Source organism: Schistocerca nitens, chromosome 3 (genome assembly GCF_023898315.1).
Source record: "Schistocerca nitens isolate TAMUIC-IGC-003100 chromosome 3, iqSchNite1.1, whole genome shotgun sequence".
Taxonomy (NCBI): domain Eukaryota; kingdom Metazoa; phylum Arthropoda; class Insecta; order Orthoptera; family Acrididae; genus Schistocerca; species Schistocerca nitens.
Window position 1 is genome coordinate 369,849,072 of NC_064616.1, and position 1,153,433 is coordinate 371,002,504.

Consider the following 1,153,433-nt stretch of genomic DNA (forward strand, 5'->3'; position numbering starts at 1 on the left):
CTGTAAACACATTTGCCTGTGGAACAATTGGAACAAACAGGAAAGGTTTGCCAGGGAATTTACCTAAAGAAAAATGTCTAAATCAAATCACAAAGAGTCATCTTTAGACCTAACAGTATTTCAATGGTGGGAAAATAAAGTAGTGTATTTTGCGTCAAACTTCCATGGCACTGAACAGAGCGTAGTGACAAGAAAACAGAAAGATGGAACTGGTATGACTATACCATGTCCAGTTATTGTATGTGATTACAATAAAAACATGGGTGGTGTGGATCATGCAGACAGATTACGTTCAACTTATGGTCTTAACAAGCGATCAAAGAAATGGTGGCACCGTCTCTTCTGGGGAGCAATACAAATTGCTTTTGTCAATGCTTACGTCATTTTCAGTGATCTACATGGGGCACTGCCACTGCTGGAATTCAGGCGTGCTGTGGCACTAGGGCTTATGAATGAACAGCAAGTGCCAAATCTCAAAAAGAGAAACTCTGGTAAAGATGAAATAACTCTCCCAAAGAGAGGGAAGGATAACTTTTCTGTTCCGAAGGATGTACGTCTTGGCAACCGAGGAAACCATTTTGTAGTGTTCAGTTGTAAAAGAGGACGATGCGAATTGTGTGCGAAAAATAAAATTCAGTCGAGACCACATTCACAATGTAGTACATGTAAAGTGTATTTGTGCTGCAATGAGAAAAAGAACTGTTTCCTACAATTTCATGAGGTATCACTAAATATGTGATATGTATATACTGTCAAAAATGTATAGCTAAGTTACTATGTATTGTGAAGTTGCTCTAGAATAAATTTATGCGAAATTTAAAAAAAAATCAGAATTATCATATTTATGTTAGTTAATTTTCTAATGTAAAAATATTTAATATTTATGTGGAATAAAGTACAAGTTATAAAAATTGTAGCATTTTTCTGCGCATGTTGTGATTCTGTCCATGGAGTCTGACGGTACTTCTGAGTACCAGGAGAGAAAAAAGTTGTGAAAAATAAAATAAAATTTTACAAAAAATCCTACCGTCATTTGAGGCCACAATAGCATAAATTCTGCAAAGAAAATGTTAAAAAGTAAATTTTTTCTTATGTCAGGAAACAAAGGGTTAAAAGCAGACAGAAACCTAGGTGTGCATCATGCTACCCTCGTGACGTGTCACAAATAGATGCTGATGCCTTAATGGGCTGTTTAGTTGGCTGTTCAGAAGAAATGAAAACTGCTCTGTAGAATTCCTGAATTGGCTCTTGCAGTTAGAAAAATGCGAGATTAAAACTCTTAAATAGAAAAACGCGTGAAATTTAAGATATGTACTATTCGGAAACTATAGGAAAAGCTAAATACTCGTACGTCAGTTGCCGCGCCGGAGATGTCACAGGTAACAGCGGGGGCTTGAGTGACTGGTTTAATAGGATTAAACGGACGGACGAATGTCTTCAAAACAAATAAGTGAGCATCTACTGCGCTACAGACTGACTGAATTTACACTTACTGTTACAAAACGCGAGACTAAATCTTGCATTCGCTGCTGTTTTTGTTCGCCTGTCGATTCCGAAACATCAGCTGCTTCTCTGACAGTGATTCAGTGATCGTTCATAACTTTTTTCCATGATTTCATTGGTTGAAAATATGCTGGAGGATCAAGGGCACTCATCAGCTTGGACATCTTCACGGCCGTCTTCAGGACGCTTATACCATCCTTGAAGCCTGTTTTCCTCATAGGAAGCTGATGAAAAGCAATATTTAACATCTATAGTACCTTGCTGCACTTCATTCAGTTTTTACAGCACAATTTAACAAAAGTTTTCTGATATGTTTTTATTAAGAAATGAATACGAATCAATACTACCGAAAACCATGCAACGTATTTGACAGCTGAAAACATTATACGAATTTTTTTTTCGACGTGTTACCAAAACAATGAGAAAATCGTGTGAATCGGACTGATACAACACACAAAATTACACCGTTTCCCGTTACTTTTTAAATACATCTCGTACATATCAAGGAGAGCCAACGGCCTTGCCGCAGTGGTAACACCGGTTCCCGTCGGATCACCGAAGTTAAGCGCTGTCGGGCTGGGCTAGCACTTGGATGGGTTATCATCCGGTCTGCCGAGCGCTGTTGGCAAGCGGGGTGCACTCAGCCCTTGGGAGGCAAACTGAGGAGCTGCTTGATTCAGAAGTAACGGCTCCCGTCTCGGAAACTGATATACGGCCGGCAGAGCGGTGTGCTGACCACATGCCCCTCCATATCCGCATCCAGTGACGCCTGTGGGCTGAGGATGACACGGCGGCCGGTCAGTACCGTTGGGCCTTCATGGCCCGTTCGGGAGGAGTTTAGTTAACATATCAAGGAGAAGCAGTTAGAAAGCCTAACTGCTTCAAGAAACATGTACAAGTGTCTGTTGGTGAAACTAAGGTATTATTCTCACTGCTCGTTTCTGTTAAATCAGTGCTTTCTTTCTAACAAGGGAACCTCCCCATCGCACCCCCCCCCCCCAGATTTAGTTATAAGTTGGCACATTGGATAGGCCTTGAAAAACTGAACACAGATCAATTGAGAAAACAGGAAGAAGTTGTGTGGAACTGTGAAAAAATAGGCAAAATATACAAACTGAGTAGTTCATGGGAAGATACGCAACATCAAGGACATTGGGAAGGCAGGAACGCCGTGGTCTCGTGGTAACGTGAGCAGCTGCGGAACGAAAAGTCCTTGGTCCAAATCTTCCATCGAGTGAAAAGTTTAATTTCTTATTTTCAGTTTATGTGACCAACTCTTATGTTTTCATCACTGTTTTGGGAGTGATTATCACATCCACAAGAAAATCTAAATCGGGCAAGGTAGAAGAATCTTATTACCCATTCGCCAAGTGTACAAGTTAGGTGGGTCGACAACATATTCCTGTCATGTGACGCATATGCCGTCACCAGTGTCGTATAGAATATATCAGATGTGTTTTCCTGTGGAGGAATCGGTTGACCTATGACCTTGCGATCAAATGTTTTCGGTTCCCATTGGAGAGGCACGTCCTTTCGTCTACTAATCGCACGGTTTTACGATGCGGTCGCAAAACACAGACACTAAACTTATTACAGCGAACAGAGACGTCAATGAACGAACGGACAGATAAAAACTATCCAAAAATAAAGAAAGTAAAATTTTCACTCGAGGGAAGACTTGAACCAAGAACCTCTCGTTCTGCAGCTGCTCACGCTACCACGGGACCACAGCTCTCCTGAACTCAAATTGTCCATGATGTTACCTATGTGGCCCATGGACTACTCAGTTCGTATATTTTGCTTATTTTTTCATAGTTCCACACAACTTCCTGTTTTCTCAATTGATCTGTGTTCAGTTTATCAAGGCCTATCCACTGTGCCAACTTATAACTAAATCTGAGGGGGGTGCGATGGGGAGGTTCCCTTGTAAGTGAAGAGGTGCAACAGCAGCACTACAGTACTTAGGTCATGAGATAAAGTCAGGGTGTGCACCCCCTCCAATCTCATTTGATTGCAATCCGTGATCTGCTTCTTCCTCGCAATGTGTCTGAACTGCAGTCATTATTAGGCAAAATGACATACTACATTCGGTTCATACCGAATGCCGCTCAGATCGCGGCTCCGTTGCATCGCTTGCGTCGCAGAAATGTACAGTTTGTGTTTACTAAAGACTGTCAAGACGCATTTCAGAAACTTTGCTTAGTGACAGATGTTTAGTACATTTCTACCCCGCCAAGCCAGCAGTTTTGCTAGTCGACACTTCTTCCTACGGAATCGGCGCTTTGCTTTCGCACAGGACTGGTGCACAAGACAGATCTATTGATGTTTCCTCCAAGTTGTTAATGCAAACTCAGTGAAATTATTCGGAAATAGAGAAAGAGCTCTCGCTATTGTGTATGGTGAGACAAAATTCCATCACTATTTGTATGGTCGCAAGTTCTATTTAGTGGCAGATCACAAGCCGCTGCAATCCTTGTTCCATCCGTCAACGCCGGTTCCTACACTCACTGCTCAAAAATTGCAACGCTGGGCTTTGTTGCTTTCGCAGTATCAATATGAAATTGTGTACAGACCTACGGCAAAGTATGGCATGCCGTATCTCGCCTTCCGATTGGCTCAGACTCTGATTCTGATGCATCTGCCGCATATTGTTGTCAAATCGATGCGCATGACTCTGAATTAATGGAAAATTTTCCCTTGCACTGCAGAAAAATAGCACAGGCCACGGAAGCCGACTCAGATCTCATGATTTTGTTGCAATACATTGGCACGTCTTGGCCTCGTTCATTGAACAGTATCCAGAACTCAATTGTGAGCCGATATTTTACATGACGGCATAACCTTTCGGTTCAACAGGGTGTGATTCTAGTTCAAAATGACAGTGGAAAATCACGTGTACTTATTCCCACAGTGTTGCAAAAGGATGTGTGGCCTTTGCTCCACCAAGAACATTCGGGGATTGTTCACACTAAACAGTTAGGGCGACGGCCCTGTACTTGTCAGGGCCTGGACGCCCACATTGTACAGATGACGTCGCAGTGTCTCCCATGTGCGGAGAACCAATCAGCTCCGCCACAAGAATTCGTAGCTTGGCCTAAGACTCAGTCGCCATGGCAACGGGTGCACATTGACTTTTGTAACACTTGTTTTCCTCCATATTTTGCATAGAAGGTTTGTCAGAAGTAATTGTGTCGAGCAAAGGTCCACAGTTCACTTCACGTGATTTTGAACAGTTTTTAAATGCAATGGCATTCGTCATCTAACAAGAGCTCCGTTTCACCCTCAGTCCAACGGAAAAGCAGACTGCTTCGTACGCCCTTTCAAGGAACAGATGGCCAAGCTCCGCACCACCCACACACGGGAACATGCGCTGCAACTCTTTCTCGTCACCTATCGCTCCCACCCACGAGACGGACCATCACTGGCGGAACTTCTGCATGGCCGCCGCCGTCGGACGCTACTGTACTTGCTACACCCACCATAGCATCCGGCGACGCCAATGCCGCTTTGCGCCGCTTGATCTTTTCAGGGCTTATGGAAACCGTGGACACTGAGAAAGATCATGGAACGCATTGGCTCTTCTATGTATTTAATTGCCGATCCTGACGGTTTGCAGCGCCGCCACCAGAACCAGTTTCGTGCGTGTCATTTGCCCTTGATTGTGCTGCTTTTCTTCCCCCAGATTGACGGTCTCACGGGACCGCGCGGTCTTCGCAGCCGCCCGATGGTGCCAGGAGGAGCGGATGGACGATGGCCCTCTCCCCCGCCGACCGCGCTCGCCGACCCCGTGGACATGTACCCGCCATCGCCGTCGCCGTCATCGCCCCAGGACACACGCTCAGGCCTGGACGTGTGCCCTGGCAGCAGTTTTCCGGAGAATGTTCTTGCTGCCTCGCAAGCCAGATGGCGAGGTACGGTCGGCTGCCTCCCCCCCCCCCCCCCCCCCTGTTGTCGTTTGCAGCTTCACTACACAACAACGGTGCGGCATTTCGGGGGGAGCAATGTGGTGGCGAAAGCTGCTGAAAGCACTCTAGGCGGTAAAGAGGTTGCGAAAAGACCGATAATAGACACCGGAGGAAGCAAGCCTATCAGAAGAGAGGCCAATGACGAACTCGCAAGAAACGCGCCGCCAACGGCCTCTCTACCGCCAGTATTTAGATCGTCGCCGTGTACCACTGCCCAGTCAGTCATCCAGTGAGTCAACGAGTGAAGTCTTCAATCGCAGCCCAGTCACTTGCAGTCGCAGACTGTCGAAGGCGCAATCAGAGTCTCTGCCTCAGGCAGCAATAGCGACCAGAGTAGTGTGCATAGCGGCACTTGTACTTCACCAGCAGAGGGGCTAACGTGGACTATTACGGAAGAGCTTGTACCACACCAACCGGCTTAAAGATAAGTAATTTCTTATTCTTATGAATAAAGAACCCTGTTAATATATGTGTGCTGTTGTCTTGTAGCAAGAGAACACCGGCCACCAAACAACATCCTCTCCTTGCTTCCCGTGGTACAAGCCTACAGTGAAAACGAGACGACATAGAAGTGGGGACTCACCGAAACGAACCCCAAAGGGAGCTGAAAACAGTGTTACGTTAAAAGTAGCTTATGTGCTACTTTTAAATGTCTAAACGTAAAAATTTTCCTGCACAATCAAATTTGCAAGACTAAGTTATTAACAATCACATCAATTGTTTCGAAGGAAAAAGTTTGCATTTTCATCGAAAATGTAATGTAGTATCAAATTAGTCAGTTCTTAGTTGTAAAAACCCCCAAAATTCTGTCGATTACAGCGCCATTTACCACGAATGTTTCTGGCAAATCTTAGGCAATGTTTGGCGTCGAATCCGAAACTGCACTAAAAATTTAGGAGTTTCCATTTGAAAATAAAAATTTGACTCTCCCATGGGGAATGACGGCGGGGGTGGGGATAGAACGTGGCCAGTTTTAAGACAGATGTCCCCATTGACATAAAGGGTATAAGTGCAGATATTTCTATTGATGACTGGGGATGTACTGAACAACATTACATCAGTGTTTACTTCATTTGCAGACTAATTATTATAGATATTATACCCGTTACATCATGTATAACAGATAAGATGGTGGGTCATCTCGTCCAAAAGCAGCCCTCTTCAATGCATCGCGGCATGTTGGATAGGTGTTTTTCTCTGGAGAACGTGCTGGCCATTCTAATTTAGTGATTTCGATATAATGAAGGAACGCATTCACAAGATGTGCACGATGAGCGCGAGAATTGCTGTCCATTAAGACGAATCCCCCTCCGAAATGCTGTCGATGTGGTTGCGCTATCCGTCGGAGGATGTCATCCCTGTATCCTATAGACCTTTGATTGCCTTCAGTGACCAGCAGTAGCGTACGTTGGCCCCACGTAATGCCACCCCCATAACAGCAGGGAACCACCACCTCGCTGCACTCGCTGGACAGTGTGTTTAAGACCTTCAGACTGATACGACTGCCTCCAAAAACGTCTGCGACGATTGTTTGGTTGGAGGCTTATGCGAGTCTCTTCTGTGAATAGAACTTGACGGCAGTGCTGCATGGTGACGAGGTGTCAAAGTTGGTCGTCGCCATGTACTCTGGGAGTGAAGCTGCACATCATTAAGCCTATTTCGTACAGTTTGAGTCGAATCACGACGTCCTGTGGCTGCACGAAAATCATTATTCAGCATGGTGGTGTTCCTCTCATAGTTCCTCCGAGCTGAAATCCGAAAGCAGCGGTTATGAGTTGCAGTAGTAGCCTTTGGGTCGCCTGAGCAAAGCAAGTGATATAGTTCCTATATCTCTGTACCTCCTCCATGCCCGTACATCACTTTGGTTCACGCTGAGACGTCTGGAAGTTTTCCTTGATGAGAACTGTTCCTGCAAAATGTAACAACCTGGATACGATAAAACTTCGGAATGTGGTGGAACTTCAGACAACGCAAGTACTGTACTTTTTTCCTGGTGTTATGACTGGAACTGATCGTCTGTTTTACCCATTCCGTCGCATAGGCACTGCTTGTGTATGGTTGTTTACATGTTAGTGTGGTTTGAGTGACATCCACGAACAATCTATGGGACTGTGTTACTGATGCAATATACACGTCCAGCGTCAGTGTACAGGAGCGCTGGGAACCGAGGTGATGCAACACTTTCTTTGACATAATGTGTGTGTGTGCTTTTCGAAACAACGTTGTCGAACATTTCAGTAAATATATTTTAATATACTTACACACACACACACACACACACACACACACACACACACACACACACACACACACATACCCACACACGATTCTGGGGACAGTACAAGAAAACAGTATTCGAGGACGACATTTCTCTGAATAGAGATTAAATATTATTATAAATTTGTAGCAGTGTTTGAAATATTACAGAAATTAACGATGCGCTATACAACTCACTATTAGCATATAAATGAAAGTTACCATGACAAAAAGAACACACAGAATGATGCACTTGACTTATTACTATACTGGGTGAAGAAAAATTGTCACGAAATTTTAATCCTGGGTAGCCGATGCCAGTATGAACCAAAAGTACTAATGTTGTGTAGGTCGACAACGCACCATTTTTAAACTACGGAAACTTTGTGACAAGCGCTCGGATTGGCCGTGGTATTACCCTTTTGCTGTTCGTCGGTTAACGGGCAGCGCTATGGTTGTCGGTTCACACATACAAACGTCCCTCACCCCGTCACTGCCCCAACGTGGTACACACACTTGTCGAATAGGCCTTGCTGTTCGTCTCCACCTCACGTCAAGGCATTCACACGAAAGCTTCGCTTCGAAACACACACACGTCACCTGCGATTTAGTCATACAGAAAGCATGGCGGCACAGTATTCGTCTGAAGAACGAGATATGGTGTTTATGGACCAGCCGACGGTAATGCACATGAGGCTCGACGGTTGTATGAGGAACGGTACCCAGAAAGACGCCACCCACAATCGCAAACGTGTACAGCAACTCACCGGCGACTTGCCGAAACAGGCTCGTGAGAGGGATATGGTGATGCTGGAAGACCTCGAACACGACGGGATGCTGCATCTGAAGAGATTGTTCTCGAGCGCTTCAAGGAAGCACCTACGACAAGTACTCGAGCGGTTGGACACGACATGGGGGTCACTCATCGATTAGTCTGGGAGGTTTTGAGGGATGACGGCCAGCATCTATTTAGTTTCCACCCTGTCCAAGACCTAAACCCTGTGGTGGACTATAAACACAGGCTAGGGTTTTGCCGATGGTTTCTGCGACGTGTTGCACGAGATACCGACTTCTCCACCATTGTGTTGTTTACCGACGAATGCGTCTCCCATTGTGGTGGCCTTTACAACACTCGAAACGTACATTACTGATTACTGAACAATGGGAAATCATCACGTCACGTACGTCCTTGGATACCAGGAACGATTTTCGCTCAACATTTGCGCAGGCATTGTAGGTGACCATGTGATTGGTTCGGTCCGTCTACCTCCTCGACTTACCAGGGCAAATTACCTTCACTTTTTGCAAGAAACTCTACCAGGACTGCTGGAAGATGTTCCCCTGGACATACGGCTTCGCATGTGGTTGCAACATGATGTGGCTCCCGCACATAACAGGCGTGCTGAGCGCGGATATTTAAATGAACTGTTCGACGGCGTATAATGGCAGAAGTGCTCGTAGGACATGGTCCCCGCGATCACCAGACCTCATGCTACCGGACTTTTCCCTGTGGGTATTCTTCACGATTCTAGTTCACCCACCCGGACGCGAACCACCTAAAAGCGAAGAGGACTTAATGGCTCGCATTCAACACGCCGACAATCACACCAGGCCAATGCCAGGAATTTTTGAAAGAGTCCGTCAAAACACCGTTCGACATTACCAAGGTTGTGCCGAGTCAGAGGGTCGCCAGTTCGAGCACCTGCTTTAAGTAAACAATGTCCTAGCTACAAAAGAGGCCCTTTTCAGGGCCGACACAATTTGTGAAAGACTTCCTGTACGCGAATTAACAGCTGTTGACAGGTTTGTTCCTGATACGTCTTATCATGAAACTACAATGGTTGTGTCGGGACCCCGCAGATGCGCCCCCGGAGTGGAAGGCCGGCGCCGGCCGGGGTGGCCGAGCGGTTCTAGGCGCTACAGTCTGGAACCGCGCGACCGCTACGGTCGGAGGTTCGAATCCTGCCTCGGGCATGGATGTGTGTGATGTACTTAGGTTATTTAGGTTTAAGTAGTTCTAAGTTATAGGGGACTGATGACCTCAGAAGTTAAGTCCCATTGTGCCCAGAGCAATTTGGAAGGCTGCCGCGCTGCCACCGAGCGTGCGGGCTTGGATCATCGCGATCACCGGCAGGCAAAGCATTCGCAGTTATATGTTGTCCAGAGCATCCGACAACAGGGCAAACCCGCGGCCAATCGGAGAGCGTGGCGCCAAGTTTCCGTAGTTTAAAAATTGTGCGTTGTCGACCTACACAACATTAGTAATTTTGGTTCCTACTGGCATCAGCTGTCCAGAGTTAAAATTTCGTGACACAATTTTTCTCCACCCTGTATATTAGTAGTCCCGTTCAATTAATGTTGTACATAGCATCCCACCTCATGCAACCATAGAGACTGCTTTCAAATGCCTGCTCGCAGCTGCGCGAGTTAAAAATCAGCCGGGCATCGTTTAACGACACCTACGAGTAAAGCGACAATGCTATGTCGTGGGTTTTCGAAACTTTAAGTGGTTCCTGCGAGACGATGGTCCGCCAGCTAAGTGTTTCTAGGTGATCGTAAACAATACTACGTTTCACTAATAGTGGATATAATCAGTGTAGTGTAGGTTATTTTACGTGCATCCTCCATCAACGTCAGTTTGTAAAGAGGCTTCCTCTTAATTTTTTTGTTTTAACTCGGTAATAGTAGTAGTAACTCGTGGAACAAGCACCTGTCTAATAGCTTTTGTAATGGAAATTAATCGTTTTTGATGGAACTTGAAATGGATATCTAACAGACATTGGTGTCATTAAAGTATACATTTCAAACGCAAATACAAAAAATAAGGTTCAGATGGCTCTAAGCACTGTGGGACTTAAACCTAACTAACCTAAGGACATCACACACATCCATTCCCGAGGCAAGATTCGAACCTGCGACCGTAGCAGCAGCGCGGTTCCGGACTGAAGCGCCTAGAACCGCTCGGCTACAGCGGCCGGCTAGCTATTAGATTAATAGAATTATGTGCTATCCGTGAATTAGGCGCTTTAATTAACATTTTCTAGAGCCTTTTGAGAAGGAAGTGTACGTAGATGATACTAGGGGTCAAAAGAGATAAATTGACTTATTTTGATAAAACACAGATTCAGAAAGCACATCGACGACTGCAACAATTACCCGGGTGTGGACACTGATAGCGATCATAATCTAGTACTTATAAAATGGCACTTGAAATTCATGAAATTCAGTAAATTAAAGATAAATGAGCTGAAATTTCGGAAAATCGACAAAAAGCAAAAACCAATAACACAGAGAGCCCAGGAAGAACATGTGACATACACTGAAGAGCCAAAGAAACTGGTATACCTGCCTAATATCGTGTGGGGCCCCGCGAGCACGTAGAAGCGACGCGACACGACGTGTCATGGACTCGACTAATGCCTGGAGTATTGCTCGAGATAACTGACACCATGAATCCTACGGGGCTGTCCATAAATCCGTAAGAGTACGAGGGGGTAGAGATCTCTTCTGAACATCACGTTGCAAGGCATCTCAAATATTCTCAATAATGTTCATGTCTGGGGTGTTTGGTGGCCAGCGGAAGTGTTTTAACTGAGAAGAGTGTTCCTGAAGCCACTCTGTCCTAATTCTGTACGTGTGGGGGTGTCGTATTGTCCTGCCGTCGGAATGCACACTGGACATGAATGGATGTAGGTAATCAGACAGAATGCTTACGCAGGTGTCACCTGTCAGAGTTGTATCTGGATGTATCAGGCGTCCCATGTCACACCAAATGCACACGCCCCACACCATTACAGAGCCTCCACCAACTTAAACAGTCCCCTGCTGACATGCAGGGTCCATGGATTCATGAGGTTGTCTCCGTATCCGTAAGTGGTTAGCACACTGGACTCGCATTCGGGTGGACGACAGTTCAATCCCGCGTCCGGCCATCCTGATTTAGGTTTTCCGTGATTTCCCTTTATCGCTCCAGGCAAATGTCGGGATGGTTCCTTTGAAAGGGCACGGCCGACTTCCTTTCCCGTCCTTCCCTACGCCGGTGAGACCGATGACCTCGCTGTTTGGTCTCTTCCCCCAAACAACCAACCAACCGTACCCGCACACGTCCATCCGACCGATACAATTTGAAACGGCTCCGAAAGCCCATATCGATGATGTTTCGTTGAATGGTTCGCATGCTGACACTTGTTGATAGCCCAGCATTGAAATCTGCAGAAATTTGCGGAATGGTTGTACTTGTGTCACGTTGAACGATTCTGTTCTATCGTCGTTGGCCCCGTCCTCGCAGGATCTTTTTCCGGCCGCAGCGATGTCGGAGATTTGATGTTTTACAAGATTCCTGATATTCACGGTACACTCGTGAAACGGTCGTACCGGAAAATCCCCACTTTATCGCTACATCGGAGATGCTGTGTCCCATCGCTCGTGGGCCGACTATAATACCACGTTCAAACTTAGTTAAATCTTGATAACCTTCTATTGTAGCAGCAGTAACCGATCTAACAACTGCGCCAGACACTTGTCTTATATAGGCGTTGCCGATCGCAGCGCCGTGTTCTGCCTGTTTACATATCTCTGTATTTGAATACGCATGCCTGTACCAGTTTATTTGGCGCTGCAATCTAAGACGTCAGCTGAAGCTCATGTACTGTTACACAGCTGGCCGGCATAATGGTAAGACTGCTGGACGCACATCCTAGAAGTGGTGGTTAAAACACCCGTATGGCCAGCCATAGCCAGTTTTTCCATGTTTTCCATAAATCTCTTAAGAAAAATGCCGGTACAATGCCTTCCTTCGCCATCCTTCATCAATGTGAACTTTTGCTCTGCGTTTAATGATCTAGTCGTGGACGGGACGTTAAACCGTAGACTCCCTTTTTTCTCTCGTGTGTTGCTATCCACGGTATAAATACTCCTCGCTAATTTTCTGCAATGCACAGCGTGGTGACTATTCTTGTAGTGTTCTCTGAGGATACTGATTTAGGCAGATACACTGGGGCAGTCGGAAGCAGCATAGCTATGGGGGCACCGCTGTAGCACTGAGTACTGCTGCAACCACCAAACTAGCGGCTCGGCAAGTGGCGACAGCGACGCAGGGGTGGATACAGGGTTCAGTTACGAGCTAGGGGATTTCAGTCCCCCCCGTAAATAACATGCCGTCTCCCCTACTTTTAATCTGTCACAATTACTTACGGTTTTACCAACAATAACAATAAAATAAATTAAATGTTTTTATATAATAATAATTTTTTTACACCATTTCTTAGTGCATCACTTTATCATAAGAAGTGGCAATTCAAGGAAATTGAGCATCTGAAAAGAATTCGTCTGAAAATTTGAGAAGTAAATGTATAATTTAACTACAACAGCGGCAACGGCCTTGCCGCAGTAGATACACCGGTCCCCGTCAGCTCACCGAAGTTAAGCGCTGTCGGGCGTGGTCGGCACTTGGATGGGTGTCCATCCGGGCCGCCATGTGCTGTTGCCATTTTTCGGGGTGCACTCAGATTCGTGATGCCAACTGAGGAGCTACTCGACTGAATAGTAGCGGCTCCGGTCAAAGAAAACCATCATCACGACCGGGACTGCGGTGTGCTGACCACACGCCCCTCCTATCCGAATCCTCCGCTGAGGATGACACGGCGGTCGGATGGTTCCGATGAGCCACTTGTGGCCTGAAGACGGAGTGCTTTAACTACAACAGCAACTAACTCTCAGAACACTGAATGTTGCTACGGTTGCAGGTTCGAATCCTGCCTCGGGCATGGATGTGTGTGATGTCCTTAGGTTAGTTAGGTTTAAGTAGTTCTAAGTTCTAGGGGACTGATGACCACAGATGTTAAGTCCCATAGTGCTCAGATCCATTTGAACCATTTTGAACACTGAATGTGTCGCAATTTACTGAATATAAAATCGAAGTGTATATTTATCATTATCAGTATGTTACTTAGCTTTTTTTGCGTGTTGCGCAGTATGAAGACAGTTCCTTCAGCTTAGCCGAATCTACGTATATTTTTGTGTGGTGTTGCGCTTTTTATTCTCTGTGATTTTTGCACCGCTAGAACTGTTTTCTGCCGGTGCGGAGGTTATGTAGGCTTCTGTCGTCTTCCGTCTTCCCTGGGCGGGCGTCGCGGCCCGACTGCCGGCAGCCTGTGTGTGGTTGCGCCGGTCTCGTCGCCCGGGTGACGGGTGAGAGGGGGAGGGCGCCGCTCCCCTCCATTCACGCCGCCCCTCTGCTTCCGCAGCTGCCACGCTTTTTGCGCCAGGGCTGAGGTGTCTTTCTTTACGAGATCTAGTGTAAATACAAAATTGTCAAGGAAAAAAATAATGTTAGAGTTGCTTCACGTCTGAGTTGTCATTCCTTACAAGTTGAACGTGAATACAAAGAAATATTAACACGAGAGAACAGTTCCAAAGTAACGACATAACGAAATGAAAGAATAATCTAATATAAAAGTACTGACGAGGGAAACAGTTATGGTCGAGTTGTTACATGTCTGGGCTGTCTTACGTTCCAAGTTTTACATCTACATGGATACTCTGCAAATCACATTTAAGTGCCTGGCAGAGGGTTCATCGAACCACATTCACAATTCTCTATTATTCCTATCTCGTATAGCGCGCGGAAAGAATGAATACCTATATCTTTCCGCACGAGCTCTGATTTCCCTTATTTTATCGTGGTGATCGTTCCTCCCAATGTAGGTCGGTGTCAACAAAATATTATCGCATTCGGAGGAGAAAGTTGGTGATTTGGAATTTCGTGAGAAGATTCTGTCGCAACGAAAAACGCCTTTCTTTTAACGATTTCCAGCCCAAATCCTGTATCATTTCTGTGACACGCTCTCCCATATTTCGCGATAATACAAAACGTGCTGCCTTTCTTTGAACTATTTCGATGTACTCCGTCAGTCCTATCTGGTAAGGATCCCACACCGCGCTGCAGTATTCTAAAAGAGGACGGACAAGCGTAGTGTAGGCAGACTCCTTAGTAGGTCTGTTACATTTTCTAAGTGTCCTGCTAATAAAACGCAATCTTTGGTTAGCCTTCCCCACAACATTTTCTATGAGTTCCTTCCAATTTAAATTGTTCGTAATTGTAATACCGAGGTATCTAGATGAATTTACGGCTTTTAGACTAGACTGATTTATCGTGTAACCGAAGTTTAACGAGTTCCTTTTAGCACTCATGTGGATGACCTCACAATATTCAGGGTCAACTGCCACTTCTCGCACCATTCAGATATTTTTTCTAAATCGTTTTGCAGTTTGTTTTGATATTCTGGTGACTTTATTAGTCGATAAATGACAGAGTCATCTGCAAACAACCGAAGACGGCTGCACAGATTGCCTCCCAAAACGTTTATTTAGATAAGAAACAGCAAAGGGCCTATGACGCTACCTTGGGGAACGCCAGAAATCACTTCTGTTTTCCTTTATGACTTTCCGTCAGTTACTACGAACTGTGACCTTTCTGACAGGAAATCACAAATCCACTCACATAACTGAGACGATATTCCATAAGCATGCAATTTCACTACGAGCCGCTTGTGTGGTACAGTGTCAAAAGCCTTCCGGAAATCAAGAAATACGGAATCGATCTGAAATCCCTTGTCAATAGCACTCAACACTTCATGTGAATGAAGAGCTAGTTGTGTTTCACAGGAACGATGTTTTCTAAACGAATGTTGACTGTGTGTCAATAGACCGTTTCCTTCGAGGTAATTCATAATGTTCGAACACAGTATATGTTCCAAAATCCTGCTGTATATCGACGTTAACGATATGGACCTGTAATTTAGTGGTTTACTCATACTACCTTTCTCGAATATTGGTGTGCCCTGTGCAACTTTCCAGTCTTTGAGTACGGATCTTTCGTCGAGCGAATGGTTGTATATGATTGTTAAGTATGGAGCTATTGCAGCATACTTCGAAAGGAACCTAATTGGTATACAGGCTGGACCAGAAGACTTGCTTTTATTAGGTGATTTAAGTTGTTTCACTACTCCGAGGATATTTACTTCTACGTTACTCATGTTGGCAGCTGTTCTTGATTCGGATTCTGGAATATTTACTTCGACTTCATTTGTGAAGGAATTTCGGAAGACTGTTTTTTAACGTGAATACGAAGGATATTAACGAGAAATAATAATACAAACGTACAGACAAACAGACAAAAAAAACAATAATAGTGGTTCAAGCCGGCCGAAGTGGCCGTGCGGTTAAAGGCGCTGTAGTCTGGAACCGCAAGACCGCTACGGTCGCAGGTTCGAATCCTGCCTCGGGCGTGGATGTTTGTGATGTCCTTAAGTTAGTTAGGTTTAACTAGTACTAAGTTCTAGGGGACTAATGACCTCAGCAGTTGAGTCCCATAGTGCTCAGAGCCAATAGTGGTTCAGTGCTGACTGTTTGTATGGTGTGATAAACGACGAGGCTAGTTATAAAAACAGTCAGGTGCAGTAATTTCCTACATTGGAGACTTCAAAACCCAAGATAGGCAATAAAAGGTTTAGGCAGATGGTCAACTTACGCTACATTTAGACTGGTCGTGATTGGTGCTTGGTGGGTTCTCTTCTTTGCAAGATCATAATCAGCTGACAGAAGGGGATTAATCTAAGATAAATCTAACGTTCACTTAGCAATACGACGTGAACACCAGTCTTTGGACTATGGCTGCCGAGTGTGCATTTTTGGGGAATGTTGCTCCTTTCTGTCGATTCCGTCCACATTCAGGAAAGCCAACGTTCCTGTATTATGTTTCCTAGTAGAGTGCATTTTACTTTCGACTTTGCCTTATTCAACTTCCTGTGGTATATCTGTCCTATCTGTAGACTCTTGTGGCATGCAGGATTCTTTTTCAGCAGCCCAGTCAGCCTATTTACTTCGACTTCATTTGTGAAGGCATTTCGGAAGACTGTTTTTTAACGTTTTGGGATGCAATCTGTGCAGCCGTCTTCGGTTGTTTGCAGATGACTCTGTCATTTATCGACTAATAAAGTCACCAGAATATCAAAACAACTGGCTGGACTGGCAGACACAAGATAATCAATGTAGATAAGAAACGGAAAAGTAACCTGTGTCATGTGGTGTGTACGTAAGAAGGTGGGTGTGGCGGGGAAGAAAAGTTGCAGAGTGACGCTCCAGGCAGAAGAGTTATCCTGCCTTGTGTTTCTGTACCTTGAACTTCAGGGTTCACCTAGAACATATGGTGTTGATTTTCATGTTAGTTTTGATATGCTGAAGGTACTGAGCAACAATAGTATTAGTTGTGATAGGAGGAAACTAAATACAAGTATTACGTTAAGAAGAGACAACGACAGGTTTACGAGCACACAAATTTTTATACGGGTAGCCAGAAGCTGAAGCAGTGGTCCAATGTGGTGCTTACTCCAGGGTTGCTAGCTACCGTGGTAACCAATTGCTGAAGGTTTAGGGGCGGGACAGAGACAGAGAACTCACTGGTGGCGACGCAATGTTTTGTTTGTCCCTCTACACAGAAAGCGCCCTGCACCTGCCTTGTTACTCATGCACTATACACACAGCCGGTAATTTTCTACAGTTCCTTGTAATTCTGGAGACTCCCAATTTTGCATGCTGTGTTATTCTCCGAAAGTTAGCTTAGAAATTCAGAAACTGATCTACAGGGTGGTTCATTGATCGTGACCGGGCCAAGTATCTCACGAAATAAGCATCAAACGAAAAAACTACAAAGAACGAAACTCGTCTATCTTGAAGGGGGAAACCAGATGGCGCTATGGTTGGCCTGCTAGATGGCGCTGCCATAGGTCAAACGGAAATCAACTGCGTTTTTAAAAATAGGAACTCCCATTTTTATTACATATTCGTATAGTACGTAAAGAAATATGAATGTTTCAGTTGTGATAGATGGCGCTGTAATAGTCACAAACATGGGGCTCACAATTTTAGACGACCAGTTGGTAACAGGCAGATTCTTTAAATTAAAATACAGAACGTAGGTACGTTTGAACATTTTATTTCGGTTGTTCCAATGTGATACATGTACCTTTGTGAACTTATCATTTCTGAGAACGCATGCTGTTATCACGTGATTACCTGTAAATAGCACATTCATGCAATAAATGCTCAAAATGATGTCCGTCAACTTCAATGCATTTCGCAATACGTGTAACAAAATTCTTTTCAACAGCGAGTAGTTCGCCTTCCGTAATGTTCGCACATGCATTGAGAATGCGATGACGAATGTTGTCAGGCGTTGTCGGTGGATCACGATAGCAAATATCCTTCAACTTTCCCCACAGAAAGAAATCCGGGACGTCAGATCCGGTGAACGTGCGGGCCATGGTGTGGTGCTTCGACGTCCAATCCACCTGTCATGAAATATGCTATTGAATTCCGCTTCAACCGCACGCGAGCTATGTGCCGGACATCCATCATGTTGAAAGTACATCGCCATTCCGTCATGCAGTGAAGCAACTTGTAGTAAAATCTGTAGAACATTACGTAGGAAATCAGCATACATTGCACCATTTAGATTGACATCGATAAAATGGGGGCCAATTATCCTTCCTCCCATAATGCCGCATCATACATTAACCCGCCAAGGTCGCTGATGTTCCACATGTTGCAGCCATCGTGGATTTTCCGTTGCCCAATAGTGCATTTTATGCCGGTTTACGTTACCGCTGTTGGTGAATGACGCTTCGTCGCTAAATAGAATGCGAGCAGAACATCTGTCATCGTCCCGTAATTTCTCTTGTGCCCAGTGGCAGAACTGTAAACGACGTTCAAAGTCGTCGCCATGCAATTCCTGGTGTACAGAAATATGGTACGGGTGCAATCGATGTTGATGTAGCATTCTCAACAGCGACGCTTTTGAGATTCCCGATTCTCGCGCAATTTGTCTGCTACTGGTGTGCGGATTAGCCGCAACAGCAGCTAAAACACCTACTTGGGCATCATCATTTGTTGCAGGTCGTGGTTGACGTTTCACATGTGGCTGAACACTTCCTGTTTCCTTAAATAACGTAACTATCCGCCGAACGGTCCGGACACTTGGATGATGTCGTCCAGGATACCGAGCAGCATACACAGCACACGCCCGTTGGTCATTTTGATCACAATAGCCATACATCAACACGGTATCGACCTTTTCTGCAATTGGTAAACGGTACATTTTAAAACCCGCACTGGCGGAATGTTGCTTACACGTTTGTGACTATTACAGCGTCATCTATCACAAAGCGAAAAAAGTGGTCCAACTAAAAAACTCATATTTCTTTACGTAGTAAACGAATATGTAATAAAAATGGGGGTTCCTACTAAAGAAAAGCGCTGTTGATATCCATTTGACCTATGGCAGCGCCATCTAGCGGGCCAACCATAGCGCCATCCGGTTTCCCCCTTCAAGCTAGACGAGCGCTTTTAATAACTGTTACTATTATAATTACTTTGTAAAGGAACGTGTCATAAAGCTTAGAACACGCTGAGGAAGTAAGTCAACCGTGACACGACACTAAAATACACTGAGGTTATGTGACAGCGATGTGCACATATACAGATGGCGGTAGTATCGCATGCACAAGGCATAAAAGGGCAGTGCATTGGCGGCGCTGTCATTTGTAATCGGGTGATTCATGTAAAAACGTTTCCGACTGGATTATGGCCGCTCGGCAGGAATTAACACTTTGAATGCGGAATGGTAGTTGGAGCTAGACGTTTGGGACAGTCCATTGCGGAAATCGTTAGGGAGTCCAATATTGCGACACCCACAGTGTCAAGAGTCTGCCGAGAATACAAACTTTGTCATTACCTCTCACCATGGAGGACGCAGTGGGCGACGGCCTTCACGTAACGACCAAGAGCAGCAGCGTTTGTGTAGGATTGTCAGTACTAACAGACAAGCAACACTGCGTGAAATAACAACAGAAATCAATATGGGACGTACGACGAACGTATCCATTAGGAATGTGCGGCGAAATGTGGCGTTAATGGACTATGGCAGTCGACGACCGACGCGAGTGCCTTTGCTATCAGCCCGACTTCGACTGCAGCGCCTCTCCTGGGGTCGTGACTATCGCTTGGGCCCTAGATGGCTTCAAAACCGTGGCCCAATTCCAATTTCAGCTGGTAATAGCTGAATGTGGGGTTGGAGTGTAGCGCATATTCCAGGAAGTCAAGGACCCAAGTTGTCAACGAGGCATTGTGCAAGCTGGTATTGGCTCCATATTGGTGTGGGCTATGTTTACATGGTCATTGACTGGAAATGGTTAAGTTATGCTACTTGGAGACCATTTGCAGCCATTCGTGGACTATATCACCAGGTCACAACTGCTCACAACTGATTTAAGGAACATTCTGGACAGTGTGCTGGCGTAAGCTGTCGCCAGCACACCAGTTGGCAAAGATGTAGCAAGAAGATCGATAGTTGGCGCTGGAGCAAGCGAACCTGTCGGGAGAGGCCAAAAACAGACTCGCAAGCAACACGTCGCCAACGCCCTCTCGACCGCAAGTATTTAGATCGCCGCCGCTGACCGCAGTGTGAGTCAGTCTCAGGCACCAGCGCAGTCGCACAGTCACTGGCGCACTAACTCGCATTCTAGTTTTTCGTCTGTCATTCATTGCATAGCGGGACTTGTACTTCGCCAGGAGTGAGGCTAACGTGGATTATTAGTGAATAGCTTATACCAGAACACATCGACTTTTAGCGTTAAGTAGCAGCCATCTGTTCAAGTAAATACAGAACCCTGTTAATACATATGTGCGGTTGTGTTGTAGAAAGAGGATACCGGCCACCAGACAACATCCTCTCCCTTGAGTCCTATGGTACAAGACTCTACAGTGGCGACAAGGACGCTACAGATAGTTCGAATCGTTTGGCCATCTAGATCACTAGAATTGAATCCCATCGAACATTTATGGGACATAATCGAGATGTTAGTTCGTGCACATAATCCTAAACCGGCAACATTTCGCAGTTGAGGACAGCTGTAGAGGCTCAGTATTTCTTCATCGGACTTCCAACGACTCGTTGAGTACATGCCACTTAAGAGTCGCTACACTGCTACGGGTAAAAGGAGGGCCGACACGATATTAGGAGGTATCCTATGACTTTTGTCACCTCATTTTGTATTTTAAGCACCTTAGGGGAACCACAGAATACCTAGATCTGGATGGCAGGGTGGTAATTCGAACCCCACTCTACCCGATTGTGCCATCTTGTTCTCTATGACTGTAGAGCGCACTCTACAAAAATTGCAGAAATGTGTCTTAATTGTCCTTACTGTCCGATTCACTTTCTGCATTATATGGTGGCAGACGCTTAAGTGTTATTGAAACATGAAGATGAGAAGAAACTCTCTTTGAGTTACGGGAAAAAACATGTAATAACCTCATTTTACTACACTATCCATAATGACTGGCATTGATAGAGGTATTCAATTAATAAAAACGTGGAATCTCACTCGAGAGGACTGCGGTTCAAGTCCCATCTGGCCCTTCCGACTTAGGTTTCCCATGTCCACCTGAAATCGCTTGCGGCGAATTCTGGGGTTGTTCCTTTGAGAAGGATACAGCCGATTCCATTATTAATCCTCCCCCAATCTGAGCTTGTGTCCATTCTCTGATGGCCTCGTCGTAGATTTGCCGTTTAACCCTAGTCTTCCATCTTTGCAATTTATTAATTGGTTTTTGATAATCGGTACTGTATTAGTCTTACAAGAATGAGACATCGGTGAGTGCATTACTACATTAAATATCTCATTTGGTAAGTAGTAAAAGCTTACTGAAATGTAAGAAAGCTGCACTTTTATTGCTTTGAGACTGAACTTTCTCCCAGCTCAGCAGTTACACTAGGCTCTACAGAGCACCGCCCTCCTACTGATAAGGTGAAACGAATCAGTGAACACGAAATAAAATTGATTGCTTGTAAGAATGAAATCATTGGTCTTTCATGTAAGTTCATTAATCTTGCAATGAGAGAGAACGCCGTTTCGTTCTTAAGCTTCTTTGCGTTTTTTTTTTTAATGACAGATATGCCTAAAGTGTAGTTAACTCAGTGCTTATCTTCGACTCCAAAGTAACATAATGAGGAAATTTATCGATACTACACATCTTATATGTGTATCTTGCTTTCGAAGGGGAAAAAAAGTACGAGTGGAAAATAGAAATAAGAATGGTGATCGTTAACTATCCACAAATTAAATGAAAACAATGCGGAAAGAAAGCATCGGTATATTAGGACTAATTAAATATTTGAAATGATCTTAGATCGATTATCGTAAATGGTTGCAAAACAGTACAGTATCTGCTGCGTCCTCTCTTGTTCAAGCCTCTGCTCGGGCGATAGCGTACGCTGTCATCGAGCAATGCGTAGTTTCTGTTATCGAACTGTGCGAGCAGATCGGTTCGTAATTCAACTTATTAGCGTTGAGCGACTAATGCGAGCGTTGGAACGGCTACAGGTGGATATTAACCTATAAACGAGTTACGCCAGCAATTTCAGCCAACACGTGCTTCGCTCGCTCTTCATCGTTATCGGAAATTGTAACTTTGTTCCAGCTGCGTCACGCTCTGCCTGCGCTGAGGCACTCGAATTGTAAAACAACGAGCATGTTTTATTTTCGGCTATTATGAAATGTGTTTTGTAAAGTTTTGATAATTTGACAGACATGTTTTTAAAAACTCGATGTAGTAGGCAAGTAGATACACTAGACTCTCGCTAAACCGGCCTTCAGTAGTCCGGCCTCTCAGTAATTCGGTGCACATATAAAAAAAAAAGAAATTGCACAATGAATTAGCGTGCGCAACAATGCTTAATTACACAATGCTTTAAGTTCAGTATTTGAAATTATAGCATTCTTTACATTTCGAAATCATGTCTTCTAAAAGGAAACACGTTACGCTAGACCTCAAGCAGAAACTCGAAATTATAGATAAGTTAAATCGAAGTTTTTCGTAGAAAGCCATTCCTGCTGAGTTGAATGTTGGACGAGCAACTATTTATGACATAAAAAAGATGTTATTCGACAGTACTCAACACAAATGGATAGTGAGTTGGGAAAACGGAAGGTTATGCGAAAGAGTGAGAATGAAGAACTGGACGTAGCTGTTTCTAGATGGTTGATACAACAACGCAGTGAAGGAATTCCAGTCAGTGGCCCGATTATAAAGGAAAAAGCAGCTGCATTTAACAAACAACTTGGCGGTAGTAACTTGTTTGCAGCGAGCGAAGGTTGGCTATCAAACTGGAAAAAAGACATGGCATTCGGCAGCTGACAGTCACCGGGGTAAGTCGCTCAGCTAACGATAAGGACATTGATGAGTTTGTAAGCAAGATACGGAAGATAATAGAGGAAGAAGATTTAACTGCTGGTGCCTTGTATAATGCTGATGAAACAGGACTCTTTTACAAGATGCTTCTTTCAAAAACATTAGCTACCAAGAACGAGGAGGGAGCTCGTGGTTACAAGCAACAGGAACAGCGCGTAACAGTAATGGCTGTTGTAATGCAAATGGAAGTCATGAACTACCGCTTATGGTTTTTGGAAAATCCCAACATCCACGTTATCAACACGCTGACATAAATACTCTGCCAGTGCAGTATTGCGCTCAGAAGAAAGCGTGGATGGTCAGACAAATATTCTCTCGGTGGTTCCATGAAACGTTTGTACCAGCAGTGAGAAAAGAGCTAAAGAAGGAAGAGCTTCCATTGAAAGCTGTCCTTACAACTGATAATGCTCCCAGTCATCTTTCAGATGTTTCCCTAAAGTCCGATGGTATACAAGCAAACTTTCTCCCACCGAATGTGACAGCCTTAATTCAAACCATGGACCAGGGAATTTTGGAATCACTCAAACGTCGTTATCGACATTCACTTCTCGTCTCCTTGCTGAACGGAAGTGGAAACTATTCTATCGAGACTATGCTGAAGGCGCGGAAAGCAATTAACATACGTGATGTTCTTTTCCAAGCAGCCGAAGCATGGGATAAAGTGGAGAGCACTACCATAATGAAGAGCTGGAGAAAATTTTGGCTTCCCATTGATGCCGAGTAGGATCCAGTAGTGGGTGAGAGCGATGAGCCAACCAATTCGGAATTATCAATTACTATGTGCACTGGCATGTTTCACAACCTTCCAGGAGGAGAATAAATTGATGATGAAGATGTTACTAAGTGACTGAATGAGGAAAACTGTGATACGGACCAAACTTTAACAGATGAAGAAATAATCAGAAGCGTGCAAGATAGTAATGATGAAAGTGATGAAGAAGAGGACACAGGAGGAGAGAGCATGAAGATTTCTCTCACTGCTGATGCTGAAGCTGCCGAAGTCTTCCTGGAGTACATTATGCAACAACCAGGTACATGCAGTACCGATGTATTGCTTGAAAAGCGTTTGCGTGATAAAGCATGCCACAGTCGCGTATCATCATTGCGACAATTAAAAATTAGGACGTTTCATAGTGAGTGATACGACTGTGTAATTATGTGCAGTTTACACTCAAGGACTACGTTTTCTTTGAAAATTTGTGTATTTTTGTATTTAATAAAGTGTATGCTCTATGATTTAAAATTGTATCCTTCGGTTTAATAAAGTACAGTACACTATATCCCCTATGTTTTCAAAATAAATAAAAAACAAAATAAATGAATAAAATAAATTTCAGACACTCAATAATCCGGCCGGCTGCTGTGGCCGAGCGGTTCTAGGCGCTTCAGTCCGGAACCGCGCGACCACTACGGTCGCAGGTTCGAATCCTGCCTCGGGCATGGATGTGTGTGATGTCCTTTAGGTCAGTTAGGTTTAAGTAGTTTGACTGATGACCTCAGATGCTAAGTCCCATACTGCTCAGAGCGATTTGAACCATCAATAATCCGGCACTTCCGCTAATCCGGCACTCATATGCGCCAGGAATGGCCGGATTAGTGAGAGTCTAGTGTAAAAACTTACTCCACTAATTCATCCCCGTAATAATAACCACCTCAGGTCCAGCACTGCTCTGATTAGGGTCTGTATAAAAAAGACCTGCGTCTGGAAGGATGTCTTCTTTGATTAATACAAGGTTCGCGTCTTGGTTGCAGCATTCACATGATTTGAAGTAAGGATTGCAATAGAGATATCGACGAATTTTTAAGTTGGAATACTTCTGTGACATAACATAAGACTTTAAACAATATTTGCTTGTAAAGGTGATAGTTGGATGAAGCAGAATCCCAAACTATACTATCTGATCAAACGTATCTGAAAATACTTATGTAAAGCGGAATTGACCACCAGCTGTCAAGAGAGGTGGACTCGCCAGTATAGTAGGAGGCGGGAATTATTGTGTTGTCAGTAAACAAGCTTTAACAGCAGAAAGGGTCAATCAGGACAGCTCAGTAACTTCGTATGTGGAGTAGTCATTGGGTGTCAACCGAGTAATAAATCCATGAGATTCATTTCAACCCTTTTTGACTGTGAAGTGAAAATACGGAGGAACAGGCTCAGCTAGACCTAGAACAGGCAGACTTCATGTACTGACGGACTGCAGCTTTATTATAGGTAATCGCATAAATCAGGGAAAGGAATCACTCGTGAGTTCCAAAGAGCTGCCAGTAGTCAGGTAGCACAGCAGACTTAAGAATATTGGAGTAAAATGGTCGAGCAGCTCCTCAGAAGCCACACATTTCTGCAGTCAGTGCTGAGCGACGTTTGAGATAGTGTATAGAGTGACACCACTGGACAGTGGATGGCTGGAAATTAGTAATTTGGAGTGATGAAACATGCAGGACCCTATTGCAGTCGCATGGAAGGGTTTGGATTTGAGGAACGCCTAGAGAACGTTACCTGCCATCATCTGAAGTGCCAGCAGTAACGTACAGAGGAGGCAGTGTTACCCTATGGGGGTCTGTTTCACGGATGAGGTGTGGTCCCCTTGTTATGCTTAAGAGAACGCTAAATGCGCAAGGATATGAATACATTTTACGGTTTTGTGTACGGTAGAAGAACAGTTCGGTTGCCCATACATGAAAAATCATGTCTCCAAGTTCCGTCACTTGGTACAGCTCCGTTTGTATAGGAAATATGTCCTCGGAGTCTTTCGCCACGGCATACATGAATAAATTGAAATTGAAATTTCAACAGAGACCAGGGATACGCACTCAGCAGGGCATGGGGACGGGCGTTGGACATCGAAAGAAAGCAGAGTCAGATGCGGGACGCGGGAGCGGCTGTTTCAAACGTGGCGCTTGTCCCTGGCGCCACCTGACGTCACCGGTGCTGCCACGGGCAATAGCTCTGCTAGCTGCCCGGGTCGACTTAGGCGCGCTCGCCACATTGGATCGATCTGATTGGTTTCTGATGTTATCATGCCTATAGAAGCGAGAAACCGTAGCAACAACATGGACCGCACCGGGACCCACAACCATCCACCCCCCACCAGGCAAGAAGAAACAGTTCAAAACACACTCCCCCTCATCAACAACACCTGACAGCAGAAGGCGGAACATCTCCATCACCAGCCCGCCCTCGCCAGCAGGGAGCTGCAGTCCGAATGCGCCTTCACGCCCCATGTGCGACCTCATCTGCCACACATACGTGATAACGGGCTTGCCCAACGATATCACGCAACACGACCTCGCCTCCACCATTCGCCGATTCTGCAAAAGCGCGATCGTTAAAAATGTCAAAAGCCTCACAGTTACAAGGTTCCAAAAGGCCTTTTTGGAGCTCAGGGTGAAAGGGGTGGAAGGAGAGCTACAAAAAGACCTCCGAAATTCCGGCTACCCCACGGCTAAGGTCCTATAGCAAAAAGCAAGAGGACCGAGACCAAATCCAAGCCGCAAAATCACACCATCCCTCTCAGTGATTCTCAAAAATATGCCAGTCACCACACCCGAGGAGGAAGTAAAAAAAAAAATGATAAAACAAGGACTACATGTGGAGAAAGCATGGCGCATCATCTCCAGAAAAAACCAACAACCAACCGAGAAGTTTAGGGTCATAACACACGACCAGCAGACCGTCGACCAACTGCTAACAGAAGGCGTCGACATAGACTTCAAAAGAAGAATGGCGGAACCACCACACGACCCCCACCCCAACCAGCACAATGTGGGCGATGCTTATCTTTTGAGCACCCCACTACAAAGTGCACACAGCAACAAGCCAAATGCGCCAGATGCGGAGGGCAGCACAACCTCTCACAATGCAACCTGAAGGAGGAAAAATGCGTGAACTGCTCAGGATCGCACTCCGCCCTGTCTTACAAATGCCCCCGCAGACCCAAGGAACCATCCAACCCTGAACTCCGCGGCCCGATCACAACAATGGACGGGCCAGATCACCCACCTACAAGAAAAGACGAAAACGGAGAGTCGGTCTCAGCAAACCACATCGTCTTCAAGTACGACCCGATACGTCTCATGACCACCATCCTGATCGATCTCTTAGCCGGCCGAAGTGGCCGTGCGGTTAAAGGCGCTGCAGTCTGGAATCGCGAGACCGCTACGGTCGCAGGTTCGAATCCTGCCTCGGGCATGGATGTTTGTGATGTCCTTAGGTTAGTTAGGTTTAACTAGTTCTAAGTTCTAGGGGACTAATGACCTCAGCAGTTGAGTCCCATAGTGCTCAGAGCCATTTGAACCATTTTTTTGATCGATCTCTTCCAGGACCGACGCGAGGACGTAAAGAAATCCATCGACCGTGCGTAAAAAAAAAGTCCTTGAGAGGGGGATGATAGCAACACAAATCAGAAACACAATACACGTCACCATTACAGAGGCATGGGACTCAGAAAACTACATAGACACAGAACACTTGAGTACAAACATACCTCACCACTCCACCTCACCCCTCCCCTCCCCCATCATCCACTCCACACCACCCACAGCAAGAAAGCAGCGTCGAAAGACAGGCACAACAGTTAACACTAACGCGCACGTACACACACACACACACACACACACACACACACACAGACACACACACCACCACCACCACCACCATGGAAAGCACGGACGACAGAAACCACTTAAAACTGCAAATGCGCAAGGGATAAAAAATAAACGGACTGTCCTCACACACACACACACACACACACACACACACACACACACACACACACTTCACCATGAGAAAATACATATCGCTGCAATTGCAGACACCTGGCTCCGCGACCATGACAAATGCGACCTTCCGCAAAGACAGGCAAGACGGAAGAGGAAGCGTTGCAATCTATATAAACAGTTCCCAGGAAATTGTACTCCCACAGGCATACAACAACATTGAGGCCATAATAATTAAAATCAAAGACAGGGACAGAAGGACTCTCCAAATAGTTTGTATGTATAACCCGCCAGGCACAGCACTGCCAACACAATTCATACAACACATCATGACACAAAACCGCACCATCCTCCTTGCAGACCTAAACGCCAGACATCACCTACTAGTAGACAGACTAGACAATGGAAACGGCCGACTACTATTCGACCTCTTAACTACCGAACCCATACTCAGACTACCAATTCATGAACCCACTTTCATAGGCTTCCAAGGCACATCAAACTCAGACCACATCCTCTACAGCCCAGACCTTCACGACACCTTTACTGAACCTAAAGTAGGCGACTCCATCACAAGTGACCATCTCCCCATCACACTCACAACAATAGCCACACAACCACCTCCCCCTCACCCGACCAGCAGAACCATAAAACTATACAGAAACGCTGACTGGGACAAATATCGAGAAAAAAATGGCTCTGAGCACTATGGGACTTAACATCTATGGTCATCAGTCCCCTAGAACTTAGAACTACGTAAACCTAACTAACCTAAGGACAGCACACAACACCCAGCCATCACGAGGCAGAGAAAATCCCTGACCCCGCCGGGAATCGAACCCGGGAACCCGGGCGTGGGAAGAGAGAACGCTACCGCATGACCACGAGATGCGGGAAAATATCGAGACATACTAACAGAAGAACTAACGGCCCCCGTCAGTATCACAGACCAGATGACCTACAACTTGTTGCCCACAGACTTGAATCAGCCTTACAAATAGCCATAACAGAAGCGGTACCAACAAAAACAATAGAGAACTGGAAACCCTCCATCCCCCTAGAAGCATTAAACCTCATTAGACAGAAAAAACGACTACAAAGACAAATGAGACGTGGAGATAACCCAGACCTTAAACAACAGTGGAATAGACTAAATGCTAGGGTCAAGAGAATCATCTCAACACACAAACAACAGCAATGGGACGACACCTGTGCTCAGTTAAACTACAGGGAGGGCAGAAAGTTTTGGAATAGATTCAAGATCCTAACAGGACAACGAAAGACAACTCAATCCACCCTGCTGGTAAACAACGAGTCAACGACCGACCACAAAGAACAGGCAGAAGCATTCAAACAAGTGTTGCAAGAAGTTTATTCATTTCCAGCCGACGACAAATTTAACGAACAATTCAGACAACACGTAGAGTCCCAACTACCACAAATACTAGAAACCCCCACAGCCGAAACAGAAGAACAACTAACCCTCACTAGAGACATAACAGAGACTGAAATAGCAGACGCAATATACACGGGACGAAACTCTGCCCCTGGCGAAAATGGTATCCAACGACTCCACCTCCAAAAAGCCCCCTTACATATCCTCACCCTCTACTATCCCTCATCTTCAACTTTTGCATGACTCACGAAACTATTCCGACAAATTGGAAAACCAGCAGAACAATAATGATCCCCAAACCCGACAAACCAAGGACTGACCCCCGTTCATATAGACCAATATCACTACTAGACGTAATAGGAAAGACATATGAACGGATACTGACGGACAGGATAAGGAAATACACAGATGACAAATGACTAATCCCCCCCCCTATACAGGCAGGTTTTCGACAGAAACACTCCACCAACGATCCCCTACTGAGACTGACTGACAGCATAGCGAAAGGATTCAACAAAGGACACTGCACGCTCGCTGTCCTTCTGGACATAGAGCGCGCCTTTGACAAATTATGGCACAACGGACTACTTTACAAATTAACAGAAATAAGAATCCCAACGAAAATGACAATAATTGTAAAAGCTTATTTAACCGACAGAACCTGCATAGTACATGTAGAAAAAGAAAAATCCGAAGCCTTTACCCCCCAAGCAGGGGTACCCCAAGGCGGAATATTATCGCCCTTACTCTATACGTTATATACAGCCGACATACCCACTGTCAGGACACGAACCGAAACCGTAGGACTGTATGTAGACGATACAGCACACTGGTGCACCGAACTAAAAACAAACACTGTACAACGAAAGAGGAACGACTACCTTACACGACTAGAGCAATGGATGACCAAATGGCTAAATCGCCCTAATCCCAACAAAACACAGACAGTTCTTTTCAAACACAGACATCTGACAAAAAAATGACAACAAGACGACAACTACATCCCACTAACACTATAGAACACGCCACTCGCACTGACCAACTCAGCCAGGTACCTTGGACTATATTTAGACCGACACCTGAACTGGAAAACACACCTAAATCACCTTCTGAACAAAACACGACTACGACAAAACTTAATAAGACAGGTTCAAGGACGCTTCCACGGCTGCAGCGACGAAACAGCCCTACATACACATACAACATTTATAAGACCAATACTCGAATATGCAGTCGCCTCGCTCGGGGGAATACAGGCCCACGTAGCGGAAAAACTATACAAAACGGAAAAGAGACTAACACGCAGCATCACCAAGCTATCCCCTACAACACCCAGCAATGAAGTATATACAAGACCTGGCATAGAACCACTCCAAACCAGAATGGCCAAACTTAGGGCGAGATATGTAAATCACATTCTCCACAACACACCGGACATGGAGGATATTATCACTATTAATGGGAAAGAAAACAGAAAACCTAAGTACAAATACATTCCCTCATCACGCACAATAGCCCAAAACACAGCCAAAACATTCCCTGACCTCATCCCACTCCTACTACTCTTAACTGCAGACACAACAACACCAACTCACCTTGACGAAAGAATAACTGATTAACCACACACACACACACACACACACACACACACACACACACACGCACACAACAAACCACCACAGGAAACACAAACAATCTAAACACCAAACACCGCTCACCCCCTCTCAGGAAAAAAAAACAGGATGAATAATGTATTACATATACCTATTTATTATATATATTTCAAATTAAACTATGATCAAAATTTAAAAAAAATTGTAGAGCCAGCAACGCTCGGAATCTGTAATACACAACAGAATATATATATATATATATATATATATATATATATATATATATATATATATATATGCAGGGTGTTATAAAAAGGTACTGCCAAACTTTCAGGAAACATTCCTCGCACACAAATAAAGAAAAGATGTTATGTGGACATGTGTCCGGAAACGCTTCATTTCCATGTTAGAGCTCATTTTAGTTTACGGATGAGGCTTCATTCCAACGTGATCAAATTGTAAATTTTCACAGTCAACATGCCTGGGATGACGTGAACCCTCACGCAATTGTGCAATCACGCCATCAACACAGATTTTCTGTGAACGTTTGGGCAGGCATTGTTGGTGATGTCTTGATTGGGCCCCATGTTCTTCCACCTACGCTCAATGGAGCACGTTATCATTATTTCATACGGGACACTCTACCTGTGCTGCTACAATATGTGCCTTTATAAGTACGACACAACATGTGGTTCATGCACGATGGAGCTCCTGCACATTTCAGTCGAAGTGTTCGTATGCTTCTCAACCACAGATTCGGTGACCGATGGATTGGTAGAGGCGGACCAATTCCATGGCCTCCACGCTCTCCTGACCTCAACCCTCTTGACTTTCATTTATGGGGGCATTTGAAAGCTCTTGTCTACGCAACCCCGGTACCAAATGTAGAGACTCTTCGTGCTCGTATTGTGGACGGCTGTGATACAATACGCCATTCTCCAGGGCTGCATCAACGTATCAGGGATTCCATGCGACGGAGGGCGGATGCACGTATCCTCGCTAACGGAGGACATTTTGAACATTTCCTGTAACAAAGTATTTGAAGTCACGCTGGTACGTTCTGTTGCTGTGTGTTTCCATTCCATGATTAATGTGATTTGAAGAGAAGTAATAAAATGAGCTGTAACATGGAAAGTAAGCGTTTCCGGACACATGTCCACATAACATACTTTCTTTCTTTGTGTGTGAGGAATGTTTCCTGAAAGTTTGGCCGTACCTTTTTGTAACACTCTATATATATATATATATATATATATATGGTGTTTCAAAAATGACCGGTATGTTTGAAACGGCAATAAAAACTAAACGAGCAGACATAGAAATACACCGTTTGTTGCAATATGCTTGGACAACAGTACATTTTCAGGCGGACAAACTTTCGAAATTACAGTAGTTACAATTTTCGACAACAGATGGCGCTGCAAGTGACGTGAAAGATATAGACGACATCGCAGTCTGTGGGTGCGCCATTCTGTACGTCGTCTTTCTGCTGTAAGCGTGTGCTGTTCACAACGTGCAAGTGTGCTGTGGACAACATGGTTTATTCCTTAGAACAGAGGATTTTTCTGGTGTTGGAATTCCACCGCCTAGAACACAGTGTTGTTGCAACAAGACGAAGTTTTCAACGGAGGTTTAATGTAACCAAAGGACCGAAAAGCGATACAATAAAGGATCTGTTTGAAAAATTTCAACGGACTGGGAACGTGACGGATGAACGTGCTGGAAAGGTAGGGCGACCGCGTACGGCAACCACAGAGGGCAACGCGCAGCTAGTGCAGCAGGTGATCCAACAGCGGCCTCGGGTTTCCGTTCGCCGTGTTGCAGCTGCGGTCCAAATGACGCCAACGTCCACGTATCGTCTCATGCGCCAGAGTTTACACCTCTATCCATACAAAATTCAAACGCGGCAACCCCTCAGCGCCGCTACCATTGCTGCACGAGAGACATTCGCTAACGATATAGTGCACAGGATTGATGACGGCGATATGCATGTGGGCAGCATTTGGTTTACTGACGAAGCTTATTTTTACCTGGACGGCTTCGTCAATAAACAGAACTGGCGAATATGGGGAACCGAAAAGCCCCATGTTGCAGTCCCATCGTCCCTGCATCCTCAAAAAGTACTGGTCTGGGCCGCCATTTCTTCCAAAGGAATCATTGGCCCATTTTTCAGATCCGAAACTATTACTGCATCACGCTATCTGGACATTCTTCGTGAATTTGTGGCGGTACAAACTGCCTTAGACGACACTGCGAACACTTCGTGGTTTATGCAAGATGGTGCCCGGCCACATCGCACGGCCGACGTCTTTAATTTCCTGAATGAATATTTCGATGATCGTGTGATTGCTTTGGGCTATCCGAAACATACAGCAGGCGGCGTGAATTGGCCTCCCTATTCGCCAGACATGAACCCCTGTGACTTCTTTCTGTGGGGACACTTGAAAGACCAGGTGTACCGCCAGAATCCAGAAACAATTGAACAGCTGAAGCAGTACATCTCATCTGCACGTGAAGCCATTCCGCCAGACACGTTGTCAAAGGTTTCGGGTAATTTCATTCAGAGACTACACCATATTATTGCTACGCATGGTGGATATGTGGAAAATATCGTACTATAGAGTTTCCCAGACCGCAGCGCCATCTGTTGTTGAAAATTGTAACTACTGTAATTTCGAAAGTTTGTCTGCCTGAAAATGTACTGTTTACCCAAGCATATTGCAACAAACGGTGTATTTCTATCGCTGCTCGTTTAGTTTTTATTGCCGTTTCAAATATACCGGTCTTTTCGAAACACCATATATATATATATATATATATATATATATATATATATATATATATATATATATATATACCAACTTCTCACACCACATTATAAACCACACACTTAAACATATACCCATGACATATACGAGTATTTAACTCAATCATCCAATAAGTTCCTATAATGTTAACATAAAATTTTATTCTGTATGTCTTTTTGTACCCCAATTATTTTGTATTCTATATATCTCTTCTTTTTCACTGCTATGTACATTTTGCACTTCATACTCTTGTAAACTTAAATGTTATTATGTTAATATACCTGTTTATGTTGTTTTCACTTTTTGTAAACTTAAATTTTATTATGTTAATATACTTGTTTATGTTGTTTTCATTTTTTGTAAACTTAAATTTTATTACGTTAATATACTTGTTTATGTTGTCTTCATTTTGCTAAAAACCTGCAGTAACAAAATTGTCAACCAATTATAGCAAAGCACTTGCAGGAAAAATAAATTGTATCAAATAAAAATAACTATGTAAAAACCCAACGGCTGAAAAGGGACGACAGCATGCCCTCAAACAGCCCGCCCTCCTCTATCAGAGGAGGGAATGAAAATGGCGGGGATGGCCATCGAAAGCTCGAGCATTTTATTCGAATTGACGCGGCTGGAAAACCGAGACCGTTTTATTCATGTATAGGAAATACTCAAACGAATGTGGTTAAAGTTTTAAAGTTCTGTTACTTGTCCAATGTTTTTAGCAAGATGGTCTTAATTTGTTCACAGGGTGACTGGCTCGCCCATATTTTACGTAAGTGGCACTTTCCTGTGGCACCCTTGACACTCCTTTCTCGTATTCTTACTTTTTGTTTTCTTATACAGCATTTTTCATATTTTCCCGCTTTCAGAATGAGATTTACACTCTGCAGTGGAGTGTGCGCTGATGTGAAACTTCCTGGCAGATTAAAACTGTGTGCCGGACCGAGACTCGAACTCAGGAACTTTGCCTTTCGCGGGCAAGTGCTCTACCATCTGAGCTACCCAAGCACGACTCAGGCCCCCTCCTCACAGCTTTACTTCCGCCAGTACCTCGTCTCCTACTTTCCAAACTTCACAGATGCTCTCCTGCGAACCTTGCAGAACTAGCACTCCTGGAAGAAAGGATTTTCCCGCTTTTCCCGCTTTCTTTGTGTGTATGCTTCCATTTTACTAAATTTGTCCACATTCGTTTCCTTTAATGTGTGTCAGGGCGCTGATGACCTCGTCGTTGAGCGCCTGTAAGGTTGAAATGGCTCTGAGCACTATGGGACTTAACTGCTGAGGTCGTCAATCCGCTAGAACTTAGAACTACTTAATCATAACTAATCTAAGGACATCACAAACATCCATGCCCGAGGCAGGATTCGAACCTGCGACCGTAGCGGTCGCGCGGTTCCAGACTGTAGCGCCTAGAACCGCTGGCCGGCTCACCCTTCCTAGTGACAGCTAAGTCAGACAGCGCTTAACTTCAGTGACCTGACGGAAACAGTTGTCACCATTGCGGCAACGATATTGCCTTTTACACTTCCAAGCACACAAAATAAAATCGACCACCTTCATGGCCGAATGGCTCGTCACTGTTGGTATGGAAAGACTCGGGATCATTTCCTGATACCTGCTCCGGTCAATCTGTGGTAGGGAGATCTGGGACGGGATGCACTCAGCCTCGCAATAAAATCAGTTATCATAATTTTTCAGACAGTAGAGACACCAGTCTAATGTATTCACCCTATCCATAAGTATAAAACGTTTATCCCGCTATGATGATAAATACAGCTCGTGCTGTTTACCTGTAGAAACTACGTGGCACTTGGATTAAATAACATATCTGCACGCATGATGTCATAAAGTGATTCAATGGAATAAGAAAGACAGAAAAAAGTGATAAGACTGAGTTCGCCAGCTACCAGCGGCTGCTGCAGTACTCCACGACATATTCCCACAGAGTTGCCCATAAAATGGTAGCAGCCCTACGTTACCCCTGCTGGGAAAGACCCAGCCCCTCGGGTCTTACTACTGGTCATTAAAATTGCTACACCAAGAAGAAACGGCCATCCTGATTTAGGTTTTCCGTGATTTCCCTAAATCGCTTCAGGCAAATGACGGGATGGTTCCTTTGAAAGGGCACGGCCGATTTCCTTCCCCATCCTTCCCTCACCCGAGCTTGCGCTCCGTCTCTAATGACCTCGTTGTCGACGGGACGTTAAACACTAATCTCCTCCTCCAAGAAGATGCAGATGATAAACGGGTATTCATTGGACAGATATATTATACTAGAACTGACATGTGATTACATTTTCACGCAATTTAGGTGCATAGATCCTGAGAAATCAGTACCCAGAACAACCAACTCTGGCCATAATAACGGCCTTGATACGCCTGGGCATTGAGTCAAACAGAGCTTGGATGGCGTGTACAGGTACAGCTGTCCACGCAGCTTCAACACGATACCATAGTTCATCAAGAGTAGTGACTGGCATATTGTGATGAGCCAGTTGCTGGGCCACCATTGACCAGACGTTTTCAACTGGTGAGAGATCTGGAGAATGTGCTGGCCAGGGCAGCAGTCGAACGTTTTCTGTATCCAGAAAGGCCCGTACAGGACCTGCAACGTGCGGCCGTGCATTATCCTGCGGTAGGGTTTCGCAGGGATCGAATGAAGGGTAGAGCCACGGGTCGTAAGACATCTCAAATGTAACGTCCACTGTTCAAAGTGCCGTCAATGCGAACAAGAGGTGACCGAGACATGTAACCAATGGCACCTCATATCATCACGCCAGTATTGCGATGACGAATACACGCTTCCAATGTGCGTTCACCGCGATGTCGCCATACACAGATGCGACCATCATGATGCTGTAAACAGAACCTGGATTCATCCGAAAAAAAAATGACGTTTTGCCAGTCGTGCACCCAGGTTCGTCGCTGAGTACACCATTGCAGGTGCTCCTGTCTGTGACGCAGCGTCAAGGGTAACCGCAGCCATGATCTCCGAGCTCATAGTCCATGCTGCTGCAAAAGTCATCGAACTGTTCGTGCAGATGGTTGTTGTCTTGCAAACGTCCCCATCTGTTGACTCAGGGATCGAGACGTGGCTGCACGATCCGTTACAGCCATGCGGATAAGATGCCTGTCATCACGACTGCTAGTGATAATAGGCCGTTGGGATCCAGAGTGGCGTTCCGTATTACCCTCCTGAACCCACCGATTCCATATTCTGCTAACAGTCATTGGATCTCGACCAACGCGAGCAGCAATGTCGCGATACGATACACCGCAATCGCGATAGGCTACAATCCGACGTTTATCATAGTCGGAAACGTGATGGTACGCATTTCTCCTCCTTACACAAGGCATCACAACAACGTTTCACCAGGCAACGCCGATCAACTGCTGCTTGTGTATGAGAAATCGGTTGGAAACTTTCCTCATGTCAGCACGTTGTAGGTGTCGCCACCGGCGCCAACCTTGTGTGAATGCTCTGAAAAGCTAATCATTTGCATATCACAGCATCTTCTTCTTGTCGGTTAAATTTCACGTCTGTAGCCCGTAATCTTCGTGGTGTAGCCAGTAGTGTAATATGCATCAACAATCACATTTGCAGAACAAATTTCTGTGTTAAGCATTTAACGTATGAACCTTATTTACCAGGCTTCCCCTTAAACCACTTAGCTAATTATTCCTAACCCCCTCAAAACACAGTTAGTTACTCTGAAATACACATCACATCATGCCCTTTGCACGTCCTCCCAGTCATGTGCCTGCAGGATGCAGGATGTATGTGATACGTCGTTGTGCAGCCAGTCTTCTCTCAACCACTGCCATTCAGCCATTCATGACAAGAAGTCATACCCGGTTGCTCCGCACACCATGACGCCAGAAGTAATACCGCTGTGACCCTCCTAAAGATTGGAAGAATGAGATTTCGCCCCAGGCCACTGCCATTCTCTCTGACGATGGTCATCTAGGGTATTGCAGAACTGTGATTCATTGCCGAACACAATGCGACAACATTCATCAACAGTTCCTGCTTCACGGTCATGGCACCACTCCCAATATAGCAGACTGTGGTGTGCTGTTAATACAGGGACAGTTTTGTAAGGGGCTATAATGTGCTAAGGGCACAATACGGCGGTCCTTCTTTATGGTGCTCAGACGTGGTCGATGATCGATTGGAAACGAGTATGATATACGTCACACTCAAATGCAGTCCAACATCGGGCCACTGTCTCATGCGAATGCTGTGCAAATCCGGGCAGGCCAAATGAAGACCCACAGTGAAGCCCATTTCAGACTATGTCATATGTTGATAAACCTTTCCCACACTAGTAAGTGGCCTCTTCAAGTCCTTCACAGTTATTAATCAACAGCTGACGCTGTTCACATCACTTATACACTCTATCAGACCAGGTAACAACACTAAACACGAACAAAACTCGTGAATTCTAGTAGCCATTCTAAAATTTCATAAAGAATTATATCTCTATCCATTTAAATACCTGCGGGTGGTATGTACTTGTATATAGATATGACATCGGACCATGTATTCTGGGTGCTTGATTTTTTTTGTTGGGAACTGTATACAATCTGATGTTTCTTCAAGAGCACCACACTTAACAGACTGTGTAAGCCTTTTCCCTGTCCTACACAGCTGGTAAGCAAGATGACTTTTTCATATGCTGGGTGGAAAAACGTAAATTCAATCTCTACTGTACGTTACGAAAAATTTCAAGTTGTGTGGGAAGCTTATCGTTCTCTCTGCCTTGTGCCTAATATACCGCTCATAATTTGTCTGTTAAAATTTGATCGACTAATCGTCTGCCTAATTTTGTCGAACTCTCCTTTCTTGCCGGCCGAAGTGGCCGTGCGGTTAAAGGCGCTGCAGTCTGGAACCGCAAGACCGCTACGGTCGCAGGTTCGAATCCTGCCTCGGGCATGGATGTTTGTGATGTCCTTAGGTTAGTTAGGTTTAACTAGTTCTAAGTTCTAGGGGACTAATGACCTCAGCAGTTGAGTCCCATAGTGCTCAGAGCCATTTGAACCATTTGAACTCTCCTTTCTTTAACTAATACCAGGGTGCTTGCTGTTGAATTACCTAGCCCGACAGACACACACCAAGTATTATTACTAATGATATATAACTTGGGGTAGTACCAAATACGACAATAGTTCGGAGGAAATTATTTGTTTGCTCTTGTTTTACAGTATGGCAGATCTCTTATGACAGAGTTTGTCTGTAGACCCATGTGTTTGAACCATAACCCACCATCGAAGCAAGTAACTCATATGCGAAGGTAGGCTTTCCCGGCATATATTGCTGACGAAATCTTCTCTACTTCCGTTCCGGTTGAAATTCCACGACGTTTGTATGACTATTACTCTCATCATTTTCTGGCAAAATGTCGAGATTACTGGGGTGTCCTATATAAATACCAGGCCGACGGCCGCCTCTACCCACCCCATCACCCTGACGCGGGGGTGCCGACCCGTGGGATGGGGGGGAGGGGACGGGAGGAGGTGCAGCCTGCCGTGCTACTATCAGTGCATTGCCTTGCCGAGACTCGCGAAGCGGCAGCTGCTGGCCAAGTCTCGGCTTGTAGCTGCTAGGGCAGGGTTCCATGCCGAAGTTAGCTGGTTGCCCCGTCCGTCCCTGTTGACAAGATTGACATGGAGCGTCTGCGTTAAACACACCTACGAGAGCTATTTTGGTTCAAACCGCCAGTCGATCGCGGAATGAAACCCCGATGAAAATCCGGTGAAGCTTTGTGCAGATGTGTTGCACAGTGTCTCTAGTACGCCCATCTGTCTACACCATCATCAATATTCCCCAAGCCACCTGATGGTGTGTGGCTGAGGGTAATTTTGGTACGACTAACTGGTTCCCCTCTTACCTGTTCCATTCTCGAGTGGCGTGTGGGAAGAATGAGATTTTCGGTAAGCCTCTGTATTAGCTCTAATCACGTCACATTGCACTTTTAAGTTCTGAGCACACAGTGAGCACATACAGAAGCCTAGAAAACAGTGTTTCTCGCGAAGTGTGAAGCCCTGCTGAGGGGTTTCATCTGATTTCATGCAGCCTACGTAGCGTAACTGCCATGCGTTTCCATCTTCATGCCAATTCCTGGCCGCATACTGCAGGTGCGTAGAAGACGCTCCTGCAGCTTTTTCGACATGAAGTGTTTGTTCACCACCGTAGAGCCCGGACTTCGCACCCTCTGATTTTCATCTCTTTGGTGACATGAACCACCGGCTATGTGGACAACATTTTGGCACAGACAACGAGCGCCGACCAGCGCAGGGAATCTGCAGGGCCTGACGCTAGTGGGCCTCGTGGACAGTTGGACGAGCGTTTGCAGGGATTATCCTCCTCGCCAAGATTCCGAGAAGTGGCAGAACGGGAAACTGGGGACCTCAATAGCAGAACGGGAAACCACTGGTGAAAGGGGTAAGAGCTCTGCGTTGTTAGTAAACTTCGGGTAGAGTCGTCAGCTGTCCACTGGCCGTCATGCTGCTGTGTGTGGTCTCCAGACACGTTCCCTCAAGCAAAATATATAGCCACTCGTGTGTCTGCAAATTACCAAACTTTGTTCTTCCTGTGGGAACGGTGCGCAAAGCCCAACAAAATTTCCGGATTTTCTGACAAACACGTCCGAACGTGGGAACAGGACGACACTCGTCTCCTGTTTCCATGTACACGTATCTCATTGGCAGATGTATTTTAACTTTATGGTGGGAGTTAGGGAACGGACTTCCAGATCACTGATTGGAAGAGCACTTAGGCCCTTTCTTTCTGGGGCAAGCTAGAGAAGACTCTGCGGGGTGCCTTTTCGAGATATGAAAGGCTAGAGAGATGCATTCGGGGTCATTGCCCATCCACGCGAATCAATTATATTAATTCGGGGTGTATGTTGTTTCGGACATGTCAGAAATAACAGACACCTTAGATTCATATAACCACCTCAGTGGCAGTCACAATATGACTGCAAAATCAATGCACACTCCCGACTTCGGGAATCGTGACATGTTGAGGGAAGAGGAGTTAATTAATTTTTTCTACTTTTTAGTCATCTTAACTTGTTCTGTGCGCTTCACGCACTGGTACACATGTTTTTCTGCAATGTAATTCTTGGTTCAAAGGATGGTTCAAATGGCTCTAAGTACTATGGGACTTAACATCTGAGGTCATCAGTCCCCTAGACTTAGAACTACTTAAACCTAACTAACCTAAGGACATAACACACATCTATGCCCGAGGCAGGATTCGAACCTGTGGCTGTAGCAGCAGCGCGACTCCGGGCTGAAGCCCCTAGAACCTCTCGGTCACAGCGGCCGGCGGTTCAAAGGAGATTATTCTCATAACCGCTCATGTTTGCTTCGTTGTTGAGTTAATTTCTGGTTCTTTCTTCATTCATTGATCAGTTGTATGTTCTGTTCGAATACGCACGTTTTTTGTGTAATTTTAAACTTTTGCAATCACAGTTGAAAGCGTAATTCGTGTTCTTTACGTGTATAGACACTATCTCAACCGAAAATTTCCAGCATCATGCTGGTGGCGACCCTAAAAACCATTCATTTTATAATCATTATTATATTTTAATTATGTACATTCATTCTCAAATTGTTTCATAACCACGACATTTATGTGTCATGAGTGATATTTACACAATGTTTGAATAAATATAATTTTACCAGATCAAACTCCATCATTTAGCAACTTCATGGTTGCTACATTATTAAATTGAAATATCCAGGTCCTCCAGCCATAACCAACAGGCTAGACGATTTCAGGAATTCAATAAATAACGTTTTCCGATATGCGCAGTGGTTGATTTTTGAAGTGGCCTGTTAGCTTCGTGGGGGTAATCATTTCATATAATCTGGGTTGATAGATTCAGCATTAGTCTACTCTGCATACCCACAGCGTAGCTGATGAGGAAGAGCTCGTGTTCACAGCACACTCGGCTTCTGGCAACATTTTTAATTTTCACTGTGGTTTCCATTCCGCGACCGACCGAGGGTTGAAAAATTAAACTGTCATCATTGTAACGCCTTTTTGATCCCACTCACTTCAGCACCTCTTCGTTTCTCACTCTGTCCACTAATTTTATTTTTACTTTTCTCCACCATGTATACATTTAGAAAACGTCCAAATGTTTCCTGTGTCCTGTGCCTCCCCTGCATGCTTCAAGTTTCGGCAGCCTACCATAGGACACTCTGGACATAAAACTTCATCACTCTTTCCGTTAATTCCGCTTCCATACCACATGTCCCCGTTCAGCATTATTTTTATCCATCTCTTCCTATTACACCTGTTTTCATTGTCTTGCATTGATTTTCATTCAGTATTTTTCCAGCAGTTTCGATCTCCTCTATCAAGTATGAAACCTCATTTTCAACCGCATCTGGAAGAATCGTGTCGTCTGCCAATTACAAACGTAATAGTCTCCAGTCGCCGATTTTTACCGCGTTTTCCGCTAGTAAAAACCGCTCATTCCCATCTTCTAAATTATAATGAAGAAGGGAGATGATGTATCACAGCCTTCTATTTCACCTTTCCACGATTCTATCCAGTTGCTGCTATCCCCTTCCAGTCTAAACCTTTTGGTTAAGATATAGTTCATTTAAAGCTGTCTGTCTTTACAGCTCACTAATTTTTCCTTTGTTGTACTCACAGTTCAGGTTGTCAAAACTTTCTCCAAGTTTACAAAAGGCATAAAGTAAACTCTTTCTCATGTAAATAAATCTCTCCGAGAATGCGTAAGCGCCCTCCATCCCATGTCACTCGATTTCTTATCAGTCTAATTTTTCCACAAAGATGTATTCTTCCAATATTTTTCCAGTCTTTTGTTTATGATCTTTAAATTTATATTAGGTAAATAAGGAATTAGGCTGACTGTTGTGTGCTCACTACATTTTCTGGTGCCTTTTTTCGTTGGTACTGGGCCATTAGACTAGTTAGAAAACGTCGCCAATGTTATATATTTCATTATGTAATCTCAACTTCTAAATTTAGCCCATGACGTACTTCTTTCTCCTTCGTAAAGAATATTATTCCCTTCTTTTCTTTAAAGTTCATCAGTTTACTTAATTCAACTCCTTTTTGTGAGTCATCAGTCACTCTTCTGTATATTCTCCTTGCTTCTTCATTGTGTTTCCAACTCCCTCCATTTCAAAAATAGTTTTTTTTTATGACCCATCGCTGTTTTGTTCTTTTTCCTTCACATGTCCTGTTTTTCTCTATCCTGTTTGTATGAGTCTTTCCCTGATCTTAATCCAATGTTTATTGACATTCTCCGGCATATGTGTGCTTAATGCACCGATAATCTCACTTCGTAAATCTTGTGATATGCTTTCTTTTACTTTGCTAATTTTGCTTTGCCCAACTTCTTTGTTTTGCTACACATTTGTCAATTTTTTCAATTTTATTTGCAGTTCAGCAAGTACTAAATAATGATTGTTATTTACAAATTCTCACGGTGAAACGTGCGTTTTGTTAATCCCGTCCCTATACCTTTTTTTCATCAGTTTGAAATCAGTTTGGCTTCCAAAATTTCATGTCACATACACGAGGGCTATTCGGAAAGTAAGTAACGATAGGTCGCGAAATGGAAACCACAGTGAAAATCAAAACTGTTTTATTTGCAATCGTTAGCTACAACTTCCAGCTATTTATCTCCATAGTCACCGATCCGACTTTGAAGTTTGTCGTAGCGTTGTACCAACTTTCCAATACCCCCGTTATAGAAAGCAGCCACCAAGGCTTTCCGCCAATTCTCTACGCTGGCCTACAGCTCGATGTCTGTGCCAAAATGTTGTCTTCATAGCCAGCGATTCATGTGAGCTGAGATGGAACTCAGAGGGAGACAATTACGGGCTGTATTCTGGGTAATCAAACATTTCCAACTGAAAACGATGCAGGAACATCTTCATTGCCCCTGCAGAATGCGGCTGAGAATTGTCTTGAAGAAGAAAATGCACGACCGTTATGTAATGTTGGCTGCATAGTTTCAGGCGAAATTTCTCACCAGGCCCTCGTACTTGGAGGGAGATACTATTGTTCTAGGCATCTGTATGTGCTCCCTGTGTGCTCAGAACTAAAAAGAACGACTAAAGCGATCGACGTGCATACTAGAGACACTGCCCAACACACCTGTGCTAAACTTCATCGGATTTTCACTGTGGTTTCCATTTAGCGACCGATCGTTCATTACTTTCCGAATAACCATCGTATTTCACTCATATTTGCACACATTCCGCCCGTATCTGTAGCGAAATTCGCCCAGCAGTTTCGTTTTCACGCAGTTCAGGTGTCGTACGGTGATATAGTCGTAATTTTACAGGTACTTTGTGCGAAATGTGTTGCGAATAGAGTTGGTAGCAAAAAAGTAATAAATTTGAACGTTATGCGAGATGCGGTAGTTTTTCGCGATTATGTCATATCTCCTGAACTATGCTTTGTACAGTGATATAATTTTGCTGGTATATTCAGTGGTGTATGTGAATACAGTCTGCAAAATGCGTCGCGAATACAATTAGTAGTAAAGAAATAGTAAATTAAAATTTGATGCCTGCGTCAGTTTACTGCATGAACAGCGAAAATATAGTATGCGATAAATTTTTTTTCCATTGATCATGTGGTGAGGGTTATCAGCTAGAAAAAGTTTCGTAAAGGTTTGAAATTATGTGTAAAATTTGTTGCAAATCACCAAGTGCTTTCATTCTCAAATACTCGGTGAATAAAATCTGAGTATTCACGCGTCGTGGGATACACTTCTTTTTCACCCCCACCCCCACCCCTATGATCGGTAGATGGTTGATTCTCCCCCTCCCACCCCCCACAGCTACTCTTTCCAGACACTAACTGATATGTTTATTATTAATGTTTGAAATCGGTCCAGTGGCTTAGGAGGAGTTGTGTGACAGACACAGACATATAAATACGTATATCCAGTCTTATAATACGTGTGGCTTTCCGGCTATAGGTTCCTTATATCAGAACGTCCAAAATTTCGCCCTCTACAATCTCCCCTGGAAAAAACCTATTGCAGTCTACGAACCACGTGTAACCATTGCTAGACTCCTTTCTCTAAGTATATCAGACCACCACTGCCATTTCTATTACCAACAGTATGATTGTGTATTATAGCTCTGTACTTACCGAGCATTGCACTGAAATCACCCATTACTGCTTTGCTACAATTTCGATTTTCACCCATGGTTTTCTCTCCTGTTGCGTATGTTTCCTTTGAGTTTTTATCGACATGCTGTGCTGTTGGAAAATACACCTTCCAAATCAAATGATCTTTTTACGTTCCTGTCAGCCTTCTTCCAGTAACTGTCACTCCAATAATGGGTATTATCTACTCAGTCATACATATCTTTCTGTCCCACGCATTTTCTCTATTTGAACTGATCTCTCGTGTAGTATCCTCTGCGGTTATCGGTCTGTAGTACTCCACATTCGTTCCGTCTTTTTGTATGTATACAATATAAAAAGAACATACGATTACATTTATAGATGATTCAGAGGTGCACAGGCTGCAGAATTTAATGTAGAGACCTGCCACGTCTGAAAGCAATAATGGCTCCAACTCGACTGCACATCGAGTCGAACTGAGCATGGATGATAGAGACGGGTGCTTCATTCCACGCTGCTTCAACCTGATGCTAGAATTCATCACTTATACTAGCTTGTCCCTGATGGCCCGTCTGTCTGTCGGGCACGCGGGACCAAATGTTTTCAGGGGTTGAGAGATCCGGAAAATGTGGTGCGCAGTGCAACATTTAAACACCTTGTGTAACCAGATAAGTCAACATGCGGTCTTGCAGTACCATGTTGGAAGGTACTGTCGTTGAGACGTCGATGGTAGGGCACAGCCACCCGTCTTAACACGTTAAAAACGTATCTTCCGCTGCGTAAATCACCGGCCTTGCGCTCCAGAGGTGTCAGGCAGTAGTAGCCGACAGACGCAGCAACAGGGAAGTAACCGCTTTTGTGTCATTTACGAGTTCCTAACCAGGAGCAAAATTTATTGTATCATCTGCGTGCTTTAATAGTTCAGTTTCTTGAGTTTCTGCGTGTAAATTTAATATGTAATAGCCACAGTTGTCGCGTTTTCGTTTGCGTCGGAAAGTAAACCGATTTTGTGACATATTACAAGTTCCTAATCAGGGGCAAATTATTTGGTTTCAACTGAGTGCTTCGATAGTTAGGTTTTCGAATATCTGCTTATTACTAGACATAGTTCGTGAGTTTCCGTCAGGGTCTAGAGTAGAGTTGCGCAGCACGTGCCGATAGTCAGTTTATATGCATAGCTTAGTTTTCCACGGTCTTTAGTACGGACAGGGACTGCGATTGTTGTGTGCGGATGCGAGCCGAGTTTGTGACAATTTGCTCCCAGCTTTGATGGCTTCGGTTACACAGCTTTAGGCTGCAGTGGATGGCCGCCACTGTTTTGGGCCGGCCGTGGGGATCCAAACAACGTCCAGCACGTCAGAGTCCTCCGATCGGTCCTCACCGGTGGCCAACCCACTTACTGCTCGCACTGAGGCTGAATCTTCACCTGTGGTCGAGTGGGAGGTCGCCCCGCGGCGAAGCAGGCGGCGAAAGACTTCCCAGATGGCCGCACGGAAGGCCTCCCCGGTTTGTCTGACAAACAGTTTCCAGATGCTGTCTGTGGCTGACACTGTCGCTGAGCCAGATGCTCTCGCATGTCCTGTTTCAGAGGAAACCAATCAGCCTGCAACATCCGGGCAATCGCAGAGGGTGGGATTATTGGTAGTTGGGAACTCCAACGTTATGCGCGTTATGGGGCCCCTTAGGGACTTGGCTGACAAGGAGGGTAAGAAAACCAATGTGCACTCCGTGTGCATACCGGGTGGAGTCATTCCAGATGTGGGAAGGGTCCTCCCGGATGCCACGAAGAGCACAGGGTACAGCCAACTGCAGGTGGTTGCTCACGTCAGTACCAATGATATGTGTCACTTTGGATCAGAAGAGATTCCCTCTGGTTTCGAGGGGCTAACAGCAGTGGTAAAGGCTGCCAGTATTACTTGTAAGATGAAAGCAGAACTGACTATTTGCAGCAGTGTCAGGGGCGATTGCGGACCTCTGGTACAGAGCCGAGTGGAGGGTCTGAATTAGAGGCTCAGACGATTTTGCGACCGTGTTGGCTGCAGATTCCTCGACTTGCACCAAAGGGTGGTTGGGTTTAGGGTTCCGCTGAATAGGTCAGGTGTCCACTATATGCAGGAGGAGGCTACACGGGTAGCAGGGGCTGTGTGGCGAGGACTGTGCGGTTTGTTAGGTTAGAGGGTTTCGGGAAAACACAAGAAGGGCTCAATCACAAAATGTGCAGGCTGAACACAGGAAGAACGTAGATACAGGAACCATTGGTATAACAGTTGTAAATTGTCGTAGTTGTATTGGGAAAGTACCAGAACTCCAAGCGCTAATAGAAAGCACAGATGTTCAAATCGTTATAGGCACTGAAAGCTGGCTAAAGCCGGATATAAGCTCAGCCGAAATTTTTGCGAAGAACCTAACGGTGTTCTGAAAGGATAGGCTAAACACGGTTGGCGTTGGCGTGTTTGTTGCTGTCAGAAGTAGTTTATCTTGTCACGAAATTGAAGTAGATACTTGCTGTGAGTTAGCATGGACAGAGGTCACTGTTGGCAACCGGAATAAAATACGAGTAATAATTGGATCTTTTTACCGACCTCCCAATTCAGATGATACAGTTGCTGAAAGGTTCAAAGAAAATTGGAGCTTGATTTCAAACACGTACCCGACTCATAAAATAATAGTTGGTGGTGACTTTAGCTTACCCTCGATATGTTTGCGAAAATACATATTTAATTCCGGAGGTACGCATAAAATATCATCCGAAATTGTGCTAAACGCATTCTCTGAAAATTATTTCGAGCAGTCAGTTCATGAACACACACAAATAGCAAACGGTTGCGAAAACACACTTGACCTCTTAGCAACAAATAATCCTGAGTTAATAACGAGCATCAAAACCGATTCAGGGATTAGTGAACACAGAGTTGTCGTAGCGAGACTGAATATTGTAATTCCCAAATCCTCGAAAAATAAGCGAAAAATATACCTATTCAAAAAAGCAGATAAAAATTCACCTGACGCCTTCCTAAGAGACAATCTGCACTCATTCCAAATTAATAATATAAGTGTAGACCAGATGTGGCTTAAATTCAAAGAAATAGTATCGGCAGCAATTGAAAGATGTATACCAAATAAATTAACAAACGACGGAGCTGATCCTCCTTGGTATACAAAATGGGTTAGAAAACTATTGCAGAATCAAGGAAACAAACATGCCAAATTTAAACAGACGCAAAATCCCCAAGATTGGCGATCTTTTACAGAACCTCGAAATTTAGCGCGGACTTCAATGCGAGATGCCTATAACAGTTTCCACAACGAAACTTTGTCTCGAAACCTGGCAGAAAATCCAAAGAGATTCTGGTCATAAGTGGAGTATGTTAGCGGTTAGAAACAATCAATGCCTTCTCTGCGCGATAGCAATGGAGATACTATCGAAGACAGTGCTGCCAAAGCAGAGTTACTAAACACAGCCTTCCGAAATGCCTTCACAAAAGAAGACGAAATAAATATTCCAGAATGCGAATCGAGAACAGCTACCAACATGAGTAACGTAGAAGTAAATATCCTCGGAGAAGTGAAGCAACTTAAATCACATAATAAAAGCAAGTCTTCTGGTCCAGACTGTATACCAATTAGGTTCCTTTCGGAGTATGCTGATGCATTAGTTCCATACTTAACAATCATATACAACCGTTCTCTCGACGAAAGATCCGTACCCAAAGACTGGAAAGTTGCACAGGGCACACCAATATTCGAGAAAGGTAGTAGGAGTAATCCACTAAATTACAGGTCCATATCGTTAACGTCGATATACAGCAGGATTTTGGAACATATACTGTGTTCGAACATTATGAATTACCTCGAAGGAAACGGTCTATTGACACATAGTCAACATGCGTTTAGAAAACATCGTTCCTGTGAAACACAACTAGCTCTTTATTCACATGAAGTGTTGAGTGCTATTGACAAGGGACTTCAGATAGTTTCCGTATTTGTGGATTTTCGGAAGGCTTTTGACACTGTACCACACAAGCGGCTCGTAGTGAAATTGCGTGCTTGTGGAATATCGTCTGTTATGTGACTGGATTTGTGATTCCCTGTCAGAGTGGTCACAGTTCGTAGTAAGTGACGGAAAGTCATCGAGTAAAACAGAAGTGATTTGTGGCGTTCCCCTAGGTAGTATCATAGGCCCTTTGCTGTTCCTTATCTATATAAACGATTTGGGAGACAATCTGAGCAGCTGTCTTCGGCTGTTTGCAAATGACGCTAATAAAGTCATCAGAAGATCAAAAAAATTGCAAAACGATTTAGAAAAGGTATCTGAATGGTGCGAAAAGTGGCAGTTGACCCTACATAACGGGAAGTATGAGGTCATCCACATGAGTGCTAAAAGAAACTCGTTAAACTTCTGTTACACGATAAATCAGTCTAATCCAAAATCCTTAAATTCAACTAGATACCTCGGTATTACAATTACGAACAATTTAAATTGGAAGGAACACATAGAAAATGTTGTGGGGAAGGCTAACCAAAGACTGTGTTTTATTGACAGGACACTTAGAAAATCTAACAAACCTACTAAGGAGACTGCCTACACTACGCTCGTCTGTCCTCTTTTAGAATACTGCAGCGCGGTGTGGGATCCTTACCAGATAGGACTGTAGGGGTACATCGAAAAAGTTCAAAGAAAGGTTGCACGTTTTGTATTATCGCGAAATATGGGAGAGAGTTTCACAGAAATGATACAGGATTCGGGCTGGAAATCATTAAAGGAAAGGCGTTTTTTGTTGCGACGGAATCTTCTCACGAAATTCCAATCACCAGCTTTCTCCTCTGAATGCGAAAATATTTTGTTGACACCGATTTACAGAGGTACTAACGATCACCACGATAAAATAAGGGAAATCAGAGCTCGTACGGAAAGATGTAGGTGATCGTTCTTTCCGAGCGCTATACGATATTGGAATAATAGAGAATCGTGAAGGTGGTTCGATGAACCCTCTGCCAGGCACTTAAATGTGATTTGCAGAGTACCCATGTACATGTAGATGTAGATGGTATTATGTTGTCAATGGCACTCTGTAGCATCACGCCTGGTGTTGTGCCCATGTATATATGGCTACGTCAGCTCTCCTCGCAGCCACCAAACACAGATACGTTGATTGTGATGCTCTGCATAGAACCGGGAACTGTCTGAAAAGGCGACGTGGTGTCACTCCTGTTCACCGTTGAGCCGTTGGGCAAGACACTGTCGGCTCACTTCCTTCAGCTTGCTGACTGAGCAATATAATGTATCTCTCCTCGCCAGCACTAGAAGGGTGGGGGCAGCTGCGGTCTGCATGGCGTTGAGTTTGAAAGTCGTGGGATCAGGACCAACGCCAGCCGCAATATCGCCAAGTGATAAAATGCAGCCTTGTTAGGCAACGCGCCTGCCACTATCGTACTCCACCAGATGCTGGCACACATTTCTCCTTCTTACACACGGCATTACACGATCTTCCGCTGTGTGACCTTCCCTGCTATAAAGAATGCAGGCGGTGTTATACGTATCCACTTCCTGCAATTGCCTTGATATGCTAACCATTTGCAAATATACTGTCCAGTCACGTTGATGTGATTATCTGTCAAAAGCCTTAATAACCACCTTTTGCAGCGCGGACTGCTGCGAGACGTCCGGAAAGAGTCAATGCTGTTCTGGAAGGTACCGACAGGGATGTGGAGCCATGCTGACTCCTGTACCGTGGCCGGCTGCGCTAGGTTTCTCGGTTGAGGACAGATGACGCGAACAGTGCGATCGATGTGATCCCACAGATTCTCGATGGGTTTAAATCCGAAGAGTTTCGTGGCCATGGGAGACAGTACCTCATACTGGTGCTCTTCAAACCGTGGACGTACACTGCGGGCTGTGTGACACGTTGCATTGTCCTGCTGATACATGTCATCGGTCGAGGAAAAATAAACTGCATCTCGGAGTAGACTAGGTCCCCAAAGAGAGATTCATACTTGTGTTGGTCCAGTGTGCCTTCCAGAATGACGAAACCACCCAGAGCATGCCTCTAACATTCTCCCGATCATAACGCTCCCTCGATGTTTACTTTTAGACGTATAACGCCGTACCTTCCAACGGCCATGTGGCAGATGGAGCATAAAACGTGATTCATCTGAAAAGGCTACCTGTCGCCACTCAGTGGACGTCTAGTCGCGGTACTGGCGTGCAGCTTCCAGCCTTCATCACCGATGAACAGCAGTCAGCATGGGTGCATGAACCAGGTGCCTGGTTCGAAGACCCACATGCAGCCACGTTGCTGAAAAGTCATTCAGGAGACACTGATGGTAGCCCCTTGGTTCATCACTACGGTCAATTGCTCAACAGCTGCATGTCTCTTCTCCAGCAAGCATCTCTGCAGCCGTCGTAAAGTCCTGTCATCTATCGCCTCGGGTGCACCACAATTGCTTCGGCGCCTGTTTGGATACCGCCGTTTCACCAGGGACGGTATTCTCTAACCACGGCGGCACTCGAAAAGTTTACAAACTTGGCCCGAAAGCTATTGATCATATCCTTTAGGATGTCAGGTAAACCGCTCCATTTCCACATTACGACAACGATTGCACCGTCTTCCGCGTCGCCCCGACACGCTTTATATACCCTCCACTGCTAGTGCTAACACATCTTGTCTGTGAGTGCTTATTGAACGTCGACGATGAACACAGGCGATTATCGTATTAACGTGATTGGACTGTGTATAAGTGTGCAGCAAACCTGGCGTCAGTACCACGTTTGTTGCGTGCAGTTTTCTTGGTGTTCCATATTAATCAACAACAGTGTACTTGCGAAATATTGTTAGTATTATTTAGTGGAAGAAGAACTTTATCGATCAGTGCCAGAGCCTTCATCAACTTGAACACTCCCCTTCTGACATGCAGGGTCCATGGATTCATGAGGTTGTCTCCATACTCGTACACATCCATAAACTCGATACAATTTGAAACGAGATTGTCCGTCCAATGTCGTTGTTGACGAGCCCAGGCGTGGCGTAAAGCTTCGTGTTGTGCAGTCATCGAGGGTACACGAGTGGGCCTTCGGCTCCGAAAGCGCATATCGATGATGTTTCGTTGGACGGTTTGCACGCTGACACTTGGTAATGGCCCAGCACTGAAATCTGCAACAATGCGCGGAAGGGTTGTGCGTCTGCCACGTTGAGCGATTCTCTTTAGTTGTCGTCGGTCCCGTTCTTGCAGGAATCTTTTTCCGGCCACAGCGAGATCTGATGTTTTACCGGATTCCTGATATTCTCGGTACTCTCGTGAAATGGTCGAACAGGAAAATCCCCACTTCATCGCTACCTTGGAGATGCTGTGTCCCATCGCACGTGCGCCGACTATAATACCACGTTCAAACTCACTCAAATCTTGATAACCTGCCACTGTAGCAGCAGTAACCGATCTAACAACTGTACCGGATACTTGTTGTCTTACATAGGCACTGCCAACCGCAGCGCCGTATTCTACCTGTTTACATATCTCTGTATTTGAATACTCATGCCTATACCAGTTTCTTCGGCGCTTCAGTGTAGAATGAATGGCTTATGACTCCAATCCGGGTACTGCATTTGGTCATTCTCTTGATCCCAGCCGCGCTAAGTGGCCGCGCGGTTTGAGACGCCATGTCACGGATTGTGCGGCCCTTCCCGCCGGAGGTTCGAGTCCTCCCTCGGGCATGGGTGTGTGTGTTGTTCCTAGCATAAGTTAGTTTAAGTAGTGTGTAAGTCTAGGGACCGACGACCTCAGCAGTTTGCTCCCTTAGGAATTCACACACATTTTCTTGATCCCACTAACGGCCGGTCTGTGGTAAGCGCTGCCTCCTCGCCTTCCGGGAATCTCGAAATTTCATTTCCTACAGCTGCTGGCAGAATACTTGACGTCATCGGAAAGTCTATATGCCTTCAGCGAGCCTGACAGACTGAGGACATAAGATTCGGCATGCACTGTGAGGTTCCCGTATCGCACACTACTAGAGAAAGCCAACCCGTCAGATGCATGGAGCTCATGAATCTGTGCAAGGCGCCGCCTCTTGCCTTGCTGACAGCTAAGATCACGTCCAGAGGATGGCCGCGTCTCGAGGCAGACTCAAATAAGCGCAAAATCACTTCTCCCTGTAAAATTCAACCGTCTCGTCTCAAGAAGATCCGAAATAATATGTTCCAACCCCCTAGTTATTACTTGACTCAGAGATGCCACTGTAGATGACAGCGCCACTACTTGATTTCTGCAATAGGCTTCTAAACAGTAATAGATCGTTTTCGAGCACTACTGCTCCCTAACCGAAAGAACTGGGAAGGGACCATTGCTTATCGAAAGGTGAGAAGTACCTGCCACGATTCGAACAGTTTACTCGTATTGTGACTTATTGAGAAATATGGTTGCGTGGTTTATCGCATATTTTGTTGATTTTGCGCGAAAATGGTACTGCCAGTGTCTCATATTCATTCCAAATAAAGTTCGATGGCTAGGTAGTCTGTCGAAATAGTACCGCATCGTTCTTCTCCGCCAAATTTATTAGACTTACTGAGCAGTAAGAATTGGATATTTATGTGGCAATGCTACAGGAGGTGCTCCTAAGATGACTACGGCGGTGGTTCGTTAAGACTCCACGAGACGTGAAAGCCAGACAACATCGATTGGCGGTGTCGGTCACGTCGCACTACGGCCACGTCTAGCCCTTGCGGACGCTTCTAACGACTATCGATCCTGTGTCCCGTACCCTGAGCTCGTTTGTCTCGTCTCGTGCTTAAGGCGTTAACCGCGAGAGAAAATTGTTACACGTCTCTTATAACGGCCAGTCAGGGTCGTTTTAGTTCTCAAGATAAGTTGCAGCCAGCCAGACATGAGTTTACGTAAGCGGAAAATCTTTCGGTCACCAAACCACCGTCCGATATATTATCTTTTTGTGGAATCATACCATTGCGAACATTTTGCATTCCAACTAGCAATATCGGCTCTGAATCTGAAACAATATGTTAATGTTGTACCATATGTTTTTGTCTTGGATCGTTTTTGTTTTAAACTTCTACTTGACTCTGTAGAAGATGCAGTTTTGTTCCATTAACATATTTTACACGTACAGGAATAAAAATTCTACTAGATGCTTTACAGAAAGGAAAATTAATTTAATATTTGAAAATATCGAGAGATGATTCAAGGCAACGGATTTCCGTTAAATTTCTTAACAATGGTCAGTATATGTACACTACTTGCCATTAAAATTGCTACACCACGAAGATGACGTGCTACAGACGCGAAATTTAACTGACAGGAAGAAGATGCTGTGATATGCAAATAACTAGCTTTTCAGAGCATTCACACAAGGTTGGCGCCGGTGGCGACACCTACAACGTGCTTACATGAGGAAAGTTTCCAACCGATTTCTCATACACAAACAGCAGTTGACCGGCGTTGCCTGTTGAAACGTTGTTGTGATGCCTCGTGTAAGGAGGAGAAATGCGTACCATCACGTTTCCGACTTTGATAAAGGTCGGATTGTAGCCTATCGCGATTGCGGTTTATCGTATCGGACATTGTTGCTCGCGTTGGTCGAGATCCAATGACTATTAGCAGAATATGGAATCGGTGCGTTTAGGAGGGTAATACGGAACGCCATGCTGGATCCCAAAGGCCTCGTATCACTAGCAGTCCAGACGACAGGCATCTTATCCGCATGGCTGTAACGGACCGTGCAGCCACGTCTCGATCCCTGAGACAACAGATGGGGACGTTTGCAAGACAACAGCCATCTGCACGAACAGTTCGACGACGTTTGCAGCAGCATCGACTATCCAGCTCGGAGACCATGGCTACAGTTATCCTTGACACTGCATCACAGACAGGAGCGCCTGCGATGGTGTACTCAACGACGAACTTGGGTGCACGAATGACAAAACGTCATTTTTTCGGGTGAATCCAGGTTCTGTTTACAGTATCATGATGGTCGCATCCGTGTATAGCGACATCGCGGTGAACGCACATTGGAAGCGTGTATTCGTCATCAGCCGGCCGAAGGGGCCGTGCGGTTAAAGGCGCTGCAGTCTGGAACCGCAAGACCGCTACGGTCGCAGGTTCGAATCCTGCCTCGGGCATGGATGTTTGTGATGTCCTTAGGTTAGTTAGGTTTAACTAGTTCTAAGTTCTAGGGGACTAATGACCTCAACAGTTGAGTCCCATAGTGCTCATAGCCATTTGAACCATTTTTTTGTATTCGTCATCGCCACACTGGCGTATCACCCGTCGTGATGGGATGGGTGCCATTGGTTAGACGTCTCGGTCACCTCTTGTTCGCACTGACGGCACTTTCAACAGTGGACCTTACATTTAAGATGTGTTACGACCCGTGGCTCTACCCTTCATTCGATCTCTGCGATTTCATCAGGATAATGCACGACCGCACCTTGCATGTCCTGTACGGGGCTTTCTGGATACAGAAAATGTTCGACTGCTGCCCTAGCCAGCACATTCTCTAGATCTCTCACCAATTGAAAACGTCGGGCAATGGTGGCCAAGCAACTGGCTCGTCACAATACGCCAGTCACTACTCTTGATGAACTGTGGTATCGTGTTGAAGCTGCATGGGCAGCTGTAACTGTATATGCCATCCAAGCTCTGTTTGACTTAATGCCCAGGCGTATCAATGCCGTTATTACGGCCAAAGATGGTTGTTCTGGGTACTGATTTCTCAGGATCTATGCACCCAAATTGCGTGAAAATGTAATCACATGTCAGTTCTATTATAATATATTTGTCCAATGAATACCCGTTTATCATCTGCATTTCTTCTTGGTGTAGCAATTTTAATGGCCAGTTGTGTATTTTAGTTCTTCCCATAGAACGCCAAAAACTATAGCTATTATCTGTCAAAATAGAAGAAGGAGAAAATGTTAAGTCTTTGAAACTATAAGCAAAGGATGTTCAAAGACTTTACCACCAAAATTATACATAGAGTAGGAGATTCAAAACTGAGTACTTTCAGATTAGGAACCAATGGCCTCAAACGATTATTTAATTATTTTTGGCGTAAATGGCTTACAGTTTATAGAAACTGTTTGAGCTCATAATAAATGTTTAAACTGTGATCACCAGTCCCAATGCATGCATTATAACAGGGCTGAAAATATTGCAAACTTCCCTCAGATATCCGTAATGTGTGTTGTACAAAGAGCTGTGTCTCCCAACCAGTTCCACTTCAAATACTACTGGAGTTTGAAACCAACGAAGAGTGAGATCCGGTGATCACGCCCTTTCTAATCCAATCATCAAGATATCTGTTTTTCAGTCTACCATGGACATTGACATTGAAGTGGGAGGATGCACTGTCGTGTTGAAACCCTAGGACTCTAGGGTAACAAGAAGTACAGTCTCTAACAAGAGCCACAACACATTTCAAATTAAAATCATCTCAAGTGCATCATTTATACGAGGTGTCAGCAAACAGTTCTATTAGTTGATCTTGCGCAGTTGAAGTCCACAAGCTGACAGAATGTCTGCTGGTGGCGCGAGATGAACATATCACATTGATTTTCATTATTTCAGACAAGGCTACTGGACAGCGAAAACACAGTCACGGTTGAGACAGAACACACCTGCAAACAATATAAACCGTGGGAAATTCGGTACTGCAGTACTGCGATGGGTAATACATTACCAGAAGTGAACTGTAGATACAAAATCATTTGATGTCATTATTTGCAAACGTTATTTATTATAGGCCATTAATTGCTGCTCCAGTAGTGTACAGGGTGGTCCATTGATCGTGACCGGGCCAAATATCTCACAAAATAAGCATCAAACGAAAAAACTATAAAGAACGAAACTCGTCTAGCTTGAACGGGGAATCCAGATGGTGCTATGGTTGGCCCGCTAGATGGCGGTGCCATAGGTCAAACGGATATCAACTGCGTTTTTTAAATAGGAGCCCGCATTTTTTATTACATATTCGTGTAGTACGTAAACAATTATGAATGTTTTTCGCTTTGTGACAGATGGCGCTGTAATAGTCACAAACGTTTAAATACGTGGTATCAGGTAACATTCCGCCACTGTGGACGTTATTTGCTTCGTGATACATTACCCGTGTTAAAATGGACCGTTTACCAATTGCGGAAAAGGTCGATATCCTGTTGATGTATGGCTATTGTGATCATAATGACCAACGGGCGTGTGCTATGTATGCTGCTCGGTATTCTGGATGACATCATCTAAGTGTCCAGGCCGTTCGTCGGATAGTTACGTTATTTAAGGAAACAGGAAGTGTTCAGCCACAATGGAAACGTCAACCACGACCTGCAACAAATGATGATGCCCAAGTAGGTGTTTTAGCTGCTGTCGCAGCTAATCCGCACATCAGTAGCAGACAATTTGCGCGAGAATCGGGAATCTCGAAACCGTCGCTGTTGAGAATGCTACATCAACATCGATTGCACCCGTACCATATTTCTATGCACCAGGAATAGCATGGCGACGACTTTGAACGTCATGTACAGTTCTGCCACTGGGCACAAGAGAAATTACGGGACGATGAGAGATGTTTTGCACGCGTTCTATTTAGCGACGAAGCGTCATTCACCAACAGTGGTAACGTAAACCCGCATAATATGCACTATTGGGCAACGGAAAATCCACGATGGCTGCGACAAGTGGAATATCAGCGATCTTGGCGGGTTAATGTATGGTGCGGCATTATGGGAGGAAAGGTAATTGGCCCCCATGTTATCGATGGCAATCTAAATGGTGCAATGTATGGTGATTTCCTACGTAATGTTCTCCCAATGTTACTACAAGATGTTTCACTGCATGACAGAATGGCGATGTACTTCCAGCATGATGGATGTCTGGTACATAGCTACGTGCGGTTGAAGCGGTATTGAATAGCATACACTCCTGGAAATTGAAATAAGAACACCGTGAATTCATTGTCCCAGGAAGGGGAAACTTTATTGACACATTCCTGGGGTCAGATACATCACATGATCACACTGACAGAACCACAGGCACATAGACACAGGCAACAGAGCATGCACAATGTCGGCACTAGTACAGTGTATATCCACCTTTCGCAGCAATGCAGGCTGCTATTCTCCCATGGAGACGATTGTAGAGATGCTGGATGTAGTCCTGTGGAACGGCTTGCCATGCCATTTCCACCTGGCGCCTCAGTTGGACCAGCGTTCGTGCTGGACGTGCAGACCGCGTGAGACGACGCTTCATCCAGTCCCAAACATGCTCAATGGGGGACAGATCCGGAGATCTTGCTGGCCAGGGTAGTTGACTTACACCTTCTAGAGCACGTTGGGTGGCACGGGATACATGCGGACGTGCATTGTCCTGTTGGAACAGCAAGTTCCCTTGCCGGTCTAGGAATGGTAGAACGATGGGTTCGATGACGGTTTGGATGTACCGTGCACTATTCAGTGTCCCCTCGACGATCACCAGTGGTGTACGGCCAGTGTAGGAGATCGCTCCCCACACCATGATGCCGGGTGTTGGCCCTGTGTGCCTCGGTCGTATGCAGTCCTGATTGTGGCGCTCACCTGCACGGCGCCAAACACGCATACGACCATCATTGGCACCAAGGCAGAAGCGACTCTCATCGCTGAAGACGACACGTCTCCATTCGTCCCTCCATTCACGCCTGTCGCGACACCACTGGAGGCGGGCTGCACGATGTTGGGGCGTGAGCGGAAGACGGCCTAACGATGTGCGGGACCGTAGCCCAGCTTCATGGAGACGGTTGCGAATGGTCCTCGCCGATACCCCAGGAGCAACAGTGTCCCTAATTTGCTGGGAAGTGGCGGTGCGGTCCCCTACGGCACTGCGTAGGATCCTACGGTCTTGGCGTGCATCCGTGCGTCGCTGCGGTCCGGTCCCAGGTCGACGGGCACGTGCACCTTCCGCCGACCACTGGCGACAACATCGATGTACTGTGGAGACCTCACGCCCCACGTGTTGAGCAATTCGGCGGTACGTCCACCCGGCCTCCCGCATGCCCACTATACGCCCTCGCTCAAAGTCCGTCAACTGCACATACGGTTCACGTCCACGCTGACGCGGCATGCTACCAGTGTTAAAGACTGCGATGGAGCTCCGTATGCCACGGCAAACTGGCTGACACTGACGGCGGCGGTGCACAAATGCTGCGCAGCTAGCGCCATTCGACGGCCAACACCGCGCTTCCTGGTGTGTCCGCTGTGCCGTGCGTGTGATCATTGCTTGTACAGCCCTCTCGCAGTGTCCGGAGCAAGTATGGTGGGTCTGACACATCGGTGTCAATGTGTTCTTTTTTCCATTTCCAGGAGTGTATTTCATGACAGGTGGATTGGTCGTCGAAGCCGCACGTTCACAGGATCTGACTTCCCCGGATTGCTTTCTGTGGGGCAAGTTGAAGGATATTTGCTATCGTGATCCACCGACAACGCCAGACAACATGCGTCAGCGCATTGTCAATGCATGTGCGAACATTACGGATGGCGAACTACTCGCTGTTGAGAGAAATGTCGTTACACGTATTGCGAAATGCATTGAGGTTGACGGACACCATTTTGAGCATTTATTGCATTAATGTGGTATTTACAGGTAATCACGCTGTAACAGCATGCGTTCTCAGAAATGATAAGTTCACAAAGGTACAGTCGTGGACAAAACGAGCGAGACCCCTCGCCTTTTCGTTACGCTGATCCGCACAGCTTTAAAGTGTGCTACACAGCATAACAGGCAAGGCGACGAAGTGCTACCAACATACTATGCAAGTTCGCTCAGCTGATGTGCTGAGTTAGCGAAACTCGCGCTTCGAAGACGCCACAGCATCGTCTGCCACCACTTCGTGGGAAACGAAATACCTCAAGTTAAAGCCAATGTGTTTTATTCGCATATCTGTGGCTATGACTTGGATCTAAATTGTGGTTATGGATAGTACGTACGCTCAGATTGCGAATCTAACATCATGAACGAAGATAAGGGGAAATGAGTTAGGCGTCCTTCCTCTTCCGTAACAACAAATATATTTTAGTTATTCTTTCTTATTCATCAGAAGTGAATAACGTTTTAGTAACACCAGATGATATTAACAGCTTGCCGGCGCGGGTTACCCGTGCGCTCAACGGCGTCGTATCGGGGACCGCGCGGCTCCTTGCGCCGTCAATTCGGATCCTTCCCCGGGCATGGATGTGTGTTAGGTTAGGTAGGTTGAAGTGGTTCTAGATCTAGGGGACTGATGACCTAAGCAGTTTGGTGGCATAGTTCTTAGAGCCATTTTTTGACCTTTGGCGTAAATTTGCTTTACATTAACGGCCGTATCTTTTGATCGCGTTGACATAGCTCACTTTTTTTACACCACCAAGGGACCGTATACCGTAGGAAGTGCGATACATTTCCGCTTATTATGTCCATCCTTATTCGAGGAAAACGTGTTTTAAGGGTTGGGTAGGAAGATAGACGGTCAAGGAAGTGAGACTAGTAGGGTTCCATTTTTACCGATTTACGTGACGAAATCCTAACAACGAAAATAGCTACCATAGTTACTGAAGATGAGGGCCGCATAGTAATTTCCGCCACTCTTTATTGGAAATGTTCAGTTGCACTCGATACATCTGCATATTAACCGTAGCTACGCTTTCAATCCAAATCACGTTTACAGGAATGCTTATAAAATCCATTTGCCTATACACGTGGTAATTCAGATCCCACTATTAATGCCACTGCGTTTTAGATGTGCGAGCATTCCCATTGCTAGCTACCTTACGGAACACGTCGACTAATGAACGCTTTCTGGCTGTGGCACGTCTAATGGAGAATTCGAAACATTGTAGAATACGTTTGGCATTTACGTCGGCGTTTATTTCCTGGGGTGGTGCAGAATTATCCTACTAAATTTACTCGCTAATAAGAGTTTTTTTGTTTTTTCGATAAACATCCCGAACAATTGTCACATAAGCGGTGACATAAAGATAGAAAATTCATGTTTTTGAGTCCAGAAAGCTCTATGCAACAGAAACTACAGATCATCTTGCCATTTTCATTCCGAAATTTCCGGCTTATTCATGTCTGGGATAATAATAGAGGGCTGTTTGCCTGAGTTGTCTGCTAACGTAGTGAAAAGTGTTTGCTACTGCAAGGGAGGTCTGGTTTGTTTTCGGTACTAATCTCGATGGAGGTAGATAGACGATCAGTAAAGGAATTTTAAGAAATTCTCGCGCCCCAATAGGTTTTATTGCTACCTTTATTCTGTATCGGCGCCTTGTGGATGTCGATATGAAACACTTGTAGAATTTCATACTTGTTACTGCCTACTTTTTCCGCTTCTGTCAATAACTGAATTGACTTAAGTGTGGCACCGAATGATTTTTAACTGCATTTCGTTATGAATCTTCACACATTGCTAAATTTGCACACTTTAATGGTAGTTCAGCAACGGTAATCCCGTATGACTGGTCTGAACGTTGACACAGACCATTTCGCGGCCGAATGCGCATAATATTTTGCTAATTCGTAACGATCTGGGGTACTTTGTCTTACTATAACAGTTATGTATCTCGAAAAGCTGAAATTCATTTTTATTAGTTCAGTTCATACTACGAGTAATTAGCGTTTCTTCTTTCATTTATGTCTTATATTTAGGTGTCGTGGTTAACACACTAATCAGCATTAATATAGTCTGACACATGATTGAAAATAGTCTGACAAATTTCGGATGGTTTTTCAATTTCATGCCTGTGCATAGTATGTTGGTAGCACTTCGTCGCCTTACCTGTTATGCTGTGTAGCAGACTTTAAAGCTGTACGGATCAGCATAACGAAAAGGCGAGGGGGTCTTGCTCGTTTTGTCCACGACTGTACATGTATCACATTGGAACAACCGAAATAAAATGTTCAAACGTACCTACGTTCTGTATTTTAATTTAAAAAACCTAGCTGTTATCAACTGTTCGTCTAAAATTGTGAGCCATATGTTTGGGACTATTACAGCGGCATCTATCACAAAGTGAAAAAAAGTGGTCCAGCTAAAACATTCATATTTCTTTACGTACTACACGAATATGTAATAAAAAATGGGGGTTCCTATTTTTAAAAAACGCAGTTGATACCCGTTTGACCTATGGCAGCGCCATCTAGCGGGCCAACCATAGCGCCGTCTGGTATCCCCCTTCAAGCTAGACAAGTTTCGGCTTTGTAGTTTTTTCGTTTGACGCTTATTTCGTTAGATATTTGGCCCGGTGACGATCAATGGACCACCCTGTATTCATAATGTGTTATTCTAAGTGTGTATTTCAAAGACACGTTGATGTTTGCTTATTGATGAATTTTCTCCCGCACGACCCAACTCCATCTCCTCAAATTTTACTGTGCGACAAACTCTTTGTAACTTGAACAACACGGTTTCTCGTACTTTTCTATCCGCAGCAATGGACATCTTTCCGTTTGCATGGCGCCATTCGTAAAACTTTTGTCATTACTTATTCGATCGTGCATTGCGTACACTGATGTGCAAAAAAACTGTGACTAGAGGTTCGCTGCTTGTTTCGAGTGGTTCAGTAAGATTAATTTAAACCAAAAGTTGGTTTAAAACCGTTTAAAGACAAGTTTAAATGATAAAATTAGATGTGCTGGGGAAAGTATAATATGATTACAATTTCTGGCGTTTGTATTCTAGATTTTACGTTGAGAATTTACAGTTATTGTGTAAATTAATTATTTTAAATCCAAGGCTCAGAGCACGAACAGAGAGAGAACACTTATTGATTCTGTTTCCAATATTCACACGGGCATTACACTGAGTATTAATATAACGAAAGGAAGGTATCTTCTGGTAGGACGTGTATACCTGCTAGGTCAGAACTGTATCTGTGATGCCACTGCATGGACATCAGTTTCTCTGTCCTACTTGGTGCCAACATGTTTTGGACTTTTGTGTTAATCCGACCCCGAGCGGACCAATTGTGTGCTGCGGCAGATGATGTTGGCTGTACATTTCAAATCCTGGGTACCAAAGTGCACAAAGGCTGCTTAGTGCACTGCCTTCGCCAATGGAAAAACGTGATTAATGGCATCCCATAGACCATTTTTCTCAAATAAAACCAGATCAACTCGAAATTCCGCTGGATTTGCAGCAAAAGTTCCAGAAGCAAGTTGAAACAAATTACTAAGTATTGTTAGATAGTTCATTACTTGAATTCCGTCATTTACAACAGGAGCTCCTCCCTTATACCGTGGGTACAGAGTGCTTGTTAAAGTATGGATCCTTTTGCACGTAAAGGCTTTCCTGCTTTTCACGACAGCTTTCATAGCTGATTTGTATACTGGAGAAAATATTTTACAATCTTTCAGGACTGTTTCTACGTTAGATGAAATAACAGCAAAAAAAGTATGATCTGCGTCTGCTCGGATTATAGCACCATTGATAATTTCAGTAACCGAGAAGCCTTTTCCAGTTTCTGGCATGTCTCATCCCCCAGCACGGCGGTCTTTACGGCCTTGTCAAACTGCGCATTAAGACAAAAAAATTGTGTCCACTGTAGCTTCCCCGTTCTTTAACAATCAATCATACCATATTGCTACAGAATCCCATCACGTCTCAGATCGAAGTTTGTGTGTGCCACTTACTGTAACGTGTTTATCTCTCTTTTTAGCCTCCAATATCACATTGGGAACATGACTGTACTCCAAAGATTTAGTTGTCGTTTTGGCTACACGTCATTAGTAGGCGGATGCTTTGCATTGTGCAGGCTGTACTGTTGGTATGTGGATATCATTAGTGTAAAGGCATGCAACCAGCATATACGAAGCATTAATAGGGTATCACTGAGCATTCTGGCCCCAAATTCGCCTTCCTGGAATCGAAATTTATTTCCTGGAACTCACTTCCCTCTCCTTTTCCTCCTCTCCTTCCTCCCCTTCTCATCCCCTTCCCACCATGGACAATGGCATTACGTGTGTGCATCGAAGCCATCGTGCTGTATGAAAATCGCTGTGGAGCTCCACCGCACCATTATATCGGCCAATAGAGAGCAAGATCCAGTCCCCTACTCCTCTAAAAATTTTAATTTTTGTAATTCGATTGCATGAGCATCATTATTTGATATTTGCACTTTGTAGTGACATGACCAGTATGAAACGCCGGCAGCAGCAGCAATCAGCTGAGAAGAAGATGACTGTTGTTGTTGTTGTTGTTGTTGTTGTTGTTGTGGTCTTCAGTCCAGAGAATGGTTTCATGCAGCTCTCAATGCTATTCTATACTGTGCAAGCTTCTTCATCTTCCAGTACCTACTGTAAACTACATCCTTCTGAATCTGCTTATTGTATTCATCTCTTGGTCTCCCTCTACGATTTTACCCCCCAGGTTGCCCTCCAGTACTAAATTGGTGATCCCTTGATGCCTCAGTACATGTCCTACCAACCGTTCCCTTCTTCTAATCAAGTTTTGTCACAAATTTCTCTTCTCCCCAATTCTATTCAGTACCTTCTCATTAGTTATGTGATCTATCAATCTAATCTTCAGCATTCTTCTGTAATACCACATTTCGAAAGCTTCTATTCTCTTCTTGTTTATAATATTTGTCGTCCACGTTTCACTTCCATATACGGCTATACTCCATACAAATACTTTCAGAAAGGACTTCCTGATACTTAAATCTATACTTGATGTTGACAAATTTCTCTTCTTCAGAAACGCTTTCCTTTCCATTGCCAGTCTACATTTTATATCCTCTCTGCTTCGGCCTTCATCACTTATTTTGCTTCCCAAGTTGCAAAACTTATCTACTATTTTCACTGCTTTATTTCCTAATCTAATTTCCTCAGCATCACCCGATTTAATTCGGCTACATTCCATTATCCTCGTTTTGCTTTTGTTGATGTTTATCTTATATCCTTCTTTCAAGACACTGCTCATTCCGTTCAACTGCTCTTCCAGGTCCTTTGCTGTTTCTGACAGAATCACAACATCATCGGTAAACCGCAAAGTTTTTATTTCTTCTCCATGGATTTCAATTCCTACTCCAAATTTTTCTTTTGTTTCATTTACCGCTTGCTCAGTATACAGATTAACATCGGGGATAGGTTACAACCCTGTCTCATTCCCTTCCCAACCACTGCTTCCCTTTCATGCCCCTCGACTCTTACAACTGCCCTCTGATTTCTGTACAAATTGTAAATAGCCTTTCGTTCCCTGTATTTGACCCATGCCACCTTCAGAATTTTAAAGAGAGTATTCCAGTCAAAATCGTCAAAAGCTTTCCCTAGGTCTACAAATGCTAGAAACGAAGGTTCGCCTTGCCTTAATCTGTCTGCCAATGTAAGTCGTAGGGTCAGTGTTTCCTCACGTGTTCCAACATTTCTACGGAATCCAAACTGATCTTCCCCGAGATCGGCTTCTACTAGTTTTTCCATTCGACTGTATAGAATTCGTGTTAGCATTTTGCAATCGTGATTTATTAAACTGATAGTTCGCTAATTTTCACCTCTATCAACACCTGCTTTCTTTGGGATTGGAATTATTATATTCTTCTTGAAGTCAGAGGGTCTTTCGCCTGTCTTATACATCTTGCTCACCAGATGGTAGAGTTTTGTCAGGGATGGCTCTCCCAAGGCTATCAGTAGTTCTAATGGAATAAGTGGCGCTAAATAATGAAATTAGAAAGCTAAAAATTGTTCAGAACGTATAAATATATGTCACAATCGAAAGTTACAAATCTCAACTTGATCAGAGTAATATTTTGGTGGAAATCGACGTTTTTACGAAAAACTGAACGCGCTAAATATTAGACTCAGAAAGATGAAAATTGGTGTGTAGCCTCAATTTGATATAAAAACCTTCTATGACTGGCACCAATTAGCTACCTCCATTAGTTTTCAAGTTATTTATAAAAAACAAATTTGGAACGAAAAGTCATTATTTATAATCAAATATCATTTGAATTTGTGATGGAAAGTTCTAATTACAGCACTTGATTACATTCATTAAATAATACATCTGGAGCAAGTTTAAAGACTTTATTGTAAACAACTACAGTTACAAGGAATCCTAAAGAGCCAGTTCAGCGGTCATGTTCTACTATCAGTTCCATTCTAAAAATTCTAGCCAGTAAAGTTTCAACGCAGTCGAACTAAAACCTTTTTCAGTAACTAAAGCAACCTTAACTCTAATCATAAAAAATTAAGAAGATTGTCAATTATTAAACTACAGAGATATTAATTAATTTGTGTCCGAGAAAGGGGCCAGTTAGATGTCGCTACCTGTGCCTGGAGCAAGTCATAGATGTTCCATTCGGCAGTCCGCTGCACCCACATCTAAACACAGCCAGAGGGGTAGTGAACAAGAGACACTTCGCACCGAGATATCGATCTGTCCGCGTCAGTCAAACGCGTGAGTGCGTTGCGCCTCGGATGAGATCACAGCCGGGCAGTTTCCAAAAGCGTTTACGGTACATCTACATCTACATTTATACTCAGCAAGCCACCCAACGGTGTGTGGCAGAGGGCAATTTACGTGCCACTGTCATTACCTCCCTTTCCTGTTCCAGTCGTGTATGGTTCGCGTGAAGAACCGCATTCGGGAGGACGACGGTTCAATCCCGTCTCCGGCCATCCTGATTTAGGTTTCCCGTGATTTCCCTAAATTGCTTCAGGCAAATGCCGGGATGGTTCCTTTCAAAGGGCACGGCCGATTTTCTTCCCCATCCTTCCCTCACCCGAGCTTGCGCTCCGTCTCTAATGACCTCGTTGTCGACGGGACGTTAAACACTAATCTCCTCCTCCTCCGCGTGAAGAACGACTGCCGGAAAGCCTCCGTACGCGCTCGAATCTCTCTAATTTTACATTCGTGATCTCCTCAGGAGGTACAAGTAGGGGGAAGCAATATATTCGATACCTCATCCAGAAACATACCCTCTCGAAACCTGGACAGCAAGCTACACCGCGATGCAGAGCGCCTCTCTTCCAGAGACTGCCACTTGAGTTTGCTAGACATCTCCGTAACGCTATCACGCTTACTAAATACACTCCTGGAAATTGAAATAAGAACACCGTGAATTCATTGTCCCAGGAAGGGGAAACTTTATTGACACATTCCTGGGGTCAGATACATCACATGATCACACTGACAGAACCACAGGCACATAGACACAGGCAACAGAGCATGCACAATGTCGGCACTAGTACAGTGTATATCCACCTTTCGCAGCAATGCAGGCTGCTATTCTCCCATGGAGACGATCGTAGAGATGCTGGATGTAGTCCTGTGGAACGGCTTGCCATGCCATTTCCACCTGGCGCCTCAGTTGGACCAGCGTTCGTGCTGGACGTGCAGACCGCGTGAGACGACGCTTCATCCAGTCCCAAACATGCTCAATGGGGGACAGATCCGGAGATCTTGCTGGCCAGGGTAGTTGACTTACACCTTCTAGAGCACGTTGGGTGGCACGGGATACATGCGGACGTGCATTGTCCTGTTGGAACAGCAAGTTCCCTTGCCGGTCTAGGAATGGTAGAACGATGGGTTCGATGACGGTTTGGATGTACCGTGCACTATTCAGTGTCCCCTCGACGATCACCAGTGGTGTACGGCCAGTGTAGGAGATCGCTCCCCACACCATGATGCCGGGTGTTGGCCCTGTGTGCCTCGGTCGTATGCAGTCCTGATTGTGGCGCTCACCTGCACGGCGCCAAACACGCATACGACCATCATTGGCACCAAGGCAGAAGCGACTCTCATCGCTGAAGACGACACGTCTCCATTCGTCCCTCCATTCACGCCTGTCGCGACACCACTGGAGGCGGGCTGCACGATGTTGTGGCGTGAGCGGAAGACGGCCTAACGATGTGCGGGACCGTAGCCCAGCTTCATGGAGACGGTTGCGAATGGTCCTCGCCGATACCCCAGGAGCAACAGTGTCCCTAATTTGCTGGGAAGTGGCGGTGCGGTCCCCTACGGCACTGCGTAGGATCCTACGGTCTTGGCGTGCATCCGTGCGTCGCTGCGGTCCGGTCCCAGGTCGACGGGCACGTGCACCTTCCGCCGACCACTGGCGACAACATCGATGTACTGTGGAGACCTCACGCCCCACGTGTTGAGCAATTCGGCGGTACGTCCACCCGGCCTCCCGCATGCCCACTATACGCCCTCGCTCGAAGTCCGTCAACTGCACATACGGTTCACGTCCACGCTGTCGCGGCATGCTACCAGTGTTAAAGACTGCGATGGAGCTCCGTATGCCACGGCAAACTGGCTGACACTGACGGCGGCGGTGCACAAATGCTGCGCAGCTAGCGCCATTCGACGGCCAACACCGCGCTTCCTGGTGTGTCCGCTGTGCCGTGCGTGTGATCATTGCTTGTACAGCCCTCTCGCAGTGTCCGGAGCAAGTATGGTGGGTCTGACACACCGGTGTCAATGTGTTCTTTTTTCCATTTCCAGGAGTGTAACTCTGTGACGAAACGCGCTGCTCTTCTTTGGATCTTCTCTACCTCCTCTGTCAACCCGACCTGGCACGGATCCTACACTGATGAGCAATACTCAAGCATAGGTCGAACGAGTGTTTTGTAAGCCACCTGATTTGTTGATGGATTACATTTTCTAAGGAATGAATCTCAACCTGGCTCCCGCCTTACCAACAATTAATGTTATGTGATCATTCCACTTCAAATCGTTCCGTACGCATACTCCCAGATGTTTTACAGAAGTAACTGCTACCAGAGTTTGTTCCGCTATCACGTAATCATACAATAAAGGATCCTTCTTTCTATGTAAAAGTAGGAAGTGTACTCGCGAGGACTGTGCACCGTCCTGGATCGCTTAGATTTCACTGAAGTAACTGTATATGTGCCACCCGTAATGTTGACAAAACCGCGTGTCAAGTGTCGAGATGACTTTCCACTTTTAAGGCTAGCAATAAACTTTTTTTAATTAGAAATCTAGGCGACAGACCATTTTACCTGGATTTTGCCGTAGGGGTCGCCTCTGAACTGTTAATAGTGCTGTTTCCATTAGGGAAGTTATCATTATTATTATTAGGAATATTGTTTTTGTGCGTGTGAACTTTTACTGAATATATCGATCAAGTAAAAGTCACTTTTATTTAGTCATTGTTCCTTATCTTACTGAGTAAATAGCATGTAGGAACATTTTCTTTGAGTGAGCACAATGAGTAATGTGGACTTGTGGACTGGATATTATGGACAGTATGTTCTCCATCGCTTCTTGGTTGACCGCAAAAATAGTTTTCAGACTCTTGTAAACAGTGAAGGTAAGTGTAAGGCACGAACAGAAAAAATAAATGTCTTTGCATAACAATGAATCGAAGTAAAGAGCTCTTAGATTATTTACCCGCCACCCCACGGCTGGAGTTGTCGTCCAGTGATGTCTCATACGTGCTCGCTTGGAGACAGATCTGGTGATCGAGTAGGTCAAGGCGACATGTCGACACTCTGTAGAGCATGTTGGGTTACAACAGCGGTATGGGGCTGGGTAGGGGGGGGGGGGGGGAGAAGGGGGCGTCATACTATTGGAAATCAACACCTGGAATGCTATACATGAATGGCGGCGCGGTAGAACCGACAGATTGAGGCACAGAATACGAAAAGAAATAGTCATGCCGGTCGGTGTGGCCGTGCGGTTCTAGGCGCTTCAGTTTGGAACCGCGTGATAGCTACGGTCGCAGGTTCGAATCGTGCCTCGGGCATGGATGTGTGTGATGTCCTTAGGTTAGTTAGATTTAAGTAGATCTAAGTTCTAGGGGACTGATGACCACAGATGTGCTCAGACCCATTTGAACCATTTTCTGAACCATTTTTAGAAATAGTCATACTGAGAAAAAACTTACACAGAACATAGGTAAAATGTAAAGAAAAGTAAGACTAACGAAATGTGAGTTGTATACGCTTTGTAAACATACAGCATCGTAGTAAAGAACTGTCAAAATATCTGACAAAAAAGTATATTTTTACGTTTCGCAACTACAAAAAGTATTATACTTACCAAGGTATGACAGAAAAAATTTACTGTAGATGCAATGTGGTCATCACTTCCAACTAAATGTAAACATAAAACAGTAATGATTTACGTATAGACAACCTTACCAATGTTACTTTCGCAGGTCACTTGATAATGGCTATAAGCCGAAACAGGTCTGTCGTGGAAAATATTAAAAATATGTTGCTGTATTGGAGCCAGTTTTGGAGGATTCTTATTCAGTATGTCTTATACTCACATGTACTATCTGCGGGCCCAATGGAATATAAAGTATTGACAATTTGTAACAGTTCTTTGTCACTGTGGTGCCAACTGCTGCTGCAGACGGGGTATGATGCGCCAGAGCCATACGCCAAACGCGATGCTCTTTCTTTTCGATAGTGCCACGTAGCTGTCTATAGTCCGGTCTTCTTGCGATCGTAAATTCTCGTGACCACCGTTCCCAGCAACCACGTACAGTGGCTACATTCCTGCAAAGTCTTTCCGCAATATCGCAGTAGGAACATCCAGCTTCTCCTAGTCCTATTCCACGACCTCGCTCAAACTCAGTTAGGTGTTGACAATGGCGTCTCTGTCGCCTTAGAGGCATTCATTACTAATTTCAACTTCCCATTTACGATCTCAGAGGTAACTGACGCCCACGACAGTTACAGCATGTACTTAGTGCAAAACTGATTTGCATCCTCAAAGTAGCGTTGCTAGCGTCACTCTTATGCGAATGACTTGATATCTGGATAGACATCATCTTTCACATGTAGAAACACGCCTACCTACTTCCGTTTATGTCGCACAACTCTTTCTTGGTGTAGTTATTTTTTATCTGTCAGTGTGTGTATACAGGATGTCCATTTTAACTCAAGACATTGAAATATCTCGAAAACTACACATCGGATCAAAAAAAGTTGTTATTCCAATTTGTTTGTCTAAGAAGGGGACACTCAGTGATAACACACTCGACGCCCCCCCCCCCCCTCCACCCTACCCCGTGCGTGGGTTGTGGGTCGCCAGCTTTGAAATCTTCAACGGGAACCCCAGTTTTTTATTGCAGGTTACGATTTTATGGCAAAATATACATACGTTTATCTGAAGCATTTTCTTCGTTCCGCCACAGATAGCGCTGTAGTCGAAGAATAGAGATGGGTACGCAATCGTAATTTGACGCACTACTCCATGGTCCTTGAATATCCTTGGTACGTGGGACCCCACCTCTAAGCTTATAAACTTAGAGGGTAGGACAGGTCAGTATTTCATAACATCTTATTGGAAACCCCCATTCGCAGCAGTGCATTCCTCCAACATATCGAACAGGGGACTACTCGACGCGCCACTGTAGCCATGGCTCGAGGCGAACACTAGTCTACTTTTCCAATTAGAGTAAGTATTCAAACGTAGTACCACAAACTTCGATACACTTAATAATCCGTTTCTCGAATGATGGTACGCAGGCCACATGCATATCTGCGGGAATGTCAAAACAAGCGTTTCTGATGCGTTTGACCATGTCTTCACGGCTTGTTGATACTTACTGGTACGCCTTACCTTTCAAATATCCCTACAGAAAGAAATCCTGTGACGCCAAATCCGCCGATCAAGCACGCCGATTAATATGGCGATCTCTGCTGATCCACCGACCAGTGCGAACACGGTCTAGCACCTCCCGTGCTTCAATTGAATAATACGCTGGCCAATGTTTCATGCTGAAACTACAATTTCCTGTTCCGAAAACGCCCGATATTTGCGTCCATTCAATGTGATGTCGACCAATCACGAACCAGTGAGTTTGTTTCCCGTGATGCCACACAATACGTTAACCGACCAAGGAAGTTGATGGTCAACTTACCGTAACCAATTACACTCCAGTAATGCATGTTATGCCGGTTAACGTTCCATTGGTTCAAATGGCTCTGAGCACTATGGGACTTAATTCCTAAGGTCATCAGTCCCCTAGAACTTAGAACTACTTGAACCTAACTAACCTAAGGACATCACACACATCCATGCCCGAGGCAGGATTCGAACCTGCGACCGTAGCGGTCGCGCGGTTCCAGACTGTAGCGCCTAGAACCGCTCGGCCATCCCGGCCGGCTAACGTTCCATTGTTTGTGAATGTAGATTCATCGGAAAGTAGCACCACGGCAAAGAACGTGGGGGTCGTGTCCATTCGTTGACGTGTTACAACGGTTCTGGGCACTACACATTGAAGTTTGAATAATTTGTTACACTTAGCTTAATTGAGTGGCCCAGAGACGTGGCTGGTCTCAGTGTTTGGCTACGTTTTTCGTCATAGGGTGCCAGCTCACTCCTGTCGTTAACTCAATGTTTTAGCTGAAATAAATGTAACAGAACAATGCTGGCAGGTATTGCGATGAAACTTAAATATTGAGTCACTCACGTTGATTCATAATTTGGACAAGTAGTTTATTTTTCTTCAGTATATTCACTAAACACTAAAATGCAGTCTGAGGGGCACTTACATAATGGCGGCCTTTAATAACGGATGCTACAACACTTCACTATAAAATTCATATGTCGCGATCACAGCACTCGACAGTCTGTTCACAATTCACAAAATACACTCTTGTCTGCTGCCCTAAACCACTATATTGCGCTCCACTTGAACGATTTCGAACGTCGCTACATAAGTACTTGTTCCCGAACGTGGGTACCATCAGATGCGCGGCACGACCGGCTCAGAACCAACTGTCCTGTCATCAAAGATGGCCGCCCTATCCAACCCTCGAAACGACTGTCTAACTCAAAACAATGTTTGACAAAAATTACGAATATTCTAAAACTAAACACAAAAAAACATATTATGTATAGAAAAATATGGAAATTTTCCGGGCAATGACAATTTAAAGTCCCATTTTTTGTATCTACCACCGTTTCTTCACAAATAATGTTCTTGTGGCGTGATTTTGCTTTTCCCGGTTTTTTTGATAGTAAACATAAATAAACAAATAAAAATACATACTTAATTACTCATCTACCTCTTTAAACTTTAGAATGCTGCCGCTAATTTCGTCTCTTTAAATTTATTTATTACCAAAAACACAGTTTCTCTCAGTCGAATCCCATATTCCGACCTCTCATTCAAAATTGGTACATGTTTTGCTAAATCGGTTATGATTCCTCGATGCAGCTCTACTAGCCGCATCCGTAGACACTTTGTTCATATTAGTCGGCCAAAGCAATGCCAAGATATTAGCTTTTGAACTTTCATGAATTTACAATTTTTAAACAACAATAACTTTTAAACTATTATATATAATTTAGCTTTACATATTTTTCTGTCCATGAGTGCCAACTCGCATCTCCATGTCACTCTTAGTTTTGGTTTTACTAATTTTTCTCTGGCATATAAATTTCTCTAAGCACCAAGCACAGCCATACGCGCCCCTACCGATCATCTGCTCGGGTTTTTGCAAGGCCGCGTAACGCTAGCCGTTCGCCACTGCCCCGTAGCAACCGCCGGCCACGTGCTCTGCGGCGGGAAACTGCCGCTCTAAACGCCAGCCAGCTTGTACGGTCACAATTACCCCCACTTGCTACTCCATAAACGCAGTGCATGGTGTAGCAAGTAGCACCAAACCCAATCTATGCCCTCAGAAACAAAATAATACACAAAAATAAACTCTACATACGATATCAGAAAAATTGAGATGAACAAGTCCTTATAATATCTTATTCGGCAGCACTTCCTACCCTAACTTAACTAAACTTACGCTAAATACATTTATCACCGTTTCCATAACGCTGATATGAGTGGCCAAATGTTCTGTGTAACAAAACAAAAGAATTAAAGGTGGCCCAGCAATTTTTCTTAAAGTCCTCTAAATATTGTCCTTTTTCTTCAATCTTTTTGTTCCCATGCACTATATTTCTTAGTGGCAATTACACAGCACGTCCAGTAAGCCCTACACCTTTTGTTGTCTTCTGTGGTGTGCCTGTGACCTGCCTCAGTGCTGCAGCTTAGACCTTGAAACGTTCCCTTTGAAAAATTAATGAATGACTGCGCTTAAACTGACACTCAATATTTTTAGCGCAACGCAATCTGACTTTCAAAAATCCCTACAAAAGAATGGCCCTGACTAACATTAACCCATACGTTTCACAAATCACTTACCTCACAAAAATCTTCGTTACTCAAACTACTGCAATACAGCGAGCGCCACTACTGCCAGACAAATAAAAGAATCAAACTACTGAAGGCCCTAACTACTGATAGGCACAGTTAGCAAAAGAAAGATTTTGATAGAGAACAAACAATGTATTTACCTTAATATTGTTCAAAAGTCATATTATATATATATCAGTTCATGACATCCAGTCTTACAAATTTACTCTTTCTTAATGAGACACGTCCAGATCGTCCGCTCTCAAAATTCCATCATCTCTCTCCCCACATCCACCACTGCTGGCGGCTCACCTCCAACTGCGCAACGCTACGCGCTGTTAACATCCAGCTGCCCAACACTACAATGGCAGACAACAATGCAAACCAGCCACAGACTGCACACAGCACAGCCAGTGATTTTCATACAGAGCGCTACGTGGCGTTACCAATATAAAAACCTAAACAGCCTACTTACAACCTCAGGCGCCGTTTCCCAAGTTCTTTTGCCAGTCAGCTAACCCGATTCTACCAGGAACAAACATAATTCCCCCGATCAATTTCCTATCAGCAAAGGCATCTGAGTACCAAGAACCGCTCGGTTACAAAGCCATTCCCTCTGGTATCCAGACTTGACAGACTTAAAGCCAAATTTCAGGGCGAAACCTGACACAAACATACAGATAGTAGTGTTACCAAGAAATACATGCTGGCTACAGAGTTTTCTTTGATCGCAATAATTTGTTCCATTCAAGAACAGAAACGGCCCAAAATCGTTGCAACTGTACAACATTGAGACAAGGTTTCTCTATCCAAAGTGAAACTAAGAAAATATGTGACCAGAATAGTACTCAAAAATTTATTATATGATAGGTTCCATGGTGGCTTCCAGGAGAAACCCTGTCTCCAGTTTTAACCCAAACAATACAGGGCTATTACAAATGATTGAAGCGATTTCATAAATTCACTGTAGCTCCATTCATTGACATATGGTCACGACACACTACAGATACGTAGAAAAACTCATAAAGTTTTGTTCGGCTGAAGCCGCACTTCAGGTTTCTGCCGCCAGAGCGCTCGAGAGCGCAGTGAGACAAAATGGCGACAGGAGCCGAGAAAGCGTATGTCGTGCTTGAAATGCACTCACATCAATCAGTCATAACAGTGCAACGACACTTCAGGACGAAGTTCAACAAAGATCCACCAACTGCTAACTCCATTCGGCGATGGTATGCGCAGTTTAAAGCTTCTGGATGCCTCTGTAAGGGGCGTGCAGTGAGCGAAGAAACGGTTGAACACGTGCGGGCAAGTTTCACGCGTAGCCCGCGGAAGTCGACGAATAAAGCAAGCAGGGAGCTAAACGTACCACAGCCGACGGCTTGGAAAATCTTACGGAAAAGGCTAAAGCAGAAGCCTTACCGTTTACAATTGCTACAAGCCCTGACACCCGATGACAAAGTCAAACGCTTTGAATTTTCGGCGCGGTTGCAACAGTTCATGGAAGAGGATGCGTTCAGTGCGAAACTTGTTTTCAGTCATGAAGCAACATTTTTTCTTAATGGTGAAGTGAACAGACACAATGTGCGAATCTGGGCGGTAGAGAATCCTCACGCATTCGTGCAGCAAATTCGTAATTCACCAAAAGTTAACGTGTTTTGTGCAATCTCAGGGTTTAAAGTTTACGGCCCCTTTTTCTTCTGCGAAAAAAACGTTACAGGGCACATGTATCTGGACATGCTGGAAAATTGGCTCATGCCACAACTGGAGACCGACAGCGCCGACTTCCTCTTTCAACAGGATGGTGCTCCACCGCACTTCCATCATGATGTTTGGCATTTCTTAAACAGGAGATTGGAAAACCGATGGATCGGTCGTGGTGGAGATCATGATCAGCAATTCATGTCATGGCCTCCACGCTCTCCCGACTTAACCCCATGCGATTTCTTTCTGTGGGGTTATGTGAAAGATTCAGTGTTTAAACCTCCTCTACCAAGAAACGTGCCAGAACTGTGAGCTCGCATCAACGATGCTTTCGAACTCATTGATGGGGACATGCTGCGCCGAGTGTGGGAGGAACTTGATTATCGGCTTGATGTCTGCCGAATCACTAAAGGGGCACATATCGAACGTTTGTGAATGCCTAAAAAAACTTTTTGAGTTTTTGTAGGTGTGTGCAAAGCATTGTCAAAATATCTCAAATAATAAATGTGGTGTCACAGCCAGACACCACACGTGCTAGGTGGTAGCTTAAATCGGCCGCGGTCCTGTAGTACATGTCGGACCCGCGTGTCGCCACTGTGTGATCGCAAACCTAGCGCCACCACAAGGCAGGTCTCGAGAGACTGACTCGAACTCAGCCCAGTTGTACGGACGACAGAGCTAGCGACTAGACGTACGAAGCCTTTCTCTCTCATTAGCCGAGAGACAGAATAGCCTTCAGCTAAGTTAATGGCTACGAACTAGCAAGGCGCCATTAGCCTTACAGTGATTGTAATTAAAGTCTCCTTTGTGCGATGTACCACAATGATTGATTAAAGATAAGTATTATACCAGCTACGTACTTTTCTTCATAGCATTAATTACGTATCCTGTTCCAGTACTTCACGCCCGTCTGCGTTAGTCTAGCGTGCCTTTTAAGCCACCTCTATCTACAAGGTGTTGGCCCAGCTGCCGACACATCAATAAACTTATTGTAGAGCTGTGAAATCGCTTCAATCATTTGTAATAACCCTGTAATCTAACTGCTGCTCAGTCACCAATGAAAATTACAGCACTACAAAATGAATAAAATCTAATATATAAAATACCTCACTGCTCAGGCGTATACAAATTACGATGCATATCATATGACAAATATTACACAGAGCAGGTTATTTCTCATCCGATTCAGGGAGCATGTACGCCCGACAAACAATACAGCTTTCGGTTCTCATCTACGTAGAAAGGAACATATGGTGAGTAACATAAATTCTACGTTGGAGGTACTACGTACCGAAAGGCCAGCACCTAGATGTCTTGGAAGAACTAGACATATTTAAGATTAAAGTTAAAGAGCCTAACGAAATACGCCGACGGAAAAAAATAGCAACACCAAAAAATAATTAATGTAGCGTAATGCAATTTTAGGAATACATTTGTCTAGGTAACATATTTAAGTGACTAACATTCCAAGATCACCGATTAATGTAAGCGCGAGATAAGCTAATGTACATGTGAAATGCTGGTACATTAACAACCAGTGTAACCAGCAGAATGTTGAGTGCGCGTATGCAAGCATGCAAACGTGCGTGCACTGGGTTGTACAGGTGCCGGATGTCAGTTTGTGGGATGGAGTGCCATGTCTGTTGCACTTTGTCGGTCAATTCAAGGCTGGTTAAGGCTGTTTGTGGATGACGCTGGAGTTGTCGTCCGATTATGTCCCATACGTGCTCGATTCGAGACAGATCTGGTGATTCAGAGAGCCGAGGCAACATGTTGACGTTCTGTAGAATGTGTTAGGTTACAACAGCGTTATGTGGGCCAGCGTTATCCTATTGGAAAACACCCCTTGGAATTCTGCTCATGAATGGGAGCACAACAGGTCGAATCACGAGATTGACGTAGAGTTTTGCAGTCAGGGTGCGTGGGATACCCACGAGAGTGCTCCTGCTGTCATATGAAATCATACCCAGATCATAACTCCAGGCTTAGGCCCAGTGTGTCTTCCTCAACTGACCTCCTCCTAGCCAACACACGGTCATCACTGGCATCGAGGCAGAACCAGATTCCATCAGAAAACATAACAGATCCCCACCTTGCCCTTCAATGCGCTCTAGTTTGATACCACTGAAGTTGCAAATGGTGTTGCTTTGCGGTCAGTGGAATGCGCACTACAGGGCGTCCGGCTCCGAGCTGTCCTTCAAGTAACCGATTTGTACCAGTTCGTTGAGTCACTGTGGAGTCAACTGCTGCTCAACCTGCTGCTGCGGATGCAGTACGATGCGCCAGAGCCACACGGCGAGCGTTATGGTCTTCCCCTCGGTAGTACCACGTGACCATCCGGAGCGAAGTCTTTTTGCGACCGTACATTTTCGCGACCACCGCCGCCACAGTCACAAGTGACATTCCTGCCAGGTCACTCTGCAGTATCGCAGAAGGAACATCCAGTTTCTCGTAGCCTTATCATCCTGTTACACAACATTGTTCAAACTCACTGAGATGTTGATACCGACGTCTTTGTCGCCTTAAAGGCATTCTTGACTAACACCAACTCACCACGGCCACTCTCAAAGGTAAATAACGCTCAAGATCTTTACAGCGTGTACCGGGTCATCAAAAAGTCAGTATAAATTTGAAAACTTAATAAACCACGGAATAATGTAGATAGAGAGGTAAAAATTGACACACATGCTTGGAATGACATGGGGTTTTATTAGAACAAAAAAAAACGAAGTTCACAAAATGTCCGAAAGATGGCGCTGGACTGCTTCCGTGACGGGCGAGAGGTACGCCGATATGTTACAGAATCGCATCATCCCCAGCCTGGCTGATAAACGTACGATGTTTATGCAGGATGCCGCTCCACCCCATATTGCTAGACGCGTGACAGATCTCTTGCACGCGTCGTTTGGTGGTGATCGTGTGCTCAGCCGCCACTTTCGTCATGCTTGGCCTCCCAGGTCCCCAGACCTCAGTCCGTGCGATTATTGGCTTTGGGGTTACCTGAAGTCGCAAGTGTATCGTGATCGACCGACATCTCTAGGGATGCTGAAAGACAACATCCGACGCCAATGCCTCACCATAACTCCGGACATGCTTTACAGTGCTGTTCACAACATTATTCCTCGACTACAGCTATTATTGAGGAATGTTGGTGGACATATTGAGCATTTCCTGTAAAGAACATCATCTTTGCTTTGTCTTACATTGTTATGCTAATTATTGCTATTCTGATCTGATGAAGCGCCATCTGTCGGACATTATTTGAAGTTTTGTATTTTTTTGGTTCTAATAAAACCCCATGTCATTCCAAGCATGTGTGTCAATTTGTACCTCTCTATCTACATTATTCCGTGATTTATTCAGTTTTCAAATTTATACTGATTTTTGATCACCCAGTATTTAAAGGAAACCTGATCTGCATCCTCATAGTGGCGCTAATAGTGCCACTCTTACGCATCTGGCACGAAATTTGAATAGATATTATTTCTCAGATGGAGAAACACGCCTACATGTTGGTTCCACGAGGGTGATATTATATCTCTGATCTGGGACACATTTCTAGATCACTGCAGTAAATCACATAATCTGCTTAACCTTTTAGCGTCCTTGGGTTATCATTTTAATACTACTGACCCTAACGTTTTATTATCACGGATGATATAAAACGTGTCTGTGTTTGGAAGGATGACTTGTCTGCTCCAGAATTTAATGTGGCCCATGTCCATTCGACAACGCTCTCACGCATCATAGACTTACATATGTTTAAAAATGATCCAACTTTCCACCTTTACGACCTGGTGACGATCGAACATAACTACATATTATTAGGGATTTAGTGTATGTTATCACACTGCTGTATGGCATATTACGTTTCTTATGTGAACGTCATAGTTTCTTGTTTTACTCCATTGTGACTCTAATTTACTGCAGTTCTGATTTAACAATATTTTACGCAGTTTTATGTCTATATACTTTGTGCCGGCCGCTGTGGCCGAGCAAATCAAGGTGCTTCAGTCCGGAACTGCACTGCTGCTACGGCCGCAGGTTCGAATCCTGCCTCGGGCGTGGATGTGTGTACTGTCCTTAGGTTAGTTAGGTTTAAGTAGTTCTAAGTCTATGGGACTGATGACCTCAGATGTTAAGTCCCATCGTGTTTAGAGTCATTTTTTTATGCTTTTTACTGTTTGCACAGCGCTTCCCCCAAGGTACCTGTTTGTTTCTGTCAAATACACAAACGTACAGACCCTACAGTATAAGTGCTATCATTACCCTTCTTTTATATTTTTTTATATTTTAGTATGGTTTACTGTTCAGTTTATGTTTGATGCACAGGAAGAACCAACCTACGCCTACATCTTTTTGTATAATATGGGACACCACACCCGTATTATACACACGCCATATATCAGACTATATTTTCTTTTAATTAGTTTGTATTGTAGTTGATTCGCCGTAAGTTCTTACCCTGTTGCCGTTTTTCGTAGTTTTAGGGTACGTCGAGTATGGTGTCACGGTATTGGAAGTACTTTATTTTATATTTCATAACGTTTTATTAATGTAGACTGTTCAATACATGATAATATTTAATTTTACCAATGATTTCCGTAAAATGTATTTTCGTTATAGTAAAGAACTCCCAAACCTATGACGCACACCGCCACTAGCGGCCTTCGCTGCAGAGACCGCTTAGCACCAGTTTACGATTTGACATACAGCGATGTTCATGGGTGGACGCTGAATTGTATCTTGCAACGGTTATATGTTTTGTAACCAGTAACTTGTATACACGTCTTGTTGTAATGCGAGACTTATGTACAGTCGTGCTCAAAAGTATCCGAACGACCTGAATTGCATTTCGCCCGATTCGCATGCAACCCTCATAAAGCAGCTGTCTAGCAGGTCCTCTAATCGCTCCTTGGTACAGGCATTTGACTATTGAAAATGGTTCCAACAAGTCACCACTAGAAAACTCTGCTCTGCATCGCAATACCTCAAGATGTAAAGTAATACCACGATACTACAAATATCAGGGAACACCTTATCACAGATAAGACTGTCCTTAAGGTTTGTAAGCGCACATTTATTGCAATAAATGACATACCTGAAATGTTACTACTCTCGTTATTACGTCAGATAGGTAATGCACGTAGTAAGTTCGTCGTATTCATGATTTCCTCTTCAAAGCAACATACCATACTTTTTATTTAACACAAAATGACATTAAAAATTTACGTTATTCACGAGCAGCTAGTTGAGAATATGTATGAACTTCAAATGACACGACGAACCGTCTCGTTGTGCATATGGATTCAAAACCAGGTCATGCAGACTAAGATTTCGTGACTGACGGAAAATTAACAGTCATTCCTGACTAGGCATACAGAGAGTGATATACCTCGATTTTACACAGTATCAGTTAGCAAATATCAACTTTAGATTACATAACGTAAACATTTTTAACGGACACGAATTCCTACCCAGCATATATTGTTCCTGTTAACGAACAACGAGAGATGTTAAATATTGATTCTTCGCAAGTAACTTACTTGAAATGCCGTGAGGTAAAGCTTTGTGTTGGACAGGGATTCGAACCCAGAACCTAATCGGATTGATATCGAAGCACAATCAACTGTGATATATCGGATTTTCTCGGCAGTAGCTAGATGTTGTAACTGAAAGGACGAGACGTAACATTACTGTTTTCCTTCCCAGGACTCCAACCCGGCACCTATCGCTGTTATATTCTAGAAAAAACGAACGTTAAATATGGGTTTGTTACACCAGCAGCGACATGTGAACATTTTCAACTTAGCAATAATATGACAAAGAGTTCAGTGCTGACTTGGAATTGAACCCCACACATACCGTTGTTGACTACACACAAAGAGACGTCAGCTACCGAATTTTTCTCCACCAGCAGCTCGGAATAACATCCTTGAACGTACAGTGCTCTCGCAAATAGTTATGTGTGTAACTGGGAGTCAAAAACGTCAGATATCGATAATGTTGCCAACGAATGAAAATGCATTACAAATCAAAATTATTATCCACCAGCAGATAAGTGTTCTCATGCTAGAGCTTGATAATACATAATGAAAACTTTAGTGCCGGGACAGGATTCGAACTCATTCACGCGCAATATGTGGAGATGTTGAGGAATCTGCAGTTTTGAACAAACAACAAATTGTAGTCGAGCTGTATTGTCACGAAGGGATCAAATTTCGCGTTAAGGGCGGCCTGAGTTGCATTCCCAGTTCAGAACCAATTTTTTTTAATACAAAAGCTAAAATGAAAGATGGAATAAGTGTCCTGTGACCCTACATAGCGTTTGTTTCGTCACTAGAAATAAATAACTAGCATAAGAAAGGTTACTGGTGACAAAAGTTTCTATATGTCGCCACTCCTGACTTTATTGTGGTTCATCCTAACGTCTACTTGGTAGAGAAGGAATATCATGTTTAATGTGAATTTCAGACCACAATGCCATTATACCTTCTTCACTTGGCGTAGCCAGAAGAGAACAGAATCTGTCTCTCCCTATTAAAAATCATCGGCAGAATTTGGAACCGAACCCAGACCGTCATCATACTAACCTATCATCCAGCCAACAGACCACCAAATCCTCTTCCCTGAGCCTCATTTTTCTATCATAACACAGCTTCGGCACACTCGATGAGAATTCTGACACACAGGCTCCCTGTAGTGGTTTGCAGCATGTTGAGTACATTCATTTACTTGGTTGACCGAATCGCCATGAACCAGCTGCCTCAGCTACCCAGTGCATACATTCGACTCTATTTTGTAATCACCGAAATTAAATCACGTAACTGCCACCTACACAGAACTTCCAAAAGTGTAGGATGCAGAAATATAAATAGGAAGTGTTCCATTCCATTTGAGCTACTCAATTGCGCTATCTGTTTGTTGAAAACGTCGTGCAGTACAAAAGAAAAGCTGTAACTGTCTGTTTCTCAGCAGTCTAGATCCTGCCATATGCATTATCTCACAGCACTGTGAGATACTGAAGTTCTGGAGGAACTGTTGTTGACTTCTGGAGTTGCTGTAGCTACATGACTGCTAGCAGGATAATGGTAAGTGTCGCACAGAGTAGATAAGACATTGCGAGTTCTATTACATTCGCTGCTACATTTTTAAAACGCAATTGTGCTGTCTGCTGAAGTTATCAATTTAATGGAACTTTGAACATAATTCCTTTCATTTCTCAACCCAAAATAGCCGCATCTGGAAAAAGGGCTAACTTCTCCGACGTTTTGTTCTTTTCTGGTTTAATAAATGGCCAGGCAGCAGATTCATCTCGAAGCTTTTGTATTGTGTATGGAGAGAGCGCATCGTGCCCAAATAGTCAGAAAAGAATTTTCTACATTAGCTGTCGTCTGGTAGTGGCATTATAAACTGCATGTGCATTGTCAGCCTGTTATAGATAACATAAGAGAATTCGCATACATCGTTGATGATTAATTTCTCTTCATGTTCAGTATTGTTTTAACAACACTTAAAGAAACGTTACGAAAATTTTGCTCTGTATTATAAGAAATGAAATAAAACTACCCACGATAACCTTACAGCGAAAGTCTGTTTTAATAAAACTGAGTGTCTGTACAAAAGTGTGCCTCTATCGGCACGAATTCGTGAGATACTACTCACTTAGATTTCGATTGGGTCCGTGTTTAATTGGTATACTGTGTCACACTCAACAAGTATGCAAATGTGGCATTTCATAAATAAAGTTATATATTCCTAGAAACTCAAAATTTGCTTGTTTGCAGCGGAAAGAGGTGTTACCTGTTGCGCAGCATTGTTAGATTTTCACCATTGCACTATGAGCTGAAAGTATTTTCTTGCGATTTCCTTATCGATGTTTGATCTGACTGCTTGTAGCTCTTTCACAGAGTGGATAAAAACGTTTCACTCAGTGAGACTGGAACTGCGAACCATAACAGACGCTTTTTCAGAGATCACCATGTCCCCACAGAGCTAGCGAGGATGCATGTATTGTGCTTTTCTCTCACGAGGTCAATAGTAGCTAGAACTCGTAAACCGCTACTTAAAGGACGGGATTAGTTGCGATTTCCACGTGCAACGACTTTCCTGGGCTGAAAATCGTAAATTTACAATCTTTTGTTGCACATAAAGCGATAATAACACAGATTATTCAGTGGAAATGACAAGAAAAATCAAGTGAACTTTGAGACTTAATTCCGAGCACACCAGGAAGTAACTCGTCGATCACAGAGTTGACAAACATACCTTGCCTTGTTGCCAAATCTCAGTTACAGTACCAGCAGGAAGAGGACGAACCAATGTGATTCTACAGCGAGCTGGGAAGTGACCATAGCTGGCGTCTCAAAGACGCGGATGCTACGGCCTGGAATACGTAATGCGTCTGATTCGCATTTCTGTAACTAGGTTTAGGGACTGGAGCGTAGTACTTATGATGCTCAGAACTAACCGTAAACTAGGCATCATTAATCAGTGACCCTCATAGTTGTTTTTATATTTCTTTTGTAACTGTACTCAAAACTAAGAAGCTCATTCACAGACGTTTTCGTGCCGCGACGATAGTCGAACACACCAAACAAATAAAAAAAAAAAGAATGTGTGTGTGTGTGTGTGTGTGTGTGTGTGTGTGAGAGAGAGAGAGAGAGAGAGAGAGAGAGAGAGAGAGAGAGCGATAAAAATAAAAAAGGATGAGAGAGAGGGTAAAAAAATGTTGTAAAGAAATTGAATGCTGTATGCTGTTATGTAAAGAAATCTTTCATTAAAATGACACGTTCCACATCATTACGAAATGTCGTATTCATGATCTATGGAACAAATATTAATCTAATCTAATCATATTATATTGCTGACTAGCCGCGAAGAGTCATGAAATCCCGAAATTTTCGCCAATTTCAGTAACCAAATCTAAACTTGAAAATAAAAGACGACAGTTTTTGTAATAAATCGGGACTCCTATCACGAACCTTTCATCCTGTTAACTAACCACGAATGATGTCTGATATACCTCCATTCAGAAGTAACAAAGTGTGTATGCACTTAAATATGAAGCACATGATGTGAAGTTCTGTGACGGAGATACGAATGCAACACATATTCGGATTGTTAACTAAGTAAAGTCAAATATTACGTATCGGTTTCTCTTACCAGCTGCTAGGTGTTTGAATCTAAATAAGGATACAAATTTTGGTGCCTGAGCGCCAATGGAACCGCACTCCTATCGTTCTCTTATTTCGTCCACGAATATAGCTTAACTATCAGTTGCTTACTCACCAACAGTAAGATGTGTGCGTGTTTGACCAGAAATTGTTGGCAACACATGAACAAACATTAAAAATGCACGTTAATTTTCACTAGCAGGCCGGTGTGCACGTGATAGGGCTTGAAATTAAATTTTGAATATTTTTGTCCTGGATCAGGATTCGAACCCACATACTTATCTTTGCAGGAGACCTAGAGAAGATTGCAGTCTTGGAAAAAGGAACGAAGTGGTTGAACTATACTGTTCTGAGAGATTCAGATCCTCGAAAGAGGAGATACGAACTCAATTCGAATCACAGTCCAGCACCAAAAGCTCCGTTCCTTTAAATGGCTATCGGTTCATCAAATAAAATAAAATTTTCTAATGTAAGTAAGTTTACTGGCGACAGTATTTCTGTTTACCATGACGTCCACCTATGTAATTTCCCAACGCAAACCGGCTCTGCCCAGTTGTAAATGAAGGAACGTGATGTTTAATGCGGATTCTGGATTATAACGTCTTTCTCTTGAGGTTACCAGAGGTAAAGTAAATCAGTTTGTGCCTCTTAAAAGAAAATGCCTGAACCCACACATTGCACTTGTGATAGTTCGTTCCACCAGACCATTGTGGCCACATTTCCCAGCCCCAGGAGTTTGCTGTAACGGATGATGTGCTCAGCTTACAAAATTAGTCACGGTGGAAAAAATGCGAGTCTTGATGTGAAGAGATTTTGAAATTTTCACTAATTCAGGAAATTTCTTAGTTCAAGAAAATCCACTGTGAAGTGTGAAGTACCGGATAATTCGATTATTACCGTCATTATTACTATCATTTTCTTCATACCGCTGCTGGAACACATGTGCTTGAAGATCATTTAAGGCCTTTTGGTCATTATAGAAGTAGTTGCCCAAGAACAGGTTCTTTCCCTGTCGACGGAATCCTTTTCATGTTAATATCAAACATCAGCAATTTCTCGTAGATTACATTAAAACTAATGTAATTAATTAAGACGTTACTTGCTAAAACGCGCTGCCTTTCTTCATTTACTTGCGCCTAGAAATGGCTGTCGAATACTGCCATACCAAAAGCCAAGGGATGTTACTGCCTTCCGAGATACGTCGCTGTCAGTTCTTCCATATGATTTGGTCGTCGTGACCTGTTTCAAGTTGTGTATAACAAAGAATGTTTTAGAAAATCAATTGTTTTCCTTTGCAATAAACAGAAAGATATTCATTCTAAGCTATCCAAGTTCATAATTTTCGCAATATTAGTTCAAATTTAATATTCGCTTCTATAATGTAGGAAAGTATTTCACAGTTGGAAAAGCCGCATCCGACTCATTGTCCTTACACTTAGTCGCTGACCATAAATTCAATCTCAGAGGGACACCAGTTTAAGCAACCTAATGTAGCGAAGACAGTATGCCAGTGCCCTTTCTCACCGGAAACTATGCAATTCACTCATTGGGCTCCATATGAACACTGTAACAGTAATTTCTATGTGTATGCAATGCATACGGATTGTAAAATTCAGTGGTGCTCTCTCTTCCACTACTGTATACAATCTGCCTGATCTAAATGGGCCCTTTATCATGACAGGCCCTGGGCGGTGCAACATCATACTGACAACAGTAATGTGCTTATACTGACAACCTCACTGAGATTTCTTGGCCGACCATCTGCCTCTGAACACCGCATCTGTGTGAGTTCTTTGGGACCCATTTGCTGCCTACCGGCGGGGGCTGAGTCACTGTTCTGCCTCGCCTTCTGCCAACAATGTCTGCTCCACTCCTCACTCTCGAAGGTGTAAAAGCTTTAATTTTGTTTAGTGGTGACCCATAAAGTCTGTCTATGACTTGTGTTTCACACTCGATAGCAATGGAGGCACAAAACCGTTTTTCTTTGATGAGTATTTTATTACACTAGTATGCAATACATCAATGTGGCATAGAATTAATTTCGTTGTTTCTGATCCAGTGCGCTATAATTAAAGTGTCACATCCAGTTCTTTTTTCCTTTCACAGGAGATTCTTCAAATACGGTAATTTATTTTTGTCATGGATTCATATTAGCGAAGGCACAGAGAGTAAATGCAGTGGAATGTGTTTGGTTTCTTTCTTTGATTCCATATGGTAAATGGATGTCAAACATTGTGTCAATACTTTTCAGAACCTGCTCTATAGCTACTAAGGCAAATTGCTTGTTTTGCGGTCTATACATTAATTAATGAAGAAATGAACACTGTTGAAAAGTGATATTTGAAATATTCAGTTGGATTTAAAGTGACAAAATTGCCCATATTTGAAGCTATCCAGAGAAATAGTAAGTTGCTAGAGCCGCTGTTAGCAAATGTCTGCAGAGAGTTCCTAATTGCTACTGTGGAAATTTAGAATAGAGGACCTGTAGTAACCAAGAGGTTCATTTCCTTCATACTTACCACCCTGGCATGTGAGTCTTAAGTGAAGAACAAGATTCAAATTCGTATCGTTGACGGTCGATTCCAATTTCTTCAGAGACGCTTCAGGCGTTGGCCCCTATCACCCATACTACCCCCAAAAACCTATGAAGCCTAAAAACAAAAACAAAGCTAGTGCCACCGCCACTTTCATCCTAAAGCTAACAAGGACGGCCGTTCGCCACCACATCAGGTTCCGCCAACGTACAAAAATTAAATGTGTCTCTGAACTTTGTATGAAAAAATAAAATAAAAGGAGGAAGGAAAGGGTATAATACTATATTATATTTTATTTGTTGTTCATTTTGTTCTTATTTTGTTCTTGTGTATTTATTTGGATTCGAACGCAGGTCTCCTGCCCACTTTTTTTAATCGTTTTTTATTAATATAGATATCAATGTAAGAACAGTCATAGTTAATCAAGCCTGGAAAACTAAAACAGAATGAAGACGCCATCGAAGATATGAAACATGTTATTGTTGTTGTGGTCTTCAGTCCTGAGACTGGTTTGATGCAGCTCTCCATGCTACTCTATCCTGTGCAAGCTTCTTCATCTCCCAGTACCTACTGAAACCTACATCCTTCTGAATCTGCTTAGTGTATTCATCTCTTGGTCTCCCTCTACGATTTTTACCCTCCACGCTGCCCTCCAATACTAAATTGGTGATCCCTTGATGCCTCAGAACATGTCCTACCAACCGATCACTTCTTCTGGTCAAGTTGTGCCACAAACTTCTCTTCTCCCCAATCCCATTCAGTACTTCCTCATTAGTTATGTGATCTACCCATCTAATCTTCAGCATTCTTCTGTAGCACCACATTTCGAAAGCTTCTATTCTCTTCTTGTCCAAACTATTTATCGTCCATGTTTCACTTCCATACATGGCTACACTCCATACAAATACTTTCAGAAATGACTTCCTAACACTTAAATCTACACTCGATGTTAACAAATTTCTCTTCTTCAGAAACGCTTTCTTTGCCATTGCCAGTCTACATTTTATATCCTCTCTACTTCGACCATCATCAGTTATTTTGCTCCCCAAATAGCAAAACTCCTTTACTACTTTAAGTGTCTCATTTCCTAATCTAATTCCCTCAGCATCACCCGACTTAATTCGACTACATTTCATTATCCTCGTTTTGCTTTTGTTGATGTTCATCTTATATCCTCCTTTCAAGACACTGTCCATTCCATTCAACTGCTCTTCCAAGTCCTTTGCTGTCTCTGACAGAACATAAATAAAGACAGAAACTCTGACAGAAACATAAATAACATGAAAAGAAAGCTACCACGCCGTAGTGAGGCTTCCCAGCCACTTTGCCCACTGATAAAGATTGTTCAATATATGCTCGTTTGCAGTTCGTTCTGACCTCATCTGCCACTGCCTGGAACATTCCAACTGCACGGCGGGCTGTGAAAGGCACTTCATAGGTAGTTTGCGAAGCACTGTCGATATCTGGAATGCCCGGAAATAGCATGATGTCTTTCTTGCAAATAGAGCGAGAAGTCAAGGAAATTCTTGTGTCCGTCACGACAGAGGTAATGGACGGCATTTCCACGTATCCAGGTGACAGAGTTGGTTCGAGTCTTGGGGTAAAATGTCTCATCCGGAAACAATAACGTGCGTGCAGATATATGCTCAGGCCTAACTCGCAAGTGATAAGCCAGCATTTGCCGCACTACGTGCCAAAACGGTTCCGCCTCTCCACAGCTGAGGCGGTGCTCGTCATAATTTACTGTATTACAACCCACACAATTGGGAGATTCTGCCATGTGGATATTGTAGAGACGTTCTTCCGTCACCAGCTTCCCATTAACTTCTACGTACCATTGGGAAACAACATCGGAATCAAGCATGGCATCGTGTACAGTCTTCCACACCACGCGCCACCGTACGTCAGGATATTTTAGTTCGACCACATTTAGGGGGCGGCGTTGCAGCATGTAATGATATAGGCGTCGAGTTGTGGCCATTGGTGGTGTCGTGAGCGCGACACTGCAATAACTTTGTTCTAAATAGAAACGTCCTATATAAAAGAGGGGCGCTGGGATGTCCTGTAGTGGCACCGGCGCTCTTAGTGAAGCAGGTCGTAGAACCGTCAGAAGCAGACTCGTGAGGCTCGTAGGACAACGGCGCAGCAGACATAAATGTGAGCTAACATAGAGGGCAATGGCCCTATCATGGACGTTAACTAGGCCGAGACCACCTTTTTCCTTGGGGAGGGTAAGAGATACCTATATGATCTTCAGTAACATACCAGCGGTGACGAAGTATCCCAGCACTGCCATAATGCTACGAGCCAAGGGCTTCTGAATGGGTAGCGTTTGGGCGACATGCGGTATGCGGGACGCAAGGTATACATTGGCATAATACGCCCGCTGAACGATGTTGAGGGATCGCAAGCGCCCTAATTTGGTTAAGAAGGCGTCGATAATTGAGCGTCGTCGGGTGTCGCATGTCGTTCACGAAATCTAAGCCCAAGCAGCGTACAGTATCACTGAAGCGTAAGGGGGCAATGTGTTCCTGCGGTAGCCCAATCCCGATGCTCAAGGCGACGTCAACGTTGATTTGGCTACCAGAAGCTGTACTGTAGGTTGCAATCCAGTCCAAAGCCGCGGCCATGTCGTCAGCTCCACGTATGACGATCATCAAATCCTCCGCATATGCGGTGCAACGATAGATGGAGCCGCCGAACTGTATCCCAGTGAGTCTGTCTCGGAGACCACACAACAAAGGTTCTAAGGCCAATGCAAATAACAATGTTGATAATGGACATCCCTGTCGTACTGATCGGCGGATCGGCATGGGTGCCGTCAGTCTTCCATTAACAAAAACTCGAGAAGTTGCACCATGTAGTAGGCGTGTCAACACCGTGACAAAGCGGTCGGGGTATTCCATGCGCCGTAGAACGGCCGTGAGGAAAGTGTGGCCCACACGGTCAAAAGCCTGGCTAAAGTCGATAGACGCGAGGGCTGCCGGCAAACGTCTCACCCGTGCAAGGGAGATAAGATCTCTGTAACGACATAACGCAGTTCTATTGTTGTTGGGTCCCCCCAAGGACTTCTGATCGCCGGACAAGACGTGCAATAGTGTGCCGCGAATACGTTCTGATAGCAGCCTCGAAAAGATATTGAAGTCGCTGTTCAATAATTTTAAGGGACGATAATCGCGGACATGATTCCGTCCCTTCGGCTTATGAATGGGGACAATCAGACCTTCCAAGAATGGTGCAGGCAATGTTATACCCGGGGACATCAATTCCTGGCAAATTTCAATCAAACACGGTAGCAACAGTTGTTTAAAGGCTCGATAGAACTCTAATGGTAATCCATCGATTCATGGTGATTTATGGGGAGCACCTTTACCAATGGCGTCGAGCACTTCCTCTTCTGTCACTTCTCCCAGTAAAGTCGGGACCATGTCTGGTGGAACTGTACCGTGGACATGTGGTGAAACGGTGTCTACCGTCGCCATATCAGGGAGCACTGCTGAATAAAGTTGAGTGTAATGCCCATAGAAAGCTTCTGCTATATCTGCTTGTTCTACCACGTGTCGACCGTCGTCCGTTATCATGTAGGTTACCAGTGCCCCACGGCGCCTCCTGCGTTCTAGGAGCACGTGGTGCATAGATGGCCTTTCTGATTGTATCATGTCTGGAGCACGCGACCGTATAACAGCGCCTTGTAAATGATGGCGTGCTAGGGAGACGAGCTGCGCTTTCGCGCGATTGACTGATCTGCCTGTCAGGTGAGGGCTCCATAGCAAGACATTCCCGTAGGACGGTGTAATAAAAGTTTTCCGTGCTCCTCCTCCATGCCGCTGCTTCCCGGCCGTAAGCCATGAAGGTGCGCCTAAGAGCAGGCTTCGCACATTCAATCCACCAACTGAGGGTCGATCGGTAACGACCACGACGCTGTAAGGACGCGTTCCACGACTCTTCGACAGCACCTTTACATGCCGGCTCGTCCAGATGGGCGACGTTCAGTTTCCAGGGGGGCCTACTGCGCCACACACGTGCAGGTTGGAGGGCAATGGTGCAAATATAGGCTGTGTGGTCGGTGAATGCAGTGGGCCAGAGCTCTGCTCCTCTCGTCGCCGCCGAAAGGGTGCTTGTGACGTAAATCCTGTCTAACCGACTTGATGAATGGCTTGTATAATGGGTGTAACCAGGAGCTGGGCCATGGATGTGGCGCCATGTGTCAATCAGGTGGAGGTCACGCACTAGCATTTCCAATTCCGCACTATGGACGTGATGTGGCTGCTGATCAGACGGAGATAATGTACAGTTAAAATCTCCTCCGATCACCATATCGTCTATGCGGCCCATAAATAGACGCGTAATATCTTCCGAAAAAAAGCGGGCCCGATCTCTCCGTCTCCCTGATCCTGAAGGGGCATATACATTGATGAGTCGTACACCGTTGACAGTTACTGCCATGGCTCTTGCACTCGGTAAGTACAGTACGTCCGTAGCCGCCAAACCGTCCCGTAGCAGAACAACCACACCACAATCGGTAAAAGAGGCGTGGGAGATGTGGGCGGTATATCCGTAGAAGTCAGGGAAACTAGCGACACATACTTCCTGTAAGAGGGCCACGTCGATGTCCGCCGCATCAAGCATGCGTTGTAGCATTGTCAGTTTGTGTGGTGCCATTATCGCGTTGATATTGATTGTGGCAAGGCGAAAGGTGTGCTGCCTAGCCTCTTCACCTAGGGTAGACGCCATGTCAATCAAAGCTAACCGCAAGAGATGCCGGACCCACCAAACCCGTTACAAATTATGAGTCTTTCACGCTAGGAGTGGCATCCCCAATGCCGCCCCCTCCCCTGTCACCCGTGCCCTCTTCAGGAAGTTCCTCAACATCGTCCGACCACAGTGGGTGCAACACGATGCTGTGTAGCTGATCGGCACCTAAATCTCTCTCACGTACGTCGTATTTGGTAGAGGTAGACGGAGCGCCATCCATCGACGCGACCTGCCGCGTTTGTTGTGCAAGAAGTAACTGGGCACTCGTAGTATGGGCAAGTGAACCGTCTACACCACGTAGATCCTCAGCAGGCGCAGCATCCATGCCATCTGATGAGATGTCACCTTCTTGACCGGACGTGTGTAGGAGGCAATCGTCAGAAGGGGTCCGCCGACGTCGCCGACGTCGCTTGGTCATTTTAACATAAACCACGCTCGCCGTTATAGAAAAATGTATTCCGACGACAGTCGCCGGATCTAAACGTAGATCGTCGCGTATGAACTGTTCTATTTCATAGGCTCGAGGACACGCGTGATCTGGTTGAAAAGTAATTTTGATCGTATCGTGGCGCCATGTGTGTGCCATAGTCGCACTGAACTTCGAACAAATACAAATCGCGCCGCGAGAAGGTAAACACAAGCAAGCGCTCATGGTCGCGTACGGCGGGGCGCAGCGGACGTCCTCGCCCCACCGCAGCCGAAAGCAGACTGTACTGTAACTGAGATTTGGCAACAAGGCAAGGTATGTTTGGCAACTCTGTGATCGACGAGTTACTTCCTGGTGTGCTCGGAATTGAGCCTCAAAGTTCACTTGATTTTTCTTGTCATTTCCATTGAATAATCTGAGTTATTATCACTTTAGGTGCAACAAAAGATTGTAAATTTACGATTTTCAGCCCAGGAAAGTCGTTGCACGTGGAAATCGCAACTAATATCGTCCTTTAAATAGCGGTTTACGAGTTCTAGCTGCTATTGACCTCGTGAGAGGAAGGCACAACACATGCAGCCTCGCCAGCTCTGTGGGGAGGTGGTGACCTCTGAAAAAGCGTCTGTTATGGTTCGCAGTTCCAGTCTCACTGGATTAAACGTTTTTATCCACTCTGTGAAAGAGCTACAAGCAGTCAGATCAAACATCGATAATGAAATCGCAAGAAAATACTTTCAGCTCATAGTGCAATGGTGAAAATCTAACAATGCTGCGCAACAGGTAACACATCTTTCCGCTGCTAACAAGCAAATTTTGAGTTTCTAGGAATACATATCTTTATTTATGAAATGCCACATTTGCATACCTGTTGAGTATGACACAGCATACCAATTAAACACGGACCCAATCGAAATCTAAGTGAGTAGTATCTTACTAATTCGTGCTGATAGAGGCACACTTGTGTACAGATACTCAGTTTTATTAAAACAGACTTTCGCTGTAAGGTTATCGTGGGTAGTTTTGGCTCTGAGCGCTATGGGACTTAACATCTATGGTCATCAGTACCCTAGAACTTAGAACTACTTAAATCTAACTAACCTAAGGACATCACACAACACCCAGTCATCACGCGGCAGAGAAAATCCCTGACCCCGCCGGGAATCAAACCCGGGAACCCGGGCGTGGGAAGCGACAACGCTACCGCATGACCACGAGCAGCGGACGTGGGTAGTTTTATTTCATTTCTTATAATACAGAGCAAAATTTTCGTAAGGTTTCTTTTAGTGTTGTTAAAACAATACTGAACATGAAGAGAAATTAATCATCAACGATGTATGCGAATTGTCGTATGTTATCTATAACAGTCTGACAATGCACATGCAGTTTATAATGCCACTACCAGACGACAGCTAATGTAGAAAATTGTTTTCTGACTATTTGGGCACGATGCGCTCTCCCCATACATAATAAAAAAGCTTCGAGATGAAACTGCTGCCTGGCCATTTATTAAACCTGAAAAGAACAAAACGTCGGAGAAGTTAGCCCTTTTTCCAGATGCGGCTATTTTGGGTTGAGAAATGAAGGGAATTATGTTCAAAGTTCCATAAAATTGATAACTTCAGCAGACAGCACAATTGCGTTTTAAAAATGTAGCAGCGAATGTAATAGAACTCGCAATGTCTTATCTACTCTTTGCGACACTTACCATTATCCTGCTAGCAGTCATGTAGCTACAGCAACTCCAGAAGTCAACAACAGTTCCTCCAGAACTTCAGTATCCCACAGTGCTGTGAGATAATGCATATGGCAGGATCTAGACTGCTGAGAAACAGACAGTTACAGCTTTTCTTTTGCACTGCACGAAGTTTTCAACAAACAGATAGCGCAATAGAGTAGCTCAAATGGAATGGAACACTTCCTATTTATATTTCTGCATCCTACACTTTTGGAAGTTCTGTGTAGGTGGCAGTTACGTGATTTTATTTCGGTGATTACAAAATAGAGTCGAATGTACGCACTGGGTAGCTGAGGCAGCTGGTTCATGGCGATTGGCCGGCCGGTGTGGCCGTGCGGTTAAAGGCGCTTCAGTCTGGAACAGCGTGACCGCTACGGTCGCAGGTTCGAATCCTGCCTCGGGCATGGATGTGTGTGATGTCCTTAGGATAGTTAGGTTTAATTAGTTCTAAGTTCTAGGCGACTGATGACCTCAGAAGTTAAGTCGCATAGTGCTCAGAGCCATTTGAACCATCATGGCGATTCGGTCAACCAAGTAAATGAATGTACTCAACATGCTGCAAACCACTACAGGGAGCCTGTGTGTCAGAATTCTCATCGAGTGTGCCGAAGCTGTGTTATGATAGAAAAATGAGGCTCAGGGAAGAGGATTTGGTGGTCTGTTGGCTGGATGATAGGTTAGTATGATGACGGTCTGGGTTCGATTCCAAATTCTGCTGATGATTTTTAATAGGGAGAGACAGATTCTATTCTCTTCTGGCTACGCCAAGTGAAGAAGGTATAATGGCATTGTGGTCTGAAATTCACATTAAACATGATATTCCTTCTCTACCAAGTAGACGTTAGGATGAACCACAATAAAGTCAGGAGTGGCGACATATAGAAACTTTTATCACCAATAACCTTTCTTATGCTAGTTATTTATTTCTAGTGACGAAACAAACGCTATGTAGGGTCACAGAACACTTATTCCATCTTTCATTTTAGCTTTTGTATTAAAAAAATTGGCTCTGAGCTGGGAATGCAACTGAGACCGCCCTTAACGCGGAATTTGATCCCTTCGTGACAATACAGCTCGACTACAATTTGTTGTTTGTTCAAAACTGCATATTCCTCAACATCTCCACATATTGCGCGTGAATGGGCGAATTCTGTCCCGGCACTAAAGTTTTCATTATGTATTATCAAGCTCTAGCATGAGAACACCTATCTGCTGGTGGATAATAATTTTGATTTGTAATGCATTTTCATTCGTTGTCAACACTAACGATATCTGACGTTTTTTACTCCCAGTTAGACACATAATTATTTGCGAGAGCACTGTAAGTTCAAGGATGTTATTCCGAGCTGCTGGTGGAGAAAAATTCGGTAGCTGACGTCTCTTTGTGTGTAGTCAACAACGACATGTGTGGGGTTCGATTCCCAGTCAACACTGAACTCTTCGTCATATTATTGCTAGTTCAAAAATGCTCACATGTCGCTGCTGGTGTAACAAACCCATATTTAACGTTCGTTTTTTCTAGAATATAACACGATGGATGCCGGGTTGGAGTCCTGGGAAGGAAAACAGTAATGGTTCGTCTCGTCCTTTCAGTTAAAAATCTAGCTACTGCCAAGAAAATCTGATATATCACAGTTGATTGTGCTTCGATAACAATCCTATTAGGTTCTGGGTTCGAATCCCTGTCCTATTCAAAGCTTTACCTCACGGCATTTCAAGTAAGCTACTTGCGAAGAATCAATATTTAACATCTCTCGTAGTTCGTTAACAGGAACAATAGATGCTGGGTAGGAATTCGTGCCCGTTAAAAATGTTTACGTTATGTAATTTGAAGTTGATATTTGCTAACTGATACTGTGTAAAATCGAGGTATATCACTCTCCGTATGCCTAGTCAGCAATAACTGTTAGTTTCCGTCAGTCAAGAAATCTTAGTCTGCATGACCTGGTTTTGAATCCATATGCAGAACGAGACGGTTCGTCGTGTCATTTGAAGTTCATAAATATTCTCAACTAGCTGCTAGTGAATAACGTAAATTTTTAATGTAATTTTTTGTTAAATAACGAGTATGGTATGTTGCTTTGAAGAGGAAATCATGAATATGACGAACTTACTACGTGCATTACCTATCTGACGTAATAACGAGAGTGGTAACATTTCAGGTATGTCATTTATTGCAATAATTGTGAGCTTATAAGCCGTAACGGCAGTCTTATGTGTGATAAGGTGTTCCCTGATATTTGTAGTATCGTGGTATTACTTTACATCTTGAGGTATTGCGATACAGAGCAGAGTTTTCTAGTGGTGACTTGTTGGAACCATTTTCAATAGTCAAACGACTGTACCAAGGAGCGATTAGAGGACCTGCTAGACAGCTGCTTTATGAGGGTTGCATGCGAATCAGGCGAAATGCAATTCAGGTCGTTCGGATACTTTTGAGCACGACTGTACATGGCCTACTATCTACCTTCGAGCAGATTTGGAATTTTGTTAAGCCTTCCTTGCTATGTATCGTAACATCCACATTATTTTGTTCTTCAGGATGATTTTATAATGGACAAGCCGTTTGAAACTAGTCATCAATAATAAAACAAAACTTCCTACGCAACTTAAGCGCGTTGCTCAATTTATTGTTCTCATTTATTTATTACGATGATCTTTTCTTCCTATGTAAGTTGACGTCAATAAAATATTATTGCATTCAGAGGAGAAAGTTGATGATCGAAATTTCGTAAAAAGATCTCACCGTAACGAAAAGGCGTGTGTTTTAAAGATTGCCATCCCAATTCGCTTATCATTTCCGTGACACTCTCGCCCCTGTTTCGTGATAATACAGGGCCGATAAACGCTTCCTTGGAGAACGCCAAATATCACCTCTGTTTTACTCGATGGCTTTCCGTCTGTTAATACGAACTGCCACCTCTCTGACAGGAAATCACGAATCCAGTGATACAACTGAGGTGATACTCTTTAGGCACGCAATTAAATTAGAAATCACTTGTGAGAAACGGTGTCAAAAGCTATCTGGAAAACTAGAAATGTGGAATCAGTTTGACATCTTCTGTCGATAGAACTAATGCGATTGTACGAATAAAGAGCTAGTAGTATTTCACAAGAACGATGTTTTTTGAATCTGTGCTGTGTGTCAATAGACTGTTACCTTCAAGGTAATTCATATGTTCGAACATTGTACGTGTTCCAAAATCCTATTGCAAACCGACGTCTGTCATATGGATCTGTAAGGCTCCGTCCGAACAGAACTCTCTCGCAAAATTTTCCCAGCTATTTATATTATTTAATTTACTTTTTGTGGCCTTTATGGGATCTATCGCATCGGTCTGCTGACTTGCGCATACAAAATTTTTCATATCACAGTTCCTTAAAGAATACGATAAATAGCGGTAAATGATTTCAATGTATCTAATACCATTTGGAGTAACATTACGGCCTAAGAACTAAGAGCAGTAACATTATCGATAGTGCTATTACTGCTAATTATATTATTAACAACACTAATAACATAATAATAATAATAATCATAAGCGTAACAGCATAAGATACAAAATGCACTTCTCCTCTCTATCACATAATTTACTGCCATCTGTTAAAGTGTACTATTCCTCGATAAAATACTGAAGAAATTGTTGATTGAGGTTGCTATACATGCCACAGTAAAGAGACAGATACGAGGCCTGTTCAGAAAGTAAGCTCCGATTGATTGCCAAATTGAAACCACAGTGAACATCAGAAATGTTTTACTTGTAACAATTAGCTACACCTTTCAGCTACTTCTCTACGTAGTCGCCGTTCTGACTTAGACTTTTGTCATAGCGTTGTACCAACTTTTCAATAGCCTCATCATAGAAGGCAGCCGCCAGTGCTTTCCGCCAATTCTCCACGCTGGCCTACACCTCGTTGTCTGTGTCAAAATGTTGTCTTCAAAGACAGCGGTTCATGTGACCAGAGATGAAACCCAGGGGGAGACAATTGCGGACTGTATTGTGGATAATCTCACATTTCCATTTGAAAACTATGCAGGAGCGTCTTCATTGCCCCTGCAGAATGCGGCTGAGAATTGTCTTGAAGAAGAAACAGCACGACAGTTATGTAATGTTAGCTGCATAGCTTCAGGCGAAATTTCTCACCGGGCCCTCGTACTTGGCGGCAGACACTATTTTCTAGACATCTTTACGCACTCACTGCGAGACACTACCCAACACATCTGTGCAAAGCTTTATCGGATTTTCATAGTCGTTTCCATTTCGCGACCGATCGGAGCTTACTTTCTGAACGCCCCTCGTATATCAGAATCATATTACCTATTTTATCAAGATTGGTATTACTCATGCTCACCGTGCTATAAGTACGCGTAGGGATACAATTCTTTCAGAAGTATTTACGGAAGGGTCGTGGCCTCATCTGATAGCCCTGATGCTACCTCAAGCTGCATGATGCTTTCGTGTATATATAGATCCTTAGACACAAAAAGAGCCACACGAAGAAATTATCCGAATGGGACGAAACTCGGTAGATGTGATGTACATGTACAGACAAATCGAGCAAGTCAGTAACTCGCTCAGCCACCTCTGGCCCTCTGGCATTGATTGATAGATTTGTGTGTCTCTCTGAGGGATATCGTGCCACATTCTCTCAGATTGGCGCGTTAGATCATAAGAATCCCGAGTTGGTTGGAGAGCACTACTCATAATGCTCCGACTTTGATGGCCAAGGCAGGGTTTACAAACAGAGACAAGCAGTAGAAACTCCGCTATGTACAGGCGGGCATTGCCTTGCTGAAATGGAAGCCCAGGAGGGTTTACCATAAAGACGTCAAAACGGGGCGTAAAGTATCGTCGACGTGCCGCTGTACTGTAATAGAGCCATGGATGACAATCAAATGGAGTGGAATGGCACTGCAGACCATCATTCCTCGTTGTCAGGCAGTATGGCGCGCAACAATCAGGCTGCGCTGACCACCGTTGACCTCTGTACACAAACAAGTCCGTTTGCAGTAGTGTCGAGCGCATTCGTCCTGGAATCTCATTGACTGGAGTAGAACTGTCTTGAGTGATGAGTTCAGATTCGGATTGAGTCCCGGTAACCAGTGAAGACGCCCCAGACAACGGTGGGATACCACCCTGACTATTGTCTGCTAGGAGCAAATTGGGACGCCTATAGCATGTGTTAAGTGATATGGCAACAGCGCAACACGCACATCGTGCACGTGCTGGTAGGACCTGCACATATTGATAAGTGTAGACACTGTTTACCCACTCTAGTTGGCGACGAACTGCGCTGACAGAATCGAGGCGCATATCCTGCAATCTTTCTCAAACGATTTTAAAGAAACTATTAGGTAAAAATAGTTGATTTTTACGTTACTTGTAGTTTTGTGTGACAACTTCATGGTGAAGTACCCATTATCTCGCTGATGGTCATATTTATTATTATTATTATTCACGTTTGGGCCCTACTGGACCACGCGAAGTACAATCACGGGGCATTCAGTTATTTTCTTTTAGACTTTCTCTCTGCCCAAATTGTTTTCATTCTCTCGGAATGAGCTCTTTTCCTTTCATCAGACCATGTGGTTCCAGTTTTCTTTGGTTTTTCAGCTTGACCAACTACCCAGTCATGAATTTTTTGCCTAAATAATTTTCTGTTTTGAATTTCATCTTGTTTTATATCTGCCTCTTTCATGTCCTCTTTTATAGCAGCAATCCATTTTATTGTCTCAAATTTAGCTTTACTTCGATTTTCGTAGAATTCCACTACTTGTTTAGTTAGTCTGGTAGCATCCATTCTCTTAATATGCCCATAAAATTTTAATCTGCGTTTTTTCATATCTGAATATATGCTGGTGTATTGTTGAATTTCACTATTTGCTCTTAGCCTGTATGTTCCTTCTTCAGTATATTTTGGACCTAGAATTTTTCTGATTACTTTTCTTTCTCTTTTTTGGATTTCTTGAATGTCCTTTTTTCTGTTTAAAATTAGCGTTTCAGCCCCATAAAGGCACTCTGGTTTTATGACCGTGTTGTAATGTCTCAATTTAGAGTACCTCGAGAGACATTTTTTGTTGTAGATGTCTTTTGTAAGTCTAAAAGCTGTCTCCATCTTTTGACAACGAATTTCATTTCCAATTTTTTCTAGACCAGTCTCTGAGATTGTTTCACCTAAATATTTGAATTGCGAAACTCTTTTGATTTTTCCATACTTAGTTTCCAAAAGTTTGGGTGCCAGTTTGTTGCTAGTCATATACTGTGTTTTTTCAAATGAGATTTGGAGACCTACTCTTTCTGCTGTTTCTTTAAGGATTTCTATTTGTTTCTGAGCAATTTGGATGTCCTGCGTTAGAATAACCAAGTCGTCTGCAAAGGCCAAACAGTCTATTCGAATATTTGTTCGTCCTAATTTCACTGGTTGGTCAATTTTGAACTCCAATTTTCGTTCGCGCCACTCTTGTATTACTTTTTCTAGAACGCAGTTAAATAGCAACGGAGAGAGTCCATCACCTTGCCTCACGCCTGTTTTTATTTCAAAGGATTCTGAAATTTCTCCTCTGAACTTTACTTTTGATTTTGTACCAGTTAGCGTGTCTCTGATAATTGCCGTGGTTTTAGGATCCAGGCCTTGTTCTTTCACAATTTGGAAAAGAGATTCACGATCCACTGAGTCATAAGCCTTTCTAAAATCTATATTTATTGTAATATTATAATTTAAGTAATACACTGCACGGAAATCGAAAAGTTTGCAGTGAAAAATAGGGGTCGCTATGATATTATGTTTGGTGCATATAGCATATTGTGCTACGTATGGAATTCAGCTGACATATTAAATTTTTTTTTAGACTTTGGAGGAGGTCTCTATCTGTCTCCCATCTCGAGAAAAAGGATGGTATGTAGCGTGTTCACTCTTGATCGCACATGGGTGAGAATGAAATAATTATAACATCCCTTATATCTCCTAAACCGGTAGAGATATCGAAACGACATTTTGGTGAACGATAGCGCACAAGCAGCAGAGTATTTTGCCAGATCATTAACACATGGAACTTTCTAATTTATAGCGATATAGCAGAAGCTATAGTTTCTATCTAATTTTTTTTCTTGTTATCCAGTACTGTAACTTTTAAGTGTTATCGTCAGCTGGTGAAAAGACGGTTTCCTAGTATGTAAATAAACATGAAATTTCTTCTCTTATTTCACAGCAAACCGAGACAATAAGGTTTCCCGTAAGCTATTGTACTGACCTCTCTGACAGCCAATTTCTTGTTACTGAGACACTCTGTTTCAGGGTTCTGTTGCAATAGCTACTGCAAGGTGCGTTTGTGCAAATTATACTGAGTTTTGGGCAAAAGAAGTACCATTAACAACAAGAGAAGTGTAGTCGTTATTCATAAATGATGATGGTTCTTCGAATGAGAAAAAGTTAACAAGCAACACAAAAATAAATCGCTAATTCTGTTGCAGTTTTGGCGGAATCCCGATAACCCAACGCAGTTTTAATAGTGAACGACTGGAATGGAAACCTGACAATGGATTTTCCTCCTTTTCTTCGTCTGAGCGTTTTGAAAATACTTGAGCATGTCCTTCAGGCGTAGTGACTTGCAGATCCCAGAAGCCGGTTACTCACCTACGGCCTGTCATACTGACAATGTGTGATTTGGGAATAAAAGACCTATTATTGAGAAAAGTAAACAAATGATCGATGGGACAGGATGATGGTCAATGTACTGTCAGCAGCTGAGACTGGCGCGCGCGACAGAAATGCAGAAGCTGGTGTGCCTTGTTGCCTTGTGAAGGGCAGAGTTCACGTCGTTCGAAAAACGTTGTCATCAGTGTAGGCCTGTCTTTGTCAGCAATACATTTAGTAAATTAAATATATTAAATCACCACACTCTTTCAGGATACTCATACTTTTAGAATAATACTGATCACATTCTTCATTTGCGTAGTTTGTTGTGTAATTAATTTATTGATGCTGATACCGTGTATGCAACCACTGAAATACTTTTTCTCGTCACTACGCACCAGTTAAAACATTGTCATTCATGGGCGTTTCTAGACTGCTTCCATCTTACAATGAAAATATGTCTGCATGTATGTAGTATAATGTCTCTTGTTACATCCATATCCAAGTTATCACAGTGAAACTTATATACTTCAGATCTTGGACGCCTTTTAGCGGAAGCACGAAGGGGGTACACCTGTGGAAATCCCACTTTTCGATTTTCATAATAGATCGCACAGCTGCGCCAGCATAATACACAGCACGTAGACAACCTTGTTTCACTGTGAAATATTCAAAATTTCCTGCCCAGCTTCTAGATCACATGATTTCATAATATTACTTCCTATTTCACTTCCCCTCACGATGAATCGTCTGCCCCTTCTTGCAGTCTGAAATTGTGGGGGCAGAAGGTGCGACCCCAGTGGCTAATGGCTCACCAGTCACTGAATTGTACGTCGTTCTGACAAAAAATAACATTAAAGAAACAAAACAGCAAAACTATACAGGTGCAAATTACTGAAAAATGTTATGTATTAATGAAAAAAGATTTGAGAGCTGAAATGGCAAAAAGCGGAACACTAATCAATGATAATAAAGTTCAGTAATATTGCAATACTTTTCGGACAGCCAACACTACCACTGTCCACATGCACGGTGCCGAAGGAAGCCGAAGGAAGCATATGGGAGGACTGCTTTCGCGCTCCCCACATCACGTTATCCGTAGTGCTAACGTGGCGAAAGGGCCGCGCGGGATTAGCCGAGCGGTCTGAGTCGCTGCAGTCATTGACTGTGCAGCTGGTCCCGGCGGAGGTTCGAGTTCTCCCTCGGACATGTGTGTGTGTGTGTGTGTGTGTTTGTCCTTAGGATAATTTAGGTTAAGTAGTGTGTAAGCTTAGGCACTGATGACCTTAGCAGTTAAGTCCCATAAGATGTCACACATCTTGTGGCGAAAGGAACTGTGAACTGTGCCGCAACCACAACGCCACGCGACCTGGCGCAGCCGCGTATCGCGCCGCCATAGCGTCGCATCCCAGTTTGCGCGGTCGCACATGGGTGAGTTGTCCGAGGCGCGACATCTGCTTGAGGCAGGCAGCGACATATACCCCCCGCCACTCCCCTCCCCTCCCCTCCCCTCCCCGCCACAACCCCCTAAGCCGCGAAAGGGGCTGCCTGCTTGCTCAGCTATAAAGCGAAGCGGCCGAGATTTCGTCAGCAGCCGCCACTGTTTCCCACAGCGGGCCAGGAGCAGCCGCGGCGCCAGCAGGCTGTCGGCAACGCGTGGGAGAGAAGCGTGGCAGAATTGGATTTGTCTTAGATCTAATTAGATACTTTATAACAAGAAGAAGAGGATGACACGATAATATTATTGTCTCTCCAAAACAGTTGGGAGGAGAAGGAGATTATTAGTATTTCTGTGGCACATGACAGTGAAAGTCGTTATAAAATTTTGAGTAACACGCATCTTAAACGACGGCACCAAACTGAGACTTCATTTTAGGTTAATTTGAGCATATTTTGCAACTTTCAGAAAAAAGTGCAACCTGTTCAAGAAATCTATCAATGTAACTGACAAACTCGAAGTGACGGTAATTTCCTTCTTCGCTAAAAACATTAATTTTTTTTCTCTTTGTCACAGTTGTAATGCTTTAACAACTCGTTAACTTATCACACATCGTGGAAAGTTAATAGCGAATGTTTCTAGACGGTAACTGACCCTTTCCTGTTACATGCTGTCATATTTTCCCTATAAGGTGAAGACAGTGAAACATTTGGAAAATAGCTATTTATTAACACTCTTGCATATTGTTTTGGTAATAACTCCTGCATAGCACTGAATCACTCTGATAAAAGTCTTATTAACTCTCCCACCAACGACAGGTTTACAGCAACGAAGAGAAAGAATTTAATTTAAATAGTATTCATTAAACGGCAAGCTGCTTTTAAAAAACTTACTAAAAATTTCACATACTTTAACTATATATTAAAAGGTAATACACTACTGGCCATTAAAATTGCTACACCACGAAGATGACTTGCTGCAGACGCGAAATTTAACCGACAGGAAGAAGATGTCGTCATATGCAAATGATTAGCTTTTCAGAGCAATCCCACAAGGTTGCCGCCGGTGGCGACACCTACAACGTGCTGACATGGGGAAAGTTTCCAACCGATTTCTCAGCCGGCCGAGTTGGCCGAGCGGTTCTAGGCGCTAAAGTCTGGAACCGCGCGACCGCTACGGTCGCAGATTCGAATCCTGCCTCGGGCATGGATGTCTGTGATGTCCTTAGGTTAATTAGGTTTAAGTGGTTCTAAGTTATAGGGGACTGATGAGCTCAGCAGTTTAGTCCTATAGTGCTCAGAGCCATTTGAACCATTTTTTGAACCGATTTCCCATACAAAAACAGCAGTTGACCGTCATTGCCTGGTTAAACGTTGTTGTGATGCCTCGTGTAAGGAGGAGAAATGAGTACCATCACGTTTCCGACTTTGATAAAGGTGGGAGTGTAGCCTATCGCGATTGCGGTTTATCGCATCGCGACATTGGTGCTCGCGTTGGTCGAGCTCCAATGACTGTTAGCAGAATACGGAATCGGTGGGTTCAGGAGGGTAATACGAAACGCCGTGCTGGATCCCAACGACCTATTATCACTAGCAGTCGTGATGACAGGCATCTTATCCGCATGGCTGTAACGGATCGTGCAGCCACGGTTCGATCCCTGAGTCAACAGATGGGGACGTTTGCAAGACAACAACCATCTGCACGAACAGTTCGACGACCTTTGCAGCAGCATGGACTATCAGCTCGGAGACCATGGCTGCGGTTACCCTTGACGCTGCATCACAGACAGGAGCGCCTGCGATGGTGTACTCAACGACGAACCTGGCTGCACGAATGGCAAAACGTCATTTTTTCGGATGAATCCAGGTTCTGTTTACAGCATCATGATGGTCGCATCCGTGTTTGGCGACATCGCGGTGAACGCACATTGGAAGCGTGTATTCGTCATCGCAATACTGGCGTATCGCCCGGCGTGATGGTATAGGGTGCGATTGGTTACACGTCTCGGGCACCTCTTGTTCGCATTGACGGCACTTTGAACAGTGGACGTTACATTTCAGATGTGTTACGACCCGTGGCTCTACCCTTCATTCGATCCCTGCGAAACCCTACATTTCAGTAGGATAATGCACGACCGCATGTTGCAGGTCCTGTACGGGCCTTTCTGGATACAGAAAATGTTCGACTGCTGCCCTTTCCAGCACATTCTCCAGATCTGTCACCAATTGAAAACGTCAGGTCTATGGTGGCCGAGCAACTGGCTCGTCACAATACGCCAGTCACTACTCTCGATGAACTGTGGTATCGTGTTGAAGCTGCATGGGCAGCTGTACCTGTATATGCCATCCAAGCTCTGTTTGACTCAATGACCAGGCGTACCAAGGCCGTTATTACGGCCAGAGGTGGTTATTCTGGGTACTGATTTCTCAGGATCTATGCACCCAAATTGCGTGAAAATGTAATCACATTTCAGTTCTAGTATAATATATTTGTCCAATGAATACCCGTTTATCATCTGCATTTCTTCTTGGTGTAGCAATTTTAATGGCCAGTAGTGAATATCATGCCCCTAAGATCACCAGTCTAAATTGATATCAGCCTTTTCTGACATACTCTTAAACGTCTCATTGATGACGTTTATATCCATATTCCAAATACTTTTTTGACTCAACTAAAATAGTGGGGTGGAGTGTTCTCATAGCCATACCCATGCTCAGTAGAAACTAATTTGCAGCATATTTCTTTGTACGCGCCTCTAGGAATATTCAATTCTTCGGATGCTTTCTCCCTTTCAGTCTGTATTTTTTTCGGACGACAGATATATCTTGTTCGCAACACTCACCTGCTTGCTCGTACGTAAAATTGTGCCGCTTGGATCAGGACCTTTGTTTATCTGTAGCGAAGTTTTATTTCATCTGAAACATTTAATGGAGCTTGTATGTCTGTCTCATCTCAGACTGTTCCAATGGAAGTGCTATGGATTCAACTTCTGTATCGTGTCTGGAATCAGTCGCAATGTTTGAAACAATGCCGCCGGTCTTTTCTTCCGACTGAAAGAGTCTAGTATTGGAGACAGATCTGCAACAAAATGTTTCCTGTTTTAGTTCGCCAAATGTATTAATACAGTGCTAGCAAAAAAGTTTAGGGAAACATCTAAATTTCGCTGAATCCACGTGTGCCCCTTAATTAAAAACATTTCAGTCAATGTTTTACATGATGTTACGAGAGATATGAATAATAAATTCATTGTTAAAATGTCATTGCAATGGCTCTAACAATTTTGGAAATTTAATGTTTTTCTGTTTTGTCAACAGAGCAAACAAATCCTGTTTTTGCAACTAAAATGCTCTCTTTCTCCAAAACTTCTAGTTCTACTGCTATAAAATTTTTAATGCTTCTTTGTTATTCAGTATCAATAAAAAATTCCGCCTGGAAAAAAATTCTAACCAATTTGGTTACCTCTCAAACAAACCAATTTTTTCCCGGTAAATTCGGTGGCAAAATTGGTCAGTTTTGTTGCGCGATAACTACCGAATGCCAGCGTCTACACGAATTCCTATCACGCAGTTGTTTTCTCTGTGTCCTGCTTGTGATGGATCCGCAGTCAAAATAGGCCAATCGGGAGTTATTCGGGAACGAAAAAGACCAGTCCTATCACAGAATTTACGAATTTATCGGAGGAAAATTTTGTGTGAGAGGCGAAGAAATGTATAGGGCCTTTTTTCCCACGTTGTATTAGTATTTGTATGATTTGTGTGCTGCAATAAAACAACAGTAAATATTTCATAGCTGTATTTTATAGCAGTTTTCGGGGAAGGAAACATTTTAATCAGAAAGACAGGATTTGTCAGTTCGGTTTACAAAACGGTAAAACATTCAATGTCCCACGGTATTAGGAGTACAGCAGTGAAATTTTAACCGAAAACCCGTAATTAAGATGTAAAAAAACATCATGTAAAACACTGACCGAAATGCTGTTACATTGGGAACACATGTGGATTCAACGAAATTTAGACCTGTCCTTAAATTTTTTGCAAGAATTTTATCAGCCCAAATTTATTATTCCCAAAGGCAAAGATGCGGAAACTATACGCAGATCAAAGTATCATACTTAAAATTAAGAAATTTACTTCTTTTCTTTCACGTTGAATTGTATCCAGGAAAACCTAGTGACCATAAAGAACTCACTTTTTGGTTTTGCCGAGACATTTGATACTGTTACATGCAAAGGTTCATGAATAAAAAAGCATAATAGCTAAATTTTTGCCAACAGGAGATTTTCAGGTTTTTATCAACAAGAGAACATCACCCATCTGTAGCATTTTCCTTCCGACTCTTTACAGAATACGTCAGCAGAATTATGGAAGAATTAGTGTCTGCATTCATCTACAAACTGTCTCCCAGTTGCTTGAACCGAAAAACTTGCGGATGAAGCAAAGGAATTTTCGAACAAGTGCCTCTTTTCCATCTGTGACGGTTCTGGAACAAAGCGCCCTCGTACTTCTAATGCTTTAAATCGAAATACACTGATGCTGAGAGACTAACTCATAGAGTATTACTTTCTGTAAGTGTCTCATTGTAGTTTCCTTTGGGTAGAAATCATGCGACAACACTACGTACAACACCACCGTCGAACGTCTTCCGCCGCAGCACTCGTCGCTAGTACAACGCTGTGGCGGTGCCCGCATCAGCTGCGTGTCGCAGCCTAAACTCAAACTGCGCATGCTCGGGCAGGGAACCTCTTCGCCGCGTGGGTCCTGTTACTGCAGCTGCCGCTGCCTACACGCCCACCGTAGCCTCAGTTAGAGCCGAGCACTGCCCACGCCGCAGAGCGCGTGCAAACCGGACGCTGCTTGCGACCAAAAGCATTCATTACAGAAACCTAGTCACCATTCATCAAGATTGCGACTTAATCACTGTAGATGTGTTGAACTATTCAAGTGCTTCTACAGATGATGATTGCAATTCTATCTAGAATCTTTTTCATCAGTGCTAGTCCACCATAACCCTATCGATTTCGAGGGAAGTAACGAAAGATTGACTATGTTACTAGATGCTTTCTGGTTCCAACAGCGAAAATCAACGTGCCTTGTCTAGCGTACAGCGGTATACGTTCTTTGACAATACACTTCAATTTGTGTGTTCATCTCAAGCAGAAGTACATTCTAAGACAAAAAAAAGGGAACCGGGGCACTACGGAGGTATTATCCTAATGGGATGGAAATGGGCAGATGTGACTTACCTGTACAGACAAACAAATGCTAACAATTTCAGAAAAATTGGATGATTTATTCAATTTATTCAAGAGAAAGAGCTTCACAAACTGATTTTATTCTGTCTGTTGATCTTTTAGGCAGTTTTGTATTATTTATATTAATATTTATTATTTCATTTCTGTAGGTCAGTAAGCATACTACGTGGGTTGCAAGTATTTACGTTCATTGCTAGTTGTTTTGTTGATTGGCGACTCCATAGTGTCCTATGCACTACGACCAGATAATGGGTATACTTGAAAGGAGAGACAGCATTGGTCGTATATTTTTGTTTATTATCGCAAAATCGATTTTCGGTCACTTAGTGACCATCTTCAGTGCTGTAATATATAACTTAAATTAGTAAGCACTGGTGTCAATAAGCTTACGGCGAACACAGAGTCTATGTGATCGCCGTAAGCTTATTGACACCAGTGCTTACTAATTTAAGTTATATATTACAGCACTGAAGATGGTCACTAAGTGACCGAAAATCGATTTTGCGATAATAAACAAAAATATACGACCAATGCTGTCTCTCCTTTCAAGCTAGTTGTTTTGCTTCGCATTAACATAATTGCCTCTTGATTATTTCGAAACTTTATTTTGATATACTCATTAACATTATACTGTAACACTCATTAACATTATACTGTAACACATACACTGACGGAAAAAAATTTGCAGTAATAAGAAAGAGTTGTGCAACGTTAACGGAAGTTGGTAGGGGTGTTTCTACATCTAAATGATGGTGTCTGTTCCAATTTATAGCCAGGCGCGAAAAAGTGGCGCTAATAGCGCCACTACGAGGATGCGAATCTTTTTTTTTTTTTTTTAGCGCCACTACGAGGATGCGAATCTTTTTTTTTTTTTTTTTTTTTCGCTGTAACGGTCGTGAGCCTTAGTTACCTTTGAGATTGGACTTGGTGAGTTGATAATGGTCAAGAATGCCTTCAAAGCGACAAAGATCCCATTATCAACACCTCAGTGAGTTTGAACGAGGTGGTGTAATATGGTAGTAGGGCTATGAGAAGCTGGATGCTCCTTCTATGATACTGCAGAAAGACTTTGCAGGAATGTAGCCAGTGTACATGATTGCTGGCAGCGGTGGCTACGAGAATACACTGCCACAAGAAGACCGGGCTCCAGGCGCCCACGTAGCACTACAGAGGGGGAAGACCATTCTCGTGTTCGGAGTACGGGTCCGGCGCATCGTACTATATCTGTGGCAGCAGTTTGAGCAGCAGTTGGCACACAGTGTTAACAGTTACAAATGGGTACTTCAAGGACAGCTCCAAGCCAGTTGCCCCGTAGCGTGCAATCCACTGACTCCAAACCACCACCATTTGCGACTTCAGTGGTGTCAAGCGGGAGCTCAGTGGAAGGCGAGAAGAAGGTCTGTTGTGTTTTCTGATGAAAGCTGGTTCTGTATCGGTGCCAGCGTTGGCCAATGTTGAGGGCCAGTTGAGACCCTGCAACCAACCTGTCTGGTTGCTAGACCCACTGGACCTACATCTGGAGTTATGGTCTCGGGTGCTGTTTCCTATGACAGCAGGAGCACTTTCGTGGTTATTTGTACATCACTCTGGTGATTAGATGTGTTGGGCTGCCATTCATGAACAGAAGTCCAGATTCTGTTTTTCAACAGGATAATTCTCCCCCTACATGCCGCTGTTGTAACACAACATGCTCCATAGTGTGTTGACATGTTGAGTTGACCAGCTCGGTTACCAGTTCATCGGACGTCAACTCCAGCGTTACCCACCAAGAGCAGTAACCGTTATTGTATTGATGAAGTGGCTGGCTCTGACAAGGGAACCTCCCCATCGCACCCCCCTCAGATTTAGCTATAAGTTGGCACAGTGGATAGGCCTTGAAAAACTGTACACAGATCAATCGAGAAAACAGGAAGAAGTTATGTGGAACTAAGAAAAAAATAAACAAAATATACAAACTGAGTAGTCCATGGCAAGATAAGCAACATAAAGGATAATGCAAGCTCAGGATCGCCGTGGTCCCGTGGTTAGCGTGAGCAGCTGCGGAACAAGAGGGCCTTGGTTCAAATCTCCCCTCTAGTGAATATTTAAATTTTTTATTTTCAGACAATTATCAAAGTTCAGGCACTCACACATAATCAACTTCGCCCTCCAAAATTCCAGGACATGTTCAGATTTGCTTGGACATATGCAGGATTTGACTGTCTACACACGGAAAAATTTGAAAACGTTAAAAACGTATGTTTTGACAGAGCACAGGGAAAACTGTGCGACTGTGAAACTGTTGCATTCATTTGTTGCAGAGTATTTGACAAACTCTTATGTTTTCATCACTTTTTTGAGAGTGATTATCACATCCACAAGAAAACCTAAATCGGGCAAGGTAGAAGAATCTTTTTACTCACTCGCCAAGTGTACAAGTTAGGTGGGTCGACAACATATTCCTGTCATGTGACGCACATGCCGTCACCAGTGTCGTATAGAATATATCAGACGTGTTTTCCTATGGAGGAATCGGTTGACCTATGACCTTGCGATCAAATGTTTTCCGTTCCCATGGGAGAGGCACGTCCTTTCGTCTACTAATCGCACGGTTTTGCTGTGCGGTCGCAAAACACAGACACTAAACTTATTACAGTGAACAGAGACGTCAATGAACGAATAGAGAGATCATAACTTTGCGAAAATAAAGAAAGTAAACTTTTCACTCGCCGGAAGACTTGAATCAAGGACCTCTTGTTCCGCAGCTGCTCACCCTAACCGCGGGACCACGGCGCTCCCTTCTTTTTTTTAAATCTCATTTTGTTCGCTTTGGTTCGTTGTATCTGCTCGGGGCGGACGTCGCAAGACACCCGTTTCAGTTCGTCGTTGACCCATTAACTCAGTTTTTTTTTATTATAGAAGGCAGTTAACCCTCTGACCGAACACGCTGAGCTACCGTGCCGGCACAACGCTCCTGAGCTGACGCTGTCCTTGATGTTGCCTACCTTGCGCATGGACTACTCAGTTTGTATATTTTGATTATTTTTTTCATAGTTCCACACAACTTCTTCCTATTTTATCGATTGATCTGTGTTCAGTTTTTCAAGGCCTATCCACTGTGCCAACTTGTAACTAAATCTGAGGGGGGTGCGATGGGGATGTTCCCTTGTGAGCACTATGGAACTTAACACCTATGGTCATCAGTCCCCTAGAACTTAGAACTACTTAAACGTAACTAACCTAAGGACATCACACAACACCCAGTCATCACGAGGCAGAGAAAATCCCTGACCCCGCCGGGAATCGAACCCGGGAACCCGTGCATTGATGAAGTGCAACACGCATGGAACTAAATCTCACAAAATGACATCGAGCAACTACACGACACATTACACGCACGTTTGCATTCTTACATTCAACATACTGTCGGTTAGACCGGTTATTAACGTGCCAGTATTTCACCTTTTCAATGGCCTTCTTCGCGCTTACATTAACCTGTGATCTTGCAATGTTAATCGCTTAAATCTCTTTCCTAGACAAATGTATTCCCGAAATTTCATTACTCAACCTTAATTATTTTTGGTGTTGCGTTTTTTTCCGTTAGTATATTTATTCTTGTGCTTTTATTTTTATAGCTTTTGTCTCTCGCCAAATAGCTCACAAAAATTTTCTTTTGGTTTCTGGGGAATGTAAGTTTTGTTACAATGTGACATAACAATACGCAGCGCACTATAATTCATTCATCATAAGCATAAACCTGACGTAAACATTGCACTATGTATTCTTCCGCGTTTGTTGGAACCTCATTCGATTTTCGTTTCACGTGGGACTGCAGCCAAGCAGTCTCGAGTACTGTCAAGTACGATAATAAGAGTACGCTTTGTACTGTGCGTTACGCGCACATAGACTTAGCGATAATACGGGACAATAGCTTTACCGGCGCATTTCACTTGGACAGCACTGGCCAGTCAGCTGCTACAGATAGTCTGCAGTGACGTGGCCAGCTGCAGTTCACACTAAAAAGAAACGAGCAGAGGGGCAATACGGCTTCGAATGCCATTTAAATTTTAAGCAGAATGAAATAATACGCTGCAAATCTCCCACAAAACGCTCCTTAGACGACTAGACGAAAACCGCAACACGCTATCGTTTTTAGCTAACGTACTGTTGTAATTAAAATCAAGAATGATGAAAATTCCTGACTTTTATCTGTATAAACTGTGTGTAACGTAAGAGAGTATTGAAGGATTTCACCGTATAGTTAAATAGTGAAGCCACTGAAGACATTACTTACAGTCAGTCCCCTGGTAATCTCTTAGCTCCTTCCCTATCCGAACCCGAGAAATACATTTCAGTTCTGGAAGTGTCACCTCCTACGTTTATGACGAGCCTATCAATAACAGAATCCTCGAAGCCAACCAGGAGCAGCATTTTCTCTTCTTCTTTTATGACGAGCCGTTCTATATTCCGTCAGCGTTAGGCAGTGACGTGTGTAAAAGCTGCGTGTGTTAGTTCCAGTACGTCTGGCAGCTTAACAGCTTCTTACTTCTCGCGCCAAACCCCGCAGCTCCAGATCAGTTCTGTTGGATTCATATTGTAATGGTACAGTAGCAAATGTAAAAATGCAGCGTTTGTATGATGTGCTCGATGCTGTGAAAATGATTCTTTTTCATGTTTCTACGATACTTATCTGCCTCTGTGGTATAAAACGATGGACATAGCCCAAATAAAGAGGATTTGGTTTTTCATTTTTACTTTAAAAATTAAAGTGTTATATTTTCTTAATTTAAACAACTTTTATGAACAGTCTCTCATAAAACATCGATAATTAATAATTTGTATTTGAAATGAAAACAGGAATGTCGCGTCCAATATGTAATTAGAAACGAGAAGACGTGCATTATTCATAAAAAATGATGATGAGTTTTATATTTAAGAGATGTAGGTATTTGAAATTGAACGAGGAAAAAAATTACACTGGAGAGATTTGAACCAACGAACGAATAACCGCACATCCAATTGGGCTACCGAGTGTACTAAATGTCCTGTGCTGGTTTGTTTATCAACTGCAGTATATACAACGCTGGGAAAACTTCAAAGCAAATTATCTCCGTAAATTTATGAAAAACATTAAGAACAGCCTATTTCTCGGCACTTTTTAACCGAGTTCCACGCACGAGTTTCACTACGCAACAGAAAGCAGCTTCAGCCATTTTCATTGTGTGCGTTAACAGCGCGACAATCAGAGCCCAACGCTGCAGAGGCAGTGACTGTACACGACTTTTACAATAAAAACTACGTAGCTAAAGCGTGATTAAGAAAAACTTTGATGACTGTTAATACATTTCAATATCTTAAAGTTTCATTTAACGTAACTTAGTAATAATATATCTAATACATAAGTAGGACGTACTTCCAAGAGCGTAACAACACCAGAGTACCTGTGCTACAGCTACTGACCAATCATCGCGTTTGTCTTCGTTTGCATCAGGTTTATTGTTATGATGAACGGATTATAGCGGCTGCAACTAATATTGTTTAGGCCTCATAATGTAGTGACTGGTGAGTTCGCTTTCGTGTGAGGCGTTGCGTTAAAAATCAAATGGCAGCGGCCACAAAATTAATTCTCTGTTTTGTTAAATATTGGAAAATAAAAGTTTGTTTTATTAAGTACTACGTATTAATAAATCAGCAAATTTATGACTTAACACGTTTATACTATCAATGATAACCATATCCGATTGTGACTAGCACCCATCCTCTGACCTGAAGAAAAGGTTCTTGTTCGACCTGGAATATACAGGGTGTTACAAAAAGGTACGGCCAAACTTTCAGGACACATTCCTCACACACAAAGAAAGAAAATATGTTATGTGGACATGTGTTCGGAAACGCTTACTTTCCATGTTAGAGCTCATTTTATTACTTCTCTTCAAATTACATTAATCATGGAATGGAAACACACAGCAACAGAACGTACCAGCGTGACTTCAAACACTTTGTTACAGGAAATGGTCAAAATGTCCTCCATTAGCGAGGATACATGCATCCACCCTCACCCTCCGTCACATGGAATCCCTGATGCGCTGATGCAGCCCTGGAGAATGGCGTATTGTATCACAGCCGTCCACAATACGAGCACGAAGAGTCTCTACATTTGGTACCGGGTTGCGCAGACAAGAGCTTTCAAATGCCCCCATAAATGAAAGTCAAGAGGGTTGAGGTCAGGAGAGCGTGGAGGCCATGGAATTGGTCCGCCTCTACCAATCCATCGGTCACCGAATCTGTTGTTGAGAAGCGTACGAACACTTCGACTGGAATGTGCAAGAGCTCCATCGCGCATGAACCACATGTTGTGTCGTACTTGTAAAGGCACATGTTCTAGCAAAAAATGGTTCAAATGGCTCTGAGCACTATGAGACTCAACTGCTGAGGTCATTAGTCCCCTAGAACTTAGAACTAGTTAAACCTAACTAACCTAAGGACATCACAAACATCCATGCCCGAGGCAGGATTCGAACCTGCGACCGTAGCGGTCTTGCGGTTTCAGACTGCAGCGCCTTTAACCGCACGGCCACTTCGGCCGGCCATGTTCTAGCAGCACAGGTAGAGTATCCCGTATGAAATTATGATAACATGCTCCATTGAGCGTAGGTGGAAGAACATGGGGCCCAATCAAGACATCACCAACAATGCCTGCCCAAACGTTCACAGAAAATCTGTGTTGATGACGTGATTGCACAATTTCGTGCGGATTCTTGTCAGCCCACACATGTTGATTGTGAATATTTACAATTTGATCACGTTGGAATGAAGCCTCATCCGTAAAGAGAACATTTGCACTGAAATGAGGATTGACACATTGTTGGATGAACCATTCGCAGAAGTGTACCCGTGGAGGCCAATCAGCTGCTGATAGTGCCTGTACACGCTGTACATGGTACGGAAACAACTGGTTCTCCCGTAGCACTCTCCATACAGTGACGATGTCAACGTTACCTTGTACAGCATCAACTTCTCTGACGCTGACATTAGGGTTATCGTCAACTGCACGAAGAATTGCCTCGTCCATTGCAGGTGTCCTCGTCGTTCTAGGTCTTCCCCAGTCGCGAGTCATAGGCTGGAATGTTCCGTGCTCCCTAAGACGCCGATCAATTGCTTCGAACGTCTTCCTGTCGGGACACCTTCGTTCTGGAAATCTGTCTCGATACAAACGTACCGCGCCACGGCTCTTGCCCCGTGTTAATCCATACATCAAGTGGGCATCTGCCAACTCCGCATTTGTAAGCATTTCACTGACTGCAAAACCACGTTCGTGATGAACACTAACCTGTTGATGCTACGTACTGATGTGCTTGATGCTGTAGAGCAATGAGTCGCATGTCAACACAAGCACCGAAGTCAATATTACCTTCCTTCAATTGGACCAATTGGCGGTGAATCGAGGAAGTACAGTACATACTGACGAAACTAAAATGAGCTCTAACATGGAAACTAAGCGTTTCCGGACACATGTCCACATAACATCTTTTCTTTATTTGTGTGTGAGGAATGTTTCCTGAAAGTTTGGCCGTTCCTTTTTGTAACACCCTGTATTAACTAAATTAAAATATGTTTGTCTACTGGCACCATGAGGCTAGATTGACGGGAAAGTAGGGTGGGGATTTGCTGTCAGCGAAAATACTAGGCCGTCCGTTGTGGCCGAGCGGTTCTAGGCGCTTCAGTCCGCAACCGCACTGCTGCTATGGTCGCAGGTTCGAATCCTGCCTCGGGCATGGATGTGTGTGCTATTCTTAGGTTAGTTAGGTTTAAGTAGTTCTAAGTCTAGGGGACTGATGACCTCAGATGTTAAGTCCCATAGTGCTCAGAGCCATTTTTTTGGAAGTACTGGCACAACTGTGGGGCGACGGCTACTCTTTCCATAGAGAGGAAGTGGTCTGCATTGTATGCCTGCTCTCCGGATAATTATCCAGCATTGATTTAGGGTGTGATATGATGTACTGTGGCCCTTATATGCGATGTTACAATTCTCATTTTTGACAGTGACCACTGTCGTAATGCTATGCTCATGTCAGATGACTGTGGGTGAGTAGGTTTTCACCGAGTCGAGATATCTGCGGCACTTTATTGATACGGTGGTATACGATAAATCCAGTACCTACACTACTCGGAAATTATGTGTACCGTATGTCGGGCACCCGTAATATATCCGCAACCACATGTGCCAATATCACTAGGCTTACCCATCCTACACGCAGCTGACACACTGATGGTCAGCTTGTGGTCTGAAAACATCCCACTCATGTGATACGTCTAACTGCTCCGTTCTCCGTGCTGGCTGGAAAACTCTCTTTACAACATAGCAGTTGTAATTAATTCTTGTGCTCAATAGTATATTTGAAGAGTTTTCTGTCTTTAGTTTTGGATGAATATTGAGCACCAAAATCATAGACGCAATGGTGAGTGGGAACCAGATCAATACAGATATTGACAACAAATGTCGGCAATGCCAGTGATCCGACGTTAACTTGGCCAGAGATACATACCCAAAACGAAGCGAGTGCCGTCTGCGACTGTTCTCCTACTGGTATACTGCTCACTGCGTCACTGATACTACCCAGGTAAATGGTATAGCGTCTCTGTCGCTGGAGACAGGTTGCCTTAGCCTTGCTGTTTAATCAGCATGTAGTGACGAAAATGGGCAGGTCTGCATCTCATTCATTGTGGTAGGAGGAGTTACTGGTGGGAGAATCCTCGCCAAAGTTTCCAGTTGCATGTCTCCTTTACAGATAGCCAGCTGTGTCAGATTTGTGAGTTCTGAAGAGCGGGGCGGTGGAGTTACAGGGAACATCTGGTACAATGGATGGATGTACGAGGGCGGTTCAGAAAGTAACCTCCGATTGGTCACAGTGCGGGTTGTGGGGGGAGTAGCGACGCCACGCACTCAACAGGTCAGTCGGCATCAAGCTGTGGTCGAGTGAACGTCGTACCTGCGCTAGTTTAGTTTTTGTGGCAGTTTGAAATGTGTGCTGCAATAGAAAACCCCGCCAAATGTGAAGTGCGTGCTGTCATAAGGTTTTTACAGCCAAAGGATATTCTGCAGCAGCTATTCATCGTGAGCTTTGTGCCGTGTACGGACCAAGAGTTATGAGTGAAGGAGTTGTCCGTGAATGGGTACGTTTATTTAAAAGTGGACGAGAAAACGTTCATGATGAAGAGAGGAGTGGTAGACCATCATTGGTGACTGACGAACTCGTTCAGACAGTTGATGCAAGAGTTCGTGAAAATCGACGTTTCTCAATGTCGGAGTTGTCTACTGGTTTTCCACAGATTTCTAAGACTCTCTTGTACGAGATAGTGACAGCAAGATTGGGTTACCGTAAGTTCTGTGCACGATGGGTGCCCAAAATTCTTACCGACCACCACAAAACTCAAAGAATGGCCTCTGCATTAGACTTTCTGTCACGTTATGAGGACGAAGGAGAACCATTGTTAAACAGAATCGTGACCGGTGACGAAACCCGGATTAAGTACGTGAACCCTGAGACAAAAGAACAATCAAAGATGTGGGCACATTCAAATTCGCCTACCAAACCAAGAAAAGCCTCGCAAGATTTTTCTGCCAGAAAACTGATGGCAACGGTGTTTTGGGATGCCAAAGGGGTGTTGTTGGTTGAATTCATGGAACGTGGTACGACCATTAATCAAGACGTGTACTGTGAAACAATAAAAAAGTTACGACGGGCTATACAGAACAAACGCCATGGTATGCTGACTTCCGGTATCGTTTATTTGCACGATAACGCCCGTCCTCACTCTGCTCGCAGAACAACGGCCCTTCTTGAGTCCTTCAAGTGGGACGTTATCAACCATCCACCTTACAGCCCAGACCTGGCGCCAAGTGATTATCACCTCTTCATGCATTTGAAGAAATGGCTCGGGTCACAGCGGTTTGATGACGACGAAGAGCTCAAAGATGCGGTCACAGGCTGGCTCCAGGCACAAGCGGGTGATTTTTATGCAGAAGGAATTTCAAAGCTTGTGAAGAGATACGATAAGTGCCTCAATCGCTATGGAGACTATGTAGAAAAATAGTGCAAAGATGTAGTTGTAAGATGTATACATTAAAATATTTTTATTTAACTTGGTGTATTTTTTTAAATCAACCGGAGGTTACTTTCTGAACGGCCCTCGTATTTGCCTGGTTGGCGTTAACGACCGTACCTCCATGTGCCTCCATCAAGTGGTCTGGAATTTCTTTTTGGGACCGTTGTCAGTATGGCTGGGTCGTAGGTTGCAGTGGCGCTCAGACGCTAACTGTAGAGATAGCACTGGCTCATGTCTGTGAGGTGATTAGCTGTGTTGTGGTTCCCAGCTTCGAGGCAATGGGGGCGCTTTTTGCAAAGATTGTCATGGCCATACCTGATTGTGGTGACATGTGAACAGCTCCTCAACGGCAGCAAGGTCAAGCAGATGTCGCCCTGTACGGTTTACTACGACCCTATAAGTCCATGACCAATTTTTACCGAAGTTCCGCGCCGAGGCAGGTTTAGCGCATGACCTTGGTGCATCAAATCTAACAGAGTGTGATACCTGTACCCACGCAAGATATAAGAAAAGCTACGTCCAATAACTGGGGTGAACTTAATATGTTGTGACGAAGCTAGCAGTGCTTTATTGCTGGACATCCTCAATGTTACTTCGAACAACAGGGCATGAAGTCAACAAATCTATACGAAAACTAAAAAATAAAAAGTCAGTAAGCATAGATGAAGTATCAATGTGTGCACTGAAACAATGCATGGAGAGTATACAAACTCCTTTAACAAACACAGTAAATGAATCCTTCGCAGTAGGGAATTTTCAGATGTATTTAAAACAGGGAAGAGTTGCATCTCAGCAATAGAAAGGTATTGTAAAAGACATAGAACATTACTGATCCACTTCTCTGCTGTCACCATTCTCAAAAATAAAATTGTCAATTGCGAAAGACAGATTAATAACGCGAATAGATCCAACCTTTTAAGTGAATATCGGTTTGGTTGCCGAAGTGGTAGCAATCCGTAATCAGCCATAGTAGAAGTCACAAAAATGATTTTTGATGCTCTTGACAAAGATAAGTAGGTCACAGGCATATTTTTAGAACTTTTTAATGCTTTCGGTACTCCAACAACAAGGTTCTGCTAACAAGGAACCCCTTGAGTGCGAGGTCGCATTTCCAGTAGGCTCATTTGAAAGTGCTGTGTTAATAATTACGACAGGAAAAATATTAGCTACTAATGATTTACCATGTGCATCAGGAGGGCGACAGAAAATGTATCACGCGAGTGCAGAGAACAACCTTCTATTAGAAGTATGTATTACACTTTACAAAATGGACATCGTCGACATTCAAGAAATGTTCACAACAAACCATTAACTTGCACCATGAAGACCGAATGAAAAATGTCGCGCCACGGTGATGGCAAAGGTTCGCACCATCAAAATCAAAAGCGAAATCCTTGCGAGCTACAAACCGTGCAGGATACTGAGTTAGGTATCCACTCTTAAGGAATGTATATAGAACTATATTGGTAACGGGATCATGAGAACTGATGGAAGGTGATGCCATGCAAAGGAATGCGAAACAGTCTGTCGCGGAGCTTATCCTGAAACTGGCTATCGTTTAAGGCGTAGTAGGACGGTGCGAAAACGTGCTTTATAGCCACGGGAAAACAAACATCGATAGGCTGAATTTGACCAGTGGTTCCAAGTGATATGTATTGCAATGTATCACATTTTTCGGGAGGGATAGTTCGCTCTAAAGGAGTATGATTTTTATACACAGACCAGGAATCAAGGAAAACCAAGTTCTTTTGACCAGCTATTGGCCAAAACCAGTGCTCATACCATAGTTGTAGCTCTCTTACGCCCATTTTCCCACTCTTTCTTGCTGTGACTCAAATATTCCGTACTGCTCTCACAAGATCAAGACATGAGAAAGAATCTTACGGGGTAGAGAACCCGCAACTTCTAACAGCACAATAAATATCTTTCCAGCCAATTTTCCATCCAGATTAACAGTAGGTATAATTTTATACGAATGCGTTGAGGCATTGATGTTAGTTGATTTTGATACAACTCTCTTGGTACCTCTAATTTCCAGGGTTCCTTTCATATGCAATTCCTCTTCAAATCCCGATTGGTCAGAGTTGAAAACAAGTTCCTTACTCAACGATGGGATAAGTTTGTTTATGTCATCCACCAATTTTCTGGCCTATTCCGAAATTTGCTGTGCATCGTCAAGTTGACGCTTTGTCTGAAATTTTGTTTTCTTACGTCTTCGAATCCTGTAGCACTGTTCGAAGTTCTGCAACCAATCACTATTTCCCTTGAAATCACCATAATATATATAGCGCGCAATTTGATGTGCATATCGTAGGAGGTCTACATCTACCTTTATACTCCGAAAGCCACCCAACGGTGTGTAGCGGAGGGCACTTTACGTGCCACTGTCATTACCTCCCTTTCCTGTTCCAGTCGCGTTTGGTTCGCGGGAAGAACGACTGCCGGAAAGCCTCCGTGCGCGCTCGAATCTCTCTAATTTTACATTAGTGATCTCCTCGGGAGGTATAAGTAGGGGGAAGCAAAATATTCGATACCTCATCCACAAACGCGCCCTCTCGAAACCTGGACAGCAAGCTACACCGCGATGCAGAGCGCCTCTCATGCAGAGTCTGCCACTTGAGTTTGCTAAACATCTCCGTAACGCTATCACGGTTACCAAATAACCCTGTGACGAAACGCGCCGCTCTTCTTTGGATCTTCTCTATCTGCTCTGTCAACGCAACCTGGTACGGATCCCACACTGATGAGCAATAGTCAAGTATAGGCCGAACGAGTGTTTTGTAAGCCACCTCCTTTACTGATGGACTACATTTTCTAAGGACTCTCCCAATGAATCTCAACCTGGCACCCGCCTTACCAACAATTAATTTTACATTATCATTCCACTTCAAATCGTTCCGCAGGCATACTCCCAGATATTTTACAGAAGTAACTGCTACCAGTGTTTGTTCCGTTACCATATAATCATATAGTAAAGGATCTTTCTTTCTATGTAATCGCAATAAATTACATTTGTCTATGTTAAGGGTCAGTTGCCACTCCCTGTACCAAGTGCCTATCCGCTGCAGATCTTCCTGCATTTCGCTGCTATTTTCTAATGCTGCGACTTCTCTGTATACTAAAGCATGATCCGCGAAAAGCCGCATGGAACTTCCGACACTATCTACTAGGTCATTTATATATATTGTGAAAAGCAATGGTCCCATAACACACCCCTGTGGCACGCCAGAAGCTACTTTAACGTCTGTTGACGTCTCTCCATTGATAACAACATACTGTGCTCTGTTTGCTAAAAACTCTTCAATCCAGCCACACAGCTGGTCTGATATTCCGTAGGCTCTTACTTTATCAGGCGACAGTGCGGAACTGTATCGAACGCCTTCCGGAAGTCAAGGAAAATAGCATCTACCTGGGAGCCTGTATCTAATATTTTCTGGGCCTCATGAACAAATAAAGCGAGTTGGGTCTCACACGATCGCTGTTTCCGGAATCCATGATGATTCCTACAGAGTAGAGTCTGGTTTTCCAGAAATGACATGATACGCGAGCAAAAAACATGTTCTAAAATTCTACAACAGATCGATGTCAGAGATATAGGTCTATAATTTTGCGCATCTGCTCGACGACCCTTCTTGAAGACTGGGACTACCTGTGCTCTGTGTAGAATCGAATTGGTATCCCGTCAGGTCCAGTGGACTTTCCTCTGTTGAGTGATTTTAGTTGCTTTTTTATTCCTTGGACAGTTATTTCGATGTCAGCCATTATTTAGTTTGTGCGAGGATTTAGAGGAGAAACTGCAGTGCGGTCTTCCTCTGTGAAACAGTTTTGGATAAAGGTGTTTAGTATTTCAGCTTTACGCGTGTCATCCTCTGTTTCAATGCCATCATCATCATCCCTCAGTGTCTGGATATGCTGTTTCGATCCACTTACTGATTTAACGTAAGACCAGAACTTCCTAGGATTTTCTGTCAAGTCGGTACATAGAATTTTACTTTCGAATTCACTGAACGCTTCACGCATAGCCCTGCTTACGGTAACATTGACATCGTTTAGTTTCTGTTTCTCTGAGAGGTTTTGGCTGCGTTTAAACTTGGAGTGAAGCTCTCTTTGTTTTCGCAGTAGTTTCCTAACTTTGTTGTTGAACTACGGTGGGTTTTTCCCGTCCCTCACAGTTTTATCGGCACGTACCTGTCTAAAACGCATTTTACGATTGCCTTGAACTTTTTCTATAAACACTCAACATTGTCAGTGCCGGAACAAAAATTTTCGTTTTGATCTGTTAGGTAGTCTGAAATCTGCCTTCTATTACTCTTGCTAAACAGATAAACCTTCCTCCCTTTTTTATATTCCTATTTACTTCCATATTCAGGGATGCTGCAACGGCCTTATGATCACTGATTCCCTGGATTTGTGGCTTCCTGTCCGATAAGGATGAGGCACTACGTGGCTCGACACTTGTTTAAGTATCCCTTTCACTCGTTGACCACGAATCGTCACCATTGTACTCCTCATGTACGCTGTCCATAGAGTCGAACGTATACGACACATTCCACTGACTCATCTTGGAAAAACGCTAATATTTTATCTGCCAGATCTTCGTGATTCTGCGAAATTTCTTGGTTTTACTTGCTGACGAAATGTCAACTTCAGCAACTGTTGTTGTAGATACAATGCAATGTTTGTTTTGTTTATCGTTACCATTGCTCCGCATGGTATCAACACCATTAGCACTGTAGCACTGTTGAGAGTTACTCATCGACTGAGCAGTTCAATTACACCCCATAGCCTCATGCTGTGCTCACCATTGGATACCTCCAGTCTCGCTCCCTGTTGCCATTAGTAGCCAATATTGTGGTTGCACGGTAGACAACATGTAGGATGTCGAATGACGTAAACATCACTGGCCTTTTGCGACCTCGAAATTAAGGGGGTTCGTTATAAGTTAGACGCATTAGCAATAAGACAGTGTGCAAGTGAGTCATTTCGATCACACCAAGCAACAGAGTACAAAGAGTAGAGATAACACATAGCTCAAGTAAGTCTAAACTGTTAGTAAACTTTTAGTAAAACATAGAAAATGACCATAAAGGTAATAACCGAAAGTAGTAGTCGTGCTCACTGTATTGATCTGCTCAAAACACTAGGGTTTTAACTGCACCGTGTCAGTACATTTACCAGTGAGTTGTACACTTCAAAAATAAGATTGATAATTACTACACAAAGAACTCTGTCTGTGACCACGGAACGAGCTCTAGACTGATCTTGCATTTCCAAGAAAGCATATACATAAAATTCGAAAAAAGCATTTTCCACTGTGCAACTAAACTGCTCAATATATTGACCAAGGAGATAAGTAAAACAAACTTATTCAAAAAGCTGGTTGGAAATTATCGATTAAGAAATACATTATGCACTTTGCAGGGTTACTTAAATAACACTTAGTAGGGGTCTGGTAAAAAAACACAAATAAATAATAACAACGATAATAAAACATCTTCCATTCCACATAACAGTTTCATATTATATTTTTCCTTCTTTTTTTCTTTTTTCGAAATACTTACTCCCAAAGCTATGTACTTAAGAATACTCACATATTATACTTTTTCTGAGCTCAACATGTGACTCGTTGAAAAGGGATGCTGCCTCAGGCTTTCAGGCTAGAAAATGGGAATTTACGATGCACAATGTGTTCCGGACTCAGCTGATAGTGTGTGTAGCGTTATGAAACTGTGTGTATAGCGAGTGGAGTGTTTGCAGTAACTAAGAATGAAAAACGAATGGACTGTGCAGCATTAGCCTTTTACATTATTAAACATCTTATTTGTACACTAGAGGTTAAACGAATTAAGTAAAACTTTTAAACAGAGTATAATTGTTTCCAAGAGGGTGGAGGCTCCAGTCTTTATCCAGTCATCTTAATTTAGGTTGTCCGTGGTTTCCCTAAATTATTTCAGGCAAATGCCGGATTCGTTCGTACTATAAGGTCGCAGCCGGCCACCTGTCTCATCCTTGTCATACTAGACCTGTGGGTACGTAGTATCTGTACATGTCCAATGTCCTTCTAAATGAGATTTATGTATGAATAAAACTACTACTACTACTACTACTACTGCCACTACCGTGACTTTCCGCATTTCCGTTCTGAAATTCCCGCCCAGCCAATCTGTTTCAGAGTCGGATGCCGGTTGCAAAGACGGCGGTGGTTGAGAATTCAATACTGTTTCGCTGAAAAAAAATGAATAAAAAAAACACTTAATTCTGACGACGTTAACTGGAGGCCACTATCAGATACAGTGGCGTGGGGAACTCCCTCAGTTTGCAAAGATCATACCCTGGTCACAGGTGTAGCTCTGGTCGTAGTTGGTGCAATATGTGCCAAGTAAGAAATGAAGAGTGTGCATACGTAACAAGCAAACACGTGCCTCCCTGAAATGGTCCAGCGAAGTCTGTATCCCATTAGAGCACATGGTGTAGCTTTGTGGTGAAACACTGCACTAGAAACATCTGGTTCAAGGAGCAGGTACGACAGGACAGGTAGATGTGTGGAGTCTACACCTGGCCAATAGACACGCCGTCATGCCAATGCCTTCCCGTGTTGTTAAGACCAGAACACCCTCTGTGGATTTCAACAAATGATTTAACAAATGAAACGTTTCAGACGCTGGATCTGTATTTTTGGGTAAGTGCTCCAGCCAGCCTGAGTGCATCAGCCAGCCTGACTGCATCCATCAACAGATTCTAATGCAGCAGAGAGTCACAATGAGTCAGTGCTGCTGATGCCCCTTTTGTTGATATCATTGGTTAAACTTTAAGCTAGAGGTTATGACGTGTCTTCTGTGACTAGTTTTCTGTCAGCAAATCACAAAGGTCTTGAAATGATCATAAACTTGGATCTGAGAGTGACTGTGGAGTTTGGACCACTTTATACAAGCGGATACTTGAAGACAACAGGAATGTAATTGACTTTTAGGATCAGCAATGTTACTTATTCCACAGTGGAGTTCAGTCGCTCGTTCGCTTTGTCAAGACAGGTGAGTGGAGGTAAGGTATGGCTCAACCATCTGGATTATCTGACACAACAGCAGCATTAGCCCAGCATGCTGCCCCTGCTGTTGTGGGAGCGGCTGTAGGTGTTGCTCCTATTATTGCTGTTGTTGCTGGAGCTGCTGTTGCTGTTGTTGTTGTTGCTGTGAAATGTCCCCTTAGAAATATTATACATGACTGTGTTTAAACTGACACACAATATTTTTAGCGCAACGCAATCTGACTTTCAAAAATCCCTACAAAAGAATGGCCCTGACTAACATTAACCTATACCTTTCACAAATCACTTACCTCACAAAAATCTTCGTTACTCAAGCTACAGCAATCCAGCGAGCGCCACTACTGCCAGCTAAATAAAAGATTCAAACTACGGAAGGCACTAACTACTGATAGGCATAGTTAGCAAATGAAAGATTTTAATAGAGAACAATGTATTTACCTTAATAGACATAATATATATAGCAGTTCATGACATCCAGTCTTACAAATTTCAAAACTCCGCCATCTCTCTCCCCACATCCACCACTGCTGGCGGCTCGCCTCCAACTGCGCAACGCTACGCGCTGTTCACATCCAGCTGCCCAACACTCCAATGGCAGACAATGCAAACTAGCCACAGACTGCACACAGCACAGCCAGTGATTTTCATACAGAGCGCTACGTAACGTTGCCAATAAGAAAACATAAACAGCCTACTTACATAGCCCTATGCTCCCCACAAAAAATTTTACAAATTGTTTTGGGCAGTGGCCAATACAGATTTGAAAAAAATTTTCATTATTACAATAACAAAGAAATCAAATGCACACACTTATTGATACAATGTTGGTCAAAAGCTAAAATTTTCTCACAGTCCATAAAGACAGTCCTGATCATTCATCACAGTAAAACTGCAGTGTTTTTTTTCTCAAAGTCTGAGCAGTAAAAGAAAATGCACATGGATGTAGTGGATTTCCATGCAGTCTTGAAGAAGTAGTGTTGTCCTTCAAACGGAAAGACAGTGCTGACTCTCGACATGCAGACAGGTAATGGGCCACAACAGAGGAAACCCACAGCAGAGTCATTCGACGTTTTGAAGAATATTGGTAGGTAGGTCATCACAGAGTAGACCCACTATGGTCCTGGTAGAGATAGTGGTATTCGTGGGCCACCAGAGGTGCAGACCCACTGCAGTGCTTGTAGAAATAATGGTACTGGTGAGTGAGCAAAGGTGTAGACCCACTGTAGTCCTTGTAGAGATGGCCAGCAACCATCTGTTGTGACTGTGCAGGTGCACAATCACCATTGAAGAGTCTTGCGGATAATATAGCAAGTCCATAACCACCACTTGTGCACTCACAAAGTTTTTGGAACTGTCCTTAGAACCAGCAATGCTGTTATCCAGTCCCTTGCTGAACTATTAACACACGTGCAAACACTAACAGTCCCTACTTCTCACATATTGTCCATATGCTATAACCAACAGAAACGTGTGCAGTGAAATGGAACTTACAAGTTAATAATATGATGAACTGGTGTCAATTACAATTTTATAACATATGAATACAATTACAAAGGTACAAAATACATCATTAAAGAACATAACAATACAGATAACATTTGTAGCACAGGCTTTACAAAAGAATCGAAATAACATATACATCAGTGTTACAGGAATTATGACATGAGTACATACATAAAAGATCAGAATAACTTTCGAAACATCAACTTCACACATGAGCATTAAAACAAAACAGAATAAATAATGTCTAAACATCTTTACAAAGTAAATAACATAGCATTTGAAAAATTCTACAACATAAATCTTATTAGCTAAACACATAAAGACAGAAAAAGGACAAATACACAAGGGTACATAAACACATAGAAAAATAACACAGGGGGAAAGGACAGGGTTTGTTTTCAGTGTAACATTTGGTACTGCAGTATTTTGCAAACAAAACCTTTTCTTTCTTGGAGATCTCCCTTCATTCATCATTATTCCCAAAAAGTCCTATCTATACCTGCTTTCTGTACTTTTTCGTATAACTTCTCAATGCATTTCTTCCAATTCATCGCAACTCATTCTCTTATATAGTCTACCCCCTCTTAAGCTAACTTAAATCTACTGAGCTCAGATGCTAAACTAAGGAACGAGGCAATGCAGCAGCACAAAACAATTAACACAAACAGCAATGATAAAAAATACAAATGGCAAAGCAAGCGGCATAAATTAGCAAAGCAAATGCAATATTACAACTAATATAATGCAATGCGCAGCAAACAAGAAAAATAAATTCGTAGTGAAACTGGCTTAACAGAGTAATGTAAAGTGAAATTTAGTAGCACTATGCCTGGAAAATAGCAGCAGAAAATGCAATAACTTATATCTAAACATGACATAGCTCAAGCAGAAAAAATAGTACACTAAAGACAACAACGCAGATAAGTGAAATGTCTGTTCACATCTTAATATCTATGTCATTAAAGTGGTGCACCACAAAAACTAATTCTACAAAAAATTACCAAGTACTTGAAAAGAAAATTATATATGCCGTTACTGTTATTAGTCCCTTCTTATTGTTCTTTCCATTCCAAGAGCTCCTCTTTCGAAGAATGTGGATCATAAAGTAATTATTTAATAGATCTGTTGACAGAAAGTGTTCACATTAGCAAATGCATTTAATTTTATTTTATAAAACCAATGCTGCAACACAGCTGGAAACCAGATATTAAACAAAATGAGCAATCTCTCAACTAGAAAGACAATAGATGTAAAATGTTTCTCATAATTTCATTAGGCATTTTAGTAAATATCATAAATTAAGAGCTCCACAGTGTAATCATATGTTTTCAAGTTTGAGCGTGTCGTATTTGCGATGCTTTCTACAAAGAAATGTCAACAGCAAGGATAATGGCCTCTCTTTTTTTTTTCTCCACCTGTGCCTCTGAAAGGCACACACTAATGGCTTTTTTCCAGGCGATCGTCGTGCAGCTGGGTGCCCACAACGCATTACGTGAAGGTGGTCACTTAACTTTCTTACCGAAATATTTACGACAGCAGTAACAGTCTCATATAAAAATTTCACAGGTCGAGAATTTGCGTTACAAATGTGTAGAAACAAAATCCTATCAATATAACAGAGTCCAAAAAATTTTCGGCGGCATTCTGATACATTCACGCATGTACACACATTTCGTAACTCTTTAAAGTACGATTCTCAGCTTATTGATCATAAACGTACCTCAACAGCATAATACACACCGTCATCGGAATAATAACATCATTACAGATCAATCAAATCTCAGAATCGTCGCAGCTTCTTTCAGTAATTCCAAGACCTTCAATACGGTTCCGCACTTACGTTTAGTGAAAAAAATACGAGCTTACGGAATATCGGACCAGGTTTGTGATTGGATTCAGGATTTCCTAGAAGAAAGAACACAACATGTCATTCTTAACGGTTCAAAATCTGCAGATGTAGAGGTAATTTCGGGAGTACCGCAAGGAAGCGTGATAGGACCTTTATTGTTTACAATATACATAAATGACTTAGTTGACAACAACGGTAGCTCCGTGAGGCTATTTGCAGATGACACGGTTGTCTACAAGAAAGTAGCAACATCAGAAGACTCGTACGTACTCCAGGAAGACCTGCAGAGGATTAATGAATGGTGCGACAGCTGGCAGCTTTCCCTAAACGTAGATAAATGTAATATAATGCGCATACATAGGGGCAGAAATCCATTCCAGTACGATTATGCCATAGGTGGTAAATCATTGGAAGCGGTAACGACCGTAAAATACTTAGGAGTTACTATCCGGAGCGATCTGAAGTGGAATGATCACATAAAACAAATAGTGGGAAAAGCAGGCGCCAGGTTGAGATTCATAGGAAGAATTCTAAGAAAATGTGACTCATCGACGAAAGAAGTAGCTTACAAAACGCTTGTTCGTCCGATTCTTGAGTATTGCTCATCAGTATGGGACCCTTACCAGGTTGGATTAATAGAAGAGATAGACATGATCCAGCGAAAAGCAGCGCGATTCGTCATGGGGACATTTAGTCAGCGCGAGAGCGTTACGGAGATGCTGAACAAGCTCCAGTGGCGGACACTTCAAGAAAGGCGTTACGCAATACGGAGAGGTTTATTATCGAAATTACGAGAGAGCACATTCCGGGAAGAGATGGGCAACATATTACTACCGCCCACATATATCTCGCGTAATGATCACAACGAAAAGATCCGAGAAATTAGAGCAAATACGGAGACTTACAAGCAGTCGTTCTTCCCACGCACAATTCGTGAATGGAACAGGGAATGGGGGATCAGATAGTGGTACAATAAGTACCCTCCGCCACACACCGTAAGGTGGCTCGTGGAGTATAGATGTAGATGTAGATGTAAAGTCATCTACCTCAAACGTACTTCAAAAATCATGATCCCTTACCAAATACATCATTCTAAGCTCTCATAGTATCACAATGGTTCCAAAAAAATATGAACAGTTCACAAAGTACAGACAAAATACAATTTCGTAAGTGTGAAGTTGCCCAACTGTGTATTTGCGTAAACATGTGTCACTGATGTAGTAAAATAAATGTCTGTCTCTCCCAGTTAAATGATCAGATAGCTGTGTAATTTATGAGTTAGAGAAATATGGTACCGATGTGTAAAGTTGTATAAGCAAATACCATATTAGCTAGGGCTCCTTGTGCTTGCCAAACATATGGTACTCAAAGTAAACGTGTACCCCCCTGAGGATTAATGTAATTATATCCTCAGGTGTTACAGATTACAGCAATGAAATGAAATGTATCACGGAAAACTTTCTTTGTAATTCAAAAATCTTTAAAAATAAATGTTTTCAGTACATAATTAATCACTCAAATGCGTGTCCTGTAGCGCTAAATGTGCGTCTTGCTGTAAGATAATTCTGTGGGAGTGTGGTAGTTATCGTCCTCTGTAAGCAAAGTTCTGCTGAAGTCAATGTACTTACCTCATCATAAACGAAAGTGAAATTCTTTGCGTATAGATATCGTAGTTATTACGTACCTTACTGTGATCAAGAAAGTACTATAATGTAACGTATTGTTGTGCTACAGAAAAGGCTGTCTCATTGTAGCTATACCACAAAAGTTACTATTAAAATATGTTTTACTTTCTAGAATAATACAGAAAAACTGTGCAGATATAAAACAGATACACCGCAAAAGCAACAATGTAAATTGTGTCACACATTAGTAGCGTCGTGATATAATCGTGTAGCTGTCAAAGAAACCAAATACTAAGTCATCTTTAATCTCACAAAAACTATTTCAAATAAGGAATGTCTTTTCAAGTAAACCAAAATGTTGCATTGAAATTGTGGTGTCACCGCCAGACACCACACTTGCTAGGTGGTAGCTTTTAAATCGGCCGCGGTCCATTAGTATACGTCGGACCCGCGTGTCGCCACTGTCAGTAATTGCAGACCGAGCGCCGCCACACGGCAGGTCTAGAGAGACTTACTAGCACTCGCCCCAGTTGTACAGCCGACGTTGCTAGGAAAGGTTCACTGAGAATTACACTCTCATTTGCCGAGACGATAGTTAGCATAGCCTTCAGCTAAGTCAGTTGCTACGACCTAGCAAGGCGCCATTTCTCCTTTGCTATGTATCTAATGAAGCATGTACAGTAACAAGACCAATGTTCACCAATTATGGATTAAAGTTAAGTATTCCAGAAGCTACGTACTTTTCTTTATAGCATTCATTACGTATCCTGTTTCAGACCTCACGCCAGCCTGCGTGAGTTTATAGCGTGCATTTCGGCTTCCTCAAACAAAACGGTGTTGGCACTTCTGCTGACACTTCAGAAATCTCATTAGCAGTATATGTTCTAAGTATGTAAGCCTTATAGTCGTTATGTAATCGTGCAACTAACAAGCAAGAATGTACAAATAACAACACTGTGTCGTCTGTTCACTATAACAATTTATTCGTAATTTCTGTTTAAAAATGTTCCCTAGGTTCTTGACTGGATTTTTAACTTCAAACATTGTTGCATGGTAACAGTTTCTTAAGTGTGACAGAGCATACTAGAAATGTGAAGTGAAAAGTTTTATTGCAAAGACAAAGTTAAAAAGCAGATTATCTCTCAATAAACGGTTTTTACATGTGAAATGTATTGCAGTCCTTTAGCCTTTCTAGTGCGCAGAGTTTCAGCTTCAAAGTAATTATCATGTTGTATACGTCGGTAAGGAATGCTAAAATTTTTCTCAAGGTTAGCGTCTATCTTATTTTTCGCTGAGCCAGCCGGCGCACGTGGCTGCCTGCGGTGCGAGTCATTGTCCGTCTCTTTGTTGGCGCGCGTCGTTATTGGGATTAGGAGACGTAACTTCTACAAATTCACCTTGCCGAGAGGGCCCAGCTCTGTTTGAATCCCGCCAGTTCTGACACATTTCAGGTCTGTCGTTACGATTATATCGTCTGTCGTCATGTCGGTAATTTCTGTAATTAATTTCTTGTCGGTCACGTGGTGGAGAACTTCTCCCTGAGTCGTAACTGCGTGGAGGACCATTGTGTCTGAAGTTATTCTGTCTCCCTTGATAATAATTGTTTTGGTTCCCACATTGTCTGTTTGTATGGTTGTCTCTGTCACATTCATTACGATGGAAATGCGATCTTTCTCTGTAACTACACTCCTGGAAATGGAAAAAAGAACACATTGACACCGGTGTGTCAGACCCACCATACTTGCTCCAGACACTGCGAGAGGGCTCTACAAGCAATGATCACACGCACGGCACAGCGGACACACCAGGAACCGCGGTGTTGGCCGTCGAATGGCGCTAGCTGCGCAGCATTTGTGCACCGCCGCCGTCAGTGTCAGCCAGTTTGCCGTGGCATACGGAGCTCCATCGCAGTCTTTAACACTGGTAGCATGCCGCGACAGCGTGGACGTGAACCATATGTGCAGTTGACAGACTTTGAGCGAGGGCGTATAGTGGGCATGCGGGAGGCCAGGTGGACGTACCGCCGAATTGCTCAACACGTGGGGCGTGAGGTCTCCACAGTACATCGATGTTGTCGCCAGTGGTCGGCGGAAGGTGCACGTGCCCGTCGACCTGGGACCGGACCGCAGCGACGCACAGATGCACGCCAAGAGCGTAGGATCCTACGCAGTGCCGTAGGGGACCGCACCGCCACTTCCCAGCAAATTAGGGACACTGTTGCTCCTGGGGTATCGGCGAGGACCATTTGCAACCGTCTCCATGAAGTTGGGCTACGGTTCCGCACACCGTTAGGCCGTCTTCCGCTCACGCCCCAACATCGTGCAGCCCGCCTCCAGTGGTGTCGCGACAGGCGTGAATGGAGGGACGAATGGAGACGTGTCGTCTTCAGCAATGAGAGTCGCTTCTGCCTTGGTGCCAATGATGGTCGTATGCGTGTTTGGCGCCGTGCAGGTGAGCGCCACAATCAGGACTGCATACGACCGAGGCACACAGGGCCAACACCCGGCATCATGGTGTGGGGAGCGATCTCCTACACTGGCCGTACACCACTGGTGATCGTCGAGGGGACACTGAATAGTGCACGGTACATCCAAAACGTCATCGAACCCATCGTTCTACCATTCCTAGACCGGCAAGGGAACTTGCTGTTCCAACAGGACAATGCACGTCCGCATGTATCCCGTGCCACCCAACTTGCTCTAGAAGGTGTAAGTCAACTACCCTGGCCAGCAAGATCTCCGGATCTGTCCCCCATTGAGCATGTTTGGGACTGGATGAAGCGTCGTCTCACGCGGTCTGCACGTCCAGCACGAACGCTGGTCCAACTGAGGCGCCAGGTGGAAATGGCATGGCAAGCCGTTCCACAGGACTACATCCAGCATCTCTACGATCGTCTCCATAGGAGAATAGCAGCCTGCATTGCTGCGAAAGGTGGATATACACTGTACTAGTGCCGACATTGTGCATGCTCTGTTGCCTGTGTCTATGTGCCTGTGGTTCTGTCAGTGTGATCATGTGATGTATCTGACCCCAGGAATGTGTCAATAAAGTTTCCCCTTCCTGGGACAATGAATTCACGGTGTTCTTATTTCAATTTCCAGGAGTGTATTATTACTCTGCCAGTGGTTGTCATATGGGTGGTGTCTGTTTTGGCCACGATTTGCGTTGTAAGAATAGACTTGTCGTGTCCAGTTATTGTATCTGTCGTCACGGAATTGTGACGGACGTGACCTGTAGTGATTGTTTTCCTGTTTTCGCATCCCACGACTGTCTGTGTCAAATTCTTGTAAGAGTCCCTGAAAAGCTTCAATGTCGTCTTTGCAACGCCCTGCCAAAATAATATTTTTTAAATGTTCGGGTAATTTGATTAAGCAAATGCGGATGAGTTCTGAAGGGCTGTATGGGTTTGACAGGTAATGATTCTTGTGCAACATGTCTTCAAAATATTTCACAAGACTGGAAAATTCAGATTGTTCGAAATGTTTCATCATTATGATGCTATGTTTTACTCGGTCTTGTGTAGCTTGAGACCAATATGCTGAGAGGAAGGCATGATAAAATTCTCCTTCACTGTGACAATCGTGAATGACAGATCGCATTCTTACAGCTGGTTCATTCTCTAAATAGCCACACATAAATTCTAACCTGTGCTCCAATGACCAGTTGGGAGGAAAACAATGAGAGAATTGATGGAGCCACGCTTGTGGATGAATGTCGTTGCCAGAATTCTTAAATGTTTTGAATTTACGTGTAGTAATGAACAGCTTATAGTCAAAATCATCGTATCGGCGAGTAGCATATCGGTCATTGTTACGTCGTGTCGGCGGTTCCATCTCAAAATTCGGTGCACCTTGCCAATTTCTTTCATAATTTCGGAAGTGTCCGGTGTTATTATTTTGTGGTTGTTCCGTATTTCTAAGTCCCTCTTCCCGTATTGGAGCGCGAGTGGCCTCTGAAATACGTAATTCTTGTATTACCTGAGTCAGCTGATCTTGTACTTCCCGGATTTCTCTTTGGTGTTGCGTATTAATTTGATTCTGATTTTGTTTGAATTTCTTAATTTGTTCATACTCTTCAGTGTCCGTGAAGGCTACAGATCTTGTGTCATTCAGATCATCATCTACCTTTGTAGATAAGTTAGTGAACTGATCCGAAAGTTCTGCTACTTTCTCCGATAGTGAACACATTTCCTCAGTGTGTTTTTCTGAACCAAGTTTCAGAGTGTCCATTTGTGTTGAAATCGAATCTACTGTGTCCTTTAAGTTTTCCTGAGTTTTTGCAAGTTGCGTAACCGAATCGGTAGATGCAACTGAGTCAATTTTAGCTAGCAAGGTGTCGTGATTTTCATGAACAATAGTTTGCAGTTCTTTTATGGCTGCTTCGTGATTCTGTAATGCATTTTCACGCCGCCAAAAAATAGGTTGAAAATGCTCACAAATTTGTGTTTTTACGTCATTACAGACTTTTTGACATTTCGATTCAATGTTATGTAACTCAGTAGTTAAATCTTCACGTGTTTGTTCAAGTGTGGTGTCTAACTTCCGAAGATTTTGTTCCATTGTGTCTAACTGTTGCTGCGTTTGTCTGTGGTATTGTTCCATTGTGTCTAACTTTCGAAGATTTTGTTCCATTGTGTCTAATTTTTGAAGCTTTTGCTGTGTTTGTCTCTGATTTTGTTCCATTGTGTCTAACTTTTGAAGCTTTTGTCCCATTTGTTGCATTAATTTTAATAACAATGCACTGGTGTCTGAAACATGTTCCTCAGTGCTTTTCGGCAGTGAATTTGCACCGGCAACATTCACATTTTGACAAGCGGAAAATGTGTCTTGACTCATTTGAGAAAACGGTGAGAACCCAAAACCTGAGTCTACAGTGTTTGCAATATTGTGTTCTGTCATTCCCGATTCCTGAGGCGAACTGTTGCCGACCGATCGATCGATAATGCTTCCCTGTTCACTACCTGTTTCACTGTCTACACCATTATTTGACGCCCGCTCCATTTCCCTATGCATAGTTACCAAATTACTACTTTGAATATTAGTTAATTCATTACTCGGCGGTGCTAAACACTGCTTTCGTCTTCACTGTCATTTCTCAGTTTACTTTGGAGCCTAGTATTACGCTTTTCACACGCCATTATTGTCACAATATTTCACACGAAAACACAGAAAAACACAATTTGAAGAGCAAAAATAAGAGAACACATTAACATAGCACTGAAAATAATATCTAGTTAATTGCAGCTGCGAAATACTTGGTGCAAATCTACATGCGTGCCACACTTGTTTAACTGTACAACAATGAAAGACTGCTACTACAAAGGAGATTCTCTCTACAATTACGCGCTAGCAATAAACAAAATCTACACTAATTACACAAACTACAAGAAAAAATCAGAAGATTCCAGTGAGGTATCCTCGGCTAAGGGTCGACATATGAAAAGTCCCCTTAGAACAATTATACATGACTGTGTTTAAACTGACACACAATATTTTTAGCGCAACGCAATCTGACTTTCAAAAATTCCTACAAAAGAATGGCCCTGACTAACATTAACCTATACCTTTCACAATTCACTTACCTCACAAAAATGTTCGTTACTCAAGCTACAGCAATCCAGCGAGCGCCACTACTGCCAGCTAAATAAAAGATTCAAACTACGGAAGGCACTAAGTACTGATAGGCATAGTTAGCAAATGAAAGATTTTAATACAGAACAAACAATGTATTTACCTTAATAGACATAATATATATAGCAGTTCATGACATACAGTCTTACAAATTTCAAAACTCCGCCATCTCTCTCCCCACATCCACCACTGCTGGCGGCTCGTCTCCAACTGCGCAACGCTACGCGCTGTTCACATCCAGCTGTCCAACACTACAATGGCAGACAACAATGCAAACTAGCCACAGACTGCACACAGCACAGCCAGTGATTTTCATACAGAGCGCTACGTAACGTTGCCAATAAGAAAACATAAACAGCCTACTTACAGCTGATGTTGTTGCTGCTGTTGCTGCGGCGGCATGATATGCTGCTGCTGATTTGTAAGGAAGTGTGTATCCATGAACGTAAATAACAAAGCACGTTTGGGAACGAAAAATCCTCGTCGCTACTTTTCTATCCTTGATTAAAGATGAAACTCATACACGACCATCGAACAGACTCAGCAGTGACTGAGAACCACATGCATGCAGAACGGGATAGCAAAGTTCACCAGTTTCAGGATGATAGTGGAAACACAATCTAAACCGTCGACTAAGCAGAAATCGTTATGAAATCAGTTAACGTAACCAAAGAAAGGTACAAAAACGAATGACTCAGTATTTAAATGAAGAGACTATATGTCGCACCTAAGTTGTATGTCGCACCTGAGATAATTCTGTAAACAGGAAAATGTCGTCTGTGGCTGCTCTTCTAAACTATATACTGCTCACTGAGTCACTGACAGTGCCCATATAACATGCTGTAGCTGCTCTGTCGCTGGAGAGTCCAGGGTCCCTGACATTTCGCTGCTATCGATATCAATCATACTTGGGAATACGAGAGATATAGATTTAAAATGCTGACAGCCTGTTCAGTTACCTATCGATAAGTCTAGCCTGATTAACATTTAATTAATGTGTAAAACCAAACCCTTCCAGAAATAACTGCTACATAATGAAATACTACACTTTAAGATCATAAAAATACCAGATGATGTCTCTTTAGTGTGGATGTCCTAGAAGGCCAGTGAAACGAGTTGTTTCTTTCGAAATATGTACTATGACAAATAGTTATCTAAATATGTGGTGATGGCTGATAGCTCTGTGTAATTAGCCCTGAAAGTGTACAGAATGAAATGATATGACATTCTCATGCTTGACTCAAAGTATAAGACTCTGGATCAATTGCTGTCCGTCCGTTGTTATATAGAGTATCCGTCCTTTATCGAGTAAGTACATGCAATAACTACATTTTCTGATAACGTGGATAAGGGTACCTGTCTAGTGCAATACTTTAATGTACTGTTGCTTTTTACTGTCGCAGGGTGCCTTAGTGGTTAATGGCTAAGCTACAGGTTCAGCAGCCAATCGGTCGTTTGATTTTTTATGCCAGTTTCAACTTCAGATCAAAGGTAGGTTGCTATTAGCACATATTTTAGTATTCTCACCTACAGCGGATATTGATGGCAACTCGGAGTTGCTGCATCTCACTATGACAGCCGCCATTTCCAGGCGCAAGAGACAGAACTGGTATGTCACATGGACCTCTCATTTCGCACAGAATTAGGTTGGCCAGGTGGCCAGTAATCACTTGTTCAATGCTGCAAGTAATGTTCAGTATCTCGGAATATCACTGTGTGTGCAACGACCCAGTTTTGTTTCTGGACTGGCTGGTTTTCACTGCTGGTATTCATTCAGTGCACAGTACACGCTTAGTCTTGCTCTGTTCACAGTTCACGTTTTCGTAAGAAGGAATAGACGGAAAACATACCACCTCAAATAGGACCCAGGCTACCAAAGCACTTTGGCGTCCAAACAAAGCTTCAGCTTGATAAGTTTTACTTCATGGTTTCCTCAGTGCATTAGTTATGAACGCAACTGAAAGCAATACATGGAAGTATGAGGCAAAGTAGTTTGTGTGACACATGCACGTTTCAGAGGGGAGGACAGTGACTGTCATTATGAGCGACATGAGAAGAAGTGGCGCCTAGCAGTCCAGGGCCCTCATGGCACTTCCTGTACTGACCGTCGCTCCATTCCGCACACTCGCGCTCCACAAATTTACAGTATGCTGCAGCAACATTTCGCACAATCGTTGCAAAAGAATCGGCACCTGTTAGTTGAACACTCTATCGCTAGACGTAAAAGGGAGTAAACTGAAATTAATTGGCCAAGTAGACCGCTAGAGTGTGTTTGTATAATACTGTTGCAATGTGTTCAGTGATTGTGGGGGAAGTTAAATTAACTATGTCCTACAATAATTCGATACACAAACCAACCCATAACTACTCCAACACAACGGCTTAGGAAAGAGATACGAGAGAAAATACAAAAAAATTAGAATTTAGTAAAAAGCGCAAACACTCGCATGGTATAGTGTACGGGCTCAAGTAGAATCCAAGACTTTCTGAATCCTCCTCCAGCCGATATACAGGGTGTTACAAAAAGGTACGGCCAAACATTCAGGAAACATTCCTCACACACAAATAAAGAAAAGATGTTATGTGGACATGTGTCCGGAAACGCTTAATTTGCATGTTAGAGCTCATTTTAGTTCTTCCACCTACGCTCAATGGAGCACGTTATCATGATTTCATACGGGATACTCTACCTGTGCTGCTAGAACATGTGCCTTTACAAGTACGACACAACATGTGGTTCATGCGCGATGGAGCTCCTGCACATTTCAGTCGAAGTGTTCGTACGCTTCTCAACAACAGATTCGGTGACCGATGGATTGGTAGAGGCGGACCAATTCCATGGCCTCCACGCTCTCCTGACCTCAACCCTCTTGACTTTCATTTATGGGGGCATTTGAAAGCTCTTGTCTGCGCAACCCGGTACCAAATGTAGAGACTCTTCGTGCTCGTATTGTGGACGGCTGTGATACAATACGCCATTCTCCAGGGCTGCATCAGCGCATCAGGGATTCCATGCGACGGAGGGTGAGGGTGGATGCATGTATCCTCGCTAATGGAGGACATTTTGAACATTTCCTGTAACAAAGTGTTTGAAGTCACGCTGGTACGTTCTGTTGCTGTGTGCTTCCATTCCATGATTAATGTGATTTGAAGAGAAGTAATACAATGAGCTCTAACATGGAAAGTAAGCGTTCCCGGACACATGTTCACATAACATATTTTCTTTCTTTGTATGTGAGGAATGTTTCCTGAAAGTTTGGCCGTACCTTTTTGTAACACACTGTATATGCGTTGTGAATAGCGATCAGTGACATTTGATATTATGTATCACAGAGAAATCGTTCTAGTTCCTTTAGAGATGCTGTAAGTCGCAAATGGGGCATTAACTGTTTTTCTGGCACACACCACAACGCATACAGAACATTCAGCTACACTGATTTTGGAAGCTAGAAGATACCTTTTAGTTTCCGACGTCAAATATTTAGAGCTGTGTGAATGGTGACATTACTATTATGTTCGCAGCTGGGGGAAGTGTCACCACACATGGCAATTTTAAATGGTTTCATGCACATTGCCGGTATGTTTCCATTCAGTACACCCATAGCAACTACTGAAAGCCATAAAATGGCAACCTGAAGGGTTGCAGAATCTCCACCAAACTCAACAACTGACAAAGGTAGTCTAGAGCGCCTGCTTTCTATTGTGTTCTCGAACGGTAAACACGTCTCGCTATGGTCAAAAGCGGAAAGGTAGTTTAGTTGGAGAGCATTATATGTCTGCATTGACCATCATCCACCTTTGTGTTGCTTGCATCACTGAAGATTTTTATTTGCTTTCTCAACTAGAAACTCTACCAGGATTGATTTGTGTATGGAATTATTTTCTCACTGTTTTCGTTGAGGCTGTGTTTTCTAGACTCTTATTAATCCAAGCAGACACTTTCCTGCTAGTGGTCCTTTTACGAGACTTAACAACACACTTCCATGCCAGCCTGCCTCCATCAAGAAGTTTAGTTTTTCTGTCGCTGTTGAATGTAGTAGTCGAATGTTTTTCATGAACTCTGTGTTGTGTTATGGTTCTATAAGCTGCAGCTGTTGGTGCCAGATGTCACTGTTAGGTTACAGGATGCACGAACTGAACAAATATGGAAAATTTGCTCTTGTTGACAGATTGTAAGATATGACATGCAGGGAATGGGAATCAGAATCACACCACAATGATCACAAATGTTCTAGTGGTTCTGAACTCTTCTATGGATGTTTTAGTACAAGGAAACAACAAAGACAATGTCAGAACTGAAAACTCTATGGTTGCCTAAAGCACTTGGTGTTGGACATTGATGAAATGTTTAATCCTGGAGGCTAACGGTATGTAAATCTTTTTGATACGCATGGAGACAACTTCAGGCCTTAATGAAAAACGTTATATTTGGCAGTGACTATAGAAAGTTTTATTTTCACAATTTCAATTTCGGTCATGCACTACGACAATATATCGTTAAGACAACAAAAACTCACAACCCTAAAATTGTTACTTTTAAGTTACATGTTTCTACATGTTGAGAAATGTGTCCCATATCAGATAAAAAACGCAGTAGATCAATAGGGGTTTGCTTAGCTCTTTTGTGGCATAGTATCAAAACCTCATATCATGTAACGTTAAGATATTACGTTGCGAAACCTCGTATTTCGAAGAATTGTTTCTTCTCGTCAATTTACGTGCTTCTTTCATTGTTGTTCCAATGTAAAAAATCATTTTGAGTTTTTTGGCTATATTTGTTACATTATTTGTGTAAATTAACATAGTTATAGTGCAATAAGACATTAATTGTATGCGTGATTACTTAACATGTGTAGAAGATTAAACAGACTATGTAAAAATGACAAGTACACAAATAATGAAGTATGATACTTTCAATAAGAAAACAATCTAGTGTAGACCTATTATAAAACATAGTTCACCAACAAAATAAGGTTAGATTTTGAAATGCGTGATGTTGTACTGAAGTATAACACTTGTCTGCAGACGGAGGTAATATTGTCGTAATTATGGCTGAACGAGAATATAGTAAAAATGTTTGAAAATAATAAAATCACGAAGGCAGACAAAGACCCCACTAAATGGTTTAATGATACTTTAAAGAAAAACCTTAATAATTGTATCTTTCCTTTTACCAATACTAAAACAAAATAGTGTATAAAGATGAACATTAGTGCATCAAGATTGAGGGTTCAACCTAAAATATACAAAAACGATGTTTCAATTCATCTAAATGTAATCTGTATCGACATCCTACCTGTAAGGTCAGTAAGAAACTTGACTCCCTGCTTCAAGAATAAGAGTATTATACATTTGAAAACAGTACATTCTGTGCAAATCACACGAGGTTTCATGTGACATTAATGATATCCAGATGTCTCTTTTGACATTGCTAACGTGTATATGAATGTCTGGTTAAGCAGAACCAGAAGGAATCAGGAAGAATTTAATGAAGAAAAAATACTCAGAATGTCAAATATTTCCAAATTTATTGATTTGCTAGATATAATCGCTTCCAAGAAATATTTCATATTACAAGCAACCAGACGGTCTTGTGACGGGCAATTATTTAGCAGGAACGTTAGCTGATCTATTTCTAAACATTTTAGTGACACATTCCTACACAAATTTTCAACAAACAGCAAATAGAATTCGGTGTTATAAATGATATACTGCTGATATATTAACACTTTTTAATGGGTCTGTTTCTGATATTGACAATATACATGCCCAGCCTAATATCTTACGTCCTAGAATAAAAATTATGGAAGAAACAGAAGTTAACAAAATTATAACGTCTTTAAACCTCCAACATCCTAATTTCAACAGCCAACACAGATTTGGAAATTTTCATACGCCTACGACAACTGCATGTTGCTCCCATCCAGGGTCCCACAAGTGAGCCTACTTCAATTCTGCGATACATGGACTCAGTAACGTGGCACTAATGACAATGAAATTGAGAAAGAACTCGCTATCAGTAATGGTTTCAGAGCGGAAATGGCCATAAAGCTATGTGGGAGGGGATCTAAAACAGGGAATGCAGATATAACGGATGAAAAAATGTTAGAGAGAGAAAATATCAGGCACAAAAGATTAGCTTACTAAAACTACCCTACTTAGGTCTATCGGTCGGAGGATGGCATTCACGTATTGTACAGCTGTTACGGTGCCTTCCATGACCACCAGCGGCGTACGTCGGCCGCACATAATGCCAGCCCAAAACAGCGGGGAACCTCCACCTTGCTGCACTCGCTGGGCAGTGTGTCTAAGGCTTTCAGCCTGACCGGGTTGCCACCAAACACGTCTCCGACGATTGTCTGGTTGAAGGCATATGCGACACTCATTGGTGAAGAGAACGTCATGCCAATCCTGAGTAGTCCATTCGGCATGTTGTTGGGCCCATCTGTACCGCGCTCCATGGTGTCGTGGTTGCAAATATAGACCTTGCCATGGTCGTCCGGAGTGAAGTTGCGCATCATGCAGATTACTGTGCACAGTTTGAGTCGTAACACGACGTCCAGTCGCTGCACGAAAAGCATTATTCAACATGGCGGCGTTGGTGTCAGGGTTCCTCCGGGCCATAATCCGTAGGTAGCGGTCATCCACTGCAGTAGTAGCCCTTCGGCGGTCTGAGCGAGGCATGTCATCGACAGTTTCTATTTCTCTGTATCTCCTCCATGTCCGAACAACATCGCTTTGGTTCACTTCAAGACGTCCGGACACTTCCCTTGTTGAGATCCCTTTCTGGCACAAAGTAGCAATGCGGACGCGATCGAACCGCTGTATTGACCGTCTAGGCATGGCTGAACTACAGACAACACTAACCGTGTATCTCCGACCTTGTGGAATGGCTGGAACTGAAATGGCTGTCGGAGCCCCTCCGTCTAATAGGCGCTGCTCATGCATTGTTGTTTACAACTTTGGTAGGGTGTAGTGACACTTCTGAACAGTTAAAGGGACTGTATCGGTGATACAACATCCACAGTCATTATCTATCTTCAGGAGTTCTGGGATCTGGGGTGATGCAAAACTTTGTTTGATGTGTGTGGGACTAATGTGAGCGTAGTATAATTTCTGAACCTTGATCAGATGGGAACAGTGGGCGCTATACACCTGTCGAAAGCTATATTGTGCATGTATCACAATGTATCGATGTTTTAAGGATGTACTTTTTTCATTTCACAGTTTGTCACCATAGTTTAACGTAGAGAAACGTGCAAGGAGAATGTATGTCACGTGCAGGAAATATATTTCTTACTTTGGGATAGCATTAAATGTGACTGATAGTTCGAAAACACCACCGCTCTAACATTATAGCCTGCTTTAAGTACAGAACCGCGTAGCCTCCACGTGACTGATCGTTCAGAAACTCCACCGCTCCAACATTATAGCCTGCTTTAAGTGCAGAACCGTGTAGCCTTAGGAGTGCATGTGTTTATGTCCTCTCTTACCAATACCTTCTTGGTAGTGACGCCAGACACTAGAACAATTCTTTAGAAGCGATAACGCATTTGATTTACCTAAAATGCTTCAAATTCCGTCTGTCTGGAGCTGTGTCATGCAAAAAAACCACCCGTTTCTTGTTCATCTTAACCGTCTGATATTACAGCACAACACTTTCATATCTACTACTATACACCAATAACGTGTGCTAACCTCCTCGACATGCACGCATATGGAGAAATCTTGTTCTCTTGGATGCATGTAGAACACAAGTTGCAGACTCGGCTCGATCTATTCCTCCACGAGAATTGGAATGTAGCGGTCTGCTTCTGGTCAGCTGCAGATTAGATCTGTGACAGTGCTGCAGTGAGGGTTGGGCAAAGACAATGAGAGGAGATCTTTAAGTGTCTAACTTTATACTAACAATGAGAGAATGCCCTGTGACTCCCATCTGCATAGAGAAAGACCGTAAATTAGACATAATGCTAGAAGTGCTAGAAATATGTAAATCACTGTCTGGTGTACTTTGATGTATATTTTCGAGAATTAACAATGATTGGACGTACAGCACGGTCATCTATCTACGTTCGCAATGGTACTGGCAAAGTAGAGGAGGGGCAGTTTACCGATGATACAGAAATTGGGAAGATGGTGCCATGTCACTGCTCGGTGTTGTAAAAAACTGGTAAAATTCCTAAAATTGATCGCACTATCAACTGTGATACTTATTATTACAGTAAATCGGTGGTGTCTTTTCCGTCCCATCTGTACATTGGTATGCTGTTGATTGACTGACATTACTTGTTTGAGATGGAGAAAAAGTCTTGGTGGAGGGGCAACGCCTTCCGGGGATGGCTAGCACCGAAAAAGTGATCGTGTACGTCACTGCAATATGATGAATCAATCTAAACGGAACACCGAGCCATCAGATATCCCATCACTGTGAAAGATGAGTTTAAATGTAGTGGTCGTCAATCGCCTTCGGACAGCAGTTTGGAAACTTTCCACACTTTCCACACTTTTCACACTTTTCCAGTTTCCTTATGTTGTGACTGTCTTTTATTTCAGTCATCCAGTGTGTGTGTGTTGTGGGGGCAGCAGCAGCATGACTGACACCGTGAAATGTCCAATTTTTTTGTGAGGGTCAATGGATTGAAACCCTTTAATGTCAGTTTAAAACCTGACACAGATCTCAAAGTCGTGGCGGATGAAATAAAATGTATGGCAGTGTTCAAAGCGTTAACAGCAGAAAAAATGTAACAAACAAGAAAACAGGGACCCTCTCTTATAGTCTGTAGGATATGCCCTCCTACAGCGCAAGTGAAGAAACTTTACACTGGTCTGTGCAGGCGAATTCGATCACTGGCCATCTGCTCCAGTGGAACAATACCTGTATATTTAATAGGATCACCACATATGCTCGATGCCGGCACACAGACGGAAATTGTTTTCAGATATCGGAAGAGAGAGATGTGGTAAAAGTCTTAGCTAGTTCTCTGTCGAATGAAGTTAACAGAGCTTTTATAGTTTGCAGTTTTTTATTCTCTGTTGGATGGCACAAAATAACGATGACAGAATGTTTGGGTGACAGACATGAATGCCTTCTGAAGGACGCAGATCTCCTTTGGACTGTAGTACCTGTCTGATGTGGAGTCTTTCTAATTTTCACGATAAGAAACATCTCTGTACCTGTTCGTACTGTGTTTTATACTACCTTGTGTTGCAGGAGAAAGCTTCGTTTGGGCACTGACCTTACACATCGTACACCATTGGCGTAGCTACGATAACTTGTTCCTATTTCCATCGAGTGGTCGAAACACAGTCCTGTCGCATTAACTCAGCTTATCCCGTTTCTACATGGGTTGCAGAAGATGGTAGACATAGCGCTCTCCGACTTCCGTTCAGTTACGACTTAAACTGGAACGATCATAAGCACAAAGGCGCAGGGGTGGTGGGAAAAGACTGCAGAGCAGTTACAAGATACGGAGGGACCATCTAAAACCACGTTGGAGTTTTACTGTAGCAGATAGGTTTGAAACAGGTTACTCATTTCGAAATATGAGAGTGCCACGAATATGATTCACTAGTGGCTGTAATCAGTAAAGAGACATCTTCATAGGATCCAACGCCGGTATGTGGTTGAATGGGAAGACTTGATTCCAAACCGCATACAGTATTTCTACCAGAAAGCGTAACACTATCAGTTACTCTTGTGTGTACCTGTAGAACCAAGACAGGTGACGGTAACAAACTCGTTGTTATGGGGTTTTTAATAGCACGGTCCTTACGCGTAACGTATGTTGCCGGCGGTAGACTCTTTCTCTGGTCGGTTCTCAATAGTGTTCTTCGAAAAGAACATCGTCTTCCCTCCGGGAATTCCCATTTTAACTACCTAATAAGTGTAATCCGAGCCGGCCGCGGTGGCCGTGCGGTACTAGGCACTTCAGTCCGGAACCGCGTGACTGCTACGGTCGCAGGTTCGAATCCTGCCTCGGGTATGGATGTGTGTGATGTCCTTAGGTTAGTTAGATTTAAGTAGTTCTAAGTTCTAGGGGACTGATGATCTCAGATGTTAAGTCCCATAGTGCTCAGAGCCATTTGTAATCCGACTACTGGAAAAGAAAAATTACTCGCCATTCAATGTGACTCACATGATCAATTTAAATAAGTGGCCTATTAATTCGGTATTAGTCACATGCCGCCTGGCGGGTATAGCCGTCGGCTAAGGCACCGCAGAAAAGATTCTTCACTTGGTGTTTTTTTCGTTGCGACGATATCTTTTAACGATATTTGAATCGTCCACCTATAGGGAGAGAGACAACCATCGTAATACAATCAAATGTGTTACCGAATTTATAAAGTAATATGTAGTGTAAAACTTATATAGCTTCTTTGTGTTGTTACCTTAAGGCACTTCGTATATGGCGAGATATTTGGCTACCTTAAGAGAGAGTTCGAAAGTGATGGGGCGTCTTGTGAAAGTGGTAGCTCTTAGCACCCCGTCATGAGCCAAAAATGAATTTAATATTCTAGTTCTGTGATGCGTGACATGACAGATAAGGAGCTACATTTTTCTACTTGATGAAAGAATACGAGGGAATATAGTCTATGCCACAGTCCTGTACAAGAAGTAACGATACATTAACGACATGAAAACGCGTGTATTGTCCAGTTTCTTCTATCTTCGAACATAACTCGTATAAACGGGAGGAATCTACATTTCGCGTGAGAAATTCGAGGTGTATGGTCAACAACATCACTGCCTCGGATTGGGTAAAATATATTTTTTGAACTGGCAGATCTATTTGGGGTGGGATTGTAGAACTACTGTACACGTCCAAGCTGCAGCTGCTTATTTCGCAGTGCACAGCGGCTACCTGCAAGGGAGGTTACGAGGTGTCAGCAACCAGAAGAACCGGATTAGCTCAGCCTTTGACGTGTGTAAAGGATGCGTCTACCCGTCTGATCCTGCCTGCAGCAGTGAGGACTAATGAAGTGACCAGTGTGCTGGGTGAGTGTGACAGAAGCGGACGTGTGGCTGTTACATGAGAGATGATTCAGAATGATGGACGTTTGCACTGGATATATTGATAACATTCAAATACCTACCACTCCAATAATCCCTGGATGCCCTCCATGGCAGGGAGGTGATCTTTGACATACACGAGCGTCCAAAACTGCGACTGCTGCCGCGCTACAGCGAACAAGAGCAGTGCCGACTGTAAGTGGCACGTGCCTTGTGATCACGAGTTCGTGTGATCGTCAGGATTTTGTTTTTCACCAGATATGTTTAATGGAAACGTTGTGGTGGAGGGGTGTGAGCACAAGACCTTGGATATATTTAGAGCTACGATCTATTCGTGACGAAAATTTCATTACTTGATTTACATAATGTTTGCCTCAAATCGTCAAACGTTGAAAATATGTTTTACTGCAAAGAAGGATCATTGTAAGGTGGAAGTGTGTGTTTTAAGAGATCTGTTTGCCTCCTTGATTTGACATGGTAATGCAAATAGATTATTTAACTCTATTTTTGATATCGAAATTGTGTCAGCTTTCCCTCTGTCTCCAGCATTAGCCAATAGGAATATAGTATTCTGAGGAGAGATGAAAACCACCATCTTCGTGTTTGGAGACGTTGGTTCACACAGACAAGCACGGAGTGGCGTCTTGGGGGCGACAAAGATAGGAAGCGAGTCTGGAATTTGTCGATTAACAGAATGCTCCCACTTGATGCTTTTTGTAGGGGCAGCGAGATCAAAGGAGGCCGATATCCAGTCTGTGGTTGGTGGTATTTAGTAACGTGATCTGTAATTAGTACCTTGGGCTGTTTTGACCTTCGTGGCGGCGCCCTGACAACAGATACGAACGCGTTAGAGCCCAAATGGTGGCTACTGTACCGCACATCATTCCATTTTCTTGTGATTACAGTTATTATATCACGGGGAGCAAGCATTGGGGGTCAGCCCAAGTGGGGTAACCCTGTCTCCCACAAAGTGATTAAGTAAAGAATATGTGTCAATATATTATTGGTTTTCATTTTAGTTTCGTGTTGCGAGATTCTTCTTCTCCAGCACAGAGTGAGTCGTTTTACTACGAATTTTATCTGGGAGAGGGCGAGGGGGGTGGGGGTGGGGGGTGGGGGTGGAACGTCCTCTGATGGTCAAGGTGAGCGCACACAGGAAAATCTTCCAATAAGACAATAGTTTCAATCTGCTTCAGTGCAATTACATAATTAGGACATGTTGTTGCTTGATGCGAGCTTTTCCCACCAAATAAAAGTGAGATCCAGTCCTTGCAGATTGAATTTTATAAATAAACAGTATATCCTATGCTATCTAATTGAATTTCTTGTCGTGAGATCCTTTCCCTCCAGCACAGACGGCAGCTTAGAGCCCATGGCGGAATCCATTCTCAGTCAGGAAATGGCCATGGAAGGATGGAGTTGTCGCAGGTGTTGGTATTCCGCGACAGTTTACTGGGTAAACTCTGCTTTATTTGAGGTGCGGTCTAACTGTGAACCACTGTGTGTGCAGGCCTGGCACGACACGAGGAGAAACAAAGAAAGTGCACGTGTTATGACAGAAATTTCTCGGATGACTTTGTTCGAGGATTAGCGTGTCATCCCATCTGTCAATTGCAGGGCCTTCACGGATACTTGCCGCTGTAACCCAACTCCTGGCACTGAGTGCGGTGGTGTTCTGTGCGGTCCAGTGTGGAAAGGGAGTGGCGGGCGGTACGTGCTTCGTGATCGAAAGATTTTTAACTGTGTAAATACGTGTGACAGATGTTTTATGGCTGAATTCCTTGCGCGATTGGAATAAAAAAAAACGATCGATGTAATTACTTCTTACAAAACCTGCATCTTCCAAACCGCATAGAATCATGAGCCAGAGAAATCCGACCCCTGCAAACTGAATTTTTTGTATATAAACAGTATACATTCTGATATGTAATTGAATTTCCTGTCCTGTGATCCTTCCTCTCCATCCTCTCCAGCAATTACCTGTCCTAATTACGTAATTACACTGCTGCAGATTGGATGCATTGTCTTGTTCGAAAATTTTCACATGTGTACTCATCTTGATGTGCGGGGATTGACTGAGCTAGCGCATAATGCCACCACCAGAGGATGTCCCACCCCTCCCCCACCCCTCACCCTCTCCCTTCCTACTCCTCCCAGAAAAAAATTTGTGGGAGAAGCCGCTGAGACAAGGGAGCGGAAATATCTCACAACAGGAAATTCAACTACATTGCAGAGGAGATAATAATACACTTTTTATTCATAAAATTCAATTTGCAGGGGTTGGATCTCTTTCTTTGGTAGGAAAAGCTCATCATTCTCTGCTGTTTATTTAATTTCGGAAGATGCAGTTCTTGTAAATTACATGTAAAAGAAGTAATTAAATATGTAAAGGGATTTTTTTCGATTGTGTGAGGAATACTGTAGAAAATCAGCGTCAGCATAACTGACTGTATGTAATTACATAAATAAAAAACTTCCAATTGCATCTTCACACCCACCACGGGGTACACATGCCAGGGGCCATGTCGGCAGGAACATTGTATCTTCAGGCACCCACACACCAGCTGTTGTGCCATCACTGCACCATCTGCCATTGTCACCAGCTGCGACAAAACTGGAGGTCTGCACATGTCTCAACCCATCTCAAGAAGCTACTTCCTGTCGAAAAAAGCTTTATGCGGTAGCAACTCTTTGATATTTGATACCTGTGAAATCACCACTGCTCTCTCTCTGTCAAAAGGCTACTTGCTGTTTGTGAGTGAACCAATGTGTGCACACAAAGACCTGGCGCTGGTAGTCAGTATATACCTTTGTTCTCACGTTGATGGCTCTGTGGAAACATGTAGCAAATGGAACAAAGGCATTCCAGACGAACTATGTATTGTTTGATGTGTGCCACCAGAAACCACACTAACTCCTCCCTTCTCCTGAACAAAGAAGCGAATACCTGGGAAACCCCAGCCCTTCCGAAAAATGCTGGGCTGTGGACAACTTGCAATTAGGTCACCCACGCCATCAAATTGATTGAGTAATTAATTGACTCGATACCCCCTGTGTGGTGTAGTTTTTCCTTGGATCCTATTGATGGATGCTAGAAACGACATATGTGGTGGAGAATTCCAGGATTCGACCCCGCAACTGCCCAGTTTCCACACCATACTCTTCACCCTTCCAGATTTTTCCTTGGATCCTGTCAGCAGATACTTGCAAAGGTAGGTCGTTTGGCAGGAAATCCATTATGTTGAAGATAACCTAGAATTTAAAATTTCGGCTCAATTTCATGTAATTTCCTTATACAGTTTGCAGGAGAAGGAACAGCATTTGCCTTTGGGTGCCTGCAATACCACCATCAGAAACAATAAATAAATCAATGGGGAACTGGATGTCGCTATTGGTTTTTAAATCACTATATAACCCCTAAGTTGATTCTCTTAGTTATGCCAGGACAAAGAATGAGGAGGAGGAGGAGGAGGAAGGGTCTATCAGGTGACAGGGTAGTAGCAATAACGAATACCACTCTCACCTTTCTGCTGCAAGATAGAGTCCACTGGACTGTATTGAGAATCAGTGAACACCACACACTTCAACCATGTTCCATTCCGTAGCAGTAGTTGTCATGGTTAAATGTCTGAGATCGCTGGAACATTCGTACATCCTGCACGCTCATGCCCAAATGTCTACACCCGACACCCCAGGCCAAAGGTCGCGTAGTGGTAGTTGCCACAGTGGATGTGTGTGTCAGTCATTGCACCAGGTCTGCAGCTGGACTCGGCCTACTGGAGATGACCACTTGGCTGTGGAGGGTGAGCAGGATGACTGGAGTGGTATGAATTTGGATGTTATCAATGTCCAGTGCCAATACTTATCAGTGAACGATATTGAATCTTCTCAAATATCCATGTAAAAATCGGAAAATACTCGCAACACACATGATCGTCAGGACTACCCAACACCTACTGAGTACTAGTTGGCTATTCACCCACCCAGGGAACTGCATCCCCCGTACCCCACCTGACAGTTTCAGGAGGCTCAGGGGCAGCTCGCGCCTTCAGCCGGAAACGTCTATTTGTTCTGGTCAACGGCTACCTCTGCCAGACACCTGGACTCCAGGCAGAGTCTTCCATGGAAACCAGCCACTTATTTATCAGTGTAATTACAACGAAATATTACGATTGTAGCACCAATCTAGTGACATTCGCCAATGAGTATAGTATCGGAAGCACCTCCTCCTGATGTCTGTGGTTCTGGAAACATAAATTTCCCATGTAAAAATATATCCTTCTTATGACTGGACATAATTTTCCACATTAAATCTTTCACCCCCTTGAAATGCCAGTTTTCCACATAAAATCTAAACCTCTCTGACGACCAGACAGTCATTTTCTCTGCACATGTTGGAACACTGACCACAGTAGCTTTACACTCCAACATAGCGTTCGAAATATTGTGGTATGCCCACACTTCCACCAGCTGGGTGTCATTTCCCAATACCCAGTAGAAAACCCCTCCCACTATGTCATCGTTATAACATATTCGTAAAAGAACAAAGGGCATAATTAGAATTAGAAAGCCTTAGGATTTTTATTTATGTCATGTACATTCTTGCATGATAGTCGACGTTTACCAGAGTAGGAAGAACTGATACTACTAGCCAAGTCATACACCCGCACTAATTCTCTCGAAATCGCATCACGTTCAGACAGTACTGTTCCATTTGTAACAAAGCTGACAGGTAGAGAGCTATCACAACAATAAAAATAGCACACTAACTTACGGGAGGAAATTCTCAACCACGCAGAATATAAGCTGACTGCACAAAGATATGCAGAAGCATAACACCTACAATTCACCGATACCAAATGACAGAGTATAAATATTCTCCTGTACATTACCTAATCTCCTTTATTGCATTTCTATGATTACTATGCTTCTCTCTCTCTCTCCTCATTGTTTTTGTAACATCCAATGGAGTCAAACTACGAACTATAAAAACTTGGCTAACGTCATCTGGTAGAGAACTCAATAAGACTTTACCGGGTCTCGCTCTTCCGACATATCGAAAACAAATACCGTCTGTGTGTTGACATCGAGCATATGTGGTGATCCCATTCAAGATACATGTATTGTTCCATTGGAACAGGCGGCGTTTGATCGAAGTCGCTTCCATATACGGAATCAGGAAGAGTTTGCAGCACTGTGGAGCGTTTTCAAACAGCTGTCCAAAGGTGATGACCTCTACGTTTAATATCATCTTCCAGAGTGATGGGGTAGCAAAGGTCTCGGTGTTCCGTTTTCGAAGAGACACAGAGCTTTGATTCATCAATTTGTGCCGGCCGCGGTGGTCTAGCGGTTCTAGGCGCTCAGTCCGGAACCGCGCGACTGCTACGGTCGCAGGTTCGAATCCTGCCTCGGGCATGTATGTGTGTGATGTCCTTAGGTTAGTTAGGTTTAAGTAGTTCTAAGTTCTAGGGGACTAATGACCTCAGAAGTTGAGTCCCATAGTGCTCAGAGCCATTCGAACCAAGCCATCAATTTGTGGCGCATGTTACACCCAGGTATGTGACTGCTCTTTCGGTGTCCTAGGTGGTGGTCATCCTCTCCTCCAAATGTTTAGACAATGCGTCTTTCATTTTTATGACTTTAGTGTCGGTTAGACCGTCACCGAGAGCAGCACCGCTAGTTCCTGCTACTAGTAAGGGGAGTACACCGTTCGCTTGTTACATATTTTTACGAGCTTCAAACCGGAGCGACTTTTTCAGTTATCTGGGTAGTTACTAGTTTATTTTTGTAATTTCTTGCGTGTTTGAGTGCTTACTAGGCACAACCTTTTATTTGAATAACAGTGTAGTATACAGTACCGCCGTTGTTATCGACGCTTGTATCGACCCTCATATCGTAAAGGCTTGTTTGGTTAGAACAGCTCAGTGTCGGTTAGACCGTCAGCGAGAGCAGCACTGCTAGTTCCTGCTACTAGTAAGGCGAGTAGACCGTTCGCTTGCTACATACTTTTACGAGCTTCAAACAAGACTGCAGTAATGGATAGGAACTGTGATTGTTGTGTACAGATGCGAGCTGAGTTGGCGACCCTTCGCTCACAGCTCCAGGCTGCTTTGGCCTACGTCACAAAGCTTGAGGCTGCTGCCAAGGGGCGTCACTGTGGGAGATCGAACGCAGGGATGTGAGTGACGTCGAGCACGTCCCACGTGTCCTCCGATCGGTTCACTGCTGTGGCTGCCCCGGGTACTGCCTGCACTGAGGTTGACCCCTTACCCGTGGTCGAGTGGGAGATCATTCCAAAGTCTGGCAGGCAGCGAAAAACTTTCCGAGGGGCCGATAGTAGGGCCTCCCCGGTTCGTTTGATGAACAGGTTTCGGGCGTTATCTGTGGCTGACGATGTCTCTGAGCGGATGCAGTCGTCCACCCCGTTCCAGAGGAAGCTTCTCGGCCCGCAAGGTCTGGGCGTTCACAGAGGGTGGGTTTGCTGGTAGTTGGGAGCTCCAACGTTAGGCGCGTAATGGGGCCCCTTCGGAACATGGCTGCCAAGGAGGGGAAGAAAGCCAGTATGCACTCAGTGTGCATTCCGGGGGGAGTCATTCCGGATGTGGAAAGGGTGCTTCCGGATGCCATGAAGAGTATAGGGTGCAGCCAATGCAGGTTGTGGCTCCTGTCGGTACCAACGACGTGTGTCACTTTGGATCGGAGCAGGTTCTGTCTGGTTTCGGGCGGCTAGTGGAAATGGTAAAGACTGCCAGTCTTGCTTCCGACATTAAAGCGGAGCTCACCATCTGCAGCATCGTCGATAGAGCCGACTGTGGTCCTTTGGTGCAGAGCCGAGTGGAGGGTCTGAATAAGAGGCTCAGGCGGTTCTGTGACCGTGTAGGCTGCAGGTTCCTTGACTTGCGCCATCGGGTGGTGGGTTTCCGGGTTCCGCTTAACAGGTCAGGAGTCGACTAGACACAGGTGGCGGCTACACGGGTAGCGGGGGCTGTGTGGAAGGGACTGGGCGGTTTTTTAGGTTAGAGAGTCTCAGGGAACCACAGAAGGGACGCCCGTCTAAAAGTGGGCAGGAAAAACACAGTAAGGTAGTTGTAGAAACAATTGGTATTGTAGCTGTAAAGAAGCAGAGCTCCAAGCCCTAATAGAAAGCACTGAAGCTCAAATAGTTGTAGGTACAGAGAGCTGGCTTAAGCCGGAAATAAGTTCAGCCGAAATTTTTTCAAACGATCTTACAGTGTTCAGAAAGGATAGATTAAATACAGTTGATGGTGGAGTATTTATTGCTGTCAGAGGTAGTTTGCCTTGTAGCGAAATTGAAGTATATAGTTAGTGTGAAATAGTATGGGTAGAGGTTATACCTGACAATCGGACTTAACTATTAATTGGATCGTTTTACCGACCCCCCCGACTCAGAAGATATAGTTGCTGAACAGTTCAAAGAAAACGAGTCTCATTTCAAATAAGTACCCTGCTCATACAACTATAGTCGGTGGTGACTTTAATCTTCCCTCGATATGCTGGAAAAATTATACGTTTAAAGCCGGCGGCAGGCATAAAACGACATCCGAAATTGTACTGAATGCTTTCTCAGAAAATTATTTTGAACAATTAGTTCATGAGCCCACTCGAAGCGTAAACGGTAGCGAAAGCATACTTAACGTTTTAGCAACAAATAATCCTGGACAAATAGTGAGTATTGTGACGAATACAGGGATCAGCGACCACAAGGCAGTTGCTGCTAGCCTGAATACCGTAACACCTACAACCATCAAAAAGAAATGCAAAGTATATCTATTTAAAAAAGCTGATAAAAATGCTCATAACGCCTTTTTAAGAGACAGTCTTCACTCCTTCCGATCTGATCATGTAAGTGTAGAAAAGTTATGGAATATTTTCAAAGAGATAGTATCGACAGCAATTGTGAGATGTATATCACATAAATTAATAAGTGATGGTACCTATCCTCCATGGTACACAAAACGGGTCAGATCGTTGTTGCAGAAGCAACGAAAACAGCGTGCCAAATTTAAAAGAACGCAAAATCCCAAAGATTGCGAAAGTTTTACAGACGTTCGAAATATGGAGCGTACTTCAATGCGAGATGCTTTTAATAATTTCCACAGCGAAATTCTGTCTCGAAATCTGGCAGAAAACCAAAACAGATTCTGGTCATACATAAAACACACCAGTGGCAAGACGCAATCAATACCTTCACTGCGCGATAACAACGGTAAAGCCACTGATGACAGTGCCAGTAAAGCAGAGTTATTAAACACGGTTTTCCGAAACTCCTTCACCAAAGAAGACGAAGTAAATATTCCTGAATTCCAATCAAGAACAACTGCCAAGATGAGAAACATAGAAGTAGATATCCTCGGAGTAACGAAGCAGCTTAAATCACTTAATAAAGGCAAGGCCTCCGGTCCAGATTCTAGATCAGTCAGGTTCCTCTCAGAGTCTGCTGATAAAATAGCTCCATATTTAGCAATTATATACAACCACTCGCTCACAGAAAGATCCGTACCTAAAGACTGGAAAATTGCTCAAGTCACACCAATACCAAAAAAGGGAAGTAGGAGTAATCCACTGAATTACAGGCCTATATCACTAACGTCGATTTGCAGTAGGGTTTTGGAACATGTACTGTACTCGAACATTATGAAGTACCTCGAAGAAAACGATTTATTGACACATAATCTTCACGGTTTCAGAAAATATTGTTCTTGTGAAACACAACTGGCTCCTTATACTCGTGAAGTAATAAGTGCTATCGACAGGGGATGTCAAATTGATTCCATATTTTTAGATTTCCAGAAGGCTTTCGACACCGTTCGTCACAAGCGTCTTCTAACCAAACTGTGTGCCTACGGAGTATCGCCTCAGTTGTGCGACTGGATTCGTGATTTTCTGTCAGAAAGGTCACAGTTCGTAGTAACAGAGAGAAAGTCATCGAGTAAAACAGAAGTAATATCCGGCGTCCCCCAAGGAAATGTTATAGGCCCTCTATTGTTCCTGTTCTATATTAACGACATAGGAGACAATCCGAGTAGCCGTCTTAGATTGTTTGCAGATGATGCTGTCATTTACCGTCTTATAAAGTCATCAGATGATCAAAACGACTTGCAAAATGATTTAGATGAGATAGCTGTATGGTGCGAAAAATGGCAATTGACGCTGAATAGCCGGCCGGTGTGGCCGAGCGGTTCTAGGCGCTTCAGTCTGGAAACGCACGACCGCTACGGTTGCAGGTTCGAATTCTGCCTCGGGCATGGATGTGTGTGGTGTCCTTAGGTTAGTTAGGTTTAAGTTGTTCTAAGTTCTAGGGGACTGATGGCCGGAGATGTTAAGTCCCATAGTGCTCAGAGCCATTTGCACCATTTGACCCTGAATAAGGAAAAGTGTGAAGTTATTCACATGAGTACTAAAAGAAATCAGCTAAATTTCGATTACACATAAGTCACACAAATCTGAAGGTTGTAAATTCAACTAAACACTTAGGGATTACAATTATAAATAACCTAAATTGGAACGATCACATAGATAACATTGTGGGTAGAGCAAACCAAAGACTGTGATTCATTGGCTGAACTCTTAGAAGGTGCAACAGGTCTACTAAAGAGACTGCTTACACCACGCTTGTCCGCCCTATTCTGGAGCATTGCTGTGCGGTGTGGGATCCGCATCAGGTGTGACTGACGGATGACATCGAAAAAGTACAGAAAAGGGCAGCTCGTTTTGTATTATCGCGAAATAGGGGAGATAGTGTCATAGACATGATACGTGAATTGGAGAGGCAATCATTAAAACAAAGGCGTTTTTCGTTGCGACGGGATCTTCTCATGAAATTTCAATCACCAGTTTTCTCCTCCGATTGCGAAAACATTCTGTTGGCACCCACCTACATAGGGAGAAATGATCATCACGATAAAATAAGAGAAATCAGGGCTCGCACAGAAAAATTTAAGTACTCGTTTTTCCAGTGTGCCGTTCGAGAGTGGAACGGTAGAGAGACTTCTTGAAGGTGGTTCATTGAACCCTCTACCAGACACTTCATTGTGAATAGCAGAGTAATCACGTATATGTAGATGTAGATGCAGAATGCATAACCACATGTAGAGCAGGGGGTATTCTGCAGGGCTTACACCAATAAAGCATGGATAGTATGCACCATCAGTTGTCAATACCGCCAGTGGAAGAATGGAATGATTCTCACAAACCTTAGTGATTCGCCATGGTCAGGGCGGCCGGTAACAACTGCAACCCCACAAAATGTCGGAGCGACTTCAGCATCAATTGAGGGGTTTGGCGCAAGAAGGAGGCAGCTCCACTTTTTGGCTCTATTGAGTTGAACATTCTATCGCATACAAAAAAAAAACAAAAAAAAATATGCCCCTTCCTTTGGTGCACGAAAGAGGCAGCTCCACCCACTCGTTCCAGAGAAATCCAACAGTTGGAGCTGCCTGTACTCCGAGTTTGCATGAAAACAGAGGCAGCTCCGGGAGCTGCCTCGTTCTTCCCCCAAACAATGGCAGGAAGGAGGTTGTGTTACGTATTGTTCAGCAGACCGGTGTAAACATCGCGCGTTTCATGTCACTGAAGTGGACCAGAGTTTTGTTTTCCACTTTGTTGACACGTTGAAGAAATTTTTTTTTAAAGAACCCTTACGTATCATTATCGAACAAGAAAAGAGAAAAATATCTAATCACTAAGTACAAAATATTCCTCTATGAACAGCCATACACCGGTAAAGGGGTCATTCAATGCAGTGCGACCGTAGGGATGACTGTCTTCCATAATGCGCAAATTTGCAACCAAGGACCTGCGAGTCTCATAACAATGGACCACCTTCATCAAGCTTATGATTGTCTCATCCCGCTTAAAGGCCAAAAGTATAACGACGTCAAAGAGCTGGCCAGAAAGTATGTTGGGAAAAACGAAATGTGGTTTTACGACCAGTTGACGTCAGATGCTTCAAACGATCCTGAGGTGACTGAAGGGGAGCTAGAAGACTGAAGAAGAACTGTAGAATTAATGTATTATGCCAATAATGTTGTACTTTCTTTATTAATAAATGTTCTTTAAACTAAAATATGGTTAATTATGAAGATAATGGTCGTACAAAGAGTTTTTCATTCACTTTGGAGCAAAACGGAGGCAGTTCCAAAATTCAAAATTCTATTGCACGTACCTGAGTGCACGCATTTGTGTGTATTCTCGTCAGTAGTATTAGATACCCCATAGCCTAAAACAAGGCTGACAACTTTTTCGTTTTGGTGAAAACTGAATTTTATAAAGTTTCTTTTAATTTGCCGCAAACTGGAAAAAGTGGAGCTGCCTCCTTCTTGCACCAAGCCCTTCAATTTTGAAAGGATGGCCTGTCCAACTGCGAAACTTATCACAGCAGTTCAACATTTTCTATGGTGCTGTGTACGATATTGTTCATGACACGCTAAAATTTCGTAAAGCTAGTGCACGCTGGTTGCCTAAGAACCTCACAGACAGCCAGAAAGGCCAGCGAATGATGACAAGCTATGCAGCAGAAGAGCATGACTTTCTGAGAGGAATCGTCGCTGTTGATAAGTCGTGGGAGTACCACTACATGCCTGTAATCAAGTAGGCCTCTATGGAGCGGAAACATGCTGTTTCCCAGTACTAAAAGGTTCAAAGTTACTTAATCTGCTGTGCTGTGCATGGTGTGTTATTGGTGGACTTTTCTGAACACGGGTCCACTGTGAATGCTGCAGCCTACATCAAAAATGGTTCAAATGGCTCTGAGCACTATGGGACTTGACATCTATGGTCATCAGTCCCCTAGAACTACTTAAACCTAACTAACCTAAGGACATCACACAACACCCAGTCATCACGAGGCAGAGAAAATCCCTGACCCCGCCGGGAATCGAACCCGGGAACCCGGGCGTGGGAAGCGAGAACGCTACCGCACGACCACGAGCTGCGGACGCAGCCTACCTAAAACTTTGGTTAAGATGGGTTTTGCCCAGCCTAAATTAAAACTTTTTGAGTCATTCCCTTCGTAACAAACTCCACAGAATCCGTGCGGATGGTGTCATACTGCTTCATGACAATGTTCGCTCCCCATGCTGCTGCGCCTGTTCGTTATAAAATCGCCAAATTTGAGTGGGAGGTGCTCCAGCACCCTCCATACAGTCCGCCCGGACTTTGCACCATTGGATTTACATCTGTTTGTTCCCATGAGGAAATTCCTGGCCGACCAACGCTTCGCGATGGACACGGAGGTGAAATCAGCAGTCCGCAGATGGCTATACTCAAACCAAACACCGAGCGAGGTGGCGCAGTGGTTAGCACACTGGACTCGCATTCGGGAGGACGACGGTTCAATCCCGTCTCCGGCCATCCTGATTTAGGTTTTCCGTGATTTCCCTAAATCGCTTCAGGCAAATGCCGGGATGGTTCCTTTGAAAGGGCACGGCCGATTTCCTTCCCCATCCTTCCCTCACCCGAGCTTGCGCTCCGTCTCTAATGACCTCGTTGTCGACGGGACGTTAAACACTAAGCTCCTCCTCCTCCTCAAACCAAACGGACTTACACGAACAGAGAACACTGAAACTGCTACCACAACTGGAAAAATGTGTTGAGAACGTTGGTGAATATGTAGAAGACTAGGTACAAGATCTAAGTTCATTTTTAATTTTTTTGTTTTGTTACCTATCAAACTTTTTGGTAATAAAATTATTGTGCGTTACTTTCCGATCTTACCTCGTATTATTTGTAGAATAAATGTTTATAAACATCCATTAACATTAACAGTATTCATAGTTTTCACTTACTAACAATGCATGTGGTGAAGCGCCCCTACTTACGTCACTGTGACGTACTCAGGTGCGATGGCCTTGCCGGTCGGCCGCCACCTCCCGACATGTATTAGCAGCAGGCCCACCATTTGGGTGGTGCCTCTTTAAATGCATCGCTTGACGTCACACCCCTCTCGGAGCATCTTTCACGCGGCCATTCAATCCATGCGGCTACGCGTATGTTGACAAACATTATTCAAATATTTTAATCACAGTGGCGTTTTGCCAATAAAATCTTCTAAGCCAAATCTGAAATTTAACTATTTTAGTCAATCTCTATTTATTTACAAAAAAGGTTCACTTTCGAGTACCTGTTATTCATGCTGGTCACAGACAGCCTTCTCTAGTTACTGCGATATTCTTTATAATACCAACCACGTTATATTTACCTTTTATTGACTGGCAGTCAGCCGGTCGGGGTGGCCGAGCGGTTCTAGGCGCTACAGACTGGAACCGTGCGACTTCTACGGTCACAGGTTCGAATCCTGCCTCGGGCATGGATGTGTGTGATGTCCTTAGGTTAGTTAGGTTTAAGTAGTTCTAACTTCTAGGGGACTGATGACCTCAGAAGTTAAGTCCCATAGTGCTCAGAGCCATTTGAACCATTTGACTGGCAGACAGGATGTGACATTTCTGTTGCGTTTGGGTGGGGTATTCTGATTACTACATATGGATCTTCAAAAATTTTGTAAAACTTCTTTATTTCGGCATAAAAATGGATACTGATTAGCACGACGTCTTCCACTACATATTCTTTTGTTATGACTTTCTTGTCGTGTCTAACCTTTCGATAGTTTCCTGCTCTATCAGTTTCTCTAGATCCAACTTCTTCATATCTTACAAACTGACAATCGCTGGCTATGATCACTACGCCGTCCAAATAAACAGTATTCTTAGCCAATAACTCTTGCCCTAACATGAAATCCAGCATTCGTATGAATGGTGCCATCAGTATATGTAATACGAAGAGTAATACCTTAAACTGTCAACATCTGCCTCTGTACTGGAAAACCGTGTATTTTCTGCAACTTTCTGGTAACTTCATCTGCCCATAGCCAATAGTAAAATCCAGACTGGACAATTTGCTATCCTCTTCAAATTTCTGTAATAGTTCTTCCAGTATTTCTAGCTTGTCATACTGTGACTCAATTATTTTAGTCAACATCTGTGTGTCTAATGTAAAACTTACTGATCCATCATTCTTTGTCACATACTCTAAGGGGTTACAGTATTGACTTGTCGACCTCTCTATAGTTTGAAAATTCAACGTTCTGTAGATTTCTTTCTCTATAGCATCCCTTTTCGATAGCGATATGACGTGGGTGCCAACCTTAAACAGCTGGTGAGGTTTAACTTTAAATCCATACATTTCTCACCTCATTAACCCCAGTTTGCTTGAAAATACACTTTTGTACTTTACAGGTAAATCTTTCAGCTCTCTTTTCCTATGTTGGTCCATTAGTGTAATGTTATCTACTTTAGCCCTTATCTTGTCACTTAAATACACCAACCTTGCTTTGCTTATTCATCACCCCCTGTATAGTAATTTCGCTGGAACTTATTTCCCATTGAAAACACGCATCATCTTCAGGTAGCATGTGTGTGTTAAAATTTTTTCAAGACATATGAGTACAGTATTGGTTCCATAAATTTTGATCGCACAAAAATAAAAATGTACATTCCAGCTTACCTGCTTTATGACTCTGTCCTTGTTGATTTATTTCTAGGAGCTGCTTGAAATTAAGTGTATTCTTTTATAGGAAAATTAAAAACTGCGTATATTCCATTACTATATTAATTATTTGCGCAGGCAATTGAAAACCTCTTCAGTATAATGTCAAAATCTTTATTTCTTACAATTATGGATCTCTCTTTATTTTTAATAGGTGAAATTGTGCTATTATTTACTTTATTATTTTCATCGATGTAATGAAAATAACTGTAATTTTCAGTATTTGCGAATGTGTACCGGAAATGTAGTACAGATGTGACACTTCAGTGCCTGAATAACACATGCCGTCCTGTGAGGCGATCTGTTTGGTAGGAAATAAACACACTTCGTATACCACGATCGCAGTGGAGACACTTTTATTGTTCCGAGACGACCAGTTTCAACAGTCTTATGATGATATCGTCTGATTTAAGGAGAAAAAATAAAGATAATATGCTTTGACTTCATGTAATGTAACATGGCTACTTTATAACAAGTTCCATAAGACACGTTGAATTTTGTATATTTTATGTAATCCTTTATATGAATTGTAATGTCTCTCCACTTCCCCCCTTATTATCTTTATGTTTCCCCTTAGGTGAGAGGATAGCAGCGTAAGATTGTTGAAACCGATCATCTTGGAATAATAAAAGTGCCCACACTGCGATGGCGGCGTACGAAGTGTGTTCAAAGCAAATGTATTTGAATTCGGTCGCGCACGGTTGGCAGCCCTGCTCCCCAGTGACACACACAATGCTTCCGCATACGTCATATGGAGACAGCGGCGTTCCTGACCACGGGCGTGTGGTGGCGGTCGATAAGGTCCCGCCAGAAGTGGACCGCCATTCATAATACAGATGCGGTGGCGGCCGCCGGCTGTAGGTCAGGGCACGTGTCGCGTATTGGCTGGGCTGCGTAACGGATTACGAAACCGATCGACTTCTGACCTTCACGACCTTTATAAGCAGCGTCCACAAGACATATCCACATCAGTTGCCATGTCGAAGCAGCTACACTAACTTAAGTTCGCTATCTTTCTCGTAAACCACTAGAAGCCAATGCATGAACGATTTCGCGATGAATAAAACACCCAATCTGTTCTGTGAAGTTACAGGAAATTAGTCTGCTTATAACGATGTCCTTATCGGCAAAAAGTGAAGTGAGAATGGGTAACAAGTAAGACATATCTTGTTAATTGATTAGTCTGTCGCTGCTTAAAAGTCAACTTCCTGACTAAAAGTGCAAAGCACAAAACTTTGGGTATTTCACAGCAGCAGTTCTCGAATTGTGTTCTGCAGAGCCCTGGGGTCCATAAGATTACCCAAGGGTTCCGCGAAACTACATGCCTCTTTTCGTAACATTCAAGGACGTGAGCTAAAAAAAAAAAATTAACGCCTCTACGAAATTTAAATAGTAGAACGTCAACGGAAACTGCTGGCAGATTTTAATTCTGGAGAACGTCAACTAGTCGTAGCTTCCCTTACTAATTTGAGCAGGCGGTACGGCTGTGACACTGCGAGCGAATAAGGCTGTCTTGTTGACACTTTTATCGTTTGAAAATACACACATGTGTGAAATAGAATTCTGAGTTTATGTGCCGACAAAAAATTAATACTGCAGTACTCTTGACGCCGAACTTGTCATGAGAATCCAACCTGCATCCCTAAAGAATAATAATAATAAGTATTTCTGCGACAAGAAGAACTATTCTCATTAAAATTAAAACTTGAAAGTTCTGTTTGATTATATTTTACGAGGGCGTACTGGAAAGTAATGCCTCCGAATATATTATGCTCTTAAAGCTTTTCGAATGAAATCCACCGTATTAACATTCTACGTCTTTATTCTCCACGTCTGTATATCTGCACTCATCTGCCGCTAGAGGGCTCTGAGTTTTAGCTTCTAACATGGCTGTTTGCGATGTAACTATGTCGATGTGTGAGAAACAGCGTGCTGTAATCGAGTTTCGAATTCGAAGACTTTCCACTTATGGAGCACCATCTCCTACAGCATGACAATGGCAGACCACACACGAGTGCTGCGACACGTGTAACAATCCGATTCCTAAGGTTCACTCTCATCGATCATCCTCCATACATTCCCGACTTGGACCCATCCGATTTTAATCTGTTTCCAAAAACATAAAGAATACATTCGTGTACTTCAGTCTGATAATTATGAAGCGTACATGCAGCGATAGTGGCTCCGTCAAGAAAGTCAAACATCGTACAGTGTCAGTATTAACAAACTGGTCTCCCGTTGAGAGAGATGTGTTCACCCCTGGCGTGACGACGGTGAGAAATGAATTTGTAGACTTGAGACGCAAAGTTAACAACGTCTGTTTCATTTCAATAGCTTTAAGAGTTTTCACGTAAAAAAATTGGAAGCGTTACTTTTCAGAACGCCCTCGTAAATTTAAGTTACTTTAAGAACTATTGTGTTAATTTTGAATATAAATTATTTCAAGTAATTGCCATTCATGTTGCAAACACTCCATTTACCGAAATTTGCCTTAAAAACGTTCTATAGGAGCATTCCAGGGGTACCACGATGGATTTGGGTATTAAATGGGTTCCACTTAGCGAAGAGATTAAGGAATGATGTTAACAATATTAATTAATTTCCTTAACAGTTTTTTGGTGCACAAGGGTGTCATCAGAATATAACTGACTATCGCATCAGTGAGGATACAGTAGGCGAGAGTGTTGTACAGGAGAACACATTCCTGACTTTGGCCTCTAGCCAACCCTGTAATACAATTTAATACATTTTCATAGTATATTTCTTAGTATATTCATTTTATACATGCGATACCTCTTTTTCGAAATTATAAATATTAGTCGGGACGACTAACTTCCATACAAATGAAAAAAACTATTCCAAGGTACAACAGGGTCATACACCTACGAAAAAGTATTCTATTCAAAGTTAAAACTGTTTCAATCGAGAAAACCATGCAGATACAGATGCTCTATACAAATAGTCTATGGGTATTATTATTACTCTTCTACACACCAATAATGGGTGCATGAAGTTACACTTCGAAGAAGTGTTATCGAAAACCACTTACAAGCCAAAACATTTTGATCTCCATGCTATTGGCAACTAACACAAATTTCCATATTAAGACAGGGAAAATTATTAACACATTAAATAAATTTAGATCATTTGCAAATATAACCTACTCCGTAGCAGAAGACCTTCATCCATTTCAAGCCACAAGATGGTGCACGGTCGACGTAATATGGCTTAACTCACCACAAATTATGTAACTGAAGAATTAACAATATCTTTCAAATATCTTTAATATATGTACAATACTTAAATATGCATAACTCTTAATACTTACAATGAGGTGATAAAAGTCATAGGATACCCTCTAATATCGTGTCGGACCTCCTTTTGCGGCGTAGTGCACAAGCCCGAAGTGGCATGGACGCAACAAGTCGTTGGAGGTTCAGTTTAGAAATATTGAGCCATGCTGCCTCTACAACAGTCCATAATTGCGTAAGAGTTGCACGAACTGACCTCTCGATTATGTTCCATAGATGTTTGATGGGATTTATGCCGAGCGATTTGGGTGGCCAAATAATCCGCTCAGACTGTCCGGTTGTTCGTCACACCAGTCACGAACAATTCTGGCCCAGTGACATAGAACATTGTCATCCATAAAAATTCCATCGTTGTTTGGGAACAGTAAGTCTATGAATAGCTCCAAATGGTCAGCATGTAGCCGAAAATAACCATTTCCAGTCAGTGTTTGGTTCACTTTGACCATTCCATAAAAATACAGCCCACAATATTATGAAGCCTACACCAGCTTCCACAGTGCCTTCTTGAAAACTTGAGTCAATGACTTCGTGGAGTTTACGCCACACACGAACCCTACCATCTGCTGTTACCAACTGAAATCGGTACTCATTTCACAAGGCCACGGTTTTCCACTCGTCTGTGGTCCAACCGATACTGTCGCGAACCCGGAAGAGGCGCTGCAGGCGATGTCGTGCTGTTAGCAAAGGCACTCCCGTAGGTCGTCTGCTGCCATAGTCCATTAACGCCGCATTTCGCCACACTGTCGAACGCATACGTTCGTCGTGCGTCCCACACTGATTTCTGTGGTTATTTCAGGCAGTGCTGCTTGTCCGCTGGCACTGAAAACTACGCAAACGCCGCCGCTCTTCGTCGTTAAGTGAAGACCGTCAGCTACAGCGTTGTCCGTGGTGAAAGTGATGCCTAAAATGTGGTGTTCGCGGCATGCACTTGAATTCCCTGACGATTTACGAAACTGATTGTGCCATGCGTGTAGCTCCAGTTACCATTCCGCGTTCAAAGTATGTTAATTCCCATCCTGCGGCCGTAATCACGTCGGAAACCTTTTCACATAAAGCACCCACCTGAGCGCAAACGACAGCTCCGCCAAAGCACTGCCTTGTATACCTTGTGTACAGGATAGTACTGGCATATGTATATGTGTATATCGCTATCAAAAATGGCTCTGAGCACTATGGGACTCAACTGCTGAGGTCATCAGTCCCCTAGAACTTAGAACCACTTAAACCTAACTAACCTAAGGACAACACACACATCCATGCCCGAGGCAGGATTCGAACCTGCGACCGTAGCGGCCGCGCGGTTCCAGACTGTAGCGCCAGAACCGCTCGGCCACCAACGGCCGGCATATCGCTATCCCATGAGTTTTGTCGCCTCAGTGTATAAGTGATCCAGAAAACACAAGCTCATGTCTCACGACAACAAGGACAACAGAAATGCTGGAAACTGCTTGGGAGTCTCTAGTGCAAATTTCTTCATGTGATTCTAGTCAATAGATTAATATACCGATAACGAGACATCATGTGTTCGCATGTATTCTGTTCTTCAGGTACAATTCTCGCCCTTACCGGCGAACAACACTGAAAAAGATGTTACACATGGAGAATTAGTTGCAAGAACAGAGTAAATATCAACTTTGACGCTGCTGTAGTAACGTAATCGAAAATGTTGAAGCTGAACAGTAAATAAATGTAAAGGGAAAAGACCAGAAAACATAATGGACTAAACACCAAAAAGAAGTGTGTGTATGTGTGTGTGTGTGTGTGTGTGTGTGTGTGTGTGTGTGTGTTTGTGTCTGTGTCTGTATGTGTATGCGGAAATCTACGCATCCTCACTCAAACACACACTCACACACACACACACACACACACACACACACACACACAAATAACATCGTATTCATTATTTATTCCAAATTGCTGTCTGCATATTTTGCTATAATGCCTTTAACTTTCTCTCTGATCCTTTTTCTTAGCCAATACTCTTCACATCTAAGGCATACAATGTAATCCATTGGCTACATCCCAATAATGATAAAAGAAGATAAAAGAAGCATCTATTGGTGTCGTTCGATATCCTCCACTTAAGCTTATTAGTATACTTCTTCACGCCCTTCGTATTACCTGCGCCGCTGTTGTACTCAGTCTGTGAGCTCATATGCTTGGTCCCTGATGCCTGCTAAGGTATACAGTACTTATAGTATATTCATATTAGCTGAAAATATACTATACCTTTACTTTATGCTATATTCATGATTTATTCATTTTGTACGGGGTAAAAAAAATTTCTCTATCAAAAATGAACCCTGTATACAGTGGTTGGGCAAAAATACGGAAACACCGTGATAAATGTATGCTTGAACATAAATGCAGTTGCTAGGCAAGCCTGCATTTTGCACTATTGTGTTTGACTGCACCTGTGCAATGTTCTCAACACCTTGCGAATGCCAGTCGCGGTCAGAACAGTGATCATTCTAGTTTTGAGTGCATTATGTCGGTGCTAATCGAACTTGAACATGGCAAAATTTTGGTGGTCGTTTGGTATTCGTTTCAATAACCAAGGTAACTGAAGTATGGAATTTGATGTTTGAAGGGCATTGTATGGAAAACTTATACCGTATACAGGGAAAGCATAAAAACATCATCCGCTAAGTCACAACGTTGACGGAAGTGTGTACTGATTGATCGCGACGTACGGTCATTGAAGAGGATTGTAACGAAAAATAAGATGACGACAGTTGCAAAAGTCACTGCAGGACTGAACGTCGCACTGAAGAATCCTGTCAGAACGAAAGCAGCACGAAATGAGTTCCAGAAACAGGGAGAGCTGGAATTCCAAAGCCACCCATCCGTGATGGAAATGATAAGAGGAAAACGTGGTTACGAAGCCATTAAACGTGGTCTGTAGAGCAATGGAACAATGTCGTTTGGTCAGATGGGTGAAACATGGCGGAGGTACAGCTATGATTTGAGCAGCCATATCATGGTATTCCATGGTCCCAATGGTCACTCTGTAAGGTCACATTACTGCCAAGGTATAGAATTTTGCTGTTCAGGTACATCACATGGTACTGTTTTTTCCTGATTGATGGTGCTGTGTTTCAAAAAAACAGGTCCCATTCCAGCTCGCATCGTCCACGACTGGTTTTGTGAGCTCGAGTATGAACTTTGTATTCTCCCCACGGCCACCACAGTTACCAGATCTCAATATTATTGAGCATTTGTGGTCTAATTTGGAGAGAAGGGTGCGCGATCGCTATCCACCTCCACCATCGTTATCTGAAAGTGTGACTATTGTGCAGGAAGAGTGGTGTAAGATTCCACTGATAACTATACAGGACCTGGAAGCTGTTTCGAATGCCCGTGGTTTGCCTACACCGTATTAGGCTCCTTCATGTGTTGTGTTCGTGGTATTTCCATTCTTTGTTCACCACTGTGCCTGATGGATACAACTCGAAGTGCTGATTCATTAGTAATTTTAATTGGAGGATTTGTTGTGAGCAAAAATCGTCATTTTAACAGGTAATGAAATGTTTTTGTGTGACATCTTTTAGCTTAATTATCTGACACAAGTCAGGAAAAATTTGACGAAATAGTTCACATGTGGACCGGCCAGGGTGGCCGAGCGGTTCTAGGCGCTACAGTCTGGAACCGCGCGATCGCTACGGTCGCAGGTTCGAATCCTACCTCGGGCATGGATGTGTGTGATGTCCTTAGGTTAGTTAGGTTTAAGTAGTTCTAAGTTCTAGGGGACTGATGACCTCAGAAGTTAGGTCCTATAGTGCTCAGAGCCATTTGAACCCAGTTCACATGTGGAAGGCTGGATGTCAGTATCGACTAACTGTCTAACCATCGGGTATCGTTCTTATTCCATAGAAGCACGACGGGCTTTGCCCGTCTGACTTCTAGCATGCCTTTGATGATGATTCAAAATGGCCGATGTTTTTTAGATCTGAATGATTGTGTCTGTGTATGTTTGTTGTCTGTAATATGTTATAGCCTATATTGTCTGGTGAGTGTGGATACGGGTCTTTTATCTGAAGCATTTGTGTTGTGTACCTAACTGACCAAGCCTTCCGACAGAGGTTTTCTGACTTCTTTTTAATGTGGGTTGATGGTTCGCCTAGTATGTCTCTAACGTGTGTGTTTGGCGTGTATATGTCGGCGCGGGCTATGATGCGGAAGATTTAGCTCCGCAATGGTTATAATTTGCTCAGGCGTGTGACTGCCTCCATGGACCGAACAGCATGGTAGGAAGGCTCACAATCCTGTAGGTCCTTAGTTTAATCTCAGCTGTTAGCCCTTCACTCTTTACGAGCATATGCAACTGATAAGACACAGAGCAACTTCTGCTTCTTGCCGTGTTGATTTTCTATGCGAAAGTTAAGCGTTTATGTAGCTCAAAGCCAAGACAGATCGCCGATTAGCTCCATCTGCCTGCCACAGAAATCTGGCAGGTTGGAAGTATTACTTGGTTTGTGAACTGCGACGATTTTGTCAGGATTTACCTTTATCTTCCAGATCTTGCACCATTAGGTGATAGCGTCTAGATTTTCCTACAATTTTTGTGCAATGAAGTTGAGGTTACTGGTGTTTCAATAGACCGCCGTTTCATATGCGTACACGACAGCTTCACCTCCTGCCAATTTAGGCGTCAGTGGAGTACAGCGTGCATAATATGGGGCCTAGAACCGAGTTGGTCATACTAACATGATTGCTGCACCTGACAGAGTACTGCCTCCTGACAGGAACCACTCAGTCATGCAGATCATGTGCTCTGTAATGTCTAACTGGGACAGACCGTAGATTGAGCCATCATGTCAGACGTTATCGAATGGTTACTCGATATCAAGAAAGACTGCTCCAGTGCTGTGCTTTCTATCTCTCGCCCTGCATATGTGTTCCATCAGATTTAGGATTAGTGGATGTGCTGTGTTCTGAACGGAACCCAAACTGCTTAGGGGTGATAATGTTCCGATCTTTTAGGAGAGGGTTCTATGGATAAGACACTCAAGTACTTTCCGAAGAAAGCACGAGAGTGAAATTGGTCTGTAACTATGAGAAAGTATAAGGTTCTTGTTAATTTTGGGTAACCTGACGCCAGTCGCTGTGGCCGAGGGGTTCTAAGCACTTCAGTCTTGAACCGCGTTGCTGCTACGGCCGCAGGTTCGAATCCTGCCTCGGGCATGGATGTGTGTGATGTCTTTAGGTTATTTAGGTTTAAGTAGTTATAAGTCTAGGGGACTGATGACCTGACATGTTAAGTCTCATACTGCTTAGAGCCATTTTGTTTCCTACCGTCCAAATAACTTAACCCTTTCGTGGTTGATGGGTCATATATGTCCCACTAACTTTGAGCGCCAGTTCGAGTGTCGGGATATATGTTACCCAGCTCTGTACGGTGCTGCCATCTAGGGACGACTGTACTGAACCTAAGAAAAAAATCGGGACTGCACTGCAAAGGCAATAGAGAAGCGGTGACTACTTTTGTTGACTGGCGTGTATATACGGCCGCTGCAACGCCACTTATTTGTGTCATTCTTCAGTTTTCATCATTTCTCACTTTCCAGCGATGTCTGAAGTACGTAATTCATCTTATTATTAACTTCATAATCATTTTTTAGTACAAATACAGTGTGGGATGTACTTCTCAGCGACTGTACTATCTTATAATCGAAATAAAATTAGTGGGACACATGTGTCCCACCAGACGTTATTTGTAAAGATTAGCAAGACAATTGATAATGGGTATTCATCCAGGAAAAAGAAAGCATCAATGCCCACTTTCTTCCCAGCAAAAAGAGGAGTCTCTAGTGTGCCAGATGACGTCCGGCTCGTGAACGTAGGCAAACATATACCGAAAGACAGTGGCACTAGGAAGAGATGCAGATTCTGCAGCACAAAATCTAAAGAGAAGAGAACAAAAGTTGTTTGCACTGCTTGTGGTATACCACTCTGTGCCACACCATCTTTTTCCAAGTTTCATGGCATGTAAAGTTTTGTAAGTATTGATCATGTATCATGAAAACTGAAATGTAATGAATATTTCTTACACTGGCTCTACACAAATAATAAGATTACATGCATGTATAATTTGTAGTTATTTTATTCTCTGAAAAATCCTGTTTATGGCAAAAAAATAAAATTACAAAATCAGTCAGTCAGCAGAAAAGGTATCTTGCGTTGGTTCGTGGGACATGTGTGTCCCACTTCCTGTTGTGAAAAAATGGAGAACTTAAATAATATTTTGGTGGTGAAAATATAATAATGGAACTGAAAGGACACTGTTATCACCTTAATATTTTAAAAATCTGTAAAAACTGAATTTTATCCATGAAAGGGTTAATCGAGGTACAACTCCTAAAGAATCTTATATACTTCGCTAACGTCAACTTAATTTTGATTTCAGACGAGCCGGATGACCTGTGACATACCGCACGTGGAGGTCTACATCGAAATTTTGATTCGTTCCGACGGCACTTCCGCCTTTGCTCTTCGACATTTCCGGTTGAAAAAATGCCAGTTTGTAGAGAAAATTTGAAAAAAAGGGTTTTTTCATCGATTTTTAGACTTCGTCGTAAGTAAAAATATTTATAGTTGCTGGATCGTAATAAAAGTGGTACAACTCCTAGAAAATTTAGTTAGCTTCGTCGGAAACAAAGAATCATGCCAATCGGTTCGGTAGATTTGAAGTTACCACATCGCGCGATAAAAAAAGTTATTTCGAGAGAAACGCGTTTGAAGTTTTGACTACATATAAATGCAATATTATGCAACATACGTTCAGTCTGCTATTCCGGGTCCATAAACTAGTCCTTCTTCCTCATAGAGTGCGTTTTGCTCGATCTGGGCCATCCTGCGCTGCTCCAGAGCCGCTCGTACGGCCCGTGACAAGCGGTTTTCAGCCGTTTGAATCTGGTGGTCGTCCGCATGCTTGGCGAACTGTGTCGAACAGAGTCCCCGGGTGACGTCCATCGTTGTCATGGTCTTCAGAATTGCTGAATACCCTTCGTTGAAGCTGCTCACTGCCAGGAAAATCACAATCTCCACAGTCTTCGCACCAGAATGCAAATGCTTGGAGGCTAACTTCCATACACACGCGTTCAAACTTTCATTTGAATTTTGTGTGTTTCCTCCCAAGTACCGGTACAATAACTCGTCCTCCGAAGGAAAAAAACTGGTGCGTGAAAAGGCCGATTTCCGGCAGGTGCATTTTTTTGTTCAACCGCGAATAACAAACATTTCCGTTCCGTATTCGGAAAAACCGTTTCAGGGGTGCAATCTCAACACTTTTATGGATCCAAAAAATGCAATTAAGAAAAATCAATTTTTTTTAACCAAAAGATAGTAAACCTCCCCTTAACAAACCACTGCCTACGGTGAAAGAAGCAATAAAATATTAGAAATGGCGGAGGAATTTAACTCAGGAGCTTTGGATCTGTAGGCTGAAAATCATGCACTGAGCCAGAGACACACACTTGTAAGGGGCTCCGGCAAGCCTTATGTTTCCAATGTTAAAGTAGCGCTTATAAATTTTCTCAGAAAGTATTTGAGCTCGAACATTTGAAGTTCTTACAGGTTATTTATTGAAGTGTTGGCTACAACCTAACACAGGGATTTTTGAAGATTTGAATTCAGTTATTAGAGATTAATTTTTTCTGCTGTAACGAAAATTCACTACTTTTTACGCCATTTTTTGTTTATAAATTCAACAATAAACAGACATTTGGAAAAATTATGTGTTAAGTTATGCAGAAGAGACTGTGTAACAGGTCCTGAAAATTTGAAGCAAATTGGTTTGGTAGATCCTGAGAAAACATGTAATTTGTATGAATAAATAAAACTTGGCTCGCAGTGGGTGTGTTGGACCTTCCATCGAGCTACAGACCCCCTTGAAGATGTCCTCCGCAGACGAGGACGAAACGCTGGGAACTGACACAGAATTCATCAACAGACCACGGCATAACAGCCCGGATAATTATGATGGACATGACATTTCCGCCCGTGAAAGTCTATATTTTTAGTTATCTTCATATTATTCAAACTCCTCTTCCAGCTTTCACTTTTTCCTCCTCGTGTTTACTCTGACTTGTATTTATAGGCTATTTACAGACCTGTCAGTAGCCCGAAGACGTTCGTTGTCTAAAGCAGGCATCGTTCTTACCATGTTCAAACCTATCTTCTATCCCATATTTCTAAATACTGTGCACCTTACAACGTTGCCATCACTAAAAGTAGCAGCAGCATCATACACACCAATGCAGATGCAGAGCGATATGAAACGGAACGAGCACTTAAGAACGGTAGCAGCGAAGGCGAATGGTCGACTTCGTTTTATTTGGAGAATTTTAGGAAAATGTAGCTCAACTGTGGACGAAACAGCGTATAGAATATTAATTCGACCCATTCTTCAGCATTGCTCGAGTGTGTGAAATCCCCACGTGATCAAATTAAAGGAACACATCGCATAAATTCAGAGTCGTGCTTCTAGGTTTGTTACCGGTTGGTTCGATCAGCACGCGAGTATTAAAGAGATGCTTCGTCAATTCAAATGGGAATTTCTGTGGGAATTGGAAAATTTAGGGATCCGGCATTTGAGACTCACTGCGGAATGATTCTATTGCCGCCAACGTGTATTTCGCATTAAGGACCACGAAGATAAGATAAAACAAAGTAGGCATCGTATGGAGACTTATAGATAGTCATTTTTCCATCGCTCCATTTGCGAGTGGGTCAGGCAAGGAAATGGCTAGTAGTGGTGCAAGGTACCCTCAGCCATGCACCATACTGTGGCTTTCGGAGCATTCGCGTAGACGTTGATGTAGATTTAAATCTAATAGGAGTTGTAGAGGGGAACCAAGACAGTAAGCAGGTCAAACCGAATTAGGAGGCAGTAGCTACGCAGATATGAAAAGTCTTACGAGTACATAAGATAGACTAGCGTGAAGAGCTGCATCAAACTAGTCTTCGGACTAATGAATACATCACGTATCTCAGAATCACCTTTTATTATTATTATTAAAACCTACTAAATATTGTTTTGCAGAGGACAAGTCACGAGCAACGTCGTTGCGACTGCCATCTCATCTTCGCAAAGGGAAAAGTGCAAAAAATAAAGAGGGTACAATTCACTGTCAGTTTAACTAAATGGCACAGTCTTAGACGTAAGAGGGTGGACCAAAATGTGGAAACACCGCGAGAAGCTCATACTTGAATATAATTACATATGCTAGCCAAGCCTGCAGGTTGCGCTGTCGTTCAAATGGTTCAAATGGCTCTGAGCACTATGGGACTTAATTTCTGAGGTCATCAGTCCCCTAGAACGTAGAACTACTTAAACCTAACTAACCTAACGACATCACACACATCCATGCCCGAGGCAGGATTCGAACCTGCTACCGTATCAGTCGCGCGGTTCCAGACTGTAGCGCCTAGAACCGCTCGGCCACCCCAGCCGGCTACATTGTCGTATTTGATCACGAACGGCACCTGTGTGTCAGCTGTCGTCAGAACGTGGCTGTCGTGAGTGTATTATGTTGGAGCTAAGTGACTTCGAACGTGAGCTCATTGTTGGTACTCGTATTGTGGGGCTTCCGTTACCAAGGTAGTCGAAGTGTTTCATTTTTCAAGAGGCACCACATCGAAGATTATTACCGCTTACGGGGAAAGCGGAAGAACATCATCCGCTAAGTCACAACGCTGACGAATGTATTTGTTGAGAGATCGTAACAGATGATCATTGAAGAGGATTTTGAAGAAAAATAAGAGAACGGCGTCTGCAAAAATCACTGCAGAAAAGAATGTTACACTCGCGAATCCTGTCAGCACAAAATCAACACGAAAGGAGCTCCACAAACAGAGAATTTCAAGACGAGCTGGAATTCCAAAACCACCCATCAGTGATACAAATGCCCGTAACAGGAAAACATGGTGCAGAAGCCATGAAACCTAGACTATGGAACATTAGAAGAAAGTCATTTGGCCCGGTGAGTCTTTTTGCACACTGTTTCCAACTTCTGGCCGAGTGCACGACACAAGTGTGAAATACAGTGGTATTTCGTGGATAATTTGGGCATCTACATCCTGGTATTCCTTGGTCCGAATGGTTACATTGCAAGTTTGCATTGCTTCCAAAGATTATGTGACCATTTTAATTTACCGCGCCCATCGTATGGTACAGTGTTTGTTCAGCAATAGTGATGCTGTTTTCCAAGACGATAAGGTCCTGTTCACTCAGCTTGCATCGTCCAGGACAGGTTTTGTGAGGAACTACCAGAGCCCTCCTAACCACCAGTCACCAGATATCAGTATTATTGAGCCTTTGTGATCTACTTTGGAGGGAAGAGTGCTTGATCGCTATCCACCACTATAATCGTTACCTGAATATGCCACTATTATTCGGGAATAAGGGTATAACTTTCACTTCAAAAACATACAGGATCTTTATTTATCCATTCCAAGACGACTGGAAGGTGTTTTGAATGCTGACTGTTTACCTACACTGCATTAAGCATGGTAATTTGTTGTGTTTTCGGTGTTTTCATATTTTTGGCCACCCTCCGTAGGATCCTCTGCATTGGCCAACAGAGCTGTATCCGTGAATACCGTTAGACATAATAAAGTCTGGAGCAGCTCGGCGGGTGGGAGAGGTGCGTTATTCTGGAGAGCGGGGGCCAAAAAAAGCGGCAGGAAACGCGACGGCGACGCTCCGCTGGCGTTGCGGGTCCGCCACACGCCGCCTGCCACCAGCTCCAGGACAATGACATCGCTTTCCTCAAACAGCCCTCTCCTCTAACGCATTCCAGGCGGGACAGGCCCCCCTCTGTCTTTGTAGCATTATGTCTCAACGGTTCCTACTAAATGTTCACTGAAAATCAGTTTGTAGCATAAAGCGAATCGTATTTAACAAGATGCATAACCTTTCTTCGTATGCTCAATTAAAAAAAAAAAAACATTAGTTTTGTTTCAGTCCCTCCAACGAGTACAGTCTTAATAAAATTTGTGCAATTTATAACTACAGGTGAGTTGAAGCAGTATGGCAACGTGTATTAAAATGTCTACGGGCATTGAGGAACAACGTATGTCATTGAACACACTAAATAACTGGTGGCTATGAAATTCGAAAGGGAGCTGTCAATGAGAAGTGGAAACGAAGTGGAATGGACATTTTCTGCATGTAGACACTTGCAAAACGGTCTCCAGGAACTCGCTGTTAAGCTCGGCTATAGGGCTTGCTAACATTCCAGCCTGCATCGTGTAGAGTGCCTGGAGGACAGGCGCTTTGACACGTAACCTGAGTAATACGCCAAGTGAATTTAACCGCAACTGTGAAACATCTTACGACGAGAAGATTTAAACAAAGGACGTGGCCCAAATTTTGTGCTGTTCAAATGCCCTTCGCGATTTTAATTGTCCAGAATATTGTAATTGTCCAAAATATTTCTTATACGGACGCGATTTCTACCACGGTTGACGTGAAATTATTGTTTACTACTAGAAATACAGCGCCTCGCTAGTATCAGATTCTGGCTTCAGCTATATATCCATGAACGTAATTTTGCAATATTTTTGGTAAATTATCTAATGGTAAACAGTAATTTTCCAATATTTTTGGTAAATTATTTAATGGGAAATTATAATCTTCTGACATCTATAAGGCTGATAAATCGCTATTTTTTATAGTCATAGGAAAGAGAGAGTTATATTTTTCAATTTCTTCCCAAATATCTGTATCTGTTTGCTCACAGTTATATTCAGATTTATATAACTCTTCTCCATAAAGCCATTTAAAATAATCATTACCATAATTATGTTTTAAACTTCTCAAATGTTCTATAACTGAAGATTGTTTATAGTAATTTTTGCAAATATTCATTTAACTTTTTTCTCTTCTGATTTCTCAACTAAAATATTTTTGTCTAATTTCAATGGATCCCATAATTTACTCATGTTTTATATGTCTTAATTTATAAGACAAAAAATTTATTAGATTTTTAAAATTGCTACAACTGATTTGTATTTTTCACGTAAGTTGTGAATGTCTGAATACTAGATTTGGGGAGCTACTTTTTAAGATAAGAAATTTATTATATTTTTAAAAATGAAGAAACAATTTATTTTTATTAGGTTTATAGTCTTAATTATAATTTAATAAGGCTATATTTATAAGAGTTTATATTTTAAAAATTTGTAGCATGCATGAGATTTTTTATTCAGTTAAATATTTATAATTAACTGATCTTAATTTTTTTCAATTTCGGTTTAATTTATAATTTAACAGATTTTCAATTATTTTCATATTCAAGTAAAACTATGATTTAAATGACTTTTTCAGTCTTTTTTCATGGTAATTAGTTAATTTTTTTTCATTGTATGTGATATTTGGGGCAGCCCCAGTTCGCCATATACAAAGATTTTAACTTATTATGAGAAAAAGTGAGGTGGTAGCCCAAAATATCACCTACTGCTAGCAGAGAGATACATGCCAATAGTGATATGCCCTACAACACTGGAGACAGGAGTAGAATCACGACGACTTTCCAAATGAGTCCCAGCTCTATGTATAGAACCATGATGGACATATCGATGAATGGAATCCTCAAAGATAATGTATGTTACAAGATTGCATTCGTCATCACTGTGCGGGCACCACACCTGGCTTGATAGTACAGGGTGCCTTTGGATACACAAGACAACCACCTGTGCTGTCCAAGTTAGCCATAATGGAAACTAAACATTACATTTTCGTCTTGTTGAGGATGGTGGCTGTGCCCTGTCTTCGAGGTCTCTGTGGCATTATCTTTCAACACATGAACTCAAAGTGACACACTGCTCTCACAGAGGGAACTGGACTGTTACTCTAGCTGGCACATTCTCCAGATTTCTCACACACTGAAAACATTTGGTCACGGGTTGATGATAGATTGGCACACCACCACTTGTCAGCCACAATGACTGATGAATTCTAGCTTCGAGCTGAAGGAACATGGAATGACATAAACATATTTGTCGCTCAAGCGCTGTGCGACTGGATGACCAGCTGGGCTAAAGCAGGTGTTACCGAAACCAGTGGCAGTTCTGTATAAATTTCGCATCCTCTATGTTCCCAAATCACGTTATGTATTCTTCCTACTACACTGTATATGTGCGACAAGTAAAATTTCCTTACTGCTGTTGCAGCTCCAATGGCCTGCAATGCACTTCACGAAAGCTTTATTCAGTTGAAACTAGGAGATGGATAGACCCTTTCTTCAGCAAAAAGACTTTTCCCGATGTGAGTATTGGTGGCATTCTCCTACAATGGGCGCTGTTCGGTCTTCTTTCTTTCCCTCTCTATTTTTATGGAAGATTAAAGTTGAACGTTTCTGCATGTGGGTGGTGGGTGCTGCATATTCTGTGTGTTCTATGTGAAGAAGGACAAAGCGAGGCCCGTGGTATGAACATAGGGGCAAGAACTATACGTGACAGTTACTATTCTCGCAGATACTGTTTTTATTGTTTTCCAGGGATAGAGTTTAAACATATCATATTAGCCTTCGTGTCGACGCAATGACCTCTGAAAATGAGGTTGGTTCTGAGCACTATGGGACTTAACATCTGTCGTCATCAGTCCCCTAGAACTTAGAACTACTTAAACCTAACTAACCTAAGGACATCACACACATCCATGCCCGAGGCAGGATTCGAACCTGCGACCGTAGCAGTCGCGCGGTTCCGGACTGCGCGCCTAGAACCGCTAGACCACCGCGGCCGGCTCTGAAAATGAGGCTAGTGGCAATATTTGATCCCAGTCTGTGCCACACCTTCACGTATTTGCCTCATTACTTCTTAATCTAATACCTATATTTTTAATCCAGCTGTAAAAGTATTTAATTTCTAAATAGATTATTAAAATAGGATTCCTTCTCTAACTTTTAAGTGTATCCTCTCGAAATGAACCTTTTAGCGAGGAAATGCTAGATCGTTATGAATGTATTAGTTAATCATCTTTGACTATCCAATATGGCAGGGCACGGCTGATGAACAAAGGGCTATGATGGTGATTTAAAGGGAGTGTAACGCAGTGGAGCGCCCAGACTGGGGGACACAAGCTGGCGAGAAAGAGGCCACCCTGTCTCCAGAGAGGGTGATCGTGGCGGGGTCAGGGATTTTCTCTGCCTCGTGATGGCTGGGTGTTGTGTGCTGTCCTTAGGTTAGTTAGGTTTAAGTAGTTCTAAGTTCTATGGGACTGATGACCATAGCTGTTAAGTCCCATAGTGCTCAGAGCCATTTGAACCATTTTTAGGGTGATCGTCTTAGCACACTAAGTATTCCTTCATGATAAAAGATCACTCCCACTAGGAGCAAATTTAGGACTTTTCGTTAAATGTAAGAGTAATCTAATGTCGACAAAGGCACACGTTTTTCGTGACAGAAGTGTTATCTGGCTCCTGAACGAGAGGACACTAGGTAGGCGTAAGTACACATCCCCTTACGGACGACAGTGTGCGACGTTCTAGCTTGATCCATCGTTGTGAACTTTCTATAAGTGACCGGTAATAATTAGTTTCAAGTGCAGACCTGGTCAACGAATACAAGAAACGTTTTTAAAAAAATATTTCACTCATGTTTTTCAGAAATATAACTTTTTATCACTTGTGAAACTGATTGTATGCCGCCATATTTAGCAAGACCCAAACATAAATGTAAACATATAGAAACCGTGTAATACTAAACGGAAGCTTATGAAAAACAAAAATTACTATAAGAAATAAAATCCCCAAAGCTTTCAGTAATGTGCTCCCACCCTACAAATTAGTGTTCGCCAGACAGGTGTAAAATGAACAGTAGCAGTTTTTATTTTTGTTCAGACAAAGTTCACTTCACATTATTCATACAACACACACACTGATCAGCCAGAACATTATGACCACCTACCTAACAGCCGGTACGTCAACCTTTAGGACAGATAACAGCGGCGACGTGTCATGGAATGGAAGCAGTGAGGGAGTTAGCACCGCATCTGCACACACAAATCACCTAATTCTCATAAATCCCGGGGAGGGAGGGAATGAGCTCGGACTCCACGTTCACTAACATCCCAGACGTGTTCGATCACGTTCGGGGGCCAGCACATCAACTGGAACTCGCCACTGTGTTCCTCGAACCATTCCTTCACACTCCTAGCCTCGTGATATGGCGCATTATCTTGCTAAAAAATGCCACTGGCGTCTGGTAACGTTATCGTCATGAAGGTGTGTACTTGGTATGCAACCAGTGTACGATACTCCTTGGTCGTTATGGGGCCTTACATGAGCCCCACTGAACACATGGGTGCCCACGTGAAAGTTCTCCAGAGCATAAGGGAGCCGCTGCCGGCTTGTCTCCGTTCCGCAGTACAGGAGCCAAGGAGCTTTTCCCCTGGAAGACGACGGATTCGCGGCCTCCCATCGCCATGTTGAAGAAGGTATCGGGATTCATCAGACCATGCAATGCTGTGCCACTGCACCGACGTCCAGTGGCGATGGTCACGTGCCTATTTCAGTCGTGGTTGCCGATGTAATGGTGTTAATATTGGCACCTGCACGTCTCATCGACTCTGGAGGCCCATCGTTAAAAGTGTTCGGTGCACTGTATGTTCACTTGTACTCTGCCAATATTAAAGTCTCATGTTAGCTCCGCCACAGTTAGCCGCCTGTCCTGTTTTACCAGTCTGCCCAGTCTACGAGGTCCGACATTTGTAATTAGGGGTGGCCGCCCAACCTTACGACGTCTGGACGTGGTTTTACCTTAGTTTCACGACGTGACTCTTCGAACACCCAGCAAGTCGTCGAGCAGTTCCCGAATTTGTCGTGCCGATCCTCCGGACCGCCGAAGTGGCCGTGCGGTTAAAGGCGCTGCAGTCTGGAACCGCAGGACCGCTACGGTCGCAGGTTCGAATCCTGCCTCGGGCATGGATGTTTGTGATGTCCTTAGGTTAGTTAGGTTTAACTAGTTCTAAGTTCTAGGGGACTAATGACCTCAGCAGTTGAGTCCCATAGTGCTCAGAGCCATTTGAACCTCCGGACCACATGCACCGTGCATGAGTCATTCCTCCTCACCAGGAGGCGTTGCTATGGCCTGGCCGGTTTTATATCGACAGTATGTCGGTGGTGATGTTCTAGCTGATCAGTGTATGTATTGCCTTTGCGGTTGAGAAGTTTTCACGTTGTTCTTTTCGTTTTCCAAACTGGTGAATGTTGGAAGCGAGCTAATATCACATCGTTTGGAGGCAGCTAAGATCTTTTGTGTTTCAGTCTCTGTTGGAAGCGAGCTAATATCACATCGTTTGGAGGCAGCTAAGATCTTTTGTGTTTCAGTCTCTTGGTCTTGGTCGGATATAAGTTGCTTGGTCTGCAATGATTTCTTTTTTTTTTTTCATTCTGGTCCTACGTGGAAGAGAGTTTGGGTTGAAATAGTAGATTCCAGGTCTATAGCATTTACAGTAGGATCTTCATCCGAAAAATCATCGAAATCTAGTTCACCTTCGTTTGCAAATGGATACACCAGCACCATAAATTCATGATCTGTCATCATACGTCTTCCTCGTCCAATATAAATTATGGGTTCAGTCTCAGGTTATTTATATCAACAGAAGTTCCAGAAGCTTCTTCGAGAATAGAAAATACGTATTTAATATTTCTATAACACGTACATAAGCAGAAGTAATTGCACCATACCGCATATGTCCAAAGCAAAATAGTGTAAGTGTTACTTACTTATTTATCAAAAAGTTATATGTTAAGTGCGGATTTACAGCGCCAAAGCCGGCCGCAGTGGTCGAGCGGTTCTACGCGCTTCAGTCCGGAACCGCGCTGCTGCTACGGTCGCAGGTTCGAATCCTGCCTCGGACATGGATGTGTGCGATGTCCTTAGGTTAGTTAGGTTTAAGTAGTTCTAAGTTCTAGGGGACTGATGACCTCAGATGTTAAGTCCCATAGTGCTCAGAGCCATTCGAACAGCGCCAAAGATAATAGAAAACGAGCAACATTTACTATTTTTCGCATTCTCATTCAGAATATCAAATAATCACCATACAATAAGGCATCATGCACCAGATTAACGAAGGTACACTCAGGGACACGTAATGTCCTGTGACGTCGAGACTAGTGCAGATTGATGGCCATCTCCTTATTCCCACTTATAAGCGCGTCAGTTCAAATAAGCAAAGTAGTCAACAACGTTAAATTCTGACTGGCAGCAAAGAAAATCCAGTTCAGACTCTGCTTTGCAGATGCACAAAGCAGCGTAATGTAGGGTTAAGTCTTTATTAATATTTGAGCAAATATTTGTGCGTTGGCACGTGGATGTAGAAAATAAACGAAAGAAATCACTACAACAAATGTCGGCAATTGCTATCGGTTTGTGGTAGAATGATCGACTTAGATAGTTATTCAGTTTAATCCGCCACATATGTGATTGTCCTCTTCAACAACGGTTTTTGATTGCAAATAGACACACAATTTAAAATAGTAATGGCGTAGCAGAATTAGTATTTTTTTCACTTCTTCATAATATCCTCACGTCAGATACAATCAACGTATAGCGAATTTCAGTTCAGCTACTTTAAGGGATAATAATTTACAGGGCACAAGAACAAAAACAGAAACGAATTTCTGTTAACTACAACCATGGAATTAACAACAACATACAACATTCACAGATGTTACAAAGAGTAATCTATATGTATGTCAGAGAGTTATTCGAATACAATTACTAAAATTTACGTAACACTAACTCAACAAATTGAAGTTCTCTTCCTAATGTTAACAAAAAGAAAAAGGAAACAACAACAATGAATATACTGCAGGAAGCTGTGCAAAGCGTCAAGGTGAGTTACAGGTGCAGCGAGCACTCTTTCTAATAACGTTTCTACCTATATTTGCCCCCCCCCCCCCCTTTCCAGAGACCGCTGTGTTCGTCTCCAGTAGAGTCTAATACTTTAAAAGCCAAATAAAGGTTTCGCAAGAACTTTATTTATAGGGAAAATTAGTAGTGCAAAATAAATGATTGTGCACACGGAATACCAAATTTCTCTCCTATTCGAACCATCACCTTTAGTTAGAGTTGAGTATTAGAATACACGACGAGCGTTACGATCATCCACCAGTGTCTCTTACGTTAAGAAGACGGGTGAGGACACGCAGTGGAGGTGATATGGTATCTCTTCCAGGTTTTCAATGGCGTAGCATAAATCTTACAGTAGCCAAGGCTTGCAAGAGATCTGCCAAACGGTCAAATTCGTCTAGGTTTCACTTCCAGACAGCTGCTAACCTCAACAAATTACATTCAGCTTCCTATTGCTTCAGTGTTTGGAATGGAATTCATATGATTCTCATCATTAACCTAGGCAGCAAATGCTTTTTTTATCTCTGCAGATAAAACACGGTGTCCGACTCATTAGTCGTTTATGTAAACGTTGTAGAGCGATGGAGCCAACAGAATGTGCTGAGGGAAGCAGTTTTTATTGTTTCTCTGGCAACTCCTTTTCTTGTTCATGGTACAAGAAAGATGTGTCTCGGAATAATTATGGAAGATGGAACATGCAAAAAGAAGTGAATCGTTGGATATTGTTAGGCGTCCCAACAACGTCAGATAAATCTACTAGTACACGACTACACTAGTTTATTTAAAAGTTTGAACGAAATCTACTATAATGGTAATTCTACAACGAACGTACATACTGAACAGTTAAATCACAGAGACTGACTCGAGCGAACTGTGTTTGAATTACCCTGTCACAGTGGTCTGTCACTTATCTGTGTAAACAGTAATGTTGTATAGCTCAAATGGTTCAAATGGCTCTGAGCACTATGGGACTCAACTGCTGTGGTCATAAGTCCCCTAGAACTTAGAACTACTTAAACCTAACTAACCTAAGGACAGCACACAACACCCAGCCATCACGAGGCAGAGAAAATCCCTGACCCCGCCGGGAATCGAACCCGGGAACCCGGGCGTGGGAAGCGAGAACGCTACCGCACGACCACGAGATGCGGGCGTTGTATAGCTTGACCCTCTGTTTTTTCTTAAGTATCAGATGTGTGTTATGCTAGTTCTGTGACACTGGGGCATATGAATAAAGTGAAGAAACGCTTTTCCTTCGAATTTCGAAGCATAAGCTTTGGAATTTATGACTAAAATGCGAAGCAAGAGCTTTAGCTCGAGAGGACAAAACGGACAAAAAAATTTCATCTTCGTCTTGAGCTGTGGCTTCGGCATTAGGTAAATTGTAGGAATAAAGAGAAACTCTGATTTCATTCTGGAAGCAATACCTTTTAAAATGTGAAGGCTGGTCAATAGCGGACTTACCTCTGCAGAGTGCAAATTGGCCCAAGCAGCAGCTTCTGCACCCTGTAAAAAATGCTACAGACCGCGTCGATGTCTGCCTGGAGAGCATTATGAAACTCTATATCGTTTCAACAAAGGAAATGTTAAACTGATTTTGAATCCTTTTCCGCAACACACGGAAGAAAGAAGAAAAATGGTTCAAATGGCTCTGAGCAGTATGGAGGAGACTCAACATCTGAGGTCATCAGTCCCATGGAGCTTAGAACAACTTAAACCTAACTAACCTAAGGACATCACACACATCCATGCCCGAGGCAGGATTCGAACCTGCGACCGTAGCGGTCGCGCGGTTCCAGATTGAAGCGCCTAGAACCGCTCGGCCACACCGGCTGATAAGAAAGAAGAGATGAACGTTATCGTCAGAACTGAGGACAAAGTTTTTCCTTCGGTGCCTAGCTGATCTAGGATTCCAGTCCGGCATAGCATAAGAAATGGGAATTCAAACTACAGCTATTAAAATAGAGTAGAGTTTTTAAGAACATATTGAGAAAAACTGGCTTGTAGATGCAATTTACGTTGTCACCACATGATGTGAGTGTGGCTAGAAAAATGTAAATTTCCAAGTGCTATAGGTGTAATCGATTGTACGTACTTACGAATTCCGAAACCTATGCAGTTTGGCGACAAATATATGAATGGAAATGGTTAAGCTAGTAGAAATGTGCAGGCTATGTGCAATGTAAAGGGACAGCTCACTAGTGTTGAGGCTAACTTGCCCTGGTCGGTGCATGACAATCGAATATGGAGAAATTCAAGTGTCGGGGGAGTGGTAATTGAATCTATGATGAAGGCCATGTCCTACAGCCTTGGTTGAGGACCCCCCATTGCCATCCAGCAGAGGAGAGGCACAAATCATGCAACAAGTTTTAAAAGAAAGGATTGTAATGAAGCGTTGTTTTAGTCAGTGGAAGAGGTGATTTCCTATTCTGCAGTTTGCGTCTAGAGTTTCCTTATCAAATGTTCCAATAATTATAGCTTGCTGCTTAATACTGCATAATGTTGCGAAACATTTACAGGGCGTATATTTTGAAGATACTGCACAGGATTTCCATGACGATGGTGATAATGAAGAGGAGCCTGTAACTGATAGAGAAATTCTTACGATAGGACATGATAAAAAGCAAAAAATTGCAGCTCTAACAATAAATGTAAAATTTTGAATTATTTTATTTATGAAAACATACAAAACTGCTTATTGTCTATAACACACTATTGGAAACACAGTCTAAAGAACAGCATATGTATTAAAATTATTTTCATATTCTTCTTCTTGAGCATTGTTTTCCTAGTACATCTTTGCATTAAGGAAGTTCATTGTCAAAGCTTCTTTTTCATTTGCACCTCTGACAATTTCAATTATTCCAGTAACACCAGCCCTGCGTAATTCTGTGGCACAGAGCACCTTCGTGGCCACAGCGCACCCATTACGCAGCTGACGCAAACGCAGGTCGATCGATCTTTCAGCCATATGTAAATCTGATAGATTGATAACAGCGCTTGTAGGGCACGTATCACAGATTTCGCTGTAAAACCGTGCTTTGTGTGGCTAGCTCGCGGAACTATTGGTTCTGTACGCGTTCAGTACATGCGTTTGTTGTCTTTATGTCTGGAAGAACAAACCTATTAAAGAGAAAAAGGAACCATGAATCGTGTACCATTACCATGAGTCAGCGCTATGGTACAAGCAATAACTAACCCTGACGCTTCCCACCAAAAAAAAAGTTATAATAAACACATCAAGAACAGCAATAAAGAGAATGTAGTCTGAAACAATTGGCAACGACTACCCTACACTGAATAAACAAGTAACCCTTGTCCGGAAACGTACCGTCTTCGTTATACGATGGTTTAAGTTCAAATGTGTAACTCATCCACTTCTACTTGAGGAATGGAATTATGCGTGACGCAGTACAGTTATTAGGTAACAATTCGAAAGGAAACATAACGAAATATCCATTTATCACTTAAGCCCATTTCTTTGTATTAACACTTAAACATTACGTGTTTACATTACTCCAGAACGAAAAATAATCCAACATATTGTACGTACAAAACGTAATTTTAAGTGTTAACACAAACAAATTAGTTTAAGTGATAAATGGATGTTCGTTATATTTCCTTTCACATTGTTACCTAATAATTGTATTGTGTCAACCCTAATTCAGTTCCTCATGCAGAAGTGGATGATTAAACATCCGAAATGAAACCGTCGAAAATGTTATGTTTCGATACCTCGGTTCCTACTCAAAATTATATGCACTCACTCACTGCCTACAAGTCCTAGAAATTTGTAACGGGAATTTCCGCACCCTGTTTACAAACATTCATGGAAGTAACGAGAGTTTCAACTGTAAGTCATGATCTTACTTCTAAAATACAAACTTTAGTATCCGACAGTGACACAGATTCTGTTCCTAGCCCAATTATCGGTAGGGAGAACACGTCAGAGATATTCGGGCTCCAGGAGACAGATGCGGCTTGCGTCCACGCGACGGGCAGCAAACACGTGAGATGGCGCAGCCGTAAGAGTGTTAAATACCGCAACCCGGCAATTTTAACCAGCCCCTCGCTAGTCACTAAGGCTCTTAGTTACGTGCCATTAAATAGCGGAATACTGACTTTGCCTGATTTACATTTGTGATCTGAACTGCTCCCTAGATTGTTGTATACGCTTAAGACGACTTTGCGATGTTCTAGACTTGTTTTGCTTACTCGTTCACTTCGTGTTGTCTGCTATTATTTACCTCCGAAACCGTCTGTTTTGTTATTTTGGTCTCTGTGTTACCACCAGTGCGAGTTATTATCTGTGTTCCATCTACACAGAGTAGGATATAAGACAAACATCCCCATTTCAACCTGTTTCGAAATGCACCCAGACTTTCAGCTGATCAGCGCATGGTGTAAGTATTGGCAGCTGACAGTAAATAGTAATCAATTTCTTGGGATGCGTCTACGAGTATGTGGTTGAAAAGGAACTGGAATCAGTGACAACATTCATGTATCAAGGAGTGTATGTCCGAACTATTTAAACTGGAACGACTACATGAATGTACCCGTGGAGAAGGCAGAAGACAGACACATATTGACTGAAACAACTATAATATCGCCTTCAAAACCCTAGTTCGATCAATTCGTTTGTATTGTTCGTCCTTCCTGGTCCCTTGCCAAGCTCTATTGAAGGACGAGCAGGACGATTCGCTGCTGTGTTGTTTGGTCACCGCGAGAGTGTCAGAAAGGTGCTCAACAAACTGCAGTGAGCGATCATACAAGGAGGGGTTGTCCATTGCGTAGAGCCTTACTTACAAAATTTGTTCTCACCCGAAAGGGGTACTGGCAACCAGAGCCGTGCATCGCACCCCATTTACCTGCACGAGCCCGCCTGCGCCCGACTGCTCCGTTCTGCTGCCCGCACCGCGGGTAGTCGGGCTCAGCTGTACCGGAAACGGACTGCGCGAGCCCCAATGCGCTGTCGAGGCCCGCGACTCGTCCGAGCCAAGGTGTCAACAGGGAGCGGAGTAACAGGGAAACACACAGCACAAGGAAGGCGGGAATAAGTGGCCACACAAGAGGGGGTGCCCTTTCTCAGTCGTCTGTACTTCTGTAAGAATCGTGAAGGTTTTATGTGATGGGAACAGAGCGTTCTTGAATCTTTATAAAGAAAAATAACTAATAATGTAAAATGATCAATGTAACACACCAGTGCGTAGTACAATAATGAACATAGTACAAGCAAATTTTTATTGATTTATACAATTCATCCTTTCCTTTTTCCGCATTTTCTAAAGCCTTCACGTTTTGCAACTGTTTTATGAAACTTATTACACTTCGGGCCACAGCTGGAATATCGTCTAGAAAGTTTCAACATCTTCGTGCACCCTACTTCTTGTATTCTTCTTCGTGTAATGTTCCTCGGTCATTTTCCACAAACCTTGTCTTTTGCGGTACAATTGCATAAGTTTTCAAACTTTCTGAACGCGGGCTGACCCGTTGTTACAGAGATACGCACGTGTGAGCCCAGCGGATGAGCCTGGATTGGCTGCTCCGAGAACTGCAGCTGACGGTCGTTAAGGTTGTGTCTCCACTAATGCACAGGCGAAGATTGTGGGTGTTCCAGAATCCGTCGGAAGTATCCGTGGCCTGTCCCTAACATCCGCTCGTGTGTGGCCACCTAATGCAGCCCGATGCAAACATTTCAGCAGAAGACACTGTGGCCAACCCAGTTTGGGTTATTATTATTGTTGTTGTTATTATCATTATGTCAGAAATACATATCGATGAAGAAAGGTCCTTGCAACGTCCAGATATCAGAAAATGTATAGAGGTTAAAAAAAAGTTTCTCTGAAGATAGAGCAGGAAACCGACACGTGTCTGAAGGTAGCAAGGTTTGGTAAGATTTTACATGGGTTGTATGAACTCAAAACATTTGTATGTTTTGCAGAGCGTGAATGGTTATTGGTGGATGAATGGTTATATGGAGAGTGATTTGGAAACAAAAACTTGGGGAAGTTACCCAGTGTGGAACTCTGCAGTCTACTGTAAGTTTCGTGTGCCACAAATTTTTCTTTTTCGTGAGGCGGCATCATCTGCTGGAAGTTTTGCGGTTACGAACATGGCATCTGCAGCTAATGACGGATTTCCGAGGTGCACCAACAGCAGGCGGGGTCCGTCCAGTGGCGTGAAAAGCAGACTTACAAGAGGGGACCACTAGCCCCCCCCCCCTCCCTGCTTCCCAGTTCCGAACGATGTCAGAAGACTTAAGGGTTGTAGCTACCTGCATAGTCGAGGCCTACGGATGAGCCCGTGTCTTCAGGAAGGATGTAAACTGGCAGACACGCCCACCCAAACTTGGGGCGCTTCGTGCCAAGGGGGCGTGCCGCTTAATGACGACTTATGTCAATGGGCGACTTCACTTCGACTGATGTTTCTGCTGCTGAGGGCGGCACACAGAAAAGTCAGTTTGTGTCTCCTTTGCTCCGAGACATAGATCGAGATATAGTCGCCCTTTGACGTAAGTCGCCGTTGAGCGGCACGCCCCCATGTCACAGAGCGCACTGCATTTAGGTGGTCAGCTGACATCCTCTGCTGTGGACATGGCCTCGGCCGTGAGCCTCGGCTTGGCAGGTAGCCACGACCCGTAAGTCCGCCGCCAGCGTTCGGTGCTGGAAGTAGGGGGGTGGGCCCAGCGGCCCCCTCCTGCAGGTCTGCTTTTCTCGCCACTGGACGGACTCCGTCTGTTATCAGCGCACCTGAGAAATCCGTCGTAACTGTAGATGCCGTGCTCTTAACCGCAGAACCTCCAGCAGCTCATTTCAAACTGCACTGAGATACATCTCACAATAACTTCAAACAGGCACTACAGAATTTACAAAGGAAATTTCTGCTACTGACTTAAAACTAATACACGAGAAACTGTCCCAACAATTGCTTGACAAGGTGGGCCTTCTTAATAAAAGAAATGAAAGAAATAAGAAAATTTACACGAATAAATTAACAAGCTTTCGAAAATATTTCAATGTGAAAAAGAAATGAATTTATTTCTCAGAAAGTTACTTGTATGAGTGAAACGAGATTCATACATAAGCTGGAGTGAAAATTTGGACAATAAAGTGAATTCTTACACAGTATAGTTAAAAATATTATTTAAGTTGAGAAATTTGTCAGGATATGTCTTGTCCAAGATTTGGTAAGGAAATGGAGTGAATTCAGTGTCGCTGCTACCTGCAGATACAGAGCGTTATTTACGACTAACTAAAGTCCCTTACACAACGGTTTACAGAACTAGAAAAGTTTCCTACAAACAGATGTAACCACTATGACACACACACAAACACAACGAGGAAAACCATTATTTTGATAGTTTAAATCAGTATATTGCAGTGTCACAGTCAGATTAAACTTTCATATACATACTTTAGCTTTAGATTGTTGATTTTTGTTTTCTTACTTAAAACGTTTGTCAGTACAGCATCTGGCTGTCTGCTGTGGTAGAAACAGTGTAGCCAACGTAGCTCTCAGTCAAAGCTAAGAGATTTGTATCCTTTCGGTAGTCATTCGACGGTAGTAAAGCTGGTGGCTGAAACGACCCCTCTGTCCTCTCCCGGCTACATGGCGGAAGTTCGTTGCAGAAAGAGCGTGCTCTCGGCACTCGGTAGTGGACCTTTGGTGACTGAAGATGGTACTCTTAAGAGCGACTTGGTGCTGATGGGTGTATCAATGTGTGATTATGTGAAGCTATTCCAACTGATGTACACGTTGGATCGGCTAGTTGATTTTAAAGTTCGGTAGTCGAATACTTATATTTTTCAGAGTTTAGTCACGAGTATATTTTTCTGTGTGTAGTAAGTTTTTCCGGTACTCTCTTTGTGTAAGCAGAATATGTGGTGTAATAAGTTCGTTGCTCAGCAAAGGTTTAAATTCAGTTGTCTGACTTCTCTTTTGCAGTGTATGGAATGTATGTGTGAACTTTTCTGGTGTGTATGTGTTTTATTTCCTCTACTTTTCATTTCGTTTCAGTTATAAGATTGTGTAGCTTTTTTCAACCCCGTGTTGAGGATTTCACCGTGTGTAATTTCACTACAATCTTGAATAAACTTTATTCTTAATTCCGCGGGATATTTTATTTTCATTTATGTCTGTATGGTTTACATTTGTATTCTTGAAGTTTTCACGAGTCTTAATAATGTTGCTTTGTTCTTGAATATTCACGGCATTTGTGGGTGTTTCACGCCAGTGCAGCTTAGTTTGATGTGGAAGGTGATGCAAATACATTACTGCACAGACGGTAGAGCACTTGCCCGCGAAAGGCCAAGGTCCCGAGTTCGAGTCTCGGTCCGGCACACAGTTTTAATCTGCCAGGAAGTTTCATAAGACGCACACTCCGCAGCAGAGTGAAAATCTCATTCTGGAATTCTGATTCTGTTAATAACTGTAAGATCTTCCTTGCCTTGAATATACAGGGTGAACATTAATAAAACCGACAAACTGCAGAGACGGATTCCTAACTGGAAAAGGAGGGTAACAGGTCCTGTGAACATTGCCGGCACGGTAGCTCAGCGTGTTCGGCCAGAGGGCTGCGTGCTCTCTGTAATAAAAAAAAACTGAGTGAAGGAATCAACGATCAACTTGAAAGGATGTCTTGTGACGTCTGCCCAGGCCAAACGCAACGAACTATATCGACCAAAATGAAAAAAAAAAGATGGTAGAGCACTTGCCCGCGAAAGGCAAGGTCCCAAGTTCGAGTCTCGGTCCAGTACACAGTTTTAATCCGCTAGGAAGTTTCAGTATCAGAACTGTTTGAGAGCTCATGCAGTATTTCAGAATATCTGATGTAGTTTTGGAAAACTGAAAAGTTAAACTTATGTATTTAAATTGTTATTTGCCTTAACAAGCTCCTGTCTTCGCTATTCAAGTAACTCCACGTAATAATAAGTATATAAATGTTTCTCTTTAAATCTACAATTACAACAAATTCTAGTTATCATAAAAACCGTAAGAACATGACTCTGAATGCTCCCTCAGAGCTAAAGAACAATGAACAAATTCAGTGGTCACTTTTCTTATTTAAATTTGCTGAGAATACATCTCAGTTAAAGTAAATTTTCATGACAGACTTTTCTAAAGTGATTACTAACACAATATTTTTTTGGTGTCATATTATACGTAGAATACGAAAACATTTCAGTGAAAGAAGTTATAGTTAATGGTGTAAGCGCATACAGTTGCAAGTACACGAACTAGAAGCAAAAAAATCTCAGTAAACATTGGGTCGAAAATGAAAATCTTAAAACTACGAGCACTTTTTCGTCTTCGATACTGTGAAGAAAATCTCTTCTACTGTAAGCTCTTTGCTTTCCATATTTTGAGAAGGGATAATATGGACCAAAGCAAGAAAAAAACTCTAGTAAATATGTGCTCTAAAATGTATACCTTAAGAGCTACGAGCACTTGTTCATCTGCGGTACTTTGGAATACAACTCTTCTAACGAACAAAGTCCATTGATAGTGACCGGGTCAAATATCTCACGAAATAAACGTCAAACGAAAAAACTACAAAGAACGAAACTGGTCTAGCTTGAAGGGGGAAACCAGATGGCGCTATGGTTGGCCCGCTAGATGGCGCTGCCATAGGTCAAACGGATATCAACAGCGTTTTTTTAAAAATAGGAACCCCCATTTTTTATTACATATTGGTGTAGTACGTAAAGAAATATGAATGTTTTACTTGGACCACTTTTTTCTCTTTGTGATAGATGGCGCTGTAATAGTCACAAACATATTGCTCTCAATTTTAGACGAACAGTTGGTAACAGGTAGGTTTTTTAAATTAAAATACAGAACATAGGTACGTTTGAACATTTTATTTTGGTTGTTCCAATGTGATACATGTACCTTTATGAACTTATCATTTCTGATAACGCATGCTGTTACAGCGTGATTACCTGTAAATACCACATTAACGCAATAAATGCTGAAAATGATGTCCGTCAACCTCAATGCATTTGGCAATATGTGTAACGACATTCCTCTCAACAGCGAGTAGTTCGCCTTCCGTAATGTTCGCACATGCATTGACAATGCGCTGACGCATGTTGTCTGGCGTTGTCGGTGGATCACGATAGCAAATGTCCTTCAACTTTCCCCACAGAAAGAAATCCGGGGACATCAGATCCGGTGGACGTGCGGGCCATGGTATGGTGCTTCGACGACGAATCCACCTGTCATGAAATATGCTATTCAATACCGCTTCAACCACACGCGAGCTATGTGCCGGACATCCATCATGTTGGAAGTACATCGCCATTCTGTCATGCAGTGAAACGTCTTGTAGTAACATCGGTAGAATATTACGTCGGAAATCAGCATACATTGCACCATCTAGATTGCCATCGATAAAATGGGGGCCAATTATCCTTCCTCCCATAATGCCGCACCATACATTAAACCGCCAAGGTCGCTGATGTTCCACTTGTCGCAGCCATCGTGGATTTTCCGTTGCCCAATAGCGCATATCATGCCGGTTTACGTTACCGCTTTTGGTGAACGACGCTTCGTCGCTAAATAGAACTCTTGCAAAAAATCTGTCATCGTCCCGTAATTTCTCTTGTGCCCAGTGGCAGAACTATACACGACGTTCAAAGTCGTCGCCATGCCATTCCTGGTGCATAGAAATATGGTACGGGTGCAATCGATGTTGATGTAGCATTCTCAACACCGACGTTTTTGAGATTCCCGATTCTCTGCTACTGATGTGCGAATTAGCTGCGACAGCAGCTAAAACACCTACTTGGGCATCATCATTTGTTGCAGGTCGTGGTTGACGTTTCACATGTGGCTGAACACTTCCTGTTTCCTTAAATAACGTAACTATCCGGCGAACGTTCCGGACACTTGGATGATGTCGTCCAGGATACCGAGCAGCATACATAGCACACGCCCGTTGGGCATTTTGATCACAATAGCCATACATCAACACGATATCGACCTCTTCCGCAATTGGTAAACGGTCCATTTTAACACGGGTAATGTGTATCACGAAGCAAATACCGTCCGCACTAGCGGAATGTTACGTGATACCACGTATTTATACGTTTGTGATTATTACAGCGCCATTTATCACAAAGCGAAAAAAGTGGTCCAACTAAAACATTCATACTTCTCTACGTACTACACGAATATGTAATAAAAATGGGGGCTCCTATTTAAAAAAAAACGCAGTTGATATCCGTTTGACCTATGGCAACGCCATCTAGCGGGCCAACCATAGCGTCATCTGGATTCCCCCTTCAATCTAGACGAGTTTCGTTCTTTGTAGTTTTTTCGTTTGATTCTTATTTCGTGAGATATTTGACCGGGTCACTATCAATGGACCACCATATATACCGTAGATCCCTCTGTCTGTACGGTAGCTTCCTTTCACGCTTACTGATTGCGATAGAAACAGACCATCGGCAGGGGAGCAACAAGAAAGGAACGATGTAAAGAGATGCGAATGTACGATAATCATTTCTTTTGATCACTGCATTTGTGCCTACTTTAAATACTACAACTGCATGCCTTAAAGACAATAAGGAAAGAAGAAATGGGAATGTGAATGTTTGAAAAGAAGAACGACATACTCCATATTAATTTACTCTCTAAAATCCGATATCCCTTGCGGCGGAACATTAGTTAATAAAGTGTTGCGGGACAGTATTCAAAACATGATTGAAAATACGTTCTCTAAATAGAGATCAGAACATCTATGATTGACATGTCATCTAAAGTCGACGTACAATTTTAAAATGTTAGAAATAAGGAAATGAAGTAATACAGAATGCTATGCTTGTACGTTGTTGTTCTACATTGTTTAGCTCTGGTATTTACAGGGTCACAGAGAAAGCACCCTAGGTTTTGGACGGAAAAGCCGTAATTGTAATGATCTGCACTACAACAGAAACAAGAAGCACAACTTAAGGAAAAATAATGTAATGTGTGTGAGTTCACAAGCGACATTGAAGCAGATAGTTCCTGTGACTTAGTATGGGCAGAGGCTATATTCGACAACCGGAATAAATTAATAACTGGCCCCTTTTACCGACCCCCGGTCTCAGATGAAACAGTTGCCGAACAGTTCAAAGAAAACTTGAATCTCATCACAAATAGGTACGCTACTCATACAATTATAGTTGGCAGTGACTTCAATCTACCTGCCGTATGTTGACAAAAATACATTTTCAGACCCTATTGTAGGTAGAAAACAACTTCCGTAATTGTTCTAAATTATTTTTTTAAATTATTTTGAACAATTAGTTCACGAGGCCATTCAAATTGTAAATGGTTACGAAAACACACTTGATCTCTTAGCCACAAATAATCCTGAGCATCACGACGGATACAGGGATTAGTGGACACACAGTCGTAGCGAGGCTCAATTCCGTAACAAAGAAATTCACCAAAACTAAACGCAAAATATATCTATTTATAAAAGCAGCTAAAAATTCGGTTGACGTCTTTCTAAGAGACAGTCTTCAATTCTTCCAAACTATGTAAGTGAAGACCGTATGTGGCTTAAATTCAAAGAAATAGTATCAACAGCACTCGAGAGATTCGTACCAAATAAAATAATAACAGACGGAACTGATCCCCCATGGTACACAAAACACGACAGAAAACTGCTGCAGGAGAACCGAAAAAGGCACGTATAATTTAGACGAACGCAAAATCTCGAAGTTTTACTGAGGCTCGAAATTTGGTCCGGATTTCAATGAGAGATGCATTTAATAGTTTCCACAACAAAAGTCTCTCTAGAAATGTGGCGTAAAATCCTAAGAGATTCTGGTCCTATGTTAAGTAAACCAGCGGAAAGGCACAGTAGCTACCTTTATTGCGCGATAGAAATGAGGAGGAGGAGGGGGAGACAAGGGACCCAACCCTTCGGAGCAGGTAAAATCGTGGGAGATGTCCGGCGTGGCAAATGTCCACACACCGTACCAGCACTCGAGGTCCGGACCCCATTCCACAACCCCTTCCCCTCCCTCCCCCGCCACCCCACCCAAATGGGCCGCGGACATCTCTGACTGATTGACCCATTCGTTGGGCCCTCGGCAGAGAGGCCTGTGATCCACTTGGCTGTAAAGAAACCAAATGGACGTGAATCCGACACTTCACTTGAAAATGACGAGTAGGATATTCATCGGATAGCTGTGACAATACGACGTCACACTTCACAATTCGGCTGGTAACCAGAGAAGATTCCATCAGTGAAATTCGCCGAAAAGCGGGCATTCTCCTATAATCAGGATTCAATTAGTAAACTTCGAAAAACTGCATAAAATTCGTATATGACAGTTCCACAAACATGTTAATAGTTCCATGACTTTAATATTCAGACACCGGCGTTAAATTCACTGTAGTGAGCACTGGAGAGGAGTAAAAAATATATTCACGGATAGACGGTCGTGTTGGTTCAAGACAGGGGTTCATACGCCCAATTCGAAGCGCACTGAAGGAAGAACATAGGAATCTGGGTTTAAACGGAGAAGAGAAGTTAGTGTTTAATGTCCTGTTGACAAAGAAATTATTAGCTCTAGTTCAGTTGCAAAAGGATTTGGGGAAGGTTCAAAATGGTTCAAATGGCTCTGAGCACTATGGGACTTAACATCTGAGGTCATCAGTCCCCTAGAACTTAGAACTACCTAAACCTAACTAACCTAAGGACATCACACACATCCATGCCGAGGCAGGATTCGAACCTGCGACCGTAGCGGTCACGTGGTTCCAAACTGAAGCCCCTAGAACCGCATGGCCACACCGGCCGGCGATTTGGGGAAGGTAATGGGTTTAAATTTTGAAGGAACCATGCCAGCTAGCTTTTGCCTGTAGTGTTTTAGTAAAACCATGGTAAACTTAACGAGGACTGAAGGACGGATATTCCGACCATATTCCTCCCGGACTGTCTCAGGCAATACGCGGCCAGACACACAGTATTAACCTGTTTGCTCTCTAACGAGGAAGCGACTGCATGACAGTGGACATCGCCGTAAAGAGATACTCATTGAAATTTCTCGAAAATTCGTAGGTTTGAACGCAGTAGCTCCAAGAACTATCACTGAACAATCTCACCGTTTCAATGAAATATTGTCTAATCCTTACAGAATTCATGCCTATCTGGAAATTTGTAAGGAATATTTCGTCAAATGCTGGAGAATCTCAACAAGATCAGTTCAGATGTAGCGCTGCTTATCCGTCTGTTCGGTAGTCAACATTTTTCACGCTTTAGCCTCTCGCCAGCCATGCAATGAGAGTAATATATTTTTATTCCGTTTTTAAATGATGGTATTCACTTTTTAAGTGTTGGAGTCTTTTTCTGAAGTTACAGAATTACTCTGAAAAATTAAGGTTTTTCACATGTAAAAACATATTCCAATGTACAACATGGTCATGTACCTAGGAATAAAATTCTGCTGAAATTTTGCAATCGATGAAATATTGTTGTTGTGTATATAACAGTATATCTGTTACATTGTTATTCTACTGAACATCAGTAATCAGTAAGGGGAATCAACTTAAGCAGAAGCATTTCCAGAAACCAGTTAAAATTTAAATGTATTTTGAAACAGAAACTATTTGGAACCAACACAAATTTCCATTTTCAAGACAGATAAAATTGTTAAGACATTAAAGAAACTCTTCATTTGGAAGTATCACATGTTTCATTGTAGAAGACCTTCTTATGTGTGCAAGTTGGTGCACGGGCAACGAAGTATGGCTTAAATGACCGTGAGTACATTAAAAGTTCTCAAAAATATATCATTTTGCTCACCATAAAATTCTGTACCTGAATAATTAAAAATATATTCTAAATATGGTATATTATACAGTACTAATGTGTAGAACGTGAAATATTTGCAAATGCTGTGCAAAACACAACGTGATGTGTAACAACAACAAAAAATGTAGAAAATGGAGAAAACTGCTCATGGCGGTGTCTAGTGCGCATTCCTTCGTGTGATATTAAAATCAGTCACTAGACGGAAGTACCGAAAAGAAATGTGTGTCTGTTCCTAGGTACGCTGCCCTCTAGGTACAACACTCTTCCCTACTATCCGTATGTACGGAGAAAAATGTTAGACTTTATGTTACCAACTCGATATGAAATTCAGTGCATAGAATCACATGGCCGAATATATAATTAACTCTCTTTTGCCATGTATACCTATACATGTCATACATATCATGCCGAGAATGATTTTATAGTTATCATTAATGTGTGCATCACGATAAACAATAATAACAATAACGAGTGGTGACGTACTGGCTCAAAATCTTCAAAACGTTTTACAGGATAATTAGTGAACTACTCAAATACCCAAAGAAGGAACGAACGGTGACAAATTATATGTAAACAACTACAGAAGACTCATTACTATCTGTCAGTTAAAAATTCCACTCTAAATCCCTACCGAATACATTATAAAAGAATATGCTACATAAATAGCGAATATCATGGAGGGTTTCGAAAAATTAATTCGTATTTAATATACCTCCTGCCCCTTAAAACAGTCCTTCACATTCGAAATACCAAATGAACTCTCAATGGTGTCATATTTCTTGACTGCAAAAAAGCGTGCAATTCTACACACAGACTGAGTAACAAACATACTATAAGAATTCCAAGTTATAGCAAAAGCTAGGAATCAATCAACCAAAGTCGTACAGACACAAATCAAAAGTCTTAGGTGAGCTTTCTGCACTATTCAAGCTCAACACAGGGATCAGACAAACGAATGGCTTATTTCACTACTGATCAGTTTAGTTCCGGAGAAATGGCAAAATGAACAAGGGCATAAAAAACTGCAGATGTTTAATAAAGGTTCACCTTGATTGCCCAGCTTTTGATGATAAGACTGTAATCGTCTAGTATAATAGACAAGAAGCTATTCAGATTGTAGAAGAACTACATGAAGTAGCGGCAAAATTCTGACTCCGAATTTCTTACGAGAAGGTGCAGTATGCGGCAGGGCCTACATCTCACATATTCAGGAAATGTCCGTTGATCACTAGACTGGAGAAAGTGAGAAAGTTAACTAACAAAGATTAGCAAAACTATAGAGATCATACAAACTCACTTGGAACAGATAAAAAAAAAAGCAAAAAACATTCTCTATGACAACATCCAACACTGCAAGATTATAACACAGTTGTAAAAACAGAAACATATTACTCGTTTAAAAGTGTTATCACTGGTCACAAAAACCCAGTTAAAAACATCAAAAAAGAAGAAAGGAAACCTCTGAGAACAATCGTAAGACTAAAATGCGAAAAAGAAATTTAGATGAATGAATTAAAGGACTGGTATGAAACTACAGAAAAAAGTCACATAACCAGTCACAAACGGCAATTATAATTTTATTGTCATTTATATAGATTGAACAACAGGCTCATTAAGAAAATTCTGAACATAGCATATTCGATAAAGAAGCGACACACGCGGCTAATAGAAATACACGATGTCCAAGAGAAAATTGAAATACACGAAAAGATATTTGAAGACATAACAAAATTCAGAATCCTAATTAAAAGTCACAAATTTCCTGAATAATACCCTCGACAAGATACAGGATCAGCACAAGAAACGAAGCAGAAACACGGTGAACGTATGAAGAGATACTGCGAAAAAATCTTAAAAATAGCACTACATAATTTCAGACGTGCTCTTCTATTGGAAAAACGAACCAAATAAAAATTATAACCTTTGGATATGTATGTCGAGCCAACAGCACGAAGACTTTTAGACCAATGATAACATCTTGATTTAACATAATGGAGGTTGCTGGCGTTACACTATTGTTTCGTATCAGTTTGTCACAGTTTTTCGATCTTAAACCTTGTTATTTAGCTGCGACAGGTTTCATTAAAATGTGACAAATCAGTGACAGTGGACGATTACATCGGAGGAATCATTAAGAGGACGTAACAATAATTTATAGGTACTGGTTTCCCACAAGACGCGTCGGACGTTATGTCTGGAAAGAACGAATTGTGAACATTAATTATTAATCTAGTTTCGCTTATGTTTGTAAGTAGTTACGTAACGGTGATGTGAATGGACAGGAACATGGACAGCTGTATAGTGTGTTCTTTGTCCAATCTGGAATTGCGTGTACACAGCGTGATGGTTAGTATTTATGAGAAGCCGTCTAGTTCGCTTCAAACACAGGCAGCTGACCATATTGTCTGCTTGCCCTTAGTAATTTATTGCTTACTACCTCCAAGTCTGTCATGTAAACACTCGGACAGTAGCCTGCCCTCGACGTCATGCAGGACGTCGGTATACATCGTGACGCACGAGTTCTGCCGCCGCTGTCCTCTTTCCAGTTCACACATGATTTAGTATTGGCGTGCCACGCGGAAGCTTCGGTTAACTTTAGTTATTTGCCACGGGTACAACTGCACTTTGGAAGGCAACGGGGGCAGACTATAGATCGCAGTCCGATGATCGCTAATTCTGGACCGTCTGAATGTATTTAATGAACTATGTATCATTTACGAGTGATGTGGTTTACACTTGATTATTCTGAAATGAAAGATTTTAGAAGTTTTACGATTTCCCTCATGTTAAATGGTCAAGATTTCGGTAGCAACTAAAACGACTCATCAACCGTTAAAACAAAACCTGCGCTACTGATTTCACTGCAGCTGCTAAATTATCTATTAGTTCATCCAACGATGTTGGTAGAAGCAGCACATAAACAGCTTCATTTAAGAACCAGCGCGTGATGTACGCCATCGATGAACAGCGCTAAGTTTCTTTTTCCGATGTTTCCTGTCCACAGATGAGATGCAGATAAATAGAAATATCGCTAAACATTTCCACGCCAGTGCGATGGAACCGCATCCTGTTCGAAAATATTTTGTAAATCTTCGGTGATTTTAGTAAGAAGCCGGTTCTGCAGCACTGCGAGACACATTATGCTATCAACCAGGTTTTCGTAACAAATAGGGATAAGGGATACGCTGATGACCGTTAAAACTGTATCATCAGGAAGGATGACAAATAAAGGACTTGTATATGTTGTGCTTATGCAGTATACACTGCGGTGACAAAAGCGTGGAAAGTCTCCTAACATCGTGTCGGATCTCCTCTTGCCCGACGTAGTGAAGCAGCTTGACGTGGCATGAACTCAATAAGTCGCTGGAAGTCCCCTGCAGAAATATTGAGCCATGCTCGCTCTATAGCCGTGTTGCCGGTGAAGGATTTTGAGCACTAACTGAGCTCTCTATTATGTCCCATAAATGTTGGACGGGTTTCACGTCGGGCGATCTGAGTGACCAAATCATTCGCCCGAATTGTCCAGGAAGTTCTTCAAACCAAACTCTAATGGAGCCACCACCAACTTGCATAGTGCCTTGTTGATTAGTGCCAGTGTTGATTACAGAGCACACATGCTGACAGATATCATCACACACACACAGAACACGTGCATACCCACACAAAGAATGACAAAACACCAAAATATTCCCTGGACTACACAATTAACACGACGCAAACAAGACTCAAAACGTAAACGTAAGCTTTACCAACGAGCAATTTCAGATAGAGAAAGACAATTACGACTACACGACTACCGGCTTGCCAAGGACAAATATAAACTTGAGCTGAATAAGACCAGGGAAGACCATTGGAACAGCCATGTAGCAGCACAAACACAACTAAACATTTGGGGGGAACCGTACAAAATCGTGACAGAGAAAATTAAGAGCCCACTGGTTCTGGGAACGCTGCGACAGGAGGATGGTGAGATGACTAAGGGCTGGAGACGCACAGCGGAGTTCCTGCTGAGCAAACTCCTGCCCGACGACATCGCAGACACAGACACACCACAACACGCAGCACTGAGACGCGAAGCAGACACAGTATACACCACACCAACCGTTACCTGTCCATTTGTGCAGGAAGAAGTGGCGACAGCGATTTCAGAACTCAAAAACAAAAAGGCACCTGGACCGGATGGTATCCACTCTGAGATACTGAAACAAATTGCACCGCAGATCACCCCGTTTCTCACAACGTTGTTAAACGATGCATTAAGGCTGGGCCGTGTGCCTGCAGTGTGGAAGACCTCGAAGGCGGTTATCATCAAAAAGGCTCCAGACAAAGACTCATCAGACCCCAAGTCATACAGACCAATTTGCCTTATCAATACACTCGGTAAATTACAAGAAAAACTACTCTGCAAAAGACTACAAGCGCACCGAACACTTCGGGGACTGACACCACACCAATACGGCTTCAGGGAAGGGAAATCTATAGACGACGCAATTAACAGAGCACTCCAAATAGTACACGACACACCCTCCAAATACACACTTGCAATTATGATAGACATCTCAGGTGCCTTCGACAACCTCTGGTGGCCGGCCTTGTTCAAGAGGCTCAGACAACTGCAGGTACCGGAGTCCCTGTATAATAGTTTCATGGAATACTGCAGAGACAGAACGGTCGTTTGGCAAATGGACAACCAGAAAGTGATTAAACGAATTACAAAAGGCTGTTCACAAGGGTCGATCTGTGGCCCCATCTTCTGGGACATAGTTATAGAACCGCTCCTACAGATACTAGAGGAGCACATCCTGACAGATGGAGTTGTCGCTTATGCTGATGATCTACTCGTCGTAGTTTCAGCAAACAACCGTGCCCAGCTAGAAGAAAGAGCCAATGGAACACTTAGGACAATAACCCAATGGTGCACAGATAATAAATTAAAGATAGCAGGAAACAAAACAACTTATACATTGCTAAAGGGTATCCTGCGCAGGAACCCAATAGTCAGACTCGGGGACACAAACATAAAAAGACTAGCAGTCACACGCTATCTAGGAGTATACATTGATGAACGATTGAACTTCCACGAACACATGCGAATATGCACAAACAAAGCAGAAAAGATATTACACAAACTGGCTAGGCTAAATTCGGAACAATTCAGACTACCCCTGTCAGTGACACGAACATACCATTGCGCTCTCTTCGAGTCAGTACTATGCTTTGCTGCCAGTACGTGGGCCCACAGGTTAAATCTCTCAACCAACAGAACCATTGTACGTCGAGGCCAAAGAAGTGTTCTACTTCGACTAACAGGGGCATTCAACACAACATCAAATGACGCACTATGTGTCGTCATGGGAATCTTCCCCATAGATATCACCATCAGGTACCGCGCAGCAATGTACTGGCTTAGGATGGGGAGAACAGACCAGGTTCGGAGGATCACTGGTGTACCGATTGAGACAACACGCCAACTCAGAGCATGGCGAGTGGATACCTGGCAGAGCGAGTGGGCCAACACCGATAAGGGCCGCCGTGTATACAACTTCTTCCCTGACATCCGGGAAAGACTAAAACTAAAACATATTGATCCCAGCCGCGGTATGGTACATTTCATCACAGGACATGGCCCTTATCCCACGCACCTGTACCGCGTGAGTCTGCAGCAGACTAATAGAGGCACATGCGGGGAAGAAGGTTCCCCTGAACATACTGTCTTCTTCTGCGGACAACGCACGAACATAAGACACACAGTACACATAAATCGCCTGAACACACAGAACGAACTACATGCCATAATACGCGACCCGGAAAGGTGGACTGAACTCAACAAACTAACGGACGAAATCTCGAAGATCCAACAAATAGAATACTTGCGCAACAGACCCTACCGAAGGCAAGTCGGTCCTAACAGACGTCACGATGCCCAGGGGGACACAGATATGATTAGCACCACGGGTGATGAAGAAGAAACAGATACAGACCAGGGCACAAACACAGATATTGAAGCGTCCAGCGTGGATGATCCATAGTGTCAACCAAGTCAAATTCAGAGAACAGAGTGGAACAACCGGCAAGGGTGCACAAGTCACACACAATCCTAAAAACAGATTGCACTTTATATGTAAATAGTTAACAGCATCTCCATGTCTAATAAGAGCTTAAAGCTGGGTACCTCTTCAAGGGACCTACGCCTTCCGTTAAGAGGCAGCGCACAGTCCGGATGGAAGGATCTTAATTGTGGTCCCTCTCTTTTGAGCCCAACCCGACGGATACCTATGGTAGATCGGGGAAAACCACCGTTCAGGTCGTGTTGTCGGCGGGGCCGGGAGGTGCTTGCGCCTGATGTACTATACTAGGAGACTTGTAGGCTCAACACAAACCGTTAGCGTCATTACCTTATTACTTTTACCACAAGTACCCTTTCATTAGCAACTTTGAGCCAAGCACAAAATCAGTTACCTCTCTATTGTATATCGTAAATAGTTTAGCAGGCTGGACATGGAGGTCTTAGTCTTAGTTTCTAGCTCTAACGTACTCTAATCTCTTTTAGTTAAATTAGTTTTTAGGACGGTAGATGTTAAAGGCATGGTGAGCGACGGCCAGCCTCTTGAGGGTCATTCCAAGACCCGGGCCGCCGCCCACAACCAGGTGACGGGCAATATTATACCTATCCCTCCTCTATTCAGTTCTCTCCCTTCCTTCTTTCTAAATACAGGGTGATTCAAAAAGAATACCACAACTTTAGGAATTTAAAACTCTGCAACGACAAAAGGCAGAGCTAAGCACTATCTGTCGGCGAATTAAGGTAGCTATAAAGTTTCATTTAGTTGTACATTTGTTCGCTTGAGGCGCTGTTGACTAGGCGTCAGCGTCAGTTGATGCTAAGATGGCGACCGCTCAACAGAAAGCTTTTTGTGTTATTGAGTACGGCAGAAGTGAATCGACAACAGTTGTTCAGCGTGCATTTCGAACGAAGTATGGTGTTAAACCTCCTGATAGGTGGTGTATTAAACGTTGGTATAAACAGTTTACAGAGAATGGGTGTTTGTGCAAAGGGAAAAGTTCTGGACGGCCGAGAACGAGTGATGAAAATGTAGCACGCATCCAGCAAGCATTTGTTCACAGCCCAGGAAAATCGACTCACAGAGCTAGCAGAGAGCTGCAAATTCCACAATCAACCGTATGGAGAGTCCTACGAAAAAGGTTAGTTATGAAACCTTATCGTCTGAAATTGGTTCAAGCCCTGTCTGCAGCTGATAAGATTAAAAGAATCGATTTCTGTGATTTTATCCTTGCTCAAATGGAAACAGATGAATCTTTTGTTTCAAAGATTGTGTTTAGTGATGAAGCAACTTTCCACACTAACGGGAAAGTCTACCTGAACGTCAACTACCCGAGGCGATGGATCGGCCGCCAGGCAGCCCGTGACAGAGCACTTCATCACTGGCCTCCAAGAAGCCCTGATCTTACCCCCTGCGATTTTTTCTTATGTGGGTATGTTAAGGATATGGTGTTTCGGCCACCTCTCCCAGCCAACATTGATGATTTGAAACGAGAAATAACAGCAGCTACCCAAACTGTTACGCCTGATACGCTACAGAGAGTGTGGAACGAGTTGGAGTATCAGGTTGATATTGCTCGAGTGTCTGGAGGGGGCCATATTGAATATCTCTGAACTTGTTTTTGAGTGAAAAAAAACCTTTTTAAATACTCTTTGTAATGATGTATAACAGAAGGTTATATTATGTTTCTTTCATTAAATACACATTTTTAAAGTTGTGGTATTCTTTTTGAATCACCCTGTATTTAATTTCGTTTTGTATATTAATATCTTACTTGATTTTGTATTAGTTATAAGTTTTTCTAATGCTGCACAAAAAAAAGGAAAGATATCAAATGGATCTAAACAAATAGAGCCCGCCTCCACGTGGCGGGACACGGGCAACGGTGTGAGTGGGGACGGGAGCCGGGGTGGTGTTACTTTGTCACTCCGGACCCCGGACCCAGTCACAGCGGCTAAGTGGCAACATACGACCCACCATAAGAAAATAGACGGTGGGTCATAAAATATAAGCAGCTTGAGTCCATAGCTTCGTGTGGTCTGCGCCACACTCTAGGAAAGGCATTCACATCGGTCGTCTGCTGCCATAGCCCATTCATATGAATCTGAGAGTAAATGACACCCCTGCCAATGAACTGTCCTTTTATTCCTTGTGTACAGGATACTACCGCCATCTGTACACATGCATATCGCTGTACCATGACTTTTGCCACCCCAGTGTAGACCGGGCGTGGCGGCTCAGTGGTTAGCACACTGGATTTGTATTCGGGAGGACGACGGTTCAAATCCACTTCCGGCCATCCGGATTTAGGTTTTCTGTGATCTCCCTAAATCGCTTCAGGCAAAAGCCAGCGTTGTTCCTTTGAAAATGGCACGACTGATTTCCTTCTCCAACGTTTCCTAATCAGAGCTCATGCTCCCTCTCTAATGATCTCATTGGCGACGAGAAGTTAAACACTGATCCTCCTTCTCCTTATGCAGTATAGGATAAAGAAAAAACGTTTAATTTGTAGGGTGCATAGTTTAGTATACAGAACTGCCATCTTAGGTAGTAACAACGGCTCCAGCCCAGCTCGGCATCGCGTCGAACTGGTCTTGGATGACAGATATGGGAATGTCGCTCCATGCTGTTTCAACTCACTCCATGAACAGTAGTGCCTGGCAGGTGGTGGCATCCCAGTCTCTCGGCAACCTATGACCCGACGTTTTCAGGCCAACAGTCGAATGCCTTTCGTATTGGGTTGGTTGGGACAGCACGGGCCAGTTGTGGTCTTGCGCTATCTTACTGAAAGATAAAGCCATGGATGATAGGGCACTGACTCAGGCCTCAACACGAAATAAATGTAAGGGGTGTTGTCCAAATTACCAGCTATGTCAGAGATGATTTCGTTTTGCACTCCGTGTCACCGCATACCACTGCGCGAGGTACTGGTCTTGTATGACGGCAAAGAATGCAACATGGCAACTAGTTCTCCTCGGGGCCTCCACATAGGACTCTGTACATTGTGATGTTTTACTTAGAAACGAGACTCGTCCGAAAAGACGAAGTGGTGCCACTCCTGTGTGCAGTGTTGCCGTTAGACGCTTGACTGTTGGCAAGCCTCTGCCTGGTGCCACGTCAAGGGAAGCCTCAGCAATGCGTATAGTCACCGAGATAACAGTCTGTGCTGTTTCAACATTGTCGTACCCTCCTTCTGGATATTTGTATGGCTGCATATAAGTCCATTTCTTGATTCAAGGTACGTAAGGTAATTATACGATCCCACACGATCGAGTGAACATGTCTGTCCTCTCACCCGCTAATCGCGCTAGTCCGTTGAGATCCTCCATAGCATTGAGTATGCACCCTCAAAATCATAGATTCTATATTGGCATAACGGTTATAGAATCGTGACCAATGCGAGCAGCAAAACTGCAGAAAAATACAGGGGTCCCAGAAATGTTGCAACGAACTTCAAGGGCCCGCATCTCGTGGTCGTGCGGTATCGTCCTCGCTTCCCATGCCCGGGTTCCCGGGTTCGATTCCCGGCGGGGTCAGGGATTTTCTCTGCCTCGTGATGGCTGGGTGTTGTGTGATGTCCTTAGGTTAGTTAGGTTTAAGTAGTTCTAAGTTCTAGGGGAATGATGACCATAGATGTTAAGTCTCATAGTGCTCAGAGCCATTTTTTTGAACTTGAAGGGGTTGTAGAGGATGCCTTTAGAAACGAATCGACAATAGGAATCCGTGTCCGGAAACGTCACCCAACAGCGCTACACAGCGTCGATATTACAGGCACCGGAGTCTGCCGCTAAACCACACTTTCGGCAGCAAACGTGACATTGTGCGCTGACGGACCATAGGTGGCGCGTCTCACAATGTTGTTTGTTACTCACCGAACGCGACAGACTGCCACGATCGCCAGTGAAGAAGATGGAGCTAGTTTCTGTGCGTACAGGCCTTCTCTCCTATGACTGTGATGCTCTCTTACCTTTGTGGATGACGGCTTCGGACAAGGTTTCAATCTGCAGTTTATTTTTCTCCTGTATACCAAAAACATTGGAGATTTCAAAGGATTCCAGGAGAACAATTACTTCAAGGCTCTATAGCGCCGTTGGATGACATTTCCGGGCACAGGTTCCTATACCCGCTTTGTTCCTCAAGACACCCTCTACAACCACTCTGCCGGCCGCGGTGGCCGAGCGGTTCTAGGCGTTTCAGTCCGGAACCGCGCGAATGCTACGGTCGCAGGTTCGAATCCTGCCTCGGGCATGGATGTGTGTGATGTCCTTAGGTTAGTTAGGTTTAAGTAGTCCTACGTTCTAGGGGACTGATGACCTCAGATGTTAAGTCCCATAGTTCTCAGAGCCATTTGACCCATTTTTGAACAACCCCTCGAAATTTGTCGCAACATTTCTGGAACGCCCTATATACTGCTGCATCGATGGGGCACGATACTGAGCTGTCGAATTCCTACGCGTGCTGCTAGATATTCTCCGTGTTATACAACGCATAACACAATCTTCTCAGAAACAACCAATATTCAAATGTTATTACTGAATGGAAAAATCCACTGCCCCTTCAAATGTTTTATGAATATATGTGGCACTACTACTACCCACTTCGTGCGATGCTGCTGCAATAATAATCATTGAATCTATGTAAGTTTGTAGTAGCAGACGTCATGCCAATTTGCCATTTGTTGGAAGCCGTGTTTATGATGCTGCAGTTTTAATGATCAACAGTGTAGTTCAAGAGGTGTGATAATTTGCAACTGAGTCCATCTTCGTAGGCAAACGAAGTCTTTTGCACATTATTCATTGTACAAAATGTTATTGATATTATTACCGCGTCAAATTTGGCGTGATATTTTATGCGACCAATAAGTTTTTTTCATAAAAATCTATATATTTCCAGAAAGGAATTAATATCAGCGAATTTTAACGTAAGTCATGGAGTAATTGTTAAGGGATAGGTTTGAAATGTTTTAAATTGTCCCAGGGAACATTCTGCTGGCGCTTATACTACGAATATTTGCTTTCTGCATAACTGAAAGCAATTATGGGAACCACAGTATTTCCGATTTCTGTTAACGAGGTAGATGCTATACCTACCTCTGGATACGATCCCACTTTCGAGACATAATTACACGAGGATTTAACGGTGCAGGCCCGGGATCCTAACTACGGCCGGGTCCTCGCAAAAATAAGTTTACGTTATATTTTTAGAGGTCATGTTTGTTTCAGTATATTTAATGCAATGACGTAGTCAATAAGCTGCCTAACAGACAGCAATTGAAAGTTAGGCAATTTTTTCACATTGACATTTCAACAAAATTTTATCACATTTGGCCAAATTCGTGATCAACCTCTATTGTACTAACCCACTTCTACAGCTTTGAGGAAGAAGGAATGACACTCTTGAAATATTAAGTGAAAGCAAAAAAAAAAAAAAAGTTCAAATGTGTGTGAAATCTTATAGGACTTAACTGCTAAGGTCATCAGTCCCTAAACTTACACACTACTTAACCTAAATTAGCCTAAGGACAAACACATACACACATGCCCGAGAGAGGACTCGAACCTCCGACGGGGGGAGCCGCGCGGACCGTGACAAGACGCCCCTAGGCCGCGCGGCTACCCTGCGCCGCAAAGCATGTTTACCTGCTGCCTTTAGGCACATACTTTAGCCATCTCGAAGGCTCTGTATGATTTCCTTTATTTATTTATTTTTTACCAGTTTTACGACTCATCTCCACCATGGTTGCGTTTTCAAATTAGAAATATGTCCTTCATTTACCTGTATGTCGAAACCTCGCTCGTACGTCCTACGGAAACGAACGTGTGAAGAACTGCCACAAAAGTATCTGGAGCATCTGTTTCTACATTTCATGCCGCCTTACGGTATGCAGCAAACGGTACCTGTCGTATCACTAACACGTCCCCCTTTTCCTGTTCCAGACGCAAATGGTGGGCGGAAAGAATGATTGTTGATAAGCCTCCGAGTGGGATCGAATCTCTCTCATGAAGCCGTAGGAGTAAACACTGTGTTGTTCGACTCTTCTAAGAACTTACGCATTCGGAATATTAACGGTTTACTACAATGCCTCCGTCACTGGACCTAGCACCTCTGTGAGGCTTTCACGCTTACTAAACGAATCCGTGACGCAAATCGTTGCTGTTCCTCGTATAACTTTTCTATATCAATTCTACATTGTAACGAACCGACATTGAAGTGCAATACCCGAGTAACAGCAGAAATAGAGTTTTGCAAACAATTTTTTTTTGTGGATGAATTTAATGTCCTTATGGTTTTTCCAGTGAATCTCAAACTGGCATCTTCTTTCATATAACTAGATTTATGTAGTCGTGCCAAGCTAAATCTTTTCGTAAGCGTACTCGGGGATATTTTATGACTGTTCCTGATCACAATAATTTCTTGCTAAACTGTATGTCGCTGGGAACAGGATTATTTGCTTAACCGTCCGGATCACAGGTACAGTGAATAAATATATAAAAAGAACCTCAACTTCAGGGTGTGCTACATGCCGATAAGATGGTTGTTTCTTGACGTGAAACGGTCACTAGCGGGTAACTTGTGGGGAACCTTCCGCACCTCAGCTGTATAAAAGTTACTCAGGCAAGCAGAGATTTCTCTGGGTGGATCCTAATTTCCCTAACTGATCGTGGAACCAAAATGGCTCATTGGTGCCGCGCGGTTAGAGGCACCATGTCACGGATTGCCCGGCAACTCCCGCCGGAGGTTCGAGTCCTCGGGCATGGATGCGTGTGTTGTTCTTAGCATAAGTTAGTTTAAGTAGTGTGGAAGTCTAGGGACCGATGACCACAGCAGTTTGGTCCCTTAGAAGTTTCCACACATTTGAACAAGCTCATTGGTCTCTAAATACAAAATCCCTCGGAGGATCAGATGGACCACTAGCTGCATCTAACATCCAACACCTACCACCCTCTTCCTCTGGAAGATGGAACCCAAAGCACGTGATACTATACTGTGTGGCTTTGATAGATCTGAAGCAATCCTACTTACAGGCGTGAATCAGACAGTCAGTGCCTGAACACCGAGTAATCAAGGCTTATCATGGGGGTAGGTGAACAGGAAGGGCAGTGCCACAATCGTAACAAAAGAGAAACTCAAATTTCACTCATTAATGAAATGCAATCTGGATTTCAGGTTACAAACAAACAGGAAAACGAATATTAATTTCTGAAGTCTGAAGGAAATAATGCTGTAGACTTCAGTACCAGGTTTCACAAGTGATCAAGCATCAATTTACAAGGACACTATAGGGTTGAGACGGGCGAGAGAGAGAATGAGGAGCTAGAATGAGTAAGGTGGCGTGTTATCTAGCCTGTAAGCCTAGCATCACGCCGTGCTGTGCAGACGGCGGCCAGCAGTTGTCTTCTGATCGTGTGCATCACGCAGATCATTTGCGTCTCGCGAATAGTAAACATCACTCTTAATTTTCAAAGGTTCTCAGTTCTCACTATTCCTATAAGTAGGTTAGGTCTTAGAGCCAGACTTTCATCAATATGGCACCTATCGCGTGCTCTTCTGCGATGGACACAGATTATGCAAATGCTGCGTATTGACTGTTCCAAGACACGGACGAAAATAAGGCCCAGTGGCCTTTGTCGATCCTATTTAAAAACTCGGTCCCAGCAATAAAATATTAGACAGTCAGTGAGCGACTTCTCCCTATGGCTGCGCTACTAGTGCTTTCCTGAAAAAGGCTGTGTCGTCTTAGAAGCGAGTTTTGACGAAACTCTTCAGATCCGTTGGGATGCCTTTACGTGAATGGTTATAACCGTACAATACCTCATAGGACGTTATCCCTGCGCTCCTCGCGCCTTCTTCAAAACAAGAAGCCTCTATAACGGGCACCGCCATCCTGGTCATAACCGACAATTACAGTTTGCATTAAAAATAACCCGGACCAAAATTTAGTAATTTATCCATCCTCAGCAACTATAGTTGTTTATAACGGAATAATAAGCAATCAGTTGCATAAAAGAAATTTAATTTCTTTACCGATTTCGGACACTTCGTGCCCTTCTTCAGAAGGTTATATCACTCGCAAGATGAATGAATTGTGTTTGGAATGGTACGATGTGCGAGTAATAGATGAACGAAACGCGTCAATGGTGACTTCCAAAAAAAGCTCATCATTTACTCTATCCTTTGACTCACCAAATCTGCAGCAATTTATTAAGGCAGGATTCCTCCGCTTGAGCCAGCCGCGGTGGCCGAGCGGTTCTAGGCGTTTCAGTCCGGAACCGCGCGCCTGCTACTGTCGCAGGTTCGAATCCTGTCTCAGGCATGGATATCCTTAGGTTAGTAAGGTTTAAGTAGTTTCTAAGTCCATGGGACTCATGACCTCAGATGTTAAGTCCCATAGTGGTTAGAGCCATTTTGAACCTCCGCTTGAAAGTGCGGCCATACGAGCATATACCAAACTCGTGCGCTGTTTAAATGTCACTAACATGGCTAAAAAACTCTGACATGCAACAGATACGCAAACTGTGGCACATGGGTCAAAGCAGCCTATAAAGAGGAATTCTGCTTCAGTTGCGGTGATGCCCGCGTAATATGGGATCGAGGTTGCAAAATATTTCCGGAGGCAAAAAAAAAAGAGACTAAAACAGTCAAGCGTATACCTTACTCTGAAGCAAAAAATTTATACCAAACGATGCTACCGACTACGCTCACGACAGCTCACCTTCCCAGCTGCCTTACGAAAAATTGGCACACACCAGACTAAGTAGAATTTCCGCCTGACAACTTCGGCACGCATCAAAATCCCCGATAGTAATGTAATGTTTAGAAGGGCGATTGTTCTAAATATAGTGAAATAATGGATCCAAAAATGTTATCCCTTACTAGCTTGAATTCCCTGCAACGATGTACTGTCTGTATGGATCATCTCAACTCAGAAGCATCACTTTCTACTCGACAAAAGAGCGTGTTCATAGATATCAATCGGTAACCAGTGCCCTGGTAAAATCAAGAATGTTCGTGATAAGCAGCCACAACAGCACTTACATGCAGTATACTGAAGCAACATACTACGTGGAAGAACTACTTTTCTTATAAAAGGACGAAAGCCACTACCAAACGCTATCTCAAGATTTATAAGAAAGAACACTGAAAGAAATTTTGCGAAAAATTGTCAAAATCTTCCCCGGCAGTCAGATCTGGGCAGCGGTTTCCTCACTCAAGAAGAAACCCGCGCATGACACCGGCTCCCACTCCCAGGCAGTTGTCCGGCACGGAAGAGTTTGCTGACACTATATAGTTACTCCCTCAGCGTACAAGAGGACCGAATTAAGTCGAATGATAATTTAAGCAGACGTTTTCCTGTCGACGAATAAGTCAAAGTTCTACAATACTCGGTGAATACATCACATGGATACGAACCAGATCAGAGACTTGTACGACGGTGCTTAACGCGCTGTCGTGGACAATTTCAACGATATTTGGAAAGAAGGCATCGTTACAGATGATTGGAAAACTCTTATGATAGTGCCCTCTTAAAATATGGGAAAGATTTTGATCGAGCAACATCGTAGAGACCAATTACACCGTCCTCAAGTCTGGGTAAGACCTCTGGATATCTCATCAATCTCCGCTTGGAATCGAGGCTAGAAAATCAGGAACTGCGACCACGAACACAATGTGGCTTTCATAAGGGCAACAATGCATCACATTCTTGAAATTCGACACTGAAAAAACGTTCCTGGCTTACGAAAATTCGACACCTATATTTCGAGGATTTTCGAGAACTTAAGATATTGCCATAATAAATGAGTTAATAAAAATTTAAAAATGATGCTTATACCGGAAGAAATTTTACAAATGATACATAGTTTACAAGGTAACATTTTCTGGGTTGTTATGCTGCGTCATATTCTTTCTCAGTTTCTTCATGATCTACGTTTCGATCTCCCTACTGGGGATTTCTTCATTGTCTTCTGGTTTTCACAGTTGAATACTGTCAAAGACAAGTGTCACGTTCACTTAAAAAAGGATAATTTCTCTGCGTTTACTCTGAAGAAGTGGGTTACTGGGTAAAATTCTTCCGGCTACGTTTGGTGGGTCATCGACAGTGGAAATAAAGAGAAATAGCCACAGCAGGAGTGGGGGAATGTTCATTAAAATACTATCGTCATACCACCGAAATGGCTTCCTGGTCGTTATTTGTATTCTTCGCTCACCGCGTCTGCGTAGATTTTAACGAACATCGACCCTCTGTTGCTCAGACTATTGTCTCACTATCAGTAGTCGGAAGAATTTTACGCAATAACCCTACTTCTTCAGAGTCAGCGCGGGATATTTCTCTTCTTTAACTAAACACGAGACTGGTCTCGACAGTCGGACTACACGGTACTCAGCACTGCGATGTTGCAGCGAGGGGAGGTGTTGTGCGCGGCGAACGGAGCCCGGGCGCGCCGCGCCAGTGCAGCTCGCGTTGCGAGTACCGAGGAGAACGAGCGGGCTTCAGCCACAGACGCACGAGTGTCGGCCGTTCGACACTTGTATCGGCCGATCAACAAGCAACAGTCCGAGTCATAGCCGATCGCTCTACTAAGACTGTACTTGCTGTAAATAAAGACGATGAAATGGACATCACTATGAATTGGGCATATTCGCGTGTTCATGACGCAGTTGATACACTGAAGCGCCAAAGAAACTGGTACACCTGCCTAATATCGTGTAGGAAGCCCGCGAGCACGCAGAAGTGCCGCAATAGGACGTGGCATGGACTTAACTATGTCTGAAGTAGTGCTGGAGGGAACTGACACGATGAATCCTGCAGGGCTGTTCATAAATCCGTACGAGTACGATGGGGTGGAGATCTCTTCTGAACAGCGCGTTGCAAGGCATCACAGTTATACTCAATAATGTTCAAGTCTGGGGAGTTTGGTGGTCAGCGGAAGTGTTTAAACTCAGAAGAGTGTTCCTGGAGCCACTCTGTAGCAATTACGGGCGTGCAGGGTGTCTCATTGTCCTGCTGGAATTGCCCAAGTCCTTCGGAATGCACAGTGGACACGAATGGATGCAGGTGATCAGACAGAATGCTTACGTATGTGTCACCTGTCAGAGTCGTTTCTTGAGGTATCAGGAGTCCCATACCACTCAAACTGCACACGCCCCACACCATTACAAAGCCTCCACCAGCCTGAACAGTCCCCTGCTGACATGCAGGGTAGATGGATTCATGAGGTTGTCTCCATACCCGTACACCTCCATCCGCTCGATACAACTTGAAACGAAACTCGTCCGACCAGGCAACATGTTTCCAGTCATCAACAGTCCAATGTCGGTGTTGACGGGCCCAGGCGAGGCGTAAATCTTTGTGTCGTGCAGTTATCAAGGGTAAACGAGTGGGCCTTCGACCCCGTAAGCCATTACTAATGATGTTTCGTTGACTGGTTCGCACGCTGACAGTTGTTGATGGCCCAGTATTGAAATCTGCAGCAATTTGCGGAAGGGTTGGACTTCTGTCACGTTGAACGATTCTCTTCAGTCGTCATTGGTACCGTTCTTGCAGGATCTTTTCCCGGACGCAGCGATGTCGGAGATTTGATGTTTTATCAGATTCCTGATATTCACGGTACACCCGTGGAATGGTCGTACGGGAAAATTCCTACTTCGTCGCTACCACAGAGTACTGTATCCCATCGCTTGTGCGCCAACTATAATACCAAGTTTAAACTCACTTAAATCTTGATAACCTCCCATCGTAGCAGGAGTAACCGATTTAACAACTACGCCAGACACTTGTTGTCTTATACAGGGTGGTCCCGAATTCATGGTACAAACTTTAATGGTAGGTGCAGGACATTGTAACAAGGATATATTGTATAGGAATGTACAGTCCCAGGTGACGCGGTGAGGCGTAAACAGGGGAAATAACGGCCGAAAGGAAAACGAAAGATTTTATTGAAATCGTTGTTGACAAGTGTCATGTTTACAGTAAGTGTTCAAAATTGCGTCCACCATGAGCGGTACATGCTTGACAGCGTCGGTGCAGGGATTGGCGTACACGTTCAAAGATGCCTGGTATTTCACGCACACCTGCAGCAGCTACAGATATGCGAGCAACGAGATCCTCATCTGAGTCAACTGGAGTCTCATAAACAAGGCTCTTAAGATGTCCCCATAAAAAGTAATCGAGGCAAGAGAAATCAGGAGATCGGGGTGGCCAAGGGACTGGTCCACCACGCCCAATCCATCTAGCACCAAACGTGGCATTCAGGTAATTCCGTACAGCAGTGCTGAAGTGTGCTGGCGCTCCATCGTGCTGAAACCACATGCGGTTACGAATGGCGAGCGGAACATCTTGCAGCAGTTCTGGTAACACTTCTTGCAGAAAAATAAGATAGCTTTCGCCACAGAGTCGCGTGGGTAGTAAGTATGGCCCAATCAAAAAGTCGTTCACAATACCAGCCCACACATTAATACCGAAACGTTGTTGATACGCATGTGGACGCGTTGCATGTGGATTATCTGTTGCCCACACATGGGAATTGTGCGCATTAAAGACACCCTCGCGTGAAAATGTCGCTTCATCTGTAAATAGCACATGACCTACGAAATCCGGCTGCAACGCACATTGCTGCAACAACCACTGGCAGAAGTTCACGCGAAGAGGATAATTGCCGGATTCAATGCTTGTACTTTTTGAAAATGGAAGGGGTGTAAGCGATTTTCATTTAACACTCTGCATACAGTCTGATGACTCACATGTACGTCACGCGCAACAGTTCTTGTGCTTGACTCGGGTCTATCAGCCACTATGTTCAAGATGCGTTCTTCCAGTCTTGGAGTGCGTACAGCTCTTAATCGACCAGCGTCATGTCTGTTGACGTCGAACGTACCTGTTTCACAAAGTTGACTATGTAACCGTTGAAAAAGTCTATGATCCGGCATTCGTCGATTAGGATACTCCGCGCGATACATTCGTAACGCAGCTCTGGCGTTACCATTTGCACGGCCGTACATGTAATGCATGTCTGCTTTTTCTGCATACGTAAAGTCACCCATCGTCTACGGCAGCACAATTGTGAATGGCGCTTGTCCCTACTGCGATACATCATGTTCATCTACTGCCCTCTACCGGCAGTGACACCAACCGATCACTCCATTTCTCTTTCCCCTGTTTACGCCTCACCGCGTCACCTGCGACTATACATTCCTATACAATAAATCCTTGTTACAATGTCCTGTACCTACCATTAAAGTTTGTACCATGAATTCGGGACCACCCTGTATAGGCGTTGCCGACCGCACCGCCGCATTCTGTCTGTTTACATATCTCTGTATTTGAATACTCATGCCTATACCAGTTTCTTTGGCGCTTCAGTGTATGTTAATGAGACTCACTCCTGCGTCCTCTATCTTCCACGTGGAAGCAGAAGAAATGAAACACGAGCACGTCAGATGGAAATGGCCAGCTACTGAAGAGGAACATCACACAGGAAGAAATCACCCGCCGTCTATAGCAGCAAGGGTGCTACTCTTCTCACAAGCAATATGGCCTCCAAGAAACGCACCACGTCTACTCGTCCACCAGCTGAGGCTGAAAAGCGTTTTGAGCAACCTCACATAACAGCCCGTACTTCCAATCTCACGGCAGCAGATCCCGCACAACCAATAATATCTTTGCACCACTGGAAGACATTGCTGACAATGACGCACTGTCACGCACCGGCGCCCCATGGGACCGAGGCACAGCATCACCACCGACTGTTACGCACATTACGTGACTCTCTACTAACTTGTGAAGCAGACGGTGCAAAGAAATCCGTTTTCAGTCATAATGGGTTGAAAAGGCATCCATAAAATATCCCTTCGTGCAGCGAGAGACCACTACCGTGTCTCTGGTGTGATTGCAGAACGTGGAATTTACTTCTGCGCTTGCTACGCACGCTAGGAAAGCCATTCAAGATCGTCTACAGAGGCATGCTTCTCAAGATGTCCATGAATGCCGTAAAACAACAACTACGATAGCAAGATAGTGATGTATGGTCAGTCAATAGAATGAAATAACCGTACACAATTGCTGCATTGCCGATAGTTCTGATTATTGCTTCCTATGATGAGAATAACCAAGAACTCTGGCAAACTGCACCAACCGCATCATGCGACGTAACTCCGAAAAACTTGAGAGCTCCCACAATGCTTCTGATGCCTGGCAATTACTATGCCAGTAGGCTGCGTAAAATGCTGCCAAGAACACCAAAGCAAGGACTGCACTCAACGCAGGGAAGATAACAACGCCTTCTACGTCCACTCCAATTAACCCGGACATGTTGTTGTTGTGGTCTTCAGTCCTGAGACTGGCTTGATGCAGCTCTCCATGCTACTCTATCCTGTGCAAGCTTCTTCATCTCCCAGTACCTACTGCAACCTACATCCTTCTGAATCTGCTTAGTGTATTGATCTCTTGGTCTCCCTCTACGATTTTTACCCTCCACGCTGCCCTCCAATACTAAATTGGTGATCCCCTGATGCCTCAGAACATGTCCTACCAACCGGTCCCGTCTTCTGGTCAAGTTGTGCCACAAACTTCTCTTCTCCCCAATCCTATTCAGTACTTCCTCATTAGTTATGTGATCTACACATCTAATCTTCAGCATTCTTCTGTAGCACCACATTTCGAAAGCTTCTATTCTCTTCTTGTCCAACTATTTATCGTCCATGTTTCACTTCCATACATGGCTACACTCCATACAAATACTGTCAGAAATGACTTCCTGGCACTTAAATCTATACTCGATGTTAACAAATTTCTCTTCTTCAGAAACGATTTCCTTGCCATTGCCAGTCTACATTTTATATCCTCTCTACTTCGACCATCATCAGTTATTTTGCTCCCCAAATAGCAAAACTCCTTTACTACTTTAAGTGTCTCATTTCCTAATCTAATTCCATCAGCATCACCCGACTTAATTCGACTACATTCCATTATCCTCGTTTTGCTTTTGTTGATGTTCATCTTATATCCTCCTCTTAAGACACTGTCCATTCCATTCAACTGATCTTCCAAGTCCTTTGCTGTCTCTGACAGAATTACAATGTCATCGGCGAACCTCAAAGTTTTTATTTCTTCTCCATGGATTTTAATACCTACTCCGAATTTTTCTTTTGTTTCCTTTACTGATTGCTCCATATACAGATTGAATAACATCGGGGAGAGGCTACAACCCTGTCTTACTCCATTCCCAACCACTGCTTCCCTTTCATGTCCCTCGACTCTTATAACTGCCATCTGGTTTCTGTACAAATTGTAAATAGCCTTTCGCTCCCTGTATTTTATCCCTGCCACCTTTAGAATTTGAAAGAGAGTATTCCAGTCAACATTGTCAAAAGCTTTCTCTAAGTCTACAAATGCTAGAAACGTAGGTTTGCCTTTCCTTAATCTTTCTTCTAAGATAAGTCGTAAGGTCAGTATTGCCTCACGTGTTCCAGTGTTTCTACGGAATCCAAACTGATCTTCCACGAAGTTGGCTTCTATTAGTTTTTCCATTCGTCTGTAAAGAATTCGTGTTAGTATTTTGCAGCTGTGACTTATTAAACTGATAGTTCGGTAATTTTCACATCTGTCAACACCTGCTTTCATTGGGATTGGAATTATTATATTCTTCTTGAAGTCTGAGGTTATTTCGCCTGTTTCATACATCTTGCTCACCAGATGGTAGAGTTTTGTCAGGACTGGCTCTCCCAAGGCCGTCAGTAGTTCCAATGGAATGTTGTCTACTCCGGGGGCCTGTCAAACTCTTCACGCAGTATCGTATCTCCCATTTCATCTTCATCTACATCCTCTTCCATTTCCATAATATTGTCCTCAAGTACATCGCCCTTGTATAGACCCTCTATATACTCCTTCCACCTTTCTGCTTTCCCTTCCTTGCTTAGAACTGGGTTTCCATCTGAGCTCTTGATATTCATACAAGTCGTTCTCTTATCTCCAAAGGTCTCTTTAATTTTCCTGTAGCCAGTATCTATCTTACCCCTAGTGAGATAAGCCTCTACATCCTTACATTTGTCCTCTAGCCATCCCTGCTTAGCCATTTTGCACTTCCTGTCGATCTCATTTTTGAGACGTTTGTATTCCTTTTTGCCTGCTTCATTTACTGCATTTTTATATTTTCTCCTTTCATCAATTAAATTCAATATTTCTTCTGTTACCCAAGGATTTCTACAAGACCTCGTCTTTTTACCTACTTGATCCTCTGCTGCCTTCACTACTTCATCCCTCAAAGCTACCCATTCTTCTTCTACTGTATTTCTTTCCCCCATTCCTGTCAATTGTTCCCTTATGCTCTCCCTGAAACTCTGTACAACCTCTGGTTCTTTCAGTTTATCCAGGTCCCATCTCATTAAATTCCCACCTTTTTGCAGTTTCTTCAGTTTTAATCTACAGGTCATAACCAATAGATTGTGGTCAGAGTCCACATCTGCCCCTGGAAATGTCTTACAATTTAAAACCTGGTTCCTAAATCTCTGTCTTACCATTATATAATCTATCTGATACCTTTTAGTATCTCCAGGGTTCTTCCATGTATACAACCTTCTTTCATGATTCTTAAACCAAGTGTTAGCTATGATTAAGTTATGCTCTGTGCAAAATCCTACCAGGCGGCTTCCTCTTTCATTTCTTAGCCCCAATCCATATTCACCTACAATGTTTCCTTCTCTCCCTTTTCCTACACTCGAATTCCAGTCACCCATGACTATTAAATTTTCGTCTCCCTTCACTATCTGAATAATTTCTTTTATTTCATCATACATTTCTTCAATTTCTTCGTCATCTGCAGAGCTAGTTGGCATATAAACTTGTACTACTGTAGTAGGTGTGGGCTTCGTATCTATCTTGGCCACAATAATGCGTTCACTATGCTGTTTGTAGTAGCTTACCCGCATTCCTATTTTCCTATTCATTATTAAACCTACTCCTGCATTACCCCTATTTGATTTTGTATTTATAACCCTGTAGTCACCTGACCAGAAGTCTTGTTCCTCCTGCCACCGAACTTCACTAATTCCCACTATATCTAACTTTAACCTATCCATTTCCCTTTTTAAATTTTCTAACCTACCTGCCCGATTAAGGGATCTGACATTCCACGCTCCGACCTGTAGAACGCCAGTTTTCTTTCTCCTGATAACAACATCCTTTTGAGTAGTCCCCGCCCGGAGATCCGAATGGGGGACTATTTTACCTCCGGAATATTTTACCCAAGAGGACGCCATCATCATTTAATCATACAGTAAAGCTGCATGCCCTCGGGAAAAATTACGGCTGTAGTTTCCCCTTGCTTTCAGCCGTTCGCAGTACCAGCACAGCAAGGCCGTTTTGGTTATTGTTACAAGGCCAGATCAGTCAATCATCCAGACTGTTGCCCTTGCAACTACTGAAAAGGCTGCTGCCCCTCTTCAGGAACCACACGTTTGTCTGGCCTCTCAACAGATACCCCTCCGTTGTGGTTGCACCTACGGTACGGCTATCTGTATCGCTGAGGCACGCAACCCTCCCCACCAACAGCAAGGTCCATGGTTCATGGGGGGAACATGTCGCCAGGTAAAATGGATTCGAGGCATTCAAATGAATTGCTATTAGGCTGAAGAACTCCTCATCCTACTCAGCTACAGCTACGTTCAATCTACGGCCTTGAATCGGACACATCAACACGGGGCTTGACCGGTCACCGAACTACCAGTGTCACAATCCACGAAGTTCCAGTCTCTACCAACCACGAAAGTCATCAGTCAACGAATAACGGCTAGTAGCTCTCAACGGCCCGGGGCAGCAGCAGCTCGTGATGCACAAAGTCGCGAAACCGCTGACGGAACCCGATCTACTGGCGACAGAGCTACCACTACTGGCAAAGCTGCATATAGTGCAACAGACAATAGATACGATTCTCGGAAATTATGAAGGAAGTGCCACAACTCATCGCAGCCACAGTACTAACAGGGCTCCAGACTATGTGCCAACAACTCAGTCAACAATAACGTGGACAATGAAACATGAGATCTGGGTGTATCTGTGTGGAAAGCAAACGGCGTCTACACATAGCAGGAAGAGTTCAGACAATTCTTTCATGAAGAAGACTCGCAGCCACGGGGGAGACGTCTCTTTTAAATCTCCCGTCAGCGCGCCACAGTGCAAGCTCACTCGGCAGTCACTCGCTGTCTTCGATTGCGGGCAACACGAAAACACGCCGGCAGAGGATGCTAATTTCCCACGGACTCACAGCCTGGCACTCTGATTTGCCGGGGCGTCTTTTGAAGCAGCCGCACTCAGAACTACATCCCAGAGTGTGAGTTGCACGTTAACATGCTGCTCTTCTCTGAAGGTGATAATTATCACTACGTTTGGATCAAGGACATGTCCCGACTTCTTTCCGCCCGGACAAATAAACATGAACATAAGTAGCATATCTGATTAAGGTGCCTGAATTATTTCTCCTCAGCAAGTTATCAGCGGTGCATCTAGTAGACTGCGGTTCCAAGGACCCGGTACGTGTTATTATGCCTACTGAGGGAAACAAATTCACGAAGTTCAAGAATGTTCACCACCAGGAGCGATGCCCGTTTGTAGTGTACGCCGACTTTGAATGCCTCCTCGCTCTTGTGACCCTTGTAAAGGTGACCCTACAGCCCCACACACCACCTTTACAGAGAAACGCGCACCATTTGCTGTAGCTCACCAAGCTGTATCGTCCTATGATTCCAGTCTTAACCGCTGAAAATCTTATTTCGGGGGTAATCCTGCGGTTTGGCTGCTCACTGAGCCGGTTGATAAGCTTTACAGCGACAACGTTCCCATGACCAAATCGAAGGAGAATGAAGATCTGTGTAATAACACGGCTGATATTTGTGGGCTGCCGTTAGGCAGAAAAGCGGAAACTCCTCGTAGGGGCCACTGTTATCTTGCGGGGAAGTTCCGTGGCGCAGCTCACAATGTGCATAGTTTCAAGTACCAGATACCAAGGTACATACCCGTTTTCATTCACAATTTAAGCGGGTATGACGCTCAATTTCTAGTTGAGCACTTGGCTGATTTAGGTTGGGAGAAAAATAAGGTCAGTGTTCTACCTGAGAGCGTCGAGAAATACATTTCGTTCTCCAAACGAATGACGCCAAAAATTACGCTCCGCTTCCTTGACACACTACGTTTTATGCAGGCGCCACTCCAGAAACTCGTAGAAACTCTACCTCGGGAGGATATACATATCACTCGAGCTGCGTTTCCCGACGAGGAAAAGTTTCAACTTGTGACTAGGGAAGGGGTTTTTGCCATATGAGTATGTGGATAGTACGGCGAAACTCAACGAAACCAGGCTACCCGACATAAGTGCATTCTGCAGCAACGTTGCAGGCGATGCCATAACGGATGCAGAGTATGAGCATGCCGTGAATGTCTGGCGGGAATTCAGCATCTCCACTTTAGGAGAGTACGCACAACTTTACATGGACACAGACGTGCGCTTGCTTGCGGACATTTTCGAGAAATCCCGGACTCTATGCATGGCCACATAATCTCTGGATTCTGCCTTTTATTACATGGCACCTGAGTTGTGTTGGGACGCAATGATCAAGAAAATGAAGTGCCAAATCCAATTATTGAACGATTCTGACAAGCTTCATTTCTTTGAGCGAGGGATCCATGGGGGACTTTGCCAGTGTGTCCACAGGCACGCTGATGGGTGATAGGTTCAACGCATCACTTGATTCGAGTTACATAATGTACCTGGACGTAAATAACTTATACGGGCACGCCATGCAGCAATCACTGCCGATTGAGTTTCAATGCGTGCCCGAAGACGAATGCAAGGGATTAGCTGGAAACATCATGGAGAGGGGAGGGGGGGGGGGGGGTATGGCAGCTGATTCTGATGTAGGTTATGTGGTGGAGGCAGAGTTCACATACCCTATTAGCTTACATGATGCGAACACCGATTTTCACTGTGTCCGGAGCAACTAGAGCCACAAGGCGGCTCCACGCCAAAACTGATGACAACGCTAGGGTATAAGTGGAGACACATTATTCATTCATGAATAATTCCGTTTTCGGTAAAACAATGGCGAATCTGAGGCAAAGACGTAAAATTTTGATTATTACCGAATGGGATGGGCGTTATGGCGTAAGAGAATGCATTGCCAGACCGAATTTTAAGCGGATCATCATATTCAAAGAGAACTTTGTTGCTGTGGAGATGACTAAGACTGCAGAAGAGTTTACGAAACCTATTTATGTGGGGATGTGCATACTAGACCTATCCAAACTTCACATGTACCGCTTTCATTATTAGTTCGCGAAAACTCATTTTGCGGATCTTAAATTACTTTATATGGATACAGATAGAACTGCAATCCATATGAAGTGATGAGGTACCATGGTAATGAACTCGACACGTCTTCATACACGACCGATAATCCTTATGGTATTATTCCACAGGACAAGAAGGTTATTGGTCTTATGAAGGACGAGGCGAATGGATTGCCGATTGCTGTTCATTTTTGGAACACAACCTACGACCAGCTTAGAGAGAGAAGTGATGACACTTTCTGCAGGAAAATGCTCAAACGCGTACAGTGCAAGCTGTTACTGATTTGTTTGACTGATGGGGCTTCTAAGTGCTATACCACCTACGGCACTCTCCTGACTTAAGCCCTCGTGAGTTCAACTCGACTTCTAAACTGAAGGAAACACTTCATGGCATTCCCTTCAGAACTGCTACATATTCGTCGGGCAAGAGACCACGCCGCTCAAACTGTCAACACAACTGGCACTGTTAAGAGTATCCTACGACTTCCACATCGCTGGCAACGGGTTATACATAATGCTGGAGACTACTTTGAAGGTCAGTAAATTTTTGAAACACGTATCTATTTTGTACTAGCTCTAAATAAATAGTTGCCACTATTAAAATACCAACCCTTGTATTACGATGATCGGTGATAGCTCCTTGAACTTCCGTGGACTGAGTAGACACCCTCCTCCTTCTTCTTCAGCACTTTCATAGTAAGAAGCATGAAACTTTGAACACATGTCATACTCTAGACTGTATACATTTTCATTCCACTGCACGTGTAAATTGCCATATGGGTAGCATTCTGAATTCAGGTAGACTTTGGCATTAGTTAACTTGCAGTTGTCGAACGCGGTGGAATCATTTGCTATATTCCGTCATCTATCAGTTTGAAACGCAAGTGTGATGAATCTAGGTGTCTATAGCTGCGAAGAGGTTTTAATAGCCCGTGTTTGTCTGCTCGCAGTCGGTAACACTGGGTACTTGAAAACCTCCCACGAGCGAAATGTCAGTGATAGAAATGTGCCGGAATTCAGGACTTTTAAAAGCTTAAAACGCTCCTTGTCTGATACGCTGATGTGAGGCATTTTCCATATTAGCTTGCTGATTGTGATCATATTCTCCTCTTGAGCGCCTTGAATGTACGAGTTATTATCCGTCGACACCCTACCAGAACGAGTGGCTGTTTAGAGTTCATAATAATCTGCCTCATATCCTCAAAGTAGCCCATAAGCATTTTTAGAGGTATGCATGCAGTAAATCGCTTGTACTCTGCAACTGTTCTATCCTCCGGATTGTCTATGAACCACCCCGCTTTTTCTAAACTACGAAAATCCGCGGGTGATGCAGAGACGTATGTTTTTAGGGTTGATGTTATGCCGACATTGCGTGTACTGTCAATCTCAGATCCATTGAGTTCATAGCATATCTCTTGGCACAGGAATGCTAAAGCGTTATGTATAAGCTTGGACCCCAATGTATCGCTGCCATCGGTTTTCTTGTATGCCCCCTCTAGATATATGACACTCTTACATGGAAGCGTCAGTTCGTCTTGGTGCTGGATGACAATCCTAATTCCATCGTTCTTTTTTTAATGTGGTTGAAGCGTAAGGTTAATGCGAGAAGTATTCATGACGAATAATTCTCTCATCATACGCTTCTTGATTGGAGGACGTCACTGCGAGGTTTCAAGCAAACTGATTTAAGAAACTCATAGTTCGCTCGTATTGTCTCTTTGCGGTTCGGTAGTGAAGTGACATGTTGTGGATTGCGTGCACTTTTTTTATGCCGTACGCCCATCCTGCCTTAGATATAATCATACAATGATTTCCTCACCACGAAAGTCAACAAGTTGATTATTCTGGTCCACAATACGCAGCTCCAAATAGTCCAACGTCTGAGCTGTCACTGGAAGGTATATTGCTTTGGCAGGAGTCTCAACAATGTTATACCCGGTTGCAATTGAGGGGAAGAATCCGTAAATAGTATGAATCAGACTGTCGTTGAGATAGGAGTTAATTGCAATGTTACACTCCACTCGGATTGTGCTGACGGGAAGTAGGTCCACAATCTGATCTGACTTGTAAAATTTACTTGGATCCTTCTACAAAACCTGCCCTTTTGTGAAACCCAGTAGGCGACCTACTGAAAGTTTTTGATTAAAGTCAATCGTTGTATTTACAGTCCTTGTTTCAGATTTAGGTGTACAGATGTTTGCACGTAACTCAATACCTTCTCCAGACGGTTTTAAGACTTCGTTTAAATCGTCGATATCGTATGCACCCGCTTCTATTTCCACAATATCGTTTTCACCATTAATATCCAGATGCAGTTTGTTGTTAGTCTCGTTGATATTTGTGATGCTGTTGTACGTTCCCAGTCCAATCAATGCAATATTCCATTCACCAATGCTCAAATCAATTGGCGGGAAGTAATTTGCACGCAATACAGATGATCGTTCTTTTAACGTCAAAGTGTACGACATTGCTTCTGAACCTCAACTGATGAAGGAATCTTTAAAGCTGTTCCTTATATGGTCTGCTTCTTCTTCTTTGTAAACATCTAGGGAAACATGATGGATAGATGTCCGCAGAGGTGTTTATTAAAGTCCTGATAGCACCGAAAATTGCAGAACACATGTCTTCTGTGGGTGAAGTATCGTTGCAATTCTTCTGGCGGTTGCAGGTCACCAAATGATTCGAAATATAGACGGTATCCGCATTTTTCATAACATATGACACCCACTGGGTGCCGGGGCCTCCAGAAACATTTAAATTCACTATACCATATTCACCAGTTTTCCATATAGTCTTCGGTAATGTATCCCGCATAAACACACCACGAAATCTTGGAATGTTGAATTTTTTCTAACAAACTTAAGAAAAACAGTATTTGTGAGTGGTCTATCTGCTAGGACCGCTAATGGGCTTTTCTTTATTTATGAATAGACCAAGGCCTTTCCTGTACCGTTTCAAGTATAGTCCTTTTCCTATGGCTGCGGCTTCCATCGTGCGGTTATGTCTTCCTGCCTCTTCTAACTGCGCTTAGGAATTTTGCTCGTTCTTGACCGTTCGAACAATAGCTGCAGCACCACCAGCGAGGGATCCTACCACCGAGAGCGCGGAGAGGGCTGGTATGAGAAAGGGAAGAAAACCACTCGACGTCTTGGCTATTGGTAGAACTCGAGGTGTTTTAACCGATCCTCTTCTTCTTCTTCCAGCACCTTTCTGCGTAAGTGCGTGTTTAGCTGCTTAGATCACTGTCAGGATACAGTTCTTCAAACAGCTCTGCTTCCCGCCCTTTCTTTCTTCTTGTTTAGTGCACAACGTGCAGCATTCATAACTCGCTTGAAATTCATCACTCTTAAATCCAACTCAGTTTTTTTACACGTGGTTTTATCAACTGCAAATGCTGCGATGCGTCGACCTACACCAATATCCTTCCTTCTCCATATCGCCTTAGCCTTATCAGCTAAAATTGTATCTGCAATATGACGACTTGAGAGATCTTTATCCGCATCATATGCAGTTAACGTTCGATAGACGCTTCGTCGAGCAGATTAAACCCCTTATCACCTCGTGCCAAGCATTTCTGAACCTTTGTTCCAGGTTCACAATAGATATAACCCAGCATATGTAATTCCAATGGCAGTTTGTCTAGAATCCTACCCATATCATCTACTGGTATACTAATCCCTTATGATTCTAAATAGTAGGTGTACTCTATCCCAAATGTAAACTATTCCCACCTACTTCCTTGGTATTAATCCATATGGCATGTCCTGTACAGATCGTGCAAGGTTTCCCTGCTTCCTCTTCATACTATTCCCCGTATTCCTATCCTCAACAGGTGATGACACCTGCGATATCGCTTCAGATGCCCACATGTACAACAGTTGTATGAGTCTTCGGAATGTACTGGTTTGATAACGTTATCCGCTGACCGATTTTGTATGGTAGTAATCTGTGCACACAATTCCCCATTCGCTCATGATGTTCCATGGCTCTGGGGTTTGCTTCCTGAACACACTTCCAAATTTCCCTCACTTTTTTAATAAAATCCTTAATGAACTCCCCGACCCTGCCATCTTTTGGCCTTATCTGTGAAACAGTGATGGCATGCACCTGCCATAAGCTACCTCATGTGGTGGTAAACTTGTCACAGAATAGACTTTTGAATTATATGTGCTCACAACGAAAGATAAATGCACATCACCAACACTATGAAGTATATCCACATAATGACTCAATATCTTCCCAACTGTGCAAATGTACCCTCTGCATCCTAGCATTAGCCAGAGTGCGCAATGCACTCATCCTTAACATCGTAAACTTTATGATATTACAAGCCACTTTAACAAGTTGGACAGAGTTTGTCTCTTGATCAGTGATCATAGTTCCTGGTACTCCAAATCTGAGTACCCAGCTGTTGGTCAATGCTTGTGCACATATGCAAAACAATGATCAATAATGGTTAACACAAATCTATTCTCAGCTGGCATCTTGTCAAATGACCCAAGCATGTCCAACTCAATCATTTTAAAAGGCTCTGGCACTTCTATTAACCTCTGCAAAGATATTAACTTATTGATCATATCTGTCCACCGCACACATTGCATGCAATCCTTTACATATCGATTCACATCTTCTTCTGTAGACTTCCAGCAGCAGCATTCCTCTAGTCACCTATTTGTTGTCCTACAGACACTGTGGTGTGACAACATGTGTTCATGCATTTCTTTTAGCACCTCCAACATCGTTGTCTTCACACAATAACCCATCGCAAAAGTGATCTGTGACTGTGACTCATACTGTTTACGTTCCATATCTGCCCATTGCACTGCGAGCACTGCACCCCGAGCCTTTATCACTGCTAATTTTCGGCTTAAACTATCTGCATTTGTATGTCTCTTACCAGGTCTGTGTATAGATATATACTAAAATTCATTTAACCTCAAGTGATATCTAGCCAGCGTACTAAAAGGGTCTTTTAGCGCCAACAACCACTTGAGGGCTGCATGATACATTACTACTTTAAACCTGTTTCCATACATATAACACCTGAAATAGATAATTTCGTATCTCACACTACGCATATCTTTTTCTGTTATGGGGTAACTTTCCTGTGCTCTCTTCAGCCGCCTAGAGGACTATGCTACCGGAAGCTCCTCTCTGTTTAACACTTGACAGAGAACAAACCCCTATGTATCACTCATTTGCACTCCATGGCCTCTACACATAAAACAGGAAAAAAAAAAACCACAAAAATCAATAATCAGCACACTAACCCCAATATATGATGAAGCTGACTGCTATGTGGAGGTTGACTGTGCTGACACCAGCTGCCACGTGACATCCACAAGTACTTCTGACACCACTCTATAGATACCCAGGGTGAGTGGGCCCACTATGGTGTAGAGATGGTAGAGTGGTGGTGGTGGCCTGGGCTGGCTACGTAAACTCCGCTGCAAGATATGTGATGCCCATGGATTCGCTGACTGCAAGTACGTCGTCCACAGGAGACGCTGATAACCTGGAAGACTGGTGTTATTTGATGGCCGTTTGACCCCCACGTCTTGATTTGCTGACACCGTTTACCTCACTCACCAGGAGACGCCTGAGTTAACACTATGTGGCACTGAATAAGGAGAGCCAGTGACATCTACATCTGCTGTATTCCCTTATGTGGCCACGGCTGCTGGGTTAGAAACTCTCCCTGGTGCACAGGGATAGCCGCAGTACCTCCATATCTGTGAACTGCTTCCCTCCGAGGCAGAAGTTCGATGCTGCTGTGGCGGAAAGGCAGGTCGTGCGTAGATGATGTTTCACGCTGAAACAGATAATACTAGAGAGAAGAGAATGTAATCTGCAAATTGACCTAGCGTTTGTGGATTACAAAAATTATTTGACAGAATTCACAGAGACAAGCGATAGGCAATATGGAAAGAAGGGGAATCTGTAAACATCTGATACAAGTCACAAAAAGCCAGTACATGAGCACCAGAAATATAATTCACACAGCTAAAGAGATAACATCAGAAAAAAAAGCCAAGGAGTAGAACAAGAATGTAGCTTGTCACCAACATTATTCAGTATCCTTATGGATGACATGAACAGAGAACGGGAAGGGGGTAGAACACAATCAGGCATAAATCCCCGGAGTAATAAACATATTAACAGAATGTTATTTGGGAATCATCAATTTATCAAATGGCGAAGATAAATTACAAATGATATTACACAAACTATATGAGATAAGCAAAGTCTACAATCTGGCAATATAAACGAAATTAAAACCTTTAGGCATTCATCCAGTATGAAAAAAGTATTCGTTAGCAACACACCTATAGAACATGTAGCCCAATTCAAATACACTATGTGATCAAAAGTATCAAAAAATCAAATGGTTCTGAGCACTATGGGACTCAACTGCTGAGGTCATTAGTCCCCTAGAACTTAGAACTAGTTAAACCTAACTAACCTAAGGACATCACAAACATCCATGCCCGAGGCAGGATTCGAACCTGCAACCGTAGCGATCTTGCGGTTCCAGACTGCAGCGCCTTTAACCGCACGGCCACTTCGGCCGGCATCAAAAGTATCCGAATACCTCCAAAAAACATACGTTTTTCGTGTCAGGTGCATTGTGCTGCCACCTACTGCCAGGTTCTCCATATCAGCAACCTCAGCAGTTATAAGACATCGTTAGAGAGCAGCATGGGGCGCTCCGTGGGACTCACGGACTTTGGATGAGGTCAGGTGATTGGGTGTCACTTGTGTCATTCGTCTGTACGCGAGATTTCCACAATCCTAAACATCCCTAGGTGCACTGCCTCTGATGTGATAGTGAAGTGGAAACGTGAAGGGACACGTACAGCACAAAAGCGTACACGTCGACCTCGTCTGTTCACTGACAGAGACTGCCGACTGTTGAAGAGGTTCGTAATGTGTAACAGGCAGACATCTATCCAGACCATCACACAGGAATTCCAAACTGCATCAGGGTCTACTGCAAGTACTATGACAGGCGGGAGGTGAGAAAACTTGGATTTCATGGTCGAGCGGCTGCACATAGGTCACACATCACGCCGGTGAATGCCTCCCTTCGTGTAAGGAGTGTAAACATTGGACAATTGAACAGTGGAAAAACATTGTGGGGAGTGACGAATCACGGCACACATTGTGGCGATCCCATGGCAGAATGTGGGTATGGCGAACGCCCGGTGAACGTCACCTGCCAGCGTGTGTAGTGCCAGCAGTAAAATTAGGAGGCGGTGGTGTTACGGTGTGGTCGTGTTTTTCATGCAGGGGGCTTGCATCCCTTGTTGTTTTGCGTGGCGCTACCACAGCACAGGCCTACATTGACGTTTTAAGCACCTTCTTGCTTCCAACTGTTGAAGAGCAATTCGGGGATGGCGATTGCATCTTTTAGCACGATCGAGCACCTGTTCATAATGCACGTCCTGTGGCGGAGTGATTACACGACAATAACATCTCTGTAATGGACTGTCCTGCACAGAGTTCTGACGTGAATCCTATAGAACACCTTTGGGATGTTTTGGAACGCTGACTTCGTGCCAGACCTCACCGACCGACACTGATACCTCTCCTCAGTGCAGCACTCAGTGAAAAATGGACTACCATTCCCCAAGAAACCTTCCAGCTCCTGATTGAACGCATGGCTGCGAGAGTGGAAGCTGTCATCAAGGCTAAGGGTGGGCCAACACCATATTGAATTCCAGCATTACCGACGGAAGGCGCCACTAAAATGTAAGCCATTTTCAGCCAGGAGTCCGGATACTGTTGATCATATAGTGTATTTAGGGTGTGATATGCCATGTGATCAAGATAATGGCTACACAGAAGGAAACTAATGCATACCACCACATATGTGGCACAATGAGGGATGGGAAAGGAACAAGGAGAGAGGCATAATTGATATTTTATAAAGTCATGGTAGTTGCCACTTTATTATGTTGTGGCAAAAGTTGGACGCTGAGAAATAGTGATTTACGGTAACTAGAGGCATCACAAATGAAATTTCTAAGATCTGTGAAATACAGCATCAGGGAGAATAATTTGCAACGGAGGAATAAGGAAGAACTAGATATGGAACCAGTAACCAAAATGCAATCAAATACAAAGGAAAATGGAGAGAACATGTATATTCATATGCCGCCACAAAGACTTCCTCAACTAGCATGGCGCAAGAGAATGATGGGAAGACCGAAGAAGAGATGATGAGAGAGGAAGAGGCACCAGGTCTATCCCTGGAGTGGCAGAAGAAGAAGAAGAAGAATGCGGATGGACATACAGAAACGTATAGATTCCAATCAAGCTTCGGTGTTCTCTAGCGCTGCAGCGGCCGTTTACTTTGCTGCTTCTCTCGGCAGATATCGTCCCCACTGTTGCAGCAGACAGGTCGTAGCTCTCATCATGACCACGAGATGTTACTCCAAACACAGATGAAATATGGAACTCATAACAATACAAATATTACACACGCTTCATTATTATATTTACAGACTACAAACACAATTTTTCCGAGTGAATCAGTCTATGTATTACTGAAAATCGTATCAGAAGTCCTATAGTACTTCCCGAGATTAGCGTTCACGTAAAGACAGAAAAGCTCGTTGAGGGACTTTAATTCACCATAGTTCAGACAGTTAGCACGAAGTATTTGCAAATTATACACATAAGTCTTCCTCGTCAGTCATATCAAAAATCACTTCAGTAATTTCTGACTTTAGCCTTCACATGTAAGCAGAAAAACGTAGCGGAAAAAAAGAAAACCAGATTAATGTTTAACGTCTACTCGATAACGACGTCATTAGAGACGGAGCACATGTTCGGATAAAGGAATAATAAGAAAGGAAACTGGCCCTACATTTTCAAAGGAACCATCCCGGAATTACCTTACGCGAAGTAGGTAAATCCAGAAAAACCTAAATCTAGACGACCAGAAGGAAATTTGAACCGTCGTCCATCTGAATGCGACTCCATTTTGCTAACCACTGCGTTGCCTCGCGTGATAAATCGCGGCGGTGGACTTTAATTTAGAAAAATGCACGGAAGTTCACTTAGTTCAGGAAATCTTATGGTGACAGCCTGGTTGCTGCAATACTGCGTTGTGCATTTGTAAACCGTTTCAATAAGGGAAACGTATTTGTATATGAAGGTTCAAACTTGTTTTAATAAGATCCTGCATACGAAGCTGCACTAAGAACAGACTTGTAAGTAACGAAATCATGACTATATTTATATCTCCTTAGTATATTTCAGTATTCACAATGATGAGTGGAATCTGTCAGTTTCCTTTAACTTAATGTTTATGTTCAGTCAGTGCAGTTACTATTACTGCTTTCTATATCGTCGATGTTGCGTAAATTCAAAAATTAAAAAAAAAAAAGCATCTTCTTGAGTAGTCCGCATCTGGAGATTTGAATGGAGGTCAATTTAACAACGGAATATCTTACACGTGAAGACGTCATCTTCATTGAGCCATACAATAAAGATATATGCCATTATTGAAATATAAGAACTGTAGTTTCCCTTTGCTTTCAGCCATTCGTAGTCCCAACATACAAAAGTCATGTTGAAAAATGTTACAAAGCTAGATCAGTCAATCTTCTTAGAGAGCTACCACTGCAACCACCGAAAAAGTTGCTGTCCACCTTCAGCACCTGTAAGTTTGTCTGGTTTCTCCAAAGACACTCCTTCAATGTGGGTGCTTGTACAGCTAGGATGTCTGTGTCTTTGAGGCATGCAAACCATCCACTGCGGCAGTGTCAATGATTCCTGGGTCATCTAGTGCTTATTAATATACAATGTGTTGTGAACTTTCGCTTATATATGCTGTTGTCACAGCTTTTAGATTTTACTTGTCACTGATTGAACTTCAGTCTCCTAACTTAGTACAACTGAGATACACATTCGTTGACTTTAACGAATACTGTTTCCAAGAGCGAAATGAGGTGACTGAAAGTTTTGGACAGTATAAAACTGCTTAGATCTCGGTCGAGTGACTGGAATCTGTTCCAAGTATGTTATGAATTATACGTTGTCGTGTTGGAAGTCAGATCTGGAAGCTGGAGAGATCTGTAGAGACTGAGTAAGAGTCCCTAACCGCTCTTTCCACCAACCTGTCGTCTTCTAAAGTTGTGTCCCCAGCACAGAAGACAGCTGTCGGTCGTGGGATCTTATTCGGTGGAGGCTGCTATGCTGTCATGTCGAACTTGAACATGTGTTTGTGCTTTTTTTTTGTGGGATTCCACTTCCCCTGGTTAGTCTTCGTATCTACAGAGGGCAATATATGTAGTACTCACAATGATGATAGGTGACACCTCTCATTAATTTATCCCGTTTGTTTATATTTTACGATATCACCTTTTACACTGTCTTCTACAACACTCGACATAACTTTTTAATAGTACGGTAATTTTCCTGACAACTTCCAATATTATGTATGACATGACCGTCTGAAGCAGAGATACACGTCCGGCTCTGAAGAACACCCGAAACAGAGTGACTAGCGCAGCTGAAGTACTTCATCTCCCAAGCACCCCAAAGCGACCTGAAGGTGTCCAAAGTACTTCGATTGTAAAATCATTACTCTTATGTTTCTCAAAACTAGTGAAATTTAATAAACAAAATGGTAGACTCGTAGGGTAACCATGAGAGATTGTCATACTTGTAGGGCGTCCAGATTTTACGGACCTTAATCTTGATCTATAATGACGATACGATACAGTATGAGATCCTCAGAAGATAATAACTATATTATATCAAAGAAAGGCCTATTGCAGTTAATCTCATGTAGCGAAAACTAACAAAACAATATCTACCAATATATGGACAGAGGCTTCAATAAACAAGTTAAAGTGAAACGCGTTTTGGAGACGAACCGAGCAGGTGGTTAATGGCATCGGAAAACCCTGTTTAACAAAAGAACGGCGAGCTTCAGTGCAGAAAGGGATAAGGACAGAATAATAAATTATTCCTTTTAACGTAAATATGGCCGGGACTGAGGGTAAGTGGCTGCACAGCGTTAACAGGCTAGGCTGCGACCCAGGAAGAAATATGAAGTTCACCTCTAGCAAGACGGTGATTGGCTGATGCCATATTGGGTGATGCAGACGCAACACAGTGGGGAAATCCCCATTATATAAAAGCATTTTGAGAACTAAAATGGCTAGATCTCTTGTGTGACAGCGGACCGCACAACTGTGTGGAAATAAGTGAGGGTGTTGAGAGCTTTGCTTTCTGTGAAGTGAGGATGATATGCATCACTTATCGTGGCAACAGATAGCAAAGAGATAGTTAATTATTCCTGCTGGAATTTTTACCGCAAAGAAATTATGCACATTGCTCCAACCCTTAGCGAGTGTGCAATAGCCATTACTTCGACTAGGGAAAGATTAACATTCTGCGGAACGCAGGAAAGTTGAGACTGAGTGAATTCAGTCAAGGCCAGAGTAGGGAACTAGAGTTTCAGATCCAGCACGGAGACAATGTTGTTGCAGATGCCACTTGGTAAATTACCATCATGCATTCGGCCACAGTAAATGTTGAGTCTAGATTTTTCTAACTCCAACTTGCGTACACTTTGACCATTGAATATCAAAAGCTTGGATACTAACCTACCCTCACATTGAGTACATGAGAGTTTTTTCATTGGTTCAAAAAGTAAAATTTATTCTCCACCTACTCAGTGCATTGACCAGCTATGACAACGTAGATGTACGTGACCTGATGAAGATTTTAATCATTCTTTCCTGTAATAAAATTTTTTCATATGTAAGGATAACGAATTTAATAATTGTCAATTCAATATGTCCAAGAGTTAAATATTTTGTTATTGAGTGTCAAAAGTAATTGAACATGGTTGTTGTGTATCGCTTGGCCCCCGAAAGCACAGTTGGTAAATTATATGTAGAATAAAAAAGGGAATAGCTGTTTTGTCTTTGTAGAATAGACAACATACTTTCACCTTTATTAATTCATGTATTCTAGTTACGTGACAGCAGCATTTCTAATGATTTTTGTTACAATCTGCACCAGATATTAGCTGCCTGACAGGGCCAAGTTCATGTTTATTTAGAATGTCTGTTTAACACCCTGGGTTTGAGAAGACAGTTCAGATATTTTGTCCATTTGCGTGCTAACGGATAAGCTAAGTTTTCACGCATTAGTACACTCATTGTGCAGATATAAAGGTCGGATTATGACAGGATGCCAGATGCGAAATTACAGCATTTTGATAGATTGAGGGATTGCTTTTGATAGGTACGAAACACATAATCCTCCCAAACAATAAGCTGACGCAAATTGGAGGGAATAAAATGCAAATGTAAATGTGACTCAAATGTGTAGTAGGTGTACATAGAATTGTATTCATGTATTTCTTATTTGCTGGCAAACCACATCGTTGAATTGGGTTGTGTTGAGTTCTGACTCAACTCCAGAAACCAAAGGGCTATACAGTTATATTCACAGTGTTGCCCAGATCAACATAGCCTGCACACAATTTTGTCGTTGTTCCACATAAGCTGCTTCCTAACTGGCGTACTATCACAAATAAGTTCACACTTTTTAAGATATCGTTTGTCACTGGTATTATGTTTAAAGTAGTTGAAAACCTCCTGTAGATAGCCAGGTTCACAATTTACTGATGATACCTGATCATGACGAATACTGGGGTGAGTCAAAAGAAATATACAGCGTACAAATCTATATCCCTTAGGGGTATAGAAATGCAGAGTGAGCTCAAATTGTTTGGTTTGTTCCTTTTTTTCAACTGGATGGCTATGAATTCTAAAGCAAAGCCACTAAAATGTTCCTAAGAACACTTTCCATATTGTCATTTCTACAGTTTCTTTTTTTCAGCCCTGTACTCTATTTTGCCATTGTTTCCACTTTTTTCCTCATCATTGAAATTTCATCTGCAATCATCTACTGTTTTCCTTAAAGGCCACAATTGTTTGTGACACATCAATCTGAACACTAGCATCACTTTTTTTTGGATTATGTATACCTTGGCCATCTGACCTGTGTGCAAGGTTTGGATGGGTAGGCATGCAAGAGATAGCTTTCCAGTTGGCAAAACACTTTAGAAACAAAGAGGAAGTTATATTAAAGCAGTATCCAATAATATTTACATGTTTTATTGAATTATTTGTAACAGGTAAGTTTTGTAGAGAAAATTATAGAAAGCCACACAAGTTGTTGCTGACTGGCTAAACTCAAACAGGAACCTGGACCCACTGTAGTTTTTGAATCAGAACCTGCTTTGATTTTTCGCAGTAATGTTTTCCTTGGAATATTAAACGATACAGAAACTTTTCTGGCTGAATAACTGTGGTGTCACCGCCAGACACCACACTTGCTAGGTGGCAGCCTTTAAATCGGCCGCGATCAGTTAGTATACATGGCACCCGCGTGTCGCCACTATCAGTGATTGCAGAACGAGCGCCGCCACGCGGCAGGTTTAGTCTAGAGAGACTCCCTAGCTCTCGCCCCAATTGTACAGCCGACTTTGCTAGCGATGGTTCACTGTCTACATACGCTCTCATTTGCAGAGACGACAGTTTAGCATAGCCTTCAGCTACGTCATTTGCTACGAGCTAGCAAGGCGCCATATTCAGTTTCTATGAATGTATTCTGAACAGATAATATTGTGAATCATCTACCGTCAAGAGCGACGTTCATCATTAATGGATTAAAGTTAAGTATCAACTAGCTACGTCCGCTTTCTGAATTCTAATTCCTTGTCATGTTCCAGACCTCACGTCAGTATAGTCCTTCCCTCCTCACGCCAGCCTGCGTGAGCTAAACGCGTGCATTTCGGCCTCCAATAGTAACACGGTGTTGGCTCTTCAGCCAACACAACAATAACTATAATTTTTTACTTTATTGATAACAATTTGAAATTCTTATCTTCATCTGCCTTTAGGAGAATCAATCAAGACAATGTACTTAGTTAGCATCGGTAAAAAAAAAAAAAACTGAACATTCATCAAAACTAAAATATAAATCAAGTTTTACAGAGTGGCTAACAATCCCAAAAATTATTTGGCAATCTCTTCCAAACAGCAGGGATAGATGCCCAAGTGTGCCATCAAACATGGTGGACAAGAATGTAAAGAAAAACAAAATGACAGTATGGAGATAGATACATAAAGCTCTGAAATGTAAGCTTACATAAGTACTCAAGTCTAACTTACGGAAAAATGGAAAAGTATTAAAATGCTATATAATATTGAGGTGTATTAAAAACTAAAATCATGAAAAATACTTACTTTTTGTTGAAATAAAGAGTCAAGCGAAGCATCAATATGTCACCCATTACAAAGAGTAGATATCTGTGGTGTCACCGCCAGACACCACACTTGCTAGGTGGTAGCTTAAATCGGCCGCGGTCCATTAGTACATGTCGGACCCGCGTGTCGCCACTGTCAGGATCGCAGATCGAGCGCCACCACACGGCAAGTCTCGAGGGACTGACTAGCACTCGCCCCAGTTGTACGGACGACATTGCTAGCGACTACACGTACGAAGCCTTTCTCTCATTTGCCGAGAGACAGTTAGAATAGCCTTCAGCTAAGTTAATGGCTACGACCTAGCAAGGCGCCATTTGTACCATTGCATGTATCTCAAGATAGTCTCACTTGTATCATCAAGAATGCTGTATACCAAAGGACGATATAAAAGTTAAGTGTTCTAGTAGCTACGTTCTTTTCTTTATCACATTCATTACGAATCCTGTTCCAGACTTCGCGCCAGTCGGCGTGTGTGTACGTGTGCCCTCTCGGCTACCCGTCTCTGTGGACTGGCTGCCTTGACAGTCCAATACAATATCAATTCACTGGTACCGGTGGAATGCGGGTAGTTGGAGAACCACAGTTGTTGGCCGTCTCCCCCATATGGCTGTCTTTCCCTCTATTACCCTAAAGATATACTTACAGCAATGTGTATCCTTGTTACTAGTTAAATACCTGGTTTAAGTCAGAAACTGGTAATTTGCTCAGACCAAGGTGGCTTCTCCGCTCATCGGCTGGGGCTTACACAGTGCTGCTCCTTGCGACCGGTCTATCAACTATGTAGGTATATCGATTTTTAATTTTCTGTCACTTTCAGATTTTTGACACCGCATTAAAAACCAAATTAACATCGGTTTTTAATTGTCCTGGGGCAAAACCGCATAAAAAGCAAAATGACTTCTGTTTCTAACTGTCCAACGTTTTCTTTTCCACAAACTGAAATCGAGAAACAACATGTTCCACAACAGATCGGAATGTCTCGGTGGTCACGTTGAGATTGCGTTGTGCAATTCAGCTACATTCATTCAAAATGGTTCAAATGGCTCTACGCACTATGGGACTTAACATCAGAGGTCATCAGTCCCCTAGACTTAGAACTACTTAAACCTAACTAACTAAAGGACATCACACACATCGATGCCCGAGTCAGGATTCGAACCTGCGACCGTAGCAGCAGTGCGGTTCCGGACTGAAGCGCCTAGAACCGCTCGGCCACAGCGACTGGCAGCTGCATTCGTAACTGGAGCACTCAACAGAACATCATTCAGATAACTACAGCAGAAGTCACACTGGTTAAGATCGAATGACCTAAATGGCGAGGCTATTGGGAAATGACGTCTAATAATTCTAGCATTTCCGAAATACCTCTGCAACAGCTGCTTCACTGGCTGTGCAATGTGCAGAGGAGCGCCATCTTGCGTAAAAATTATCCTAGGGATATATCCACGCCGTCGAAGGGTTGGAATGATGTTAATGCGCTAAAGACTCTCATAGCGTTTATCAGTGACGGTACAGGTAACGGAATCCATAGGACTCATCTCGCAAAAGTGCGGCCCTACGATAAACCACTGCGTCAAACTGTACCACAGTCAACATTGCAGAATGAAGTGGTACAGATTGATATGCATGACTATTTTCTGTTGCCCGTATCCTGCAATTTTGCATATTGACATGTCGTTGCTGATGGAAATGGGTTTCGTCTATCCACAGAATATTCCATAGCTATTCATTGTCCACTTCCACGTGAGTAAGAAATTTGGGAGCGAACGCTTATCTTGCTGGCCGGTCAGTAGGATGCAGCTTCTGAACATGGATGATTTTGTATACACAGCAATGCACGATGTTTCGTAGAATTTTATATACCTTACTCGCAGGCATGTCCAATGTTCGGGAAATTCCCCATGCACTGCATGTTTGCGTACCACCGCTCGATCCTTCCTGCAATGGTGTGGTCACATCTTCGACAGACGACCGATCAACTGCTGTCCTCCCTCTGCCCATGGCTTTTTTGCAAAGTGTGCTTGAGAGAGCAAAATGTTTGTTTGTGTGTGTGTGTGTGTGTGTGAGTGTGTGTGTGTGTGTGTGACAGCTGTGTCACCTTGCTGCGAAGTCAGCGGTGTCTCAGGCAAGACTTGTCCAAGCAATGGTTCTGCTGATAAACCCGTGTGAATGCTCACAAGATGGCCTAACCTGAGATACATGCTGATTGGCTGTTCCGTTTTTAATAGCCAGTGAAAACTTGGCTTTGACTGACAGACGTAAATATGTGTGTTGACTTAGAAGATCTCTGACTGGTGTATTTCTAAGACAAGAGCATGGCGTAAGCAGGAGTTGAAAAATGTCACCAAGCTCAGTACACAAAACATGATGGGGGTGCTCGAGTACATACTGACTGGCTGTTTCGTTTTTAATGGTTTGTAAAATCACTAGGCTTAACTGGAAGAAAGAAGAAGTGAGGAGAGAGGAGAAAGGAGACTTTCAAGGTCAAGTTGACTTTTCAAGGTCACTGATGATGTCATTCGTTTAACGTCAAGGTCAAAATTCATTGCCCATGCCCCTGCAGAAAGGCACCCCTAAGACCAAATCTCTAAGGCTGGTCCAGAAGCATTGTTGCCCACCTACTTACTATATTTATGTGGATCTGTTTCGCACTATTATAAAGAAGGAGCAACAATGCATGTAAAATAGAAAAATGTGAGACGCATGTAGCTCACTTCTAATGCCCCAGCCTGTGCAATAAACTGACAAGCTATTTGTTCCAGAAGAAAGAAATATTTCGGAACAAAGGTCGCACCGCTTTAGATTTGAGTTGTGTATCCTTTTCGTGAAAGAGTGATATTTATCTCTTTTAGATTTCTTATGTCAGAATTAATTTTTAAATTTGTAATTTAGGGTGCGTGCAAGTGATGCTTTGGGAGAAGCATCGCAAATAATGTATAGCTGCCAAATAATACTCTTGGCGTCCAATAAGTTGCTTAAGCTATACATGTAGTGAAATGGCAAGCACCAAAGGGGGCTCGGATTGCATTTGCTGAATAAGAGTGCAAGTCTTGAGCTACAGGATCGCTCAGGCTCATAACTATGTAAGATCTGAAACGAGGGATACACATCTATCTGTAAATAAAAAAAACACCTTCTTAAGAAGATCACAATAGCAAATACTTGATTCACAGCTGATGAAGAATACGTATTTCTCATCATACCACAACAAACCATATACACTCTGTGACAAAAGGTATTATCCGGATGAGATGGAAAATAGTTATTGTGATTTACATGTACAGGCAAACAAATGACGACAATTTCGGAAAAAATGGATGATTCAGTGACGTGTTGGTCCACCTATTGCCCTTATGCAAGCAGTTATTCGGCTCGGCATTGATCAATAGAGTTGTTGGATGTCCTCCTCAGGAATATCGCTCCAAATTCTGTCCAATTTGTGATTTAGATCGTCAAAATTTCGAGCTCGTGTGAGGACCGTGCCCACAATGCTCCAAACGTTCTCAACTGGAGAGAGATCTTTGCTGGCCAAGATAGTGTTCGGCAAGTACGAAGACAAGCAGTAGAACTCTCCCGTGTGTGGGTGGGCATTATCTTTCTGAAATGTAAACCCAGAGAGGCTTGCCACGAAGGGCAACAAAACGGGTTGTGAAATGTTGTTGACGTACTGCTGTGCTGTGAAGATGTCGTGGATGACAACCAAAGGGGTTCTGCTATTAAAGGAAATGGACCCTGACCATCAATCTTGGTTGTTGGGCATTACGGCGGGCGACAGTCGGTTGGTATCCCACCGCTGTTGGGGGCGTATCCAGGCACGTCTTCGGTGGTCATCAGGGCTCAGTTCGAAGCAGGACTCATCACTAAACACAATTGTACTCCAATCAATGAGAGTCCAGGCCGAAGACATGTCTCAAGGCGCCCTGGACAGCGGTTGGATACCAACCTGACTGTCGGCCATCATTCGGTCCGACAACCAGGAGTGGTGGTCTGGGGTGCCGTTTCATTTCACAGCAGAACTTTTATTTTCATCCGCGGCAGTGCCAGTTTTTGTGCTTTCCAAACCGTTCCTTGGCCGCAAGGTTTCTGCATTTCTCCCCAGTTGAGGACGTTTGGAGCATTATGGACATGGATCTCCAACCAGCTCTGATGTGACAGTTGGACAGAATTTGGTATGATATACCTCATGAGGACATCCAACTCTCCCAATCAATGCCAAGCCGAATAACAGCTTTCATTAGGGCCAGATGTGGACCAACGCATTATTGATTCGCTCAATTCGTGAAGTTCTTACTCTCATTTTTCTGAAATTGTGCTCATTTGTTTGTCTGTATATGTACATCACATCTACCAATTCAGTTCGAAGGACGTACATGAGAATACGGCAATCCAAATACACATCCTGAGTGAGGTCCTGGAGGTGGTTAGCCGTTCTCTTCTTCAATCCAGCTATATAGTATCAGCTATGCACTTTCAGTTGTGATGTTTTTCCAGAGCAGTGTAGTAAATGTGTTATAGTAGTTGAGTATGGAACGTAAAGAAAGAACTGTAACATGCTGCTGGCGTTATACAGCTGACTATCGACCACCAACAATGCTGCTCTTGAGCTCAACGGCCTCATCTCAAGGTCGAACCTACAGCGACAGTATCATTTTCCCACACTTCACGCGACACCGTAGAGAGTTTTAAATTTAACCCAGGTAATTTGCTCGTAGTTTGTTGATAAGGCACCCATCCCTACGTCACTTATTGGCCAGATACACGTCCCGATTCTAAAAACATATATTATCATCGAAATCAATGGACAGTACGGAAGGACTGGTCTATGTCGTGCCTGTAACCGGAGAGGCATACAAGGGCTGTCGTGCGACTACTATATCGCGAGTTCAGTATATATCACATTACGAAACCAAGAAACTTCTATCACCACACGTACTAAATACAAAAGAAAAGAAGTCAATTCGCTATTCCAAAGGCAAGTGCAGTTCATATCGATAAGCGAAAATCGGCTAAGTAACTCAACATGTACAGTTACGTTCGCTTATGGCCACCAGTTGTGCAGTAATTTGGGAGAATAATATGGACATTTGTGTATTGTGCTCAAAGGAAACATGTCGTATATATCCGTCCATCCAGTGTTTGAGCGCACCACCTAGAGGGCGAAAATGTACACACATCAGTCTGTTGTTTGCACTGATAGCGTCCGTTACGAAATACATTGCAGTGTTAAAATTTCATTATGACAGATCTCTGAAGTTTCGACAGTGGCATGATTTTTGAGGACCATTCTACCGAATCTTCAGGAACAAAAACGGCTACCGTTACTCGTGTCGGGTGAAGTACCTTGTTGAATATAATTAAAGCCTGCGTCTCCCAAGCGAAACAGAGACCGAAAGTCGAAGCTGGATGATTGAAATAGAAGGGGTTTGACACGTATTTTGTGGCATGGAAGCAAAAGACAACAACATTCCAGACACCATCTGAGGAATACACAACTAGAGGTAGCTGTATCGCCAAACTATATGTGGTGTGAAATACATAAGACAGATATCCACGGTAAGGACGATATTTCAAAATTGTGTGATTGCTTGAATCTAAAGTGTCTGTGTTGAGAGCATACAAATTAAATACAAGAACAATGGGAGATGTCATTTGCTCAAAAGAATGGTCGTTCACACTATTCTCAAGCAAGAGACGAGTATCTTCTCCGTTACTGTAAGGTTTCAGCCGGGCTCAACAGTCGTGTGGGGCACGATATCTTGGACCATTTGTCCTGCATGGACGGGTTGCAACAAGGAATTACTCCATTACCCTGGGGAACTATCTTCATCCATCGCTTAAAACTGTACTCCATGTACATCTGTATTCCTGTCCGACCCGATAGCTAAGTGGTCAGTGTGACGAATTACCATCCTACGGGCCCGGGTTCGTTTCCCGGCTGGGTCGGAGATTTTCTCCGCTCAGGGACTGGGTGTTGTGTCGTCTTCATCATCATTTCATCCCCATCCGGCGCGCAGGTCGCCCAATGTGGCGTCGACTGTAATAAGACCTGCACCAAGGCGGCCGGACCTGCCCCGCAAGGGGCCTTCCGGCCAATGACGCCAAACGCTCATTTCCATTTCCATCCGTATTCCTGTGTGTCGGAAAATACTGTTTTCAATCATACTTATTGAATACTTCGAGAATGGTTTACTGAAGGCGATGATGCGGTTCAGCACATCTTGTGAGCCGTAACTGAATCTTCGTACAGTATTTTAGAAGACTTAAATGTTCTGTCGATTTCCTCTCCCAAGGACACTTTCTGGATTAGCGACCACATTCCAGGAGGAGGTAGTCCAGGTCCCACTGACTACTTTGTATTATTTATTTTTCCATCTCATGCTTAATGCTACTGTTGTAGTCTTCAGTACAAAGACTGGTTTGAACCCTCCACGTTAATCTATCCCGTGGAACCCTCTTCATGTTCAACTACATCCAACTGAACTTGCCTAATGAATTCATGCCTTGATCTCACTATGCAATTTTTATCCTTCCACCCCACTGTACCCACCGCCTCCCCCCTGCACACGCACTTCCTCCATTACCAAAATGATGATTCCTTGATGCCTCAAGGTGTGCCCTATTATCCGACCACTTCCCACTACTACCTCCTCATTAGTTATTCGATCTACCCATCTAAGTGAAGCAGTCCCATTGTATCAGATCACTTCTGTGCGGGGTTTGGTCACGGCGGTGTGGTGAGGTCATGGGAGCAGACCGTAAGTACTTTAGATAAACAGCATCGAAAATCAAAATATTTTATTAACACTCATTCAATTACACTGTTAGCGTCTCGGTGGAGGCGTTGGGCACGTCCCCTTGCATCACGTGGTGAGGACGGCGTGTTATGGCGTGGCGGTGGCTTGTTGACTGCCCCAGTCTCGTTCTATTGCCTTCCAGGACAGGAGTCTGCTAGAGTGTGCCAGGGGGTAACCCGCCAGTCAGTGAAGTACCAATTCCAAGTAGGAGGACTTGGCTCTAGCAGAAGGTGCGGCGCTGTAAGCCCGAATTTGTGGCAGTGTGCTGGACCATATCACCCGATCGTTCGGCATGCACTCCCATCTCCATACGCGCTGCTGGGCTGCTGTCCCTTATGCTCAAATTAATGGTTATTTATACTCGTTCGTGGTCCATTGATTGCGTCGACACGCTGTTTCCAGCTGCGCTCGGTACAACATATCCGTGACCTGGGAGTGCGGAAAAGGCTTGCCACGTTCTGCATGAGCTCTGTTTTACCACTGCGGTCGCAATATCTTTGTGCTTGGCCTAGTCACCCTCGTGCTGTCTTAACAGCCCCGATGCTACAACCTACATTCCGGCACATTAACATCTGCCTGCTGCTTTCCATTCCTGCGGCAGAACTGCTAGCTTCTGCAATAATACCAAGAAATAGTGGCGGCGCTACGTGAGTTCCAAATTCTTCTGTAGGAACACGTTTAAAAATCTTCCATTTTCTTCTTTTCTGAAATGTTCATGTTTTACTTATATTGTTGTTGTTGTGGTCTTCAGTCCTGAGACTGGTTTGATGCAGCTCTCCATGCTACTCTATCCTGTGCAAGCTTCTTCATCTCCCAATACGTACTGCAGCCTACATTCTTCTGAATCTGTGTAGTGTATTCCTCTTGGTCTCCCTCTACGATTTTTACCCTCCACGCTGCCCACCAATACTAAATTGGTGATCCCTTTATGCCTCAGAACATGTCCTACCAACCGATCCCTTCTTCTAGTCAAGTTGTGCCACAAACTTCTCTTCTCCCCAGTCCTATTCAATATTTCCTCATTAATTACGTGATCTACCCATCTAATCTTCAGCACTCTTCTGTAGCACCACATTTCGAAAGCTTCTATTCTCTTCTTGTCCAAACTATTTATCGTCCATGTTTCACTTCCATACATGACTACACTCCATACAAATACTTTCAGAAACGACTTCCTGACATTTAAATCTATACTCGATGTTAACAAAGTTCTCGTCTTCAGAAACTTACGTATCTGGCCTTTAATAAAGATTTTCGAACATTTAAGTTTCTATTCGATGTTAACAAATTTCTCTTTTCCAGAAGCTCTTTTCTTGCCATCGTCAGCCAGCATTTTATATCGTCTCTGTTTCAGCCATCGCCCGTTATTTGAATGCCTAAGTACGAAAACGTATTCGCTACTGTTAGTGTCTCATTTCCCAGTCTAAATCCTTGAGCATTACCTGATTTAATTCGACCACATTTCATTACCTTTGTTGTTCATCTTATAACCTCTTTTCAAGGCTCTGTCCAGTCCGTTTATATTTTCATTGGTGTTCATATCACACGACCCAATCCCTGTTCTTCCTTTTGTGGGCAGTGGCTCCACCTATGATTCATATTTACCTTCACCCCTTTGTCTTGTGTCCGTCCTTGGTGAAACAAGGGACCGTACAAATAATGCCTTCGTCGCGCAAGTTCAAGTGTATATCAAAATTAACTGGTCAGTAGGGATGCGATAGCTACCATTAGTTGTCTCAGCTACGGAACAAGTCTTGAACTGTTCTCGTATGCTAAAGGGAAAGGACTGGCAGAATATAAGCAGCTAAGGAGGGTAGTCAGTCGTGCCCAGAATGTCAACGGCATTGCATGCTGAAGATAAAACTGAGGGTCCGATTCCGAGTCTGACTTACAGTCTTAATCTGGCAGGAACCTTAAAAAACCCACGGACTCCATTGCAGATTGCAAAGAAGATCCACTCTTAATAAGCTAGTACAAGTGAAAATTGCAGCAGTCAGAAAGAAATGAACGTATGAATACAAGCTTTGATGTGTGGAACAATGTACCAACAACATGTTATTATAATTGCAAAGGGATAGTGTATACGTGAGTCCAGTAGAACCACTTTGTCTGAATGGAGGGGTGAATGCCACATTCTATGAAGAGCAGTCAAAACGAAAACACTGACGCAAGCACTATCTAAGTATTTAGACTCGTACACAGCATGTGGCCACGATACAGATATGCATGTGGAACCAGAGAAATAAAAGGGTCGTATGCAGTGCCGCGCGGTGCTGAGTCACTACGGCACGTGACTACTACCACCTGCTCTGGACGGCCATAGTGAACTGTACACCATCCAGATTATGGGCAAAGCAATGTAACACGTTGGCAACTATCTGCCACTGGGTCGGCTTCACAAACGCCTCAGGCTCCAATCAGAATGTGAATGCCGTCATTTGTGGGCTCAGTGGAAGTCAACAGACAAAACCTACGTCCGTAACTAATAACTACGATGTCAACACAACATTTAACGCAAATCTTCCTTCCTTTAAAGACCTACATATTGATATTCATTGATGATATTCATTGATATTCATTGATGACTGATATTCATTGATGACTGAAAAAAAAAAGTTCTAATGGCTCTGAGCCCTATGGGACTTAACATCGGAGCCGGCCGAAGTGGCCGTGCGGTTAAAGGCGCTGCAGTCTGGAACCGCAAGACCGCTACGGTCGCAGGTTCGAATCCTGCCTCGGGCATGGATGTTTGTGATGTCCTTAGGTTAGTTAGGTTTAACTAGTTCTAAGTTCTAGGGGACTAATGACCTCAGCAGTTGAGTCCCATAGTGCTCAGAGCCATTTGAACCATTTGAACTTAACATCGGAGGTCATCAGTCCCCTAGAACTTAGAACTACTTAAACCTAAGTAACCTAAGGACATCACACACATCCATGCCCGAGGCAGGATTCGAACCTGGCTCCGTAGCAGTCGCGCGGTTCCGGACTGAAGCGCCTAGAACCGCTCGGCCACCGCGGCCGGCATTGATGACTGCACCTGGGTTAAACATAAGCATAGTGAGGGCAGTTTCACATTCCACATGAGTGAGAGACAAGTCGGAGCAGTTCGAAGTGTGATGATTTTGGTGCGTTATTAGAGACAACATGCTACCTCTGCTCCTAGGATTGAGGATCATCTGAAATGCAACTGCTAAATCAGGTAGTAACAAAACCCAAAATACTGGTCCTCTACACATATGGAAAATGTCGTGACACATGTGGTGAGCAATAAGTAAGCTTTCTTCAGACACTGATGAGTAGCACAAATGACAAACTGTGGAATATAGTTGATCCGCAGCCTGTGCATCACGGCCTTTCAACATTCAATGATGGTGTCTTATGGACTCCAGTACAACCAACATCGAGCATGAAACTGCAGCACGTTGAGTTTCACGCCATACTGACTTCTCAGATTCATGATTCATGTCTAGTTCTGTAAAGCTAGTTATTTGTGCTGTTCCACTTCATTAAAAAGATATAATAGTAAAATAGTTGCTGATTGACTAGTGGAAGTATTTTAATAATGTCACACCCATGTTGGTTGAGGACGAAATCTGAGTCCCATACTTAAAAGCACGTGAACAATATCATCCATTTTCAATATCGGAATAATGAACATACTCCGCTAGGAGAGTAGCCAACATTTGAAAGTAAGGAAGACACCACCAGCTAGTGTGCCGATTCAGATCACAACCCACATTGTCACAGGACTTTTCTGAGTACTTTTCTGTAAGTTATATTCAGAAAACAGTCTGTGTTAACCACTGATTAACGCCAATGATGGCAGTTTCTTAAGCATTCAATTGGGAAAGAGACCGGCATGTAATCAGAAACTCACAGAACTCACACGTACTCTTGGTATTGTCCACAAAAGTTTAAAGTATTTATAACAATGTCAACAATGTTATGTCAGCAGATACAGCAATTAAAGTGGACCTTGGATCTCCGTGGTTTCTGCTGTGTACTCCTTAACGGCTTTCTAAAAACAGTACTCAACTTCTGTTTCATGTATAATCATTTTACAGTAGTACTGAATTGTCAAAAATCAACACGACTCTATCCAAGTGTAGATAACACTCTACCTTGTGCAAAAAGCACAAAGAAATAGGTTATGATATCTTTAAGAAGGTAATTCTATAGTAAACAAGACAAGTTTTCTTATTGTTTACCTGTTACTGAACTGCTTCAGCAAGCATTATGGATAGTGCTACTGAAAATCAGCAGTATAACTCGTACTCAATGGGCTTAATCTAAGAGAAAGACAATCTAGTCGATTTGTAGTATATTGAAGACAGTACGCACTTCCATAAAACTTTTAAAAACTGGGATCACTGTGGATGCATATCAGTAGCAGGACGTAATATGTACTTTGGGACACACAATCTTCCATTAATATCCAGGGCAATGGTGTGAGAAAATGCAGGGATATGTATTGGTATAGACACTCATGCTTAGAAAGAGAACAATCAAGTAGTTACATCTTATTAGGTTGGTGGGCAGATCATGCAGTCTCAAAACAGTGGGACTGGATGGCGAAATCAGGGTATAATCAAACAGCCTCGCACGGACCAAGCTGCTTGTCAAACTCACCGACTTTCTGTGTAGGCACGTCATTTAGACTACCAGTTTGTCAAACGTGCAACAAATGTCCAGTGCACACCATTCGAAACTACGTGCCTTATCATTGGGAAGTAGTAGCAACATATTCAAGGCCGTAGAAGCGAGCTCACGCAACGCCACACGGTACTACGCTAAGCCGTCGCGTTGCGGCTGCTTTCATCATTTGGAACAAAATTGACTACTCTTTGTTTGTATGCGCTGCTGTTTCATCATCATCATCATCATCAGCCACTGCATTAAAAAAGTCTCCTGCAGCCTTTTCCAGGCATTACGGTCTTCATACTTTTGGTTCCATGTGACTGACACATGTTTTTAATGCGTCCTATACACCTTCAGTGAGGTCTTCATATCAGTCTTTTTATAACTTATGGAAATTCATGCCATGCCCTGCCCAATTCAGTTTCATTCAATCAAGATCATAGCCAGGGCGTCATCTCCTGCCTGTTGGCTCATCCATTTGTGTGGTTTCCGGCCTTTCATAATCGTTCCTAAACTGCGTCTCTCCGTTGCTGGCAGGCTACCGGTAAGCTCTGAATGTTTTTTAGTATTAACATACCGTGCCTCACTGCCATAAGGCAAAGCGCTTAACACATACTAATTTTAAATTTTCCGTTTCGGCCACATAGGAAGTATAACTTACGAAAAGCACTCCATAGCATTTTTGAACACCTGTTTATTTATTGTGTTGGACATCCAGTCGTTATCTTTAACTGCTGCAAACACAAAAATTCCTCATATGGTTCAATGAACACGTTGTTAATATTTATAGTTTTGTTTTCGGTATATTCATTGCACATAATTTTAGTGTTGTGGCAATTTACATGCATGTCCACTTAAAAACTTGCTGTATCACGTTCTCTCCTTCATTGTTGAAAGTCATCTTCGCTGGAGCAAAGAATGCAATGTCAAGAATAAAACGAAACGTTTTCGGAATCCTAAGTGGTTCAAATGACTCTGAGTACTATCGGACTTAACATCTGAGGTCATCAGTCCCCTAGAACTTAGAACTACTTAAACCTAACTAATCTAAGGACATCACACATATCCATGCCCGAGGCAGGATTTGAACCTGCTGCCGTAGTGGTCGCGCGGTTCCAGACTCAAGCGTCTAGAACCGTTCGACCACACCGGCCGGCTCGGAATCCTAAGTACTATGTATCTAAAATATCGTTTTCTAACTATTTAGTCACCAAAATACATTGTCCATGATTATCGAGGGCTACGTCTGCCTGATAATGCTCGATTAAAAATTTTCTGCTTCAGACACGTTATTATTTCATCTCTAGCATATGGCGACACATTTTTGCGTTTTGTCACTGGCTACTAAACTCACATCATTATTGCATGTCACAAATTCAATACATGGTTAAAACAGGTTCAAATACAGGTGGCGACCCTTGGATGTTTGACTTGAGCAAAATATTGTGGGTATTTATGCATTTCGGTCGAGTACATCACCATCAAAGCAAACTTTCTTACCACACAGCATGCTAATCCTCCATCTAGAGTGTAAGGTGAAAGCAATAAGGTTGAGAAGCCATGGAAATGAACAGCCTAAACGATTCCATCTATTGCCTGACATGGTATTCTGTCATGCTAGAACAGAATGCTGCAAGAGAGCATTTGACGACATACTGCAGTGATACCTGGGAACATGTTCTGAATGAAGTTGGCGCAGTATGTGTCAGCAGAACGTCGATACACGAATTAGATCAGCAAGAACCCTCGCAACCTGCGACATCACTAACAATAAATTCAACAGAGAAAAACTAACTTAGAGCTGATTTCAAGGACATTGCTCATTGATTCCTTATTGAACATTCGGGGCATGTAGTTACAACAGCTATTTTTCCAGTCCCCAGTATATCGTCAAAATATTGTGACTGCTGTCATATAGTTTGTCAACAATAGTGGTAAGGGGTTTGACAGTCAACGTCCTGTCACTGTTCATTTCCACAGATGTTGTTAGCACGTGGTTCAGTTACACCTGAATGACGTTGTCACGTGAGTTTGTGATGTCCCTAAATTAGCTAGAAATGTTGTACAGGCTATAATTATATACCAGATGCCTATAATTAAACAGCAAGTCCAGCGTGAGCTGTAAGTATCGTATAGCAGCGAAACATGGTAGATATATTAATGTAGAACAGATTTACAGTGAGAAAACAAATGGATCCAGTTGTGGCCACCAGGTGCAAATATGGCGATGTACACTGTTTGTATGACGGTATGACGTCCACGTTGTAATTTCACAAGCAATAATGTGAGTCAACAGTATGGCTATCGAGAAGACAGACAGTGTACTTTACAGTGCTGCGTTGAGGGAGCATCGCCGGCTGAAAGGTCTGAGGAGAGCAATGTTGTCATTAAATGGTTTAAAGATGATAATAATCAAATTCAAAAACACGAGTCAGCTTGGCGTGGCACCTGGAAGAAGAAGAAGACGTTCGATACCAGAGGAAGTTAGTGACGATGTTGCTGTTGCTGTAACTGACCATGCAGCTCGTGCCCCTGGTAGTGCAAGTGCTTGTGAAGTGTCACGAGAATATCCATCCCGTGGTCAACAGTACCGAACGTTCTGCGGTCTAATTAACAGTGGTACCTGTACAATATCCAGACGGTGCAGCAACTGAAATCTCACGATCTGTAGCAGCGTTCTGAATTTGCTCTTCCGTTTCTGGCACGCATCGAAGTTGATAACATGTGGCCGGGCAAGATTATATGGAGTGACGATGCACATTTTACATTAGAGGATGCAGTGAATAAACAGAACCGCGTTGTGCACGAAGAATCATTGCACTCACCGTATTTGCCTGTGTGGTGTGGATTCACAAGAACTTTTATTCTCGGTCTGATCTTCTTAGAAGAGAATACACCCAGAAGGCCTGTCAGGTATAAGTTGACGCCTGCACGTTACCGAGACCTCCTTGTACAGCATGTGATTCCTGCTTTGGAAGAGCGCAACTGTGTGTAAACCACTGTTTTCATGCAAAGATGCAGCAACACCTCATGTTGCTCGTCCAGTAAACGCTCTGCTTAATGCAGCCTGCCACGAACGTGTTATCTCCAGAAATTTTCCAGACGCAACATCACCTGATCAGAAACCGCAGGCTTTGGCTCGAAGGGTATCTAAAGGGATGGATTTACCAGGAACATGCTCGGTCTCTACCCAATCTGCAGGCTAATGTACGGGAACACGTCGCTCCTATTCCACCGGAACTGTAGCGAGCAATTGTTAATCACGTCGTTTTGCGCATGCAGCGTATCGTTAACAACTCCAGCGCTCATACTGAACAAATTGTGCAAGCGTCGATTAATAATAACATGAACATTACGCCTTTCTCATTTGTTTGACCCTTTCTGCCCATGCCCCGCTTCTGATCCACTATGTATGGAATCATTTATATACGTCTTTCTTGCATTCACAGGGCCAGATTTGCACCTGGTGAGCAAAATTGGAACTATTTTTTTTAGAATATCTACCAAGTTTCGCTTTCGTACGATAATTACAGCCCACACTGGATCTCTGCAAGTACCTGCACTTTACTTATGGAAATGAAATGAACGTTTGGCGTCATTGGCCGGGAGGCCCCGTACGGGGCAGGTCCGGCCGCCTTGGTGCAGGTCTTATTACATTCGACGCCACATTGGGCGACCTGCGTACCGGATGGGGATAAAATGATGATGTAGACAACAACACACCCACTCCCTGAGTGGAAAAAAATCGCCGACCCAGCCGGGAATCGAACCCGGGCCTGTAAGACGGCAATCCGTCACGCTGACAACTTTTTTTTAATAAAAACTTTTGTTAAAAATGTTACACATTCCAAATACATACTAAGTTCATGTACTAACCATGGACACATGTTATACATAAAGTTATTTAAACAAAAACAGTTTGATCATTTCAATTATGCTGATGTTAAAGAAAGACAACAGAAGATTGTGTTACTCACTAAATTACCAGAAAGAATTAAGTTAAACATCAAGAAGAGGTTTTTTTTAAGAAAAAATAAGACATTCAAACTTCAACACGAAGAAATAAAATCTGCACTTTAAATTACATGAGCTCCTATCTTTACAGAAGCATAAATAGTACTTTATGATGGATATCAGCAAGTTGGTTGGATGATTTTAAATATGAAACAATTTAATAATCATATCACACAATTTCTGAAATACTTGAGAATGGCGGAAAGGAGATATATAATAAAGTTGACTAGCCTTCCAACTACACTTTCTGGACATTAATTTAATGTAAGTATCTGAAGTGATCGGACCTATATAATAAGTCTTTCACTGCCAAACTGACTTACACATCGCCGGCCGGAGTGGCCGAGCGGTTCTAGTCGCTACAGTCTGGAACCGCGGGACCGCAACGGTCGCAGGTTCGAATCCTGCCTCGGGCATGGATGTGTGTGATGTCCTTAGGTTAGTTAGGTTTAAGTAGTTCTAAGATCTAGGGGACTAATGACCTCAGAAGTTAAGTCCCATAGTGCTCAGAGCCATTTTATTTTTTGACTTGCACATCACAGTGTAAAAATGAACAGGGCAATGTGCCAGCCATTGAATATTACATTATCAGATAGAATCTTATGGTTTTAACCAATCTATAAGGACCTTTCCATAAAAACTGTCTATTTCCAGATTTCTAATATAAGTCAATAATGCATCTTTAATGTTTTGTATTTTGACACTATTAGACACACAATCTCACTGTCACATAAGTGCTGTACATTAGCTTATAAATTTCAAAAACTACTCTCTGAAGTAGAAAAAGTACACAACAAAAATATACTGTAATATTTTAAATAATATCCTTAAGGTAACTACAATACATCACTGTCAATACAGTCTTCTTTTTTGTATTAACCTATGCCCATTCTTTCAAACACAATTTTTAACATATTACTGAACTTTTTCTTGTGATTTGAATACCTTCTAATTTTTTGGAATTCGCACAGCATGTGTACCTTGAAATCTATGATGTTATCGGATCCTAATTTGTTAAGGACGTAACTAACAAAATGTCCCAGCAACCAGTATACTGCGTTATTTTTTGCTTCTGGGAAATAGCGTGCTTCAGGCCTGTGTATCAATGACAGCGATATATACTCAGGGGATGTTCTTGTAATTAGAGCTATTTGCTCCCGAATCCACTTCCAACTATTCATGTGACCACTGCAAGTAAATCTATGAATTACTGTGTCAACTAGATGGCATTGCTGACATAAATTTGTTTCACAGAGTCCGATTGCGTTCAGTCTTTCATTGGTGCTAACTATGTTGTTAACTGTTTTGTACCATGACGTTTTTATATTAGACGTGAGCACATTAGAACTAACGTTTTTCCAAATCTCAGTCCACTCAATGTTTGGAAACTGTCGTTCTATTTTGTTCCTTCCTTCGCTTTTTTTTTCGTTCCCGCAGTATGGCTCTCGATGTTAAGTGTCGTCTGCCCGATTTCGACACTGACATAACTAAACTCAACATAGAAAATCCTCACATGCTGTAAGCGACTGCTGATATTCTGCACGTCAATCGGGGGAAGCAGGCTTCCCCCATTGATTCGTGTACGACCGTTTCGGACCGAACATTCTTTGGGCTTGGATCGCCCCTACCGTATTTTCCCTTCCCTTGGTTACGAGCTACATTCTCATTTGGTTCCGTCGGCATTTTATTTCGCGACTTATCTGGAGCAGCAGCAGACGCTTCCGCAATTTTGGTTGCCGGCGCCTGCCCTAAGGTGTCGACCGTGATTTCAGTTTGGCCACCACTTCCTCGATCTATATTAATTTCACTCACTTCCTGATCGAGGGAAACAAATGGAGACTGTAGTTTTGCAACTCTCCCTGAATTTGTTTATTAACAGATAGCTGCTGATCTTTGCAATCGGCTACTGCACCTGTTGTTTCTTGCAAATTAATGCTGATTACACCCCCTTCATTTTCTGGTACCGTACGTGTACTACCTTTCTGTTCATCAGTTTCTATTTGCATTTTGTCTTCAGGTTGCTCTGCTTCCTCATCGCACTGTTTCTGCTTGCGAAATGAGGGAGTGGGGGAAGACAGCTCGTCCTCTGAACAACTATCAGTTATCTCCAGAGGTCGTTTTTTCGGTTGCATTTCAGTTTCACGAGAAGTGGTAACAGGGTTTCCCTTTGTTGTTAACGGGGGAAATTGACTGTTATCGTGAAGGGAGACATCAGCTTGGCCCGCTGCGTTAACATCCGGGCTATTCTTTGGTAACAGACGATTTAAGATAAGCTTCTGACGCTGTATCAAATTACTTTTAAGAACAACAGTTCGCCGCGGACATTCCTGTCTGAAGTGGCCGGTTTCGTTACATATATGACATGTAGCTTCCTGACCTGTATAAACAATTTGTGCCTTATACCCACAAACAGTTATGTGAGACGGAATATTCGTCTTAACGTCCATCTCTACACAGCGGACCCCGTTGAAACACTGCAGTTTAAAGCGAGGCGACCATCTTTCATTTGCAATTGATTTAATGTCTCCGTAGTTTGAAAGAGCTTCCTTAATCTTATCATTTTCAATTTCAATGGGAAGATTCAAGATACGAACGGTTTTGTAATGAATGTCTGCTCTATAGATGGAAACCTTACTTTCATAACCATTTCTATGCACAAAATCTGCTTCATAGCCCCACTTTCGTAACACTTTATCAACAGTCGCAGCACTGATTAACTCGACAAAAACACAGTATTTTTCCTGATCCAGTTGCCAGGTATGGACGGTTTCAGAATTGAGACCAATTACCTGTGTAATCCAGTCATCTATTTCCAGGGATGTCGGCTGAACAGGACGGGATTCCTTGTCAAAAGCAAATACCAGAGTATTCTTCCTGAGGTTTGTAGCCATGGTTAATCCAGCGACGCAATTTCGGTTAAACAACCGAAATTCTAATTAGCAGCAGCAAGACGAGAAAGAGCGATCAGATCACAAGGAATAGGAACGAACACGGAGATTAACGGACGGACAGCACTCGGCGAAGCACAAGTACAGCGATGTAAACACTGAAGTGCAGCACAGCAGTTAACAGCGGCCACTCGCGAGCGCGGCTGAAACGGAACTCTCAGCTATCGGGGCGGCCACTTTAATTAGAACCAGCGCAACTTGCCGAAACCATGTTAACGTCTGTAATGAGCCATGCAAATGAAACTGCTCATTTACTTCATCACGCGATGAAACGTTGACAGTCTGTCTCTGGCATTGTTTTTTTACTCCTGACGTCGAATTTTAGTTCCTGGAATCGCTATCTTAAATTCCTCAGTACGTTACGGCTGTGTTGACGGTACACTCATCGTGTGTAATTGTGGGGAACAACCTAGTGATTCAGCAACGCCCCAATACAGCATTCGGCTTACATAGCAGACTCAGAAACGTAATAGATTATTTATCCACGGAGTCCGATTTCCGAGGAATGTAAAATTCCCGAGAGACAAATCTTACAGAAATGCGAAGGACATTCATTAATGTCTACAGATGTTTTCAAATAAGGAACCGACAATCAGGAATGTATGTCTAGGTGGTATGAGATCTGGAACTAGTAGTGCATGTGAAATTGTGCTGTTTACGTTTCATAATAAACAACTCTCTGCCGCACCGACGTTGGTGGCACTGCCCTGAAAACCAATTCACAATCGTATATGACGTTTCTACGGCGAAGTTGACAACTGTCTATAGTTCACAACTCTCGAAAGGGTTACTCGTTACAGGAAGTTGAAGACATGTATTTGATGTTTGATGGAGCAGGGTGTAGTACCCGGAAAGTCAAACAAATGTACAGAGGAACCTTTAACAGTAGGTGTTACCGTAATTAGAAAAAAAATTAATCGTCTTGGATAAAAACGAAGGAGATACTGCTTGTTCAGAGCCAAGAATCTCGACAAAGAACAGCTCTTTCACCATACTTTGAGGGCTGTGACGGAAAATATTCATCAACAACGGGCGGGGCAGTATTTAGAATCATACCATAAACAACATGTACAAGCGCTGGGGCCAAATGATTTTGAACCCTGCGTTCAGTTCTGCCAGTGGATTATGGTTTAATGCAGAGTGACCCTTCGTCACACTGAACATGTTGCTGTAAGGTGTAACTTGTTAATTTCTAAAAAAAACTAAATATTCGATTTTGGTCATTAAATTCCTAATCCAAAGTACTTTTTTCTTTAGGATCCTCTACCATTTTTATAATTTTTACTGTAGTTCTTTGATGCCCTATATACAAGCCGTTCCATACAGCAGAAAGATGCCATAAACGCTTGCTTGGCTCGTGCTAAATATATACTGTGTTGTCAAAAATCTCCATACTTCCAAAAAAGTCAGCAAACTATGTGACTTGTGAAGTTTCATAGCTATTATTTGCTTCGATGTCGTCGTTTAATCTTCAGAACTACCTTATGTACAGAAATCGGAATTCGTATCTATTCATTCTGAATTGATTGATTTTGTGTCATACTCAATACACTTTATAGGATTCAAGAAAAATAATATGTAGTTAAAAAGAACGTCAAATTTTACACTCAGAAACATTAAGAAATTTTTAAAAACGGATCAGTTCCTTTTTACAGCAGTATTTTGCCATTCCGTTTTTAGGAGTATCTTCGTCACGTCGCACTGCCCGCAGTTCCCTCGCAGGTTAAAATATGCAACACTGAGTTTCTCCTCATTCACGTACAGGATCCATATCTTTTCGTACGTATCACTGAATGAACTAAACTGTGTTTTGGATCTGCTCGCTGGTATCAATTCGTAATGGGTTCTCCAGACAACGCAGCCACACGTCTGCAGCTAGTTTCATACACTCATTCATTTTGCCCAAAGTTGTTTTCCGTTGGTCCATACACGTTTCCTCTGATAATAGTTTAAGCTGTTGGTCATTCTTCATAGAGCACCTCCGTGAGCGAAGCTATGATCTATAGCAGTGGTTCCCAAATATTTCCTATGACGAAACATGTGAGACACCTGGTACTTTGCTGGAACACTTTCTTTATTTTGAAGATTGATAAAATTTTTAAAAAATGAGAAAAGCTTGTTTTATTCACGTATTATTTCAATTTCAAATCATAACTAACAACACAGAAACCTTCATAATTAGTACCGTCAAAACGTCGAAAAATATTCCGCCACGTTATTAACAGTTTTTGTGGAGCATTTATTCACTTCCAGCGGATCAGAAGTGTTCCTCGAGACACAGCCAGGGAAACCCTGATTCTGCAGTAAGTACATCCACGCAGCGGAAATGTTTCGGGCATTTCGTAAATTTCACATAAATACAGACTTCTATTTAGATGTGGGTCTGGAGCAATTCGGTCAATTATTCAAGTGGGTTTACGGCTGCAAGTGTTAGTCCTGCATGTGTTATTAAGTACAATATCAGCCTCCTTCGCGATCTCGCACGAGCTGGTATATTCATTTTGAAGCAAGGTGTTCTCTCGAGGAAGAAGGTTATAGTACAACGTTCCTTCGACAACGTGGTCATTTGTAGGCAGAGCAAAAGCTCGGATTACGAAAGGATAAGGAAGGAAATCGGCCATGCCCTTTTCAAAGGAACCATCCCGGAATCTGCCTTGAGCTACTGGAGGAAATCACGGAAAATCTAAATATGGATACCTGGCAGGAAATTTGAGCTGTCGTCCTTTCGAATACGACTAGTGTGTGCCAACCCCTGTGTCACTTCGCTCGGTGTGTTCTCTTCAGTTTAGTTTAAGTGAGACTTATGTAAACAGCAGTATTTGCCGCAAAGAGAGCTGTATTTTCTGTGCTCCACCAATACCTACAGTGGAAGAAATGGTATACAGGAAAGTTAATAACAGCACGTGAAACAGCACAGCAACAGGTGTGGCGGCCCGGCTCACGACAGAAGGTGACACCTCGGGTCAGCAGTCTTAGTTAAAATGGGTGAAACTCTTGTTACCAATGCTGCAGAAATTAGTGCTCTAAAAAGCGTCTGAGTATGAGGCCAGGGTGGCCGATCGGCTCTAGGCGCTACAGTCTGGAACAACGCTACCGCTACGGTCGCAGGTTCGAATCCTGCCTCGGGCATGGATGTGTGTCATGTCCTTAGGTTAGTTAGGTTTAAATAGTTCTAAGTTCTAGGGGACTGATAACCTCAGTAGTTAAGTCCCATAGTGTTCAGAGCCATTTTTGAAGTATGAGAAAAAGACACGAGGTTTGCGAGAAAAACTGTATGCTACGACTGATGAACTACAATAGTATCAAAGCGGAATAGCCGGTTCAGCGGAGCAAAAAATGTGGTGGAATACACAGACAAACCCCTCACACAGGATGCGTATGAAATTTAGGCATGTAATTAATTAAGGCATACATCGGCAGGACCTTTGGGTTGGATGAAGAGTATCAGGCACTATTAAATTTCGATCAATAATATTAAGTTCATCTCATATCGAAGACGGGCGTAGATCTTTAGGAAGGATAGAAATTTAGCAAAGACGAGGTTGACAATAAGAGAATATCTGACACTCTGAAGGATAAAAGACTGTGAATAACGCCATATCCCATTTCGGCCTTCAGAATGTGTGGAATCGTCAAGACCGCAGATGGATTGAGAACAGTTACAAATACGCCAGAACTAAATAACATCAAATGAAGCTACGCGGGCAAGCTATAAAATTAACACTGCTTCCCCTACAAGAGGTTTAAAATACCGCTACAGTTGTAAGATCCTTTTATTAGCACACAACCGGTTTCGGGCTCTTACACGCCCATCTTCAGGTGTCGTAACTTGCTGCTATGACAGCGAGCGCCTGCTTCCCTTAGTTTGCTACCAAACATGTGTAACATCCTTTGTTCTCTTAAATACTATTTTGTAGTTACACTAACAGGAGAGTGGCAATTGAGAAAAAGAATAACGTAAAAAGGTGTGAAGAACAGAGAAATATCAGTTTACTCATGCTGTCAAAATATTATTGGGAGGGCTGAACAGAGGATTATATAGAAAGCTAGATTGTCACATAGTATGTAGAGCCGGAAGAAAACACACTTGAAACAACCGCGGCACCACGGTAGAGAGTCATAGCAAGCCTAGATTTATTTCTAGAGAAGGTCGAGCGGACGCTACAGTACCACAAAATATTAGATACCTTTGTGAAAGTTTGAAAAATCTGAAATACTTAACTTGCAAACAATCCAAGTCCACAGGGAGGTCACTCATGCCTTTGTTACTGTCGTTCCGCTCTAATAATTTGTCACTTAATACAATACCGAATTATAGTCTCACCTCAGTGTACAATTGACTACAAACTGCGATATTCAGTTATGGCTTCTAATACAACTCGTGCTGCAGGATCTGAAGTAAGTCGAGGCTGTCTTCGTAAGCTATGATTGCAGAGCGGGAAGAGCGGCCCTGCGCTCTGACTTAAGTAACCTACTGGCAGCGGTGGCGTATGGAACTTGTTGAGGGAGTGTCTACGCTACGTCTCTCATTCGTTGTTGCACCAGGCAGCGACTGTCCGTACTTTTGGTTTCGTCTTGAGGTACTAACTTTGAGGTGGGACCGAACGACACGACATTGTAGAGAAACAGTTTGGATTTACACTGTTCAGCCACATTAATGTGACCTCCTGTCAAAAGCCTGAATAACCACATTTTGTAGTGAGGACCACTGCGAGACTTGCAGGAAGAGAGTCAGTGACGTTCTGCAAGATGCCGACAGGGATTTGGAGCCATGCTGACTCCAGCGCCGTGGCCAGCTGCTTTAGGTTTCTCGGCTGAGGATCAATGGCGCAAACAAGCCGATCGAGGTGGTCCCGCAGATTGTCTATTGGGTTTAAATACGGAAAGATTGGTGGCCAGAGAAGTACGGTAAACTCATCCTAGTGCCCTTCGGGCCACGCACATACAGGTGCGAGCTATATGACACGTTGCATTGTCCCGCTGGTAGATGCCATCGTGCAGAGGAAAAACAAACTGCATTAACGGGTGGACATGGCCCCAAGGATAGATGCGTGCTTGAATTGATCCATTGTGCTTTCCAGAATGACGAGATCACCAAAAGAATGCCACAAAAACATTCCCTAGACCATAACGCTCCCTCCTGCGGTCTTGACCTTTCCGACGACCGTTGCAGGTTGTTTACTTTCAGACGCGGCGCCACGGTAGAGAGTCATAGCAAGCCTAGATTTATTTCTAGAGAAGGTCGAGCGGACACTACAATACCACAAAATATTAGATACAGTTGTGAAAGTTTGAACAATCTGAAATACTTAACTTGCAAACAATGTCCGATGGAGCATAAAACATGATTCATCTGAAAAGATCACATGCCGCCATTCAGTGGGAAAAATTACAGCCTTCGTAGCCGATGAACAGCAGTCAGCATGGGCGCATGAATGAACCAGGCACCTGCTGCGGACACCCATACACAGCAAGGTTTGCTGAATGCCCCTTGAGGAGGCACTGTTGCTAGCCCCGTGGTTCATGTGCGTGGTCAGTTGCTCAGCAGCTGCACGTTTTTCCCCCTTACACATATCCACATCCGTCGTCCCTACTCTCATCTATGGCCTGTCATGATGACAGTTGGGATCGACGAATGCGGTGTCATCTATGGCCTGTGTCCGCCTCGCTAGCTGAGTGGTCAGCGCGACGGACTGCCATGTCAAGGGGCCCGGAACCCATTGACACGCAAGTCGCTGAAGTGGTGTCAACTAGAAAATACTTGCAAAAGGCGACCGGTAAACCCGATGGGAGGCCCTAAATGGTTCAAATGGCTCTGAGCACTATCGGACTTAACTGCTGTGGTCATCAGTCCCCTAGAACTTAGAACTACTTAAACCTAACTAACCTAAGGACATCACACAAATCCATGCCCGGGGCAGGATTCGAACCTGCGACAGTAGCGGTTGCGCGGTCCCAGACTGTAACGCCTAGAACTGCTCGGCCACTCCGGCCGGCGGGAGGCTCTAGCCACATGATATTTCATTTCATCTATGGCCTCTAGGGGACCACAGCTGCCTTGGCGCTGGTTTTGGATAGCGCCATTTCAACATGCACGGTATACTTCAACCACGGCAGCATGCGAACATTTTAGAAACTTGGCTGTTACGGAAATGCTTTCGTCCTTGACCCGAAATCCTACGACCATGTCCTTTCGGAAGTAAGAGAAATCACTCCGTTTCTGTATAAGGGCAGTGACTGCGCTGTTTTCTTCGTCCCCCTCCCTCCCCCGACAAGCTTTATATACCCTCCACCGCTAGAGCTGCCTCCAGTGGTCTGTGAGTGATTATTACGCGTTGACATCGAACATATGGTGTGGTCACATTAATGTGCCTGGATCATTTAGAAAGGGTAAAGAAGCATGAGATAGAATTGGACTATTAATAAATCTGGGAAAAAATTGTACTGTATTTGTTAATGCGTTATCTGTCCACTCCGATCCCCCACGACTCCGCCCCCCCCCCCCCTCCATCCCCAGCCCGCTCTGAACGGGGCGGAATATGTTTACCGCAACTATATGAGAATAGCATGAAAGTGAGCGAAAATTTTATAAATGTTTGCGAATCGTATAATTGATGCAGGACCTGGGTACCAGTCCGACGTTCACCTAGTGGGATGGGGGAAACTGCCTAAAATCTACATCCAGGCTGGCCAGCACATCGATCCTTGCTCATCCGGCGGGCGGATTCGATCCGATGCCGGCGCACCCTCCCGACCCTGATTAACACGCACTGCTATCTGGACGGGTCGCTGTTTGAATCATGGAGTCTCCGTCGGAAGAAAGGGAATTGCCTGTATACTATTTGTAGGTAATATAATGTTTAAAGCATGAAGTGAACATAGTACAAAATATGTTGAAAGATCTGAATGAAGCTTGTGAAAAATGTGATATGATGATCAATAAGAGAAAAACAAAGTGCAAAAGAGGTAAAATAGCTGACAATAACACAGGAAAAATTAAAAAAAACCAAGTGACAGCTTTTAAATACCTAGAGAAAAATTATGTACGATCTAAATTGCCACGAACAGGTCAAATATCGAACTGCGTCAGCCGAAAAACTTTCAGTAGAAAGAGGAACGCCTTATGTCGAAATCTAAATAAAGTGCTAAGAAAAGAACAACTAAGTGTGTCATCTTGAGTGTGGCATACCAAGCAGCCCTTTTTTTTGTGACTAGGGCCTCCCGTCAGGTAGACCGTTCGCCAGGTGCAAGTCTTTCGATTTGCGAATTGCATGTCGATGGGGATGAAATGATGATGATTAAGACAACACAACACCCAGTCTCTGAGCGGAGAAAATCTCAGACCCAGTCGGGAATCGAACCCGGACCCTTAGGATTGACATTCAGTCGCGCTGACCACTCAGCTACCGGGGGCGGACACGGAGCAGCTGAAATGTGGACATTGAGAACAAAGGACGAAAGAAGGTAGAAAGGATTTAGCGGAAGAAGTTATCGAGAGGATTTAAATGATTAACTGAGTACAGAGTGTTACTAATGAAGATACAATTGAAACAATAGCGGAGAGAAAAAGGCGACAGAAAGCTATAATAAAAATAAACAAATATTGGCTTGGTCACATGAGCTGTTCGATGGTGAATGCATTGGACGGCATAATGTGTGGGAGAAAAATGAAAAGACGGAGAAGATACAAGATAGTGGATAATATTAATTGAAGTGGAAGCAACGTGGGAATGTAGTGAGCAGTAGACGACAGAAGAACACGGAAAGCAGAAGTGTGAAGATCTACCTTTGGGCAGAACACATAATAGTATTAATAATTCTTATTAAATTAACTCTATTATTATTAACATTAATTGTAATTATTATTTAATATTAGTTACAGCTAACATCTCTGTTTCTCTTTTGCTGTGAGATCCTCCATCTGTTTGTAACAAAAACACTGCGATCACAGCTTTTTCATTGATTGGGTTACTTACACGTCATTCAGCAGAACTAGATTTGAAAATATTCTCACAAAGTTATTCCAGCATCAAAACCCGTATATGTCACCGTCGGTCATGTTGGGATCCCCAAATGAACAAGTTCCTTGTCCTCAGGTACGACACTCAAAACGGTTCCTTCATATCGGCAGCTCCAAGAATCTAACAATAATACAGATTTTTTCTTACACTGGGAAAGAATACGTCTATTAAACATCTTCCGACGTGGTCACACTTTATTTCACCAGATTTCGATGCCGTCACAAGAGCATTCGTGACTTCAAAACGTGATTCTTGAATTCTCGATACAAATTCTCCATTTGTTTCTTTAATACTATGAAAAACTTTGGACGGAGAATTTGATAATCTTATTTTGAAGCCCAAAATATTCTTGCGACGGCATTGGAATCTGGTAAACTAACGTCTGACCACGTCAAAGGATATTTGACAGAAGTTTTGTTTCCCTGTGTGAAAGCAAAAAAATGTCTGTGTTACTGTTAGGTTCTCGAGGTAGTCAATGTAAAAGAACCGTTTTGAGCATCATATCTCAAGATAAGAAACTTGTTCGTTTGGTGATCGCAAATGGCCCGACGGGACAGGTACAGCTCTTGGTCGCATACGGCTTTCGATGTTGGAAGAACTTTCTGAGTTGATTTTCAGATTTAGTTCTGTTGATTGATTATGGTGTCAATCTCCACTTGAGAAACAATATAATCAAACTGCAGCCACTAGTACATAATCAGTTCTCTTCACCGAGACATCAGAATGTGCTGAAATATGGGTGGTAATAATCAAGATATTTAGAGGGTCGCCTACCACAATTTGAGAATCGTGTTGAATTTTGTTTTCCATTGCCCATTCCGTCGTGTCTATTATGTGAAGAAATTTCGTTCATTTTGTGGGCATGCTGTAAAACAGTTATGTTTTAAGCATTTATTTACAGATTGTCATTGTTGTAATTATTTTATATCATTATAGTGAGTTAATATTTTAAATTAACAAAATACACGTATGTTTAAAGGTAAACTAAAAAACGAAAAAACCATGAATTTAAATCGTAAGGTAACATTTTAAAACATAAATTAAAAATAAGTGAAGTAAATAATTAGAATGATAGTGTCAACATTCGTGCTGAGGTGAATACATCGGTTCCCGTCAGATCACCGAAGTAAAGCGTCGTAGGACATAGCCAGATGGGTGACCATCCTAGTACGCCGCATGATCTTGGCAATTTTGCTTTGACTTTGCGGCAGAGGGGACAGGAGGGGTGGTAGCGTAAAGTCCCTGATCACCAGTCCTTACACCAACGTCCTGTATTGAATTCCAAATCTCTCCTCATTGCCTCATGCAGTGAGGGCATGTGACACTGCTGTTGACAATCCTTCCGTCGGATGGGTACGTGAAACTCGGCATGACAGAGTACTCGATAAGTGATGAGCATCCCACTGTTGGGAGATGTTTTAAATTGTAGGCGCTGATACCAAGGCTAACAACCCAGTGACTGCACGGAAGTGATAGCACTCAGACGATACTACGTGCTGAAGTAGAGATAGGAGTTCCATGGAGCGGGTGATGCGGAGGAAAGAACTCCAAGAAATACAAGAACGCGAGATTTCAAAGATAACAAATCTATTGAATCGTTAATTATCAAGTTGAATATCAGATCTGTTAAGGCAGTATACAAGTTGCTAGCTGACCTCATTTGTCATGAATTGAGTTGTAATTTGGAAAATAATGTATGAATGTTAATTGCATATCATTTCTTATTTACAGGGTGTTTCAAAAATGACCGGTATATTTGAAACGGCAATAAAAACTTAACGAGCAGCGATAGAAATACACCGTTTGTTGCAATATGCTTGGGACAACAGTACATTTTCAGGCGGACAAACTTTCGAAATTACAGTACTTACAATTTTCAACAACAGATGGCGCTGCAAGTGATGTGAAAGATATAGACGACAACGCAGTCTGTGGGTGCGCCATTCTGTACGTCGTCTTTCTGCTGTAAGCGTGTGCTGTTCACAACGTGCAAGTGTGCTGTGGACAACATGGTTTATTCCTTAGAACAGAGCATTTTTCTGGTGTGGGAATTCCACCGCCTAGAACACAGTGTTGTTGCAACAAGACGAAATTTTCAACGGAGGTTTAATGTAACCAAAGGACCGAAAAGCGATACAATAAAGGATCTGTTTGAAAAATTTCAACGGACTGGGAACGTGACGGATGAACGTGCTGGAAAGGTAGGGCGACCGCGTACGGCAACCACAGAGGGCAACGCGCAGCTAGTGCAGCAGGTGATCCAACAGCGGCCTCGGGTTTCCGTTCGCCGTGTTGCAGCTGCGGTCCAAATGACGCCAACGTCCACGTATCGTCTCATGCGCCAGAGTTTACACCTCTATCCATACAAAATTCAAACGCGGCAACCCCTCAGCGCCGCTACCATTGCTGCACGAGAGACATTCGCTAACGATATAGTGCACAGGATTGATGACGGCGATATGCATGTGGGCAGCATTTGGTTTACTGACGAAGCTTATTTTTACCTGGACGGCTTCGTCAATAAACAGAACTGGCGCATATGGGGAACCGAAAAGCCCCATGTTGCAGTCCCATCGTCCCTGCATCCTCAAAAAGTACTGGTCTGGGCCGCCATTTCTTCCAAAGGAATCATGGCCCATTTTTCAGATCCGAAACGATTACTGCATCACGCTATCTAGACATTCTTCGTGAATTTGTGGCGGTACAAACTGCCTTAGACGACACTGCGAACACCTCGTGGTTTATGCAAGATGGTGCCCGGCCACATCGCACGGCCGACGTCTTTAATTTCCTGAATGAATATTTCGATGATCGTGTGATTGCTTTGGGCTATCCGAAACATACAGGAGGCGGCGTGGATTGGCCTCCCTATTCGCCAGACATGAACCCCTGTGACTTCTTTCTGTGGGGACACTTGAAAGACCAGGTGTACCGCCAGAATCCAGAAACAATTGAACAGCTGAAGCAGTACATCTCATCTGCATGTGAAGCCATTCCGCCAGACACGTTGTCAAAGGTTTCGGGTAATTTTATTCAGAGACTACGCCATATTATTGCTACGCATGGTGGATATGTGGAAAATATCGTACTATAGAGTTTCCCAGACCGCAGCGCCATCTGTTGTTGACAATTGTAACTACTTTAATTTCGAAAGTTTGTCTGCCTGAAAATGTACTGTTGTCCCAAGCATATTGCAACAAACGGTGTATTTCTATCGCTGCTCGTTTAGTTTGTATTGCCGTTTCAAATAGACCGGTCATTTTTGAAACACCCTGTATGTGGTGGAGTGCATGAGAACGAGAAGTTAATTTTCAGCAGGTTGATCCTGCAGCCCTTAAGGAGGCGAAGTCTGAGCCAAGATGGAGGAAGAAGGCACACGGATCAGGTCACAGACTAGCTGGACCCTGATTAATCCTAATTGAGTATTAAACACAACTTATTGTTTTACTCACAAAATTAAACCGGACGTTTGCTTAAATTTTAGTTGAAAATATTGTGAATTTTAACAGCATAAAATTAACAATTAAATCCTTTTGTATGTATGATTTTTTTATTCAGTTTATTGGCTTTCGGGTCGTGCCCTTTAATCCAGCTCAGTAATGGGCAGACGAAAGGGCAGTATATTGGGGACGATTTCCCAGTCAGGACGATACGAACATAAGGGCGTAGGTTGTGCCGAAAAATAATTGTTAAGAAGAAAAATTGGATACGTTGCGCTGTTTACGATTTAATTAGCGCTGAAGTTAGCCAATCAGGCCGTTGCGAGTGCAAATTCGAGCTGCTCGCCAGAGATGCTGTCGCCCGACGTGTTCCTCTCGTTTCTTAAAACCGAGCAAGACAGCGATACAAAAATTTGACATGGGACCGCAGTTAGGCTAGAACCCTAACCGTAGGCTGCGCAATCTTGTGCGCAATCATCCTCGCTATGAGTATCACTGACACTAACTGCATCTGGTGGGCCGCTTGAATTTTCGAGCGCAACGGCCTGATTGGCTAACCTCAAAGCTAATAAACTCAGAAGCGACGAAACGTATCAGCTTCATTCTTAACCATTATTTCCCAGCAGAGCCTAACCCTCAACACCGTTACAAGCTTTTCAGACTGTTTCTAACCATCCTGTGTACTTGTCTTCCTTTACCGTCTCACATGACCACGACGTCACCAGGCGGCGTTCCGTTCAAATGGCTCTGAGCACTATAGGACTTAACATCTGAGGTCATCAGTCCCCTTGAACTTACAACTACTTAAACCTAACTAACCTAAGGACATCACATACATCCATGCCCGAGGCAGGATTCGAACCTGCGACCGTAGCGGTCGCGCGGTTCCAGACTGAAGCGCCTAGAACCGCTCGGCCAGAGAAACAGAATTCTCACTAATAATCTGTTAACATGAAACGTCAGTACTAACTGAGCGAGTGTGAAGCTATAGTAAAAAGGTGAATCATATATTAAAATAAATAAAAATTAAAATTGAGTGAACATAAATGGCACAAATACAAGTGGTATACAAAATATGGATACACTAGCAGCACAGCCGGCCGCGGTGGTCTCGCGGTTCTAGGCGCGCAGTCCGGAACCGTGCGACTGCTACGGTCGCAGGTTCGAATCCTGCCTCTGGCATGGATGTGTGTGATGTCCTTAGGTTAGTTAGGTTTAAGTAGTTCTAAGTTCTAGGGGACTGATGACCACAGCAGTTGAGTCCCATAGTGCTCAGAGCCATTTGAACCATTTCAACTAGCAGTACAACACATTACCGCGCCTAATACGATATAGGAAAATCTTGACTTTAAAAACAGCTTACAGTCGTCTTGGAATGAATAAATACAGGTCCCGTATGGTCGTCAAGGGATTCTCATACCATTCTTCCTGCAAAAATAATGGCAAGCTGAGATAACGACAATGAAGGTGGATGACGATGACGCATCCTTCTCTCCAAAGTAGAGCACAGAGGCCCAATAATATTGATATCTCATAATTGTGGTGGACAGAAGAGATGGAACAGTTCATCTTCGTGCTCAAAAAACCAGTCGAGGACTATGGAAGCTGTGTGAATAAAAGCAATGTCATCTTGGAACACATCACCATTAGGTGACAAATATTGTACCATGGGATGGACCTGATCAGCCAAAATTCTCACATAATCCTTGACAGTAATGTGACCTTGCAGAAAAACCGTGAGGCCAGTGAAATACCACGATACGGTTACCCAAATCAACAAAAATGGTTCAAATGGCTCTGAGCACTATGGGACTCAACTGCTGTGGTCATAAGTCCCATAGAAATTAGAACTACTTAAACCTAACTAACCTAAGGACAGCACACAACACCCAGCCATCACGAGGCAGAGAAAATCCCTGACCCCGCCGGGAATCGAACCCGGGAACCCGGGCGTGGGAAGCGAGAACGCTACCGCACGACCACGAGATGCGGGCCCCAAATCAACACCAAATCCCTCCATATTTCACTCTTGATGGCAAGCAGTCTGCGTCGTGGGTTTCGGGCGGACAGAAGTTGGAAACAGTGTGAACCAAGGCTCCTCCGACGAAATGACTTTCTTCCATTGATCCATAGTCAAGGTTTTATCATTTCGGTACAACGTATTCCTGTTACCGGCTTTTGCATCGCTGATTTGTGGTGTTGGAATTCCAGGTCGCCCTGCAAATATCTGGACAGAGTGCGACATTCATTTCTGCATTGACTTTGGCAGCTGACGGCCTTTCATTTTGTGTCCCAATTCTCTTCAGTAACCTACCGGGTGATCAAAAAGTCAGTATAAATTTGAAAACTGAATAAATCACGGAATAATGTAGTTAGAGAGGTACAAATTGACACACATGCTTGGAATGACATGGGGTTTTATTAGAACAAAAAAAAAATCAAAAGTTCAAAAAATGTCGACAGATGGCGCTTCATCTGATCAGAATAGCAATAATTAGCATAACAAAGTAAGACAAAGCAAAAATGATGTTCTTTACAGGAAATGCTCAATATGTTCACCATCATTCCTCAACAATAGCTATAGTCGAGGAATAATGTAAAACATGTCCAGAGTTATGGTGAGGCATTGGTGTCGGATGTTGTCTTTCAGCATCCCTAGAGATGTCGGTCGATCACGATACACTTGCGACTTCAGGTAAACCAAAAGCCAATAATCGCACGGACTGAGGTCTGGGGACCTGGGAGGCCAAGCGCACGATCATCACCAAACGACGCGCGCAAGAGATCTTTCACGCGTCTAGCAATATGGGGTGGAGCGCCATCCTGCGTAAACATCGTACGTTCCAGCAGGTGTTTATCAGCAAGGCTGGGGATGATGCGATTCTGTAACATATCGTAGTTCCTCTCACCCACCACTTTAGCAGTTACAAAACCAGAATCACGCATTTCCTCAAAGAAAAAAGGCCAGATAACTGTAGATGTGGTAAATCCAACCCATACCGTGACTTTCTCGTCGTGCAATGGAGTTTCCACGACAGTTCTAGGACTTTCGGTAGCCCAAATTCTGCAGCTGTGGGCGTTGACAGACCCTAGGAGCGTGAAATGAGCTTCGTCGGTCCACAACACGTTACTCAATCAATCGTCATCTTCCGCCATCTTTTGAAACGCCCACACCGCAAATGCCCTCCGCTTCACTAAATCGCTAGGTAACAGGTCATGGTGCCAATGGATTTTGTACGGATAGCATCGGAGGGTACGCGTAAGTTCCAACCAAACAGTAGTGTATGGAATGCCGGTGCGACGTGCGACTGCACGAGCACTGTCTTCCCCATGCATAGACGAACCCGCTACAGTCTCCATTTCTTCCTGAACTGTCTCAGCAGCATTACGCCTTGTGCTCGGTCGGCCACTATGGGGTCTATCGTATAAACAACCCGTGGCTTCGAACTTCGAAATCATTCTCGCCATAGCTGCATTTGTCAACAGACCTTTACCCATTCGAATCCCCTTCCTGTGGCGATAAGATCGTAATGCTGAACTAGCACATTCCCCATTCTGATAATACAGCTTCACTAAAAGCACCTTTTCAGGTAACGTCAACATGCTGAGACTGCTGGCGCATCTGATTCTCCCTCTTTTTTTTTTTTCTTTATTTTGATTTCATTCCCCTGCGCCATATGGGCAGGGGAGGGCTGTCAGCGGCACAATCCGCCGCTCTTCAGCCAAGTGACATGACAACTAAAATAAGAATAAAATGTTACATACATAAGGCGATAAAAAAGGGGAACATAAAACAGAGCAATGGGAGAAAATGGAGGTAAAAATAGACTGACATGGAGACGTTCATGGGGGACAGTTAAAAAAAGTCACCAGAAAGTTAAATAACACAGTTGGCGATTCTTAAAACACAGAGAAGGCACTTAATGGACATTCACAGGGTAAAAGTCGGCCACAGTATTAAAAACACTCTAGAAAAACAACACACTTAAGACCCACTTGTAGCACACATGAATAATAAAACTGCCAGGTGGGACCTGCCGAGGGATAGGTCAGAGAGGATGGAAAAGGAGGGGAGAGCAAGGGGCAGCAGGGGAAGTGGAGGGATGAAGAGAGTAGGGGCGTCAGCAGGTACACGAAGAGGCAGGAGACACGTGGGGTTGGAGATGAAGAGGGAAGACAGGGCAGGAGGGAGTGGAGAGACACTGAAAGGGGGCACAAGAGAGGGAGGAGGGGTAGGAGGGGGAAGCCGCTCAGGAGAAGGGAAAGGGGAGGAGATGCAGCCCTGAGGAGGAGGCAGGAAGATGGGGTTAGAGTTGGTAGGAACAGTAGGTGTCAGGGCGAAGCGCATCATCCGGGAGGGGTAGATGGTGGAAGTTGCGTTGGGAAAGGAGATGGAGGGTGTGGAGAGGGAGAGAGGTTGGGACACAGTGGTAAAGGTGCGGCAACTGTTTGGGGGTGGAGAGGAAGGGAGACACCAAGGGGTGAGGGGGATCAAGGCGGTGGACAATATATAGTGTGTGGATGTGTTCAAGGAAAAGGAGAAGTTGGGGGAAGGGGATGAGGTCGTAGAGGATGCACGTGGGGGGCGGAAGGCGGATGCTGAAGGCGAGGCGGAGTGCATGGCATTCGAGGATTTGGAGGGCTTTATAGAACCGGGGAGGGACCGAAATCCAAGCTATGCTGGCATAACAGAGAATGGGGCGGATGAAGGATTTGTAGGTGTGAAGGATGGTGGAATGGTGCAGACCCCACATCTGGCCGGACAGGAGTTTCAGGAGGCGGAGTCGGTTGTTAGCTTTGTTTTGGATTGTAAGGAGATGGGGAGTCCAGGTGAGGTGGTGGTCGAGTGTGAGGCCAAGGTATTTGAGGGTAGGAGTGAGGTGGATAGGACGGCCGTAAATGGTGAGGTAGAAATCATGGAGGCAGAAGGAGCGGGTGGTGCGGCCTATGATGATCGCGTGGGTCTTGGAGGAATTGATATAGAGGAACCACTGGTTGCACCAAGTGGTGAATTGGTCAAGGTGGGTTTGGAGGGTACGTTGGGACTGTTGAAGGGTAGGATAAAGGGCTAGGAAGGCGGTGTCATCAGCAAACTGGAAAAGATGAACAGGTGGGGGAGGTTTGGGCATATCAGCAGTGTACAGAAGATAGAGGAGAGGGGAAAGGACAGAACCTTGGGGCACGCCGGCAGAGGGATAGAAAGTACGGGAGTTGGAATTGTGGATAGTCACATAGGAGGGACGATGGGAGAGGAAGGAAGCAACGAGACGGACGAAGTTGATGGGGAGAGCATAGGTCTCGAGTTTGAAGAGAAGCCCAGGATGCCAGACATGGTCATAGGCGTTCTGGAGATCAAGGGAAACAAAGACAGCGGAGCGACAGGAGTTAAGTTGAAGTGAAAGAAGATTGGTAAGGTTAAGGAGCTGGTTGTTGGCGGAGAAGGAAGGCCGGAAGCCACATTGAGTAAGGGGAAGGAGGTGGTTCTGGTTAAGGTGGCGGTGAATACGGTGAGAGAGGATGGCATCAAAGACCTCATTGAACATGGAGGTGAGGCAGATGGGACGATAGGAAGGAGTATCAGAGGGGGGTTTGTTAGGTTTAGGGAACAGCAGCACACGGGAAGTCTTCCACAGGTCGTGGTAAAATCCAGTGGAGAGGAGGACATTGCACAGGGTAGCAAGGACAGACAGGAAGGATGGGGGGGGGGATTCCTTCAGGTGGTGGTAGGTGACGCCATCATGACCAGGGGTGGTGTTGTGTTTGGAGCAGAGGACGAGTGTGATGTCTTGTGCGGTAATGGGAGTATTGATGTCTGAGGGGGGTAACAGATCCAAGTACTGGAAGCTAGGGGCGAGCAGGGGGACAGAGGTGTCAGTGCGGTTAAGGACAGTTGGGAAGAGGGAGTAATCAAAATGGGGATCATCAGGAATCGAGAAGATCTCGGATAGGTGGGAAGCAAAATGGTTAGCCTCACTGAGGTTGTCAGGAAAGGGTCGATCTTCATGGAGGATGGGGTAATGCGGGGTTGGATGGCTACCAGTAAGGCGGTGGAAGGCTGACCAGTACTTGGAGGAGTTGACAGGGAGGGTGGAGTTGAGGTGTGTGCATGTTTGGCGCCAGTCCCGGCGTTTCTTTGCTGTAAGGAGGTTCCGGATGTGTCGTAACTGCCGGTGGTGGGTCAGAGTGTCCTGGTCACGGGTGCGGAGGAAGGAGCGGTAGAGCCTGCGAGATTCATGCAGAAGAAGGACAGCCCGTGGAGGAAGCGTAGGGCGGTGAGGGTGGATGAGTTTGGTAGGGACATGAGCCTCCACAGCGTCTATGATGGTCTTCTGAAGGAAGGAAGAGGCATGGGTGATGTCATCAGCGTGGTGAAAGGTGAGGGGGTGGCTTTCGACCTGTAAGGCAGTGGATTACCGGTAGGAATCCCAATTGGCACGGTGGTAGTCATGGACAGACTTTGGAGGGCCGCTGGGCGGGTGGCTGCAGGGGCGGGACGGGTAGAGGAGATGGTGAGAAGGACAGGGAGGTGGTCACTACCAACGGGATCGAGGACATCAACGGCGATGTGACCAAGGAGGTTGGGGGAAGCGAGGATAACATCGGGTGTGGAGTTACTTTCAGGACGGGTGTGCTGTGGGAGAGGAACAAGGTCACCATGGAGGGTGGCAAGGAACTGATGCCAGCGTCGAAGGGTGGCAGGATCACGACTGTGGATGTTGAGGTCAGCGGCGATCACATAAGTGGAAAAGGTATGGTCAACGTGGGGAATCAAGCCATAGGGGAGAGGAGCTGCAGAGCGGATATAGATAGTGGCACAGGTGATGGTGAGGGAGGGAAAAAATAGGCTGAGGAGAAGGTGTTCGGTTGGGTCATTGAGGAGGGGCTGTGGCCAGACAGGGAGATGCTTGAGGTGGCCTATATCGACCCCGCCTCGGGCCAGGGGAAGGGGATTGTCAGTGCGGTGAAGGAGATAGGGGGAGGTGCCGATAACATGGTGAGGTTGGAGGAAGGTTTCATTAAGGATGAAGGAGTCAACCTGGTGCTGGGAGAGGGTATGCATGAAGAGGTATTTGTTTGCAGGGATTGAGCGAATGTTGAGGTAGAGGAGACGATACTGTTGACGCGCCAGGAGGCTGGTGGTGGGAAGGATGCGGGAAGGGGAGAGAGGTGCTTTAACGAGGGTGTCGAGGCGGGTGAAGGTAAAGTGGGCCTGGTTGTGGGAGTAGGTGGCGTAGGTGTTTAAGTGGAAAACAGAGCGGGTGGCAAGGGAAATCTGCTGGAGTGTGTGGGGGCGCTGGAAGGGGTTGATGTTCTGCAGGACGATGGTCAGGAACTGGATGATGTCTTCTGCTGTAGGGGGAGGGCGGAGGGAATTGTTAGGGTGGATGGGTGGGATTTTCTCTCTCATTACAGCTCCTTTCATACACGATTGTCATGTGCAGTCACTGACAATTTGCTGTCCAGCGCCATCTGTCGGACATTTTGTGAACTTTTTTTTTTTTTTTTTTGTTCTAATGAAAGCTCATGTCATTCCATGCATGTGTGTCAATTTTTACCTCTCTATCTACATTATTCCGTCGTTTATTAAGTTTTCAAATTTATACTGACTTTTTGATCACCTGGTATATCACGATCAGACAACACACACTTTCTTCCGAGTTGTGATTTTACTCTGTATGCGGTATAAATATTCGACACGGCGCCTCTTCAAACACTTCAGCTACCTTGGTTACAGAAGCACCCGCACAGGTGGCGTTCGTCGGCAAATACAACAGCGCCACGCTCATTCTTAGCTAGCATGTGCATTTATGTTTGAACTTGCATTTCTCGCGGTGTTTCCGTACTTTCTGCAACCCCTGTACATCCGTAGGAAAAGATTGTCTCAGTCACCATAAAACGCAAAACATGTAATGAACTTCTGTCACCATAGAGTAACAACAAACAAGTAAATGTAAACTGATGAGGGGTGATATGGTTACCCTAAAGATATTACCCGGCGAAGCGAACTGGTCATCTAACCAGAATGGCGGCACCAGGTGCCCATGTACGCCCGAAAGGCTGGGAGGGGAGACAGCAACACCGGACATTCCGGTATTCTTGCAAACGGAGAGCTGTTACGTACTACAGTACATACGTGCCACTGAATGAAGCGTCTATATGAAACAAGAACAGAAACAGGACATTAAGGATATGCGACCTCTGCTACTCACGACGTCTCGGCGACAGCATCCGTAAAACTACCTTCTCCAGTGATGTGACAATTTTACACAGCGGTGCCTGTTCGTTCGTCCTCTGCTGTTTCTGTCGCGGATGGTAACGCAGAATCTTTGTTAGACTCCATGCCGACCAATTTTGTTACACTTCCAGTTTCCAAGTTTGTCAAAATATCTATTGTCCACTAGTCATCACATATTTATTTGGCGTGATACGTGGTCTTTCATGTCTTCTAATCTCAAAACTGTAAAAGTTAAGTAATAGGATTCAAACCTTACTGACTGCCTGGTCTACGGGATAGTGCTCTTGCTACTAATTCTGAAGTTACAGGTTCGATTCCCACCGACTACTTCAAACCTTTTTCTGGTGGAAATGTCTGCAAGGCGGTTCACTCAGCCTTGTAAGACCAACTGAAATACTACTTGAATATAACGGCAGCGAAACTGGTGCGCAAGTAGCCGAATTAGAGTTACTGCAAAGAGCAAGGTGACACACAGTATATATGTATTAGCAGCAAAAGCCGTTATTTAATCGGCTTAAAGAGCGAGATAACTGACGTGTTATGACCGCAGATCCTATTCCTTGCAAGGTTCCAGGCCAGATTGAGGAGTAGTTGGTGTAGTGGCAAATTTATTGTAGATTTTAACAGTGGAATGAGAGGAGAAGTTTGGTGCTCCTAAACCAATGCCAAAAGTTCGTCTTTCCTCGTGTCTACGTATTTTTAGTTTTTTTTCTGTCCATTTCTATATGATATTCGGAAGGTTTCCTGTTATAATCATAAAGGAGAAATGACGACGAAATGAAATTCTGCGTTCACAATAATGAAACTTTGTCTGGAATTGTTTCTGTGGTGTACGTACTGTAAGACCTTCGGTACACACACCATCAGATTATTTGACTTGTCACTCTAACGAAGTAGGCGAGTGTCAGCAATATGTCTCGTGGTCTTATCGTGGCGTGTTTATCTTCTGCCGTTAGGTCAGACGCTTAGAGTAGCAGATTGACGGTGACCAACTTTAAACAGAACTTGATTAATTTTCACACACATTTATTAAAATAATAAAAAGCATAGAAATTACTTAACTTGATTCTGGATGCTATTTACAATCTGAAGTTCCTTTGGTCTTGGTACGTTAATCTTATTCTCACATATCTCTGCTACTTGACAAAGTGTCTATAGATTTATCTTCATAGCTATGTACAGGAATATGATAATCTTACAAGGCGCACACTGAAACTTGACTGCAGACTGATGCAGACTAATGCAGACTGACTAATCGGAGGTCTGTACACTCGTTATAATACCTCGCGCGTTCAGGTATCACTGCGCGAGTGTGATCCGCGAGGAGAAAAGGTTCCACGTTAGCAGCAATCTTATTGGCTTCATTACATATTAATACGCGGATCGGCGGAAGCAGAATTTAGTCCGTCTCTAATACAGCGCCATCTCGTAGTGCGGAGACGGACTAGCGCTGCGCCTGCGCTCTTCTGCTTAGCGGGGCGCGCTCTAGTGGGAAAGTTGTGTACACGCTCACGACGCGGAACTATATACACAACAGTTACACAATACTCGTAGGACACTGTCACTTTTCAGCATTTACTGACAGTGTAGTGTGTACGAAAAATAACTCCTTTATTGAGGCACCTTTTAAAATCAAGTCCCATAGACGCAACGGCTGTTTCTCGGAGTATCTTTTCTAGCCTGTATGTCCAGTCCTGAGCGACATAATCTGTGAAGTTATTACCAAGACGATTTTCTTTGAATTGTTCATAAAATTGCAGAAATTGATGTTTAACACTACATTTATCTATATCGTCAATGAAATACTATTTGTGTTGGGTTCACTTGTTCTGCTTTTGGGCAGATACGTGAATCCTGCTCCGCACGGCTGATATCTTTGCTAATAACAAATAAACGTCATCTGTCACCTGGTTTGGTGTAACGCTACTTCGGTGACTTGCTCGTCAGTTTCGCCACTTTTATATTCAACTGGTTCATTTGGTCTCGCAAGGCTGAGCTGACTTCCTTCCAGACATTTTCACAAAAAAAAGAAAAAAATTGAAGTGGTAGCTGGGAATCGAACTGTTACCTAGGTATTACGATGTAAAATCTGTAATCACTAGACCACACATCACTTTATTTTGGTTGCCGTCATCTTACCATTTCCAATGACGATAGACAACTTGAAAGGCCGTTTATCACGATAAAAACATGTCTGATGACTATTGGCGGAGAAATAGTTTGATGGACAAGGAAACTGAAAAGACAATAAAATCTGCCCACATCGTGTCACTTCCTCCGTAATTTGCACACCTCCCGTGAAGATACTTTCCGCGTTCGCTTTTCGCGAGAACTTTTCACGCTCTCAATGCGAAGTAACAACGCGCGCTACTTTGCATTGGAATGTGGATTTACCTAGTCAGATGCAACTTAGTTTCTGCTATGGACGAGTTACCATTTCGCCTTACAATGTAAGAAGTGTATGAAAACACGTAGAAACCAAAATAATCTACGATCGCAAATTTGCTTTACTCAGTTCAGTAACCAGTTTCAATCGTTGTGATCATTATCAGACTGAACTGTCTCCATAAACGTAGTAAAGGAGCAGACAAAATATACAGTTGTCATTGGCATTGTCACACAATATAAAAACTTGTTGAAACTGTGTCTTACATTTCGGGCCATGAGCGTCCATCACAGTGCTATCTTGTTTTTATATTACGAGAGTATGCCAATCATGACAATAAATTTTGTTTGCTCTTTTACTAAGTTTAAGGAGGTGGATCAATCTAATGGTGATGACAACGATCGAAACCGGATACTGAATTGAATAAAGTAAATGCAAAATCAAGTCACTTAGCCGAGTGCTTGTGCAAAACGTGTTTCCAGTTGGCGGTCAGCAACGAATAATTTATCACCATCATAAAACTTATACCCTAAAATATTGTATGTAAAAATGTCAGAGAGTGCAAGTCCACAGTTGAAGTCATGGACCCGCCTCTTCCGTCACGCAGAGAAGTCCGCCATTTATATTAGTTCATTCACTAAGTTGACTGACCATTCCGTTTACTATCATCGAATGAGGACAGACAGCCTGTCCAGGAATTTCAGGGACTAAAAATAATATGGCACGACAGAGTACACATGTTGAATACTGGGATGACAAATTGCGCAGATATTTCCAGATATGCATTTTAAGCAAAGATATGTTGCTGAAAAGAACGATGGAAAAGAGGGTTGGTATTATGAGCCGTTAGAAAAAAAACCGAAAAACTAGAGTGCATACCGTTTGACTGACCCATGCGTTTTCCAGCAAAAGCAAATCTAAATGAAGCACGTCAAGTTCAATATGAGAGGGTCAGCGCAACAGGATCTAACCCTTTCCGATGGGAAAACTGAAATACTGACTCCGTCTGCTGCCATTGGGATGAACCATCTTCCTACCAAGTGGATTAGTCCAATTCGTAATATGTATCTTGTAATGAAACCTTTAATCTTTCCCCTAAAAGTATTTCATTTCTCTTTGAGCGCAACACTGGTCCAACCTCACACAGCCAACGAAAACTGAGAACCAAGTCACGTGTAACAGCAACAAAATGGCTGACATTCGAGATGATAGTGAATTCTCAAGCTTCGAAAATTACAAAAATAACATGAAAAATTCACGAAAACGTGCAAGAAAAAGAACAAGGAATGTACGAATACTTTCTTGGACAAGAAACATTAAAAAGCAGCAAAGGAATACAGGAGAATAGTATGTAGGTAGAACTAGCAAGAAAGTCAAGGACTCCATGTGGTTGTGAACATAAGAGCTACGAATGTTTTAGGGAATAAGAACGTGAAGCAATGTTCAAGCAGTTCTGGGATATTGGTGATTTTAGTGCGCAAAATGCGTTCCTTAGTGGATGTGTTAAAGTAAAAGGTGTTAAGAAATGGTATAGTGCTAATGGAAATGAAAGCAAAAGACAGAACACGTGCGAGTATCTTATTTCAGTTCAGGGCTGTAACAAAAAGGATTTGTAAAGAAGCTTGGGATTGATAATGGGAGACTTTCTAGAGCAGTACAAAAGAAGCAGAGTGAAGGAACATCAAAAAATTTGATGGCCGTGGATTTTATGCGAACCTACCCAATAAAACTAGTGACCATAAATACAGTTTAGTCGTAAATCATGTTAATAGTTTCCCACTACAAGAGTCTCACTATTGTAGAGTTTCTGCTCCAAACAGAAAGCACTTGGCTGAAAGTGTAAATGTTTCTATTGTGTATGAACTTTATGTTATCTGGACGACACAGGAACATGATTCCTACGATATTGTTTTATTAGTGACCATATTTACAGGGAGATTTTCAACACAAAATTCAATCTCTCCGTTTCCACCAAGTCTACTAAAAGTTGCGGGGCTTGTGACTCTCTGCTTCTAAAATTTCAGCTGCAGACAATGATGCCGACAAGAAAACTGCAGGAAGAGGTAAAATTGCACCAGTTAAAGGCGCAGGCAACATAAAACAATCTAAAAGCTGATGTAGCTTATTCGAAAGAACAGAGTTCTAAGAAAATTGCAACATTGGACATGCAGCAAGCATTGCTAACTCCACATATACAGACTAGTGACGTATGAGATATTGTATCGATAATTTCTGTCATCGGTCTCTTTGGCTTGTGATGGCGCCAGTGTTTAAAGTGTGTGTTTGTGTATGTGTGTGTTATCCTTACGGAGTTTCTTTAAAAACCGACGACGTCACCCGGTTGCATCCCCAATATGTTATTTGAACATTGCATACACCGGGAGAAACTAAAGTCTCACAACAGACCGATGCCGTGTTATGTCTATGATTGTTATTCTTGTACATTTTTTGTCAGACTTTGTGATGTAACAGTACAAACCTCCTGTGATAAAAGATTTAGTATGGGAACGAACCGTGAATTCTTTAGAGGCTGATTTTCGGCTGGGCTGTGTAAAGATTGCGAAAGTCCACTCACCGTTCACGGCCAGCAAATGTCTGTTACCTTCGTCAGTCGTCAGAAAGTTCATTTCAGGAGGTAAAGGTCATGGCGGTGACAAGTAATTGAAAGTGGACGCTCTTCAGAGTAGCGATGGAAACTTTAGCTAAGCCGCGTATCGACAAACCGTGGTTTTGTGGTCACGAACGCGATTGCTTCGAGCGTAAAATCAACTGTTATTCGTTGCAGTGGCACGTATCGATATGCGGCTTTAAATGGCTGCATTTCTGGCTGATATGCCGGCAAAATTGTTATGAGAAAAAATGGAAATATGGCTACTTACAAAAAAATGTTCTAGACTAAACCCAGTTTCGATGTAATTCAGAAACAAACGTATTTCATTGTTTTCTATTGTTCCTAGTTCTGTTTGTTCTTCCTCTGAATTAGGAATAATCTATGAGCTGTCTTTGTTCTAAATTTGGTATTCAATATGGTAGATGCGAAGTCGGAAGAATAACCGCCACCATGAACAGAACAGCTTTGCTGTTATACGTTCTGTAAGAAATAATATACATTATTAGTACTCAGTTCATGCAGCTCTTAACGAAAGCAATATAATTTTTCTACAGGGGAGGCATTATTTAGTTCGCTGATATTCCTTATATTTTTAACTTTACACCTTGCACGAATAGTACTGCAGCTCAGGCGTGTACAACAATTCCAACTATAAAGATTAGAAGTGAGTCAGTGCTAATTTGGGGGTGCATAATATGTTGGGCTAGATTTACAAAACTACGGGTAACGTGACGTATTGGTGTACTAAAGGCAAACGTGCACTAATGGGGAAAGACTAGATTTGGATTAAAAAACAGCACTACATGAAGTACGCTCTGCACTGTACGGTGACATGTTAAGTTAGTATGTAGAGGAAAATTATGTTTCTGATTTACATATGTTGAAAATTTGTGGAATATCCAAGAATTTTGGATAAACCGGTATGGTGACACCACTTCCAGAACTTTGGGACAGAACATCGTCGGTGAAGCCGTCTCAACTGATAGAATCCATTCATAAATGCTCCGAAGATCACGTCCTCTGAGAAGAAAGAGAGCACCTGCTTACGTCGGCGCTTAGTATCACACAACACACGCAACTGACATTTTTAAAAGTCTTCTGTGCCGAGTTTTCGTTAATAAAAGTCACAATTTCGGCTTTTCAGTCTTCTCTGTATGATACAATGGCGCTAATTAATCCCCACAAAGCCATCAACGTCAATTTGTCTTCGTGCTAGAACATTTTTTAAGATTATCTACATTCAATCGATGTTATCACGACAATTTGGCCATAGAAACTATTAAAAGAAAAACAAGGAAGATCCTGTGTCCAGATACTTGTTGCTCTACCCTAAGTTTTACTTTATGCGACGCCAGGTTTTGCTTTATACCCTGGTATCCGACCCAGAGCGTCGCTAATACAGCCTCTTCTTGCGCCTCCTTGGGGTCCAGGCATCAACCCCTGATCTCTGTAGTTCACGGACCTTATTCGGGTTATTGTATCACGCGGTGGCGATATAAGGAAAGTCGAAATATATAGGAATCCGAATTCATTTGAAGCTTTGTATATGTGTAGGTAGAGACGAGGTAAGTACAGAAGTAATTACCGTACACAAGGTTAATACAAAGAAAACTGTTCTGATGCGTATGGCAACACAATCTAACAATTTTGTTCCTACCATTCATATAAAAACCTTTCACGCACAGAAAATGAGTAACATACTATCGTTATTAGTTATGCCTGCGCTAGTAAACAATAATGATCTTCTATCAGACGCTTGACTGCCTTCAAATATTTCGTGGTTGTTCAAATGGTGAATCACGTCCGTTGTATTCTGTATTTCGAAACTAATATACATGAAATAAATTTGAAGTTGTTCTTTATTTCTTCGGAAATCCATGAAATATTCTTAAGCCTGTCTGATGTCTGTATACCGAATATTACTTATGATCTCAATCGCAGCACTTCTTCGTCGCTAAGTTACACAAAGCTTACCCTGCCACGAAAAATTAAATGAGGCTCAAATTAACAAAATGCAATGTACTATTCTCAGTTATGATTCTACAAACGCCCATACTTATTTTGTGCAACTTAACATTTTCATTAATACCTGTAGTACTTTGATATTTTCTATTGCTTAACCTCACCGTAGCTGAATTCAGCTCGAATCCTTGTAACAATATTTAATATTTGTCTAATAAACAAGACATCAACCCAAATTTATGCTTTCATATACGAAGTTTTAAGATGTCGTTGAAAAGACCTTGCAGAACCACAGTATCGCAAACCCATAAATAAAAGTCGAGAAAGTGCCGTCTCGAAGCTCTTGAGGTAACTTACCATCTGCGATCTGAAAATAATTAACTAATCCAAAAAGTTCGACGTTACACTATGTCATCTTCAGGCCTAAACTGTGGAGGATATAACAGGACAATAATTACACATTGGAATACAGAGCATATTGACTAAAAGAATCAAGTGTTGCATATTACTTCACGTAATGAGAATTATACAGTGAATGTTATATCGTAGCAACAAATCATACTGAAATACAGAGCGTATTGCTTGAAAGCTGCAAGTGTTACATGTAAATTTCCTTCATTACAAGAACTCAGTCTCAATAAAACTCCATAACACACCATAATATACACTATAAGAATTAATTAGTTTTCACACAAGTTGTAAAATCTTCAGTATCGCCATAGCCGTATTAATAAAACAGAAGTGTTATGGTAATGTAACCATCAGTCCAGCATATTTATAGTCTTCAAAACGTATGACTATACGTGGCAGACGGCTTGTTTAGTCAAAACGTAAAAGACGGGTAAGAGGAACCGACAAATCATATGTAAAACAGTACCATGATCACATGTCAGGTGAAGTAAAAAGGGGGGGGGGAGGGGGTTCACTATAAGGACTGGGACTATTTACAATAGGTATATACAAAGGAACGAACCATTACGGAGTTCTTGTAATTAAGGAAATTTACATGTAACACTTGCAGCTTTCAAGCAATACGCTCTGTATTTCAATATGATTTATTGCTCTGCTATAACATTCACTGTATAATTCTCATTACTTAAAGTAATATGCAACACTTGATTCTTTTAGTCAATATGCTCTGTATTTCAATATATGATTATTGTTCTGTTATATCCTCCACAGTTTAGGCCTGAAGATGACGTAGTGTAACATTGAAACTGGTTGCCTAGAAATAAACCTATACAACGGCGATTGGTATTGTTTTTATTGAACATTGAACATTGAACAGCCGTAGTCCCATACTCCACCAGAAAATGGAGTTACATTAATCCAAAAAGTGGTTCGTTGTGAACATACAATACGAGCAGAAATGTTTTTGTTTGAAAAAGCTGATTCGCATTAGGAACGAAAATATTTAGTTTAATTATTTTCACTTAGGCATTGTGCTGCGCCTCATACTTCCTCTCTTCTACTATCTGATAAAGCTGATACTTCAGTTAGTTAAATTTATGGAAGATGATAATTGGAAACAGATACGAGATTTGCATTAAATTTACAATTAATACTGTGCTTCAAAATTACAGAAGTCTTACCTAGTTCAAACCGGTTAAGGTTACTCAAAACACCTGCTGCTCTCAGCGCAATCATACGAAGACCAGTTCACTAACATACGTTTGAAAATGCATAGAAAATAGAAAACATGTTTGGTGAATGAAATACCGAGCGGCTAAAACCGATCGCGAATTAAGTGCGATGCGTAAACAGAACGAAATATGATCCACTGAAACGTAACCACTGAAACGTCACCTTTGGAACAATTATATACGTGACTTGGCTTAAATTGACACACAATATTTTTAGCGCAACGCAATCTGACTTTCAATAATCCCTACAAAAGAATGGCCCTCACTAACATTAACCTATACCTTTCACAAATCACTTACCTCACAAAAATCTTCGTTACTCGAACTATTGCAATACCGCGAGCGTCACTACTGCCAGCTAAATAAAAGATTCAAACTACTGAACGCACTAACTACTGATAGGCATAGTTAGCAAATGAAAGATTATGATAGAGAACCAACCATGTATTTACCTTAATAGTCATAATATATATAGCAGTTCATGACATCCAGTCTTACAAATTTCAAAACTCCGCCATCTCTCTCCCCACATCCACCACTGCTGGCGGCTCACCTCCAACTGCGCAACGCTACGCGCTGTTTACATCCAGCTGCCCAACACTACAATGGCAGACAACAATGCAAACTAGCCACAGACTGCACACGGCACAGCCAGTGATTTTCATACAGAGCGCTACGTATCGTTGCCAATAAGAAAACAAACAGCCTACTTACATAGCCCCCATGCTCCCCACAAAAAATTTTACAAATTGTTTTGGGCACTGGCCAATACAGATTTGAAAAAATTTTTCATAATTACAGTAAGAAAGATATCAAATGCACACACTTATTAATACAATGTTGGTCAAAAGCTAAAATTTTCTCACAGTCCATCCTGATCATTCATCACAGTAAAACTGCCGTTTCTTTTCTCAAAGTCTGAGCAGTAAAAGACAATGAACACGGAAGTAGTGGATTTCCATGCAGTCTTGAAGAAGTAGTGTTGTCCTTCCAACGAAAAGACAGTGCTGACTCTTGACATGCAGACAGGTAATGGGCCACAACAGAGGAAACCCACGGTAGAGTCATTCGACGTTTTGAAGAATATTGGTAGGTAGGTCATCACAGAGTAGACCCACTGTAGTCCTGGTAGAGATTTTGGTATTGGTGGGCCACCAGAGGTGCAGACCCACTGCAGTCCTTGTAGAAATAATGGTATTGGTGGGTCATGAAAGGTGCAGACCCACTGCAGTCCTTGTAGAAATAATGGTACTGGTGGGTTATCAAAGGTGCAGACCCACTGTAGTCCTTGTAGAGACGGCCAGCAGCCATCTGTTGCGACTGTGCAGGTGCACAATCAGCATCGAAGAGTCTTGCGGAGAATATAGCAAGTCCATCAACCACCACTTGTGCACTCACAAAGTTTTTGGAATTGTCCTCAGAACCAGCAATGCTGTTATCCAGTCCCTTGCTGAACTATTAACACACGTGCAAACACTAACAGTCCCTACTTCTCACATATTGTCTATATACTATGACCAACAGAATAGTGTGCAGTGAAATGTAACTTACAAGTTAATAATATCATGAACTGGTATCAATTACAATTTTATAACATAAGAATACAATAACAACGGTACAAAATACATCATTAAAACCATAATAATACAGATAACATTTGCAGTAATAGGGGCTTTACAAAAGAATAGAAATAAACATATACATCAGTGTTACAGGAATTATGACATGAGTACATACATAAAAGATCAGAATAACTTTCGAAACATCAACTTCACACATGAACATTAAAACAAAACAGAATAAATAATGTCTAACATCTGTACAAAGTAAATAACATATTATTAATGCAAATTATATTTGAGGATAACAGTATTCCTCATCAAAGTTCATGTAGCTGAGTATTAGAAAAATTCTACAACATAAGTCTTATCAGATAAACATATAAAGACAGGAAGAACAAAAATACACAAGGGTACACAAACACATAGTGGGATAACACAAGGAAAGGACAGGGTTTGTTTTACTGCAGTATTTTGCAAACAAAACTTTCTTTACTTCTCGGACATCTCCCTTCGTTCTTCATTATTTCCAAAAGACCTATCTATACCTGCTTTCTGTACTTTTCTCGTATAGCCTCTCAGTGCATTTCTTCAAATTAATCGCAACTCATTCTCTTATACGCTAACCCCTCTTAAGCTAACTTAAATCTACTGAGCTCAGATGCTAAACTAAGGTACGAGGCAATGCAGCAGCACAAAACAATTAACACAAACAGCAATGACAAAAAAAAATGGAAAATTGCAAAGCAAGCTACAGTAAATCTAAATTACCAAGCAATGCAACATTACAACTAATATGAGCCAATGTGCAGCAACAAGAAAAATAAATCTACATCTACATCAACATCTACATCTACATTTATACTCCGCAGGCCACCCAACGGTGTGTGGCGGAGGGCAGTTTACGTGCCACTGTCATTACCTCCCTTTCCTGTTCCAGTCGCGTATGGTTCGCGGGAAGAACGACTGTCTGAAAGCCTCCGTGCGCGCTCTAATCTCTCTAATTTTACATTCGTGATCTCGGGAGGTATAAGTAGGGGGAAGCAATATATTCGATACCTCATCCAGAAACACACCCTCTCGAAACCTGGCGAGCAAGCTACACCGCGATGCAGAGCGCCTATCTTGCAGAGCCTGCCACTTGAGTTTGCTAAACATCTCCGTAACGCTATCACGGTTACCAAATAACCCTGTGACGAAACGCGCCGCTCTTCTTTGGATCTTCTCTATCTCCTCCGTCAACCCGATCTGGTACGGATCCCACACTGATGAGCAACACTCAAATATAGGTTGAACGAGTGTTTTGTAAGCCACCTCCTTTGTTGATGGACTACATTTTCTAAGCACTCTCCCAATGAATCTCAACCTGGTACCCGCCTTCCCAACAATTAATTTTATATGATCATTCCACTTCAAATCGTTCCGTACGCATACTCCCAGATATTTTACAGAAGTAACTGCTACCAGTGTTTGTTCCGCAATCATATAATCATACAATAAAGGATCCTTCTTTCTATGTATTCGCAATACATTACATTTGTCTATGTTAAGGGACAGTTGCCACTCCCTGCACCAAGTGCCTATCCGCTGCAGATCTTCCTGCATTTCGCTACAATTTTCTAATGCTGTAACTGCTCTGTATACTACAGCATCATCCGCGAAAAGCCGCATGGAACTTCCGACACTATCTACTAGGTCATTTATATTTATTGTGAATAGCAATGGTCCCATAACACTCCCCTGTGGCACGCCAGAGGTTACTTTAACGTCTGTAGACGTCTCTCCATTGATAACAACATGCTGTGTTCTGTTTGCTAAAAAGTCTTCAATCCAGCCACACAGCTGGTCTGATATTCCGTAGGCTCTTACTTTGTTTTTCAGGCGACAGTGCGGAACTGTATCGAACGCCTTCCGGAAGTCAAGAAAAATAGCATCTACCTGGGAGCCTGTATCTAATATTTTCTGGGTCTCATGAACAAATAAAGCGAGTTGGGTCTCACACGATCACTGTTTCCGGAATCCATGTTGATTCCTACATAGTAGATTCTGGGTTTCCAAAAACGACATGATACTCGAGCAAAAAACATGTTCTAAAATTCTACAACAGATCGACGTCAGAGATATAGGTCTATAGTTTTGCGCATCTGCTCGACGACCCTTCTTGAAGACTGGGACTACCTGTGCTCTTTTCCAATCATTTGGAACCCTCCATTCCTCTAGAGACTTGCGGTACACGGCTGTTAGAAAGGGGGCAAGTTCTTTCGCGTACTCTGTGTAGAATCGAATTGGTATCCCGTCAGGTCCAGTGGACTTCCCTCTGTTGAGTGATTCCAGTTGCTTTTCTATTCCTTGGACACTTATTTCGATGTCAGCCATTTTTTCGTTTGTGCGAGGATTTAGAGAAGGAACTGCAGTGCGGTCTTCTTCTGTGAAACAGCTTTGGAAAAAGGTGCTTAGTATTTCAGCTTTACGTGTGTCATCCTCTGTTTCAATGCCATCATCATCCCGGAGTGTCTGGATATGCTGTTTCGAGCCACTTACTGATTTAACGTAAGACCAGAACTTCCTAGGATTTCCTGTCAAGTCAGTACATAGAATTTTACTTTAGAATTCACTGAACGCTTCACGCATAGCCCTCCTTATGCTAACTTTGACATCGTTTAGCTTCTGTTTGTCTGAGAGGTTTTGGCTGCGTTTAAACTTGCAGTGAAGCTCTCTTTGCTTTCGCAGTAGTTTCCTAACTTTGTTGTTGTACCACGGTGGGTTTTTCCTGTCCCTCCCAGTTTTACTCGGCACGTACCTCTCTAAAACGCATTTTATGATTGCCTTGAACTTTTTCCATAAACACTCAACATTGTCAGTGTCGGAACAGAAATTTTCGTTTTGATCTGTTAGGTAGTCTGAAATCTGCCTTCTATTACTCTTGCTAAACAGATAAACCTTCCTCCCTTTTTTTATATTCCTATTAACTTCCATATTCAGGGATGCTGCAACGGCCTTATGATCACTGATATATCATATGTTTTCAAGTTGGAGCATGTCGTATTTGCGATGCTTTCTACAAAGAAATGTCAATAGCGAGGATAATGGCCTCCTTTTTTTTTACAGAGGCACACACTAATTGCTTTTTTCCAGGTGACTGTCACAGCAGGGTGCCCACGACACATTACGTGCAGGTGGTCACTTAACTTTCTTACGGAAATATTTACGACAGTAGTAAAACTAGCTTAACAGAGTAATACAAAGTTAAATTTAGTAGCACTATGCCTGGCACACAGCAGCAGCAAATGCAATAACTTATACCTAAACATGACAAAGCTCAAGCAGAAAAAATAGTACACTAAAGACAACAACGCAGATAAGGGAAATGTCTATTCACATCTTAATGTCTATGTAATTAAAGTGATGCACCACAACCTATTCTACAAAAGAAATTACCAAGTACTTGAAAAGAAAATTCTGTATGCACTTCCTGTGAAATGTTTTTCTGCTCCTTCGTTTTTTTTAAGTACATCATAAAGTGATTATTTACTGGATCTGTAGGCATAAAATATTTATATTAGTACATCTATTAAATTTTATTTTAACCAGTGCTGCTGCAGCTAGAAACTTGATATTAAACAAAATGAGCAAACTCTCAACTAGAAAGACAATAGATGTAAAATGTTTCTCATCATTTCATAAGGAATTTTAGTAAATATCATAAATTAAAAGCTCCACAGTATAATCATATGTTTTCAAGTTGGAGCGTGTCGTATTTACGATGCTTTCTACAAAGAAATGTCAATAGCGAGGATAATGGCCTCCTTTTTATTTTTTACCTGTGCCTCTATAAGGCACACACTAATGGCTTTTTTCCAGGCGACTGTCGCAGCTGGGTGCCCACGACGCATTACGTGCAGGTGGTCACTTAACTTTCTTATGGAAATATTTACGACAGCAGTTTCCGCTACAGTGGCAGTCTCATATAAAAAAAATTCCACAGGTTGAGAATTTGCGTTACAAATGTGTAGAAACAAAATCCTATTGATATAACAGTATCCAAAAAATTTTCGTCGGCATTGTAATACATTCACGCATTTACATACATTTCATAACTCTTAAAGTACGATTCTTGGTTTCCAACAACCTTTTTCACAAACCAGAGTCCCTAACCACTACTCATTATTCCTTACCTTTTTACACATATACATATTCGCCGACACTTCTTCAATATTTCCTCATAACAGATACGTAGCATAATCAAATAACTCGTATAGCATCAGCTTATTAATCATAAACATACCTCAGCAGCATAATACACATCGTCGTCGTAATAATAACATCGTAACACCTCAGTCAAATCTCAAAAACGTCGTAGCTTTCTGCAGTAATTTCAAAACCTAAAGAAAATTCTCTGCTCATTTCAATAGTGTCATCTACCTCAAACGTACTTTACAATCATGCTCCCTTACCAAATACATCATTCAAAGCTCTAATAGCATCACAATGGTTCCGAAAAAATATGAACAGTTCACAAAGTACAGACAAAATACAATTTCATAAGTGTGAAGTTATCCAACTGTGTGATCACGTAAACATCTGTCACTGATATAGTAAAATAAATCTTTGGCTCTCTCAGTTAAATGATCAGATAGCTGTGTAATTTGTGTGTTAGAGAAATATGGTACCGATGTGTAAAGTTGTATAAGCAAATACCATATTAGCTAGGGCTCCTTGTGCTTGCCACACACATGATACACAAAGTAGGCGTGTACCCCCCTGAGGATTAATATAATTATACCCTCAGGTGTTACAGATTACAGCAATGGAATGAAATGTATCACGGAAAACTTTCTTTTTAATTCAAAAATCTTTAAAAGTAAATGTTTTAAGTATAAAATTAATCACTCAAATACGTGTACTGTAGCGCTAAACTGTGCGTCTTGTTGCAACATAATCTCTGTGGAAGTGTCGTAGTTATCGTCCTCCGAAAGCTAAGTTCTGCAGAAGTCAATGTACTTACCTCATGATAAACAAAAGTGAAATGCTTTGCGTTTAGATATCGTAGTTATTATGCTTATTGCCGTGATGAAGAAAGTACTATAATGTAACGTATTGTTGTGCTACGAAAAAGGCTGTCCCATTGTTGCTATACCACAAAAGTTACTAGTAAAACATGTTTCACTTTCCAGAATAATACAGAAAAACTGTGCAGATATAAAACAGAAACACCGCAAAAGCAACATTGTAAATTGTCACTTATTAGTAGCGTCATGATAAAATCGTGTAGCTGTCACATAAACTAACCACTGTGTCATCTGGTATCTCACAGAAAGTACGAGGACAGTTCAATAAGTAATGCAACACATTTTTTTCTGAAACAGGGGTTGTTTTATTCAGCATTAAAATACACCAGGTTATTCCCCAATCTTTTAGCTACACAACACTATTTTTCAACGTAATCTCCATTCAATGCTACGGCCTTACGCCACCTTGAAATGAGGGCCTGTATGCCTGCACGGTACCATTCCACTGGTCGATGTCGGAGCCAACGTCGTACTGCATCAATAACTTCTTCATCATCCGCGTAGTGCCTCCCACGGATTGCGTCCTTCATTGGGCCAAACATATGGAAATCCGACGGTGCGAGATCGGGGCTGTAGGGTGCATGAGGAAGAACAGTCCACTGATGTTTTGTGAGCTCCTCTCGGGTGCGAAGACTTGTGTGAGGTCTTGCGTTGTCATGAAGAAGGAGAAGTTCGTTCAGATTTTTGTGCCTATGAACACGCTGAAGTCGTTTCTTCAATTTCTGAAGAGTAGCACAATACACTTCAGAGTTGATCGTTTGACCATGGGGAAGGACATCGAACAGAATAACCCCTTCAGCGTCCCAGAAGACTGTAACCATGACTTTACATGCTGAGGGTATGGCTTTAAACTTTTTGTTGGTAGGGGAGTGGGTGTGGCGCCACTCCATTGATTGCCGTTTTGTTTCAGGTTCGAAGTGATGAACCCATGTTTCATCACCTGTAACAATCTTTGACAAGAAATTGTCACCCTCAGCCACATGACGAGCAAGCAATTCCGCACAGATGGTTCTCCTTTGCTCTTTATGGTGTTCGGTTAGACAACGAGGGACCCAGCGGGAACAAACCTTTGAATATCCCAACTGGTGAACAATTGTGACAGCACTACCAACAGAGATGTGAAGTTGAGCACTGAGTTGTTTGATGGTGATCCGTCGATCATCTCGAACGAGTGTGTTCGCACGCTCCGCCATTGCAGGAGTCACAGCTGTGCACGGCCGGCCCGCACGCGGGAGATCAGACAGTCTTGCTTGACCTTGCGGCGATGATGACACACGCTTTGCCCAACGACTCATCATGCTTTTGTCCACTGCCAGATCACCGTAGACATTCTGCAAGCGCCTATGAATATCTGAGATGCCCTGGTTTTCCGCCAAAAGATACTCGATCACTGCCCGTTGTTTGCAACGCACATCCGTTACAGACGCCATTTTAACAGCTCCATACAGCGCTGCCACCTGTCGGAAGTCAATGAAACTATACGAGACGAAGCGGGAATGTTTGAAAATATTCCACAAGAAATTTCCGGTTTTTTCAACCAAAATTGGCCGAGAAAAAAAATGTGTTGCATTACTTATTGAACTGCCCTCGTACTTTAAATCCAGAATGTATTTTCAAGTAAACCAAAATGTTGCATATAAATCTCATTAGCAGTACTGGTAAATGTTCTAAGTATGTGAGCCTTATAGACGTTACGTAATCGTGCAACTAACAAGCAAGAATGTACACACACAATAACACTGTGTCGTCTGTTCACAATAACAATGCATTCGTAATTTCTGTTTAAATAAGTTCTCTTGGTTCATGACTGGATATTTAACTTCAAACATTGTTGCATGTCAACAGATTCTAAGTTTGACAAAGCATACTAGCAATGTAAAGTGAAAAGTTATATGGCAAAGACAAATTTAAAAAGCAGATTATCTTTCAATAAACGGTTTTACATGTGAAATGTGGTGTAAACCTTTACTCTTCCTAGTATGCAGAGGTTCAACTTGAACGGAATTATCATGCGGTATACGTCGGTGAGGAATGCTAAAATTTTTCTCAAGGTTAGCGTCTATGTTATTTTTCTCTGAGCCAGCCGGCGCACGCGGCTGCCTGCGGTGCGAGTCATTGTCTGTTCCTTTGTTGGCGCGCGTCGTTATGAGATTTGGAGGTCTAACTTCTACAAATTCACCTTGTCGAGAGGGCCCTGCTCTGTTTGAATCCCGCCAGTTCTGATGCAATTCAGGTCTGTCGTTACGATCATATCGTCTGTCGTCATGTCGGTAGATTCCATAGTTTCTTTCTTGTCGGTCATGTGGTGGAGAATTTCTCCCGGAATCGTAACTGCGTGGTGGACCGTTGCGTCTGAAGTTATTCTGTCTCCCTTGATAATAATTATTTTGGTTCCCATATTGTCTGTTTCTATGGTTGTCTCTGTCACATTCATTACTACGAAAATGCGATCTTTCTCTGTAACTAGTACTCTGCCAGTGGTTGTCATATGGGTTGTGTCTGTTTTGGTCACGATTTACGTTGTAAGAATAGCCTTGTCGTGTCAAGTTATTATTTCTGTCATCGCGGAATTGTGACGGATGTGACCTGTAATTGTTGTGCTCCTGCTTTCGCGTTCCGCGATTGTCAGTGTCAATTTCCAGTTCTTGTAAGAGCCCCTGAAAATCTTCAATGTCGTCTTTGCAACGTCCTGCCAAAATAATATGTCGCAAATATTCAGGTAATTTGATTAAGCAAATGCGGATGAGTTCTGAGGGGCTGTGTGGGTTTGACAGGTACTGATTCTTGTGCAACATGTCTTCAAAATATTTGACAAGACTGGAAAATTCAGATTGTTCAAAGTGTTTCATCATCATGATGCTATGTTTTACTCGGTCTTGTGTAGCTTGAGACCAATATGCTGAGAGGAAGGCATGATAAAATTCTCCTTCACAGTGACAATCGTGAATGACCGAACGCATTCTTACAGCTGGTTCATTCTCTAAGTAGCCACACATAAATTCCAATCTGTGTTCTAACGACCAGTTTGGAGGAAAACAATGAGAGAATTGATGGAGCCACGCTTGTGGATGAATGTCGTTGCCAGAATTCTTAAATGTTTTAAATTTACGTGTAGTAATGAACAGCTTATAGTCAAAATCATCACGTCGGCGAGTCGCATATCGGTCATTGTTACGTCGTTTCGGCGGTTCCATTTCAAAATTCGGTGCACCTTGCCAATTTCTTTCATAATTTCCGAAATGTCCTGTGTTATTATTTTGTGGTTGTTCCGTATTTCTATGTCCCTCTTCCTGTACTGGAGCGCGAGTGTCCTCTGAAATATGAAATTTTTGTATTACTTGTGCCAACTGATCTTGTACTTCCCGGATTTCTCTTTTGTGTTGCATATTAATTTGATTCTGATTTTGTTTGAATTTCTTAATTTGTTCAAACTCTTGTGTGTCAGTGATGGCTACAGGTCTTGTGTCATTCAGATCATCATCTACCTTTGTAGATAAGTTAGTGAACTGATCTGAAAGTTCGGCTACTTTATCCGTTAGTGAAATTATTTCCTCTGTGTGTTTTTCTGAACCAAGTTTCAGAGTGTCCATTTGTGTTGAAATCATATCTACTGTGTCCTTTAAGTTTTCCTGAGTTTTTGCAAGTTGCATAACCGAATCGGTAGATGCAACTGAGTCAATTTTAGCTTGCAAGGTGTCGTGATTTTCATGAACAATAGTTTGCAGTTCTTTTATGGCTGCTTCGTGATTCTGTAATGCATTTTCATGACGCGAAAAAATTGGTTGGAAATGCTCACAAATTTGTGTTTTTACGTCATTACAGACTTTTTGACATTTCGATTCGATTTTATGTAACTCAGTAGTTAAATCTTCACGTGTTTGTTCAAGTGTGGTGTCTAACTTTTGAAGATTATGTTCCATTGCGTCTAACTGTTGCTGTGTTTGTCTCTGGTGTTGTTCCATTGTTTCTAACTTTTGAAGATTTTGTTCCATTATGTCTAACTTTTGAAGATTTCGCTGTGTTTGTCTCTGGTGTTGTTCCATTGTGTCTAACTTTTGAAGCTTTTGCTGTGTTTGTCTCTGATTTTGTTCCATTTGTTGCATTAGCTGTAATAACAATGCATTAGTGTCTGGAATCTGTTCCTCTACGCTTTTCGGCAGTGCATTTGCACCGGAAACATTCACATTTTGACAAGCAGAAAATGTCTCTTGACTTATTTGAGAAACCGGTGAGGACGCAAAACCTGAATCTACAGTATTTGCAAAATTGTGTCCTGTCAATTCGGATTCCTGAGGCGAGCTGTTGCCACGCGATCGATCGATAATGCTTCCCTGTTCACTAATTGTTTCACTGCCTACGCCATTGTTTGCCGCCCGCTCCATTTCCCTATGCACAATTACCAAATTACTATGTTGAACATTAGTTAATTCATTACACGGTGGAGCTAACACACTGTTTTCGTCTTCACTGTCATTTCTCAGTTTACTTTGGAGCCTAGTATTACGATTTTCACACGCCATTATTGTCACAATATTTCACACGACAACACAGAAAAACACAATTTGAAGAGCAAAAATAAGAGAACACATTAACATAGCACTGAAAATAATATCTAGTTAATTGCAAGCGCAGCTGCGAAATACTTGCTGCAAATCTACATGCATGCCACAACTGTTTTACTGTACAACAATAAAAAACTACAGCTACAAAGGAAATTCTCTCTATAATTACGCGCTAGCAATAAACAAAAGCTACACTAATTACACAAACTACAAGAAAAAATCAGTAGATTCCAGTGAGGTATCCTCGGCTAAGGGTCGACATATGAAACGTCCCCTTTTGAACAATTATATACGTGACTGGGCTTAAATTGACACACAATATTTTTAGCACAACGCAATCTGACTTTCAATAATCCCTACAAAAGAATGGCCCTGACTAACATTAACCTACACCTTTCACAAATCACTTACCTCACAAAAATCTTCGTTGCTCGAACTACTGCAATACCGCGAGCGCCACTACTGCCAGCTAAATAAAAGATTCAAACTACTGAACGCACTAACTACTGATAGGCATAGTTAGCAAATGAAAGATTATGATAGAGAACAAACAATGTATTTACCTTAATAGTCATAATATATATAGCAGTTCATGACATCCAGTCTTACAAATTTCAAAACTCCGCCATCTCTCTCCCCACATCCACCACTGCTGGCGGCTCACCTCCAACTGCGCAACGCTACGCGCTGTTCACATCCAGCTGCCCAACACTGCAATGGCAGACTACAATGCAAACTAGCCACAGACTGCACACAGCACAGCCAGTGACTAATAGAAAAATGTTAACCTCACGACGATCCAGAATTATCTTCGAAAGAAGCTTTGTATTTATCTGAGGTACTTCACACATACAGACCCATCTGCTGTTTTCATATATTTCTCCCTCCCTCCCTCTCCCTCTCTGTCTCTCGCTCTCTAAAAAAAAAAAAAAAAATGGTTCAAATGGCTCTGAGCACTATGGGACTCAACTGCTGAGGTCATAAGTCCCCTAGAACTTAGAACTACTTAAACCTAACTAACCTAAGGACAACACACACATCCATGCCCGAGGCAGGATTCGAACCTGCGACCGTAGCGGTCGCGCGGTTCCAGACTGCAGCGTCAGAACCGCTCGGCCACCAGCGGCCGGCTCTCTCGCTCTCTCTCTCTCTCTTGTCATGTACACAGGTAGAATCAGAAGGAAAGGTACATGCTTTTGGGGTATAGTATTAGTGATTCTGAACAAAAAACTTCGTATGGACATATGTCCTATTCCAAGTGAGTCCCAAGTTCCCAAGATAGAACATATTTAATGTACATTGTTATTTTTTTGTATTATTCAAACATTGCCATTGTTTAAAACGTACAACAGTTGTCTAGAGGAAGCTGAGACGAACCATTTGATACTGGACACTTGTGGTCCATCAAGTCGGGAAACTACCTCAAGCTGGCCTACAAAAACTACCTAAGCTACAGCGTATGCGCGCAACGCGAGATTTTCAATATTCTCACGCAGTGATGGGACAAACGACTCTTTTCAACAACCGATTGGCCAATTTTCTTTCAGTCGGTGTTTTCAATCGAATGAAACAAACAAATGAAAGTAGTCTGCGCCAGGTTTCACGTAATGTGGGATTCCCGACTGTCACAAGTATGTATCGGTTACGTAGTTATATGAATGTTTTCACTCTGTCTCTGGGTTTGAGTTATTTCACGTATATACTTTATTCTTCCTTTTCCATGGGTAGCGACGGTGCCGTCGCCGTATCTCCTGCTGCTTCCGCCAAGGTCAGCGTAGCATGGCGCGAGGAGGTGGCGCGGTGGCCGGTGCGAGCGCAGTAGCGCAGTGCTGTGACTGACTACCTCCTGCCGCCGTCTGCTTTCCTGGCCCGGACGGCAGCAGCACGCTGACGTGGAGGTTATTAAAATGGTTGATTTTATAATTAATAAATAAATAAATAATAATAATGCACATCATTACACCTTTTCAGAAAAACGAAATGCAAACAGTCGCAAAAATTTGCCGAAGTTTCTTTCATCTTGACGTACCCCTTAGAGAGCTTCTATTGCTTGCTCAACTTCGTACTCTCAAACGAAGCTTTTGCGTTAATTGCACCAGTTTAATGCCCAGCACCCTATTTGCGAGTTTTTAAATGGTGAGAAAACAGTTAGCTTTCCGTACATAGTTAAATGAGTATACGTATTGCTTATTTTAACTTCGGTGTATCCATCAAAATGTCTTCGCGTACACCTGGGGGTGTGGCAGTATCATATGGGGTTATGTGTACCCCGGTTTGTATTGTGTACCACCGTTTTGCTTCGCCTAACGAAAGTACTACAGACCAGTTTCTCTCACAAGGGAACCTCCCCATCGCACCCCCCTCAGATTTAGTTATAAGTTGGCACAGGGATAGGCCTTGAAAAACTGAACACAGATCAATCGAGAAAACAGGAAGAAGTTGTGTGGAACTATGAAAAAAATAAGCAAAATATACAAACTGAGTAGTCCATGCGCAAGGTAGGCAACATCAAGGAGAGCCTTGGCTTACGAGCGCCGTGGGCCTGTGGTTAGCGTGAGCAGCTGTGGAACGACAGGTCCTTGGTTCAAATCTTCTCTCAGGTGAAAATTTTAATTTTTTATTTTCAGATAATTATCAAAGTTCAGGCACTCACACATAATCAACTTCGCTCTCCAAAATTCCAGGACATGTTCAGATTTGCTTGGACATATACCGAATTTGACGGTCTACGCACGGAAACATTTGAAAACGTAAAAAACATATGTTTTGACAGAGCACAGGGAAAACTGTGCGACTCTGAAACTGTTGCATTCATTTGATGCAGTTTATGTGACAAACTCTTATGTTTTCATCACTTTTTTTGGAGTGATTATCACATCCACAAGAAAACCTAAATCGGGCAATGTAGAAGAATCTTTTTACCCATTCGCCAAGTGTGCAAGTCAGGTGGGTCGACAACATATTCCTGTCATGTGACGCACATGCCATCACCAGTGTCGTAAAGAATATATCAGACGTGTTTTCCTGTGGAGGAATCGGTTGACCTATGACCTTGCGATCAAATGTTTTCGGTTCCTATTGGAGAGGAACGTCCTTTCGTCTACTAATCGCACGGTTTTGCGGTGCGGTCGCAAAACACAGACACTAAACTTATTACAGTGAACAGAGACGTCAATGAATGAACGGACAGATCGTAACTTTGCGAAAATAAAGAAAGTCAAGTTTTCACTCGAGGGAGGACTCGAACCAAGGACCTTTCGTTTCGCAGTTGCTCACTCTAACCACGAGACCATGGCGCTCATCAGCTAGTATTCTCCTTTATGTTGCCTATCTTGCACATGGACTACTCAGTTTGTATATTTTGCTTATTTTTTCATAGTTCCACACAACTTCTTCCTGTTTTCTCGATTGATCTGTGTTCAGTTTTTCAAGGCCTATCCACTGTGTCAATTTATAACTAAATCTGAGGGGGGTGCGATGGGGATGTTCCCTTGTCAGAAGATTAACTGGATAACTCAGTCAACTAAACCACTAAAAAGTGCGGTCAGTTCAATGAACGAATGAATACATGGTTCTACGGAGAGAAAAACTACTGACTGGTTTGCTTCAAACGAAAGAATGAATAACTTAGCACGCAAAACAACACTGGATTGTGTTAACAGTTTTTTTCCGATTGCCCTCACAGACTGATTCCACGCTAAAGAAATGAATAAACAATAATCCAACCGATATGTAAATCCACAGCCGACTGATTCCATTGTTTCCATTCTGTTCCTCCCATTGATTGGTTTCACACAAAAGAATGAATGAAAAATTCAATCGATACGTAAAGTTCGAATCGAATGAGTTGGTTGTTTTCCGACCATCGACTGACTCGATTGTTTTAATTTGGTTCTTCTCGCGCTCTCTTCGCGTAAACTGTTGGTGCTAGATAAAAATGAACTGGACCTTTTTGTAGGAAATGTAGTTTGATTTTGTACTGTAACACGCTTTTGCTGGAGGGTGCAATTTTTTAGTTATTGAAGAAAAACGTACACAATTACTGTAAGCCCTCAGAGCATGTATCTTTCCTCCTGACTCACCCTGCATATGCGACCACTGTCAGTAATACACCATTTCATACCGTGAGAAAAATCACCTTCGAAACTCGTCAAAAACATGTCTAGTGTCTGCTCGCCCTCGGGCCACATTTGTTTAGGCTGCTTACACAGCAAAAAAGTTCAGCAGAGACACTACCGTAGCAGAGGCTCCTTTCAGAGGCAAAGGCAAAAATTTGTTCATGGATAATCGATATGAAATTAACTGAGTTTTTGGTAGCTGGCAACAATCCAAATATAACAGACAGCTTTCAAGCCCGTGGTTTCCTCTTCGGTGCAATAAGCAGTAGAAGTTGTGGGTTTAGTACTCTTCTACTAAAATATAATGATTGATGCAGCTTAAATGAAATGACGGAATTTTCCCCGTGCATTGTTTCGTGTTGCAGGCCTGGAAAATCACAGATTTGCTGTTGGCTTATTCCGCAAGAGTCCGAGCGTATTGCTTTCTTCGGTTTCTGAGCGCATGGTTTGTGACAAATGCAGCAAGAAGTTCTAGAGTCTCTAGAAACGTGTGCTCATTTTCTAGCCCTACTGCAGCGATTCTTCAGAAGAGTGGACGGCCAGATTTTCGCGCCTAAAACGTCCCAGCAAATCAGCGAGCTGTCGAAATGTAACAGCTGTGCAAGATCGAGATAAGACTGAGTGGCATATGAAATTAGGAAATCGATCGTCTAAACGATTAACAAACAGTATCAAAGGTAAGCTGTATAGGGAGACAGTCACCCTGAGATTTTCGGTAACTTCCTCGCAGAGTGCTGGACTACCAGGAAGCGTGATATGCATAAAAGCATGTTCAGAGACATTTGTTTCTGGATGTAGCTAGACCGTACAGACAGACCCGTAAGCCTGAATGCTATCCGAGTGAGGTACCTGATCTTATTTTTGTTTTCAGTTGTATTTTTGCTGTAGTACTGTTTTAGTTACGTTTCTTCTAATAATCCACCACTCTAGCAATATGAATACAGACTCGGAGGGTAGTTGCAATATTATTTGTGCGGTCCACAGTCCCGTCTTCCTTAGCCACAGCCAGCCGGTGTGGCCGAGCGGTTCTAGGCGCTTTAGTCTGGAACCATGCGACCGCTACAGTCGCAGGTTCGAGTCCTGCCTCGGGCGTGGAAGTGTGTGATGTCCTTAGGTTACTTAGGTTTAAGTAGTTCTAAGTTCTAGGGGACTGATGACCTCAGACCTTAAGTCCCATAGTGCTCAGAGCCATTTGAACCATTTGAACCTTAGCCACAAATCCAGAAATCCTGTTTCATTTACCTAGGCCCGTTAGCTCTCTTCTTCTTTTGCTTATCCATTAATGGATGTTGGCGAGTACATGATGCATCTTTATTCTATGAACTTGCAGTAAGCAATAGTTGATCTCCACTCGATAATCCTGTCCACTGGTATATGTTATCTAATCAAGATATACGAGGACGTGCTGAAAAGTAATGCCTCCGAATCTTTTGTGTAAAAACTCTTAAGCCCTTTTAAATAAAACAAACGTTTTAACATTCTACAACTTCATTCTTCTGTGTACATGTTTATTTCTCAACATAGCCACCCATACGATCAACACATTTCTCTCAATGAAAGACCATTTTCTTGATACCGTCACTGTAGAATGTTAGGCTCTCTTGATCGAGCCACGGCCTCACCTCCGCCCGCACCGCGTCATCACTATCAATGTGCCACCCTCGAAGATGTTCTTTAAGTTTTGGAGACATGAATATCGAATGACGCCAAGTCGACATTGTGTGGAGGAAGATCGATGACAGTGAACCCAGAGCGTCGGATTGTTTCAGATGTCTCAACGCTCGTGTGTGGTCTGGCATTGTTATGCTGAAGAGTGTTCCATGTGTGGCCGAACTCTTCGACACTCATTACTGCACGCTGTTTCTCACGCACCAATGTAGTTACGTTACACACCGCCATGTTACACGTTACAATTCGGAGCCCTCAAGCGGCATAGGGCTGCAAATATGTAGACGTGAAGAATGAAGATGTAGAATGTTAATAACGTTTGCTTTATTTAAAAACCCATAAGAGCTTTCACATAAAAAATTCGGAGGCGTTACTTTTCAGCACGCCCTCGTACTTCTTCGCCCCTCCCCCTATTTTCTGCCTCAACGTTCCGTTCTGTTATCAACTGTACAAGCATATATTTGGTGTTCCGTAATGTATGTACTACGTCAGCAATTTTTCTGCTTTTAATCATTTGTTAACATATTTCACTGTTTGCGAATAATTCGCAGTACTTCGGTGTTAGTTACTCTTGCTGTTCACGATATTTCAAACATTCTTTGGTAATCCCCATTTCACACTCCTCTGTCTCCGGCGCTGTTGGCATTTTTAGTGTGAATTCTTCACAACCTCCCTGCATCAAATAAATGTTCCGCCCGGAGACTGGCTTGGCACATTATGAACTGCATTTACGTCGAGACTCCGCAACTCACTTCACTGCGTGTGACAGAGTGTATTTTGAGTACCAGTGCCATTCCCTGTTTTCCTGTTCCAGTCGCGAGTGGTTCGCGGAATTAACGATTGCTGGTAAGCCTCCACGTGGGCTCGAATCTCTCTGACTTTATCTTCATGATATTTTCGCGTGGTAGGAGGAAGTAATATATTGGTTGACTGTTCCAGGAAAGAGCACTTTCGGAACTTTAACACACAGTGATGCAGAATTCTTTTCTCGCAGCGTCTGCCCGTGGAGTTGGCTGGGCATCTATGTAACGCTTTCACGCTTACTAAATGAACGTGTAATGAAACGTGCTGCTCTTCTTAGGGTATTCTCTATTACCTTTAGAAATCCCTTCTAGTATGGATCCCAGACTGACAAGAAATATTCAAGTCTTGAGGGTATTTTTCTTCCGTCGTTGCAATTACAAAAATTCGCGAAGTTTTTTTTGTTTTTCACCAGACGCGTTTCGCTTTATTGAGGTAATGCATTATTAGTGATCTGTACTTAAGTTATTTACATTTTGATTTGCTCTCAGATCAAAAATGGTTCGTTAAGAATAAGTTGATTTGTACTTACGGTGACTGTCGGTTGATTTCTCGGTTACATCGGGAAATGCTGTCTGCTAGCACATCGTTGGTTTTCTGCGTTAGACACCGATAATTTTGGTCTAATTTTTAGATGTTCTGCAGCGCTATGCGTTTCTTATGTTTTTCACAACACAGTTTTATGTATACCGCTGTGTTCCCGATGTAAGCGAGAAATCAACCTAAAATCACCGTAAGTACAAATCAGCTTCTTCTAAAAGAACTGTTTTTCGATCTAATAGCAAATCAAAATGTAAATAACTTAATTACAGACCAGTGATGTTTTACCTCAATAAAGCGAAACGCGCCTTGTGAAAAAAATACATTTTTGTAGTTGCAATGACAGAAGAAAAATACCCTCAACAATTATAAAGTCACTATGGACACTATGGCACACAAATGAAGAATATTCAAGTATTGGTCGAACGAGTGTTTTGTAAGCTATTCGATCAAAATTATTTGTGCACCTATTAATTGACATGAACATGGAGAGCCAGCACGCTTCGCCGTTATGGAAGCGAATGTCTGTGGAGGAATGGCAGCCCACACTTCCTCAAGAGACAAAGTCAGTAAACATAGTTACATTGGACGCTGAGGTCTGGAGCGAAGGTGAACTCATCCCAAAGTTGGTACACTGGGTTCAGGTCGGAACTGTCAGTACGCCAGTCCATTTCAGGAATCTTATTGTCCACAAACCAGTGCCTCATAGACACTGCTTTATGACAGGGTGCACTGTCATGCTGAAAAGCAATCATTGTCTCCATTCTTTTCCACTATTAAATGCAGTACACATTGCTCTAAAATACGTTCAGATCCTTCAGCATTCAGAATTTTCTAAATCGCTATAAGCGGACCATAACCTATGCACGAAAAACACAACCATGCTGTAACATCGACTTCTCTGTATCTCACAGTGTGCACTGGACGTGATGGCAGATAACTTTCTCCACGCATTCGCCAAACCCAAACTCTTCCATCCGATTTCCACAGCGTATAGGGTGAGTCATCACTCCAAGTAACTCGTTTCCAGTCATCCACCGTCCAGTGGCATTACTCTTTACACCACCTCAATCATCGTTTAGTACTGTTTACAGAAGTGTGTGGCTTATGGAGAGCTGCTCGACCATTGTACCCTATTCTTTTTAACTCCACAGTCATTGAGCCAGCTGGACCTCTGGTAGCACGTTGAAACTAACGAGTAATTACTTCCGATGATTTCACGCGACTTTTTACAGTCACCTTCTGCAATGCTTTACGTTCCGTGTCTGTCACTACATGAGATCTGCTGGTCTTGGTTTAGCTGAAATTGTTCCTTTGAGCAGCTGTAGAAGGATTGAAATATCCCGGATGCGTTTGTTACTCACGTTTCCAGAAGCTGGGTGTGCTGTGAACACAGCTCCCTTGCTCAACAGTTGCTCCTTGAGTCCGTCACTCTATATCATATGAAATGACTATGAAGTAAATAGGCAGCTTGAAACATCAACTGCGACGCCCACTGGAAACGCCATAAATGAAGTTCCCGAATATGTCAGGGGTCTCGTCTATTGCTTATGACTGGAGGACCTGGGCACTCAGTTGGCTAAATTATTAGTTACAGATTCAAAGAGTTCGATCTGGGCCGGCCGAAGTGGCCGAGCGGTTCTAGGCGCTACAGTCTGGAACCGCGCGACCGCTACGGTCGCAGGTTCGACTCCTGCCTCGGGCATGGATGTTTGTGATGTCCTTAGGTTAGTTAGGTTTAAGTAGTTCTAAGTTCTAGGGGACTGATGACCTTAGAAGTTAAGTCCCATAGTGCTCAGAGCCATTTGAACCAAGTTCGATCTGGTAAACATGAGATACACTCAGAGAACATAAGAATCAAGCAGAACACGTCAAAGGTGAAATTAACAAGGGCTTTGTAATGACTGTACTTTAACAGAATGAAACAATAATAAAAAGGTAAATGCTTGTTATGGTCGTCACTGGACAACTGCGATTGAGGTGGTGCCCAGACACATGAAGAACAACAACTGAAGCTTCAAACAGTGATATAAATATTTATAATAAGAAAAATTACAGAAAAAATCTGTATGAATAAGAACAGAGCACGAAACAGATAAAGAAATAATGAAAAGATCAGAAAAGTCGTCACAAGACGCGTAAACTCCTGTGAATAAACTGAACAATTCATCGAAACCTGAGTGCTGTCTGAATAAGAAAAAAACATCCCCTTAAAACAAGTATTAAACCATAGAACACATGCATTAAAGAGTGTTGGTCGCATATAGTGTATGATACGCTATCAAAGGCCATAAGCCGGAAATGACCTTCTCTCTCTTCACTCTATCATCGATTACGAAGACTTATGAGCGCGTTGCAGTAGCGGTCTCACTCTGGTTGCGATTGAGATGATTAATGACGGGTCGCCGTGCAGCGTACTGCAGTGGCTGCTCAACATGGCTGGTGTATGCCGAAATGGTGTGATTGTGAGCTGCGGACCTAGTCATCTTCATGACTGCCGATCTTGGGTACAGAAAAATCTCTAAGTTCAGTAAAAATGTAAATGTCTTGTGACTAGGGCCTGCCGTTGGGTAGACCGTTCGCCGGGTCCACCAAGTCTTTCGAATTGACGCCACTTCAGCGACTTGTTCGTCGATGGGGATGAAATGATGATGATTAGGACAACACAACACCCAGTCCCTGAGAGGAGAAAATCTCCGACCCTGCCGGGAATCGAACCGGGGCCCTGAGGACTGGCATTCTGCCGCGCTGACTACTCAGGTACCGGGGGCGGACTCTAAGTTGAGTGTTAAGCTTTGAAAACTCAGCAGAAGACCTCAGCCAAGAAAACAAAGATGAGTGCGGAATCATGGGTTGCATCAAGACCCAGTCTTCCAAGTGAGAATGCCTCTGTAATTTTCGATACCCTTCCTTCTGATCTCGGAAAGGCACCCGGCACAATATTTCTAACCAATCCCTAGAAGGTATCTGGAAATCAGTTCACTACCTACAACCAACAAGTTAATGTTGTATCCACCAATGAGCTTGGTGTTTTCAGAAATGAAAATGGAGTGTCACCTCATTCCCATGACCGGACTTGTTTATAAGAGATTCTCGAAATTTCCGTGTGAGATTAGCTCTGCGTTCTCACGGAAAGGCAGAATTAGGAATCTTTACAGACGCACGTGCGGTCATGTGTTTAGCTTGTTGAACGGAGTCTGAAGTCCAAATACATCGGGACATCGGCGAGTGGTCAGCTGAAGACTCCACCGAAAGGTTACTAACAGGCAGAATTCTCACCCCTACCGCTACCTGGTCTCTCGTTCTGCTACTGGAAGAACTCAACGCTTCTTCTAACGTCCTTCTATCCCATTGTCCAAAATACATGCAGGATTAGCGTTGACAGGCGCGCTCGGCTGTTTCTGTACATGTATAAACAATAAGTTATATCGATACTTGCATAACTAAAGTCATCAATATCTGGATTCTGTGAATTTAGTTTTGGAACATTTACTTTGAGGACTTGTTGCCAAGCTTGCAAAAAGTAATTTGGCGGATCTAGATTCCACATTTATTAAAGAAAAACTTCATTTCTCCCATTTTTCAGAAAAATATTCTGTAATTTAACATTATCAACTAATGAAGAATCAACCAATTGATTACTTTTACGATCTATTTGAACACAACAAAAATAAAAATAAGGCATATCAAACTCTACTGAATTATAATGATTTGTTATACCTAACTAAAAATTTTTTCTTCTACTTAATCCAGCGATTTCTATAGTTTGTAATTCATAGAAGGATATTGGTATCTTAGGATTTTTAAGTCACTCTTACTCTAATTCATGTTTGTATCCTGGTTCATATTTAACACAGGAACTAGAATGTTCATATTTTCAACTACAATTTTTCCTACTTTTGATAAAGTATCTTTTATTTCAAATCCAGAATTATTTAAATTGGCTCTTCAAAAAAACCATTATTTGAACTCAAACTCTAAGAAATAAACCGGTAAGATCGCCTTTCCATATTACTTCCTTATAATCTTTTAAAACTCCTACAGAGCACAAAGAACTTCGATATTCTAACCTTTTTTTACCATTATTGAGTATATGCCCATCAGTTCAAATTTTATCAGAAAGAGATGAAGTGAAATTTCCTAAAAGCAATGAAGAAATAAAAGGATATTCTAGTTTAGAAATGTGTTATTTCCTTTTTTATAATTACAAAATCAAGTAAATTGTAACACAATTATCATTCAATTTTTACTGGATTTTCCATCATGTGCCGGATAATCTGTTCCCTCAGCTCCAATAATTCGAAAATTCATATATAATTTGGCATGAATTGGGGGAACCCATCATGAATATTTATGTTAGTTTCAGCATGTTTATTGGGAATATTTAAGTTATTTTTACTTTACTGATTTATGGGAAAAGAACAACTGATAACTATTAATCTTGTTCATTTATTATATTTATTAATTCATTTTAAAATTTATTAATTCATATGTAAAAATAACTGTAATAGTAGCACCATTAAAATCAATCAAATTATCATTTTGATCAGTTTCAGTTACCTCTAAATCCTGAATGTTTCTTCATGGATTGGAATAAATTTTGGATATTTAGTTCATAAATTACACAAACGCCAGATTCTAAATTATGCATAGAAGAAGCGATAATAACACATCCTTGACAAAAATATTCATTATTTTTATAGATATTCAATCAGCCAAATTAAAATGAATACCAATTATTTCAAATGGTATAATTTTTGGAATATTATTAGCTACAGTTTCTTTCTTATCTTCAATGATTTCTCTATCAAATCCTAAAACGTCTCCAATACTATCTTTTATATCCATATGTAATTTAACATCACTCTCAATATCAACACTACTTAAAATTTTATCTTCTTCAGTGTATATATATATATTAGGTCTTCTAGAATGAATAAATTTTATAAGGTTTTAAACTATATTCATTAGTAGAAATCATTAATCTTTTAATATACAAATAATGAGCTGGGTGCTTTCGATGAATTGCGATCGAAGAGTAAAGTATTCAGAAAAAAATGTAAAGCAAACAATTTTGTATTAAACTTACGTTAGGCTACTTATTTGTTGTTTGTACGTGTCAAAGTATATAAATGTGTAGAAGTATACAGGGTGGTCCATTGATAGTGACCGGGCCAAATATCTCACGAAATAAGCGTCAAACCAAAAAAACTACAAAGAACGAAACTTGTCTAGCTTTTAGGGGGAAACCAGATGGCGCTATGATTGGCCCGCTAGATGGCACTGCCATAGATCACACGGATATCAACTGCGTTTTTTTTTAAATAGGAACCCCCATTTTTTATTACATATTCGTGTAGTACGTAAAGAAATATGAATTTTTTAGTTGGACAACTTTTTTTGCTTTGTGATAGATGGCGCTGTAATAGTCACAAACATATGGCTCACAATTTTAGACGAACAGCTGGTAATAGGTGGATTTTTTAAATTAAAATACAGAACGTAGGTACGTTTGAACATTTTATTTCGGCTGTTCCAATGTGATACATGTACCTTTGTGAACTTATCATTTCTGAGATCGCATGCTGTTACAGCGTGATTACCTGTAAATACCACATTAAAGCAATAAATGTTCAAAATTATGTCCGTCAACCTCAATGCATTTGGCAATACGTGTAACGACATTCCTCTCAGCAGCGAGTAGTTCGCCTTCCGTGATGTTCGCACATGCATTGACAATGCGCTGACGCATATTGTCAGGCGTTGTCGGTGGATCACAATAGCAAATATCCGTCACCTTTCCCCACCGAAAGAAATCCGGCGACGTCAGATCCAGTGAACGTGCGGGCCATGGTATGGTGCTTCGACGACCAATCCACCTGTCATGAAATATGCTATTCAATACCGCTTCAACCGCACGCGAGCTATTTGCCGGACATCCATTATGTTGGTGGGTTGGTTGGTTGTTTTGGGGAAGAAGACCAGACAGCGAGTTCATCGGTCTCATCGGATTAGGGAAGGACGTGGAGGGAAGTCGGCCGTGCCCTTTGAAAGGAACCATCCCGGCATTTGCCTGGACCGATTTATGGAAATCACGGAAAACCTAAATCAGGACGGCCGGACGCGGGATTGAACCGTCGTCCTCCCGAATGCGAGTCCAGTGTCATCATGTTGGAAGTACATCGCCATTCTGTCATGCAGTGAAACATCTTGTAGTAACATCGGTAGAACATTACGTAGGAAAGCAGCATACATTGTACCATTTAGATTGCCATCGATAAAATGGGGGCCAATTATCCTTCCTCCCATAATGCCGCACCATACATTAACCCGCCAAGGTCGCTGATGTTCCACTTGTCGCAGCCATCGTGGATTTTCCGTTGCCCAATAGTGCATATTATGCCGGTTTATGTTACCGCTGTTGGTGAATGACGCTTCGTAGCTAAATAAAACGCGTGCAAAAAATCTGTCATCGTCCCGTAATTTCTCTTTTGCTCAGTGGCAGAACTGTACACGACGTTCAAAGTCGTCGCCATGCAATTCCTGGTGCATAGAAATATGGTACGGGTGCAATCGATGGGTTGCGTTCTCGCTTCCCACGCCCGGGTTCCCGGGTTCGATTCCCGGCGGGGTCAGGGATTTTCTCTGCCTCGTGATGGCTGGGTGTTGTGTGCTGTCCTTCGGTTAGTTAGGTTTAAGTAGTTCTAAGTTCTAGGGGACTGATGACCATAGATGTTAAGTCCCATAGTGCTCAGAGCCATTTGAACCATTTTTTGCAATCGATGTTGATGTAGCATTCTCAACACCGACGTTTTTGAGATTCCCGATTCTCGCGCGATTTGTCTGCTACTGATGTGCGGATTAGCCACGACAGCAGCTAAAACACCTACTTGGGCATCATCATTTGTTTCAGGTCGTGGTTGACATTTCACATGTGGCTGAACACTTCCTGTTTCTTTAAATAACGTAACTATCCGGCGAACGGTCCGGACACTTGGATGATGTCGTCCAGGATACCGAGCAGCATACATAGCACACGCCCGTTGAGCATTCTGATCACAATAGCCATACATCAACACGATATCGACCTTTTCCGCAATTGGTAAACGGTCCATTTTAACACGGGTAATGTATCACGATGCAAATACCGTCCGCACTGGTGGAATGTTACGTGATACCACGTACTTATACGTTTGTGACCCTACAGCGCCATCTATCACAAAGGGAAAAAAGTGGTCCAACTAAAACATCCATATTTCTTTACGTTCCACACGAATATGTAATAAAAAATGGGGATACCTATGTTAAAAAAACGTAGTGGATATCCGTTTGGCCTATGGCAGCGCCATCTAGCGGGCCAACCATAGCGCCATCTGGTTTCCCCCTTCAAGCTAGACGAGTTTCGTTCTTCGTAGTTTTTTCGTTTGATACTTATTTCGTGAGATATTTGGCCCGGTCACTACCAATGGACCACCCCGTGTAAATAAACTGTTAAAACGTTTCTGACCTGTAGAATTCGTTTGTATACACTGTTCAAAAGAAGTAAGCAAACACGTGTATCAACGTCCGATATGTTAAATCTATCTTGATGGATGCGGTACCTGTGGTCTTATTTCTTGGCATACGATCTTTGCTGTCTATGTAGGCAATAATTAAAATCATTACAATGTCAGGTGACTCCTCAGAAGGAAATGAGTACTGGTGTCCCAGTGTTTTCTTGTGAGGTACATAGATGGCAGTTGTCACTTTTGGGCGCTGTGTTCAACCAGGCACAAGCAGTGCGACATCTTAATGGAATGCAAGTTGCGAAGGCGGTCTGTTTGATCCAAGAAGAATTAGACTTCCCGTCATGTTGCTGCAGAAGCCAATGCCTCTCCATATGTCATCTATAGATTATGGACAAGCTACAGGAAGACAGATTAGTATGCAAGGCGAGTTGGGCAAGGTCGTTATATGAAGACCGATATCTGCTCATCCCTGGGTTGCGGCGTCGTGCGGATACCGTCAGAAAACTGCAAGAAGATCTCATGAGGGCGACTGGACCTGTGTGTCCGATTCGACTATAAGGAGCAGGTTACGAGAAAGGACCTTAAGAGCCTGATGTCCTGTTCGAGTACCTTGCTTGACACGACAACATCTTGCATATCTGCTTCAGTTCTGCCGTTCTCATGTCAACTGGCAACTTCGTCTCTCACAAAATTTGTTATTCACAAACTAGTTCAGATATGAAACTTCCTGGCAGATTAAAGCTGTGTGCCGGACCGAGACTCGAACTTGGGACCTTTGCTTTTCGCGGGCAAGTGCTCTACCAACTGAGCTACCCAAGCACGACTCATGCCTCGTCCTCCCAGCTTTACTTCTGCCAGTACTTCGTCTCCTACCTTCCAAACTTTACAGAAGCTCTCCTGCGAACCTTGCAGGACTAGCACTCCTGAAAGAAAGGATATTGCGGAGACATGGCTTAGCCACCATAGACTTACTAAATAAAAACTAGACCGCGCATTGGCGCTAGTGTCGCGTCCCCACATTGAACGTGATAGAGCCGCCATTTGCAGGGAAACAGTGCGTAAACATGGTTCGTTCGTGTGCTGCTTTTAATTGTAACAGTATAGTGGAAGCAAAGACGAAGACCGAAACAATGTTACATTTCACAGGTCAGTCATTTCTGGTTGTTCGTTACTTTCTATTGCTTGTATATAGTATTTTCATGGAGAAATAATACATCATGAGCGTTTGTTTTTGTTTAGGTTTCCCCTTAAAAATGATTATCTAAATCGGAAATGGATAATTGCTACTCGGAGAGAGAACTTTCAACCGACAGCAAATTATTTGCTGTGCTCTATTCATTTTGAAGAGAATTGTTACATGGAAAATTATGTAGATAGATGTCAACTGAAGGACGATGCTATACCGACAGTATTTGGATTTCCAACTCATTTGAAAAAGGTATAGTGTCCTGGAAATCGTGCAGTATAGGCCTGGGTTAAATAGTGTGGAAATACTGTCAGTGTGTATAATTTTGAACTTTCGTTTTCCAGGTTACCAAGGCAATGAAATATATATTATGTATGAATCGGAGGTAGGTCGAATAATTGCGTTTAGATACTTAACATGTGTTGTCAGGTGGTGATTATACTTCGTAAATGGTCAAATATTTGATCAAATGTTGCAAATTCAACCACTTTCACAGGTGCTGTCGGTGTTAAAAACTAATGTGCGAATGAAATTCCTACGGTATTTAAAGTGATATGGGTTATTACAATTAATTATACGAAAATTCGAGTGTAGACAATACTGTGCTAAACAAAAGTAAGCGTGCAAAATGTACACAGTAATCGGCAAAAAGCAAAGAGGAACTTACAGGAAAATTACGTGAATTAAATAATAATCGTACTGTCTGCTACTTTAAAAGTTTCATGTAATTATCAAATGCAAATAACTCGACGTAAACTCGCTCCACCTTGTCGGGAAAGAGCCTTACATTCTTAAATTTCGCGTCTGTATGCAGACGTATTTCGGAAATTAGGAAACTTCATTCATTTAAGTATACTTTTAAAATACTCAAATACTCAGTACTTTTTTAAACAAACATGTGTTTAATTTGTGCTTCAATTTGCTCTTGTTGCGTCTCATATACTTCAAATCACAACCCCAGTACTAAGGATCCATCCCTGCAAATGGCGGCGATCAGCTGCTTCAATTGGGGGACAGTTGCCTCGCTTTTCCGCTACGCCGTGGTAGGGGCTTGTTAGCCACAGCCTGGGGGATGTTTCCAGAATGAGATTTTCACTCTGCAGCGGAGTGTCACACTGATATGAAACTTCTCATTCTGGAAACATCCCCCAGCCTGTGGCTAAGCCATGTCTCCGCAATATCCTTTCTTTCAGGAGTGCTAGTCCTGCAAAGTTCACAGGAGAGCTTTTGTAAAGTTTGGAAGGTAGGAGACGAGGTACTGGCAGAAGTAAAGCTGGAAGGACGGGGCGTGAGTCGTGCTTGGGTAGCTCAGTTGGTAGAGCACTTGCCCGCGAAAGGCAAAGGTCCCGATTTCGAATCTCGGTCCAGCACACAGTTTTAATCTGCCAGGAAGTTTCATATCAGCGCACACTCCGCTGCAGAGTGAAAATCTCATTCTAGTTCAGATATCCTCTGACGCAAGGTGATGGCCGGGTTCGTGCACAGAGAGCTGCGGTGAACGATCCCTGCCAAATGTTGTCCACGAAACCGACAGATTTCCATGGTTCTGTTATGTTGTGCGGAGGCTTAGTGTTGACAGTCATATGGGTCTTGTCATTGTCCATAGTCGCCGGCCGAAGTGGCCGAGCGGTTCTAGGCGCTTCAGTCTGGAACCGCCCGACCGCTACGGTCGCAGGTTCGAATCCTGCCTCGGGCATGGATGTGTGTGATGTTCTTAGGTTAGTTAGGTTTAAGTAGTTCTAAGTTCTAGGGGACTGATGACCTCAGAAGTTAAGTCCCATAGTGCTCAGAGCCATTTGAACCATTTTGTCCATAGTCGCCTTACCGCCAGGCGGTACATTAAACAGACTGTTTGATCATTTGGTGGCTGCTGCGTGTGGTGGCGTCCCTGAATTCCTTCTAATGGCAGGTCCTATGTGACGGGCATAAGCAGCGATGTCTTACGCAGGATGGACATTGAAGTAACGGATTGGTTCAAATGGTTCAAATGGCTCTGAGCACTATGGGACTTAACAGCTATGGGCATCAGTCGCCTAGAACTTAGAACTACTTAAACCTAACTAACCTAAGGACCTCACACAACACCCAGTCATCACGGAAGTAACTAAATTGCCGGTGGTGAGTCCCGACCTAAGCGCATCGTGCATGTGTGAGACATGCTCGACAGACGTGTTCCTGCCCGTCCTGTACCGCCATAGACTCTCCAAGAACTCTCATGGGTTCTCATTGAAGAATGGGAACGGATACTACCTGGTGGCCTCCGCAGTCTTCTAAGGAGCATGCCAGGAAGGTATTAGGCAGTGGAATATGCTTGCAGTAGGCATACACGTTATGGAAGCTCTCAAACTCCAATGAAAATCACCCAGGATGACGGTATAAATGATTGTTTCCACTTTGTTTTCGACGCCTGTTAGACATTTCAGTTCATTTCATGTAAACGATCGAGGTTGTAATGATGTTTTCTGTTTACTTAATTTGTGAAAGATAAAGGTATAATTTGGTAACATACTCAATCCTTCATTATTGTTCAGTGGGGTATGGCAGACGCCCAGTGTCAGGCTCCCCTAAATCTTCTAATTCTTTTGAGCAGTGAATAAACAACACAGTTTGCTGTATTGGGTAAAAGAAGGGAACCAATGGGAAAATGCCCTTGTCGGAGCACAAAAGAGACGAATATGTTCCTCTTCAAAAGCCTCTAACAGAAAAGTGGGGAACCAGCTACATCTACCCTCGTTCCATCTTACTCACCAGGAATTCTCACATGTGAACATATTCGCGCTTTTCTGTGGTGAAACAGACTAACAGAGAGACAGTGATGGCGGAAGAGAGAGAAAACAGTGCCAGTGGGTGAGAAAGAGAGAGGAGACGGCGATAGCTGGAGAGAGAAAATGGCAGTGAAACAGGAAGGTAAATGGATGAAGACTATGGCAGAGGGAACCAAGGACAGAGGCGATATCGATGCCCAGTTAGAGACAGAGGCAGTAAAGAAGAAAGAGATATAGATGGAGGAAGAAGCAGTGGGAACGAAGGAGAGAGAGGACAGTGGAAATGAAAACTACACATGATTGGAGACTAGACATAAGCATGGAGGCTCTGGACCCTCCCAGACCAGCGAACTTTAAAACTTAGCTAAATGGGAGGGCGCATTTTGGACCGAAATATTAAAAATGCTGTTGTCGTTGTTGTGGTCTTCAGGCTGAAGATTGGTTTGATGGAGCTCTCCGTGTTGCCTTATCCTGTTCAAGGCTCTTCATCTCCGAAAACTATTGCAAGCTACCTGCTTTTGAATCTGCTTACTGTATTCGTCTCTTGATCTCCTTCTACGACTTTTACACCCAACTGTCCAGTACTAAACTGCTGATCCCTTTATGTCTCAGAACGCTTCCTATCAACCGATCCCTTCTTTTAATCAAGCTGTACCATAAATTTCTTGTCTCCCCAATTCTGTCAGTACCTCCTAATTACTTTTGTTCTTTGGAGCCCGCATTGCAAAATATGTCTATATACTCCTTCCACCTTTCAGTTTTCCCCTCTATTCTTAGTTCTGGTTTTCCATCTAAAAATAAGTCGGACCCCTCACGCCCCCCCCCCCACCCCCACCTCATTTTTTTTTTTTTTTTTAGCTGCAGCGATATGCTGGAGACCGAACTGAGGCAGAGGGAAGGAAGGACAAAAGGAGACAGTGTAAGTAAGAGAGGAGAAAGTGCCAGTAGGATATACTGTAAATCAATAGGAGAAAAAGGAGACAATGGGATAAAGACATATACATTTATAGACTGTGGCACTGAGAAGGAGGTTCTGAGTATAAATTCTTAACTACAATGAGAGAATGAGTGAAAGGATTTAGAATTTCCTGTGATAAAAGAACGCAAATATGTTCGCATGGCAGAATGTTTTGTGAGGAAGAAGTTGTCATAGGCTATTAAAAAGGAACAAATTCACTGTTGTTCAAAAATGGTTCAAATGGCTCTGAGCACTATGGGACTCAACTTCTGAGGTCATTAGTTCCCTAGAACTTAGAACTAGTTAAACCTAACTAACCTAAGGACATCACAAACATCCATGCCCGAGGCAGGATTCGAACCTGCGACCGTAGCGGTCTTGCGGTTCCAGACTGCAGCGCCTTTAACCGCACTGCCACTTCGGCCGGCTCACTGTTGTTAAATAATGACTAAAAACTTAACTGAGGAATCTTAAGGTAGTTATCGTCTCGGCTATTTGTATTTCTTTGCGTCCTCAGTTTGCTACTGCCCTGTGGGATTTTTCATTGGCCGCGTTCTATGATGGCCAGTCAAATGAAAACGAGAGAGTAGGAAAAAAGTAACTACACTTTTATTATTTCAAAGGTAATCGCCATAGCTCTTAATACGTTTATCCCTCTGTGATATAGAGAAACTTCTGCAATGCAGTCGAAGTAGGTAATTTTAAAACTAGGGAAGCCACCGTTGAAGTAATTATATATAATTGATTCATCAATTCATACAGTATAACAGGTGTTTAAATACAGGTGTTAAAACTACCAAAAAATAAAACTAAATGAAAAGTACAATAGTCCGCTGTAGCTGTATTTATTTAAGTACTCCCACCGCCCGTGCACATGTAGATCATCTGGCCGATTTAATGTATACACACGTAATCCATAATGCCATATCGTTTGTCCTTTAGGATTTTCCTGTTGTCACCAGTTGATCCAATACTGTATCCGAGGCTGTTTCTGAGTTTTCCTGTAATTTTGCGATCCCCTGGCTCCGTTACGAGCCCTGCGCAGGTTAAGTCGTGTGGTGGGGCTGCCACCTTCCCTTAGGAAAGTTAGCTTCACCGCGCCTCTAGAGCCCTCCCTGCCCTATATTGTGGGACACACACTTCGTCTACCTCCTCAGTCGAGACCACTCCGCTAGGGTGACCCTGTCAGCATCCACGCTATCGCCGGCACAGCTCCCGACTTCATCGAAGCACGCAAACCCTCCAACCCGGCACTTCGGTGCCTTCGATAAGGCGGTGTCTCCTGGAAGGGATAGAATGTATAGGCTGTTTTAATGTTACAAAAATAAGTAGCAATTTTTAAAAATTTTTCACCTTAGTAACATTGTTATGCTAGTATCACCCACGTTTTATTCGTATGTAATACGGGTAGCCGAGTCTAATAGTTCGTGTGGCGACCATAATTCCTCAGCGAAGTACTAGCACCGCGCTTCTCTTATTTTCCGCGTGGCCCGAGTAACTTCGATTTACTTAACTCTGTTAGTACACAGACAGCAGCCACCACACAGCTCCGGCAAAAGGCTTGACACCTCGTAGCTTGGGTTGTCAACTGCCACGATTACTATTAAGATGGTGATAAACACACGTAAGCGTGTCGGTTTCCGAAGCGTTTGACTTCCAGCATAAGCTTCTTCTTGTCAATCATTGGTGGCCTCCAAAACATGTTAAAATAATTTTCCAGTGCATTTCAGTGCATTAATTTTATTAGGTTTCATCATAACTTTAGTTATATTCTTCAGTATTTCTAGAAGACAGTATTTTCCCGGACAACATTTACGACAGGGATCGTCTGTTGCTTGACACAGGCCCACAGGAACATATTTTAATGTGTAAAGTGATGACAGTTCGTGATTTTAAAACAGATCAGTTCCGCTTTTGGCAGTTGTTCCACGTTACATGGGAACTGTCCCCACCTCTTTTTCGTTTCAGTTACTGCTTCATTGTTTCTTAATCAAGGATCAGTTTCTGATGCCTAATTCTATACTTTCGCTTTTTGGACTGGACATTCATCCTTGATGATGGTTTTTACCAACTGAAGAAGGCTGAGAACTTTGCCAAGCCACACCAACAGTTACTCTGCGGTATTCTGTAATAACTCCGTATACCATCTGACATAGCACTGTAAGTAATCATCTTTTGGTATGAAATTACAGATCATATTTATTAAATAAACATAGGCCCGCTTTTTGTGGGGCGTATGTGATCGACGCCAGATTTCCTATTTAGATGCAAAATATTTTCTTCCTTGTTTAAGTCTATTCACTCAGTACTTTAAGATATCTCAGGTGACTTCATTTCCCCATTATCAAAATATTAATTTATAAAATTTTTTGTACATACGTATGTTAGAAGATGCAACTTAAAAGTTGCGAAACCGGTTGTGAGTCTATAACACACTTAAATAAATACAGCTACAGCGGACTATTGCACTTTTCATTCAGTTCTATATTTCAATAGTTTTAACACTGCATGTAAGTACCTGCTACAGTGTATGAATTGTTTAATCAGTTATGTAGTCAAAACAACCTTGGTAACATATGGGTCCGCCCCCGTGTCGTCAACGTTGTTTCGAATACGCTGCAGACGCTTTGCTGGGAAGTCTTTACACATTCTCCAGACAGTTCCGATCTCTCCCCATGCGATTTCCGTATTTTTGGATCCGTGAAAAAAGTCATTCATGGACGTCGATTTCCTTGCGACAAAGAGTTGCACGCCTGGGTACAATCGTGTTTTCGCATGAAGGCACCGACCATCTTCTCTCACAGTAGACAAGTACACACATTAAAAAAAGGTTTTGCATCACCTCGGTTCCGAGAGTTCCGGGACCTGTACAGAAAATTGGAATGGAGATCAACATAAACATCATTTCCACCCTTTTTATTGCTCATGGAAACTACACATTGCCTGTTGTACCAACATACAGCGAGGCTTTCAGAGGTGGTGGTCCAGACTGCTGAACACACCGGTACCTCTAATACCCAGTAGCACGTCCTCATGCATGCCTGTATTCGTAGTGGCATACTATCCACAACTTCATCAACGCACTTTTGGTCCAGATTGTCCCACTCCTAAACGGCGATTCGGCGTAGATCCCTCAGTGTGGTTGGTGGGTCACGTCGTCCATAAACAGCCCTTTTCAATCTATCTTAGGCATGTTCGGTAGGGAGAACATGATAGCCACTCTAGTCGAGCGATGTCGTTACCCTGAAGGAAGTCATTCACAGGATGTGCACGATGGGGGCGCAAATTTTCGTCCATGAAGACGAATGCCTCTCCAATATGCTGCCGATATGGTTGCACTATCGGTCGGAGGATGGCATTCACGTATCGTACAGCCGTTACGGCGCCTTCCATGACCACCAGCGACGTACATCGGACCCACATAATGCCACCCCCACAGAGCAGGGAACCTTCACCTTGCTGCACTCGATGGACAATGTTAAGGCGTTCAGCATGACCAGATTGCCTCCAAACACGTTTCCGACGATTGTCTGGTTGAAGGCATATGCGACACTCATCGGTGAAGAGAACATGACCAATACTGAGCGGTCCATTCAGCATGTTGTTGGGCCCATCTGTACTGCGCTGCACGGTGTCGTGGTTGCAAAGATGGATCTCGCCATGGACGTCGAGAGTGAAGTTCCCATCATGCAGCCTCTTGCGCACAGTTTTAGTCGTAACACGACGTCCTGTGGCTGCACGAAAAGCATTATTCAACAAGGTGGCGTTGCTATCAGGGTTCCTCCGAGCCATAATCCGTAGGTAGCGGTCATCCACTGTAGTAGTAGCCCTGTGGCTGCACGAAAAGCATTATTCAACAAGGTGGCGTTGCCATCAGGGTTCCTCCGAGCCATAATCCGTAGGTAGCGGTCATCCACTGTAGTAGTAGCCCTTCGGCGGCCTAAAGCGAGGCATGTCGTCGACAGTTCCTGTCTCTCTGTATCTCCTCTATGTCCGAAAAACATCGCTTTGGTTCACTTCGAGACGCCTGGACTCTTCCCTTGTTGAGAGCCCTTCCTGGTACAAAGTAACAATGCGAACGCGATCCAACCGTGGTACTGACAGTCTAGCCAGGGTTGAACTACAGACAACACGAGCCGTGTGCTTCCTTCCTGGTGGAATGACTGGAAGTGATCGGCTGTCGGAACGCCTCCGTCTAATAGGCGCTGCTCATGCATGGTTGTTTACATCTTTGAACAGGTTTAGTGACATCTCTGAACAGACAAAGGGACTGAGCATTAAATCTACGCAATGTACACTAACAGTCAGTTGAAAATCTGCGCTGGTTGAGAGACACTGATAAACAATGCGGTGTGATTTTAACAAGAACTGCGTCATTGGTGCTGGTCTTACTCATAGGATTATAAATTGCCACAAGTATTTCCAAGTCATAAGAAATATGATGGCGCAGTTATTAGAATACGTCGCAAGGGATATCTAGCAGTTCATATAGTACCAACATGACGGTCGATCTACCCAGTCGACACAGGTAATTATACACCTTCTTAGCAGAATATATATATATATATATATATATATATATATATATATATATATATATATATATATAGGGTTAGTCACCTAACGTTACCGCTGGATATATTTCGTAAACCACATCAAATACTGACGAACCGATTCCACAGACCGAACGTGAGGAGAGGAGCTACTGTAATTGTTTAATACAAACCATACAAAAATGCACGGAAGTATGTTTTTTAACACAAACCTACGTTTTTTTAAATGGAACCACGTTAGTTTTGTTAGCACATCTGAACATATAAACAAATACGTAATCAGTGCCGTTTGTTGCATTGTAAAATGTTAATTACATCCGGAATATTGTAACCTAAAGTTGACGCTTGAAACCTCCGACGTTCAGTTGCGTGTTGTAACAAACACAGTCCACGGTCGGCGAACAGCGTCTGCAGGGACATATTTACGATGACAACCGTGTTTACGATTGTGGCTGTAGTGCACTGTTGTGGTTTGGTCTAGCTGTCGCAGTATCCGCATGCAGCGCTTGCTGCTATTGTTATTCTGCATTCGTCTCCGCACGCAGACCAACTGTAGTACACCGTGTTACCAGACTCTGTGACAGCGTAGTGTTGTAGGAACTGTGACCATGGTGTATTCGAACTCTAAAAAAAGCGGAGATGATACTCATCTATGGCGAGTGTCGACGAAATGCAGCTGAAGCCTGCAGGGTGTATGCAGAACGGTACCCGGACAGAGAGCATCCAACGTGCCGCACATTGCAAAACATCTACCGCCAACTGTATGCAACAGGTATGGTCGTAGCACGCAAACGGGTCCGTAACAGGCCCGTCACAGGAGAAGCGGGTGCAGTTGGTGTGTTAGCTGCTGTTGCCATGAACCCACACATGAGTACACGGGACATTGCGAGAGCCGGTGGACTGAGTCAAAGTAGTGTCATGCCCATACTTCATCGTCACCGCTTTCACCCATTTCATGTGTCGCTACATCAGCAATTACATGGTGATGACTTTAATCATCGAGTGCAATTCTGTCAATGGGCAGTCCTACCTGTTTACCGATGAAGCGGGTTTCACAAACCACGGGGCAGTGAATCTACGGAACATGCATTACTGGTCCGTGGACAATCCTCGCTGGCTCAGACAGGTAGAGCGACAGCGACCGTGGACTGTAAATGTATGGTGCGGAATCATTGGCGACCACCTCATTGGTCCTCACTTCATTGCAGGGGCCCAAACAGCTGCAACATACATCGCGTTTCTACAGAATGATCTGCCAACGTTGCTCGAAAATGTCCCACTGGAAACGCGTCGACGTATATGGTATCAGCATGATGGTGCACCTGCACATTCCGCAATTAACACTAGGCTGACCCTTGACAGGAAGTTCGACGGCCGTTTCATAGGACGTGGAGGACGCATAAATTGGCCAGCCCGTTCTCCTGATCTTACACCTCTGGACTTCTTTCTGTGGGGTACGTTAAAGGAGAATGTGTACCGTGATGTGCCTGCAACCCCAGAGGATATGAAACTATGTATTGTGGCAGCCTGCGGCGACATTACACCAGATGTACTGCGGCGTGTACGACATTCATTACGCCAGAGATTGCAATTGTGTGCAGCAAATGATGGCCACCACATTGAACATCTATTGGCCTGACATATCGTGACACACTCTATTCCACTCCGTAATTGAAAACGGAAACCACGTGTGTACGTGTACCTCACCCCTCATGGTAATGTACATGTGCGTCAGTGAAAAAGACCAATAAGAAGGTGTTAGCATGTGGACGTAATGTGCTGTTCCAGTCTCTTCTGCACCTAAGGTCCATCACCGTTCCCTTTGGATCCCTACGTAATTCGGTGCTCTCCGATACACACAATCGAACAGCGGAGGAGTGGTACTCAAGAGTCAACTTTAGGTTACAATATCTCCGGATGTAATTAACATTTTACAATGCAACAAACGCCAATGATTACGTATTTGTTTATATGTTCGCATGTGCTAACAAAACTAACGGGGTTCCATTTAAAAAAACGTAGGTTTGTGTTAAAAAACATACTTCCGTGCATTTTTTTATGGTTTGTATTAACCAATTACACTAGCCCTTCTCCTCACGTTCGGTCTGTGGAATCGATTCGTCAGTATTTGATGTGGTTTACGAAATATATCCAGCGGTAATGTTAGGTGACACCCTATATATATATATATATATATATATATATATATATATATATATATATATATATATATATATATATGATTCTCTTAACTAGAATTTCAGTTCTGTCAATTGATTCACAAACTTCCAAACTCTTCAAAGAATGTCATTTGGAGCATGCAAACGGATAACAAAGACATGCACAGGCAACATAAATTAAGGAAAACGTCAAATGAAGTTAATAACACCATTGAGAAGTCGGGAGCAGTCCTAGGAACAGGTGTAACCCCTTATTCGTTGTGTATTTTGTCCGCTACATAGTCTTGCATGTGATTTGCTTACCGGTGTCGAGAATTACCCTACTCCTTGTTTTTCAAAAATTATGTCTAACATGTTACCAAACGTCGTCCTGAAATTTGGGTAACGTTTCATCTTTCAACGTGCCGTTTTCATATAAGCCTCGAAACTAATGAGATTATCTTCACTATTGTGGATGATGATATATGTCACAAACTGTCCTAACAGCCACATCACGAAGTTGTTCTTGGTAGCGGGAAAATGTTTCGTGTCCGGCCAGAGCAGGATGTTGGTGCAGTGGTTGGCTGGGCTGCTGCGGGTAATCAGGCCCAGCCTCTGCTGCACCCATTTCCAGTTGATGAGATAGCCGCCACAAGTGAAGCGATGGCGTAAGGTGTCGACCAGACCACAACGGACGCATTTATCACTGTCACATAAGCCGATTCTATGCAACCCTTCATTACTGAGTATAACATCGATTACCACTTTATATGGACGCCATCTCAGGAGTGTGGAGGGTTAAACTTATGTCGTCCCAAACTGCCTTCCAATGAACACTCGGATATTTAAGTTCAATGGGATTCCGGAATCTTGGAGATGTCAATCTTTTTTATAACAGGTGCGTCGTCGGTAAATCCTGCGTGAAATAATGTCCATCAATATAGCTTACTTCAAGAAAAAACTGCTTGACATGTCGTAGTTTGTATTGGGGCGGACAAGGAACATAATACCACGGATATGATAAGCAAGTTGGGTGGCAATCATTAAAACAAAAGCTCTTGTCATTGAGGTGAGATCTTTCCACGAAGTATCAACCGCGAGCTTTTACCTCCGAATGTCCAAATATCCACATATGAGGAAATGAGTATCGTGATAAAATAAGATAAATCAGATCTTGCACAGAAGAATTTCCTTGTCCATTTTTCCGATGTGCTAGTAGAGAGAGGAACAGTAGAGAAATAGTCTGAAAGTGATTCTATGCAGTCTCTACCGAACATTTAAACTTGAATTCCAGAGTAATCACGTAGCTGTAGATGTACCTACTCAAATCCTACGACCAGAAATTACTCCAAATTTGAGGGTAAGATTTCTATTTAGGGATAATGTACTTTTAAGCAGTAAAAAGGTTGGCTAGTGAGTAACTATATAGTCAATTTGTCGTTTATGCGCCTTTGCTGCATCACCGATAGAACACTCGTAGCATTTACCTAAAGCTTTGGTGAAGTGTTCTGAGACACCTAGCAGGATGTCATCTAAGTATACGATGGCAGCTTCTACATCATTCTGACCATCCAGCACGGCTAGCAACGGTTCGATGACGAAATAAAAGAAAATGGATCGGAGACAGTATTTTGTGTTCATTATTTGGTAGTGTGTTTGATAATCTTTAGGTGGTCACCTCACCACTTAACAGTTCGTCTTTTGCAGTAGTCTACCAGACTAATACAAAGACGTAAAATTTATTCGCAGTTGCGAATATGAACCATCATCAGCTGTATAATGGCATGACAACAACGAAAATTTGGGCTGGACCGCGACTCGAACCTGGATTTACCACTTACCATAGGCTGTCCGACCACGCGTCATGGCCAGGCGCAAACTTCCATATGTCGTCAACCATGTGTCAACCATGTGTCTACAGCCTGTACTCGTACATCCATTATGTATATTAACGTACAGGGAGACATTTTACTTGAAAGTCACTTGATCGGTGTTGGCGGACATGTACGATATTGCAGGGCCTGTGTCAATGACTAATTACGATACAGTGTTCCTTCGAACATAACATTGCAGTATCGTATATACACTACTGGCCATTAAAATTCCTACACCACGAAGATGACATGCTACAGACGCGAAATTTAACCTACAGGAAGAAGATACTGTGATATGCAAATGATTAGCTTTTCAGACCATTCACACAAGGTTGGCGCCGGTGGCGACATCTACAACGTGCTGACATGAGCAAAGTTTCCAACCGATTTCTCATACACAAACAGCAGATGACCGGCGTTGCCTGGTGAAACGTTGTTGGGATTCCTCGTGTAAGGAGGAGAAATGCGTACCATCACATTTACGACTTTGATAAAGGTCGGATCGTAGCCTATCGCGATTGCGGTTTATCGTATCACGACATTGCTGCTCGCGTTTGTAGAGATCCAGTGACTGTTAGCAGAATATGGAATCGGTAGGTTCAGGAGGGTAATACGGAACGACGTGCTGGATCGCAACGGCCTCGTATCACTAGCACTCGAGATGACGCATCTTATCCGCATGGCTGCAACGGATCGTGCAGCCACGTCTCGATCCCTGAGTCAACAGATGGGGACGTTTGCAAGACAACAACCATCTGCACGAACAGTTCGACGACGTTTTCAGCGGCATGGACTATCAGCTCGGAGACCATGGCTGCAGTTACCCTTGACGCTGCATCACAGACAGGAGCGCCTGCGATGGTGTACTCAACGACGAACCTGGGTACACGAATGGCAAAACGTCAGTTTCTCGGATGAATCCATGTTCTGTTTACAGCATCATGATGGTCGCATGCGTGTTTGACGACATCACGGTGAACGCACATTGGAAGCGTGTATTCGTCATCGCCATACTGGCGTATCACCCGGCGTGATGGTATGGGGTGCCATTGGTTGCACGTCTCGGTCACCTCTTGTTCGCAATGACGGCACTTTGAACAGTGGACGTTACATTTGAGATGTCTTACGACCCGTGGCTCTACCCTTCATTCGATCCCTGCGAAACCATACAGCAGGATAATGCACGGCCGCATATTGCAGGTCCTGTACGGGCCTTTCTGGATACAGAAAACGTTCGACTGCTGCCCTGGCCAGCACATTCTCCAGATCTCTTACCAGTTGAAAACGTCTGGTCAATGGTGGCCCAGCAACTGGCTCATCACAATACGCCAGTCACTACTCTTGATGAACTATGGTATCGTGTTGAAGCTGCGTGGACAGCTGTACCTGTACACGCCATCCAAGCTCTGTTTGACTCAATGCCCAGGCGTATCAAGGCCGTTATTACGGCCAGAGTTGGTTGTTCTGGGTACTGATTTCTCAGGATCTATGACACCTAAATTGCGTGAAAATGTAATCACATGTCAGTTCTAGTATATCTGTCCAATGAATACCCGTTTATCATCTGCATTTCTTCTTGGTGTAGCAATTTTAATGGCCAGTAGTGTAATACAAGGGTATTTCAGGGTTTGGAGATCTCTCAGACAGGCGAAAATCGCAGGCCGCCAAACGTTGTCAAAGGCGGCAGTCATGTCCAATATTGTGCCCACTGTTTATTTTCTTGAACTGCCCCAGCTCCCATATGTTCGCAAATCTTAAACCAAACGGCCATTTTTGGGGTCCTCTCAATCGCTGTGTTTCATACGTGCATATGCTCTCACGTACCGTTTATCAGCCGTGGGAATCAGTGTAGTTAGCCCGTCTAAATCACCTAGTTGCTGCGTACCAACAGAAAGCTAGCGCAATGTGGCACGACAGCGTACAAACAACGCGCGAAACAACGGAATAAGCAGCAGCAGCTGCTGTGGAGAGGGGCGGGAGTAGGAGAGCGCGCTGGCACGGTCTGGTGGCGGCGGGCCGGACGCATGCGTGCGGGGGCGGCCTCTGCTTCTGATGCGCGCCGCCTGGCTTTCACTCCGCCGCCGCCAGACCGCCGCGTCGCGCCGTGCTCGGTGAGTGCTCCCTGCTCCCTGCTCTGCACTTCTGCGCACCACGTGCATTCCCGCTCACCAGCACCACCTCACTTACTCTGTTAGTTCGAACACAGGTTAGACTTACCTTCCGTGATTCGCCGCATTTCTCCTCGTCTGCAGAACACCCAGAGTTGCTACGAGAACTGGGATAGAGCTCTTCAGACAACTGGCAAAGGAACGTCTTCGAAGATATCTGCTATCATTCTGATTTCGTGTATTACGTCACTGCTACTGAAATGCTGCTGTTGTCCTCAATGTCAGTACTCTGTCACAATCTACGCGACACAAAACTAGTTCCTTTTCTCAAAATTAATAAAATATTCCGGGCTGTCGCATGGATTTCCCCTTAAAACCCAACGTTTCGGCACCATCTGAGGACATTTTCAAGGGGATCATAGCTTCTTGAATGTCCGATTCAGCAGGGTGTGAATCGGACATTCAAAGAAGCTGCTATCCCCCTTGAAAATGTCCTGAGATTGTGACGAAGTGTAGGGTTTTAAATCTATCCGACCACAGTATAATACCCGGAATATTTTATTAATTGCGATATTTCCGTCCGTGGAAATTTACATTTTACAATTAGTAGGTGAGGGCAATAATATGCAATATCCTAGTTCACTTCTTGGAGGAAATAAACTGCTGCGCCATATCTTTCCTCCAGTCTATGGACTAATGTGCCAGATGCGCGTCTGTCTCGTGTGGACGTCAGTATCTACAGAAGCAACACAAAACCTTTGTAAACAAGTACGAGTGTCTCTGATGGCTTGCCTTGATTTTCCTGACACAGTACCATATTTCGGATCTCGCTTTTATTTTGACCACACTGACATTTCGGTGAACACACGAGCTTCTATTTGCTCTATATTTTCGATTTTCTCAGATGCGATGGTGCTCTTGTACTGATAAATTTACTGGTAGACCTTGGAGCGGCAGAAATATACCGCTAAAAACTTTTCCAGACATTTGGAACTAGACTACTGTTCAATTCACAGCTTCAACCCAAACCCTGTAAGAGGGAAGATCGATCAGTTTTTCTTCATCGTTCTCACAAACTCCCTAAAAATATCTATCACTGAAGAGGCGTCAGTTTGTGCAGGATTAGAAAAACTTTGAAGATCAAGATATCGTGATTTCAAAAAATAGACGGTGAGGTATTTCGCACTCCATGACGTGAATTTAAGAAACGTAACAGGATGGAATTTCTAGCATTCAATGACGAACTCGCTGAAATATGTATACCACACTATTTACATTCTAGAACTGGAACCCATAACTCAAGACGTTAAGTAAGTATTGTCGGCCTCACGAAATAAAGACGCGTAGAGGAAGAAGCGGGAACACGAATCAGTGAGAGAAATATCATCAACCCGAAATTTTCCATTACTTAAATCACGTCAGCGTAACACAGCAGCACCGACACTATTTAGATGAACTAAAATGTTAAATGCTTTGTGAGTAAAGCGCAGTATTTACGGAAAATTAGGACTAAATGCAACAAAACCAGTTCCATGTCTAGTCTGAACAAATTTCATAATTACTTCGGTTATTGTCTCGATTATGAAGGGGGAACGGCCCTAGTGCAACAGCTCTTCACAACTAACTTACTCTGAAAAATCATCAGCTGCCCTTTTCAAGGTTTACGCGATTGTATGCCGCGAAGCCAACGAGCGCCATCTTCGAAAATGTTTGATCGAGCAACTCTCAAATATCTGACAGACGACGATATTAGGACTAAACCAACAGAGCCCGACCTCTCTGTGGTTCACAGTGAATGGAGTTTCACAGTAAATAAAAAGCAGCAAGCCTATCGTGGTGAGGGAGTAGCGACGAAGCGCGCACGCCCGGTGGCTGGGATAACGGAACACGGGGCTCAGTTCCGGCGTGCGCCGTCCGCCTCTCAGCATTCGCTCTGCCGGTGCCTCTGCTGCTAAACGCCTCAAGCACAAACTGTTTTGTACTAAAGGTCAGTATCTACTGTCATCGGAATTCACTTCTGAGTGACGATCCGTTAAACTTCTCCAGCCTGTCACGTCAACACCTGTTCATTTTTTTTATCTTCTTTGTTTTGATAACCAACCTTCCTCTTCTTACAAACCGTCAAGCAGTACATTACAAGTGCGCATCCCTAAAACTGTCGACCTCTGACGCACTGTTCTCGTAATATAGCAGTAAATGGCAAGACGTATTTGTTGCACGTGGTTTTTCCAAATGTTCAAATGTGTGTGAATTTCTAAGGGACCAAACTGCTTAGGTCATCGGTCCCTAGACTTACACACTACTTAAACTAACTTATACTAAGAACAACACACACACCCATGCCCGAGGGAGGACTCGAACCTCCGGCGGGAGGGGCCGCGCAGTCAGTGACATGGCGCCCCTAAACGCGCGGCCACAGCGCGCGGCCGCTTATCCAAAAGATATGGAAAGAACAAGAGATACCTTAGAAAATTTTCGGCCCGGAAATTTAAATTCTCAAAATTCCAATAAATTGCGGGTGAAACACGCACTGTATGCAATAAAAAGTGTGAAGTGATTGAGACAGCGAACTCATTTCCTAGAGGAAGGGGTTCAAACTACCCTCTCGCTAGTCGGATTTACGTTTTCCAAGAGTTTCGAAAACACTTATGACGAAATTCTATATGGTTCCTTTAGAATGGAGATCTTGGATCTCATTTCCTATCGTCGTACAGTATGAGCTTGCGCTTCACCATTTATGACGTCGTCGACTGGGCATCAAAGCCCCGCTTTCCAGACGAACGTGCTAATTTATCCGATTTTATTGTCACGGCCTCCGGACGATGAAATGAAATGATTGTATGGCATTGAAGGCCGGGAGTCCCCACTTGGGGAAGTTCGACAGCCGAGTAGCTAATCTTGGTAGTTAACCTCATATTATGGGACTTGCGTGTCGATGATGAAATGAAGACGAGGACAACACAACACCCAGTCCTCGAGTGGAGAAAATCTTCAACCCAGCCGGGAATCGAACGTGGACCCGATGCATGGCCGACAGACGTGCTGACTGCTCAGTAAAGGGGACGGACGCCTCTGGACAATATTAAGATACAAGTAACAAGCTCAACGCATAAACAAGTCTCCGACATTTTTTCTTTAGTTTTTAGAGCAAGGAGCTGAATTTCCACAAATAAAGTTGCATTAAGGATTTACAGTAAACTATCTTGGCAAATATTTAAGAAGTCATAATGCTCTAAAATCGACAGCACGGATCGTACGGTCGGCATCGCCTGACGAACAAGGTAACCTAGAATTGCCTCAGCTGACAGAAGCTTAATTCCATTGATGGATCACTGAAAGGACAGAAATTTACACAAAAATCATTACAGAAAGTTTTTTTACGTCACAGTGGCAGGAATTCGATAGAAATTTGTCTTTTGTTGTAAAACAGTGTGTTTGAAGCAAGACATGCGTACGAAAACGTTGCAGTTCTCTTCATTATCACAGGCAGTATGGCTTAGTAAGACTGTTGTCTGCCTACAGTTGATGCGCAGTTACCACAGGTTTAATGTTCCAAGGAAAATCAAAGCCAACTCCAAAACTGACTCCATCTGTGACAGCATTCCAACGTTCAAAACCTTCGCTTTTGGTTTGCATAGTCATCTCCTACGCATAAGTGGCTATTAAATTTGATTGTTGGCAGATGTAACGGATTTTGTTTGAATGGATACAGCGAAAAGAAGAACTGTTAGTGCTTACTATTCAATTGAGGACGAGATCATTATGCGCGGTGCACAAGCTCGAAATGGCAAAGGACAGAGAAGAAAAATAGGCTTCTAAATTCATTGTAATTATTCCTGTCATGTGCCATCATAAATGTGAAAGTATCTACTCGAATCGTTCATTATTCACAACAAAACGTATACAGGTGCCAATAATTAAACTTCTAGTTCCAAACGACGTAGCAAGAGAACCACTGCTCAGAATTTGTTACATTAATTGTCCCTCGAAAATCTGTGGAGTAAGACAAGAATTTTAATTTCATTGCCTTCTAAATTGTATTTTTGTCTGTTTCAAGCTTAACACTTCATCGACTGTGAGACCATGGAGACACAGTAGAAAATTCAGTTTGACAGGATTGAGATATTGTAACTGTAGTCGTCAGTTTGAAGGGAAGACCTCACCTTGCACATAAAGTGCTTAAGAGAAACGACGCAGAACCTAAATTTAGCGAGTCAGCACGAGGTGAACGGTGATACTGTAAAACACTCCTGCGCTTCTATCACCGTCTAAGAAATTGTCACTATGAAACAGAAATGAACGTGTTTGAAATATCTTCGGCAGTTGCTGCGGACCCTCGGGTGGTTTCAGAAGCCTAGAAAGCGTGTCTACGAGGTAACCGTAGTGAGCTGACGACAATCTGATAGGAGGCTTTGTTCCTGCGAGTCGGTGCCACGGCCGCTGCGGGCGCAGCTAGCAAGGGACTGCCGGACACCCGTTTCCGGCAGACCATCACTTGGCCGCACAAAGACATGGCCGCTCCGCAGGCCTTCGCATACATTTATGCTAAACAAGAGACGAGGAAACCATTAGCGTTTATTCTGAAAAATGATAAGAAACAGTACACCTAGACCACAAGATTAACATATAATCACGAAACCTGATCTGACGGAATGACACTTTCCTACAGACATTTCCTTCATACTCCTCGATACCACGCTGCTATCCTGTTAATACAATGAACGATCTTAGATGAAAACGACATTCTGTCTGTGAAGAAGAATGACGTTTGTACACTCTTTTCGTTTTAGACACAATCACATTTATAATGCGATAATAATCAAAGTCGTTTCCAATCATACAAAGGTCTCCTTCAGAAAATAGAACATGAAAATAAAAAACTACGTCACAAACTTATAATCCCTAAAATTTTTGTTCTGTTCACCTATGTCGTATGGCCATTTTCTTTTGATTTTTATTTTATGCTTAATAGAAACAGAAATACCAAATATTACACGTATTTTAAATTTTCAATCTTCTTTTTTCTTTTTATGTTGTAGAATCTGAAGATGTTCAATATACGCTTAAAACGGTAATGATTTTTATCATATTATAAATGTGATTGTGTCTAAAATAGAAAAAAGTGACAAATAGTAAAAGATCTCCCCCCAACAATGTATGGACAACTCAGCTGGGCATAACAGACTTTCACAGAATACAGGAACTCTCCCTTTTGCTTACATTCAATTCAAAAACTTAGAAAAAATTTCCACCTAAGCCAAAATCAAAACTAGTCCAGCAACTAGTTGTGTCGTATCTCTACTATAGTGAAGTCCTTAGAATTTGTACAAATAGTGTAAACTTCAGACTACTCGATTTATCTATGAATACTTGGGTAAGATACACTGTTGTTGTGGTCTTCAGTCCTGAGACTGGTTTGATGCAGCTCTCCATGCTACTCTATCCTGTGCAAGCTTCTTCATCTCCCAGTACCTACTGCAACCTACATCCTTCTGTATCTGTTTAGTGTACTCATCTCTTGGTCTCCCTCTACGATTTTTACCCTCCACGCTGCCCTCCAATACAAAACTGGTGATCCCTTGATGCCTCAGAACATGTCTTACCAACCGATCCCTTCTTCTGGTCAAGTTGTGCCACAAACTTCTCTTCTCCCCAATCCTATTCACTACTTCCTCATTAGTTATGTGATCTACCCATCTAATCTTCAGCATTCTTCTGTAGCACCACATTTCGAAAGCTTCTATTCTCTTCTTGTCCAAACTATTTATCGTCCATGTTTCACTTCCATACATGGCTACACTCCATACAAATACTTTCAGAAACTGACGATACACTGACGAGCCAAAATATTTGACCACAGCCCACCATAAGACGAACACCGCTGGCTGGCGTTGCGGGCACGTACAAAGTTCAGAAAGTATAAATGCGGAGCAGAGACGAATGGGGTATCATCCTTGCGACTATGCGTGTCACAGAAGGGAAAATCCACTGACATAAGGAACTTTTATAACGGACAAGTTGTTATGCTCTGCTTCCTGGGAACTACAATCTCGGAAACGGCAAAGCTGGTCGGCAGTTCGCATGCTTCTTTCGGGAGCATATACGGCAAGTGGTTGAAGGACAGTGAAACCACGAGTAAGCGACAAAATGTTTGACGTCCATGGTTCATCAGAGAACGTGGAGATTGGAGGTTTGCCAATCTGTAAACCGGGACATGCGGCGATCTGTGGCAGATCTCACGACGGAGTACAATGCTGGTATAGGCACAATTGAACCCCTGAAAATCATAATGGTATAACTAGCACAGAGTTTTTAAAACAATAAACTGGTAGCCAAGATCATAGGAATTCGTTTTATTGATTGATTTGATTGATTTATTTAACCTGGCAAGATTAGGGCCATCAGGCCCTCTCTTACATCTAACCAGGCATTCTACTTATTATACATTCATATGTTTTGGTAGGCATGTTAAACCACATCTAGTACAAAAGGAGAAATAAACAATTACAAAGGCACACTTGGAAAAATACATACATATAGAGTTTATATTCGTAGGTGATAAGTACTGTTATAATTAGACATTATGAAAGAGACAGGTTTTAGATAGGCGTGCTAGCAGCAGGGAGTATGAGGGAGACTGGTGGTGAAGGGAGAAGAATAGAGATATGATGTAACATAATTAAGGTAATATAAAGGAAAAGAAGATTGCATGGTTAATAGAGATAGATGAAGAGGAAGAAGAGAAAGGAGCAAGATAGGAGACACTAGCTTCGCTATTTGACAGAGGAGAGGTTTGGCCTTGTACATTAATTTTGTGGCAAACGCTATGAGAATGATAGTAGAAAATGCTTCAACTTCTTCTTAAAAACAGCAGGGGATTGAATTTTGCGCAAGGTAAAGCGCAATTTGTTCCAGAGGCGGACAGCGGTAACTGAGAAGGAGTTAGCAAAAGTTTTTTTTTTTTTTTTGTGAGTGGGCACAGTTAGGATACCAAATAAGAGTGACCTCGTGTTTCGATTACGATGGCATGAAAGGTGTTTAATCTCTGAAGCAAGATACTGGGGTGCTTGCGCGACGAGGAGTCGGTGAAGTAGACATAGAGTGTGGTAGTCACGCAATTTGTCCGGCCATTATTTATTCCATGATTATCGGTTTCGGCGAAACTAAAGCCGCCATCATGGGATCTTAGGACACATACAGGATCCGATGATGGCGGATTTAGTTTCGCCGAAACCGGTAATCATGGAATAAAAAGAATTCCTGCGATCTTGGCTACCAGTTTATTGTTTTACAAGCATATAGATCGCTCCCACATGAGCACAATGTGCTCCCTACAAAATAGCGCAGAGTTTATCGTGACAAAAACGAGCCTAAATATTTCAAAGTTTATATAAAGTCTCAGGTTATACAAAATGAGATTTATGCAAAGTTTTACATTTGAGGGACATATATATAATAAGTTTCTAAAGGTCCTTGGTGTAAGGTGTCATAGTTTAAAATAGCCATAAAATTCACTTGTACCATTATGGTTTCAAAATGTCTTCATAAAATGTCACTTGTAACACTATGCCTTTAAAGAATAAACTATTTCCTCTCACTCGCTTTCATTCACTTCATCACTATCACAGTTGTCAGGGTAGCATTCTTCATCACCTGGCTGTGTAGTGTACTGTGGAAAGTGTGAAAGATGATGCTGACATCCGCCACGATCACGAGGACGACCACAAGGGTGACCATGACGTCCTGGTTGGTTTTCTGGTGAGCTCTGAATCGGTGTTAGACTCTTATAGAAGTTGTGGTGCACTGGAGGAATAAACTGTAACAACGACGTCAAGTCATTAATTTTTGCTTGCTTATAACGTACTGGTCCATGTCGAAATAGTGTAACTTGTTCAGGTATTGTTCCAGATCTACATGGACGTGCAAGATTTACTTTTCGAAATTGTATATCTTCATTCAATGACTTTTTGGTGAAGAAAGCTTTCGGTTCAGCTTTTCTGTATTGCATCCATCTCAGCGTCAACCAGTAACGTTTTGCTTCTCAGTGTCTATTCTTCTGTTTATGAGAAGTTCTGCAATTGGTTCTGTAGATAGGACATCATCTTGCTCCATTTCTTTAATATGAAATGTGACCCTGGCATTTTCTACAAACTTCATCCAATCCTGTGGCACAAATATAAGCTGGATTTGCTTTATCTTCCTCTCAATGTGAGAAAAATCGGCATCATTTTCAAGGTAACTATGTCCAGGCACGATGAACTTATGATCAGCAATTTCAATAGAAGTATGAGCAACAATATAGAGCCAAAATCGGGCGATTATTTGATTTCTGTTTTTCTCACCGCAACTATCACTGTAGGCAATAGCATGTTTAATATCAGATGGCAATGATTTTACATATTTCAGTAAGCAAGAACCAATTTCTGAAGGTCCACGTGAGACAGTATTTTCAGACCACATATACATGAAACCATGATCTGTTCTAGTCATGTATTCCTAGATTAAATGTCCAAAGCTATTTCTCGTAGTAAAGAACATTGGTTGTTAGCATTGGAGTTGGCAATGTTTTTTCAAGGTCGAAAATAAGTACATGTGTTGAGCCTTCTTTTGACTTCTGTGTATCTCCTTTCTTAGCGGCTCTTGCTTGCTCAACTTTCCTTAGGTGAAACTCTTTCCCCAGCTTTAGGTTGCTAATTTTACTGGTATCTACTTCTGCTTTGATTAAATTTTCTAGTCGGTCACAAGTATTGCAGGTGTCACTCCTTAGCTTATAAAATGATAGATTAAATACTGAATTGAACACTTAACGGTAAATGCAGGCCTTCACTGGCAAAATGTTTTCTTCCTCACACTTCTTAGTATAAAGCTTATAAATTTTTGAGACAGATAACTCTGGCGACAGGTATTTCCTGTGAGTATTATGTTTACGAGAATAGTGACTTGTGTAATGAGGAAAGCTTTATATGTGGTTCCTTACGGTAGTGAGGTGATCTTCTGGTACTTTATTTCCATGCAGAAGCATATTTACCAGTTGATCAACTTCCACTCTTGGTTTTTATAATGCAGCTGTGGTAAACCGGCGATTGCTTATAGTTAATGTCTTCAGGAAGAACTTCTTACACGCTCGTTTACCAGTACTTTGTCTTTTTGACTTCTTACAATTTTGATTCGGACGTCTTGGTTTGGCAGTTGAAACACATTTTACTATGAAGGACGTTTGTTGTTGCAATTACCAGTTTCCCAAAATTCTTCATGGATAGTTCTTCGCCCTTTCTTCTGGGAAAGTCCTGTATTCATATCGGCAGATATGTTGAAATGGCTGGATGACTCTTGCATGCATAATTTTTCCTATTGTAGATGTATATTCTTGTCCCAGATTTCTTAGGTGTTTTCTTTTATTGACTTTCCATGGTTTTTCTCTTTTTTGAAACAATGTTTTCTTGAGTTTCTTCATGAGGGACGAATTTTCAACGGTGTTATGGATTTTTTTATTGTTAGGGTTTTTTCTGGCTTGCTATGATCTTCGTTTTCATCGGAAGGTGATGCATCTGGATAGAAAAGGAAATATACCATTGAAGCATCGATATAAAGCAAATATGTATACAAAAACCTGTCATACACAAAATTCCCAAAACAATCTCGTCGTTTTGTTGAATGTAATTGTGTGAAAGGAATGCTGACGTACCTGAGAGATGTTAAGCATTTCAGTGACATACCGGTACAAGTGACAATATTTTCGTGACAGTATTTTTCATGTGCAACATAATTTTTATTGACAATAAGGAGAAGTTGTTATACTAGTTTTTTGTTTGTTTATATACTAAAAAATAGTTTAAGACATTTCAAATGGCCACAAAAGTCACTGAAAAGTTCAAAACAAAACCTTACGTAGTCACCAAAATGTTACACGGAATGCTTGAAATTCAGATACCTTTAACAGACTTCCCACATAATAATACCTCAACCATAAAAACTATCATGTTCGACAATGTTCCTGCATGCATTACGTGTTCTCACCTGTCGTCCCATGAGTGTACGTCCAGAATCATTACTCAAACAGAATCTGCTCTCGTCCGAGAAGAGCACGCGATCCCACTCGTCGTTTGTCCATTCCCTGTGCCCTTGTCATCATCGCAAACTGTGCCGCCGCTGTGCGGGTGTCAACGGAACACAAGGCCGTCGGGCAAAGAGGCTAACATATGTAGTCGACGTACCAATGTGTAGCGTGAGACTGCGTGCCTTGTAGTCCTGTTAAATGTGGCTGTAATTGCACCCGCTCTTTGACGTGGGTCCCTTCCTGCATGTTGCACAATGTAGTGGTCATCTGCTGTTGTAGTTGACCGTGGTCGACTGTCTTCTTTCTTTCGGGCAGCAGTGTCTGTATTTCGGAACTTACTTCGTGCGCGTGAAACAATGCTGTGAGCAACACCAAACTCCTGAGTTACACTTGCCACACTTCGTCTTTTCTCCAGTTTTCCGCTGATTCTTTCTTGTGTGAAGTCATCCAAATGTTGTAATGTAGAACCCCACCACAGTGCATCGTAACTAAGCGCTGACTGAGACATATTGTCTATTGTCTGTTCCCCATTTGGCGCTGTAGTTACGCTGACCTCACACCATGTGACGTCCAACATTCTGTACACGACTGGGAGACATCTGGCGACATGATTCCACACTTCATTCATGCCCACCGGGCATTTAATATCTAACGCTACTTTATCTAGCTCGTCCGTAAATTTTGTAGAACATTGCAGTGCAGTACTTGTAGAACCTAGAGTCTGAGAAAGGAGAAATAAAACCTATTTTCTGTAAAAATCATCGACAGACTATACTTCATATTATCTACTGATCAAGAGCAAAAGTGGTTTGTTGTATTGGAGACGGCATATATTTCTGTTTCTACTTCTGGAAACGTTCCTCTTCGGCATAACGTGCTCAAGAGCATATGAATTATAAAACTTTCGTTCTGGTCGGAGAGAGGGCGTTCCTGTCACAAGGCGAAAGGAATAACTGGCGTATCACTTGACTGGAATGTCGTCAACGTCTCGACTGATCCTCTGGATAACCGTGGAACACAGAATGGGCAAGACGAGCACTTTTGATGGTTGCCAGATGATTGGTACCGGACCTTTCTTCACTGTACGTTAGTTCAGCCCCGTCAGTGGACGCTCGAAGAATGGAAGATTGTCGCGTGGACTGGGAAATTGCTGTGCACGTCCATGGTAAGATACAACCAAAACAAGCGACGTACTTAGCAACAAGCAGCGTTCAGGAAGTTGACGGAGGTATTCTCGTGTGAACGATGTTTACATGGGGACCCCGATCGTCTCTCAACGGCGTACGATACAGGCACCTGCTGGTTAATGGTGTACATCCTTTCGTTCGCCTACAGCATGAAAATGCAACACCCTCATCGTTCACGTATCGTGGCAGACGTTTGTGGGTAAATCTATGATATGACAGTGCTTGTGTAGCCCCAAGGTCACCTGACCTTCAACCTATTTCATATATTTGGATGCCAGCTACACAGATGTGTCCCTCTTGGACATAGTTTCCACCAGTCTCTTTTAGTTGTTATCAGCTGTTGAACGGTCATGGATCGTGGAGTTTGTGTCAAGATACGTCGCCGTCGTTATAGGGGTGGAATGGGATCTGTAAATCAATTTCTCATTAGTGTATGACGCTTTACTCAACCGGACTGAGGGAGATTATCGAGAGTGTGCTAAAGGGTACGGTGCTTTTGTTGAAAAAGTAGTTAATAAACGCAAGATTCCTTTGGAGACGTTGGAGACTCTTCAATTTGAGGCGTATGGAGGGAGGTCTAGATACGCCTGCAATAAATCGAATTTCGTCAGGGGATCTTTACTTTAACCGTCTCACCTACCTCGTGCAGAAATAATAGCGACAAGACGTAGGTAAAGTAGGAAACGAACAGAGAAAAACGCACGAGAAGAGTATGTTCAGGACAGTAACAAGTATATAAAAGAAATAAGATGCGTGGTAATGACTCTGGTTGCCACGAACCCTCGAAAGAGTCCATAGATCACAGCAGTATATGTTGTGAGTGACGTGTGTGTTGTGCTCTTGGCTTGTAGAGCAGACAGTGGATTGCGGAGAACCTACGTAAATGTAAATTCAGCTGAGAGGAGTGTCAGGTGTATGTATTGCACGCCACGCGTGACCAGCAAACTTCTAGAACAGCGTACTAGCGGCCTTGACTACTGCCTTTAGCACCACCTGTAATCTTATGTTGAGATAACTCATGTAATCGTTTTGTTGCGTGCGGGTCACGATAGCAGTAAGAATGTGACGATTCAGTACGTAAGTATGACGTCACTGGAAAATGAGAATAATATACAAGGTTTTTTAAGCAATTTGCTTATAAAATTATTTTTTATGTTGACTCTTTCTGAAATTACACGCTGCTGTATTTCTTCCTTTAGTATAAGGTAAAACAATAAACAATCTAGAAAGAATAAGCAAAACCTCATAGTCTTAACGAGCTTGAAAGAATTGACTTCGATCTACCGGTAGTGTCTTTTCGAAGACTGGTACATTTTTCAAACTCCATAATAATGTATGCCGCAATGGCTTTGACATGCAGATTCTCTCTTCCTACGTATTATCGTTTCATTCAAAACAGATTTACGTAATTTTTTATTGATTGAGTTAACTGAAGAAAATGTCAGTTCGGATACAACACTTAGTTGTAACTAACTCACCTGACCAGCGCTGCAGGCGGTGCCACTCTCATTTTTTTAAATTTATAGATTTGTTTACAGTTTTATCGAATACAGTATTACTTTTACTTGGTGTCTGGTAGTTTGAGGTCGCTGATAGCAGGTGTTGAATCCTCGTTGTCGCTATCTTTTACGTCGTCTCCTTGTCTCTGTAGAGCTGTGCCAGGGGAGCAAGGAGAGGAAGTTGTTTGGTGGCCGGTATCCTCTATCTATAACACAAACTGCACGCAATTATTAACTAGGTTCTTTATTAACATAAACAAAGAGCTACTTAACTTAACCTTCCATGTGCTGTAGTACAAGCTCTCTGCTCTGTCCACTTTAGCCGCAATGCTGTTGAAGTACAAAGTCCGCTATGAACACTATTCTGTTTGCTATGTGCTGTCTGATTCGAAGCTAGAGGTTGTGACTGCGGCTCCGTCTTGGTGACACACTGGAACTCAAACAGCCTACAGGTTCTAACTAACTGACCCTCCGGTACGCGATGGCGATCCTAAATACTGGCGGCCGAGAGGGCGTTGGCGGCTTGTTTCCAGCTAGTCTGTCGTTGACCTCCATCGATACTCTCATAACCTTCATGCTGCATGGTGTGCGGCGCCAGCGTACGCCAGCACAGTAGACACCTTAATATATTGGCTTCGTAGGTAGCTATCTCATTAATCACAAGCATTCGGGCCTATATCTGACGTCATTGGATTTATATGTGCTCCTCCACATCATTTTATTTTTCTTATGTGTATACTGGATAAACGTTGCAGACCGAATTTAATCGATGTCATATCGGATGATATTATGAGTAACCTGCCACTCATGCAAAAAGAAAGTAATGAGAACTATGTGTGGGGTTCACACAAGTAAATATTGTATGTATCTCTTTAATCAGTTGGGAATATTAACAACGTCACAGTAAATTTTCCACTGATGAGCTAGTTATCAGCAATCCAGCGTAGTTTGAGAATAACAGAAATATTCAATAGTAAAGTGCTTGGACGAAGGGTGATCTGCACTACCAGAAGCTCATTTTGCCACAGAAGATTTAAAATAGAGACCTACAAAACTCTTTAACAGACTGCCCACAGAAATAAAATGTCTGACACTGTGTAACAGTGATTTCAAATACAGAAATTAAACTTTTTTTCTACTTGACACCTTCTTCTACACTGTACAGAAGTTCTTAAGCAGAATTAAGTAGTCAGCTGAAAATATGCAATTTGCCAGCGCTTATCTCTATAAAAATATTTTTCTAAGGATATTCTGCAACTTTCGTTAACGCAACGCAGTCCACGTCACTAAGTTCTTTGTGAATATGTCATCAGTAAAATCAACTTCACATATCATCAAGGGAATATATTGCTTCAGCACACAAATGATACCTGCCCCTATCTTTTTTTTAAATTTATTGGTTTTCAGAATGTGTCTATACAGCAATGTCATCACTGGAAATGTTATACTACAGAATGTTTCGACAATTCAGAATGGACATTAGTTTAAGTACACTAGAACGAAGTTACATAGGCTTAACAAAGGAGAGTTTCCGACATAAAACAAATTTTACATCCACAGTATAATGAAACGCTTAAACAATTCGACAATGTAACACAGGCTACACAGAGGTAGTATGCTATAAAAATCCAGCTGGTAACACAACAATAAATGATAAATCGCAATTGTTACACATTTTGCGATATTGCCAATTAAATCCATGTTAATGACTATGTATCTAAATTAGGTATAAACTGTTCTTTTGTATGTCGTTTAAGAATTGTTTCAATAGCTGTGGATATAGAATTGAATATTCGTGCATGTCTATAAGTACCACCTAGACAGAACATAAGAACAGTATACAAGAACCAAATTTGGGAGTTGCAGCCTTACATATAACTACAACAGTATACTGGGCACATACGTAGAGGAGGTACATAGTGACGTACATTTATTGCATGTGCATTCCATATCCTGCTGAGTATGACATGGGAATACAGTCAGATAATTGTGCTTTGGTCTTCCCCTGGCATCCTAACTACGAAGAACATTACATTAGCAGTGCAGGGAACTACATTGGGATGTTGGCACTGTTGATGAACTCCCACAGTATTTTATACGTTGCTATATAGTTGGATGCTAACAAGGTTCTGTGTCTGCTTGGGGACTGATGACCAAGAACTCGAAAATTACTTGTGATACGTATTCTGCGGACAATGTAGGAATATATGGTTTGGATCTTCTTCCTCTCCACAAACACGTAAAGGGGTGGCGCTTTAGTTGAGCCAACAGAGGTGTTCGTTGATTTCGTTTGATTAAATTTCAGCCGTGGTGTAAGTGTAAGGAGGCTCCTCGATCTTACTGTCTTATTATACCACGACATACTTGGAATCGTAAGATGAATCAGAGCGTAGCGACTGCCTTTGGTTTTAGATGTCATTCCGTTCTGCAGCTGATGGTTGTCCATATACGCAATTGCGAATACATTTAATGTATTTCACAATGGCCGTAGCCACAACAGTGCCTGTTCCTTTGGACATCCATGCATGTCCAAAGAAAATTGGATCGTAATTCGGAATAACATAGGCACTGCAATATAGTGTTTATCGGCCGACACCTGGCACGTGACTTTCAAGTAAAATGTCACACCTGTACGGGAATATACATAATGGATGTACGAGTACAGGTTGTAGACGCATGGTTGACGACATACGGATGTTTGGCTCTGGCCATCAGTAGTGCACGGATAGCCAAATGTCCTCCTGGTCCTCTTTCATCCCTATGCCGTCTATTTCCCGATGACCCGGATGAATGCGCTCAACTGCGTACAAGGAATGGCGATACACTACAGATACCGCAACGGCTAAAACTAAGTCCTCGATTTGTGGCAATACATGATGGACCGTCCGCCGCTCGTGGTCTCGCGGTAGCGTTCTCGCTTCCCGAGCGCGGGGTCCCGGGTTCGATTCCCGGCGGGGTCGGGGATTTTCACCTGCCTCGAGATGACTGGGTGTTTGTGTTGTCCTCATCATTTCATCATCATCCAAGAAAGTGGCGAAATTGGACTGAGCAAAGGTTGGGAAATTGTACGGGCGCTGATAACCACGCAGTTGAGCGCCCCACAAACCAAAACATCATCACACATGATGGACCCGTTCACGGACTTAACGAACAGAAGGCAACACCGGAACCTTTTTGCTAACTATTTGGGGTCGTAATTCATGGACCCATTGCCCAGCTGAGGTGTGCCGGGTGTGATAAGCAGACGTGACGTTTCCACGGCTCCCACACGATAACAGAAACAGTCTACGACTGTGTGCAGTGGCCCCAGACACTCCGACGGTTGACGACAGGTGGTGCACTTTGAAATGACGACCGCCTCTTACTGATCGCCCGCTTCGATAAGGTGATCCCAGGGGGCAATTTGGCGCTTTTTCTTTCATATTATCGTCATAATTTTTGATGTATAGCTTCCCTGTCTTTGTTGATTTTTATATATACATATAAAAAAGTGTGACAGTGCGCTTCGGTGGTAGGAAGAGGGAGACGTAATGGCCAGGCCTCGAAATTCGACTCCCGCCCGCCTTGCTTCCTCCAGCCTGCCGCTGACTGTGCTCCCCAATTATACAGAGTGAGTCACCTAACGTTACCGCTGGATATATTTCGTAAACCACATCAAATACTGACGAACCGATTCCACAGACCGAACGTGAGGAGAGGGGCTAGTGTAATTGTTTAATACAAACCATACAAAAATGCACGGAAGTATGTTTTTTAACACAAACCTACGTTTTTTTAAATGGAACCACGTTAGTTTTGTTAGCACATCTGAACATATAAACAAATACGTAATCAGTGCCATTTGTTGCATTGTAAAATGTTAATTACATCCGGAGATATTGTAACCTAAAGTTGACGCTTGAAACCTCCGACGTTCAGTTGCGTGTTGTAACAAACACGGGCCACGGTCGGCGAGCAGCATCTGCAGGGACATGCTTACGATGACGACCGTGTTTACGAGAATGGCTGTAGTGCACTGTTGTGGTTTGGTCTAGCTGTCGCAGTGTCCGCATGTAGCGCTTGCTGCTATTGTTATTCTGCATTCGTCTCCGCACGCAGACCAACTGTAGTACACCGTGTTACCAGACGTCTGCGATAGTATAGTGTTGTAGGAACTGTGACCAAGGTGTATTCAAACTCTGAAAAGGCGGAGATGATACTCATCTATGGCGAGTGTCGACGAAATGCAGCTGAAGCCTGCAGGGTGTATGCAGAAGGGTACCCGGACAGAGAGCATCCAACGTGCCGCACATTGCAAAACATCTACCGCCAACTGTATGCAACAGGTATGGTCGTAGCACGCAAACGGGTCCGTAACAGGGCCGTCACAGGAGAAGCGGGTGCAGTTGGTGTGTTAGCTGCTGTTGCCATGAACCCACACATGAGTACACGGGACATTGCGAGAGCCGGTGGACTGAGTCGAAGTAGTGTCATGCGCATACTGCATCGTCACCGCTTTCACCCGTTTCATGTGTCGCTACATCAAAAATTACATGGTGATAACTTTAATCATCGAGTGCAATTCTGGCAATGGGCATTAACAGAGAATGCGTTGCAGTTCTACCTGTTTACCGATGAAGCTGGTTTCACAAACCACGGGGCAGTGAATCTACGGAACATGCATTACTGGTCCGTGGACAACCCTCGCTGGCTCAGACAGGCATAGCGACAGCGACCGTGGACTGTAAATGTATGGTGCGGAATCATTGGCGACCACCTCATTGGTCCTCACTTCATTGCAGGGGCCCAAACAGCTGCAACATACATCGCGTTTCTACAGAATGATCTGCTAACGTTGCTCGAAAATGTCCCACTGGAAACGCGTCGACGTATGTGGTTCAAATGGTTCAAATGGCTCTGAGCACTATGCGACTTAACTTCTGAGGTCATCAGTCGCCTAGAACTTAGAACTAATTAAACCTAACTAACCTAAGGACATCACACACATCCATGCCCGAGGCAGGATTCGAACCTGCGACCGTAGCGGTCACGCGGTTCCAGACTGAAGCGCCTTTAACCGCACGGCCACACCGGCCGGCTGACGTATGTGGTATCAGCATGATGGTGCACCTGCACATTCCGCAATTAACACTAGGCTGACCCTTGACAGGATGTTCGACGGGCGTTTCATAGGACGTGGAGGACGCATAAATTGGCCAGCCCGTTCTCCTGATCTTACACCTCTGGACTTCTTTCTGTGGGGTACGTTAAAGGAGAATGTGTACCGTGATGTGCCTGCAACCCCAGAGGATATGAAACTATGTATTGTGGCAGCCTGCGGCGACATTACACCAGATGTACTGCGGCGTGTACGACATTCATTACGCCAGAGATTGCAATTGTGTGCAGCAAATGATGGCCACCACATTGAACATCTATTGGCCTGACATGTCGGGACACACTCTATTCCACTCCGTAATTGAAAACGGAAACCACGTGTGTACGTGTACCTCACCCCTCATGGTAATGTACATGTGCGTCAGTGAAAAAGATCAGTAAAAAGGTGTTAGCATGTGGACGTAATGTGCTGTTCCCGTCTCTTCTGTACCTAAGGTCCATCACCGTTCCCTTTGGATCCCTACGTAATTCGGTGCTCTCCGATACATAGGATCGAACAGCGGAGGAGTGGTACTCAAGCGTCAACTTTAGGTTATAATATCTCCGGATGTAATTAACATTTTACAATGCAACAAACGGCACTGATTACGTATTTGTTTATATTTTCAGATGTGCTAACAAAACTAACGGGGTTCCATTTAAAAAAAACGTAGATTTGTGTTAAAAAACATACTTCCGTGCATTTTTTTTATGGTTTGTATTAACCAATTACACTAGCCCCTCTCCTCACGTTGGGTCTGTGGAATCGATTCGTCAGTATTTGACGTGGTTTACGAAATATATCCAGCGGTAATGTTAGGTGACTCACCCTGTATAAAAAAATAAACAAATAAACTTGGTAGGTGGCCCGTGTTCGATTCCCGGGCGATGCATTTGTTTTTAATTTACTGTTCCGTTTTCGTATAGGAAAGGTAGAGCAAATGTAGTAATCACTTTAGCCACTAAGCAAGCAAAATCTCATATTTTTTCGGATTGCTCTTTAATCTCCATAGAGTTAAATTTTTTGGCCAAATAATTTCTTTTGGGCAAACATGGAAAAAAAATTGTAAGGCGACCACTCGCGACAAGTGGAAAATCCTTTTTCGAGTCCCGGTCCGACCCAAATTCCATTCTACAGCTGATGGTTGTCCATATTCGCAATGGTGAATACATTTTATATATTGCATGCATGCATGTCCAAAAGGAATTTTGCATCGTAATTCGGAATAACACTGGCACAGTAATATCGTATGGTATCATATAATTATTCGAAGAAAAATTATGGTGGATGCCGGTACCTAACCGAAGAAGGGTTTCACGTGTCCCTTCTTCTGTTTGAAACCCAAGTTGTTTTTTCGGTAATATTTTCTTATTTTTACACCACCATTCTCAGCGCCACTTAATAACCCCTTCCAGTACCTTCGCCGAACACGGTAGTAAACTAACAGGCCGATATGATGGGTTTATCACATCTTTTTGGCGAATTGTGGGTGGGGACGACACGGCATGTTTTCAGTAAGTCGAATTTGATCTTTAGAGTCCACACACTATTCTAAATTTTGAGCAGTAGCAGCATCCCTCTCTCTCCCTGTCTTAGAATTGGGTAATCAATATAATCCGAGCCAGGTGCAGTACCCTTCCCTTGGGACAACGCAGTCTGGAGTCCTTCCCGTGAAAATGCTTGCGTCTTTATTCTTCGCATTCCACCTCGTCTTCCTTGTCCATTACGTCATGTGGGGCTGTTATACACAAGAACGATTCTAAAACTTTGTCGGATGGTGAAGATTTGTGCATGTCTACTGTCAGACACTTTTTATGCTCCTTATTACATTCCAAATCCTGGTTAATTGTGTATAACCGGCCATTAACCTTCTTCTTCTGTGCTGGATGCGCGCGCAATGCCCGAACTCTTAAGGGACTCGGTAAGATTGTGTGCCGCGAGTAATGAGTGTAATGGGCAGGGGCAATACGAATGTAGTGTGTGGACATTAAGTTGGGAATGTGGGTCTTACGGGGAGCGTGCAAGGGATAAATCCCTACAGTCGCATTATCCTCTGTGCCCTCGGTTACTGAGATGGATAAAGCGCCTGCCATGTAAGTAGGAGATCCCGGGTTCCAGTCCCGGTCGGGGCACACATTTTCAACTGTCTCCGTTGATGTATTTCAACGCCTTATTACCGAAAAAGAATGAGGGTAATAACTTTATTTCTATTCCATTTTTTGGGAACGTTTCATATAAGATAAGAAGACTTTTACAGAAACAATACGGTTACAGAGTTGCCTTTTCCGTAAATAATAGCCTGAAACAAAGAGTAATCCATACTATTGGAGCACGGGAAGAACTCAGCACTAAGTCCGGTGTATACAAAATTACGTGTGACGACTGCCCAAACTATTACATTGGACAGACAGGTAGACCCATTAAAGTAAGGTATAAAGAACATATGCCAGGTAAAAATGGGGAAAACGTACATAATTCCACGTTTGCCGAACATCTATGGCTCTTACAGCATACGCCACGTGAACTGGACGACGTAGAGTTGCTTCATGAAGCGAATAAGGGTTAAAAACTGGACTTGCTCGAAGAATTGGAGATTTTCAAGCATCTGTCTCTTACAGATGGTTTTGTTCTTAATGAACAGGTTCAACTTAGAAACAAAAAATTTTTAGACAGTTTCAAACCCCTCCTTACCTTAATGTAATATAGTCTGGCTGACTAGAAGTTAGTTTTCTTGCTTGTTGATGCCGGTGAAATGCGCTTTTCCTGTCTTGTTGGGATTTTACATATTTTTGATGTTTCCTGTTTGTGATTTTCGATGTTTATGTGTGGTTAATTGACTAGCATGTTTTTATTCACAACGACAGATGGTTTCGGTTTTTTATAACATTTTGGTTGTTTTCGCTAGTATGTATTTCACCGCCTACGTTACGCGAGATTCTCGCGCATTACACTGTAACGTCCCCTTAGAACAATTTTTACAGGACTGTGCTTAACCTGACACACAATATTTTTTTAGCGCAACGCAATCTGACTTTCAATAATCCCTACAAAAGAATGGGCCCTGACAAACATTAAACTATACCTTTCACAAATTACTTACCTCACAAAAATCTTCGCTACTCAAGCTACTGCAATACAGCGAGCGCCACTACTGCCAGCTAAATAAAAGATTCAAACTACTGAAGGCACTAACTACTGATAGGGATAGTTAGCAAATGAAAGATATTAATAGAGAACAAACAATGTATTTACCTTGATATCATCATATATAAATATAGCAGTTCATAACAAATTTCAAAACTCCGCCATCTCTCTCCCAAATCCACCACTGCTGGCGGCTCACCTCCAACTGCGCAACGCTACGCGCTGTTCACAGCCAGCTGCCTAACACTACAATGGCGAGTATTACAACAATGCAAAGCAGCCACAGACTGCACATAGCACAGCCAGTGATTTTCATACAGAGGTGGCGTTACCAATAAAAAAACCTAAACAGCCTACTTACATAGCCCCCATGCTACCCACAAAAAATTTTACAAATTTTTTTGGGCACTGGCCAATACATATTTGTTAAAATTTTTCATAATCGTAATTACAATAACAAAGAAATCAAATGCACACACTTATTGATACAATGTTGGTCAAAAGCTAAAATTTTCTCACAGTCCATAAAGACAGTTCTGATCATTCATCATAATAGTAATTACAGTTTTTTTTTTCACAAAGTCTCATTAGTAAAAGAAATTGCACACAGAAGTAGTGGATTTCCATGCAGTCTTGAAGAAGTAGTGTTGTCCTTCCAATGGAAAGACAGTGCTGACTCTTGACATGCTGACAGGTAATGGGCCACAACAGAGCAAACCCACAGCGGAGTCAGTCGAAGTTTTGAAGAATATCGTTTGGTAGGTCATCACAAAGCAGACCCACTGCAGTCCTGGTAGAGATTACGGTACCAGAGGTGCAGAGCCACTGCAGTCCTTGTAGAAATTGGTGGGCCATCAAAGATGCAGACCCACTGTACCTAACACTACAATGGCGAGTATTACAACAATGCAAAGCAGCCACAGACTGCACACAGCACAGCCAGTGATTTTCATACAGAGGTGGCGTTACCAATAAAAAAACCTAAACAGCCTACTTACAACACTAGTGCCCTCTCTCGTTAGATGTGTTCCATAGTGCAAGCTTGATCTGTTTGACACTAGGTCACGGGTAAATTGGTTCCATATTTTCTATTTTACGTAAATGTTTTTAAATGGTCTGATATGTTTTATTTATTATGACAGAAAGTTTGAATTAACACAACTTTTAATAATTTTTGATGCGCTTATGTAGGTATTCATGGATTTTAATATGCGCGAGTGTCTTGCACATACCACAAGTGCCCTCTCTCGGCGAAACCATCTGCCCTGGTGCTTTCACACTCTTGTCTCGATAGTTCATAGGCGAAGTACTGGTGCCCATAGTCATGTTGTACAAATGGAGAAGATGTCTTAATTATTGACGACGCCTTTGGCACAATTGATTTATTAATCTCCATTGCATGATGTAATTTTAGTAAGTAACTAAAAGATTTTGTGCCTGTATTACTCTGGTAATTTCACTGTTACTTAAGCTTTTGTGTTTCTCACTTCCGATGCTAAGGCTTTTGTAATGAAAGTGTCTTCCTGTTCAGGATTTTTTACTTCTGATGAAGGTATATTTACATGTACCGAAACCTTGGTCAAGAATTTTAATAAAAAATTTTTATCCTGCAACTGTTTTGACTGTCATCCTTTATCCTTAGGTTAGTTAGGTTTAAGTAGTTCTAAGTTCTAGGGGACTGATGACATCAGCAGTTAAGTCCCATAGTGCTCAGAGCCATTTGAACCATTTGCTTGTGGGAAGGTAATATTATTGAGAGTCATAACTTTGTTAATTTCCTTGTGTTTGAGATACATTGGACAGGACAAAGACCACCGACACAATGAATGCAGCTTGGTTGATTGATCCTCCCACAGGAATAACTTCTGCCTGGGCCTGCACAGCACGCACATCTTGTGTTACCTCTGCACTGTTTGCTGCCATGTCCAAATCAGGAACAGTTATAGCACATACACGTCCACTGGACAGCGAACTCCATGAATATAAACAAACTGTGGGTGACAATGTGATCCACTGGTGACGGCTTAGTTACCTTTCAGGTTTATAATTTTACTAAATCACCTGATGGCAATAACATCGCACCAACACGTCATTTCCGTTAGCAGTCCGTCCTCCGTAAGGGAGGTTTCAGCGTTAATGATGATTGCTTGTTTAGCAATATAGGCCTCCAAATTTGCTTTGTCTAAGAAGTAAAGTTGAACCAAGGCATTTGCAGTTAACCCCGACGCAGTCTCAATCTTGACACTGTTTTCTCTGTCACAGCCGGCCGCGGTGGTCTAGCGGTTCTAGGCGCTCAGTCCGGAACCGCGCGACTGCTACGGTCGCAGGTTCGAATCCTGCCTCGGGCATGGATGTGTGTGATGTCCTTAGGTTAGTTAGGTTTAAGTAGTTCTAAGTTCTAGGGGACTGATGACCACAGATGTTAAGTCCCATAGTGCTCAGAGCCATTTGAACCATTTTTTTTTTTCTCTGTCACAGTAATGTCGAGAAATGACTCACACTCGCGTCTAATAAGTTTGTCTAGCGCCATAGGGTGGATTCTACCTATGTTTCTGTTTCTACTTTCAACAAATAAGATGAAAGGCCCTTCGTTAGTAGATGCATATACAGGGTGTTTCAAAAATGACCGGTCTATTTGAAACGGCAATACAAACTAAACGAGCAGCGATAGAAATACACCGTTTGTTGCAATATGCTTGGGACAACAGTACATTTTCAGGCAGACAAACTTTCGAAATTACAGTAGTTACAATTGTCAACAACAGATGGCGCTGCGGTCTGGGAAACTCTATAGTACGATATTTTCCACATATCCACCATGCGTAGCAATAATATGGCGTAGTCTCTGAATGAAATTACCCGAAACCTTTGACAACGTGTCTGGCGGAATGGCTTCACATGCAGATGAGATGTACTGCTTCAGCTGTTCAATTGTTTCTGGATTCTGGCGGTACACCTGGTCTTTCAAGTGTCCCCACAGAAAGAAGTCACAGGGGTTCATGTCTGGCGAATAGAGAGGCCAATCCACGCCGCCTCCTGTATGTTTCGGATAGCCCAAAGCAATCACACGATCATCGAAATATTCATTCAGGAAATTAAAGACGTCGGCCGTGCGATGTGGCCGGGCACCATCTTGCATAAACCACGAGGTGTTCGCAGTGTCGTCTAAGGCAGTTTGTACCGCCACAAATTCACGAAGAATGTCCAGATAGCGTGATGCAGTAATCGTTTCGGATCTGAAAAATGGGCCAATGATTCCTTTGGAAGAAATGGCGGCCCAGACCAGTACTTTTTGAGGATGCAGGGACGATGGGCCTGCAACATGGGGCTTTTCGGTTCCCCATATGCGCCAGTTCTGTTTATTGACGAAGCCGTCCAGGTAAAAATAAGCTTCGTCAGTAAACCAAATGCTGCCCACATGCATATCGCCGTCATGAATCCTGTGCACTATATCGTTAGCGAATGTCTCTCGTGCAGCAATGGTAGCGGCGCTGAGGGGTTGCCGCGTTTCAATTTTGTATGGATAGAGGTGTAAACTCTGGCGCATGAGACGATACGTGGATGTTGGCGTCATTTGGACCGCAGCTGCAACACGGCGAACGGAAACCCGAGGCCGCTGTTGGATCACCTGCTGCACTAGCTGCGCGTTGCCCTCTGTGGTTGCCGTACGCGGTCGCCCTACCTTTCCAGCACGTTCATCCGTCACGTTCCCAGTCCGTTGAAATTTTTCAAACAGATCCTTTATTGTATCGCTTTTCGGTCCTTTGGTTACATTAAACCTCCGTTGAAAACATCGTCTTGTTGCAACAACACTGTGTTCTAGGCGGTGGAATTCCAACACCAGAAAAATCCTCTGCTCTAAGGAATAAACCATGTTGTCCACAGCACACTTGCACGTTGTGAACAGCACACGCTTACAGCAGAAAGAGGACGTACAGAATGGCGCACCCACAGACTGCGTTGTCGTCTATATCTTTCACATCACTTGCAGCGCCATCTGTTGTTGAAAATTGTAACTACTGTAATTTCGAAAGTTTGTCCGCCTGAAAATGTACTGTTGTCCCAAGCATATTGCAACAAGCGGTGTATTTCTATCGCTGCTCGTTTAGTTTTTATTGCCGTTTCAAATATACCGGTCATTTTTGAAACACCCTGTAAGTTAGCATTGTAGCTTAAACTGGTGAGCCGATACATTATGACCACCTGCTTAATAGCTTGTTTGTCCGTCTTTGGTACGAAATACATCACTGATTCTGCATGTCAGGGAGCTGACAGTTTGTTGGTAGGTTTGTGGAGGTATGTGGCGTTAGATGTCTACGTGCAGCTCATGTAATTCACGGAGATAACGGGGCGCTGATTTGTGTACGCTGTGATGGCACCCGATAGCGTCACAGATGGGTTCCATACGATTTATATCAGGCGAATTTGGTCGCAGAGACGTCAACTTGAGGTCACTATAATGCTCCTCAGATCACTGTAGCAAGGTCCCGACTCCTACACATGGACAATAATATTGCAGAAAAATGACATCACCGTCGAGGAAGACGTAAAGCATGAAGGGATTCAGGTGTTTCACAGATGTCAGCTCGTCTTCGATTACTACCACAGCTCCCGTGCAAGCGCAGGAGAATGTCTCCCGTAGCATAATATTGCTCCCACCAGTCTGCGTCCGCTGCGCGCTGCGCGTTTCAAGCCACCGTTCACCTCAATGACGGCGTTTGTGGAGATGACCAGTGACCTAGTGTAGCAAAAGAGCCGAGACGTTTCCGTTAATTGATGGTCGAATCCCTACGGACCCGTACCCACTGCAATCGTGACTGACGATGTCGTTGGGCCAACACGCGAACACATAGGGGTGCTCTGCTGCGGAGCTCCATGTTCAACAATGTACGATGATCTTTGTGCTCTTTCAACAGGGATGCCACATATCACCATCTATGCTACTTTAAAGACCAGACAAGCCTTCGAAACCCACGTTCTGTGAAGAGTAGTGGACGTCCAACCAATTAGCGCCTAGTGGTAGTTTCACTGTCCTTCTACTTCTTTTCGTATACGCTCACGGCAGTAGCACGTGAACATTCGTCCAGCTTCACCGTTTTCAAGATACTCGTTCACAGGCCCTGTGTAATAATCTGCCTTTTTCAAAGTCGCTTATCTCTAGTGAATTTCCTCATTTGCATCCCATACCTTCGCTAGACTGATCCCCCGTCAATGTCTACTCCGCTTGAAAAAATTTGGAAATTTGTGGTGAGGTCTTATGGGACCAAACTACTGAGGTCATCGGTCCCTAAGCCTACACACTACCTAATCTAACTTAAACTAACTTACGCTATGGACAACACACACACACCCATGCCCGAAGGAGGACTCGAACTTCCGACGAGGGGAGCCCCACGAACCGTGACAAGGCGCCTTTGACCGCGCGGCTAACAGGCGCGCCTCTGCTCCGCTTACATACTTTCGTTACCGTGTCACGTGCCCGCAACGCAACCAGGCGGCATCCAACGTCGCGGTGGGCAGTGGTCATAATGTTTGGCTGATCACTGTATAAGTACGTGGGTGATGTTGCCTTCATGGGTAGTGTCGGCACATAATACTTCCTCCAATTTATATCGTTGGTCATCGTGTCCTTCCTCCTCAGAGCGCTCCGGTTGACGTTTCTGCGAGGGCTGCAGGTCCCTTGTAGCTGCATCAACAGGTGGAACATGTTAGTGTGTGACCATGATACCGTGTTTGTGAGGCAACACACAGCTTAAGGTTGGATTCGAATTTACGTGCCTCATGTGATATTCGTATCTTGCAGAGCGCTGTATTGGTCAGGTCTGAAAGACGGATTTAGAAAGGTTTCATAGAGGGATTTTGTTTTGTGATCCTATTTTTGGGTGACTGTAAACTTCACTTCAGAGGTGAGTGGAGACGATGTGCGGTTTTTTATAGGCTGGAGGGCAGTCTTCAAGAATTTTATGTACTGTGTTGTTGGGGATATTTTTTCATGCTTGTTGTTACTTAGGAACCATTTTCTCACATTTTACTTACATTTAACACAAATAGTGGAACCTGGTAGACAGTCAATGTGTATATAAATGATGAGATACTTTGTTCCTGTTCGAATTGGTTCACTAATGTGTTCAATATATACAATTTCTACTATCAATGAGCAAGAGTCCTGTTTTGTGGCCATTTTGAATTCACAATTACTGTTAGTGCATACTCTCGAAGGTTTTTTGGAAATTTGTGGTAAGTTCCTGTGGGACCAAACTGCTAAGGTCATCGGTCCCTATGATTACACACTACTTACAAAAAAAAAAAAAAAGCTCCGTCTGTAGGCCACAAGTGGCCCTTCCGGGACCGTCCGGCCGCCGTGTCATCTTCCGAGGAGGATGCGGATAAGGAGGGGCGTGTGGTCAGCACACCGCACTCCCGACCGTTAGGACGGTATTCTTTGACCGAAGCCGCTACTAATCGGTCGAGTAGCTCCTCAATTGGCATCACGAGGCTGAGTGCACCCCGAAAAATGGCAACAGCACATGGCGGCGGGATGGTGACCCATCCAAGCGCCGGCCACGCCCGACAGCGCTTAACTTCGGTGATCTCACGGGAACCGGTGTAGCCACTGCGGCAAGGCCGTTGCCAACACACTACTTAATCTAACTTAAACTAACTTACGCAAAGGACAACACACACCCAAGCCCGAGGGAGGAGTCGAACCTCCGACGGGGGGAGGCCGTGCGAACCGTGGTAAGGCGCCTAAGAACGCGGCGTTACTCCGCGCGTCTCTCTCGAAGGTTAATTTACTCAATGAGTAGCTACTCCTGTTAGGTAACAGCCGTCTGAAATCTACAACTAATTTTAATTTTATTACTGGATGGAACAAATCACGAATATAATTTTCTCCACCTAACTGATGATATGCTTCAGTTATTTGAGGTACCATATTGTTTATTAAGGAAAGAGTATTTGGTAGCATCCATTTTAACATTTTTTAATGTATATACTGTTTTTCTTGGATGACTAATATTGTTGTCACATTGATGCACATAGGGCCTGAAGACGGCGCAATGTGTCACTGAAACCGGTCACATTAAACAAAGCAATTTAAATATTTTCACGTATAACTAAAGTGTAATTGGTATGTGAATCCGTCGTGGTGCACATGATGTTACAGTTAATATGTGTCCTGAAATGGTTGATTAAATACTATATATCTCATATACTATCAGTATATTTGCGATAAAATTTCACAATTATTCATGAGCGCCGTATGATTTAGATATGGGACGGCTGCTCTTACATTAACCGATATTCAGCTTCCACTATGTGTTACCGTTCTTCCTTCCAAGTTTTCTTCCCACAATGTAAAACGTCCCGTTAGAGTAGTCATCCGTAGGTTATTGTGATTTTATTAGGTCTCTAGATCTATCTATTACCAACTCCGCTTAAATGACACTGCCGCAACCAAGAAATTGCTTCCGACAGTAGCGGCGACAGATTTTCGCTTATCGAAGCACATTCCCAACAAACTTGACACGCTTCCGCGCTCTCGGCGACAGTGTGTCGGGCATCTACAATCAGAGGCTCACACATGCCTCGTTTTGAACATCGTGTGCTCGACGACCAGTCACTTGACATCCCAAAGTATCTATTCTCTGTACGAGGAGCCATCTTTCATTCCGTTGGTCTTGAGCGGAGTTAGTGTCTCATTACTGAGGTAATGATATTGTATATAGGAAATATGAAATTACATTAACAATTTTCAAGCATCTTCATTAGAAATCACTTATTACGTTTATAAGTAGGTTTGATCAAAATAGGAAGATAAACAGATCGCACAGCGTTTACGTACCTTATTGTACAATGCAATAACGAAGGCATAAAAGTATAAGTACAGAAGTATAGGCCTATATCGTTCACGTCAATCTGTTGTAGAATTGTGGATCATGTTTCAAGTTCAAGAATTATGACGTTTTTGGAGAACGAAAATCCTTTCTATAAAAGTTAATACAGAATCCGCAAACAGAGATCTTGTGAAACTCATCTCTTTCTGTTTCTCCATGAGATCCATAGTGCTGCAGACAACGATACTCAGGTTAATCGCTTGACTTCAGGAAGGCCTTTGACACCGTCCCGCACTGCTGTTTCATGATTTTAAAAAATTCGAGCTTACCGAGAATGGGGCCAGATTTTTGACTGGATTCAGGATTTCCTTAATGGAACAAAATCGACAACTGTAAAAGAAATTTTCTGTGTGACCCAGTGAAGTGTGATAGGACAGTTACTGTTTACAATGTATGTAAGTGATCTAGTAGGGAGCTTCGAAAGCTCTTTAAGATTGTTCGCAGGTGATACGGTTGTCTATAAGAAAGCAGCAACGCCAGAAGACAGTATCGACTTTCAGAGGATTGATGAATGGTGCAGGGTCTCGCAGTTGACCCTGAACGTAAATAAAGGTAACATGCTGCACATACATAGGGAAAAAAAATCCACTTCTGTACAACTACACTACTGATGACATATTTCTGGACTAAGTATCTACCGTAAAATATCTAGTAACTATCCAGAGAGGCCCGCATCTCGTGGTCGTGCGGTAGCGTTCTCGCTTCCCACGCCCGGGTTCCCGGGTTCGATTCCCGGCGGGGTCAGGGATTTTCTCTGCCTCGTGATGGCTGGGTGTTGTGTGCTGTCCTTAGGTTAGTTAGGTTTAAGTAGTTCTAAGTTCTAGGGGACTTATGACCACAGCAGTTTAGTCCCATAGTGCTCAGAGCCAACTATCCAGAGGGCCACAAGTGGAATGCCAACAAAAAATAAATAGTAGGAAAATCACATGCCAGACTGAGATTCATAGGAAGAATCTTACGGAAATGTAACTCATCCACGAAGGAAATGGCTTACAAGACGCTTGTTAGATCGATTGTTGAGTGAAACTTCCTGGCAGATTAAAACTGTGTGCCCGACCGAGACTCGAACTCGGGACCTTTGCCTTTCGCGGGCAAGTGCTCTACCAAATGAGCTACCGAAGCACGACTCACGTCCGGTACTCACAGCTTTACTTCTGCCAGTACCTCGTCTCCTACCTTCCAAACTTTACAGAAGCTCTCCTGCGAAACTTGCAGAACTAGCACTCCTGAAAGAAAGGATATTGCGGAGACATGGCTTAGCCACAGCCTGGGGGATGTTTCCAGAATGAGATTTTCACTCTGCAGCGGAGTGTGCGCTGATATGAAACTTCCTGGCAGATTAAAACTGTGTGCCCGACCGAGACTCGAACTCGGGACCTTTGCCTTTCGCGGGCAAGTGCTCTACCAACTGAGCTACCGAAGCACGACTCACGTCCGGTACTCACAGCTTTACTTCTGCCAGTACCTCGTCTCCTACCTTCCAAACTTTACAGAAGCTCTCCTGCGAAACTTGCAGAACTAGCACTCCTGAAAGAAAGGATATTGCGGAGACATGGCTTAGCCACAGCCTGGGGGATGTTTCCAGAATGAGATTTTCACTCTGCAGCGGAGTGTGCGCTGATATGAAACTTCCTGGCAGATTAAAACTGTGTGCCCGACCGAGACTCGAACTCGGGACCTTTGCCTTTCGCGGGCAAGGCAAAGGCCCGCGAAAGGCAAAGGTCCCGAGTTCGAGTCTCGGTCGGGCACACAGTTTTAATCTGCCAGGAAGTTTCATATCAGCGCACACTCCGCTGCAGAGTGAAAATCTCATTCTGCGATTGTTGAGTATTCTTCACCAATGTGGGATCCTTAGCAGGTAGGACTGATAGAAGAGGTAGAGAAGATCCAACGAAGAGTTGCACGTTTCGTCACAGGATCGTTTAATCGGCGCGAGAGCTTTACAGAGATGCTCAACAAACTCCAGTGGTAGGCACTACAAGACTACAAGAGAGTTGTTGAACATCACGAAGAGCTTTACTATTGAAATTTTGAGAGAGCACTTTCTGGGAAGAATAACACAATATTTTACTTCCTCCCACATATATCTCGCGAAATGACCAAGCCAAGGAAATTCGACAAATTAGAGCTAATACAGAAGCTTACCGACAATCATTCTTCCCACGCCCACGCGCCATCCGCGAGAGGAACAAGGAAGGAGGGATCAGTTTGTGGTACCATAAGTGCCTTCCGCCACACACCGTTAGATGGTTTCTGGAATATGATGTACATGTAATAAGCATTTTCTTATTTTCTGATTCACTAAGCCATTTTAACAGTATATGTAAACTGTCATAAACCATACAGTTACGTCAAGTTTAAAAACGTGAAGCAGTCATCGCAACATCCTGAAATAACAGTTTGCTGGCGAAAGAGTGTTGGTTAGTAGCTAGCTCTCTTCGTGGAAGGTTGTTTGGCTATGAAGGTCCCAGATGTCACTCGAGACAGAGTTTAGAAGTGAAATAGGCCTCATGTACTGTTGCGCTGCAGAAAAATTGTAACATTTATGTTTAGTTTCCGTAAAACATGACGATCATCCTCTGATTAATTATTGACGTTCCATAAAATCCTGTTTCTTCCGTGTTCGACGCCGATTAATCGTTAACTTACTACTGTTAGGAGCCATCTTAGATCTGTAGACCGATAGCTTCGATGGAGTTTTGCTATTTATTTAAAATCCTGCACTATTAAATTAGTTATACTTTCGATAAAAATAGATTTAGCGTGTCAAAAGTTGTCAGAAACTGCTACAGTTCATTTCTGCATTTTAATGAAATTGGAAGAAAATGATCTACGATTATATTAACAGTTGTATTCTAAACACCAGCTATAGTAATGGCGGATGGATCTAGTGTAGAAATATCACTTGCGCACCACCCCAGGGCGTTCGCAAATGGTGCGTGAGAATATTAACTGTCCTGACTGCTTATGTATAAGTCTCAACTTCATGGATTTCGCCGTTACGATCTTTACTCGAATTAAGTGATTAGTAATACAGGGTGTTTCGAAACTACTTTTACAAACTGTGGGAACAGGTTCCCTGCAGCAAAATAAGAAAACAATATCTGGTAAACATGGGCTCTAAAATGCATACCTCAAGAGCTATGATCATTTGTTCATCTTCGATACTGTGAAACAGGTCTCTTCTAGCGCTTTCCAGATTTTGGAAGGAGATAATGTTGACCAAATCAAGGAAAAAAGTCCAGTAAACATGGGCTCTAGAATGCATAACTTAAGAGCTACGAGCACTTGTCCAGTGGAAGAGATGTTTCATTGTAACAAAGGTGATTGTAGCTCGTAAGGCATGCATTTTATAGCCTATGTTTGGTTTTTTTCTTGTTTTAATGTAAGGGAGCTGTCCCCAAAGTTTATAAAAGAATTTTTGAAACATGCTGTAAAGCCTTACCTTCTCTATGAATGCAGGATATTCATCTGTAGCTGTATGCCTCTAACCTGAGTTTTATGGGAATTTTATTTGTCCTTGCATGCTGATGCAGCAAACACTTGACACTTAATAAGTATAAGAACGATTAATTCTCTGTGTAGCTTTGTTAGTGGCTTTACTATTACCGTTGTTGTACCCTATCAGAAATCGCCAGTGAATCGCTGCGTGTCATTTTCCTCTGTCATTAGATTTACTCGGCAGATGGTTCAAAGTTCAAATGGCTCTGAGCACTATGCGACTTAACTTCTGAAGTCATCAGTCGCCTAGAACTTAGAACTAATTAAACCTAACTAACCTAAGGACATCACACACATCCATGCCCGAGACAGGATTCGAACCTGCGACCGGAATGGTCGCTCGGCTCCAGACTGCAGCGCCTAGAACCGCACGGCCACACCGGCCGGCTACTCGGCAGATCTGTCTCATACCTGCGCCTCTGCATATTTGAGAATTATGTCTCACTACTGATGTTTAGTGATGATGTAATGATCTTTCGCACTACATTCCTTTTGACTGCCAGCAGCCAGGTTTTTTTAAGTTGTCCTATATTTCTCAAAACCTTTATAGAGATAAAGCCATTCCTGTGTGCTAAAAGGTCGCCCATAAATTATCACACAGAAATACAGACAATATCCACTAAATCATTCCCATAGAAGGAAAAGACAAATTAATATGAAAAACTGAAAAATCAGTATTCAAAAAATCTGTCGTCTATTCTCACACACTGATGGTGAAGCGTGCTTCCTAGCAAGTAGGAACTTACGTAAGTCTGTTACTTCCAACGATGGCTGTCGAATACGAAATATACAGGGTGGTCCATTGATAGTGACCGGGCCAAATATCTCTCGAAATAAGCTTCAAACAAAAAAACTACAAAGTACGAAACTTGTCTAACTTGAAGGTAGAAACCAGATAGCGCTATGGTTGGCCCGCTAGATGGCGCTGCCATAGGTCAAACGGATATCAACTGCGTTCTTTTAAATAGGAACCCCCATTTTTATTATATATTCGTGTAGTACGTAAATAAATATAAATGTTTATGTTGGACCACTTTTTTCGCTTTGTGATTACCCGTCTTAAAATGGACCGTTTAACAATTGCGGAAAAGGTCGATATCGTGTTGATGTGTGGCTATTGTGATCAAAATGTCGAACGGGCGTGTGCTATGTATGTTACTCGGTATCCTGGATGACATCATCCAAGAGTCCGGACCGTTCGCCGAATAGTTACGTTATTTAAGAAAACAGGAAATCTTCAGCCACATGTGAAACGTCAACCACGACCTGCAACAAATGATGATTCCCAAGTAGGTGTTTTAGCTGCTGTTACGGCTAATCCCCAGATCAGTAGCAGACAAATTGCGCGAGAATCGGGAATCTCAAAAACGTCGGTGTTGAGAATGCTACATCAACATTGATTGCACCCGTACCATATTTCTGTGCACCAGGAATTGCATGGCAACGACTTTGAACGTCGTGTAATTCTGCCACTGGGCGCAAGAGAAATACGGGACGAAGACAGATTTCTTGCACGCGTTCTATTTAGCAACGAAGCGTCATTCACCAGCAGCGGTAACGTAAACCGGCATAATATGCACTATTGGGCAACGGAAAATCCAGGATGGCTGCGACAAGTGGATCATCAGCGACCTTGGTGGGTTAATGTATGGTGCGGCATTATGGGAGGAAGAATAATTGGCCCTCATTTTATCGATGGCAATGTAAATGGTGCAATGTATGCTGATTTCATACGTAATATTCTACCGATGTTACTACAAGATGTTTCACTGCATGACAGAATAGTGATGTACTTCCAACATGATGGATATCCGGCACATAGCTCGCGTGCGGTTGAAGCGGTACTGAATAGCATATTTCATGACAGGTGGATTGGTCGTCGAAGCACCATACCATGGCCCGCACGTTCACCGGATCTGACGTCTCCGGATTTCTTTCTGTGGGGAAAGTTGAAGGATATTTGCTATGGTGATCCACCGACAACGCTTGACAACATGAGTCAGCGCATTGTCAATGCATGTGCGAACATTACGGAAGGCGAACTACTCGCTGTTGAGAGGAATGTCGTTACACGTATTGCCAAATGCATTGAGATTGGCGGACATAGTTTTGAGCATTTATTGCGTTAATGTGGTATTTACAGGTAATCACGCTGTAACAGCATGCGTTCCCAGAGATGATAAGTTCACAAAGGTACATGTATCACATTGGAACAACCGAAATAAAATGTTCAAACGTACCTACGTTCTGTATTTTAATTTAAAAACCTACCTGTTACCAACTTTTCGTCTAAAATTGTGAGCCATATGTTTGTGACTATTACAGCGCCATGTCCGCAGCTTGTGGTCGTGCGGTAGCGTTCTCGCTTCCCACGCCCGGGTTCCCGGGTTCGATTCCCGGCGGGGTCAGGGATTTTCTCTGCCTCGTGATGACTGGGTGTTGTGTGATGTCCTTAGCTTAGTTAGGTTTAAGTAGTTCTAAGTTCTAGGGGACTGATGACCATAGATGTTAAGTCCCATAGTGCTCAGAGCCATTTATTACAGCGCCATCTGTCACAAAGCGAAAAAAGTGGTCCAACTAAAACATTCATATTTATTTACGTACTACACGAATATGTGATTAAAAATGGGGGTTCCTATGTGAAAAACGCAGTTGATATCCGTTTGACCTATGGCAGCGCCATCTAGCGGGCCAACCATAGGGCCATCTGATTTCCCCTTCAAGCTAGACAAGTTTCGTTCTATGTAGTTTTTTCGTCTGACGCTTATTTCGTGAGATATTTGGCCCGGTCACGATCTATAGACCATCCTGTATTGTAATGTTAAAACTTCATTCCAGGTGATATTACAGACTTCGAAAGAGGCATGGTTGTTGCCAGGTTGTCTTGCTAAAGAACTAGCACCACACTGTTCCTTATGGATGAAAGTAAAACAATGGATATCAAACGAAATTTGCAACTGGATTCAGAATGTCTTGGTAGAGAGAACACAGCATATAATTTTGTATTCGGAAGTAGTTTCTGGTGTGCTCCAGAACGTGTGTAGGGACCTTTGCTGCTCCTGTCGTATGTTCATGCCGTGGCAGAAAACATTAATACTAACCTCAGATTTTTGCAGATCATGCAGTTATCTGCCATGAAGTACTGTCCGAAAAAGATGCACAAGTATCCAGCCAGATCTTGATATTTTTTCAAAAAAACAAACTCCTGGCGAATAGACCTTGACGGCCCAACGGTACTCACCGACCGCTGCGTCGTTCTGACACCACAGGCGTCACTGGCTGCGTATGTCGATGGACACGTGATCAGCACACCCCTTTCCCGGCCGTTGTCAATTTGCGTGACCGCAGCCGCTAATTCTCAATCAAGTAGCTCCTCAATTGGCGGCACAACGGCTGAGTGCACGATGCTAGCTAATAGCGCTCGGAGGACCCGGAAGATGACCAATCCAAATGCTAACCAAGATAAGGTTTCAAAGTCAAGTGAAAAATTCAGAACTTGTTTTAAATGCTTAGAAATGTAAAACGCCGTATCCCATGACTATCATATAAGTGGTTCGTAACTGGGGTCAGTCAAGTCAATAAAACTTTGACAAACAGAAATTGTGAGGTAGTGAAATGCGATGATCAAATTGACATTATAAGACAACAGCATCTCAGATAAGATTTGAGTTGAATATACATCTTCAGGAAGTTGCATCATCAGGACCTATCCGGCAGGTACTGCATACACCAAATATTCGTGGTAAAGAGATTGTTTCAGAACCATTGATTACACCATACAACTTCTCGAAACGGCGAAATTGGTGTCGCGAGCGTACAAACTGGTCACAGAATGTGGGAATTTCATCTGGTTACATGAAGCATACCGCAGGTCCAGCGGTGCTGTGGAGCCCGACGTCTTGATCCGTTTGTTGTCTTGCATGTTAGTGTTACAGGGTAGGATTATGTCAGTATCCTGGGCAACTATTTTCAATCAACGCTGATGATTGTTTCTTTCTGAACGACCTGGATACCAAGACATTAATGCCCAGTTCACGTTTCTGGAACTGTTGGAGACTGATTTGATGAAAACTATAGTGTAGCCTCCTCAGATGCCTGTTCTGAATATATTTGAAAGTTTGTGTGGCATTTTGATAAACAAGTTACGTATTCTGTTTCTTTTTCTAAAAATAGTTTGTTAATTAGCAACCTCATTCTAGAGGGAATGTGTTCGCATCGTCCTGAATATTGTGTGTGACTTGTATTTGTCCATCCCAAGTCGATTACAATCTGTAATAGGTGCAAAAGAAAGACCCTACTCCTCCTATACAGTGTGTCCCAGGCGGAAATGTCAGTATTCAGTGTTCAAATGGTTCAAATGGCTCTGAGCACTATGGGACTTAACATCTGAGGTCGTCAGTCCCCTAGAACCTAGAACCACGTAAACCTAACTAACCTATGGACATCACACACATCCATGCCCGAGGCAGGATTCGAACCTGCGACCGTAGCGGTCACGCGGTTCCAGACTGAAGCGCCTAGAACCGCATGGCCACATCAGCCGGCCGTATTCAGGGATATGACAGCTTCTTCGATACTGCGGAACAAATCTCTTCTACTGCAGATTCTTTGCTTTCCATATTTTAAGAGGTGTAGTACGGAAAACGAGAAAAAAATGTCCAGTAAACATGGGCATTAAAGTGCATGCCTTAAGAGCTATGAGCACTTGTTCATCTTCGCTGTTGTGAAAAACGTCTCTTCTACTGAACAAGATACGCATTATAGAGCCCATGTTTACTAGACATTTTTGCTTTGAGCGATCGTTGCTGTCATATGTATGAATATTGACCATTCCTCCTGGGACACCCAGTAAGTGTCCGTGAATAGTAACAGTCCATTCCCACTTCTACGTACTTTCGATTCTGATCATGTCCCACAGCATATTACTACTAGACACTCAGTCCAATGTGCTGAGCAAAACGAAATAAAAATGAACAACTCTGAGCAATTGTCTCACACGAATGAAGTTTTATTCCACATATTACGCAATATATACACGGTATTTGATCATAGTCTTAGGATCATATATCTGAGTACATATTATGTTGAATGTCATCCCTTCCTATATCCCTGCATTGCCTTCTCTAGCTACGATCGAGTCCTATAATCGATCGGCCGCATGTGAATTTGGGAGACAGATGTTGCGCTCTTTTTCAAACTGTTGTCGCAACTGATAAAGTGATATCAGTCATGTGGACAGAGCCTACTGTGTTATTACGTCCAACATGTCCTCGATTGGACACATATCTGGTAACGGTGTCAGTGAGAGTAGCTTATGATTTTTAAGAGAGAGTTAAGAAAAGCGACAATCGTTACCTTGATGGGACTGCACATCTCACTGACGTTGCACCATTGCACTAACAGCAGAAACCGCCGGATGATGTTGAGGACGTATCTTGTAGTATTCAGTATTCCCTTATCAAAGAGCACAGCTGTAACTTACTGCTTCCCACCATGACACCTAGAGATGATCGTATGTATCTCTGCCTGATACACTACGGTAGTTACTGTTCTTGTGACCATCGCTGAACTTTCAAGTGACAGTTAGTGACCGTGTATCAGAATTTACACTCATCACATCTAGCTGCGCAATTCACTGTACAACCTAAGACTTCCAGCCCATGATGTCTGGAGGAAGGCTGGACACCAGCATCGCTTGGATTCCAGTAGTTCTGCTGAAGCTGAGGTTGTGGCACAGTTCATCGTAAGGCATTGTCGTGTCCCTTGCAGGCCCACAGTGCGATCTGGCTGAAATCCACTTTACTGCGCGAATTGTACTCTTCGACAAATCCATGCAATGTCTTCTATCCCAGAGCGATAATTTAAAGAGCAGATACACTTGTCGTGAGCTCAGCTCCGTTCCTTCACACTTGAACACTATTTTAGCATGAGTCACACGTGTACTTTCAAAGCTATCGTCCATAGCACAACGTCATCTCGTCCTTCGCATAATGCGTGAAAGTGTTGCTGTAACGTAAACTGTGGCATATTTCTTCTTTACCTAAGTACATGAGACGAACCTTAGGAACCAGCGCAATGTTTGTTGCAACTTGTCTTTCCAACATCAGTAGTGATGGTTTGCCAAACTAGTAATTATTCGTTCCGGATTTCAGACGGGTGACTAATTTTAGGCGCTTTAATTACGATGTGGCAGATGGCTTTACTTACTGAGAAGCGCGAGCCACAGCGGGTTTCTGGACTACATGGGAGCTCGGATACTACTTTTTGGGTATTTTGGGACAAATTTGGCCACGAGTGTAGTTGTTCATTAACAGTGGAGGGGACTGAAATAGCCCGCTGGTAAGAAGAGCGGAAGTGAATGTTTTACTTGCCTGTCTCTATCTGGAGCTCGGAGTCAGGTGGAGAGGAGGAGCTGTAATTTAGATGGGTATATAGGCTGAAAAGACTACTAAGGGCTGGGTAATTGCCTGTATTACATCTTAGTGAGGGTAAGGGTGTCGACCTTGCGCATGTGAATAAGATACCCTCATCGTGGGATTGGAAGGGGAAGTCCCGTCCCATGGGTTCGAGGTCGCCAGATCTCACTTTTTCCTATCTGGTACATGGTGTCGTTAGGATGTGAAAATCCAGCAAAAACTTCAGAAGTATTGTTTGGTAGTACCCTGGCTGACTGTCTCATTGTAAACAGATAACAAGGATATTTGAGTGAGCGCGGCACTATTTTATGAAGCGTTGTCAAGCACTTATTGAGATACCTACAACTACATTTACATCTACATATATCTGCATCCACACTCTGAAAACCGCTGTGAAGTATACGGCAGTATGTACTTCCCACAGCACCACGCAATAGAACTCCATTTCGTACCATTTGCGTATAGAGCGCGGGAAAAATGACTGCCTAAATGCATTGGTGCAACCTGTAATTAGCCTGAGGAGTGACACATATGGGGTGTTGTGTATGTCTCCGTTCTTTATTTAATATTTGTTATAGAAACTTAACAAATAGGTCAATTCTTTAGCGATCTATTTGATTTCTTTCTCCATGAATCCGTCACTTAACGTTTCTCAACATTTCCGTGACATTTCCCCTTGTGTCAAGTAACTTTGACCATTCATACTGCCCCTCCTTGTATACGTTCAGTATCCCCTACCAGTTCCTTCACACTTGAACACTATTCTAGCATGAGTCACATGTGTACTATTTAAGCAATCTCCTGATTTACGTACGATAGCGCCCATGTGATCTCCCAGTTTCAAATCCTGACAAATTGTTACACCCAGTTATTTGCCTCAGTTGACTGGCGAGGGTAGTGGTACAACAAGTGTGAAGAGGATGAAACTTTTTTGAAATTTGTTTTAAAATTATTGTATTAATAATATAATATTATGATAATTATTATTATTGTTACCAAATTTTAAACAAAGAATAATTATTATGTCATTCATATAAGTTATTTGAACCCCTTTTTATTGCAGGTGTGATGAAAGATTTTATTTTGCCATTTGAATGAACATTGTAGCATATTGAGAGATGACGAGTTGGGTTTTGGTGATGGCGCCCGAAAGAACGATAAATTCCATGTGCGCAACACGCAATATAATTAGTCTAAAAAAAAAAGAGTCACTGAAATCCAGTTTGTGAGAAATTTTATCCTCTTTATTTTCATAAATAGTCAACTTTGCCATAGACTGCGTCGTTTCCAAATTATAAGCGACAAACCCAGGAAAGTCCCATTCATGGTTTCTCCGTTTTCGATGATACTGCGAAAATTCGGATTTAGCGGCCGGCCGGAGTGGCCGAGCGATTCTAGGCGCTTCAGTCTGGAACCGCGCGACCGCTACGGTCGCAGGTTCGAATCCTGCCTAGGGCATGGATATGTGTGATGTCCTTAGGTTAGTTAGATTTAAGTAGTTCTACGTTCTAGGGGACTGATGACCTCCGCTGTTAAGTCCCATAGTGCTCAGAGCCATTTTTTTCGGATTTAGCATCCTCAAAAACATACATGGTGAGTCAGCTGCCTCTACCCATGGATTTTATGCAACCCGCAACACATTAAAATACAACTTGCAAGAATTTCATATTCTCTTGCTCACTATACACAAACTGTCAGTCCCACAGAAAAAATGAACAGAAAAAGTACAAAAGTGACCTTAAAACGCGATTTTCTTCAAGAACTTGAGAACCGTGGCGCCCTGTGAAAATGTATCCCCGGACCAAAATTTAACTACATTAAATTTCCTACAAAAATGTTCTATTCATTTTTATGTAGGACTAACAGTTTGTGCATAGTGAGCGAGAGAATGTAAAAATTTCGCGCGTGAGTTTTGAAGGCGATGTGGGTTGCATAAAGCCTATCGGTAGTGCCAACTGAATCACCCTGTATAGAAAGCTTGTCAGAAAACTTCTTCAAAACTTTCCCCTAAGAATCACCATTTGACTGAACTACTTCTGGAAGAGCACGCGTTGGGTATCCCACGGTCGGTGTTTTTTAAATTCGTTCTGGTTGCCACGGAGGAGGTGATATCGCTGAGAACGTGTGGGGTGCGGGCGAGTGTGGGCGGCAGCTCGGGGCTCGGGGCGCGGCCTTCCGCTGGGCGGCCAAGCAGATATCCGCACTGGCCGGCCACTGACCTTGCGGGATAACAATCGGCACGCCACGCCGCGTCCAGCCGCCAGATTAAGCACGACATGCAGTCACGCACGCGACCAGGCCCCGCCGCCGCCGCCTCGTCGCCTTTCGCCTTTCGCCTCGCCAACGAAATTTGTCAGCGTCTTGCGTGGGTGGCTACGTGCAAATCTTCTCTCTGGCGTAGCACTATTGGCTGCACAAATAGTACTGCCGCTATGGTATGTAAATGTGACTCAGTAATTAAGACATCGACGCCGAGAGATACTCAGCGTTCGTATTTCGACCCCACTTAAGAATGTCGTGAGCAACATGTCAGTAACTCAGGTATCCACTCCAAAAGTATCTCAATGGTGAGAGGAAGATTAGAGGTGGAGCACACATACAGATGAAGGAAGGTTGGTGTGAGACGTGCGGCCTTCACATTTTCTTTTGAAAATGCCTTACTTACTTTAAATCAGGGTTCCCAAATTTTTCCTCTGACGGATCACTTTGAAAATCATGGTACTTTGGTGGAACACCTCGTTTATTTTGAGGACCAGCAAAAATTTGAAAAATGAGAAAAACTGGTTTCATTCAGCGATTACTTCAGTTTTAAACTTTAATTAATAACATAGATATCTTAATAAAATTTTAAAAAATAATTAGCATGGCCAAAAGGTCGTAGAAAACCGCCATGGTTTTCACGGAGCTGTTATCCACGTCCTGCGGAACACCAGTGCTCCACGGAACACAGTTTGTGAAACCCTGCACAGTAAATAACAGACGGCGCATGGGAGAGTCAACAGAGAGTATCTCTGGCCACGACAATGTGCCCGGATAGCACGCGCAGAGGTACAAATGAGGACTGTAGCTCTGGTGGCGGCTGCACGGCTTGTCACTTTTTTTTTTATCTAAAGTACTGTGGCCCAGAACGCTATAGGCACATGGACACCAATGTTTTACTAATCGTGAATTGAATTCCACTCGCTAACTGCTCGAGAAGCTAAAACAGATAATATAAACATTTGTTACCATGTTCCTCGATTTCATGATTTACTACGACTGCCTGAAAATTTGGCAGAACAGGTTCCTACCTGAAGGTCGCTGACCTACTTTGATTATCTTGTTCCGGGCGAGAGGTTATAATGGGAAATAAATCGGCAGCGTCCTTTTTACGTGCAACCATCTCAGTGTTCAGTGAATCCTCGGTAAAACGTAACTCTGGATGGCCACATAGAGATGTCAAACCCGGAGTTCCTGCTACTGCGGCATGTCACTCGCGGAGGATTATATTACTGTAGATTAAGATCCTAAGAGCCCAAATTAAAGCTGCTACTAGTCCAACACATATACGTGTCGGAGTTACTTTTAACGCCATTGACATTCAGTTTCTTATTTTCAACGCGAAAAGTAATGTACGAAAGCTATTACCTAACTGGACAAAATTAAGCTGATTTGTATGTCCTCAACCTTCCTGGAATCGATTAAAAATTTAGCGCATTAACGCAGCGAAAGATAACTGATGAATATTCGTTACGCTTCGCAAAGCGCTGACAGTAAACTAATTGAAACGTAGGTAATGATCTGTCTCTAATTACTTCCGAAAACGTCTAGATTGAATTTCTTACACGATAGGCAACAAGCGTTGTCGGTGCGCCGTCCACTCTACATTTCACCGAGTAAGAACAGAAAGTAGCGACTGTACCCTTCGGACAGGCGGTCGATATGCGCCAAAAGCGGTCGTATTTCTCGGAGCCTCGAGAAGGGTGGTCAGTGAACTGGTCATTACCACCTCGCCACCCTAGCACCCGAGTTCGATGACCGCGGCTATTGCAGTTGAAGCCTTCGTTATTAATTTCTTTGCATCCTGCACGAAATAACTATTTCAGTATTATACCACACTCATGATCAATCGTATAAGGAACATCTGCTGAGTTGGAGGGAACGCAATCCTGTCGCTACAGTGAATTGAATAGTTCGGCGTGTTACATGACTGAAACGTTGCCAGGCTGTCTGCTGATCTTCAGCATGACAATTTAGTGAAGGATGGACAAGACACGCAAAATCAACACACCAGATCGCGGCCAGATAGTAGATGCCCGACGCATACAACACGTAATACCTGATATCGCAGATCGACTGCGCATTTCAAGTGCCATCGTTTCAAGTATATAACGCCACTACCTCATTCAGGGGAAAAACCGTTGCTGCCAGGGTCAAATGTCGTGAGCGTTTGGTGACAGTAGTCGCCGCCGATTGCGGTCAATGGAAAGAGTGGATAGACAGGCCACAATTCAGCAAAATACTCGCTAATGATTGCTGGTCGGCTTCAACCGATGAAATGGCATATCATTAAGAACCACCATTTCTCCGTCGGGTATAAAAGAAACTTTCCTACAGGTATACTTTTATTCACTGCACATTATAGGGCTCAGAAACTAATGCTGGCGTGGAAAAGGTCATTGGACGTAGAAATGGTCAATGGACGCTAGAAGACACAAAACTTTGGTACACTTCGATGGCAGAGTACGAGAACTTAGGGAACCACATGCCACGATGCATTCCACGTGATGACAAATCATCGTTCAGACAGGTATTCTCGTGAGAGAGTCGCGGGTTGTTAACATGGAAGGAAATCGGAATCCTGATATGAGTGCCGTCCTCTGCCATCAGTGAGCGAAACAGAAACCTACTGCCTTGTGTGTGTATCTGTTTCTTCGCTGACAGTATCCGCACGTACCTGCATCTTCAGCAATATAATTTACCACACCATCACCCTAGAATTATTTTAAAATGTGTTAGGTGGCCTCCTGGCCTCTGTTCCATGGAGCATAACTGAGACGCCATCGAGTGAGATGAGCGTGCCTTGAGTTTGGATCGCGTTTGAACGCCAATGAGTGAAGCTGTCTCGGCAGTCCGTGGCACTCCGTCATCAAGGCGCAAGTGTGTGCTTCTTGCTTTTCATACGGATGTCTTATTTAAATGCTGATGAATAATGAACGCTTCACTTTCTCCTCCTGCTTAGATCCGTACCTGTAGGGGCAGTCGAATGAAAACGAGAAAGATGAAAAAAATTAAGGTAACTGTTTGTCATTTCAAAATTTGTTGCCATAACTGTCAACACGTTTATCCCACTATGAGACAGGACGATCAATGCCTTTATGGAAAAATATTTGCGGTTGCCTACGGAACCACGATTGTATCTATGAAATCGACTGCCACGTATGTCTTTCTTTAGGACTCCAGAAATGTGTCACTTCACCATAAGATTAACAGCGGGAGATTAACAGCGGGATTGTACAGTATAAGACGCATGGAATTCTGTCACTCGGTTCTGGTGCGATCTCGGGGCAATAGATTCATTGTTCAAAGAATTCCCTTTACCGATGAAGTTAACTTTGCAAATCATGGGAAACTAAACATTATAATTTTTGCAGTATAGGTTCAGTGAGTGAGAATCCGCACCGACTAAGGCACGTAAGCATCAGAGGCAGTCGAGTATGAACGTTTGCTGCAGGATTGTTGCAGGCTCTGTGGCTGGCCCTTGCTTCATTGAAGAATGATTAACGGGTAAAAGATACGGAAAATTCCTTACTGAAGTGTTACTGGATCTCTCATAGAGGAAGCGCCACTTGAAGTACGTAGATTTATCAAGAATAAGCAGGATGGTTGTCCGGCTAATTACTCGCTTGCGACTAGGAAAGCGCTCATCTAGTTCCTTTCAGGTTCCTGGATAAGATGTCTAGGCATTAGCAGTTGGTCTGCACGTTCGCCTGATGTGACCTCATTGGATTTTTTCTTTGCGGTGAACTCTAAGATGAAGTTTATGTACAATTTCCAAAACCCAAGAAGAATTAGAAAAAAAATGGTTCAAATGGCTCTAAGCACTATGGGACTTAACATCGGAGGTCTTCAGTCCCCTAGACTTAGAATTACTTAAACCTAACTAACCTAAAGACATCACACACATCCATGCCCGAGGCAGGATTCGAACCTGCGACCGTAGCAGCCGCGCGGTTCCGGACTGAAGCGCCTAGAACCGCTCGACTACAGCGGCAGGTGAAGAATTAGAACACCGCATTGTTGTGGCATTGACAGTGATACTGAAGGAATTTCTTCAGTATGTCCAGAAGTCCCTGAATCAGCGAGTGAAAATTAGATGCTGTGCAATTCGAACACTTCACGACATGAATGGAATTATAAGGAAGTGTTTATTTCCACATACTTTCGTGAATTTGTTTTTGTTACTGTTGTTGATGTAATTTTGCAGTGTGAGTGTGTATCTTGGCTCATGACGCGAAGTTATTACTTAAAAATCTTTATAATCCAATTACCTGTTTCATAAATCCATTCAATTATTGACATGCAACTTTCTTTCAAGACTCTGGGAGAAACAAGAGCAGAACTGTCACTGTAGTTAATTGGTGACTCTTCCTTAGATATTAAATCTTTTTGCATCCAACCTCATGCATAGAAGGGCTCTCCACTATCCGCTGTTGTAAGTAAACTCTCTTACCAGCGTCAGGCTCGAACGCCCCATCAGACTGTGGCGACAATTCCGTATAAGAACACGAACTTCCGCGTAAGACAGCAGCTGGTTTCCCGATCAGAACTGATAAATTATAACATTAAACACTGATATTTTAATTTATCCGAAACTAGCAATCTGACTTTGAGCAGTGTAACGCCGTTAAATTCGTCTCTTTTACAATTACGATACAAGCAGGAGAAAATAGTATAGTTCCATTTCTAAAAGTGAGGTTGATGCCAATATCCCTGTAATTAATATGAAAAGACATATGTCTGTGTAAAGAAAATATACGTCATTTAGTGAGAACTGTTTCAGAATTTATCGTATTTTATACGATATCTTAAACGGCTCAGGAAATACCTGAGGTGAATAGCTTATCTGAATCGCCCTGTATGTTACAGTAGGAGCATAAAATATTACCCGTAAAGTGATCACAGAAAAAATTGTTTACATAATACTACCCAGTCGGGGTGTACTGCAGTTCGCTTGCTAAATAGTTCGCACAATGGTAAGTGTGAAAGAAATTTGTGAGTGTGACGGAGTCTAGCTTAGCATGCGGTGTGAATCGGCCGAGAGGGAAGAGCCACTGACTGTAGAAGGACGGAGAGGACTAGCATTATCGCCTGGTTCATTGCCACTGTGCTGTGATAACTCCCATGCAACGACTGGTGCATTTCCCATCGTGCAGTTATGATTCATCGTCGGAAAGCAGCCTCTAGCTTCACTTTCCTAGGGTGCAAGCGGCTCGTGTTAACGCTAATGGTCACGTACGGCGATTATGCACGAGTGCACAGTTTGTTTCGTGAGAATGGGGGTCAGTGTCCTCTTTACACACCGCTTTCAGTGGCGCTCAGTTCAATAAGGTCTGAAGGTCATCGAGTTCCGTACCGCAGCTGTCAAAACGTACGTCAGTAATGAAATTAATGACGGAAATTACTGGTAAGAATTCATGATTAATTATGTGAAGGCTCTCAACAGCCAGGAAGTTAGTGTACTCAGAAATTCCTAGTAGTGCTGAATTATGCAACTCATAATAATTCTCGGTATTCATTACGATGCACAGCCATTGACTTAGTAGTGTGGCCCTAAGAATCTTATCAAATTAACTGCGATTCACATCACCATGTGATTACTCTTTATAGAGGTACAACATTAATTCAGTGACCTTAAAGAAGTGTTCATGAGTCTTTTGGGCACCGACAACGATTTTTAGAACCGGGTTGGTCAATCTGCGGGTTCCGTGCTTGGTTATGGGTCATGCACTGGATTTCAGATCGATGGTGTTTCATTAATGTGACAAACGTCCGCCTCCGTAGGTGAGCCACCAGCGTGGCTGACAGCCATGCGAGGGGCCAGTGTTTGATTCCCTGCAGAGTCGGAGATTTCCTCCGTTTGGGGACTGCGTGTTGTGTTGCCCTCATCATTTTAGCACCATCGACATGCAAGTCGACGAAGTGGCGTCACATAAAAATACTTGCACCAAGCGGCCAAAATATGTCATATAATCATGTGGATATGAAAATTTCCTTATAATCCAGTTGCACCACAATAATAATGCAACTGATATCCTTCTTGTATTGCAGTACAGTAAGGTGAGTTGACAGTGATTTATTGGAGTTTACATCAGTGCCATCGGCATAGGCTCTTCTGTTATGTCGTCTATGGTGCAACTAATTGTATAAATACGATTTACAGCGATTACTGATTTACATAAACGATAAAAAGTAGTGGTCCTGCCTTGTGATTTCAAATCGATTTCATCCCAACCCAATGCAACAAATATCAAACATGGTCAACGTCTTTTATCTACATCTACATCTACATAGACACTCCACAATCCACCATACGGTGCGTGGTGAAGGGTACCCCGCACCATTACTAGTCATTTCCTTTCGTGTTCCACTCGCAAGCAGAGCGAGAGAAAAGCGACTATTTATATGAATCCGTATGAGCCCTAATTTCTCGTATCTTATCTTCATGGTCCTTATGCGCAATGTATGATGGAAGCAGTTAGCTTCAAATGCCGGTTCTCTAAATTTTCTCAATAGTGTTCCTCGAGAAGAACATTGCCTTCCCTCCAGCGATTCCCACTTCGTTTCCGAAGCATGTCCGTAACACTTGCATGCTGTTCGAAACTCCAGTAAGAAATCTAGCACCCCGCCTCCGAACTGCTTCGATGTCTTCCTTTAGTCCTACCTGCTACGAATCCCTAAGACTCGAGCAGTACTCAAGAATAGGTCACCCTAGCATCCTGAATGTGATCTCCTTAACAGATGAACCACACTTTCCTAGAATTCTCCAAATAAACTGAAATCGATCATTCGCCTTCCCTACCACAATCCCCACATGTTCGTACCATTTCATATCGCCTTGCAACGTTACGCCCAGATATTTAAACGACGTGACTGTGTCAAGCAGGACTCTACTAATGCTGTATCCGAACATTACGAGTTTGTTTTCCCTACTCATCCGCATTCACTTACATTTTTTCTACATTTGGAACTAGCTGCCATTCATCACACCAATTAGAAATTTTGTCTAAGTCATCTTGTATCCTCCTACTGTTACCCAACTTCGACATCCTATACACCACAGCATCATCATCAAACAATCGCAGATTGTTGTCCACCATGTCCGACAGATCATTTATGTAAATAGAAAATGATAACGGTCCTGTCACAATTCCCTGACGATATCCTTATCTCTGACGAATACTGTCCGTCGAGAATAGCGTAATAGGTTCTATAACTTAAGAAGTCTTCAAGCCATTCACATATCCGTGAACCTGTTCCATAAGCTCGTATCTTCTTTAACAGCCTGCAATGCGGTCCCATCTCAAACGCTCTCCGGAAATCTAGAAAAATGGAATCTACCTGTTGCCCTTCATCCACAGTTCGCAGTATATCATGTGAGAAAAGGGCAAGCTGAGTTTCGCACGAGCGATATTTTCTATAACCATGCAGGTTCGTGGACGTAAGATCCCAGGTCTCAAGAAAATTAATTATATTTGAGCTGAGAATGTGTTCAAGGATTCTGCAGCAAACCGATGTTAGCGATACTCGTCTGTAATTTTGCTGGTCTGTTCTTTTCCCCTTCTTATAAACAGGAGTCACCTGCGCTTTTTTTCCGGACGTTGGGACTGGGAAAGAAATTCGCGTTAAATGAAAGCTAGGTAAGGCACTAATACTGTGGAGTATTCTTTGAAAAACCGAATTGGGATTCCATCCGGACGTGGTGAAGTACTGTATTTGTTTTCAACTCTTTCAGTTGTTTGACTACGCCAGGGATGCTTATTACTACGTCGTCCATACGGGAGTCTGTTCGATTGTCAGACTATGTTTGTATGATTCTTCTGCGTGAACGATTTCTTGAAAGTGAAATTTAAAACTTCTGCTATCGTATTTAAAAGTTCGGCTTTCGTTTTGCTGTCTTAAACTGCCACAGCAGACTGCTCAACATGTGACTGGATGTAAGGCTTAGACCCATTTAGCGATTTTACATAGGACCAGAATTTTCTCGGGTTCTCTGCTAGATCTTTTCCTAAAGTCTTTCAGTAATAACCGTTTTAGTTCTTTTCATATACTTGCAGATAAACAGAAATGACATGGTGCCAAGTAACTACCATTCTGAGTTACCAACTAAACTCAGTGATACGCATAGAAACTGTCATTAAAACATTGAACATACAGATCATCGGTTTTCTTAGCATGATAATAGTACAACATAGAACACATATTCACCTTGTAAGTCAATAGGAAACAATACACACTTTTAATCAAGAACTTATTGTACGACGTACAGTAACACAGCACGACATATTTGCAGTCCACACATAATGACATACCTAACACACCGTGTCTGTCATGTGGTTACGTGGAAGCTAAAGCTGCCCACAAGCTGGAAATATTCACCCTGGCTATACCTCTCGTCTGATTTGACCAACAACGTCACCATAACGGCAGACATAATATGCTCTTCGAAATTCAATATGCGTTAAACACCCGCCATAACAAGAATTCAAATTCTTCACATGACATCACATCAGTTGGCTTCAGTATTTGACAACCTAACTGTCACTCTTCATCTTAACCTACACCGCGGGCTACGCTCAGACATCAGCCTATCACCATATCTTACATTCCCAACAATAATACAGAGGTACTTGAGCAGGTGTATTGAAACTGTATAATTTCCATTTACATTATGATGGTGTGGCTCTCAGATGGCAGCACCATAATCATACAAAATCAACCACTCAGCAAAATTATTGGCATCAAATGCCTCAACTATTTCATAACATCGGATGTCGAGATGTCTCAACATGATCGAAAACGAGTTAACACTGCGTGGCTGAAATGGCGCTAAGTCAGTAGATTTCTATGTGGGAGAGAACCGTCTTAAGGGGAAGTGATGGATCCGTCATCAGCCTCGTGACTCTACCAGTCTTAAAAAGTTAGGCAGGAAGAATAAACCACGGACAAGCGATGTATGGAATGAAAATGAAAATGTGGCACAGGTTCATTGACGTCACAAGACTGAACCATAAAAAACTGAATATATGAGGGAATGATGTACTTGAGGACAATATTATGGAAATGGAAGAGGATGTAGATGAAGATGAAATGGGAGATAAGATACTGCGTGAAGAGTTTGACAGAGTACTGAAAGACCTGAGTCGAAACAAGGCCCCGGGAGTAGACAACATTCCATTAGAACTACTGATGGCCTTGGGAGAGCCAGTCATGACAAAACTCTACCATCTGGTGAGCAAGATGTATGAGACAGGCGAAATACCCACAGACTTCAAGAAGAATATAATAATTCCAATACCAAAGAAAGCAGGTGTTGACAGATGTGAAAATTACCGAACTATCAGTTTAATAAGTCACAGCTGCAAAATACTAACGCGAATTCTTTACAGACGAATGGAAAAACTGGTAGAAGCGGACCTCGGGGAAGATCAGTTTGGATTCCGGAGAAATGTTGGAACACGTGAGGCAATACTAACCTTACGACTTACCTTAGAAGAAAGATTAAGAAAAGGCAAACCTACGTTTCTAGCATTTGTAGACTTAGAGAAAGCTTTTGACAACGTTAACTGGAATACTCTCTTTCAAATTCTGAAGGTGGCAGGGGTAAAATACAGGGAGCGAAAGGCTATTTACAATTTGTACAGAAACCAGATGGCAGTTATAAGAGTCGAGGGGCATGAAAGGGAAGCAGTGGTTGGGAAAGGAGTGAGACAGGGTTGTAGCCTCTCCCCGATGTTATTCAATCTGTATATTGAGCAAGCAGTAAAGGAAACAAAAGAAAAATTTGTAGTAGGTATTAAAATTCATGGAGAAGAAGTAAAAACTTTGAGGTTCGCCGATGACATCGTAATTCTGTCAGAGACAGCAAAGGACTTTGAAGAGCAGTTGAACGGAATGGACAGGGTCTTGAAAGGAGGATATAAGATGAACATCAACAAAAGCAAAACGAGGATAATGGAATGTAGTCAAATTAAATCGGGTGATGCTGCGGGGATTAGATTAGGAAATGAGACACTAAAAGTAGTAAAGGAGTTTTGCTATTTAGGGAGTAAAATAACTGATGATGGTCGAAGTAGAGAGGATATAAAATGTAGACTGGCAATGGCAAGGAAATCGTTTCTGAAGAAGAGAAATTTGTTGACATCGAGTATAGATTTAAGTGTCAGGAAGTCGTTTCTGAAAGTATTTGTATGGAGTGTAGCCATGTATGGAAGTGAAACATGGACGATAACCAGTTTGGACAAGAAGAGAATAGAAGCTTTCGAAATGTGGTGCTACAGAAGAATGCTGAAGATAAGGTGGGTAGATCACGTAACTAATGAGGAGGTACTGAATAGGATTGGGGAGAAGAGAAGTTTGTGGCACAACTTGACTAGAAGAAGGGATCGGTTGGTAGGACATGTTTTGAGGCATCAAGGGATCACAAATTTAGCATTGGAGGGCAGCGTGGAGGGTAAAAATCGTAGAGGGAGACCAAGAGATGAATACACTAAGCAGATTCAGAAGGATGTAGGTTGCAGTAGGTACTGGGAGATGAAGAAGCTTGCACAGGATAGAGTAGCATGGAGAGCTGCATCAAACCAGTCTCAGGACTGAAGACCACAACAACAACAACAACATGAGGGAATGGCTGGCAGAGAGACAACCGTGCCTTAGGTGCTACATGCACATCAGAAACGAGAGAAATCCATGGCAGAAACCACCCTTCGCGCGACTGAGAAGGAAGTCAACCGCGTGATCGTCGCAAGAAGCAATTCGTGTCAGTTGACATGACCGTCTGGTGGCATAGGCTAGGAAGAAAGTTTGTGCTCCTACTTCTCCCACTTCTGATAATGTTTCCGAAACTTCCCGGTCGTTGACATTACTTTCGCACACAGTTAGTCGCTTGCCCTTGGTTTCTCTCTCGGTTTGCTATTCTGGCTTTGTATTCTGTTGACGATTCTTGGCTTTCACGTTTTGGATTACTCTCGGTTTCTCCTGTTCGATTTGCGTATTATTTTCGCCATCGAGCACTTGGTCATTACGGGCACTCCATTTTCTCAGAAACCGATGAGTGGCATTTCCGTACCAGACCTCTGTAGCACGTTATTAAAATCACTTAGCCAAGTAACAAATGTCCCTTCCTTTGTCATGTCTTATATAGATCCACGAGAATTTCGTACAGATCCCGGTCCATTTCGTACATCGGCAGACGAACTTTCAGATCATGTCAGTACTTGTCAGCAAGAAAGATTGTCATCCTGATCACAAGAATTTGCTGAAGTGGCTAGGTTATACCAGCAGCCTCTTCGGTGTGTCTCGCGGTGAGTGGGCGTGTGACACTGTTCAGTGTGATCCGCAATCTGTATGGAGAGGCTAAGCTGAGCGACCTCTTGTTGTTGAGCACCTGGTGCCGGCACGTGGTTTTACCATCTCTCATCCTCATCAACAGCACTACATCGCAACAAAAGCTCCACACACACTGATCATAGTCACCACGCTCAACACCTACATTTTAGAAACAACAATCAGTTTCTGCATCTACATCTGTACTCCGAAGCTCATAAAGAGGTGTGCGACAGAAGGCACGTATACTATTCTCATCCCCACCTTCCCTCCTCCGACCACAAATTCCCTCTTCCACTCTATTACCCCATTCGCGGGTAGTACGCGGGAAGAAAGAGGGCTGGTGCCTCTGTGTATGGAGCCAAATTTCACTAATTTTAGCAACCTCGTCATAATGAGTAATGTATATCGAAGGAGTCAGTGTGTTTGTTGACTCGTTGTGGAACATGGTCTCACAGCATTATATGAGTAAGGCTCACCGTGATACTGGTCGTTTCTTTTATAAAGCCTCCCACAGCAGTTTTTTGAGCAATTCCGTGACTCTCTCATGCTGACTGAACAATCGCTTCAAGAATCGTGCTGCCCTTCCTTGAATCTTTTCTATCTCTTTCGTTAATACAAGCTGCTAAGGGACGCAAACTTACGAACAGTATTCAAGAATTAGTCGTCTCTTTGGCATTGTGAATTACACTTTCTGAGGATTCTTCCAATAAATCTGTGTCTTTTGTTGTCCTCCTCGTGGCTAGATTTATGTGGTAGTTCCATCTTAAATCACTCAACACAGAAACTCCTAGATGTTTGAAAAGAATCACTCTTTCCAGTGACTGATCGTCAGTCGCGTACTCAGCCGGTAACGGATCTTCTATTTGCGCGCCTTGCATTACAGTTATTTACATTTAGAGTCGGTTGCCAGACTTCCTATCAGGATCTGATTACCTGAAAGTCCTGGATTTTGTAAGAAGTTTACAACCTTTATCTGCCATGTCGTGCATACAGAGTGTGATTACGCTAAATGTTCACGTCAGATATTGACAGAACCGTTTAAGGTACCGTAATTCTCTTTTCAGCCAAATGAATTTGGAAACAGTCCTCACTAAATGACGCGTATTCTCTGCTCGTTGCTTTATTAATTACAGACATATTAGTGTCAATTTCGCTTTTAGAAAAGGAAAGAAACCGTGTTGGCTGCTGTTAGTATCATAGTTTTTAAAGAGACGAATTGTAACGGTGTTTCACATTTCAAAATCTGATTACTAGATTTCGAGAAAGTGAAATACTTAAAACGTAAGACTTACCTATTTCGACCATCTTACAGCAAACTCTCGCGTAGTGCTGATTATAAGTGATAATGCTTTTGCGTCACGAGTTCATTGCTAAAATACACACTTACTTTGCAAAATTACATCAACAAAAGCAACAACAGGAAACCACAAAGGAATTTGACATAAAAAAATTCCTTAAAATTTCATTCATGTCATCAAGTATTCTAAAAGCCCACTGTCTATTCCAGTAACATGTCTGCAGCCACTGGCGCAAGGGCTTCTGGACAGAATGAAGAGACTCCTTCGATATAATTACACATGCTGCAAACAATGCGATGTTTTAAATCATATTGGATCGTCTGAAATAGTTTATCTCAGACAAAAAAGTTCATTGTCGTCAAATCAAACGACCGTGCAGGCCAACTGATAACGCCTCCATAGGCTATTCAGCTACCAAAGAAAACGCTACGTGAACCCTTACCTAGTCATGAGCGACTTGTAATAGCAACGAAGCTAGTTCAAATGGCTCTGAGCACTATGGGACTTAACATCTGAGGTCACCAGTCCCCTAGAACTCAGAACTACTTAAACCTAACTAACCTAAGGACATCACACACATCCATGCCCGAGGCAGGATTCGAACCTGCGACCGTAGCGGTCGCGTGGTTCCAGACTGAAGCGCCTGGAACCGCTCGGCCACACTGGCCGGCTCCGAAGCTAGTAATCGGTATTTTGGAGGGTGAAACGTTGTTTAATTCTTGTCTTTTAGGACTAGCAGCACACTACATCTATAGTTTCATTTGACAAAAGCGGAGTTGATACCGATGTCTCTGTAATTAACATAGTTTTAGTGAGGACTTTTTCATAGTTCATCTGGGTGAAAATAGAATTACGATATCTTAGGCAGCTCCAGAAATAATTGAGGGGAATAGCTTAGCTAAATCACCGTGTACTTCATAAGCATAAGTGGTCCTATCACATTAGCTTCAAGTACTCAGAACCCAACTTTTGCTTCTCACAATGCCTCACCAAGAACAGACCAAGCGAGATGGTACATTGGTGAGACAATGGGGCTACATTTGGGCGGATAGCAGTTCAGATTCCCTTCCGGTTATCCAGATTTAGGTTTTCCGTGGTCTCCCTAAGTCACTTAAGGCAATCCGTGAAGATTTTTTGTAAAGGACGCGGCCTACTGCCTTCCCTATCCGTTCAAATATTCAAATATGTGTGAAATCGTATGGGACTTAACTGCTATGGTCATCAGTCCATAAGCTTACACACTACTGAACGTAAATTATCCTAAGGACAAACACACACACCCATGCCCAAGGGAGGACTCGAACCTCCGCCGGGACCAGCCGCACTATGCGTTCCCAGTCCGAGTTTGTTCTCCGTTCCTATTGACCTTGTCGTCGACGGGACGTTCGACCATAATCTCTTTTCGTTTTTAGGGCTTCGAACCTCAGTCGCTAAAAACGGAATCGTTATAGGATCAATTCGTTGCCCGTCTGTCTCTCGGTCCGACTGTTAAGACCCCTTTTAATCATGAACGGTTCGACGTATGATGTTGAAACTTATGTCATATACTAAGGTATATTATCCCACGACGTTGGAAAAAAATTGAGCTTCTGTGTCAAAGCGATAAAAAAGATCCGGCCATTTATTAGTACTCGCAAACCAACTCATCTAAAACTTGACCTAGAATCATGAAATCTGACAAGAAGCAAGCTATCACAGTACAAGTAAAGGAATTTTTTTTTTACAAACTTTCATTGCCTTCGTTTTGGGTCAAAAATTTCAGGAACTACAGTGGGGATTTTGATCTGGTTTTTAGCAGGAGGAGGATGATTTACGGGAAAGCTTTGCATATGATGTAATTTACAAATGTTTCTTGCTACGATGAAGTGAAATCTTCTGCCGGTGTGAAAATGACCCCTTTGCCATCTAGCGATGACAGGATTAAGGCCGCCCGATTTCCGCGCCACGCCGCCTCGTTCTACCTTACAAGAGAAACTCCCCATCGCACCCCCCTCAGATTTAGTGGTAAAGTGGCCCAGTGCATGCCCGTCGAAAACTGAACACAGATCAAGGATGAAAACAGGATTAGTCGAGCGGTCTAAGGCGCTGCAGTCATGGACTGTGCGGCTGGTCCCGGCGGAGGTTCGAGTCCTTCCTCGGGCATGGGTGTGTGTGTTTATCCTTAGGATAATTTAGGTTCAGTAGTGTGTCAGCTTAGGGACTGATGACCTTAGCAGTTAAGTTCCATAAGATTTCACATACATTTGAACTTTTTTTTTTTTTTTTTTTTTTTTGAAAACAGGAAGATGGTGTGCAGAAATCTGAAAAAGAAGCAAAATATAATCAGTGGACGGTCCAAGCTCCAGACGTGCAACACCGAGCGAATGGCCAGAACGAAGGCCTCGTGGTCGTGTGGTCACGGTGTTGGACTACAGAGCAAGAGATACGTGTTGAAATATCGTTCTTGTCCCAATATTTTCTTTTTCATAAAATTATGATCTTTCCGTCCGGTCATTGACGTATCTGTTCTCCTTGCAGTCTTGGCAATTGTCATACTATACAGTAGTTATAGAACATGAATCGTGTGTTAAAAGCATACTACCGTCGCAAGTAAATGTGATGAATAGTGAGAGCAAACGAGATGTCTCATAGACCTCTCACAGAAATGAAAACAACAAATAAACGGGTGCGAACTGTATTACAAAAAAGGAATTCAAGAGTCAAAACTTCAAAACGGAACGCAAGAGTAATAAAATGTGGTACTTGTGTAGGTCCAATAGGAAGTACGTACGTCTGGAGGTCCCTTCCTTACATCTATCTGTTGCAAACGGACGTTAAACCACGACGCAGACACAAATTTGACAAATGTGAATATAGCGAACAGACACGTCAATGACCGGACGGACAGATCATAATTTTGTGAAAATAATAAATATATGGGGCACGAGGGAGAGTTGAGCACGGAGCTCCTCATTCGCAGTCCAACACCGTGACTACATAACCATGACGCCGTAGATAAAAAAAAATTTGCTAGATGTTGCACATCTTAAGCTTGGACCGTTCACTGCTTCGATTTTGCTTCTTTTTTCACAGTTCAATGCGCCTTCTTCCTGTTTTCATGTTTGATCTATGTTCAGATTTTGATGCACAGTCCACTGGACCATCTTATCACAAAATCTGAGAGGGGTGCGATGGGTATTTTCCCTTGTTAGAAACATTCCCTTACAGTCTATCTATGCTTACAACACGTCCAGCACTGGACCATCTTATCACAAAATCTGAGAGGGGTGCGATGGGTATTTTCCCTTGTTAGAAACATTCCCTTACAGTCTATCTATGCTTACAACACGTCCAGCATCTGTAATGTTTCAAAGCAAAATAATACTCGTAACTGATGTACTATTGCACTTCCACTGTTTGAAATGAGATTCTACATCCCATAAAATGCCCATTGAAGTGTTTTCCACATGATAGATAAACTCCAGTGCAAGACTCTGCTGGAGAGACGCTCAGTAGCTCGGTACGGGCTTTTGTTGAAGTTTCGAGAACATACCTTCACCGAGGAGTCAAGCAGTATATTGCTCCCTCCAACGTATATCTCGCGAAGAGACCATGAGGATAAAATCAGAGAGATGAGAGCCCACACAGAGGCATACCGACAATCCTTCTTACCACGAACAATACGAGACTGGAATAGAAGGGAGAACCGATAGAGGTACTCAAGGTACTCTCCGCCACACACCGTCAGGTGCTTGCGGAGTATGGATGTAGATGTACATGTAGGTGTAGAAACGAAATTTGCGTAACAACAGAAGCCCCACGATTGGCTGTACCGTTTCCGTCTCTGGAGACTTCAGTCAAATGTTATCAGGAATCTCAAAAGGGACGAGGGCAGACGAAGTCAAACCATCTGCAATTGTTAATTAGCAAATATGTTAATATAAAACAAAATTAATAAAATAAACGGAAAACTGCAATAGCGTATGCGAAATCACACAAAAATTTAAACTTAAACTCAATATAATACATTCTCTTAAGTCTTGGAATTCCCCGAACAGATATATCGGCAGTATAGACATCGATAACAAGGAATAACAGTTGAGATTCTCGATCCTCGAGATGGATTAACTATCTATATATATATAATTAAGTTTGCATTAAGGACGACATACTGAGTTTTGTCTGCTTAGCAACTCGTCTATCCAGTTGTTTACTTCTTCGTATTTTAACAACTGTAAAAATTGGTTTAAAATAAGTTGTAGAAATCGTTTCACTATATTGTGTTACAATTCCATTTTTATACACGTGTACAGTTTAGCTCTCACAATTTTTCCCAAAAATAAAAGAGCCCTTACAGAAACAGAAGATCGTATTTTGCAGTAACATGTACGTGGCTGCATTCTCTGAGGAACAACGGAGCCTGCACATCGATTTCCTCGAGCGTAACGTCTACAATTCGTCTCTTTCTCTATGGACCGGGAGAAATATGTGGTGCAACCCGGGCGGATTTCATCTGCGGGGAAAGTGCTGCGAGCAAATTCCATGAACGGTCGGAGTGGGGGCCGGCGACAGCTGGGGGGCTCTCTCCCCCTGATGAGATCCGGCCCTCCCCTCGCCTACTCGCTGTCGCTCCCCCTCCGCTGTCGCAAAATGCAGCTCGGCCTTGTGCTCCAAGTCTGACGTCAGCTCGTCCCACAAATGCATTTAGTTTAACACATTCTAAAATGGCTTCCCTCTGTTGTGCTATTGCGCTAACACGGAATCACAGCGACATATTCTACTATTTCAAGATCCATATATACAGGGTGTCTTATTTATCTTGACTATATCTTCTGGTCCAGAAGCAAAATAAAAATTATATCGAGCAAATGTTGTTTAGCTACTGGTGAGGCATTAACCTGCACGATTGTCTTTCTTGCAACTTTGTTCGTTGCGATGATGTGAACAACAGTATGTCATGTTTAAATAGCAACCTATATTGTTTATTTTAGGTAATCCACTGTCTCCCCTAAAGACCTACTCCGAGGCATGTCACAGTCTACCTTTCACGTAAACATGACGTTATTTTAAAATGTATGAATAACGGGGAACGATCGTCTTACCGAGGAGCGTTCATTTCTTAACAAGGAAAGCACACACATGCACACACACACACACACAAACACACACACGCACACACACACACACATCACACTAGCGTTGCTGCGTTTCGCCTACATCTTCGGGAGTATTTCTCTGTGAGCCTGTGGAAGAATGGATAAGCTGAACAGTGTCGCATGATTTCTTTTAGGGACTGTGAAGAGTGATGTTTTGGGATGTCGTAGTCAACTGTCCTTTGCGGTCACAAAATGCAAACGCGTTGAGGTGAGATAGACAAACAGTCAATCGGTAATAGGTACTGTGCTGGTTCATCGTGGTCCTCTAATTCTCTAACCACACAACAGTCCCACAAAAACCTGAAGTGTTGTCATATTGCGTCAGCAGCGCAAAAAAGAAAAAAAAAAACATTTAATGAGAAGTCAATCATACTGGATGTATCAGAAATATTTTTACAGGTACAAGGACAGGCTACTCAGACGAAAACAAAATCTTTCTCGTTTTAATTTTTTTCTTATTTGCGTGAGCAGAACCTAGTCAACAAGGTCTAGAAGGTTGTTGCGAACAATGTCCTTGTATATAGTACCTGTAAGACGTTCTGAGAGAAGATACGGCGTTAATGGATAGTTACTAACCATTCCAACTCATACACTATGTAATCAAAAGTATCCGGACACCTGGCTGAAAATTACTTACATGTTTATGGCGCTCTCCATCGTTAATGCTGAATTCAGTATGGTGGTGGCCCACGCTTAGCCTTGATGACAGCTTCCACTCTCACAGGCATACGTTCAATCAGGCGCTGGAAGGTTTCTTGGGGAATGGCAGCCCATTCTTCACGGAGTGCTGCACTGAGGAGAGGTATCGATATGGGTCGGTGAGGCCTGGCACGAAGTGGGCGTTCCAAAACATCCCAAAGGTGTTCTGTAGGATTCAAGTCAGGACTCTGTGCAGGCCAGTCAATTACAGGGATGTTTTTGACGTGTAACCACTCCGCCACAGGCCGTGCGTTACGAACAGGTGCTCGATCTTGTTGAAAAGTACAACCGCCATCCCCGAATTGCTCTTCAACAGTGGGAAGCATCAATGTAGGCCTGTGCTGTGATAGTGCCAGACAAAACAACAAGGGTTGCAAGCCCCCTCCAGGAAAAATACGACCACACCGTAACACCACCGCCTCCGAATTTTACTGGGGCAATACACACGCTGGCAGATGACGTTCACCGGGCATTAGTCATACCCACACGCTGCCATCGGATCGCCACATTGAGTACCGTGATTCGTCACTCCACACAAAGTTTTTCCACTGTTCAATTGTCGAGTGTTTACGCTCCTTACACCAAGCGAGGCGTCGTTTGGCATTTACCGGCGAAATGTGTGGCTTATGAGTAGCCGCACGACCATGAAATCCAATTTTCTCGCCTCCCGCCTATCTGTCACAGTAGACCCTACTTTCAGTGGGTCCTCTTCAACTGTCGGCGGTCTCTATTAGTCAGCAGACGAGATCGGCCTGTACGCTTTTGTGCTGTACGTGTGCCTTCACGTTTCCACTTCGCTGTCACATCGGAAACAGTGGACCTAGGGGTGTTTAGGAGTGTGGAAATCTCGCGTACAGACGTATGACAAGTGACACCCAGGCGCCAGACCACGTTCGAAGTCCGTGAATCGCGCGGAGCGTCCCATTCTGCTCTCTTACCATGTCTAATGACTATTGAGGTCGCTGATTTGGAGTACCTCGCATTAGGCAGCAGCACAATACACCTAATATGAAAAACATTTTTGGAGTGTCCGGAAACTTTTGATTACATATCGTACATTCATCTTAAACTGGCAGCAGTGAGTAGTAGTATGAATATTTTCATCTACGCTAAAATGTATATTTTTGAAAATATAATATTCCATCACTTCCTAATGCTGACTCATAAGTGAACAAGATTGAAGATAACATCAACGGACAGGCAGTGTATATAACAAACCGTTGGCAGAAGTTATCCTACTGCAGTTTTTGGCGAGTGGAACTGCACAAATGGGTGACAATATGGACACGGGAGCTACCTCCATGCGCAATTATAAGATGTATCACTTGCAATGGCGACGGGTTGTATGATGAAATCTATTTTTCGTAAAAATAGTTGTGGTAAATCCTATATTCAAACCTCTATTCAGCCCCATGACACCTGAACGTTTCACTTTCTGTATTTCGCCATGTATTACTTAACGATCAAACAGGAACTGATACGGCATTACGGCCGATCGATGCAGCAATGGCCACTGCATTGGCACATGCTGTGCATTAGCAACAGGCCAACATTTACAGCATTTGTTGAGTGAGGAAAAAACGTTTTAGCAATGCTGACTGGAATACACTCTTTGGAATTCTGAAATTATAACGCACAAATGCAGGAAACAGAAGGTTATCTACAACTTGTACAGAAACCAAACTCCTGTTATTATAGCCTAAGGACAGTGGTTTAGAAGGGAATTAGACAGGTTTGTGGCATATCTCCCGTGTTATTCAGTCTGTACAATGAGCAAGCAGCAAAGGAAACGAAGGGTAGTTCTGGAAACCGGAAAGGAATTAAAATTCAAGAAGAAGAAATAGAAACTTTGAGGCTTGCTGATGACATTCTCATTCTATCAGAGACAACAAAGTACTCTGAAGAGCAGTTGAACGAATGGATATCGTCTTTAAAAGAGTTATTTTTTAGAACATTTCTCGTGGAGAAACAAGTGGATTAAAAACAGTCTCGGCCGCAACAAAACATTTATTTACAATGGTTAGCGGTTTCAGTCAGAATTTGACTATCTTCAGACAATTTACACCATGATGGTAGGCAGTGGTGGTGAACGGAGCAGGTGTTATGACTTCACGAACGTCAAGTTCTCAAGCAGTTGTGAGGCACTCTTCAAAGTTACGACAAGTACAACCCCATAAGACAATAAATTTAGCTAAAATGGACATTTTCCCCTTGTTAAAACTAAGACCTCTTCCACGTGATCGAAACTGCGTTGTCTCACAAATTGCGTTTCAGAGATAGCAAAGAGATTGTAATACAAAACACGATGTGTGACATAATTCCTTTCCGTGCAATGTAGAGCCTGATGCTGGTAACATTGCATCATGTCAGTTTTATTTCCTAACAAAAGTGACTAATGCAGAAATTGTCTTGCTGGTTCAATTAAAATTATAGATTAGGCAGTCACATTAATGTGACCACCGCCCATGCTCGACGTCAACGTAATACGACCACTCACAGACAGCCGGTTGCAGCACTAGCAGTGGAGGATATATAAAGCGTGTCGGAGAGACACGGAAAACAGTCCTGTCGTTGTCGTAATTATGGAAATGAAGCAGTTTATCCAATGTGCAAAAGGGCGGGATCATTGGCTTTCTGTCGCGTGGCGCCGTGGTACAGGATACCGTGTATGGCAAAAAGATGCTATCCAAAACCGACTCCGAGGCAACTGTGATGATCCAAGGGCCACAGATACCAGGGGTGAGCGACGGATGCGGAGGTGTGTACGGACGAATAGGTGTGCAACCGTTGAGCAGCTGACTGTTCACATGAACCAAGAGACTACCAACAGTGTCCCCTCAACGACCGTTCAGCGAAAGTTGCTGCGTATGGGCCTCCGCAGCTGGAACGCGGTTCATGATGCACCCATGCCGACTGCTGGTGATCGGCGACGTAGGCTGGATTTAGCACGCCAGTGCCGCAACTGGACGTCCACTGAGTTGCGGGCATGTTTGTCAAAGACACCATCCGTGGGTCATAAGTCATGAAAGCCTCCATACCATAGTCGATGCCTAAAAGTATGGCTGGAAAGGGAAAGATTCGTATTTAAAGATTATTGTGCAACATATACACTATAATTAGAAACCCTTGAAAGCCAAATTTCTGTGGTGGTGTTAAATGTTGAGCTTAAGCAATAGTGTTGCACTTCACCACAGCTGAAGACTCCTTGTTTAATATGTCTATACCAGTCGTCAGATCCTCTGAGCTTTCGCAGAATTCGAGTGAAGTTCGGCTAATGGGGTTTGGCACCATAGGGGCACAGTTTCCTTATTGCTGCTTTAACAAAGTTCTCCTGAACTCCAAACAAATATAGGGATAAAATTTTCGCAGTTTTCTTGCCGCGTTGGGTTTAAGTGTCACTTTAAACATGTTACGTTGTCATTGCCAGGAGCTGAATGTTGTAACTAACTCCGCGGTCGTATGTAACAAACGGCTCTGAGCACTATGGGACTCAACTGCTGAGGTCATTAGTCCCCTAGAACTTAGAACTAGTTAAACCTAACTAACCTAAGGACATCACAAACATCCATGCCCGAGGCAGGATTCCAACCTGCGACCGTAGCGGTCCTGCGGTTCCAGACTGCAGCGCCTTTAACCGCACGGCCACTTCGGCCGGCACGTATGTAACAATCGACCGAAATATGTTGCGGTGGTTTCATCCAAAGATCAAGGAACTAACACTAAAGTAGGCGGCGACACTGACACAGCCTTAGATAATACGGTTAATGAGCTTGCGTCTACAGAATAAATAACAAAGTTCACATTTAAAGAGTATTCAGTATATCATGCTTTGTTCTGGACAGTATGATCAATTTACATGCAGGGGTAAAAATGAGATCGTGCCATTTCAGTTTTCTTACTCATTTAAGCGCTTCAGTCTTCCTCTCAGAATGAAGTCGCGCAGCAGTTACAGCATTCCACCACATCGGGAGGCCAGGAATAAACTCACGATCAGAGCAAATAGAGGACGTTGTTTACAACGATACGAAAATAGTCGTTATTGGTCAGAGGAAGAAGCTTTGATAGACCAGAGAACCGCAGCACATAAAGCAGTCGTCAGGCAAGTAAGTCCGAAGCGGTCTGTTGTTTTGCTAACGCTGTCCACCTGGGCGAATTTTAGTGGGAGTGATATCCTGATCGGGGTCTGCTTTCCTCGTTTTGTGGAAAACAAAATTATCGAAAGTGTTAACCACAATACACAGGTTCAAGAGGTATATAGGCATGAACAATATGGGAATACAGGAAAACGATATTTGGAACAGGTAACTTTCAAATTAAAATCTGAGGTTGTCGTAGATTTCCATGATAGAATTAAACTCAGTAAAAATAAATCATGGACACAAGAGTGAAATCAGTGTCAAAGTAGGAGAGCGAACGACTACTGGACAAGGATATAGTCTTTTGCTTGAGCCTTTGTCCCGCAGTTTCGGCACTGTTACAATCGGATTTGGCATCGTTAATTCGAAGGGGTGGCCGGATACCCTTCCTGCCGCCACCCCATGTCCCCCTGGGACAGAATCAGTGTGCTCCAGCTGTCTGCGTCTAGTGTAAATCGTGGGATACTGCGAACATGTTTCAAATGTCTGCAAGTAGTGTAACTGAGGCGGGACATGGGGACCAGCCCGATATTCACCTAGTGGGATGTGGAAAACCGCCTAAAAAGCCACATCCAGGCTGGCCGGCACACAGGCCCTCGTCGTTAATCCGCTGGGCGAAATCGATCCGGGGCCGGTGCGCCTACCCGAGTCCAGTAAGCAGCGCATTAGCGCTCTCGGCTAACCTGGCGGGTCACTGGACAAGGATATAGACCAGAAGAAAACAAGTTCAAACGAAATAACGTGGTTCTTGGCTGTCAATGACGAAAAGAAGAAGAGGAAGAAATAATGGTTCACCTGGCTCTGAGCACTATTGGACTTAACATCTGAGGTCATCAGTCTCCTAGAACTTAGAATTACTTAAACCTAACTAACCTAAGGACATCACACACATCCATGCCCGAGGCAGGATTCGAACCTGCGACCGTAACAGTCGCGCGGTTCTAGACTGAAGTGCCCACAACCGCTCGGCCACACCGGCCGGCGAAGAAATAATAATAATACTAATAAGTATAAGAAATTACAATGTTGGTACCAGTTTCGCAAAGAGAAGAGCGCGTGTGCAATGTCCGCGGTACACCGGAAGTCAAGCCCCGTTGCACAGCGGCGAGCGACGCAGCCTACAATGGAGAGGACGCCGACGTAGCATGACACACGTGTCGCAATGACTAAGCTACCGCTGCTCACACAATGACTTACACCTACTCCACACACCGAATATTCAACGGAACTCTACGCATATCCTTCAGTCTCTCTCTTTTTTACAGTCAGACAGAGTAGTGTTTTACAGTCACGTTAAATGGGAACTCTATTATCAAAACAGCATAGTCATTCACACTTCGCAGACTGCTCCCCTGTTTGCATTGTGTCATCAACAGTGGTATCTTGTTTCACTAATCGTCGTTGTTGGAATCTCAACCTCACTTAACAATGCTATTTGTTTACACGCGCTACATATGTAATTTTGTTTTACAAATACGGATACTTAATTTTGGTTTAAAAGGAGTCCCGGATCTTTACGGTCGAAATTATACAGCTGGCAGAGATATCACGAACAGAATACTTTCAGATAAAGAATTAATGGTCGAAAATGAACGTTTAAGTTTTTTGTTGAAATAATCAACAATCAGTTGCACAAAAGATATTTTATTCATTTACCAGTTTCAGGCTGTACGGAAAAGCATACCACAAATAAGTTGAAGTTAGATAAAAATATTAAAATTTAAGAATTAAAAGTTTAAAAACTAAAAGTTTAAAAACTTAAAGTTAAAAAATAGCACATACTTCTAACTATCGCATTGTTTGCGAGCATCAAACGTAAGATGCACGTAGCAAATTGCTGTGGTCCTATAAAATACACGAACAATATGTAATACAATAATGACTCCATTATCGCAAAACGAGATAGTAGATGCTTACATGTGGTTAATTCACCTTTACAAAAACGGTATAAGGAAACTAAACACCAAATGCAGACATTATGCCAGAACAGGAGCTAATCAGCTAATAACATGCTTATCTTGGGGTTGGTCTCAGGGCGGAGTAAAAGTACGATAAAATAATAAAGACCATAAGACTTCAAGGAAAATGTACGTGCGCATAAGCAAGGTAGTAAGCAATATATAAAGACCTAATGTTGAATAACATAAGTTAATACAAAAGGCCAACGGCGCTATGGATGGGAAGTTTGGGAACTAATATCCGAAACAAGTGTAGTGAGGTCAGTAGCGCCGTAGCATATTTGTACGAATCACATGTAAGCCTTTACGAGTTCATTATGCATTGATTTATTCATTATTATATTACATTTTCTTCGTTCATTTTCCAGGACCACAGCAACATGCTGCATACATCTTACTTTTGACGTTCGCAATTAGTGCGATAGTTATAAATAACTACCACCATTTTATCTTTAAATTTTTAAACTTTTAGTTCTTATATTTTAATATTCTTATCTATTTATTTGTGGTATATTTTCTGTACAGCCTTCTGAAGAAGGACACTACATACCTGAAACCGGTAAGGGAATAAAATTTCTTTTGTGCAACTGGTTGCTGATTATTTCAACAAATAGAAATACTGTTGATGGACGAAATACTAAATGTAGTCTATTTGCTGACATAACTAACTTGCAACTTGTATCAAAACTTAAGCTCTTAGCACTTGTTCAAAGTGAGGATCGACAGTATCAGTGCACGCATTAAAATGTAAAACGTTGACATAAATGAAAAGTGGCTAAATCCATTTGATCCCTTCGCTAGTACGCATTGTTTATGATACTGCACCACCACTACTCACCATATTTTATTAATGGAAGCGTACGTTTCACAGGTCCTTATTGATGCAGCCTCACCCATATACACCGACATCCTCCCCTCAAACTCAACTTTGTACTGTGCCAATAATACTTGGCCGACAACCTCGACCATCTCTCTGTACCTTCAACGATGCTGTTTCTCGTAAGTTTCTAAACACGGCACAAAATGTCCTGTAGTTAGGACGATGCCTGTTGCAATACTTTCCTCTGCACATTCTTTCAGCTTTCCAAGCATTCATCCTGCTGCTCCACATATTAAATGTACGTCTGCAAGCCCCTGTAACACTCCATCTTCGACAAGCAGCTACGAACTGTAAACAATGATAAACTCCACCCTGGATACATCACAGATGACTGTGCATGATTTTTAAAAGTACTGCAACGAACCTCTGTGGGAATGGGAGGCTTTTCGTTTTAATGAGATATCGTATGCCTAACACGCACTGCTCAGTCAAGCTCTTGCAGCAATTGCCTGCACGAAATATAATGGGATTTACACTATGTGATTTGCTGGCAGACTCCAGGACGATATTTATACTATTACACTAAAGGCAAGTCGTTAAACGTTGTTAGAAAAATCTCGAAAAGTTCTTGAGCGACTTTCTTCCAATTTTTACATTATACTCTAATAAACATTCCATCGGACATAATCCACATATTTGTTTAAACAATTACGTATAGGTTTTCAGTTAAAACCGAATGCGAAAAAGAAAACAAAACCATACATTTCCATGGCACAGCATTTTCTATCTCGCAGTCGCTGGTAACAGATGGTCTCTAAATTGTTCTTTAAAATAAATATAGCCTATGTATGTCTGGACGTTTATTATAGTATCGTGTAAGAATTTAAAATAAATCAGTCAAGAAGTTTTAAAGATTTATTTTCATTCATATTGTATATGATCTATTACAATTTCGAGTTCCATCTCAACGAGGAGGCGAAATTTTCGTCCTGTCATAATTCCTAGACATAACCCACATTAGGACTACATCCAGTTGCCACACATACTTAACAATTACGAAGCATTGCTATGTTCGCTACTATTCAATACTTTATATTTGGTAGCATACCAGCTTTTTACCTCTAAAAATGTTCAAATGTGTGTGAATTTCTAAGGGATCAAATTGCTTAGGTCATCGGTCCCTAGTCTTACACACTACTAAAACTAACCTACGCTAAGAACAACGCACACACCCATGCCCGAGGGAGGACTCGAACCTCCGGCGGGAGGGGCCGTGCAGTCTGTGACATGACGTCTCAAACCACGGGGCCACTCCTCGCGGCTTCTATCTCTACAGTGCCGTTTACGTATTTTGGTAATTGTTTCACGAACACCAGCATTTTATTTCTGTAACTGTATTTTTGTTGTCTTCGGTCCGAAACTTTGTCTCGAAACCTGGTAGAAAATCCAAAGAGATTCTGGTCGTATGCGAAGTATGTTAGCGGCAAGATAGCAATGGAGATACTACCGAAGACAGTGCTGCCAAAGCAGAGTTACTTAACACAGCCTTCCGAAATGCCTTCACAAAAGAAGACGAAGTAAATATTCCAGAATTCGAATCGAGAATAGCTGCCAACATGAGTAACGTAGAAGTAAATATGCTCGGAGTAGTGAAGCAACTTAAATCACATAATAAAAGCAAGTCTTCTGGTCCAGACTGTATACTAATTAGGTTCCTTTCGGAGTATGCTGATGCATTAGCTCCATACTTAACAATCATATACAACCGTTCGCTCGACGAAAGATCCGTACCCAGAGACTGGAAAGTTGCACAGGTCACACCAATATTCAAGAAAGGTAGTATGAGTAATCCACTAAATTACAGGCCCATATCGTTAACGTCAATATGCAGCAGGATTTTAGAATATATATTGTGTTCGAACATAATGAATTACCTCGAAGAAAACGGTCTATTGACTGTGCGGCTGGTCCCGGCGGAGGTTCGAGTCCTCCCTCGGACATGTGTATGTGTGTTTGTCCTTAGGATAATTTAGGTTAAGTAGTGAGTAAGCTTAGGGACTGATGGCCTTAGCAGCTAAGTCCTATAAGATTTCACACACATTTGAACATTTGAAACGGTCTATTGACACACAGTCAACATGGGTTTAGAAAACATCGTTGTTGTGAAACACAACTAGCACTTTATTCACATGAAGTGCTGAGTGCTATTGACAAGGGATTTCAGATCGATTCCGTATTTCTGGATTTCCGGAAGGCTTTTGACACTGTACCACACAAGCGGCTCGTAGTAAAAATTGCGTGCTTATGGAATATCGTCTCAGTTATCTGACTGTATCTGTGATTTCCTGTCAGAGAGGTCACAGTTCGTAGTAATTGACGGAAAGTCATCGAGTAAAACAGAAGCGATTCCTGGCGTTGCCCAAGGTAGTGTTATAGGCCCTTTACTGTTCCTTATCTACACTCCTGGAAATGGAAAACAGAACACATTGACACCGGTGTGTCAGACCCATCATACTTGCTCCGGACACTGCGAGAGGGCTGTACAAGCAATGATCACACGCACGGCACAGCGGACACACCAGGAACCGCGGTGTTGGCCGTCGAATGGCGCTAGCTGCGCAGCATTTGTGCACCGCCGCCGTCAGTGTCAGCCAGTTTGCCCTGGCATACGGAGCTCCATCGCAGTCTTTAACACTGGTAGCATGCCGCGACAGCGTGGACTTGAACCGTATGTGCAGTTGACGGACTTTGAGCGAGGGCGTATAGTGGGCATGCGGGAGGCCGGGTGGACGTACCGCCGAATTGCTCAACACGTGGGGCGTGAGGTCTCCACAGTACATCGATGTTGTCGCCAGTGGTCGGCGGAAGGTGCACGTGCCCGTCGACCTGGGACCGGACCGCAGCGACGCACGGATGCACGCCAAGACCTTAGGATCCTACGCAGTGCCGTAGGGGACCGCACCGCCACTTCCCAGCAAATTAGGGACACTGTTGCTCCTGGGGTATCGGCGAGGACCATTCGCAACCGTCTCCATGAAGCTGGGCTACGGTCCCGCACACCGTTAGGCCGTCTTCCGCTCACGCCCCATCATCGTGCAGCCCGCCTCCAGTGGTGTCGCGACAGGCGTGAATGGAGGGACGAATGGAGACGTGTCGTCTTCAGCGATGAGAGTCGCTTCTGCCTTGGTGCCAATGATGGTCGTATGCGTGTTTGGCGCCGTGCAGGTGAGCGCCACAATCAGGACTGCATACGACCGAGGCACACAGGGCCAACACCCGGCATCATGGTGTGGGGAGCGATCTCCTACACTGGCCGTACACCACTGGTGATCGTCGAGGGGACACTGAATAGTGCACGGTACATCCAAACCGTCATCGAACCCATCGTTCTACCATTCCTAGACCGGCAAGGGAACTTGCTGTTCCAACAGGACAATGCACGTCCGCATGTATCCCGTGCCACCCAACGTGCTCTAGAAGGTGTAAGTCAACTACCCTGGCCAGCAAGATCTCCGGACCTGTCCCCCATTGAGCATGTTTGGGACTGGATGAAGCGTCGTCTCACGCGGTCTGCACGTCCAGCACGAACGCTGGTCCAACTGAGGCGCCAGGTGGAAATGGCATGGCAAGCCGTTCCACAGGACTACATCCAGCATCTCTACGATCGTCTCCATGGGGGAATAGCAGCCTGCATTGCTGCGAAAGGTGGGTATACACTGTACTAGTGCCGACATTGTGCATGCTCTGTTGCCTGTGTCTATGTGCCTGTGGTTCTGTCAGTGTGATCATGTGATGTATCTGACCCCAGGAATGTGTCAATAAAGTTTCCCCTTCCTGGGACAATGAATTCACGGTGTTCTTATTTCAATTTCTAGGAGTGTATATAAACGATTTGGGAGACAATCTGAGCAGCCGTCTTCGGTTGTTTGCAGATGACGCTGTCGTTTATCGACTAGTAAAGTCATCAGAAGATCAAAACAATCTACAAAACGATTTAGAAGATATATCGGAATGGTGCGAAAAGTGACAGTTGACCTTAAATAACGAAAAGTGTGAGGTCATCCACATGAGTGCTAAAAGGAACTCGTCAAACTTCGGTTACACGATAATTCAGTCTAATCTAAAAGCCGTAAATTCAAACAAATACCTAGGTATTACAATTACGAACAACTTAAATTGGAAGGAACACATAGAAAATGTTGTGGGGACGGCTAACCAAAGACTGTGTTTTATTGGCAGGACACTTAGAAAATGTAACAGATCCCCTAAGGAGACTGCCTACACTACGCTTGTCCGTCCTCTTTTGGAATACTGCTGCGTGGTGTGGGATCATTACCAGATAGGACTGACGGAGTACATCGAAAAATTTCAAAGAAAGACAGCACGTTTTGTATTATCGCAAAATATGGGAGAGAGTGTCACAGAAATGATACAGGATTTGGGATGGACATCATTAAAAGAAAGGCGTTTTTCGTTGCGACGAAATCGTTTCGCCGGCCAGGGTGGCCGAGCGGTTCTAGGCGCTACAGTCTGGAACCGCGCGACCGCTACGGTCGCAGGCTCGAATCCTGCCTCGGTCATGGATGTTTGTGATGTCCTTAGGTTAGTTAGGTTTAAGTAGTTCTAAGTTCTAGGGGACTGATGACCTTAGAAGTTACGTCCCATAGTGCTCAGAGCCATTTGAATCATTTTTTAAATCTTCTCACGAAATTCCAATCACCATCTTTCTCCTCCGAATGCGTAAATATTTTGTTGACATCGACTTACATATGGAGGAATGATCACGAAGATAAAATAAGGGAAATCAGAGCTCGTGCGGAAAGATATAGGTATTCATTCTTTCCGCGCGCTATACGAGATTGGAATAATAGAGAATTGTGAAGGTGGTTCGATGAACGCTCTGACAGGCACTTTAATGTGATTTGCAGAGTATCCATGTAGATGTAGATGTAGAATGGTTTAATGCAGCTCCCCATACTAGTCTGTCCTGTGCAAGTTTCTTTATATCCGCATAAGTAGTGTTACAAACATACACTTGAAACTGCTTATTGTACTCGTACGTTGGTCTCCCTCTGCAGATTTTATCCCTCCCCCTCCCCTTCCCCCTAGTTCTCTCGGTTACCAAATTAACTACTGATGTGTCCACTCAATCAGTTTCTTCTTCTGGTCAATAATCATGTTTGATTTGTGGGAAGCTCAACGACGTGGTTATCAGCGCCCGTACAAATTCGCAATCTTTTCAAGGTCTAGTCTCGCCATTTTCCCGAATGATGATGAAATGATGAGGACAACACAAACACCCAGTCCCCGAGAGAAAAAAATCTCCCAGCCGGTCGGGAATCGAACCCAATACCCCGCCATCCAGAGGCAGCAACACTAACCACTCGACCACGAGCTGCGGTTTTTCGAGTCAACGTGGGCGATAAAGTTCCTTTCTCCCCGATGCGATTTAGTAACTTTTCGGTAATTATCTAATTTGTCCATCACCTTTTCAACTTTCTTCTGTAACACTACATTGCAGAAACTCCTCATTTTATCGTTCATGTTTCACTTCCATATAAGCATACAGTCCAAACAAATAATTTCAGTAAGGAATTCCTAACACTTCAGTTTATATTCATTATTAGCACAGTTCATTTCTTCATAAAAACTTTTCTTGCTGTTGCCAGCGTGCACCTGGTATCCTCTTTACTTCAGCCATCTTCAGTTATTTTACTGCCTAAATAGCAAAACTCAGCTACTGCCTTTAGTGGCTCATTTTGTAATTAAATTCCTCCAGCATCTCATGATTTAATTCGAGTAGAATCCATTACCCTTGTTTTATTTTTGTCGATGTTCATATCATTGTCTCTTTTCAAGACACTATTCATTCAATTCTTCTCATCACCCAAGTCCTTAGCCTTCTCTGACAGAATTACTATGTATTTGGCAAATCTTGCAGTTTTTATTACTTCTCCACGAAACGTAATTCCTTCCCCTGTTTACTTTACTGCTTGCTCCTTGTACAGACTAACATGCTGGATGTGCTACAACCTTATCGCCCTTGCTCTTCAGTGTTCTTTCCTCGATATATCTTCTAAAACAAATCGCGTGATCCGTTTCTCCCGTATTACGGCAATTCTCACAGAGCAAAGCCTATTCACATGAAAATATGTTCTCACAAACCACAGTAACAACGTACACGGAAACTGTTGGTGTGAGTAATGAAAGACCTCGGCCGGTGACGAGAACTGCGGAAATAGGCTACTCTCCACAAGGCCGTGCATCCAGCGTCGTCCGTCGTGCTGCTGCAGCCGGTACATCTATCCATGCTCCACAAGCCACTTCACAACGTGTGTCGGAGCATACATTTTATGCCAGTATCATCCTGTTCCCTTAGAGAATGGTGCGTGGGTAAGAACGAATTTTGGTAAGGCTCCGTACGAAATCAAATTTCTCTCATTTCCCTTTATGATTTCGAATGATACACAAATCAAAAAAAGTTTTGCATCACCCCGGGTCCCAAAACTTCTGAAGATAAATGTTGACTGTGGACATTGTATCACAGACACTGCCCCTTTGACTGTTCAGAGATGTCAAAAACCCGCCCAAAAATGTAAACAACCACGCATAAGCAGCGCCTATTAGGCGGAGGGAGTCCGACAGCTGATCAGTTCCAGTCAGTCCACCAGGAAGGAGGTACACGGCTCGTGTCGTCTCTAGTTCAACCATGCCTAGACGGTCAATACCGCGGTTCGATCGCGTCGGCATTAATACTTTGTGCCAGGAAGGTCTCTCAACAAGGGAAGTGTTCAGGCGTCTTGGAGTGAACCAAAGCGATGTTGTTCGGACATGGAGGAGATACAGAGAGACAGGAACTGTCGATGAGATGCCTCGCTCACGCCGCCCAAGGGCTACTACTGCAGTGAATGACCGCTACCTACGGATTATGGCTCGGAGGAACCCTGACAGTAACGCCACCATGTTGAATAATGCTTTTCCTCTTACGACTCAAACTGTGCGCAATAGGCTGCATGATGCGCAACTTCACTCCCGACGTCCATGGTGAGGTCCATCTTTGTAACCACGACACCATGCAGTGCGGTACAGATGGGCCCAACAACATGCCGAAGGGACTGCTCAGCATTGTCATCGCGTTCTCTTCACCGATGAGTGTCGCATATGCCTTCAACCAAACAATTATCGGAGACGTGTTTGGAGGCAACCCAGTCAAGCTGAACGCCTTAGACACACTGTCCAGCGAGTGCAGCAAGGTGGAGGTTCTCTGCTGTTTTGGGGTGGCATTATGTGGAGCCGACGTACGCCGCTGGTCATCATGGAAGGCGCCGTAACGGCTGTACGGTACGTAAATGCCATCCTCCGACCGATAGTGCAACCATATCTGCATCATATTGACGAGACATTCGTCTTCAAGGGACGACTATTCGCGCCCCCATCGTGCACATCTTGTGAATGACATCCTTCAGGATAACAACATCGCTCGATTAGAGTGGCCAGCATGTTCTCCAGACAGGAACCCTATCGAACATTCCTGGGATAGATTGAAAAGGACTGTTTATGGACGACGTGACCCACCAACCACTCTGAGGGAACTATACCGAATCGCCGTTGAGGAGTGGGAGAATCTGGACCAACAGTGCCTTGATGAACTTGTGGATAATATGCCACGACGAATACAAACATGCATGAATGTAAAAGGACATGCTACTGGGTACTAGAGGTACCGGTGTGTACAGCAATCTGGACCACCACCTCTGAAGGTATCTCTGTATGGTGGTACAACATGCAATGTGTATTTTTCATGAGGAATAAAAAGGGCGGAAATGAAGTTTATGTTGATCTCTATCCAAATTTTCTGTACAGATTCTGGAACTCCTGGAACCTAGGTGATGCAAAACTTTTTTTGATGCGTGTGTATATAAGAGTAAATAAAATGCTGCCTGATTCTTCTAAGAAACTCTGCTCTTAGGATTTTAACAGTATGCCTCTCCATCACACACAATGTCAGCCACTGTAGTTGGATTAGCTTTCCGTATAAAGTTATCGCGCTTACTAAACGAATCCGTGGCGAAACTCGCCGACCTTCTTTGCATATTCTTTATCTCCTCTACAAATCCTACCCAGTAAAGTTCCCGTATTTACAAACAGTATACAAAAGTTGTTTTGTAAGCCATTTCTTTCGTGAAGGAATTATTTTTCCTTTCAACTCGTCCACTGATACGCACACATTCGGTTACCGTTGATAGCGGTGGTACAATGAACTTTTTTATGATTCGCCAAAATTGGCCTATCAAAGACAAGAATTTATATCCACCACCCACACCTAGAAGAGACTTTTATTTCGTATTAGCCAATGGTAAACGAAGGTGTACATCAAAACGATGTATTGGACAGATAAAAATGGTTTCTAGAGATTAATATCTGTTAGCACATTGATAATGGTCCTTGCAACAGAGGGCGAAGTGTTGATTAAGTGTGATAATATGGTGTGTTTCAGAGCCCTGCAAAGTTTTATTCCTACATCGCGTAGTTCGCATTCTTCACACACACAAAAGATATTCATTGCGGAAACGTATGTCAGGCCAGCTGCCAGAAACAATTCTTGGTACTATCAGGAAACGAACCCTTGTCGGAAAATGCTGCTATCTATTCTGATTTCAATAAAGCGAAGGTATGTTGACACACAAGATAGGCAAGCTCTCATTTAAACGAACTCCTCATCACGCGGTGAAGACCCAAGGGAAGTCTACTGGCCGCCGTGTCATCCTTTGCCTTGTGCCGTAACGCGGTTGCGGTATGGAGGAGACTGCAGTCAGCGCACCGCTCTCCCGGCCGTTTAGAAGACTTTCCAGACGGTGCAGCCGCTACTATTCGTGCGACAATTTAGGAAAAAAAAAAACATCTAAGCACACTTCGTTGTATAAATGGCAATATCCGGCCAAGGATGTGCTGAGCATGAGTTACATTCAGAAGTTGATAATGCCACATCTCCCGTTCCTCTTCAGCCCTCGACTGACCGCTATTCCAGCTCGTGCGGCCCTTTTGACCTCCTGTCCCGCTGCAAACTTGGACGTTGCGCTCCCCTGCCCGTGCCTCTGCCAGCTGCGCCCCATTTCTTGTTTTATCCCCCCGCCCCTCGTCCTATCCGCCCTTGTTACTTTGCTGTATTTCAATATACAGAGTCCCGTCACATTAATGTGACCACCGCCTATGCTCGACGGCCGGTGGCAGCACTAGCAGTGGAGGGTATATGAAGCGTTTCGGGGAAACGCAGAAAACGTTACAATCTTTGTCGTAATGCGGAAATGGGGCGATGTATCTGACATCCTAAAGAGTATGACCATTTGCTTTCGGACCAAGGGTGGAAGCATTTCCGAAGCGGCTAAGAATATGAACTGTTCGGGTGCCGCCACGGTTAAGGTATACCATGCATCACAAAACGGTGCTATCCGAACCAGGCGCTGAGGCAACTGCGGTGCACCACGGTCCATAGATGACACGGGTGAACGACGGCTGCGGTGATGTGTACGGGTCAATAGACGTGCAACTGTTGAGCAACTGAACACACAGATGAACCTAGGAGCCACCAACAACTTCTCCTCAACGACCGTTCAACGAACGTTGCTGCGTATTGACCTTCGCAGCAGGCACTTGGTTCATGAACCCATGCTCACTGATGTTCATCGACGATTAAGGCTGGAATATAGACGCCAGTTCCACAGATGGGCGTCTACACAGTGGCGACAGCTGGCCTTTTCAGATCAATCACGTTTTTATGTTCCATCGCGCAGAAAACATACATCCTGCAACAATCGTCTGAGGATCCCAGGCCGGAGGAGAGAATGTTATGTTCTTCGAAATTCTTTCGTTGCATTTACTGGGTGGTTTTGTCTTTCTGGAAAGCCCAATGGATCAACATAACTATGCGTCTATCCGTAGGGACCATGTCCACCCCTTCGTGCAGTTTGTTGTTCGTCGGCATGATGGCATCTACCAGCAGGACAACGCAACCCCTGATGCAGTTCTCAGTGTACGTATGTGATTCGTAGAGCACCAGGATGAGTTAACCACACTCTCCTGGCCAGCATGCTCTCATGATTTAAAACCAGTCGAGAAGCTGTGGGCCCACTTCGATGCGACCCTTCTCGCCGCGAATCCTCACGCGAGAAAGCTGTGCAGGGCACGGAAGTCGGCATGACTCTACATTCCTGTCGGTACCTTCCAGAACCTCACTGATTCTATTCCCGCACATCTGACAACGGTCCACGCTGCAAAACGTGGTTATTCAGGTTTTCAGCAGGAGGTCACGTTAATGTGACTGAACAGGTCATCAATAAAGCAAAATCGCAGTTACATGCTTTTCATTAATTACTGAGTATTTTTGGCAAGAGTAATTTTAACTCTGGAAGTCAGCAGTTACATCTTTCGACAAGACAAGAAGCCACTGTCCCCTGTTCAGATTTCATAATCCACTGTCAATTTGTTACTGCAGCTGAAATCGGCACATATGGTCCTACTGTGTATACAGCGTGGAAAAAAATACGTATACAAATTTGTAGCGATATTAGAGTACGTAAAAAGAAATAACTGTGTTATATAACACAACTGTCACAGCTATAACGTTTTCCCTCTAGATGTACTTGAAATTGTTTCGATTGCTCTGTGTGTATTAAGCTGACAATGGAATCATATTTGCAACACAATTACACTTTAGTGGTATGAATGGTAAGTTTTCATTACTGCTAGCAGTATCCAAGTCCCTGGATAAACAATTGCATTGTTATTGTGGTATGTCGTATTACGTGAAATTTTCTACTGATTTTTACAAGTTCTTGAGAGCTGATTATATGCTAACCGAGTTAGCTGACAGGCATTGACCTATGGGAAGGCACGATGGAACACTCGAGTGACAAGGCGCCTGTATGCAGAACAGTTTCCAAGGAGGAGGTTACCAAATCGTGTCACGTTTCGAAGGCTTGATGGCTATCTTCGTAAGAGAGGATCCCTTAGACTATAGCAACAGGAAACTGTTGGAGTTCACAGTGTGCGACCTCTTCAGTTTGAGGAAACTGTGTCATTAACTGAGAACAACACCAGCACATGATTCATACTCAAGAAGCTAAATACCTCAGACGCCAGTGTGTGGGAAGTCCTGCACGAGATAAACATGCATACATTCAAGTGTCAGAAGTTACGAGACCTATCAACTGATGACCTTCCCCAGCGAGTGTAATTCTGTCAATAGTATCTACTCCAAATTTTAAATAACCCTGTCTTAGAAATGTGTATTTACTTTACTGACACTGCCTTCACAAGGGATGGAATATTCAACAGCCACAACCGCCACGTCTAGAGATTGGAAAATGATAAGACAAGTCTTGTGTTCAATCTTCAACAGAGATTAACCACAGATATGTGGGGCTGATATCGTGTACTACCATGTGACTGGGCCGTATCTTCTGTCTAAGACGCTCAGTGGAGGAAATTACCGTAACTTCCTCCATGAAATACTACTGAAATTGTTTGAGAATATCCCGCTAACTTTCAGACAACGGCTGTAGTTCCACCATGTTGATGCCCCATCTCATTTTGCCATTTATGTCAAAGAACATTTAGCCGGCCTCTGTGACCGAGCGGTTCAAGGCGCTTCAGTCCCGAACCGCGCTGCTGCTACGGTCGCAGGTTCGAATCCTGCCTCGGGCATGGATGTGTGTGATGTCCTTAGGTTAGTTAGGTTTAAGTAGTTCTAAGTCTAGGGGACTGATGATCTCAGATGTTAAGTTGAGCCCAACCTACATAGGTAGGAATGATCATCAAAATAAAATAAGAGAAATCAGAGCTCGAACAGAAAGGTTTAGGTGTTAGTTTTTCCCGCGCGCTGTTCGGGAGTAGAATGGTAGAGAGATAGTATGATTGTGGTTCGATGAACCCTCTGCCAAGCACTTAAATGTGAATTGCAGAGTAATCATGTAGATGTAGATGTAGAAGTCCCATATTGCTCAGAGCCACTTGAATCATCAAAGAACATTTAGGCAATGTTTTCCCTAACTGTTGGATTAGGATGGGTGGGCCAGTGCTGTGTCCACCACGTTCTCCCGAGCTCACTGCTGTGGATTTCTCTTATGGGGGTGTAGGATAGCCCAGCAGGCACACCAGAGGGGCTTGTTGCCCATTTGGCTGAAGCTGCAGCCATTATTCGTGAAACACCTGACTGCTCCGAGGGAGTCAGACAATCATTAGCACTTAGATGACAGTTGTAGATCACTGAAAACAGATGTTCTCAGGAATATCTCTAAAACAATGTTTATTACACGGAAATTAACATTACCAGCGTCAAGACCTTCATCGACCTCTATCGTTGAAAGGCAGCACATGTTACATTTTTGTCACATACCAAAAGCGTTTCTTTTTATCTCCTCTAAACACTCTAAATTTTTTATCCCCTGTATTTTATTATGTGACCACACTGTTCTCGGCATAACCATTTGACGAAAGTTTTCATGTAGCTTCTATTTTTATCCTGCAATCCACAGACAATATTTTAATCACGTATGACGCTTCCGTGACTTCGTTTTTTCATTTTTATTACATGGCTATGCACTATTTTTTGCAGAAAAAAATCATAAACCACTTGCAAAAAAGAAATTTTATTTCTTTACCCGTTTCATGCACCTAGAGCCCTTCTTCGGAATACCGTACATAAAAATATGCCACAATTAAATATGAGCTAGATATTAAATTTTAAGAAAGAGAAGTTTAAAATTTTAGTGGTAAAACTGTTGTACATCCTTACAATAATCGCATTGTTAGCGAGCGTTAAAAATAGCAGGTGTATATTCAGTATACTACTGTAGACCTAAAATAAATACGAGAACACTGTGTTAAACAACAATAAAACCAGTTAATGCAAAAGGAGTTCTTAAGTGCTCACATGACGATCATAATACTTGTACAAATATAGCATAAGAAAACAAAAAAAAAAAAAAAACATGTGCAGACATCATGCCAGAATTTGAGCTAATCAGCTAACGACATACATATTTTGAGGTTGGTCACAGAGAGGCTAAACATACAAAAAAATTACAGTATAAGTGTAGTTGCCAGATGGCTGGGTGTTGTGTGTGATGTCCTTAGGTTAGTTAGGTTTAAGTAGTTCTAAGTTCTAGGGGACTGATGACCATAGATGTTAAGTCCCATAGTGCTCAGAGCCATTTTTTTGTAGTTGCCATATGACGTAAACGAAAATGTAAGTGTGCATAACCAGCGTATTTAGTAACATATAAAAACCTAATGATAGATAAAATAAGTTAATGCAAATGACACGTGTCGCTATGGATGGAAAATTTAGGAAACACTCTCCGAAACAAATGCAGTGAAGTCAGTAGCGTGCTAGCAAGGAAGCTATTGGCGAAAACGAAGTGTGAAGCGTATCATGTGGCTGGAGGCTGTAACTGGAGTAAGTGGAGGAATAATTCTCAATCAGTTGCTATATAAAGGGTCAGAAAAAACTTTTAGCGCCATTTATCACTTCAAACACGCTTGTTAGTTACAAACTGAAATTATTGCTACCTACACAACGTCGGATACATCACTTGCGTCATGCAAGAAACTTAACGTGGAAATACATGGTTATTAACTCTAATGATCTTCCTCATGTAGTACTTTTAATTTATTTCGAGCCGGATGTCATCATCAGTGTAACAATGAGCTGCTAACGCTTAAGATATATTTGTTCGTGTTTTCTTAATTCGTCTTGCAACTATATTCTTCTTTTAACCCCTTACTTATTGGAGAATATACTTCTGTTCCCATAAGCAGCTGAGCATGATTCTTAGGTGGATCGAAACTGGTTCTGCGAGTAAAATTACAAATTAAGTGACAAATGATGAGTTTTATTTCAAGAAGAATGAAATCACTTCTTAGTGAAGAACTCATTCGCTTCGAGAAGTATCAATTCAACCACTTACTCTTGAGCAAGACAATAAGGACGGAAGATGGAGAAGCCCGACCAGTACGAAAAAGCAGGCAGTGAATCCGAGTATTTTCCTGCAAGACGTAACAGGTCGACGGCCGCGGGCTGCTTAGCGTGGCATCGCGTGGTCGCTACATATAGTACGCCGCCCCATTCCTCATCACCACGGAATAATTAAGAAGGGAAACACCTTGCTACTTGGAAATTTAAAGTGGGGCCAGAAATACATGGCGCTAAATTCGCTCGCAGCGCCGCGTCCTAAGTCTAACCGCCGACAGTCATTAATTTTTGTTCACCGGTTCGTAGACCTGAAGAAACGGTATTCAGCAGTTGATTTTAATTACTCCCAAATGATTGATAATGCCATGGAATCAAATGTAGCTGTAGAACACTCAAAACATCATTAGTAACATTGTTCATGAATACCCCAGGAAGTACCCAGACATCTCAATCGTAGCCCCATAGCCCCACTTCAGCGATACGACGTTCGGATAATTATTGCTCTTCCCTTCTAGATGGGCTGTGGGACTAATGAACTTTTAATGTATCAGTACGCACGGGGATTCTTCTGTTGACTTTCAAATACTCTTCATAATTAACTGGGGTCAGTCTGTGTCTGATTTCAATGAGGAGAATCAGGATCACAATTACAGGCATAGCTGCTAGACTTTCTCAATGTGTCGGTACAGTTTTCAATAGCATTAACTGCAAATATCAGTAAGAGGAAGGTCGAGAGTTCAGATAGGTGACTGCACGGGCAACAGAGTTTGAGAAGCACAGGAATAGAGACAATCTGAGCATGTAGACGTTGCAGCTGAGTACATTCAATTTGGCTTAGATCCAAGTAGTAACCCTCGGCGCCGTATGTCTTTACAGACTGGTATTAACGTGAAAGCAGTTTAGGTATCGCTTGCGTTTCATTAAATTTATTTCAAACCTGGGACAAACCCAAAGACCTAGCTCATTTTTTTCTTTCACAGACTAAAAATGAGGATACGAATTTTAACAAAATTCAAAATTTTCATTGTGGATAGTTCCGTCCAATGTCTCCGTGCTCTAGGCCAACCATTCACCCTTATACATGCTTTCCAGTAGGAACTAACAAGAAGATTACATTCCAGTTCAATGCATCTCAAATTCTGAGTTGGACTAGTAAGGTGGAAATAGTGTGGACTGTGATAGTACTACTGGACAGTTCAGCTACGAATATGATCCTTAGCTGGAGTTACACAGTTAAAGGGAAATCGTCACCAGCAGACTGTGGCATCTTTCAGAGACGTTTCTTACTGGCAATAGGCTCCCATCGGAAATGCATCCTCTGTGATTCTGCTATTAGGCCGGTATTCATACCCGATACTTACTCTGTTATTAAAATGTGTGGTAAAACTTCCTGACACTAAAAGGCGCCAGCCATGGGACCGTGTAGGACCTTCTTTTGCGCCTGTTTGTCTCCTTAACCTTCGCATTCGCCTGATACAGTTCTCCATCCGCGTCGCTAGCCAGCTGTCATCTGTATTTCAGCATAACAGTTGCATCCTGCTTCATCGAAGATCTGTCTCATATACTCACTATATTTTTCAACAATGCGAGCTAACATCCCAAAGATGTTCGGACTCACATGCGGTTCCTCTTCGTCGAAATGTCTTGGCTCAAACTCGTCTAGGGGTCGAACCGCAAGTTAGACACTTGTGAGCCGTTGTTTAAATTGTCTGGTTGATGGCAAATTTGCGAGATTTTATGAACCATACAATGTTAATATAACATATAACAACAGTAATAATAATATCGCGAGCTAAATTAACGACCGCCGGCCGTAGTGGCCGAGCGGTTCTAGGCGATTCAGTCTGGAACCGCGCGACCGCTACGGTCGCAGGATCGAATCCTGTCTCGTGCATGGATGTGTGTGATGTCCTTAGGTTAGTTAGGTTTAAGTAGTTCTGAGTTGTAGGGGACTGATGACCTCAGATGTGAAGTCCCATAGTGCTCAGAGCCATTTGAACCATTTAAATTAACGACCCATAAATGATGTAGGCGCACACAGTTGCGAATTGGTTACAGTAATGTTTATTCAGAAAGCAAACTAATAGCGAAAGTGGTCGTATTTAGAATTACTGTTACACTCGAGCGCATATCCATTTGACACAGTTCGATCATTCACAATCTCCACCTCGTTGGAGTTTACATCAGGGGCGCAGCTGCTCACCGCTCAGAGACTAAGTGCCGCGATACCACACAATGCGACATTTTGTAAGTCGTTTCACTTTCTAGCCGACTAAAGAGCGACTGTCCGCTTTCGCGTCTCAATCCGAACCCTTTGATGTCTCCATCCGAACTGTCCCCTTTGGTGTCTCGACCAGAACTGCCCTCTGCCCGTCTCCGACAGCGTTTCCCTCGCGCCAAACATTGTCGCTCAACTGACTAGTGCAGTTCCCTTCCCTGAAGCCGTCCATCTGATTGGCTTCAGCTTATTCTACATTATTTTACATTTTAACATATTTAAATAATCAAAGCTTGATCACTTTCACGTTCTAAATAAAGTAACGATAATATCCATTACACAATAAACGTTAAATTCTTTTACATAAAACCGATACAATTTCCTTCTTAGCTTTGAATTCCACGGCCAGTAGCCTTGCACCAATGTGCTTTCTGATAAATAAATAAAGAACAAAAGTAACTATTATGCACTAGACTTTACAACTAATATTCTATTACCTAATGATTCAATAAGGTCATCGTTCAATGTGTTCTGTGTGGAGGAAATGATGATCTGATGCTTAACTAAAAGTACTGATAATTTAAATTTACTATATCTTTTAAACAAATAAAGTTACAGAGTTGATATTTACAAACTTTGTCATTTAAATATGCGCTTCTATATGAAATGTCGATCGTTAAGATGGACTACAGCGTTCAGATTTTAGCATTCAGGTCTTCGTCACAAAACTTGTTAATTTTACTTTAACAGTAAATCCTAAACTATTATAGATATGATCAATATTCAGGTTTCATTGGGATCACCATGAAAATTTATGGAGGATGGCAGATTAAAATTACTGTGGCTTCATTCCCTGCATTACCAGAATTAAATAGTTTCCATAAATGGTTCCCTTTGTAGCAATATTTAACACTGCTACGTCTCCTCAGCCACAAACGGCTTCTACTGGGTTTCCCTATGACGTAGGTTCTCGTCTGTCTCACTCGCACACCACAGCGCCTAGGCCTCAATAGACAATAGACGCCTGTGAATTACCGCATCTCGTGGTGAATCTGCGCCCCTTGTGGCACACGGTCCGCGACGACAGGGTTCGTTTCACAATTCCTGTAGGCTGACTCTTTCAGCCATATATTTAAATGAGAGCGCAATACTCGTTAATTCACAACAACCAATCTCTTCGACATATTATTTTCCTTATGAGGCATTTTTTCTCGTTGGTCATTGCAGAACGTCTTCATTCCATACCCTGTCAATCTGGCTGATCTTAAAGTCTCCAGTAACACTACATTTCAAAGGTTTCTGATTGTTTCATTTCTGTCTTTTGCACTGTTCATGTTCCACACCAGTACAGAATTGAGCTTAAAACATATATTTTCATTAATCTGTACTGGTCTCAAGGTTTCTGTTTTTCGACGTTAGCCGGCCGAAGTGGCCGTGCGGTTAAAGGCGCTGCAGTCTGGAACCGCAAGACCGCTACGGTCGCAGGTTCGAATCCTGCCTCGGGCATGGATGTTTGTGATGTCCTTAGGTTAGTTAGGTTTAACTAGTTCTAAGTTCTAGGGGACTAATGACCTCAGTAGTTGAGTCCCATAGTGCTCAGGGCCATTTTTTTTTCGACGTTAACAGTTGTTCCTTTTTACAGAAAGCCCTTTTTCCTTCTGCAATCGTTTCTACTATGTCTTCCTTCCACAATCCACTCCGTCTCCATGTATACTGCTTCCAAGACAGCAACATTCGTTCACTCCTAATGTGACATTTAACCATCCAGCACGTTCACCTGCTGTACACACCATTACCGTAGTTTTATTTTCCTTCGTGTGCATATCAACTAGCTCATGCTCCATGTCATTAAGCACCCACTTCAATCCCTGTTCACTTTAGGCGACTACTGCTACGGATCAGTAAGCCATTTCGTGCAGATTTCCTGTACGTGACAGACAACTCCCCCATCTAAATAGTCTTTTTCTTCCCTCACTGCCTCTTCAGTATGCAAAATTAAATGTCAGTGTTAACAATGGGCAGCCGTGCCTTCCACTTCCAGGTGTAGGCTTCTTGTATGATTCTGCCAGTGCTGAACTACTCCGTTTCGTTTTTTGCATAAAGAAAATGGATTATCCTTCTATCCCTATAGTTTATACTATACTAATTTTTAAATAAAAACTATTTATTCCATTCTACAGTAACCAACCCCTCATCCAAACCGTGAATACAATATATATTTCCTGTTTTGTTATGTTTTTTTCCCCTAAGTCTGTCCTCTGCTATTGCAGCATCTAGGCTTACAGCGAGGATTTTCCTCTAGAATATGCTACCCGATGGGAAAGTGTTTCCATTACTGGTGAAACATTGTGAATAAATTCTGCCGGGTGCTTGGGCGACACGGTCAGCTACGCAACGCTACGATATAGTTATTGACATCCGTTTACTATATTACTATAATGCAAGTTAGTGTTATCATTTTACAGGATTTGTGACCGTGATCTACATCTACATCTACGTGACTACTCTGCTATTCACAATAAAGTGCCTGGCAGAGGGTTCAATGAACCACCTTCATGCTGTCTCTCTACCATTCCACTCTCGAACGGCACGTGGGAAAAACGAGCACTTAAATTTTTCCGTGCGAGCTCTGATTTCTCTTATTTTATCGTGATGATCATGTCTCCCTATGTAGGTGGGTGCCAAGAGAATGTTTTCGCAATCGGAGGAGATAACTGGTGATTGAAATTTCATGAGAAGATCCCGTCGCAACGAAATACGCCTTTGTTTTAATGATTGCCACTCCAATTCACGTAACATGTCTGTGACACTATCTCCCCTATTTCGCGATAATACAAAACGAACTGCCCTTCTTTGTACTTTTTCGATGTCATCAGTCGGTCCCACCTGATAAGGATCCCACACCGCACAGCAATACACCAGAATAGGGCGGACAAGCGTAGTGTAAGCAGTCTCTTTGGTAGACCTGTTGCACCTTCTAAGTGTTCTGGCAATGAATCGTAGTCTTTGGTTTGCTCTACCCACAATATTATCTATGTGATGGTTCCTGTTGTGGCGCAGTGGTTAGCACACTGGACTCGCATTCGGGAGGACGACGGTTCAATCCCGCGTCCGGCCATCCTGATTTAGGTTTTCCGTGATTTCCCTAAATCGCTCCAGGCAAATGCTGGGATGGTTCCTCTGAAAGGGCACGGCCGACTTCCTTCCCTGTCCTTCCCTAATCCGATGAGACCGATGACCTCGCTGTTTGGTCTCTTCCCCCAAAACACCAACCACCAACCACCATGGTTCCTGTTTAGATTATTTGTAATTGTAATCCCTAAGTATTTAGTTGAATTTACAGCCCTCAGATTTGTGTGACTTATCGCGTAATCGAAATTTAGGTGATTTCTTTTAGCACTCATGTGAATAACTTCGCACTTTTCTTTATTCAGGGTCAATTGCAACTTTTCGTACCATACAGATATATTATCTAAATCATTTTGCAAGTCATTTTGATCATCTGATGACTTTACAAGATGGTAAATGACAGCATCATCTGCAAACAATCTAAGACGGCTACTCATATTGTCTCCTATGTCGTTAATATACACTCCTGGAAATGGAAAAAAGAACACATTGACACAGGTGTGTCAGACCCACCATACTTGCTCCGGACACTGCGAGAGGGCTGTACAAGCAATGATCACACGCACAGCACAGCGGACACACCAGGAACCGCGGTGTTGGCCGTCGAATGGCGCTAGCTGCGCAGCATTTGTGCACCGCCGCCGTCAGTGTCAGCCAGTTTGCCCTGGCATACGGAGCTCCATCGCAGTCTTTAACACTGGTAGCATGCCGCGACAGCGTGGACGTGAACCGTATGTGCAGTTGACGGACTTTGAGCGAGGGCGTATAGTGGGCATGCGGGAGGCCGGGTGGACGTACCGCCGAATTGCTCAACACGTGGGGCGTGAGGTCTCCACAGTACATCGATGTTGTCGCCAGTGGTCGGCGGAAGGTGCACGTGCCCGTCGACCTGGGACCGGACCGCAGCGACGCACGGATGCACGCCAAGACCGTAGGATCCTACGCAGTGCCGTAGGGGACCGCACCGCCACTTCCCAGCAAATTAGGGACACTGTTGCTCCTGGGGTATCGGCGAGGACCATTCGCAACCGTCTCCATGAAGCTGGGCTACGGTCCCGCACACCGTTAGGCCGTCTTCCGCTCACGCCCCAACATCGTGCAGCCCGCCTCCAGTGGTGTCGCGACAGGCGTGAATGGAGGGACGAATGGAGACGTGTCGTCTTCAGCGATGAGAGTCGCTTCTGCCTTGGTGCCAATGATGGTCGTATGCGTGTTTGGCGCCGTGCAGGTGAGCGCCACAATCAGGACTGCATACGACCGAGGCACACAGGGCCAACAACACCCGGCATCATGGTGTGGGGAGCGATCTCCTACACTGGCCGTACACCACTGGTGATCGTCGAGGGGACACTGAATAGTGCACGGTACATCCAAACCGTCATCGAACCCATCGTTCTACCATTCCTAGACCGGCAAGGGAACTTGCTGTTCCAACAGGACAATGCACGTCCGCATGTATCCCGTGCCACCCAACGTGCTCTAGAAGGTGTAAGTCAACTACCCTGGCCAGCAAGATCTCCGGATCTGTCCCCCATTGAGCATGTTTGGGACTGGATGAAGCGTCGTCTCACGCGGACTGCACGTCCAGCACGAACGCTGGTCCAACTGAGGCGCCAGGTGGAAATGGCATGGCAAGCCGTTCCACAGGACTACATCCAGCATCTCTACGATCGTCTCCATGGGAGAATAGCAGCCTGCATTGCTGCGAAAGGTGGATATACACTGTACTAGTGCCGACATTGTGCATGCTCTGTTGCCTGTGTCTATGTGCCTGTGGTTCTGTCAGTGTGATCATGTGATGTATTTGACCCCAGGAATGTGTCAATAAAGTTTCCCCTTCCTGGGACAATGAATTCACGGTGTTCTTATTTCAATTTCCAGAAGTGTAGATCAGGAACAATAGAGGGCCTATAACACTTCCTTGGGGAACGCCGGATATTATTACTTCTGTTTTACTCGATGACTTTCCGTCTATTACTACGAACTCTGACATTTATGACAGGAAATCACGAATCCAGTCGCACAACTGAGGCGATACTCCGTAGACACGCAGTTTGATTAGAAGACGCTTGTGAGGAACGGTGTCGAAAGTCTTCTGGAAATCTAAAAGTATGGAATCAATTTGAAATCCCCTGCCGATAGCACTTATAACTTCATGAGTATAAAGAGCTAGTTGTGTTTCACAAGAACGATTATTCTGAATCCGTGCTGACTACATGTCAATAAATAGTTTTCTTCGAGGTACTTCGTAATGTTCGAATACAGTAACAACTGGAGTTAAAGCAATTAGCCTATCGGTTTCATCCACTAAACACAACATTATGTTATACAGGAGAGTATAGATTCGAAGGTAGTACTTCAGCAAGGACCCGTTTAGCAGTTGTAATTAATTGTACTACGGTAAAAAAAACCGGCACAAGTTCTCAAAATCAATCATTATCAACAGCGTCTATATATCTCTTCACAATGAGACATTAACAGACTAGCAAATCTCTCCCTTACAGTAACGTTTGCTAACTGAACTGTCTAGCTTAGAAAGAATATCTCTCTTACAGCATCCTTTCAAGCAATCAACCTTTTTCTAGAATACGGGGGAGGGGGCGGGGTAGTCCTAGCAGTACAATAAAAATTGCACAATATGCCATGTTTGTATCAATTACTTACTTAAGAATGGCGTCAAAACGGAATGGAATACGACTTTAGTTATTTTCTTCAACAAGAAAATTTTCTGTTTAGGTTATGCAATCAGTCTTCCTTTAATTTTAATAATGCTTTTGCTCATATTTTTATCATTTCAGTTGTTATCATTAACAGCACCAAACAGTCTTTTTATAATTACGTTCAACATCGTTGACAGCCAGATAATTTTTGGTATTAGGAATAGGACCCCAGTAGAGGTTACGTGAGTAAGGTTACAGCTGCCTTGGAACAAACAAAGATTAAGTTCCAGTAATGTATTAGATCACAGCAAAGGAGGTACTGATTCGTGCATTTTTATAAATCGAATGAAACAGTACATTGCCTAGACGCGACGGTACGTTGAACGGAGGCGGTGATGCCATTGACTACTATTGCGCAAGCGTGGTTCACCATTCAGACTGCTCTAATATAACTCTTCCTTCCATATCTTGTGTTGGTAGTCTAAAGGCTACAGACAGACTGATGGACGTTCCTCTCTTGGCGCGCTAATTACGCCTTTTACTTTGGTGCGCTACCCACCTCCTACACACAGACGAACGAACTTTGCTCCAGCACTTCCTTCCCTAAATGTACATTACTACCTGTCGATCCCTATGCATAAATCAGTAATAAGACCAAATTTTTTTCACGTAAAAATATACATAAAAGTATTCGTCATTACTACAGATATGAATAAATACGAGGTGTGGCTAGAAAAAAACCGGACTAGTACTGGTGAAACAATAAAACGAATGCAATAAGGCTGAAAGTCGCGTGGCCTGTCACGTGACTCTCGCTCCGCCTACTGCTCGAGTTTCATCTGCCTCCTGCACTCAGTCTGCCCGTGGCGTCTGTTTTAAGTAGTTGACGTTTTGTCTGTGCGTCGGCAAATGTTGAGTGTACAGAAAGAACAGCGTGTTAACATCAAATTTTGTTTCAAACTAGGAAAATCTGCAAGTGAAACGTTTGTAATGTTACAACAAGTGTACGGCGATGATTGTTTATCGCGAACACAAGTGTTTGAGTGGTTTAAACGATTTAAAGATGGCCGCGAAGACACCAGTGATGACACTCGCACTGGCAGACCATTGTCAGCAAAAACTGATGCAAACATTGAAAAAATCGGTAAACTTGTTCGACAAGATCGCCGTTTAACAATCAGAGCAGTGTCTGAGTTAACAGGAGTTGACAAGGAAAGTGTTAGGCAGATTCTTCATGAAAGTTTCAACATGAACAAAGTGTGTTCAAAAATGGTTCCAAAGTGTCTCACAATTGAACAGAAGGAACGCCGAAGAATGATTTGTTCTGACATCCTGGAAAACATTGAAAGTGATCCCACCTTCTTACAAAATGTTATTACTTGCGATGAATCGTGGTTTTTTACTTACGATCCCGAAACTAAACGCCAATCGATGCATTGGAAAACTCCTAGTTCTCCACGACAAAAAAAAGCACGAATGTCAAAATCGAAATTCAAGGCAATGATGATTTTTTTTTTTTTGACATCAAAGGGATTGTGCACATTGATTGGGTACCAGAGGGACAAACAGTGAATCAGCAATACTACATTAGCGTCCTGGCTACCCTACGTGAGCGAGTACGGAGAAAACGGAACGATTTGTGGAGGAAAAAGTCATGGATCCTTCACCAAGACAATGCCCCAGCTCACAGTGCGTTGTCAGTGAAGACGTTTTTGGCAAAACACAACATTCCCATCTTAGATCATCCACCCTACTCACCTGATTTGGCCCCCTGTGACTTTTTTCTTTTCCCTAAAGTCAAGTCAGCTTTGAAAGGAACTAGATTTGAGACTGTTGAAGCAGTAAAAGAAAAAGCGACGGAAGTAATGTATGGACTTACCGAAAATGATCTGCAGCATTGCTATGAACAGTGGAAAATTCGTATGGAGCGGTGTAGAGACCGAGGTGGAGAGTACATTGAAGGAGATAACATGAAATTGTAAATAATTGTAAATAAATGTTTTTTCCAGCATCAGTCCGGTTTTTTTCTAGCTGCACCTCGTATATGTATTTATGAACTGACAATAATAATACAGCAATAGCTACATTAATGGCATCAATTGTTGGTGTTGTAAATTCTTCTGAAAGATGTTCCATACCGTTTAGGATAATTCTCTCAGCAGGCCATTTAAACACAATCTTGTGGTTTTCTTCGAATCAACTTTTTCTGTACCATTACTATCAAACCTGGTACAAATAAGATCTGACTCCAAACTGTTTCCTCAGATTTGTTTGAAATGTTTCCTTAAATACCTCAGTTAATTTCACCGCAGACTAAAACTGACAGGTGGAGCGTAAACCAATGACAACAGCTCCAGACCTCCCATCACCACCATATTCACTATCCTTACAACACACCACGCAAATACCGTCCGCAAACACAGCGAAACATTCAAGAAACGCCGGTCTAAGTGTCACACTATGTACTTTGACTCATTATCCGATAAAACCCCGAGCGGGGTAGCGCAGTGGTTAGCACAATGGACTCGCAATCGGGAGGAAGACGGTTCAAATCCGCGTTCGGCCATCCTGATTTAGGATTTCCCTGATTTCCCTAAATCGCTTGAGGCAAATACCGGGATGGTTTCTTCAAAATGGCACGGCCGCTTTCCTTCTACATCCGTCCCTAATCCAAGCTTGTACTCAGTCTCTAATGACCTCGTTGTAGACGGGACGTTAAACACTAATCTCCTCTTCCTCCTTCATTCACTGCATCGTTTACACCCCTGTAACTCAAATCACGGAATCCTCCTTTTGATCAGTGGTTTCCCTAAATGTGAAACTCAGCTCGCCCTATTTGCCCAAGAAATTCACAGTGCCGTAGACACTGGCGAGCAGATTGATGCCGTATTCCTGGACTTCAGGAAGGCATTTGATACGGTTCCGCACTTACGTTTAGTGAAAAAAATACGAGCTTACGGAATATCGGACCAGGTTTGTGATTGGATTCAGGATTTCCTAGAAGAAAGAACACAACATGTCATTCTTAACGGTTCAAAATCTGCAGATGTAGAGGTAATTTCGGGAGTACCGCAAGGAAGCGTGATAGGACCTTTATTGTTTACAATATACATAAATGACTTAGTTGACAACATCGGTAGCTCCGTGAGGCTATTTGCAGATGACACGGTTGTCTACAAGAAAGTAGCAACATCAGAAGACTCGTACGTACTCCAGGAAGACCTGCAGAGGATTAATGAATGGTGCGACAGCTGGCAGCTTTCCCTAAACGTAGATAAATGTAATATAATGCGCATACATAGGGGCAGAAATCCATTCCAGTACGATTATGCCATAGGTGGTAAATCATTGGAAGCGGTAACGACCGTAAAATACTTAGGAGTTACTATCCGGAGCGATCTGAAGTGGAATGATCACATAAAACAAATAGTGGGAAAAGCAGGCGCCAGGTTGAGATTCATAGGAAGAATTCTAAGAAAATGTGACTCATCGACGAAAGAAGTAGCTTACAAAACGCTTGTTCGTCCGATTCTTGAGTATTGCTCATCAGTATGGGACCCTTACCAGGTTGGATTAATAGAAGAGATAGACATGATCCAGCGAAAAGCAGCGCGATTCGTCATGGGGACATTTAGTCAGCGCGAGAGCGTTACGGAGATGCTGAACAAGCTCCAGTGGCGGACACTTCAAGAAAGGCGTTACGCAATACGGAGAGGTTTATTATCGAAATTACGAGAGAGCACATTCCGGGAAGAGATGGGCAACATATTACTACCGCCCACATATATCTCGCGTAATGATCACAACGAAAAGATCCGAGAAATTAGAGCAAATACGGAGACTTACAAACAGTCGTTCTTCCCACGCACAATTCGTGAGTGGAACAGGGAAGGGGGGATCAGATAGTGGTACAATACGTACCCTCCGCCACACACCGTAAGGTGGCTCGCGGAGTATAGATGTAGATGTAGATGGTTTCTGAGCAGAAGCATGACCTTGAAAACCGGAATCCTCGCACTGACCTGGACTGAACAGCAACGGAAGTCGTCTCCAGTAGTTGAAAAATATGTCTGTCGATTGATTCGTGTAGTGTACTTTATAGTTCGACGTACCTTATCGTTTAATTTCCTCTTTAATAAGACATTTAATTTTTCCACTTCTCAATAAAATCGTTAACCAGGGCGCGTGTGACGTCTATAAACTCTCTCTCACGAAATGCCCAAAAATAAGGTCCGCTACCGAGGTACCCCATTCGAACTCACTTAGTTCTTTCTTTAAACACATTCTAACAACGTCTGTGATGTCGAACCCATTCGAGGTCTTCTTATCGAAAATCATTGGTTTCCATTCTTGTTTCAAGGCTGAGCCTATAGGCTTCTCCTTCAGACATTTTGAATGGCCTACACAGCACTCTTTTTGTTGGTTGTTTTCTTTGCTGTAGATCTGAAATACTGTAAACGTAAACAGAATAATTACTTTATTTATTAATTTACTGTCCAGTACCCACTGTTGTTCAGGTATGTATTTATTCCAGTATTCTATAAGTCCATCTCTTCCTTCGTCCTCTCTCTGTCCATCGCCTCCTTCCGCTTTCCTTGTCCACCTCCTCCTCCCCCCTCTCTCTGTCCACCTACTCCTCTTTCCTTTTCTGTTCATCTTCTCCTCCCCCTTTCTGACAATCACCTCCTCTTTCCTTTTTCTCAATCCATTTCCTCCGTCCATCTCCTCCCCGCTCCCGCTGTTCATTTCCTCTGCCCCCTCTCCCTGCCCACGTCCTCTCTCCATCTCTGTCCATCTTCTACTCTTTCCTTTCTCTTTTCATCTCCTCCTCTTACCTTACTGTCATTTTCGCCCTCCCATTCTCTCTGTCCATCTCCTCCTTTCCCCTATATGTATCCATCTCCTACTTCCCCTCCCTGTCTACACTCCTGGAAATGGAAAAAAGAACACATTGACACCGGTGTGTCAGACCCACCATACTTGCTCCGGACACTGCGAGAGGGCTGTACAAGCAATGATCACACGCACGGCACAGCGGACACACCAGGAACCGCGGTGTTGGCCGTCGAATGGCGCTAGCTGCGCAGCATTTGTGCACCGCCGCCGTCAGTGTCAGCCAGTTTGCCCTGGCATACGGAGCTCCATCGCAGTCTTTAACACTGGTAGCATGCCGCGACAGCGTGGACGTGAACCGTATGTGCAGTTGACGGACTTTGAGCGAGGGCGTATAGTGGGCATGCGGGAGGCCGGGTGGACGTACCGCCGAATTGCTCAACACGTGGGGCGTGAGGTCTCCACAGTACATCGATGTTGTCGCCAGTGGTCGGCGGAAGGTGCACGTGCCCGTCGACCTGGGACCGGACCGCAGCGACGCACGGATGCACGCCAAGACCGTAGGATCCTACGCAGTGCCGTAGGGGACCGCACCGCCACTTCCCAGCAAATTAGGGACACTGTTGCTCCTGGGGTATCGGCGAGGACCATTCGCAACCGTCTCCATGAAGCTGGGCTACGGTCCCGCACACCGTTAGGCCGTCTTCCGCTCACGCCCCAACATCGTGCAGCCCGCCTCCAGTGGTGTCGCGACAGGCGTGAATGGAGGGACGAATGGAGACGTGTCGTCTTCAGCGATGAGAGTCGCTTCTGCCTTGGTGCCAATGATGGTCGTATGCGTGTTTGGCGCCGTGCAGGTGAGCGCCACAATCAGGACTGCATACGACCGAGGCACACAGGGCCAACACCCGGCATCATGGTGTGGGGAGCGATCTCCTACACTGGCCGTACACCACTGGTGATCGTCGAGGGGACACTGAATAGTGCACGGTACATCCAAACCGTCATCGAACCCATCGTTCTACCATTCCCAGACCGGCAAGGGAACTTGCTGTTCCAACAGGACAATGCACGTCCGCATGTATCCCGTGCCACCCAACGTGCTCTAGAAGGTGTAAGTCAACTACCCTGGCCAGCAAGATCTCCGGATCTGTCCCCCATTGAGCATGTTTGGGACTGGATGAAGCGTCGTCTCACGCGGTCTGCACGTCCAGCACGAACGCTGGTCCAACTGAGGCGCCAGGTAGAAATGGCATGGCAAGCCGTTCCACAGGACTACATCCAGCATCTCTACGATCGTCTCCATGGTAGAATAGCAGCCTGCATTGCTGCGAAAGGTGGATATACACTGTACTAGTGCCGACATTGTGCATGCTCTGTTGCCTGTGTCTATGTGCCTGTGGTTCTGTCAGTGTGATCATGTGATGTATCTGACCCCAGGAATGTGTCAATAAAGTTTCCCCTTCCTGGGACAATCAATTCACGGTGTTCTAATTTCAATTTCCAGGAGTGTATTAATATTCTCCTCCCCTTTCTCTCTACACGTTACCACCCCTACCCCAAGAGGAGGTTGCTCGCACAGTATTTCTTCCACACAGTAAATAATATGTCTACAAAATTTGGTGGAAATCGACCAAGAGCCTTAGGAGGAATTTTTTACCCGTGAATTTGCCCACTTCGCCCATGCCACATATATTTCACACATACACCGCGATTTTTCCACCATGTACAAACTCTAGGGATTGATCGCTGAGAGGATACAGAACAAAAAAGGATTAATGAACTTATGTCCGGAAATGCATGGTTTCCATGCTAGAGACCATTTATTCAATCATACATTGTTACAGAGACTGCTGTCTAATACGCGCTGTACCATGCAGCCACAGTTACAGTATGTGTTGAAAATGGTTTCCATGTGCCTGAACCCATGCGTGTACGTGCCGTAGCATGCTCTGTCTCACACGTTCACATCGGCCAGGCTGCACCCGAACAGCACCAAAGACAGCGTGAATACGCTTCTCCACTGTCTCCACATCCGGAACGGGCTCTGCATACACGACACTTTTGATATGGCCCCATAACCTGAAATCGCACGACTTGAGATCCGATAAACGAGCAGACCATGCAACTGGATCCCCTCGTCTGATTCATCGACCAAGGAAGAGACGATTGAGCTGCGTGCGGATATTAACAGCGAGGTAGGCTGGAGCACCATCATATAGCAACCACATAATCCTTCGAACCCTCAATTACACTTCTTCCAGCAGGGGAGGAAAAGTCACCAGCAAGAAACACCGATAGTTCCGGCCTGTTAGGCGACGTGAAAAGGAAGACCGGTCCCAAATTACAGTCACCAATTCCTGGCCCACACATTCCGACTGCACCGATGCTGGTGGTTCGCTGTCACCATACCATGGGGGCTCTGCATACTACGCCACATATGACTGATATAGAAGTTTCAGATAACACTCCGCGTAAAGGTGCCCTCATCTGTGAGTAGGATGGATGACACAAATCCCGGAATTGTGGTTCCCTGGTGAAGAAACCACTGACAAAACTGCTCCCGATATGGAAAGTCTGTCGCTAGTAAGCCCTGCACACGCTGTAAGTGACACAGGTAGTATCAACTCTCATGCAGAAAGTCGTCTGGATTACCCTGTACTGGCGGGCCAACTGCCTTGTACTGACACGCCGGTCGTCTTCCACACTGTCAATCATATTTTCCTCCAAGTCTGGTGTCCGAACATTTCGGGTACGCCCTTCATGATTTCCTGCTTCCTGAAACGACTCTGTCTCAGACAAATGGTAAAATACTGTTGCAAACATTGAACGCTGTGGTTGCTGTCGGTGGGGATAGGTCCCCTGATACAACCTTGCTCCCAGCCGCCAGTTGACATTTTCCTTTCCGTAAGTAAACATCATGTCGGCAAGCTCTCGATTCGAATACAGAACCATTATGTACAACACTGCATCACATGTTCTACAAGGTGAGCCAGCAAGAGAAGTGAATCAGACACAACATAACCAATCACTATGGCAGGAGAGGGTTCTAGGGCATGACGGATGAGGAACAGTACCAACTTCTAGCAGGAAACCATGCATTCTGTCACTGTGGCTGCATGGTACAGCTCCTATCAGATCACCATCTCTGTAACAAAGTATGATTGAATAAATGGTCTCTAGCATGCAAATCATGCATTTCAGGACGTAAGTTCATTAGACCATTTTTGTTCCGTATCCTCTCATCGATCAATCCCTAGAGTTTCTACACGGTGGAAAATATCACACTATATTTAGCATGTTTCACATATATTTGTTGTAATATTTCACCTACTCCTCTAGTGAATGTTTAGGCGGTTTCTCAGATCCGACTAGATGAATATCGGGCTGGTAGCCATGTCCCGCCTCAGTTGCACGTTTCGCAAACATCTAAAAAACGTTTGCACATTTTAACATGGGGTACACTAAATGTAAACGGTTGAGGCACATAAATTCCGATTTCATTGCTGTGGGGATGACAAATCCAATAATTAACATACCGACCACCTGAAGATACGCGAGAAAGGTCAGGAAAAATAAGAAAATAGCGGAAGTTCGGGGGCAGTTATTCGTGGAAAAGAGACCAATTTAATGTCTGATGGGATACTAAAATTAATTGTGAAAATTTCGCATTCGATTTAAGTATCAGGTTTTGTGCCCATCTAAACACGGAAGACAGATCGTCATTCATCTGGACGAAGGAAATATTGGTATCTTTCGGTCTGGAACGTACGTAAAACTCGTCGGCATAAAAATGATGATTACGGGAGGACGAAACCTGCGAGATATCACTGACATGCAATAAAAGCAATACCGGGCCCACGGAAGACATCTGTGGCCTTTTTGCAACCTTGAGAAACCATGCTTCCCGGGCGACTTTTACAGTAGTATGCCGGAAGGAAAAAGATGAGGCGGCCAGCATATTTGGTCGCTTAGTGGCGTTACAGAGATCAAAGCTAGTACGTAGGTTGCGGCTGTGTCGGTTCTCGAATGTTCTAGATTGATTGCAAAAGTCACCAACCGATCGCCTGAGACTATCGGCATATCGGCCGTCTGGAAATCACGACATTGTTGCAAACTGTTTCTCAAAACTCGATTTTACAGCTGTATGAACGGTCAATGTATCATCCACGTTTTCCAAGACTGCTGCTACGCACTCGAAAATGAGTCGTTGCAGCTTCTTATACGCTGCTACTGGAAAGGTCCTGTACCGATCAAGGGCGCGTAGTTTTTAGGACACTGGGCTCCCATTCGGGAGGGCGACGGTTCAAATCCGCGTGAGGCCAAATTTACGTTTTCCGTGATTTTCCTAAATCAATCCAGGCAAATGCCGGAATGGTCACTTCGAAAATAGCACAGCCAATTTCCTTCCCCATCCTTGAAACAGCCTGAACTTGTGCCACGTCTCAAATGACCTGCCGGACGTGAATCCCTAAACTTTGTTCCTGCCTTTTTCCAAGCTTGTGTGGGACTTTCGGCGCCGGCTTTAGCAGTGAGTATCATATCTGCATCTCTATTTATGCTCCGCAATACACCTTGCGTTATGTGGTGTGGGGTAATTTGTATACCACTGTCATCCCCCCCCCCCCCCTTAATGTTCCAGTAGCGAATAGTTAGCAGGAAGAACGATCGCTGGTTAGCATTCGTGTAGGCTCGAATCTCTCTAATTTTATCTTCATGGTTTTTTCGCGAGATATATGTAGTCGGAAACAGTTTATTTGTATATGGTACAGTATACCCATTGACTTGGCCCCCTTTTCATAAATACACGAGCAAGAACGTAATTTGAGCTCAAACGTAATAACTATCTCGAGCGGACTGTTCTACCTATGCTAACGTACACAGATTCCCAAAAAATGATGTATACGAAACCTAATTTGCGCTTTTCTCGTATTACATCCTGAAAACAATAGATAAAGGCAATGACATACATGTATCATTTCTCGACTCCGGAAAAGCTTTCGGCTTGCTACCACACGGACATTTATTATCGTAAATTCAAACCGAGATTTTGTTCTGACTTAAAATCAGCGGTTCGAAATCCTCTGTTCATTCTCTCAGTGACAATACTTCAAAAATGGTTCAAATGGCTCTGAGCACTATGGGACTTAACATCTGAGGTCATCAGTCCCCTAGAACTTAGAACCACTTAAACCTAACTAACCTAAGGACGACACACACATCCATGCCCGAGGCAGGATTCGAACCTGCGACCGTAGCGGTCGCGCAGTTCCAGACTGAAGCGCCTAGAACCGCTCGGTCACTCTGGCCGGCTGTCGTAATTGCCACCACATAGGGTGCGGTATCAAACAAAATTCATTACTGGATTGACGGTTTGTTGTTAGGGAAGATGCAGCATGTTGTCTTCGCTAGAGGGTATCGACAGGCGTGGAAGTAGCTTCAGATGTTCCCCAGGAAAGGGTGTAGGGACCCATGTTGATCATGTTGTATATTAATTACCTTGAAGCAGTAACCTCAGACCTTTCACAGATGATGCAGCTGTCTATAACGAAGTACGGTCTGAATACTTAGTCAGATCTTGATACTATTTCATAGAGGTGTAAAGACTGGCAACATGCTTTAAATGTTCATAAATGTAAAATTGTGCACTTTGCAAAACGTAAAAAAGTAGTAGTATCCTTTAACCAACCTATCAATGAGTCACCTTTGGAATCGATCTACTCTTACAAATACTTGGATGTAGCAGTTTGTTGGGATAAGAAATGGAACATATTCATCTTTTAGCTCTGCAGCTCTTGTGTTTCCTTCCGTGTTTGCAGTTAAACTATAGGTTATAGATTCATCCTTTATGAAAAACACTGTTTTTTGTTTTTACCCAAACATGTTCCGGCACCTACGTGCCATGAACAGTGGGTTTTGTTTATTGAAAACTGTAAAAAGTGAACATATTTTAGACTGTAGCTGATCTCATAAAGTGATGCCTCAAGAAAGTTTTTGTTCGTTTTTCTTCTTACCATGATTTTACATTATATGGTTTTGCAGGACCAAAAATGATTCAAATGGCTCTGAGCACTATGGGACTTAACATCTGTGGTCATCAGTCCCCTAGAACTTAGAACTACTTAAACCTAACGAACCTAAGGACATCACACACATCCATGCCCGAGGCAGGATTCGAACCTGCGACCGTAGCAGTCGCGCAGTTCCGGACTGCGCGCCTAGAACCGCTAGACCACCGCGGCCGGCTTGCAGGACCATCTCTATGGTGTCCTGTACTGACAGCTTGCCATCTGCCAAACGATGCAAATGTGAATTTCATCGGCGAGTTAATACATCCCTTGAATGTAAAAAAATGTGATTTTGGCGTGGAAAATTGTTTTGCATATATATTTGCTATTACACAGATTTTGTTGTCACTGATCCTTCTTCTTTTGCGCACAATACTGCACACACGTATTAATGTACTTTGTGTAATTTAGTTTGTTATAAACGCGTTTTTACCTCGCAAAATGCCATGAGCATTATGTTGTTGTGTTCCATAACCCCATCGGCGTTCATTTGTCCCTGAGAGTTTGGCGCCGAATAATTTTGTATACGTTTTCTCTCTCTTTCTGTGTGTGTATGTGTGTGTGTGTGTGTGTATGAATCTGTATGTTTAAGTTCCTTTATCTGTTTGTGTTGCCTTTTCTGTAAAGTTCCTTTAATGTGTTAATTAATGTGCTTTTATAAAGTGTAGTGTTTTCATTTCAAACTTGTTTGCCTTGTGCTTTTGCCTTCTGTATTTGGAAGTTTTCTTGTTTTAATTTGTGGTATGGGCTGTGGGTGGATTTCAGTTATGGGCTATCAGGCGGTTAGCTTTTTAGGGCTCTGAGATTTCTGAGTACCTAGTTTTAACGTTCCTGGATGTGTGTCCTATGTATGCTGATTGACAAGTTCAAAAAAGTTGAAATGTGTGTGAATTCCTAAGGGACCAAACTGCTGAGTTCGTCGATCCCTACGGCTACACACTACTTAAACTAAGTTATGCTAAGAACAACACACACACCCATGCCCGAGGGAGGACTCGAACCTCCGGCGGGAGGGGCTGCGCAGTAACTGATAATAGCGCCTCTAGCCGCGCGGCCACTCCACGCGGCTAAGATCAAGTGTTGCATGTGAGTTCATATGTTCCTCATCTGTTGAATTTATCTGTGGGTGTCTTCTGTGTTCTGAGTTTTTTCTGTGTTGGCTGTCCTGTATCCTATTTGAAGTCCCTGTTTGTGTTGTGTGTGTGTGTGGTTCATCAGGCAGACATATTATGTCATCGATGTAACAATGCCAGTGTACCACTTTGTATTTTTTTTTATCTTACTATGTGTATGAAGATCTTGTTCTCTCAGTTGTTCATGAATACGAGGCCACTAATTGGTGATCCGACTGGCAGGCCTTGATGTTGGGAATAAAATTTTTTGCTGAACGTAAAGTAATTTTGTGCTGTTATGGTCTTGACTATGGTTGCTATTTCATTAATGTATGAGTCTGACAGTAGAAGAGAACTTCCACATACAGAAGGCAATAGCACAAGGCAAACAAGTTTTAAATAAAAACACTACACTCTGTAAAAGCGCGCGCACACACACACACACACACACACATACACAGAAAGAGAGAGAAAAAGTAAACAAAATTATTCGCCGCAAAACTCTCTCGGGAATAAATGAACGCCGACGGGGTTAGGAAACACAACAACATAGTGCTCACCGCGATTTGTGAAGCGAAAAGGCGTTTATAACAAACGAAATCACACAAAGTACATTAACATGTATGTTCAGTGTTCCCAGAATGCAAAAGAAGGAGCATCAGTCACGACAAAATGTGCTTAGTAACAAATATATACGCAAAACATTTTGCTACGCCAAAATACGTTTTTAAAAAGCAAGGGATGTTTCAACTCGCTGGTGAAATTCACATTTACATCGTTTGGTTCGCAGATGACAAGCTATCAGTGCAGGACACCATAGAGATGGTCCTGCAAAACTATACAATATAAAAACCACGGTAAGAAGGAAACGAACGAAAATTTTCTTTAAGCCTTACTTTGTTGGATGAGTTACAACCTAAAATATATTCACTTTTTACAGTTTTCAATAAACAAAACCGAGCGAGGTGGCGCAGTGGTTAGCACACTGGACTCGCATTCGGGAGGACCATCGTTCAAACCCGCGTCCAGCCATCCTGATTTAGGTTTTCCGTGATTTCCCTACATCACTTCAGGCAACCGCCGGGGTGGTTCTTTTGAAAGGGCACGGCCGACTTCGTTCCCAATCCTTCCCCAACCAGGTGGGATCTATGACCTCGCTGTTTGGTCCCCTCCCTCAAATCAACCAACCAACCAATAAACAAAACGCACAGATGATGGCAAAGAGGTGCCTAAACTTGTTTGGGTAAAAAGGAAAAACAAAATTTTGGCATAAAGGCGGAATCTTTAACCTATAATGAAATGGAACAGTTACATAGACTCAGTATACGCAAACAAGGTTCATTTGTAGCATAACAGGAAAATGCAGTCAGTCCACAAATCATATTGCTCACAGAATAGTCGTTTGAACCGTCCAAGAATACTTTGTGGGACGCATACTAAACGGGACTTACAAGTAGATATTGAACGTATACACAGAAGGGCAGCACAATTAGTCTTAGGATTGTTGGACCCAGGGGAGAGTATCACGAATACGCTGAAACAGTTGAACTGGCAGGTACTTCAAGGTGGTTGTCAGCTATTCCGCAAAAGTCTGCCTAAAATTTTATGAATCAATATTAAACGAGAAACGTAAGAATGTACTCCAGCCCGAAGACAAGATTAGACTAAATACAGAACCCACAGACGCGTTTAAGCGTTAACTCTTCCCACGCTCCGAACGCGAGTGGAGCGAAAAGGAACCGTGGTGCATGGTGCAATGGAGGTAGGCGCCTGCTAAGTGTGACACTCAAGTTCTTTTCCATGTACACTCGCTCGGGGTGTCTGTTCGCCGTTGCGAATGCTTCGGCACCAAGCCATTGCATCCGTTATGGAATCAGCACGAACGCTTATGCTGGGCATATACAGGGTGGTCAGAAATATCCTGAAAGACTTGCAAGGGTGTTGCAGGATAGGTTGCGCTGATAAACAATCTTTCAGAAAAATAATTCGATACGTTGCGCCGTTTCCGAGCTAATTAGTAACGAACTTAGCCTATCGGGTCGTTGCGCGCGGAAATTCAAGCGGCCCGCTAGATACAGTTGGCGTCAGTTGTCCTCACATCGTAGATGATAGTGCACGCGACTGCTCAAACCCTTGACTCGGGTTCGATTCTTACTACTGTCCCATGTCCAATTTCTGTATCGCTCTTTTTTTAGGTTTTAGAAAACCAAACGATGAAAACGTTTGGCGACACCGTCTCTGGCGGGCCTCTTGAATTTGCACTCGCAATGGCCTGATTGGCTAACTTTAACGCTACGAAACTGGGAAACGGCGCAACGTATCGAATTTTTTTCTTAACATTTGTCTATGAGCACAGCCTACCCTGCAATACCCTTACAAACTTTTTAGATTGTCTCTGACCATCCTGTATACCACTGTGTTGCCCGCTGCGGAGTAAGCTGAATACGGGGACAGGATTGTAAAACCACCGCGTCCACAATATGTCATGTCTAACATCCCGCTACTCCTGCAACATGCTGAAAAAACAGAGAATGACGGCGATATTATTTGCGTGGCAGATGATTCAGTTTTCGGCTGCTGTGACTTGTGGGGTCGCGGCAAACACACCACGTGAATATGGCCTTAGACCCGCAACACGAAATAAATTCCCGGCACGAACGTCGCATCGTCCGTTCGTATCTCGTATTTGAAGCCTTAGTTTCAGTGATTCAGCGGTCTTTCACTTGCTGGACCTGAACCTTTATTACGAAGTTATATCGTGTGTTATTGCTGAAGATGATTGTGGCTTTGATCATCGGTACTGACTCGAAGTCAAGTTACCCAATCGTAGTGTTCGCTCTCTACCAGTGTCCCAGTGTCCACCTCTGTATCCACGCGCTACGTGATTTGCTGTAATGGCCTGATTAGTTTCTGTCGGACTATGATGCCAAAATGATGACGAGTAACTCAAATCCCTGCGTGTCATGCGTGCATCTCGGACAAAAAATATTTTGAAATACGGCAGCAGTAGCTGATTCTGCAAATGGAACAACAGCTGTTCAGCTACGGCAAACTAAGAGGCAGTTCGAGATGCAACAGTAACAGCAGGCGACTTGCTGAAGCGTACAGCAGACTTGTCAACGTGCTGCTGACAGCACAAGCACCACTGGTATCTACGCCAGCGTTGTCAGCATCTGCATTTCGGGCATTTGTTGATTCAATGGAAAGTTAGAATACGTTTCTCCAACGGTTTCTGCTATTTTGGAAGGCTAGTTACATTTCTGATACTCGTTTTTAGTTTGCTGTGTTGTCTTCTAGTAGTCTCACATACGAGTTGGTGTCCAAACTATGACTGCTCGCAGAACCTAGTAACAGGTCACTCGATCTCCTGTGTAGTTTGTCGTCCACTCTTCTCGAGAACCAATCGCTTGTAGCGGCTGCTAGATCGAAGTTGTAACCAGTGTCAGAAGAATGTAAACCAGTAGTAAAGGTCTGGGTTGTACAACCTGCAGGGTCTTAGTGGACAGTCGTTAGTGAAAATAAATGTTAAATTAAGTAATTATTGTTAATTATGTATGTGAGAATGTAAATAAATGTTATGTAATCATGCAATAAGCGGTGGAAATGGTGCAAAGGCTGACTGTAGAACCACTAGTTTTACTTTGACAAAAGAAGGACTTTCAATCTGTTCCTGAAGAAAAAGGAAGATGGGGACATTTCTAAACAATAAATATTACATAATTAAAATTCTTCTATTGACAGTATTTAATGAGGTATAAAAGTGTCAAAAACATTATTACTCGAAAACTGAAAATTTACTGTTTTGGATAAATTTGCATAACTCTTCTTCTGCAGAATCTTTAATGCGGAATGTAGTTGTGCGTCTAGCTGCCGACGAGCAAGTCTAATCCGAGACTGAGCAACTTCACATAGGCCAATCAATCGGAATGGCATCCTAGATAGCGTAGTTCCCTAAAGCGAACTACCAAGCGACGGACGGCTCAGTTGTTAGCACAGTGCACTCGCATTCGAGAGGACGACGGGCCACATTCCCGTCCGACCGTCCAGATTTAGGTTTTCCATGACATCCCTAAATCGCTACAAGCAATTGCCGAGATTGTGCTACATCTTTAAGGGCAATGCTGTCGACTAGACGATAAACTCTAATATTCCTTCTTTTATTTGAGTCAAACGATGACGTGACCACTTCTTCAGCTGTAGATTCCGTGGTGCCATCACTGACTCAAATGAGCAGATTAGGAGTGTAATTCCCACTCAACGAACACGTACTCAAAAATACAACGTGATGATGATAGCTATTCCATCAGTGGTGGTGGTGGTATTTTATCTACATCTGCACTGTGTGATCAAAAGTATCCGGAAGGCCCCAAAAACATACGTTTTTCATATTATGTGCATTGGGCTGCCACTTACTGCCAGGTACTCCATATCTGCTACCTCAGTAGTCATTAGACATCGTGAGAGAGCAGAATGAGGCGCTCCGCGGAACTGACGGACTTCGAACGTCGTCAGGTGATTGGGTGTCATTTGTGTCATACGTCTGTACGCGAGATTTCCACATTCCTAAACATCCCTAGGTCCACTGTTTCCGATGTGATAGTCAAGTGGAAACGTGAAGGGACACGTACAGCACAAAAACGTGCAAGCCAACCTCGTCTGTTGACTGACAGAGACCGCCGACAGTTGAAGAGGGTCGTAATGTGTAATAGGCAGACATCTACCCAGACCATCACACAGGAATTACTAACTGCATTAGGATCTACTGAAAGTACTGTGACAGTCAGGCGGGAGGTGAGAAAACTTGGATTTCATGGTCGTGCGGCTGCTCATAACCCAAACATCACGCCACTAAATGCCAAACGACGCCTCGCTTGGTGTAAGGAGCGTAAACATTGGACGATTGAACAGTGGAAAAACGTTGTGTAGAGTGACGGATCACGGTATACAATGTGGCGATCCGATGGCAGGGTGTGGGTATGGCGAATGCCCGGTGAACGTCATCTGCCAGCGTGTGTAGTGCCAACAGCAAATTTCGGATGCGTTGGTATTATGGTGTTGTCATGTTTTTCATGGAGAAGGCTTGCACCCCTTGATGTTTCGCGTGGTACTCTCACAGCACAGGCCTAAATTGATGTTTTAAGCACCTTCTTGCTTCCCACTGTTGAAGAGCAATTCGGGGATGGCGATAGTATATTTCAACTCGATCAAGCACCTGTTCATAATGCACGGTCTGTGGCGGAGTGGTTACACGACAATAACATCCCTGTAATGGACCGGCCTGCACAGTATCCTGACCTGAATTCTATAGAACACTTTTAGGATGTTTTGGAACGCCGACTTCGTGCCAGGCATCACCGACCGTCGTAGATACCTCTCCTCAGTGCAGCACTCCGTGAATAATGGGCTGCCATTCCCCAAGAAACATTCCAGCACCTAACTGAACGTATGCCTGCGAGAGTGGAAGCTGTCATCAAGGCTAAGGGTGGGCCAACACCAAACTGAATTCCAGCATTACCGATGGAGGGCGCCACGAACTTGTAAGTCATTTTCAGATAGGTGTCCGGATACTTATGATCACATAGTTTACATCTGCACGACTACTTTGCAATTCACACTTACGAGACTGTCAGAGCGTTCTTCGAGCCACCTTCCGACTATTTCTCGACCGCTCCACTCTCTAACAGAGCGTGGAAGAAATGAACACTTAAATTGCGCTCTGATTTGACTTATTTTATTATGATGATCATTTCTCCCTATGAAGGTTGGCGATAATAACATATTTTCACACTCAGAGGAGAAACTTGGTGATTGAAATTTCGTGAAAAAATCTGCCATAACCTCATACCAAAATTTAGCTTAAACGTATTATCTCACTAACATCAAACTTTTTTGAGAAAACACGTTTCTTATAAGCGCTATTTGGACATACAGGTCTTTCCGGAGCTCCTTAACGTTATATCTAATATGATTTAGTGTAGTAATTTCAAAACTATACTGTGATATGAATCTAAGCTGATTTGTACGCAAACACCTGAAGCGCCCATATCGTTAGGACTTAATGCTATTCTAATTTCTTTTTATGAGGTGGGTTGGGCTAGGCCCATGCGTTTTTGTTATGGAGGAAGTACTTAAAGCGGAACACAATCGTTTAGTGGCTTCAGATAAAGTTAGACCGATCGCAGGAAAACGATAAGTGACGTCCATGGTGGTAAAAAGCCTAACAGCACAGTTAGGATTGGTTGCGATTTTCAAGCATCTCTCAATGCTCAGTGCTTAAATCCCATGTAGATGTTTATCTGATTGCTAGTCCAAAAGAGCTACTAAGTTATCAGGTCGCTGGTTCTACTCTAAAATACAGTAGCTGTAGCTTACATTTAACTAGAATTATCCTTAAATGCATACTCAAAGCGTTTTTTGGTGTCAATACACAGTTTAGGTTATATCAATAAAATATATTACCCTTTAGTGTTGTGAATGCTCCAGCAATATTTCAAAAATAATTGGAGTAGTTTATACAGGTAGTGTATCTCAAGCTGCAGACTATTTAGATGGCATTATCGTTACCGGTCCTAGCAGGAAGCAGCATCTCATCAACTTAAAACCACTATTTAAGAGGCTTGTTGCAGGTATCCGGCTCAAACGTAAGTTAATTAAGTGTAGTTTTTCCAACCGAACATTTAGTTCTTTGGTCACATTCTGAGCAAAGATTGTATTAGACCCACGTCGAAGCAATGTACAGTATCCCTGTGTCCTAGGATTTGGAGATGCTTAAGTCGTATGTGGGCAAAATAAATAAAGAAGGTAAATGTATACCAAATGCTGTGCAAGTATCATACCCCCCTCAATCAGCTTCTAAGAAAAGCAGCCACATTTCAGTAGTCTTTCGTTTCTTAGGCAGAGTTCTTGAAGCTACAAAAGTGTATGAAATCTGCCCCCTGCCTGGCCACATTCCCCATTTATTCAAGGAAATTGTTTAGTCCTAGCGACTGGCGTTCAGTAATCCGTGATAGGTTCAGTTTTGTTATGCTTGGCTTTCGCGTGGAAGAAAGAGCACATGAACCCTCGAAAGCGCCTGACGGTAGGCTTATGGGACAGTAGATCTTTACCAACTTTAGCTATGGCCACTACCTCGACGTGCTACCAACCCGTCACAAAATTTTTGCTGCTATGGTGTTGCTGAAATGCGTGGCAGCATCAGGAATCGAAGCCAGGTCCTCCTGGTGATAGTCAGTTGCGCTGATCAGCTACGGAGGTGGACATTCCGCCGACGAGCCATTCGCATATTTCTGTAAATGCGTCGACTGTTAACGGCAGCCGCACAGAGAGAGAAATTCCTCGGGCAGCACGCCAGAGGGAGCTGTTGATGACAGTAGCTATATATACGCTTGTCCGACAAGTCGCTAAATCGTGATGGTTCCTCTCTTCGTAGCAGCTGGTCGTAATGCTGGTAGCGGACAGAATATTTTTTTCCGCAAGTTTAATGCGCGTAATCCACATATTTCCGTGGCAGCTATGCAATTGCTAGGAGAAGATAAGATATCTGAGTATTTTATCCGCGAGTAATGAGCCTTTAATGAACAGGAAATAATTTGAAAGGGTGAGGAATTGGTCCTGTTTGTATGAATCATATAGGTCAGTTTCCGAAATGCTTATATATTTTTGCGCTCTTTTATTGCACCACGCCTCTTACAATGAATAAGTGATATCACATTAACATTTTATACAAAAATCAGCTCGTATAGGAGGGAAACACTGAGTACTTAACATTATTTTATACTTTGTGTTATAGTCATATGAATGTTAATATTTCTTGTTTAGGAGGCACACGACTACGACGTTTCAGGCGATATTTGAATGAAGTTATAGAATGGGGTAAAGCCTGGAACCAATAGATTCTGGGAAAGCTTTTGGCCAAATCTTAACTAAATATGACCAAACAGCCCTTGAGGGACAAGGTATTGATTTAACTTAAGTACATATACAGAAAAATGTATGCATCAATGCTGAGGCTTCCATTAGACTTCATCTGGATATTGAGAAATTCAAAAATGAAAGGTAAGTCACAGAAGAGATCCTGTATTAGTAAATGTATAAAATTCAGCAGCTTACGGAGGAACAATACAACAGGTTTAAAAGTAGGCCCAAAAACAAGACGAAAATAGTAAGCAATCGACATATCGGAAAGAAAATTGTACAATTAAGAAAAAATCCATAGAAAGAGTTGTAGACGTTTTGAATTTATAGCAGTTGAAATCGATGACTATATCAACAGTGAATTGAAAGAAGACAAGAGTGAAGAAGTGGTTGAAGTCCTTTTGGTAAACTTGATAATTTTTCTTCAAAACTAAATTTCCAATGTGTCTGAAATTAAATTTTCTAATTTTGACTTATGAGAGCGAGACATAAATTTTCAGTGCAAAGAAAATGAAAAAAAGGGGGTCACTAGGATACGAAGAAGTACATGCTGGGATTTATCAACAGGGACAAGAAAACAAACAAACTGACCAGGAGACAACGAGAGTGGAAGACGTGTCTGTGACTGTAATGAAAATTAAATTTGGCCATAATATGCAGAAATGCGAATTGGTGGTAAAAGGACCAAAGATGCTCCTTGCTCGATTGCAATACTAAGAAGACGACGTAGTGGAAACATTTTGTTTCATAGATACATAATCGATAAAGAGGAAGAGTGTACGATGAATATGTTGCATCTGAAAATACCTATCGCACGTAACCAGTATGAAATGTTCTAAGCCTGTACTCCAAGTAAAAATCAACAACTAATTAGTGAGAGAAATGAGTAACAATGTCAGGCATCCTTCTTTAGGGCACCATAATCTGACAAAGGCGTTTACCGTCCAATTTGAGAAGGCTAGGTTTTGCTCAGTATGGGCAACGATTGAACTGGATTTACGAGAACCATACCAGGAATGATTGTCGTTGTTTGGCACAATTGTACATCAGTCTATCTAGTGAGAGAGCTCCACAGCCACAAGTAGAACAATATTTAGCTGGTGACTATGCTAATGCTGAAGCAGTTGTTCGTAATGTATTGACAATAACATTGCGCAACAAAAAGGACTTTTTGAAACCTCATCATTTTCTCCCTTTGCAACGCAGAAGTTCGAATTTTGTGTAGAAGATGCCTAAAACCTTTTTCTGTAATTGTGCTAAAGCGTGGCATTCTGCGACGTCACCCTCGAATCCGGCAACGCTTCATACAGCGAGATGGCGAAAAAAAAAAAAAAAAAAACGCCAGAGCTCAGTAGTTCATGTGAGGTATAAGGTGGGTTAATGATGTTACATTGACACCAGATTTCTGCTTAACGCCACCGTGGACGTGTTACACCATTGGTAGGTCGTCACAACTCCCCTTACTCACATCTACCCCTTTTGTTGACGCCTCTATTACGAGGATAATATTTCGGACACACAGATGCTCAGAATCGTCACGAAAAATCCTCAGCAGATATCATAAAGATTTCAAATGAAATCATGCCTTCCTTTGGGGCGTTCGTTTTCACACATTAGCACCTGCTGGGCTCATGTGAAATCCGAGGGCTGTCGAAAGAGTTGCCTATACTGCCGGTGGATAGGTTCGGTGGATAAGTGTATCTGTGAAGAGTCGTCCTTAAAGGGCCCAACGAACGTGCGCTGGTGGCAGCAAGGATACTGCCGAATTGGGGTGTGTGAGAGGAACACTTTGAGGTTCTGTTCGCGCAGGTGTCAATGTCCCACTTCCGCCCCTCCCCCTCCGTGCAAACGCCAAAACAGGGCGCGAAAAAATGAGATACACGAAAGCACTGTAAGTATGCGCGCTCGAGTTGTACGTAACCTGAGGTTCGCACTTATCCCTGACACCCTGAACTCACTAACTTTAGCACTCACTAAGTCTGCGCATTAGGGAAACGCTACTCGCAGATTACTTGAAGTTCAACCTGCAGTTAAAAGTGGCTGTGACGTTAAGTTGTAGTTGCAGAACCATACTAACACAATTCTTTCTAATAACTTGGATTACTATTAAATGGAAGATGTGATCCAGTAAAAAGGTTTTATTAATTAAGAGCAAACATAAAATTCGTGTCGCTACAAGTGTTTTACGCAATTGAAAGAGATTTTGTCTTGCTTGATCTTTCGTGAAAAAAAAAAGATAAGATTACACTAGCACAAAATTAAACACGAAAATAACTACGAAATACGAGATGTAATTTCAAATGAGGAAGCAAGACTGTGATCGAATTAGGACAAAAGGAACAAGTTTGAGTTCTGTTCTCCACTACAGACATCTCATTGCTTACTGAATCCCCGGATGACTATACTGAAACTCCACCAAATGTACGCTGGACGCTTTGCATAGCACAGCGTCCTTACCATGGGTGAATCTGCAGCTGAATCAGCAGATGTACTGCGACAGCGAGTTGCGCCTGCAGCTGGTCAGCAAGCAGCATACGGTAGTCACTTGCTAATGATGTTCGCCTCCGAATACCGTCGGTGCAGCCGGGTGAAGTCGGCAGTTCCTCCCAGCGAAAACCGTAAACTATGACTTTATACATGATGAGCTACGGCTCACCAAAACCTTAGCAAGCAAAGAAGCACTCGAAGATGGTGTTTCGGTGCCAAGTGTTAATGTTTAGAAGCCCGAGTTGAGTGCGTTCATTAGTCGGAGCCCGAGTATGAAGCCATAGCAAAATCAAAATGTAAATGTGACTAGCCATGTAGCCTCGGAGAACAACGGAATAGTTGGGCAGATGGCAGACATATGTTCCAATCAAAACCTCCGTATCGGTATTTTAACCTCCACCAGTGCGGCTACCATTGGTGGCCAATCGCGCACACTTACATAATGGCATACAAGCACCAAAATTTTTCACCACTCCATTTACAGACACAAGTACGTTTTACGTCCCACACAGGAATGCAAGTTAAAAGCTGGACATATAGTCCTAAGTGGTGTCCTACTTTCACGAGGCTGGGAATGACCGCATCTCAAGTGCGTGCTCTTCTTGCTGCATTCATCTGTCATTAAAACTTTTTGCGCGACAGCGCCCACTGCCGCCAGGCTGCCGGGCGTACCGCAGTGTGTTTAAGAGGTCATAGCTTCGGTATATTCTCCCATCTCCCAATCGCAGACGCCACAGCGCGGCAATTGGAATCTCGCACAGATAGTAAAAACAAACCGTGACTACCTCTTTCCACAAGCGTCATCTATCTGTCCTTGGGTTCTCTCTCGCCGGACCACCCACCCAGAACGGTCTATCAGCAACTCTCCATTTATTCCAGCTTAAGAGCAGGACAGAACTTTTGCCCAGTTCCGAGGAATTCAAGCACCTCAGCAAATTCTTAAAGTTAAAGGGAAAAAAATGAAAACAATACTAATACTCCATTACTTGAATCTCTCAGACACTTATTGTGCGATAAAAAAAATAAAAAATAAAAAAACCCTTGACACAAAAATTACCACGGAAAACGCGTAATTTGAATTTGCCATATAACGAGGGTTGGAACTTTAGTAGTGGCAACTATTTATTTACAGCTCGTACAAAATAGATTCATGTCTCAAAGTTTTACTGACCTTCAGAGTATTCACCAGCATATTGTATAACTCGTTGCCAGGGATGTGGATGATATAGGATAGTCTTAACAGTGCCAGTTGTGTTGACATTTCGAGCGGCGCGGTCTATTGCCCGACGAATTTGTAGCAGTTCTGAAGCGAATGCCGTGAAGTGTTTCCTTCGGTTTAGAAATCGAGTTGAACTCACGAGGGCTTAAGTCAGGGGAGTGCAGTAGGTGGTATAGCACTTAGCAGCCCCATCAGTCAAACAAATCAGTAACAGCTTGCACTGTACGTGCTTGAGCATTGTCCTGCAAAATGATGGTCAAGTCCTGCAGAAAGTGTCATCACTTATGTCTCTATGCTGTTCATTTTTGGAACACAACCTACGACCTTGGACATCTGAAAAAAACATTTTGATCGCAAAGGTAACGAAGGGGACCACTTCTTTGACAGGATCATTACTGTTGACGAAACATGGATCCATCATTACGAGCCGGAGAGTAAACGGCAGAGTATGGAATGGAAACATCCAAATTCGCCGGGCAAGAAAATGTTCAGGACCTAACCTTCCGCAGGAAAACTGATGCTTACGCTTTTTTGGGACGCACAAGGTCCAGTACTGGAACATTATGGGGAGAGGGGCACAATAATAAACAGTGTACGTTACAGTGAGATGCTTACTGCCAGGCTAAAGCCTGAAATTCGAAGAAAACGCCGAGGATTGCTGTCAAAAGGTGTTGTGGCTTTGGATGACAATTCCTGTCGTCATACTGCTGCCCACACAGCTGAAACACTCCATAATCTTAAATTTTAAGTACTGGATCTTCTTCTATATAGTCCCGATCTTGCCCCTTCTATCCCTTGTTTGGTCCACTCAAACAGGTATTAAGGGGCCGTCGCTTTGCCTCGGACGAAGCAGTGCATTCCTGGCTCGCAGCTCAACCGAGAACCTTATTTTATGAGGGCATCAGGAAGCTTGTACAACGATGGACCAAGTGCGTTGAAACGCAAGGAGACTATGTCGAAAAATGATGTTCTTGTAAGCTTCCTATTTGATTACAATAAAATTTTATAACTACTTTGCCGGTAATAATTGACTTACCCTCGTATTTTTTAACGGCCCCTAACGGCTCCGCCCTGTATACCAGAGCAAACATTGCGGTGATGCTGCACTCTAGGGGAGAGGCCATGTTCATTGGTGTTGCAGCCCTGCTATATATTTCAAGAAGGATTGAATCGCCCTAGCGGTGTCATTGGTGTCCAAGGTTGCCAAGAACGTTGTATGGCAGTGTGAACTGCCGTTTCCGATCGAAAATGTGTGAAAATGAACGCCTGAAGGAAAGAGGTGGTTTTAGTCAGACACTGTGTGACATCTCCTGAGGCCTTTTCGAATAGATTCTGAGTAGTGGTATGTCTTAAATGATTACCTCGGTCACCTATAAAAAACCACGTGATTTCGTCACAGGGCGCGGTCCTATGCAGAGGCATCAAGAGAAGGTGTGAGATGTGGGTAAGCGGAGGTGTGACGAACGCCCCGTGTTGTGACACATCCACGGTGTCATTAGGCAGACTTGTGGTGAAATGAGGTGTCAATGGGACATCATTAGCTCACCTTACACTTCGCATAAACTACTGAGCTCTGACCTTTTTTCTATACGTATAGACACCTTGCTGTTTGAAGTATCGCCGAGCTCGAGGGTGACATCACAGGGCACCCCGTTTTGACCTATAACAGAGGAAGGTTGTAGGCATATTCGAGTTAAATTATGAACTTCTAAGTCGCAATGGAACAAAATGATGGGTTTTCAAAACAGTGATCCGTTATCTTTGTGGGGCAGTATAGTTCCTATAAGGCTTCATATAGTCCTATATGTATATTACGGCTTTTAAGTCAAGCAGCAAGTTTCTGAAGATAGTACTGATAGCGTAAGAATTTGTCTACGGCAATACCGAGGTATTTACGAGTGAGAGTGTGCCCAAAGTCTGGGAGTATACCTTCTCATTACTGAAGTGGGTCTAAGCTGTTTCTGCCCTTAGTGGACTTCATTGCACGTTCCATTTTATGAAGCAATTATCTTTCTTCTGAAGTCCTTCAGACAGCGAATCCTCCGCCTCACTGCAGTCTCTTCTGTCTATTGTGCATCTAAAAAGTGTGGTGTCACCGCCGGACACCACACTTGCTAGGTGGTAGCCTTTAAATCGGCCGCGGTCCGTTGGTATACGTCGGACCCGCGTGTCGCCACTATCAGTGATTGCAGACCGAGCGTCGCCACACGGCAGGTCTAGATAGACTCCCTAGCACTCGCCCCAGTTGTACAGCCGACTCTGCTAGCGATGGTTCACTGACTACATACGCTCTCATTTGCAGAGACGACAGTTTAGCATAGCCTTCAGCTACGTCATTTGCTACAACCTAGCAAGGCGCCATATTCAGTTACTATGTCTTCCGAACAGATAATATTGTGACTCATGTACCGTCAAGAGCGACGTTCATCATTAATGGATTAAAGTTAAGTAGCAAACTAATTACGTCCGCTTTCTGAATTCTCATTCCTTGCCATGTTCCAGACCTCACGTCAGTATAGTTCTTCCCTCCTCACGCCAGCCTGCGTGAGCTAAAACGCGTGTATTTCGGCACCCACTAGTAACACGGTGTTGGCTCTTCTGCCAACACAACAAAAAGTACCGTTGAAGTTACCTATTCCTAAATGTCAAAATGTGTAAAAATGCCCCCAAACATGTACGTATACAGAGATATGTCTAGAAACCGCACTTACAATCAAATAGACTAAGTTGAAGAAAGTTCTTTGCTGTGGCGTGGTGAACATAGTGATTTCGTAGACTCTTGTCGTAGTGTAATCAAACAATGTACAAAGATCAAATTTTGCAACAAATAGCAAACAATGACAGCAGAAATATACACGACATTGACGCAAGTGTACAGAACAGAATCAGCGAGCAGAAAATGTGTTTACAAGTTTTACAAACGATTTCAGAAGTGAATGGAAAGTTTTCATAACGTACTATATTCTGCTGTGCTGCCAACGAATATGTCGAGACGGCATCGAGCAAGCTGGACAGATGCTGGCAATTAATTACGGGAATTCGTCTCGCTCGAGAAAAACTGTTAAACTCTCTTAAATCTTTAAAGAAATACTGGACTGTGCTCCGCTCTTTTAACCGTGTATGCAGATACATGTAATATTAGTGTAAGAACTAATCCGAGATCCCGCAGCAAGCGAGTCAAGCTGCTTATCGACGAGTCGCTCCTTTCGCGATGTCAGGCGCCATTGTTACGCGGGTAAAACGGACATTCACTCACGCCATTTGGTCTTTTTTAATTACATTGCGTACTTCTTCATCTATGCCTACATTCATCTCCGCAAGCCACCGTATGGTGTATGGCATAGGATACCTTGTACCAATACTAGTGATCGTTAAGGTTATTGGTCTGTCATTATGCGGGTCAGCTCTTTTACTCGCGTGATTACAGACCAATATCCTTAACGTCGGTTTGCAGCAGAATTCTTGAACACATTCTGAGTTCGAGTATAGTAAACTTCCAAGAGACGGAGAAGCTTCTGTCCACAAACCAGCAAGGTTTTCGAAAGCGTCGCTCGTGCGAAACTCAGCTCCCGCTTTCTGTCACATGATATCCTACAAACCATGGATTGAGGGCAACAGGCGGAGTCCATATTCCTAGATTTCCGGAAAGCAGACTGTTGACGAAGGTCCGAGCATACGGCTTAGGTTCCCAGATTTGTGAGTGGTTCGAAGACTTTTTCCATATGAAATATGATTTATTGCTATTAATATTTATATTTAAAGTTTCGACTGTTCTGCTCCCATTCTCCGTGTCATCTCCGTGTCATCCGCGTGTCATAGATCTGTCAGCTTGTAAGCTATCGTCTCATACAGCGAGCCACCCTCACATCACAGGCTCGTTATACGCACCGTATGTCGTGACATAAGATGCTGCTCTATCTGCCTCCAGCCGTAAGAATAGCCTCTCCCCACGATCCTGTTCTCCTATTAGATACTGTAAGATACTGTTCGAGACAGTACAGTAATGGAAGAGTCTTAGTAGGAAATAATAGATCTACATAAAGGACAACATTAGGGCCCGAAAATGGCCAGAAACGGTATAGTGTGATATGAATTTTTTGTTCAATTGCAAAAGAAGCCTCCATTCAGAGGTTCCAACATCTTTAAGACATGGGAAATAGATATTTGTTTGAAGTCGAATAAAGGCACACAGTTCAGTCACATTAAAGTGACCACCGTCTATGTTCGACGTGAACGTGCAATATCCACTCACAGACGGCCGGTGGCAGCACTACCAGCAGAGTGTATACAGGGTGATCCATTGATAGTGACCGGGACAAATATCTCACGAAATAAGCATCAAACGAAAAAACTACAAAGAACGAAACTCGTCTAGCTTGAAGCTATATTAACTGCGTTTTTAAAATAGAAACCCCCATTTTTATTACATATTCGTGTAGTACGTAAAGAAATATCAGTGGTTTAGTTGGACCACTTTTTTCGCTTTGTGATAGATGGCGCTGTAATAGTCACAAACATATGGCTCACAAATTAAAAAAAAAACCGCAGTTGATATCCGTTTGACCTATGGAAGCGCCATCTAGCGGGCCAACCATAGCACCATCTGGTTTCCCCCTTCAAGCTAGACAAGTTTCGTTCTTTGTAGTTTCTTCGCTTGACGCTCATTTCGTGAGATATTTGGTTCGGTCACTATCCATGGACCACCCTGTATAAACCGTATCGGGGGGCGCGGAAACAGTGAAGTGGTTGTCGTAATGCGGAAACAGAGCCATTTTTATGAAGCCCGAAAAGGCATAATCATTGGCTTTCGGACTAAGGGTGGAACCATTGCCGCAGCCGCTAAGTTTGTAAACTGTTAGATTGCCCCCGTGGTTAAAGTATACCGTGCTTGGCAAAATGACGCTATACAAAATCGTTACCAAGGCAACTGTGGTGCACCACGGGACATAGATGTCAAAGGTGAACGACGGTTACGGAGATCTGCATGGGCGCAAAGACGTCCAACTGTTGAGCAACTGATCGCTCAGATGAACCAAGGGCTACCAGCAGCGTCTCCTCAACTCCCGCTCGGCGAACGTTGCTGCATGTAGCCCTCCTCAGCAGGAGCCTGGTTCGTGCATCCATACTGACTGCTGTTCATCAGTGAAGGCTGGATTTGCAGGCCATACCGCAATTGGACGTCCACTGAAAGACGACAGGTGGCCTTTTCAGATGTATCACATTTTATGCTCCATCGGATGGGAATGAAACACCTTGCAACAAACGCCCAAAGGGTTCACGGTGGAGGAAGGGGCGCTATGGTCTAAGGAATGTTTTTATGGCGTTCCCTGTGTGTTGTCATTCTAGATTGCACAATGGATCAACACAAGCATGCATCTATCCTTGGAAAACATGTCCAGCCCTACATACGGTGTTTTTCCTCGGGCATATGGCATCTACCAGCAGGGCAATGCAACATGTCACACAGCGCGCAGTGTACGTGCATAGTTCAAAGAGTACCAGGATGCGTTTCCCGTACTCCCCTGGCCATCACATTCACCGGGCTAAAATCCAATCGAGAATTTGTGGGACCACCTCGATGGCGCTGTTCTCGCCATGGATCTTCAACCGAGATACCTAGCTCAGCGCTGGCCGCCGAGCTGTTCTAGGCGCTTCAGTCCAGAACCGCGCTGCTGCTACGGTCGCAGGTTCGAATCCTGCCTAGGGCATGGATGTGTGTGATGTCCTTAGGTTAGTTAAGTTTAAGTAGTTCTAAGTCTAGGGGACTGATGACCTCAGATGTTAAGTCTCATAGTGCTTAGAGCCATTTGAACCATTTGATTCTAGCTCAGCTGATCACAGCGTAGGAGCCAGCGTGGCACCATATCCCTGTCGGTACTTTCCAGAACCTCTTCCTTCACGTCTCGCAACGTTCCCCCCTGCTAAATGTGATTAATCAGGCTTTCGACTGTTGGTCACGTTAATGTGACTGGATAGTGTATTTCGTTTTTATACTCCGCTCACTTTATCCATTACCCGTTGTGAAGAACCTGTACACGGTACACGTAAACAAAGGCACAAAAATTGACAAAAGTTTTCGGCTATGGCTACAAGAGATAGAAAAACTGTAATTTCTATCCATCCTAACACCAACGTTACAATGGAACTAGAAACAAGCCGGGTAGTTACATTTTTTCTGTGTATTAGTAAAAGTAAATGGACACTGGTGTCTTGACCAGGCTCATTATTGTAGTGAACTTTGATCAACCTCACTTTTGGGTCACAAAAGTTATTTTCTTCAGGTTCAGTTTTCTTCGAAAAGCATCGTAAGATCTACGGTTGGAATAAGACATAAGCATTTAGTGAATCTTACATGCGGCATTCAGGCATGCCATAAAGCAGAACATACATTAATTATTTCCAGTTGTATTCCTTTGAATGTTCATTGAGATAAAATACATTGTGGCCCATATATAATTTTCAGTGAAGTTTTTAATCAGCAGTGGATGACAAAATGACATGATTGCCTGTGAGCTTAACGGTATCGTGATGTTGTCTTATCTTATAGCCGTTACGTGAAATCACCGCAAAATTAGGAGGGAACATAACATCTTTCCATTATTTTGTACATGAAATACAACTGCATTACAATAATGTTTAACTATTTAGAGGTGACCTTGTCTGTCGCTGACGGAAATAATATTTTTAAGAAGTCAGTATACACTGGTATAATCATCCAAAAAACTTCATGTTATCTGATTAAATACAAAGAAGTCTTTTTCCATATTATGGTAAGGAGGATTTTATGCTTACACCTGTCACACGATTACCGAAACTGGTCTTAATAAATAAAAATTACTATTGGGATCCGGAAGGTGAAAATCTCTCACAAATTACACTGATCAGCAATAACATGATTACCACCGACCGACTATCGATATAAACCCGTCCAGGAGATAGCAGCGTCACCTGGTGACTACTAGTCATACACACGCACGGTGCATGTAGTATCAGTGAGCGTGCTATCCGTGTGCAGAATGGGGAAGGCGCGCGATCTGTCTGAATTTGACCGACGGCAGATGGTGATGGCACGGAGGCTCCGCAGGAACATTTCGAAAATTGTACCACTTCTCGGGTGTAAGTGTCTTCAACACGTGGAGAAACGATGGTGAAACCACGTCGCCGGCGGCTGCGGCCGAGCGGTTCTAGGCGCTTCAGTCCGGAACCAAGCGGTTACTACGGTCGGGCATGCCTCGGGCATGGGTGTGTGTGATATCCTTAGGTTAGTTAGATTTACGTAGTTCTAAGTCTAGGGGATTGATGACCTCAGATGTTAATTTCCATAATGCTTAGAGCCATATGAACCATTTGAAACCACGTCCAGACGTCGTGGGGTTGCGCGGCCATCCCTCATTACAGATATCGGACCTCGTAGGCTGGGGGGACTGGTAAATACAGGACAGGCGGCGAACTGTGGCGGAATTAACATCAGACTTTAATGCTGGCAGAGTACAAGTGTGTCTGAACACAAGGTACACCGAACACTCCGAACGATGGACCCCGCAGCCGACAACACATGCATGTGCTAATGTTAACACCACGGAATCGGCCACTACGATTGAAATAGGCAGGTGACTATCGGCACTGGACGTTGGTGCAGTGGCGGAGCGTTGTATGGTCTGATGAATCCCGATACCTTCTTCAGCATGCCGATGGGAGGCCGCGAATCCGTCGTCTTCCAGGGGAACAGCTCATTGACAACTGTACTGCGGGACGGAGACAAGCTGGCATCGGCTCCATTATGCTCTGGGGAACATTCACGTGGGCATCCATGGATTCAGTGGAGTTGGTACAGAGCCACATGACGACCAAGGAGTATCGTACACTGGTTGCCGACCACGTACACCCCTTCATGACAATCATGTTTCCCGACGGTAGTGCCATTTTTCAACAGGATAATACGCCATGTCACAAGGTCAGGAGTGTGATGGAGTGGTTCGAGAAACACAGTGGCGACTTCCAATTGATATACTGGCCCATAACTTGCTAGATCTCAATCCGATCGAACACATGTAGGATGTGATTGAATGTGGCATAGGAGCTCATTGCCACCCTCCCCGCAGTTTTCAGGAATTAGGTGACTTGTGTGTGCAGATGTGGTGTTAGCTCCCTCCAGTGACTTACCAAGGCCTCATTGCTTCCACGCGACAACGCGTCGCGTCTGTTACCCGTGCCAAAAGTGAACATACTATTTATTAGGTAGGTGGTCATAATGTTGTGGCTGAACACTGTCTAAGGATTGTGTATCCCATGGCACTGCCACAGATTATATTAGGAACACCAGCTGCAGGGATGTAATTAACGTCCATTGTAATTAGGTTTCCACAAAATTTATCTGTTTTGAACCAAGGCTAGATTCATTGTAGCTACTTATTACAAAGCTACTTAATGCCTTATTCAGAAATAGTTTGCATCTTCCCTGTCTAAGATTAAGTAAATAAAGATAGCAATTACACTGAGATGTTAGATGTAATGGAATACCTCCTAATATCGTGTTGGACCTCGTTTTGCAGGCGTAGTGCAACAACTCGACATGGTATGGACTCAACTCGAATCCTACCATCAGCTCTTACAAACTGAACTCGGGTCACATCTGACCAGGCCACGGTCCACCCGATATCGTCACGAGCCAAGGAGAGGCGCTGCGGACGATGTCGTATAGTTAGCAAAGTCACACGCATAGGTCATCTGCTGCTATAACCAATTAACGCAGAATTTCGCCCTACTGCCCTAGTGGATATCTTCGTCGTACGTCCCACATTGATATCTACGGTTATTTCACGTGATGTTGGTTGTATGTTACCACTGACAACTCTACAATAACGCCACTTCTCTCGGTCGTTAAGTGAACGCACTCGGCCAATGCTTTGTCCGTGTGAGAGGTAACGCCTGAAATTTGGTATTCTCGGCACATTGTTGACACTGTGGATCTCGAAATATTGAATTCCCTAACGATTTTCGAAATCTAATGCCCAATGCGTCTAGTTCCAACTACCATTCCGCGTTCAAAGTCTGTTAATTCTCTTCATACGGCCATAATCACGTCGGACACTTTTTCACATGAGTCACCTGAGTACAAATGACAGCTCCTCCAATACACTGCCCTTTTATACCTCGCTCATCTGTATATGTGCGTATCGCACCATCTACATATGTGCGTATTGCTATACCATGAGTTTTGTCACCTCAGTGTATGTGCTCATTATATTAATAATTATATCAGGTATGTTTTTCAGCCTTTTACTTATATATATTTGTGCATTACATTACCAGTTGATGCACAGATTGTGTTGTAGGATCGAAATCTCTTGAGATCTCCAGGTGTGGTAGTGACAGTCGTCTTCTGGCGGTAAGTCTGGTTGTTAGCCATTTCTTACACTCAAAGCCACTACTGAGTGTAGTTTCATCAGTGGTTGAAGTGATGCAGTAAACTGTCTCGTTGTAAGAATGCCAGTCTGTCTCTTCTCTCCCCTGGAGTATTTCAGAATTGCATTTGATTATCCAGTTCAGATTATTCGTCTCACCAGTCAAATTATCTCAGAGCGGTCTTCATTGATCTCAATCACAGTCATTTTCCTCCACGGTAAAAGCCACACACGTCCAAAAACTTGTCCGTCGTAAAACTACTGCAGAATAACTCTTAGTTTACTCATATCTCTCGAAGAATCTGCAAGCTCCATGTTTCGTTGAGTCGTAAATCTTGCATGTTTCTTGGACGGGTATCTCCAGTAGGAATTATTAATCTGAAGTGCGCTAATCATGCAGACGTCTCTTCCGGTGTCTGTGGTGTCAGTTTCTGGTGAGATGCTTCTTCCTTGTGATTCACCCACCTCACACCACCCTTCTCCCACTACCCCCCCCCCTCCCCGCCATCCCCCCCCCCCCCGCAACCTCGTGAAGTCATTGCAATTTAGAAATTCGAGACACCGAAATTATCACGTCTTGAGCTATCAGAATCCGCCACAAAGGAATGCCGTCCTGAGACCTCTAGCACGTCAAGATCGACACCATCTGACAGAAGCTCGCCGAAGAACTTCAACGCTCAGAACAATGTTATAAAGGAATGGATACTCAGATCGAAAAAATCTAGCGGTCGTTGTTGCCAAATTCGATTGTGGAACATATCAAAACCGAGAACAAATAGTAAAGTCAATGATCGCATATCCGCCAATGCATTTCTCACCTGTCAATAAATATAGAACAGCGCTCTTTTAATGTTAACGAAGATGCATCACTCCTGAAACCGACATTCAGTGCTACGACACATCGACTGCAACATGGAATCAAATCAGCTGTGATAGAGCATTGCCTGGAGTAAGATCACAAAAGCGTGTTCTAGGTCCCAAGTTGCTGGTGAAATGTGGATAATTAGCATATTGAAATAAGAACGTTGGAGAAGAATATAAACAGGGACGAAGGTCTGAACTGAAGCAAAGCTTCTGTTCCGGCATTCAGTACATTAAGATCTCGCCAATCAGATCATCCGCCAGAGTTCAAAAACGGCTTGGGTGTGATTGTTCACAGAAAATGGCACAGGTTCACTAAATATAATTGTGCATAGGGGTCGCCGATTTTAAACCCTCCAATAAACAAATGCGCGGCACCAACTATTCCTTACTCTGTTTTGAATCCAAACAGCTAGCTCACATAATTACCTCATGATCACTAGGTCAGCCGTCAAAATATATGGCGATAAAGCGAATCTTCGACCCGGCTAGAAACTCGAAAACACATCAGTCATCTTTACAAACGTGGCCAAAAATATGTTGTGGCCAGTGAGTATTATTCTGAATGTAGATTAAGATATTTTGTTTGTGTCTTCTCAGTTGCCGGCCGGTGTGGCCGAGCGGTTCTAGACGCTTCAGTCTGGAACCGCACGACCGCTACGGTCGCAGGTTCGAATCCTGCCTCGAGCATGGATGTGTGTGATGTCCTTAGGTTAGTTACGTTTGAGTAGTTCTAAGTTCTAGGGGACTGATGACCTCAGATGTTAAGTCCCATAGTGCTCAGAGCCATTTTCTTCTCCGTTCCTTTTTTTTACGCTAATATGCACCGCGCATGTTAGTAGCACGTCGTTGACAGATGGCCAATATGCCGACAATTGGCTCGTAACAGATAAAGTGGCGACGGCATACTTTATCTTCATGTCCAGATGCGTGTCCACCTTTCCCAAGATGTCGGATTGACGTCAGCATATCTCTCATTTGATGAAGATAGCAGAATCTGAAAATGAAGAAGTTGCTAAACCGCTTGTGTGTACACCTTAGTTCTCAAAATAAGTCCTCCACAATTATATCCTCGCTAACAGTATACCACTGGGACGACGCTCTTTGTTTTGTACAACCGGCATTACGAAACGAGCTTTCCATTGTGCCCTCTTAATAGCAGTAATAACACCACGATTTCGTAACTCGCAGTCACCAGTCACAGTAAGAAACAATATTCCTACTTGATGGTTCCCAATTGTGAAATAACCTTGGAGCATACTAGGCCAGGAGCGGTATTAGCAAATGTTCTAAGAAAGACGGTGGAAAGCGAGACTGCGATGCAGTCTTCTGTTAAATTTTTCACGTTAGTGTTCAAATACCCAATTTGTGTATCAGTGTCCACATACTAGATTACGTCGAATCAGACTATTACAGTAACAGTAAGTTATTGTGATTCACCCCTGATAATTGGGTTTGTTGAAGTTGCAATTATTCTGTCGAGTTTGAAGGAAATGCAGTAATAGCAACAACAATGCCTATTGCTGGACTTCCACTCACCTTTCACTGACGGGGAACGTAATATGCCTGCTGCAGTTTTCGAAAAATTATAGGATATTCCAGTCACATCAGTTATTCTGTAGCCTTGTTTATGTGGTGCTTCCAGATACTGAAACTATGTCATGTTACTCTATCTACCGACGCAAGCTACTTAATAGCGTATAACTTTTACTTTTTGCTCTGTTGCAGAACTAGCACCGGATACATGGTCGTCTTCAGCGGCATCTGCATTTCAGACGACAAACTACATTGATACTGTAATTCTATGATGTTTTATGAATGCTTTCCTTTCATATATCGTAATTTTACTTGCGTCACGTATACTTTTTTCTTCATCACATACTAATGGCGTTCGCTAATAACATGCGTGTAATTCTTCAATTGCATGACGATGGTAATCAGTATATAAAATTTAATCTTATGCAGCTGGCTCTTAAAAACTTCTGGTGTCAATTTTTTATAAGCTTTCAATCAACTCCTTTCCTCAATCTTCCAACTGACGGCCTATAACCTTTATGGTTCAAATGGCTCTGAGCACTATGGGACTAAACATCTGTGTTCATCAGTCCCCTAGAACTTAGAACTACTTAAACCTAACTAACCTAAGGACATCACACACATCCATGCCCAAGGCAGGATTCGAACCTGCGACCGTAGCAGTCGCGCGGTTCCGGACTGAGCGCCTAGAACCGCTAGACCACCGCGGCCTGCTATAACCTTTATGTTCCAGTCTTTCTGACTTCTGCACGTGAACTTGTCTCAGCGATCATGGGAACTGTGGAGGACAGCAACGAAGTGAGACATTGGGGTAGAGTTGGCAGTTTGGTTGGATAGTGTAGATATGGGGCACCCTGAATGTGCTCGTGCGTGGGGAGGGTGGGGGGGTGGGTTATCTTTTTAGTGAACTTTTTCCTTCTACACATTTTTGTGGTAAGTTGTCATTCAATGGAAATATTGTTGTTCCGGTAAGGATATTTTGGACAATGAGAGTAATTGCTTTTTTTTTCGTCTCCTTATCTATTAAATGCTCCTCCTGGATAGTGAGCAAGCCGTTCCTGCTCTTGTCATGTGGTGGTGATTTTCTTGTATTAAATATTTTGCATATGTGAAGTCGGTCATTATGTATACTTTGTGTCTAATATTTAACCTTCCAGTTGTGATCCCAATATACATGGAGCTGCAGTTATTACATTTTAGTTCATAGAGCTATGAGCTATTGTACTACTCTTTCTTTTCTGTCACTATTTACATTTTTTTAAATTATAATATTAGTTTCGAAGGCAATTTTAATAACATTTTCCTTTTTAAAGATGTTGCCGATTTCTTTGTGTATGATGATATTATGGTGTGGCTTTTTTTTGCATTGTGGGCTGAGATTTTTGGTGTGAGAGGGCACTATGCCTTAGTGTATTAAAATTGTTCTGTTTCAATCTTCTTTCTAATGATGTTGTGTAGCTAGTGTGCTATTTTCCTATCGTATCCATTATCTTCTGCTGTGGTGATGATCGTGCTTCATTCTTCTTGATAGTTATTACTGTTCTAAGGTCTTCTACTGCGTCTGTATACCGTACGTCTGATGGCTGCAAAATTTTGACAAACTAGGTGACTCGATTGCTTGTGCGTTACCGTATATGTAAGTGTTTCTTTCACGAAGATACTAAAATTGCTTGTGTTACTGGATTTTATAATTTCTAGATCAGCTGAAACTTATATCAAATGTTCAAACTGATAACTGTCATTCGTAAGGCATGCAGTGCAATGGCGCATGGAATCATGCGATAGGCTCTCGAATATTCATGTTCTCTGTTGTGCAGTGAGACATTAGGGTATTTGACTGTTCTCTGGAAATTATATCCTTTTATGCTCCTGACATGCTTTTTTCCTCTCTAATTTCAGTATTCCGTAATAAAAACAGAAATGAAATTCAAATAATTTCAAAGCCCTCTAAAACGCTCCATTCGAGTCATGTGAAACCTGTGACGTCACTGGCTAGCTCGCTGCTCCTATTGTCATAATGCTAATTCACAGTGAGCATTGTTTTGGAATTTAAGTTTCGGGAAATGGGTTACAAATGGTATGTAGTACCATACTGTTCAAATACATCTATAAAAACTCCTGTTGTTTCTGAGTGTTCCAAGGAATGAGAAGATGGGTAATGGCTCTGAGCGCTATGGGACTTAACATCTATGGTCATCAGTCCCCTAGAACTTAGAAATACTTAAACCTAACTAACCTAAGGACATCACACAACACCCAGTCATCACGAGGCAGAGAAAATCCCTGACCCCGTTGGGAATCGAACCAGGGAACCCGGACGCGGGAAGCGAGAACGCTACCGCACGACCACGAGCTGCGGACGAAGATGGGTAAAGTGTGGTTGCACTGTACCGGAAGTTCACTAAGTTAATTAAAAATGTGTTTCACTGTGAAGTTAACATTAACGTATCTGTGAGATATGCTCTCCCACTTTACAACGAAGGATAGCATGAATTCAATGAAATTAAACGCCCAGAGAAAATTGTCGTTGATCCAACTACAACTCAATTATTTGGTAGCTCAGTTGTTAGAGCGGTAGAACGTCTAATTTTATAAGATGATGTCCATAGATCGCTGGTTCGAATCTAAGCAGAAAGAACATTTTATTTGTAAATCGACTCGACAGGCCTCTCATATGAAAACCAAATCACAATTACAAAACTTCACCACTCCGATCAGAAACAGATTATTATTGTGTGTTCCTTGCTATTTACATGCGCTTGCATTTGAAATCGATGTTCACACACGTTACGTTCAAAAAGATATTTTCTAGTTAATGCGACCACACAATTTTTACTATATTAGAAACACTGTTTTTAACTTCGTACTGTCCAACTAGGATCCTTATTGTTTAAACTTTTGCAGTGTCATCATCTTACATAAAGCTGCCGGCCGAAGTGGCCGTGCGGTTAAAGGCGCTGCAGTCTGGAACCGCAGGACCGCTACGGTCGCAGGTTCGAATCCTGCCTCGGGCATGGATGTTTGTGATGTCCTTAGGTTAGTTAGGTTTAACTAGTTCTAAGTTCTAGGGGACTAATGACCTCAGCAGTTGAGTCCCATAGTGCTCAGAGCCATTTGAACCATTTTTGAACATAAAGCTGAAGTAAGTGTGCTTCAGACGCTAGAGTTGGTTTACACTCACAAACATCACAGCTCTTGCGTTTGTGTCACCTGATTGTTGTACACGTTTTATGTCTTTCCATGTAACCCCATCGCCCTATACCACGCTGTGCTGTGGGCGTATGGTGGCATCTTCACTACTACCAACGCTTTCCAAGAAAGTGACTTGTTTGTTCGCAAAGTAAATTCATTTATGCTCCATTGTCCATTTCTCAGACTAGGATTAATGTGAAGCTATGTATAGTACAACCCACAATCGAAACAAGCTACAATCGTTTTCTTTTTCCGGCCGCAGTGACCGAGCGGTTCTAGGCACTTCAGTCTGGAACCGCGTGACCACTACGGTCACAGATTCGAATCCTGCCTCGGGCATGGATGTGTGTGATGTCCTTAGGTTAGTTAGGTTTAAGTAATTCTAAGTTCTAGGGGACTGATGACCTCAGAAGTTAAGTCTAATAGTGCTCAGAGCCATTTTAGAATTACGTAGGTAAAGTACGAAAGGAAGTCCAATTGTACTTATTTCACATCACTTACATCTAATGAATTTGAAGAAGATCAAGTACCTAGCTAGTGGGAATATCCGACCCTCCACATTACACCCACAAGCAACACTTTCCTGAAAATAAAATACTTCACCACGGATCTACACTTTCTGTGACCACTACGCAACCGGTTGAAGCCGACCATTAGCGTCGGGTTATATGAAGTTTTTCAATAGTTCTCGTTGGGATGGAGCGAGTTGGAAAAATGATAACGAAACTGAGCTTGAATTGCGGTGAAGTAGGGTTCAAACCCTCTTACAGTCATCTAGATTTAGGTTTTCTGTGGTTATCCTGAGCCACTTCCCGCTATTTTCTGGGTGGTACACCGAATACGGCCGGTCCCCTTTCCATTTGTCTAAATCGAGTCACGTGGGTCATAGCATTTCGACGAAATTTCGTATTATGCTGTCAGTTGTTGGAAAGGCAGATTTTTCAGTAGTTGGAAATAAAGTTTGAAACAAATGAGTTATGCGAATACCGTCTAATTTGGTCATCGTTGCACACAGCAGTCACCATTTTGTAAACCCTCGTCGCCAGTTTGTAAAGGCCTCGTTGAGGCCGAGTTGCCACGGAAGGTAGAGTTTTCGAGTTCGTGAAACGGCTTCTGGTGCAGCACGCCGTTAAGACAATTTCTGCCTGCCACTATTACAGTGCTATGCCCGTGGATCAGGTAACAGGATAGGAGAACGAAGGTTCTACAACACTCCAACAAATTAGCAACAAAGTCATACAACTGAGTTCAAAAGTTTACTCATATTTGTGACCAGTTGAATAATGAAGTCTGCAACAGTGCATGCAATATAACACAAAAAAGGCCCTCGATGACTAAGTTCAAAGTATTTGATCAACTTCACATCAGCCCCAGGTGATTTACGCGTTTCCATGCGTTATCTGAAGCAGGATTTTTAGCGTCCTATAAGGAATGTCGGTAACAGACATCATCAGCAACAACATTTGTAATTTGGGTGTAATTTTTTCCTTAAATGCCCAGGAGGAATATTAGTTAAACAACTGTCTCAATCGAATGGGCCTGGTGAAACCACTGAGCGGTCTTGTGTATAAGCTTAATGGGACGACAAACTTAACAGTATGGACACTTTTTCCACACGTTGGGACGCAGTCCTTTTTTTTTTTTTTAATGCGTGTTACTTAAATCTCGAGCACGGTTCGAAAATAAATCCAAGATATTTCTTGAATTAATAATAAGAGACTTTGGAAATGCTTCTCGACAACGGTACCATTACTGTCACAGACTGATTCTTCACTAAAGATCCGTTGCGCAAAGAACATAGGAATGCAAGAAACTTGTTCGGTGTAAGTATGGGACGCAGCTCAGAAAGCTTAGCAAATGAGAGCGACGTATAAGGACTGTAATCTGATGATGACATATCTTTTCGAAAAAGACATTAACTACGTTAACACACGAACACAGGGGGATTAAATTCACATCAGTAATTTATGTTACTTAGAATCAAAAGCGTCCCAACTTTCATTTCTAATCCAGTATCTAAATCTCTGGGCAATAAACATGCAATATGAGATTCAGTAGCTGTTTAAGGCAGGACGCCCACAAGAACTAGATGAGTTCAACATAAATGGATAGAGCCTCGTTTTTTCCATTTTTCATGATCTACACGTCGTCTCATAAGCAAATTCTGAGACACAAACTATATGATTCCGTGTCAGAAATTGTATATGAAAATATCTGCTGTCCGCAACCAGCGGTTTAGCCCTGCTAGTGTCTCACACACGAAAGAGAACATTTCATTCGCTCTCGATACTCCTTTCCTGAAGCCAACCTATGAATCTGGAGATACTCGCCTGCACATCACTTTCTCAAAAACTTTCGTAAACTCTGGCGGCAAAGTAATTCTCCAGTAATTGTCTACATTATTTCTTCCCCTTTTTCTTAAAAAAATGTGGTTCTACTAACGAATTTATCAATCCATCAGGAACTTGACCACGCCTGAAAAATACATTGCACAAATGCCTGAGTGTAGAGCTGATATCAGGTGCACCGATCTTGAAAATCCTACTTATACTTCATCATCCGCGTAGGCATCTTTACACTTAACTGATTTAATAAAAGAAAATTAACTCCTCGATCAGGTCCAAGGGACCGTGGGTTGCCGATCGACCGCTGCATCGTCCTCTACCTTATGGTATAATTCGGAGGGAGCATGTGGTCAACATCCCGCTGTCCCGGACTTTGTCAACTGCCCATGACTTGGAGCCGCTACATCTCATTCAAGTAGCTCCGAGGCTGAATGGACACTGTTCCAGTCCTCCCACCACGGGGCTGAACTTGGGTCTTCCTCATACTCATGAGGGTGTATGATCTTAAGTGATTTAATAATGGATTCACTTTAATCACAGCTTTTTTCCTGTAGTTGTATGTGATGTAGTTGTCTCGCAACTACAGCTTTAAGGAGTTCTGAACCAACAAAATTTTGATTTAACTTACAAGTGATTTTCAAATATTTTGTAGAGCTCTGGTGGATTACTAGTAATTTAATTCTCACACAAGAGAGGTGTAATATGTTGAGCATCCAAATTCTGCCCTGAGACCTCTTTCACATTTGACCATACAGTTTTAATTTTCTTGTGAGAGATTTCTGTGTTCGTAAGGTAGTGCATTATTTTAGCCTGTCTTTTGACATTCTTCAGTACTTTTCGCTGTTACCTGTAGTGAAATTATATAAACGGGTCTAACAATCCTTCATATGGTGGTAGAACTCCCATTTCCTCCTACACGATGTTCTAATTACATTAGTTATCCAAATCAGTTCGTTGTTAATATTTCATATCTATCTGAAATTGTTTTCAATGGAAAATATTTATCGCAAAAAAGTGATAAGGGTTTGAAGAAATGTATTATGTTATTCGTTCAGGTTGTGTGTAGTGTGGACTTTTCACTATGTTTGCCCTTCGAGGTTGTCTTTAAATGTCTATACTACAAGTGGATTCACATATCTAACCTTTTTATTGATTACACTGGTTTCCAAAACTTAAGGACTGAAGTAACTTTCACATAATTTGCCATTGCCAAGTGACACAGTTCGTACATAATATAAATGAAAGAAATACGCAGTGAGACGATCAGAAATGACATTTTTAATAAAAGACAAAAATTACACTGTACTCCACGTGATTTATTTATGATAGTTCCCTGGACACTACGGTCCACCTCCGTAGCTGAGTTGGCATCGTAGATGGCTGCTATGCGGAGGGCTCTGTGTCATATCCCGGTACTGCCAAGGATTTTTCGTTGGTTGGAAGGCTGGTACGGGGTGCACTCAGTCTCGTAATGAAAACTGAGCAGCTGCTTGACCGAACAGTAGAGGCTCCAGGTCTGAAAACGAGAGGGAGAGCGGTGTGCTGACGGTATGCCCCTCCATATCGCTTCCACAACGGCCCAAGGCAGAGGATGACATGGCGGCTGGCAGATATCCCTTGGGCTTACACGGCCAAGACGAGGAGCTCGAAAGTTAATTACAAAAGGCGGGAAAAGTTCTTACTAGAGAGTGTGACCACAACAGGCGAAAATATATGCTCTGCAACGTGCTCCCATGCTGACCACAAGGTTGATGAGAGCACCACATGTGTTCGACGGGTCTGGGATGTAAGGCGAGGGATTGGGCAGGCCAGTCCATTCGCCGAATATACTGTCCTTCCGAGAGCTCTTCCACCTACGTTGTTAGATGCGCGGCCGGCCGAAGTGGCCGTGCGGTTAAAGGCGCTGCAGTCTGGAACCGCGAGACCGCTACGGTCGCAGGTTCGAATCCTGCCTCGGGCATGGATGTTTGTGATGTCCTTAGGTTAGTTAGGTTTAACTAGTTCTAAGTTCTAGGGGACTAATGACCTCAGCAGTTGAGTTCCATAGTGCTCAGAGCCATTTTGTTAGATGCGCTCGAGCATTTTCATCCAAATAAATGAAGTCAGGACCGAATGTAACCCTGAAAAGACACACATGAGAAAGGCCTACAATATCGTAATAACGTTGACCACTGAGTGTACCGTATTCAAAGATTTGCTACGGTGCCAAGAGCATGGGGATTGAACTAATGAGGAGTGGGGTAGCGTGCTTTACTCTGATGAGAAAAAATTCAGTCTGTGTAGTGATCCTGGATGCACCCTCATACGGCGAGAGGTGGAAATTCGTAATGCACTCAGTAATATTGCCGAACATGGTCATTTTGGTGGTCCAGGTGTCATGGTGTGGGGACACGTTATGTTGCATGGGCGTACTGACCTCCAGTTCTTTGAACACAGTATACTCATCGGTCGAAGTTATTGTGACACTGTACTCCGTCCCTCTGTGCGTCTTTTCAGGGGTGTATTCGGCACTGACATCATTGGCAATGTACGAGCACTTCTGATTACGCGGTCGGAGGAGCTCTTGGAACGAGAGGATATTCGGCAAATGGACTGGTCTGCCCGTCTCCCTACTTAAATCCCAGCAAACACGTGTGGTATTGGTTAAGGAGACGTTTGCAGTCCGTCTACGTGCACAAACGACCATCCAACAGGCGTCAACCGTGCTGATGGAGGACTGGAACGCTCTGCCACGAAATCGTCTTACCAACCTTTGCTAGGGAGCACCTCGCAGAGCATGCATTGCCGTCCGTGGTGATCACACAGCCTATTAAGAACCATGTCCCTTCTTTTATAATGTTCAGGGGACCATCATAAATCGCAATGACTACAGTGTAATTATTGTCTTCGAGTAAAAATGTAATTTCTTTTCCTATACTAAAATGTAGACTTTCAGTGTCATGTCATGTCCATTATAATTATCCGGGCTGTTATGCCGTGGTCGGTTGATGAATTCTGTGTCAATTCCCAAAGTTTCGTCCCCGTCTGCGGAGGATATTTTCAAGGGAGTTTGTAGCTCGATGGAAGGTCCAACACACCCACTGGCTCGCTACTGACTGCCGATAAATTCCGTGTCCGTGCGCTCCCGCGCCGAGGCGTGAGGTCAGGTGTTTTGAAAACGTCAATGCAATTGGCCGCGCTGTCCGCTGCCGTCGATCGCCGTTGCCGTCACCCAGTAGTGGACGGGTGGTACACATCTTCTTCAACACCGGCATCCATTTACCGTTTAATTTCACGCTCTCCTCCTTTCGATTGAAATTATTAGGATGTTTGGCGATTTCGATTGCCTCCCTGTAGAGCCTTTCGTAATATCCGCTTGTGGCCTCTAGTACTTGCGCCTCCTCGAAACGAATATTGTGGTTCCCCGGCTGGAAAGCATGCTCCGCAACAGATGATCGTTCCGTTTCTCCTCTTCTACAATTGCCCTTGCGCTCTTTCAAACGTTTTGAAACCGTTCTTTTAGTGGTACTCACATAGACATGTCCGCAGCTGCATGGGATCCTTTACACTCCAGCGGTTTCCAATGGTTTGCGAGCGTCCTTTGCAGGCTTAAGGTATTCCTGTATCTTCCTGGTGGGCTTGTAAATTACGGTAACATTACACTTCGTCAGGATCCTCCCTATTCTTTCCATTACATTTTTAACAAACGGCAAGAAAACCTTATTCCGGCCGAAGTGGCCGCGCGGTTCTGGCGCTGCAGTCTGGAACCGCGAGACTGCTACGGTCGCAGGTTCGAATCCTGCCTCGGGCATGGATGTGTGTGATGTCCTTAGGTTAGTTAGGTTTAACTAGTTCTAAGTTCTAGGGGACTAATGACCTCAGCAGTTGAGTCCCATAGTGCTCAGAGCCAGCCAAAACCTTATATTTTGCAGTAGCCTGTACGTCACTCTGATTTCTGCGTGGCTGTCTCAACGCACATTTTATTTCGACGGACGAACATCCGTTCTTCACTAGTGCATTGTAGAGATGTTCCATCTCAGCGTCTAGCAACTCAGGTTCACAAATATTTCTAGCTCTGTCAGCTAACATCTTGATAACACCCCGCTTCTGTTGTGGATGGTGGTTCGAATCCCGGTGCAAATAACGGTCCGTGTGCGTGGGTCTGCGGTGTACTGAGTGGCCCAAACTACTATTTTCGTTTCTAAAAACAAGCACATCGAGGAAATGTAATTTGCCGTCTACCTGCGACCGTAGCTGTCTCGCAGTTACAGACTGAAGCGCCTAGAGCCGCTCGGCCACAATCAGTTTATTTTTTTTTTCCGGCCACAGTGGCCGAGCTGATCTAGGCGCTTCAGTCTGGAACCGCGTGACCGCTATGGTCGCAGATTCGAATCCTGCCTCGGGCATGGATGTGTGTGTCGTCCTTAGGTTAGTTAGGTTTAAGTAGTTCTAAGTTCTAGGGGACTGATGACCTCAGATGTTAAGTCCCATAGCGCTCAGAGACATTTGAACCATTTTTTTTCTTTTCCTCCCACTGCATATTTGTTTCATTTACCTTCTGTATTATACTTTAGCAGTTCTCTTTGTGTATGGTCTAAGCTTTATCGAGCTATGTTACTTGGCAGTGACACATCACGCGAGATTTATTTTAGTCTTCAAGTTTTGCGCGCGAGTGTAGGTTAAACTGAAGCGTGAAAACCGCTCGCAGTGCGTGAGTAGCGCACGCCTTGCAGGAGATTTCTCTCGCGTCCCCTCTCCCCTGTAGCGTATCGGAAAGTTGTGGGAGAGACAGAGAAACCGGCAGTGGGGAGAATCGTAGTGCAGAGGGGGACGCGCGCCTGCCGGAGGGGCGGTGCTGCAGCCATACAATCTCTGCGCGCCCAGCGAGCAGCGGCAACCGTCTACTCAGCCAGTCGCAAGGCTGCTCTTTGCTTTAATTTCTTCCTGGCCAGCAGTAGCGACAGCTCATAAGTTATAGGTTCTCAGCCACCTCAAGCCCTGGCGCTGTAGGTCTTGGTCAGGCATGCGTTAGGTGCGCATAATTTTTTGAAATGTTTCTCTGGCGGAAGGCAGCAGTGCTGCATTCTCAAGTTTCTCATTTATCACGATCCACTTCTGAAGTTGTTGCTTGTGACTGGTGCTTGTCTGTCTGATACTGCCGGTGCGTAATAACACGACTGGCTTTCTGTAGATCTCCAATGATATTAAGTAAAATAACATCTTGTTCAGATTTGAAGATGGTTTGCTATAAAGCTTAAGCTCTTAATCACCAAATATTTATATTGTGATCCTGGCGGTGAGCAAATATTTTTCTTCGTTGAAGTTCCCATATGTTAAAACTTAGAGTCACAATTTTAACAGGACTTACAAGAAGCAGCACTGGACAAAGTTTATCACAAGGCTACTCCACTACGAAAACAAAGTTTATATGCTTTTCCAGTATCAGGCGGGACTAATTTCGTTAAATAATTTTACAAGACAGAAGGCTCTGGATAATATTTCTGTCAGCCGTTTTTTCTTAAGGATTAACATTGACACGATTCTTGCATTCTTTTTCTGTAAGCTTCCTTCTTTTCTGCCGTCCACATCTTCCCTGTATTCTTAGGCTTTGACTGTCAACACTATTGTCCAACATGTGTCGTCTATATATAATTTAGGAGCGAAGCCAACAACCCACCGAACAGTAGAGCTGCTGAGTCGTCTAAAGGCATTTAAAGCACACTTGGAGCTTTGTTAACTTTCGAATGTGTCCTTTTTCAAGTTTCGGTACATATGTAAACTGTACCGTACGTCATATATGTGTGTGTGTGTGTGTGTGTGTGTGTGTGTGTGTGTTGTGACTACGAACAACCGTCAGTTGTGTAAGGGAATGACGACTGTGAAAATATGCGCCGGACTGGGACTCGAACCCGGATTTTCCGCTTTACGCGAGCGGTCGTCTTAATCGCTTTGGCTGTCCGTGCAATACTCAAGGCCAGACCCAAACCTTCGTAAGTCGTCGTTCATGAACCACAACCTGTACTAGTTTACATATTATGCAATTCCCGTACAGGGAACGACATTTCAATTGAAAGTCGCTGCCTGGCATCGGAGTATAAATACGATATTACAGTATCTGTGTTCTTAAGAAGAACGATGCAATATTCCTTCGAACATGCGTGTATGTCCGATGGAACACTGCATAGTTCTTCTTAACAACACAGGCACTGCAGTATCGTATTTACGCCTCTACTATTCAGTGAATTTTTAACTTTAGTCCCAAATCTATATTTCTAAACCGGTAACCCCTTTCATACTACCCAATATCAGTTGCACGTTGCCTGTCTAACGGCTTCCAGGGGCAAAAAAAATTTTGATTTTCAATATTTCATGTAATTACTGACCGAATTTACAAATTTAAAACGCTGTTGTAACCTATTCATTAAGAGGTATAACCTTATGTTAAATATTTAACACAATAAGACAAGTATTGGAGCTAGAAACTGTGTATATGTCTTCAGACAGCGTAACTCGCTGCACAAATACCCAGAATACATTCATCCAGTATTTGACAATGAGAGCACTTACTGACTTGCAGCAAACTTTACGCATAAGTTCAATCTCTTACGAAACTTCTTCTCGCTGCCAGCTCCCCCCCCCCCCCCCCCCACCAACAAATGAGGAAATGAAAAAAGTTTATAGATAAGAACATGTTGGCAAGGAGCAAACTCAAAATTCTTACATAACAAAATTGAGAAAAATAGCATTAGATGTTTTACGAAAGTGGTAGAATACATAAAAATAAACACAGGATTACATATATTATGTACATAATAGGAAATTTATAAGCTGTACGGCGTAGGCAAGATAAAGTAATATACATGAATCATCTTATGCTCTAAGCACTCATCTCCAATTGACATCGACGGGTGCTTTACTTGATAGGATAACAGAATATTACTTATAGTTCTCAAAGATTGTAAAAATGTCTTTCAGTTGTGTAGATACACATATTACATAGAATTGCAAATAGTGCAAAGAGAGAGAAAATAAATATACAAGTTATCATTGTGCATGTAAGCTCTCATATCTGCGTGACATTGGCGGTAGTTCATTTGACAAGATAACAAAATGTTATTTATAGTTCTTCAAGAGAGTAAAAATCATCTGGTAGTCGAAAACCAGGTAAAGGAACACATTTCTTAGGTGCAGCAGACTCAGGGACAACTCACACTATGTCCACTGACAACCACACTGAAATCTTAATATATTCATTTGACGACACACAAGTTTGAGATGTAAACAGACACAGGGACCCATTACAAAAATTATGTCCACTGACAACACACCAAAAGTGTTAATATACTCGTTTGACGACACAAATTTGAAATGTAAACTGACTCAGGGACTCATTACATACATTATGTCGACTGACAACCACACCAATATGTTTTTGTGTGACACACCTTACCATAACCAGATAAAGATACTGTGCAGAATCACTAGTAATAGTATAAGGCGCAAGTATACCTTGTTGAGTGCCAAAGAATTCATGAAGATCATAAAAGCATTGACATTGTACCCCTTTGAAAACACAGGTTCTCATAATTGATAAAGAAGATCAAAAGTCTCGTTTATGAACAATAACAGAAACAAATATAGTGAATAAATGAATAATAGTTAGTTATATACACTTGAATATTAAATTCAACATTATGTGAATAAGCACATAAGCACATAAACTTAGTGTTCAGTCAGTGACTCAAAATATGTATGTCCACACATAATTACATTAGTGTGGCAAGTTTCTTGCAGTACAGTTGTAAATATGAAGTTTAGGCCAACCACGTAGTGGCAACTTGTTCTATGTAACTTCATTTTCTGATGGTACAGTACATGGCGTACCATAAAGTACAGCTTTTGATCCAGCATACAAAATGTGTGACATATAACATGATTGAATGACATACAGATCTGTCCAATGTATTTTAAAATATGTTAAATTAATCGTAGATCCCAGAGTTGGTATATATATATATATATATATATATATATATGTATATATATAGTAATTACATGTGATTTAAATTATCATACAATACAAAATTAGCATTGCGCGAAGATACGTTCACATACACAGTAAAATTACAGATAAACAATCAAAATATGAAGTTCATATAATCTAATTTCTGTGGTAGACATTTAAGGAAAAACATATGTGAGTATACATTCAAATCCTTCTCATACAGTATGAGTGATCTGAACTTCAGTCGACGATAAGATAGTAAAGAATGTCATTTCTTATGACTTCATATACAGTTTTTTTCCTGATAACGTATTACACATTCAATCACTGAGTAATGGGTCTGTGATTATCACAAGTACTTTCTTAGTATTACAACACAATTATTTCGTTTGTAAAAATCATAGTAATGTTTGCATGATGATCATCAGATAGAAAATAGTAAGTAGCTTCACAGCCGGCCGCGGTGGTCTCGCGGTTCTAGGCGCGCAGTCCGGAACCGTGCGACTGCTACGGTCGCAGGTTCGAATCCTGCCTCGGGCATGGATGTGTGTGATGTCCTTAGGTTAGTTAGGTTTAAGTAGTTCTAAGTTCTAGGGGACTTATGACCACAGCAGTTGGGTCCCATAGTGCTCAGAGCCATTTGAACCAAGTAGCTTCACAACGTCAGTATCATTAGATGTTAAATGTCAACTTGTCTGTGTGTGGAGTGGAATTGTATGGAGTCAGAGTCGAATGGAGTCATAATCGTATGGCCCATACATAGTTAATCACAACAGCAAAATAAATACGACATTCAAAAGACATATCTTATAAAGGAAATAATAATGACATAACGTACTCAAAGATGCAACACAAAAAAGATTTATCCTCGAACTGTTGAGTAGTAGCTGAAAGAAACAGATTATTAACCAAAAATGAAGCAAATAATTTTTCTTTTTTCTTGAGCTTCAATACATCGGCACTGCATCACTGCTGTACTAGAACCATAAGACAAAATCTGAAATAAAATTGTTATTGAAGTAACTAATTTTACGCAGTTATTTACAACAAGCATAAAAAAGTAGCTGATCAATTTGCATCAAGGTGTAAAAATACTACAAGCTGAAAAGAAAAAGTTTTCAAAATGCATAACATATTATTATAAACAAGTCATGGAGCAATGTTTCTAACACTACTGGGTAGTTCTGGAATGTCCAGTTCTCCGTAAAAGCCCACTGCAACATTCTTATTGTTAGAACGTGACTCGCTAGATACCTACGTTATATCCCGATCTGAAAATATTGTTTGTTTCATACAAATGCATAGAGTTCTGTGTTTTTCTTATCACTTCCACAACAGGGAAAATTCAATTATGATCGTGTCACACACAAAAAAATAAAGTATAATAAGTGTAAACAATAATTACTAGAAAAACAAAATTTTTCACTGAGATAATTTCATTTTACAACTTCTCAAAGCTACAAAATTCATTTCACACATACCTCACACAATTCAGCAATAGAGAAAAAATCTTTGTAAAATTATCCCTGCTCATTACCCGCCAGATACATCCACATAGCTACATATGCACTCTTTTCTCTAAATAGGTGAAAAGAAAATGTGTCATCTGCAAACGCTGGTGTTTCGTGTTTTCTGGAGTTTTCAATATATATATAGCAGGTATGATTGGTATCTCAAACTGTAATTCGTGTTCTCTCAATAATCGATAGCTCTTACCATCATCATACATCTTGTCAGTAGCAACAAAATTTCAGTAGTACTGCCCCTCAGAAATCCTTTCATGACAAAATAAATCTCTTTTGAAGATATCACTGTGACTCTACTTTCGAGTAAAGTGTGTACAAACAGAACCTCCATGCATCTAGTACAGCTGTGGGTTGCTTCGTTTAAAGAGTGTATATTTCTTACCATGTCTTATTCCATAAATAGCTGCAAAAAATGTATCCTCATTAAATCGTATATAACGCCTCGTCTGTCTCCCTCAGAACAAAATATTTCATTAATCTTCAGCATAATATCCTACGAATCATAATCCACTTCATATGATATATCATTATGGCACCATAACACACAATAGTAGTACCATTATAAACCATAAGAACATCATAAGCCTCACACGGCAATCATAAAGCAAAATTCTTCGTCATATTCCATATCTATATCGCACAGTATTCCCTAGATTCATCATGTGTATGCATACAACTTTGAAATTATCAGCCGGCCAGTGTGGCCATGCGGTTCTAGGCGCTTCAGTCTGGAACCACGTGACCGCTGCGGTCGCAGGATCGAATCCTGCCTCGGGCATGGATGTGTGTGATGTCCTTAGGTTAGTTAGGTTTAAGTAGTTCTAAGTTCTAGGGGACTGATGACCACAGATGTTAAGTCCCATAGTGCTCAGAGCCATTTGAACCATTTGAAATTATCACTCTTCAAAATGCTTCCTAAATAGCAGAACAAGCATCAGTCAGGAATGTTTCTAGTTAAACTACTGCCCGTCAGAAATACCTTTCTCAATTCAGAACCACTCATAAACAGTCTTTCATTAAAAAAAAAAGTCAGTAGATATACCTCTAGAATTCATGACCTACTTCACAAAATATATACGTATATAAAAAGGCATCTCATGCACTTTCCTCAAAAATGACACAGTATTCTGTCTGGTAATGGTAAAGCAACTGTACATCACAAGTTACGAAAAGACACAAGAAACTTCATTATATGTGCAAACTATCTTCTTGAAGAAATAAATGATTATCTTGGAACCTCAAAACCAAGTGTACTCCGCTACACCAAAATCTCAAAAAAAAAGTTCTAAACTCATGATTTAAGATAACAGTATTACATTTCAACCAGATGCTGTACCAGTAAACTCAGAATACTACCAACGGAATTCAAGCTGTTCACAGATGGCTTACCATTCCATATTATCATAGTGAAATATAGATGCAAAAACATTGTCTATTGCCACTGTATTATCACCTTGTCAGACTGTGCTTAGCAAATTCAAAGTGCTTTTCTTCGCACAACACAAATCATAGATCACCACCATACATTAAAATTCTTTACTAAGTAGATTGACAGTAAGAGATACATCGACAGATCTCCAGATTAGCATGAAACAGTGCTGAAAGCCAAAGTAAGAAAATGCACGGCAACAGCTGGGGTACCTAAGCTCGCTATGTTTATCAAAGCATAGTGACCTCCGTAAGGTACTATTCTTTGTACACTTTGATGTTCGATACATGATGAAGACCAGGTGATTTATGTTTGCGTATGGTTTCAAGTTATACAGTATTTGCATGTGCGATTCGTTGAATGCGAAAAGGACCTTCATATACCAAGAAGAACTTGCTACTTAATGACTTCCCTTTATGAGATTTGAGCAACACTTTCTGATCTTCCTGTAAACTCTTGACGTTCCCTCGTGGATTCTGTAGCTTCTAATCATTTTATGGCGTCTTAAACGTCGTTGTGCAGGGACGGCAACTAACTGTTTTATACGGGCTGTTGGTGGTTTATTCCCTAATACAACGAGTGGAGGAAAGGTTGAAGAATCATTCGGTAGTTCGTTAATGATATATTGAAAATCAGATAGGTGTAAATCCTAATTTCTGTGCTGACGATAGCAGCACAGTCTACAAAGTTTTCCTAATTCTTTCATAATGCGTTCTGAAGGGTTGCAGGATGGCATAAAACGTGATATAAATATTGGTTTCAGTCTTCTGCTTCTCGAAGTTTTTAGCCATATATTAGAACGAAATTGTGGGCCATTATCTGAAATTACTTTCTCAACATGCCCTACTTCTTTCATGAAATTCTTGACGAATGCTATAGAAACAGACTTTGCGGTAGCTTTCCGTAAAGGTGTGAATGACAAATTTAGAGGTAAGCTCAACAGATAAAAAAAACAATGAATGACCATGTTTAGATCTCGCAAGAGGATCGAAAATGTCAACAGCAGCGAATTCTCTTAGTTTCATAGGAATGATCGTAAATGGTGGTGTTCTGTGCGTAACGGTTGGTGGTTTTGCTTTTGGCACAGCTTGCATTTTGCCAAGACACTACGAATTCGCTTTCCCATATTACTGAAGTAACGTGTATCCCGTAACTTAACTGCGAGAAAATCTTTGTAATCAAAATCATCGTTTTTATGAACTCATGAGATACGTCTCATACAATAACTCGCATTCCACTCATTGTGTTCTGTAAATATATCACGTTCACGAAGGAAGTGATTAGCATTTCCAAAATTAGTAGGTTCATGATGATTATTGAACCTACTGGTATCGTAATCACGATCGATCTTTTCTTCCATATAGGCAAGCTGTTCCTGTATCTTTATTACGTCACGTTTATTTTGCTGATCTGCCCTTCTTTAAAACGTTGCAGAGAATGAAGTTCTTGGGTATCAGTGAGAAGAACCAGTGCGTATCGTCTGCCTTTTTGTCTGAATAATTGTTCGATTCCGTCACTCTCTCGGGCGACTCTTCGACACGTTTTGCAATAGTCATTAACTGATTTTGCGTCTTTGAAGCTCCAGTGTTAGTCTGTAACTGTAATAACTCGAACTTTTGTGCTAATGCCTCTGTTAGGAATTCTTGTTGTGACGTCTGTTGTTTCAGATCAACAATATCAACAGACTGTACACGATCAAGTCAGGAATGAAGATTATTGTCGGACTTGAGTTCCTCGCGTACCTGAGCTTTCAATCGTTCTCAGATTTCCTCGAATTTACAATTTAAATTATCATTAATATCATCCCGAAATAATTTGAAGTTATCTTCCTGTTCGCTAGGAGACTCCTTGATCTTGTCATTTATTTCGTCACTAAGTTCCTCGTAATTTTTTTAATCTCATTATTAAATTCTCTAATTTCATTGTTGTATTTTCTAAACAATTGATTATTGGATTTTATCATCTCATCAAGCTGAGCTAGTATTAATTGTGTAACATTATTATTGAAAGAGGGGAAGGCAAAATTATTTTGCTCTGTAGAAGTAGAAGCAATATCTGAATCTCTCGCAACAAAATCGGATTTTGTCACGGTATTTTGATCTCCTGAATTACGTTTAATTCCCTGCAGTTCATCATGCATGATTGCCAAGTAATAGTCTACCCTCTGAATGTTCACAGTATTATTCGAAAGTTCCCTGACTTCATTATGCTGAGAAGAATTTTCTGCACTATGTCTCGAATTTTCCGACACTTCATTTGAAGCTACTCCTATAGTCTTGTCCATTCGTCCCTGTGCTCTCCTTTTCATTGTCGTTGTAGCAAGAAAGAAAATAATAAAAAATGCAAAACAACTATCTGACACAAAACTGTTGACTTCACTGTTACAAAATAAATCCTGAACTAGAAAATTGTTGAAATAAGAAGTTTTGAATTAACGTGAAGAAGCGCACAAGCAACAAGAAATTCTATTCAGCAACTACTGACTAGGTGCTATTGCACAAAATTTTCCAAATGCAGTAGCAAGACGAAGCATCTCTAACTGCGAAATCATCCAAAGAAACGAAATACTGCCAGGCAGGTCGACAGGTGAAACTGATTGGTAATTATTTTTAATTATTTCTTGTTCTGGTGAAAGACGTACGGAAACATGTGACGCTGCATCTCTGACAATGAGAATTCTGATTGAGAACAAAAGAAACAGAAATTAATTGTAAAAGAATCAATTCTCAAATATCTCACTGCGAGTTTTAAAATTTTCTCTAACAACTCCTAACAACTCTTTTACAACGCTCCTTTACGAAATAGACAACTTACCTAATCTTTCCGCTGCAACTGCGTGATCAGCAACATGCTAAAAATATTTCGAAAGCAATATTGCGATCCATGCAGAGTGCAGTACATGGTCATAATAATTGCAACAAGAACTGCCGCATTTTTTTCATATAGAAATTGAATGATCAGGAGGCGTTCGGTCAACTAGCCTTAAATGGTGCAAAAATGAAAGAAATCAATAATGACGTGGAGTTACTATATTCGCAAAATATATTACTTAGCACTCACAAACTTTAGACAAACGTTAATTGTTCCACAATGTCTGTACTCAATAAATACGACTAGTAATGTAATAGTCTATTAGTGGAGTGGTTCGCGTTCATATCCATGTAGAGGTATTTCCTCTATGAACAGTTACAGAAACTAATAAATGGCATCAAATCTTATTGCAAGATAATGGTGCATTCTTCTGTGTAATTTCAATAACATATCATCTATAGCTCAAGAGATGACTCAGGACACAGGTAATAAATAAGGAAAATTTTTACATTCCGTAACTGATATGAGAATAGGTTTATACAGAGTGGTCAGAAACAGTCAGAAAAGCTTGTGTGGGTGTTGCAGGGTAGTTTGTGCTATGAAACAATTGTTAAGAAAAAAATTCGATACGTTGCACTGTTTCCTAGTTAATTAGCACTGAAGTTAGCCAATGACGTCGTTGCTTGCGCAAATTCAAGCGGCTCGCCAGATACCATTAGTGTTAGATGTTCTCATAGCATAGATGATAGCGCACGGGACTGCTCAGCCTTTGGCTCAGATTCAAGCCTTACTGCCATCTCATGTCCAATTTTTGTATAGCTCTTTTATTCGCTTTTAGGAAACGCGTTTTGCGACACCGACTCTTGCGCGGGCTTGAATTTGCGCGCGCATTGGCCGGATTGGATAAATACAGCGCTAAGTAACTTGAAAACGGCGCAATGTATCGGATTGTTTTCTTAATAATTATTTATCAGCACAACCTACCCAGCAACACCCTTACAAGCGTTGCAGACTGTTTCTGTCCACCCTGTATAATAATTCGTTATATGTGGAGAGAAATGGCGCCTGGAGCTGATGATGTTTCAATAGACTGCAAGGTTGGAGGCAAAGTGGTATAACAGGATACAGAAAATCATTAACAAAATATCTTCTGGTAGACTAACCAGAGACTGGAATAATGGCGTGTTTGTTCTACTTCACAGGAACTGTGAGAGACAAGTCATATGAAACTACAGACCTATCAACCTGCTCTCCGTGAGGTACAAAACATGCGGACGAGACGTTGCTATAGATCTACGCTTCCTCTCCGTAATTGCTCGACATTCACAAAAATTATCAGCAACCGTATAGAAAATAAAACAACTAATTTTAATCAAGCAAACGTAAAAGCTGGCTGGACCATCATCAAAAAACTGAGAATGAATGGAATAGTGACTATGAGCTGCTACTTTGTTTGGGATTCGCAGATTTTTAGATGCTTTTGTTTGACTTCGTTTCTTAAAAATTTTATTAACAGACAAAGAATTGATCCAATCTGTTAGCACGCTGAAGAATATGGACATCACTGCTCCAGTTATTAGACTTGATCGAGACATTGGGAAAATAAGAACTGGAAGAAGAGTCAGGAAGAGAGATTATTTACCATCAAAATTATTCTCAGCTGTCCTGCAAGGAATGTTTACATCCTTATCAGGGTGAAAGGTATGTATGTTTATGGAACATACTTGAAACACGTTTGATTTACTGATAACGTTGTGCTGTTTTCTTTTTAAGCAGAATAACTTCAACAACTACTGCAAGTTCGATAGCAGGCCTGAAGGATAATCGACTGTGAAAGACTGATGTAATATATAATGAATTTTATTTTGTTCATAGCTGAGGTTCAGCAGCTTCGGAATATTTCAATAAAGATGAAAAGACAGTAATCAGCAGCACAAAAAAATTATTTTGTTCACTTCACCGGCTTCGACAGTTTAAACATTCATCTTCAGAAGTGAAATAGGCTCAAATCATTAGTAAGCCAACGTCAAAATAAGAGTCGGACGGCAGTGTCCTTTGTTACAGAATTACTAATTCCGTAGCAAAGGACACTACCATCCGATTCTTATTTTGACGTTGGCTTACCAATGATCTGAGCCTGTTTCACTTCTGAAGATGACAGTTTAAACCGTCTAAACCGGTAAAGTGAACCAAATAACATACGGGAGCAGCATGAATATGTATCATCGAACACTGTAAACCATGGAAAAATCTAGAGGGAGGCCTTTATACAGCTATGAATGTCAAATAGTTGATGATGCTGATCATGACATCTGAGCTTTAACGTTGGTAGTGGCGCAGCTAGCACACAGTCAGTTCTTGGCCGCTGTGGTGTGCAGCCGAGCTCTGCGGCCTTGCTGACTTAACTGTCGTGTTTACAGCGAGCGTGTTCGCCGTTTCCTTTCGTCGTAGTGTCGTAATTGTTAAGTCAATTAAAAATGCCCTTTCGATGGAAAACTACTTTACGGTCGAGCTTTGAGAGTAATAGTGCACGTCCATCTATAGTCTACATTTAGAACCGGCTGGTAAAGGAAGTACAAATGAAGTACAAATGAATGACAAAGAGTATATTTTTTTTTTTGAGTTCATATGAACAACATTACAAAAGGAGAATATGCGAAATGCATCAACGCTGAAGTTAAGGAAAGTGCAAAATACTAACGGTACCTATATTTTAAGCACGATGATAGTTCACCAAATACGACTGCACTTACTTATTCCGGTTTACGCTTACGATGTATCAGTTTTATATTTTCCGCTTTGAAGTTTCACCTGATACAATAAGAGATGTTCTAACTACAGAAGACTATAAACTATAAACGTGCGGTAGCATTCTCGCTTCCCGCGCCCGGGTTCCCGGGTTCGATTCCCGGCGGGGTCAGGGATTTTCTCTGCCTCGTGATGACTGGGTGTTGTGTGGTGTCCTTAGGTTAGTTAGGTTTAAGTAGTTCTAAGTTCTAGGGGACTGATGACCATAGATGTTAAGTCCCATAGTGCTCAGATCCATTTTTTTTTATATAAACTATAAACTAAATCGAATCAGGATAGCCAGGGTGGTTTAGCAGAAGCATATCCTAATCTGTTTATTTTTGGCCACAGAGGGTATGTAACATACGAATATCACTCTCGCTATTGTTCAGTTTGCATCTCAACGGAACATCTGAGGGTTTCTTACGATCACAGAAGGCCTGGACAACTTCCTAGCCGGCCGCGGTGGTCTAGCGGTTCTAGGCGCTCAGTCCGGAGCTGCGCGACTGCTACGGTCGCAGGTTCGAATCCTGCCTCGGGCATGGATGTGTGTGGTGTCCTTAGGTTAGTTGGGTTTAAGTATTTCTAAGTTCTAGGGGACTGATGACCATAGATGTTAAGTCCCATAGTGCTCAGAGCCATTTTTTTTATATAAACTATAAACTAAATCGAATCAGGATAGCCAGAGTGGTTTAGCAGAAGCATATCCTAATCTGTTTATTTTTGGCCACAGAGGGTATGTAACATACGAATATCACTCTCGCTATTGTTCAGTTTGCATCTCAACGGAACATCTGAGGGTTTCTTACGATCACAGAAGGCCTGGACAACTTCCTAGCCGGCCGCGGTGGTCTAGCGGTTCTAGGCGCTCAGTCCGGAGCTGCGCGACTGCTACGGTCGCAGGTTCGAATCCTGCCTCGGGCATGGATGTGTGTGGTGTCCTTAGGTTAGTTGGGTTTAAGTATTTCTAAGTTCTAGGGGACTGATGACCATAGATGTTAAGTCCCATAGTGCTCAGAGCCATTTTTTTTATATAAACTATAAACTAAATCGAATCAGGATAGCCAGGGTGGTTTAGCAGAAGCATATCCTAATCTGTTTATTTTTGGCCACAGAGGGTATGTAACATACGAATATCACTCTCGCTATTGTTCAGTTTGCATCTCAACGGAACATCTGAGGGTTTCTTACGATCACAGAAGGCCTGGACAACTTCCTAGCCGGCCGCGGTGGTCTAGCGGTTCTAGGCGCTCAGTCCGGAGCTGCGCGACTGCTACGGTCGCAGGTTCGAATCCTGCCTCGGGCATGGATGTGTGTGGTGTCCTTAGGTTAGTTGGGTTTAAGTATTTCTAAGTTCTAGGGGACTGATGACCATAGATGTTAAGTCCCATAGTGCTCAGAGCCATTTTTTTTATATAAACTATAAACTAAATCGAATCAGGATAGCCAGGGTGGTTTAGCAGAAGCATATCCTAATCTGTTTATTTTTGGCCACAGAGGGTATGTAACATACGAATATCACTCTCGCTATTGTTCAGTTTGCATCTCAACGGAACATCTGAGGGTTTCTTACGATCACAGAAGGCCTGGACAACTTCCTAGCCGGCCGCGGTGGTCTAGCGGTTCTAGGCGCTCAGTCCGGAGCTGCGCGACTGCTACGGTCGCAGGTTCGAATCCTGCCTCGGGCATGGATGTGTGTGGTGTCCTTAGGTTAGTTGGGTTTAAGTATTTCTAAGTTCTAGGGGACTGATGACCATAGATGTTAAGTCCCATAGTGCTCAGAGCCATTTTTTTTATATAAACTATAAACTAAATCGAATCAGGATAGCCAGGGTGGTTTAGCAGAAGCATATCCTAATCTGTTTATTTTTGGCCACAGAGGGTATGTAACATACGAATATCACTCTCGCTATTGTTCAGTTTGCATCTCAACGGAACATCTGAGGATTTCTTACGATCACAGAAGGCCTGGACAACTTCCTAGCCGGCCGCGGTGGTCTAGCGGTTCTAGGCGCTCAGTCCGGAGCTGCGCGACTGCTACGGTCGCAGGTTCGAATCCTGCCTCGGGCATGGATGTGTGTGGTGTCCTTAGGTTAGTTGGGTTTAAGTATTTCTAAGTTCTAGGGGACTGATGACCATAGATGTTAAGTCCCATAGTGCTCAGAGCCATTTTTTTTATATAAACTATAAACTAAATCGAATCAGGATAGCCAGGGTGGTTTAGCAGAAGCATATCCTAATCTGTTTATTTTTGGCCACAGAGGGTATGTAACATACGAATATCACTCTCGCTATTGTTCAGTTTGCATCTCAACGGAACATCTGAGGGTTTCTTACGATCACAGAAGGCCTGGACAACTTCCTAGCCGGCCGCGGTGGTCTAGCGGTTCTAGGCGCTCAGTCCGGAGCTGCGCGACTGCTACGGTCGCAGGTTCGAATCCTGCCTCGGGCATGGATGTGTGTGGTGTCCTTAGGTTAGTTGGGTTTAAGTATTTCTAAGTTCTAGGGGACTGATGACCATAGATGTTAAGTCCCATAGTGCTCAGAGCCATTTTTTTTATATAAACTATAAACTAAATCGAATCAGGATAGCCAGGGTGGTTTAGCAGAAGCATATCCTAATCTGTTTATTTTTGGCCACAGAGGGTATGTAACATACGAATATCACTCTCGCTATTGTTCAGTTTGCATCTCAACGGAACATCTGAGGGTTTCTTACGATCACAGAAGGCCTGGACAACTTCCTAGCCGGCCGCGGTGGTCTAGCGGTTCTAGGCGCTCAGTCCGGAGCTGCGCGACTGCTACGGTCGCAGGTTCGAATCCTGCCTCGGGCATGGATGTGTGTGGTGTCCTTAGGTTAGTTGGGTTTAAGTATTTCTAAGTTCTAGGGGACTGATGACCATAGATGTTAAGTCCCATAGTGCTCAGAGCCATTTTTTTTATATAAACTATAAACTAAATCGAATCAGGATAGCCAGGGTGGTTTAGCAGAAGCATATCCTAATCTGTTTATTTTTGGCCACAGAGGGTATGTAACATACGAATATCACTCTCGCTATTGTTCAGTTTGCATCTCAACGGAACATCTGAGGGTTTCTTACGATCACAGAAGGCCTGGACAACTTCCTAGCCGGCCGCGGTGGTCTAGCGGTTCTAGGCGCTCAGTCCGGAGCTGCGCGACTGCTACGGTCGCAGGTTCGAATCCTGCCTCGGGCATGGATGTGTGTGGTGTCCTTAGGTTAGTTGGGTTTAAGTATTTCTAAGTTCTAGGGGACTGATGACCATAGATGTTAAGTCCCATAGTGCTCAGAGCCATTTTTTTTATATAAACTATAAACTAAATCGAATCAGGATAGCCAGGGTGGTTTAGCAGAAGCATATCCTAATCTGTTTATTTTTGGCCACAGAGGGTATGTAACATACGAATATCACTCTCGCTATTGTTCAGTTTGCATCTCAACGGAACATCTGAGGGTTTCTTACGATCACAGAAGGCCTGGACAACTTCCTAGCCGGCCGCGGTGGTCTAGCGGTTCTAGGCGCTCAGTCCGGAGCTGCGCGACTGCTACGGTCGCAGGTTCGAATCCTGCCTCGGGCATGGATGTGTGTGGTGTCCTTAGGTTAGTTGGGTTTAAGTATTTCTAAGTTCTAGGGGACTGATGACCATAGATGTTAAGTCCCATAGTGCTCAGAGCCATTTTTTTTATATAAACTATAAACTAAATCGAATCAGGATAGCCAGAGTGGTTTAGCAGAAGCATATCCTAATCTGTTTATTTTTGGCCACAGAGGGTATGTAACATACGAATATCACTCTCGCTATTGTTCAGTTTGCATCTCAACGGAACATCTGAGGGTTTCTTACGATCACAGAAGGCCTGGACAACTTCCTAGCCGGCCGCGGTGGTCTAGCGGTTCTAGGCGCTCAGTCCGGAGCTGCGCGACTGCTACGGTCGCAGGTTCGAATCCTGCCTCGGGCATGGATGTGTGTGGTGTCCTTAGGTTAGTTGGGTTTAAGTATTTCTAAGTTCTAGGGGACTGATGACCATAGATGTTAAGTCCCATAGTGCTCAGAGCCATTTTTTTTATATAAACTATAAACTAAATCGAATCAGGATAGCCAGGGTGGTTTAGCAGAAGCATATCCTAATCTGTTTATTTTTGGCCACAGAGGGTATGTAACATACGAATATCACTCTCGCTATTGTTCAGTTTGCATCTCAACGGAACATCTGAGGGTTTCTTACGATCACAGAAGGCCTGGACAACTTCCTAGCCGGCCGCGGTGGTCTAGCGGTTCTAGGCGCTCAGTCCGGAGCTGCGCGACTGCTACGGTCGCAGGTTCGAATCCTGCCTCGGGCATGGATGTGTGTGGTGTCCTTAGGTTAGTTGGGTTTAAGTATTTCTAAGTTCTAGGGGACTGATGACCATAGATGTTAAGTCCCATAGTGCTCAGAGCCATTTTTTTTATATAAACTATAAACTAAATCGAATCAGGATAGCCAGGGTGGTTTAGCAGAAGCATATCCTAATCTGTTCATTTTTGGCCACAGAGGGTATGTAACATACGAATATCACTCTCGCTATTGTTCAGTTTGCATCTCAACGGAACATCTGAGGGTTTCTTACGATCACAGAAGGCCTGGACAACTTCCTAGCCGGCCGCGGTGGTCTAGCGGTTCTAGGCGCTCAGTCCGGAGCTGCGCGACTGCTACGGTCGCAGGTTCGAATCCTGCCTCGGGCATGGATGTGTGTGGTGTCCTTAGGTTAGTTGGGTTTAAGTATTTCTAAGTTCTAGGGGACTGATGACCATAGATGTTAAGTCCCATAGTGCTCAGAGCCATTTTTTTTATATAAACTATAAACTAAATCGAATCAGGATAGCCAGGGTGGTTTAGCAGAAGCATATCCTAATCTGTTTATTTTTGGCCACAGAGGGTATGTAACATACGAATATCACTCTCGCTATTGTTCAGTTTGCATCTCAACGGAACATCTGAGGGTTTCTTACGATCACAGAAGGCCTGGACAACTTCCTAGCCGGCCGCGGTGGTCTAGCGGTTCTAGGCGCTCAGTCCGGAGCTGCGCGACTGCTACGGTCGCAGGTTCGAATCCTGCCTCGGGCATGGATGTGTGTGGTGTCCTTAGGTTAGTTGGGTTTAAGTATTTCTAAGTTCTAGGGGGCTGATGACCATAGATGTTAAGTCCCATAGTGCTCAAAGCCATTTGAACCAACGGGCCGATTTCAACCAAGCTCGGTACACATATCACTTACTGTCTGTAAATCTTCGCTGTAGCGCTAACAACCACCTACCTGTGAAAAGAGTGACAGGACCACTCTTGTCTCTGTACACATAAAGGATCTGATGGACTGGGTCAGCAGTAATCTGTGAGTATTTGCTGAAGAAGTTGTAGTGAACGGTAAAGAGTCGTTGTTTTGTAACTATAGGAAGATACTGAATAACTTATTTGGTGTGATGAATGACAGCTTGCTCTAATGTAGAAAAATATAAGTTAACGTACATGAGTACAAATAACAACCCTGTGCTGTTAGAATTCTGTATTGACGCGTGCTGCTTGACACAGCCATGACGATAAATATCTAGAATACACGTGACAAAGCGATATACTTCTACCCGGGAGAATTCTGGGAAAGTGTAGCTCATCTATATAAATGACCACCTATAGAATACAATTGCGACAGATTCTAGAGTACTGCTCGAGTGTTTGCGATCCCCACCAGGTGGGACTGAAGGAAAATATGGAATCAATTCAGAAGCACGCTGCTAGATTTGTTACCGGCATGTTAGATCAACACACGGGTATTACGGAAATGCTCCGTGAACTCAAACCAGAAGCCCTGTAGGAAGCAGGCGTTCTTTTCGTTAATAGTTATTGAGGAGATATAGAGAACTAACATTTGCGACAGACTGCCGCCAGAGTACACCTCGCTTAAGGATCGCGAAAACAAGATCACAGAAATTAGGCCTCATATGGAAGTATAAATATAGTTGTTACTCCTTTGCTCCTCTTGAAAGTGGAGCAAGAAAGAAAATGTCAATCAGTGGTACATCCGCCATGCACTGTATCGTGGCTTGCGGAGTATGCGAGTTAGCTTGAAATCACAATAACATTCTCCTTCGGGGGCGTGAAATATTATCATCTTATTGAATTTTCGAAGACATACGTTACAATGTAGCGAAGGCTTGCGTGATTGTACGACGGCAGTCTAATTTGGTGATATCTGTGTGAAAGTCGTAATTTTCAGAATCAAGTGTCTTGTAATCAGTCCGATGCGGTGGGTGTTGATATTGGGCGGCAGCCGAGAGGTAGATTATTGGGTTACTATATAGACGAAGAAAGTGCTTCTCGCAAAACTGGACTTGACAATGTTTTCCAATATGAATATAAACAGGGTTGCATCCGTTAAATTTAAATGTCTGAAGTTGAGTAACTGTCTCGAGCCTCTTAATTTTGAAATATCTTCGTTTTTTTCTGGAAGTTAAAAAGAAAAAAAAGGGAGGTTAATAGGAGACTGGTAGTTACAAGATGATTTCCAGCTCAGTGGCCAGGCCTTGGAATATGTGTGCAATCATACTGGTGCACGATTCATCTCGCTGGTGACGGAGTTGCAACTATTTAATCTTGTTTTTGGCTCAAAGCAAGACAAGCGTCTCTCAACATAAGTGTTTACGGATTTAGGAGTGTAACAAGTTGGCTTGAGTTTGCCGGTTAGTGCCACCTTCAGATACCGTGGTGTAACGACGTCTTATAGTGAAATCGCATACGTCAGTCATAGTCTGGATTGCTTTTACGACTGTTGTCGATGTTAGTTTTACGGATTCGCGACAGGCAGATGAGATCGAAAGTTACAAGGTGGCGCAATTGTGAAGGTTTTGGAATCATATTCGGGAGGAATGGAGTTCAAATTATTGTCTAGCCTCAAGGCTTAAGTTCAAATGGCTATGAGCACTATGGGACTTAACATCTATGGTCGTCAGTCCCCTAGAACTTAGAACTACTTAACCCTAACTAACCTAAGGACATCACACACATCCATGCCCGAGGCAGGATTCGAACCTGCGACCGTAGCGGTCACGCGGTTCCAGACTGAAGTGCCTAGAACCGCACGGCCACACCGGACGGCTCAAGGCTTAGGTCCCTCGTTGTTTTTCCTAAATCATCACAGCGAAATCGATCTTTCCTTTAGATACGTTGTGTTCTGTTGGCTGTCGCACCCCTTTCCAGTACAACAGTACGCTCGTTGTCGATAGGATACTACACCCTTAACATACTCCACCCTGTGTAACCACCTTTGCTTGTACTTCTGATTAAAACCTGGTGCTAAAATTTGCTTAAAAAGAAAGCTATGTGAGGCGGGAACAGTTCTGACAAAAGTTCAAGCAACAGTAGCGAACAACTTCCATATACACTGCCTGACAAAAAAACAGTTAAGCACAAAAAAGGGGACGAGAAACCGAAATGAAACTTCACAGGTTTATAGGGTGTGCGATGTTATAATGGCAACAAAACAACCTTACCTTTTTGAGGATGTCTGCATCGAAACTGATAGGTTGAATCAGTATCAAAGTAGAAAGGCTGAGTAAGACAAGTAGAAACATTTATATATTCAGAGAACTAGACAAAGAAGCAGTAGTACTACATGTGAACGAGGAACTTGAAACTTTAACTCAGGAAAAGAGCAGCTATAAGAACTATGGCTGATGTTTAAAAGAATAGTTGAACATGTAATGTATAGATACGTACCCAGTAAAACAGTTCTTAATGGGAGAGATCCTGCATGGTTGACAGTCACTGTAAAGAAAGTTCTAAATAAACAGAGACTGCTAAACAAATCATGGCGCTACAGATACAGAGATGGTGAATGACACGTGTCTGGCTGTCAAGCAAGGGCGCCCATATCTGGGGGCATGGGGGGTGGGGCCACGCCCCCTCCCCACCCCCTTACTCTCAGGGAAAGGAAAAATTAAAGTGTAGTCAGGTGTTTTTCTTTCAAGAAAATTATCTAAAAGTTGTTATTACGCAAGTTTTTACAGGGTCGGAACGGAAAATTTTTTATGGCTACTTACAAGTCGCCATTCGTCTTCGAAGATATTAAAAATAATCCATACCCCTGGTCTACCCCCCCCCCTCCCCACACCCCCGTAAACTTTAGTATGAGCGATCTTGCTGTCTGGAGAACAATGACTACTATAGTATAACACAGATCTCTCACAAAACCCAATGAAATTTTGGTCATATGCAAGGGCTGTATGTGACGTCCTGCCCACTTGTCTCGTATAGGGTGCGCAAAGGATGTTGCGTTCTCGGAATTCTATACAACAATTCAAGCAATTCACATTAATAGATTTTATTACAAATAAGAAGATTGACAATACTCAAATTTGAATTTACAACGGTGTCGCAAGAGGTGGACGACATGCAAACAATTAAAGTCCTTTGCTGTATCAAGGTCCATGTGAGCAATTGAGATGGATCACACATCACTGCTGTGGTAGTGCTCTCCTAGTACTGTGCTAATATTGTGCTGGTCTGCGAGCCCCGGTCTAGTACTGTGCGAATACTGTGTGGCAGGAGCGGCGCTTATTTGCTCTTCGGCTAGAGAGCGCTCCTGTCGTGGTGCGATACTTGTCAGCGGGCTATTGGCTGACGTCGTCTCACAGCCTTCTTTGCTCCTGCGTTCTTCATCATCGTGCCGCCGCCTATAGTTACGCCGGAACACTGTTCGTGGCACCAAAGTTAGTCAATGGAAGACGTTAAGTCTGAAAATGGGTCCTTGATCATATTGTGACACTGATCACACGAACTTTTACACTTCACAATTACCGGTTTCGGCTACTGCCACCTTCAGATCATAAAATATTCTTATTTAGGTAAGTCACTCACGGACGAGACAGGAACTGAAATAAGAGCAGAAAAGTAAAAGCAGAAATTCTTATCTCTGTTATTAAAACTCAGAAGTACTACCGAAATTTCATTATCGTACCACTGAAAAAATGAGAGAAATAGATATTAATGTCAGTGGCATTGAGAGACAGATGAAATCCTTAAAAATTGGACGTATTTTCAGGATGGAATTCCTATCAAATTTCATAACCAATTTTGTGTTGAGTTGGCCCTTCTGTCACTACAATCTATGACAGATCCCTCGAACAAAAAGCCCTGTGCCCTGTCCAGTATTTGAAAAAAAAAAAAAAAAAAACCACAGGTCACATCTGTCTACAGGAAGGGTAGCAGAAGTGATCCACAAAGCTACCGTTCAGTAACCCTGATATTCATTTGTTGTGGAATTTTAGAACATATACTGCCCTCAAACATAACGAGATACCTCGAACAGAACGATATCCTTCACTCCAATATATACAGATTTCGAAAACATCGATAATTTCAAACTCAACTGGCAGTTTTCTCACATTACATACCGAAAACTATGGATGAAAGTAATCAGGTTGATACAGTATTTCTCGATTTCCGAAAAGAATTTAGTTCAGTACCACACCTTCACTTACTATCGGCAGCATGATCGTAAGGGGAGTCATGAGAAATTTGTAACTGATTGAGGATATTTTGGTAGGGAGGACACTGCAAGTTCTCATGGACGGAGAGTTATTTACAAAATGGTTCAAATGGCTCTAAGCACTATGGGACTTAACATCTGAGGTCATCAGTTCCCTAGACTTAGAACTACTTAAACCTAACTAACCTAAGGACAACACACACATCCATGCCCGAGGCAGGATTCGAACCTGCGACCGCAGCAGCAGCGCGGTTCCGGACTGAAGCGCCTAGAATCGCTCGGACACAGCGGCCGGCAGTTATTTAAGGTGTAGACGTAAATTCGGGTGGACCCTAGGGAAGTGTGTTGGGTCCCTTGCTGTTCATGATGTATATTATTGACCTTACGGACAATATTGACATTAATCTCATTCGCAGACAGTGCAGTTATCTACAATGAAGTACAGCCTGAAAGAAGTACAAATATTCAGTCAGATCTTGACAGGATTTCAGAGTCACAGATTCGCAACTTGCTTTAAATTTTCAGAAATCTAAAATTGTGTACTTCATAAAACGGGAAAACGTAAGTAGCCTATGATTACAGTATCAACGAGTCACAGCTGAAATCAGTAAACTCATACAAATACCTGTATGTAATACTCGTACAGACATAAAATGGAACGATGACATGTATTCAGTCATGGGTAAAGTAGATAGCAGGCTTCGGTTTATTGGTAGGATACTAGCGAAATGAAATCAATTTACAAAAGAGGCTGCTTACAAATCACTCGTGCGACTCCTTCTAGAATATTGCTCAATTATGTAGGACCCCTACTAGAGAGGGCTAACAGGGAATATTTAACGTGTACAGAGAAGGGCAGTATGAATGTTCACAGGTTTGTCTGACCCACGTTAGAGTGTCACAGAGATGTTGAAACAACTGAACTGCCAGACACATGAACTATCCCGAGAAAACCTGCTCACAATGTTTCAAGAACCGACTTAAAACGAAGACTCTAGGAATATGCTACAACCCCCTATATATCGCCCACATAGAGATCGTGAGAACAAGATTAGATTAATTACAGCAAGCACGGAGGCATCTGAACAATTAATCTTCCCGTGCTCCATAAGAGGGATATATTTTGGTCTACGTGGGAAAAAAATGGTTCAAATGGCTCTGAGCACTATGGGACTCAACTGCTGAGGTCATTAGTCCCCGAGAACTTAGAACTAGTTAAACCTAACTAACCTAAGGACATCACAAACATCCATGCCCGAGGCAGGATTCGAACCTGCGACCGTAGCGGTCTTGCGGTTCCAGACTGCAGCGCCTTTAACCGCACGGCCACTTCGGCCGGCTCTACGTGGGAACTGAGGGCAGTCATACTCGTCGTCAAGGTTCCAGTCGACCACCGCAAGGGAGGATTGCCGTATTATACACAAGCCACATCGTAACCCCTTCACATGTGCGTCAGTCATCCGAGAAAAGGTAATGGACTCTGGAACATTATGTATATTCCTGTACCACTAGTCGCAGACTAGCAGGAGTCAGACCAAGGAATTGCCGTCCCTTCCGTAGGTTGCCATTAACATAGCATTACAAACGGCTGCATCTGGAGTGCTGCTGTGACCAGGATGCATGCGCTGCTGCCGAATGGCGTCACATTATGTTCAGCGATGGATCGCGTTTCTGTACTACACTTTGGAGAGGTAAAGCTCTCTTGCTCATGGCATGACGGTGTGGGTATCAATCGGTTCAGGTCTCTGGTCGTAGTGACTGAGGGAATTCTGACCGCACAACGGTATGTCATGTATTACCTCTCATGCGATTGCATCGCTACAGAAAAATACTCATCGACATAGGGCACATGTCTCTATGTACTGTGTTTCTTGATGCTGAAGTACTCCTGGGGCCAGCAAGATTCCAGAAGTGTCCCTGATAGAAGATGTGTGAACCAGCTAGGACGTCCAGTCAGACACAGTGGCAATATCCAGGATACTCAAGAATCGGTTACAATAGGTGTGGTCCAACTTGCCTCAGGAGAGGATTAAAAGGATTCACAACACGCCTCCCAACTGAATCAGTGTATGCATCTAGGCCGGAGAGGGTGCAACATCATACCGACATGTGCTAAATGCTTTATAAATTTGACTCGATCTTGTGATCACTTCAACAACCTAAATCTACGTCTACATATATACTCTGAAAACCATTGTGAAGTGCTTTGCAGAGGGTACGTCACCTTGTACCAGCTATAAAAGTTTTTCTCCCATTCCATTTATGTATGGAGAGCGGGAAGCATGACTACTTAAATGCCTTCGTGCGTATTGTAATTAATCTAGTCTCGTCCTCACTATCTCTATGAGAGCGATATGTAGAGGGTTTACGTCTGTCTTCATATGTTTGTCAGTTCAGTACTTTCAACATCTCTGTGGTACTCTCCCGCAAAATAAACCTGTGACCATTCGTGCTGCCTTTGTCTGTATACCTTAAATACACCCTGTTAGTCCTACCAGGCAGAGATCCCACATGCTTGAACAATATTCTAGGAATGGTCAGACGAGTGACTTTAAGCGGAGGCTGTGTGGCGTGGACTGGGCGGTTTTTTAAGTTAGAAGGCCTCGGGAAAGTACGGGGTGGGCTGCAATCTCAAAGGCTGCATGGCAAATACAGGACGTGCTTGGATCAAGGAACAGTCGGAATTATAGTTGTAAATTGTTGTAGTTGTGCTGGGAAAGTCCCTGAGCTTCAAGCGCTAATAGAAAGCACAGAAGCTGAAATCGTTATCGGAACCGTGCGACTGCTACGGTCGCAGGTTCGAATCCTGCCTCGGGCATGGATGTGTGTGATGTCCTTAGGTTAGTTGGGTTTAAGTAGTTCTAAGTTCTAGGGGACTGATGACCACAGCAGTTGAGTCCCATAGTGCTCAGAGCCATTTGAACCATTTTTTTGAAATCGTTATAGGTACAGAAAGCTGGCTAAAGCCTGAAATAAGTTCTGCACAAATTTTTACGAAGTCTCAGACGGTGTTCAGGAAAGATAGATTAGGCAGAATTGGTGGTGGAGTGTATGTTTCTGTCAGTAGTGGTTTATCTTGTAGTGAAGTCGAAGTAGATACTCCGTGCGAATTGGTATGGGTGGAGGTTATACTTAACAGCCGAACTAAGTTAATAATAGGCTCCTTCTACCGACCCCCAGACTCCGATGATATAGTTGCGGAACAGTTCAGAGAAAATTTGAGTCTCGTAACAAATAAATACCCCACTCATACGGTTATAGTTGGTGGGGACTTCAACCTTCCCTCGATATGTTGGCAAAAATACTTGTTCAAAACCGGTGGTAGGCAGAAAACATCTTCCGAGATTATCCTAAATGCTTTGTCCGAAAATTATTTCGAGCAGTTAGTCCATGAACCCACGCGAATTGTAAATGGTTGCGAAAACGCACTTGACCTCTTAGCCACAAACAATCCAGAGCTGATAGAGAGCATCATGACTGATACAGGGATTAGTGATCACAAGGTCGTTGTAGCTAGGCTCAATACCATTTCTTCCAAATCCACCAGAAACAAACGCAAAATAATTTTATTTAAAAAAGCGGATAAAGTGACACTAGAAGCCTTCCTAAGAGACAATCTCCGTTCCTTCCGAACTGACTATGCAAATGTAGACGAGATGTGGCTCAAATTCAAAGATATAGTAGCAACAGCAATTGAGAGATTCATACCTCATAAATTGGTAAGAGATGGAACTGATCCCCCGTGGTACACAAAACAGGTCCGAACTCTGTTGCAGAGGCAACGGAAAAAGCATGCGAAGTTCAGAAGAACGCGAAATCCCGAAGATTGGCTAAAATTTACAGACGCGCGAAATTTGGCACGGACTTCAATGCGAGATGCCTTTAATAGGTTCCACAACGAAACATTGTCTCGAAATTTGGTAGAAAATCCGAAGAAATTCTGGTCGTATGTAAAGTACACAAGCGGCAAGACGCAGTCAATACCTTCGCTGCGCAGTGCCGATGGTACTGTTACCGACGACTGTGCCGCTAAAGCGGAGTTATTGAACAGTTTTCCGAAATTCCTTCACCAGGGAATTCCAGAATTTGAAACACGAACAGCTGCTAGCATGAACCTTAGGGGTTGCGAAGCAACTCAAATCGCTTGATACGGGCAAGTCTTCAGGTCCAGACTGTATACCGATTAGGTTCCTTTCAGATTACGCTGATACAATAGCTCCCTACTTAGCACTCATATACAACCGCTCGCTCACCGATAGATCTGTACCTACAGATTGGAAAATTGCGCAGGTCGCACCAGGGTTTAAGAAGGGTAGTAGGAGTAATCCATCTAACTACAGACCTATATCATTGACGTCGGTTTGCAGTAGGGTTTTGGAGCATATACTGTATTCAAACATTATGAATCGCCTCGAAGGGAACGATCTATTGATACGTAATCAGCATCGTTTCAGAAAACATCGTTCTTGTGCAACGCAGCTAGCTCTTTATTCGCACGAAGTAATGGCCGCTATCGACAGGGGATCTCAAGTTGATTCCGTATTTCTAGATTTCCGCAAAGCTTTTGACACCGTTCCTCACAAGCGACTTCTAATCAAGCTGCGGGCCTATGCGGTATCGTCTCAGTTGTGCGACTGGATTCGTGATTTCCTGTCAGGAAGGTCGCAGTTCGTAGTAATAGACGGCAAATCATCGAGTAAAACTGAAGTGACATCAGGTGTTCCCCAGGGAAGCGTCCTGGGACCTCTGCTGTTCCTGATCTACATATATAAATGACCTGGGTGACAATCTGAGCAGTTCTCTTAGGTTGTTCGCAGATTTAGCGTCTAGTAAGGTCATCCGAAGACCAGTATCAGTTGCAAAGCGATTTAGAAAAGATTGCTGTATGGTGTGGCAGGTGGCAGTTGACGCTAAATAACGAAAAGTGTGAGGTGATCCACATGAGTTCCAAAAGAAATCCGTTGGAATTCGATTACTCGATAAATAGTATAATTCTCAAGGCTGTCAATTCAACTAAGTATCTGGGTGTTAAAATTACGAAAAACTTCAGTTGGAAAGACCACATAGATAATACTGTGGGGAAGGCGAGCCAAAGGTTGCGTTTCATTGGCAGGACACTTAGAAGATGCAACAAGTCCACTAAAGAGACAGCTTACACTACACTCGTTCGTCCTCTGTTAGAATATTGCTGCGCGGTGTGGGATCCTTACCAGGTGGGAATGACGGAGGACATCGAAAGGCTGCAAAAAAGGGCAGCTCGTTTTGTATTATCACGTAGTAGGGGAGAGAGTGTGGCAGATAAGATACGCGAATTGGGATGGAAGTCACTACAGCAAAGGCGTTTTTCGTCGCGGCGAGATCTATTTACGAAATTTCAGTCACCAACTTTCTCTTCCGAATGCGAAAATATTCTGTTGAGCCCAACCTACGTAGGCAGGAATGATCATGAAAATAAAATAAGAGAAATCAGAGCTCAAACAGAAAGGTTTAGGTGTTCGTTTTTCCCGCGCGCTGTTCGGGAGTGGAATGGTAGAGACATAGTATGATTGTGGTTCGACGAACCCTCTGCCAAGCACTTAAATGTGAATTGCAGAGTAGTCATGTAGATGTAGATGTAGAAGCAATCTCCTTTGTAAACTGATTGCATTTCTCCAGTATTCTACCAATAAACAGAAGTCTGCTACCTGCTTTACCCACGAATGAATCATGCGATCGTTCCATTTTATGTCCTTGCAAAGTATTACTCACAGGTATTTGTATGAGTTAACCGATTCCAACTGTGGCTCATTGATGTTGTAGTCATATGGTAATACGGTTTTGTTTTTCATTTTATGAAATTTATACTTCTACATTTCTGAACATTTAAAGAAAGTTATCAGTTTGTGCACCACTTTGAAATCTCTTCAAAATTTAACCGAATACTTGTACAGCTTCTTCCAGACTGAACTTCATTGTAGATAACGGCATCATCTGTGAAAAGTCTGAGGCTATTTTTAATATTGTCCGCAATATCATTAATACACTAAGTGATCAGAAGTATCCGGAAACCTAGCTAAAAATGACTTACAAGCTCGTGGCGCTCTCCACCGGTAATGCTGGAATTCAGTATGGTGTTGACCCACCATATACACTCCTGGAAATTGAAATAAGAACACCGTGAATTCATTGTCCCAGGAAGGGGAAACTTTATTGACACATTCCTGGGGTCAGATACATCACATGATCACACTGACAGAACCACAGGCACATAGACACAGGCAACAGAGCATGCACAATGTCGGCACTAGTATAGTGTATATCCACCTTTCGCAGCAATGCAGGCTGCTATTCTCCCATGGAGACGATCGTAGAGATGCTGGATGTAGTCCTGTGGAACGGCTTGCCATGCCATTTCCACCTGGCGCCTCAGTTGGACCAGCGTTCGTGCTGGACGTGCAGACCGCGTGAGACGACGCTTCATCCAGTCCCAAACATGCTCAATGGGGGACAGATCCGGAGATCTTGCTGGCCAGGGTAGTTGACTTACACCTTCTAGAGCACGTTGGGTGGCACGGGATACATGCGGACGTGCATTGTCCTGTTGGAACAGCAAGTTCCCTTGCCAGTCTAGGAATGGTAGAACGATGGGTTCGATGACGGTTTGGATGTACCGTGCACTATTCAGTGTCCCCTCGACGATCACCAGTGGTGTACGGCCAGTGTAGGATATCGCTCCCCACACCATGATGCCGGGTGTTGGCCCTGTGTGCCTCGGTCGTATGCAGTCCTGATTGTGGCGCTCACCTGCACGGCGCCAAACACGCATACGACCATCATTGGCACCAAGGCAGAAGCGACTCTCATCGCTGAAGACGACACGTCTCCATTCGTCCCTCCATTCACGCCTGTTGCGACACCACTGGAGGCGGGCTGCACGATGTTGGGGCGTGAGTGGAAGACGGCCTAACGGTGTGCGGGACCGTAGCCCAGCTTCATGGAGACGGTTGCGAATGGTCCTCGCCGATACCCCAGGAGCAACAGTGTCCCTAATTTGCTGGGAAGTGGCGGTGCGGTCCCCTATGGCACTGCGTAGGATCCTACGGTCTTGGCGTGCATCCGTGCGTCGCTGCGGTCCGGTCCCAGGTCGACGGGCACGTGCACCTTCCGCCGACCACTGGCGACAACATCGATGTACTGTGGAGACCTCACGCCCCACGTGTTGAGAAATTCGGCGGTACGTCCACCCGGCCTCCCGCATGCCCACTATACGCCCTCGCTCAAAGTCCGTCAACTGCACATACGGTTCACGTCCACGCTGTCGCGGCATGCTACCAGTGTTAAAGACTGCGATGGAGCTCCGTATGCCACGGCAAACTGGCTGACACTGACGGCGGCGGTGCACAAATGCTGCGCAGCTAGCGCCATTCGACGGCCAACACCGCGGTTCCTGGTGTGTCCGCTGTGCCATGCGTGTGATCATTGCTTGTACAGCCCTCTCGCAGTGTCCGGAGCAAGTATGGTGGGTCTGACACACCGGTGTCAATGTGTTCTTTTTTCCATTTCCAGGAGTGTAGATTTCCGCAAAGCTTTTGACACCGTTCCTCACAAGCGACTTCTAATCAAGCTGCGGGCCTATGCGGTATCGTCTCAGTTGTGCGACTGGATTCGTGATTTCCTGTCAGGAAGGTCGCAGTTCGTAGTAATAGACGGCAAATCATCGAGTAAAACTGAAGTGACATCAGGTGTTCCCCAGGGAAGCGTCCTGGGACCTCTGCTGTTCCTGATCTATATAAATGACCTGGGTGACCACTCACTTGCCTTGATGACAAGGCCACCACTAGCCTTGATGACAGCTTCCATCCTCGCAGATATACGTTCAATCAGGTTTCTTGGGGAATGGCAGCCCATTCTTCACGGAGTGCTCCACTGAGGAGAGGCTGTGCATTATGAACAGGTGCTCGATGTGGTTGAAAGCTGCTATTGCCATCCCCGCATTGCTCTTCAACAGTGGGAAGCAAGAAGGTGCTTAAAACATCAATGTAGTTCTGAGCTGTGATAGTGCCACGCAAAACAACTAGGGGTGCAAGCCTATCCATGAAAAACACGACCACATCATAACACCACCGCCTCCGAATTTTACTGTTGGCACTGCACACGCTGGCAGATGACGTTTACCGGGCATTCGCCATACCCACACCCTGCCATCGGATCGCCACATTGTGTACCGCGATTCGTCACTCCACACAACGTTTTTCCGTTGTTCAATCGTCCAATGCTTGCGCTCCTTACACCAAGCGAGGCGTCGTTTGGCGTTTACTGGCGTGATGTGTGGTTATGAGCAGCCGCTCCACAATGAAATCCATGTTTTCTCACCACCCGCCTAACGGTCATAGTACTTGCAGTGGATCCTGATGCAATTTGGAATCCCTGTGTGATGGTCTGGATAGATGTCTGCCTATTACACATTACGGCCATCTCGAACTGTCGGCGGTCTCTGTCAGTCAACAGACGAGGTCGGCCTGAACGCTTTTGTGCTATACGTGTCCCTTCTCGTTTCCACTTCACTATCACATCGGAAATAGTGGACCTAGGGATGTTTAAGGGTGTGGAAATCTCGCGTACAGACGTATGACACAAGTGACACCCAATCATTCGACCACGTTCTAAGTCCGTGAGTTCCGCAGATCGCCCCATTCTGCTCTCTCACGATGTCTAATGACTACGGAGGTCGCATTGTGCTGCCGCCCACCTGGCAGTGGGTGGCAGCACAATGCACCTAATACGAAAAACGTATGTTTTTGGGGAAGTTCGGATACTTTTCATCACATAGTGTATACATCACGAACAGGAAGGGACCAACACACTTCCCTGGGGTCAACCTGAAGTTACATCTACATCTGAAGACGACTGTCCATCCAAGATAACCCCGGCCAACTCATACAGTGGTACAAAAGACTCTCGTTGTTGCACATGGCTCACTTCAGTCTCATTCGTGCCAGTTGTGCCATAATTCTAACGAATCCATCAGTTTCTACTTCCAAAGCTCGACAGATTGAACTGATCGATTTTCATTTTAGATATCTAAACCACATGGATATACATGGAATTTGATTCTGGGGTAACATAATATACGCTGTGGCTACATTAGACGACTACTTGATATTTCCCTTCGTTTGGATAGTAAATATTTTACATACATTTGCTCAGTCGTATGTCTGTATATGTTACAAGTCGTCACTGTTTGGTCCCTTAGGAATTCACACACATTTGAACATTTTGAAGTTGTCACTTTTGTTATTCTTTTAAAAATTTATGCCCAACACTGCCAACTTTTATTGACGCTTCGAACCATCTTTTATTCATAGTGAGATAAGAAATTTTGTGGGGGAACAGCTTCGATGACCTAACCTTGCTAAACAATGCTCAGTCATTGTACCACTTAGTTTCGGCTACTGTCTAGGAACAGATATATGAAATAACTGAAGTATCTCAACTAAAGCATGAGTTCAAGTTATCTCTTTTCAGACACCAAGTTTCCCATACAAGACAGTGTTTCATTTAATGCGAATTAATTAAAACGTCAACATGAGGGCACGAATTAGTTTCAGAATGGTATTCGTCAAATTACATGCTATGGTCTGATGTATATGATGATGACCGTATTCAGTAAATTTCGCTTTTTTTCTATTCAAAGTATGATACAGGTTTGGAAAAATCTCTCCGACAAGAAAAGCGACGAAAAAGTTTGCTGTTCTTTAGAAAAGGTGCTGTGGAGGCTATTAGTAGAGGTTAGGACATTGCACTTTATGCAGAAGAGCGACCGATGGGTGTCTGTGGCGGACACGGCAGGTTGGCAGCACTATTGACCGCGGCGAGCGTTTCATAAGCATCAGCTGCCGGAATAGGTACGTCTCGTGTGAAGAGGCGGGCCAGCCTGAATAATGCAACAGCGCAATTACTAGGCGACGCACGGCACTGACAGTCACTCCTCTTTTCGGGAGCAGTTAAGCACCCTCATTAATAGTGACTAACAGTCTCCATTCCAGCTGTCAGAGGCCGACTTGCACTTCTCTTAGTCGAGTCTTCACTTCGGGAGAAGATGGTGACAACTTGAAGGAACAGCGTTGAGGCGGGTGTGTGTGTGTGTGTGTGTGTGTGTGTGTGTGTGTGTGTGTGTGTGTGTGTGTGCATGTGTGAGGAGGGTGAGAGCAGCTGTGTTGGAGACGTTAGTGTATTGAACGTGTGAGTGGACTACGTAGTGATGTTTGACCTGGCGATAGCTGGTTCGAATCCTGTGGACAGACAGGTGTCAATTAATGGTAACGTGGCCTACAGTGGTGATGAAGGGAAGCTAGGGTTGGAAGCCCCATTTCAAACACATTAATATCTAATCACTTGGATCTAAACTTGGGACTTCTGTGCGCCGTTGTTGAATAAGGACAGAGGATATCGTTGCTGGTGTGCCTGTCCTCAAATGGACGTTAAGCATGATCATTTTGTAGCCCTCGAGGTGAAAAAGAAAAAGGTAACTTCAAGTTTAACGCTAGTTCATGGCCCATTTCGCTGGAGACGGACCACGGGAACTGGGAAGGAATTAGCTGCTACCTTTAAGACAACGTCACTACACTCGACTGAACTAATTTAGGGTAACAGTAGAAAACGTGAATCAATGTTACAAGACTGGCATTACTCCTGAATACGACTGCAATGTCCCAGCAATGTATCAGCTCAGTCGGTGTCCGTCGAAAGGACAAGACTGCATTCCATAATCGAGATTAAGTCTCTCTCATTTTTTGACTCACAAATGCAGATATAACAACCCGTAAGCAAGACTGTTCTTCACAAGTGCTTAGACAGCGATCCTTACAATGTGATGATGCATATGAAACGTTACGGCGTAGTGTTGGTGGGATGAAATCGGTCATTACTCCACTGCGACTATTTTGTTAATTGCTCTAAGCGGAAATTCAAATTTTGTCATCACACTGGCATATTTAGAAGATGGATGCACATAAATTGGTTCGGACGGAAGAAAAGACTATTTTTACTGAAGCAAGTAAAGAATATTACGATTTCAGCAACCCGTTAAGGTGAGTATAAGTGTAGCACCAGCCAAGACTGGAAAAAAATGGTCCAGGAAAGTGGCCACGGTGGTTTAGGAAAACAACAGAAACCAAAATTCGTGATGATGGTGCCAGGAAATGAATACTGTCCACCTTCATACCTCTCCCACTTTCCGTGAATACGATTCCATTGCATTAACCACTGCACCAAGTTCCGTACATTTCAAAAGCGTGAGTCTCCATTGTAGTGGTTCGTATGCAATTCGATCACCGGCATTCCTTGAGCCCTGAAGCTTTACAGGGCAACATTGTGGGTGCGGTAATAATCGACGAGTACTATCAATACCCTTGCTCATAGAGTTCTTAATACACGATGGACGCAGTGGGTCACGTTCCCAGATCCGCGTATTCGTGTGGGAACAGAGCCGTCTGCCGCCAGGCTTTCGATGCTCGCTACTTCAGTATTCATTCGTGACACAGAAACAGTTGCAGCACGCGATCGCGGTAACGGCTAGTCAAGGTCTTTCGGGTCTTCAAGGAGTGGCCTCGCTCTGAACACGAATAATTCAGCCATTTTTTGCGGAGGTACCTCACTATGTGATCACACCTTTGTGCTGCGTCCGATTGCGGATACAACTATAACTTACAATTTTTCAAATTTCAACGCTTTTTCTAAACATGTTTGTTGATAGTCTCAATCCGAATAAAGCTGCTTTTTGAAGCACTCTATAACCGACAACTGTCACGACTTTAATCAAAATTCTTTAAAGTTGGCTACAGAAGTAATATTTAGACGCTGTTTCGTTTGAAGAAGGGAGTATCAACAAAAAATTGCAATTATTCTTTCGTACTTTTGCCACTAGCTTAAGGACAGTAGATAGGGGAGAGTGTTACGCCTAGAGGATAGTCTGCCTAAGAACACACAATGTTTTTGGTTGGTATTTCAGCCAAGCGACTGATTTTAGAATCACATGAAGGAGTGTTCACTACAGACTGCCATTAGCAGCTTCCGCCACTTTTTACACTTTTTGTGTTTTTAGACAGGAGGTTGTGTAATGTGCACCATTTGCAAATACGCTCTAAGACAAAATACGAAGAAATTATCCGAATGGGAAGAAAATTGGTTGATATGATGTAAATTTATAGACGCACAAACCATTACAATTTCAGAAAAATTGCATGTTTTCCTCAAGAAAAAGATATGCACAAGTTGAACAAGCCAATAATGTGTTGGGCCACCTATGACTCTAATTGAAGCGGTTATTTGGCTTGATATTGATTGGCAAAGTTGTTGGATGTCCTCCAGAGGGATATTGTGCCATATTCTGTCCAATTGGAGCGTTAGATCGTCAAAATCTCGAGCTGGCTCGAGCGCCCTGCCCACAATGTTCCAAACGACCTCAATTGGGAAGAGATCCGGCGACCTTACTGGCCAAGGTAGGGTTTGAAAGGCACGGCGACAAGCAGTGGAAACTCCCACAGAGTGCGAGCGGGCATTATCTTGCTGAAATCTAAGCTCAGGATGGCTTGCCATGAAGTGCAACAAAACGGGGTTTAGAATATCATTGACGTACAGCTGTTCTGTAGGGGTACCGCAGATGACAACCAGAGGGGTCCTGCTATGAAAAGAAATGACAGCCCAGACCGTCACCCCTGCTTGTCAGGCCGTATGGTGGGCGACAGTCACGTTGGTATCCCACCGCCGTCTGGGGCGTCTCCAGACACATCTTCGCTGCTCCTCGGGGCTTAGTTCAAAGTGGGACTCATCACTGAAGACAGTTCTACTCCAGTCAATAAGATTCCATATCGACCTGGCTGTCGCTCGCCATACAGACTGGCATCCAAGAGTGATGCTCTAGGGTGCCATCTCTTTTCCTAGCAGGACCCCTTTGGTTGTTATCCGCGGTACCCTTACAGCACATCTGTACGTCGACGACATTCTACGCCCAGTTTTGTTGCCCTTAATGGCAAACCATCATGGGCTTACATTCCAGCGAAATAATGCCATCCACACGCGGCGAGAGTTTCTACAGCTTGTCTCCGTGCTTGCCAAACCATACGTTGGCCGGCAAGGTCACCGGATCTCTCACCCTCTGACAAGGTTTGGAGCATTTTAGGCCATCTAACGCTCCAATTTGGAGAGAATTTGGCACTATATCCCTCAGGACACCCAGCAACTCTATCAATCAATGCCTAACCGAAAACCACTTGCGTAAGGGCCAGAGATTGACCAACGCATTATCGGCTTGCTCAGTTTGTGATACTCTTTCTCTTGAATATGTCACATAATTCTTCTGAAATTGGAATACATTGTTTGTCTCGAAATTTACATAACATCTAACAATGTTCGTCCAATTCGGATACTTCTTTTGTGACGAGTCTTTTTTTTTTAAACTACTTATCCGACGAGTAACTCACAACAGTGCTACATACAGTGCCAGTGGTTTTGATACAAAGCAGATCAATGGGAACGATAAACAAAGCAAACATTGCATTATATCTACAATAACAATTGTCGAAGCTGACATTTCGTGGGAAAGGAACCCAAGGAACTTCGCACAGTGATAAAGAAGTGGCAGATGAAATATTAGCGTTTCTGCAAGATGCGTCTGTGGAATGTATGGTGTCGTATACGATAGACAGTGCGGACAGTGTACATGAGTAGTACAGTGATGAGGATACATGGTTAACAAGTGATAGTGATATTGCAACAGGCTATGTAGTTCTCCGCCCTTGTCGGACAGGGGGCCACAAATCCAGTCCGCAGTGAGACGTAGTAAAGGACAATCGTTATCCATGAAGCGGGTAAGAAACAATTGGAAGATCATTTGCAGCGCAGTAAAAAAATAATTTCGAACAGATTTCGAATAAGCCTGCAGGAATATAACGGTGTAGTTCACAAGAAAACCTACGGATGTTATAGACAGGACAGGGCGCACTTGTTACAAAAAGTAGTGTTTGCGCTTTTTTGAAGGCGGCTCGATACAGTTTACAATATGTGCATGATAGTGGTCTACTACGTTATGCACATTAAACTGAGAGTGACATAGATTACAGTGATTTCAAGGGAAGCAGTATATGGTTGCATAACTTCAAACAGCGCTACAGAATCTGAAAACGTAAGAGGACGAAATTTCAAAAAAGCTTCAACCTGATGATATGCAGAAAACTGCGGAATAGGCCGGAAAAATTGTAGATGAGATAAACAAACTTATCCCACCGTTCAGTAAGGAGTCTGTTTTCAACTGGAATTTGGAGACGAAATGCATATGAAAGGAGCCCTGGATATTAGAGGTACCTTCGGAGTTATAACAAGATCAATTAACATAAATGCCTTAACGCATTTGTATGCAATTAGGCCAACTGTTAATCTGGATGGTAAATTGGCCGGAAAGTTATGTACTGTGCAGCTAGAAGTTGGGTGTGCTCTGTCCTCTACCATTCATCCTCGTGTGCGTGATTCTGTAGGGGTAGTAGGAAATATTTACGTCACAGGAAGCAATAGTGGGATAATGGGGGTAAGAGAACTACAACTATGGTACGAACACTGCTTTTGGCCAATAGCTGGTCAACGTAACTTGCTTTTGCTTGATTCCTGGTCTTCTATAAAAATCACACTCCTTTAGAGTAAATTACTCCACCTGAAAAGTGAGTGACATTGCAGTTCATACCACCCAGAACCACTGGACAAATTCCGCTTCTGGAAATTTGTTTTTTCCGTGTGTATAAAACTTGTTATTGCACTGTCTGTAACTACACCTTAAAGGATAGTAAGTTTTATTGGCGTGCGGTGTAGCCGCGCGGTCGAGGCGCCTTGTCACGGTCCGCGCGGCTCCCGCCGTCGGAGGTTCAAGTCCTCCGTCGGGCACGGGTGTATGTGTTGTCCTTAGCGTAAGTTAGTTTAAGTTAGCTTAAGTAGTGCGTCAGCTTAGGGACCGATGACCTCAGCAGTTTGGTCCCATAAGACCTTACTACAAATTTCCAAAATTTTCCAAGTTTTATTACATATAAACTGAAGGTGGATGGAGGGAGAAGGGAAGGGAAATGCAAGGCATTACTGATGCCAGCTGCGTCGGAACATTATGCGGAATTAGCGACGACGAGTGAATATGTGTACCAGACTGGGATTCGAACCCAGGATTTCCTGCTTAGTAGGCAGGTGCGTTAACCACTGCGCCACCCGGAACACAGTGTTAGCATAACTGCACGGACTATCTCAAGACGCTTCAGGGCCGACACACTCCCACCGAGCGCCACTTATCCGGAGTCCCTGTCCATTTCCTCGTCGCCCGCTACTCTGAGATTCCCACAGGAGGTCGGACGTACATGTACATCCGAACGGAAGAAGATGGATCCATTGCTCATCTAGGCGAATCAATTATATGAATTTTTGGTGCCTTTTCTTTCACACATGTCCAAAAGAACAGATGCCACGCATCCATATAATAGCTAGTTTCACCATAAGCTCCACGACAGAATGCTTCGCATTCAGTTTCATGCCATCACATTCCGATCAGTTCTCCTCACCCTCACCAACATGATTCTATATGCATTCCTTAAGAGTGGGTACCTAGATAAACGTACTCACAGTTTGTAACTCCCAGGGATTTTACCTTCGATTTTGAGGGTGCTAACCTTTGTGATCACTGTAGCGTGCCATTTTTCATTCAGTGCTCACAGTGCAAGTTAATGGTTTGTTTTGAACATTTCATGAATGTCGACTATGTCCGTTTTGTGAAGTGTAATACCTATACGCCATAGGAGGTTGGTCTCTACAGCTCGTGGACACTCATTTTCAAAAAATGTCTCTGAGCACTATGGGACTTAACATCTGTGCTCATCAGTCCCCTAGAACTTAGAACTACTTAAACCTAACTAACGTAAGGACATCACACATATCCATGCCCGAGGCAGGATTCGAACCTGCGACCGTACAGTCACGCGGTTCCGGACTACGCGCCTAGAACCGCTAGACCACCGCGGCCGGCCACACTCATTTTCAGTTGACCTCTTAATGCGCATGTTGAGCCATTAGCAGCTAATACTTTTCCTGTCGCAATTGTTAACACAACACTTTCAAACAAGCCGTACTAAATATTAAACTTGCGATCCCGCACTCGAGGGGTTCCTTGTTAGAGTGTATTACGCGTTCTGCGCAATTAAGTGCTGCATAATATATTAAACCTATTTGGGATATTGTTAATTCTTCACGTACAGACCTGATAATGAGTAAAATGCTGTATATTTTGGAACTGTATGAGGACCATTAAGCCGTACTCACAGTGCAGGTTAATGGTTTGTTTTGAACGTTTCATGAATGTCGACGATGTCCGTTTTGTGAAGTGTAATACCTATACGCCATAGGAGGTTGGTCTCTACAGCTCGTGGACACTCATTTTCAAAAAATGGCTCTGAGCACTATGGGACTTAACATCTGTGCTCATCAGTCCCCTAGAACTTAGAACTACTTAAACAGTTTGAAACAGAAGAAGGTCTTTTACCATGAATGATGTTATACTTGCAAATGAAGCCAGTTTCTTCAGTGCCTTAACAAATTTACCTGTATTGAAAATGAAAATCTGTCTTAATTTCAAACAGATTGTATTTAAAAATGTTTTTAACTTGTAACTTGTTTTTTATAAAACTTCTGTTTAACTTGATTTCACGTACTTATTATTGGTGTCTAGTAGAGCAATAACGTAACATACCAGGGCAGCCGTGCGAAGCTTTCTTACTTTTATAGTTTTAAATAATGACAGCATTTGGTATAACTGTAGTCGTCGGCATAAAGATAGCTGTGAGAATGAAGAGAAACCATCTTTAAAAATGAACCGAAGGGCGTGAAATAATAATCTTGAATTTACGACAGAACATTGTATAAATATTTCGATGCACATAACTTTCAACAAAATTCTTTACAGAGCATTACAATACCACGGTGTGCATCTCAGCAGATGTTTGAGCTACAACCACCATTTCTACATCTACATGGATACTCTGCAAATCAAACTTAAGTGCCTGCCAGAGGGTTCACTGAACCACCTTCACAGTAATGCTCTATTCTTCCACTCTCGAACAGCCTAGGGAAAATACGAACGCCTATATCTTTCCGTGCGAGCTCTGATTTCCCATATTTTATTATGATGATTCCTTCTCCCTATGTATGTTGGCGTCAGTAAAATATTTTCGCATTCGGAGGAAAAAGTTGGTGATTGAAATTTCGTGAGAAGACTCCGCCTCAACGAAAAACACCTTTGTTTTAATGGTGTCCGTCCCAAATCCTGTCTAATGTCCGTGACACTCTCTTCCCTATTTCGTGATAATACAACACGTGCTGCTCTTCTTTGAACTTTTTCGATATACTCCGTTAATCCTATCTGGTAAGGATCCCAGACTCCGCAGCAGTACTCCAAAAGAGGATTTTAGTAGGTCTGTTACATTTTCTATGTGTCCTGTCAATAAAACACAAACTTTGGGTCCTTCCCCACAACATTTCCTACGTGTTCTTTCCAATTTAAATTGTTCGTAATTGTAATTCCTATGTGTTTAGTTGAATTTACGGCCTTTAGATTAGACTTATTTATCGTGTAACCGAAGTTTAAAGGATTCATTTAACGCTCATGTTAATGATCTCACATTTTTCATAATTTAAGGTCAAATGCCAATTTTCACACCATTCAGATATCCTTTCTAAATCTTTTTGCAATTTGTTTTGATCTTCTGATGACTTTACTAGTCGATAATCGACAACGTCATCTGCTTAAAACCTAAAACGGCTGCTCAGAGTGTCTCCTAAATCGTTTATGTAGATAAGGATCAGCAGAGGGCCTATAACACTACCTTGGGGAACGCCAGAAATCGCTTCAGTTTTACTCGATGACTTTCCGCCACTTACTACGAACTGTGATCCCTCTGGTAAGAGATCACGAATGCAGTCACATAACTCAGACCATGTTCCATATGCTCACAATTACACTACAAGCCGCTTGTGTGGTACAATGGTGAAAGCCTTTCGAAAATTTAGAAATACGGAATCAGTTTGGAATCCCTTGTCAATAGAACTCAGCAGTTCGTGTTTTTGGAGCGATGCTTCTCACTGACTGCTTCTAATTTTCTTTTCCTTAGCATCGTAAACTTGTCATTTATTGTTTATGACAGCAATATTTACACCAAGTTAGTAATTAATGAGCAAATACAAACACAAAATACAGAAGTAAAGAAATGTAATTTACTGCTGATGACAATATTTGTGTAGTGATGACTTAAAATCTTTAGAACAGGCTCTCACTTTTGATTAAGGAAGGACTAGGCCCAAGTTTGAACATATAATAAATTTTATTATAGTGTAGTTCCTCAGCACATGTTTACATTCCGTGGTACTCAAAAAAATATACTGTACAATTTACATTCATTACACTCTTTATCCTTTAGCAAACAAAATTTGAAATAAATACGATGACTATCAAAATTCTCTTTAAAACATTTCAGTAACACCAAAAATTTAAACAAAGGCTTTCGAAGTCAACTCAGAAAGAAATTCGCCTCACAACCAAGCTAAAGTTTACCTTTCCCTTAAATAAAATATACTAAAAAACTCCACATTAAAAAGACACAAGCATAATTCCATTTAAAAAGAAAAAAAATATTTACCCAATTAATAAAATTATTGAACGTTCATCATTATCTTAGCGAACCTTGAACAAAGCAAAATTTCTACAAGCTTAATTACCACACATTTAAGCATAAGCTACTCAGACAATTATAGCTCAATAAGAGTGCTAAATTACAGGAAGAAAATACAATTTAGAATTTTACAGTCCTGCTCTGGACACATGCCCTTATTGCTCTCCGAACGGACCCGCATGACCCGCATACTCCTCCGGACCAAGGTACATAAACATTGAAACCAGAACAAGAAAGCCTTCTAGAACACCCAGAAATCTGCTATTAGAAACATTTCTACCCACTGCCTTATACATACGTTGCAGTCTTCAACATACAAATAAAACACAATAAAATAGTGGCCATACAATTAAGAAAACAACCCCGCAACTTAATTACGAATAAAAAACCTTAACAATTACACATTTCTCTTTAACTAATGAAACGAACACTCACTGATATACACATACGAAAACCAAAAGGCCTCTTTCGCAACCAATTAGCATGTCCCGTCTTAGTCGAATATTAATTAACGACAAGTAATGAGCAGCACCAGTATCATAATCTGAATCTGAACTGAGAAAGTTTTTATACGACGAACGAGCCTGCGCAATTCTTTAATTTTTCCGATAACCACAGTTGTCGTTGGAATGATGCTCACTAGAAAGATTATCGGTAAGCCTGAAACTCCAGCAGATGGAAACGGGGCCCCATAACCGACGTCTGAGGGTCGGAGAGCAGATCAACGTCCGGTGTTAACACCGAGGCAGTCCAGCCGTCTCTCGCCTCTCTCGCACACTGTGTTCCAGGCGCAGCGCACCACGCTTGCGCCTCCTGGTCGCTCAGTTCGGTCCGCCTCACTGCTTGCCTCGGACATGCGCTATATACCCAGCCAGCATGAGACAAAATCGATACTGTCTACCTTTCATAGTCTTTGAAAGACACACATTAATTTGACTGTCAGCAGTTGCTTGTAACTTCTAATTTTAGACCTAATATTTACATTTAACTGCTGTTGAAGAGTGGTTTAATGAGAAATACGAATATAAAATGCGAAGAAGTAAATAAATTCGAAATGTATAGGTTAGAACGGACTGTTAGCGTCTTACCCGGTTCATCACTAAGGCGACAATAACCTCTTACTGTATTTTGAGATTTTAATTGCCCTTCGTACTCCATGGTTCAAATGGCTCTGAGCACCATGGGACTTAACATCTATGGTCATCAGTCCCCTAGAACTTAGAACTACTTAAACCGAACTAACCTAAGGACGTCACACAACACCCAGTCATCACGAGGCAGAGCGTACTCCACGTTACGCCGTAGAAGAAACAGGTGAATCACAATTCAAGGCGATAGGGACAAATATGTTTGTCGTTTGGAAAAGTATACTCGTTTAGAAAAGTGAACTTGTATGGCGGGCAGAGATAATGGACTACCGCAGAGAGTACGGTTATTATCAATGACAATGCTGCATACAAATTATCCAGTTAATAAGAACTTTAAAAACGAAATGGTTTTTATAATAAGATAATATGAAAAGGGAATCCATTATTTGTGATTAATTCGTAAAAAATAGGTAAGACCGCATTACCGTTTCCCAACTCTCTTGACTGTTTCACCCTTACGATCGACGACGGACGTCAAGCCACCAAAAATCATCCATGATGCCCTTTTGCGTATGATAGTTAAAAGTCTCTTTTATGTTAATATTTTCCACAAATAGTAAGTTTTAGCGCAAAATCTGAATGCAATGTCAAAAGTCGGTTTAAAACCTTTCTAACATTACGTCATCATCCCTGTACGATTAGTATGTGTTGAGAAAAGGGGATGTTGACTTGAGAAATAATATACATATCAGAATGCAGACTTTCTCGATGAATCTCGATGATAAAATCTTCTCGGGTTGACAGCCGAGTCAATACGTTGTTCTCCAGCAACGTTTCAGCAAGTTTCTTACTTGCCATCTTGAGGCGAAATATCGGGTTCGGCCTCGGTCTCACTAGGTCACGGACTGTACATCGAGTCCGGTGTAGCAGGAGTCTAAGTAGCATAGCTGCTGTTTATCCGTTGTCACCACTGGTGGTAGCGATTGCCTCTCTGTCGGATGGTCATCATGCTGATGCCTTAGGCTTTGGAAGTAGGCTACGGCGGCGAGGTCTTCAGGGGCAGCCCGTCTTCTGCCGGAGCGCCACTCCTCCTTCAGCTACTTCTCCGCGACCTGGTAGATGTGCTCCCAGTCGTGGGTGGGGGGGGGGGGGGTGAAGATAGGGTGGGCGTTGATCGCTCGCAGCTCCTTCCGAGACACCACCTCGTGCAACAGGCCACGGGCGTGGCGGAGGTCGCAAGGGTGGTGGGGAAAGGGAAGGCTTGGGAATGTCCGGCTGCGTGAAAGGATACGGGTTGTAGCGGTGCGGGTACTACCCGTCCTTTATGGACGCCGCAATCTTCTTAAGGGCCTCCGGAACGCCCTATACTTGCAATGTTAAAATAACGCTTATAAATTACATCTTTCCTCACAAAGTATTTGAGGTAGGAAGTTGAACTTTTTACAGATTATTTATTGGAATATGGGCTACAACTTAACACAGGGATTTTACAAAATTTTAGTTCAGTTATTAAAGATGATTTTTTTCAATTGCAATGAAAATTCACAACATTTTTTTGCAATTTTTTATTTATATATTCAAAAATATACAGTTTTTTGGAAAAAGGCTGTGTTAAATTATGCAGAAGGTACTGTGTAACATTTACTGAAAGTTTGAAACAAATATGTCTGGAAGATCCTTAGAAAACATGTAATTAGTATGAGAAAATAAAAGTTTTGGGAATCGAGCGACAAAGATTGGATTAACTTTTTAGTGCATTCCAGGTCCATAGGATGGATTATCTTCATCCTCTGCAAACTCCTCCTCCAGCTTCCTCTTGTTCCTCCTCCTGTTTACTCTTGCTTGTATTTCTAGACTCTTTACAGCCCTGTCTGCAGCCCGAAGGCGTTCCTTGTCTAAAGCAAGCATCGCTCGTACCATGTTAGAAAGCTTCCTCTTGTTCCTCCTCCTGTTTACTCTTGCTTGTATTTCTAGACTCTTTACAGCCCTGTCTGCAGCCCGAAGGCGTTCCTTGTCCAAAGCAAGCATCGCTCGTACCATGTTAGAACCTATCTTCATTCCCATATTTCTAAATACCTTGCACCTTACAATGTTGCCATCATTGAAAGTCGCAACAGCATCATACACACCAAAGTGAAGTGTTTCTATTCCAACAAATACAGTCTTGGGGATTCTCGATTATATAACACTATTTACACTTTCATTGGGGTTTTGAGTTTTTCCGTGAATACACTTTTTCAACAGTTCAGGTGCTGCTAAGTCTCTGAAAATAGGTTTTATCACCTACATTATTGCATGAGGCAGACTATGCTTATGAATGTACACTTCACCAGTTAGCAATCCTTTGTTATATTTACACCAACTGTCTTCTTCTTTGGGACACAAGCTATGTTGGGGATTTTCATCGTCTTTATTGTTTACAGTAATAACACATACCTTTGGCTTTCCAACATTTCTCCTTTTCTTAAAAGCCTTCAGAGGATTTCTAATAACTTTACTTTTACTCATTATTATACTTCAACAAAACAGAGACTCAAGAAACAGAATTAATTACGAATATTTTCGAGATAACGACAGAGTAAATAAACATGAAACAATCGACAATCACACCAGCGATATATATTGAACCATCACAGGTTAGCCACAACACATACTTTATCTCACATCACTAAAATGTACCTGATGAACACGGACGTTAATAATAACACCATTTGACAGCAGTTTAACAGCGCCACAGTGGGTCACGCCCATGTAGAACACATTTCAAAAAAAATTAAAAAATAGTTGTAGTCTTCGGAATTGAATAAATTATATATCTATTAAAAGGTAATAGTCTGCAGATTCAGAAAACGCAAAAAAGTAAAAATTGAACTTTTCATGATTTTGAGCCTTTCCGGAGCCCCTTAAGGAACGGTTGCACACTGCGCTCATCTAGGAGCGGCAGGCACATGGGCAGCTCGTCCTCGAATGCCTCTTCCTCGGCGTAGTAGGAAGCGGTTGGCGTCTCTTCCCCGGTTCGTGCGACTGTCTCCACGGCGGGAGGCAGTCCAGGCGACTCGACGTCCATCGTCACCTGCATTTCTGCAGGGAGCGAGTCGATGGGCGTCTGCGTGGCGGCGTCACCCCCACCGGGCGCCCCGCAGGGGTGGTAGGGGCGGGGGAAGGCACCTCGCGCAGCTGCTGGAGCTGGCGATAAACAGCTGCGAGCTTTTCCTTAAGCGCGGCCAACGAGAAAGACAGGCCGCAGCGCGTACGTCACGAAAGTAGTCCTGAACTCGCTCGCTCGCTCAGCTCAGCAGACAAAATGCGTTTATAAACCTGTTAACTCGCAGTTGAACGTGTAAGTACTAACGAGGATTGCATCTTCCACTGGAATCTGCTATTATGAAGTCTTACTGATTAGCAGTACTACAGTAAAATTTAATTTAAGATCAATACTCGATATAAATGGTATAACGGCGTGTTTATAGCTTAACAGTTTCTGCTTAACAGTACTTATTACATGCTGGAAGTGGTGCCTTATGCAACTGATAATCATTTTAGCATGATTTTATTTTATTGTACGCCAGTACAGCCGTAACAAATTATAAGTAGGCCCATGGTCTTCCCATCATTATAGGACTAATAACAGTAAGATTCCATAATAGCGGATTCCAGTAAAAGATTCAGTTTTAGTTTGTACGGACACGCCTAGTTAGGAGTTAACAGGCGTACAAACGTAGTTTGTCTGCTGATTTGAGCGAGCGAGCGAGTGCAGGACTACCTTCGTGACGTACGCGCCGCGGCCTGTCTTTCGTCTTCCTCGCAGGCCTCAGGCGGCTTCAAGTCGGCGTGGCTCGCAGCAAGTGTCGCGGCGTGCTGGCCATCCCTCGTGGCTCGGTGCAACTACGAGTGTCGTGCGCTGCCGCGCACTTCAAGCACGCGACGGCGTTCTTGCAAACACTCGCAGTGTGCCTCAGTTGGTGGCACCTGTAGCACTGCATGTCCTTCCGTTTCGACTATGTGCGCTTCGGCTGTCGTCGGCGCCCGCGATTGCTTCCCAACGCATCGACGAGTAGCTCTAGCTCGGCTGCAATCTTGCTTCCCTTGCGTCCAACCGTATCTTGCGGCTAGTGGCGTACACGAGCGACGGGCGAAGTGGGCCGCAGAGAGTCGAGCAGCGGAGTGCGTGCGTGCCGGCGTGCGCCACGTGAAGTGTCGGGTTCACGTCTCATCCGAATCTCTATAGCCGCTGTTTAGATGGTTGAGAAATTCCGTTAGAGTGTCCTCGCCGTGCGGCCAGACCGCGGAAGTATCACCCACGTACCGATAAAAGACCTTGGGTTTAAGGCGTGCTGTTTCCAAGGCGATATCCTCGAAGTATTCCATGTACAGATTGGCGATACACGGTGCCAGTGGCGATCCCACAGCGACTCCATCCACTTGTTGGTAAAACTTGCCCCCACACTGGAAATACGTGGCCGTGAGTGCACGACGGAATAATACCACTGTGTCTTCGTCGTTATGATTCTCAAGTAGTTTCTAGGAGTCCTCTTATGGTACCCTCGTGAAGAGGGATGTAACGGCAAAGCTGACCATAATATCATCAGCAGCGTCGAACAGGCCATACGCGGGCTGCCGTCTGAAGCCGCTGAAGAGGTGAGACAGGAGACCTGCAGAATCCTAGACAAAGCGGGAATGCCAAAAACCAACATCTCAGCGGCGGAACGCAGGGCGATAAGCAGCCTCCTTATCGCAGAACCTCATTGATTGTGTCCATTCAGGTCCTTTACGTTCTTCAGTTGTCATCCGCCGCATCGTCATGGGCAGTTGTGGATTGTTTCTTGCAGGCGGTTTCAGTACAAAGATCTTTTCTTATAATCTACCTTACACCTAATGCCTAATTTGTGCCTCTTAAGAAATTCTTTACATGGTTCGGTATTCTATATCTGCGTTACAGTTCTAGTTCCTCTGTCAGGTTTCAATTTGTTCCTGATGTCTTAAGCTAATGAGACTCCTTGTGTTCGTCATGTGTGGTGTGGTGTGGCATGATAGTATCTCATGCTATTACATCATGATTTATCCGTTTCACCTTTGCAAACTCTACATATGTTGGTTGCTACATACAAAAATTAAGGTACTTCTCAAATGGTTCAAATGGATCTGAGCACTATGGGACTTAACATCTGTGGTCATCAGTCCCCTAGAACTTAGAACTACTTAAACCTAACTAACCTAAGGACATCACACACATCCATGCCCGAGGCAGGATTCGAACCTGCGACCGTAGCAGTCGCGCGGTTCCGGACTGAGCGCCTAGAACCGCTAGACCACCGCGGCCGGCTAAGGTACTTCTCATTTCTCTGTCTCTTCTTTTCCTCAGACTCCTGTTCATGTTCTGTCTGAAACATACTTGACATTTCTTTGATATTATTTATGATACCTGTAAGTGACTGTTCATCATACCTTTTAATATGGTTTACATTATGACGTCCTAAACTTTTACCTATCTCATTTAGTACTCAGTTCGTTCTGTCTATACCATTTTGGATGAGTGATGGAACATCGTTCCTTCGGTCTGAAAGGCTCTTGCTCTTTCACCTATATTTCAAACTGTACAGCCCTGGCTCAAAGAGAAGTGTAATGCTCTCAAAAGTGACTCTACCTTTTCCCATGTTTATCACAGCTTGTCTTTGAATCTGAAAATCCACACCCATTACCAAGTCTACCGTTCGGTATGATAACGAAATTGGCTTCGATCGTTTGACCTTGGTATGAAAGAGATAGCCTAGTTTGCTTATTGACAACCGTAGCATCATTTTTGATGGGACCCTTCACTTTAATCTTCTTCGTTTTCAAGATCGGTAATCGTTCATTAGCATTGCAGTGATTAAGTAAGTTCTCCGAAATCGCGGTTAGCTCGCCCCTGGTGTATGTAACTACATTAACTGGGATTTTTTCTACATGACCTTCACAAGTGGTTGAATCTCGACAGGTTTGCTCTGTTTCTCCTCACTTCCCTGCATTAAAACATCATCTAATGAATCATACGTGAGTTGTTTCAGGATTTTTACCTGTGAATTTAAACCTTCTGTAGGATATGCCTCGACCACTAACTCTCTCTCTCTTCTACAACTTCTTCTCCATATTTAATTTCGTCTTCCCTCAACTCAACTACCTCTGCCTCTTCTTTCTTCGCCGAAACTCCCAAATAATCACGTCTAAATGCACTTATTATATCTCTGTAACTTCCATCATTGAACACATTGGAACCTGTACCAACTGAATTTATTTTCAACTTCCATCGACTGCACATTATCCTGCTGAAGTTCGAATTCCCTGGTGTCAGCCTCAAATAACTCTACAATCTAATTACTTCGTCCCCATTCCTATCTTCTGTTATGCCTGCCTCTGGTAGTTCGTTCTCTTCATCGGTACCCTCCCAATTAATTTCGTCCCAACGTGATGTTGTTTTCCTACCTTCTTTTGATCCCTTCGAGCCTGTTTTCTGATTTATTACCAGTCGTGACAAATTAGTTTTCTCGATGGTGTGTTGTCCTCTCGGAATCGGCTCTCCCTGGTTCCAGTGTTAAATAACTCTTCAATGCTAATTACTTTTCCTTTTAAATCGACTTCCGTTATACCTGCTTCATTTTTTTTCGGTAGTCCGTTTTTTGCGAAATCCTCCTGTCCAACCTGATGTTTGCGGTATCTCGATTTCTTTCTGTCTCTGCGGTTCTGTTTCTTCATCTTTCACCTCTCGTGATAAGGTGTATATTTCTCTCGTTACGTTGCTGCTGCTTGCTTGGGTAGGTGTGCTGTTCTCCTTGGCTTGGGCGCTCTCTCGTTTATCGGAGTTTTGTGGCCTTATCTCCACGTCTTCTTTCGGTCCTTCCTGTTTTTGTTCGCCTTGGTGACACGGGTTACGTTGCTGGTAATTTGTCGGCCTATTTGTCCTCCAATACCCGTTGCGATTGCCGTAATTCCCCCTGTAGCAATTACTGCCATTCCTGGGCGGATGCCATTTCTTGTCCCGTACCCATAACCGTTTCTTTGTTGGTATCTATTGTCACTCCTCGGCGCCAAGTTATCACAATGTTCGTTCACTTTTTCACGTGGTTTTCCCTTGTTTCTTCCCTCATCGTCCGAGAATATGAATTGTAGTTCTCTCAAAATTCCTTTCAAGGCTTCCACGTCATTGCCTCCGCGGCCTACCAGTGACTGTCGGTAGTTTAGTGGCAGTTTCATGGTACACAATGTAATCAATTCTCCATCGCTGTATGGCACATCCAAATATTGGTTTTTCTTCTCCGTTGCTTCGAAAAATTTTACAGAGCTCTTTTCTCCTGAATTCTCGAAAGATGGATTTTGTAACAATTCATACTTCACTCTATTTTGCGCTTCACTCGACCAAAAGCGTGAGAGAAACTTATTTCCGAAATCTTCATATGATCGACATGTAGCTGATACGTTTTGCATCGTTTCTGCTACTTTTCCAGTCATGTAGTCTAGGTTGTGCGCTAATGTCCGATGTTCCGGTAGTCCTACTCTGAGTTGATCAATGAAGGTTCGTGGATGTAGCGAGTTTCCTTCACGGAAATGCTGAAACTTCCTTACAGTGAGGAAATGATCGTTTTCGTACCTCGTCATGGTACCGTACGGAATTCGAGAATCCTCGCCGCTTCTATTTCCAGTCATTTCAAATGTCAGTCTTTCAAGCTGTGGTAAATCCATTGGGTATTGCCCACTATAACTTTCACCTAGACTTGCACAATATCGTTGCAGTGGAACCCAATGACTTTCTTCCATCGGCTCTGCGCGAGTGGGGGTATGCATTGCACTATAACCTTCGCACCCTTGCATTTCCCTGTCATGTACTGGCTCAGTCTCTTGCCTAGCTAATCTTGCCGCCTCATCATGTGGACTGAACTGTTCCGATAAGTATGCCTGTGGTACCCAATGTCTTCGTGGTGCTGACTGATGTTAAATGGTTTCGAAAGGTGCCTGTTCTGTTACCGGTGACCCGATATCACGTAATTTCCCTTCTGTCTGTGATTGGAATCGTATTTGTGTGAAATTCTTTTTCGTTCCTTGGGAAACTCCTTGCTTTTCTGGTGGCGTTATTGACTCTAAAGTTGTTACAGAGTTTGTACGATCCTGATCGCTTCATCTTGTATAGTTCGCAACAGTTTTTCCCTGAGTTTTTCGAATTGGTGCTTTGTTTTCGCTTCTATTCTCACGATACGTGTATCGTACCTCTTAAGAACTGCCTTTGTGCTGTGCCCACTGCTCGGCGTGTAATTGAATTAACATGTTTGGTTATCTTTTCAATTTCACCGTGAGTATCACCACGTAATATTTTGATTTCGGTCTTTGTGTCGTCACGCAATGTTTGCACGTCCACTTGGACCTTGTCAATATCTGTTCTTAATTGCGTATGACCTATTATTAAGTTTTCGATCATATCTCGGGATTCCTTTGCCTCTTCCTCTATGTGGCTTAACTGTTGTTCGATTTCACGCAGTTGTTTCGCTGATCCCGCACTCTGCTCACGTATCTGTTGTTTTATCTCTCTGCTTTCTATCGTCATGGTGCGCGTTAATTGCTGAAGAATGTCCGACAAATTAACGGGTCCTACTACCTTTTCTTCCAATGCGCTTCGTTCTGTGCTTCCATTATCGTGTCAGTCCGCAACTAACTGTAGTGAACTATGCGGTGACACATTTCGACTTGTATTACTTGTACTCGGTTGTGAGGGAGGTCTTATTACATGTACTGTGGATTCTACGTATTCAAGCCGTTCCCATTTTCCTAGCACCTCTGCAATTTGTAGCTCGTCACAATAGGCGCCTTACTGTACATTATCGTCCTGATGCGCCCCCTGATCTATTTCTCGCGGCATTGTGTCGTCCGTTCTTCTGTCCTGTGGTTCCCATATATTATGTTGCTGGGTGTCAACTACTATTCAGTCAAGGTCTCGATCTGCCATTGCTAATTTGTCTGATTGCCGTCTTTGCAATTATAACTACCGTTCCCTACTTTGCGTGATCATACGACCATACGACATTACTCGCTTCATAAAATTATTACCTTCACCCTTTATCTACTGTTCCTAGTTCCTTTGACATAGAAACAAGACTGTACGACTGTCACTTACCAGTTGGGACAGAACCAAATAATCGATGCTGTCTCAGCCACCTGCACCCCTGCAAGAAAAACTTAAAGTTAACAATGATATTACAAATGTACTGTGGGGATACTGTGTATGTGTCTCAGTGCATTGCACGACTCTGTCTCCCTGTTGACTTGTCAGTAACCACTGATATTTACCATTGGTTGATAAGAGGATATTTTTCTGGCCTACTAATTACATATGGTCGACCTCCTTACTATGGTATTTTATCATCCTGGCAGGGTCACCATTATCTAACATGTGTGAGACTGGTTCTGATCTATCTTCTTACCACAGTCGGGCGGGATTAGCCGAGCGGTCAGGGGCGCTGCAGTCATGGACTGTGCGGCTAGTCCCGGCGGAGGTTCGAGTCCTCCCTTGGGCATGGGTGTGTGTGTTTGTCCTTAGGTTAATTTAGGTTAAGTAGTGTGTAAGCTTAGGGACTGATGACCTTAGCAGTTCAGTCCCATAAGATTTCACACACATTTGAACATTTTGCTTACCACAGTTGCTCAAGGACGCTCTGTGAGTGTTTTAGGAATTTTGTGTTGAACCTATGGCCTGCAAGGTAGGAAGACACCAGCTCGCCATGCAGAGTTCAGAAGAGTGAAGCAGTACGGACAGTGATGTAACTAGACAATGATCTCAATGTCGGTTCCACTACACTCCCTGTGAAGGAAATGTTATCGGTAACAGAAATTACTGACCAGTCTCAGGCGTAATTTTCGTTATTAAGGTTTATTTTTACTCTAAGTATGACTTTATTACATAGCAATCATAATTATAATACATACAGGATGGTAAAATATTGATACTCGGTGTTCACAATTGTGGACCGAAATTCCTGACTATTCTAAGGTTCTTTAATAGTAAGATGGTTGATGACCATGTCGGGGGTCGATAAAATTCAAACAAGTTAAAGATAAGCTGGGACAGAGATGTCAATTAAGCTAAAATGCACAATGAAAATATCCAAAAATGAATGGGATCTGTATAGGATACCTAAATATCACTGCAAGTATAAATGCACAAATAAAGCAGTTCAATAACTTCAGAGTTTATAGCACTCTACAGGGGCTGATCCATCCTTTTCGTTAGATCGGATATACAGTGTTTCTTTTTCCTTTCAATTAAGCTCGACAATCGTGAATATGTTTAACTACAAGTCATGGTTGAATGTACGAAAAAAATAGGAGAGACGGAGACCACCCCAATTCTGAGTGTCCATTGAATATCACTTGCTGGCATAGTGCAAGTGCGCGTGTTTACTTTTCATCAGCGCCAGCAGCGGCTGCTGTGGCCGTGAGCTGTGAACCTGAGAACCTATCCTAAATCTCTCTCGGCTGTTAAAAACCAGTCTGATACATTTCCTACGTCTTTGGTGAAGCCGATACTCCTAATTATTCCCTAGCTAGGTAAACTGGCATGGTAGATGCTATTTGGCAGGAATGGCACGGACGTCATTGCCCTCAAATCGCTGGCAAGCGCTACCTGTCAGTGATCGGTGCAATTCGCCACACTAGAAGACATTGCAGCTTAACTCCTTAAGGGTTAAGATGAGCCTGTGAACAAGTATTCACATAATTACTTTCGCAATCGACTCAGCATGGCGCGAGTGGCATTGCTCAAACACTCGACGATTTGCTGCAAGAGCAGAGCGAATTTTTCTATCAGCATTTTGCCTGTATCAAAGTTGGCGGCCAAGCTTTTCCTTTCTGGCCAATCAGAGCATTTGTACTTGTTATAATTCCAACCACTAAGGTTTCTGTAGCCTTTCAAAGGCGTCGTTTCTTTTGTAGGGCAGAGTTTAACTTCTGCTATGTAATATTGAGACAAACAGCATTTTTTCACGTGGGTTTTAACACAGGTGGCTACAGTGAGTCACCAATGTTTTGAGGGGGTATTTTCCGGACGCCTACCTGCCATCTCCGCGCGGGATTATCCGAGCGGTCAGGGGCGTTGCAGTCATGGATTGTGCTGCTGATCCCGGCGAAGGTTCGAATCCTCCCTCGGGATGGGTGTGTGTTTTTGTCCTTAGGATAATTTAGGTTAAGTAGTGTGTAAGCTTAGGGACTGATGACCTTAGCAGTTAAGTCCCATAAGATTTCACACACATCTGAACATTTTTGAACCTGCCATCTCCAGCCGTGCTCCTGCAGAAAGGCTTTCTGAAGTGTCGTCGTTAAAAGCAGGGACAAGGGCGGCTTTTGTTGGTGGCCTGTGCAGTGGCTCCAGTGTCGAATTGTGTTCACTGGATGTCCCCCTGTGAAGGTTTCAGCCAAACATATGACGGGCGTTGCCGTTGTAAAATTCTGCTTTTCTCATAACTGCATCTCGACGCTCGGGTCTGGGAAAGCACTTGTGTGCAAGTTCTAGTGGTTTATATTCACGAAATGTTTTCTTATTTATTCGATTTGCCTATAAATAAAATTCGTACATTTTCACGTAACTATGTCGTGTGACATGTCTATTTAACTGGAATTGTTTCAGGAATTCAATGGAAGGTGTGTTATTTGTCTGACACTTTACAAATGATTATTGAAATGGCAAGTGTGGAATGCATCCCAATGCCAAGGCAGCCGGCCGAAGTGGCCGTGCGGTTAAAGGCGCTGCAGTCTGGAACCGCAAGACCGCTACGGTCGCAGGTTCGAATCCTGCCTCGGGCATGGATGTTTGTGATGTCCTTAGGTTAGTTAGGTTTAACTAGTTCTAAGTTCTAGGGGACTAATGACCTCAGCAGTTGAGTCCCATAGTGCTCAGAGCCATTTGAACCATTTGAATGCCAAGGCAGTTCATTACTGCTCAGTCATATGTGAAACGTGTAGCTTGGGCGCCGGATTAGGTGATGAGATATACTGACAGAAAAGGAAGAAATATTAGTGTCTAAAATCCCCTCGACAATGAGGTCTTTGGACACAGAGCATAAGCTCAGATTAGACAAGGATGAGGAAGCAAAGCAGCCGTGCCCTTTCCTGATGATATTTGCTTTAAGCAGTTTGGGGAAATTACGGAAAGCCTAAATTTGAATATTCAGATGGAGATTTTAACCATCGTGCTTCCGAATGCGACGCCATTGTGCAAACCATTTTAACTGTCGTCCTTCCGAATGCGACTCCATTGCGCTAACCACTTATGCCACCTAGCTCGATGTGAGATACAAGTGCGCTTGCATCCTGTATGCTAGACAGTAAAGAGCTTGGAAGCATATTTTCCTGGTATTGTGTCCATAACACTTGCTAAGTATGGTTAAGCAAGTATTATCGCAATAGATCATAATATCATGCAAAAATACGTCAAAAAATGCACAAAACAAGTCGTCATCCGCTGCAGTCTGAATCTTTCTTCCTGCACGGCAATGTTTGCCCACTTAAAGGAAAACTCTTAACCAAAAAGGAACGCGAATATGCCAACTACTCTGTTGACTTGTGCCCATCAGATCTTGATTCATTCCTAAAGTTGAAACAATTTAAACGCGGAGCTCGTTTTCCTTCTTTGGAATAGCCTTCTGTCGCCGTTATCCGAGCCACTCAACAGATCAGTAGATATTGTGTCTTCGATAGAATGTAAAGCTTTCGAGACATAATGCGCTCATTGAAAAGTAGGGAGATTTTACTGAAGGACTTGGTGGAGGTACTATCAAATATGCAAATAAAATAAAAATAAGGTGCGTTATTTTTGAAATGATCTGGTAACTTATAACGTATAATATGACATTACAAGCTCTTGTGTACTACTACGCTACACGCAAGTCCCGTTATCTACGCACTTCACAGGCCATAAAGTGCTTGACTAGCACTGCGCCTTCAGTATATGTTTAGTGCGGCCGTGATACGTCGTTAACTTTTCACGGTATGCTAATCTCTCTGTGCGCTGTTTTATAGGAGGCTCAGCCCACGCAAAGGCCATCGGTACGCAGATAGCAGCAGGAAACCACCGTGACCCTATATGAAATACAACAACCATTTCTCAGGGCCGTAATCAAGCATCTCAAAGATTTATACGAAACCATAGTTTACCATTCTCAAATAACCATCCATCATAATGGCTCGTTTTCGGGGTGCACTCAGCCTCGTGATGCCGACTGAGGAGCTACTCGACCGAATAGTAGCGGCTCCGGTCAAAGAAAACCATCGTAACGACCGGGAGACCGGTGAGCTGACCACACGCCCCTCCTATCCGCATCCTCACCTGAGGATGACACGGCGGTCGGATGGTCCCGATGGGCCACTTGTGGCCTGAAGACGGAGTGCTATAATGGCTCGTAATATGCGCTCTGTTAGTCGATTACGAGATGCTTGATTGTAATCGAAGCGTTATTCTTGATTTATCCCACTCTCTGATACACAGCGTTTTTGCCGCCGTAAAATCAAATGGAATTAAATGAATCAGTAATTTAGCAATGAAAATGAAATGATCGTATGGCATTGTTGGCCGGGAGGCCCCATGTGGGGAAGTTCGGCCGCCGTATTGCAAGTCCTTTTTAGTTGACGCCACTTCGGCGACTTGCGAGTCAATGAAGATGAAATTATGATGAAAGACACACAACACCCAGTCATCACGAGGCAGAGAAAATCCTTGACCCCGCCGGGAATCGAACCCGGTAGCCCGTGCGCGGGAAGCGAGAACGCTACCGCAAGACCACGAGCTGCGGACAATTTAGCAATATATTATCGGCATTTTTGCTGCTGCTGAATACCATGTTTGATGTGGAGATGGCAGCGATGCAAAGATCGGTGTTAAATGACGAAACAGAAGATATTAGATAAAAGGCGAGTAATGGCGTAGAAGTGCATAGCACTCGTCGTGTAGCAACCACAGGTCTCATGGGGGCCCCAAAAAAATTCTCCACTGCGCCTTAATTCCGCCTCTGGCCTGTGAACGTAAACATCAGACTGTGGCACACCGTTTTCATGATACTTACTCTCTGTCACTCGTTAATCAAAGTCGCTTAAATCACCTCTCTGCGTAATGAGTCAATAGAACGATTTATCTGTATTTGCAACACCTATCGTACACCAGTCTTCCCACATCATTTTCCGTCTAGGTTATTATTGTCCTCATGCCGACGGTCGAGGGTTCGTCATAATGTTCTAGATAATCAGACTGTACAGAGAAGACAGAGGCTCTATGAAAATTCGTCGGAGCATACCCGACGCTAATTTAGCTTCGGATATACGCTTGCAGTGAAATATAGCTGTTTCTATACTTCAAGAATCCTTCGGGCTACTCACATACGCAGGGGTAGGTACACTGGCGGCAGAAAGCTGCAAAACCAAAAAATAATTAATGTGGAGTAATGAATACATTTGTCTTGGTAACATATGTAAGTGATTAACATTGCAAGATCACAGACTAGTGTAACCGCGAGATAAGAAGTTGCAAATGTGAAATTCTGGTGCATTAATAATCGGTGTAACAAAAAAAAAATGGCGCTGAGCACTATGGGACTTAACATCTGAGGTCATAAGTCCCCTAGAACTTAGAACTACTTAAACCTAACTAACCTAAGGACATCACACACATCCATGCCCGAGGCAGGATTCGAACCTGCGACCGTAGCGGTCGCGCGGTTCCAGACTGAACCGCCTAGAACCGCTCGGCCACACTGGCCGGCAATCGGTGTAACAGCCACAATGTTGAATGAAAACATGCATTGTGTTGTACAGGTGCCGATATCAGTTTGTGGGATGAAGTTTCATTCCTGTTGCACTTGGTCGGTCAATACAGAGCCGGTTAATAGTGACTGCGGACGACGCTGATGTCCCGTATCTGCTCAACTGGAGACCGATCTGGTGATCGAGCAGGCCAAGACAACACATCAACACTCTGCAGAGCATGCTGGATTACAACAGTGGTATGTGGGCGAGCGTTATCGTGTTGAAAGACACCCCCTGGGATGCTGTTCATGAATGACAGCGCAACAGGTCGAATCCATAGACTGGCGTACAGTTTTGCAGCGAGGGTGCGTGGGATAATCACGAGAGTGTTCCTGCTGTTACATGATATCGTTCCCCAGATCATAGCTCCAGGTGTTGGTCCAATGTGTCTAGCACGCAAACAGGTTGCTAGCAGGCCCTTAACTGGCCTTCTAACCAAGAAACGGCCAACACTGACAGCGTGGCAGATCCAGCTTTCATCAGAAAACGCAACAGATCTCCACCCTGCCCTCCAATGATCTTTCGCTTCACACCACTGAAGTCGCAAATTAATGTGGTTTGGGGTCAGTGAAATGCATGCTACAGGCCGTCTGGCCCGGAGCTGTCGTTCAAGGAACCGATTTGTTATGGTGCCAGCTGCTGCTCAATTGCTGCTGCAGATGTAGGACGATGCGTCAGAGATACACGCAGAACATAATGGTTTTCCCTGTCGGTAGTGCCACGTGGCCGTATGGAGCCCGGTCTTCTTGCGACCGTACTCTCTCGTGTCCACCGCTGCCAGCAGTCACATACAGTGGCAGCTTCCCTGTCCAGTCTTTCTACAGTATCACAGAAGGAATATCCAGCTTCTCGTAGCCATGTTACACGCCCTCGTTCAAATTCACTGAGGTATTGGTAATGGTGTCTTTGTCGCCTTAAAGACATTCTTGACTAACATCAACTCACCAACTCAGTGCGTCCAATCTCAAAGGTAACTAACGCTCACGAGCGTTACAGCGTGTATTTAAAGCAAACCTTACTTGCATCAACACAGTGACGTTATTAGTGACTCTCCTATTCGAATGGGGCGAAATTTTAATAGACATCATCTTTCAGATATAGAAACACGCTTACCAACTTTCGTTTATGTCGTACAACTTAAGCTCGGTGTTGCGATTTTTTTTTCCCGTCTATGTATTTTTGAGCGAAATTTCTAAATTTTTAGCAGCATGTATGATACACGATACGTTTTCAGTTACCAAGCCGGATTGATGATTCCGTTATTACACACAAAATATCGACAAATGGTTTAGTGGTCGTTTTTAAATACAGCAGTTGACTATCGTGTGTTTCCTAAGGCACAGGACTCCAATCAGATTGGCAGGTATTGCTCTCGATACTTCTCTTCGTGGGAATTCTTGCATTCCGTTTTGGCTTGACTGTTGAACCTCATGTGCTATGCCTTCAGGCGGAAGTCTTTCTTTTGTTCACCCTCAGAGGTTCAAAGGCATTCCGCGAAGTGCCACTCGCGGGCGGAACCCGCGCAATCTCAGCGATGGGTGGCACGCGAAACTTATTTCTCGACTTATTTCTTTGCAGTTTTACTGGGAAACGTTTATTGGCGGACCCATATTTATCTTATCAACTGCTTCACAATTAAATCTGTCTAAAAAATGGACGATAACCTCGGTTTAACACGCGCGACTATGTTAAAGCTGTCACTAGTCTCATACCACTAATAAATGCCCTGTAACATTCTATCTGCTTCAAGAAATATTCCGCGATCCGATCACTGCACAGGAAAATGTACACCTCTGGAAGCTCATACGCTACCTCTAGCTGGCTCTTAGCAACATCTGCTGACAGTCTCCACAACAACAAAACATGAAAACAGTTCAATGTCAACTGGTCAAGAAACACGCAATACCACACTTGAATTGAATATAGCGGCTTCAGTTAAAACTCACAATTTCCGTCACTTTTATTCGACATCACCTACAACTAACCACTAACAACTATGGATGAAGGACAACAGATAGGTTCCATATTTCCAGATTTCCGAAAACCATTTGATACGGCACCTCACTGCAGACTGGTAAAGACGGCACGAGTATATGGAATAGGTTTCCTGATATGTGAGTGGCTCTAGGACTTCTTAAGTAGTAGAACACAGTATGAAGTCCTCCAGTCGGAGACAAGGTTATCATCAGGAATGCCCCAGAGAAGGGTGATAGGACCGCTGTTGTTCTCTCTATATATAAATGATTTGGCAGACAGGGTTGGCAGCAATCTGCGGTTGTTTGCTGATAATGCTATGGTGTGCGGGAAGGTGTCGTCGTTGAGTGACCGCAGTCGTCAACAAGATGAATTTGACAAAATTTCTAGTTGGTGTGATGAATAGCAGCTAGCTCTAATGTAAAAAATGTAAGTTATTGCGGATGAGTAGGAAAAACAAATCCACAATGTTCGGATATAGATTTAGTACTGTTCTGCTTGACATAGTAACATTGTTTAAATATCTGGGTATAACTTTGCAAAGCGATATGAATTGGAAAAAGCAGGTGAGGACTGTGGGAGAGAAGGCGAATGGCTGACTTCGGTTAATTGAGGGAATTTTAGGAAAGTGTGGTTCATCTGTAAAGGAGACCGCTTACACACTGAGGTGACAAAAGACATAGGATAGTGATATGCACATACACAGATGATGGTAGTACCGCGCAAACAAGGTATAAAAGAGCAGTGCACTGGTAGAGCTGTTACTCGTACTCAGGTAATTCATGTGAAAGGGTTTCCGACGTGATTATGGCCGCACGACGGTAACTAACTGACTATGTACGCAGAGTGGTAGTTGGAGCTGGAAGCATGAGTTGTTTTATTTCGAAAATCATTAGGGAATTCAGTATTCCGAGATCCAGAGTGAGAAGAGTGTACCTAGAACACCAACTTTCAGGCATTACCTCTTACTACGGACGACGCAATGGCCGACGGCCTTCACTTAACGACCGAGAGCAGCGGCGTTTGCGTAGAGTTTTCGGAGTTAACAGAAAAGGTACACTGCTTGCAATAATGGCAGAAATCAATGTGGGAGGTACGACGAAAGTATCCGCTAGGACAGCGCGGCAAAAGTTGGAGTTGATGGGTTATGGCAGCAGACAACCGACGTGAGTGCCTTTGCCATCAGCTCGACATCGCCTGCTAGGCCTCTCCTGGGCTCGTGACCATATTGATTGGACCCTAGAGTACTGGAAAACCGTTCCTAGTCAGATGAGTACCGATTTAAGTCAGTAAGAGTTGATTATAGGGTTCGAGTGTGGTGCAGACCCCAGCTGTGGACCCAAGTTGTCAACAAGGCATTGTGTCGCTGGTGGTGGCTCCATAATGGCGTGTACTGGGTGCTCTGGTTCAACTGAACCGATGATTGACTGGAAATGGTTATGTTCGGTTACTTGGAGACCATTTGCATCCCGGGTTCGATTCTCGGCGAGGTCAGGGATTTTCTCTGCCTCGTGATGACTGGGTGTTGTGGGATGTCCTTAGGTTAGTTAGGTTTAAGTAGTTCTAAGTTCTAGGGGACTGATGACCATAGATGTTAAGTCCCATAGTGCTCAGAGCCATTTGAACCATTTTTGAACCATTTGCAGCCATTCATGAATCTGATGTTCCGAAACAACAATGGAATTTTTATGGATGTTCAAATGTGTTTGAATTCCTAAGGGACCAATCTGCTGAGGTCATCGGTCCCTATATTTACACACTACTTAAACTAACTTATTGTAAGAACAAAACACACACACACACACACACACACACACACATATGCCCGAGGGGGACTCGAAACTCCGGCAGGAGGGGCCGCGCAATCTGTGACATGACGCCTGTAACCGCGCTGCTTTTATGGATGACAATGCGCCATGTCATAAGATTGTGGACAAGTCGAGAGCATGATTATTGCGACCCATATCGCCCGACATGAATCCCATGGAACATTTATGAGACATAATCGAGAGGTAAGGTCGTATACGGAATCTTGCACCGGCAGCCCGTTCTCAATTATGAACAGCTATAGAAGCAGCACGGCTCAGTATGTCTGCATGGGACTTCCGTCGACTTGTTGAGTTTATCTCACGTCGAGCTGGTGCACTACGGCTGGCAAAAGAAGGTCCGACGCGATATTAGGAAACATCCCATGTCTTTATCACCTCAATGTAGGACGCTAGTCAGACCTTTTCTTGAGTATTGCTCGAATGTTTGGGATCCGCACCAGGTCCGATTCAAGGAAGACATCGAAGCAATTCAGAGGCGAGCTGCTACACTGGTGTCTAAAATTAAAGTAACAAACAGCTATTTCCCCGACCAGTGTCTAATTCACGAAATTATCATACAAACTCTCAACAGATGTCCATACGACCATGTTCTGCAAGGCAGATGGCATTCCAGTCAAACGACAACCACGCCAGCGATGATGTCAGAGCACCTACACGTGGTAGTGTTTGCCGGGTAGTCCTACGCCCACAATCACTGTGTATCTAGTCACAGACGGTGCAGTATGGCACAGAGAAGATGCTTTCGGGAGTCTGTGCAGTGGAGGGCTATAGGAAGAATGGAAGCAGGGTAGTCGCAAACTAATGAGGCCGGGTGGCTTAATGCGAATCGTTCTATTGTTTCTCGGATGTGGCGACAGTTTATAGTGACTGAAACTGTATCTCGAAGACCAAGGCAGAGCCGACCACGTGTGACGTCAAAAAGAGAGGATCGTTATTTGCTGCAAGGGTACGACGGTACCGCCTTAGTACGGCACGGCAATTGGCATCTGACCTCGCAGCATCCACTGTATGTGTTGTATCGAAGCAAACGGTGTACAGACAGCTTCGGCAGTGTGGCCTTTATTGTCGGAGACATGCTGTATGTGTATACTTTTGACACGTCTTCATAGAAGGGAACGTCTAGAGAGGAGTCGTCAACATGCCACCTGGACGGTCGAACAGTTGGCCAATGCCGGTCGGAATAGCCGAGCGGTTCTAGGCGCTACAGTCTGGAACCGCGCGACCGCTACGGACGCAGGTCGAATCCTGCCTCGGGCATGGCTGTGTGTGTTGTCCCTAGGTTAGTTTGGTTTAAGTAGTTCTAAGTTCTAGGAGACTGATGACCTCAGCAGTTAAGTCCCACAGTGCTCAGAGCCATTTGAACCATTTTTTAGTTAGCCACTGTTCTTCTCACAAATGAGTACTGACTCAGTTTAGAAAGTGATTCTTGACGGATTCGCATTTGGAGGGAACGCGGAACACAATTTCGGGACCCAAACATTGTGGAGAGAGGCCGGTATCGAAGAGCACCCCTAATGGTGTGATCAGGGATTATGTTGACCAATTGAACACCTCTTCATGAAATTGTATGGGTGAATCGGCAAGGTTTAACTGCTGTGAAGTATCGTGACGAGATCTTGGTCCTCCATGTGCGGTGCTTGCGAGGCGCTGTTTGCCCAGACTCTGTATTGAGGGACTATAATGCTCGACCTCATAAAGTACTGGTAGTTGACGTTTCCTTGGCGTGGCGTCGTCACTCTCCCGATTTGAGTACCATAGAGCATCTGGGATGCAGTAGGGAGACGGGTTGCATCACGTCAGCATCCACCGACCACACTCCAAGCAGGTCTGCCGAAAGAATGGGCGTTATTGCCTCAACATGAGATTGATGATATCATTCGCAGCCTGCCCCGTCTTTGACAGGCCTGTATTGCTGCCAGAGGTGGTCACACCCCATACTGAGCACATTAACCAATTGTCGGAATGTGTCTGCAAATCCACTTAGTTTGGAAAAAAACGAAGAAATATTGGTCTACCGTTATGCACGTTGCAGTACTTTATGTTCTGTATTCTTTACATTTTTTAAAAATTTACTGACACCTGTTTATACTGTTTTGTAGCAAATTAAACGCAACCTTGCAAAATTTCCGTTTGTTGCTTCAATTTTGGGCACCTGTGTAGATTTGTTACCGGTAGGTTCGAACAACACGCAGGTATTTTGGAGATGAATCTGTGGAGGGAAGGTGAAGTTCTTTTCCAGGAACACTACTGAAAAAATTTGGAGAACCGGCACTTGAAGCTGACTGCTGAAAGATTCTAATGCCGCTAACGTAAGTTTCGCGCAAGGGCCTGGAAGAGAAGATACGAGAAATTAGTTCTCATACGGAGGAGTGTAGACAGTCGTTCTTCCACCCCCCCCCCCTCCCCCTTCGCCGTGCACGATACGTTGCTTACGGAGTATGTATGTAGATGTTCATGTACTAATTCCGCGATCTGAGGTCTCTGTCTAACGGGCACATGATTACTTACTAAACTCCATCACTCACCTAGAAAACTGAAAATATCACAATAACGATCCACGCACTTCAGACTGTAGCAGGGTTTCTGTATTGTGAAAGTAACCTGGTTGATCACTAAGGATAACTGACTAACGAATCAAAAAACTGATTTCGAAAGGCTACCTCCATCCAAAAGTTCACAAGATATGCCTCATTCATCCCGGGAAGGACGTCAGCCGAGTTTTCGATTTTACGAGCTCCAAGCAACTCCTCCACATTTCTTGTAACATTTTTGCCCTTTCAGGTAGTCAGGCTCAAGCACGGAATTCAGGCATTTCCATCGGTCATTTCTTGCTCCAGCAAATGTAACTTTTCAGCAAAAGGTGCTAGGGCTTTTGAAAGAGATATTTCCAGCAGGTGCTAAAATACTTGTCCCCTTTCAGCTAGTCAGACTCAAGCACGGAATTGAGGCATTTCCACATTGGTCATTTCTTGCTCCAGCTAATGGAACTTATCAGCAAAAAGCTGCTAGGGCTTTTGAAAGGGATATTTCCAGCAGGTTCTAAGAAATACTTGTCATCATGGCAAATCAGCCACCCCTGTGTCAGCATAGTGGACCCCAGCAATAGTCCATTTAGGAAGATTACGGAGAGACTGACTGCCATTCCCTCGGATAACAAAAACCGCCTCAGGCATCCACAGTAACAAACAGGATGAGCCCACAGGTTATTTTAACTATATATTTCATCTAAATGATGTGGAAAGAGTCAGTTTACAGAATATATATGTGCTTAGAGTTAACATTGAGACTTCATGGCAGATTAAAACTGTATGCCGAACCGAGGCTCGAACTCGGGACATTTGCCTTCTGCCGCATACAGTCCCATCAGCGCACACTCCGCTGCAGAGTGAAGAATTCATTCACTGTGAACATATAATTTTATAGCCCTACACTTAAAAACTAGCTTTTTCCGTTTTTTACGTGTTACGAGGTTTTACATAAACATTCTTCCACGATACAGAAGTAGCAGTGCAGGAGAAATTATTTTATGCTAGGTTTAAAACTTGACTTGCTATCTGTCAAACATTTTATGTTATTGGGCAAATGATGAAAAATGTTTGTTGCTGCATATTGAACTCATTTCTTATGATATGTTAAAAGACTCGCTTGGTCGTGGATACTAATGATCGTTGTTCGTGGTTGTCTTCATTAAGGCCTTTCAGAAACACTTAAATCAATGCGATATAAGTATTCTGGAACAACAAGCTTAGCATTGCAGCAGGTGTTACGGTGGTTGGCCCCTGGATCAAGTTGAGGATTTGTCGGTACCGTGACGTAGGTATATCCATCGTAGAAGTAATATTCTCATCCCCTTAACCTTTCTCGGACCTAAGGTATTCCTATCACCTGATACAGCAAATTCCATGGTAGGTGCAAGCTGAGTTTTAGTGTTCGATTCAGAGTCCCCTGTAGGCAGTCGATATGAATATTTTATGCATTACTTCGACAGCTGCTACGTACTAGAAAATTAACCACTGCATTTTCTGCTATACGACTTCAGGGTCCTGTTAGAGTGTAGCCTGATGAACTTAGTAAAGGATAGAACTGACGCTCCCTGCACGTTGCTTTGGCTTTCACTTCTTCGATGTCCTTGCGCCAATTACTTGGCCGTGTTTTCCAATTGCACAGAGCCATTAGGACACCCATCTGCCTCAAGTTCACTGAAAATGTGCACCTGATCGTGAATGCTTGGCCAGCCACAGAGTGATCGCCTACGATACCATGTCATAGCAAGGGATACGCAGTCTGCGCTGCATAGACGCTCAAGCAGCGAGTGTGTAAAACTGTGACGTCACGTAGAGCACTAGCTGAAAGCGAGAGCAAGTTCTAAAATCAGCCTTATAAGGAATGCACAGTAATGGACCGCTGCCTTGATGTATGTGCGTACTGTTTGAATAACTAGAATATTTATATATTCCTCCTTTAGGGGCCATGCAAACAGTGGTTAAGTCTCCGTTTTTAATCTTCTTATCAAAAGTAAAAAAGTAAATCGATGGGTTGGAGGCTTGATTTGGGGAGGAAGGAATGGGATGGATTGTTGATAATAAGAGGTGCAGAGCTCGGAGATTATTCTATTTTCTGAAAGGGGGAAGTGATTGATAATACGCTAGGAAAGAAATGGAGTAATTGGAAAAGTGGTATGTGGGCAATGTTGGTAGTTCAGGTTGTAGCGTCAGCACCAGCTGACATGCTTCCAAGCTGTTGCGACTTCTCTTGGCGGGGAGACAGCACAACTGTATAGTCTCCCTCTGGCGCTGGGGTCTGTTCTTCATTTGTTCTTGAGCAATATGGATCTGAGGCCCGATGTCGCCAAATATTTACTTAATTTCCGTCCGAAGTTTCTCAGCACTTGAGATTTCTCAGTTGTTCGGAAATCGCTGCTGGGTTGTACTGAGTAAAAGTAGAGATTCACAAGAAACATCATATCACCCCACTTATTGTTTTTAACGACACAATCACATCGTTTTAGCCACTTTGTCGGATCCTGGCCAGTGTCTCCGGAAAACACTGCTGGACGCCTGATGTGCATTTGACTCACCGATGCTTCTTTATCCGTTTGTATCTTTCGAATAGGCGTGCAGGCGGAATTTACTCTTTGTATTTCGGATCCTGTCCGTGAAGGTGACTACTTTTTTGTAGCTTTATTGGAGGCACGACAACATTAGGGTCCGAAATTCCCCGCATCTCCAACAAACTACGTCACGTAGGATGCGGAGTCAAGTAAAACGTGGCAACTAACATTTCACGATGAAAGCACACTTATTAGTCATACATGACTAAAGATGCAGCTGAACCGCCTAACTCAGATTCCTAGAACGTTCTTGCATATACCGATATCCCATTAATACGTAAGTCCTAGAAATTTCCGTAAACAACAAATCTTATATACAGTAAGCGGAAATCGAACCAGTGACCCTTTCGTCCCCAACCCAGTAACTACATCCGCTAAACCCCGTGAAGTACGTACATCACGCGGCGCTATAGCTACTGCCTGCGTTTTGGCAGACTTGACGGAAAGTTACCATTGTTTATACCAAGAATTAAATTCGTCATGGAGACGAACGGCCGGCCGTGGTGGCCAAGCGGTTAAAGGCGCTACAGTCTGGAACCGCGCGACCGCTACGGTCGCAGGTTCGAATCCTGCCTCGGGCATGGATGTGTGTGATGTCCTTAGGTTAGTTAGGTTTAAGTAGTTCTAAGTTCTAGGGGACTGATGACCTTAGAAGTTAAGTCCCATAGTGCTCAGAGCCATTTGAACCATTTTTTGGAGGCGAACGGATCATTTTTATGAATGAAGCGTTTCATGGATAGCAAGGTAGGCAGTGTCGTCAGTATACTTAGAGAAGGCAGACGGAAAGGGTGCTTTGCCGCAATGGTAACACGGGTTAAGCGCTGTCGGGCTTGGCTAGCACATGGATGGTTCAAATGGCTCTGAGCACTATGGGACTTAACATCTATGGTCATCAGTCCCCTAGAACTTAGAACTACTTAAACCTAACTAACCTAAGGACATCACACACATCCATGCCCGAGGCAGGATTCGAACCTGCGACCGTAGCAGTCGCGCGGTTCCGGACTGAGCGCCTAGAACCGCGAGACCACCGCGGTCGGCTAGCACATGGATGGTTGACCGTCCGGATCTGCCGAGCGTTGATGGAGAGCCGTGTGCACTTAGCCTTTGTGAGGCCAATTAAGGAGCTACTTGACTGAGAAGTAGCGGCTCTGGTCACGAAAACTGACAACGGCCGGGAGAGCTGTGTGCTGATCACATGTCCCTCCGTGTCCGCATCCAGTGACGCCTATCCGCAGCGGACGACACGGCCGTCGCTCAGTACCGTTGAGAGTTCCGAGGCCTGTTCGAACGGAGTTTAGTTTACAATTATACGGCAAGGAGTAAGGTATCATTCAGGCCAGGCAGCTATTTACACTAGATTTTTCCGAAACTCCACGTTGCTCGTTGCGTCCTTGGCTTTCCGGTCTCCGTACTGGCAGCAATAAAACGTACATCTATCATTCGTAAGCAAAATGTTGTGATCTTGCTCTGAATTTCGTGAGGACCTCTATGGACATTTCTTCCGTCAAACGTGAAAACGACGAGTGATGTGCGGTTCAGAAAACGAGCACCGGGAACATACGCGCTCCTGACAAGGGAACCTCCCCATCGCACCCCCCTCAGAATTAGTTCTAAGTTGGTACAGTGGATAGGCCTTGAAAAACTGAACACAGATCAATCGAGAAAACAGGAAGAAGTTGTGTGGAACTATGAAAAAATAAGCAAAATATACAAACTGAGTAGCCCATGTGTAAGATAGGCAAAATCCTGGTGATTGTGAACCTATGAGCGCCGTGGTCCCTTGGTTAGCGTGTGCAGTTGTAGAACGATAGGTCCTTGGTTCAAGTCTTCCCTCGGGGGGAAATTTTAATTTTTTATTTTCAGACAATTATCAAAGTTCAGGCACTCACATATAATCAACTTCGCTCTCCAAAATTCCAGGACATGTTCAGATTTGCTTGGACATATGCAGGATTTGACGGTCTACACACGGAAAAATTTGAAAACGTTAAAAACATATGTTTTGACAGAGCACAGACAAAACTGTGCGACTGTGAAACTGTTGCATTCATTTGTTGCAGTTTATGTGACAAACTCTTACGTTTTCACACTTTTTTGGGAGTGATTATCACATCCACAAGAAAACCTAAATTGGGCAAGGTAGAAGAATCTTTTTACCCATTCACCAAGTGTACAAGTTAGGTGGGTCGACAACATATTCCTGTCATGTGACGCACATGCCGTCACCAGTGTCGTATAGAATATATCAGACGTGTTTTTCTGTGGAGGAATCTGTTGACCTATGACATTGCAATCAAATGTTTTCGGTTTCCATTGGACAGGCACGTCCTTTCGGCTACTAATCGCACGGTTTTGCGGTGCGGTCGCAAAACACAGACACTAAACTTATTACACTGAACAGAGACGTCAATGAACGAACGGACAGATCATAACTTTGCAAAAATAAAGAAAGTAAAGTTTTCACTCTAGGGAAGATTTGAACCAAGTACCTCTCGTTCCGCAGTTGCTCACGCTAACAACGGGACCACGGCGCTCCTCAACTCGGACTCTCCTAGATGTTGCCAATCTTGCACATGGACTACTCAGTTTGTATATTTTGCTTGGTTTTTTCATAGTTCCACACAACTTCTTCCTGTTTTCTCGATTGATCTGTGTTCAGTTTTTCAAGGCCTATCCACTGTGCCAACTTATAACAAAATCTGAGGGGGGTGCGATGGGGAGGTTCCCTTGTAAGTGTGTAACGAGAGCCAGAAATCGAACTAAGCTATAACGCCACAGGAACTCACTGTCTGGTAAGAATCCTGGCAAGACGCCTAAGCCATTTCTACTTATGGTCAGCCCTGCTAAGACGACCAAAAGAAAGGAAGTAAGATTAGGCTTAACATCACATCGAGGTTATTAGAGACGGAGCGCAAGCTCTGATTGTATCAAGGATGTGGAAGGCAATCGGCCATGCCCTTTCAAGGGAAACATCTTGCCATTTGCCTGCAGCGATTTAGGGAAATCACGCAAAACCTAAATCTGGATGGCCTGACGCGGGTTTGAAGCGTCGTCCTCCTCAATGCCAGTCCAGTGTGCTAAACAATGCGCCGGCTCGCTCGGTGAAGACGACAAGGTTATTCATCGAGATAACTGAGTAGTTAATCCGGTTTGGCATCTGCTGCTGTACCTTCATTAACAATGTCAGAAAACCTTCTGAAATCATATACCTTGAAAGGCACTTGTTGCGATCGTATCTCTTTCAGCTGAAAAATCTCTAAGCGACCGCTTGCATCCTTAACTACTTCAAGAGCAAATAACGTTTCTACAATGATCTCACCTTAACTGACCCGACAAGGTATAGGTGGCGCAGTAATAAGTAGTAAGCACACTGCACTTGCACTCAGGAAAAAGGGATTGAAATCGCCGCCATGCTATCTTGACTTACATTTTCGTGGTTTCTCTAAATCGCTCAAGGCAAATGCCGCGATGGTTCTTTTAAAAGGACACGGTCGATTCTCTTCCCCATACTTGTCCTATCCCAGCTTGTACCTCGTCTCTAGTAATCGTGTCGTCAACGCGACGTTAAAACCTAATCTTCACTTCTTTGCATTGTGTGAACCAGCATTTTCATGGTACATTTCCCAAAGCGCGCCCAGTTCGGCAGGTTTCTATAAACACACAAATGTGTGATTTTGGTAGTTGTTATTAACAATCGACACACTCTTTCAGAGATACGAGATGGGATGTCATAACATACACATAGTCGTTCTTAGTCCAGTTAAATGGAAAACTAGTACAGCAAATGTCTTGTGCATCCCTTCATCACGAATACTAACAATGAGGTCCACAACTGCAAAAAATTCATTAAACGACTGCACCCTGCAACCGCCAATTTTATTTTATTTGTTGTGCAGTTGTACAAATTTCAGCTTTAAACTGACAGCTGCAATCGTTTAAACAATTTTAACTTATCTTTTGCATACGAAACGTTGCGCGCAAGTCTTCCCCAGTCATCCATACTAGAAACTAGAATTGAATTTAAAGATATGAAGTCTTTGCAAGATCAGATCTTCCAAGCACCAGCAGAAACAGAATATTTCTGTTAACATGAAAAACAGATCAGTGAAAGAGAAAACCCTCGCACATGAGTAGGACCAGAGCCCATAGGACTATAACACCCTTCCTCGCCACCGTATCCCTTTTCCTTCCTTCCATAGATCACAGCTTCGCTGAACCGTCACAGCTGGCAGTGCAGCGAGCACCAGGGTTAAACACACCACGAGAAAAAGTAGTGTAGCAATTTGTGAAATACAGCTTCGTGGTTTTGGGTCCAGAAAGACAAACAGAACAGCCGTTTGTTGCATACAGTTGATAAGAGACGTAAAGGTAAAAATTCATTAGCATACTTTATTTAGGAGTGCTGGAACTCCACTAACATCACCAGTTAATTACACTGCATTGTGCACAAGTATCTCACTGACGCGACGCCACTGACAAGTGGGAATGGAGCGCGGCCAGTTTTATCAGAACGACGAAACTGTTAATCCTTGCTAATATTTTAATTCTGCTTTAAGTAATGAAACATTGCGCCTGTTACGTTTTTTCATGGACAATACGGTACATTTTTGGAATTTATTCCTGTTTTCAAGTGCAACATTTTACGCTGGTAACCGAGCGAGGTGGTGTAGTGGTTAACACACTGGACTCGCATTCGGGAGGACAACGGTTCAAACCCGCGTCCGGCCATCCTGATTTAGGTTTCCTGTGATTTCCCCAAATCGTTTTAGGAAAATGCCGGGATGCTTCCTTTGAAAGGGCACGGCTGACTTCCTTCCCCATTCTTCCCTAACCCGATGGGATCTATGGCCTCCCTGTTTGGTCCCCTCCTCCAAATCAACCAATCAACCATGTTACTTTGGTATTTTATGTAATGTCTCATTCAACTCAAAATTCGAGAAAAGCACGGACACGGGCCTGCAGTAGCTACTATACAACGAGTGTGCGAGATAAATCCTCCAATTACTTTCTTTACACCAAGGAGATGTTGCCCTTACAACTACACCTAATGTATTCGAATAAGTAATAAACGAAGTAATACAAAACGGATCCGATTTTTCCCGATACAGTTTTATTTATGCAGTCAGGAACATTTTTGCACATATCTCCTCCTTGACAAAAAGTTTCCCGATCCCAAATTACAGGACTACGTTCTAATTCAATAATGAAAAGTTGCCCATTGAAAGTATTTTTTATTATAAAAATCTCTTAACGGGAGATGCACGTAATTTAACACTTACAGACTGTATACAAACAACAAACGCATTGCAGGTTGCTGAAGCAGAATTTTCTCGAAGTTCCAAGACATATTTTGTTTATGATGTTTTCTGGTTGTTTAGCCAGTCTGTTTCCCGTATGAACTTGGTGAAGTGTGTGGAATCCTTATAAGCACTAAACAAACAATTTAGGAAAATAATTAAAGTAATGATGTAATCATTTTATCTGATTTCACCGTTGTTTCGTGGTAAAACATAGTAGTTATTAATAGGAAACACACTTTTATTTTGTATTTCGTATCTTTTTAATTTCCACGATCTACTTTTCTGATTACAAGCCCTTTTCCTTGTGTCACTGTTCCATAGAGGTCATCCGTGTTTTCTGACGTACTACAAAACAAAGAATCTACAACAACCAATGGAATTCTATATGATAGAAATACATTGAGATCTTACAGCATACAGCAAGGAAAACGTAGTGATATGAACCATTTATGATGTAATATCTAACTTAGATTACAGTTTAAATGCAGCTGCTTTACACTCAAAAAAGAGACTCACCACGTAACAGTTATGCAAATTGATCATAAATTATATTCATAAAGGTATCGACGGAAAATGCAAAATTGTAAACTTTGGCACCCGATGGATGAATGTGTGATGCTCAGCACTGTTTCGCCACGCAGCTGGCAAGGATAGTAAATAGGGGACATGTCGACACCAGAGAATAAAGTCTTTGCGAATTTATTCCGTGTACTCATTACGCAGATACCAGCATTTGAGAATGGACGTGTAGTTGGGCTCAAAGAAGCCGATTGGATAAGTGGCAAATCACTCGACATTTCAATTGGAGCGATGCCACTCTTCGACGCTGTTGACAGGAATGGGTGAACCATGGCCGAACACAGCCTCAAGAAAACCACTCCGTCTTCAGGCCACAAGTGTCCCATCGGCACCATCCGACCGCCGCGTCATCCTCAGTTGAGGATGTGAATAGGAGGGGCGTGTGGTCAGCACACCGCTCTTCCGGTCGTTACGATGGTTTTCTTTGACCGGAGCTGCTACTATTCGGCCGAGTAGCTCCTCAATTGGCATCACGAGGCTGAGTGCATCCCGAAAAACGGCAACAGCGCATGGTGGCCGGACGGTCACCCATTCAAGTGCCGGCTAAGCCCAACAGCGCTTAACTTCGGTGATCTGACGGGAACCGGTGTATCCACTGGGGCAAGGCCGTTGCTTCAGCCTCAAGAAGGAGACGACAAAACAAGAGGACCGAGCAATTATCGGACAGGCGCTCAGAGCCCAGGATTCGTCATTATCATCGATCCGAAGTGCAACTGGTGGCTTAGTGACCTTGAGGACAAGTAATAGACAGCTCACAGAAGGGGGACTGTACTCGCGGCGCTCCTTGCACGGACTACCATTGACCTCTGCACACCAACAAGCACGTCTGCATTGGTGTCAGGCACATTCTGCCTGGAATCTCATTGAATGGTGCAAAATTGTCTTCCGTGATGAGGCCTTCTTTGAACTGATCTCCGATGACCAGCGAAGACGTGCCTGGAGCCGACCCGGGCAGCGGTGGTATTCCAGCCATACAGGCCGACAACCAGGAGTGATGGTCTAGGGTGCCATTGCATTTTATAGCAGGAACCTTTGGTTGTCATCTGCGGCACCCTTACAGCACAGCGGTACAGAGACCATATTGCACGCCCCGTTTTGTTGCCCTTCATGGCAAACCATCGTAAGCTGACAGTGCCTGCCCGCACACGGCGCCAGCTTGTACTGCTTGTCTTCGTGCTAGCCAAACCCTACCTTGGCCAGTGAGAACGTTTGGAGCATTATGGGGAAGGTTCTCAAACCAGTTCGGGATTTTGACGATCTAACGAGCCAGTTGAACAGAATTTGGCACGATAACCCTCAGGAGGTCGTCCAACAACTCCATCAATCAATGCCAATTTTTGAAGCGCTTGAATAGTCATCCAGTTTTTCTCAATATCTACTAATTTGTTTGTCTGTACATGTACATCACATCTACCGATTTCGGTCCCATCCGGATAATTCCTTCATGATGCGTCCTTGTTTTTACGTTAGGCAGTGAGGTGTTGTTTCAGTAATCTCTCAGTATTTAAGGACTAAGTACTTTATTCAAAGCACATAATTGAACAGCACATAGGTGCTGATAATGAAAGAAAACAGACTCCATCTTTGCATGGCTTTGTATAAAATACAACCACAGATATTCCACAGATGTCGATATCCTGCACTCAGAACAGAGAGAACAGATACTTTCACGGCTTTAAATGTTAGGAAAAAAAGAAAAAAAAAAAAACGTCGGAATGGCCACGCAGAATTCCTAAACGAGCAAAGGGATTTTGCTTCCCATCCACCTGTGAATACTTCTAAAACAGCTAAATCAAAGTCCGGGGATTGTTTAGTTACAAGGGGACTTCAAAAAGTAAGTTACATATGTCGTTCCATAGTAAGACCTGTGCAGAAACAACAGTAGCGCTATGTCAGAAGAGAGTACATGTTCCGCGTTTCCTGCAGACAATTCTGCTGCGGTACGGATCACGTGCATCACAGTATGAGAGTGAAATGACGCGGCAACTGGAAACGTACTCAAAAGTAGAACACCGGAAACTACGATTCGTGTGGGCAAAATGTCTCAATTTTATACAGATTCGCCTTGAAGTTCTGGCTGCATAGAGACCAAATGCAATGTCGCGTCCAGCCGAAGTGAAATTGTGCCAATTAATATACGTAATACGTTGCCTGTAGCAACCTATAAATTGCCTATTATCTTTCATAGGCAATTTATAGGTTGCTACAGGCAATGTATTACGTACATTAATTGTTGACCATAAATTCACCATGAAAAGAGTCGGACCTGTTCTCTTCATATATTTCTTTTTAATAATTTTATATGGGTAACTGTATTTGTCTTTTAATGTATCACAATTTGTTCACATGATAGTTATCAATTTTAAAGGTCTGCTACATGTATTTTATATAATGTGTTTTTATCAGACTATGTTTGTTGCGTTAAATGATGACTTCATCTAAGCCCACAGTAGCGACATCTAGGGAGGATGTAGGCAAACAGATTTCTGGTAGCTACTGTTACTTCAGTAGCCAGTTGCAATAATCATTGTGTGGACGATGTGGCCTATTCTACACCTTATTTTAGATCTATATGGCGATGCTGTGCTGATTATATTTATATGTTTTGACGATGCCAATATGGCCTTAGCACATGGTGTAAAAAAGGTACGTTTTACCGTATTTTATCTGTACATTTCCCTGGTTGTATAATAGTATATTGTGATACGCATTGCAATTTATGTTGAAAGACACACCGCTCACTAGGTGAATATATTTGTATATTGTAGATCTGAGGAAGGTCATTACGGACTGAAACCGGTCATCGTCTAAGGAATTGAGATTGTGATCAAAGACTGGAATAAAAAACATTTGACACTCCTTTCTGTTGTAGATCAAGAAGGTGTAGAAGAAAAATGTCTGGTCAATACAGTTTCAGAGCAAGAGTTATAGTTATTCTTGTCCACAAGATGGACAGCTTCTTTTGTTGCTCGTTCTGACGAATTTAGACATATGCACGCAACGTGCTGAGCGGACTCCCCCGTGACAGGCTTAAGCGTATGCAAGATTGTGGCGATGACCTTCTGGGTAAAGCAACGGCGCGACTGCTAGCAAAGCCAGCCGCATAAACAGCGGAAACCCGTCACCTCTGCACGCAAACCACCCGGAGCCCGCAACTCCCTACAAAATGTTTGCAAATTGTCATTTATTGGCATCCGTCAGTCATTTGGAAGCTGCATCGCCTTTCAGTACGTTGTCGCATCTTTTGACTGATAAAAAGAAACTCGATTCAGTTTACCAATAACACGAAAGTCTAATTGAAAGTGTGTTTTTCCCCTTAACGTTACACAGCACAGGAATATGCTTGTACAAGACGTATCACCATCCTAGACTGAGCATCTATAACAACTTAATCTCGTACTGAACTTATTTACCCTCATTGATCTCGCTAGTCGGTGAGCTTATTGATTTGTAGAACTGATACCTAACCATTCACGAAAAAGAAGATATAACAAATACAAACGTTCCGAGAGAGTGTTAAAAGTGTAAGGTGGAACAGGATTTCACCGGCAGAGAATCGAAGATATCAGACAATTTCCTATAACCATACTTAATGACGTAACAAGGAACTACGGAGAAATATTGTTGGCTCATCTGAGGCGGAAGAAAACGGCAGATTACCATTACAAATAGGGACTACAGAGCTCATGTGAAACGTTAAGTGGAAAGACCGAAACGATGTTGGATGGCGGAGGTTTAAGACCTATTCTATGATTAACGGTGACGATAATGATATCTGACAAGTCTTGTAACGATAAAAACAAGAAGCGCCTTGCAAAATGCATTACACACGATTACACTAAACTAACGAGTAAGCGAGGAAATGCAATGGTAGAACACTCGACTTGCACTCGGGAAGACAGCGGTTTGAATTCCCGCGTAGCCATCCCGACGCAGATTTTCCGTTATTTCTATATACTGCTGACAAAGGCCACGAATGTCCCTCTGAAAAGGAAATGGCCAGTTGTCTTAATTGTCTTTTGAATTCTTCCCTAATCCCAGATTGTACTCCTTCTCTAATGACCTTGTCGTCGGCGATCCGTTAAATCTTAATCCATCTTTTCTTCGGCTGCACGATGGCAAACTTATGGGGTCGGTCACATCTTTCATAAACGCTCACCAAGGTTCAGATCGGACGAACATGGTAGCTAGTCCATTACGTTCTCTGATAATTGCATTTCTAAACCTGTATTATTACTTGCTCTATAAATGGGTACATTATACTGCTGGTATAAGCCGCAAGTTTGAGGATGACCTTCAAGTAGGTTTCCATAGTGGGCAACGTCAACCAATCTACATAGGACCAACACTGAACTTAATATGCACCGAGAGAAAATCGCAATACATGTGCTGAATCACCACAGTACTTTACTGGTAAACAGAGCAGCGCGGGATTAGCCGATCACAGTCAGCCTTCAGCGGCGCAGCGGTTCGGACGGTGTTTACGTCCCTGCCGCACGTCTGCGCAAGAGGTGTTTACGTTAAGTGTGTAGCGGTGTGCCGCGGTATACATAGAGCGAATCATGGCCTTGTCGTTCCGCAAATCGACACTGAAATTTAGTCTTGTTAACGAATATGCTCGACCGAAGGCTTATGAGATCGAACGTTATTTACGGGAAAAGGTGAAAATCGAACCTGACGTTCTAGTTGGAATACACTTATCTACAGTCAGCAGCGTGGTCTATGCCAAGCTCATAAATGAAGCGGCATGCGACGAACTACTACTTCGACACCGACAAGGAGTTCGTTTCTGTCATTCGGACGGGAATGTTCGAGCGGTAACAGTTGAACACGCCGGCATGGGACTCCGAACGGTCCGCGTCTTTGAGCTTCCATTCGAAGTGCCAGAAGAAATGGTGACAGACTCCCTGCGTCCTTACGGAACGGTCCTATCCCACGTGGCTGAAAAATGGGCGAGTTTCAAGACGTATCCTGTCCTCAATGTCGTCAGACAAATACGGATCGAACTCCGAAAACACGTTCCGTCATACTTGTACATCGCTGGTTGTAGGGCGATTGTCATCTACGACGGACTACCAAGGACGTGCTCTGGGTGTGGGAAGGGGGGACACGTACGTTCCGAGTGTGCTCCACGGCCGGCCGCGGTGGTCTCGCGGTTCTAGGCGCGCAGTCCGGAACCGTGCGACCGCTACGGTCGCAGGTTCGAATCCTGCCTCGGGCATGGATGTGTGTGATGTCCTTAGGTTAGTTAGGTTTAAGTAGTTCTAAGTTCTAGGGGACTGATGACCACAGCAGTTGAGTCCCATAGTGCTCAGAGCCATTTTTTTGTGCTCCACGAAGGTTATTACAGGTGCCACGGGATGATCCACCCCTCACGCCGCATCCGACTGTGCTCCCCATGACTTATGACGCCGCATAACGCGATGACGTGGGCCGCGAGACAGACCCGTACCAGAACACATAGACAGCGGCAGATCGTGGCGAGCCACGGAAGGCCGACGTTGCGCTGGACCGCCTGCCGCAGTCACAGGACGCCCTCTCTTCGGTGCCGCTTGCGGCCCCTTCAGATAAGGCACTTGGAGACGTCGATAATACGACGGCGCACGATTCCGACGTCCCCCACGAACAACTGGATACCATGCTGACCTCTGATTCCGAGGCCCGGCAACGTAAACAGCGATCACCAAAACTCTGGAAGAAGCGCCGCCTCACGGTGGAGAACGACCACTCTGATCTAGCAGACAATTCTGAGACGTTTACGGGTACAGAGCAGACGACCATGGATACAGAAGAACTGCCTAGCGTGGATGCAACGGTGGCCAGCGGGACGGCGGCACGGCCTACCGCTGACGATGCTCCAGACACAGCGACAGAGTTCGATCGACGGCAACAGGCTACTAAGGAGGCTACGGCGCCTGCATCGCACGACAACGATGGGACACTAGGAGACTGATCAGAAACCCACCGCCGTGGGGAACAGATGATGCCGAAGGAACTGCTCCCACGCACTTTCCCGGTGTAAGACCGGAAGGGTGCACGGAATAACGGCAGACCATATAAGGGGACGGCGGGGGACGTTAGTACGACAGCAGCCTATGTACGGAAGAATTAGCGACCGTACGGTACCCTATCAACGTTGACAGCCATGCAACAAGCTTATCGGATAGGGTCTGTTAACATCAATAGCATTGGGACGCCGGTAAAAACCAAGATGCTCAGTGACATGATAAAGGCTGCGGATTTAGACATAGCACTATTACAAGAAGTTCGGGTACTTCCCCCTCGGACTTTTACGGTTACGATATTTACTGTTCCCCGTGTGACGAGAGAGGCGTTGGCACAGCTATACTATTAAAGGAAGGGATACGTGCAGACGAAGTAGAGTTTTTGCCTTCTGCCCGTGGTACGGCCGTGACCATAGGTGGAATACGTTTGATCAACATATACGCACCGTCAGGCTCGGATAAGAGAAGGGACAGAGCAGATTGTTACGCCCATGAGGTTACACCGTATTTCCAGGGACGATACTATGATTGCATACTCGGCGGAGATTTTAATTGTGTGCTCGACAGAAAGGACCAACAACCTAACTATACTACTAGCCCAGAACTTAGGGAGCTGGTCAACGGGATGGAATTAGTCGATACATGGGACATGAAGTATCGCAACCAACCAGGATATACATTTTTTACTAGCCACTCCGCGAGCCGTTTGGATCGAATCTACGTTTCAAGGGCGTTAGCAATGTCGACGGTGGACGCGGAAATATGGCCGACAGCGTTTACAGACCACGAGGCATATATTTGTACGGTTAACCTTGACAGACAGCAGGTATGGAGACGGAGGGGTAATTGGAAGATGAACGTCTCCCACCTCCGAGATTCAGAATGCCGACGCATGGTGGACGACGCGTGGCATAGCTGCCTCCGTCGACGAAATTCTTTCGGTTCTGTCCTGCAGTGGTGGTTCGAGTGCGCGAAGCCAGCTTTACGGAGGACGTTAATAGGTTACGGGAAGCAGGTTTCTCAATGGCAGCGCACGACCACTGAGTTTTACTTTACTGCTCTCCGGGAACTGTTAGCTCAACCACCTACACCAGAACGCCAGGCGGCCGTCCACCGAGTTAAGGAGAACCTGGTACAACTTGCGACGCTGAGGATGGCAGGTACGATGATACGCGCGAGGTCGCAGGATTTCCTGCCAACGAGGTTCCCTCGAAGCATTATGTGATACAGGAAAGACGAAGAAGACGAAGGAATTTAATACATTAGATCGATCTCGGCGATGGCCGTCGTTTTACAACACAAAGGGGCATAGCACAGGCGTTCAGGGATCATTTTAGCAGATTCTATGCGAGCAACTGGGAGGGTCAGAGGGAGCTGGGGAACGTCCTGGAAGAGATCCCAGACGCGACGAGTGTGAACGGGGAAGCGGACGGGTTGTCTGAAATTACGTGTGAAGAGCTGGAGGAAGCGATTACATGAGGTGCCTGCAACAAGTCCCCAGGTCCAGACGGATTCCCGTTGGAATTTTACCGTGCCTTTGTGACCATTATGACACCGATGTGGCTATGCATGTTTAATGAGCTTCTGCGGCAAGAAGTACCGGTTCACATTCAATTCACGGAAGGGCTCACGATACCGATACCAAAGCCACGTGGTGGCAAACGGCCTTGTGATTATCGCCCCTTGACCCTCCTTAATAGTGACTATAAGATCTTCATGCGCATCCTGGGCAGTCGTATCAAAAAGTCGCTGGAGAATCGAATACATGCCGATCAGACTTGTCTTGGCGGCATCAGTAATATCCACAATGTCTTGGGAGACTATCGTGGCGTCGTCGCCCTCGCGGCTGCATGCCGCCTCCGGGGGGCGATGGTTGCAGTAGATTTCTATCATGCTTTTGATCGCGTGGATCATGTGTACCTCGCGGTGGTGATGAACAGGATGGGTGTCTCGCCATTATTGACCACTGCTGTGATGCGGCTGTTGCACGGCGCCAGATCAGCGATGGTGGTCAACGGAGGGAGGACTTAGTATTTTAAAATTTTAAGATCAGTGAGACAGGGTTGCCCCTTGTCGATCCTCCTTTATGCGATCGCCTTAGAACCGTTCCTCGCAGGCCTTCGCCGCCGTCTTACCGGGGGATCTCCCTACGGCATTTATCATTCAAATGCAGAGAATACGCGGATGACATTGTGTTCCTCGTAAGGAATGAGGGGAAGACTCAAACAGCACTGGATTGGCTACAGACCTATGGGATGGCAGCTGGAAGTGTGGTCAACTACCGAAAATCACAATTCATGCATGTGGGGCGTGGACTAGAACCAGGAACGGAAGGACCCTTATCTGCGGTGCAAACCCTCCGCTGTTTGGGTATCACCTTTCATAAGGAGATACCGGGAACGGCTGCGGACAACTACCGAAGGCTGTTACTCAGAGTCCGCACGGCAGTACGACTAAAAGCCCTACGGTCGATGGATATGCTGCAGCGAGTGTTACTCGTCAACCTTTATCTCGCGCCCATGATGTGCCACCTGACACACCTTCTCCCCTTGACGCGCACGATGGCTATGAGGATTCAGGCGGCTTTTGGGCACAATGTATGCGTGGGACAACTCTTTAAGATACAGCACAACACGCTTGCCCTCCCAGCGCGAGAGGGAGGCGTTGGTTTAGTGAACGTGCACGAGAAGGCGCGTGCCATGTATATTAATACTATGCTCAAACGGTGGCGCAACAGGAATCGCTCGCTTACGGGGACGATCATCGAAGAACTAGTACCAATACCGCATCTTCCACCCCCCCCCCCCAGTCAGTGTCGGCCATATATCGCCCCCTTTAACGTATGTGCGCACGTTCATCGTGGAACACAGTTACGTTCGAGAGCGTTTACCGACGACCCGACAGTCGACATCAAAGGACGTGTACCATCTGCTTTTTCGACAGATCGCCCGGAATAGGGTGGAAGGGAAACATCCAGCTGTTAATTGGCATGTGGTGTGGCGCACGGTCCACCACCCCCACCTACCTACAACAGTCAGATCAACATGGTACATTGTCGTGAACCGAAAATACCCTAAGAATGATAAAAAGTACGCAATACATTTGGCGGATTCGCCCTTGTGTCAGCAATGCGGTGTGCTGGATACGGAAGACCATCGGCTGGTCTGCGGCGAGGCATTTGCTGTCTGGACTCTCGCAAGAAAGATAATAGCGTTCATGCGGCGCACTATCTATACAGCAGTCTCTTCTGACATAGTATTTTTGCCAGAGGAAACGTATTTTCCGCATCATAAGACGAACGCAGTGGCGTGGATCACAGATATGACGGTCCATTACATCTATAGAGACACACGTACGAACGTACTGAACGTCCTGGATTACTGGCAATACTTGCAAGATGGACACACAAAACTATTACGGCTACAAAAGTACAAGGGTTGGTATGCCAATTTCCTAGTAACGGTTTTTGAGGACTCGCCATATACTTGGGGTGTGCCGGGTGCGCAAAGATCAGCGGCGGTGCTGTCGTTGTGAAACCGACTAAGTAAAGTGATCGGCTAAGAACACTATGCGAATATGAGACCTAGGAAAAACTAACGCGTGCACAGTTAGCAAATGGATGTACTTCAAATTTTGTTTTCATATCTATCAATACTTTTCTTTAGGGTGCCGGAGGTGGCCCCACTTTGATTTTGTTGTTATTTCATGCTGCATGGTAGGACGGCAGCGAGGTTCCTTCCAGAAAAAAAAAAAAAAAGAAAGCGGTCAAGGCGCTGCAGTCATGGACTGTGCGGCTGATCCCGGTGGAGGTTCGAGTCCTCCCTCGGGCATGGGTGTGTGTGTTGTTTGTCCTTAGGATAATTTAGGTCAAGTAGTGTGTAAGCTTAGGGACTGATGACCTTATTAAGTCCTATAATATTTCACACACATTTGAGCATTTTTGAAATGGTAAACAGAATCCACGAATAACAACTGTAACTTGTTAAAATTGTATGTGTGACCAAACTGGATTTCATATCAATGCTTTGTATGCGCATCTGAGATATGGTGCTCGCTTCCTAAGTCGACTTACAGATTCAACCCACAACTATCTCCAACTGATTTCACTTTAAAAATTCTAATTTTAAAGCTTTTGCTTTATTTGTGGCTCATGAACTAGAGATAAAATTAGAGATAAAATAAAGACCATGTCCGCTTTCTGCTGGAAGGCCCACAGAGTTACTAGAACATACCCACTCTCTCGAATCTGCTCAGAGCTGTTCAAAATTAAAAGAGATGTTACAGTTGAAGCTGGGATGATACTGTGATCTACTATTTTTAATAGTTAATGTATGTTCTACAGAAACAGACATCCTTTGGAAATTAACTTAGGCAACTAGAAGTAGCAGAAAAGCTTCACAGTTCATGTACTCACTTGTGAAGTATATCACTAACAGCTGCTTACAGTTAAAAGACTGCATAGGCTCTATTAATCTTTATTTGCACAAAAGACGAGGAACTAAATTAATCTTCACTTTTCATGAGTTAACCTACCTCTCGTACAGGTAGGTAGCAAAAGATGCAAAATTAAGAAATGTAAATGATTTGTTAATTCTAATTTCTATTCATTAGAGGATTTGTGAGTAGCTTTTACGTAAAATGAAAGGTAATGATAATATGGATATACGGCAGTCATTTACACAAACATTTGCGAAAATTATAGCACTAAATGAACTTTATACTACAGGTAAATCTTCATACATGGGATGTCACAGGAAGAGTGATCAATATCTAGGGATAGGACAGAAACACTTACTCGAAGCAAAAAAGTCTAGTAAACATGGGCTCTACAATGCATAACATAAGAGCTGTGAGCACATGTTCAGTATAAGAGATGTGTTTCACACTACCGGAGATGAATTGCTTATAACTCTTAAGGTACGCACTTTAGCACCCATGTTTATCAGACTTTTTGGCACCGAAAGATCATTCCTGTCATATCACTGAATGTTGACCATTCCTCCTGTGACACCCTGTATATGATATAAAACACTGCGAAGGGTGTAGCACTGCAAACTGCAGATTAGATACGTGGCAATATTAAACGGCCTGGGAATATGAACGGTATGCTACTCTTAATTTGATGTGAATTCCACTTGTTGTGGAGCTGAAATGAAGGCCTATCAACATCGCGACACGGAATGAAAGAGGTGAACAGGTCGTGACAAATTTAAATTTATGCGGAGCGTGACGTGTGACCTTCCAAGGGTCTGGGAAGTAGCCAATCTTTACACAACCGTTATATATCCCCGTGATGTGCACAAGAGGTTTGCGTGGGATATGCTTAAGGCGAGTCCGTCTGGCCCACGGGCTGACTGAGATCCCAAGTGTATTATGTATTATGGATTTCTGCAGACGTTCTATGGTCCGGGTCAGTACAATGGTTTGCTTCTCTAATTTCTTGAGCTCTCTGACAAACCTGTTCGGCATCCGAATCACTCCCCAACTCGCCTAGTGTGTTTTGAGTCTCAAGGGTGGAAACAAAAACTTCTTCTTTTCCCAGTGGGTCATAGAGGCTTGTTGGACTTTGAAGCACCCTTGAAAGTGACTTAGGGTTTCGGCGATTGCAGACCAGTTCCAGTGATCACGTGACCGAAGCTCAAGGGCATCTATCTTACTTTCCCATAGTTCAAGGTTTTCAACTCTTGCAACAGTGGTGAATAGGTGCCATTCGATGGTGCATGTCGTTCCACTGCGACGAAGGCCCGTTGGGAAGCACGTCGGATTTTGCTTCAGAGAGTAGAGATGGCATCATCTATCTGTTCAGTTGTAGAGACATCCTCAGTAGGGTTAACATTATTACTAAGCCACCGCTCATATCGCTCCCAGCGGATTAGATTTGATGACGGGGTAGGCAGGTGGAAGCGAGCCCCTGGTATCACACCAACCATAAGATGGTGGTCAGATGTCAAATCATTTAATGTTTGTAGACGGAGATCCAGCCTCAAGTCCTTTAACATCGAGGTATCCAAAAGATTGGAATTGTGAGCTGGATTCGACGGAATGTGGGTGGGACCCTTTGGGCCAAATGTCATCGCTTCCAGACTTCCTCCAATTGGTAAAGGCGAACCCCACCATGGGTTGCTACACCTCGAGTTCCACACGTAGCGTTTGGCACTAAGATCGCCACACAACGGCACCTTCGGATAATGGTTGAAGGTGCTTGCAAATCATCCTACACCTACACCTACACCTACATCTACATTTATACTCCGCAAGCCACCCAACGGTGTGCGGCGGAGGGCACTTTACGTGCCACTGCATTACCTCCCTTTCCTGTTCCAGTCGCGTATGGTTCGCGGGAAGAACGACTGCCGGAAAGCCTCCGTGCGTGCTCGAATCTCTCTAATTTTACATTCGTGATCTACTCGGGAGGTATAAGTAGGGGGAAGCAATATATTTGATACCTCATCCAAAAACGCACCCTCTCGAAACCTGGACAGCAAGCTACACCGCGATGCAGAGCGCCTGTCTTGCAGAGCCTGCCACTTGAGTTTGCTAAACATCTCCGTAACGCTATCACACTTACCAAATAACCCTGTGACGAAACGCGCCGCTCTTCTTTGGATCTTATCTATCTCCTCTGTCAACCCGACCTGGTACGGATCCCACGCTGATGAGAAACTCATGTATAGGTCAAACGAGTGTTTTGTAAGCCACCTGCTTTGTTGATCGACTACATTTTCTAAGGACTCTCCCAATGAATCTCAACCTGGCACCCGCCTTACCAACAATTAATTTTACATGATCATTCCACATCAAATCGTTCCGTGCGCATACTCCCAGATATTTTACAGAAGTAACTGCTACCATTGTTTGTTCCGCTACCATATAATCATACAATAAAGGCTCCTTCTTTCTATGTATTCGCAATACATTACATTTGTCTATATTAAGGGTCAGTTGCCACTCCCTGCACTAAGTGCTTATCCGCTGCAGATCTTCCTGCATTTCGATGCAATTTTCTAATGCTGCAACGTCTCTGTATACTACAGCATCATCCGAGAAGAGCCGCATGGAACTTCCGACGCTATCTACTAGGTCATTTATATATATTGTGAAAAGCAATGGTTCCATAACACTCCCCTGTGGCACGCCAGAGGTTACTTTAACGTCTATAGACGTCTCTCCATTGAGAACATGCTGTGTTCTGTTTGCTAGAAACTCTTCAATCCAGCCACACAGCGGGTCTGATATTCCGTAGGCTCTTACTTTGTTTATCAGGCGACTGTGCGGAACTGCATCGAACGCCTTCCGGAAATCAAGGAAAAGGGCATCTACCTGGGAGCCTGTATCAAACGTCCATTGGGGGCTGCGGTATGCTGCAGCTAACGTGGTGATCTGATAAATAATCGATATGGTAATCGGTGTGGGGTGGAGGGGAGTCTCGGTGACGAAAATATTTCAATACGATACCGAGCGATGAAATATTCCAACTCGAGTTTCTTGTGCATAATGCCATTTGCACTGAATATATAAAGTGAGTAGTCGGTGGCCCTTCCACATCTATAGGCCATTGCTGGCGATAAAGACAGACATGGCGCTCTCAAAGGGATCATTAATTTCGTAAGGATATTAGGTACGGCCTGAAATTTGCACAAGGTATCTTCAATCATGGTGAAGATATTCCCGTTTTGTAGTGACGTGATGAAGTCCTTGAGGCCACTAAATATTCCATGAAGATCCGCGACGTCATATGATGGTTGTCTGTCATTGGAAGTGGTCAGCATTGACCGTCCCCTCGGGGAGGCAGTTGATTTGGCTGACATCGTGGCCCAGGCCTGGCGAGCTGGCAGCGTTAGAAAGTCCTTAGGATTTGAGATATTCGGTTGTACAGCCACTTTCGTGGCTTGCTATTCTCGTGTCCTGATTGCTTGGCCTTGTGTTTTGTAGGTCCTCAGAGCTTGGTGAAGCGTGGTGCAGCCGCGCCATGTAGTTGGATGATTAGTTTCTCAGTTTGCATACTTCGCTTTCTGAGTGTGTGGTTATTAACAGTTCTTCAACCGGGGCCTGCCCCCACACTTCACACATCTGGGGTAAGGTACAGCAGAAGGTGGCGTAGAAGAATCTTAAACAGCGTTTACACTATGGAGGGCCCATCCTTTGCACTTTAGGTTTCAACTTCAATTTTTGTATCCATTATGTGATATATGTCGTAGATGGAGTCGCTAGGTGGACCTACAGGCAATGAGACGCAGTAGACAGGCTGTGCTATAAGGTTGTTGGTTTTGTCGTATTTGGACTTAAATTGATGAACCGTAGCCTGGGGAAGCCCCTGGTATGGAGTTCTGCTTCAGCTTCTTTGGCTGTGGTTTCTGCAGGTAACTGGTGCGTGAAGAAAGGGGTTTTAGATTGTTGGAAGAATCGCAGTACCAGTCGTTTTTCGTTCAAGAACTCGAAATGTACTTAACAGTGTCACCCTTATAGACAGCTCTGATGGACCCAGTGACATGTTTCTTCAACTCCATGTTTAGGGACAGAGAATTTCCTGTGTACTGGATTGTGACGGGGGTAACTTTCACGGTCGATATTTTTGTTGCTTGTGATGTGCCAGGTAGATTCAAAATGGTGCAAATGGTTCTGAGCACAATGGGGTTTAACATCTAAGGTCATCAGTCCCCTAGACCTAGAACTACTTAAACCTAACTAACCTAAGGACAGCACACACATCCATGCCCGAGGCAGGATTCGAACCTGCGACCGTAGCAGCACTGCGGTTCCCGACTGAAGCGCCTAGAACCGCTCGGCCACAACGGCCGGCTGTGCCAGGTGGAGCCGTGCTTGAAGTATCGGTTACGTGGATGTCGTCGACAAGTCGATCTGTTCGCCCTCGTCAGGGAGGGGTTCGAATTTGATCGAGATCGATAGTGGTTATTCCCTTCTGGAGACTTCATCAAGATCTTGAGAACTTTCCCCCTTCAATCCCGTCTTTTCATGGCTGAAACTTCGAAAGCCCTGGTCGTCATCGTTGTGGTCGGCTGACTGCATAGTGTCCGGATCGGTCCCCGGTGACGAGACGCGCTTGCTATCTTCTTCAGAAGATTCCTCTTTATCGGTTATAGCTCTGGCCTATTGATCCCGCCTCTTCCTGTCTGAATCGGTGATAGTATGATCTTCGTCTCCTAGCCGCCGTTGAATGGTAATAGTAGGAGGAGTGTAGCCACTAAGTATAACGGTCCTCCCTGCTGAACTGTGCCTGGTGCCTGACCTCGATCGTTGTCTGGGAGGGTGCAGGCTGGCTGCCCACAGGTGGGGCACAGGCCTTCCATCGGTCTTCGTTGTTGCTGAGCCAAATCCGAAACCTGGGTTGTCACCAACGAATGTCCTGCCGCCAAAGCGTGTGTCGTCCTACACGGTAGTCCTGCCTCCATAGCCTGGATCGTCGTACTCGAATAGCCGTTCTCAATCGCCGGGGTCGTCATAAACGGCGTGACCGATGGGGCCGCCGGCAGGGCAAACACAGCCGGAAGGCGATCGGCCAATTCCTGCGCGGTAAGGCGGTTGCCTCGGCCGCTCGGGCGCAGAGGTCTGTCTTACGTGGCATAGCACACTCGAAGACTGACTTTGAGACCTTACGTGCTCGTTCCATTTCAGATGGTGTTGCAACGTTATGCCTAGGTATTTAATCGTCCTAACAGTTTCAAGCAGTACACCACCAATATAGATATTCCAAAATTTGCAATGTTGTTTCTCGTACTCTTGTGCATTAAATCATATTTTTCTACATTTACAGCAAGCTACCATACATCACACCAAATAGAAATTCTTTCTAAATCATCTAGTATCCTCCGACAGTCACAAAATGACACCTTCCCGTACACTACAACTTCTCCAGCAAATAGTCGCAGATTGCTGCTCACCCTATCCGTCAGATCCTTTACGTGTGTACACAACAAAGCAGTCCTATCACATTTCCATAGGGCGCTCCTGACGATATCCTCTCTGATCCAAGCAAACAGTGAAAACTTTCGTCACGTCTGGACATGAATTCGCATAACGTAATTGTTGAGGGAACTGCTTGAGAAAAGCAGGAAATGCTTGTTTGGAGTCATGGTCTGGCACAAATTTTCACTAGATAGAACATAATTCATTACAAGGGATTTCAATATTTCTGAATCTCAATTTCCTAATCTTGTTGCATATTCCTAGATTTCATCCCCACTACGTCATCCACTTTAGTTACGGAATTCAATTCAATTTTGAACCACGCAGGACTGAATAGAAACCTGCATTCAGCTTACAAGAGCGTCGCCGAATCATCAGCAGTGGTTGCTGATCAACCATACCCCCAATTTATCCTTGAGTGACATATCTGATGAACATGCAGACCAGAAAAACAGTCGAAAAAGCACCTTGTAAGCCACTCCCTTCGTGGTTTGAGTTACATGTCCTTAAGATTCTTCATATGAATCACAGTCTGGCATCTGTATTTCCTACTATTTGCTTTATCTGGCCATACCCCTTAAAGGCGCTCTACATTGTTACTCCTATATATTTTACGATGGAAACTATTTCCAGCAATTTGTCATCAATAGTGTAGTTGTACAGTAGTGGATTTATTTTCTTCTGTAAGCGCAATATGTTACATTTATTTACGTTCAGGGCCAACTGCCAGATCCATTCATCAGTCCTCTGCATGTCATTCTGCAAATCGATACTGACTTCTGACGGTACCACCTTCTTATAGACAACCGCATCATCTGTGAACATTCTTAAAGAGCATTCGCCGCTTTCTACTAGATCATTTATATATATTATAAACAATAACTCTTCCTTGGGGTATTGCATTGTATTGAACCGGGGACCCTGCCGTAGCCCTCAGTGGTTCACAGCCCCATACCAGGCTAAGCAGTCCACTCACTCCAACGCCGCCCCACACCGAACCCAGGATTATTAACAGAGAGAGGGAAAGGTAAGGGATGGAAGGACAGAAGGGGAGGAAGAAGTGGATAGAGAGACGGGAAGGAGGGAATGGATGGACAAGGAGAGGGAACAAGAGGAGATTGACAAAGAGTGTGGAAGAAGGAGACGGGCAGAGAGAGGAGCAAGGAGGAGATGGACTAATAGAAATTTGGAATAAATGAATACTTGGGCAACGCCGGGCTTCTCAGCTAGTGGGCGTATAATTGTGTTCATCTGTCCTACGACACTTCTTGGAAACGGGAATGACATGCTTTTTTTCCAGTCGCTGCGCATCCTTCGTTGATCCATCGATCTACGATAAACTTCTGCTAGAAGGGGAGCAAGTTCTTTGTCATAATCGTTGTAGAATGTCATGTGTATCTTATCTGGTCCTGATGCCTTTCTGTTACTAAGCGATTGTAGTTGCTTTTCTATTCCGTGAAGAATTATCTCAGTATCTGCCTTTCCGATCTTCGAACGATGATTGAAAGGACGGACTGTGTTACGATCTTCACGGTGAAACAATTTTGGAAGACCAAATTCAATACTTCGGCCTTCCTTGTGTTATATCCGTTTCGGTGGAAGTATTGTCACTGAGAGAATGAACAGAGAATTTCGAACCGCTGATTTTAAGTAAGAACTAAACCTCGGTTTTTACTCCGATTTGTTGAGAAAAGTGCGGCTGGTCCCGGCGGAGGTTCGAGTCCTCCCTCGGGCATGGGTTTGTCCTTAGGTTAATTTAGGTTAAGTAGTGCGTAAGCTTAGGGACTGATGACCTTAGCAGTTAAGTCCCATAAGATTTCACACACATTTTTTTGTTGACAAAAGTTTTCTTTCAGAGTCATTGAACGCTTCTCTCATTGCTCTCCTTACGTACATTCTCACTTGTCCAAATTTTGTTGGTCAGCTAGGTTCTGACTTCTCTTGAATGTGTGATGAAGCTTTCTTTGTTTAGGTGGCAGTTTTCTAACACGTATGTTAAACCAAGGTGGGTCTTCCCCATCCTTTAATATCTTGCTTCGAACATAGTTGTGTAAGGTATATTGAATGATGCTTTTGAACTTTTTCCACTAGTGCTCCACATCCTCGCCATTAACACTGAATATTTGATGCTCACTATTCAGTTACATTACACTTTTTATCCTGTCAGTCTTGCTAAACAAAAATATTGCCCTGTCTTTCTTAACTTCCTTGGAATACCTGTAATCATAGTTGCTATCACAGTCTTATGATCACTGATATCGTCCTCTACGTTAACTGACTCAATAAGTTCAGATCTGTTTGTTACTAGGAAGTCTAAGACGTTACCTTCTCGAGTTGGTTCTCTAATTATCTGCTCGAAGTAATTTTCGAACAAGATTTTCGGAATATCATCACGCAAGCCCCTGTCTCTAACACCAAATTTGATAGCGTTAACGCTCCCAATCTGTAATTGGCAAGTGGAAATCACCCCCTTTTACAACGGCATGATCAGGAAAATTACGACTTAGGTTAAGGTTGTTTTGATAAGGTTGGCGCGGCCGGCGAGCCGCATGAGGTTAAGCGTTGGTTGAGATAAAGAATTATGTCGATGTGCACCTATTAGGGATTTAGAAATATTTTAGTGTAATTGCCATAGTGAATTGTGTGTTTCATGTTAATGAATTTTAAGAATTTAATTCAGTTTGAGTGATTTGGCTGAACTGCATAATGGCTATGGTTTACATTCGTTATTGCCTGAATTTGCTCTGATTGCTCTGCTAAGTAAGTCAGTTGACTTCTTACTGCTTTACTGTGTTTAAGTATCGGCCTGAGTAAGCCACTATTCGCAGTAACTCTGTGACTGAACCGAATAAATTTACAGTAAACTATAATCCTGCGATTAGGCTACATCATTATCCTCAGGGATCCTGCCTTTAACACCTCCTTTATTTATTAATCCACTGATAAAATTATGCTGCAATATAAATTTGTCACTGATTTCCTCAGCTAAATTTATGTACTTTGTAAAAGATTGATGCTTCTATAAGGACTTAGACCAACAGTGCATAACTGCACCACATTTTACACACGAGTCAGCTACGAATTTAAGATTGTGTACTCGCCCTCTGTTGGTTGAGCGACAAAAAATTGATCCCAACTGGCGATTAATTTCACATTATTTCACTGTTTACCAGCCCTCATTGAAGTTGAAACTAATAGGCTGGTGCACACACTGATGAGCCAAAACATTATGATCGCTGCCCACTGCGACGTTGGATGCTGCCTGGTGGCTTTGCGGACACGCAGCGCGGTAACGAAAGTATGTAAGCGGAGCAGACACGAACGGGGGATAATCCTAGCGAAGATATGGACTGAAAATGGGGAAATACATTGAGATATGTGACTTTGACAGAGGACAGAATATTATTACGCAGAGTCTGTGAACGAGTATCTCGAAAACGGCGAAACTGGTCGAATGTTCACGTGCTACTGTCGTGAGCATCTACTGAAAGAGGTAAAAGGACAGTGAAACTACATCTAGGCGCTAAATGGTTGGACGTCCACGACTCTTCACAGAATATGGATTTCTGAGGCTTCTCTGTTCTGTAAATTATGGAAGATGGTGATCTGTGGCATCTCTGCTGAAAGAGCACAATGCTCGTGCATGCACAAGTGTTTCAGAGCACACCGTTGATCGTACGCTGTTGAACATGGAGCTCCGCAGTAGAACACCCCTACGAGTTCATATGTTGAACGAACGACATCGTCAGTTACGATTATAGTGGGCAGGGAACCATTGGGAGCCGACCGTCGATCAGTGGAAACGTTTGGGCTCTTCGGGTGAATCACATTTTTGCTACCCCAGGTTTATGGTCGTCTCGACAAACGCCGTCGTCGAGATGAACGGCGGCTCGAAACGTGCAGTGCGGCAGAGACGCAGGCGGGTGGAAGCAGCATTATGCTATGGGAGACAGTCACCTGCGCTTGCATGGGACCTGTGGTAGTAATCGAAGACACGCTGACACCTACGAACCATCTGCACCCCTTCTGCTTGATGTCTCCCCCGCCGGTAATGTCATATTTCGGTAGTAAAATTGTCCGTGTCTCGGAGCCAGAACCCAGCTACAATGGTCTGAGAGCATTATAGTGAACTCAAGATGATGTCTCGGCGACCAAATTCGCCTGATGTAAATCCTATGGAATCCACCTGGGTCGCTACCCGGTGCCATTACCATGTATGCAAATCAGCGGCCCATTATTTAGGCGAATTACATGACCAGAGCGTAGACATTTAATGCCACATACCTCCACAAACCTACCAACAAACTGTCAGATGAATCCAGAATGAGATTTTCACTCTGCAGCGGAGTGTGCGCTGATATGAAACTTCCTAGCGCGAAGAATCAGTGGTGTATTTGGTTCCAAGGACGGACAAACAAGCTATTAATCATGTTATCATAATGTTTTAGCTCATCAGTCTAAGTACGTAGCGTTTTTCCATAACTTTAATAAACACAACAGATCCACATAACAGAGACTATAGTAATCAATTATATATTCTCCTTCACTGTTTACAGCAGTCTGCGAACAACATGTAGCTAGGCAACCATCCTTACAATTACATATTTTACGATCTTTGCATATTTCGAACATACATTGCATACACTTTTAGATATTTTTTGATTTCGCGAGTGTAGAAATCGCGCCGTTTTGAGGCGAAGAACTCGTCGAGCCACGTTCGGAACGCATTTTCATCCGGAAAGGAATTTCCTTCGAGATTTTTCGATAGAGTGCGGAAAAGGTGAAAATCTGATGGCGCAAGATCAGATGAATGAGGTGGGTGCGGCATGACTTCTCAACTCAATTCCTGTATGGTGTTTTTTGTCAGTCTAGCAGAATGCGGGCAGGCGTTACAGTGCAGTAGCATCACTTCACACGGTCTTCCTGGTCGTTGTTCTGAGATTGCGTGTGCAAGGCGTCTTAGTTGGTGACAGTAATTGTCAGCAGCGATAGATACACCCCTGATAAACCATTTCTTGTACATCACAGTGTCGCTCGTCCACCAGATGCATAACACTTATTTTTTATCGCTGAGCGCAGATCTTTCCACTGGGAGTCACTGCATTGTTTTGGCTCGACTATTCCTTTCCTTTTCTTATGTTAGCATAAAGACGACATCTCTCGTCGCCAGAAACAACACAGGATAGGAATGGTCGGTGTTGGTCAAGAGCCAACTGATAACGAGCAAGCAGAGATACGTATATACACTATGTGATCAAAAGTATCCGGACACCCCAAAATACATACGATTATCATGTTAGGTGCATTTTGCTGCCACCTACTGCCAGGTACTCCATATCAGCGGCCTAAGTAGTCATTAGACATCGTGAGAGAGCAGAATGGGGCGCTTCGTAGAACTCACGGACTTCGAACACGGTGAGGTGATTGGGTGTCACTTGCGTCATACATCTGTACGCGAGATTTCCGCACTCCTAAACATCCCTAGGTCCACTGTTTCCGATGTGATAGTGAAGTGGAAACGTGAAGGAACACGTACAGCACAAAAGCGTACAGGTCGACCTCGTCTGTTGAGTGACAGAGACCGCCGACAGTTGAGGAGGGTCTAAATGTGTATTAAGCAGACATCTATCCAAACCATCATACAGGAATTCCAAACTGCATCAGGATCCACTGCAAGTACTACGACAGTTGGGCAGGAAGTGAGAAATCTTGGATTTCGTGGTCGAGCGACTGCTCATAAGCCACAGATCACGGCGGTAAATGCCAAACGACAGCTCGCTTGGTGCAAGGAGCATAAACATCGGACGATTTAACAGTGGAAAAAAACTGTGTGGTGTGACGAATCACGGTACAAAATGTGGAGATATGATGGCAGGTTGTGGGTATGGCGAATGCCCGGTGAACGTCATCTGCCAGCGTGTGTAGTGCCCACAGTAAAATTCGGAGGCGGTGGTGTTACGGTGTGGTCGTGTATTTCATGGAAGGGGCTTGCACTCCTTCTGTCATAGCACTGGCCTACACTGATGGTTCAAGCACGTTCTTGCTTCCCACTATTGAAGAGCAATTCCGGGATGCCGACTGCATCTTTCAACACGATCGAGCACCTGTTCATAATGCACGGCCTGTGGCAGAGTGGTTACACTACAATAACATCCCTGTAATGGACTGGCCTGCACAGAGTCCTGACCTGAATCTTATAGAACACCTTTGGGATGTTTTGGAACGCCGACTTCGTGCCAGGCCTCACCGACCGACATCGGTACCTCTCCTCAGTGCAGCACTCCGTGACGAATGGGCTGACATTCCCCAAGAAACCTTCCAGCACTTGATTGAATCCGTGCGGGATTAGCCGAGCGGTCTAGGGCGCTGCAGTCATGGACTGGTTGGCTGGTCCCGGCGGAGGTTCAAGTCCTCCCTCGGGCATGGGCGTGTGTGTTTGTCCTTAGGATAATTTAGGTTAAGTAGTTTGTAAGCTTAGGGACTGATGACCTTAGCAGTTAGGTCCCATAAGATTTCACACACATTTGAACATTTTTGAACTTGACTGAAAATATGCTGTTTTCTTGCCGTGATGTGTCCAATCGCATTATCCTCATACACGTCGCCAATGTTTCCTACTGCCCCCGCTGCTGTCACCACTCAAACGGAAGAATATATCGGAAATGTTCCGATTTCTCGATTTGGCACTACATTTTCTAGCGTCTGCAGCTCCACTCATTCTCTCCAAGTGACAAAATGGCAATATGTAAACTCAAATAGCAACAGTGAACTACAGATGAAAAATGACAATCGATAAATAAGCCTATAGCAACCGGAAACCAGCATGCAAAACAAAAACGCTACGAACTTACGCACCAAACTAATACATTAGGAATTTTGTTATAAGCCATTCATTAGCTTTATATAATATTCAGGAATGAATGGGGTGATAGTTTTAAGCAACACTAAGATTTTTGCTATCTCTGGGCGTCGTTACCGCTCGAGCTGTTTTACAGACTGCAAGAAAGTTCAGTAACGTGTTGTAGTGTGACCTCCTGGAAAGAAATGAACTAACCTCCGTACTTGACTTAGAGGTTCCTTGGCTATAACTATCGAAATAGACGTATGGCTAGTGATGAATGCTCCTGAGAGAATAATGATTATTACTGGTCATCACTTTTATCGTATTAACCATAAGACATCGGTAGAATTTCAAACACCTCGTTCACTAGTGAGTGATGAAGTGTCTAAATAGAAAGATCGGTGAGATAAAAAAAAACCAACATGGATAGAAAATTCTAAAATATTGACACGTATGGAGTTTCTATGTTTTGGGCGAATGATAAAATCAAAACGGAGAGCTATGAAAGAAATTTTGGATTAGCCTGACCTCTATTAGTTACGGCACTAGCAGCACGATTCGTAGACTGGATGAAAAACGTACAGTAGATAACCAGGGACAAAGAAACTGATTAAAGTGGTGCTGTAACGTAAGTGGTAAGCTGTTAGAACAATGAAAGAACATTACCTGAAACAACAAATCACGTTATGTGTTCTCCGACAGTGGATCGGAATCGCGAATGACAGCTGATCGTTTTTACTTCTTATTCTACTCGTTATACGGTCCACACTTATCACATTGGCAATCCGACAGCAAAGACTTCAGTGTGTGGGTCTGTTTTCATGGTTTTTATGGTCCATTTATTTTGTTTTCCAAAGCGTTAATCCGAAGTTCAAAAAATGGTTCAAATGGCTCTGAGCACTATGGGACTCAACTGCTGTGGTCATTAGTCCCCTAGAACTTAGAACTACTTAAACCTAACTAACCTAAGGACATCACAAACATCCATGCCCGAGGCAGGATTCGAACCTGCGACCGTAGTAGTCGCACGGTTCCGGACTGCGCGCCTAGAACCGCGAGACCGCCGCGGCCGGCAATCCGAAGTTTACCAGGAAATATTGGACAAGTTTGTTCTACACAGGATATTGAAAATTTAACAGTTGGTACTTTTTTTATTTAAATTTGACAAGGTTCATAAAAGGATATCGATAATTCAACAGTATATTTAGTTTTTATTTGTCGTAGGTTAGTACGGAATGCTCAGTTTAATAATTTGCCGTTTGCATAATATTGGCCTTAAAGGTTCAGGATTGTCTGTAGACGGTGGGAACGACAGGAGGAGGTAAATGTGTCAGATGTGCAATGAGGGTAATGGTAGGCGTCTTTTTTGGAGGATGTGATACAAGAGAGAGGTAAGTTTGCGGCAGAAATAATATTATACATCCAGTAATTTATAATATTTTAAGATGAAGTTGTTTCTTATCGCCTCTAAATTATCTCGCTGTTGTTAAAATCAGCACGTTTCATTTACTTGCATTCTCGTTATGTTCTCCGAAGCGCATCTAGATATATGAAAAATTAATTTACGGCAGCCTGAATTGAATTCCTCATTGACAATGATTTCACTAGAGATTCCGTCCTGAATTTTTCGTGTGATTGAGAACCAAGTACGCACCTGATCAAGGCCCGAGCTTTGCATCGGAGACAGAAAAATGACTGCTCTAGATATCTCACGTCGACGGTAGCAGCGGGAAACATCAGCGTGAATCAAGTTTTAACAAACAGTTTTCTTGTTCTAGTGGTAACTGCTAGAGTTGCAGAATTCATATCACCAAGACCCATAATCTGCTGGGGCGACGAATTAACAAAAGAACTGACCTTTCCTTATTCGTGAAAGAAAAGAATTATGCACTATATGACTATAAAGAGGCGCTAACCTGTTTAGATATTCCTTGATTGGACTAATTGGGCCATCGTATCGCGCACCTACGTGATTGATGAGAACAACCAATGGAGCATCCTACAGCTGCCCAGCACGGCCTTACCTCGTGAGAGTAGAACTAAGGAAGGGACGTTTCTCGGAGCCACGAATAGTGAAACTTACGGCGAAGCTCTGGGAACGAGTCTTACAAGCTACAGACGCGCCAATCGGGACAGACCGACTGCCGTGTAATTCTCAGCCAGCGCCGTCTTCTGCATGTGATGTGGGATCATCACACCACTCTCTCGATCGTTCTCGGCCTTACGGACTTTGGAGCTCCTACTTCTCATTCAGATAGCTCCTCCATTAGGATCACGAGGCTGAGTGGGTCCCATTTCTATGTTCTCACCAAGGAAAAATCTTTGACAATAGCGGGAATCGAATCCGTGTTCTCCGCATGGCAGCTATCTACACTGACCACTCAGTTCCGGAGGTAGACCAAGGAGTCTTAAAGGCTGAACAATAATTTCATGCAACGTGGTGTGCACACGCACCGGTCTAACCTGTTCTCACTCTACATATTTTTTTCTCTTTTTCTTCCTTTTATTTCTCTCCAGCTACGCAACGCGTTGGTTCTTTCTAGTAACTTTACGGCCCACTGGGCCACACAGTGAATAGGTCAATAAAACATCGCGCGAGTGGCTACCGACAACGAAAGAGACTCCTATCTATTTTACAGTCATTATCGAAATGTTGTTTTCTGACCTTCGTCGCACATAGTCTGCTTCCCTCTGATCATTTCTTCTCTAATAAGGCTTCTGTTTGTTAGTTGCAGAAGAATTACTTGTAATTGCACAGTGTCCTTGTCGGAAGGTTCGTGACATAAAGTAAGCCACAACTGCAACTCCCTACTATTTGTGTTTCCTTTGTGAGCATAAACTATAACTAAATATAAGGGTAGTATTATAGTGTATCCTCTCCAAATGGGACAAATTTTATCATTCCTTAATGAGAGCTTTTGAATCGGGAAACCCAGGTGACTGAAATCAAAACTAAAAAATAACTTCCACATCTTCGCTAGTCTTCACAACTTCGCAGACTTCATAAACGCCCCACATTTGACATTATTTGGCTAGACCAACCAGTTGCTACTACTTTGAACAGGGCTTACTTGACCGATCGAGCTAACTGCATCATATGAAAGATACCGTCAAGAAGGAAATAAGACAGTAAGATTTCTGCGGAGCATAGGTTAGTCGAACTACAGATATACACTAAGGCTACATTTGTGTCTCTGAGGCGGTGAGATGTGTATCATATTCCTTTCGGTGCTAGTTTTAAGGACCAACAGAAATACTTCCACGGTCATCTGCCTCAGTCGAAGATGAAGAGTGAAGTTACATAACTGTTTTCGCTACTGCAACCAAACAATTGAAATCTTAAAATGGCCCGTAATAGCAGTCATGACCTACTGAATAATTTCGTAGCTGTGAATGAAAGTAATATCTTTAACGTGAACTAAATTAATATAGCTAGTGTTGCATTTGGAGAAAACAATGTATCGTCTCCTTTTGCCTACGTATGGTAAACAGCCTTTATATCTTTCTGCTTAAAAAATAATGTGCATGATTTTGTTACAGATATGGCCATGGGTAACATCAATTCGGTGTGGACGCTGCTGGTAGTGCTCACCACGTGCAAATGTAAGTTATACTTTCAAAATTATCATGTCTTTAATTTAATTCAGCTGTAGCAACAAGTCATTTACAGGAGACTTCAAATCACACAAGTTATTAGTTTTTTTCTGTTGTGTTGAAACCGACGCCTCAACACACGGAATTTCATGGAATTCACTAGTGCGTTGCCAGAAAAACTGTTATCCAAGGCACCAAGAAGCGGAAGAATCCTATGAATTTGTACATCCTTTGATATTTTAATGATGTTTCACAGCCGTAGTTTATTTGGCAATTTGTGGTAAAGACTATGGGACCAAATTGCTGAGGTCATCGGTCCCTAGGCTTACACACTACTTAATCTAGCTTAAACTAACTACGCTAAGGACAACACACACATCCATGCCCAAGGGAGAACCTCCGACGGGGGAGCCGCGTTAACCGTGACGAGACGCCTCAGACCGCACGGCTACCCCGCGTGGCACCCGTAGTTTATCTCACTAATTCTGAGCACAGATAATTTTCCGGAGTGAACTATATTTGTCACCTGGAGTGACGAGACACTATTCACTTCAAAAACTACTCCCTAATCAAGCGTTGTCAGCAGCACAATCACCAATAATTCACTTAGGATCCTTGAGTGAAATGCAAGTAGTGTAACAGCATTAGTCGTTGAAGAAGCAATCCTTTATAGCTCTTAGGTAGGCAGCGTGGTGGTGACCACTACAGCTATGGTGGCCCTCTGTTGGCAATGGTACAAGGCCATTGTCCGTGAGTGTGGTCAATGAAATCTTCGCCCTATACCCGGTCTGTGGCGCGCAGCCTCCTAGTGAGTGATTGCCCCAGCTACATAGCTGCCCCTGGAGGTGCAGTATCGATAGCGTTGCAAAATACCCCGGGTTCGGCACATAGGATCGAAAATGACCCGGGTGATGACGTCTGGTACGCTGAGTGGGATACTGTTCTGCAGCGTGGATCTGGTGATGTCTGTCGATCTGGGGCTATGGTGGTATGGAAGGGGATGTGCATCTCGATGTCCTCAGGGTAGAAGCCACCCATTCTCTTGCAGGTAAGTGGTGAGATGGCGCTATCCACTTGGGTAGTCTCTGGGTGGAAAACATCCATGCCTGTGGTGAAGCGTCCATGCACCACACATTGCACTAACGACCGCGTTAAGTTCGATCTGTGTACGATACATAGTGTAAGGCACAATTGAGCCTTAACCCTTTCAGACCTGAATTTTTTTATAGAGGAAGAAAATTTTTCGTGATCGAATCCTCTTACATGTTTTTCTGAATAACTTTAGAAGCAAGATTATTTCAAACATATGTATCCATTTTTAAAATATGTTTTGTACCCAACGCTTCATTTTATGGACAGAAATAATTAATATAGTAATATTCACTGCTGTAATAGTTAGATCATTCAATAATTACCGTGCAAAAGAAAAATAACAACATTCAGTTATACGATATAATATACTTAACTTACCAGTTCATGTATTCTTGGCAATTCACATACTACATACATCGAAAAAAGAAAACTGATACAGCGAGTGATGGGCAAGTTTATAGAAAATAATAGTATTAATTTTTACAGACGGATAATGTTTGTTTTTGTCTACATCATAAATACTGCTGATTTTACATTCTGATATTTTTATAGCGATGCGCGACAGGTGGAAGCACTTCTGCACCATGAAAAAATTCACAAACGTGTAAATCAGGTTTCCTTTGAGGAAGAATATTTCTGTTGTCAATACAACACAGTAACAATTAGTGTACATAATTGTAGCCAACGGGTCTGAAAGGGTTAAATTAATTATTTTCCTCATCTAAATTGTTCTATACTGCTTTTCGAGAGTCACAATATTCTTTCCAAGTTTAAAATATCTGCAGAAATACGTCAGCAAAGCAAAAAGTGTAGTGTTCGTGTCACTTATCGCATTGTTATTTTCCACACACGCACACACACACACATACTCACTAAGCAGAAAATACATTCTACCTAAAATACTTTGCTAAGGAGGCAAACACTCAAACAAATAGACTGTCTGAATTACTGGAATAACGTTATTATTTAAGCCTACTCTTGGTGTAAGACACATTGCACTCTCAAATTAAATATTTCCACATTTAAGCTGTTCTATAAGTGTTACAGTGTTGCCTAAAAACACTAAGGTTGTTGACAATTCAATCTGATGCTATGTTAGAAAATGTAATGTCAGCACCTAATGTTTTTACAAGTTTTCAGAAATACTGCACCCCCAATTTAGAGGGGAAGAAGATAAAATATAATCGATGCAATCAACAGCCTATTATTGCTTTGTATTTGCATTTTCACTTGGTGTAGTAGAGGTTAACCACAATATGAACTCTTGACGAAAGTTGCGACATTTAACAATCAGAACTATGGGTGCCAAGGGTCTCTACAACTGGATTTCCTGTGAATTTCCAGCACGGGCTGCTGTTCTTTTATTTCATTTGCTCCCTCTTTCTTCATTTTATATTCTGTAGCTCTTCTTAATGTTTCGCTTTCGTATCTGTTGACAAGTAATGTGCTATGCGGTCCGCCCGGTTAGCCGTGCGGTCTAACGCACTGCGGATTAGTGTCGAGGTCCGGTTTGCCGGCCAGTCTGTGCATGGTTTTTAAGGCGGTTTTCCATCTGCCTCGGCGAATGCGGGCTGATTCCCCTTATTCCGCCTCAGTTACACTATGTCAGCGATTGCTGCTCAAACACTTTCTCCACGTACGCGGTCACCATAACATTGGGGTTACACTCGTCTGGTGTGAGACTTTCCCAGGGGGTCCACTGGGGGGCCGAACCGCACAATAACCCTGGGTTCGGTATGGGGCGGCGGTGGGGTAAGTGGACTGCTGTGGCCTATTGTGGGGTTGTGTATTGTGTACCACTGTGGGCTACGGCAGGGACGATGCCTCTCCGCCGTCTCTAGGTCCCCAGTTCCATGCAATACAAGGTGTTATGCAGTTGTTTCACTTCTTGTTTGATATTGTTTGCACCATCCATGCCGTGGGCTCAGGCAGTCAGCATGTGTAGGACAGAACACTTCTGAGCAGTATGCGGCGTGTTGTTACCATCTGGTATGGGTTGTGTACAGGTCGTGCCGAATTCAGGGTTGCCTGTGTCAAGTATGACAGAGGTGGGCACTGGAAGGGAAGTGGTTTGAAATAAAAGGGAGAAATAAAGTAAATTTGGAATGTATTCCGATAGTATGCGATACAGCGGTAGAGAGAGAGTAGTTTCCAGTCTGGGTGGTCGTGAAATAAATGAATAGGAAGAGGGAGAGAAGGTAATTCACGTCAGGTCCTGCTGGTGGCTCTCTTGGAAGTGTGGGTCGCAAGAGAGAGACAACACTAGTCCGCTCACCAAGATGCCGCCAATCATGATTCCATTCTCACGTCTCCCAATGGCTAAACATGATAGTGTGGGTATTTACTTTATGCAGCAGAGGGCTGAAAATCGTACCCTGTCAGCAGCTGTTAACGGAATGAGCTGTTTCTGTCCTGAATAACTGGTTGGCTTGGCACGTAAGACACAGTGAAGTTATTCTGGGAGACTGCTTGAAAGACTGAATTGAAAAATTTGAAATAAAAATTTGTATGAAACTCTGAACATTCTCATACATGCTGGCCGCCCTTTATAGTTGGTTTTCGCTCATCATTGGGTCGCTGTTTGTCTCTGGTAGTTTTGCCGACTTCCACGTCGAGGATTAGCATCACACCGTTGATTTCTTGTTCTAACATAAACTGAATGCTCTTTGCAGGCTATTGATATGTTGATAAAAATGTAGCTCTGCTCCTCCATGCCCTCTAGTGACAAAAGTATCGTCCACGTATCGCAGCCAACAGCTTTGGCGGAAATGAGTGGAGGACCCAAAAGACCGTTAACATTTGAAAATTTAATACTTACGAAATAATGTAGGTAGAAAGATAAAAAACTGATACACACGCTTAAAATGGCATGGGGTTTTATTGAAACCAAAACAGGTGCACAAAATGTTCAATAGATGGCTCTTCATAAGATACTAAAACAATAATTAACATAATATTTGAAACTTCCTGGCAGATTAAAACTGTGTGCCCGACCGAGACTCGAACTCGGGACCTTTGCCTTTCGCTGGCAGGTGCTCTACCAACTGAGCTACCGAAGCACGACTCACGCCCGGTACTCACAGCTTTACTTCTGCCAGTACCTCGTCTCCTACCTTCCAAACTTTACTGAAGCTCTCCTGCTAAGCCATGTCTCCGCAATATCCTTTCTTTCAGGAGTGCTAGTTCTGCAAGGTTCGCAGGAGAGCTTCTGTAAAGTTTGGAAGGTAGGAGACGAGGTACTGGCAGAAGTAAAGCTGTGGTCGGGCGTGAGTCGTGCTTCGGTAGCTCAGTTGGTAGAGCACCTGCCCGCGAAAGGCAAAGGTCCCGAGTTCGAGTCTCGGTCGGGCACACAGTTTTAATCTGCCAGGAAGTTTCATATCAGCGCACACTCCGCTGCAGAGTGAAAATCTCATTCTGGAAACATAATATTTGATTTTTAGGAAAGAAAACTTTATTATAAATGCTGATCATATCGGCCGTCATTCATCAACAATAACTGTAGTCGACGGGCAATGTTGTGAACAGCAGTATACAGCATATCAGTAGGTGTGGTGACAAATTGTCATCGGATATTGTCTTTCATCATCGTTAATGGGGTCGTACGTTTGCGGTAGATTTGTCAGGTAAACCCACAACCAATAATTACGCGGATTGAGGTCTGGGATGTAGGATGCCTAGCATGACGGAAGTGGCGACTCTGCATGCGATCCTCACCGAACGATGTGCGCAAGAGATCTTTCACACGTATAGCAATATGGGGTGGAGCGCCACGCTTCATAAAATTCGTACCTTCCAGCAGATCCTTATCAACCAGGCTAGGGATGCTGCGATTCTGTAACATATCGGCGTACCTCGCAAACATCACTCTGATAGTTCTAAAAACAGCACTCTGTGTTTCCTCGAAGAAAAATGGTCCAATGACGACTGATGCGCAAAATCCACACCACACCGTGATTTTCTCGTCATACAGTGGGAGTTCCACGACAGTTCTAGGATATTCGGTAACTCAAATTATGCGGTTGTGGGTGTCGACAGTGTCGGAGTGTGAAATGGGCTTCGCCGGTCCACAACACGTTAGAGAACCTATCGTCATCCTCCCATATTTTTTGAAGTGCCCACACCGCAAACGCTCTCCGCTTTACACAATCGGTTGCTAGCTGTTTATGATGACGTTGGATTTTGTACGGATAGCACTGAAGAGTACGCCTTAATGCTCTCCAAACAGTAGTATGTGGAATGCTGGTGTGACGTGCGACTTCACGAGCTGTGGTTTCACCATGCGGAGATGAATTGGCCAAAGTCTCCACTTCTTCCTAAACTGCCCGAGAAGCAGTAGCATTCGTGTCTGGTCGCCCGCAACGGGGCCCCTCGTCTAAACAGTCCGTGGCTTCGAACTTCGTTATCATCTCCTTCTTCATTCGAAGAAATAGTAAGATGGCATTGGCTACCATGTCAGAGGAATACGGGGAGTGAAACTTCATTTAATAGTTCAAAGAAGTACCATGTGTGGATGTGTCCTGAGCAGAATGAAGTGGGGCATTATCAAAATCACCCTCTGGGACAGCTTTCCCCGACGTTTCGTCTTGACAACAACCCATAACCTCCTCATAAGAGTTCGGTAGTGTACTCAAGTGACGGTTTGTTCCTTATGGGCATAATCTATTAACACTACACCATGACAGGCCCAAATACCACTCAGCACCTTCTTGCTCGATGATGGTTGGGTCTCCGCCTTTCTCGACACTGATGAATCCACGTGTTTCACATAGAGATGATCACATAGAGATAGTCACATAGAGATGGTTCTTCGTCATTGAGACTTACTTGACCACTCAACTACTGTGTGATATGATAGTGGATTGTTGCCACATCCTTCCACCGAATCAGCATGGATTATTACCACGTTGCTACCCTTCAGAAACAAAATAATTACTGTAAGATACTCTGTCAATGGGCTGTGCGGTTTTTTTTTTGTTTTTTTTTTCTCGTCAAGCGGCGTGCTGCTATACTGTGGCGCAGTGATTTCAATCAATGCCAGGACTGCAGACATACGCCTGTGGACAAACAAAAAATTCATTTTCCTTTCTTTCTGTTTTTGAAGTGATATTACAACTTTATGATTATAGCTCGTAAATCCCCGTAGGATCTGCCTGATGAGTGCGTAGCTCGTGTCTGACACATGATTCAATTTTATATGAACCTCAGCCACTTGAATGGTTGATTTGTTCTCGGTTTATCCTGCAGAAGCCAGAGCTATATTGCAATGTGACTGCCTATATAACAATGTAGACGTAACAAAATCTACAAAATTATTCAAGTCGGGATACCATTTTCACGCTCTGCAATATTAAAAAAATATGTGTGTTCTTATACAAATTGCACACACTCCATGGCACTCTTCATTGAAAGGCAATGCTATCTGTCCTGAATATAGTACTTAAATACTTTACGGTTTGACATGTAAATGTGTGCTAAGCCCGATCTCGGTGTTGACTGACTCTTTGGCAAGATTACATATAGTAAGACTTCGGACAACGATATTAACTTCATTTGTATGGAAAAAAAACTCTAGCCATTTATAGCCGGATTTTTGTCTGGTCTTTAGTTTTGGCCGTTGCTGTCTCTAATTACTGGACTGTTTAATGAAAATACTTTGTTATTTTGGAATATAAATTTTGGAATTTCCTTGTACTATACCTCACACAGATTACTGACCCCTACTAGTGCTAGAAACCGATGCTTATACCCAATGTACGAACAATGACACTCGGCAGCGCGAATGAAGTACTCATACTTACGAAATAATAAAAAAATTTAGCATTATTACACAGATACTTGATAATTTCTGGGTAATAATTCCAAACAAACTTTAAGCAGAATCTCTTATAAAGCTGTTTACTTTATCTCAATGCTGCGTGAAACCTCGTGACTTGACAGTTTCTCAAAAAGAGGTCACGAAAATCATAGCACTTGCAAGTATTATCGGTGTGTCTGCTACTGAAGAGTCACTTAGTCATTTCAAGGCATACTCTTAAATGGAAAGGAAGGGACAGTCAGCTGAAAGTCTTGCATACAGCCACGGGAGCATAGAGCAATTTAAATAAAACAAATGGTGAATAAAAAAGATTAAACTGACTGTACTACAGTACTTAAACTTATGTATAAAGTACAGTAATAAATGATATTGGCTGTGCCTGACTGTACAACAGTACTTGTAATATTCATGGAATAGTGTGTCCAAAGAAAATGTGCAACTATAGCTACTACAGTACCCACTAAAGTTATTTTTACGGAAGTATTAGAATCTATCATTTACATATTATATCAGTGTGTATGTGATGTAGAAAAAAATGAGTTGGCGCCTTACATTGCCAGTGTTTCTACAAGCAATTAAAAATTTATTCAAAATGATGGAAAAATCTTTATTTCTTATAATTATGGCTTTACCTGTTTTGAGATTGGCCACAGCCAATACCGTATTTGTTAATTTAATGAGAACAGCAGAAATCTTTAGTTTTAAACCCGTCAGGTTAGCCGACAGCACTAACGCGTGGCTTCCTGGACTCGGGTAGGCACGCCGGCCCCGGATCGAATCCTCCTGGCGGATTAACGACGAGGGCCGGTGTGCCAGTCAGGCTTAATGTGGTTTTTAGACGGTTTCCCGCATCCCACTAGGTGAATACTTGGCTGGTCCCCAAGATCCGCCTCAGTTACACGGCTCGCAGACATCTGAACACATTCGCACTATTCCATGGATTACAGTAGGCACAGACAGTTGGTGTACACTAATTCCTTCCCGAGGGGTACTGGGTGGCGACAGGAAGGGCATCTGGCCACCCCTTCAAATTAACATGCCACATCTGACTAACCAGCAGACCCCGCAGGTCGGGATAAATGCTTAGAAAGAGAGAGAGAGAGAGAGAGCTGCAATCTTCAGTTTAGTGATTGAGTATCAGAAATGAGACACTTCCGTTGTCGCATGAACCCTACCACAAAGGCAAATAATCTGAATATGGATTATTATGATTATCAGTGCTGACGGCCACTCTGCAACTAAAAGCAAGCCTGTGCGTGATCTCATAGCAGGCGTATATATAGTTTTTTCTCCTCGATATGTTGGCAAAATACGGTTACTGCATGAACAAAAAAGTCAAAAACGCACAAAATTTAATACATTCCCTCACACACTAGAGCTCTAGTGCAGCCAGGGGTAAAATCATTTGATGAATTCTTTCCCTAAATTTTTACTGCTCGGAAAGAAAATCGTTCCATCACAATTCGTATTTGACTAGTAAACAGGTACTACAAATTTTCTTTTTGCCTTGACCAACGTATATTATTCCTTACAGCAATTTTGTAGGTCAGTAATTCTATGAGTAACGATACCAACTTCCTGTTTTATGGCTCTTAAAGCTTCACCGTATCTGAAACTTCATAGCAAATTAAAACTGTGTGCCGGACTGAGACTCAGTTAGTAGAACACTTGCCCGCGAAAGGCAAAGATCCCGAGTTCGAGTCTCGATCCGGCACCCCAGTTTTAATCTGCCATGAAATTTCATATCAGCGCACACTCCGCTGCTGAGTGAAAATTCCATACTAGATGCACCGTATTTATATGAACCACTGTCACAAATGAAAATGTTTATTCTGTTGCAGGTTAACATCTATTTCTCACACCTGACGAAATGCATGCTGGGTCCAATAGATTCCTTTTCTCACTCTAGTCGCGAAGTTGTACTTACTAGTTGATTTAAATTTCGCTAAGATTTTCCGATTGCGAGAGTAAATAATTTCACTTTGGTTGTTTTATGCAGAAGCTGGAATCGTTCGGAACCCCGCTCCTAGGAGTCAGGGTCATGAAATACACGCTATTCTTGTTTATTTATTCATTTTCTCTCTCATTTTCCATGGAAATAAGTCAGCTGAAGTTAACAGCGTAGAGCACAAGTCCCTAAATTATTTATCGATTGATCATTAAAGATTTAAAACTGAAATAATTTAAAAGAATGCAAAAAGCAACGATATTCTTTGGTATTTAGAAATAAATAAAACAGCTGAAGACAGACAACGACTGTGTCAAAGGAAGCCTTTCAACATACGAGTAGGTCTATCGATCTGCGGTTTACGTTCAAAGTACTTACTTCTGCTGGAAACCTATGAAAATGGAGCCTGCAAAATAGTGCAAACCGGTCCACACTGAGGGGACAAAAGTCATGGGATACCTCCTAATATCGTGCCAGACCTCCTTCTGCCCCGCGTATTGCAGCAACTCAACGGGGCATGGACTCAGGTCGTTGGAAGTCCCCTGCCGAAATAATGAGCCGTGATGCTTCTATAGTCCATAATTGAGAACGTGCAGGTGCAGCATTTTGTGTACAAACTTACCTCTCGATTATGTCCCATAAATGTTCGATGGGATTCATGCTGGGCATCAGCGTGCTAAAATCATTCGTTCGATTTGCCCCGAATGTTCTTCAAAACCAATCGCGAACAATTGTGGCCCGGTGACACGGAGCATTGTCATCCATAAAAATTCCATCTTTGTCCGAGAATATAAAGACCATAAATGGCTGCAGGTGTTCTCCAAGCATCCAGACATTGCCATTTCTACTCAATGAGCAGCTGAGTTTGACCAGAGTGCTCAGTTCATTCTATGTAAACACAGCCCACACCATGACATAGTCGTCCGCAGCTCGTGGTCTCGCGGTAGCGTTCTCGCTTCCCGAGCACGGGGTCCCGGGTTCGATTCCCGGCGGGGTCAGGGATTTTCTCTGCCTCGTGATGACTGGGTGTTGTGTGTTGTCCTTAGGTTAGTTAGGTTTAAGTAGTTCTAAGTTCTAGGGGACTCATGACCATAGCTGTTAAGTCCCATAGTGCTCAGAGCCATTTTAGCCATGACATAGTCATCACTAGCTTACACAGTGCTTTGTTGACAAATTGGGCCCATGACTGCAGGCTGGAGGCCTTGTCGTACTGTTAGCAAGGCCACTAGCGTTGGTCGACTGCTGTCACAGCCCAAAAAATTTCGTCGCCCTTTCCTAACCAATACGTTCGTTGTATATCCTACACTGATTTCTACTGTTATTGCATGTAGTGTTGCTTCTCCGTTAGCACTGACAACTCTACGCAAAACGCCGCCACTCTGCCGTTAAGTGAAGGCCGTCAACCACTTCTTTGTCCACGGTGAGAGGTAAAGCCATAAATTGGGTATTCTCGGCACGCTCTTGACATTGTGGATCTCGAAATACTGAAATCCCCAACGATTTTCGAAATGGAATGCCCCATTCGTCTAGCTCCCACTACCATCCCGCGTTCAAAGTTTATTAGTTACCATCGTGCGGTCATATTCTCGTCGGAAACTGTTTCACTTGAATCGCCTGAGTACAAATGACAGCTCCGCCAATGCACTGTCCCTTTATACCTCGTGTATGCGATACCATCGCACTCTGTATATGTGCATATCGCTAGCCCATAACTTTTGTTATCTCAGTGTACCGAACAGTTATATATGGGTCATCCGGAAGCGATTCATTTACTTGGTGATTACTGAAAAAATTATTACTACAGTTCATTTGAATGAGTTCACGTTATTAATTACGAAGCTTTTAAGGAATAAATGTACAAGGCTGGCAGAGTAGAAATTCAGAGACGCTTAAACAACCCCTTACACTACGTTTACGAACGCGTATCTCGTGAATAAATTCACGTCTCGCTACTCCTAAACACACAATTTTTCGCTCTGAATATTTTGTCTCATTCTGAACTACTCATTCCTAGACAATAAATCCAGTAACTCCCTTCCTCATGAAAATGAGGTCGTCCCCAATCGTGTCTACGTGAATGACATGTTGATTACATGGCTCACTACCCAGCGTTGGCCTGCGGAATGCTCAACAGGAAATCCGCAAATAATTGCTGGATTTGCACAGCTACGTCTACAGGAAGCGAATGTGTGCACGCTATGCTGTGACTCAGCGGTGATGCCTCTGCCGGCGCGCACGCCCACTGGCTACGCTTTGCAGAGCTGTCCACCACACCTGGCTTTGAAGGACTTTCTGTACCTCGAGCCCACTAACTTATCTTTTACTGCGTGCTAGACTGCTAAGTGCCGAGTACCTGTTCTCTCGGTCGGGCCCAACGAATGACTCCGACATTTACAAGGAGTAATATAAGGGAATCACGCATGACCTAAATCTGAAGGCTGCACGCAATTCCAACCCAGCGTGTTAACTCTGTGCCACGTCGCTCGATGAAAAGACTCGTCTTACACTTAAACTAAGTTTCCCTATTGTGATGCTTGCATCATTGAAATTTTAAATACTGTGAAAGGTCAGATGCCACCTCGATCAGTTCCCTGATGGAATTTTAAATACTCTGGGAGGTCACATGCAATGTTGATCAGTTCCCTTGAGATGGCACCTTCTCAAACAGTTACTAGTTGCGTTAATATATGATAGATTTGTCTCCATATTTGACATACTACATCTAAATTTAATTACACTGTGTCGTACAGTGCCCTCTCGAGGCCGCTAGACAGTGGACACAAAAGTGAAATATAACGGTTGTAAGCGTCGGTAGTGATATCACCACAATTTGCCTTTCGTAGTTGTAGTGACTGTTGCCCACAGGAACGTAAGGAATATCAGAAGAATCACAGTGACCAAGACAGCCTTCAGAACTAAAAGTATCCTTTTAGCCAATAGACACTTTATTTTAGAAACAAAGAAAGAATTTGTCAAGTCACTTATTTACAATACTTCATGCAATGGCTCCTGGGAAACAGGAAAGGAACACATTAGAAGCAGCAGAGATGTAGGTATGCAAAATAATAGCAAAAACTTCTTGAATATAAAGGAAAACAAATGAGACAGTGTTAATGATACCCATAACAAAAAAAAAAAAAAGACCAAACTGACTGATACCTGATTCTGCAGCACCACGATTTCCTAAAGTCTGTGTTACACTTTAAAAGCTCTTCGACAAATCTTTTATAAAACCTGGGACCAGACTAATTTTTATACAACATATGATAAAAATACCCCAGTACAACGTGAAAGATTTTATACAACATATTTTATAGAAGATAATTGACAAAAAATTGTTTACATGGTAGTACGGGCCTGACGAATATCAAAGAAGAGAAACAGTTGAAAAGAAAGTCAAGATTCAGGCACAGAGCACAAGTATGGTCAGGGAAATAGACAGCAGAAACTATAAACTCGTAGTATAGATGGAGACAAATAGAAAGACTGGTTAGATCAGCAAGGAATTACGTATAGAGAATAATGATGATGATAGTTTTATTAACTTGAAATGAGAAAAATACAGTTACCTATCATCATCATATCATACTTACTATTTGTAATACAGGGTGATTCAAAAAGAATACCACAACTTTAAAAATGTGTATTTAATGAAAGAAACGTAATATAACCTTCTGTTATACATCATTACAAAGAGTATTGAAAAAGGTTTTTTTTCACTCAAAAACAAGTTCAGAGATGTTCAATATGGCCCCCTCCAGACACTCGAGCAATATCAACCCGATACTCCAACTCGTTCCACACTCTCTGTAGCATATCAGGTGTAACAGTTTGGATAGCTGCTGTTATTTCTCGTTTCAAATCATCAATGGTGGCTGGGAGAGGTGGCCGAAACACCATATCCTTAACATACCCCCATAAGAAAAAATCGCAGGGGGTAAGATCAGGGCTTCTTGGAGGCCAGTGATGAAGTGCTCTGTCACGGGCTGCCTGGCGGCCGATCCATCGCCTCGGGTAGTTGACGTTCAGGTAGTTACGGACAGATAAGTGCCAATGTGGTGGCGCTCCATCGTGCTGAAATATGAATTTGCGGCTCTCTGCTAGCTCTGCGAGTCGATTTTCCTGGGCTGCGAACAAATGCTTGCTGGATGCGTGCTACATTTTCATCACTCGTTCTCGGCCGTCCAGAACTTTTCCCTTTGCACAAACACCCATTCTCTGTAAACTGTTTATACCAACGTTTAATACACCACCTATCAGTAGGTTTAACAGCATACTTCGTTCGAAATGCACGCTGAACAACTGTCGTCGATTCACTTCTGCCGTACTCAATAACACAAAAAGCTTTCTGTTGAGCGGTCGCCATCTTAGCATCAACTGACGCTGACGCCTAGTCAACAGCGCCTCAAGCTAACAAATGTACAACTAAATGAAACTTTATAGCTGCCTTAATTCGCCGACAGATAGTGCTTAGCTTTGCCTTTTGTCGTTGCAGAGTTTTAAATTCCTAAAGTTGTGGTATTCTTTTTGAATCACTCTGTACATTGTCGATACAGCCAATCTTTTCCATTTATCTTTATCTGTACTATGGGGGTCGTAGTTTTCACTCTCCTCACCAGTCATATTAGCCACCCCATAGAAAGAGCACACTGGAACACTGTAGATGGTGTGTGTGAAACTGGAACATGACGGCCTTGTAACCCACCATTGCTGACGTAAATCACGGCAGTGAAATGGTGTGTACTGTGTTTGCGTCGATGGGTTGTATGGAATCAGCACGGTCAGATACGTCGATGTGGAGACGTGGCAGAACGTCAGAAAGGAGCTATCGTGTTAGAACTTGGCCTTGATGACGCCGTGCATAAAGCTGCTCACTTTCACCGAATTGAGCCCATTATCACGCCAAGAGCTGGTATCTGCGGGATGTCTCCTGGGGTGACTAAATTTTTGTCAGATGTGCCTATATAGTGTGTATCAGGTAACATGTTTTTCTCTGTACCTTACAAAATAATAAGGGAAGGAATATTTATTTAGAGATGAGGGCATTCAAGTGAAAACAGAACGCCTGCCACAATGGGACCATGAGTATGGTTCCATTCGCAAGTAATCACCACACTCGTTAAGACATTTTCCCAATGTGAGACGAGACAGAACGCGGTCGATCGCTGACGGATGTACAACCGTACCCGCTCTTGCACCTCCACGTCCAACTGAAACAGACGTCCACGAATGTCTTTCTTCAGGTGGCTAAAGATGTAAAAATCGCTTGCTGAAAAATCCGAGCTGTACGGAGGATGTTACCGTGTTTCCCAACCAAATCGCTGAAGCGTAGCCTTCGACCGAGTGACAGTTTGGAGGCGGGCGTTATGCGCAACAGGATGATTCCGTCAGGCAGAGTTCCTGGGCCTCTCGGCTCTATGGTGCGTCGTAGATTCTGCAAAGAGCCTTCATAGAGCCAAGGAATGCTGTCGGACGTCTAATCATCATGTTGCACGACAACGCCCGAACTCAGAGTGCCAATCGGACGAAGGCCGTTCTTCAGCGATTTGGTTTGGAAACAAAGCAACATTCCCCATATTGCCGGCATCTTTCAGCGAATGATTTTCAAATTTTTAGCGACCTGAAGAAAGATATGGATGGACTTCGGTTTTAGTCGAACAAGGAAGTGCAAGAGCGTGTGCGGCTGTGGATCCATCAGCGTCCGATCACGGTCAACGAAACAGGAATTGGTGGTCACGTCTCCTTGCGTGATAAATGTCTTAATGCGTGTGGTAATTACTTTTGAATGGAACCATTTAATGCTTCCGATGTAGTGGGTGTTCGGTTTTCATTTGACTGCCCCTTATATGTGAACGTAAGGAACGTTACTCCTTCTGTGGATTTATGACCATAGTTTATTCAGTTATTGTCAGGAAATGTAAGTGGAACATTAAGAGTTTTAGTCAGATAGCTAATGCATTTAAACCAACTGCATATAAATCAATTTTAATTTATTTTCTATCAATTTCAGTTAGTGAGCAAGATAGGTCCAAAGTTTCCGGTGTAGATGCAACACGCTATACGTAAATGGCTGTTTTCGGATGCGTCTTCTAAGCTACCCACGGACAAGATGTACTCGTAAAGCTGCTGGTATCAAGGAGCGACAAGTTTCTCTAAAACACTGTGGCCATTAAAACTGCAACACCACAGAGGATGTCAAATAACAAAGACTTTCTCATTGTATAAAGTATAGGAAGAAGAATACTTGATTAAATTGTTAGGTGAGTTGGGGATGTATAGGCTGAGAAATTTGGTATTCTGAGCTGCCACTACTGGCAACAACAATGGCTGTAATCCGGCATGTCATCGAGTCGAACTGCACTTGGATGACAGATACGGGTGCGTCATTCCACACTGCTTGAACTCTATTCCAGAGTTCATCAATCGTTGTGGCTGACGAATTGCGGTGCACCAGTTTCTCGGCAACCCATGAGCAGAAAGCTTCGATGGGTGAGAGATCTGGAGAATGCCAGTGCACTAGCTGAGCACCCTCTATATCTAGGTAACTCAGGGAAACACGACAGCATGCGGTCTTGCGTTATCTTGTGGAAAGATAATGTCACGGTGACGTTAAAAGTGTGACACAGCGACCGCCCTTAATGTGTCTGAAATGTAAGGACTGCTGTTCACCCTATAACCAAGGAGAAGTAGAGATGATCGTGTCGCGTAGCAAACGGCTAACCATACCCTCTCGCCGGGTTTAGCGTCCTTACAACAATGGCGAATGCAATGTGGCAACGTTCGTTCTCTTCGAAGCCTCCACATGCGGATACGTCCATCATGATCCTGTGGGCAGGAACTGGTACCATCTTCAAAGAGTATATGTGTGTCTCTTTCTGCTGCCACGTCAATGACAGCCACAACAATCGTCGCCGTACTAATTATCCGTGGAACTACAGACGTTGCCGCTCTGTCTCAGTGGGTACCTGTCTTGGCTGCAAATAAGTCTATTTCCTGGCTAAAGGTACATAACTTGGCTGTGTGGAACAGTGAGTAATCATGCAGATGTATCGGATGGTTTTAACTGAAGTGCAGGTGTTCACAGAGGTCCAGTATGGGCTGTAATTATAGTACTGCAGCGAAACTTGGTGGAAATGCTAATTCATTAATAAGGAAGCGTTTTACGCTGTAAAAAAATGGTTCCAATTTTGTCCACATGTGCAAGTCTGGCGTTGTACAGCATATAGTCGATGTCTCCAGTGCTCATACTGAATAAACTGTGTAAGTGGTGGTTAATATTAAAATCAGCATTATGCCTTCCTCATGTATTTGACCTATGAACTCGCCCTGTCCCTCATACGTTACATATGGAAACATTTCTACAGGGTGATTTTCTCCACCAAGTACAAACTATAGGGATTGATCGATGATACGTTACGGAACAAAAAAGATCTAATGAACTTATGTTCGTAAATGCGTGGTTTCCATGCTAGAGACGATTTATTCAACCATACTTTGTTACAGAGACTGCAATCTAATAAGTGGTGTACCACGCAGCCACAGTTACAGTATGCATGGTTTCCTCCTAGAGGGTGGTGCTGTTCCTCATACGTCATGCCCTAGCACCCTCTCCTGCGATAGTAATTGGTTGGTTTGTTTGTTTGGGGGAGGAGACCAGACAGCGAGGTCATTGGTCTCATAGGATTAGGGAAGGACGGGGAAGGAAGTCGGCCGCGCCCTTCCAAAGGAACCATCCTGGCATTTGCTTGGAGCGATTTAGGGAAATCACGGAAAACCTAAATCAGGATGACCGGACGCGGCATTGAACCGTCGTCCTTCCCAATGCGAGTCCAGCGTGCTAGCCACTGCGCCACCTCGCTCGGTAGCAATTGGTAATGTTGTTTCCGATTCACTTCCCTTGCTCACTCACCGTGTAGTGGATGTGATACAGCGCTGTAAACAATGGTTCCGTATTCAAATCGAGAGCTTGGCGACATGGTGTTTACTTACGGAAAGACAAATAGCAACAGGAGGCGGGCAGCGAGGACGTACCAGGAGGCGTATCCCCGCTGACAGCAACCACAGCATCCAATGTTTGCAACAGTATTTTGCCGTTTGTTTGAGGTAGGATCGTTTCAGGAAGCAGGAAGTCATGAAGGACGTACCCGAAATGTTCGGACACCAGACTTGGAGAAAAATGTGATTAATATTGTGGAAGGCGACCGCCCTGTCAGTACCAGGCAGCTGGCCTGCCAGTACAGGGTAAACCATACGACCATCTGGAACATTCACCATGACAATTGTTACTATCCTTATTACTTAAGGCGTGTGCACGGCTTACTACCGACAGACATTCCACACTGCGAGCAGTTTTGGCACTGGTTTCTTCACCAGGCCACCACGGTTCTGGGATATGTGTCATCCATTTTCCTATTCACAGATTTGGCTGCCTTTACGCAGAGACCGCTATGGTCGCAGGTTCGAATCCTGCCTCGGGCATGGATGTGTGTGATGTTCGTAGGTTAGTTAGGTTTAAGAAGTTTTAAGTTCTAGGGGACTGATGACCTCAACTGCTAAGTCTCATAGTGCTCAGAACCATATGAACCATTTGAACCTTTACGCAGAGTGGTATCTTCATCTTTCATAACAGTCGTCTATGGGATAGTATGCATAACCTCATGGTATGGTGACAGCGAATCATCAGCATCGGTGCAGTCGGAAGGTGTGGGCCGGGATAATTGGCGACCGTAAATTAGGACCTGTCTTCCTTCAACGTCTCCCAAAAGGCCGGAACTATCGTCGTTTCTTGCGGGTGACTTGTCTCCCCAGCTAGAAGAAATGCCATTGATGATTGGAAGGAGTATGTGGTCGGTACATGATAGTGCTCCAGCCCAATGCGCTGTTAACGTCCGGACGCATCTCATCGTATCTTCCCCGGTCGATGGATTGGACGAGGGGGCCCAGTTGCATGGTCTGTTCGTCCGCCAGATCTCAACCCGTGCGATTTCTGGTTATGGGACCATCTCAAAATCATCATCTATGCAGAGTCCATTCCACATGTGGAGACACTGCAGCAGCGTATTTATGCTGCCATTGAAGCTGTCCGGATGCAGCCTGGCCGATGTGGAAGTGTGGGGCAGAACATGCTACAGCGTGTACTCGCATGCGTTGAGGCACATGGAAACCATTTTCAGCACATACTGCAATTGTGACTGCATGGTACAGCGTGTAGTAGACTGCAGTCTCTGTAATAATGTACAATTCAATAAATGGTCTCTAGTATGAAAACCATGCATTTCCAGACTTAAGTTCATTAGACCTTTTTTGTTCCGTATCCCCTCATCGATCAATCCCTAGAGATTGTACACGACGAGAATAACCAACCTGTATATGTCTTTCTTGCATTCACAGCGTCCGGTTTACACCTGGTGGCCAAAACTGGAACTAATTTTTTTTACAGCTTGAATCGGTTCTGTATCCACCAAGTTTCCCTGCCATACGACAATTACAGCCCATTCTGGATCTCTGTGAGTAGCTGCACTTTAATTATAATCACCCTGCAGATGAAGATATTGGTGATCTAGGGCTCCAGTCGCGTGGAGCATTGAGATCCTGCATGGCTTTGAATTTGACCTTCTCCCGAACCCATCAGTTTCATTTCTACATTTCCCAGCTGCCCCGCTCTGTATTTGTTAGCGTTGGTGAGAACTGCAAGGATACATGCGACTAAACGTCCTTTTGTTTTTCAAGGTAACGCCACGAACGTCGATACGGTAGACAGTTAGTTGTTATGAAGTTCAACAATTAACAAGCACGTGTCCCACGCGCATTTACCATTTGAAGGCTCGTACCGCGTGAAATATTCATTTCCGAAAGATTCCCTCTCGTCCGTATAGTGGTGAACCTAAAGGTTTGACACACTGTTGTACATGATCTACGGTTGTTAATTCCTTGCCGGCCGCGGTGGTCTAGCGGTTCTAGGCGCTCAGTCCGGAACCGCGCGACCGCTACGGTCGCATGTTCGAATCCTGCCTCGGGCATGGATGTGTGTTATGTCTTTAGGTTAGTTAGGTTTAAGTAGTTCTAAGTTCCAGGGGACTGATGACCACAGATGTTAAGTCCCATAGTGCTCAGAGCCATTTGAACCATTTTTTTATTTTTGTTAATTCCTTACTTTTTGTCAGTCAGCGAAGTATTCAGATGCCGTAGAAGTTTTAGGCCTTATGTTTCCTGGAGAGTGGAGGATACGCAGTGGTATGCGTGCTCCAGTTCAGCCTATCGCTGACTAAGTCTAGCGTCGACACAGACAGCTACACAATAGTCCAGCGCCGAGCAAAGAAAGTGGACATGGTGCGCCATCACTACTGTGGTTACATTTCATAGTGCAGTGCCCGCTCGTCACTGCGTGAGGTACTTTTCAGTTAATTGCCTCCACTGTTCCATTCAACCATCACTGTCGTGGGAACATACTGTTGTATGAGCTGAAATGGCACAGTATGTCAAACTGACCAATCTTTCGGAGGTCGGTCACTGTTTACATTCAAATTCATAGACATACACTGTTTTTCGTCTGCGAGGATTACAAATTACTGACATTTTGGTACTTCTACTTCCTTTGACTGACCTTTAGTAGCTGACTAAATTCAGTGTGACACTCATCCTTCCAATGTGCTAAATGCTGTGGCAGTCGTTTGAAGTGCTAACGTCCGTGCTAAAATTCGAACCACTTATGGACTGCGACAAAGGACTTGGGCAGACGGTATTGTTTTGATTCCCAAAGCTCTATGTAGACTACGCAGTCCTTATTATAAAGGTAAAAGGCGTACACTAGCAGCAAACAGTTACTTGTTATGAAGCTTCAACAGTTAATAAACACATGTCCGAACGCGTTTACCATTCGAAGACTTGTACCGCGTGAAATATTCATTTCCAAACATTTTCCCTGTCTCAAAATACGCAATTCAACATCCACTCTCGTCCGTGTAGTGGTGAACCTAAAGCTTTGATACATTGTTTTACATGAACTACGGTTGTTAATTCGGTACTTTTTATCAGTCTGCGCTGCCGAAGACCAAATGTTTACACTACTTTTTTTCCTGAAACAGCTTTTTATAAGGCTCGATATCCTCGCTTAAATCCACGAAACAAGGCTAAATATATAAATTTTATAATACAGTTTTTAATGCTGTGTCATATCTGAATACTGATTTGTTCTATAACGTCATGTTTTAAAGATATGGAGAAAAATTATTTTCTTGAGATACAGATCATCAGATTTTTATTTCAGTGTGTTTCGTTGCGCCGTAAATTAGCCTAGCATCCTTACTGGAACTCCAATGAAACTGTCTTTTGCACAACTTTCCAGAGATAGAAATATTTTAAATTTAGCTACGGGCACCAGGTATCTTACCCTTATTTCAAACCTTCGTGTGGAACACAGCTCTGAAGCATGGTGACTGTCATCGATACATCTAACAAGGAAACATCACCAACTCCACCTCGTATTTTAAGGAGAGAAAAGCACAGGTGCAAGATGTAACTACCAGCAATTCACCCCGCTCGAAAATTTGGGGCATTATTCTGACAGTCCGTAGTTTTGACCTTCTCAGAGTACAGATTTTAAACACGAGCGCGCGTCGCTTGTTTGTTACCCGCTCCGCCCCACCGCTCCCGCTTAATACCTGAGCGCAAAGTGCTGTACCAGCAGAGTGGCAACCAATGCCCCCCTATTGATGAACGGCGCAACTCCTGTAGATTTACTTCACTTTAACATTGTCAGCTTTACAATCCAAAAAAATAACCCACAACAGCGAAGTTAATAATTAAAAATAGTTTCACTACTTCTCTGACGACACACTCATTCGTTTCATTCATTTATACTAAATTTGTGGATAGCAGTATAAATATGTTCAAAACAAAGGGATCTCTGGCACCAGCTGCATGTTAGAAACCGCCCACTTTGACACTATGAGAAAAGCACGTTACTAATGTCAAAACGATATTTGACTTGATGCACGGAGTGATCTGACCGCTCACTGGTGTAGCCGCTTCGACACCAAAGCGTACTGAAAGATTGGCCGAAATACTGGTGCACAAGATGTTGTTGCACTGGCCGAAGTTCACATCGCCGCCAAGAAATCGTATCGATTTGTCAGACATGCTGACAAAAACCTTAAATACGCGAGAGGCAAATACATCCAGCGTTTGACAGTATCTTGTTGCACCCGGTAATATAGAAACTGCAATGTCTTCGTCTTCGTTCTGTTCATGCATATTCAAGATTTGTGGCCGGAAAATAAAGCCACGGTTACAACTATTCTACTGTCTTCTCGTACGACTGTAGAAAACATCTTCTGTCACCAAATCTATAAATGTTCCTTGGTCACTTTTCCAGAAGATGAAGCGCCTGCAACAATACTTTCCGTATGAAACAAACTCTTCAACTCATAGCACAAACGTTCTTGTTGGCTCTTGTAAAACTTCAAACACAGGTGACAGCAAGTGTCCATCTGCATATACCGTTGGCATTGTTGTGTAGCTGTGTGCAATCTTGCTAATGGACTGCATCATAGTATCGACGTCTGTCGTCCCTTTTTTAGCAAGAGATCGACTGGATTTAAAATCGCCCTCATCAATATCGTACACGTTCTTTCTACCGCCCGTTTCCATAATAGTTCTGGTGTTAGCGACAAACTCCTCACATTCAGTAACTATGACTGTCTCATTATCCATCTTTTTAATTGCACTGACGTGGGTTATGGCGACACAATACCCTGTTTGTTCTTGAAAGCGTACATCCACCCAGCAGATGCTTTAAACCTTTTAGTGTCACTTCCACTGGTGCCTGAACGCCCCACTGCTGTATATTAATATCGTGGATCATCATCTTTTTGTTGAATGCGTTATTAAATCTAGCTAGACATACTTACTTAACCTTGGAGAGATTTTGTTGATGGGTACTCTGGTTTTCAAGATATTTGCACACATCAAAAGTTTTGCATCAGCCCGGTTCCCAGAACTCCTGAAGACAGACGTTGAGTGTGGATATTCTATCACAGATACAGTCCCTTTGACTGTTCAGAGATGTCACGAAACTCGCCCAAAGATGTAAACAATCATGCATGAGCAGTGCCTATTAGACGGAGGGGGTCCGACAGCCGATCAGTACCAATCATTCCACCAGGAAGGAGGTACACGGCTCGTGTTGTCTGTAGTTCAACCAAGCCTAGACGGTCATTACCGCGGTTCGATCGCGTCCGCATTGTTACTTTGTGCCAGGAAGGGCTCTCAACAAAGGAAGTTTGCAGGCGTTTCGGGGTGGACCAAAATGATTTTGTTTGGACATGGAGGACATACAGAAAGACAGGAACTGTCGATGACATGCCTCGCTCAGGCCGCCCAAGGCCTGATAGAGCAGTGGATGACCGCTACCTACGGATTATGGCTCGGAGGAACCCTGACAGCAACGCCACCATGTTGAATAATGCTTTTCGTGCAGCCACAGGACGTCGTGTTACTACTCAAACTGTGCGCAATAGGTTGCATGATGTGCAACTTCACTCCCGACGCCCATGGCGAGGTTCATCTTTGCAACCACGACACCATGCAGCGCGGTACAGATGGGCCCATCAACATGCCGAATGTACCGCTCGGTATTGGCATCACGTTCTCTGCACCGATGAGTGTCGTATATGCCTTCAACCAGACAATCGTCGGGGACGTGTTTGCACTTTGGAGGCAACCCGGTCAGGCTGAACCTTAGACACACTGTCCAGCGAGTGTAGCAAGGAGAAGGTTCCCTGCTGTTTTGGGGTGGCATTATGTGGGGCCGACGTACGCTGCTGGTGGTCACGGAAGGCGCCGTAACGGCTGTACGATACGTGAATGCCATCCTCCGACCGATAGTGCAACCATATCGGCAGCATATTGGCGAGGCATTCGTCTTCATGGACGACAATTCACGCCCCCATTATGCGACTTCCTTCAGGATAACATCGCTCGATAGGATCATTGCAAGCTCTATCCGCTGACTTCCGTCATCAACATGTTGTAGGCCACGGCAGTTGATTCTGAATGCGGCGATATTCATCACATTGTGAAGAACGAGGGAAAGGTTTGACATGGTGGCAAGGGAAGATCACAGTGTCTGCAAGACGCAAGACCACGGACGTGAAGGATCCCGTACATATCCTGTGCTCCACTGTTAGACCAGCGACCAGCAGTAGGCCAGACTAAAACACTTGGTTATAATACTGCTATTAAAATAACCGGCCAGAGAAAAGCAATCTAAATACTTATCGTGTTGCGTTTAATGAAACTGTCCCTACTAGTTCCAACAATTTTAACACTAGAAGTTCTATCTAAATTTTTGATACGTTGTCGGATTTCATTCAGCAAACAAACGTCCCTAATGACTAATTCGTCGGTAAAAGAGAGGATCATGATTTTCCTCCCTTTCTTTTTCATTAATTTTGACGCTTTAGGTCATTCGTTTCGTACTTACCGCTGAACTTGAGATCGTCATAACAAACGCAGTTTTTACACATCTTCCTACAAAAGACATACTGGTTTCGGCTCGTAAATTATCTTATTGTGTTCATTATATCCTTACTTTAAATGCAAGTAGCCTCTTCACATGCAAATACTATACGGAATCTGTAACACCAACATACTGTGCCATTGATATAATGTTTTTGTGTTATTATTGTCTGTTCATATACACACATATAGTCCGCAGCTCGTGGTCGTGCGGTAGCGTTCTCGCTTCAAGTTCCCGGGTTCGATTCCCGGCGAGGTCAGGGATTTTCTCTGCCTCGTGATGACTGGGTGTTGTGTGATGTCCTTTGGTTAGTTAGGTTTAAGTAGTTCTAAGTTCTAGGGGACTGATGACCATAGATGTTAAGTCTCATAGTGCTCAGAGCCATTTGAACCATTTTGAACATACATATATTTATTGTTTGTAGCAATCACGAATAATTTTAATGTGTGGTTGATGTATAACGAAATGTTGAGTCTACCACTGATTTGTGCATGGGAATTCATAGGTAGAAATGTATGGTTGGGAAAGGGAAAGCTATAGGGAAGTCCCTTAGTGGATAGGAGGTGGTTAACGCACCGAATTACACTCATGTTCAGAAAAAAACAGAACACCTAGAACGACTAGAAACAGGAAGTTCATACTCACAGGACATGTACATTAGTATGTTCTGCAGACATCATTAGCATTTGAAACATGTCTGTCGGCGGTTTCAAGGTCAACATCGATATCGCGACGCAACACCACGTACCGGTAAAATGTGCCTGCGGCTCTCGTTGTCGCTGTAAACCGAAGGAGCAGTCGAGCAGGATGCCTCGCAGAGGTATGCGCGAACCATACCGTCAAATCAGTGAGTTTTAAAGAGTGCGCATTATTGGCATGACAGAATGTGATGCATCCATCCAGAAAATTGCTGCTCGTGTGGGACGAAGCGTTTCGCTAGTGCAACGGATGTGTGCCGAATGGTTCACGGAAGGCCGTAGAATACGACAAGATGGGTCAGTTCTCACCATCCAGACTACCCTTCGAAAATATCGACACCTCAAACAAATGGTTCAAATGGCTCTGACCACAATGGGACTTAACTTCTGAGGACATCAGTCCCCTAGAACTTAGAACTACTTAAACCTAACTAACATAAGGACATCACGCACATCCATGCCCTAGGCAGGATTCGAACCTGCGACCGTAGCGATCGCGTGGTTCCAGACTGTAGCGTCTAGAACCGCTCGGCCACCCCGGCCGGCTTAACACCTCATCCGAATGGCATTGCAGATCGGATCTGCGTCCTCCTCGACTCTGATGCAACAGTGGAACTGTGTAACACATCGTACACTATCAGAGGTGACAGTCTGTCGCCCTTTATTACGGCCTGGGTTACGTGTACGTCGACCATTTCTCCTCCTACCTTTGACGAATGTGCAGAAACACGCTAGACGGCAATGGTGTATGGAACGACGTCACTGGGCACAGGAATAACATTAGATAGTGTTTTCGGACGAATCCAGGTTCTATTTGTTTGAAAATGGTGCCCGCATTTTGGTTCACCGCAAACAGGGGTAGCAGCATCACAGTGACCGCATTCGCAAAAGACAAAAAGCGCCAAATCAAGACCATATGATGTGAGGTGCTATTGGGTAGAACCACAAATCACAATTGGTGCATGTTCAGCGCACTGTGACCAGTGTGACCTATGTGAACTGCATCCTGCGACCCGTAGTCGTACCCTTTCTACACAACACCTTAGAAGCCATTTTTCAGCAAGGCAATCTACGACCACATGTTGCTGCACGAACACGTGCCTTCTTGGTGTCACAGGATGTCAGCCTTTTGCCTTGGCCTGCCAGATCACCGGACTTGTCGCCAATCGAAAACGTGTGGGATGTGGTGAAACGACGGGTGCAGCGCTGTCACCCAATGTCAACCACCACAGATGAACTCTGGAACCAGGTGAATGCAACATGACCGGCTGTATCACAGGACGCAATTCGTGCCTTATACGCGTTGATGGCAACACGCATAGAACAAGTTATCAAGGCCCGTGGTAGACCCTGTGCCTACCAGGCAACGGGACACATGCTCAACCGATTTGATTGAAATGCTAATCATTTCTGCAGAACATACTAATATACGTGTCCTTTTAATATGAACGTTCTGTCTCTAGTCGTTAAAGGTGTTATGTTTTTTTTCTGAAAATGAGTGTATAAGGCGCGTGTGATCGCACCAAGAGAAGAACGACTAGCAGTCAGTCGACAGCCTTTAGAATATCAACGCCATTTAGTGGAAGCGAAGCTAAATTTTCTGCAGATTTAATTGAAATAAGCCTCGGATGGAGGCATTGCCAGCTTACTGCAGCGTGGAATATTTGTGCAATGATCTATAACGTCTGGATGTGAAAAGAAGAATTAGAGTTAATAATTGGTCCGCCCGATAGATGTGCGGTCAGCGTGGCGGATTGCTATATATTTGTTCGCACTGCTGCGCTTGCACAATACTAATCACCGTCATTACCGCTGCTTAAAATCTATTAGTTGGACGATCACGGTCATAAATCCTGTAAAACGTTAACACTGACTTCATGCTATTAAAGGAGTGTCATAAAGCCCTCTCAAGTGTGTATTCTGTTTTCCGAAGACCGCAGGGCCCATGAGAAGAAATTTTCAAACAAAATTAAAATCAGAATTCAGAATTTAAGCGCCGCGCGGGATTAGCCGAGCGGTCTAGGGGCGCTGCCGTCATGGACTGTGCGGCTGTTCCCGGCGGAGGTTCGTGTGCTCCCTCGGGCATGGGTGTGTGTGTTTGTCCCTAGGATAATTTAGGTTAAGTAGTGTATAAGCTTAGGGACTGATGACCTTAGCAGTTAACTCCCATAAGATTTCACGCACATTTTCAGAATTTAAGCTATATATACACTCCTGGAAATGGAAAAAAGAACACATTGACACCGGTGTGTCAGACCCACCATACTTGCTCCGGACACTGCGAGAGGGCTGTACAAGCAATGATCACACGCACGGCACAGCGGACACACCAGGAACCGCGGTGTTGGCCATCGAATGGCACTAGCTGTGCAGCATTTGTGCACCGCCGCCGTCAGTGTCAGCCAGTTTGCCGTGGCATACGGAGCTCCATCGCAGTCTTTAACACTGGCAGCATGCCGCGACAGCGTGGACGTGAACCGTATGTGCAGTTGACGGACTTTGAGCGAGAGCGTATAGTGGGCATTCGGGAGGCCGGGTGGACGTACTGCCGAATTGCTCAACACGTGGGGCGTGAGGTCTCCACAGTACATCGATGTTGTCGCCAGTGGTCGGCGGAAGGTGCACGTGCCCGTCGACCTGGGACCGGACCGCAGCGATGCACGGATGCACGCCAAGACCGTAGGATCCTACGCAGTGCCGTAGGGGACCGCACCGCCACTTCCCAGCAAATTAGGGACACTGTTGCTCCTGGGGTATCGGCGAGGACCATTCGCAACCGTCTCCACGAAGCTGGGCTACGGTCCCGCACACCGTTAGGCCGTCTTCCGCTCACGCCCCAACATCGTGCAGCCCGTCTCCAGTGGTGTCGCGACAGGCGTGAATGGAGGGACGAATGGAGACGTGTCGTCTTCAGCGATGAGAGTCGTTTCTGCCTTGGTGCCAATGATGGTCGTATGCGTGTTTGGCGCCGTGCAGGAGAGCGCCACAATCAGGACTGCATACGACTGAGGCACACAGGGCCAACACCCGGCATCATGGTGTGGGGAGCGATCTCCTACACTGGCCGTACACCACTGGTGATCGTCGAGGGGACACTGAATAGTGCACGGTACATCCAAACCGTCATCGAACCCATCGTTCTACCATTCCTAGACCGGCAAGGGAACTTGCTGTTCCAACAGGACAATGCATGTCCGCATGTATCCCGTGCCACCCAACATGCTCTAGAAGGTGTAAGTCAACTACCCTGGCCAGCAAGATCTCCGGATCTGTCCCCCATTGAGCATGTTTGGGACTGGATGAAGCGTCGTCTCACGCGGTCTGCACGTCCAGCACGAACGCTGGTCCAACTGAGGCGCCAGGTGGAAATGGCATGGCAAGCCGTTCCACAGGACTACATCCAGCATCTCTACGATCGTCTCCATGGGAGAATAGCAGCCTGCATTGCTGCGAAAGGTGGATATACACTGTACTAGTGCCGACATTGTGCATGCTCTGTTGCCTGTGTCTATGTGCCTGTGGTTCTGTCAGTGTGATCATGTGATGTATCTGACCCCAGGAATGTGTCAATAAAGTTTCCCCTTCCTGGGACAATGAATTCACGGTGTTCTTATTTCAATTTCCAGGAGTGTATGTGTTCTCCTACTTCGAATCTATGTAGGTTCGGGTTTCATTACTAACACGTAAAAATTTCAGGGCATTCCTCGTGATTACATTTTGGTTTAAGACTATCAACAAGCATGCACAGACAGTTTCTATCGAGCTGCGCATTCTTAGACACAAACTTATCAAGTGACTTTATACAGTTAATAAATGCGCAGCAGGACCTCCGTTGACGACACCTATTTAGTTCACTATCTTAGTCCATGTGGATCAAACTCAGCGTATCTGGAGATTAAAGTCGTATGGCGCACGCGACTGGCCGACTGCTACTTGAAGGAGCTTCCCCTCTTCCAGGAGCGACCGTCGCCTGCCTTGAGGCTTGTGAAACATGAAGCTGCTGGTTCGTGGCTAAAGCACTTCTTCACATGTCACAGGAGCTTAGGGGCGCTTGTGTCAGTCCTCAATACCAGGGAGCTCTCTGCTCGTGGTAAATCGGGAACGTGTCCTCCATGTTGTATTCGGCGGCCGCGGAGCTTTCTGTAATCAGATTTTATATAACAGTTTTTAACCCAACTGCATCCTTAAATTTGCCGGTATCTTACGTTTTAACATGGACACCTGATACTCACTTTCGCATCTTGGCATACCCTAATGTCGTGACGGTACAGACCGACGAGTCGTCGTGGAATACAATGCGCTATTCATCAGCAATCCATATCTCCCGGTAACGGCACCAGTGCATACACAGCCGTTGGGCTTTTGTGTTATCGGCGGCAGATTCATGGGTCGGTAATTTCCTAGTCTGGACAAGCGACGACAGGTCATAGACCAAAGAAACCTATGTAAATAACGAAGTGCAAAGCGGAAACCTTCGCCACAATTTCGTCAACAGGCAAGGACAAAGAGAGACACAATCCGAATCGTGAGAAGAGGGAAATACAAATAACAAGCTAGGTTGTTATTCAATAGTCCGTAGTATAGCTATGACAGGAACCGACAATATCAGATGCGAGAGCAGAACTGACTGATCGTTCGCTGGGCTACTGTAAATATTTATGTATTGGCTTTCGGGACGTGCCCATGCAGACATCTCAACAGTAGAATATCACTATGCCGATACGGGCAACACAACACCCAGACCCTCAGCGGAGAAAATGTCCGAGCCGGCCGGAATCGCGCCCGAAGCCGGTGACAGTCCACCGCGCTGACCCCGCAGCTGCCGAGGCAAACGTAAATACAGCAGCCGCGTGGAACATAACAGGCCGGCTTATTCGCGTGGCGAGCCGAACGACGCACTCACGCTGCGAGCGCTGCGCTGCGGCGAGATGGTGCCCTATAGCAGCGTCCTACGTAAGTGCCAGAAGCGACCGACAGAGTGCGACGTCTGGATACGGGACATTCCAGCAACACGCGGCAGTATCGGGCGATACACTCGGGTGTCACGCGTGGAAGCGACGTTCTCCTACTTGAGGATGGCTGATAGATCCTACCAGCTGCATTTATGAAAGGGCGCCTAAACAGCAGGTCGAGAGAAAGGCAAGAAAACTAGTTTTGCTTAATCAAATAAGACGATAAAGGAGTGCTGTGCATAAAGTTTACAAAGGGAGGAATCTTCGTAGAGAATTTCATAATTTATACCATCAACTACGAACACCACCAAACAAATTCTTAAAATGTAAGTGGATGATCAGAGATACGTAGAACTGTCTCATCAATAAATTAAGGACAAGTGTTTCCTATGCGACTAAGAACTTTCGACAAGCCGATAATTACGGAGGAAAGACTAACGTAAATACAGAATAATGAGAGTTACTGCAAAAGGTGTCCGTGGTGTAAGGGTAGTGTCATGGGATGGTAGTCGGGATCGTAACGAGTCCCGGGTTCAGCTAGTTATGTTTTCTACGTTTTAACAGATTCAACCACAATTCTATCACCTGTTCTGTATACTAAGTTTTATCTACACTGTTTACACTGCATCTCAAAGTATATTTTTAAGGTCTTGCCAAACTACTTGAACTTATACACACCTAGCCAAATATACCACACATATTAAATTTCTTATAAAATGCAATGAACAACCATGAAATTTTGCTGATATTTGATTGTTGGGAAAGTAATTCATCAGCAATAAGTGTTAACGCCACGTATTTCAATTAATCTAAATAGGCTCCACAAATAAAGTCTACAATTTTTAAAATAAAGTCAAACATTTTAAGAAACGATTTGTCTAAAACTAAGAGATTAGAGAAACATTTGATGCATCTCGATGCTGTACATGAGTCCGAGGATCATTCAAATGCACGCCAAATGTTTCTATGATAGATTTTATTTATTTTAGACAAACAATTTCATATAATATTTGACTCATTTCTTTCATTCTTTTTACTTTCAAGTATTTTTCAGAAAACATGATCTTATTGGCACCTCGTTTGCCTTCTTAGCGTCTTCTGTACTAGAAATTTCTAATTTCGTACTTGATTCGAAACAACACTTTTTGACAGTTAAATATCACACTAATGTATCTTTCAATGCGCAAAATACATAGGTCTTGAAGAGCTGAACTATTTCACATTTCATTTACAAAGCTAGCAGCAGTTGCCCGCATCTCGTGGTCGTGCGGTAGCGTTCTCGCCCGGGTTCCCGGGTTCGATTCCCGGCGGGGTCAGGGATTTTCTCTGCCTCGTGATGGCTGGGTGTTGTGTGATGTCGTTAGGTTTAAGTAGTTCTAAGTTCTAGGGGACTGATGACCATAGATGTTAAGTCCCATAGTGCTCAAAGCCATTTGAACTATCTAGCAGCAGTTGTTCGTGAAATAATTCGATTTTCCTGAAAATGACTTATTACGTTTTCCTTAATTACCCTGAATCTTTCCAGCAATTTTGTTTTGCAAAAGTAGACCTCACGCTGCTCACTTTGATACCCCATTTGCCCATTTTTCACTTTTTGTTGGTGTATAAAAATTCGGACAAAAACTAATTGTGTAATTGATCAAAGCATTTCCAATGTCAGTCATACGACAAAGTACGTCCTCATGCGTGCTGTTATTTGCAAAAAGCATCGTTTCGCTGTCTTGGACTGTTTACGAAATATGACGATTTTCACGACTACATGTGACATATTGCATTGTCCTGCTGGTAGATGCCGTCATGTCGTGGGAAAAAAAACTGCATGTAGGCCTCGATATTGTCTCCAAGGAAAGATGAATACTTGTGGTGATCCATTGTGCATTCCAGAACGACAGGATCACAGAGCGAATGGCACAAAAACGTTCCACGCATGCAGGGTGTTGGCTTTCACACGTTTCACTCTATACATGCCAACGGCCGTCTATTCGATAGAAAATAAAACGTGATAAGGCCACCTGTTGCCACTCAGTAGACGTCCAGTTGCAGAACTGGCGCGCAAATTCCATCCTCTGACTGCTGTTGCAGTCAACATTGCTGCATGAGCCAGACACCTGCTGCGGAAGCCCACGCGCAGCAACGTTCTCTGAGGAGACATTGTTAGCAGCCCTTTGGTTCACCTGGTCGGTCAGTTACTCAAGCTGCACGTCTATACGCCTGTACACATCCCCACAGCCGTTGTTCATCCCTGTCATCTATAGCCCGTGCGGCACTACAGTTGCCTTGGCAACGGTTTTCGATAGCACCACTTTGACATGCATGGTAGACTTTAATCGTGGCTGCACGAGAACTGTTTTCAAACTTAGCTATATTGCAAATACTGCCACTCTTGGTCCAAAAGTCAGTGATCATGCCCTTTTGGACGTCAGATAAATCGCCCCATTTATACAATTCATTGTTTTCTGCATCCCCCCGACATGGTTACATACCCTCCACTGCTTGTGCTACCACCTGCTGCCTGTGAATGGTTGACACGTTGACGTCTTACATAGGCAGTGGTCACATTAATGTGACTGGACAGTGTAATACTACTCAACACAGCTTGCTTCGCACTTTATCTCGCCTTTTATTTTTGTCGTGAACAGGATTTTTACATATTATATGATAGGGCAAACATGCTCAATGTGCAGTTCAATCGTGCAACGCTATTTGCAAACATACCTCAAGAACAACCTGAAAACGACATCTCTTGTATTTGACATCAATTTCAGTAACCTGACTTAACGAACATAATCCTCAATTTATGAGCTGCTAAAGACACAAATTGACAACAGAGTTCACTGTTGTAATGACACTATTTCTGAAGATAAAAACCTAACAAATATTACTTACTGCTCTGCAACTGAAATGAGTCACTGGACAGGTTCAAATGGCTCTGAGCACTATGGGACTCAACTGCTGAGGTCATTAGTCCCCTAGAACTTAGAACTAGTTAAACCTAACTAACCTAAGGACATCACACACATCCATGCCCGAGGCAGGATTCGAACCTGCGACCGTAGCGGTCTCGCGGTTCCAGACTGCAGCGCCAGAACCGCGCGGCCACTTCGGGCGGCACTGGACAGGTTATATATGTTACAGTCAGGTAAATTCTCAGCACGATGCACTCCTACTTCCACTGTTCTGAAATATACAGACCATTAGCTACTTGAATCAGTAGACGGTGCACTCTGATTCACACGCGTTTAACATGGCTTGTCAACATCACAAAACAGTGACTAAGGTGAGGAGGACGTTAAAGACCTAATACACAGTAGTAAGACAAGTCTACGTAAATCACTTGTACTTCCCAAAAAAGAAATATATACACACTGTGAAACAGAATTGAAGGGTCACTTTTTAAAACCCCATAATTGTCTCCCATTGTGCTACAGAAGTTAGAAATAGGGCTCAAAGTTGCCTACAATATTCCTCTATAACTTTGCTAAAAAGTGGCGCCCTGCGACGTCACCCTCAGGCTAGACGACAATTCATACAGCAACGTGTCGACACATACAAAAATAAGGAAATAAATGAAATAAAAAATAAAAGCAAAAAATGGGGCCATTGCTCAGAAGTTCATGTCAGATGGAAGATGAGTTAATGATGTCACATTGGCACCTAATTTCGCCTCAATTCTGCCCAACGTCACCACGGACGTGGGACTATGGGAAGGTTGTCACATCTACTCTTACCCACATCTCACCCCCTCTGTTGATGCCTCTGCAATGGAGGTCAGAATTGTGGCATCAGCGTTGAAATCACGCGGTTTTTTGATGGGTGCTCGATGACAACATTTCAGACACATCGCTGCTCAGAATTGATTCGAAAAGTCCTCAGGAGGTGGCATAAATGGCGTCAATGAACCCAGTCCTTCCCTTGAGGCGTTTAGTCCCACACATTTCGCGACCGAAAACAAGTCTACAGTGAGATGAACAACAGGATGACATTCTTGACAGCCTCACACTGCTGACAACCCCACGGACGATTAGGCCAGTTTTTAAGGATATCGTGGTCCTGTAACCAATACTGAGTAGGGTCACACCGTTGCACTACTGTCTGCTGGCCACATCCAGACTCTGATGCATACGAAAGGACTGCCTATCCCGCCTGTGCTTAGGAGTCGGTAAATGGCCTATCTCACAGGAGGCCACGAAACAGAAGGTCTGAAAAAGCATAAATACCCTTCGTTGCGTCAGATAACATTCAAATTTCGTCGAACGGCTCTGAATGGTCACTAGTAGTTTTACGCTGGATACCAGAGCCAAAAATGCGTTCGCGCTGCACTCCAAAGGAGTGAGAGCATGTTCCATGAGATTGCAGGCTCCAGATGTCCTTAGAGAAAGATTGAATCGTCCACGGTGTGTCCCAAGTGTCAGAAGTTGTCAAGATTAGTAGCGTAAGACAGGAAGAAGTGCACTTTTGATATCAAATTAGTTGTGCAAATTAATTAATTGAACAATTAATTATCCCCACGCACACATCCTCGATGACTTCGTGGGTTTTCCCCAGCTCGCACGTGGGTCCTATCCTCTCCCCTCCTCCCCACCCCATCCTGATAATGGAAATAGCAGGAAATTTAAATTTTTGCGGAAAATTCAAAAATATCAAATTTTGTGTGTTCACCCTGATGTTTAGAGAGCAACTGACATAGTTCGAAACACCAACAAGAGAGGGCGCTGTAGTCTTGTCAATACATCTCGAATTTCTCACGTGAAATGTGGATTCCGACCTTTTATACGAGTTATTTTCGAAGATAGAAGAAATCGGATCACACATGCGAGTTCACATCGCTAAAGAATCGTTAACTGTAGCGAAAATCCTGAACAACACGTGAGCATAGGCTATATTTCCTCTAAATATTCTCTCATCAGGTAGCAAAATCTGTTGTTATCTGCCATATCCTGCTTTCACGCCGCCCTTTGTGGCCGTGCGGTTCTAGGCGCTTCAGCCTGGAACCGCATGACCGCTACGGTCGCAGGTTCGAATCCTGCCTCGGGCATGGATGTGTGTGATGTCCTTCGGTTAGTTAGGTTTAATTAGTTCTAAGTTCTAGGCGACTGATGACCTCAGAAGTTAAGTCGCATAGTGCTCAGAGCCATTTGAACCATTTTGATCCTGCTTTCACAGGACTAGAGTATTAAACTCATTTGCGGCTCACGATGGAGTGGTGAGAACATGCTCTACCTCTGTCACAGAATGCCTCCTCACTTTTGAACTCTCTTAAAGTAAACAAATGTCTTATCACATACAAAGTCTCTCCAGGTAACAGTACAGAGAAGTTGTAAATATCAGGTTTATACTATATATCACTTTATAAATTCGATAATGTAGCTGATTTTATTACAATAATCATCTTTCTCTGTGTAGGTGGGAGATTAAAATTCTGTTAAAAGATCTCGCCGTAACGAAAAAACGCCTGATTACCGCTCCAACTCTTGAATCATATCTGTGCTACTCTCGCCTTCGCTTCTGCCCACCCAGCGGCAAGTCATTGATATCAAATTGATACGCTAATTAATTAAATTGCTGATGAGAGTCGCTTTGCTAGGTGAGTAATTTTTTTTTCCTGCAGTTTGATTACACGCGTCAGGTAACGATTACAGATACTTCTGTAATATCTCTGAAGACTTCCCTCAGGCTAGATAGTCGCTTCCTGTGATACCAAATGGATGGTAACTATCGCCAAATAGCTGAAGACATCAAATGCTGATTGTGTTCTGTCTCTCGATTGTCTTATCCTACAGCTGGAAGTAAGTCACATAACGGAATCTTTCGGTCTAAGTGGGGGGTTACACTCTCTTCTCCACCCCCACGACGCCTCCGCTATTAAATCACATGTGAATAGCTTACAGTGAATGTGCCGCTCCCGGCCGACAACCCACTGCTCGCCATGCTGGACAGCTGTTAATGACTCCAGAATCGCAAAAGTTTTCCTATCCTTCTCAGAAGGACTGGGTGCTTAAAATTCGCTGGGGTAAATACAAAAACCCGGCCGGAGTGGCCGTGCTGTTCTAGGCGCTACAGTCTGGAGCCGAGCGACCGCTACGGTCAAAGGTTCGAATCCTGCCTCAGGCATGGATGTTTGTGATGTCCTTAGGTTCGTTAGGTTTAATTAGTTCTAAGTTCTAGGCGACTGATGACCTCAGAAGTTAAGTCGCATAGTGCTCAGAGCCATTTGAACCCATTTAAATACAAAAATGTTGAATAATATGCTTCCCCTCAACCATCCTGCAAACTAAAACGGTCTGAGGTGTGTTTTCGACATATCCCAGAGAGGATGGATTAGTGGGTGGATGCTTCGAGAAGTCAAATGAGAAACCTTGGAGGGAAGACAATGTTCTCTTCGAGGAACACTGTTCAGAACTGACATTCGAAGCTGTCCGTAAAAGGAGTCTACTGCCGCCAACGTACATTTTGCGTGAGGACCATGAAGATAAGATACGAGAAATTAGCCCTCATATTGAGGCATATAGGTAGTCCTTTTTCCATCGCTCTATTTGCGAGTGGAATAGGAAATAGGATGACTCGTAGTTGTACAGGGTACACTCCGCCATTCACCATACAATGGCTTGAGATATAATCATACAGAAGTGAAAGTAAATTTAGTTTACCTATTAACATATCAGTCCATCCATTTAAAGTTACACAGGAGAATGTCGTCTCATATTTATCGATAAAACAAAAGACAAAACTTCTGCTGCTGATTATCTCTGTGTACAAGCCTTCGTAAGAGTCCTTAAGCCGGCCGCGGTGGTCTCGCGGTTCTAGGCGCGCAGTCCGGAACCGTGAGACTGCTACGGTCGCAGGTTCGAATCCTGCCTCGGGCATGGATGTGTGTGACGTCCTTAGGTTAGTTAGGTTTAAGTAGTTCTAAGTTCTAGGGGACTGATGACCACAGCAGTTGAGTCCCATAGTGCTCAGAGCCATTTGAGCCAAGAGTCCTTAATTTTCTTTTTGCAGTCGCTTCGTGAGACGTATATGACAGGCCGTAACGTGTTTACCTACAATACTTAGAAGAAACAATATAGAGCTCACCTCTCAACTCCCCTTTCGTGAGAGAAAGGCTGACTGGTAGGAGCTATCACAAAGAGAAAAACAGAATGCTTACTTACAGGAGGAAATTCACAATCATGCAGAGTATATGCGGACTGCACAAAGAAATTCAGAAACGTAACACCTAAAGTTCACTGATATCGAATGACGGCCTATAAATATCACTCTTTACATGTCCTAATTTCCTTTATCATATTCCTATGAGTACCACACTAGAATGATGTAAGGTCTTTGTTGACAGCACAGTCTCTCTCTCTCTCTCTCTCTCTCTCTCTCTCTCTCTCTCTCTCCTCGTTATTTTTGTAACATCCGACAAAGTAAAATTACTACAAACTAAAAAAGATTCACTAGCGTTTTCTGGTAGAGAACTCGATAAGGTCTTACCGTCTCTCTATCTTCCAATATATTGGGAAACAAATACCGTCTGCGTGTTGACATCTATCATACACGGTGATCCCATTAAATACCGGTATATACGGATTGGTCCGCTGGAGCAGGCGACTAGTGATCGCAGTCACTTCCAAGGACCTGTGTAAAGTTTTGTAGCCTGTACTGGAGTCACAAGGAGAGGGTTCTTGTGTTGTTGTTTCATAAGCAGTTTGTTACATTCATTCTTGGTGTAACACATTGGAACAGTGTATGACTACAGCTGTGTACACAGCCATACGTTTTGTTACCTAGATATCTGTGTCAGGTGTTAAATCGACATTAACACGTTTAGATCCATTGGCTCTCACATAAACCTTGATATTACATGGTGTAAACTGTGCTACTCCCACAACAAAAGACAGAGGCGGTGTTTCTTAAATACCAAAATATGGAAGACATCACAACATATGGAAACTGTAAGAGTTTGTGGCATTGTGAAGAGTTTCTAAACGTCTGTCCAAAGGTGAAGAATTCTACAGTTAATCTCATCTTACACAGTGAAGGGGTAGCAGATGTTTTGATGTTCCGTTTCGAAGAGACCAAAAGAGTCGATTCCCCACATTGAGGCCATGTACACGATCACTGTTTCGGCTCTGGCTGTCCCCAGAAGGTGTTGCTCACACCAAGACACTCTCCATCTCAAACAAGTGCTGTCAGTTAATCATTATGTGGCAATCAACAGCGCAACAGTTGACTGATGGGATGGAAAAGACACAGTCAATATGGGCTGACGTACTGTAAAAAGCACCACAGTTGATAGTGTGATCAGTATTAGCAATTTTACCTGTTTTTCTGTGATTTCAAAGTCAACCAATGACACGGTAGCATGCTTCCCAGTTTCTGTATCATCGCTAAACTACCTCTCCACTAATTTGCGAGTACCATATGCCAGATGGCGAACGAATGTAGATAGATGACTGTGCAGTACTTCCATTCAAGGTTAATTGTCGGACATACACACCAAAGTATACTGGACTGTGTCCTATACCGCCTCAATTAGGTTATCCACATATTTCTAGCACTTAATCATAGTGCAGAATTTATAATTACGATTGTTTACCTTCCCCTATTTGGTTGGGGGTCACAGAGTATTCTCGCATTCATATGATAAAGTTGGAGATTGAAAGCTCTCTTCGCATTGTCTTCAACAAACCTCCCTGCAACACTGTAACCAATTTAATTTGCAACTGACCAGAAGAAGGGGGGGGGGAGGGGGTGGCACTATACCCGCCACATTCCATGCCTCATGCAGAAACAGAGTGAGCTGAGTCCATAACTGCTGTTCAGCAAGGACAGATGCTCACCAATCTTACTCATGGCCTCCATCCAAGCGCACAAGATCTCTTCAGACGCATTCGGGAGGACGACGGTTCAATCCCGCGTCCGGCCATCCTGATTTAGGTTTTCCGTGATTTCCCTAAATCACTCCAGGCAAATGCCGGGATGGTTCCTCCGAAAGGGCACGGCCGACTTCCTTCCCCATCCTTCCCTAATCCGATGAGACCGATGACCACGCTGTCTGGTCTCCTTCCCCAAAACCAACCAACCAACCAACATCTCTTCAGATGCGTGGACGTTGAGGAGGTTAGCACCCCATATCGGTGTACAATAGATATGACAGAGTTGTGGTGATATAACAGATGGTAAAGAAGAAACATGTGGTTAATGCGTGATGGAGTTGCAAACAGAGAGAGTTTGAAGCATTTTACGTAAATCCACTGAGCTGTCAACTCTGAAGTATTGTTCTAGTGTCTGGGGTCAGTATTAAGAAGGTACTGGCAAGAGAGAAATGATCAGAGAACATAAACACACGCACTCATAAGGCTACACAGTTCCGCACTTAAACATGCTATAATGTTGAAGCCATGTGGTTACCGAAATATTAGTCATGCGAAATGCAGCACTCTTAATACTCTAATACAGGACATATATGTCCAACATCTGACATACATCCACCCTGCAAATTTTCTATCCCACTCACTTTGGTGACTAAGATGATAAAACTACACTGAAGAGCCAAAGAAATTGGTACACCTGCCTAATACTGTGTAAGACCCCCTGAGCACGCAGAAGTGCCACAACACGACATGGTATGGACGCAGCTAATGTCTGAAGTAGTGCTAGAGGGAACTGACACCATGAATCCTGCAGGCCTGTCCATAAATCCGTAAGAGTATGAGGGGGTGAAAATCTCTTCTGAACAGCACGTTGCAAGGCGTCCAAGATATGCTCAATAATGTTCATGTCTGGGGAGTTCGGTGGCCAGCGGAAGTGTTTAAACTCAGAAGAGTGTTCCTGGAGCCACTCTGTAGCAATTGTGGGGTATCTCATTGACCTGCTGGAATTGCTCAAGTCCTTCGGAACGCACAATGGACATGAATGGATGCAGGTGATCAGACAGAATGCTAACGTACGTGTCACTGGTCGGAGCCGTATCTAGACGTATCAAGGGTTGCCCTATCACTCCAGCTGCGCACGCCGCACACCATTGCAGAGAGTGATGAGGATGAGGCCGAGACTGTATCAATGGGTCACACCGATGGCTACGCTGCACTTGAGGCTGCCACGCACTACTTGGAACAACAACCTGAGGCGGCACCTTGTTCTTCAGACGGTGGCGTCATTCTGTCGCACGGAAACGTTAAAGCTTCACCAAAAAAACAATACACCCCATTATTATTTCACGAAATAAACTGTTACCAGACTTAAGTTAAAAGGCTTATCTTGCCAATGTAAATGCCTATGTAAACACTTCGTTTTAATGAACTTCATATTTTCTTTTCAACATCCCATATAAATTTTAATAGTCTTAGCTATCAATAGTTCGAGATTATCCCTGTCCCGTTTTACTCGTACTGTCGAGACTTCTGTATTTAAAGTCAGGTGTGTTTACTGTTTTCTTCTGTAATTTAAAACGATCACAACGAAATTATGTGAAGAAATCATAAGAAACCCTTGAGTCTCAGCTGCAGTGCTGTGTAGATAAAAATGCAGCTTTTTATAATCGCCAGATGACTGATGGAACTGGCCAAACTTCACTAATTATTACTTTATTATTATCATTATTATTATTATTATTATTACTATTTTTTAGGGTGGAGCTGAAGGGATGGAAACACTGGATTTTCACCACACTGAATATTCGTATTTTTCTTAAGTATTCATCTTCAAGCCAACACCAGAATACCCACTCACAAAAGCTGAGAACAAGAATATAAATCTGTGTCCAATGCCATAATCTATAAGACATTCATAATGGGGGCGGGGGAGGGGAGAGGGTGAGTTGGGGTGAACAGTGGTGTCGTAGAATGTAACACTAGTTTGTGGCCTCCATAGCAAGGTGACACACTACTGTGGAAGAAATTAACTTGTTGGCAGATGATGCAAGTCGATCGGGGCACCACGGCGACCTAACCATAATTCTATGCGGATGCTATCGCGTCCTACCCTGATCTGCTCCCTTCGCGGTACTCGATTCCACTCTGCCTATTTCTTGCTACCAGAGGGTACCGGTCCCCAATCACAGAATTACGAACCACTGCGGTTCAGTTGCGAGGATTCATTCCAAAAGCGTATTCTATCCAAAAGAGCGCGTCTTTTTCAGCCTGCAGAGGGCCGCGCGGGTTATCCTCCGAGCGGTCTAGGGCGCCTTGTCACGGTCCGCGCGGCTCCCCACGTCGGAGGTTCGAGTCCTCCCTCGGGCATGGGTGTGTGTGTTTGTGTTGTCCTTAGTGTAAGTTAGTTTAAGTTAGATTAAGTAGTGCCTAAGCTCAGGGGCCGATGACCTCAGCAGTTTGGTCCCGTAAGACGTTACGACAAATGTCCATTTTCCAGCCTCAAGTGACAACATGAAACTTCCCTGCCGCTAAAAAGCATTCATTTCAGAGCTGCGATCTGACGTCACACATCGTCACGCCATCTGCACGTTCTCCCGCAGATGTCCATAGCCTCGCAACTCGTTTCAAGAAATTCAGAGAGGGCTGCTACGAAGCTATCGTTTGTTTCATGTGGGCCTCGTATTCTACAAGCGGGCATATAATTATATTCAAAAGAAGTAAAACACGGAAGGGCGAGCCCGACTCCTGCATACGGCGCCGTATTGCACTCCAGCTGGACAGTAGCCGCAAGTAGTTGGGTGGGAGGACAACGCCTGCCGCCCCTTGTGGGTTCGGGGTCGACCTCACTTCCAAGAATCTTAGGCCACCCTAGCTGCAGTCCCGTTACCCGACCACCGACGGACCGCTTGGCCAAAGCGCTTCCTATTGCTCTGTGTCAGATCCAATGCACTGCACATTCGCGTGCGCCCCAGAAACATTCGTAATCCATTCACTGAGTTAATAAAGACATACGTGCAAATTACACAGGGCACCCTGCTGCCAGTCACTGTGATCACTAACATTTTCATATCGATCTTCCATCTTGTCTGACTCAGAATGACAAATATATTTTCGTTTTTTGATGAAACTGAAACGCAAAATGCTTGCCGTGTTTCAACTTTTTTAAATAGTTTTTATAAATATATTAACCTTTAGTGTTGTTATATGTACGCAGCTCGTGGTCTTTCGGTAGCGTTCTGGCTTCCCGAGAACGGGGTCACGGGTTCGATTCCCAGCGGGGTCAGGGATTTTCACTGCCTCGAGTTGACGGTGTGTTGTTGTGTTGTTTTCATCATCACCATTCATCCCCAATACGGTCGGAGGAAAGCAATAGCAAACCACCTCCGCAAGGACGTTGCCTAGTCGGTGGTGCGGGTCTCACGCATCGTTCCCTACGCTCCTCAGGACGGTTGTTATATTATTTAGGATAGCATGAACATCAGCAGTTGAGACTTCAGTTTGTTTATGTCAGCAGTATTATCAGCTGTGCTGTTTTTACACATTTCTGATTACTTTCGCTTTCTTCAGTGATTACTTTTTGTCCTTTTACTGTGTCTCCAGACAGATCAGTGATGCCTTCTCCGGAATTCTGACCATGAGAATGTGATTTAGCATCATCATTACGAAGGATACGACACAAGAAGTGCATATACTTACACATATTCCATATTAAGCTTTCACCAATGCAACTACAGCCGTACTTGTCGATGCAGTCATTTGAATGACTGAAAAACATTTTATACACTCCTGGAAATGGAAAAAAGAACACATTGACACCGGTGTGTCAGACCCACCATACTTGCTCCTGACACTGCGAGAGGGCTGTACAAGCAATGATCACACGCACGGCACAGCGGACACACCAGGAACCGCGGTGTTGGCCGTCGAATGGCGCTAGCTGCGCAGCATTTGTGCACCGCCGCCGTCAGTGTCAGCCAGTTTGCCGTGGCATACGGAGCTCCATCGCAGTCTTTAACACTGGTAGCATGCCGCGACAGCGTGGACGTGAATCGTATGTGCAGTTGACGGACTTTGAGCGAGGGCGTATAGTTGGCATGCGGGAGGCCGGGTGGACGTACCGCCGAATTGCTCAACACGTGGGGCGTGAGGTCTCCACAGTACATCGATGTTGTCGCCAGTGGTCGGCGGAAGGTGCACGTGCCCGTCGACCTGGGACCGGACCGCAGCGACGCACGGATGCACGCCAAGACCGTAGGATCCTACGCAGTGCCGTAGGGGACCGCACCGCCACTTCCCAGCAAATTAGGGACACTGTTGCTCCTGGGGTATCGGCGAGGACCATTCGCAACCGTCTCCATGAAGCTGGGCTACGGTCCCGCACACCGTTAGGCCGTCTTCCGCTCACGCCCCAACATCGTGCAGCCCGCCTCCAGTGGTGTCGCGACAGGCGTGAATGGAGGGACGAATGGAGACGTGTCGTCTTCAGCGATGAGAGTCGCTTCTGCCTTGGTGCCAATGATGGTCGTATGCGTGTTTGGCGCCGTGCAGGTGAGCGCCACAATCAGGACTGCATACGACCGAGGCACACAGGGCCAACACCCGGCATCATGGTGTGGGGAGCGATCTCCTACACTGGCCGTACACCACTGGTGATCGTCGAGGGGACACTGAATAGTGCACGGTACATCCAAACCGTCATCGAACCCATCGTTCTACCATTCCTAGACCGGCAAGGGAACTTGCTGTTCCAACAGGACAATGCACGTCCGCATGTATCCCGTGCCACCCAACGTGCTCTAGAAGGTGTAAGTCAACTACCCTGGCCAGCAAGATCTCCGGATCTGTCCCCCATTGAGCATGTTTGGGACTGGATGAAGCGTCGTCTCACGCGGTCTGCACGTCCAGCACGAACGCTGGTCCAACTGAGGCGCCAGGTGGAAATGGCATGGCAAGCCGTTCCACAGGACTACATCCAGCATCTCTACGATCGTCTCCATGGGAGAATAGCAGCCTGAATTGCTGCGAAAGGTGGATATACACTGTACTAGTGCCGACATTGTGCATGCTCTGGTGCCTGTGTCTATGTGCCTGTGGTTCTGTCAGTGTGATCATGTGATGTATCTGACCCCAGGAATGTGTCAATAAAGTTTCCCCTTCCTGGGACAATGAATTCACGGTGTTCTTATTTCAATTTCCAGGAGTGTATTTGCAGTTTACATCGACGAGTCGTGCTGTATATAGGTTTCATAACTGGCCAGCTTCCCATGTTTATTTCGGAAGCAGATACTCAGATCTCATAGTAAGAGATTTTCCGTCCTGATGCTTGAGATTTCTTATCTTTGACCTAACTTTACCTCTTTCCAGTAGTGTCAAGCGATCAGACAATATTTGTCTTTACAAGATGCCTGATTGCATGTATGGGTTTATCAAGCGTCTTTACCGTCTTTCTTTTTAAAAATATGTACTTTATAGTATTATGCATGGACTCCAACTGCATATTTGTGTTGACTTCTGCTCCTGTTCTGTAGCAATATGCCCATAATTTATAGGCTCTTGAATAATGATCCTAGAATGAAGATCCAAATGTTCTTATTTCATCGTCATTGAAGAGCTGGTGAATAATCATTTCCAGCATCAAATTGAAAGCTTTTACTTCCATTTCCTGAAGCAGAGCTCTTAGTGTATGTAGTGCAGTCTTTCTTTTGTTAGGATTTATAATTAAATGCATTTTTATTCCATGCCCTTATCATGTGCGATATGCAAAATAAACGCATTACTCCTTGCCAGGCACTGTAGAAAGACTCTGATGTCTGACATAAAGTACTCTGCAGCTTATGTTTTGGACTTTATTTTCAGTACTGAAGGAAAAAGACTCTAGAACGCTTTTATCTGCTGTATTTGTTATGAAAAATGCACGCGGGGATCCTTGTTTCACATCATCTATATATAACCAGTAGAATTATCATGTGAAACTAATAAGCCTTCATTCCATGTCCCATCAAATCAGACACAGCCTGACCGATATTTAATTAAAATTTCCTGCGGGGCTTATGTCATTATTGCAAGAGCAATGTGGTCCTTACTGAAATTTTGAAATTCCGACAAGAGAACGTCTTGAGGTGTATGAAATAAGGCACAACTTCTCCCTGACAGCTTTTCTGCTTCTACTCAGGCCTCCATACTAACTGCGTCATTTGTATACGTTACTGCCTCATTGTATAGATAAAATCTTTCTCAGTATTGTAGAGGTCATGTCTTGAAATTACATGTCTCTTCTTAAAATCATCCTCAGACGCACTTGATTGCACATGATCCATTATGTTGCTGTACAGTACTTTCGTAGCTACTTTGCTCTAATTTACCTACATTCTGAAATGTCTTAAGTTTAGGTGCCCTATTTTATTTTTGTGCCCTACCCGAGTAGAAGTCAACAGAAACGTATCCCTCTTTGTGAAAACTACTTTCCTTTTAGTCAGACAATCTGTTTATATTGTCTGGAAAAAATTTAGGGATATCACACCCTGATATATTGCAGTATAATGGTAAAAACACAGACTCATCGGCTAACGTCATGGCCACCCTTGCCTTGTAAAAATAGCTTTCATTACCGAACTCATGCCTTCCCGTTTTGAAGTTAATGTCATGATTATTACCTACATGATCATTAAAACTGTTTCAGTCCATATATTTCTCCTGAAATATAGCACCGTTAAGTAATTTGTTCAGTTTTTCTGGCGGCTCCTCAAATTCTTGACCGGCACAAATGTTCGAAAAATGCCTTTTCAATGTAAAACGCGTTTCGAATTGTTTATCAAATAAATTGCATACAAGTTACATTTTGAAAGTTCTGTTAATTACACAGTACATATCTAGCATATGAAAACATGCGGCAGATTCAGCAAAACACAGAAATAACTTTCCAAACTTGCTTAACGCATAAAATTAACATGGCGCAACTAGCAGAAACAGCAGACGAGTCATGGTTGCTGAAAAAGTTAAACTGTATTATTTAAAGCTTCGAATGTTAGGAAATGTAAAGTTTCTTTGATTACTAAGAAACTTCATGTAATAAATGTAAAAAAGTCACTATATTGTGTTAAGTAAGACAGAAAAAATAGCACGTTGTTGATAACAGCCTGCAGCTTTCAGACACTCGCGCGCGCCAGTTGTTTGTCGCTCTCCGCGCCACCGTAGCCGCTGGGGTGAGCAGGTTTTGCGCATGCGCAAGGTGAGGTGCGGCTGCTGGCCACCATTAAGGCAGCAGCCACGCGCGCAGCAGGAAACAAGCGGCGTTGTTGAGGAACGTCACGTAGTCACGGACTTCAGCGTGCGGGATACTTCGGCGAATGCAACCTCCAACAGTCGGATTCAGCTGCTCGCTCTGTTCCTGGCCAGGAACCGACTACATATCGCACTTTATCAATCAGAATTCGCTAACACCAGCCCAGACGTTCCGCTCTGCTCTTTCAATGAGGATGAGGCTCCCGACGGCATTGGTATCACGCCAGTGAACTTTGTTTCTGTTATTTTCAAGTGATAACGAACGTTTTTTCAGTTATTATTAGAATCACTTAATTATGAGCTTGTGCCGCGAATAAAGAGTTTTTATTTCAACCAAGGACTCAGCATCCACTACGGCGTGCATTACCAAGAACGGAATATAACAGATAGTGTCTGCAACACTAGAACCGTTAGGACATCTGTGCCGTCGCATTACATATGAATATTATGGTAGCCTAGGGGCGTCGTTCATATGAAACTATCAGGGACTAAATTAATAATACTCTGCGCCGAGTGTGAGAGACTGCAAAGCCAATGAGCACCACACACAGCCTGGAGAACCTGTCTGTCTTAAGTTTACTGCAGGGTGAAAAACTCTTTAACATAGATTCTCTTCGCTTTTATTGACAAAGCATCACCAGTGATTATACTGCAATCATTACAAGTAAATGATACGCGTCGTTCTTTCAGTATTGACAGACTGAATAACAATTTTGCTTAAGGATGATTCTTTGCAGACTACACTCCTTGTTCCGCGTTCTGATGACAGTTGTTTCTCTTTTCATGCTAGCAGACGCTAGAATAGAACTGCACTGCACACATTTGCTGGATTCTTTTTGTCCACAGCCTTTTGGACCCTCTTTTTCGGTCATTGTTGATTTAGAACTGTACGTTATTCGTAGCTTACGAAGTCTCTCACAGTGATAGTAAATAGATGCACCAATAAGACTTGAGATGACACATTTCGAACATGTTATACGTTACAAATGGACGGATCGTTGGTCGCTATGGAGCTGATAATCAAAACTTCAGAAAAGGATGAGAAAAAAACTCGTAAGCATATTTATTTATCGAACCACAACTTCGGAGTAGGATCAGGAAAACTCTTATCAATATTTATCCATAGGTATTTCATGATTTTATGTTTCCATGAGAACCATGTTATGTGTTAGCGTAGTTTTTATAGTTCCACTAACGAAAGAATGGTCCAATCCGACATGTCGACACCTAAGCTAAACTTTTTCACACAGGAAGAATATGCCGAAATAAATGCACTGTAAAAATTTTAGCTGCTAAGGCGCACTGCGAGTATTTTTGAAAAATTGCGAGAGTGCCAAATTTTCGCGCGTGCGTCAGTAGTTCCGTGAGCGCCTCCAGAGGCGCTGGATTTATTCGCGAGAAGCGCGGGTCGTTTATTCCTTGTTTTTGTTACTTTTTGTATCTTAATTATGCTATGCTTTTTATCTCTCTCCCTCTAGTGTGCGATCCTTTCACATGTGTTTAGTAGCGCTAACAACGAGGAGCTCAGTAACTTCTGCTAGACTATTGCACAGTACTAGAATCGTGAGCTTTGTATTTTAGCACCGCACATAAAAATAAAGTTCCATCGTTTAGTTTAAAGTAAAAAAAAAAAAAAAAGAAGAAGACAATTCGAGTCCGAATTGTTCGCGGAGCTGTCAGTACTTTGCGGCATGAACCATCTTCGGACAACCACCTACCACCTGGAAAGCAATGGACTGGTGTAACTATGGCATCGCACCCTAAAAGCAGCCCTGAAGTGCCATACGACTGGGGGGACTGAGGCCTTGCCAGTCTTTCTACTCGGACTCTGAAACTCATACAGACCCGACCTGGGTGGTTCCTCGGTCAAACTAGTATATGGAAAGCGCTGAGATTACCCTGTGACTTCGTAGAAGCAGCTCTGAGACAAGAAGTGGATCCATCTACGCTCGTTGGGCGTCTCAGAGAGCACTTCCAGAAGATACGCCCCCCACAGCCATCCAGGCACGGCACCGGCCCGCTGTTCGTGCACAAGGACCTCAGCCCGTGCTCTCACGTGATGCTACGTAGTGACGGCATCAAACCGGCTCTCCGACCGCCCTACACCGGTCCACACCAGGTTATCAGTAGGGGAGACCACACGCTGGACATTCTCCTGAAGGGGAGGCGAACCACTGTCGCTATCGACAGAGTCAAGCATGCCTACATTTTCCACGAGCCGCCCCCAGCGAACTATTGCCGTTCTCCCGTCAGCCGACAGTACATCTAGTGCGCATTTTGGCGCGCAGTATAGCTGTTTTACTAACGGCGTGGCAGAGTCGCGGGACCTAATTCATGTACACTGCGGCTAAAGTGCCCGCTAGACGTGCTGTCGGCTGACGGGAGAACGCCAGTAGTTGTCCGTTCGCTGGGGGGCGGCTCGTGAGAAACGTAGACTGGCTTGACTCTGTCGATAGCGACAGTGTTACCTTTCCCGTCCAGGAGACTGTCCAGTGTGCAGTCTCCCCTACTGACAACCTGGTGTGGACCGGTGTAGGGCGGTCGGAGAGCCGGTTTGATGCCGTCACTACGTAGCATCACGTGAGAGCACGGGCTGAGGTCCTTGGCATGAACAGCGGGCCGGTGCCGTGCCTGGATGGCTGTGGGGGGCGTATCTTCTGGAAGTGCTCTCTGAGACGCCCAACGAGCGTACAAGGCTCCACTTCTTGTCTTAGAGCTGCTTCTACGAAATCATAGGGTAGTCTCAGCACTTCCCCATATACTAACTCGGCCGAGGAACCACCCAGGTCGGGTCTGTATATGTTTCGGAGTCCGAGTAGGACGACTGGTAAAGCCTCAGTCCCCCCAGTCGCATGGCACATCAGGGCTGCTTTTAGGGTGCGATGCCATAGTTCCACCATTCCATTGCTTGCCGGGTGGTAGCTGGTTGTCCGAAGATGGTTCATGCTGCAAAGTACTGACAGTGTGCGAACAATTCGAACTCAAACTGTCTGCCTCTATCGGTGGCGACGTGGAGCGGGCAGCGAAACCGCGATATCCAATGCGACAAAAAGATCGGCCGAGATATCATCTATTGGTACTGCTTCCGGCCAACGAGTGAATCTGTCGACGATGGTGAGCAGGTAGCGTTGGCCGTTTGAAGGCGGCAGCGGTCCGACGACGTCAACGTGAACCTGTGTGAGTCGCACTGTAACGTCGGGGAAATTACTTATTGGCGCATTTACGCGTCTGACAACTTTACTGTGTTGGCACAGGAGACAGCACTTCGTCCACTCGCTACAATCCTTCTTTGCTCCCGGCCACACAAAGACGGAGCGTAGATCTCGTACCTGGGTAGCTCAGACTGTGTAGGGATTCGAACGCTTGCCGTCGGAAGTTCGGAGGCAGATATACATATACATCTACATTTATACTCCTCAAGCCACCCAACGGTGTGTGGCGGAGGGCACTTTACGTGCCACTGTCATTACCTCCCTTTCCTGTTCCAGTCGCGTATGGTTCGCCGGAAGAACGACTGTCTGAAAGCCTCCGTGCGCGTTCTAATCTCTCTAATTTTACATTCGTGATCTCCTCGGGAGGTATAAGTAGGGGGAAGCAATATATTCGATACCTCATCCAGAAACGCACCCTCTCGAAACCTGGCGAGCAAGCTACACCGCGATGCAGAGCGCCTCTCTTTGCAGAGTCTGCCACTTGAGTTTATTAAACATCTCCGTAACGCTATCACGGTTACCAAATAACCCTGTGACGAAACGCGCCGCTCTTCTTTGGATCTTCTCTATCTCCTCCGTCAACCCGATCTGGTACGGATCCCACACTGATGAGCAATACTCAAGTATAGGTCGAACGAGTGTTTTGTAAGCCACCTCCTTTGTTGGTGGACTACATTTTCTAAGCACTCTCCCAATGAATCTCAACCTGGTACCCGCCTTACCAACAATTAATTTTATATGATCATTCCACTTCAAATCGTTCCGCACGCATACTCCCAGATATTTTACAGAAGTAACTGCTACCAGTGTTTGTTCCGCTATCATATAATCATACAATAAAGGATCCTTCTTTCTATTTATTCCCAATACATTACATTTGTCTATGTTAAGGGACAGTTGCCACTCCCTGCACCAAGTGCTTATCCGCTGCAGATCTTCCTGCATTTCGCTAAAATTTTCTAATGCTGCAACTTCTCTGTATACTACAGCATCATCCGCGAAAAGCCGCATGGAACTTCCGACACTATCTACTAGGTCATTTATATATATTGTGAAAAGCAATGGTCCCATAACACTCCCCTGTGGCACACCAGAGGTTACTTTAACGTCTGTAGACGTCTCTCCATTGATAACAACATGCTGTGTTCTGTTTGCTAAAAACTCTTCAATCCAGCCACACAGCTGGTCTGATATTCCGTAGGCTCTTTGTTTATCAGGCGACAGTGCGGAACTGTATCGAACGCCTTCCGGAAGTCAAGAAAAATAGCATCTACCTGGGAGCCTGTATCTAATATTTTCTGGGTCTCATGAACAAATAAAGCGAGTTGGGTCTCACACGATCGCTGTTTCCGGAATCCATGTTGATTCCTACATAGTAGATTCTGGGTTTCCAAAAACGACATGATACTCGAGCAAAAAACATGTTCTAAAATTCTACAACAGATCGACGTCAGAGATATAGCTCTATAGTTTTGCGCATCTGCTCGACGACCCTTCTTGAAGACTGGGACTACCTGTGCTCTTTTCCAATCATTTGGAACCCTCCGTTCCTCTAGAGACTTGCGGTACACGGCTGTTAGAAGGGGGGCAAGTTCTTTCGCGTACTCTGTGCAGAATCGAATTGGTATCCCGTCAGGTCCAGTGGACTTTCCTCTGTTGAGTGATTCCAGCTGCTTTTCTATTCCTTGGACACTTATTTCGATGTCAGCAATTTTTTCGTTTGTGCGAGGATTTAGAGAAGGAACTGCAGTGCGGTCTTCCTCTGTGAAACAGTTTTGGAAAAAGGTGTTTAGTATTTCACCTTTACGCGTGTCATCCTCTGTTTCAATGCCATCATCATCCCGGAGTGTCTGGATATGCTGTTTCGAGCCACTTACTGATTTAACGTAAGACCAGAACTTCCTAGGATTTTCTGTCAAGTCGGTACATAGAATTTTACTTTCGAATTCACTGAACGCTTCACGCATAGCCCTCCTTGCGCTAACTTTGACATCGTTTAGCTTCTGTTTGTCTGAGAGGTTTTGGCTGCGTTTAAAAAAATGGTTCAAATGGCTCTGAGCACTATTGGACTCAACTGCTGAGGTCATTAGTCCCCTAGAACTTAGAACTAGTTAAACCTAACTAACCTAAGGACATCACACACATCCATGCCCGAGGCAGGATTCGAACCTGCGACCGTAGCGGTCTCGCGGTTCCAGACTGCAGCGCCTAGAACCGCGCGGCCACTTCGGCCGGCGGCTGCGTTTAAACTTGGAGTGAAGCTCTCTTTGCTTTCGCAGTAGTTTCCTAACTTTGTTGTTGTACCACGGTGGGTTTTTCCCGTCCCTCACAGTTTTACTCGGCACGTACCTGTCTAAAACGCATTTTACGATTGCCTTGAACTTTTTCCATAAACACTCAACATTGTCAGTGTCGGAACAGAAATTTTCGTTTTGATCTGTTAGGTAGTCTGAAATCTGCCTTCTATTACTCTTGCTAAACAGATAAACCTTCCTCCCTTTTTTTATATTCCTATTAACTTCCATATTCAGGGATGCTGCAACGGCCTTATGATCACTGATTCCCTGTTCTGCACATACAGAGTCGAAAAGTTCGGGTCTGTTTGTTATCAGTAGGTCCAAGATGTTATCTCCACGAGTCGGTTCTCTGTTTAATTGCTCGAGGTAATTTTCGGATAGTGCACTCAGTATAATGTCACACGATGCTCTGTCCCTACCACCCGTCCTAAACATCTGAGTGTCCCAGTCTATATCTGGTAAATTGAAATCTCCACCTAACACTATAACATGGTGAGAAAATTTATGTGAAATGTATTCCAAATTTTCTCTCAGTTGTTCTGCCACTAATGCTGCTGAGTCGGGAGGTCGGTAAAAGGAGCCAATTATTAACCTAGCTTGGTTGTTGAGTGTAACCTCAACGCATAATAATTCACAGGAACTATCCACTTCTACTTCACTACAGGATAAACTACTACTAACAGCGACGAACACTCCACCACCGGTTGCATGCAATCTACCCTTTCTAAACACCGTCTGTACCTTTGTAAAAATTTCGGCAGAATTTATCTCTGGCTTCAGCAAGCTTTCTGTACCTATAACGATTTCAGCTTCGGTGCTTTCTATCAGCGCTTGAAATTCCGGTACTTTATCAACGCAGCTTCGACAGTTGACAATTACAATACCGATTGCTGCTTGTTCCCCGCATGTCCTGACTTTGCCCCGCACCCGTTGAGGCTGTTGCCCTTTCTGTACTTGCCCAAGGCCATCTAACCTAAAAAACCGCCCAGCCCACGCCACACAACCCCTGCTACCCGTGTAGCCGCTTGTTGCGTGTAGTGGACTCCTGACCTATCCAGCGGAACCCGAAACCCCACCACCCTATGGCGCAAGTCGAGGAATCTGCAGCCCACATGGTCGCAGAACCGTCTCAGCCTCTGATTCAGACCCTCCACTCGGCTCTGTACCAAAGGTCCGCAGTCAGTCCTGTCGACGATGGTGCAGATGGTGAGCTCTGCTTTCATCCCGCTAGCGAGACTGGCAGTCTTCACCAGATCAGATAGCCGCCGGAAGCCAGAGAGGATTTCCTCCGATCCATAGCGACACACATCATTGGTGCCGACATGAGCGACCACCTGCAGATGGGTGCACCCTGTACCCTTCATGGCATCCGGAAGGACCCTTTCCACATCTGGAATGACTCCCCCAGGTATGCACACGGAGTGCACATTGGTTTTCTTCCCCTCTCTTGCTGCCATTTCCCTAAGGGGCCCCATTACGCGCCTGACGCTGGAGCTCCCAACTACCAGTAAGCCCACCCTCTGCGACCGCCCGGATCTTTCAGACTGAGGGGCAACCTCTGGAACAGGACAAGCAGCCATGTCAGGCCGAAGATCAGTATCAGCCTGAGACAGAGCCTGAAACCGGTTCGTCAGACAAACTGGAGAGGCCTTCCGTTCAGCCCTCCGGAATATCTTTCGCCCCCTGCCACACCTTGAGACGACCTCCCACTCTACCACAGGTGAGGGATCATCCTCAATGCGGGCAGTATCCCGGGCAACCACAGTCTTAGTCCGATCGGGGGACAAGCTGGCCGTCCCCAACAAACCCCCATCCGGACCCCCACAGTGATGCCCATTGGCAACAGCCTCAAGCTGTGTGACCGAAGCCAACACTGCCTGAAGCTGGGAGCGAAGGGATGCCAACTCAGCCTGCATCCGAACACAGCAGTTGCAGTCCCTATCCATGCTAAAAACTGTTGTGCAAAGAACGTCTGAACTAATCTACAGAGAGCGCAAACAAATCGACAAAATTTAAACGGTTATTAAAATACAAGATTTCCTAGTAAATGCAGTAATGCTGCTACTTGCGCACTGCTGACACACTGCTCGGCGGCGGAAGGAGACTACGCGATTTTACACTATTCAGGTACTAAAACGCGATGCTACAACTCTCAAATACTATAATACGCCCGAAATTTATGAATTAAACAATGCAAGTACCAAAAACACGCAAAGAAATTAAGAATTAAACTATGTAACAAATGAGTGAGCTAGGAGTATACGACTTGCTGCTGCAGCTGCTTATCCAACGGCGGCAGGGAGTGGCTTGGTCATGGATACATCGTCATACAGTGGCACGCCGGCGCCAGGAATGTCAACGGGTTGTAGTTGTAAAGAAGTCCGTGCATCTTTTAACAAATCTCAGAGCTCTTGGTGTGACCTCTGTGTTTCTGGGAATGCCGCGTAATCCAGTGTAGAGACGCTGCCGACGTGAGAGAGACAGTCCGCCTCGATGTTGTCAGTCCCGGAAATGCGTAGAACGTCCGTGGTGGATTGGGCAACGGGCAGCAGTTGATTGTGTTGCCGCGATGAGCAGTTCAGATTATTTTGCCGGAAGGCGAATGTCAGCGGCTTGCGGTCTGTAAATATTGTAAAGGCGGGAGCCTCGACGTGAGGACGAAAGTATTTGACAGCCTCGTACATCGCCAGCAGTTCGCGGTGGTATGCGCACCTTTTCTTTTGCTAAGTGGTCAGCTTTTAGAGACGAAAGCTAGAAGCTGCCAGGCCTCATCAACGCGTTGTTGAATCACGCCGCCTATCGCTCTCTGGCTCGCATCTACAACCATAGCCAACAGTGCATTCGGCTCTGGATATGCCAACAATGCCGCGTCCGCTATCACTTATTTTGTTTCCTCAAATGCTGCGATAATGTTATCCGTCCAGGTAATCGTCGAGTTGCCTTTAGCCTTCGGGCCCGAAAGCGCGGCTGTCAGCGGCTCTTGAACTTCAGCTGCATTCAGCAGATGCCGCCGATAAAAGTTCAGCATACTTAGGTAGTGTTTTAATTCCTTGCATGTGGCCGGCCGGGGCAGCTGGCGAATAGCCTCTATTTTGTCCGGCAGTGGTAGCGAACCTGAAGGAGTAATGTGGTAGCCTATGAAGTCAACTTGCGACTGTCCGAAGATACACTTCGCCACGTTCAGCACAATTCCTTACTCACTTAGCCGTTGGGAAACCACGACGAGATGCTGGCGGTGTTCTTCTAGCGAGGCTGAGATCACCAAAACGTCTTCGAGGTAAGCGAAGCAGAATGACAGGCCTCGCAGCATTGAATCGAGGAACCTTTGCTACTTTTGCGAAGCATTCCGGAGACACAGAGTCATAAATTTGCTTTCAAATAAGCCAAATGGCGTAATAATGGCTGGCTTTGATATATCTTCGTCGGCCACCAGAATCTGTGTGTAGGGCTTGGCGCAATCAACACTACTGGCCATTAAAATTGCTACACCACAAAGATGACGGGCTACAGACGCGAAATTTAACCGACAGGAAGAAGATGCTGTGATATGCAAATGATTAGCTTTTCAGAGCATTCACATAAGGTTGGCGCCGGTCACGACACCTACAACGTGCTGACATGAGGAAAGTTCCCAACCGATTTCTCATACACATACAGCAGTTGACCGACGTTACCTGGTGAAACGTTGTTGTGATGCCTCGTGTAATGAGGAGAAATGCGTACCATCACGTTTCCGACTTTGATAAAGGTCGGATTGTAGCCTACATCTACATCTACATTTATACTCCTCAAGCCACCCAACGGTGTGAGGCGGAGGGCACTTTACGTGCCACTGTCATTAACTCCCTTTTCTGTTCCAGTCGCGTATGGTTCGCCGGAAGAACGACTGTCTGAAAGCCTCCGTGCGCGCTCTAATCTCTCTAATTTTACATTCGTGATCTCCTCGAGAGGTATAAGTAGGGGGAAGCAATATATTCGATACCTCATCCAGAAACGCACCCTCTCGAAACCTGGCGAGCAAGCTACACCGCGATGCAGAGCGCCTCTCTTGCAGAGTCTGCCACTTGAGTTTATTAAACATCTCCGTAACGCTATCACGGTTACCAAATAACCCTGTGACGAAACGCGCCGCTCTTCTTTGGATCTTCTGTATCTCCTCCGTCAACCCGATCTGGTACGGATCCCACACTGATGAGCAATACTCAAGTATAGGTCGAACGAGTGTTTTATAAGCCTATCGCGATTGCGGTTTATCGTGTCGCGACATTGCGGCTCGCGTTGGTCGAGATCCAATGACTGTTAGCAGAATATGGAATCGGTGGGTTCAGGAGGGTAATACGGAACGCCGCGCTGAATCCCAACGGCCTCGTATCGTCAGCAGTCGAGATGACAGGCATCTTATCCGCATGGCTGTAATGGATCGTGCAGCCACATCTCGATCCCTGAGTCAACAGCTGGGGACGTTTGCAAGACAACAACCATCTGCACGAACAGTTCGACGACGTTTGCAGCAGCATGGACTATCAGCTCGGAGACCATGGCTGCGGTTACCCTTGACGCTGCATCACAGACAGGAGCGCCTGCGATGGTGTACTCAACGACGAACCTGGGTGCGCGAACGGCAAAACGTCATTTTTTCGGATGAATCCAGGTTCTGTTTACAGCATCATGATGGTCGCATCCGTGTTTGGCGACATCGTGGTGAACGCACACTGGCGTATCACCCAGCGTGATGATATGGGGTGACATTAACCAATGTCACCTCACGTCTCGGTCACCTCTTGTTCGCATTAATGGAACTTTGAACAGTGGACGTTACATTTCAGGTGTGTTACGACCCGTGGCTCTACTCTTCATTCGATGCCTGCGAAACCCTACATTTCAGCAGGATAATGCACGACCGCATGTTGCAGGTCCTGTACGGGCCTTTCTGGATACAGAAAATGTTCGACTGCTGCCATCACCAATTGAAAACGTCTGGTCAATGGAGGCCGAGCAACTGGCTCGTCACAATACGCCCGTCACTACTCTTGATGAACTATGGTATCGTGTTGAAGCTGCGTGGACAGCTGTACCTGTACACGCCATCCAAGTTCTTTTTGACTCAATGCCCAGGCGTATCAACGCCGTTATTACGGTGTATGTTCAAATGGTTCAAATGGCTCTGAGCACTATGGGACTTAACACGGTGTATGTGAATATGTAAAATTTGTATCTGATTATACTCTATATTTCCATAAATAAAGATCTGTAGCGTCAGCCACTAACCGGACAAGGGTACATCTAGAACCGGAGGCTCAAGGATGCAACAGTTTTCTTATGTAATTACTCTTATCGCTTGGCGTTGGCAGCGCGCCAGCGGAGACGCGCACACCTAGAACAACCCAGTGTGCGCGTACGGGATAACGTTCCGCTGGGCACTGCAAAAACTCTAAGTCCCTTATCTAAGGTCAAAGTCCTTGCACAGTATATAAGCGAGCGCGCTCTTGCGCTACGCTCAGTCTGTGTCTTGCTGCTGCACAGGCAACTGCATTGAACGCCGCCAACATGCCATACAGGAGATATCGTTGTACCCGAACAACAGTCTACAAAACCATAGAAAACATTGAACTTACAACAACATCGGGAGACAAGAAGAATCGAATTCCTGAGAAGAGTGTTGCAGGTGGTCGTTCTGGGTACTGATTTCTCAGGATCTATGCACCCAAACTGCGTGAAAATGTAATCACATGTCAGTTCTGGTATAATACATTTGTCCAATGAATACCCATTTATCATCTGCATTTCTTCTTGGTGTAGCAGTTTTAATGGCCAGTAGTGTAGTACACTATACACATGAGCGGCGCGTAACGTGTAGTTTAAGTCGTGGGGCAGAGGTATCGGGTACCTGTAGGTATTGTGCTGGTGTTCATTGCTCTATAATCCCCAAAAGGCCACCACGTACCACCCTTTTTGGGCACGAGGTGTAACGGTGAAGACCAAGGGCTGTCAGAAGGACGCATGATGCCCTCTTTAATAATGTTATCAAACTCGGACTTGGCTGTCTTCAAATGGTTCTGCGCCAGTCGTCGTGGTCGGAAGGAGATTGGCGGCCCCTCAGTTGTCTTGATATAATGCACAGTGTTGTGCCTGACGTCCTTCGGAATGCCCGGTGATTTTGTTAACGCTGGGCAGTCCAGTAGCGCGGCGTACTCATCGTCAATGGCGGTAATCAGCCGGGCAGATTAGGTGGATGTTGACGCCGGAAACCTGCGGCCGTCAGCGCGGTGGTCTGGTCTACGAGGCGGGTGTTGGTCATATCTGGCAAAAGGTTATAACAAGCCAAGAAATCCGCTCTTATCATTGGCTCTGCAACATCCGCCACCTTGAAATTCCAAAGGAACTCGCGGCGGAGACCAAGATCCAGTTCTATTCTGTGCAAGCCGTATGTTGCAATAGGCGAGTTGTTCGCGGCCGTCAGGCAGAATGACGTACGCAGTCGTACTGATGTAGCATCATACGTGGGTTAATAAGTAAGTCGGAGCCAGTATCAATCAGGTACTTACAGCCGGTGTGTCGATCGCTGATGAATAGGCGCTGTGTGTTGGCCGGCAATCGGGCGAAGCGCCTACGTTCAATTGCCGCTGGCATTTGAGAACGCGCACGGTTTGACGTAGAGTTGCGCACGTTCCCCGAAACGCCGGTGGCACCAGCACACGTCCTTGTGTGCGTTAGGTGACGGCGCAGGCGAGCGGGACGCGGACCTGCTGAGAGAGGCTCTCCTGTACCTAGGGCGGCTGCGATATCCACCGACGCTGCAACACACTACGAGCTGGCTACTCTGTTGCGCCAGTTGATAGACCTTCACCGCTAATGTATCGTACTCAGCTCGCGCTACCGTGGTAGCTATACTCGCGCACTGCACGGCTGATACCGCAATAGGTACAGTTGAGACGGCATCAAGCAACTCGTCGGCCAGACTGCGTCGCTATAATCGCTTTGATACAGGGTGTTTCAAAAATGACCGGTATATTTGAAACGGCAATAAAAACTAAACGAGCAGCGATAGAAATACACCGTTTGTTGCAATATGCTTGGGACAACAGTACATTTTCAGGCAGACAAACTTTCGAAATTACAGTAGTTACAATTTTCAACAACAGATGGCGCTGCGGTCTGGGAAACTCTATAGTACGATATTTTCCACATATCCACCATGCGTAGCAATAATATGGCGTAGTCTCTGAATGAAATTACCCGAAACCTTTGACAACGTGTCTGGCGGAATGGCTTCACATACAGATGAGATGTACTGCTTGAGCTGTTCAATTGTTTCTGGATTCTGGCGGTACACCTGGTCTTTCAAGTGTCCCCACAGAAAGAAGTCACAGGGGTTCATGTCTGGCGAATAGGGAGGCCAATCCACGCCGCCTCCTGTATGTTTCGGATAGCCCAAAGCAATCACACGATCATCGAAATATTCATTCAGGAAATTAAAGACGTCGGCCGTGCGATGTGGCCGGGCACCATCTTGCATAAACCACGAGGTGTTCGCAGTGTCGTCTAAGGCAGTTTGTACCGCCACAAATTCACGAAGAATGTCCAGATAGCGTGATGCAGTAATCGTTTCGGATCTGAAAAATGGGCCAATGATTCCTTTGGAAGAAATGGCGGCCCAGACCAGTACTTTTTGAGGATGCAGGGACGATGGGACTGCAACATGGGGCTTTTCGGTTCCCCATATGCGCCAGTTCTGTTTATTGACGAAGCCGTCCAGGTAAAAATAAGCTTCGTCAGTAAACCAAATGCTACCCACATGCATATCGCCGTCATCAATCCTGTGCACTATATCGTTAGCGAATGTCTCTCGTGCGGCAATGGTAGCGGCGCTGAGGGGTTGCCGCGTTTGAATTTTGTATGGATAGAGGTGTAAACTCTGGCGCATGAGACGATACGTGGACGTTGGCGTCATTTGGACCGCAGCTGCAACACGGGGAACGGAAACCCGAGGCCGCTGTTGCATCACCTGCTGCACTAGCTGCGCGTTGCCCTCTGTGGTTGCCGTACGCGGTCGCCCTACCTTTCCAGCACGTTCATCCGTCACGTTCCCAGTCCGTTGAAATTTTTCAAACAGATCCTTTATTGTATCGCTTTTCGGTCCTTTGGTTACATTAAACCTCCGTTGAAAACTTCGTCTTGTTGCAACAACACTGTGTTCTAGGCGGTGGAATTCCAACACCAGAAAAATCCTCTGTTCTAAGGAATAAACCCTGTTGTCTACAGCACACTTGCACGTTGTGGACAGCACACGCTTACAGCAGAAAGACGACGTACAGAATGGCGCACCCACAGACTGCGTTGTCTTCTATATCTTTCACATCACTTGCAGCGCCATCTGTTGTTGAAAATTGTAACTACTGTAATTTCGAAAGTTTGTCCGCCTGAAAATGTACTGTTGTCCCAAGCATATTGCAACAAACGGTGTATTTCTATCGCTGCTCGTTTAGTTTTTATTGCCGTTTCAAATATACCGGTCATTTTTGAAACACCCTGTATATGGAGGTAAACGACTGCTCCACATGGTACGCAGCAGATGATCGGGTACGGTATCAACGTCAGTTTTACTTATAAGATACCGCACATAAGGTGACGGTGTTCGGTCTCCAATATCTTCTTGCGTTAGTACCTGACGGATGCGCTCTTCTTGTGATGCAGATACGCGGTGCATCAGTTTCGTCTTCAACCGTTCGTACGCATTGTCTTCAGGTGGTGCAACGATGATATATTGCACTTATACTCCAATTGGCTCACCACCAATGCAAATTTAGATGCGTCTGCGGTAACGCCTGAATAAATAAAATTTGCCTCTACCTGGGCAAAAACCACCACGCTTCTATCAGCGGTTTGTACAGCGCTTCCTCCTTAGCGCACCAATCGTCGAATAATGCAGCCGTGACAAGAGAACTTAACGCCATGTTGCGAGAAGTCCAAAGTGCACACACGCGAATTTTAAAAATTTAAACTATACCACAAATTCCTCAAATCATTAATTTTTTGAATAAATTGCAGTTCATATAGACAGCTAAACTGTTGCAGATGTAACTCTCACACAAGTGACTAGCAGAGGAAAGAAAATCAAGGCAGTATATGACTTTACATTACAAACGACTTCCATTAGTCGGGACTTTAAATTGTTGGCGTGAAATATTTTATAACAAATCCAGTAGAAAAGTTCTCATGATAATTTTTCAATAATTTCTATTTTGCTAACAACGAAACAGTGCCTTGTTTATTCACTGTAGTCGTCATAAAAGTTCCAAGCGTGTACTGAATGACGAAAAAAACATTATCCTTACATCAGGTGTAACCTCCTCCTTCCTAAGCGGCCTACTGGATTGCGATATAACTGACAGTGATCGCATATGCCTAACGAAATTTTACAGTGAGTAAGGCTATCGTTACCGAAGGAAAATAGCGCCGGCAGGTTGGAGGAAAGTGTACAACAGACTTTTCTAAAAGGAGAATCTATTCTAAATTTAAGTTAAATACTGATGATAATTTTGAAATGAGTGGAATATAGTGCAATCGCCCACGAACTGCACAAGGGGAAGGAGGATACCACGTAATATTTACTACAAAAATCACAGATAACACAAAGAAAACAATGATTAACTCGAAAACGGATAATTAAACGGTTGCCAGCCCCCTAGGGCAATGAATCTCCAGAATCTTGAGAAAGGTAATGACAAAGAAATTTAAGTAAATAATCACTGGCGTGGCAGCAGAAGGTAATCACGCTTTTCCACAGCACAACAGTTCACGAGAAAATGAATGAATCAGAAAGCACTGAGTTTGTAGTTACTTATTCTGAAATGCTAAATTTTGAAAGTAGCGTTAAATGAAATTACTGGTTAAATAAACGACTGGCTTAACTCAAAATCTGTTATGTAAAAAAATTACTTTCAGTAACCTCAGTGTAACGTAAAGCAAAATTTAGAAAAAGGCGAGTAATTTACTTTTGATTATTGAAAGATTGAACTGAATTTGGCTGAAGCAAATTCTCAATTGGTTTTACTTTTAAAATAACAACAATAAAATACATACCAAGCCAGCAGAAGTCACTCGCTAAGCTAAAAACAGAATAAATTAAATTACGCATTATTAATTTGTGCAGTATCTTTAGTTATTAGTTTTGCCAGAGAAATTTTATTTTACTGTAAGTAGCCTCTGTTATGCGATACAAGAATGAACAGTTACTGTGGCAGAAAATTTAGACTGAAACTGGTTGTTTAGCATACACACAAACTGGCAACGAATAGTTAATTACTTTTCATATTCTTACGACACTCGGTGATTGCATGGAAAGGAAAGGGATCCTGCTTGTTAATAATGTCTGAGGACAATGACAACACAGGTTCCCGCCAAGTTTGAACTATTGCAAGTTATTCATATTTTGCGAAAGAAAATCAACTGGGCAAAGACTCTGCATTACTATGTTTGTCAGTTAACAGTCTTACGTCAATGCTGAGCTGCCGTTGTTGCTGCTGCTGCTGCTGTTCGATGAGAACCCCGAGTCGTCTCCAGAGCCACGTATAATTATGGGACAGGCAATAGTTCGATTTGCAGTTTTCTCCGTCTATCCACTCCTACCGTGCCCTCAGTACTCGCGGGTTAACGAATCAGGCGCGTCTACATTGGCGCGAGCATGGCTGCACACCGCGGCGGCGGGAGCGCCCAACAAACACTTCTGCACTCTTTCATAACTCAATCTGCTCTGCCTCCTCTCTGTTCGCAACGCGGCAGAGACTCCTCATACGCAAAGATGAACAACGGCACATCTACTATCATTCTGTCGTTGCTTTCGACACATTTCAATAAAATTCCCTTGTCTATTAGCCAGCAGTTTACAATATTTTCATCGTAATTACAATCAATTATATCTTTTTCTTCTTCTTCTACTTCTTCTTCCGTCATGCGTTAGGCTTTCCCTCAGCCTGTTGCAGCTACACCTGGTCCTTCCATCGTTTTGAAGGTCTTCCAATGCATCTTTTACCCTGCGGAGAATATAGCCAAAAATATAGTGGTAATCTTGATTTGTCCATTCCTAAGAGATGGGAATCCATTTTTGTCGGTATTCATCAATCCTACTGTTTATATCGAAAATATTTAAGTTCTTCCTGATATCTGTATTTCTTTTGTAGTCTAGCTTGGTGTATCCTGCTATGTAGCTGAGGAATTTCATGTCATTGGCTTGTAATCTTATTTTATCTCTCTTTTTCATCACCCAAGATTCACTTCCATACAGTAATGTTGGTACTGACATAACTTTAGAAAATTTTTGATCTGTTTCTGTTCTTACTTTGCGTTGGAGGGCTCTTCTGATAGTGCCATTTAAGTAGTTAAACTTCTCAATTTCGTCTTTTTGATTTAGGTCTGCCCTGTACGACAGTATGGTTCCTAGAAATTTGAATCTATCTACTTGCTCTATAATCTATTGTCTATGATTATTTTTGTTCTTACTGTATTTTTTCACAGAAAGCCATTGCTTTTGTTTTTTGTATTGATATTGACATGACATGTTTGGTATAGTTCGTAGGCAGCTCTCTGCAGTCCATCTTCATTATTCCAAATTAACACTTGGTCAACTGCGAATAACAAAGTCATAATGCAATCTTTTTAGTTGAAGTTATATTCATAGTTCTTCAGTTTCATTGCCGTATAATATCGTATTGGAATACCTCTTCTTATTAAAATTTCCCCCAATAGCTGTCTATTTACTTTATCGAAAGCCTTTACATAATCGACGAAAAGGATGCGTGTTTCTTTATTGAATTACTTGTGTTTTTCTATAATTTTCTGTAGCATAAATAAGTTGTCTGTACAGTTTCTCCCCTTTCTGAATCCATTTTGTTCTTCTGACAGCAGACACATCATTATGATCATTATGGGTTTTAGTCTTTCGGTTATTATTTTAGCATAGATCTTATACTCTGTACTTAATAATGATATGCCTCTATGATTTTCGCGTTTGGATGTGTCTCCTTTTTTAAATATTGGTTTTATAAGTGAGATCTTCCATTCTTTTGGTATTTTCTATGTTATCCAGCAAAGATTCAAAAATCTAAGGAACCTTTTTGTAAATGCTACTGAAGAGTATTCTGTTAGTTCGCCGTTAATGCCATCACTTCCTGCTGCCTTTCGGTTCTTTGTATATCTGAGAGTATGTTATAAGTCTTGGAATTCAAGATGATCTGGATTTTATTCAAGATCTTCATCATTTTCTGTGTTCATTTCATCAGTCCACATTTCCTTGTAATAATGTAGCCAGTCTTTGTTCTTTATTACATTGATATCTGCCACATCCTTTTCGCTGTTATTCAAGTGTCTTACCGTTTTATATGCAAGTGTTTGTCTCCTATGGACTCGTTTTCGATCCTGGCAACAAAGATATCCCAACCGTCTTGATGGAGCTTCCTGCTTAGTTTTTTCACTTCTGCTGTCTGCTTCTTGTATGCTTCATTATTCTTCTGAGGTGGGTATTGTAGATATTTTTTATATAGTTTTCTCTTTATTTCAACAGCCTTTTCAATTTCTTTTGTACAAATCATGTGGCTTTTCTTCTTCTTCCTGTGTTTCGTTTTACCTAAAGCTTCACTGGCTGCAGTTCTTAACATGTTCTTAATCTGTTCCCACTCATTTTCAGTACTCTCTGATTCTGGAACTGCGCCCATTATTGTGTCTAAGCGTCTTTGATAAAGATTCTTTATTGACTCCTGTTCTATTAAGTAGACTTTATATATCGCCCTTGGTTGTTCTGGGAATTTTTTACGTGTTTTATGCCATCTCTGCTTTTAACGTCGTGCCCTCTCCTCCATATACACGCACATCCTGAAACAGAACAGCAGTTTTTTGGTTTGTTACGAAGTAGTAATTATGGTTCTAAATCCTCTGGCTGACCATGTGTATTTGTGAATGTCTTTGTGTTTAAAGAAAGAGTATAATATTCTGAAGTTATTGTAAGTTGCAAAATCTCTTAACATGGTGCCACTGCTGTTGACTGTAGTCTCTCCAGCATAGCCAACTACGTTATCTATTCTTTCCGTTCCTATTCTTGCACTGTAGTCTCCGCCAATTACAATATAGTCATTCTTATTTATCCTATCTAGTGTTTTCTGTAGATCTTCATAAAAGTCTCGCTTTGCTTCTTTCTCCCTTCTCTGGGGCATACACTGCTATAAAGGTTAGATATCCTCTAGAAAGCTTACATCTTATGCTGCATATCCGCTCGTTTATCCATACATAGCTTATCAATCTGTTTGTCCATTTTTTATTTATTATTGTGGCAACCCCAGCTTGTGCTCTTTTGCTTTGTTCTACTCCAGTGTATATCATGGTATAATTTCCTATATCTTTAGTTCCTTTTATTTTCTTTTTAGTTTCTGTGATAAATGCTATATCACAACTTCTTTCTTCTAATACTTTATGTAGTTCTCCTTCCTTTGTCGATATCCCTCTGACGTTCCATGTTATTAAGTTTACATGTTGCGCTATACCAAAATCTTTAATCTTTTTCCTTTTCCGGTTTGTCGTACGGTTTTCAGTCCGGCTTTCCCTATGTAGCTTGCCAGTAACTTTTTATTTCGCCTGGCCGCCTTACGGGGCTTGCGCAGGTATAGTTGGTTAGTGGGGCTGCCACTTCACGGCTTTCCAACGTACCTGATTTTCTTGTAAGGGTTTACTCCCCTAGGAAAGCTGGCTTCTCTACGCCTCTAGAGCCCTGCCTGTCCCATGTTGTAGGACACACTCCGTCTGGCGCCTCTGTCAAGGCCTGTCCGACTTGGGTGGCCCTGCTGGTAGCTGCGCTACCGTCGGCATAGCCCTTGACTTCATCAAAGCTCGCAAAACACTCCCGCCCCGTTAAGGAGGTGTCCCCTGGGAGGGTCAATTATATACAGTCAAAAATAAATACAATAGTACATCGATTACGTATTAAATATATTTTCTGTAATACAGCTTACAGCGTCGGAATCAAAAGTACAGTGCAAGTTATCAACGGATATTAAACGGCGAAAATTTCGGATGGTGCAGAAGGTATTTTATCTGCATTTTCGGTGTTAAATAGGCACACCTGACAAAAAATTAATGCATTCAGGCGTTTCACAGTAATTACAGGTTTTATTTACACAAAATTCGGATGGATTAAGAAATGTTCGTGGCCGTTGTTCTGCATGTTGTGCTGCGTACCAGGCAGACTTGTTCAAATTCGTAAAACGTGGTCATGCGAATTGACAATGCACTAATATCTGAAGTTTAACCGTATTACTCCGGTGGTAAACCTAAAATGACAAAGAGTTATTGATAATTATATTGTCAGACAATTCATTCAAAAATGCTCTATGCTGTTGAAAATTTTGTTTATCGAGAGGGTGAATCACCCTATTACTTCCGTGTGGAAACAGGATTATACCAATTGTCCTCCTAAAGACAGAGGTGTTGTCAGGTCCAGGCCATGAGTCCAACAAAAGCAATGAATTATTTTCTGCAACTGGTAAAAAGACATTTCAAATATAATTGTGAAACTTATTCTCTTCCATTTTTACAGATTTTTCTACAATGATTACGAAATTTTTGTAACGAACAGTCGCCTTTTTTACTATTTGTTTCTAATCTGCCGTGCGTTTCCTGCAGACAGATATGAAGCTGAGCAAACAGTAATCCGCTGACACTTATCACTGACGGTGTTGTATATGAGTGTATCATAGCATTCATCGACTGCAAAGCTACTCTGTCTTCCTTTTCTCGAAATGATACTGTGCGGTTTGCACACAGGTTTTGCACAAAACCTGCCTGGCTTTATATACAGCATCTTAAGGAGAAAGAAGAAGCATTATCTTCACGTCAACTATGAATTTCTCTGTATTATTATCTATTAATGATATCTCCTCAACACGTTTACTTGAAGTAAATTTCCTAATTTTGCAACTTCCTTTTCCGTACAACCTCCTGAATCTTTTTAACTACGCTGGTGTTCAAAATTAAAGCACAAGTCGAAGTCTTGCAAGGATGCGTTTATTTTGCCACAAAACAGTGTATCAGTTTATAGTAAAGTACAAACAATATAAAGAATACAGAACGTAAACAACTGCCACATGCATATCGGTAGACAAAAGAGTTCTTCGTTTTTTCCAACTTAACAGGTATACACACACATTCCGACAACTGGTTAATGCGCTCATTATAGGATGTGAGCACCTCTGGTAGCAATAAACAGGCCTGAAAAATGACGGGGCATGCTCTGAATGATGTCATTAATCTCATGTTGAGGTAATAACACCCATTCTTTCTGCAGCGCTGGTCGCAAGTCTTGGAGTGTGGTTGGGGGATGTTGACGTGATGCAGCCCGTGTTCCTAATGCATCCCAGGCGTACTCTACGGGATTCAAATCGGGAGAGCGAGTAGGCCATGCCATGCGTGCAATATCTTCCGTTTCCAAGAAAACATCAACCACGAGTGCTGTATGAGGTCGAGCATTATCGTCCAGCAGTACGAAGTCTGGGCCCACACCACCTCGCAACAGCCGCACATGAAATTCCAAATGGTTCAAATGGCTCTGAGCACTATGGGACTTAACATCTGTGGTCATCAGTCCCCTAGAACTTAGAACTACTTAAACCTAACTAACCTAAGTACATCACACACATCCATGCCCGAGGCAGGATTCGAACCTGCGACCGTAGCAGTCCCGCGGTTCCGGGCTGAGCGCCTAGAACCGCTAGACCACCGCGGCCGGCATGAAATTCCAAGATCTCGTCACGATACCTGACAGCAGTTAAACCTTGCCGATTTAACCATACAATTTCATGAAGAGGCGTTCGAGAGGTCAACATAATCCCTGCCTACACCATTAGGAATCACCCTCGATATCAGTCTCTTTCCACAATGGTTGGGTCCCGATAGCGTTTACCACGTCCCCTACAGATGCGAATACGTCGAGAATCACTGTCCAGAGCAAATCGGAACTCATCTGTGAAAAGACCATTGGCCCACTGTTCGACCGTCCAGGTGGCATGTTGGCGGCCCCACTCCAGATGTTCCCTTTTGTGAAGACGCGTCAGAGGGACACATACAGCAGGTCTCTAACAATAAAGGCCACACCGCTGAAGTCTTCTGCACACCGTTTGCCTCGCTACAACACGTCCAATGGATGATGCGAGGTCAGATGCCAGTTTCCGTGCAGTAATAAGGCGGCACCGTCGTGCCCTTACAGCCAAATAACGGTCCTTTCTTTCTGATGTTACACGTGGTCGGCCCCGCCCTAGTCTTCGGGATACAGTTTCAATCTCTATAAACTGTCGCCGCATTCGAAAAACAACAGAGCGATTCACATTAAGCCATGGGGCCACATCAGTCTGCGACTGTCCTGCTTCGATTCTCCCAATGGCCCTCCACCGCACAGACTCCCGAAAGCGTATTCCCTGTGCCGTACTGCACCGTCTGTGACTGTGTACTCGGCGACTGTGGATGTGGGACTATCCAGCAACCACTCTCCCGTTTGAAAGATGTCCCGACGTCATCGTTGGCGCTGTTGTCTGGTTACCACAATGCCATCTTCCGTACAGGATACGATCGTCCGGATGTCTGTTGACAGTTTGTATGATTATATCGTGAATTAGACACAGGCCTGGGAAATAGTGGTTTATTGGTTTAATTTTGGACACCACTGTAGGTTGAAGAAGTCTGAAAATTAGTAAAATTTATCTCATTTACAATTCTAAGTGCCCATTCTCATACATCTCCCTCGGTAATGCTGCATTGAGTATAACGAGCAATTCTAAGTCTGTAGAATAGTTTTTCTTTCACACTTTGTGCGTTTTATTTAGGTGCATATTTTGTATTTTGTGTAAGTCTTTCTTCCATTTACGCAATTTACGTTCAGATTTTGTGAAACGAAACCAGATTTGCAGATTGCTTACCTTTAAATGTTTTCTTCCTCCTTCATTTCACTAAAAAGTTTACAAACTCTGTTTTGTCACTGAAAGCTATTACTGTAACGTTCTCTTTTGGGCCAGGAAGATATTGTATTTATGTTCTGGACTTTCATTAGCACAACAATCATCTTTCGAAACACTGGTCACAAATCATCAGAGTTATTTCCTGTATCCTCTACTGTTTCGTTGGTTGGTTAGCTGGCTGGGGGCAGGGACCAAACAGCGAGGTCATCGGTCCCATCGTATAGGGGGGGAAGGAAGTCGTCGTACCCTTTCAAAGGAATCACCCCTGCATTTGCCTGAAGCGATTTGGGGAAATCACGGACAACCTAAATCAGGAGGCCGTACGCGGATTTCAACCGTCGTCTTCCCGAATGCGAGTCATTTCCAATGTTTCAACATTTTGTAACGAAATAGTAACATTATTCGAATGTATATGAAGACAGTAACTTGTTCTCGAAAGAACAGTTGCTGTTGATGACCGTGCAGCTTTTCCCTGGAATAAATGATGACTAACTGACAACCTCAGCTGCCGACAGGTGTTGTTGTTATACCTCGATATGGACAGCTGAAAATGTGTGCCCCGACCGGGACTCGAACCCGGGATCTCCTGCTTACATGGCAGACGCTCTATCCATCTGAGCGACCGAGGACACAGGTGAATAGCGCGACTGCAAGGACTTATCCCTTGCACGCTTCCCGTGAGACTCACATTCCCAACTGTCCACAATTCTACATATGTATTGTACCTTATAGACATTTGCCCACCCACTCATTACTCGCGCGCGCTTTGGCGTTTGATTGCCCAAACTCTTACGGGAATCGCCAAAGCGTGCGCGAGTAATGAGTGGGTGGGCAAATGTCTATAAGGTACAATACATATGTAGAATTGTGGACAGTTGGGAATGTGAGTCTCACGGGAAGCGTGCAAGGGATAAGTCCTTGCAGTCGCGCTATTCACCTGTGTCCTCGGTGGCTCCGATGGATAGAGCGTCTGCCATGTAAGCAGGAGATCCCGGGTTCGAGTCCCGGTCGGGGCACACATTTTCAGCTGTCCACATCGAGGTATAACAACATCACCTGTCGGCAGCTGAGGTTGTCAGTTAGTCATCATTTATTATTCGAATGAATGTTTAAGAAATTAACTAGCAAATAAGAAATATGTAGGTCTTCAGCAGAAGTAGGTGTTTCCTATTGCATACCACGTTTTCGCATATCTTCTTTGCAAGGTTGAAAATGTGAATTGGGTTCCACATCACTGTGAAACTCTGGAACATGCCAAAGGCAGATGCTATTGGCAAGCACACACGAAAAAAACACAAAGAAAATTAATTCAGTTTTATCTCCAGTGTTAACGCTTAGCGATACTGAAATGCCGACAGCCAATTATTACGGATATTAAATGAGTTGCAAATTCGACCGAGTAGTAACTGTGAATAATTGCCAGAGAAACTATCAACAGAAACTGAAATTCGCTTTGTTTAGTGGTGTTATCTGTTTAAGGATGCGCCATCAATCAAACCTGTGTAGCTGTGTGATGTTCGTGTGATGTCTGCTACACCTGCAACAGAGGTGTGCATTGCTCCAGTCGCCTGAAGAGATACAAATTTGGCAACTTTCAACATTAAAAAAAAAAAATGCTTGCAGTGCGTCTTGGAAGCTAAAATTTTGACATCCTTCGGTGTATTCTTCCCGTGTAAAAAATTCCAGATCACGTTTCGACATGTTGTTATAAGATCCAGACAAATTTCTGCTGTTGCTTCAACTTGTCGAACGTTTAAATAAACCGAAAATCACTAACCATCTCTGCTAGTATTAAAAGAAAATCCGCGTTTGCAGGGATCCTGCTTTACACATTTTGTTGCGAATCACTAGAGGCCACTGAGCCAAACCATTTTGGGATCAGCCGCCGGGACTGCCAGGGAGTAGCAAGGCTACAATATTTGCTGTGGTAGGTCGCTACTGGTTTGCTCGAGAGTGAAATTACATTACTTGTCGCCTTCATTAGTTTCAACGCTTATAGTACACAATACAACTAAAATATTAATTTCAGTGTAACAAATGATGCCACTGCTGTCGATTTCCTTTATGCATACATTATTTATGCAATAACCTACCGATCCTCGTAATTCGATATGAAAACAATAGTTCTGAAGGTACCAACAGAAAATTAATCCTTTGAGTTGAAGATTACAGTGGTTATTCGATAGATTAATAGCGTGTCTAGAGAGCGCAGGTAATAGAGAAACGAATTTAATAATTTCCGCGATGAAACGGGAAAACTTAAACCTACTTATTGTTTATAATTCTCATACATTAATCTCTACAACTAAAAATATTTGAAGTCGATTGTGAATCTTTACCGCTACAGCCATTTGTTCCAAAGTCAGTATGTTATTAAAATAATTAATAACAATCATACGATAGCATGTTCCGAACTAATGCAAACACATATGATTATTTGAAGTGACAACTCAAGGAACTGAACTATGCTAAAAGGATAATTTTGCATATTATATATTACGAGATGACATACCATTGTTTGTAACATAGTTTGTGTCCTGCCTTACCATACCTATGTTACGTTTCTATATGCTGCTAAATTTGTTTTTGTCATCAAAGAGAATAACGCACATATAATTTTAATAACTATGAAGGATCGCAAACACCATGAAGATGTTATTGTAGTCATTTGTAATTCGTGGTCTTGTTCCGTAACCTAACAAAATAAAATCTGTATAGAAAAGGAACAGAGCACTGTGACACTAAACGAATTTCTCGAAGCCATTTGTGTACAAATAGAGAATTACTTTTTATTTTTGTTTGACATGTTGTAACGCAGGTTGCTACAACTGTATTTATAAACTGTCATTTTCTAAGACACAAAGGAATTACAGACATTGGCTGCGAGCAAGATTTGATTTGTATCAAAGGGGAAAGTCGAAAATTTGTGCTAGACCAGGATTCGAACCTGGGTCTGTTGCTGATTAGACAGAAGCACTGACCACTGCGCCATCCGGACACAGTGGTCATCGCATGTGCACGGACTACCACAGCACGTCTTCCGTCAGACACAAATTCTCGACTTATTCACACACTTCTAATGTAGTGTCCCTCACCCATTGTTCTCATTATTCACGTGAAGTTGCTGATTACCTTAAGAACTCGGGCCTAGTGTGCGTAAGCAATGCAGGGACCATTGGCAGTCATCGCATCAATTTTGTCTGTTCTTTCGGACATGTCCGTAAGAACAGACACCGCATATATATAATTTTTTGTTGAGTTTATAGCTTTGTTCTTCTGATGACATATATGTTGCACATTTGATGATTATGAAGAGTGTTGATTCCCGGCGGGGTCAGGGATTTTCTCTGCCTCGTGATGGCTGGGTGTTGTGTGCTGTCCTTAGGTTAGTTAGGTTTAAGTAGTTCTAAGTTCTAGGGGACTGATGACCGTAGCAGTTAAGTCCCATAGTGCTCAGAGCCATTTGAACCATTTTTTGAAGAGTGTTGTTTATGCGTCAGTGAACGGAACATAATTCACTTATTATGTTGATGGGACAGGGAGTGGTCAACGTAAATCAATATGGGCACCGCCGAACTATTAAACGAAGTGTGTAGTGATACCATGTGCTCTAATTCAAAGCAACAAAAATCAGTGGGTGACCATATACGCATTTTTGCTTGAACATAATCAGCTGCGTCATGGAGCATACCAATAAAATATCATGACTGGTGTCAAGTTATGCTGCCTTCGTGTTACCTACATTAAAAGAAAGTATTGGTTGAGGCCTAACAAAAAGAGTAAATGAAATAAACATCTCAGGCAATGACCTGTGTTAATCTACAACGATAATACTATGCATCTCGTCGTGCAAAGAAGGTGGTGTCTACCGTGAACTGTTGCCAGACGTATGTTCATCGCAGACTTCCTTTGTTGCCAACAGCAGAAATGCTCTGCGGTCGGGTTATAACAAAAACGATTCTCAAGACTGCGTCAGCCGCTCCAGAAAGTAAACTGACGACAACGCTCTTGACAAACATATTGCGAAATATTGCCACTTATCAGGCTAGCAACAAGAAGAATGTATGCACGCCTGTGCTGTTTCCTGAGAGCCTCAGACGTAGAGAAAGCTGACTAAACGCTGATTTCACAGAAGAAGCTTCTGAAGTTGTACCCTCAAAGGTTTACCTATTACGCTCCGTACTCAATAATAACCAGGAAGATGAGCTCCAAACTTGATTCGGCGACCTCTTAAACTCGAAAATTATAAATTCTACAGATGTGAAATCAAAAACTGTCAGAGCATTGTCAGGTTATTTTAGATAATGTGGAAGACGATAGTAAAGTAACGAAAATTGCTATAAAGTACTAATAAAAATTAATTAAAACTCACCTCGATACCCTTACTGTGAACCTCTATTTTCATATAACAAAGCATCCTTAACACGAGGATGCCCAAATCATCATGAATTAGCAATATGTAATGCACTTCTGTCCTCAAAAAGGTCAACGTCTACATGCAACTTACAGTAGTAAACAAAAAATGAGTCTTAATGGATATCATTAGTTATCATTATAAGCTTCTGCCATTTGGATCTATAATTGTCTTATATGAAAGATGTTAATATAACCTGTCACACACTTTAATAAAGGGCTTTATATAAACACTGAGCTCTTATTAAACCCAAGTAATAAAAGTACAGTGCAGCACTCCAGGAAGTGAATTAATGACCACCCTATTGAAAAACTTATTGGGAAATGTTGCCACTTGTCAGGCTAGCGGCAGGAAAAATGTTTCCAAAGCTGAGCAGTTTCCTGAGAGCCTGAAAGCTGCATGTGTCGTCATCAATAGGGACCAAAAGTCGAGTGTGCCTTTTGGGAGCATCGCAAAATATGTAGTAAACGGCCATGCCTTTTAGCCAGTTAACGGCGTTCGTTCTGGTGGATGGAAAGTAACAAATGGTTCAAATGGCTCTGAGCGCTATGGGACTTAACTGCTCAGGTCATCAGTCCCCTAGAACTTAGAACTACTTAAACCTAACTAACCTAAGGACATCACACACATCCATGCCCGAGGCAGGAATCGAACCCGCGACCGTAGCGGTCGCGCAGTTCCAGACTGTAGCGCCTAGAACCGCTCGGCCACACCGGCCGGCACTGAAGTAACATTACAGGATTATCACGAACCTATGGAAATGTAGCTGTGGGAGCAGCCCTCTTAGCAACTCATTCACAGTACAGCGTAGTCAACATAATTATGTAGTCACACACTTAGCACTCTGTCAGTTCGTCAGTGACAGTTAAAACGGGTAATTCGCAACGTAAAAGCCAATATTAGGTATATTTCCTACTTGGAACGAGCTTTCTGGGGTCAGAAATACAGATTTTATAACATGATATCACCCATTAAATGAGACACGTTCAGAATATTTAATCTAAATGACAAGAAGATATCAAGTGAATATAGGACGCTAATTCTCAGCCCACTCCAGGAAGTAAATTAATGACCACTCTATTGAAAAACGTATTGGGAAATGTTGCCACTTGTCAGGCTAGCGGCAGGAAAAATGTTTCCACAGCTGAGCAGTTTCCTGAGAGCCTAATACTTGGCATTTCAAAGACGTAGAGAAGGCAACCGTAAAGTTAATCAAACGAAAAGGCCAATTTATTTCCGTAACTTGGGGCTGGAACTATAGAGTACTTTCGAATAACAATCAGAATCATCAAGTGCAACAGGAACACCATAAATTAAGAAAACAGACAATTATTTATATATATATGAAGACAGTAACTGTTCTCGAAAGAACACTGTTGATGACCGTGCAGCTTTTCCCTGGAACAAATGATGACTAACTGAAACCCTCAGCTGCCGACAGGTGTTGTTGACATACCTCGATGTGGACGTTCCGAGTTCGAGGATCGAAGGATCAGGAAGGGGATGTAGTGGGTTTGTCGATGTTTTATTTATTTCTTTCTTTAATTTTTACAACATTTTTAATTTTTTTTTTAAATTTTCATTTTGTATTGTATTTATAGATTTATTTATTTTTTCATTACAAAGAAAGATCCTACAACTGCCGTAGCCGAGCGTCCGAGTCGTCTTCTCGTCTGTTGGGAGGGGTTCCCCCCTATTCCGTCCATAGAGGATCAATATGCTCCAGGATTCTTCTTCATTTTTAGCGTCTCATACCCGGAACGCCTCAGTGAGCAGGAGGATCCGCAAATAATGAACCTAAATAATTTGCGAAACGAGTTCTGTACTTCGGGTGGCGGCTGAAAGCTGCATGTGTCGTCATCAACAGGGACCAAAAGTCGAGTGTGCCTTTGGGAGCATCGCAAAATATGTAGTAAACGGCCATGCCTTTTAGCCAGTTAACGGCGTTCGTTCTGGTGGATGGAAAGTAACAAATGGTTCAAATGGCTCTGAGCGCTATGGGACTTAACTGCTCAGGTCATCAGTCCCCTAGAACTTAGAACTACTTAAACCTAACTAACCTAAGGACATCACACACATCCATGCCCGAGGCAGGAATCGAACCCGCGACCGTAGCGGTCGCGCAGTTCCAGACTGTAGCGCCTAGAACCGCTCGGCCACACCGGCCGGCACTGAAGTAACATTACAGGATTATCACGAACCTATGGAAATGTAGCTGTGGGAGCAGCCCTCTTAGCAACTCATTCACAGTACAGCGTAGTCAACATAATTATGTAGTCACACACTTAGCACTCTGTCAGTTCGTCAGTGACAGTTAAAACGGGTAATTCGCAACGTAAAAGCCAATATTAGGTATATTTCCTACTTGGAACGAGCTTTCTGGGGTCAGAAATACAGATTTTATAACATGATATCACCCATTAAATGAGACACGTTCAGAATATTTAATCTAAATGACAAGAAGATATCAAGTGAATATAGGACGCTAATTCTCAGCCCACTCCAGGAAGTAAATTAATGACCACTCTATTGAAAAACGTATTGGGAAATGTTGCCACTTGTCAGGCTAGCGGCAGGAAAAATGTTTCCACAGCTGAGCAGTTTCCTGAGAGCCTAATACTTGGCATTTCAAAGACGTAGAGAAGGCAACCGTAAAGTTAATCAAACGAAAAGGCCAATTTATTTCCGTAACTTGGGGCTGGAACTATAGAGTACTTTCGAATAACAATCAGAATCATCAAGTGCAACAGGAACACCATAAATTAAGAAAACAGACAATTATTTATATATATATGAAGACAGTAACTGTTCTCGAAAGAACACTGTTGATGACCGTGCAGCTTTTCCCTGGAACAAATGATGACTAACTGAAACCCTCAGCTGCCGACAGGTGTTGTTGACATACCTCGATGTGGACGTTCCGAGTTCGAGGATCGAAGGATCAGGAAGGGGATGTAGTGGGTTTGTCGATGTTTTATTTATTTCTTTCTTTAATTTTTACAACATTTTTAATTTTTTTTTTAAATTTTCATTTTGTATTGTATTTATAGATTTATTTATTTTTTCATTACAAAGAAAGATCCTACAACTGCCGTAGCCGAGCGTCCGAGTCGTCTTCTCGTCTGTTGGGAGGGGTTCCCCCCTATTCCGTCCATAGAGGATCAATATGCTCCAGGATTCTTCTTCATTTTTAGCGTCTCATACCCGGAACGCCTCAGTGAGCAGGAGGATCCGCAAATAATGAACCTAAATAATTTGCGAAACGAGTTCTGTACTTCGGGTGGCGGCTGAAAGCTGCATGTGTCGTCATCAACAGGGACCAAAAGTCGAGTGTGCCTTTGGGAGCATCGCAAAATATGTAGTAAACGGCCATACCTTTTAGCCAGTTAACGGCGTTCGTTCTGGTGGATGGAAAGTATACGCCGTCGGGGCGCAATACGTCATCAGGGGAGATAGACTCCGGCAATCGCCGCAAGAGTAACGCCAGCATGCGCTGCGTCAGTAGCCAGCACTCGCTGGACGCGGCACAAGTCAGACGGTGTGCATCCGAGTCAACGACTGAGCATGTCGGGCACAAGGGATCGTCCGTCAGATGTATGGAATGTAGCCTCTGACGAGTAGCGAACTTCCCATTCACAACCACGTACCACAATGAACGCACCGTCGTAGGTAGAAAAGGCGTGTGTACCGCTCGCCACACCGTGTTCCAGGCAACTTCAGAATGTCTGTGGGCGACCGTATTTACAGGTTGCCGCTGTTGATAGAGGCGATAATAGTCTTGTGTGCTGGGCTTCTGTGTCGTCGGAAGTTCTGACCGTAAGTAGCTGAAGTCAATCAAGAACTCTCTGATGTGGGTGAGTGCCGGTGAAATGTGTCCTACAGAAACCGGGGGTGCAGAGAGTGTGGTGCCACTTCCGCTATCAGGGTGCCCGTCAGAGTGGCGTGGGCAGAGGTCCACGTGCGACGCATAGTGTTGAGATAAAGCGATCTCGCACGGTTATATACATGAATTAAACCGATACCGCCCGCCCGCTGCGGCAGTGTCAGGGTGGCGTATCGGACTTTAAAAACCAGACCGGTGCTTACGAAATGTCCATATGCTGCTTGAAATCTGTCGGCCATCGTAGCCGTCAAGGGAAGGATATGCGCAAAATAGTTCAGTTTTGAGACAAGATAGGTGTTGACATAACGTGTTCTGAGGAGCATATCCAAGCGACGCAGTTTGTTGTCCTGCAGCAGAGCACGCGTCTGGTGTAGGAGCCGGCGGTACGTAGCCGCCGCCGTGCGGCGGACATTGCTATAGAATTGCACTCCTAAACACTTGAGTACGGGCACCTTGTCAAAGGGCACCGCCGTTGTGTGGGAAAGCCCCCCTCCGACATCCATGTATTTTGTCTTCTTCACGTTGATGACGCTCCCAGCGACCGCCCCGTACTGGCGTAGCCACTGAAGCACCATATGCATTTCATCCTCTGATCTGGCCAGGAACACCACGTCATCGGCGAATGCACCACAACGGAAGGTCACGTCCCGCAAGGAGATACCAGTTAATCGCTGCCGTAGACCATGTAAAGCTGGTTCAAGCGCTGCAGCAAATAATATACCCGACAGGGGGCACCCTTGTCGCACTGACCGTCCAACGTGACCAGACTGATAACCGTTGACCATCATGCGGGAGCGCGCTCCGTGGACCAGTCGAAGGACCACCTGTGCAGACTCCGGAGAGAGGCCCATGTGTTGCAAAACTGCGCGTAAGAAGCCGTGGTCGACGCGGTCGAATGCGTGGTCAAAATCGACGGCGACAAGGGCGCCTCCTATTTTGCAGGCCGCCGTCAAAGCAATTACGTCGCGGTATGCTCCTAACGCCGTATGAATGTTGCTGACACCACCTAAACATGTCTGATCGGTGTGGATGGCTTTCCCGATAGCGGTGTGGAGACGCGCGCGGAGGATACGGGCGAAGATCTTGTAGTCGTTGTTGAGGAGTGTGAGTGGGCGAAAGTCCTGCCACCTACAACCACCATTCGGTTTCGGTACTGGGATCAAGATGCCTTCTGTGAATTCTGTGGGGACAGTGAAATCAGGTCGGATCAGGTCTTGAAACATTTGGAGCCACTCGTCGCCCATAAGGTCGTAAAAAGTGCGGTAGAATTCCAGGGGTAAACCGTCCGGTCCAGGCGACTTGTTCGGTGTTCCACGTGCCAAGGCCGATGTCAGCTCGTCGGGTGTAATGGGCAACAGCAGACTATCATCGGGTGCCACGTCCCGAGGGGCGGGAAAATCGTGCAACAGCTCGTCATAATCGCGTACATTTCGCGGATCTTCCATGTACAAGGTCCCATAGTGTCTGGCAAACGTGTGCGCGATGTCAGTTTGTGTCACTGCGCGGCCGCCCTCCTCCGTGTTTACCGCCGTAATGAGCTGACGTTTACGGTGGCGCCTCTCGCGCACAATGTGATACACTGATGCCGTTTCGTTGGGGATACAGTCTTGCAGTCGCGCACGGATGCGGACACCTTCTAGCTGCTCTGTCCTGATGCGGAGTAGACGAGCTTTGACGCGTTGTACGGACATCTGACGTTCGGGAGACGGCGGTTGTGTCGCCAGCTCGCGTAACGCTGTATAGTAAAATTCCGATGTTGCCCTTTGCCAGTTCGATCTGTCACGCCCGTAGGCCATCAAGGTCTTTCGGAGTGCAGGTTTGACACATCCCAGCCACCACAGCAACGTGGAAGCATACATGGGCAGGCGCCTGATACATCGACGCCACGTGTCAGTGACTGTTCGCCGATACGCTTCCTCGCGAAGGAGGGAAACGTTCAGCGTCCACGGGCCCTTGCTGCGTCTTATGAGTTGTCGGGGTAAGGTGACAGTGCAGATGTACGCGAGATGGTCCGTGAAGGCCGTCGGCCAGAGTTCTGCATCACAGGTTGCTGTGCGGAGGCCACGCGAGACGTATATCCGGCCCAGACGACTGGCAGAATGGCTGGTAAAGTGCGTGTATCTACTCTGGGCCCCATGATGTAAGAGCCATGTGTCGTGGAGCGCGAGGTCACGTATCAATGCTTGTAGAGCCGGGCATGGGACGTAATGCGGTATCTGGTCCTCGGGCCGCAGAACACTGTTAAAATCGCCGCCCACTATGTAATTGTCCATATTTCCTTGTAAAAGTGGGGCTACCTCCTCCGAATAGAAGACATGCCTTTCACCACGGTGCGAATTACCGGAGGGAGCGTAGACGTTAATGAGGCGGACTGCGCCAAGTGTGAGTGCGATGCCTCGCCCGTTCGGCAAGTACGTCACGTCCGTCGCGTCTATGCCATCTCGGAGAAGGATGGCCGTTCCTCCTGCGCCACCACCTAAGGGTAGGCTGTAGCTGGTGTAGCCATATAGGTCTAAACGCAGCTCGGGAAGGACCTCCTGGAGAAGGGCAATGTCCAAGTCTGCCGCTCTGATGATATCGTGTAACATGCGGGTCTTGACAGTGGAGTGGACACCATTTACATTGACTGTTCCCACACGGTATGACTGAGACATATCAAGTGGCGGAGGCAGTGTGCCGGTGCAAGCCCACAGTGATCTCACACACCACACAGCCATCCATCTGCATGCTGTGCTTTACTGTACCGTATGAGTCCCTGACTGGCAGAGCCCTCCGGGCTCAATGTCAGCCGTGGGCTCTGGTGGAGATATCTATGTTTGCTGTGAATCATCTGCCTCCACATCGCCTGCCCAATCACCAAGAGACGATTGTGATGTCATTGGTGGCTGGTCGCTTTCACAGGAGCCCACATTTTGGGAGTCGACACCATGCTCCTCGTTTTCTGGGCCACCAAATTTAGGAGAGTGTTGCTTGTCTTCAGGCAGCTTCTGGTGAATGATGCCACTGGAGTCCGTTCAATTGTGGACGAGTCAACGAAGTCGATGTCTTCCACCGGCTTCACATCCCTGTCCTGTTCTTCAACTGACAATCGCCTCTTCTTGTGTCGCTTGGGTGATTTTTGCTTTCGGGTCCGAGATTCGACATCCACTGGAGAGCGGGGGCTCGACACAGTCTCGGTCGCTAGGAATCCCTGTGTCCGATCCCGACAGTGACGGTGGCTGGGTGCCCACGACGGTGCGGTGGGTAGAGGCTGTAGGAACCTCTGCACCGCTGGGCTGCGGCGTCGTCGACGGCGCTGACTCTCCAACGGAGCTGGCAGCGGCTTGAGGAGGTAGCAGGTTTTGATCATCCATCACATCATGTCGTGCCGCCTCCACATATGTTAGCGGGAGGGAGGTCATAGTGGATGGTTGGGGAAGTTCATTGCGGGACACCTGAAGGAGGCGGCGCTGCAGACACTCACTTCTAACGTGGACCTCTTGGCCGCAGCCCGAGCAGGTCCTCGGTTGTCCATCATATATAACAATTGCGCGGCAGCCACCAACGAAAATATATGATGGAACGTGCTTCTTAAGTTCTATGCGCACTTGTCGTACCCCGTTAAGGACAGGGTACGTTTCGAATGTGTTCCATTTCTCCTCTGTGTGGCTCAGAACTGTGCCGTATGGCCGCAGCGCATCAACGACTAGGTTGGCAGGAACTTCGAACGGTAGTTCAAAGATGCGCACGGTACGCACCCCCAGACCAGCATGGTCAACTCCTACCACGCTCACATTACCGTCTGCGTGACAGAAGCGAAAGCCATTTGCAGATCGTTGGAGTAATCTGTCGCACGCCGCTTCGTCAATCAGTTTGAGGTACACTGTGCTGGTTACAATAGACAGATGAATGCCTATCAGTTCTTGTGGTTCTATGTGCATGATGTCTCGTAGAAACCGTTCAATTTCATGGGCCTTCGGTCTTGTGTACGATGCGTTGAACGTTAGTTTGATTGTAGCTTTTCGATATGAGAACGCCATGGCGGGTCGGTACAGGGATTATAAGGCAATACAACGACGCGACCGCGCGCTAGCGGGTAAACAACAACGTCTGCGGAGCACTGCCCGGCGCGCCGAGCTTGTCCGCACGGTACCACGGCTGAGAGCCGAATCTTCTGAGCCACCGAGGACACAGATGAACAGCGCGACTGCAGGGACTTATCCCTTGCACGCTTCCCGTGAGACTCACATTCCCAACCGTCCACAATTCTACATATGTAATGTACCTTATAGACATTTGCCCATCCACTCATTACTCGCGCACGCTTTGGCGATTCCCGTAAGAGTCTGGGCAACCTGTGCGCATCCAACAATGTGTCAATCCTCATTTCAGTGCAAATGTTCTCTTTACGGATGAGGCTTCTTTCCAACGTGATCAAATTGTAAATTTTCAATATCAACATGTGTGGGCTGACGAGAATCCGCACGCAATTGTGCAATCACGTCATCAACACAGATTTTCTGTGAACGTTTGGGCAGGCATTATTGGTGATGTCTTGATTGGGCACCATGTTCTTCCACCTACGCTCAATGGAGCACGTTATCATGATTTCATACGGGATACTCTACCTGTGCCGCTAGAACATGTGCCTTTACAAGTACGACACAACGTGTGGTTCATGCGCGATGGAGCTCCTGCACATTTCAGTCGAAGTGTTCGTACGCTTCTCAACAACAGATTCGGTGACCGATGGATTGGTAGAGGCGGACCGATTCCATGGCCTCCACGCTCTCCTGACCTCAACCCTCTTGACTTTCATTTATGGGGGCATTTGAAAGCTCTTGTCTACGCAACCCTGGTTCCAAATGTAGAGACTCTTCGTGCTCGTATTTTGTGGACGGCAGTGGACGCCATTCTCCAGGGCTGCATCAGCGCATCAGGGGTTCCATACGACGGAGGGTGGATGCATGTATCCTCGCTAACGGAGGAAATTTTGAACATTTCCTGTAACAAAGTGTTTGAAGTCACGCTGGTACGTTCTGTTGCTGTGTGTTTCCATTCCATGATTAATGTGATTTGAAAAGAAGTAATAAAATGAGCTCTAACATGGAAAGTAAGCGTTTCCGGACACATGTCCACATAACATATTTTCTTTCTTTTTGCGTGAGGAATGTTTCCTGAAAGTTTGGCCGTACCTTTTTGTAACACTCTGTATAATCACTGCTATTACTTTATCAGTAAAAGCTAAATGCATCTGATGAATGGGTTCATCCATAAACGGTACAAGACAGACAGAAAGAAAAATAACAATTAGAGGTCCACCAAGCTGAGCACGGCGTGAAGTTTCTAAGCAGTGGCTTGCAGATGTCATTAATTAGTCTTAAATTAATTCCTGGTGGTTTCATACTAGTGTAACTTACAGACCAACAGAAAATTCATACGGTAATTATCAAGATATAATTATTAGAATAGACTTTTGTTAAATAGTACTCTACTTATGCCTGAATGTGACTTACATGTTGAAAAAAACTTTTATTAAAAGCACACCTGGTTTCGTAACTTAAATTATATCGTCAGCCTGAGTAAAAGGAAAAAAAAAAGAGACTGTAAACAATATTACGCCAAGATCATATCACTGTGATAAAAAATGTCCGCAAGACTGAATACTTCCTTTAAAATTAGGGGAAGTTCGAAAAAAGCGATAATCATGGATTAAAACACGGCAGTAAAACTAGAATCTGACAACAAATGGGACGAGGGAAAAGATTATAAAAAGCACTGGAATTAGGGGAGGGAGGAGGAGGGGAGGGGGCAGAAAGACGAACATAGGGCAGACAGTACCTCAGCTGAGCCCGCGCCGGGACGGAGCTCTGCGGCTGCCATACACGAAGTGAAAGGCTGTCAAAACATAGGCCCCGACGGAAGCGGGGCACGCTGGATGCTAAATGACATCCGATATACTGTACGTAAACGCTTGTAACCGGGCGCACAAAAATAAACATGCTGATAAAGATAGCAAATGTCATGTTAACAATTCAAGACATATGGATAAAAGCTTAGAACCTGTTTTGCGCCATTTATAAAAGTAACATTTACAATTAAAATATCTCAAAAATTCTTAAAAAATTAAAAAATCTTAAATTTTTTTTCAAAAAGGAGAATAGCCCTAGTAAAGGCATAAAGGAAAATAAAGTGGAGAGGGCGAATGAACCTGGCTGCACATTTAAGTAATCAAACTTAGCCAAAATGGATTTATACCTTAATCCAGTTACAGAATTAAGTGTCTGGTTTGAAGATATTCTTAACGCACCAAAGTTCTCCATCTCTTCTAAGATGTTAAGAACGTTACCCTTGTGTTCCGAATGCAGTATTCTTAAGACCAGATGTTATATTGAATACTCAGTGACCTCGTTTCGGATGAATGTGAACTCAAAGCAGAACTGGAACCCGAAAAAGAAATACGTTTCTTAAACCGAACTTCAATGGACCTTCCAGTTTGGCCTATATACCTATATAGCAATTATCACAGGTGATGATGTAAATACCTGACGACATCTTGCTCTCTCGTTTCGTCCTCGCCCTGCGTTTATACCTCAGCCCACTATTCCTAGGAGGGAAATATGCTGGGACAATGTCTTTTGTAGTCAACTGTATACCGACTCTATTTGAAACAGTTCCATAGTACGTAATCTTATGATGAGAAACGATTCTTGGGTCAATCTCCTGCAGGGGACTAATGTGGATGAAATATCCTGTTGGCCTAGGGGTGGAGCAGCCCTACGGCTCTTTTTCTTTTTACATTGCCGCGTTTTAATTCACTACAATCACTTTTTGCTAAATTTCTGATTTTGAAGAATAGTTTGCGATCTGAGTGTAAAATTGGCTTGACCACTATTATTTAGATATTCTGTGTTGCGGACACTTTGTATCACTGTGATAGGGTCATGCGTAATATTGTTTACGGTCTTCTCCTTAATTTTATTCAGATTTGCACCTGAGGATGTAATTTAAATTACGGAACCGGTCGTATCTTTAATAATGGATATACAACAGCTGCAGCGGCTTTTATTCAATGTGCAAAAGTTTGGCTGTAGATTCCTGTCCAGTAAATTATTATGTTCAAGGCTGCCAGGCTCGGTAAAAAGGGCATTTTATAAATAATTAAATTTCAAGGAATTTCTTGCAAAAGTGGTAGCAAACATTAGGTTTAATAAAATGTGTATAACACATAAGGTGACTCCCAACTATGTAAACACATGTTCAGTTGGAATATTTTGCTGTCGGGATCCATGTAACATACTATTATGTTCTTCAAAAAAAAAAAAAATGGTTCAAATGGCTCTGAGCACTGTGGGACTCAACTGCTGAGGTCATAAGTCCCCTAGAACTTAGAACTACTTAAACCTAACTAACCTAAGGACAACACACACATCCATGCCCGAGGCAGGATTCGAACCTGCGACCGCAGCGGTCGCGCGGTTCCAGACTGTAGCGCCAGAACCGCTCGGCCACCAGCGGCCGGCCTATATTATGTTCTTCAATTTACGGGATGAAGTACGAATGCAGTATGTAAAGGAAAATAGTGTACTTAAGAATTTGTATGTGTCTCATTTGCTACTTTTTCAGATGCTGAGTGGCAAACTTTTTCTTTGTATCAGTGAGCATATTGATATGTATATTCAGCAACTAGGAAAGGGCTTAGCTAGATGCCACCAATACAAACTTAACAGGCTCCTAAGTGTGTCGAAATACCATGGTGAAAATTCTACTATGTATTGTGAGTTTCAGTCTGTCCTAAGACGGTAAATCTAATTATGTTCTTTTCTGGCCAGCACTAGATGAAACGGCATAATAGAAGTCTAGTCCATAATTCACACCAGGCTGCCTCATAGCAACTGATTTATAGCTTAGTGGCCCATGTTGTGTCAGTCCTAGATGGACGTTTCTTGACAACAGCTCTACGAAATGGAGTGGCGGTGTATTTTAATAAAATTATCTGGTGTCATCCCGATGGTATGGGGTATTATAGTTGGTATTAACGAAAAATTGTCAGACAAGGAGGCCCTTGTAGTACTTTGCTGATAAATCTAAAGCAGCAGTACTTATTTGTGAAAAGCATTACGTAAGCAAAGTGCATAAGTTCTTTGAAGCCAATAGTATCAAAAAAACTAGATTTACCTTAACCTCTAAATATCTAGCTAGCGTAAAGAAGACTTCGAGAGCTTTAAAAATTTTCCCTGATCAGTATAAAAGACGTACTTTGGCATCTATGAATCCCAGTGCCCCCAGATTACTTGGAGTTGTAAAGATACATAAACCTGGGTTTCCTATCTGCCCGATTGCTAACGAAAAAGTGGACCAGATTAAGGTTCAAATGGCTCTGAGCACAATGGGACTTAACTTCTGAGGTCATCAGTCCCCTAGAACTTAGAATTACTTAAACCTAACTAACCTAAGGACATCACACACATCCATGCCGAGGCAGGATTTGAACCTGCGACCGTAGTCACTTCGGCCGGCGGACCAGATTATCTCATTGAAAATTATTTTGCCGAGTATTTAGGCAAAAATTTCAAACAGCCGTTTCGTCTCAGTATCCCTGACAGAGAGGAATTGGTTACCAAACTTCCCCCCATGGGCTTATTAGATGTCACTAACATGTATTAAATATCCTCATGGATCTAGTTAAAAATATTGTTAGGGACAATCTGGAGCATTATAGTGATAGACCGCTAGAGAAGGTGGAGGATGTCTTGCAGTCTTGGATTTAGTTTTAAATTTCAACTGTTTTTAGGTCTGCGCTCAGAACTATGGCCTGACTGTGGGTTCCCTTTCACAATTTCGTTTGGCAATTTTTTTTATGACTAATCTAGAACCTAGGATTTGCATTGAGGTATCTGTGTACTACAGTAAATTCCTTCTATGGTCACGCTATATTCATGACATCTTTCTTTTATATAGCGGTTCTGCTATAGAGTGTCACGATTTTCTCCATCATCTTAATGGTTTCAATGAGCATGTACAATTCACAATCGCACATTGTGTAAATGGGACTTTACCATTTAGGGATGTATCGGTGCCGGCCGGAGTGGCCGAGCGGTTCTAGGCGCTACAGTCTGGAACCGCGCGACCGCTACGGTCGCAGGTTCGAATCCTGCCTCGGGCATGGATGTGTGTGATGTCCTTAGGTTAGTTGGGTTTAAGTAGTTCTAAGTTCTAGGGGACTGATAACCTCAGATGTTAAGTCCCATAGTGCTCAGAGCCATTTGAACCATTTTTTATGTATCGGTGACTGGGTCAAGGAATTCTTTTGATTATGACATTTATAGGAAACCAGCTACCACAGATTTGATTGTTCAAAGATCTTCTTCCCAGCCTCTACAGCATAAAAGGCAGCTTTATAGCCGGTCAATGCTATATAGATTACATAACGCCCCATTATCTAAAATAGTATATGAACGTGAATATAGGGTCACCCAATTCATAGCACGTTTTAGTTTTGTCCCTAATATTAACAAGAGCCTTTAAAAAAGCAAAATGGAAAGAGCCGTAGGACAGCTCCGCTCCAGGGTCAACAGGATACTTGACCTGCATTTCTCCTCGTGCAGGAGGATGGCCCTAAGATCGTTTCTTCGAAAGATATTGTTCCAGTACATTTCATTCCTAGCCTTCCTGCGACAAGATGGAAAACAAGGACACATGTCGAAGGCAGTGTCGTATACGACACTTAGCGAAAAAACTGTTTCTCCCCTTATAAATCAGGTCCATTTGGTTTACATACATAACACATACCAGCGCACATTAGCGCTGTGCCAGCCCAAGGTGGCCGCGAGGTTCTAGGCGCTTCAGTCCGGAACCGCTCGACTGCTACGGTCGCAGGTTCGAATCCTGCCTCGGGCATGATCTGTGTGATGTCCTTAGCTTAGTTAGGTTTAAGTAGTTCTAAGTTCTAGGGGACTGATGACCTGAGCAGTTAAGTCCCATATTGCTCAGAGCCATTTGAACCATTTGAACCAAGTGCTAGCCCAGCCGAACAGCGCTTAACTTCGGTGATCTGACGGGAACCGGTGTTACCACTGTGGCAAGCCCGTTGGCCAAACTTCTTTATAGTGGTGCTTAATACGTTAATGTATAGATAACATATTTTTATACTTTCATTTTTTCTTTGCCCTCTTATTTTATTATTTTTAGTGGGAAGTCTCCCTCAGAATGCCGCAGCAGATAAAAACGACAAGACTGAAAAACCTTGCAAAATTGTAGCTCTAGATTTGGATTTATTGAAGACGAACCTCACGTGCACTCATCGAGAATATATTTAAGGATACTGACGGAAAAAGAGAGAGCAGACACAGCAATCTTAGCTCTCAAGAATCATAGTGAAAATGACTTTCAAAAAGAAGTTGAATTAACTTGGTTTTCCAAATGTAATTGCGAAAATTGAATTTTAGGTACCTATCCCATAAATTCTGGTTTCACCAACTGCAGTTATAAGGTCGAATTACTTGCGTATTCTCATTCTGAGCAATATATACTTCGGTTTTGCTCTACATGAAACATTTATTTGTTACTCACACACATACTACCTACATTGGAGTTTTGTAAAAAAAAGCTGAATAAACTTTTAAAAACACTAGAGTTAATAAAAATGAACGTAAAGAAAAGAAAGGTAGCTCATCTGATAAGTGAACTGTCCGCGAAAAACAAGGTTCCAGGCTAGGGTCTCGGTCCGGCACATACGTTTAATCTACCAGGAAGCGCACACCTAACGGCAGAGTGAAAGATTCATTCAGAAGTATCTTTACCGCTCTTAACTTTTTGTTCTGCAGCAGTGATGAAAGATGCTATACTGTCAATTGCAGAGATGAGAGATGTATGTTGGTCATTTCCAGCGGGGGACCTGGCGGCGCAGAGGGTGGAGCTGTGCGAGAGGGAGAAGTACCTGCCGTGCCTCAACATGGCTCGCCCTCTACTCACGCAGGCACACCTCGTCTTCCCGGACAACAAGCGCGACATTGACGAGATGTGCAAGTGAGTAGTCCAACATGCACTTTGTAGGGGACGACTCAGGTTAAGAATAATAGAATCACAAAGTTTTAACATTAATCTAGTTATAACGCTTCCCTAACAACTATTGATCCCTTTTCACTCGCTTTTCCTCCTCCCTACGCACGCACGCACGCACGCACACACACACACACACACACACACACACACACACACACACACAACCACACACACACACACATATACAGGGTGTTACAAAAAGGTACGGTCAAACTTTCAGGAAACATTACTCACACACAAAGAAAGAAAATATGTTACGTGGACATGTGTCCGGAAACGCTCACCTTCCATATTAGAGCTCATTTTATTACTTCTCTTCAAATCACATTAATCATGGAATGGAAACACACAGCAACAGAACGTACCAGCGCGACTTCAAACACTTTGTTACAGGAAATGTTCAAAATGTCCTACGTTAGCGAGGATACATGCATCCACCCTCCGTCGCATGAAATCCCTGATGCGCTGATGCAGCCCTGGAGAATGGCGTATTGTATCACAGCCGTCCACAATACGAGCACGAAGAGTCTCTACATTTGGTACCGGGGTTGCACAGACAAGAGCTTTCAAATGCCCCCATAAATGAAAGTCAAGAGGGTTGAGGTCAGGAGAGCGTGGAGGCCATGGAATCGGTCCGCCTCTACCAATCCATCGGTCACCGAATCTGTTGTTGAGAAGCGTACGAACACTTCGACTGAAATGTGCAGGAGCTCCATTGCGCATGAACCACACGTTGTGTCGTACTTGTAAAGGCACATGTACTAGCAGCACAGGTAGAGTATCCCGTATGAAATCATGATAACGTGCTCCATTGAGCGTGGGTGGAAGAACATGGGGCCCAATCAAGACATCACCAACAATGCCTGCCCAAACGTTCACGGAAAATCTGTGTTGATGACGTGATTGCACAATTGCGTGCGGATTCTCGTCAGCCCACACATGTTGACTGTGAAAATTTACAATTTGATCACGTTGGAATGAAGCCTCATCCGTAAAGAGAACATTTGCACTGAAATGAGGATAGACACATTGTTGGATGAGCCATTCGCAGATGTGTTCCCGTGGAGGCCAATCAGCTGCTGATAATGCCTGCACACGCTGTACATGGTACGGAAACAACTGGTTCTCCCGTAGCACTCTCCATACAGTGACGTGGTCAACGTTACCTTGTACAGCAGCAACTTCTCTGACGCTGACATTAGGGTTATCGTCAACTGCACGAAGAATTGCCTTGTCCATTGCACGTGTCCTCGTCGTTCTAGGTCTTCCCCAGTCGCGAGTCATAGGCTGGAATGTTCCGTGCTCCCTAAGACGCCGATCAATTGCTTCGAACGTCTTCCTGTCGGGACACCTTCGTTCTGGAAATCTGTCTCGATACAAACGTACCGCGCCACGGCTATTGCCCCGTGCTAATCCATACATCAAATGGGCATCTACCAACTCCGCATTTGTAAACATTGCACTGACTGCAAAACCACGTTCGTGATGAACACTAACCTGTTGATGCTACGTACTGATGTGCTTGATGCTTGTACTGTAGAGCAACGAGTCGCATGTCAACACAAGCACCGAAGTCAACATTACCTTCCTTCAATTGGGCCAACTGGCGGTGAATCGAGGAACTACAGTACATACTGACGAAACTAAAATGAGCTCTAACATTGAAATTAAGCGTTTCCGGACACACGTCCACATAACATCTTTTCTTTATTTGTGTGTGAGGAATGTATGCTGAAAGTTTGGCCGTACCTTTTTGTAACACCATATATATATATATATACATATATATATATATATATATATATATATATATATATATATATATAAGCGTTGTTACGTTGATAGAAACAATAACAAACACACACACAAATTTCGAGCTGTCGCAACCCAAGGTCGCTTCATCAGGAAAGAGTGAAGGAGAGGGAAAGACGAAAGAATGTGGGTTTCAAGGGAGAGGGTAAGGAGTCATTCCAATCCCGGGAGCGGAAAGACTTATCTTGGGGGGAAAAGGGACAGGTATACACTCGCACACACACACACACACACACACACACACACACTCACATATCCATCCGCTCATATACAGACACAAGCCTTACATATGTCTGCTTGTGTCTGTATATGTGCAGATGGATATGTGTGTGTTTCTATCAACGTACCAACGCTTTCGTTTGGTAAGTTACAGAATCTTTGTTTTTAGATATATTTTTCCCACGTGGAATGTTTCCATATACCGTGCAAAAAATTCACTCGGAATTCACTGCGCGATTCCTCGCATACTAGCAATACAAAAATGTCTCTCACAAAATTTCGTCATGCGCATATTATCGTCAGTAAATGGGCGTTAAAGATTGGCAATCTGGAAACACCGTAATCACATGTACGGTAACCACTTCTGTTAGGAGGCAGCAGTAGTGCTGTGCAGTTGATGCATTGGATAGCATTTTCGGTTAGCATAGGGAGGTCGGGGTTCGATTCTTGGCCGAGGCGTATTTGTTTTTATTTGCCAATTTCATTCTGCCATATAATCCTGTAGTATACACCGTTTTAAGCCACATGTATACGACGTTTACAAAGTACGTCCATGGAAATTATTTGCAAGGCATTTTGCTAGCCCTGCCAGTGATATAAGGCTATAACGAAATGTAATGGACTTGAATGTGGCAAGACTAATACTTGGTACTAATCGATGGAACCATTGGGGGAGGGTACACAGAAACAAGTTTGGAATCTAGTAGATGTAGTGGTGTGAAACAATTCACGTCCACAACCCGCATAAGGCTTCTTTAAAAGCTGACCAATGAAAATAATTGTACTTCCATTTCTGTGTTCTTGGTATGTATGTGCAAATGTTTTGTAGAATACCCACTGTTATCACTATATGGCGATTAAGACACCAGATATCGTACCACGCAGACCACATTTAGCAAATGAATATAAATATGCTTCTACCCAAAATCGAACCCTCGACCTCCTGCATGCTAACTCAAAACGCTATCCACTGCACCAACTGCACAGCCCTGACTGACAGCGGTAGTTACTGTACATGTGATTACAGTGTTGTCACACTGACACTCTTGAATGTCCATTTACTGGAGGAAATAGTCACACGACGAAATTTTGTGAGAGACATTTTTGTGAGGAATCGCGTTGCAAGTTCCGAGTGCGCAAATTTTTCTTCACCCTGTGCGTTTATATATATCGATGATTCAGCTAAGCTGTTAACCTCAGATATTTCCGGAACTGTTTGAGCGGTCGTTGATGAGACGCTGTTGGTAGCCCTTTGGCTCAGCCGGGCGGTCAGTTGCTCAACACTGGCTCGTCTATTCGCCACCTCTGGCCGTAATAACGGCCTTGATATGCCTGGGCATTGAGTCAAACAGAGCTTGGATGGCGTGTACAGGTACAGCTGACCATGCAGCTTCAACACGATACCACAGTTCATCAAGAGTAGTGACTGGCGTATTGTGAGGAGCCAGTTGCTCGGCCACCATTGACCAGACGTTTTCAATTGGTGAGAGATCTGGAGAATGTGCTGGCCAGGGCGGCAGTCGAACATTTTCTATATCCAGAAAGGCCCGTACAGGACCTGCAACATGCGGTCGTGCATTATCCTGCTGAAATGTAGGGTTTCCCAGGGATCGAATGAAGGGTAGAGCCACGGGTCTTAACACATCTGAAATGTAACGTCCACTGTTCAAAGTGCCGTCAATGCGAACAAGAGGTGACCGAGACGTGTAACCAATGTCACCCTATACCATCACGCCGGGTGATATGCCAGTATGGCGATGAAGAAAACATGCATCCTATGTGCGTTCACCGCAATGTCGCCAAACACGATTGCGACCATCACGATGCTGTAAACAGAACCTGGATTCATCCGTAAAAATGACGTTTTGCCATTCGTGCACCCAGGTTCGTCGTTGAGTACACCATCGCAGGCGCTCCTGTCTGTGATGCAGCGTCAAGGGTAACCGCAGCCATGGTATCCGAGCTGATAGTCCATGCTGCTGCAAACGTCGTCTAACTGTTCGTGCAGATGGTTGTTGTCTTGCAAATGTCCCCATTTGTTGACTCAGGGGTCGAGACGTGGCTGCACGGGAGCCATGCGGATAAGATGCCCGTCTCTCGACTGCTAGTAATATGAGGCCATTGGGATCCAGCACGGCGTTCCGTATTATCCTCCTGAACTCACCGATTCCATATTCTGCTAACAGTCATTGGATCTCTACCAACGCGAGCAGCAATGTCGCGATAAGATAAACCGCAATCGCGATAGGCTACAATCCGATCTTTATCAAAGTCGGAAACGTGATGGTACGCATTTCTCCTCGTTACACGAGGCATCACAATAACATTTCACCAGGCAACGCCGGACAACTGCTGTTTGTGTATGAGGAATCGGTTGAAAACTTTCCTCATGTCAGCACGTTGTAGGTGTCGCCACCGGCGTCAACCTTGTGTGAATGCTCCGTAAAGCTAATCATTAGCATATCACAGCATCTTCTTTTTGTCGGTTAAATTTCGCGTCTGTAGTACGTCATCTTCATGGTGTAGCAATTTTAATGGCCAGTAGTGTATATTCATACGAGGGTTGGAACTTAAATAGTGGCAACTATTTATTCACAACCGATACAAAAGAGTTACATGTTTGCACCTGTTACTGTCCTTCAAAATAGTAATCAGTGTTGTGTAGAACCCGTTGCCAGCGATGTGGAAGGCGTAGTATACCGTTAGCGGAGCCTGTTCTGTTGATGGTGCAGATGGAGCGGTCTACTGCCTGTCGAATCCCTGGAACAGTTCTGAAGCGAATGCCACGAAGTGGTTCCTTCATCTTCGGAATCAAATCAAAGTCACAAGGACTTAAGTCCAGGGAGTATGGTGGGTGGTACAGTACTTCCCAGTCCCATCGACCGAACAGGGCAGCTACAGCTTGCGCTGTATGCGCCCGCGCATTCTCGTGCAAAATGATGGGTGGGTTGCGCAGAAAGTGTCGTCGCTTCTCTCGCAAAGCTGGTTGCAGGTGATGCTCGAAAAACGTACAGTAATCCTATGCATTGATGGTCTGCCGTGGGGAACGTAGGGCGTTAGGATAGCACCATCACAGTCGTACACGAGAATCACCATAACTTTTACCATACTGGGGCTCTGACGCACTTTCGACTTTCGCGGCGACCCATAATGACGCCATTCTTTGGATTGGCGTTTCAGTTCTGGCTCGTACGATGTGGCCAATGTCTCATCCAGTGTTACGATACGGTGTAAGAAAGCCTCTCCTTTGCGCTCATAGCGGTCCAAGTGCGTCTGAGCAGCGTCGTAACGCATCCATTTCTGCTTTTCCATCAAGTCATGCGGAACCCCTAATGATGCAGTTTTTCGCATGCCCTGGCGTTCCTACAGGATGTGAAGCGCAGTCGTATGCGCTAATCCGGTTTCGTGGGCGAGCTCACGAATCGTATGCCGTCAATCACTGTCCACTAACGCGGTAACAGCATGCACTTCTTCAGAGACGCTAGGACGACCTGCCCGATGCATGTCTGCCACAGTTTGCCGACATTTGTTGAAGGCTTTTACTCAACGTGCCACTGTTCTGTACGGCAATGCCGATTCCCCGCACGCCTCTTGAAGACCTTGATGACACTGTCGTGCTGTACCACCTCTGGCACATTCAATCTTCACCCAACTCCGTTGTTCCTGTCTCGAAAACATAGTAACACCGTTATGTTAGACAAGTGACTGTGTTTCCCTCGATTGTGCGCACGGTGACGTGGGACGGGCGAGTCCATTTGCTCGGAGGTAAGGTAGGTATGTCAACAACGTGTGCTATCAGCGACAATAGTAGATTCCATTGCATAGTGTCTCCACAGCAGTGTTGCCACTATTTAAGTTCCAACCTACGTAATTAAGTTTGTACAGAACCCTTAGAGCATGAATCATACACGCACTTGTCCGGTTTCTTTAAATATTTACGAATTGTAGGGCAATATCTGCGGAAAAGTTTAAATGTTAGTTGTAATTTTCTCGACAGTTACCGTATCTTTTTCATCTGCGCAATTTATTCTCCCTACTTCACATTTATTGAACTTTTTTTTATAATGTTTGCAAAGACAGATCGTTAGGACTTGACTTGATCGGTATATTTATCGATATACAACCGCACCACCGCTCTTACAGTTTGGCGATATTCGTCGTAAACGTAAACCGTATCAAATTATTTCGACTGTCTTGTGCATTGCGAAAGTCTGAATACCTTCACGAGCATGTTGCGTCGTCACTGTAACACTAGAGCATAGACTGATAGGCTTCGAGAGAACAGGTAAGCATACAAACCGTATCTGGGTTACATGTCTGCTATACATATGATACAGTAGGGCAGAAGTTTGTGGGATCTCTTCTCGTGACAGCGGGAGAGAAGTTGTTATTACTTGATCCAGTTTCACACAAATTATGTTGCTGAAGTCCTCTTAGAAGACTCTCTCCTCTACTAAACTAAAAAACTAAACTCCTCCCGAACAGACCATGAAGGCCCAAAGGTACCGACCGGCCGCCGTGTCATCCTCAGCCCACAGGCGTCACTGGATGCGGATATGGAGGGGCATGTGGTCAGCACACCGCTCTCCCGGCCGTATGTCAGTTTCCGAGACCGGAGCCACTACTTCTCAATCAAGTAGCTCCTCAGTTCGCCTCACAAGGGCTGAGTGCACCCCGCTTGCCAATAGCGCTCGACAGACCGGATGGTCACCCATCCAAGTGCTAGCCCAGCCCGACAGCGCTTAACTTCGGTGATCTGACGGGAACCGGTGTTACCACTGAGGCAAGGCCGTTGGCCTCTCGTCTACTACTTTCATATAAAAAACAAAGTCCGTGTCATAATAATTTGTCATAATAATTTACTCGATCTTGGTATACTTGGAGGGGCCTGTCGTAGCTGCCGCACCCTGTTTTAGAACAAACTGTATAACAGTGACACGTAGTTCTTAGATATTCGCTTGAACGGATGCTAAAACTCATTGTCATCATCAGCTATATTATAAAATTCATTTCAAACTGAGGAATAAATTATGTGATAAAAATCTAAAATTATGCACCTGACTTATGTTGTTTCATGACCTATTAAAGTGAATAACTGGGCCACAACGGGAAAATATTTCAATCTCATTCTTAGAAATCTGGGGACAAAGACAGACACTATACAAAATTTTAAAGTATGTTTCATTCATCTCGGAAAGTGTTTTGAGAGCTCGTGCCTTGCTAGCAAACTAATTGCATTTGTTCGAATGGTGAAGCTCTTATTCCTTTGTGCACTATCACATCACAGCCACCGCATTGCTAATGTCGTACGATACGTTACGAAGCTACAATATAATTAAGGCACTTAGAACTCATTTCTTTACAGCGCTCTGGATGGAATGAGGTACGCCACGGCTAAACTTCGTACACTCGTAGTAATCCGTGAGGACAGCAAAATATGTAAGCAGTAGCGCGTACTACTCAAGCGTTACTGAGAAAATCGCGAGATAATTTCGGTCGTCAGATATATATCTGTGCGCGGCCATTTTAACCATAAAGCGGCTGCAGCTGAGTGGTGTCGGCACGGTAGCTCAGCGTGTTCGGTCAGAGCGTCCGCTCTCCTTTTTTAATAAAAAAACTGAGCGAACGGATGTACGAAAAAACTGAACGGGTGTCATCGGAGGTCTGCCCTGAACAAATTCAGCGAACAACATAGAAAAAAATTTTTTTTTTTTTAAGTGTTGGCGTTCAAGCCGCTAGATCGCTGGATCGAGTTCCGTTCGTCAGTATTTTTTTATTTTCAACACAGTCATTTTCTTTACTGTTTACATTACAATTTATATAATGGGAAAAATACGTGTAATCGGATGGACTTTTATTAAATTATCATTGTTATTTGGCAGTCTACTAATTTTTATTATCACAAATAATATAATATTCACAACTATCGACTTGTAAACGACCAATCGCATAAAGTGATACTGAAAATGTATGCTTGTTCGTGTCTTCAAAACTGTTCGTATTTAATCGAAAGAGAACGAGAAATTGCTTCTTGGAAGACGCTATTAAAATAAACTCTATACTGCATAACCAATTATCAGCGCCGATTTTTAAGGAAATACTGCGTTATGCATGGTTTGCTTCCAAACTATCGTCTGAAAGAGAGGTTTTTGAAAATGTTTGGTTTTCCATGGAAAACGTCAAAAGACCTTGCGTATGCGCAAACATAGCATTTATTCAATGCAGCTGGTGCCGTTTAACATTTTGTTTTCCACGTTTTTACGAAAAATACCATTCTGCAACTTGTATTCGTAAAGTCGAAAGAGACGATTAATTGTACATCTTTCGAAAGCCGTCTGTGCCGGTCAAAACTTGGAGGTAACAAGTCGTTTCGGGCTCCTTCCAGGTATTAGGGATTTCTCAAATCACGGACAAGCATACATTTTCAGTATCACTTTATGCGTTTGGCCATTTACTAGTCGATAGTTATGAATATGACATTATTTGTGATAATAAAAATTTGTAGACTGTCAAATAAGATTGTAAATTTTATAAGTTCATCCGATTACACGTATTTTCCCCATTATATCAACTGTAATATAAATAATAAAGAAAATGACTGTGTTGAAAATAAAAAAAAAACCGACGAATGGAACTCGATCCAGCGATCCAGCGGCTTAAACGCCAACCACTTAAAAAAAAATTGTTCTATATTATCCGTTGAATTTATTCAGGGCGGACGTCCGATGATACCCATTCAGTTTATTCGGTGGTCCGTTCGCTCAAGTCTTTTATTAGAAAGGAAAGCTAACGCTCTGACGGAACACGCTTTTTTTTTTTCCATCTCATTTTGTTCGTTGCATCTGTTCAGGGCGGACACGTCGTAAGACATCCGTTTAAGTTCGTTGTTGATCGATTAACTCAATTTTTTTATTACAGAGGGTAGCTAACCCTCTGACCGAACACGCTGAGCTACCGTGCCAGCTATGTTGTCCTCACAGAGTACCACGAGTGTACCAAGTTTGCAGGAAATCCGCGTTCCAAACGTCGTGGCCTCCCCTTGTCAGTGACGCACGGCCGTCTGCCTTAGCAACACTCCGATGTAATCCAAAAAGGCAGCATATCTTTTTATTTGGTGTAAACTACGAGTTTATTTCCCTGTGTTTCCATATATTAATGTAACCATGTGAAGTATATAACTCTAGCCCTTGCCTTTACTGTACTTGGAGAGAATCTTGGATGATTTGTAAGTGTAATGAAAGGACTGTAACCCTCTGAAAGCAAATCGGGGCACTCGCGCGTTTCATCTGCTCCTCAGACCCAAGACTACAAAACAGAATCAATAAACTCTTACGACAGGCGAAATCTGAGGACACATCCATGGAAAGTAAAAGGAAGGGCCATTCCCGACGGAGGATCGAGTCCTCCCTCGGGCATGGATGTGTGTGTTGTTCTTAGCATAAGTTAGTTTAACTTAGTTTAAGTAGTGAGTAAGTCTAGGGACCAATGACCTATGCAGTTTGGTCCCTTAGGAATTCACACACATTTGAACATTTTGTAATAGGAAGGAGGACTATAGTAACATTCCGTCTACGACGAAGTCGTTTGAGACGAAGCACTTGTTCATATTGGACACAGAGGGAAAAGAAGACGGACATGTTTGTTTCAAATTAATCATCTTGAAGTTCGCGTTGAGGAATTTAAGCAATGGAGTCGGAATCCTGATTTATCACGTGTCAACAGGTACTCAAACTGCCCGGATAGCCACACGCGTTAGCACGCCGCTTCCGAGATTTGCGAAGGCGCGGCGGCCGCGGATCGAATCCGCTCGGTGTACCGATGAACCGGTCAGCCTGTATGCGGTGACTACACAATTTGCCACGTGCGAGTAGGTGGATGCCGGGCTGGTACCCTCGTCCCACCTCAGTTAGACGCTTCCCAAACATTTAGAGCCCGTTCGCACTCTTTCAAGAGGGCCCTCACTAGACACAGACAGCTTGTGTACATAAATTCCGCCCCGGGGGAGCGGTGGTGAGGGTGGTGACAGGACGGGCATCTGCTCACCCTCTGGACTAACATTGCAAAATCGTAACATGCAGACCCCGTGAAGATACGAGATGAAAGCTAGGAAAAAGAAGAAAGAAGTGACAAGAAGTACTAAATTCATCCCAAAAAATGATAACGCTCGGCCAAGCTGCTCGTCTCACGTCTTGTGGACAGCACGGTTTCAAGTGGGAGGGGAGCGAGGTGCAGGGGATCATGTGGGTCACGAAGCCTGCCTAAAAACATTTTAGTAAAAGCGTTTATATTTTTTCACAATTATATTAAGTTCCAATTTTATCATCTGACTTTAGCAGAATACGGTAGAATGAAAGACTAAAAGTCTCTAAAATGGCAAAAACATCCAGAAACTACAAGACAAAGAATAATTTTGAGTTACTTGTACGAGAACCTGCTCACGTAGCAGAGTTCACGGCGTAACCGCCTACAGTTGGCATTCCAGCCAGGAGAAGGCGCCCATGCTGTCAACAACAAATCTGGCATGGTTCAATATTCTGCAGGTACAATCGATAAACCACAGGACGTTGATTATGGCAAGGCATAATAGAAAAGACTAAGGAAACAATAACAAAAACACACATCCTGAAGGTTGAAATAAATAGCGTTCCACTCATTTACACTCTTCTGTAGCCATAGTCTGTGAGATCCTCCACATGTAAACACAGGTAAGAGGTTACGTTGCTCGATACGAAACACTCACAAATAGCAGGTCACAACACAAGAAAGGCAGAGGTGAATGAAGAAACCATTAATAAGTCACTTATATAGTAAATATTATCACAAAAACCGTTAAAATACGTATCTGAAACCTAAAAATATATAAAAACTTAGAGAGCGATCTCACATACAGTCACTCGCTTATGACGTCACACCAAAAATCAACGTATGAGCATGGCATGGCGTGGAAAAAACAATGTCGAATTGGTTCTTGCGGCATTCTTTGAAGCAGGCAGTCACACTGCTGGAGCCATCTTGCGCACCTAACCCTAGTTAAGAGCTGTCAGAACTTTACTTGTACTTCTTATGTATTGGGACAGAACACCGCAGCATTTGAAACCCAGATAAAGAGTGCAATAGAATTCATAGCTGCAAACAGAATGAATCGTGAGTGGGAGCCTGTATAAGACTCCATAGTATCCTGTGCCAATCACTTCCATGTAGTATCAGCTAATGAATACCCTACAGAACAGCTGCTGTGTGGTTGTAACCCACCAGAGTCCCACCATCACGGATCTGTAGAGTATGAAAGGAGACATCCTTCAACTATCAGGTCCTCCACATGCTATGCAAAAGTTGCCTAGATATCCGCCACACCCAAGTTCTCTAAGTCCCTCCAGACCTCAAACGCCATGCTCTCCGTCTCGCTTTCTGCATCCGATAACTTTCCCCCACAAGGGTCCTTTACCAACACATAAAAATTCCCATCTCACCTCACACACATTGAACACATCCAAATAACCTACACCATCCGCAAACTCAACTTCAGCAATGCTATTGTGTCCCTTCTCCTTTCCAGTCCTAGCGTGCTCCTGCATCTCTACCTCCACATCCGACCGACACTCCTCCTGCACACCCTCCACGTCCGCTCCCAAAGGAATTTCAACCTTCTCCTTCCCCTGGGCCTAGAACTTTGTTCCGACATATACCCGTCCTACGAATTCTGAATCCATCCCACCCTTTTCCCACCCACCCCCTCCCTCTTCCTCGTCTCCCAATAACACACCACCTCCTTGTCCCCTTCCCTGTCGTCCCTCGCCCCCTTTTCCGTTCAGATTTATAGATCCCATACCAGCTACCTTTCTCCCCATGTCCACCACAGCCCTCGTCCCCCAAACAACCCAATCAACCCCACCACAGCCACCCTTGCCTTCTCACTACTAGTCATGTCCTCATCACCACCTCTCTTTTCATCAACAATCTACCATCCTACGCCAGATCTTGTTCCAGTTTTGACAATGTACAATGTTCCGTTTTTAATGTTAGGTGTCTCTTCTGTGTTTTTCAAGCGTTTTTTCACGATTTTAGCGTTCAAGTGTTTTTCAAGTGTTTTTAACTGTACTGTACTGTAATTTTAATCACTGTTTATAAACTTTTCACTAAGTTAATGTTATTTCTTACATTCTCCCATCAAAATTATCTTTTAAAATAATTTTAGATTCATGGTAAATACACTCCTGGAAATTGAAATAAGAACACTGTGAATTCATTGTCCCAGGAAGGGGAAACTTTATTGACACATTCCTGGGGTCAGATACATCACATGATCACACTGACAGAACCACAGGCACATAGACACAGGCAACAGAGCATGCACAATGTCGGCACTAGTACAGTGTATATCCACCTTTCGCAGCAATGCAGGCTGCTATTCTCCCATGGAGACGATCGTAGAGATGCTGGATGTAGTCCTGTGGAACGGCTTGCCATGCCATTTCCACCTGGCGCCTCAGTTGGACCAGCGTTCGTGCTGGACGTGCAGACCGCGTGAGACGACGCTTCATCCAGTCCCAAACATGATCAATGGGGGACAGATCCGGAGATCTTGCTGGCCAGGGTAGTTGACTTACACCTTCTAGAGCACGTTGGGTGGCACGGGATACATGCGGACGTGCATTGTCCTGTTGGAACAGCAAGTTCCCTTGCCGGTCTAGGAATGGTAGAACGATGGGTTCGATGACGGTTTGGATGTACCGTGCACTATTCAGTGTCCCCTCGACGATCACCAGTGGTGTACGGCCAGTGTAGGAGATCGCTCCCCACACCATGATGCCGGGTGTTGGCCCTGTGTGCCTCGGTCGTATGCAGTCCTGATTGTGGCGCTCACCTGCACGGCGCCAAACACGCATACGACCATCATTGGCACCAAGGCAGAAGCGACTCTCATCGCTGAAGACGACACGTCTCCATTCGTCCCTCCATTCACGCCTGTCGCGACACCACTGGAGGCGGGCTGCACGATGTTGGGGCGTGAGCGGAAGACGGCCTAACGGTGTGCGGGACCGTAGCCCAGCTTCATGGAGACGGTTGCGAATGGTCCTCGCCGATACCCCAGGAGCAACAGTGTCCCTAATTTGCTGGGAAGTGGCGGTGCGGTCCCCTACGGCACTGCGTAGGATCCTACGGTCTTGGCGTGCATCCGTGCGTCGCTGCGGTCCGGTCCCAGGTCGACGGGCACGTGCACCTTCCGCCGACCACTGGCGACAACATCGATGTACTGTGGAGACCTCACGCCCCACGTGTTGAGCAATTCGGCGGTACGTCCACCCGGCCTCCCGCATGCCCACTATACGCCCTCGCTCAAAGTCCGTCAACTGCACATACGGTTCACGTCCACGCTGTCGCGGCATGCTACCAGTGTTAAAGACTGCGATGGAGCTCCGTATGCCACGGCAAACTGGCTGACACTGACGGCGGCGGTGCACAAATGCTGCGCAGCTAGCGCCATTCGACGGCCAACACCGCGGTTCCTGGTGTGTCCGCTGTGCCGTGCGTGTGATCATTGCTTGTACAGCCCTCTCGCAGTGTCCGGAGCAAGTATGGTGGGTCTGACACACCGGTGTCAATGTGTTCTTTTTTCCATTTCCAGGAGTGTATGTCGTATTAGAGAACAATGTCTGCTGGCTGAAGAGCGGTTTGATTGTACCACTACCACATGGGGCGAGGGGAAATGAAAATAACAATAAAAAATAAAAGCTATTAGGGAGGAAGACGAGGTCAATCGACCAATATTAAGGTATGTGGTTATTATTGGAAAACCTGGTAAGCTCCTTGTCAGAAACGAACGAAAAGTGCTTACACCGATTACAGAACCGTTTTACTCTGACATTATGCCAGTGAATATGTGCACTATGAGACACGATGTCAAGCAAATCCACCATTTCTCCTACATGTGAATTACAATGTGACGGCAAGAGAAATATTGGAAATCACTTCGGAGAAAAACAGAAACTGGAATTAGCTAACATTAAAATGGAAGAGGTGTCTACATTATTGAAACAGATACACACAGACGACTGTCACCTTTTGAATTTCGACATAAAGTAAGATTTTGCTGAAACTTTTAATGTAATGAAGATGAACCGTGAATTATTATTAGTGTATAACATCAATACGAGACTGCCTCTTATGTGAGAAGCATACCTCAAACAAAAAAATGGTATTACGATGTATGGTACTACAGCATTGCAGTGCGTCTGTGAGACATCATGATGTTACCGGTTTGCAGAGAGACGATGATTTCAACGTCTTAATACACAGTAACAGAGACGAGTGATTGCAGCAGCTATAGCAGTGAGGAAATGCTAAAAATTGCCGAAGAAACGTAATTATATTCCATAACCGAGTAGTGTATCGACACACGAGTACGTGTAGATGTTAGATAAGAAGGATTGAGAATCTACGAAAAATTCTTGCCACAACTATAATTGTCATCTTCTAGCGCTGAATAGCGACTAAACAATTTACATAATGGGTTTATTTAAAAAAATCCCAAACGAATTATGTGAGAGTAATGATGCAGTATGTTCCAATAATAATAACAGTAATAATAACTTCAAATAGCCCATTCCTGTGACATTGAGATTTATGTAATACCTTCTCTGTTTTAGAAGCGACGCGAAATGCGCTCTCCGCAATGCCAGTTGGTACCACGCTCGGCGACTGTATCAAGTAGCCAAACACACACACACTCCGACATAAACGCACGCACACCCCGCGGCCAACTCTGACAGTTGGAAGCTGTTACACATAGGAGACCTGTTAGTTTTCGTTCTAGAAAGCGCAAAATGGGGTCACTGCTTTTAACGTCATACATCAAATTAGCTGCACGGGCCAGCTACAGACGATCACCATAGGTAGGTCAAGATTTTGACACTTGTTAGAGTGCTCGGCATTGTCTTAGCCGGAAATGCAGTGCCCTATTTCTGTCTGCCTTCGCTACTGCAGAGGGAAACTTCCTAACGGTACGAACATATAGTCCGTAGTGAACCCGAAATCCACTCACAAAATTTCGTTAGGGAATTTTTCTGAGTATTTTTGTATAGGGGGCCTCTGGTCTAATGTATCTCTTCATACAGTAAAAACGTAATTATTATTTATTGAATTTGTTACCTAAGTCTTCTTTGTTTCTATGAAAGTAGCCTCATAACAGTGAAACAACCTGTATTATTCTATCACTACAATGTACAGCACAAGCAAGGAATAACGAAACAACAACCCTTCGACGTAACAGTAAACTTCTGTCACAGTGTGGTCAGTCTGTTCTGTTTACATCTACATCTCTACTCCGCAAGCCAACCTACGATGGGTGGCGGAGGTTACTTCGTGAACCACTGTCACTTCCCACCTTTCCTGTTCCAGTCGCGAATGGTTCGCCTGAAGAACCGTTGTTGGTGAGCCTCCGTGTGAGCTCAAGACTCTCTCCAAGTTTGCCATCATGACATTCTCGTGAGATGTACGTAGGGGGATGCAATATATTGGTTGAATCTTCTAGGAATGTACGCTCTCGCAAATTTAACAATAAATGGCGCCGTGACGCAGAACGCCTCCATTGGAGAGTCTGCCACCGGTGTTGGTTCATCATCTCTGTGACGCTGTCGTCCTTACTAATCGAACCTGTAATGCAACACGTTGGACTGCACTTCATGACGAACCTTCCAATGAATCTCAGTCTGGCATCTGCCTTTTCTACAGTTTGCTTTATCATGTCGTTGCACTTTAAATCGCTCTGTGAGCGTAACTCTAGGTATTTGTTGGAGGTGAATGCTTCCACTGACTGTTCTGCAGCCGTGTAATCATACAGTAACGACCCTTTCTGTCTTTTTCACGCAATATATTACATTTGTTTTGTGTTGAGGGTCAACTGTCAGTTAATGCATCAACGTGAATCCTCTGCAGGTGTTCCTGCATTTCGCTAGTTTTCTAGAGTTTCTTCTTTTCCGTATACAACAGAATTATCCGCGGACGTCTGTATACAACAGAATTCTCCGCGGAAAACCTTCAGGCATTACCCGCTTGGTCATTTATCTATACTGTGACATGTAATAATTCTACAGCACGTAATAAATGCATGATGTTATCTTTACAGATGTTGCTCAAAATGTCGATCGCCATGATCACAGAACAATCTACAAAGATGCAACATCGAATGCCTTGCACTCTCAAGTATTCCAGGAGTTTGGCGTGCTAGTGAAAGCCTAAGGCTGCTATTAATCTTGGTTTCTATATGTACCGGTAATACCATGACGACACACGCACACACACACACACACACACACACACACACACACACACACACTAAGTTTGAGACCATACTTCGTAATATTTACAACCACTTTTTTTGTATAAGTTTTGCTTCTTACATAGGAGGCGGTCTCGTATTGATGGTATACACTAATAATATTGCACCATTTATCCACGTTTTTTTAAAAAAAATCCCAGCAAAATCTTGCTTTAAGTCCAAATCTAAAAGATAATAGTAGTCTACACGTTTCTGTTCCAATAATGTACGTACTCTTTCTGTTCAACGTCGGCTACTTCCACTTTCTACTCTTTCTCCATAGTGATTTTGAATATTCCTTTTGCCGTCAAATTGTCATTCCCATGTAGGAGAAACGGTGGCTTTGCCTTGATACTGTTCCTCACAGTGCAGAATTTCACTAGCATAATGTCATCGCAGAACAATTTCGTAATGGGTCTAAGCACCCTTCATTTCTTACCATTTTTCAGTGTGTTTTATATTGCCAATGTCAGATTATTCAGGTTTCCAGTAGCAACCACATATCAAAGCACTGGGCGGTAGACTCTGTCTTCCTTTCTAAAAGCTACGGGATGCGTCGTGTTATACTGTACAGATCCATGCTGGAGAGACTTTGGTGGTTACAACCACACACCAGCCGTTCTGCAGGATATTCATTAACTGATATTGCGAGGTACCGGGGCTATCAGTGTATTTAACACTAAATTCTTCTAGAATCTTCATATATAAATGATGCTCTAAGCCCCTCCCCCCTCCCCTCTATTCTAACTCCGACTTTTGCTGTTGCACATGGATTAAAAAGAAACGCGAACTGACTGTAATCGACCCTGCAAGTGGAGTAGAAAAGAGTTTGACACCTGCAATAACTTAATTTGATAAATAAGTTAAATAAAGGAACGTTTCATTAACGTAGTGAGAAATGAAAGGGTTGCTCTACCGATTAACAGAATGAAAGTTCTGTCCAAAATAGCAACATGATTTATTATGACTAAAATCAAAATAATAAACAAAACAAATGAAACATTTACAATACATCAAATTGGCTCAAATTGGATACTCAAATAAATGCTGTGAAGGTGAGGTTGTCCCTAAACTAGATTGCGACATTTATGACGAAGTGGTATGTGGAGCCAATTCCTTGCAACTCAAATCTTAAGAGAAACACACAGCCAACCCAACATTAATTGCTGCTACAGTAGTGAGAGCTCAGACAATGAACACCCATGACAGAACAAAGTTAGAAAAAGACGAACAGGCGCACTCTGCTGAGCTCTGATTATCACCTAGGAAAATCCCTATCTGCCGGTGGTGCGGACATATGTTACCAAACTGTCTTCTTAACTGCCAGAACACGATCTGGCGTACCGGAGGCGATGGCTGGTTGCTTCGACGTCCCGTCGTGGTGATGATAATGTCGCGAGTATAGCCCGAAACAAATTATCCTGGTCTGGTTGTTCCCGACTAAAGACTTCATAGCAATACAAATGCGCCTCTGAGGGAGACAAAGAAGGCTACCCACACAATCACTGACGGTACAGTGATTGATTTTAACAAGCGAAGTCACACAGTAACTCCGATACAGTCACCTTTAGCCAAAACTGCTCAAGACAGACAACATAGTCCGCTTGTACGCAGAACGTTCAATTGACAACTGTACTCGGAAAGTTACGTTTAAGTCGAAACTTCTAAACTTCGTCAAACATTTACAATTAAATAAAAGTATATTAGACAGCCAACGGAAGGCAGGCTGTCCAGAGCAGCGAGAGCCGACTACCACAAGAGCACCCGTACAAACCGAACACAGAACATTCCCGCCCCCATGACAGTGGCCGTGGTTAAACGTTCCAATCAGCAACTCGAAAACTGGCGGAAAATTCCACTCTATTGCCAAAGCACTACCATTCCACCAATGGAGATTCTTGGCGCCAATTTCTGCGCCGATTTTGCTACGTCACGAAGCTATGCCCTGAGAAAGCCAATCACAGTTACGGTTTTGCAGAAAATGCGGGAATTTGCCCGCCAAGACTGCCTGGGTACACAAGTCATTCCCACGCCTCGCTGGTAGCCCGCCAGAAAGTGTTTTCGCTAAGTTATTGCGAAGTAACGGAACCTCTAGCCCAGCCACTCCTTCAGGCCCCTGCGGGCGTGTCTCCGCCGCTATTATGACAATGTCGGCGTCTGGAAAGCATTCACTCGACTCCCTCACACCCGGCGGCTTAACACTTTCAAGATCAGCACGGCCAGCCTGTCACCGGACCACCCGGGTGACGAGAGACGCTGCGTGGGAAGTCCGTGTGTGAAGGAATAGCAACTTTTCACCGCATGCAATTAGAGAGGAAAATCGAGTTACTCAGAGTAAGATATAAATATGAGAGGGGGCTTCTGCCACCTCTCAATATTACATGGAAGTCATTGGCACGGGATACTATGGAGACTTGCACAGGGTCCCATCAACATTTCATTGTGTTTCCAGCTATAAAATACTATTGCACTCTTTATTTGTTTTCAAATTGCTGTGGTGTTCTATCCCAGTACATATGAATGGCAAGTAAAGTCCTCCCATCACTTAACTAAGGTTGGGTGCGCGAGACGGCGCCAGTGGTGTGACTGCCTGCTTCGCAGAATGCTGTAAAAGCAATTCGACATTGCTGTTTACACGCCATACTGTGCTCACACGTTACAACTATACCAAGGACAAACAAAGAAAAGGTTGCTTACCGTGTGTAAATTTATATTTAATTTTGTACAAGAATAAACGTTTTTTCATGTTCTCTACCCTGATGAGAAGTTGAGTGGACCTGGGAGGCAGGCAGTTGATAGAATAGTAGAGCTCGTTTCTCTCCTACATGACGTCATCACTTCATACTGTCAGAGGATCTTACTTTGCTTATCACTACAGAGCAAATGAGTCCAATGGAGAAAACAGCTCATGGTTAATAAATATTTCAAGTACTTTGGGCACTAAATGACATATGGACATTGACGTGCCGTTGCACTAGTTTGTGTGTAGCATGTTAGATGTCGTAAAATCGTTAGTGTGTATATTACGGACAAAAATCAAATTAATTTGTTAGACTATTGTAACAAATACCCGAGCACTGAGCTGGAATGGAAAGACTTTGCTCGAAAGCAGTGGGAGACTCTTAATTTGCACACCATTGACGATGACGTCGACGAGAAGGGGGGCACGGAGGGCGGGGCGCGGGCACTTGTAGGTTGGGTGACGGAGAGGACTCTCCCCTCCCGCTACATAGTCTTGGAACGTGGTCGGATGCGATGACGCTAATGTCATGATTCCTGAAAAATCCTACTTTTTCTTGCTCACTGCCGGCCGAAGTGGCCGTGCGGTTAAAGGCGCTGCAGTCTGGAACCGCAAGACCGCTACGGTCGCAGGTTCGAATCCTGCCTCGGGCATGGATGTTTGTGATGTCCTTAGGTTAGTTAGGTTTAACTACACTCCTGGAAATGGAAAAAAGAACACATTGACACCGGTGTGTCAGACCCACCATACTTGCTCTGGACACTGCGAGAGGGCTGTACAAGCAATGATCACACGCACGGCACAGCGGACGCACCAGGACCCGCGGTGTTGGCCGTCGAATGGCGCTAGCTGCGCAGCATTTGTGGACCGCCGCCGTCAGTGTCAGCCAGTTTGCCGTGGCATACGGAGCTCCATCGCAGTCTTTAACACTGGTACCATGCCGCGACAGCGTGGACGTGAACCGTATGTGCAGTTGACGGACTTTGAGCGAGGGCGTATAGTGGGCATGCGGGAGGCCGGGTGGACGTACCGCCGAATTGCTCAACACGTGGGGCGTGAGGTCTCCACAGTACATCGATGTTGTCGCCAGTGGTCGGCGGAAGGTGCACGTGCCCGTCGACCTGGGACCGGACCGCAGCGACGCACGGATGCACGCCAAGACCGTAGGATCCTACGCAGTGCCGTAGGGGACCGCACCGCCACTTCCCAGCAAATTAGGGACACTGTTGCTCCTGGGGTATCGGCGAGGACCATTCGCATCCGTCTCCATGAAGCTGGGCTACGGTCCCGCACACCGTTAGGCCGTCTTCCGCTCACGCCCCAACATCGTGCAGCCCGCCTCCAGTGGTGTCGCGACAGGCGTGAATGGAGGGACGAATGGAGACGTGTCGTTTTCAGCGATGAGAGTCGCTTCTGCCTTGGTGCCAATGATGGTCGTATGCGTGTTTGGCGCCGTGCAGGTGAGCGCCACAATCAGGACTGCATACGACCGAGGCACATAGGGCCAACACCCGGCATCATGGTGTGGGGAGCGATCTCCTACACTGGCCGTACACCACTGGTGATCGTCGAGCGGACACTGAATAGTGCACGGTACATCAAAACCGTCATCGAACCCATCGTTCTACCATTCCTAGACCGGCAAGGGAACTTGCTGTTCCAACAGGACAATGCACGTCCGCATGTATCCCGTGCCACCCAACGTGCTCTAGAAGGTGTAAGTCAACTACCCTGGCCAGCAAGATCTCCGGATCTGTCCCCCATTGAGCATGTTTGGGACTGGATGAAGCGTCGTCTCACGCGGTCTGCACGTCCAGCACGAACGCTGGTCCAACTGAGGCGCCAGGTGGAAATGGCATGGCAAGCCGTTCCACAGGACTACATCCAGCATCTCTACGATCGTCTCCATGGGAGAATAGCAGCCTGCATTGCTGCGAAAGGTGGATATACACTGTACTAGTGCCGACATTATGCATGCTCTGTTGCCTGTGTCTATGTGCCTGTGGTTCTGTCAGTGTGATCATGTGATGTATCTGACCCCAGGAATGTGTCAATAAAGTTTCCCCTTCCTGGGACAATGAATTCACGGTGTTCTTATTTCAATTTCCAGGAGTGTAGTTCTAAGTTCTAGGGGACTAATAACCTCAGCAGTTGAGTCCCATAGTGCTCAGAGCCATTTGAACCATTCTTGCTCACTGGAGAGAGCCCCGATAGGTGTTACAAACATCTCCTTTATTAGCTTGCAAAAAACTGTTAGTTAAAATAAGGATAACAAGAAATTCTCTTCAGCGTGTCCAACTAAATGCAGTTTTGAGGTATAGGCTCCAATTAACTCTCGGGAGCCGTAACTAAAATGGGAAGAATTAGCACTCTAAGAACTGTTGCCTACTACGAAACCTAATTTCTCGGTGTAACGCACTCTTTTCCAATAGCATATCAATGATAGGTTAAGTGATGGACCGCAAGCAGTTGGCGCATGAGTCAGCCAAATATCGTCGACGGGAAACTATCTGCAGCAGTCCCTGGGTTGGCTTGAACAGTCAGGAAGAGACTTTCTGCCTCATACTCACTCGTGACTGGATGGAGCAGTGGTTTTTTAGTGTGGCCAGCATCCTCTTGCTGATGCCGGTGATGTGCTCGGTGGCTCGTGTCTCTCGGTGCGGCGCAGGGCTGTTTAGGTATGCACTTGATGCGCCCATGTAGCTGCTACGGACCGTGTAGGCGTTGCACATCGTACTGTCATGAGAGTTGCTGCTGGTGCCCCTGGTCACCATCGCAGTTCCCAGTATGGCCCTCGCAAAACTCACGTACATAGCAGTACGTGCAGACGTGTGAACTACAGCCAATTCTTGCTCCCACGAAAACGCGAACGTACCACATGTGCTACACGTGCGACTACACCAGTGTTTGGCTAGAGGTGTGGGGGCGTTTCAGGCTGACAACACATGCATATTGCTCGCCACTGGCTGCCGAGTGGGGGAACTTCATGCTGACAACACGAATGCAAACAGCATGCCAATAGCTACCGAGTACGTGGGGAGGGGGGGTGTGGGGTTTGGCTATCCCCTTCTCCTAGATGGCCTTGGCAAGTGGCCGTATGCGGTTCCCAGAATAGCGTTTGAGGTAAGGAAGTGATGATGCTGATATGACATATGCAGTTTCTAAGCTGTAATATGACACCGCAGATAAGAAACCGCTGATGCTGATGTCAGCTCGTTCTCCACTGGTACTGGCAGTGCCTTTATGCAGGCAGTTCATAGAGACATATACGATGTGTACACAAGTGTTGTACTATTGAAAAATGGCATCAAGATACTGTTGCATCAGATGTAACTCATGAGGTCACAGGGTGCCTGTGACACATTGTTGTGCCATCAGTGTTACCTCAATCGGTACCAGCCTCGACCTGAAGTCAAATCCAATGACCCACCACACCATGAGGCCAGCAGTAACACAACTCTGCCTCTCTAAGACATTGAAAGAATGAAACCACTTGCCATCTGGGATAGTGCAGAACCGCGATTCATTGCTGAATACTATGTGACGCCATTCATCAGCATTCCATGTTTTCCATTTGCAACTGGCTGAATATGAACCTCGATTTAACTTATCGGTTTAACGCTTAATTCCGTCTGGACTTTGTAGTAACCATAACGCTTTCCTTGTGTTCAGAAACGCAATTTAAAAAAATCGCGCAATGGTTAAAAGAGAAACGTCCTCCTAAGCGAACCATGGGTGCTGGTGTTGCATATATTATTCACTGACAGGGACAAGGATTTCTAGCTACAGAATAGACACAGTAAGCCCAGATTTTCCCAGTTTATTTGCCCGTATAAGCAGAAAACTGAGAAACGAAATACAAAGGATATTTACATAAAAAGAAATAAAAGCTATTAATAAACATACAAAAAATGACTTTGATTATACATTAAATATTTGTGAGTGGGCCGCTGGGAGTTGTAAAACAAAATGAAAATTATCATCTCCAAGGATCTCACTCAGATTTGCATACAGCGTGGGTATAGAAACTCTTTCAGGGATCATGTTATATGTAGGAGGTGTCCATCAGCTCTGCAAGACGTTAACGGAGCACACTTGCCACTGTATGAACTACAGGGTGTTTCAAAAATGACCGGTCTATTTGAAACGGCAATACAAACTAAACGAGCAGCGATAGAAATACACCGTTTGTTGCAATATGCTTGGGACAACAGTACATTTTCAGGCAGACAAACTTTCGAAATTACAGTAGTTAAAATTGTCAACAACAGATGGCGCTGCGGTCTGGGAAACTCTATAGTACGATATTTTCCACATATCCACCATGCGTAGCAATAATATGGCGTAGTCTCTGAATGAAATTACCCGAAACCTTTGACAACGTGTCTGGCGGAATGGCTTCACATGCAGATGAGATGTACTGCTTCAGCTGTTCAATTGTTTCTGGATTCTGGCGGTACACCTGGTCTTTCAAGTGTCCCCACAGAAAGAAGTCACAGGGGTTCATGTCTGGCGAATAGAGAGGCCAATCCACGCCGCCTCCTGTATGTTTCGGATAGCCCAAAGCAATCACACGATCATCGAAATATTCATTCAGGAAATTAAAGACGTTGGCCGTGCGATGTGGCCGGGCACCATCTTGCATAAACCACGAGGTGTTCGCAGTGTCGTCTAAGGCAGTTTGTACCGCCACAAATTCACGAAGAATGTCCAGATAGCGTGATGCAGTAATCGTTTCGGATCTGAAAAATGGGCCAATGATTCCTTTGGAAGAAATGGCGGCCCAGACCAGTACTTTTTGAGGATGCAGGGACGATGGGACTGCAACATGGGGCTTTTCGGTTCCCCATATGCGCCAGTTCTGTTTATTGACGAAGCCGTCCAGGTAAAAATAAGCTTCGTCAGTAAACCAAATGCTGCCCACATGCATATCGCCATCATCAATCCTGTGCACTATATCGTTAGCGAATGTCTCTCGTGCAGCAATGGTAGCGGCGCTGAGGGGTTGCCGCGTTTGAATTTTGTATGGATAGAGGTGTAAACTCTGGCGCATGAGACGATACGTGGACGTTGGCGTCATTTGGACCGCAGCTGCAACACGGCGAACGGAAACCCGAGGCCGCTGTTGGATCACCTGCTGCACTAGCTGCGCGTTGCCCTCTGTGGTTGCCGTACGCGGTCGCCCTACCTTTCCAGCACGTTCATCCGTCACGTTCCCTGTCCGTTGAAATTTTTCAAACAGATCCTTTATTGTATCGCTTTTCGGTCCTTTGGTTACATTAAACCTCCGTTGAAAACTTCGTCTTGTTGCAACAACACTGTGTTCTAGGCGGTGGAATTCCAACACCAGAAAAATCCTCTGTTCTAAGGAATAAACCATGTTGTCCACAGCACACTTGCACGTTGTGAACAGCACACCCTTACAGCAGAAAGTCGACGTACAGAATGGCGCACCCACAGACTGCGTTGTCGTCCATATCTTTCACATCGCTTGCAGCGCCATCTGTTGTTGAAAATTGTAACTACTGTAATTTCGAAAGTTTGTCCGCCTGAAAATGTACTGTTGTCCCAAGCATATTGCAACAAACGGTGTATATCTATCGCTGCTCGTTTAGTTTTTATTGCCGTTTCCAATATACCGGTCATTTTTGAAACACCCTGTACAATCTTGCGGAAATGTGTGGATGCGATTTGCTAAGATGACGTCCACTCGCGAATCAGAAAAAAGAAATAACAGAGTCATGAGCGCTTACCAGATGAAAAGTCGGGTGTCTGCGTCCGTCGGAATCTGAACCAGTATGTCGAAAACCTTCGCCTCTCCACTCTCCATAGCGTACCCGTGGAGAACAACCGCGCCTACACTTGTTTCAGCTAATCAAAATACGTACCCAGTTGCCACCCAATGAGATGAGCAGTGAGCGACACTCCGAAATCCCCTCCTAAGAGAATTTTGAGAACAGCCGACTAGACGTTCCCACCCAAGAATGGGAAGCTTGCTTCTGGGACGTCAGTCCGTCCGGCGCGTTCCTTTAGTCAGGAACTTGGAATTGGCAAGCAACCGACAGTTAGCTTCTTCAAAACAAGTGGAACGTGTCACTCTTCAGCCTGGCGGAAAACTGCCGCCTCCCCCATGTGGAGAGCAGTGACTGGCCTTAGAAGTTCCTCCCCGAGATAGAAGTGTAACTGAAGGGGTGCTTTCGTAGGACAACAAAACGGCCGCCCGCTGGTCCCACCTTCGTTGGATTGCATGCACGACGTCAGCCAGGGTGACAGATCAACGTTTCTTATGAATTTTTCTCCCCAGAGAATTTAAACTATAAAGCGGTGACGTACTGACTACAGTAAAGATTAAAATTGCTCATTTATTGCCCCTACAGAGGAATCCATCGAATACATGAAATGTATTTGCAGTTGTGAATACAAACAACCATCATCTATATAAGGGATGACGACAATGAAAATTTGTGCCAGAGCGGGACTTAAACCCGGATTTTCCTCTTTACGCGAACGGTCGCCTTAACGATTCGGATATGCGAGCACGTCTCACGGCCATACCGAAACCAGAGTTTAACATACGGGTCACGAAACTACCAGAGATTTTCTGCAACCTCGCTACTGCAGCGCTGCCAAGCGGCTGGTCTGTATAAACATAACATATTGCGCAGTTCCTTGATACTGCGAAAAGGAGGGCTATTGAGGGGAGAAGTACATTCAAATTGCAATCGTATTTCGGAGCTTATTGTGACGCTACAAATTGTAGCACCAATCAAAAATATAACAGGAAATATACCTTTTAAGATTTCCAAAGGATGCTGAGAGGTAAGTTAATAATTTTACGAATAACAAATGCTCTTTTTAGGATGGTTAGTCTTACTTTCGAGCATGCGAGAAAATGTTTAACATTTCCATTCACTAGCAGTGTCTTCAGAACTTCGGTTGTTAATGAGAATCGCAAAATCTTAGTCACCGTTTCATGATGTTACTACTGTATAAAAATGTCTGGACGTTTGCCGATTGCAGGTGAACAATCGACAACTTTGTCAATAGGACCTACTTCAATTTCACAAAAACGGATAGGCCTACACACAGGTATATTTTTGTGGTCACCTACGAGACTGAGTAAGGAAACGCGTAATTGCAAGTAGTTACTATGGTCGTGTATAAACATCCAATAAACTGTCAAATTACCATATCATAAGAAGTTCATGGAGGCAAGGAAACGTTCTGGACCGTAGTAGGCTACTTTTTTTTGAGTCATCAGTTTTCTGCCTGGTTTGATGCGACCCACCAACAATTCCACTCCTGTGCCAACCGCCGCGCGGGGTAGCCGCGCGGTCTGAGGCGCCTTGTCACGGTCCGTGCGGCTATCCCCGTCGGAGTTTCGAGTCCTCCCTCGGGCATGGGTGTGTGTGTTGTCCATAGTGTAATTCAGTTTAAGTTAGATTGAGAAGTGTGTGGGCTTAGGATCCGATGACCTCTGCAGTTTGGTCCCATAAGACCGTATCACAAATTTCCGTCCGTCCCTGGTAGCTGAGTGGTCAGCGTGACAGACTGACAATCCTAAGGACCCGGGTTCGATTCCCGGCTAGGTCGGAGATTTTCTCCGCTCAGGGACTGGTTGTTGTGTTGTCCTAATCATCATCATTTCATCCCCATCGACGCGCAGGTCGCCTAAGTGGCGCCAACTCGAAAGACCTGCACCAGGCGATTGGTCTAGCCGACGGGAGGCCCTAGCCACACGACATTTCATTTCACCACAAATTTCCATCCTGTGCCAACCTCTTCTTCTAATAGTAGCACTTGCAACCTACGTCTTCAATTATTTGCTGGGCGTATTCCAATCTCTGTCTTCCTCTACAGTTTTTCTCCTCGACAGCTCCTTCTATTACCATGGAAGTCATTCCCTGATGTCTTAACAGATGTCCTATCATCCTGTCCCTTCTTCTTGTCAGTGCTTTCCACATAGTCATTTCCTCTCCATTCTGTGCAAAACCTCCACCTTCCCCAATCCACTTAATTTTCAACATTCTTGGTTATTTAGCTCCCTAGACAGTAGAATTCCTTAACTTCATCTACTGCGTGACCTTTAATCCTGATGTTAACTTTCTCGCTGTTCTCATTTCTGCTACTTCTCATTACTTTCGTCTTTCTTCGATTTACTCCCAATCTATATTCTGTACTCATTAGACTATTCATTCCACTCAGCAGATCATGTAATTCTTCTCCACTTTCACTCAGGATAGCAATGTCGTCAGCGAATCATATGATTAATATCCTTTCACCGTGAATTTTAATCCCACTAATGAACCTTACTTTTATTTCCATCATTGCTTCTTCGGTGTACAGATTGAACAGTAGGGGCGAAAGACTACATCCCTGTCTTACACCCTTTTTAGTCCGAGCACTTCGTTCTTGGTCGTCCATTTTTATTATACCCTTTTGGCTCTTGTACATATTGTATATCACCCATCTCTCCCTACAGCTTACCCCTATTTGTCACAGAATTTCGAACATTTTGTGCCATTTTACATTGTCGAATGCTTTTTCCAGATCGACAAATCCTATGAATGTGACTTGATTTTTCTTTAGTCTTGCCTTCTATTATCAACCGCAACGACAGAATTGGCTCTCTGGTGCATTTACCTTTCCTAAAGCCAAACTGATCGTCGTCTAACGCATCCTCATTACATTATGTAGGTGTAAACGGAGAGATAATTATAATTTTTTACGGATGGTGTGAAAGTATTTTGTGGTCCAATATACATGTGTTATGTTCTTCTTTCATAGAGAAATCGTTTATTTTCACTCTCCAGGAGCAAGAAGTGTATTATAAATACCAGAAGGACGACGTTATGAAGAAGGATACACAGTATTTCTACAATAATATTAGGATTATGCTCTCCATTTTGAGGCATGCCAGTTCATAAAAGCAGACAAGAAGAAATTAATGCGGACTGCAGTGCCAACATTGTTTGGTGTTCCACACCAACCCCTGCTATTTCACTCAAATTCCCGAACGGATGTACTGTGCCAGTGCAGCAAAAGCAAAAAGGCATGCTTTGTCGATGTCACTGATGGAGGTGAACTGAGTGCATCAGTGAGTGCCCTGAATACAGACTCCATTACAGAGGCTGCACTATTGGTTGAAAGAGAATGTGAAGCATTTTTCTCAAAGTGAAAAACTTGTAAATCTGTGTAGGGACGAAGTGACGTTAATGTCAAATTTTCAAAACATGTCCTAGCTGCAGTTTAAGATACGCATGAAATAAGAAGAAAGCTCCACAGGTGGACTAAATGTTGTATCTGGGAAAGAGATTCTTGAAGAGATAAATACAGTTTGATACCACGGAAGCAGGAAAGATAAACGTGATATGTACACGCAAGGCACACAAACAACGACAAGGTGAAAAGAGCGTTTATAAGGAGAAGTAGGATCTAACCTCTAAGAATGAAAAATCATGTCTAGTTTTGAATGTATTAAAATGAGCCAGAAATATGGTAAAAAGCTAGTGAAACAAGCTAAAATCGACACAAAGCATCAAAAATGACGAGCCAAGCACACGGATACAATCACAATCAGTTCTTTTTTAACTTAAACACATCCGGTTATAATTCATTTTTCAGGTTAAACGATTTTACGTTACAATTACGATTATGCTACCGTGAACCAGAACCAAACGTATTACACCGCACTGATGTTTTGTTGTTATAGACTGACATTAACAAGGTATGGGATATTACTTTAATTACAATTTCCTATTAGTATTGGAAAATTCACCACCATATTTAGTGACTGGGAAATGAGGAAGGAACAGCATTGGAAATAGCAAATTCTACGTTTGCTTCAGGCACTCTTGCGTTACTACAGGCTAGCCGTTTGGAGCGCAAGCATCGCATAAGCTGTTACAAGGTTGACTTTTTACCCTACAGGATTTCACGACTGTTTATCTTAGACTGCGCCCAAATTTCCACATGTCGCCGTTCCTGCATCCCAACACGTACTCGCACACGCACTACGCAATTCCCGTACAGGAGAGGACATTTTAATTGAAAGTTGCCCGGTATCGGCGGATAAATACGGTACCGTAGTGCCCGCGTTGTTAACAAGAACGATGCAATGTTCCTTCGGACACGCATGCACGCATCCTGAACAAGTTCCTAACGCAGCGGGAAGACCCTTCTCGGTATCCGATTAGGTAGGTTAAAGTTTTATTCTCACGTGGTGTTATTTGCATAGTTTTATTTATGTTTCATTTTGCAACAATGTTGGTATTATTATTCTAAAGAGCGTGCTGTCTCCAAACTCGACTGCCTTGCGAAAATGCTGGCAGGAGTCAATGAAATGACCGTTCATAGAAACACGTGGTTAGTTAATGTGGCGCCTTTATTCTTTCAGCAGATCGAGGACTACATTTTACGCTGTATTAATACTAATAATAACAAGAAGAAGAATAATACATGACATAACAAAATTACGAGGGACTGCTGTAGGCTAGAGCAGGCTTTGCGCATGCGCAAGGTAAGGACAAAACACAGTAGCATTTGTCACTCGGCGCCACAGCAGCCGTGCGGGAAACAGGTTCTGCGCATGCGCAAGGTGAGGTGCGGATGGCTGGCTACAGAGGTCTCGTGTGCGTTAACCTCATAAACATGGAAGTCACGGACGCTACAGTTTTGTGTTTTATGCGCTAGGAGCACTGCCGTCGACGGACGCTACAGTTTTGAGTTTATACACTAGGAGCACTGCTATCGCGTCACGTGACGAGGCGGCCCGGGAGTTCAAGGTCTAGCGCGCACGGGTGACTGTCACCGTGACTGTTTCGTCCCTCTTGTCCAGTCTGTGGATATATACCTAGAAGTGCGCGTGTTACGACGTGACAACGGGGCGACACTCTTGTCCGCCGACCTATGAACAAGCATGTGACAAAACTGTTACCGCGTTGCTACGTTTTTATTGCTGTGCGAGCACGAGTGACAAAATTGTCACTCTACACGCATTCTCCGCTTCCATTTTGTCTGCCGACTAACAACAAAGTGACACGCAATCATGGTATCAACGACTTCACACAACGTGACTGTGGACGAAGACAATACTGATAATGATATTCTTATAGAAGAAGTGGAAAAAAGACAAGCATTTTTCGACAAAAAAAACAGATTATTCAGACATAAATCTGAAACTCGAAGGATTTTTAAGTGCTTGATACAACTTATTTAGAGCTAGGATGGGCAATTTCATGTTCTTATTTTTGTATGTTAATGCAGGTAAAATGGGTAATAATTCATGAAAATTTGCAACACTCATTCGTCATTCATCAAAACTTGCTACACTCATTAGAAAATATTGAAAAAAATTCTTTTGATTTTGTCGAAGTTTATGAAACATTGTGTAAAACTTTTCACTTATTAGCCCACTACTCTTTTTTATGATATTGTCTTTTACGTCCATGAGTTCGTAAATAATGACCGTCTCCACAAAACCCATATCGACTAATGACGCTTGGATTTCAAAAACGAGTTTAGTGACTGTCAGCCTTTGTGGGCGCACTCCACTTTTATGGCGTGACTGGCAGTGACAAACTTTCTTGCCACGGTGAAAAAAATCACCCATGCGCGCTAGCCCTAAGTTATTACGTGAATTAGGCCCGCGGATTACCAAAGGTTCCCTATGGCTGACTTAGGTCATGCAACAAACCTGCTAAAGAAACTGCCTTTGCTACGCTCGTCTGTTCTCTTCTGGAGTATTGCTGCGCGATGAGATCCTTACTAGATACAGGGTAACAATTATTGAACTATATGAAATAAAATCGTCATAACTTCTGAACGGTTTGCGTTAGGACGTTCAAACTACACGGTTGTCCTCGGGGCGTGGTGGGAATTAGTATGCGCATACGCAAGCATCTTGTTGTTGTCGGCCATTTGCACGTGAAAATGTCACGGTACAGTGTGCAGCAGCGTATAGCGCTTGTGAAGGCCTACTATGAGAGCAATTGCAGCCCAACTGTGGCTCAGAGGAAGTTTGTGATTGAGTTCAAGCTGAAGATAACCGCTCCCAGTGTGCTAACAATCAAGAATTTGATTCGCAAGTTTGAGAGAACAGGTAGTGTTCGTGATGACAGTGTTGGCAATGTCAGTCGTCGACAAAGGGTGAAAACGTCTGAAAACATCGAGAAGACACACACTGCTGTGTTTCAAAGCAGTAGCAGGAAATCGATCAGACGAGCTGCACAACAGGTCGAAATCAACCAGGAGACACTGCAACATACTGTTGTTGAAGACCTGCATCTCTTCCCATACAAAATTCAAACGCATTAGCCCTTAAGCCCCGGGACTATGGAACAGCGGCTGTGTTTCGCCAACACTATTGCCCACAGAATTGATGAACAGGGCTTTGATAGGTATATGGCTTGGTTTAGCGACTAAGCCCACTTTGATTTGGATGGGTTTGTCAATAAGCAAAATTGGCGCATTTGGGGGACTGAGAATCCGCATTTCGACTAAGAAGTCTCTTCACCCTCAACGACTGACTGTGTGGTGCCCAATGTCCAGTCCCAGAACAATCAGTGTGATACTTCTTGATAGCACGGTGACTATCGAACGGTACGTGAAGATTTTGGAAGATGATTTCGTCGGCGTTATCCAAAGTGACCCTGACTTTGACAAGCTGTGGTTCATGCAAGACAGAGCTCGACCCCATTGAAGCAGGAGAGAGTTTGTTGGGGAGCACTTTGGGGACCGCATTCTGCCTCTGGGGTACCCAGAGGCCACTGTCATGGGCCTCGATTGGCCGCCGTATTCTCCGGATCTGAACACATGCGACTCCTTTTTGTGGGGCAATATTAAAGACAATGTGTACAGCAATAACATCAAAACCATTGCTCAGCTGAAAACACTCATTCAGCTCATCGACAGCATCGATGTTCCGACACTTCAGTGGGTCATGCAGAATTTCGCTATTCTTCTGCGCCACATCATCACCAATGGTGGCAGGCACGTCGAACATGTCATAAACTAAATCTGAATCTCTGTAGTGATGTTTACATGTTGAACAATGTGTGTGCACGCCATAGTTTGTAACTAATTTACGTTTGCTGTTTTTTTTCGTATACCTGCAGTTCAATAATTGTCGCCCTGTAGGATTGACAGTGGATATCGAAAAAGTTCAGAGAAGGGCAGCTCACTTTGTATTATCATAAAGTAGGGGAAATAGTGCGACGGGCATGATAAGCTAGCAGGGGCGACAACCATTAAAACAACGTCGATTTTCATTGCGGCGAGATTTTTTTTTACGAAATTTCAGTCACCAACCTTCTTCAAATGGTTCAAATGGCTCTGAGCACTATGGGGCTTAACTTCTGAGGTCATCAGTGCCCTAGAACTTAGAACTACTTAAACCTAACTAACCTAAGGACATCACACACATCCATGCCCGAGGCAGGATTCGGACCTGCGACCGTAGCGGTCGCACGGTTCCAGACTGCAGCGCCTAGAACCGCTCGGCCACTGCGGCCGGCCCATCCTTCTTCTCCGAATGCCAAAAGTTAGGAAGTTGGTTCTGTAAACCATATGCCAAACACCTAAGCGTGAATTGCAGAGTAATCGTGTACATATAGATATAGACAAATCTTCACCATGGTGGCGCTAAGTGAGGTACTGATAATGGGGAGTGCAGACTCAAATATTTTACTGTGTGAATTATGACGTTGACAAAGCTTTGACAGTTTGTTGCTATTACAGTTCTTAAATAAATTGCATGACACATGTGTTTTTCAAGAACTACACCTGTTTCTTCTTAATGTTAAAAGAAAATAAATAAGTATCTTTGCAACATAGCTTTCACACTCAACAGTCTCGAAAATTTGCTACCTGTCGTAGTTGATATTGTAACAAATTAAGAAAACACCCTCTTTTACTCTAGGGAATTCGGAGAGCGTTCTTACAAAACAGTTTCCGTGTTATTATTTGGTGTGGTATAGCCTAAGGTTGAAGGTAGAAGTGTGATGCTAAGGTTACATTACTGTTAACATAAATGTACATATTATATTAATGATGGCTCAAAATTTCTGTGAGCTCAGCCGCACCCCCTCCCCTCCGAGACCAAAATCCTGGATCCGACTCTGTCTGGGGCATGTTCCTGCTTGCAGTCGCCCTCCGCAAACCCTCGCCAAAAAAAAAAAAAAAAAAAAAAAAAAAAAAAAAAAAAAAAAAAAAAAAAAAAAGTGTTGCGAAAAGACTCGTAATGGAGTTCAGCGATCACATCGTGGTATGTTCTGTATTGTGCAACAGTGGGTTCCACATTGGGCTCTTGTTTCGGAGGAATGGGGTCCATCCACTGATTTATGTTCCTCATGGATTCCTAAAGCACTTGAAGTGAGCGTTAGCCGACAATTGTGCTGTTGCTTTCTACTAGAAAGTAGCTGGTTCGAATCCTGTTGGTGAAAGCCTTCGTCATCAGTCATACAATTCCTAATCACCAGACTTTGTGCCAGTGTCTTGCGTTAAGTGCTGACCCCTTCAGAGGATCTAATGAAATCACACTGTTGATGGTGATCTGTCCTGCGGATGTGGACAGTTCGGCGGCTCCCTTGGTGCTATTCGAGACAACTAGGCTATATTACTGCATCGAGTTTCACCCTTTTTCGCTTCTGTCTCACTCTCAACAACAAGGCAAACATGACAGTAAAACTGCACATGCACACATCACTGCTACTTAAACTCAGTATACAGGGTGTTACAAAAAGGTACGGCCAAACTTTCAGGAAACATTCCTCACACACAAAGAAAGAAAATATGTTATGTGGACATGTGTCCGGAAACGCTTACTTTCCATGTTAGAGCTCATTTTATTACTTCTCTTCAAATCACATTAATCATGGAATGGAAACACGCAGCAACAGAACGTACCAGCGTGACTTCAAACACTTTGTTACAGGAAATGTTCAAAATGACCTCCGTTAGCGAGGATACATGCATCCACCCTCCGTCGCATGGAATCCCTGATGCGCTGATGCAGCCCTGGAGAATGGCGTATTGTATCACAGCCGTCCACAATACGAGTACGAAGAGTCTCTACATTTGGTACCAGGGTTGCGTAGACAAGAGCTTTCAAATGCCCCCATAAATGAAAGTCAAGAGGGTTGAGGTCAGGAGAGCGTGGAGGCCATGGGATTGGTCCGTCTCTACCAATCCATCGGTCATCGAATCTGTTGTTGAGAAGCGTACGAACACTGACTGAAATGTGCAGGAGCTCCATCGTGCATGAACCACATGTTGTGTCGTACTTGTAAAGGCACATGTTCTAGCAGCACAGGTAGAGTATCCCGTATGAAATCATGATAACGTGCTCCATTGAGCGTAGGTGGAAGCGTAGGTGACGAAACTAAAATGAGCTCTAACATGGAAATTAAGCGTTTCCGGACACATGTCCACATAACATCTTTTCTTTATTTGTGTGTGAGGAATGTTTCTGTAAGTTTGGCCGTACCTTTTTGTAACACCCTGTATATGCTTACGACAAGACACACATGTAGCGAATAAAAAGGATCAACATTTGCGAAGAAAACCTTTCTATGTAGACGGTTGAGCCAGCAATACCATGACATTAATTTACTATTGTTTAAATTTATCACAGTCGACACAGAAATTTTTGGTTTGTCACTAAAGTGATTTTTCACTGATTTATGGAAATTACTTTACTAAGCAGTGTTTTAGTAGCTGAGTTAAGGGTGGAATGATTTCTTGCTTCACATCCTTTAACAATTCCATGTGGGTTCCCATGCCTCTTTTTTCAATTTTTATTTGACATTCGTATTCTCACGTCTTCTGGAGAAAACGATATCACTTCGACAAGATCTATATACTCCATATCCATTTCAGGTCGATTGTCTCTCAGTATTTTCGTTTATAATCAAAGTAAGGAATAAAGGTAACCATTCGCCAGTTAGATGAGGTCTTTATGTCGTCCACAACCAGGTAAAGAATACTGGGAACTTTGCTAGCTTGAGCAAACAAAATACACATAGGCCTAGACCTGCACAACTCATTGTCCCAGATGACTACACTATTTCTATTTTTCCTTTCTATTCTCTGTATGACTCAGCTACCTCGCTCTCATTGTACGTCGGAGACTTCCTGAAATAGCCATTTTCCTGAGCATTCCTGCCTTTTCAACCTAGTAAGCCTCTCTGACTTCCACTATGTCTTAAATATTGCTTTCCCTTGTGGCTTAACGGCGCCTAATTCATGAGAATTCATATTCCTCGTTATTCCTGTAGGTAGATATGTAATTGGATTCGAACCTAAATTTGTACCATTCTGCTTGCTTAATGTTGTAGACAGTTTTGATCTTCATTTAATCTTTTGTCATTGTTGCCTTCGTTAATGTGACATTGACATTCTTGTAGTTGCTGACTCACAATCGTGAAATGAAGAGGTCTTTCTGGCGAGGCGTTAATAATGTCAGCTGCTCTGTTATACTTTAACATGGAAACTCTCTCTGTACCTCTCTCTTCAATTTGACAACTACCACACTTTAATCTTGAACAATTTGCACTCTTTCCTCTTAGGAGGGCAGTTGCTTGTACCACAGATTCGTGTAGATAACGTTTCACATGATGGTAGTACTGTACATGACGAATGTAATGCTACATTTACATACACACTCCTTAAGCACTTAAGCAACCTTATGGTGCAAGGCGAAGCATACCTTGTTCCACTACTAGTAATTTCCTTTCCTGTTCCACCCACAAATGGAGCAAGGGAAAAGCGGCTGGCTATATGCCTCTATACATGCTCAAATTTCTCTTATCTTGTCTTTGTGGTCCTTATGCAAAATGTGTGTTTGCAGCAGAAGAATCGTTCTGCAGTCAGCTGCAAATGCCAGTTCTCTATATTTTCTCAATAGGGTTTTGTGGAAAAAATATAATCTTCCCTCCAGGGACTGCCATTTGAGTTCACGAAGCATTTCCGTAATACTTGTGTGTTGATCGAACTTAATGGTAACAAATCCAGCTGCAAGCCTCTGAAATGCTTTGATGCCGTCCTTTAAGCCAACCTGATGAGGATAACAAACACTCTAGCAGCACTTAAGAATAGTTTGCACTATTGTTTTATACATGGTTTCCTTTATAGATGAGCTACACTTTCCTAAAATTCCCACAAGCAACCATAGTCAACCACTCGCCTTTCTTACTACCATCCTTATTTGTTCTTTTCATTTCATATCACTTTGCAACATTTTGCCTAGATATTTCATTGACATGATTGTGTCAAGCAACACATCACCAATACTGTATTCAAAGATTACAGTCTTGTTTTTCCTACTGATCTGCATTAACTTACATTTTTCTGCATTTGGAGCAATATAGAAATTCTGACTAAGTTATCTTGTATCCTCACTACTTATAATGATAAAGATGATCTGCTTAGTTGATATCTTTATTATAGTATGGTGTTTATCACAATGTTGTGATATTTTGGTGGGTAGTATAGTTTTATCAAAGATTGCTGTGTAGATACCTCTTGAAATCGGAAGGGGGGAGGGAAATCTGGTAATATTGTCAGTTCTAATATGCAGTGTTTGTATAGAAAGTATACTTATTTCCTCTTCAGTATCAAACATTCCCACATCAGGTGCATATTTTTGTGACAACCAACTACCGTACACAGCATCAGCTAGTGTGTCACTTCTCATTTTCTCTCTTAATCATGCATTCACTTTTTCTGATTCACTTAATCTGTCTGGCATCACAATCACATTTTACTTCTCTAGTTCATCTATTCTTTCAGTGTGTTTCATCTCGAGTATAGGTCAGTTGTGATCACCTTGATCGATTGTGAGGCAGCATACACAAGTTATCTCTTGTTGGTCTAATTGATGAGTCTTATTAGTTCCTTGCTAGGAAGTTCAAGAACTATAGTTTACCAAAGCTGAACTTTCACAGAACAGTTGAGTTTTCAGTTATGCACTTCTAATTTCCTCTGCACATGCATGTCATTAGATATGCAGTTTCCACAATTCTCACTGAGGAAAAATTATACAGCTTCCAACAAATTACAATTTTACCAACTCAACACAACATAGAAAAATGACACAACACAGTGAGTCGAGCTAATTACAATTGCACTTGCATTGCACATCGTATAGACAGCCCAGTCACTTTTACAGTCTTGCAGTACCAGTGAATTAAATTTAGACTGTCACAAGATCTAAGGTTTCTTTTAACTAGTAGCTTACATGATGTTTGAGAGATCTGAAATATGTAAAAACAATTCAGCTATTATGCAGATGGCCGGCCAGAGTGGCTGAGCGGTTCGAATCCTGCCTCGGGCATGGATGTGTGCGATGTCCTTAGGTTAGTTAGGTTTAAGTAGTTCTATGTTCTAGGGGACTGATGACCTCAGCAGTTAAGTCCCATAGTGCTCAGAGCCATTTGAACCATATTATGCAGATGTAAAGCACAATATTGTTTTGGCAAGTGAATTTGGCCAGAAAAATGAGCAAATTTTATTTAGATGCCTAAGAGATAAACACTATTCCCCTCAGTTCTGCTCCCTCCAATAACATCAGCAGACCCAGTCAAATGAAGCTCAACTTTAAGTCCATATTAATTTCACCGTTGGCTGACAGGTATACACAGAATGAAACTATATGGTTCCAGAGACCTTTTCAAGTCTCAAACATATATGACGTCTACACATACATATACACAGAAGCTTGAATGCTTTCATCAGTAATTCTAACTTCTCAGTAAACCAGAATGTGCCTAGTCTACAATTAAGTATTTAAATTTACTGTTCAAACTGCTTTTACCACTTAATGTGCTTTGATCTTGATGTACTTCTAATCTTAGACAAAGATTTGTATTAGTATTCTGGCTACTTCATAAAAAAGTTGTCTCAACTCTGTATGAACAAGACTAATTATACTGATGTTAACATTTCAGTTTTTAATAAATGATTAGCAACTGTCCAGGAACGAGCATTATGTTCTGCAGTCATTTAGTATAGAAGATGAACCTGAAATCAACTGACAAAATTCCAGAGGTTGTTCAGGGATATTCTCTGTTTTGGTATGAGAAACACATGGTCTCTGGTGGCTCATTACAGAGTAATTGCATTCAATTTTATTTCTACTCCTCCCCTCCTTTATCTTTGTACCTCTATTGCACTGAAAATATATGCACAGCAGTAAAAATGTCAATGGCATATCATGTCTCTTGTCTGGAAACTAACTTGTTCCATTTGCTCACAATACTTGCTGTTAACAACAGTAAGGACCACTTTGACTTTCACCTTAAAGCTTGCACTCAGCACTGTTGGGTTCTGTCTTGGATTTGTTTTTTCTGGAGGAATTACTCGTACATTAACAGTTATACATGGTACTTTGGATACAGCTACTATTCAATAGTTGCCGATATGCACCTCATGATTAGTTTGCTGAATGGTATGTAAGAGTGGCACAATGACAGAATCTACAGCTATATCCAGAAAACCACTGTGATATGCCTCGTAAAAGGTATGTACCAGTTATTACGGCTTTTTCTTGTTCCATTCATGTATGGAGCATGGGAAGAATAGTTGCTTAGATTCCTCTGTGTGCACTGTAATCAGTCTAATCATGTCTTTGCAATTGCTATGGGAGTGATACATAGGGGTCATAGTATATTTGTTGGTTCTTGAAACTTTGTCAGTGGGCTTCCATGGGATAATTTACATTTGTCTTCAAGAATCTGCCAGTTAAGTCCTTCAGCACCTTCATGACATTTTCAGGCTGCACTTATTTGTATAACTTCAACATCATCTGTTTTCCCTATTTCATATGGGTCCCATACACTTCACCAAGATGGGTCATATGATTGTTTTATATAAAATGTCCTTTGCAAATTGATTGTGTTTCCTTAGTCTTCTGACAATGAACTTCAGTTTTCCAATGGTTTACCTACAACTGAGCTGTGTGATAATTCCATTTCACATCCATACAAATTGCTACACTCAGATATCTGTACAAGTTGACTGACTCAAGCTGTGACTCATTGAAATTGTTGTCATAGGATACAACCTTTTTTGTGAAGTGCACAATTTCTCATTTCTTAACATTTAAAATGAGCTAAAAATCTTTGCAACACCTTGAAATCATCTCAAGATCTCACTGAATATTTATGCATATTTTTTCAAACAGTACTTCATTACTGATATTTGCATCACCTGCAAAAAGACTGAGGTTACTTTTAATATGGACGATGTGGCCTATTCTACACCATATTTTAAATCTATGGGACGATGCTATGCTAAGTATATTTATATGTTTTGACAATGCCATTATGGCTGTATCACTTTAGGATATGGTGTAAAAAAAGATCTGAAGATGGTCATTACAGACTGAAACCGGTCATCGTCTAAAGAATTCATTTGTGATCAGAGACTGGAATAATAAAGCATTTTACTTTTAATATTGCCTCCAAGGTCACTAATATACAACATGAACAGCAAGGTTCCCAACAGACCTCCCTGATGCACACCTGAAATTACTTCTACATCTGTTGATGACTTTCCATGCTGCTTCCCTCATACCCTGATATCCTCAGTTTAGTCTTATACCCCATATGAACATATTTTTGATAATAAGCATATGCGTGGTGCTAAGCCAAATGTCTTTCAGAAGCCAAGAAACATTGCACTTGCCCCATTGCCTTGATCCATGGCTTCAGAATGTCATGTGATAAAATCGTGATTTGGGTTACATACGAGCAGTGTTTTATGAACTATGCTGGTTGGCATGGAGGAGGTCAGTCTGCTCAAGATATCTCATTACATTTGAGCTCAGAATATGGTCTAAGATTCTACAACAATTGGATGTCAGAGATGTTGGACAATTGTTTAGTGGATCACTTCTGCTGCCCTTATTGTAGAGGGGTGTGATCCATGCCTCTTTCTTGCACCACTGGGCACTGGGTTTCTGTTCAAGGGATCTTCAGCATATTATGCTTAAAAGAGGGGTTAGCTCAGATGCAGATCTGATATAGAATCTGATAGGGATTCTATGAGACCCTGGAGCTTTGTTCAGTTTTAATGATTACAGCTGTTTTTCAACACCATTGACACAAATATCAAATTCACTCATCTTTGCAGGTTTTCCTTTGCAAAGGAATTTTTGAAAGCAGAGTTAAACATTTATTCTTTTGCTTTTCTACCCTGAGTATTGTGTCTCATCCACAAGTATCTGAACACTAACTTTTTTGCCACTAACAGACTTTACATATGACCTGAATTTGTTCAGGCTTTGTGAAAGATCTTTTAATAATATTCTGCAACAGTATCATTGAAGGCTTCACACATTGCCCTCTTGACAGCTAAAAACATTTCATTCAGTATATCTCTATCTACAGCTCTATGACTTGCTTTACACTTACAACATAGTAGTCTCTGTTTCTTTGGACATTTCGTTACAGTGACTGTATACTGTAGAGAGTCCTTCCCTTCATGAAATGACCAGTGCATGGTCACCTATTCTTTTAAACTTGAGCCATAGTTCCTCTACATGTTCCTGTCCTGAGCTAACCATTTCAAGCTTCTCATTGAGACATGACACTACTGCTTCTTTATATAGTTTACAGAACAAATAAATCTTTCTTTATAGTTTAATTGCACTTTGTACTTTGATAATCATTGTTGCTACAGTTGCCTCATAATCACTGATACCAGTTTCATTGTGGACATCCTCAAAGAGATCAGGTCTATTTGTTGCCATAAGATCCAATATATTTCCATTATGAGTGAGGTCCTGAGCTATCTGTTTTAGGTAGTTTTCATAAAAAGCATTTATTAAGTTTTGCAGGGTGTCTTGCCACACCAACTGCTTACAAAACTGTAATTTTTTCAATTGATTCTTGGATGATTAAAGTCTCCTCTGATGACTACAGCATTGTTGCACAACTTACATACTAGTGAACTGAGGTTTTCTCTAAAGTTTTCAATTACATCAGGAGGCAAGACTGGTGGCCGACAGAAGGATCCAACTCCCAACCCATCTCTCAAGCAGCTTCAGTTCCTACCTCAGTGGATTAGAGTTTCTTGTCACTGGGACAAACAGGCAACCTCCACTTCCCATTAGCCTATTTTTTCGATATACCATGCTTAAACTTTCCCCAAAAGTCTCACTGCTATCAATTTTGGGTTTTGATCAGCCTTCTGTTCCTAATACTATGTGAGCTTTACTGTTTTTAGGAGCACCTCAAATTCTTGCACTTTGTTGTAATTGCTTCAGCAGTTAACCACAATGATTTTAGCACTCTCGCCTGTGGGTGGCATTTCTTTGGATGTTACACTGCTACTTCTGGGTCTCCTACAGCTATCAGTATCTGGACAGTATGGAAAGTTGCCTGATCTTAAAAGTAGCGTGTGTATCCTACACACAGTCAGTTACGTGGATAGCAGCCTATAATGCATAGTACACATCCCCCGAATATGGGGGTTCTTACAGTTCTCAACCCAAAGCACAAGTCTACAGTCACAACCTAACTTGTCACCAAACCTTTGCAGAATCTGGTTCAAGCCTTCCACTTCACTCAGAACCAGGGGTCCATGATCAGCATTCCTTGCCAGTTGTTGGAATGATCCAAATATGAGCTTGGGACCCAGATAATAGGCACTGTTTGTCCCAGTGTGCACCACAGTCTGCAGTTTAATGCACCCTACTCCCTCAAAGGCTGCTGGAGTAGCCTCCTCAACATACTGCCTCTAGGCATACATACTGAGTTCCCATGGTGTTCCTTCCCATCCCTTGCTGCCGTTTCATTAAGGGGAACAATTATTTGCCACATGGTTGAACTTCTAATGATTAACAGAGTCCTGTCCTTTCTCATTTGCTGCCCCTACAGAAGAAACAACACTTTCCAACAGGTGAAGTGAGACTCTCTGGCTCAGCTTCAGTTTCAGTGGGAGGCGGCACCTCAAGCTTGTTTGTTAGGGGGATAGGTGTAATACCAGTTCTCACTGGTACCTGTCTCTCCTGTACAGTTAAGTGAATGAATAGTGACAGATCCTGTACATCCTGTAAAAGGGACACTATGCCCAGGAGAGGATAGTACCTATGGTACCTGGTACATCACTCTTGGTGGACCTCCCAACACATCCATCTGCAGTAACTTCTAATCACTTGGCAGTAGTCAGTGTGATTTTCAGCTCTTACAGAAAGCAACTAACACATCTTATGCCTCAGAACAGCATACACAATGGGGCTTCATTGTGGGTGGTGCAGTATTCTACAAAACAGTAAACAAATAACTTAAAATTAAGTTTGCTGATTGTCTTTTTATAGGTCTGATATGCTGCGAGTATCATCAGTAGCCTTTTAGAGCTAAAGTAATTAACAGCCAGATTGAGATATCTATTATAACAACAGAAAAACTTAGTATAAAATTTACTGTTTCTCTGAAGCATTTGTGATGTTATGTTGACTAACACTAACAAATTCAGCAGTAGTGTTAATTTATGATAAATGCAGACAATATTCACTCCTCTTAAAGATAAAACTAATGTGTCAAAATATGTTAGTTACTTACAGTTTCTGTAAATTACAAAATCTGATTTGGTATGTAAGTTCTGCATAACACTCATAACTTACTAAAATTATGAAAAATATGTATATGTTTGCAAGAGTCCGAAATTCTAAAAAAAAATACCTTTTTCACGTAAATATATGATGAAATTAGGGACCATCTGTTCTCCAATGAAGATGTTGTTGCCAAAGTTTCCAAAAAGCACAAATGAAGTTCATAGTTTATGATAGGCCTCTTACACAAGTTTTTTACACCTCTCACAAATGTTTTAAAATGCACAATATAACATAATACATACACACAAGTACTGACACTATACAGAGTATGCTGTGCTGTTCCCATAGTTACAGTGACCCCAGCACTGTTCTTTGTCATCTGCGGGTTGTTGCACTGCTATATGGTTTGTGTAGTAAATTTCGGTCCTTGCACATTACACGCTTTTTGATTGTTGTAAAACTATTTTCAGAGAAACAATGGTTACTGGGATGAAAAAATAAAGAAATCATAATTACATTATTACCCTGTAACAGATGACCTGAGACCTTGTGTCACTTTCACCAACATACTCAGACAGTATATCTCAACAACCTCCAAGATTTTGTTGGTAGAGTTCAAGATAACTCTGTATTTTGCTTTACATTCATTTCTGCCTTTCCTACTGCTATAATGAAAACAATAGGACATAACCCAGTTGCACAAACTACTGTTTTGCCAGAGGTATCACATGACAGGAATGAATTATTACAATTGATTTCACACTATTAGATCTGATCTGCTGTGTCCTTAAAATGTACATATTTTCCCATTATCAAATGACTGTTTCATTCTAGGACATGGTTAAGATTTGAAGAATGCATAAATGACTATACAAAGGACTGCTTTACAGAAAACCAGCAAGAGGAATTTAAAAAAGCTGTCGAAAGCCCAGTGGACCTTGTCCATCGAATGTGCACTGAGCATCAGTACCAGCAAGGTAAGAGCTATATGATATTTTATATCATAAAAAAGTAAACTTATAAAAAGTAAAAGAGTTTTGACTGTATATTTTTCCAAAAAACATTTTTAAGAAACAGTGATTTTTCTGTATACCTAATTTTACTGCTGTGTAGGTTACAAAAAATGTTTTTATTCTGGTCTGGTATGATGGGTGGAGCCAATGGGATGAACATGGAAGATAGCAGAAGGAGGGAGAGGAGAGAGGTAGGAAAGGGAAATGACACCAATGAGAAATCAACCAAACAAGGCTAATAGTTCCTCATTTTAGACAGTGAAATAAGAAGCTAGGTTTAGAGGGTGGAACAAGTTAAAATAGCTGTCATAAGCTATTAAGAAGTCTCAGTCATCTATTTTCTACTTAGGGACATGCTCTGCCAGTGAGTGGGTATTTATTTACTTATTCATCCATTTGACATATTACAATTGATGCTTGTTGTATGCCACCCATTTCCCACAGACTGTCAGTGTTCATTTATCTGTGTGGACAGCTATTTGTTTATTTGAGTCTCCCATTTATTTGTGTGAACAGCTATTTGTTTATTTGAAGCCCAGAGATCTTATATTGTGTAACCACAAAGATATGAGGCTCAGGTTAATTACATTTGTACACACTGTATTTGCAAGCAACAGCAGATATTTAGTGATGAGAGCAATAACATAACATTTATCTTAGGCTGTTACACAGATTAAAATATACTTGAAAATTCAGCACATACAATGGGCAAAATGATATAGTGGCTACAATAGCATGAATCAGAAAAGACTCAGCATCTACTTTTAATATACTAAAATATAGAAGATACTTGGTAACATCTCAATAAATATTGTTGAATATGAGTACAAGCACATTATTTCTATATAACCCTACCAAACAGTGACTAACAGAAATTCTGCTTTTAGCAGGAGGCAAGCACAAAAAGTAATTACAAGCACTGTAGGACATAGTGAGGAAGAGGATAATGTCAAGTAATTAATGCATGTTTGCCTTCAAATACTCATCAACAGATTAAAAAGTATATTTCATTAGTAAATCTTGAACTTTCTTCCTGGAGGTATTGCTTTTCTTTCTAGTTGATAGGGGTTGTTTGTTACAAAGTAGGCTGTCCATATTTCTCACCTCATTGTGACTTTTGCTTAATCTTTGTCTCACTAGATGAATGTTCGCTTTTGTACTTGTTGTGGTTGTGGATATCTCCATTTGTTATAAAGAGATCAAGGTTTTTTTGACAAAAGAAACTGTCTCTAGGATATAAATACACACAAAGGTATGTCTCATGCTGTTATTGAGTGCAGAAGCCCATGATAAGCAGTTTTTAATGTGTTTACATTGCATGACTTCCCAAGATTTATGAAGGCGTAGCAGACACTACCTAGCTTGTTTAAGAGTTGTGCCCTGTCTTCGTCCCACTAGAGTGAACTGTCAATCCAGATTCCAACAACTTTGTTCCTGTTACTAGTTCAATTTGCCATTAATCTGCAAGGGTTACATATAGGCAGGATGGTTTCAGGATTGGTAGAAGAGCGTGCAACCTGTCTTGTTTATATTTAACAGTAATTCACTGTAGTGGAGTCAAGAGAGGAGTCTTTCAGTTGTGGAATTAATTTTCAGCTTCAGTTACACAGCTGAGTCTAACTGGAAGAGGAAGTTTGTGTCATCTACAAACAGTACAGAAGAAGTGTTATGTGATTTAAAAAAGGTCATTGATAAAAGAGTAGGAAGAGGTGAATACGCAGTACTGTATCTTGTGGGACTCCACAGTTTATAAGGCCTTTGTCAGAATAAATTTTTATAGATTCAGGGCTTGTGATTTCTAGCATTTGCTTTCTGTTGATGAGATAGAATTTGAAGCAGTTATCTGCTGTACCTCCAATGTGATACAATTCTAGATTCTGAAGCAACAGTGAATGATTAATGAGATCAAAAGCCTTACTTAGGTCAGTGAAAAGTCCAAACGAAAATTCATTTTTGTTGAAGGCTCCTTTCTAGAAACACTTGATTCTGAGGTATAAGACTTTCTGAGATATCTTGGATATAGTTTGGAGTATGGAAATAGGATGCTAATTGTTCACATCATGACTGTCCCCCTTTTTCAAATTAGAATTGCCTTCAAGATTGTTAGTACTTCTGAGAAACATCCTCTGCTTATTGAGCTATTGATCACATTACACAGAGGAGTGACAATTTCTACACATATATTCTTTAACAACAAATGTGGGATATCATCAACTTAACATGAAAATAATGATTTGTGTCACTCTTATGATTTTTAGTACCTCTTGTTTGGTTACTGGCGCCATGAAAATTGATCTGTCTGATTTTGGGACTACTCCTGAAGTGGTTTACTCATGTTATCTGAGTTTACAATAAACTGGTGGGTAGAGAGTTGTTTTACATTAATTATGACATTCTTGAGTATCTTTTATACTTTTTAAACTATAAAAATATGGGATTTCAGTCTTTTGATCGCTATTTTTTATTTTCAATGACCGGTTTCAGGCTAGCTGCCCATCTTCAGATCATATATTGCAGTTACAGAGTAACTTGTCACTACAGAACTATTGGTTCTACAGAACTATTCGTTCTACAGAACTATTGGTTCTGTAGTGACAAGTTACTCTGTAACTGCAATATATGATCTGAAGATTGGCAGCTAGCTTGAAACCGGTCATTGAAAATAAAAAATAGCAATCAAAAGACTGAAAAGCCATATTTTTATTTAATGAATGATCACAGAAATCCCATTAAGACAATCATGTCCAGTTTTTAAACTATCTTTGGAAGTTTGTATCATTGTTTATGTTACTTTCTTTGTAAAGTTTTTATTGATTGCACAGGAGGTAATTATTCTCTTGGTGATCCATCCTTTTGATCTGTTGGTTCTCAGTAGTTTTTCTGTATGTTTTTTGGAGAGAAAAGGCAATGTTAAAATAATGGCCAGATTATCAACAAATATTTTTGTTTTCTTTTCAATGTCATCCTCAAGATCAAAATTTTCCTAGGTCTCATGCTTTAGCAAGTGCTTAATTAACATTAATTTGTTGGTATCTTTAATATCTCTTCAGTGCATGAGATTATCTGTATGAGACACCCATTGGTTTGAGCTTAAGTAAGAGGGCCTCATGGTCAGAAAGCCCATTGGGTAAGTTTTCTAAGCTGAGTACAGGTGTATAATTAGTGTTTTTGAATGGGTGTTATTCTTGTAGACAACTTTACTATGTTAGACTTAGCAAATGTATTCAGTAGGTTGTTTACATCAGATGATTCATGTGACTTGAGGCAAAGTTTATATTAAAATCCCCACATAATATAATTCTTGTGCTTTATCTCATGTAGTCAGTCATAAATTTTCCAGTTTTTCTTGGAATGTTGATAGATTACCAGCTGTTACCCTGTAAATGCAGGCAATTATTTGTTTTTATTGACTGATCTTAAGACCGTAGTGCTCAAATTTGTCTCTCAACGTTTAGGCTGCTATTTTTTGTGAGTTCATGGAACTGAGTACTTACTCTGACTAATATCAAGCAACTGTCAAGTCCTTTGGAAGTTCTGCATTAGCATGAACCAGTACTATAGTTTGTGAAATTGGGTAGTCATATATCATCAACTTTAAGCCAGTGTTCCATAAGGTATATTACATGTACATCTTTGAATTCATTAAGACAGTATTCACTTTCGAACCTGTGGTTTCTGGAGTGTTTACTGTTTTAATAATGTTTTTGTTATCCTCACTGTTTTGAGAACAAATGACTGTGGATGCTACCTGTTTGTACAGGGGATAGTCACAATGCAGTTTTGATGATTAATACTCTGCATTTTGCTTTACTTTCTTGTATCATTTATAAAATATCCATACAATCTGAAGGCCAAGTTAGCATTAACATACCTGAGCTTGGCTTCCTTAATTTACTCTTCATTTCAGCTGTAGTTGAATTGCATAAATAATTCTTTCCAAGATTACTGTTGTGAAGTTCATGACGTGTGAAATCTTCTTCCAGTGCTTACTTAGATATAATTTTGGTTCATGCTTTGTGCCTCTCATTTTTGTAGACATCATTTGAACCACCCATCAGAACAAAAATATCACAATCATTTAATGATTTCACTTCATTTGACTTGACCGTATTCCTTAGTCAGACAAACAGTCTCCTAGTTTCACAAAAACCATATGCTTTCATATCTCATTTTAGGTTCAGACTAGAAGCAGTACCATAGCCATGACTGTCATCTACAAGTAGCACTTTTCAGATGTAAGATCTGACTGTTTTCTGTTTCTGTTATTAATGACAACTTTTTTGTCCCCCTACAGCCAATACTGACTTTACAGTACACTTTAAGATGGCTAGATCAGCTACAATCTCAATTGCTTTCTTCAATTTATTTTTTTGTAGTGAGGAAATTTTCATTTCTGTCCTGTTCACATGGTCATGGCCACAAAAAAGTTGGGAAGAAATTGCAGTGGAGTTAATGTATAATGAGGGTGCTCTTACAGGTGACATAGGCTTTTATGAATAAAGACATAACTGTGACAAGATCAGAACAGAGTGTGGTGACTGGGTGAATGAAATGGGTTTGCATCTCTGTTTGTTGGATAGATATTACCCATAAGGCAATTGGTTGGACATGGGCGAATAAGGAGAGATCAAGTTGGTTGATCGGGTGGTAGAACAACACTTTGGGAGAGATGAGAAGAATTTAGTGTATGATGTTTATTTCAAGGCACACTATTTTTTATTGTCTGATAACAGTAGATATACTAGACAACTATTTAAAACAAATATATACATTTCTACATACAAACACACGATGTCAAATTCTTAATGGGTTCATAGCTCTAGGTCCAGGTTTGAAATCCAGTCAGTTGCAACTATGTCCTCCATCTGAAAAAAATACTAAACTTAACCCCATCTGAACAGGCCTCAGAAGGCCCAATGGTACTGACCAACCACCATGTCATCCTCAGTTGATAGGCATCTCTGGATGCCGATGCAGAGGGGCATGTGCTCAGCAGACTGCTCGCCCAGCTGTTGACAGTTTTTGTGACAAGAGCTGCTACTTCTCAGTCAAATAGCTCCTCAATTGGCCACACAAGGGCTGATGGCACCTCACTTGCCAATGGCACTTGGCAGACCTGAACGGCCACTGATTCAAGTGCTAGCCAAGCCTGATAGTGCTTAACTTTGGTGATTTGATGGGAACTGGTGTTACCACTGCAGCAAAGCTGTTGGCTTGAACACTCTGAGGAAACATTCAAATGTTGTGTGGTGTAACGTTTGCTGCTTTTCATCACAGTCCCATTCAGGGCAGAACTTCCACTCCCATTGGTGTAGCAATGCTTTGCATCTGCCCTGGTTAGTTCTGATCTGATTCAGTATGCTCCAGTGTTATTAGGGTAGATAAAAATTGCTGGTCACTCCCAGGGAATTTTGATTAGTTGGTAATGCTACATGGAAGATTGCTCCTACCATTGATTGTTCCAGATGTCTTGCATTTTGCAATTACTATTCTGCAGGCTGATTGCTATGTGCCATGATGGTTTTCTAGATCTTAGTCACTGGGGTTCCGATAATGAAATTTCTGAATGAATTGGTAACTGGGCTTTTGTATTTATTTTTTTAATTTTTTTTTATTCTTGTCCACAAATTCAGCAATGACTGTGATTTTCTTGTGGATAGTGGTGGAATGCTACTAAGGACCAGTAGCCAGTGCATGTTTGTGGGATGAATACACACTCTGGATGAGTTGTGTGTCAATTATTTTAGTGTGAGCCTTGTATAGCCAGATGAAAGAGCTGCAGCTGATGGTCTAGGATGCTGATGTAAATTGCAAAGAATGACAAATGAACATGAGTAGAAGATTGTTACTGGAAATGTTGCATTATTTTTTACTGTAGCAGTAGTGTTATTTCTGTGAGCTATGCGAGATACTAATGTGCAGCTTCTGAAATATAGAGTGTGAGTAATGTCCATTATATGTAAGAAGCTGCACATCATTAATAAAAGTGCTGCATACACAAACAGTACACAATATTTGCATTTGTGTGATATTTTATTTGTGTATCTTGAGTCATTTTCCATCCCTAAAGGCTCCAACTAATGATCAAATATATGGGATGTGATGTATCAGTGAATCAAGGAATAAATCTCTTGATAGTCTTGCCGCCTTCTTCCATATTTGGAATATCTTCATCTCCATTTCCAGCTGAAGAGCACAAATATGGCTTACATTCTTATTCAATCCTGTACCCTAGCCACTGAACGTTCTCTTCAAATGACCTTACACTTGATCATAAAATATTTGTTGGTATGAAGTACTTCCTGCCCCTATGATCAGTTAATTTTTTTATCTTTTGAGGGTTAAATATACAGGAAGTTTTCATTGGTTACCTGAGTGGGAAATCTAGAAAAATGTAAATGTAATTAATAAATAAACAAATGGATTGACATGTCCTTAACAGAATAGATTTGATGATCAGATCAAGAATAAACATTGTGGACTGCAATGTGCACTGTTCAGAAATACTGTATAGCCATCGAGCATGAGGAATGATTTAATTCCTGAAAGCCTGGCTGGTGCATAAAACCTGACTGTTTCTGAACACCTTTCATAGCTCCAATTACTTACAGGCAAGTCTTTTCTGATTAACAAGAATAAATTATACATTTTTCACCAGTACAGTGAACAAGCTCACATAAATGCAACTGTCAACTTTTTCAAGGGTGTGAATGCTGCCTCACTGATTCAATATATGTGATGTGACACTCGTGCAAAGCCAAAAGATCTGAAGGCAGCACTTTTCTTCAGATGAAGAGAGTGCAACATTCTAAATCAGTGTGTTGAAAGACATTTCCAAGAAGTGTGCATATAGTACCAAAGAATGGAAATATAAACAAGTATTCATTATAAATATAATACAAAAAGTGGGATACAGAGTTTTCTGTTTCAACTGTAAGCTGTAAAATATTAAAATTTGACTTATCCACATAATATCTGTAAAAAGATTATAAGTCACATACAAGAATTATTAGAAAAAAACATATATACTTTAATAAGCAGAGACAAATCTCACAGTTATACTGTTCTTTATCATTAGAACATTAACAATTTTTTTAAAGTTTCTTGTACATTTTGTCTAAAGGATGAGAGCATTCTCTCAAGATGTGTCATGAGACTTGTGATCTTGGCATATATTTTATGTGGTTGAGCGAAATTCTAATATTTTTACTGAAGAAAAATACAGCTGTTGACCAGATTCTTTATGTGTCCAAAACTTTTGGGCAAAGCCCTTGTTTTTAATTTCTTTATGTTGTACAAGGCTGCTTCACTTTATTTTTGGTGTACCAATTTCTCAGTACATTACTCTTTTTCCTTTTTGCTTGCCTTTTAAGAAATGCACACCTACAAGATAGCAGTCACACTATTTTCAGCATCCTTCCTTATTACCATTACTTTCTCATTAAGCTCTCTCACCATTTCTCATTAAGAGGAATAACTAACATTAATAATGGGCTGTGGGAATAGGCAGGTGGTGCACTAGAGACAAGGAAATGATAAATCCTCTGCCTAATGAAACATAAGTCAGATGAATGAGACACTGACTAATGTTTTGCAGAAAGAATCACCCTGCTATTGTGAGGGTAGGGGTGAAATGAAACAAAAATCCAGAAAAGCTCCTGATTTAGACAGTGATATGGTAACAGAATCTATTGGTAGCCTCCTCAAATTTTGCTGTCAGATCCTAAAATCAACATGACTCAATATTTTGGTGATGCATCAGGAGAGATGCTTCTGTTGCTGAGTCATACTGAAAACTGATGTCAAAGCTAGAAACCATTATCTTGTATGGACCCTCATACTGCAGATGGTACATGTGCTGCCCATAACAGTTGCTGTCCCCAAGACTGTACTTCTGACACTGTCTGTAATAAAACACCAGCACCATCAGTGTATCAGACTCAAAGACTGCCCTCAAACATCTGGGCCAGCCACACCAAAGAATGATGTCTTTGATGCAGGATAATACAGAGTTCCACATCCTGCTAAGATGAAAACTCTTATCTCTATTAGTCAAGTTGTCTACTAACCTAATTTCAGTTGACTCCTTATAAACACTGTCCAAAAAACTGAATTTACTGGCAACTATCTTGCTTTCATCAAATTTCATCCCTGGTCTCCTGTTTAAACAGTGCTTCCTACTGCCAATTTGTCAGGCTGTTGTAGCTTCATGTGGCAATGATGCTCTACACACCTGTACTGAACTGTGCAAATTGACTGAGTACATACAGTGTTACAGAGTACATGGATTTTCAGAACAAAGTGACATAGTGGTCAATGATAATGATAATTAATATTTGAACAAATGTATGAAAGTAGTCTGCCTGTACACACTATAATTAATTAATTATTGTTTGTTCTGTTATGCTCTACTAGAGCGGTCAATGATAATGATAAGTCATATCTGAAAAACAAATGTATGAAATAGTATGCACTATAAATAATTAATTATTGTTTGTTCTGTTATTATCGACTATACGCTGCATGAGATATATATTTATCTGTAGGCCTATGTTATTAATTTACTGTATAATTACAAACTCATATAATGTAACATGACAACTCCTATATCATTGTATATGATAAAATGGATGCTCAATAAATGAATGAATGAATGAATGAATGAATGAACTGACCAATGTAAATCACACTGACAAAGAATTCTGTACATGCCAGGCCTTCTGATTCCCAAATCATCGTTGACAGAGCTAAGTACTGCCCTAATCTGGACATGTGGATGAAACACAGTTTTAATCTCAAATCTACTTAAAATTCCTTCAGTTGTAAAAGATATGCCCCCAGTTCAAGGAATAAATGGCAGAAATCTGTGATCCTTTTCATGTACCTCCAGTTATGGTCCTAACTTCTTCTTGGAGTATCTATTTTCCTTAAACACTGACACCAAGATGCAAGTTTTGTGTTAGACCATCTGTATTGGAAATAGCATATTCCCTGTATATCAGAGTCCTAAGGATGGTACTGCATTGATATGATGGATGGCAACTCTTTGGATATAGCAGTATTTATCGGTTTCCAATCAGTACTATGTCCCAGAGTACTATCATGTTTTTTTGTGTACTGTTACATACAGAAATCGAAGCTTCCCATCACTTTCAATCTCCATAGTAAATTTAATGCTGTAGTAAAGATAGCTGAAATGGTCCAAATATCGATTAAGAACATTTCGTCCATGTGTCCAAACAAAAAATGTGTTGTCAACATATCTCCAGTAACATGTTGCTTACAAAGCCGAAGTCCTCAGCACCCTATCCTCAAATTCCTACATGAATAGACTGACAACTATGGGCGATAAAGAACTACCCATAGGCAAACCATCAGTCTCTTATATAAATATTGCCATCATCTGGAACTACAGGCATGTCAGCTCATGACGACAAAGCTTCACCAACTCTTCATCCAGTTTTTCACTCATAAAACTCAGTGATTCTTCAAGACAGACAAATAGAGATATCACATCATATCTCACAATTAAACTGAAAGGATTTAACCTCAGTTTTCAGTGGAAACTCTCTCCTGAAGCTGGCAGATAGCTCATTGAACAAAATAGTGAGTCATGTTGATTATAGTATAGTGACTGAGGTTGTCAACCACTATGATTAATGATGAATGGTGTTTTTGGAGCTCAAGATGCTGGAGTCCACAATCCAGGCAGGGTAACAATGAGGAATTGAGTGCATGCCTGGCAGATGTCCAATGTGTCGTCAGTGATACAGCATTACTAAATCAAAAATTTATTATTCAGTAAGACAAGAGTCATGCCAACGCCCAGTGAGGTCAGCATCCATGGGATGTAAACCATACACAGCCCACAGTGGAAGGTGCTGTGGTCAGCTTAAGGCTCATATGTGTCATGCAGCTAAGGTAGCAATGGCACCAGTTACGACCACTGACACCAGCAGCTTGGTGCCCCATTGTGGCTGCCAGCAACTGGTAGCCATGTAGACACATAGACTTGTAGATTTGTGAAGTAGGTCCCACCTCAGGCTGGCAGACTGCGGTCCTTTGATTAAAAATGCTGAGTATTTATGTGCTCTGCCCCATCTTTGTTTTGCTGCAGCATTGGGTTTTATTTCATGAGCCACAACAAGTCCGTGGTTTGGATGGAAAATAACTGAGCCACAAATGCAATAACGTCTGTGCCTTCCTGCTGCATCACTGATAGCTCCATTCTGGCTGTATCTTGCAATGTAGTAATCACCTGATGTCATAGTGCAATTCTTGTTGTATCAGCAGCAGTCCCTGATAAATAATGTTCAGAAGAAGGAAGGAAGATCAAGGTTTAATGTCCCATCAACAACAAGATCATTAGAGATGGAACACAAGCTTGGATTGTTTTGTTTAAAGAGGAGGGAGGAAACAGGCCACATCCTTTCAAAGGAACCATCCTGGCAATTGCCTGAATGATGTTCAGTCAGTTCTAGTCTGACCTACTTATGTGGCCCCTTGCATTAACTGTGGCAGTTGTCTTAATTTTCACTCACTTACACCCAATTGATTATTTTTGGCATAACAATAGAAATGGCAGCAAACTCAAGGAGACTGCCAAGAATTATTATGAAACTATACAGTTGCGTCAAGTACCTCTATGAGGAGGAGATGGTGGAACTTGTACAGAAGCTGGAAACTTCAGAGGAAGAAAGGGAGTTAGGGAAGGTGCTGCACTCACCTTCTTACTGAAATAGCATAAGGGAGGTAACATTCCTAATTTTGTCAGATTTTTTCAGTTTTTTAATAGTGTGGGGGCTAATACGATTAAGGAGTATGCGAGTCAACTGCTGATTGAGGAACGCTTTTGTTTTACCCATAGATGGCTGTGTATTATTTGCAAAGATTTATTTTGCTTACATTTGGACGTTTAATCATGGTTGTCAAGAGATGTCTGGGAGTGGATTGATGGTTCCACATGGATACTATCAGGGTGGCACACAGGAGTATTGTTACCAGACAGTCCTCCAGATTTGAATGGCATTTCAGTCATCCTACACTGTCAGAAGAGGTACACATTGACACACTGTGATTAATCTTTCAAGTAAGGGTTTGTGCGGCCCCACAGTGTAGGTGTTGGAAACCCATTTAAATTTTGCTCTGGCTTCAAGGCAGCTTACAGTTACAGAATTTATTTGCTCTGTGGAACAAGAAGTACACAGCCTCCCTGAGGATCGGGTAGAAGAAATTAGGCAAGAAGTGTTCCACACACTGTATCAGGCTTAATCACCATTGAATAACACCTCCTCTGCAGAGACAGCAGCTATTTGTTTCCTTCATCTACATCTATATCTGCATAACTACTCTGCAATTCACAATTAAGAGCCTAGCAGAGAGCTCATCAAACAACCTTTAAGCTATTTCTCTACCATTTCACTCTTGAACAATGCGTGGGAAAAACAAACCCTTAAATCTTTCCATGTGAGCTCTTATTTCTCTTATCTTATTGTGATGATCATTTTTCCCTCTGAAGAGAAAATTTGTGTTTGAAATTTTTTGAGAAGATCCTGATGCAATGAAAAATGCCTTTATTTTAATGATACCCACCCCAATTTGCATATCATATCTGTGGCACACACTCCCATATTTCATGAAAATACAAAATGGGCTGCCTCCCTTTGAACTGTTTTGACGTCCTCCATCAATCCTATTTAATTCCAATGCCACATCAAACAGCAGTACTCCAGAGGAGGGCAGACAAGAGTAGTGTATGCAGTCTCTTTAGTAGACTTGTTGCATTTCCTAAGTGTTCTGTCAATAAATCAGTCTTTGGTTTGCTTTCCCCACAACATTATATATGTGATAATTGATCATTCTAATTTTAGTTATTCATTATTGTAATCCCTAAGTATTTAATTGAATTTACACCCTTTAGATTTGTGTGATTTATTGTGTAATGGAAATTTAGCAGGTTCCTGTTAGTACTTATGTGGAAGACCTCACACTTTTTATTATTCAGAGTTGATTGTCACTTTTCACACCATACAGATATCTTATCTAAATAATTTTGCAATTGTTTTTGATCATCTGATGACTTAACAAGATTTTAAATCACAGCATTATCTGCAAAAAATCTAAGAGGGCAGCTCATATTGCTGCTAAAATCATTTATGTAGATCAGGAAGAGCAGAGGGCCTACAACACACCCTCAGGGAATGCCAGATATCACTTCTGTTCTATTTGAAGACTTTCCATCAGTTACTATGAACTGTGAACTTTATGACAGGAAATCATGGATCCAGTCACACAATTGAGATGACACCCCAAAGGCATGCAATTTAATTAGAAGTCCTGTGTAAGAAACAGTGTCAAAGGCCTTCTGGAAATCTAAAAATATGGAACCTACTAACATCCCCTGTCAATAGCACTCATTACTTCATGAGAATAAAGAGCTGGTTGCATTTCACAAGAGCAATATTTTCTGAACCTGTGTTCACTGTTTGTCAATAAATCATATTCTTCAAGGTAATGCATAATGTCTGAATGCAGTATATGTTCTAAAATCCTACTGCAAATCGATGTTAGTAATATGGGTGTGTAATTCAGAGGATTACTCCTATTTCTTTCATTGCATAATGGTGTGACTTGTGCAACTTTCCAGTCCTTAGGCATGGATCATTCAATGGGTGTGAGGTTGTATATGGTTGCTAAGTAGAGAGCTATTGTATCAGCATGCTCTGAAAGGAACCTGACTGATATAAAACCTTGATTGGAGGCCTTTTCTTTATTAAGTGATTTAAGCTGCTTTGCTTCACCAAGGATATCTACTTATAATTTACTCTTATTGGTAGTTGTTCTCAATTCAAATTCAGGAATATTTACTTCATCTTCCTTGGTGAAGAAATTTCAGAAAACTGTGCTTAGTAACTCTGCTTTAATGGCACTGTCATCAGTACCATTTGTATTGTGGAGTGAAGGTATTTATTGTGTCTTGATGCTGGTGTACCTGACATATGTCCAGATTCTCTTTGGGTTTTCTGCCAGATTTTGAGACAGAGTTTCATTGTGAAATCTATTAAAAGCATCTCACATTGAAGTTAACACTAAATTTCAAAATCCTAAAAACTTCACCAATTTTGGGGGTCTTACATTCTTTTAAATTTGCAGTCCTTTTTTTGTTGATTCTACAATAGTGTTCTGATCTGTTTTGTGTACTATGGGTGATCAGTACCACCTCTCATTAATTTATCTGATCTATATCTCTTGATTGCTGTCAATACTATTTCTCTGAATCCAAATTACATCTGGTCTACACTTAAATAGTCAGATTGGAAGGAGTGGAGACTATCTCTTATGAATATATCAAGGAAATTTTTATCTTTTTTTTTTTTTGCATGTATTTTCATATATTTTTGGTGGGTTTGGTTGTTATAGTATTCAGTGTCACTACAATGACCTTGTGGTAACTAATCCCTGTATCCAGCATGATGCTCCCTATTTTCTCAGTATTATCTGTTGCTTAGAGGTCAAATATGTTTTCAAAACATTTACACTTTGAGTGGGCTTCAGAACCAATAGTTCAAAATAATTTTCTAACGACACATTCAGTATGATTTCGGACAATATTGTGTGCCTATCACTGAATTTAAATGTGTATTTTTACCAATATAGTGAGGCTAGGTTAAAGTCACCACCAACTATAGTTGTATAAGTAGGGTACCTATTTGAAATGGGACTGAAGGTTTCTTTGGACTGTTCAGCAACTGTATCATCTGAGTCAGGCAGTCTGTAAAACGGACCAATTAATAATTTATTTCAGTTGTCAAGAATAATCTCTACCCATTATAACTCAAAGGAACTATCTACTTCAGTTTAATAACAAGGTAGACTACTTCTGATTGCAATAAATGCTCCACCACCAACTGTATTTAATCCATCCTTTCAGAATACAGTTATGTTCTTTGTAATAACTTCTGCTGAACTTATTTCCAGCTTTATCCAGCATTCCATACCTGTAAGAATTTGCACTTTAGTGCATTCTATTAGTGCTTGTTGCTCTGATTCTTTCCCAACACAGCCATGACATTTACAGCTCCAATACTGATTGTTGCTAGGTCTACCTTCCAGCATTTTTCCTGCATGCTTTTAGGTTGACACCCTTTTTCTGTGGTTTCCCAAGATTCTATAGCCTAAAAAAATCACCCAATCCCTTCCACACAGCCCCCACTACCCATGTAACCACTTCTTGTATGTAGTCCACCCCTAACCTATTAATCAGAATCCAGAAACCCACCACCCTAAGGTACAAGTTGAGGAATCAGCAGCCTACACAGTAATAGAACCATCTGAGCCTCTGATTCAGACCCTCCACTTGTCTCTGTATCAATGAACCACAATCTGTTCTGTTGATGATGCTACAAATGGTGAGCTCCACCTTCATGTTGCAAGCAAGACTGGCAGTCTTTACCATTTCAGCTAGTCACACAAAACCAGAGAGAATCTCATCCAATCCAAATTGACACACATTGGTAGTACCCACATGAACCACCACCTGCAGTTGGCTGCACTCTTCATAGTATCTTGAAGCAGCCTCAACACATCTGGAATGACTCTTCCCAGTATTCCACACTGGATTCCTTCTCCTCCTGTGCTTCCATATCCCCAAGGGGTCCCATTACACACTCAACATTGGAGCTCCCAACTACCAATAATCCCACCCTCAGTGAATGCCCAGACCTTGCGGACTGAGAGGCTATCTCTGTAACAGGGTGAGTGGCTGCATCTGGCTCAGGGTCTTTGGTTGCCATAGGTAGGACCCGAAACCTGTTTGTCAGAAAAACTGGGGAGGCCCTCATGAACACTGCCCAAAAAACTGGATGTAATAGCATCTATATTGCTCTCATGAAATTTCATTCCATGTTCCCTGTTTAAACAATGTTCTCTATTGCCGATTTGTCAGGCTGCGTGATGTTGATGCGCTGCACACCTGTACTGAATTGTACAAACTCATTGGTCAACATAAGCTTTCCCACCATGACATGAAATTCTGTACATGCCAGGCTTCCTAAACCCTAAATCATCCTTGACACAGCCAAGTAGTGCCCCGATCTTGGCAGGCAGGTGAAAAACAGTTTTAATGTCAAATTTAATTAAAATTCTGCTGTCTTAAAGGATATGTCTCCTGCGTAAGGAATAAATGCCAGAGAGCTATGCTTTTCTTCATACATCTACAAATATGGTCCAAATTGCATAGCCTGATGAATACACCAAGTGTGCAAATTCCCGTGTTAGATCATCTGCATCGGAAATAGCATATTCCCTGTGTAACAGAGCCACAAGGATGACGTTGTGTTGGTATAATGGGTGGCAACCCTTTGCATACAGATATCAATTGGTATATGCTGGTTTTCCCAAAGTGCTATCATGTCTTTTTTAAACCATTACATCCAAAAATGGAAGCTGTCTATCACTTTTGATCTCCACAGTAAATTTAATACTGGGCTGAAGACAGCTGAAGGAGTCCAAATATCAGTTTAGAAAATTCCATAAATGGTGCCAGGCAAAAAACATGTAGTAAACTTATCTTCAGAAGCACACAGGTTATAAAGCCAATGTCCTTAATGCCCTACTTCAAAATCCTACCCCTCGCCAACCCATCATTTCATTAAAAAATATTTCCATTAAATGAAAAATAGATGCATGTCAACACTGACTGCAAAGATTCACCAAATCTTCATTCAGTTTTTCACTTATTAAATTCAGTGACTCTTCAACATGGTTGAAATCTTCGAGACTGAATCCTTTAGATTTACTCACGAGTTTTGATGTGTTATCTCACAACATAGAAATTCACAAATAAATCTGAATGATGCAGCCTCAAAGATTTCAACCATTGAATAAAATCCACAAAATTGGAGTTATAGTTTTCACCCTTGCCAACAAGTGGGTGAAGAACAGATGTGAAGTACTTTGCCAGGTTGTAAGTGGGTGCACCCAAATTACTAACTACAGGGATAAAGGTAACACTACCTTATGTCTCTTTTGCAGACCACACAACCTTGGCAGAATGGCAGTAGCAGCATGAAGCTCCTTGCACAAATCTTCCAGCAACATGCTCATTTTGAAAGTGAAAGAGTCTTGCATTTAATCCTTTCTGTGGGGCTGCTGCATAATCTTCTGTAAGCCGGGTCAACTAAGTAGTGAATCTATTTCTAGGATGTAATCAGCCTGTGTCAAAACAACCATGGCTCTCCCTTGTCAGCTGGTAGAACTACTACTTCATCATAATTCCTAAACTCAGCTGAGTATCTGTCAGACCAACAGTGAGACAGCTCCTTATGTTCCTGCAGCAGATCAGGCAACTAAACCATTTGTTTGTTATATATTTTTAATAGCTTCAAACCAGAGCAACTTATTTTTGATTGTCTGTGTGGTTACTAGTTTAATTTATAAATTTATTGCACATCTGAGTGCTTGCCAGGCACAGAATTTCATTTTAATAGAAGTCTAGTGTAAAGCACCACAGCTTGTGTCGACTCTTGTATCACACAGGCAGTCATTTGTTTTGGTTAGAACAGTTCAGTGTCAGTTAGTGAGTGAGACAGCTCCTTACATTCTTGCAGCAGATCAGGTGAGTATGCCATTCATTTGTTAAATATTTTTATGAGCTTCAAACAGGAGTGACTTATTTTCAGAAATTTGTTTGTTTACTGCCTAGAATATATTTCTGCTGTCTTTTCTATGGATAGGAACTGTGATTGCTGTTTCACTCAGCTCCAGTTGGTATTGGCTGCAGGGGGACTGGATGTGCAGATCTAAGGGACATCCAGCATGGCCCATGTGTCCCCCAATCAGTCTGTTATTGTGGCCACCCTGGATACTGCACTGAGGTTGACACCTCACCTGTGGTCAAGAGGAAGGTCATTCAAAGGCTGGCAGTGAAAGGCTGGCAGTGAAAGGCTTTCTGTGGGGCCAATCAGAGGGCCTTCCCAGTTTTTCTGACAAACAGGTTTCAGGTCCTACCTATGGTTGCCAAAGACCTTGAGCCAGATACAGCCACTCGCCCTATTACAGAGAAAGCCTCTCAGTCCGCAAGGTCTGCGCAATCACTGAAGGTAGGATTATTGGTAGTTGGGAGCTCCAATGTTGAGTGTGTAATGGGGCCCTTTGCGGATATGGAAATTAGGCTGGCAGGCAACCTGATTAATAGAGACAAGGATTTACCTCTTAGCAGGATGTGGAACTCTGGACTATCCCCCATCAAAGACAACATTCTTCAGTGTGGCTGACCAAGACGTTTGGAAACAGTCTTTGGGAGTGATATATTATTAGCAATGGTGTCAGAAATCCAGTATCAGCACATCAGTTTGAGGATTCTCTGTTCAATGAGCTACTTAACCTTTGTGGCAGTCATCACAGTCATACAACAAGCTATCACACTGCGAGTAATGACATGGTGGAGCGCATGCATCACTCCCTAAAATCTCTTCTCATGTGCCACAAAGATGCCTGGCTCAATTTATTGCCATGGGCTATGCTAGGCCTACACACAGCCTTTCTTGTTGGCGCAATTGGTATTTGGTAAACTGCTACGTGTTCCTGGTGACTTTATCATGCAAACTCTCCCAACCACTTGGCTGTCCTGTGATCACACAGGTTTTCTATGAAAACTTGAGTTGCTCATACAAGAACTTTGCACACATAACCCTCAACACAATGAACAACACTGTCCTTTTATTTTCACATTTGAAATCCACAACATGTTTGGCTGTGTGATGACACTCTATGTGTGCCTTCTACTCCTCCAAATTCTGGCCTATATCAAGTAACAACAAGGATAATGAACAACTTTGTCATCGGCAATGGTGGTGTGAATGAAACTGTGTTCATTGAGCAACTTAAACCAGCTTTCCATGGTAGGTCGACAAATGAGTGTGAGAGCAGTTATGTGGTAGTAACACCAGTATGAAAATAACATGCAATGGCCACACCCCGTCCACTCTGCATGCAGCAACACCTGTGTAAGGTACAGCATAGTTTCCTGCCTCAACTTCTCGCGTATTGATTCGCACAGCCAGATAGCTCATATGCAAGTACCTGAATATTCCCGGCACGCCACGCATTCATGTGGACATAAAGCAGCAGGACAATTTTGCCTAGCTGACTGAGATTTCTACCAATATTTTTGCACTCTCTGTTGGTTTCCCCCTTCTACCACCCTCAAATCATTCTGAATTGGCCCAGCCATGTCCCCGCTTCAGCAGCCTGCCACAGGAATATGTTGGTCACCTCCTCCAAAGTCCTCAGGGTGGGCAGAAGAAAGTTGAGGCACAATGTGCCATTTGTTCTAGTTGTAGCCTCTACTGCTTTCCAAGGAGGGGGGGGGGGGGGGGAGTGGGCTGCTGTGGCAACCTTGAATACTGACTGATCAAAGTGCATTGTGCAGTGTGGTGCAAGGTGATAATTTTACCTTCCTGGTGTCTGTTACCTTTTTGTAATGTGCTTATGTTACCGGTGTCACACAGCAGCTACAGAGGGTGTTGAGTGCCTGCGATGGAGACACCTCAGGCCAGCCACGGTGTACGCAATGTATCACTTTCCATAAAATTGGATTGGTAGTACTAGCCAGCACAACCTGAGTGCTAGTGACTGGAAAACCATTGACAGTTTGTTGAGCACAGTCATCAATGTGGGAAGAGAGTAATTCCTCCTGATCAAAAACTGAGTCCTTACCAGCTGGAAGATAGGAGAGCAGATCAGCATTCACATGTTTAGCCATGGGGTAGAAGTGAATCTCATAGTTGCACCAAGAGAGGAACAGCACTCAGTGTTGAAGGTAATGCGCTGCTTTGTCTGGCAATGACGCTGAGGGGTTAAACAGAGAAACTAACAGCTTGTGGTCCATGACAAGATGGAAATTTACACCATACAGGAAAACATGAAACTTCTTTAAGGCATATACAATGGTCAGGGCTTCTTTCTCTACTTATGAATAACCAGTTTTATCCAAATTAAGCACCTTCAATGCATACACAATAGGTCGCTTGCAGCCATCAGAATATTTATGAACTAACACCACTCCCAGCCCATGTTGGGATGCATCTGTTGCTAACACTAAATATTGACCCAGTTTGTAGAGTACAAGGCAAGGTGCAGGTTGTAACATAGACTTAAGTTTGGAAAATGATGTTTCATACAACTGTAACCAGTGGAAAGATGTTCCCTTGTGCAGCAAGGCATGTAACGATTGTGCAGTTGATGCCACCCCACAAAAACTGATGGAAAATGGAAATGCTGTGTGGCTAGGGCCTCCCGTCGGGTAGACCGTTCGCCTGGTGCAAGTCTTTCAAGGTGACGCCACTTTGGTGACTTGCATATCGATGGGGATGAAATGATGATGATATGGGCAACACAACACTCAGTCGCTGAGTGGAAAAAATTCCCAACCCAGCCGGGAATTGAACCTGGTCTGTTAGGTATGACATTCCGTCATGCTGACCACTCCGCTACCAGGAGCAGACACAAAAACTGATGATAATAAGCAATCTTACATTAAAAAAAAAACTGGAGTTCTGTGACCAATGTAGGATGCAGAAGAGCCACAATGGAAGAGGCATTCCGAAGAAAAGGTTTCATACCAGCGCTAGTGACCTCGAACCCAAGATAAACAATAGAAAGGTGAAAGAAGTAGCAATTTTCCAAATTGCATTTTGACCCAGAGGCCTGTAACACTGAGAAGAGCATACATAAATTGTTGAGATGTTCAGCAGTGGAGGAACCGAAGATCACAATATCATCAAGATAGCTGGCACAGCCAGGCACAGACCTTGTAAGTTGTTTGAGAAACTGTTGAAAAATCACTGGGGCGCTGGCCATGCCAAATGGCAACCACAAATATTGATACAAGCCAAAAGGTGTGGTAATGACCAAGAGCCATTCAGAGTCTGCATTAATGGGATGCTGAAAATGTGCATCAGAGAGATCAATCTTGAAAAAAATACTGACCACCAGCAAGCTTAGTGAAAGATTCATCAGGGCATGCCAAGGGGTAAATGCCAGTGATAGAAACTTTGAAATCACAACAAAGGTGTAGCCATCCCGATGGCTTCCTGATGATGACTAAGGGGGTAGCCCATTCACTGGATGCAATCAGCTGGATGACCCTGGAGGCTGTGAGGCAGACAAGCTCTGCCTTCACTTGGTCATAGAGCACCATCGGCACCGGGTGAGCTGAAAGAAACAGCGTCTGGCTGAAGGTTTCATGGTGATGTGGACTTTGAAATTAGTGGCACTAACCTTTGAAATTACCACAAAATTGTAACCATCCTGACAATGACTAAAGTGGTAGCCCATTCACTGGATGCAATCAGTTGGACGAATCTGGAGGCTGTGAGGCAGACAAGCTCTACCTTCACTTGGTCATAGAGTACCATTGGCACTGGGTGAACTGGAAGAAATAGGGTCTGGCTGAAGGTTTCATGGTGATGTGGGCTTTGAAATTAGTGGCACTACCCAAGCCCGCAGAAACAATGTGGAAAATTCAGAGTATAAAGAGTTGAGTTGTGTATAAGGCACTTGATCAGAAATGAGATCAATCTCATTGGAAATGGTAAACCCAAAAAGCTTAAAGGCATCCAAACAAAAAAAATTTTTTGGTGTGTGCATTGTTCACCACCAGGAAAGACGGCAGAAGAACCACTAATTTGTATGACTGGGACCTAAAACTACCTAATATTGGAATGCTTTGTTTATTGTAGGTGATTAACGTACGTGACAGTGGCATTAAAGGGGGAGAACCCAAGTCCATGTACATTTGCAAGTTGAGTGTGATACAACAGAACCAGTGTCAACTTGCATGTGCATAGTTGACTTGCATGTGCATAGCCTTCTGATATCCTTGACATCAATTAAAAGCTTACTGGCTTGATTGGATATTGCCAATACACAACTGACATTCATGACAGCATCTGCAATAGGCTGTTGGAATTTTGTGTTGCAAATAGGAGCAATGTGGCCTGTTTTGCTGCACTGTGGCAAAAGGCCCACTGCTTAGGACAAGCCGGCCTATCATGAGTGACAAAACATGATGGATAAGAGGGAATCATGGACCGCTTGAGTTGCTCATTACCAGGCTTGCTGTGCTGCTGTTGTGGCCATGGCTGCAGTGAGTTGGGCCAGCCTCTATGATGTTTTGCTCACACACAGACTGCTGCCACCATATTGCCCCTTGTGAACCGTTGGACAAATGGCAGGGGTAAGCGAGTTGAAATTCTGCAATCTCACACCATGATTCAATTTGAGTACTCACAGCTCTTGAAGCCTCAAATGATTGTGCAATAGTCAGAACGTTGGAGAAGGAGGGGTTTTCACATTGAAGGGCCCGCTCACGAGCCATACAATCGGGGCCCAATCAAATGACAAACCATTTGGTCGGCACACAACTGCTTGTGTACATCAGTGACAAAGTGACAATGATGGCTTAAACTGTGGAGATCAGCTGCCCAAGTCTTATAGGAATGTTCCAGTTTCTTGTGACACCGACAGAACTCAACTCAAACAACAATAACGTGTTTCCATTTACAGAAGTATTTTGAAAGAAAGTCACATGTTATCAAAAGAGAGTGAAGATGGATGCTACAGGAGGGATAGTTGGCTAAAGAATTGACACATGTGAGGCAGTGACCAAGATGAAAAGAAAGCATGGCATAAGGTAACATCAGTCAACCCACATACATGAAATTGTTGCCCGAACCATTTTTCGTAGGCTTCCCGTTTTTCAACAGATTCATTGTAAGTCAGAAACGGCAGGAAATAAATGACCAGGGTAGCAACAGGTAAAACAGAAGATTCAAGGGACAATGTATAAGGTGATGTAGACTTAGACAGCCCCAAACTGCCCGAAACAGAGGCAAGCATTTGCAATATGTGGGTTTTATTGTGTTGCACTGTGGAAAACGCCTTCTGCTGTTGACTGAGATGTGCCAATGACATAGTAAGAATCCCTTGCTGATCAACCAACTGGCATAAAAACTCATCAATAGCACTATCAGACATCATAAACGCAATGGAGTATCAACAAGTGATTGAAAAATGTGGAGAGAACAATTTCGTCCTCATCGCCACATGTAACTTGGACACACAACACAATCAAGAATGTTAGTACAACTTTATTAGATTGTGGCATGTATGCCAATCACCATAACATACACCTAACACAATAAGATAAGGCAAACGTATGCAAGCAGTAATAATGTGACCACTGACCATGAGCATGGAGCGGCAGGGTTTTAATAGGCTCCCACCCAGGGTGGGCTCTATCAGATGTTCACACTATTGCTCTTTCATATTGCATTCTCACAGATGATAACATACTGCTAATGTGTGTGGCTTTCAAGTGTGCATGCATTACTTTAATTGGTCTTTGCATTCTGCTGTTTGAATCAAAGACATTTGTAAAATAACTGAACTGACAAGGAATATAGTTTTAGAGATCATATTTTTATAGTTTCAAATAAATGGTTCAAATGGCTCTGAGCACTATGGGACTCAACTTCTGAGGTCATTAGTCCCCTAGAACTTAGAACTAGTTAAACCTAACTAACCTAAGGACATCACAAACATCCATGCCCGAGGCAGGATTCGAACCTGCGACCGTAGCGGTCTTGCGGTTCCAGACTGCAGCGCCTTTAACCGCACGGCCACTTCGGCCGGCTTATAGTTTCAATTCTGTGATATTACACAGCCAAATAATTTTCTAGATTTGTGATGGACCAGTCTATAAGCATTAGGATTAGAATTCAAAAGTGTTTCAAGGTGGCCAATGTAAATGTCAAAAAATTTCTTTATTTCACACAAGTCAACATTTTAGAAAAAGTAATCTTTTACATGCTACACACATATTCATGTAACCCTGAAGTGGGTGCACTGTTTCTCATAACATGAGCAAGCACTTGGTGCTGTTTGTAAACATACGAGGGTTGGAACTTTAATAGTGGCAACTATTTATTTACAGCTTGTACAAAATACATACATGTTCCAAAGTTATACTGACCTTCAAAGTAGTCACCAGCATTGTGTATAAACCATTGCCAGTGATGTGGAAGTCGTAGGATACTCTTAGCAGTGCCAGTTGTGTCGACAGTTTCAGCAGATCTGTCTATTGCCTGAAGAATTTGTAGCAGTTTTGAAGCGAATGCCATGAAGTGTCTCCTTCAGTTTAAAAATCGAGTTGAACTCATGAGGACTTAAGTCAGGGGAGTGCAGTAGGTGGTTGATGCAGTAGGTGGTATAGCACGTAGCAGCCCAATCAGTCAAACAAATCAATAACAGTTTGCACTGTACATGCTTGATCATTGTCCTGCAAAATGATGGTCAGGTCCTGCAGAAAGCGTCATCACTTCTATCTCTATGCTGTTCATTTTTGGAACACAACCTACAACCAGCTTAGAGACAGAAGTGATGACACTTTCTGCAGGACCTGACCATCATTTTGCAGGAAAATGCTCAAGCACATACAGTGCAAGCTGTTACTGATCTGTTTGACTGATGGGGCTGCTAAGTGCTATACCACACACTGCACTTCCCTGACTTAAGCCCTCGTAAGTTCAACTCGATTTCTAAATTGAAGGAAACACTTCATGGCATTCACTTCAGAACTGCTACAAATTCATTGGGAAATAGACCATGCCGCTTGAACTATCAACACAACTAGCACTGCTAGGAGTATCCTACGACTTCCACATCACTGGTAACGGATTATACACAGTGCTGGTGACTACTTTGAAGGTCAGAAAAACTTTGAAACATGTATCTGTTTTGTATGAGCTGTAAATAAATACTTGTAAATCATAGATTGCAGTCATCAGTTGTCATTTTTAAATTTTATTGTGCAGATCTAGATTTAGGCTAGAAGCTAGCCATTCTCAATGCACTATTATTTTCAATCAATGCATGTAATTCCCTGTTGTTCGGGCTTCATCCACAGTTCATTGAATACTAGTGGCTTCCATCCAAAAGCTAGATCTGCACAATAAAATTTATAAAGGACGACTGATCACTGCAATCTATAATTTACAAGTCAATATAACAGCTGCTGAGTGCAGCAGCTTTCTGAATGGAAGGTAACCTGATGTAAATGAATAGTTGCCACTATTAAAATTCCAACCCTCTTATAAAGTGAAGCTGTATTTATGTCACCAATGTCAATATGCATGAGCAAAATCACAGTCAAATCTTATTTAATTCAACAACATTAAAATAAATTTACATTATATGAGCTAGCACTGTTTAATTAAACAATAATAAAATAAAGTTTCACAGTATCACTCTTTTGTTGCATGCAAGTGTTACTCTAAGAAATGACCTTCTTGAAGCATTAAACACCACAGTAACTTCAGTTCCCAGCCAATTGCTTATTCAGTTACTAATTAACTGGTAGACAACTGCCTCATTATGGGCTTGTGATCTGGGTAATGTTATTGCATGGATTGTAAACTTTTTCTTGAATAGCTTGCTATTTAATTCATGTTACTGGTAGCTGCTCTGTCTCTTCCAATATTTTGGATAAATTGTGGTAGAAGCTGCAGATGTGCTGATGTATTTCTTCATTATGTCAGCTTTATTTTTCTTTCTAACAGTGTAGCACAACTCTATTTCACTTTTACTGATTTGAATTTTTACTTTATTTTTCCTTAATAGCATACCTTTTGTCTCATTGCTTAACTTTCCGTTAAGCTTAGTGTTTTTCTTTGTTGCAGCTATTTTCATCATAGCTCACATCAGCATGTTCAGTTGCACCACATGACTTGTCTGACAATCTTTCTTGAACTATTTTGTGAGGCTACTAACTTTTCTTACTCAGATAATCAATATTCAAAATTATTTTCTTCTCCTTGATCATTTTTTGCCTATCTTGCATACACACACAACCCATGGTCATTTCCAGTGTTAAAGTCATTTAAAATTGAGACATATTTTTGATAGTCAGTGATCTTATGGTCTGTTTCATAGTTAGAGCTACTTTTTAGTATGGTGTTTCTTAATGAAAGAGTTCACAGTGTACACATTAACTTCTTCAGGTTAAGGTCCACTCTGGCATTTAGATCTCCATTTACAGGGTGTTTCAAAAATGACCGGTATATTTGAAACGGCAATAAAAACTAAACGAGCAGCGATAGAAATACGCCGTTTGTTGCAATATGCTTGGGACAACAGAACATTTTCAGGCGGACAAACTTTCGAAATTACAGTAGTTACAATTTTCAACAACAGATGGCGTTGCAAGTGATGTGAAAGATATAGAAGACAACGCAGTCTGTGGGTGCGCCATTCTGTACGTCGTCTTTCTGCTGTAAGCGTGTGCTGTTCACAACATGCAAGTGTGCTGTGGACAACATGGTTTATTCCTTAGAACAGAGTATTTTTCTGGTGTTGGAATTCCACCGCCTAGAACACAGTGTTGTTGCAACAAGACAAAGTTTTCAACGGAGGTTTAATGTAACCAAAGGACCGAAATGCGATACAATAAAGGATCTGTTTGCCAAATTTCAACGGACTGGGAACGTGATGGATGAACGTGCTGGAAAGGTAGGGCGACTGCGTACGGCAACCACAAAGGGCAACGCGCAGCTAGTGCAGCAGGTGATCCAACAGCGGCCTCGGGTTTCCATTCGCCGTGTTGCAGCTGCGGTCCAAATGACGCCAACGTCCACGCATCGTCTCATGCGCCAGAGTTTACACCTCTATCCATACAAAATTCAAACGCGGCAACCCCTCAGTGCCGCTACCATTGCTGCACGAGATACATTCGCTAACGATATAGTGCACAGGATTGATGACGGCGATATGCATGTGGGCAGCATTTGGTTTACTGACGAAGCTTATTTTTACCTGGACGGCTTCGTCAATAAACAGAACTGGCGCATATGGGGAACCGAAAAGCCCCATGTTGCAGTCCCATCGTCCCTGCATCCTCAAAAAGTACTGGTCTGGGCCGCCATTTCTTCCAAAGGAATCATTGGCCCATTTTTCAGATCCGAAATGATTACTGCATCACGCTATCTGGACATTCTTCGTGAATTTGTGGCAGTACAAACTGCCTTAGACGACACTGCGAACACCTCGTGGTTTATGCAAGATGGTGCCCGGCCACATCGCACGGCCGACGTCTATAATTTCCTGAATGAATATTTCGATGATCGTGTGATTGCTTTGGGCTATCCGAAACATACAGGAGGCGGCGTGGATTGGCCTCCCTATTCGCCAGACATGAACCCCTGTGACTTCTTTCTGTGGGGACACTTGAAAGACCAGGTGTACCACCAGAATCCAGAAACAATTGAACAGCTGAAGCAGTACATCTCATCTGCATGTGAAGCCATTCCGCCAGACACGTTGTCAAAGGTTTCGGGTAATTTCATTCAGAGACTACGCCATATTATTGCTACGCATGGTGGATATGTGGAAAATATCGTACTATAGAGTTTCCCAGACTGCAGCGCCATCTGTTGTTGACAATTGTAACTACTGTAATTTCGAAAGTTTGTCTACCTGACAATGTACTGTTGTCCCAAGCATATTGCAACAAACGGTGTATTTCTATCGCTGCTCGTTTAGTTTGTATTGCCGTTTCAAATATACCGGTCATTTTTGAAACACCCTGTATAAACCTGAAGTGGCAGTCACTTCTTTTATCATGCAGGTTTTTTATTTCATTGTATAAGTGTTCTGTCTCTTTGTCTGAGTAACTAGACATAGGAGTAAACAAATGTGCTATTTGCATCTCTTGTCACACCAGTTGTGCTACTCTGCTTGAAGTTCCTTGTATAGTCCAAATCTTCGCTGCAGTGATCTGGTTGATAAGAATGTCAGTCCTTAAATGTGGCTCAATAGCTAAGCAGGTAAATGTCAGATTACAAATCAAAAGTCCATGGTTCAGCCCTCATTTCTACCAAGCAATGACAGAGGAATCTATCAACATGACAAATGCTCACCTACATTCACTGCAAAGTACTGAATGAAACTTCCAGTAACATAGTATCCTACTAAATGCATAATGACTCAGTGCTCTCTCCCTGTTTATATTCATGGACTTTGAAGTTGGTATTATGGATTTTGGCTTACAATGACTTTCATGTCATCTTGGTTTTTGATTCACTTTCTGAAACACTACACCAGTTTAATTATCACTAATGTCAGTCAGGGCTCAAGTGTAGCCCTTCTACACTGAACAGTGGCTTTTGCATTTTTGCCACTACCAACAGTTTAATAATCACTCATGTCAGTCAGGGCTGTACTGTAGTCCTTCTACAATGAACAGTGGCTTTTGCTTTTTGCCACTCCCAACAGTGACCACCAGCTACAAAGTTTTGCTTCTCCAATTGCTGATCATATTGTGTCCTACAACACTTGGTCCAGTCACGTTAATGTGACCACTGCCTGTCTTAGATGTCAGTGTGCAGTAACCACTGACACACGGCAGGCAGCAGCACTAGCAGTGGAGAGTATATGAAATGTGTCAGGGGATGTGGAAAACTGTGCAGCCACTACTGTAATGTGGAAACGAAATGATTTATCTGATGCCCAAAAGGGCATGATCATTGGCTTTCAGGCCAAGGATGGAAGTATTTACAAAACTGATAAGTTTCTAAACTGTTCATGTACTGCTGTTGTTAAGGTATACTGTACGTGGCAAAATGGCGCTATACAAAACCAGCACTGAGGCAACTGGTGGTGCACCACGGACCGTAGATGACAGAGTGAGCAACAGCTGTGGAGATGTGTACAGGAGAATAGATGTGCAACTATTGAGCAACTGACTACCCAGATGAACCAAGCATCTGCCAACAGTGTCTCCTCAATGGGTCTCCACAGCAGGAAGCTGTTTAAAGACACCTTTGCTAACTGCTGTTCATTGGAGTCAATGACTGGAATTGGCACACTAATACCACAAGAGGATATCCACTGAGTGGCAATTGGTAGCCTTTTCAGATGAATCATATTTTATGCTCCATTGGACAGATGGCCAAGCTATGTATGGCGCAAAATGTCTGAAAGAAAACATCTTGCAACAATCGTCAAAAGGATCCAGGCCGGAGGAGGGAGCATTATGATCTGGGGAATGTTTTTGTGGCATTCCCTGGGTGATCTTGTCATTCTTGAAGGTACAATGGATCAACACAAGTTGCAACTATCCTTGGGGCCATGTCCACCCCTACAAGCAGTTTGTTTTCTTTGGCATGATGGAAACTATCAGTAGGAAAATGAAACATGTCACACAGCTTGCAGTGTGAGTGTATGGTTCAAAGAGCACCAGGATGAGTTTATGATACTCCCCTGGCCACTAGACTCCCCAAATTTAAACCCAGCCAAGCATCTATGGGACCACCTTGATCAGCTGTTCACACCATGGACTGTCAATAGCTAGCACAGCTGGCTGAGGCACTGGAGTTGGCATGGCTCCACATCCCTGTCGGTACCTTCCAGAACCTCACAGATTCTATTCCTACATGTCTTGCAGCAGTCTGTGCCACAAAATCTGATTATTCAGGCTTTTGCAGGGGCTCACATTAAAGTGACTGGACAATGTATAAAGGGCATATCACTTACAATAGGAGCATGCCTAATGAAGCACTGCTATATTAAAACAAATCTTTGAGTTGAGAACTGCTTTCCCACCAGGTTCTCATGAGTGAAAGAGCACATTTTTTTTAGCTTAGATGAGGCAAACATCTAAAACATGTACCTATCAAAATTAACACATTTCAGATCTAAAACCTTTGCTAACCTATTTGAAACAAGAAGTCCATCTTTCACTTATAACATAAAGTTATTGACACTATTTTAGAGTAGTAACTGTGAGTAGTAATCTCTCAACATTCATTTTGTCAGGGGTTTCCTCACAAATGGTGCATAATGTATTACAAGCATTTTTGTTTTAAAATTCAATATTGCATCACATGGTGAAGAGCTTTGAAAAAATTTCTGGACATTCTATATACACTGACATGCTGTCCACAGTATTTTACGATTTCGTGGAAAAACTGTATTAACAGTAGCATTATTCAAGTTTCAAAAACTTCCAGAATGTATAGAATTAAGTCTAAACCTGGACTCTTTTCACAATTTCAGAGTACCTTCAACAAGCAGCATGTATTCAGTCAACAATCACGAGAGAAGGACACTGTTCTCCTCATTATAAGCGTCTGTTAGATCAGGTTATGGGAGAAAATGAACCAGGGCATCTGTGCTGGTAAGTTGTGAACACACTTACATGTATTGGTTTCACTCCTATTATGTTTGCTGATCTCTGGTGCTGCTCTTTCTAGAAGAAGAAACATGCAGAATATTCTAAGAAGCATATAAATAATATCTAAAATTCTTCAGAAAAAAATTATGTAAAATTACTTATTCATTAAATGGCACAGTACATGCCTCTGGTTAGAGTACCACCTTTCAGTTTTGTTGAAGTTCCAATTTCATGGCATACATCTAAAAAGATAGAAGGACACAGACGTTTGGGGGCAATGTGGGTAACACAAAGCAAATCTCTCAAACACATAAAAACATAGTTATTGGTCGAAATATTCTGGGTGTATAGATGCTGCTAAATTAATTCCTTAATGTAATCTCATCTGCACCATCATTGCTAATCTTATATTAATAATACTCCTATGGTCAGAAAAAAACAAAACACATCGCGCAACCAGAGGTATGACACTGATATTCACATGACATGTACAATAGTATGTTCTGCAGAAATGATAAGCATTTCAGTCATCTCGGTTCAGCATGTGTCCTGCTGCTTAGTAGGTACAGGGTCCACCATGGACACTGATAACTTGTCCCATGCAAGATGAAATCGATGTGTATAAGGTGCTAATAGCATCCTGTGGTATAGGCAACTAGGCTGTGGTCCGCTGCTTCCAAAGTTCCACTGTGGTGGTTGGCACTGGGTCACAGTGCTGCACCCATCATTTCACCATATTCCACACATTTTTGACTGGCAATGAGTGTGTGATCTGGCAGGCCAGGGCAAAAGACTGACACCCTGTGACGCCAAGAAGGTATGTGTTCATGCAGCAACATGTGGTAGTGCATAGTCTTGGTGAAAAATGGCACCTGGGGTGTTGTGCAGAGAGGATATGGCTACACGTCACACTGGTCACAGTGCCCTGGACATGTACCAACTGTGATTTGTGGCTGTACCCAGTAGCACCCCACACCATAAGGCCTTGAGTTGGTGCTGTATGTATTTTGTGAATGCAGTCACTGTGATGCCATTCCCCCTGTCTGTGGCACACCAAAATTTGGCCATCATTTTCAAACAAACAGAACCTAGATTCATCTGAAAACAGTATATGATGCCATTTCTGTCCCCAGTGATCTCGTTCTATACACCATTGCTGTCTAGCATGTTTCTGCACATTCATCAAAGGTAGGTGGAGAGGTAGACAATGTGCATGTAACCCATGCCATAATAAACAGTGATGGACTGTCACTCCTGATAGCATATGACTTGTTACACTCTTACACTATTGAGGTCTCAATCTTCTCAGAAGAGGGTGGGGGGGGGGGGCGGGGGGGCTCTGGGTAGTGTGACCTGACCCATCTCATCCTGTTCTGTGGCCTTCCACGAACCATTGCGAACACATGGTTGCACTGCCAAAACAATTCATCCTGCATGAGCAGCAGTTTCGTGGATGGGTGCATCACATTTTCTCACGCCAATAATGTGTCCTCTTTCACACTTACTGATTGATGGTATAGTTCACGCATACAACTACAAGGCATCATGCACACCTGCTTAAGTCACACTGATCCATTACTTTCAGTTTATAGTGACAATGAGAGTGCAGGCACATTTCACTGGTAGGTGGCATTGCACCACAATATCAGTGTTGGAATTGGACCCACAGGCGACCTGGTTCAAATGCTAATCATTTCTGCAGAACATACTAATGTACATGTCCTGTGAATAGAATGTCCTATCTCTAGTTGTTCAAGGTGTTCTGTTTTCTCTGAACATGAGTGTATTATCCATACATGCAAAACTACTTTACCTTCAATTCCATTAATAGCTTCAGATCCTATGAGTTCTTAATTTATCAACATTTTATATCTTCTCTTAAACCAAAAATAGCATAAACCACTTAAATTAAAGCTCCAAAGTGCTAGGTTCATTAGTAGTATTTTAGACAATTCTGCTTCACAAAAATATGTTACCCACTTCATTATTATTTGTGTTCATAATCAAATACTACATCATTTTATCATACATAAAGTACTCCTGTATGAAGTTCCTACATGCAAACACATTAAGCAAAAGATCACCTTCAAACTTTCTGGTAGATTAAAGCTCTGTGCTGGATTAGGATTCAAGCCCAGAATCTCACCTTTTGTGGACAATATTCTTACTGACTAAGTCATAGCTCACAGCGTGCCCCCACAACTTCACTTCTGTCAGTATCTCTCACGTATTTATCAAACTTCACTGACGTTTTCCAGCATAACTTGTGGGACTAGCACTGTTGGAAGGAAGGATATTGTGATGAAATGGCTTAGTCATCACGCAGGGGATTGTTACCAGAATGAATATTTCATTATGTAGCATATACCGTTTTAAAAATTCCTGGCAGATTAAAACTGTGTCCCAGTCCAATCAGATGCCATCTTTGGGCTATACAAGGCCACCACAGCAGGAATTTTGACAGTCAGTTGTTCCTGACAGTGTCAATGGTGGAAATAATTGAAAGCTCGTGGTTTTACCCTGAACTGTCATGACAAGAAGTCTGACAATGTTTTATACAACACTTTTAATCTGTCAGTAAGATTCAGAATAGAGCACACTCTGCTGCAGATTGAAATATCCATTTTAAAATACCCTGTTCTCATGAGAACTGCTAGTAATCCATTTATATCTTAAATATGTATCATAATAAAATATGAAAACTTAACATGCTACTTGAAAATTCTGGGTGGAATATGTACAGTGAGACGAGTCAAGATAATCATCACGTAGTAGAAGCATTGAGTGGCAGATAGGCATATAAACAAGGATGGAAATGTATATAAACGGCAGTCAAATGAAAATGAGGCATATGGAAAGAAAGTAAGTAAACATTTTATTATTTCATATGTAATCAACATAACTGTTAATACATTTATCTCATTGTGAGACAATATGGTCATTGCCTTCATGGAAAAATGTTTGCAGTTGCCTCCAGAACCATGATTGCACTAAGATGTGCACCTCTTAGTCCGAAGCAGATCAACAGCCATGAATGTTTCCTTCAGGGCTCGAAGAACACTTACATCACATGGGTGTATATTGGTGCTGTTTGGAGGATGTGTAAAGGCTTTCCAGCAAAACTTCTGCAGTGTAGTCGAAACAACCTTGGCAACATGTGGACCCTGCAACAGAATTATGGCATCTGTCAAAATTCCTAAGTGTTTAGACCTGATGCTCACTTCAGTTTTTACAAAGTGTCCACATGACCAAAATGCATCACAAGATGCCTTCCTGAGGAGAAATTTTTCATCACTATAATACCTCCAGATTACAAAAGTAAATTGATAAGAAGCACATAGAATAAAGAGAGAGCAAAATTCTTTGTACTACAGCACATGCAAATAATATTCAGGTTATGAGATTTTGGATCTAAGCAGTAATGTCTTCCTGGTACAATACGTTCTCTAGGTGTGTTGTAACTATCATCAGGTGCTATCTAATATACAGAAGTGCCAAGTATGTAACTTCCTACCTCATACTCCTTCAAAATTATTGGTTCAATGCTTATGTTAAAATCCCATCTTTAGTCCATTCCTTCTTACTGGCAACAAGTTACAGATTTTGTGTGTGCAGTGTGTTCTTGTTCAAGGCCTCAGGTAATAATGTTTATCATTATCAGACTGACCTCTGTGGCTAACGCCTGGTGTCAAAACTATCATTCTGTCTTCAGTTTCACGCACATATTCTCCAGTTGTTCAGTTTTTGCATATTGTACACATCTTCAACTGTTGCTGTGAGGTAATATCATGCAGTTGTGGTCATATGCATAAAAGTTACATTTAATCACTGTAATCCTGTTTTGTAATCAGTTTATTCATCTTCTTCCATGCACTGTCCTATTTTTCACAACAAAATGTGCTCCAGTTAGAGTTTCTACGAACTATTGTCATGTATACTGTCACTGCAGTGGTAGATTGTTATTGGTTAATTGCTTCTGCTTTTTTGCTGTTGGTTGCTTTGTTTTGAATATTTATGTATGAAATAGGCCATAGTAAGTTTCAATACTGTCATATTAACTGTTGTCTTCATCCAATATACAGACATTAAGTATTAAAGATGACATCCTTTACCAGGATACAGATTAGTAGGCTGTTTTTCAAGGAATTCCTTGCAGGGTGGGGGAGTCCACAGACATATCACAGCACTGTACTGAACAGATATTTTAATGTTGTGCAGGGGCAGTTGAATTTAGTGAACCTTAACTTCTAATTGTTGTCGTTTATAGGTCCACTAACTCCGACTTCAGAGCATTTCTGCTCAAGCTAGAGAGGGTTCTGATTCACTTGTTGGAAGTACTAGAAATTGGTTATATGTGGTGACTTCAATATAAGTTTTGTATATGATGGTGCAAGAAAAAGGATGTTGGTAGATTTCCTAAATTCATATGATCTGATGCAGATTGTGTTTTTTCCAACTAGGGTGCAGGGGAACAGCAGCACAACCATAGACAATACCTTAATTCATTTCATTAGAAGATGGGCACTCTGTTAGTGAAAGGCTGAATGTCCTTTCAGACCAGGATGCACAAATTTTAACACTATAAGGCTTTTGTACTCAAACAAATGTCACATATAATTATGAACCATGTAGGAAAATTAATCCAACAGTGATAGAGTGTTTTTTAAACCTTGCCAAGGAACAAGAGTGGCAGGATGTTTATAATGCCGATAACATAGATGATAAATACAATGCTTTCCTAACACATTTCTCATGCCCTTTGAGAGTTGTTTTCCTCTAGAACGTTTTAAATAGGGTACTAGCAGTAATACGCAGCCCGGGTGGCTGACTAGTGGGATAAGGATATCATGCAGAACAAAGCGAGAATTATATCAAAATATTAGAAGTAGTCAAAATCAAGCTACTACAGTAGCCCATTACAAACAGTACTGTAACATGCTCAAAATGTTATTAGCAAGCCAAAGAGTATGTGGCATGCAAATAGAATAGCTAATTCACAGGATAAAATTAAAACCATATGGTCAGTTGTGAAGGAAGTGTCTGGTCAGCAGCAGAAGGTCGTAACAATCATTTTCTGAGTATTGGTGGTGAATTAAATAAAAATTTAGTTTCTATAGGGAATCATATAACTTTCTTAGCAAATGCCTTTCTGAGATTGATGTCTGAAATACTCCTCTGTGATACAGACAAGGGGGAGATTGAGTCAATAATTAAATCAGTGAAGACTAAGGACTCTCATGGAGATGATGGAGTGCCTAGCAGAATATTGAAGTACTGTGCTGTGCATGTTAGCCCTGTACTTAGCCATATTTGTAATGTTTCCTTTAGTAATGGTCAGTTTCCTGAACGAGTAAAGTACCCAGTAGTACAGCCGCTTTATAAAAATGGAGAAAGGGATAATGTAGACAATTTTAGACCTATTTCTATGCCATCAGTGTTTGCTAAAGTTATTGCAAAGGCTGTGTATGTAAGGATAATTGATCATTTTATATCACAGGATTTGCTATCAAATGTACAGTTCAGCTTTAGAAGTCATTTAACAACTGAAAATGCTATGTTCTCTTTTCTCTGTGAGGTTCTGGGTGGGTTAAACAAAAAGTTTCGAATGTTAGGCATATTTTTTGATTTAACTAAGGCATTTGATTGTGTTGATCACAAAATATTGCTCTAAAAGTTGGGCCATTATGGAATATGGGGAGTAGCTCACAATTGGTTCATCTCTTACTTTAGCAACAGACAGCAGAAGGTCATTATTCACAATGTTGACAATGGCTGTGGTGTGGAGTGTCAGTGGAGTACAGTCAAGTGGGGGGTGCCCTAGGGATCAGTGTTGCAGCCACTCCTGTTCCTTATTTAAATAAACGATATGCCCTCAAATATTACTGGTGACAAATATTTCTGTTTGCTGATGACATTAGCATGGTAGTAAAGGATGTTGTGTGCAACATTGGCTCAATTTCATGACCTAAGTTCATGGCTTGTAGAAAATAAACTAATGCTAAATCGCAGTAAGACTCTGTTTTTACAGTTTCTAACACACAATTCAACAAAACCTGACATTTTAATTTCACAGAATGAGCATATGAGTAGTGAAACTGAACAGTTCAAATCTCTAGGTGTTCATATAGATAGTAAACTGTCGTGTAAATCCCATGTTCAGGATCTTGTTCAAAGACTTAATGCTGCCATTTTTACTATTTGAACGCTATCTGAAGTGAAAGATTGTTCGACACAAAATTTAGTCTATTTTGTGTTTTTCATTTGCTTATGTCATATATTATATTTTGGGGTAACTCTTTCCATTCTAAAAGGATATTTTTGGCTCGGAAATGGGTGGTTCGGGCAGTAAGTGGTGTAAGTTCATGAATCTCTTGTTGAACCCAGTTCATGAGTCTGGGTATTTTTTTACTTTTATGTTGTAATTTTATGTACTGACACATTCCATGACCTTGGAGATTTGCTCCTCAATTTTGTCCTAAGGAACTTCACGTGTAAATAAATAAATAAAAAGACATGTTTCTGTTATGCAAAGATAGGCTCGAATATGAATTACAGCATCTGTATAAAAACTACACTTCCCAGACTGACAAAGTCCTCTGACCACAAACATTAATACTGAAGGAGAACAGGAGAGATAAAAGGTTGTCCTTGTCTATCACAAAAGTTAGCAGTATTCTCAAAAACTATTAAATTGAATATATGTCATACTGACTGACAGCTGAATATCCTTTGTGGCCAGTTCTAAGAAAGGTTTAGTTTCACAGAAGCTAGGAATTTATAGTAATTCACTTCAGTGTAAAATTTAATAAAGTTTCCAAATAACGGAAGCATTGAAGAGATGATAGATGAATCACAATTCACACTTGTGAGTGATATAATCTTATGAGTAACTCATTCAGTGTGTCATTACAGTAGGCAGAATGTGGTAATGTATGACATGTTGCCATAGTGTCAGCGCACAAATGAAATGTCATCAGCCAGTTGCAATGCTGAGGAAGACTGATAAGTTATGGTAAAAGTGGAATATTTATGTGCAGGGTGACATACTTAACTTTTTTAAATGAAATAACTTTTGACTCAATAAAGATATTTGTAATCTCCTTCCACCACAACAAAGAGTGGCCATGGACTCAAACAACAAAGATCAACATATTTTAACAACTTCATTAATCATTGAGATACAGACATTAGCCCCAAGTTTTGGTAATCAAAGAATGGTGTTTTTTGCACCACAATAGCATTTAGCATCTCTCTATCCATATCCCTATGCCTTCTTTTACATTTACTGTATGTTTCCTTAGAAGTTTTTTTTTTTACAGAGATTGTATATCATGGAGAGCCCCTCACATAATGAACTTTGCTACTGGGTACACATCTAGTTGGTGCTTGGCCAATTGCTCTTCTAAACTCGAGCCACAGTTCGTCAACATGTTCTTCCCCAAATCTAACATCCAAAGTTCCTCCTTGAAATATGACACATATTTAGCTTTCAAAAGATGTGGCAAAATGTAAGAAATATATGAGAAAAGGATATTCTCACTGAACAGTGGAACTACTAAGTTGTCGGCATACATACACACACACAAAAATGAAAACCTTGCTGGCTTTCAGAATAAATCCCCTTTGGTCATTTACCTCACAGTTTGGAGGGAGTTGTAGGTACACAGGCTAGGAATGTGGGAGGGAAGGGTGGCAGATGCATAGGCTAGGTATTTGACACACAGGCTCTGGAGCTGGTGAGGTGTGGCATGTGATGAAGATGAGGTGGAGACAAGGCATGGATTGGGAGAAGGGGAAACTGTTGGGAAGAAGGTGTGGGGACAGTGGGTAAGCATAGTTCATAAAAGCTTGTGCTAGAGGGGAAGATCCAAATTGCACAGGTTGTGAAGCAGCCACTGAACTCGGTCATGTGTTTAGCTGCATGTTCTGCCATTGGGCGGTCAAGCCTGTTCTTGTCTACATTTTGGCAGTGGCCATTCGTTCTGATGGACAGATATTTGGTGGTCATTCTCTCATAAAATGGTATGGGAAATATGTTTGCTGACTAGGTTTGGGGTAGTGCCTGTTTGAGAAAACGTTTGTGACACCTTCAGCATACTGGGAAAGGGAACCCTTGTCAATGCAGATACGCCATCTGCAGGTGGCCAGGTTACATGGGAGAAACTTTTCGGTGTGGAATGGGTGTCAGCTGTCAAAATGCAGATACTGTTGGTGGTTAGTGGGCATAATAATAATTGGTCCTATCTGATGCAGCCATCAGTGAAGTACAGGTGAACATCCAGGTAGGTGACAAATCGTGTTGAGAAGGAGCAGGTGATGCAGATGGGAGAGAAGGTGTTGAGGTTGTGGAGGAATAAGGATAGCAGCCACAGGATATACCAGCTCATCTGCGATTTCTGCACAGCATTTTATGTGGACATGACCAACAGCTGTCCATCAGAATGAATGGCCATCACCAAAATATGGCCACGAAGAGAACTGACCACCATGTGGCACAACATGCTAATGAGCACGACATGCTTGACTTCAATAGCTGTTTCACAATATAGTATACCTGAAATATGCAGTTAGTTGACAAAGGGATTGCTTATATAACACTCATGTGACTCATCCTTTTGTCTACTAGGCATATACTAAACTTTGGTGCACTGTTATGGGAGAACTCTGCTGGAGCCAAAAAAATTTTTCTTTGCCAGGAAAAAACCATTAGATATATGTAGGATCTGAGAATCAACAGTCTCCTCAAAATGCATTTCACTGAAAATAAAATATTGACTGTCATAAGTCTATACATATTCCAAATGCTTATGTATGCCAAGATATATTGAGATGAAAATGATAGAAGACCACACATCCACTCTTACAGAACCAGGAGTAGGGACTCTCTCTTTGAATATTCTCTTTATTTGTACATACTCAGTTTTGTGAAATAACATCACATACCCTCTTAACCCATGATGTTTCATATATACACTGAAAAAAAAAAAAAAAAACACCCTGAGAAGGAGTTGAGCAACACAAGCAAAAGTTGGTATGCGTGTTTCTACATCTGCAAGATGAAGTCTATTCCAATTTGGCACCAGTCACATAAGAGTGACACTAGTAGCACTACTATGAGGATGCAAATCAGGTTTGCTTCAAACAGTTGCTATAATAGTCACGAGTGTAAGTTACCTTTGAGACTGGACTTGGTGAGTTAATTTTAGTCAAGAATGCCCTTAAGGTGACAGAGGCACCACTATTAGCAGCTCACTGACTGTGAACAAGGTTGTGTAATAGGGCTATGAGAAGCTGGAAGCTTCTCTTGCGATACTACAGAAAGTCTTGGCAGGAATATAGCCACTGTACATGATTGCTGGCAGTGGAGGTCACGCGAATATACAGCCACTAGCGAGAGAGAAGACCATATGTTCAGCATGCGGCTCTGGTCCCTCGTGCTGCATCTGCAGCAGCAGAGCAGCAGTTTACATCACAGTGACACAACAAACTGTTACAAATTGGTTACGTCGAGGATAGGTCCGAGCCAGATGCCCTGTAGTTATGCATTCCACTGACCCCAAACCACTGCCATTTATGACTTCAGTGGTGTCAAACAAGAGATTTTTGGAGGAAAGTTGGAGGTCTGTTGTGTTTTCTGTGAAAGCTGGTTCTGCCTTGGTGCCAGTGATGGCCATGTGTTGATTAGGAGGAGGCCAATTGAGGGAGCACTCTCATAGTTATCACACACTCTGACTCCAAATTTGTACGTGAATCTGGTGATTTGACCTGTTGTTCTGTAATATGTGAAAAGCATTCCAGGGGGTATTTTTCAACAGGGTAGGTCTCCCACATACTACTGCTGTAGCCCAACATGCTCTACAGAGTGTCGACATGCCTTTGCCTGCTCAATAACCAGATCTGTCTACAATCAAGCACACATGGGACATCATTGGATGACAACTCCAATGTCATCCAAAGACAGCATTAACCATTCCTGCATTGACCAACCAAATGCAACAGACCTGGAACCTCCATCCCACAAACTGACATCTGGCTCCTGTACGACATAATGCACACATGTTTGCATGCTTGCATTTAACATTCTGGCAGTTAAACCAGTTATTAATATACCAGAATTTCACATATGCAATGGCTTATCCTGTGCTTACATTAACCTGTGATCTTGAAGTGTTAATCACTTAAAAATGTTTCCTAGATAATTGCATTCCTGAAATTTCATTACTCTGCATTAATTATTTTTTGGTGTTGCAATTTTTTTCCATCAGTGTATATAAAATTTTCACATAGAATGAGAAGAGGAAATGAAATGAAACTTTATGGGGTGCACAGATACGTGATATTATTTCAGCGATTACAAAACTGAGTCAAATTTATGAACAACCTGGTAGTATGAGCCCAAATATCAGTATGATGTTGCACCTTTCTGTCCTGGATGTGTGCACTGATTCAGTTGGTACAAGTGTCGTAAGACCATTGTACCCTCTTCTGAGGCAAGCTACCCTCAACTGTTGCACATTATCCCTGATATCCTGGACACTGCCACTGGAACAGGGTTACTATCTGAGCACACTCCACACATTCTATCGGGGACAAATCTGGGGATCTTGATGGTCATGGGAGTATATCATGCAGACAGTTCATGGAGACATGCGCCACATGTGGATGCGCACTTTCCTGTTGAAAAATGGCATAAAGATACTAAAAAAAGAAGGAAGATTAGCTTTTAATATCCTGTCGACAATAGGGTCATTAGATATGGAATGCAACCTTGAATTTTTCTTAATGTTGGAGAAAGAAACCTGCTGTGCCATGTCAAAGGAACCATCCTAGCATTTGCATGGAGTGTTTTAGTAAGATCATGGAAACCTAAATTAGGATGGCTGGAAGCAGATTGTAACTGTCATCCCCCTGGATTCAAGTCCAGTGTGCTAACCACTGTGCTATCTGACTCAGTACCACAACACAAGAGACATAACACATGAATATGCAGGATGTTCATAATGCATCGTTGTGTTGTCAGAGTCCCCTCAATCACTATCAACCATGACCTGAAGTCATACTCCATGGGTACACACAATGATGCCAGGAGTAACACTGGGCTACTGTTATACTCACCTATGAGAGTCATTCATGGAAATGAAGAGCTATGATTGATTGTTGAACACAGTGTGATGCCATTCATCAGCAGTTCATGCTTCCCAGTCATGGCACCACTCAGTTGAAGAATTTGTGTTGCGGTGTTAACAGCATGCGACAGTAATTCCCAAGTCTGGCTGCTACTGGTCTTTGACTAGCGGTGCAGAATGACCCACCATTACATGTTCTTGAATAGCAGGCACAGGTTTGAAGGAACAGTATGGCAATCCTCCCTTGTGGTGGTCAGATGCTGTCAAATGGAAACTTGACAATGAATATGTCTGCCCTCAAGTTCCCATGCTGTCCAATGTTAGACAACTGTTACAGCTGAATGCCCCACAAATTTGGATATTGCATGATTTGACAACCTGGCCAAATGAAGATCCTCAATAAGACCCTTTTAAAACACCTCAGTGTGCTGATAACACTGCCACACATGAATATGTGGCATCTCCATGTATTCCGCTGATTACTGAACATCTGACACTAAACATGAACAACACAAATATATTCTGGTGACCATTCTATCTGTTACAGTGAATTTCAGTTCTGAACATTTACATACCCAGTGATGGTGTGCATGTGTACAATGTAAAGTTGATGCCTGACCACATCTTCTGAGTGCTTTAATTTTTTTATAAGGCAGTGTGTATAACTTTCTGCAGTTAGGAAAAAAAATTTATTAAGAAATTACCAAGTGGGAGGTGGAAGAAAATTAGTAATTTCAGAATGGAAATATAAACCTGGCTGCAAAATACAACTTTCTACACTGTTGATGCATTTGTAAAAAGTAATGTAAATGATCTATTAATTCAAATTGAAACGAACAGCTTCTGACCCTGTTATTCTTTAGAGTATGTATATGGCAAGTGTAGATAATATAATTAAATGTGGCCCATGTACCATAAGCTTAACTGAAAAGTGTTACACCAGATATGTATGTGGATGATGCCTCATGCAGATTGAAAGCTGTCTATGGGCTAAAAAAATAAACAAACAAATTGATGAAATATTTAATTATTTAAAGCAAAGCATATTAGCCTTTTGTTCCTATATTTTTCTATATTATAGTTACATATGATATCTGTTTCATAAAAGATAATATTTACAATGCAGAAATGAATATCTTATATGATTTGATTTTTTCCCTGAAAGTAACTAAATTTTTGTTCTGTAAATCTATAATGCATTACAGTCCTTAACATTTAACATCAGTTTGCTAGTATATTTGTCTTAGTGTATCTCATTTTTTGAATATTTTTGGATATTTCACAAAATACAATCATCAGTGAGTTCAGAAACATATTCTAATGCATTTTTGTTCCTTTCAGTTTCCATAATCAGTTTCGTGAATGTGTTCTGAGTGAAACAAAACGTAATTGTGGATCAGCAGCTGACCCAGAGTCTGCTGTAGAATTCTCTCAACAAATATTAGATAAGGCTCTGAACTTCTTGCATGTTCAGTGTAGCAAATACCCGTAAGTAACTGTAATTTGAATAGTATTTAATGATAATTGGAAATACTTGCCCTTAAAGGAAATAAATTCACTAGCCTGTAGCCATATTAAAAGATGTTGTATGACTGTGAAGGGCGTCATAGTTTTTTCTTTGGGTGTGTTACTACAGTTTTATTACAAATACTGTCCGCCCCCGGTAGCTGAGTGGTCAGCGCGACAGAATGTCAATCCTAAGGGCCCAGGTTCGATTCCCAGCTGGGTTGGAGATTTTCTCCACTCAGGGACTGGGTGTTGTGTTGTCCTAATCATCATCATTTCATCTCCATCGACAAACAAGTCGCCGAAGTGGCGTCAAATCAAAAGACTTGCACCCGGCGAACGGTCTACCCGACGGGAGGCCCTAGTCACATGACATTATTATTACAAATACTGAATGAATGACCTTTTTCTACTATTACATATTTGTATATCTTTTTATGCTTTTATTTTACATAACTACAGATACTGGTAGTTATGCTTTTATTATCTTATACATACATGATTTTCCCATTAATTGCTTAGCTATTGGTTTGAGCAGTTTTCCATCCAGACTGTAATGTCTGTATTCCCACTTCCATTATAAATACTCAACTGTGAAAAAGCATGCATGACATTTATTTAGTTCAGGGAAACATGGTAACACAAACTTGTCTATCCTTATTTATAGAGCAACCAAGTCATCATCAGAATCATATAGCATATCAAGTTCAAAAGTGATGCTAAACAGAAGGATTTTTTTTTAAAGAAGTGAATTAGAACAATTAATGGGAAAATCATGTATGTATAAGATAATAAAAGCATAACTATCAGTATCTGTAGTTCTGTAAAATAAAAGCATAAAAAGATTTACAAAAATGTAATAGTAGAAAAGGTCATTCATTCAGTATTTGTAATAAAACTGTAGTAACACACCCAAAGAAAAAATATGATGCCCTTCACAATCATACAACATTGTTGTTAACAAAGAGAAGAGATGAAAAGAATAGTGGAGCAACCATTGTGGTGCCATATCTAATCATAAGCAGAATTCAGTGCATGTAAAGCCCATCAAGTTCATCAAGCAAGGTGAGAACTGGACTATGACACTGAATCATGCAATCCAAATTTACATGGGAAATTATAGTGTGAAATATGGCTTTAGGTTACCAGCAGATGAGAAACTCATTAGGATAAAGATGTTATATGTAATTGTTCAAGGTACTATGATAGTTTTTAATTCTTTAGACACATTATCAACCAAAAACTTTGTAGTATATCAACTGATCAGGTAGCTTAGTCCATAATGTATCTCATCTGTGAATTTGAGATTCTGGATTTGATCATGTAGTTTTCTTCACTCATTTTAAATGCAGATTAACAGAACTACATGATATTTACATCTAACTGAAAGTAAACTGTTTCTAAGACATTTCCGTATTAACTCTGTGTGCTTTTCTGAAAGCTTTAGACCACAAGCATCCCCTACACAATTCATACTTTTGTAAAAAAATTTATTGGAACACTATTTTGTGTACAAAAGAGCATACTAAATCGCATTAAGGTTTAAGCAGAATTTTATACTCAGCAATGTAAATTTGATGACGTGACAGAATGGATGGGTGGTGCCTCAGAAGTCTTCATCTTCTACTAAAGTCCAGTTGTTGGTCGTTGGCAGCTTTGGGTAATTTTTAACTAACTTTATACAGCATCATGGATTATTACTGTCCCAATTTGATGGTGATCAGCTTTTGAATAGTAAGCATCATGCTTAAAACACATCACTAAGCTACACAGAGTTCAAGGATTCTAACAAAATTTAAAAAGTGGCGATAATATATTGTCAATACTCATTAAATGTTTGGTTGGGAATTGAAGCCAATGACTCTATACACTATTATCATGAAAATTTACTTACTGATGGACTAACATAATAATTTTTTATTATGAATTCTGGATGCAGACAGATTGGCTGGTTTTGTGCACAATCCTGTTTAAAGATGTGTGTAATACTGCTAAATTACCTAAACATTAGGTTCTACTTCTTGACATGGAATTTTGAGACACAGTTTTGTCCCTGAGATTCAGAAAAGCACACCAAGAAATTTCTGGAAACTCAAATATTCTGAATAAAATATTTCATTAACTATCATTCTGTTTTACTAAAATTATACATTTTTGGAAACAAAAAATTAGATACATTAAATGAATTTGCAGTTGTGAATAAGGACAACCATCAGCTGTAGAACAGAATGGCGAGACTGAAAATTTGTGCCGGACCAGGACTCGAACCCGGATTTCCCGCTTATCGCTTGGTTATCCATGCATGACTCATGGCCAGACCCAAACTTCCAAATGTCATCAACCATGCATCTATGACCTGTACTCGTACATCCATTATGTATATTCCCTTACAGGTCCGACACTGTACTTGCAAGTCGCTACCCAGTATCACACATAAATATGATACTGCAGTGTCTGCATTATTCTGATCATGATGCAAAGTTCCTACCTTATCGTAGAAAAATTAGAGTTACCAGGCAATAACATTGCATTTTTAAAAGGATCTCATTCTAAGATTTGAATATTCTCAAATACTTACCATAATAACAGTTTTACATAGGTAGAACTTTGTAACTACACAGTTTTAGAATATTCAAGACATTAGCCAGAGAAAAGAAATTGAAAGCTTTCAAATAAGGTATGTAAATTATAGAACAAATAATTATTAGCCAGTCAAGTTTGCAAGTGCACATGGGTTTTTTGATTGCTAAATTTTGTATATTTCTTTAAATAAGAAGTTTTTACATGAACCATTTACTCTGTTATGGGGTACCTATTATCTATATACTGAATAATAAGATTTTTAAAATTACAGCTTGGATAAGAATTTGGATATTTCACTATGCATAGTGGCCTATGTATACTTACTTCTTGTGGAACAGAGAGCAGAAAAAAATAATTTATTTCTGTTAAGAATGGTATTATAGCAAGCAGAGCTAAGTTACCTTACTATGATTCAATGTCTTCTCCTTGATAGTCATTTAACTGATAATCTGTGTCAACAACATTTTTATGTAAATCACTGGCGTTGCTGAGAGATGAAATACTGTATGAAGTGTTTATCCACTATAATCAGGGTATTTTCATTTCTAAATGTTACAGCTAAATATTAACCATTGGGTGTTATTTTATCATTCTTTTGCATATTATCCATTAGTATCCTAGAAAACACATTTTTTTCACCAAATAAAACATGAGGCAGTATTGTTCAACTTGCTTCAGAGCCAGGGCAGTGAAGCCTCTCTGTATTCTTATCTCTTTTACTGTTTCTCACCATAGGTGTGAACACAGAAAGCTTGTACACAAATTAAAAATATGGATCCATATTTTAACACACATATTTTGTAGATCAGCATTGAATATTCAGGCTCTGATTCTTTTTTAGTAACTTCAGCACAAAGTAATACTTTTTCATCTATGTCATAGGGTCATGCTTCAGCTGAACAATGACCATTCCCAGTCTGAAACATGATGCATAGTTGCCGTCAAACTTTTTTGATATCACAGTCATGTGCCTATAGTCTGAGTCATGCTCCTGTGAGAATTTCTCATATACCATACTTGAGATTTATTACACAATGTCATAACACAGCACATAATTGTGATGGACTATGTTAATTATGGAATATAATTTATAGGATATTTGATAAAATTGTAAATAAATTGTTGTTTTGTTTTCACTATTTGGTATATAGGTAGAGATTTAGGTATTAATCTCTCCATCGGTATATTCAGAAAATCAGAGCTTAAGTCACAGTTTATTACACTGTGTTTCTGTAATTTCATTAGTTTTGTCAGTGATACTGAAAAAGTATTACAGCATAATTAGGAGCAGTCCCTACATTATTTTGACAAATCTGTATCAGGAAGCTTAGTTTTCCATTGTTGCTCCAGGTTTCCAAATTTTCAGGCCATTATTTGGGCTCTAGAATGTATTCTATTTTGAAAACTGCATATGGTATTTAATTTGCCTTTGTTGTGGAAAAAAAAACTGATATGCTGCAAGCATGAATGTTTGTGTTTTTCCCTTCCACTGTAATTTTATTTACACTAGTAAAGTTATTGCCAGTGGCTTTAATTTTGTTTTATTTGGTATCACAAAAAGGTGCAACTACATATCAAATTCAGAACTGCATTATAAAGTATAATGATTGAATATTATTTACTGAATAACAACAACATCTTCAATTTCATGTGTATCTTGTTTTTAATCACTGTTGAACTTGGAATAATCACTAATATGTGATGTAGAAACACAAAAACTATTAAAGTAAATCTTGCTCTTCAATACAACAAAAATTGATTCAGGAAAATTTGGAATTTCAGCATGGAAAATCCTGAGATGCTCAGAGAAATCTTCTGATGAAACAAAGTCACCATCCCAGTAATGATAATCACCAAATTAATGATGGTAATAACCTATACGAAGTTCTGTATTAATGTTTCAGATTAAATCCAGAAAACTGTTTACCACCTCCTACAGTACCGATGGACAACTTGGCAAGGACAAACAATTACTCACCAATTAATGAACTGGTGCATCAGCAGCGATCAACAGATGATATGATGTCATCAAAATGGCAGTCCACTGCAGGTAGACATTTTTATCCTTGGAAAAAAAAAAAGATTGTACTGTAACTAAGATTCATAACCTAAGTCATTATAAAAGCAGCAATTTGTTGGTGATTAAGAACTTATCGGGAATGTTTAAATAAAGCAGTAACTACATTCCTAATAAATCCTACATTAGTTTTGTTACAATAGCTATCTGTCATTACTGTGCTATGTTTATATTTGCACACAGCAGTAAAAAATGTCTTGTCCTACTCCTCAGTCTACTATTAAAGTAACACTGTTTCACTGTATAGTACCCTTGAAATGTGGACACTCTCCAACACCAAATTTGTTTTGCATATCTGTTAAATGGCATGCATATTGCATAAAATGTATCTGTTGGTAATGGGGTGTATGTAAATATGAATACTTAATGATAGATTGAATTCTATCATAGTCTTAGCCCAGATCTCAGTCATGCAAAGTTTACCAATGAACTTCTCCTTAAATCTGACTTTGTCCCTAATGTTAGCCTGGTAAAACCATAGAGGACCTCTTGTAAACATGCTGCAAGTTCAGCTAGTTCCAAACATTCTCATTCTGGTTCATGTCATCATCACAGTCTGCAGACAACTTCATTTGGTTAGTTCCTGCTTCCTAGAGGCAAATATTCATAAGTGGAGTGTTCTTGTGCATTATCATCTTGAAAAACAAGCCCATCACCAAAATGCTTAGTGTAAGGCGACAAATTGGAGGATTCTGTTCCAATGCTATACAGCTGGTAAAATACCTTCAACAGAGATGAAAAATAACTGAAATTTGTACATGATATTGGCCGAAAACATGACCGATTCATCTTCCTGCTTAATTCTTGGGACTGCATGCTCGTCTATGCCAATTTTATTTGAAGTATACATTGCTCCCATCCCTCTCCCAAAATTTAACCTTAAACTCATGTGCATGTCATTCTAACTGACATCCCTTGCTCTATCTGCACTCTTTCCTTCTATTCAGTTTTCCATGAAATTCTTTCTCTGTCCACATCCTTGTATTTTCAGTTTCTTGCCTTCCCAAGTATAGTTATTGTCTCTTGTAACCCACTGTCAGATATATAAAAAAAACAATAATTTCGTGTGGTTCAGTGGCCTGGTGTAAGTCATTCAATTGGACATCAATTTGATGACTTGTGTGTCCCTAACCTACTCCCATAATCCTAATGAAACAGTTGGAAGCAACTCAAGTCATCATGTTAGACAGTTACACAAAGTGAAACAGGTATTTTTATAGGATACATAACACAATTCACTTTTTTACATGAGTACATGATGTTCATTTGTGGATAGACACACAGACTGGCAATCAAACAATGATGCAAATTGCTGGAGTGCATTCCTGAGACCAAAAGAGGGAGGAAAAAGCCTTCCAGTTTCAAAATAGTAGCTTTTTGATATGTTTAAAAAGGTTATTTCAATACTTCTTACAGGCTAAACACTCAGAGATCTTTCCAGTAAGTGCTACCCACTCTGATAAAATTTTTGTTTTGACTACCTTCCTGTTACAAGCACTCCAGGCAAATTTAAGATTCTGTGGAATGCACCAGTAATCCCATCTTCCAGAGCATCCACAATTTTTGTAATAAACATTGTGTGCATTACACGCCATGAAAGAAACAGGTTGGTGCTCAGTCATGCATGAACCATGTATTATTAAATATTCTGAAGGAGCTATGGTAGTGCAAGTTTTAGATGTTTCTAACACTCCCCATCACACCATGATACAAAAGCTAACCAGGAGAGGTCCCCATCTATAATGGTGATGTAGGTTAGGGTCCCAGGTATCACATCCTGCAGCCATTCACACTGGTGGGCCCTCATTTTCAAGTAATTACTGAAAAAAAATTGTAATTTTGTATTGTGTTCTAGAACCTTACCCTGAGGCATAACATAGTGATTGGCAAACAAATGTGGTGTGCAGAAGGTTGTGGATTCAAATCTTGTCAGGTGCTTCAAATTCTTTTAATTTCTTAATCTTTAGCAAAATGACTTAGATCATTATATTTTTTCAGTTGATTGATTTAAATGCTTTAAAACAATTGTAATTGTTTATCATGTCATTTTAATCATCATATTAATTACATTTTTCTCCATGTTATTGGAATGATCATTTCTGTTCCTCGTTTTTTGCACTTATTTATAATCCCTTCTCTCATTTGAATCTTCAGCTGCCTTATTTTGTCCATAGTGAAACAGTAATTTATGTTTTAAATGTCTGTATGAAGTTTACCATCCAAATGTACATCTTGTATGTAACAAAAAATGCATTTTTGATACCACTGTACAGTCAGTATAAATAGACTATTACTTCTTTTGTTTTTTTAACTGATAGATCAGAATTTTCAAATGCTTAAATATCGTGATAGATAAATAAAAGTAATTAAAATTACATGCACAAAGATTCCAAATGAAAATAGAATGTTAGGAAGAAAGAAACAAGAGCAAATGATAAAGTTAATACAATGATTGAAGTGATGTGACAAAGGATTAAAACATTTTAAAAAATATATTTAAATCAATTAATTGAATAAAAATAATTATGAAAGTAATTTTGATATACATTTAAAAATAAAAGGTTTTGAAGCACCTGGTGAAACTCGAACCTATAAGCTTCAGCACATCATGCTCATATGCTAACAATTATGCTACAACCCCTCTATAAGTAAAACTGTCTATTTTGCGGCTCTATAACATGATGCAATTTTTTTTTTCTGTCAATTATTCACGCATGAGGACCCACCAGGGTGAATGGCTGCAGGATGAGATACATGGGACCCTAACCTTTTACACCACATAGATGGTTTCAAAAAGCCGATACCACCCCTGTAGATTTCTCCTTGTAAGACCCCACAACTGACTTCTAAGGTACCTGCACACTCATTAACTAAAACTGATGTAGATTATGTGCACATAGGATTGCATCCAACCACAATTATTTTTAATGTTAATTATGTTGTCACAACTGAATCCTGCTTCGTTAGTAATTAAAATAGTTTCCAAAAAGTCCTGTATTGGGTACAGAAAATGTGTACAGTTACTCACTAAACAGTCATTTAGAGCAAGAACTTCTACTCATTGTACTCCATATAAAACTGCTCTTTACATAGTATCTTGTAGACTACATATTAGGTGTCTCTTGTTGTAACAAAACTTTTCTGAGTACTAGAGTGTAAGTAAGAATGTGGGAGGTAGGGAGATGCACCACTTAAGGCAACAATCAGTTGAAGCATGTGGTATAGGCCTAACATATCAAGTGAGACAGAGAGAAAACTGGTGACATTGCACAATATTGTCACTCTGTTTGTGCGCAGAATACACTTTAACACTACTCTGGCTGTCAATCTTGTTGTCACTGTTACCTGAGATGCAAACCAAATACATAAAAAAATCTGTCTGTTTGTGACAGTTATGATTTATGTTTTCTTATTGGAATTTTGTACTCTTTTTTTACTATTCTTTGTATCTTATGTGTTTGATCATATGCACACACTAAATATGAGGCATATTTTTTAAGTAAGGTCCGTTTTGCTGTAGGCACTAGTAGTTCGCGCGCATACTGCAATGAGCACGTGCATCGTGTACCGGCATGCCTCGGTAACAACTGTGCTCAGTTTCAGCTCTGTAGTTAACCTGTATGGTTCTGTTCTGTGCTTTTAAAATGTTTTAAGGCTATCAACTCACCTGCCGCATGTGAGGTGTGCTCAGTGATACGGGTTTTGTCTGCAAGGAACCTGTCTGCTGCAGAAATTCATTGACAGATTTGCTAAGTGTATGGTGCTACTGTTATGAGTGAAAGCAAAGTGCATAAGTGGGTACAAGAATTCAAAGATGGCCGTGACAACATCCATGATGAGGACTGCTCTGGTTGGATTCGTGAGAACAGGCGCTTCACAACAAGAGGTCTCTCAAATGAATTTCCTGAGGTGTCAAGCAGTGCTTTACAACATTGTTTCTGAACACCTAAAGTTTAGGAAACTGTGCTCCTGTTGGGTCCCGAAACCCCTAACAGAGGACCACAAAAACCAAAGATTTGAGTGTGCGATAAAGTTATTGACTCGTTATCACGAAGAAGGTGACAGCTTCTTGAGTCAGATTGTAACTGGAGATGAAACATGGGTTTCGCATATCACTCCCAAATCGAAGCAACAGAGCATGGAATGGAGACACACACACTCACTTGTAAAGGTGAAGGCCAAACAGACTGTGTCCCAGTGCAAAATCATGGCATCAGTGTTTTGGATTAGGCATGGTGCTTTGTTGGTTGACTTCATGCAACGAGGAGCCACTATCAATGCAGGAGCATACTGCCAAACCCTGAGAAAGCTACGCAGAGCGATTCAAAACAAAAGTCATGCAATGCTGACAAAGGGAATTGTCCTTCTCCATGACAATGCAAGACCTCACACTGCAGGTCACACCAGCGATTTATTGGACAGTTTTGGCTTGGAAGTTTTAGACCACCCACTCTACAGTCCTGATCTTGCACCAAGCGATTACTATCTTTTCCTCCCCCTCAAACAAAACCTCAGTGGCAACCGTTACAATGATGATGACGACGTGAAAACAGCAGTGAACTCTTGATTATTGGAGCAGGTGGCAAGTTTGTATGAAGAGGGTATTTTAAAATTGGTTGAGAGATATAATACATGTTTGAACAAACTTGACAGCTATGTCAAAAAATAGAGTCAAGTATGTAATTTCTGAAAATAAATTTACTTTTTTGAAATAACCTTTTGTTGTGTACTTATATTCAAACAGACCTTACTTAAAAACATGCCTCATAAAACAGATACACTACCTGCCAAAAAAAAAGAAAGTAGCACCCATAAGACATGGTCTTACATCAATGTAACTTCATACATGTACACACAATTAGCAGTATGTAAGTGACTGGAGCTGCAGTTCTCTGTGAGAGGTAGGGAATGGCCACCAGAGTGCATTAGAGTTATTCATGTTTAGTGCTGTTACCAGATGTGGTAGGGTATATGGGGAGAATGAAAAGCATTAGATGTTGAGTAATCATTGTGAAGGACACACAGATAACATTATCAGCACATGCCACACTTTGAAAGGGACCTTATTGTGGGCCTTCATTTGGCCAGCTGGTCAAGATTCGTGGGGCATTCACAAGTGACGGAGACCTAATGTTGGATGGCATGGAAACCTGAGAGCAGGCATACTCATCGTCAAGGTTCCAGTCAATTTCTTCTGATCATGGCAAGGGAGGATCACCATATTGTGTGCCAGGCACGTTGTAAACCCTTCAAACCTGCCATTCAAGAACAATTATTTGGCTCCATGCAACATTCTATGCCACCCTGCATTGTTTATCAAAGATTAGCAGCCACACAGGGAATTACTGTCCCATGCCTAGGCTGCTATTAACACCACTACACAAATAGCTCTATCTCAAGTGGTGCTATAACTGGGAAGCATGTACTGATGATGAATGAAGTTACGTTGTTGGTACAGAAGAATCATGGTTCTGTGCTACACTACCTCACTTGACTGTCAGCAAGTATGCTGGTGAACTGGGGGGGGGGGGGGGGGAGTCTAATTCTTCCAGTATTTTGGAGAGGTACAACAGCATTACTCCTGACATCATCCTGATCAGTACATGCACCCAGGTCGGGGGGGGGGGGGGGGGGGGGGGAGCAACAACATCATACTATAAAAAATGAGCATATACTATCAAGATCTTTGTAAATCTGACTCAAATTTGTAATCACTGAAATTACATCACGTACTCTCTCAACCCATGAAATTGGATTTCATTTCCCCTCCCCTTCTGGGTGCTTCACTTTTTTTGCTAGACAGTTTAAATAAAACATGCAAGCATCCTCTTCTGTTTTATGAAACATTCATACCTCAAGGTTGAGAGTTCTCAAAGTGTGTGGTCCATGTAACCTGGAGTGATGCATTGCAAAACCTTCAACAGCCAATGATAGGGACTCTCAAATAAACAATGATTTATAATTCTTCATTGGTTGAAGTAAGATATAGTTGGGATTGTTGAAGTTTGGTGACAAGATGGACAGGACTTCTGGTCAGGTGAATGCAAAGTTAGAAACACAAAAATCAAATAATTTACTGCAGGAATGGGTCTAATAATGAAAAAGAAAATAGGAATACAGATAAGCTACTATGAGCAGCATAATGAAGGCATTATTATAACCAGGATAGACACAAAGTCAACTTCCTCCACAGCAGAAAAAATTTATATGCCACCTAGCTCAGCATGTGATGAAGAGATTGAAAGAATGTATGATCATATAAAAGAAATTATTCAGATAGTTAAGGGAAAGGAAGACTTAATTGTGAAGAATGACTGGAATTCGGTAATATGAAGAGGAAGAGAAGGAAAAATAATAGGAGAATATGGACCATGGGAAAGGGATGACAGTGGAAGCTGCCTGGTAAAATTTGGCACAGATCATAGTTTAATCATTGTTAACACTTGGTTTAATAACTTTGAAATGAGACTGTATATGTGGAAGAGACCTGGAGATATTGGAAGGTTTCAGATTGATTACATAATGGTAAGACAGAGATTTTGGAACCAGATTTTAAACTGTAAGACATTTCCAGGGGCAGATGTGGAATCTGACCACAATTTATTGGTTATGACTGTAGATTAAGACTGAAGAATTAGCAAAAAGGCAGGAGATTAAGAAGATGTGACCTGGATAATTTGAATGAACGAGAGCTTGCTGAGAATTTCAAAGGGAGCATTAGGCAACAACTGCCTGAAACAAGGAAAAGAATACAGTAGAAGACAAATTGGTAGCTTTGAGAGATGAGATAGAGGGCAGCAAAGGATGACTCAGGTAAAAAGATGAGGCCTAGTAGATGTCCTTTGACATCAAAGGGAGATAAAGAAACTTAATTCATGAAAGGAAAAAATATAAAAATGCAGCAAATGAAGCAGATGAAACGGGAATACAAATGTTTACAATATGAGACTGACAGGAAATGCAAAATGGCTAATCAGGAGTGGCTGGAGGGCAAATGTAAGTCAATAGAAACATGTATAACTAGATGAAAGTTATGGACCAACTACAAGAAAACTAAAGATGCCTTTGGAGAAAAGAGGTGCAACAAGAGTTCAGATGGAAAACCAGTACTAGGCAAAGAAGTGGAAGCTGAAAATGTGAGAAATATATAGAGGAGCTATGCAAGGGAAATAAACTTCAAGGCAATATTATAGAAAGGGAAGAGAAATTAGATGAAGATAAGATGGGAGATATGATGCTGTGAGAAGAAGCTGACAGAGCACTGAAAGACCTAACCTGAAACTAGGCCCCTTGTGTAGACAACATTCCTTCAGAACAGCTGATGTTCTTGGTAGAGCCAGCCATAACAGTACTATTCCACCTGGTGTGCAAGATGTATGAGATGGCAGGAATACACTCAGACTTCAAGAAGAATGTAATAATTCCAATTCCAAAAAAAAAGTGGGTTCTGACAAGTGTGAAAAATACTGAGCTCTGAGTTTAATAAGTCATTTTTGCAAAATACTAACACAAATTCATTACAGAATAGTCAAAAAAGTGGTAGAAACTGATTTTAGAGAAGATCAGTTTGGATTCTAGAGGTATGTAGGAATGATGCTGACCCTCTGACTTCTCTTAGAAGATGCAAGTAGAATAAGTAAAGGAAAATGTATGTTTATAGCATTTGCAGACTTAAAGCTTTGCAACAACAGCTCAAAAGTAACATGCTCCTAAAAATAGCAAAAGCTATTTATAAACTATTTTGTGACAATTGCATGGAGTCGTAGGAGTAAGGACATATTTGGAATAATATACCATTAAAAATCATCCATAATATGCATGAAAATGCCCTAAGGCTGAAGTTATACAAATGTACATCAAATAAAGAGAATGGCAGTGGAGGGAGGCATCATGAAGTCATTCAGAACATTCATCAAAGCTGCAAACCCTGTCACAGTGAAGACTTAGGGACAGCTTTTGACAATTTTGACAGAATAAGCTCTTTTATGTTCTGAAGATAGCAGGTGTAATTTACAGGGAGCACAAGGCAATTTACAGCTTGTACAGAAAAGGACTTGGAAGTGCAGTTGAATGGAAAAGGCAGTGTCTTGGAAGAAAGACATTTGATGAACATTAACAAAATCAAAATAAGGATCTGGAATGTAGGTGAATTAAATCAGACAATGGGCAGGGAATTACATTAGGAAATGAGACACTAAAAGTAGTAGTAAGCTTTTGATAGCCGGGCAGTAAAAAAAATTATGAAGGCCAATGTAGAGACTATATAAAATGTAGAATATCAGTGGCAAGAAGAATGTTTCTCAAGAAGAGATATTTGTTAACATCAAATATAAATTTAAGTGTTAAGAAGTCTTTTCTGAAGGCATTTGCCTGGAGAGTAGCCTTGTACAGAAGTGAAACATGGACAATAAGCAGTTCAGGCAAGAAGAGAATAGAAGCTTTCGAAATGTGGTGCTACAGGAGAATGCTGATGATTATATGGGTACAGTGCGTAACTAATGAGGAGATACTGAATAAAATTGAGGAGAAAAGAAATTTGTGGCATAACTTGACTAAAAGAAGGGATCTGTTGGTAGGAAAAATTCTAATACATGAAGGAATGGTCAATTTAGTGTTGGAGGGGAGTATGGGGGATAGAAGTGATAGATGCAGACCAGGAGACGAGTACAATACACAGGTTCAGATGGATGTGGGTTCCAGTAGTTATTCAGAGATGAACACACTTGCACAAAATATAATAGTGTGGAGAGCTGTTTTTAAATTAGTCTTCAGGCTGAAGGCAACAACAATAACAAAAATTCACAAAGAAAATTGTTTCTCAAAGACCTGGTGCATTTATTTTGCATTACTGACAGCCAAACTGGTAACACGCACTGTATCCACTATACTGGGATTTCTCTACCATGCCAGCATAATAAGAATTTAGACTGGAAAAAGCACATTTTGCAACTCCTAAAATAATATAGTTTTGCTATGTTTGCACTTGGAATTATCGTAGATCTTATGGAGAGACAAATCAGTAAGTTGACACATTTTGTAAATTTTCATTCAGTAATGTCATATGGAACAGTGTTTTGGGTAACTCATCTTTAAGAAAGAAAGACATCATAGCTAAAAAATGTGCTGTAAGAATGATACGTGTGGTGTTCACCCACAGTCACCTCGTAGATATCTGTTTAAGGAGTTGGGCATTCTGGCTACTGCTTCACAATATACACTATTGGCCATTAAAATTGCTACACCAAGAAGAAATGCAGATGATAAACGGGTATTCATGGGACAAATATATTATACTAGAACTGACATGTGATTACATTTTCACACAATTTTGGTGCATAGATCCTGAGAAATCAGTACCCGGAAGAACCACCTCTGGTCGTCATAACGGTCTTGATACACCTGGGCATTGACTCAAACAGAGCTTGGATGGTGTGTACAGGTACAGCTGCCCATTTAGCTTCAACATGATACCACAGTTCATCAAGAGTAGTGACTGGCGTATTGTGACGAGCCAGTTGCTCGGCCACCATTGACCAGACGTTTTCAGTTGGTGAGAGATCTGGAGAATGTGCTGGCCAGGGCAGCAGTCGAACATTTTCTGTATCCAGAAAGGCCCGTACAGGACCTGCAACATGCGGTCATGCATTATCCTGCTGAAATGTAGGGTTTTGAAGGGATCGAACGAAGGGTAGAGCCACGGGTCATAACACATCTGAAATGTAACGTCCACTGTTCAAAGTGCCGTCAATGCGAACAAGAGGTGACCGAGACGTGTAACCAATGGCACCCCATACCATCATGTACGGGTGATACGCCAGTATGGCAATGACGAATTCACGCTTCCAATGTGCGTTCACCGCAATGTCGCCAAACACGGATGCGACCATCATGATGCTGTAAACAGAACCTGGATTCATCCAAAAAAAATGACGTTTTGCCATTTGTGCACCCAGGTTCGTCATTGAGTACACCATCGCAGGTTCTCCTGTCTATGATGCAGCGTCAAGGGTAACTGCAGCCATGGTCTCCGAGCTGATAGTCCATGCTGCTGCAAACGTCGTCGAACTGTTCGTGCAGATGGTTGTTGTCTTGCAAACGTCCCCATGTGTTGACTCAGGGATCAAGACGTGGCTGCACGGTTCATTAAAGCCATGCGGATAAGATGCCTGTCATCTCGACTGCTAGTGATATGAAGCCGTTGGGATCCAGCACGGCATTCCATATTATCCTCCTGAACCCACCGATTCCATATTCTGCTGACGGTCATTGGATCTCGACCAACGCGAGCAGCAATGTCGCGATACGATAAACCGCAATCACGATAGGCTACAATCCAACCTTTATCAAAGTCGGAAACGTGATGGTATGCATTTCTCCTCCTTACACGAGGCATCACAACGTTTCACCAGGCAACGCCGGTCAACTGCTGTTTGTGTATGAGAAATCGGTTGGAAACTTTCCTCATGTTAGCACGTTGTAGGTGTCGCCACCGGTGCCAACCTTGTGTGAGTGCTCTGAAAAGCTAATCATTTGCACATCACAACATCTTCTTCCTGTCGGTTAAATTTCGCATCTGTAGCACATCGTCTTCATGGTGTAGCAATTTTAATGGCCAGTAGTGTATTTATTCCCCCATGAATAATCCACTACATTTTAAAAGGAACCATGAGGTAAATAATTACTGAAACCCACATTACGGTTGTCCTTGGCACAAAAAGTCATGCACAAGGCTGCAACGAAGTTTTTTGATCACTTACCCAGGGATATAAAATGTCTGACAGACAGCAAAGTAAAATTTGAAAACAAACTGAAATAGTTCCTACTTTGTTCCATTGCCACCACATGTCATCACTGGAGTATCATCTGAAGACGAACCACATTGTGTTGACACTGGTCACCACTTATGAATAAAAGTGATTTTGTGCAATCAGGACTGTTCTTCATAATTTTTTATTACTAGTTCATTGAAGTTGCTGCTGTTGCTGATATGTTTACAAAAAATATCAAGAAGACAAAACATTAAATTAATTTCTGTATGTGTTAGTAGTAAACATTTTATATTTTTGGGAATGATAATTTGGAATCTTTGCTTTAACATGATCAACTATTTCTGAGTCAAAGGCAATTTTAAAGAAAATTAATGTTGATAACTTTTTGTATTGTAATTATGTGCTTTTTTAAAATTTCTTTTGAACTGTTTTGTGGAGTTGTAGTTAAAATGCATACTGCTCCACAAGATGATCCCAGATAAACATCAAACACTATTTTCATGGCATGCGTTTATGTAATGCAAAATTCCCATTTAAAACAAAAGCATCTTTCAAAAATTAATAATCCATAAAATAATAGTGAATGAAATTAAAGGAAATATGTTATCTTCTTCGTTGGATGAGGAGGAGGAGGAGGAGGAGGAGGAGGATGATTAAGAGTAGTAATAGAATGGGCCAACAGCGGTCACATTGATGATTGTTCCTATCTTTTCACTCCGCTTCCTATCTACTTACAATGAAAGCAACCAAGTAAGCCAAACTAAACATTAGCAAGGAACATGGCTCAGAAAGGTTCAGATACCGGAATCACAAAGAAAGAGGGAAACAATAAACTGACTGAAAGATAGAGAAGATTATTGCAGATAAAGGACAAGAGGCTATGTGAAATGATACTGGAAAAGGAAGAGATAGAAAAGGGTGAAGTGTTCTAAATCAGCATCGTAATACCCTTTGTTTCTCATTCCTGTAATTCACCCTACTTCATAAACCACTGACATATACCACTTTCACTGTCGTCAAATAAATAAATTTTACCTTCAGAACAAATTCATATGACTTAGAAACTTACAGGCAATCTTTCTAGGCAACTTTCAGGAATGTCCCATATAACACTAGTCAAACAGATGAGTGGACATGGAAAATATGTCTTTACTAATAATTTTCAGAACCTTATGGGGAAACATACATTACAGAATTATGTCAAGGACATTGACACAGCTTTTACTAGCCCAATTCTGTCATCTAACTAGATACTCTTCCAGGAAAAATTAGCCCTAAAATATAGGTATCCACCAAACTGCATGAGGAATCCACACTGGTACCTTCCCAGTACCACATGCCCTCATTTATCTTATTCTCTTTCTCTCATTAGTCCTATACGCCATTTCTATGCCTAACCTTTAATTTCAGCCTCTTTTTGTCTGGCCTTTATACTCTTTCTCATAGCTACTTATTTATTGTGTTTTCTCTTAGTTCTTAGATTTCTTTTAGCATAGTCCTTAAGTTACATCGCACACAGTCTCCTCAACATCTCCACTTGGCTCTCTTGCCTCCTTCTCTCGACTTACAACTTGGAGCCACCTGATTATGGCTGTTCACTTTTCTTCACTCAGTCTTAATTCAGTGTGTCACTTCTCATCATACCTTCATCCTCTGAAACTCTCTGTGTACCATCTTCATCTTTATCTCATTTTCCTTACTGTAATTATTATTACTACTACTACTACTACTACTACTACTATTAATATTACTTTGATCATTATTTCTAAATTTTCTCAACCAACCTTGTGTATGTTTATTGACCAAAATACTCTACCTGAATTACATGTATATTTATCTTATGATTTGAACTTCACCATATCCTTTGTATTTTTATTTTTCTCCTACATACTCTGATTCCCTAAGTTGCCAAAAGTCACATTTATGGTGAAACAGAGTTTCACTCTATCCAATCAAATTACATGTTAGTCTGTGTGTTACTTTCTATCAGTCAATTTGTACCGTGATGAAGTTAGTAGCCTGAACTCCTATACGACAGCCATATACCCTTTGCATCTGAACCACTGTTAAGGCAACTCATTGTTAAAAAATGCTCTTCATGTGCTGGTGCTCTGCTGGTGCTGAAAAATGCATTTTTGGCATGTTCTCATGACTGTGATAAAAGCCAAATCTATAACATATCTAAATATGTGATTCATGTAACTGTCTTTTCCACAGCAGAGAATGTGTTGTAATTCTGGCATTGAGAATGAGCACAAAGCACATGAAGTCTTGGAGACACTCTCTTATGCTTGACTATGGAATGTGGGTACTCCCCATACTCTACATTGTGGCAGTTCACTTTTACACTTCGGTTGAATGTAGCCTCACCATTGTACACTAAACATGAAAGGAAATCATTATCTTCCATTTCCAAACACAGATGAATTCCCAAAACTCTTCACATAATTGTTTATGACCTTCCTGAAAGCGTTATAACAACTGAATCCTTTGTATTATGAAACCCAAACAAAACACTCTAGACAGATACATCAGAAATGGCTAACTCTTGGCTGACACAATGAGGAGACTTCTGTCTACTATGTACAGTGACTTGAAAGAGCATTTGAGTGTGACCTGTAGACTTCCCCTTACATAAACAACCACTGTCTTTAAACTGCTGGTGCCATCATTAAATGCTACATCTGCATCTACATTTATACTCTGAAAGCCACCCAACGGTGTGTGGCGGAGGGCACTTTATGTGCCACTGCCACTACCTCCCTTTCCAGTTCCAGTCGCGTATGGTTCGCAGGAAGAACGACTGCTGGAAAGCCTCATCCAGACCTCATCCAGAAACGCACCCTCTTGAAACCTGGACAGCAAGCTACACTGCGATGCAGAGCACCTCTCTTGCAGAGTCTGCCACTTTAGTTTGCAAAACATCTCCGTAATGCTATGACAATTACCAAATAACCCTGTGCCCAAACTCTCCACTCTTCTTTGGATCTTCTCTATCTCCTCTGTCAACCCGACCTGGTACAGATCCCACACTGATGAGCAATACTCAAGTATAGGTCGAATGAGTGTTTTGTAAGCCACCTCCTTTGTTGATGGACTACATTTTCTAAGGACCTCCAAATGAATCTCAACCTGGCACCAGCCTTACCAACATTTAATTTTATATGATCATTCCACTTCAAATCATTACGTACGCATACTCCCAGATATTTTACAGAAGTAACTGCTACCAGTGTTTGTTCCGCTATCATATAATCATACAATAAAGGATCCTTCTTTCTATGTATTTGCAATACATTACATTTGTCAATGTTAAGGGTCAGTTGCCACTCCCTGCACCAAGTGCCTATCTGCTGCAGATCTTCCTGCATTTCGCTGCAATTTTCCAATGCTGCAACTTCTCTGTATACTACAGCATCATCCGCGAAAAGGTGCATGGAACTTCCGACACTATCTACTAGGTCATTTACATATATTGTGAAAAGCAATGGTCCCATAACACTCCCCTGTGGCATGCCAGAGGTTACTTTAACGTCTGTAGACGTCTCTCCATTGAGAACAACATGCTGTGTTCTGTTTGCTAAAAACTCTTCAATCCAGCCACTCAGCTGGTCTGATGTTCCATAGGCTCTTACTTTGTTTATCAGGTGACAGTGTGGAACTGTACTGAATGCCTTCTGGAAGTCAAGAAAAATGGCATCTACCTGGGAGCCTGTATCTAATATTTTCTGGGTCTCATGAACAAATAAAGGGAGTTGGGTCTCACATGATCGCTGTTTCTGGAATCCATGTTGATTTCTACAGAGTAGATTCTGGGTTTCCAGATATGACATGATACGTGAGCAAAAAACATGTTTTAAAATTCTACAACAGATCGATGTCAGAGACATAGGCCTATAGTTTTGTGCATCTGCTCGACGACCCTTCTTGAAAACTGGAGCTACTTGTGCTCTTTTCCAATCATTTGGAACCTTCTGTTCCTCTAGAGACTTGTGGTACACGGCTGTTAGAAGGGGGGCAAGTTCTTTCGCGTACTCTGTGTAGAATCGAATGGTATCCCGTCGGGTCCAGTGGACTTTCCTCTGTTGAGTTATTCCAGTTGCTTTTCTATTCCTTGGACACTTATTTCGATATCAGTCATTATTTTGTTCGTGTCAGGATTTAGAGAAGGAACTGCAGTGCGGTCTTCCTCTGTGAAACAGCTTTGGAAAAAGGTATTTAGTATTTCTGCTTTACATGTGTCATCCTCTGTTTCAATGCCATTATCATCCCAGAGTGTCTGGATATGCTGTTTCGATCCACTTGCTGATTTAACATAAGACCAGAACTTCCTAGGATTTTCTGTCAAGTTCGTACATAGAATTTTACTTTCGAATTCACTGAACGCTTCACACATAGCCCTACTTACGTTAACTTTGACATCGTTTAGCTTCTGTTTGTCTGAGAGGTTTTGGCTGTGTTTAAATTTGCAGTGAAGCTCTCTTTGCTTTCGCAGTAGTTTCCTAACTTTGTTGTTGAACCACGGTGGGTTTTTCCCATCCCTCACAGTTTTACTCGGCACGTACCTGTCTAAAACGCATTTTACGATTGCCTTGAACTTTTTCCATAAACACTCAACATTGTCAGTGTCGGAACAGAAATTTTCGTTTTGATCTGTTAGGTAGTCTGAAATCTGCCTCCTATTACTCTTGCTAAACAGATAAACCTTCCTTTTTTTATATTCCTATTTACTTCCGTATTCAGGGATGCTGCAACAGCCTTATGATCACTGATTCCTTGTTCTACACTTACAGAGTCGAAACGTTCAGGTCTGTTTGTTATCAGTAGGTCCAAGATGTTATCTCCATGAGTCGGTTCTCTGTTTAATTGCTCGAGGTAGTTTTTGGATAGTGCACTCAGTATAATGTCACTCGATGCACTGTCCCTACCACCCATCCTAAACATCTGAGTGTCCCTGTCTATATCTGGTAAATTGAAATCTCCACCTAAGACTATAATATGCTGAGGAAATTTATGTTAAATGTATTCCAGATTTTCTCTCAGTTGTTCTGCCACTAATGCTGCTGAGTCGGGAGGTCGGTAAAAGGAGCCTATTATTAACCTAGCTCAGTTGTTGAGTATAGCCTCCACCCATAATAATTCACAGGAACTATCCACTTCTATTTCACTAGAGGATAAACTACTACTAACAGCGACAAACACGCCACCACTGGTTGCATGCAATCTAACCTTTCCAAACACCATCTGTGCCTTTGTAAAAATTTTGGTACAATTTATCTCTGGCTTCAGCCAGCTTTCTGTACCTATAACAATTTCAGCTTCAGTGCTTTCTATCAGCACTTGAAGTTCTGGTACTTTACCAACAGAGCTTTGATAGTTTACAATTACAATACTGATTGCTGCTTGGTCCCCGCGTGTCCTGACTTTGCCCCGCACCCTTTAAGTCTGTTGCCCTTTCTGTACTTCCCTTCTAACCTAAAAAACTGCCCAGTCCATGCCACACAACCCCTGCTACCCATGTAGCTGCCTGCTGTGTGTAGTGGACTCCTGACCTATCCAGTGGAACCTGAAACCCCACCACCCTATGGTGCAAGTCAAGGCATCTGCAGCCCACACAGTCGCAGAACCGTCTCAGCCTCTGATTCAGACCCTCCACTCGGCTCTGTACCAAAGGTCCGCAGTCAGTCCTGTCGACGATGCTGCAGGTGGTGAGCTCTGCTTTCATCCCACTAGCGAGACTGACAGTCTTCGCCAAATCAGATAGCCACCGGAAGCCAGAGAAGATTTCCCCCAATCCATAGCGACACACATCATTGGTGCCGACATGAGTGACCACCTGCAGATGGGTGCACCCTGTACCCTTCATGGACATCAGGAATGACTCCACCCGGTATGCACTCAGAGTGCACATTGGTTTTCCTTCCCCTCCCTTGCAGCCATATCCCTAAGGGGCCGCATTACGTGCTTGATGTTGGAGCTCCCAAATACCAGTAAGCCCACCCTCTGCGACCGCCCGGATCTTGCAGACTGAGGGGCAACCTCTGGAATATGACAAGCAGCCATGTCCAGCCAAAGATCAGTATCAGCTGGAGACAGAGCCTGAAACCAGTTCATCAGACAAACTGGAGAGGCCTTCCATTCAGCCCTCTGGAATGTCTTTTGCCCCCTATCACACCTCGAGACGACCTCCCACTCTACCATGGGTGAGGGGTCAGCCTCAATGTGGGCAGTATCCCGGGCAGCCACAGCTGTGGTCTGATCGGGGGATGTGTGGGACGAGCTGTCCGTCTCCGACAAACCCCCGTCCGGACCCCCACAGTGATGCCCATTGGCAACAGCCTCAAGCTGTGTGACCGAAGCCAACACTACCTGAAGCTGGGAGCAAAGGGATGCCAACTCAGCCCGCATCTGAACACAGCAGTCGCAGTCCCTATCCATGCTAAATACTGTTGTGCAAAGAACGTCTGAACTAATCTACAGAGAGCACAAACAATTCGACACAAAATTTAAACTGTTATTAAAATACAAGACTGCCTAGTAAATGCAGTCATGCTGCTATTTGTGCACTGCTGACACACTGCTCAGTGGCAGAAGGCTAACTGTACTGTCAGTAATGTACAAAGACTATTTGAAAGAAATAAACAAATGACAGACGACTATGCGACTTTACATGTCACAGATATTAAAATGCAAATCTGCCCCTGCTAAATACGAAACTACACAATGATTTGGCAGATTTAACTAAACAAGTGCGCTAAGAACACTCAAACAAATTTTCAACTTGACTACTACACTTATATGAACGCTAAATAAGCCACTTGCTTTGAGCTCTAAGAGGCACAGTGCCGTATTCTTAATGAAAATTACACCACACTGCTATAACTGAATTGTGCCTGTTGAAATGGAGAAAGCAAAATGTCTTTTGCGGCTATGTCAATTTGACTTGATACACATTAACTAATGAATGAGTGAGAGAGCAAACTAGCCACACCAGGGGGACTCCTTCTGACAACTTACAACTGATACCAAGTATAGTTCTAGTTTTGCTGCATAAATTGAAATCTTCCCCAAGTTTCTGTTTTCATTCATGTTGAAGATACAGTCTTGTGAAATGGAATGAATCTTTTTGAAGTGCCCTGGGGTATATGAGATCAGTCTAAGCCACTCTCAAATCCCAAGTGGATCAGACACTGACCACTTTACTTTTTATTTGCTATTCTGACAAAATTGACCTAATAATCCTTCTGTCTGTTGTCTTTTCCCACTACAGTATCAAGCCATTCCTCTACTGATTAGTGCCCTGTCATTTTTTGGGTTATCTAATACTGAATAATCCCTTAGGTCCTCTGGCTTCTCTACATGATTTCTAGAGATGCATTCATGGATTGTAATGAGATGCCTAAGAAATACTTAAGCTAGCAATGTATCTATAAGTAAAACAGAAAAAGGATACACTAACTACCAAAAATAAACACTAAAAGTAATGATAATTATAAGTTCATTTGATGACAACCTTACTCTCTTTCATGACCGTATGTACTACTGTTTATAAAGCTGATGCCACCTTTACTTATGCTACTATAGTCATGGAAACACATTTATGTTGCTGCTTCAATCCTGTTTAACTTTTTTACTAATGAAACTATCAGATACAAGAGACACAGCTAACATGGTAAGTCCTAGTCCACCTAACTCCACCACCTTCCCTCTACAGATCATCTGCATCTAACTCTAGTGGCCACTTTACTCTGTGTCATCTCATTCATGTTACTGCCCCAAAAACTTTTCAGATGTTCCAAAATTTCCAAAAGCAATAACTAGAACTGCTGTAACTCTGCCTCTCTTTATCTCTGTCTTATCCCACTACCAACAAAGTGTGGTAGTGGTAATACCTACACTAAATTCTTCAGGATTCTGAGTTTTTTCCCCAATAACTTATCCAGGCTCAACTCTGGACATGTTTTCCCAGCAAATCCAAGTCACCTGTGTGGCTGATCCATTTCTCCTTTCCTTTCCGTTTCCTTTTGAGACACACAACTGGTACGACTCTTTTCACATTTTTATTATTTCCCACTAATCATCTGGTAATAAATCCCACAGGCAACATACAGTTTAGTTAACACTGATTTTATCCCTCTAATGAGACATTACAATCTGTTCAAATACTATTAGAATGAAGGCATCCATAGGCTGGAAAAATGTAATGTTAAGGATTGCAATCATTGTACAAGATCAGTAACAACAAATATGACACAAGAGCTATGGGTGACACAGTCACCACATACTGGAATACACCTTTTTAATACATAGATGTGGAGGACACTGTCATCAGAGATATACTGCCCAGGTTGACAACTGTAGCATTTAGTGATCAATACCCCTTTACAAATCATAAATGTGTAGCCATATTTATAGCTGGCACACCAACACTTTTACTCTCCATTGCCAATTTTTTATCAGGCACTGATATTTTTGTTTTTATTCTGTAATTCTCAAGCATTCTCTTCTAACTGGCTAGTCCTATTGCTGTGCACTAGAGGGTGGCCCTATTATTTGTTGTGAATATAATATGACTGCAAGGTGAATTAACAGGTTTCTGAGGTACTTATAAAAGAGTTATCATTTTGTGTTCTGCTCATCATGAACATAATATGAACTTTTTCATGTGGTTGTTTTGAATTATTGTATATCTGAATTTATTACTTTTTTCTATAGCTTAAAACTTGATGAAATACTGAGTATGAGACTTCTTCTGATGGTTATTGTTATAGTAGAATTTATTATATAGAGTTATTTAGTAAGTGTTTTTCATTGCCTAAATGAAGTACAGTATTTACTTGGAGGAAATTATTGAAGAAACTGCAGGAAATTCCATTAAGTAAGAAAATGAATTTTCGTTCATCTAGTAGAATTGACTTCAAAATTAAATTTTTCCCCCTATGACAGTGTAATAACTGTTGCAAAATACTTCTTTTCACTTAAGGAATAACTTTCTCTTCTTTTCCAATTTAATAATTTAATGTCAGATATTTTGTATGCATCATAGGGTGTCAACAAACCAAAGTAAATGGATAGCATTTAGTGTGTTTAATTCATGTACTTAGTGCCATTTTTTTGAAAATAATTAGACAGTTAACATAACTTAAGGCCAAGGTGGTTTGATCTTAAGATGTATATTTATTTCGAATTGTCTTTTAATCAAGCCATAGTGCACGCTCAATAGGCAAAAGTACTAGTAATCCTTACCATTTATTTATGTCCTCAAGTTTAAAGCACTGTGACATGAACTGATAATTTTGAGCTATATTTCTAACCTTATTGTAGGTGGATATGAGAAATTTTCAATGAAGACCCTTCCTGACTCTTATTTTTTCACTTGATTTGCATGCTGCTCTGATGCCTCTGTTGGTGGTGGAACATCTCATGGTACCTCAACGAATCTGATGGTGATATCTGAACTCAGTTTCCTCCAAAGATATTGAAGATGGTAGTTCTAGTACTAGTACTATTACTGCTACTACTATTGTTATCACTACTCCTCCTCCTTCTCCTCCTCCTCCTCCTCCTACTACTACTCCTCCTACTACTACTACTACTAGTATTACTACTAGCACCACAGCTAGTACTGATGCTGCTGCTACTCCTACTACCACCATCACTGCTGCCACTACTTCTGCCACCTCTACAGCTACTATTATTACAACTACTACTGCTGCTGATGCAACTACCGCTACTACTGCTGCTGATGCAACTACCACTACTCCTGCTGCTGCTGTTACTGTTGATGATGATGGAAGAGGTATGGCTGAGACTACTCTGTTAGGAACAGAAGTAACAACTGTAATGTACATGCATTATTTCTACACTTATTGCTACCATCTCACTGCTCCTTACAAGCATCAATAATTTTTCAAAAACTGTACTATTGTAAGTAATATTAGTTGGTGCACATGGATACAAAAAACACATAATTAAAATTGTAGATCATTTGTAGTACACATAGCTGTCATCTCAGCCATCAGTAGTCGCTGTAGCCCGCGTAGGCATCGTGTCAAACTGAGCTCGGGTTTGTATGTCATTCCGTGCCGCTTAAACTCTATGCCAGAGTTCATCAATCATTGTTGTTGGTGAGTGGTGGTGTACCAGTCTCTCAGAAACCCATGAACAGCTGTTTTTGCCTGGTGAGAGATTTGGAGAACATGCTGACCGGGGCAACAGTTGAACACCCTCTGGCTGAGTCAATATGCAGTCCTACATCATCTTGTTGAAAGAAAACATCATGGAGACTTTGCAATAAGGTACAGCTTCTGGCTTTAATGTGTCAGAAATGTACCAAATTGTGAGGAATATGATCATATATATCCAATGGTATTCTGTACCATCACACCAGGTGGTTGTACTTCACAAAACCCAAGGAAACTGGTCATATGTAAAGGCTATTAGTGATACCAAATTTAGTGTAATGACAGTCATGCATGAGACATGGATGGACATTGAGGGTAGCAAAGCAGAAACACTGAACTCAGTTTTCAAATGTTCCTTTACAAATGAAAATCCAGAGGTATTCCCCAGTGCAGTTCTCACACAATTACCAAGATGAGTGACACAGATATTAGTCTCAGTGGTGTTAAGAAACAGCTCAAATCACCAAAACTGAACAAAGATCCAGGGTCTGATGGAATCCCCACCACATTCTATACTGAATTTTTGGCTGAGTTACATCTTCTTTTAAATATTATTGACATGATCCCTCAAATAAAAAATTGTAGCCTCTAGTTGGAAAAAAGAACAGGTCACACCCACCTAAAAGAAGGGCTGCAGACATGATCTACTAAACAAGTGTCCCGTGTCCTTGACATCTATTTGTTGTAGAATCTTAAAACATATTCTAAGCTCAAATATAATGAGGCATCTCAAACAGAATGATCTCCTTCATGCTAATTATCATACATTCTGAAAACATCAATCATGTGAAACCAAACTTGCACTTTTCTCACATAACACACCAAAAACAAAGAACGATGCAGTCACATAGATGCAGAATTTCTAGATTTCAAAAAATCGTTTGACACAGTACTAAACCCATTCTTATTATCAAAAGTATCATTGTATGTAGTATGAAGTGAAATTTTTGTTTGAATTGAAGGATTGTTTTTGGCAGGGGGGATGCAGCATGTTATCTTGGATGGAGAGCCATTGACAGATGAAGTACTTTTGGGTGTGCTCAAGGGAAGAGTGTTTGGACCCCTACTGTTGCAGACAATGTTAAAAGTAACCTCCTCAGACTTTTTGCAGATGATGCAGTTATCCATAATGAAACACTGCCTGCCTGATAAGGTTTCAAAATAGTTCAAAGATTAGCAACTTGATCTGAATGTTCAAAAATATGAAATTTTGTGCTTCACAAAATGAAGCAATATAGTATTGTATGACTACTGTATCAGTAGGCTGCAATTAGAATTGGTCCTCTCATATAAATACCTGGGTGTAACACTTTGTAGGGATATGAAATGGAATGATCTAACAGGCTCAGTTATAGGCAAAGCAGTGGTAAGACTTCATTTTATTGGTAAATACTAGGAAAATACAATCAATATACAAAGGAAAGTGTATACAAAACTTCTGTGCATCCGTCAAGTGTTTAGGAGTCATACCAAATAACACTAATAGGGGATATTGAGCATATATGGAGAAGGGCAGCATGAATGGTCACAGATTTGTTTGACCCATGGGAAACTGTCACAGGGATGATGAAGAAACTGAGCTAGCAGATACTTGAAGAATGATGCAAACTATCCCAAAAATGCCAACTTACAAGGTTTCAATAGCCAGCTTTAAATGATGACTCTAGAAATATACAACCACCTACACATTGCTTCCATAGGGGTCATGAGGACGAGATTAGATTAATTACAACATGCACCTAGGCATTTAAACAGTCATTATTCCTGTACTCCATATGCGAATTGAGTGAGGAGATACTCTAAACCTGGTACAATGAGCATGAGTCACGCAAGCGTCTTACACATTCTCCTTCGATGTAGGTTCCATACCTGTCACATCTCTCTCCATCAAGAGCTGCATGGAAACAATTATCAGAATTAACTTCTGTGCATGGGCATTAAAACAGGATACTCCAGATGTATCATGTATCTTGTTTAGTGATGAAGCCATGTTTACCAATTATGACCTGGTAAACCACCAAAACATTCACTATTGATCTGTTGACAATCCCCATTAACTTCCTCAGGTGCAATGTCAGTGCCATGGAGTGTAAACACAGTATGGGATAGTGAACCATCAGCTCATAGGCCCATTTTTCATAGACAGAACACTGAATACACTCAAGTGTCACAGCCTCCTAACAGACCATCTTTCATGGATGCTAGAAGACATTCCTCTGCAGACTAGGAGGAACCTGTGGTACCAACATCATGGCTGTCCAGCCTATAGTGCACAAAGTAATACAGCATGCCTTCATTAATTGTTTCCAAATCGTTGTATTGGATGCAGAGGACCTATACCTTGACCAGCTCGTTCCTGGGATTTGATGCCTGTAGACTTTTTTCTGTGGGGAAATCTGAGAGATACTGTCTACAAGGACATACCAACTACACTTGATAATATGCAATGATGTATTACTTCAGCCTTCTCAGGCATCTCCAATGAGGTGCTACAACATGCAGCAGTCACTGTAGACCAAACTGGAAGCATGTATTGCTGCTGCTGGCAGTTATTTTGAACACAACTTGTGATGGTCAGTTGTCTCTTTACTGGTCAGAGTCCACGTAACTAGTGTATGCACTTGTGTTGTTCTTTAGTGTGTGCTGGCTGTACAAGTTTTGGTATGGGAACCTTTCAAAATATGATATATCATAAATGACTTCACTATAATCCTGTGACAAACACCATTGACTGTCTAATTTAACCAAACCTTAGTTAGTAAATGTCAATAGGCATTGATCCATTTCCAAAGTGTATGTTCGCACAAAAAATACACACTCTAAGTTTTACTACAATCTGTTTATTGGCTAACAATATGAGCCTCTGGCTACCAATCCATTCTGTGAAAACTGCACGTCTGCAGCACTTTCCATTTCTGTAATATTTGTGGTGTAAGTTTTAGGTGAGTCACCCAGTATAATTGAACATTACACAGCAGGTATCTCATTCAGAAACCACATTTGAATGTTGATTGTTTTCTTCAGTCATATAAATTCAATTCAAGAACTTAATATATTTTTCAATTTAAATAGCTTTACTAGCTATGGTTATCACTTCTTGCTAGAGTTCACAGCCCAAGTATGACCACTGACTCATCAATCAAATACTTCATGTGCCCACCTGAAAGCAGCAGTTAATTGTAATATAGAATTAATGGCACTTTATAAGTTGGTATCTGCAGTGACACTACATTTACTTAAAAATAAGCTGGCTATGAATGGAAAAACACTTCTCTGTTCATTTTTGTTATTGAAATGCACTTCCTTACTTGGCTAGGATGGGACTTCTCCGTGCCCACACCAACGTGGTGAACAAACCAAAAGTTCTACTGTCACCTCCATATAACATGTTAGTTTTCTTATCAGGAGTCACAGGATGCAGGCGTTGTCCATGCGTCTGGGTAGGATTACTCATTGACATGGTCCATCAGGAGACAGAAAGTGGATGAAAGCAATCAAAGCGTAACAGTTTGTAAGGGCAGAGGGAAAAAAGTGCCAAGGCAAGTGCCAAGGGGGAAAAAAGCTCTGTGACAGTAGGATGGGTAATAAGGGCAGTAGCAGCTTGCTAGCTGTGACAGTGCATGCAAGGTGTGGTTATGTTAGTGTGATGTAACGTGCATCGTTACCTTTGTAGTTGCGGGTGCTCGTTGTAGGGCCTGCTGCAGTTGCTGCATCCCTGTAACAGTTCAAGGTCATCATACATTCTAGGCGATCAGCCATAGATCAGCTCACAGTGTAGGGTGTGTGTGGCTGGTTTGCATTTTGTGTACAGTACGCCTTCCCTGCGATTGCCTGTTTTTCGGTGGGTCGAGCATCTGGGGTTGCCAGCAGTAGCTGTGTTGCAGGGGCTTGCCAGTACTGTCGTGTTAGCATGCTATGGATCATAGATGTATAGTTTCTTAATAATAGTGTCTTTGGTCTATTATGTTTCCATCTATGGTTGTGGTCGTAGTTCCCCAGAGAAAGGAGAAACGGGTTACGCGAGTGTCTCGTGTTTCTGTTCAGTCGTGTGGAGAGTTTTTGTAATACCTGCAAGATGGTATCTAACCAATATTCCTGGTGAAGATCCACAGTGCGTATGTAATGCAGAGCATTGCTTATGATTCTGAGTACTTTGTTCTGTATGAGCTGCAGACGGCACAGACATGTGGGCGCAGCGTATCCCCAGACGGGAGCAGCATACGTCATCAGAGGCCTGATAAGTGTGGTGTACATGGACCTGGACACCATCCTATTCAGTGTGCTATGCCTGTTAAGCATAGTGTAGAGTTTTTTGAGCCTTGCATTTGCTTTGTTGGTCATGTGTCGAATGTGGTCCCACCAGAGTAGTTTCCATTCCAGCGAGACACTGAGGTATTTGATCTTCTCACGGAAACATTTTATTTATTTATTTATTCATTTATTTATTTATTGTTCCGTGGGACCACATTTAGGAGAAGTCTCCATGGTCATGGAACGAGTCAATACATTTTGGGCATGCATGTAGCGTTGCTGCCTTACTTTTCCACAGCACAGTATAGATAATGCATTGTGTATGGCCATTAGAAGTATACACTCGTGTCCAGACTTCCACAGAGATCTCTTCCATAGAGGTGCAAAGTAATGAAGTTTTGTGGATGGGGACAGTTGCCTAGTAGACAAAATAGACCCAGGGGTCCTGTCCCTGAAATTTAAGGGAAGAAACCTTCAAAAATTACTGTTTTAAGCTGTTCTGATACTTAAAATTATCAAACAACTGCAAAAATGTGTTTTAATTTAGACAAAAAACTTTTAAATTTCTTGAAATGTCTAGCATTCAAAACCTTTTTATGAGTAGCTTCTTTTTATAATTGTTAACACACAGCAACAAGCTCATAAACCTTTTGTTAAAACAGAGCTGATAAGCAAATTAAATGCAAATAAGCTGAAATGAGAATAAAATACTTTTAAAACCGTAGTTTAATTTGTTGACAGTTATATTTTTGTCAGTTTAGTTCATATATGTACACAGTACACTACATATATTTATATAAAGTGTATTGCTGTGGTAGAAGTCACTGGTACAGGTAGTACATTCTCTTGGACACACAAAGTAAGATGACTTTGGGAATACTGAATTAAATTCACTGAGCAAAACTCTAAATTCGCGTGCTTAACTTTGTCACGGATTACAAAAATTACCATTTGACTTTAATTTAGTTTCAACTCTTGGAGGGGGCAATCCCCACCCCCTCCCCCACTTTAATCCACCCTTGCTTCCACAAGCACCATTTTTTTCCATCTGAACAATCTAAATCTGCTCGTGAACTGAATACAAGCCTCCACTTGTCAGTCGCTCCTCTCTGTTTCTTCCAGACTGCAAATGAGGCTGTACAACCCAGGGGCTCTAATTGAAAAGATGCAGTAACATGTGCGACACCTTAACAGCTTCATAACATTGCTAAGATGAAATGGTTTACTCTGATACATAGTATACACTGCAATGTTGAAGTTGCTATGACATGGTATACTGGGATTCAAAGCAAATGCCTGTCTTTCATGTGCAACACTTCTGCATTTGAGAAATTTGGTTATGCAGATAAATGCAAAGTGGCTCTGTTTTTGACTCCTTTCTCTTTCTTTCACATAACAACAAATGAATATTCCAATGAATACTGCAATAGTACTTTCCAGCATCAACTTCAGACCTGTGGTGAAGAGCCACTCTTAAACTGTATCCCTCCAAGCGTGCTGCCCTGACAGCACAGTGGGAGAGCCTCAGTGAAATCTGGAAGAAATGGAGAGGAGGTATATGCTAGATGAATCATTGCATTGTCCATCTGGTTTACCTTGTCAGCTCAAATGGAAGACATTTTGCTTGACCTTTAATGAACGCATACTGACGGATTGCTAAATGCTAATTTTCTTTCCTGTTTTAACTGAAGCAGAACTGATCGCTAAAGGCAGGTGTCAGCATTTAACATACGGTGCAATACAAAGTTTTAAACTATCACAAATATATTTTTACTGTTTTGTAAGTGGCATGTGCAAGATCTGTGTTGCTTTATTTATACATTTATTTTGCACCTCAATTTTTAGCATTTCACACATTTTTTAACCATGTTTTAATGTAAGTTGAGTGTACAAAATAACTAGTAACCCCTCCCATTTACAATGGTGTTGAACCCTAAAAACAGTTAACTGTACATGGTCAGTACAAGTTTACATGTGTAAAAGATATTAATGTTCAACACCTTCTGTGGCAACAATATGCCCTCGTGAACACATTTTGTGGATACTGTCTACAAAATTTGGAACATTGTCCCAGGTGATCCTAGAGATTTTCAGTGAGGTTCAGATCAAGAGATTTAGGACCAACTGTATAAACCTCACTCACAGATCAATTTTGAACTTAGTTCAGAAACTGAACTCGGTTCAGAAATCCAGTTCGTTGTGTATCACTAAATTTGAACTGACTGAATGAGGTTGATCCAAACTAATACGAAACACACCAGGTAACACTAATAAAATGAAACAGTGACATGATTATTTGACTACAGATACTAATCATACATTATAGATGCATAGTATTTATTATCACAAGTGTTGAATTGTAAAAAATGGAAGGGAACAAGCAGATAAAGGTGTGCCCTCCAGACTTTCTCACAATTGAAGAAGATTTATTACTGGAACTCATATTGGGTAAGTTTAACAACATGATGGAATGCAAACAACTGATAAAGTTGCTACTGCTAACAAAGAAAAGGTGTGGAAAGAAGTTGCCATTGATTTCAGTTTACGGGACACAGAGACATATTGTGTCTGGAACAATTGGAAAATGTGTTATGACATTATAAAGAAATGGTCCAAGAATACATTCACACATGACAAGGTACTATAATTTTAAGGTGCACTTTACAGTTATTGCATTTCATCTTTATGTAATTATGCATAAACTCGAGGAAAAAAAAAACAGGGTCAAACTCTTTGCCCTACAAGGATGAAACATAAAAAACTGTAGATGCTGATTTTGTCAGGCCTACAGTTACAGAAGGTGGACAGAAACTAACTGCAGCCCTATGATTATATGAATTTTCATCCCAAAGTTATATGCAAAGGTTTGTACACATTTTAATATAAACAGTTTAATTTTTTAGATGAATTTGCTGTGTAATAGGTAATTCATAACATTATTCATTATGTTCTTGTTATTGCACTTATACTAGTTCTGCTTGATCCTAAAGAGCATTTTTGGAAGAGGTGTTCCACTATCTTGGCTGCTGTGAAACTCCATATACTGTAGTATTCACTGCAAATACTTCTAATTTCCCTTTCTTACTGTGCTGCTATATCTGTATAGAAAGCTTTTAAAGTAATCATACTAATTTTGAGCCATCTCAATGAATTGTGACACTTATTATCTGCATTCATTAATTGTATAGCTAATACTTTCCAATGTACTCTGCAACACCCTTACATCCTTTTCAGACTGTTTTGAGTGCTATGTACCTTTCAAGTTTCAGCAGTGTGGGAGCAGGATATTCACATATTTACTTATTTTTTTGTTAATAACATCTTTATTATTTGCTTCTTTTCTACCAGTATTTGTCCAAGACAAAGAAAATGTTTTGTAATCTCACCAGGTTGTGAGCTAATAACTGCAGCTGAATTTGACTCGATATGAAAATTTTGCCTGCCAAAGATGACCCTCATTCATATCAATATAATCTCAGATTTTCACTTATACAATACAGATTTCTGAGTTCAGTTTGATCTGAGTTCATTTGCTGTCCTAATCTAAGATCAACTGCTTTATACAACCAGCCTTCAACAGGATAGTCAAAATGTGGGAAAGTTCCTGAACATTTCTGATGTTACGTATTCATGATTTTAGCTTGATGGATGCAAAAATCATCATTTTAGAAGACAGAGCTGATAGTTTCAATGTTATTATTAGGATGATGGATTAATAGGAAATCTTGGTTTTTCACCACCTTAGCTTCATTGATCTAAGGTACATCTCTCCTTAACCAGATGATGCATTCACAAAATATCGTTCTTGTGAAACACAAATAACTCTTTATTATCATGAAGTAATGAGTGCTATCAACAGGGGCTATCAAATTGATTCCATATTTTTAGATTTCTGCAAGGCTTTCGGACCATTACTCACAAAAATGAAAATAAAGAGCTGGTACTTGTCAACATTCAACATTCACCATGATGTTTTTGATGTCTCTGGCATAAAAAAACTTATTCAGTCTTTTGGAGTGCCAAAAGTGCGGACAGGTCCTAAAATTTAAAGTGGCGCAATGCACCTTGTTTTTGTTTCGAGTTGTTAACTTAGGTATTTTTTCACAACTGTTTGTTTTTAAGATTTAAATCTATCAGTTTCTTTCTATTCCATTGTATGAAAAGAATTGCTAAGGTTTCAAACACCCTCTGGCATCCAAGACATTCAAACTCATGAAAGTGTTTCTGGATTAGCTAGATTGATAGTTTGACATGGTTACTTGAAAACTGCACCCAGTTAAATTTGCACCCAACCAGAAATCTGTGGAATTTGTGCTCAGTACTCCGGGAAACTACCTGCTCACTATGTCATGGCCTACCTGCACCCCACGCTCCATATCTCCACCGTGAGGCGTTGTACTGCTATGTCCAAGCACCATCGGCAGAGTGATGTAAGTGACCGGTGGTGTCATTTACATGATCAGCAAATATATATATATATATATATATATATATATATATATATATATATATATATATATTTGGCACTCTTCCTCTTTTGCTGGCAGCAGGATGATTTTATATATATATATATATATATATATATATATATATATATATATATATATATATATATATATATAAATCATCCTGCTGCCAGCAAAAGAGGAAGAGTGCCAAAAATTTGTGTAACATTTTATGGTATGTTTTTTTAAATATGCATATGACACTCATTCTAGTTAGTTTAACATTTAAATGTTGCTTTTCCTTCTTTTATGATGCGTACTCTGTCCTAATATGAAAATCATTATGGATTGGCACTGTATATTTTTTTGATTTTGGTACATAAGTTACTTTGTGATGACTACTCAGTCCTATTAAAGTATGTCTTACTTAACATATAATTTTATAATGATCATATTTCTTCACTTGGTACTAACGGCAATGATATGCACAATTATCCAGGAGTATTGCTAATATTTAATTCTCGCACAACTGCAAACATGTCTGGTATAGATATTTGTGTCAGTAGTGTTGAGAAACAGCTGAAATCACTAAAACTGAAGAAAGCTTCAAGACCTGATGGAATCCCTAACATATTCTATACCAAACTTGTGTCTCAGTCTCTCTTTTTTCATAGCCTACAGTAGATACCTCCAACAAAACCCCATGCCCAGTCATTGGAAGGAAGCACAAGTCACACCCACATACAATAAGTGTTTGAGGAGTGAACCAAAAAACTAATGTTCAATGTCCATGAGAACATATTCCAAGCTCAAGTGCTCTCAGATATCTCATACAGAATGACATCCTCCTTGTTGATTCAAAAAACAGTGACCAGGTGAAACTGAAGTCAAAGTTTTCTCAAATGACATCCTGAAAGCCATGGATCAAGGCAATCAGGCAGATGCAGTATTTCTTGATTTCTGAAAATCATTTGACTCAGTACCCCACATACACTTGTTATCAAAGGCAAGATTGTATGTGGCATCAAGGAAAATTTGTTACTGGATTGATTTTTTGGTAGGGAGAATGCAAAAAGTTATCGTGGATAGAGAGCCATGGACAGATGTAAAAGTAACTTCGAGTGTGCCCCAAGGAAGCACGTTGGGACCCTTGTAGTTAATGTTGAATATTGATGACATCACATACAGTATTTTAGTAACCTCAGACTTTCTGCAGATAACATAGTTATCCATAAAGAGATACTATCTGAAAAGAACTGCACAAATATTCATTCATATCTTGATATGATTTCAAAGTGATGAAAAGATTGGCAACTTGCTTTCTTCAGATATGTAAAATTATGCACTCTACAAAACAAAAACAGATAGTGTCTTGTGACTACAATATCAAGGAGTCATAACTGGAATCCGTCAACTCATCCAAATACCTGTGCGTAAAAATTTGTAGGGATAAGAAATGGAACAATCGTATAGGCACAGTGCATTACTAGAATACTAGGCCAATGCTATAAGTCTACAAAAGAGATTGCTTACAAATCACTGTTGTCACCAATCCTAGAACACTGCTCTAGTGTGTGGGACTTGTACCAGATACAACTAACAAGGGATATCAATGAATACAGAGAAGGTGCCCACTGAGGCGTTTACGCAATCAGTTTTCCTGTGGTCAATGCACGAATGGAGCAGGAAGAAACCTTAATAACTGGTACAATGGGAAGTACCCTCTGCCATGTACTTCACAGAGGTTTGCAAGGTATGAATGAGATGTAGAATTATTGTCATAAAGAAAATTGTTTTCGTCACATATAGAGGACTTGCACTGAAGTGCTAGGAGTGGGAGAAAAAGCTATGTACTCATACAACCCATGTCACCTGTATATGCAACTTAGCCTTTTACTTAGCATGACAAGCATTTTACGTACATTATGTGTACTATATGCAGATCCATGGGTACAGACCACATATCCATTCAAAGTATGCTTTGTCGAGTAGAAGAGGTACTTTACGTGAACTATACTCCTGGAAATTGAAATAAGAACACCGTGAATTCATTGTCCCAGGAAGGGGAAACTTTATTGACACATTCCTGGGGTCAGATACATCACATGATCACACTGACAGAACCACAGGCACATAGACACAGGCAACAGAGCATGCACAATGTCGGCACTAGTACAGTGTATATCCACCTTTCGCAGCAATGCAGGCTGCTATTCTCCCATGGAGACGATCGTAGAGATGCTGGATGTAGTCCTGTGGAACGGCTTGCCATGCCATTTCCACCTGGCGCCTCAGTTGGACCAGCGTTCGTGCTGGACGTGCAGACCGCGTGAGACGACGCTTCATCCAGTCCCAAACATGCTCAATGGGGGACAGATCCGGAGATCTTGCTGGCCAGGGTAGTTGACTTACACCTTCTAGAGCACGTTGGGTGGCACGGGATACATGCGGACGTGCATTGTCCTGTTGGAACAGCAAGTTCCCTTGCCGGTCTAGGAATGGTAGAACGATGGGTTCGATGACGGTTTGGATGTGCCGTGCACTATTCAGTGTCCCCTCGACGATCACCAGTGGTGTACGGCCAGTGTAGGAGATCGCTCCCCACACCATGATGCCGGGTGTTGGCCCTGTGTGCCTCGGTCGTATGCAGTCCTGATTGTGGCGCTCACCTGCACGGCGCCAAACACGCATACGACCATCATTGGCACCAAGGCAGAAGCGACTCTCATTGCTGAAGACGACACGTCTCCATTCGTCCCTCCATTCACGCCTGTCGCGACACCACTGGAGGCGGGCTGCACGATGTTGGGGCGTGAGCGGAAGACGGCCTAACGGTGTGCGGGACCGTAGCCCAGCTTCATGGAGACGGTTGCGAATGGTCCTCGCCGATACCCCAGCAGCAACAGTGTCCCTAATTTGCTGGGAAGTGGCGGTGCGGTCCCCTACGGCACTGCGTAGGATCCTACGGTCTTGGCGTGCATCCGTGCGTCGCTGCGGTCCGGTCCCAGGTCGACGGGCACGTGCACCTTCCGCCGACCACTGGCGACAACATCGATGTACTGTGGAGACCTCACGCCCCACGTGTTGATCAATTCGGCGGTACGTCCACCCGGCCTCCCGCATGCCCACTATATGCCCTCGCTCAAAGTCCGTCAACTGCACATACGGTTCACGTCCACGCTGTCGCGGCATGCTACCAGTGTTAAAGACTGCGATGGAGCTCCGTATGCCACGGCAAACTGGCTGACACTGACGGCGGCGGTGCACAAATGCTGCGCAGCTAGCGCCATTCGACGGCCAACACTGCGGTTCCTGGTGTGTCCGCTGTGCTGTGCGTGTGATCATTGCTTGTACAGCCCTCTCGCAGTGTCCGGAGCAAGTATGGTGGGTCTGACACACCGGTGTCAATGTGTTCTTTTTTCCATTTCCAGGAGTGTATTTTGGGTGTGGTGGGGTGAGGGGAGGATGTGTATGTTTAATGGCAGTGTGCCTGTCCCACTCATCTCCATTGTTCAGTTCTCATTTGATTCTTCCTCCACAGCACTGCAGTGCGACAAAGCTGCAGTGTTGCTACAACAAACAGATATCTACATAGGAGAGATAAAGGAGGTACTTCACTACTGACTGGGGTATCATGAATGTGTTAGAACTTGATGTTATTATTTACTCATGTGCTTCACAGGGCTGCACTGTTGACATATTAAAACATAGCATTTCTTGAGTCATATTCAGTTCCAATCACTGCTTGTGGCAATGTGATTAATACAATTTTTCCATTGACGTGGCATGGGGAAACACACACAGGCACTAGGTCGTATTTCTTGTTATTCTATTCAACTTTACAAATTTCATGAATCAGCTCTGCCATTAGATGATGTGCTCATCATATAAATACACATCACTGAGTACATTTTCATCACATCTTTCTGCAACCAGCCCAATTCTCCAGTTGCTCTGTTAGGTGAGACAGCTGACTGCTAACTAACTAGTCTCTGTTCTTTGCATCAGGTGTTACCAAATACTCACCACACAAAATCAAAACAAAATGCACCGATTTAGCTATTGCTATCAGCAATGATAGCAGCATATATGCTTACATTTCCTCAGAAAAATTTTCTGTAAATTCTGAAAGAATTTAGCAAAGAGAAGCCGCCTTGTGGTGGGCTGGCATGAGAACTCTGGTACTGATAAGTTACCCATGAGAAAGAGAAAAAAGAAACATTTGTACAGTGTGAATAGAAAGTAAATTCCACTAATGTTATTTGGTTTGGCTAACAATAGTCATTCACATGAATTTGCAGTTTGTTTGTAATGTGTCATACAAAGCAGTTATATAACAAAGATTTTGCAGAAAAACAGCTGTTATTATATGTGGACCTACAGTGCAGCTAAAACACAATAACAATTACAAAAAATGCAATAAACATGAGAATGTGGAAGAGAATTTGGGCACAGTAGCAAAAGAGAAACACACTAATGAAATTAAATTGAAAAGGTGTCACAGCACTACCAAACTCAGTTTATTGCAGATGGTATTTAGAACAAATATGACTGGTTGCACAGCACTACCAGATGCAATCCCTGTATACAGGGTGTCTAGAAAAAAGTTCCCAATATCTACATAGTACGCAACACGTGAAGAAAAATAGTTCCTACAAACAGTGGTAGTAAAACTCAAATTTTCGGAGTTATGGTCTACCACCACTACTGCCACTACTGTCAGTGATCATTATGCCTCTGCACTACTCTTCTCAACATGTGCTAAATTTGACAAGCATCCATTGCACAGAACCCTTTCACACTCTGTCTCATGGAATCATGCATTCATTAGAACACTCTTGGTTGTTGTCCGACTATATCACAGCCATTGAACAAGTGTTCTCATAAAGTATCCATATCATTTATTGGGACTGCACACACTCAGGTCTATACATGTCCCAGAAGCCAAAAATCTATAGGTTTAACATCAGGAGAATGGACAAGTGAAGGTATTGGCCCTCCCTTACCAATCAACTGTTCCTGAAAGCTTCGTGTTAGGTGTCAACTCACCCAAAGCTGAAAATGGGCCAGTGCCCCAACATGCATATACCACATTTGTAGTCGTTCAGGTAATGGCACATTCTCCAGCAACACAGGTAATTAGTTCTAAACAAAGTGATGACATGTTACGCCATTCAGCATGAGGTGTAGAATGTAGGGAACAAGCAATCTGTCACCATGGATGCCTACTCAAATGTTGATACTGAATATGTGTTGGTGGCATTTCTCTTAAACTACGTGTAGCTGGCAGAGGCCCATACATGTATATTATTCTAATTTATGATACTGTCTCTTGTGAGGCCCACCTCTTCAGTAAACTACACTTGTGCCAAGAACTGCAGATCATGAGTACACATTTGGAGAAATCACTGGTGGAACTGCAATATGGTGGACTGATTGTTTGGTAGCAATGTGTGGACTCGGCTGCATGTGATAGGAATAGAGCAACTGTTCATGTAGGACTGTCCAGACAACAGACTTAGAAACACCTTCTGCTGCAGCTATTCTATGGACACTAATTCCAGGATTGTCCTCCACATGTTCTAATACCATTGCTCCACATCAGGTGTGTGAGTTGTTCCTGGTCTGTTCATGGAGCAAAAGATCTTTTTTCAGAAAGTCGCTGAAACGGTATACTAAAAATTTTTACAGATGGTGTACAGCATCATGGATATTTGGCAACATACAGGTTACATGCCTGATGGCTCTTTCCATCTGCATGCCTGTAGCAGAAGACAATATCTGCCACTCCTATACTGAATAGTAGGCATCCATTGAGAACTGTACATCCAGTGACGGACACAGGACCAAGTTACAGCAAAGTACTGTTGTGTACTGTTGTGTCACAACCAACAGTGTGCCATATGAACACTACGGGTACATCAGGTGACAAAGGGCAATTTATTATTACACACAGCCTGTGAACAAGTATGTCGAAAATTGTGAAGCTGGATGAATGTTCACATACTACTGTCACGAGCATCTATGGAAAGAGGTAGAAGGACAGTGAAACAATCAGCATGCGCAAGTGTTTCAGAGCACACTGTTCATTGTACAGTGATGAACATGGAGGTCCACAACAGACCACCTGTGGTGTGCGTTCTGTAAGACCTTCGGTACACACACCATCAGATTATTTGACTTGTCGCTCTAACGAGGTAGGCGAGTGCCAGCAATATGTCTTGTGGTCTTATCATGGCGTGTTTATCTTCTGCCGTTAGGTCAGATGATAGAAATGCCACTTGCACGCTTAGAGTAGCAGATTGACGGTGACCAACTTCAAACAAAACTTGATTAATTTTCACACACATTTATTAAAATAATAAAAATCACAGAGATTACGTAACTTGATTGTGGATGCTGTTTACAATTGACAATCTGAAGTTCCTTTGGTCTTGGTATGTTAATCTTATTCTCACATATCTCTGATACTTGACAAAGTGTCTAGTCATTTATCTTCATGGCTATGTACAGGAATATGGTAATCTTATTAGGCGCAGACTGAAACTTGACTACAGACTAATGCAGACTGACTAATCGGAGGTCTGTACACTCGTTATAATACCTTGCGCATTCAGGTATCACTGCGCGAGTGTAATCCGCGAGGAGAAAAGGTTCTACGTTAGCAGCGATTTCATTGGCTGTGTTACGTATTAATACGCGGATCAGCGGAAGCAGAATTTGGTCTGTCTCTAAGACAGCGCCATCTCATAGTGCGGAGACGGACGAGCGCTGCGCCTGCGCTGTTGTGCTTAGCGGCGCGCGCTCTATTGGTAAAGTTGTGTATGCGCTGACTACGCGGAACTATGTACACAACACCACCCCTATACTTTCACATGTTGACACAATGGCATTGTGAATTACAACTGTAGTGGGCACAGGACCACCAGGATTTGACCATCAATCAATGCAAACGTGCTGGCTCTATGGGTGAAATACATTTCAGCCTAGTGGGAACAGTATTATGCTGTGGGAGAAATTCTCCTGTTTACATGGGATCTGTGGCAGTATTTGAAGAGATGCTGACATCTATGAACCACCTGCATCCCTTCATGCTTGATGTCTTTCCTGATGGCAATGTCATCTTTCATCAGTATAACTGTCCAACTCTTGGAGCCACAACTGTGCTACAGTGGTTTGAGGAGTATTATAGTGAACTCACGTTGATGTCTCAGTGACCAAATTCCCTTAATGTAAATACCATGGGATTTATCTGGATCACTGTCAGGTACGATCATCGCGTATGCAAATCAGCAGCTCCATATTCACGCAAATTGCATGACCGGTGTGTAAACATATAATGCCGTATACCTCCATAAACCTAACAACAAACTGTCAGATCCCTGATACACAGAATTAGTGATGTATTTCGCTTCAAAGACGGACAAACAAGCTATTAATCAGATGGTCATAAGGTTTTCGCTCATCAGTGTATACCTGATCAATACACTACACACTGTAGTACTGTGTGGAATATTGTACATGTTCTTGTGTTAGGTGTGTGCTTGGTACCAATGCAAACACATTGTTCTGCCTAAACATCTAGTACACATGCTGTTTAATCGTTTGTATGATGCCAAAGGGCTCAGTGTGTTAGATATGCTCCTCATACACATGCAGGCTGGAGATACAAGATTCATGACCAATGTTTATAGGAACTTTATTCCTTCCTTTGATGCCTACTACATCCTCTGTATATATTGGAACCTTTTTTCTCGGCACACTGCATGATATTAATTATCAAATGAAAGATACAGAAATTAAACAGCACTACCTAATGCAGTTTATTTACCAAAAACAAAACGAAATATATGATACTCTCAAATATTATAGCACTACCAAATGCAATTTGTATAACAAAAATACATTAATGCATAAATATCGAAATCACAATGCTACCACATGCAGTTTGTGTAACCATTGATGCGGAAATAAAATTAAGAGATCCCATAATTTCTCAAATATCAGCACATGAAAGACACTTTCACTGGCGCAGGAGCATTTGATGAGAAATAATGACCTTGACTCACTAAATGACTGCTAGAGGAAGGCTGAGGTTGTTGTTTATCGTGTGCGTGCCAATTTGTTGACAGTGAAAGGTGCGTTGCCTGATACTATGGGAGTCTCCTCCAGCATGTAGCCTCGTGAAGCAGCCACAGACTTCTGCAGGGCACGAAAACACACAGTTAGTGCCCCATTGTAAGTTGACCTACCAGTCATATTACTACATAAGATTGAAGGCTAGCTGGCTGTGGTCATCCTTACATTTGAAAGGCACATGAAATCTAACATAATGAACTTCACCTCTAGACATAGGAATGTAGCAATATTTATACTCGACCTTGTATAATGCACTCAACATTGACTTATTATAATGAAAGTAAATAGTGCACTATCATGTCACACACACTATCTTAGAAGTAAACATTGTGTAACATAATGTATGATGCAACAGTTGATACAATATAAGTAACAAAGTTACAGCCTAATAATGCTTATTATTATCATACATTACCTGCAATATATGCACACGTTGATGAATTTCTAAGTAATACAGGAAAATTTAAAATGACAGGATAAACTTGTCCTTTTAACATATAAGCATTCTTATATCACTCATTTTTATAAAATGGTTGATTTCAAATCCATACTGCTGAGTGAGTACCTGTTCTCCAAGAATTTGGAAACAACTCGTCAAGGTTCTGAGATTTGTCTGTCAGTGGTGACCTAACTTTTTCACTGTTCAGGTCTCTACTACTTTTACATCACATTCATGCTCTTGCTTACCTTCTGCAAAACTTCACTAGTTCTTCAATCTACTGACGAGATCTTTCATTTCTTCACACTAACTTTCTTATAATGAAGCTCTCTTCTTTCTTATTTCCTATCCAGGGTCCTTAACCTTAATGTGGTCTCCCATCTCATTGCTTCTTGTTCGGTGCTGAGGCATCTGCTTTGTGCACATTCTGTGGTGCAATCTGCGATCCCAGTCTTGTAGCTCCTATAGATTCTCTTACCACGACGACACCATTAGATACAATAATTTTGCCCTCCTTTTCAGCAATCTTTCATATCCCACTACGAAAGTTTGAGCAACCCTGCTGTGTTACCAACCATTTTCATTAACTCCCTTCACATTTCTGTTACAAACGTTAAACGAGCCTTATGCATCGCCATCCATTTCCAACATATCCTGAGCAACACCAGCACAAGGCACAGCCAGTGCCACAACATCATAATCTTCAAAGGGACCAAAATTTGCTTCCTTACAGTTTTATTTTCTGCATCTGTAGTGGCCACAATGCATACTTCATTCAGTGGAAGAATCTACATTTTCATTTCTTGTTTTAGTCAGGAGACGTATAACTTCTGCAATATCATATTAATAGGATTCCCTGAGTCTAAAAGAGCGTCACGTTAATAATCTCAGCTTTCAAAACCGGTTACAAAACCCCTTCCGGAAATTTTCCTTCTTATCACATCAAATCATCCACAGGTTATTCTTCTTCTCCATTGCAAGCGGTATTATTTTTTTTATAGTATCTGCAGTCCTGCTTTTTTCAATTGTTCGTCTCCTATGGAGGGAAAGTAGATGCAGAGCTATTGCCACCTCTCTGAGCTCAATTTCTTTGCATAGAGCTACCCTGCTATAGTTTCTAGTGGTATCATTGTGCACCCAGGTTACTCGTCCATCAATCTACAAAGCACTCGTGACGTCTTTGCCACGTGAATATTAATTTGTAAATCACTGCGATACGCACGTCGATCTGAGGATTTTAGATTCTAAAACACAGTCGACATGTAAGCGAACTATTTTGGGTGTCATAGGGTAAGGGGACATGTATGTTTAGCGGCCGTGTGCCTCAGGGGCGAAGCGTGGCATTTGCTGTAGGATAGGCAGTGAATTACGAACTTCGAAGAAACAAAAACAAAATTATTGAAACAAAACCCTGTAACATAAAAAGACTGCAAAAGTAACTTAGCTGCATGTTTCTACTGATATTGCATACATCTACTACAGAAATTGTTATAAATAAATAAATACATAAAATATTAAACAACTACACATTAAAAAAAATATCATGCATAGTAACTCACTGTTACATCTTTCGTAAATTAGTTCTATCCTCCCTCTTGTCCTTTTTTTGGGCGTCGACATCTATAACAAGAGATACGAACTACCGCCGTTTGGTTGAAGATTTCACAGTTACCTCCTGTAAAGCCAAAATCTCCAGGTTTGACGGTCTGTCATTTGTCACTATGTTGCGAAGATGGTCTTTAACATGTATTAATGTTCTCATGCTTCTTTCGCAAGAAGCGGTGGTCTCTGGGACGGCAATAACCAACGACAGTAATTTCACACATTCAGAGAACAAATATTTTAATCCAATAATGGATTTGGAGAGATCGCGTGGATGTAGGTGTTTATCGTCACTGCTTGAAATAAACATGTTTTCCTTTCAGTTTGTCACCCTCAAAGAGGGGATATATGTTAGCATATTTTCAACCTCAGATGTCCGGAAACTGTTTGACCTACTATAACCTGAAAACTTTTCGTCATTTTCAAGTTTTGTAAAATCTATTTCTTGAAAGTCCTTGAATATAGTTTCCATGTCTACTATTACTGTGTCAGTTATTTCGAATGCTAATCTTCTTAATTTCTGAATAGTTGTTTCTGTTTCGCTAACATTAATTTCAGATACTCCTGCTGAACTTATAAGGCTCTTAGCTTCCAGTTTGCATTTCAGAATCATTTCCTCACATCTTAGTCTTGCGACAGCCATAATACAGTTTTCAATTTCGAGCATACAGCTTCTTATGTCCACAGTTTTACTTTTCAAGGTGTCAAACAAGAAACTTGTGTGCTGGATAATCGAATTGTACAGCTGCAGCAGAAAAAGAAAAGCTTAATGATCCGGTATATTATTTACCCCCCTTACTTGATGCCAACAATCATCACCCCAACCATCATTGTTTATTAATCATTAAATGCTACTTTCAGGTCTATATAGCGAAAAATAATGGTTTGCAGAGTGCGTGAATTAAAATTACACGTCGTTTCACGAGGACTTGGTAGTTTCCCTAATAAAATCACTTCTTTTACAGAAATGGCTAAAAATAAGTGAAATCCTGATGGATTTGCCACAATAATCTTTACTTGCGTAATTTTTTTATTTTTAAAGAAGCAGAGAGAAGTATTGGGTTTAACTGATGTGCGTAGAAGTGTATAAAGAGAGCATGAGGATGTGCTTGTTTAAAAATATGAATGGGCACTGGAACTTTTCCCTGCCATTGCATTGTCGCCGTCGTATATTTGCAATACTAATTGGGTTTTACAAATGTTCCACATGCTTAGCATGTGCAACAAACCCGTAGCTCTGCCTTGTGCACTCTGGTCTTTGGATACGTCATAAAACTCAAAGAATCTTTCTTTTATTTCTCCCGATAGGTTATTCGCGTAACGAAAAACTGCACTCACTTGAGTCGTAGTTGAGTCATCCGTTGTTTCGTCGGCTTGTACTGATATGAAATGATTGTTTTCAATTGCACTTTAAATTTATTCTTTAGCAATACTCGTAATATAAGCTATTGATTCATTCTGTCACAGGACGTGTCTTTGAACACTCCATCGGATGCTAAATGAACTTTCATGTATGGTTTTTCTTCTGCCACGATAGTCAAAAGTTCTAAATAATTCCCTTTACTTATTGACACCTCAAATTCGTCGTGGCCTCGAAGAGCTAACTTTTGCCGTGCTAAGAAACAGATAGTCGAAATAAGTCTCTTCGTTATATTTCTGTTTCGATCAACCTTCCCGTTATGAAACCACCAGGAGCGTTGCTTCTCAACGAGCATGGTCAAGTCTTACTGTATCGAGCTGACTGTATTTAACCGTTGCTGTGACAACTGAAATAGAACACTCATGCTTTTTATCGTTCGAAAGGAAAATTCGAAGACGACTCTCTTCGCCTACCACCCCCGCCTTCCCCTCCCCACTTGCGCCATTCCAAATTCCAAACAGCACACAATAAAAACAAAAAAAGTTTGTTTCTTACAATGCTGCCACTTAACTACCGTTCCGAATTGTACAATTTTATTCGGAGATGTCTTACAAATTTTCCGTAAGATTTTGTAATGGGAAGACTTGGCGTCAGCATTCGTTCCTCCACCAAGAGTTTATCTTTAAAAGGAAGATGAGAGAAGAAATCAGTGGATCTTGCGACGAAAACGCGTCCATTGCAGTTGGAAGTAGTCAGCAATACCATGTGTTGCAAGATAATGATTTAAATATTGGGCTACTTACAGTATCATATCGACAACGCAATGAAATGGGGACGGCACCACACACGCGACAGGACACACCGACATATACTTCACCAATCAGCTATCTCTACAAGTACCACTAAACATTTCAACTGCAAAATTCACGTTCCACCACAAGTACTTGCACTGTCGATATAACTAAACTACGTAAGTACATACCGACACGCTACGAAACTGCCAACATATGAAATAAGTAAGGCTACGGTACTAAATTTTAATTTGAGGAACAATGAAAATTCATAAGCTATTTATACCATCTTGCAACAACATTCAATGATACCTTCATATTTATTTTCTATGAAATATGAATGTGTTCTTTTTGAATGCGCTTGAAATAAAAATTTAAATTATGAGTTAGCATTGTTTCTCATCCTGCGCGGCTTACGGCTACGCGACGCGAGGTAGCGCTACCTGTTATCGAACTGCTGAATGACATCATTTCACTCGGGCATGTATCCACCTCCTGGTGAAAAGTAGAAACAACTCAAACGCTAGCTTTTAAAAATCGTAACAACTTTGTAGAAACCCAGTCTGCCAGGCGAAAGAAATTGGTTTACTGTCCATACTCCTGACAAGCACTGAATTTCTTGCAGCTACTGCTTGCAGAGCTAGAGGAGTGATGCATTACATGGGACGCATATTCGAAGTTCAAACGTAAAATATTTGAAAATATTTACGAACTTACGTGATCAGATCGGATTAAAACCAGTTTTGACGAATTATTTTGCAATGTTTTGGGTAGGGTCAGCCTTAGAGCCTTAATTGACGCTTCGCTACTGTCCAATTCTCGTTTACTTCCTCCTCCATAGTACTGCACTCAACGAAGCTGAAATCTTGCTGTGAAAAACGGGTAGCTACAAAGGGGATAAAGAAGGTTGTACACTACCGACTGATGTAACATGACTGTATTAGAACTCGATATTATTATTGGCTCGCCCTCGGGTAGTGGTCACGCAGCGTAAACGCTGCTAGTTCGTACCAGTATTTGACGTAGTTCCATAGGCTCTGCCAAATCGTTAAATCTTTTGCTACGCTGTGATCACCACCAGGGACATAAATTTCGCAAAACCAGCCACACAGTGTCGCCCTAGATAGTGATGTACGTTATACATCCATCAGTGAAGTGATTAGCAACGCAATCATCGTGTCCCACAACGAAGACACACACGACATGTTCCACCTGTTGATGTACCTGCAACAAGAAACCTGCAGTCCTCGCAGAAACGTCAATGGAATCGCACAGAGGAGGAAGGACATGACGACCGCTGAGACAAAATTGAGAAAGTCATCAATTGTACTCGCAGTTGCGAATATGGACAACCATTAGTTGTTGTTGTGGTCTTCAGTCCTGAGACTGGTTTGATGCAGCTCTCCATGCTACTCTATCCTGTGCAAGCTTCTTCATCTCCCAGTACCTACTGCAACCTACATCCTTCTGAATCTGCTTAGTGTATTCATCTCTTGGTCTCCCTCTACGATTTTTACCCTCCACGCTGCCCTCCAATGCTAAATTTGTGATCCCTTGATGCCTCAAAACATGTCCTACCAACCGATCCCTTCTTCTAGTCAAGTTGTGCCACAAACTTCTCTTCTCCCCAATCCTATTCAATACCTTCCTCATTAGTTACGTGATCTACCCACCTTATCTTCAGCATTCTTCTGTAGCACCACATTTCGAAAGCTTCTATTCTCTTCTTGTCCAAACTGGTTATCGTCCATGTTTCACTTCCATACATGGCTACACTCCATACAAATACTTTCAGAAACGACTTCCTGACACTTAAATCTATACTCGATGTTAACAAATTTCTCTTCTTCAGAAACGATTTCCTTGCCATTGCCAGTCTACATTTTATATCCTCTCTACTTCGACCATCATCAGTTATTTTACTCCCTAAATAGCAAAACTCCTTTACTACTTTAAGTGTCTCGTTTCCTAATCTAATCCCCTCAGCATCACCCGATTTAATTTGACTACATTCCATTATCCTCGTTTTGCTTTTGTTGATGTTCATCTTATATCCTCCTTTCAAGACACTGTCCATTCCGTTCAACTGCTCTTCCAAGTCCTTTGCTGTCTCTGACAGAATTACAATGTCATCGGCGAACCTCAAAGTTTTTACTTCTTCTCCATGAATTTTAATACCTACTACGAATTTTTCTTTTGTTTCCTTTACTGCTTGCTCAATAACCATCAGTTGCATAATGGAATAATGACAGTGAAAATTTGTGTCGGACCACGACGCGAACAGGGATATGCCGCTTATCGCTATGAGTCGCCTTACCATTTTTTTTCTCCATTTTGTTCGTAACTGTTCGTTGCATGTGGTCCGGAGGGTATCACTTGATACCTTTTCAAGCTCATTGTTGATTCTTTGACTTAGTTTTCTTTTTATTTCCCTCTGACCGAACACGCTGAGCTACCGTGCTGGGGTGCCATTAGGCTATTTGTGCACTACTCACAGCCGGACCTAAACTTTCATATGTCTGTAACCTGCACTTGTACATCCACGATGTACTCTGAGGTGAAAAAAGAGATGGGATATCGCCTAATATCGTGTCGGACCTTCTTTTGCCCGGTATAGTGCAGAAGCTCGACGTGACATTGACTCAAAAAGTCTTTGGAAGTCCGCTGAAGAAATAGTTAGCCATGCTGTCTCTGTAGAAGTTCAGCTCTGCACGTCGCGCGAGCAGATCGTTACTGCTCTCGCCTCAATCTCTGTATAGGGAAAGTACGGCCAACTTGCCATTTTGGGCCCACTGCGCCGCTGGTGATACATGTAACACCAGCTGGGCAGTGGGCCCAAAATGGCGGCCACTGGCAAGTAGATCGTACTTTCCCTATACAGAGCTTTACTCTCGCCTGTCTAGCAGCGCTGCGTGTGTTGAACCTTTGTACGTGTATCGGCCGGTGTTATATCCCTCTTGCCTAGCGTAGTTTGTTGCTTGTTCTTCGGCGTCGGCGTTCTCTACCCACGCATGATGTCTATCGAATCTTTCAAGAAAATTTCTCGGTGGTGTACTATTCATTTCAGTTTTGACAAGAGTAAGCATCATGTGCAATCGGGCTCTCTAGAAATTCACGATTGGTTGGATGATACGATTCGGGTTACATCTGATCAGATAGATACTGCTTATTTTGACTCCGATTTGTATGCATTTTTTGTCAAGTTTCACTATCTGTTACAGTCAGACCGGCTTCTCTGTCGGGTTGGTTCTCAGATGATTTTTACAGATCGTAATGGTTCCGTTAGTCCAGTCCTCCTTGCATATGCGGCTTTCGAATATATTCCGGTTAGAGTTTACTATCTTCTACCTGAAGTGGACGATTCACTTCTTAAGGTGACGTTGCTTCCTCATGGAGTTGCTAGGCTTATCCGGCGGGAACTCTGGTCGACTCAACATCGCTTGCAATGTTACGGTGGTATCCGATTCGTAGAAATGCGTGTTCAAAAGAATATTTCTTCACACCTGAATGTCTGTAGTTACTGGATTCAAGTTACGTATACAGGGCAAGAAGGAACCTGCTTCCTTTGTAGTGAAAGTGGCCATCTCGGATCCAGTTGTCCGCGCCTCGTTACGGTTTTAAAGTCGTCCTATGAAAAACGCCGTTCGTTGACTGTAGCAGAATCAGTTGTAACCTCCCCCTTACTGATCGGCCTATCCTGCTTGCGATATAAAATATGACCGTTTATCGCGTGTATACCTAATGGAATTTTTCTAATTGGATAAGGCTATCTTTCCCGAAGAAGTAATACCGATAAGTAGGGGGAAAGTGTACAACCGATCTTTCTGATAGAAAAGTCTACTAAAATCGAAAAAGTAATTAAACCGAACAGGGCTACAATTTGGAAAAAATGAAAGTTATTTTGTGCATTCACTCACGAATAACACTGGACAGAAAAGGGGTACCACTGATCATGAATCCAAAAGTTACACTAATGAACGAAAAGGAAATAATTACAGTCGCCATCTTAAAACAAACACATCTTTCAAGAAATCAGTAAGTTTAAAATTACTACAAATATTATGAAAAACATACACAATATTGGCATAGAAAAATTCAAGCATCATTTAAAGGTACATAAAGAATAGTAAAGAAACTTTCAGAATAGGATAAGTAATAGTAATTACAAAATTCATCACATAAATGTGTATAATGAACATAATTCTTTTTTTTTTTTTTTTTTCAAGTGTCCTCTCGCATTGCGCGAGTGAGTGTGTTTTAAAAAACGTCGATACCAAACATAAAGATTTACATCAAAACCTTTAACAGCTGGCGCTGAAAGAAAACCAATTCGCGTTGCACACGCACATTCACAAAGAACGCCGCAGCGCTACAAGAGCCGGCAACGACTCAGCTCAAGCGGAGCATTGTTGCGTGCGCTATGTATGCAGTGGCATTCCAGCACGTCCACCTGCCTCAAATTGTTGTTACTCACTCCCGAGTAATCTCAGTGAGTCCTCTTTTTAATTCCATCACAGTGGTTAACTCGACACTGTCCGTTAATACACACTTGTACACAGACCTGAGACTTACAGTTCGTCTAAGTTCATCGGTAATAACTCACATCATACAGATTACAATGAAATTGTAACATAATACATACATATACAAAGTTCAAAAACTCATTAATACTAGAATAGCACATAATGGTTTGGTTTCTCTTTTCTCATATCGGACTAATGAGTCCTTGACTGGTACAATTTTACATCGACAATATTACGCACACCTAAGAGCTTGCCTGGTTTAGGGAAAGCTGGGGCCGCTTGGGCAATAGGCCTAAATGTCTATTACTTCAATTTCATTACTTTTCATTCCTTCATTCCATAATTTGGAAGTAAATTGCGCTCCGTTATCGGACAAAACCGCTTTTGGTTTGCCGACGTGCCCAAATTAATCATTAACAAATCTGTTATAAACCGCTTTAGCTTTTGCCTTTCTTATCGGATATAACTTGATGAACTTAGAAAATGTTTCTAGCACCACTAATATGTACGCGAAATTCCCTGAAGTCTTGGACAGTGGACCATAGAGGTCGGTACAAACCAAATCCAGCACATCGTTAGGTCTTATGCTCTGCATAGGGCCACGGTTCGTGCAGTTCGTTACCATCACCCTCTGGCACTTATCACATGTCTTTATTCTTTCAGCAAGTCTTTTTTGCATGTTATTAAAATTTACAACTTCCGCTAGCTTCTCAGCACACTTATTTGGTCCGCAATGACCATAAGCTAAATGATAGTAGTCAATTATCTCTGTGAGGAACTTGGCTGGCCAACTCACTCGCCAGTTATTGCTATCTTCACCTTTACATATGTACAAAATATGGTTATATATTTTGTAATACTTTCTCAGTTTCTCCCCTTCTCTACTCTTTTCGTCATACTTTTTCTTAACAATTATTAGACAGTCGTCCTCGTTTTGATGACGAGGCATGTTTTTACAGAGGCTCTCTACTCTTTTACGACCTTCTACATCTCGAAAGCAGTACAGTTTCAGTACGCCTTCAGACTCGTCCTCCACAAGCCGATGAACGGTTTCAGGCAAACGTGACAGCACGTCCGCTATATAGTTGTCTGATCCTCTCACGTAACAAATACCATAATAAAACTGCTGCAAGAAAAGAGTCCACTGTGTCAATCTTTCATGCAGTAAACGACAATCCTTCAGATAAGTGAGCGCCTTGTGATCCGTGTGAATTATCACCTTTCAGTCCCACAAATAACTTTTAAATTTTTTGAAACCCCATACAATAACGAGACATTCTTTCTCAGAAATCGTATAGTTTCGCTCACATTTCGTCAACTTTCGGCTTGCGAACGCGACTGTTCTGTGTTCACACAAATGGCGTATTTTTTCGGAACGAGTTGTTTAGGTTTGGATCATTGAAGGCATGCCGCTGCACGAACTTGCGATACAATCATGAGAGCCCTAGGAAACTCTTTAACTGTTTCCTAGTCTTCGGTGGAGGACAGTTCTTTATTGCCTCCACTTTCTGTGGATCTTTAGTGATACCCTATGTTGTCACAATGTGACCAAGAAAATTCAGTTCTTTCTTCACAAACTCACAACTCTTCAGTTTTAGCGTTATTCCACTTGTGCGTAACGCACTGGAAACTTCATCTAACAATTCGCAATGTTCTCGCCACGACGAATTCGCCAGCAGCAAATCGTCCATGTACACTGTCAGTTTTGAGCTCAGGTCAGCACCTAACACCTTGTCCAGGGCCCTGATAAAGACAGAAACAGATATATTCAGGCCGAATGACACTACCTTGTACTGGTAACATCGGCCTGCATATAAAAACGCCGTATATTTCCTACACTCTTCTTCTAAGGCTATTTGCCAGTACTCAGCTGTGAGGTCAAGGCTAGTCATAAACTGTACATTGTGAGATCTTTGCAGTATCTCTTCCATACTTTCTGGTCTATCTGTCTCACGTTGAACGACCTTGTTCAACGTGCATGCGTCTATTACCATCCTGACACTGCCATCTCTCTTACCTACTATTATTAAAGGATTGTTATAGGGGCTGGTACTCCTCTCTATAACATTTCATTCTAACATCCGATCTATCTCTTGTTGGACATCCTCCTTCTTGGATAGCGTTACCACATATGGTCTTACAAAGAATGATACCCAGTAAGAAGCCCCGGTTTATTCGAACACACATTCTTGTTTCTCATTATTACGTCATATAGGTCTCGTTTTTGTTTAGGCGGGGTGTTTGGCAATATGTCTACAATGCTCTCTAATTCGTCTTCCAAACAATTGTCGACGTTCATATTGCGGATACCGTAGTAATCCATTTTTCTGCCTAAACCAATCTCATTAGGACAAGTAACAAGGTGAATAGGTTTGTATTCACTACTCACATCGTCCCTCGTTTCATCAAAACTCACATTTACTTCGGTCTTGTCTTTGGAAATGCATTTCATGGTCTTATTATTGCAGTTAATAATTGCACGATATTTTAACAACCAATCTAAACCCACAATAATATCGGTGCACAGATCTGGCACAACGACAAATTCCTGTTCGAATGGTTCTCCTTGAATCTCAAAACATACAAATATTTGGTTTGTTATCGGTTTACTATTCTTTCCGGTAGCACTGATTATTTTGACTCCCATTACTGGCATTACTACTACTTCTGGTTTATCTTTCAGTAATTCAAAGGTTTTTCCTGACATAGCACTTAGCTCTGCCTCTGTATCAATTAAAATTTGCATTTGTAGGCCGTGCATATTAACGGGCACTATAATCTGTCTACACCTGTCATTATCAATGGTTTGGTCTTCCCACAACAAATCCTCGTCTATCTCCAGGTCGTCCCAGAAAAATCCGTCCGGTTCCGATGCCGACAGCGGTTTATCCGGCGGTTTTCTAATTCTTTGTGTTTGAACCTTTTTGATCTCTATTTTTCTGTCCTGCGGTAGTTGAACTTGTTTTGATCTCAACACCGTAATCTTGCTATCAATTTCATCGATTAATGAACTTTGTTTAATCAATAGTTCGCTAGTTGTCGCGTCAGGTAGGTATTCTTCGGAAAGATGGCTGTCATCTTCCGAGATTTTTCGAGAAAAGTGGTCTGCTTTTTCTTCTATCTCATCTCCCGAGTTCACGCAACCCTCATCACTCTCGTCTGACTGTATAACGTCACGTTTGACTTCGTAGATGTTGTAATCTAGGTGGCTTTCAATTAGATGTACCTGGTCATTATCGCCAAATTCATCTCGCCCCTCCTCGTAACATCTGCCTCTGTTTTCAATAGGACTAGCGTCGCTGGAGTTGGCTACTTCAAAAACTTCATTTGGACAATCCTTCCGTTCAGGTACAGAGCTTTCCGTTTCAAAAACGCTAATTTCTTGCAAGCTGAGAATCGTCAATTTCTGCCCGCTCTCCCCATTAGCACACCTCCCATACAATCCTCTATAACTTTTCAGTTCTTCGTACATCCGACATAACTGACATAACCACATCTCCTCGCGTTCCGCATTTCCCTGCTCGATAACGGAAACTTTATTCGAGATCGGCTCTATTACTTCCACTGGCCACTCATACTCTACTGAAACTTGCGTAACCGTTGTTGCTTTAACAGCAGCCGCTTCCTTCTCCGCTACCGGTACTTAAATATCATTATTACTTTTACGAGCAGTGACAGCTGCGTCGACTGACGTTTCCAGCTCAGTTATCGTTACTATAGGTGCGTCGCTCTCTGTACTCTCTCTCACATTCTCCCATCGCTGAGTTATCCTTTCGGATTTATCAAAGCGGTATTGTCTAGGTTTTCGTTTGGGCCGCCAAGGTCTCCCCACGCCCGGTGGGCCTCTAACTGGCGCGGCTAGTTGTTTCCCTGACTAATTCCGACATACCTATTGCTACCAGACTGCCGTGATGTATCATCCCGCTCCTGTCTACTATCATTCCTCCAAGGACCACGTACCATATTTACTTGATACTGGCCCCTATCATTTCTACAGTTGTATTTATTGTTACTATGACCATTATTGTTGTAGTGCTGTGCATTGTTATTACCATGGTGGTTGCTACCATTATTGCCATGATTATTGTTATTGTTCTGGTTGTGACTATGGTGGTAATTGTTACCATTCAAACGGCTTTTAACATTTTCGCGATTATTCCGCCAATTTTCTTCCTCTTCTACTTTCTCTAAAAACGCAGCAATCGTTCTCGAACTACTGCCGATGTATCTCTTGGAGTCATCTGAAAGCTTCTGCCACAGCCCCCAGACAATCTCCGATTCAGTTTTCCGATCGTGCAAATATTCCAATTTGCAGATCCGGTTTTCACAAAATTCTTTCATAGAGCCGCGCGTGTTTACATTGTAGGGCCTCGACACTACGAAATCGCGCCATTAACACTCTTGTCTCTGCTCTGACCAATACTCTTTCAAGAATGCATTTTTGAACTCTTGAAACGTCATGTTTGTTATATCGAGGTTTAAGCCCCATCGCTTAGCCTCGCCAGCTAACACATCGATTACTGCATTTATTTTTTTGTCTGTCCATGATTCCGACAATACCCTTTCACAATTTTTAATGGTAGCGTGCAGTCCACCCTGCTTTTTGAGAGCATCGAAACGCTCCTCCTTTGCTGATATTTCAGCGCTATGTGCGTGGTATGACACATAGTGTAGATTTTCTTCTAATCGTTTCTGTAACTCATTTATCCTTGTAACTACTTGGCAAGTGGTAACTGATAACGTTTCCACCTCCTGCTTCTTTTCATTACACACAACCCCATTGTCTATTTACTTTAGCACCTACGTCGGATACTAAAGTCTGTAAACTCGTTATTTTCCCTACATCCTCTTCTCGAGCTGCTTTCACTTTTTTAGCTACCTTGCCCTCTATTGTGGGACCAACAGTCTCTACCAGTTTCTGTTCGATCCTCTCTACTTCAGTTTCGAAACGACTATTTATGTCTCCTATCTTTATTTGGGCTTCCTCCATATTATGCTTCAGATTACCGATTTCGGTACTCAGTGCTACTACTTCTGCTCCAATTTTAACTACCTTTGTGTTAACAATTCCAATATTACCGTTAACAGTTTTAATTGCTTTATTCTGGTCATCCATTTTACTGATTAACAAACTGAACAAATCTTTTATATTTCCGGAATCGGAATTGAAAAAGGCAATCGAGTAGCGATTTGTAAATATCCCTTTAAACTGTATGCTAGTATTGAACTTCGTAACGTGAACAATGACTTTCAGAGACCTCAACATTACGTCATCAAAGAAATTTAGAGAAAGGCAAGCACTTTTTACTTTTCAGTTACTTAATTTTCAAATTGGATTTCATATTATTGTCTGAACAACTGAGCTTTTTTTACTGACTTGAACAGAATTAAATACTAGAATACGTGCCAAACCAAACAGCCATGTGCTCCAAGCTATATGTAAAATAAATAAAACTTCTGCACTCTTAATTTGTGCATTTTATTTAGATTTGGATTTTTTCCAGTGATAGATTCTCAAACTTCCGTTAGCATATAAGGGAAAAAAAAGGGAACAAGGACCCTGCTTGGTAACAATGTCTGGGGGCAATGAGGACACAATCTCCCTGAATTTAACTGATTATTATTTAAATAAACTTCATTAATGAAATCACATTTAGTTGTGCTGCTGGGTTAGCCGTTAATACTTTTTACCAATGAACAGTCTTACTTCAGCGCTGTGCGTGCGACGAAACTCGGAGCCGACGGCGAATCTGTGTTGTTGGAACTGCTGCTGTTGTTGAAGACGGTAGCATCTTGTGGGGCCGCGGTTAATTACAGGAACGGGCAATCGTAATTAATACAGCCTCTTCCACCCGTCCACTGTGCTTCCTTCTGCTATTAGTAATCTGGCCGGCGCGTGTACATGATGCCACCGAAATGGTACTCTCTACTGCAAGAGCGTTAACACCACACTTCCGCACACTACAAGCGCTGGAACCCGTCTCTCCTTCACCGCGCGTTCTGCGCAACAACTCCCTACCCAAAGGTTTTACAATGCACAAGCACTGCTATTATTGTTGCTAGTCGATGCAAATAACAATTCCTTTGGCTTTTGCCCAGAGTTTATAAGTTTCACGGTAAAACACAGACAAATACAATGAAACGTCAACAGACTTCTGCCTAAATGTACACATACAGTGAAGCAATGTCCTTACTTATTAAAAGAAGGCAATTACATTACAAATATTTACATACAATTCAATATATATATATATCGGTAGCAGGGGCCATGCATCTTGCATTTTCGGTGTTATATAGTGTCTTCGCAATCTACTGTCAGTACTTCTCTAGCTTTTGAGGACGTTGGAGAGACATGACCCCCAACTCCGCAAGATTTCCCGCCGTTACCGGCACGTTCAGATGCAGCCCCAGTTCCCGTTAAGGCGCCAGCAACGGTAACGCTATTTAACGCCGTTGTACTCACGATTGTGAAGATTTGCATCTCACCACTCCCCAATCTCGCCTCTCCGAGAAGGTGGCGGTGGAGGTACTTCTTCCAGAGGTGATGCTTTGAATACAGACGATAATTACGGTTCTTGTTTCACCAGAGATGACGAGGGTGGTTCTGATGAGTTGAAATGAATGTTGCATCTGCGTCCTTTCCTACACCAGTACGATCGTCTGTTCCGGTGAGTTCCGACGTTTTAACGGAAACATCGTCTGCTGTTCTGCCTTTACAGTGTTCTAGTGAAATGCGATCCGTTCCTCAATCTGATACGGTGGAGCAACACGTTACTGCGAATTCTCTTCCGGGTAGTCAGATGATGCAGCCAGTTTCAGACGCTGCACTGTCTGTCTCTTCTTTATATGATGATGAAGTTCATCGCTCGCGTTGAGTGTATTGGGGACACCTCCCTTCCCGCAGTGGACCTTGATGAGCCCCTTATACTTCTGCGTCAAGATGTTATTCAAGACGTTATCTTGTCACGGAGTGGTGTGAAACAAAGTTTTCATCCTGAGGGTGTAGCGTCGCGACGAAGAAAAACAAAGCATCGAATCTGCAACCTCCGGTAGAGAGGTTTCAATGTGGTAGTTTCGTCTTTGCCGTCTGCCAGTGTCGTGGAGAGCGGGACGTGATGAGTTTTTTTTTTTTCCTAGTTAATGCGGGCATATGCGTTTCTTCCCCTATATGTTAACAGGATAAGCTCACCGTTACAGCTTGCTGCATACAAGGTTTAGATATGATTCCCAAGCTGATGTTGTGTGTTTGCAAGAAGTGTTATTTGATGTGTTTTGTCTCCCTGGGTGCTCTATGTTTTGTAATGTTGCGCCAAAAAGTTCTGCTGGCATGGCCGTGATTTATAGGGGCGGTATTCCGTTGACAGACTTTGAAACTCTGGATGACGGTCGTGGTATAGCTTATCAATTTGGTGACATCGCCTTAATTTTTCTTTATGCTCCATCTGGATCTGGTCGTAAATATGACCACTCGTGCTTTTATAAGGAAGGTGCCATTTATTTACTTCGTCAAAATCTGCGAAACATTTTGGTGGGTGGGAAATTTCAACTGTGTCTTACCTTCTGTGGATCAGCCTCCCAACTATAACTTTTGTCGTGAACTTAATAATATGGTGGCGTCGTTGAGTCTACAGGATGCTGGGATCTGCAGATACCCCACATTAATTCGTTCTACGTATTTCACAGGTAGTCGACTGTACCGTTTTTATTTGTTTGCTTCCCTATGTAGCCAGCTCTTGTCAATTGATGTAATCCCTGCCAGCTTCACTGAACACTGTGCTGTTTCAATTACTCTTAAGCACGTCTCGCAGCGGGTACATCTTTGTCGCCCTATATGGAAGCTAAATATTTTACATCTGGCGGACCCATCCTTGGATGATATCATTTCTGCCATGTGGGGGTGGATAATCCGTTCCCAAGTGCGTTATCCCTCAGTTATGGAACGGTGGGTTACCATTGCCAAACCTCGACTTCACGCTGTACTCACGCGCTTTAGCGCTGGTAAAACGGTGGAAATGTGGAGGACTCGGGAATTTTATTGTGTTGTCCATCGGGATCTTTGTGATAGTGCTCGAGACGTCCCTTTAAGAATTATGGAAGTTCGCCGTGTGAAGGCGAAACTCCTGCAACTCAAAAGACTACAGTTAAATGGTCAGCGTTTGCTATACCAGCCACGTTCGATTCTCCAGGCTGATTTGACGTCTCTTTATCACCTATTTCGGCCTCGAACTATCTGACTTTAATCAGATTGAAGGGCTGCAAAACAGCATAACGATCTGATAAACGTTCCGTGGCATTGCAAGGTGTATCGTTTTCTTGTAAAAAAACCTGTCGGTGCACTTTACCACTGTCATTCTCACTTGCTGGTGAAAGTCAGCGTCTCGTTTGCAAACTTCTCTCCAGACGGTGGCGGCGCTAGGCGAAAACTGAGCGTCAGCGATCAATCAGCTTTTGCGAGGTCCCTTTCACTTTCCAGTCAGAAAGAAAATGTTAAATTAAATGAGTTGAATGATACACTAATAATAATTATAAACAGATTTTATTATTGTAATATACAAGGATTATTGCAATGATAAAAATTACAGTAAAGTAACACACATTAAAATAAACGAAACTTCCGGCTTTTCGTCTCATTGAATTTTTTTAAGATTACGTCGTAGATCAGAGCTTCACAACATACGTGCTCGCGGAGCAAGCTGTGAGCAGGAAGGCGCGAGCACGGAGCAGCGCGAGCACGCTACCCCCACTACCGGACCAGAACGGAGAGTGGGGAGAGTGACGTGGGGCACAAAAAAAAAAAAAATGGTTCAAATGGCTCTGAGCACTATGGGACTCAACATCTGTGGTCATAAGTCCCCTAGAACTTAGAACTACTTAAACCTAACTCACCTAAGGACATCACACACATCCATGCCCGAGGCAGGATTCGAACCTGCGACCGTAGCAGTCGCGCGGTTCCTGACTGAGCGCCTAGAACCGCTAGACCACCGCGGCCGGCGGCACACAACAGCTGCCGCCAGTCAATGTAAATCCGCGGCCACCTGCAGGGATATCACTCACAAATTATTGCTGCGACAATTGAAACAAATAAAGGAGAATGTACACGTGCCACATAATTTTATTAGCTTAGTGTATGCCTCTACATTCGTATTAATTTGTGAACTATTACACAATAAAAGGTGTCACTGAAGTGTGGGATTCTCGGTTATCTTGTACTTTTTGCCCTTTACAATTGCGTCTATGTTCGGAGTAATTGTTCTTGTGCATCGTGCAGTTTAAATTTCGATCAGACAATGCGTTTCTCAGGCGCGTCTTGTTACATCTCATTGCATAGAACAGTTGTTCACAAACATATGTGGAACTGAACATTGATATTATTGTAGCCGCCAGTTTGTGCAAACGAGGAAATCTATCCTGAGGGAAGTGTCTGTAGAATTCCAAAATGTTTTTCTTGTTATGAAATTTGTCTCTGTATTCTCTGTCACACTGCAGGTCAATAATTTCTACTTGCAGCTCAGGACGAATTTCTTCAATATTCGCTGAATATGGAGAGGAGAACAGATCAAAATCACTGTCTAGTGCTGTCAGATCTTGAAAGCGTTGATTAAATTCTTCCTTAAGGGCAACTAAACTATGTGAATAACGTTCACAGTCTTTGTGAACATCTTGCATGGATGATAATTTAGGAAAATGAGCTAGATTTCTTGTTTCCAGCTGACTCACCCAAAGTGTCAATTTCATTTTAAAAGCTCGTATTCCATCTATGAAATGAGTAATTAGCAGATCTTTACCTTGTAGTGAAATGTTCAAAGCGTTCAGATGGCTATTTAAATCTGCTAAGAATGCGAGATCACATTTCCATGAAGGCTCTTTCAATTCAGGAACACACATGTTATTTATTTCCATGAACATATTTATCTCATCTAATAGGCAAAAAAAATCGATTTAATAATTCGCCACGACTAAGCCAGCGGACCTCGCTGTAATAAGGCGGGCTACCACACTGGCTTTCTACATCCTCAAGAAAGCTTTTAAATCTCCTGTGTTGTAGCCCATGCTTCCTTATATAATTGGTTGTACGAGCAACAACACTCATTACATTTTTTAGAGTGATACTCTTTGCACATAAGTTTTCCTGGTGGATCACACAGTAAACGCCCCATATTTCATTCGGCACGGTCAGTTTTTGCATTTTCTCCTTCAACAGCGCAACGACACCTGATTTTTTCCCTGTCATCGCTGGTGCACCGTCTGTAGACACTGAAACTAAAGAATTCCACGACAATCCTATATTTTCAACACTTTCTTCAATACTACTTAAAATATCACCTCCGGTTGTAGTGTTCTTCATGGCTACTACATCGAGGAGCTCCTCCCTCACCTGAAGATCTCTTTTAACACCTCTAATAAATATGGCAAGCTGCGCTGTTCCAGTGATATCAACACTTTCGTCCAGAGCTAGAGAATAAGCCATAAAATCTTTACAGATATTTGCAAGCTGGCTCTGGACGTCGTCTGCCATGTCCTGTATGCGACGCATAATGGTCATGTTAGATAATGGCACAATCCGAAACTGTCAACTTAAGATGGACACAAATGTTCCGCTGCAACTACTAAACATTCTTTTATTAAATCGCCATCAGTGAAGGGCCGCAGGGATTTTGCTAAAAGCAAAGCAAAGCAAAGCAAAAGCAAAGCAATCAGAGAGCTGCCTCAGTTGATTTTTCTTCGTCATCCAGATCTTCTTCGGATAGCTTTCTTTTAAGTTTAATAACTTCCTGTGCACGATCTGGTCCATCACATTTTCCACTTCTGTAGTCTTTCACGTGGTACGACAAATAATGTCGCTGCAAATTAAATTTCCTAAAAGAATTCAGCGTTTTGTGACATACTAAACATTTTGCAACACCATCTTTTTCTGTAAACAGATACAATTCCTCCCAACTGCGAAAGCATGGTTGGGGTTACACAACAGCGACTTGACATGATTATTAACCAGCGAAGTGACTGTTAGAGCTGATCGTAGTACTTTAAACGTTGCACAGTCGCGCGATTTCAATAGGCAAGCTGCGGCCCTATTCAAACGTGCGCGCGCATTTCCCCTCCCTCCCTACTCCGTGACCTTACACCTGCTCGTGAGCACGTGCCTGAGCAGACGCTAGTACTCGCGCTCAAAACCGTCCAGTTGTTAAGCCCTGTCGTAGATGATACCAGCCGCTATTTCCGCTTTAGTTAGTACTGACAACGCAGATAGTCTTTCTTGGCACATCGTGCTTCTTAAGTATCTCTTAGTCAATTTTAACTTTGAGGAACTTCTCACGGCAGAAGCTTTACTGACCGGAACTGTGAGCATTATTCTGATTGTTATGTAAATATATGGATATACTTCTTGCAAATTATTTTCTAATGTGCACTGAATAAGTTGTTTTGCGTCTTTGATTGAATCCTATAGGTTGGATTTTAAAAATTGGAGTTCTTCATAAAGTTTGAAAGGCTGTGTGTCGCTATTTTCGCCTTCTCGAAGTATTTTACCTAAATCATTTCAATGTTTACGAAGGTCGTCCTTGGATAACGATTTAGAATAATTCATGTCGTAAATAAAACCAAATCTTTCAAAATATTTGTTCAGCGCTTTGAATCGACATTTAGGTCGACTATTATAGTGTCTATCATTGTGTTAAAAAGACTAACTCTGTACTGCATTTCAGCAGACTGTATAGGTTCATCAATTTGTTCGTAACCGAACATTCGTTTCTTTTTTGCCATTCTTTTTTTAAACTGATATTCATAACTACTTTTTTCTACAAACAATCGAGCTTCTGCAACGCTTGTTTCAAATCCTGTGTTACGGAATTCTTAAATCCAGTCACGATATGAACGTAAAGTATCAATAGCGAATTTTAAGTTCACGTAAACCGATTGCCATAGTTTACTTATATTGTTGATACGTACTAAAACCTCATACCACACGTGTATTCCAACAATAAAATCAAAAGTTATGATTTTGTTCAAGACTGCTTCACTGTCGCTAAGAGTTTCGGAATCATCAGTTCTACTTTTCAGGTGTCTCACACTTTCGATGACATCATAAAATTGCAAAAATATCGCTTTTACAGCCCCGATTCTACTTTCCCGTCGTGTTTCAGACAGAGACTTAAATGCCAATTTCAGTTTAGTTTTTATAAGATCCCAATGCTTGCTTGACTTTTTAAAAAGCACATAAACTTTATTGATGTAGCCGAAAGACGTTTTAGCTGTTGCAGAAGTGTTAGCGGCATCTAGCAAAAGCAAATTCCAACAATGGCATCCGCACGGCGTGAACAATGCTCGTGGATTAATATTGAGTATTCTTGTTCTAACACATTTATTAATTCCAACCATATTGACACCGTTATAATATCCCTGCCCTCGGCAGTTTTGGATGCCCTCTAGCCAGACTGTGTGAAGCTAAGTATTTTATAATATCGATCAATGTTTGAAACAAGTTATTCCAATACTTCTGTGATTTCCTAATAAGTCTCTCGTTTTCCTTATCTATTGTTTTCCCGTATTTGATTCCTTTACAGAATTCCATCCAGCTAATCAAGCACTCCATGTGTCCTTAACTTTGCTCATGGCTTTGCAATATCCTGCTCAGATCTTTCCAGTCACAGCATCCTTCTTTTACCATATGTGTCTGCAAATGTGAAAAACGTCGACATGGAAAGCAATAAACTTTGTCTTGAGATATGGAGTAAGCTAACCAACTGTGATGTTGTTTTTCGTCGTTACTCAGTTTTCTACTAAAACGAAATTTAGTAAAACGTCTTATATTTGCATCTTTGGGGTAACTTTCATTATGTTTCTCTATGTTTTGTTGGGGACTATTTTGAATTAAATCATGACGCTGCAAATCTGTTACTGGAAATACCGACTTTCCCGGATCTAATTTTATAAATGTCTCTCTTCTATGAGCGGTCTGCTGTCGATCATCACTTTTGAAGTCATTATTCCGCACATAGTCTCGGATCACAGCAGCTTCACCCAACTCTGATGCTATATCAGGAAGGGTAACAGATTCATTCGACCCTAAAGCTGGTTCTGTTTCAGAAACTAAAGACAGTTGGATAACAGCTTCATCGGAGACCTCTGGAGCAGTTACTACTGAAGTTTTCTTAAGAAATTTCATCATACTCGGACTCATAGCTTGAATGGAAATAATCATCTCAGCCTTTCTTTTCCTTTTTGATGCAACGGATTCCCATTTTCTCCCTATGTCTCTGTCTCTTGATGGCCCTCCAGACATGATGATTTAAATACATTTTGTGCGAAATACGTTGATAAGTACAGTAGGGTACTTAAAGTACTCAGTGTCAAAGTGTAGAGGAATAGGCTGCGCGATTATCATACATGGCAGAATATTTTGTTTTTATTCTGTCATGTATGATAGCAGCCAAATAAACACGCCAAGAAATGTACTTGTATGCTTACTTACCCTAGGATTGGGTTCCTTTAGTATGTATGGCTGAAAATGGTACAACCGCACCTTCACAGATAAAAGACTTGTTGACCTGTACCACTTAAATAACTTGATAAAGAGTGAAGTGTCACTTGGCAGGACTGGTTTCAGAGAGCTGGCACTACTGGCCAAGACAATGCTCGTGCCTGTATTGTCTCCTCCACAGAGCATTTTTGCATTTGCTTGTTGTTGAATCGAAGTGTCAATTCGGAAAAACTGTGCATACCAAGAGGACTGTGAATATGGTATAAAGGAAAGTAAGTGTATTTTCCGTTTAACATGCAGCTTTCTTTAATATGGCAACCAACTTCCCCTCTAAGTATATAGTTAAATAATTTAGTTTACAAAAATTTTTTTAGTCTGTGTGAACGACTCTACAACAAAACAGTCTCATTCGAGTTCCATGCATTGTCACCGTCTAGTGCGCATACGCTGATTCCCGACAGGTATATCCCGTGCCAGTCGTGTAATGTAATAGGCCTACCAGAGCCAGTCTGCAGTTCCAAACTTGTACGCTTGGCTTAACTGTCATAATGTTGCCAGACGACCCTAGATAAATACTATTACATTCGTACGGAAATAGAGACGGACAAATAAGAAGCTAAAATTTTAACAGCGTCGATAGCTTTTTTGCGAGGCCCCCCACCGGCTCGAGGCCGTCAGCGGTCGCCGATGTCGCAGACGCCTAACACCGCCACTGTCTCCAGACATCATTTTCTTCTTCCTGATAGTTCTACTTTTTTTCACATGTCGTCGCACGTGTCATTTGCAAATTAATGTGCTTCGTCAACAAGAAAATTTCTCTTCTCTTACAAAAACAGCTTTAGATTTCTCGTGTTCCAAAGCTAACTACAAGAATCTGTAAATAGTTTTGAGCGTGGTGGACATCTTCTAATGCAATAGTTTATATTCACAAAAACTACAAATCACACAATATAGGCAACTGAGTCTGAGCAGCTAGTCTGGTTTTAGTTTCTCAAGAATCAGACAGTTTCTCAGTGACATCGATAATTATTTTAAATCACTGAAACACCGGCTTAACACCACCGTAGTGAACGCATCATACATCTGAAAGTTTTTTGACTGTAACTCCCAACGTTTATCAGAAGGATGGTCCATCTATGGATGTAAGCTGAGTGAAGTACCCCAGACGAGGTCACATGTAATTCCTTCATAGACATTTAGACACTCATCGAAAATTTTCCTAACAGAGTTCAACCGTCATAAAGGCGAGGGTAGACGAGCCGTATTTTAATGTCGCATGGTTTTAATCAGATAGCATAGGCTTGTTGCTTCTGGTCCGCTGCAAGGCAAGACCGTACATCAAATGCGTATCTCACATTTCCTAGTTCGATTAATTAGCCTTTTCTGGGTGGCACACAAGGCATTCCAACGAGAGGGTGAACCGAAATGACCTAAAAACAATATCTGACTATCAGATCCAATTATCGGGGATTTGGTGCACCTCTACGTTTAACGGACGCCGATAGCAATCAGTTTTGAGTTCGTTTTCGTTCCTCTGCCCTACAACTGGCAGCGCACATTCGGAAAATACTGATTTGCAGCGCATTTAGCACTCGGTCCGTAGGCGTTCTTTTCAAATTCTGGTACAGCACACAGAATGGAAACGGAAAGTCGGAAGCGAAGCAGAACGCTATCCGTTTACAAGCAGACTTTTATATTTTTTTCTGTGTCGTCTCTTTACTAGTGGAAAGGTGTTCTAGAAAACTGAAGTAGACTGCATCGTTCAATACAAAGGGAAAAACTTTATTCTTCGTTTATGTAGTAGTAAAAAACAAAACAGAAAACCACACACACACACACACACACACACACACACACACACACACACACACACACACATAATTTTATTCCCTTAACGAATGTTTAGCATTATTCGTAGATTAAGCACTTGCAGATCTTTTAATGGTCGCTACATTCATATAATGCAGTTAAGAGCCCTAAGTTCTTGAACAGTTATACACAGGGCGCCCATTTACCAAATGTAATGTTTTTTCTCCTTTATCTTGAAATTAATTATGTAAATGGTTATTGTACGTCTTCAGTTTGTGACAAATTGACTACTTACAAATATCCCTATTGTTTCATTGGTTTCCCCTGTCGGTTATACATTGGTGCCATTTGTAAACAGCTTTCCGATCAACATGTAACATTATACGGCAAGTAGACTTAACCGTTATATGTTAAAAACTCGATTAGTTCCAATGCGCTCATTGAAGGACACATATATTGACGGATTTTATAAATTTTCGGAGAGTTTAACTTTATTTGAGGCTTATGGTAGTTCAACGATCATTTAACTATAGTCCTAGTAAACTATAGACCAAGGATGATTACAACCACTCAGTAACTACTAACCATTAGTGCCTCTGGTCCATTTAACTTTTCTTAGTCTTTGCATTCCTTAGGGCAGAACCGAAGCAAGCAGTTATCACAAGAAACTAAAACTGAAAGTAAATATCAAATGTTGACTGACAGTTGTTACTAGCGGGTAGGCCCTAAATACAGAAGAATTATACGGTTATCAGCTAGTTTCAGCTATGTGCTCATTGTCCTCTTTGTGGACTAAACTGTTATATTTCGAAGAACCCTCGTAAAATAACATGTATTTTGCACCTTTGTCATGGAACACATTCATCGGAAGATTGTTTCTCTCAACAATGAGTATAATGTCTCTCTTTGCTCGAGATCGCCGAGAGCGCGGTTTCCTAATCGATGTGCTTGTAATTCGGCAATCTGCCGAGAGATGGCGAAAGTGACACATTATCAACGTACCGTGAAATACCCGATGTTCGGTTCTAGGGAGACCTAGACATTTTTGAGCGACAGAAAATGCGAAATAATGCACGTTGAGTTTTCATTTAAAATTAAGAAGGTTTTCAGTATCTAAATGCAATGAGTTGCACTGTTAAGTAATTTTGTTTATTGCAGCTGACAAGCCAAATTACTTCAGAATAAAGTTTTCGAACAGTTAATTTTGTAAACTGAAATTCGTTTTGCTTTATACTCCGTTTATTCGAGCTACATTTTAAGTATTAAAAATAGTCTGTTATGATTTCTGAAGCGTAAACTACGTTCCTCTTTGCCAGCTCTCAAAGTCTGTCATTCCGTTCGTCCATTTCACTTTTAAATGCTTGTAAATTGCTGTGTATATCACATTCGGTACAACGATTTCAGACTATAAAATATTTGCAAGTAATATGTGGTTGCAAGAGAACATCGAAGTAATGTTCTTCTGAGAATATGTCATCACATGGAAAATGTTTTCCGAGGTTGCTGTGACCTACTTAAATAATGATCAACGATCAACAGTGCAAAACTTTTAAAAATTTTGGTACGCTTGGTTTCAAATTCATTGAGGAAAACTCAATTTTATGAGCCTTTCTGGTATTTTAGATATATTAATTCTTCAATAAAAATTTGGAACTCGTAATTAGATGTGTTCTGTTACATGGGTTCTCCCAGTTCGTGACATGTTCCTTAAGTGGAACGGTTCAGCACTAAAAGCATTTCGCTCAGTGCGAAGTCGGTTTACATTGTTGCTCAAAGACCAACGAAGCAGTTGTCCCGCTAAAACGCCAGTGATAGACGAGCCTTCCGTCTTTTCATTTTGCGAGAAAAAAGGAGGCAAATCAAAACAACACCTCATTATTGTACCTCGAGCGCCGTGGCTTACGGCGATGTATATATAGTCAGTGAAACAAAGGGAGACACCAATGAGAAATTAATTTCTCCCCTTTCTTACCTTGGAATTTCGTTTTCCGCACGGCGATTCTTAAGTTTCTTCTGCCAATCCTCTTACTGAGTTATTTTCTGTACATAAGTAAAGGGATTTCCCACTGAGAAATGAGTACAGTATTCTGTGATGGTATCTGTTGCACCACAGTAGAGTAACGCTTGTTACAACATCAGTTTTTCGTTTGTCACTACAGACTCGGCCTACAACGAAGTATTTAACGTATGAAGACACAGAGAGGACCATTACTTTCACATGAAAGGACATAAAGGATCTGTTCTCTTTCCTCTTCTGGTCATCGGGACAATGTATCTCTGCATAGCTACAGGAGTGAAGTATTACGTCTATCGCTTAGCCATGTCGTATATGAGGTCATGGTGTTGTTGTTGTTGCTGCTGCTGCTGCTGCTGCTGCTATTACTTCTACTACTACTACTGTTAATTCTTGTTATTGTGGTCTTCAGTCCAAAGACTAGTTTAATGCAGCTCCCTAAGCTAATTTATCCTATGCAATGCTCTTCATCTCTGCATAACTAGTGAAACTTACATCCATTGAACTTGCTTATTGTGGTCAGGCCTTGGTGTGCCTCTACAATATTTTTCCCCCACATTTCCATCTGTTAACAAACTGACGATTCCTCGACGCATCGGAATATGATCTGTCAAACTATCCCTCCTTTCACTCAAGTTGTGGCATAAATTCCTTCCCTCCCCAACTACATTCAATAGCTAGTAATCCGATCTACCCATCTAATCTTCATCATTTTCGTATGGCAAAACATTTCAGAAGCTTGTGTTCTCTTCTTCTTTGCCTTGTCCCAGTTGTTTAACATCCACATTTCACTTCCGTAAAAGGCTACACTCCAGACATATACCTTCAGAAAAGGCTTTGTAACATTTAATTCGTATTCGATGTGAACAAGTTTCTCTTTTCCAGAAACGCTTCGTTGCTATTGCCAGTCGGCACTTTTTATCCTCACTACATCAGTTATTTTACTGGCCCAACAGCTAAAATCATCTGTTACATTTAGTGCCACATATCCTAATCTAATCGTCTCAGCATCGCTTGATTTACTCCCACGAACTATGTACCTCGCCGTTGGTGGGGAGCCTTGTGTGCTTCACCGATACACATAGCACCACATAGTAGATGCAACCACAACGGAGGGGTATCTGTTGAGAGGCCAGACAAACGTGTGCTTCCTGAAGAGGGGTAGCAGCAGCCTTTTCAGTAGTTGCAGGGGCAACAGTGTGGATGACTGACTGATCTGTTGCCGGCCGCGGTGGTCTCGCGGTTCTAGGCGCGCAGTCCGGAACCGTGCGACTGCTACGGTCGCAGGTTCGAATCCTGCCTCGGGCATGGATGTGTGTGATGTCCTTAGGTTAGTTAGGTTTAAGTAGTTCTAAGTTCTAGGGGACTGATAACCACAGCAGTTGAGTCCCATAGTGCTCAGAGCCATTTGAACCATTTTTTTGACTAATCTGTCCTTGTAACATTAACCAAAACGGCCTTGCTCTGCTGCTACTGCGAACGGCTGAAAGCAAGGGGAAACTATAGCCGTAATTTTTCCCGAGGGCGTGCAGCTTTACTTGTAGCACACCACCCGTCACTTATCTGGTTTTGGTGCGTGTTCACCCCAGGTAATTGACTAACAGATCAACAGAGAGTGCAAAACTGCCGCAATGTCGGATAACGCAAAGAAAGTAATACGGCCCTGTGACTCCTGATTGAACTACGGTGGCAGTGTTGACATTAATTGATTCAGAAGATCCCTTTTAATTAAAAGGGGTGCACATTGATGTTATATTCAGCTATTGAACACCAGATGCAAATGTTGAACATAAAATTAATTAAGAAAGTGACTTGGGATTTCAACTACTTGATTGAAAACAGATGCATTCAATTAGCACAGATTTATTTTTAACTCACGACCTTCAATCATCACATTACATGACTCTCCTAACAGGCAGTGGTAATAAATTGCGTTTGCGTGGAGTAAAGCGCGATAACTCAAAAGTAATTCCTATCGACTGACCCAGGTGTTCAAAATGGTTCAAATGGCTCTGAGCACTATGGGACTTAACGTCTGAGGTCATCAGTCCCCTAGAACGTAGAACTACTTAAACCTAACTAACCTAAGGACATCACGCACATCCATGCCTGAGGCAGGATTCAAACCTGTGACTGTAGCGGTCATGTGGTTCCAGACTGTAGCGCCTAGAACCGCACGGCCACTCTGGCCGGCGACCCAGGTGTAATGCGAAGTGCAAGAAGAATTCTACAATACACGGCCCATGAAACCCTCGACGAAATTTTGCCGACGTGATCCAACAAATTAATTAGTGGCTGGAGAGGAAGCAATATCACCGAATACAGCATGGCGAAGCGTCGTCGTTGTGCAGACGTCGGCCAACCTCGTGGTGCTGCAAGGCTGCGCTCATCTATTCACTCCTAGCTATCTTGCTCAGTACATAGCTGAACCAAAACTTCTTATCTCCAAGCTCAATCGTTTCATTTGTTAGGTCCTAAACTGCAGAGATGCTCACTCTTTCCCAGGCAAGCTGAGTAAAGAACGCCACGTCCGCACTCTAGGCAAGCTGGGAATGGAAGACCGCTACGGGGACTTCTCCCAGTCCACTCTTCGCCTCCGTTTCCCCTCCAGCAAAATCACTTACGCCAATTGCAGCGCAAGTCGCGTTAATTATGCGCCGCTTCCCAGCGCCGACCAATGCCTGCTCTGGGAAGTGAACAAATTCCCACAAAATTTCCCTTCCTCTCAACTTCTGCTATTTAGCTCCTCCCTGGCCACCCATCAAGGTTAGCGTTTGCACAAACACCAATTTTTCCGGAATTCTGACTCCCAGGAGAGTACTTCAAATTCCTTGGTCCTACGTTCCCATCGGAGGCCAGCATATTTCATTCTGTCGCTCTTCACCTGATTTACTTCAGATTCTGCGGACTGTGAATTCAGCATGAAGTTGCTATAGTCATGAACACGCATATTTTGACCTCTGTTGACCGCTCCACCATAGCTTTGTACTGCTTTCTCGCATGTTTCACTGAAAACGGGATGACGAACATTTATCAACAGGCGTACAAGTTCTCTGTATGCTTCCCGGTACACCAGCAGGGGGTCAACCATCCACTCACTGTCACTCATCTCAAGGCAGCTGGAGGCCGCACCCCGTTACCGCTTTCTCAGAGCTTGAGCCATCCTAAGCTGCCTATTGTCGCTTGCCTTCGCCGCTCCCCCGCCGGCCACGGTGGTCAACTCGAATACTTCCAAAGTTTTCATGTCGTGTGAATTACTTTAAAACCATCACCCGACATTAATTATTCCAATACGTCCATACTATACCATCTACAAGATGCATTGTGCCTTGTCAGTCATTTTTGTTCAGCCCTACTGTTCGCTCAACGTGAGTTAGGTGATCTGTAATGACTTCATGTAAGGGGCATAGTTCTTGCCATCTTACATACTGTATGGTTAAATGATGATTGCGTCCTCTTGGGTAAAATATTCCAGAAGTAAAATAATCTCCCATTCGGATCTCAGGGCGGGGGTTACTCAGGAGGACGTTAATATCAGGAGAAAGAAAACTGGCGTTCTATGGATTGGAGCATGGAATGTCAGATTCCTTAATCGGATAGGTAGATTAGAAAATTTGAAAACAGAAGCGGATAGGTTAAAGCTAGATATAGTGGGAATTAGTGAAGTTCAGTGGCAGGAGGAACAAGACTTCTGGTCAGGTGAATACGGGGCTATGAATACAAAATCAAATAGGGATAATGACGGAGTAGGTTTAATAATAAATAAAAAAAATAGGAGCGCGGGTAAGCTACTACGAACAGTATAGTGAATGCATTATGCTGGCAAAGGTAGACACGAAGCCCACACCTACCATAGTAGTACAAGTTTATTAGCTAACTAGCTTCCCAGATGATGAAGAGATTGAAGAAATGTATGATGAGATAAAAGAAATTATTCAGATAGTGAAGGGAGACGAAAAATCAATAGTCATGGGGGACTGGAATTCGATAGTAGGAAAAGGAAGAGAAGGAAAAGTAGTAGGCGAATATGGAATGGGGGTAAGGAATGAAAGAGGAAGCCGCCTGGTAGAATTTTGTGCTGAGCGTAACTTAATCATAGCTAACACTTGATTTAAGAATCATGAAAGAAGGTTGTATACGTGGAAGAGGAAGGTTTCAGATAGATTATATAGTGGTAAGACAGAGATTTAGGAACCAGGCTTTAAATGTAAGACATTTCCAGGGGCAGATGTGGACTCTGACCACAATCTATTGGTTATGAACTGTAGAGTAAAACTGTAGAAACTGCAAAAAAGGAGAGAATTTAAGGATGTGGGACCTGATAAAGTGAAAGAACCAGAGGTAGTAGAGAGTTTCAGAGAGAGCATTAGGGAACGATTGACAAGACCGTGGGCAAGAAATACAATAGAAGAAGAATGGGTAGCTTTGAGAGATGAAATAGTGAAGGCAGCAGAGGATCAAGTAGGTAAAAAGTCGAGGGCTAGTGGAAATCCTCGGGTAACAGAAGAGATATTGAATTTAACTGATGCAAGGAGAAAATATAAAAATTCAGTAAATGAAGCTGGCAAAAAGGCATACAAACGTCTTAAAAATGAGATCGACAGGAAGTGCAAAATGGCTAAGCAGGGATGGCTACAGGAGAAATGTAAGGATGTAGAGGCATATATCACTAGGGGTAAGATAGATACTGCCTACAAAAAATTAAAGAGATCTTTGGAGAGAAGAGAACCAATTTCATGGATATCAAAAATTCAGATGGAAAACCAGTTCTAAGCAAAGAAGGGAAGGCAGAAAGTTGTAAGGGGTATATAGAGAGCCTATACAAGCGCGATGTAGTTGACGACATTATTATGGAAATGGAAGAGGACGTAGATGAAGATGAAATGGGAGATCTGATACTGCGTGAAGGGTTTGACAGAGCACAGAAAGACCTAAGTCGAAACAAGGCACCGGTGGTAGACAACATTCCATTAGAAATGTTGGAACACGTGAGGCAATAGTGACCATACGACTTATCTTAGGAGATAGATTAAGGAAACACAAACCTACGTTTCTTGCATTTATAGACTTAGGGAAAGCTTTTAACAATGTTGACTGGAACACTCTCTTTCAAATTCTGAAGGTGGCAGAGGTCAAATGCAGGGGGCGAAATGCTATTTACAATTTGAACGGAAACCAGATGGCAGTTATAGAAGTCGAGGAGCGTGAAGGGGAAGCAGTAGTAGAGAAGGGAATGAGACAGGGTTGTAGCCTATCTCCGATGTTATTCAATCTGTATATTGAGCAAGCAGTAAATGAAACAAAAGAAAAATTTGGAGTAGGAATTAAAATCCATGGAGAAGAAATAAAAACTTCGAGACATCGCAATTCTATCAGAGACAGCAACGGACCTGGAAGAGCAGTTGAACGGAATGGACGGTATCCTGAAAGGAGGATATAAGATGAACATCAATAAATGCAAAACGAGGATAATGGATTATAGTTGAATTAAATCAGGTGATGCTAAGGGAATTAGATTACGAAATGAGACACTTAAAGTAGTAGATGAGTTTTACTATTCGGGGAGAAAAGTAACTGATGATGGTCGAAGTAGAGAGGATGTAAAATGTAGACTCAAAATGGCAAGGAAAGCGTCTCTGAAGAAGAGAAATTTGTTAACATCAAGTATAGATCTAAGTTTCAGGAAGTTTTTCTGAAAGTATTTGTATGGAGTGTAGCCATGTATGGAAGTGAAATATGGACGATAAATAATTTAGACAAGAAGAGAATAGAAGCTTTCGAAATGTGGTGCTACGGAAGAATGTTGAAGATTAGATGGGTAGATCACGTAACTAATGAGGAGGTACGGAATAGAATTGGGGAGAAGAGGAATTTGTGGCACAACTTGACTAGAAGAAGGGATCGGTTGGCAGGACACGTTCTGAGGCATCAAGGGATCATTAAGGAAGAGCATAGGGTAAAAATCGTAGAGGGAGACCAAGGCATGAACACACTAAACAGATTCAGAAGGATGTAGGTTTGCAGTAGTTACTCGAAAATGAAGAAGCTTGCACAGGATAGAGTAGTATGGAGAGCTGCATCAAACCAGTCTCTGGACTGAAGACCGCAACGACATTCCATTATCCTTGTTTTACTTTTATTGATGGTCATCTTCTAAGTCCTTTTCAAGACGTTCCTTCCGTTCAATTGCTCTTCGAAGTCATTTGATGACTCTGATAGAATTACACCTTCGGCAAATCACGAAATTTTTATTTATCCTCCCTGAACTTTAATCCTCTTTCTAAAATATTTCTTGATTTCCTTCACCACTTGATCATTATGGAGACTGAATAACACTGGGGACAGACAACAATCCTGTCTCACTTCTTTCTCAACCGATTCCCTTTCATGTCCTTCGGCTCTTATAACTACAGCCTGGCCTCTATACAATAACTATATAAACTTTTACTCCTGGTGTTTTCTCCCTGTTATCTTCAAAATTGTCCATCTCCATAGTTGAGTGGTCAGCTAGACTTACTGGTACAATGGGGACCACAGTTCGATTCCTGGTAGTGCCAGAAATTTTTCCAAGGAGTGTTACGGAGCGTAGTCAGCCTTCTGAGATCAACTGAGGAGTTACTTATAGCGGTTGCAAGGTCAAGAAACCTGAGACGACCAGAAGAGCGTCGTGCTGACAACATGCCCCCCCCCCCCCCCCATGTCCCATGCAATATGGCCATTTACAGACGATGACATAGTGGTCGATAGGGACCGACTGACAGAACTAATCCCAGAACGCGAAATTTACCCTTTTCTTACCTTCAGAAGTGTAAATAATACATTGCACTTAACATTATAGAAGGTCTAAATCTACAAATGCAGTAAATGTATATTTGCTTTTCTTCAACGTATATGATAATATAAGTCATGGATTCAGTATTGCCTCGCCTGTTGCTACATTTCTCTGTAACCCAAGTTGATCATCAACGTGGTTAGCTTGTGTCAATATTTCCATTCGTCTGAAAATAATTCGTGTCAGTATTTTGCAAATAAGACTAGTTAAACTCATATTTATGTAATGTTTACACCTGTCATTACTTGACGTACTTGGAATTATTACATTCTTCTTGATTTTTGACAGTATCTCATCCGTCTCTCACACTTCGCATATCAGCTGAAATAGTTTAGTCATAGTATGTTCTTCCAAGTATCTGAATACTTCTAAGGGAATGTCGTCTACGGTAGATTCCCTGTTTCGGCTTAAAAGTCAGAAAAGAAAATACTATGGAAGGAGGTTGCACAGGGTTAGCGTATCAGCATGCACTATCATTAGAAAGGGGCAGAAGAAGCTAAGTCTACCATAGTGACTGAAGATCTAATAACTCCAAGAAATCTGTAGCTATCAACATTTTCTCTGGCTTGTGAGTATTAATTCTGATCAGGAAATTGAGCGGGATATAGTTGTATGGTCCTATTGTAGGTGGACACTAACTTTGAAGTCAAGCCTTAAAAAATGTATTAAGGCTAGTAAAATTTGACACATGCAACTTTGGACATATACCCAGGTATTCATTCCACTTAGCAAGAAAAGCAACCATCGCTGATTAAGGTGATAATTGGATTCAGAGATCGCGCTCATGCTTCGCAAAAAGGAAGCAATGAATCTAAGTAAATATTCACTTCACACGATCCTCTTGGTTGTTAATTTCAGTAAACTCAAGGATTGCCTACATTGAAAAGGGAAATGTGAACGGATCTCAGCAAAAATTCTAACTTATACTAAGTATCCTCTGAGAGCACTACCCACTCACCACGCCATCGCCAGAACAGTGTTCTCTCAGGACCTTTCAGACTCCCTTGCTTTGCTGCCGTTACCCGCGCATCATTACAGGCTGCGGGAGGAGGAGGAGGAGGCAGTGGCGGACCAATCGCAAAAACCGCCAATTATATTCGCCAGGCGTTTGTCCAGTCGGGGGGGACGCTAAAAAAGGTTAGAGGTCGTTCTTCAGCACACGCGCCAGTTTAACTGACAAAATTTTCAACGGAGTTCGGTGGAAAATTTCCACGACTTCACTCAATAACTTGCTTGACGGAACGTGAACGTTGAGAAAAGACGAGCCATCTATTGTCCTCGGCCACATCAGTCTACAGCCCACGTCTGAACAAGATTCAATGAAAAGTCCCTCAAACTCTACAGAGAGAAGTAAGAAAAAACTATCCTGATCACTACTGGAACATGTGCAGGTTCAGTTAGCCGCACAGTCACACAGTGCAGAGCTTACTCAAGGTGGGAATTACGGAAAACAGGTAAAACAGGTTGCTGATATGACACAAACACACAAAAAAATGGGTCCCTACGCAATCTTTCTCCCAGCATATAAATATAATAATAAAAAAATAGCAGAAGACCAGTCTGCTAGTCTAATTCAGAGAAGCTAGGTATTACAGATGACAGTTACACGAAAAGTGGCTAAAAGATAGTGTCACGGAGGGGAAGAAAGGGTGAGTTACAGAAAAATGAGTAAGAATAACGAAGAACCAGTCCTGTAGATTCACTGGCTGCATTACTAGATTTCCACCGTAGCACTCCGTATTAATTGCCTGTCCTTTCAGTTAGTATCTATTATGCTATAAAGCTACCGTGTTCTAGAGATATTTTTTGCTTCACACTTGTTGTCAGCCTAAACCACTTGTCAGACTCATTTCCAGCCGATTGGGGCGGTTGAAATAATCAAAAAGCAAGAGACTTCCAGCAGTGTTACGAGTAGATACTTATGGTTCAATGTTTGTCGACGTCTTGAAGTACGACTAACGAATGAAATAAGATTGGGATTCAACGTTCCGTTGTCGACAAGTTCATTAGAGAGGAAGCTAAGCTCGAATTGAGGAAGGACGGGAAGGAAATCTGCTATGTCCTTTTCAAAGGAACCTACCCAGCCTCTGCCTTCAGCGATTTAGGGAAACCACGGGAAACCTAAATGAATGGCCTTAAAATCCACTATCCTTCCGAATCCGATTGCAATGTCTTATTACTACGTCACCTCGCTCTTTGCGATTAAAGGGAGTAAATATTTAAAAAAATCATTTCGTGTTTTATTCGTTTCGGTGAATTCCAGCGTGATTTCAGCGTTAAAACTAGTAAAACACTTATGAATGATGAATGCTTGTGAAGTGTGAGAAGATCGCTCTTGGAATAATTTTTATAATAAATTACAACCAGTTAGATAAGTTATAACTCCCAACACCACGCAGTCTAACATTTTTGTAATAAGTATAATTCGCGGCCATGGAAACAGAAATACCACTATCAAACACACATTTTGAAATCACCAGCGTTAATATTGACAGCAAAGTTCCCTGTAAATCAATCGTTAGTATAGATTAACCTGTTTAAAAACCTATCTAGGTTCGGTATGTGTGAAGCATTCACCATGTGTCAACTTTTATTAAATATGATCATCAGATATCAGTATGGGTATAATGAATATTACAATAATTACCACCGTATAACAGTTACGAAATTTTTCGGTACTAAAGATGGACACTAGAAGCTACATGTTGAGTTCTGAGCGATAAAATGATCGACTCTTCCTTTATACTGATTGATTTTTGTAGTTTTTCGTGAAATGAAATGATCGTATGGCAGTGTTGGCCGGGAGGCCCCTTGCGGGGAAGTTCGGCCGCCGTATTGCAAGTCCTTTTTAATTGACGCCACTTCGGCGACTTGCAAGTCAATGATGATGAAATGACGATGAAGAACACACAACACCCAGTCATCACGAGGTAGAGAAAATCCCTGACCCCGCCGGGAATCGAACCCGGGACCCCGTGCGCAGGAAGCGAGAACGCTACCGCAAGACCACGAGCTGCGGACTTTCGTGAAATATCCAGCCGCCACGCTGTTCAGAGGCTCTGATCGATACTGATTAGTTTTCGGCGTCTCTAGACTGTGCGTTTCTGTTAATGAAACACACACATAAGATATCATTACCGTAGTTATGGCTGTGAAAGTGGCTCTTACAGACGCCACACTAGAATAGTTGGACAGGAACTGACCAAAGGAACCCACTGCTTCGTTATTAAAAGGATCATTCTCGGTCTGACTCGAAGTTAGAAAAAATCAGAAGTCACCCCTTTCCAAATAAGATGTAACCATCTACCTCACTGGCCGATGCCACTGACGAAGTAGACCTTAGACGTGGCCAGTATCCGGATTTTGTGATCGGCGAGTGCTGCACTTCTGGCCCCCACGCGCTATTTTGGATTTGAAAATTTTACTGATTAAAACTGTGTATCGGGGCAGCTCTCGAAACTCGAATTTTTCTTTCCATGGAAGTTTTGCCGACCGAGCTCTCCAGATGGGACTCAGGAAATGCTTTCAGTGGTTCAGATCTGTCAGTACGTCTCGTCTGCACACTAGGCCTGCTCCGGCTGACAGTTTTGCTCTGTCTGGATGTTTCCTAACTTCGTACGGAGTCAAATATTCATTTCGGAATAGATTTTATTGAGCAGTTAGAAACGCCTTGATGTTGCAAATTAAAATTCTTGCATTAGATACAATATCCATCGGAAAAAGGAACCTTCAGAGCGTCGTAGTTGTGATGACGTGATACACTAGTAGATAAATCTACGTCTGTATTTCGCAAGCCACCTTACGTAGAAAGGACCGGGGAGGGAGAGTGCAGGGTTGCGTAAGTTGACGATTAGCAGTCGACCGAATGACATTAGAAATTCCAGAGATACACGACATATTTATAAAGGTGGAAGTCACTTGTAGCGAATAAAACCGTTGTACTAGCCTGAAATCGAGCCCATAATCTTTAGTTTACCAGTCTGAATTATCAGAACAAACATTAAAGAAAGATTAGATGAGAAGCTGACCTTTTTTTATCAGAGAAACAATAATGTCAGGAAACTCTTGCTAGTAGCACATGTCAGTCTCCTGCTTGCCGATAAAGGCAAAAGGGGAATATACTTGAGGCTGCATACTGGAGAGAAAAGAAGGGAATGTGGAGTGGCCACAGCAGGCAAAATATTGCTTACAAATTTAAATAATGTTAAGAATGTGCCACGAGATTACAATGCAATCTTCTAATGTGATACCTTTATCCTACATACAAAAAATCATTAATTAATTATTATTTGTATAGATTCAAAGTTTACTGCAGTTTTGTACATAATTTCTTTTTCTACTCTGGAAGTATGAACCACGACAAAATCACGAAAACATTAAGTGGAGCACAATTTTCTTTTTCAGGCACAAAACAGTTTAATTTTGTAACAGTAATGACTGCAATGTTGTTAGACGTTTTTAACAACTCTTATACAATGAGGTGAAAGTCAAGGGGGGAGCGATATGCACACATACAGATGGCGCTACTATCGCTTACACTAGGTATAAAACGGCAGTGAATTAGCGGAGCCTTCCCCACTCCCTGGCACGTCTGCTCAGCACCCCTCACCCCTCTTATGGGTCCTCATTCTTCATTGGCTCCTTTCCCCCCTCCCCCCCTTCACTTTTCCTCTCCTTCCCCCCCTTTTTTATTTTCCCATCATCTGCCCAGTTTCCCCCCCGCCTGCTCTCGGCTGTGGTATGTCATATTTGTGCCAACTTTTTAGTGCAGTGTTTGAGTGTTCAGTGTTGTGCGTCTTTCCACAGTGTTGCGAACAGAAATCATGCTGTCGCTGGGTGTGCATTTTATATCTCTTGCGAACAGAAACCACACTGTCGTCGTGTTTTTTAATTGTCTGTCTGTTATTTTTCTGCTTCCTGTGTATTTTCTTAGCATCATCAACCCTGTGTTTTATGTTTTAAGTTCCAGAATTTTCTGCCATTTTACCTTTAAGTCACCGATTTTATCGCCAACTGTTATTTTTTATTATCTTCATCCTTTTAAAACAAATTCTGTAGGCTGAAGAGCGGCGTAGTAAGCTGCTGCCAGCCCGCCCCCTTCAGGGGGAATCGAAACTCAATAAAGGAAAAAAAAATAAGCGGAGCTGTCATTTGTGGTCTGGTGATTCATGTGGAAAGGTGTCCGACGTCATTATGGCCGCACGACGGGAATTAGCAGACTAGTGAACGCGGAATGGCAGTTGGAGCTAGATGCATGGGACATTTCATTTCGGAAATCGTTAGGGAATACGATATTCCGAGATCCACAGTGTCAAAAGAATGCCGAGAATACCAAATTTCAGACATTACCTCTCACGAAGGAAAACGCAGTGATCGACGACTTTCACTTAAAGACCGAGAGCAGCGGCGTCTGTGTACGGTTGTCAGTGCTAATAGACAGGAAACACTGCATGAAATAACCGCATAAATGAATGTGGGACGTACGACGAACATATGCATTAGGACAGTGCGGCGAAATTTGGCGTTAATTGGCTATGGCAGCAGATGACAGACATGACGGCCTTTTCTAAAAGCACATCGCCTGCAGCGCCTCTCCTGGGCTCGTCACCATATCGGTTGGACCCTAGATGACTGGAAAACCGTGGCCTTGTCAGATGAGTCCCAGTTTCAGTTGGTAGGAGCTAATGGTAGGGTTCGAGTATGGCGCAGACCCCACGAAGCCATGGACCGAAGTTGTCAATAAGGAACTGTGCAAGCTGGTAGTGGCTCCATAATGGTGTGGGCTGTGGTTACATGGAATGGACTGGGTCCTCTGGCACAAGTGAGCCGATCATTGACTGGAAATGGTTTTGTTCAGTTTCCTGGACACCATTCATGGACTTCATGCTCCCAAACATCGAAGGATTTTTTATGGATGACAATGCGTCATTTCACTGGGTGACAATTGTTCACGACTGGTTTGAAGAACTTTTTGGACAGTTAGACCGAAGGATTTGGCCACTCAGATCGCCCAACAGGAGAGTTGGGTTAGAGAGGTCAGTTCGTGCTCAAAATGCTGCACCGGCAACACTTTCGCAACTATGGACGGCTATATCCGATGACGTTTGTCACCTCCGTGAGCGCACGATTATTTCTCGTATTTACAGTGTGGCAATAAAATAACAATAAAATTCCTGTTAACACAGAAGAATAATTTTCACGAAGTTCCGCTAATTCAACGAAACGTACATAAATGCTTAGTACAGGTCAATGAAAGGCACCTTATTTCAACTGTTAAATATTGGTGTTAATTTTCAATCTCTCCGCAAGGTCAGAGATAATCTTAAGAAATTATTTCGCTAATTGTGGCGCAACTGCATTGACTGTGACCAAACACCAAATAACAGAGGAACATCTGAACTTATTGCAGAGCATCTGGAAGTGCCGCCAGTTCGCAGAACCATTGAGTCGGACTATCCTGGGAAAATGTCTAGGCATTAAACGGAGATGATGACGTCCATTGAATGAAGGCACTTACAGGGCGACAATTATTCAACTATATGAAAAGAAACATAAATTAGTTACAAACTACGGCGTGCACACACTTTATTCAACATGTAAACGTAGCTACAGATATTTGGATTTAGGTTATGACATGTTCGATGTACCTGCCATCATTGGCGATGAAGTGGCACAGACGAATAGCGAAATTCTGCATGACCCACTCAAGTGTCGGAACATCGATGCTGTCGAGGACCTCCTGAATGGCTGCTTTCATCTCAGAAATGGTGTTGGGGTTATTGATGTACACCTTGTCTTTAATAAAGCCCCACAAAAAGGAGTCGCATTTGTTCGAATCCGGAGAATTTGGAGGCCAGTCGAGGACCATGCCAGTTGTATCTGGGTATCCCACAACCAGAATGCGGTCCCCAAAGTGCTCCTCCAGGATTTAGAACGCTCTCCTGCTTCGATGGGGTCGAGTTCCGTCTTGCAAGAACCACATCTTGTCGAAATCAGGGTCACTTTGGATAATGGGGATGAAATCATCTTCCAAAACCGTCAAGTACCATTCAGTAGTCGCCGTGCCATCAAGGAATATCGCACCGATTATACTGTGTCTGGACATTGCACACCACATCGTCAGCCGTTGAAGGTGAAGAGACTTCTCGATCGCGAAATGTGGACTCTCAGTCCCCAAAAGTGCCAGTTTTACTTACTGACTAACCCATCCAAATGGAAGTGGGCTTCGTCAATAAACCAAACCATACTTGCACATATTAATTCTCAACATGCCCCGCGACCAGCCGTGCAGTTTGTTCATCACAATGCAATCCGTTCAGAAGTTACAACGATTGTATTTCATATAGTTCAATAATTGTCACCCTGAAGTAGAACGTAATCCCTCCTAGAGGGAGAGCTTTAGTTAAAGCATCTGACTCTTACAGTGTCAAATACAAAAAGGCTCAGCATCACTTTTACTATTCTTCATATTCTGAAAAGTGTCACCCGTTGAGGGTTCGTACCATTCATGCCAAAGAGAAATTGACCAAATTCCTCTCTACATTCAAAATCTGTCCACGATGTTTCATGGAGGAGGAGTACAATGTAATTTAATAACGATTTGCTTACCAGCTGTGGATGCTAGATTTGGAGGCTTTTGACGTTTCGTTCCAGGTAGGACTCCATCAAGGATTTCAGATTAAACATCTCCAGTACCTTCGCTTGGAACCGAATATAAAATACACTTCCTGAACAAGGCTGCAATGTACTCGTGACGAGCAAGAACGAGCGGAACGTGTCAGAAACAGTCGAAAGCCACTTTGGTTAACGTAGTATCTGCTTTTATTGCAAGGTCTGCCCGACTTGTATCAGAAAGGAAAATTAGGCATTTGTTCCCGTCTCCAGACACGTCTTTGCTGGTCATCGGGGCCCATTTCCAAGTGGGACTCATCACTGAAGACAATTCTACTCAAATCAATGAGATCCCATGCCGGAGACGTGTCTGGAGGCGCCCTGGACAGCAGTAAGATACCAACCTGACTGTCCCCCGCCATACAGCCCGACAACTACGTGCGATGGTCTGGCGTGCCATTTCTTTTGACAGCAGGACCCCTTTGGTTCTCATCCACTGGAAATTTGTGGTAAGTTCCTAAGGGACCAAACTGCCGAGGTCATCGGTCCCTAGGCTTACACACAGCTTAATCTAATTTAAACTAACTTACGCTAAGGACAACACACACACCCATGCCCGAGGGAGGACTCGAACCCCACCGGGGGAAGCCATACGAACCATGGTAAGGCGCCCTAAACCGCAGGGTCCGTCCCGTTTTGTTGTCATTCATGGTAACCCACAATGAGCTTACATTTCAGCAAGATAATGCCAGCCCGCACGCGGTGAGAGTTTCTACTGCTTGTCTTCGTGCTTGCTACTTTGGCCTGCAAGATCGTCGGGTCTCTCCCCAATTGAGAATGTTTAGTGCATTATTGGCACAGTCCGCCAACCAGCTTGCGATTTTGACTATCTAACGCTCCAATTGGAAAGAATTTGGCGCGATATCCCTCAGGAGAACATTCAACAACTTTATCAATCAATGCCAAGTCAAATAACTGCTTACATAAGGGCCCAAGATGGACCAACAATCTATTGACTCGTTCAGGTTTTGAAGCTCTCTCTTAAGTAAATCATCCAGTTTTTGTGAAATTGTAATCATTTGTTTGCCTGTATATGTACATTACAGCTACCGATTTCCGGCCCATGCCGATAATTCTCTAATTGTGCGTTGTTTTTTGTCTTAGAGTATATTTGGTAAAATATGTTACAGTTCCTTCCATTTCATTTACTGGGGGAGCTAGCGTTCATAATCTTCTGTGTGTAGCCACAAATGTAAAACTGTGTGATGTGTTTCGTGTCAAAACGACATGCTGCCATGTAAATGTTTTTCTGTGGTTTTGTGAAGAAGACTCTGCATCTTATAAACTAATGAGACTCGTGTGAGAAAAGCCATAGTACATCTGCTTGTAGTTGGGTGGTTCCCGTAACAGCGACCAAGACGCAGCGAGAGGAAGTCGGTTGAAAATATGACAATTACTTTAAAATTTCTGTTATGACCGGATCGTCAGGAGTGTGAGGACTCCAATAAAACACACACTGAAGCTTATTACGTCTACAGTACCCAAACCGTTAGAAAACCATTAGCAAAGCATTGCAGAAGTCAGCAAGTGTAAAACGCTACTGGTTTTAACACGTGACTAATAGTAATTCTAGATACAAAACTCTTACTATTGTATAGCTATGTCTTATAAGTTTAGCGGAAAAGAAACGAGTTTCAGCACCGCTACCAACTACCAGGACGTCATGCCATTCGCATTTTTCAGCCCATTAAGCCTACATGAGGTAATAAAGTCACCCACTTTGCGCTAGCTCTGAGCTATAGTATGTTTGCCAAGGAAGTAAGAAAGAATCCTGGCCAGGCTGGATGTACTGCTGTAAGTGGCAGCCAATCACAGTGCGACCATACCGGCAACATGTCTTCTTTCGCTGTCACGTTACAGTATTTGCTGAGGTTAAATTCAGGTTTTATTGCCTCAGTCAGACATGTCTGTATCGTAAGTTACTATATCTCTCCTTTAAACGTCAGTTTTAATATTAGTTTATTACTCTGATTATGAGGGCATGCTACAAAGTAATGCCTCCAAATGTTGTGTGTGGAAACCATTAAAGCATTTTAAATAAAACCTACGTTATTAACATTATACATATTTATTCCACATGTATACATATTTGCAGTCCTCTGTCGCTAGAGGGCATCGAATTGTAGCGAGTAACAAGGCAGTATGTAACGTAATTATGTTGGTGTATGAGAAACAGCGTGCAATAAAAGAGTTTCGAATTCGAAGAGTTCGTCTACACATGAAGCACCGTCTTCTTCAGCATGACAATGTCAGACCACACACGATTGATGTGACATCTGCAACTATCCAACGCCTTGAGTAAACTGTCATTGGTCATCCTCCATTCAGTCCCGACTTGGTCATATCAGATTTTCTTCTGTTTCCAAAAAATAAAGAACACCTTCGAGTACTTCACTTTGACAGTGATGAAACAGTGCAAGCAGAGGCGAGGTTGTGGCTCCATCAAAAAAGCCAACATTCTATCTACAGTGATGGTATCAACAAACTGGTCTCTCGTTGAGAGAAATGTGTTCCTCGCCAGGGTGACTACGTTGAGAAATAAATATGTAGACATGAAAAATAAAGATGTAGAATGTTAATAACCTTTCTTTTATTTGAAAAGCTTTAAGAATTTCTGATTAAAAATTCGGAGGCATTGCTTTTCAGCACGCTCTTCGTTGTGTGAGTTGGTAAGACAGTATTTGGCGGGCAGCCGTAGTTGTCCTTGCTATTTGTGGACACCTGCCAGAGTATGTTGTGGCCTACAGGGCGGTGATTTCCGAGTATTTGTAGTGTGCTTGATCCACAGGTATCATCACTAGAAACTCGGGGCACCCGCCCTGCCCAGCACAGAAAGCCAAACGCAGAGATAAAAATTGCTTAGCCTCTTGAAGTTATTGCAATAGCTGGTTGGGAGTACTGTATCGTTACAGTGTACGTCTACTGGTTGCTGTGGTGGCTGACTACCTGTTCGCACATTTGTTATCACTTTTCTGCAATGTTTAAAGCACATTTCGCTTTTCACAATGTTTTTAACGTGAGGCTGACACAGCACGGTATACTGGTTCCTAATATATCGCTGTATATCCTCTATATGCAATATTAGAATGCCAGATTTTCACAATATATCACAATATGAAGATTTATTCCATATAAACAATAGTTGCACTGAAAATGTTTTGGCGCTCAGAGATGTTATATGTTGACAGAGATGCTTCACTTAGTTTTCACCTGCTTGACTTGGGAGATAGCAATGTAGCAATACGTAACATATGATATAATTTGACTATTTTACTTAATTGTGAGTTAATATAGAAACTGGTATGCTTAAAATATGGTACAGTGATGACAGGTTGGTATAGTTCAAAACAAAATACTCGAAACATTTTTACATATGATGATGGACAGGTGTTCTGTTGATGTGTTGGCATAAACAAAGATATTCCTATAAATTAATAGTTGTTGGATTATATATTCACTAAGCTCTCTGAAATACGATCATATACGAGAATGGTGTAATGAGCGGTTACGAATATTAGATGATGAGGTTGGTGAAGTGACTGAGAAACGTTCTGCTCTTAAATTATCTTTTCATCCTTTCCTGTTCCATTCGAGAATGACTTGTGGAAAGAATGACCGTCGGTAAGCTTCTAAATCAGCTCTACTTTCTCTGTTTTATTACAAATGTTTTTCAGGAGATCGACTAGCAATTTTCGTCGCACCGAGACTTCGAAATTGCTTCACTGCCTTATGGAATTTAAGTTAAGCTCAATTTAATCAGGATAGAACAGTATTGAACTGTGTGAATGTGATAAGCCTGCTTTGTGAATGAAAATTCCCTTAATATACGCATGTTTTTTACTATCCTGATCAGTGAAGCTAAATCAGGCCGGTGTGAGAGAGGTTTTTAAATTTTAGATCCCACAAAAAAAAATATTAAAAATGCACTACTACACTGGTGGACAGCAGTTGCCTGCAACTGAAGAGCGTAATACGGCCTCTAACAACTGAAGAGAGTAATATGGCCTCCATCAGTTTAAATAATCCTCATAGGGAAAAATATTTGTTTTGATGTCCCCTACAACCTCCCAGAGTTTGTCGGTTTAAATACTTTTCACCCTGTATAAATACTGCAACAAGAAACAGAGCCCAGCTCATCAATGTCAAAAGGGAAGAGTTTTTCTGTACTAATCACGAACTGTGGTGTCGACTAGATCGCGCTGTGTAGTGTCACGTGGTGATGTCATACTGACAAGGGAACCTCCCCATCGCACCCCCCTCAGATTTAGTTATAAGTGGATAGGCCTTGAAAAGCTGAACACAGATCAATCGAGAAAACAGGAAGAAGTTGTGTGGAACTATGAAGAAAATAAGCAAAATATACAGACTGAGAAGTCCATGCGCAAGATAGGCAACAGCAAGGAGAGTGTAAGCTTAGGAGCGCCGTGGTCCCGTGTTTAGCGTGAGCAGCTGCGGAACGAGAGGTCCTTGATTCAAGTCTTCCCTGGAGTCAAAAGGTTTTTATTTTCAGACAATTGTTATCTGTCCGTCCGTCCGTCCGATGCGAGGTAACTGCGCCGTAGTATGGGGGACGCTACACCTAAACAAACATCGAAAAGCACGACGTCAGTCGACTACAGCGCACGGAAGAGATGGAAGAGAGAGTATTCCTGCTAACGAGGCTTGCGATCAAATGTTTTCGGTTCCCATTGCAGAGGCATGTCCTTTCGTCTACTAATCACACGGTTTTTCGGTGCGGTCGCGAAACACAGACACTGAACTTATTACAGTGAACAGAGACGTCAATTAACGAACGGACAGATCATAACTTTGCGAAAATGAAGAAAGTAAACCTTTCGCTCAAGGGAATACTTGAACCAAGGACCTCTCGTTCCGCAGCTGCTCACGCTAACCAGGGCTGCTAACGCTAACCACGGGACCACGGCGCTCCTGAACTCGCACCATCCTTGATGTTGCCTATCTTGCGCATGGACAACTCAGTTTGTATATTTTGCTTATTTTTTTCATAGTTCCACACAACTTCTTCCTGTTTTCTCGATTGATCTGTGTTCAGTTTTTCAAGGCCTATCCATTGTGCCAGCTTATAACTAAATCTGAGGGGGGTGCGATGGGGAGGTTCCCTTGTGAGCTCGAGTGGGCTAAGCAGCTAATGCCGGCTATCCTATAGCGCGGCAGCAGAGTGCCCTCGTGGTACGGAGCTGCTGGAGGTGTGGCTTAATGGCTGCGCACAATCGGGCCCGCCCGATCACGCGCGACCGCTGCCGGCATCGAACAGAAACTTGCAATTCTAATACCAATGTATCGATATGTGATACCACACCTACAAATAATCCTGTGTTGTAAACAGTAACGCTCCTATCACAAGTCTTTGCGGTGCCATTGAAATCACCTCTACATCTGTGGAATCTGTTCATTTGAGAGGATATGATGAGTTGTGGCACAACATTTCTTTTCTCACCACGTATTCTTTAAAGTCAGTTGAGTACAGGCTACAATGTTTGTTACAGGGAGCAGCTACGTGCCGTCGACGTGGACGGCGCAGTTCCCGGCCAGCACGCACAGCCCCAGCCCGTTCCACCGGCAGACGCCCGGCCAGAGCTGGCCGCCACTGCCCAGCAGCCAGCCGCCGCCCCCCACCGACTGGCCGGCGTCGCCCGCGGCGGCAGCGGCGGCCGAGGCGGCGCCCACGGCGTGGCTGCCCAGCGCCAGCACGGCGAGCGCGCCGCACCAGCTGGGCCTCGAACACGCGGCCGTCGGCGCGGGCTTCGGCTTCGGCGGCCAGCCCGACAACGGCGCCGCCGCGCCCACACCGGCTGCCGCAGCCGCCTCGGCACTGCTCGCCGCCGCCCTAGTGCTCCGCTTATAAGCAAACTGGTCTCATCTCCTGCGGACCTCACTCTCACAGGAGCATCGTGAACGTGTAAAATATGTCTAGATCCACCAGACTGTACTCTCGCATCTGTCATTCTCCGTACCATTCAGTTCTCTTCTTCGGCGATATTTCTCGATTAACCTCTACAAAATTCGGACAACTATTTCTCTTATCATTTGCGACATGTCGATATTGTATATCACACAAGAAGGTGAACGCAAGTACTTGACATTCGCCGACATTTCTCTTCTGACTGAGGCGCACTAGCCCACAGCGAAGGAGTAAAAGCTTCAACTTGTCATTAGTTCTTCTTAATTCCGACAGCTTTCTACTGCTGTTGTATTTGCCTAGTACTCCTAGGAATATGACTGATACAACGTAAAATCGATTAAAGTTAGAACACCCCTATTCCAACTGACGTGGCTGAAGCCCCCTCCACGACCTTGCGGGACAGGTCTCACAATGGAATGTACTCAACACCCTGCAAACTCGCGAAGAGCAAAATTCTACAATTCTTCTCAGACTCCAAAGAGCCTCTCTGAAGATCCTATATAGATGTTATGTGACCAACACGGTGTGAATTCCATCGAGACAAAATTAATGCCATTCTGCCGACGCTACCGAAAGCTGCTCCTACGATCCTGTAGGATCAACATCGAGTAAACTCCTCCAAAAGTAAAATTTCGCCATTCTTCCTAGACTCCAAAGAACCATTCCTGCGACCCTGTAGGGTTAGTGCCTTAGAAATATAGTGCCTTAGTAATACAATCAACACAGAGTAAATTCCACCAAGAGTTAAAAAAAACTCGTTAAGTTACAGCCACGATTCTGTGGTATCCAACTCACAGCCATATATATTCTTCCGGGAGTCCTGCTTCCACACCATCATGAGAGAGCCTCTTTGAAGTTTCGAAGGCATGTAAGTGAGCCCGTGGCATGTTCATCTCATTAATCACTTTTGAGACTCGACCAGGGACTCAATCGAAAGTTTGCTGCCCACGAAACACAGATGTCCAGATTCCACTCTCGGCCTGTCCCCGCCACAGTTTTAACGTCACAAATGATATCTTGAGAGTAATATAATTTCATTTTTTCCGATGAATGCCAGTCACAGAGAAATTTCGACAGTCACATTCATATAAAAACGTCCATGTGCCAGGTCACTTACAAATCAGTATCCGCTAATGTTCTCCTTTTAATTTTCAACATGAAGTTGCATAAACTGCGTCGGCAACAGACCGACTTGCTTGTGGTTGACACTAAAGTGAGCGGCCTAGCGAACTTGTTTCAAGTTTTGTTCGGTATGATTCTCACTCAAGTCTTTATACTTTAACTAACCAACACACATGTAAAGAAGAACTGAAAAATCGCTTCCTCATTAAGGACAGCATTCATTGTGTAAGACGAAAGTTAGTGCGTCATTTAGTTAATTACTTGCTTCGTTAGCTATTTACTTAAACTTTCCATAAATTATTTACACGCCATATCAGACTGATGTGGAATGAGACGGCTTAAATGCTATTCTAGAATTAATTTTGAAGTCTGTTAAAAAGAAGGAGCCCATTTACACAATAGTACAAGTTTAGCAATAGCAAATACGTATGCTGTTCTTTTGTACTGTACATACTACTAAACATATAATCATCTATTCAATTGAGGGAATTGCCAGGAAAACATATATTTTCAATTTATTTTAAGAAATAACTTTGGTATCTGTCGTGATCACAAATCTTTGTGGTAACATAATTCATTTTTTTTTAGTGAAATTCGGTATTCAAGATGATCATCAAGGTCATTTTAAAACAGAGCCATGACGTGCACTTAAAGCGTTTAAATGAACATAGGTTTCAGAGTACGTTAAAGTCATGGTCACTGAAATTTCTTTCTAATGTTAAATACTGGTTCACTCGTAGCGAGATACTTTCCTTTTACTTTGGACGTCAAAAACCAGATCGTCCTGCCACCTAAATCCCTACATTATCATTACCGATTTTTAATTTCGCTGAAGGTGATTTTCAATAAAATATCTCGCTGACTTATAACGGGATGTGAAGGCTTCCTAAGTGGAATACACAGTAGCTTTTGAGACACTGATTCGCATTTTATTGGCCTTGAATGGATTTGAATAAACTGGCATATTACGACAGAAAAATGTCTTTAGCATTCATAACATTTTAAGACTTTTTTAGGTTTCAAAAGTTCTAAGCAGATCAGTGTTTGCGCAGGATGGGGAAATAACCTTTCACCAACGTGTACCTGATGGTTTCTTTATACAAGAAGTAACGCATGCTAACCTTCACTGGAAAAATTCATATTTATATCACTGGGGAACAATGACTCTATCGCCATTTATATAAGAATGATTTTAGGATTACTTTGTGAGGCTGAATCTAAATATGTTTTTGATTTTGGTTGATTCACGCTAGCTTTTGAGATAATGCGCATTTTATAGAAATACATAAATAGAACCGAAAAGTATTAGATTACATGAATAGCTTTCTCTATTAAAAAAGTCGTTACAAACTGTATATATGAACCACACAATGGAAATGGAGTCTGGATATGAGATTAGATTTTTCTGTCTGTTTGATTTTCTCCTGTACGAATTACCAGTACAGACACGTTGCAGATTCCAGCAGTTGTATGGCATATCCGTTCCGTCTAGCCTTACACCTTTCCTCCGTCACTTTGACGCCATGATGGAACCTCTCACCCTACCAAAATTTTCATGAAATGTTCTTGAGTGGCTGTGGATAAACTGAAACTTCATCCTCATCCTAGCTCCCAAATTCTGAGAGTTTGAAAGCATGTTGCAGACCAATTCTTCATAGGTGCATATTTTATGGTTTATGTTCCTTACAACAGAGAAAAAGCAATGTCATTATTGGTAGTGCAATTTGATCCATGCATGAGTTTGCAAATACGAGCAGTATCGAAGGTTTCCTGCTTATTGCTGAGTCCAGGAAGGGATCGCCAGACATACGTGAAACATTTTCTATTTCTATCCATGGCCTTAACAAAATTGTTTCATTAGACCTAGTTTTATGTGCAGTGATGAAACAATTAGTTTCTCTCTGTCAACCAAAGGTCCATTTACGATGTTCACTACACTAGGTGTCATTTGTTCCTTTGTACGCCATTTACCATTCTCCAATGATCCTGTTGTGCTCTGTTATCCCACATGCATATGAAACACCAGTACTTCGTATACCCACTTTACTGCCAGAGCAACTTGAGAGCAACTGATGTTAATCATAAATTTTCCGCAAGACCATCTTTACATTTCCATAAAACTCAAGGATCTGTGTTGAATTAGCAATAGAAACAGGTGCATAGCGGTTACCATTTTGTAATAGCACACATTTCATGCTTTTGCAGGACCTAACCATAAAAAGCCTCCCATCCTCTGGTCCACACTCCGGTAAACTATCTTAATAAGTCGATCAGGGATATTCTTGCAGTGCACGACTTTATCATCTTCACTGAACTGTGGAAGGAGATCTCAAGGGTTCAGATACTTTCTTAGACTGGAGTCTCATGTGAGATCACTGAGTTCTTCCTGGGAGAAATTATGAGGTACTGAACCACTTCCTTCCTATTCAAATGCACTGCTACTGACACAGTCCTGTTATTTGGCGTCTGACAGTGGAATCTGTGGGACTATGTTAAACACTGGTACGGAACGTCTGTGTTTTGAGGCACAGATTGCCTTGCTGGCCCCGGATCTGGACACTCCTGCTTACGTTTTCTGTTTCAATTGAAGCCTTTTCTACATGCAACAACATTAAAGTAACAGTCATCGTGATGATTCCTTGGTTCTCCCCATATCATAGCACTCCAGAACAGGAATTTCCAGTTATCCATTTTCTCACTGTTTTAGACTTTCCACACGACTTTTACAATCGTTATGAGGGTGGGGAGGGTATGGGGAGGGGAGGGGGAGGGGAGGGGGGAGGGGATAACTTAGCTTCGTACCCAGAGTGCATTGTGAACTATGCAAGATGTGCTCGCTTGACAAAGTCAGTGATGTCTTACCTGTTAGTGTGGACAGCGCATTCACCAAAAATATAACAGAAGTCATCAGGATAGTTTAAAGAACCCCTGTTCCAGCACAAATGAAGAAAATTTAGGCATCCAAACTACAGTTTTGGGAAGAATTATCCTTACGAAAATAGAAACAAAAAGTGTATAAACCTGAATGGAAATGTAAACGCAGTAGAATCTTAAACACCACGATATTACAGAAAAAAGAAACAAAAACAACATTAACAATAAAAAGATAGGTCCAGATTTCTTGGTACAGCTGTCTGCAGCGAGGGGAAATTGAAACATAACGCTTTTTCAAGAAAACTGTACGTCTGAAAACTAGAGACGATTAGCAAAAAGGAAAGTACGTTAGGATTCAGGATCATCGGAACATCCGAAAATCCTTGCAGAATCACCTGGAATTTGAAAGAAAAATATTTTTGTACCCAGATGAATTAGCTGAACAAGTATCATCTCTCTTCTGTCTACTGCCTCGTACGCCGCACATTTACGAAATATTCGGCATAAAAATTCTATTAAAAGCAGAACGTTAATGTGCACTTCATAGCAAGTTATTTTCAAAGCAAAATACCCTCTGGTAATACATAAACATAAAGGTCCTGTAACTGCAGAGTCGCTTTAGTCAAAGAAAAATTAAAATGGTATGTAGTTACATAGCTGGTAAATACTCATATCTAACTTACGTGCATACTAACTTGTTAATTTTTAAAAAGAGAATTGTTTTTGCTAAGTGATAATAGTTAATCACTCTCATTCGATAATTGAGCCCTTTTTAAAATGTTGGCTGTTATACGTATGAATTTACTAAAGTTTTCGACAAATCACATTGATGTAATTTTTCATTTTGTGCAATAAATAATTTGTTTTGGTATGTAATTTTAACTTTATTGATTTGTGTCGAACGTGGTTACTGACTAAGTTATCAGATAAAATTGATCTACGCATTGGTGGCAGGAAAGTCACTGTGATCCATAACTACTCTTGTAGACAAATATAGGAAAGAAACGTCATTTTGCTCTTATGAATGATATAACGTTTTGTGGGGGTATACCCGAGTCATTTTATGTTTACGAAGTGTAAATATGATAAAAGTCCAGCAGTTGGCTAACTTGTCGTGAGAAGCAAACGGAAGTATCTAACAGCACGACTGCCTACGAGTTCACATTCGGCCTAAATCCCTAAGTGCATCTCCATGTAAGTGATGGAGGTTCACGTATTTGTGTGCCAACCAAGTGGAATACATTTTCGAATTAAATTTTCACGAGATTGCTCATTGGTGACAAAGAAGAAATCTGACAGTGTTCATTTTATTTATAAGAACAAGGAGCATTCGTAGTTCCGTACGTATGTGATCTAGTTCGGAAAAAAATTATGTATGTTAAAAAGCAGAAATACCCTAATATACATCAGTTAAGTTAGTTGCCAGTACTGTATGCAAAATTGTAATAGTATCAGACAAACGGAATTATGTGACATAGTCGAGTATTAATATTTACATGCGCTACGTTTTGAAACAAACGAAATGTTTAAATTTCCTACTTAAGTTACCTGTTTTTCTCGAGACATTGAATGTATAGTATAAAATGAGTTTTTGTATCTCAAACTATTGAATGAACACAAATACAAATGAAATGTTCAGATGTGTTTCACAGAGCAGAATAGCAGACTATCAGTTTGCATTGCAGTGCTATTTTAGCCTAGCTAGAAACAGTGGCTTCTTTCCTTTTCTTTTCAATATAGACCATTTCTAAGGACTTTGTTCATTTCGATGAAGAAAATCAAAAACTTGCTTCGAATATACTGTATTTATTTAGAGGTTCCAGATAGATAAATTTTAATGATGACGATGATGATGCCCAACAGTTATTCCTTACAACTCTTTACAGGTAGCGTTCTACATATAATTGTCAGCTGCTAGATAATTACAGAAATGGAAGGGTTTACGCAGTCTGTACAGTCCAAAACACCGGAGAATAAATGAACCCTTAGTAATATTTCCTTTCCCTTATCAGCTGGCATCCATCAGCAGACTAGATTTTACTTAAAACTGTTAAAAATGCGTGAAATTGTTTGTGTAATATTTTTATTTTCTGTGTCGCTACCAGGCGGCTACACGTGTTTTAGTGTTCCATTAGTAACAACGATGTTAGTTACAACATGTATTTGGTATATGAAAGCTGTTTTTTATCGAAATTTTTCTAATAAATTAGCTGTAATTATACACTGTTCAGTTTGTGTATTTTCTCTTGTCAGTTGATCTTCTTTCAACAAATCAGTTTTGGTTTAAGTATGATGGAATGATTTCGGCACTGAGATGCCTTTTAGTCTAATCCTGTGTTACTTACAAAATGCCATTTACATAGTGCAACATCAGTGTATATATTAAACAATGTACGAAATAAACATCATTGTAGTGTCAAACATTTTATGACTCTTATTATTAATTCTGCTAGTTTTCTATCAAAACCGATCACAATTGTGACATTCCCTTGGATACTTCTAGCTGATAAAGGAACTGCACTGGGTATCCCCTGGCACAAATTACTCTTAGCTAAGGAATCTGTTTATCGGCTAACACAGTTATCTAATGTTAACATCCAGTTAGTTTCTTAAACATACTTCTTAATACTACTAAATCCCGATCGTAAAGCAAACACATTAGCAGCATGCAAATTATCAGTAAAACTGATCAAATTCTTCTGCTAGGAAAGTAACCATCGAACATACTCACTTCTTGTGTTCAGAAATCCGTGAAGGCTTGTGTAACAAGAACTGTACCACCACAGCTACAGCAGTAGTTGTAGTGTATGTATTAAGATGAACAATACGTTCAGCTATACTCATCCAGTTGATCAACAGTTCTGTTCCTAATTGAAAATATCTCGACAGAAATTTTCGTTTCATTAGCATTCTGAAGAATTACGACACGAATTGATCGATTATCATGACAGGTTCATAAAACGTACATCTGTAGCCTCCTGGTTTGTATTAGTTCAAGCATTCAAGAATATGTGTAAGAATTGACTGTTTAGTAGCAAGTGTTAGGGGAAGGAGTAGTCTGACACTATACTTACAACGTTTTAATGTTATTTTCGAATTTAGAGAAGACGCTGCTGTGACTATATCATTTGGTACGATTCTTGGTGTAAAACAGGAAGTTCAATATGGATCTCCCGATATTCCTACCGATTAGCCTCTGTAAGGTCAAAATACCGTTAGGATCCTTATTAAAAAAAATCGGAAAGTTTGAGTCTTCATTTTTTGTCTTCATTCAGGCAGTTCATTGAACCGTTTCACATGCTGCAAAAATTTTGAAAAATTAGTTTTGCTAAATTGTTGCATAAAATATGTGCTGAGAAGATGGAACAGTGTTTTGAATCCTGTAGGTAGTTCTGCATACAAAGACGGTTAAAATCCTCCTTTGCCTTAATAAATACGGCAAAATGCTGTTTCGGGTAACCGACTACACAGGTAAATATTTTATGTCGCTTCAGTATCACCCTGCATGTGAACGGCAAGGTACTGGGATTATTCTTGCGACATGCTTGCTCTCGGCATTTGCTAATATTTTTCCTAGCACTCACAGAAACATAATTTTTGATCAATAACAGTCACAGAACTAATCTCAATATAAGATGTTAAATCTCTTTCGATAACCGACACAACGGACGGTGTGCGCAGGTAGTGTACCTGCAGAACATCACCTGTATCATTTCTCTTGCTCACAACTATTTTTGAATGTTTTATTACGACAATACAACGCACATTCCACTTTCGTCACCCCAGTTAACAGGAAGGCGGGAAGCATTGAGTACCAACGCATAGTTTCTTTCGTCCGTGTGTGCACAATATCGCATAATAGTATAGAAATGCTCCGTTATCAGGACGAGCATATTCGTGTCCACACTTTTGGAGACGTGCACATGTGAAGTAAAGGCAGTTAATATGATTTCACTTCACTCAGATAAAAGCGGAAATTCGCGTTGGTCTTTTCACGTCAGAAACATTTTAGGATAGACGTTTTCATCTGGCCATTCAGCGTATCAGTCAATATGGAAGCGAATATCTACGGAGAAACTCCAAAATTGGAACTCTGCGATAGCTATAGAAAATGGAAGTATGAAGGAGTACAAAGCCGTAACAGAAGAAACTGCTTTAAAAGTCTTTCTATTGATAATCTTACACAATTCTGAAACTTACGAATGCTCTTCGTGCTTTCAAAACGTAGAAGAAAGGACTTTCTTGAAGACATCCATTAAGTGAAAAACAAGCTAATGAGAATTGGGATGCTCTTCACGAGGATCCGTTTTCTGTGTTGCGCTCTCATGACTGTCTATTATTCTTTTTCATAAATGAAGTTAATTATTAAAGGCACAAAAGATCAAAATGTTTTAAGGTTAAACTACCAGTTGTTTGTATTGGTTACGGGCACGTACAGAACAGTATGGTAAATTAAAATGTGCCAGCAGTGATATGCTGTGACTTCCTTCATTGATATATGCCTGTTTCAATTCCACTAATGAAAATCTTCTGTCTATAACTGCATATGAGTGTTAAATGTCGGGAAATGTTCAAACATTTGCCCATTTACTGCAGAAAATCAAAATAAATGTCTGTATTTCTCACGATTTTAACAGGTTCTAACCATCACGGATCACTAGTTTTCTCAAGAGGAAAGTAGTGCCTAATAATATGTCAGTTTCATATATCAACGAATAGCTTAAAGGCAACGTAATTTATGAAATGTACTGTCAATCATCGTATTTTGAAGGGTTCCAAAAAAGATGAAAATAGCTGCATTAATGTTTTTCTAGTGCTTAATGCAAGAGTAAAACGTATAGTGCGTTTAAATTAACACCATAATGAGTCAATAAAGTAACAACAGTTCAACAACCACCGATACAAATAACTGGAATAATAATTTCCGAAAGAGGGGATATACGAAAAATAACTGTTGTTAGTAGGGATTTACATCAACTCTATAGTCCAGACTGACAGTTACATTTACTTTTTCAAATACATTTTTCGTTTTTAACAGAATGGGAAAAATTTCTTTGGGAACTGAAAAAGTTTGTATGAAATGAACCGGAAAGTGAATATAATGAGGAAAATCTAATGCTCATAGCTCGATCACCGAGATTCAATTTTATGAACCAATGAAAGCTCTCCTAACGTAAAAGCAACTGCTTTCTTAATCATCTCTTTCATCTTGCGATGTCGAATGTTTACATTTCTTTAATGAGATTAGATACTGGCAAAACGAAAGCCCTTGATGACGAAGTTGTGAGAACTGCTCATAGGCATCTCCAGAAACATCAAACTGAGAACGCGTGTCTATTAAAATCCGAACTTATTTGTATGCCGAGACTAAGGGGTCGACTTCGTTTAGTTGTAACTCGCCTGATCGACCTCGATTTACGGAGTGCGGTACACATACGTAGTTTTAAAAGTAAATCTGTCTCTATACAAGTGTGGACTGCTAGGTTCATCTTAAGTACACGAACCAAACCACAGCAGCTTTCACTGAGTACATGATCACACTTTTCAGTGTTTACATAGTACACTGCTCTTCTAGACTTCAGGAAGCGACGAAAATGAGAACTATCTTGTCTTTTACTCTACTGAACTTATTCCAGTGATACACATTTCACTTCTTGCCACAGTAAACTAAGTTTTCTTTTTAAGTCAGTTCCACTTAACTGAGAATCCTCCTAAACTTTACCATTCTTTCCTAGGTGATATGTAACAATAAGTATTTTAATTCTCTTACCCTTCATCAAAGCGGTAAGATGCTACTTAACAGGCCATTTAATATACTAGAGCCTCATGAAGACAAAATCTGTCCTTTTTCTCTGATGGAAAACACTCCACCTGAAGCACACAACCGCAAAAATAATAATTTTGAAGTTAGGCCAGTACTCAGCTTGAAACTTCCTGGCAGATTAAAACTGTGTGCCCGACCGAGACTCGAACTCGGGACCTATGCCTTTCGCGGGCAAGTGCTCTATCATCTGAGCTACCGAAGCACGACTCACGCCCGGTCCTCACAGCTTTACTTCTACCAGTATCTCGTCTCCTACCTTCCAAACTTTACAGAAGCTCTCCTGCTTCTGTAAAGTTTGGAAGGTAGGAGACGAGATACTCGTAGAAGTAAAGCTGTGAGGACCGGCCTCGAGTCGTTCTACGGTAGCTCAGATGGTAGAGCACTTGCCCTCGAAAGACAAAGGTCCCGAGTTCGAGTCTCGGTCGGGCACACAGTTTTAATCTGCCAGGAAGTTTCATATCAGCGCACACTCCGCTGCAGAGTGAAAATCTCATTCTGGAGTACTCAGCTTACTAATTTTTCTTCTTAGAAACAGATCCTATATCGCGTGGTACGTGTTATTCTCTTGACTTCCCTCACCTTTACACTACATAAAGGAGAACAGCTTGGATTCCGTTACAGCGAAACGTATTTCAGTTTAGCTTTCATATACTACCCGAAGGAAAAAAAAATACAAAGTATCCAATAATGTCCACTCTCATGAAACAGTCTGGGACTAAGTCGTGCTGTAGTTGAAAGCAAAAATTATAACATCGTGTCATAAAACAACTTTTAGAGCAGAGAAACATCCAATAACAGCTTTTCCAATTTTACTCATACAAATATATAGGAACAGCTGAGGACCTCAGAAACGAAAGGAAAAAGAAGGTGCCATCATTATCCGCTCGTGCCTCCCGTAGATCTTCAACCTGTGCTTCACTGTTATACGTTGAATGCGTCTAGCGCATCTCTCTTTAAGGTCTTTTCCGCCTGACTTCCTTCTGTGGTGCCTCAGGAGCTTTATTTTCGTTACCGTTTGTAGGCCCTTGTTTAACGTGTCGCTGATGCTCGAGGCGTGCTTCATCTCATTTGCGCGCGGCTGTACCGACCATCCCCCGGGGAACATTTGGGGGAGCGCGGGGCCAGCACACCTCAGCATCGCACATCTCTCTCCCTGCAAGTTCTCGTTCCCGGGGAAGTTGGTTTCCACCCCCCACGCACACAAAGGGCGCGGCGCGAGGCACTCCTATTAAAGCGCGCTGCTGTATGGGGCTTTCTGTTTCCGCTAGCCACCTGCCCGTTTCGCTTTTTATCCGCACTACCCGTTTCACGTTTTATCCGCACCAACCCACTTTCTCCAGACCTGGCTATTATAATCTGCGCGAGAGTATTATCATAGAACTCGCCGAGCGACAAGTTTCGAACTAACCTACACAGGGAAACATTCTCTGTGTCGACTGTTCGTTCTCATATTACACGCAGAAATGTCTTCTCTGATAGAAACTCACCTACATTAAGTTTTACTGAAACGAAACAATTTGCAGTTACTAACTACTCAAATGATGTGGCAATCCTCTTTTTACATTGATTCTGAAACTTGCGACAGTCATTAATTCTACTTCTTACGACAGTTTATTTCACCCATAAAATTAATTTATGTTACAGGTGCTTCCAGTGATATAGTTTAGTATATACCATATCGACGCTCTGTAAAGAATGATAAACTCACTTCTCAGTCACTATCACATCGTGCAAGGAAGCGGTGCTGAGGGGTTAAGGCACAGGACATGTGTTCGGGAGCACTGTGGTTCAAGTCTCCCTCCGGCCATATAGATTTATCTTCTCTGTGGTGCTTCTGAATTGTTTGGGGCGAATTCTGGAGTGAATTGTTTGAAAAAGGTATGATCAATTTCGTTCCACATCTGTGTGTGATCCGAGCTTGCGTACCGCCTGTGATGGCCTCGTCATGAACAAAACGACAAACTCCAATGTTCTTCCTTTATTGCACAAAATTGTCACACCAAAAAATTCTTTCCTTTCTTCCATTCAAATCTTTTATCATAATTTCTGTCACCAATAAAATTTTAATAGTACTAGGTATTATCTTTAGGTATCCACTGTGTAACTGCGAGTTGCATTTTTCGTTCACTATACAAATTTGCTGTATTAGTCCATTCAAAATTCTCTTCGAAAGAAACCCCGAAACGCTAAAGCTAACTCCAATTAATTATCCCGAAAATACTTCGTGCATGTAAAATGAGATGAGCATCTTGTTACTAATATTACATCCTGGGTTGTTTAAAAAAAGTGTGTCACATATCCGTACATGAGTTAGTATTGGTCAAAACTACATTTTGGCCAATCTGTCCTCTCATTCCCGTCTGTCTGCTACGTTAAAGTAGACACTATCGCTAACACTGTACGTAGTTACCACGAATCCTGACATCCTTCAGCTCTTCTTGCCAGTGAATCACGTACTTTCTCAAATACACTTGATGCCGTCGGTCTGCAATGGTCACACGTTCCTGTAACACATGTACGTCGACGATGGGTTGGGCACACAGCAGTGCCCGTAAATATCACCATCGCCAGTAATCCAACGGATTCAGATCAGGTGAACGAGGAGGCTATGACATCGGACTCCGTCGACCAATCTATCGCCCATGAAACGTTGCAGTGAGCTACTGTCCCACGAACCGTTGAAAATCGGATGGCGCCCCGTCGTACACATAACCGCAGCCATTGCCTTTCTCCAAGTGTAACGTTGTCCAGTAGCACTGGTAGTTCATCGCTCGGAAATCGGCGATAGATGGGGCAAAACTGATTACTGTACCGGTAACTGTTTTCTTTTAATTTTCGAAATTCTTGGCATTCAAAAAATATCGGTTTCCCAGCTATTCTCTTTAGACTTATATGGACAACCAAAGTATATCCTATTGCTTGAAATAATTTACTTAACGCTCGGAAGAATAAATTACGACTATGAAGGCAAAATTACCATTTTAAACAGGGGTTGGGTGAAATCGGGTACGGTTCTCGAAAAAGTAACGATTTCCTGTTGCTGTTGCCAATTTATTATTATTTCTTCAATGCACATTATAAGTTAAACTGAAGTAATGCATTTTTGTATCAGAGAAAGTAAATTATCAAAACTGTCACCCAGGTTAACAATATTATCGCCTCAGTCTATCAATTTCATGTTTGCAGTACATTATCGCAAACGTCGCATGTAAATTGTCCTTCTTCCTCGCATTCACTACGTGCTTCATGTGTCCATTGCCAGCAAACGTTGCACAGTATACAACCTTCTCCAGCAACAAGTTCAACATATAGCTCATTAGAAACCAGTTAAGCTTCAGTAGAATCCTCTTCATCTTCAGATGAAGAACTCCCTGCTTGTTTCTTTTTCTTCTTGTTCTTTTCATTTTGTTTAATTTCAGAAAGCAATTGCTGGCTAAAATAGTTTCTTGCTCTCTTTACAATCTTCATCTACAGATTCTCTTCCTGTTCAAGCTCTTTTTTGTAAGGTATTGCTGTAAGAATCGCTATTTTCCTCTCTTTCTTTTTAGTTTCTTATTTTAAATTCTTTCTTCTTCTTGGGGAGGGAAGAAGTTTCAGCATCATTAGATACGTTTTAAAAAACAAATGGCGACTTAGTTCTAAAGTATACTGATGTTGACGGAACACAGTACTGTTAATGATGTTGTGGGATCTGAGGATATTGAATATTGATCACTGCCTCTGTCGTTTAGGGTGGAATTGGGTACGATTGTGTTGCTGCAGTCACTTGTGGTTGTTTAGGCCTAGCCCTTTCCATTGTTACGAAGGGGGCTATAAATCCTCTGGGATGGTGTATCTGTTGACAGGGAAAATCTCTGGTTCTTTTAAAACCACTGTTTCCATCACAGCTGTCCTGGAAAGTGAGCTCCCAAACAGTTTAGTCACTTGATAAATTGTTACCTGTCTCCCAGGTTGGTCGATCGTCCATTTGCTAATCTGTTGCTCATAGTAAGTGGAGAAATAGGTATGAAAATAACGTCCATAGATTGCAGTCTGTGCAGTGTGCGAGATACACAAGAGAGTGTGATTTTTTTCTCTTGCTCGACTAATTAGCTTAAAGTTTTTGGTATGAGTGGCATGACCATGTATAACTACACTGTACAGTCACATTAATGTAACTACCTGTCAAAAGCCTGAATAACCATCTGTTGCGGCGCAGTTCGCTCAAGACCTGCAGGAAGAGAGTTAGTGAGGTTCTGGAAGATAATTACAGTGATGTGAAGCCATGCCGACTCCAGTGGCGTCGTCAGCTGCTCTCTCATTCTCGGTTGAGGATCCATGATGCAAACAGCCCTATCAAGTTGGTACCACAGATTCTCGATTGGTTTAAAGCCAGGGAGCCTGGTGTGCAGGTGATACACTAATCTCATCCTGGTGCTCTTCAACCGACACACATTTTCTGCGAGCTGTGTAACACGTTGCGTTGTCCTGCTGGCAGATACCATATAGTCCCCAAGGATAGATGCATACCTGTGTTGATGAATTGTGCCTTCCAGAAGGACGAGAGATAACACAGGGAATGCGACGAAAACGTTCCCCAGGCCGTAACACAAGTAGTAGGGTCACAGGGTGCCTACACCACTTTTGATATCAAATTGATGTGGAAAATAATTAAATTGTGACAGCTGACTGATGTAAGACTTCAACCCATTGTTCTGCTAAGTGGTTTTTCATGTAACCCCTCCCCCTCTGCTAAGCCAATTGTTCTTTTAACTGATTTATGAACCCCTGGGGGTTGATTTATCATCCCTGGAAACATTCCATCCCGCTGAGAAATGCCCCCTCCCAACTTACTCAGCACCCTTCTGGGAAGTCCCCGACCCCTCTCCCACTTGTTGATACAAATGCACTTTCGATATCAAATTAATTGACTAATTAATTAAATTCAACACTTGACTAACCCCTTCTCCTCTGGGATATCCCCCAGCCCTTCTCCTGTATCCCCACTCCCTCTACCCTCCTTGACCTGGAAACTGACGTGAAACGTACGCAGTCTGTACTGGAGGATACGAAATATCAGTGACATAGCAGAGGATATGCTGTCACGTATAAAATTCAATTTTCAGGGCCTGAGTCTCTTTATTTGGCGGGAAAAGCTCACATCCAGGAACTACATCTCCTAATTACATATTTACACTCCTGCAAATTGGAAGTTTTGATTTGTTGGAAAATTTTAGTGTGTGTGCTCACCTTGACATGCAGGGATTGACTGAGCTAGTCCATGATGCTACCATGGGAGGAAGTCTCATACCCCACAGCTCACCCCTTCGCTCCCTACCCCTCTACAAAAAACTAGTGGGAAAGAGACTCACTCCGTGCTGGTGCAGAAAGATCTCACAACACGAAATTCAAATCATTGTCAATAATATATTGATGGATATTCTTTATTTAATCAATTTGAGGGAGACAGGCCTCCCCCACTTTGGTGGAGATGACGTCTGCAACTCCCACCCCCACTTCACATGATGTAATAACTGAAGCACCGAGGAATGAAATGAAGTGCGGTATAGTAGTCATCGCGAGTGGTCTCCCAAATGTGTGTCTGTCGTCTGGACACCGTCACAGATGTCAAAAAGCACCCAATGTGCTAATTACAGATCATGATACGAAATACCACCAACCATGGACCAGATGTCAGCCTCCTTTGATCTCATGACCCCAAACAAAGCATCAGGTGGTGGCAATTCTTTGATATTGATTTCTTAGAAATTCCTGTCGTAACACATGCTCTCTCTCTCTCTGTCGCTCTTTCTCTCAAGTGGCTACTTCCCACCTAGTGCCGGGTTCGATTCCCGGCGGGGTCAGGGATTTTCTCTGCCTCGTGATGACTGGGTGTTGTGTGCTGTCTTTAGGTTAGTTAGGTTTAAGTAGTTCTAAGTTATAGGGGACTGATGACCATAGATGTTAAGTCCCATAGTGCTCAGAGCCATTTGAACCAGTTTTGAGCCCACCTAGTGAGCGTCTGTCATGTGCCACACTAACCCTTCTTTTGTCGTGAAGAAAGTAGTGGATAACTGGTAAATCACCAGGCGTGGATGTCTTGCAGATACTCCCTCACTCTAACTGATTGACTGATTAATTAATTAAATTGATTGTGTGGGACAGTTTCTCCTTGCTTCCTATTGGTGGATACTAGGACTGGGGTGTTTGTATAGATTTGATCCTGCAACTGCCCGGTTACCAAACTCATCTAGATTTCTGTTCCATCCTATTGGTGGATACTGTCAGTTACATCATTTGCTAAAAAGTCCATTACGTTGAAGGTAGCTGAGAATTTTAAATTTTAGCTCAATTCCATGCAATGTCCTTAAATATCTGCAGTGAGATTGGATTGATATGTATGCTCACAGAAAAACGTTTGGAAACAATTAATTAATCCATCAGGAATTTGACATCTTGATTGAAAGTGGTGCTCTGTTATAGGATAGTTGAAATTTCAGGTTTTGGCGTAAATTTATACCTTCACAGCTGTGGAATACCCGACCACTACAGGTCTGCTAAGTTTATTTTGTGAAGCAGTTTGGAATTACCAAGTTTGTTTTCTCAGCTACACAGGGGCTAATAAGGAGGAGGAAAGGGTCTATTGTGTAATAAGGTGGTAACAACAACAAATATCAGTACAAGAAAGAGGGCACTGGAATGTACTAAGGAGTACTAAAGCACGATCCTAGTAGTTGTTAATGCTAGATCCCTGAAATCAATGAAAACACTCATACATACAGCCCACTCACTTCCCAGATGTCCACACACAGCGCATACATCCTCTTGTAAACCAGTGCCAATGCTCAGAGGACGGACGAAACTGCCGCCATGACAGCAGCCACAATCATGGACACATGTGCCTGCCAGAATGCACCACCCTGGCTATGTAGGGCATCCAGAGATGACTGGAGTTCGAATGTTATCAATACATCCAGTGCCAACACTCGGCAGTGATCGCTATTGAATCGCTCAATTTTCCATGGAGAATGCGTACAACACATGCGACTGTGGAGATAGCACAATGCATACTAAGTATTGGTTCACTATTCAGTTGTGCAGAGGGCGCCGCCGTCAGGACTTGCTCCCACAACTGCAGGCAAGAATTGACCAAGAATTGACTAGATGTAGAGCTAGAACTTTCCTTTTTACCTGCAGCTTGCGACAGCCTTAAACCAGAAATATCAATTCGTTCTTGATACTGGCTACCTCTGCTACACACCTGGACAGCTGATAGAGTCGTCTGAGGAAAGCAGCCACATTTTTATCACTGTAATTAAAATGAAATATTATGATGGCAGCCCCAATCTGGCGACATTCCGCAATGAGCAAAGTATCAGAAATACATCCTCCTGATGGTTATGGCTCTGGAATGAGTCTCACATTGAGATAATAATATGTATACCCTCCTTCTGACTGGACATAATTTTCCATGTACAATCTGTCATCCTGCTTATGGCTATTTGTTTTCCTTTTCACATGCCACAACACTCACCACAGCAACTTTGCACCTCACAACTTACTTTGTAATCCTGCCAACCACAGTGAATCTAACACACATCCCCAACTAAGTATAATACTTCACCAAAAACTGAATGCTGGTGGCACCAAACAATACTGAGTGAAAATCCGCTATGGATGCACATGCCTCATTTGTTTTTCTTGCGAGTGGTACCAGTATGTCTTAGGAACAGAGACGTAATAGTCTTATAAGCGACCAGCTATTAAAAACACGATCGCAATGACTATGTTACTGTCACTCTGCATAAAAAAGCATCCTTGGTTCTACAGGCACATACAAGTATCGCTAACAGTATCCATGTTAAACAATGTAAATGATCTTTATAAATCGATATATGGTATTGCTTCTGAATGAAGTGGTCATGCATTCAAACACTGCAAGTGTAATTGCTGGATGTGAGCTTTACCCGCCAAATAAGGAGATTCAGCTCCTGATGTCATTGGTGTGTATCAACAAACCAAAAGTGTGGGTGCACGTCACCAGCAGTGTAAGCTCGTGATAAAATTACCCTCTCACCGAAATTAGAAAGTGGTTCAGCTAAGGAACGTGCTATTAAGCCGATATCTACAACTCTGTCATGCTGCTACTCGATAATTCCCACACTAACAAACAGTATTTGTAATGCATTCTACCTCAATATCATGTAGACAGTGTAACAGCGGTTCCACAGGGTTATATGCAAGGAGGAGGATGGTTGACTGAGAATGATCACATACAATAAATGTAGTGCTATGTAAGGAATCACTTAAAAAATGCAAAACTGAAGTCGTGAGAAATGTACAAAATCTTATGACCAATACAATGGTTTTTCACATCTATCTGTAACTGTGAATGTGACAGTATCTATCAATAGAAGACAAGCGAAAACTGTCCCACACAGAGGGTATCGATTTAATTAATTAGCCAATCAATCTGACAGAGTGAGGAAATAGTTTCAAGACATCCACAGTTGGTTATTTACCAGGTATCCACTACTTTCTTCACGACAAAAGAGGGGTTAGCGTGGCACATGACAGACGCTCGTTGGGCGGGAAGTAGCCACTTGAGAGAGAGAGAGAAAGAGAGAGAGAGAGAGAGAGACAGAGAGAGCATTTGATTCGAAAGGAATTTCTCAGGTCTCAATATCAAAGAGTTGCCGCTACCTGATGTTTTGTTTGGGGTCACGTGGTCGGTGGTATTTAGTGTCATGATCTGTAATTAGCACATCGGTGAGTTTTGACGTCTGTGACGGCGTCCGGACGACAGACACATATGCAGGAGACCCCTCATGGTGGCTACTACACCGTACTTAATTTCATTCTTTGGTGCTTCAGTTATTACATCATGGGGAGCGGGATTGGGGGTTGGAGATTTCAGCTCTGCCAAAGTGGGGAGCCCTGTATCCCACAAACTGATTAAATAAAGAATATGCATTAATATATTATTGACCGAGATTTGAATTTCGTGTTGTGAGATCCTTTCTCTCCAGTGCAGAGTGAATCTTCCCCCCCCCCCCCAGTTTTTTGTAGAGGGGTGGGGAGTGAGGGGATGAGGTGTGGGGTATGGGACATCCTCTCATCATAGCATCATGGACTAGCTCAGTTAATCCCTGCATGTCAAGGTGATCACACACACTGAAATTTTCCGATCTTCAGCAGTGTAATTATGTAACTAGGGCTTGTAATTGAATTTTAGAAATGAACAGTTTATCCTCTGATATGTAACTGACATTAACTTCAGTTTCGTATCACGAGATCCTTCCTCTCCAGTACAGACTAAGTCCTTTTCCAACCAATTTCCAGATGGGGGAGGAGGGAGGGAGTGAGGGTTGCAAGGGGAGGGCTGGGGGATGTAACAGAGGAGGAAGGGTTAATTAAGTGTTCAATTTCATTAATTAGTGAATTAATTTGATATCAGATGCATGCTTGTGTCGATGATGGGGAGGGGAAAGGGTGGGAAGGAGGAGGAGAGAGGAGATTCCTCAGTGGAATGGATCACCTCCAGGGTGTCATAAATCAACCCCTAGGGAGTCATACACCAACTGACAGGAATGGTTCCATTCCACCTTGAACAGAAATTCAGTGATCAAGGGCTTTTGGACAACAAATAAATCATGTACACCCCCACTGCTAGTGCTGCCACCTGCTGTCTGTGAGTGTGGTTATCGCACATTGACTTGAAACACAGGCAGTGGTCACATTCACATCAATGGAGCATGTAATGGAGCTGCTCTTCTGGTGTTGGATTACAAAATGCAATAACTTTATCAAACTAATAAACAAAGTTTTCCTTCTCCCACCATTTCTTCCCCGGACTACCATCTTGGATTATGTCATCGAAGGGACGACTGCACCCCTGGTGGCGGTACTGTGTACTACATCAGTTGGACTCTGAACCTCACAGTGAACACACAGGATAAAACTACTACCTATGACAAATCAAACATTGAAATAAACAATGTATGCTAAATAAAGACTTACATCCATCCTATCCAAGAGTGCATTAAAGATTGAGTCCTCTTCCTGCCAATTCCACGAAGGAGTTAGTGGTTGGATGAGTTAGGTTAGTGGAGGTATCCCAATTGACTTTTTTCCCACCATTTTTTCCCACTAAAATTGTCCCACCGTCTTCTTGGGGGGACTGCGGGGAAGAGGGGAGTAGGGAGGGGTGGGGGAGGGAAGGGGAGTGGGTTAGGTTAGTGGAGGTAGCCCAGTTGACCTATTTGCCCGCCAAAATTTGAACTTCCTGCCATGATGTCAATGCGACAGTGCCACATCAATCGCTGCTATCTTGGATCTGCCCTCATGACTAAATCTGGCGACAACGCAGAGTGGGGCCGTGTCCTTATCACCCTACTACTTGTGCTAATGTTGGGGGGAAGGATTTTTGAACTCAGCATAACTAATTTACAGAAATTAGTCTTTGAGTTAGCAGAGAAAAATAGGATTAATTACCCTTTTAATATAGAAAATAAGAGGGCAGGGAAAGACTGCCTATATAAATTCTTAAGCATGCATAAAGAAATCTCCATCAGGAGACCTGAATCAACTTCATTGGCTCATCCAAAGGTTTCAAGCAAACAGCAATTGAAACATTTTATGATCTGTTTACAAGAAACTGATATTTTCTCTAAATGATGTTTGTAACGTTGATGAAAGAGATAATTGCAACTATCCCCTACAATCACTCAAAAGTTCTAGTTTTACGTGGAGAGAAGCAAGTCGGTTCATTTTCTTCAGGACAAAGAAATATTCTGATTACCGCTGAAATCTGATTTGGCTAAGGAAATTGGTATGAAGCTGGTATTTGCTACTCCCTCATGCCACCGCTAGATATTTCTCAAGTATTTGTAACACATTCAGTCTCGAGGCCACATCAAAGGTTTTGTGATATATCCACTGGATTATAGGCGATGTTGGATTGAGAATGATCACATACAGTAGATGGTGTGCTGATTGAGGTCGTAAGAAATGTACACAGGCTTTTTAAAACTCTAGTGTTGCGCTTTCCAGTAGAAAGGTTGTCTGTGATTTGGAATCAAGTTTTTCCACTCAACCACATACCTGCATTGGATCCTATGGAGAAGTCTTTTAATGTTTACAGCCACTAGTGAATCATACTCTTGGCACTCTCATATCCCGAAATGAGTCACCTGTCTCAAACATAGCTGCTACAGTAAATTCCAACGTCATTTTAAATAGTCCCTATGCATCTTGTAACTGACTCTGCCCTGCCATAACTGCAGGTTTGCTCATGTGATCGTTCAAACTGTAGTCTGAGCTGAGCAGAAGTTAGAGAAAGCTATATATACCACACTCTGCAACCCATGTAGAAACATTGTAAGCTGAGTTAGTGTGACAAGACCGTGTTTTGACCATTCGGTGGAAATGGGAACATGTTGTCATAGCTCTTCCAGCATTTTGCAGTGTGTAAGGTCAACACCAAATGAAGCCTGCTCCTGCAACACGAGGTAGTATAAAAGACAGTATGGACAGTTACAGTGGTATATCTCATCTGGAAAATTAGGCAGAGACAAAATCATTCGGTCTCGAAGCCACATCAAAAGTTTTGTCTGAAGGAGATACACTACCCTCAGGGTCCATTCACATCTATCACCCCAACATTCTATCATTGTTATTCTGTACCAAAAATGGAGAAACATTACGAATTATAAAAGATCCACTAACCTCATCCGATAGAGATCTCGATAAGATTTTTACCACATGTCTCTCTTCCAATATATCTAAAACAAATACCATATGCATGCCATCATCGAGCATATGTGGTAACCCTATTAAATATACAGGTATTGATCCATTGCACAGACCAGTGTTAAGTGTTAATGCCTGGACTGTTGAAAGAGGAGGGGCAATTCCCACAGACTATCAGTGGCAAGAGGATCGTGTGACCCTGTGTCTTTATTTGAAACATTGTATTTCTTCTGATGTAAGACTATTTGTACACTTACATTTTTTTTCGCCATGTCTTGGAGGTCTGTGTCAGGTTCTAAACTGACATTAACATGTTTTGATCCATTGCCTCTCCCAGAAAACTAAACATCAGATGATGTAAATCATGTTGTTGCTGCTGCTCCCACAACACACACACACACACGCACACACACACACACACACACACACACACACACACACACACACACACACACACTCCTCAACTTCCTCGCATTTTTGAGTATTTTCCCTCAGTTTATACGTATTTCCGTAATTATATCGATTTTATGTCATTTCTCCCCATGCAATCATGATATCACTTTTTGTTCCGTGTTCTAAAATTACTTGTAAATGTAGTACAACTGCCTTCACATTGCAAAAATGCACTATTTTTCTGGTTGGGCGGCATAGTACAGCACTGTACTCGAATGTATTTAATCACCTTCACCCACATCTTCTACAGTTGCAGTGCATTTGATCTATTTTCTATATGTATTTGTCTGTGCTTGTATTGGGGATAGCCGCCATGACCTGGCTGCCCACTAGTGGGCCCAACTTTGAACATAGAACACATCTTCAGACGTAATGCGTCGTTGGTCTACCTTCGAGCCCTATCCTAGATGCGACATGTGGTGTATATGGACTGAACATTGCTCTGGATATAATGTGCAGCAGATCTATACTCAAATGCTAACTCAGATGTGGTATATTGTGGATCTGTATCCCAACACCGCTCTGGAAAGTATGCGTGGTGAATCCAACCCTATCCCAGAGATAGCATATTGTGGATCCGCATCCCAACATCGCTCTGCATATAATGTATGGCAGACCCATGCTCTAACGCTATCTCTGGCATACTGTGGGTCCTGGGAGCCATCGAAATACATGCACAGACACAGACATACAGAAAACAGATCAAACGCACTGCAACTGTAGAAGATGTGGGTGGAACTGACTGGATGGAATCGAGTACAGTGCTATAATATGCCGCCCGACCAGAAAAACAGTGCATTTGCGCTAGATGTTGGCTGCATTACTATAGTTAAAAGTAATTTTAGAACATGGAACGGGAAGTAATGTCATGATAATATTGGTAGAAGTTACATAAAATCGATAGAATTACGAAAAATGATGGAAAATACATACAAACTGAGGGAAAATACACCAAAATGTGGGGGAATTGAGGTAGTACTTGCGTGTCTTCTAGATGCTGCAGAACAACTCTTGTACATGGGAACGAGTATGCGATAGCAAGAGGAAAACGAGAAAATATTGACATGGAAGCACCGTGAGCCAGGGAAGAAGTCCTTTTTTTTGTCGAGGCAGCATTCTACTGTATGTCTATTGAGGTAATAGTGATACACACGAGTTGATTGCTGTCTTTGATGCTTTCCTGGAAAAACGGAGAACCATCTGACTCCAAACATACTCGCAGCTGCATTAAAAGCTGACAGAGAGTGGATGGAGTGATTGGTTGAGATGGAGCTGTAACAAAGTACGTTTCAATGGCAGACTGATGATGCATTGTAGAGGTAGAGGGATATGTTTCTGCAAGTCATTTCACCGTCTTTTTCCGTTGTTATCTCAGGATGCATCTGTTGTGTAACATAGCCTGCATTCAACACATATAGAACCACATGTTCTCTATGTGACTTAGAGCCCTGTTTGCTCGCTATCATTGACAGTAAATCTCCCGGTCGCCAGAGGACTTCCATTTTATGTGTGCTGAACGTGACCATCCTGTTTCGACACAGTCCTCTAAACTAACGAAGATTTATGTGACATACTCACTCCCCTGTCACATCTTGTATATAAAATCGATACTTCAGTTTCATAACTAAGGTGATTCTAAGTTAGCAGCACGTGTTTGCGAGGCACTGATATCCCCGTGTATACATCTGTTTGACAGATGTCTCGCTTATAGAGTTAGTGGCAGCATGATGTGTAATTTCACATGTCAAACACCGCTGCTATGCGTTTATCTGTTTTTCTGTAAGAGGTATTCTCCATTACTAACGGTCATTTTCTGTAGGACTGACGCAAGCATAGTATAATTTCTGAACCGTCATCTGATGTGAACAGTTGGTGCTATACACCTCTGGAAAAGCTATAGTGTGCATGTGTCACACAGAATCGATGTTTTAAGAAAGTTGTTTTTTCGTTTTACAGTTTGTCATCATAGTTTATCGTAGAGAAAGCTGCAAGAAGGGCGTATGGCATGCGCTGGAAATATATTTCTTACATTGGAATATTAACAGCATTGCGTTCCACATGACACATAGGTCGTAAACTGCAACGATCTAACATTATAGTCTGCTTTAAGTGCAGAGACATGTAGCCCTAAGAGTGCATGTGTTTATGTTCTCTCTAGAACAGTACTTTAGAATTGATAGCGTAGTTGATTTACGTAAAATGCATCGAACTCTGTCCGTCTGAAGTTCCATTACGCATAAAACCACGCGTTTCTTGTTTTTCTTGACTGTCCACTATTACATCACAACACTTTCATATCTACTACTATAGACCAATAAGGGGTGCCAACTTCCTCGACATGTGCACATCTGGAGAAATCTTATGCACTTGGATGGGTGCAGAACAGCAGTTATGGACTCACAGGCTCCATTCCTTCACGAGACGTGGAGTGTAGTGGTCTACTTCCAGTCAGTGATGAAGGGTGGGTTGGTGAAAGACGAGGAGATCTGCGAGGAGATCTTTCAGTCTCTAACTTAATCCTAAGAATGTAAGAATGCCCTGTGACTCCCATTACGCAATATGGTCGAAGTGCTAGAAACATATAGATTACTGTCTGGTATACTTTTATGTGTATACTCGAGAATTAACAATGAATGGACATATTACACAGTCATCTATCTACATTCGCAATGGTACTTACAGAGTAGAGGAGGGGTGGTTTTGCAATGATACAGAATCTGTGAAGCGTGCTGCCGTGTCATTGGTCGGTGCTGAAATTATGGTAATATTGCTAAAACTGTTTGCACTATCAACTGTAATCCTTATTATTACAATACACTGATGGTCTCTTTTCCATCCCATCCATCCACTGGTACAATGTCGATTACCACATAATCATTGACTGACGTAGCTTGTTTGAGATGGAGAAAGAGTCTTGGTGGAGGGGCAACACTTTCTGGGAATGGCTAGCTCTGAAACAATGATCATGTACATGACTGAAATATGATGAATCAATAGAAACAGAAAATAGAGCCACCAGCTATTCTGTCACTGTGACAGATGAGTTTAAATGTAAAGGCCACCAATCACTGTTGGACAGCAATTTAGAAATGCTCCACAATGCTGTAAAACTCTTCCATTCTCTTTATGTTGTGACTGTCTTTTATTTAAAATCATCAACTTGTGTGTATGTGAGTGTGTGTGTGTGTGGGGGGGGGGTGTTGTGGGTGCAGCAGCAACAATATGATTTACACTGTGCGACGTCTAGTTGTCTATGACAGGCAGTATATCGAACCTTGTTAACATTAGTTTAGAACCTGACACAGACCTCAAAGTCATACTGGAAAGAACAAAATTTATGGCAATGCACAAAGTGTGTTACAGCAGAAAAAACACTATGTTTCAAACAAAGACACAGGGAGCCTCTCTTGCCACTGATAGTCTGTGGGATATGGTCCTCCTCCTCCTACAGTACAGGCATTGGCACTTAACACTCGTCTGTGCAATGGATCAATACCTGTATATTTAATAGGATAGCCAAATATGCTTGATGATGGCATGCATACAGTATTTGTTTTAGATATATCAGAAGAGAGACATGCGGTAAAAATCTTATCGAGTTCTCTATCGGATGAAGTTAGCGGCTATTTCGCTCTTGGATGGTACAGAATAACAATGATAGAATATTGGGGTGATAGACGTGAATGGAACCTGAAGGATGTGGATCTCCTTTGCCTGAAGTACCTGTAAGATGTTGAGTCTTCCTAACTTTCCCAATAAGAAACACCACCGTAACTGTTTGTACCGTCTTTCACACTACCTCGTGTTGCAGGAGCAGGCTCCATTTGGCGCTGACCTTACACATCGTAAAAGGTTGGCGGAGAAATGACAACATGTTCCCATTTGCACCGAATGGTCAAAACACGGCCCTGTCGCACTAACTCAGCTTAGCCTGTTTCTACACGAGTTGCAAAGTGTGGTAGATATGTAGCTCTCTCCGCTCAGCTCTCCTGCTCAGCTCAGACTTCAATTGGAACGATCACATGCGCAAAGCTACAGTTATGGCAGGGCAGAGTCTGAGAATCTGTAACAAGATGCGTAGGGACTGTCTAAAGCGACGTTGGAATTTTACAGTAGTAGCTAGGTTTGAAACAGGTGACTCATTTCGAGATATGAGAGTGCCAAGAGTATGATTCACTAGTGGCTATAATCATTAAAAGCCTTCTCCATAGGATCCAAAACAGGCATGTGGTTGAATGGAACAAACTGATTCCAAATCGCAGACACACTAGAGATCACAAAAGCCTGTGTACATTTCTTACGACTTCAATCAGCACACCATCCACTATATGTGATCATTTTCAATCCACCATCACCTATAACTCAGTGGACATATCACTGAATATTGCAGAAATATTTAGCGGCGGCATAAGGAAGTTGCAAACACTGGCTTCATACCATTTTCGTAAGCCAAATCACTTTCTAAATTCGGTGATTTTATTACGAGCTTACAACGTTGGTGTCGTTTAACGGCAATTTCGGACCGTTGGTACACACTTCGGTGATCAACGCCGATATTCAGTGTCACGGTATTTGTGTGGAAAAACCACTTTATTCGGAGGTAATTACATACCTCGATTTATAAGGCTTCTATAGTTTCTAACATGGATATCGTTAGCGACAATTGTGAGCAATTGTAGAATCATGGCCGATTGTGACAGTAACATAGTCGCTGCGATCGTGTTTTTAACATCTGGCGGTTCGTAATACGATTACGTCTCTGTTTCTAAGACACAGTGCTATCAATCACAAGAAAAACTTATGAGACATGTCCACCCATCAGCTATTTCGCCCAGTATTGTTTTGTATCGCCAGCAATCAGTTATTGGCGAAGTAGGGGATGAGTGATAGATTCGCCTTGAGCATCAGGCTTATAAAGTATGTGTGTGTGTTCCGACATGTGCAAAGAAAATGGATATGTCCTGTTGTAAGGGAAGATATGGATTTGAGGTGGAAAACTGCGATAGCCGCAGAAGAAATAGAAGATTTTTTTTACTTGGAAAATAAGAATAGCACAGATATTTCTATTTCCAGCTGCATGGAGTGGCCGCACGGTTAGAGGCGCCATGTTACGGATTGCGAGTCCCTTCCGCAGGAGGTTTGAGTCCTCTCCTAGGCATGGGTGTGTGTGTCGTTCTTAGCCTAAGCTAGTTTACATAGTGTGTTAATCTAGGGACCATTGTTCTCGGCAGTTTGGTCCATTAGGAATTCACACACATTTGAACATTTCTATTTCCACAGCCACAACAGGATGGGGTATTTCCGATACTTCGCTCATTATCTAATGAGGCTGCACTCGTAATATTTAATTTTAAGTACAGCGATCAAATATATATGTGGCCTACTACCTAGGACGATTCTGTCTGGGGTTGCGTGGCGTGCGGCAGTTGTGGCCTGTGGTGGGAACAATCCAAGTTTCTGGATTACGGTAGTAGCCATCCGAATGGAAAGGCCGATTGTAGTACAGGAATATAGCTGACCTAATCATGGCGCCCTCTAGACAGCTAAATTGCGAATTAATACTCAGTATGTGTTGAATAGCCTTCGTGATAACATATGTTCTGTGTGGAAATTTGAGAAAATTCAATATGGACGTGTGTTTGGGCTGGAGAATTGTTCCCTCCCATGTAAATTGTCTTGTTGGCTACTTTATTTGGTTGTGGGATCATCGATTGTGGTGTGTGTTGTTTGCATCTAGAAGGTGAAAGACGGGTGAAAGACATGTTTACTGGTTCTCTAGACATCAGAAACACCTTAGTTGACTTTGTAAATTGTAAGGACGAATTGGAATCTGTTATATCACCAACATTGGTATTCGCGAGTGGAATTATCATTTCTTTTTCGAGTTATCACATAATAGGTTTCGCAAACAAGGTAAGTTTCACGTTCTCCATGGTTTACAGCACGTTGCATCTCGCTGAACTTGCAGAAGTTTTGGATTTCTAGAGGAATAATTTCCACTCATACATCTTGAGAATTATACCATCCAAGCCATACTGCTATGCAGGAGATATTGTTATGTGCATCATATCGAGAAGTATCGCGGAAATGGTATAATATTCTGGTAAACCATGTCAAAATACATATGTTCTTGTAATCCCAGAGTCTGGAGATGGATGTAGAAAGCAAGAAAGATAGCAGGTCAGGGTCAAAAACAGTAACGCCTTTGAGCCGAGGGGAACAGACCCAGCCTTTGTACAACAGATTGGATATTGACCTCGGTCTGCTGAGGGTGCTGTGGTCGCACAACAAGCCAGTGTGTGTGTTGAGAGTACTTGTGACCATCGGCTGCAATGGATGACCACCTGACCTTGTGCAAAATATCTAGTACTGCGAGAAGTACACTCCTGGAAATTGAAATAAGAACACCGTGAATTCATTGTCCCAGGAAGGGGAAACTTTATTGACACATTCCTGGGGTCAGATACATCACATGATCACACTGACAGAACCACAGGCACATAGACACAGGCAACAGAGCATGCACAATGTCGGCACTAGTACAGTGTATATCCACCTTTCGCAGCAATGCAGGCTGCTATTCTCCCATGGAGACGATCGTAGAGATGCTGGATGTAGTCCTGTGGAACGGCTTGCCATGCCATTTCCACCTGGCGCCTCAGTTGGACCAGCGTTCGTGCTGGACGGGCAGACCGCGTGAGACGACGCTTCATCCAGTCCCAAACATGCTCAATGGGGGACAGATCCGGAGATCTTGCTGGCCAGGGTAGTTGACTTACACCTTCTAGAGCACGTTGGGTGGCACGGGATACATGCGGACGTGCATTGTCCTGTTGGAACAGCAAGTTCCCTTGCCGGTCTAGGAATGGTAGAACGATGGGTTCGATGACGGTTTGGATGTACCGTGCACTATTCAGTGTCCCCTCGACGATCACCAGTGGTGTACGGCCAGTGTAGAGATCGCTCCCCACACCATGATGCCGGGTGTTGGCCCTGTGTGCCTCGGTCGTATGCAGTCCTGATTGTGGCGCTCACCTGCACGGCGCCAAACACGCATACGACCATCATTGGCACCAAGGCAGAAGCGACTCTCATCGCTGAAGACGACACGTCTCCATTCGTCCCTCCATTCACGCCTGTCGCGACACCACTGGAGGCGGGCTGCACGATGTTGGGGCGTGAGCGGAAGACGGCGTAACGGTGTGCGGGACCGTAGCCCAGCTTCATGGAGACGGTTGCGAATGGTCCTCGCCGATACCCCAGGAGCAACAGTGTCCCTAATTTGCTGGGAAGTGGCGGTGCGGTCCCCTACGGCACTGCGTAGGATCCTACGGTCTTGGCGTGCATCCGTGCGTCGCTGCGGTCCGGTCCCAGGTCGACGGGCACGTGCACCTTCCGCCGACCACTGGCGACAACATCGATGTACTGTGGAGACCTCACGCCCCACGTGTTGAGCAATTCGGCGGTACGTCCACCCGGCCTCCCGCATGCCCACTATACGCCCTCGCTCAAAGTCTGTCAACTGCACAGACGGTTCACGTCCACGCTGTCGCGGCATGCTACCAGTGTTAAAGACTGCGATGGAGCTCCGTATGCCACGGCAAACTGGCTGACACTGACGGCGGCGGTGCACAAATGCTGCGCAGCTAGCGCCATTCGACGGCCAACACCGCGGTTCCTGGTGTGTCCGCTGTGCCGTGCGTGTGATCATTGCTTGTACAGCCCTCTCGCAGTGTCCGGAGCAAGTATGGTGGGTCTGACACACCGGTGTCAATGTGTTCTTTTTTCCATTTCCAGGAGTGTATATACGGTGCATGTACTTATGCTATCTGTCTTTGTGGTATATGTAAGTGTGTCTGGTGGTTGACAGGTAGGTGTAGGATGCAGAGGTGGTGATTCTGTGTGGTGGAGGATACGAATTGAGTGTTTACTACATCTATATGGTATGTGGTGATATAGACGGGTATCAGATCGGCTTCACACTGAAATATTCAAGCTTTCCTCGACAGAAGCAGAGTAGCATAATTGCGTAAGTGTCTTTCCGTATTTGACGATCTGTAGGCCAATTTTGCAAGGTTTAATTGTCAGTGCGACATGCCGATCTGTGCAAAATAGTTTTGCCACTGAAAGTTTCGTCTGCAGATAAAAAATGGCGAACAGCGCTCCCACTCCAGCAGCAGCAGCAGTCTGACTTGTAAATTCAGTAAGAGCCAGTCAGAATGCTCACTTCATTCACAAGACATCCTTTGTGTTGGGGGATAGGAGCCTCTAAAATCTGGTTCGTACAAGATGGGGCAAAGTATCTACGGAAAGTTCTGAGAGTAACATGATGCCTTATTTGTCCTATTGTTCAAAGACAAGTTGAAGCAGACCATCCATCTCTGGGGTGGATGCTGTCCTCATCCGCCATTGTGGCATTAGGACACCATCAGACTAGCAGCTGTAGGACATTGAAAACTCCAGCCACTTTTCTCTTTTGTGGGACAGTGCTTCGAATTCTGTTTGCGTAATTGTTCTGATTTTTCCCTCTATGAGTAGACAGTGCTCTCTTTCCAAACAACAGGAATGCTTTAATGATTAACAGTGTTTTAACAAGCACGAACAGACATGATGAAGGTTTTTAGCGGTGAAAACATAAGCGAACGTTTCTCGTTTATGAGACATATGTTGAAAGCAGGACGTTACGATTTCCGTGAAGGGTAACACATGACGGACAGGGTGCCTCATTAGGACCCCTCAGGAAGAATTCATTCGGTGTTATTCTGGGATATTTTCGTAAACAGGTCCTGTTACGACAAGAATTTCCTTGCAGACAAGCTGATACGTCACGGAAGCTCCTACATCAACAAAGGTGACTATTAACTATCTCTGCGGCACTTTACGAGTTCTGGGAAGGGTTGATATATAACAGACAGGCTGTTGCGTTAGGATCACTAGGAAGAATGCATCCTGTGTTGTTCTGGGAAAGTATTGCAAAAGATTTCTATAGTGCATCCAGAGGGAGACTTGGCTGTTATTTACATAGGCATGTAACGTCAGTATAACACTGAGAACCTTTTAGCTGCACCTGTGAGGGTGAGTCGCTAGGCAAACATCTCACTCAGCAATTAGGCTACCAGCACTGAACCTGCAGGTAGAAAAGCGATGCATTAGCGCACCAGCAACGGTAAACATTTGCGCAGCAAACGCATATTGCGTGGGGGACAGGCTGGACCGGCGTGGACGCCCACACATCCAGTCATCATTCTGCCTCAAAGCTCTGTAGCGAACAGGTCACGGACACATCGCGGTCGAATTTTTTGAAGATAGTGCGAAAGTGTGTTTACATGTAATGAGTATTTGTGCACTGCATTATTTTGGCCGTTTACACGTTGTGAGCATGTTTGCATGATTTTTTTGACAATTTTATGTGTAGTGAATGTGTCTGTACATCAGTGTACTGCATTATTTTGTGAACATGTCTGTAGGTTGTGCAATGGATTATTTCGACAATTTACTAGTAGTGAGCGTGTTTGCAGAGGGTTTTCATGCATTATTTTGACAATTTACGAGTTGTTTGCTGTCTTTACAACAGTGTACTGCATTATTTCGGTAATTTACGAACACTTTGTAGAGCTGTAGGTTATTTATTGTGACTCCAAGCACGTCAGGTCGAGTGTTTTGTATCAGCCTAATAAATAAGCTATGTCAAATCCATTCCTAAATAAACTGTTACAACTTCCCACTGAAAATAAATAAAGTACACTCCTTCCTCTCCAGCATCTGGACACAGACTGATTCCTTTTGCCATTATTTCTTCCACAGACCGCCGTCTTGGATTATGTCATGGAAGGGATGACAGTGCTCCCTGGTGGTGGTACTGTGTACTACGTCAGTTGGACTCTGGACTGCATGGTGAACACATTGGATGAAGCTACTGCCAATGACAAATCAAATGTTTAAATAAACAATGCATGCAAAATAATGACTTTTCCCCCAAATTCCAAGGAAGAGGTGGTGATGGGACGAGTTAGGTTAGTGGAGGTAGCCTAATTGATTTTTTCCCACCATTTTTTCCAGCCAAAACTTTACTGGCATTTTCTTGGGGGGAGGGATGGGGGGGGGGGGGTGAGTGAGGGTAGCTGGGGGAAGGGAGGTTTTAGATTAGTGGAGGTAGCTCAATAGACCTATTTTCCCACCAAAATTTTAACTTCCTGCCATGATGTCATTCTGACATTGCCACATCTATTGCCGCCATCTTGGAACCGCCATCTTGAATAAATTTCGCAAGACTGCAGACTGGAGCCATGTTCTTGTTGCATGTACTCTCTGAGGTCATTTCCTGCTCCATTGTAAAAACTGTGCCCTATAGCCTAAATAGTTTTTAGTAGCCTAATGAGAAAAAAAAATTGGTTGACTACACGATTTGAAAATAACCCAGTCATTCTAAAAACGGATTTGAATATGCTGTGCAGAATTGGCAACGCACCAGTATTAATAACAATGTAAAAGAAAAATGATGTATTCGCACCTGTCGAGTACTGGTTCCAGGCTAGACGCTTGTGGCTAGTGACAGATATCGGGCTAATTCGCGGTTTGTACACTGAGGTGGCAGAAGTCATGAGGTACTTCCTAATATCGTGTCGGACCTCCTCTTGCCCAGCATAGTGCAGCAACTCGACGTGGCATGAACTCAACAAGTTGTTGGAAGTTCCCTGCAGAAACAATAAGCCATACTGCCTCTACGAGCCGTCCATAATTACGAAAGTATTACTGGTGCAGGATTTTGTACAATAACTGACGCCTCGATTATTTCTCATAAATCTTTGATGGGATTCTTGCCGGGTAATCAAGTTGGTTAAATCATTCACTCGAACTGTCCAGAATGGTTTTCAAAACCAATGGCCAACAATTGTGGCCCAGTGACATGGCTCATTGTCAGCCTCAAAAATTTCAAGTTTTTTGGGAACATGAAGTCTATGAATGGCTCCAAGTAACCAAACATAACCATTTGCAGTCAATTATCGGTTCATCTGGACCGAGGACCCAGTCCATTTCATGTAAACACGGCGCACACCATTCTGATTCCACCACCCATTTGCACAGTTCCTTGTTGACAACTTCAGTCCATGGCTTCGTGGGGTCTGCGCCATTCTCGAACCCTACCATCAGCTCTTACCAGCTGAAATTGGGACTTATCCGACGAGGCCATGGTTTTCCAGTCATCTAGAGTGCAACAGATATGGTCACGAGCCCAGGAGAGGCGCTGCAGGCGATGTCGTGCTGTTTAGCAAAGGCAGTCACGTCGGTCGTCTGCTGCCATAGCCAATTAACGCCATATATCGCCGCACTGCCGTAACGGATACGTTCGTCCACCGTTCTGCGGTTATTTCACGAAGTGTTGGTGGTCCGTTAGTACTGAGAACTCTTCGTAAAAGCCACTGCGCTTGGTTGTTAAGAGACCGTCGACCGTGATGAGACGTAATGCCTGAAATTTGGTATTCTCGGCATACTCTTGACACTGCGGATCTCCGAATATTGAATTCCCTAACGATTTCCGAAATGGAATGTCCCATGTGTCTAGTTCCAGCTAATATTGTGCTTTCAAAGTCTGTTAATTCCCATCGTGCGACCATAATCTGCGAAAACGTTCTGACATGAGTCACCAGAGTACAAGTGACAGCCTCACCAACGCAATGCCCTTTCACATCTTGTTGGAAGTTCCCTTCAGAAACATAGTGCCATACTGTCTCTAATTACGAAAGTATACTGGCGGAGGTTTTTGTACAATAACTGACGTCTCGATTATTTCTCATAAATCTTCGATCGCGGTACTACCGTCATCTGTATATGTGTATATAGCTATCCCATGACTTTTGTCACCTCAGTGTATAATTTCGAGATGAATAGGTTTATTTTGAGAATTTCCGACGGTTAAAAAATTACATTTTAGAAAATTTTTGTACAATTTTTGTACAAATGTTGTAGCTAACTTATTTCGTAGCAGATCACTATTCGTGGTTAATGAAATTCATCCCGAATTTCAGTGTATATCAAAGCGAATACATGTACATTTTTGAGATTTTTTGGACGCTGTTATGGTCTTGAGCATTATCTATTTCATGTTAAATCGGCGTTTGTGATGTACACTATGTGATAAAGAGTACCCGGACATCCGCAAAAACATACGTTTTTCATATTAGGTGCATTGTGCTACCACATACTGCCAGGTACTCCATATCAGCGACCTCAGTAGTCATTAGACATCGTGAGAGAGCAGAATGGGGCGCTCCGCGGAACTCACAGAATTCGAACGTGGTCAGGTGACTGGGTGTCACTTGTGTCATACGTCTGTACGCGATATTTGTCCAATCCTATACATCTCTAGGTCCACTGTTTCCGATGTCGTAATGAAGTGGAAACGTGAAGGGACACGTACAGCACAAAAGCGTACAGGCCGACCTCGTCTGTTGACTAACAGAGACCGCCGACAGTTGAAGAGGGTCGTAATGTGTAATAGGCAGACATCTATCCAGACCATCACACAGGAATTCCAAACTGCATCAGGATCCACTGCAAGTACTGTGACAGTTCTGCGGGAGGTGAGAAAACTCGGATTTCATGGTCGAGCGGCTGCTCATAAGCCACACACCACGCCGGTAAATTCCAAACGACGGCTTGCTTGGTGTAAGGAGCGTAAGCACTGAACGATTGAACAGTGGAAAAACGTTGTGTGGAGTGACGAATCACGGTACACAATTTGGCGATCCGATGGCTGGTTGTGGGTATGGAGAATGCCCAGTGTACGTCATCTGCCAGCGTTTGTAGTGCGAACAGTAAGATTCGGAAGCGGTGGTGTTATGGTGTGGTCGTGTTTTTTATGGAGGGGGCTTGCACTCCTTGTTGTTTTGCGTGGCAATATCACAGCACAGGCCTACATTAATGTTTTAAGCACCTTCTTGCTTCCTACTGTTGAAGAGCATTTCAGGGATGGTGATTGCATCTTTCAACACGATCGAGCACCTGTTGATAATGTACGGCCTGTGGCGAAGTGGTTACACGACAATAACATCCCTGTATGGAACACCTTTGGGATGTTTTGGAACGCCGACTTCGTGCCAGGCCTCACCGAGCAATATCGATATCTCTCCTCAGTGGAGCACTCCGTGAAGAATGGACTGCCATTGCCCAAGAAACCTTCCAACACCTGATTGAACGTATGCCTGCGAGAGTAGAAGCTGTCATCGAGGCTAATGGTGGGCCAACACCATGTGGAATTCCAGTTTTACCGATGGAGGGCGCCACGAACTTGTAAGTCATTTTCAGCCAGGTGCCCAGATACTTTTGATCACATACTGCAGTTACAGCAGCTCATTTTACAACATACATGTTACATCTAGTTTTTCCTTTCAAGAGGAGTGAATATTTCCTACATTTAACTTAAATGAAGGTTTCTTTCGAGTCTGTTAGCAACTACAGCCTCAAACAGTTACAGAAAACTAATAATTTTTAACACATGTTTATCTGTTGCCTCAGTGGAATTCTCCTTTTTGTACTAGTTGCTCCAGACCTTAAATAGAATTAGGAATATTTTTAGATGAACAGGTTAAAAGATAATGAGGCTTTGTTTCAAGTTATTTATTCACTGCTCTGTAAAACGCTGCAACAGCCACAATGCAGACCCGCTGTGAATGCTGTTCTAGAACATGGGACGAGTTAGTTTGCGTTCGTAAGCAGGTGGAAAGCGCCCTGAATTCTGTCAAACGATAGGTAGCTGCTGAGAATGTGTGTGTTGGGAGGTCTTCCAAGAGTCGTGCACGGGAAGTAACAAATGTACCTCAAGTACTGTCCTCTTCTATGGCTCCTGTCTCATCTGTGTCAGGTATGGAATCTGTCACTATTCCTCCACTTGGCCGTGAATGATGTGTCAGTGGTTGGTCTTGACGTCGTTTACACGTTAGACAGGGAGCAGGGAGGACTCATGTTGTTATAAAGATCCCCCTAACTAAGAGGTTCGAGGTGCTGTCTTTCATTGAAACTAAAACTGATAGAGTGGGACTCCCTTCACCTACTGGGAAACCTGCTTTATTCTGTGTCAAGAGAAGGCAAGCGCAAAGGGATAGGGGATAGGGGTCTATTAATGATCGGCAATTCAAACATGCGGCGAAGAATGGTACACCTAACGGAAATGACAGTAAGGGACAGGGAGGAAGACCAGTGCACTAAGAGTGAATGCCTGGGGACCTTATTTAACATGTTTAAGAGTCTATTCCGGCAGGCATTGAGGGAACAGGGTGCTACCAACTGTAGATTTTGCCGCACGTTGGAACAAACGATACCTGTCGTCTGAGTTTCGAGGTCGTACTTGGATTCTTCTAGTGACTCTCAGGTAAAGTTGAGGAGACCAGCCTTGCGCAAAAATTTTGAAGGAAGCTCGCAATCTGGAGCATTGTTACCAGAACTGATCGTGGCCCCCTGGCTCTGAGTCGAGTCGGAGGGCTGAATCAAATACTTTGAAGGCTCTGTGACAAACTAGGTTGTGACTTCCTGGACTTGCGCCATAGGGTTGGTAACTGTAGGGCCCCCTAAACGGGTAAGGCGTGCACTACATTTCAGAGGCTGCTACCCAAGTAGCTGACCGTGTGTGGACTGCACACAAGCCTCTTTTTTTTTTTTTTTTTTTTTTTTACATTAGGCGTCTCCCCATCCAGTGTAGATAATGACAGCAGTAGGAGATCCAGAAGTATCAGTGTAAGATCCAAAGGAATTTCCCCACAGGCAGGCAAGAGTATTAAAACCCTAGCTATTAACTGCCTAAGCATTCGCAACAAAATGTTAGAGTTTGAAGCGCTTTTGAAAAGCAGTGAAGCTCACATAACACTGGGTACAGAAAGCTGGCTAAAACTTGAAGCTGAGAGCAGTGAGATTTCTGGCGAAAATTTAAGCTTCTGTCGAAAGCATAGGCTAATAGGAAAAGGGGGTGGTGTACGTTTCGCAGTACACAAGTAACTCAAATCCACTGAGACAGAAATTGAAGCTGCATACGAGATTGTTTGGGTGAGAGTCAGTATCTGAGGTGGGCATAACATTGTAGTAGGTTCCTTCTGTTGACCACCAGATTCTCACCTGATGTAACAGAAAACTTTAGAGAAAACCTCATTTCGCTTGTACTTGATTCCCCAGTTATACTGTCATCATCAGACGAGACCTTAACCACCCAACAATCAGTCGGGAAAATTACTATTTTGTTAGCGGTGGGCGAGAAAAGACATCCTGTGAAACATTACTGAATGCCTGTACTGAAAACTACCTAGAATTGATGGTTCAGAACCCCACTCACTATGGGGAATATTTTAGATCTAATGGCAACAAACAGACCTAACCTCTTTGATGGTTTCATTATCGGAACTTATATCAGTGACCATGACACGGTTGTGGGATCAATGATTACCGAAGTACAAAGGGCAAATAAAACAAGTAGAAAGATACATATGTTCAGTGAACTAGATAAAGAAGCAATAGTGTCGTAACTCAGTGTGGAACTTGAAACTTTTAGCACACGACAGCTGCATGTAGAGGAGCTATGGCTCAAGTTTAAAAGAATAGTTGACCATACACTGGCTAGATATGTACCAAGTATGACAGTTCATAATAGGAGGTACCCTCTGTGGTATACGGACACTGTGAAGAAACTTCTAAAGAAAAAGAGAGAACTGTATAGTCGGTGTAAAGAAATACATTGGGTTATACAGGGTGTTTCAAAAATGACCGGTATATTTGAAACGGCAATACAAACTAAACGAGCAGCGATAGAAATACACCGTTTGTTGCAATATGCTTGGGACAACAGTACATTTTCAGGCAGACAAACTTTCGAAATTACAGTAGTTACAATTTTCAACAACAGATGGCGCTGCGGTCTGGGAAACTCTATAGTACGATATTTTCCACATATCCACCATGCGTAGCAATAATATGGCGTAGTCTCTGAATGAAATTACCCGAAACCTTTGACAACGTGTCTGGCGGAATGGTTTCACATGCAGATGAGATGTACTGCTTCAGCTGTTCAATTGTTTCTGGATTCTGGCAGTACACCTGGTCTTTCACGTGTCCCCACAGAAAGAAGTCACAGGGGTTCATGTCTGGCGAATAGGGAGGCCAATCCACGCCGCCTCCTGTATGTTTCGGATAGCCCAAAGCAATCACACGATCATCGAAATATTCATTCAGGAAATTAAAGACGTCGGCCGTGCGATGTGGCCGGGCACCATCTTGCATAAACCACGAGGTGTTCGCAGTGTCGTCTAAGGCAGTTTGTACCGCCACAAATTCACGAAGAATGTCCAGATAGCGAGATGCAGTAATCGTTTCGGATCTGAAAAATGGGCCAATGATTCCTTTGGAAGAAATGGCGGCCCAGACCAGTACTTTTTGAGGATGCAGGGACGATGGGACTGCAACATGGGGCTTTTCGGTTCCCCATATGCGCCAGTTCTGTTTATTGACGAAGCCGTCCAGGTAAAAATAAGCTTCGTCAGTAAACCAAATGCTGCCCACATGCATATCGCCGTCATCAATCCTGTGCACTATATCGTTAGCGAATGTCTCTCGTGCAGCAATGGTAGCGGCGCTGAGGGGTTGCCGCGTTTGAATTTTGTATGGATAGAGGTGTAAACTCTTGGCGCATGAGACGATACGTGGACGTTGGCGTCATTTGGACCGCAGCTGCAACACGGCGAACGGAAACCCGAGGCCGCTGTTGGATCACCTGCTGCACTAGCTGCGCGTTGCCCTCTGTGGTTGCCGTACGCGGTCGCCCTACCTTTCCAGCACGTTCATCCGTCACGTTCCCAGTCCGTTGAAATTTTTCAAACAGATCCTTTATTGTATCGCTTTTCGGTCCTTTGGTTACATTAAACCTCCGTTGAAAACTTCGTCTTGTTGCAACAAAACTGTGTTCTAGGCGGTGGAATTCCAACACCAGAAAAATCCTCTGTTCTAAGGAATAAACCATGTTGTCTACAGCACACTTGCACGTTGTGAACAGCACACGCTTACAGCAGAAAGACTGTTATATCCTAGCCAGTAATGCCAACCGAGCCCGCTGCCAAAAAGGTTGGCAGCACCAAAGTCCGGACGCCGTCCGCATAAGCAGCGCCAGCGATACAGGAAATCGCCGCAAGTCTGCGCGCGCCACCGCTGGCTTCTGGCTTCTTAAGCGCTGGAGTCGCGAGCGCTAGGGCAGTTCTGTATTCGCCGCTCAGTTGTATACTCGCCACCGAATTGTGTACCTGCTAGTTAGTTGTGTGTTCATCGCAGCAGAGTTGTTGTTTGTCGTCAGCCGACGCTGACCTAGCCGCACCGACTCGAACTAGACAGATTTCTGTAGACCATGTTCACCACTGTGTTCTGTATCGTCGTTAATAAAGATAAGTACCGACTTTCATTTAAGGGGATACGGAATCGGATTTTGGGTTAAAAAATCGAATTTTTTTTTATTGGCGTATTATATTCTGCCATGTTTCCTCTTTAAAATGACGTATCATACATAGCTCTACTACAATTATAACTATTTTATTTTTATATATTTGTGAGATCGGGTATTGCGCTCTTCACAGTGGTATAATGTTCGCTATGTCAAATATCTGGGAGATGGTGACTCTAAAGCATTCAAAGAAGTTTTGGAAAGCAAACCATATGGAAACAGTGTAAATATAAGCAAACTTGAATGTATAGGACATGTGCAGAAGAGAATGGGTGCCAGGCTGAGAAGGTTAAAATCAGTTATGAAAGGGAAAAAACTAGATGATGGGAAAACCTTGGATGGCAGAGGAAGATTGACTGATTCCATAATAGACCACATTCAGAACTGCTATGGCCTTGCAATCAGGCAAAATACAGGCAATCTTGAAGAAATGAGGAGAGCTATATGGGCTTTATATTTCCACACCGCATCCACGGATGAGCATCCACAACATGGTTTGTGCCCCAAAGGTGAAAACAGCTGGTGTAAATACAATAGGGGACTAACAACAGGAGAGAAATACATTCACCACCACAGTCTACCATCAGCCATCATGGCAGAAATAAAGCCCATTTTCAGAGATCTGGCTGACAGAAGTCTTCTGATGAAATGTCTTCACGGAAAAACGCAGAACCCCAACGAGTGCTTGAATAGTGTGATATGGCATCGTCTCCCAAAAACAGTGTTTGTCGGAATTAATACACTACATTTTGGTGTGTATGATGCTGTGGCAACCTTCAATCTTGGAAATATAACTAAATGCCAGGTCCTTCAAAAGTTGGGTATGTGTGTTGGTTCCCGTACGGTACGTGCTATGTTCTTTTTAGATCAGCACAGACTAAGGCATGCTGATAATATAATCAAGACATTAGTGAAAAAAGCAAGACAGGTGCAGAGGGGTGCCAAAAGAAGACTTGAAGATGATTATGAAGACTGTGAAGGGGGTATTAGCTACGGATCAGGAATGTTTTAATCTTCTTTCTCCGTTTCCCGTAAGTTTACTTTTTACTTCATCTAGGAACATTATCTCAGGTACTGGTCAACCTAGAAGTCTGAAATTTTTATGACGTAGTGACATAGGTCCCTATTACATACTGAAACAACGATTTTTTAATTACTTGATTTACAAAAGACTTAGGGGTGATAGTCTAGTAAAAAGCGATGGAAAAAATTTACTTAAAAATAAATGTACAATATCTCTGTAAGAAAATACTTTGACAATAAACTGTTGTTTCAGTATTGTTGTAACATATGAATGCACATACAGTAAAATTTTTACCTCTCTGTCTCCAGTAGTTTGTGAGAAAATGTTCCCTATAGTAGGCATATATTAACATTGCGGGGATAGGTGATTCCGTATCCCCTTAATCCGAGTGTTTGGGTTTTCATCTTTCTGTTCACTGTTCCAGCGGACCGGTCGGCCCGCTATTAAAAGTGTGGCGGTGGCTTCGTAAGCCGTTTCTACAGCGAATTGTTTGTCGCTACGAACGCCGTCACAAAACTGGCGACGAGGGCTTCCGAACTCGTGTGCAGGGCTGGTTCAACTTGTTTCTGGTTATACTAATTATAGCGATAAAATTTTGGGGGCTGGTTTAATTTGTGTTCACTATGTCTGCCGAATTACAACAGTTGATCTTGTTACAGAGTCAGCAAATACAAAGTCTGGTGGAAGCAATCGCCAAACAAGCGGCTAATCCTCCAACACAAAAGGAACAAGCACAGGCAGCACCGCCTTTCCGTGCTTTTGATGCATCAAGAGAAGAATGGCGAGAATATTTCGCGCAGTTGCAGGCGCACATGACAGTCTACAAAATCACGGGTCCTGAGCGGCAGATTTATTTAATTTCCACTGCAGGCGTGGAAGTCTATCGACTACTTTGTAAGTTGTTCCCGGAATCCAAGCCAGAAGCTTTAGACTATGACGTTGTTGTTAACAAGCTTGCTGAGTATTTCGAGTCGCGAGTTCATGTGGCAGCAGCCAGATTCAAGTTCTTCAGATTAAAGAAACTGCCACATCAATCTAATAAACAGTGGTTAACAGATTTACGGGGCCTCACCCGTCAGTGCCGATTTAATTGTGTGTGTGGAGCTTCCTACAGTGATGTCATGTTACGAGACGCTATTACTCAAAACATTGCAGATTCTCGTATTCGTGCTGCTATCTTAAAGTTGCCTGACCCGTCATTAGAGACTGTGATGAACATTATTGAAGCCCAAGATACTTTTGACTATGCTGAGTGTGAGTTAGATCAGCCATGTATTTCTCAAATTGCCTGTGCTAAGCAAGTTATGTCACGCCCGCGGCCCCACCGGCAGAGTCAGACTGTAAACACTAGCCGGCCGCGTCATGTTAAACACACTCGTCAGCCGCGTGTGCAACATGATAGAGTTAAGTCTTGCCCTAAGTGTGTTCTTGCTCATCCTCGTGAACGTTGCCCGTTAAGAAACGCGGTTTGTCACTTTTGTCAAAGGAAAGGACACATCCAGACTGTTTGTTTGCGTAAACGCAAGAACAATTCTAGTGCTGCCCAGCCCATGGATATTCATGTTCTTCAAAGCCAGCCCGCCCAGGAGGTCGCGTTTAAAGACTCTTCCACGGTTCGTGTGGGTAATAAACTTGTTTGCAATAAGCCACCCACCCAGCCCTCTGCTATGCGACCCAAGCGTAATTCAAACGCTGTAAAAAGTAATGTACAGACTGCAAGTGAAGCGGGAGTTGTTGTTCCACCCGCCCAACCCACGAGTTGTCGTAAGCAGCGAACACGCGCTAAACGCGCTGATTTTGTGTCTTCCGCCTCCGCTGCACCGATCCAGAGACAGTGTAATAAACTATTTGTGAAGCTACGCATCCAGGATAAGACCTTCAATTTTCAATTAGACACTGGTGCGTCTGTGACTCTCATAAATAGTGCTACGTATGCGGCTATCGGCCGCCCTAAACTTTCAGCGGCAAAACATTCTTTGGCTACTTATAGTGGAGAACAAATTCCTGTGTTAGGTGTATGTAGCGTGCCAGCCACATTCCGTGGCAATACAAAAACAGTTTCATTCACAGTGCTCCGCGCTACAGACAGTGTAAACATTTTCGGATTAGACTGTTTTGACTTGTTTGGCCTGTCTATCCAAGACAATGTGTTGCAAATTAATTCTGTTGTTGTTCCTCAAGACAGCATAACCGATTTGTGTAAACAATACAGTGACATATTTAAAGACGAACTAGGTTGTGCTGCGAACTTTGCCGCTCATATTACGTTAAAAGATAATGCTCAGCCTCGATTTTTTCGTGCTCGTCCAGTGCCTCACGCCCTCCGGGCACCTGTAGAAGATGAACTTCGTCGTTGGCAAAACGACGGTGTTATTCAACCCGTTTCAGCGAGCCAGTGGGCTTCTCCCTTAGTTATTATAAAGAAACCGTCTGGCAAGTTACGTTTGTGTGCTGATTTTAAGTCGACAGTTAATCCTCAGACTGTCATTGATTCTTTTCCTTTGCCTAGACCGGACGAGCTGATGGATAAGTTAGGGGAAGCTCGTTTCTTTTCCAAAATTGATCTCCGTGAAGCATATTTGCAATTGCCCCTCGACGAGCAATCACAACAGTATTTTGTCATAAACACGTCGTTGGGGTTGTTCCGTTTTCTGCGTTTGCCTTTTGGTTGTGCGTCAGCTCCAGCTGTTTATCAACGTTTTTTGTCACAACTTTTGGCTAATGTGCCATCGTGTTGCAACTATTTCGACGATATTGTTGTGTCCGGTCGGACGCCTGCTGAACATTTCCGTAATTTGGAGTGTTTGTTTACAGTGTTGTCCCAGGCAGGCCTACGTTGCAACATCGATAAATGTTCATTTTTCCTTACGGAGTTGGAGTATCTGGGACATGTTATTAATGCTCAAGGCATTCATCCCTCCCAGTCACATTTAGCAGCTATTCGTGATTTGCCCGCCCCTCGCAATCTGCATGAATTGCAAGCAGTTCTTGGCAAATTGACATATTATATTAGGTTTATACCTAATGCATCACAGATTGCTGCACCGTTGCATCGTCTCCGCCGTAAGAATGTTCCGTTTGTGTGGTCAGCTGATTGCCAATCAGCCTTTCAGCAGCTTAAAGAGGCTTTATTGAATGATCGTTGTCTGGTCCATTACGACCCTAACAAGCCTCTGGTGTTAGCTTGTGATGCCTCTTCTTTCGGCCTCGGTGCTGTGTTGTCTCACCGAGTCGGTAACACCGAACGTCCTATTGCGTTCGCCTCTAAATTGCTAAACAACGCTCAGTGTAAGTATAGCCAATTGGACAAGGAAGCGTTGGCTATTGTGTTCGGTGTCACAAAATTCCATCACTACCTCTATGGTAGACCATTCTATTTAGTAACAGATCACAAGCCCCTGACGTCACTGTTTCATCCGTCTAAACCAGTTCCTCAGCGGACAGCTCAGAGACTACAACGTTGGGCTCTTTTGTTATCACAATACCAGTATGAGATACTGTATCGCCCTACAGCTCAGCATGCAAACGCTGACGCGCTTTCTAGATTGCCGATTGCTGCGGATGATGTCTTCGATTCCTCTGACGACTCTTGCCATCAGATTGACGCCGATGAGCATCAATCCCTCCGGGATTTTCCGATTGATTATCGTCAGGTGGCACGTGAGACAGCTACGGATCCTCATCTGAGTTTACTATTACGTTTTGTTCAACGTGGTTGGCCGTCCAAGGCAAAGGACATATCGGATCCTGTGGTTCGTCGCTATTATCCGCAACGTCATCTGTTGTCCGTTTCGCACGGAGTTTTGCTGTTACGCACCGAGAATGACCAGCTTCGTGTAGTGGTTCCCCAAGTGCTCCAATCCAAGGTCCTCGACTTGTTGCATCAAGGTCATTGGGGAGTGGTCCGCACCAAGCAGCTTGCCCGCCGTCATTGTACATGGATCGGCATTGATAAGCAGATTACGCAGATGTCTACAGATTGTTCGATGTGTGCCGAACACCAAGCTGCTCCTCCTCAACGCTATTTTGAGTGGGCACGCCCTGCCGGTCCCTGGCAGCGAGTACATATTGATTTCGCTGGTCCATATTGGAATTCTCGTTGGCTCATCGTGATAGATGCATTTAGTAATTTTCCGTTTGTTGTGCCCATGCAGTCTATAACGTCTGCACAAACTATACAGTTGTTGACTTCAATTTTTTGTATTGAGGGTCTTCCAGAAGTTTTAGTGTCTGACAATGGTCCACAATTTACCTCTGCTGAATTTGAAAGTTTTTGTTCTGCCAATGGCATTCGCCATGTTCTTACTCCGCCGTTCCACCCTCAATCGAATGGTGCAGCGGAACGTTTTGTACGCACATTCAAGGATCATATGGACCGCCTTCGTGCTACGCACTCTCGTCAGCAGGCCCTCATCACGTTCCTGTCGTCGTACCGTACCACGCCAAGCGGCGGCCCTTCGCCTGCGGAGCTTTTCCACGGCCGTCGTCATCGCACCCTACTACGGTTGTTGCACCCCCCGGATCGACCCGCCGCTTCTGAGCATCGCACGCGTTTTCAGCGCAACGACGCCGTTTTTTTCAGAGTTTATCTCGGTCGCCGTCGTTGGGAACGTGGTACCGTGATAAGTGTCCAGGGTCGCGGTTTTTATACTGTTCAAGGTGCTACTGGGGTGCACAGGAGGCATCAGAACCAGTTGCGCCGCGCTGGCCGCCCGGATTCTTCCGCTCGTTCTTTGTCCACAGATTTGGTCCGCGGCGGGTTCCAGCTGCGCCTTCCGACTTCGCTGCCGCCCCCAGGGCCGCAGCAGCAGCCGTCGCCGCTACCACGCCGACAGCCCGTCCCGTTGATGCCTCCCGCGCCGCTTCATCCGGGAGCGCCCCAGGTGGTTGCTCCGGCGCCTGCGGTCCCTCTTCAGTCGCCACCGCCTTCGGAGCTGATGGACGTCGACCCCTCAGCCGGGTCGCCTTCCCAAGCGGTGGCTGTGCAGCCTGTCCTGCAGCCGCTTTCCTTGGGCACCCCCAAGGAGTCTGACACCGCAGCGCCTTGTCCGGCGCCCACTCAGCAGCCGTAGACGCAGCGTCAGGAGACGCTGCCTCTCTTCGTGGGTCCCGACGCCCCGTCGCGTCCGGTACCAGAAGCTGCGCCCGTGGTCACAGGCGTGCACCCTGACCTCGGTTTTCAGTCGGTGTTTCCCGAGGCCCCGCACAGCCAATGCTGGGGTGCGGACCGGGGACTGCCACCGACAACAGTCTCCGCCCCGGTCTCTTCTGCTACGTCTGCGGCCAGACCCCTCCCCCGCCGTCGACGCTCGCCACGTCATTATTCAACGACGGTGCGGCGATTTGGGGGGGGGGGGGGAGGAGTGTTATATCCTAGCCAGTAATGCCAACCGAGCCCGCTGCCAAAAAGTTTGGCAGCACCAAAGTCCGGACGCTGTCCGCATAAGCAGCGCCAGCGATACAGGAAATCGCCGCAAGTCTGCGCGCGCCACCGCTGGCTTCTGGCTTCTTAAGCGCTGGAGTCGCGAGCGCTAGGGCAGTTCTGTATTCGCCGCTCAGTTGTATACTCGCCACCGAATTGTGTACCTGCTAGTTAGTTGTGTGTTCATCGCAGCAGAGTTGTTGTTTGTCGTCAGCCGACGCTGACATAGCCGCACCGACTCGAACTAGACAGATTTCTGTAGACCATGTTCACCACTGTGTTCTGTATCGTCGTTAATAAAGATAAGTACCGACTTTCATTTAATCCGAGTGTTTGGGTTTTCATCTTTCTGTTCACTGTTCCAGCGGACCGGTCGGCCCGCTATTAAAAGTGTGGCGGTGGCTTCGTAAGCCGTTTCTACAGCGAATTGTTTGTCGCTACGAACGCCGTCACAAAGAAGACGACGTACAGAATGGCGCACCCACAGACTGCGTTGTCTTCTATATCTTTCACATCACTTGCAGCGCCATCTGTTGTTGAAAATTTTAACTACTGTAATTTCGAAAGTTTGTCCGCCTGAAAATGTACTGTTGTCCCAAGCATATTGCAACAAACGGTGTATTTCTATCGCTGCTTGTTTAGTTTTTATTGCCGTTTCAAATATACCGGTCATTTTTGAAACACCCTGTAGATACAGAGATGCTGAATGAAACACGTTTGGCTCTCAAGAGAGCAATGCGTGAAGCCTTCCAAGACTACAGTAGCAGAATTTTGTCCGATGACCTTTCAAAAACCAGAAAGAAATTCAGGTCGTATGTAAAGGCTGTTACTGGCACCAAAGGTAGTGTCCAATGGTGGATGAGACAGGAACTGAAATTAAGGGTAGGAAAAAATGCTTAACTCCGTTTCAAATGTTACTTTACAAAGTAAAATCCAGGAGAACTACCCAAATTTAATCCATGTAATGATACGTGAAATAGATATTATAGCCAGTGGCATTGAGAAACAGCTGAAATCGCTTAAAATTGAACCAAACTCTACGGTCTGAAGGAATCCCTATCAGATACTGTACTGAACTTTCGGCTGAATTAGGCCCTCGTTTAAATATAATCCAACGTAGGTCCCTTGAATAAAGAAACGTGCCCAGTTGTTGAAAGAAAGGACAGGTCACACCGGTTTACAAGAAGGGTGGTAGATGTGGTCCACAAAACTACCATCCGATATCCTTGACATCGATTTGTTCTAGAATCTTAGAACACATTCTGAGCTCAAACACAATGAGATATCTCCAACAGAACGACCGCCTTCACGCCAACCAGCATGGGTTCCCAATACGTCGATCGTGTGAAACCCAATTAGAACTGTTCTCACACGACATAGTGAAAGGTTTGGGTCAAGGCAGTCAGTTAGGTGCAGTATTTATTGATTTCCGAAAAACATGTGACTCAGTATCACATTTATCCCTATTATCAAAAGTACGATTTTATGGTGTATCATCCGAAATTTATGACTGGATGAGGGTTTTTTGTAGGGTGGACGCAACAAGTTATCTTGGATAGAAAGTCATCGACAGACGTAGAAGTGACTTCGGATCTACCGCAGGGAAGCGTATTGGGAGCCTTGCTGTTCTATATTAATGACCGTGCAGACAATATTAATAGTAACCTGACTTCTTGCAGACGACAGAGTAATCTATTATGAAGTATTGTCTAAAAAAAGGTGTATAAATATTCAGTCAGATCTCGATAAGTTCCCGAAGTTGTGCAAGGATTGACAACTTGCTTTAAATGTACAGAAATGTAAAACTGTACATTTAACAAAACGGAAAACGTATCAGTCTATGACTATAGTTTCAGTGAGGCACGGCTGGAATAGGGCAACTCATACAAATACCTCGGTGTAACACTTTGTAGGAACATGAAATGAATGATCACATAGGCACAGTCGTAGGTAAAACAAATGGTAGACTTCGGTTTGTAGATGAAATACTGGGTACATACAATCAGTTTACAAAGAGATTTCTTACAAATCACTAATGCGACCCATCCTAGAATATTGCTCAATTGTGTGGGACCAATACCAAAACGTCGTCGAACTGTTCGTGCAGATGGTTGTTGTCTTGCAAACGTCCCCATCTATTGACTCGGGGATCGAGACGTGGCTGCACGATCCGTTACAGCCATGCAGATATTATGCCTGTCATCTCGACTGCTAGTGATACGAGGCCGTTGGGATCCAGCACGGCGTTCCGTATTACCCTCCTGAAACCACCGATTCCATATTCTGCTAACAGTCATTGGATCTCGACCAACGTGAGCAGCAATGTCGCGATACTATAAACCGCAATCGCGATAGGCTACAATCCGATCTTTATCAAAATCGGAAACGATATGGTACGCATCTCTCCTCTTTACACGAGGCATCACAACAACGTTTCACCAGGCAACGCCGGTCAACAGCTGTTTGTGTATGAGAAATCGGTTGGAAATTTTCCTCATGTCAGCACGTTGTAGGTGTCGCCACCGGCGCCAACCTTGTGTGAATGCTCTGAAAAGCTAATCATTTGCATATCACAGCATCTTCTTCCTGTCGGTTAAATTTCGCGTCTGTAGCACGTCATCTTCGTGGTGTAGCAATTTTAATGGCCAGTAGTGTATATTACAACCCCGTACGTATCGCTCCCGTAGGGATTGTGAGGACAAGATTAAACTAACTACAACAGTCACGGAGGCATTTGAAGAATCATTCTTAACGCGTTCCGTGAGTGAATGGAACTGAAAACACCCCACTAACTGGTTCAGTGGGACGCACGCTCTGCAGTGAACTTCACAGTGGTTTGCAGAGTATAGATGCAGATGTGAACCGCGGATCTTCAACGGTCAATATCTGAATAGGTATTGGTTTCCCGACACATCACTGCCAGAATTTTCCTGCTAGTCTTGATGAGTATTATCTCCTGTAGGAATATGTGATAACTTTTAAAACACCCTGTTTACCTTGACGGAGGGAGAAACTTACGAAGTTCTTCGCTATACTGGGAGGAACACTGAATGTGGCGTACTGATTGGTGTACTACGTGGCGTGGAAACCTTTTTGCATAACACAGCAGCGCAGAAGGACAGCTACATATTTTTCTTCCACACAGTGCATGTTACAGACGGTAAATACCATCTTATCTGACAACTCAAACATGCAAGGTCGCAAATTAGTTTGTATGTCATGGGTCAGGGAAAGAGCAGAGGTAATATTTCAAAATCATCAAGGAAAATTTAGAGCAATTTACGTGAGAATTCAATATAGCAATAATGATTTTCGTCGCGGTTAAAGACAATTTTCAAATGAATTCTTTCCTAAGAACAAATATAGCATTAAATTTCACCAATATAACACCACATTTCCTAATGAAAATAATTACAAGCTGTTAAAAAATAAGTTAGCGGAAATGACAAGTACATGTGTTACAGTTTACTTACAGAAAATAAGGGGAACTATACTCCAAAAATACAAGAACATCACAATATTTGATTAGAATTCATAAAATCCTTATTTATAAAATTCTCGTGTCACAGTGTTAGTTGCCATACTCTTCCGAAACGGCTCTATCGATTCTGATGAAATGTTACATGTATATTCGGTAGGTCTGAGAATCGGTCGTAATCTATTTTTCATATCCCTAAGTGATAAGGGTGGTCCACCCCGAAAAAATTTTTCTTATTTTTTTTGGGCAGAACTTTTTATTTTTATTTTCTTGTGATGTGGCATTACAAAATACACACAACCCTAAATTTTCACCCTTTTACCACCAACCCCCTTTTTTAATAGCGATTTTAGTAATTTAATAATTTTCAACCTCGGTCGATAACTGATCAATTATCATTTGATCAGTTACCCTCGCCAGGTGTCTACCGTGATAGTCTTTCACTATTCGATAGATAGGTAATTGAAGAAAACGTACCAACAGCAACGACTCGAATATCCCTCTTTGAATCGACGAAACTAGACCGAGAACTTTAACTAGGTAGCACGCGTCATTCGCCAAACCAATATTTCGGCCTAGCGCACACGCATCGATTTTTATCGTACGGAAATATAGCGTACGATCAAATTCTTTTAGTGGAACCAAGAAGTTCCTATGCTCTCCATTGTTGTTCTAAAAGAATTTAATCGTACAATATTTTTACGTACGATAAAAATCAATGCGCGTGTGCTTGGCTTTATTCATAATGCTGGCGAACACGTTTCGACACGAAATTGCCGCATTGTTTGTATGCTCATGGACGAGCCGTGTATCGGCTGCAATTGTTAAATCCGCGCGATCTGCCGTAGAAACGCTAGAACTAATAGTGGCCGATACTGCCGGACTTCCCCCTAAGCCTTTTTTCACTCCCTACACAATTTTCGGCCATTATTATTGTTTGTGTCACGTGCTCCCGCCAACAACGGCTGTTCTGTTAGACGTATACATTGTGTTACACATATACATTATTCTTATAGACAAGAAATAGTTTATATGGCAAAACAACGTTTGCCGGGTCAACTATGACATATAAAGACTTTCAGAGGCGGAACGAAGTTCGCCGGGTATAGCTAGTAATTCGTAAAAAGATGCAGAATGATGAATCTGCATACACATCACCACTAATTCGCTGTTATTGTAGCTAATATCAGTTGGACCGGAGTTGAGAATGTTTGTTTTTCGCACGTAGCGCATACACGCTGCTTACGGCGTGCAAGGCCCGAAACGTGCTGTCTAGGTTGCTGTATCATACAAGACATGGTTCCCAGTTTTTTCTCTTAGGATACAATATCTCCTTTAAAATTAAGAGAATTATTTATTTGATGTCGAAAAACCTGACGTGCCAAAGTGTCTGGTTCTGTAAACTTCAGCAACGCGGTTGTTGTCGTTAGGTAACATCAAAATACGAAATAGCATGTCTGTGTTCGGGACAAGACAGAGGTCTCCTCGTCTCGCATGCATTTACGTACCATCTGCAAAAGCTGTTATCAAATACAATGTTAAATATGTAAGGAATATGTTTGCTGAGACTTCGACTTATTTAGCGCATGGACTATGTTGTAAATACTCATTCAGCGCTATGTTAAAGTATAAGTGTTGTTGATACTGCATTGAACAATTAAAAAATTTAGTTTTTTACTGTTGATGCCATCTGCATGCCTCATGCTCGCATAAAGAATTTCTGCGACGTTTTAAATTGATAATGAAGGCTCAGTTGTACTACAGTGAACTGGGTGTTCCCTTCTTACTGGGAACAGCTCTACAATAGTAACTACTTACTGACGAAACTGTAGAAAAAAATTCAAGTTTTCATTCAATCTGCAGTCAGTATACAAGAGACTTTCTGAAGATCTCTCAACAGTTCCTTTTATAGACAGATGTAAGTAACACAAAATTAATTGTAAACAAATATGTAGAGCCAAGTTTATTAAATGACTATTAATATCTTATTATAAATAAACATTTTCAAATGATAAGTTATATTTGTCTTGCACTTAATAACTTATCAGTCTGCCTTATTTAATTTCATACACTATCGATCACATACACTTATTTACGTGAAAACAACGTTATTTGTAATCTGATTCAGATTCAGAGTTTCTAACGTTGGGTTTTTGGCATTCTGTACCTGGAACATAAGATTTAGAGAATTCAGCATGAGTGAATGTTTATGAAAAGGAACTTCAAATAGTCAAATAGATTCGGTACTCTCCAAACGACTTTACAGTATTATGTTTACGTTTGAATATAAAAAGTTCTCTGCAAACATTTTCGAGTGATATTGCAACGGATATTTTAAGAAGTAACGCCGGAACTAAGAGAAATTTACGGCAAAGGTGGTAACAAGTATTTTGACAACAATGATGTCAATTTGTGTGTCTGTTTTTACTGCTTCATTCACTAAAATCAATAGTGAATTGTGAGATTCGGCTTCGTGAAGACTGAGTAAAGATTAAAAGTCGTACATTTACACGGAAAAAATTACAGCGCAGAACAGTGCCGAGCACTAAAATGAAATTAGGGAAATTGATTCGAAATTATGCTTTAGAGCCTATGTGTACTTAAGCGTTACAAGGATCACGTACCTGTTGAGGTATATCTCACATAGACAAATATATTGCAGTTTGATGAAACACACTTTAAGGCTTTTCAAGGATGATTAATATATACCTGTTAGTTTATGCTTAAAGAGCTCAATTAGTTCATAGATCTGGACGACATATTGGTTGCTACAAACTAATTATCGATGTTACAGAGTGTATCCTTCAAAACAAGACATTGCAACTGTGATATGGACATATGGGCTATCAGGCAATGAAACGTTAACGTGGGAAAGTATACGTATTGAGCCAACGGAAATAAGCAAGTACAAGTACCGAATAGGGTGAGCAACAAACTGCGAATATTTGCTAGTGGCGCTATAGTGTACGGAAAAGTATCGACCTTGAGTGACTGTAGAATGATACAGGATGATTAATTTTTTGAACAGAATTTCTATTAGGTATGATGAACGGCAGCTTACTCTAAACGTAGAAAAATATAAGTCAATACTATGAGTAGAGTAAGCAGTTCTGTAATGTTTGATTACATTATTAGTGGTGCTGCTGGACATAGTCAAGTCGATCAAGATATGAAATGGACCAAGCACATAGTGTTAGATGCAGGGAAGGCGATTTCTTGACTTTCGTATATTGGGAAAATTCTAGGTAAGTGTAGCTTACGTGTAAAGGAGTCCGCATATGGAACACTTGTGCCACCATTCTTGAATATTACACGAGTGTCTTGAATCCCCACCAAGTCGTATTAAAGAAAAATATCGAAGCTATTCGGACGCGTGGTGCTAGATTCTTTGCCTTTATGTGCCACTCGAGTATTACAGAAACGCTCTATAAACTAAAATGGGATTCCCTGGAGGGAAGACGAAGTTCTTTCTACGAAACAGTATTGAGAAAATGTTGGAGAACCGGTGTTTGAAGCTGACTGCAGAACGATTATACTGCCACCAACGCCGCGTTGAGGTCCACGAAAACAAGATAAGAGAAATTACGGCTTGTACGGAGGGGTACAAATAGTTGTTCTCCGTCGTGCCATTTGCGTGTGGAACAGGAAAGGGATTGACCAGCATCCGTACAAAGTACTGTCCACCATGCACCGTATGGTGGATTGCAGAGTACGCTTGAGCAAAATTCTCTGAGAGTGTCTTACCTGCGTATCGCTAGAGGAGGAAGCTATGCTGTATTACAAGTTCTTGTGTACAGGTATGAAGCTTATTGAAAGGCAGATGACTACTCCCCATCTCTGGCACAGGTCGTCGACAGAGGGAGGTAGTGGTGAGTTCTCAGAGGATAGCAGAGGAGTGGAAGAAATTACAAATTACAAGTGATCAGGAAGTCACAGTTTCCACAATAACAAGTCATCAACACTGGCTGTGATTTCAGTTACAACTAAAAGTTACAAGTAACAAAAGAAGCATTACAATATTCAGCGTCGTGTGCTGTCTATTGACTGACGTTCGTACTTAGTTCTAAGAACCTTGCGTTCAATGTTATTGATGTATAATCCATTCATGGTCGAAGAAATGAACCGAGTAAAATTTTACACTTGGTGCTTTACCTGCCAGCAGCACTGAAATGTTTGGCTAGAGTGTAATATTGGACCCTCTTCAAATTTTTGTTGTGGTGGCCGACGGATCTGAAGCATAACCCGAGGTCTAGTTTAGTTTGAAAGGTGATAACTTGGTTGTGAGTTGGTAAGGCAGTAGATGTGAGTGCCAAATAGAAGTTGTGGTAACAGACTGACCTGTAGCGTAACCTAGTGTTTACATTATTTAAACAGACTCATTGCAGTTTCCAGCATAACCACTGAAACTGCAAGATCAATTCAGAAAACGTATGTTAGATAACGGACAATGTTCGGCAAGTATTTTGATGCATTATGCACATATACCGATATAAACTACGAAAAATGCAAAAAGGATCCACTAAGTAAATTTTATCACTTGTTTAACAATGATGTATTCACAAAACGGATATTTTTCAACACTAGAGTACACAGGCAAAGTTTTTCTGCTTATTTTCAAGTATTGCACTTAAACTATTCCCGATGACATTGTTTAACTGGAGTATCCATACTTATCATTGATTTCACTTGAACTTCATAAATCTTAATAACACTTAATCGAGTAGAAGTGTAGGACTGGGCATACAGGAACAGCGAAGTCAGTACTTCACATGTCAGATTACAGCTGAGGCAGTTGTTCTTCCCATTATCAAGATCACTCCTTGGTAGGGGAGGGGAGGTGAGGCGAGGAGTGGCGAGGCGAGGGGTGCGGCAATCGGTCAGCTCGCGTTACGACGCTCTTGACCAATCACTGCGGGTCCCTCACTTCTGTTGGCCAATGGGAGTCATTCGAGGTCTGTACTCTGTAGTGAGGGGATAATCAAATGCAGAGTTATCCTACTTGCAAATATTACCATAATTTATGAGGTAATAAACATTTACGTATAAATTAATGATGTCATGCCAATGTCAGGATGCTTTGACATACACATTAAAGTGTGCATGTAATTTAATGATGTCAGATGTGATTGTAAACTCTGCAAAAATGTCAGTCCTCTAGGTGAAAAGTCTGTGTGTGTGTGTGTGTGTGTGTGTGTGTGTGTGTATGTGTGTGAGAGAGAGAGAGAGAGAGAGAGAGAGAGAGAGAGAGAGAGAGACAGTGTTCCATCTCACATAAAATCGCGAACACATCGCTGATGCATCGCTATCCCATCACTAAAATATCACTAGCATATTGCTGCATAATTAATAGCTACCTTCAACATTTGTATCATAATTAGCACAATTAGCAGCATAGTATTGGGCATTTTTTTCTGTTAGCACTCCACCTACCATTATAATCTGAGGGTTGGCCAATCGCCAGATACAAAAATAAATTGATTTTATTAATATTCCAATTATGCGAGTTTTGTCATTCGCTGTAGTGGGAATACCATGACCAACAGAGTTATCCTACTGCAATTTGTGACTTAAGATACTTTGACAGTATAAATTAATGATGCCACGTCATATTCTGCTAAAAAGGAAAATAGTTCCAAGGTTGATGCAAGCATTCTGCGTGTCAAGTGTCCATGGGTCACTTCTGAGGTACCACACACAGTCGTACACACGTCATGTTTGCCATCAGCATACCTGTCTGTCCAGGCAGGATTACACAGGTCGCAGCAGGTCTCTCTTGACGGCTACAGTGATGGTTGTATTCACATTGTACAGCAGTGTAAGTAGTCGATAACCTGTTTCCATTTTAGGAATAAGCAAACAGCATAAACTATTTAATGTCAAGAGTATCCAAACATTAATACATACATCAAAAAAAAAGTTTTGCATCACTCCAGTTCCCAAAACACCTGAAGATAGACGTTGACTGTGGATATTGTGTCACAGACACAGTCCCTTTGACTGTTGAGAGGTGTCACTAAACTTACCCAAAGATGTAAACAACCATGCAGGAACATCGCCTATTAGACGGAGGGGGTCCGACAGTCGATCAGTTCCCGTCGTTCCACTGGGAAGGAGGTACAAGGCTCGTGTTGTCTGTAGTTCAACCATGCATAGACGATCAATACTGCGGGTCGATCGCGTCCGCATTGTTACTTTGTGACAGGAAGGGCTCTCAACAAGGGAAGTATCCAGGCTTCTCGGAGTGAACCAAAGCGATGTTGTTCGGACATGGAGGAGATACAGAGAGACAGGAACTGTCAATGACATGCCTCGCTCAGACTGCCCAAGGGCTACTATTGCAGTGGATGACCGCTAGCTGCGGATTATGGCTAGTAGGAACCCTGACCGCGACGCCACCATGTTGAATTATGCTTTTCGTGTAGCCACAGGACGTCGTGTTCCGACTCAAACTGTGCGCAACAGGCTGCATGATGTACAACTTCACTCCCCATGTCCATGACGAGGTCCATATTTGCAACCACGACACCATGCAGCGCGGTACTGATGGACCCAACAACATGCCGAATGGACCGCTCAGGATTGACATCACGTTCTCTCCACCAATGAGTGTCGCATATGCCTTCAACCAGATATTCGTTGGAAACGTGTTTGGAGGCAACCCGGCCAGGCTGAACGCCTTAGACACACTGGCCAGCGAGTGCAGCAAGATGGAGGTTCCCTGCTGATTTGGGGTGGCATTACGTACACCGCTGGTGATCATGGAAGGCGCCGTAACGGCTGTGCGATACGTGAATGCCAGCCTCCGACCGATCCCTCAACAATATCGGCAGCATACTGGCGACGTATTCGTCTTCATGGACGGCAATTCACGCCCCCATCGTGCACATCTTGTGAATGACTTCCTTCAGGATAACGACATCACTCGACTAGAGTGTCCAGCATGTTCTCCAGATGTGAAGCATATCGAACATGCCTGGGATAGATTGAAAAGTGCTGTTTATGGACGACATGACCCACCAACAACTCTGAGGGATCTACGCCTAATCGACGTTGAGGAGTGGGACAATCTGGACCAACAGTGCCTTGATGAACTTGTGGATAGTATGCCACGACGAATACTGGCACGCATCAGTGCATGAGGACATGCTACTGGGTATTAGAGGTACCGGTGTGTACAATAGTCTGGACCACCACCTCTGAAGGTTTCGCTGTATGTTGGTACAACATGCAATGTGTGGTTTTCATGAGCAATAAAAAGGGAAATGATATTTACGTTGTTCTCTATTCGAATTTTCTGTACAGGTTCCGGAACTCTCGGAACCGAGGTGCCACTTAACTTTCTTGATTTGTGTATGAGATCTGTCTACCGTTGTGAGTAAACCAGCAAATGATGATGACCATGCCAACACTCTCAGGGAGAGTAAAAAATAAAGGAACAACACATGTAAGTACAATACTACGCATTATTTAAAGAAGTAAACTCTTGCTACATATCAAATCTACACCGTCCCTACATTATTTGTGTGTGTGTGCTTGTGTAAAAACAGCCGCTTTATCCTATTGACAGAATTACTGGAATTTAATGATGTCACGTCATTGTCTGTCAGCACTACAATGTGTAACCACTGTTCAGTATTCGAAAACACTACAAGATACTTGTTAATAACCCCAAAGATGCAAAATGAGGCTGGACAACAAGCATACAGCAGTTTTTAAAATAATTTATAAGAATAACAGCCGTTTGATTATCATGCAACACAGCACATACCTGAACCACTAACCAAGGACAAATACAGTTAGTATACGCCCTGCAGCAGAGTGACAGACTGATATACTAGCAGTGTTCCCATTATCACCAATATAAACACCATTTGTCAGACTTCTGCCATGGCATACGTGATGTTGTTCTGTATAACGTACAATCTAAATACGTGTGGTTACAGGTTTATCCACAAACTGTAGCTTCAATGTAGCGGAAAAGTCGGAAACCACAATACAGCAGTTTAAATGTAATGCTTTCACACAACGAGTAGTGTGAATTGTTAGATATAGCTGTGCAGTATTAAACAAACAAACACCTACCGTGCTACTAGTATACTACACAGTATGTGTTGGTGACTACCTGAGAACCGTGGAAACATACAACAAATTGAATACTCTGGAGTGTACTCTAAATCTGACTCTGTCATTCAGAGTGGTGGCTAGTCTGTGCTTACAGAACAACTCAGAGGACGTTTTTTAAAAGAAGTTTGATGAGACGTCTGCTTATGTATGCTGTATAGGTGGTACCAATGTAAGTAAAGAATTACGTGCATATCTGTACACCCTGCAATTCTAGCTGAATTTATAATGGAAAAGATAATAAATGAACATATCCAATCTGTAGTGTATTATTTAAAACTATTGCATTGCACTACGGCACATACCTGAATTACTGAATGAAGAACTGCAGTCAGTAAATATTACTGTGAATTACGAGCACACTTTGATAGTACAGAGAGAGAGAGAAAGAGAAAGAAAGAGAGTGTGTATGTAAATTAATATACTTTGAAATTACAATGACTGTGTGGTTGAATTACTAGTAAGCCACAAGACTCCAACAAATTCGTTACAAACATGACAATGGTTCTAAATATCTGGACTTCCATTCTAAGGTAAATGCGTAAATATGATGTTGGGACACATTCTGCTAAATGTCAGGAAATGATAGTCTTCTAGGTCACTTGTGTGTGACAGCATAATAGCCCCAAATCATGTAGCGTGGTTTTGATCAGTAGTATCTTTAGTTACTCTAATTTAGCACTCATAACCGGAAGCAATATCATGACCACATGATCAGCTTGTAATACGTACATTGCAGTTTTAACGCTTGAAGAATAGTTGCTGTCATCCATCTGTAACTTATGCTTATAGCGCAATACTCTCTTGCAATGTTTAGTATTATTGAGGAGTACGTATGTGGAGCACTCGGAAAATGGTGGTAAATATTACAAGGCATATTATGCAAAAGTGACTTAAAAATACATGCCTATCCCACAGTAAACAAATACAGTACAACAAATACGTCTCAAGTATACACTGCCAGTGTGCGACATCGCTATGAAGCTGCCCCTAGTATTCTTACCCAAAGCAGGCAGGAAAAGACACCACGATAGTTGCCTGTTGTGTCACGATGGCATCGCAAATGAAAGAGATAGAGAAAGAGAGAGACTGACATTCATGCACACACACACACACACACACACACACACACACACACACACTCACACACACACACCTTACGGGTGCAGACTCAATGTTACGTGTGCAACACATTTTAACCACGCACTGCCTGACAGAAAGTGGGTGAGACAACGTCAGCAGGTTTTATCCTGTCAGAGCGACCAGCAGAGGACACAGACAGCTCCTCTAAGACAAAAATTATTAAAAATCTCTCTCTAAATACCAAGAATATTTCCAATAATTATGTGCTATTAACAGTCTGCAAGCTAGCAGATGTCCCCTGTACAGAAAACATATTCTGTAAGTCGAATTATTAAAAAATTAAAAAAAGCCTATTCTTTGACATCCACGTATAGCGTTTTGTAGGTGTTTTGGGTGTGTGTCAACCGTCGCAGTGCCGGCAGTATGTTTCTTATTTTTTGGTGGTTTGATGCTGTTGAACACTCATGACAATGAGCGTCTGCCATTACGACTTATACACTTCCGCATTCAGGCTTATGAGTGCCAACACATTGCAGCAGTTTTAAAGTATAATAATGCAAATAACATTACATTTGTTTGTGGAATACATTCCTTTAAGCACTGTATAATCACCAGTGCCAGGTTTGCTTCATATTCTTTCTAGATACCATTGAGAAGCGTTTTCGTAAGATTGATTAGGTGTAGGAGTTACATTCACAGTCAATGAAAATGTGCCCTTTCTCAGTGTCTTAACTCATTGTTCTTACAACTTGCATTACACACTACATGGATGTTTAAGATTGTCGCTGGAACAAACATGCTAAAATGGGTTCTTCCATGTTTCTGAACATATCTGATATTACATGTTTACATATCCCTCGTAAAATGAGGTTGCACAGCCAGTATCCAACAAAGGTCAGAGATGCATTTAGATCAGATGAATTTGATGGTTAAAACATCAACGTCAGTATCGCCTGAGGTCTGAACTTAAGTGTATGCTGTTGATATTGTATTAACATTGTGAAAAGAAGAGACCACAAACTCATTCCGATCTCTCTCACAATAACTGCCAAGCACATGGTTAGAAAAATGTGTACGTTACATCCTGAAACTAACGTACTGTGACACGATTCGATCCTTGTACCATAGACACACCCATCCTGCTGGAAGATAGAACACAGTTCTTTACGTTATACTGTGAATATCTTTCATCTCAATATACATAAACGACAAACATAGAAGTCAAACGTTTCCACAGCATTTCTAAATAATATCTAATGAACGTGGGTCTGATCCGTTCAAGAGTATGCTTGCGTTGGAAGTCTTTTTCTGGACAAGGATGTGGATATAGATGAGTAGATTTCATCCTGAGGTATGTGACATCGAATGTCTACACGCAGCTCCCATAAATTGCAGGTGTAGACCCGGAATCCAGTAGTGTTCCAGAAGCATTTGGATCCGACGGATTTGATGGCTAAGACATCAATGTTAGTGATCCTCAGATCACAGCCAATTATATGGTCGTTTGTGCAAGAAAATGTGCTACGGAAGTTGTTAAATGAGTGTGATCGATATTTCTCAGTTAGTAAAGTACTAGTGGTACATTCATTCCATACATTCAGTCAGTAGGTCCAATGGCAAATTCAGTGAGGTAGTAGTAGTAGATTCATACTATGGATTGCAGTAGGTTCCCACCAAGTTGCAGTAGTAGATTTATAACCATAGATTCTCAATCATCTGCACCACAGCCACCACACACTACTGTGACTGGCGACAGTATTATTCCTTTACTAACATTGATTTTCGCTGTAGATATGCCTCTGTGCGATGGAAATTTTATATTGATGTAGGTGACACATTAAACTTAAACCAGCCTTCCTATAAACAGAATGCGATCTAATGTGCAGGGTAGCATTCCATTTTTAAGTGTTTTACGTTTCACGTAAGACATCAAAACATTTCCACCACTCATCCAAAGCGGCTAGGCTTATTAACCTTACTAATGATCAAGAATATATTGGAGCAGCACACAGAACTGTTTGCAGACTTAGAGTTTTCACTATCGCCAAAGCCTACGCCACTAGCATTGCACTGCACCAATGAACTTGGTGCTACTCTCTCCAACGTTAAATGTCTTGTCATCAGATGGAGAGTGATATGTAAAGTAAATTTTTTGAAATCCTTTATACAGAGAAACACCCAAAAAACATGGTTTTTGGTTTATAAAACCTAGCCACGTATTCCAAGACACCTATGCACAGGAAATGGCTGAAATTTTTCCGATATATTCATAAGACCCTGATCTCGAACAACCTTGGAAATTTTCTTCATATCTTTAGCCGTTTCTGAGGTATAGAAGTTCAAATTTATCCTACTTGTACACGCAATATAAGCACGTAAAATACGGCGTGAGGCGGAAACGTAGTTTATAAAGTGACGTAGCACGGACAACTATGGTATAAAGTGCCTCCGTTTTCGTCAGAAGTGCCCTGGGAACCCCATGTTCTTGTAGTACAAAAGCACATGCAAGATTTTTTTGGATATAAAGTCCGGTATGAGGTGAAAATTACATAGTTTTGCGTTATTTCGATTTCACGTAAGCTATTGAAATTTTACTGACCTATAAAGTTCTTTTCATATGAGTGACATGATATGCTGTGGCACGGAAAAGAAAGGAACCTGCTGAAAAAAAACCTCCAATTTCATCACAAAAAGGCAAGTATCCTGTTGTTTTTTAAGGACTCTCACTGAAAAGTGGGGTACCAGATGCCTCATTCTATCTTTCTCATCACCTTTACACATTTTCCAAAAAATTTTGGCATGTGAACATATTCACGCTTTTTTATGCTGGAGAGACATAGTCTGTGACGAAGAAAACGAGGAAGAAGGAGACAGTGACATCGAGAAGAGACGGCAGCGCTGGGAAGGAATGAATGAGATATTAACATAAGAGAGAGCAAGATGAAGACAGCTACAGTGAGAGGAAACAATATTACAAGGAAAAAACGAGGGAGACTCTGGTTGTGAGACAGGGGACAGTGATAGTCAGAGAGACGTAAAGAGATAATGACAATGAGCTGGGCTGAATCAGTGACTGAGAATGAGTAAGTGGGAGTGGATGGGTATGAGCGACTTATAGCGATGCACTAGTGGGTGGAGAGAGTTACAGTTAGGGGAGCTTGTTGAAGTGAAATCTGAGCTGCATATCAAAAAGAGCGTGAATATCTTTTCCACGTCAAAATGTCAGGGAAAAATTCTGAAGGCGCTGATGAAGCTTGAAGGAGGTAGCTAGTACCTCACTTTTCAGTCAGTCTTTTCATAAACAGGAGCATATTCGCCTCTTAGTGCTTCGATAGGAGCATTTTTCTGCTGGTAAAGAACTGTGTTCTGCTTTCCAGCGTAATGGCTGTGTTTGTGCTATAAGGACCAAATAATGTTATGGTATGATAGTTTGTGGGTGTAATGCACACATTTTTCTAACCATGTGCTTGGTCGTTATTGTGAGAGAAATCGGGGTGAGCAAGTATTCCGTTGTTTTCACAGTGTTAGTAGAATATCAGCAGCATGCACGTAAGTTCAGACCTCGCGTGCTGCTAACGTTGATGTCTTAGTCATCAAATTCGTATTATCGAAATGCATCTGGGAGCGTTAGTAGATGTTGGCCCTGCAGCCTCAGTTTATGAGAGCTGTGTAAACACGTAATTCACATATCTTGAAGAACCCACGGTAGCATGTTTGATCCGTTGACAATCCTAAACATCCATGTACAGTGCGGTGTAAGTTGTAAGTGCAGTGGGTTAAGACACTAGGAAATGATACATTTTCAGTGACTGTGAATGTAACTCCCACAGGTAATCATTCTTCCCAACGTACTTCACAGTGGTATCCAGTAAGAATATGAAGCAAACTTGACACTGGTGATTATACAGTGTTTGAAGGAATGTATCTCGCATACGAATGCAATGTCACTTGTATGAGTATACTGTAAAACTGATTCATATGCATGCTCAGTGTGTTGGCAGTCGTAAGCCTGAATGTGGAGTTCAGTGTAAGTCGTAACACCAGACACTCATTATCATGAGTGTTCGACAGCATCACGCAACCACAAAATAAGAAACATACTACTGGTACTGTGGCATGGCTGACACAACCCAAAACATCCTGAAATCCATACATGGTATAAAATTGAGTGTATGTGTGTATGTATACTGGTTGATGCATTTAAAACTGTTGTTGTAAATACCTAGAAAACTACAAATCGGATAAAAAAAGGTTGTAATAAAAGTTATTCGTCTCAAAAAGGGACGTCTAATGACACCAAACTCGACCCCCTACCACACCCCGAGGGGTTCAACTTTGAAATCTTAAATAGGAACCCCCATTTATTATTGCGTATTCGGATTCTCCGGGAAAAAATACGTAACTAAAATGTAACTCTTGTATTTAACTTTTTTCCGTTGCGTGACAGATGCCGCTGTAATCGACAAAAAAGAAGAAAATGGGTTAGAAACCAATGAAAAATGATAAGCAAGTATTCGAAATGGTGACTATTTTTTGCGAAAGATTTTATCCATGAAAATGACCTGAAAGAAGCAACCCGATAGTGAGAAGCAAGGGGGGTCTCATATTAAAAATGCACGACGAAGAGAACAAAATATCCTACGTCCACGCCGTTGCTCCTTTGTAAAGTTAAAAGTAGTTTTTAGTTCATTGATGCACAGAAAAATGAATTCTCCCAACTCCATTACACTTCAGAGACATCTGTGAAAATAATTACACGAATAATGTGGACTAAGTAGTGTATCATGTTCTGGAGAACCAGTTTTTTTTTTGCTTTAAAAACCGGTTTCCTCATTAAAGATTTTAGAATAACTGCCTTTCTCGCATTCTAGGATCCTAATCTGATGCGTATTTCTTGAGATACTATCACTACTAAAGTTACATGTATTTTCCTGAAGAATATGAAGCCACAGTAAAAAAAAAAAAAAAAAAAAAAGAAAAAAGAAAAAAAAAAAAGATTTCATAGTTGAATCTCTGCATCAGGGGGTTTGAGTTTGGTACCACTGGATGTTGCCTTTCGAGATCACCAGCTTTTATCACATCCACTTCTTCATCCGATTTGTAGTTTTCCAGCTATTTCCAAAAACAATTTTAAATGCCTCACCCTTTATATGGTGAATGTATGTATGTTTCGCATCTTTTACTCAACCACTGGATCGATTTCAACCAAATTTGGCACATACGATGAGGGTGATAACCACCTACCTCTTAAAGAGGTGGGGTTAAAAAGAAGCATAGTTCACAAGGCGCAAATAACATGACTACAATCAACCAGTATGTGAGATTGAGAGCACTTGGTGACTTGCTACCAACATTACACCTAATTTCAAACCTTTATGAGACATTTCTCACTAGCCATCCGCTGTGGACGAGCGGTTCTAGGCCCTTCAGTCTGGAAACACACTGCTGCTACGGTCACAGGTTCGAATCCTGTGAGATTGAGAGCACTTGGTGACTTGCTACCAACATTACACCTAATTTCAAACCTTTATGAGACATTTCTCACTAGCCAGCCGCTGTGGACGAGCGGTTCTAGGCCCTTCAGTCTGGAACCACGCTGCTGCTACGGTCACAGGTTCGAATCCTGCCTCGGGCATGGATGTGTGTGATGTCCTTAGGTTATTTAGGTTTAAGTAGTTCTAAGTCTAGTGGACTGATGAATTCAGATGTTAAGTCCCGTAGTGCTTAGAGCCATTTGAACCATTTGAACATTTCTCACTGACACCGGGTACAAAATGATGAACAGAACAAAGTTTATGGAGTAAACCTGCCACATCAGTTATTATCTATTTATTTGTTACTTCTTTAGTACTAAGTCTATTTGCAACACGTTTTGCAGACAGTATTCACATATGCTACTGAAGTCCTTGCAAAATATGTCATTGTTTGAAACATAGTTCAGGAGGCATGACGTCATAAACACTGAGATGCGGGAACTACTGCTGAATCATATATGATGCCTTAATTTCTTACTTCTTAACTACGAACTCTGTTCCCAACATATTTCGCAAACAGTATCAACATATACCAATGGATGTACCTGCAATATTACGCTGAAGAGATGAAGAATCTGGTACACATAGCTAACACTGAGTAGGGTCCCCGCGAGTACGCAGAAGTGACGCAACACGACGTGACATAGACTTGACTAATATCTGAAGTAGTGATGGAGGGAATTGACACCTTGAATCCTGCAGGGTTGTCCATAAATCCGTAAGAGCACGAGGGGGTGGAGATCTCTTCTGAACAGCTCGTTGCAAGATATCCCAGATATGCTCAATAATGTTCACGTCTGGGGATTTTGGTGGCCAGTGGAAGTGTTTAAACTCTGAAGAGTGTTCCTGGAGCCACTCTGCGACAATTCTGGTCGTGCGGGATGTTGCATTGTCCTGCTGGAATTGCCCAAGTCCGTCGGAATGCACAATGGACATGAATGGATGCAGGTGATCAGACAGGATGCTTACGTACGTGTCACCTGTCACAGTCGTATCTAGACGTATCAGGGCTCCCCTGTCATTCCAACTGCACACGCCCCACACCATTACAGAGCCTCTATCAGCTTGAACAGTCCCCTGCTGACATGCAGGGACCATGGATTCATGAGGCTGTCTCCGTACACGTACATGTCCATCCGCTCGATATACTTTGAAACGAGACTCATCATCAACAGTCCAACGTCGGTGTTGACGGGGCCAGGCGAAGCGTAAAGCTTTATGTCGTGCTATCGTCAATGGTACACGAAGGTGCCTTCGGCTCCGAAAGCCCATATCGATGATGTTTCGTCGAATGGTTCGCACGCTGACACATGAATGTACCTGCACATGTTGACGGCCCAGCATTGAAATGTGCAGCAATTTCCGGGAGGGTTGCACTTCTGTCACGTTGAACGACTCTCTTCAGTCGTCGTTGGCTCCGTTATTGCAGGATCTCTTTCCGGCCGCAGCGATGTCGGAGATTTGATGTTTTACCCGATTCTTGATACTCACGGTACACTCTTGAAGTGGTCGTACGCGAAAATCCCCACTTCATCGCTGCCTCTGAAGCCGGCCGGAGTGGTCGAGCGGTTCTAGGCGCTACAGTCTGTAACGGCGTGACCGCTACGGTCGCAGGTTCAAATCCTGCCTCGGGCATGGATGTGTGTGATGTCCTTAGGTTAGTTAGATTTAAGTAGTTCTAAGTTCTAGGGGACTGAAGTTAAGTCCCATAGTGCTCAGAGCCATTTCAACCATTTGAGCTACCTCAGAAATGCTGTGTCCCATCGCTCGTGCGCCGACTATAACACCACTCGCTCGTGCGCCGACTATAACACCACATTCAAACTCACTTTTAATTTTGACAGCCAGCTATTGCAGCAGAAGTGACTGATCTAACAACTGCGCCAGACTCTTGTTGTCTTACGTAGGCGTTGCCGACCGCAGCGCCGTATGCTGCTTGCTTACATTTCTCTGTATTTGAATATGGATTCTTATACCAGTTGCTTTGGCGAGTCAGTGTTTATCATTGTATGCAACATAGCTCAGGAAATATGACGTCCTAGAAAATGAGCTGTGTGAAAATGAAACGGCAGCGTGAAATTCGCAAGAGGTATAGGTAAAATATGTGTGAAATATACTTGATATGTAGAAACGGTAGCAGCACTATGGGTAAAGTGTTCCTCCTAAGCCCCTTGGTCGATTTCAACCGAACTTGGTACATCACTCTAAGACAAGAAACACAATGCATCACGAAGGAATTATCCGAATTGGACGGAAATCGGTAGATGTGATGCACATGTACAGAGAAACAAATGACTAAAATCTAATAAAAATTGGATGTTTTGTTCAAAAGAAAGAGTTTGACAAATTGAGCAAGTCAATAATGCGTTGATCCACATCTTGCCCTTATGCAAGCAGTTATTCGGCTTGTTATTGATTGATAGAGTTATTAGATATCTCCCTGAGGGATATCGTGCCAAATTCTGTCCAACTGGTTCGTTAGATCGTCAGAATACCGAACTGGTAAGATGGCCCTGCCCGTAATGCTCCAAATGTTCTCAATTGGAGAGAGATCCGTCCACCTTGCTCGCCAAGGTACGGTTTGGAAACCATGAAGACAAACAGTAGAAACTCTCGCCATGTGCGGGCGGGCATTATATTGCTGAAATGTAAGCCCGGGTTGGTTTGCCATGAATGGCAACGAAGTGGGGCATAGAATATCAAAGACGTACCGCTGTGCTATAAGGATGCCGTGGATGACAACCAAAGGGCTATGAAAGAAAATGACACCCCAGACCATCACTCCTGGTTGTCAGGCCATATGGAGGGCGACAGTCAGGCTGGTATCCCACCACACTCCGGGGCGTCTCCAGACACGTCTTCTGCATGGAATCTTGTTGACTGGAGCATCATTGTCTTTGGTGGTGAGACCCTCTTCGAAATGAACCCCGAACACCGGCAAAGATGTATCTGGAGACACCCCAGAGAGCAGTAGGATAACAAACTGACTTACTCTAATCCCTGTCAGACGGCAAGCTGCCAGCAAGTGTCACGCGCTGAAAGCTGAGTTGCCACTTCTAAATTGTGTGTGTGGTGTAGTGTGTGTTGGCCTCTCCCTCTTTCATCTGTTGTGAAGCTGCGACGTGACGGTACTGTGGCATTGTCTTCCCAACTTGCAACCAGGTAAGTCATGTGTGGACAGTCACATGTAGGTCTCTAGAATCTTAATTTGTATTAAATGAAAGTGCTTGTCTGTCACATTCTCATCCTATGCTAGTACTGTAGGTTTACTGTCTTTTTTAACTGTGTAAATTGTTTATGAGAATACATAACACACAGCTAAGTTATACTTGTTACATATTTGTTGTAGTGTTTTATTTGCTTAGCGTGTGTTTGTTACACTTTTTCAGAACATGCCATGTAATATTTACCACCAGTTTCCCGTAGTGCTTATCAATACTCGTTGATAATACTAACGACTGCAAGAGAGTACTGCAGTATAAGTTACAGATAGCAAGTGTTTCTCAATGTATTCCGCAACGTAAGTATTACAATTTTACCGCGTGATCATGATATCACTTCTAGTTATAATAGAATACATAATGACACTACTGATACAAATCACGTTATGTGATTAGGGATGATGTGCTGTCACACGTAAGTGGCCTAGAGGACTGACATTTTCCGACATTTTGTAGAATGTGTCACCATGTCATATTTACTTATTTATCTTATAATGGAAGCGAAGGTATTTATAACCAGAGTCATATTTTGTAATGGCCCGCAGCTCGTGGTCGTGCGGTAGCGTTCTCGCTTCCCACGCCCGGGTTCCCGGGTTCGATTCCCGGCGGGGTCAGGGATTTTCTCTGCCTCGTGATGACTGGGTGTTGTGTGATGTCCTTAGGTTAGTTAGGTTTAAGTAATTCTAAGTTCTAGGGGACTGATGACCATAGCTGTTAAGTCCCATAGTGCTCAGAGCCATTTGAGCCATATTTTGTAATGAGTATTCCGGAGTCTTCTGCTTAGTGTGGTAGTAACTCTACCACACACTCAACTTAGTGTGAAAGTATCTTACGTTAATGTTTACTGTCATTTTGTAGAATATTCTGCGATGTCATTAATTTATACACACACCGTAATGTCTTACCCTATAAACTACGGTAATATTTACCAACTGCATTTCCTCGTCCAATAATTCAGGTCTGTCCAGTGGCGCACAACAGTAGTTTTAAATAGTTCATTGCAGTTTGGAGAAATCCGTTTATTTTCTTTTTTTAAAATTTCATATAGCATTATAGGACATACAACGCACATAATTCTTTACAGCCGTCGGGTAGTGACGATGTACCATACATACTGCATATATAAGCACAACACTCATCAAAATTCTTTGCATAAACGTCCTCTGAGATAGGTCTTCAGGCTTTTCCGGCGAGACGCTGTCATCTTGGAAAATCGGGTTTTCTGCCGATAATCCGCGTGCTTGCACGTTATTTCGATCGTGTAACTCAAAACCTTCATCAGGTGCTCCCTGAGCCTCAGGGAGTAACTGATGAACATTGTAAGCTACACGATCGAAATATAAACATATGGTGTTGGTAACTGGAACAGTTGCTATATATAAGATGGCCGTCGCTGTGCTTGTATGTATATGCCGGCTGCATTTCCTCGTTCAATAATTCAGGTGCGTGCTGTATTGCATGATAATCAAACGGCTGTTATTCATAGTAATAGTCTGAAAAACTGTAGTGTGAATCATTTATTATACTAAGGCAGTCTTACAGTTACGGCGCGCTAATAATGTAGACATAATGTAGAAATGAGTATTTGTAGTTAAATAATGCATTAGTAAACATTCAAGCATCTCATATTGACGTGTATATTCTGGAATACTTCGGTGGTCAACGCTTTTTTATGATTACAGACAACTTCATGACATCACTAAATTATAGTAATTCTGATAGGACAATGCTCTCGTTTTAACACACATACAGTAATATTGTAGGGCTGACATAGATTTGGTATGAAGCATTAGTTTTATTTCTTCAAATATTGTGTTGTCATACGTTGGTTGACCTTACATGTTTTCTTTCACCTTTTATTTTTATTCTGTCTAAACCGTTAGCTAGGAATACTCATCATCTACTTGTTCACACACACCAGTAGTAAGGTCTGATATTAACGCTAGATACTCTTGATCATATATCGTTCACGCGGTTTGCATATCGCTCAAATGGAAGCAGGCTGTCGAACAGTTACACCGATGCGAAGTGCGAATACGACCATCACTGTAGCCGCCAAGAGACCTGCGGAACCTCAGAAGCAAACCTTGGTCACATCACAAGCGCCACGCTTGCAACGATGCTACAACTTCTCTTTGCAGAATATGCCATGACATCATTAATTAATACTGTCAAAGTAATTTATGTCATAAATTACAGCAGGATAACCCTGCTATTGGTGGTCTTCTCACTACAACGAATGATGGATATCACGTAATTGGAATAATAATAAAATTAATTTCCTTTTACGTAAGGCAATTAGCCTTTACTCAAGTTACAATGGAAAATGGACTGCTTACAGAAAAAATGCCCAATATTTGCTGCTAATTGTGTTAATTAAGATATGAAACTTGAAGGCAGCCACGAAGTATATGTTAGCGATGCATTAGCGATCCGTTAGCAATGCATCAGCATTTTTAGGTGGGATGGCACACTGTCGTTCACACACACACACACACACACACACACACACACACACACAGTTCACTTATAGGACTAACATTTTCGCAGAATTTTCCATGTCGTTATTAAATTATAACACATTGTAATGTCAAAACATCTTACATTAATATTTACCACCATTTTGAAGAATATGTCAGAATATGATCAATTTCTACTGTCAAAGTGTCTTACCTCATAAATTATGGTAATATTTACAGGTATGATAATTCCACTGCTGCTTGTCTTCTCTTTATAGTGTAAAGACTTTGAATGTTGAAGCTCCCGTAATTAGAATAATAATAAAATTAATCTTTTTATATTTTATAACAAAATGAACCTCTCCTTTCAAAGTACCAACCTCAAACGACTCTCCTTGGCCGAGAGAAGAGGGGTCGCCCGGGCGATTGGCCAGGCAAATCGGAGGTGGTGGGGGGCGAGGAAGGGGAGGGGGGAGGAGTAACCCTGAACATAACAACAAGAATTGCCTCAACTGTAATCTGCCCCTGAAAATGCTGACATTACTGTTCCCATGTGCTGCTGCTACACTACACAAGTCTTTTTTAGCAACTAGATGGCAGAAAATTTTGGGGTTATTCACTCACAGTGTATTTCACATTTATTTATCATTCCTTTGAAACTGCATAGTTACTTCAATGACAGACTATTCAAGTGCTCAGTCTGCGCACTTACGTTATCAGCGACGACTCTTCAGAGTTGTCTTGACTTTTCGCTATTCTCTTTCCTACTTGTGGGCTACGTAGAGCAGCCAGTGATCAGATTAGGAACTGCGTCTGGAAAATCATGAGGACTATTGAGCTTTTCTACTATTATTGATTACTAGCAATGTAATCTACGGCATGAAACTGCTAATATTTATGATTACGAAAGCAGCTGAGTGGGGGACGTCTTAATGCTTGCAGCAGCGCGGGTTGGTCTCTCACGAAATTTTAAGCAATCAGGCCACCTATCTGGATAGGTTTCAGGTTGTCTGTCCTTCACTCTACGATAGTAGATACTGGTTTTATCCTACAAAAGCAGCGTTGGCGATAATTCGACTAAATACCTACCACGCAAAGGCCACATAATTCCAGTCCATGGGTAGTTTCTGAAAGTTAGTTCAACTATCGATCGTTCGGGAGTGTTACATGGCTGGTTTGAAAAAAAAGTAAAAAGTTTCCGTAAGTTGGTTTATGGTCTTTAAAACACTGAAAAGGGCTATGAAGTCCATATTTAATATCCCGACATCAATTATGCAATATTACTGACTGCCTCCGTTACAACTTCGCACACGAAAGCAGCCAGAATATGTTTAAAACTTCCTGACAATTAAAACTGTGTGCCGGACCGAGACTCGAACTCTGGACCCTTGCCTTTCGCGGGCAATTGCTCTACCATTTTCTGAGCTACCCAAACACGACTCACGATCCGTCCTCACAGCTTCAATTCTGCCAGTACCTCGTCTCCTACCTTTCAAACTTCAGAGAAGCTCTTCTAAGAAACTTGCAGCACTTGCCCGCGAAAGGCAACGGTCCCGAGTTCGAGTCTCGGTCCGGCACACAGTTTTAATCTGCCAGGAAGTTTCATATCAGCGCACACTCCGCTGCCGAGTGAAAATCTCATTCTAGAATATATTTGGTCCGACAGGATATTTTGAACTTCCTAAGCAGTTACCCACCCAGGACTACTTGCGAGTTAACATATTCCTTCGTTCAGTAGACCTCTTGTAGTGTTCGCCAGAATGTCCCACAATCTGCACGAAACATGCCATGCAACACGCCATACGGAATTTATGTACGACATGAAATTTCACACGCGAATACCTAAAAAAAGAAAAAAACTCACAAGGCTCAAACCTTCACAAAACTCCCAATAGTCACCTTTCGTCAACAACACGAGAACCGACTGATCAAACGCCAGAATTTCTGCATTTTGGTACAAATTTGATCAGCGCAGTTCAACATACACTCCTGGAAATGGAAAAAAGAACACATTGACACCGGTGTGTCAGACCCACCATACTTGCTCCGGACACTGCGAGAGGGCTGTACAAGCAATGATCACACGCACGGCACAGCGGACACACCAGGAACCGCGGTGTTGGCCGTCGAATGGCGCTAGCTGCGCAGCATTTGTGCACCGCCGCCGTCAGTGTCAGCCAGTTTGCCGTGGCATACGGAGCTCCATCGCAGTCTTTAACACTGGTAGAATGCCGCGACAGCGTGGACGTGAACCGTATGTGCAGTTGACGGACTTTGAGCGAGGGCGTATAGTGGGCATGCGGGAGGCCGGGTGGACGTACCGCCGAATTGCTCAACACGTGGGGCGTGAGGTCTCCACAGTACATCGATGTTGTCGCCAGTGGTCGGCGGAAGGTGCACGTGCCCGTCGACCTGGGACCGGACCGCAGCGACGCACGGATGCACGCCAAGACCGTAGGATCCTACGCAGTGCCGTAGGGGGCCGCACCGCCACTTCCCAGCAAATTAGGGACACTGTTGCTCCTGGGGTATCGGCGAGGACCATTCGCAACCGTCTCCATGAAGCTGGGCTACGGTCCCGCACACCGTTAGGCCGTCTTCCGCTCACGCCCCAACATCGTGCAGCCCGCCTCCAGTGGTGTCGCGACAGGCGTGAATGGAGGGACGAATGGAGACGTGTCGTCTTCAGCGATGAGAGTCGCTTCTGCCTTGGTGCCAATGATGGTCGTATGCGTGTTTGGCGCCGTGCAGGTGAGCGCCACAATCAGGACTGCATACGACCGAGGCACACAGGGCCAACACCCGGCATCATGGTGTGGGGAGCGATCTCCTACACTGGCCGTACACCACTGGTGATCGTCGAGGGGACACTGAATAGTGCACGGTACATCCAAACCGTCATCGAACCCATCGTTCTACCATTCCTAGACCGGCAAGGGAACTTGCTGTTCCAACAGGACAATGCACGTCCGCGTGTATCCCGTGCCACCCAACGTGCTCTAGAAGGTGTAAGTCAACTACCCTGGCCAGCAAGATCTCCGGATCTGTCCCCCATTGAGCATGTTTGGGACTGGATGAAGCGTCGTCTCACGCGGTCTGCACGTCCAGCACGAACGCTGGTCCAACTGAGGCGCCAGGTGGAAATGGCATGGCAAGCCGTTCCACAGGACTACATCCACCATCTCTACGATCGTCTCCATGGGAGAATAGCAGCCTGCATTGCTGCGAAAGGTGGATATACACTGTACTAGTGCCGACATTGTGCATGCTCTGTTGCCTGTGTCTATGTGCCTGTGGTTCTGTCAGTGTGATCATGTGATGTATCTGACCCCAGGAATGTGTCAATAAAGTTTCCCCTTCCTGGGACAATGAATTCACGGTGTTCTTATTTCAATTTCCAGGAGTGTAGATGTTTTCTGGAAGACGGTTTTCGAGCGACTATCTCAACTCATAGATCTGAGACACAAAGCCCCACTGAAACGCGCGGGAAATGCTAAATTCCTATTGCGTACTATGTTAAGCAGCCAGTCAGATCACCTTGAGCACTTCTATTCTCGCGGTGTTTCTAATGTCAGTCAGTCACACCATAAATAATTTAGGCTAGAAATCTCGTAATTCCAAAACCGAATAAAATTTAATTAAAACAAAATACGATTCCTTTCCACAAAATAAATTACTAATAAATTTAATACTCAACGCCCCTTCTGCCTGCCTTTTACAAAATCAAGATCACTTGGACATGCGTCACAAATCCCCAAATTGCACAACTTTCTCACCCATAAGTTTACATAGTTTTAATAAAATATCACATCTCACTTTACGTATGTCCTCCATTCACTCTCTCAGTTTCTCAAAACATTCACACAACCAAAACGCAATGAAATAACAATTTTCCAAAGTATTCTTAATTACGTCACAAATCTGTGGTAATGAAACTAAAGAAAATTCCAGAAAATTAGATTATGTGAACCTATCCGCTTGGTTGTAGTTTCAGTTGATACTATAGACGAATACATAACAGTCCCTAACTCAGTTTTACAATGCCAGCGTGGTTATTATGTGTTTTTGGTAACAATTTAGATCTCCAAAAGTATGGAAGTTATTGATTTGAAATTTTAACAATTTCGTCGTGTTATCCATGCTAAGTAAAAAAAGATCCATTAATATTTAATAGTACTTCTTTAGATTAATCGAGAGTATGTGTAACGTATTGCACGCAACATGATTATTCACACGGCTCGCTCGGCTCAGTAGGCAGCGTCAGCCGGATCCACGGCAAGCTACGGTTTCAATGCAGAATGACACCTCGTAATAATTTTCTGCGTTACACGCTTGTAATATACAATCTCAGTTAAGGTCATTCACAAACTCATAAAGTAACCTCTTTTCAGACGAAGACAGTCCAAAGGAGCAGTGGAAATTTCTTCAGTTCCACTGTCAATAATATTTTGAATTATATCTACTTATAGAGTGATAGATACGAAGCCCACGCCTACCACAGTAGTACAAGTTTATATTCCAACTAGCTCCGCAGATGATGAAGAGAGTGATGAAATGTATGATGAGATAAAAGAAATTATTCAGATAGCGAAGGGAGACGAAAATTTAATAGTCATGGGTGACTGGAACTCAACAGTAGGAAAAGGAAAAGAAGGAAACGTAGTAGATGAATATGGAATGGGAGTAAGGAATAAAAGAGGAAGCCGCCTGGTAGAATTTTGCACAGAGCATAGCTTAATCAGAGTTAACACTAGGTTCAAGAATCATGAAATAAGGTTGTACACATGGAAGAAGCCTGGAGATACTGGAAGGTATCAGATAGATTATATAATGGTAAAACAGAGATTCAAGAACCAGGTTTTAAATTGTAAGACATTTCCAGGGGCAGATGTGGACTCTGACCACAATCTATTGGTTATGAACTGTAGATTAAAACTGAAGAACCTGCAAAAAGGTGGGAAATTTAGGAGATGGGACTTGGATAAACTGAAGGAACCAGAGGTTGTAGAGAGCTTCAGGAAGACCATTAGGGAACGATTGACAAGAATGGGTGAAAGAAATACAGTAGAAGAAGAATGGGTAGCTTTGAGAGACGAAATAGTGAAGGTAGCAGAGGATCAAGTAGGTAAAAAGACGAGGGCTAGTAGAAATCCTTGGGTAACAGAAGAGATATTGAGTTTAATTGATGAAAGGAGAAAATACAAAAATGCAGTAAAGGAAGCAGGAAAAAAGGAATACAAACATCTCATAAATGAGACCGACAGGAAGTGCAAAATGGCTAAGCAGGGATGGCTAGAGGAGAAATGTAAGGATGTAGAGGCGCATATCACCAGGGGTAAGATAGATACTGCCTACAGGAAAATTAAAGAGACCTTTGGAGAAAAGAGAACGACTTGCATGAATATCAAGAGCTCAGATGGAAACCCAGTTCTAAGCAAAGAAGGGAAGCAGAAAGGTGGAAGGAGTATATAGAGGGTCTATACAAGGCGATGTTCTTGAGGACAATATTATAGAAATGGAAAAGAATGCAGATGTAGATGAAATAGGAGATATGATACTGGGTGAAGAGTCTGACAGAGCACTGAAAGGCCTAAGTCGAAACAAGGCCCCGGGAGTAGACAGCATCCCATTATAACTAATGATAGCCTTGGGAAAGCGAGCTCTGGCAAAACTCTACCATCTAGTGAGCAAGATGTATGAGACAGGCGAAATACCCTCAGACTTCAAGAAAAATATAATAATTCCAATCCCAAAGAACGCAGGTGTTGACAGATGTGAAAATTACTCTCAGTTCAATAAGCCACGGGTGCAAAATACTAACACGAATTCTTTACAGACGAATGGAAAAACCGGTAGAAGCCGACCTCGGGGAAGATGAGTTTGGATTCCGTAGAAATATTGGAACACGTGAGGCAATACTGACCCTACGACATATCTTAGAAAATAGATTAAGGAAAGACAAACCTACGTTTCTAGCATTTGTAGGCTTAAAGAAAGCTTTTGATAATGTTGACTGGAATACTCTCTTTCAAATTCTGAGGGTGGAAGGGATAAAATTCAGGGAGGGAAAGGCTATTTACAATTTGCACAGAAACCAGATGGCAGTTATAAGAGTCGAGGGTCATGAAAGGGAAGCAGTGGTTGGGAAGGGAGTGAGACAGGTTTGCAGCCTATCCCCGGTGTTATTCAATCTGTATATTGAGCAAGCAGTAAAGGTAACAAAAGAAAAATTCGGAGTAGGAATTAAAATCCATTGAGAAGAAATTAAAACTTTGAGGTTCACCGACGACATTGTAATTTTGTCAGATACAGCAAAGGACCTGGAAGAGCAGTTGAACGGAATGGACAGTGTCTTGAAAGGAGGATATAAGATAAACATCAACAATAGCAAAACGAGGATAATGGAATGTAGTCGAGTTAACTCGGGTGATGCTGAGGGAATTATATTAGGGAAGGAGACACTTAAAGTAGTAAAGGAATTTTGCTATTTGGGGAGCAAAATAACTGATGATGGTCGAAGTAGAGAGGATATAAAATGTAGACTGGCAATGGCAAGGAAAGCGTTTCTGAAGAAGAGAAATTTGTTAACATCGAGTATAGATTTAAGAGTCAGGAAGTCGTTTCTGAAAGTACACTACTGGCCATTAAAATTGCTACACCACGAAGATGACGTACTACAGACGCGAAATTTACCCGACAGGAAGAAGATGCTGTGATATGCAAATGATTTGCTTTTCAGAGCATTCACACAAGGTTGGCGCCGGTAGCGACACCTACAACGTGCTGACATGAGGAAAGTTTCCAACCGATTTCTCATACACAAACAGCAGTTGACCAGAGTTACCTGGTGAAAAGTTGTTGTGATGCCTCGTGTAAGGAGGAGAAATGCGTACCATCACGTTTCCGACTTTGACAAAGGTCGGATTGTAGCCTAACGCGATTGCGGTTTATCGTATCGAAACATTGCTGCTCGCGTTGGTCGAGATCCAATGGCTGTTAGCAGAATATGGAATCGGTGGGTTCAGGAGGGTAATACGGAACGCCGTTCTGGACCCCAACGGCCTCGTATCACTAGCAGTAGAGATGACAGGCATCTTATCCGCATGCCTGTAACGGATCGTGCACCCACGACTCGATCCCTGAGTCAACAGATGGGGACGTTTGCAAGACAACAACCATCTGCACGAACAGTTCGACGACATTTGCAGCAGCATGGACTATCAGCTCGGAGACCATGGCTGCGGTTACCCTTGACGCTGCATCACAGAGAGGAGTGCCTGCGATGGTGTACTCAACGACGAACCTGGGTGCACGAATGGCAAAACGTCATGTTTTCGAATGAATCCAGGTTCCTTTTACAGCATCATGATGGTCGCATCCGTGTTTGGTGACATCGCGGTGAACGCACTTTGGAAGCGTGTATTGTCATCGCCATGCTGGTGTATCACCCGGCGTGATGGTATGGGGTGCCATTGGTTACACGTCTCGGTCACCTCTTGTTCGCACTGACGTCACTTTGAAGAGTGGACGTTACATTTCAGATGTGTTACGACCCGTGGCTCTACCCTTCATTCGATCCCTGTGAAACCCTACATTTCAGCAGGCTAACGCACGACCGCATGTTGCAGGTCCTGTACGGGCCTTTCTGGATACAGGAAATGTTCGACTGCTGCCCTGGCCGGCACATTCTCCATATCTCTCACCAATTGAAAACGTCTGGTCAATGGTGGCCGAGCAACTGGCTCGTCACAATACGCCAGTCATTACTCTTGATGAACTGTGGTATCGTGTTGAAGCTGCATGCGCAGCTGTACCTGTACACGTCATTCAAGCTCTGTTTAACATAATGCCCAGGTGTATCAACGCCGTTATTACAGCCAGAGTTGGGTACTGATTTCTCAGGATCTATGCACCCAAATTACGTGAAAATGTAGTCACATGTCAGTTCTAGTATAATATATTTGTCCAATGAATACCCGTTTATCATCTGCATTTCTTCTTGGTGTAGCAATTTTAATGGCCAGTAGTGTATTTGTATGGAGTGTAGCCATGTATGGAAGTGAAACGTGGACGATAAATAGTCTAGACAAGAAGAGAATAGAAGCGTTCGAAATGTGGTGCTACAGAAGAATGCTGAATATTAGATAGGTAGATCACATAACTAATGAGGAGGTATTGAACAGAATTGGAGAGAAGATAAATTTGTGGCACAACTTGACTATAAGAAGGGATCGGCTGGTAGGGCATATTCTGAGGCATCAATGGATCACCAATTTTGTATTGGAGGGCAGCGTGGAGGCTAAAAATCGTAGAGGGAGACCAGGTGATGAATACACCAAACAGATTGAGAAGGATGTAGGTTGCAGTAGGTACTGGGAGATGAAGAAGTTTGCACAGGATAGAGTAGCATGGAGAGCTGCATCAAACCAGCCTCTGGGCTGAAGATCACAACAACAACATTGAGTGACTGAAAACGAAGTTGAGACATCTGTGAACGTAACAAAGCGACTAGAATCCATATTCCAAACAGGGACTCTTACTGTACTGTGTGGAAATTTGTGTCATTACTCTCAACCTCAGGCTACTAATATTTTCATACTTGTTTCATAACCAAAAAATTTTAAAGCCAGACTGTTTTGCTGGAGGGAAATTTTCACTGCACACAAACGTGGCCATTTATCATGTATTTTACATTTGTTGTGTAACAACTGGGTCAGAATGGTTGCAAGTATTTACAGAGTCATAACAACTAACTTATTATCAGTTTCGTAACAGAAAACATTATCCTGAAGTGCTGACAAGTAATCGCCTATACAGGAGACAACATAAAGAGATTGGGCAAAAGTGTGGAAACACCAGGAGAAATGTATGCTTGAACACAAATCCAGATGCTAGTCCAGCCTGTTGTATTTAACCAAGAACGGTACCTGGGCATTATCGTCAACGTGTTGCAGGTTTCAGTCATGGTGTGAACCGTGTTCATCAGTATCAGTGTCCATGCACCTTTTTGCCGGAGCTAAGTGAATTTTAGCGCGGGTAAATTGTTGTTTTTCGTTTGGTGGGTACTTCCATAACGAAGGTAGCCGAGGTGTTTCAAGAGATACCGTTTCGAAGATTTATACCGCATACAGGATATGCAGAAAAACATCATCCACCAATTCACAACGTGGACGAGAGTGCGTGTTGAATAATAAAATAAAAGGACTACAAAAGGGAATAACTGTGGAAGATTGGAAAGAAGTAATTTGGTTAGATGAGTATTGTTTAACGCTATTTCCAACGTCAGTCTGAGTTTACGTCCCAATGGTGAAAAGTGGTAGAAACCATACCGGACCTGCATTTATCCATTCAAAGACCACTGGAAGTTATTTTGAATACTAACGGTTTCATATACCGTATCGCGCATGTTAATGTGTGCGTTATTGGTGTTTCTATATTTTGTTCACCTCTGTGTAAGTTTCGTTGCATCAACACAGTGTCTGCTAGTTGTCACTTATGACTAATCACAGTGCAACAACTACGGCTATAAATAACAGGAGGAATATTTCAAGTTTGTGCAGGGCAGAGGAATACACTTGTGAATTTGTAAAATGTTATTTTCAACAGCAAAAAATCACAATTTAACATGCCATTTAAAGAAATGTAGCATTCACAGAAAGCACTGATAACGGAAAGCCACGTTTTAGACGAACCTTAGCGAGCAGTCTGAGTGCCTGACACCCTCAATATGATGTGGTAGGTCTTGAAACAGAGGGTCAGGGATGGAAGACCCATGAGGTCAGCAGCGGCAGAGTGTGGATAAGGCGGCAGTGACACACATTGGCAGGCTGCATCCCCAGTACACGTAAATAGCTGTAAACCAAAAATAATTCCTCTATAAACACCTTTCAATCATAAATTTTCATCCCTCCCTCCCGCCTGCCTCTGGTTTTTGGAAAAATCCTTCTACAACGGCCAGATTCCCTTCTGCTCGTTATTTTCTAATGGCATCTTCGTCCACCACATTCATTTTCCAGAGAGCGACTTTTCCACTGTCGAGATGGATTGCATAGCGTTCTCAGGGACATCCTCTGACAAACTACTGACAGGTCCTTTTCAGGAAGACGTTTTTGTAGTGTCGGTATGCTGTCCTTTCCCTCAAAGTGCTGTTCTCGATTGACTCGTATACATTGTTTACACCAGTGATTAGAATTATACCACGCCTGAACAGAATCATTCACATAACAGATCACTTCACTGCTACGTTCACGACTACGTACACATCTCTGTCGCGAGAACATGGAATGGGAGCTTTGGTCCATTTTTTGGGTGTTGTACAAGTTTTTTCAATTCGTATGTGTGGAACTGAAGCATACCATACTCACTTCCTCCCGTTTGTGAGTTTACTACTAGAGAAATCGGACAATAAATGTAGTTATTACTTCTTGTGGTTGGGGCTCAGGGTCAATCACAATTTTGCAAATGACAGCATAATCGCTTTAGACTCGAGAAGCTATTTATTTGCATTATGCCAATTTAGGCCTTATGGACATTATTAAACGGTGTGCTTCAGCATCTGTCAGAATGTGAAAATCTTCTGACATGTATGCATGTCATCGTCGTATCTATACGATGAGTCTTTCAACATCTTTAACACGAACCCTACCAAATCACTATTCTGGTACAGTAGTGACATGTGAACTGACTTAGTTGGCGATAAAACAAATTAACAGGTAAATTAACAAAAATAACGTGTATAAATACTTTCCTTCATCAACCACAAAAGGTGAATCACAACACTAACGGAAAATAAATTACCTAACAGTCCCACATGAACCAGGTTATTAATGCAGGAAATCAGGATTTATGCAAATGTGTAATGATAAAATACTTGTTGAAGCACATATATGGTGATATAATTAAGCAATTAAAAACACATAGTACAATAAAATAACAAAAGTCATGGGATTCCTCCTAATATTGTTTCTGACCGCCATTTTCCCGCAGCAACTCGACCTGTCATGGACTCAACAAGTCATTGGATATTCCCTACAGAAATATTGAGCCATTCTGCCTCTATAGCCGTCTATAGTTGCGGAAATGTTGCCGCTCCAGGATTTTGTGTACGAACTGGTCTCTCGGCTATGTCCCATAAATGTTCTTCATGTCAGGCTATCTGGGTGGCCAAATCACTAGCTCAAACTGCCCAGAATGTTCTTCAGACCAATTACGAACAATTGTAGCATGGTGACATGGCGTATTGTCATCCATGAAAATTCCATCCTTGTTTGGGAAGATGAAGTCCATAAATGGCTGCAGATAGTCTCCAGGTAAACGAACATAACCATTTCCAATCGATGATCGGTTCAGTTGGACAAGAGGACCTTGTCAATTAGATGTAAACACAGCACATATCGTTTTGAAGCCACCACCAGCTAGCACAGTGCCTTATTGGCAGCTTGGGGCCATGGCTTCATGGGTGCGCGACACTCGAACCCTACCATCAGCTCCTATCAACTGAAATCGGAACTCATCTGGCCAGGTCACGGTTTACCAGATATGGTGACGAGGCCAGGAGAGGCACTGCAGACGATGTCATGCCATTAGCAAACACACTCGTGTCGGTCGTCTGCTGCCATAGCCCATTAACGTCAAATTTCGCCGCACTGTCCTAACGGATCCGTTCGTCGAACTTTCCACAACGATTTCTGCAGTTATTTCACGCAGTGTTTTTTGTGTGTTAGCACTGACAACTCTATGCAAATACCACTGCTCTCGGTCGTTAAATGAAGGCTGTCAGCTGAGTTAGGTACGTTCACGACCTCTCAGGAGGTGTTGGTGGCGATAGGAAGTATTCCTGTATTCCACATTTTGAGAGGTGGTAGTATGGATCGAAACGAAAAAAAATGTCCAGTACTCATGGACTTTAAAATGTTACCTTAAGAGCTATCAGCTACAATTCATCTTCGATACTGTGAAACACAGCTCTTGTAATGCAAGCACTTTGTGGTTACGAACGACTTACAGAATGCAGGAAAACAAATTAGGACACTCCTCTAATATTGTCCATGGATACAACAGGTAGCAAACATCTGTTAGTGTTGTTAATTTGTTACTATGAACCATGTTCACAGTTCTGGGTACGTGCAGCGCCTACATTAGTTGTATTGGAAGCAGGTCGTGTTGTGACAAGTTTGTGTTATGATTTTGTATTGTAGTTTTATTTGTGCACTTACCAGAATAATTGAATCCTATTCTTCCACACGGAAAATAGCAAACATGATTTTCTATTATGGTCGCACCACTGCGACACTAGGTTGGATTTATAGTTATGCCGTATAACCATCGTCACCCAACAATGACATTAATTATCAAAATATGTCACTATTTATCAATCAGTTCCACACGTTCAACAGTGGGCTGGTGAATATTAAACTGATATTATTATTTCGACCTAAATATGACTCGAGCTCACATATAGTGGTTGAAAAATTAGTACTAGGTACTGCTTGTATTTGTAGCAGGTTGGGGTCCAATGACGACCACTGGGTGATGAGAGCCGTCCTCATATATTTCAGGATGTACGCGACTCCCACTTGCGGCATCCTCCGTTCGTATGATGGCGAGAGAGACAGGAGAGTCTCCAGAATGTAGCAGCGTAGAGAGGTGGCTGCAGAGTAAAGCGTGAAGAAAACAGTTCTTTTTTACTCCATCATTGCACAGCTAAATGGATGCGCCTCAATTTCAGGCACAGTTTGATGTTATATGGCAATATTTCCTCTCGGCGAGGTAGGCGGAGCAAACATCCTGCAGCTTATGCACGTTGCTGGGGAGGCAATATGTGATTACAGGCGCTATCTCGCAGCTGGCAGAGAAGGCATCTTATGTTGTTGTCGGTGGTGTCCTAGTGGCGTGACGGCTGGCAGTGCATCTTAGGAAGATGAATCGTGGAATGTGATCCGCTGCGCTGCGTCATAGAACACGTGGCAACGACTGACACGCGGTAGGTGCCGTGCGTGAACCTTCCATGTCAGCAAATTACATGACTGGGCCAGAGGTTTGAATGCAGCTGTCTGGCGTTGACGGCAGAAGGCTCCCATTTCTGTCTCACGCGGGAGTGTCTCGAATACAGACCAGTGATAGAGGTCCACCTCCGCAGAAGCTTCCCAAGGGTAGATCAGTGCGAGGACATTGACTAATGGAAGTTTAGTGCAGAAAGGTGTCACTCCTGCTGGCCAAGGAGGTCATTTTTCGGCGACTGAGCCCTAGTTACGACTCTGTGCTGAAGCTGTGTTCTAGTCTGTTACACTTCCTCCATCCTTAGGAAAATCTGCGCCTGAGGGTTGCTGCTGGTTGAACTAAAATGACTGATATATTACAACTGTTGCATTCTTCACATTCTCCGTCTTGAGTAAAGTCTCTTGAATAAACTTCACACTTCGGGGTCCTGGTTTCCTCAGCATTCAGTTCACTGTCACACAATGCAGAGCTCTAGGTCTTTGTTTGCACTTTATTCACTTCACTCTTACCGATTAGTCATGTTAGCAGCTGTGTCATTGCACATCATGGAAAGGAAATGAGGGTGAGGAAGGCATCCTATTAGTGGACCGTTGCTAGCTAGAATCTATCCACAATGGCAGGATCGGCATGTATGCTATATCTGCTATGGCTGGGTTGGCATGCAGAAGCTACCTAAGCTACCTAGGCACCTAACTTATTGTTCCCCCTCCCACTCCCCTCTCCCCACAGGAAACGTCGCCCCTCGCTGCTACAGGTACACTTTCAGGTCTGAGTTATTAACTAGCCCCTCTCACTCTTATCAGTTTGAACCACTACTTAATTAAGTTGATCTATTAATTAAACCCCCACCCTCTGGTAAATCCCCTCCCCTCCCACCCTCCCTCGCAGAAATCGGCAAGAAAAAGACACAGTTGATCGATCATATGGAATGAATTCGATTGTAGTGTATGCAATATTGTATAAACAATTTAGACATTGTGTGGAATATTGTTTATTTAAACAATTTAGGGGATACATGTCTGTGTATGGAGTAAATGGAAATTGGTGGAGAGGAAGGATCTCATAACAGGAAATTCAAAGGTGTATTGTTTATTTATAAAAAAAATTCAGTTTGTGAGGCTGGATTTCTGTTTCTCATCATTCTCTGCTGTTTCGAAACATGTAGGTTTTGTAAGAAAATGGTTCAAATGGCTCTGAGCACTATGGGACTCAACTGCTGAAGTCATTAGTCCCCTAGAACTTAGAACTAGTTAAACCTAACTAACCTAAGGACATCACACACATCCATGCTCGAATCCTGCCTCGGGCATGGATGTGTGTGATGTCCTTAGGTTAGTTAGGTTTAAGTAGACATCACACACATCCATGCTCGAATCCTGCCTCGGGCATGGATGTGTGTGATGTCCTTAGGTTAGTTAGGTTTAAGTAGTTCTAAGTTCTAGGGGACTTATGACCACAGATGTTGAGTCCCATAGCGCTCAGAGCCATTTGAACCATTTGTTAAGTGGTTTTCCATGTCACCCCCATTTCCTTAAACTATTGTACCGCCTTTGATACCAAATTAAGTAATTAGTTATGGCCTCCCACCTTTTTCTGGTATACTTTCCGAATTTCACACACTGCTAACACCAGGTTGATATAAAAAATACAAATTAATTAAATCGGTATTCTTCACATGTATGCGGTAGTTTTTCTTAATTCGCAGCATCCTATTGGTCGGTGAAATCGATGGAATATAGTTTAAACGAAAGATCGCTGGTAAAAAACACATCCAACCACCCGATGCGCTACACCGACGCCGGAGTCTGGGTGCATCGTTGGGCCCCGCGAAGTGGCGACGCCACCAACAGCTCCCAAGCTACGCACAGGTGTCCGTTCGGGTCCAGCGAGCATGAGACGGTGGCATCCCTTTCATACTTGACACTGGAGAAATTCCTGTCGAAATATGCGTTCACCTAGAAACAGCTGTTGGTGCGATGATGCATAGCTGCGGAGTGGGTATAGAGCTGAGAGATGTTCCAGTACTTCCCAAAATAGCACAGGGTACACTGTTCGTAGCGATCCTAATGGGACACCCCTTTTGTCACTGAAGTTGCCTGTCAAACTGCTGTTGCTGCCGCCATGGATTTCTGCGGATGAGTCTTTCAGCGCAAAAATTATTTTGTACAGAACGCTATATTGCACTAACACTTAAACCCCACAAAAGTTGTCTACAGATCATCAAATACATACAAGACTCACAAAAATATTGGGAGCCAGGAATATATTTACCAGTGTAAGTACAATCAAATATTACGATTGCTGCTACAGTCTGACACCGATCGATGTACAGGTAAAGTCTCCTCTTGACGGCTGTGATTCTGGAATGAATCTTGGTATGTGTACCGCACATAATTTTCCACGTAAAAATCTCTCTCATACCTTCGTGGTTATAGATGTGCTGAATCTATACATCCCTCACGATAGGACACACACTCATCTTCTCTGATCATGTCACAACATAAACCACAGTAACTTTACACTGCGACATATCCGCATTTCAGACAAAGAATGCAGTTACGTTTTATATCTGTACAGCACCAGAAAAAAATTATGGTACACATACACTCACACCAGCCATATGTCTCGATTCTCCTCAGTCCTAGGAAATTATCTGACAAAGTCTTTGAATCAGCGCTTCTAGAAGGTGCTCCATCCTGCCAAGATTCTCTCAAACAAATGTTATGAAGGACAGGCGTCTGGCACTATGTCTGATTACGAATACTACACCCGCAGATGTAATGCTTGGAAAGACTTCACCGACGCGGGCGATTCTCATCTGCCATCTAGTTTCTGTACAAATTGTAAATAGCCTTTCGCTCCCTGTATTTTACCCCTGCAACCTTCAGAATTTGAAAGAGGGTATTCTAGTCAACAATCTCAAAAGCTTTCCCTAAGCCTACAAATGCAAGAAACGCAGGTTTGTCTTTCGTTAATTTATCTTCTAAGATAAGTCGTATGGTCAGTATTGCCTCATGTGCTCCAACATTTCTACGGAATGCAAACTGATCTTCCCCGAGGTCGGCTTCTACCAGTTTTTCTATTCGTCTGTAAAGAATTCATGTTAGTATTTTATAACTGTGACTTATTAAACTGATAGTCCAGTAATTTTCACACCTGTCAACACTTGCTATTTTTGGGATTGGAATTATTACATTCTTTTTGAAGTCTGAGGGTATTTCGCCTCTCTGATACATCTTGCTCCCAGATGGTAGAGTTTTGCCAGGGCTGGCTCTCGCAAGGCTATGAACAGTTCTAATGGAATGTTGTCTGCTCCCGAAAAGTTGTTTCGACTTAGGTCTTTCTGTGCTTTGTCAAACTCTTCACGCAGTATCATATCTCCCATTTCATCTTCATCTACGTCCTCTTCCATTTCCATAATATTGCCCTCAACTACATCGCCTTGTATAGACCCTCTATATACCCCTTCCACCTTCTATCATCTTTCTGCATTCCCTTCTTTGCTGAGAACTGGTTTTCCATCTGAGCTCTTATTATTCATACAAGTGGTTCTCTTCTCTCCAAAGATCTCTTTAATTTTCCTGTAGACAGTATCTATCTTACCCCTAGTGCTATATGGCTCGACATCCTTACATTTCTCCTGTAGCCATCTCTGCTTAGCCATTTTGCACTTCCTGTCGATCTCATTTTTGAGATTTTTGTATGCCTTTTTGCTAGCTTCATTTACTGCATTTACATATTTTCTCCTTTCATCAATTAAATTCAATATCTCTTGTGTCACCCAAAGATTTCTACTAGCCCTCGTGTTTTTACCTACTTGATCCTCTGCTACCTTCACTATTTCATCTGGCAAAGCTACCTATTCTTCTACTACTGTATTTATTTCCCCCATTCAGGTCAATCGTTCCCTAATGCTCTCTCTGAAACTCTCTACAACCTCTGGTTCTTTCAGTTTATCCAGGTCCCAGGTCCCTCCTTTTTTGCAGTTTCTTGAGTTTTACCCTACAGTTCATAACCAATAGATTGTGGTCAGAGTTCACATCTGCCCCTGGAAATCTTACATTTTTAAACCCGGTTCCTAAATCTCTGTATTACCATTATATAATCTATCTGAAACCTTCCAGTGTTCAGGCCTCTTCCATGTATAAAACCTTCTTTCATGATTCTTGAACCAAGTGTTAGCTATGATTAAGTTGTGCTGTGTGCAAAATTCTACCAGGCGGCTTTCTCTTTCATTATTTACCCCCATTCCATATTCACCTACTACTTTTCCTTCTCTTACTTTTCCTACTATCGAATTCCAATCACCCATGACTATTAAATTTTCGTCTCCCTTCGCTATCTGAACAATTTCTTAGATCTCATCACACATTTCATCAATCTCTTCATCATCTGCGGGGCTGGTTGGAGTATAAACTTGTACTACTGTGGTAGGCGTGGTCTTCGTGTCTATCTTTGCAACAATAATGCGTTGACTATGCTATTTGTAGTAGCTTACCCGCACTCCTGTTTTTTTTATTGATTACTAAACCTACTGCTTCAGTACCAATATTTGATTTTGTATTTATAATCCTGTATTCACCTGACCAGAAGTCTTGTTCCTCCTGCCACCGAACTTCACTCATTCCCACTATATCTAGCTTTAACCTATCCATTTCCCTTTTAAAATTTTCTAACCCACCCGCCCGACTAAGGGATCTGACATTCCATGCTTCGATCCGTAGATCGCCAGTTTTCTTTCTCCTGATAACAATGTCCTCCTGAGTAGTCCCCGCCCAGAGATCTGAATGGGGGACTATTTAACCTCCAGAATATTTTACCCAAGAGAGCGCCATCATCATCTATCCATACAGTTATGCTGCATGCCCTTGGGAAAAATTACGGCGGTAGTTTCCCCTTGCTTTCAGGCCTTCGCAGTACCAACACAGCGTGGCTGTTTTGGTTAATGTTACAAGGCCAGATCAGTCAATCATCCAGACTGTTGCCCCTGCAACTACTGTAAAGGCAGCTGCCCCCCTCTTCAGGAACCATATGTTTGTCTGGCCTCTCAACAGGTATGGTTGTCTTTATCGCTGAGGGGTGCAAGCCTCCCCACCAATGGCAATGTGCATGGTTCAAGGGGTGGAAAAAATATAAACAATATACCCTTGAATTTCCTGTTATGAGATGCTACCTCTCCACCAGTTTCCATATACTCCATTCACTGCCTTGAATCGCCTAAATTGTTTAAATAAACAATGTTCCAAAGAATGTCTAAATTGTTTAAACAATATTCCATACACTACAATGGAATTCGCTCCAAATGATCGATCAACTGAGTCTTTTTCCCGCCAATTTCTGGGAGGGAGTGTGGGATGGGAGGGGGTTTACCAGAGGGTCGGGGTTTAATTAATTTATCAACTTCATTAAGTAGTGAATCAAATTGATAAGAGTGAGAGGAGCTATCCAATAACTCATACCTGAAAGTGTACGTGTATCAGCGAGGGGCAAGGTTTCCTGAGGGGGGAGCAATAGGTTAAGTGCCTGTCAAGCAAAATGAAGGATCCTTCTAGCAGAACAATAGGTTAAGTACCTGTCAATCAAAGGAGAACAATAGGTTTGCCCCTGTGTGCATTCCTGCCCCTGATGTATTCAAACCGCACTAACAAAATGCACTACAAACGGCCTGGCCCTACTGTTAAGATGGGCTCCCCAAACAACGTATTGTGGAAAAGAATTTGACTAATGGCCTACATCGGTAACGACTTTGTCTCTAATTGCTTATAGTGTGAACCATCATTTGGAGTTTATTCACCATTAGTTCGTCAGATTTCATTAGACAATTAACATACACATAAAAGTGAGAAAAACTGGTTGCCACTATCAATTAACAATAACAGAACGTTATCTATGAGGATGGATCATACTACTATTTCTACACAGCGAGCATCGAGAGCGCTGTCGGTATACTGGGATGAGAAACACCTGGAAACCAGGCATTCATAGATGTATTCAATGAATCACTTAAAAATGAAATGAGAACATAGAAGCGCTACCGCGCCAGCAAATGGAATGATCTAAGTTCCCGAAAATATAGCTACATTTCAGAAAACCACGTGTTTTGGCCATCTACTCCGGCTGCCCACGATTGACTGACAAACATGAGAGAGAATTCTAGCTCACCCATGATCTACATCTACATCTACATCCATACTCCGCAAGCCACCTGACGGTGTGTGGCGGAGGGTACCCTGAGTACCTCTATCCATTCTCCCTTCTATTCCAGTCTCGTATTGTTCGTGGAAAGAAGGATTGTCGGTATGCTCTGATTTTATCCCCATGGTCTCTTTGCGAGATATACGTAGGAAGGAGCAATATACTGCTTGACTCTTCAGTGAAGGTATGTTCTCGAAACTTTAACAAAAGCCCGTACCGAGCTACTGAGCGTCTCTCCTGCAGAGTCTTCCGCTGGAGTTTATCTATCATCTCCGTAACGCTTTCGCGATTACTAAATGATCCTGTAACGAAGCGTGCTGCTCTCCGTTGGATCTTCTCTATCTCTTCTATCAACCCTATCTGGTACGGATCCCACACTGCTGAGCAGTATTCAAGCAGTGGGCGAACAAGCGTACTGTAACCAACTTCCTTTGTTTTCGGATTGCATTTCCTTAGGATTCTTCCAATGAATCTCAGTCTGGCATCTGCTTTACCGACGATCAACTTTATATGATCATTCCATTTTAAATCACTCCTAATGCGTACTCCCAGATAATTTATGGAATTAACTGCTTCCAGTTGCTGACCTGCTATTTTGTAGCTGAATGATAAGGGAACTATCTTTCTATGTATTCTCAGCACATTACAGTTGTCTACATTGAGATTCAATTGCCATTCCCTGCACCATGCGTCTATTCGCTGCAGATCCTCCTGCATTTCAGTACAATTTTCCATTGTTACAACCTCTCGATACACCACAGCTTCATCTGCAAAAAGCCTCAGTGAACTTCCGATGTCATTCACAAGGTCATTTATGTATATTGTGAATAGCAACGGTCCTATGACACCCCCTGCGGCACACCTGAAATCACTCTGACTTCGGATGACTTCTCTCCATTGAGAATGACATGCTGCGTTCTGTTATCTAGGAACTCTTCAATCCAATCATTCAATTGGTCTGATAGTCCATATGCTCTTACTTTGTTCATTAAACGACTGTGGGGAACTGTATCGAACGCCTTGCGGAAGTCAAGAAACACGGCATCTACCTGTGAACCCGTGTCTATGGCCCTCTGTGTCTCGTGGACGAATAGCGCGAGCTGGGTTTCACACGACCGTCTTTTTCGAAACCCATACTGATTCCTACAGAGTAGATTTCTAGTCTCCAGAAAAGTCATTATATTCGAACATAATACGTGTTCCAAAATTCTACAACTGATCGACGTTAGAGATATAGGTCTACAGTTCTGCACATCTGTTTGACGTCCCTTCTTGAAAACGGGGATGACCTGTGCCCTTTTCCAATCCTTTGGAACGCTACGCTCTTCTAGAGACCTACGGTACACCGCTGCAAGAAGGGGGGAAGTTCCTTCGCGTTCTCTGTGTAAAATCGAACTGGTATCCCATCAGGTCCAGCGGCCTTTCCTCTTTTGAGCGATCTTAATTGATACCACAGATGCCTGCGGATTGTCCGAAAGATACGTGGTCTTTCGTCAATCTACTGTCACAAAGAAACCAACTAAAATTCCGGCACAGAATGGATAGTAAATCTTACCATACAATAGGCAGAATAACCGAATTCTCTACTAACAATTTATCCTCACTCAGTACAATCCGCACTGCAACACAAGTTAACAAGGGATCGCACAATGGCACAAAGACATTGAGTTTGTAAGTCCAGTAACTCGAAAGGGATTTTGAAGTGCGACCTCGAATGGAGCGCATTGGCTCACAACAGTTCTTCCTAAGAATAGGGAGTGGATTTATTACAGGAAACGTTAAACAGGTATTCACACTTTTTCTATGATCATTATACGTGGCCAGCGGTCCAATACACAAAGTAATCTTTTGAAAAAATCAAAAGTTCCCCTAAATGCATGATTTATACACATCTGAACACTGAATCCTCGACTAATATTTAAACAAGGAAAGGAAAATGATTAAGTAAGATGATAATGCACTAAAACAAAAATTCGAATATCTTCATGGCACCAAATACGGAGTGGAGAGGATTCACGTCTATATTATCTAATACCCAAGCCGTAAGTGCTGCCCCAAACGATTTCCGTTCACTGGCTACTCATGGCTGTGTACGGAGAAAAGTGCTTCAAAGAAGCTTAGCTCGTTCCGCCCAACTTAGCAGGAACACCCGTGGACTACTACATCTAAAGAGCTTCTCTGTCCGCACACTATTGTTTTATGTTGGGCATACCTACAGGGTGTTTCAAAAATGACCGGTATATTTGAAACGGCAATAAACACTAAACGAGCAGCGATAGAAATACACCGTTTGTTGCAATATGCTTGGGACAACAGTACATTTTCAGGCGGACAAACTTTCGAAATTACAGTAGTTACAATTTTCAACAACAGATGGCGCTGCAAGTGATGTGAAAGATATAGAAGACAACGCAGTCTGTGGGTGCGCCATTCTGTACGTCGTCTTTCTGCTGTAAGCGTGTGCTGTTCACAACGTGTAAGTGTGCTGTAGACAACATGGTTTATTCCTTAGAACAGAGGATTTTTCTGGTGTTGGAATTCCACCGCCTAGAACACAGTGTTGTTGCAACAAGACGAAGATTTCAACGGAGGTTTAATGGAACCAAAGGACCGAAAAGCGATAAAATAAAGGATCTGTTTGAAAAATTTCAACGGACTGGGAACGTGACGGATGAACGCGCTGGAAAGGTAGGGCGACCGCGTACGGCAACCACAGAGGGCAACGCGCAGCTAGTGCAGCAGATGATCCAACAGCGGCCTCGGGTTTCCGTTCGCCGTGTTGCAGCTGCGGTCCAAATGACGCCAACGTCCACGTATCGTCTCATGCGCCAGAGTTTACACCTCTATCCATACAAAATTCAAACGCGGCAACCCCTCAGCGCCGCTACCATTGCTGCATGAGAGACATTCGCTAACGATATAGTGCACAGGATTGATGACGGCGATATGCATGTGGGCAGCATTTGGTTTACTGACGAAGCTTATTTTTACCTGGACGGCTTCGTCAATAAACAGAACTGGTGCATATGGGGAACCGAAAAGCCCCATGTTGTAGTCCCATCGTCCCTGCATCCTCAAAAAGTACTGGTCTGGGCCGCCATTTCTTCCAAAGGAATCATTGGCCCATTTTTCAGATCCGAAACGATTACTGCATCACGCTATCTGGACATTCTTCGTGAATTTGTGGCGGTACAAACTGCCTTAGACGACACTGCGAACACCTCGTGGTTTATGCAAGATGGTGCCCGGCCACATCGCACGGCCGACGTCTTTAATTTCCTGAATGAATATTTCGATGATCGTGTGATTCCTTTGGGCTATCCGAAACATACAGGAGGCGGCGTGGATTGACCTCCCTATTCGCCAGACATGAACCCCTGTGACTTCTTTCTGTGGGGGCACTTGAAAGACCAGGTGTACCGCCAGAATCCAGAAACAATTGAACAGCTGAAGCAGTACATCTCATCTGCATGTGAAGCCATTCCGCCAGACACGTTGTCAAAGGTTTCGGGTAATTTCATTCAGAGACTACGCCATATTATTGCTACGCATGGTGGATATGTGGAAAATATCGTACTGTAGAGTTTCCCAGACCGCAGCGCCATCTGTTGTTGACAATTGTAACTACTGTAATTTCGAAAGTTTGTCCGCCTGAAAATGTACTGTTGTCCCAAGCATATTGCAACAAACGGTGTATTTCTATCGCTGCTCGTTTAGTTTGTATTGCCGTTTCAAATATACCGGTCATTTTTGAAACACCCTGTATGTTAACAGAACATACTACCTTTCATCCAAAGAAAACACAATCAAACACTTTATGAACTACATTCATCTCCACGGACAAGCAGGTGGGCGAAAATAGGAATGAAGATACGTTCATTCACCCTATCATACGTTCACATTTATGTGCGAACAAGATGGGGGGGGGGGGGGGGGGGAAGGGGGGAGAAACAACGCTGATACTTTTTATATGAATGAAATGAATAAATAGGCAGTCTTCCTTTCTCAAGGTCTGCTGCTGTCACATCTGAGTAGCGAGGGGCGGAAACGGCAATTCAAAAAAGTTAAATCTTATGAAACAGATCTAATGGATGACTGTCTTCTCATTTAGCACTTGCGCTTTAAAATTCGAATTTCCCACATTCTCACAATGTATACAAAGGGCCGGCAAAAATATGAAAACGCCCAAAACATAACGTATTAACATGCCCTTATACGGTGTAGGAAACACGGTGGGATTCAAAAAAGCTTCCAGTGGTCTCGGAATGGACAAGAGAACTTTATACCATTCTTCTTTCAAACAGTGGCAAGCACAGTTAACGATGAATGGAGGTGGACAGCGATCACGCCCCCTTCTCTCCAAGGTAGACCACAAAGCCTTAATAATATTGCGATCATGTGCTTTTGGTGGCCAAGGAATGTGCGATAATTCATCGTCGTGCTCACGAAACCAGTCCTGGACGACGCGAGCTGTATGAACGGAGAGCTATTGTCCTGGAACACAGCTTAGGAGAAGCTGTGTGTGCTGCAAATTGCGTAACATCCTTTATGCATGCAGTAGCTTCTTCAGACGAATTAATTCTTCTAGGGACGTCATTTCTGTTCCTCTTCTTCCTTTGTTTCTTCCTGATCATTTTCTGTGTTGCCAATTTCTATTAAATCTGTTGCCGAAGTAAATATGGATTGAGTTGACACAAAGTCATCATTTCGAATTTAGTCATTTGCGCTACAGGAAATCTTTCTCATTTTAATTAATTCAGCAATTGCTTGTGCAATTCCTGAAGCTATGATTGCCACAGAAGCGTTTTGTTCTTGACCTCCAAACCCCGCTTTGTCGAAACACTTGGTAAAAGTTCCGGGCTTTATTTCCCTTACCGTCAAGCCAATCCAGTGACTGTACAAGAGAAAATGAGCTTTTGGCTCCTTCAGCACTAAGTATAGGAAACAGTGAGCCGTGCTCTCCTTCCTCTGGCACATCGTCAGAGGGGGTCACGGTGCTTAGCGTGCGATCGCTGGTGGCTTTCGGAGAGAGAGGACGTACTAACGCACTGGCAGTTGGCAGTTGGCCCGTGTGGACGGCTGCGTTTCGCGAGGGATTCGAAGCTGCCTCACGCAGACCAGACTCTTGGTTGCTAGTATGTGCTGGTTGTTTGCTATTTATTTTGCTGCCCGCAAGGTTGCACCGGCGAGATTGCCTCCTGGTAGAGCGACGCTCACCGTTTGGCAGTTTGAGTCTGCCTGCGCGTGTGTGTGTTCATCGTTAAGTGGTATATTGTCAACATGATCTGCAAATTCGCATCTTGCGGATTCGGGTCGAGGCTTTCTCGTAGTGTTCCCAGAATTGTCCTGTTGTTGTTAACGTGCACCGTTGAACGACAATTTGTTTAACGGCAAGCAACAACAGGAGCCTTTCGACAGAGCGACGTTGAGTGTTCAATGAGCGTACAGTTGAAATTACTGCTTTTACCAAATACGTCGTTGCTCTGTGATTATTAATGACTTGGCAAGATTACTACGGCAGAGTGCCATTGATATTTCTTGTTGTTGTTAACGTGCACCGTTGAATCACAATTTGTTTAACGGCAAGCCACATGAAGAGCCTTTTGACAGAGCGCCGTTGACTGTCCAATCAGCGTACAGTTGAAAATACTGTTATTACCAAATGTTTTACAGCCACTAGCAGTTGTACTCTGTGCTTGTGACTTGGTTGATTACATAGTTTTAGTTTTTAATATATATATATATATATATATATATATATATATATATATATATATATATATATATATATATATATATACTCCTGGAAATTGAAATAAGAACACCGTGAATTCATTGTCCCAGGAAGGGGAAACTTTATTGACACATTCCTGGGGTCAGATACATCACATGATCACACTGACAGAACCACAGGCACATAGACACAGGCAACAGAGCATGCACAATGTCGGCACTAGTACAGTGTATATCCACCTTTCGCAGCAATGCAGGCTGCTATTCTCCCATGGAGACGATCGTAGAGATGCTGGATGTAGTCCTGTGGAACGGCTTGCCATGCCATTTCCACCTGGCGCCTCAGTTGGACCAGCGTTCGTGCTGGACGTGCAGACCGCGTGAGACGACGCTTCATCCAGTCCCAAACATGCTCAATGGGGGACAGATCCGGAGATCTTGCTGGCCAGGGTAGTTGACTTACACCTTCTAGAGCACGTTGGGTGGCACGGGATACATGCGGACGTGCATTGTCCTGTTGGAACAGCAAGTTCCCTTGCCGGTCTAGGAATGGTAGAACGATGGGTTCGATGACGGTTTGGATGTACCGTGCACTATTCAGTGTCCCCTCGACGATCACCAGTGGTGTACGGCCAGTGTAGGAGATCGCTCCCCACACCATGATGCCGGGTGTTGGCCCTGTGTGCCTCGGTCGTATGCAGTCCTGATTGTGGCGCTCACCTGCACGGCGCCAAACACGCATACGACCATCATTGGCACCAAGGCAGAAGCGACTCTCATCGCTGAAGACGACACGTCTCCATTCGTCCCTCCATGCACGCCTGTCGCGACACCACTGGAGGCGGGCTGCACGATGTTGGGGCGTGAGCGGAAGACGGCCTAACGGTATGCGGGACCGTAGCCCAGCTTCATGGAGACGGTTGCGAATGGTCCTCGCCGATACCCCAGGAGCAACAGTGTCCCTAATTTGCTGGGAAGTGGCGGTGCGGTCCCCTACGGCACTGCGTAGGATCCTACGGTCTTGGCGTGCATCCGTGCGTCGCTGCGGTCCGGTCCCAGGTCGACGGGCACGTGCACCTTCCGCCGACCACTGGCGACAACATCGATGTACTGTGGAGACCTCACGCCCCACGTGTTGAGCAATTCGGCGGTACGTCCACCCGGCCTCCCGCATGCCCACTATACGCCCTCGCTCAAAGTCCGTCAACTGCACATACGGTTCACGTCCACGCTGTCGCGGCATGCTACCAGTGTTAAAGACTGCGATGGAGCTCCGTATGCCACGGCAAACTGGCTGACACTGACGGCGGCGGTGCACAAATGCTGCGCAGCTAGCGCCATTCGACGGCCAACACCGCGGTTCCCGGTGTGTCCGCTGTGCCGTGCGTGTGATCATTGCTTGTACAGCCCTCTCGCAGTGTCCGGAGCAAGTATGGTGGGTCTGACACACCGGTGTCAATGTGTTCTTTTTTCCATTTCCAAAAAACTAAAACTATGTAATCAACCAGTATATATATATATATATATATATATATATATATATATATTGCGTTTTAAGTTCCTTTTATGTATGTATATGTTGGGTTGTAGCAGGTCTGGCGACTGATTATTAACGTTGTCAGCAAGATAACGTAGTTCTGGTTATATAAAATGGTTCAAATGGCTCTGAGCACTATGGGACTCAACTGCTGAGGTCATTAGTCCCCTAGAACTTAGAAATAGTTAAACCTAACTAACCTAAGGGCATCACAAACATCCATGCCCGAGGCAGGATTCGAACCTGCGACCGTAGCGGTCTTGCGGTTCCAGACTGCAGCGCCTTTAACCGCACGGCCACTTCGGCCGGCTCTGGTTATATATATATTGCTGTTTAAATTCCCTTATTTTAATGTATGATGTATGTATATGCTGGGTCGCAGCAGGTCTGGCGACTAAGTATTACTGTTGTCAGCAACACCTGCTACTTGTTGCTTCAACGATTATCTTGTTGTAGTCCTTTATCTATGTCTTTTAATATTTAAAAGGTAAAATAATTCTGGGCATTTAATAGTCTTACCCGCCGCAGGTTTGCCTGGTAGCTTACGGCCATCAGCTGTAGTATCCCGGGCTTGTTGCTTGGTTGATTACATTGTGTATTGGTCGCAACAGGTCTGGGAATTAACCTATCATTATTGAGAATTGTACCCAGATTGTTGGTTTGATTGCATAGTGGCCATAATTTGGGTATATCCTTTTATATACATTCTTCAGACTTAAGGTTTGGGAAGATGAGAAACGTCTGTATTTATGATCACTGCAGGGCCGCCATTTGTTTCTGATTTTCTCCACCCAACCTTGGGCCCGTATTTGGGTTGAGAGAGTTGCGTTTTCTGAGGCGCGTCACTCGCTTTCTCTGTCAGAGTCTGTATTGCTCGATCCCCCGGAACTTGGCCTAGCCCTCCCATTCCCATCCCTACTTAACGGCCGGCCGGGGTGGCCGAGCGGTTCTAGGCGCTACAGTCTGGAACTGCGCGACCGCTACGGTCGCAGGTTCGAATCCTGCCTCGGGCATGGATGTGTGTGACGTCCTTAGGTTGGTTAGGTTTAAGAAGTTCTAAGTTCTAGGGGACTGATGACCTTAGAAGTTAAGTCCCATAGTGCTCAGAGCCATTTGAACCATCCTACTTAACGATAAATCCAGACTTGAGTAGGACCATATCAGACATTATCAGTAATCGTCTATAATGGGACTTGAATGTGTAAATAATCCCCTGGTCCATGGGTTTTGTGAGGCTGGTTGAATCCGGCGGGAACCATGCCAATCCATGTTTGATAACTATACTTTAGGGTGGCAGGTTGCATTGTCCAGGAAAATGAGAACTTGGTTATTTCCGTTTTTCACATTGGTATTGAAAGAGCCCAAAGATCCTTCCATAAGGACCTACTGCTTCCACGTCTTTGTATTGCTTCGCCATGTGACTGGAAGCTTACTCACGTCTATGTTTTTGAAACGTGTGGTTTTGCCGCATTCCCGATCAGCCGTGGCTTCTCCATTTCACCCAACATGTTTCCACACAGCAGTACACTGAGACTTTCCTTGGACATTTTTCTACAGCTGCGCTTTTCACCTCGAATTGCTAGAGATTTTGAAGGCAGTTCGCGATGAAACAGTTCCGTTTCATCGGCACTGAACACGTATTTCGGGTCATAATTCGCTTTATGTCGTACGATATTGTCTTGCATTCTGTTGCTACACTTTCCTGCACATCCTTAGCTTCCCCACACGCTTCGTGTCACACAATGTTGTGGCTGTCGTTGAAACTGTCCAGGCGTCCTTTGGATGCCTTAAACTGCGTATTTCCAAGCTTTTATTAAAATTGTGATTTATCGCATTTGAAACGCAACATTATTTCGCAAAAAGAGTGTTTATCTTCCTCACTAACCTCGATTGCCTTAATCTTTTGGTTACGTGTTAGCGACACATACTTTTCGTTCGACATCATGTTATCACATAAACTGCTACTAGTCAAATGAAACTGGCAGAAAATAATGCAGGTAGTGTATTTCTTTGGAATGTCTGACCTTGCCGAGTAAAATCGTTGTTTAACGGAACAACATCCATCTCTTTCACTGCGCATATGGCAGCAGAGTGTTCGTAGGTGCCCAACAGTGTTCCAGAGTGCGACCGCGCGCTCTCAGTAATAACGTAAAACGAGAAACGGCGGCAAACACACCGCTCACGAACCAACCATTTCCTTTGATATACCGACACTGTGCGTAACTTGTTCCTTGTTGCACAGAGCGCCGCTGCACCTTGGTTTTGCGCCGCTTGACAGCGTTGTCAGGGTTGTACTGTCTTTGTGTTAAAAGTAGTGTCCTTGTACGGTCGTGAATAACTGATGCATACTGTAATACAGTAGTACTGTATAAGCTCTTTTCTACATTATAAAATGAATTATTAATTAAGTTTGAAAACTTGCATTCCCTTTCCATGTTAGGCACGTTCCGCTTAATAAAAAAAATTAGCACATAAAAGTGGATTGAATACGTCGTGACTGAAACACTTGTACGGTTTGGGCAGATTTTCGATTTATACACGCCTCGTTTTAATCAAGTTTTTCTGTAATTAGACGATGTGCTTTGTATGGTTGCAGGTTAAATATTTAGAATAAAAGAAGCAGGGATAGACCAAGACAGAGAGGTATGGAGTCGGCGTTTTTTCTTTTTTGTACTCTAGGGGAGGGGTATAACTAAAGAAAAGGGAAACAATGCTGACTGTTGACTGGAAAACGTGGTGGAGTTAGAGCGTGGAAGACAACAGAGCTAACATTTCAAGGGAAAAAAGTCTTTATAGGTGGAGGAATAAAAAAAGATTGTACTCTGAATTCAACATCTAGATCTACACGCCGAAAGTACCTTATAGCGTGTGGTGGAGGATTTTTTGTGGACCTCTGTCACTTCCGCCCTCTTCCGGTCCGGGAAGGATTGTTGGTAAGTTTTCGCGTAGCCGCGAATCTCTCTAATTTTACGTTCACGGCCTTTTCTCGACATCGGTTGACTCTTCGCCGAACATATGCGTTCCGAATCTGAACAGTAAACCACACCGTGATGCAGAACGGCTGTCTTTCAACGTCAGCCACTGGAACTGGTTGAGTATCTCCGTGACACTTTCTCGTATACTAAATGAACCTGTAATGAAACGTGCTGCTATCATTTCATCTTCTCTGTTTCCGCTGTCATTATTATCTGATACGGAACCCAGCCTGATGAGCAGTATACTAGTATTGGCAGAAAGAGGATTTTGTAAGCTACCTTCTTTTCGGGTGGACTGTAATAACTCAAAATTCTTCCGATGAATCTCAGTCTGGCATCTGTCTTACCTGCGATTGGTTTTATGTGGTCACTCCACTTTAAATCATCGCTCCGCACGCAAACTCCTAGATACTTTATGGATGTGATTGCTCCCGGTGATTTTTCTGGCGTCGTGTAATCATACAATAATGTAACGTTGTACTTATTTACGCGAAGTACGTTTCATTTGATTATGTTGAGAGTCAACTACCTACACCTGCTCCAATCGTCGATCCTGTTCAGGCCTTCCTGCACTTCTGTACAATTTTCTAACATTGCGACTTTTCTGTGTACAACAGCATTGTCCACGAAAAGCCTCATTTCTGTGTTCGTATTAAATAATTGTGTAACACTTGCTGTATAACGACTGAGAAGCCTGATACCACACCGTGAAGCCTAGAAAATAAAAAAGAAAATGCACCTAGACCCAGAATCGAACTCTCGAATTCGAGTATTCTAAGGGATAACTACCCACTGCACAAACTGTGTATTTGGTATTCACGTGATTACAGTGTTGCCAAATTTCCCTTTTTCTATGTATTTTCTATCGCAAATATACACGGAACGAAATTTTGTTACAGGCATGTTTTTGCTATTAGTATGCAAGGAATCGTACTGTGGCGTCCGAGTAACGGATTTTCGTTCACCCTCTGTAGCTAGCGTTAAACATGATGCGACGACAACTTGCAACACCACTTCATTTAACTTCCCAATGTTGTGAAATATACTGCAGAAAATTTCACAAAATTTTTCTCGGTAAATGTGATTTAAAGTTGTAAATTAAGGAACGTCTGAAGAATATGTCATACTACGCTGGATTAAGGGCCTACAGCCTTGCCGCAGTGGTGACTCCGGTTCCCGTCAGATCACCGAAGATAAGCGTTGTCGGGCTTGGCTAGAACTTGAATGGTTGAGCATTCTGGTCTGTCGAGGGGTGTTGGCAAGCGCGGTGCACTCAGCCCTTGCGAGGCGACTTTAGGAACTGCTTGCTCGACAAGTAGCGGTTCCGGTCAAGGAAACTGACAACGGCCGGGAGAGCGGTGTGCTGACCACACGTCCCTCTATATCTGCATCCAGTGATGCCTATCGTCTGAGGATGACACGGCGATCAGTCGGTGCCGTTGGACCTTCCGAGGACTGTGCGGACGGAGATATTGAATTAAAATGTGATCATGATCGGTATCTACATTCTTAGTCTAGGAAACGAAAATTACGATGTCTGACGTCAGCGAAGGACAATTGAGACCAGGTGTAAGCTGCCGTCAGAGTTCCAGGGTATCGAACGGGTTAAAGTGGTTTAAAATATTTTAATACAAGCGAATAAATGTTTTAGGGACGCGAATAGTATTTCTACGCCGACCTTATACCTTTCATCATATGCCTATCCCTTTTTGTTTAAATCACTTACATCTGAACATCATCGAACAACGTCATCCGTTTTAGGTGCAGTGGTCAGTGGATTGACAACACGTTCTTGATAACGTTATTATCTTCCATGGCAGCTGTTGCACTCTGCAACGCATCTCTGTACTGATTACGTAAGTACAAGATACCAGGTTCTTCTGGTCTTTTGCATGAAATCTGTACTCGAAGAATTTGTCTGAGACGAACCAAAATATTTGCCTGTATCTCCACAGAATATTCTCACCATCTTTCTTCTCCTTTTGATTCAATAAGCTGTTCTTATTGACTGCCTCCTTCAGCGTCCTGCTCGCATCTCTCTCACATATTTCACTCTAAACAAACTCAATTCTAGCTCCAATGATTCAAGATCCTTATCTCCCGTGCTCTTTCCCCTGAAATAGTTCCTAAACTGAACGATTCTTCGGGCATTCTTCCCAGCAGTATTCTCGCTAATCAATGCGTTTCCGTTTTTCTTCGGCAAAAGTCTCCATAAAGCGTCTCAGCACACCACGATTATTTATGTTCTGATGGAATACATACCCACGTTTTTATCCTTGTCTGCCTACAGTGTTTCTTCGGAAAGTAACCGTTTTATTGTTTTTCTTCCCGAGTGAACAACATGCTGTTTTTCAGGCCGAACGTCGACTCGTAACAGTACTTCTAAACTCAGTCCAGTAATAAATATTCCCACCACATAAATCGTATTAATCGCATGGCCTATTATGAGTAGATTCAGTAGTAGTGGATGTGGTGGTGGTGGTTAGTGTTTAACGTCCCGTCGACAACGAGGTCATTAGAGACGGAGCGCAAGCTCGGGTTAGGGAAGGATTGGGAAGGAAATCGGCCGTGCCCTTTCAAAGGAACCATCCCGGCATTTGCCTGAAACGATTTAGGGAAATCACGGAAAACCTAAATCAGGATGGCTGGAGACGGGATTGAACCGTCGTCCTCCCGAATGCGAGTCCAGTGTGCTAACCACTGCGCCACCTCGCTCGGTAGTAGTAGTGGAGTGCAGTACATACAAGTGCAGGGGCAATGTAGATAAGCTATCCATACTATCCGCTAAGGAGAAACCGAGCGAGGTGGCGCAGTGGTTAGACACTCGCATTCGGGAGGACGACGGTTCAAGTCCGCGTCCGGCCATCCTGATTTAGGTTTTCCATGATTTCCCTAAATCATTCCAGGCAAATGCCGGGATGGTTCCTCTGAAAGGGCACGGCCGACTTCCTTCCCTCCTCCGATGAGACCGATGACCACGCTGTCTCGTCTCCTTCCCCAAACAACCAACCAACCGCTAAGGAGAAACTGTGCTGTAGGGGCAACCATACACTTTTGAAAATGTTGCAGTTTTAATAAACAGCACCATCCACACCCTCCAACGTCACAGCGTATGTATACCCAGCTGTCTTAAGTATAGAATAGCAGGAAATTCAAATAGCAGTGGTACAGAGCCAGTTTAAGTGGAATGATTTATGACCCTTCTGTAAACAAACCCCACCTATCATCCTTATCTCCCTCTCCCCGTACCCTTTACCCCTCTCCCGCTAGGCCACTTGGGCTGTTATGTGTTGGTTATTTAGGATCTAATTTATTACGAGATCGTCATCCAAAGACATGTGTACATCATCATACATACGAGACTTTTCAAGTTTAAGCAGTTACCAATCCTTAGGTGCCGTACGATGGAATGGTACAGGATCGTCTATTTATCGTGACAAATACTGCTCGGAGCCCCTACTGCTCCAATGGCCAAGCACCGACAGACGACTCTGAGTAGATTCGAGCACCTCAACACTCTGAAAGCACGTACCAGTGCAAAATAGCCGCAAGTTCAGCTATCGATGATAGAAGAGGATAGCGCTTATGCACCCATCTCTCGAAAGTAGACCACAAAGGCTCTGTAATACTGAGATCTGATGAATTTGGTGCCCGGGGACAGCCGACACTTCATCCTCGTGCTCACAAATTCAGTCCTAGATGCTGTGAGCTGTGTGAACAGGGGACCCGCCTGGGAAGAGAGCATCAACATTAGGCAACAAACATTTTACTATTCAATAGACCTGATCAGCCAAAATGGTCTCATAATCATTGGCAGTAATGCGATCTTAAAGAGGACACATAGGGCCCATGGAATACCAAGATACGGATGGCAAAATCATCACCGACCCCCCCCCCCCCCCCCCGTGTTTCACTCTTGGGATGTAAACTCGGTCAGAAGTTATAAACAGTGCGAAACAAGACTCATGCGACCAAATGACATTTTCCATTGCTCCATAGTCCAGCTTTAATGGCTGCGGTACCTCGTTTCCCTGTTGATAGCATTTGCATCACTGATAAATGGTTTTGAAATTCCAGCTCGCTTTGCAATTCTCTGATTCTGTAGCCCCCTTCGTGTTGTTGTCGTGCTGATAAGGTTCACGAGTGCGACACTCAGTTCTGCAGTGAATTTTGCAGCTGTGGTCCTCTTATTTTTCGTCACTTTCCTCGGCAGTGACCGTCAGTGGCGCTTACTCAGGACAAATATTCGTCCTCGTTGTGACTTAGTGGATGACGTTTTTCCTCTTTCCCTGTATGTGGTATGAATCTCCAATATGGTGCCTCTTGCCACACTAAACACTTCAGCTCCTTTGGTTACAGCACCATACGAGCGCCAATAATTTGGCGGCTTTCGAATGCACTGAGATCCGACATAATGCACTATCAGCTCCACAGAACAGTGTTGTGGCCACGATTGACACTTCCAACGCATTAAGGACATTACGCAGGTGACACTCTTGCTCAAGAACAACAGATCAGTCTGCAGGCTTGGCTAGCATCTGTAGCTACGTTCAAGCAAGCATTTCATGCTGTGTTTCTATATTTTTATCTTTCCCCTGCAGCTTCGCTATGGTGACACCGTCATCTCTCATTACACGAATCTTGGGGGGGGGGGGGGGGGGGGCTCTCATCTGAAGTCTCCAGATCATGCTGACAGCATGTGCTGTGGTCCAGCGTCTGACACTGGTGACAGTTTCTTCGTGTCGAACTACTATGCAGATGATGCCCACTAAGCACCACTGCCTCAAAATGTCGTTCCTCCTGTCATCTATATTCGCGATAGTTTTCACGAACCTGAGTAGACTTGTAAATCAGTGTAAACGTGTTTAGGTCTCAAGTGGGATATTGATCATTTTAACTGAGAACAATTTTGAATTTCCCACCATTTTAGAACATGGGATAGATCATAAGGTTACTGCTTGCATTTGAACATTTCTCCGCCATTTTAACTTGCGTCACATGGACTGTGACTGCAGCACCAACACAAGCAGCAGTCTAGCAGTGGTAATGGGAACTACGAGGGATGTTGTAACGCCGGAAATGCGTATCCTCCTATTTCCATCTATTGTACACTAAATTTTTTCCTTATTTTGTTACCTGAAGATATAACATTTCTGTGTCTTTATACACTCCTGGAAATGGAAAAAAGAACACATTGACACCGGAGTGTCAGACCCGCCATACTTGCTCCGGACACTGCGAGAGGGCTGTACAAGCAATGATCACACGCACGGCACAGCGGACACACCAGGAACCGCGGTGTTGGCCGTCGAATGGCGCTAGCTGCGCAGCATTTGTGCACCGCCGCCGTCAGTGTCAGCCAGTTTGCCGTGGCATACGGAGCTCCATCGCAGTCTTTAACACTGGTAGCATGCCGCGACAGCGTGGACGTGAACCGTATGTGCAGTTGACGGACTTTGAGCAAGGGCGTATAGTGGGCATGCGGGAGGCCGGGTGGACGTACCGCCGAATTGCTCAACACGTGGGGCGTGAGGTCTCCACAGTACATCGATGTTGTCGCCAGTGGTCGGCGGAAGGTGCACGTGCCCGTCGACCTGGGACCGGACCGCAGCGACGCACGGATGCACGCCAAGACCGTAGGATCCTACGCAGTGCCGTAGGGGACCGCACCGCCACTTCCCAGCAAATTAGGGACACTGTTGCTCCTGGGGTATCGGCGAGGACCATTCGCAACCGTCTCCATGAAGCTGGGCTACGGTCCCGCACACCGTTAGGCCGTCTTCCGCTCACGCCCCAACATCGTGCAGCCCGCCTCCAGTGGTGTCGCGACAGGCGTGAATGGAGGGACGAATGGAGACGTGTCGTCTTCAGCGATGAGAGTCGCTTCTGCCTTGGTGCCAATGATGGTCGTATGCGTGTTTGGCGCCGTGCAGGTGAGCGCCACAATCAGGACTGCATACGACCGAGGCACACAGGGCCAACACCCGGCATCATGGTGTGGGGAGCGATCTCCTACACTGGCCGTACACCACTGGTGATCGTCGAGGGGACACTGAATAGTGCACGGTACATCCAAACCGTCATCGAACCCATCGTTCTACCATTCCTAGACCGGCAAGGGAACTTGCTGTTCCAACAGGACAATGCACGTCCGCATGTATCCCGTGCCACCCAACGTGCTCTAGAAGGTGTAAGTCAACTACCCTGGCCAGCAAGATCTCCGGATCTGTCCCCCATTGAGCATGTTTGGGACTGGATGAAGCGTCGTCTCACGCGGTCTGCACGTCCAGCACGAACGCTGGTCCAACTGAGGCGCCAGGTGGAAATGGCATGGCAAGCCGTTCCACAGGACTACATCCAGCATCTCTACGATCGTCTCCATGGGAGAATAGCAGCCTGCATTGCTGCGAAAGGTGGATATACACTGTACTAGTGCCGACATTGTGCATGCTCTGTTGCCTGTGTCTATGTGCCTGTGGTTCTGTCAGTGTGATCATGTGATGTATCTGACCCCAGGAATGTGTCACTAAAGTTTCCCCTTCCAGGGACAATGAATTCACGGTGTTCTTATTTCAATTTCCAGGAGTGTATATTGTTATTGTTTTACTATTTGTATGTATATATATATATATATATATATATATATATATATATATATATATATATATATATATATATATATATATGTGTGTGTGCATTTATGTCGATGTATAATTGGTTTGTTTTGTAAATACTATTTGTATTTTTACGCTGGGTCTTGCCTAGGGAAAACTATGCTATCGAACGATTACATCGATAGGTCGTGTGAAGGACCAAAGTACACACTTTGGTAGTGTTAACTCTGCCGCGTGGAGCGCGGGAAGAACAGGGTCTGGCTGGATTAGGACGGTGGAGCAGGTGTGTTGTGTGTCGCTCCCGCGAGTTGCCGCGCTTTCGGGGTTTGGCAGCATGTAATTGCGCTCGACTTGCTATGATGGTTTCTGACACAGTGTCGCGGACGGGAAGCATTAGCTGGCGCACATCAAGAGCCCGTTTTGCCTGGTGACCGTGTCGAGAAGAAGGCGCGCCAACATCCAGCTTCTGCAACAGCGACGGCCGACAATGAGGGACTGTCGCCACCTCCCCGATCGACGACTGCAAACCTTCAATCAACCAACAAGGAAGACTAAAAGCATGTAAAGTTTTAGAACTGTATGGCAGACCTCAGCTTTTCGAACTATTCCATTAGCAAAATTACAGCAACTCAGCATGAACCTTTGTTGCTCATTGTCCCAATTGCATTACCAAGCAGGGTCCCTTCCTTTTCCGGAATGAACCCGAGTGTCGTTGAAATTCAAACGCCAGCATTAAAGTAATATCATTCCATGTCACTGCTTTAATTTCAAAGTTCAGTTAAAGTACTCATAGCTGGCTACAATATTCAGATTACACAAGCACAAATTAAGAGTGCAAGTGTCCGCAGCTCGTGGTCGTGCGGTAGCATTCTCGCTTCCCGCGCCCGGGTTCCCGGGTTCGATTCCCGGCGGGGTCAGGGATTTTCTCTGCCTCGTGATGACTGGGTGTTGTGTGATGTCCTTAGGTTAGTTAGTTTTAAGTAGTTCTAAGTTCTAGGGGACTGATGACCATAGCTGTTAAGTCCCATAGTGCTCAGAGCCATTTGAACCATTTTTAAGAGTGCAAGTTTTGTTACCATATTTTAGCTTACCTGTGACTGCAGCTCAGCTTGGTACGCACTAAATTTTACAATTGTTAGTTGTTCAGAATCATTTAATTCAAATTCAAAGTTAAATCTCTTATTTCTAAATTGCGTAGCTTCAAGTAGCTTTTGAAATGATTGTTGAGGTAGCCCAAGATTAACCTTATTTTACTGAATTTCGTAGTGCTTCAGAAACAAAGCTCACTATTAATTTCAGTCACTGAATTAACTTTCAATTTTCCGGTTTTATTAATTCTTTTGCAAAATGAAGTCAGCGTGTAGCGAAATTTATTACTTCTGACAAACATTCAGTTTTCACACAACACGTGTCAACCTTCAGTTGCCACGCTTTTAGTGCTAATTATATGTGCGATAACCTTTCATTTTCAGTTATTATAGTAGTTGTCCATAGGACTGGCAACCGTAATTTTCCCCAAATCTCAAATATCTAATTAACGCCAATTAATTGTTAACGTAGCGACCGCACATTTACTTTCTTTATTATTATTATTCACGTTTGGGCCCTACTGGACCACGCGAAGTACAATCACGGGGCATTCAGTTATTTTCTTTTAGACTTTCTCTCTGCCCAAATTGTTTTCATTCTCTCGGAATGAGCTCTTTTCCTTTCATCAGACCATGTGGTTCCAGTTTTCTTTGGTTTTTCAGCTTGACCAACTACCCAGTCATGAATTTTTTGCCTAAATAATTTTCTGTCTTGAATTTCATCTTGTTTTATATCTGCCTCTTTCATGTCCTCTTTTATAGCAGCAATCCATTTTATTGTCTCAAATTTAGCTTTACTTCGATTTTCGTAGAATTCCACTACTTGTTTAGTTAGTCTGGTAGCATCCATTCTTTTAATATGCCCATAAAATTTTAATCTGCGTTTTTTCATATCTGAATATATGCTGGTGTATTGTTGAATTTCCCTATTTGCTCTTAGCCTGTATGTTCCTTCTTCAGTATATTTTGGACCTAGAATTTTTCTGATTACTTTTCTTTCTCTTTTTTGGATTTCTTGAATGTCCTTTTTTCTGTTTAAAATTAGCGTTTCAGCCCCATAAAGGCACTCTGGTTTTATGACCGTGTTGTAATGTCTCAATTTAGAGTACCTCGAGAGACATTTTTTGTTGTAGATGTCTTTTGTAAGTCTAAAAGCTGTCTCCATCTTTTGACAACGAATTTCATTTCCAATTTTTTCTAGACCAGTCTCTGAGATTGTTTCACCTAAATATTTGAATTGCGAAACTCTTTTGATTTTTCCATACTTAGTTTCCAAAAGTTTGGGTGCCAGTTTGTTGCTAGTCATATACTGTGTTTTTTCAAATGAGATTTGGAGACCTACTCTTTCTGCTGTTTCTTTAAGGATTTCTATTTGTTTCTGAGCAATTTGGATGTCCTGCGTTAGAATAACCAAGTCGTCTGCAAAGGCCAAACAGTCTATTCGAATATTTGTTCGTCCTAATTTCACTGGTTGGTCAATTTTGAACTCAAATTTTCGTTCGCGCCACTCTTGTATTACTTTTCCTAGAACGCAGTTAAATAGCAACGGAGAGAGTCCATCACCTTGCCTCACGCCTGTTTTTATTTCAAAGGATTCTGAAATTTCTCCTCTGAACTTTACTTTTGATTTTGTACCAGTTAGCGTGTCTCTGATAATTGCCGTGGTTTTAGGATCCAGGCCTTGTTCTTTCACAATTTGGAAAAGAGATTCACGATCCACTGAGTTATAAGCCTTTCTAAAATCTACAAAGGTACAAACTAGTTTTTTATTGTAAATTTTTTGATGTCTGAGAATTAGTTTGAGGACTAAAATCTGTTCTGGGCAAGATCTATTTGGCCTGAAACCTGCTTGATATTCGCCAATTTTCCATTCAAGTTGCTGTTGTGCTCGGTTCAGAAGACATTGAGAGAGGATTTTGTATGTGACTGGAAGAAGAGAAATTCCTCTGTAATTGTTAACATCAGTTTTGTCTCCCTTCTTATGAAGTGGGTGAATCAAGGCGGTTTTCCATTCATCAGGAATTTTTTCAGTTTGCCAAATGTTTTGCATGATTGAAGTAATTTCTTTAACGGTTTTTGGACCAGCTGCCTTTAAAAGTTCTGCAACAATTCCATCTTCACCAGATGCTTTGTTGTTTTTCAACTTATGAATTTCTTTAATGATTTCCTCTTCATTTGGTGCAAGTGAAACTGGATTGCATTGTTGGGGAATTTTTGGTGGAAATCTTTCTGTGGGCTCGGGGCAATTTAGAAGATTCTTAAAATATTTAGAAAGTTCTTTGCAATTTTCTTGGTTGTTAAGAGCCAACTGTCCATTTTCCTTCTTGAAGCAAAGATTCTGGGGTTGGTACCCCTTTATTTTGGTTTTAAAATTTTTATAAAAAATTCTGGTGTTGTATTTCTGAAAATCTTCTTCAATTTCTAAGAGTTGACTATTCTCATATTGTCTTTTTGTTTGTCTAATTAGTTTTGAAGTGTCTTTTCTAGTTGCCATGAATGTATCATATGTGTCTTCTGTCTTGTTGCTATTCCATGCTTTAAATGCCTCTTGTCTGGCTTTAATTGCATGACCACAGTTTTCATTCCACCAAGCATGTTTCTTGTGTTTTCGTAAAGGAATTTGATCTTGAGCTGTTATGATAATCTTGTGTTTGAGTTGTTCCCAATTTTGTGCACTTGTTTTGTCAAATTCGTCTGCTAATAATGATGGTTGGATTTTACTGGTGTCAAATTTGGGGATTAATGGTGTCCTTTTGTTGAAATTTTGGGGTTTTAGCTTTAGTTTCACACGGGTTAAGTAATGGTCTGAGTCAATATTGGCGCCTTTACGAACTTGAACATTTAAAATTTCTTTGTGACATGGATACGAGATTGCAATATGGTCAATTTGGAATTCACCTATGACCTTGTTAGGTGATCGCCATGTCTTTTGTTTTGAAGGTTTTTTCTTAAAATGACTTGACATAATTTTGAGATTGAAATTTCTGCAAAATTCTACCAGCCTCTTTCCATTTTGATTGGTCCATTTATGTGCAGGGAATTCACCGACCGTTTTTCTAAATTTTCTCTCTTTCCCTAACTGCGCATTAAAATCACCCATTAAAATCTTTACATAATTTTGAGGAATTTTGGAGACTGTATTCTCTAACACTTCCCATTACTTATTTACTTTTTCTGGATTTGTTTTATTCTCCTGGTTGATAGGCATGTGTGCGTTAATTAAACAGTACATTTTATTTGCACATTTCGTGGAAATTGTCATTAGTCTGTTGTTTACTGGATTTACTTCGATTACGGAGCCAAGAATGTCTTGCGAAATTGCGAATGCAACACCCAGATGCGGAGTGTTTTTAAGAATTCTTGTGTCTGTTTTACTTTTAAACAATCGGTAGTTTCCAAAATCCATGGTATTCTCATCAGGCAACCTTGTTTCTTGCAGGGCTAAAATTTTGATATTTTGTTCTTTTAGTGTGTCTCCTAATTTATAGAGTTTTCCTGGTGTCAAGAGAGAGTTAATATTGATAGTGCCAAAAAATGTTTCGACCTTGGGCATGAGTCGGTCAAAAGACTTCGATTTCCTCTGGTTTGGGATATAGCGTTTCAGCCTAGTCTCCCCAGAATCCGATAGACTAGTTGCGCCACTGATGGCGGAGGATTTGTTACCACCTGGGGTAATTTTGTAATTACTCAAACGCTCCATAATAGTACTTAGAATCAAAGGGTTGAGCTCAGAAAAGCTCAGTGCTTAAGACTGGAGTAGTTAGTTCCAGAATTTGTATTACGGCCGCACCTCTGGTGAACAGACGCTTTATTTTACCCTTTTCTCAAAATTAATGTCCACCAATTTCATTTACATTTTTCCTTTCATTTAGATGTAACCCTTTCCTCCCTCTTTACCGACAAATTAACTTCGGTGGCGATTGCTTTTCCCAAATTTCTATTAGGTACACGTGGTTAAATTTTTCACTGTCATTAAGGTCGATAAGTGAGGGGGAGGTTACAATGTCCAGAACGTAATACACCGCATTTTCTTTCAACAGTTCTTTACTGAGCATAACGAAAATTACACACACGAAAGAATGATGTTTTATCTAGACACTCTATTTTTCCACGTAATATCCATCCCGTTCTATGGCCTTCCTCCAGCGTGAAACAAGGACGTGTATGCCCTGTCGGTACCAATCCTTGTCCTGGTAGCGGAGCCAGTACTTCACTGTGTGAATCACCACCTCATCGTCCTCAAAATGTCTTACTCAAATGGCATCCTTTAATGGCCCAAATAAGTGGAAGTCCGAGGGGACTAGGTCAGGGCTGTCAGGTGTGACAGCCGTGGATGGCCTCCCCGACCGCTGCACATCGTCAAGTTCCACCGAACCGCCTTCTGATGGCGTCACCCTCAGTTCCCAGTGTCTAACTGTACTTCTGTCGACAGCAGATGCTCCATAGACTTCTCACAAGCGGTTGTGAATATTCCCCACAGTTCCTTTCTCTGCAGCGAGAAATTCAATGACGGCATGTTGCTTGTAACGTACATCACCTACAGATGCTATTTTGAAACTGTCCTGCTGCTACGCTATCTGCCAGAAGTGACGGAAACTTGGCGCGCTCACTCATGAGACCTCAAATAAAATATACACTATGAGATCAAAAGTATCCGGACACGTCCAAAAACATACGTTTTTCATATTAAGTGCAGTGTGCTGTCACATACTGCCAGGTGATCCATATCAGCGACCTCAGTAGTCATCAGACGTCGCGAGAGAGCAGAATGGGGCGATCCGCGGAACTCACGGACTTCAAACGTAGTCAGGTGATTGGGTGTCACTTGTGTCATATGTCTGTACGCGAGATTTACACACTCCTAAACATCTCTAGGTTTCCAATGCGATACTGAAGCGGAAATCTGAAGGGACATGTATAGCACAAAAGCCTACAGGCGACCTCGTCTCTCGACTGACAGGCATCGCCGACAGTTGAAGAGGGTCGTAATGTCTAATAGGCAGAGATCTATCCAGACCATCACACAGGAATTCCAAACTGCATCAGGATCCACTGCAAGTACTATAGATCTGCGGGTGGTGAGAAAACTTGGATTTCATGGACGAGCGGCTGCTCATAAGCCACACATCACGCCGGTAAACGACGCCTCGCTTGGTGTAAGGAGCGTAAACATTGGACGATTGAACATTGGAAAAACGTTGTGTGGAGTGACAAATCATGGTATACAATGTGGCGATCCGATAGCAGGCGGTGGGTATGGCGAACGACCGGTTAACGTCATCTGCCAGCATGTGTAGTGCCTACAGTAAAATTCGGAAGCGGTGGTGTTATGGTGTGGTCGTGTTTTTCATGGACGGAGCTTGCACCCCTTGTTTTTTTGCGTGGCACTATTACAGCACAGACCAAAATTGATGTTTTAAGCACCTTCTTGCTTCCCACTCTTGAAGAGCAATTCGGGGATGGCGATAGCATCTTGCAACGTGATCGAGCACCTGTTCATAGTGCACGACCTGTGGCAGAGTGGTTACACGACAATAACGTCTCTGTAATGGATTGGCCTGAGCAGAATCCTGACTTGAATCCTATGGGACACCTTTAGGATGTGTTGGAACGTCGACGTCGTGTCAGGCCTCACCGACCGACATCGATACCTCCCCTCAGTGCAGCACTCTGTGAAGAATGGGCTGCTATTGTCCAAGAAACCTTCCAGCACCCGATTGAACGTATGTCTGCGAGAGTGGAAGCTGTCATCAATGTTAAGGATGGGCCAGCACCACACTGAATTCCAGCATTACCAATGGAGGGCGCCACGAACTTCTAAGTCATTTTCAGCCAGCTATCTGGATACTCTTGATCACGTAGTGTACGTAACGTTTCTCATTCGTAGCATTGTTTTCGGCCGAGGAAAAAAAATACGGTGCATCACTTTCTGGGCAACCCTCGTACTATCCTGCACTTGCTTTAGACAGCCGTATCGACAGTATGCAGAGTGAGACGTCTTCAAGGGCGACTTGTGAGTAGGAGTGCGGTGGCGGCAGCAGTGCGAGACACGAAGTGTGCGGCTGTGATGACATCTGTAGAGCCAGCATTACTCGCCCGTCGTTTCATCGTAATAATATTCGTGGAGGCAGCTTACAAGCGTTGGCAGAGCGTTTGGCATCTGTGATTCAGGGGCTGATGAGATTGAGATGAGTCCATCAGCGCAGTATCATTGATCTAATATTTTGTGAACTTGTAACGCTGATTTTCGTGTTGCTCATTTACCTATCCTGCAGACCAGTAGTCTCTGGAGAAGAAACTGTCCGACATTTTCCTTTATTTATTGGTATATCCTCTTTCTAGTGATTGTGTACCCTTTGCACCCTTAAGCGCCGAACAACTGGTACAGACACGCGTATTCAAATACAGAGATATGTAAACAGATAGAAAACGGCTCTGCGGTCTGCAACGCCTATATAAGACAACAAGTGTCTGGCATGATCGGTTACTGCTGCTGCAGTGGCAGGTTATTAAGACTAAAAGTGTATTTGAGAGTGGTGTTACAGTGGGCGCACTAGTGATGTGACACGCCATTTCCGAGGTAGGGATGAAGTGGGGATTTCCTCATCTGACCAGTTCACGAGTCTACCATGAATATCAGGAATCTGGTAAAATGTCAAAACTCCAGCATCGCCTCAGTAGTGGGACAAGGCTGACACAAGCACATTTTGTTAGTTTGGGTTGCCTACATCAGGGGCAGGTATGTACTCAGGGTAAAATCTATTGTTCTCCTTTGGTTGACAGGTCCTTAACCTATCTACAACACCCCACCTGTCACTTATCTGGTTTTGGTGTGTGTTCTCCCCAGGTAATTGACTAACAGATCAACAGAGAGTGCAAAACTGCTGCAGTGTCAGATAACGCAAAGAAAGTAATAAGGCCCTGTGACTCCTGATTGAACTGCGGCGGCAGTGTTGACATTAATTGATTCAGAATTGATCCCTTTTAATTAAAAGGGGTGCACATTGATGTTATATTCAGCTATTGAACCCCATATGCAAATGTTGAACATAAAATTAATTAAGAAAGTGACTTGGGATTTCAAATACTTGATTGAAAACAGATGCCGTCGATTAGCACAGATTTATTTTTAAGTCACAACCTTCAATCATCACATTACTTGACTCTCCTAACAGGCAGTGGTAATAAATTGCATTTGCACGGAGTAAAGCACGAGAACTTAAAAGTAATTCCTATCGACTGACCCAGGCGTAATGCGAAGTGCGAGAAGAATTCTACACTACACGGCCCATGAAACCCTCGAGGAAACTTTGCCGACGTGATCCAACAAATTAATCAGTGGCTGGAGAGGCCGCAATATCACCGAATACAGCGTGGCGGAGCGGCGTCATTGTGCAGACGTCGGCTGACCTCGTGGTACTGCAAGGCTGCGCTCGTCTATTCACTCCTAGCTATCTTGCTCAGTACATAGCTGAACCAAAACTTCCTATGTCCAAGCTCAATCGTTCCATTTGCTAGGTCCTAAACTGCAGAGATGCTCACTCTTTCCCAGGCAAGCTGAGTAAAGAACGCCACGTCCGCACTCTAGGCAAGCTGGGAACGGAAGACCTTTACAGAGACTTCTCACAGTCCTCTTTTCGCCTTGGTTTCCCCTCCAGCAAAATCACTTACGCCAATTGCAGCGCAAGTCGCGTTAATTATGCGTCACTTCCCAGCGCCGACCAATGACTGCTCCGGGAAGTGAACAAATTCCCACAAAATTTCCCTTCCTCTCAACTTCTGTTATTTAGCTCCTCCCAGGCCACTCATCAATATTAGCGTTTGCACAACACCAAGTTTTCCGGAATTCTGACTCCCAGGAGAGTACTTCAGATTCCTTGGTCCTACGTTCCCATCGGAGGCTGGCGTATTTAATTCTGTCGCTCTTCACCTGATTTGCTTCAGACTCTGCGGACCGTGAATTCAGCGTGAAGTTGCTATAGTCACAAACACGCATATTTTGACCTCTGTTGATCGTTCCACCGTAGCTTTGCGCGGCTTTGTCGCATGTTTCACAGAAAACGGGACGACGGACATTTATCAACAGGCGTACAAGTTCTCCATCTGTTTACCGGTACACCAGCATGGAGTTGGGGTCAACCACCCACTCACTGTCACTCATTTTGAAACGGCTGGAGGCCGCGCCCTGTTACCGCTTTCTCAGAGTTTGAGCCGCCCTAAGCTGCCTATTGTCGCTTCCCTTAGCCGCTCCCCCAGCGGCCACGTTCAATTCTGAGTACTCCCCTGGGGTAAACTAGCCTCCAGTAAATCGACACGTTTCCACAAAGTTTTCATGTCGTGTGAATTACTTTAAAACCATCACCCGACATTAATTATTCCAATACGTCCATACTATACCCTCTACAAGATGCATTGTGCCTTGTCAGTCATTTTTGTTCAGCCCTACTGTTCGCTCAATGTGAGTTAGGTGATCTTTAATGACTTCATGTAAGGGCCATAGTTCTTGCCTTCTTACAGTTCTACTAAAAGGATCCTTCGTTTTGATTGACAGGTACTTAACCTATTGTTCCCCTGCCCATCCCCCCCACCCTTCAGGAAACCTCCAACCCACCCGCTCCTCCACACTGCTACAGAGACACTGTCAGGTCTGAGTTATTGCAATAGCCCCTCTCACTCTTATCAATTCGGTTGATCACTTAATTATTTGACCAATTAATTAACCCCTCCCCTCTGGTAACTACACCCTCTCCCCTCACTCGTTCCCTACCCTCTCCCCTCCCCTCCTCTACCTGGAAATTGGTGGCTCTGCAGTGGAGAGGAAGGATCTCATGAAGGGACATTCAAGGGTACGCCTCTGCACACACCACCAGGTGTTGGTATGCGCCGGTGGCCCCCACGAAGTGACGACACGGCTGTCAGATGCCGAGCCACGCACAGGTGTCCATTCCGGTGCTACAAGCATGAGGCGGCGGCATCCCTTTCGTACAGGTATGAAAAGGGTGTCACTGTACTTTCAACTACCTAGTTTCAACAACTTTTGAAGGTAATCTGACTATCCACTTTCCACAACCGAAATGCATATCCATGGGTCATTATATATAGGAAATGTCTAAGGAATTTTAGTAGATTAGCGGATAAGAGAAGCAAATATTCTAGTACCAAATCTTTATTAACTTTTGCATCTACATTTACACACAGAAAACAACGCTTTCCTTATGTTTGGTAGGTGTAGCTTTAATAATGTCCAATTTAAATTTTTACTTATAACTTAAATCCACATATGAAACATCTATTTCTTTCTCTAGACAGTAATTTCACAAATACAGAGAAGGTATGTTTTCGAACTCCAGTATATATCTAACTTTTTCCTGTAAACTATCTCTTTTACGGCTTTACAATTAGTTCTGTTCCTTCTGGCAGTTCTTCTAGACGGGAACATTTGGGGACTTTAATTTTTCCTCTTATTGCCTGGATGACACTTTTGTTATAACACTCCACATCCTCCTGGGTGTAAGCTGCAAGTTCTTCTGTTGCACATTCTTGCGGTATTTCGGCATAGAACTTTATGTTTACAACTTCTGCAAACGAATTGCTATTAAAGGTTGTTATTCTGTTGTTTTTAGCTCTGCAAATGGCTGCTCTGTTGCTAAGTGTATGACATCGAGGCCACCACATTTCGATATAATGTATCCATCCTTTGTAAGCAGCTCTAAGGAGGCATGGAGTTTGATAAACAGATTTTTCGTGTGTCCTTTAACATAATAAACATGCTGCAGTCCGTCGTTTACGGCCAATATTCCAATATATGGCCACTCACCACTGCCACAGTAAACACTATTATCTGGTATTCTCCAGTCGTAGCTAGATTTCTCCATATGTTGTGTTTAAAGCCATTCATAAACCTGGCCTGCACATCCGCTATAGCCTCTTCCTTTTCGATTTGCAGCTTATATTCTTCCTTTATAGCTGTTGTCTTCTCTGTATACTCCAGTTTTCATTTCTTTACTTCGATGTCTTCCATTTCCAGTTTCCTTTTCCATGCACATAACATATTAACTGTACTTCAAAGTGTAATTTGTTCAATGGGAAATGGTTTAAGTGTGTGTGATATATTTACTCTTTTTCTTAGGACTTGCGGAATAACGTTGCTCGTGTCAACCAATCCCAATTCCGCAATATCGATTTCAGATGGTATTGTGGAGAACCGTGTTCTAGACTGAGAAAAATACGTTTCTCCTGCTTTAACATAACACTTTTGTATAATACTTACATTGTCTTTATTCGAATCAGAGTTACGAATCTCCACATAGTTTATAGGTAGATAATTGAAACTGTATGCAGACAGAACATAGCTGATAAGCTTTTCTCTGTCTGGAGTATCTGGAAGACTTACTTGTACACCTGTCAATTTTCGGGTAGTCTTATTACCGTAGTACACAAACTGCGGAACGTTATTAAACACAACACAACAATTATCCTGTATGTTATCCGTTAATTGACTCCATATGGAAGCAGGTGGCACAGAGTAAAGTGGAGCACATTGTAAATACTGTTTATTGATGTCTAATACACGTAAACACTCGTCCACGGGGTCGAATACACGATCCATTCTGTAGTTGTATATTGTAGCCTCCAACCTGGTAATGCCATGCTATTTAGCTAAGAATAACTTAAAAGTTTCTCTTAGTCACATGTCTGGACACTTTATAAAATCTATAATGTGGTTACCAATATCTTTCTTCACTTCTGGACATGTAAATTTACTATGTGTCTTTACTCCACAGTTGGGTCTTAACCATGTTAGACACTCTATTCGCCAGCCGGGGTGGCCGAGCGGCTCTAGGCACTACAGTCCGGAACCGTGCGATGGGCTATTGCAATAACTCAGACCTGACAGTGTCTCTGTAGCAGTGTGGAGGAGCGGGTGGGTTGGAGGTTTCCTGAAGGGTGGGGGGGGGGGGGATGGGCAGGGGAACAATAGGTTAAGTACCTGGTTAGTTAGGTTAGTTAGGTTTAAGTAGTTCTAAGTTTTAGGGGACTGATGACCTTAGAAGTTAAGTCCCATAGTGCTCAGAGCCATTTGAACCATTTGAACACTCTATTCCCACTGTCGTATCATTGTGCCCTGGTGGTCTCCTTCCATGCAGAGGTCCTGGGTTGATATTTAGTAGTTGCACATCTCCATTTTGTTAAAAATGCCGGCGAAATCTTGCATTATGTCCAAATCCAAAATGTAATAGTCGTCTACACGTAGCTGTTGTAATATTCTAGGTAGCTCCTCCATTAGAACATCTATTTTAACGACAGATAATTCCACTTTATATGGTATAACCATAGGATTTTCGCATTTCTTAGAAGTAGTTTCCAGTGCTTCCTTGCCGATTTTTTCCAGTATCCCTCTTGCTGTGGCACCATCGTTCCTGTGTAGGAGAAACGGCAGCTTCTCCTTGACACCATGTCTTGCAGTTACGAAATTGGAGAATTTACAACATAGGCAATAGTTAAATGAGCCACACATATTCTTCTTTAACATTACAGGCCGTCCCTTTCTAATTGTTCTTGACAGTCCACTTGGTGACAGAATTTAATCACCATAATGTTATCGCAAAACAGTTCTGTAATAGGTGTAAGTACTTTTACAATCTTCTCGCTAAGTGGTTTACTATTTTCGGTATAATTTATGTTACCAATGTCAGTAGCCAGATTATGCAGGTTCTACTGTAATAACCACAAACCGAAGCGTTCGTCCGTTGGTCTTGCCTTCCTGCCTTATAGCTTTGGAATGTTTAGCACTTTGGAGGAATCTATGTGGACACTTTCAACTACCGCGGAAGACTGATCAGTTGCGGCTGTCAAGACTTGTTTTATACTGTAAAGATCCAAGATGATTGCACTTCTGGTCACGTGATTTCTGGTCATACGCTCTGCTTACTTCTTACTAGACCTGCAGCTGTCCAAACAGCAGAATGATGAGCAAGAGAAACCCAACCCCCACAAAGTGAATTTCTTATAAATATGCAATATACCCTTGAATTTCCCTTCGTGAGATCGTTTCTCTCCACTGCAGAGCGATTTCCAAGCAGGGGAGAAGAGAGGGAGAGGTAAGGGTGATGGGTGAGGGGGCAGAGTTACTAAAGGTGACTGGTTAATTAATCGATTAATTTAATTAAGTAGTCAATGAAATTGATAAGAGTGAGAGGGGCTATTCCAATAACTCAGACCTGACAGTTTACCTGTAGCAGCGAGGAAGAGGGGGTGGGTTGGAGTTGTCCTAAGGGGTGGGAGGGTGGGGGGTGGGGAAACAATAGGTTAAGTACCTGTCAATCAAAAGGAAGGATCCTTTTACTAGAACAATAGGTTAAGGACCTGTCAATGAAAGAGAACAATAGGTACGCCCCTGAGTGCATACCTGTCCCTGATGTAGGCAGCCCATACTAACAAAATGTGCTCGTGTTGGCCTTGTCCTACTACTTGCCGTGGCCAGAAAAATATCCTGCAAGAACGGGACCAACGACGACTGTAGAGAATCTTTCAACGTGACAGAAGTACAATCCTTGCGCAAATTGCTACAGATTTCAATGCTGGGACATCAACAAGTGTTAGCGTGTGAACCATTCAACTAAACATGATCGATATGGGCTTTCAGAGCCGCTCGTGTACCCTTGCTGACTGCTTGACATAAAGCATTGGTCTATTGATGACTGGAAACATGTTGCCTGCCTGGACGAATCTCATTTCAAATTGTATCGATGGACATCTACAGTTACGGAGACCACCTCATGAATCCATTGACCCTGCATTTAAGCAAGGGACTGTTCAAACTGGCGGAGGATCTGTAATGGTGTGGGGTCTGTGCATTTGGAATGATAGGGGACCCCTGATACCTATAGATACGACTCTGACAGGTGACATGTGCGTAAGCATCCTGTCTGATCATCTGCATCCGTTCATGTCCATTGTGCATTCCGACGGACTTGGGCAATTCCAGCAGGACTATGCGACTGCCCTCACTTCCAGAATTGCTAAAGATTGGGGCCAGGAACACTCTCCAGAGTTTAAACACTTCTATTGGCCACCAAACTCCCCAGTCATGAACGTTATTGAGCATATCTGGGATGCCTTGAAACGTGCTGTTCAGAAGAGATCTCCAACCCCTGGTACTTTTACGGATTTATGGACGGCCCTGCAGGATTCATGTTGTCAATTCTCTTTCGCACTACTTCAGACATTAGTCGAGTCCATGTCACGTCGTGTTGCAGCACTTCTGCGTGTTTGCGGGGGCCTACGCGATATTAGGTAGGTGTACCAATTTCTTTGGCTCTTCAGTGTATGATCATAAGTGTGTGAAGATAAGTGTATCTGTAATTGAAATGTTTAGGTGGGCAACCAGTGGAGAATGCATAGCGTAGCTCCATTACCAACCAAATTTTATGAGCAGACCTGGCAATGCGAAGTTTGGGGGAACAGTCAAAAACATATACCATACTGCAGTGCCTGTGTTGTTAAGAAGCTCGATACATGCATCGAATTTATCCGCCGATACCAGGCAATGACTGTCAGTTAAAATGTCCGACTTGTACGGGAATTATTGTACGTGTACGAGTGTGGGTTGTGACACATCAACAACGACATATGGAAGTCTGAGTCTGGCAGTGAGTCGTGCACGGATAACCAAAGCAGTTAAGGCAACCGTTCGTTTAAAGCGGGAATTCGTCATCGTCATTCCATTATACAGCTGGTGGTTGCCCGTATTCGCAACTGCGAACAGACTTTATGTATGATGTATGTGTGTTAGGACAGATCTAAGTCGTGCTGTAGTACGTTAGATCGAACGTAACCCCTTACCTTTACCAGTAGTTTGAAAGCAGAGCCATTTTCCGGTGAGCACCATGACATTCACAACGACTCTGGCTGGGTTAGTTGACAAACTGCTCTGATTAGTTGTTTTGTCTGATAGAGGATAGAGGTATTTCAATGCGTTATTTTAATTTCAGAATCAACAAACTCCTTGCCTTAAGTATTGCAGGTCTATACTGGCTATCATTAATTCGCAAAGTAAGCGGAGGAATTTGTGAACGATTTTATAATCATTCGTTGTATTTTCATTGTGCACAGTACTATATCCTTTATTCAGCACAACCATCCGTGTTAATGGTTTCACAGCTAGTGAGCTATAAAACCTTACATTGTGTTTACATTAAAATCTGTGCAGAATGACCACCTACATGGATTACGAATGATTGTCCAGCTACTATTTTACTGATTTTAAATCACCAACGATCTCCGGCGTTCGTTCTCTGCTTGGATCAGGAACCGTAGCGAGCAGAATAAAATGTTGCAAGTTTTCCTTACTATGTAAGTATATGTGAATTATTTAATTTTGCCGTCTAGTAGTGAACTAAGTAGTCTCTAATCTTAAACTGTGTCCACTACCCTGAAACACCGGTAGCCAAACGATTCCACCACATAATGTGTTAAGCGACCACCAATTCAATTTTGATCCAGTGAACCTGTTTGTGCCATGAGTTGAACATACTGAATATATTCAATAAAGTTGTTGCCACAATTCCTTTGGATTCTTAAATGTTAGCCATTTCAAAAGAAAAAAAACCTATTGTTTGCGCAAATGAGTTTTTATCATCCATACCGGTCCGCATTCCATCCATATGTATTTCACCACGAGAGATATCTGTACATACAGCGCTAAAACGTAGTTAAAGATATTAGGGAGGCAAATGTGCAGTCTGATATAATCCAGCATTGCTTTGGATAGGTTGGCTTCCCTGGCACTCTAATCTGATTTCGCTTTATCCTTTGTGCCAACTCTTAGTTCAGTTGAGTTATAGGGTTATATTCATTGTGCTATTAATCAGTCGCTCAAGAGAGCATGCGGAACAGTGAACGTTATGTACAGTCGAGGACAAAACGAGCGAGACCCCTCGCCTTTTCGTTATGCTGATACGCACAGCTTTAAAGTCTGGTACACAGCATAACAGGCAAGGCGACCAAGTGCTACCAACATACTATGCACAGGCGTGAAATTGACAAACTATCCGAACTTTGGCAGACTGTTTTTAGTTATGTGTAACACTATATTAATGCTGATTAGTGTGATAAATACAACACGTAAATATAAAATATAAACAAAAGACGAAACGCTAATTAGTATGAACTGTAGTAACAAAAATGAATTTCTGCTTATCGAGATAACACAACTGTTCTAGTAAGACAAAGTACCCGAGATCGTTACGAATTAGCAAATTATTATGCGCACTCGTCCGCGAAACGGTTTGTGTCATCTTTCAGACCAGGCATAGTGGATTACCATTGCTAACCTACCATGAAAGTGTGCAAATTTAGCAATGCGTGAAGATTCATAACGAAATTCAGTTAAAAATCATTCAGTGCCACGCGTAAGTCAATTCAATTATTGACAGAAGCGGAAAAAGGAAGGCAGTAAGAAGTATGAAATTGTACAAGTGTTACATATTGACATCCACAGGGCGCCACTACAGAGTAAATGTAGCAATAAAACGTATTGGGGGCGCGAGAATTTCTTAAAATTGCTTTACTGATAGTCTATCTGCCTCCATAGAGATCAGAACCGAAAACAAACCAGACCTCCCTTGCAATAGCAAACATCTTTCACTATGCTAGCAGACAACCCGGGCAAACAGCCCTCTAGTATTACCCCAGACATGAATAAGCCGGCAATTTCACAATGAAAATGGAAAAATGATCTGCAGTTTCTGTTGCATAGAGCTTTCTGGACTCTAAAACATGAATTTTCTACCTTTATGTCACCTCTTATGTGACAATCATTCGGGATGTTTATCGAAATAACAAAATACTGTTATTAGCCAGTAGCGGCAACGGGTTCTACACAACGCTGGTGACTACTTTGGAGGACAGTAATAGGTGCAAACATGTAACTCTTTTGTATCGGTTGTGAATAAATAGTTGCCACTATTTAAGTTCCAACCCTCGTATAGTCTTACATATGATTGAAAACAATCTGACAAAGTTTGGATAGTTCGTCAGTTTCACGCCTGTGTATAGTATATTGGTAGCACTTCGTCGCCTTGCCTGTTATACTGTGTAGCAGACTTTAAAGCTGTGCAGATCAGCATAACGAGAGGGTGAGGGGTCTCGCTCGTTTTGTCCACGACTGTACATGGAAGCGCTCGTTCAAGACAACCTTTACTCGAAAATTCGAACCCTCTCATTCAGTGTACGTGCTTAGATCACTTTCATCCCAAAATAATAGGCGTCAAAGAACATTTGCACCCCTTTCTAGATTTGAGACGAAAAAGTCACTGCTGTCGGGGTGGGGTGCGGAATGGGACGCTTAATGTGTTAATTCAAGTGCACTGCCAGCAGTTGCTCGCCCTTCACTGAAAGGCCCCCCTAGACAGGCCGATCAGTCGGGGGCATAACCTCCTCCCACCCCCACCCCCACTGCTGAGTGAGTCTGCTTCGCCCCCTTTCGTTTGTGTGTGGGCAATTTTAAAGCAGTCGCGTCCGTTGTTTAGATGTGTCAGATTGATGGCAAACTAGGTGGTTATCGCTGAAACAACCGGTTTTGGATTATATCGGCTTTTTTCTCAACGCCACTTAAACCCGAGTGTTAAAACCGCTCAAAATAACCTGTTTCTGAAATGACCGGTTTTCGGTTTTTTATTCCTATTATTTCCTGTGATAAAAATGAAAATCTAACAAAGGCCGAAAAATTTTGACTTCCTCAGTTTCAAGGTACATAGAATTAAAATATTTTAATTAGATAGGTAAATAAAATAAAACTTACACTGTTCACCATTCGCTGCTTTCCTTGAGAACCGATAAGTGATTAGACGCTAGATAAAATCATCAGTATTCTCCTATTGATTCTAATTGTTTGAAACTCTGCATAAAAATTGTGTTGTAGTCGAGGGTCATACCACTATGTGGGCATTACAAGCAGCCAGTGCTAAAGGGTGAAAACTGAGGTTGGAGAACCTTAATTCTCATGTTAATTTATCCTGTTTCAAGGGATACAAGCAGATAAAGGCATATTATGTAGAGGTAGATCAGCTACTTTCTATTTTAATTGTAAACTATGAATAAATTGATATGTTTTATCGTTCTATGCTGTTGCAAGTTTGTTGTGGCTCACCCTGTTTTTATTCTTTTAGAGCAAATGGAGCCTTGTACTTCCCTGATACTGCACTTCGTAAAATACTTGCAGACCAGGGATGGTGCCGGTCTGTAATAGAACTAAAGTCTGACGACGACAACATGAAACAAACATATGGACCAGATGGGGCAAATCTCCCACACTTCATGTACATGTGTACCACCCAACAGGCCACGCCACATGGTAACAAGTACTTTATTAACTCAGCAATGCTGTACCAGTTCTCAGACCATGTGTTTGTTGCTCTTTTCTGTCGGCATTGTTATTAAAATATCGCTGACAACTTTTCTCATTTTCTATAATAACACAATATTTCAAAACAATAGAAATTTTACACATAAAAATTACCCATCTCTAAAAAAGATTTACCTAAAAGGCGAAATTTTAGCACTGCTACTAGTTAATTGATATTTCGTTTTCTTACCTAGTTGTTAGTAACAAATATAAAAAAGCTTTTTATAACCGACACCAAACAAATACTGATAAATATCAGTTATTGAGAACTAAAATACCGGTATCGGTTTTAACAGTTCGGTTTTTCCCGTCCCTACAGCGAACCACTACCTGCTATCACCGACCACTTCCTACCAGCCCACATTCCGAATGCGCAGGCAGGTAGGGCTCGACAAGCAGTCGCTGCGTGCACACACTGCCAGACGGGTCGGTGAGCAGATCGACGCACTGATCGGGCTGTGAATGGGCCGCTTAGAGCGCTTAGAGCCATTCCAGACTGGACATTTGACTCAGACAGATGAGGCGGCAGCCGGCGAGTGCTTTTGCAGGCTGGAGTCCGAGCAGTGTAGTGCGTTCAAAGTGTAGTGTTTAGTCTATACTGGTGGCGCTCGACTCTACATAGAGTCGACTCTCCGTGCTTGGCCAGCAGAGCAGCAGGTTTCTGAGCCTTTCAGTTAATAAACGTTCTTGTTCTTCTCTATCCTACAACAAGTGCCGAGCGGTTATTGTTTAAACAGTGAAAGTGTCGCATGAAAAGTAATGCCTCCAAACTTTTTATGTCAAAACATTTAAAGATTTTTTAAAAAAGCGTACTTTATTTACATTCTACATCTTTATTCTACATATCTATATATTTAGTTCTCAACATAGAAGGGCAGACCACAAACACATTTCTCCAAACGAGAGACCAGCTTGTTGGTACCATCACTGTCGAACGTCTGAATATGTTGACGGAGCCACAATATCATCTCTGCTTGCTCATTTCATCACTATCAAAGAAAAGTCTTCAAAGGTGTCCTTTAAATTTTGGAAACAGATTAAAATCGGATGGGGTCAAGTCGTTATTGTATGGAGGATGGTCGATGACAGTCAGATTGTTGCACATGTCACAGTGCTCGTGTGTTGTCTGGGATTGTCATGCTGATAGAGAAGGTGTCCAGGTATTTAAGAACTCTTCAGATTCATGCTTTCAGTTTTCTGAAGGTATCGCAGTATGGTGCAGAGTTTATGGTGGTGCTTTTAGCACACTGACAAACTTACGTTACACACCATCATGTTACACACTAAAATTCGGAACCCTCTAGCGGCATCATGGGTCAGCGAAGCGGGAAAGTCAACCGAGTAATATGCATGACATGTAATCGCTCAATGTTGAGAACAGAATAGAAATTCGGGGGCATTAGTTTTTAGCACGTCCCCGTACATGTGCCTTTGGATGACGATGTTGTAGTGTCTAAATAAAGCAGTAAAACAGGTCAGCAATTGTTTTAAAATAAAAAAGTCTGGCATTACATGCCATTTTATATTTAGCACTGCGCTGATCGTTACTGAATAAACAGACAAAAAAAATATTACTTAGATTCTTTTAATTTCGCCCCGTTTTTTTTACACTGGGCTATGTTCACGGTAATGTCACAGTGTCGGACTTAGCTCGGGGAGCCATGTTTGAGAGTGATGCATTGTGTGCCGACCACACTGGGTCATAAACTATAGGATGAAGTTATCTTCTAAAACATCTAACAGTCACATGGAGTAATAAATTAGATCCTAAATAAACAACAGATAACAGTCCAAGTGGTGTACTGTGAGAGGGCAACGGGGGGAGGGGGGGGGGGGGCGATAGATCGATAGATAATGATCATGGATGGTGTCTGTTTACATAACAGTCATAAATCATTCCACTCAGACCCACTCAGTTCCACTACTGTTTGAATATCCCACCATTGTATATTTAGAAAAACTGGGGGTATAAGTGATGTGATGTCTGAGTGTGTGAAGAGTGTTGGTCATTAAAACTGTCTTGAAGACTGTATGGTTGCCCCTATGGTACAGTTACCCTTTAGCATCTAGCGCGGATTCCCTGTCTACATTTCCCATCCACTCGTACCTACTCAAACGAACTACTGCGTATCTGTTCTCTTTCGGCAAGAGGCAGCTACTAAAACAAGACCAGCTGTCAGAATCATCTTTATACTTTCGTTACTAGCAATGATTCTCTGAAGGAATCCGTCCGATAGTGTGGTATGTTGAGATCCTGAATTAATACAGTTCACTGTTCCAATCACATTTACTTTTAACTTTACTTTAGCACTTCTTGGGATAGGTTTCACAGCCGTATGATTACCTCCGAAGTCTGTCTGATCCTACTTCTTGGGGGCTGAATCCAAACATCTGACATTCAAAAGCTGTGTCGTCCTATGAGTGGTTCAATCGTCCCCTAGAACGCATCCTCAAATTCGGGTGTCTGAAGACCGTGGAGCGAAAGCACTACTCTGTGCCGTTTCTGATTTCTAGTGCCTTCATTTAGATCCTGGTTATTTATCGCATTCACCAGTCTTCTCTGCAATTACAGAGGATGACTTTTGCTTCCAAAGGATTCTCCTTTACTTGTGACACGTCTGTGAAAAACGATTACTTATATTCTCGTCGCAATGGTTGTACCCATAACTGTGTCGATAGGGATGTGAGGATGCTCATTACAACTAGTTTTATTATTCATCATTTCAATTATCATAATTTGCGGTCGCTCCGCGTCATCTGTCTCTCTCAAGGTCTGAATGAAAACCATCTTCCTTTGAGCACCGATAGGCACAGTTTGGACACGTGGAGAGAAATGTACTTATATTGCACTATATACCATTCAACTTCTGGCATCTCCTCATCTAAGTAACATGTTAGAATTTTAAGCTTTTTCTCTGTCTGTGCAGCTACGTTCCAAAATATTACCAACGAATTTCCACGAAACACTGAGCATGGGACTCTAAGTCACGCGACGTTCTCGCTGATGGTAGTTCGTTGGACTATCAGAATCCTACGTCGTTCAGGTGTAGCTTTAATTCGAAAATTAATTTTCGATTTCATACAAGGATGATTTCGGGGTACTGTTGTGTTTGCAGTATCTCGACATGAAATTCTATGATCTACGTCTAGCAACATGGCTTCATCCAGATGCACTGTTTACCTCTTCGAGACCGCTGTTCTTTAACGATTCTACCACACTTCGCCATGACATTCTATTTTGTTATGCTTAAATCTCTCAATTCTATGTTGTTAAGTCCGAACCATCTTGTAGCTCTCTCCTCTGTTCATGTATTTCGCGATTAGTTTCACATATTGTGGCTTCGGTGTGGTCGACACGTTCCTCTTCCTGTGTCTGTCCTATTTCCTAACTGTGCTTGTTGCAAGACTACTTCCTCAAAAACATAGCTTTATTGAACACTAATCAAGTACAAATAAATCACGGACTGTAATAGGTCCAAACAAAAATAAAGACTTCGGAGGTGGACATCTCTTGGCCATTAAAATACTAAGGAGATTTACTAAATAACTTAAACGCCATTACCGGAGAACACTTTAAACTTGTCCGACTGTGAAGCGCTTGAGTACGAATAAATTTATCAATGAGCGCTGTCGGTTTTCTCACAAATTATATAACAATATTGTTCATTTATGATTCAAAAAAATGGTTCAAATGGCTCTGAGCACTATGGGACTTAACATCTGAGGTCATCAGTCCCCTAGAACTTGGAACTACTTAAACCTAACTAACCCAAGGACATCACACACATCCATGCCCGAGGCAGGATTCGAACCTGCGACCGTAGTAGTCTCGCGGTTCCGGACTGAAGCGCCTAGAACCGCACGGCCGCCGCGGCCGGCATTTATGATTCATCGGTGGGCCTTGAAGTCGTGTCCGCAAATTAAAAGATTTTTGTGACTTAGAAGAGTAAAATATTCGAGAAACCTCAGTTAGAAACTAGCAGAAACATTTTACACTGCGAAGTAACGACGTACTCTGATGTCTACTAAAATCAATTTCTGTTAATTTCTACTAATTAATATTTATGTCAATTCCCTCACCTGAAACTGTTCTGCTCAGTCATTTTCAATCGGATTAAACCTACTAAACCTTCTAAATATCATTTCTTTGGACCACATGGGGAATAAATTAGGAGCAGAGGCATGACACATTACTTCAGTGTAGGACAAAAAATTTTTTAATGGCACAAATTCAAAGAAAGCGAGCTACATGATAATTTTTTAACGTTTCCTCCCAAACGGTGTGGGGGAAGTAACCCTTGCAGTCTTCTTAGGCTACACCTACGCATTTTAAATAAAGAAGTAAGATGCACTTGATATAAAATCAAAACCACATGCTTTAGTATAATTCCAGGATTTAACCTGTGCCAAGATATGTTTACAAAATCTGCTTGGACAAAGTAATCTTCACACCCATATCAGTAACTATAGTTAATGTCTTTATATATACTGAAATTGATATACTGAACTTGCTTAATGTCTCACTCTTTGATGCAGGAGCCAATTTATAGAAATTTTTATTCTGTTATTAAAGTTTTCAGTTTAGGTTTAAAAAATAACCACTTCTGTATCCAGGAAAATTTTAATCTTAAACTAGGGTTTTACCTTTCTGTGCGAATCACCTTCATTTCTGTAAGATGTCATTAAAATAAAAAAATATCAGATTAAATTCACATCGACGATAAGGATATTCCACATTCCATTTGCTTTACTAAAATTTCACAAATAAATTTAATTTTAGTTCAAATACTGTGACTGTTCTACTTTGGTTACTATTATGAAAGTTAACATTCCATTTAGATACAATATATTTACTAGAAGTTAAGCACTGTGCGTTCATATTTTCCAAAATGATAAATTTTTTGCATACACAGAAAAAATATTTCAGTGTAATAATGCTTATGTAAGATGGAGGAGCAGTTTTTTTATTTTATTTATTTATTTATTTATTTTTTGAGGGGGGAGGTAGAGGGAAGATGGGATAAGAGGGAAGGTTTCAGCAAAATGAGTAAGATTGTGTCATATTTTAAAGTAATAAATATTAGTAACAGTGGAGGATGGTAAAGGACAGATAGTTTAAAAGTTGTTCCGTATTTATGTAATGTCACTGCGTCTTAACACAGAAACGATATGCAACTATCCATTACCGACAGATATTGGTTATTTCCATTGGAGTACGGATTGTAATTCTGGTGATGTTCTGTTGCTTAATAGTAGGGTGAGAAAATAATGATATTTCTCATTTGTATTACATATCCATACGTTATAGTGCGAGCATAATTCCACTGCATTATTACTACTCTAATTTAATCCAGAAAATATCTGTAACCCAAATGCACCGAATAAGTCTGCTGACAGAGTCGGATGTGTAACACTGCTAATTGTATATGTTGTTAGCTTCAGCTCTCATTTAAGCAAATACCACTGCGTATAACGATGAAGAACAAATCTAGCTACATATTATGATAAATAATTAGACTTAATTCTGCAAACCTAATGAAGCCATTCAACTACAATGTGCTGAGCATTATAGTTGGAGCAGACCTCCACTAAGCTGAATATTGCCACAAGAATGTGTATGAATGTCGTTCAAATTTAAGGACCTGTTTTTTGTGACTTCGCAACAAAAGATAAAAAGAAACAGAACAAAAGTAACTCGCAAGACAGTAAAATTATAGATCTACTCAGCGCCATCATGCTGTAACATTCAGTTCAATCCAGTTCATTTTCCACTTGAGAGTACAGTGTAATGTCAAACATTGCAGTACAAGCAGAGCATTATTCTTTACAAAAGTTACAATGCAACAACAGTTACTCAAATGTGTTCAGAAATTATCAGCAGGTGCTAAAACCTGTGCACATTAGCAGAAATCAATGCATAAGAATTATGCTCTCAGTCTCATAAAAATTTCAAAGCGAATAATGTGAAAGCTTCCAGAATGAGATTTTCACTCTGCAGCGGAGTGTGCGCTGATATGAAACTTCCTGGCCGATTAAAACTGTGTGCCGGACCGAGACTCGAACTCAAGACCTTTGCCTTGGTAGAGCACTTGCCTGTGAAAGGCAAAGGCCTTGAGTTCGAGTCTCGGTCCGGCTCACAGTTTTAATCTTCCAGGAAGTTTCATATCAGCGCACACTCCGCTGCAGAGTGAAAATCTCATTCTGGAAACATCCCCCAGGCTGTGGCTCAGCCATGTCTCCGCAATATCCTTTCTTCCAGGTGTGCTAGTTCTGCAAGGTTCGCATAAGAGCTTCTGTGAAGTTTGGAAGGTAGGAGACAACGTACTGGCAGAATTGAAGCTGTGAGGACGAGTCGTGAGTCGCGTTTGGGTAGCTCAGTCGGTAGACCGCTTCCCCGCGAAAGGCAAAGGTCCCGACTTCGAGTCTCTGTCCGACACACAGTTTTAATCTGCCAGGAAGTTTCAATGTGAAAGTTGTGTCATTCCACCTGTCAAATAATTTCGGTGATTTTGCCTGATCAAGTCTGACAGAGTATCTTTTCTCTACCTGCATTTACTATTATTTTCCTTTCTCGTATTTTCCATGCCGCGCTGGGAACGGGAAATTCTGTATTTTCATTCTCACTTTAATTACAGATGACAGTCACTACACCATGTACCTGTTACTACCTGTCCAAAACATGGCTGCACGTTCACTTTGAATGAATGTGGGTGTAATAACGAGTCCATGTAACTAGACAACTTCAGACCGAGGCTCTTGGTTTAGTTTTTTTGATTTCAGCCTGGAGAGGCAGTTGAACTCTATTTTTGAAGCCAGCTCTGGTGGCGTCAAGTTGGTGCGACACTATGTCGCCAGATGCAGCCGCGTGGAGTCGTATGTTGGTCATTTCGTATCCGACAACTGGGACGAAGTCTTCAAAATAAAGCTAAACTCCTTCCGCACAGGCCATACGGCCCAAAGGTACCGACCGGCCGCCGTGTCATCCTCAGCCCACAGACGTCACTGGATGTGGATATGGAGGGGCATGTGGTCAGCACACCGCTCTCCCGGCCGTTTGTGAGTTTCCGAGACCGAAAAGTCTTCAAAAGACGTCTTTAAAATTTCAGCCGTTCAAAGGAATGGAACATGATAGGCAGACAGAAGCGAGCGTTTCCTCTATTGTCTTCTGACTGGACAAAACGCCACCTCTTCCTAAACGAAGCACTATGGGGTCGGTCAGTATGCCCCCACAAAGTTTTGTCGCACTCTGTATGCAGAGGCGAGGCACTTTAAGTTTTAGAGAAACTTTAGTGGTTTAGGACTGGAGTTATTTTCAATTACGAGTTAGTTATCTCAATAACGATGAAACTCCATCATTAATAGAAGTGCGTATTTCTTACGAGTGACGATTTCAGTATCTTTTCACACAAATTCCGATGGAACTGAATCGGTGTTTGATCGGTCACGCCGCGCGGGATTAGCCGAGCGGACCAGGGCGCTGCAGTCATGGACTGTGCGGCTGGCCCCGGCGGAGGTTCGAGTCCTCCCTCGGGCATGGCTGTGTGTGTTTGTCCTTAGGATAATTTAGGTTAAGTAGTGTGTAAGCTTAGGGACTGATGACCTTAGCAGTTAAGTCCCATAAGATTTCACACACTCGCATGATCGGTCATGAAGCAGTTCCTGCAACGTATGCCCACTTGATTATCATGACTCTTTTCGCTGTGACTCACGAGATTGCTTTGAGGATTCAGTTAGTATTACAAAGTGGTGAATTTTGCTAGAAAATCTTTGCGTGTGAGAAACTGCGTGTCCATGTTGCGCTCCCTTAATCCACTGGTCCTTTTGCTGTCAAACGATCGGTATGTTAGTGTTATTTGGTTTAGTATTTTTATGTGTGTGCCATGTAAATGTAGTTTCAGGAATATGCTCCATTTGTGAAATAAATGTTAACAGTGCAGCTATTTAGTTCGCTAAACTTCACTCAAAAGTACGCCCCACCACATTTCTCCATTTCCTGTAGTCCTTAGCGACCCTCTGAGAGAAAAATACTTAATATGTTTAGCAAAGGGTGATCCCTGATCGATTGTTCTGTGGCTCACTAATTAAATACCGTTGCACAGTTTTCTCTTTAGGATAGAGAGTAGGGTTGATAATGAACCGAAATTCATGGAACTTCAGATGACGTGGCACTCAGAGCTAAATAAATAATGTCAATCATATGGTTTGTGAACAGATAGCGCTCGGCTACCCAGAGTCCTTGTTGTAAGGCAAAGTGAACCATTTTCATCAGAAGTGCCAACCACCTTTAAATGCACTTAAAATATAGAGTATATCTCTTCACCACTGTCATGTTTTGATCATTGGATATACTAATTAATTCTGTATAACAACAGTTTACAAAACGCATTACCATTCAGTATGGTGGAAATACGTTCGCACTATACTATATAATGTCAAGTACAAAATTGCGCTTCGATGTAGAATAGTTTTTTGTGTAGTATTACGTGGGACAATAATGGCTTATTCTGGTGTAATATTACTAACTACACCCTGGGGCAAGTGCAGTGCCATTCAATGAAGAATTGTATAGTTCTTCCGTGATACGAAGGAATGAAGTTGAACACCAGTGCTGTCAAGAGCTGATAACAGCACTTTCCTCATTAAAAGCGAGAAAATACAAAAATAGTTGTAAACAAAAAACGAGCAGTATGCTTACAACGTAACTAAATCGCACAGTACACAAAAACAAAAACAAATATTGGAATTATACAAAACAAAAACAAATACTGGAACCATAATTAATAAAGAGTTCCGGGCTCTTATGCCGTGGTCGAATGGATTTCACGTTTAAACCTACGTTTAATTTCCATCTGTGGTCGACGTTTTCAAGGGGGTTAGTAGCTTCTTTGAGACTCCGACTCAGACCTTGGCTCGCTACTGACTGCAGCAAAATTCCGCTTCCGCATGCTTCCGCGCAGTGGCATGACGTTACATGTTTTGAATGCCTGAACGCAACTGGCCTTTGTCGACTGCAGTTGTCCGCTGCTGCTATCACCCCGTGGTGGAATACTGGTACACATCTTCTTGAGCACCGAGATCTAAATGGCATTCGATTTCACGCCCTCTTCCTGGGGTGTTCTACAATCTCTGTGTATCGTTTCATGGTATCCGCTTGTGGCTTCCAGTACTTGGAGTCCTATTAAAATGAATTTGCTAGTCTCCTGGCTGCGAAGCAACAGCTGATCCGTGAAGTTTCCCTCCTTTTGCAATTGCCCTTACGCTCTGATAGTCATTTTTTGACCGTTCTTTTTGTAGTACCGATGTACACCTCTTCACAGTTACACGGAATCCTATAGATTCCTGCGTGATCCAGCGGTTTGCGAGCATCCTTGGCCAATTTTAGATGTTCTTGTATCTTCCTAGTGGGTTTGGAGATTACAGCGATGTTCCGTTTTCCTTTTTTTTTTTTTTTCAAGATTTTTTCTGTACTGTTAGTAACGTCCTTAGTGAAAGGCAGGAAACTTTCGATTCCACAGACGCTTGTGCACCGCTATGATTTCTGCGCGGTGGTCTTAACGCTGTTTTTACGTCAGCGGACGAGTACACATTTTTGAGCAATGGACTGGTGAAATGTTTTAATTCCGCGTCAAGCAGCTCTAGGTTCGCAGATATTCCTTATTCTATCCGTCAATGTTTTTATGATGCCTGTCTTTTTTTGTGGGTGGTGGTTCGATTCTCGGTGCAGGTAACGATCTGTGTGTGTAGGTTTTTGGTAAACTGTGTGGTCTAAGCTGCCATCTTCTTTATTGGAAACTAGCTCATCAAGAAACTTTAATTTCCGCCTGCCTCCTGCTCCATGGTAAATTGAATCTATGGATTAACCCCGCATAGATGCATGTGAAAACAACCTAGTTCTTCTCTGCCATGCCTCCACAATACAAAGGTATCATTCAACTAGGGGAACTAAGTATCCCGTTTCTTCTTGGCAGTTTCCAGTGCCTGCTCCTCGAATCTTTCCATTAAAACATTCGCTATAACTGGGCTTAAGGGACTCCCCATACCCACGCCATCCGTCTGTTCACAGAAATCATCGTTCCATTTGAAATACATGGCTGTGAGGCAATATTTAAACAGTTCTGCAATATTGTGAGGAAAAATTCGATTCAACTGTAGTAACAGCTCATTGAGCGGAACCATAGTAAATAGCAGTATCACACCAAAATTAAATAATATGTCCTCCAGCTGGAGCATTATGCCGTTTAATTTACTGATAAAATGTGCCGAATTCTTGATATACGAATCCGATTGGCCGGCATATGGTCGTAATAATTTCGTCAAAACCTGGAAATCACATAGGTGGACGAACAAGTAGCAGTCACTATAGGTCTTAGAGGAACATATTCCTTATGTGCCTTCGACGACCCGGAAAGTCTTGGAGGTTGCGCAGCTGAACTGAACAGACTTTTCTGAACGCTCTGTTCGCTAGAGAACTTTCTTATCAACTGTATAAAGTTCTAAAAACTTTGTCAATGGGGACTTCGCTCAGTTTTCTATACGTCTGCGTACCTAGTAAGCCGTTAATCTTACCATGACAGCCGGCCGCGGTGGTCTCGCGGTTCTAGGCGCGCAGTCCGGAACCGTGCGACTGCTACGGTCGCAGGTTCGAATCCTGCCTCGGGCATGGATGTGTGTGATGTCCTTAGGTTAGTTAGGTTTAAGTAGTTCTAAGTTCTAGGGGACTGATAACCACAGCAGTTGAGTCCCATAGTGCTCAGAGCCATTTGAACCATTTTACCATGACAGTCGGTCTCATTCAAATAACCGTCGCATTCCCCTTGTCAGGGGGAGAATGATAGTACTGTAGTCCTCATTCAGGCGTTTTATAGCATTCCTATCACAGTTAAATTACTTTTTGGAGGCTCTGCGACAGCCAGTACTCTTACAGTTTCTATACGGATTTCTTTGGCTGTAGCCGTGTTGACGCTACGAATGTTTGCTTCTACACTGGCTATTATTTCTTCCGTGGGCACAACTTGCGGACTAATAGCAAAAGTTCCACCCCTAGATAGCACAGATCTCTCACCGTCAGGTAACGAATGTCCGGATAAATTGATAACCATGCGGGAAGCGTCTAAACGGCGGATCGTCTGATTGGGTTACAATATCAAATTACTTCTTCTGTCTATTAGAAATTGTTTAGATACGTTTCCTAATATTATCATGAAGTAGTCTGCCAATTCTACCCCAGTCACAACTACACAATGTATTGCTGGTAGTAATATGGAGAGATATTAACTTGTAATACGTGCTTGCGCGGTCCCGGCGGGCTTGTTGAATGCGTCTTCCATCCGCTTGAAAATCCGCTACCCCTTGGCCGAGCTGCATGTCGCTTAATCCTCAGAAACTGCGGAAACACACTGACCGCTGTGCAACGAGAGAGAAATGTGAGGGAACACAGAAGCTGCATTTTCTTCTTCTGGAGACCTTCCATGTGCCTCATATATCTTGACATATCCTCATAGGCCGGCCGAAGTGGCCGTGCGGTTAAAGGCGCTGCAGTCTGGAACCGCAAGACCGCTACGGTCGCAGGTTCGAATCCTGCCTCGGGCATGGATGTTTGTGATGTCCTTAGGTTAGTTAGGTTTAACTAGTTCTAAGTTCTAGGGGACTAATGACCTCAGCAGTTGAGTCCCATAGTGCTCAGAGCCATTTGAACCATTTGAACCATATCCTCATATCCTCCCCGTAGAGGTGTCTAATTGCTAAATGTAACCTTTCACGACCGGAAATGACACTGAGTAAAATATTTCCAACTGTTATGCCTTGGTAGCATGGATTTCAAGTTTAAATCCACGTTGGGTTTAAGTGCGAAATCCAGACGACCACGGCATAATAGCCCGGAACATTTTATGAATTGTGACATTTCCTGCCTTGAAAGTTAACATTTTACTAAAGTTCGAATCATTTACATCATCCAATATTACAGATTCGACAAAAATCAAAGATGATACGAGCAATACACTTAATAATGAAATTTAAATACTGCAATAAGCGAATGAAGTAGTAAGCACGAGCAAACGTTATGTCGTGACGATTATTATTACTTTAGATCCATCTAACCACAACTGTATAAAACAATGTTTTCTTGCCTTAGGCATTTCGCCTTTAGTATTTGCAAGGCCTCTTCAGTGACCTGGAGTATATATGTTTTCGGTTTAAACTATTTTGCTTTATATTTTGGATATTTTATATTGAGGTTATAAACAAATTTTCATTTGCTAATGCTGTGAAAACGAAATTCCGTATGTCAGAAGGCAGGAGATGAACAACTGTATAACAGGAATAAGGACACATGTAGATCAGCATCTACGAAAGCTGTAAACAGAAATTTGTACTATCAATTAGCCGAGTACCCGGCGTTGGCTCGGTATGAATTTATGACAGTCTTCTATTAGACAATCTCCTCCTTCCCCCTCTTCCCGTCCATCTCCTCTTCTTCCCTTACTCTGTGCATTTCCTCCTCCCACTGTGTCTGCCTATCTCTAACTAACCCCTCTCTCTTCCATATCCCCCTTTCCTTTCTCTGTACATTTCCCTACAAAGAGGAGACCACTTCTGTCCATTTCCTCCTCTTATCCTTCTGTCCATTTCCCTCTTCTCCTCTCTATCCGCCTTCTCCTCCCCCTTATCGGTGTCCATCTGATCCTTCTGCCTTTCTGTCTGTCCATCTCCCCTGTTGTGCCGGACGAAAAAATACTCGTCGGCACCGTGGTAGGGTCTTAGATTTTCTTCTGGGGGAGGCCTAGTGGATACTACAACACACACAAAATATTGGATTACTTAAGTATAACTTGAACAAGATGAAGTACTTAACTGTGAAACAATCCATCTCAAAAGGAATGGTAATGTGTATTTGTTACTGTCACCGAACGTTGATGTATCATTTGATACAGTAAAAGATACGTCTTTTCCCTCAATATACAACTGACTGTACACTTTGCCACTTAGCAATGTCTAAAGCATCTCTCGTGCTACTCTCTCTGTAGTGAGACGATGCTGTCGTCTTCGAGGATGACTGCAGAATGGGCTGAGCAGCACTTCTCTCTGACGAGTGTAAATCTTCAGCAGCGGCTGGGTATGCAAGCTCTTGATGGTGTATCTACGCTGATGTTTATCATTTGTTGCCGCATCTGGCAGCGACTGTGCTTACTTGTTGTTCCGTCACGAGGTACCCACTTTATCACGGGACGTCTTTCTTCTCCGCAAATCTTCGCACCATCGTCGTGTAGCGCTGTGTCACGTGACGTTGCCGCGGGGAGGAGAGGGGGGTGGTGGGCTGGGGGGGGGGGTGACTGAATGCGGACGTTGATGAGGAGACAGGAAGTGGAACGACAAACGATGGCAGCTCCCTGTTCGAACCCCGGTATCCATCTTGCAAGTTACTGGGAACACCGGCCGAAAATCGGCCGCAGGGGGCATGCCCGCATCCAGTGGGACAGATGCTGAGGTCGGGTTGACAGCAAATTGATCTCCTGAGGCGGCGTGATGGCCGTCTGGGGGCGGCACCTCCATGGACATTGGCTCAGGCTGCAGGACGGGCGCTGACGTGGGCGATGTCAGCGACGGCGGCGGTGGCGGTGGCGGTGGTGGCGGGGTCGGCGGTGGCGGCGTATCTTCGATCTCCATTGCTACCACGCTGAACAGTGCCGGCCACGACAGGCATAGAGGCGAAGATGACTGCCGTTGCGGACCCCAGCAGCATACTTTATCTGTGGGCAAAAACTGTGCAGCAGAATCACTGACACGAGGGCGCCACAGCTGGTTCTAGAACTCCGCTGCAGCCCAGCGGAATCTTGAATGATTTAAAATGAACATCCCAAGACTTTTGTTATGGCTGCAGTCCCTACGCATTTCCTTGCCAAAAACTTTATAAAAAGACTTCACCTGATGCTAAAACTTTCTTTGGCAAGGCAGAATGAATAGTTTCCGCAGAAGCAGCAGAAAATGCAACAGGGTACGGTGGTGGCGACCGTGTAATAATTCTGCCGGTGACCCACCATGTGGCAAGGAACGGTAAATGGAAAGAAAAATCTTTAAGGCTTGCTCTCGTGTGTGGGACTCAGTATTTAACGTCATATCTACTGAACGATGTGGCATACAATAATACATTTCTGCATGTACATACAGAGGTAAATGTGAATACTGTCTGTAAAATGTGTTGCAAATGGTATGACTGATATGGTAATTTCACTGCATCAACAGCGATACTTTTTCCTTTCATCATTTCGTGGAGATGTCAGCGAGAAAAAGTGTGGTAAAGATTTGAAATTATGTGTAAAGTTGGTTGCTAGTAACTAAGTTCTCTCATTCTCAAATACAGGATGAACAGAGTCTGATTATCTGCACATCGAAAGCTATACTGCATTTTCACCGTCACTCCCACAACCAACCCTTTGAGAGGTAAGTGGTTCTTACACCCAAAGTCTTCACAGACAGTAAGTGATTTGTTTGGTGAAATCGATCCAGTGGTTCCGGGGGATATCTGAAACAGATATATGTAAATCCATTTTCATAATATGCATGGACACAACATAGATAAACAGACGGTACCAGAACTGTTTATAACCTCTTTGTACATTGCCCAGATTACAAAGGAAAATAGTTTAAAGACAAATATGTATCTATATGTTACAGACGAGTGATGATGTCTGACAAATGATACAGACGAAACGGTTATGGAAAGAAAAAATAGTTTTATACAGTTGTGATTAGATGGCCCTAAAGTAATGATTATCAACGTAGCACGACAGGATAAGAAATAGTTAACGAAGGAACAAATGTGTGTAAATCTGTAGATCACCAGCTTCTCTGTTATATAAAATGAAAACAAATGTGGAAGAATTTTCGTCATCCAATTACAATACGAAATGATAAAATTTGTAGCGTTCCCAGTGGCCTGGCAGTGAACCAAGATAGTGCTACTGGAAGTCCCTAAACAGGTTTCACCCCACTGTGTTTAACCACTTGACCTGGGGGCGACTGTTGTGCCACTCCGCCCCGCGCCTATTGAAATGAAATGAAATGTCGTGTGGCGTGGGCGTCCCGTTGGGTAGACCGGCCGCCTGGTGCAAGTCTTTTGAGTTGACGCCACTTCGGGGGCTTGCGCGTCGATGGGGATGAGATGATGATGATGATGATGAAGACAACATAACACCCAGTTCCTGAGCGGAGAAAATCTCCGACCCAGCCGGAAATCGAAGCCGGGCCCCTTGGCATGACGGTCCGTCGCTCTGACCACTCGGCTATCGGGGCGGGCCCCGCGCCTATTGACCTCGCCGGATGCAAGCATAATTATACCGGCTGATTCACTGGTGTATGGCGAAATTAGCTCATCCAGCTTTCCAATTATTTCGCCTTGCAGATTTTCTGGATACCCATCCATTTCCTCAAGGATCATACGATATGGATTCTTTTTACCATAGTAGATCCTAGTCGACATCTCAGTTTTGAAATCTGCATCACAGAGCGAGGTGGCGCGGTGGTTAGCACACTGGGCTAGGATTCGGGAGGACGACGGTTCAAACACACCTACGGCCATCCTGATTTAGGTTTTCCGTGATTTCCCTAAATCGCCTTGTGCAAATTCCGGGATGGTATCTTTGAAAGGGCACGGCCGATTTCCTTCCCCATCCTTCCGTAATCCGATGGGACAGATGACCTCGCTGTTTGGTTCCCTCCCCCATATCAGCCAACCAAACAATCTGCATCATTTTACTCACGTCAGCTAAGTATCTATTTACAGATTCCATTTAGCGCACAATAGGAATCCATGGAGTAGTGCAGACTGCCTAGCTCATTACCCTCATTTTGATGCTGAATGCTGCAGGGAACTGAAGGCAAGTCTACTGTATATCCGTGAGTGAATGCTACCCTCAGAAGCCGGAGAGTTTACACACACACGTGCCTTCAACAAGTGCAGACGTCTGCAGCTGAGCGCTTCACAGCTCCTGATGCTCTCTGACGGAGTGTTTTCATCAAGAAAGGAGATAGAAAATGGCAACTTGGTCCAAAGAACACGTGACTTCTAACACCAGAAGTAAAAATTATCACAACACGAAACAAACGTAATACAGCGTTTAACAGAAAATGTTACACATGAAAAGAGCATAGGTCAAAGCCTACAATGAAGAAAATTCAAAAGAAAATAAATACTCTGATTTCACAGTACTTCTGATAAAGACATGTCATTCTACCTCAAAGAGAATTGGTGCCAGCAATGAGGATGTTTACTTACGGTTGTATAGTTTTTTTAATAGATTACGATTTACCAGTGGCTTGGAATCTAGAGTAACTGATAAATTTTCCGAAGAAGTAATTGTTTTTTCCCTCACAGTGTAACTGACTATGACTGTCGTAGCGGCCCCTTATCAGTTAGAGGACCTGCACAACAGACAAACAAGATGGGCTGCCGACCTCTTTTCACAAACTCATCAAAATATCGCCAGTGAATATGTAAACATCAACAGACCTTCCGCATAAACGGGGCACTATTTCGTGAAAAGCCATGTGTCAGAGATCTACGAATTGGAACTAATGTGACTAAGTGTAGCACTCCACAGAATCGGTGTTATAAGCACGCCAGCAGAGTCAGAGCTGCAGTGTGTGCCTACAGCTACGACAGCTGCGGCCAATACCTACGCCAGCTCTAGCCCAGTAGACAATCGCCGTAGTCTTCTGTAGAAATTTGTATCTTGCTGGGAATAACGCCACTTGGGAATGATGTACCATAGTATTTTGGTTGTTATTATTTCTTTTCATTGTCTTGTAACTTTTATCTGGCTTTTGTCAGTACAAGAACTATTGTGTTCCTTGATCTTGAGCCTGGAAATTAGTGCACGCCAAGAAGGCGTTTCAGTTAAATAATGTGTGTTCAAACTTGATGGTTAGTTCTTTCCTGCAGACCGCAGGACACTACAAGGACCTCAGCTGCTGGATTTATTTCCCTGGCCTTGTTTACTTTCTCTGAGTTAATTGTAATACTTTTTCCAGATCTTAAAAGCATGGGCCATCTGACAACATGCATAAATACTGACAAAATGATTACGACACCCATAAATCGGTAAGTGGACATAGACAAGACACACTAGTGCTGTGCCGGCCGAAGTGGCCGTGCGGTTCTACGCGCTGCAGTCTGGAACCGCGAGACCGCTACGGTCGCAGGTTCGAATCCTGCCTCGGACATGGATGTGTGTGATGTCCTTAGGTTAGTTAGGTTTAACTAGTACTAAGTTCTAGGGGACTAATGACCTCAGAAGTTGAGTCCCATAGTGCTCAGAGCCATTTGAACTAGTGCTGTTCCCACACTTACATTCCATGCATTTGTGCTGCTCGACAAGACCTGTCATTGCATGCAATCTACACATGGGTATCTTCAGCTGCTCATGCAAAGCTTTAACGTCAGCATGCGCCTCACATTTAAAAACCACGTTTTGTTCCATGTCAGATCGCTATATCTCGCTCCACGCAGGATGCCAAGTGCTATGATCCAAACGCAGAAAAATATGGCCTGATCAGATAAAATGTACGTCAAGACTTCAATTTTTAGAATAATTAATTTTTGTTAGGTCAGTTTATGCTAAAGAAGTTCAGTTACTTAACTGATCTGGGTGCCAGGCTGGTTACTACAAGTCAATTAAAACATGTTACAATGAGCATAATTCCTAAGGCAGATACGTCAAGAATGAACTTCGGAGATACAATATATCAGGCATCGAAACTTAAACGTTAGTAAGTTCATGTATTGAACTATTGACTATCAAAAATATTGACCATCTGTTCAAAATTCTCCTAGGGTGTTTAGTGTGCGTAACACCAGAGGCACCTGCTGTATGGGATTAAAAGTTGTCTACAGCTTGTTGAGGCAGCCGGCAGATGCAGTCAGCAGGTAGCAAGGAAGTCCTTGGGTGAGCGCTCAGTGCGTAACGTCCTCAGCTAGCTGTGATTAATCCAGAAGGAACAACTGCGACGCTGGTAGCAGAAGAATCTCAGAGACAATGGCGATGACAATATTGACCAGAATAGCTCTGTCTCTGTATGTCCTCTAAAGCTCCTGACTGGGTGTTTGTGCTGTCCTCATCATTTCAGCCGGCAGCTGGTGGCCGAGCGTTTCTAGGCGCTACAGTTTGGAACCGCGCGACCGCTACGGTCGCAGGTTCGAATCCTGCCTCGGGCATGGATGTGAGTGATTTCCTTAGGTTAGTTAGGTTTAAGTAGTTCTAAGTTCTAGGGGACTGATGACCTCAGCAGTTAAGTCCCATAGTGCTCAGAGACATTTGAACCAATCATCATTTCATTATCATTCATGAAACTGGCGAGATTGGACTGAGCAAAGGTTGGGAATTTGTATGGGCCCTGATAACCGCGCAGTTCAGGGCCCCACAAACCAATCATCATCATCATCATCATCATCATCATCAAAATCATCTCTAAGGCTCCAAGTACTGTGTCCTCTACTGTGGGAGTCAGCACCGGCACAGACAAGGAAGGAGAGAAACTGCGATGGCCGGTGGCTGGAATCCCAAATTATCTGTTCAAAACACTTTATAATTAAAGTAAAACTTTATTTCTGTTGAGGAAAGAAACAAAATTTGACTTCGTTCCTGTGCTTCCTCTGCCCCTTACATGCAGTTACATTACTCGCTATTACTACTCGCAGAACGCAGGCTAAGTAACGTCGTCCTATTACTCAGTGCTGATGCTCTCGAAGTCTGCGACTGAACTGGGCCCGACCAGCGATGGGCGGCTGGTTACATCAGGGCTGACCGGGGGCGCTTAACTCTTTCTATTGGCTCGCGGGTCAGCGGCTTCTTGATGCCGTTTCGTGGCGCTTCGTTGGTCAATGTGCAGTCGAGGGTTGAGGACTGCACACCAACCAAACAGAAATCTCTTGTCAAATGTGCTCTTACCTTTGCTCTTCCTTTTCCCATGGGTTTCTTTCACTGATTCTTTCGTGGCACTTTCTGCAATCAGTGGAGCGTCGCATTACAAAATTGTCACCCGCACTACGTGTTATCGATCTCCGGCGGTAATTCGTTTGAATACCGCCCTTCGATTGTGCTATTACGGTACCAATCGAAGCGATAGGTGTTGCAGGTGCCAGCCAGCCCGTCAACGTGCATCAGTCCAGCCAGCAGCGGTCCTCGCCAGCAGCCAGCAGCCAGCAGCCAGCAGCCAGCAGCCAGCAGCGGTCCCCGCCGGCAGCCAGCAGTGGCCCTCGCCAGCAGCCCGCAGCAAGCAGCGGTCCTCGCCAGCGGCCAGCAGCGGTCCTCGCCAGCGGCCAGCAGCTGTCCTCGCCCGCAGCCCGCAGCCCGCAGCCCGCAGCCCGCAGCCAGCATCTGTCCCCGCCAGCAGCGGTCCCCGCCAGCAGCGGTCCCCCCCAGCAGCGGTCCCCGCCAGCAGCAGTCCCCACCAGCAGCCAGAGGCCAGCAGCGGTCCCCGCCAGCAGCCAGCAACCACCAGCGGTCACAGCCAGCAGCCAGCAGCCAGCAGCCAGAAGTGGTCCTAGCTGCCACCAGAGCAGCAGCAGCAGCAGCAGCGGAGGCGTCCCCACCGGCCAGCCAGCCGGGTCGCCCCCCCGCCAGCGACAGCAGAGTGGGGCTTCGGCCCCAGTCTCCTTCGTCTTTCCTCATTCTCCGTCCCCTTCTACTCTGTGTCTCTCGTCGCCCTGCCCGTCTCTCGTTTGCTTCTTTGTCTTGTCCTGTGTTTTTCCCCTTATCATAATGTCAACCCCCACCACCTCTTCTACAGCCACCACCACTGCCATAATATACACCTGGTGTGGTGTGGTGTGCCCAGTCACCCTCCCCCTCAGTCCATCCCCCCACTCCTCACTCTCCCATCTCCCTCACTATTTGTCGCCCCATCCCCGGCTCCTTCCTCGCGCGCCTCCTCTGATCCCTTCCCGCCACTCCCTCCCTCAGCTCCTTCCGTTTCCGCGGCACCAGCTAGGGTGGTCGCCCGGAGGGGCCACGGCCCACGCTCAACTTTCCCCTTCGCGCTCATCATCGTCTTCATCGTCACCGTCGCCATCGCCCTCACCATCTCCGGCGCCAACTCCAGCACCGAGACCTACCCCCCCACGCCACCTTCCAGTTGCTCCCGTCCCCCACACCTCCTCCAGCGCCGTCAAACACCCTAGCGCCCCCCCTGCCTCTTCTGCATCCATAAAGGCTCCGCCTCGTCCCCCTTCACCTGTCCAGGATGCCATGGATGTCTCGCTGCCTGTCCCTGCCTCCTCCTCCTCCTCCTCCCCCTCCTCCTTCTGCTACATCCTCTCCCATCCTGATCCCTCCCTTCTTGAGGCCCGGAACCTCACCCTCTTCCTTCCCCAGCATTTTCCTGGTGCCCCCAGCTCCCTCCTCACTCCTCGCCGTGATTCGGTTATCATCTCCTCCACCAGCCATACCCTTCACACGGATCTCCTTTCTCGCATCCCTGTCACCCGCTTTGGCCCTCATGCCTCCCTCACTCCTGCCCCTTCCCCACCTCCCTCCCGCCAACCCCAACCTCCGCGTCGCCCACCAACCCTCACCGCCGTGATCACTCAACTTAGTCCGATGATCACGGAGGAGGAGGTGTTGGCGGAACTTCAGGCACAACCCCATCTGGAGGTGCATGCTGTTCGCCGCATCCACAACTCTGCCGGCCCCACTCGCCTTATGCGGGTCTTTTCTGAGCACGCCCCCTCCATAGACCGTCTCCTGAAGGAGGGTGCCCTCCTCTTTAACCAACGTTATAAAGTTGACCCCTCCCGTTCCCCTCCTCAATCCCTCCGCTGCCAGAGGTGCTTGTGGTATAATGCACACACGACATCTGAGTGCCGTGAGGCCCCCACCTGCCCGCACTGTAGAGAAGCCCACTTCTTACGGCAGTGCTCCATTCTCCAGTCCCCCCCTCCTGCAATACCTGTAAACTCCCTCATCCTACTTACTCCCAGAAATGTAAGGCCTGACCCCCTCCTACCACTCCTGAACTCACCGTTCCTGTCCGCCCTCTGGACGCCCCCACCCCTCCCTGCAATTCCCTTCACCCAGCCCATACCGCTGAGAACATCATCAGATTCCTCACCATCGTCCTTCAGAATGTTCATCCTTTTCAGCGCCCCCACACCCTCCAACAGATCTCCCTCGTCGCCCGTTCCGTTATCCACCTAAAAATGTACGCCACCTACTCCAACATACAGGCCCACTTTACCTTCTCCCGTCTTGACACCCTCGTCTAAATCCCTGTCATGGCGTGACAGCACTGTATCCTTTTCAACAACATCCGCTCCCTTCCCGCCAACAAGAACCTCTTCCTGCACACCCTTGCCACCCACCGCATGGATGCCTTCCTCCTCAATGAAACCTTCCTCCAACCCCACCACACCGTCCACACTTCGCCCTACCTCCTTCACCGCTCCGATAATCCCCTCCCGATTGCGTGTGGCGGAGTTGCCATTGGTCACCACCGCCAGATCCTTGTTCGGCTCCAACCTCTCCTTCCCAACCCCACAGAACAACTGATCCTCAGTTTCTTCTTCCCCGGCCTTACCGTTACCTGCGCCACCATCTATGTACGCCCTAAGGCCCCTATTCCCTTCGACTTCCTCTCCCACATTGACTGTACCTTCTCCTCCTACGTGATCGCCGCCGACCTCAACATCCATAGTCGTTCCGCTGCCCAGTTACGGCGGTGGCATCGGTTCCTCTCCTCCCTTCAAGGCGACCTCATCCCCATCCCCCAGCACACCCACCGAGCGAGGTGGCGCAGTGGTTAGACACTGGACTCGCATTCGGGAGGACGACGGTTCAATCCCGCGTCCGGCCATCCTGATTTAGGTTTTCCGTGATTTCCCTAAATCGCTCCAGGCAAATGCCGGGATGGTTCCTTTCAAAGGGCACGGCCGACTTCCTGCCCCGTCCTTCGCTAACCCGATGAGACCGATGACCTCGCTGTCTGGTCTCCTTCCCCAACAACCAACCAACCCAACCCAGCATACCCGTCCCGAATCCAACTCCACTCCCGATGTTATCCTCTCCTCCCCCAACCTCCTTGGCCGCATAATGGTGGATGTCCTGGAGCCTATTGGTAGCGACCATCTATCTCCCTGTCCTCCTCACCGTTTCAGATGGTCGTCGCCCCCGCCCCGACCCTCGTAATGACCCTCCCCCTAAGTACGTCCATGACTATTCCCGTGCCAACTGGAATGCCTACCGAGATACCCTCTCCACCCAGGTCGATAGCCACCCCTTCACCTACCACCACCCTGACGATGTAACCCATGCCGCCTCCTTTCTCCAGCAGACCTTATCTGAGGCCGTGGACGCCCATGTCCCTACTGTCGCCATCCACCCCCACCGTCCTACCTTACCCCCACAGGACGTCCTCCTCCTCCGTGAATCCCGCCGTCTCTACCGTACCTTCCTCCACACGCGTGACCCGGACACACTACGATGCCACCGGCAACTCCAGCGACACATTCGTAATTTGCTTGCGGCTAAGAAACACTGGGACTGGCGACAGACATGCACCTGTTTAAATGCTACCCTACCTATCAACGTGTCCAAGTTCTGGTCAGCCTTCCATCGCCTTACCGGAACTCCCCCTACTATCCTCGTCTCCATGATGATCACCCCTTCCCTGACATCCTTAGTAAGGCCAATCACTTTGCCTCCTACCTCTCCGACGTGTTTTCCATCCCCGATGATCCCCAGTTCGATTACTCCCTCTTCCCGGATGTCCGCGATCGAACTGACACCTCTGTCCCTCCCCTCGCACCTGGTTTCCAGTACTTGGACAATATTGCACACACAGAACTCAATGCCCCTATCACTACACAAGATCTCATTGCTACACTCCGCACCAAACGCAGCACCACTCCTGTCTCTTTCCTCTCCACTCTGGCCAGGCTCTACAATGTAGTCCTGTCCACCGGTTACTACCCCGACCTGTGGAAAACCTCCCATATCCTGATGTTCCTTAAACCTGGCAAACCGCCGTCCGCCGTCTCCTCCTACCATTCCATCAGCCTTACCTCGGTCTTCAGCAAGGTCCTGGAATCTATCCTCACCCGACGCATCCACCAGCATCTCCGCCAGCACCGCCTCCTTCCCGTTACCCAGTGTGGCTTTCGGCTGTCCTTCTCTTCCGACGACCTTCTCCCTCACCTCACACATCTCCTTTCCGACCAGCTTAATTCCCGTCGCTCCGCAATCTTCCTCTCCCTTGACCTCGAACGTGCTTATGACCGCATATGGCATTCCGGTCTCCTCTTCAAGCTCCAAACCTTCGCCCTTCCCATTATCTACGTCCGTCTGATCGGCTCCTTTCTCTCCCACTGTCCTTCCTACGTCACCATCCATAACACAGATTCCTACACCTTTTTCCCCTCTGCCGGTGTGCCCCAAGGCTCCGTCCTCTCCCCCCTTCTGTACCTTTTGTATACGGCGGACATGCCGCCGCCGTCACCCCCCCCCCCCCCCCCCGTCCACTTTCTCCAGTTGGCCGATGACACCGCCTTCCTTGCCCTTGCCCCCACCCTGCAGCGCTCCCAACACCTTCTCCAATCCCATCTTGACCGGTTCACGGCTTGGTGCAACCAGTGGTTGCTCAAGGTCAATCCCTCCAAAACCCAGGCGATCATTGTAGGCAAAACCACCCCTTCCTTCCGCCTCCTTGATTTCTATCTCACCATCTATGGCCGTCCTATCGCCCTCACTCCCACTGTAACACTTCAGCAGCATTTACATAGCTTGTACTATGAAATACCAAATTTTGTTTATTACGTAGTATGCCCCAACAGAACAAATAGTCCTGTCACGGAAAAGCCACTTGTAACACTACGCTACTGCGCACGATACTTATTAAAGCCTGTACTATGGTAAGTTGACGGGCTTCACCTTATAAGAAAGGATTTTGGTATATATGTTGACCGCGTGTACCTGAATGGAGGCAAAATCAGACTTCCACCCACTCAGTAACAACAATGATACGTCAAGCAAGTCTGAAGTGCACCTACACGTTAGGACGGACAAGAAACGACACAGCAGATGCTACCAACTTGTTAATAATACGGTCGCCAGCCTAATTAGGCATTAACTGAGTTTCTTCTCAGTACAAGTTGATGTACGTTCATACAAAACAACACGTAATAGCACTGCATAATATGGTAAATTTTAGAACCCGAAAATCTACTGAACTAATAATTTCACTTTCTGTACTAATATGAACAAGCCATAAATACATAACAATACCCTATAATGTTTACTACAAACTCCGCAATGTCTACTGATCTGATTAAAATCGGGCATAGGTTAACCTAGAAATAGTACTTTCGAAACATACATACAATGTCAATTTTGAAAAAGGTAAAACACTAATAAATTTTGGTTTTATATTGACTTTAACTTTGCTGGTCAAATCAGTTCAGTACACTTCAGAATTTAAATGAATAGAAAAGAAAAAAGGGGGGGGGTGACCCTGAAACTGTTATGATCACTGTACTGAAATTTTTGATTATCGAAATCGTTAAGCACTCAAGATTTCCAATATATGAGTTACAACTCTTTTTGTCTTATTTCTTGCTCATTTAACCACCATTAATTTTGTCTCAAATTAATTAAACTTTATTACTAAACCAATTTCAACATTATCTTCCAACTTTGTCAGACCTATATTATTTACCTATATATTCATTAACAACAAAGTTCTTTAAACATCAATCTAACATAGATAGGTCTGCAGGTAATTATTATTAACATAAACTTTAAATCTTCATCTCGGGACACTCGGATTGCACAACATGTGGAAAGAATCCTGTCTAGGTTAGTGATGAGGATAATTAAATGACAGGACAGTTCTGGTAAAAGTTAAGTTGTTATTGAACAGTCAGGAACAAAAGTAACACTGGTCCACACGAATACAGTACTAAAAGATTCAACCTGTTCGTATCGATGCGGCGGTTGGCGGGCGGAGAGATGGCGATGCGCAGAGCACACATACAATCACAGCTATGGCTCTTGATGTATCGGCACTTTACTTCTTAGCGTCGCAATAATTTTCCATTTAGTGCCTATAGAATTTTGCCATGCTGTATAGTCGTCGGAACCGTCACATCCGAGGCTCAATGAAATTACGTTTTCCAGGAGAGCCTCCTCGATCCAGAACGTGTTACTCAGACCGATGCCCAACTCCGACTACTACTGCTAAGCCCGTTATGCCGTTCCGCGCCCGTGTGCATTTTCCCACGCTCGCCTGCCATCCACCTTTTACCGCTCCCCTACAGACAGGGTATTAACCAAAGGTTTTACATTCTACATATCCTAATACATTGCCTACGTATGGACCAGGCGCACAATTACAACTTTAACGTCTTACAATAGTTTCAACGTTTCTTACATTTCAATTCTGTTATAATATTGCTTGAACATTTGACATAAACATTAATATTCACATCGAAAGTTGTTTATAGTTTCTTTACCACAATGGCAAGAAAAGAAAAAGAAATGAAATCAGAACATCGATTTCACTAATTTATCGAAAATCAGAAGAAAAAATTATTATATGTACAATAGTATAGCGTTGGTGTTGTTACACCACCCTTAAGTACCTTGGCGTCACCCTCGACCGTCGCCTCTCCTGGACTCCCCATCTCCGGACAATCCAAGCCAAGGCACGCTCCCGACTCCATCTCCTCAAGCTCCTTTCCGGCCGTACGTGGTGTCTGGACCCCTCCACCATCCTCCACACCTATAAATCCCTCATCCACCCTATCCTTTGTTACGCCCATCCAGCCTGGATCTCCGCCCCCCCTACCTTTTATAAATCCCTCCAAATCCTTGAACGCCATGCTCTCTGCCTCGCCTATCACATCTGTCTCCCCTCCCCCACGCGGATCCTGTACGATCTCATCCCCTTCCCCCACCTCCTCCTTTTCCTTGAAAGGATACGGCTCCTGTACACCTCCCGCAAACTCGATCCTCCTCACCCGCTTGTCTCACCCATCCTCTCCCACCACCGCTCGCTACCGCGCCTGTATTCCCACGTCCCACCCGGTCTCCATCTCTCCACCCTCCTTACCCTCTCCCAAGGTGGCTTCCGCCAGCTCCCCCTCCCTGATGATGTCCTCCTCCCCTCCATCTACCCCTCCTATCAACTTTGATCCTCCCCCCCCCCACTTCCTGTGTCCTTTCCTTTAGGCACCCTCCCTCCCTTCTCTTTCCTTTTCCCCCATCCCCCTTCCTCCGCCCCTCTTCCCCCAGGCTTTCTCTCCCCCTTCCTCCCTCCCCCTATCTCCCCTGCCCATGGCATCTCTGCTCTCCCCTCTTCCTCTCCCACTCCCCTTCCTCCTCCTCCTCTCTTTGCAGGTCCCCGGACTCGCACACGCTCAGTGAACATTCGCGCGCCGGTGATCATCGCCATCAGTGTCTCGTGTGTGTGCCTTCGTTTGTGTTTAGTGTTCTTTCGCCGTCACGCCACCACTGTTCACGTGTGCCGTCGCCGTCATCCATGTTATGTGCGCCTTGTCAACTAGTGTTAGTGATATTTCTCGTCCAGCGTGAACGGCTCCATGTTTTTTTGTTTTTTAGTGTCTACATTTTTTGCCCGCCGTTTTGATTGTATTCTCTGTGGCACCTATATGTAATACTTATTGTAAAACTCAAGGCTGAAGAGCGGCGTACTATGCTGCTGACAACCCGCCTTTGTATAAGGTGATCAAATTCACAATAAAGAAAAAAAAATACGTGTTATCGATGCCACTTCATTCGTTCATCAAATGAATTCCACCAGGACCGCGTTCCCACAGGAATACACTTTTTTGCCGCCCACTGTGGCCAAGCTTTTCTAGGCGCTTCAGTCTGGAACCACGCTGTTGCTACTGTCGCATTTGAACCATCTGAACCAATACGCTTTGTGACCTGTGATTCTGGTCACTAAAAGTTCCTTCTAGGACGGAGAGTTGCTATTTTCTAATGGTGTTTTGCTGCAGTTGTACTGCTCTGTCCCAGTCATTCTCCAGAGACCGAATTTTCCTGTGTTCAGGTGAACGGCCTAGAGCTCAGAGAGGTACAGCAGTGGAAATCAGTATAAAGACAGGGATCCCACGAAAGTAATTTGCTATGCCTGAAGCAACATGTATCGAATTTAAGTGGTAGATACATGTAAGACATAAGCGATCATGACGAAATTGCACTGATTCTTTCATAATATGAGTAACAAAATAAGGTGTTCGTATTCCCTGGATGGAAATTAGTATCAGTGTACTCACTATACTGCTGCATTACTGCATTGCTATTACTTTTTCCAACCTCTGTTATTCCTAGTTACCTCAAAAATTCTCTTTAGCATTGATTTTGTTGGGGTTCGTAGTTCTTGAAGTGAAATTGCCACCCACTCTCCTCGTATCACACTTTTCAGTTCACCAAATGGCCTGAAATTGCCCTCCATTGTAATAAACACGTCTTGAAAGTACTCCGCAAAGGTTCTCCACGGGGTTCAAATGCGGGCTACGTGCAGGCCAGGGCAATACATCGATATCTTTATCTTCAAATCACTTTTTCGTTGTAGCAGAAAGGTGCACAGATGTATTATTTTGTTGAAACATTAATCTTTCGTCGCCTAGGTCCTCATTCATTCTAGTTACTTCTTTCTCTAGCATTTCAGTGTAAATTTTAGAGTTCATTCTAATGTTCAACCAAGCAATGCGTGATTTACTTTTAGCGCAGAATGCTGCCAAAATCATAACTCTTCCAGCACCAAAATTTATGTACATTCTTATCGATTGCTTTATTCTCAGATCATGCCAAAATACTGAAATCCAACCAGCCCATCTAAATTAAACTTATTCTTATCACTTAAGATCATTTTATTCCAACGTCCATGTCATACGTTTTTCAGCAAAGTCCACTCCAGCCTATTTATGTTTGAGTGTCATAGAAGGTTTCTGCAGTCGTTTCTTGAATGCTAGATGTTTGTCATGCGACAATATTTGTATTACATGTCTCGCAGTTACTGACAACTAAATCGGCTACAAGTTGAGCTGTTTGTGGCCCTTTTTTTGCCCAACAGTAAACATTTCCATGTGCCAGATAATTTTCTACTTTGACCATATTTTCCGTTGTGTCCATATCGTGTGCCAAATCGAACGAAATTATTAATCACTGTAATTCAGAGGTTCAACTTCTTGCCGATTTATCTATTAGAGTATTCCATTTTGTTGTACGCAACGATGTTTGCTTTTTCGTCAAATGACAACTGTTTTCCGTGTAGCATCGTCACAGTCGTAGTTTATGTACACAACACGCTCTGTCACTGGTGGTGACTGTTTCCTATCTGCAGTAAAGGTACGTACGCACACACAAACACCGCACGCTGCCGATTGCCTTTGTACCGGGTCCCACCCTCCACAATCTGAATAGCTATTATGTGCAGTACTACTGACAACAAATGCGATACCGTTTGGCTGCATAATGGATCCGACAATGTCAATTTTCGTACAAAAACCCACATCTTTATACTGATTTCCACTACTGTATACCGAGATGTCTGCCGATAAACAGTTAAAGGGCAGTTTCCAGGAAAACCCTATTCCTGTCGTAGCTATAAGCATTCCTTTCCTTCGAACTGCCTTCGTGAGGTGAATCAAATTCGGTTCCTAACCTAGTGTATGGTATCAAATTACACGCAAACAGAATCACAAGCATGTTAAATCACTTAACTCCTACGTTTTACTACCACAAACACACATACACACAGTCGCAGTAGCACGGAGTTGCTATAGTGTCACCTACATGTTCGATTAAGCTTGTTAACTTACAAACATTGGTTGGATGCTTGATATTGGGCTATCAGCTTCGTTTGTGAGTACTGAGTTACTTTATATAGTGACATGCGAAGCCGCTAAGCAGACAATAGAGCCAAATGGTACATATCGTACAAAATCCTTAGAATACGGAATGAAACAGATTTCACTCAAGGGATATCATATATTGTAATGTAGCTTGACAGAAAAGGCATGAAAGGTCTTTTTGTCTCGAATAACCTTTAGAAATTTCTCACATTCATTCAGGTAAATGCAGGCTGGCACCCGCCCTCCACTTCACCACGTATATACAGCGCTATTTAAAAAAAAGTTCACAAACTGACAGAACACATGGAATATACAACAAGGATCAGTAATCACATAGGAACCGGGGGTCGCAAACGCCACGAGTGGGCGCTGCGGTCACGAGAGAGCGTTGTTATAGAAACACGGACGGAACGCACGGAGACTGTCGCCATTCACGCCGTGGAAGCGTTGGGAGTAACATGGCTAGATACAGGTGTCGCGAAATGGCTGAGGTGCATTTGATTTATGGCGTGGCCATCTGCAATGGACAAGAAGCCGTGCGATTGTATCGTGCGAAATATACCGATAGAAAGGTACCGTGCCACACGTTATTCACCATCCTGCATCGCTGATTGCGAGAAAATGGCTTGTTTCATGACTGTGCAGAAGCCGGATGCTGGTCGCCAACGAACAGTACGGACAGTTGTGGCGTAAGAAAGCGTTCTCGAAAGGGTGCAGAGTACGCTGTCGACAGGTACACGTGGTGTATCCCGAGCCACTGATACTCCCCAACCTTCCGTCTGGCGCACTGTACACGACGGACTGCATGCGTTTCATTTCCAGCGCGTCCAGGCATTGCGACCGGGGTCTACAACAAGTGCGCGGTAGTTCCTGCAGGAGTCAGCAACCGACCGAAGCTTCACAGCGAATGTCCTCTTAATCGATGAGGCTGCGTTCTCATTGGAAGGTGTGATGAACATTCACAACCTGCATGCGTCGGCGGATGTGAACTCACATGCTACACGTTCGCATGCCTCACAACGCATATTTACCCTTAACGTGCGGGCTGGTATCGTCGGAGATTGTTTAACTGGGCTGTGCATTCTCCCGGACCGCCTTGACTGTCGCACGTACCTCGTGCCGGACATGCTGAGCGATGTTCCCATGACTATTCGTCGCCACATTCAATCTCAGCACGACGGAGTCCCCGAGGATTTCAGCAGACGAGCAAATGCACATTTGCAGTTAACCTAACCCGGCCGCTGGATTGGTCGCGGTGGACCACTCGCATTGCCACCACGATCACCCGATATGTCTCCAATAGATTTTTTTCTGTAGGGGAGTCTGGAAGGCCTTGTGTATGAAACACCTGTTATATCGCCGGAGGACCTAGTCGGCAGGATCGTTGGAACGGCAGAATGTCTTCGAGATACACGAAGTATCTTTGAGAGGGTGCGCCGTTCAATGCACCCAATGCACCACCGATGTCAGGTGTGTCTCGATGGATATGGTTAAAATTCTGAGCAACTCCTGTAGTGGGCGTCCATTTGTAGCATGTGACTAAATAAACGCAACGCCATTTAGTAGCCCCGGATGGCCTTTGCGATCACCGGTTCCTGTGTGGTCATTGATCCTCACTGTATGTCAGACGTGTCATGTCAGTTTGTAAACGTTTTTTTGAATCACCCTGCACATAGACACAAAGAAAAATATTTAGAATCACCTCACGATTGGCCTGCCAGCAGAGCACAATTCTTAGCTGTGGACGCTCTTCGATATTGGCCAGACGGACACTTATTCGCAGTTTCCGAGATTCATGTAGCCCGTTTATTGACAGTTCAAGCATTGTTTCAGCTATGTTACTGTCAAAGAGATACAGCGAAGCTCTCATTTTTCTAACGCGCAGTCTTTCTTAAGCAGATTAAATTATTGGACACTTGTGTAGTGGCCTGGATCTTGACAGGATTTTAAACTGCAAACAAAATAAACATGTTAAAGTGATTGTGGAATACATTAACACACACACACACACACACGCACACACACACACACACACACACACAGACGAGCTCTGCCCCACAGGAATAAAGTGTTTTCGTTCATTATGTCCCTTAATTAAAATAAAATATGAATTTCGAAGTATTTGATGAGTTGGGACTTCAAATTTGACCACAGATGGTCAAAAGTACAATTTTTATGGCTTTAAGTGTGTATTATATTTCCATGAAAGTGGATGAATGAGGACGGTGTTAGTCGCCATTATTGTTAGTGTATTTTAAAGAAACTTTTCACGCTGGAGGAACAACAAAAGTGTTAAGTCGATGACAGCGGAAAATGTCATCCGAATTTCGCCGACATATTGAATAAGAAATACTAGTCACTCAATCAAAATCATATTACTTAAAATCTGTTACTCGTGTTTTTTAAATTATTTTTCTTTACGCATAAGGCCACATATGACTACGTAGTTAATGAAATATTTCCGATTTCCTTCCCAGAATAATATTTCCCTTGGAAATGTCCGCTTAAAAGGAGCAACAGTGTTGAAACGGAAGTAGTTCTTGGTCTAAAACTAAAGCGCATAAATACGTGATTTTTGTAATTCATGTAAAATATACATTACTGTATTTTTTGAAGTGTATGTCAAGGAATAACATGTGTACCAAGTGCATCGTAATGTCGATGGATAACCCAGATGAAACTGGCGTCATTCCAGAAGGCTTGAACACTCTTAAAATAAAATTTTTATTTCCATGTTTTCTCACCAATTTCTTTCGTCAATGAAATATAATTTAAGTGCACATTGTTGAGATCTGTATCATTTCGTTATTGTAGATTGTGTTTGAATAACGTGAAGTTCAATGTGTAGCTGCACTGAATGAGTTGATAGACATAATTCTGGATGGGTAAGTTTAGGACGTTAGGATGATGAGATGTAGATTTATTCGTTTAGAGGAAACGAATGACGCTGCATGATCTGTGCGAAATACTGTACTGCATTGATGATGTCCCTGAAAATAGACTAGATGTGAAACTTTTTTCACCCAATAATGCAACTGATGACCTGATAGATGAAGATTCTGGCCGTCAGAAAAATCTACGTCTTGATAATTTATAAGCGAAACAACTGAATTCCATTGTTTTCATAACGAATTCTGATACGAAGTAAAACAGCCATCAATGGCAACACAGATAATAGTGCAAAATCATCAACATCAGCTGTTACTGCTTCCGGACCATCTTAATCGTCAAACAACAGTCAGGCGTCACACTCTGCAACTCCACCTCCTCCTGATTCCAAAATAAGAGAAAAAACTAAAAAAGAAATTCAGTATGAGTAAACAAAGGATGATATAGCTCCATGTCATACTGGAAGACCATTCACGCCTACAGTCCCCGAAAAAGCTGGGAAAACTCCATCAAATTATTTCACCAAAATTTTTGATGAAGAAATAATTAGGATAATGGTTATATACACAAATCAGCATGCTGCCAAAAGTAACAGTCTAGGTGACTGCAGTGAAACTGAAATGCTTGTGTTTATGGGGATATCTCCAAATGAGGAAAATGTACTTGCAAGCAGAAAATGAGAGTCACAGAGAGTTCATTACGATAAAAATGCATGTTTGTAACAACAATCCACTAGATGAATATGATCGTTTTCAAAAACCCAACAGATACTAAGCATGCTAAATGAGAATTTCAAACATTTTGCGCCACATCAACAACGTCATTCTGAAGATGACTTCATGGTTCACTGTTTTGGAAGTCATGGATCCAGTTACTTTACCAAAGAAAAGCCGATTCAGTGTGGGTACAAATTCTGGTGTGGAGGGTCCAATGACGGTTCAGTTGTATGGCTGGAACCTTACCAACGAGCTGGAAATTGGTGTGAAAAATATGCTGACAAAGGCTTAGGATATGGAGTCGTAATGACCTATGGCGATCGATTGATTTTTGATGTACCATATCAACCGTTCTTTGATAATCAGTTTCCTAGTATTGAGCTTTTATAAGATCAGAAGAGAAGAGGTATCGGTATATGAGATACTACTCGTCAAACCCAAATTCCTAAACGCTGCATACTGACCGAATTTGGAAAAATTCAAGAAGGAAAAGGTCAGGTAAATACGTCGGTTCTTAGAAAATTAGTTACTTTACACTGAAGCACAGGTATGTACGTATCATACTCATTCTCCATTGTCTCAGGTATTTCGATCGTCAAACGGAATGGTAATAACATTGTTACCACTGCCACAAACTGTGATCAAGTTTTGGCTCTCGGACAAGTTGGACGTTATTATGGGGAAAAGAAACAGTGAGTGTCAGTGCCTCAACCGAAAATGTTTCAAGCTTACAACAGCCGTATGGGAGGTACTGGCCGTACTCATCAAAACATATCCTTTTATTGCACATCTGTAAGAGGCAAAAAATATTTTTCCATCATTGCTCATGTAACTGATGTAGCTGTTCAAAATGCCTCCTGTACAGAAGCAACGAATGTAAAGTAGATCACCACATATTGCGTCGTAGAATAGCAATTAGTATTCTTGAGACCGACAAAAGGGCTACCACCTACCAAAGGAGACCTTTGCTCCACAGTCAAAAGTTTGTGTGGCGCGTTGTCGTATTTTCAGTAACTAGCGGTGATATGGCCTACGTCCTGACAGGTAGTGTGTTGCTCCTTGGTCGGAAGAAAGTATGACATTCTTGATTCAAGGAATTGGAAAGTTCTCCTCCCTGTTTTGCCCTGTCCCACATTTCTTGCCGTTCATTAGTAATGTAAGCCTTTACTTCTTTATTCGATGTGGCTCTTGTGCCCAGTATTTTGTTTACCTTATCATATTCACTTTTTGAGCCAATATTGTGCACCTCTGTTTCTTACTACTAGGTCTAGAGGTAGCAAGTGTAGTGTTACCAGCAGCGCCTCAGTTGGCGTTATTCTATACTTGTCTGTCAAGGGCAGAGTACACTTCTCTGTGCTCGCCGTAGAGCCTGTGCTGTCCTTAGCTTTCCGGCTATGTGAGCCCAAATGCTTGATATGTAACCTAAAATGATGATTAAGATTGTGTCTGTGGTACGTTCCTATGGCACTTAGCGTCAGCTGAAATCTTTTTTGGTCAATTACTGTTATTTTGTTCAAAATTTTAATGCCTGTCTGCCAGAAGATTTCTAAAAGTGGACAAAGTTTTGCTTTTCGTCAATGTTCATACCAAGAGTTAACTATATAATTCGTTTCTTTTCACAGGTTGGTCATTTATTCTGACTGTGGGGTTTCTCGTTGTTGATGTGTGTGTTGTGTTCTGTGTGCTGAACAATGAAAAAATTAGCGATAGTGAAATTCGCAAAGTGCAAGAACTGAAATTGTTTAGTCATTAAATAATTTCGCTGACAGCAGCTACTGCCTCGAAAGCAGATGAGCAATAATTTATGTTTTCGAGTAGGACCGTTAGCAGTAGAACCGTTGCAACAACAGCCACCAAACACAAAGGATTACAACAAAAGTTCAAATAAAACATAAGCGCCCTCAGACACCGATTATGGAAGCATTTCAATTATTATTACATTTCTTAATACTGCTTCTAGAACCCTTATCATCTTAATTTTCTCACTGATACGAATGAATCAGCTTTACTTTGAACAGATCGATAATTTATAAGATGCTATCAATACCAGGTGTAGAAGTATAAAACCGGAATTTGGTTGCAATAATTATACGTCTGTTGTTTGAAACTGGTAAACAATATTTTATTCAAAATAATCTCCATTGTTGTTTATACATTTCTCTCACCTCTCCAGCAGGCTATGAATACTACGCCAAAAAACTGTTCTTCTTCTGAAGGAAACCAGCCAGCTAGCCATTTTCGTACATTTTCATACGAATTGAAGCGTTTTTCAGCGAGAGCGCGTCCCAATGATGCAAACAGATGATAATCGCATGGAGTATTTCCCAACTGAACGCCTCTATCGTTTCCATGACCCGTTTTGCTGCGTTTGGTGGGGCGTTATCATGGAGCAAAATGTCTTTGCGTTGCCTTTTTCCATATTCAGGTCGTTTTTCACATAATGCTGGATTTAAATCGACCATTTGCTGTTGATAACGATCAGTGTTAACGGTTTCACCAGGTTTTAGCAGCTCATAATAGATGACACCCTTCTGATCCCACCAAACACAGAGCATTGTGTTCTTTCCAAAGCGATTTGGTCTTGCAGTGAATGTCGATGGTTTGCCTGGACTCACCCACGATTTACGACGCTCAGGGTTCTCAAAATATATCAATTTTTCATTACCTGTCGCTATTCGATGGAGAGCTGGCGAGCAGCATTTCACAAGTGGTCTTTCGATTTGCTTGGTATCTTTCATTCAGTTCATGCCGAACTCATTTTCCGACATTCTGCACCTTTCCTATAGCTTTCAACAGAAGAGGCTTTCTGCGTCATATTTAATTGTTCCGTGAGTTCCTGTTGAGTTCGAGCATCATCTTCATCCAATAAAGCCTGCAATTTGTTGTCTTCGAACTTCTTCGGTGGTTTCCTGCGCTTGTAGTTTCTCACGTCAAAATAAGCACTTTCGAATTTTTTGAACCACTTGAAATACTGTGTTTTCCCAAGAATATTTTCGCCGAAAACTTCGACAAGCATTCAATGAGATTCTGCAGCAGTTTTCTTCAAATGATAACAAAAAACCAATGCTGTCCGCAAATCATAGTTCGTAGGTACAAAACTCGAATGATGTATGGAACTTTGGTTACTGTGTGTTGACATTCATCGTCAGCCGTTACAGCATACAGATGGCGCTGCAGACGCACCCTCACGGTCCCTACATGTTTCCGTTTGAAGGCCGTTCAGTCCAGAATCGGTATGCCAATCAGGCAAAATCACCGCAGCTGCCTGTTGCACATCCTAAAGAAAAATGGTTCAAATGGCTCTGAGCACTATGGGACTCAACTGCTGTGGTTATCAGTCCCCTAGAACTTAGAACTACTTAAACCTAACTAACCTAAGGACATCACACACATCCATGCCCGAGGCAGGATTCGAACCTGCGACCGTAGCAGTCGCACGGTTCCGGATTGCGCGCCTAGAACCGCGAGACCACCGCAGCCGGCTGCACATCCTCGTCCGACAGCAATCGACGACCCTTCAAGGCCTTTTTCAGGGGACTGAAAGCGAAATAACAGTATGGGAAGAGATCAGGACTATAGGGTAGGTTTTCGAATGTCTCCCATTTGCCGGCCGGGATGGGCGAGCGGTTCTAGGCGTTACAATCTGGAACCGCGTTACCGCTACGGTCGCAGGTTCGAATCCTGTGTCGGGCATGGATGTGTGTGATGTCCTTAGTTTAGTTAGGTTTAAATAGTCCTAAGTTCTAGGGGACTGATGACGTCATAAGTTAAGTCCCATACTGCTAAGAGCCATTTTTGTCTCCCACCTGAGTTGGCGTAACTTCTGCGCGACAATATTTACTGTATCGGGACGTTCGTTATTACCATCAAGCAACAGCATCCCTTGTCGCACCATTACCCAACTGCGGTTTTCGACAGACGTACTGTCCATTACACATTTTTAATTCTCCTATTTATGTCTACCGGTGTTTGTCCTTCGGCAACCAATAACAATAATAGCACATTGGCCCTGACTGATAACAATGTCGCCATAGTTCACGTTTCAGCATTTACCGCACGTACGTCGGAAAGACTTCAATGTCACGCTAATCCTTTGCCTACATGTTGGTGCTTATATACTCGCATCGGAGTCGCGCTACGTTATACACTGCCGGCCATTAAAATTGCTACACCACGAAGATGACGTGCTACAGACGCGAAATTTAACCGACAGGAAGAAGATGCTGTGATATGCAAATGATTAGTTTTTCAGAGCATTCACACAAGTCTGGCGCCTTTGGCGACACCTACAACGTGCTGACATGAGGACAGTATCCAACCGATTTCTCATACACAAACAGCAGTTGACCGGCGTTGCCTGGTGAAACGTTGTGATGCCTCGTGTGAGGAGGAGAAATGCGTACCATCACGTTTCCGACTTTGATAAAGGTCGGATTGTAGCCTGTTGCGATTGCGGTTTATCGTATCGCGACATAGCTGCTAGCGTTGGTCGAGATCCAATGACTGTTAGCAGAATATGGAATCGGTGGGTTCGGGAGGATAATACGGAACGCCGTGCTGGATCCCAACGACCTCGTATCACTAGCAGTCGAGAAGACAGGCATCTTATCCGCATGGCTGTAAAGGATCGTGCAGCCACGTCTTGATCCCTGAGTCAACAGATGGGGACGTCTGCAAGACAACAACCATCTGCACGGACAGTTCGACGACGTTTGCAGCAGCATAGACTATCAGCTCGGAGACCATGGCTGCGGTTACCCTTGACGCTGTATCACAGACAGGAGCGCCTGCGATGGTGTACTCAACGACGAACCTGGATGCACGAATGGCAAAACGTCATTTTTCGGATGAATCCAGGTTCTGTTTACAGCATCATGATGGTCGCATCCGTGTTTGGCGACATCGCGGTGAACGTGTATTCGTCACCGCCATACTGGCGTATCACCCGGCGTGATGGTATGGGGTGCCATTGGTTACACGTCTCGGTCACCTCTTGTTCGCATTGACGGCACTTTGAACAGTGGACGTTACATTTCAGATGTGTTACGACCCGTGGCTCTACCCTTCATTCGATCCCTGTGAAACCCTACATTTCAGCAGGCTAACGCACGACCGCATGTTGCAGGTCCTGTACGGGCCTTTCTGGATACAGGAAATGTTCGACTGCTGCCCTGGCCAGCACATTCTCCAGATCTCTCACCAATTGAAAACGTCTGGTAAATGGTAGTCGAGCAACTGGCTCGTCACAATACGCCAGTCACTACTCTTGATGAACTGTGGTATCGTGTTGAAGCTGCATGGGCAGCTGTACCTGTACACGCCATCCAAGCTCTGTTTGACTCAATGCCCAGGCGTATCAAGGCAGTTATTACGGTCATAGGTGGTTGTTCTGGGTACTGATTTCTCAGGATCTATGCACCCGAATTGCGTGAAAATGTAATCACATGTCAGTTTTAGTATAATATATTTGTCCAATGAATACCCGTTTATCATCTGCATTTCTTCTTGGTGTAGCAATTTCAATGACCAGTAGTGTATATACACTGCAGCAACGCTTTCAAACGGAAGCTTTTTGATCGCGTCTTACACATGTTATTCAAAAATTGAAGTGCACGTCGTTGCTACAACCACACTTGCTTTCTCATGAAAACTTCATCCAACAAATGATCCCTGCAGTCGTCACAAATTTCTGGGAAACAAGAAATAGCGAGCCGCTGGCGAGTGAAAGAGATCCTTTTATTTGGTGTACTGAATAAGTTTTTGAGAGAGAATTGATATCAATGAAAAAATATTCGTGGGCCCACAATGGGTATTAGCTGCGGGTAGCACTCAGGCTGAAACAATCGATTGACTATACAACTACACAGCAAATGAAAGATCGAAAGTCATTTAGAAATGTACGGAGGACATTATCGTCGATAGACGATAGCCGTATATGAAAGTTACTCACACAGAAATGGCATGACAGCAGTAAAATCTTTCTACGAAGTAAATGGCCTTTTGTTTCTTTTCAGGCCACACCACACAACTGCTAGCGAATAACAGTGAGAGTGTTATAGACTGAAGACAGTTAACAATGAGCATTATGAGTCGATGAAATTGAACAGCGACACTTTATTTCAAACAAAGATGAATGTAAAACGGACTTATAAAAGATCAGAGCTATGAGATATATCCGAATGTTGCATTCAGCGAAAGCCATTGAGAGGGGCAATTCCGAGGAAAAGCCACGGAGCAATATTTTAGAGCCGTTTAGAAACGAGAAACAACAGACCTATTGCGTCTGCTGAGTGCTTGTTAGGAAAGGATGTCAGAACAACAGCATAAACGAAGTGTGAGGGTTCCTGTGAGTGGTACATACATAATATTATTAACGTGTGAGGAAATAGAGGCCATGAAACAGAAAATGAAGTCCCAGTAATATTGGCTATGATACAAAGAGTGAAACTGCAGTCTGGAGCGGTATCGGAGCAGACAGTAACATTGCCACCGAGACAAATGTACGAGATTCTCAGAAATACGAGTGAAGTGAAAATATTTGTGTATTCCAATATCCGTAGAAAGCAGCAAAGTAAATATATGAGCACACTTTAGCAAGTAATATGAAACAGGAGTTACAAAAGCTGGCACTCCCTAGTGATTGTAATAAGTAGCTGTTTTTATCAACAGATAAGGACCATTTTCTTTCTCTCTGTATTTTTTATTAAGCATTGACGTGGTCAACATGCAATTTTTAAAAACACAGCCATTTACTTCTCTGATACAGAAATATTATTGTAATATGAATACAGATGTAATTCATAATTAATTTAAACGGAAACCGAACGAAGCAGCACTTTAGGAAGGTTCACAATAAATAAGGTGAACGGTTCACTAGTTTAGAATAACTGTCATTACTCTTTCAAGACCGGTAAAACAGCTCGTGAACAAAGAGCATGTAATATGTTCGATACGATTACATCTAATTAAAACAAACTGAAATATATGGCAAGAACATTGACGAAAGCTAAAAAAGTATATATAAAAACGACAAAATTAACTAAAGTACTAGTTAGAGTCGACTCGTAGTGAGAAGTACCGCCAGAGGCTTCTATATCTGGTACCTGGAAATCATCCTAAGCTAGAAGGATAATAACACAGTGTGACCTACTTGATGTTTTTTTAATTGGCATTAGCTCCTATTGACCCCCCCCCCCCCACTAGCAACGTAGATTCCCAAATCCACAAGTCCTCTAGACTAGATATACTTATCTTGTTGTCATACACGGTGCAGGTCCTCAGCTTCATATGTATGTTTCAGGTGATCTTTTTGCATTGTAAATGATAGACACTTCGAACAGTCTTGGGTTATTATTGTTCTGCTCATAATCCACATGAGATACACCCAGTGAACGATTAACATACCACGCTACCTTAATGAGTCAGTATTACCACCTTCGCCTAGATTGATTTACATTGGATGGGTTTATCAATTTACTGTATTTTTGTTATGGTACACGGCAGTTTTGACAAAAACAGCTACGTAACATAACTCCTCCCTTTGTTTCAAAATTATGCTTATACTTGTCATGGCGTAAGTACCTCAAAGAAATTTTCTTTACATGGCATTGGTTTTCGTGTGCTTGTCATGACGTAGACTTTTAGGTAAGAGAAAGGATTTTCTCCAAAAATACATCCTACCATATAATGCATTCACGCATTCAGCCACCACATATTCACGCTAATTGTTGGTGTGAAGGTAAACTTTGTTTCAGGGAACATGGTGTTCAAAGGGAGCACCAGGTCACAGATTTCATTCATCCTTTTAGATCAGTTTTACAGTCATTGTCCTTTACTTAATTTCGTCGCTGACACATATCAAAATTCATTTTAATTTTTGTGTGTTCATGCGCATTAGTACGTTACTGTAACTGGGGGCACATAAAATGGTGTAAGAATTACACTACAGCATAAGTCAACGTTTATGTCCTCGACATTGAGCTTAATATTATTGATTACTGCAAGATTTTATAACTAATATTCATTGATCAGTGCCTTTACACCTCTGACAGTGTCATTATTAATTCGCTATCAGACTGGCAATTCCTTTATATTGGAATTACACAGCGAATTATTGTTTATTATTACTGCCTACAGACCAGTTCCTGTGAAACGAAGTTACAACATATACAACGCCTTAAAATTTATTAATCAGGTCCAGTAAGATAATGTAAACACAAAAATCTGTTAGTAGTTCAAGGTCATTCGATCTATTCGTCACACGAGGTAGATTCTACCACTAGTTCAGCATGTGAAAAATGAATTAAAGTTACAAGTTAATGTTCGCTGGTATGAATCTACATTCGTTAGCAAAGGAGAGTTGATTTCCTGTAATTGTTGAATGAACTTGCGAAATACATCTCAGCACAAAGTCTCTCCTGTAATCTTATCGTCATGCATCGGTGATAGTTCACTCAGCCAGGTATTCGTATTATTTATAACCACAACCTATCTTTTCCAAAAGCTCTTCGAGTCTATGATTTGGTCTCTACTATTATTGCTTGTTTTTACTAAGTAAAATTCCCTGTTACCTAGTAAACGTGCAGTCTCTCAGTAATGCTATAAACGTTAAGCAGATTATGATGTCCTTCCGCTTGCTCAAGAGTTCGAATGCCTGATAGTGAGATGCCTTACATGGTCCCTTCTCACTTAGCAAACAACATTATCTCAAGATAAGTATACTGCTCATCCCTGTGTACAGCTCTCATGTGTCTTGCGTAAATTGTATCTCATGAACAGTACATTGTGTTGATTAATCAGTATCGTCGTAGGTCAATGCGTGATACACGTGAAGATGAGTTCATTGTGTTCCATGGGCAACATGTAACAGATGTCTTATAGCATCCACATGCAGACCCCACGTACAGTCGTGCTCAAAAGTATCCGAACGACCTAAATTACATTTCGCCTGATTCGCATGCAACCCACCTAACGCAGCTGTCTAGCAGGTCCTCTAATCGCTCCTCTGTACAGTCGGTTGACTATTGAAAATGGTTCCAACAAGTCACCACTAGAAAACACTGCTCTGTATCGCAATAACTCAAGATGTAAAGTTATACCACGATGCTACAAATATCAGGGAACACCTTATCACAGATAAGACTGCCCTTAAGGCTTGTAACCTCACATTTATTACAATAAATGACATTCCTGAAATGTTACCACTCTCATTACTACGTCAGATAGGTAACGCACGTAGTAAGTTCGTCGTATTCAGTTCGGTACGGGATTTTGTTGAAGTTTCGAGAACATACCTTCACCGAGGAGTCAAGCAGTATATTCCTCCCTCCTACGTATATCTCGCGAAAAGACCATGAGGATAAAATCAGAGAGATTAGAGCCCACACAGAGGCATACAGACAATCTTTCTTTCCACGAACAATACGAGACTGGAATAGAAGGGAGAACCGATAGAGGTACTCAAGGTACCGTCCGCCACACACCGTCAGGTGGCTTGCGGAGTATGGATGTAGATGTAGATGTAGATTTCCTCTTCAAAGTAACATACTGAACTTATTATTTAACACAAAATGACATTAAAAATTTAAGTTATTCACGAGCAGCTAGTTGAGAATATTTATGAACTACAAATGACACGACGAACCGTCTCACTCTGCATATGGATTCAAACCCAGGTCATGTAGACTAAGCAAAGATCTCGTGACTGACGGAAACTAACAGTCATTCCTGGCTATACATACAGAGAGTGATACACCTCGATTTTAGACAGTTTCAGTTAGCAAATATCAACTTTAAATTACATAACGTAAACATTTTTAACGGACAGGAATTCGTACCCAGCATCTACGGTCCCTGTTAACGAACTACGAGAGATGTTAATATTGCTTCTTTACAAGTAACTTACTTGAAATGCCTTGAGTTAAAGCTTGGTGTTGGACGGGGATTCTAACTCAGAACCTAATCAGATTGTTTTCGAAGCACAATCAACTATGCATATCCGATTTTCTCGATAGTAGCTAGATGTTTTAAGTGAAATGACGAGACGAAACATTATTTTTTTCCTTCCCAGGACTCCAACCCGACACCTATCGCTGTAATACTCCAGAGAAAGCGAACGTTAAATGCAGGTTTGTTACATCAGCAGCGACATGTGAGCATGTTTGAACTAGAAATAATATGACAAAGAGTTCAGTGCTGATTGGGAATCGAACTCCACACATATCGTTGTTGACTACACACAAAGAGACGTCAGCTATTCTCATTCTAGAGATTGATAATACATAATGAAAACTTCAGTGCTGGGCCAGGATTCGAACCCATTCACACGCAATATGTGGAGATGTTGAAGAATCTGCAGTTTTGAGCATACAACAAATTATAATCGAGCTGTATTGTCACGAAGGGATCAAATTCCGCATTAAAGGCGGTCTGAGTTGCATTCCCATTTCAGAACCAATTTTATCGACATACAAATGCTCAAATAGAAGATGGGATAAGCGTTCTGTGACCCTATATAGCGTTTGTTTCGTCCCTAGAAATAAATAACTAGTTTAATAAAGGTTACTGGTGATAGAGTTTCCACATGTCACCACACCTGACTTTATTGTGGTTCAACCTAAGGTCTACTTGGTAGAGAAAGAATATCATGATAAATGTGAATTTCAAACCACAATGCCATTACACCTTCTTCACTTGGAGTAGCCAGAAGAGAATAGAATCTGTCTCTCTATATCAAAAATCATCGGCAGAAGTTGGAATCGAGCCCAGACCCTAAGTATATGAACGCATCATCAATCCAACAGAGCATCGAATCCTCTGCTCATAACGCTGTTGCGCCACCCTAGATCAGTATTCTGACAGACACGTTCCCTGTAGTGGTTTGCGGCATGTTCAATACATTCATTTACTTTGTTGACCGAATTGCCATGAACTAGCTGCCACAGCTACCCAGTGCATTCATTCGACTATATTTTGTAATCTCCGAAATAAAATCGCGTAACTGCCTCCTACACAGAACTGCCAACAGTATAGGATGCAGAAATTTAAATAGGAAGTGTTCCTCTCCACTTGAGCTACTCTATTGCGCTATTTGTTTGTTGAAAATGTCGTGCAGAGCAAAAGAAAAGCTGTAACTGTCTGTCTCCCAGAAGTCTAGATCCTGCGATGTGCATTATCTCACAGCACTGTGGAATGCGGAAGTTCTGGAGGTGCTATGCCTCCGTGTCAGCCAACAAGTGTAATGGTAAGCGTCGCGCACCGTAGGTAGGATGTCACGAGTTGGAGTACATTCAATGCTACATTTTTTTTAAACGCAATTCTGCTGTCTGCTGAAGTTATCAACCTAATGGAACTCTGAACATAATTCCCTTCACTTCTCAACCCAAAATAGTCACATGTTGAAAAAGGGCTAACTTCTGCGACATTTTGTTCATTTCAGGTTTAATAGACGGCAAGGCTGCAGAGGCATCTCGAAACTTTTGTATTATATATGGGGAGAGCGCATCGTGTCAAATTACGTCAGAAAAGTATTTTCCACATTAGCTGACGTGTGGTAATGGCATTTTATTCTTCTTAAAACCTTGTTTGACAGCTTTGACTCAGAAAAAGTTTTCTACATGCTCGTAATCAATAAACTGCATGTGCATTGTCAGAGTATTATAGATAATATCAGAGAATTCGCATATATTGTTGATGATTAATTTCTCTATCATGTTTACTATTGTTTTAACAACACTAAAATAAACCTTATGAAAATTGTGCACTGTACTATAAAAATGAAATAAAAATACCCATGATAACCTTACGACGAAAGTCAGTTTTAATAAAGCTGAGTATCTGTACGCAAGTCTGCCTCTATTGGCACGAATTAGTAAAATACTACATACTTACACTTCGATTGGGACTGTGTTTAATTAGTATGCTATGTCATACTCAAGAGGTATGCAAATGTGGAATTTTATAAATAAAGTTATGTACTCCTAGAAACCCAACATTTCCTTGTCAGCAGCGGAAAGAGGCGTTACCTGCTGTGCAGCATTGTAAGTTTGTCTCCATTGCACTATGAGCCGAAAGTATTTTCTTGCGATTTCCTTATCGATGATTGATCTGACTGCTTGTAGCTCTTTCACAGAAGGGATAAAAACGTTTTTATTAGCGGGACTGTAACCGCGAACCATAAAAGAACCTTCTTCCTAGGTTAGCACGTAACGACACAGCTACCAAAGAGCTGTGTATATTAGTTTCATCTTACGAGGCCAATAGTGGTTAAATTCGTAAACAGCTATTTAAAGGACGACAATAGTTGCGATTTCCACGTTCAACGACTTTCCTGGGCAGAAAACCGTAAATTTACAATCATTTCTTACACTTCAAGCGATAATAACTCAGATTATTCAATCGAAATGACAGGAAAAATCAATTGAACATTGAGGCTTAATTCCGTACACACCGGGAAGACACAACTACGATAACAGAGTTACCAAACATACCTTGCCTTGTTGCCAAATCTCAGTTACAGTACCAGCAGTAAGAAGCCAAACCGATGTGAGCCTACAGAGGGCTGGGGGGTGACCATAGCTGCTATGGCCTGGAATACGTAATGCGTCTGATTTGCATTTCTGTAACTAGGTTTAGGGACTGGAGCGTAGTTACTAATAATACTCAGAACTGACTGCAAACTAAGCATCATAAATCAGTAACTCTCATAGTTATTTTAATATTTCTTTCGTAAGTGTACTCAAAACTAAGAAACTCATTCACGGACGTTTTCGTGCCTTACCAATAGTCGAGCACAACTAACAAAGTAAAGAAATCTTTCATTAAAATGACACATTCCACATCTTTACAAAATGTCGTATTCATGATCTACTGAACAAATATTAATCTAATGTAATCCAATCTAATCATATCATATTGCTAACTATCCCTGGCCGGCCGCTGGTGGTCGAGCCCTTCTAGGCACTTCAGTCTGGAACAGCGCGACCGCTACGGTCGCAGGTTCGAATCGTGCCTCGGGCATGGATGTGTGTGATGTCCTTAGGTTAGTTAGGTTTAAGTAGTTCTGAGTTCTAGGGGACTAATGACCTCAGATGTTGAGTCCCATAGTGCTCAGAGCCATTTTAACCATTTGAACTAGCCATGAATTGTCATGAATTACCGAAATTCTCGCCAATATTACTAACCAAACCTAAACTTGAAAATAAACGACGACAGTTTTTGTAATAAACCAGGACTCCTATGAAGACCCTTTCATCCCTGTTAACTAACCACGAAAGATGTCTGATATACCTCCATTCAGAAGTAACAAAGTGTGCATGCATTTAATGATAAAGCGCATGATGTGAAGTTCTGTGATGGAAAATGGTTCAAATGGCTCGGAGCACTATGGGACTTAACTTCTGAGGTCATCAGTCCCCTAGAACTTAGAACTACTTAAACCTAACTAACCTAAGGACATCACTCACATCCATGCCCGAGGCAGGATTCGAACCTTGCGACCGTAGCGGGTCGCGCGGTTCCAGACTGAAGCGCCTAGAATCGCTCGGCCACTCAGGCCGGCTCTGTGATGGAGATACGAACCAAACACGTAATCTGATTGTTAACTAAGTAAAATGAAATGTTTCTTATCGGTTTTTCTTACCAGCTGCTAGGTGTTTGAATATAAAATAAGGATACAAAGTTTCGTGCCTGAGAGACACTCGAACCGCACACCTACCGTCCTTCATTATCATCCACGAATATAGCTTTAAGTATCAATTGCTTACTCACCAACAGTAAGATGTGTGCGTTTTTGACCAGAAATAACGACACCTATTGCGATAGTTGGCAACACATGAACAGACATTAAAAATGCACGGTAATTTCCACTAGCAGGCCGGTGTGCAAGTGATACGGCTTGAAATGAAACTATGAATATATTTGTACTGGATCAGGTTACAGACCCACATACTTACCTTTGGAGGAGACCTAGAGGAGATTGCAGTCTTGGGAAAAGGAACGAAATGATTGAACTATACTGTTCCAAGTGAATGAGATCCAACGCCATATGTTTCAACGACTCTAGTTCAATCAAGTACATTTAAAATAAGATCACAATTCCTTTAAATGGCTATCAGTTCATCAAATAAAATAAAATTTTCTAATGTAAGTAAGTTCACTGGTGACAGTATTTCTGTTTACCATGACTTCCGCCTATGTCACTGACCAGCGTAAACCGGCTCTACCCAGATGGTAATGAAGGAACATGACGTTTAATGCGGATTCTGGATTATAACGTCTTTCTCTTGAGGCTACCAGAGGTATAGTAAATCTGTTTGTGCCTCTTAAAAGTAAATGTCTGAACCCACGCTTTGCACCTGTGATAGTTCGTTCCACCAGACCATTGTGGCCACATTTCCCAACCCCAGTAGCGTGCCGTAACGGATGATGTGCTTAGCTTACAATATTAGTCACGGTGGGAAAAATACGAGCCTATTAAATGGTTAAGTAGAAGCAAGCTTCTGATGCAGAAATTATACTATTCTCATGTCAGCAGGATGAAAAGACTCTTCTAGGCATCATAACCTCGTTGTGAAGCCATTTTGAAATTTCACTAATTCAGCAAATTTCTTAGTTCGAGAAAATCCACTGTGATGTGTGAAGTTACCGGATAATTCGATTAGTATTGTCATTATTACTATCATTTTCTTCAGATCGCAGCTGTAGCACATGTGCTTGAAAATCATTTACAGCCTTTTGGTCATTATACAAGTAGTTGCCCAAGAACAGGTTCTTTCCCTGTCTACAGAATCCTTTTCATGATAATATCAAACATCAGCAATTAGTCATTAATTACATTAAAACTAAAGTAATTCATGAAGACGTTATTTGACAACAATAACGCGCTGCCTTTCATCATTTACTTGCGCCTAGAAATAGCCTTCGAATACTGCCAGACCAAAAGCCAAGGGACCTTTCTGCCTTCCGATACACGTCGCTGCCACTTCTTCCATATGATATGGTCGACGTGACCTGTTTCAAGTTGTGTATGACAGAATGTTTTAGAAAATCAATTGTTTTCCTTTGCAATAAACAGAAATATTTACATTCTCGAGCTATCCAAGTTCAAAATTTTCGCAATATTAGTTCAAATTTAATATTCGCTTCTATAATGTAGGAAATTATTTCACAGTTCCAAACTCGCAACTGACTCATTGACCTTACACTTAGTCGCTGACCATAAAGTCTAGCTCAGAGTGACACCAGTTTAAGTAACCTAATGTAGCGAAGACTGCCTGACAGTGCTCTTTCCCACCGGAAAATACTCAATTCACTCATTGGGCTCCATAAGTACACTGTAACAGTAATTTCTGTGTGTATGCAATTCATACGGATTGTAGAATTTAGTGCTGCTCTCACTTCCACTTGTGTATACAATATGCCTGACCTAAATGGACCCTTCATCATTACAGGCCCTGGGCAGTGCAACATCATACTGACAACAGTAATGTGCTTATACTGACAACCTAACTGTTCGTTTTAACTGATTTTATAATATATTAAATAAAACAACATGACCTTCCAGTGGGTCAGATTTCGTCCCCCTATTCCTTCTGTGAAATTTGTCAGTAAGCTTTTTTGCCTTCCAACCAGCAAAGTTCGGCAGAGTACGGCCGGTAAATGATTCACAGACCACAATTTAGTGCCATTAAGACAATTTCTTTAAACATTGACGTAGCTGATGGAATTTAGTTTCTTCTGAAATCGTCTTTTGCAACAACGTTCACAGGTATCTCAAACAGGAAAAGCTTTTTATCCAGGTACGAAGGTTATAAAAGAAACTTCACACTGTTTGTGTCAGGTTGATCTTTTCGTCTGATAGCACTGCGTAAGTATTTTGTCAATGAGGTATCAAAAACAGTGTTCATGTAGCTGTGGGAATCATTGGTTGAAAACAAGTTTAACACCAACGGGTACATAACTGATAAATATTCAGAATGATTATCAACTTAAGTCTGAGTTCATCCACAAACTGAGGAGTGTTTATAATACTGAAGCTAGACTGTGTTTCCTTGTCTTCCTTGAGTGGGCATTGGAGGTCGTTTACATACAAGTACACATACTATGAATACTTCGAACTCTATAGTTAGCAGTGCTGTCATAAACTAATTTTGTTTTTTTTTATTCTTCTGGGTCTTCAATGTGCAGTATGTGTTGTAGATAAAGTCTTAGACAAAAAAATTGACCACCGAGTCGTTCAGTCAAGACTTCCTCCGGGAAATGTTGCAGTCTACATACCAGATCGAGCATATTGTCGGACATAGAATTCTGAGGGGAGCACGACTGTATTCTCCACCTTACATGAACGACTCGGTGGTCAATTTTTTTGTCTAAGACTGTATCTACAACACATATTGTACGCCGAAGACCCAGAAGAATTAAAAAACAAAATTATTTTATGACTGCAACGTTAACTATAGTGTTCGAAGTATTCATAGTGTGGTGTCACCGCCAGGCACCACACTTGCTAGGTGGTAGCCTTTAAATCGGCCGCGGTCCGGTAGTATACGTCGGACCCGCGTGTCGCCACTGTCAGTGATTGCAGACCGAGCGCCGCCACACGGCAGGTCTAGAGAGACTTACTAGCACTCGCCCCAGTTGTACAGCCGACGTTCATAGCAATGCTACACTGACAAATACGCTCTCATTTGCCGAGACGATAGTTAGCATAGCCTTCAGCTACGTCATTTGCTACGACCTAGCAAGGCGCCATTACCAGTTATATTGAGCTTATTATAAAACCTGTAACGTCAAGAGCGATGTACACCAATTATGGATTAAAGTTAAGTATTACATCATCTACGTACTTTATTTGCAATTCTCAAGACATTGTCCTGTTCCAGACCTCACGCCAGTCTGCGTGTAATTAAACGCGTGCATTTCGGCCTCCTCTAGCAACACTTCACATAGTATTGTATACGTGTGTGTTAACGCCTTCCAATGCCCACACAAGGAAGACAAGGATACACAGTCTAGCTTCAGTATTATAAACACGCCTCAGTTCGTGGATGAACTCAGACTTAAGTTGATAATCATTTTGAATATTTATCAGTACTGTACCCACTGGTGTTAAACTCGTTTTCAACCAACGATCCCCACAGCTACATGAACACTGCTTGTGATACCTCATTGACAAAATACTTACGCAGTGCTATCAGGCGAAAAGATCAACCTGACACAAACAGTGTGAAGTTTGTTTTACAACCTTCGTACCTGGATAAAGAGCTATTCCTGTTTGAGGTATCTGTGAATGTTGCTGCATAAGACGATTTAAGAAGAAACTAAATTCCATCAGCTAAGTCAACGTTTAAAGAAATTGTCTTCATGGCACTTAATTGTGGCTTGTGAATCGTTTCCCAGCCGTACTCTGCCGAATTTCGCTGGTTGGAAGACAAAAAAGCTTACTGACAAAATGGTTCAAATGGCTCTGAGCACTATGGGACTCAACTGCTGAGGTCATTAGTCCCCTAGAACTTAGAACTAGTTAAACCTAACTAACCTAAGGACACCACAAACATCCATGCCCGAGGCAGGATTCGAACCTGCGACCGTAGCGGTCTTGCGGTTCCAGACTGCAGCGCCTTTAACCGCACGGCCACTTCGGCCGGCAGCTTACTGACAAATTTCACAGAAGGAAAAGGGGGACGAAATATCTCCCACTGGAAGGTAATGTTGTTTTACTTAAATTATTACAAAATCAGGTAAAACGAACAGTGAGGTTGTCAGTATAAGCACATTAATGTTGTCAGTATGATGTTGCACTGCCCAGGTCCTGTAATGATAAAGGGCCCGTTTAGATCAGGCATATTGTATACAGAAGTGGAAGAGAGAGCACCAATAAATTCGACAATCCGTATGCATTGCATACACACAGAAATTACTGTTACTGTGTACTTATGGAGCTCAGTGAGTGAATTGCGTATTTTCCAGTGAGAAAGAGCACTGTCAGGCAGTCTTCGCTACATTAGGTTACATAAACTGGTGTCACTCTGAGCTAGGCTTTATGGTCAGCGACTAAGTGTAAGGTCAATGAGTCGGTTTTGCAACTGTGAAATACTTTCCTACATTATTGACGCGAATATTAAATTTGAACTAATATTTCTACTTGGATAGCTTAGAATGTAAATATTTCTGTTTATTGCAAAGGAAAACAATTGATTTACTAAAACATTCTCTGTCATACACAACTTGAAATACGTCACGTCGACTAAATTATATGGAAGTACTGACAGCGACGTATATCGGAAGGCAGTAAGATACCTTGGCATATGGTTTGGCGTTATTCGACAGCAATTTCTAGGCGCAAGTAAATGAAGAAGGCAGCGTGTTTTTGTTATATTAGAACGTCTTTCATCAATTACTTTAGTTTTAATGTAATCTACAAGTAATTGCTGATGTTTGATATTAACATTGAAAGGTCTCTGTTGGATTCCTTTCATGTTTAATTTCTCAAATTTGTTGTCTTTTATGGAATAAATTCCTCTTCTAAATTTACTGTGGCGTTTCTGACTATCTGGGAGGAGACTGAGTAGTGGAACGTGTTACTTTTACACGTAAACAAGAACGATCTGTCACACTACTACACTTTAAAACAAAGTTTATATGTAATTCTTATATGTAATTCATGTCACACAGTCTCATACGGAACCTACATCCGCTTTCTTTTATATACTGTTATGATAAGATACTGTCATCCCCCTTCCCATCTGTGTGAGAGGATGAATGATCAAATGGGTTTGTAGTTGCATGCTTGAGGGTAGCAGACAAGGCTGTCTGCTAGAGAACAGTAGGACCAACGTCGGAACAGGTAGCTACGGTTCCTAAAAGCAGAGAGGTTTCTATTCTTAGTATGGTCCGGTCCGTCCGTTGTCAGGTTGGTATAGGAAGCTGCCCCTCTGGCCCCTTCCGTTTGTCTTTGTGAGCGACCCTCAGGAAGCACGCTGGGCAGTAGCGGAGTTGCAGTCTGGCGGTAGGCAGTTGCAGTCTGGCGGTGGCGAGCGTCTGAAATGGTAAGATCTCCGGCTAAGCGCGTGTCTGCTAAGTCCGTAGGACAAAGGATTTGTTAAGTTCAGCCTAACTGAGAATTTAATCACTTTTATTTCGGGTTAGCTTTAAAATATCTAATGCTATCTTAAATTGCAGCGGAGTGTAATTCTCGTGTCCAGTTCAGATTATTTTGCGGTAGTTGCTTTGTCATTACTTTATGAGTAAAGTGGAACCACGTGTTGGTCAGTAACTCTAACTAAGATCAATCTTAAATGCGAATGCTTGTGTGATTATAACGTCTCGTCCTGATAATATTTTCAATATAGCAACTTTTCATTATGTTCAACCCACGTGGGGTGTACTTTGCGAGACCAGGACCACGTGCTTATATAACTGTTTGACCCATCAGGTTAACAGTAAGACGTTAGTAACCAGTTCGAGGTTTTTCTTTTGTAATTTGCTTTTCGATCTAATTATTTTATTATCAAAATTACTGTGGAGTTACACGCTTTCTGTAAACCAAGTTGACCACGTGAAGCATGTGGTGGAATCATCAAAGTAGCCATCAGCTATTCTTCTTGGGAAGATTTCACAAAGAGTTAATATGAATTTAGTATACCAGTGTGTGGTAATTACATGACGGACAGGATTGTGCTACGAACGTAATTTCTTTGACTGAAAATTTGAATCTGTTGGTTGTGGTTAACTTTCTCTTGCATGTGTTTCAATGTTCTTTGTGTGTTGTTTTATGAATCCAGTGTTGTATCCAGTCTCCCAATCTTGGCTCCATATTTTATGTCTTCCGTAAGATTCCAATCTCACATTTTCACAATCGTAAATAAGGCACCAGCTCAGTTATAACTCACGTATAATATGCTGAAATTTCAATGAACAATCTTAAAATAAATTTGCAAATATAAACTGATTTCTTTCTTTTTATTCAAATTCTCCTTTTTATATATAGATATATTACCGGTTGTTGTATGACTGTAAAAGATTATAATCAATGTTAGTCCGATTGGTAATGTGGTAAACCTAGACTAGTTACCTGCTGAAACAGTTGCCCAGTAAACGCACGGTTAACCTCCCCAGACAGCTCACGGCTTTCAACCCGCTTTCATTGGCTATTAGTAACGATTTCATACCAAAATTAAAGCTACTTACATATTTAATAGAGTCGCTTATTTTCCACCGTGACTAATATTGTAAGATAAGCACATCGTCCGTTACAGCACACTCCTGGAGCTGGGAAATGTGGCCACAATGGTCTGGTAGAATGAACTATCACAGTTGCAATGCGTGGGTTCAGATATTTACTTTTAATAGACACAAACATATTTACTTTACCTCTGAGAACCTCAAGAGAAAGACGTTATAATCCAGAATCCACATTAAACATCAAGTTCCTTCATTACCATCTGGGCAGAGCCGGTTTACGTAGGGAAATTTTATATGCGAAAGTCATGGTAAACAGAAATACTGTCGCAAGTGAACTTACTTACATTAAAAAATTTTATTTTATTTGAAGAACCGGTAGCCATTTAAAGGAATAGGGCTCTTATTTTACTTGTTTTTGATTGAACTAGAGTCGTTGAAATATATGGTGTTGGACTGTGATTCGAATTCGTATCTCTTCTCCCAAGGATGTCAGTGTCTCGGAACAGTATAGTTCAATCATTTAGTTCCTTTTCCCAAGACTGCAGACTTCTCTAGGTCTCCTCCAAAGGTAAGTATTTGGGTCCGAAGCCTGATCCAGTAAAAAAATATTCGTAATTTCATTTCAAGCGGTATCACGTGCACACCGGCCTGGTAGTGGAAACTAGCGTGCATTTTTAATGTTTGTTCATGTGTTGCCAACAATTGCAATAGGTGTTACTATTTCTGGTCAAACACGCACACATCTTACTGTTAGTGAGTAAGCAACTGATACATAAGCTATATTCGTGGATGATAAAGAAGGACGGTAGGTGTGTGGTTCGATTGCCGCTCAGGCACAAACATTTGTATCCTTATTTTAGATTCAAAGACCTAGCAGCTGGTAAGAAAAACCTATAAGTAACATTTGATTTTACTTAGTTAACAATCCGATCACGTGTTGGGTCCGTATCTCCGTCACAGAACTTCACATCATGCGCTTCATCTTTAAATGTATGCACACCTTGTTACTTCTGATTGGAGGTATATCAGACATCTTTCGTGGTTAGTTAACAGGGACGAAAGGGTCTTCATAGGAATCCTAGTTTATTACGAAAACTGTCGTCTTTTATTTTCAAGTTTGGATTTGGTTACAGATATTGGGGAAAATTTCGGTAATTCATGACTCTTCATGGCTAGTTAGCAATATGATATGATTAGATTGGGTTAGATTAGATTAATACTTGTTACTTAGATCATGAATACGACATTTTATACTGATGTGGAACGTGTCATTTTAATGAAAGATTCCTTTACATACCATCATTCACTTTCTTTACAACAATTTTTCACTCTCTCTTTCAATCTTTTTTATTTTTATCTCTCTCACTCTTCTCTCTCTCTCTCTCTCTCTCTCTCTCTCTCTCTCTCTCTCACACACACACACACACACACACACACACACACACATGTTTATTTTTATTTGTTTGTTTTGCTCGACTATTGGTGAGGCACAAAAACGTCCATGAATGAGTTTCTTAGCTGTGAGTACACTTACGAAAGAAATATTAAAATAACTATGAGAGTTACTGATTTATGATGCTTAGTTTGCAGGCAGTTCTGAGTATTTTTAGTAACTACGCTCCAGTACCTAAACCTAGTTACAGTAATGTGAATCAGGCGCATTACGTATTCTAGGCCGTAGCAGCTGCGTCTTTGAGACGCCAGCTATGGTCACTTCCCAGCCTGCTGTAGGATAACATCGGCTCGTCTTCTTTCTGCTGGTACTGTAACTGAGATTTGGCAACAAGGCAAGGTATGTTTGGCAACACTGTGATCGTCGAGTTACTTCCTGGAGTGCACGGAATTAAGCATAAAGTTCACTTGATTTTCCCTGTCATTTCCACTGAATAATCTGAGTAATTGTCACTTGAGATGTAATAAAAGATTGTAACTTTACGGTTTTCAGCCCAGGAAAATCGTTGCACATGGAAGTCGCAACTAATCTCGTCCTTTAAATACCTGTTTACGAGTTCTAGGCACTACTGGCCTTGTAAGAGGAAGCTAATCACATATCTATTCCCTGGCTCTGTGGTTACGTGCTGAACTGTAAAAAAGCGTGTATTATGGTTTGCGGTTCCAGTCTCGCTGACAAAAACGTTTCTATTCCTTGTGTGAAAGAGCTACAATCAGTCAGATCAATCATCGATAAGGAAATCGCAAGAAAATATTTTCGGCTCATAGTGCAATGGTGAAAAACTTACAATGCTGCACAGCAGGTAACGCCTCTTTCCGCTGCTGACAAGGAAATGTTGGGTTTCTAGGAGTACATAACTTTATTTATGAAATTCCACATTTGCATACCTCTTGAGTATGACATAGCATACTAATTAAACACAGTACCAATCGAAATGTAAGTGAGTAGTACTTTACTAATTCGTGCCGATAGAAGCACGATTGTGTACAGAAACTCAGTTTTATTAAAACAGACTTTCGTCGTAAGATTATCGTGGGTAGTTTTACTTCATTTCTTATAATACAGTGCACAATTTTCATTAGGTTTCTTTTAGTGTTGTTAAACCAATAGTAAACATGATAGAGAAATTAATCATCAACAATATATGCGAATTCTCTGATATGATCTACACTCCTGGAAATGGAAAAAAGAACACATTGACACCGGTGTGTCAGACCCACCATACTTGCTTCGGACACTGCGAGAGGGCTGTACAAGCAATGATCACACGCACGGCACAGCGGACACACCAGGAACCGCGGTGTTGGCCGTAGAATGGCGCTAGCTGCGCAACATTTGTGCACCGCCGCCGTCAGTGTCAGCCAGTTTGCCGTGGCATACGGAGCTCCATCGCAGTCTTTAACACTGGTAGCATGCCGCGACAGCGTGGACGTGAACCGTATGTGCAGTTGACGGACTTTGAGCGAGGGCGTATAGTGGGCATGCGGGAGGCCGGGTGGACGTACCGCCGAATTGCTCAACACGTGGGGCGTGAGGTCTCCACAGTACATCGATGTTGTCGCCAGTGGTCGGCGGAAGGTGCACGTGCCCGTCGACCTGGGACCGGACCGCAGCGACGCACGGATGCACGCCAAGACCGTAGGATCCTACGCAGTGCCGTAGGGGACCGCACCGCCACTTCCCAGCAAATTAGGGACACTGTTGCTCCTGGGGTATCGGCGAGGACCATTCGCAACCGTCTCCATGAAGCTGGGCTACGGTCCCGCACACCGTTAGGCCGTCTTCCGCTCACGCCCCAACATCGTGCAGCCCGCCTGCAGTGGTGTCGAGACAGGCGTGAATGGAGGGACGAATGGAGACGTGTCGTCTTCAGCGATGAGAGTCGCTTCTGCCTTGGTGCCAATGATGGTCGTATGCGTGTTTGGCGCCGTGCAGGTGAGCGCCACAATCAGGACTGCATACGACCGAGGCACACAGGGCCAACACCCGGCATCATGGTGTGGGGAGCGATCTCCTACACTGGCCGTACACCACTGGTGATCGTCGAGGGGACACTGAATAGTGCACGGTACATCCAAACCGTCATCGAACCCATCGTTCTACCATTCCTAGACCGGCAAGGGAACTTGCTGTTCCAACAGGACAATGCACGTCCGCATGTATCCTGTGCCACCCAACGTGCTCTAGAAGGTGTAAGTCAACTACCCTGGCCAGCAAGATCTCCGGATCTGTCCCCCATTGAGCATGTTTGGGACTGGATGAAGCGTCGTCTCACGCGGTCTGCACGTCCAGCACGAACGCTGGTCCAACTGAGGCGCCAGGTGGAAATGGCATGGCAAGTCGTTCCACAGGACTACATCCAGCATCTCTACGATCGTCTCCATGGGAGAATAGCAGCCTGCATTGCTGCGAAAGGTGGATATACACTGTACTAGTGCTGACATTGTGCATGCTCTGTTGCCTGTGTCTATGTGCCTGTGGATCTGTCAGTGTGATCATGTTATGTGTCTGACCCCAGGAATGTGTCAATCAAGTTTGCCCTTCCTAGGACAATGAATTCACGGTGTTCTTATTTCAATTTCCAGGAGTGTATAACAGTCTGACAATGCACATGCAGTTTATTGATTACATGCATGTAGAAAACTTGTTCTGAGTTAAAGCTGTCATAAATTGTTTGAAGAAGAATAAAAGCCGTTACCACACGACAGCTAATGTAGAAAATACTTTTCTGACGTAATTTGACACGATGCGTTCTCCCCATATATAATACAAAAGTTTCGAGATGTATCTGCGGCCTGGCCGTCTATTAAACCTGAAATGAACAAAATGTCGCAGAAGTTAGCCCTTTTTCAACATGTGACTATTTTGGGTTGAGAAGTGAAGGGAATTATGTTCAGAGTTCCATTAGGTTGATAACTTCAGCAGACAGCAGAATTGCGTTTAAAAAAAATGTAGCATTGAATGTACTCCAACTCGTGACATCCTACCTACGGTGCGCGACGCTTACCATTACACTTGTTGGCTGACACGGAGGCATAGCACCTCCAGAACTTCCGCATTCCACAGTGCTGTGAGATAATGCACATCGCAGGATCTAGACTTCTGGGAGACAGACAGTTACAGCTTTTCTTTTGCTCTGCACGACATTTTCAACAAACAAATAGCGCAATAGAGTAGCTCAAGTGGAGAGGAACACTTCCTATTTAAATTTCTGCGTCCTATACTGTTGGCAGTTCTGTGTAGGAGGCAGTTACGCGATTTTATTTCGGAGATTACAAAATATAGTCGAATGAATGCACTGGGTAGCTGTGGCAGCTAGTTCATGGCAATTCGGTCAACAAAGTAAATGAATGTATTGAACATGCCGCAAACCACTACAGGGAACGTGACTGTCAGAATTCTGATCTAGTGTGACGCACGGCGTTATGAGTAGAGGATTCGCTGGTTTGTGGGAATTGACAGTAGGTTCTTATGCTTACGGTTTGGGTTCGATTCCAACTTCTACCGATGATTTTTGATACGGAGAGACAAATTCTGTTCTCTTGTGGCTACGCCAAGTGAAGAAGGTATAATGGCATTGTGGTCTGAAATTAACATTGATCATGATAGTCCTTCTCTTCCAAATAGACGTTAAGTTGAACCACAATAAAGTCAGGTGTGGCGACATGTGGAAACTCTATCACCAGTAACCTTTATTATACTAGTTATTTATTTCTAGGGACGAAACTAACGCTATATAGGGTCACAGGACGCTTATCCCATCTTCTATTTGAGCATTTGTATGTCGATAAAATTGGTTCTGAACTGGGAATGCAACTCAGACCACCCTTACCGCGGAATTTGATCCCTTCGTGACAATACAGCTTGACTATAATTTGTTGTATGTTCAAAACTGCAGATTCATCAACATCTCCACATATTGCGTGTGAATGGGTTCGAATCCTGGCCCAGCACTGAAGTTTTCATTATGTATTATCAAGCCCTAGAATGAGAACACCTATCTGCTGGTGGATAATAATTTTGATTTTTTATATATTTTCGTTTGTTGTCAACACTAACGATATCTGATGTTTTTGATTCCCAGTGAGACACAGAACAATTTGCGAGATCACTGTAAGTTCAAGGATGCTGGTGGAGGAAAATTCGTTAGCTGACGTCTCAGTCAGTAGTCAACAACGATATGTGTGCGGTTCGATTCCCAGTCAGCACTGAAATCTTCGTCATATTATTTCTAGTTCAAACATGCTCACATGTCGCTGCTGATGTAACAAACCTGCATTTAACGTTCGCTTTCTCTGGAGTATTACAGCGATAGGTGTCGGGTTGGAGTCCTGGAAAGAAAAAATTAATGTTTCGTCTCGTCATTTCACTTAAAACATGTATCTACTACACAGATGATTGTGCTTCGATAACAATCTGATTAGGTTCTGGGTTCGAATCCCCGTCCAACACAAACCTTTAACTCAAGGCATTTCAAGTAAGTTACTTGTGAAGAAGCAATATTAACATCTCTCGTAGTTCGTTAACAGGGACCGTAGATGCTGGGTACGAATTCCTGTCCGTTAAAAATGTTTACGTTATGTAATTTAAAGTTGATATTTGCTAACTGAAACTGTCTAAAATCGACGTATATCACTCTCTGTATGCATAGTTAGGAATGACTGTTAGTTTCCGTCAGTCACGAGATCTTTGCTTAGTCTACATGACCTGGGTTTGAATCCATACGCAGAGTGAGACGGTTCGTCGTGTCATTTGTAGTTCATACATATTCTCAACTAGCTGCTCGTGAATAACTTAAATTTTTAATGTCATTTTGTGTTAAGTAATAAGTACGGTATGTTACTTTGAAGAGGAAATCATGAATACGATGAACTTAGTAAGTGCATTACCTATCCGACGTAGTAATGAGAGTGGTAACATTTCCGGTATGTCATTTATTGTAATAAATGTGAGCTTACAAGCCTTAAGGGCAGTCTTATCGGTGATAAGGTGTTACCTGATATTTGTAGTATCGTGGTATAACTTTACATTTTGAGTTATTGCGATACGGAGCAGTATTTTCTAGTGGTGACTTGTTTTAACCATTTTCAATAGTCAAACGACTGTACCGAGGAGCGATTAGAGGACCTGCTAGACAGCTACGTTATGTGGGTTGATGCGAATCAGGCGAAATGCAATTCAGGTCTTTCGGATACTTTTGAGCATGACTGTACATGGTGACCCATCAGATCTGCTGAAGCATACGTGGCTCATTTGTTGTTGATGTTAGACAGTTGCTGAAAGAGGGCTTGTGGTGTACTGGTGTAGTGGTGGCAGGACTCCAGGATGGCTCCCTCCATAGTCAGCTCATGGCAGCCAGCAAGTGATCATTCGGTGCATGGCCCCAGGTTACATCCCCTTTACTGCACTGCTCGTCTGCGTGTCTGTCAGTTATGGGTCAGCTGAGTGCCATGTGGTCTCGTGTGCCATATGACATTCTAATTATGCCAGACTCTTCTACCAGATTTCCGGCCGGGTGGCCGTGCGGTTCTAGTCGCTACAGTCTGGAGCCGCGTGACCACTACGGTCGCAGGTTCGAATCCTGCCTATGGGACTTAACTTCTGAGGTCATCAGTCCCCTGGAACTTAGAACTACTTAAACCTAACTAACCTAAGGACATCATACACATCCATGCCCGAGGCAGGATTCGAATCTGCGACCGTAGCGGTCGCGCGGTTCCAGACTGTAGCGCCTAGAACCGCTCGGCCACCCTGGCCGCCCTATCTACATACAGATCAACCACGAACAAGACGGTACAAGTTTCTTGCTTCATGCTGAGTTCAACGTATAACAGTTGTCACGCGTGTTGCTAAGGAGTATAGGTTGGGTTGGCTGGTTTTATTTTTTAATGGGTTAGTTTACATGTTGTTATTTACTCATTCATCCACTACATTATTACAGATGAGATGTCTACTGATACTGGTGCAAGCATCTTGGTTATACCTTCTAGTATATATTCAACTACTGTGAAAACGCATCTAATATGGCCACTCTACTCGCGCCGTCGATATTATCGTGTCAGTCTTCTTGTTCACTTTACTTCATCTCTGATGATCCACCTCCCATTTGCTGCCCAATTGATGCACTTCTTTCTATGCAATTACATTTTCCAAATACTCCCTCTCAAATGATTTTTCCTGTACACATGGTACAGTTCACCATTCACAGTAAAAATACCAGACGACATAGTTCTTTTATCTCACAGATTATCTGACCACATAATATCATTCTTACTTTCTTACCTTGCTTTGGTCGTACCAAATTCGTTAATAATGGAGTTTTGTTACTTTAATGAACCGAATGCTAATTATCCTTTTATCAGTAGTTCTGTAGTCCTCCTTTTTACCGTGACTAAAATTCTCGTCTTTCAGAATACGTCTCTTTCTTGCATATTTCGGTATGGGTTTCCTCCAATGGCTCAGGCGTCAATCGTGTTGACTGTACAGTAAAACATACAAAAAATTTACTCATTCAAATCTTACAGTACTTATGTATCTTCATATAAAAATTGTGTATCTTCCTAATCATCCTGATACCGTGGTACTGTGCTACCTCGCAACTGGCTCACTCAACAACTCATCATTACATCACAATGGCTCAATTATTACCTAATCTCTAAGAGATCCAGTGGAGTGCTACCTCCCGACTGGGCTTGCTAAAAATCATCATCAATAATATACGTAAATCACCCCCACTGTTTAATTTACCCCTTGGTTTGTCCAGTGATTCTTCTTTTGGAATATCCACACGGTCTCTATGGTTCCATGTGATCACGATTGCAACTATCCCATATGCAAAAATATTGAGTACCATCTTACGACACCTCGTTACATGGGTCAGACTACCTCCTCTTCACATATACACACTTTCTTTTAAACATCAGAAGGCTAGATGTACTTTCTTTGCATCTTATAAATCTTCTTACTCCTTAAAAATCTTGATGTGAGAAATACACTGAGGTGACAAAAGTCAAGGGATAGCGATATCCACATACACACATGTCGGAAGTATCACGTAGATAAGGTATGAAAGGGCAGTTCGTTGGCGGAACTGTCATTTGCACTCAGGTGATTCACGTGAAAAGGTGTCCGACGTTATTAAGGCCGCAAGATAGGAATTAACAGACTTTGAACGCAGAATGCTAGGTGGAGCTACTAGACGCATGCGATATTCCATTTCGGAAATTGTTAGGGAATTCAATATTCCCAGATACACAGTGTGAAGAGTGTGCCGAGGATACCACATTTCTGACATTACCTCTCACCGCGGACAACGCACTCTCCGATGGCCTCCACTTAACAACCGAGAGCAGAGCGCTTGCGTAGAGATGTCAGCGCTAACAAACGAGCAACAATGTGTGAGATAACCGCAAAAATCAATGTGGAAGGTACGACGAACGTATATGTTTGGACAGTGTGGCGAAATTTGCAGTTAATGGGTTATCGCAGCAAACGACCGATACGAGTGCGTTTGCTAACAGCACGCCATCGTCTGTAGCGCCTCTCCTAGGCTCGTCACCATATCGGTTGGACCCTAGACGACTGGAAAACGGTGGACTGGTCAGATGAGCCCAGCTTTTAGTTGGTAAGAACTGATGGTAGGGTTCGAGTGTGGCGCAGACCCCACGAAGCCATGGACCCAAGATGTCGACAAGGCACTGCGAAAGCTGGTGGTGGCTCCATAATGGTGTGGGCTGTATAAACAATGAATGAACTGAGTCCTCTAGTCCAACTGAACCGATCATTGACTGGAAATGGTTATGTTCCGCTACTTGGAGACCGCTTGAAGCTATTCATGGACCTCATATTCCCAAACAACGACAGATTTTTTTATGGACGACAATGCGCCAAGTCAGAACGTCCTGGGCGATTGAAGCGAATGATTTGGCCACCAGATCGCCCGACCTGAGTCCCGTCGAACGTTTGTTGGACATAATCGAGAGGTTAGTTCGTTCACAAAATCCTGCACTGGTAAAACTTTGGCAGTTACGGACGGCTATAGAGGTAGCATGGCTCAGTATTTCTGCAGGGGACATTCAACCACTTGTTGAGTCCATGCACTATGCGGAGCAAAAGGAGGTCCGAATGATACTAAGGGATATCCCATGACTTTTGTCACCTCAGTGTTTACTTTCTCCAATTTGATTTGCTGCTTCACATTATCTGCAGTTCTACAGTATTGTCGTGTATTATTTCTTGCACACGGAACGGTCCACAAAATACGTAAAAGAATCATCTTGTGAGTGATGCAGTATAAACATTTACTGAACTTACCTTCTGATTGGTTTCTGTAACACTTTATCTCACATGGTGAACTTCATTTTTGTATTAACCCCTTTGACTTTCTCTGAATCTTGCAGCCTTTTTACGAGGGCCGTTCAGAAAGTAACCTCCAGTTGATTTAAAAAAATACACCAAGTTAAATAAAAGTATTTTAATATATACATCTTACAACTACATCTTTGCACTATTTTTCTACATAGTCTCCATAGCGATTGAGGCACTTATCGTATCTCTTCACAAGCTTTGAAATTCCTTCTGCGTAAAAATCACCCGCTTGTGCCTGGAGCCAGCCTGTGACCGCATCTTTGAGCTCTTCGTCGTCATCAAACCGCTGTGACCCGAGCCATTTCTTCAAATGCATGAAGAGGTGATAATCACTTGGCGCCAGGTCTGGGCTGTAAGGTGGATGGTTGATAACGTCCCACTTGAAGGACTCAAGAAGGGCCGTTGTTCTGCGAGCAGAGTGAGGACGGGCGTTATCGTGCAAAAAAACGATACCGGAAGTCAGCATACCACGGCGTTTGTTCTGTATAGCCCGTCGTAACATTTTTATTGTTTCACAGTACACGTCTTGATTAATGGTCGTACCACGTTCCATGAATTCAACCAAAAACACCCCTTTGGCATCCCAAAACACCGTTGCCATCAGTTTTCTGGCAGAAAAATCTTGCGAGGCTTTTCTTGGTTTGGTAGGCGAAGTTGAATGTGCCCACATCTTTGATTGTTCTTTTGTCTCAGGGTTCACGTACTTAATCCAGGTTTCGTCACCGGTCACGATTCTGTTTAACAATGGTTCTCCTTCGTCCTCATAACGTGACAGAAAGTCTAATGCAGAGGCCATTCTTTGAGTTTTGTGGTGGTCGGTAAGAATTTTGGGCACCCATCGTGCACAGAACTTACGGTAACCCAATCTTGCTGTCACTATCTCGTACGAGAGAGTCTTAGAAATCTGTGGAAAACCAGTAGACAACTCCGACATTGAGAAACGTCGATTTTCACGAACTTTTGCATCAACTGTCTGAACGAGTTCGTCAGTCACCAATGATGGTCTACCACTCCTCTCTTCATCATGAACGTTTTCTCGTCCACTTTTAAATAAACGTACCCATTCACGGACAACTCCTTCACTCATAACTCTTGGTCCGTACACAGCACAAAGCTCACGATGAATAGCTGCTGCAGAATATCCTTTGGCTGTAAAAAACCTTATGACAGCACGCACTTCACATTTGGCGGGGTTTTCTATTGCAGCACACATTTCAAACTGCCACAAAAACTAAACTAGCGCAGGTACGACGTTCACTCGACCACGGCTTGATGCCGACTGACCTGTTGAGTGCGTGAACGCACAGATGGCGTCGCTACTCCCCCCACAACCCGCACTGTGACCAATCGGAGGTTACTTTCTGAACCGCCCTCGTACAAGTTCCTCCCCATACCCTATTTTTAAGATCAGCAAAAATAACATGTGTCCAAACAGCAGTCCATAGTCTAAGGTCCCAGTGGAGAAAGGGCGGCCCGCCCGACTCTTTAAGAATCGAGAATTGAAAAAAGGGTCCTCTTTTCAGTTGGGTCCGCAGTACAGATTACGTCATAATATAAAATTTTGTCCTGGATAATTCCAGCTGAGCTGCAAATGGTTTAATTAGTAATCCTCCTTCTTTAATACAAATTGTCTCTCCTTTTACTTTACTCTTCATTTTTCATTTGAGCACTACTCTACAATGCATACACTGGCTCCCTTTCTGAACATGGTATTTGATTGTTTTCTGAAAACCGTCTTCAGTTGGTCATTATGTCATTTTATGCGCATTATTAAAAAAAACGAAATTGAAGTTCAAATAGTTAGAAAGCCCCCTAAAACGCTCAATTTGAGTCATGTGATGCTTGTGACGTCACTGGAAATCACACTTCTCCTAATGTCGTAAAGCTTATTTTTTTTCGCAACGACGTCCGAAACCTGTAATGGCGATTGGCTGCCCAACCCCACGACGTCTGGACGTGTTGGACGTTGGTTTCACCACGTGTTGAAGACACTCACCACAGCACTCCTCGAAAACCCGACAAGTCGTGCAGTTGCCGAATTGCTCGCGCCGACCTGGGACTAAATGACACAGCAGAAAAGGAGTTACACACCAAATGTCATCGTAGACCAAACACTCCCAAAGCGAAGCCAGCACTGTAGCGTAAATGATATTTGATGTGTATGACGAAGATTGGCGCATCGTAATTAGGGTACCCGAAATTTGGCCTAACGATTTGCATTTCTTCTGTCAGATGGTCTGAAGTAAACAATCATGCCTTCTTTTTTCTTTCCTTTAGAAACCTTGTAAAACAGTTCTTGTCTCTACGCTGCCTTGCCGAACTTGAATTAATTGATCTTAAATTTTAGAACATTAATTACCTAACCACTGAATATTACCTCTGGAATGAAGAGATCTATTGAAGCTGAAAAAGGACAGTTGTGGTCTACATCAAAGTCAATCCTGTCGGAGGAACATCCGCAATTGAGCATTATACCAGAGGTTGAAAATACCGCTACAATTGTAAGGTTCTTTCATTTAGAACACGACCGGTTTCGGGCTCTTATACGCCCATCTTCAGGTGTCGTACTGAGACGGGAGATAATTTGTACACGCAGCAATACACATAACAAGAAAAACAGATTTCATAAAAAAATTAAAAACCACTGGTCGGGCTATGTGCTGTAAAACCTAACCAGTGCCAAAGTGACACCAGACAGTACTACAGACGACTACCTGGGTAAAGAAAAAAATGCAAAGAGTACCAGGACACTTACACTTGGTGCTGCGACTACGAGCGCCGCGGTGGTCGAGTACACGACGCATTATGCTACAGGCGAGCACAGAGCATGGAGTAGGGAAGGAGGTAGAAAACTAGTAAACCATAGTGGCTAAAGTACTGCCTTCTATTGACGGGAAGAAGAACGTAAGGCCACTGGCCCGGCAGTTCACAATTTGAATTAGTCATTTACATTTAAAATGAAAAAAGGAAACATTGTACAGAAAGTTTCATGAAAAACGTTAAAATAATCAAAATATCCACGGGTGTACTGCCGGTCTACAGTGTCCAACGGGCACAATATTTCGGCGATCATACATGTCGCCATCATCAGGTGAACTGACGGACTGAGCTCATGTGAACGTGCCGGTACGGAGATCCGTACGCTATGGCTGCTCAGAGGGAACTGGGTTCGGTCGCGGCGGCGGCCGATTTAAATACCCTCCGCCCGCGGCGCGCTCCCTCCGCTGTCCGCGCCCCGCGCCACGGTCGCGCGGTGGAACAGGTTGCGACGGCGTCTGAGATGACATCGGTGTGATGGCTCTGTCCGCCGTGGTCGTCACAACTATACGTTTGCTCGATTTACTCTTGATTAACCCAATCGCTGGTTCCCAAGCCTTGCTAAGACTATAGCCACAGTCACGGTTTATGAGGTCGTCATTGGTGCGAATTTCGATGCCCTCTCTAACAACGCTGTCTCAGTATCTCGACGTCTGTACCAGAATCCTCGTGCGTTCATACTCCATAGCGTAATTTTCCGGCAGAGCCATCACACCGACGTCATCTCAGACGCCGTCGCAATCTGTTCCACCGCGCGACCGTGGCGCGGGGCGCGGACAGCGGAGGGAGCGCGCCGCGGGCGGAGGGTATTTAAATCGGCCGCCGCCGCGACCGAACCCAGTTCCCTCTGAGCAGCCATAGCGTACGGATCTCCGTGCCGGCACGTTCACATGAGCTCAGTCCGTCAGTTCACCTGATGATGGCGACATGTATGATCGCCGAAATATTGTGCCCGCAGGACACTGTAGACCGGCAGTACACCCGTGGATATTTTGGTTATCAAATACGCCGGGAGAAACTCTAGAATCACAACGTTAAAATACATTATGTGTGGTAAATGAACATATTGAACAGAGCAGCACAAAACTGTAGTAAAACTAAGTGGAAGCTGGCGACATAAAATTTATCTATAAACCGTAAAACGCAATGAAGCATTTCCCTTTACAAGAGTGGCATGCAAGTTCTTTATTTGCTCGGGATATACAGAGTCCGCCAGACTCTATCGAGATATCGACATTGTCGTTACGAGTGTGTTGTAGTATGGTCTTTGGCTCAGGAGATATTAGTATTGAGAAAACAAGATGGCTGGAGAACGCTTGACATCCGAGCAACGGAAGTATATTGTGAATTGTTTTTCAAGTTTGTTAATGCCGTTGAAATGAAACGTCGGTGGAGGCGGGAGTTTGAAACAGAGCCGCCAACCTGCCTAGCAATTAAACACAGCATTAACACGTTTAAATTGCATGGAATGATTTGTGATATTCACAAAGGAAGATTAGGAAGACAGCGTATAGCTACAAGCCCTGCTTTGTCGGCACTCGTGTTGGAAACGTTAGTTAATTCTTCACAGAAGTCTGCTAAGCAATGTGCACGTGAAGTGGGGGTTAGCAGTTCAAGTGTACGAATAATTCTGAAAGCTGCAAAGTGGAAAGTTTACATTCCACAATTACTGCGCGCGATTAATGATGACAATCCTAATCCCGAATGCAATTTTGCGAATGGTATCAGCAAATGGTAACTGATGACGAACAATTTGTGACGAAGGTAGTGTGGATTGACGAGGCACAATTTAAACTTAATGGAACCGTGAATCGGCGTAACATTGTGTACTGGTCACCGGAAAATCCGCATGTTTATGTGGATAAAGGAATCAGTCTACCAGAGGTTCATGTGTGGTGTGGACTATCATCTGGGGGCTTAATAGGACCCTTTTTCTTTGATGCTACTGTCACTAGAAAAGTGTACCTGGAAATGTTACGCACATAGTTTTGCCAGATATACGTGCTCTTCATGGAGACGATGAAGAGGTCTTCTACCAACAGGATGGGGCACCACCACACTACCAGCTAGCCGTACAAGCCTTCCTGGATGACTATTTTCCGGGGCACTGGATTGGACGAAGAACGTCCATTGAGTTCCCTCTACGGTCACCAGATATGACACATATGGACTTTTACTTGTGGGTAACTGTGAAAGACTACGTCTATCGACGTAAGACACGCTCGCTGGAGGAACTTCATCAGGAGATTACAGCGACATGGGCAGCGATCTCCACTGTAACATTGACAGACGTAGTTGCGGCGACCGCTCGTCGTTCTGTTGTGTGTAAAGCCGCCAACGGTGAACATTTTGAACATTTAAAGTAACCATGTGCTAAACTGAGGGTTGTACAACATGTGTGATCAATTATGAAATGTAAAGAAACCCATAAGTAATACTTTCCGTTCCTTAAACCGTGTATACATTATTCTGGCGGACGCTTTATATGTGGCGACGTGGAACAACACTCTGCAGTCATCAGTTAAAAAACATGCACATGTGCCACTCCTATTTACAAGCATCTCGCTACTGACCAAAAGAGAAAGTAGTGAAACCTTCCGTCCACACTGTCAGAAACTATCATGCCAATTAATAGCTAGTAGCAATAGCACTAAAAAGACACATTAAAAGTTGGGTCAATTTAAAACCTGCTAACTAAAAGTCAACTAATCGAGCCTTACATAAGATAAGACCTGAGACTAATTTTACATCATTAGAGACAGGTAAATTTTAAATTAGTGAAGACGCAAATAATGACGTAGCACAATAATGCGCCATAGTCATAGGATAAAAAAATGAAAAACATGCAAACTTCTAATAAAAGAGCACATTTTGCAGCTACGTAAAATGATGTGGGTGGACTTTGCAGACTTCATTATAGGAAATTGGCATATACTGTACATTCGTTAGCCTAATTAAGGGCTACAAAAGTAATGACGAAAAACACTGGCCCACTTAAGAAATATACGTAATGACGTACAATAGTCAGATACCAGAAAAACAAGGAAAGGAGGCTGGACGCTGCTTCAAAAAAGAAAAGTTACTCAGCAGGACTGCGTGCTTAAGCGCAATTTTCTCGTTCAAAATACCCGATGGATCACAGTAAATGCTGCAGATGATTTCTATTTCTTCTAAAATGTTTAACATCAGGCCCTTACGTTGAATATGTAGAATACTGTAATTTGTGTTCGTATTTGAAATGGTATGGTTATGATCCTTCAGTTGGTTAGTCAGAGCGGATTTGGAACTGCTAAGATCCTGATGCTCTGTGAGCAGTATGTTAAAGGAATGGCCAGTTCGGCCTATGTATGTGGAAGGACACTCACCACACTGGATGCGGTAGGCACGTGGTACTTCAATAAGTGCCCGACCAGCTACACTAAAGTTTTTGCAAAATATCTTGACCAGAAATAGATTGTTCTCAGGTCTATTTTTTAGTAAATACGGCGTACGTATGGGGATTAAATGAATATGGTAGTGATGGCAATCGACAGATGAATGAAATGAATGATTATAATTTCAGTATGATGTGAGTAAGATGGAAAAAGACTGTGAGTAACAAAACTGACATTACAGGAGGGACTGAAAATGTCATTTTTTCACAATGCCACTCAGAATCTGAGAGGCATGTGTCCTGCTGAGTTAGATTTATATTTGAGGCTGACTTTGGTGGTTTTCATTGCTTATTGTTTTCTCTTATGGTGAGTTTTAAGTCGAGTTTTAGGATGAGCCTCGACAGAGTGGGTCACTTGCATTCATTTGATCGTAAGTACTAGGCTGTATGCACATATATGTTTGTATGTATATAAGAGTACAATAAGCCTGTAACGGAACTGAAATGATGGTGGGCTGACAGTAATTTGGAGCCCGCGCGTCGGACATGGGCGCGCTGGTGTGAGACTGCCAGGGAGTGCACCCTGATGCCATCTATTGGCGAAACTGGGAATTAGCGCTACCTCTCAGACAATGCATTAAGCTCTCGGAGTCAAATGTATTCTTTTTCTTAGTAATTATAAGTTATTACTGTATAATTTAATGTTGTAAAGCGCTAATAGTAAATCATTATGACTGGTATGAACTCCAGGGTAATAAATATAAATATTCTTAAATACTAAATGATTTCGGTCAAAAGGTGGTAGGCGAACGCCCCCACTCTTGGTGATACGAGCGTAGCTAGGGGTAGCTGGAGACACAGGGACTGAACAATGAGATTGGCCTGTGGAGTGTTGACGTGATCGGACGTGCGTAACTGTGCTCACGCAAAAGCGATTGTGCAACAGCGAAGAGGCGAATATCGTCGCCGTTTGTGGAGTACAACGCGACGAATGGTTGTTGAAGCCGCCTCTATGCCACTGGGGCTGATTGTAAGAGTTACTGCGCCCAGATTTTATGGCGGACGTGCAGTAGCTTGTACGAGTGCTACAGCTCGTAGTTCCAGCCGCCATTAAGGGCATGAGGCGTGAAGAGCTGCGTTAGCCACATGCGTCTCACCACCAGCACCGACACGTCTACCCAAGGCAAGACTGCTTGCAATTGTTAAGTCGAACTTTGTATACATGTAAAAGGAGAATACCAGTTATCTTTTATGCAAGTGCAGAATATAGTAATGAGTAAAATTACGACGCATGTTGTTCATTGTAAAGTGTAGTAACCTAAAACATAGTATAGTGAAATCAGACTGAGGCCACCATCGCCTCTTTCATTTACAATTCTTTTGGTTGTAGAATACTTTAGCGTATAGAATATTGAAAAGAGCAGAATGAGTCGCCTATTTATAGTTACTTAAATTTTTCAGAGTAACCTTTCAAGTAAAGTCACTTAACTAATTCTATATCAATTGTCCAAAGAGTATTATCCAAATCATTAAATAAGTTGAAGGATAGCATTTTGTTAACCTAAGTTGCATAAATTGTCTTGGTAGTAATTACCAAGCCAACTCACAGAAATTGAGAGAGTATTTGCTTTGTAGATTCACCTAGAATGATCAGAAATAGTAATATTCAGAATTAAGTTTAAATTTAACTCAAGCCGTTTCACTTTGAAACGAGCCAAAATTTGATTTATTCTTTTGCTCCTTCAGAGCTGGCGACCGTAGTTATAAGTATTTTCAGGAGGATTCGACGGTAAGTCTGCTGCTCTCGTCGTGCTGATAGGATTATCCACTGCTGCTAGCAGTGATGATTGGATACAAAAGCTCACTACCAAGTTAAGTGGGTCAGGTAGGCAGTGTTACCGTGTGAACTGTAGGGCACTGTAGGCCGTGGATCGAACCCGTTCAATCATCACAGCTCTTTGGGAAATAGTCCGGTTAGGAGTGTACTAATCATTAGGCAAATACTGGCGAGTAACGGTCAAAATTGTATACGCAAGTAAATTTAGCAAGGTCCACGTAGCACCTAGTTAATGTGGTGCAATGGCGAGGGTAGGAGTGGAGTACAAGTGAGCTGAGCTTGTGGCAGCTGTGCTGTATTCAAAGATTACCAACGTGAATTCACTACTACCTCTTACCATTAGGACTGAGCTATTCACGGTTAAAATACGTAGCAGTAAGCGCAAAGGCGTGACAGCTACAAGTCCGTATTGGCTTTATACATACGGAATTAGGAAGCGGGTCATTCCGTCAGTGGAGGGGGTTAAAACAACCGAGTCAGTTGAGAACATACCCCATTTACTGATGGAAGGATTCGGCGGTTCGGTCGCATGTGGCGACCGTGACAGGACTTACCAAGTTTGTAGAATAATGGCTGCAATAAAAGTGTTTTATATAAACTTGTAGTTTCAAGAAAATTTAAAATTTAAAATTCTGTTGTAGACAAATATACCACAATTGGTAAGTTCAAGACGACAACCTGCAAAGCAGCAAAAGAAAGTCCAATAGTAGGAGTTAAACAAGTAATACTTGGTTTAATAAACATTTCTATTAGGCACGAAATACAGCAGCATAAGATGGAGTCGAATAGTAACAAGCAAGACGAAAACATTACAAGGTCAGACCCAGAATTAGGGACCATAGATACTGTTGTAGGTTTAAAAAATCTTATAGATGAATCCACACCCATAAGACAGGAGGAACGGGAAGTGAAACCAAAGGTAGTGAAAAGTGAACCCAATGTATCTGTGGATGCTAGTCACAAGGGAGAGGATATGGAATTAACAAGTTTGTTAAATAGGATGATGGCGCAAATTCGAGAAGGGAATGCTAGTTTGAAAGCAGAAATGGCTAGTCATATATCCCAATTGGATGAAAACCTATCTGGTAAAATAAAAGCCAATTTAGATATTTTGAATACGCAAAGCCAACGTATCACAGAGGTAAACAAATCAGTAAATAGCATTAGGACTGAAATAACAAATGTTCAGAGAAAAGTCACAGAAATAGAGAAAAGATTTGATACCGAAATTCAGAGAATAGAGAAATCAGTGGAACCTTTGGTTAGTGAAAAATTAGAACCGATAATTGAAAGTAAATTACAGGTGATAGTACCAGTTGTAAAGAAAGAGATTGTTAAAGAAACAGCAGCTGATATTGAAACACTGCGCAATACCATGTTGAGTTTTGATGCATGTGTGCAGGAGCAGGAAAATACACTGCGTAATGAGATAAAATTGTTAAGTCAGCAAGTTCAGGATCAGACGTTTCTTAACTGTAGTGGTATCCCATTGGTAATGCAAAAATCAGAAATACTGAGTAGGGAGGAAAAATACGATCCTCAAAAGAAACAAGGTGGATGGCATCCAATGGATTTTATAAAAAATTGTGAACGTGTCTTACCAACAGACATGTCAGATAAAGAAAAAATTAATTTAGTAATAGACGCTTTAGCAGGTCATGCCAAACGTTGGGGATTGAATTTGGATATCGACAATTTGAAGTTTACAGACTTCAAAGAAAAGTTCCTTGAGGAATTCTGGGGCACACAACAGAGGGATAGGTTGTGGAGAGAATTCGTTGTCGCCAGAATGCCAGAACATGGGCGTGGGCTCATGAAAGAATACTGTGAAGGATGGTTCAAGCGTTTGGAGTATCTTAAAGATCGTAGATCAGAATCGGAGATAGTGTGGGAGTTGTGGAAAAAGCTACCTGACGATTCAAAGCGTTATGTAGGAGGCACTCATCGAACATTCGATGAATTTTTAGAAAAAATCGAGAATGAAGATAGGTGGCGTGAAACTAGAGAGTATCGAGGTTTCAGAAATCAGAATGGAATAGTAAAAGGTGGTAGGAATGAACCGCAAATTAACATGATGAGAGGAAGAGGTCGAGGAGGTAACTCTCAGCGAGGGAGAGGACACTATCAGGGAAACGGGATGCATTATCAAAATCAGTAAAACTAAATACCGCGCAGGTCAAGGGCCTAACGCGCGCGGGAAGAAAGAAATGGCCCAAATATAGGGAAGATCAGAGTATTCAGTACTATAGTAGGATAGTGCGTCGTTCGCCAGAAGAGCAGTTACATAAACGAAACTTCGCGAAGTATAATGCAGGGATACAAACAGAGGAGAGAGAGCAGGGAGGAATTATTAAGGGAAATGAAGTAGGAAAAGAATATCGGTCGGATGTGAAGGCTCACGTGAATGAAATAAGTACAATTCGAGGTCAGAGTGACGAATTGATGAAGGAAGAGTCAGAGAAGGCGTTGTTTGTCGGTAGGGATGGCAACTGTGCAGAGAGGCAGGGGCAAGGGAGGAGTGATGTGACTTATGGTAAAAGGTTCGTACGAATAGTCGACGAATCGCATCGAGAAGTAATTAAAGAGGAAAGGGTGGATAAGAAAAAGGGGCATAGTGCAGAGACGCATGCTGATTCAGAAATTACCTCGTATGCAGAATATGTACATCAGCTCAAAAGCCAGCCAGCACAATTAGAAAGATCTTCCACTCAAGTGATTAATTTGGACTCGAATATGACAGTGTTAGAGAGCCATACCGATTATGATGTGTACCTAGTGACAGCAAGAGTACATGACTGTGATGAAGATTCTTTTAAAGAAATTAGAGAAAGTGTATCTAACCAAGAGAAAGAGTGTTGTGATCCCTGTAATACTGAAGCAAATGAGTTGAGTGAGACTGGAATTCCATTAGTAGGGGAAAATAATGAAAGTAAGAGTGGCGAATGCACTATCCAACAAAGGGAAAGTAGAGAAATGGATTATAATTTGCGAGAATTATTTGAACCCGAAGGAGGTCATATTTCTAAGGAGGAGGAATTATCGTCAGAATCATCAGAAAGCATCCAGGGAGAAAAAGAAGTAGAGGAAGTTTCCGATTCCGCAACCGAGAGTTCAGGCATGACAGATTCGAATGAGAACGAGATGGCATTAAAGAGCCTAGACGAAGGACTATTGGAAAAAGTGGTGAAAGAATTTAGGATGAAAAGGAGAAAGAAACCTCCAGATGGAATGGTCAGTATAAAATCCGGAAAAATAATATGGCAAGACTTGGCGGTGGAAAAGGATTTATTATGGGAAGATAAAGAAAGTATGAAAGAGGACAATAGGATACAAACAATCCTACCCATTAATGTATGTGGGTACGATTTATATGTATTGTTGGATACGGGTGCTCAAATAAGTGCTATTTCGCACGCATTTTTTGAGATGATCAAAGAGCAACAAGGAGTAGTCATGATGCCAGTAACAGGTGTTAAAGTGATAGGGGCGACAGGGAAATGTAGTAAACCTGTTAAACATCAAGTGATGATGGAATTTAAGATAAAAAACAAGCTATTTTCGAATGCATTTTTAGTAGTTCCAGAGCTCAGTGCCGAGATCATTTTAGGCATTGACTGGTTAATAAAACAGAAAGTAATTATAGATTGTGACAAAGGGATAATAGTTTGTAAAGTTGATAGTGCGGTATTAGAAATACCATTTGAATCATCTAGAGTAACGGAAGAGAACCAGCTGAGATGGGTAGAATTTAGAGATGATCATGATTCAGGAATAGGTCAAAAATTCGATTGGTTTCTGGTGAGGCAGATAGTTGAAGATGGAAATAAGGAGACACTCCTTCGAAATGTAGTGGATAAAACGGAAGGATTATCTGATGCCCAAAGGGAGGATCTATGGCAAATTCTGAAAGAAAATCAGGAGGTATTTTCGGACAAACCGGGACGAGTGATAAATTATGAGTACTGCATGGAGGTAGAGGAGCATGAACCTTTCTTTAAACCACCATATAATGTACCCTTGTCTAAGAAAGAAGCAGTTCAAAAAGAAATAGATAAAATGGTTTCATGTGGGGTCATTGAACGGAGTTCTAGCCCATATAATAACCCATTGGTGATAGTAGGTAAGAAGGATGGAAGTGTACGAATAGTGATAGATGCTCGTACTCTGAATAAAGTAGTGAAGAGGGAGTTGGATCGTCCAGAGAACATAGATAATTTATTGCAGAAGTTTAATGGTGTAAAGTACATGACTAGTTTAGACCTAACTGCAGGATACTGGCAAATCCCATTAAGTGAGGAGTCTAGGAAGTACACGGCATTTTTATTCAATGGCAAATGCTACCATTACACAGTGGTACCATTTGGCCTAAATACTTCCGTTTCAGTGTTCATTCGGGCTTTAGACAAAATTTTAGGGAGTGAACTTAGTTCGCTAATCACGGTTTATGTAGATGATCTGTTAATTGCTACAAGGACATGGGAAGAGCACATGGAGTTATGCGACAGGGTGTTCAAAGCTTTAATTAAAGGAGGAATGACCCTGAACCTGAAAAAATGCGAGTTTGTGAAGAAAGAAATAAAGTTTTTAGGTCACATAGTAACACCAGAGGGAATTGAAAAGGATCCCGATAAAGTCAAAGCAATAAGAAATTGTCCGGCTCCCAAGAATAAAAAACAACTAAAGTCGTTTATAGGACTTTGTTCCTTTTATCGTAAGTATGTGGATGATCAGGTGTTCAATAGCCCACATCTGAACAACCTACTTAAGAAGAACAGTGTGTATATATGGACTGAGGAATGTGAAACAGCATTCAACCGGCTAAAAGACAATTTGGCTAAAAACATAAAGTTATGGCACCCTGACCTGTGTGAACCATTCCACATGGCAACAGATAGTTCAGATTATGGATTGGGAGTATCCATATTTCAGGAGGTAATGATAGATGGGGAAAAAACTCATAGACAAATAGCATTTGCGAGTACAACCATGTCTAAGTACGAAAGAAACTATACGGTTTCAGAGAAGGAGGCTTTAGCTATAGTATGGGGTTTTAGGAAATTTCAACTTTTCTTATGGGGACATAAGACTGTGGTCCATACAGACCACAAAGCTTTAATATTTTTGAAGGACTGCAGATTGTTACATAACAGGTTGACTAGATGGGCGCTATTTTTACAACAATTTGATATAGAGATCAAGTATGTTAAAGGGAAAGAACATGCAGTACCGGATGCTTTGTCGAGATTACCGGAAGGATGTGAGACACTAGAAAGTGTAAAGAATAGGGAAGATGTTTTTGAGGTGAATTACTTCAAAAAAGCGGAAGGAAGAGAAAAAATTAGGGAAATATGTCGGAATATGCGAAGATATCAAAGTGATGATGATGCACTCAAGTCGGTAAAGGTCAAGTTTGACAATCCGGAAGCAACTAACATAAAGGCTTCATATAAAATACATAAAGGTGTACTGTATCTTCAAAGATTAAATAATCCAGGGAAGTGGAGAGTATGTTGGCCGGAACAACACACTGAAGTGCTGATAGATTATGTTCACTTGGCATATGGCCATTGTGGTGCACGGAAGTGTACCGATAAGTTAGATGAATGCATTACCTTTAACAACATGGCACGAAGGGTAGCACAGAGGTTAAGATCTTGTGATCTATGCCAAAAGGCGAAAGTAACAAATGCAACTAATCAAGGGCCCATGCAATCAATAAAGCCTGATGAAGTATTAGAAATAGTAGCAGTAGATATCTTTGGACCATTACCGAAAACCATGGGGGGTTTTGTGTACATATTTGTAGCAGTTGAACTTTTCTCAAAGTATATAAAGCTATATCCCTTGAGAAAAGCTACGGCCAGAGCTGTGTATGATAAAATGGTGTGTGATTATTTTGTGAAAGTAGGGAAGCCAAAGAGAATACTATCAGATAATGGTGTTCAGTTTTGCTCAAAAGTGTGGAAGGATGGGATAACTGAGAAACAGGTAGAAGTGGTACATATCTCAGCTTATCACCCATCAAGCAATCCAGCAGAAAGATATATGCGTGAGATAGGTCGGTTAGTTAGGACATACTGCCATAGTAACCACAAGAAGTGGGGCATGTATGTGAGTGAATTCGAAGAAATCATGAATTCATTAACAAACGAGAGCACTGGATTTACTCCAGAAGAAATCCTGAAAAAGACAAGAAGTAAAAGTCTAGTAGAAGACCTACTAGAATTTCCAGATAGAGTTGAATTAGATTATGATAGTAAAAAGAACTTAGTAAAAGACAAGATGAGAAAACAAGCAGATGCGAGAATTCGTCGTCACGACGAAAAAGTAAGGAATCCTAAATTCAAAATAGGTGATCTCGTTCTTGTAAAAACACATGAAAAGTCAAGTGAAATTAATAACGAGATCAGCAAATTTAAATATATATATAATGGACCATTTAAAATAGTGTCCATACCCAATGTGAATGCTTATTATTTAGAGTACCCATTAACAGGCAAACGCCTGGGAGTAAGAAACATAGTGGATCTCAAAAGGTATGAACCACGAATTCTACCAGATTGAAAATAAATATATAAATAAATTTTAAAGTAAACCAATATGTAAATAGTTTTGTTTCTTTTGTTCTATGTGAAAGGTAAATGTTCACTAAAATATGTTGCAGTATTCTAATGAAACTTTTAGTTTAAGTAGAGACTAAACGGACTGGGAAAGACTGAGCTTCTAAGAAAGCCTTAATAGATGTGTAAATAAGTGTTGTGGAAGAGGTAGAAAAGTGAGGAGGTAAAGTGAAAAGGACGGGCTATAAAGTAATAGGCGCATAACGTGTGTTTTACTTGCCTGAGATAAAAGAAGTGTATTTAAAATTTTTTGTAAAAAAGATGTTTAAAGTGTATTGTGTTTAGAAGTAAGAAAATTGGAAAGAATATATGTAAATCATTTATGTAATGTTTAGCAGGAAAGAGAGAAAGAATTGGTGTTTAATTTTAAATATGTAATACAAAAAATATGTAATACAAGTATCGAGATGTATCAGTAAGAAAGGGAAAACCCTTGGTAAAAAGCTTAACGAACATTTCAGATTCATTATAGGAGAGACTTCTTATTGAATTATCACTGTTAGATACTTCAATAAGAAGTGGGGCATGTGTAACGGAACTGAAATGATGGTGGGCTGACAGTAATTTGGAGCCCGCGCGTCGGACATGGGCGCGCTGGTGTGAGACTGCCAGGGAGTGCACCCTGATGCCATCTATTGGCGAAACTGGGAATTAGCGCTACCTCTCAGACAATGCATTAAGCTCTCGGAGTCAAATGTATTCTTTTTCTTAGTAATTATAAGTTATTACTGTATAATTTAATGTTGTAAAGCGCTAATAGTAAATCATTATGACTGGTATGAACTCCAGGGTAATAAATATAAATATTCTTAAATACTAAATGATTTCGGTCAAAAGGTGGTAGGCGAACGCCCCCACTCTTGGTGATACGAGCGTAGCTAGGGGTAGCTGGAGACACAGGGACTGAACAATGAGATTGGCCTGTGGAGTGTTGACGTGATCGGACGTGCGTAACTGTGCTCACGCAAAAGCGATTGTGCAACAGCGAAGAGGCGAATATCGTCGCCGTTTGTGGAGTACAACGCGACGAATGGTTGTTGAAGCCGCCTCTATGCCACTGGGGCTGATTGTAAGAGTTACTGCGCCCAGATTTTATGGCGGACGTGCAGTAGCTTGTACGAGTGCTACAGCTCGTAGTTCCAGCCGCCATTAAGGGCATGAGGCGTGAAGAGCTGCGTTAGCCACATGCGTCTCACCACCAGCACCGACACGTCTACCCAAGGCAAGACTGCTTGCAATTGTTAAGTCGAACTTTGTATACATGTAAAAGGAGAATACCAGTTATCTTTTATGCAAGTGCAGAATATAGTAATGAGTAAAATTACGACGCATGTTGTTCATTGTAAAGTGTAGTAACCTAAAACATAGTATAGTGAAATCAGACTGAGGCCACCATCGCCTCTTTCATTTACAATTCTTTTGGTTGTAGAATACTTTAGCGTATAGAATATTGAAACGAGCAGAATGAGTCGCCTATTTATAGTTACTTAAATTTTTCAGAGTAACCTTTCAAGTAAAGTCACTTAACTAATTCTATATCAATTGTCCAAAGAGTATTATCCAAATCATTAAATAAGTTGAAGGATAGCATTTTGTTAACCTAAGTTGCATAAATTGTCTTGGTAGTAATTACCAAGCCAACTCACAGAAATTGAGAGAGTATTTGCTTTGTAGATTCACCTAGAATGATCAGAAATAGTAATATTCAGAATTAAGTTTAAATTTAACTCAAGCCGTTTCACTTTGAAACGAGCCAAAATTTGATTTATTCTTTTGCTCCTTCAGAGCTGGCGACCGTAGTTATAAGTATTTTCAGGAGGATTCGACGGTAAGTCTGCTGCTCTCGTCGTGCTGATAGGATTATCCACTGCTGCTAGCAGTGATGATTGGATACAAAAGCTCACTACCAAGTTAAGTGGGTCAGGTAGGCAGTGTTACCGTGTGAACTGTAGGGCACTGTAGGCCGTGGATCGAACCCGTTCAATCATCACAGCTCTTTGGGAAATAGTCCGGTTAGGAGTGTACTAATCATTAGGCAAATACTGGCGAGTAACGGTCAAAATTGTATACGCAAGTAAATTTAGCAAGGTCCACGTAGCACCTAGTTAATGTGGTGCAATGGCGAGGGTAGGAGTGGAGTACAAGTGAGCTGAGCTTGTGGCAGCTGTGCTGTATTCAAAGATTACCAACGTGAATTCACTACTACCTCTTACCATTAGGACTGAGCTATTCACGGTTAAAATACGTAGCAGTAAGCGCAAAGGCGTGACAGCTACAAGTCCGTATTGGCTTTATACATACGGAATTAGGAAGCGGGTCATTCCGTCAGTGGAGGGGGTTAAAACAACCGAGTCAGTTGAGAACATACCCCATTTACTGATGGAAGGATTCGGCGGTTCGGTCGCAAGCCTGGTAACACGTTTTTCTATGAACTAGAAAATTGGAATCATCGCTAATTTCGTCTTTAAAGATTGGAATTAATGTATTTTTCTGTTACTTTTACCAAATTATTGCTTATGCTTGTGTTGTTATGTATAGAGTCATTACTGTGGATTTGGTTTGGCCAAGGAATCAGCCTCGTCTGGTCAAATGTTAGTTATAATGAAATAACTTTTTTCTAGCGATGTTGGTGTTCTTTAGATGGTTAGCGCAGAGATGCAGCAGACTTTCTAAGTTGCCTGATTGTCGGGAAAGGTCAGCTTCAGGAGCTACTAAGATATTTGTTCCGTTGTTTCCTAATCCAAGCATTAGTGATGCTGAGTGCTGAGAGTGGCTGGCAGTAGAGTGCCAAAATTTATTCACCTCCAGACAAGAAACGAAATAAATAATGGCGAATGCACCAACCACTGCCACCAGACTAAACAAAGAGTGAGAATATTGTCAGTAGCTAATGAAAAGAATTGTTATTTGACTGAATCCAAAGCTGTAAGCGTAATAATCAATGGTATACAATGCAATGAGGAAATTTTTGTTATTGCAAGTAATCTGACTCTGAAACCACTAACTTCAATCGATGGTGGTATCGTCATTGAAGTCAGTAGTGGGTGATTAAACGTACCAAGGCTGGCCACCTTGAGGTGTTACGCCACTCTACACAGTGTATTCACAGCTGTTTCTGTTTTCTTTGTTTTTAACAATGGGAATTAAATTTCAGCAATTTATTTCCAAGGAAACTATATCACATAAATATCAGATTTTATACTTGTGGAATTACATCTGTGACACAGTTGCTATTAATGAGAAGCTGAAGTTTGAGACAGAGCTGTCATTGGATGGTTTATTGTGGAACTATTAACGAATATGAATAAAGCACTTTACTTACCATGTTTTAAACAATGTCTCTGTTTATCATGCACTATCCCTTACCACTGTTGACAACCGAAGTCTTCAATTTGAAACAGCAATAACTGATAATTTCAACTTACGTTAAAGACGTTGTGGACCTAACATGTCTGTGTCAAAATGTAATGTTTTATAATATTTAACGGTACATTAGTAATAATTACTGATAGTTTCACTGTTTTCCCACAGCTAAAGTAAACACCTGCACAAGTAAGTGATATGTGCAAAACATAAAACCAAACTATACATTAGAATCAACAGCAGTTGATGTAACGGGACCATTAGTTAAAACTCTGGTAAAGTATACATTAGTTTTCTGGAAGTTTCCTCGAAATACATGAAATTGTAGCTTTTGAGAAAAGTGCAGTCATGATGTTACATAATAACGTGACTGAGTAGTTACTCAAATTCTAGAAAATAAAATCTGTTTTGTCTGATAATGAGCCATAGGTTATATCAAAATTGTGTAAGAAGGGAACTGCAAAATATTTGATTGAAATAACGTATGTTTCTGCTAGTCATCCAGTGAGTAATCTGGCAAAATACTATATGAGCAAATTACGTTGATTATGAAGTACGTATTGTCATCCTTAGCAATGGAAGTGCACCGAGATTTTGAAAATATCATAAACTCATTAAAGTTTGGATCTACTGGACCCAAACGTGGGGAATTTTCACTGGAACAGAAATCTAAAAGCTTAGTGAAGACGTCTTGATTTTCCATTGATTATAAATGTAATTAGAAAGAACAATTAATAAAATGTAGAATAAAAGAGCAGAGGCTAGTATCAGGTGATGTGATGAATATCTTAAAATGGTAAAATATAAACTCAAGAGGATCCTAGTGAAATCAAACATGAGTGTTATAAAATTAAGTTTTTATGTAGCTGTTCTTTTTGGAATTCGTAAATCTTATGCTAAAGCTTAAACCTTGAATTAAGCAAAATGGAAAACAGTTTGCGGTAAGAAATGTTGTAGATTTAAAAGATTACCAACATGGATTTAAAATCCCAAATTAAATTTGTATCATGACTAACATTTGTTGCAGATAGAAACACATAGATGGAAATGAAGGAGGTTTCATTGAGTTGCTCCTTAATGGGATATACCACTGAAACATGAGGCAAGTGTTATACTGTGACATAGTGCCATACGTACACTACGCTCATCATAGTAAAGCTTTTTAGATGTCTTTTTATAGTTGACATTTGTAAATGGCTCTGCGAATCAAATTTTGTAATTAATGTTGAAGTGTGCCTGAATAAACTGCATGTTTTCGTATAAAGAAAAGAAAAGGACTGATCAATGTATAGTATCGATCAATAGTAGATAAGGCGTGACGAGATGTAGGAAAAAGTAGAGGGTAAGTCCCTCTGTTGCACGGACGACAAGGGCACTACAGGAAAAAGAGTAAGGTATAAGATGTGTGCACACCAAGCCAGTGTAGTCATAGTAGGACAGGAACCATCAAATAGTTTATACAGTGTCGAAGTGAGGTAAACTTGGTGCAAGTAGAATGCTGGGAAAACCTCAGATCATCGTTATTGTTGTGTCAAAGGCATAAGAAATATAGAAGCTGGCATCTGTAGCACGTTATAAGAGGTTGTACTGGAATGAAAAGCTGAAATCCGGTTCTGAAAAGCGCTGTGTGTAAGCCATAAACGTAAATAGGCTGTGTGGACTACATATATGACAATACGCAACATAGTGCGTCATTGCAACGCTTTGTAAATGTATAGATTAGCATTTGAGATAACAGACTGAATTTATTGTGTATATTACTTCTTATATATGTGTATAGGCAATGATAATATTGTTTCACACTGACTGAGACCAATTCCTTCTCAATTTCCTTATCAGCATAAACTAAATGACCCAAGACTGTTATGAAAAAGACTGTCAGAGATCCAAATTAAATTTTGTTATACTTGAGTGAGAATTTTCATAGGAAGTTTACTCAAAGTACACTAATATAACTAATACTTGCTTTCAGTTTAATGTTTTCAATTTAAAAAGAAGTTTTAGTTAACTGCAGCGTTTTGAATTTTTTGGTAATTTTATAAAACGTTTAAGTGGGTTTTCTGAAACTGTGTTCCATTATGTGTTATGTAAGGCATTTTGCTTCGTGTGCTATTCCTGTGAGATTTAGCCAGCGTTTCTGTTGTGTTATTGCTATTTCATATCCAGAGTAATGTTAGAAAGTGGATCATTAAAGTATTGATAGGTCAAAGTAGTGCACGTTACTATCAGGAAGTTGTGTCGTTGGTAAAAAAAAGTTACTACCATAGTTTTGTGAGCGAAGTAAGGCATTGTTCATTTCCAGTCATTACCAGTTAATAAGAGTTGTTAAAAAATAGTGGAAGTTTGCACTTACTTAGTAAAAATAAGTAACCACACTGTTAAGGAAAATGCGCATCCGGTTTGGACTGGGGTCCGTTTATTAAAACTGCCATAATTTGTGTTCTCGCACTCATTTTCATTTAAATTCCTTTTCTTCAACCATGACAATTGAGAATATTGTGTTGGTGCCCATGTATTTCACTCTCTACCAAATGAAATGTGGTAACTTATGACAAATTTAAGTAACTCTCCCCGGTCAAAATTATTGCAACCTAACACTTTATGATTAGCATTAGGGTCGTATACCTCGCGACATAATTTTGTAATAATAGTATTACAAGCAGTAGTATCACATGTTGTTTCTCACCCTACGCTGGAGACCAAACGTTGTGTCTGTAATTATGGCACTAAGATCAAATATCTTTTGAGGCACCTTCTGCAGAGACAAATGTATCCTGATGAAATAAGCTTCATGTTGGGGTTTTAATTTCTAGAATAATTAATTAAAATAGGATTTCTTATGCTTAAGAAGTTGAATTCATTCATCCATCTGGACACTACGCTGGTTATTACGAAGCTGTTAATACATGCACCAATGTGCAGACAAAGCTGAAGGAGACGTTAGGCATGTAATGCAGAAATATCGGTTATCAGACAACTGAACATCAACAAGGCAACTACATAAATTAAACCTTTGACACTAAGCATAAACAGAATAAAATATCTTTTACACAGAGTGACTTCTTGAGGTGAAACATTTATATTTCCTGCCTGCTCAGAGAGTAAGATTCTACATGGGCGTTTTGCCTGGCATGGGTGTTTTCCCTAGGTGACACTAGAGACAAATGTACGGGTTTATAAGTTTGGTCTCCAGTTAGACATCGCACAGAAAGGTAATTACCGCCTCCAATACCGACTGCGACAGGCCATGCAGAGGTAGGTAGAGGTGACCTTGGGGACGACCGGTGGTAACAATGGGTCCAGTGCAGTCTGTGTCTTTTGCAAACTCAGTTGGATGCGGTGACACTTAGACCAGTGGAATGGACAGACCGATGACGCCATCAGTAGCGGACCGTGAACAAGGCTTCCATCTCGAAACAGCATTGTCTCTGACAGAACATATCGATGTTCAAACGTTGCTCTCCAAGGCTCCAAAATAACGGTACTCTTCCAAAAAGTCTTACTCTTTCTCGCGATTCTTTGTCTCATAGTATACTCGCATTACTCCGTTAGTTTTACGGTATCCGGTCACTAGGGTTTGTCACTACAAACTCGTGATTTGCAGTTGGCTTGTTTAGTGTCAACTTTGTCCATCTGCCAAATGAATTCCCTCAGAAACACGTTGCTTTCAGAATTTTCATGTTTACTTGCCACGTGCTTCTGGCTATGTGAAAGATCCTTTCGACTGGCTGCGTCCGTTACATTTCTGCCAACCCTTCTGCACTCATTCTTCAGAGACCAGTTTAGTGTACAAAGCGGCATACCAGGACATCTGGCGAAACACGGCTTACATATCGTTTCCACGAAGACAGATCCATGTTGTAGCGGTATGCCTATCTTCCCCACGAGCAGTCTTTGTGAGCTGTATCACAAAAAGTGTTTACATCAATAATTGGTATCATACCACACACGAATTGAATCACCTGCATGTTGAGTCACCTAACTCCCCACAAACACATTATTGTTAAATTTAGTTGATGCAGATGTTTTTAGAGCTATTACTAACAGTTGTCTCCCCAATACTAAAGACGATAACTCGGCGCGGCTTCCCCCGTCGGAGGTTCGAGTCCTCCCTCGGGCATGGGTGTGTGTGTTGTCTTTAGCGTAAGTTAGTTTAAGCTAGATTAAGTAGTGCATATACCTAGTACCGATGACCTCAGCAGTTTGGTCCCATAGGAACTAACCACAAATTTCCAAAATTTCTAAATTCAGTAACTTGCTGTTACTGTTATTTGGGAATATGTGGTTTTCGTTAGTTTTTTGTTGCAGAATTTTAATAAATAATAAGTGAAATATAAATATTTCGTAGCACTTGACCTGCCAAGCTGCACCTCTAAGTATCTCTCGTTGGCCAAAAACACTAAGTATTCGTAAAGTATTCATCTTGAACTCATCCACTGGCCATAAGATATAAGTGTTTACCCTGTTGTGTTCTCTGCTTATATGAAATAATTATTTACTTCTTTATTGTAAATCATTTCATTTTGGCTAGTCATCTACGTAATGTGATATTTGCTAAAAGACGACTGTGGCAAAATATTAAGCTTAAATATGTGTACTGTATAAGAATATTTTCTATGTATAATAATGCTCTTCCAAACACGTATTGTTAGATGGAAAACCGTTGGTTTATAATTATTCTCAAACAGTTTTAAATCTTATGTACATGGACAACCTTCATATGACAGTGTATTGTATAAATGTTTTAACGTTTTCAGAATATGTTCCAATGATTTTTATTAACTTGAAACCCACTGGTTATAAAGGCTTCACCTAAAAGTAATGCAGGAGCAATCACCCCTCCCATAAGGCGACGTGATACAGTTATGAAACGAGTTGCTGCGTAGTGTAATAATATCTTTATTAACCTTGCACCGAAAGAGTTACGTAGAGCACCGGGGTCATGACATGCAGACGTGTGCAAAAATTTACATAGAGTTAGGCGGTAGGCCGCTACGTGGCGGCAGCTCTATCGTGTGCGCAAGTGGTGGGAAGTGGTTTGAGTGCATATTCATGTTTTCGCGGCGCAATGACTGCTCCATTAAACTTCAGGCGTGCAGCCGCATAAATTCCACTTCTTCGTCTAATATTTCGGCCGTATACCATTCGGCCATCTTCAGAGTGAGCCTAAAGACTCGCTCCGTGCTTTTAACCCCGCGCAGGAGTAATACATATTTGTGGCTTAGAGGGCTACACTACATAAGCTTCGCCAGGCTGTGGTGTTTCCAGCTGATAAAGGTAATGGTACTGTTTTAATGTCTCGTGATAAAATGTGTAGCTTACTGAGTGGTAGCACATATCGCAAGATCAGTGAAGAGTACACTAATCAAGTGTACGGAAGACTGCTTCGCTTCAGAACGCCTCACCCTTTCCGCCAGAAGTTGTGCGAAGACTGGAACCAAATGGTGCGGCTCATCCCAGGCTTTATGGACTTGCAAAGATCCATGAGAAAGATATTTCTATGGTTCTTCAAATTACGACTGCATCACACTTAGCATCGTTGTTAAGAATAGTTGTGGGGAAACGTGTTCATCACATATGGAACTCTGCGGGCTTTATCAGCAGACATAAATCACAGAAACTGAACAGTTCTGATCTGTTAGTCGGCGGTGATGTGGTGTCTTTGCTCACATAGGTTCATCTTTCAGAATCTCTATTTATTATTGTGAAAAGTTTTGATAAAGAGGTTTCGGCTTTGGTCAAAGATATTATGACCTCGACAAACTTCTTATTTATTAACGAATTTTTTTAACAGACTGATGATGTTGCCAGGGTAGTCTCTCGTCGCTCTTGGAGACCAGTTTGTTTATGGAGGACTTCGAGAAAAATCTGTTGGTTTGACGCAGACAATATTTTGGAGATTTATTGATCTCATACTTGTATTGTGGCCCCATGGTGTACATAAATTACTAGAATTTTTAAACCATATGATTCCATTCATGGAAGAAATCCAGTATACACTGTAAATCAAAAGGGAGGGATTCCTTCCTTTCGTGGGTGTTTTCTTTCGGCGCAAAGATGATGGCACTTTGGAACATCAATATACACGAATTCAATGCATACGGGTTTACATGTACCTGCAAATAGCTGCTACCATCCTTCCCAGACGACGGGTGTTCTGAGAACTTTGGTTCACAGAGCAAACATCACTGCTGACGAAAGCAGTGTGCATGATGAGGTTCTACACTTAAAGGGAAATTCTGAAGTCAACGGGTACTCTCAACAACAGATACATAAGACGCTACAGGTAGAGGTGAACGTTGGAATACGGAATGCAGAAGGATACGTAGTTAGAAAATTTAAATGCATTGCTTTCCTGCCATATCAGCGAAGTCTATCGTTAAAAATAGGGCAGATTCTCAACAAGCACAAAGTAAAAGTAATTTTTTACCCTCCATCGAAGACAGCAGCACACCTAAGTTCCGTTAAAGATGATTTGATGCTTCAGAGGCTGCGGCTTACAAAACCTCCTGCGAGTGTGGCCTTTCATACACCGAGCAGACGACTCATACAGTCCATGAAAGATGTACGGAAAACCGTAGTTACACTCAGTTCTTACATCCCAATAAATAGGCTGTGGCAAATCGCTCCACTGACGCCGGTCATTCTGTGCTGAACGAAATTGTCGAAATTCTAGCGTCGACTTCATTGTTTTGAGACTCGGTGGTGAAAGAAGCAGTGAAACTCGTTTAGCGAAGAATTTAATTCGTAGAGATACCGGTACAGCTTGGACAAGTCATGGTATCCGGCGTTAACCCTAATAAACATGCAAAGACGTCGCTAGAATTCAGCGTAAGCACTGCGGCGGGCGGTCACGTCCGCAGGGGCGCGCTCCGAGACTTTGAAAGCTGTAGCGTCAGTCTTTCCGCCCATTCTGTATATGGGTGAAATATTAGAAGAAAAATTGGAATTTGTGTGGCCAGTGGTTTGAATGCCCGCTGAGCGGGAAATTTACTTCTACCTCGAATGTTGTAGACGCTTCATGGCACTTGCAGACCTTTCGTAGCGTGAGAGCTGCATAGCCATAGTAAAGTTCCCCGAAAAGGTCTTGATAGACAAGACATTGCAGTTTTGATCGCATAACGAAATAGTACACTAGATTAATTGACCCTTCAGTTTAATTACCATTTATTTAATATCACAGAAAAGCGCGGAAAAGTAGAAAGCGGTTTCATTATGTCAACTGAAAATAGTGAATTCCGAATATGTTTTATCTTGACACGTGTGCAGAATCTCGTGGATTCCTACGTATGTGAGCAGAGACACCTCAAAACGAAATTGGCCGTCGCCATTCGAGGATCAGCTTACTAAAAGTAGGCCTACAGATGTGTTCTTGTATTGCTGATGAAAGGACTATATGCCTTACAAGTAAAAAATATCACCTTCATAATCGGAGCGTGGAATGTCAGATCACTTAATCGGGCAGGTAGGTTAGAAAATTTAAAAAGGGAGATGGATAGGCTAAAGTTAGATATAGTGGGAATTAGTGAAGTTCGGTGGCAGGAGGAACAAGACTTTTGGTCAGGTGATTACAGGGTTATAAATACAAAATCAAATAGGGGTAATGCAGGAGTAGGTTTAATAATGAATAAAAAAGTAGGAGTGCGGGTTAGCTACTACAAACAGCATAGTGAACGCATTATTGTGGCCAAGATAGACACAAAGCCCATGCCCACTACAGTAGTACAAGATTACATGCCAACTAGCTCTGCAGATGATGAAGAAATAGATGAAATGTATGACGAGATAAAAGAAAGTATTCAGGTAGTGAAGGGAGACGAAAATTTAATAGTCATGGGTGACTGGAATTCGTCAGTAGGAAAAGGGAGAGAAGGAAACATAGTAGGTGAATATGGATTGGGGGGAAGGAATGAAAGAGGAAGCCGCCTTGTAGAATTTTGCACAGAGCATAGCTTAATCATAGCTAACACTTGGTTCAAAAATCATGAAAGGAGGCTGTATACATGGAAGAAGCCTGGAGATACTGACAGGTTTCAGATAGATTATATAATGGTAAGACAGAGATTTAGGAACCAGGTTTTAAATTGTAAGACATTTCCAGGGGCAGATGTGGATTCTGACCACAATCTATTGGTTATGAACTGCAGATTGAAACTGAAGAAACTGCAAAAAGGTGGGAATTTAAGGAGATGGGACCTGGATAAACTGAAAGAACCAGAGGTTGTAGAGAGTTTCAGGAAGAGCATAAGGGAACAATTGACAGGAATGGGGGAAAGAAATACAGTAGAAGAAGAATGGGTAGCTCTGAGGGATGAAGTGGTGAAGGCACCAGACGATCAAGTAGGTAAAAAGACGAGGGCTAATAGAAATCCTTGGGTAACAGAAGAAATATTGAATTTAATTGATGAAAGGAGAAAATATAAAAATGCAGTAAATGAAGCAGGGAAAAAGGAATACAAACGTCTCAAAAATGAAATCGACAGGAAGTGCAAAATGGCTAAGCAGGGATGGCTAGAGGACAAATGTAAGGATGTAGAGGCTTGTCTCACTAGGGGTAAGATAGATACTGCCTACAGGAAAATTAAAGAGACCTTTGGAGAGAAGAGAACCACTTGTATGAATATCAAGAGCTCAGACGGCAACCCAGTTCTAAGCAAAGAAGGGAAGGCAGAAAGGTGGAAGGAGTATATAGAGGGTCTATACAAGGGCGATGTACTTGAGGACAATATTATGGAAATGGAAGAGGATGTAGATGAAGATGAAATGGGAGATAAGATATTGCGTGAAGAGTTTGACGGAGCACTGAAAGACCTGAGTCGAAACAAGGCCCCGGGAGTAGACAACATTCCATTAGAACTACTGATGGCCTTGGGAGAGCCAGTCATGACAACACTCTACCATCTGGTGAGCAAGATGTATGAGACAGGCGAAATACCCTCAGACTTCAAGAAGAATATAATAATTCCAATCCCAAAGAAAGCAGGTGTTGACAGATGTGAAAATTACGGAACTATCAGTTTAATAAGTCACAGCTGCAAAATACTAACGCGAATTCTTTACAGACGAATGGAAAAACTGGTAGAAGCCGACCTCGGGGAAGATCAGTTTGGATTCCGTAGAAATGTTGGAACACGTGAGGCAATACTGACCTTACGACTTATCTTAGAAGAAAGATTAAGAAAAGGCAAACCTACGTTTCTAGCATTTGTAGACTTAGAGAAAGCTTTTGACAATGTTGACTGGAATACTCTCTTTCAAATTCTGAAGGTGGCAGGGGTAAAATACAGGGAGCGAAAGGCTATTTACAATTTGTACAGAAACCAGATGGCAGTTATAAGAGTCGAGGGGCATGAAAGGGAAGCAGTGGTTGGGAAAGGAGTGAGACAGGGTTGTAGCCTCTCCCCGATGTTATTCAATCTGTATATTGAGCAAGCAGTAAAGGAAAAAAAAGAAAAATTCGGAGTAGGTATTAAAATTCATGGAGAAGAAGTAAAAACTTTGAGGTTCGCCGATGACATTGTAATTCTGTCAGAGACAGCAAAGGACTTGGAAGAGCAGTTGAACGGAATGGACAGTGTCTTGAAAGGAGGATATAAGATGAACATCAACAAAAGCAAAACGAGGATAATGGAATGTAGTCAAATTAAGTCGGGTGATGCTGAGGGAATTAGATTAGGAAATGAGACACTTAAAGTAGTAAAGGAATTTTGCTATTTAGGGAGTAAAATAACCGATGATGGTCGAAGTAGAGAGGATATAAAATGTAGACTGGCAATGGCAAGGAAAGCGTTTCTCAAGAAGAGAAATTTGTTAACATCAAATATAGATTTAGGTGTCAGGAAGTCGTTTCTGAAAGTATTTGTATGGAGTGTAGCCATGTATGGAAGTGAGACATGGACGATAACTAGTTTGGACAAGAAGAGAATATAAGCTTTCGAAATGTGGCGCTACAGAAGAATGCTGAAGATAAGGTGGGTAGATCACGTAACTAATGAGGAGGTATTGAATAGGATTGGGGAGAAGAGAAGTTTGTGGCACAACTTGACTAGAAGAAGGGATCGGTTGGTAGAACATGTTCTGAGGCATCGAGGGATCACAAATTTAGCATTGGAGGGCAGCGTGGAGGGTAAAAATCGTAGAGGGAGACCAAGAGATCAATACACTAAGCAGATTCAGAAGGATGTAGGTTGCAGTAGGTACTGGGAGATGAAGAATCTTGCACAGGATAGAGTAGCATGGAGAGCTGCATCAAACCAGTCTCAGGACTGAAGACCACAACAACAACAATCAGAAACATTATTTCAGTGGCTGTGAACATTTTCCCTTGGCCACCCATTTGCTATATCCAAAACAGGTTCATTATATATGGAGCGATCGAAGAATTTCCGTTTGAGGGTGTTGCTGCAGCTTATATGCAACGTAGCGCGACTCCGTTGCGGGTACTGAAGTAACGGCGTGCGGGTAAGGGGTCAGTGTGGCATTGGTGTCTGTGGAAACGTGAACTATGGCGACGTTATTGCCAAATGCATCCAAACAGGACCATCATGCTGTTATTCTTTTCTTTGCTGCCGAAGGACAAACACTGGTAGTCATCCATTAAAGAATATGGAGACGCATGTCTGACGAAAACCACTGTTGTGGAATAGAGCGCCAAGTTCGGATCTGGTCGCAATTCGATACAAGACGCCGGTCGATCTGGGACGCCAGCTTCAACAGCGAGATTCACTTGGGAAAGTCTCGAGCATACGCCCTATAATCCTGATCTCTCCCCATGCAAATACTAAACCTTCGGTCTCTTAAAAAAGGCCTCGAAGGGTCGATGATTCCTGTCGGGGGAGGATGTGCAGCAGTCGGTTACGGACTTCTTCACGCAGCAGGATATGATGTTTTACCAAACGGGTATCTTCAACCTGGTGTGTCGGTAAGATGATGGCCTCAATGCTCACGGCGATTTTGCTTTATTAACATACTGATTCTGGACGCTACGGCCTTAGAACGGAAACGTTTTCATCGTTCCTTACAACAAGTATCAGCGAAGATTGACCAGCGAGGCTAACTCTCCATCGTATAATTACGGTAAGGGTTGCTCCATCGGTATATGCGGCGCTCGCAGAACCATGATAAGTAGGAATTCTTCTGGTATGCTGCCTACTCTGAGAGATAAGTAGTAAGGCACCACGTTACTGAACTCTGACAACGATAGGTATCAAATCTACCTCTTTCGGGTGTAGAAGCAGTTAGTAAGAAGCTTCGATCCAGTCAACAGTGATAGTTAAAGTAAATTTCAACCATAAAACTGCTAATTTCCAGTTACTGTCTTTGACTGCGGACATCTGTCGTCGTTGTCAAGCAAATGTCTTACTTTTTAGCTTGTTGTAGGTGCTGCTGCATGATACCGCCTGAAAACTGACAAAACTAATCCTTCGGGTTTTATTAAAAGACTTGCTCCCAGCAAGAAAACAGAATACTCTCGTAGTCAGCATTATGTTCTACTACCACCTTAAGTAGATGTTCTTAAAAACTAGGTCACTTTTACAAGCAAATTGTTAGGGAGCTCTACATATATGGTAGGATGCCATTATGTGAATTGTTCCAACTACCACCTAATTGTAATATTGGGATCCCTGTGCTCATTTTGTTCTCTTTCATGTAAAGTCACCTATAGAGCCGTCACTACAATCTTGGTGAAGATTAATAATTATAAATTTAAAGGGAATTCATCATAATTAAAGTTATTCAAAAGTGCTTCCAAGCGTAACGAAGAATATGGTCTAATATCCACCTCTCTCTAGTCTCCTGGACACAAGGAAAATTGTACAATTCGCATTTATTAATTAGAAACTTATTCGCTAAACAAAATATCACGCTTCTGTCTAATCAAATGGTACTGAATTCTGAACATACAGTCTTTTTGTATCTCCACTTTTGTTCCATTGCGGAAAGAAAGAGTTGTGTGTAATTTGGGCTCAATAGGATGAGCGAATGGCATCCACTCGCTCCATAAATGCGAAAACACAAACAAAAATAACATAAAAATTGTTCAATTTAAAATATTATTTAGAAGTATGTGACTAACCGACAACTCTATTAGTTTCCAGATAGCCAATAATGTTTCTGTATTAACTTTGATAATACAACCTATAAAGGAACCAAGTGCAAAACTTTTGAGAGGAGTGTAACAATAAAATCACACTGTTTTCCGGTAATGTATTCCTTTATAAAATTTCTTCTTATTCCATGAAAACTTATGACCATACTCAGATACTTCCTGAAGCACATAATGCATCTCTTTCTCGTCCCTTGTAAATTATTTATTGCAGTCCTTCGTTAGCCTGACTCTTCTGTTAGGTGGATCGTTTATAATTTTTAATTTAATAATTAGATTTAAACTGTTGTTGGAAACTTCATTTTTGTGCCACTGCGAAGTATCTGTCTTACCAAACTTTTCGTTCACATCAAATCTGCTAAAATATTCATATTTCATTATAACCAAACTCTTCAATCCCTTTAATGATAATTTCTTGGATTTTATCAATTCCTAACTGAATCCGGTTAATGTTTTCGTCTAATGACACAACCTCATGAGATTAAACATTTTCATCTTCAACTGATATTTATGAAGTTTTGAAAGAATGTTGAAATATAAACACAGTGTTTTGACTTTGCTAGGGACACAGAGGCTCCTTAATGCGCTTCGACATACAGAATAAGGAAAATACAAATATAGCACTCTGTACTCTCTTCCTATGGTCACAATCCAAATTTATCACGAACATAAATTAATTTTCATGGACTGATGACCATAGATGTTAAGTCCCATAGTGCTCAGAGCCATTTGAATTAATTTTCATGACCCTCACTGTATGAAGATTAGCACATGGAGCACAGAAAGATACTGCACGAAATGGTGCTTCGACAAGAGAGATCACAGTTAATTCTAAAACTTAAAAACAGAACCTGAAATACAGTCCAGTATTTGATCCAAGTTTCCTTGACGTTTCCTTGATGAATCAGAATTTGAATTTATTAACATCGATCCCAGAACGAGGGTTTTGAAATTCTGTCAAAGACATTATGGTTGGGCTTGTGTTTCTACAGCTCTTTTTCACAAAAACACTTCTGAGAATTATTTCACGCAAGGTAAATACAAGAAGTAACAGTTTCAGTTAAAACAAGAACCAGCTTTAAATGTGCTTCTGTTCTATCCTGCTGTGTTAAATCTGTTGGTTTCACATAGGGCTATAAAACGCTTCTTAGTGTGAGTTCCCTATACGACATCCGCCTGCACATTTTCACAGTAAGCTAATTAATGGAAATATGTGTAACATTACAAGCACTGGATTAATAGTCCAGCTAGCTGTCCTTTATTTTCACATATATTTATACAGCGGGTATCTCTCCTAAGAGTCGTCAGGCCCATTTTCTCTGGTGTTTCCGCTGATTTCGTTTTTGCAACATGTACCTGGAGTCAGGCCAAACACTGATCATTACATCATTCTTGCGACACCGAGTGTCAACAGACAGCGTTGCAGCGTTTCCCGCTACAATGTAAACGATTTTTAAAGAGGAATGTTGCAAGCTTATTCAATAGAGCGGTTAGAGATTATTTTAGTGCGACATTCGTTTTATCGCTATGTATTAACAGGGAAAGTAAAACTCGAAGAATAAACTGTACACCAGCTGCGTATCAATAAAACGAATATCGCACTAGACTAATCTGGGACCGATCTCTCGAATGAGGATGTAATATTCCCCTTTATAACCATTATGTTTGAAACGGAAAACAAGCCCTCGCGTTTCGTTCACACTGGGCGTCGCATGAAAGACTTGATGACCAGTATTTGCTTGGGCTGACTCCACCTACACATTGCAAAAATGAAAATGGCAAGTATCTGCCGAAACATCAGAGAAAATGTGCTTAGCGACTCTTAGGTGAGACATCCTGCAAAAATTTTAAATTGTAAGTATATAAACACATAAGTTAGTGAGGAGTTTAACTTTATATCGCTTATCTCTAGCCTCTTCACGTCAGCTTCTGCTCCCTCTCAAATAACTGGGTTTCGATTCCATCACCGGTGTGTGATGAAAACTCACTATCTCCTTGAAGAGTAAAGATGTTCACAAGATTAGCATGTGCTATTTCCACAAAATTTTGAAAAAAAAAATTCTTAAGAGCATCCGACAATTGTCAGTTTATTTTTGTAGTTGCCTCCATTGTTAATATAAATATTCAAATTTTATTGTGCAATTTCGTACTTCTGTTTTGGAATTCAATAATCCCTTCCCGCACAGTTAGAATGTCACTTTGGCCCACTGTTAATTCACACTTCCGTATACTGTAAAAGGAAACCATTAACGTTCGTTTCACGGATGTGACTTAGCTGCCAGTAAATGTAAATGTCGTGTGACTCGGACCTCCCGTCGGGTAGCTCGTTCGACGGGTACAAGTCTTTCGATTTGACGCCACTTCGGCGACTTGCGCGTCGATGTTGCCAGTTATTTCACGCGAGTAATACCCGAAAAAATACGTTGTCTCCTATAAAAGAACTGAAGACATGGCGCTTGCGGCGACTGTCGGTGTTCCTCGAAATTTGTCTTCATTATGAAGAAGTAATACACACTAAGATAATAAAAGTTACGACGTGCCAGAATGGGACGGATATCAGTAGACGTCCTGTACATGTAGAGACAAACAAATGATTACAATAAAAAAATTGATGGTTTACTCGACAGAAAGAACTTCACAAATTGAGCAAGTCAATAATGCGTTGGTCCACCTCCCGCCTTTATGCAAGCAGTTATTCGGCTTTGCATTGATTGACAGTTTTCGGATGTCCTTCTGAGGGATATCATGACAAATTCTGCCCAACTGTCGCGTTGGAGGGTCCTGCCCATAATGCCACAAAAATTCTCTACTGGGGAGAGATCAGGTGATCTCTCTGGTGAAGGTGTGGTTTGGCAAGCACGGAGACGAGCAGAAGAAACTTTCGCCGCGTGTGGGCGGACGTTATCTTGCTGAAATATAATCCAGGATGGCCTGCCCTAAAGGGCAAACAAACGGGGCGTGGAATACCGTCGACGTACCGCTGCGCTGTAAGGGTCCTGCAATAAAAAGAAATGCCATCTCAGACTACCTCTCCTGGTTGTCGGGACGTATGGAGGGCGACAATCAGGTTGGTATCCAGCCGCTGTCCGGGGCATCTCCAGACACTTTTCCTGCCTGGAATCTCATTGACTGGAGAAGAATTGTCTCCAGAGATGAGTCTGTCTTCGAATTAAGCCCCGATGACTAGCGAAAACGTGTTTGGAGTCGCCCCAGACAGTCGGACGGTGGTGGGATGTCAACCTGACCGATTTCCGTCCCATTAGGATAATTCGTCCTTGGTGTGTCTTTTTTGTGTTTTCTTTGTATTATAGTATATATTTGAGATTTCTGATCTTGAAAGCTCAGAGGCACTCTTTAACCTTACCACAGTGATCATAAATTTCATTCAGCTCATTTTCACGTGGAATGTAACTAAGCTGAGGAGCAGCCCTTGTAATGTTGATACATTACTTTGTTCTGAAAGCGGTGCTGATATTCAAGACAATAAAAGCGGGTTAAAAGCTGTGAGCTATCAGGGGAAGTTAACCTTGCATTACTGAACAACTGTTTCACCAGGTATCCAGTCTAGCTTACCAAATTCCCAACCAGACTAACATTAATTATAATCTTTGAGTAGTCATCTTACGATAACCGGTGATGTATATATACAAAGACAATTTAAATAAAAAGAAATAAATCAGTTTATATTTGGACATTTATTTTAACATTGATCATTGTTCCATTAAAATTTCAGCATATTAAACTTGATTCATAACTAAACTGGTGCCTTATTTAGGATTGTGAAAATGTGAGTTTGTAATCTAATGGAACACATCAAACATGGAGCCAAGATTGGGAGACTGCATACAACTCTGCACTCATAAAATAACACACGAAGAACGTTGAAACATATTCAAGAGGAAATTAACCACAACCAACCGATTCAATTTTCACCCAAAGAAGTACGTTCGTAGCGCAATCCTGTCCGTCATGAAATTACCAGACACTGGTATACTAAATTCATACTAACTCTCTGTGATATCTTCCCGAAAAGAATAGCTAAGGGCTACTTTGATGATTACACTACATGCCTCACGTGGTCAACTTGCTTTACAGAAAGAGTGTAATTCCACAATAATTTTGATAGTTAAAATAAATTACATCGAAACACAAATTACAAAAGAAAAACCTCGAACTGGTTACTATCGTCTTACTATTAACCTGATGGGGCAAACAATTGTATAAGCACGTGGTACTGGTCTCACAAAGTACACTCCACATGGGTTGAACATAAAGAAAAGTTGCTATATTGAAAAGTATTGTCAAGACGAGACGTTATAATCTGACGCACATTCGCATTTAAGATTGATGTTGTTAGTTAGAGTTACGGATCATCCCCACGTGCTTCCACTTTACTCACAAAGTAGTGACAAAGCAACTACTGGAAGATATTCTGAACTTCAAACTCGAATTACACTGCGTTGCAATTTAAGATAACATTAGATATTTTAGATCTAAACCTGAAATAAAGGTGATTAAATTTTCAGTTAGGCTGAACTTAAGAAATCCGTTGTCCTACGGACTTAGCAGAGACGCGCTTAGCCGGAGATCTTACCACTTCAGACGCTCGCCGTGGACAGACTGCCCGTGGGCTCCTACCAAGGGTGCTTCCAGATACAAAACGGAAATGACCAGAGAGGCAGCTTCCTATACCAACATGACAAGGGACGGACAGGACCATACTAAGAATAGAGACCTCTTTGCTTTTATAAAGCGTAGCTACCTGTTCCGACGTTGGTCCTACTGTTCTCTAGCAGACAGGCTTGTCTGTTACCATCAAGCATGCAACGAGAAATACATTTGCTCATTCATCCTTTCACACAGAAGGGAAGGGGGATGACAGTATCTTATCATATACAGTATATAAAAGAAAGCGGATGTAGGTTCCATATTAGACTGTGTGACATGAATTACATATAAACTGTGTTTTAAAGTGTAGTAGTGTGACAGATCGTTCTTGATTATGTGTAAAAGTAACACGTTCCACTGCTCAGTCTCCTCCCAGATAGTCAGAAACACCACAGTAAATTTAGAAGTGGAATGTATGCCGTAAATGACAACAGTTTTAACAAATTAACATGAAAGGAATCCAACAGAGACCTTTCACTCTAAGAAAATGCGAAGTTTTTAAAGTGCAGTACATGAGCACACTACAAGAGACAGGAAGAGAAATGTTCAAAATGTTCAAATGTGTGTGAATTCCTAAGGGACCAAACTGCTTAGGTCATCGGTCTCTAGACTTACACACTACTTAAACTAACTTATGCTAAGAAAAACACACACGCATGCCCGAGGGAATACTCGAACAGAAAGAGAACAAAATCAAAGTGCGCACCTGAATAGTAATTCCGTGGTGAGTGAAAATTCATCAAATATTAACCATATTATGAGGTCAGCACGCTGGCACAGCTTTTCCACGACGACCCAGCAGCTTGGTTCACAACAAAGTACTAGGAATGCGCGTAGCTGCAACATTGCTTCTCTACTACGTACTGTTGGCGGTCCAGAAAGTTCTTTTCTTATTCTATCAACTGCTGGATATTATTAGACCCGCTATCACACACGTATCATCGACAACCAGACAAACTACAACTGAAACAAGAAGTAAGACAAAATACAAAAGTAGATAACTACATACAAAAAATTAGATGTCAGACGACACTGAGCCTAAAAGGAGAAGAAAGAAAACAGTTCTTTCATTAATGTTAGACCACAATAGTCCACGTTAAGGAAAACAAAAGAACAATAAAGTTCGTATTAGAATTTTTTTTTTTTTTTAGATTTTCTTCAGCTTTTCAAATGAGTGTAGCGGCTGCCCTACTTCTTCGGCTGATAGAAGTTCCGTCGTTCATGTTACAGGACGAGCGAAGTTCGGTGGCTGAATATATTAAGAAGAAAAAAGTTGTGTGGACAAGTAAAGCGGGGGCTCTGAGATACTGCCTCACTGGGCTCGCTCTGCATTCAGCGGTCGCGCGGGGCACTGCTCAGATGGATACGACGCTAATGAAACTTCTTTGAAATCATTTCAACCTAAAATTCTTAGAGTATTTTTCACAGTTTATAAGGCAGGAGTCGACGTGATCTGCTTACTGTCGTGCTGGCTTCGACGGTTCCATCTGCCGCAGAGTCAGAGTTCACGAAATATTTCACGTGGAGGTTCTCAAAGAACCTAGAATAACTGTCAGCCAATGGCGCAAACTGTAAGCTGTAAATTGCAAGAAGTCACGACTCAGTTACTAATATTGTGACACAAATCCACGTTCCTGATATATTAAACTGTTACGTCTTAAAAATCTGTACCGTTGTTGACTGATACTTGAGGGTCCAACATTTATATTAAAGCAAAATTTATTACAAAACGACCGTAAAATCCAACATAATACTTTAGTACCGTGTAGTCTACTTTTTTCTCAGAAAATCATTTTAAGTAACTCTCCCCTGTATTTACATTAAAACACCTTTTCTCTCACAACTATTAGAAATCGAAGGTGATGAAATTCAGCGTTGTTTCTTGCCAGTTTTGTTTACACCCAGATTAAATCTGCAAGTATACTACAACCGAAAATTTGCCTACTTCATAGATAAATCAATACAACGCGCTTCAGTTATTTGCTTCATTAGTGGTGCCTTCGTCGGTTAGTTAAACTTTACTAAATCTCTTCGTCTCCCTCCCTTCCTCAACCCACTCTATTTCTCTCAAGGCCTCGTCGGTGCCAGGATTCGATAATTGCTAACGGTCTAAACTTCTATCACTTCCTTCACGAAGGGTGTAGTCAAACAATATTAACAACGTTTATTATATTTTGTGGGACGGGCTCTAATCGTGATCAGGCAGTCTCGATACCTGCTGCTGAATGGCAAACATTGTAGTTGAGCGTAGACGAACAATGTCCTTTTTAACAGCTAACTCAGGACATAAATGCAGAAGAATAGACACACAACCCATAGCATAGCACTTAGTTCATCTACAGAAAAAAAGGATTTACACCAACTCGGAGACTTCATTGTACGTGCGCACTACAGTCGTAAAAAACTGCAGGTGAACACATTTTTTTTGAGTTTTATGAATCTCTTAGTCTTCTCTGAATGGCTGATAATGTCTTATAATGTGGAGCATGTCTGTTGGAAAACATATCCGCTCACAAGCGTGCGGTATTGGTTCCGACATGCTGCACACGTAGTGTTACTACGCTATCTGCCCAGCACGAAATGACACCTGGAAGTTCAAAATTTCGAGTTATTTTAGCAGCAGTATTGCCTCCCCATCACTTCATTTATTTTCGTATCACACTGGTGCCAGCAACGTCGCTGGGAAGTTGCAACGCGAAAGCATTATGGAGAAAAAATGATGAATACCAACTCAGAGACTTCATTGTACGTGCGCCGTGAGCCGTAAATTTTCTCACCCGCCGGCCTGTAAGCAATCTAAACGACACCGTAAAGGTGACTCCATGCGCTGTGGAAGGAAGAAGCGTGTTTATAAATAAGGTATTAGGTACACGTCGAACCGCACGGCGCCGAAACAATTTACATTTCCTAAGGAGCGACGAAGATATCTTATACAGCCGGTAGACGATGCTGAACTATTTTCATATAAGGAACAAATGGTCGGAAATGAATATTTCAGGGAATTCGTAGTATTCAATGAGAAATGCAGGTGAGCTACGTGTTTGAAAACTGCTTATGTTTCATAACAAACAAATGCTTGCCCTATGGGAATTGGTAAGGCTGCCTTGAGAACGTATGCACATTGATTGTGATGTATCCACGGTGTTTACCATATTTACAGTTCATGGCTGGTTGTCGAAGCCAAGGGATTACTCGTTAAAGAAACGTAAGATATGCATTTAATGTATTAGACAGCAGGATGCTGTTTCTGGAAAGCGAAACAAATGTACAGGAACTCTGCAATAGGCGTCGTCTTAACTTAAAGAAAATTATCGCCATGAGTAAATTACGATGAACTGGGTGTATCAGGTACAGAGCTGGCCAAAGTTCTTGATAAATGTTTGTTCACACAACGGAATTTTTGGATATCTATATCTACATCTATACTCCACAAGTCATCTTGCAGTGTGTAGCGGAGGGTACTTTGCGTACCACTGTCAATTCCCTCCTTTCCTGTTCTAGTCGCAAATGGTTCGCGGGAAGAACGTTCGCCGGTAAGCATCCCTCTGGGCTGGAAACGCCCTAATTTTATCTTCACGGTCTTTTCGCGAAATATTGGTAGGAGGAACCAACATATTTGTTGGTTCTTCTAGGAATGTAGGCGCTAAGGACATTGAATGTAAACCACACCGTGACTTGAAAGCCTCTCTTGCTTCGTCTGCCGCTGGAGTTGCTTGATCATTGTGGTGACGCTTTCGCGATTATGAACCTATAATACAACGCGCTGCTCTTCTTTGGATCTTATCTATTTCCTCCATTAGTCCTATCTGGTAAGGATCCTATACCGACGTGTAGTATTCAAGTATTGGTCGAACGAACGTTTTGTGAGCTATCTTCTTGGTTGACGGACAAGATTTCGTGTGGATTTTTCCAATGAATCTCAGTCTGGCATCTGCCTTTCCTGTGATCTACATCTACATCTATGTCATTACTCGGCAGTTCACAATTAAGTGCATGATAGAGGGTTCATTGAACCACTTTCAAGCTGTTGCTCTGTCATTTCACTCTCGAACAGCGGGCCGAAGAAACGAACTTTTTCGGTTGTCCTCCGTCAATCCTATCTGATGGGGCTCCCCTAGAAGCAGTAGTATAGAAAAGGACGGACGAGCGTAGCGTAGGCTGTCTCTTTAACAGACGTGTTGCATATTCTAAGCGTTCTTCCAACAAATCGCAGTCTTTGGTTCGTTTTGCCAACCACATTACCTGTATGATCTTTCCGTGCGAGCTCTAATTTCTCTTATTTTATTGTACTGATCATTTCTCCCTATGTAGATGGACGCCAACAAAATATTGTCGGATTCGGAGGAGAAATTTGGTGATTTAAATTTCATGAAGAGATCTTGCGGCAACGATAACTGCCTTCGTTTGAATGATTGCCACCCCAATTGGCCTATCATATCCGTTTCACTCCCTCCTCTATTTCTCGGTAATATAAAACGAGCTGCTCTTCTCTGAACATTTTCGGTTGTCCTCCGTCAATCCTATCTGATGGGGATCCCCGAGAAGAAGTACTATAGAAAAGGACGGACGAGCATAGTGTAGGCTGTCTCTTTAGTAGACCTGTTGCATATTTGTTCTTCCAACAAATCGCAGGATTTGGTTCGTTTTCCCAACCACATTACCTGTATGATCGTTCCAGCTTACAATATTCGTTAGTTATAATCCCTAAGTACTTACAGTGAACAGTTTTTTTAAAATTTAGTTGTCATAAGTATTAAAACGAAACTGGATGAAATGTCCAATTATCCGCTGTAGCTGTATTTGTTCAGGTTACTTATAAACCCACACAACCGGTTTCGCAACTTTTAAATTACATCTTCTGGTGAAAATACAAATGCTATGTCGTAGGTTACAGAATGTCGCAGAGTAACAATTGTTATGGCTATGTAAAGTTTTCATCCCTCCTCATTTGATAAAACACCATATTCAATTGATAAAAAGAGCATTGTTAATGACGAATGTCATGTCTGTGTTAAGACACGAACTATACACTTCCCGATTAAAATATAGCCTGACAAGATCATATTTTTAATAGGAAAGTGTACAGTTCGCGACTTAATACAGACATGACAAGTAGTAGGGAAATGTACGTTCTACGCCATATTCGATATCAAATTGATATGCAAATTCATTAAATTATGACAGCTGATTGATTTATGATAACCTATTGTTCTGCTAAGTGATTTATGACCCCCTTCCACCCCGCAAGCTGTAGATGTCTTTGAAATATTCCCTCACTCTATCAGACTGAGTGACTAATCAATTAAATTGACGCCCTTCATGAGCAGCCACTTTTTCCTTGCATCCTGTTGGTCTATTTGGCAGGAAGATCTGCAGCGGATAGGCACTTGGTGCAGGGAGTGGCAACTGTCCCTTAACATAGACAAATGTAATGTATTGCGAATACATAGAAAGAAGGATCCTTTATTGTATGATTATATGATAGCGGAACAAACACTGGTAGCAGTTACTTCTGTAAAATATCTGGGAGTATGCGTGCGGAACGATTTGAAGTGGAATGATCATATAAAATTAATTGTTGGTAAGGCGGGTACCAGGTTGAGATTCATTGGGAGAGTGCTTAGAAAATGTAGTCCAGCAACAAAGGAGGTGGCTTACAAAACACTCGTTCGACCTATACTTGAGTATTGCTCATGAGTGTGGGATCCGTACCAGATCGGGTTGACGGAGGAGATAGAGAAGATCCAAAGAAGAGCGGCGCGTTTCGTCACAGGGTTATTTGGTAACCGTGATAGCGTTACGGAGATGTTTAATAAACTCAAGTGGCAGACTCTGCAAGAGAGGCGCTCTGCATCGCGGTGTAGCTTGCTCGCCAGGTTTCGAGAGGGTGCGTTTCTGGATGAGGTATCGAGTATATTGCTTCCCCCTACTTATACCTCCCGAGGAGATCACGAATGTAAAATTAGAGAGATTAGAGCGCGCACGGAGGCTTTCAGACAGTCGTTCTTCCCGCGAACCATACGCGACTGGAACAGGAAAGGGAGGTAATGACAGTGGCACATAAAGTGCCCTCCGCCACACACCGTTGGGTGGCTTGCGGAGTATGAATGTAGATGTAGATGTAGATGTAGATACTGCAACTGCGTGGTTTCCAAACCCTACTTTTCCCCCTTCTGGATTGTTCCCCTGCCTCCTATTGGTGGATACCGGAATAGTTAGGCCATTTGTAGGAAGTCCATTAGGTTGGAGGTAGCTGAAAATTTCAAATTTCAGGTCAGTTGCATGCTACGACCTTAAACAATTTGCAGGATGGGCTGGGCAGATGCGTGCTCGTAATACCACTATTGGAAACAATAAATTGATCAAGCAGGAATTTGACATTGTGATTGCCGGCCGAAGTGGCCGTGCGGTTAAAGGCGCTGCAGTCTGGAACCGCAAGACCGCTACGGTCGCAGGTTCGAATTCTGCCTCGGGCATGGATGTTTGTGATGTCCTTAGGTTAGTTAGGTTTAACTAGTTCTAAGTTCTAGGGGACTAATGACCTCAGCAGTTGAGTCCCATAGTGCTCAGAGCCATTTGAACCATTTGACATTGTGATTCGGTTTTTAAAACACCATAGAATTCCTAAGTTGGCTCTATCAACTACATCAGGTCAGAGAATGGTTGGTAAGAGGAGGGGGAGGAGGTGGAGGAGGAAGGGTCTACCTGATGGTAGGGTAGTAACAACAACGAATACCACTGCGATGTCTTGAGAAACAGTAAATACGACATTCTTAAACCACGATCCAATCCGTAGTAGTAGTCATGGCTAGATGCCGGAAGTCACTGAAACACTTGCACATCCTGTGCGCTCATTTTCTCATGTCCACACACAGCGCTCCAGACCAGAAAGTCATGCAGAGTTCGTTGCCGCTGTGTCGCGCATCTCAGTGACTGCACCAGATCAGCAGCCGGATTCGGCCCATCAGAGAGCACTGTACAGCCGTGGAGGGTGTCCAGGATGACCAGAGCGGTGGGAATTCAGATTTTATCAATACATCTAGCGCCAACATTCGTCATATTGAATCGCTCAATTTTCAGTGGAGAATACTTGCAACACACACAGTCGTGGAGAAAGTGCAACACAGACTGAGTATTAGTTCACTATCCACCTGCCCAGAGAGCGACACGATTGTACTCCCCCTGACCGATTCCGGAGGCTTTTGTCTTAAGCCACAAATGCCTATTTAATCTCGCTACCGGCTACCTTCGCCAATTACTCAGACAGAACCATCCTAGGAAACCAGCTGCATATAGTGGTGACCAAAGTTAAAGCAACAAACCAGTATTACCCCATCCTGCATCTAATTCGTGATATAATTGTACAAACTGTCAACTGATGACCGTACAATTGTGTTCTGTATGAAAGATAGAATGCCGACGATGATGTCAGGACACCTCCCAAACGGGACTGTTTTTGCCCGGTAGTCTCACATTAGCAGTCGCTCTGTACACCGTCACAGATGGTGCAGAATGCCACAGAAAAGACGCCTAATGGACTCTCTATGGTCCAGGGCCGTAGAAAGAATGGAAGCAGGACAGTTGCAAACTGATGTGAATGGCTTAATGTGAATCGTTCTGTTGTTTCCCGGATGTGCATCAATTTATTCAGACCAAAACTGTATCACGAAGACCAGGGCAAGGCCGACCCAGCCTGACATCATAAAGAGGGGATCGATATTTCGCTGTAAGGGCATGATGATACCGCCTTAGTACTGCAAGGCAATTGGCATCTGACATTGCAGCATCCACTGGACGTGTTGTAACGAGGTAAACGGTGTACAGAAGGCTTCAAAGGAGTTGCTTTTATTGTCGGAGACCTGCTATATGTGTTCCTCTGACGCATCTTTACAAAAGTGAACGTCTAGAGAGGAGTCGTCAACATGTCACCGGGACGGTCGAAGAGTGAGCCAAAGTTCTTTACACAGATGAGTCCTGATTTCATCTTCAGAGTGATTCTCGACTGATTCGAATTTGAAGGGAACGTGGAACACGATTTTGGGAAGCAAGCATTGTGGAAAGAGACTGGTATCGAGGAGGATCCCTAATGGTGTGGACAGGGATTTTGTTGACCACTGGAACACCTCTTTATGAAACTGTAAGGGTGAATTGGCAAGGCTTAACTGCAATCAGGTATCGTGAAGAGATCTTGGGATTTTGTGTGCGGCTGTTGCGAGGTGCTGTAGAACCAGACTTCATAGTAATGAACGACAATGCTTGACCTCATAGAGCACAGGTGCTTGACGATTTCTTGGAAACGGAAGATATTACATGCATGGCGTGGCCTGCTCCTCTCCCGATTTGAATCCCATAGGGCATGGACAGCATGCCCCATCGTTGTCAGCCCTGTATTGTTGCCAGAGGTGACTACAACCCCTACTGAGCACATTAACCATCTGTCGGAATGTGTGTGCAGATCCATTAATTAAAAAAAAACGAAAAACATTTTTGTCTAGCATTATGCACATTGCAGTTTTTTATATTCTGTATTCTTTACTTTTTTCTACTTGTGGTAAAATAAACGCAACCTTGCAAAATTTCTGTCTGTTGCTTCCATTCTGGACACCAGCGTATTTATCAGTTTAATTGTAATTAAATATTACGATTGTAGCGCCAATATGGTGACATTCGACAGTGAGCAAAGTACCGAAAATAGCTCCTCCTGACGTATGTGGCTTTCGAAATATGAATATCTATATTCTCCTTATGAACGTATACAATTTTCCACGGAAAATCTTTCATACCCTTACGTCTACCAATGCACTGAAGAATGTCATATCCATGCCACCCTTATGACCGGACATAGTCATTTTCTTTACACATGTCGAAACACTGATCACAGTAATTTTACACTCTAACACATGCCCATTTCCGATTATCGTTTACAGGACAACAAGCTGTCACTGCAGTACAGGGGAATAGCCTCCTGCCGATCTAAAAGTGAACAACTAAAAAATTACGAAAATTACGAAAAAATTACGATGTGTCCACACTCACATCGACTATTTGTCTCGATTCTCCTCAGCTCTTCCGGAAGGGGCAGCATCCTGCCGAGACTCTCTTAAACAAATGTTGTAACGTACAGGCGTCTGGCACTATGCGATAATCAACAGCTCTCCCATGGACAAAGGATAGGAAAGACATCACCGAATATGGGCTGGTGGACTGTAATAGATATCGCAGTCGATAATGCAACAAAGAACATGTGAGGATCTGCTTAGGGGAGCCAATGAGAGTACGTTCTGTATATTCATTTTGTTACAGCCACATTTCCCATCCTGTTTGTTCACTGTAGCAGATAATGCAAAGTAATTAATTGATCTAATAAATACCCCACCCTCTGATGATGTCATGTGTTCTAACCAGCTGGCATGTGGGTCCCTTCACCCATCACCACTTGCCCATTCCTTTCCCATCTCTCCAGCTCTCTCGCCTCTTCCCCAGACACCACCACATCCTGGGAAATGGTTGGAAACTTACTCGGTCTGTCTTGAGCTACTGCACCGGTAGGATCAATATAGTATTTATTTAAACAGTTTCAGCGTTTTGTTTATCTCTTTATTTATTTACCAACTGACCTAGTTCACAATACCACTACCAGAGTTCCTCCCCACTCCCCACTCCCTGCTTGACACTCCCCACTCCACTCTCCCCACTCCACACTCCCCACTCCCCACTCCCCACTCCCTGCTCCCTGCTCCCCACCTCCCCCTCTCCTCCTCCACGTGTGAGGGTGCTGCAGTCTGTGCTGAGTTGCCAGATAGGACATACATAAGTATTTTGTATGCAGTGAGGAATATTGTTTATTTAAACATTTTGAGTTGGCTAAGAGTAGTTGCCATTAATCAAGTACTGGACAGTAGCTCCATCCAGTGTCATCTATAACTGCTAGATGTGGAGATCAAATTTTTGCTATTAGTCTAGCACTGGTCTTCTCCAGCCACCCTAGCCAATAGCCCTATTACAAAAAAGATGGGTAGTAATAATAACAGGATAACAAGCTGTCACTGCAGTACAGGTGAACAGCTATTGGGAGGAGCATAAGGGTGGTTAATAGCATTAAAACAGCGATCCACTGTCCCAGTGTGGATATTTTTCTTCTTCTTTATAGTAATTGCATTCACTGGGCTCATAAGGGCAGGGGAGGGCTGTCAGCGGCAAAATCCGCCGCTCTTCAGCCAAGAGACAATACAGTGACAAAAGAAGATAAAAGAAAACATAGAAAAAGGCGATAAAAAGGGCGCGATAAGTATATAAGAAGGGGGAAGACAATGGAGGTTAAAATATATGCTTACACAGAGATGTTCATTGTGGGACAAACTTAAAGAAGGTCCACATAAAGATAAAAACACAGATTGGGATGTGCGCAGCATGAAAATACACCAAAGTGATATGCACAAGATAAATGTTGGCCACACTATTAAAAATCTACACCAGACCAATGGCACTGTAAAGCCACTGCATGAGATGGAGCACTCGTGACAAAGAGTAAAAACTGCTGGGAGGGACATGCTGAGGGGGGGGGGGGAGACCTGAGAGGAGGGAAGACAAAGGAGTGGAGGGGGCAGTGGGGCAGGGGAGCTGGAGAGGCTGGAATAAAAAAGTATGGTGGTAGGCGCACCAAGACGCAGGAGATGGGTGGGGTGGGAGAGGCCCTTGTTTATGGACGACTTCGAAGAGAAAGCACTGGAAATTACAGCACTGAAGCCTATGTGCTTTTACAGATATGTTGATGACACATTTGTGATACGGCCACATGGAAGAGAAAAACTTCAAGAGTTTCTCCAACATCTGAATTCTCTGCATCCTAACATCAAATTCACCATGGAGGTGGAAGAGAATGGTGAACTCCCGTTTCTGGACGTCCTAGTCAAGCGCAAAGCGGATGGCACCTTGGGACACAGTGTATACAGGAAAGAAACCCACACTGATCTGTATCTCCACGCCACCAGCTGCCATCATCCATCACAGCGTGAGGGTGTACTGCGAACACTGGTACACAGGGCCCGCGCAATATCGGATGAGGAAAGCCCACAAGGAGAACTTAACCACCTTAAGGACGTTTTCAAGAAGAACGGATATAACGAGAGTCAAATTCGACGTGCTTTCAGGCAGAATGCACAAGCCCAGCAGAGAGAGAACGAAGAGGACGAGAAGACAATGCCGTACCTGCCTTACGCCGGCAAAGTATCCAACAAAATCGGCAGAATTCTGGCTCGGTGTAGCATCAAATGTGTCTTCCGCCCACCTCCGAAAACTCGTGCCCTGCTAGGCACAGTAAAAGATGACTTGGGGCTCCACAAACCGGGTGTTTACCGTATTCAAAATGCGGTAAGGCATACATCAGGCAAACTGTATGGACAATCGAAGAAAGATGCCAGGAACACAAAAGGCACACTGAACTGAAGCAGCCTACAAAATCTGCGGTTGCGGAACATTACATGGATATTGGAGATACTATGGAGTACGCGAAAACGGAATTTTTAGGGCAGGCTTCGTCTTTTTGGGACTGTGTTCTGATGGAGGCAATTGAAATACATGTAGCTGATGGGCTGATCAACAGAGACGCCGGGTTCGACATCAGCAAAGCCTGGGACCCAGAACTCAGCCAACTAAAAGCACAGCGCCGACCCAAAGCGTCTTCTGCGCCCGACGAAGGCCACAGGACATCTGATGGTCCACAGTTCGCATCCAGCAGCCAGCAGCCCACCCCTCCCCACCACCACTCCACGCAGCGCCGCGTGTGGCATGACGCGGGGGAAGGGGTGGGGAGCGATCAGAGTATAAAGGGGAGGAGAGTCAGCGGAGACGCTGTCTGCAGGTATCACCTGAAGCTGACGGCAAGGAACGCTGTCGAAATATCGTGGTTTGAAGACGGCTGCACCCGCCTGGAGACCCGAGAACAGTACAAACAAAAGATAATTTCACTCCCAAATTTTCCACTGGTGCTGAGCACTACAAACTTCAACTTTCTTGCATAAATTTGGGTAGCCACGTTGTGGGTATGTCCATAAAAACTATGTATCTTTGGCATGAGGGACAGCAAGTCAAGGACCTGATGAGACAGGATGGTGTCTGTTGAAACACCTAAAGGCTAATCCTACCATAGAAAATGTTGTAATTTGGTCAGACTTATATGATGGCCAAAATAGAAATTTCTTATCTGTAACAATTTTAATGCGTATAGATCAAGTTCCTGCCCAGTATGGCACAGAGATCACTCGAAAGTTTTTGATTCCAGGCCACAGTTATCTGGCTAATGACACAGATTTCAGTCACATTGAGAGCAATATGAGCTGCAACCAAATCATTTACCATCTGCAAGAAATCATAACGTTACACATATTTAGGCGAACTAATCGGCCGCCCAGTATTGGCACAAGAAGATGAATTTGTTGTATGCATGAACACTCTGCGAGCCCATGTCTCAAGGAGCGCAGCTGCAGTTCTGGCATCTGGATAGGTGATCGGTAGGACCGACTCCAGATACAAAGACTGCAGCGTCGCCAGAAACAGGGAAAATCAAAGTATGGGGAATTTTGACGGCTGCCGCTCGCATGGTCTTTGTGCAGGAGACAATGCTCCAAGATATGGCGGAGTGTCACGCAAGCTGAAAGATAGCTTCTTACTGCTTTTTGAGAAACTATAATAATCCACATCAAGTACTAAAGCAAATCTGAATACATCGACGATCTCAGAAAAATGCCCTGAATCCAAGAACACAACAATATTTCGATATCTTTAAACCTACAGAAGTTAATGTTTCACAGCGAATAAACTTTTACACAATGAATCTCTGAATTAGGAACTTTTAATCACGTCATAAAGATTTCAACAAACGATACGTCAAGTGATAGCATATCATAACAACTATCAGCCCTGAAAGCTACATATCTCTACCTATTTTATTACTGATTTACGATGTCTTCTATATCTTTTTCATCAAGCGAATTTTTGTCAGAACATCGTATTCTCCACATTTACACGGCACATGAACACAGTATCAGTACCTCATATTGCCATGCAGTTATGTAATTGACAGATAACTATTCTGCCAGTAACTTTATTTAAGCCGGCTGCTGTGACCGAGCGGTTCTAGGAACTTCAGTCTGGAACCGCGCGACCGCTACGCTCGCAGGTTCGAATCCTGTTTCGGGCATGGATGTGTGTGATGTCCTTAGGTTAGTTAGGTTTAAGTAGTTCTAAGTTCTAGGGGACTGATGACCTCAGATGTTAAGTCTCATAATGCTCAGAGCCATTTTTGAACTTTACTTAAATGCTGACTGCAAGTACTATTAAAAGAAACAGTGCTAATTTAAAAGTGGCCAATCGCATGTGTTAGAAGACACCACAACTAATAAGAGAACCAAAAGACGCATCAGTCAAGAAGGCATAAATAACTGTTTACATAATATTTAACGACAATTCATTGTCATTTAACGTGAGCGCACTTGAGCAAGAACAGTTGCCTATTGATTTATGGACAAACTTGTATTTGTATTTACTGTCAGTGTTCTAAGTGTGACCGAATGTTTATAACACTTCTTTATTTAACTATTATTGTAATATGTTAGATTAGCGTGGGGAAGTGATAAAGGTGAATACAATCAACTCTGTAGAATTTAAGAGATATAGTTTTGGCGGGGACGGCCTTCAGCGAATGGAAATGCGGACAGTAGTGAAACATTACAGGAATCAAATGGAGACTGGGACTTTTCGAGTGAAGAGCTCAAGGGAGCTATTATTGACACTTATACGCGAGTTCTGGAAGAAGACAGACCTGTCTAGAGCAATAGGCGCTATTCTGTAATCTAGTTGATTGACTCTGGACGGTGAATGGCCACTTCCTTAGTTTTACTTCTGAAGGGCCTTTATATTTTGGGAGGTTTGAATGGGTAAAATTTCCGAGGAGGTTTTCCTCGTTAACACCCGAGTCGATACAGTAGAAGAAGTCTGAGGTAAAAGTCGGAAAAGATACTAGACGAGCTGGATAGCGATTTTAATAATTGCATCCTGAGGCAAAATACTGTTCAGGAAGTGACCACAAATTCGGTTAACATTTTGTCATTCACAGTAGCTGAATGTGAGAAAGAGGTGCTTAGGAATAGAGAATATTTTGAACCTACATAAGCAATGGCTACACAGCCAAAACAATTGACAATTTAGACAGACAAATACACGAAAGCAAGACAACGAATGGCAACACTATGAAAAAAGAGAAAACGTTTTCCATTATCCCATACCTGGGCCTAATATCGCAAAAAATAGCTAACCTTTTCATAAAAACAAATGTAACAGTTTTATTCTCAACTAATAATAAATTAGGAAACTTACTCATCCATAACATAAAATCAAATACACAAACATACAACAACAGTGGAGTGTACAAAGTGTCACCCCCCAGTTGTCCAGCCTACTATGTAGGGAAAACAGGCAGAAACTTCAAAACCCGTTTTCAAGAACATGTAAATGATTTCAGGCTCAACCACTTTGAATAATCAGTCATTGCACAACATATGGTGGAAACGAAACATGTCACCAACAGTCTAGAAAACAATCTGGTAGTATTACATAATGAAGCCAGTGGTAAGACCCTAAATCTGTTAGAACAACTGGAGATATACCTCCACAAAATCAAAAAAACCAGACTCGATATTAAATGAACAAACAGATTTCGCAAGCCACAGCTGTTTCAGTAATTTTAAAGATCTGTTCTAAAGTTATTTCCTGCATATGTCAATTGTTTAATAATTATATCTTTAGCACTATGAAAAATTCATCTTTGATCGCACCATGTACAAAAACATCTGTGAACTGTTTACAAACATGTGTTAGCAAACGTGCCTCTTGAATGAAGTGATATGTTTGAATACGATGGTGGAAAAAACTTATGCTGTTACTAAAACGTCAAAAACGCTTTTCTTGGATTATTTGGTGAGTTTACACTATCAATCTTTTCCACAATTTCACGAATATTTTCCGCGTCTGACTTACGAAATTCGTAACCTAACATTAAACCTTTTCGTGACAGGAATATGCATTTCATCTCATTCAAGAGAACAAATAAAACATGTATTAAGACGAATTACACCTGAAGATGGACCCGCAGGATCCGAAATGCATCCTGTACTGAATAAAACACGAAAAATTGTGACTATAGGCTTTTTTTAATTCATACCTCGAGTTGATCTAAATTTGGTAGAGGTGGAATATATGCCGAATTCTAATGAGGCAATAGACAGTAGCAAACATTGTAGTAATGTAGGTGAAAGTAATGTAGATGATTTCGTATCGGAGGAATTAGGTGAAGCTATCTTCACCTATCGGTGAAGGCGGCAAAGCTGTAGTCGTGTCAGCAGGAGATAAATTTTGTGGTGTATCGAGGGAAGTATGCGAAGGTACTTGTTAACCATTTATGTTTCATTTTATATTTCTGTGTAATTTATTAATTCGCAATTCTAGCCAATGTATAGACTATCTGACTGCAGGATCACAGCAACAGATTATTATTTGCAGCGAATTAGCTGCGGGGCATTAAAGCAGACGTACGCGGCGCGATCCTACGACTACATCGAGATATTCTTTTTAAACAGAGCCGTGCATAGCCCACGCACGTAAAGTACGAATAACAACAGTAAAGACGCAGCTGGTTTGCTCGCATGGGACGCTGTTAGGGAGAGCAACTAAACTAGCAGTAACAGTTAGATACTGTCGCTAAATCAGAACATAACCAAAACTTGCTGAGTCAAGAAACAGAAGTTCTGTATGATGGAAATGGAAAGTAATGATTTCTTCAGCTCTGACAGTTTAACATCAGTTATAAGAAACAGGGAAAACGTAGATTGACTAACTGTAGCGTGGATGAACAAAAGATGCATCACAACAAGGAAATAGAAGCACAGTTTAATGCAGTTCAAATACACTCACAATCACGATGTGGACTACTATTAAGTGAATTTCTATAAACGAGCTGACGAATTATTTTCGTTTTGTATTTTGCACCATGTCTCGACAATTTATTCCTACGGTTACTGCTGATTCTACACTCCTGGAAATTGAAATAAGAACACCGTGAATTCATTGTCCCAGGAAGGGGAAACTTTATTGACACATTCCTGGGGTCAGATACATCACATGATCACACTGACAGAACCACAGGCACATAGACACAGGCAACAGAGCATGCACAATGTCGGCACTAGTACAGTGTATATCCACCTTTCGCAGCAATGCAGGCTGCTATTCTCCCATGGAGACGATCGTAGAGATGCTGGATGTAGTCCTGTGGAACGGCTTGCCATGCCATTTCCACCTGGCGCCTCAGTTGGACCAGCGTTCGTGCTGGACGTGCAGACCGCGTGAGACGACGCTTCATCCAGTCCCAAACATGCTCAATGGGGGACAGATCCGGAGATCTTGCTGGCCAGGGTAGTTGACTTACACCTTCTAGAGCACGTTGGGTGGCACGGGATACATGCGGACGTGCATTGTCCTGTTGGAACAGCAAGTTCCCTTGCCGGTCTAGGAATGGTAGAACGATGGGTTCGATGACGGTTTGGATGTACCGTGCACTATTCAGTGTCCCCTCGACGATCACCAGTGGTGTACGGCCAGTGTAGGAGATCGCTCCCCACACCATGATGCCGGGTGTTGGCCCTGTGTGCCTCGGTCGTATGCAGTCCAGATTGTGGCGCTCACCTGCACGGCGCCAAACACGCATACGACCATCATTGGCACCAAGGCAGAAGCGACTCTCATCGCTGAAGACGACACGTCTCCATTCGTCCCTCCATTCACGCCTGTCGCGACACCACTGGAGGCGGGCTGCACGATGTTGGGGCGTGAGCGGAAGACGGCCTAACGGTGTGCGGGACCGTAGCTCAGCTTCATGGAGACGGTTGCGAATGGTCCTCGCCGATACCCCAGGAGCAACAGTGTCCCTAATTTGCTGGGATGTGGCGGTGCGGTCCCCTACGGCACTGCGTAGGATCCTACGGTCTTGGCGTGCATCCGTGCGTCGCTGCGGTTCGGTCCCAGGTCGACGGGCACGTGCACCTTCCGCCGACCACTGGCGACAACATCGATGTACTGTGGAGACCTCACGCCCCACGTGTTGAGCAATTCGGCGGTACGTCCACCCGGCCTCCCGCATGCCCACTATACGCCCTCGCTCAAAGTCCGTCAACTGCACATACGGTTCACGTCCACGCTGTCGCGGCATGCTACCAGTGTTAGAGACTGCGATGGAGCTCCGTATGCCACGGCAAACTGGGTGACACTGACGGCGGCGGTGCACAAATGCTGCGCAGCTAGCGCCATTCGACGGCCAACACCGCGGTTCCTGGTGTGTCCGCTGTGCCGTGCGTGTGATCATTGCTTGTACAGCCCTCTCGCAGTGTCCGGAGCAAGTATGGTGGGTCTGACACACCGGTGTCAATGTGTTCTTTTTTCCATTTCCAGGAGTGTATGTTCATTGGAGGCGGTACCGGATCCCCTGTCAATTAGTTCCTGCAATTCTTGTTCTTCTTTACACCTGTTTTCTTCGCTCATTAATGTTTGCTCGGCTCACGTGCTGTTCATTGAACCACTATTTCATTGACCCCGCTTAAATAATTCGACCAACTTTTCCCGATTTCGACGGTTAGTATTTGCCTGGATTTTCTTGAATTTAATGAGTGCTTTTATCTCTTCCTAATCTTTTAAATCAGCACGAATGGTCCTATCTGAACTGGCGTTACTGCCTGATGACAATATCTTCCACTTGTTTCTTTCCATGGGAAAAGTCGGTGAATACATCCATCAATTCCTTAATGCTGTCAAAATCCTCTCGTAACTCAACGCTCGATTTCTTCACTTCTTGAATTTTCCTGCCTGATTTATTCTTGCAATTGCTAACCTAATCCTGATCCTAGCTGTTGTTCTAATTTCCTAAGGTGATCACTGTATTTCTTAAATTGATCTGCAATAGTTTTAAAACGCGCCACATTTTTCTCGTTTGCCTACTTAAAATGTTCGTCTATATTTTTAAAATTTTCGTTTGTCTTTTTAAAATTTTCGTCTGTCCTTATGAAAAATTCCTCTCTATTATAGTACTGCTAATCTGCCTTTTAGTCTGTCCTTTTGACCTGTTCTTGGCTAGTTTCTAGCACCCGATATAATAGTGACTATACATAAGCATTTGATGATAGAGAATAATTTGGGGGCGAAAGGCAACACTCTGGTTACGTTATCGCGACCACCGGCTGAGGAATCTTCTGTTGCCTGAGACATTGTCACATTCTCTTCACGTAACACCCCTACTTCGTAAGTGGTTTGTTTCCCTATTTACGTGTATGGCTCGCCTATATTACTCTCCCGGCTACCCATTACTCCAGAACTGTGCGAACTGCCTTGTTGGATCTCCATGTTGTGTTAACGGTTTACTGTTTGACTCGTTTCCTCCATATCTACCGTACTCATTCTCTCTTGCTCTATGTGCATTATTCTTGACATAACCAAATACTGACACATAAACCACGCAGTTTTTCCCAAATAGCCAAAATTCTGACCTACACGCCACAAAATAAAGTTCTTAGCCACACTCGTAAACACATAAAAATATTTTCCCCGAAAGTCCAACGATGTGAACTCTGGACAACGACGGACTTTCACTCACCAACGTATTGTTGTTTTGTAGAAAAAAGCACAAATTACTAACGTGCTTGCATTTAAAATTAGTTTAGATTTGATGATGTTCAATTGTTATTGAGTGTTAGTCCCGCTTTTCCAGTTAAAATCATTGTTGTTTTGTAGAAAAAAGCACAAATTACTAACGTGCTTGCATTTAAAATTAGTTTAGATTTGATGACGTCAATTGTTATTGAGTGTTAGTCCCGCTTTTCCAGTTAAAATCAGTTACAAGAAAATCTGACTACACACATTAGTGTGTCCAGGCTTCGAAGAGCCTGGGTAAGTGTCGACAAAATCTTACGCGGGTTGTCGGCTGTAGTTGGAGCATACCCCTATTATATACGCTACGAATCTCTGATGACCAACAGAGTGGCCGGCCGAAGTGGCCGTGCGGTTAAAGGCGCTGCAGTCTGGAACCGCAAGGCCGCTACGGTCGCAGGTTCGAATCCTGCCTCGGGCATGGATGTTTGTGATGTCCTTAGGTTAGTTAGGTTTAACTAGTTCTAAGTTCTAGGGGACTAATGACCTCAGCAGTTGAGTCCCATAGTGCTCAGAGCCATTTGAACCAACCAACAGAGTGAGGAACCACTCCAAATGACCACCCAAATTAATTTAAAACAAGGATACCGTTCCGCAATGGAAACGTCTTATTTAAATGAAAGTTAAGAGGGGTGGCCTAATTAAGCATGAAACAAGTGGTACCACACCACTCATATAGATATATTAGTGGGAGGCTATGAATGGAAACAAATGGTCGCTATAACAGTTAGATTTATTCTCTTACGAAACGACACAGGCATGCTTCGAAGGGTTGTAGGGGTTGTATAGGTTGTTGTGAGGAACAAATTGAGGATAGGAAGCCATGTCCAGAAACAAATGGTCACTATAACTGCAGAGCGTTGAAGTTTCAGGCGTCGGCGTCTGCTGGTAGGCCACCCCTTCGGCAACAAACGTGACTCTGTACGCCGACAGTCCGTAGGCGGAACGTCTTGTAATGTTGCTTGTTATTCAGTGATAGCAGCTGATTGCCACGATCGGCAGTGGAAAAGATGGAAGTAACTGCTGCGTAGACAGGCCCTGTCTCCTATGAATGCGATGCTGTGTTGACACGGTGGATGACGGTTCCAGACACTGGTTTCCATCTGCAGTTTATTTTTTCTCCTGTATACCGAAAAATATTGGAGATTTTAGAGGGTTCCAGGAGAAAAATATACTGTAGATGGAAACCCGAGTCCGAAAATGTCATTCACTGAGGCAACAGAGCATTCATAGGAGACGAGACTTGTCTACACAGCAGCTAGCTCCATCTTCTCCACCGCCGATCGTGGCAATCAGTCATGATCACCGAATAACAAACGCCATTGCGGAGACGTTCCACATACGGTCCATTAGCATAAAAGGTCACGTTTTCTCCTGAAGCGGTGACCTAGCGGCTAGCGCTGGCGCCTATAGCTTTAACGAGTTACGCTAATAATTCGCAGACACAACCAGTGATTGCAGAAGTTGTTAATTAAATATAGAAATCACACGGAAATATAGAATTGAATACCATTAAATTGCTAAAACGTCCATTGAGAACAACAATCTGCATGCGTGACTTTAAACTTGTGTAGATGGCTACTGAGGGGAGTTAACTAACTTCACGTCTGAGCGTCTGAACGCCATTGGCAGGTGTGATGATGGCGCATCTTACCAAACCCTTGGAGCATGAATAAGGAAGGCGGTGGCAGCAGCGACTGGAGATTATGTGTTTAGCCCTCACTTTGTACTAAAGAACAGACAGATTTTTAGTGGGAGCTGGGCTCGTCTCATCAGTCACCTCTTAAGAAGTCTCTCTCCTATCCTAAATTCTACAAAAGCCCAATATGAAGTCTTTACTCTGACAAAGCCTAATGTGAAGTTGTTTACTCTTTGAATCTCTAAAGTGAAGTGTACTCTTCCAGACCTTAACGTTCTGTGGCTTGGTTGTCTTTTCGCCAGAGCGGGAACTCGGCGCCCAATGAGCGCAGAGATAGTGAGTTCCAATAAATGAACAATAGGTAACTGAGTCAAGCAATACCCTAATTTTTTCTATCTCATTATTCTTAATCCAATCAATCGGAAGGGGGAAAATGGAGCCAGAAGACGTCTCTCATTCCATGGCATGATTTTGAAACCGACAAATGGCAAATTTGGCACATAGGCCTCAAATCAAAAATGAGCGAAACCTTGAGAGAGAGATGGTAAGCCATTACGACTTCTGTATTCTGAAAATTTTGAACAGATGTTTGCAGGAATGGCCATGGACTCAACGCCATTTTCCACAGAGGGCTAAGGGAAGCAACACCTCTTTAGAAGTTTTTTATCCATTCATAAAGGGCGTCCTTCAAAAATGTTGTGTCTTTCGGAGAGAACACATTCGGTGCCACAGGTCGTATGGGAGATTAAGGGCGCTTGGTGAATGCCGTTCTGGCTGCCTTCTGAAACATACTCTAGGCCTCAACAAGTTTACAGCCCTGCTATGTCCTTTTAAGAAACGCCTTTTGCTCTCCAGCCTTACTGTCAACTTTTGGAAGCCCCCAGTGCAACACTGAGAGAAGGGAAGAGAAACAATGACATGAAAGCAGCCACTGGTGAAGCTGCCCAGCTCTGGAGTTACAGGGCAGTGTAACTGAATGACTTCTTGATCAAGGGAATTTGTTAGTTAAATCTGTTAGTGGAAAACTTCAGAGAAAAATGGCCACATAGCATCGTCATATTGTATTTTCAACCAGAAGGATAACTGCCCATCTTGGATTTCCTGCCAGTTTACAATTAGGATAAGCACCCTGACTCCACAGTGACGTCATAGGAATGGGCAGAAAACCCTGCCTATTTTGAATTTCCTACCAGTTTTTGAATTTTTAACCATTTCACACAGTGAGCAATAGGCCTATGTCAGAGGGGTGAGGGAGGGGGAGAAATCTGGCAAAAATGCATGACGTCATTGTCGTAACGCGAAGTGAAGGCAGAAATTTAGCAGCAATGCAGGCTGTGCCAGAATCCGCCTAACAATGCTAGTAACTCCTGACCACACAGGCTGTGGCAGGTGCGTTAAGATCTATGTTATGAGTTTTAATGTTTTTTCACCGTACCTTAGTCTCTGTTAGCAGTCTTTACTACCATCCGACACAGGAAGCGATAATAGTCTCCTTTAGAACTAATGATGGAAGACAATCAACAGTTTAGTTATTTCTATCTAGTTCTTTCTCACGTTGAGAAAATAGGCATTCCTCATTGAAATAATATAATTATAGCAAAGATTACAATTAGCATTTTTATGAGTTACATTTAATCTGAGAAGTTACGATCAGTGACATAGAATATTGGTGGGTAAAAGTAGAGACATGTACGAAGGTGGCGCTACGGTAAGGCACTTGACACACACTCCAGATGGTAACCGTCACCCAGATTTGGAGTTATGTGCCTTTCCAAGGTCGCTAAGTAAAAATGTTATATTGGTTCCTTTGTAAGGCCGCAGCTGATTACCTTCTCTATTATTCTTCAACCCGAGCTTGTGATCCGTGTCTAGTGGCGTCTTCATCAATAGAACATGAAACTCGATCTCCCTTCCTTCCAAGATTATCAACAGTAAAAACAAGTTAGCTGTGGGAATCTACTGAATTGATACGACTTAGCACTTATCCATAAAAATTCTGCCTACGTTCTGAGCTGACACGACAACACCTGCTGCACTTCATCTAAAGAGCCTGGAATCGTGCACGGAGTTGGATGCCTTTCCATTGAGTTCTTTCTTTCCAGTTTGTGCGTATAGGGCTCTAGAAACTTGGGAGTCCTGCCTCCGTCACTAAACGAAAAAACTAAAACACTATAGTTACTTAACTTTTACCACAGGAATCCTGAAAGAGGAACTGTCTTGGAATTCACAATGTCAGGGAATAATGGGAGTGAAAAGTCAAAATCAGTCGTATTTAATTGCTGAGCATCGTCACCAGGATGGTAATCCTCACACTGATTTCTTGGCAAGGGCCTAATGGGGATGGCGTGTCAGTGTCTTTCCTCTCATTTCAATAAAGTACCAGAAATTCCAAAAACACACCACGAATAGATAAGCACGAAGACAAGTAATAGAAACTCTTACCGTGCACGGGCGGTCATTATCCTGGCGAAATGTAGGCCCAGGATGGCTTGCCATGAAGGACCGTCTTCGCTATTCATCAGGGCTTAATTCGAAGCGGGACTCATCACTGAAGACAATTCTACTTCAGGCAATGAGATTCCAGGCAGAAGACGTGTCTGGAGACGCCCAGGACAGTGTTGAGATACCAACCGGACTGTCACCCGCCATACGACCCGAGAACCAAACGTGATCGTCTGAGGTGCCATTTCTTTTCATAGCAGGACTCCTTTGGTTGTCACCCGCGGCACCCTTTCAACACAGTGGTACGTCGATGATATTCTACGTCCAGTTTTCGTGTCCCTCATGGCAAATAATACTGGGCTTACATTTCAGCAAGATAATGCCCGCCTGCATACCGCGAGATTTTCTACTGCTTGTTTCTGTGTTTGCCAACTCCCACCTTTGCCAGTTGAGAACGTTTGTACCACTATGGGCTGGATTTTCCAACCAGCTGGAAATTTTGACGATATAACGTCCCAGTGGGACAGATGTGGACACGATATCGCTATGGAGGACATCCAACTCTATCAATCAATGCCAAGCCGAGTAAATGATTGGATAAGGATCAGAGGTGTACTAACGAGTTATTGACTTGCTCAATTTGTGAAGCCCTTTCTATTGAATAACTCATCCAATTATTCTGAAAGTGCAATCATTTGTTCGTCTGTACATGTTTATCCCCTCTACAGATTTCCATCGCATTTGGATAATTCCTTCGTGGTGTAAGTGTAGTTTATTTTGTCTTTTATTTTCTTAGGGTTTGTCCGAGTGGGTAAACTCATTACTGTTTGTGCAGTGTAGGGTGGGTTAGTGATGTCATGGATGAGTGTGGAGTGAAAACAGTGGAATGAGTAAAAGCTGCAGCTGGTGTGTATCCAGTTATCTCGAGTAGCAGAGGAAGGGGGGGGGGGGGGGGGCAGTGGCACTCCGTTTTCTCTCGATGCAGCACTGTAGTAGACATGTAACCTAGAGCATAGGCACACAGCTACATGATCTTTTAATTCTGCGCCATTTCCTTTCTTTCCTTGTCGGTAAAATAATGGCAATGAAATTCACTTTCACTGAAAGGATTTAAAACATCTACTTATGGCCCACTACTTAGTGGTTTCAATCATGTGGCTAAATGTAATTAGTGCTTACATTATTTTTTTATTCGGCTTTGCTAATAGTTTTCGTCTAGGTAACAAAATTGTTCAAATGGCTCTGAGCACTATGGAACATAATTTCTAAGGTCATCAGTCCTCTAGAACTTAGAACTACTTAAACCTAACTAACCTAAGACCATCACACACATCCATGCCTGAGGCAGGATTCGAACCTGCGACCGTAGCGGTAGCGCGGTTCCAGACTGCAGCGTCTAGAACCGCTCGGCCACCCCGGCCGGCGTCTATGTAATAAATACGGACCGTATGGTTTTACATAACAGGTTTTGAAACGTGTTAGTGGTATGGAATTCATATACATTTCTGTTGCTATTTCTTAAAATACTCATTTATTGTTATGATATCGTTCCCTGTCGACAGACGATCGTTCTGACAATGAATTCATCTGTACCTGTTTCTGCTAAGGAATTTATTACCCTTAATCAAGTAATACTAATTACCTCTTAAAATTACGCTCTACCTAATTTTAAGAGAGAAGAAACATAATACAGTAGTATTAGTAAGGAACTAATCATAATAAAATGTTCGACAGAGAGTTGAAATATAAGAAATATAAGAAAGAGACTTGGTAATATTACTAAAAATATTTAGTAGACGACAGTTTTCCAGGAATTTCAGTGGCTAGGATACTCCATCTCCAGTTTTCTTTCCGCTGTAGCTAAGGAACAACGTGGATCCGAAAGCAAGTCGATGGACCCTTGAATTATTTGCACTTCATTAACTGTGTGACAGGTTAGATACTGAAAATCCGTCTCCAACTCAAACTCGGTGTCGGATCGAAAGACAACTCTGCTTCTGATTCAGATACAAGTTGCGGTTTACAGGCTGTATTTGCCTCCATTCTGCTTCTTCTTTTGCTTGTATCGAGCACTGACCTTATTCCACAGATATAATTGTTGCACAGAGTACATAATTAATTACACAATTGACCACCTAATTGGAGGTTCAATTATATCTTTGCTGATATTTAAATTGTATGAGGACAACCAAAGCTAATGCTGTTTTTGACATAGTATGCTGTAGCAGAAAGACTGCTCTTCCATACGCAGGTGCGCCGCTTGTCTTGAATGAGCGAGATACGCTTCTTTACGGCCTGTCGCGATATATGTGTTCCCATTTTGTCCCTGAGGCTGAGTAGAGATAAACGGCAGCGCTTTTAGTTCTGCAGCCCTGGGGACGGAAGAGAAAGCGGGCGGTAATGAAACGCCACAGAAGTAGCTGCTGATTTGCATCGCAGCCTTCCCCGCAGTCGACGGAGAACGCTCCGGTTCTCCAAGGAGCGATAAATTTCGCCATCCTGGAATTACGCTTTCCGTCTACGGTGATGGTCGATTATTCAGGACGCTGATGAAACTTTCATATTAACGAAAAATTATTCCAAAGAGAGCTCGTACATAATGAGAAAGTTATAAATTTTGTATCCCGCTGGGAAAAGGGCACGTCGCTCCCGCCAGATGATTTTTAGTTCCGACTGGGACTTGTACTGGTGTCGCGCCCACTCCACAAACTCCCGTCCATGCGGTAAGTACATAAATTGCTCTACAAAAACTATGTACGGAAACTTCCACAACGGGAGTGAAGACAACTAAAGCTCGCAAGCATTAATGCAGTAGACATGCAAGTAAGTTTCGTTACTAGTATTTATCAAGTCAATAAATGTGAAGTAGTGGTATGTAGTAATACATTACCTGACTGTCAACTGATTCCCTGTGTTACATTCAAAATTTGTCCATAGAACCACAGCGTCATAGAATGAGACATTATTGGTGGTTACTCCGTGCTATTTGAATTGAGTATAGGAATAATCCCTTTCCTAGCTCATACACTGGTGTGCAAAACTTAAGGACGGAAGCAGCTTTCTCGGGATGTCTCACTGCCATATGAGGGTACGTAATACTCCCAGGAATTTTGTCGAAGTCGGCCTCGGTAGCTGTTCGGTCAGTAAGGTAGGCCGCTAACCAACGAGGCCTGGGTTCAACTCCCGCTCCGGTCGGAGAGTTTCCCCCTTCGGTGACTTGTTGTTCTGCTGTACTTACATTCGTATCGTCACAACTGACATTCCACTGTTGAAATGACTGTATGGGCACGAACCGAAAGCCAACAAACTTAAAAAAAGAAAAAAACGCATTATTGAAGATGATTATTCTGGTGGTCCAGGTGTTATTGAACGGGGAGGCATAATGCCGCTTGGACAAACTGACCACCAAATTCGGTGTACTCACCGGTAAATGTTGTTCTGAGACTGTACTCCTTACTCCTGTGGGTCTCTTCAGAGGTGCGTTTGGTCCTGACTTCATTCTTATGGATCTCAATGCGCGACCACAGAATAGCGCAGGTGGCGACCTCTTAGAACGAGAGGATATTCGGCGAATGAATTGCCTGCCGATTGCGCCTTCTTGAATCCCATGGAGCTAACTCAGGTTAGCGAGGAAGAGAGCTCACTAATTTCTTTATCCATGCAGTGTCCAGCTGAATACACTAATTGATTATTAAATGCCGTACACTGCAGATCTACCTAAGTGCGGGGATATTGATAGCTACGCTTCATCCGCTGTTCCAGTCTCAGACATTTCCAATGGATTAACATCGAGTTATTAGCGGGGCCGTCGATGTGCGATGGATTCGCCAAACCAGGAACGTAGCGTACAGCCCTGTGAACAGTGCTGTTGTCATGCTGGAATACAGCAGTGTCCTAATCACGAAAATGTAGAAGAAAATGCAACACCTTTTCGCTGAGAATATTGAAAAACACTTCCCGGTTCCTGTAGGCGGTAACCTGAACGAGTGGGCTCAGGACATGGAACTAAAAATACTCCCAAACCATTATAGAACCAAATGTGACATGAACGACGCCAACTGCCGATTAAACGGCTCATTGTCGGTGCACTCGACGCCTTGCGTCTTTTGAGAAGCGGAAATATCACGACTCGCCATACCACAATATATGTCTCCACCCACCTAATTACGACACACATACAGCTCTCAGCGCTAAGTTCAGGCTATTGTATGCCCATCTCCATGCCTAATGCATACTCGGTCTATTTTATTCGACACTTTTTCGCAACGAGAACTGTTAAATTAATGTATGTAGCAGATATTTAACAATTAATAAGCAGAATATATGGACGTAACAAAGAATAAAAATTTGTCATTTCTTGATATTATATGTAAAAGAGAGTTCTGCTATAAAAATTGGCAGGATATATTGTAAGAATAAGTTAGTATGCCAAAGAGAAGTCGGGGGAGGTCCACAACAATCTTGCGAGCTCGCTTACACTGAGTTGAGTGGAATGCCAGTTCTGATACAGTTGCAGACGGTAGCCAGCAGACACGGCACAATTTTCCTGAAAAGTTATTTTCCGATTGTCCTCAATTTGTGGAGACTTTTCTATATTACAAGAAGAAAAAGCAGTGGTCATTTATCAGCAGGAAAACCGCAGCTAGTTTAGTTGTACCGATTAACTTGCGATTCGCCACAAACAGGACTATTGGAAATGTGGAAGAAACAGGTTGCGCATTAGATATTCTAAACGGCAGAAACTGAACAAAAGAGAGATCGTAAGACAAGATTCACTTTGAGTTCTATGATGTGGTTATTGACGAAGTCAGTGAAGGCGTACTAAAGCCCAAAATTACTAGCTGCATCACTTGTTGAGACGAATAATAATGTCTTAAAATTTTAAAGTGAGCTGTCGTGTGATCATTTCTATTCATGAAGATCATATTGAAACTATTATCCTTCTCCCTGTTTTGAATCGTTACTTTCCATAGCTTACTATACGAGCTATAATGAATGTTAAATTAACGAAGTATATTATGAAGTGATTGATTATTTAGCTGAACTGAAGTTGACCTGAAAGTATATCATAAGTACATAATGACGCTACAGCTACTACAGACAACAAAGGGTAAATGATTCATGAAGTGTTGTGAATCCAAGCCGTGGTGAAGACAGTGAAAATGGGTACTACTGCCACACTTTTCAGTTTGCACTGCATAGTTTTTTCTCATAAGACATGGAATGTTTGCTAACGGTTGTATCATCAGTTATTCTTATTGGCACGAATTTATGTCGATATCATATTTGTTTCTGATTATTGTAGTAAAGATTGCTTCTTGCAAATAGTAGCCCCCACAGAAAACACAATACCTCATGTATAATGTGAAACATTTACAAATGGTATCTTTGATATATTATTTTTATGATAAATGTTACTGTATGTCCCATTTTGTGTTGTTGTCATAACTTGAAAGCCCCTATGAAAGCAGTGACTGGGTTAGTTTGAGAATGCTCCTTCATAATCCTCTAGCATCTAACATAAAACTTATAATCATTCCAGTATCTCCTTCCTCTCACGTCGCTTTTACACACTGTCCAAAGAGTTAATGAACTGATCTGTAAATAATTGTAACAGTGTGGTAGTAAGTACGTGCCGTATTCATACGACAGCAGATAGTGTAGCTTAACTGAATGACTGATTATTACATGAAATGTGCTCGCTGTGGTCTGATAGCCCAAGGTCTATGCAAAACACCTCCTTAATTAAGAGCAATGACCTGTTGTGAGGTACCAGTCATCAGACTACAAGTATTCATTCCATGCAGTTCCGAACGCAGTGTTCACTCGGAAACTGGTTGAAATGAACCCATATTCATTGACAGCAGCAATTTGTGTCAAATTCAAACCGACTGTCATTGACAAAGAATAGCACAAATGTCTAGTCCACGTCGGTCACGTGGTTGCGAGGGGTGCAGCATTCCTTGTAGACAGGTTGGTAAGTGAGCGTTGTTCTCCAACAAAAGGAGCAACTTCGTTCGCGGTGTGGTCAAAAGCAAATCCAAACACGACAGGTCGTATCTGCCACTCTGTAGCCTCTCTACATCGACCCATCTTACCGCAGTGAGTCGACTGGCACATATACAGGGTGTTTCAAAAATGACCGGTATATTTGAAACGGCAATACAAACTAAACGAGCAGCGATAGAAATACACCGTTTGTTGCAATATGCTTGGGACAACAGTACATTTTCAGGCAGACAAACTTTCGAAATTACAGTAGTTACAATTGTCAACAACAGAAGGCGCTGCGGTCTGGGAAACTCTATAGTACGATATTTTCCACATATCCACCATGCGTAGCAATAATATGGCGTAGTCTCTGAATGAAATTACCCGAAACCTTTGACAACGTGTCTGGCGGAATGGCTTCACATGCAGATGAGATGTACTGCTTCAGCTGTTCAATTGTTTCTGGATTCTGGCGGTACACCTGGTCTTTCAAGTGTCCCCACAGAAAGAAGTCACAGGGGTTCATGTCTGGCGAATAGGGAGGCCAATCCACGCCGCCTCCTGTATGTTTCGGATAGCCCAAAGCAATCACACGATCATCGAAATATTCATTCAGGAAATTAAAGACGTCGGCCGTGCGATGTGGCCGGGCACCATCTTGCATAAACCACGAGGTGTTCGCAGTGTCGTCTAAGGCAGTTTGTACCGCCACAAATTCACGAAGAATGTCCAGATAGCGAGATGCAGTAATCGTTTCGGATCTGAAAAATGGGCCAATGATTCCTTTGTTCCTTTGGAAGAAATGGCGGCCCAGACCAGTACTTTTTGAGGATGCAGGGACGATGGGACTGCAACATGGGGCTTTTCGGTTCCCCATATGCGCCAGTTCTGTTTATTGACGAAGCCGTCCAGGTAAAAATAAGCTTCGTCAGTAAACCAAATGCTGCCCACATGCATATCGCCGTCATCAATCCTGTGCACTATATCGTTAGCGAATGTCTCTCGTGCAGCAATGGTAGCGGCGCTTAGGGGTTGCCGCATTTGAATTTTGTATGGATAGAGGTGTAAACTCTGGCGCATGAGACGATACGTGGACGTTGGCGTCATTTGGACCGCAGCTGCAACACGGCGAACGGAAACCCGAGGCCGCTGTTGGATCACCTGCTGCACTAGCTGCGCGTTGCCCTCTGTGGTTGCCGTACGCGGTCGCCCTACCTTTCCAGCACGTTCATCCGTCACGTTCCCAGTCCGTTGAAATTTTGCAAACAGATCCTTTATTGTATCGCTTTTCGGTCCTTTGGTTACATTAAACCTCCGTTGAAAACTTCGTCTTGTTGCAACAACACTGTGTTCTAGGCGGTGGAATTCCAACACCAGAAAAATCCTCTGTTCTAAGGAATAAACCATGTTGTCCACAGCACACTTGCACGTTGTGAACAGCACACGCTTACAGCAGAAAGACGACGTACAGAATGGCGCACCCACAGACTGAGTTGTCTTCTATATCTTTCACATCACTTGCAGCGCCATCTGTTGTTGAAAATTGTAACTACTGTAATTTCGAAAGTTTGTCCGCCTGAAAATGTACTGTTGTCCCAAGCATATTGCAACAAACGGTATATTTCTATCGCTGCTCGTTTAGTTTTTATTGCCGTTTCAAATATACCGGTCATTTTCGAAACACCCTGTACATCACTCCATTGGCATGGCTTAAGTCTGCGGTGGAGGATCATGTGATTATCTAGTACCCGTCTTATGCCATCTAAAGTGCACCAAAGCGAGAAGTGTGCTGTTTTAAGGGGATGATTAATACACCATCTTGTCAAAAATATCCGAACATCTATTAATTGCATTAAGATAGCGATAAGTACACCCTTCGCATTTATGGCGCCTTGAACTCTGCTGGCCGGCCAGTGTGGCCGAGCGGTTCTAGGCGCTACAGTCTGGAACCGCGCGACCGCTACAGTCACAGGTTCGAATCCTGCCTCGGGCATGGATGTGTGTGGTGTCCTTAGGTTAGTTAGGTTTAAGTAGTTCTAAGTTCTAGGGGACTGATGACCTTAGAAGTTAAGTCCCATAGTGTTCAGAGCCATTTTTGAACTCTGCTGGGGACATTTTCAATAAGATGTCTCAATGTTTTCGAAGGAATGCACTCCTTCCTCAAGATCCTAAATCATAGAAGGTAGTGATTTTGGACGCTAGGGTCTGGAGCGAGTCGACGCTCTAAGTCACAAAAGTGTTCCACTGGGTTCTGGTCGGGGCTCTGGGTGGATCAGTCCTTTTCAGGAATTTTACCGTCTCACTGACGCTGTTTTATGCCAGGGTGCTCTGTCATGATGATACAAACAACCTTCGTCTTCGAAATGTTCCTCTACTTTACGCAGCACACAGTGCTGTAAATGCGTTCACGTCCTTCCACGTTTAGCGTTTTGTAAAGAGCACCAAGGCAACCATACCCCAACCATCAAAAAAACACTCCCATACCGTAACTCCACCTCCTCGCTACTTCACTCTCGGCACTACACGTGGTAGCAAGTCTACAGCTGTACCTACATGATTACTCAACAATTCAGAATTAAGTGGCTGGCAGAGGGTTCACTGAACCACCTTCAAGTTATTTTTCTACCGTTTTACTCTCGAACAGCGCGCGGGCAAAACGAACACTTAAATCTTTCCGTTTGAGCTTCGATTTTTCTTATTTTGTCACGATGATTATTTATAGCTGTGTAGGTGGGCGCCAACAAAACATTTTCGCACTCTGAGGATAACGTTGGTGACTGAAATTTCATGAGAAGACCTTGCCGCGACGAAAAACACCTTTGTTTTAATGATTGCCACCCCAATCCGCGTATTATATCCGTAGCACTCTCTCGCTTGTTTCGCAACAGTACAAAATGAGTTACCCTTCTCTGTTTTCGATGTCCTCTTTCCAACCTAACTGATGCGGATTCCTCACCGCACACTAATAATCCAGCAGAAGGCGGAAGGCGTAGTGTAAGCAGTCTCTTTAATAGCCCTGTTGCATTTTCTAAGTGTTCTGCCAACAAATCGCAGTCTTTTGTTTGCTTTTCTCACAGCATTATCTATGTGATCGTTAGTTTCAGTTATTCGTAATTGTAATACCTCAATATTTAATTGAATTCACAGCCTTTATAATTTGTACCATTTGTCGTGTAACCGAAATTGAGCGGATTACCTTTAGCACTCATGTGGATGACCTCACACATTTCATTATTTATGGTCAATTGCCAACTTTCGCACCATAAAGATATCTTTTCTAAATAGTTTTGCAATTTGTTTTGATCTTGTCATGACTTTACTAGACGAAAAACGACAGCACCATATGCAAACAACCCAAGACGACTGCTGAGATAGTCTCCTGCTTCGTTTATGTAGATCAGAAACAGCAGCGAGCCTATAACACTTCCTTGTGTGACGCCAGATATCATTTCTGTTTTACTCGATGACTTTCCGTCAGCTACTACTATCTGTGATCTTTCTAAAAGGAAATCACGAAACCAGTCGCACAGCTGAAACGATACTCAACAGGTGAACAATTTGGTTAAAAGTCGCTTGTGAGGAACGGTGTAAAAGTCTTTTGGGGAATCTAAAAATATGGAATCAGTTTGACATCCCCCGTCGACAGCACTCGTTACTTCGTGAGAATTTCACAAGAACGACATTTTCTGAATCCATGTTGGCTGCTTGTCAATAAATCGTTTTCTTCGAGACAGTTCATTGTGTTCGAGCACAGAATCATAAGGGCCTAAGGAAAATCACCGTCAATTGTGAGATTGTAGCATTTATTCATGCTTCCGGAATCTGTTGATCTTATGATTAGTCAGGTTTATGTGTGCTGTAGGCCCACACTGCATATATGATAATTCATGAAAAGCTGTATCACTGGTTCCTCTGATATTCATTTAAATGTTGGATCGACGGCGGTGTGCTTTAGGCCCTTATGGATTTCAGCACCTCATCTGCATTCTAGTCAAGTGAACGTGTTAGTAGACATTTCCACAAACGGCACTTTGAGTCTGCTGGTTTTTTACTGTGCGGGAATCGGCTTTCGAGTGCAGTGTAAACACTAACTACGTTGAATATATTTTAAATGCTGACAGAAAAGCTCAGTCAGTAGAGCACTTGTCTACGGGAGGCAAAGGTCCAGAGTCTCGGTCTGCCACACTGCATTAATCTGCCAGATAGTTTCATATCAGCGCACACTCCGCTGTAGAGTGAAAATCTCATTCTGGGAACAGAAAAGTAAATTGCCAGGAAAAGTCAGCCGCAAAGGAACAAGTCCTCCGAGAAAAGATCCTTTGTTTGAGAGAGTGACGAAATTAAATAAGCGTGACTACAGGCGAACATTTAACAAGGAAGTGTACAGTAAGCACAAGTAGTTGTTTGGTTCAGCATAAGAATATCTGATTTTCAACCAGGAAGTAAATTCGTGAACTAATACATCTCTTAGGGATCTTGTACATTTATCCGAAAAAATGGAAAAGCACGAAAACTCCAACTTAGGCAAAAATGCAAAATCGAGAGTTGTGAAAGCTTACACATTATTTAGTTATTGCCCTGAACTGTACTTAATTATGTACAAAGCAACAAAATTCCACAAAAACAGTTCTTTCTTTTGTCAGTTAAGTTATGCATCATGTTATTATTATTATTAATGTTGTTATTATTATTGGCAGTGGCTTAGTTGTATAAATTTGTTGGTAAGCGTAAATGATATACAGCAGATGCTACAAATTCCACATTCTCAAATTTATCTGAATCTAAAAATCTGTGAACACTCTGAAGGAATACCCACGAGCCGCCACTGCCTATCGCGGAAGCAAGTGATGACTTTCCCACGGTTGTATAAAAGCGAGTGGTCACTGAATGTCTTGGGTGTTGTTTAAAACCTCTGCTCCAAAAGGAAACAGTCGACAGCCCAAAGTGCCTCTCCGTTTTATGACCAACCTTATTGTGTCTTGTGTAAAAGTTCTGGACAGCGACTCCGGGGTGTTAAGCTGCCAGACATTGGTGTATTGTAACAGCCAACTTCATCTTGCGTGTGAAGGCATTCAAGGTCATACGGACCCATTGTATTAACGGAATTCGCCCATGATTAGTCACAATTAAATGCAGCTAGGTATCGTCTCTCAAAATCAGGGGAAAAGTTTCTCTATATCAACATAAACTACTCGTCCGTCGTCGCTTCATACATAAAACTGATTTGCAAACACGCAAATTTATTATTTAACGAATATTCTGAATTTATTTTTAGCCTCAAGTGCTTCATTTCCTTTAATATGAGTAGCTACAAAGCTTAAGACCATCCTTTCAGAGGGTGGTTTGACAACGTTTTCACAACAGTTCAGTTGCATCCGTTGCATATTGTGTGTAGGATACATAAAAATCAAACAATAGATATTAGGATTTGTACCAAGACGTATAGAAACTCATTTTCCCTCGTTCCACAGTGAAATGGAACAGCAAAGAAAGTCCTAATGTTGGTACAAAGTACCATCAGCCATGCACTGTGCAGTGCCTCTTGGGACATTCATGTTGCTTTATGGTTCAAATGGCTCTGAGCACTATGGGACTGAACATTTGTGGTCATCAGTCCCCTAGAACTTAGAACTACCTAAACCTAACTAACCTAAGGACATCACACACATCCATGCCCGAGGCAGGATTCGAACCTGCGACCGTAGCAGCCGCGCGGCTCCGGACTGAGCGCCTAGAACCGCTAGACCACCGCGGCCGGCTGTTGCTTTATCCTCTCCCTTATTTGCATTTTCAGAATCATCAGTAGACTAGTGCGGCGCCTGCGAAACAGAAATAACTGAATTAAAATTAAATAAAGATATTGAAATCATTATTTGGAAAAAAATTGCTGATCTGTCAGATTTCTGGCTTTTTACTGTTTAAGAGTTGATCAAGTCTAATAGATTATTAACTTGTATTGTCATATAATTTATATTTTGCTCCCTGCCGCCGTTGGATAAGCAGCAGCCAGCAGCAAGTCGTGTACTCTTAGCTCACTTATTTGTTACATAGTTTAATTCTTAATTTCTTTGCGTGTTTTTGGGTACTTGCATTGTTTAATTCATAAATTTCTGGCGTATTATAGTATTTGAGAGTTGTAGCATCGCGATTTAGTACCTGAATAGTGTAAAATCTCGTAGCCTCCTTCCGCCGCCGAGCAGTGTGTCAGCAGTGCGCAAGTAGCAGCATTACTGCATTTACCAGGCAATCTTGTATTTTAATAACCGTTTAAATTTTGTGTCGAATTGTTTGTGCTCTCTGTAGATTAGTTCAGACGTTCTTTGCACAGCAGTTTTTAGCATGGATAGGGACTGCAACTGCTGTGTTCGGATGCAGGCTGAGTTGGCATCCCTTCGCTCCCAGCTTCAGGCAGTGTTGGGTTCGGTCACACAGCTTGAGGCTGTTGCCAATGGGCATCACTGTGGGGGTCCGGATGGGGTTTTGTTGGGGACGGCCAGCTCGTCCCACGCATCCCCCGATCGGACTACGGCTGTGGCTGCCTGTGATACTGCCCACATTGAGGCTGACCCCTCACCCGTGGTAGAGTGGGAGGTCGTCTCGAGGTGTGGCAGGGGGCGAAAGACATTCCAGAGGGATGAACGGAAGGCCTCTCCAGTTTGTCTGACAAACCAGTTTCAGGCTCTGTCTCCGGCTGATACTGATCTTCGGCCGGACATGGCTGCTTGTCCTGTTCCAGAGGTTGCCCCTCAGTCTGCAAGATCCGGGCAGTCGCAGAGGGTGGGCTTACTGGTAGTTGGGAGCTCCAACGTCAGGTGCGTAATGGGGCCCCTTAGGGATATGGCAGCAAGAGAGGGTAAGAAAACCAATGTGCACTCCGGGTGCATACCGGGGGGAGTCATTCCAGATGTGGAAAGGGTCCTTCCGGATGCCATGAAGGGTACAGGGTGCATCCATCTGCAGGTGGTCGCTGATATCGGCACCAATGATGTGTGTCGCAATGGGTCGGAGGAAACCCTCTCTGGATTCCGGCGGCTCTCTGATTTGGGGAAGACTGCCAGTCTCGCTAGTGGGATGAAAGCAGAGCTCACCACCTGCAGCATCGTCGACAGGACTGACTGCGGACCTTTGGTACAGAGCCGAGTGGAGGGTCTGAATCAGAGGCTGAGACGGTTCTGTGACCGTGTGGGCTGCAGATTCCTCGACTTGCACCATGGGGTGGTGGGGTTTCGTGTTCCGTTGGATAGGTCAGGAGTCCACTACACGCAGCAGGCGGCTACACGGGTAGCAGGGGTTCTGTGGCGTGGACTGGGCGGTTTTTTTTTAGGTTAGATAGCCTCGGACAAGTACAGAAAGGGCAACAGCCTCAAAGGGTGCGGGGCAAAGTCAGGGAATGCGGGGACCAAGCAGCAATCGGTATTGTAATTGTAAACTGTCGAAGCTGCATTGGTAAAGTACCCGAACTTCAAGCGTTGATAGAAAGCACCGAAGCTGAAATCGTTATAGGTACTGAAAGCTGGCTGAAGCCAGAGATAAATTCTGCCGACATTTTTACAAAGGTACAGACGGTGTTTAGAAAGGATAGATTGCATGCAACCGGTGGTGGCGTGTTTGTCGCTGTTAGTAGTAGTTTATCCTGTAGTGAAGTAGAAGTGGATTGTTCCTGTGAATTATTATGGGTGGAGGTTACACTCAACAAGCGAGCTAGGTTAATAATTGGCTCCTTTTACCGACCTCCCGACTCAGCAACATTAGTGGCAGAACAACTGACAGAAAATCTGGAATACATTTCACATAAATTTTCTCAGCATGTTATAGTCTTAGGTGGAGATTTCAATTTACCAGATATAGACTGGGACACTCAGATGTTTAGAATGGGTGGTAGGGACAGAGCATCGAGTGACATTATACTGAGTGCACTATCCGAAAATTACCTCGAGCAATTAAACAGAGAACCGACTCGTGGAGATAACATCTTGGACCAACTGATAACAAACAGACCCGAACTTTTCGACTCTGTAAGCGCAGAACAGGGAATCAGTGATCATAAGGCCGTTGCAGCATCCCTGAATATGGAAGTAAATAGGAATATAAAAAAAGTGAGGAAGGTTTATCTGTTTAACAAGAGCAATAGAAGGCAGATTTCAGACTACCTAACAAATCAAAACGAAAATTTCTATTCCGACACTGAAAATGTTGAGTGTTTATGGAAAAAAATTCAAGGCAATAGTAAAATAAGTTTTAGACAGGTACGTGCCGAGTAAAACTGTGAGGGACGGGAAAAACCCACCGTGGTTCAACAACAAAGTTAGGACACTACTGCGAAAGCAAAGAGAGCTTCACTGCAAGTTTAAACGCAGCCAAAACCTCTCAGACAAACAGAAGCTAAACGATGTCAAAGTTAGCGTAAGGAGGGCTGTGCGTGAAGCGTTCAGTGAATTCGAAAGTAAAATTCTATGTACCGACTTGACAGAAAATCCTAGGAAGTTCTGGTCTTATGTTAAATCAGTAAGTGGCTTGAAACAGCATATCCAAACACTCCGGGATGATGATGGCATTGAAACAGAGGATGACACGCATACAGCTGAAATACTAAACACCTTTTTCCAAAGCTGTTTCACAGACGAAGACTAGACTGCAGTTCCTTCTCTAAATCCTCGCACAAACGAAAAAATGGCTGACATAGAAATAAGTGTCCAAGGAATAGAAAAGCCACTGGAATCACTCAACAGAGGAAAGTCCACTGGACCTGACGGGATACCAATTCTATTCTACACAGAGTACGCGAAAGAAGTTGCCCCCCTTTTAACAGCCGTGTACCGCAAGTCTCTAGAGGAACAGAAGGTTCCAAATGATTGGAAAAGAGCACAGGTAGTCCCAGTCTTCAAGAAGGGTCGTCGAGCAGATGCGCAAAACTATAGACCTATATCTCTGACGTCGATCTGTTGTAGAATCTTAGAACATGATTTTTGCTTGCGTATCATGTCATTTCTGGAAACCCAGAATCTACTCTGTAGGAATCAACATGGATTCCGGAAACAGCGATCGTGTGAGACCCAACTCGCTTTATTTGTTCATGAAACCCAGAAAATATTAGATACAGGCTCCCAGGTAGATGCTATTTTCCTTGACTTCCGGAAGGCGTTCGATACAGTTCCGCACTGTCGCCTGATAAACACAGTAAGAGCCTACGGAATATCAGAACAGCTGTGTGGCTGGATTGAAGAGTTTTTAGCAAACAGAACACAGCATGTTGTTCTCAATGGGGAGACGTCTACAGACGTTAAAGTAACCTCTGGCGTGCCACAGGGGAGTGTTATGGGACCATTGCTTTTCACGATATATATAAATGATCTAGTAGGTAGTGTCGGAAGTTCCATGCGGCTCTCCGCGGATGATGCTGTAGTATAGAGAGAAGTTGCAGCATTAGAAAATTGTAGCGAAATGCAGGAAGATCTGCAGTGGATAGGCACTTGGTGCAGGGAGTGGCAACTGACCCTTAACATAGACAAATGTAATGTATTGCGAATACATAGAAAGAAGGATCCTTTATTGAATGATTATATGATAGCGGAACAAACAATGTTAGCAGTTACTTCTGTAAAATATCTGGGAGTATGCGTACGGAACGATTTGAAGTGGAATGATCATATAAAATTAATTGTTGGTAAGGCGGGTTCCAGGTTGAGACTCGTTGGGAGAGTCCTTAGAAAATGTAGTCCATCACAAAGGAGGTGGCTTACAAAACTCTCGTTCGACCTATACTTGAGTATTGCTCATCAGTGTGGGATCCGTACCAGATTGGGTTGACGGAGGAGATAGAGAAGATCCAAAGAAGAGCGGCGCGTTTCGTCACAGGGTTATTTGGTAACCGTGATAGCGTTACGGAGATGTTTAACAAACTCATGTGGCAGACTCTGCAAGAGAGGCGCTCTGCATCGCGGTGTAGCTTGCTCGCCAGGTTTCGAGAGGGTGCGTTTCTGGATGAGGTATCGAATATATTGCTTCCCCCTACTTATACCTCCCGAAGAGATCACGAATGTAAAATTAGAGAGATTCGAGCGCGCACGGACACTTTCCGGCAGTCATTCTTCCAACGAACCATACGCGACTGGAACAGAAAAGGGAGGGAATGACAGTGGCACGTAAAGTGCCCTCCGCCACAGACCGTTGGGTGGCTTGCAGAGTATAAATGTAGATGTAGATGTAGAAGACATACGATATTCTCTTACTGTAGCATAATGCGGATACCTGCCTGCAGGTAACTGGTAACTCACTGTTACCTCATTCTTCATTTTTCGCTCGCCAGCAGCAATCAGTTGATTATTTACAGGCGGTTACATGTTTTTTACGTAGGATACTAAACATAAAAGATATTCAGAACCGTTGAGTGTATTCATATGTGTGAAGACTACAAATGAATAACACAAGAAAAGTAGTTTTTACCTTGTATTTATAGCTTTTTTCAACTTGTTCTGAATAAGATAACAGTAATCAGTGCTTGTGCATCTGGCCTGACTCCAGTAAAAAAGTGGTTCATACAGTGTAGTGGCGTATTTCGTGTGATATGCTTAGAAGCCTATAACAGAAGTGAAGACAGAGCAAACTCAACATCGAGTAAGAAAACAGGTGAGGAGTGTAATTCCCGGCAGCGATGAATAAAAATTGTCCATCTGCCTTCTGACCTTCAGAAATATGGCTTTGCGACTAATTTAATTAGGGGTATTACGTTAGAGAAACACTGTTTACAGTCGTTTACATTTCATGTAAGAATATTAGACAGACGTCTCTGAGGAGAGTAGGGTGGCCTTTTGTCATTTTTTCAGTGTGCACTTGAAATGGTCATGCCCTCTTTCAGTATTTCAGTACATTCCTCAATGATTCATGTAAATAAGACAAACTAAACATGCCTGCGAACAAAAGGCAGGCCAAAAATAGATTTCCATAATGTGCGTTGTTCGCCATAGGAAGAAACGGAATGTGCGAATTTGAAAAATATATATAGAAGCTGATGTTGATTATTAACGAAATTCATTTGGCATTCTGTGGGAGAAATAAGAAAGAAGGAAAGTAAATTCGGTAAAAGCAGTGAAAAGTTATAACAAGAAAAACATTTGGTGGTAGCCATTGCAGGAACAACATCTACCAGACGACCAACAGGAGTGAACTCAACTCAGTGAAGTTATAGGAGCACTTGTTGAAGAGGCAAGCGCACACTGAACTATCTCATCAAACGGCGTACCTAGCTGCAACGGCCAGAATCTCGTTGATTTATTCATAAACCTGACAAGTGAAATGAGAGTGTCCTTGTTTATTATGTTGCAGAGAAAGCTGTAACTTCCTTTCTCTTCCCTGTGCACTGCTTGTTCGTCAGTATGTCCTTGTTTAGATATGTTACTATTAAACATACCAAACACTTCTTTGGAAATTGGCTGATTTCACAGTTTTCTACATAAAACTATAGTTACAAAAGCAATCTTGATGTGGTATCGCGCTTTCACTCTCCATGCGTGTTGTCCAAGTTTGCATCGAAAGATATCTGCATTCGTTATACATTTAGAATGGCTTTGTGAGTGACCGTATTACATGCTGGAGACTGTCACTACGACGTTGCGACAAGACCAAAACACAAAAATAGCAGCCAAATAATATCCTCTACTTGAGAAGGTGTACCAGAAATTGTACTTACTTAAGGTGTAGAATGTAATATTATACTAGTGCAATCTGGAAACGTCGCTTGGAGTACTATCATTTGTGGTCGTTATGTTACTGACAACATTTCACATGTGCTCAGCTGAGTGGCCAGTACAATGCTGTTTCGAAAAGTATCGTTTTTTATGCAACTGGTGGCAATTTATTCGAAAGTGAAAGGCAGAAATTTTGTTAATGTTGCTTACAAACGGCGTTAAACTTAAGTCAGCAGTTTGCTAATTGTCACAAGAATGCTCCTTGATCCCTAAATACACTGCTCAGCTTGTATCTTGTAGTTATCACAATTCTCATCACGTAGCTACAAGTAATTAAAAGAGCTTGACAGAAAACATAATAATTACAAGAATTAACTACTCATTGCTTTGGAAATATGTTAATCTCAGTGACCATTCAGTATGCATACTGGATACATATTAACTAATCCAAAACTGTCGTCCCACCCTCCACAGCTGGATCAAATTCGTGACGCTCCCTGCCTGATATGACCATTTATCCTTGAAGCCTTCGGCGGTGGACGTGTGAATTTCAATACATTTTATCCAAGGAGCCTCTCATACAACCTCACCACACGAGCTGACCATGCTCCAGATTCTCCCAACCCAAAAACCGTGATCCCCAGAAGTAGCTTTATTTCTTTAGTGTTGTAAAAAAAATACAAAATCACCACATCATCAACTACAGCACATATTCTCAGTTTTTTCCCAACAAAACTTTAAGTCCCTCTTGTAGTAAATATACAGTGCGTAATAAAATAAGTGGAGCATCCGGAAGGGGAGGCGGAAACGAAATGAAACTTGACGGTTTGGGAGGTATGTGATGTTACTGAAGTGATTACAAAATCGAGTCAAATTTACAAAGAACTTGGTACGATGAGCCCACCTATCATGATGAAGTTGCTCCCCTTCTTGCCTAAATACACGTACTGATTCCGTTTGGAAGGGTGCCATTAAGCCATTGCATCCTCACCTGAGCAACAAATGTTCTAAATGGTCCTTGGTGTTATCCTGTCAATGTCTTGGAGTTGACGTCTGAGCTGGTCCTACACGTGATTTATCTGGGACAGATCTGAGAATCTTGTTCTCCACTGGAGTGCCTCAACATCACGCAGACGGTTCGTGGAGATATGTGCCATGTGTGTACGAGCATTGTGCTGGTGAAAAATGGCACACGAGACTGTCGTATGACAGATAAAAGACGAGGATCCAGAATGTCCGTAATGTACCGATGAGCCTTCAGACTTCCATCAATCACTACCAGCAGTGACATCAAGCCATACTCGACGTATCCGACACCATGACGCCAGAAGCACCACCGCTGTGCCTCCCCAAAGCATTGAAAGAATCGAATCTCTCCCCAGATCCCGCCATATTTCCCGACGATGGTCATCCACGGCTGTGCAAAATCGTGATTCATCGCTGAACACCGTGCAACGCTATTCATCAACACTCCATGCTTCCCAGTCACGGTACCAATCCAAATGCAGACGTTTGCGGTTCCATATCAACGGCATCCTACTCATGGGATAGTAATTCCATAGTTCGGCTGTTGCTAAACTCTGACCAGTGGTATAGAACGACGTAGAATGTTGTAGGAAGATCATTACTTGTCTCGGATGGCAGTTTCATATGTGCCTGGTCCTCAGTGTGACGATCTTGTCTTTTGGTGCTCCTACGTAGTCGACAGCAACTTTCACGACTGACATGCTTGCCCCCTCGTTGTCATGGTGCCCAACATCGGGTCGCTGTCACATCTGAAGGCTCCACAAATCTGTACACTGCACGACTCGATCAGTTGGCCAAATGGAGACCCACAATGAGGCCACTTTAAAACTCTCTCAGGAGCTGATAGTGCTGTCTGTTGTGGAGTTGTGAACCACTGAGGGATACGGCGGGACGGAGCTTCTTCGTCGTTTCTTGGTCCCCGGTTTAATACACAATACACACACAATCCTTCAGGTGTAGAAACGCCCAAGCGGTCTGAGGCGCTGCAGTCATGGACTGTGCGGCTGGTCCCGGCGGAGTTTCGAATCCTCCCTCGGGCATGGGTGTGTGTTTTTGTCCTTAGGATGATTTACGTTAAGTAGTGTGTAAGCTTAGGGACTGATGACCTTAGCAGTTAAGTCCCAAAAGATTTCACACACATTTGAACTTTTTTTTTTGTAGAAACGCGCCTACCAACTTTCATTTATGTCGCACAAATTCTTCTTGATGTTGCAATTTTTTTCTTTCAGTGTAGTTTTGTCCCTCTCTCTCTCTGTCGCTGTCTCTCTCTGTGTGTGTGTGTACTTCTGCGGACGAGACGCTTCCCTTTTTCTCTTCGTCTTGTATGACACATGTTTTACGTCCATAAACCGTCGGTAAAGAGCGACATGAATTGTTTCAAGCACTTATCGACAAACTCTGAAGAATGGATAAGTCACACAAAATCATTGCTATCTTGAAGAACATATTTTGGCAGAGATTCTTAGAAGACATTTGGCCGTTGCTGCTAGCGAATGAAAGCTATGTTTGGGCAGTTTATTGCACAATTAAAAGCACAGTGGACTAGCGTATAAAAAACTTTCGAAGCATAAAACATCAATTTATCAAAAAATTTAGAGGGACAGGGATAGAAATTTGAAGCACAACCTACTAAGATTGCGAGTTCTATTGCACCTCTGAAAAGGGACCTGTCGGCAGAGTTGGATGTCATAAACCGCAGTGGAGTCTCCTGCTTGTTTGAGTTCAGGCTCTAGCTTTTAAAATGGAAGTTGAGATTTCTGAAAGGGTTCTTTCAGAGAATGGCGACGTCTTCATTAAAATTAGCTCTAAATTGGATACAGTAGATGAGTAAATAGTAACTCATGTTAGACAGGTCGATGACTATCCTAGAGTGGGAGAAGTGAACATGGTAATTTCTGGCCACAATATGTTGTTGTGCACCATTAAAGCCAAATTTTACTCGACTGAAGAACGATTAAGAGTTCAAAGCAGATGTAGATGGTAAGATTGTTGTGCAGTACTTACTGAAAAAAACTAACCAGTTAGATAATTTGTAAGGTTTCAAATGTCGATGCCGGCTGCCGATTGAATAAAACTGGTCCAGTCATACCATTGTCGCTAGAACCACAGGCAGGCTTCTTTGCCCAGGAAGGCGCTTCTTGTGGCCTCTCCCTAGGCCATGGCTGCTAGTCTGTAGTAGCAGCCCCACACTCACCTCTTATGGAGGCTGCTGTGCCGACAGCGGCAACTTTGAACTTGCGGTCCCTGAAGCAAGGAGAATGAATGAAATAGAATCTTTCACTTCGACAGAGCAGGCTATGTTGGTGCTAGCAGGCACATGTACCCAGCATTCGGTGCGCAAGAACACGTCTTGCTTCCACCTAATTCCTGGCTACCTTTCTATCACCCAACTACATTGTTTATCCCCCCTCACTGGAAACAGGTTAGTGGTATGTCATCAAAGATACACCAGCTTGATTTTGCGCAGAATTTCAGTGACTGTTTCGACATAGTCCACATTAGTCCCCGGCAACTGCTGAGAGCCTTGGGTCAGCACCTGACTTCCGTAGCTCGTCTCTGGTGGCAGAGTACAGAGAGACGCTGTTCTGACTTTTTTGTGCAGAATTTCAGTGACTGTTTCTACATAGTCCACATTAGCCCCCTTGCAGCTGCTGAGTGCCTTTGGTCATCACCTAACTTCCAAGCACGTCGCTGTGGTAGATTACAGGATAACACTGTTCTGACTTTATACAATTAGTTTCTCGTTCAGTAGTGGGGCCCGCTTCATCAACAAAGAGTCATACGCTCCTTAACGTCAAGCCTGGCATACAGTGCGAGTGGCAGAACTCTCTGAGGTATCGGCTGTTCGCCATCTGAACCCACCAGTAGACCCAGAAGAAATGATTCCTGTGATATATATTAGAGGATGCCCGAATGGGCACGGATGCAGTTGTCAACCGTTCCCACTAACTGCATGCAACAGACTTTAAACATCCGCGCCACCTTGGTCGACTTCCAAGAGGAGCGAAATCGCCGAAATTGCTATAACGGAGGTCAAGGTCGTGCTCCTAACCAGTCACCATTCTCAAAGTGTCAGAGAAAAAAGGCCTGGAGGGCGAATAATCAGTCGGGACACAAGCAGAATATTAATCATCAGCCGAGTAGCCCAAATGAGACGAACCTCATGTCAGTACAAAGTGTAAATACACGATGAAGAAAGCGAAAGTGAAACCAATGTCGGCCACACACACTGTCATATGAACAAGCAGAGATTGCGTTTACAGTGGCGGTAACATCTTTCACCGAAGATACTTCCGAAAACTAAACAGAGCCCATCGAAAAGTCTGTCATAGGAGTATGGAAGCTGTTAGAATTCAATGCCACACGCAACACTCTAAGTAGATACATTATATTCCACAGTTCGAAAAAGTTATTAATTATCTAGTCCACTAAATTAAAGATTATTCCACAGCCGCCAGCCGAGAAGATGTTAAACAGGCCAGTAATCAAACCGACAAGAGAAGTGTCGAGATTACCTCCTTCCCCTACTATTGACTTGGAAAACAAACAAGTATGTTGAAAATCAGGAGGTAGGATTTTTGAGGGAAGATAAGATATGAGCACACCTCGAAGAAACCTACGATCAAGGAGGGAGACATGGTACTGGTCAGAAATCACCTTCGGTCAGACCTGATCGAGAAGAAAATATCCAGGTTCTACCCTTTATACGTCCGCACTTACGAAGTGGAGAAGTTCCTAAGCGACCACTCATATGTATTTGTAGATCATGATACTAGAATCTAGAAAAGGATACAAAACATTGGAAACGTTAAGCCATTGTTAGTTAAGTCCTCTCCTGAGTATTTGTATTGATATTTGTGTAAAATTACAAGCTGTTGCAAGATCAGCTGTCTCTGCACCATAATGTGTTTCTTACCAGTGCGCTGTAGGCCTAATTTCCTTACGGTCTGGAGGCAGTATTGGGGTTGTGTTAGTTTAATTTCTAAGTTTGTAAAATGTTGAACAGACACTGACAGGTCCACTAGGTGAAACAAATGTGAAGAGTGAGAGAAACCTCTTTCAATGTCAAGCTGCTGAAATGTCTGAGAAGAATGTCAATGAGACAGAGAGTACTAGAAGCACGAGCACGTGTCCCCGAATTGCCTGGGTAGCTAGTGGAAGTGGAAACAGTAAGAGGGCTGCTCCTCTGACGGTGAATGCACCCTTCAGGTGACTGCCGTAGATGACTACCGAACACCACCTACCCCCAAACACAAATACTTGCCGAAGGTAGAGCTGATCAAGGGAATAATCTGTGATTCTGAAGTCCTCCAATTAACAGGCTTATTCTAGAATGAGATTTTCACTCTGCAGTTGAGTGTGCGCTGATATGAAACTTCCTGACAGATTAAAACTGTGTGCCGGGCCGAGATTCGAACTCGGGACCTTTGCCTTTCGCTGGAAAGTGCTCTACCAACTGAGCTACCCAAGCACGACTCACACCCCGTCCTCACAGCTCTACTTCTGCCAGTACCTCGTCTCCTACCTTCCAAACTTTACAGAAGCTCTCCTGCGAACCTTGCAGAACTAGCACTCCTGAAAGAAAGGATATTGCGGACACATGGCTTAGTCACAGCCTGGGGGATGTTTCCAGAATGAGACTTTCACTCTGCAGCGGAGTGTGCGCTGATATGAAACTTCCTGGCAGATTAAAACTGTGTGCCGGGCCGAGACTCGAACTCGGGACCTTCGCCTTTCGCGGGCAAGTGCTCTACCAACTGAGCTGCCCAAGCACGACTCACGCCCCGTCCTCACATCTCTACTTCTGCCAGTACCTCGTCTCCTACCTTCCAAACTTTACAGAAGCTCTCCTGCGAACCTTGCAGAACTAACACTCCTGAAAGAAAGGATATTGCAGAGACATGGCTTAGCCACAGCCTGGGGATGTTTCCAGAATGAGATTTTCACTCTGCAGCGGAGTGTGCGCTGATATGAAACTTCCTGGCAGATTAAAACTGTGTGCCGGGCCGAGACTCGAACTCCCGAGTTCGAACTCGGGACACAGTTTTAATCTGCCAGGAAGTTTCATATCAAGGCTTATTCTAGTTTATTTAAACTATAGACTGCAAACGCCCACGCAATCACATTTCTGACACAGACTAAGAGGAACCCTCAGAAAGAGTTTGTTCTCTGCATGATAGCAGCAATATGTATGAAAAAAGTTACTGGCAGTCAGTGTGACTTCAGAAATAAGTAGTGACAGCTAAGATCATAAGGAAGGGTACAAAAAGGAATATATATACAGGGTGGTCCATCTGAGATGTCAGAAGAGTTAAACGCTATATTACAAGAAACGCTATATTACAAGAAACATGTGTAGGAGAGTCTGGAGTTTGTGTCTGAAGTTTGTACCACACCACATTAGCACATGTCCACCATAGCATATATCACACCTCGCGTCCATGTTGCGCCACGTGGTGCGCGGTATTTCTATAGTGATTTGTTGAAAGGCCTCTGTTCAAATGGTTCTGAGCACTATGGGACTCAACTGCTGAGGTCATTAGTCCCCTAGAACTTAGAACTAGTTAAACCTAACTAACCTAAGGACATCACACACATCCATGCCCGAGGCAGGATTCGAACCTGCGACCGTAGCGGTCTCGCGGTTCCAGACTGCAGCGCCAGAACCGCGCGGCCACTTCGGCCGGCAAAAGGCCTCTGTAACCTGTCTCCATAGTCTTTGTGCATACACTGTTGATTTGACATAGCCCCACAGAAAATAATCTATAGGCGTTAGTTCGGGGCTATTAGGAGGCCATGGGATAGGTCCACCACAGCCGGACCACCGATAGTTGAATATCTGGTTTAATTTTTCCCGCACTATGAGAGCCCAGTGCGGTAGTTCACCGTGCTGTTGACAGATAATGAGGTCCAGTATCTTGTCTTGCTATAATTGATGACACAATACTGCTATATCATTTCAAGGTAACTGACGAAACGAACAGTCTCCTCCACAAAAAAGAGTGGGCCGAAGACTTTTTCATTGCTCAGTCCGCACCACACATTCACTTTCGGGCTGGTTCTTTCGAATTCTTGTGAGACATATGAACTTCCGGTGTCCCAGATGATGAAGTAATGCGTGTTGACACGGCCACTCATATGAATATGCCATCGTCCGTGAACATCCACCGCATTAATCATTTATCGTCCGCTTGCTGCCGCTCACATATCATCATAACAAATTGCAGTCGGTTCCGAAATTCAGCTGTGTCACTGCTTGCGTGTGCTGAATACGGTATCGATACGTGTTAAGGTGCCGTCTAACAATCCTCTGACATGTTGTGTATGATGTATTCAGCTCTGCTGATAAACGGCAGAGTGACTTCCGTGGACTCTGAGTCATGGCTTATCGAATATCTTCCTCCTTGTTTCTACCACCCTGCCTTCCGTCTGTGTGAGGAGTGTGCAACAATCTATTTTCCAAGAACCTGTTTAACCATTTAACAACCTCTCGATGTGATCGGACATACTTAACACTGTACCGACGTTTCAAAGCTCGCTGGGTCTCTACCACAATTGAAAATTTCGCAAATCATACGACACACTGAGCGAGTTGTCGTCACGTAACGACTATTTTCACTTAACGATAGAGAAACACTAATCACGACAATTTGTGCCACCTCTGTACAATGTTTTTCTGTCATTTTGTGTCTGTGCTGTGAATTATTCGCTGTTGGCTCGCTACCCAGAGCACGGTCCGTCATTATTAACTTCCATCATCTTCACGTACATTAGAGAAAAATTGCTCAAAGATATATACATAACATGTTACACTTCCCTGACATCTCAAACAGATCATCTTGTGCATACACTGACGGATAAAAGTCGCAGCACCACGAAGGAGGTGTGCGACATAAACGAAGTTTGGTAGGCGTGTTTCTGCATCATAAAGATGATGTCTCTTCAAATTTCGCGCCATCGCATAAGTGTTGCGCTATTAGCGCCACTTTGAGGATGCAAATCTGGTTTCCTTTACTTGATGTTAGTCAAGAATGCTTTTAAGGCGACAAAGACGCCACTATCAACACCTTACTGAGTTAGAACGAGGTCGTGTAATAGAGATACGAGAAACTGTTTGCTCCTTCTGCGATATTGTAGGGAGACTTGGCAGGAATATAGACACTGTACATGATTGCTGACAGTGGTGGTCCCGAGAACGTACGGTCGCAAGAAGACCGGCCTCCGGACGACCACGTCTGCACGACTGAGTAGCAAGACCATTTTGTTCGGTGCATGGCTCTGGCGCATCGAACGGCATCTGCTGCAGCTATGAGCAAAAATTGGCATCGCAGTGACACAACAGTTACGTCAAGGTCAGCTCCTGGCCAGACGCCCTGTAACTTGCACTTCACTGACCCGAAAACGCCGCCATCGACTTCATTGGTGTCAAGCGAGAGCGCATTGGAGGGCAGGTTGGAGACATTTAGTGTTTTCTGACGAAAGTTGGTTCGATCTCTGTGCCAGTGATAGTCGGGTGTTATTTATAAGGAGGCTAGTTGAGGGCCTAATTAAAAATTTTTACGTCAGTCTGGTGATTCGACCTGTTGTGATGCCATCCATGAACAGCATTCCCGGGGACGTTTTCCAACGGGATAACGCCCGCCCACATGCCGCTGATGTAACCCAACGTACTCTACAGAGTGACGATATGCTGCCTTGGCTTGATCGATGAGCAGATCTGTGTCCAATCGAATACATAAGGGACAGCATCGGACGACAACCTCAGCATCATCCACAATCGACGTTAGCCGTCCCTGTACTGATCAATCAAGTGCAACAGTCATGGATCTCCATCCCACAAACTGATATCCGGCATGTGTACAACACAATGCATGTACGTTTGCATGTTTGCATTCAACATTCTGGTAGTTAATTATTTTTTGATGATGTGATTTCTTTTATATACATGCGTAAAATGAACAGAAGCAATATTTAGGCTAGTTCTTTTTCTCTTCTGACTTTTGTACTTAGTCTTGTAGGGAAATTTCGTTTTGATCTCTGTAAAATATTTTTGAGTACTTGTTTCTTGCTTGCATATGTTCAGTGTAGATTTTTAGTTACTTGGTTTCAGTTTGTGTCTGACAGATAGGAGGGAATTTTATTTGCTGCAAGGGCAGCTAACCTTCCATTTGGAATCCTTGGAGGGAGCAGGTTGTAACACATCGACTTTCTGAAGACATTTAGAGCACTTAGCGAGGTCTCAGCAACTGTCCCGCCAACTTCCGTTACAAAGAGAGAGAGAGAGAGAGAGAGAGAGAGAGAGAGAGAGAGAGAGAGAAAGAGAGAGAAACAACAGTTATGAGCTCGTTTCACAGATGCAGATTACTTATGCAGTTAAGAGTTCAATGGTAAGGGGCACAAGGCTGTACACCAATTAATTAAAACGATGATTTATCTTAATCTGCTTATCTATGTATTAAAAGTAAATTTTCCAAGCCAACACAGTGGGGACAGAGCGATTCACATGATCACCAGTCATTTAATTCATAAAATACTCAAAATGGCGTAAATCTGCACATTTTCCAGTTGTCGTTAGTTTCAAATTTATGCTAAAGCAACAGCAATATGGAGGCAGACTGACCCATTCTGCAGTCATAACTGGCGCCATCCCAGGACCATCAACCTGCATGCTGGGGAGGCCAAAATGCTGCTCGGCAGTAAGACTCAGTTCATTTCCGCCCCAGTCAAGTTGACTACACGAACCTCTTGTCTATCGGAGGAAGCCCACAGTTGTGCAGTGTCCGATGTAACAAAACTACTGAAAGGCGCCCTCTCATTCTCTGTTTGTTGCCATACTTGGTAGGTATCACTTCGTCACTAATATTAGTGCGGTAGTTGCAACCAATTTTGTGTCACATTTGTTGGTTCCATCACGCTGGAAGGAAACATGCACTGTTACGTTCAACTTCTATCAAACATTGGCGGTAGAATGCTTTTAGCAACTCCGACTGTGATTAAGATGCAAATACTCGATTTGCACCATGAGAAATCAGCATTAAGGCTCCATCAATGTTAGAGTGGTAAACTTTGTCGCGCTACCCCTGTTTGCATTCTCGCATCTCGTGTCTATTTATGGCTCATTAGTTTTGTCCGTGATTCCAAATTCCTACAGTCATCTCTGATATTCCGATCAGTACTGTCTGCAAGCATTGCACTAGTTATCATTACTTCTCATGTGTTTCTAAGTATTTTCACGTACTTTTGGTTAGCCTGTAGCAGGACTTCAGATCACCGTGTAGTCAAAATTTAACGACTGGTAAGTTCCTTTTTTTTTGTGACGAGCCTGCCTCTCATTTCTATGTGTTATCAAGATCTAATTGTAGCTCTCTGCTGCTGGGCTGTAGTCTCCCTGTATTTCCTACATTAATCAAGTATTGGATGTGGTAGTCGAATTCCTTCTGTACGAGAAATTGTCCAGTGTCTGCAGTGTCCAGGGAGCTGAAGAATGTCAGGTGAGATCATTTTACCCTAATGATAGAGAACGATGACAGGCAGAGCCCCTCGCAGTTCTTCGTCCACAACAACCACCAAATCTACAGACTTGGTGATTGTGACATGACGGGTAGAGAAACGACCCACGTACAGTGCTGATCGCCAGTCACTCTTGTAGATTTCGAAACGAGGCGCTCTAGTAGTCCAATACTCAGTCTAATACGAAATTTTTGAGTTATTTGCTTGAGATATCCATACGTTCCTGAGTATGAATAGGAGGATTTCTGCACAAATTAGATATCATTAAGTGCATGTTTGAATAAATTTACAATAGTTGTGCAAATAGTATGGTTTGGTGGTGATTAATACGCCTGATAGTGACACAGCAATGACTGTACAAATTTATTAAGCGCAATTGGATTAATCTCAATTTTATCACATAATGAAGAGTGGCACACGACACTGCTGATATGTCCAAAAAAAATCAGGAGGCATTAAATGAAGCAGAATCGTTAGCCATGCAGTAGACCCCAAAGTCGGCTGTTAGAAGGTAATCGGGCATGAGGTGCGATGGTGAAAACTGCTGCAGTCATAATTCAACCATTCATTTTAGGTTCTTTGAAAGGTCATAAACGTCATACGTCCTAGAATAAGAACATCACTTGATAAAGAAAGTTACATTTATGCTATCAATGCTTATGAAGTAATTTTTGGATACAGTGAGCCACAATGAAATTAATAGTAAAGCATGGTGCAGAAACGCCCTCCAAGTGAATTAATGTTAGTCCATTTAGCTAACTGTTACCAGTATTAATGTGATAAGAATATAATTGGAATCGCAGATCAAATTTTCAAATTCTTCAGCTTTGATTGCCAAAATTCAGAACCTATAACTAACACTTTTACCGTCATTATGAAAAACATGCTCTTCTTCTTTTTCCAGATTAGGTAGCCAAGTGGGCGCTCCTGCCGTTCGAAACTGCTCTTCTCCTCCGCCAAGAAAACTGTACAACCTGACCAATTAGGAGGCTTCATTCCCCCATGTTAATGATCTTTCTATCATTACTTCGTTAGTTGTTACGAGTTTCGCGATTAAACTAATGTGCTTGTGGTATCTTCTGAGTGAAACATGTCAGAACTGTTCTATGTCTTTCCTCTCTTGTCTTTCATCAGTTTAGTTAGTCACAACACTACTTTCGTGCGTAGCCTCGTCCTCACAGGCAGGCACTCAAGTCATTGTTAAAAAAAAATGGCTCTGAGCACTATGGAACTTAACATCGATGGTCATCAGTCCCCTAGAACTTAGAACTACTTAAACCTAACTAACCTAAGAACATCACACAACACCCAGTACTCAAGTCATTGTAATCCACTGTTTCCCACGCCTGGGTGATCCTGCTTGGTGGCAACAAGTCTCAGCTGCACTACAGATTTGAAAGTGAGCGGCGATCCTACCCAGCCCGCCGACCAACGCCTCTCATTTCCTCTATGGAAGTCTCCAAACTACTTCTCCACCTCGATAGAATAAGTTCTCCAGTGCTTTGAATCTACCTTATTTTATCTTCATATCACATGATACGTAATACCATGTAGCACTGAAATATGCTAGGACTCTTGTGATGCACACAGCAGGTGGTGCCATCTTCCGTAGATCTCTATGTGACGAATACAAGAACTGATAGTAAGCTGATTCAGCTAAGCGTGCTGATAGTACTCGAGGTCCTAAGAGATACTTACCAACCATTACAACTCGCCGACTGTTATAATAACTAGCATGCTTCCAGAACTAATTTTCACTCTACAATAGAGTGTGCACTGATTTGAAATTTCCTGGCAGATTAAGACAGTGTGTCGGATCATAAACCAAACTTGGTACCCTTACCTTTAATGTGAAAGTGTTCTGCCAACTGAGCTACCCAAATACGACTGACGACCCACCTTCACACTTTCATTTCCACGAGTTCTTCTTTGTACCAGGAGCTCCAGTCCCACAAATTACGGATGAAAATTTCTGTGAATTTTGTAAAATATGAGATGAGGCACGGGCGGAAATAAAACTGTGAGGGTATGTCGTGAGTCATGTCTGGATAACTGTCAGTACAGCACGTAACCACGAAAGATAAAGGTCCCAGGTTCAAGCCCCGGTTTGGCACACGGGTAGTTTGAAGTAGCATCCAAGTCGCCCCCCCCCCCTCCCCTTGGTGAACACGTGTATATCGAAAATGGCATAATTAACATCTTTATGAAGAAATCATTGCATAATTTCTACACGAAGGCCGAAATCGCATATGCCAACTGCTGTACATAGCGAAAGTAGTGTACGAGTAGGCTTTACGCCTTCAGTATCCTCCAGTGGTTACGTGACCAGTGCCCAAGTGCTGGCCACAGCGCGTTTGCTGATTTGAGGTGCATAGTTACACGCCTGTGTCACGGGATCCTTAAGCTCGGTGTTCTTACATTCCTCCTGCCGCCAACACGCTCACCACGAAGATTCCCTGTTCTCGAGAAACTGTAACAGGGAAACTGTGGACTGAATGTGAATGCAAATAACAAATAAATGACGTGTTATTTTAATACCTTCTTAATATATAATGATCTTCAGTGTGTCCCTCGATTGTCCATCAAAGCCATTTAAGTTCTTCCTTGGGCAACGTTCACCGCTCGATACAAATCTCTCCATCTGTCCATCCAGCATTGCAACTCTTTTTCCCGAAGGTTTAGCATTCCCATTTCAGACGCTTATGTGCCTTCAGTCGCACCTCCGTTTCCTAGGTGCCATATTTACTCCGTCTCATTATTCTTCTTGAAGTTTACATTGACTTAAAGTGACAGTATTATATCAGAATTATAAAATTTTTCATTTCCTGATTTCTTCTGCCTTTTTCTTCACTACTGTTTTCTTGGAAAAATAGCACAGTATCAACATAGAGTACCTCTTGCTTTCTGAACATTTCACTAAATTCCTGCTTGCTCAAGTATTTACTTTTATTATATCCATTAGGCAGTAGTATCACTTAACACTTCCTTTGTTTCGTTAAATCTATGAGTACTTCTTCCAGTGTACCACAGCCATGTTGAGACGGCTTTCTCTTCGCTGTTGTGTCACAGCAGAAGTAGTTGCTCAATAGCGCGTCAATCTGCTCTCTTTTCAATTTGACTTCACGATATTTTCTAGCGCTAATTGAGATTTCTTCCAATGTCACTTACACTCCTGGAAATTGAAATAAGAACACCGTGAATTCATTGTCCCAGGAAGGGGAAACTTTATTGACACATTCCTGGGGTCAGATACATCACATGATCACACTGACAGAACCACAGGCACATAGACACAGGCAACAGAGCATGCACAATGTCGGCACTAGTACAGTGTATATCCACCTTTCGCAGCAATGCAGGCTGCTATTCTCCCATGGAGACGATCGTAGAGATGCTGGATGTAGTCCTGTGGAACGGCTTGCCATGCCATTTCCACCTGGCGCCTCAGTTGGACCAGCGTTCGTGCTGGACGTGCAGACCGCGTGAGACGACGCTTCATCCAGTCCCAAACATGCTCAATGGGGGACAGATCCGGAGATCTTGCTGGCCAGGGTAGTTGACTTACACCTTCTAGAGCACGTTGGGTGGCACGGGATACATGCGGACGTGCATTGTCCTGTTGGAACAGCAAGTTCCCTTGCCGGTCTAGGAATGGTAGAACGATGGGTTCGATGACGGTTTGGATGTACCGTGCACTATTCAGTGTCCCCTCGACGATCACCAGTGGTGTACGGCCAGTGTAGGAGATCGCCCCCCACACCATGATGCCGGGTGTTGGCCCTGTGTGCCTCCGTCGTATGCAGTCCTGATTGTGGCGCTCACCTGCACGGCGCCAAACACGCATACGACCATCATTGGCACCAAGGCAGAAGCGACTCTCATCGCTGAAGACGACACGTCTCCATTCGTCCCTCCATTCACGCCTGTCGCGACACCACTGGAGGCGGGCTGCACGATGTTGGGGCGTGAGCGGAAGACGGCCTAACGGTGTGCGGGACCGTAGCCCAGCTTCATGGAGACGGTTGCGAATGGTCCTCGCCGATACCCCAGGAGCAACAGTGTCCCTAATTTGCTGGGAAGTGGCGGTGCGGTCCCCTACGGCACTGCGTAGGATCCTACGGTCTTGGCGTGCATCCGTGCGTCGCTGCGGTCCGGTCCCAGGTCGACGGGCACGTGCACCTTCCGCCGACCACTGGCGACAACATCGATGTACTGTGGAGACCTCACGCCCCACGTGTTGAGCAATTCGGCGGTACGTCCACCCGGCCTCCCGCATGCCCACTATACGCCCTCGCTCAAAGTCCGTCAACTGCACATACGGTTCACGTCCACGCTGTCGCGGCATGCTACCAGTGTTAAAGACTGCGATGGAGCTCCGTATGCCACGGCAAACTGGCGGACACTGACGGCGGCGGTGCACAAATGGTGCGCAGCTAGCGCCATTCGACGGCCAACACCGCGGTTCCTGGTGTGTCCGCTGTGCCGTGCGTGTGATCATTGCTTGTACAGCCCTCTCGCAGTGTCCGGAGCAAGTATGGTGGGTCTGACACACCGGTGTCAATGTGTTCTTTTTTCCATTTCCAGGAGTGTAGATTTAGTCCCCCGTTTTCGGCTGAGAGGATCCAAGTGTCAAACTTGACTTTGAAAATTTTAGCACGAGTCATAAAATGACCCAAAGCTGAAAGAAATCTTGCTGCTGTTTCAGGTGGTACGTGTAATACATGTACCACATAGCTGATTTCGACACGTTGCATGTCGTCAATTATTCTCACGCTACATTTTGACTCTGCTTCGCACGGTTGCAGGGATTTTCGTAGAGTTTGCAGCTATAGTATGCTTGACTTGTTGTCGATACCTAGAATTTGCATATGGGTGGCCACATTTAGTTCTTCCGTGTCTTGCAAAGATATTCCGCGCCCTGTATTCATGATGCGCGATTTAGTTTTGCTTAGCTTCGCACATGATGCAAGTTCGCATTTGCTAATGACCTGCAATGTCATCTCCACGTCACTTTCACCGATGGTCACGAAACCAACATCATTATATTCTGGTCTTGTATGCACAGCCCTCGTAGCTGTTTATGCAGACTGGCTAGCAGGAGATCAATGGCAGTGGCAAACAATGCCATCGACACAGGACGACCTTGTCTCACCCAACTCGTGAACGCAAGTTGCCTAGTTCCCTGACCATTAATCATTATTTAGATGTGCTGTTCTTCAATATCTGAGAAACCATAGGGGAAAACCCACTGCGGACATTGTTTTGAGAAAGCCTTCTAGAAATCAAACGTCATTACAGCGGACTGAAGTCTGAGAACATCTGCCGTCGGTATTATATCCCTATATTTGCACACAGTCTTTATCCATATTAGTTTTATATGGGCCAGCTACCTCATACATCATCATTTTCAGTCTTCGGGCAAGAATGCTCGCCCAAGTTTTGTAATCACTATCCAGGGGAGTAATTGGTCTTAGATATTTTATTGACGCAGTGTGGGTATTCGGAATTAGCATTACAGTTCCTTCTAGAAATTCCTTTGAGATTTCACTGTCAGAGTTCATTAATTCATACATACGTGGAGCAATTTAGATTTCATTTGCGCCTGGGAAAGCTGGTAAAGCTCTGCTGAGAGGCCGTTAGGCCCGGCTCTTTGTTGTTGGGTCTCTGAGCAATTGTCGTTACCAAATCATCAGTGTCAATCTCTACTACAAGACTCAGAGACGCAGCAGTGCTAAGTTTGCCTTGAAGATTTTGTAACGCGTCTACTTATGCTTCGCAACTGACAGAACTGCCGGACATTAGGTCAGCAAGGTGGCCATAGATTACCTTTTTGATGTCATTTTATGTTGTGAGAACAGTTCCGTCAATTCCTTTAATTTATGTGTTTATTTTTCTAAGTCCCCTCTTCTTTTCGCGTATTTAAGAAATATCGAAGTTTCTTCCAGGTGAGACCAGTTTGTACAGGTCCTGCAGGCACTAGAAATAAATCTCGGCTGTTTTCCTGTACCAGAACCGTTTTTTCCGAGGATACCGAGGATAGTGGATTAATATTTTCTTCAATCGAGGTTTTGCGCATTTTAGCCAGGAGAGGTCAGAGGAGAAATGTAGGACGTGAACTAACTTTCACATTCCTGCCAAGTTCTGTGGAAACTATCGGGTCGTTTGGCATTTTACAAGTGTGCAACGTTTAGCTTCCAGTAACTTATAGCGCGGGAGGTGTCCTGTTTGCCCATATTAATTGTGCATATACACTGAAGAGCCAAAGAAACTGCTACACGTGCCCAATATCGTGTAGGGCCCCCGCGAGCATGCAGAAATGCCGCAACACGACGTAGCATGGACTTGACTAATGTCTGAAGTAGTGCTAGAAGGAACTGACACCATGTATCCTGCAGGGCTCTCCATAAATCCGTAAGAGTACGAGGCAGTAGAGATCTGTTCTGAACAGCACGTTGCAATGCATCCCAGATATGCTCAATAATGTTTAAACTCAGAAGAGAGTCCCTGGAGCCACTCTGCAGCATTTGTGCACGTGTGGGGTGTCGCATTGTCTTGCTAGAACTGCCCAAGTCCGTCGGAATGCACAATGGACACGAATGGATGCAGGTGATCTGACAGGATGCTGGAATTGCCCAAGTCCATCGGAATGCACAATGGACATGAATGGATGCAGGTGATCAGACAGGATGCTTACGTGCGTATCATCGGTCAGAGTCGTATCTAGACGTATCAGTGGTCCCATATCACTCCAATTGCACACGCCCCGCATCATTACAGAGCCTCTAACAGCTTGTACAGTCTCTTGCTGGTATGCAGGGTCCATGGATTCATGAGGGTGTCTCCATACCCGTACACGTCCATCCGCTCGATACAATTTGAGACGAGACTCGTCCGACCAGCCAACATGTTTCCAGTCATCAACAGTCCAATATCGATGTTGACGTGCCCAGACGAAGCGTATAGCTTTGTGCCGTGCTGTCATCAAGAGTAAATGAGTGGGCTTTCGGATAGGAAAGCCCATATCGATGATGTTTCGTTGAATGATTCGCACTCTGACACTTGTTGATGGCCCAATATTGAAATCTGCAGCAATCTGCGGAAGGGTTGCACTTCCTTCACCTCGGACGATTCTCTTCAGTCGTCGTTGGTCCCGTTCTTGCAGGATCTTATTCCGGCCGCATCGATGTCGGACATTTTATGTTTTACCGGATTTCTGATATTCACGGTACACTCGTGAAATGGTCGTACCGGGAAAATCCCCACTTCATCGCAACCTCGGAGATGCTGTGTCCCATTGCTCGTGCGCCGACTATACCACCATGTTCAAACTCACTTAAATCTTGATAACCTGCCACTGTAGCAGCAGGAACCGATCTAACGACTGCGCCAGACACTTGTTGTGTTATATAGTCGTTGTCGACAGCAGCGCCGTATTCTGCCTATTTACATAATTCTGTATTTGAATACGCATGCCTACAACAGTTTCTTTTGCGCTTCAGTGTAAATGCAGCATGGTCAGTAAAGCTGGTGGGCCTCACTTCTGTGTACAGGATATTAGTTTTTAAGTTATTAGATATGTGTATCCTAGGCAGGCAGCAATTAGTGATGTAATTAAAATCAGGCGCGTCACATTTTTGTGGTCTCCCGCGTGTCAGTTAAACTGAACTCTTTAATTAATTAATTCTAGTTCAGCAGAGTGTCTATAATTAGGGATTTGATCTTTGGTATGTCACAGTGAAAATCGCCCGCTAAAACGATGTTACCGTAGTGCGCTCCGGTGAGGAGGACATATTTAAAAAACTTTGGTCTGTTACGTTGTTTACTGCCACCAGATTGAGCATATATATTAACGATCCAGGTGTTGTAGGTAGTAGAAGTTCAAATGGTTCAAATGGCTCTCAGCACTATGGGACTTAACATCTGAGGTCATCAGTCCCCAGAACTTAGAACTACTTAAACCTAACTAACCCAAGGACATCACACACATCCATGCCCGAGGCAGGATTCGAACCTGCGACCGTAGTGGTCGCGCGGGGTAGTACAAGTGATACCTCTGCTATTCGTGAATTTTTCAAAGTGATTGACTATCATACCTTCCTTCAAGAGTATCGCTGTCCCAAGTTCACTTCCAGTTCCAGCATTAATCACATCCTGTATTGCCGTGTCGGTTACTTCTTGTAGTAAAATAATATCAATGTATTCCACATATAGGAAGTCTTTCAAGCCATTTAATTCCAGTGAACGGCGTATGCTGTTGATGCTCGAAGTTATAATTCTATAGGCTTGATACGGGTTCATAATATGCTTTATAAGTTCAGTTCTTTCATCACACGCATTCAGTATGAAAGCTGGAATGAAATTATCACTCTGCAGTGGAGTGTGCGCTGATATGAAACTTCCTGGCAGATTAACACTGTGTGCCGAACCAAGACTCGAACTCAGGACCTGCAAGGTTCGCAGGAGAGCATCTGTGAAGTCTGGAAGGTAGGAGACGAGGTAATGGTGGAAGTAAAGCTGCGAATATGAAGAATAGATATAATTGTTTGGAATGTCTTTAATTTCTTCATTTGTAGTTCTGCAGGAACATCGACGTATAGAAATTCCTTGCCAGTCGTGTTGTATAGTACTGACTGTTCTCAACTTAGGATTGTCACGTAGGCCACTAATAAGCAACTGGCAGGTAAGAATAAATTCTTTGTCTTCCGATCACTTACCAGTTGTTCCGGCTGTTCCTGGCTTAGCGGAAGAACCATTCTGTATCTACTTATCACAAAGGTGCAAATACAACTACATCAACCAACACAAAGTAACAGGCCCATTCTGACATGATTCAGAAAAGAAGAACAGCACGAGATTGGAGTTGGAAGGATTCTTAAATCCTAAAACCAAGGACATTAAAATGTCAAGTTTGATGATCAAGGTAAAGGGTTATAACAAACTCCTGAAATTTCCTTACTACCACTCGCTGCCCACGAGCTGCATTATTTTACAGTTACCACAGAAGTAGACCCCATCCCCAAGCACAGAGTATCCTAATTTACTTCAGGAGCCGTTATTGGCAATCGAGCTGCAGAAATCTGTCACCACTAGCAGAACTATTCATGAAGGTATGTTTCGTCTATGCAACTAAATGAAAGGCAGTTTGTTTTCCTCCATACGCGTTTCCCTTCTTTAATTTATGGAGCATCTTCAGTGGCCTGTAATACATATAATAAATCTACATATTATGTATTATTTACAATATGCTACTATGTTACATTTTGCCATGTTTTTCTCTTGTTTTTCAGATTGGAAACAACTTCTGTAGCACAAATTTCGTGGGGTTAAGTCATCGTTTGGTGTTACGATTTAGAGTGTTGTTAGTCCATATGTGAGGTCTCGGGGATGTGTTCATTCCGTCCCCATACTCCAGTTGGCCGATTTCCGGCGTTTTTTCACCCACACTTATTACAACACATCACCCTCACTTTTCATTTTGCGATCAACATGTGGTGTTAACAGTGTACAGTGTCGCCAACTGTCGCTGTATTTTTATCTTTTGTCTTTTGTTTGTGTTGTGTGTATGGTTTGATATTTTTCATTTGTTTTGTGTGTCTATTTTGTCGTGTGTGAATGAGTCGTTCCTTGTGATAGCGTGGGAAAAATTTGGGAATAAAACGCTCCATCAAGGAACGGCACATTCACATATAAAAAATACACACGTACAGTCACACAAGCACAAAACAAATGAAAAATATCAAACCACTCACACAACACAAACAAAAGACGAAAGACAAACACACAGCGACAGTTGGCAACATTACACACTATAAACACACACATGTTGATCTGAAAGTGAAAAGTGCAACTGTGTGTTGTAATAAATGTGGGTGAAAAAACGCCTGAAATCGGCCAGCTGGAGCATGGGAACCGAATGAACACATCTCCAGTACCACATATATGGACTAACAACACTGGAAATCCTAACACCAAACGATGATTTAACCTCACGAAATTTGTGCTACAAAAGTTGTTTCTAATCTGGAAAATGGTTCAAATGGCTCTGAGCACTATGGAACTTAACATCTGTGGTCATCAGTCCCCTAGAACTTAGAACTACTTAAACCTAACTAACCTAAGGACATCACACACATCCATGCCCGAGGCAGGATTCGAACCTGCGACCGTAGCAGTCGCGCGGTTCCGGACTGAGCGCCTAGAACCGCTAGACCACCGCGGCCGGCTAATCTGGAAAACAAGAGAAAAACATGACATCATATAACACAGAAACATATTGTAACTACTACATAATACATTTATTCTGTGTATAAAAAGAACGTTTATTACAGGCCACTGAAGATGCTTCATAAATAAGAGAAACGAAACGCGTATGGCAAAAAACAAACATCCATTTCGTTGCATAGACGCAACATACCTCCAAGAATTATGAAGCAACCAAAGAACGACGGAAAACGGAAAAAATGACTAGCAGAACTATTATTTGTGTCCCAGATACACTATCCAATCACATTAATGTCACCACCTGTCAGAAGCCTGAATAAGCACCAACTTTTGCAGCGCATACTGCTGCGAGACGTGAAGGAAGAGAGGCAGTGAAGTTCCTGCAAGTACCGACAGGGATGTGGAGCCATTCCGACTATAGCGCTAGATTTCTCCTTTAAGGATCCATGGCATAAGCAGCCCGCTCGAAGTGATCCCACAGATTCTCGATTGGGTTTTAATCTGGTGAGTTCGGTGGCCAGGGGAGCACAGTAAAGTCATCCTGGTGCTCTTCGAACCACGCACATACTCTGCGAGCTGTATGACACGTTACATTGTCTTGCTAGTAGATGCCATCGCGCCGCGCGGGATTAGCCGAGCGCTGCAGTCATGGACTGTGCGGCTGATCCCGGCGGAGGTTCGAGTCCTTCCTCGGGCATGGGTTTGTGTGTTTGTCCTCAGGATAATTTAGGTTCAGTAGTGTGTAAGCTTAGGGACTGATGACCTTAGCAGTTAAGTCCCATTAGATTTCACACACATTTGAACATTTTAGATGCCATCGTGCCGAGGAAAAACAAACTGCATATAGGGGTGGACTTGGTCCTCAACGATAGGTGCATACTTGTGTTGATCCATTATGTCTTCCAGAATGAGAGATCATACAGTGAATGCCACGAATACATTTCCCAGACGAGAACAGATGCAGGGCGTCTGCTTTCGACATTTCACACCAAAAATGGTTCAAATGGCTCTAAGCACTGTGGGACTTAACATCTGAGGTCATCAGTCCCCTGGAACTTAGAACTACGTAAACCTAACTAACCTAAGGACATCACACACATCCATGCCCGAGGCAGGATTCAAACCTGCGACCGTAGCGGCAGCGCGGTTCCGGACTGGATCGCCTAGAACCGCTCGGCCACAGTGGCCGGGCCATTCAACACCGTGCACGCCAACGGCGACCTGTCAGATGGAGCGTGAAACGTGATTAATCTGGAAAGGTCACCTATTTCCACTCAGTGGACGCCCAATTGCGGTGTTGACGTGCAATTTCTAGCCTTCGTCGTCGATGAACAACAGTGAACATTGGTGCAGGCGCCTGCTGTGGAGGCCCATACGCAGCAACGTTCGCTGAACGGTCGTTGAGGAGACACTGTTGATAGCCTCCTGGGTCATCTTGACGGTCAGTTACACGTCTATTCGCCCGTACTCATCTCCAGAGCCGTCATTCACCCCAGACGTCTATGGTCCGTGGTGCAACGCAGTTGCCTTGGCGCCGGTTTTGGATAGCACCATTTTGCCATGCACGGTACACTTTAAACACGACGGCACGAGAGCTGATTCCAGACTTGGTTGTTTCGGAAATGCTTCCATTCCCTAGGACGTCAGATACATCGCTCCGTTTCCGCAATACGACAAATCCTTCATTGTTTTCCGCGTCCCCCAGAAGCTATATACTCGTATATAACCGGCCGGTGTGGCCGTGCGGTTCTAGGCGCTTCAGTCTGGAGCCGCGTGACCGCTACGGTCCCAGGTTCGAATCCTGCCTCGGGCATAGGTGTGTGTGATGTCCTTAGGTTAGTTAGGTTTAAGTAGTTCTAAGTTCTAGGGGACTGATGACCACACATGTTAAGTCCCATAGTGCTCAGAGCCATTTGAACCATTTTGAACTCGTATATATTTTCCACTGCTAGTATTGCCACCTGCTGTCTATGAGTGGTTATTGCACGCTGAGGTCGAACTGTGGCGGTGGTTAAAGGAATGTGACTGGACCGCGTAATATCCAGTAGAGCATGATTTCATTTTCATCCCATGAAAAACAACAGCACGTTCTCTCTACGTACAGTGCAACATTGTATTCAGCTTGTGATAACAGGCAAACGGCATCGTACTGGCCAACAGCAGTAATTGATGTCCCTGCGAGATGCGGGATAGTACGTCGATTTACAGTTAGACTAGTGGTCAGCAATCTTAAGTTATTCCCTAGTACTAAAGTATATTTTTGCAAAGGGGAGAGTACTGAAAATATTGGCGCATGTCTGGTCAGCAATATGCAACACCCACAAATAATGGCGTGAGTGAATCAAAACTCAAAAATGCGTAGAACATTGCATCTTCTATACTAATAATAAAACTGTAAAACCACCGTGTCCGTCTGTTTGTTTATTTGAATATGCTAATCTCCAAAACTACAAGACGAATTTTCGTTGGGTTTCCACAGGTAATGTAAGCGTAGCTTGCTGCAACGTACAGGATTCATTTCATCAAAATCGGTAACGAAAAAAGAAGAGGAAAAAAGATATCGTGATGTAAAGTCTTACCCAAAACATCGTGTCAGTCTGTTTGTCTCTTAGAAAACGTTAATCTACTCAACTACTAGACAAATTTTCATGGAGTTTTCGCGGGTAACTCGTGTTTAGCTTGGGGCAACATATAAACTTTCAAATGGTTCAAATGGCTCTGAGCATTATGGGACTTAACATATGAGGTCATCAGTCCCCTAGAACTTAGAACTACTTAAACCTAACTAACCTAAGGACATCACACACATCCATGCCCGAGGCAGGATTCAAACATGCGACCGTAGCGATCGCGCGGTCCCAGACTGAAGCGCCTAGAAACGCTCGGCCACAACGGACGGCTATAGGCTTTATCTCGTCAAAATTCTAATACAGGAAAAAAGTACCGTAATTTAAAGCTTCACCTAAAATCGTGTGCTCAACTTAATAGTTCGAATGTTTAATCATCACACCGTTGTGTACCAAAATACTAATAGAGTGCGCTTTTGATTTCGTGGTACACCGGTAGATTAATAGATGGCATCTATTTTTAACTCAGGTACTGATGTATTTTCCGACGTTTACGTCAATGAAAGAATTACGCGCCGAAATCTTATCTTTATTTGGCTACGGTATGCGGATTTACTGATTTCGCTTTATTTATTAAAAACGTAACGACAATGCTTTGTTTTCTTCTATATGTTTTCATTATATTCTTTGCTAGGAAAATGAATTTATCAAGTTTGCTTCGTGATTCGGGGGCCTACTCATTACATTTTGATTTAGTATTGTTTACCAATTAAACGCCTGTAAAAGGTCGAGTCCTTCTCAATACACCAGAGATGCTAAAAGACTGAGAACTCCGCGGTCTCCAGAACCCAATGAAGATCGTGAGGTGAAATTTGCTGCAGCTCGATAACATCAGGCTTTAACTCTACCTTATGGAAACTCGGAAACTCCACCTGAAGTGATGTGCGACGTAACTCTTATCGAGAGTATCACGCATTATCTGACGTCTCGGTACCCTTTACTCAAAGCGGCTTAAAGTTACTTCTCTCCAACATAATATCATTGAACCGGAAATTTTGATGGGAAGTGGCGCACGCGAGCGAGTTATTATACCTGGAATTCATCTCATACCTAATAATTCATCATTTCGCATTTAATGTGCACAATTCCCGGTGAACGTACTTTATGTCATCGCTACAAACGAAGTAAAGGTCAGGCGCTGCGTGATATGAACATAGACCTCAGCGTCAGTTACTTTCCGTACGGCCAGGTCTACGTGGCTCTCTCCCGTGTTAGTGAAGCAAACAAGCTAGTCTTTCATGTCCCAGATCGTACCACTTCGAATTTTGTCTACAAAGACGCTTCATAAGTCCAAAACAAATTCCAGGCGAAAGAAGTTTTAGGCACAGCTATGAATAGACACCGAGGCATTTTCGGGGTTTCTCAGCTGGTCAACAATAAATGTTTAATAGACCAGAGAGATGACGGACTAGTAGGTCCAATTTCATGTGTGACTGCAAACACGATTACGTCACCGAATTCAATCAGTAGAGAGCCCTTCAACAAGTGTTGCGTGTGAGTATGTGTGTGTGTGTGTGTGTGTGTGTGTGTGTGTGTGTGTAAAACTAGTGGACAGAAGAGGGAAATACACAGTAGTCTTTAGGTACTGGAAATCATAATGTAGGCATAGCAAGGGACGACAGCCATTCTGTCTGTGTGCTACTAACGAACCACACAGATTTGTTCACATTTTTCACTTGGCCATGGAGCACTGATATTGCCGTAGATACCTTTTGGACACTACCCTGGTTAACACAATTCGACAGTCTACGCTGTAGTGTCTTGGTACACTATGTTGGATAGCGTAACCGATAAACACCAAGTGTGATGATTTGGTGTGCTGTAACTATAGTTGAATTCTTTTATCTTGGCGGCTCGCGCATGCCCGCCCAGACGCGGGAGATTGCTGCGTTGCCAGTTGCACACGACGCACGCGCCAAGAGAAACAGCGCCATAGTACATTATAGTTCGCAAGCTTACGTTTAGGGGGGAGCGCGCAGTTTATGAAGTAAAGCCACCACGGCCGCATTAACCCTTTCGCTGCTACAGAGACGTGCTCCCCGCATTCCGCGCTGTGCGCGATTTTGTCACTGCACTGATCGCCTGTGCTGATACATGGTGTTTCCGACTGCTTTGACACACTTATCATTCGATTCCACAACAACTATTTGGCCCAAAAATTAGATTTTTACACATCTTCTTGACTGATACCTTCCCCCCACTTCCTTTGACTGACTGAAGTGCTTTAAAATAAAGCCAAACGCGCCCGGTGTAAATAAAACTTTTATTACAGTCCCGAAAGAGGGAATATTTCTCCATATTTCATACGACACCTATGTGGTACTTAAATTAAATGAGATATTGTTATACAGTAAATTTTATATGAAATTTAGGTACCTTGTCCACATTTCATTCTCAACATTGTGGCAACTAAAATCGACCATACGGAAAGTATACGCTATGGACTTTTACCTCTGCAAATTCTTCAAAATTTCGTGCAATGGTTTACTACATTTAATGCTGCACAATAACTGGGTTGAACATCGAAACAAAATTGTCATTTATGGGGGGAAGGTATCAGTCAAGAAGATGTGTAAAAATCTAATTTTTGGGCCAAATAGTTTTTGTGAAATCGAATGATAAGTGTGTCAAAGCAGTGGAAACACCATGTGTCTGCACAGGCGAGCAGTGCAGTGATGACAAAATCGCGCACAGCGCGGAATGCGGGGAGCACGTGACTGCAGCAGCGAAAGAGTTAATGAAGAGACAAAGCACTAGAAATTTCAAAAAACTGCATTCAAACGAATAAAATTCGTGAAGTAAGACACTTCGATATTGTTTTAAAATAAAAAAAATAATTAGCATCGCACAAGTTTTGAACTCGTACTCGCTTCCAATCACATTCTAATCGAACGCCTTAACCATTACACTAACGCAGCTCGTCCTTCAATACTTCTCCATAAGGACTCTAACACGTCACGCAAAATTCTGACAAACACTGTTGGTATGCCTATGAATTACTCGTACTTCGTCGAAGTACAATAGGAAATAAACAATTACCGCTGTTCTTTATTGCGAAAAAGCGGTTCGTGAAATTGATACAAACACCTTTCCTTGCTATCGCCTGAATTAAGAGTCTTATTGCTTGTTTGGTTTAATTAATTAATAGAAAATGAAGCAATTGGCATAAAGAATGGTTTTTCCAAACTTTCAAAAAACAAAGTCTGCTATCAAGACATTGCTTTTGTTCTATTACTTTATTTATGACTGAACGTTTCTAAAACTGAAGACACTCGTCCGTGCTCTGTACTACAGTCGAGAGCTGGCAACGTCGTTCTCTGTTCATTGGCTGACTGTATGTTTTGACGTCAGATGCGCAGAACGAACCTAAACTCGGCCGCCAAGATATATGACGCGCACTTTAATAGGTCAGAGGTGAAACCAGAAGAACTAGCTGATAAATGTAAGCAAACAGTAAAAGAGCGGAAGCTCTCGCTACTGGCATCATGGAGCATATAATCATTCATCCGCATGACTGCATGGCCCTACTGAAGGCAGCTGCCGCCTTAAACGAGGATCCACTGTTGGTCATGTGTAGGTTACCGGCGACACAGTTTTATCATGCTTGCTGTGAGGGCATGGTTGCTAGATGCTGCTCTTGAAAATTCATAACACAGCAGCCTTTTATGCTTCCGAACATAGAATCAGAGTATACAGTCCGAAGATTCTCACTTTGTCGAAAGAGATATAACATCAGACAGACTTGCCTCGATTGAGCGCCTTGCAGATGACAACAGTTAATAGCATTTACATCATAATAGGCAATGTACCCGCCCTCTTAGGGCACACCATAAGAAACAGATGTACTTCGTATAGTTCCGTGGTGCCTCGGAAATGCGTAAAACAGAATTTGTCGCCTGTCACCGCCTCAAGGGTGGTTTAGGAAGCTAGTCCATAAAACCGCTTGAAAAAATAGAAATTGAAAGTTCCATTCAGTGTCAGGATAGTTGCACCAGATCTGTCACGCTCGGCTCACGTCCAGAATCAGGGGCGGCTTTGCAGTTCGCGTCTCACTCCTCAGGTATTTGCGTAGCTCATTTACACCCCCTACGTACGTCTTGTACAGCTGTCTGTAATCATTTACAGTAATAGCTAGTTTTTTTACTTCAATGTTGGTTCCTTGAATTTCTTGCCCAAACTTTCCTCGACAAGTTGAATACAGTGCAGGTTTGTGTACCAGATCACCTCAACTCTCAGGGTTAATCTGGAGCAGACTGGTGTTGAGCACTCGTAATGTAAAAGGTGACACGCAAACCTCTGGTCTTAACAGCGTCATCAGATCCCTACTCCTCGGTAATAAGGGAAATATGAAAAACACCCTCAACATCCGGTTGATTTTGAGCCTTTAGCAACATATTTTCTCAGGAAATCTAAATTGCTACATTTCAACTGGACAACGTTCAGTCACATGAGACAATGACTATATTAGTCAGTGTGACTGGTAATACTGACTTCCTCTTTTGCCCATTTATCTAACCTGTGGCCCATTGACTATTTCTGGGAATTGTTTCTTTGCGGCCCTTCGGTAACCACTGTCGACTCACAGGTGACTGGCACTGAACTGCGTGGAAGGAGGTTCGCAGCGGGTTACTCAGACCTCTTTCATCCCACGCGATGACATTTAGAGGCACTGGTCACAGTATTTTGGGGTTTCAAAATGCTCAGAGTCAGTAACCATCTACAGATTTGTCATCTTAATCATTTGTGTAGATCGTCTTTGGTATAAGATCCTTTTCAATAAGAGGTACACTCTTAGATATTGCAGTCGATGTTGCTATGTATATGCATTAAAGATTGTGTATTATGAACTGTAAATAAAGAGTGTTTGACATATTTTTCTCTATGTTTAACGTTTCTACGTGCTCAGTAATAATAATGTGATGTAACAGAAAAGGAAGCCTTGGTTTATTAATGTTAATCCCCGCCCATCGGCCTCTGACGGAACTGAGTGTACAGCTGAAAGGATTGTGCAGCTGCGAGGGCTGTCGTGGTCGCTCGTCGCTATTCCACTGAGGGGCGGGCAGCTATCGATTGGAGTAGTCTTTGGCAGAGCTTCTGCTCACCCAGCCGTGAACAGCCGCCCGCGCACTAACTTTCTGCCAAGTCTCAAGGCCTAGCGCCAAATTACTTATCCTCTCCTCTCACGCCGCTCGGCACAAATATTTCGTTACCGATACTAAGCAACAGACCATCAGGTCTTAACAGTGCCATTAGATACCTATACCTGGATAATAAGGAAATCATGAAAAACAATCTCAACATCAGCGTCCTTTACTCCAATACCTATTTTGCTTCTTTTGCTGTTAACTCATCCTCCTCGCCACAGACAGCCGGGGATGGGAACTCAGCGGCAATAGCTCCATTTACTCCTCAACTTGAGACACTTAAAATACACTGGTTTGCAAAAATTAAGGACGAAAGTAACTTTCACATGATTTGTCGCTGCCAAGTAACATAGCTCGATGAAACTTGGACCATACATAGAAAGAACTGCTGGATTATAGTAAAGAAGAAATGCGGAATGAGACGAACGGAACTGACATTTTTATTCAAAGACAATGAAATTGAAGTCACCGCGATTCATTACCGTCCCCTGGACATTACAAAAGGCAGGACATCGTTCTTAATAGGGTGTGTAATCACCAAGGACGGCACTGCATACTGTGCAACGTGCTCCCATCCTGGCCACAAGGTCGATAAGGAGTGCTTGTAGTAGGATGTTGCATTCTTCCGCCGGCGGCTGTGGCCGAGCGGTTCTAGACGCTTAAGTCTGGAACCGCGCTGCTGCTACGGTCGCAGGTTCGAATCCTGCCTTGGGCATGGATGTGTGTGATGTCCTTAGGTTAGTTAGGTTTAGGTATTGCTAAGTCTAGGGGACTGATGACCTCAGATGTTAAGTCCCATAGTGCTTAGAGCCATTTGGGCCAATTCTGAATTCTTCCACTTGCGCGGTTGACTACGGCTGGATGGTTGTTGGTTCATCTGGACGTACTGCAATACGTCCCTACTACACCTGTACCACCGAAACGATCATGTTCGTTAATGTTGGACGCACCTACACATGGTGACCACCAGGAACGTTGTCGACCAAGATCGTTTTGGTAGTACAGGTGTTATAGTGCGGGGAAGAATAATGTTGCATTAGCGTGCTGACTTCCAAATCTTTGAACATTGTGTCCTCACCAGTCAACGTTATTGTGACACTGCACTATTTCCCAATGTGCATCGTTCCAGGTAGGCATTGGGCCATTAGTTTATTTTTATGGATCACAACGTGCGAACACATCCAACAGTGCTGGTGGAGGGGTTCTTGGAAGAACAGAATAGTCGGCGGATGGACTGGTCTTCTTGTTCCCCCCCTTAAATCTCATCGACAACGTATTAGGCACGTTGTGAAGACTTCTGCAGCACGGCCACATGCACCAACGACTAATCCAGCATTTGTCAACCACGCTAATGGGGGAATGGATCACCCTACCACAAGAAATCCTTACCAACCGTGGGGCCAGCATGGGAGTACGTTGCAGAACATGTACTGCTGTCCGTGGTGATAATACATCCTATTAAGAAACATGCTCCGACGTTTGTAATGTCCAGGGTATCATCACGAATGGAGGTGACTTCAGTTTAATTACTATCTTTGAATAACAGTGCCATTTCCGTTCGTCTCGTTGCGCAGTTCTTGATATGAATGGCCCAGGTTTCTTCGAGCTGTGCTACTTGGCAATGAGACATTGTGTGAAAGTTACTTTCTTCCTTAAGTTTCGCACACCAATTTATATACAAGTTCCTTGTAAGAGACACTCAATCACTCACACACACGCACACACACACACACACACACACACACACACACACACACACACACATACGCGTACATACTTTAAGTTTTTTGATATAGAAGCCCTATTGCTTCATTATTATGTGGACAGCAACTAATTTCTTGCGCTTATATGTGAGGAAAGAAAGATTACTGTTCTCGTTTCTTCGACGACTAGATTATTAAAAAAGAATCTGACAGTGGGGCTGGGGAAGCAAACTGGCCTTGTCCTTTTCTTTGGAACCATCACAACGTTTGCTTTAGGTGGTTAATAGAAACAAAAAGAATTCTATATCGTGATGGTTGTACAGGGATTTGCGTGTCCAGTGTCTTACCACTGTACCATCCCTCTTGGTCTGATGTTTTTGGTGGTGATACTGGCGGTACGGGGCTTTGTGACTGTTCATACGAATGTATGGAAGGAAAGTGGAATGTGCTGATCATGAATATCAGTTGAGCAGTACATTATGCGGGTTATGATGGAGAACATTTTGGAAAAGTAGTGAAACGGAAATTATACTCCGGGAAAATTGTTAGAAAGCTATGGGGTGGACTAGAGAGAAGAGAAGGCCTGAAATGAACTTCTAGGTGACTTAAGGAAAGCCACGGTAAACATAAGCGTTCATGGCCGGATGGGGCTTCAACCGCCGCGGCCTCCCGGATCCGAGTATAGTGTAATAACAACTGCGTCACCTAGTTCGGTACGAGGAGTTCAAAATGGTTCAAATGGCTCTGACTACTATGGGACTAAACATCCATGGTCATCAGTCCCCTAGAACTTAGAACTACTTAAACCTAACTAACCTAAGGACATCACACAACACCCAGTCATCACGAGGCAGAGAAAATCCCTGACCCCGCCGGGAATCGAACGCGGTAACCCGGGGAAATTTGGGGATCTGCTCAGGCAACAGACTGAGTCACACGAGGTAAGGTTAGAGGTTCTGTAGGGTCACAGGTTTTGGGTGAAAAAGAAGGGGTTAGGTAGATGATGAAGGTAGGTGGAGAGGCGGGAGGGGATGGTGGGAGACAGAAACAGAAGGGAAAGAATAGGGTGTAGGATGAGACATGTTATGAAAACGAAAGCATTAGGGAAAGAAGGAATGGGAGTAAGAGAGCCATGGGGATACTGTGGGAATCCTGAATAGGACAAGAGAGAAAGAGAAAGAGAGAGAACGACGTAGCGGTCTAACAACGGCTTGCCTAAACGACCGTTGAAAGGAAATCCAATTACCACATTGGAGTGCACCCAGATTTTTGATTCTATGTTTTACTCCAGCAGTTGGTGAGTATTCTCAGTCTAAACACTCTTTTGTCTCTCTCGCGGTATGATTTACTTGTAACCACAGCACGCTTTTAAAATATACAAGGAGAAAAAATCGTAAACACTATCTGTCTCTGTTTTTTTTTTTTTTTTTCACCTGTCTGGGTATTGTTTTTCTAAGGTGGACTTGTGGAAATAGACACATATTTGCGTAGACAAGAGTGGCAAAGCACATAACAGCTCATTTCGTCTGAGCAATGCTCTTCAGTTCTGTGCGAGGATTCGATAGAGATGAAGCTTAACGTCTGGAGTTATTAGCTCAGCTGGAGGCAAGAAGCGGGAGTAGTGCTCTCTAAAGTCGTTCCCGAAATTGCCTAAAATTACTCAGAATGGACTGTATCAATCTGGTTCACCAGAAAAGGATTTTCTTTCCGACATATTTAGCGAGCTAGTGCAGTGGTTCAGAGAGGGTATGCGCTTTCAGACAAGTTTCCTGTGGTTTCCCCAAATCGCTGACGGAAAATGTACGCCGCTGCAATTAACCTTCTCATCAGTACCTCTGTCCAAGTACTCCGTTCCACGTAGATTCGAAACCGTTGTCGTGTGATGCTAATTACAGGTGTGAATCAAATAGTCAGTTAGTACATCGATTAGCCAAGGTTAGGGACTGGGATATATGTCACAAATGAACGCCGTTTACAGTCATAATACTGGGAAGAGCCCCAATTTGACGCGATAATTGAAGTATATATGCACAGAATAATTTAGCAAACAGATAATTTGCACTGAAATTGGATGAAAAGTGAGTACTAGTAACTGTCGTGAGGTTTCACCGGCTAGCAAAAAGATGAACTAAAAAAATATTACAAAATTAATACACTACTGGTCATTAAATTTGCTACACCAAGAAGAAATGCAGGTGATAAACGGGTATTCATTGGACAAATATATTATACTAGAACTGACATGTGATTACATTTTCACGCAATTTGAGTGCATAGATCCAGAGAAATCAGTACCCACAACAACCATCTCTGGCCGTAATAACGGCCTTGATACGCCTGGGCACTGAGTCAAACAGAGCTTGGATGGCGCGTACAGGTACAGATGACCATGCAGCTTCAACACGATACCACAGTTCATCAAGAGTAATGACTGGCGTATTGTGACGAGCCAGTTGCTCGGCCACCATTGACCAGACGTTTTCAATTGGTGAGAGATCTGTAGAATGTGCTGGCCAGGGCAGCAGTCGAACATTTTCTGTATCCAGAAAGGCGCGTACAGGACCTGCGACATGCGGTCGTGCATTATCCTGCTGAAATGTAGGGTTTCACAGGGATCGAATGAAGGGTAGAGCCACGGGTCGTAACACACCTGAAATGTAACGTCCACTGTTCAAAGTGCCGTCAATGCGAACAAGAGGTGACCGAGACGTATAACCAATGACACACCATACCATCACGCCGGGTGATACGCCAGTATGGCGATGACGAATACACGCTTCCAATGTGCGTTCACCGCGATGTCGCCAAACACTGATGCGACTATTATGATGCTGTAAACAGAACCTGGATTCATCCGAGAAAATGACGCTTTGCCATTCGTGCATCCAGGTTCGTCGTTGAGTACACCATAACAGGCACTCCTGTCTGTGATACAGCGTCAAGGGTAACCGCAGCCATGGTCTCCGAGCTGATAGTCCATGCTGCTGCAAACGTCGTCGAACTGTTCGTGCAGCTAGTTGTTGTCTTGCAGACGTCCCCATCTGTTGACTGAGGGATCGCGACGTGGCTGCACGATCCGTTACAGCCATGTGGATAAGATGCCTGTCATCTCGACTGCTAGTGATACGAGGCCGTTGGGATCCAGCACGGCGTTCCGTATTACCCTCCTGAACCCACCGATTCCATATTCTGCTAACAATCATTGGATCTCGACCAACGCGAACAGCAATGTCGCGATACGATAAACCGCAATCGCGATAGGCTACAATCCGACCTTTATCAAAGTCGGAAACGTGATGGTACGCATTTCTCCTCCTCACACGAGGCATCACAACGTTTCACCAGGCAACTCCGGTCAACTGCTGTTTGTGTATGAGAAATCGGTTGGATACTGTCCTCATGTCAGCACGTTGTAGGTGTCACCACCGGCGCCAACCTTGTGTGAATGCTCTGAAAAGCTAATCATTTACACATCACAGCATCTTCTTCCTGTCGGTTAAATTTCGCGTCTGTAGCACGTCATCTTCGTGGTGTAGCAATTTTAATGGCCAATAGTGTAACTTCTGATACTTAGAAAGACATTATAGGATTCACAAAAAGAAAGTTAGGGTTTAACGTCCGGTCGACATCGAAGTCATTAGAGTCGAAAGGGCTGACAGGAGCGAGAGAGAAAAATGCGATAAATTAGAAGCGACTTTGGTACATGAAGGCATGTTACGTTGTCTGTAGGCTGAAGCATTACGTGTTGGCTGCTTCAGAAGGCTGATAGCAGTGAGACTGACAAGGGGACCGCACGACAATCTGATTTTTGTAATTTTCTTGAATTTATGGTACGTGAAGACCAAAACTCAAATATTAATCACCCAAAATAGTTCGATGCCACTCTAAAATTCTCGAGAAAATCGACTTTGAAGTTTCCGACCATTTGCAATATGCTAAAGCAAGGTCAATTTTTATTGACAGGCCGTGTGGCTGTGTGATAGAATACTAGCCTACCACCGAAGCGTTTCAGGTTCGATTCTCGGCTGATGCAATTTTCTCACGGGGGTGGCCCCTCCCAGGCAATTCAGTGAAGTTTAAAATATCTAAAGACGGGAAAAATCAGCAGCGCTTGGGACTGGTAATGGCTGGTTCGAGTCTCGTTTAGAGCTGTTTTTCTTTCCTTTTTTCGATTAGTTCGAATACCTATGCCATTTAAATATAAAATTCGTCAAATATATGCTAACAGATACCTAATTTATATTTTTATTAAAAATTCACCTTCTCTTATTTATAGTTACTAAGTACATATCTCACACAAAAATCCAGTTTTCATTGCAAATATATATTCTTAATTAGTGGTCCTTTATATAAAGTTGTTTATATTAAAAAATCACAGATGAAATTATTTTCAAAACCTTACTTATTTCCCGCTTAATAGAAATGTTCTTAGAATATGCGCCTTTGTTTGAAGTTTTGACAACGCTGGAAATCGAACTACACTACACATGGGTTAGGTAAACATTCTACCACACAGCCACACGTCCTGTCGAGAAAAAGCTACCTTGCTTTGACATGTTAAAGAGAAATCGATTTTATCGAGAATTGTTGAGAGTGGCATCGAACTGCTTTTGCTGACTGATATTAGAGTTCTGAGTTGCACGTACCGTATATTTCGAAAAATACGGAAATCCGATTGCCATGTGGTCGCTATGAGACTGATCCACTGGCCTCTATTTGCGATCTCAGCCCCAGCAAGTAAACAGCATTCCTTCGTGGTTGGCATTATTTCTTGAGGTTACCGTAAACGGACGTTCCATGCTGAAAAATAGGTCACCATTCAAGCGCAATCCGCTGAGTGGGAGGTGGGGGGTGCAGTTACTGGAGAGATTATGGGTTATCGACCTCACCTCCAAATGACAGTTGAAATTACTTGCCTGACGGCTAGCCAACAGGAGTGGACTTGCAAAAAACATTCCAGCCAAATATCAACAGAGGCGGAAGCGACCAACAGAAACGGCGGTCATTCCATTTGCACATTTACATAGCCACAGTCCACAAACCTGTGTTAATGATTGCAGTGTCAAGTAAGAGCTGATAATGCTGAGTGAACAAACTGATTTTATTTCATGTAAATTGTTACGTTGTCATAGTTCTGAGACTTTATTGTTAAAACAGTTGCATGGCGTAAGTAACTTTAAAATTTTTGGACAAGTGCTTTACAAGTAATATATGTATTTGTGTGGCAATTTCTTGTAAATTATGCTAAAGCGATTTATTTAACGTTACACAAGAAACGTCCATAAATTTTTTTTATGTTTAAGCAAGTAACTGAAATATTCTCATAACGTATTTAAAACTATCAATTCTGCTACATGAAAGAGTAATACAAACAATAAACGTAACGATGATATGGATTATTAACCATAGGTTTTCTGATGAAATAAAATAGAACCTATGTTTAGTATGCAGGACTGCATTCATTTAATTTCTGATAGCTGCTAAGGTCCGCATTTCTAACATGAGCGTGCTGGCTGCGGAAGAAAGACTTCCTTGTCGCTCACAAAAGGTCGGTGTAATTTAAACTCAGCATATGCATTATTTTACCGTGGCTTACAACCTTTCCAAATGACAGGTTAATTTAAAGATACGGAAAGTTTATACCAAAGGGGCTGAATCAAGGATCGGACTGAGCCTGCGCTTGTGATGTCTTAGCATTCCCCACTTACTGAATAAATGCTTCAGTTCAGTGATCATAACCTTTCATCTCATAGGCTTTAAAATTATGTAATACCCAATGGATAGTCACAGATCCACAGGTTGCCATATTACGTTTTTAGGGTCAATGCCTCTATGTCATAAGAAATATATCACGATACATACATTTTCCGAGTTTAGGTGCAATAAATACCCTTAGATATGACATTTCTGAAGTGGTTTTCTTTTCAAGTGCATCACAACATTATTCTGTAATTTCAAAAAAAAAAAATGGTTCAAATGGCTCTGAGCACTATGGGACTTAACTGCTTAGGTCATCAGTCCCCTAGAACTTAGAACTACTTAAACCTAACTAATCTAAGGACGTCACACACATCCATGCCCGAGGCAGGATTCGAACCTGCGACCGTAGCAGTCGCGCGGTTCCAGACTGTAGCGCCTAGAACCGCTTGGCCACCCTGGCCGGCTGTAATTTCAAATTACTGATACGTTTCCTACTATCTTGGTTCTTCCTGCCTTGCGACATAGTGTCTCCTCTTTCTTGAATTCTTCAGTTTTCTTTGAACAGTGGAATAACTTCGATCAATAAGTAGTCGAACTTTTCCCAAATAAACTGCCTATTGGCTTCTGTCTAGGGTTCTTCGGCCGACGTTCATCTAATGATTTTTCTGACGTTTCGCCAGCACGAGTGGCTGGCATTGTCAAAGCTTCACCCTCCATTGCCGGTGGTGAACTGGAGGCGAGCTTTTTTTTTTTATTTTTTTTTTATTTTTTTTTTTTTATACTGTTTCATTCCCACACCTGAGAGGTGGTGGGCGGGCTACTGCAGAGCTACCAGCTCTATTTAGCCTTAGTTTAAAGTAATTCTGTTGGGACTCTGTTTATTTTTTGGTCTGGGGTAAGTGGGGAATTTTGTCTCCCAGTTGGGAATTTATTTGCAGGAACTTATGGGGACAGCTCCGGTACCTTACAGCCTAAGGAAAACCTGCAAAACCCGGCTGGAGCTGCTGGTTGTTTGCAACCTTCTGATTTAAATGGACCTATTTTGGCTTCCATTGTTTGATATAGTCGTACTCCCTAGGGCACGGCGGTCGTCTCTGTGGCGCATCCAGAGTTGTGCTGGGGCCACGTTCTTGGGCGTCACCTAATATTCGACTTACTCCGAGGTCTTCTACCTCCGGAGAGGGAGATCTCGGAGTGAGAAGTTTGCTGCTCGGTGTTGCGATCTTGTGCAGCTTCCATGGGGACCTGGTGGGCTCCATGGCTGCCGTTTCGGTTTGCGTGCCGATGGACTCCGCATCCGTCGTCTCGGTTTGGGCGCCTCGATGGCGCTTGTACCGCTTGGACGACGTCTGGGTGCCCTCATCGACACGCACGCAGGTCTCCGTAGGGACGGATGGTACGACATCCGTGGTCTGACTGGCACGGTTGACCACCATCCTCTTCTTCTTTTTGTTGCTGTTGTCTTCTGTTTGAGTGGCCGCGGACGCGCTGCTACATGCCGTCGGCACGTCACGTTGCCAGTGGGCAGCCCATGCTTCCCTTAGCAGGAGGCAGGCAGCCTCCATTTCCGCGTGGAGTGCTATCCGGAAACGTGACACGGCTTCCTCCATCAGCGCGTCGATGTTGTTCTCTCCGCTGCCTCCTGCTGAGTGGCGTCCCTCCTGCTCGCCCGAGGGCCCCCCACTACCGCCGCTGCCAGGTGGAGGGGCCGGCCGCTTGTTGTGGCGAGACGCTGCTGCTTGGTTCGCCTTCTCTGGGGCATCAGCGCTGGTGCGCTTACGCCTCCTCCTCCTCCTCCTCCTCGTCGCTGGCATCGGATTCTTCTTGCTACCGACATCTGTGTGCGCTGAAAAGGCCCTGCAGCCTCGCCAGCTGGCAACATGGTCGCCGCCACAGCGCGCACAAGTTGGCTTGTCATCTCTGCGTAGAGTGCACTCGCGGGTGTCGTGGCCGCCTCCACATTTGGCGCACTTTGTTTCGTGACGGCAGTGCTTTGCCACGTGACCCTCCCTCTGACACTTGAAACACTGGGGTTTCGTGTCGAGGTCAGGCGGAAGTGGCTCTACCGTCACGTCGAAACCTGCAAGGGTTGTTAACCCGCAGATTCCGCTGTCTTTGTTGCCTTCTTGGCTGGAGTCTTCTTGAGGCGACTCGACAGCCAGGATGAACAGTGGCGGCCTCTCCTTGTTCGTCCTGTTGTGCAGCTTAACTATGGCATCATAGTTATGGTGCAACAGGGCTTTACGCACCGCGTCGGTCGTCATGACCCATGGTAGCCCCCTTAGTAGAACTTTCAGCCGCGGTTTCTTCTTGTAAATAGTGGGTGGCTCCATGAGGTACGGTTCCAGCCTATCGCAGAGAATCTTTCGATCCTCCTGCGATCGTGGCTGGATGGACAGTGCGGCGTCATTGTCCAACATCTGCACTTTTGGTTGGTAGCGCAGCTCCATTGTCACCTCGTCGTATGTCTCCACCCAGTCTCGACCCGTGTAGCGTATGCACACAGGGAGAACTTGGGCGGAGGACCGACAAGATGATGGTGCTACCAACTCTTCTTCTGCACGGGTAGACGGAGACGGTGGCAAGGGGCAGCTGCGTCGGTCTGAAGAGACGCTGCGCTCGCTGCCGTTCGACCGGAGAAAGTCTGCGCGAGTTAGCATCTTAGCGGGCGAGTTGCCCTTCCCGCGTTTCCCTTTACCCATGGCAAGTGCGGCGTCTCTTCACGACAATTTGCTTTGAAGCAACACGACAATATTGCCGAGACGCGCGCACTCACCACAGAACCGCCCTCTCTTACTCTTCGCGCGGCAGTTGCAGAGCTCGCGGCCGCAGACTATATGTACCTGGCGCGCCAACGTCCGAGGGCTTCTCCGCGGTCATTTCCGGTGCGGTTCTCCTCTTGCTACCTGCGACGGTCGTTCGCTGCAGTACGGGAAGCCAGGATCCGTTTACCTTAAGGCTTTCCTCTTTCTTGTTGAAACTGTTCGCGTGTTTTTAGATTTCTACAGCTTCTCTGAACGAGCGCGTGTGATAGTACTTCTCTACAGCCAGAACTTCCGTGTCGGCGAATTTTATTACGTGGTCGGTCTCATTCAGTGCGTGCTCTGCCACGGCCGATTTCTCCACCTGCCCCAACCTGCAATGTCGCTTATGCTCTTTGATCCTGGTGTTAATGGATCGTCCAGTCATTCCGACATAAACTTTTCCGCATGTACAAGGTATACGGTATATTCCCGACATTGCAAGTGGGTCTCTTTTCTCCTTCGCCGATCTAAGACACTCTTTGATCTTCCTTGTCGGTTTGAAAATCGTCTTTACGCTGTGTTTGCGCAATATACGGCCGATTCTGTCCGTCACTCTGGGAATGTATGGCAGAAAGGCCGTACCCGACATTTCTTTTTCTGGTTCCTTACTTCGCCGAGTGTTTGGCTCTGTTACACTTCTAATGTAATTTGTGGAGTACCCATTGCTCCTCAGAACAGTTTCCAGGTGTTGCATTTCTCGTTTGAGGTGTTGAGGCTCACATATTCGTCCTGCTCTCGTTACGAGCGTACTAATCATGCCTCTTTTCTGGCTCGGGTGGTGGTTTGACAGTTTGTGCAGGTATCGGTCCGTGTGTGTCGGTTTTCGATACACGCTGTGTCCCAGGTTTTCGCCGTCCCTTGTGACCAGCACATCTAGAAATGGCAGTTTCCTGTCCTTTTCTACCTCCATGGTAAATGTTATGTTGGCATGGAGGCTGTTCAAGTGTCTCAGGAATTCACCGAGCTGTTCTTCACCATGGCTCCACACCACGAAAGTATCATCGACGTACCTGTACCACACCTTAGGTTTGCAAGTCGCCGAGTCCAGTTCCTGTGCTTCGAATTGTTCCATGAAGAAGTTGGCCACCACTGGACTGAGAGGACTACCCATGGCGACGCCTTCCAGCTGTTCGTAGAAATCGCCATTCCACGTGAAATAGCTCGTGGTGAGACATGCATGGAAGAGCTTTTTGATGTCTTGCGGGAACATGGAACCGATGTGCTCCAGAGCGTCGCTGAGTGGCACTTTCGTAAATAACGAAACAACATCAAAACTGACCAGGATGTCGTTTGGCGCAAGTTTCAGTTTCTTCAGCTTCTCAATGAAATGTCCTGAGTCCTTAATGTATGTGTCGGTCTTTCCCACGTGTGGCTGGAGCAGAGAGGCCAAGTGTTTCGCCAGTTTATACGTTGGTGAGCCAGGAGCACTAACGATCGGTCTCAGTGGAACGTTGTTCTTATGGATCTTGGGTAATCCATACAGCCGAGGTGGTAGGGCTTCTGTGTTGCGCAGGTTTCTCTGTATGTCCGCCGGCAGAGAAGACGCCTTGATTAATCGATTCGTATTCCGAGTGATACGCTGCGTCGGATCTGCGCTGAGTTTTCGGTACGTCGTCGGATCTAATAGGTCTCGGATCTTTTGCTCATAATCTTCGGTCTTCATTACGACGGTCGCATTCCCCTTATCGGCAGGCAGTACCAATATACTCTTGTCGGCGTTGAGATTCTTAATGGCTTGTACCTCTTCTTTCTTCAGGTTGCAAGCTGGTGGTTTTGCTCGGCGCAGTATCCTGGCTGTTTCAGTGCGTATTTCCTCTGCCCTTTCACAAGGAAGGGTCCGAATGGCTGCTTCGGTGTTGGCAATGATGTCCTCCATAGGTATAGTTCTCGGGATGATAGCGAAATTCCCTCCTTTTTGAAGGACTGACACTTCCTCTTCGGTCAATTGTCGTTCAGTGAGGTTGACCACTGTGTGTGACATGTCGGGAATTGCCTTGTCGGTCTGCTTCCGGCATCTTTCAAACTTTTTCTTTTGCCGCTCGGTGCAGCGCTCGAGTTCGTTCTGCATGCTCCTGTGAGTGATGCTGTCGATCTTGTCCCAGTCGTCTCGATGCATTCTGCTACTTAGTTGATAGAAAATGTCCAGAAGTTCCTGATCCGTTCTTGCCAAGTCTCTCCGTGTTGTATGTATTCGCTCACGAAGAAAAGCTCGTTCCATTCTGTCGTGATACGATATGCTTGGGCGGTAATAATAATAATAATAAAATTCGCCGACACGGAAGTTCTGGCTGTAGAGAAGCACTATCACACGCGCTTGTTCAGAGAAGCTGTAGAAATCCAAAAACACGCGAACAGTTTCAACAAGAAAGAGGAAAGCCTTAAGGTAAACGGATCCTGGCTTCCCGTACTGCAGCGAACGACCGTCGCAGGTAGCAAGAGGAGAACCGCACCGGAAATGACCGCGGAGAAGCCCTCGGACGTTGGCGCGCCAGGTACATATAGTCTGCGGCCGCGAGCTCGCCTCCAGTTCACCACCGGCAATGAAGGGTGAAGCTTTGACAATGCCAGCCACTCGTGCTGGCGAAACGTCAGAAAAATCATTAGATGAACGTCGGCCGAAGAACCCGAGACAGAAGCCAATAGGCAGTTTGTCAACAAGTGGCCACGAAAGCCTTAACAATTTTGTATTACGCCTCTACGGGGAGGAGATTTGCAGATTGTACCGACGCCTTGACCAACGACGGAAGAAGAAAGAGCGACTGATGTCCTCTCTCGCCTTTATGTCACGGTGCCGAGATTAATGTGCTACACCGAAGTTCTTGAGATGTAAGCGCCTATTCACCACCGCCCAAGCACATCGTATCACGACAGAATGGAACGAGCTTTTCTTCGTGAGCGAATACATACAACACGGAGAGACTTGGCAAGAACGGATCAGGAACTTCTGGACATTTTCTATCAACTAAGTAGCAGAATGCATCGAGACGACTGGGACAAGATCGACAGCATCACTCACAGGAGCATGCAGAACGAACTCGAGCGCTGCACCGAGCGGCAAAAGAAAAAGTTTGATAGATGCCGGAAGCAGACCGACAAGGCGATTCCCGACATGTCACACACAGTGGTCAACCTCACTGAAAGACAGTTGACCGAAGAGGAAGTGTCAGTCCTTCAAAAAGGAGGGAATTTCGCTATCATCCCGAGAACTATACCTATGGAGGACATCATTGCCAACACCGAAGCAGCCATTCGGACCCTTCCTTGTGAAAGGGCAGAGGAAATACGCACTGAAACAGCCAGGATACTGCGCCGAGCAAAACCACCAGCTTGCAACCTGAAGAAAGAAGAGGTACAAGCCATTAAGAATCTCAACGCCGACAAGAGTATATTGGTACTGCCTGCCGATAAGGGGAATGCGACCGTCGTAATGAAGACCGAAGATTATGAGCAAAAGATCCGAGACCTATTAGATCCGACGACGTACCGAAAACTCAGCGCAGATCCGACGCAGCGTATCACTCGGAATACGAATCGATTAATCAAGGCGTCTTCTCTGCCGGCGGACATACAGAGAAACCTGCGCAACACAGAAGCCCTACCACCTCGGCTGTATGGATTACCCAAGATCCATAAGAACAACGTTCCACTGAGACCGATCGTTAGTGCTCCTGGCTCACCAACGTATAAACTGGCGAAACACTTGGCCTCTCTGCTCCAGCCACACGTGGGAAAGACCGACACATACATTAAGGACTCAGGACATTTCATTGAGAAGCTGAAGAAACTGAAACTTGCGCCAAACGACATCCTGGTCAGTTTTGATGTTGTTTCGTTATTTACGAAAGTGCCACTCAGCGACGCTCTGGAGCACATCGGTTCCATGTTCCCACAAGACATCAAAAAGCTCTTCCATGCATGTCTCATCACGAGCTATTTCACGTGGAATGGCGATTTCTACGAACAGCTGGAAGGCGTCGCCATGGGTAGTCCTCTCAGTCCAGTGGTGGCCAACTTCTTCATGGAACAATTCGAAGCACAGGCACTGGACTCGGCGACTTGCAAACCTAAGGTGTGGTACAGGTACGTCGATGATACTTTCGTGGTGTGGAGCCATGGTGAAGAACAGCTCGGTGAATTCCTGAGACACTTGAACAGCCTCCATTCCAACATAACATTTACCATGGAGGTAGAAAAGGACAGGAAACTGCCATTTCTAGATGTGCTGGTCACAAGGGACGGCGAAAACCTGGGACACAGCGTGTATCGAAAACCGACACACACGGACCGATACCTGCACAAACTGTCAAACCACCACCCGAGCCAGAAAAGAGGCATGATTAGTACGCTCGTAACGAGAGCAGGACGAATATGTGAGCCTCAACACCTCAAACGAGAAATGCAACACCTGGAAACTGTTCTGAGGAGCAATGGGTACTCCACAAATTACATTAGAAGTGTAACAGAGCCAAACACTCGGCGAAGTAAGGAACCAGAAAAAGAAATGTCGGGTACGGCCTTTCTGCCATACATTCCCAGAGTGACGGACAGAATCGGCCGTATATTGCGCAAACACAGCGTAAAGACGATTTTCAAACCGACAAGGAAGATCAAAGAGTGTCTTAGATCGGCGAAGGAGAAAAGAGACCCACTTGCAATGTCGGGAATATACCGTATACCTTGTACATGCGGAAAAGTTTATGTCGGAATGACTGGACGATCCATTAACACCAGGATCAAAGAGCATAAGCGACATTGCAGGTTGGGGCAGGTGGAGAAATCGGCCGTGGCAGAGCACGCACTGAATGAGACCGACCACGTAATAAAATTCGCCGACACGGAAGTTCTGGCTGTAGAGAAGTACTATCACACGCGCTCGTTCAGAGAAGCTGTAGAAATCTAAAAACACGCGAACAGTTTCAACAAGAAAGAGGAAAGCCTTAAGGTAAACGGATCCTGGCTTCCCGTACTGCAGCGAACGACCGTCGCAGGTAGCAAGAGGAGAACCGCACCGGAAATGACCGCGGAGAAGCCCTCGGACGTTGGCGCGCCAGGTACATATAGTCTGCGGCCGCGAGCTCTGCAACTGCCGCGCGAAGAGTAAGAGAGGGCGGTTCTGTGGTGAGTGCGCGCGTCTCGGCAATATTGTCGTGTTGCTTCAAAGCAAATTGTCGTGAAGAGACGCCGCACTTGCCATGGGTAAAGGGAAACGCGGGAAGGGCAACTCGCCCGCTAAGATGCTAACTCGCGCAGACTTTCTCCGGTCGGACGGCAGCGAGCGCAGCGTCTCTTCAGACCGACGCAGCTGCCCCTTGCCACCGTCTCCGTCTACCCGTGCAGAAGAAGAGTTGGTAGCACCATCATCTTGTCGGTCCTCCGCCCAAGTTCTCCCTGTGTGCATACGCTACACGGGTCGAGACTGGGTGGAGACATACGACGAGGTGACAATGGAGCTGCGCTACCAACCAAAAGTGCAGATGTTGGACAATGACGCCGCACTGTCCATCCAGCCACGATCGCAGGAGGATCGAAAGATTCTCTGCGATAGGCTGGAACCGTACCTCATGGAGCCACCCACTATTTACAAGAAGAAACCGCGGCTGAAAGTTCTACTAAGGGGGCTACCATGGGTCATGACGACCGACGCGGTGCGTAAAGCCCTGTTGCACCATAACTATGATGCCATAGTTAAGCTGCACAACAGGACGAACAAGGAGAGGCCGCCACTGTTCATCCTGGCTGTCGAGTCGCCTCAAGAAGACTCCAGCCAAGAAGGCAACAAAGACAGCGGAATCTGCGGGTTAACAACCCTTGCAGGTTTCGACGTGACGGTAGAGCCACTTCCGCCTGACCTCGACACGAAACCCCAGTGTTTCAAGTGTCCAAAAACACGCGAACAGTTTCAACAAGAAAGAGGAAAGCCTTAAGGTAAACGGATCCTGGCTTCCCGTACTGCAGCGAACGACCGTCGCAGGTAGCAAGAGGAGAACCGCACCGGAAACGACCGCGGAGAAGCCCTCGGACGTTGGCGCGCCAGGTACATATAGTCTGCGGCCGCGAGCTCGCCTCCAGTTCACCACCGGCAATGGAGGGTGAAGCTTTGACAATGCCAGCCACTCGTGCTGGCGAAACGTCAGAAAAATCATTAGATGAACGTCGGCCGAAGAACCCGAGACAGAAGCCAATAGGCAGTTTGTCAACAAGTGGCCACGAAAGCCTTAACAATTTTGTATTTTCCCAAATAGTTGCGATGAATTGGAACTTTTTCCGTTAAATTGTTTTCCGCGACAGTTACCTCGCTACTACCACTGGCAATGTTTACGTCATTTTATGAATGATATGTGAGACGAGAGCTTTTTGGAAAGGTGATTTTATTTAGTAATTGCAGTTTAGCATGTTAGAGTGCATCTAATTAAAGGTTTGAAATGGACAACCAGAGGACGATACTGCTACTCTCATAAAGTGGTGCTGCGTGTTTTCATTCTTTTAACGTTGCCGTATTGCTGTAAAGTGGCTAATGTGAAGACGGGAGAAAGGCGTGAAGAATTCTTCAACTATTTCATTGGCCATTGTTGTACCAGTTTAAACCTAACGTGTTAGATATTTTACAAAGATAGCTATGAACCGTGCGTTCTTCTCTGTCATCTACATCTACACACAAGTTCCTGACAGAGGGTTCATCGAATCATCTTGAAACTATTTCTCTACCGTTCCATTTCCGAACAGCGCGCGGGAAAAACGATCCCTTAAATCTTCTCATGCGAGCTCCGATTCATCTTATGTTAGTGTGATGATCATTTGCCCCTGTGTAGGTGAGCGTCAACAAAATATTTACGCATTCGGGAGAGAAAGTTGGTGATTGATAATTCGTGAGACATCTCGCCGGAACGAAAAACCCCTTTGTTGTGACTGCCACACCAACTCGCTTATCATATCCATGGCGCTTTTTACCCTCTTCCGTGATAATAAAAAACGAGCTCGCCATCTTTGAACGTTTTCAATATCCTCTGTCAATCCTATCAGGTAAGAATCCGATACTGCGCAGAAAATTCTGGAGGGGACAGACAAGCGAAGTGTAGGAAGACTCTTTAATGGATTTGTTTGCTTCTTCTACTTGTTCTGGCAATAAAACGTAGTCTTGGGTTCGCCTTACCCACACCATTAACTAGTGATCGTTACAGTTTAAGTTGTTCGTAATTTTAATCCCTAGGTATTTAACTGAACTGGCAGACTTCATATTTGTGTAATTTATCGTGTAGCCGAAATTTAACAGATTCCTTTTAGTGCCCAAGTGGATGATCTCAAACTTTTCATTATTTTAAGTCACTTTCCGCACCATACAGAGGCGGGAAATGCGTGCTTGAACATAAATGTAGGTTTCACTGTTGTATTTGACCACGAAAGGCACCTGTACCATGGCCTAAATACGTGACAAGTGTTAGACGCGGCCAGGACAGTGTTCTGTATAGTTGTGAGTGCCTTATGATAGATCTCCGTCAAGCCGAACTTGAGCAAATTTTTGGTGCTCGTATGGTGGGTGATTCCGCAAGCATCCGCTAAGTCACGATGCGGATGAAAGTATGTGTCGACTGATAGTGAAAGACGGTCATTGAAGAAGACTGTGAAGAAAAATAAGAGGACGACAGGTGCAAAAGTCACTGCAGGACTGAACGTTGCAAAAAAAAAAAAAAAAAAATGGTTCAAATGGCTCTGAGCACTATGGGACTCAACTGCTGAGGTCATAAGTCCCCTAGAACTTAGAACTACTTAAACCTAACTAACCTAAGGACAACACACACATCCATGCCCGAGGCAGGATTCTAACCTGCGACCGTAGCGGTCGCGCGGTTCCAGACTGTAGCGCCAGAACCGCTCGGCCACCAACGGCCGGCCTGAACGTTGCACGCGCGGACCATGTCAAAACCAAAACAATAGGAAAGGAGCTCCTTAATCAAGGAATAGCAGGGCGAACTTGAATTCCAAAACCATTCATCGGTGATGCAAATGCCCGTAACAGTAAACCGTAGCGCCGAAGCCATAAAGCGTGGTGTATGAAGCAATGGAAGGATGTCATTTGGTTGGATGAGTCTTGTTTCACAGTATTTCCAACTACTGGTCGATTTTACGTCACAAGAGTGAAACATGACGAGGGTTCAGTTATGATTAGGGCAGCCATATCGTGTTATTGCATTGGCCCCACAGCCATATCATTTAATTGTATGGGCCCCATGGCTTCTCGGCGAGGTTCTATTACTGCCAAGGATTGTGTGATCGCTTCGGCTAATGAGGTCCGTCCCATGGTATAATAATTGTTCCCCAATGACGATGCCGTGTGGTAAGACGACAAGGCCGCTGTTCACCCAACTCACGTCGTCCAGGACTGGTTTTGTGCGCACGACGGGGACGAATTGTTGCAACTTCCCAGTCCACGACATTCGTCAAATCTCATATTATTGACCCTGTCTGGACTACTTTGGAGACAAGGGTGCGTGGTCGCTACTCACCTCCATCATTGTTACGTGAAATTGCCACTATTTTGCAGGAAGAATTGTATAATATTCCATTGAAAACCTTACGGGACCCGTACTTATCCTTTCCGAGACGACTGAAAGCTGTTTTGAATGCTAACAGTATTCCTACACCGTATTAGGCATGGTATTGAGCTGTGTTTATGATGTTTCACATTTTTGTCCATCAAAAAATGGTTCAAATGGCTCTGAGCGGTATGGGACTTACCTTCTGAGGTCATCAGTCCCCTAGAACTTAGAACTACTTAAACTTAACTAACCTAAGGACAACACACACATCGATGCCCGAGGCAGGATTCGAATCTGCGACCGAAGCGGTCGCTCGGCTCCAGACTGTAGCGCCTAGAACCGCACGACCACTACGGCCGGCTTTTATCCATCTGCTGCAGATTAAAAACAACAGAGGCCAGATATCACTTGTGTTTTACTCGATGACTTTCGGTCAGTTACCACGACCTGTTATTTTTCTGACAGGAAATCACGAATCCAGTAGCACAACTGAGGTGATATTCCATAAGTACGTTATCTGATTAGCATTTGCTTGTGAGGAAGAGTCGAAAAAGCCTTCTGGGAATCTAGAAACACGGAATCAATGTCAGGTCCCCTGTCGATAGGCGACCGGTCTACCCGACGGGAGGCCCTAGCCACACGACATTTCATTTCAGCAATCATCATTTTATGTCAATTAAAAGCCAGCTGTCTTTCACAAGAACGATATTTTCTGAATGCTAGGTGACCGTGTGGAAGATCGTTTTCTTCGAGGTAATTCGTAATTTTCGGATAGACATATTCTCGTTGTGGAAACTACTAAAATCATATTACGTTGAAGTCCGCGCTAAATTTCGAGCGCCGGCCGGAGTGGCCGTGCGGTTCTAGGCGCTACAGTCTGCAACCGAGCGACCGCTACGGTCGCAGGTTCGAATCCTGCCTCGGGCATGGATGTGTGTGATGTCCTTAGTTTAGTTAGGTTTAATTAGTTCTAAGTTCTAGGCGACTGATGACCTCAGAAGTTAAGTCGCATAGTGCTTAGAGCCATTTGAACCATTTGAACCAACTTTCGAGCCTTAGTACAAAATCACCGTCTTGGAGATTTTGTGTTCTGTTAAATTATCATGCTGTTTTCGTTGTTTATGCGATAGTGTTCTGACCTGTTTTGTGTACCATGGTAGATCAGTTCCATGTCTTACTAATTCACTTGGTAAAAATCTCTGAATTACCATCTGTTCTATTTATTTTAATGTAAGCCACATCTGGTCTACGATTACATAGTTTGCGTTAATTTTTGGTCTTTTGTGATGTTACGGTATTCAGTCTCGCTACAACGATCTTGTGGTCACGATGCTCCCTATATTCTCAGGATTATTTGATGCTAAAAGGTACAGTATGTTTCCGCAGCCATATTCATTTCGAATACGCTCCTGAACTAAGTTTTCAAAATTATGTTCAGAGAAAGTATTTAGTGTAATTCCGGATGATATTTTATGCCTACCACCGACTTAAAACATGTATTTTCGTCGACGTTCATCTATCTATCGTAAGGCAACACATATACAAAGATTACAAAACTACTACGTGATACAAAATGATCAATTATCCTTACATACACAGCCTTTTCAATAACTTTAGCAAATACTGATGGCATAGAACTAGGTCTAAAATTATCTACATTATCCATTTTCCCTTTTAATAAAGCGGCTTTACTACTGAGTACTTTAATCATTCAGGAAACTGACCATTCCTAAAGGAAAAATTACAAATATGGCTAAATACAGGTACAACATGTGCAGCACAGTACCTTAATATTCTGCTAGGCACCCCATCATAACCATGAGAGTCCTTAGTCTTCAGCGATTTAATTATTAAATCAATCTCCCCCTTGTCTGTACCACAGAGGGGTATTTCAGACTTCAATCTCGGAAAGGCATTTGCCAAGAAAGTTATGTGATTCCCTGTAGAAACCAAATTTTTATTTAATTTATCAACAATGCTCAGAAAATGGTTGTTAAATACTGCACATACACTCCTGGAAATTGAAATAAGAACACCGTGAATTCATTGTCCCAGGAAGGGGAAACTTTATTGACACATTCCTGGGGTCAGATACATCACATGATCACACTGACAGAACCACAGGCACATAGACACAGGCAACAGAGCATGCACAATGTCGGCACTAGTACAGTGTATATCCACCTTTCGCAGCAATGCAGGCTGCTATTCTCCCATGGAGACGATCGTAGAGATGCTGGATGTAGTCCTGTGGAACGGCTTGCCATGCCATTTCCACCTGGCGCCTCAGTTGGACCAACGTTCGTGCTGGACGTGCAGACCGCGTGAGACGACGCTTCATCCAGTCCCAAACATGCTCAATGGGGGACAGATCCGGAGATCTTGCTGGCCAGGGTAGTTGACTTACACCTTCTAGAGCACGTTGGGTGGCACGGGATACATGCGGACGTGCATTGTCCTGTTGGAACAGCAAGTTCCCTTGTCGGTCTAGGAATGGTAGAACGATGGGTTCGATGACGGTTTGGATGTACCGTGCACTATTCAGTGTCCCCTCGACGATCACCAGTGGTGTACGGCCAGTGTAGGAGATCGCCCCCCACACCATGATGCCGGGTGTTGGCCCTGTGTGCCTCCGTCGTATGCAGTCCTGATTGTGGCGCTCACCTGCACGGCGCCAAACACGCATACGACCATCATTGGCACCAAGGCAGAAGCGACTCTCATCGCTGAAGACGACACGTCTCCATTCGTCCCTCCATTCACGCCTGTCGCGACACCACTGGAGGCGGGCTGCACGATGTTGGGGCGTGAGCGGAAGACGGCCTAACGGTGTGCGGGACCGTAGCCCAGCTTCATGGAGACGTTTGCGAATGGTCCTCGCCGATACCCTAGGAGCAACAGTGTCCCTAATTTGCTGGGAAGTGGCGGTGCAGTCCCCTACGGCACTGCGTAGGATCCTACGGTCTTGGCGTGCATCCGTGCGGTCCCAGGTCGACGGGCACGTGCACCTTCCGCCGACCACTGGCGACAACATCGATGTACTGTGGAGACCTCACGCCCCACGTGTTGAGCAATTCGGCGGTACGTCCACCCGGCCTCCCGCATGCCCACTATACGCCCTCGCTCAAAGTCCGTCAACTGCACATACGGTTCACGTCCACGCTGTCGCGGCATGCTACCAGTGTTAAAGACTGCGATGGAGCTCCGTATGCCACGGCAAACTGGTTGACACTGACGGCGGCGGTGCACAAATGCTGCGCAGCTAGCGCCATTCGACGGCCAACACCGCGGTTCCTGGTGTGTCCGCTGTGCCGTGCGTGTGATCATTGCTTGTACAGCCCTCTCGCAGTGTCCGGAGCAAGTATGGTGGGTCTGACACACCGGTGTCAATGTGTTCTTTTTTCCATTTCCAGGAGTGTATATCTGATTTATCAGTATCAGAAATTTTTACTGCGAACTGATCTTCCTCGACACCACGGCATCTACCAGCAGAACAATGTAATATGTCACACAGCTCGCAGTGTACCTGTGTGGTTCGAAGAGCACCAGGATCAGGTGGCCATAGTCCTCTGAGCACCAAATTCTTCGGATTTAAATCCAGTCGAGAATCTATGGGACCACCTCGATTGGAGAGTTCGCACCATGGATCGTCAGCTGAGACACTTTGCACAGCTGGCCATGGCACTGGAGTCGGCACTGCTCCACATCCCTGTTGGTACCTTACGGAACCTCACTGACTCTCTTCCTGCACGTCTCGCAGCAGTCACCACTGCACAGTGTGGTTATTCAGGCTATTGACAAGTGGTCACATTAACTTGACTGGAGCGTGTAATACTAGCCAGATAGAATGAGTTGGACATTATGGAATTAGATCAAGATAGATAAGAGATTGTGCAGGGTGCACTCAGCCGTTGTGAGGCAAACTGAGGAGCCGGGAGAATGGTGTGATGACCACGTGCCCCTCCGTATCCGCATTCAGTGACGCCTGTGGTGCTGAGGGTGACACGGCGGCCGGTCGGTACAGTTTGGCCTTCATGGCCTGTTCGTGGGAATTTTAGCTTTAGATAAGAGATTGTAGTAGACTGAGAGCAGGTCATGTTTCCTACTGAGCAGATAGCCTTCATAGACAGTTTATCTGAGACAGAATTATCAGAGTGAAAAAGGAGAAATTTATACAGGTAGTGTTAATATGGAAGGGGATATGATGGCATCATGGCACATTGACACGATTATGGCAGTTATAAATTCTGACGTAGAGGGTAGCGTCAGAGTGAACAACACAGCACAGAGAGTTACTCAACTGAGTCTGGCACCCCATCGCTAAGGAGAACAGAGGACACAAAGGATGTTGACATTGAAATTTTAGAATTTAAAAAAATGTAATACGAGGTAAAAGAGGCAAGGGAAGAAGCAAAATATGGAAGAGAAGAAACGAAGAATTGTTCAAGTGATCTAGATCAGGAAATAAAGGAGCTGGGATGGAGGCAAGAGAGAAAAAGGAGGAAACACTTGCAGGCCTCTCTAAATTAATAACAGAGGTGACATAACAAAGGACTTAGAACAAATACCTGGCTTGCAGAAAGGTGCCAGCATGGTACAAGAGAGGCAATAGAAGCAGGAAAAATGGGTTGAAAAGGTAGAAAGACGTGTAATTAAGATCAAAGAAAGATTTGTCCACTTTCTGGGAGAAATAGAAAAGCAACTATGTGAACCCACATAACAACTAGCAATTTGCAACCACATATTTGCGGTGGAAGAAATCTGGATACGTGAGTGTTTGGATGGAACGTGTCCTGTATCAGTTGTGGAATCCACAGAAGTACAGGAACTGTTTGCACTTAAAGAAAAGCAAGAGGTGTTAAATTAATCGATTGAAAGAGGAGAATGTTAACCTAGCAAAAGGTTATGGTGGATTCAAGGAAAAAGTAGTTCAAGTGTTACGCTGACAAGTAGACATGAACAGTGCATACAATTGCAACCTGCTCAGAAGAAGTCACATCCATGAGACGAGCAGTACCAAATCACGAAAGAGCTTTGGTCAAGGATTTTGTTATCAATCTGAGGGATGCAGGAAGTAGAAGCCTATCAGCAGAAACTATACTGAGAGCGTGATACGAGCAAGAATCTGATTACAAACACTTCCTCTCAGGTTGCAAATTCCAAGTGTACAGAGACAATGACAACAGCTTACACCCTAAGGTATGAATTGTGCAGTTTGAACAATTAATACCGTTGTAATGGTCTTCAAGGCAAAAACTGGAATTTTTCTGCAGCTATCCAAAAGGCAAAATGCGGCAAGAATGAGATCCATTGCATTAAACTGCACATCATACGAAGACTTTAAAACTAACCCTAACAAATTATTGGTCAAGGGTAACCCGAGAACAAATTAAACGGGATATCATAATGAGTAGAAATGTAGCAGCAGCCGGATTCCAAAGTCCCATAAACACTTTGAAGCCATGATAAAGAATAACAAATTTCTCATTGCACCATGCAGTCCATACGAGACTCGTAGGTTCTGTTACATGTAACCGACTACATTTTCCCAGAAAGTACTTGTGGGACATTGCGTTGGGGACGTGGAAATGTTTAAGAGTCTGTTACAGGAATCAGAATTTACTTTAGGACAAAACAACAAGCACGAAAGAAGAAGAAAACAGGAGAAACAGTTTTTTGAGCTGCAGTGTCATTTTAATGCATGCAGGAATAAGAGATTCAGGCACCAAGTGGCAGGATGATTTAAACTGTACATGACAAATCTAGGAAGCTCCAACTATTACATAAATGACAACAAAAACCGACTCAGGCATAACTGATATGAACTGCTCTCCTGATCCAAGAGGGAATGGAAATCCAGGACATGACCCATCACAATAAATGATGCAAAACAGGAATAATTTAGAGACGATGAGCAACGTAGATAATTTGTTTAGAAGATGTAATGCCAGTCTAGTGTGTTGAAGGTTTGCTCTCTGATATTTTAAACTTCATCTTTGTATTTGTGTAAGACTGCCAATTGTTGCTTGAATTAGTAGTATGTAGCATCTTATGATGTATTAGATTCAAGGAGAGGAACTGATATGATGTCTAATAACAAATTCTCACTGGTAAACCCTGGAAACTTCCTCCTGCAGGTAGTTGTTTCAGGTTATATAAATTAGAGTGTAAGATCTCATAATGTGTTCTCCATAGATATAGTATGAAGATAATAAATAGAAATAGGAGCAGTAGCGAAAGGAATACAGCTTGTGTAAGATGTTGTGGCAAAGGGTGTGCTAATATAGTGAATGGAATGAGGTTTCTCACAAGCAAAATGGAGACAATATGTGAGTTTGGGAAGAAAGAAGTAATGTTGTAGTAAGAGGTGATATTCGCTTGAGATATTAGAGTTATGAGGAAAATTATGTCTTTATGAAATTCAATATAGAGAGGGGTACTTCAACTGTGCTTGACTTTGCAACTGGCGTTAGCTGGCGAAAAGAATTATTGTGATATAGTTTATAGTTTTGTCGATGCCAGGGGAGCATCAGGACCCTACAGTAAAGAGAGTTTGTGGTTAGTGTTCATGCCAGGGAAGTGTGAGGACCAATTGGAGAAATGAATGAAGTATTATGAATTCATCCAACATTGTTAAGTACATGTGGGTCTTTATGATACGTTAACTGGGGACATTTAAAAAAAAAAATTGAAGCATGTTAGGTTTGGGCACTGCAGTTTTAGTAAGCAAATTACTTGACCTACATAGTTCGAAAGGCCAACTACAAACTGAGCTAATCCAACACCCATATACTGCATCGAGACGACCAGTATTCCATAACGAACCTTATAGATAACCATGAAACTCATGACTCAGTTGGAAGGCCATTTTAAATTTATTGTGTTTGTAATTTTTCTGTGGAAACTTATCTAATGGACACTGAGAAAATAGTAAGAAGAGGGAAGATCACATGGATTACAGGAAAACACGAAAAGAATGCGACTGTACAGAAACAACCTTTGTTGAAAAATGACCACATATGAGTTAACCAGGTACGCATTGTGATAAAAGAAAGATATGGTTATATGTCCTACGAATTTTTGTTGTACCAAGTATCTATGTTCAAAACAGAAGATGCTATGTCTATAAGTTTTATGTAAAGTTAATATTCACAGATCAAGTATTTTCTGTACATGCATGCCGTCAGCCGGCTGCTGTGGACGAGCGGTTCTAGGCGCTTCAGTCCGGAACCACACGGCTGCTACGGTCGCAGGTTCGAATCCTGCCTCGGGCATGGATGTGTGTGATGTCCTTAGGTTAGTTAGGTTGAAGTAGTTCTAAGTCTAGGGGACTGATGACCTCAGATGTTAAGTCTCATAGTGCTTAGAGGCATTTGAACCATTTTACATGCCATCAAAATATAAAAAGACAAAGTAGGAATGAGGGCCATCGATGACACCTTGGACAAGGAAAGAGATAACAGAGAACAGAAGGTATCAAGGACACACGAGAAGTAAAGAGAGGCTTGCTAACTGATCAACAGTAGAGACACTGTATGGGTGCCAGTTGCATGTTCCTCTTCACTTCATTGATCCCATTAGGGGCACAGGAAGTAACACAAGGATTTTTATTAATTTAAGGCATGTATGTAAACTAACAGTTGCGTGAATGGAAGGAAGAGTGATGCATGTCTTTACTAATGAGTAATAAATATAATAATACTAACCTAATAACATCTAAATGACAGTCCATTTACAATGTAAATATGGTACTGCGTTAAATGGATACAATTTTATCCAGTTAAAAATGAAAGGATGAAATAAATAATTTACAAATAAGAAGAGTATTGTAGAGTAGTTCAGTCAGAATTCAGTCTTCAATCAAACTAAATATGGTAAATAAATGTAATTAGAATAAAAAAACATGTGAATGGCAGCGAAATCAAAATAATTTGCCATTTTTAATCGAATTAAATATTGTAAGTAAATTTAGTTGGAATGCATAACTTGTAAAGCAAGCTAACTGTGAAGGTATAACCCATGAAAAAGCAAATTGTGTGTATAATGAATTAACAAGTTAGTGAGGGTAAGATTGTAGTTCCTGGACCTTGAGTAATGTGCCGCAGGCTGAGTGAGAACGCAAGCAAAAGACATGGGCATTAGTCAGTAGTCGGCAACCTCAGGCAAACAGACATCGCCATGCGATGATGCGGCCCTTTCTGGAATCGGCGGTAGCAGCATGCAGCTGCGATAAGGAGAAAGGAGGCAGTAGCGTACAGGTGTGCGGCAACAGCTTTTGTTTGCACTTCTAATGGGGTGAGTGAGCCGCTTCAGCGCCGAAGAGCCTGGCGGGGCGACACTGAAGGCAGATACCCAGGCCACCGCACACTGGGAACGAGCTGCTGCCGCAGCCGCACAAGGCGCCCATCGAGGATATTAGGCTCTGAGCACTATGGGGCTTAACATCTGAGATCATCAGTCCCCTAGACATAGAACTAGTTAAACCTAACTAACCTAAGGACATCACACACATCCATGCCCGAAGCGGTCGGGCGGTTCCAGACTGTAGCGCCTAAAACCTCTCGGCCACCCCGGCCGGCGAGGATATTAGCAAGCGTCTCACCTACAATGCTAACTGCTATCAAGCCACGTAATGGCAACATGTAATCCGAATCGCGTTAGCACACCACAACAACATAAAAGGAACACTGAGATGCAGCTTTGCACACGTTAATAGATAAAAGCAATGCAAAAGCAAACGCCACACATGTTCCTTTTCTGACAACGACATTGCTAGTCCACTATATATAGGAGCACTGTGCTGTAAATATTCCCAAGTGTTTTCCTCCTTAAAGGAATTCACATGTGCTAACACACATGCACAAGCTGTATGAAAAGCATAAAGTATTTTCCTTGCGCTGTCTAGCAACCTTTTTACAGCTCATTGTTATCAATGAAGAGGAGATCAAGACTTAAAATTGCGGTGTGCTGTCTGCTACACCAAGGAGGATCAATAGAAAACAAACACTTCCTTTCTCCATGAACCATTAAGAAACCCTGGTAAAAATCAGAGAGGTTGAGAACAGGAAGCAAAAGTATTACCTACACCTTGCCAAAGCCACCACGCTTCATGACACCAACATTGGCTCTGCCTGGCTGACTCTTCCGCTCAGAGAAGGAGACCTGATCGATGTTAGCACGTTATGAGGAGCCTACCTAACCAACTGCACACTACCGCTATGCACCTACGATCAGTCAAACCCAACTCGAACTGAACTTCGTTTTGTATGTTTTCCTTTTTTTTCATATTTGGGTGCCAATGTCCGTACACTCCCGTGTCATGTGGCGAACTCAGCATATCACACAGTTCTCAGAACAAGTTAGGCTCCATGGTGTAATTATGTATTATATGGCAAAATAATTTCAGTGGATTTGCGTGTGAGGATAAAAGAGAAATCCTCCTTTTCGTTGCTATATTTTTTATGATGTATGTATATGCATTTGTGTAACTGTAACTGTTTTCACACTCGCCTTAGCTGCACCCTTTTCAGAACACATTCACATTAATGTATTTTGTATCTCTTTATTATTGTTTAAATACAACTTGTAATATGAAAGTGATCTTCAGTCACTGTTTTATTGAGATACATCTTCACATGTGGTTTAACGTATTGCCTTTTCTATTTTATGTACCTCACATATACACAAAACAGAAATAATATCTAGTTGCATCAGGTGGTTAGGGCGGAACAGAATTAATGTTTGCTAACGTTTCAGTGAAACTCACGCTGGCTTTTCACTACTAAGCAGAAAGGCACAGTTGTATGTAATCCCATTTTCTATTTCCGGCATGACCACGCGATCAGAGGTTTCATGTTGAGCGGTATTAGTATATCAGGAAGTTGATTTGCAGCAAAGCAGTTTCCCCATTAAATTATCTTTGCCACCACTACGACTGCCGATTATAACCATGTGTCATGTCTGACTCTGGTGTTTTGTTGTGTGCTCCTATAGAAATCTAGTAACATCCTTCATCAAACTGTTCACTCTAAGAATTTTTAATAAATGTTGACATTGGGATTATAGAAATGGAAGAGGACATAGATGAAGGTGAGATGGGAGATGCGAGAAGAATTTGACAGGCCACTAAAAGCTCTAACTCGGAACAAGACCCCGATGGTAGCCGACATTACATCAGAATTACTGATCGCCCTGGCAGAGCCATCCATGACAGAACTCTTCCATCTGGTGTGCAAACTTCAAGAAGAATATAGTAAGTACAATTCCAAAGAAAGCAGTTGCTGATAGGTGTGAATATTACCAGACTATGAGCTTAATAAGTCATGGTTGCAAAATGCTAACAAGAACTGTTTACAGAAGAATGGAAAAACTGGTAGAAGCCGACATTTGGGAAGAACAGTTTGGATTCTGGAGGAACGTACGAGCACCGAGGCAGTACGGACCCTACGACTTATCTTAGAATATAGGTTAAGGAAAGGCAAATCTACATTTATAGCATTTGCAGACTTAGGGAAAGCTTTTGACAGTGTTTGCTGGAATACTCTCTTTGAAATTGTGAAGCTAGCAAGGGCAAAATAGAGGGAGCGAAACGCTATTTACAAACTATACAGAAAACAGATGGCAGTTATAGGCATCGAGGAGCATAAAAGGAAAGCAGTAGCTGAGAAGGGAAGGGGACGGAGTTGTAGCCTATCGCCGATGTTATTTAATCTGCACACTGAGCAAGAAATATTTGGAGTAGGAATTAAAGCTCAGGGAGAAGAAACAAAAACTTCGAGGTTTGCCTATGAGACTGTATTCCCGTCAGAGATAGCAAAGGACTTGGAAAGGCAGTTAAACGGAATGTGCAGGAAGATTGAATGGAAGATATAAGATGAACATCAACAAAAACAAAATAAGAATAATGGAGTGTAGTCGAACTAAACCAGGTTATGCTGAGGGAATTAGATTAGGAAATGAGGCGCTTAATCTAGTAGATGAGTTTTATTATTTGGGAAGCAAAGTAACTAATGATGGCCAAGGTAGGGAGGATGTAAAATGTAGACTGGTAATAATAGAAAAGCGTTTCTGAAGGAGAGAAATATAGTTTTAAGTGTTAGGAAACTTTTCCTGAAAGTATTTGCATGGAGCGTAGGTACGTATGGAGGTGAAATATGAACATTGAACAGTTTACACAAGAAGAAAATAGAAGCTTTTGAAATGTGGTGCTACAGAAGAATGCTGAAGAATAGATGGGTAGATCACGTAACTGGTGAGAAACTGCTGCGTAGGACTGAGGAGAAAAGAAATTTGTGGCACAACCAGACTAGAAAAAGGGATCGGTTTATGGGAGCAATTCTGAGACTTCAAGCGGTCCCCAATTCAGTACTGGAGGGAAATGTGGGGATAAAAATTTTAGAGGCCAGTAGATGAATGCAGTAAGCAGATTCAGAAGGATGTAAGTTGCAGTTATTCGGAGATGAAGAGGCTTGCGCAAGATTGAGTAACATGAAGAGATGCATCAAAACTGTCTTCGGACTGAAGACCACATCAACAATATTTTGGTTAAATGGTTTAATTAGATCCGCTGTGTAACATTTTTTAAACACATGAATTTCGGGGAGCGATCTGCCGTTCGCCAGGCTCACTGATGCAGTTCAAGTAAAGGGCACATATATGTATTTCCCAGATTTCTGTGTAGTTGAAATGCCCTCCACCTCAGCAGATGGCTGACATTGCGCATTAGCCCATATATTTGCAATAGGAAAGCTTCCTGAAATCATCATCTTGGACAACTGATCCCAATTCCGATCTCAAACCTTTTCAAACTTTTGTAACCTTAATGAAATAAAGTATCTAGCATCCGCTCCATTCCATCCTGCAGGAGCCTTCCAATCATCTACCAGAACATCTAATGTGGACGATGAAGGGACGTATGGCCCAGACAATGCAGGAGAGGAAGTGTGGTACAGCATTTACCACCTTATATGTACGTAATACACTACACTCATCAATGAACGAATGACCAGCAGAATTGCTTCAACGTAGACAAACAGGGACAGCGCTTGGCCTCCTGTATCCGGACGTCACTGTGAATCCGGCATACCTTCACAGAAGAAGATGAAGTTCTCATTAGTGGGTATGAGTGTCGATCTCTTTGGCTCCTTGGCACTGTCATCAAGTTCTAATGTCCAGCAATGTGTGCTGCACAAATCCAGATCGGAATGGTTCAGCGACACATCAACTAGATCAGGGTCAGTCAGGGCAAGCAAGCAAAACTTCATGCATGCACAATTTGCCGCATATGTGCGGTCCGAGGCCCAACATGTCTCGCTCCTACTCAGTACATCTCAACTTCGCTCGATATAGCGCGCAGAATTTCATTTAGCAGTGCAATGCGACGCTTTCTACCAGCATTTTTTGTGGGATTTTTCTATCGGCACAACTTTCTTCAGTTCGGCAGAATCGTTGCGTCAGCGCTGTTTGTCCTTCCCTGTTTGTTCGTGGTATAAAGGAAATTCGCAGGTCCCCTGTCGGTCTCACAAAAAAGGCAGTCTAACCACTAATCATCGAAAGCCTTTAAAAATGTCTACCGTAGAAGACAAGGATGGAAATTCGGAGTACGTATTGTAGGAGGCGCCCACTCCCACGCTGTAAACTTCTGCTGTTTTGTCTGATATGTGGTATGAGGACATGTGGGGTGTCGTTTGGAGCTAATAAAACAAAATTAATTATTGCTCAACTTATTGTTCAATATACGTCTCGCAGCTGTGTCTTCTGTGACGGCTGGTTTCTGCGTAGGCTGTAGTAAAACCGCTGTCATCAGTTGCAGACTGAGAGTCCCATGTGGCACATCCACGAAGGATGTCTTATTTTAGACATTCATTGTTAGTTTGTATGCTAAATTCATTTTGTTTATTTGTGGCCCCATTGCTTCCTTTTCTGTCAGCCCTCTTTATACCCATTTTCTCACGTATTAAAATCTCCACCCTTCTGAATTTACCCTCCTCCTATTGTCATCCATATAGGAACTGCCTTGATGGTTGTCATACTCTGTGTCTTCTCAATAGAGATCTGCAGGCCTGCTGTATTCGCTTGTGTTTGTAGTTGCGTGATTTGTTTAACCATCTCTTTTAACCAGTCTGACACAATCACTATTTCGGCTGTGCATGCTAGACGATCTACTCGTATTCCTTTTTCCTTGCACCCCAGTCGTATGACACCCACTCCTTTCATTTATCGCCGCCGTACCCTGATCACATTATCAAGTACACTGCTAAAGAGCAAAAGAGCTGTGTCCATTTCCCTGTGTCACTCCAGTTTTAATCTTGAAGGCCTCTGAAAGCTGTCCTAAACTTGACCTTGGATGCTGTGTTGTTTAAAGTCTGTTTCATAATTTCACTAAATCTTCTATTCAAACTCATGTCATTTAAAATTTTGCACAGTGTTCGTCTATCTAATAAACCATAAGTTTTTTTGAAGTCTACAATTGTGATCGTGAAATTTTTGCTTCTCTGTCTTTGATACGCTATTAAGAGGTTCAGATCCAAAATTTGTTCTACGCATGATCCCCCCTTTCTGAAGGCTCCTTGGTACTCAGCAAGTGTGGATTTCATTCTTCTCCACATCGTTCAGTAATGCCTTTCATAATACTTTATAGGCCACTGCTATTAACGATATTCCTCTGTAGTTCCTGGGCTCAAATTAATCTCCTTTTTGTGTGTGGGATGCTGAAGTCTATCCTTCATAAAGCTGCTTTTCTTCCCAAATCGTACATGTAATATGTGTCAGTTCGATGATCGTATTCTCATTGAATGCTTCAAGGGTTCTGCAGTGATTCCCTCTTCCCCAGGAGCTCTGTTAATCTTCAAGGTATTTATGGTACTCCTAACCTCTTTTATAGTTGGTGGTTCAGTGTCGGTATTTGGTTTTTCTCGTTGTAGCTGAATGTCTCAGATAGCACTTCACAACTTAGGAGCTCTTCAAAGTACTTGGCTGAGTTTTGACTGTTTTCCATGTCTCCAACTATCGTTAGCGTACAAAGAAAAGATACAAAATTAAATTAAATCAGCGCTAAGACGAGATGTATTAGAAGAAGCGGACACTACTTATAACAATTCCCTGTGGTCTGTCACAAAGAAAGACTGATCTATCTGGCGTGTGCTTGATTCCCAACATATCAACAACATAGATGAAACAGACAAATAGACTGGAAACTCTCGAGAAATTACTGCAGCGATTCCATGGTGTGCAGGTCCTTATATCCGTGAAATTCGGCGTACGTTACTGACAGGCAAAACACCTTTTTGTGTGCTGACAATACATGGCATTTATATGTTACAGGAGGAGTTATCAGTTTAAGGAGTAACCATTCGGGCTAAAGTGTCATCGGCTACATTCATTAAGGGCTGGTATCCTAGTCCTGGAAGCACTGGGGAACAAGGTGACATTCTACATCGATGATGCTCTCATTGCAGAAAAGATGTGGAAAGATCAAAATACCATTTTAGATCAGTTACTTAATACTTTCAAGGATCAAGGATTCACAGTTAAGTTAATAAAGTCAGAGATTGGACGCAACAAGGTAGGAATCCTGGGGTATGTAATATCGGATGGTGGTATCCAGCTCAACATGGGAGTAGAGTGGCAACATTCGTTGCAGTGCACTTTGTTAGTGCGAGTTGCCTACATCAGGGGCAAGTATGCACTCAGAAGCAAACCTATAGTTCTCTTTTGATTGACAGGTCCTTAACTTATTGTTCTGCTAAGAGGATTGTGACCCCCTGGTGATAATCATTCCTTTTGATTGAGAGATCCTTAACCTATTGTTCCCCACCCCTCCCGCCTCCCCCCTCAACCCATCAGCAAACCTCCAACCCACCCCTCCTCCTCACTGATGCAGGTTCACTTTCAGGTCTGGGTTATTCACATAGCCCCCTCTCACTCTTATCAATTTGATTGACTACTTTATTAAATTGATCAATTAATTAAGCCCTCCCCTCTGGTAACCCACCTCTGCAAATCCCCCCACCCCTCTCCTCCTCTAACTGGAAATTGGCGGCTCTGTGGTGGACAGGCAGGGATGTCATTACAGGAAATTCAAGGGTATATTGTTTCTATATAACAAGTTCAATTTGTGCAGGTTCGATTTCTCTTGCTCATCATTCTCTCCTTTTTGGAAAGATGCAGGTCTTGTAACAAGTAATTAAGTTGGTTGCCTTTATTTTTAATCCAATCGCACAGGGAAAACCACCATGAAACACCTATCATACGTAATTACACAGTATAAATCTTTCTATTGCAAATCATGCACCATCCACTCGACTGCACGGAACGCCACCACACATGCTGACAACGCAGCCATCAGCTGCTGAGCCATGCGCATGTGTCCATTTGGCTCCCACAACTGACAGATTGGATATGACGCTAATCCTCGAACTCGAACAAAAGCATGAGGCGGCTGCATCGCTTTCATACTTGACACCTGAAAAATTCCTGTCAAAACATGTGTTTACCTTGCCAAAGTGGCTGACCCATCGCCTTTGTACCTGCAGATCCAGCGCCAGCCCAATTGCCGACCGAGATGTTTGCCTAGGGACCCACCCTCGCTGGTGCAGCTTAAAGGTTGCCAGTGCTATACTGACGTCTTATGTCTATGTAAATAACACCCAAGTCTCCCTCTGGACGTGCTATAGAAGTTTTTTGCAGTTCTTTCACAAACTGTTTACCAAAATATCCCAGGATAACACCGAATGCATTCTTCCTGGTGGTCCAAATGAGGCACCCTGTCCATCATGTGTTGCCACTCCCAGAAATTGTAACATCCTGCTTCGGACTGAGTACCTGTACGATACTGAGTCTTCCTAATTTTTCAGATAAAGAACACAACCGTAGCTGTTTATACTGCCTTTTATACTACCTCATGTAGCAGAAGCAGGCTTCATTTGGCGCTGACCTTACACATCATACACGGTTGGCAGATGTATGACAACATGTTCCCATTTCCACCGACTGTTCAAAACATGTTCCTGTCACACCAACTCAGCTTAGCCTGTTTCTACATCGGTTACAGAATGTGGTAGATATAGTTTTCCCTGACTTCTGCTCAGTTCTGACTTAAACTGGAACAATCACATGCGTAAAGCTGCACCGATAGCAGGGTAGAGTCTGGGGAGCAGTTAAAAGATGCACAGGGACTATCTAAAGCCATGTTGGAATTTTACTGTGACAGACAGGTTCGTAAAAGGTGACTCGTTTTGAGATATGAGAGTGCCATGAACATGATTCTATAGTGGCTGTGATCATTAAAAGACTTCTCCATCGAATCCAACACAGGTATGTGTTACATAGAAGGACTTGCTTGCAAATCACAGACAGCATTTCTACTGGAAAGCATAACACTACAGATTTGGAAAGCCTGTGTACATTTCTTAAAACCTTTATCAGCACACCGTCTACCGCATGTGATCATTCTCTATCAACCATCACCTGAACTCAGTAGATATATTGCAGAAACTCTGACGTGGCATTGAGACAGAATGCGTTATAGATACTGGAGAAATATCTCGTAGTGGCATGAGGGAGTTGCAAACATCTGCTTCATACCAAGTTCCTTAGCCGAATCACTTTCTAAATTTGGTGATTTTATTACGAGCTTACACTGTCGGCGACGTGTTACCACACTGTTGGTCTGTTAATATACACTCTGGCGATCACCGTCTATGTTCAGTGTCACGGTATTTGTGTGGAAAAAGCACTTCATTTGGAGGTAATGTCATACCCCGATTTATAAGGATTGTATAGTTTTTAACATGGATATCGTTAGTAATACTTGTGAGCAACTTAGAACCAAGACCAATTGTGACAGTAAGATGAGCATTACGATCATATTTTTAACATGTGGATGCTTGTAAGACGATTACGCCTCTCTTTCTAAGACACAGGGGTACCACATACAAGAAAAACTTATGAGACATGTCCACCCATCACTGATTTTCGCTCAGTATTGTTTCGTATAGGCATCATTCAGTTATTGGCCAAGTATTATACTTACAAGGGAACCTCCCCATCGCACCCCCATCAGATTTAGTTATAAGTTGGCACAGGGATAGGCCTTGAAAAACTGAACACAGATCAATCGAGAAAACAGGAAGAAGTTGTGTGGAACTATGAAAAAAATAAGCAAAATATACAAACTGAGTAGTCCATGCGCAAGCTAGGCAACATCAAGGAGAGTGTCAGCTTATGAGCGCCGTGGTCCCGTGGTTAGCGTGAGCAGCTGCGGAACGAGAGGTCCTTCGTTCAAATCTTCCCTCGGGTGAAAAGTTTAATTTTTTACTTTCAGATAATTATCAAAGTTCAGGCACTCACACATAATCAACTTCGCTCTCCAAAATTCCAGGACATGTTCAGATTTGCTTGGACATATGCAGGATTTGACGGTCTACGCACGGAAACATTTGAAAACGTAAAAAACATATGTTTTGACAGAGCACAGGGAAAACTGTGCGACTGTGAAACTGTTGCATTCATTTGTTGCAGTTTATGTGACAAACTCTTATGTTTTCATCACTTTTTTGGGAGTGATTATCACATCCACAAGAAAACCTAAATAGGGCAAGGTAGAAGAATCTTTTTACCCATTCGCCAAGTGTGCGAGTTAGGTGGGTCGACAACATATTCCTGTCATGTGACGCACATGCCGTCACCAGTGTCGTAAAGAATATATCAGACGTGTTTTCCTGTGGAGGAATCGGTTGACCTATGACCTTGCCATCAAATGTTTTCGGTTCCTATTGGAGAAGCACGTCCTTTCGACTACTAATCGCACGGTTTTGCGGTGCGGTCGCAAAACACTGACACTAAACTTATTACAGTGAACAGAGACGTCAATGAATGAACGAACAGATCGTAACTTTGCGAAAATGAAGAAAGTAAAATTTTCACTCGAGGGAGGACTTGAACCGAGGACCTCTCGTTCAGCAGTTGCTCACTCTAACCACGGGACCACGGTGCTCCTCAGCTAGTCTTCTCCTTGATGTTGCCTATCTTGCACATGGACTACTCAGTTTGTATATTTTGCTTATTTTTTCATAGTTCCACACAACCTCTTCCGGTTTTCTCGATTGATCTGTGTTTAGTTTTTCAAGGCCTATCCACTGTGTCAATTTATAACTAAATCTGAGAGGGGTGCGATGGGGAGGTTCCCTTGTTAGTAGTAGGGGATGCGTGGTAGATTCGACTTGAGCATCAGGCTTATAAAGTATTTGTGTGTGTGTATGTGTGTGTGTGTGTGTTCCGACATGTGCAAAGAAACTGGAAATGTCCTGTCGTAAAGGAAGGTATGACTTTGATGTGCAGTACTGCAATAGCGACAAAGGGAATTACAGATTTCTTTTTTTACTTGGAAAATTTTATCAAGACGTAAGAATGGTTCATATATTTCTATTTCCAGAGCCACAGTCGTCAGAAGAGGGTATTTCTGATACGTCACTCATTGTTGAATGTCACTCAATTGAGGTTGCAATCATAATATTTAATTGTAAGTACAGCGGTCAAGTGTATATGTGTCCGGTTTCCTAGTAATATAGCTGTGTGTGGGTGCATGGTGAGCGGTGGCGGTGGCCATTGGCGGGAACGATTGACGCTTCTGGCATATGGCAGGAGCCGTCCAAATGGAAAGGCCGGTTGGGGTACAGGAATATAGCTGACCTAACTGTGTCGCCCTCTAGATGACTGAATACAGAACTAATAGTCATTATGTGTTGCACAGCCATTGTGATCGCATGTGTTCTCAATAGAAATTTGAGAAGATTCAATATGGACCTGTGTTTGGGCTGAAGCATTATTACCTGCCATGTAAATTGTTCAGTTGACTGCTTCTGCACATTTCCTGTCTTTATTTGGTTGGGAGAACATCGATTGTGGTGTGTGATGTGTGCATCTAGGAGGTGAAAGACGGGTGGAAGACACGTTTGTTGGTTCTCTAGACATGAGAAACACATTAGTTGACTTAGTAAATTATAAGGATGACTTGGAATCTATTATATCACCTGTATAGGTATTCGCAAGTGGAATTATCAGTTTCCTCTATTTTTTCAAGTTTTCACATAAAGCTATTCTGTTGTGACCATAGAAAATTTTAATTTTTATTCTTGCTTTTTTGACTATAATAAGACTCCAGGCTCCATAGGCAAACGGCCAGCCGACATTAAGAAATAGTCCACCAGGATGTAGGGGCAAGATAAGCGGTGGAGGCTGCCAAGTATGGCTTGTTGATCAAACACCTTAGTGTTTGACTTCCTGCCAGAGGAAGCAGCATGAATCAAACTTGGGCAATGGAAGACGCAAACACCAGGGCGATAATACAGCAAGAGAGAGAGTCAGTCACATGTCGAAAAGACTCGTGTGGAACCAAATTAACCTGTGTGCAGGTAGAAACGAAAGTGTCGTGTGGAACCGAAGGCGTTCTTGCGCAAGCCGACCAATTAGAAACGAGAGTGTCGTGTGGAACCATAGGCATTCTTGTGCAATCCGATCACTTAGAAATGAAAGGGTCGTGTGAAACAATTAACTCGTGTGCACCCAAGTACATGAGAAACGAAATAAAAGGTCAGGCAGCGGAATAGCTAGAGGCAGAGATTCAGATGCAGATTCAGAGCCAGTGCCAGCAGTTTGGAGATTCCGCAGCGAGACGCCAGCGGGGCCGAGTAGGCCCATAGCAGCCGATACACCTGATAAAGACTTCAACTACGAGAAGACGGTGATAGACTCTGGTGGACACTCAGGAACTGCAGGTCAAGTAGGATTTTTAGAGTTTCATTGGAATAGTTTTGAACAGAGACTGTCAGTCTTTGTCTCCATTACTTAGAGAGATTTCAGTGCTAACCAAGAACAAGTGATTGCTTTGTACTTGCTTCTTATATGTACTGGCAATTATCTTTGAAGTAGCAAGTCTGAATAAATAGACTGAATCTTACTAAGGGGTTTATGGTCCAACACCTCACATAAGTATATGTGAGAATAAACTTGATAGAAACTAACCAATCTTTTCTGCCTGTTGCACTTCTGTAACCTATTTTCAGGAAACTTACTTGCTTCAAACCAAGGAGATTCCCTCCCTCTCATCTCCGATATAAAGGTTGACAGCAATTTATAACCAACCCATTCTCGTTAACGTCCCGATTGCGCTACGCAGTTCGCACTTGCTTTATTCTGGTATAGTGAGGCTGTGCCGGGACGCGACAGTTCGCAGACAAGTTTCGCGTTCTCCGTGGTTTACAGCATGTTCCACCTAACTACACTTCCCTAAGGTTTTGAGTTTTTAGGGAAATGATTTCCAGCCTATATCCTCAAAATTATGCTGTGCAAGCGATACTTCTGTGCAAGCGATATTGTTATGTGCTTGATATCGCCGGCCGTTGTGGCCGAGCGGTTCTAGGCGCTTCAGTCTGGATCCGCGTGACCACTACGGTCGCAAGTTCGAATCCTGCCTCGGGCATAGATGTGTGTGATGTCCTTAGGTTAGTTAGGTTTAAGTAGTTGTAAGTTCTAGGGGACTGATGACCTCAGATGTTCAGTCTCATAGTGCTCAGAGCCATTTGAACCATTTTTTTGTGCTTGTTATCGAGAAATATCGCTAAAGTGGTATTATATTCTGGTAAACCATGTGAAATACATATGTTCTTGTAATCCCAGAGTCTGGAGGTGGGTATAGAAAGCAAGGAAGCAAGCAGGTCGGGGTCAGAAACAGTAATGCGTATGTGCCGAAGTGAACCGACCCAGTTTCCATACAAAGTTTGGAACGTGACCTTGGTCCTCTGCTTACACAATGGGCGAGTGTGTGTGGGGGGGGGGGGGGGGGGAGGGGGGGCAGATAGCTTGTGACCATCGGCTGCAGTGGATGACCACCCGACCTCGCAGCAAATATCTAGTGCTGCGACGAGTATATAAGGCTTATGTGCTTATGCTGTCTGTCTTTGTGGTATATGTATTTAGTGTTTGGTGGTCGGTAGCTATATGCAGGATGCAAAAGTGGTGATTTTGTATGGCGTAGGATATGAACTGCGTTTTAACTACATTGATATGTGATGTGATATAACTGGGTTGTAGATTGGCTTCATGCTGAAATATTCAAGCTTTCCCCGAAACTAGCAGAGCTATGTAATTCAGGAGTGTCTTTCCATCTTTGAAGATCTTTTGCAGGGTTTACCTGTCAGTGCAATATGGCCATATGTAAAAATTAGTCTTGCCATGAAAGTCCGGTCTACAGAAAAAAAATGGAGGACAGTGCTCCCACACCGGCAGCAGCAGCAGTGTGACAGGTAAATTCAGTAAGAGTCGATTGGAATACTCCATTCATTCACAAGACATTGTTTGTGAAGGGCACAGGAGCCTCTACAGAGTAGTTCGAACAAGATGGGGCAAGGTATCTACGGAAAGTTCTGAGAGTAACGTGATGTCTTCTTTGTTCAAGCATTCAAAGACAAGTTGAAACAGACCATCCATCTCTTCCGGGATGCTGTCCGTCATCCGTCATTGTGGCATTAGGACGTCTTCAGACGAAGAGCTGTAGGACACCGAAAATTCCAGCCATTTTTCTCTTCTGTAGGACAATGCTTAGAATTCTGTTTGTGTAATTGTTGTGATTTTCCTGTCTGTGCTTAGACAGTGATCTCTTCCCAAACACCAAGAAAGCTTGTTTGATTAACAGTGTTTTCGCAAGCATGCACAGACATGATGAAGACTTTTAGTGGTGATAACATGAGTAAACGTTTACCATTTCTGAGACGTATGTTGAGAGCAAGATGTTACGATTTCTGGGAAGGCTAACACGTGATGGACAGGGTTCCTCGTTAGGACCATCAGTAAGAATGCAGTTGGTGTTATTCTAGGATATTTTCGTAAACAGTTTCTGAAAGCATTGATTTCTATAACGCGTCCAGAGGGACACTTGGCTGTTATTTACATGGAAATGAGACGTCAGTATAACACTGACAACCTTTTAGCTGTGCCTGTGAAGGTGAGTCGCTAGGCAAACATCTCAGTTGGCAATTAGGCTGGCGCAGGACCCGCAGGTACAAAGGCAATAGGTCAGCCACGGTGGCTTGGGAAACACATGTTTCGACAGGAATTTCTCAGGTGTCAAGTATGAAAGGGATGCCGCCGCCTCATTCTTTTGCTCAAGGATTAGTGTCATGTCCAATCTGTCAGTTTCAGGAATCCAGCAGACACCTTCACATGACTCAGCAGGTGACAGCCCCGTTGTCGCTTTTCGGGGTCCACCAATGCACCCTGACTCTTGGTAGCGTGTGTGGTGGTATTCTGTGCAGTCCAGTGTAAGGCGCATGCTTTGCAATAGAAATGTTTTTGACTGTCTAATTAGATGTGATAGGTGTTTCATGATGGCATTCCTTGCACGATTAGAAAAAAATGAAAGGCAATCGATTTAATTACTTGTTACAAGACCTGCATCTTCCCAAAAAGAGAGAATGATGAGCAAGAAAAATCCAACCACCGCAAACTGCATTTGTTACATAGAAAGTTCCTGTCATGAGATCCTTCTTCTCCACCATAGAGCCGCCAGGTTTCAGGTAGAGAAGGGGAGGGTTGAGTAGAGGGTTTGTTGGGGGGTGGGTTACCAGAGGGGAGGGCTTAATTAATTGATCAATCTAATTAAGTTGTCAATGAAATTGATAAGAGTGATAGGGGGCTATTCGAATAACTCAGACGTGAAAGTGTACCTGTATCAGCGAGGGTAAGGGGGTGGGTTGGAGTTTGCCTGAGGGGTCGGTTGGGGAGGGGGAGGGGTGGAGCTAACAATGCACTAACAAAATACACTGAAACGAATGGTGCCTTCCTACTCACTGGAAAGCTTGAGGCGATCACAATCTGTTCAGTACCAAGAATGAGTCAACAAGTACGTGCGTTCCTGGGACAGGTGAATTGTTATAAGTATTTCGTGAAAGAGACAGTTTACCATACCTAACTTGGGTCATTTCATAGGTAAGAAAGTGACATGTAAATGATGTGAAGTAGAGCAACGCGAGTTCAAAGAATTATAGGAAACTTTTTTGAGAGCACCACTTCTGTTCTGTCCAGGCTTATGCAGGGAGATCTGTTTGTGATCTGATGCATCACGAACCAGTCCCGGGGTCCATTAGTTCCAGAAGGGAGAGTAGGTTAAGCAAACCATCGAATTTGGTAGATGCGTCCTGAGAAAAGCTGTAAGAAATTACTCAGTGACTGAGCTTGAGTTATCAGCAGTTGTGTGAGGATTTACTAAATTCCAGTACTTACTGATGAGGAGATTAACGAAACTTCACAAGGCTCTAGAATTACTGATGGCTGCGAAATTCACACACGGATGCCTTGCCTGCTGGGCCCTTTGTCTACAAGAATTCAGGTTCTATGCTGTGCATGTCCCAGGTACAGGAAACATTGTAGGAGATTGGTTGGCATGAGCACTAACAGAACTAACACGTCTGAACAATAATGAGTTAAATAAGATTAATTTTGATGTGCAGTGCATGAGGAGAGTAACGTGAATTATGTGGGAACCACACTTACTGATATTGGGAAGAGGTAAGACAAAAATTCCATCTTGATAAAAGTTAATGCGAAATAGCAATATGGTGAAGCAGCCAATGTCAGACAATATTATCTAATTAAAAAGGGATTTTAGTTTAGGCAAACCAATCCTAATGAGAGCAAATAGTTGTTGTGCGTGCCGAAAGAGTTCATTAATAAATTAATCATGTACACACATTTGACAAACGTGCATTTCGGGCTACAGAAATGCGCGTTCACTTCAAAAATGGCTGTGAGCACTATGGGACTTAACATCTATGGTCATCAGTCCTCTAGAACTTAGAACTACTTAAACCTAACTAACCTAAGGACATCACACAACACCCGGTCATCACGAGGCAGAGAAAATCCCTGACCCCGCCGGGAATCGAACCCGGGAACCCGGGCGTAGAAAGCGAGAACGCTACCGCACGACCACGAGCTGCGGACGCGTTCACTTCAGCAACATTGATACGTGTATAAGAAGGGTATTAAGCAGTTATGTGCCGTTTCAGAAAGCCAAGCGTACAAAAGTCATATACCAACCAACCACATTTCCTATAATCCCAAGAGGACTACGAGACATCGCTGCCACCGATTTTTTTTGGCCAGTTTTGAGAACACTTAGAGGCTCCGAGTACATACTTGTGACCACAGAGCGTATTCCTAAAATTATTACCTCCGCATACCACTTAAGACTGCAACTGGTAGATCGGTAACTACAGCTTTTATTAATCATTTTCTTCGCGTGGCTGGTAGAGTAAAAAGAATACCGCCGGCCGCGGTTCTGGCGCTGCAGTCCGGAACCGCGGGACTGCTACGGTCGCAGGTTCGAATCCTGCCTCGGGCATGGGTGTGTGTGATGTCCTTAGGTTAGTTAGGTTTAAGTAGTTCTAAGTTCTAGGGGACTTATGACCTAAGATGTTGAGTCCCATAGTGCTCAGAGCCATTTGAACCATTTTTAAAAAGAATACCATTGGACAACGGACCACAGTTTCGTTCGAGGTGTTCGAAGATCGTCGTGAGTTAGAACAGGATGAAAACAATATCCACATCTGAATTAAAAACAGGTTGGGTTGCGATTTATTGTTTTATTAACAACGCTTTTCGTCTTCTTGCGGTATCTGCATATTATCCATAGGGATAACAAATTAAGCAAAAATTAGGGTATGGTCCTAGTATGCTCTATTCTAAATGTGAATAAACCATTATTTCTAACCTTAAATTTTTCCA

At 43.0% G+C, this 1,153,433-nt stretch overlaps 1 protein-coding gene, 1 non-coding gene and 3 pseudogenes across 2 annotated transcripts; 3 read left to right on the plus strand and 2 right to left on the minus strand.

Moving 5' to 3' along the window:
• Window positions 1–2,013: 2,013 nt before the first annotated feature.
• Window positions 2,014–2,131, plus strand: LOC126250150 (5S ribosomal RNA; annotated as a pseudogene).
• A 10,963-nt stretch (window positions 2,132–13,094) lies between these two features.
• LOC126250308 (5S ribosomal RNA) lies at window positions 13,095–13,212 on the plus strand (annotated as a pseudogene).
• A 313,350-nt stretch (window positions 13,213–326,562) lies between these two features.
• Window positions 326,563–819,207, plus strand: LOC126249235 (uncharacterized). Its single transcript, XM_049950892.1, has 8 exons — window positions 326,563–326,585; window positions 557,803–557,865; window positions 644,681–644,819; window positions 688,332–688,474; window positions 717,623–717,743; window positions 730,208–730,354; window positions 734,860–735,005; window positions 818,849–819,207. Exons 2-8 carry the CDS (start codon window positions 557,805–557,807, stop codon window positions 819,205–819,207), a joined length of 1,116 nt encoding a protein of 371 aa, XP_049806849.1. The 5' UTR covers window positions 326,563–326,585; window positions 557,803–557,804.
• Window positions 497,231–497,305, minus strand: Trnas-acu (transfer RNA serine (anticodon ACU)). The gene has a single exon. It is a non-coding gene; the product is annotated as a tRNA-Ser (tRNA).
• Window positions 651,566–651,683, minus strand: LOC126250096 (5S ribosomal RNA; annotated as a pseudogene).
• Window positions 819,208–1,153,433: the final 334,226 nt, after the last annotated feature.

Bases quoted from the DNA above. Each gene is read 5' to 3' on its own strand.
- LOC126249235 (XM_049950892.1), top strand. From the start codon at position 557,805: ATGGCCATGGGTAACATCAATTCGGTGTGGACGCTGCTGGTAGTGCTC. The intron at 730,355-734,859 runs GTAAGTAACTGT...TTAATGTTTCAG, and splicing joins GTTCAGTGTAGCAAATACCC to ATTAAATCCAGAAAACTGTT. The intron at 735,006-818,848 runs GTAGACATTTTT...TGTTTGTTACAG, and splicing joins AAAATGGCAGTCCACTGCAG to GGAGCAGCTACGTGCCGTCG.